The 936,028-nt window shown below is 36.5% G+C and overlaps 4 protein-coding genes and 4 pseudogenes across 17 annotated transcripts; 4 read left to right on the top strand and 4 right to left on the bottom strand.

Moving 5' to 3' along the window:
- Positions 1-162,497: 162,497 nt before the first annotated feature.
- Positions 162,498-189,170, bottom strand: Pus7l (pseudouridine synthase 7 like). Of its 2 annotated transcripts, XM_004863163.4 has the most exons (10): positions 188,982-189,077; positions 186,115-186,202; positions 184,340-185,261; positions 183,149-183,308; positions 181,247-181,439; positions 172,459-172,557; positions 170,831-170,912; positions 168,783-169,060; positions 166,988-167,041; positions 162,498-166,086 (listed from the first exon to the last, which is right to left on the bottom strand). In XM_004863163.4, the coding sequence occupies exons 3-10, from the start codon at positions 185,244-185,246 to the stop codon at positions 165,760-165,762; spliced, it is 2,100 nt and encodes a 699-aa protein (XP_004863220.1). In that variant the 5' UTR covers positions 185,247-185,261; positions 186,115-186,202; positions 188,982-189,077; the 3' UTR covers positions 162,498-165,759. The 2 variants fall into 2 exon arrangements, with proteins under 2 accessions (XP_004863220.1, XP_021098802.2); XM_021243143.2 differs by lacking the exon at positions 184,340-185,261 and having other exon boundaries at positions 163,993-166,086; positions 188,982-189,170.
- On the top strand, positions 188,958-214,122 carry Irak4 (interleukin 1 receptor associated kinase 4). 7 transcript variants are annotated; one of them, XM_013079050.3, is made up of 13 exons: positions 188,958-189,087; positions 194,438-194,590; positions 196,095-196,264; positions 198,611-198,756; positions 199,666-199,848; positions 200,431-200,591; positions 201,513-201,577; positions 204,151-204,265; positions 204,699-204,808; positions 208,644-208,827; positions 209,722-209,784; positions 212,791-212,949; positions 213,066-214,122. In XM_013079050.3, exons 3-13 carry the CDS (start codon positions 196,104-196,106, stop codon positions 213,099-213,101), a joined length of 1,383 nt encoding a protein of 460 aa, XP_012934504.1. In that variant the 5' UTR covers positions 188,958-189,087; positions 194,438-194,590; positions 196,095-196,103; the 3' UTR covers positions 213,102-214,122. The 7 variants fall into 7 exon arrangements, with proteins under 7 accessions (XP_012934504.1, XP_012934505.1, XP_012934503.1 ...); XM_004863166.3 differs by lacking the exon at positions 188,958-189,087 and adding an exon at positions 189,094-189,230; XM_013079051.3 differs by lacking the exon at positions 194,438-194,590.
- Positions 214,123-216,904: 2,782 nt separating this feature from the next.
- Twf1 (twinfilin actin binding protein 1) lies at positions 216,905-231,310 on the bottom strand. 2 transcript variants are annotated; one of them, XM_087200078.1, is made up of 10 exons: positions 231,167-231,310; positions 229,363-229,440; positions 227,281-227,459; positions 225,822-225,917; positions 224,541-224,645; positions 222,465-222,485; positions 221,545-221,670; positions 221,133-221,283; positions 220,755-220,876; positions 216,905-218,995 (listed from the first exon to the last, which is right to left on the bottom strand). In XM_087200078.1, the coding sequence occupies exons 1-10, from the start codon at positions 231,189-231,191 to the stop codon at positions 218,825-218,827; spliced, it is 1,074 nt and encodes a 357-aa protein (XP_087056204.1). In that variant the 5' UTR covers positions 231,192-231,310; the 3' UTR covers positions 216,905-218,824. The 2 variants fall into 2 exon arrangements, with proteins under 2 accessions (XP_087056204.1, XP_004863219.1); XM_004863162.4 differs by lacking the exon at positions 222,465-222,485.
- A 26,268-nt stretch (positions 231,311-257,578) lies between these two features.
- Tmem117 (transmembrane protein 117) lies at positions 257,579-827,238 on the top strand. 4 transcript variants are annotated; one of them, XM_087200080.1, is made up of 9 exons: positions 257,579-257,717; positions 266,361-266,665; positions 381,667-381,799; positions 502,755-502,916; positions 588,870-588,969; positions 658,282-658,379; positions 720,792-720,951; positions 807,834-807,963; positions 825,516-827,238. In XM_087200080.1, the coding sequence occupies exons 2-9, from the start codon at positions 266,389-266,391 to the stop codon at positions 826,160-826,162; spliced, it is 1,707 nt and encodes a 568-aa protein (XP_087056206.1). In that variant the 5' UTR covers positions 257,579-257,717; positions 266,361-266,388; the 3' UTR covers positions 826,163-827,238. The 4 variants fall into 4 exon arrangements, with proteins under 4 accessions (XP_087056206.1, XP_004863217.1, XP_087056207.1 ...); XM_004863160.3 differs by lacking the exon at positions 502,755-502,916; XM_087200081.1 differs by lacking the exons at positions 502,755-502,916; positions 588,870-588,969.
- Positions 295,693-320,092, top strand: LOC147821495 (ataxin-3 pseudogene; annotated as a pseudogene). The gene has a single exon (XR_015446950.1). The product of XR_015446950.1 is annotated as an ataxin-3 pseudogene (transcript).
- Positions 320,188-371,614, bottom strand: LOC106010935 (tubulin alpha-1C chain-like; annotated as a pseudogene).
- LOC147821496 (small ubiquitin-related modifier 2 pseudogene) lies at positions 395,608-494,999 on the top strand (annotated as a pseudogene). Its single transcript, XR_015446951.1, has one exon. The product of XR_015446951.1 is annotated as a small ubiquitin-related modifier 2 pseudogene (transcript).
- Positions 561,008-563,018, bottom strand: LOC147821497 (uncharacterized; annotated as a pseudogene).
- Positions 827,239-936,028: the final 108,790 nt, after the last annotated feature.

Below are 936,028 nucleotides of genomic sequence, written 5' to 3' on the forward strand. Positions count from 1 at the left end.
ATGTCTTTTCCATCAGTGAATGTTTGTCATTTAAAAGAGTGCAATGAATTATTTGATTTTCAAAAATCTAAAATATTTTAAAAGGCAATTAATTGGCCATTATGAGAATAGTTTTTCTTATATTTTATCTCTTTATATTTCATTTAAGTAGCATTATTTTTGTCATAAATTACATATGAGCCTGCCAGAGTATTTTCTACAGCTATTGGTCTTAGTCTGCTTTCTCCAGGGAGAAAATTTCATCATCGTGGAGCTGTCTTTCTCTTATAGACCGCATTCAAAAGATCCTGGCCTCAGCCCCCGCCCAAACCTCTTCCCATTTTTGATGGGCAGGCCATTAGGAAAGCCCATAAACCTGCTCTTGCTGTTCACATCCTGTACAGCACCCTCTTTTAACAGTAACTTTTTGGAAGTAGAATGTTAAGGGTGGAAGTATGTCAGATGTTCTATGTCATAATCTCTACAATTTTAATAAATGATTGCCTTCATTTTAGAGAAGATAAATGTTATATTTTCACACAGTATCTACTGTATTTCATACAGTATCTAAGCTGCCTTTCTGCCAATCCTCTCTGAGTTCAAATGCTATTTCGTTATACTAAATTATTATGATACATCTATTGTTTCTTTTTTCTTTCTCCTTCCCTCCTAATGAAAATGTCAGGAACAAGCTAATCGGTGTCTGTTTAAATCAAGCTATTTCTTCATATTGATTATTACAGCTTCCATTTTGAAATTCTTCTGACATACTAGGCAGTATAAAACGTACTTTAGGAAAGTTACCTTATTTAATTTACCCATTACTGCCATTAGGCTCAAGAAATTAAGTAATTCAGTCTGGATCACCTATTAAATTAAACTCAAATCTCTTTGGTTTCAAGTTCCATACATTTTAGAAGAAAATTATACTTTTCATACCAGCTGACATCTGACGCACAGTTGTGCCTAGCAACAAGTTGGGAAATAAAAGCCATATTTACATCAAATATAATTTTGTTTGATTTGTAATTCAGAAAATCATCATTATAAATACATGCTTTGCCACCATGTTGGCACAATATAAGAAAAAAACCTTCAATCTTCCTTTGAAGAATATGCTCACTTGGCTCATGGGTTGGATAGACCTTGTTTTATAAATCTAATTATGTAACCAGTTGTATAAAGTTGAACAGTTAGCCTAATGTAAGCCTATTTTTCTCATTTCTATAATGAAGATAATAATAGTAAACTCCTGTAGTGTTAAAGATGACCCAAAGAAATAATACAGGTAACATATTTGATATAATACTAGATAAAATATGTTCTCAATATCTATGCTGATTATGTTTTTACCACTTACAATAGGAGACTGAGCACCCATACAAACAGGAACAAAAATTTGAATATAGACTGCTTTTCTAATATTAGTAGGTAGAAGTTTACCATCGCAGTTTACCTCAGACTGGGCGTTTCTTGAGATACAAAACTTTCAGTGCTAAAACTTTTGATGTCTTGGGTAAACTAAGACAATTGATCACCCAAGTTCAGGCTTTACCAACAAAGACAATATTGACTTTTGGAGCTGAATGGTTGTTTTTCTGCCCCATAATCAGAAGGATGTTGTTATGGCTTATGTCTAGATGTCCCTCCAAAGCCTCATGCTGTCATAGGTGGAAAGTTTGGAAGGTGGCTGGATTAGGATGTGTAAATGTGGATTAAGGGTGTGATGCTGGGATTAAGGCGGTGGATAATACAAGCCCTATCCTGGGCTCGGGTATATCAATCAACAGGTTTACGGTTGGATGGAATATAAAGGGAGAGAGGGAAAGCTCTTGCTCCTGTTGCTGCTTGTCTGCTGCTGCTTCCTGCCTACTCTGTGATGCCCGCCTGCTATTCCACCCAGTCTTGGAGCCAGCCAATTAGAGGACTGAAACCGCTACAAACTATGATTTGAAATAAACCTTTTCTTTTTTAACTTTGAGTGTCAGGTGTTTTGTTTCAGTCACGAGAAAAGTAACTAAAACAGATCTTTAGCGGCATCCTTGGCCTCTACCCAGCAGATGCTAGTAATACCCCTCCCTTGTAGTGACAACCAAAACTATTTTCAGACATTGCCAAATGTCCCATAAGGGCAAAACTGGTCCTGGGTGAGAATCACTGTTACAGCAGTGGAGAGAATTGAAAAAGGGTTAATCCACAGCAGGGAGTTTAGCAGGATTGCACACGTGCAGCTCCATTTTTATTCCAAATGGCTAATTACTTAGTAGAAATTCTGACTGTGTATGTTCAAGAAGGTATGTTCTAGAATGATCCATTAGTTAAAGCAGAAGAAGTTATGGTCATTTTGTTGGCAATTTAAAAGCATTATTATTGTTTCCAGATATATAGAGAAAAATCAAATTTCTCTGTCCTATTGCATATTATATTCCATTCTAATAGTCTTATTTACTATGTGCATTCAATACTAGATTATTAGGATCATGTGAGGAGTGACTATAAAAAGATGTTTGAAGCAGTATCCCCAGCACAAATGCTATGCTTCCCATGGAATATAATAAATGTTCATTGACTACATAAATATTATATTGAGATTTATATGGTCTACAAATAGGCAAATTACCAGCTAATTTACAATCTCTCTTAAATGGGCTATTTAGGCCATTCATATTTAGCATAATTGTTTACATCGTTACATTCAAGTATATCATCCTTTCTTTTTGTTTTTCTACTTTCTTTTGGGTTAAATGAAGTATGTTTTGTAATTGTATTTTTGTATCCTTCATTAGCTATAACTCTTTGTTATTTAAGTAGTTACTTTAGGATTTTCACTATTCATCTTTATTTATCTGCAAGTGATAGTATGTTAATTCAAATTCTTCCCTCCTAATTTTTGTTCTGTTGTTGTCATACATTTAACTTTTACATGCTGTAAGTCTCATATTAAATTGTTGCCATTTTTATATTTCTCTCTGTATAATTTTCCTTATGCCTGAAATGCTTCCTTTGACATCTCTGATAGGAAAAGTCTGCTGGTGATGAATTCTTTAAACTTTTGTATGTCTTTAAAAGTCTTTATTTTGTCTTTCTTTTTGAGGCTGCTATTTTTCCAGCTATAAATTTCTATGTTGAGAGTTCTAGGTTTTCTTCTCTCTTAGTATTTTGAAAATATTGCTTTGCTGTCTTCTTGTTTTGGGTAATATTTGGTTCAGGGGTTTTTTGTTTGTTTCTTGTTTTTGTGTTTTTAGTTTTCAGGAAGGTTTTTTTTTTTCAGACCCTAAATTCATCTTAAGTAATCACAGGTTTTAAAATAAGGTAAACATACACATTTAACTAAGGCATGCACTTTTGGGTGTTGGGAAGGGGAATGGGGTCTTATAAAATTTCCATGAAAAACCATGATCAATTCAAAGATGTACTTTTAAGGAGAAGCTTATCTGGAAACTGGAAAAGTCAAAAGACCCCTTCACAAAAGCACATTAAAAATCCCCACCTTTAAGCCAGTATGTAATGGAGAAAAAATATTCTGGGCGTCGTATAAACTGTCGAGTAGCCATAAGAACTTCCAGGGACTGGCAGGTTTCTTTGCCTTACCTGATGAATGGCAAATAACTTTTTGGACATATGGAATGCAATTATAATAATTCTTTTAACATTCTTCTTAATATATCAGTCAGTTCTGGGTTGCTTTTTCCCCTTTGTTTTTGTGCATACTTTCATGCTTCTTAGAATGCCTGATAATTTTTGGTTGCATATCACACTTTGTGAATTTTACTTTTTGGGTGCTGGATGATATTGTAATCTTATAAATCTTAGGCTTCGTTATGGACACAGTTAAGTTGCTTAGAAACATATTCTTTCTAGATTAAGAATTTGTCAAGATTTGTTAAGCAAGAGTAAAGCAACAGTCCGTGTAGGGTCATTATTCCCATAATGGAGGCAAGACCCTTCTGTGTGATAGACAGCATCCAATGCCAATGAACCAAGAGGCTGTCCAGTTGGTCAGAGAGAACAGGCACTATTGCTGGCCCTGTAGAAGCTGAAGATGCATTACCGCTCATCCCTGGGGTGATTCTTTCTTTTTCCTTTTCTTCATACAGGTGTGTGCTATATTTGAGGACTAACTATTACATATTTTTGAAATATGAAGAGAAAATAAATGTAATAGGTAGATAGTGCTGCATGCAGCAGAAATCAGGATAGTTAACCTGTTCCTGAACATTGCTTCTTCAAAGAATAAAAGAGTGATAACTCTCAGTTCATATAAAAGTTATCATAAACAAATGAGGAAGAAGCCACATAAGAGAAATGGTAAATATTCAGAGAAGAGCAAGAAGGCTCAGCAGGAGAAATATCAACATAACAACAGGAAAAATACACTTCTGAAGATGAGCGTTGACCCCGTTTCATGGAATGCCTATATTCCTTGTGTGGGACAGAGAGATTATGTGAGCAGAGCAGAAGTCCTGTGGACCAAATTTTGTCCTGAGAATCAGAGGAAGAGGGCTGTGCAAAGAACAAAGAGGAGCCAGAGCTGTAGGTGTCAAATGGTCTCTAACAGTAGGACAGAAGAAAAACTAAAAGGCTAAGCTACACCTTGCAGACCCAACAAACAGATGATGCATGAAAATCTAGTTAATTTAAGCATTATGTTTTTGTTTTTAAAGGATTGTACACAATAAATATAAATGCATTGTCAGGAATAAGTGCGAGATAAAAGCATCAAAACTTACCTGCCGGCCAGGTGTAGTGGTGCATGCCTGTAATCCCAGCACTCAGGAGGCCAAGGCAAGTGAGTTTGAGGCCAACCTGGATTATATAGTGAGTTCAGAGGCAGCCTGAACTACAAAGGGAGACCTTGTCTCCAATCCCCCCACACAAATACTTATCTACAGATGAGGAAAGTAATGTGAAAACTTGTTGCTATGGAGTAGATAAAGCTGACCAAACATTTTGTCATGGATTTTTCAAAATGAATGAAATAATTGCTTTTTTTTATAAGACCTCAAAACAGAAATATGAGAATTCAAGGAAGATATGAAAGGGAATGAGAGGAAAAAAATATATAATCTGGGATAATTTAGAAGAGAAGTTGGGAGGGAGAAATTATCCTAACAATATAAAATTGAAAATGACTTGGGTGGGGAGGTGAGAAATTTATAAAGGTTAATATGGAAAAAATGGAAAATAATCACACTGAAATGGAAATAAACAGAGGAGGGAAGGAAGCTAGGAAGGAAGACGAAATGAAAAGAAGGCAGGTAAAAGTGGGAAAATATATACACTGGAGATTACATACACATACACACATTTGAAGTTGTCCCTGAAGAAAAAATATCCAGCAAATTAGCATAACAAAATTTAAAGTTATAATACAAAAGTGATTTTGTTGAAGCTGGGCATGGTAGTACACACCTGTAATCTAGAACTCAGGAGTCTGAGGCAGGAGGATTGCTGCAAGTCCGAGGCCACCTTGGGCTACAAAGTGAGTTTAAGGTCAACCTGGATTACATAGTGAGACCCTATTTCAAACCTGGCCCTCAAAAAAAAAAAAGGAGGAGGTGTAATTTTGTTGAATTAAGGCTTGAATCTCCTAATGGAAAAACATACTGAATACAAAGGAATTGACCAAAATTGGTCAACATGGAAACATATCCTAATAAAGTTATTGAACTTTAAGATAGGTAATACTTTTTTCCCAGGCAAAATAAATCTTATTTATGAGGAAAAAAGAAGTAGTTCATACCAATATTTCTCTATTGCAGCATTCAATATCAGGACAATGTCATCATTATAGAGTCAAAGATTTTACCCACCCAAGCAATATTTCAAGTACAAACTATAGAAAAACAGTTTGGAATATGCAAAACTCAGAATATTTTTCTGGAGCCAAACTTTAGCCAGTCAAAGAAATGGTGTGATAGTGAAATGAGAGCTGGTGAGCTTTGAAAAAAGTTAACAGCACTAATCTTAAATAAAGAACTAAGCACAAACATTATAAAGTAAAATAAAAAATAAAGATACAAAAATATGATATACCACATCTATAAATATATAACTGTGTAGCATAGGAAACCCTTTCATGTAGCAGAAATTTTAAATATAAGGATACAAGAATATAGAAAAGAATAATTTTAGGAGTTTTTAATTCACATCTGTCAGTTCATGGCAGAGTAAAAGGGTAAGGTTATTAGAGAGAAGATACATAGCCTAAATAACATAAATGATAAATTATTGTATCTTTGAAAATATTCCTTTGCATAATGTTTATATAACATTGATAAATTTCAAAAAATAGAATTAATGTAAAAACGTTCTCTGATCACACCTAATGAAACTAAAAAATAAAACAAAAATGAAAGGTTCTTCCTGAGAGTTTTGAAGCAACTTTCAAGTCAAATAGATGCTGCAAAAATATATTGAAAAGTCTCTTTAGAAAATCAGCAATAATAACAAGCTACACATCAGAATTTATGGAACAGAGATACAATAGGACACAGACAAATTTTTATAAATTAAGTTTTCAGATCCTTTTGAAAAGAAATGAAAAATCAATACAGCCAGTAACTCAAATATTGGTAAAAAAATTAAAGGAAAGCAGAAGCAGGAATTAAACATACAAGAGAAAGAGAAAACAAACTGTAGGCTCTCATTATGCTAACGATGATGATTTTAATTGATAGATGGTGAAACCCGAAATTAGAATGCATTCTGTCCTAAGAAAAAATTTCTTTCCTTTTTTTTTTGTTTTATTTGTTATGGGTGATGCAGATGAGGTTTCAAGAAAAAGAACTAGACATCTTATTTTTCACTTATGAAACCAACAAGAATAAAAAAATAATTACTTTTACATCAGTACCATATGTGATCAATTTAAGAAGTAACAACAAAAAGCAGTGTATAAATAGTACACATCACCATGTCAGAATGGTAGTCTTGGGCAGAACACAATAAGTAATCTCTATTCTCTGATTTTCTCTATTGTGAGCATGAATTCTTTAATAGTAATTAAAATGCAATCCCATACCTCATAATGTACCCACAAATCAATTCTAGTTGGAATGCAGATCTCATATGAAAAATAATAAAGTTTTAGAGAAAACAGGATAATATATGGACCTTGGAGTATGAAAATTTTGTTTCAAAGGATTCAAGTGTTAACCAAAAATGGTAAGCTCACTTACAGTAAGCTTCACTCTAGAAGAGTGAAGAATTTCTGAGAAATTAATTATAATTATAATCATGTGCTATAATTATAATCATGTTTTCACCAATGACTGACCACATTTAAGAAGGTGTCCTTAAGATTATAAAGTAGCCTACAGGTTTTAGGCTTTACCACCTAGAGTTGTATAACTATACTTTATCATGTTTCTACAGTGACAAAGATCACCTAATAACTAATTTCTCAGAATGTATCTCCATCACTAACTGACATATGACTAAATATGACAAAGCACTTGTTTCTAAATATATAAACATAAAAATAATACATGGGATTATAGTACAATTAAGAACTTCTGTTCACAACACTGTCAAGAGAATGAAAATTGTAAGAATAATTATTTGTAACACATTTACCTAAATAAGATTTATATGCAGAAAAAAACTTCTAACTTAGAAAAAGACAGAGAAACAGAAGAATAGTAAAATGATTTTAAAAGATGTTTCATGAAACAGGATAAAAATAACCCCCAAAACAGGAAATTTTTCTCAAAATCATCAAGTGTCAAGGAAATGTAAATAAAAGCACATGGAATACCAGCACCCACCTACAGAGCAAACAAATTTAAATGATGACTAATACCAAGTGATTGCAAGGATATGGTGTAGCTGAAGCTCTCAAAACACTGCTAGTGGGGATGCAAATTTCCACAGCCACATTGGAAAGTGGCAATATCTTGGAAAGCTGAAAAAATGGATGTGTATTATTCCTAAGTATATCTTCACAGGAAACGCATGTATAAATTCAAGAAGAGACATTGTCTTAGTCACTTTCTTCAGTGCTAGGACAAAATACCCAACATTCCAACTTAAGTAAGGAGAGGTTTATTTTGGCTCATGTTTCAGTCCATAATCAATTGGTTGCAAGGCAGGACAGTGTGACAAAGGGGCATGGCAGAGGAGAGCTGGTCCCCACGTAACAGACAAGAAGCAGAATCAAGAGAGGAGTTGGGAAGGGAGATAAACCCTTTCCAGGCCATGCCAGTTCAGCACTAAGTCTTCATAATCCAAGCCCCATCGTTGAGTGCATGAGGCTCTTTGTGAACATCTAGATATAAACCATAACAGACATGTACAAGAATGTTCACAATAGCACAATGTTTGTAAGAGCCTGAACCTAAAAACTGTCCAAAAGCTAATCAACAGTAGATCACAAATGTCATACAGAACACAATGGAATATACAACCTTCAATTAATGCAAGAACAGATGAATCTCACAAAAGTTGGTTAGAGAACAACAACACCCCACAGGAAAGAGTTCATATTGCATGAGTCCATATATATATGCAATATACAAGATTAGCAGGTAAAACTCAATTATGTCATTAGAATTTAGGATGGTGGCTACTTCTTCACATAGGAAGAATACAGATTGGAGTAAAGGTGAGTGGCTTTTTAACATATTAGTAAAATTCTGTTTCTTGATCTAGATTCTGGTTGTACCAGTGAGTCATTTGTGAAATGCTATATATCTGCATACTTATGGTCATATTTCTCTGTCTGTAATACTATAATATTTTAATTAATATTAAATTAATTATTATTTAATAATATAATATTAATTAAAATATTTATAATATAATTTAATTAATATTACTTAATATATAAAGTGAAACTCGTTTATTACTATGTGAAAAATGTTTAAAAAAATTTCAGATACCTAAATCTTAAAATATTTTGGGGTAAATATTTCTTTCCAGATACAATTAATACACTAACCAGTCCATAACTAGAATTCACAAGCAAAAAATATCAGAGAAAATCTGACAAAAATATCTTTCATGGCTACTTATTAGTTGTGTAACCACATGTTCAATATTTCTTTAAAAATTAAAAAAAGACCACACACTTCTTCCAAAGAACATATTTGTATTTAAAGGACACATAACAACTCCCCTCAAGGAAAATAATCATTGTGTAATGCAGACATGTATTAATAAAAAATGAAAATAGAAAAAATAAAAACAAAAAAACTGACAATAAAAAACTAACATGTATTGCTAACTACATGGCACCTAAATCATAGATTAAAGAAAAAAATAAAATTAAAGGAAAAATGAAATCTAATAACTTTCCTTTGACTTTGAGAAATTTATTAATTATTCATTGGTAGGTACAGTATTGCTAAGTTTTACCTAAGAGAATATAGAAATCTGATAGGTCTTCCTATCATTTTCTGCCTGTTTAAAACTTCCTGATCCTTTACACTCTTCTGCACATTAAGGTCCACAACCTGGTTCTGGTACAAATACTATAGGATTGACCAGCCACCAGGACAGGCTTTCCACCAGACACCAGGACAGGCTGAGGAGGACACCATTGCCCCACCCCCCACCCCCAGCAGGCCCACCAGCTGACCGCTGGGCCTCACGGGCACCTCCAACAATACACAGCACCCCCGACCCCAGCCTCTGGTCTTTTGGCTGTGCAGCTACTTGGTTACACACTACAGAGGCACAGGGGAAAAAAGCCATTATCCTGAGCTCCAGAAGTGAACAACAGAGAGAGTGCCTGTCTCAGGCTCCCTGATGAAAACAAGCCCACTGGAAAAGTGAAGGGAATCTCTGCAATAAAGGCACACCAGACCACCGTGATTGGTAAATTGGAGGGATTATCAGCTCCCATTGGAAACTGGACTTTCTTCAGGGGAAAAGCAGTTGAAACCTGCAGTAGAAACTTGCAGAGTGCAACCCTGCAGGAGGACAGGGAGCTCAACTTGGGACTTGCAACCAGAAATCTGCCTGAATCTCACGGGACTGGGACAAGTTTACTGAGACTCGTTGACTTATAACTGCACACTGCTGCCCACATTGTCTATTGTGAGAGCAGAGAATACCTTGAAGGAGGCCCTTTATTTTTTAAAGGTGATAGATTAATAACTACCACAAATTGTCATTCTTTGAGAGGTATTTGATGCTATGGTCTTGCTGATTGTATGACTTGGGCTAAGATGTCCTGATTGATCCAAACAGTTTTCCTTCCTGGTATAATGAAAATGAGATAGCCTCAGAGTCATTAGAGTCTCAAAACCTAAAGACCAGCTATATCTGGTAGACACCTCTGAGAAGCAATCATTCCATAAGGGTTTTAAATAGATCAACAAAGATACTTACAATAAACACTTTAATAATATCAACCCAGGAACTAAACCAGGGACAGTACCAAAAACAAAATTGAGAAGACATTTAAGCAAGTCACAGACCCAGACTTCCACCCCACAAAAGGCAATTTCTGGGGGAAATGAGGTGCAAAAGTGTGATAATCAGCCACCTGGACACCCTGAACTGATAGCACAGGAAGGAGCAAAACAGATGAATGAGGCTCTAGAAAAATTCAAAGCAGAAATAATCTCCCAGATAACTACAGAGATGGTGAGCAGAGTGAAAGACATAATTAGGGGCTCTACAACAGAAACTGATAAAAAAAATAGATGAGCTCAGAAACATGCTTGGAAGCCATGAATACCCAAAATAAGAAAGAAATGGAAACTATGATCACCCAACATAACAAAGAAATGGAATCCATGAAACAGATTCAAACAGATATTCAGGAGATTAAAAACTCCATTGAAAGCATGCAGAGCAGATTAAGAGAATCTGAAAATAGAATAAAAGATATAGAAGACAGGATTGCACTGAAGGATCATGAAAACAGAGATTTCTTAAAAATAGTAAGGGACCATAAGAAATCAATTCAACAGCTGCTAGATGATGCAAAGAAGAATAACAGAAGACTGATAGGAGTACATGAAAAAATAGGAGAAAGTACAATTGACATAAAAAAAAACTGTTCACAGAAGTAATAGTAGAAAACTTCCCAGACAGAGGAGGAGAATTGGACATAGAGATAAGCGAGGCATATAGAACTCCACTCAGCCATGATCAAAAAAAATCTATACCTAGACATATAATAGTCAAGAACCCTGAAACCCAGCAGAAAAACAAAATCCTACAGGCAGTTAGAGAAAAGAAACAAAGCACCTATAAAAGAAAGCCCATCAGAATCCTGGCAGACTTCTCAACACAAACCCTCAAATCAAGGAGAGCCTGGAGTGAAGTATTTCAAGCCCTAGAAGAAAATAACATCCAACCTAGACTGTTGTATCCTGCAAAATTATCTTTCAAAATTGATGAGGAAATTAGATACTTCCATGACAAAGAACACCTGAGAAATTTCATGAACACCAAACCAGCACTCCAAACAATTCTAAGCAATATCCTAGAAAAAGGCAATGAAGGTCACAACTCCAAGAGTCTCAACAGAGGGAAGCCACCAGACAAGGTAAGAAACTAAAGGGAAAGGGGGAAAAATAAATAAGAGCCAACAACAGTAAAACATCATGACAAGGATGAGTCAATATCTCCCAATTATAACTATCAATGTTAATGGCCTCAATTCACCAATCAAAAGAAGTAGACTGACAGAATGGATTAAGAAGCAAAATCCAGCAATATGCTGTATACAAGAAACACACTTAACTCAAAAAGAAATTCATAGACTGAAAGTAAAAGGATTGAAAACAGCTCTCCATGTGACAGGAACCCAGAAAAAAGCAGGGGTAGCAATCTTATTTGCAGACAAAGTAGATTTCAAACCAAAACTAATTAAGAGAGATTAATTAAATGAATTACATCCTTGTGAAGGGAACAATCCAAGAGGAAGAGATGACAATCCTAAATATATATGCACCAAATACAAATGCCCCTAACTATACAAAACAAATATTAATAGACATGAAAAACCAAATGAACACTAACAAAATTGTAGTGGGGGACCTCAATACCCCACTATCACAAATAGACAGATCATCTGGACAAAAAATTAACAATAAAATTCTAGAACTGAAGCAAGCTATTGAACAAATGGACTTAATAGATGTTTACAGAGTGTTCCACCCCACAAAATTGGAATACACATTCTTTTTGGCTGCACACGGGTCATTCTTCAGAATAGACCATATGCTAACTCATATGACATATCTAAGTAAATGTAAAAAAGTTGAAGTTACCCCCTTTATACTGTCAGACCATAGTGCAATAAAGTTGGAGATCAATAACATGAGAAACTGCAAAACCTCAACAAACACATGGAAACTGAATAACACCCTCTTGAACAACCAATGGGTCACAGAAGTAATTAAAGAAGAAATTAAACAGTTTCTACAAGTAAGTGAAAATGCCAGGACAACATATGGGAATCTATGGGACACAATGAAAGCAGTTCTACACAGGAAATTCATAGCAGTGAATGCCTGTATTAGGAAAACAGAGTGAACTCAGACAAATAATCTAATGCAGAATGTCAAACTCCTAGAAAAAGAAGAGAATAACAAACCCAAAGCCCACACAAGAGAGGAAATTATAAAGATCAGAGCAGAAATCAATACAGTGGAGACTAAGGGAACGATCCAAAAAATTAATGAATCAAAGAGTTGGTTTTTTCAAAGAATAAATAAAATCTATAAACCTTTAGCCACCCTTATCAAAAAAAGGAAAGAAAAGACTCAAATCCTTGCAATTAAGAACGAAAAAGGGTAAGTCACAACAGGACCAACAGAAATCCAGAGGATCATCAATACCTACTTCGAGAACCTGTACTCTAATAAAATGGAAAATACAGAAGAAATGGACAGATTCCTAGATACATATGAATTGTCAAAGTTAAGTGAAGAAGATATAGAAATTCTAAACACCCCAATTACAATGAATGAAATTGAAAATTTAATAAAAACTTAGCAACAAAGAAAAGCCCAGGTGCTGATGGTTTCACTGCTGAACTCTACAAGACATTTAAAGAAGAACTATTGCCATTGCTCCTTAAACTAATCAAAGAAATTGAAAGGGAAGCAAGGCTTCTGAATTCATTCCTGGAAACAAGTGTGACTTTGATTCCAAAACCAGGGAAAGATCCAACCCAAAAAGAGAACTACAGGCCAATCTCCCTAATGAACATAGATGCAAAAATCCTCAACAAGGTACTGGCAAATGGAATACAGAGGGTTATCAAGAAGATCATACACCCTGACCAAGTCGGATTTATCCCAGGGATGCAAGGGTGGTTCGACATCCATAAATCAATAAATGTAATACACCATATTAACAGAGTCAAGGACAAAAACCATATGATCATCTCAATAGATGCAGAAAAAGCATTTGACAAAATCCAACACCCATTCATGATAAAAACCCTACAGAAAATTGGAATAGAAGGTCTTTAACTCAAGCTGATTAAGGGTATCTATGAAAAACCAACAGTCAACATCATACTAAATGGTCAAAAACTGAAAACTTTCACGCTAAAATCAGGAACAAGACAAGGATGCCCACTATCACCACTCCTGTTCAATGTAGTTCTGGATACATTAGCCACACCAATTAGAAAAAAGAAAGGGATAAAAGGAATAAAGATAGGAAAGGAAGAAGTGAAACTGTCATTATTTGCTGATGATATGATACTTTACATAGAAGACCCAAAAAACTCTACCAAAAGACTTCTGGACTTAATTGACAGATTCAGTAGCTGGATATAAGGTCAACACTCAAAAAACAATAGCCTCTTGTACACAAATAGCAGACTCATTGAGAGAGAAATTAGGGAAACAATTCCTTTTAAAATAGCATCCAAAAAAATGAAATATCTAGGAATCAATCTACAAAGTAAGCAAAAGACCTCTATGCTGAAAACTACAGCACCTTGAAAAAGGAGATGGAGGAGGATATAAGAAAATGGAAAGACATCCCTTGTTCCTGGGTAGGAAGAATCAATATAGTGAAAATGGCCATACTTCCAAAGCTGCTATGTAGAATTAATGCAATGCCGATTGAAATTCCAACAATATACTTCACAGAGCTACAGAAAACAATCCAAAATTTCATTTGGAGCCAGAAGAGACCTGGAATAGCAAAAGCAATTCTGGGCAACAGAGACATGGCTGGGGGTATAACAATACCCAACTTGAAGCTATACCACAAAGGTACTGTGATAAAAACAGCATGGTACTGGCAAAGAAACAGACCTGAGGATCAGTGGAATAGATTAGAAGATGCAAAAACAACTTCAGACATACTCAGGCACCTCATCTTTGACAAAGGAGCCAACCACCCTCATTGGAGGAAAGATAGCCTCTTTAATAAATGGTGTTGGAAAATTGGATTTCAACCTGTCAGAGATTAAAACTACACCCATATCTATCACCATGCACTAAACTGAAATCGAAGTGGATTAAAAGTCTAAGTATTAAGACAGAAACACTAAACTTGCTGGAAGATAAGTTAGGTAGAACTCTTGAAGACACTGGCATAGGAAAAAACTTTATGAACAAAAGCTTAGTAGCACGGGAACTAGCAGAAAGAATCAAAAACTGGGATTTCATCTTATTGAAAATCTTTTGCACTCCAAGGGAAACCACCAACAGAGCTAACAGACAACCTACAATGTGGGAAAAAATTTTAGCACCTGTACCTCAGACAAAGGGCTACTATCTAGACTATATAAAGAAATAAAAAAAAATCAGACCCCCCAAATTCAAAGACACAATTCAAAAATGGGCATCTGAAATGAACAGACATTTCTCAGACAAAGAAGTAAAAGCAGCAAATAAACATAGGAAAAAATGTTCAACATCACTGGTCATTCAAGAGATGCAGATGAAAACAACCCTGAGATTCTACCTCACCCCAGAAAGAATGGCTGCTATCAAGAAATCAACCAATAGAAGATGCCGAATCACCTCACTGCAGATAGGCAGCCACCTGGTTCCACACGACAAAGACGCAGAGGACACCAGACCACCAGACCAAGGTACTGAGTCTCGCTGCTCCCGGCCCAGAGGTAGGGGCTTCTGAGCCACCATGCCACTGGTCCTGGTCCAGAGGAAGGGGCTTCCTGGTCACCATCCCTCCCGCTGCTCTCAGCCCAGAGGAAAGGGCTTTTGGGCCACCTTCTGTCCCGCTGCTCCTGGCCCAGAGGAAGGGGCTTCCGGGCCACCATCCCTCCCACCACTGCTCCCAGCCCCTGTCCCACCTCTCCCAGCTCAGAGGAGGTAATGGGTGCAGGCGCTAACAGTCCCCCGCCCCAGTTGAAATGAGAAAACACGTAAATAAGTCTCAAAACCAAACTTCCAGATCACCTACAGCAACCCCAAAGGAAAATGAGATGGAACATTCTGATACTCAACCACCTGGACCCACTGAACTGGCAACAAAAGGGGATCTGGAAAAAATGAAATCAGAAATAATTTCTCAGATAACAGGAGAAATTGTGCCCCTAGTGCAAGACATGATTAATAAATCTAGAGAGGAGCTCAGGAACATGATGGAATCCCAACATAAGAAACAAATGGAATCCATAAAACAGATGCAAATATATTTCAAGGACATGAAAAATTCCATTGAAAGCCTACACAGCAGAATGAGCCAATGTGAGGACAGAATTTCAGATATAGAAGATAAGATTGCAAGTAGTAACCAGGAAAAGAGAAATTGCTTCAAAATTATAAGGGAACATGAGAAATCAATCCAGCAGCTGCTAGATGATGGAAAGAAGAATAACATAAGACTGATTGGACTCAAGTGAAGAAACAGGAGAGAGTGGAGATGACATAAAAAATCTCTTCACAGAAATAATGGCAGAAAACTTCCCAAGCAGGGGAAAAAAGCTTGACATACAGATAAGTGAGGTATATAAGACTCCAGATAGCCTTGATCAAAAAAAATCTACACATAGGCATATAATTGTTAAGATTCCAGAAACTCAACAGAAGAACAAAGTTCTACAAGCAATTAGAGAAAAGAAACAAATCACATACAAAGGAAAGCCCATCAGAATCACAGCAGACTTCTCAACACAAACCATCAAGGCAAGAAGAACTTGGAGTGACATATTCCAAGCCCTAAAAGAAATCAGCCTCCAACCCAGATTGATGTAACCTGCAAAACTATCTTTCAAAATTGATGGAGAGCAAAGACAAAAGAGCACCTTAGGAACTTCCTGAATACCAAACCAGCACTCCAAAGAATTTTACACAATATCCTAAGAACAGACAATGAGGATCACAACCCCAGGAAGCAAAGCAGAATGAATCCATCTGGTATGACAAGAAATTAAATGTAAAGGGGGAGAACCCAACAAAAAGAAAAAGTCATGGCAATGACAAGTCAATATGTTTCAGTTATAACCATCAATGTGAATGGTCTCAATTCACTAGTCAAAAGAAATAGACTGGCAGAATGGGTCAAGAAGCAAAATCCAACAATATGCTGCATACAAGAAACACACTTAATTCAAAAGGAAACTCATAGACTGAAAGTTAAAGGGTGGAAAACGATACTCCATGTGACAGGAACCCGAAAAAAAGCAGGAGTAGCTATCCTCTTGGCAGATCAAGTAGATTTCAAACCAATACTGATTAAGAGAGATGAAGAAGGACACTACATCCTTATAAAGGGAAGAATCCAAGAGGAAGAGATGACAATCATAAATATCTATGCACCAAACACTAGTGCACCCAACTACATAAAACAAATACTAACAGACGTGAAAAGTCATATATGCACTAATACAATTGTAGTGGGGGACCTCAACACCCCACTGTCACAAATAGATAGATCAACTAGACTAAAAATAAGTAATGAAATACTAGAACTCAATCAAACTCCTGAACAAATGAACATAACAGATGTTTACAGAGTGTTCCACCCCACAAAATCAGAATGCACATTCTTCTCAGCTGCACATGGATCATTCTCCAAAATAGACCACATACTCACACATAGAACATGTTTAACTAACTGCAGAGGAATTGAAGTTATCCCCTGTATATTATCAGACCATAGTGTGATGAAATTGGAGATCCATAGCAAAAGAAACTCAAAAAATTTCATAAACACATGGAAATTGAACAACACACTTCTGAATAACCAATGGGTCACAGAGGAAATTAAAGAAGAAATCAGACAGTTCCTTCAATTAAATGACAATGACAATACAACATATTGGAATCTATGGGACACAATGAAAGCAGTCTTACGAGGGAAATTCATAGCAGTGAGTACGCATATTAGGAAAACAGAATGAGTCCAATTAAACAACCTGATGCTGAACCTCAAGCTTCTAGAAAAAGAAGAGCAGGACAATCCCAAAGCTCATACAAGGGAGGAAATTATAAAGATCAGAGGAGAAATCAATTCAATGGAGACTAAGAGAATGATACAAAAAATCAATGAAGCCAAGAGTTGGTTCTTCGAAGGAATCAACATAATTGCAAAATCCTTAGCCAACCTTTTTAGAAAAAGGAAAGAAAAGGCCCAAATCCATGCAATTAGGAATGAAAAGGGTGAAATTACAACAGACCCAGCAGAAATTCAGAGGATCATCAATACCTACTTCCAGAACCTATATGCCAATAAGATGGACAACACAGAAGAAATGGACAGATTCCTAGATACATATGAATTAGCAAAGTTGAACGAAGAAGACCTAAAAATTCTGAACAATCCAATATGAACCAATGAAATTGAAAATGTAATTAAAAACTTATCAACTAAGAAAAGCCCGGGCCCTGATGGCTTCACTGCTGAATTCTACAAGACATTTAGAGAGGAACTGCTGCCACTACTCTTTAAACTCTTCAATGAGATTGAAAGGTAAGCAATACTCCCAAATTCATTCCTGAAAGCAATCATCACCTTGATCCCCAAAGCAGAGAAAGACCCAACTGAAAAAGAGAACTATAGGCCAATCTCACTAATGAACATAGATGCAAAATTCCTTAATAAGATACTAGCAAGCAGAATGCAGAAGATCATCAAGAAGATCATACACCCTGATCAAGTGGGATTCATCCCAGGGATGCAGGGATGGTTCAATGTACAAAAATCAATCAATGTAATACACTATATCAATAGAGCCAAGAATAAAAACCATATGATTAGCTCCATAGATGCAGAAAAAGCATTTGACAAAATCCAACATGCATTTATGATAAAAAACCCTACAAAAAATTGGAATGGATTGTCTCTACCTCAAACTGATAGAAGCCACCTATGAAAAACCAACAGCCAGTGTCATACTAAATGGTCAAAAACTGAAATCCTTCACACTAAAATTAGGAAAAAGACAAGGATGTCCACTATCACACTCTTGTTCAATATAGTTCTGGAAACATTAGCCACAGCAATTAGACAAGAGAAAGAAATAAAAGGAATAAAGATAGGAAATGAAGAAGTCAAATTGTCATTATTTGCAGATGACATGATACTCTATATAGAAGACCCCAAGAACTCCACCAAAAGTCTTCTAGACTTAATAACCAAATTCAGTCAAGTAGCTGGTTACAAGGTCAACACACAAAAATCAATAGCTTTCCTCTACACCAATGACAGACTCACTGAGAGAGAAATAGGGCAAATAATTCCTTTCACAATAGCATCCAAAAAACTGAAATACCTATGAATCAACCTAACAAAAGAAATCAAAGACCTCTTCTCTTAAAAGTATAGCTCTCTAAAAAGAGAGATTGAAGATGATATCAGAAAATGGACAGACATCCCCTGCTCCTGGATAGGAAGGATTAATAGAGTGAAAATGACCATACTTCCAAAACTGCTATATAGATTTAATGCACTTCCAATTAAGATCCAAGCAGTATACTTTATGGACCTTGAGAAAACAATCCAAAAATTCATTTGGATCAAGAAGAGACCCAGAATATCAAAAGCAATTCTAGGTAACAGAAAACTGGCAGGGAGTATCACAATCCCCAACCTGCAACTCTACTACAAAGCTACTGTGATAAAAACAGCATGGTACTGGCAAAGAAACAGACCTGAGGACCAGTGGAACAGATTACAAAATGCAGAAACAACGCCAGACACACTCAGCCATCTCATCTTCGATAAAGGAACCAAACACCCTCACTGGAGGAAAGATAGCCTCTTTAATAAATGGTGCTGGAAAAATTGGGCTTCAACTTGCCAAAGATTAAAACTAGACCTGTATCTCTCACCATGCACTAAACTAAAATCAAAATGGATTAAAGATCTAAACATTAAAATAGAAACTCTGAACCAGTTGGAACAGAGGTTAGGTAGAAACCTTGAAGACATCAGTGTAGGAAAAGATTTTAGGAACAAAACCTCAGTTGCCTGTGAACTAGCACAAACAATCAACTAATGGGATCTCTTCTTATTAAAAGGCTTCTTCACAGCAAGAGAAACCACCAGCAGTGTGAAGAGAGAACCCACAATGTGGAAAAAAATCTTCACCTGCTCTTCCTCAGACAAAGGTCTACTATCTCGAATCTATAAAGAACTTAAAAAGATCAGACCTCTCAAATTTAAAGACCCAATCCAAAAATGGGCATCTGAAATGAACAGACATTTCTCACACAAAGAAGTAGAAATAGTAAATAAATACATGAAAAAATGTTCAACATCACTGGTCATTTGAGAGATGCAAATGAAAACAATGCTGAGATTCCACTTCACTCCAGAAAGAATGGCTGCTATCATGAAATCAACCAATAACAAATGCTGGCGGGGCTGTAGGGAAAGAGGAACCCTGCTCCACTGCTGGTGGGAGTGTAGACTGGTGCAAGCACTGTGGAAATCAGTATGGAGATACCTCAAAGAACTAGGACTGGAAATCCCATTTCACCCCACTATTCCCCTGCTGGGGATCTTCCCCAAAGAATTAAAAGAATCATACCACAGTGATATATGTGCACCCATGTTCATAGCAGCACAGTTTGTAATAGCTAAAACTTGGAAACAGCCCAAATACCCATCAACTGGAGACTGGATAAAGAAAATGTGGTTTTTTAATGAAATGGAGTGCTACTCAGCCATAAAAAATGAGAAATTAGAGACATTTATAGCTAAGTGGATGCACATTGAAGCAATACTCTTAAGTGAAATAAAAAAGACACACATGTGTAAATACTGAATAGTTTCTGTGGTGTGAGAAACTGAAAGTGTAAATAAGGACTAAATGTATAATAGGTCATGTGATATAGGAAGAAAAGGGGCAAAGGGGAAGGAAGTGGGAGGGCTAGGGGAAAGGATAGAAGGGAATGGGATTAATATGAGAAAATGGAAAAATAGGAACAAAATCTTTGTAAATAGGGAGGGATGGAGGGGTTGAAGGGAGGGCTGGGCAAGGGTGAAAAATAAGAACAAAGAGAGACTATGCAAAGGCGCAAATTTCCAGTGATGATTGTCATCATATCGTATACCTAAAATGTACCAATGATTAGAATGAATAATCGATAATGTAAATTAGGAAGGAAAGGTCCAAAGGGGTATGGATGTGGGAGGGGCAGGGGAAAGGAAAGAAGGGAAAGGAAAAATGCTGAGAAATGGAAAAAATGGAAATAAAGTCTTTGTAAATAGGGAAGGGTGGAGGGGGTGAAGGGAGGGCTAGGAATGGGGAAAAAATAAGAACCAAGATGCATTATGTAAAGGTACTATTCCCAATGAGAAATGTAATTGTGTTGTATACCTAAAATGTACCAATAAAAGAATTTAATAAAAAAAAAAGAGAGAGATCAACCACTAACAAATGCTGGTGGGGGTGTGGAGAGAAAGGAACCCTTCTCCATTGTTGGTGGGAGTGCAGACTGGTGCAACCACTATGGAAATCAGTGTGAAGATACCTCAAAGAACTAGGGCTGGAGGTCCCATCTGACCCAGCTATTCCCCTGCTGGGTATTTTCCCAAAAGAATTAAAGAATCATACCACAGAGATATATGTGTACCCATGTTTATTGTGGCACTGTTTATAATGCTAAAGCTTGGAAACAGCCCAAGTGCCCATCAACTGGAAACTGGATAGAGAAGATGTGGTTTTTTTATAAAATGGGGTACTACTCAGCCATAAAGAATGAGAAACTAGAGTCATTTATAGCTAAATGGATGCATATTGAGGCCATACTCTTAAGTGAAATAAATAAGACACACATGTGTAAATACCAAATAGTTTCTCTAGTGTGAGAAACTGAGAGTGTAAATAAGGACTAAAAGGATTAATAACTAATAATTGATACTTTGAAATAGGAAAAGGTCCAAAGGGGTAGGAGTGGTGGGAGGGGAAGGGGAAAGGAAAGAATGGAAAGGAAAAATTATGAGAAAAGAAAAAAAATGGAAACGAAGTATGTAAATAGGGAAGTTTGGAGGGGTGAAGGGCGCATAGGTAATGGGGAAAAAATGAGAACCAAGATACATCATGTACAGGTACAAGCACCCAAAGATAAATGTACATGTACTGTAAACCTAAAATGTACCAATAAAAGAATTTAAGAAAGAAAAAAAACAAATACTATAGGATTATTTAGTAGAAATTTTTTTTCTAACACAGTGAACCCACACTGAACATATCAATTGACTTTCTATAAAGAGTGATGTTAATAGTCTGTGAAAAATGAAATAAAATTGGAAGAGTCAACTACTGTACAAAGAAATAAACTTTTCTAAACAATTGAACAACTATTTCTGTTTAAATGGTCTTTAAATTGGAATTGTGCAAAGTGTAATGAACTGATATGTCTTGCTTCTGAAAATTGGTCTTTTGCCCAGACATTCTAAACAAATTATTGGTAATTTATGGTCTAAGATCCATATAAATAAAATTGTTCCTTTCTCAACAAAGAATTTAATAAGTAATATATTCTATATTTTGTTTTGTTAATGAGATAAATTTTTAGCAATTTATTAAGGTTACAAAAGGTCAAAAGAGTTACTACTACACGTGGTTTTTTTTAAATTCTATACTAAGGTAAAGATATACTAGGCTTAGAAAAAACAAAAATAACTTTATTTTAAGGAATTTGTTACATTAAAAAGTGGATACTGTGGCATTTAACCAGTAAAGGATTTTTTGTTGTTGTTGCTAGAAAAAATAATAATGGCAGAAGATCAGAAAACACACAGGAGCCAGCCTTGGAGTTTACCCCAGTTAAATGATTGAATGTCAAATAAGGTGGAATAAAACCAGGGTGAGGTGAAAATAAGGCAAGGAGCCTTTAGCAAGCTAGTGAAGAAAAGGATGGCATCATTCCCGGGCAGAAGAAGAAGAAAGAGTCTACTCTCTCCCAGTCCAGTTTGAACTACAAAACTCTGGAAGCAATAAGAGGAGCTAAAATTAAGGCTCTGTCCCTGAGGAGGTGCCTGGAAATCCACAGTGCTAACATGATGATGATAGAGTGGTTTAAATATAAGACTCCAGGGATACATTTGTGAAGAGCCAAGTGAATGTCTGCACTCAGGAGAATATGACACCAGGCAAAAATACATCCAGGCCTTTTCATTCCAATGTTCATCACCACATTTTTCAAAAGATGCAATCATTCATTTTATATAAATATGAACAAGTTACCGTGATGCTGAAGATGTCGGCACAGCAAATGAAAAATATGTCAAATACTGTTGTCTTTCAAGACTCAATTTGTTTTCTTACCTATGAAATGAGAAGATTGGACTGGATAACTTCTGTGGCTATTTGCACATTTAACATTTCATTTCTTTGTAATACTGTGGCTTTGAAATAAGGTATAATATATTCAAGATCACTAGGGCATGGAAAAGGTCATGGGCTAAACTTTCATTATGAAGAGAGGGCAGCAAAAATGGATGTTGTCCTTAGCTCAGAGAAATACTTGGTTCTTTGATGAATCAAAATAAGGTGGAAGCCAGAGGTTGAAATCAATACTTTGGTATCCAAAGGAGATTTATGAAGCTTGAGGAATTTTGTGTAGTCAATCAAGTTTTACAAACAGGTAAGAAAAGTATGCATAACATTACTAATTTTGAAATGTTCTGAAGGAATAGAATGTATGTTCACCAACTTATTTTATTCCATCCTTTTATACCGCACACAAATATAGAAAAAATTCCATAACTATTACAGTGATTAAAAGCTGAGATTGAATCTTAAAAACTTAGTCTCTACTATTGGATATTCTCACCAACACAAGTATGTATTTTATTTATATAGTGAGAACTTTTATAGGTATGTATTTTTAGTGTGCATATATTTTATATGCCAGTATATGTACTATTTAAAGGTTTTTGCTTTTCATTGAAAATTAAAATTAAAAAGACATTTTATAAAATGCAGTCATACATTGCTTGATGACAGTAATACTTATTCTGAGAAATGCCATATTAGCATATTTCATTGTTGCACATGTATCATACAGTGTATCTAAAACAAATAGAATATCCTACTATATACTTAAGCTATATAGTTCATCCCAAGATGCTGTCTTAAAGAATTAGGAAAGAATGTTTAAATGTGAGTCAAAATTGATTATTTATTAAGGCCAAAATATTTCCAGAAGGATAGGAATAGTCAACCAAGAGTGAAGGAGAGATCAAATAAAATGAGCAATGATAAATATTTACTGGACTTCACACACAAAAAAGGAATCATCATTCACTTCTGTGGAGCTATTGGTGTGGAACTAGAGTAGAATGGAAGTGGTCCAATAGGTAAGAAGAGGACATGGTGATCATAGACACCTCTTTGGGGTAACTGAATTATGACGACAGAGGGATCTCTGAGGGACATATGGTTAAAGAAGTGCATGTTTTTTTCTAAACTTTTTTAAAGATGAAAGTGCCAAGCATATTTAAAAAGCTGATTACATGGAGCCAGAAGAGAAGGAGCAAGGAAGCATTGAGTGGATTGGTCTTGGGCAGGAAGAGAGCTACCCAATTTGATAAACTGAAACCTTGTACCCTGTTGATAGGAATATGAAGTAGTGTAGCTGCTATTGAAAACAAAATACAGATGTTCCTCCAGATATTAAAAATTAAACTCTCCCATTGCACCTAAATTTTTGTCAAGAAGGTAAAGCTCTAGTTCTGTGAGGAATCCTATGGGTATTTTGATTGGGATTGCATTAAATCTGTATATCAGTTTTGAAAGTATGGCCATTTTGACTATATTGGTTTTGCCTACCCAAGAACAGGGGATATCTTTCCCTTTTCTGATGTCCTTTTCAATTTCCTTTATGAGAGTACTGTAGTTTTTATTGCACAGGCTTTTCAGTTCCTTGGTTAGGATAAAGTGACAAAGAGATGGAGGGAGAAGCCAGGGGGGAGGGGAGAGTTGAAGGGTATAAAAAAAGAATTAAGATGTGCTATGTACATGTACCAGCTCCCCATGAGAAACATAATAATTACGTACTCCCAACATGCACTAATAAAAAAGGAAAATTAAAAAGAAAGCATAGCTCATATTTCATGTTCTGAAAATTTAAAAAAATCAAACATTAAAAAGTAAACACCACAGGGGTAGCTATCTTATTTGTAGACAAAGTAGATCTCAAACCAAATCTAATTAAGAGAGACAAAGAAAGTTACTACATCCTTGTAAAGGGAACAATCCAAAAGGAAGAGATGACAATCATAAATATATAAGCACCAAATACTAATGCCCCCAGCTTTACAAAACAAATATTTAGGGACATGAAAAACCAAATAAGCACTAATACAATAGTAGTAGGGGACCTGAATACCCCACTGTCACAAATAGACAGATCATCTGGACAAAAACTGAACAACGAAAAACTAGAACTGAGCCAAACTTTTGAACAAATGGAGGGTCATTCTCCAAAATAGACCACATGCTAGCTCATAGAACATGTTTAAGCAAATGCAAAGGAACTGAAGTTATCCCCTGTATATTATCAGATCATAGTGCAATTAAACTGGAAATCAGTAGCATAAGAAACTGCAAGAACTTCACAAATACATGGAAATTGAATAGCACTCTCCTGAACAACCAATGGGTCACAGGGGAAATTAAAGAAGAAATTAGACAGTTTCTGCAATTAAATGACAATGCCAGTACAACATACAGGAATCTATGGGACACAATGAAAGCAGTTCTATGGAGGAAATTAATAGCAATGAATGCCCATACTAGGAAAACAGAACTAGCTCAAATAATCAACCTAATGCTGGACCTTAATCTCTTAGGAAAAAAAAAAAAGAGCAAGACAAACCCAAAGCTCAACAAGGGAGGAAATTATAAAGATCAGAGCAAAAAATCAATGAAATGGAGATTAAGAGAATGATACAAAAAAATCAACGAATCAAAGACTTGGTTTTTTGAAAGAATAAATACAACTGATAAACCCTTAGCAAACCTTATCAAATAAAGGAAAGAAAAGACTGAAATCCATGCAATTAAGAACAAAAAGGGTGAAGTCACAACATATCCAGCAGAAATCCAGAGGATCATCAATACCTACTTTGAGAACCTGTACTTTAATAAAATGGAAAACACAGAAGAAATGGACAGATTTCTAGATATATATGAATTATGAAAGTTGAATGAAGAAGATATAGAAATTCTAAACACCCCAATTACAATCAGTGAAATTGAAAATGTAATTAAAAATTTACCAACAAAGAAAGGCCCAGGTCCTTATGGCTTCACTGGTGAATTCTACAAGATATTTAGAAAAGAACTATTGCCACTACTCTTTAAACTCATCAAAGAAATTGAAAGAGAAGCAATACTTCCAAATTCATTCCTGGAAGCAAGTGTTACTTTGATTCCGAAAGACCCAACCAAAAAAGAGAAATACAGGCCAATCTCCCTAATGAACATAGATGCAAAAATCCTCAATAAGATACTGACAAACAGAATACAGAAGATCATCAAGAAGATCATACACCCTGACCAAGTCAGATTTATCCCAGGGATGCAAGGATGGTTAAACATATGTAAATCAATAAATGTAATATGCTATATTAACAGAGCCAAGGCAAAAACCATAGGATCATCTCAATAGATGCAGAAAAAGCTTTTGACAAAATTCAACACCCATTCATGAAAATTGGAATAGATGCAGAAAATTGGAATAGATGGTCTTTATCTCAACTTGATAAAGGCTATCTATGAAAAACCAACAGCCAACATCATACTATATGGTGAAAAATTGAAAACCTTCACACTAAAATCAGGAACAAGACAAGGATCTGCACTATCACCACTCCTGATCAATGTTGTTCTGGAAATATTAGCCACAGCAATTAGACAAGAGAAAGACACAAAAGGAATAAAAATAGGAAAGGAAGAAGTTAAACTGTCATTATTTGCTGATGATATGATACTTTACATAGAAGACCCAAAAAACTCTGCCTACAGACTTCTAGACTTAATTGACAGATTCAGTAGAGTAGAAGGATACAAGGTGAACACTGAAAAAACAATAGCTTTTTTGTACACAAATAACAGACTCACTGAGAGAGAAATTAGGGAAACAATTCCTCTTAAAATAGCATCCAAAAAATGAAATATCTAGGAATCAATCTAAAGAAAGAAGCAAAAGACCTCTACATTGAGAACTACAGCACTCTGAAAAAAGATATTTAAGAGGATATAAGAAAATGGAAGGATATCCCTTGTTCCTGGGTAGGAAAAACCAATATACTAAAAATGACCATATTTCCAAAATGGCTATACAGATTCAATGCAATCCCTATGGAAATCCCAACAGTATATTTCACAGAACTAGAGAAAACAATCCAAAAATTCAATTGGGACCAAAAAAGACTTAAATAGCGAAAGCAATTCTAGGCAACAGAGACATGGCAGGGGGTATCACAATCCCCAACTTGAAACTATACTACAAAGCTACTGTGATAAAAACAACATGTTACTTGCAAAGAAACAGACCTGAGGATCAGTGGAATAGATTAGAAGATACAGAAATAACTCCAGACATACTCAGCTACTTCTTCTTTGACAAAGGAGCCAAGCATCCTCACTGGAGGAAAGATAGCCTCTTTAATAAATGGTGTTGGAAAAACTGGATTTCACCTTGCCAAAGTTTAAAACTAGATCCTTATCTTTCACCATACACTAAACTAAAATCAAAGTGGATTAAAGATCTAAATATTAAATCAGAAACACTAAACTTACTCAAAGACAAGTTAGGTAGAAGTCTTGAAGATATTGGTGTAGGAAAAGACTTTATGAACAAATCTTCAGTAGCACAGGAACTCACACAAAGAATCAACAAGTGGGATCTCATCTTATTAAAAAGCTTTTGCACTGCAAGAGAAACCACCAACAGAGTTAACAGACAACCTACAATGTGGGGAAAAAGGTTTTACCAGTTGTTCCTCAGACAAAAGTCTACTATCTAGAATATATAAAAAAGTCAAAAACAATCAGACCGCCCAAATATAAAGAACCAATTCAAAAATGGGCATCTGAAATGAAGAGACATTTCTCAGACATAGAAGTAAAAGAAGCAAATAAACATAAGAAAAAATGTTCAACATCACTGGTTATTTGAGAGATGCAGATGAAAACAACGCCAAGATTCCACTTCACCCCAGAAAAAATGGCTGTTATTAAGAAATCATCCAATAACAAATGCTGGCAGAGGTGTGGGGAGAAAGGAACCCTTCTCTGTTGTTGGTGGGAGTGCAGACTGGTGCAACCACTGTGGAAATCAGTATGGAGATACCTCAAAGAACTAGGGCTAGAGGTCCCATTTGACCCAGCTATTCCTCTGCTGGGTATCTTCTCAAGAGAATTAAAAGAATCGTATCACAGTGATATATGTGCACCCATGTTTATAGCGGCACAGTTTGTAATAGCTAAAACTTGGAAACAGCCCAATTGCCTATCAACTGGATACTGGATAAAGAAGATGTTTTTTTTTTTTATAAAATGGAGTATTACTCAGCCATAAAGAATGAGAAAGTAGAGACATTTATAGCTAAATGGATGTACATTGAGGCCATACTCTTAAATGAAATAAATAGGACACACGTGTAAATACCAAAGAGTTTCTCTGGTTTGAAAAACTAAAAGTGTAAATAAGGATCAAAATATATAATTGATGATGTGAAATGGGAAGAAAAGGTCTAATGACATAGGGAAGGTGGGAAGGGTAGGGGAAAGGAAAGAAGGGAAAATAAAAAATATGACAAAAGGAAATAATGGAAACAAAGTCTTTGTAAATAGGGAAAGGTGGAGGGGGTTGGGGGGGGCAGGGGATGGGGAAAAAATAAGAACCAAGATATATCATGTAAAGGTACAAGATCCCAATAATGAATGTATTGTATACCTAAAATGTACCAATAAACTTAATGAAAAAAAAATAAGTAAAAATGTAAACACCATATGAAGAGGTAAACTGTCAATGTGAAAGAATGTAATCTGTGGTTTCCCAAAGTTGAAAAGCAGGGGAAAGAACAGAATTGTAATTGTGGTCATCATTTCACCCATGTTTGCATCTTGTAAAACTTACAGATATGTACATCCTTCTAAGGATTCCTAAGATTAAACAATGAAGGAAATTACAGTTTTTACCAGCCTTTAAGACCAATTTAAATATATTGCTGCCAAATTTTCCAAAGGACATCCAACACCTTTCATATTTCTATATGGATATCACTATAAATATATTGGAGGCAAAGAGAACATCTTCCTGAAATTTTATTCCAAAGATCAAACAAGGCCAATAACATAGCAGCCTTTATAAATATTGATAAATGTTTATTGAAATCCTTGCTAAACTGGTGGGTCTGTTTAATCTACTGTGAAAATAAAACACTGGATGCTTGTTTTCAGGACCCAAATAAATCAAAATAAGGTAAAAAGAAAGAAGACTACTAACTGGTAAATTGTATGTGGAAAGACATAAATGTACTTTCAATTTATTACTTTTTCACAAGAATATGTACTTAAAATACACACAAATATACTTGCTAAAAGGAGATCCTTATTTTTAATGAATGTATCAGGAGATCAATAGCCAAGTGACAAGGATAATCTCAGGAAATGTAGTCAGTACAAACAGATTCCATAGCTTCAACTGCTGGGGTGTGGGCTTCCTCAAGAAACCAGAACTAGCACTGGTAATAATTACAAATAACATTCTGGGGTGCTTAAGTATCATGGCCTGGGCTTAGTGCATACATAAATTCTATAATTTGGTCTTCCCAGAAACCCTGTGAGTCAGGTACTATTAGTTTCTTCTTTTGCAAATGAGGAAACTGTTCCTCATGGAGATTATGTAATTTACTCATGATGACTACAGATTAGTAAGAGACAGAACTAATGTGGATCCAGTTCTCTTTGTAACCAGCATCCACTCTCTTCACCACACCATCTGTTTATGTGCTACAATTCCTTTCTTTGTCAAATGCAGAAAATGAGGCCCAGGGAATAATGTAAGTTGTCTATATTCATGCCCCTTGTTGTGTTGAACCATGAACTGAACTCAGTTGTCTTCCTTCCTAGCTCAGGCATCTTATTCATTCTTAAAAGTCATAAGCCCTTATAGATTAATTCCTAGTATTAGAAACTTTACCCAACTCCAATTTATCAACTCAATGAGCAGAATTCACCCCCTAGTTAAGTGCTTAGATCCAGTTTTCATCTTAAAAAATCTTGGATTTAAAGTAGGGGATAGCGTACTCTTAGGGAAAGTCAGTTGTCATCTCATTCCTTAGCTGGATGCTTCCTAAACTGTAGAAATTACTTAGCTCATCCAGAGCTTATTCAAAAATTAAGTATGAGAGTCCTTGAGACAACCTAATGAATCCCTAGGATTTGGAGGCAGAAAGTCAAGGTTTGTGACTCTTATCTGGAGGTGAGGTATGAGTGCAGTAACCCTTGGTTGCTAGATCGGTCAGCTTTCCTATCACTGAGACAAAATGCCTGACACACATGAGTTAAAAAGAAAAGTTTTATTTGGCTCATGGTTTCAGAGGGTTCAGTCCATGGTTGGTTGGCTCCAAAACAGAAATGAAAGGCCTAGCAGAGGAAAGCTGATCAACCTTTGGCAACCAGGAAGCAGAGAGAGCAGGAACAGTTGGGGGGGGGGAGAGGGAGAGAGAGAATTTAGTTCAAAGGCATGCCCCAAGTGACCAACCTCCTCCAGTCAGGCCTCCTAAAGTACATTCAACTATGAACTAATCAATGGATTAATCCACTGGTGGATATAGTGCCATCATCCAGTCACCTTCCAAAACTCCATCTGTGAACACAAATTTTGAGACATATTTTAGATCTTAACATTTGTTAAGTGAGTAGAGCAGAAAGGGCAGTAGTGGGAGTGGTTGGCATACATTTCCAGAGTTTGGCAGAACTAGTATGCATGAATTCTGGTGAACTAAATGAACATCATTGATGTAAGCCAGATTCAAGCCTAAGAGAACTGTCTGATTGGGGGAAGGCATTCCACTAGAAAATGATTGTTTGGGTTCACCTCTAGGATAGAAGCCTGGAAAACTGAAGGCTACCCTGAAAAGTGAAGTGGAGAGAATATCACTCATGCCAGAGAATGGTGCAGCGTAGCATACTTTCAAACATTGAGAGGTGAGCCTCTGGGGCAGCCACAGAAAAGCCTGTATCTGTGGAAGAATACCATTTGAGCATCTGCCTTACAGGAGGCACTAGCAGCAGACAGCAGAAGCAGCATTGGTCAGAGAGCAGCACCTTTCCTCCTCCCAGCTTCTAAAATTACTTCCTCATTGACTACCTTTGAATTAAGCTTATTTCATAAACTAGTTTCTTCTGAGTCTGCAGCAGTTGTTTAGCCAGTCTAGCAGTTCTTTATCCAATTTTTTTTTGGTGTCAATGATATTTTCTCTAAGATATAATGCTTCTTTGCTCAGACCCTTTCTTGGTACCTTCTGCTTCCCAATTAAAACTGAAAACTTCAGTTTTCATGGATGGGACTCAGTAATCCTTTCTCTGTATTCACTGTGCAACATTTAACTGTTAGGCCCACTATAAAGGAGAAAAATATTAAAGAATTTTTAAGAGTAAATTTTAGTCCCCAAAGTTTGGTAACCATGTACTTTTTTCCCCAGACTTGCCATAGATGTCATAACCCTCTGGCTTACATCAGTCTCTCAATTTGAAATGCTTCCATACCCCCAATCTAAATCCAGACCATCCTTCAAAGCTAAGCTCAAATATCACCTCTTCTTAAGATCACCTGATACCCCAATTGGATTCAGTTACTCTTTTGTCTGCATTCTCTTGACTTTTTTTGTATTCTTGTGGCTTGGATCTTATTTCACTCTGTTTCATATTATAGTCATGTACCAAGTGTACAAGATAAAGCCCAAAATGTAAGTCCATTGTAACTTTCAGACATATCAAGAAATTTTTTAAAGATTTGAGAGATTCTATTTGTACACAAACTCAAAGAACTTGGAAGATGTGACTGAGACTCTTGAGCAAGTCCAAATTCAAATAAATCTCCTGACTTGTGAGGAGTAAGAGTTGGAGAGGAACCTGAATGGGCTACATGGAGCTATTCAGCCTCAGACCCGGGTCAACAGCAGAAATGTACAAGGGATAGAAGTTAAGGAACCATCAGTAAACAACAATGGGTTTAGAAACCTCAAGTGACAAATTTTCAAATTTTCAGAGCCTAATAAAGGCTTTTATTATTTTATGGCACTGTGAGGAATAGTATTGGAAAATTAAGAGATACTTCATTGGAAGGAAGAAAGCTGCTTTTTTTTTTTTTTTTAGTACTGGGATCAAACTTGAGTCCTTGCGCTTGTGCAGCAGGAGGCGAAACCACTGAGCTAAATGCTCGGCCCAAGAAAGCTATTTCTTGATGTTCAAGGTGATGGGAAAAGAGAAAGTATTGACAAACATGAGAATATGGTCAAGACACCAAAGAGAAAGTAACAACTCTCAAGGCATGGCAGTCAACCTGTAGGAGTGGAGTGGGGACTGAGCAATGTGGCGTGTGAGGTCAGCATGTCCACAGCCACAGTGAGCATAGCAACTGTGACTGCAATGTCAGCATCAAGGGTTTTGGATGAATTACAGGACTTTAAAAACAACCACTTGTGGCTCTAAAGGATATAATCGGAAAGTCACAAGAAGCATGTGCAAACCATTCCACCAAGAAAAGGGGTTTGGATTTGACTTTTAGTTACTTTTCACTCCTACCTATATCCCAGGATAGAAAAAACTGCATGTAAAGGCTTGTAGTTGTTAATAATTAATAAATGCCTGTTATGGTTTGGATCTTAAATGTTCTATTTGTGTTAAAGCATTGGTTCCAGCTGATCATGCCATTGGGAGATGGTGGAGCCTTCAGGACTTGGCTAGTGGAAGGAAGTTGAATCCTCATGGGATGAACATTTTTCCTCGACCTCATGCTTCCACTATGATTTTCTGCCTCCCTACAGTACCAAAGACAATGGAGCCAAGTGACCATGGATTGAAACCTTGTAGACCACAAGCCAAAATAAATCGTTCCTCCTTATAAATTTATTATCGCAGGTATTTTGTCACAGCAACAGAAAGCTAACACGGTATGTATTCAACACATAGAAAAAATATGGCTATTTCCTGTAAAATATTTCATTACTAGTTCTTGCAAAACAGCATAGTTAGCAATTCTCATTCTCTCACTTGAGCCTCAGTTTTCCAAATAGGACACACCTAGGCTTTCATCTATGGAACAAGCTTTTTTCCTCTTCTTCTACTCCCAATTTCCTCTTCCTCTTTCCAACTCCTTTATCTTGGGAAACGGTTCCTTCCTTGTTTCAACTATTTGACACTAGTTATGCTGCCAAAATGGGCACATGAACAGCATTCAGAGCGTCCAATTGTTATAGCAATAGGGCTTGATATCAAAGGTTGGTACAGGATTCAAACTTGGTTAATCAGAATTATCCATGGAGTATTATACACAGAATCAGGGGGGAAAAAACCCTAATCTTTCTTCAGAGTCATGAAGTTGTCATGTTTATAACCTTAGAGCTGCTAATACCAGCCATGCTCTTTATGAAAATCTGTCTGAAAGGGAGAGAACAAAGGCTAGCAAAGACGTGTGTGTATGTGTGTGTGTGTGTGTGTGTGTGTGTGTGTGTGTGTGTAGGGAGAGACAGAGACATGTAGAGAGACAGAGACAGAGAAAGAAGAAGAGAGGGGAAGAAAGATTAGAAAGACAGTAATTTGAATGTTTCTGTTTATATTTCATTATTATTTTCATATTCTTGAAATAAAAATTATTTTCTTAAACCAAAAGAAATCACAAACATATATAATAAAATACATATTGGGGAGACATAGGTAAATGTTTATCATCATTTAGCCAATCCAGCCTTATCAGCCTGGCCTGGTTGAAACTGTTTATTCCACTCTTATCATGATCTGTGACACTAATGAAGATGCTGGCTTCATATCATGCGCTAGAAGCTATGTTGTTTTCTGTAACTCTGTAGTCCCACTATAAGTGTTTAAAACATGCCAAGTGTACTACCTACAAAGGAGACTCCAGGCAAAACATGAGCTCCAAAGCTCTCCTACAATAGTAGAATGGAATAAAAAAAATCAGAAAGCTTTGTAAAATGCAAACTAATTGTTTCCTTTTTTAAAGTTAGTTTTTTTCACACATTTTTCTTCATATATCCTGTTGCTGACTAAATAGTCTTGCTTAATATTTCTAAAGCAGATCACCACACTGGTTCTTAAAAATCAAAGAACTTAAGGGGGAGGGTCCCTTCAGGATGAAAACTAAGCAAAGAATAGAATGTTGAAAAACAGAAATCAAAATTGTCTTGAACCACCAACAGATTTGAAAGCTGAATTATTCAAGGCAGTAAATTTTCTGGATTCCAGCTCTATGCTGCAAGAATTGGAAACAGATAACAGAGGCATTGTTATATATTTTTCACTGCCAGCCTTCTGTTGTCACCACAAAACACCCCAGTCTCTGCTTCTGTTGCCAGCTAGCAAGAACCTTGCATGGAAAAATAACAAAAGGAGTCCCTGGTTTTCTATTTAAGTTCCAAGTGTGCACCTTTATGCTTCTACATCTTTATGATTTATGCTTCTACAAAGAAGCTTCTTATCCAAAACTTTAGCTAACTAATTTATCTAATACTGTATCAGTATTGTTTATATAATATTTATTAGTTAGGCACAATTGGGAATATAAGACAAATAATTTTTTGAAAAATGCATGCAATTCTTTAATCACCAGCTTGCAATCTTTAAATTGATATTGCCCATGTTTAATTTAAAATCATATAAATGATAGACTGTCTCTCTAGCTGTTTATTACAAAGTTCGATGCTTCTTAATTTCATATTTTTAAAATAATCAGGATATCAACAAACACTGAATTGACTCTTTTTTTCCTTTCTCCTTTCTTTGCAAACAAATTCTGTTTTTCTTTTTGAACTTTTCTACACCTTCTATCAACAGGAGGGTCCATGAGATTATTTTTGCTCTTACATGAAGGCAGAACTATTCTGTCTGATTTGAAGAGTCCTGCTCACAACTCTTTTCCTCCCTCTCTGCAGACTACTTGGTAGTAAGTCCTGCGTCTCTAGAGAGCTCCAGTTATACTTCAGGGAAATCCCTGAAAGCAAAGAGAGGAGCAGAAGAAAAGCTGGAGAGTGGCAGTCACTGCCTGGGAAAGGCAGGTTTCATGGGCTAGAATCCTGGCCACACCAAGCAAATGCAACACGGGAAACGTCCTATCAATAACGAGAGGAAGCTGAGTGCAGTGGCGCAGGCCTGTAATCCCAGTTATTTGGGAGGCTGAAGCAAGAGGATCACAAGTTTAAGGTCAGCCTGGACAACTTAATGAGTTTCTGTTTCAAAATAAAAAATAAAAGGGCCAGAGAAGTAAACTCAGCAGTAGAATGTCCCTTGGTTTGATCTCCAATACAGAGGGTTGTTTCTTTTGACTTAAGTGGTATCACACATGGTAAAGCATTGCTCATGAGTGTGGTATAACAAGCTCCTAGACAAGATGTTCCCATCATTTCTTCCTTTCTTCTGGGTTCTCCACATATTAGAGAACAAGACTGATGTGGCTCCCTCATTAGACCCCAAAAGAATTGAATGTCCATATTTCCACCGCTAATTTGGCCTAAGTTAGCCTACAGCTAACTCTGTGCTATGCTGGAAGCAGACTTCTTTTAGACAATGCATGTCTAATAAAATAAGTTTAGAAAGACTAAAAATTCCCACTATATCTCTCAGCTAAAATTACATACAGACGCTGTTCAGTACTTGTATTAACTTGTAACTGTGAACAAATTATAAGGTTTTAGGATCACAGAAAAGTTTTTGAAGTTGAAAATAACCACCATTACAGACAAAATAACCTGTCACTTCTTTTAGAGTTAAGGGAAATAAAATGTTGTTAACAAAATAAAACCTCCTGGCTGTGTGCCAGAACCTAACATTACATTCTCTCATACACATCTAAAGTTCTTAAGTGTCAGTGAGAGGCTATTTAAGTCCATCTTCCTTAAAAATAAGTGTGATTTTTAAAGTTATGGGATGTCTGGTGTATATAAGATTATTTGTTAACTTTGTTCTAATGGCCATAGCATCTAAACCTTTATTTCATCTGAATTAAGCATATTAATTGCACAACTCTTTCACAAATCAAAGAAAAAATATTTGATGTTTAATTAAAGAAGTAATAGCAATACGCATCTTAATTCTGCAATGTGCTTGTCATTCTCCTGCTTTTCACTATTTGAAACAAACAACATGGTTTAGAAATTATGACAACTTTCTGTCTAGAGTTATATATTATGATAGTGAAATATAAATTATAAGTTCAGAAAACATGTTACATTGTTATGATAATAATGTAAATTCAGAAAAAAAACATAATTATAATTTTATTCCATGTTTTGAAGTATTGGTTTAATCATAAGAATAAATAACTGGTCTAAAATTTAAAGGGAACTTGCTTAATTCAAAATCCTGAATACTCTAAATATATCCAATATTTGCTCTCAAAGGAGAGAAAACCAGTTCTCTTAAGAATTCTCATCTGCAGCTGTATTCTACAAAGTCTAAAAACCATTGAAATGAATGGCCCCAAGGTTCAACACAGGCTTTTTCTTTGAAGGGCATACTGAGGGTAAATTTTTTAGCCTAATTATTTTGCCACTTCAAATACACTCCTTCAGCTGGATGTGGAACCAGAGCCATCTGAACATAGGTTCAGCATCTCAAACATCCACCCTCCTGACCCTTCTTAGTTCCCCTTCCTGCATAGCAAACCATTCTGCCTTTTATTTGCCTTATTTCATCTTTCTTACTCTCAGAAAGAAAAACTAGTGCAGAAGAAACCAAACCATGGTGCAAAGTCCTTGGCCATATAAACAGAATCTATCACATAGATTTTAAAGTCATATATTGTTTGTTTCACATAATGAAAATCAGAAAAAGGATTCTAAATTGTATTAATAATATGGAGCTCAATATATTTCAAATAGGCCAGAAAGTTCAACAACTGAGAGTATGTTTTGAAGCGTAGAATTGAAGCATCAATTGATTAACCTAAATGTTTTCATTTAATTTTGTTTTTGCTAATTGGTATTAATATTATCTGATGTAAAGGTCAGGGGTTCTACATTCTACGATGCCCTTAAAATACTGTAACTTTCAGTAACTGACATAAATTACCTATTCCAAATAACTTTACTTTCTGTAAAGTAAAGAAGTTGGATCAAATCAGTTCCTAACCATGGATCAAATACCCTTTCAGGACTATTAATTTACTGAAAATAATCAGCTAAATCATATGTACAATTGAACAAATACAACTATCACACAGCTAGATGTAGTAGTAGATGTGTCTTCCAAATATATACAGATGCTGTCATGGTAGTAAAAATAAGTTCATATAAAGGCTTATTGAATTCAAAATAGCACTTCATTACTTTGCATTTCCATTAATCATCCAATACTAAACTTATAACTGGTACTATGTGAGAGATTTAAGAACCATTCTGGCATTAAAAGAGAACCCTGCTAATGCATTTAGTGGAATCTGAGATTACTGCCAGCTCTAATATCCTAGAAATCCTTGGGAAGTAATTCCATGCAAACTTCTCAGACTGCTCTATGGAGGGGCTACAAGCACTTGGAAATGGAGCCAATGGGTAACTCTTTGTCCCATGGCCTGTTTTCTGCCCCATTAGTCGATAGTGATCTTTACCGTGCATAGAAATGTCTTAACCTGTTTCTATTGCTATAATAGGATATCTGAGACTGGATAATTTATAAAGAAAAGAGATTTATTTTGTCTCACAGTCCTAGAAGTCCAAGAGCCTGGTGCTAGTGTCTGTTTGGCTACTGGTGAGAGTCTTGTGGTAGAAAATGAAGGGAGCATGCAGGAGAAAGAAAGAGGCCCAGACAATTTATAACAACCCACTTTCACAATAACTAACCCACTCTTATAGGAACTGAATTAATCTTTTCAGAAGAGCAGAGTTCCCATAATTAATTACCTCTTACAGTACTTACCACCTCTGAGCACTGTCCCGTGGGGAAACAGGCCTGAACATGATCTTGGCAGAGACAAATCATGCTTAAACCACAGCAAGGAGCACAGGTTCTAACCAGCATACCTCAGATTTACACTAGGAACTCAAAGACCTTGAGCTTACCTACTTCTGTTTCTCAGTCATCCGTGAAAACAGTCAAGCCTATAACAACTGCAACATTTTACCATTAAGTTTAAGTATTATAGTTAATGCTAAGGAATAGTTTTGAGACTTGATATAAGAAACCCATGGTGCTTCTTTTAAAATTAAAAATTAGTGTTTTGTAGATATAACTTCAATAGTTCTAAGGAGATAAGAAAAACTATTTTCTGTATCTATTTGGTGCTTCAAGCACAACAGGATTTCTTATCTTTTCTTCTTTTTTTATTTCAATAGGCTTATGTTAAAATATGAACCTAAAGGCAAATGTGAGCTAAAATCCTTATCAGGGTTATACCAATTGATCAATGATCAAAACAGTTAAAGCTATATAATCTGTCGATGGACAGGTTGACACAACAGGTAGATAAGCAATACAGAAGGGACAGTTCAGTCACTTATTCATTCAACCAACATTTATTGACTCACTGTGATATGACAGGCACTGCATTAAGTGCTGGGAACATAAAGATAAATAAATTATATAAGTAATTTATATTATCTTGTAAAAGGGAAGCAAGTAAATAAACAAATTATAATGGATATAATAGACAGCTTCTAAAATAGCCCCTTGTAAAAAGGAAACTAACTCCCACTTCATTTTTGGTTTCTGACTCCTTGTCACTTTCCCGGCCCTCCCTCTCCTCGCCCTTTTGTCTCACAATTGGTTAAGATGATAAGAGCACCTTAGGGTTCTATCCCTTCATGCTGGTGGAGAAATCAAATCTTTCAAACCCCATTTCCGTAGGAATACTCATCCAAACCCCACCCTCTCGCTACAATAAAATGAGAGATCACTGGCTTCTCTTTTCATTTAAGATATTCAAGGCTTGCTTTTAGGCTGCTTTTCCCAGAAAGTCCCATTCTGTGAATAATAAATGTGTTCGTGCCATTTTGATCTGTATGTGTGTGGGGGCATCTAGCATCATCAGTCTCAACCTCTGAGCCAGTTATGGATGGTTGTTTCTGGAACTCAATGGTGTAACCACAAAATACCCCTAATGGTTCCTGGCTCCTATATTCATGGCCTTGCATATTGCCCCAACTGAATGTGGCCAGAGCCCAGTATCTCTCTTTGAACAGAGTAAAAGAAAAGTGAAATTAGATTGCAATAAAAACTCTGGCTCTTCCCTTTCTTACCTTCCATTTCTCTCTTGCTTCTCTCTGATGGAAACGAGGCACCACATTTGAGAAGTACCCTATAGAAAGAGCTACTGTATTAATAAGGAAGTGAAAAAGGCCTGTGGTTAATAGCTAGTGAAGAACTGATGCCCTCATTCCATCAGCCTGTGGGGAACTGAATCCCACAAACAAAGTTGTCAGTGAGCTTTGAAGTAGACCGTTCTCCAGTTAAACCTTCATGTAAGACCACTGTTCTCACCCAAAACCTTTGCGCATATCCATGTAAGAGACATTGCCCTAGAGGACCCACTCAACCTGAGCCTGAATCCCCAACTCACAGAAACTGTGATACAGTTTGCTATTTTATGCCACTAAGCTTTGGAGGTAGTTGGTTAAAGATCAATAGATAACTACAATGGAGTGTCACAGTGGTGGGACCACGTGAAGATATTATGATACTTTGGAGTGATGGCAAGGGAAAATTTACTCAATCTGGACATCATGAGTGAAGTATGGAGACATGAGAAGCTTGGTAAGTTAATGAATTGTGGATGCCTAAAGCAATTCAGTGTGGCTGCACTCAGGAGCTGGAGGAGAGTTTGTGAAGGACTGGACCTGGGAAAGGTTACTGAAGCTGATGTGAGCACATCTTGGAAGGCCACAAGAAGAGGATGTCACTGCAGAATTCTAAACAGAACAAAATTTACTTTTGTGTGGTTTGCACGTATGTTATTTTCTCCCAGATACCCCAGGCATATCTGGATAGACTTTGAGGGCTACAGGTTCAGGCTCTCAGTAAGGGATTTGCACGATTAGTCAAGAAAGTCCTTGGTAAATAATGGATCTGTAAAAAGCAAGTGCTCCAAAGACTCTTAGAGTCAGGGACAAGAGCAGTGGTTTTAGGCTTAGTAATGCAGTGTCTGCCCCTTTATCCTGCTTACCAGTCTTCAAGATTGATGCCTAGTCCCCCAAGAAGAAAGAACCACAATAACAAGCAAAACCCTAAAAGCACTGTTTCATAAGAGTTCCGTGGGAATCTCAAATTCTAAGACAATGTCATCCAATCACCAGCGGTGAAGTTAGTAGATTTGGCAGGAAGCAAGGTGCTGGCTGCTTTGTAAGGAGATTGGCGCCTTAGGCTTTGGATACCAGCACCAGCATCAGTGCCCTAGTGAGGACTCCGAGGCTTTCATCAGAAGGCATTATTCTCTTTTTATTTCTTTGAAAGCCAGAACAGAGAAGAAAAATTGTTGATAAAAAAAGACTATTTTAGGATATATAAAATACTGTCCACTTAGGCTGTCGTATATGGAGAAGAATCTGAAGGTTGTGGTTTCTTCAAGGAGGTTGATGGAAGTGCGTTTAAAAAATACTATTTTTAATTAGTAAGTATTATGGAACAGTTTGCATTTGAAGAAAAAATGAGCAGATAATGTAGTCTCCATAAGTCCACCCCCTGCAGAATTTCCCCATTATTAGTACCTTGTATTAGTGTTGTGGGTTTGTTAACATTAATGAGCTAATATTGACACATGATTATTAACTAGAGGTCATAGATTATTCATATTTTCTTAATATTTATCCAATGCCCTTTTTCTGCTCCAATGTTTCATCTAGGATACCACATCACAATTAGTTGTCAGTTTCTTTAGTTTAGACTTCTCCAGGCTCTGACACTTTTGCAGACTTACTTTGTTTCTTATGACCTTGATAGTTTTGAGGAGCTCTGGCCAGGTATATTTATTGGAATGTGTCTGGTATTTTCCTCGTAATGAAACTGGGGATATGAGTGTCAAAAACAGAAATACTATTTTGGAATTGATTTTGTGTATTTTTTTTTTACCTCCACATTGCTTTGGCCTAGGAAATATACAATGCATTACAGTTTTATTTTGGAAAGAATAATTACTATAGAGGAAATATGCCTGGAGGCCAGAAGTTAAGCAGTTTGGCCAATTTGAATACTACTGCAATGATTCAGAAAAGACATAGTTATGTTCTGGGCCAAGGCAACTGTGGTGTGAGAAGATTAAAAGGGAGAGATAAAGGATGTGTTGAGAACTTAGAAATAGCAGAACTCTATAACTGATTATATATGAATGAGACAAATCTGCAAAAGTGACTCAGAAGAAATGGGTAAAAATGTAAAAGAATAAGCTGATGAACAGTGAGCTAAATCCAAGGAAGAAAAGCCTCAGGAAGGATGTAATAATTCAAATGAAAGAGGACCAAATGACCTTTGGATTTAGAAATTAGGATTATTGGTCAGGGGTACCAGCATGATTGGAGAGAGTTAAAAAGTGAATTGGATATAAGGAAATAAAAACCTGAGCATTTGGACTTAAGGAGAATAACCAAGCCAATAACTAGAGACATATGTATATATGTGTGTGTATATATATATATATATATGAAGAATTTGATAATATGTGAGTCATAGACATACATTTGTAGAGTACATGGGTGGAATGAACCACCAAAGAAAGACTGAACACACAGATAAATGAAAAACTGGTCCCATGGCAGATGAAAAGATGGAATAATTAACCATAGTTAGTTGTATATAGTTAACCATAGTAGTTGTATATACTACTTACCTAGCTACCCCAGGTATTGGGGTAGGGCTTTGATACATTATTTACATTAATATTAACATTCCTAGGAGACAGGTGTTGTGATTATCCCCATTTATGAATGAAAAAACTAAGATGCTGGAGTGTGAGTCAAGATGTGAAACCAGGTGGATTAACTCCACTTGCTTACTCATTGCTTTATATTGTTCTCCAAAGCCCGGGTGGTAGCCTGGAGCAGCAGAAGACATCTGTGAGATAGAGGAAAGGCAGGGAGTGTGGGTGGCACATGAGTGGTTGTATAATAAATATTTATAGGATGAATGAAAGAATAACAAAGTACAGATATAGATATGTAGCTTTAGGGCAGGAATTTGATTGGGGTCACACTTTACAGTACTGATTGATTATATCACTATCAATGAATGCACCATGTTATGCAGGAACAGTATAACACTTATTTTATTATATTACAGTTCTGTATTTCATCTGTCTCACTTATCTGAATCCCACCCCCTTGGGGAGGATATTGATTTAGGGTTAACCTATCCCTTAGATTCAGTGGTAAAGCCCTCACCTAGCATACTCAAGGCCATTTGTCCATTTCCAGTACCACAAAATAAAGGGGAAGAGGATAACAGAGCCACAATTCATGAATTTATTCATAATTCTTTCTAATTGCAGATAGTACATATTCCAAAACATTTTTGCTGAAGCAACTCAGATTCATTTTTCTAGAAACACTAGAACTACTAAGAGAAAGGGGGATGATTATAAGTATCAGGCATTATGAAATTGTGGGACTAATGAGAAGTTGATGAAGGCCACTGCCTCTCCCTCTTGGGTGGGGCTGAAGTCTCTGTAGATCAACAGGGCTGATAGTCTTCATGAGAAGTGGGAATAGGGGAGGGCAAACTAGACCCTGAAGGACAACCTGGAAACTGCAAGTATGAACTAGTCCGCACATCTGTCTCTCCATCTTCATTCTTGAGATATAGTTCTGCAGAAAGAGCTCTCTTGCTTCTCCATGGAGTTTGCCCCTGCCTGCCCAGCAGTCCAGGAATTGAAGGAAGATGTGAGGAAAGCTGCAGGCCAACTATCGTCCCACACTAAAAACTAAGGTCAGCAGAGCAACAACAATGCTCAGGCTTCAACAGTGCCTGGCACCTTCCACAGACTTTTCAAGCATTTTGCCAGGCTGTTGAAATATACATCATCCTATTTCTTCTAAGAGTAGACACAGATAAATCTCTGCAAAAATGTTTGCTAACCTGGAGTCATGCAAGTGACCATGGCCGACAGACTTCCTTTCACTTCCTCCATCAGTGGGGAACTCTGGACAGTGTCACCTTCAGAGCTGATATCAATCACCATATAGCACTAGAGGAATGAGTCAGATTCCAAATTCCTAAAGCTCCACACCCCAGTTTTCATATCTGGCTCTGCCTTCATCTCCTCTTCCTCAATGCTTGTTGCCATGACAGAGGGAATATATTATCCTTCAGGAAGAAAACTCCCTTCAGTACCTGTCAACTGTGGTTTGGGCTCCATAGCTTAGACAGAGAAAAATAATGGTCAATACAATACATTTGCTAAGGCTGGATAAATTAGTCTTAAATTACACCCTTTGTCTGATCCCAATGTGAAGTCAAATTAGCATGTGAAGTGTAATCTGGTTCCTTTGTTAGTATTTCGTAAAGTGAGATTTTTAAAAGTCAGATTTTCCCCTTCTGCTGTGGTCTAGTCTCATGATCAGCTAACAGTAATGTTTAGGTACAGAAAATTCTCTCTCTTACACAAAAACATATACTCCCCCCCACCCCACTCCGAAAAAAAATCAATGCTTTTAAGCATTGGACAGCTAAAAACTAGACAGTGGGAAAGAGGAGAGAATTCTGTCTCCAGCACGGAATGGTCTTCTAAAGATCGTTTGTTTGTTGGTTGGTTGGTTGGTACCAGGGATCAAACTCAGGACGTTGCGCTTGCTCAGCAGGAGCTGGAACCACTGAGCTAAATCCCAGGCCCCTAAAGATCATTTATCATTAAACAGAGAATTTAACATCTCACCTGAAGCATTGCCTTTCAAATTCATGGTCGCTATAAGAACAATAGGTCTGTATTTGTTTTGTACTTGTATAAATGAACCACTGCTTCTAGTGATTCCCATGATTGCCACCATTAAATCAAAGTCTGTTCCATCTTTCAATTGAAGGATCAACTTCTGGAGACAGAAAGCCAACTAACTTCTAAAGCGTTCTTCTTCATTTAAAAATAAAAAAGAGGTTCATTCGGGATCTTATTAATTATCTAAATGTACCTCTTCACAGAGATTATTTAACACCACTTAGACTCAGTTGTGAAATGAGGATGGTGACTTCCTTGAAGGAGTATAAGAAATAAATGAGATTTGGAATAATTTTTTGCAACAAATAGGATATATTATTTGTCTTAGTCCATTTGGACTGTTATCACAAAATAGTTTAGACTGAATAGCTTATAAACAAGAGAAATTTATTATTTCTCACAGATCTGGAGGCTGAGAAGTCCAAGGTCAGGGCACTGGTGTCCGTCGAGGGCCCTATTTCTGGTTCATAGATGGTGCTCACCATAGAAGACTCTAGCTTTGTCTTCACATGGTGGAAAGGGGGAAGGCAGTTCTGAGGGCCGCTTTTAGAAGGGATAGTAATCCCACTCATGACCTTGCCACCTCCCAAATGGTCCCAACCTCCCAACACCATCACCTCAAGATTAGGATTTCAACATATGAATTTGAGTGAGACACAAACATTTAGACCACCAGAGTATTCAGTAGGTAGGAGCTATTATTATTACATATTACCCATAACACATACGTCACAGTCATTTTTATATTCAAACACATGCATGTATGTGTGTGTAAACATGTATCTTTATGTATTGTCTGTTACATGTACCGAGAAAAATAATTTGTTTTCATAATGTGCATATATGTGAAAGAGAAAGAAATTCATTTATGTACCAAATGGGATATGGAGTGAGAGAGACAAAGTGGTTCTGAGTGAGGAGAAGTGTAATGAAATAAAACAAACAAATTGTAAATCAATTGTAGTAAAACCTCACATATTCCAATTTGGACCTACCAACCGGTATGTTTGAATAATCTACTTGATGTTAAATCTACATAAATCAACTGTCCTTGACTTTTATTCTTACTATAAAAACAATACTAAAATTTTTTAGGAGAATAACTCATGACAGATTTCCAACTTTTCTCCTAAAAACAGATGGTAGTGTGTTGTCTAATTTTTTACCTTGTTTTAAGCGGCTAAGCCATAACATGTTTATTATATTTAACTCTGCAAAACTAGAACAATATTAATTTTTTCCTGACACTTCATATTCCTCAAAAGAATTTTTTTATTGTTTTCCTAAGTAAAACTATTTAAATCAAATGAGAGGAATCTCAGCATTTAAAATACTGTTCTCATTTAGCAACATAATACAAATAATAAACCATTCAACTCATATGGCTAATGAATTCTCTCATGTGTCTAATAGTCTGTGAATAATGGTGGAGATCCTACTGGGTGCTAGACATTGTTCTAGACCTTGGTGAGACAGAAACAATTCTCAGTTTTTGACTCCAATAGATTTATTAGATTAACCACTAGGATAAAGACGAATTATATTAGTAATTACACAGTGTGATCAGAGAGAAATACAAAATACTATGGAGTGAGAAAAGAAGGAGAAATATTGAGAACAAAAGGGAAGTTAGGAAATATGGTATTATGGAGTAGTATTTCATTTGGATATTAAAAGATAAATTGGAGTGGTTCAGTCAGAATTACACGAATATTTTAATTAGAGAAAACAGCATGACCAATGGCAAGGAGAATTGACAGACTCCAGGGCATCCCAGGGAAAGACCAGAAAGGCTCCAGGGCACAGAATTTAAATGGAGTGGGGTGGGGGGCAAACCCAGCAGGAACACTGGAAAAAGCAGCCTGAATGCACATGGAAAGAGGTGGACTTTGTTCTACCAACACTCAACTGTCCTGGATTTATTGTCAAAATAATGACAGCTCAATTAAAAAGTGAAAAATCACATAAAATAGAATATGACAGATATTTTCCTGTGTATTTCTTCTTTAACTTTAACCTGAATATCACAATTGAGTTTCTAACCAATTTAGAAACTTTTTGAAGTTTTAGTAACGGACTATTTAACAAAGTTTCAAAGTGAAGAAATTTCACTCATAACAGTCTTGGAATAAGCAGAGAATAAAATAATATAGCTTGAAGTTTTCACTTCAAGGTCATCTGTCAATATATTGTGGAAAGATTTAGGGAGGACTTAAAAGATTGAAGAGTCTTTTCCTTGTAGCTTACCTATCAGCAGTGACTGTAAATATTTGTAATACAGTGTCTTTAATGCTCCATTTAATGTATAAAAACAACATATTTCTTTGAGGGGGAGAGATCTGCATAAGCACAATGGGAATAACAAACTTGGGATTTCAAAAAGGCCTGGGACTGATTTATCAGAAGACAGAAGAAGCAAATTCCTAAGTATGGAGGTTGATATTGTGATGTAAAGTCTTTTTTAAAATGACAAATAATTCCAGGTAATATTTAAAACAATCCCAGAGACAGACTAACTCTCTCTCTTAAAAGAAGTTGAAACCCCAGAAGAAACAAGCTTACCTCCAGCATCAGAGGCCTTCTCAACAGAACTGATGTATCTGGCAACTTTTTCTAGGACAGGCACATTTAGTGTCATTCACTAACCTGAACAACAAACAGGAGCTTCTATGTCTTTGGATAAATTTATGTTTATAAGTGTTGTTATTGAATAGTATTGTAATAACGGGGAAAAAAAGAAGCTATTCAAAACAGAGATAGACTGTTTTTCAGAATATCACCAAATTAGAGAGAAGCAGAATAAATTATAAATATTTTAAATTTTGACTAAGTATTTCCAAAAAGTTAAAATAAAATTCATTTCTTATTAATTTTAATTTCTTAGAAAAACATCAAATTCAATTCAAATTAGAATCATTTATATCCACTGGCTCCTGTCAGTTTGTAATTACTCCAGTATATTTTAATTAATATCTCTAGTTGACTCAACAGTGAAGGTGAGAAGAAATTTCTGCCATCACCAAATCAAAAATCACCACTGTTCAAGCAACAGCCAGAGGCCCACCCCAATATCATTGATAAGTCCTTGCAGATCCCAGGAAGAAGCAGTTTGGACCGGAGCAGCACAGCTGCAGGCAGGTCCAGCAAGGGCCCTGGCCTGACCCCAGCTGCTTGGGTCCACAGGCCCAAGCCAAAAACCCACCTGCAAAAGAGCTGCAGAGGTGCATGAGCAATAGGTAATGGCCAGCCCTGATACCATCAGTAAGTGCTCACAGACCCTAGACAGAAGCCTGACCAGACACCAGTGACTGGGGTGCATAGCCCCCAGCCAAAGGCCCTCCCAGACAACAGCTATGTAGGAGGGCAGGCCATAGCCAGAGGCATGCACAGATACCATCCCAAGTGTGTACAGCTCCCAGCTAGAACCCTACTTAGGAAATAGACCAACACAGGGACCCAGAAGCCAACCATTCTGAACTCAGGAATTGGTGCAATGGTGAGCAGCAGAGAAAAGGTGCTCTGTGGCTTGCTGAGAATTGAAGACCACTGGATGAGCAAAAAATTGCCTTAAAAAAGGTATGGAAGGCTAAATCTGTTGAAATGAGAAGACACATAAACAAAATTCAAAACCAGACTTTCAGATCACTTAATCCAAACCCAAAGGGCAATGAGATAGAACAGATACCATCAATAAGTGTGTGCAAACCCCAGAGAGAAGGCCCCCCAGACATCAGTGGCATGGGCACTCAGGCCCCAGCAACGAGTTCACCCAAGAAACAACTGCACAGGCCCACAGGCCCCAGTCAGAGACCCACCCATATATCATCAATAAGTGCACCCAGGCCCCAGCCATAGCTTGCCCAGATATCAGTGGCATGGGCATGCAGGTCCCAGCTACAAGTTCACCCAGAAAACAGCTGCATAGGCACACAGCTCCCAACCAGAGGCCCACCCACATACCATCATTATGTGTAGGTAGGCCCCAGACAGAAGCCTGCTCTGACAACAGCGAAGTTCGGGGATCAAGAAGGCCATCACTCTGAGCCAAGGAATTGCTTGTATCAGTATCAGAGAGAAGGACGCTCCGAGACTTATTGAGAATTAAAGCCCACGGGGAAAGCAAATAGTCACCTCAATAAAGGTTCAGCAGACTGCAGCAGCTGAAAAGAGAAGACACATAAACAAAATTCAAAACCAGACTTCTAGATCACCTAAGGCAACCCTAAAGGGAAACGAGATGGAAAAATCTCATACACAGCCACCTGGACTCCCTGAACTGGCAACAAAAGAGGATTTGGAAAAAACTGAAATCAGAAATAATTTCTCAGGTAACAACAGAGATTGTGTCCATAGGGCAAGACATGATTAATATATCTAGAGCAGACAGAGACAAAAAAAATAGAGGAGCTGAGGAACATGATCGAATCCCAACATGGGAAACAAATGGAATCCATAAAACAGACTGAAACAGATTTTGAAAGATTAAAAACTCCATTGAAAGTTTACTCAGCTGAATGAGCCAACATGAGGACAGAATTTCAGATATAGAAGACAAGAACTTAATGTACTTAATGACCAGGACAAGAAAAATTTGTTAAAAACAGTAAGGGACCACAAGAAATCAATTCAGCAGCTGCTAGATGGTGCAAAGAAGAATAACATAAGACTGATTGGAGTAATGAAGAAACAGGAGAGAGTGCAAATGACACAATAAAACTGTTCACAGAAGTAATGGCAGAAAGCTTCCCAAGCAGGGAAAATGAATTTGACATTCAAACAAGTGAGGCATATAGGACTCCAAATAGCCATGATAAAAAAAAAAAATCTAAACCTACACATATAATAGTTAAGATTTCAGAAACCCAACAGAAGAACAAAATTCTACTGACAGTTAGAGAAAAGAAACAAATCACATACAAAGGAAAGCCCATCAGAATCATAGCAGACTTCTCAACACAACCCGTTAAGGCAAGAAGAGTTGAAGTGACATATTTAAAGCCCTAAATTAAAAGAACCTCCAATCTAGACTAATGTAATATGCAAAGCTATCTTTCCAAATTGATGGAGAAATAAGATAATTTTATGACAAAGGGAGGTGAGCCACTCCCAGTGCCCAGGAGGAGTCTTCCAGGTAGCCGTACCATCACCACCCCCAGCACAGAGGAGGTGAGCAGCTGCACAGGTGCCAACAGCAACCCCACTCCTGCCCCCTCACCCCCCTTAAAATGAGAAAACATGTAAACAAGTCTCAAAACCAGACTTCCAGATCACCTACAGCAACCCCAAAGGGAAGTGAGATGGAACATTCTGATTGATACTCAGCCACCTGGACTTCCTGAACTGGCAACAAAACAGGATCTGGAAAAAATGAAATCAGAAATAATTTCTCATGTAACAGCAGAGATTGTGCCCATACTGCAAGGCATGATTAATAAATCTACACAGGAGATGAGAAACATGATGGAATCCCAACATAGGAAACAAATGGAATCCATAAAACATATCCAAAAAGATTTCCAGGAGATTAAAAACTCCACTAAAAGTTTATGCAGCAGAATGAGCCAATGAGAGGATAGAATCTCACATATAAAAGATAAGATTGCAATTAGTGACCAGAAAAAGAAAAATTGCTTTAAAATTGTAAGGGACCATGAGAAATCAATCCAGCAGCTGCTAGATGATGCAAAGAAGAATAACATAAGACTGATTGGAATCAATGAAGAAACAGGAGAGAGTGCAGATGACATCAAAAAACTGTTCACAGAAGTGATGGCAGAAAACTTCCCAAGCAGGGGAAAAGAACTTGACATACATATAAGTGAGGCATTTAGGACTCCAGCTAGCCATGATCAAAAGACATCTACACATAGGCATATAATAGGATTCCAAAAACCCAACAGAAGAATAAAATTCTACAAGCAGTTAGAGAAAAGAAAAAAATCACATACAAAGGAAAACCCATCAGAATCACAGCAGACTTCTCAACATAAACCCTCAAGGTAAGAAGAGCTTGGAGTGATGCATTTCAAACCCTAAAGGAAAACAACCTCCAACCCAGATTGATGTACCTTGCAAAACTATCTTTCAAATTTGATGGAGAAATAAGATACCTTCATGACAAAGAGCACCCAAGGAACTTCATGAATACCAAACCAGTGCTCCAAAAAGTTTTAGACAATATCCTAGGAACAGACAATGAGGATCACAACCCCAGGAAGTCCAGCAGAATGAATCCATTGGTTGCGACAAGAAATTAAATGCAAAGGGAGAGAATCCAACAAAAAGAAAAAGTCATGACAATGATAAGTCAATACATGTCTGTTATAACCATCAATGTTAATGGTCTCAATTCACCAGTCAAAAGAAATAGTCTGGAAGAATGGGTCAAGAAGCAAGATCCAACAATATGCTGCATACAAGAAACACATTCAATTCAAAAAGAAACTCAGACTGAAAGTTAAAGGGTGGGAAACAATACTCCATGTGACAGGAACCTGAAAAAAAGCACAAGTAGCTATCCTCTTTGTAGATCAAGTGGATTTCAAACCAAAATCTGAACCACTTCTTGTCCCAAGAATTTCAGATAAGGGATAGTCAACTTGTATGTACAAATCTATTGTGAACATGTGTTTTCATTCCTCTTAAGTAAAAACTTCAAAACAGAACTATTGGTTCTTAACAGTAATACAAGAAATTTGTATATTGTTTTCCAAAATGGTTTTATCATTTTACTTTCACATTAGCAGTATAAGACAGTTCTAACTGGTTCACACCTAAGCTGATATTTGTTCTTGTAAAACTTTTAACTTCATATCCGTAATGAGTGTATAATATGATATTGTTATTGTACTCATTAATATTTTTCTGATTCTAGTGTTGCACACCTTTCCTTATGCTTACTGGCTATTTATAATCTTCTTGTGTCTACTTTTTAATTGGGATGTCTATTAATGACCTGTATGTTCTTTATATATTCTGGTCATAGGTTATATGTATTATAAGTTCTGTTTAAAGACTACTTTTCATTTTCTTAATGATGTCATTTTTAAAAAGTTCTAAATTTTGATGGAATCTCATTTATCAATTTGTTTCTTTTATACATCATGTTTTTTATATCCTAGGAAATTCTTGCCTACCCAAAATTCATGAATATTTTCCCATGTAATTTCTTCTGAAAGTTTTATCATTTTAGTCTTTCATATTTAGGTTCATAGACCCTTTCAAATTATTTTTATGTATGGAAATAAAGGGATGAGCTTAATTTTTTACATATGGATACCAGATGCTTTAGTACAATTTGTTGAAAATGCTATCTTTTCCTCTGCTGTTGAATTGAATTTATGTTCTATAAAATATTAATGTTAATCTTTCAAAACTCAATGGACCATATATGTGTGGTTCTATGTCTAGATTCTCTGTTTTGTTCCATTGATCTATATGTCTTTCCTTATGCCAACACTGCCTTGATTACTGTAGCTCTAGAGGAAGTCTTAAAATTAGGTAATAAATGTCTTACAATGCTTTTTTTTTCTTTTTACTTTTCTAGGTCCTTTTACTCCTACATAACTTTTAAATTTCAATATCCAATTCTTCATTTATACCAAGTATACATAGACTTGAGTTTTTATATATACTTTGTGTTTTCTAATCCCACTAAGTTCAAATACAAGTTCTAGGGGCTCCTAGAGATTTCTTAGCATTTTCTGTAGATGATCCTTTCATCTACATATAAAGATTTTACTTTTACCTTGCCAATCCTATGCTAATTGTGTCTTTTTATTGCCAGACTATTTCGGTTTGGGCCTAAGTTTCAAAGTTTAATGGACAGATGAAGAGTAGGCATATCTGCCCTTGTTCCCCACCTTAGGGAGAAAGCATTGTATCTTTTCCATTCAAATAAGGCATTTTTGCCGGAAGTATGGAGTACATGGCTTATCTCTAGAAGGTTCTGTTCTACTTCTAGTCTCCTGAAGCTTTTACCATGAACAGCTGTGGGATTTAGTCCAATACTTTTTCTGCAACTACTGACAGGATCATATGGCTTTTTCCTTTCCTCTGTTAAAATGATAACTTAAGGGGGTGGATCTTCCAATGATGAACCAACACTGTCATCCCTATAATAAAAACACTTTCAACATACTGCCAGATCTGACTTCTAATAATTTGTTTTGTTAAACAAATTTTTATCTATGTTCATACTTTTTTCTTCTATTACCTTTATCCAGTTTTAGGATTACTACAATGTTGATTTCCTAAAATGAGGGGAGAAGTGTTCCTTTATTTTTCTGCTTTAAATGTTTGATATAATTTATCAGTTAAAATGTATATGACCCTGTTGTTGTCATATAGGTAGGTTTTCAAACTGGGAATATATTTTCTATTAAAGATGGTTTCAAATTTTATATTTCCTCCAGAGTTAGTTTCATTAATTTGTCTTAGAAAGGTACTTCTTAGAAGTTGTCAAATTTATTTCAAAAAAATTTTTGTAATATGCTTTCTATATCCTTTTAAATTCTGTAAAATCTGTGGTAATGTCCTCTAAATTTTGATATTGCAATTTAAAAATGTATAATTGATATTGTGTAATAGGAAGAAAAGGTCTAAAGGAGTAGGGGAAGTGGGAGGGACAGGGGAAAGGAAAGAAGGGAAGAGAAAAAATATGAGAAAAGAAAAAAAAGGAAACAAAGACTTGCAAATAGGGAAGGGTGGAGGGGATGAAGGGAGGGTAGGTGAAGGGGAAAAAAAGTAAGAAGGAAGATACTCATGTAATGGTACAAGATCCCAGTGATGAATGTAACTGTATTTTATACCTAAAATGTACCAATAAACACAATGGGAAAAAAAATTTTATGACAAAGAGCACCTGAGAAACTTCATGAATACCAAACTAGCACTCCAAAAATTTTTCAACAATAAGCTAGGAAAAGACAATGAGGGTCACAACCCCAGGAAGCCAAGCAGAATGAATCCATCAAGCATGACAAGAAATTAAATGCAAAGGGGAACAATCCAACAACAAGAAAAAGTCATAACAATGATAAGTCATTGCATATCAGTTATAACCATCAATGTCAATGGTTTAAAATCACCAATCAAAAGAAATAGACTGCCAGAATGGGTCAAGAAGCAAGATCCAACAATATGCTACATACAAGAAACATACTTAATTCAAAAAGAAACTCATAGACTGAAAATTAAAGGTTGGAAAACAATACTCCATGTGACAGGAACCCGGAAAAAAGTAGGAGTAACTATGCTATTTGCCGATCAAATGGATTTCAAACCAACACTAATTAAAAGACACAAAGAAGGCCACTACATCCTTGTAAAGGGAAATATCCAGGAGGAAGAGATGACAATCATAAATACATATGCACCAAATACTAGTGCACCCAACTATATTAAACAAATATTAATGGACATGCAAAATCAAATAGGCACTAATACATTAGTAGTGGGGGAACTCAATACCACAATGTCACAATTAGACAGATAACCTAGACAAAAAATAAAAAAGAAATACTAGAACTCAACTAAAATCTTGAATAAATGGACTTACCAGATGTTTACAAAGTGTTCTACCCCAGAAAATCAGAATACACATGCTTTTCAGTTACACATGGGTCATTCTCCAAAATAGACCACATACTTGCTCATATAACATTTAAGTAAATGCAAGGGAATTGAAGTCATCCCCTGTATATTATCAGATCATAGTGCAACCAAATTGGAGATCAATAGCAAAAATACAAAAATGTCATAAACACATGAAATTGAACAAAACACTCCTGAACAACCAATGGGTCATAGAGGAAATTAAAGAAGAAATCAGATAGTTTCTACAATTAAATTACAATCCCAATACAAAATATCAGAGTTTATGGGATGTAGTGAAAGGAGTCTTATGAAAAAAATTCATAGCAGTGAATGCTCTTATTAGGAAAGGAGACCAAACTCAAATAAACAACCTGATGTTGAACCTCAAGCTTCTAGAAAAAGAAGAGAAGGACAAGCCCAAACCCCATACAGGGGAGGAAATTATAAAGATTAGAGCAGAAGTCAATGCAATGGAGATTAAGAGAACAATACAAAAAAATCAATGAAGCAAAGAGTTGGTTCTTCAAAAGAATAAACAAAATTGGCAAACCCTTAGCCAACCTTATTAAAAAAAGGAAAGACAAGGCCCAAATCCATGTAATGCAGAATGAAAAGGGTGAAATTACAGCAGACCCAGCAGAAATTCAGAGGATCATCAATACCTACTTTGAGAACCCATATGCCAATAAGATGGAAAACACAGAAGAAATGGACAGAATCCTAGACATACATGAATTACAAAAGTTGAATGAAGAGCACCTAAAAATTTTACACAACTCAATATCAATCAATGAAATTGAATATGTAATTAAAAACTTACCAACAAAAAAAGCCCAGGTCCTGATGGCTTCACTGCTGAATTCTGCAAGACCTTTAGAGAAGAACTATTGCCACTACTGTTTAGACTTTTCAATGAAATAGAAAGGGAAGCAATACTCCCAAATTCATTCCTGAAAGCAAGCACCACCTTGATCCCCAAAGCGGAGAAAGAATCAACAGAAAAAGAGAACTATAGGCCAATCTCCCTAATGAACATAGATGCAAAAATCCTCAATAAGATACTGGCACACAGAATGCAGAAGATCATCAAGAAGATGATACACCCTGACCAAGTGGGATTCATCTCAGAGATATTAATAGAGCCATGGACAAAAACCATATGATCATCTCAATAGATGCAGAAAAAGTATTTAACAGCATCCAACACACATTTATGATAAAAGCCCTACAAAAAAATGGAGTGGATGGTCTCTACTCAACCTGAGAAAAGCCATTTATGAAAAAAACAACAGCCAATGTCATACTAAATGGTCAAAGAATGAAATCCTTCACACTAAAATCAGGGACAAGACAAGGATGTCCAATATCACCACTCCTGTTCAATATAGTTTGGGAAACTTTGGCCACAGCAATTAAACAAGAGAAAGAAAAAAAAGGAATAAAGTTAGGAAATGAGGAAGTTAAATTGTCATTATTTGCAGATGACATGATACTCTATATAGAAGACCCCAAGAACTGCATCAAAAGTCTTCTGGACTTAATAACCAAATTCAGTAGAGTAGCTGGATACAAGGTCAACAGAAAAATCCATAACCTTCCTGTACATGAATAACAGACTCACTGATAGAGGAACTGGAGAAACAATGCCTTTCACAATAGCATCCAAAAAAATGAAATACCTAGGATTCAATCTTTGATTTTGAAAGAAATCAAAGACATCTAGTCTGAAAACTAGAATACTCTAAATAAAAGAGATCAAAGAGGATATCAGAAAATGAAAGAGATCCCTTGTTCCTGGGTAGGAAGAACCAATATAGTGAAAATGGCCATACTTCCAAAACTGCTATATATATTCAATGGAATCCCAATTGAACTTTCAGCAGCATAACTTATGGATCTTGAGAAAACAATCCAAAACTTCATTTGAAATAAGAAGAGACCTAGAATAGCAAAATCAAATCTAGGCAACAAAGACAGGGTAGGGGGTATCACAATACCCAACTTGAAACTATACTACAAAGCTACTGTTATAAAAACAGCATGGTACTGGCAAAAAAAAAAAAAACAGACCTGAGGACCAGTGGAACAGATTAGAAGATGCCAAAACAACTCCAGACATACTCAGCCAACTCATCTTTAGCAAAGAAGCCAAATACCCTCACTGGAGGAAAGATAGCCTCTTTAATAAATTGTGCTGGAAAAACTGGGTTTCAATTTGCCAGAGATTAAAAATAAACCTGTATCTCTCACCATGCACTAAACTAAAATTGAAATGGATTAAAGATCTAAATATTAAAACAGAAACACTAAACTGGCTGGAACAGAGGTTAGGTAGAACTCTTGAAGACATAGGTGTAAGAAATGATTTCATGAACAAAACCTCAGTTGTACCTGAAGTAGTACAAACAATCAACAAGTGGAGTCTCCTTTTATTAAAAAGCTTCTGCACTGCAAGAGAAACCACCAACATCATAAAGAGACAACCAGCAATGTGGGAAAATATTTTCACCAGCTGTTCCTCAGACAAAGGTCTACTATCTAGAGTATATAAAGAACTTATAAAAATCAGACCTCCCAAATTGAAAGACCCAATCCAAAAATGGGCATCTGAAATGAACAGACATTTCTCAGACAAAGAAGTAAAGGCAGCAAATAAACATATGAAAAAATGTTGAACACCACTGGTCATTCGAGAGATGCAAATGAAAACAACACTGAATTCCACCTCACCCCAAAAAGAATGGCTGCTATCAAGAAATCAACCAATAACAAATACTGGTGGGGTTGTGGGGAAAAAGGAACCCTGCTCCACTGTTGGTGGGAGTGTAGGCTGGTGCAGCCACTGTGGAAATCAGTATGGAGATACCTCAAAGAACTAGGATTAGAGTTCCCATTTGACCCAGCTATTTCCCTGCTGAGTATTTTAAGAATTAAACGAATCATACCACAGTGATATATGTGCACCATGTTCATAGTGGCACAGTTTGTAATAGCTAAAACTTGAAAATAGCCCAATTGCCCATCAAATGGAGACTGGATAAAGAAAATGTGGGTTTTTCTTATAAAGTGGAGTACTACTCATCCATAAAGAATGAGAAATTAGAGACATTTATAGCTAAATGGATGCACATTGAGTGAAATAGGAAATACTCTTAAGTGAAATAGGACACACATGTGTAAATACCAATAGTATCTCTAGTGTGAGAAACCGAATGTGTAAATAAGGATCACAAGATATAATAGATAATGTGACATAGGAAGAAAAGGGGCAAAGGAGAAAAGGAAGTGGGAGGAGTAGGGGAAAGGAAAGAAGGGAATGGAATTAATATGAGAAAATGGAAAAATGGAAACAAAGTCTTTGTAAATATGGAGGAGTGGAGTTATTGAAGGGAGGGCAGGTGAATAGGGAAAAAGTAAGAACCAAGATATATTCTGTAAAGGCACAGATTTCCAATGATGAATGTCATTATACTATATATTATTAATATTTATATACCAATAAAAAAATCACCACTGTTCATGCTTGAAGTGCATCTTCAAGCAAACTCGGCCTGAAATTAAAAGATCATATTTTAGAGCCTGTTTTATTATTAATATTACAAGTAGCTTTACCTTAAACTGTGTTACCTTTTTCACATTCTGTTTTTTCCAACTGTAAAAAGAAATGGTTGGAAGGAAGAGCTAGGTCTTCCAGGCTCCAGATACTGAAATCCTGAGAAGTACCCTTGTTCATTCATTCACTCATTTACTTTTCCACTCAACTGATATTTACTACCTACCTTATCTGTCAGGAGCTTGGGATACAGCCTTAGAATTTATAGCAGTGGACAATACCCAGAAGTCCTTCCTCTTCTGGGGTTTTCATACTCATAAAGTGAAACAATAAACCAAGAAGTAAATGAAATAGTTTCAGAGAGTTATAGATACTGGTGATACAACTAAAAATGCCTGAGAAAGAGCAAGGCTTAGGTTTTGGTGTGTGTGTACAAATTGATGTACAATGCAGAATGTACTTTGCCTTACAGTATTTATTTGTGGGTAGTATAAGTGGTAAAAAATAAGATGCCCCTAGTCATTTCATGTATATTGTTCTTTATTAGCCACTCAATTTAGGCAAAACCCATTTGAAAAATATAACTATAATCTGGGGAATATAGGCAGACTATTAATATATAAGTGAAAATATATTTAAGTGAGAAGGGAGATGAGGAGATGCCTAATCACTTGCATGTTCTTGGGGCAACATAATAGATCAGAAGATTGGTAATATTTACCATATCCAGAAAGGCAAGACAGATCAAGAAGACTATGAATCCCAGGTTTCTGGATATGATTTCCCCTACACTATGAATGTCTATGTTTCCATTTTTTCTTTCTGTAAATAACAAAGCTATTTGTCCTTTTCTATTTCATTTAGAGGACACACAGAAAAATCTGTTAGCTCCCTAAATGTTAGATGCTACTTGCTACCACATCTACTCTGAGTTTATAGAATGCATATTCACAGAATGTATATTCTAAAAGAGAAAAATGTCACTACATGATGTTACTAACAAGTGATTATTATTTTTAAAAATAAAAATAACTGTGTTTTAGATCATAAAATCAAACATCTCTACAGTCATTTTTCTCTTCACTCATAATCAAGTTTTACATTGGCTAAACATGTATTAAATACGTTAGCTGGGCATGGTGGTGCGTGCCTGAAATTGCAACTGTTCAGGAGGCTGAAGCAAGAGGGTTGCAAGTTCAAAGCTAGCCTGGGCAACTTAGAAAGACCCTGTCTCAAAGCAAAATTTGAAAAGGGCTGAAGATATAGCTCAGTGGTAGAGCACTTGCCTAGTTCAATCCAGTGGAGGGGGGAAAGGAGGGTTGAGGAGGAAGGAGAAAGAGAAAAGTACTAAGAGAAATGGGGCAGAATTATAAAATAATGGAAAAGTGTTCAAACTCTGAGTGATGAAGGATATCTACTTCACTGGTACATTTCTTCACCTAAGAGCTTTAGATAACGATGTTAAATGCATCCTATTCTACCAGACTTCCAGAAGGGGGAGGATCTTCCCTTTACATGGATATCACATCAAATTAAAAATAATAATGGGCCAAATTGTGCTTTCCCCCAAAACATGGGTGATTTGGCCATGAACACTGATCACACAGGCTTACAGAAGAACAGCTGCTGCCTAAACAAAGAGCTCTGGACAGCACAGCAAGATACAGGGGAGTACTTTGACCTCAGCCGAGGGAATGCAGAAAATAATCCAAATAATTTCCAAAGAAACAAAACTGCTTAGAGAAAATATCCCAAAGTCAGAAAAAAAGATATAGTACCACCACTTATTTAAATCTAAAATGTCTCTTTTATAATACAAAAAGAAAGCATAAGCATTCAAGCCATTTTAGATAAGATTTTTTTGTACTGAAAATTATGATTTCAAGAAAATATTCATTTTCCAATCTGTCTGAAAACAGTAAGCAATGGCCATTGTGCCCTGAAGAGACTACCAAATAATTTTAAAACAAGTATTAGATACATATAATTTTAAAATAAAAGGTGAGTTAGAATATAAGCTCCTACTCATACTAGGTTTACTGGGAAATAAAAACATATTCCAGCTTCTTAAAACCATGACGGTCAGAACTGGCAGCCTGGATACACCATAAAGAGCACAGAGCATTGTCCTGTGTGCTTTTGTCCAAAGGGACCCAAGACAGGTTATGGTGCATTGGGTCTGTCGTCATCTCCAGGCTTTTACCACAGGACGTTTGTGAGCAAGTATTTCTCTCTTTATTTCAGTCTGCTGGTGCTTGAGGGCCACATGCACAGTGAACTTTCAGTCAGCCCAGACAAACCCTGGACAGGGAAAGAGGGCTTAGTAACTGTCAGATATTCTGGGTTGCCACCAAGGACTGTGAAGAGCTGCCTAGTCACAGAAATTTTGTGATTATAATCCTTTTCCTCCTTGAATCCAGAATTGATTTCTGCCTTATTTGGCGTTAAATATAGAGTTTACGGGGTGGGCAATGTTCTCTTTTGTTTTTAGTTTCAGAGAATGTATCTTACTCTTATCCCTTCAGATTGATATGGCTATATTGCTGTGCATGGAAAGGATTCTCAAAACGTGGGAGTAAGAGGCTTTAGGGTTTTGGTCTCAAGTTGTAGAAATAAAGTGAGTTAATAAAATGTCTTTCTAATGTTAAGAGAATATCCTGGCTTATTGGCATGCTTTCATGATAATACCACAGACCTGCTCCCCAGTACTGCATTAAATCTCCAGGGCAAACACCACCTAAAGTATTTCTGAAATGTGTCAAAAATCATTTTAACCCTTAAAGCATAACAACATAATAGTTGACAGTTGACATACTTCACCTTTACTTTTGTCTCTTTTAATCTGTTCCACTATCTTGTCCGCCACTATCCATCACCTTCTTTTGAATTATTTCAGACTAATTGCTCACGTGGATCTACAGGCTTGGTTTATATCAGTCATTCACATTCCCTAAAAGCAGTATGACTGCTTTTAACACAGACATCATTGTTTCTTTTAACTTCAGTTGTTATAATTGGGCAAACATATGGGCTGGTATATCTTATAGATATTATATGTTTTTGCTTTTGAAAACCCAGATGCACCAATGGAGAAGGTAAGAAGAGAATAAACCCGCATAGTTGGGTGAAGAATGTCAGGATTCAGCCTATCTGATTGCTGCTTTGTCACATGCTGCAGGCATACTGTAAAGGCTCACAAATCACACATGTGACCAAATTGGGAAAGGAAACCAATCAGGCCCATCCACCTTACCCAACCCTTAAAACTCTGATTTTGTTGTTTCTCGTGATGTTGCTGCACAGACTTGTAGAAATGCAGTTATTTGGTACTAATTTAATAGTATATTAGTTTTAAAAGAATCAAATTATGGGGAAGCAGGAAATACAAAATTATAATACAGTTACCATTTCAACAAGTTCAGCAGGTAAAAATCTTCACCACAAGAAGGTATGAGAAACTGAAAGTGTTAAAAGGGACTAAAATGTGCAATAGGTATTGTGAAATAGGAAGAAATCACTCAAAATTATACTGCATGTGAGATACTTTGTTAATAATTAAAATCTTTTATGCAAAAAGATATAATATTAGGAAATGAGCTGAAAGATAGACTGGCAATTGAAAATACATTCTTTTAAGACCTTGATATTACCATTGTTTTTCTCTATTTTTGTTATGAAAAATTATTTTTTCATAGAACTAGTTTTATATTTTCTTTATTAATGTCTACTTGTATTATATTTTTTAAATTTTTAAATAGAAACTGAAAGAAATTACCAAAAAAAAAATCTAGGATTCATTAAAAAAAGAATCAAATTTGTATTTTTCCAAATGTGTCCAACCTACGGCCCATGGGCTGCATGTAACCTTGGACAGCTAGTAATGAATGCAGCCCCATGAGATCCTAAGCTTTGCCATTATTATGGGATTTCTAGTGATATATATAGTATATATATGTGTATATATATATATATATATTTTTTTTTTTTTTTGGTACTTGGGAACTTGTGCTTGTGAGGCAGGCAACAGAATCCCTGAGCCCCCCAACTCTCCAGTGATATTTTTCGTGGCTCAATTGCAAGGTGCTCACGCACAGACTTTGTAGGCAACAACAGAACGTTGTGCAGGGGAGGGTGTGGTGCAGTGCTAGCTCTGCCTCCTGCACCTGTCTTATGGCTTGTGTTTAGATGTCCCCCCAAATTCTCTTGGGGTCATAGGTGGGGCTTTTTCAGAGGTGGCTGAATCTAGATTGTGTGACTAATTCATGGTGCAGTGCTAGAATTATGGGCGCTAGGATTAAGGGTGTGAGTGCTATATGCCCTTAAGGGCAGGTATACAATATAAAAGTCAGAAAGAAGCTTGATGCTATTTACTTGGCATTTGCCACTTGCTGGTTGCTACTTCACTCCTGCATAATTTCTGCCTGCCCTGCTTTGCCATGGATTGTTTCTCCTCTGCAATGCCCCTCTGCAAGCCACCTGCCTTGGAGCTAGCTGATTATGAACTGATACCTCTACAAAATGTGAGCCAAATAAACCTTTCCTCCTTTAACTTTCAGTGTTGGGTATTTTGGCTCATCAATGAGAAAAGTAACCAAGACAAACTGCCACACAGTGTAATCAAAAACCCATGTGTTTCAGATGTTACATGAACTTGTGCGACTTCTCAGTGAAACCCAGCAATGATCAATGACAGTATTTCAACCTACATACACATGTGTGTGCTTGTGAAAACAAGCATTTATTATTTTAAACAGTTATATACATTTTCTTGTTTTAATGACTAAACATGGGCTTGTTCTTTTATTTTGTAAAACAATGCAATAATTTAAAATAGCTTTTAGGAGCTATGATATAGGAAGTACAAAAATCTATTGCAGTGTTTTGTGCATAATGTTACATATACAAGATTGCTAAAACTAGAAAAATAAAATTTATTAAGATTTTGAAATAAACAGAGCTGTAAACATTCAACTCAAAGAAAATTTGGATGTCTTTTGACTAGATCTATATTTTTTTACTAAGATCTATCTTCCCAGAGATAAATATTCCTCACTTCATACCCAGGCCTTATTCATATCATCATTTTTGGCAGTATTTACATTTGTGAACAACTATTTTCAAGGATGAAGGACACAGAGTAAAATTAGATTTTAAAAATTCTGATAAGTACCTTGAGAACTCACAAAGAATTGCAGTCACTTCCACTGAAACAGACACTGATATATTGGTTTCACGAAAACAAAGTCAAATATGCCACTAGTTTCATGTTTATGTTATCCTCTTCTTTTTGTGTTAAAATTATAGATATTTAAAAATAAAGGAAGTTTTGTTACTTATATGCATATAATATATTCTATATGCAACCAAGATAATTCCTCTTCACTTAATGTGGCCCAGGCAAGCAAAAAAGTTAGACATGCATTGTGACTGTTAATCCTGATAAGTCAGCTTCACTGTATTAAGAAACTTCTAGCAGATTCATAAAGCCTGATTCTCATGTGTCTGGGGGGATCAGAGAAGGATGATCTTGGGTATTATACTTGGTCCATAGCCAAGTCCTCTCTGGCATTGTTTCCCACCATCATAATCTAAGCAGTTTTGCTCTGCCACACCTTTCCTCCATATTTTTGCCTTGGAGCCAGCAATCATGTACTGAATCCCGTAAAACTGTGAGCTGAACAAAACCTTTTCTCCTTTAAATTATGGATGTCAGGTTTTGTGGAAAGCTAACTAAAACACCCATGATAGTTATTCTCCAGATTTCAGCCTTTAATCTTCATTAATTCTCAATTTCACATTCTCCACAGTGTGCTTTTATGATCCTCAGATCTATAGCTTCAACCTGATCCTCTTATTCAAACTTCAGATGCATATATGCAACTATGTGCTAAATCTTCCACATCTTTCGTACTTCATATCTCTAATTTTAAGGAATTCCTCCCTCCTGCAATGTGCCTTAACTTTAGTAGACTTTAGCAAGTAAATGCCATCGCTGTTCCCCTACTTTTCAAGGGCAAAAGTGGAAATCTTGGCTTTCTCCCTCTTCTTCATTACTCCAAGAGCAACAGTCCTGGTCCCCTTTCATGCTTTTCCTCTCTAGATCTCAGTTTTTCATTCCAGCAGACAAATCCTTGAATATATGCACTGTTACAGCCCTAGATCCTAGAATATTAGTATGTATAGACTCACAGTTACAATTTCAATAAATATTTGTTAACCGCTGATCACTCATTTACCAAAATGAGTGACAACAATATGTTAATTGAACTAAGGTGGGTTTAAACTATTATATATACATGTAATTTGTTTAGCAAACTTTCTCTCAAACTCCTAAGTACATATTTCTGATAAGACACTATTGTGTCATAAAATCACATAGATCTAACCCATCATAAATATTTTGCTCTATTTACTATAAGCCAGAGACTTTTTTCTTGAATTCTGAGCAAAAATTATCAGAAAAGTGCAAGAGAGAATAAAAGATGATGGGCAGAGGAGTCTTTGGACTGATTTACTTCACTTTTCCTGTCTTCCAAAGTCATCTATATCTACATTCAGTAAAGTTTTAGGCTTAGCAATTGGCAAATAATCTTGACAAAACAGAAAAAAAAGACATGTCAACAAATGTAGTTTTCTCTATTGAACTCTATCTTGTTAGAACGGTCTTTTTATTGGATTCTGTTTCTTTGGAGCTCTAGGTCTAGGAGGCATCCTCCTCATATTAGCATTGATGTATTCCCAAAACTGTTAATTCCACATTTTTACCAAACCTCTGTTATCCATAATAGACATGTTCAAATCCATCTCAGTTGCAGATGAAGACCTTCTTCTCTGGACTATTTTTGTCCTTTACCCTTGAGGGTTATGAGAAGTATGAAGAGAGAATTACTTGGGGGAAAGAACATCAGTCTTACATTCTTTACAGTTAGTCCTGAAAGAAAATGAGATTTATAACTCTGAAAGAGGCAGCCTGATTTCTAGGCCTACAAGATGTGAAGATAATCTGATGAAATGTATTAACTAGTTGATAACCAATGTATAGTCTGTGGACCATCTGTACTGACATAACTAGTACTTGTTAAGAAGGCAGAATCTAGGGTTCCATCCCAAATGTATTTTATTACAACTTTTTTTCTTACAAGATCCTTAGGTGCCTTTATGCATATTAAACTCTTACAATACTGATCTCTTCATTAGTTTGAGCAAATCTGCATAGCTCTGTCTGCCCCTAGAACTTTTCACCATGATTACATCTAGGTTAGGAAAAGCTCAAGCCTATAAAAATTATGATAACTAGACTTTCAGTGGCTTGGTTTATCATTCTTCCTTCCTCTGTAAATAGTCTTTTTTTTACTGTCAGTCTTTTCAACCTTCTTAACTTCCTGCCTTTCCTTCTTTCGTCCTTCCTTCCTTCTTTCCTCCTTTCCTTCCTTCCAATTACTTCTAATCCATTAATACAGTACCTCATAAATGTCTCTTTGTTTGGAGCATTGTGGAATCTACATTCTTAGGAAGTATAAGAATTCCCCTTGTACATATTTCAGATTGGCAACAAGTACCCTCAGAAAGCATTACTGCGATTTTCCTTGTATCAGATGAGATGGGGAGTTAAGGAATGCTAAAAGGGTTAGGATCACGGGATAAAATATCCATTTGCAAAAAAAATCACTGTAAGAGTTTTAAATAGAGCACATCTTTGTGTCAGACCCAGTGTCCATTCATAATTAACAGTAGACTTTCTCTTTTGATAATCTAATGGTGGAAATTCCCTGCATCTTGGCCAGCACTGAGGAAATGTTTCTTCAACCAGGATTACTGATGCCTTTGAATCACATAATGTAAGGCTGCCTGTGTAAAGAACTAGCTAAAGTTTTAAAAAGGAGAGGTCATGTGTCTTGAGAGCAAGTGGAGTCGAACAAAAAGACCATTAAATTGCAAGTGGAGTCAAACAAAAAGACCATTAAATTGCAAGTTAGCTACTCTTGGGGTTGCCACTATTAGCAGTATCAGGTAAGTTACGTTATGTCTCAGACCCTCATTTCTTAGAAAAAATTAAATCTTGAAAGTCCCTTCCCACTCTAACATCCTTTGTTCTAGAGTTCATCATGAAAAACAATTTCAGAGAGAAAAAACTACACTGGAGTTTAAGTAAAATAAATGAATAGAAAAAAGGAAGAAAGAGGGTGGGGTGAAGTGTGGGATGAATAGTTCTAAATTGCTTGGTTGAATGAATATAGAGCTATTGCTTTATGAACAAATGAGATCAATTTAACTGACAAATTCCTGCCATGATTGTGGTCTATGAGTATTCTAAGTGAGGCCGTATTTTCTCTATGGCAGGTCAAAACCTCCTCTGGTAAGTAGGTTGAATTTCAGCCATGTGTTTGGGATCCTACAGAACATAAAGAATGTGTTTGGGAATGATGGTGTAGACTCCAGGAGCCATTCCTATTGAGGTGAGAGTTCTCTGTTGTTTCACAGAGCTGCTTGATGGCCAGTCCACAAGCACAGAATGGAGGACTGGCTTTTTCTCAGACCTTCTGTGTGAGTGGGTGCACTCAAGAAAATAGAAAGCATCAGCAAGAGCTCTACTAACTTCAGAATAAGTCCTTGCAGTTTGAATGAAAATTTCAATTTAAATTTCACAATCCCATTCAATAGTGCCTGAAGACTGAAAATTGAACAGGAAGGGTGTCCTTTTTTTTCTTTCAATGTAATTATTTTAAGCATATTATTGTACAATGCTGATTTGAAAATTTTCCTACCCAACTGCTCTTTCATTTCAGCAGAGCCCAAGCAACTCCTGAAGTTCAAAGATCACAGTTCTTTACAAGGCTGCTCAGTGCAACATGACTGTTCACACAGAGCAATGAACTGCAGTATTTCATGCTCCTTTGGAGTAGTAACTATTGGCAGGGCAAAACTCTTGGTAATCCTTTCCACAGCTGCAAAATAGCCTCTGTGTACCACATCACTAGGTCTTGTAGCAGTTGAATGCACAATATCTTAACAAATCTACGTTAACTGAATTATTAGGACTCAAAAATTCAAAATGACCAAGGTTCACATGCTCACATCAAGTGATCTTATTTATAGAAGGTACAAATTAAATGTGCTTGTCACATTATGAAATATGCATTACATTTAACTAATTTCATCTAACAGTGGTTTATTTGGCTAGAATGCACAGTATTATACATGTGCCAGGAAGATTGCTACTTAATAAGCGGAAAAAAATGGAGCTCATAAATGCTTGTGGAGGACTGGAATGTTCAACACTAAGACAAAATTTCAGTGATGTATTATTTAAAAGTTATAACAACACTTTGGAATTTGAAATGCCTGATGCACTGTGGACCATAAAACTGTGTACAAATACCCTCTGTTTTGAGACAAATCCAGTAGCTTTAGCCTTTCCATTGCCACTCAGAGGATTTAAAAGCAACAAAGGAAAGAGGCAAACTTCTTCCCAGTCAGCAACTATAAATCAACATTAAGAGGAAACTACTCTGCTACAGCATTTCTGCAGGAGATTTTATTTAGACACCATCAGCCAAAAGATAACTATGAAAAAGTCAGGGTAAAATCTTAAGTGACTAAGAAATCCTCCTCTGGAATTCTCCTGTGCTAATGTGCTGGGAATGGGGTTTCAGGAAGCAGCATAATGCACATGTCTTGGTGTAGGGGAGAAAAAAGAGCAACTTGATGCTCATCTCATTGCTTAACTGCATGGAAGTACTGACTGGAAACAGCTGGATTTTTTTCAATGCATATACCCTTTGGTTAGTTGGGATAAACTAGTATGTTCTAAAGTTAATTGTAGGTTGCTTTTAAATACAGGTCTCCAATTCAGATGCTCCTTTTCTTTATTACAAACACAAAAGTAATTAGTAGTAGTAGTAGTAGAAGTAGTAGTTGTTGTAGTGAATATATGTGAGTTTGGGGTGTGTGTGTGTGTGTGTGTGTGTTGAAAGATTTTTATAAGTTCATCTCCTAAGAAGATACTGATGGTTTCAGTGAAGATATCTTTTTGTTCTGTTAATATGTTTTGGGGTAATTCTCCATTCTTTCTTCGTCTTAATATGCTTTTGTGCATTTCAACTTTTAAACAATCTTCAGCACAGCTTAATCAAAAAATAGTGGAACCAGTTCTCACCTTTTTTATAGCCTAAGATAAGCTGTTGTCATTAAATAGGCATTAAGAGCTCATTAATGTGACTGAAAGGTCTAGCAGGAAGTAAGTACCTCCTAGGGAGGCTATAACTTGATGACAAGATAAACATTGTACATATTATGGAGGATAATCAAATTAATATTTTAATTCTGAGTGCCTTTTAAATTTTTATTCATTTTAATTGACAAAATTGTGTGTATTTATTTTGTATGTTTATTTTGAAATATGTATACAATCTAGAATGGCTAAATCAAACTAATTACCATGTATTACATCATATACTTATCTTTTTTATTTTTGTTCCTTTTGGTGGTGAGAATACTTAAAATCTCCTTTAGCAATTTTCAAAAATACAATCCACTGTTATCATCTACAGTCATCAATAGATCTCTTGACTTTATTACTACTAACAATCCCAGCCCCTGGTAACTACCAATCTATTCGCTACTTCTATGAATTCAACTTTTTTATATCCCACTGTAAGTGAAATCATGCAGTGTTTATTTTTCTGTCCCTGGCTTGTTTCACTTAACATAATAACAGGTTCATCTATGTTATCACAAATGACAGGATTTTCTTCTGTTTTAAGGCTAACTAGTATTTCTTTGAGTATATACATAGTTTATTTATCTATTCATCTACTGATGGATACTTAATTTGATTCCATATCTTAGCTATTGTGAATATTGCTGCAGTAACATGGAAGTGCAGATATCTCTTCCACATACTGATTTCATCTCCTTTGGATATATAGTCAGAAGTGAGATTGCTGAATCAAGTGATAGTTCTATTTTTACTTATTTTTAAGGAAATTACACACTGCTTTTTATAATTACTATGCATACTAATATACATTCCCATCAATAGTGTACAAGGACACCCTTTGCTCTACATTTCCACTTACACTTCTTAACTTTCAGCTGTTGGACAATACCTAATGGGTATGAAGTGATATATCATTATGGTTTTAGTTTGCAATTCCCTGATTAGTGATTATGACATTGGTCATTTGTATGTCTTCTTTTGAGAAATTCTTAGTCATGTCCTTTGCCCATTTTTAATTGGTTTACTTGCTTTTTTGCTATTGGATTGAGTTCCTTATATATTTTAGATATTAATCCTTTATAAGAAATGTTAGTATTTCTTAGATTCCTTAGATTGTCTCTTCTTTCTATTGATAGTTTCATTGATTGTGCAGAAACTTTTCAGTCATACAATCCCATTTGTCTAGTTTTGCTTCTGTTGCCTGTGCTTTTGGATTCACTTCAAAAATATTTACCAGACTAATGTCATAGAACTTGTCCTGCTATGCTTTCTTTTATTAGCTTTTACAGTTTCAAGTGTTTTGTTTAAGTCTTTAATTGATTTTAGTTGAATTTTATATATAGTATGAGTTGAAAGTGTAAGTTCATCTCTCCACATGTCCCTAGTCAGTTTTCTTGGCACCACATATTGAAGATATTTTCTCCTTTGTGTGTTCTGGGGATGTTTGTCAAAAGTCAGTTCTATATGGGACTGGGGATTTAGCTCAGTGGTTCCACTGCTTGCCCCGCTAGCACAAGGACCCAAGTTCTATTCCCAGTACAAAAAAAAAAGTCAGTTCTGTTACACTGTTCTATCATTTGTTTTTATCCCAGTGCTATGTTGTTTTGATTACTACAGTTTTGTAGTATATTTTGAAGTTGGGTAGGGTTGTGTTCCTGTTGATCAAGATTGCTTTGGCTATTTGGAAACTTTTGTGGTTTCATGTACATTTTAGGATAGGTTTTTCTATTTCTGTAGAAAATGTCATTATATTTTAATAGCTGTCAAGTTGAATCTTTGGATAGTGTGGACATTTGAACAATATTAATTCCTTCAATCCATGATCATAGTATATTGTTCCACTTATTTGTGTCCTCTTCCATTTCTTTCAATATTTTACAGTTTTCAATACCTGGGTTTTTAACCCATTGATTAAATTATTCCTAAGTATTGTATTTTTATTTTTGTAGCTATGATAAGTGGAATTGTTTTCTTGATTTCTTTTTCAATTATTTAAGTTAGTGTATAGAAACACTACTAAGATTTTGTTGCTAATTTTATATCCTGTAACTTTACTGATTTAGTTAGTTCACCTTTTTGCATGGAGTCTGTATGACTATTCAAGAAAGTGCATCTGAAATGAACAGACATTTTTCAGACAAAGAAGTAAAAGCAGCAAAAAAAATATGAAAAAATGTTCAACATCACTGGTCATTTGAGAGATGCAGATGAAAACAACACTGAGATTCCACCTCACCCCAGAAAGAATGGCTGCTATCAAGAAATCAACCAATAACAGATGCTGGTGGGGTGTTGAGAGAAACGAACCCTTCTCCATTTTGGGGGGAGGGCAGACTGGTGCAACCACTATGGAAATCAGTGTGGAGATACCTCAAAGAACTAGGGCTGGAGGTGCCATTTGACCTAGCTATTCCCCTGCTGGGTATCTTCCCAAAAGAATTAAAAGAATCATACCACAGAGATATATGTGTACTCATGTTTATAGTGGCACAGTTTGTAATAGCTTAAGCTTGGAAACAGCCCAAGTGCCCATCAACTGGAAACTGGATAAAGAAGATGTGGGTTTTTTATAAAATGGAGTACTACTCAGCCATAAAGAATGAGAAACTAGGGTAATTTATAGCTAAATGCATGCATATTGGGGCCATACTCTTAAGTGAAATAAGATACACACGTGTAAATACCGAATAGTTTCTCTAGTGTGAGAAACTGAAAGTGTAAATAAATATTAAAAGGATTAATAACGAATAATTGATTCTTTGAAATAGGAAAAGGTCCAAAGGGGTAGGGGTGGTGGGAGGAGATGGGGAAAGGAAAGAATGGAAAGGAAAAATTATGAGAAAAGAAAATAAATGGAAACAAATTCTATGTAAATAGGGAAGGGCGGAAGGGTGAAAGGTGCACAAGTAATGGGATAAAAATAAGAACCAAAATACATCATGTACAGGTACAAGCACCCAATGATAAATGTAAACGTACTGTATACCTAAAATGTACCAATAAAAGAATTTAAGCAAAAAAAAAAAAAAAGAAGAAGAAAACGGTGAAAAAATGGAGGAGAAGGAAAAAGAAAAAGAAAAGAAGAAAAGGAAGGAAAGGAGGAAGAGGAGCAGGAGGAAGAGGAGGAGGAAGAGGGGAAGAAGGAGAAGAGAGACGACAAAGGGAGGAGAAGGAAGAAGAAGGGGTGGAGAAGGGAAGGAAAGAGAAGGGAAGGGAAAGGGAAAAAAAGGAAAGAAATAAAAAGGGGCTATTTTTTTTGCCATGCATGCCCCTCAGGACTAAAGCGTTATTGAAGAAAGTCCTATGACAGGGCCAAGTAGTTCCTCCGTGAGCCTATGATCACCAAACTCAAATGGACCTTTAACATTGCCCAAAACCCCACTGCAGTCCTCTGATCAACTCCTTCCCCTTCCCTTCTCCACAATGACAAGCACAGGTAGATCTTTTTTGCCACCAGTACCGGGGATGGAACCCAGGGGCTCACACATGCCAAGCAAGAGCTCTATCCCTGAGCTCCACCCAGCCCAGGTCAAATATTCTTAATGAAAAATTTGTAAAATTAGAAATCCTCCAAAGTATAAAACTTTTTGAGCACTGGCATTAAGTTACAGGTGGAAAATCATGAAACTATTTCATGAAAAAATTATTTAAAATATTGTATTAAATTACTTTAAGGCTATAATATATAAGGTGCATCAGAAACCTAAATAAATTTTGTATTTAGACTTAGGTTCCATTCAGAAGATATATCAAAGAAAAAAGTTTTCTTTTGCTCCTTGTTAACCTATTCCTTCCTTCACCCCTGTCCCTACGCAGTTGTTGATCTCCTTTTTTTATCCCTGTAGATTATTTTGCTTTTTCTAGAATTTTATATAATTGGAATCCTAGAATGTTTATCTTTTTTTAAAGTTTATTTATTGGTACATTTTAGATATACAATATAGTTACACTCATCATTGGGATCTTGTTCCTTTGCATGGTGTATCTTGGTTCTTATTTTTTTTTCCTATCTTCTTTAGTTTCTTTTCTAACTCATCGTAGTGATTTTGTGATCCTCCTATTTGGATGTTTGTATCAATACTTTTTTTTACTTCTAAGTCTTATCCTTTTTATAGCTATGCAACAATGTGTTTTTTTAAATTAACTTTAATGGTACATTCAAAGTACACTATATAATGACATTCATCATTGGAAATTTGCACTTTTACATAATCCATCTTAGTTCTTATTTTTCCCCATTCCTCTGCCCTCCCTTCAACCCCTCTACCCTCCCTATCTACAAAGACTTTGCTTCCATTTTTTCTTTTTCTCATATTATTTCCATTCCCTTCTTTCCTTTCCCCTACACCTCCCATTTCCCCTTCCCCTTTGCCCCTTTTCTTCCTATTTCACATTATCTATTATACCTTTTAGCCCTTATTTACACTTTTAGTTTCTCACACTAGAGAAACTATTCAGTATTTACACGTGTCCTATTTATTTCAAGTAAGAGTATCTCCTCCATGTGCATCTATTTAGCTATAAATATCTCTAGTTTCTCATTCGTTATGGCTGAGTAATTTAAAAGCCATATTTTCTTTATCCAGTCTCCAGTTGATAGGCAATTGGGTTGCTTCCAAGTTTTAGCTATCATGAATTGTGCTGCTATGAACATGGGTGCATATATATCACTGTGGTATGATTAACAATTTGTTAATCCATTCTTCTTTTAGTGGGCATTTGGGTAGACACCAGTATGAGCTTTTACAAATAAAGCTGCTGTAAAACAGTGTATACAAATCATTACATGGAGCCACAATTTCTTTTCTATTGAGTATATTCCAAGGAATTAAAAACCAAGTTGTATAATTTATGTATAAGGAATGATCAGAAACTATGGTGTGCATTTAAATTTTTAAAGTGTATTATAGTAAAAGATACTTTACCATTAATCCCCCTCAAAATACTCCCCCTCCTTTTGAATATATATATAATATATATATAATATATATATATATCCAATCATTATTGCCACTTTCTGAAGAAGTTCTGGAAGTCATCTTTCACAAATGTGTTCTTGAGGTATGATAAAAAATATGGTGAGTGCTGCTGCCAAGTGGAATCCAATGGAAAGGCAGGCTTATAAAAACATTACAATGTGTCCTTGTCCACCTTATTCATCTACTCTGACACCATCCAACTTCTCGGCTTGTATGTTTGTTTACAAAAGTGTCACAATGTTCCAAACTGGTTCTACTATTTTCTAACATCTTCTGCAGTATGAGACTTTCAGTTAACCCACATCTTTGCCCACATTTTGCCAGGTTTTAAAATTTTACACACATTCAAGTTTGCAAGTTGTGGTATATTATTGAGGTTTTTGAAGATGGTAATCATAGTATAACTCCTGGTTTTGGGAAATGCCCTATTGTACTCATGCCCAAGTAGACTCCAAGAATGGAGGGAGGTGTTGTAAAACTAGATTTGCTTGGACTGGGGATTTAGGCTGGTGATTCCACCACCTGCCTCATAAGCGCAAGGACCCAAGTTCGATCCCCAGTACCAAAAAATATATAAATAAATAAAACTATATTTGCTCACTTCAAATGCCTCTGTTTACCTGGCAGCTAATATCTAAGAGAATCAAAATATGTATAGTCACACATGCTTTTTTTCTATTCTAAACTTTGTTTATCATAGACATGATTTTTGTTTTTGTTGTTGTTGGGTTTTTTGTTGTTGTTGTTGTTGTTGTTGTTGTTTGGTTCCGGGGATCGAACTCAGGTCCTTGAGCTTGCACAACAGACAGCAAAACCAATGAGCTAAATCCCTGGCCCTAGACATGATTTTTTTTTTTAGGAGAAATGCTACTCACTCATTTTTGATATGGCATTAATATGGGATGGAAACTACTGAGCACAGCCTCCAATTGAATACATGTACCAGAGATCATTAACTGAACAGCTCTCCACAACCCACACCCCTCACTCCCAAAAATCTCTCTCAATACAAATCACTGTTGAGACAGGAGAGTAACTGCATTTCCTTCTCTACTTTTGGTTAATGGCCAAAACTTTCCCAGTAAGTTGTATTTTCCCAATTATTACAAATAAATTTCCATTCCCTTACAACAATAGCTGGTGGAAAAAGCAATAAAACACTGGTGTACTTGTTTACAGCAATGTGGGTTTCAAAACTTTCAAGGTTTTCTAGGCATTGTTTTCAGTCATAGAGAAAATTAACTGAACTGAACACAGGTAACTAAAGAAAATGTATGTTTGGACAAAAACAAAGATTCTCTTTACCCTGAAAATATTTCTTTCTAGTCTGCTTAATTTTTTTAAAGTGCAGATCTGGAAGCAATTTAGTAAATCTATTGCATGTAAATTATAATTAACTTTGGACAGAAATCATTTGTTTTCTTTAAAAAGAGGTAGATAAATTTAAAGACAAGGAAATCATGTTTAAATCTTAACCTCAGAGTTAAGTGAAGCAGAAACAGACCCAACTACATAAACAGACCCAACTGGTGCCAACTATAAATACACACTAAGCTGTTTAAATTGCCGTTACTGTCCATAGTGCTACATTGCTATTTCACAGTAACACAGTCTTACACATTTATGGCTTTGGCTACTCAGACATTTTTCTGAATATGATCATTTTAATTCAATCTGCACACCATATAAAATGAGATGAATTGGAATTTATATGCCCCAAGCACCATGCCTGAAAATGCATGTCAAATTTAATCAAAGCTTGTTATTATATTAGTGAAATTTCTCAAATTAAAAATAACATCTCCATGGAGTAAAATGGATGGTCTGAGGCAGAAAAAATGTGAAATGTCTACCCCACTTATACTCCATCTTGGAGGGACCTTCTATTGCTCACAGCTTTTGCTTAGTGAACAATGGAACCTATACTTCCGCCTCTCTAGCCCATAGGTGGCTAGAGAGAGGTCAACAATTTCCAATCATTAATAGATAAGTCACAAAAAAGTCTAGAGAGCAGAATCATAGAACAAAGCAGAGAAGACTGATCTAAAAAGTAAAATAAAAGGAAAAAGTCCCTCTGCATATGAAAGAATCAGAGATCAGAGATTTTTCCAGGGGAACATTCCTCCAGGATGAGGTTTTGAAAAGTATGCCTGTGTGAGAAAGCACATCTCTGCTGGCCAGTGGACTGGGTTCAAGGCATTAGGTTTCCAATGGGGACTACAATGGTGACATCAGACTAAGTGTTAAGTGCTCCAAAGAAGTAGACATGGGACCATCATCTGGGTCAAGCTTTGCTTTCTTTCCTTTTCTTTTATATTTTCATAGAGGTTGACCTCATAAGTAGAGAACCTGTCAGAATCCCCTTATATCCCTTTCAACATCTCCTCATCATATGTGCACTTCCTGCTAGGCACAGTGGTACACAACTGTAATCCCATCTACTAGGTCACAAGTTTGAGGTCAGTCTGGGTAACTCCATTAGACCCTGTCTTGAATAAAAAAATTGGGGAATATAACCCAGTGTGAAGGCTCTGGACTCCATTCTTACTATTAAAAAAAGTATGCATTTTCCCATTCACTCTTTTTTTTCATTTTTAAATATTTTTTTAAATTTTAGTTTATTAGTATATGTGTGTAGTGCATATTTAAATTACTCATGGGAAGTTGGTACATGTACATTAAATTTCTCAATTACTTTCTTCATCCTCTTTACCTTCCCTCCCTCCTTCCTTCCTCCATCCTATGATTTCCTTTTTTATTTTTCACATTTGCAGTACATGTCTGCACTCCTTGCATGGAGTTGGTACATGTACATAACACATCCCAATTCTTTTTTTTCATCCCTTATCCATTCACTCTTTTTAGTCTGCCTAAATGTATCATTAAATTTGTTTCATCTGAACCCACTCAGCACTACATCTTCCTATAACTAAGATTCTTTTCTTTCCTTCCCTAGTTTAGCATTTTAAAAGATTGAAATAAATTTCCATTTTCACACTTCTCATTTGTCCCATAGCCTACTCCAAGCTCCTTGTACCCTCATTGCATGAGGCTCCTCTCACAATATCCTTGATCATCAAATTGCTAAGCACTATAATATCTCTTAAACCTGAGCAGATGTTCCCCATCTACCCCACCAGATATACTTTCTACCCTTTCTACTCTACTTCTCACTCAGAGAAGCTGACTTGGCATCCAGTTAGATTTATCAATAGGAGACATCTCAGGAAGCCAGATATGGGAGGTATTCCTCTAGTTCCTTTCCTTCTGTGCCATGGCTTTGCTCCACCTATAATTTTCTATTCATGACCACCACCTATGGCAGGAGGCCCTCTTCTACAAATATCTCCCCCTTCCCTGCATTCTCTCTCAGTCACACCATTTGAAGAGGGCAGAGGTTCCCTGGCCAAAATGTGACTGACTCAAGTCCTTCTCATAATTACGTCACAACAGAATTTGATAACCCGAAACATCTCCTCCTTCGATATTCTCCAATATCTTGGATACTAACTTTTCAAATGACTACTCTTAATCTACTTTGCCAGTTCTTTCCCTGTTAATTTTTATAGTGGTGTTTCCCACAACCTGGGTCATATTTTCTTCATGTTTTCACTACAGAATCTTGATCTGGCACCCTGGCTTTAATTTGCACCAAAGGCTCAATGCTTGATATCTAATAGGTACTCAATAAATGTTTGCTGTATAAGCAAATACGCATGTAATCTACTTACTGTTGACCCCATGTCTTTCCTGTGCTCCACTTATATGTATTTATTATTCTCCACTAAACAGCTTTTCTTTGATATCTCACAAGCATCTCAAACTCAGTATGTGCAAAAATGGATGATTATCTTTATCCTTAAACTTTGTTTCTTATATATACTATAGGATTTAATATCAAATCTATCTGCTCCTTCATTTAATTCAGAAATATAGAGGTCATGCTAAAGACAACTTAATTCCACACATTGCTAATTAAATCTTGTCATTTGTACCATATTAACCTTCTACATTTTACATATTTTGTTCTCCATCTGCTATCTTCATTAAGACCCTTATCTGATTAATGCAATGTTTTCTCATCTGCATTGCATTGACTTTTGCTTTATTCTTGCCAAAGTGTCCATCAAATAACTTTCAAACTTAATATATTTCTTTTTTTTTTTTGCATATATATCACTATGGTATGATTGTTTTAATTCTTTGGGGAAGATACCCAGCAGGGGAATAACTGGGTCAAATGGGACTTCCAATCATCCTAGTTCTTTGAGGCATCTCCATACTGATTTCCACAGTGGTTGCACCAGTCTACACTCCCACCAGCAGTGGAGCAGGGTTCCTCTTTTCCCACAGCCCCACAAGCATTTGTTATTTCATGATAGCAGCCATTCTTTCTAGTGTGAGGTGGAATCTCACCATTGTTTTCATTTGCATCTCTCGAATGAAGAGTGATGTTGAACACTTTTTCATGTATTTATTTGCTATTTCTACTTCCTTGTCTGAGAAATGTCTGTTCATTTCAGATGCCCATTTTGGGATTGGGTCTTTAACTTTGGGAGGTCTGATCTTATTAAGTTCTTTATAGATTTGAGATAGTAGACCTTTGTCTGAGAAAGAGCAGGTGAAGATCTTTTTCCCACATTGTGGGTTGTTTCTTCACACTGCTGGTGGTTTCTCTTGCTGTGCAGAAGCCTTTTAATAAGAAGATCCCACTTGTTGATTGTTTGTGCTACTGCACAAGAAACTGAGGTTTTGTTCATAAAATCTTTTCCTACACCTATGTCTTCAAGAGTTCTACCTAACATTTGTCCAGCTGATTCAGCATTTCTATTTTAATATTTAGACCTTTAATCCATTTCAATTTTAGTTTAGTGCATGGTGAGAGATATAGGTGTAAAATTAATCTTTGACAAGTTGAAACCCAATTTTTCCAGCACCATTTATTAAAGAGGCTATCTTTCCTCCAGTGAGGGTGTTTGGCTCCTTTATTGAAGATGATACGGCTGAGTGTGTCTGGAGTTATTTCTGCACCTTCTAATCTGTTCCACTTGTCCTCAGGTCTGTTTCTTTGTCAGTACCATGCTGTTTTATCACAGTAGCTTTGTAGTATAGTTTCAACTTGTGGGTCATGATACCCCCTGCCATGTCTCTGTTACCTAGAATTGCTTTTGCTATTCTGGGTCTCTTCTTGTTCCAAATGAATTTTTGGATTGTTTTCTCAAGGTCCATGAAGTATGCTGCTGGGATTTCAATTGGGATTGCATTGAATCTAGACAGCAGTTTTGGAAGTATGGCCATTTTCACTATGTTGATCCTTCCTACCCAGGAGCAAGAGATATCTTTCCATTTTCTGATATCCCCTTCAATCTCTTTTTTCAAAGTCCCATAGTTTTCAGAGGAGAGGTCTTTGATTTCTTTTGTTAGGTTGATTCCTAGGTATTTCAGTTTTTTGGATGCTATTGGAAAAGGAATTATTTGCCCTATTTCTGTCTCAGTGAATCTGTTGTTCATGTAGAGGGAAGCTATTGATTTTTGTGTGTTGACCTTGTATCCAGCTACTTTAATGAATTCGGTTATTAAGTCTAGAAGACTTTTTGTGGCATTCTTGCAGTGTTCTATACAGAGTATTATGTCATCTGAAAATAATGATGATTTGACTTCATCATTTCCTATCTTTATTCCTTCTATTTCTTTCTCTTGTCTAATAGCCGTGGATAATGTTTCCAAAACTATATTGAACAGGAGTGGTGATAGTGGACATCCTTGTCTTGTTCCTGATTTTAGTGTGAAGGATTTCAGTTTTTGACCATTTAGTATGATATTGGCTGTTGGTTTTTCATAGGCAGCTTTTATCACATTGAGGTAGAGACAATCTACTGCAATTTTTTGTAGGGTTTTTATCATAAATGCATGTTGGATTTTGTCAAATGCTTTTTCTGCATCTATTGAGATGATCATATGGTTTTTGTCCTTGGCTCTATTGATATAGTATATTACATTGATTGATTTGCATATGCTGAACCATCCCTGCATCCCTGAGATGAATCCCACTTGGCCAGGGTGTATGATCTTCTTGGTGATATTCTGCATTCTATTTGTCAGTATCTTAGTAAGGATTTTTGCATCTATGTTTATTAGTGAGATTGGCCTGTAGTTCTCTTTTTCTGTTGGGTGTCTCTGCTTTTGGGATCAAGGTGATGCTTGCTTCCAGGAATGAATTTGGGAGTATTGCTTCCCTTTCAATTTCATTGAAGAGTTTAAACAGTAGTAGTAGTGGCATTAGTTCCTCTCTAAATGTCTTGTAGAATTCAGCCATGAAGCCTTCAGGACCTGGGCTTTTCTTGGTTGGTAAATTTTTAATTATGTTTTAAATTTCATTGATTGATATTGGGTCATTTAAAATTTTTAGGTCTTCTTCATTCAACTTTGGTAATTCATACATATCTAAGAATCTGTCCATTTCTTCTGTGTTTTCCATCTTATTGGCGTATAGGTTCTCAAAGTAGGTATTGATGATCCTCTGGATTTCTGCTGGGTCTGTTGTAATTTTACCCTTTTCATTCCTATTTGCATGGATTTGGGCCTTTTCTTTCCTTTTTCTTATAAGGTTGGCTAAGGGTTTGTCAATTTTGTTTATTCTTTTGAAGAACCAACTCTTGGCTTCATTGATTTTTTGTATCATTCTCTTAGTCTCCATTGCATTGATTTCTCTTCTGACCTTCATAATTTCCTCCCTTGTATGAGCTTTGGGTTTGTCCTGGTCTACTTTTTATAGAAGCTTGAGGTTCAGCATCAGGTTGTTTAATTGGGCTCACTCTATTTTTCTAATATGAGTATTCACTGCTATGAATTTTCCTTGTAAGTCTGTTTTCATTGTGTCCCATAGCTTCTGATATATTGTATTCTCATTGTCATTTAATTGAAGGAATTGTCTGATTTTTTTCTCTAATTTCCTCTGTGACCCTATTGGTGTGTGCTGTCCAGAAGTGTGTTCTTCAATTTCCATATGTTTATGAAATTTTTCCAGTTTCTTTTGCTGTTGATCTCCAATTCCATTATACTATGGTCTGATAATGTACAGGGGATAATTTCAATTCCTTTGCACTTACTTACACATGTTCTATGAGCTAGTATGTGGTCTATTTTGGAGAATGACCCATGTGCAGCTGAGAAGAATGTGTATTTTGCTTTTGTGGGGTGGAAGACTCTGTAAACATCTGTTAAATTCATTTGTTCAAGAGTTTGATTGAGTTCTAGTATTTCATTGCTTATTTTTTTCTAGTTGATCTATCTATTTGTAAGAGTGGGTTATTGTAGGTGATCTGGAAGTCTGGTTTTGAGACTTATTTATGTGTTTTCTCATTTCAACTGGTGGTGGTGGGGGGGCCCTGTTGGCACCTACACAGATTACCTCCTCTGAGCTGGTAGACATGGGACAGGGGCCAGGAGCAGCGGTAGGGATGGTGGCCCAAAAGCCCTTTCCTCTGGGCTGGGAGCAGTGAGAGAGATGGTGGTTGGGAAGCCCCTTCCTCTGGACCAGGAGCAGTGGGGCGGCAGCTCAGAAGCCCCTACTTCTGGACCGGGAGCAGCAGGACTCAGTACCGTGGTCTGGTGGTCCGGTGTCCTCTGCATCTTTGTAGTGTGGAACCAGGTGGCTGCCTGTCTGCAGCGGGGTGATTCGGCGTGTTCCGCGCGACTCACGACCTTGGTAGGGTGTGGACAGTGGGTTATTGAAATCCCCACTACTATTGTTTTAATGCTTATTTGATTTTTCATGTCCATTAATATTTGTTTTATATAGTTGGGCACACTAGTGCTTGGTGCATATATGTTTAAGATTGTCATCTCTTTCTTTTGGATTATTCCCTTTACAAGGATGCAGTGTCCTTCTTTGTCTCTCTTAATCTGTGTTGGTTTGAAATCCACTTGATCTGCAAAGAGGATAGCTACTCATGCTTTTTGGGGAGTTCCCGTCACTTGGAGTATTGTTTTCCACCCTTTAATTTTCAGTCTATAAGTTTCCATTGATCGTTATAACAGATACATATTGGGCTGGGGATTTAGCTCAGTGGTTCCGGTGCCTGCCTCACAAGCACAAGGTCCCAAGTTCGATCCCTGGTACCAAAACAAAAAACAAAAAAAAAACTAATACATATTGACATATCATTGTCATGACTTTTTCTTTTTGTTGGATTTTCCCCTTTCCATTTAGTTTCTTCTCAGGCTGGATGCATTCACTCTGCTGGGGTTCCTAGGGTTGTGATCCTTGTCTTTTCCTAGGGTTTTGTCTAAAATTTTTGGAGTGCTGGTTTGGTACACATGATGTTCCTAAGGTGCTCTTTGTCATACAAGTATCTTATTTCTGCATCAATTTTGAAAGATAGTTTTGCAGGGTACATCAATCTGGGTTGGAGGCTGTTTTCCTTTAGGGCTTGAAATAGGTCACTCCAAGATTTTCTTCCCTTGAGGGTTTGCATTGAGAAGTCTGCTGTGATTCTGATGGGCTTTCCTTTGTATGTGATTTGTTTCTTTCCTCTAACTGCTTGTAGAACTTTGTTCTTCTGTTGTGTTTCTGGAATCTTAACAATTATATGCCTATGTGTAGATTTTTTTTTGATCAAGGCTAGTTGGGAGTCCTATATGCCTCACTTATCTGTATGTCAAATTCTTTTCCCCTGCTTGGGAAGTTTTCTGCCATTATTTCTGTGAAGAGTTTTTTTTATGTCATCTGCACTCTCTCCTGTTTCTTCGTTGACTTCAATCAGTCTTATGTTATTCTTCTTTACATTTTCTAGCAGCACCTGGATTGATTTCTCATGGTCCTTTACAATTTTGAAGCAATTTTTCATTTCCTGGTCACGAATTGCAATCTTATCTTCTGTATCTGAAATTCTGTCCTCATATTGGCTCATTCTGCTGTGTAGACTTTCAAGGGAGTTTTTCATTGGGAAATCTATTTGCATCTGTTTTATGGATTCCATTTGTTTCCTATGTTGGGATTCCATTATGTTCCTCAGTTCCTCTCTAGATTCAATAATCATGTCTTGCAGTATGAGCACAATCTCTGCTGTTATCTGAGAAATCATTTCTGATTTCATTTTTTCCAAATCCTCTTTTTTTTAATAATCTTAAAAATCATTTTATTTAAGGATGTGCTATAATAATACTTTGAGCAAAATAACTTAAATTTTTCTTTTTTTTTAAATTCTTTTATTGGTACATTTTAGGTATACAATTCGTTTACATTTATCATTGGGTGTTTGTACCTGTGCATGATATATCTTGGTTCTTTTATTCCCCCCATTACCTGTGCACCCTTCACCCCCTCACACTTCCCTATTTACATAGATTTCATTTCCTTTTTTTTTCTTTTCTCATAGTTTTTCCTTTCCCTCTTTTCCTTTCCCCTTCCCCTCCCTTCACTCCTTCATCTTTGGACCTTTTATCCTATTTCAAATTATCAATTATTCATTTTAATCCTTTTTACTCTTGTTTACACTATCAGTTTCTCACACTAGTGATACTGTTCGGTATTCACACATTTGTGTCCTATTTATTTCACTTAAGAGTATGGCCTCGATATGCATCCATTTAGCTATAAATGACTCTAGCTTTTCATTCTTTATGGCTGAGTAGTACTCCATTTTATTTTTAAAAACCACAATTTCTTTATCCAGTTTCCAGTTCATGGACACTTGGGCTGCTTCCAAGCTTTAGCTATGACAAACTGTGCTGCTATGAACATGGGTGCACATATATCACTGTGGTATGATTCTTTTAATTCTTTGGGGAAGATACCCAGCAGGGGAAAAGCTGGGTCAAATGGGACCTCTAGTCCTAGTTCTTTGAGGTATCCCCATACTGATTTCCACAGTGCTTGCACCAGTCTGCATTCCCACCAGCAATGGAGAAGGGTTCCTTTCTCCCCACAACCTCACCAACATTAGTTATTGGTTGATTTCTTGATAGCAGCCATTCTTTCTGGGGTGAGGTGGAATCTCAGTGTTGTTTTTGTCTGCATCTCTCAAATGACAAGTGATGTTGAACATTTTCTCATATATTTGTTTGCTGCTTTTACTTCCTTGTTTGAGAAATGTCTGTTCATTTTAGAAGCCCATTTTTCAATTGGGTCTTTGAATTTGGGGGGTCTGATTTTTTTCAATTCTTTATATATTCTAGATAGTAGTCCTTTGTCTAAGGTACAGCTGCTAAAAAATTTTTCCCATAGTGTAGGTTTTCTGTTAGCTCTGTTGGTGGTTTCTTTTGCAGTGCAAAATCTTTTCAATAAGATGAGATCCCAGTTGTTAATTCTTTCTGCTAGTTCCCGTACTGCTGAGGTTTTGTTCATGAAGTCTTTTCCTATGCCAGTGTCTTCAAGAGTTCTACCTAACTTATCTTCCAGCAAGTTTAGTCTTTCTGTCTTAATATTTAGACCTTTAATCCACTTAGAGCTCAGTGTAGTGCATGGTGATAGGTATGGGTCTAGTTTCAATCTTTGGCAGGTTGAAATCCAGTTTTTCCAACACCATTTATTAAATAGGCTACCTTTCCTCCAATGATGGTGGTTGGCTCCTTTGTCAAAGATGAGGTGCCTGAGTATGTCTGGAGTTGTTTCTGCATCTTCTAATCTATTCCATTGATCCTCAGGTCTGTTCCTTTGCCAGTACCATGCTGATTTTTTAGTATATGTGCTGCCAAATCAAGCACAATACCATGCTGATTTTATCACTGTAGCTTTGCAGTATAGTTTCAAGTTAGGGATTGTGATCCTCCCAGCCATGTCTCTGTTGCTTAGAATTGCTTTAGCTATTCTAGGTCTCTTATGGTTACAAATGAATTTTTAGATTGTTTTCTCTAGTTCTGTGAAGTATATTGTTGGAATTTCAATTGGCATTGCATTGAATCTATATAGTAGTTTTGGAAGTATGGCAATTTTCACTATATTGGTTCTTCTTACCCAGGAGCAAGGGATGTCTTTCCATTTTCTTGTATCCTCTTCGATCTCTTTTTTCAGAGTGCTGTAGTTTTTGGTGTAGAGGTATTTTGCTTCCTTTGTTAGATTGATTTGTAGATATTTCATTTTTTGGATGCTATTGTAAAAGGAATTGTTTCCCTAATTTCTCTCTCAATCAGTCTGTTATTTGTGTACAAGAAGGCTATTGTTTTTTGAGTGTTCACCTTGTATCCAGCTACTCTACTGAATCTGTCAATTAAGTCTAGAAGTCTTTTGGCAGAGTTTTTTGGGTCTTCTATGTAAAGTACCATATCGTCAGCAAATAATAACAGCTTAACTTCTTCCTTTCCTATCTTTATTCCTTTTATTTCTTTCTCTTTTCAAATTGCTATGGCTAATGTTTCCAGAACTATATTGAACAGGAGTGGTGATAGTGGGCATCCTTGTCTTGTTCCTGATTTTAGTGTGAAAGTTTTCAATTTTTGACCATTAAGCATGAAGTTGGCTATTGGTTTTTCATAAATAGCCTTAATCAGGCTGAGATAAAGAGCTTCTATTCCAATTTTCTTTAGGGCTTTTATCATGAATCGGTGCTGGATTTGGTTGAATGCTTTTTCTGCATCTATTGAAATGATCATATGGTTTTTGTCCTTGACTCTGTTAATATGGTGTATTACATTTATTGATTTATGAATGTTGAACCATCCTTGCATCCCTGGGATAAATATGACTTGGTCAGGTGTATGATCTTCTTGATGACCCTCTGTATTCTATTTGCCAGTATCTTGTTGAGGATTTTTGCACCTATGTTCATTAGGGAGATTGGTCTGTAGTTCTCTTTTTGGGTTGGATCTTTCCCTGGTTTTGGAATCAAAGTAACACTTGCTTCCAGGAATGAATTTGGAAGTATTGCTTCCCTTTCAATTTCCTTGATGAGTTTAAAGAGTAATGGTGATAGTTCTTCTTTAAATGTCTTGTAGAATTCAGCAGTGAAGCCATCCAGACCTGGGCTTTTCTTTGTTGGTAAATACTTTATTACATTTTCAATTTCACTCATTGTAATTGGGATGTTTAGAATTTCTAAATCTTCTTCATTTAACTTTGGCAATTTGTATGTATCTAGGAATCTGCCTATTTCTTCTGTGTTTTCCATTTTATTGGAGTAGAGGTTCTCAAAGTAGGTATTGATGATTCTCTGGATTTCTGTTGGATCTGTTGTGACTTCACCTTCTTCATTCTTAATTGCATGTATTTGTGCTTTTTCTTTCCTTTTTTGACAAGGTTGGCTAAAGGTTTATCAATTTTATTTATTCTTTCAAAAATCCAACTCTATGATTCATTGATTTTTTTGTATCTTTCTCTTAGTCTCCATTGCATTGATTTCTGCCCTAATCTTTATAATTTCCTCTCTTGTATGAGCTTTGGGTTTGTTATTCTCTTCTTTTTCTAGGAGCTTGAGGTTCTGCATTAGGTTATTTATCTGAGTTGTCTCTGTTTTCCAAATATGGGCATTCATTGCTATGAATTTCCCGCATAGAACTGCTTTCATTGTGTCCCATAGATTCCCATATGTTGTCCTGGCATTTTCACTTACTTGTAGAAACTGTTTAATTTCTTCTTTAATTACTTCTGTGACCCATTGGTTGTTCAAGAGGGTGTTATTCAGTTTCCATGTGTTTGTTGAGGTTTTGCAGTTTCTTATGTTATTGATCTCCAACTTTATTGCACTATGGTCTGACAGTATACAGGGGGTAACTTCAACTTTTTTACATTTACTTAGATATGTCATATGAGTTAGCATGTGGTCTATTCTGAAGAATGACCCGTGTGCAGCCAAAAAGAATGTGTATTCCTATTTTGTGGGGTGGAACACTCTGTAAACATCTATTAAGTCCATTTGTTCAATAGCTTGCTTCAGTTCTAGAATTTTGTTGTTAATTTTTTGTCCAGATGATATGTCTGTTTGTGATAGTGAGGTATTGAGGTCTCCCACTACAATTTTGTTAGTGTTCATTTGGTTTTTCATGTCTATTAATATTTGTTTTGTATAGTTAGGGGCATTTGTATTTGGTGCATATATATTTAGGACTGTCATCTCTTCCTCTTGGGTTGTTCCCTTCACAAGGATCTAGTGATCATCTTTGTCTCTCTTAATTAGTTTTGCTTTGAAATCTACTTTGTCTGCAAATAAGATTGCTACCCCTGCTTTCTTCTGGGTTCCTGACCAGATCCTCTTTTTTACCAGTTCAGGGAGTCCAGGTGGTTGAGTTTCAGTGTTCCATCTCATTTCCCTTTGGTTTGCTGTAGGTGATCTGGTAGTCTGGTTTTGAGACTTGTTTACATGTCTTCTCATTTTGATGGAGGGGGGTTGGGAGGGCGTGGGGGTGGTGTGCTGTTGGCGCCCATGTGGCTCACCTCCTGTGTGCTGGGAGCAGTGCAACAGTGGCCCAGAAGCCCCTTCCTCTGCACTGGGAGTGGTGGTATGGCGGCCCCGAAGCCCCTTCCTCTGGGCTGGGAGTGGTGGTATAGCCCTTAATACATTTCTTTACTTACAGTAATATAATGGCTCTCATTTTCGTGACTTTTCTGACTGGTGCTTTACCTAACTTTCAAGTTTTCATCCTTCACTTCTAACATGTACCTCATACTACAAAACTTGACACTACTAAAAAACACAGCTCATCCCTTCTGTTAGAACATTATGTATCCTTCACATTTTGAAAAGACTTTTCTGGGAAAGAAATTTGACTTCTGCACCTTCTCAGAAGATCAAACAAGACTTGATTCATTGCAGTATCATTTCTATGGGCAGATTGTGATTTGATATTAAGAAAAACTTTGACAAAGTAACACTGGATAATCAACTGACCATCCAAGTGCTAAATGTGAAGATTACATTGTTATATATGATTCTTCAATGGGAAGATAACTAGTTTAAAGAACTGCTAAGTATATTGAATGTCAAGTTCTGGTTTTAATACCACTGAATTTTTTGAAATTTGTTTTATATCTTAAACAAAATTAATAAATTAGGGACTTTAAAGAGTTAAACATGTATTCTATAAGTTTTATTTATTTTAGTGATATGTTTAAGTAGGTTGAAATATAAATGAATTTTTAAAGATATGTGATTTTTAAAAGAGTCAGAAAAATATTTTCTGAATTTTTAAGTGTAAAACAATTAGTGACAGAGGTTTAAAAAATAGATTTGTAGGAAATTGACTCATGGTACACTTAAATGATTTGGGAGACAGCTGAGTAAAGTTTTCATAACTTCTGTCTAGGCTAGAATCTTAAAAGGTACACCTGTGGCCCCACAAGCCTCTGGGAAATTACAGTTGGAAAGATGGTCTTGTATGAAGAACAAAAGACTCATCACTTGCAATATTCATGACTATGAATCTGAAGACCAGGGAGGCAGAGATTCTCATTGTGTTAGGAGCCTGAGTGCTATTTAGATATGCCTCCAGCAAAACTTCCAAAGAGCTTTCTGCTTTTGTGCTGGTACAGAATATATGTACCAAGAGTAGCTCACAGAGGAATGATTGTGAGAATTTTTTTTTAAATGTCCAGACCATCTGTTAGTTTCCACTCCATAAAGTCTCACCATTCTTCTTCATAAATCAAGTGCAAGGGCCCTGATTCTTTTTTTCTCCTCTGCCACTCCTACCCACACTTGAGATTCTGTGGCTCTCCTAATGTAACACTTGAGAAGTGCTGGTGTTTTATGAGTAATACTGAGTTTGTTCACTATGTTCTGAGCCAAAGCACAATACAGCTCTTCTAAATTATTTCATTAGATAAATGTACTTACTTATTGAAATATTCTTCATTCCAAGTTCACCATAACATAGAAACTAATAAAATAATCTTTTGAGTAATTACAATTTTTGTAGTCATCTTAAGCTTTGGTTGTTAGCAGTTCAAATATCTTTCAAAGAAATTATATTGGCTCTCCCTAATATATATCATAGATATAAGTGTCTCTAGCTAAAATAATATTAAGTCCAAATCCCACCAACTCCATTTTTCAAGGGTCCTGCTTTTTAATCATCCATTAGTTCCAGACACGGCTCTATGACTTAATAGATGAGACAGATATGTAAGTGACTAACATAGTACAAGGCAGAATTTGGGAAATATCAAATTCTATTAGGAGTATTTAGACATCAACATCACATTGGTATTTGCATTTTACAGTGAAATATAAGCAGTTTTGACAGAGTACATGAAAGGGAAAAGAGGAAAAGAATGTGAGTGAAAGAAAAGTTGAGCAAAACACAAAATTTTGGAAGTTGAAATGTGTTTTCACAACAAAGACCCACAAAACATGGACCCTTGGTCCTTGTTCCCTAAAGTCTTTCTCTCTCCTTCCTTCTAGACTGATTAGGTAGGAATAGTGAAGCATGGAACAGAACAAGCATTCAGGGTGCAGAGGCTTATCTTTACTGTAAATAAGCTTCCAGAGGAGAAGATTAGACACAGGCAGTGTAATATATAATACCAGCATTAATTACTGAATTTCAGGTTATTTAGAGATGAAAAATTATATTAGGCCTCCCAATCTGCACTAACCATTTTTTTCTTTTATCATTTTTTCTTTCACAATTACTGAAATTTTCCCAAATTGACAAATCCAAAATAATAAAAGATGTAACCAAGAATATAAACTATTCTAGATCTTTTTGCCTGTATGTACTATCAAATGAAAGGATTGGATTAAAGGTTGAGAGTGTCTTTTCAAGTTAAAACACTCTTCGACTCTACACATATAAATGTAGTCATTACATAAACATTCATCCTTTCTCTCTGCTTTTTTCTCCCTTTCTCTCCCTCTTGTTCTCTTGCTTTCTCATGCATATATAGTAAAAATGATGTATACCTTTTGCAATGAAAGTTACTTAATCCTAATAATTCACTAGTCTGACATTTTTGTTGAGAGTAACCTTGTCCCTAAGTGAATATCTTTATATATATATATATATATATATATATATATATATATATATATATATATATATATTAGAGAGAGATAGGAAAAGAAAAACATTATGTTTTTTCAACAGATGGTGTTACTGTCATATGGGGGGATGCTAGAGTAAATACTATATAGAAGAAAACCCACTACACTGCTGGCCCTTAGAGAAGAAATTGAAAATTCATGTGCAGCAATCTCGGTGACCAAGGTTAGCCAAAGCAGCAATTCACCCACTAATAAATGTCTGAAATCTGATGGCCACCACTTTGAGTACCTCTTATAATTGTAGAAGCCAAAGGTAACTTGTAGTAATCTCATGATTTGTCTCAATAAATTTAGTATTAAAATATGTATACAAGTTTTTCTTTTCTAAGTGTGTGTACACATTTTTGGCTCTGTGTGTGTGTGTGTGTGTGTGTGTGTGTGTGTTCTGCCTCTTTCTCATAGAAAATGTCTTATGTATGCATATGTCATTAAACATAATAAATAATGTAGTCATGAAGGATTTATAATATACAATTGCTTATGTTAAATGTGGCCAGCATCAGTAGTCATGAAGGATTTATAATATAAAATAGCTAATGTCAAATGTGGCCAGCATCACTATCCAGCCTGTAAAGAATGTCAGACTTCCCAGAGAGTAAAGTCTAATAGGATATTTATTTTAATAGCCTTCCTACTCCTTTTGCCTTCAGGGGTCAGGGTCAAAACACCATCTCCCTTTAAGAAGTTGATCTATGGTGATCTTGAACCCAGAAACCTTGAGGGTGCAAAGTGGATTTTAGAAGTTCAGCCCCTTTTGCCATGAACTTCAACCATGCCTCTGACAGATACTAAAAACAACTTCCATTAAGAACTCTATCAGTCCTGATGCTTACTCTCCAGGTAAACCAGAGACCAAGCATTCACCAAAAGTTCTATTCCATGTTTCTTACTGCTGAACACTAGAAAGGAAGGTAAGAGATAACATGGGCAGAAGTATGCAGAAATGCTGATCTGGTCTATGAATCAGACCATGAATTATCCTGGAAGATGGAGAAAACACTAGGAATAATCAGCTAAAAAATCGACAGAAACTGAATCTCAAAAAATTTTGTATTTAATAAACATAATGATATTTATTTTCTCTAAAAAATGTTGAATGTCACTAATTCATTAAGAGTTATTTTGAGGGCTGGGGATTAAGCTCGGTGGTTCCACCACCAGCCTCACAAGTACAAGGTCCCGAGTTCAATCTCCGGTACCAAAAAAAAAAAAAAGGAGTTATTTTGATAATATCATAATAGAAATAATAAATAACTTGTTCTAAATTAATAGCAATTGACTATACCATTATAAATAGATCCCTGCAAAAAGACACAAAATAATCTATAAGAAAATTCATAAACTCTAGGAAAGCTTTATTCTGAGGTCTATAACATTTCAAAAAAGAAAAAAATCATACAGAAATCTTCACTCAGTAAATCACAGTAGTTAAAATACTTGGAGATATCTTAAATTTTCTGACCTTGTGTGTTTTTACAAACTTTGCCTTATGCCTTAACATCTAGTACATTGGTAATAGTATAGATTCTTGAAGAGATATTTAAATTGCACCAGAGTGAAACAAAAAAGTCTTTTTAATCAAATAAACCACAGTATAAACATACATTTAAAGTTAAACTAGGTAAATTTTATAGAAACATCGGATAAAGTAGCCTTTAATTATGCCAGAACTATTAGCTCCATGATGATTAAATTATGGGTTTCAATGTTTCCTTTTAACTCTGTACATCAGTGATTAATAAGTTAATCAGAAAATTTTACTTTCAGTTAAAACTTGATAGGGCTGCCTGTAACTTAGTTATGAAAGTCACAATGACTTCAATTAAGATACAATCAAATAGAATTTTCTAGCTTTTATACCTTCTTCATGGTATCTTCTTCAGGTTTCTATTGGTTAATTCTAGGTTGTTACTTCTTAATATAGGTTGTGCTTCTATGTCATCTCTATAAACCAAGTTTAAAATAACTTCAAAAAATATTTTTATACATTTCCTTTAGCAGTTTATACTTGGAAGACACAGAAGGAAAATGTATTACATACAGAGTGGTTAGAGAGAAAAATGTATCATCCACTTGTTATTTCCAGGGCATAAAAGATAAACTATTTATCTGGTGAAGGAATTGGCTTTGATGCTTCTGTTTAAAAAATAACTATCATTTAAGAAGCCAACATGATATTTAGAACAGATTACTGTAATTTTTAAAGCAGAAGCAACTTTAAGTTACAGAATTCCTTCAAACTTTTATGGTTTTAAAGAAGTACATGTTTTGAAATTGCTTCTGAATATATGAATAAATTATATATTGTCCTGGGGGAAATTGAAGTGAAGTATTAACTGCATGTTTTAAACTGGTTTAACAAGGGTTTAGATTAAATATTGAATAACAGAAAAATAAGACTGTGTCAAAAGGCAAGTAAAACCATTTTTCAATTTTCCTCCTTTTCAGCCACAATGATAGAGAATGTTTTATATTCTAAGTACTGTTAGGTACTTAAAGAAATATTAACCATCTTATAGTAATATTTATACTCTCCTACTATATCATTACATAAGTGACCTAAATAACTAAATCTTTTTAATTTGATGGTTAACTTTAAAATATGGCTGCCCTAAATTCTGAAACAATAGTTCAGACAATTGACTGCACTTCCCCAAATCATTCATAGAATTTTCTCTAGTTATGGAAATGAGATCAATTTTGCCCTCTTCTCAAGGTTTCTCCAGTGTTTTCCAATCATGTCATTCAATTGCTTAGCAATCTGAGGAGACTAATTAAAGATGGTTGAGTGAAGGCCCAAGAAAGATATTGTAAAATATCCCATACTAAAAAGATTATGTGGCTTAGGTTTGACAAATGTGAAGTGACATCAGCTGGATCCTTTTGTAAATGGATGAAGGAATTGGTTCATCAAGGGAAAAAAGAATCCTTACCAGGAACCAATGAGAGGAACAATCATCATAGTCTACAAAGGAGCAGGGCCAAGCCAATGACTCAGAGGGCAAGGTTCACAAGAGATGAAAGAGACTGACTTTCATTCATTTTATGTATACAACACATAAGGGATCCTCTAGATCAAAGCCTAGAAACATAATTGGCCCAGTTGATTTTAAAATCTCTGTCAGGGTTTTAATGTGCAAAAATGAAATACATTGGCTGTTAGATGATATTTAAAGATTCTTTCAGTTTTATTGCATAATAATAATGTTAGGAAGGGGAATATATATATATATATATATATATATATATATGTATATGTATCTTGTGTGTTGGTATTTCTGATGTGTGTGTGGGTAGCAGAGGAGTACCTCATGTGTCCTACCGGTGAAAAACTAGGCTACAGAAAATGGGTGGAGTATACATAATGTACGTTTTATGAGAATTTCCAATGCCTTTATTTTCAAACAAGATTTCATAAGTTTTAACTTTTATAAGTGATAATTATTGGAAAATTTAATATTTTAATATTAATTGATTATTGATTCTATTAGAATTGTGAACTAAATTTCAAATACTTCACTACTATCATATCTTCTTAATATTTTACTCAGAGTGTTGGTATTCTCTTCTTACATGTCCACCAAGGATTAATGGCATTACCCAGGAAAGAATAGGTGCTTAACTTTGTCATGTGAAGACTCATTTGAGAAGTCTCTCATAGTGGTGAAAGTATAGGGCCCACTGGCCTCATTTTTCTGGGCAAAGGATAAATAAACTTAAAGAGATAAACCTTGCTTATTTGGCAAGTGATTACTGACATTTTCCTTGGGTATGTAAATGTTCATCCACATGTCAGGCCACATTATTGTCCTGTCAGAGGAATATAATAAAATTTGTTTGAGGAATTTTTCTGAAGCACTGCCTCACTGAAGTGTAGAATGAGTTAGTTACCTAGGAATATCTGGTGTTCAAAGAGGCCTCTAGGCACTTTTACGACTGGAAAGTACCTAGATGCTACTAGAGAGAAACCAGTTGGTGAGTTAGAGATAGACAGGACCTTAGAACTTCCTGCACAAAAGAGTTTAAACACTATAGCCTGGAGATCAACTTCCTGGAAAATGGTATTTGTAGCTGATGATGGCCAGAGTAGCAGTTAACAACTGGTAAGCCTATAGATGGTAACAGGTATATTCCCTTAAGTGACAGGCACTGCAGCTATGCCTCACCTAAAATTGGCAGTTGCTTCATGACTTCATCTAATGATTCTGACTTTTGCCATAAGGAAGTGTTTTGCTGAGAATTGCCAGGTTTTCTGACATTTTAAGAGAATCCAGATAACCAGACTTCCTGATCACCTAAAGCAACCCCAAAGGGAAACAAGATGGAACAATCTGACACTCAACCCCCTGGACTCCTCTTTTGACAACAAAAGAGGATCTGGAAAAAATGAAATCAGAAATAATTTATCAGATAACAGCAGAGATTGTGTCCATAGGGCAAGACATGATTAATAAATCTAGAGAGGACAGAGATAAAAATAAAATAGAGGAGCTGAGGAACATGATGGAATCCCAACATAGAAAACAAATGGAATACATAAAACAGATGCAAACAGATTTCCAGGAGATTAAAAACTCCACTGAAAGTTTATGCAGCAGAATGAGCCAATGTGAGGACAGAACCTCAGATATAGAAGATAAGATTACAATTAGTGACCAGGAAAAGAAAAACTGCTTTAAAATTGTAAGGGATGATGGGAAATCAGTCCAGCAGCTGCTAGATGATACAAAGAAGAATAACATAAGACTTTTAGTAGTAAGCAACAACAACTAAGCCTCTACAAGATTTGAAATCCAGACACTGGAAAATGACAACTTGGGGGAAAAAGGAGAGGTGGATCCTGGGACCCTGGAAGGATCTGATGGGAAAATTGAAGCCCCCAAAGCCAATCCAGGGGGCAGTGATGGGCAAGCATTAGGCACACACCCAAATAGTCAAAAGACTAACAGAGGAAGTTAGAAAACAACACAAAGAGGTACTCAGCAGGATTAGAGAAGATATAACTACATAGATAATGGAAATAATAACCAAAAAGACACAGGAACTTTTAGAAGACATTCATAAAAAGTTAAAAGAGCTAAACAAAATCATATAAAACATGAATGACCCATTTATCAAGGAATGAGAGTCCATGGAAAGCTTTCAATCAGAAATCCAAGAGATTAAAAATCATATTGAATGTATAGGTAGCAGAAGCAACCAATGTGATGACAAAATTTAAGAACTAGAAGACAATGATCTCTCCAAAGACCAACTACTCAAAGATACCTTAAAAACAAGAGAACATGAAAAATAGATCCAACAACTGCTGGATGATGCAAAGAAGACTAATCTAAAGCTAATTGGAATAGGTGAAAAATGAATAGACAACACAAATGGCATAAAAACTTGTTCACAGAAATAATGGCAGAAAAATTCCCAAATATATGGAAAGAAATAAACACACAGATAAGTGAGGCATATAGAACCCCAAATAGCCATGATCAAGGGAATGTCTTCATGCCACATTATACTCAACGTATTAGAAGTCCATCACAGGAGCAAAATCTTAAAAGCTGTTAGAGAAAGGCAATGAATTACATATAAAGGTAAGCTCATTAGAATTGTAGCAGACTTCTCTACACAAACTTTAAGACCAGGATGGCTTGGAGTGAAGTATTCTAAGCCCTAAAAGATAACAGCTTCCAACTTTGACTGATGTATCCTGCAAAATTTTTCTTTAAAAATGATGGAGAAATAAGATATTTCCATAAAAAGGAGCACCTCAAGAAATTTATAATTACCAGAGTTACAGAAATTTTTCAAGGGTATCCTAGAAGAGACAATGAAGCCAACAATGCCACTGAGGCAAAAGAATGAATGCACCCAGTGGGATGAGCACCTAAGCAAAAGGGGAGAAAAATAAGGAAAACAGGAACAGGACAATAATGCAATGACAGGAATATGACTCTCAATGTGAATGGTCTCAGTGCCCCAATCAAAAGACATGATTGACAGAATGGATCAAGAAACGAAACCCAATAATATGCACTATAAAAGAAACACATTCAACTCAGAAAGAAACCCCAGATTAAAAATCAAAGGGTAGAAAATAATATTCCATGCAACAGAAACTCAGAAAAAAGCAGGAGTTGCTATCCTAATTTCAGACAAAATGAATTTCAGGCCAAGACTGATCAGAAGCACAAAGAAGGTCATTGCATATGGGTTAATGGAACAATTCAACAGGAAAAGTTAACAATTATAAACATATACACATACACTAAATACCAGCACATGAAATCTCATCAAACAAACACTAATTGACATGGAAAATTAGGTAAACACCAATACAATTGTAATAGAGGACCTCAATACCCTACTGTCACAAATGGATCAACTAGACAAAAAAAAATTAAGAAAAAATATCAGAACTGAATCTAACCTTTGAAAAAATAGACTTAAGAGATATCTACACAACACAATACATATCCTTCTCAGTAACAGGTGGGACTTTCTACAAAATACATCTCATACTATTCCATAAAACATGGTTAAGTAAATACAAAAGAATAAAAATTATTTCATGCATATTATCAGATCATAGTGCAAAGAAACTAGAAATAAATGGCAAAAGAAAGCACAGAAACTATGCAAACACATGAAAATTAAATAATACCCTCTTGAATTATCAAAGAGTCACAGATGAAATTACAAAAGAGATTAGACAGTTTCTACAATCAAATGATAGTGCCAGTATGACATACCAGAACCTATGTGACACAATGAAAGCAGTCCTAAGAGGAAAGTTTACAAGACTGAATTCCCATATTAGCAAAACAGAGCAAGCTCAAATAAATAATCTCATGATGCACTTCAAGGTAAAAGAAAAAGAAGAACAATCCAAACCTAAAGTTAGTATGAGGACAGAAATTATAAAGATTGGAGCAGAAATTAATGAAATTGAGACAAAAAAATTAATTAATTGAAGAGTTTGGTCTTTGAATGATTAAACAAATAGACAAGGCTTTAGCCAATTTTACCAAAATAAGGAAAGAAAATATTCAGATCCATGAAATTAGAAATTAAAAAGGCAAAAATCACAATGGATTTTGCTGAAATCCACATTATCAATATCTGCTTTGAGAACATGAACTCTAATAAATGGAAAATTAGAAGAAATGGATAAAGTCCTAGAAACATATGAACTACCAAAGTTTAACCAAGAAGATATAAAAATCTTAAATAATCCAATATCAGTCAATGAGATTGAATAAGTTTTTAAAACCTACCAACTAAGAAAAGCTCTGGTCCTGATGGGTTCACTACCAAATTCTAGATGGACTTTAGAGAGAATCTAATGCAACTTCTCCTCAAACTCTTCAATGCAACAAAAAGAGAAGCAGTTCTCACAAAGTCATTCCTGGAAGCTAGCATTACCCTCATTCCACAACCACAAAAGAACCTAATTTAAAAAAGAAAAACACGGGCCAATCTCTTTAATGAGTATAGATGCAATCAAAATCTCAATAAAATACAGGCAAACAGAATGCAATAAATCATCAAAAAGATCATACATCATGTCCAAGTATGATTCATTCTAGGAATGCAGGGATGGTTCAACATGCAAAAGTCAATAAACTTAATACACATAAACAGAAGTAAGGACAACAATCACATGATCATTTCAATAGATAAAGAAAAAGCATTTATCAAAATCCAAAATCCATTCATGATATTAAAAACCTGAATAAATTAGAATATAAGGTCTTTATTTTAATCTGATAAAATCCATCTATGATAAACCAATGACCAACATCATACTGAATGAAGAGAAGCTGAAAATTTCCCCCTTAAAATAAAAAAAAGAGACAAGGATGCCCACTGTCACCAATCCTGTTTAATATAGTTTTGGAAACATTAGCCAAAATGATTAGATGAGCAAAAGAAAAGGGATATGGATAGGAAAGGAAGAATTCAAATTATTACAATTTGAAGTTGATTTGATTCTCTACATAGAAGACCCTAAAAGTTCCACTAAAAGACTCCTAGAATTAGTAACCAAATTCAGTGGCAAGGCAGGATACAAAGTCAACCTCAAAAATCAATAGTATTCCTATACACCAATAATAACAAACTCACTAAGAGAGAAAATCAGGAAACACATCTTTCACAACAGCGTCAAGAAAAATGAAATACTTAGGAATTAACTAAACCAAGAAAGATAAGAACTTCTATAGTGAAAACTCTGAAAATAGGACATCAGAAAATGGAAAGATATCCCCTGTTCCTAGATAAGCAGACCCAGTATAGTCAAAATGGCATACTTCAAAAACTACTATACAGACTTAACACAACCCCAATCAAAATGCCAATAGCATTCCTCAAAAAAATAGAGAAAACAGTCCTCCAATTCATCTAGAACCAGAAAAGACCTAGAATAGGAAAAGCAATTGTGGGCAACAAACACAAACAGGGGGGCCTCATGATCCCAGACTTCAAGTTATACTACAAAGTTACAGTGATTTTAAAAAAAACAGCATGCTATTGGCAAAAAAATCAGACTTGATGATCAATGGAACAGAATAAACAATGCAGAAACAATTCTATGCATACTTAGTTATGTTATCTTTGAAAAGGGGCAAAATCCTTTCTCCGCAGAAAGATGTCCTCCTTAACAAATGGTGCTAGGAAATCTGACTATCCATATGCTGAAGATTAAACTTAAACCCTTATCTCTCACCGTGCACTAAACTAAAAAAAAAAAAAAAAAAATACATCAAAGATCTAAGCATAAGAACAGAAACACTTAATCTGCTGGAAGACAAAAAGGTGAAACATTTGAATACATAGGTTTAGGCCAAGATTTTCTAAACAGAATTGCAATTGCACAAGAAATAATACCAACAATCAACAAGTGAGATCATATTAAACTAAAAAAATCCTGCTCAGCACAGAAAACCATCAAATGCATAAAGAAAACAACCTACAGAATGGGAAAAAAAGTTTTGCCAGCTACTCTTTAAAGAACTAATATCTAGAATACATAAAGAAATCAAAAAAATTATACCCCCCCAAATTTAAAGACACAGTCAAAATGAATAGACATTTCTCAAATGAAGTACAAAAACTAATGAATACATGAAAAAATGTTCAACATCACTGACCATTCAAGAAATGCAAATTAAAACAACACTGAAATTCCATCTCACTCCAGAAAGAATGGCTATCATTAAGAAATCAACCAATAAAAACTGCTGACAAGGCTGTGCTGGATGGGTGGGACTCTTCACTGTTGGTGGGAGTGTAAACTGGTACAACCACCATGGAAATTATTTTAAAAACTAAAAATAGAAATTCCATCTGACCCAGCTATTCCTCTTCTAGGTATCCTCCCAAAAGACATCAAACCACAGTGATATATGAATACTCATCTTTATAGCAGCACAATTCATAATAGCTAAATCTTGGAAGCAGCCTATATGTCCATCAACAAAAGAATGGATAATGAAAATGTTGTATTTATAACAATGCCATACTTGTCTGCCATAAAGAAGGATAAAAATGAGTAATCTGTAGGAAAATGGATATACCTTGAGACCATGATATTAAGTGAAGTAAATCAGATGCACAAGCTTAAATATTGCATGGCTTCTCTTATATGAGAAACTCAGTATATTTTTAAAAGTATAAAATAAAAGGCAGATGATAAGAAAAAGAGAAAAAGGAATAACATTTCAAGCCAGAGGCCCACCCAGATAACATCAGTAAGTTCATGCAGACCCCAGAAAGGAGGCTCCTCAGACATCAGTGGCATGGGTACCCAGGTCCCAGCCAGAATCCTGCCTGGACAACAGGTGCACATACACACAGGTCCCAGTCAAAGGCCCAACCAGATATCATCAGTAAGTGCACACAGGCCCCAGTCACAGCTTGCTGGACATCAGTAGCACGGGCATGCAGGCCCCAGCCAGAAGCCCACCCAGAAAACAGCTATGCAGGCACACAGGCCCCAACCAGAGGCCTGCCCACATACCAAGAGTAAGCATGACAGGCCCCAGACAGAAGCCCATTCTGACAACAACAAAGCTCGGGATCAAGAAAGCAATTATTCTGAGCCCAGGAATTGGCACAGTGGTGAGCAGTAGAGAAAAGGCCTCTCTGAGACTTGTTGAGAACTGAAGCCTGCTGAGAAAGCAAATAATCACCTCAATAAAGGTGCAACAGATTGCAGTGGTTGAAATGAGAAGACATGTAAACAAAACTCAAACCAGACTTCCAGATCATCAAAGGTAACAACAAAGGGAAACAAGATGGAAAAATCTAATACTCAGCCACCTGCAAATAGTGAACTGGCAACAAAAGATGATTGGGGAATAAAAAGAAATCAGAAATAATTTCTCAGATAACAACAGAGATTGTGTCCATAAGGCAAGACATGACTAATAACTCCAGAGCAGACACAGATTACAAAAAAATAGAGGAGCTCAGGAATATGATGGAATGCCAGCATAGGAAACAAATGGAATCTATAGAACAGATTTAAACAGATATCCAGATTTAAAATTCCATTGAAAGTTTACTCAGCAGAATGAGCCAATCTGAGGACAGAATATCAGATATAGAAGACAGGATTGCAATTAGTGACTAAAAAAGAAAGATTTCTTTAAAATAGCAAGGGGCCATGAGAAATCAATCCAGCAGCTACTATATGATGCAAAGAAGAGTAACATAAGACTGATCAGAATCAATGAAGAAACAGGAGAGAGGAGAAAACAACATGAAAAACCTGTTCACAGAAGTAATGACGGAAAACTTTCCAAGCAGGGGAAATGAATTTGACGAACAGATTAGTGAGGCATAAAGGACTCCAACTAGCCATGACAAAAAAAATCTATACCTAGGAATATAATAGTTAAGATTTCAGAAACCTAACAGAAGAACAAATACTAAAAGCAGTTAGAGAAAAGAAACAAATCACATAAAAAGGAAAGCCCATGAGAATCACAGCAGACTTCTCAACACAAACCCTCAAGGCAAGAAGAGCCTGGAGCAAAGTATTTCAAGCCCTAAAGGAAAACAACCTACAGCCCAGACTGATGTACCCTGCAAAACTATCTTTCAAAATTGATGGAGAAATAAGAAACTTTCACGACAAAAACACCTTAGAATTTCATGAATACCAAACCACTTCAAAAAACTTTAAATAATATCCTAGGAAAAGGCAGTGAGGGTCACAACCCCACTAAGCCCAACAGAATGAATCCAATGGGCAAGAAAAGAAATTAAACACAAAGGGGGACAATCCAACCACAGCAAAAGGTCATGACAAGGATAAATCAATACATATCAGCTGTAATCATCAATGTTAGTGGTCTCAATTCACCAATATAAAGAATTAGACTGGCAGAATATTTTAAGAAGCAAGATCCAGAAATATGATGCACAGAAGAAACACACCTAATTCAAAATGAAACACATAAAAAGTTTACACTCATAAAAGTTATAGGGTGGAAAACAATACACCATGCAACAAGAACCCCAGAAAAAGGAAGGAGTATCTATCCTATTTGCAGATCAAATGGATTTCAAACCAACACTAATTAAGAGAGACAAAGAAGGACACTACATCCTTGTAAAGGGAATAATCCAGGAGGAAGAAACAACCACCATAAATACATATGCACCAAATACTAGTACCCCCAACTATATTAAACAAATACTAATGGACATGAAAAATCAAATAAGCACAAATTCAGTGGGGGACCTCAATACCCCACTGTCATAAATAGACATATAAACTAGACAAGAAAATAAATAACAAAATACTATTACTCAAACAAACCTTTGGACAAATGGACTTAACATGTTTACAGAGCATTCCACCCTACAAAATCAGAATACACATTCTTTTTGGCTGTACACAGGTCATTCTCCAAAATACACGACATACTTGCTCATAGAACATATTTAAGTAAATGCAAAGGAATTGAAGTTATCCCATGTATATTATCAGATCATAGTGCAATCAAATTGGAGATCAATAGCAAAAGAAACTTTAAGAATTTCATAAACACATGGAAATTGAACAACACACTCCTGAACAACCAATGGGTCACAGAGGAAATTAAAGAAGAAATCAGACAGTTTCTACAATTAAATGACAATCCCAATAAAACATATCAGAATTTGTGGGACACAAGAAAAGCAGTCTTATGAAAAGAAATTTATAGCAGTGGATGCTCATATTGGGAAAACAAAGCTAGCTCAAATAAACAACCTGATGCTGAACCTCAATCTTCTAGAAAAAGAAGAGCAGGACAAGCCAAAAGCTCATACAAGGAAGGAAATTATAGAGATCAGAGCAGAAATCAATGCAATAGAGACTAAGAGAACAATATAAAAAAATCAATGAAGCAAAGAGTTGGTTCTTCAAAAGAATAAACAAAATTGACAAGCCCTTAGCCAACCTTATCAAAAAAAAGGGAAGAAAAGGCAGAAATCCATAAAATTAGAAATGAAAACACTGAAATTACAACAGACATAGCAGCAATTCAGAGGATCATCAATACCTACTTCAAAAACCTGTACGCTAATAAGATGGAAAACAGAGTAAATGGACAGATTTCTGGATACATATGAATTGCTAAAGTTGAACAAAGAAGATGTAAAAATTCTAAATAACCCAATATCATTCAATGAAATTGAAAATATAATTAAAAACTTACCAACCAAGAAAAGCCTGAGTCCTGATGGCTTCACTGCTGATTTCTACAGGACCTTTAGAGAAGAACTATTGCCACTACTGTTTAAACTCTTCAATGAAATTGAAAGGGAAACAATACTCCCAAATTCATTCCTGAAAGCAAGCATCACCTTGATCCCCAAAGCAGAGAAAGACCCAACCAAAAAAGAGAACTATAGGCCAATCTCACTAATGAACATAGATGCAAAAATCCTTAATAAGATAATGGCAAACAGAATGCAGAAGATCATCAAGAAGATCCTACACCCTGATCAAGTGGGATTCATTTCAGGAATGTAGGGATGGTTCAACATAAACAAATCAATCTATGCATCTAATGCCCTGTATTAACAGAGAAAAAAGGGAAAAAAAGATATGATCATCTCAATAGATGAAGAAAAAGCATTCAACAAAATCCAACACCCTTTCATGATAAAAACCCTACAGAAAATTAGTATAGTTCTTTATCTCAACCTGATAAAAGCCATCTATGAATAGCCAATAGCCAACATTGTAGTAAATAGTCAAAAACTGAAATCCTTCACATTAAAGTCAGGAATGAGACAAGAATGTTCATTATCACCACTCCTGTTCAATATAGTTTTGGAAACATTAGCCGCAGCTATTAGATAAGAAAAAGAAATAAAAGGAATAAAGACAGGAAATGAGAAAGTTAAATTGTCATTATTTGCAGATGACATGATCCTCTACATAGAAGACCCCAAGAACTCCACCAAAAGTCTTCTAGACTTCTAGCCTTCTTGTACACAAACAACAGACTCACTGAAAGAGGAAGTGGAGAAACAATTCCTTTCATAATAGCATCCAAAAAAATTGAAATACCTAGGGTTCAATCTTTGTTTTTTGGTTTTGTTTTTTGGTACCAGGGATCAAACTTGGGTCCTTGTGCTTGCGCAGCAGGCGGCAAAACCATTGACCTAAATCCCCAGCCCTGTTTTTGAAAGAAATCAAGCACCTCTACTCTGAAAATAATAGCACTCTGAAAAAAGAGATCAAAGATGATACCAGAAAATGGAAAGATATCCCTTGCTCCTGGGTAGGAGGAACCAATATAGTGAAAATGACCATACTTCCAAAACTGGTATACAGATTCAATCCAATTCCAATTCAAATTCCAACAGCATCCTTCACAGACCTGGAGAAAAAATCCAAAAATTCACTTGGAACAAGAAGAGACCTAGAATAGCAAAAGCAATTCTAGGCAACAAAGACAACAATTCCAAACTTGGAACTATACTGCAAAGCTACTGTGATAAAAACAACATGGTACTGGCAAAGAAACAGATGTGAGGACCAGTGGAACAGACTAGAAGATGCAGATACAACTCCAGACACACTCAGCAACCTCATCTTCGACAAAGTAGCCAAACACCCTCACTGGAGGAAAGAGAGCCTCTTTAACAAATGGTATTGGAAAAACTGGATTTCAACCTGCCAGAGATTAAAACTAGACCTATACCTCTCACCATGCACTAAACTAAAAGTGAAATGGCTCAAAGATATAAATATTAAAACAGAAACACTAAACCAGCTGGAAGAGAGATTAGGTAGAACTCTTGGAGACATTGGTGTAGGAAAAGATTTCATGAACAAAACCCCAGTCACACATGAACTAGCACAATGGTTCAACAAGTGGTATCTTATCTTATTAAAAATCTTCTTCACAGCAAGAGAAACCACCAACATCATGAAGAGGCAACCCACAATGTGGGAAAAAATTTTCACCAGCTGTTCTTCAGACAAAGTTCTACTATCTAGAATATATAGAGAACTTTAAAAAATCAGACCTCCCAAATTTAAAGACCCAATCTGAAAATGCACACCTGAAATGAAAAGACATTTCTCAGACAAAGAATTAGAAACAGCAAATAAACACATGAAAATATGTTCAACATCACCAGTCATTTGAGAGATGCAGGTGAAAACAAAGCTGAGATTCCACCTCACTCCAGAAAGAACAGCAGAACAAACTTCAGCAATGCAGCAGGATACAAGATCAACACACACAAAATCACTAGCATTTGTGTACAACAACAATGAATGAGATGAGAAGGAAATTATGAAAATAATGCCATTCACAATAGCTTCAAGAAAAATGAGATACCTAGGAATTAACCTAACCAAGGAAGTAAGAGATCTCTACAAAGAAAACTACAGGACTCTGAAGAAAGGAAATTGAAGAGGACATCTGGATAGGCACAATCAATATTGTCAAAATGGCCATACTCCCAAAACTTTTATATGGGTTCAATGCAGTCCCAAGCAAAATATCAACAGCATACTTTACAGATCTAAAAAATAAAAATCCTAAAATTCATATGGAATCAGAAGAGACCAGAAGAGCAAAGCAATTCTGGGCAACAAGAGCAAAGAAGAAGGCATAGCAATATCTGTCTTCAAGTTACAAAGCAATACTACCATATTGCATACTACAAAGCAATAGTGATAAAAACAATATGGTACTGGAACAAAAACAGATACATGGATTAACAGAACTGAAGATACAAAAACTTCCCCAAACACATTCAGCTATTTGATCTTTGACAAAGGGTCTGAAAACATATGTTAGAGGAAAACAGCCCAATTCAACAAGTAGTGCTGGGAAAACTGGTTATCTGTGTGCAGAAGATTGAAACTGAACCTTTATCTCTCACCATATACTAAATTAAAATAAAAATAGATCAAAGATCTAAACATCAAAACAGAAACATTAAACCTACTGGAAGATAAAATGGGTAAAACACATGAAGACATAGGTATAAGAAAAGATTTCCTAAACAGAACCTTAATTGCACAAGAAATAACAGCAAGAATCAACAAATGGGTTTTATCAGATTAAAAAGCTTCTGTACAGCAAAAGAATCAATCTAGATTAAAGAGACAACCTACAGAATAGTAAAAACTTTTTCTAGCTACTCCTCAGACAGAAGACTAAAAATTAGAATACACAAAGAACTCAAAAATTTAACCACCTAAAATCAAAGATCCAGGCAAGAAATGGGTGAGAGAAATGAACAGACACTTCACAGAGGAATAAATACAAATGGACAACAAATATATGAAAAATGCTCAACATCTCTAGCCATCAGAGAAATGCAGATTAAAACAATGCTAAGAATCAATCTTACTCCAGAAAGAATGGCAATCATTAAATCAAACAATAACAATTTCTGGCAAGGCTTTGGTGAAAAAGGAACACTACTTCACTATTGGTGGGAATGTAAACTAGTATAACCATTATGAAAATCAGTATGGAGATTTCTCAAAGGACTGAAATTAGAAATTCAATATGACCCAGCTATCCCCCTGCTAGGTATGTTCCCCCAAAGAGCTTAAGACATTATACTTCAGTGATATATGGATATCGATGTTTATAGCAGCACAACTCATAATAGCTAAATCCTGGAAAAAGCCTGTATACCCATCAGTAGATGATTGGATAAAGAAAATGTGGTGTTGGGGCTGGGGATTTAGCTCAGTGGTGCTGCCACCTGCCTTGCAAGTGCAAGGTCCCAAGTTCAATCCTCGGTACCACCACCCCCCCCAAAAAAATTTGGTGTCTATATATAATGAAATACTACTCTGCTATAAAGAATGACAGGTTTGAGACATTTTTAGGAAAATAGATGTACCTGCAAAATGTTGAGTGAAATAAACATGGTATCTCTCATTTCATTGAGGCAAAGTAAAATCAAAGAGAATAATACAGAATTATAGAAGGGGACAAGGAACTGGATCTCTTGTGATAGGAAAGTGACCCAAGGAGAAAAGCATGAAGGGTGAGAAGAAACAAAATGGGAAATAAGTAAAATAAAAATATGCCATGTACAGGAACCTACTAAGCTCAGTTAATGTAAACATTATATGCCATCAAATGAGCTAAAATTATTAATATTAATAAGAATGAAAATTGGGATGGGTAAATTGGAAGAGGAGGAGGAGGAGGAAGAGAGGGAGGGAAGGGGAAGGGGACTTAAGAAAAGGAACCAGCTGTGGTTTGTATATGTAACCACTCCCCAAGATGATTGCAAACTGTATGAACTACAAACACGTACTAATAAAATTTAAAAATAAAAAAATAATAAAATAGATTGTAGAGTATGCATCAAAATAAAATTTTAGAAATACATATAATTTTGTAACTTTTAGAAATTCTTTGTAATTTGATTTTGAGCTTTAATCAAAGGTCAAAGAAGTTGCTTCTTATTGTGACACCATTTTTACTAATAAAGAATTCATGTATGCAATAAGTACTTATCAATCACCTCAATTTTCACTTCTTTCTAACTTCTCCCTCAACCATGGCTTATCCTCTATATAAACATGCTCAACTGCTTTTCTTCCACAGAACTCTCCCTTAGCCCTGTAATTTCCTCTGCCACCCTATTCCTTTCCTTAACCAAAGGGACTTCCAACAATTAACCTGATCTTTGTCTCTAATTTTTCAGTCTGCATTTTCTCCTTCTGCCTCAGCGATCTGGCTTCTAACTATACCATTCCACAGAAAGTGGTTTCCAGGAAGGTCAGAAAAAAATCCCAATGCAATGGAAGCAGTCTTTTGTTTTTTAAGTGGACTTTTCTGCTGTATTTAACACTCTTCACATGCACTGCTTCTTGAAATGTTACTTCCTTGACAACCTGGATGATAATTTCTTCTGGCTTTCTAATCAGTATCTTTCTACCTCTTCGGATTCTTCCTCTTTTGGCTATTTCATATCTTTCTTTCTTGGGCCCAAGGGAAGTCCAGAATGTATATAGATACATTTTCAAAAAGCAAACAGCCTTTCAGAAAAATCTTTTAGAAAATCTCATGTATTCTATGTGAAGTAGAATATATTTTTAAATAGATGCCCTGTTTGACTTTTTAACCTACGCAAAATTATTTTCAGCAAAATAATTTGCACATCCATATTTGTTGTGCTAGATTTCAAGAAACACTTTATTATTTAAATTCATGAAATATTGCCTCCTATTTCACTGCTAAAGTGCTTATTACCAAAAATTCAAATAGTCTAGAAATAAAATTTAATATATAGTAGTCTGTTATCAGAAGTTTTGATTTCATGAATTTGCAAGAGTCTCAGTTCATTAAAATTGTTGCCAACTCCTTCTTTAATTTATTGAAACATTTAAAATCCATTATGAGCAGTTGTGCTGCCATTCCTAAAACAAACTATATCAAGAAAAGGAAACAACCACAAATTTAGCCTTTTCTCTTGTTCATTTTTTGCAAATGTAAGGATCATGTTTTTGCTTTCAAGATAAACCAGAAATTTCAGAGTTCAGAAGATAAGCGACAAGGTTAATAAGATATATATTACTGTCTCTCAAACTCTTCCAAGGCAGACCAGCTAATCACCAAGGCTTCAACCTCATAGCCAACCCAGAGACTTTGACAGATTCTTCCTAGAAGCACTTTACAATTGGCCCTTTCTACAAGTGAAATAAGAACATAATTGTAATCTCCACCTAGTAGCCTGAAGCCTTTCCCTGATAGTCACTTTGAACTGACTTAAATTTAACAAGGACGTGCAAGGCACCAATTAAAGGGAGAGTACAGAATATGGGCCAAAGGAGTACTAACACGGATGCTAGAAAATTATGACTTTTCTAAGTACCAGATAGTATGTAAATTAATTAACCCTTTGGTTTAAAAAAAATTGAAGAGCAGTTTTTGCATTTGTCAAACAATTCTCTTGCATAAGAAAAGCTAGTGCTCTAGATCTCACTGTAAACTGCTAGTATGTTTTAAAGTCTAAATGTCCCCTCAAATTAAGGAGCAAATGTTAATATGCAAGTAACCATCTATAAACTTAACATATATGATTCTGGTAAATTCCTTGAAAGAAATATTTACCATCAAGCTGGACAAACACAAAATGGTAAAATATGTGTTATCTTGTTCACCCAAATGAATCATTTCAGCTATTTGTCTAAAAATTACAATCTGTCATGGGCAGCTGTTCACACAAATTGTAGTGCTCTGATTAATAATCTAATCCACCACAAAAAAAAGTAAAAACTTATACCTCAAAATTTAGGATATTTGTTTTAAATTTATAAATCTTTCTAAAAATAATTTTAAAACATTGTCTAATAAAAATTATATTCTTTACTCTTTAATTTGACTTTATCTCTAATTATCATATAATCCTTTCATGGAGAGAATAAAAATTATTAAGGAATAGAAATTTTTAGTAAGAAAAAATGAATGAGAGGAATTTGTATGGAAAAAATCATTCTACTTAGAAAAGTATAGCTCTGGTTTTTAAAATAAATTTTCATGTTACAAAGGACCTAAATTTAATTAATTAAAACTGAATCTGTAACTTCATTATATCTCAGTTTTAGGTAAAATTTCTTTACCACACATGAAGCCATTCTCATAAGGAATTCTCTCTTCATACACAAAGTTCCTAGCTGCCCTCTGGGTCATTGTAAAGAATGGGGCTGTGAGAGACAAATATGTATGTGCCTTGGCATGTAATCTAATCCCAAGAAAGAGCTCACTGGTTTCAATTCAGAAGAGTCTTCATGGAATGGAATGTGTTGTGAAAATGCTGGTGCCTCCTTTGAAAGGATCTTCCTTCATACTCATAATATAAAAACAGAATGAAGGATACCATAATAGTGCTAACATGTCTGACTGCAGTAAATTTGAATTTTCAAGAAGTGTTTCAATGTCTGTTTCCCATTAGTGATATAACAAAGAACTAGAAGCAGCTACCACCCATGACTCCAATCCACCTCAGTCCACTCATGTCAATCTTAATCCAACAAATTTTTCTATTAAGTGACATGAGCAGAAGGGCTTCATTATGCATGTAACCTTAGCTTTTGGCAGTCACTTTCTGAAAATCTAGCAGAAGTAGAAAAAGATGAATGAGGCAAGAGAGAAAATTAAATCATGGTATCATTTTGCTAACACTAGTCTTGACTTACTTCCATGTAGGCTTCTTGTCTGGCCCTTATCACATTACAAAGTGATCTAAAAGAATCCAGGGTTTTTTCTTATATCCTTTAGCCTTCACATTTTCGTCTTTCCCCATCTTTTTGCCCATAGTGTCACAACCTCCTTCAAGGTAAATCCCTATTTCCTATTAAAATTAACTTTCTCAGTTCTCAATCTCCTCTACTTTTGCCCAAGTGACTACTATATCAAAGTAATTAATTGTAATAAATTAATCCATTCTAATATAGATAGGAAAGCCTGAAACCAAGCAACCTCCCCTCGAGAAAAGAAATACATTTAGCAATAATTTGAAAGAAAGATAGTGTTTCTAACCAAAAAGGGTGGGTATCACTTTGAGACTAAATAAAACCTATCTCCCTCCCCCTTTTTCTCCACTTGTACTATAACTTACATATACTTTGTTTACTCCTCAGAAAGGCACATTGCTGCAGAAAAGTCAAGTGCCAGAGTTTGGGACCCTTTCTGCATCTCACTAGGTATCTTTCCTGGGGGAAGTCATTTTATCTTCCTACATCTCAGGCTCATAATACATAGATGGAGTTTATAAAAATATCTAACTCATAAGGTAGTTGTATGGATCACATTGACTTTTTAAATATGAAAGTGAAATATTCGTCTTTCTTAATTTATTTACAAACCCTACTCTTTCCATTATCTGATCCTATCTTACCAATCATATTTTTTCTATTTTCATCAATACACATATTCTCCACTGCCACATTTAAAACTTTATCACAGCTTTAACTCTATACAGTTGATAACATTATCCTAATGAACTACATGTGACACTTTCTTTGTATTAAATAACCAGGCAAAAATAATTAAAAGCAAGATTTTGGCATGTGGCCAAGCTGTCATCACTGAAGCTGGGCTTGGCTTGTGCAAAGAGAAGATGGATGTATTTCCAGATAGTCCAAGAGTAAAAATATATTGTCCAGATGCCAACCAGGCAGCACAGACACAAAAGTGCAGTGATATGACTGCCAGTTCCTGGCATAGCTGTGGGAACCAGGAAAAAGCAGAACAGATCTACAACTTTTGAGAAAAGCTATCACAGAAGAAGAGGTTACTATTTTTTTAAAAATTTGGCAAGTTTAAAAGAGAAATATTCAATAGTAGTGACCAAATTGCTAAGTAGTCATTAGAGTGGCCTGTTATCATTGTTGACATTCAGCTATTATGAAGACTAATGATTATGGACCAACTTGTTCTGCAACATTTACTGACAAAATATAAGTACACATTTTATTTTAAGGCTTCTAAGAATTTTTCTCCATAACTGTTAAGTAGAAAGACTTATTTCTTTGGCAACCAGAAAGTAAAATGCCTGAAAAGTTCAGGGCCACACAGTCCGAGAAAAAAAAAAAAAAGATTTTTACAACCAGCTTTCATGTTACTCCAAAAAGATAAAGATAACCATTATGGCTTATAGCTAGATGTCCTACCAAAGCCTACAGCGTCCATACATGGAGCTTTTGGGAGGTGTATGGATCATAGGTGTGTGATAACTGGCTTAGCCCACTAATTGGATTAGCATACTTCTGGGTGTGGCTGAGTGAATTTACTGAAGACAGAAGCCCCACCCTGGGAGTGGGTGGCACCAACCAATTGGTTTGCAGCCTGGATGGGAGAAAGGGAAGAGAATACAGAAAGACACTCCCTCTTGCCTGCCACACCATGAACTGTTTCACCTCTGCCATGCCCCTCTGCCATGCCCCTCTGCTATGGTGCTCTGCCTTGGAGCCAGCCGACTACGGATTGAAACGTCTACAATCTGAGCTAAAATACATCTTACCTTCTTTAACTTATGGATGTCAAGTATTTTGTCTCAGCAAGGACGAAGTAATTAAGACAATAACTCTATCTTTAAGGTAACAGCCTTAATCATACCATATGTTGGCTTTTGTCTTTTTTTATAATATCTATTATTAGAAAAATGTTATTCCATTCAAAAATAAAAATAGATAAAAATTTAATTTTGAAATAAGTAAGATAGATTTCTTTGACTATTCCTTATTTCCATGATAAAATCACTTACCTTGAACAGTCATTCTCTCTCTCTCTCTCTCCATCATCCCTCCCTCCCTCCCTCCCTTTCCTCCTTTGTAAACAGAAATTTATCCTAACAGTTCTGGAAGCTGAAAGTCCAAAATCAAGGTGCCAGCTTATTCAGTATCTGCTAGGGCCCAGTCCTCATAGATGAAGCCTTCAGTGTGCCTTCATATAGCAGGAGGGCAAACATGCTTCCTCAGGCCTCTTCTATAAGGGCACTAATCCCATTCATGAGGACCATATCTTCTTGACCTAATCACTTCCTAAAATCTCACTGCATAATAGTATCACCTTGGGGGTTAGGTTTCAACATATGAATTTGAGGGTGACAAAAATTCAGATCATACCAGGCCTCATCTTCTCTGTGATTAGGTTTTTAATTTTTTTTTTTAACTGGCAAAGTACACATGATGTTTGCTTGCATAGTGAATTACATTACAAGAATGAAACCTTGAACTTAGAAAACTCGAATCTTTTCATAATGAGTAATATGCCTGCCTAACCTTGCTCTAAAGAAAGACATGTTTATTACACTGAATAATAAACTGATCTGCTCTTTGCTCTGGGGAGAGACACTGTTTCTATATTCCAAGGCCATTTGTTTGAAAGGGTGTCAGCAAACTGTTTCCAAGAGGACAGTTTATCAATCTTTGGGAGCTGTATGTTCTCTCTTGTGAATATGCTACTCTGTTATTGTAGTATAAAAGCAAAAATAGACAAGAGCTATGGAAGAAGGCAAATAGAATGACTTAATTGAAGAAACATTTCATAGTACAGAATAGAGACACAAAAAACTGACTTAAGCATATAAACTAAACTGGTACGTGACAGATGAGGCAAATGGGGGACAGTATGGAAGGCTCGATAAACAATTTTTGAAAAATAACAAAAAATACAAGAAACAAAGTTATAACTTTACCTCACATATTATACACAAATAAAGTCTAGATGGATCCATAGTCTGAACACATATTAAAATAGCTGAGAAAACAAAGATTAGGTCTGTTTGTGGGAAAAAGAGCTTCCGTCATCCTTCATACATTCTTTCACTACTACATGTCTCTCTAGTTTCTACTAGGATCTTATTTTTAATAGCAGCATTATTTATATAGATTCTTCTGACTTATGATGGTTTGACATACCAATTTTCAGCTTTACAATGATGTGAAAGTGACATGCATTCAGTAGAAATTGTACTTTAACATCTGTGGGGGGATTTTTTTGTTCTGTTTTGTTTTTGTTCTTTGGTTTTTGGTACCAGGGATCAAACTCAGGACCTTGCGCTTGCAAGGCAGGAGGCAGAACCACTGAGCTAAATCCCCAGCATGTACTTGAACATCTGAATTTTGATCTTTCCCAGGCTAGTGATGCAACCAGGTTGCTTTTCACTTAAAGTACAATATTCAATAGATTCCACAAACGTCAATACTTTTATTATAAAATGGACTTTATGTTAGATGATTTTTCCCAACTAGAGGCTAATGAAAGTGTTCCAAGCTGGCTACCATATATGGCATGTTAGTGATATTAAATGCATTTTTGGCATATGATATTTTCAACTTAACAATGAGTCATGAGGCTATAACTCATCAAAAACTGAAGAGCATCTAAGGAGTCTACAAGGTAGTGAAGAAGATAAAAAAATCAACTCTTGTAGCCAAGGAGTCCAAAGTGACATGTGACAGAGGGTCAGAAAGTTGCCAGAGAAGAAAATTTTGTAACTGCTTCATCTATAACACAGTGTCTCTTGGCAAAGCCTGGCTGGCTTCTCCTCACAGGTTGGGGGCTCCCTCTGCAGCACTTGGACCTCAGAAGGTGAGAAGAGAACAGGTATCTAAGGACCAACATCCAGGGACCTGTGAATCATGGAGTTCACCAGAAGAACTACAGGCGGTGTGTGGGTGGCCGTCTGCTTGCCTCAAGATTTGGCTTTCCAGGGGTGATGGGAAGTTCAGTCCAGGCTGTGCTGTTTGGACCTGTGACCTGGCCTCACTGTGTGTCAGTTTTCTGTAAAATAAGGATAATAATAATACATACTTTGTGAAAATGCAATGAGAATCCATATAGTTTGTGTGATACATTTAGTCTGATACATTTTAAGTTGCTGAAAAAATGTGAACTACTTTTATTATCCTGCATGATATATTCAGACTCAGTGCCCAGATGAATAATTGGACAGAACTTCATGACTAAAGTAAAACTGGCCTTTGACAAAAATTTTAAAAAAGAAAAAAGAAAAAAAAATGAGCATCTGTAATAGCAAAATACTAGAAAAATTCAAATGTTCATAAATAGGGGAATGGGTAAAATGTTGCTCATATATAAGGAGGATACTGCAATTAAAATACAGTATATTTAACTATGTCAGTGTAAATTTATTTCAAAAACATTTTGAGTAAAACAAAACCAAGTTGCTTAATAATTACTACAGCTCATTAATATTTTGTGAGCTTAAGTTTTACACCTGCAAAAACAAGAAAATAGCACTATATGTTTTCCATGGATGGAGATATAAACAGAGTTAAAGGTTTTTAAAAATTCTAGAATTACAGTAAACTCTGTGTAGTGGTGGTAACCTCTGGAGATTGTAAGGAGGTCCAAAATTGGAATCAGAAGTCAAATGAGATTTTAGCTTTATTTGTAACATTCTAAATTTTAATTTAAATAGACTATATACAGTGGACCCTTGACTGATAAACTCAGTTATCAAGGGCTGGTTGTAATTCAAGTAATTTGTAAGTCAATACAGCTGAGATCTGGATGTTTACCTGGGTACACAATATAGATAAGAGGCAGATGAATTTTCTATTTACCTAATTAACCCCAGTTGTTCCTATGTCAGGCTGGTTATAACTTGAGGCTCCATTGTATCCATATATGTTAGATTAAAAATGTCCCCATCCCCATGGAGATCAGGTTGTAGACCTAGAACCTATAACTTTTACCATACGGCAAAGACTTTACAGATATAATTATACTAAGGATCTGGAAATGAAGAGATTGTCCCAACCCATCTGAACGAGTTCTGCTGTCATCACAAGTGTGCTCAAATAGAGAAGTAGAGGGACATTTGACACAGACACACAGAGAAGCCAATGTAAAGAAAGATTTGAAGATGCTGACCTTGAAAATTGAAATGATGCCTTTCCATAAGCCAAAGAAAGGCAGCAGCCCCTAGCGCTGCAAGAGGCAGGGAACAGATTAGCAAAAGTTTCTGGAGGCATCACAGCCCTGCTGCCATCTATAGTTCAGTGAAATAGGTGAAATTGGTTTCAGACTTCGGGCCTCTAGTAGTATGAGAAAATGAATTTCTGTTGTTTTAAGTCATCCAGTCTGTGATAATTTGTAATAGCAAACACAGGAAACTAGATAAAATGTTACTATGCACTCTTCTAAAAGAATACACAGAGAAATGACAAAAGCTGAAATGTTAAGAGTTATTCTGGGTCATGAGATGTGGGTCATTATGAAGTTTTCCTTTCCTTAACTTTTCAAATTAAAAAACAGAAAAGAGCAACAATAAATATCAGATCAAAGAGGCTGTAAAGGAAAATAACTGAGAAATTGTGAGAAAATTAATTTACCCAATTTCATTTCAGAGCTAAATTTCTCAGGGTGCTAAATATAGAAAATTGATTTAAACATTATATTCTTTTTTAAATCAGTTAATATCTCTAAAGCAAACTATCATTGCCTTCAGATTAATTTAGTTCATACTCAATCTCAAAACTTTTAGTGTATCATGAAGAAAATCTGGATTCTCTGGAATAAATGAGCTCCTTTTGGCCCAGGGGCTTCTATGTCAAAGAAGGTCCTAGGCCTTGAATAAAGAGCAGGAGTCTAGGTTAGGCTAGCAGCCACCATCTATATCAGCAGTCTTCAAACCATTTTATATTTATCCCCAGAAAAAAATACACAGGTGCACAAAGACAAGGGTATTTTTCAGGTAATCGTTTCTTATAAAGACACTAACATGTCCCAAAAGTGACTGAAAAAGTGCCTTTGCTCTAGAGGCAGGTTTTCCTTTCCAACCCCCTCTTTCATGATAGTCACTGTCCCTCCTAGAGTGAAAGCCATCACTCTCATCCAGGCTAATCTTACCATGTATGCCATCTCAAGATATACCCTGGCATAAACTGAAACTCACCTGTGTGTACAAACGAACTAGAGAAAATAGTTCTATACCGGTGTCATTAAGTATCATATTACCAGCAAAATTTTATTTTTATGTTTATTACTCATGCATGAAAATTTATGTTTATGTTTTTATCATTTGTACATTCATAATTGTAATAATTCATAAACTTTGTAAACAGAGCTTTCTGGTCACAGGAAATAAGAAGTTAAATCCTAATTTGTATATAAATTTTCACAGCAAATAAGTGTGAGAGTGTGCTTATCTTAGCGTGAGTCTGTCAACCAGGAGGCTGAAGTAAAAGCTATCACTTAAATGAGGAGTATAAACCCAAAGCATCGGCAGAAGGGAAAAGGCAAGAAAAGCAGAAAGGGAGATGGAGCTAATGTAAAGCAGGGCCCAGTTTGTGTGCAATACCAAGGAGGCACTCAGGAGCAAGGGAAGTTATTCCAGCAAACTTGACTGTATCAAAGAAAAAGTAGGTTAGTTCTGGCAAAGGGAGTGAGTCTTCCATCGCAAAGAGGCCCTGGACCTAAGATTTCTAACCATTCATCTTACTTCTCTATTACTTAAAAAACAAAAACTCCCACCTTTACCTTATTTGATATGTTTGCTATCTGTAAAAAAAAAAAAAAGAAGAAGGAAAAGAACTATAGATTGGGTTTTAGTTTTACTCTTACAAAACCATTCATCCTTCCTTTCATTTTACATTTTAATACTGCAACCAAACTTCTCTGATTTTAAAAGAACAAACACAGGCTGGGAATTTAGTTCAGTGGTTCCGGTGCCTGCCTCACAAGCACAAGGTCCTGAGTTCGATCCCCGGTACCAAAAAATAAATAAATAAATAAGTAAAAGAACAAACAGAGCCCAGAAGGTAGCTCAGCAGCACAGTGCGTGCCTGGCAAGCATGAGGCCCTGAGTTCAATTTCCAGTACAAAATAAATAAATAAACAAATGGAATGCATGGCCTTGTAGATGTTTAATTTTGGCATTTTGGAGTACTATTTCATTAATTCTAAGTGCTCCATTCGATTTTCTAAGTATCTTGAATTATGGGCCTTTTCAACAGGAAGACAACTGCATTGCCTTTAGTCTGTACCCTTGAACAAAGAATTTCCTGTCACCTTTGGACAGGAATTTCTATATAGACTATCAGTTAGATGGATGCACTGTTATCTTTTTAATCAAGCTAATGACTCTTTAAGCTAAGGTACAATACTCAAATGAAAGAAAGCAACAATTAATATGAGGGAAATATGCATGTTATAACAGTACCAGTAGTTGGGTTGTTTTGTTTGTTTGTTTGTTTGTTTTGTTTTACCAGAACTACATAGTAAATATTTTTTTAAACACACTAAATTCACTTCAGGTATCTCTTTCAGGCCTACAACAGCATGGTGCCAATCTAAACTTAATTCACAGCCTATATTAGGTTATAAATCTCTTTAAATACCTTTGTGTGTTTATTTAACAATACCCCCCTTCTTTAGCTGCACTTACTCTTTTTTTTTATGAAGTGTGACATCTAAAAAATTTTAAATTTAAAATCAAATTACATGAGTCACATCTCTCTAGCAGTTCCTGATTTGAATACAATTATTCCTTTTGCTGTTGTATTCCTAGGCCAGGACATATCTACAAGAAAGGCCCCTTCTCTCAAGCGCAAGGTCCCGAGTTCGATCCCCAGTACCAAAAAAAGAAAAAAAAGGAAGGCCCCTTCTGTTCTTGGAGATTGTCCTTATACCCACAGATGCTGGACCTAGGATTTGAGACAGGAGTATAAGGAAGATTGGGATGAGGCTAGTTTGGATATTTTTCTAAATCTTTCAAGACTGTTGTGTCAAGGGATAGACAAAGAGTCTCTATTTCCCACCTTTTAACCCTTAACTAATTCTTCTTATCTATGATCCTGTGGCCTGATTTTTATTGAAGTTTATTTAAAAATCAAAATCAATATTTTCTTTTCTAGATGAAATGCTTTAAGCAATATTTAAATAAATAGAACTACTCTCCAAGTGAAATAAACATTCAGGTAATTCTGAGCTTTGAAAGAAATTTAATTACCAAGGACAAAAAGCCCCTTTTTTTGTTAAAAAGCTGAACAATTTTCTACTGTGTTTTGTTTAAGTGGAGGCCTCTCAATAGTGTTCAACCCTCAAGAAGAAAACTCTGGGGTGGACCCATCAGCTCTCAGCACATCATTATTTTTCAGGATAATTGGTGATTAACAAATGCATTATATCATCCACTTGCATTTATTAAGTTCCCAAATGAACATAATGTTATGCTGCATGCTGTAAGAGGCAAGTTAAATAGACACAGCCCCTACCCTCTAGGAGGAAATTATTCATATTTATCAGATAGCAACATGATGTAATCCACATAGCACTGAATGAGAACAAATTTTTATTTATGAGTACCACTATGAATGATATGAATCATTTACAGTATTATGTAGAAAAACACAGTCAGAAACTGGAGGAATTATTCTTGTCTTTTATATAGGTGTTCTGATAATGACCCTAATTCTTGCTTCATGTCAGTAAGGAATAATCTGGCCACCATAAAACCAATTTCAGGAAAATTTCTATTTCATGTGGTTAGTTAAGCTTGTTACAGCAGAGCTTCCCAAAGGGTGTTAAGCTTATGGTTACCTAAAAAGAAAAGGAGCTACATGAATGGCACTTTAAACTTTAATAGTTGTATACTTATTGTAATGCATAATAAAAATATTACAGTATTAGCTCCTTAAGTCAATGATGTAAAATTTCCTTTTAAATAAATTTAGAGTTTAAAGTGATTAGATTGTTTAAAATACATAAACTTACAGGTAAATGTGAAGGTATAAAGGAAGATTATTAATTATGGAAAACATTTCCCTAGAATATTAACTTGGCATGTAAGTAGCAAGAAAGTAATACTAAAGTAGAGTGGTTGTTTTTTCACAATAAATTGTTGCATTTGAGGTTGTGGTGACTTTCCACATAGAAACACAATAGTTGAAATCTTAGGTAAGAGACTGAATAAATCAACAAAGCCTATCAAAATTGCTCATAAATAATTCAAAATTTATAGACAAAGGGTAAACAAATTATAACTAAAAACTGTAATAGTATAAAAAAATGTTGGGAATAAATTTTTGTTAAATTTTAAAAATGTAAATACTATTGAGATGTAAATGATAAATGTCCTTGTTCATGGGTTAAATGACTTAATATTGTTAAAACTCAATAACCCCCAAATTAACCTACAGATTCAATGAAAGCCTTAGTAAAATTGCACCTGGCTCTTTAGAAGGCATAAAACAAGTTCATGCTACAACTTACTTGGAACTGCAAAGGACCCAGGATAGCCAAAACAATTTTGAAAAGAACAAAGTTGGAGAACACTCACTTCTTAAATTTTAAGATTTATAAAAATTTATCCTAATTAAGACAATGTAGGACTGGTATAGCCATAGAAATCTAACTCAAGGAAATAGAATCAGAAATAAACTCCTACATCAACTGAGTTTGAGCAAGAATGCCAAAGTAGAGAAGTTACAGTCTTTTCAAAACAACATTATAGCAGCTGGGGATGTACTTCAGCAGCATAGGGCCTGCCTGGAAAGCATGAGGTCCTGAGTTCAATGCCTGGTACCAAAAAAAAAAAAGCATTATGGCAAAGTGGGACATCCACCATCCACATACTTAAGAGTCAAGTTAGAGCCCTATCCCCCATTTTTAAAAATAAGCTCTAAAGCACCAAAGAACTAAATTGAAACACGATAACCATAGAACTCTTTAAAGAAAACAGATGTGTAAATGTTTACCTTAGAAAAAGGTGCTTTCTTAGATATGACACAAAAAGCACAAATAACAAAAGAAAAAGTAGATAGACTCTACTTAATCAAAATTGAAATTCTGTCAAGTATCTTTTCCATCACCATTCAATAAAACTAGATATTAACAAGAACTACTTTGGAAAATATGAAAATACATGGAAATTAAAGAACTTATTTTTGAGCAACCAATGGATCAAGGGAGAAATCAAGAAGGAATCTTAAATATTTCTTAAAACAGAGCCAGGGGTGTAGCTCAGAGACGCGGCACCTGCCTGTCAACCACGCGTCATGAGTTTCATCCCTGATGCCAAAAAAAAAATTTCCTTAAAACAAATGAAAATAGAGCCTCGCCGGGGACTTAGCTCAGTGGTTCCAGTGCCTGCCTCACAAGCACAAGGTCCTGAGTTCGATCCCCAGTACCAAAAAAAAAAAAAAATGAAAATAGAGCCTCAACACATCAAAATTATGGATACACAAAACAGTACTAAAAGGGAAGTTTATGGCAATCAACTCCCACATCACAAAAGCAGAAAGGTGTCAAGGAAACAATTTCATTGTATATCAAGGGACTAGAAAAAGCAAAACCAAAACAAACACCAAATTATTAGAAGGAAAGAAATAATAAATATCAGAGCAAAAATAAATATGAGTCTTTTTAAACAAACACAGAAAAATTAACTTATTCAAATAAATGCTGTGTTTTAAACTGGTCCTGCCAGGAAGAATATACTCATTACCTCTATACAGCCCTTGTTTTATATTTTTAGAAAAAAATTTTAAATTTTTAAAAAACTTCTACATATCATTAAGAAAAGAGCCTGAATAAATGAGTCATTGTACATAGAATAAATGACCTACTATTGCTAAGATCCATTAACTCATTGCATTCAATGGATTCAGAACTTTATATTTCACCAAGAAAATTAACTTTACTGTTGTATAATTACACATAATGCAACTGTGATAGTCAGCTTTCTCATTGCTAATAAATAGTACCCAATACCTGCAATTTAAAGGAGGGGAGGTTTAATTTGCTCATGGTTTATGTCTATGATGATCTGGCTCCAAGACAAAGACATCATGACAGAAGGGAACAGCAAAGCCAAACTGCTTAGTTCATGCCAGCCTGAAACCATAGCAGGAGAAGAGAGGCAAAGTGGAAGGGGTAATGGACCAGACATAGACCCCAAGGTCACACCTCTGGGACACACCCAGGCACACTTAGAAGTGTGCTTCACTAATCCCTCAGGCAAATCCCAAAGCCAATCAAATTGAAACTCTGCCCTAACCACATCTCACCCCTTTTCAACTTGATACCTAAACACATCTCCTTAAATCATACTTAATCTCCAAATAAAGGCAGTAGCAAGTTCATAATTCTGCCTAACATAATACAACTATCCTGCATTCAACTGGAAATACAAGTCCCTTCCCCAAAGTCTCAACAGTTCTAGCATTCTTCAAAAATCCAACTCTCTTCTGGGACACAAGGGAAACTTAGCTATGAACTTCTGTAAAACTTTTTTTTTTTTTTTGAACTTCTGTAAAACTTAAAGACAAGTTACATGATCCCAAGGAACAATGGCTCAGGATAAACATTCCCATTTCAATAGAGGGGTACAACGGCATGAGACAGAAAAAAATTAGAATAAAGCAAGACCTAAACCTAGCAGGGCAAAAATTAAGTCTAATAGCCCCCTATCTGGCTTCTGGACCACACTGGTAAAATATAAGTTCCAAATGGCTTGGGAAGCTCCATCTTGATGACCTGGTGGCAGCCCACATGGCCTCTCTCTTAGCCTGGCTAGTCAGACAAACTACAGCTTTCCTCAGCAGACATTCCATGTTCCTGGCATCTCCAACTTCCTGGTGCCTCTATTATACCTTTGTCTTCATTTTCACAGTTTTATGCACTGCTTTCTCGGGGGCTCCTTGTTGGCCTTCCAGGTCTTCCTCTGATATCTGTGTGGAAGCCTCCCTGACCCCAAAACTTTTGAATTCTGCCTGCCAATAAAACCAGCATCATGTGGACAATGCCAAGGTCTGCTGTTACTAGAAGCAGTAGTGAGGCCCCATTGGACCCTGGCTGTAGCAGCTTCTGAGTGCCTGCATGGGTGAGTGTGGTAAAATGAATCCTAGGGAACCAATTCCCTAGGAAGTCTTTCTTTCTTTTTTTTTTTTTTTGTACCGGGGATAGAACTCAGGTCCTTGCGCTTAGCGCTGCAGGCAGCAAAACCACTGAGCTAAATCCCTGGCCACCTAGGAAGTCTTTCTAAGCAGAGGTCCCATGGACTCCCTTCACAAAAGGTTAACACCTTTATACCCCAGAGCCTGCAGTGGGCAGGGACTCGCTGATATCTCAGATGCCCTCAAGGCATCTTCTTGTACCTGCACAAAGTACTCAGTTTCTTTTTAATGCTCTTGGATTTGAGTTTAAATTCAAGACTCAATTCTTTCACTTCGTACCTGTATGATCTCTGCCATCTTATTTAATCTGTGTCTCAATGTTCATGTCTATAAAATAAAACAGACTACAACTACATCAAGATTAAAAATATGTGTAACTCATCTCAGCAGTATTTGGCCATAGTGACTACCCAATAAATGCTGTTATCAATATGGGACCTTGCCAAAGGCCTTCACAGGTCCTTGTATCCATATAGTAACTCATAATAGGTATTTTTATTTATTCCTCATTGTATCACTACTACACTACTACAATACTAACTTAATTACATAGTACATGTAATATGTTAATTATTTTATGTTAATATACCTGTGTGTATTATTGTTATGCCTTACTCTCAAACACAGCTGCTCCAGAAGCAAAGAAAGGAAGGGACTGCACCGTAGATGCTTCCAACAGTCTGCAAAGTTTTATTTTTGCTACAATTTAATAGCAGGACAGATGAGAAAAATGCTAAGATTAATGAGGAAATATAACTATTTAATAAACAACATGTTTTAAAATAACTTTAGAGAATTCAATCTTTTCAAGTGTAAAAACACTAACCACACTAAGATCCCCCTCATGAAGTAAAGTATAAATTGAATAAAGTGCTCCCAGAGTAGGGAGAAGAGTTGCACACTTTTTATATATTGGGAATGGAGGTGCAAAAAAAGAAAAGAAAATTATGGGAAACGAGTAACATAAATGATGAATTAAGAGATCATCAAAATTGGAATCTTTTTAAGTTAATATTCTCTTTAAACTTACATGGAAATGTAAATGAGTAAACATTTCTTCCTTATTTTTAAAATGTATTCATTCACAATATGAAAATACTAAACATGCAAAAGCTGATATTGTTACTTTTGGCATTTTTCAGTTTCTGTTCTACAAATTATGCTTGTATTCTTAATTTTCTGATCTTAGCCCAACCAACCCCTACCTTATGTTAAATGATACTTGTTAGAATTTCTAATTCATCTTATTTGTTTCAACCAAGTGCCAGTTCTCTTGCTTTCTTCTTATTCATAGCAATGATATAAGTACATAATATAGATGTCCATCAATGGATGGATAAAGAACATGCGGTATACATATAGAATGGAATATTATTTAGCCATAAAAATGTTATCCTATCATTTGCAGCAAAATGGATAGAACTGGAAGATATTACATTAATCGAGCTAAGATTCAAAAAGCAAAATTCCAGAATTTTTTAAAAATTGAAATATGTAATAGTGATTACGAGATTCTAGGAAAGGTAGAGTAGGGACCATATTGTGAAGTTAGATAATGGGTATCCAAACACCAATACATGGAAGTAATAAGTGTCAAAGTTCTACTGAAAAGTAGGGAACAATATTGTACAATAACCTATTATATAGTTTAGGAATAATTAGGAGAAAGGAGTTCAAAGGTTTCAAACACATAGTAAGGATAAGAATATAATAATTTTAATTTGATTAGTATATCTTGCATACATGATTGAAATATCACACAGTACTCCATAAATATGTTCAATTTTTATTTTATCCAAAACTTTATAGAATGCATAAGGGGATGGAAATGTTAACTACTCTGATTTGATCATTATACATTGTATACATGTATTACATTATCATATCACCCCATAACTTTGTATAATTAAAATAGGTTCAATTTTTTAAATGAAGTAGAACAATTTAGAGGACACTCCGATACAGCATTCTTATTTTGGTAGAATTAAGTATGTTGACTAGTCTCATCACTTCAAAAGGAGAATGCATAATCTAAATTATTGCTTGAAAACTGAAACATTTTGTTTCAAATGTAAAAATATGAACATTTCCTCTTTAGGCTCTGCTCTGAGGAGAAAACCTTTCATCCCTGTAAGTTGTCACTTTCAGTCATGACAGACAGAATGCTACTGTAAGAAAAAAGGCAATCAAGATACAGGAACAAGCAATACTGTGAGCTCCCTATGTCAGCATACTGAGAGACTCAGGTCCTGTGTACACATTGAGTACTCATTTACACCAAATCTATTTCCATCAGTGTAGGATTGAAGTCTATCAAAGTTTCCACAGAAATTTCCCTTATCCAAATCTCACCTACTTCTGGAATTGCAACATCATTAAAAAATATAAAATCATAGTTCTTAAATTTATATTGATAAAAAGAGGCATGAATAGGCTTACTTCTATAGACATATAGTTAAAATATTGAGTGAATTATAATCATATATATGTGATTATTAACAAAACTTGTTCTGCTATAGTCAGCATAGAAAAATAGTAAAGTTTGAACAACCATAGATAAAGAGATAATACCATAAGAAAATCAACACAACTAGACTTCTAAAAGGAAGAGAGAAAAAGAGAGAGCAAGAAAGAGAGAAAATTTAAAGTAAAAAGATAAAATTACAGATGGGCTTTCAGACAAGCTGTAAGTATTTCAGGCAATGCGGATGATTGAAGATTTCAATTAAAAACAGATTCAACCAACAAGAAACATATTTTGTGAGGAAGGACAGATGTAATGGCTTTAGGGGAAGAGAGGAAGTAAGCAGTGGAGCAGTGAGCAGAAGTGATTCAGCTACGCTGTCACAGAAAGTGATCAGAGAGGAGAGGTTAGAAAGTACAAAATAATGGACAGATTGACTTTGCAAGTTGAGCAGGAAATTTCAAATTCATTTCAAAGTTTGATTAAATATTTGTGAAATAGTAGCTCATAGATAATCCACTCTTCCTTAAATTCTTGAGGTAAGAAAAGAGGAATTTTCAGGGAAATAAACAGGTGAGAAATTCGAAGAAATTAACAGCTGGCACATAAGAAAGCTCAAACAGAAAAAGATTTCAAGCAAAGGACAACTTATTGGTCACCCAATTTAGTCTCTAGCATGCAGACTGTTACAGGTGAAAGGCCTTGGGTTCAAGCCTACCTTCACCTTCTATAGTGTCATCTCATTCAAGCTCTTGGGTTCCTTGAGCAAGAAAATCTTCATCTATAAAGTATAGAATAGTAAAATATATTTAATAGAATATAATCAGAATTAAATCCAATAAATTGTGCCCATGTGCTATGTAAATGATGCTTATATTATTATTACTATCTCTGTTGTTGTTATTGCCAAAAAATAAGAACAGATGTTTATTTTAGAATTTTTTAAGCAAAATAGTAAACTCTTTGAAGAATTGGAGGTGTACAGCAGTGATGGAGCAGAACTTCCCCCAAGGCAATTCAGCTATGGAGTCTGTGTTTCTAAAATATTTGGCCATACTCCTGCAGTCCCTTCAGGAAATTTATAATCTAGGTGTGAAAAATGTAGAACCCTAAAGAATAAGACAATAAAAACGTCACAGAAGAGCCATGAGTCCATGTTAGATGAGTGTTAGAAACAGAGAAGTTTATAATGAAATAGACTTAGAAGACTTTCTGAGAGAGCAAAGACTTGAAATATTTATGTTTATGAGAATGGCTAGAGTAGGCTAGTAATAATAAAGAATGAGAATGGAAAACAGCAAAATAATGGGGCTAAAAATATAAAGCATTGATATTCATACTTCTTATTTCTCATTCATGAGAAGGAAAAAGTAATACAACTTTTAAACACTGCTTACATCTAGCTTAAAAGAAACAATTTCAAAACATAGGAGATAGCTCTTAAGACAATTTCTTATTTACTATGTAAAGGACATTTAAAAATAAATGATTATGGGGTAACGTCAACCAGAAACCAAAAATCAATAAAAGAAATGTAAGCCAAAATAAACATAAATATAGTCATTTAAAATATTTCATATTTAGTAAAACGATACTTTTTGAAATAACTTTATTTTAAAATATTGCTTTTTGTGTTAATGTTTATTTCATATTTTAAAGATAACATTATATTTTAAAACTATATTCAATTATTTTCATTAACCTGGAAAGTTATGAAAAAATTTTTAATCTTCAAGTCTTTTTGATATTGTTTTTAAAATTGTTAAATCTACTACAACATGGACTTAAAAATTATAAAACCTGCATTATATTTTGAAAATACTAAGTTGAAACTTATACTGGAAACAGAAAGGTGAAATATACAAAAGATCTGTGTTAGGTTCAAAATTAAATTTACCAAAGCTTTAAGTGCCTTTTAGGGAGCATAGATCTGAAAACAAGTCCTACTTCTGCATCTCTGCACATTACTCCTCGCTCATAAGTATAATCTGTGAATGCTATCTGTGGTACTGCAGCAGTGAGAAATATTGTTCAGAATGGTCTCTGGGCAACTTGGAGGAAGGAAGACCTTACCACATTATTACCAAAATGTTTCTTTCACTAAAGGATTTCTTATAAAAATGCAATTATCTGGCAGGAATATTATATTCCACTATTAAAGCCACAGTTAACATTTATTATCAGCTTAGCCATATATTTCCTGGCAGGACTTATTTCCTCAGAGAACTTATTTGTGGGAATGTGAATAATCCTGTATTATTTAGGATTCTTTAATAACAACAGAAACTAAATATGGCTAGGATAAGTCAAAGCAAACATAATATCCACAGCTCATAGAACCCAAGGGAAAGCTGAAGAAAAAGAAACAGAAAAATGAAACTAAACAACACCAAAAGATCTTCCCAACCTCATATGGCCACTGCTGCTCATATGTGAACAACTGTTCCTACTGTATTTTTATTTCTTCACTCAAGAGTCCATTGTTCTGGAGAGCAATTGATTGGCCATTCTAAGTTACTTCTTTCCTTCTGATAATACTGAGGAAGATAGTAAGAAGCATTTGGAAGGAATAAGCCAAAGAACTTACCTGATTTGTGTTAGAGCAAACCAGGCACTTGGATCTTCTCATATCAAGACTATTCAATTAAGGAAAGGTAATGTGAAATAAAAGACAATCAAGTGATATTAGTAAAGGGGAAAAGAGCCTGAACAGAAAAATCAAATGCCAACAATAAACGGGTAGGGTATTTATGTTTTTGTTTTTGTTTTTTGTACATTCCCAAAGGCAGTGGCCTAGAAAGAAATAACAGCTGCAAATGCATTCAACACATAGCATGTAAGCTATTAAACAGTTAAGATTTGAGCAGTGGTGAAAATGACAAAAGTAGATTATATTGACAACAAAATCAAAATCCAATTTTAAAAAAATACCAAAATAAAGAGAATAGGTTTTTAAAAATAATTAATAAAAAAATAATTAATAGATAAACAAACACAGTACTGAGTAAGTGCATAGAGTGGTGCCAGGTTGGTTTTTTTAAAGATTTAATTAAAGGCTTCTGGAAGGAGTGATTCAGGAACAGGCCACTGGCCCACAGTGGATGTAATGCATCATCAGGCTGCTTGCCTATGGCACAACCATCCACTAACTTCAAGTTGGCTCTATATTTTTCTTCTCCTTGTTAAAATATAGAGCCTGATACTGGACAAGGACAGTTCCCAGGGAGACATGGTAAGCCCAGAGGGCCAGTAGATCTATGGAGAAAGTACAAACCTGGCCTGCAGCTTCAGGTATTTTAGTGTTATCCACCCAAAGTGACTGAATAAGAGACAACCACGGGAGACTGCTAAAGACAGGGTACAGGCTAGACGTAGACCCTCAGAGAAGTTTAAGCTTAGACTTGAGAGGACATGGGCCCTGCCCTCTGCATGGAGAAACCAGGCCCAGTGAGAACTGGTATTAAGTCTAACAGTGTGTTTGAAACCCCATTTCATGGCCTACATCCAGCAGAGATCAGAAGGCTGATTGTTTTTCTGATTTATCAAGGTACGAAGGACACACCTTGGCTTTCACAGTTACCAGTCTAGGGTGAACAGGGAGAGGGGCTTGTGGTGCAGGGAGGTCACCTCACAAACTTGCAGACCCAAAAGTTAGGTGAAGAAAATCATGACAGACTAGATTTCAGAACTGTAAAGGCTGCAAGGAAACCACAAAAGCACAGCAAAATTTTTTACTGTTTTTACATTTTTAAAATTTTTAATTTAATATTATATCTCATTTTCCTTCATTGGTTTTGGAGATCTTTTCTCCTTTTTAATTCTTTTTTTTCTTTTCTTTCTTTTCTCTTATTTTTGTTTCCCTCTTCTAATTCTTTTTTCTTTCTTATCTTGTATTTCCTGTATTTTCAATAGGACCAACTATCTTATTTTTTCTCTCCTCCTTCTCATCTTCCACTGATTAATATTACAAAATTTACTTTTATCATTCTCTGGTTCTCCAACCCCTCTACTTTTACTGATATAACTATTAAGCTTTATGAATCTTTAGCTAGCTAGTTAACTCTGTGCTATTACTGTTAAATATTGTACTGCTCTATTGTTAGTGGAGGTAAAGTTGTTTCATTTAGTAGATATTTACTGTAGGTCAATATTTGGTTAGTGTTAGTATTTATACTATAATTATAGATCTCTTTTCTATGGTAAATGGTGATACATTATTGCTTCTTAGGGCTTGTTAATACCCCATTGGTCTTTGATGCAATTATTGTTCCTGATTTATTACTATAACCAAGGTGACACAGTTGTCATTATTAATTGGTTTTCCTGGGATGCCAATATCTGGATTGTCTTAATATCATTAACAATATTGTGGCCCATTCTTGGAGAATTAGGTACAGGGCCAAATATGCTGCAACTCCCCTCCCAAATAAACAGAGGTGTTTGGATCCTAAGACAGAGACAGTAGTTAATAGCCATGCCCAGAGGGCATCATGGAAAAGCAGACATGAACTAAAGACGTGGCAATACTAGTGAAAAAAGCTTTCCATTATAATCACCCTTGCAAGCCTCAACTAAAAATAAAAACAAATAAATCAAAACCTGAGAGGACAAGGTAAAACAAGTGCCTCCAAAAATGCCCAACTCCCCCAAAGCTGACCCATGTGGCATCAAAGAAGAAAAAATCAAAAGCAACACAGCCAAATTATTCAAAAGGTAACAGAGGTGATAACAAAATACATCAATAAGAGGCTGGGTGAGTTCAAACAAGATATAACAAAACAGATAAAGTCCTAATGTACAAAATGGTCAGCAAGCCCACTGATGATGCTAATAAAAAGCTAGTTGAGATAAACAGAATGATCCAAATCATGAATGATCAGCCCTGAAAAGAATTAGAGTCCTTAAAAAGGCACCAAACAGAAGTTCAGGAGATTAAAAATTCTATCAAAAATAGGGGCAGCATAAGTGACCAATGTAAGGCGTGTCAAATAGAAGACAAGGCTATTGTTAGTGACAGATTAATGACAGATACTTTGAAAACAAGAAGAGAACATGAAAATAAATCCAACAGTTTGTAGACAGTGAAAAGAAGCCTAAACTACAGTAAGGTTAATTGGAATTAGTGAAAAATCAGAAGACAGCACAAATAACACAAAAAACTTGTTTACTGAAATAATAACAGAAAACTCCCCAATGATAGGAAAAGAATTTAACATATAGATAAGTAAGGAATATAGAACCCAAAATAGCCATGATCAGAAACCCAAATCCCAGAAGTCCAACACAAGAGATGAACTTTAAAAGCTGTTAGAGAAAAGCAACAAATCACATACAAAGGCAAACTCATTAGGATTACAGCAGACTCAAAAACAATCCTTAAAGGCCAGGAGGGCTTGGAGTTAACTGTTTCAAGCCCAAAAGAAAACAGAAAAAAGGGAATCAGCAATAAGAAAATAAAACAGTAGCAGGAATAAACCAATACTAATCAGTAATAACTCTCAAGGTGAATGGTCTCAATTCTCAAATCAAAAGACACAGATTGGCAGAGTGAATAAAGAAACAATATCCAATGGTATGCTGCACAAAAAAAGCAAATTTATCATAAGATGAACTTCATAGACTAAAAATGAAAAGATGGAAAAACAATATTCCATGCAACAGGAACCTGATAAAAAGAGGTACAGCTCTTCTATTTTCAGACAAAGTGAATTTCAAGCCAAAACTGATCAGAAGAAGCAAAGAAGGTCACTACATGTTAGTTAAGAGAACAATGCAATAGAGAAAAACAAGAAGTAACACTGAACATAAAAGATCACATAAACGCAAACCCAATGATAGTGGGGGACCTCAACACTCCACTGTCACAATTATACAAATAAACTAAACAAAAAAATCAATAAATATCAGAATTGAACACAACCTTTGAAATAAATGAACTTAATGAATATTTTAAGAGTGTCCAATCTATGAACAGAATACACATTCTTCCCAAAAGCACTTAGAACTTTCTCCAAGACCACATACCATCCAATAAAGCATGCTTAAGTGCCAAAGAACTGAAATTTTATCAGGCATATTATCAAATCATAGCTCAATGAGACTAGAAATCAATGGCAAAGAAACTACAAAAATTATGCAAACAAATGGAAATTAAACAATTCATTCTTAAATAATCAATCAATTACACATAAAAGCAAGGAAGAAATAAAACAGTTTCTAAAACTAAAAAAATGACAGAACAATTTACCATAACTTATGGGACACAGTGAAAGCTGTCCTAAGGGAGTTGATAGCTGTGAATGCCCACACTACCAAAACAGAAAGACCCTCCCAAAAAACCTAATGATGCATCTCAAAGTATTAGAAAACAAAAACAATCCAAACTCAAAGCTAGTGCAAAGAAGGAAATTATCAAGAGCATAGCAGAAATCAATGAAAGAGAGGGGAAAAAAGAATCAATGAAGAACTAGTTCTTTGAAAGAATAAACAAAATAGACAAACCCTTAGCTAATCTTATCCAAAAAAGGAAAGCTTCAAATCAGTGCAATTAGAATGAAAAAAAAAAGGCGAATTTACAATGGACACTGCTGAAATTCACAAAATTATTTGCAAACCAATAGACAAGTAAACCAGAGATTTCAGGGGAAAAGTTTATATTCCTAGGAAAGTATAAAACATCAAAACTAAATGAAAATAGAAGCTGTGGTTACCGGCCGGGTGAGACCAGCAGCTCGAAGCTCCTGCGGCGGTCCCGGGCCACGCCCACGGCACGGTGAGGTCCGCTTAGCTGCGCTGGCGCCTCCAACGCTCAGTGTCCCCCTTGTCCCGTTCCCCGCCCTGTGCTCCTCCTACCTTCTGGCTTTTCTGCTACCTGGTCCCACACTACAGAGGCACAGGAGATTATAAAGACCCTTGTCCTGAGGGCCACAAGATAGAGCAGAAGTTAGTAACAGAAAGAAGGCTTCTCAGGGTCCTCAAAGAAAACTGAAGCTCAACAGAAAAGTAAAGAGAATCTCTACAATAAAGGCACATCAGACCACTGTACTTGGTCTGCTGCTGGCTTGCTGAGACTCATTGACTTGTATATGCACAGGAATTCCTACGTTACCTACTGTGACAGCAGAGACATACCCTGAAGGAGGCCCGTAATTTCTACTGCTATCTGCAAAAAAGAAAAAAAAAATTGTTTTCTCTTATTTTTACTTCTTAATTTTTACTTTTTTTCTACTCTTCAAAGTTTTACTTTTCTTTCTTTGCTTTCTTTTATCTTTTGTTTCTCTCTCACACAATCATTCTCTCACTGTCCCACATTGCTCCTCATCTCCCCATTTGCTCTTTTCTGCACTGAATTCGGATTTCTCCCTTACCGTTCTTTTCTTCTCTTTTTCCTTCTCTTGATTATCATTAGGTTTAAAGGAAAGTAAATTTGGTATCTAGCCTCCCTGTTGCTGTTAGGTGATTCTATTCACATCTTTGTTCTTTCATTCTGCCATTTTCTCTTGCCTTTAACAACTGCTTAGAGTTTGTGTGATCTTTCTGTGTCTTCTGGCCTCACCGCTAATCTTACCTGTTCTTTCTACCTGTCCCTCCCTCCCCAACTCCTTTTAGCTCCCCACCCTGAAAGGGAAAGATGCTATATTGAAGAGCTTATTCATTATAAACTTCTGTTGGGTTGGTCCTCGGTTTTAACTTAACTCACATAGTTAAAAGTGACAGATTAGTAACTACCACAAATTGTCATTTTCTAAACTGTGCTTGATGCTATGGTATTGCTGACTATGTCATTTGGGCTAACATGTTGTGATTGATCTAATTAGTTTTCCTTCTTGGTATAAGAAAAATATAATAGCTTCAGGGTCACTAGAGTCTCAAAACCCACACACAAGCTATATCTGAAAGACACCTCTGAAAAGCAATCATTTCACAAGGGTTTTAAACACAAGCAACAAAGATACCTACATTAAGCAATCTTGAAATATCAACCCAGGAATTAAATCAAGGACAGTACCAAAAACAAAAATGAGAAGACACTTAAGCAAGGCACAAACGCAGGCTTCCACACCACAAAAAGGAAATTCTGGGGGAAATGAGGTGGAAAAGTCTGATAAGCAACCACTTGGACACCCTGAACTGATAGCACAGGAAGTAACAAAGCAGATGCATGAGGCTCTAGAAAATTTCAAAACAGAAATAATCTCCCAGATAAATACAGACATGGTGAGCAGAGTGAAAGACATGATTAGAAGCTCTAGAGCAAAAACAGATAAGAAAATAGATGAGATCAGAAACATTCTGGAAGCCATGAATGCCCAGCATAAGAAAGAAATGGAAAACATGATCACCCAACATAAGAAAGAAGTGGAATCCATGAAACAGATTCAAACAGATATTCAGGAGATTAAAAACTCCGCTGAAAGCATGTAGAGCAGACTAAGAGAATCTGAAGACAAAATATCAGATATAGAAGACAGGACTGCAGTTAAGGACCATGAAAATAGAGATTTCTTAAAGATGGTAAGGGACCATGAAAAATCAATCCAACAGCTGCTAGATGATGCAAAGAAGAATAACTTAAGACTTATAGGAGTCCACGAAAAACAGGAGAAAGTACAACTGACATAAAAAAAACTGTTCACAGAAGTAATAGTAGATATCTTCCCAGACAGAGGTAGAGAATTGGACGTACAGATAAGTGAGGCATATAGAACTCCAAACAGCCGTGACCAAAAAAAATCTACACCTAGACATATAATAGTTAAGATCACAGAAACCCAACAGAAGAACAAAATTCTACAGGCAGTTAGAGAAAAGAAACGAATCACCTACAAAGGAAAGCCCATCAGAATCACGGCAGATTTCTCAACACAAACCCTCAAATCAAGGAGAGTCTGGAGTGAAGTATTTCAAGCCCTAAAAGAAAATAACTTCCAACCTAGACTGTTGTATCCTGCACAATGATCTTACAAAATCAATGGGGAAATTAGATACTTCCATGACAAAGAACATCTGAGAAATTTCGTGAACACCAAACCAGCACTCCAAACAATTCTAAGCAATATCCTAGAAAAAGACAATGAAGGTCACAACTCCATGAGGCCCAGCAGAGAGAAGGCACCATGCAAGGTAAGACACTAAAGTGAAAGGGGGTAAAATAAGAAATAAAAGAGCCAACAAGACTAAAACATCATGACAAGGATAAGTCAATATCTGTCAATTATAACTATCAATGTTAATGGCCTCAATTCACCAATCAAAAGAAATAGACTGGCAGAATGGATTACGAAGCAAAACCCAGCAATATGCTGTATACAAGAAACACAACTAACTCAAAAGGAAATCCATAGACTGAAAGTAAAAGGATGGAAAACAGTTCTCCACATCACAGGAACCCAGAAAAAAGCAGGCATAGCAAACTTATTTGCAGACAAAGTAGATTTCAAACCAAAACTAATTAAGAGAGACAAAGATGGTCACTGCATCCTTGTGAAAGGAACAATCCAAGAGGAAGAGATGACAACCCTAAATATATATGCACCAAATACAAATGCCCTCAACTGTACAAAACAAATATTAATGGGCATGAAAAACCAAATAAGTACTAATACAATTGTAGTGGGGGACCTCAACACCCCTCTATCACAAATAGACAGATCAATTAGAAAAAAAAAATTGACAATGAAATTCTAGAACTGAACCAAGCTATTGAACAAATGGATTTAATAGATGTTTACAGAGTGTTCCACCCCACAAAATCAGAATACACATTCTTTTCAGCTGCACACAGGGCATTCCCCAAAATAGATCCCATGCTAGCTCATAGGACATATCTAAGTAAATGTAAAAGAATCAAAGTTATCCCCTGTATATTATCAGACCATAGTGCAATACAATTGGAGATCAATAACATAAGAAACCACAAAACCCCCACAAACACATGGAAATGGAATAACACCCTCCTGAACAACCAATGAGTCACAGAGGAAATTAAGGAAGAAATCAGACAGTTTCTACAAGTAAATGATAATGCCAGTACAACATACAGGAATCTGTGGGACACAATGAAAGCAGTTCTATGTGGGAAATTCATAGCAGTGAATGCCCACATTAGGACAACAGAGAGAACTCAGTTAAATAACTTAATGCAGAACCTCAAGCTCCTAGAAAAAGAAGAGAATAACAAACCCAAAGCTCATATAAGAAAGGAAATTATAAAGATCAGAGCAGAAATCAATGCAATGGAGACTAAGAGAATGATACAAAAAAATCAATGAATCAAAGAGTTGGTTTTTTGAAAGAATAAATAAAATCGATAAACCTTTAGCCAACCTTATCAAAAAAAGGAAAGAAAAGACTCAAATCCATGCAATTAAGAATGAAAAAGGTGAAGCCACAACAAATCCAACAGAAATCCAGAAAATCATCAATACCTACTTTAAGAACCTGTACTCTAATAAAATGGAAAACACAAAAGAAATGGGCAGATTCCTAGATACATATGAATTGCCAAAGTTAAATGAAGAAGATATAGAAATTCTAAACGCCCCAATTATAATGAGTGAAATTGAAAATGTAAAAAAAAATTTACCAACAAAGAAAAGCCCAGGTCCCGATGGCTTCTCTGCTGAATTCTACAAGACATTTAAAGAAGAACTATTGCCATTACTCTTTAAACTCATCAAGGACATTGAAAGGGAAGCAATACTTCCAAATTCATTCCTGGAAGCAAGTGTGACTTTGACTCCAAAGCCAGGGAAAGACCCAAACCAAAAAGAGAACTACAGACCAATCTCCCTAATGAACGTAGATGCAAAAATCCTCAACAAGATAGTGGCAAACAGTATACAGAGGGTCATCAAGAAGATCATACACCCTGACCAAGTTGGATTTATCCCAGGGGTGCAAGGGTGGTTCAACATCCGTAAATCAAAAAATGTGATACACTATATTAACAGAGTCAAGAACAAAAATCACATGATCATCTCAATAGATGCAGAAAAAGCATTTGACAAAATCCAACACTCATTCATGATAAAAACACTACAGAAAATTGGAATAGGAGGTCTTTATCTCAACCTGATTAAGGCTATCTATGAAAAACCAACAGCCAACATCATACTAAATGGTCAAAAACTGAAAACTTTCACGCTAAAATCAGGAATAAGACAAGGATGCCCACTATCACCATTCCTGTTTAATATTGTTCTGGAAACATTAGCCATAGCAATTAGACAAGAGAAAGAAAAGGAATAAAGATAGGAAAGGAAGAAGTTAAACTGTCATTATTTGCTGATGATATGCTACTTTACATAAAAGACCAAAAAAACTTAGTCAAAAGTCTTCTAGCCTTAATTGACAGATTCAGTAGAGTAGCTGGCTACAAGGTCAACACTCAAAAAACAATAGCCTTCTTATATGCAAATAGGAGACCCACTGAGAGAGAAATTCAGGAAATAATTCCTTTTACAATAGCATCTAAAAAAAATGAAATAGCTAGGAATCAACCTGACAAAGGAAGTAAAAGACCTCTACACTGAAAACTGCAGCACTCTGAAGAAGGAGATCGAAGAGGATATAAGAAAATGGAAAGATGTCCCTTGTTCCTGGGTAAGAAAAACCAATATAGTGAAAATGGCCATATTTCCAAAACTACTATATAGATTCAATGCAATGCCAATTGAAATTCCAACAATATACTTCACAGAACTAGGGGAAACAATCCAAAAATTCATTTGGAAACAGAAAAACCTAGAATAGCAAAAGCAATTCTAGGCAACAGAGACATGGCTGGGGCCATCACAATCCCCAACTTGAAACTATACTACAAAGCTACTGTGATAAAAACAGCATACTACTGGCAAAGAAACAGACCTGAAGATCAGTGGAATAGATTAGAAGTTACAGAAACAACTCCAGACATACTCAGTTACCTCATTTTTGACAAAGGAGCCAACCACCCTCATTGGAGGAAAGATAGCCTCTTTAATAAATAGTGTTGGAAAAACTGGATTTCAACCTGTCAGAGATTAAAACTAGACCCATACCTATCACCGCGCACTAAACTAAGATCGAAGTGGATTAAAGATCTAAATATTAAGACAGAAACACTAAACTTGCTGGAAGATAAGTTAGGTAGAACTGTTGATGATATTGGCATAGGAAAAGACTTTATGAACAAATCTTCAGTAGCACAGGAGCTAGCACAAGGAATCCACAACTGGGACCTCATTGTATTAAAAAGCTTCTGCACTGCAAGAGAAACCACCAACAGAGCTAAGAGACAACCTACAATGTGGGAAGAAATATTTAGCAGCTGTAGCTCAGACAAAAGTCTACTGTCAAGAATATATAAAGAACTGAAAAAAATCAGACCTCCCAAATTCAAAGACCCAATTCAAAAATGGGCATCTGAAATGAACAGACATTTCTCAGACAAAGACATAAAAACAGCAAATAAATATAGGAAAAAATGTTCAACATCACTGGTCATTTGAGAGATGCAGATGAAAACAACACTGAGATTCCACCTCACCCCAGAAAGAATGGCTGCCATCAAGAAATCAACCAATAACAAATGCTGGTGAGGGTGTGGAGAGAAAGGAACCCTCCTCCATTGTTGGTGGGAGTGCAGACTGGTGCAACCACTGTGGAAATCAGTATGGAGATACCTCAAAGAACTAGGGCTAGAGGTCCCATTTGACCCAGCTATTCCCCTGCTGGAGATCTTCCCCAAAGAATTAAAAGAATCATACCACAGTGATATATGTTCACCTATGTTTATAGTGGCACAGTTTGTAATAGCTAAGGTTTGGAAACAGCCCAAGTGCCCATCAACTGGAAACTGGATAAAGAAGATGTGGTTTTTTTTTTTTTAAATGGAGTACTAGTCAGCCATAAAGAATGAGAAACTAGAGTCATTTATAGCTAAATGGATGCATATTGAGGCCATACTCTTAAGTGAAATAAATAGGACACACATGTGTAAATCCAGAATAGTATCTCTAGTGTGAGAAACTGGAAGTGTAAATAAGGATGAAAATGATTAAAATGAATAATTGATAATTTGAAATAAGAAAAGGTCCAAAGGTTGAGGAGTGGCAGAAGGGGAAGGGGAAAGGGAAGAAAGGAAAGGAAAAATTATGTTAAAGAAAAAAAAATGGAAACAAAGTCTATGTAAATAGGGAAGGGTGTGGGGGTGAAGGGTGCACAGGTAATGGGGAAAAAAATAACTAACATACATCATGTTCAGGTACAAACACCCAATGATAAGTGTAAATGTATTGTATACCTAAAATGTACCAATTAGTATATGAATTAACAATGATCAGAGCAGAAATGAATACATTTGAGACTAAGAAAACAATACAAAGAATCGATGAAGGGTTGGTTCTTTGAAAGATTAAATAAAATTGACAAATCACTAGCCAACCTTATCAAAAAAGAAAGAAATGACTCAAACACATGCAATTAGGAAAGAAAAAGGTGAAATCACAATAGATCCTGCAGGAATCCATAAGATCATCAACACTTATTTCAAGAACTTGGATTCTAATAAAATGGAAAATATACAAGAAATGGAAAGATTTCTAGATATATATGAATTACCAAAGCTAAATCAAGAAGGTATAAAAATGCAAATAACCCAATCAGTCAATGGAATTGAAGAGGTAATTTTAAAACTAACAACAAAGAGGGCCAGGGATTTAGCTCAGTGGTTCCTCCACCTGCCTTGCGAGCACAAGGTCCCGAATTTGATCCCCAGTACCCTCCCCCCCAAAAAAGTAACAACAAAGAAAAGCCCAGGTCCTGAAAGATTCACTACAGAATTCTACAAGAAGTTTAGAGAAGATCTATTACTCTTCAAAGATGCTACTACTCTTCAAATTCTTTAATGAAATTGAAAGGAAAGTAGTACTCCCAAAATCATTTCTGGAAGGAAGCATTACGCTGATACCAAAACCAAAGAAGGATCCAACCAAAAAAGAGAACTATATTCCTTAATGAATATAGATGCAAAAATCCTCAATAAGATACTGGCAAACAGAATGCAGTAAATCAAGATGACTTTACACCATGACTAAGTAGGATTTGACATAACAAAACAATAAATATAATACACCATATTAATAGAATCAAGGACAAAAACCACACGATCATCTCAATTGATGCAGAAAAAGCATTGACAAAATCCAACACCCATTCATAATAAAAACCCTACAGAAAACTGGAGTAGAAGGTCTTTATCTCAATCTGATAAAAGCCATCTATGACAAACCTTCAACCAACATCATACTAAATGGTCAAAAACTGAATGCGTTCACTCTAAAATCAAGACCAAGACAAGCATGACCACTATCACCACCTCAATTCGACATACTTCTGGAAATATTAGCCAGAGCAATTAGACAAGAGAAAGAAATAAAAGGAATGAGGACAGAAAAGGAAGAAGTTAAAATATCATTATTTGTGGATGGCATGATACTCTAATAGAAGGCCCTGAAAACTCCACCAAAAGACTCCTAGAGTTAAAAACCAAATTCAGTAGCATAGCAGGATACAAAGTCAGCAATCAAAAATCAGTAGCATTCCTTTACACAAATAAACTCACTGAGAAAAAAATTGGGGAACCAATGCCTTTCTCAATAGCATCGAGAAAAGTGAAATATTGAGCAATCAATCTAATGAAGGAGGTAAAACACCTTTACATTGAAAATTACAGTACTCTGAAAAAGGAGATCAAAGAGGATATCAGAAAATGGAAAGATATCCTTTGTTCTTGGATAGGCAGAACCAGTGCAGTGAACATGGCTATACTTCCAAAACTGTTCTACAGATTTAATGCAATCTTGATCAAAATATTGATAGTGTAACTCACAGAACTAGAGAAAACAACCTTAAAATTCATTTGGAACCAGATAAGACCTAGAATAGCAAAAGCAATCTTTGGTAATAAGAGTAAAAGAAAGTGGCATCACAATCCCTGACTTGAAATTATACTATACAGCTACCATGATAGAAACAGCATGGTACTGGCAAAAACAAAAACAAACAAAAAAATAGGGGATCAATAGAACAGAAGATGCAGAAACAATTCCAACCACACTCAGCCGCCTTATCTTTGACAAAAGGGTCAAACACTTTCATGGGAAGAAAGATAACCTCTTTAATAAATAGTGTTGGGAAAACTGACTTTCTACATGCAAAGATTAAACCTAGACCCATATCTCTCACCAAGCACTAAACTAAAACTGAAATGGATCAAAGAATTAAATATTAAAACAGAAACACTTACTCTGCTGGAAGATAAAATAGATAAAACTCTTGAAGATATAGGTGTAGGCAAGGACTTTATGAACAAAACCTGATTGCACAGGAAACATTTCAAACAATCAACAACTGGGATCATATCATATTAAAAAGCCAAAGTGAAAAGACAACCCACAGAAAGAGAAAAAAATTTTTACCAGCTATTCCTCAGAAAGACGACTAATATCTAGAATATAAAGAAGTCAAAAAAATCTGACCCCAAAATTTAAAGACCCAACCCAAAAATGGGCATCTGAATTGAATAGACACTTCTCAGATGAAGAAGTACAAACAGCAAATAAATACATGAAAAAATGTTCAACTTCACTGGTCATTAGAGAAATGCAAATTAAAACAACACTGAGATTCCATCTCACTCCAGAAAGAATGGTTAACATCAAGAAATCAGCAATAACAAATGCTGGCAAGGCTGTGTGGAAAAAGGAACCCTTTTCCACTGTTGGTGGGAGTATAAATTGGTAAAACCAATATGGAAATCAGTATGGAGATTCCTCAAAAAATTAAAACTAGAGGTTCCATTTCTCCTTCTTGAAAGAATTAAAAGCATCACATGCATCATACACAATACGTGCACAGCCATGTTTACAGCAGCACAATTTATAATAGCTAAATCTTGCAAACAGCCAAGATACCCATCAACAGATGAATGGATAAAGAAAAGTGGTTTTTATATACAATGTAGTACCATAAAAAGGATAAATTTGAGACATTGTTAGGTATATAGATGCACCTTGAGGAAATTTTAAGTGAAATAAATCAAACACTTATGTTTAAACATCACATTGTTTCTCTTGTGTGAGAAATCCAAAGTGAAATAAGGACCAAAAAGGATGATATTGGGAAGTGGGAAGAAAACATTCAAATGGAAAGGGGGAAGGGAAAAGGAAAAAATTAATACTTTAACATTTAGATCTTGTATTTGCTATTTATCCTATACCATATTTGACACAGATATGTTTTAGGTTTTTTTTTTTTTTTTTGGAACTGGGTATCGAACTCGGGTCCTTGCACTTGCACAGCAGGCTGCAAAACCACTGAGCTAAATCCCCAGCCCACAGATACGTTTTAATATTTCTCAAATGACTAGTCAGTTATACAGCACTATTTATTGATTAATTCATGTTCCTTTTATGATTTGAGATGAAGCCTTTATAGTTTTCTAAATTTCTATATGTATTTGAGTCTGTTTCTGGACCTTTTACTGCATTGATATCCCTGATTATGCTCCATTACTATTGAAGCTTTGTATTAGTCTAGTTCTTCAAAGAAATAGAACCAATAGGTTATATCTGTAGAAAGAGAGGTATTATAAAATATTTGCTCACACAATTATGGATGCTGACAAATTTAAAATGTCCAGGTTCAAGCTAGAGATACAGGAAAGTCAGTGATGTAATTCAAAGGCCTAAGGGCTGCAGAGCCTCGGGTATAAATTACAGTCAGACTGAAGGCCTGAGAACAAGAATTACCAGGGACAGAAAAAATTGAGGGCGATGCTAATTTTTTTCCAGAAACACCCTTACAGACAGTCAGAAATAATGCTTAACCAGACTTCTGGATATTGAGTGACTCAGTTGAGTCAAGATACAAAATTAATCATCATAGACTTTATATCTCATATCTATTGAAGCTAGCACCTGTCATTCTTCTTTTGCAAAGTTTTATGACCATAGTGATATACACAAATATTCTTTAGAATAAGAATTAAGTTTTTAAAAATAAAATTTATTAAATATTTTTATTGGGATCACATTGAAGTTATGCATAAATTTAAGAAAATAAAATATTATGTCTTATTATTAAATTTTCTTTTGAATCCTGGAGTGGTTTTAAACTTTTCTTCAATAAATTGTAGCACTTTTTTCCTAAGTTTATTTTTAGTTTTTCATTTTTTTGTTGATATTGTAAATAGAATCATTTTGTCCATTATTTCTCCAAACTGGTTTTTGTTTCCTTATATATAAATTCTTGAGCTATTTATTTTTTATATACCCCACTATCCTGTTAAATGTATAACAAATTTTTGTTAGGTTTTCCAAGTATACAATCATACAAAGAGTGATAATTACACGACTCCATTTTAATTTGTCTGACTGCACCGGGTACAATCCCTAGTCCAACATTAAGTAACAGTGGTGGCAGTGAGAACCCTTGTTTTATTACTGGTTTTAGTGAGAAATATCTCTGATATTTCACCATTAATAACACTGTCTTCTAGAATGAGATATATTTTATTATTTTAAGGGAATATTCATCTACCCCTAATTTTTTCTGTTTTAAAATTAAGAGTAGATGTTGAGTTTTACCAAGTTTCTTCTCAGTAACTGTGGATGTCATATATATTTTTTGTTTGTTCATTCATTTCTGGAATTAAATGATGGAGTTATACTACGTACTTTTTCAATCCACTTCTAGATTCTGCTTGCTAAGGTGCTAAAAGATAGTAACATATGTATCATTTATATATCAACATTTTTACATAATTATTCTTAGTAAGATTGAGCTGTACTTTTTTTTTTGGTACTGGGATTGAACTCGGATTCTTGTGCTTGTGAGGTAGGCGCTGGAACCACTGAGCTAAATCCCCGGCACCCGATCTGTACTTTTTTGTTGTTCAATCTACTTCTGGTCTTGGTCCCCTATTAGTTAAAATGGAGGCAAAACTACTATAACAGTAAGAACTGAATATACAATGAGTTCAGGTCACTCACATCACTATTCTGAGGCAAGTAGTTCAAGCTCACAGCGAGTCTCTGACATTTTTTTTTTTTATGGCCACACACTTCATTTTATTTCTTTGACAACTCCTCAAATGTTGCTCATGACTATGACTGAATCTGTGTGAGATACTATGTTCCAAAAGTGAAAAAGGAAAATAATACACTCAATCAACGTTTGGAGGCCTACATTCTCCTAATTATATTTCATTAGCAAGAATCTAGTGATATGATCATGCCTAACTACAAGTGAATCACTAGGTGGGTACTCATGTGCCCAAGGACAGGTATGTTACTATGAAAGAAAGTAAAGAGTTTCATAAGAAATTATCAGGCTTTATTGCATGCCTCATTGTTATCTTTGCTTCAGCAAAAGAACCTGGAACTATTCTTTCTCTTTTCTTCCAACATAAAAAACATTAGGATTTTCTGTGTTAAAGTTTTGTTAGAATTCCCTGTAAAACTGATATTGAAACTGCTGTAAATATCTGATAACTATATTTTTATGGAAATACTGATTCAATTTTTTATTTGTTCAGTAGTCATTATTGATAAATATTTTCTTAGGAAATTACACATTTTGCTCAGGTTTTCAAATCTGTATGCTTAAAGTTGACCAGGACAGTTATGATTCTTTGTCTCTTCTTTTTTGGTGGTTCTTCCTCTTTTATTTTTAACATGTTTTTACTGCATCCATTATTATTTCAACTTTTATCAAGTTGCAACTGTAAAATGTTTCTACGTTTTCAATGTTTTACAATTCATTGGTTGTTTATGATGCTTAAGACATGGCAATATTGAGTTACACTACCTTGGCAATGAAAAGGAAGTTTTATTCTCTATTCTACATATATAGCTCATTTTATATTACATAAAATACATCTTATTGACGTAATCTTTCTTTATCCAAACATATTTAATCACTTAATTTGCTATGGGTAGAAGGGAGTAGAGTGTCATAAAAGGTATTCCACTTCTCTATCTATATAGTATCTTTTTTTGATACAACAACTTTATTCAATGAATAACTATTCAATCCCATTATAATTTTGTGATCAGGAAATGTTAGCTTTATAAAGCCTCCTTTTTTGTCTCATTTAATATGTTTTGACTTCAATTTGTCCTAAGTGCTATTAAGATCATGACCTCTACTTTCTATTTATATTTGCCTTTGTTCATACTCAAGCCATGTTCAATCTACTTTTTTTAGGTGAGCTCTGGCACAAAGCATAACATGAAATTTGTTTTCTGAAAAAAGTTTTTCTCTGAATTAAGCCAATATAAATGTGTTGTTATGACATAAATTTGGTCACATTTCCATCACAGTTCAATTTTAAATTGCCAGGTTATATAAGAAGCCAACATTCAATAGACATACAGAAGATTAATTGGGTGTAATGAGTGTGACAGGTAGAAGATAACAGAAGCAAAAGTAGGCAGGGAAAAAGTTTACACCGTGGTGTAGTTCTGAAACTTGAGAAAGAAGAAAGAGAGGACAACTGAGTAGGAAGAGTCTCATTTCACGAAAAAGTCATGACCAACCCTACAGATAGCTACTGGACAAAGACTATGCATTAGAGAAACTCAGATTGGTAAGAAATGGCTTGGTTTTAATCCCTTGCCATACCAAGTCTAGAGTTACAGGAAACCACATGACCTTGACTCCAAGGCTACAGCACATCTTGGTGCTACAATTTGAGACTATAGTTAACTTCACACCTTGAGGCATGCTCACACTTTAGGAAGAATGAGTGAAAGATCTCCATGGCTGCCACATAGTTCACAATATTTTTATTCAAATATAATTAACATATAGAAATGAACAAATCTTAAGTGTACACAGTGAACAAATTTCAACATATTCATAAGTCAATTTACCTGATCCCAAACAAGGTACCGAATATTTCCTTTATACAGAAAATGTTGCCCTGGGCCCTTAGATCCAAACAACTCCCTTCCTCTGTCCACCCCATTTACACATACATATACACTGAGGGAACCACTGTTTTGATTTTTATTGCCATAGTTTATTTTTCCTGCTTTGAACTTTATGTAAATGGAATCAGAATGCATGTTCTGTTTTCTTTCTGGCTTCTCTCATGCAAAACATGGTTTTTATATTAATGTTACTACAGATATGAGTAGTCTTAATTTTGTTATTCCATTGCATGAATATACCACAATTTGTTTATCTGTTTTCCTTTTACAGAATTTTTGTGCATTTTTTATTGCTGGCTATTGTAAACAAAGTATTGTAAACATCTTTTTGTATTTTGTGAACATGTGTTTTCATTAATCTTTGGTAAATATCTAGAAATAGAATTGCTGAGCCATTTGCTAAATACATGTTAAATTTATGAGAAACTGACAATTTTCCAAACTATTTGTACCACTTTTCACACAAATAGCTGATTGTGCTTAGGTTGGTATTTAATGGAATCTATATACCAATTTGTAATAAATTCACATCTTAATGCCATTGAATCTACCAGCCAATGAACATCATATACGTTTCTATTTACTTAGGTAATTTAACTGTCTTGCATAAATGTTTTGTTAATAATGTAGAGGACAATTGAACAAATAATTACTTCCTTAAATGTTTCATGAATTCCTTCCTGAATGTTTCATGTTTTTCTGCTATTGTAAATAGTATCATTTTAAATTTTTCATTGTTCAATTATTCATTGCTATTAATTAGAAATAAAGCTGATTTTTGTACATTGATCTTGTTTACTTTGAACTGCCTAAAATAATGTTTGCATATTTCTTTGTGTCTTCTTTGTACAACATCATATCTTCTAAAGATTGTAATTTCTTTTTTTCCACACTTATACATTTCCTTTCCTTACTATCTTATGGCTAGGACCTATAGCACAGAGGAAGTGGTGAAAGCAAACTTGCCTTGCCCCTGATCTTTAAGAGAAATTTCACCATTATTTTTTCTCTTCAATACGGATCATATTCTTGCTTCATTTAATCTTTAAAAATTTTACTCCTGACACTAAGAGTAAATTATTTTATTTACATACCAAATAGTACAAACTCTTTCCTTGTTTAGCTGTCAGAAGAAAGGGTTGTTGTTTTCTTTCTGATTCTTTATAGGGTTTGGATTGGGTGAGGTTTATCCATGGCTTTGGTAAATCTGCATTTACCCACAGGATGGAGGAAGTAAACTACCTCTGACTAGTAGCTACGAAGAACCCATTTCATCCTACTCCTCCTTCCATCAGGCCTTCCTTGCATCTAAGACCCTTTAATTCTATAGAAGAGTATAATTTCCATTTTGTACCAGATATTCTTGCCACTCCAAACATGAAGTTCTTTTGTATCCTTTTACATCATAGCCATTAACATTTCACTTTATTTTCATGTGTGCATGCACGTGTAAGTATGAGTGTGTGTGTGTGTTTAAATCTTCAAAGATTTGGGAGAGTTAGATTTTGTTCTAGTGGTATTTTGTTCCTTATTGTTTTTCTCGTTGTCTACTGTTACCCATGCTTATTCCAATTTTTCTTCATTTCTCTGATAATTTTGCTTTAGCCTTTTCTTAATCTCTCCTCAGACCAGCTGTCTCAAATTCATTTCCTTCTCTTGTTACATCTTTGCTGTTTTACCTTTCTTGTAATTTCTTCTTTGTAGTTTTCCTTTATAGAAGTTACTCTTTTACCAGAAAAAAATGAAATGTTTGATGCCCTTTTCCCTTTTCATGGCCACCTTTTTATAGTCTGCTGACAAATTTTGCTTCTGTCTTCCATGTTTATCTTATAGTATCTGTATTGAGGCTGTATCCCTTTTTGGACTTCTAGCTACAATCAAGTGTTTTGAGGTGGTGCAAGTGGCCTTTATTACTGATTATTAACGAGTTGAATTTCCTGAACCAGCTATTTGGAGGAAGTTCTTGCTGAGGAGACAGAGGCCAAGATAATGTCCAGGCTTTATAATTCAAGGATTCTCTCTTCTTCCTACAAATGCAGCACAGTATTACTTGTGATGATTTGTTTAGCTCAAATATAATTCAGAAGGGTTTCTCCTGCCAGCTTGCTTACCTAATTTCTTACACTCCTGAAGAAAAACAATATGATTTTTGAGACAATTATCTTCTGTTTCTTTTCTGATATGTTGTTATTTTTCACTTCTGATCATGTAACTTTTTTTCTCAGTTGCTGTTATAAGTCTTATTACGTGCTTTGAGTTTGTGTATTATATTTGCGGGTTTTAAAATTGTCATTTCCTTTACTGCTTTTGTATGACTTCCAAAAGAAAAGGAAAAATGTCCACTTTCACAACATTTTTCACATTAGAAGTCACATCAAAGTGTTTTGGCAGAGACCTAAGTTCTAATTCATATCTTATAAGACACAGTGTTTTATCTTGGATAACATGAGTCACAATTATAAACACAATAAAGGATGAAAATGTTAAGTTTGGTTAGTGTCTTATTAAATAATACTTACAGAGCATTACCCAATAGCTTGTACTGAAATTCTATTCAGCCACAATTACTAGAGCTATTCAGTTGGCTATCAAAATACTTTGATTCAACATCTATAGAACTTTGATTTATCATCTGGAAAATGATTGCATGACAAAATAAGCAGTCCAAGATTCCAGAAATAGGCAGAGAAAATTGTTGGGTAGCCCTCAGCTTTTTTTGAGAACTAAGGTATAAAGAATACCTAGTAGAGTTAGATAAGCTATGAGAGGATTGTAAGCACAACGTTAGATTTCACTGTGAAATCAGAGTAGGCACTGAAGGCGAAGGCTGGGTCCTTCTGAGTTTTCTTTTGCAAACACTAAGTAATCATTGGTACAAAGCTCACAGAAATGTCTCATGAAGCCAATCACAACTTTTTTGGTACTGGAGATCGAACTCAGGACCTTGCACTTGTGAGGCAGGCAGTGGCACCACTGAGCTAAATCCCTGGCCCAAATCACAACTTTTTATGGCTAAGGAACTGATCAAGTCCACTGTCAAATGAAAACTGAGAACATGGGGCCATGAACCAAAAAGAAGAGAAAAATTAAAAAGAAACACACAAAGAAATAAGCAAGGATAGTTATTTTACACAAATTCAATTTTTTTTTGTTTTTAGTACAGCCTTGAAATGCAGACTGATTAGAGATTTGAAGAATTTTACCTTTAGACACTTCCCCCATCCTCTCTGATAACATAATGAAACCCATCTTTTTGCCCTCAAATGCAGATGACTAATGCAGACTGGAGATTAGGAGTATTAGTGAAAAAAGTTGTTACTTTTATTTATATAAGAAAAAGAAAATATGACTACTAGAGATGGTATTAAAAACTGAATTTGCATAAAGTTTCAAAAGAAACCTTTTCACAATTTTAATGAGAAATATGAACTTGGTTTTCTGACCATAAAATACTTTCATAGTTGGTTTTATATGTGAAATGGCTACACATACTTCCTGGCCAAAACTTATGATAAAAAAATAACATATAAGGTGTTTGTGACACTGTCTACCAAACAGTAAATGCTATGTAACTGCGTATAAAATTCTGTAGGAAAATCTGTGAATTTTTTATAGTCCCAACATTGAGATTATATTTGAAGAAGCTAGCAACTCTCCTAGCCTTCAAAAATCTCAATTAAAAACTTCATAATAGAAACAGATGTTATTTATCATATTTGCCACCTTCAGTGATTTTAAAATACATCATGAGATATTGCCCAGGTTGTGACTCTAAGGAATCCTAAATGAGGCTGCTCATGACCACAGTGACCATCCCAAAGGTTCTGGTTGTTTGTAAGGATGAGGGAATTAATATCTTTGGTTGGTATCAATATATATAGTGAATTCTTTCTCATTTATGATAGTGGTCATGTGACTATTATTCCCATCAGTGTCACCAAAGGTATTTCATTCCTATTAATATTCTCAACAAACTAATTTTAGATTTGTAGATCCTCTCCATTCTATTCTGGTTTTATATCATTAATGTCTGTTTTAAGTAATGCACCCCTTCTTTCTTTTGATACTTTATTTTGACGTTCTTTTCCTAACATTTTTAGATGGATGCATAGCTCTGTTAATGTACAACTTTATTTTTCTTCTATAAGCATTTACAGGTATAATCTCCCTCTGCATGATGCTTTAAGTGCATCCCACAAATTTTGATGTGTAGCATTATTCAATATCACTCAGTTCAAAACAATTTTTAATTTCATTGTTTTATTTATTCAGCCAATGGGTTACCTAGAATTGTATCTCTTCATTTAATATTATATAAATATAAATATTTTCTAAGTATCTTTTTGTTGTTTCTAGTATAATTATAGCAAGAGAATATATCCATATGGCTTTAGTCATTTAGAAATTTATTGTGTGAGCCTATAGTCAGTTTCTACAAATGTTCTATTTATGCTTTAAAAGAACCTAGATCTGCATTTGTTGAGAGTACTATTCTATATATGTCAGATCACTTTATTCTATTGTTCAAATATTACAGAATTTCACTGACTTTTGTCTTCTACTTTAAGAGATTCACGCTTTTAAAAAATCTCTATTTCTTGGGGCCAGGGATTTAGCTCAGCGGTTTCACCGCCTGCTGCACAAGTGCAAGGACCAGAGTTCGATCCCCGGTACCCAAAAAAAAAAAATCTCCACTTCTTATAGTCTTTCAATTTCTCCTTTGTATAGTTTGAGGCAATGTTATGAGGTACATTAAAATATAAAATTGTTATTTTTTTACCTGGTGAATGGAAACACTGGTCATGAAGTGTCTTTTGTCTTTCTTGATTTTGTTCTCATTTTATAGAGCTATAACAGCATTTTTACTTAGTATTTGCATGGCTTAACTTCTTCCTTTTACTTTCAACCTATATAGTGTCTTATGTTTAAAATGTTAATAACATATAACTAAAGATTCTTTAAAATGTGGTTTAACAACTTTAACTGGAATATTTAACCTATTAAGAATGTAATTATTGATATATCTGAATTTAAATCTACCAATTTCATTTTTGTTTTTCTCTCATAATTTTTCTTTTGTCTCTCTTATTTTTTTGTTATTTTTTTAAATTTTTTTCTCCTAGTTTGGATATTACATTTTATTCTTTCAGTGATCACAGGTATTTCAGCACACATACCTAATTAGTTAAAAATGAAAGATCATCTCTATATAATTACCCCTTTTAAAGATAATAGCCTTAGATCATTAATTTCTTTTAGTCCCTTCCTAGTCCCTGCTTTCATATCAGATCCCCTGTAAACCAGAAGATAAAGACAAATTATCATTTTATACTGTTTGTTTATACTGAGCTACATATTTACCACTTTTCCTTCCTGTCATTCATTTCTTCACCATAAACTTTTCATCCAGGACTTTTTATCTTATGCCTGTAGAATCTTTTTGTTTGGAATATCCTTTAGTAAGAATCTGTAAATATTTGCAAACTTTGTTATTTTAAAATATTCCATCATTAGTCTAGAAAGTTAGTTATCATTCTTGTCATTCCTTGAAGATTACTCTTTATCTGCCTTTAAGATTTCTTCTTCTTATTGATGTTCTCCAAATTCACCGATGTATCTTAATGTTGCTTTTTTATTTACACTGCTTGGGGTTCGCTAAACTTCATTAATCTATATTTAAGTTTCTTCTTACTTCCAGATAATTCTCTATGTTTTACGTTTCTCAAGTTTCTTAATTGTATTCAATCTCTGTCTTTAGTATAAAGTGAGAATACTAACTATCCTATAGTTAAGTATTTTTGATAAAATATAAAATGCTTAGAATAATGTTCAATAACTGACAGCTCTTGTTAATATAGCACTTAAGACGAGTCATCCCCCAATTTGTCTTAACATCACAAAATATTAGAAATATACAGACAAATTCAGAGAGGGGTAGAAAATAATCACCATTTAAGCAAAGTGAAGAATTGGACTTTGTATTGGGAATCAGCAGAGCAAAGTAGTTATCCTCTCTCTTTACAACCTAAGCTACTTAACTCTTCAAACCCTAGAATCCTCATTTGTAAAATAAGAATAGTTACCTTAACTGACACCTTTTTGAAAGTTTTAAATAAAATTCAACAATGCACTTACTATTTAGGTAAGAGGGAAAGATGAAAACATTATCATAAGGTGAATGTTTGTTTATACTTACCATATATTTACCACTTTTCCTTCTCATCATTCATTCTGTGCCTTAGGTTTTTCATTTAGGTCCCTTTATCTTTTGATAGAATAATATTAAAATTATCTTGACAATGCCTATAAAATAGAAAAACATTATGATACCCAATTTTAATGCTCTAAACTTTCTTTCAGAGGAAAGAGGACTATTTTGGTACTTTCTTGAGATGTGTATTTAACAAATAAATCTGATAAGGTATGTTTGTGGTATTCACTCATACAACCTTTTAAATCTGTTATACATCAGACACTGATAGGTACCTGACATATAAAGATGAATGCCCTGAGTAGTTCATAGGAGATGATCCAGGTATTTAATGAAACAAGCATAATATAATGCAAACAGTAAACAGTACACTGATATACAAGACATTTAATATAAGTAAATGAGATATTTTGGCCAATGGAATGGAAAGTTGAGTTGTATAACATGAGAAATTCTGCTTTGAGAAAAAAGCAAACAGCTGGAACAAAGAGTATGTTCTGTGGAATAGTATCAGATGACATTTGAAAGACAATTTAGGGCCATACTGTGCAGGTCTACAAGTATTAAGTTGCGGAATTCAGACTTTTACTCCATAAATACTAGAAAGCCACTGAAATGTTATATAGCCTACAAACAATGATATGATCAGATTTCTACTTTCAGAACAATATGTGACATTAGGTTAGAAGACAGACTGGCTAGACTGCAGTATAGAGACCACACAGTTAGAAAACTGCCACAATAATCTAAGTGAGATGAGAACATAGAAAACATAGTCATCAAATGCTTCACTGTGAAATTAAATAAAAGTGCCTTTTAATGCACTGGGAGAATGCTCTTTGAATTTAAAATAAGAGCTTCCCTGATTTGCTATTGGTTCGTAAATGTGAAAACTGCATTATTTTTTATATAGCATAAAATAAATTGGATTCCCTTGAGATATTTCATGGAAATAATGCAATTAAAATTAGTTCCATCTTGAAAATCATATGCAAAATAATTCATTTTATTTTAACCTAAGGCAATTATAAAGATTCCTATCAAAAAAACCCTTTCATTTTAACCTTTTGGAAAGAGCATTAGTCCTTTAATGACCAGGGGTGGGGAAGAAACAATCAAGATTAAAACCCTATTGTAATGAAAAATGCAGAATCCTTTACTTAACCAGTCTAAGAAAATGTCACTAAGGCTTAGTGGAAAAGGATGGCTTCATATAAAAGCAATAAAGAATTGAGTTCCTACCCCCCTCCACTCTCTATCCTATCCTGCTGCCCAAACACCCTCAGTTAAGGAGTGACCAGCTCTTTGATCTCTTTCCTTTTAAAGCAACCAAACAGCTCTTGTTTTGACTTCATAGCTAAATTTCTCCTTGTAATGGGAGATTTTATTTCTACACTGGTAGTTGAGAATTCATTAAAGAAATAATTAAAAAGAAGTATCTTATACTTTTAATATTTTCCAATGTCTAAATTTAAATAATTTTATGGTTATCCTCTTTCCCATAAGTAAAATATTTCTTTAGTAAGAGAGGGCTTATTATGTACACAGGCAGAGTAAATTATCTCCTGCCTCAAAGTTGCTGAGAAAATGAATTTAAGAAGATTAGTCATTTTCTTTACGTAGAGGTATTCCTGACAAACCACACTGAAATTACCCAAGATTAACTCCATTAACACCATTCCTCATTCTAGGTTTTTAGAAAACAGCATTTAGACTGAATAGTTCAAAGCATATTTTAAGAGGTCTCAAAATGCTTGGAAATGCTAATCTAAGTATCAGTTAAGGATTTAAAATGGGGTACTGAAAGGTCAAGTAACATATTATTAGTCACATAATGAGCCATAAGCTAATATAAAGATGCTGCTTACTTTTCTCTTTGCCATTTAATCTGTACTTTTTGAATTTCAAATCAAATGACAACTTAAAAGAATATTGCACTGTTAAACCCTCAAACAGAGGCATATTATCTTATTTGTTTTTGTCTTTCTCATTGCAAAGTGTAGAATGCCTCTAATTTAGAATCACTCAAGTATTTGTACCATATATTTAGACAATATGTATACCATAACTGTACCATATAGTTGGCATTGCATAATAGTCTATCAAAAATATCCTGGGAGGCTATGGCAGGAAGGTCATTAATTTGAACCCAGCCTAGGCAACTTAGCCACTTAACAAGACTTTGTTCTAAAATTTAAAAAAAAGGGATGGGGTGTAGTTTAGTATGCAGGCCCAAAGTTCAATCCCCTGTATCACCAAAAACAAACAAACAACAACAACAAAACAGATTAAAACACTACCATAAGACACCAAGCTATCTTTAAGATAGAACTTATCAGAAATCTGAAAGTGAAATCCATAATAGGCATTACATTTTAAACTATAATATTTACATAACTGTCATGATGCCATTAAAATGTTTAATGCATAAATTTCTCTCTTGCATTTCAGCATGGGCCATCAAAACAATACTGAACAAATGCAATCAGAAGTCATGAATTACCTTACCATTCTCCCGCTGAACCTTGAGTAGTCTTCAAAGTTTTTTATCTAGAATTATTACAAAAGTATATTCTTGTTTAAAATTCAAATATTTCAGAAGTAGAGAAAAAAAAATCCTATTGTTACCTCCCCATACCATCTTCCAACCTCTTTTGCTACCTTTTCCTTTAACACAAGGAAACTTTACATTTAGTTATACAGGCCTTATGGTTTGTGTCTAGATGCAGTCATAAGGCTTTTTCAGAGGTAGCTGAATCTAAAGTGTGTGATGCTGGGATTAAGCGTATGTGATTACTAAATCAGTTCATTGATTAGTCTGGCACTGTCATAAATCCAGTCGTCCGAATAAAAGGGGCAGAAAGATGCTGCCAAGTTCCCTTGTTGCTCTGCTATGTACCACCCTGCCTTGGAGCCAGCTAACTATGGACAGAAGCCACTACAAACTGTGAGCTAAGTAAACCTTTCCCCTTTTAACTTTGAGTGTCAGGTATTTTGTTGCAGAAAAATAACTAAGACAGAAATTTGGTACCAGACATGGGGTGATTGCTATGACAGTACCTGGCCATATGACTCAAGAGCCTTTGGAACTGTCTTGTGGGAAGGTGGAAGAGTTAGGAAAGGTTCCAGAGATGCTGGTTGAAAAAGTAGAGCTGGAACACCTCAGGCTGTACTGTATGGGAGATACTGGTTAGAGCTCAGAAGAACAGCAAGCTGGTAAAGACCAAGCTCAGGAGGTTTCTGCTGGCAAGGACTGCATTGGCTGTTGGACCCCAAGTGATGCTTTGGCAGGAAGTTTGTCTGCATTTTGCTTGTATCCAGAGACTTTGCCTGAGACTTGAGATTAGGGCAGTGGACTAAATCTTTCAGAAGAAATTTCAAGACACTATAATGTTGGAGCAGTGGCATGGCTACTGTTGGGGGTTTTTAGCCAGAATTATGTTGAAAATCAAAAGCAAAGGGCCCAGCAGAATGATTTAAAACATTTTGAGTTTGGCTAGTAAGGAAGCTCCAGTAAAGATGTGGCCTGCAAAGATAGAGCTGAGGAGCTCTTGACTGTTGAGAAGGAATGGGTAAATAGAAAAGATGGTCTGAGGGCATCACAAAAAGCAGCAGGACTCCATTCTTTGCAGCACCCAAAGATGAAAGACTTTGCTTTGAGAAGAAAGCCCCAGAGTACCATGTTCCAGAATGGCAGCAGCCTAGGGAAGTTGTTCCTCAGGATTTGGATTATAGGCACTGAACCACTATAGCCAAGAAAGAAGGAAGCCTGGCTACTGCTCCAGCTGGCAGCAGACCTTGGTATCATCCATGTGGTGCTGGTTTTAAGCACATGCAGAATACAAGAGTTGTGGGGTAGGGAAAACTTAGACCAAAATTTCAGAAGGGCTGGCAGGCCAGGCAGTGTGCCCTTAAGAGGGCAGTGTGTGAAGCTGTGAGGGTGAAGTTAAAGGTGCAGTGGTTCTGTTATTAGGCAGTGCTGATTGGAGAGAGGTGCTCAGGGGAAACAGCACCTGGGAGAGGCACGAATGAGCTTAAAAATAAAAGAAAGAAAGAAAAGAAAAAAGATGATGGTTGTGCGAAGCTACCATCATGCTCTAGTTTCCCCTGCACCTCTCTCGGTTCTTGACCAAAGAAGCGGCCTCTGGGATGCTGAGGGGGTGTGGCCCTGACTGATTGGCGCAACCAATCGTAGTTCATCAAACCAGAAGCATTTAGCCAATGAGGAGCGACGGCAGCTGCACGGAATAGGAGGGACAGAACAGCAGCTTGACGGTCACAAAAGCTAGCCATTTCTGGGGTCCCCGTGCTTCTGGAAGGTGAAACGGGAGGGAGTGACACCCCCCCACCGCCCCCACACCCCTCAGTCCCCCTTCAGTGTTGCCTCTATAGCCTGCAGAGAAGCAAGGAATGCACATATCCCCTCGCCTCACAGAAAAACACCATGTATTCAGAGGTGGGATGACTTGGCGGGTTTTGTTTTTTGCCCTGAAAGTAGCCTAGGTTTACTGTCTTGGTCTTGTGTTGCCCCAGGATACCGCCAAAGGTAAGTTTTTAAAACCTATATCTGCCACATATTGACAATAAAATAGGAGAGTCTTCATCTTAAAAGGAGGAAAATGCATTGTAATATTGTTACTTCTCTATAGAGTTTTACAGAAGGATATTTGAAGTGATCATCTATCAGCCTTTGTGTCCCTACTTTGGTAGGTCCCTTTAAAGTGTGGCTCAGATGATATGATACTCTACATAGAAGACCCAAAAATTGCCACCAAAAGACTTCTAGACTTAATTGATAGATTCAGTAGAGTAGCTGGACACAAGGTCAACACTCAAAAATCAATAGCCTTCTTGTACACAAATAACAGACTCACTGAGAGAGAAATTAGGGAAACAATCCCTTTCACAATAGCATCCAAAAAAATGAAATATCTAGGAATCAATCTAACAAAGGAAGCAAAAGACCTCTACAATGAAAACTACAACACTGAAAAAAAGAGATTGAAGAGGATATAAGAAAATGGAAAGACATTCCTTGTTCCTGAGTAGGAAGAACCAATATAATGAAAATAACCATACTTCCAAAACTGCTATATAAATTCAATGCAATCTCTATGGAAATCCCAACAGTGTATTTCACAGAACTAGAGAAAACAATCCAAAAATTCATCTGGAACCAGAAGGGACATAGAATAGCAAAAGCAATTCTAGGCAACACAGACATGGAAGGGCGTATCACAATCTCCAACTTGAAACTATACTACAAAGCCACTGTGATAAAAACAGCATGGTACTGGCAAAGAAACAGACCTGAGGATCAGTATAGATTAGAAGATGTAGAAACAACTCCAGACACACTCAGCTACCTTATCTTTGACAAAGGAGCCAACAATCCTCACTGGAGGAAAGATAGCCTCTTTAATAAATGGTGTTAGGAAAACTGGATTTCAACTTGCCAAAGATATAAAACTAGACACCTATCTTTCACCATGCACTAAACTAAAATCCAAGTGCATTAAAGATCTAAATATTAAAACAGAAACACTAAACTTGCTGGAAGATAAGTTAGGTAAAACTCTCAAAGACACTGGTATAGGAAAAGACTTTATGAACAAATCCTCAGTAGCATGGGAACTAGCAAAAAGAATTAACAACTGGTACCTCATTAAAAAGCTCCTGCACTGCAAGAGAAACCACCAACAGAGCTAAGAGACAACCTACAATGTGATGGGAAAAAAATTTTACCAGCTGTTCCTCAGACAAAGGTCTACTATCTAAAATATATAAAGAATTCAAAAAACTTAGGGCCCAGGATTTAGCTCAGTGGTTCTGCTGCCTGCCCTGCAAGCTCAAGGACCCGAGTTCGATCCCCAGTACCAAAAAAACTCAGACCCCCCCCCAAATATAAAGACCCAATTCAAAAATGGGCATCTTCAATGAACAGACATTTCTCAAAGAAGCAAAAGCACCAAATAAACATGAGAAAATGTTCAACATCACTGGTCATTCGAGAGATGCAGATGAAAACAACACTGAGATTCCACTTCACCCCAGAAAGAATGGTTGCTATCAAGAAATCAACCAATAACAAATGCTGGCAGGGTTGTGGGGAGAAAGGAACCCTTCTTCATTGTCAGAGTGCAGACTGGAGCAACCACTGTGGAAATCAATATGGAGATACCTCAAACAACTAGGATTGGAGGTCCCATTTGTCCCAGCTATTCCTCTGGTGGGTATCTTCCCAAAGAATTAAAAGAATCATACCACAGTGATATATGCTCACCCATATTTATAGCGGCACAGCTTATAATAGCTAAAACTCGGAAATATCCCAATTTCCCATCAACTGGAGACTGGATAAAGAATATGTGGCTTTTTTAAAAAATAAAATGGAGTACTACTCAGCCATAAAGAATGAGAAACTAGAGACATTTATTGCTAAGTGGATGCACATTGAGGCAATACTCTTAAGTGAAATAAATAGGACACACATGTGTAAATACCAAATAGTTTCTCTGGTCGTGTAAAACTAAAAGTGTAAATGAGAATCAAAATGTATAATTGATATTGTGAAATAGGAAGAAAAGGTCTAAAGGAATAGGGTAAATGGGAAGGGTAGGGAAAAGGAAAGAAAAGAAAAAATATGAGAAAAGGAAAAAAATGGAAACAAATTATTTATAAATAGGGAAAGGTGAAGGGGGTGAAGGGAGGGCCAGGCAATGGGGAAAAAATAAGAACCAAGATACATCATATAAAGGTATAAGATCCCAGTGATGAATGTAACTATATTGTATACCTAAAATGTACTAATAAACTTAATAAAAAACAATATAGGTGCAGTGGTGACCACAGGAGTTTGGAGAAGCAAGGAACATGGGTCATCTGAGGAAAACTGGAAGGAGGGAAAAGAGCTAGCCCAAGAAAGAAGTCACAGGAGCTAAAACCACCAGCAGTGCCTTAGGGGCAGAGCCACTCAAGCCCTTTGGAGTTCATAACTTGCCAGATTGCCAGGGATGCTGGAAATGGAACTGTGGGATTTAATGTTTGCCCTACTAGATTTTGGTCTTGCTTTATTACCCTTCCTTGCTATCCCCACTTGTAAAAGAAATGTCTTATCTTGTGCTATTTTATGTTGGAAGTGTTTAACTTTCCTTTTTATTTGTACAGGGGCTTATAGCTAAGAGTTTGCCTTAAATCTCAGAAGATATGGTACTTAGACTTTTTAGCAATCCTGAAACTGTTAGGACTTTGGCAACACTTAGAGATGGACTAAATGTCTTTTGCATAAAGGGATGTGCATGAGTCTCTGGTGTGCCAGGGATAGAATGCTATGGTTTGTGTCTAGATGTCCCCCCAAAGCCTCATGTGGTCATAGGGATATTTCAGTGTGATGCTGGGACTAGGGGTGTGTGATTACTAAATCAGTCCAATGTTAGATTTGACACCACCCTTATCCCTCTAGTCTGGATAAAAGGGTCAGAAAGACACTATTAAGGTCCCTTGTTGCTTTGCTACCTTAGGACCACCATGAACTATTGCCCCTCTGCCATGTGCCAGCCTGCCTTGGAGCCAGCCAATTATGGACTGAAGCCCCTACAAACTATGAGCTAAATAAACCTTTCCCCTTTTAAGTTTGGATGTCGAGTATCTTGTCTCAGCAATGAGAAAAGTAACTAAGACAACAGGGTTTCATTTTCTTTTTGGCCTCCTAATGATTGTTTCCAGGTGGAAAATGATGAAGAACACTAACCTACATAGTTCTTATAGAACCTATCTTGAACAAACTACTGAATCCTTAGACACAGAAATAGTTACTTCCACTTAGAAAAAACAAAAAACTGCAAGTGTGAATTATAATTACACTAAACCTCAGATCAGATCTCAATGGAAGGTCATTGAACTGACTATTAATAAAAACACTAGCTGGAATTTATTGAGAATTTGGTAGTCACTGTTCTCAATATTTCAATAAACTTTCAAAAATGAAGTCCCTGTCACCTAAACATCAAGATATGGCATAAATGATCATTACTACCTCTATTCATATCTCAAATTTGTGTTTTTTTCATAATTTTATTTGATGTAATACTATCCAGAATTAGAAAAATTGTGACTAACATTACTTCGAATCTGAGAATACCCACAACAGAGAAATTCAGTGGGCTACTAAAGTCATATCCCATTGCAGTGGCAGAACCTAAGTTCAGGGATTCTCAACCATACCAAGTGTTTCTCAAACTTTAATCATTCATGTACTGGTATTATAATTACTGTTCTAGTCACACTTATTATTTAATACATTTCAATTGATTCTGTTTTCAAAATTAAATTTAGTTTTAAAGAAAACATCATCACAAAAATGGGAAACCTGAATTGTTTGCCAAAAATACACTGTAAATAGAATTCATAAAACAAAACAATATTATTAAATTCTAGTTAGACATTATTTCCTGTTGATATTTCTGAGGATGACATCTGCATCTCTGTTGAAAAGGAAAATCAGCAAGCATTATTGATGTATGTGAACTAGTATTGATCAGCTTTCTTCTTTCTTACAGACTGATAAGAAGACTCCAAGAGAACTGAGGAACTTCCTCACTATATATTTCTTTTCAATGACCTTTAACACTGTGCCAGGAACCATCTCAAATAACTTCCTTCAACCTATGAAAATTTTGTATATCATTGTTAAACAAATCCCAAATATTCTATGGAATACCCCCAAAATGATTTAGGAATTACCTGAATGATCTCTTTTACTTCTGTTTTGGTCTCAGAATCTCAAAAGGAATCTTGTTTCCCTCAAGACATGCCTCAATATGCCTATTAATCAATGGGAGACAATATCAGGTTGGTAGAATTGGAAATTATACCTAAAAAACTTGTTTACAAAAGGCAAATATTGGGCCAGGGATTTAGCTCAGTAGCACCGCACCTGCCTCACAAGCACAAGGTCTTGAGTTCCATCCCCAGTACAAAAAAAAAAAAGGCAAATGTTACACAAATAAAAGCAGTACTGATGTAGGAAGCATAATCAAGTTCAACACACACTATTTTGTTTGACCTTGAATCAGTAAACCACTCAGATATATTTCTAATATGCAAAAAAGGGGTGAAGTAAACTACTACCTCCTTATAGGATGGTATACGGATTAAAATTAGAGATGCTATCAAAACAGACACTCAATAAACATTAGTTGGGGTGCACAGCCGGAGCAGGACCCTGGCCGCAGCTGCGCCTCAGCTCGGCGCCTGAGTGGCGCTCCTGGGTCACATGTCCAAGGTTGGAGGGGAGGGGCGGGGGGGGCAGTGGGGCGGGGGCTGGGCCCAGGGCGCTGCCCTCCACACCCTCACAGGGGCCCCCCTGTGCCACCGCCGCCATGGCTCAGGCGCCTGCTGTCCAGCAACCACAGTGGTGGCGGCAGGCTTGGCCAAAGGCCCAGAAGGGAGCGACTTGGCCCGGATTGCCGTGAAGAAGGTGCAGCTGCACTCTGCACCACAGGCCAAGAAACTGGAGAAACTCGGAGTGTACTCCACCTGCAAGGTTCTTCTCATCTCAAACAAAGAATTGAGCAAATAACAGAGAAAAAGTATATTTGACAAAGTAGAAGTGAAGAGTGAGGGAGAAATTGGCTCTGCAAGAGGGATATTGGGCTGAGTAAAAAAGGAAAAAGCAAAGTAAAAGTACACACTGGAGGATGGAAGGTCACAAGCCCTGTAATTCTCTCAAGAATATAAAAAAGTAAAAGAGAAGATCAAGAAGATATTATTAAAACACACTGAATTAGGCTGTAACCCCAGCACTCTGGACAGCTGAGGTAAGAAGATCACATGGTGGAGTCCAGCCCAACCAATTTGGTGAGTTAGTGAGACCCTTAGTGGGTATCTGAAGTAAAATGTCTGAGGATATACTTCACTGAGGAGATGCAGAGTACAAGCCCCAGTAATGCAAAAGTGAAAAACTAACAGATAGATGATAAATAGATAAAAATATTCATAGATACTTAGAGAAAAATAACAAAATAAGTGGCCACTGATTTATTTAGTATGAAGAAAAAATGGCTTACATAGGCAGTGGTAACAGGTGGAGAGTCCCCGCAGTCCCAGGCCTGACTCTCCCAATGATGCAGAAGGTTGTGGAAGAATCAAATAGAGACCGAAAGCATAGAAGCAAAGTTGTACTTTTATTCAGCAAGCATGCAGGAGTACAACTGCCCTCTCTCAGAGAGACAAGCAGGGGTGCCCGAAACAGAGCCACCATTGGGGGGGGGGGGCTCAAGATGCTAGTTTTATAGTAGTTGAGGGTCTATCCTGCCTCTGGGCTGAGGGCTCCCCTATTTGATTGGTTAATGATTAACTTAGCTCATTACTAGGGACAACAGAGAAGGGTCTTTTCAGGGGCCTTTTACATCTTAGGGTCAAGGTTCTTTTTCCTTTTGATCTTAGCAAACTAAGTTTTGCAAGGCACAGCGTGCAGAAGAGGTGCAACCTCAGCAGACTGTCAGCTTTTTATGGGTGGTTAAGCCTGTTCTGCCAGCTATCTAAACTCCTATGGGGAGGGGATCATCTCTCCCTGCCTAAGGGTCTCTAACCCTACAGGGCTATAGGCTTTTCTATACATGGAGACTCAGGTTATGAAACCCCAAGACATGAGCTCACTTCCTTGGCAACATCTCCAAACAGAACTTGGAACCCTTGCTAAAGGGCATCACAATCTAGTAAAAGCTGTTTCCTGACCTCACTTGGGTGGAGACGGTCAACCGTGAGCATGCTGAACTGCTTCTCCACTTCAAGAGGCTGCAGCCTCAGGACCCCAGGCAGAGAAAGTATCTGTGAAAGATTAAGAAGATGGCTGATTCCATCCAGACACCGCAGGCCATGCTGCAGCAGCCACATGACTGTCACAGACACCCCAGGGATGGTCTCCCCAGGAGTGACCAACAGTGACCTACCAAAATCAAGGTACCCCAGTGAAGTCTCCCTGAGCTCAAATAGCAACAGTGCAGAAACTGGGAAAAGCATGGGGCAAGTATCACCAGGCCCAGAAACACCCAGTAGCTCTGGGCAGGTCTCCCCAGAGCCAGGCACAAAAAACCTAGAGAGTCCAAGTCCAGAGAGGGAGTCTGAAGTCATAGCCACTGGCCCCTGAGAGACACTGAGAAGCCTGGTGTACATCCACCCAGGCCTGGACACTACTATTGGAAACAACTTCACAGAGAGCCTTGCAGAATTCCAGCCAGTGTGGTCCCTGCAGGCAGTCAGGCCACTCTCATTCTCTGAGCCCTTTCTGTCCATTTTCCTGGGCAGCCAACCCATCTATGGTTCCTTTTCCCAGGCACCTCCACCACCCACATCTCTACCCGATCAGCCCTGATTTTGGGAAGAGGCATCATGACAAGGTCTCTTGAGAATTCCAGCTCCTTTGAGGGCCTGTGTGATAAAGATCGAGATGTGTGGTGTTTGAATAAACAGCTTTTCACCACACACTGGGTAGAGGAAGGAGACCCATATACTGTGTCACATCAGTTGGAGTTAGAAGAAGCCTTTAGGCTTTCTGAGCTAAAGGAGGATTCTGAGCTCTTAATTCATTCATCACCTTGTATACCAGAACATCCTTAAGTGCCTTGTCCACGAGAAGAGAAATCCATCCACCACAGAGCTGCAGGCCACTGGAGAAAGCTGTATTATGTGAATGGCCATACTTTTCAGGCCAAATGCTTCAGCACATGCACTCACTGTGCTGTCTGCACAGACCGTGTAGGGGGACTTGGCCACCAGGTATATAAGTGCACCAACCATAAACTCTCGGTTCACAAGAAGTGCCACAAACTTGTCACAATTGAATGTGGGAAGCATTCTTTACCATCAGAGACTATGGTGCCAGTCGATCCATCACCCATGGCTTCAGACCCTGCACACTCAGCGATTCCACATAACCTTTCAACTCATGAGGCTTTAGAACAAGTTGATGAAGAGAATGAGGCAGGGAACACTGTGGAAAGTGGCAAAGCTTCATCTGGTTTAGGTCTTGAGAACTTTGATTTGCTCTGAGTGATTGGCAGAGGAAGTTATGGGAAAGTACTGTTAGTCCAACTGAAAAAAATCAAATCGTATGTATGCAATGAAAGCAGTGAAAAAAGAGCATGTCAACATTGATTGGGTGCAGAGAAGCACATTTTACAGCAGGCATCCAATTGTTCTTTCTTGTTGGACTGCATTCTTGCTTCCAGACAGAAAGCAGACTGTCCTTATTCTAGACTATGTAAATGGTGAAGAACTGATGTTTCATATGCAGCAACAAAGAATGCTTCCTGAAGAACATGCCAGGTTTTACTCTGCAGAAATCAGTTTAGCACTCAACTATCTTCATCAGCAAGGAATACATCACAGAAATTTAAAATTGGAAAATGTATTACTGGACTCAGAAGGGCACATTAAACTCACCGATTATTGCTTGAGTAAGGAAGGCTTACAGCCAGGAGACATGACCAGCACTTTCTGTGGCACTCATTTTGTGGCTCCAGAAATTATAAGAGGGGAAGATTACAGTTTCAGTGTGGACTGGTGGACTCTTGGAGTACTGATGTATGAGATGATGATCGGAGAGTCTCCCTCCATTCCATCTTGATGAGAGCTCTGATAAACTTTATGGAGATTCAACTGAGAATATCTTGCAAGTAATTTTGGAAAGAGACATTTTCATACCTCGTTGTCTGTCTGTAAAAGTGGCAAGTGTCCTGAAGAATTTTCTGAACAGGGAGCCAAAAGAATGACTGGGTTGTCACCCTCACAGGGGCTTTGCTGATGTTCAGGAGCATCCATTCTTTCAAAATGTGGACTGGGACATGATGGAGCAAAAGCAGGTGGTGCCTCCCTTTAAACCAAATATCTCCGAGGGATTTGGTTTGAACTTTGATCCTGAATTTACTAAAGAACCTGTCTGGCTCACCCCAGATGACAATGACATCATGCGGGAGCTTGATGGATATGAATTTGCAGGGTTTGAGTATATCAATCATCTTACGATGTATGAAGAATGGGTCAGATCCTCATTTTTCAACTATACATTTTGCTTGTTGCCATTTAATGCTTGGAAGAACTTGTTACCAGCCTGGATAGAATTAACCATTTCAGAATTGTATGGAAACTAATTTTAATTTATTGTTTTGAAGTTATATTTAGATGTAATACTTGATCCTTATAGTCTATAGTAAAGACTATGGAATTTTTTGTTCATAGATTAGATTTTTATGAACTGATTTAAATAATGAGGCAATCACTTGTTAATCACACTTGTATATGCATTCCATTTGTTAAGTGAGACATACTGTCTAATATTTTTTCTTTTTACTTATGATACAAGAAAACAATGTCTTTTTAGTAAAATATCTTACCTATGCTAGTTTCTCTCCAACCACATTACCTGTACTTTTTGGGTTCAGTTTATGTAGTCTTCAGGAAAATCCAAAAAATAGCAACAATTTTGAATAAAAACACATATACTTGTATCTTTTTTATATGAAGAAGATAAATGGCTACAAGCTTTGGAAGGGTAATGGTTTTCATGAAATGGGGCATCTGAAAATGGTTAATGGATTGTTTCTTGAATGTTTGCAAATTTTAAATTGTTCTAGGTTTAGAGCTAGATCATTAAGTAAAATTAGGATGCTATATATCATCCTTCTGTTTTAGTATCATTTTTATGCCAAGGATTTGAAAGGTAACCATCATCTAAATGTAAATGATATAATGGTACAATCTTAGTTTAATTTAATTTTAGTTAATGATCTAGTTTTGGATTTGGAATGGTTTGAAATTTGTAAACATTTAATAAATTGTCTTTGATCTTTTTCAGATGCCCCATTTCATGAGAAATATTACTTTTCCAAACCCTGTGGTCGTGTACTGTCTTTTCATATAATTTAGTTTGAAACTAATGAAAGCATCAAAGGAAAATGTTTATAGGCATACACATGTTCATTTCAGAGGCATGTATGTTTCTCTTAATGCCTGGCACTTGTTTTAAAACAAAAAGCAGTATTCACAACATAAACTTATAGACAATTCTAACATGTCAGAAATATGTTTATGATCTTGCTTTTAAGTGTTGCTCTTTTCCGTAGGGCATTCAGAATGTAGAATAATCACACAGGGTGTTTGTTTAACATATTTATTACTGAGCCCACATTAGAGTTCTTTTGGGCTTTTGAACCTCATTTTGAGAAACGCTTTTTTCAAGATATTCTTTTGTCCTCCAGTTAAACAGTAGAACGTGTGTTCTTGGTATAATATTTTAAGATGGTAAAAGCAGAAATTTACAACTTTATGAACATTTTTAAACAAATTTTACATGACCTCATTAGATACCTTCTCTATTCCCCTCAACAAAATCTTATCAGTTTTCTGCCAATGATATCCAAATGATGAGCATTTTTTTCTTTGATGAGGTTTTCACCATTATCCATGGTAGTCTTTTGTTTTTCAATTTTTTAAGTAATAAGATTAACTATAGTTTATAGAGAACTGCATTACAAATGTTTTCAACTATTTTTATAGTATTTAAGTGTTACATCAGTTCTTTTCATGTCATATAGAAATTGTCTCAAAATACTGTTTAGGGGAATAAGTCAGTTTATAGTCAGAATGCTTGACATTCTGATGTTCTAAAAAAGTTTATTTTGCATAATCCTGTAGTCAGATCATTTTATGCATATGTACCTTGGGTTAAATTTCAAGTACTGTGTTCAGTGCTGGTATATTTACTGTATAAATTTGTTTTGTTTTGATTTCTGTCATATAGAACACGGCCTTGATCATCATAATGTAATCTGTGTTATCTTCTTTTTTCACATTTACAGCCTTTAAATAAAACATTTAATATAAATAAACATTAGTTGGGTCAAAACTTTATTACAACTAACAAAAAATTTTGATTAAGAAAACTGGAAATTATTTCACCTTACTGATCCACAGGCACTATTATTCAGTTTCAAATGTAACTTTGATAATTAAAACTAAACCAAAAGGCATACTTATGAAGATCTTAAATGCCCATGAAAACTTGGATTGGTCGTTAGTTGGTCCAAAGTACATTAATAAAGTTCCTAAACTGAAAAAAAATTATCATGGCAAATATTACTGACATTTTTCACATAATATCAAAATATTTCATAATGAAAAAAACAGTGATCCTGTCTTTATACATGACTAAAGCAGTTACTGTACTAAATAGGATATCTAAAATTATAGTGCCACCTACAGGTGAAGAAAATATTACTGATAGTATATTTTTATGGTTTTTTTATTTTCTGACGTTTTAAAGAAAACTAGGATTTAATAATTGATATCTTATTTTCTGATAACATTCATAAGATATAATTTATTACAAAATAGGTCATTTTAAAAAAATTTATTTTGCTACCTAATAGAGCAACACACTTCGTTTTCAATAAATATTAGAACTGTGAAGTTAATTTTTAAAAATCAAGACTATAATATCCAATTTTTGTGTTCAATTTATTGCTAAAATATATATCAAAAATGTAATTTAAACACTCCATCATCTTAACTGAATATTTGCATTTCTTTTTTCTTTCTCTTCTAAATTTGTACCTGCAGATATTTATTTAGCAATAATTTAAGTGCCAGGCACTCCTTTATGACTATTGTACATATATTAACTCAGGAAGTCTTCACAATAATCCTATGAAGTTAGTAATACCTGTATCAAGCATACAAATTTAAATCATCTGCCCAGTGCTATGTCTAACATAGGCCCAGAGTTCAAACAGGAAGAATTTGTCTCCATATATATGCTTTTAATCACTATGCCAAAATGCCTTTCATTTGTAAAAGGTGAATTCAGTATATTACTGCATTCATGTAATACACATATTCTGCTTTAGGGAGGGTAATATTTTCTAATGTTACTAAACCCTTCATTTTTAATAACTACATCCTTGCCATCAATTTGGTTTATCTCATTTTACTTACATTAGTTATTTAATGCTTTCAAATTATTTCTAATTTCTTTCATTATATATAACATGCTATAATAAGCAAATTTTGCATTACATATAACCTTTTTCCTTGTCTTTAATTTAATTCTCTTGTGCTAATATTCCCTAAGTTGTTAGACTGACTTATAGCATATTAAAGTGCCTGGTTACTGATATTTAATGTTCTATACTGCTCTTTAAATTTCATCATCATACCAGCACTGAAAGGATGCTCAGATCTTCCCCATACGTAAGAATCAGTCATCTTCCCACCACAAATTTAACTGATTAAAAAGTCATTAAGGATAATTTATGAGAGCCAGGTGTGGTGGTGCATACCCATAATTGAGAGGCTTGAGAGCATGAGGCGGGAGGCCAGCCTGGGCTACATAGTGAGTTCAAGACCAGCCTGAACTACATAGTGAAACTTCGTCTTTAAGAAAAAAAAAAAGACAATTTATTAATGTGGGACAGTTAAACTGAGAAACACTAAAATTTTCAAATGGGCAAAATGTTTCCTTTGTCTAGCAACATAAAAGGTGCAGATATTTGTGTTCTTTGCCATTTATGAAACTGATACTACCTCTTTTTTTTGAGACAGGATCCCATTATGTAGTTCAGACTGGCTTTGAACTCACCATGTAGCCTAGGCTGGCTCTGAACTTGCAGCAATCCTCTTGCCTTGATTCTTAAAAGAATAACATATGCTAAGATACTAGTGTATGTCAGAGCTGAAGTCAGAGCACAGACCTGTCTGACACTAAAGTCTGTGTTTTAGATAATAGAAAAAAAGATTTAGGGAGTTAATGTAAGCCAAGATATAAAAACTATATGGAAAATTTTACTTCATCCTTCATCAAAGATTATTTATCTCATAAAGGGGTAAAAACTGCAACCCAAAACCCATTTATTTGTCACTGTAATTAATTCTGAATATCCGATGCTTGGCTGCTGGGGTGATGCTGGGGCAACTTGGCTTGCTTGTCGACAGAGAGGGCTCTGTGTCACCACTGCAGCACATGTGCCATAGGTTTGCCACCACTGAGCTGGAGTATTACTTTAAGATATTTTTTCTTAAATGTTATCTTACAGTATATGTTTTTAGTAGTTTAAAAAGACTGTAAATTTTATGACACTGAACAAAGACTATTGAAGCATGATATAATAGAACAGGCAATGGAGTCACATAGATCTTAAAATGACTCTGACACTTACCTTCCTGGAACATTAAAGCATCAAATTCCAACTTCCTAGGATGTTGTGAAAATTAAGAGACAACAATTATGAAGCTCCTAGTGTATGGAAGATGCTCAGGAAATTTCAGCTCCCTTTCCTTTAAAGAGTGATATACATATGAGTATGTTAAGGGTATCAGTTTTAAACATCATGCTTCATTATTTCCCTCAGACAAACTGTGGCATAACATGAAGCATCAAGATCAAAAGAGATCAAAAGAGACACAGTTGCTTCCTCAATGTGGGAACCTTGCATTTTGACATCAGTATCATGATCTCTCATTAGTTTGTATGAGAGATTACGGGGATGCTTCAAAATCTGTCTGTAACATCCTGGTACATTCAGTTTCAGAGCAGGTACTTTAAACGTACATGTCTGTAGTCCATCTCTGTTAAGTATTTCCCCATACCACTGCCCTACTTTGTTCTCTGGGTACTGAATATTGTATCCAAGTACTGGAAGAACCACCTGTGAGTGGGAAGGAAAAAAAAATACATGAAACAGCCTTCAGAAAGAGATATGACCACATTTTACTTTTATAACTAGGGCCTAGATCTGTAAACAGTCTCAGAATATAAATATTTCAATCAACCTAAAATTTGCTTTGGATACTAAACTACATTTTTAATGCTGCCAGGTAAAGAACTTGCAATAACTAAGGTAAATGATTCAATGCAGATATCACTAGACAAACCGTGATTCAAGAAGTTAGGACTATTTAGTCAATAAAGATTGAATCTCTATGATCATGCAATCCTAAAAGCATACTCTGTAACACAAGAGTGGCCTCTACTGCTCTATAATGTAACTAGTATTTTGGATAACAATTTTAAATGCTTCTTACTTTTTAAAAACAAGAAAGTAACCAAGTCACAGCAAATACAATGCTTATTTTCTCAGCTGCTTGTGAATAAACATTGCATTTTGTGGGGATTTCCTCTTTTGCTGATGAGTTCTAGACAGTTTGCTTGAATAGTACCAAAAGGTAATTAGAAAAAGGAAAAAAACCCTTCAAATATACACAACATGAATGAATCTCACAGATGTTAATTACACAAACGAAAGAAGCCACACATAAAAGTTATACTGTTCAATTCCATTTATACGATATGCTTTCAAAGGCAAAACCATAGTGACAGGAAATAAACCAGTGGTTTCCAGGTCTGGGGACAGGAGTGGGGGTAGCTACAAAAGTACATGAGGAAATTTGAGGGAAAGATGAAACTATTCTTTATATTGATTTTTAAGGTGGTCATATGACTATATATGTTCATGAAAATTTGTAGAAGTGTAAACTAAGTGAATTTTTTTTTTTGAGACAATGCTTACACCGAAGTGTAAAGTGACAGTAATTTTTAAGCAAATTTACCTGGTGTATTTCATATGTACCAGCTGCTTCCTCTTCATCAGTTACCAGATGAACCTATTTTTTTAAAAACATGATGAAAACGAGGTTCCCATGTGTTCAAATTACATCAATTTTCCCTAACTCCATTTTGTATAATTTGATTCCTATGATGAATATAAATATAACCAAACAGGATCTTTTCCTAACAATATGTTTCTGGCAAAGTAGACTACATGAAAATTAGAATAATTTTTCCTGCTTCAACTACTGAGAACTAAAGTTGAAAGACAAACAGAAAGGTGGGCTGCTCTAAGGCAATACTTTCACTTCAGTCACCAACATTTTTTTCCTAACTTATAAAGTTATTCTTTACTAGGCTGAATCAAAAAATCAGCTTCTGTACAACCAATTCCCCCAGCCTCACCCCAATAAATACTGCATCATAATACTCTATATAGGCATGGTATTTGTCAACCTTTGTTTCATAGAATAGTAGTAGGTGTCACAGAAAGAAGAAAAAAAGGATTATGACGAATTAAGTTTGAGAAATGTTACTATAGATCACAGAATAAAGCCAGGTGTGGTGGTGCACACCTGTAATCCCAGCACTTGCAAGGCTGAGGCAGGAGGATTCCCAAGAGTTTGAGGCTAGTCTGAGCTACGATAGTGAGTTCAAGGCCAGCCTGGACTACATAGTGAGACACTGTCTCAAAAACCCAAAGAGGGAAAAAAAAGAAAAGAAAATTACAGAATAAACAATTCTGATTTCTGCTCCACAGAAAATCTCAAGTATAAAGGCAGCTATCATCTTTCCACATGGGTAAGAGCAGTCTCATATTTCTAAAGCATTCATCACATAATATAGTGCTAGATCCCCTCTAACTTAACTTGCTTTTCCTTCAATTCTCCCTACTCATCCATGATGTCCTTCCTCTTTCTGTTCTCATTTTGGGTTTATTTGTTTACAGAGGGTGAATAGTCCCATTTAACTACTGCATTCAGAAACGGATATAAAGCTCCACATCCCCAGATGTTACCTGACTAAAATACAAAGGACAGATAAAGTACATGGAACTATGATTTTTCTTGCATCATCTCTTCCAGTTTTTTGTCTTTCACAGATTTATGGGCATCCTTACCATACTGGGATTTAAATAATTTATGAATACACTGAACAAACACAGTCAAGTACAGAGCACCACACCTTGTTTTTAAGAGCATTCTTCCAGGTTGATATTAAACAATTAACTATCAAACATACTTCTGCTGTATGACTGTCCCCCAACTATGAGTTCATCTAAGTTTTAAATTGTGTAACCCATATTTCATTTTCCCCCTAAAAAACTATAAAAGAATCTTAAAAGCCAGACTGGATCTAACACAGTGAAAAGCAGAGATGGAACATTAAATTAAAAAAAAAAGATAATTTAGGCTTTAATCCCCTAGATAAAGCTATGCCTGAATCAATCAAAGGTCTTCAGTTTTAAGGGCTGATAAATTTTTGTTGGTTCTTCCTTAAATAACTTTTGAGTTATACTTCTCTTATTTAAAACCAAAAAAGATTCTCTTACAAGTTTTTATTTTTCCATATATTGACATCCTAAATTAACAGCAGAATAGCATCTGGAGATTAGGAAGCAAAACACACACACACACACACACACACACACACACACACACACAATGTATGCTTAGGTTTAAATTATTTCAAAAATCAAGGCTTCTAAAAATTAATATCCCTTGTTTGTTAACTACATCTCTCTTTTAACAATAGAGAGCCGCAAAGACCTTGTTTCTAAATAATAATAATACTTACTTTACTATTTGGGAAATGTTCATCAATATCTTCATCCAAACAGATCAAATCACCTTTCACCACTTTTGATCCATAGGTTGCAAGTCTGTAAGACACTGCCTCATTCCAAATTTTGCTACTATATGCATGAATGTAGAATATGCGCATAGAATGGGGAAAAGAGAACCATGCTTGGATGCACCCCTCCTCTGTCATGCCAAAGCGATGTAACGCCTCCAACAATGCTCTCTCTCGAACTTTGAACTCAGGCATCAGTGAAAGCGTACCTTTAGCATTTTCTGAAATGAATTGCAAATCAGAGTCAGCCACTTTTACTTAAAAGCCACTTATGGAGCCCTTCCTTATGCTGTCTAAATGAATCACCATAAATATGAAAATGACCCTTGACACAATCAGTTAAATCCAGTTATGCTTAAAGAGCTATTTTTTTGAAATAAAAAGTCATTCATTGTTTGACCCTTCTTTTTCCTTCTTAGATTAGGGGGGGAAAAAAGCAAAAAAGTCCAAAATTAAGGATGGTTCGTAGAATTCCTTTCTTTGAAATGGAGCTAATTATTCAGAGGACTGTTAAAATAAACAGCAGATAAATTCCTACAGATTAAACAAATCACCAAGCTAGTAGGGACTAGGTTTGTTCATTTGTGTGTGTGCACGTGTGTGTGTGTGTGTGTGTGTGTGTGTGTATGATACAGGGAATTGAACCCAGGGCCTCAAACACGGTAGGCAAGGACTGCATCACTGAGCTACACGCTCCAGCCTAGAGATTTTTAAAGAGTTTTACAGACATACATACAGACTTTTAGAATAAGAAAGAATTGACATCCAGATCCTCTTTTTTTTTTTGGTACTGGGGATCGAACTCGGGTCCTTGCACTTGCGAGGCAGGCAGTGGAACCACTGACCTAAATCCCCGGGCCCTAACAGTGCTTTTTAAAATGTAGATTCTTGGGCTCCACTGCAAAGATGTTTTTTCAAGTAGTTCCTTATATTTGGCATTTTCAATAAACATACTAGGTGTTCCTTATGCAGATTAGTTTAAGAATTACTGACTTGAAGAAATTATGTCCTCAGACTCTACAACAGATACAAGCAAGTAAGTCACACTGAAATTCTTTCACCATTAATTAGATTTCTCCTAACAGTCACAAATGCACACTGTTCACAAAACATGGTATGGAACAAACATATTACTCTTTTGTGAATGATTATCTCTATATAATGTATATATAATTTAAAATAATGAATAGAAATATTTGAAAACTACTGTCCTTTATTTCAGTGAAATTCAGTATATCCATAATTCAGTAAGTAGATCAGACATTTGAATGAATCAAAGTGGTATGGTTGCTGCTATTATTATTTAATACAAGTAATATTTATCCAAGGTTTAATATGTGCCAGGCACTATTTTAAAAATGTTATTTAAATCTCTTAATTAAGTTTTTTAAGTACCATTATTAGCTTCAATTTAGAGATAAGGCAACTAAAACAACAGGGTTAAATCATCTGCACAAGATCATTCATTCGGAGAGTCCTCATGTAGAGGGAGAAGCCCATGCAATTTAACCGGAGCCACTTTCCTTTAGAGCATCCCATTAAGCTCTCTATGTAGAAACCACCACATTGATCTAAGGTTTTCAAAGCTGACAGTCTGGACCAAATGGCAACTAGATCAAAAACAATGCATAAAGCATAGAACTTTCATTTATTTTACATTTGAGTCTCCTCTGGTTGTAACAAATTATACTGACATCAGTACTGGCTTAGAATTTGGAACTCTTCTCCCCACAGAGGATCTTGGCCAGGGAAAAGTAAAAAACTATTTCTCCCCTCTCTCCTAATTTCAAGAAATATTTAGAACAGTCAAAAGTCCCAGAGATCTGGAAAAAAATGAAGTGTTTAGATCATGTGATAAAATGATTCAAAATACAATATATTTCAATCTATTTCTTATCACATGTAAATTGCAATAAATGCCCACAGCTGACATAAAATTTGTATTACATATCTGTACAGCCACATGCAGGGTGGTAAAGCAACTTATATACCAGTTTGAAGAAAATATTTCTTGGCTCTATTTACAGGATCTTCTGAGTCCTCTGGCATAAGAAATAATTTTACAGCCTTCACCTTGAAAAACCAAGAAAACATAGGTTGAATAAAAATGTCAAAAAAATTTGTAAAAATATGCAAATTCTTGGCCACACTAAAAGAACAGGCATTTGACAAATGATTTGTGATGTTATAAATAAATTTCTCTTTAGACTTTCCAAAATTAAAGTCAATATTACATACAGAAATAAAAATCTTCTGTACAAATTAACTTTCTATGTAAGTTTAAAATATTACAGAATGAAAAAAGTGCCCCCTTTGCACTCACTTGCACAGTTGCACTTCTAGCATCAACTGAGATATGAACACAAGTGTAAAGTAGTGACCTAAATACTCGAACTTGATCAACACATGTGACAGAAATAGGAGGAAGCAAGAATAAGGAAATGGTGAGCCTTCATTTGTATCTTCAATTCCCTGGATTCTTTGGAAAAAAGTGTCTCCAGCACTGGAATTTATTTCTAAGTACTGTACTGTCTTAGAGTGGGAAAGGATCTTAAAACAGGTCATTTAGAGCTGGAAGTGGTGGTGCATGCACTTAATCCCAGCACTCAGGAGATAGAGGCAGAAGGACTGCCATGAGTTGAGGCCAACCTGGGCTATACAGTGAGTTCAAAGGCAGGCTAAACAACATAGTGAGACCCTATCTTAAAGGGAAACAAAAAACAAAATCATTCAACTCAATCTTCTTTTACAGTATTCAATCATTCAAACAAATATTAATTTAGAAGCTAATATATTAAAGCAAATATTAAGCACCTGCTATACGCTAGGTACTGTGTAGGGCAACGGGATAGAGTGTTGAGGAAAAGAGGCACAGTCTTGTCCTATTAAAGCTTACTATAAAAGATTAAATAAGCAGACAAAATAAAATATAATAAAACTTAAGATGAGAAGTCTAGGATAATGCAACATCACAAGATATGTGAATTCACTTTTTCTTGGAGTGAAATAAGAATGATGATTAAATTGTGACATATCTTACAAATGGAAATATGGCGGAGAGCTGATCATTTGAGTACAATACTATCATATGACTATCTTACATTTATTCAAACACATAATTTTTATAGTTTTCCTTCATTATGTGTAGTCCATTCCAATGTAAAAAATATACATATGATTATATATGAATACATATTAAAAGTATACACATATAAACATTTTAATAGGACAATGTAGCTTCGTATTTGTGACATGTATTTTTAGTTTCATTTGTGACTAGTCAGACTTTGTTTTCAAATTTATTGCTCTTCTTAGTCTCTGGATTTCCACACGATCTGATACCTAATTTATGGTACAAGAGGTTGTTTCCTCTAACTCTTCTATTCAGTACACTAAGGACTTAGGGCTTGTTAGTCAATTCTCTGTCCAGTCTCATGTAAGAGACATTACATATACTTTGCTTTTTATAATGTGATACTCTATAAGCAGTTATTTTATATTCAATGATGTCATATATGTATATATGTGTATATACGTAAGTTATGGTTAAAAAAGGAACAGGCTAGCTTGTGTACTAAGTATAAATGAATAAACAGATAATACTTTTTAAAATCCATACCATTTCACTCTTCAGCAATGCCAATCCAATATGATCTGTGTGTACTTTCCTTCCCTTCCCAAATCTCTGTGGTCCATAGTAATTCACAAAACCTTTAGCCTATGAATGTAAAATATTCCATATATTAAGTAAATAAGTTCATTTATTGTATTAAAAATTAATGAGATATTTCTCTTCATATTTATTTTAATTAAAAAATTCTATAATCAGTAATAGGTACATAGGGACCAATGGGAAAAATAATATTTAGACTAGAAAGAAGAAACATACAATGGGAAGGGGGACATAAAAAGAATTAAGATGTGTTATGTATGTGTACCAACACTCCATGATAAATAAAATCATTGTGTACTGCAAACTAATAAAATAAAAATTACTAATGTACTAATAAAAATTTTAAAAATTAAATGTAAAAAATAAATGAATAAAAAAATAAAAGTCAGCAATATGACCAGTGAAGAAAGTCAGCCTTCCAGTCACATTATTGAGGGATTTCCTGGGATATGTGACTATCACTGCTAAAGCCAGGAAACTTCTGGGCAATCTAGGATAAGCTGGTTACCTACTAACTGGATCTGATCTCTGCCCTGAAGTTCATTCTTGTTTTGAGACTCTTCTGCTGTCAGATGTTTGGAATGAGAAACAGATTTATTTTCAAACTCCACAAGTCTTGGCCCCTTTACATATACATTTATTATTTAGCATCTCAGTTTCTTAAAGTGTGCCCCCTCTCTCACCAAAAAAGTGCCAATGTAGGTATCATTTTGGCAGGACTCTACTGGTAAAGGATCACAGTGCTTAGATTCCAGGGGAGAAGCAGAGAATTCACCTCTAGATGTACGTGAACCTTCAGGTCATGTTTTAAAACTCGTGTGTTACTCAGAAGAAATAGAAAATATAACTTGTTACTGTAAACATTACAAAAATTGGTCAGTGGAGGGCCGGGGATTTAGCTCAGTGGTTCTGGCGCCTGCCTTGCAAGCGCAAGGTCCTGAGTTCAATCCCCGGTCCCCCCCCCCCAAAAAAATTGGTCAGTGGATAAATGTATTCTCACCAAGAAAACACCAAGCCCAGATGGTTTTCTGAAAGACAAAAGATTCCTCTACACTGACGTTATAAGGGGAGTATATGTTTATTCAGCCAATAATTGTTATCAAGCACCAACTCAAAGACTATTGAATAAAAGGCTCAGACAGTTTATCAGCATCATATAAAAGGAACAGAATCTTTACATCAAGCACAACACTCAACTACAGATAGGTAAATACTCCCTGAATTAAATCTCATAGTTGAATGTTATTCATCACTTTAAATTTGAATAAACTAAAATGAAATAATTTAGAATAACCAGAATAATTTTAACTACTACTCCTCCAAATTAATTATATAGAACAATCAGAGCTATAACTCTCTAATGAAAAATTAAATGACTCCTTAGTTTTAAGGTCCTTCAGCTCCCTTCATCATGAGAATTAAAAGACAGTTGGCTAAACCTAAGATTATTTCTAATGGGAATTTTATAAGAGGCAATTATGCCTTCATAAGTAGTGATCAAAGACTGATAATAAATGCCATCAGAGTTCACAGAAATTCCCTCCATTTTTTAAGACGTATCATTTTAGCAACAGCTTTTCACTCATGAAAAAAAAAAAGTTGGTCAATCAGGAGAAAAAGACATACAATATACAGAATATAGAACCAGGGCAATATTACAGATAGGTGAAAGTGATCAATACAAAAGATCTTTAGCTAGAAGATATTTCCTGCCTATAAGGCCGTCAGGCTTTGTTTGCTTGTCTTCCTATTAGAGAGGTATAAAACTGTGTAAAAAACATTTTGTGGTCAAAACTTGGATCAGAATCAATATTTGCAGCAGAGTAGAATCAAGTAGGACCTTATTTTAAAATACCAGTACCAAAACCTCACCCCCAAACGTTCCTACCTAATTGGTTTGAAAGTAGAAATTGACTGCTGAAATTATTTCAAAGCTCCTCAGGTTGAGAATTACTGGTAGAGATGAGGGATTGGCAAACTCCTAGAGCCCAGAGGTCAAATTTGGCTCAATACACTATTCATTTTTTATAAACACATTTTGGGAAACATAGCCTGCTCATTTATTTATATATTGTATAACTGCTTCTACACACTGGCAGCTGATTGATTACAATAAGAACCATATGCCTACAAAGCAAAAAATATTACCAGTTCTTTATAGAAAAACTTGCTGGAGTTGCGCGGAATACACGCCGAATGAGCCCGCTGCAGATAGGCAGGTCTGTGCACGCCCTACCGAGGTCCTGAGTCATGGGGAAGACACCAAATCATCCCACTGAAGACAGGCAGCCACCTGATTCCACACTACAAAGATGCAGAGGACACCAGACCAAGGTACTGAGTCCCACTGTTCCCGGCCCAGAGGTAGGGGCTTCTGAGCCGGTGTCCCACTGCTCCTGGTCCAGAGGAAGGGGCTTCCCGGTCACCGTCCCTCCCACTGCTCCCAACACAGAGGAAAGGGCTTTTGGGCCACCTTCTGTCCCACTGCTCCTGGCCCAGAGGTAGGGGTAGGGGCTTCTGAGCCACCATCCCACTGCTCCTGGTCCAGAGGAAGGGGTTTCCCAGCCACCATCCCTCTGGCTACTCCCAACCCACAGGAAAGGGCTTTTGGGTCACCATCCCTACCACTGCTCGCAGCCCCTATCCCACCTCACCCAGCTCAGAGGAGGTAATCCGTGCAGGCGCTAACAGCCCCCCGCCCCAGTCGAAATGAGAAAACACGTAAATAAGTCTCAAAACCAGACTTCCAGATCACCTACAGCAACCCCAAAGGGAAATGAGATGGAACACTCTGATACTCAACCACCTGGACCCACTGAACTGGCAACAAAAGGGGATCTGGAAAAAATGAAATCAGAAATAATTTCTCAGATAACAGGAGAAATTGTGCCCCTAGTGCAAGACATGATTAATAAATCTAGAGAGGAGCTCAGGAACATGATGGAATCCCAACATAAGAAACAAATGGAATCCATAAAACAGATGCAAATAGCTTTTCAGGACATGAAAAACTCCACTGAAAGTCTACACAGCAGAATGAGCCAATGTGAGGACAGAATTTCAGATATAGAAGATAAGATTGCAATTAGTGACCAGGAAAAGAAAAACTGCTTCAAAATTATAAGGGAACATGAGAAATCAATCCAGCAGCTGCTAGATGATGCAAAAAAGAACAACATAAGACTGATTGGAGTCAATGAAGAAACAGGAGAGAGTGCAGATGACATAAAAAATCTCTTCACAGAAATAATGGCAGAAAACTTCCAAAGCAGGGGAAAAGAGCTTGACAGACAGATAAGTGAGGCATATAGGACTCCAAATAGCCTTGATCAAAAAAATCTACACATAGGCATATAATTGTTAAGATTCCAGAAACACAACAGAAGAACAAAGTTCTCCAAGCAGTCAGAGAAAAGAAACAAATCACATACAAAGGAAAGCCCATCAGAATCACAGCACACTTCTCAACACAAACCATCAAGGCAAGAAGAGCTTGGAGTGACATATTCCAAGCCCTAAAAGAAAACAACCTCCAACCCAGATTGATGTAACCTGCAAAACTATCTTTCAAAATGGATGGAGAAATAAGATACTTTTACGACAAAGAGCACCCTAGGAACTTTGTGAATACCAAACCAGCACTCCAAAGAATTTTACACAATATCCTAGGAACAGACAATGAGGATCACAACCCCAGGAAGCAAAGCAGAATGAACCCATCTGGCAAGACAAGAAATTAAATGGAAAGGGGGAGAACCCAACAAAAAGAAAAAGTCATGGCAATGACAAGTCAATATGTTTCAGTTATAACCATCAATGTTAATGGTCTCAATTCACCAATCAAAAGAAAAAAACTGGCAGAATGGGTCAAGAAGCAAAATCCAACAATATGCTACATACAAGAAACACACTTAATTCAAAAGGAAACTCATAGAATGAAAGTTAAAGGGTGGAAAACAATACTGCATGCAACAGGAACTCGAAAAAAAGCAGGAGTAGCTATCCTCTTGGCAGATCAAGTAGATTTCAAATGAACACTGATTAAGAGAGACGAAGAAGGACATTACTTTCTTGTAAAGGGAAGAATCCAAGAGGAAGAGATGACAATCATAAATATCTATGCACCAAACACTAGTGAACCCAACTATATAAAACAAATACTAATGGACATAAAAAGTCATATATGCACTAATACAATTGTAGTGGGGGACCTCAACACCCCACTGTCACAAATAGATAGATCACCTAGACTAAAAATAAGTAATGAAATACTAGAACTCAATGAAACTCCTGAACAAATGAACATAACAGATGTTTACAGAGTGTTCCACCCCACAAAATCAGAATACACATTCTTCTCAGATGCACATGGGTCATTATCAAAAATAGACCACATACACACACATACAACATGTTTAAGTAAGTGCAAAGGAATTGAAGTTGTCCCCTGTACATTATCAGACCATAGTGCGATGAAATTAGAGATCCACAGCAAAAGAAACTCAAAAAATTTCATAAACACATGGAAATTGAACAACACACTTCTGAATAACCAATGGGTCACAGAGGAAATTAAAGAAGAAATCTGACAGTTCCTTCAATTAAATGACAATGACAGTACAACATATCGGAATCTATGGGACACAATGAAAGCTGTCTTACGAGGGAAATTCATAGCAGTGAATACGCATATTAGGAAAACAGAATGAGCCCAATTAAACAACCTGATGCTGAACCTCAAGCTTCTAGAAAAAGAAGAGCAGGACAACCCCAAAGCTCATACAAGGGAGGAAATTATAAAGATCAGAGGAGAAATCAATGTAATGGAGACTAAGAGAATGATACAAAAAATCAATGAAGCCAAGAGTTGGTTCTTGGAAAGAATCAACAAAATTGACAAACCTTTAGCCAACGTTGTCAGAAAAAGGAAAAAAAAGGCCCAAATCCATACAATTAGGAATGAAAAGGGTGAAATGACAACAGACCCAGCAGAAATCCAGAGGATCATCAATACCTACTTCCAGAACCTATACGCCAATAAGATGGAAAACACAGAAGAAATGGACAGATTCCTAGATACATATGAATTACCAAAGTTGAACGAAGAAGACCTAAAAATTCTGAACAACCCAATATGAACCAATGAAATTGAAAATGTAATTAAAAACTTATCAACTAAGAAAAGCCCGGGCCCTGATGGCTTCACTGATGAATTCTACAAGACATTTAGAGAGGAACTGCTGCCACTACTCTTTAAACTCTTCAATGAAATTGAAAGGGAAGCAATACTCCCAAATTCATTCCTGGAAGCAAGCATCACCTTGATCCCCAAAGCAGAGAAAGACCCAACTGAAAAGGAGAACTCTAGGCCAATCTCACTAATGAACATAGATGCAAAAATCCTTAATAAGATACTGGCAAACAGAATGCAGAAGATCATCAAGAAGATCATACACCCTGATCAAGTCGGATTCATCCCAGGGATGCAGGGATGGTTCAATATATGAAAATCAATTAATGTAATACACTATATCAATAGAGCCAAGGACAAAAACCATATGATTATTTCCATAGATGCAGAAAAAGCATTTGACAAAATCCAACATGCATTTATGATAAAAATCCTATGAAAAATTGGAATAGATGGTCTCTATCTCAAACTGATAGAAGCCACCTATGAAAAACCAACAGCCAATATCATACTAAATGGTCAAGAACTGAAATCCTTCACACTAAAATCAGGAACAAGACAAGGATGTCCACTATCACCACTCCTGTTCAATATAGTTCTGGAAACATTAGCCATGGCAATTAGACAAGAGAAAGAAATAAAAGGAATAAAGATAGGTAATGAAGAAGTCAAATTGTCATTATTTGCAGATGACATGATACTCTATATAGAAGACCCCAAGAACGCCACCAAAAGTCTTCTAGACTTAATAACCAAATTCAGTCAAGTAGCTGGTTACAAGGTTAACACACAAAAATCAATAGCTTTCCTCTACACGAATGAGAGACTCACGGAGAGAGAAATAGGGCAAATAATTCCTTTCACAATAGCATCCAAAAATCTGAAATACCTAGGAATCAACCTAATGAAAGAAATCAAAGACCTTTTCTCTGAAAACTATGGCACTCTGAAAAGAGAGATTGAAGATGATATCAGAAAATGGACAGACATCCCCTGCTCCTGGGTAGGAAGGATTAATAGAGTGAAAATGGCCATACTTCCAAAACTGCTATATAGATTTAATGCAATTCCAATTGAGATCCCAGCAGCATACTTCATAGACCTCAAGAAAACAATCCAAAAATTCATTTGGAGCAAGAAGAGATCCAGAATAGCAAAAGCAATTCTAGGTAACAGAGACATGGCAGGGGGTATCACAATCCCCAACCTGCAACTCTACTACCAAGCTACTGTGATAAAAACAGCATGGTACTGGCAAAGAAACAGACCTGAGGACCAGTGGAACAGATTACAAGATGCAGAAACAACTCCAGACACACTCAGCCATCTCATCTTCAATAAAGGAGCCAAACACCCTCACTGGAGGAAAGACAGCCTCTTTAATAAATGGTGCTGGAAAAATTGGGCTTCAACTTGCTAAAGATTAAAACTAGACCTATATCTCTCACCATGCACTAAACTAAAATCAAAATGGATTAAAGATCTAAATATTAAAATAGAAAGTCTGAACCAGTTGGAACAGAGGTTAGGTAGAACCCTTGAAGACATCGGTGTAGGAAAAGATTTTATGAAAACCTCAGTTGCCCGTGAACTAGCACAAACAATCAACAAATGGGATCTCTTCTTATTAAAAAGCTTCTGCACAGCAAGAGAAACCACCAGCAGTGTGAAGAGACAACCCGCAATGTGGGAAAAAATCTTCACCTGCTCTTCCTCAGACAAAGGTCTACTACCTCGAATCTATAAAGAACTTGAAAAGATCAGACCTCCCAAATTTAAAGACCCAAACCAAAAGTGGGCATCTGAAATGAACAGACATTTCTCACACAAAGAAGTAGAAATAGCAAATAAATACATGAAAAAATGTTCAACATCACTGGTCATTCAAGAGATGCAAATGAAAACAACGCTGAGATTCCACTTCACTCCAGAAAGAAGGGCTGCTGTCATGAAATCAACCAATAACCAATGTTGGTGGGGCTGTGGGGAAAGAGGAACCCTGCTCCACTGCTGGTGGGAGTGTAGACTGGTGCAAGCACTGTGGAAATCAGTATGGAGATACCTCAAAGAACTAGGACTGGAAGTCCCATTTGACCCCGCTATTCCACTGCTGGGGATATTCCCCAAAGAATTAAAAGAATCATACCACAGTGATATATGTGCGCCCATGTTCATAGCAGCGCAATTTGTAATAGCTAAAACTTGGAAACAGCTCAAATGCCCATCAACTGGAGACTGGATCAAGAAAATGTGGTTTTTTTATAAAATGGAGTACTAGTCAGCCATAAAAAATGAGAAATTAGAGACATTTATAGCTAAGTGGATGCACACTGAGGGAATAGTCTTAAGTGAAATAAATAGGACACACATGTATAAATACCGAATAGTTTCTCTGGTGTGAGAAACTGAAAGTGTAAAAAAGGACTAAATGTATAATAGGTCATGTGAAATAGGAAGAAAAGGGGCAAAAGGGAAGGATGTGGGAGGGGTAGGGGAAAGGATAGAAGGGAATGGGATTAATATGAGAAAATGGAAAAACAGGAACAAAATCTTTGTAAACAGGGAGGACTGGAGGGGTTGAAGGGAGGGCTGGGCAAGGGTGAAAAATAAGAACCAAGAGAGACTATGTAAAGGGGCAAATTTCCAATGATGAATGTCAGTCATTATGTTGTATACCTAAAATGTACCAATTATTAGAATGAATAATCAATAATGTAAAATAGGAAGAAAGGGTAGAAAAGGTCCAAAGGGGTAGGGGTAGTGGGAGGGGCAGGGGAAAGGAAAAAAAGATGAGAAATGGAAAAAATGGAAATAAAGACTTTATAAATAGGGAAGGGTGGAGGGCGTGAAGGGAGGGCTAGGAATGGGGAAACAATAAGAACCAAGATGCATTATGTAAAGGTACAATTCCCAATGAGAAATGTAATTGTGTTGTATACCTACAATGTACCAAAAAAGAATTTAATACAAAAAAAAAAAAAACTTGCTGACCCCTAGATGATCAGACTAAAAGCTATGTTCTCACATGAAGATTTAAATAGCACGCATGTCACTTTAAAATGTAAGTAATTTTTTACTATAAGACATAATAAACTGTATATGACTTATAATATGTATGTATATATAGAAAATTCAAAAACAGATTAAAAAGATTATGCATACTCTTAAAAGTAACATATTTACTAAAAATTTCTGAAAAAAATTACTGAACAATATTTTCAAAAAGTAAATTTCTCTGCCTAAAATACTACTTGACAAGGAAGACATTCTTAAAAAAATCTCCACTTATACAGAGATTGTCCTTCTTTCTTTGGGAAACTCCCTACATTGTACTGTATTTTTAAAACTATACTTATATTTGGTTTTAATATAACAATGTACTAAGAAGAAAATGGAAAATAAGCCACTTGGTTCTAATTATCATTTAAAAAATTATACATGCACATAAACAAGAAAAATAAGTTGTCTTTCTTTCCTCACTGTAAAGAGAGGTACTATGAAGATTTTCTTGTAACATTCTATTTTAAAATTGAGTTTTCTTACCTTAACATTTTCTATTGCCTCCCAAATTCTCTCTCTCAGGTTTGCAGAATCATTTATTTTATTTTTTAAATTTCTAATGACAATATCAAAGTGATTTCCTTTGAGCTGACCAAGTCTAAGGGAATCATCTACAGAGCGAATGTTAATCACATTCATTCTTTTCTTTTCAATTTCTTTTTCAATATTTTTCAACCTGTGAGTGATAAATCATACAGACTCAGTTGTATCTTATATTCAAATATACTTCAATATAAGATTTTAAATGATCGATACCAGGCAATTCCTCATATCAGAATACAGGTACTAATACAACATTAACTTTAGAATACCCTCAAGTCTAAAGTTAACATTATTTCAATAAATATACACTAAATATTCACTATTATGAGAATACTAACAGTTACTTCTGGAATTTGAACATACATTACTAATGCTATCACTTCACATGTGTAGGCTCCTGACTTCTCCTTTGTTCAGGTGACAGAATCTCCCAACTGTTCTCCTGATCTTCCAGGCAAACCCCAAAGTCAGGGTACTCCATAGCCCAGTGTTGGGCCGTCCTATCCCCAGACTCAGCTCCTTCCCTTCTCAATCTCTCTTCCCCCAATATTACCAAGAAAAATCACTAGCATCAGGCAATTTTCCTGAAATTCTGCTTTAAACACTTCCTTATTCAAACCTTCAATTCTTCCCCAACATCTAAACAATAGATTGCAATTTCTTAACATAAAAATGTCAAGGTGTTGTAGCAGCCAATATAAATTTTGCTTTACATCCACATTTTCTGTGGTCCTCATAAAAACTACCTTTAAAGGTAGACTGTTTACTGTCCCTTCAAATATTTGTCTTAAATACATAATCCAAAGTTCTTCTTACCCATACTGTAGTTCTTGACCACAAAAAGAGAATACCTGATTTTGTCCCATATATGATAGTTTAGGAAAACTTAGAAAAATCTACTTACAAATAGTGATACTTAAATAATTGATGACTAAGGATTAAAACATTAACTTAGGCTGAATTTTGGCCTAATGATACCACTTTTTGAAGTTAATCTTAAGGAAAGTATACACAAGATCCAGATTCTAGTATAAGTACATGAATCGCAATATTATTTACAGTGAAAGTTAGAAAGAATTCCTATTTCCAAAAATAGATGACTATTAAATAAGCCTGTGTACTATGGACATGATTTTAAAATATTTTGTGACATAAATTTTCATATATTATTTTTTAAAAATATGAATTGCATGTACAATGTAATTTTCATATATATATATATGTGATCTATGCATGTGGTATAGTCTCTGAAAAATATCTTGAGAGAAACAGATCAAAACGTTAATTGCAGTTATATTTGAGGAGTGGTATCATTAGTGACTTAATTTTTTATACTCGTTTCTACTTTCTAAATCTACATTTAACATATATTTATTTTACAAAAATATTTTTAGTAAAAGAAATTTTTTATACTATTGAGCAGAAGGAATGCAAAATTTTAGTTCTTTGCATTCTATTTAACAAGAATGTATTTTAAATGCAAGGAACAATGAAAATAAAGGCTTACAAGTATTATAATATTAGGAAAAATGATTTATAGGACATTTTCCTGAACATAAATGCTTATTTGAATATAGTCCAGGATGTTTAGAAAAATTTAGACAATTTAAAAATCTGCCACTGCTTAGTTATCATAGAATATCCTATATTTTCAATACAAATTTAAGATATAACTCCATTTATAAGACAATTCTAACAATGTAAGATGTGCTGGTAGCCTGTGATCAATTAATATTGACAGTGAGGTTATTATGCTCCAAATATTGAGTTTTTAATCTTGTATTTATTTATTTGATGAAATATAAAAGGAAACTTTTATCTGATGAAGCAATACCTTATTACCTCTCTGGAGTCACTTTTCTAACAACCATTGCTTGATAGGTGATGGCTTTCTTGTCTTTAAGGCCTGCATAACTAAAATCTGAAGGAATCACACCAAGTTTTGTAGCTAAAAAACCAACTGCTTCAAACATCTCCAGATTTTCCTTTCGCAGGGTAAAAGCTGAAACAAAAATAATCCTACATTACAAAAAAAAGGCAGCTACCACGTATCAATTACATTCTTGCCCACAGTCTTATTTTTGTTTTTATATCTGTGGAAGTTAAATCTTAGAGATATTTAAAATTTCATAAATCTTTGTAAACTAAAGTCATAATATACATTCAAACATGCATAACTTTTAAGATTCCAATTCTTTATTTATACCCTAGAGTCCCTACAGAGTACAATCCTGCTTCTGTGCCATACACATCTTTATAAACTTGGGCTACTTTTCTTTAAATTGATTTGCTAAACAAATTTGTAAAACACAACCATCTGAAACACGTTTCATCCTCCAAGTTAGATATACACAAGTCAGATACGGTCAGCTGGATTTGTGCAGTGAGACTTCATTCCTCCACCCACCAGAGGAATTACACATATCCTCTGAAACTATAATTCTCAAAAAATACTTTCCAAATCAGCAGAGAAAGCAGCACTGTGGAATATGTATAAATCTCACTTAGCCCTTCCAAATCAGAAACTGGAAATTATACTAGAAAGTCTGTTTTAACTTTTATGAAATTATATTGCATGCCGAAGTTTGAGCACATCTTAGAGAGACTGACAGCCAAGTTTTCAGGTTCCATACCTCAGGTAGGGTTTTGCAAATATTCTTTTTACTTTAGGAAGCACAGCAAACATACACTTCTTTAAATATTTAATTTTAATTAAGATGACTTTCAAAATAGGAAATCAAAATTTAACATCAATAACTTATTAAGCCCAAAATAAATGTTTCAACTTTATATGTTTGTGACTGTGTTAACTGTGAATGAGTATCTATTTCACTCACCTTTCCATCAATAAGGCTAATGATTATGTTCAGTGTAACTTGACAGGCTTTATATTTCATTAAGTAACAGACCCACATAATCTTTCCAATGCCTCTGTGGTCAAGTCTGTTCAAATTATTTAAATAATTCTGCTTCCACTCAACTTTAAATTTAACTAAGTTTTTCTAAGAAAATGATGATGTTTTATTAAATTACCTGTATGTATAATTTTTCCTTCCTGGCATCCAGGAAGAGACCTTTTTCCACACTTGTGTGTCTTTTCCCGAAATCTTACTGTTATCACTATGTTTGGATTACTAGCATTGTAATTCTGTTCAGGGAAAGATTTGGTTTCTACAAGGTTTCCAAACTTCTTGTTGACAAAATGATGGACTGCTTTTCTGTGGTCTTTGTTTGTATCAGGTTTAAAGGTAAATTTGGAATTTTCTTTCTTAGCATCTAAATATTTAAAAAACTCCAATGCTTCTTCTTCAGACACCAAGTGACACAGTTCTTTATATTCAAGATTTGGTTTTACAACAATTTCACTGTTTTTTCCTACAGTTATTAAAAATGGAAATTTCTGCCTAATAGCACTATGTAAACTGGCCCTCTGGTTTTTGTCAAGGATTCTGCCTAATGAAAATTCAGGGAATGGTTCAATTGACTCAGTTCTTGAATTCCACTTCTCTTTTATATCATAGGCAAATTGATTCAGTAATTCATTAGTTTTTTCATCTAACAAAGAGCTTAATACAGCAGGTTTTTCTTCTTGTTTGCATGTCCTGTCATCAATAGTGTCTTTTTTTTCTGAATCTGGCTGATGATTTTGGTCACCACTGGAGCAAACAGCCAAAGTATTAACTTCTTGGTTACTTCTATCTTCAAAGGGCAAATTTTGAAGATCTAGTTTTGGTTTTTTGGCAAAATTATTCATCTCCGGTAGCATTTTACTAACCAAAACAGGTTCATCAATGGTCATATTAACTAATTGTCCCTGTTCATTAATCTCAATAACAATAAAGTCACTTGGTGAACTTTTTATAGTACCCTGAAATCCAACATGCTCATTAATGAACCACAAAGAACTAAACTGGATCCTATAATCTGTATCCTCTTCCATTACAAATAGCAATGCCTACAAAAGAAACAAGGAGTCAGTTACCAGAAAGAAAAGTTGCAAATAACAACAAAGAAATGGTTTTGCAAGATTTACTTAATTGTCTCCGTTTTCATACTGAGCTCTCATAAATGACACTAATAATTTATGGTCATATATCTTGTGTAGGTTGACTTCCCTATACAAAGCTGAATAAACAGGCAAATTATTTTCAGTATGACTAGTGATTTAGAACTTGATTTTTTCACTCATTCCAGGCTCCTGTCTAATAAGTAGGATTAAAGTGGATGAATTTCAAGTTTACCTTAAAAGTACTATTTCTAGGCCCATAAAGAAGAGACAAGAACAGGACTATTTCACAATGATTTGTCTGGTTTCACCAGTGGAGCTTAAAATTTCCACTAATTCTTGAGAAATTATGGCCAGATTTTTATATATTAGAGGTTAGAACACGAGAGGGGGACAATAAGGCAGAAACAAAAGTTTAAGCTGCTAAGTAATAAAGTTGTAAATATCAGCTTACAACCTGTTTATATTTCAAGGCAGGTTTTAATTAGTCCTGAACCTTAAACTTTCTCTAAAGCCACCCAATACAGAATTCTGAAGTTAATCCACAGGAAAATTCTAGACATATTATTGGCATCAGCAAAAAGAAACCCTTATAGGTTTTTCTTGGGCAGTAAACAAGAGAACAGTTTTGTGATAAACGCCTTTAGCTGACACACAACTCATCATTACTATACCACATGGGGCTGCGGGAAAAATAAATTATCCAAGACCTCACCATTTAGTTATCTATGGTAGCCACACTCCCCAGAAAATTTATCATCATGTGGTCCTTCATCCCATTTCCACAATGTAATCTACTAACCTGAAACAATTTGGCAAACTACTTCCCGTCTTGATCCTTTCCACTGTGTCATGCAAATATCAAAACAAATTCTCTGTATTTTAAATTTCTAGGAAAAACAAAACAAGAAAAAAGGTATATTTATTTTCTATAATTCCCTGCATAGACCCGTTTCTTGCCCTAATCAAAACGTGGCTATTTCCCCAGACTGCATCTTCAGTAGTCCTCCCAACCAAAGGCTATTTTTTCTTTCACATTTATCAACCTTTAGGACCAGGTGGTTATAAATGTTTTCTGTTTGTCACTGATCTTTCTAAACCATTTTTTCCTCTTCTACCTCCAAAAAAACCCAGTTTATTTGCAGATCGTGCCATCAGGCTTTATCATCTGCTGTCATCCTCTTTGGTCCCTTTTGATGTTTCTCTATCCTCTGATGACTTCTGGCTCACCACCTATCCAGCACGATGACTTCATGATAGGGATCAGCACTCAGTATCCTGGTTCCTCAATTCTTCTTTTTTTTTTTTTGGTACTGGGAATTGAACTCGGGTCCTTGAGTTTGCACAGCAGGTGTCGAAACCACCTCAGTTCTTCATTCTTATCCTCAACCTCCTACCTCTATTTCATTTTGGTCATCTGCTCTTACAGTCCTAACTTTTGAGTTTCTCATCACCAAAAACCATCAAACTTTAAACACCTGACTCCCAATCACTCCCACTGTCCTTCCATCAGCCCTACTTTAATATTTCTGTTCCAAAAACTCTTAAGACATTGTGAAGGCCTCTAATCCCTACTTCTACATCTTGGCCACTATGGCTCATTCTCTGTGTAGCAGCCAGAATGTTGTTTTAAAAGCTAAATTATATTGCAACTCGGTTTAAAACCCTATAATCACACTTATTGTAAAGTCCAAATTATTGTTCCTGAATTCCAAAGACATCTAAGGTTCTGGACCCTGTCCATTCTCCAAACTCTTCTTGTACCTTCAACCCATTATTCTGTTAGTCTTCTTTATTACATTCATGCTAACTGTTCCTGCTACTTATATTGTTCCTTCTACAATTATACAGCTGCATCTTTTAGGATTCACATTCCTGCAAATTCCCCTGATCACTAATCAATAGGAGCCTGCAAGTCATTCTGTATTTAATTTTTTTTTTTTTTGTACCAAGGATCAAACACAGGACCTTGCGCTTGCGAGGCAGGGGCTGGCACCACTGAGCTAAATCCCTTGTATTTAATTTTTTGGGTAGTATTTCTAGGGAATGTTTTTCTTAATTATTTACTGTCTTTCTCCCCAAACCTAATGTCAATTCCATATGAATAGGAACATTATCTGCCTTACTAATGATTAGACCACATTTAGAAGTGTCAAGATCATAGAAGGTCTGCAATCAATACTGACAGTTGTACAACCAAACAATAGTAGAAAATATGAGCTGTAAAAGAGAAGAGGAAAAAAGGTTTATTTTGGCCTATGATAATTAGGAAAGGGGCAATGCAAGGAGTAGCCATTTGATAGGATTTATATCTGCACATCCCCCAAGAGCCATATGTGCTCACAGGTGGGGGGCTTTTGGAAGGTGACTGGATTATAAGGGTTTATAGCTGACTCGTTATTAGGAGGTGAGGTCTGGTAGAAGAGGTGGGTCACTGGGGCACTGGCCTGGAAGGGTTTATCTCCTTCCTCGACTCTTCTCTTGATGTTTCCTGGACACCATACCCTACGTAGCTCTCCTCAGCTCTCTTCTGCCATACTGCCCTGTCTTAAGATTCTTAGATTCACTCTACTGTAGAGTAAAATTTCTACAGGGCTGGGGATTTAGCTCAGTGGTTCCGCCGCCTGCCTCGCAAACACAAGGACCCAAGTTCGATTCCCGGTACCAAAAAAACCCCCCCAAAACAAAAACCAACCTCTACACATTGTGAGCCAAAATAAATCTTTCTGCTTTTGAATTGCGGGTGTCAGGTATTTTGTCCTAGTGATGAGGAAAGTGGCTAAGATGCCATCTTAGTCCTTACAGTTCGAGACAAACAGGGCAGAGACATCACAATCAAGTAATGTACAAACAAAATATGCATTTATGCAACGTGTTAAAAGAAAAACAGCCCTGTCAGGGATCTTTGGTGAGAAAGGGCTACACCAGGGTATGGAGCACACAAACACCAAAAGCCCTGACAAAGACAGAGAATCACTAGTGGATGGCCACTGGAGGGAGGCGTCTCAGTGAAAAGTGACACAATCATAAAGGACCCTTTTCTAACATGACTGATGGAACATCTTTAGAGCTGGAGGAGTCGGAAAAACAAGTCCACCTCTGTAGGGGTTGGTCCTGTAAGAATGATTTTTACTTTTCCCCAGGAAAAAAAAGAAAGACGCTACAAAGGCCTTCTACACTAGGAAAATAGGTAGGAAAACTTGGGGAGAGCGGAGACCAAGCGCTAATTTCAGCCAAGCATCTGAGTGGACCGGAAGTAGAGGGCGGGCGCGAGAGGACGCGCAGGAACGTGCACGCTCCTCGGGGACAGCCGGCTGAGTGCAGCTGTGGGTTGAGCAAGGATCCTGGGAAGGGTTAAAAATGGAAAAAAAGTAGCTGCTTTTCCTTCGTATTCTTCCCCAGCCCCCCGGCGCGGCCGAACTGGCCCTGCCGACGCCCCCCTCCGCAGAACCGAGCGTGGGCGGCGCGGCCTTCCCGTCCGCCAAGTCTCGCTGAGGAGCACCACACATTCATTCCTTCTCCCTGCCCCACCAAGCCCATCCCAAGGCGCGGTCCTAGCCCACGCCGCCGTTCTCTTGGGGGAAGCGTGCAGATCCTCAACGCTGACCCAGCCACGAATCCACATGTAGTACAATCCCCACACAGGGCTAGCAGCTCAGCCGGATCTACCTCATGTCCAAGTGGAGCGTTCCTCAGCACTACGGAGTGCGCATGCCCGAAAGCCCTAAAATTTTTCAGCCTCCGACGGGGCAGATTTAAAGCGGCCCTACACAAGGTATGGAGCCACCTACAGAAGTCGGGGGCGGGACCTTTCCGGGTTGTCCCCTCCCGTTCCCGGTGGCCCCTCCCCATCCGCGTGCTTCCTGTTCTGAGTGCCAGTCGTTCGCACTGCCTGGCTTTGCGCCTGTCTCTGCTCAGGTAAGGGTTTCTGGTGCCGGTGCCTCCTGCGGCGAAGGTTGTCTGCAGTCTGCGGCGGGCTCGGGCCCTCGGCTCCAGGGTTGTAGCCGAGCGTTGCGGAACCTAAATCGCCCTATTGTCACATTGAGAAAAAATCAGAGGGGAAGTGGGCTGCATAGGTCAGAGCTCTCTGAGGTAAGGACTTGGGTGGGTCCCTGGGAACCAGAAAGTTGGTCTGATGAACCTGAGCTTGAAGGGGCGTCAGCCAGCATCTGTACCTCAGATGGACCTTTCAGGTTCGAGGCTTCCAGGCTGTTTCCTGAGCCCATCTTCGGGGCGATCTCCTCCGGAGAACCCGGAAGCGAGGCCAGAGCCCTGCGGAGATGCTTGTCACTTGGAAAGTTGTCAGAGCCTCAATTTTCTGTAGGACCTGCAGCCTTCAGGGAATTAGAAGGTGGGGAGGCCTGTTGTAGGTTCAGGTAAGTGCATTAGCAGATTTGGAAACAAAAGAGGCAAAAGAACAAAAAGCAAACCCTGAGAGCGCTTTTAGCCATTTGGAATGGAAACAAATAGACTAGTGCTTCACAAACGTTTCTGCCCAAGGCACCTTAAAAGAAGAGGATATTAAAATCTGTCTTTTCCCTTCTGGGAGTAGTTCTTGAAGTCTGTTGGAAAGTTCAGATTTCTTTTATTCGTCTGTTTTCATGCTAAATGCTCATGGAAAGTTTGGTTTCTACCTGAACTCTTGATCCTCAAGGCCTAACTTCTGCTTTCCAGTCTTCACCATTGTATGTCTGGAAACTTCAAGTCGACAACCTCAGTGCCCTCTTGTCCCTCTGTGCAACACACAGAATGCCATTGGCTCTGCCTCAGAATTGTTAGAATCCAGGAACTTCTGCACCTTCTCTGTCACCCTCTGGTCTAAACCACAAGCACCTCCTACCTGGGTTATTGATGTCCTCTCCTGATTGGTCTCTTCCTACTTCTCTGTCCTTACTCCGGCATCCTCTAGTGTCAGCAGTCTTGTAACAGAGCATGTCTGCACTCCTCTCAAAACTTTAAGTCTCTCTCATTTCCCTCAGAGGTGAAGTCAGTACAAAGGCTCAAAGGCCCAGGAGAGATGGCCCCTTTTCCTTGCTGCTGCCTGTTCTCCAGTCTCACTGGCTCTTTGCTGTTCACTTTGATCCTTGATTTACTGGCCCTGGTGACAGTTGACTATGATAGAACCCAGGCCCATGCAACCTCAAAGTTTGTCGTCTTTTCACTTCTCCCAGAAGCTTTCCCAACAGATAGCCCAGGAGTTAGCTCTCTTTCTCCTTCAGACTTTTAGTCAAGTGGAACTTTCTTATCAAGGCCCACTCTGACTGTCCTATCTAAAATTGCAACCCCATTTCTGTTTATTTTTTTACTCAACTTGGTGCCATCTAATACATGATAGAATTCATTCATTTGCTTACTACCTGTCTTCCTTCATTAGAATACAAGCTCCATGAGTTCATGACTTTTTATTTCTGTAATATTTGTAATGCTTTAGTTCCAGGGACCTGTATTATTGTAAAGCGCAAAATAGGCACTCAGTAAGTATTTGGTAAATGCATGAAATTATATATTTTAAACATATCAAAAGCACTTTAAATTATTTACCAGTGACTCAGATCAATGTTCCTGAAAGATTTATGCTTGATTTGTGGCACAGCAGCACATAACCCAGTTTGAAAAAGGAGAGCATTGTAGAATTTAATAGATTGGGAAACTGTCTGCTTTCAACATAGTCCTGATACTATTTGTTCAAAAATAAAAAATGGTTTTATTTTGCTAAGAATGCATGAAAGTGGTTAATGTATTAGAAAGGTTATAAATATATTAAAAGTACTATGCTTAATAAAATAAGACTGCCACATCTGAAAAGCTTAGCTATATTCTCAGATTTCTTGTTTGTATCCTACCAGCAGCCTTTCATTCTGAAAATTGAGCTTAAATAACCTCTGCACTTTTGTGTTTTTAAAATGTCATATAAGAATAACATACCGCAGGGGATTTAGCTCAGTGGTTCTGCCACCTGCCTCGAAAGTGCAAGGTCCTGAGTTCGATCCTCGGTACCAAAAAAAAAAAAAGAAAAGAAAAAAGAATAACATACCATAAAATAATAATTGTTGCCTTTTTGGACTAATTATTGTGACAAGATTAGGCCTTTCACACTTGCTGATTTTGATTCTGAAAGTAATTCTTAAGTATTAGCGTCTCTGTTTTTTCAGAGGAAACCAAGGTTTAGAGAAATTGATTTAGTGACCTTGGGTACACTTGGCTATGATAAAACCCAGGCCCATGCAGCCCCAGAGTCCATCTTCCTTCTACCCTTATACAGTTCCTTCCTTTGATCATAGTGCTGATGAAGCACAATCTGACAAGAACTTCTTGAAGTCCTTGAACTCCTATTTGGGCATAATTCTTTGTCTGTTTGAAAGTAGGCATTTGAGTTCTACAAGCAGACACTGATTTTAGTATTTTTCTCAATTGCCACCTCACCTTGTATGCTTTTCCAAGTCATCTTATTTAAAAATATGAAAGGCTTTCCCTTATAAAATTGATGGTATGAGGAAACAGTCATGAACTTATTCATTCATCAGCAATATATCCTGTTCTACCTTCGTTAATCTTAAGTGTACCAAAGTAAATCTTAAATTGTTTGAAAAAGGTGACACTTTTTAGTTTTTCTCCATAGTCTATTGCTAAAAATTCAGAAAAGCAAAGAGAAAATGGAACCACTGTAAAAGATCATTATCAAGAGATAATTACCATTACTGGAGCTGTGGCTCATGGTAGAGTACCTAACATGTAGGAGGTCCAGGGTTTAGTCCTCAGCATCACACACACACCTCACCCCATACACACAACCACTGTTAATATTGTGGTTTATGTTCTTCCAGATATGTATTTGGGAATGGTATATGAATGTGTTTAAGATAACATTTTAAATTCTGGAATTTGGAACTTCTGAGCATATATGTAAAGCAGTTTTCAAAAAGCTTCCTTTTCCTTCTATTTGCTATCACTTCTGCTAGAAATCTGGGTGCCAAAAGCTACACAATTCACCCCTGGTTGTACAATAGCTTTTTAAAAAATAGTTGGTTCCCCGCATTTTAGCTGTCGTTTTTAGGATTAATAAGCAGTTCTTCCTTTAACAGCTTTCTTGTCAGTCAGATTGTACTTATCATAGTAGAAAAAATCTGGATAAATAAGGAGAAATAACTTGAAGGGAGCAATTGCAAAATCTATAGGTAGATTTGATTTCTCTTTTTAAAAAATCAGACTTTATTCAACACGAATTCATGTGGTCACTGAATTGAATTTGGTTTAGTCCCTGCCCGGGAGAGCACACTGCCTGGCAGAGAAGGCAGAAGCATCGTCAATAAAATATAGTAATTGTTGTAATAGAAGTAAGATCAGGTGACATTTTGTACCAATAGTCTTTGCTCAGGAAGGCCTCGAGTGCCTTCTGAGTTGGGCTGAGAGGAGAAGCAGGCATTTACTGGCTGAGCCAGGAAGTGCTTGGGGCAGTTCTTTTACCTCGCCCTAGGTGACCTCACATCCTCTTTCCCAGAGAAAATAACCCCATTTGAGAACTCTCCCTTTCCTTCAAGTCTGCATTGAGACCTCTGCTTTTCTGGATTCAAAAGAAGAGTTTTTCTCTGTTTGAGGCTGAGCTTTTCACTATACTCTATTTGCTATCCCATTTATATCATCAACTGGCCTAAGCCTTCAGCTCTTACCCCAGCAGCTCTCACCCCAGCAGCTCTCTTAAGTGTGACTGAGGTCTCTGGGACTCTTTCAGGGGAGTTGTAAAGTCAAATTTACATATGGGTAAATGATTCATTGAGTGTAGCAGATTTTAATGTGCAGTATTCATTGATACAACTTCAGATTCTAACATAACTTGCAGCTTACCTGTTAGAAAATTATTTTTTTACCAACTTTTAATATTAGAGAAAAATAACGATTATTTTGTGAAAAGGCTCTTTAAAAACTCACTTTACCAACTATGCATCTGTGTGAAGTTGTATTTTCTTCATATGCACCAACGAACATAATATGTTGAAGTAGACTGAACACAGATGGGATATTAAACACTAAAGAGATTTGTGAAACTGTAAAATAATGTCACTTTTCTATTTCTTTGGCATACATAATTATCTTTATTTATTTATTTATTTTTTGGTACTGGGGATCGAACTCGGGTCCTTGCGCTTTCCAGGCAGGTGGTGGAACCACTGAGCTAAATCCCCAGCCCCTCATAATTATCTTTATTAAAATATGTATGCTAACATGCATATTTATTGTTACTTTTAAGTGAATTAAGTAATTTTTAAATTTCTTTGTCAATTTCTACTATCATAAACATTGGTAGATATTGCTGACATAAACAAAAGCCCTATAGAGTCCACAATAATTTTTAAGAGTGTAAAGAGTCTTAAGATAAAGTTTGAGAATTACTATCCTCCATTTTCCTGTCCCTCTTCCCCTTGGCCCTCTCACTCTTTTTTTTTTTGAGACTGGGTCTCACTCTGTGTTTCGGGCTGGCCTGGAACTCACTATATAACCGTAGCTGGCCTGCAACTCATGGTGATGTTTTGCCTCAGCCTCCCTAGTGCTGGGATTACAGATGTGTGCCACCACACCCAGCCATCACTACAACTATTCTTCAGTCAACTTAAGAACAGTTAAGTGGCTTTCTTATTTCCACATCTAACACCCATCAAGATTTCTTTAACCTCTCTGAGTCTTTTATGTCAGCCTTTCCCTGACTCTAGAAATCTGACACACTATTTACCTTCATGAGTTATCAGTGCTGTTTAAATTCTTTTTATTTCATCCCTTCCCATCCTATGCATTCCCAGTAGGCAACTTCACTTCAACTTGCTGCCTCAACCATGTATGTATGTATACCCTTAATTCCCACGTAAGAATGTGCACATCGTGAGCATTCTTTGCTGAAACCTCTCTGCTAAGCCCAGACCTTGTAGCCGCTTGGTGCCAGCTCCCCTATATGGTGCAGGCATTTCACAGACCCAGTAATCATCTTTATTTTTCCTCAGTCTCCTTTTCCTCTAACTCTGATCTCGTGAAATTGTTTGGGTTTTTTTGTATTTTTATTTCAAGTGAAATTGTTTTGATATGACTTTCTAAACCTTTTAACACTTTTCTTCTCCATTCTCTCTACTTTTTTTTAGGCTCTCACTTTTGCTCACCTAGATTATCACAAAGTTTTCAAACTCGTCTCCTTGCCTTGATATACATCTCTGCTCCTTTTTATCCAGAGGAATCTACCTAAGAAAATAAGATTGTATGACACACCTCCTTAAAACTTCTGACATGGCTTCCCTGTAAGTTTTAGACAGTATAAGTTAAAACTCCTTGTGTAACACACAAAGCACACTATTAGTTGGCCCTTCGGCTTCTCCAGCCTCATTTCTTCTCCCTTCACATGTGCATCCCGTGGCTAGCCACAGGAGGCTCCTTGCTTGAGCCTAACCCAGGTTGTCCCACCTTTTCCCATGTTATTCCCTCTGCATGGAATTTCCTTTTGAGTTCATCATCATTCCCTTTCACTCACCCTTTCAACCTCTTACTTAACCAGATCTGTCTTGATAATAGTGTATCTTGTGTCTAGATGTTCCCCCAAAGCCTCATGCAGTCTTTTTCAAAGGTGGCTGAATCTAGAGTGTGGTGCTGGGATTAAGGGTGTCTGATTACTAAACCACTACCTGTGAGTGATTGGTTTGGCACCGCCCTAATCCCATAGATTGGATGGGATAAAAGGAGCAGAATGACGCTGTTAAGGCCCCTTGGCTTTTGCTGCCTTCCGGTGCCATGCACTCTTGCCCCTCTGCCACCCTGCCTTGGAGCCAGCTGATTATGGACTGAAACCTCTGCAAACTGTGAGCTACATAAACCTTTCCCCCTTTAACTTTGGGTGTTGGGCATTTTGTCTCAGCAGTGAGAGAAAAGTAACACACCTACCATAGATGTGGTAGTCAAGGAAGACCAAAAAAGAAGTGAATACTAACATAGAAGTCTAGAGAGAAGTAAAAGGATTAACAGCAGTGTTGAAGGCCCAATGAGAAAAGTGTTATCATAAATTGTGTTCACACCAATCTCCTCAGTTATCTGTTTCCCTGCAGCTGTATTTAGCAGATCTGGTATACAAGTGAGATTGTGAGATTTATCTCTGCTTGAAACTCTCCAGGATGGAGTAGTAGAATAAAAGATGATTGAGGAAATAAACGTTCTGTCTGCAGAGTAGTTGAAGTAATGAACCATGGGTTGGTTTTAGTTTAGTAGCAAATGAATTGCAGTCAGGCAGATCTCATGAACTCAAAATTGTGGAGAGGTCAGGGAAGAATACACTCTGTACAAAGTATGTGGTGGCATATATCTTTTAATGCTATGTAAACTATTTCAGTCCTGTTTTTTACTTTTATCAAACAGTACTGCATACGTTTTTAATACTAAATAAGTACTGGTTGAGAAAAATATTTTAAATTTAAAAAGACTTGATTTCTGAACACATCACAGGAATTTTTCAGTTAAAGTCAACTTTTTGCTCTTTTGTACAAATGTCACTTGAAAAATATCTGAGTCAGAACAAAGTCCTTCAGTGTTTATTGATATTTATTGATGGAAAAAGGAAGGAAATGCAGAGTACAATCAGATGGATACATTTCAATATGGCTTTCTCCTTAGGACATCCCCTAGATGACTTTGGAGTATTCCTATGTATAATTTGTTGCCAGTTTTTCATACAATATCCAGTGTATAATATATAAGCTTACAGATTTCACCGGTAAAACCACTGTAAATTTTTAATGAGACTTTTTCATATTTCAGGTCTAGAAGATGAACAAACCAATAACACCATCAACATATGTGCGCTGCCTCAATGTTGGACTAATAAGGAAGCTGTCGGATTTTATTGATCCTCAAGAAGGTTGGAAGAAATTAGCTGTCGCTATTAAAAAACCATCTGGTGATGATAGATACAACCAGTTTCACATAAGGTAACATATAAAATGCTTTTTCTTTCTAAATTCTTACATCACAAGAATGATCAAAGTATAAATACTGTCTAATGTTAAAGTTTAGAAAGTGAACCTACCTGCTGTGGAGATGAGAGCAGTCAGTAATTACTTTTTCTTTTCTTTGCAATTTTTGCTTACTATCCAGCTTTTCAGCTAGACTAGTATTGTGATCTTGTGGTTAAGTTTTTGAGTTAGAATCAAGATTCCTACCTTTCCTCTTGTTCTCTGTTAAACCCAAATCAGTTTGTTCTGCCTCACAGTTTGCATTTCCAGTTTGAAGGACCATGACAATGTCATAAGAATCCCTAGTGAAATTCTGGAGCCTAAATTTCTAAGTGTAAATCTCTAATTCACCCTTAACAGTGTCTTTTGGAAGTTCTTCAAATTGACGTTTTAATGGTTGTTGCTTATAAGTGTACATGCCTACAAACAGACTTGTTAGATCTTAGCCAGGATTTTTCAAAATCATCTGGATAATTTTCATTCTTTCTCTCTAACCATCTCTGCTTATTAGTGTAAAATGTAAGCAAAGATTTTATTTTTGTCAATCATTGAAGGTAAAACTTGTGTCAAAATTTGTCTAATAACAATAGGGAGAAAATTTTATTTTTTTTACAGCTGTAACCTGGTAAAGAACCCAAAGTCTTGGCTCTTATGTTAGTCCTTCCAGAAAATATTACCATATATGAAGGGTAAACATCTTGAATTACTTGGGAGAAGCTCAAATTTAAAACTTGAAAGCCAATTTTTAAAGATTGTTGCTATTACTATTAAAATTTACAGAGAATAGTTGCAGCAGCAGTGTGAGGAAGGAAAAAAGCTCTTCTTTATAGAATAATACTAGCGAATAATGATTAGAATAATGGTAGAATGAGGAAGTTGCCACTTTACAACCAGTGAATAATTGGTTCATTCAAAGCTCGTCAGTGGGCCTAAGAAGTTGCTGATGAACAGGATATGCACAAGATTTTAAAGTATGATCCACAAATTTCTTATGAATTAGGAAGGGTGAAATTTTTTTTATAATGAAGAAATCTAAAATGCACCTTTTTAACTGAATGATCAAACTTAGTGTCACCGATAATATATGATACCATTTTGTGCCTCTGGGTATAATACAGTTGGAAGATCACATTGTCCTCTGTGTAGTGTTCTTACCAAAAATTTTAATCTCAATTTAATCAGGAGAAAGTAGTTGGGTAAATATGGACAGTGGAGAGAGGAGGAGGGAGGGAAGGAGGAAGGTGAGGGAAAGAGAAAACAAATTACCAAGTAGAAAATTAGTGAGTATAGGTGAAGGTTAAATGACTACTCATTGTATTATGCTTCCAACTTTCCTGAAGGTCTGAAGTTTTTTCAAATAAAAAATTTGAAGGAAAAATACTCCAAGCTATGTTGGTTAAGTTCTTAAGTGTTACTTCTTTTAAGAAATGGAATGAAGGGCCGGGGATTTAGCTCAGTGGTTTCGCTGCCTGCTGCGCAAGCGCAAGAACCCAAGTTCAATCCCCAGTACCAAAAAAAAAAAAAAGAAATGGAATGAAAAAAGGATCTGTTTTTCCTTCAATTTCATTAAATGTAGTTAAGATCAAAGGCATAATTCCCTAAGCTCATGCATAGTCTATTTAAGCTGGCCAATTTATTAAAAATTATATAGCCGAGGGCCAAGGATTTAGCCCAGTGGTTTCATCGCCTGCCTCGCAAGCGCAAGGACCCAAGTTTGATCTCCCGTACCAAAAAAAAAACTATATAGCTGGGCCAGGGATTTAGCTCAGTGGTTTGGCCGCCTGCCTTACAGGTGCAAGGTCCTGAGTTTGATCCCCAGTACCACACACACACAAAAATTATATAGCTAACAGAGTTAATAAGTCCAATAGAAAATAATACAGCTAAATAAGTTGAAAGCACATTCTTATGTCAAGAGAGATCTGAATTTGGATCTTAACTTGGAATCACCTTATTGGCTGTGTGGCTGTACCCTCCCTTCCTCCACCCTCTCCCCCACCCCAAGCCTGGCTCTCTCATTAGTAAATCAGTACAATAATCAAAGTAGCTTTATGGAAGTTTATATGTGTGTATCCTACAGCTCACTGTGTATAGACTTATTAAGTACTCAGTAAATATTAACTTTCATTATCATCTTGAGCATCTTTTTTCCTTCTGCCTGTTTTTCCTGCCTCCCTGTAATTTGTGATAGTTCATCTGCTGTCTTTTTCCTTTAATATTATAGAAGGTAGTATGAACAACATAGGGACAGAGGGAATTCATTCCTGTTCTCATATGAACTCGTTATATGCTAACTTTGTTTCTGTCTTACTTGTTTTTAAGGAGATTTGAAGCATTAGTTCAAACTGGAAAAAGTCCCACTTCTGAGTTACTGTTTGACTGGGGTACCACAAATTGCACTGTTGGTGATCTTGTGGATATTTTGATCCAAAATGAGCTTTTTGCTCCTGCAAGTCTTTTGCTGCCAGGTAAACTGGGTGTGACCAGGGTGTCAACAGTTAGGTGAGAAAGATAAAGGGAAGAAATAGAAGTTTCCTCTTACTGTTACTTTTTTCTCTTAATTGACAAACCTTCCACTTGAGTCCCTTTATTCTTTCAGTCCCCCTCCCCAACTTTTTACCAAGCAACTGAGGCGAAGGATTCTGCTGCTAAGGTGATGGAAGCTTCGTAATTGAATCTGATCTACCATTAAAGTCAGATGGCTTGGAGCCAGGAGGAAGTTTAGGTGCCAGGGATTGAACTCAGGACCTTGGGCTTGCAAAGCAGGTGGCAGAACCACTGAGCTAAATCCCCAGCCCCAGGAGGAAGTGTAAATGGATATAAACCTCAGATATGTAGTGTGAGCTAGAAGAAGTTAGTTATTCTTTTGAGCTTTTTTTCAACCTTTAACTTCCACACTGATAGGGCTCCGTGGTCATGATTCCCTTATATTGCATTCTGGTATGTCCGGGCCTAGCTGTCTTCCACATAATCTTACTTTTTTTCCCCTGGATGTCACTTACACCAGTAAATCCCAGGCTTTATTGTACATAAGAATCATTAAATGTTCTTGTTAAACATGTAGATTCCCAGGCCTTTTCCCACTCTGTTGAACTAGGATTCTGGAATTAGGTTCAAGAACTATGTTCTTACACAAGTATTGCGGTGCTTGTGATGCAGATGGTTCACGAACCACTTTTTGTACATGCAGCCTTACTGTCTACCCGTGTCGATCACCAATGACAAATTTTTACTGGGTGGCTTCTTCCGTGTTGTGAGAAGATAGGGGCAACCTAGGCAAACAGAAACGTTGTTCAAGGAACTGAGTTCCGGGTTTAACTTTCTCACAAACACTTCTTCCTATGTGAAGACAACTTGTATCTTACTCCATTTGGCAGATGCTATTCCCAAACCTGTCAATACTGTACCATCTAAAGAAGCTGTAACGGTTCAGCAGCAACACATGCCTTTCTATGAAAAAGGGACCACACCTCCAGCACCCGTGCAGAGCCTTGACCAAGACCATATCCCACGTGACTCCTCAAGTTCAGAAAATAACAGTTTAGAAGTTAGTGATACACGTAAGTAACATTTTCAGTGCTTTTCTCTAGTGGATTTGTCATTGAGATAATCACTGTTATAAAATAAATCTCTCCTTTTGTTTTTTTTAGCAATCAGAAGCACACTGGCAAAAGCTCTTGTGGGGTTTTATCTCCTAATTTATTAAGTACTATTTTCATTGCAGTAGTCATCGGGTTATCAGCGATTAGAAGCAATAGGACATGCAGACAACCCAGGAACTAAGAAAAAATAAGTAAATGTTTATATAACTTGCAGGTCATTTTTTAAAAAAGAAAATATATGACTAGAGAGTTTGGCTTGAGTGGACCACACTCACCAATATGTCATTAGAATTTTGGGCAGGTGATTATATACAGTATTTGATGGATAGTATCACCAAACAGAATTCTCATCATAAAAGTCACAGTTTGTATTTTAAAAATGGTTTTACCCTCTTCTGTCTTGCTTTCCTCCAAGTTATAGTTGGAGATAGTACATACATATATATGTGCATATAGTCCTCAAAGTGAGAAAATATCAAAATTATTACAACCCATTTCCTTTTTATTTAATTGTTTTTTCTTATTTTACTGACATTATAGGTTTTCATTGTTTTTCATTTTATGAATTGAAGAATGTCACAAATGACTTTGATGAGCGACCTATTTCTCTTGGTGGCAATAAAATGGGAGAGGGAGGATTTGGAGTTGTGTATAAAGGCTGTGTGAACAACACAACTGTGGCTGTGAAGAAGCTTGCAGCAGTAAGTTATGTTTTCAAGAATAAAAAATAAAAAAGTTGTTTCCTAAATCAGTGTAAGCTTTAATCTTTAGAAAATACAGTATTTCAGGATTTTCTTTCTTTTTTTCTTTTCTTTTCTTTCACTGGAAATCTAACTCAGGACCTCAGGACTTTGTACTTACAAAGCAGGCGCAGTACCAATGAGCTAAATCCCCAGCCTTGTACTTTATTTAAATAAATACTATACTAAGCTCATAATTCTTAACATTTAAAAATCTGGTGAGAGTTATGAACCCCATCCTAGAAAAATGTAGTCATGCACACGTACTTAGGATCAGATAATTTTGAGAGATTCACAAAATAAAGTTGAGGTCTCCTTTACACACTGCTTCAAGTACAAACAAGATTAAAATAGTAACAATACTAAGAAAAATTTATGTGAGTATATTTGCATTACTTTTCTCGTTTAAAAAGTTTGGAAAACACATTAAGAGATCAAAAAATTTCATCTCTTTTTCCCATTTCCGTTGAGCTTTTCACTTTATGCTTGGTAATTTCTTCTATTGTAAGCCTGTTATTACATTGTAAGTCACTTTTTGTCATATAAGTTGAAAATACTTTTGCAGGTTTTGATTTTCTGTTTGCATTCAGATTTGCTTGTCTTCTACTACAGATTTTTTCCCAAAAAATGTTCTGTGCAATGAAGTCTTGTATTATTTTATTTTGTTCTTAAAACAATTCAGTGAGGTTTATATTTTTTTCCATTCACTTACAAACCATGGACGTTGAGCAAATCATTCATAATTCTAGATCTCTATAAAATGAGAGTAATACCTTATGATTTTAAAGAAAGCAAATCAGTTCTCTTTCTCTTGAGCCACCTTTCAGCTTTAGGAACCATGGGATTATCATATTGTATCATATTGTATATACTTTTTTTCAGATGGTTGACATTAGCACTGAAGAACTGAAACAACAGTTTGATCAGGAAATAAAAGTAATGGCAAAGTAAGTATTAATTTTGCAGTGTGGTGTAGGAAAAAGGAACAAGACAAAGTGTGAGATTCTGGTTTCCTATCCAAAGTGTACCATGAACTAGGGATTTTTGCAAATACAGATATATAATATTAAATCAAAGTATTTAGACTACTAATTTGGGCTCTTCAGTTCTGTGACATATGTATACTCATATGCCTGTATGTTAATAGCAATCAGCATTTTAATATTTTTGGGGGGGGTACCGGGAATTGAACTTGGGACCTTGCGCTTGTGAGGCAGGCGCCAGAACCACTGAGTTAAATCCCCAGCCCTAGTCAGCGTTTTAAATCACGGTAATGTTACATGGAATTTCTGTTATCTTCAGTTACCTTATTTTCTGCTCCCAGAATTCATGAGAAATCAATTGTAGAGATACTTAAAAAAGAAAAAAACTATAGAATAACAGGCCCTTAGATGAGGTAACACTTGTAAAGTAACTAGAGAAGTATTATATGCAAAGATGTTTAGAAGGCATTGACCCACAATACTGAGATATTATTAATCATCATGGGGAAGGGTAGGAAAATCAAGTCAGGAATTTATTTTAGTAATTACAGTGATTGATATTTGAATACATATAACATGCAGACAACTGTGCTATGTACTTTTTGTGCATTTAATCGCCTCAACAACTGATGTGACCTCTTTTTTTAAACAAAAATTTGGAAACATTAAATAACTTGCCCTAGGTCACATACCAGTATTGTTAGAGATGGAATTCAAATCTAGATCTGATCCCAGAGTTTGAGCTTTTGATCTGAATCCTAATAGGATTTATCAAATCACATGCATGAGGCCATTGCTATATATCATCACTCCTAGTTACATAACCTTAAGAAATAATTAATGGGCCTCCCCATTAATTGATTTGCCTCCATAAAAATGATACACACTGTAAGAAGATCAAAACTCTTTTTTCAGGATTTCTGTTTCCTACCTCCATTTGCCAGTTCTAAAAGTAACTTGTTCAAAGTAGATAATCAGGGAAATACAGGTAAATATGTTTTAAATAATAAAAAACCATCTCTTAAAATACTCAGAGATAATCACTGCTAATAGTTTGATGTGCTTGCTTGAAGATGTGTATGTGGCATTTTCCCGTGTCATTAAAATTGTTTGAAGGGCTGGGGATTTAGCTCAGCAGTTCCGGCGCCTGCCTCGAAAGTGCAAGGACCCGAGTTCAATCCCCAGTACCAAAAAAAAAAAAATTGTTTGAAAACATTTTAAATTATTTACAACATTCTAGCACAGATGAAGATCATATTTTACCAAATTTTTCTAATCTAATTTTCAGTATTACAAATTAAAGTTCCTTTAAAGTTGCTTATGTATAAATCATTAAATCCACTTCTGCTTATTTCATCAAGATACAGTCCTAGGCAAGGGTTATTAGTTCAGAATGTATGAACTTTCAGAGACTTTCCAAATATATGTTCAGATTGCTTCATAGATAATTAGTGGTAATTTACTACCACTGACTGATCCCAGAGCCATGCACATGCTAAGCATGTGCTCTGCCACTGAGCTATACGCAGCACCAAATAATGGTAACTTATATTCCTGTCATCAATGTATTACAGTTTCAAGCTTCATTACTACCTTATTACCACTGAGTACAAGCTTTACCATTTTTTAATAAGTGCCAGTCTCTGGACCTTACTTGCAGAATAACCTCAGGCAAGTTTCTTAACTCTGTCCATTGGTTTTCTCATCTGTAGAATGGGATAATTGTAACCTATTTTGAAGATGAAATAAAACAAACCAGATAAATCATCAAAGTACCTTATAGATAATATATGCAGAAAATGTTAACTACTCATTTAAAATATGGCAATTTGGTGGAAAATGGAGCACTTCAGTTTATACTTCTGAAAATATGTATGTAGGTAGAGAAAGTGATTTGGTAAAAAGTATCGCCATAATTATAGATCATTTCTGAGTGAACAGAACGAGTAAGCACAGGATGGATCATTTATCATGTACCGGGTACGTTTCTAGGCTCACATATATTTCCTCATTTAATTCTTGTAGCATCCATATGATCTAACAGGTAATATTTTCTATGCTGGGAAGTTAAAGGAGCAGAGGCTCAGTGAAGTTGTTAACTGGCCGTAGGTCACATATAGCAGAGATAGACCTTCAGTTTAAGACTTGGAACACTCAGCCTTGCTATCCCGCAGATGCCTGCAGTTTTGTTATACTGCATCTCTTTAGTTTTATTACTCTCAAATGTGCTAAAAAGTCTCATTGTTATAGATAATCAGATACAATTAAAGATCAGAGATGTGTGAACTTGATGTGATTAAAGATGCTTTGAGCATTTAGGGAGTATTTTAACATGTTACAGAATTCTTGAAAGTATTATAAAAGTTTCAGTAGACTTTTCTGGAATCATTTTTGTGTAATCAATGTAGGCATAAACATGTACTACATTATAAATGGTCTATAACATTCTGTTTTTTTCTCTCAATTGAATAGCGTTTAACCTGCAGCTGAATATATGTTCATGACCATAATTACCCATGCAAAATTATTTGTCACAGGTGTCAACATGAAAATCTAGTAGAACTGCTTGGTTTTTCGAGTGATGGCGATGATCTCTGCTTAGTGTATGTCTACATGCCCAACGGTTCATTGCTAGACAGATTGTCTTGCTTGGTAAGATATTTACTATAAGATGTTATTCATAAGACTGTTTAGCTTTCTGTTTCTATGTTGCAATACTAATACTTTGTGACAGGATCATGTAAGGCACATTAAACATAATATGTTTTCTGTTTTGTAAAAATTGACCATTTTTATGGAAACCACTGGGATTGCCAGTCTCTTTGGTGAGAATCTAAAACAAAACTATCAGTCAAGCCTAGACTTTGAAGTTGCTCATTTATATTTTTGTCTTCAAATAGTGAGTGTTAATCCCTATTTGATCTTATTTAGAAATTATGTTTATCAATTTAAAAAAATTAACAGTCCTCAATTCTTAGTGACTTAATATCATTTTCAGTTGTTGCCTAGAAAAATATTGGTATATGTTTCTCTACAGATCTTTTCTTATCCTCTTTTTTTATAAATTGGTTTATTTCTTCATAAGGATGGTACTCCACCACTTTCTTGGCACATGAGATGCAAGATTGCTCAGGGTGCAGCTAATGGCATCAGTTTTTTACATGAAAACCATCATATTCATAGAGATATTAAAAGGTAAATGCTACTGTGAAAAATCTTTTAGAAAAGCCATCTTTAAAGAATAATTTCCTCTCACTATTTTTGTTTACTATTCCACGTACATGACTTAACTTAGAGCAGCTAGACTTTTTTCCCCATGACTCCATGAACGTTCTTCTCTTTAAGGACATCTGTAATCTCCTTTATTCTAAACCCAGTGACCTGTTTCCAGTAGTCCTCCTACTTGACTTGTTTTTTATTGCCTGTGAAAATTTGTTTCTTTCTTAGCTTCTGCATTGCAACTGTTTTCTGAGTCACCGTCATCCTCTGTAAGTTCTTTCAGTTCTCAGACTATACATGAAGCAGTATATGTAGAGTTTGATATCATTCAGATTACAGAACAATAATAAAATTTAGTGTTATTATAAAGATCAGTTCCCAAGGAAATGATATCTAAGCTGCAATCCAAAGAATGAACAGGAAATAAGGAGGCACAACTGGAAGATGACTGTAGGAGAGGGGTAGAAAAACATTCTAGGCAGAGGAACCACGTTTGTAAGACCATAGTGAGAGAGAATATGGGAACATGATCGGTTACAAGAAGGGAAATAAATGCTGTAATGATATGCAAAAAGTGAGGAGGTGATGGAGGTAAAATAAAATGAAACAGATAGGAAGGAGCTTAATCCTGTAGGACCTGGTAGACCAAAGTGAGGATTTTAGTTTTATTGTAAGTGTAATGAAATGCTGTTGAAGAAGTAAAATGTGGCATCATATTTAAATTTTGCAATGAGCACATGGACTGTAGTGTAGAGAGCAGCTTGTAAGAAGAGATAGTGGTGATCATAGATGTCCTAGTGGTGGCAATTCCTGTGAAGAGACATGAGCAGCTTTGAGATTAAGATAGTGGAATGTGCTGATATCTTGGCTATGGGTAGATCAGGGAGAGGAAAATGTCAGGAATGACCCCTGGAATTATGGCATCCAGAAGTACACTCTGGAATGAGTTTGGCCTGAATCACTTTATACAGATAAGGGTAGGGGTAAAAAATGTGAATTTTCTTTTATACATGTTGTGTGTTAGTTTATTTTAAGATATAAAAGTGGAGATGTTAGTGTGATATGCAGGTTTGGAGCTGAAGTCTGAATTGAAGATATAAATGTGTATATTACTTATGTACACTTGATAATTGAGTTATCTAATTATAGCTACTTAAAGGATAAGAAAAATGCCCAAGATTAAGGCTTAAGGAACCCCAAGACTTATGGTGAAGTAGAAGAGAATAATCCGAAAAAGAAACCTAAGAAAGTATACATGCGCAAAGGTAAGATAGGGAGATTGCAGGGAGATCGAGTGCTTCAGCTACTGGATTAGTATCATGAAGGTCATTAATGACTTTATGGAGACCCATTTCCGTGTAGTAGTTGAGTCAGAAGTCAGGTTGCCGTTGAGGATGAAGTAGGAGCTTTAGAAAACGGAGATTTCCAAATAGGTAGGTCTTTAAGATACTTTGCTACTAAAGTGTGATACCTGGAAATAAATGTGTCATTCCAGAAACAGTTTTTAAGATGACAAAGATTATTGCATGCTTATATGTTTATGGGATGGAACCAGATAAGAGAGAATATAATAGAAGACAGGAGTGAACTAAGTCATAAAGGAAGGTTTCTGGAAATGCAGGAAGGATCCCAAGCAAAAGCACTAACTGTGGAAAGGATGAGAAATATCACTATCCCATGTTCTTGCCTTAATATGTCTTCTGTTCTTCTACATGTTCTTACTGAATGATATGTAGATTTGACCTGCTACCCATATGTAGTGACTCAAATCTGTAACATCAGCTTAGTCCTATATTTTCAGTATCCTATACCAAAACACCTCACCTGGATTGCCTCTAAGCCTGTACTTCAGAAATCAAATTCATCATCTCTTCAACTCAAAAGCTTTTTTCCTGTGTTTTCTTTCTGATCAGAAAAAGTCACTATTCACTCTGTCTCCCATACTTAAGGCTTTCTTATTCTCTATGCCCCTTACAAAGTTCTGTTATGTGTACCTGAAAATTTGCACTTTACTTTTTCGCCCAGTGTTCTGTCTCTGTTTAAGAGTTTGTTATTTTTGCTGGCTTCATTATAAACCTTCTAGTTGACCTAAAACTAGTCTGTACTACTTCTCATCTATTCACCACAACACTGCCAGGCTATAGTCCTAAAGTCAAGTCCAGTAACATCAGTTACCTTCAATGGAAACTTCACATAGTTTCGTATCACTTAGAGGATAGAGTTCAGATTCTCTCCGGGTTCTTTAGACACTACTTTCTCGACATTGATCGTATATACCCTGTTCTTTCATGGTTTTTCATCACTTTGTACATGTTGGTCCATTTGCCTGATGTGCCTTTTTTTCCATTATCTATCAACTTGTAATAATCCTTAAGACTAAGCCTATTTCTCACTGCCTCTTTGGAGTTTTTCTCAATTCTTATAGGCACATGATTGTTCTCTCAGCTTTTTATCCCTATTACCATCATGTAGTACTTACTAATTTAAAAAAATATTCATATGTGTTGGTCACAGATAAAGTCCTAAGCGTTCCCCTATATTTAGCTCTGAGCTTAAATACTACAATACATGTGGAGCTCAATAAGGTTGTGTTGAATGAATAAATGAATGCATATAATGAATAAATTAAGGTCTTTTAGCCATAATCTTTCCTCTTCACAAGATTCCAGATGGCACAGAGAAAAAATAGTTTGAGGAAATGAATAATTGAGTTATTTTGGAAATTTGTTTTTTAAAAAATTGAAAAAATTTAGGAAAGAAATTAAGGATGGTACTTTTGGCATATTTCAAAGCCAGTCATTAAAAAAATACCATCTGGTCTCAATCTTATAGGAGAATAGACTAGAACAGAGCAGAACAGAAAAAATAGCATAGAATAGTATAGAAATTTGGGAAGAGCAAAGGTTGGGGAACAGAAAGACGTTCATAGAGGAGACCCAAGCACAGTTGGAGTGCAGGAAACACTTCTGCTGCTTCTTTAGCACAGTAGGATGGCTGTGGGTTAAAATAACATAATGACATACCTGAAAATGACAGACAAGAAAGAGTATGAAAATCCCAGTACATAAAAATTATTGTTTAGGTGGCCAGGGATTTAGCTCAGTGGCACCACTTCTGCCTCGGAAGTACAAGGTCATGAGTTCGATCCCCGGTACCAAAAAAAAAATTATTGTTTAAAAAGATAGACTTTTCACCCTATTTTGTTTATTACATTGTATACATGTATTGAATTACCATAATGTACAAATAGTATGTTGTAATAAAAATAAGTAAATAAAATTTAAAAAGAAAAAGAAGGTACTTTTGGGCCAGGGCTGTAGCTCAATGGTAAAGCACTTGTCTATCATGCAGAAGGCCCTGAATTCAATCCCTTTGAGAAAGAAAGAAAGAGAGAGGCAAGGAAGAGGGAGGGAGAAAGAAAAGGCAAAGAAAGGAAAGAAGGGAGGAGAGAGAAGGAAAGGAAGAAAGAAAGGGAGGGAAAGAAAGTGGAAAGAAGGAAGATAGAGAAAAAGAAAAATGATACTTTGTAAGACTTTGTAGGAAGTTACCCTATAAAAAGTTGTTTGTAGAATAATAGAAGTATCCCTCTTGTTTAGAAAGCTTCATTTGTTTTTTAGAAAACCTTATTTTATTTTTACTCTTATAAATGTTCTCTGAGAAACAGAAAGGAAAACAATCATTTCTCTTTAGCTCTAGTGTGAATTCCAGATACACAAATTTTAGATTTTTATGATATTTACTATAAAGTGTCATACAGTATAAATATACATGAAAAGAAAAAATTTCTTCTTCAAAATTTAAATGTTTTCAGTGCAAATATCTTATTAGATGAAGACTTCACTGCCAAAATATCTGACTTTGGGCTTGCACGGGCTTCTGAGAAGTTTGCCCAGACAGTCATGACCAGCAGGGTTGTAGGCACCACAGCTTACATGGCACCTGAAGCTCTGCGAGGAGAAATAACACCCAAGTCCGACATCTATAGCTTTGGTGTGGTGAGTTACCTGTAGTAACCATCCTTCCACAGTTGTGAAATTAAAGTAGAATATTTTAATATACTCTTTTCTTGCTCAGCTCTCATATATATATACATATATATATTTTTTTTCACTTTAACCTTGAGTTACACCAGACAGTTTGTAAGAACTCTCAGTGTGTAAAAAATTTTAGTTGATTTTTGAAATTACTGCAGGAAATGATTTTGTTGTCACCTAGCCTCATGAAGTAGGGTGAAGCTTAAATCAAAGCATAAAATGACATCATACAATACATACTTTAGTCTCTGATTTTTTTTTAACATTTTCTGATCTAACAGTCTATTCCTAAACAGTTTTGAGATAAAAGGGTAAGTGTGGGTACTTGGAGAAATTAGGAGCTTTTTAATTCATCTTATTTTTTCATGTATGTTTCAAGTGTGGAAATTTGACTTCATTGCACTGTCAAGTAAAGGCACAGTTTACAGAATATGCCTAATGTTTAGAAAATAATGTTCTCCTAGAAGACAGAGGAAATTATTCTTGTGAAAAATCCCCTACAAGAGAGGAAAGGGATTGAGAGTTTCCAGAATACATGTTGAGTGGAGCTAGTTCTTTAGTAAGTTGTCAGTGGAAAGGAATGCTTGTGGACATTACGGGCTCCATGGAGTCTGGGAAGGAAAGGTGATGAGAAACACCCACAGCTTGTGCTCTTCCGTGTTAAGACCTAAAAGCTGTGTGTTTTGTGCAGAAACTACTCACCAGAGTTCAGAATCATGATCCAACTTGCTGGGCTAGGGGTATAACTCAGGGTTCGATCCTTGGCACCACAAAATTTTCAAAAATCCCATTTTGCTTTTGGTTTCTATATGTTGTCTTAAGTGTTGTGTCAGTGGATTTCTTTTTTCTTCATAGGTTTTATTGGAAATAATAACTGGACTTCCAGCTGTGGATGAAAAACGTGAACCTCAGTTATTAGTAAGCAAAAGATTCATGTTTTTCTGTCTCTTCTCTTTTGCATTTATAGTCCTCATACATATGGGTAACTTCTTGGCATCTGAAGATATTTTCCATCAGTGATGTTTTTCACTGACTATATAAAATGCATATTATGGAAATATGGAAAGAGCATTAAATATTTCTAATCTCAGGTCACCCATGAAATATTTGTAAAGCCTAGAAAAATCATATATATTCATTCTAATTTCTTTGACTAAAATGAGACTAGAACTGGCCGGGGATTTAGCTCAGTGGTTCCACTGCCTCGCAAGCACAAAGTCCAGAGTTCGATCCCCAGTAGCAAAAAAAAATGAGACTAGAACTAAAGGATTTCTGAGGTCACTTAGTTTATTTTTGTTATTTTTAGAGTGGGTTACCAATAGTATTTTGAGCTCAGTAAGAAAGAAAAAAATCATGGCTTCCATTCAAATTCGTGTCAGAATACAATTGCTAGTAAAAATTCTCTAATTCAATTTTGGAGTACTTTATTTGTGAAATTATCATAGAAAACACTGTCTAATTTTTTATAGTAGACATTTCATTGATAACTTATAAGCAGGATAACTGAATGGTAAAACAATAGGAAAATTATGCCATGTTGTTTTGTTTCTATGCAGTAAATTTTGAAAACTTTGAGAACCACTTTTATAAAATTAAAGATTTATGGAAATATCTACTATCATGTGTAAGTTTTTCGTAAAATTAGGTAAACATCTACACTGACTTGTATTCTAATTTCTGTGAACTAATGGGAAAAACCAATGCCACAAATCCAGAGGGTAAAAATTTGTATATATATATATCAATTATATATATTATATATAATTGATATATATATAATTTTTTATATATATATCAGATTATGTCCCCTAGAATTGAAATTAGAAAGGTTAATTTATTTGCTCAAAGGTCTGGTGCCATACACTGCTGAGGAAATCATAAGTATAAAATCTATGTGAAATAGTTTATTACATGTTCATTATAAAACTGTATATTATAAAGCTTTCTATGCTATAATGGAAATTTAATAGTGCTATATTACATAAAATATATTTCAGATTGGAAAATATGTATAGAAGATAGTATTATGAAAAGTTACCAATTAGTAATATTTAAATTTTTACAGTGACACATTAAAAAGTAAAATTTTGTTTTAGAAAAATAAAATTCACTCTCTCATTGGTTATTGGAGGTCAGGAAAGAAGCCTGTGCTGGAGATGCTGTGTGTGTGTGTGTGTGTGTGTGTGTGTGTGTGTGTGTGTACACGCGCGCGCACGCGCACACACACACACATATACATATGTACATTGCCCAAGCTGGGCTCAATCTTGCCATCTTCCTGACTCAGCCTCCCAGAGTACACTATGAATACAGGCATGTATCACCACATCCTGAAAGAGGTGCCATTTTTGAACCATTCAATATGCAGACATTGGCAGAGCGTTGGATATAGATTGGATTATGTAAAGAAAGTATATATATTAAAAATACAAGAGGAAGCCAGGCGTGGTGCCACATGCCTGTAATTCCAGCATTTAGGAGCCTGAGGCAGGAGGATCACTGCAATTATATGGCCAGCCTGCACTACAGAGCAAGCCCCTGACTCAAAAAAATAAAATAAAAATACAAGAGAAGAAGGGGGAAAAAGAGGCAGGGAAGGCTGAAGGTGGCACTTAGTATTTCAGTATCTTACAATTTGTGCTTTTTAGGCAAAGCCTGCCTGTATAAAGTCCTAAATTTTCTGTGCAATTACTTAAGACTTTTTTCACCTCAAAGTATATAAACACCTCATAACTTTGGCTTGAGTAAGGATAAGTAAAGAAGAATACAGAATCTCTCATGGTCATAAGTTTTGTACTTCCTCATTTAGTGGTAAAGAGTCATAAAGCTTCAGGGAGGATTATACTCTTTCACCCATTCTTAAGGTTTAAACATGATGTGACTGTAAGATTTTAATGCAAGTACCACTGAGAGGGGTCCTTTAATAAGCCTTTATATCACTAGATTTTGCCATTGCCCAAACACTTTCAAAGATTATTTTTTGGAAAGGTTTTTGGAATGTTTATATTGTACCTCTCATAAATAATCTTTTCCATCTATACTATTTCCATGGGCTACCACGGAAAAAAAGCACAAACTGGGTGACTTAAAGTGACAAAAATTTATTGTCTCACAATTCAGGAGGCCAGAAGCCTGAAATCAAGATGTCAGCAATTCTGTGTCCAGGGGAGGATCTCTCCTTGCTTCCCTCCAGCTTCTGACCACATTCTTTGACTTCCACCCCATCACTCCAGTCTCTGCTTTCTGGCCACATAGTCTTCTCTATGTCTTTCTTCCTCTTTGTGTCTCATATACAGATGGTTGTCATTGGATTTAGTGGCCATCTTCATTTACAAAACCTTTTTTTTCCTGGTAAGATGACCTTCATAGGTTCCAGGAATTTGGAGGTCACCATTCAACCCATCCTAGTAATGCTGTACACCTCTCTCCCATTCATTATTTTTTTTTATCATGGGCTTGCCTCCTTTTTCTTTTTGATTTTTTGGGGGCAGACAGGAGATATGAGTCCAAAAGCACAGCAAGAATTAGATCACCTTGTGCTGCTGATGGGAACACATAAGCAATGAGCTCATAACATAAAGACAAAATTTTAGAAGCCAAATGGGTAAAAGTGTCTAAGAGCAAAAATCAATCTGTTTGTTTAAGATTTGTCCTATTATATGTCTTCAAGTCTTAATAAAGTCATAGAAGAAGATAGTTAAATGAAAGTACATGTTATTAAAAAGTAGGTAAGTAGGGCCGGGGATTTAGCTCTGGTTTTGTCCCCTGCTGCGCAAGTGCAAGGACCCGAGTTTGATCCCTGGTATCAAAAAAAAAAAAAAAAGTAGGTAAGTTTAAATAATTAAAAGTCATAGTCAAAAAATATTATAGTCTAGTTTATTTCACTTTTATTTGAAACTTTTAACAAAGTTTTAATACTCTAAGCTGGATATTAAAGAAGAAATCGAAGATGAAGAAAAGACAATTGAAGATTATATTGATGTGAAGATAAATGATGCTGATTCCACTTCAGTTGAAACTATGTACTCTGTTGCTAGTCAATGTCTGCATGAAAAGAAAAATAGGAGACCAGATATTAAGAAGGTATTAACTTTTTACATTCATTTAAAAAGCAAAAGGGGATAGGGCTCATCCTTTTTTCCTACGAGTACATTTCAAACCAGCTGTGCAATGATTCTTTTGTCTGTTCTTTTTAAAAGGTTCAACAGCAGCTGCAAGAGATAACAGCTTCCTAAAACTTTAGACTCTTTAACTTTTTATATACAGCTATCTACACTATTTTTAAAATTATCTTTTTGCTAAGCCTTCTTTATCTTTATCAAGGCAGCATGGGACAATGCAGTGGTTATTGAAGCATGTATTGAATCTAACAAATCAAAGTAGTGCCATCATATCAACACTTAGCTCTACTCACTTAGTGCCAACCTGGGATTCGCATTAATCCCTAAAACATTTCCTTCAAACATCACCAAACACAGTTGGAAAACTTACAGCACTGGGCTGAAAGACGCTGGTCTGAAGGCCAACTGACCCCACTACTAACCTGCTGAAAACTGGACAAACTCTTAGCTCCCTTGAGCCTTGTTTTTCTGTCTATAACATTGGATAAATACCCACTGTGCTTCCCTGACAGTCATGAAAATAAGTGATGCAAAATATACATTTTGTAAATATTAAAGTGATACAACATTTAAAGTTTCTAGATGCAGTTATAAAATCATGTTCACATTATTTGCAACATTCACCACAAAGCAAGTATCAACTAATGACATGCCAATGATGATATAACCATTGTTAGCCTGTATTATACAGCAAAGTTAAAAGGATTTTGCAGGTGCAGTTAAGGGCCTAATCAGCTGACTTTGAGTATCAAAAGGCAAACTGTGTAGAATAAGGCCTGGGGGAATCAGGTGTACCCTGACAGAAAGTTGAGAGATTCTCCTGTGGGCCTTGAAGTAGTGAGTACCCTGGTATGAGAGGTCCACACCAGCCAGAACCTACAGGAGTCGCAAGCAGATGAGAGCTACCCTCCAACTCCAGCCAACAGGAAACAAATATGGCCTCAGTTGTACAACCCAAGGACGGAAGCCTGCCAGCAGGCTGAAAGGACTAAGAATACTGCAACTTTCTGATGATACCGCAGTCCTGGATGACAACTACATTTCCATTGTGTGAGATGCTCAGCATAAGACCTGTTTGAGATATGCCAGGACCTCTGCCATACTGAACTGTGAAATAATAAATGAGTTGCATTAAGCAACTGAAGCTGTGGTAATTTATTATGTAGCAATAGAAAATGAATACAGAGACTCCTATGATGATTCTTCTGTGGTGATCTCATCATGCTTACAGTAGACCAGGAGGTTTAGGGTACTAGCTTTTGCTTTTCATCAGGCTTTGGTCTTTTGTAATTTGCTGTTTTCACTGCAGAGAGTGAAACACCTCTACTAGTAGTGGCAAATACATTTTTTAAAAATGATTTTTAACTATTTCTTCTAAGCTTAAAATTCTTAGTTTATATCATTTGAAAATTCATTTTGTACATTTGGGTGAGCAGAAGGAATGGACAAAAAATCTACTATGTGTGGAAGGAATACCTAGTATCTGCATCTGTTTGCTCATTCAGTAACCACTTTGTTACTAGGTTTTTCAGTTCAAACCCAGAACAAAAGTGTGTAAAGCGAGATGTAGCAGAAGATGATCATCCTTTATGGCATACTGTTGAGACCTTCCGAAACAGTCTTCTGGGAAACAAAGAACATTTTCCTAATGACCTTTATAAATTAAGTAAGCAGAAATGAAACATTTGGTAATTGGAAAGGAAAAAGGCAAATAATAATATTACTTAATTCAAATTAATCTCAACAGGAACCTACACAATTTGAGACATATGGTTTATAACACCTGGTAATTATTTTAAATATAATTAATGTTAAATTTGGTAATTGAAAAACATGTAAAATAGCATATATGTAGTTTTATGGATTCTGATCACACTATAAAAATTTTAATAAACTGTTTCATTGATTTTCAAAATCATAATTTGAGACATTTCTATTTCATCAAATGCAGTTGATATCGTATTTATGAATCTTTGGCCTAACTTCCCATACATAAGATGTACCTTAACTCTTGAAGGCAATAATATAGTAAATTAAGCTACCAAAGTAGAGGTTAAGTACATGGTTTCTTCCAATGGCCTGAAGGTTTCTAAACCATCACAGACCTCTGATCTTGTGTGACTCTTAACTATGAGAATGAACAAGCAGAGTGGTTGCCCTCAGCTGGTACTGGACATGACTTGTGCGAAAGTTCTGAAGAGAAATAATGTGCAGGCCCCTTTTAATTGTTTCCCACAAGGCAGACTTGGAGGTTCTGTGGTGACAGCTAGGTAGAGCTTTCTTTTTTTGAAAGATGTATCCCCCTAATTTTTAAATACAAAAAAAAAAAAGGATTTTGTAGACACATTTAACAGAGGGTTTATAAACTTTGGTACTTTCATGTTGCCTCCAACAACTTGCATAAACTAGTGAGTGATGATAGCATAGTTGAGAACCACTGGCCTACCTAGTCTTTAGAAAGAGTAACCACGTTTCTGTATTTCTGACACATTGTTTTATGGATTAGCCAGTTTTAATTTTTTAATTATAAGCTTCTCAATGTTCTATGAGCAGATGTTAAGAATATTGTCATTATTTTTAGTTTCCTGACATCATGACCATTCTGTAGCTAGATTGTATCTTTCTAGATAATGGTTCCACCTTTTTTAAGAACTTAAAATTTAACAAAGGACTGCAGCCTAGCTCCTTCCAGTGACTGAACTTTTATTATAAGGAAATTCAGCAGGAAGCTGTAGGTTCAATCCCCAGCACAGCGAAGGGGTCGGGGTGGGGATGGGATAGAAATGCATACTACCAACTACACTTAAAACTGCAAGACTTTTGCTATCATAAATTAGTATTCCTAAAGATAAACTGAACCATAGCTGGATAAAAACCTTAGTATCACTTCCCTTAATAATTTTCTTCGGTCAGGCATTCATAGCTCCTGAGTCAGTGGAAGAAACATGCTATCATCACTCTGCTTTAGGAAGTACTGCCATACCACGGAAATATTTAGGCCTAGGAAATGGCAAAAGACCTCTGAAAATTTACCCTTCCATGAAAACAATGAAAAAAATAGAACCAGAATCTAACCAAAGGCCACAATTAAGGAAGAGTTTACCCGGTAAGAGTAAGCTCTGCGGCAGTTTTAACATCCCAATCCCATGTCTTACCTCCTGGCTTAGTCACCTTGAAAACAGCAGCCTCCAGTGGCAGGTTCTCCAGCTGAACAGGACAGTGGTCATCCCCTTCCTCTTGCAGGTTTACACATTAAAATATTGGACAAAAAAGGAGCAGAGCCATATTTCACAATGCCCAGTTACACTGGATCTCTTAGGATCTGCCCCCTTGGGAACAACCATTTCTGACAGTCTGAATTTAACCACATCTAAGAATTGTTGCTCTAGACAAAGACATTGATCTCACTGTAGTTAATTAACAAGGATGGAGGGTCAGATGGGACGATCACATAGGAAATCCTGGTCAGGGTTCAGGGAGACTTTATTATCAATAAAGCTTATCCCTGTCACTGGAGGAATAGCTGGAACTGACAACTGGGCAGACTTAACTGTAACAGGTTCAAGCAGCACATCACACCACTGCAGAGAAAAGGCGCACCCCCCCTGAAGTATACATTGAAGTGCTTTCTCAAAATAAAGCCCTCCCTGCTTCCCACAGCTGATGTGTAGCCTTAAAGTCAGTGAAGCCACAAGGATTGGTGCTATCTTATTAAATGTAGTCTATCCTGGAGTCTTTCATAGATGGAGAAGAGGAATGTGCATCCTGGCTGTCCTTCCTGGCTGCCATGATGTGAGCAGACTAATTAGTAAATGACCACATGAATATGATTTCTGACTTATCAGCAAGTATTTAGTCAAAATTAGTCAAGCATTAAAAGAAGGTATACTAGAAAAATGGCACAAAATGTACACAACTTAAAGAGAAAAAATTTTTATTGCTATATAAAATGCACTTATAAAATGTCCACAGAAGGCATGTAATTTTTGACTGCAATATAAATTTATTGGGAATGTTATTCATCATCTAGTGTCACCTAAAACAATATAAACAATGAGTTATATTCGAAAACAAACACATCACTGATTCTCAGCAATCATTGATTTAATAATTAGTTTCAGATTATATAATCACATCTATATTCTGGAATGTCCATTTTCTTTCATGTAGTGTAGTGGAATTTTGAGTACAATTGCACATGAATCGTACAGGAAAAACATTCACTAGTAAATTATTTTATATCTTCATGACAGGTAATTGTCCTGACTGAAAATTACAGCTTCAGCTATGGTCTACAACACAGCTCCAGGATTCTTAATGCAATAATTTGTGTGTGTATGTATCTATTTGTGCACCCATGGAAAAAAAAGTGTATCTTTAGTAAACAAGTACAACATTATTGTTGACTATTCTGAAAGTTTAAATAGTCTAATTATTTGTAAACAAACAAAAATCCACACAAATACTCTTAATTCTATCTTTAAAAATCTGTCAAACCATAATTATATGCTTTACTTCAACACACATGGAATTTCAGAAAGGTGCATGTATTACCTTAGATATTAAGGTTTAGCAAGGAGTGCTTCATATTTTATATTATGAAATGTGTATTTTTACTATTTGTTTTATGCAGCATGAAGTTTAGGTCAAGAAATTCCAAATCCTGGATACCCACAGTTCACTTAGAAAATTCCTCCAAGTTATGGCTCTGCAGCAGGTTTAACAGATTAAATATGAAGTGTTCTAGCTCCCTCTATTTCAAGTATCAAAGAAATACGAGGCTCAAAATCTCTCTACCTTGTAAATGAAGATGCAAAGCTTTAGAGAAAAGTTAAATATGTTTTGAAATAAGGTATTAAAGGAAACAAGATTCATAGGCTAAGTGTTTATCTGTGTTAGGCTGTTTAGCATTAGGACTCCAAAACAATTTTCAATTTCTATATTTGCTAAAAAGTGATAAAGAACTCAATCTGCCTATAAATGGTTTTGGAGAAAAAAATTCTGAAACTCAACATTTTCATTTGTTTCCTTTAGAATGATAGTAACTTAAATCTTTAATCTGAACATGAACATTTGGCCTCACAGTACTCAAAATGAAATGATTTACTCTGGAAAGAAACATTTTTTAAAGTACTAGAAAAAAGAACTGACTGTTTAAAGTCAATGGCAACAGAAATTTTGCAGTATAGGAAATATCTGGTACCCTAGTTTCAGAATGAGCTGATCTTCAGAAATCTTAATGCCATTAAAAAAAACCTAAAAAGTCAAATCTAAAAAACTGCTGCGATAAAGCACTATTTGTAAAAGTCGCAGACTTGATCACAGACTGACAAAAGAGTTAGCATTGCTCCTTAGAGTAAGCAACTTTCCACCTTTCCTGAGGCACACTAAAATTTCAGCTTAGAAAATAATCTAACCTGGTCCTTAACATATTCAGCAAGTAGTATGAATATTTAAGGTCTGATTCTCTTAAAAAAAAAATCAGATGTCTCACTAAAGAGTAATAAGAAATATACCCTACTTTAAGACATTCAACTTTCTCAAACTGACCCAACTATATAAAATTTTAAGAATCACGTGAAAATGTGGAATCAACACTCTCTGAAAACTGTGACAAAATTAAACATTACTATGTTGAACTCTTTCTAGCTTTAACTCAAAAATAGAAATCATGAGTCTTCTATAACATTAATTTTAAAAACACACAGAAGTGAAAAGTGCTTTTTTTCAAAAAGTACAATTTTTTTCCCTACTATATAACATGGAATGATTTCAGTTCTCCTGTACTAAAAGCTAAATTTTAAAAAACTAGTATTGCAATGTTTAATATAACAATTTTAATCAGTAGTCGCTTCAGTTTCAGCTGGGCCCCTAATAAGTCTCCGTATCCCTCTTTTTCCTGCAGGACCTTTTGGTTTTGCAAAACTTTGTTTATGTGCATGCTGCTTAGGATGTACTTCCTCATAAAGGAAATCAGCAGTCAGCTCATCCCCATTGTCTATCTCGATCTGTAGAACAGGAAATCAGTGTGATACATACAAGCAACATTCAAAACCAAATACAAGCAACAAGCCAGTTTTCAAGTATAAATATTCACAAATAAAGGCATACCCATTCCAGCAAGACAGAATAAAGACCATATATAAAGTTTCACTCATCTTTTTGGAGGGAAGCTAAATGGGGAAGGGGTGCTAATATGTAAGCAGCTATAATCACTTGCTATTCTCTTCCTGCTCCTATTCAGTGTTTAAAAGTTAATAGGAGCTCTTCCTGCTCCTATTCAATGTTTAAAAGTTTAAAAGCTAGTATTATATTCTCAATGCGTTCTATTTTGGTTTACTATATATTCAAGAAACATTATTCACGGCTCCATCTCTTGGGTGGAATAACTGTTGAAGAAAAGTAGGCAAACAGCCTCCCAAGCCAAATCTATTCCACATCAAGACTATTTTATGCATTTAAAAGGTTGTAAAATAACCAACATAGGACAGACACCTTAGGTGGCCCCAGAAAGCCTAAAATATTTACTATCTAGTCTTTCCTAGAAAGATTCAGCCAATGCCTGCTATATATAGTAGAAGGTGCTACCAGGCAGGCATGGTGGCTCAGACCCGTAATCCTAGCACTCAAGAGGCTGAGACAGGATTGCCATGCATTTGAAGTTTGCCTGGGCTATATAGTGTGTTCAAGGCCAGCCTAGGCTATATAACAAGACCCTGTCTCAAAAAAAAGGTGCTACCCATGCACAGTGATTTTTAGATCTTAAAAAGCTCAAATGATTCAGCACCTGAAACACGAAATTGATAAGGACCTGCATTTTAAGAGTCAGTGGTTCAAGAATAAACTATCTTCCTTATGCCTTATCTGTATTTAAAAAAATAAGAAAAATGAAAGCTTAGTTCTCAAAATTCAAATGTTTATACCTACTGTTTCCTTCCCCAATAACTAGAAAGACTCCCAACCATCCCAGGATTCACAGTTATAAATGGAGATTGCAGCTTCTTATTAATAGAAGTCCAGAAACAATCTCAAGTATATAGCTCTAGCAGCATTGTCCAAGACAACTTTTAAAAGCCAGGCATGGTGGTGAACACCTGTAATCCCAGCACTAAGAAGGCTGAGGCAGGAAGATCACCATGAGTTCAAGGCCAGCCTGAACTACTGTACACAGGGAGACCTTGTTTCAAAAATCAAACAAAAATAAAAATAACTTTTAAAATAATGGAAATGCTGTACCTCCTAATATTGTAGCCACTAGATGCACAGCTAATCAGTACTTCCATTGTGGTTAATGTGATTAAAAATGGGAATTTCGGCCAGGAATTTAGCTCAGTGTTTCCGCCGCCTGCCTCGCAAGCAGAAGGACCCGAGTTCGATCCCCGGTACCAAAAAAAAAAAAAAAAAAAAAAAAGGGAATTTAAATTTTATTTAAATTTAAATTGTCACATGTGGCCCAGGCATGGTAATGGATGCCTGTGATCCAGTACTCAGGAGGCTGAAGCAGGAGGATCACCACTGAGTTCAGGGCCAGCCTGATCTACATAGCAAGACCGTGTCTCAAAAAAAAAAAAAAAGCCACATGTGGCTTGTGGCTACCCTACATCTATAGAATTGGGGATCATGATAGGTCATCTCAGGAACTTAGAGAGATCCTAAGAATTTAACAATTTAAAAATGTTTCATGTATAAATCACAGTACATCTCATGCTACATGGAAATGACAAGAGAAATTTAGCAAAAACGAGGTTTAAAATGAGGTTAACCTACCTTTCTGATTACATCCATCTGTAGTTGTCTTTCTACAATTTCTAGCAGAGGACTCTTGCAGCTAGAATACAGCATCCGTTCTCTTATACTGCATGTGTATCCAGGCATTGAATAAATAAAAACTGTTAAGTTAAAATAATAACAAATACAATTAGCACCATATCACTTACAGCAAATACATAGACTACAGCTACAACTAAACCAGTGACAGCGAACCTTTTAGAGCTTTCAGTGATACAAACAGCCCACTGCAGCATGCATGCCATAGGTTCACCACCACCACACTAAACCCTCTGGGTAAGAAATAAATAAGAATATAGTGCTGAAACATCAATATGCAAACTAAAAATAACATGTCAAAAACAATGTATCATATACCTATGGACTCTAAGTAGTCTCCTTCATGGGAATGTTTATACAGAAAGAAATGATAACGGGCAGAATCTTTGGGAATCCTCTTTGGCAAATCTTTCAGTTCTGTATTTGTTGTGTTGGCCAAAATTATAATTTCATTTTTTATATCTATTTCCTGTCAACAAGAAACAAAATATATACACTGAAGCAGTCAAATTAAGTTAAAATGTATTTTTAAGACCAGGAGACAAGTAAACTACACAGTTCTCTATCATTTGGTATTTTTATAATGAATACATATAGCTTTTATAATTTAAAAAATAAAAATACTCAAGAAACAAATTAAAAAATTTAAAGTCTATTAAAAATAAATCTTATACAAGCTGTAAATTACCAAAACAACCAGCCATTTAATTATAAACATTATACATCTTACCAACTGCACATAGTTCAGCTGTCTATTATTCAGTTTTTCCAAAGCCTGAAAAGCTTCTCGAGAAACAGGAAATGCTACTCCTTGTAGTGTTTGATGCTTCGTGTCCACACCCACGTCAGTTTGTACCTAAGTGACAGATACAGTGTACTGGTAAAGCTTAGCGGGTGGAAGAGTCCTAGAGAAAATAATTTCTCCAATTTCTATAAAATAGCATCATTCAACCACGTCCCAACCTACAATTAAAAATTCATACTTAAATAAACACCATGACCTTAAAAAGCAAATTATGTTGTACATTTGTTCATGGTTCTGCTAGCACTTTGGTGACATACAGAGTGCATGACACATCTTCATGAAATCCTCAAAGTGAATGAGTGAATATGCAGTCTGAGGGGATTTTGGATTCTGTTAGTTTATGTGCTTAGGTTGGCACAATCTTAATGAGTTACACAAACTCCTTAACATGTCATTAAATTATGATTATCCCTTTAAGTACAAAATTTTACTTGTTAGAGTTTATGAATAGTAAAATATATGTAATAAGTATAAAAATTTACTGTGTTCTGTTGGACATAAAATGCAACACAAACACCATGCACTGAATTGAAAGGAGTACAAACAATATACAAAGACACAACACAGCTCAACAAGTTATACTACTGCAGAAGTTCCAGACTTAGAGCTTTCTTTACTACAAATATGAGTGTGTATGGACTGGAATAGAATGATACTTCAAGAAAGCTTTCAATGCACATGTTTAAGGTTTTTATACCTCAAAAAATGACAGCTAGTATAGGGTCTCATTTGCAGTGTTGCAATAGAAAGTCAAATAGAAATTTTGCTTTTAAAAAATATGAATGGAGATTCTACAGCATGATACTGGATAATGAAAACATCATAGAACATATGCAAATGCATACCCCAAGATGATCCTCAGGGCTCTGATTGCAAGGAATAAAACAAACTATCAAACTTTAAAAAAAAAATCACATAAGAAACCCTTCTCCAATAACTTGGTTTAAGATGATGTAATAATAGATGCTGTCTACCAATTTAACATTAAATGTTATTTAACCATTTTCCAGATGTTGGGAGCAATGCTACATAATTCTAGGGAAAAATCATTTGAGTAGGCCTAGTTCTCCTGCCTACAGCCCAGCTATGACATTCCAAACGTAACTGCATTTTGTCCTCCGGTCACAACTGAGACCTCAGTGATCCCGTGATGCTGTAATGCTCCAGGACAAGACCACACCTGCGGGAGATGCCAAGGAGGAACCAAATATTCATCTGCATAGTTCCTCACTGTTCTTAGATTTTCACTGTCCCCCAGTCTTTTTTTACACCTTGTTTATCCCAATGTGAAGTACTGAACTCTGTATTTCACTTGTTACATCTGTTTCCCCATGTACTGAATAAAAGGTGCTGCAAGCTAGGGGGGTCTTTGTCTTTGCTGCCCAGAGCAGCACTGATCAGACCCAAAGCTCAGCTTCTTCTCAGTCTCATTTTTCTACCTTTCCTGTAATTCGCCTTATACTGCCATGGCTCGCAGGAGACTAGGACTTACTACAGAGGTTCTGGTAACGTCCCCTTCCCCTGTTCCCTACATTTGGCGCCCAACATGGATGTGAATTGGATCCACAAGTGAACTCGCCTGTGAGACAAACTCCAAGTAAAAGAGATAACACCCAGATGTCCCAGGACGATTTCCAGACTCGGACGAGGGACACTGGTGGTAAGAGTGTCCAGCTGGGGGAAATTTTCTATCTTTGCTGAGTTATAACAATGGGTCAGTCTCTGTCATTGGAGCAGCGTAACTTTGCCAAATTACTTAAGTCGCTGTTAAAGCAAGCTATGTACCCAGTACCTAAGGATGCTGTGACAGATTTGTTAAAAGACATACAAATGTATGTCCCATCTTTTCCCCAGGAAGGGACAACTAACTTTAATAGCATGGGAACGTGTAGGTACCATTCTCCATGAGGCCTGGTGAAGGGGTGATCGTCTCTCCCCTCAAACGCTCCCCACTTGAGCCTTAGTCCACTCTGCTCAGAGGTCAGAGTTGCTAGCCATTTTATTTGTGATTGAAAACTTCCCTCCCCAACCTCTTAATATTTTCAATGATTCCTCTTATGCAGTTTGCTTGACTCAAAGACTGGAAGGAGCTATGGTCTGCTCTACCTTAGAACCTAAATTATTAAACTTGTTTTTAAGATTACAAAAGGCCAAAATGCAATTATGTCTGGAATGTCATAGCTGGCCTGTAGGCAGGAGAACTAGGCCTACTCAAACGATTTTTCCCTAGAATTATGTAGCATTGCTCCCAACATCCAGATTGATCCCTATTAGTGTTTTAGGCTAGTGAATAATGGTTTTGGCTACTTATTTTCCATAAAATCTCAACAGAAACACAGTAGTTATTCCAACAATCAATTAGAATGGCTGCAAAAATACATTAAAATATGATAAACTATAATGACTAAAATTTATTGACTAATATGTTCAGCACGTACTCAAGTAATAATCTCCCATACTATCTCCATTACAGTTGATAGAAGTTAATTTGTAGAGTGTTTAGAAATCTTAAACATTTTACAGCATTTATTTATTCCCTTTAGCCATTACTAGTCTGAAATAACACCAAAACCCAAAAAACCCTACTGCAGGCAACTTTATAAGACATAAAATCTTTTGCAATATATGAGTAACAAATTTTCCCATTTATATACCATTCAAAGTACAGAGTTCTATAACATTTGTACTTCTAACATGAAGATTTACTTTTCTGACACATATATTTCAGGAAAAAGTTATTTAAGTTCACATGACATTTAAATTTTTTTCTGAAACCATTAAGCTTAAAACCTTGTCTCTAAACAGAATAAACCTAAATGGCTTAATATCTTTATCTTGTAGTTAGCCAAACATCTATCAATTAAAAATATAGTATCTTGGAAAACTTAAATTCTTGCCGACATTTCAAAGTTGTACTTTACCTCATTAATTTTAATCTGCCGTAATTCTTCCTCTGCTGCAGTCAGGGGGGCAGGGGAAGACTGTGATAGCAAATATTTCTTATACCCATGTAATGAGACATCTTCCTGTAAGCATAGCAATGGACTATCATCAGTTATTCTCTAGAAACAAAACCAGAGTGAGGCGACTCCAGGAAAAGCAAGATTATTAATTTCATAGAAAAGATTTTAAATGAAAGTAAATAGCATTAAGAATTTTACTTTCTCATGTTTCTTTAATCTTCTATTTAAAGATTTCAAGACTCTTTAAAGGGTGTATCTCATCTCCATTTCCTGTAGTGTTATAATTAGTATCCTGTATGAGTTTGCTCCCATGTATGAGATGATGCCAGCTAAATAATGAACCTGGTCATACTTGAAGCAGATAGGACAACTGTAATGAAACTTTTCGGGAAAGCTGTCCTGCAGTAATTCAGTAATCACCCAATCTAGATTCTGAATTCAGTATCAAAATAATTTATAGTTTCCCTGCAACTATTCATGGAAAATTATTGTAGATGTGGTATGAAAAGAAACAAGTACTCCAGAGAGGTCTACTCATCATCAAAATATTGTGGGTTGGAAGACTGAGACCCAGAGAATTGAGAAACCAGCCCATTTCACAGTTGATGGTTAAAAAGTAACAAATTCCTATTTGTTCTTGTGTTCTGCCCACTGGATTGCATTACTTTTTGAATCAGAACAGCTTTGAACAGGGCCAGGGATTTAGCTCAGTGGGTCTGGTGCCTGCCTCGAAAGCGCAAGGTTTCGAGTTCAATCCCCGGTACCAAAAAAGAATAGCTTTGAACAAGTAAACAACAAGATCTGCCCAAAGGTATTTTTCAGTTTTCTTAACTTGTGTATATATGCATAAATACATGTATTTACAATGTAAATATTTTAAAAGGATAAATGTTTTAATATTATTCTCAAGGCTAAATAGATGTAAATGAATAAATTTAAAGTTACCTATTCACTACAGTTAATTTGCATATGTTTTCATATATTCATATATTATTAAATTCATATTTACAAATTTATCCATCTGAATTTATATCACCCATAACCTAACAGTTCTTTTTATTATTTTATTTGCAACATATAGAATACACATAAAAATATGTTTTAGCTAAGAGAGGGAGCACACACCTTAGTCCTAGTTATTCGTGGGACTAAGACAGGAGAACTACTTGAGTTTGAGATCACTCAGGGTAACTTAATGAGTCCCACACAACCCCCCATCACAAAAATGTAAGTTTGTACCTTTACTGTACCGAATACTTCATCTTTAATGTGGCCACCACCAAACTCCTTTTTCAGAGTTGCTCTTGTTGCTGCATACAACATTTTTTGACGAACCTATTCAGTTGTGAAAGCTCACTTAGAAGTTTACAGGTGAAAACGTATTACACAAACATATTCTGACTGTATTAAGACCTCAAGCACATTAAAAAAAAACTGTTGATAACTGTAGCTCAATGAATATGCTAAAATTTATGTGCATAAATAATCATAACATGAGCATCTAAAATACTATCAATAGCTATTAAACAAGGTTTCAAATTATAGTACATCACATTTTTAGAAAAACATTTAAATTCTTTATTTTCAAGGGGCAAAATAAATTCCAGGAACAAAAAAACTACTTTAAAAAACTATTTTAAACCAGGCATGGTGGTGCACATCTCTAATCTCAGCACCCAGGAGGCTGAAACAAGAGGATCACCCCTAGTTCAAGCCAGCCTAGGATACAAAGTGAGTTCAAGGCCAGTCTGGAGTAGAAAAAGAAACCCTGTCTCAAACTCCCCCTACCAAAAAAACTGTTTTAAAATATGAGGAAAAATATCAAACTGAAATGAAGTAACTTTGATGGTGATGTTTTACTCAAAGCTAAATTAGATATTACTAATTAGGTTAAGAACTGAATATTCATGGCTTACCTATGTACACAACAGTGATGGCGAACCTTTAGTACTCTGAATGATAGGAACAGCCCACTGAAGCACAAGTGGCATAGGTTCACCACCACTGGTATGTACCATTCTATGAAGCACACAGGGATGAAAAGGTAACACATACTATTATTAGTCTACTAGTATCTATAGAAAACTACTAAACTTAAGTAGCCAAAATAGGAAACAGTTTCATAATCCTGAACGGTGAAATCCAGTATTTTTTTTTCCAGATAGTATGTATAGAATTAAAAAGGATGGGATGAAAGCAATATCTAGGTAGCTTTAACACTTATTTTATAAAAAACCTGAGAGATAATCATTAAAATATTGGTAGTGTTCATATGTTAATTCCATCTTTTGTTCTATTTAGTTGTCTACTACCAGCCTTTCTAAAAGAACAATTGGTATGCATGCCCATCACTTGAATGATAGCTATTGATAATATATGGTGAACATTAACAAAATTTAATGTTCAATTCATTCTCAGAACTATCACTCTTACGGAAAACTAGCTTCATTCTTCAAGAGCCCATAAAAATTTAAAAATTTTAAATCAAGAATTCTTTTGATTTTAAGGGCAAGACTTCTGAATCTACAAACATTGCCCTGGGTTCCACATTACCAGTCCAAAGGTTTTTCCCTATGCTCATTCCCATCTATGGGAAGTGAGTATTGGGTCTTAACCTGCATTTGGCCTAAGAAGTATTTCAGGAAAAACTTATTTCTAGTATGGTCATGTTGACCAAAAAACAAAAAAAATTACTTACATGAGAATGATCTGGAGACCACGCAATGAATATCCACTCATATCCTTGGGCATTCTGAGAATCTAACCTGAATAATATATAGCATGGCTGCTTGTCCTCCAATAGGGGCAAAACGAAGGAATCATAATCCTTATCCCAGGAACCTGAAGGCTGACTACATGATCCAACCACAAGTTGCTCTATGAAAAGAATCGTTTAAAAAGACATGTACATGATCTGAAATACCAAGTAGTAGTGTGATGAAGCCTAGAAAAATAAAATATATAAAAACAACTAACAATTGAGTTGAATGACTGAATAATGGGTGATTATATTTCTTTTTTCTTTTCAAAATATCTATCCCACAAATTACCAACAAAATGCATTTAAATAATTGCACTAACAATCAAAAATATAATTTCTGAAATTGCACTGTTCAGTAAGAAATATGAAATAAAACCAGATTTACCTCCTATTTGGTCAAGATTCAAGTATTTGCCTGAAACATAAATTGGTACAGCCAATACTAAGTGCCATTTGGCAGAATTAAGTAAAATTGTGAATGTGCTCTTCACAGACTTTTGTACACATGTATACAGTGCTCACTACAGCACATGTATTAACAGTGAAAACTGTAAACAACCTCACTGTTTAACAATAAAAGGGAAACAAATATATCAGTTACATGAAAAATATTCATATTTTTAAAGGACTCGTAAGTTTTCTATCAAAATGATAACATTTACAGCAAAAGGAAAGATGCAGAATAAGATGGTTTGCAGTTTATATGAACTTAAAAACTCAAACCACACTGTATCTATCTAGGGATACATGTAAAAATATGAAAATCTGACTGAAGTTGCTTAAGGGGAAGGAAATCAAGAAGCAAAATTGTTTAAAGGAAGCACTCATATTAGAAAACTTTTTAATTTAAAAAGGATTGAAAAAATACCATAAAATATTAATAGGCATTAAGGTGAGATATAGATATTTATATTACTATATTCTTTGAAATTTCCTTATTAAAAATTTTTTCAATACAAAAACTAGAAAGTAGTATCATAAAAATAAAAGTATTTTCTTTCTGAGATGGTATTAATAAGAGGAACTAACTTTTCCATTTTAGTTACTTAACTGGTCACTTAGGAAAGTACAGCTTAATTTTTTTCTTTTGGTAACGGGGATGGAACTCGAGTCCTTAGCTTAGGAGGCAGGTGGTGGAACCACTGAGCTAAATCCCCGGCCCTCAATATTTTTAAAATATGCTGCTTGGGCCAGGGATTTAGCCCAGTGGCACTGAGCCTGCCTTGCAAGTGCAAGGTTCTGAGTTCATTCCCTGGTACTAAACACACACACAAACACACACACACACACACACACACACACACTGCTTTACAGTATACATTTATTTCTGGCAAATGTTGCAATATCTATAAAACAATTACTGTAATAAACTAATTTTTAATATGTAAGCAGAAATGGAAAACAAAATAATTTACTTCCATGAAAAAAACAAATAAATTTTTCTAAAGCAAAATATTTCAAAGTAAGGAATTAGCCCAATAGAATATTTTAAAACATTCATGTTATAATAATTTTATAACATAATTTTTCAAATTCCAATCTACTTGATTATGAAGAGTCTCCCACCCAGTTTCTCTGCTTAGAGAACTTAAGTCAGTTTAGAGTTCGTTACAGAAAGTTCTCAGAACTTTCCCAAAACAAAAAGGGTATCATTTCTGTGGCACAGGTTGCAATCAGATGGAAAAGCAGGAGTTTTAAATCCTCTGTTTCTACTTAAAAACAAGCCTCACTGTATAGTTATTCACAAGGTACATACACATCTAGATAACACAAACATGGACTATAGTGCAGACATTGAGACACAGAAAGGAAAAGCAAGATGTTACACCAGAAAAACATCAACAAAAAGAAAAAAGGGGGCCTTTGACAAAATGTGAGGATTCCAAGTTCTCTCAAGACAAGGTTTGAACCTGCTTCACATTAATCAATAGTTCAAGTTACTGACAAGTTAGAAATTTAAAAATATAACTAACACCCAATAATTTTGTGACACACAACATTTTTAAATGTTTAACTAACCATTTTCAATAGATATTTTCATAAGTCTGTACTTTCCATTTCTGGCTCTGGCAAAGATATCTTTAACATCTTCACTTGCTGTGGAAAAAAAACAATTTTTAAGGGTCGGGGATTTAGCTCAGTGGTTCCATTGCCTGCCTCGCAAGCGCAAGGTCCCAAGTTCGATCCCCGGTACCCGCCCCCCAAAAAACAAACAATTTTTATACTTAAAATTACTTTATTTTGCTATGTGAAGAAAAATAACAATACAAAGAAAACATCTATACTCTGTGGCATTCTCTTATCAGCATTATAAAATAGGCATAAAATAGTGGACACTGAATATACCTAAGAAAAATCAATATTAATAAAGCATATTATAATGTTTTAGCTAAGTAAGTATGTGGCATAAGTAACAATGGAATCAATATACTGAAGTTACTCAATGAAATTACTAATGGGCAAATTACAATTTTGTTAAACACCCTTTTTGCTTTTTTGAAAAATGCTTGATAATTTGCTTTCTCTTCCAGTTCAATTTCAAGCTTGTAATAAAGACAGCTTCTTCAGTTCATTTTCTGTATTTGGCCACTAAATACAGTATCTGATATCCTATCCCGATTAAAGAAAAAGCCAATAACATGCATTAGATTTTATGCTCCTTGTTATATTTTTCTTACTCATATTTCTCAACTTGTTTACCTAATAAAGCTTCAATTTCGTTTTAATTTCGTTCTTGTGTTGTCTATTACGAGCAAGAGCTACTATTTAGGTAGCATTATAAGGCTTGAAAAGAGAAAGTAAATACGTATTTAAATGTAAAGTCAATGTGAACAAATAAAACAATGCTTTTAGAACTCGAATACTTTTGCTGGTGTGTGCGTGCAGGAGGATGTGTGGGGTGGTGTCAAAGACCCTTAAGAACAAACCTGTCAAGTGTTCATGGGGGGAGGGGTCTGGATGTATTAACAGGGAGAGCTCGAGTTTGTTTATACTAGAACTCGTTAAGTGATCGCGAGTAACCCCGGGATATATTATCAGATTCTGATGAGGCGAGCGCTTCCAGGCTGCCCATTTTCAAACCAGGATATAGTAATTGCAAATTCAACTGCTTGCTCTGGTGACCAAATGCAACCATACAGATCGAACTTTTCAACTCTGCGGAGTACTGAGTACAGCCCACATTCAGGATTTCTCAGAACACAATGTATGCTCCGATTTGGAAGAAACTCAGACAGTTTGGGAAGCACCCCTACAGATGAAAGAAAGACTCTAGCATGTTTCTTTTTTCTTCTTGAGACAAGGTCTCGCTATGCAGTTCAGGCTGACCTTGAACTCACTATGTAGCCCAGGCTGGCCTCGAACTGGTGGGGATCCTCCTGCCTCAGCCTCCCGAGTGCTGGGATTACAAGCGTGTGCCACCACGCCCGAATGGCATATTTCTTTTTATAATCAATGTCCTGCAACACTTTGCTCCAGACGAGCCAAAGGAAAACTCGCCCGTCTAGCCCGCGCCAGGATCCCCGGTCGCCCGCACAGTGCCAGCGCTCTCCACCCGCCGACTACGGGGAAGTTGGGGTGCAGTCGGGGCAGGAAGGGCACTCCACCTTCCCAGGACGCCCGGACAAGACTTTCTCCGGCTCCCTCAGAACCGCGCTCCGAGTGGTACGTGGCGGCGGAGCCGGCCGGGGCGCGAGGGACGTAGGCCGAGCGCGGGGATCCGAGGCCCCGAGAAACGAGAGGCCCGGCGCCCGCGAGGCGACTCCGGACGGGTCCGCGACACCGCCTCGGGAGCCCCTGCTCTGGGCCACACGGGCGCCGTTACCTTGGATGCCGGTCTGGTGGGACATGGCGGCGGCCCCGGGCTCCGCCTCGGGCTCCGGCTCCGGCGCTGAGTGCGGCGAGCGGCCCCGGCCGGCGGCTCCAGGAAGTGGCGGCGCCTCCGCGGCCTCGCGTCATCCGCCAGCGACCGCGCCACCGCCCTGTCCCCCCCCCCTCCCCCGCGCCACCCGGGTCACTGCCCTCCGCCCCTGGCCGTCGCCTCTCCGGCTCCACCCTGGAGCCGGCGTCGCGGAGCCGGCCGGACAGCTTTCGGCTCTGGCTCTGCCCTCGGCGACCCCGCCGTTCGCCGGCTCAGCAAAGGGATGCTTAGAAATGGAAATGTCCATTTTACCGGACATACGTTTGTACTCCAAAGATGTGCAGGACCTCTTTCCTAGTTTACTCTTCCTGTATTTGGTGTAAGGAAAAGGGCAGTCCCCGTCCTGGTTAAGTGGGAATCTCCCACCGTTTTTTCCCCAAGGCAATCTGAAACTAACAAACTTTTCTTTTTAGTTGGCCGCTTTCACAGATCAAGTTTTCCTTTCTCTGAAAAGATAAGCCGACTTGAGTATTCCTCTGCGGTCAGTTCTAACTGACCCGTTTTAGAATGAGCCTTTAGAATGACCCTTTAAAAAAATCAAGTAATTATTCAGAATTCACTTGGATAAATTTGTATGGTAACACCAGATATTAATTCAATTTCTTTTTCATTTTTTGGTTTTATGAACATGCCTTTCTTCTTGGAAAGGTAATTTTAGTATTTATTGTTCAGCTTTTCTACTTCTCCTAGGTAGAAAATGTAGGTCTTGTTTTTAGGGTCTTAGACTGATAAACATACACAATTAAAATCTCCTATGAAAAAATACTATTCAGACCAATATTCTGTAAATATAACTTAACAAAAATAATCACTTTGAATACAATGTGTTTTAATTAGTTCCTAAATAGGATTGCAGTTGTTTTTCTTTACAGAAACCATAGCAAACAAAGTTAACGTCTGTTTCTCAAACAGGTCATCATATTCAGAAATAAGCACATTTTATTCTGAGTTTTCCGACTTGTTTGGATTTTAAAAATATATGGAGGCATTTATACTAACCGAGTTGTTCCTGGCAAAGTGGTTTTCTCTGATTTACCAGTTTTGACTGCTTCATTGAGCAGACAAAATTGTAGAATTCACTTGCAATTTTTTGGCTGATTTATCTGGTGACTAGGGAAAATTGCTTAAGGAAGTTCACACTGCTCAAAAGTCTTGATGAGAAAAGATAACTCCTCCATGGTCATGTTTAGAAAGGACCACTGTATGCTCAGCCCTGAAGAAGGGTGAAGTCCAGTTATGTGGGGACCACCCTGGAATCTTCCAGAAAGCACTTGTTTTCTGCCATTAAGCTTCAAAAGCCTTAGGTGCACTGCGGTGTCCTAACTACACACATTTTCCTACTTTTCCTCATCTGTTTTGCCTCCACTTGTTGAATATTTGCCAGAGCTGTCCTGAAAATAATACCTTAAATTTGTAGTGTTTTACAATTTTCAAACAACAGAGACTTCTCTGTGCACTGATCTAATCCTGTATGGCAGGGTAGATGAGTTATAATGAGGTGGGGTTTTTTTAACTTTCAGAGATTTGGAAATTGAGGCATAGAGAGGGGGAGCTAGCAGGTTTCAAGGGTAGGACAAGTGTTTAGAAAGGATAGAAACCATTTTAAGACAATGTGTACAAATAAGGGATGTATTATAAGGGTACAGTGGAACCTTGTGTGTCCTGCGGGCCATCTCACCTCTGCTTCTCTGTCCTTTTCCAAGGGGACCCTGCTTTACAAATTAGTCACACTTCTAGCTACATGCAACAGTGAAATAACTTTGCTAAATCCAAGTTCCAAATTCCTAGGAGAAAGCATAGGCTGGATTTTTCTGGTTCAGATGTCTCAACAGCCTTGGCCAGGCTGGCTGGTTACAGCGCTCATAAGTAAAAGGCAATTGCCACGGGAGGAAAGATGGGTCTTTGACTTGGAAAATGGGCTCAGAATTTGGCAAAGCTGGTGCTTAGAACATCAGTTCAAGGTCACAAACTCAAATGCATCCAGGCAACAGTTAGATAACATAAATTAATGAAGCTGACAAGTGGAACCTGCTGTTCAGGAGGACAGGTTCCATCTAAAAGGAGCCACTACACTGCAACTCCAGCTGGAACTCAAGCCCAGGGTAACTGCTCTTCTGATTTTCAAGTGATGTCAGAAATTAGAATTTTTATGTAAAATCTCAATTTTAACATTTAAAAAGTACGAAAAAACAAAATAATAATTTGACCTGTGGACTGATTTCTGACCTAGATCTTCTGTCTGGTCAACTGTCAAATAATGATTTAAAAATTTAGATCATCCATCAAGTCTTTACACAGTAGAAATAAAATGATGTGTACATTCATGTGAGGAGTACACATGGTTATGTATAGTGTATGTATACATAAAACTATAAAAATCACCCATCTTGTTTCTTCTCTGAATTGGAAACTTTTATTAGAAAAGAATAATTTCTTCTTTAATTTGTGAAATAATTATATTGTAATATTCTGCATTGTTTGTTAAAAGCCGGAAAGAACTTCTATGACCATGAACAAAATTGTGTAACCTCTCTGAGTTTCAGTTTTCTTTCATGTCATATACCAATACCAATGTCTTATGGTTATGGAAATCAAGCAAGATGTGACTTTATAAAGTTACTGATGTATTAGGTATTCAGATTTCATATCTGCTGGTTAATATTGAGTGTAACATAATACTGTACATTATAATACAGTATGTTTAGAAATAATTTCAATAAAAACAGCATATACAGTTAAACTGAATTTCTGAAAAATCATGAGCAACTATTCAAAGTTAAATTCTTAAATACAGTGGTGTCCCAGTTCATGAACATAATTCGTTCCTCCATTCTGGGGAAGATGGCTGTGGTCATGCTCAGCACCCGATGCAGAGTTCTTGAACAGAAGCAAAATGTTGCCAAACACATCTGTTTGCAAACAGAATTGTCACCAAAAAAAAGCATTCATGAACTCAGATATTACTGTAGATTCATAAATCTACAATATCACTGTTCATTGCTGTGTCTCATAAGGCATCAAATAATTAAAAAAAATATCTTTGGGTCATAAAAATAAGAGTCAAGCATAAGCATCACACTTTGACTGAGTTTAACTTTTAGTACATGCATCTAATTATATGACCCTGGCCAAATTAACAAAATGAGAATGAAGATTCTTTTTTTTTTTTTTCAGATATCAAATATGAATTTAATTTGGAAAAGTAAGACTGTCAATGAGTATGATCTTGAACAAAGTATTATAGTTCCTTTAACTATCTGACTATACTGAAGATTCTTTTATTCTGATGAGGCTTGGTAGTGTTTGAGTCACAGAGGAAATAGAATAAAGAGTTTGGGTTAAAGATCAATTCGAGCTAATAGTATCGCTTTAATATTGTTATAAATGAAATCTGGACTGAAGTAATCCTAATAAGTGATGTGTAACTCCTAATAAAGGAAATAGGGAACATTTCAGTTCAAAAGAGTTGATAATAAGGATTTAGATTGAAATCAAAATACAGGAAAGCACAAAGCAAGTAGGTTTTGATGTATTATTTATAGTGAACTTTCACCCTGGATTGAAGAAGTGCCGTAGTAAACAGCATCTTGAATTTCTTTCCATCTCATATGGGGAGGGATGGGTTAAGTAGTTAATGGGAATATTTGTAAACCACTTTGAGTACATAGCGCTCTTTCCCTGTTTCTCTGTCTTTTCTAGTGATACTAATTAGTACTTAGCGCTTCTGATGTTTAAATAGCATATACAGAAGATACTGCCTAATACTAAGTCCATAATGAGAGAAAACTTTTTGTGTACTTTAAGTATTTTTGTACTCACAACAGATTCCAGCATTTGCATGTTAGAAGAATTTAGTACTGGAGTTTGTGATCCGTTTAAGAGGTGGTACAAGGGCACCTGAAAAGCTGAGTTTGAGTAACAAAAGTTTTGTTTGTTTATTTGTTTTACTTTATTGTGTTCTATAAAAATAGATTTGACCACAAAAAAAAAAAAAGAAAGAAAGACATTCATAGCAAATAACTGACAGACTGTGTGGGGAGAAATGCTCAGCAAGATTATGGAACAGTTAAAGTCCTTTGTGTCCATTTTAAACTTCCTTTTGAAACTGCTTGAAAAATATGGCTTCATGGTCTGGATCTAAATTGGTTTTCCTTTTCCTAAGTACTACTCTATATCAAGGACTTTATATGAAAGTTTCAGTATATCCTGTATTTTTAGGAATTGGTGTGGTGATCTGTATTTAGAGATGTGTGACTGAAAGATTTAACTCTTACCATTTCATAAAAGGAACAGAATTTAGTGTAGCAAGATGCCCAGCTCAAAGTTTGTATTTCTGCTTCCCTTGCAGCAATTGATTAAGTTCTGACTAATGGGATGGAAAAGTTATGTGAGTATTTTTGAAAGACTCCTTAAAATGCCGTTCGTTAGCTGATGAGATTCCCTTTGTATTTCCTTATTCCACTTTTTCCTATTTTCTATTGGAATGAAGATGTGATGGCTGGAGTTCTAGCTACTGTCTTATACCTGAAGCAACCTTGATGATAAAGACCATAAATTTGGGTAGTAGAAAAGAAAGACAGAAGGAAACCTGGGTCCTTGTTGACTGTGACTCTTGTACCTCCGGAATTATATTACATTTCAGAAAAATAATTTCCATTCTATTAAACCGTATTATTTCTATTCTCTGTTACAAATAGTCAAATATATTTTGTTAGTGAGGCATTTTGCTTTACCCAAACTTATGTATAAATACACCTCAGTATACAACTCTTTAGTTCCTACAGTGAGAAGTTGGATAGCAGGTTCCTAAAGTGGGGGTGCTCATTTTGTTTGCAAAGTGGGGATCTTACTACATTAAGAGGAAAGTGAAAGATATATTTTTCTAGTGAGAAAAATATCAAGTTCTTTTGTGCTGTTCGTTTATTACACTGGCTAAGGTTTCACAAGTCAACATGGTTCTCCTAGGTACTTCTTATTTCTGCCTCCTGCATCCACCTATCACTAGTCCTTGCACTTGACAATTCTGATCAAAATTGCTAAACCAATTAATGTTGATCCCAGATCTAGACCGGATGCTCTCATTAAGAAGCTGAGTGTATCCCTTTGATTCCTAGGTATTCCATTTGGGCTCACTATAGAACTACAGTATTCTTTGAATCACGTACCCACTGACATGTCCATCCCAGTTGTCCCCGTCATGCTATTCTGACCAACCCTTCCCATGAGGCTGGTTGCTTTTCATTCAGTTCTGAACTAGTTTTCTTATCCTTTGCATCCTGAACACTTTTTTCCCCTTTCTCTGAGATAATATTACAGTTTATTGTTCCACACTTTGGCCCAGCGACATGGCCAGCCCAGTTGGATCTCATCAGTTCAGCTTTCTTTCAGGGTTCATTACACTCCCTCTTTGAAAAAGCTCATTTCAAAGTTCTAACTCACTGTATTGTTTTTCTCTGAACTATTCTTTCACAGAACGATAGCACAGGTCCAATTAAATCACAGCTCATTTCCCCTGATTCTCTTCAGATAATCTGCAATCCCTTTTCACCTTAGTTTCATTTGTTTTAAAGACTATTTTCTCTCTATTTTCTTGCATTCCTTTCTTCCTATCCTTCTTCCACAGCCATTGTCAATGCCCTGATGTTTTCCACTGAACTATTCCAGTCAATAACAGAAGAGTAGAATAGATGGGAGAACTCCCCAGTGTACTCTCAGGTATACTCTCATTGTTATAGCACATCTTAGATGTTTATAATGAAGATGAAATAAAGTGTTCCAAACAATACAGATCTTTTGTTGAGCTCAGGTCTGGAATAGAAACACATTTGAAATAATGGGTTATAGTCATGAGAAAAATACAGCTATCAGTGAGTTAAATTTCACTTTTAAGAATTCAAAGTTTGAGTGTAAATACAGGAGCCAGTGTTTCCCAACGAGAAAATCTGTGGGTTCCAATCTCACTTGATGTCTGCCTAGCTGTGTGATGTTGAATGAAAGCTGTTATAGAGGGAAAGAGGGACAATAGCAGCAGAGTCTTCTTCGAGCCCGGGAGTTGTTTTGGATACCACTTTATCTTTGCTGACTCATTTCTTTCTTTTCACTTAACTATTATCCTTCACATTATAGAATTCCTGTGATTTTTTTTTTCCTCTAGGCCTCTTTGGGTTTTTTCTTTTCTTTTTTTTTACTTTTATTAGTTCATGTTTGCGAACATAATGATTACATTCACTGTAGGGGATTGGTACGTGTACATAACACATTTCAATTCCTTTCTTTTCCCCCCTCCCTCCACTTCCCCTTGTTTTTTCCAGCATCAGATTCATTTATTTATCTTATAATACTTTATAAAGTTAATTGTCACATATGCAGATTGAAAACCAGGCTAATAGGCCAAAGAACATATAAAACATGTAAGACAATTGTACTAAGTCAGGGTACACTTTTAGATTCATTTTCCACACTGGATTACAATATCTTTTTTTTCCTTTGTCTTTTTTCCTATTATCTGTCTTTTGTTTATTTTATTTATTTATTTATTTTTTGGTACCGGAGATTGAACTCGGGTCCTTGCGCTTGCACAGCAGGCGGCGAAACCACTGAGCTAAATCCCCGCCCCTCTGTCTTTTATTTTGTACTGTATATATACAGTGGACCCTCAAGTTATGCCCGGCCTGACATACAAACAACTTGGGTTATGACTGGAATTTCAGTTTTAACTTACAACCAAAGTCTTGAGTTCCGACCCGAATGCCAGCCGCTTATGCTTCCAGATGGTCTCAAACGCAGATTTAACCCTTAGAGTTCTAGAAGGAACATTACAACATCCTTTCCTGTGTGGTTTTAGATGAGAAATCCTGGGCCAATGTCTCTCCAAGGATACTGAGATCTGCCTGGAAGAAAGCTTGGCCTAAAATTATATAGGAGAAGGACGCTGAAGGCAATTGACCAACTTGAGTTACAAGCAGCCCTCAAGAATGAATTGAGTTCATAAGTCAAGAGTCCACTGCATATTGAGTTTTTCATATAAGAGAAACCATGTAATATTTAAGCTTGTGTATCTGAGTTACTTAACATTATGGCCTCAAGGTGCATCCATTTTCCGACATATGACTCAAGTTTATCCTTATTTATGGCAGAGTAGTACTCCATTGATTATAAATACCATATTTTTTTAATCCATTCATGTGTTGATGAACATATAGACTGTTTCCTAGATTTAGCTCTTATAAATTATGTTTCTATAAAATGAATATGTATGCATCACTGTGGTATGATGTCTTTAACTCTTTTGGGAAGACACCTAGAAGGAGAATAGCTGGGTCAAATGGAATTTCTACTTTTAGATTTTTGAGGAATTTCCATAGTGGTTGTATCAGTTTACAGTCCCACCAACAATGGAGAAGGGTTCCTTTCTCCCCAGAGCCTTGCCAGTATTTGTTATTGGTTGATTTCTTGGTGGTAGCCATTCTTTCTGGAATGAGGTGGAATCTCAGTGTTGTTTTCATCTACATCTCTCAAATGACCAGCAATGTTGAACATTTTTTATGTATTTGTTGGCTGTTTGTATTTCTTCATTTGAGAAGAGTCTATTCATTTCACATGCCCATTTTTCAATTGGTTCTTTAAATTGGAAGAGGGTTACTTTTTTTAGTACTTTATCTATTCTAGATATTAGTCTATCTGAGGAGTAGCTGGCAAAACTTTTTTCTCATTCTGTGGGTTGTCTCTTTCTCAGTTGTTTTCTTTGCTGTGCAGAAGCTTTTTAATTTCATGTGATTCCATTTGTTGATTCTTGGTAGTAATTCTTGGCCAACCAGTGTGTTGTTCAGAAGGTCTTTGCCTATACTTATGTCTTCAAGAGTTTTACCAATTTTATCTTCCAGAAGATTAAATGTTTCTGTTCTAATGTTTAATCTTTAATCCATTTTGATTTTAGTTTAGTGCATGGTGAGGGACATGGGTCTAAGTTCAACCTTCGGCATTTGGATAGCCAGTTTTCCCAGCACCATTTGTTAAAGAGCCTATCTTTCCTCCAGCTCAGGGATTTGGCCCCTTTGTCAAAAATAACAGAGTAGAGTGTTTCTCCAGGCCTATTTGTACTGACTCACCTGGGCCTCCTGGTGTTGAGTCCTGTCCTTTGGACTATGCCTTTCCTTCCTGCTAAGGCAGTTAACTTGCCCAGGGTCTTGTTTGTTCAGAATTCTTGCCAGGTAACTGGAAGCCAATCTGGTAAACTAATTCACAGCAAGGTGCCCATTCACTGATTCATCAAACTTTTATTGAGCACTTCAGCTTCTGAGCTAGGTTTGAATGACTGATGAAGCTATCCTGATACACTATCAGTACTCTGTGTAGTGACCTTGGGCTTTGGGTTCAGACAGACCTGGGTTCAAATCTCATCCTTTCACTTACTAGAGGTGTCATCCAGGAAAAATTATCGAACCCTTCCAGGAGTCTATTTCTTCATTTGGAAAATGGGAACAATTAGTTCATGCAGGAGATTTTCAGTTTTAAGGACAATTATATAGAGTGGAGCACTCATAAGTAATGTTAAATAAATAGTACCTATTATTAGATTATTGTTTATTCTTTCCTTATAACTTATGAGGACATTTAATGTTTTAACTTTGTACATAAATTATTAGTGTCTTAACAATTAAGAATTTTAAGTCTTGTGACAAACCATTCAGAGATATTTAGGGAATCAGGGAAACCATCCCCTGCCTCTCATCAACAGCAGTCATCTCAGCTCTGACAATAGAATACTCCAGTATCAGCTGTCTGAGGAACTGAAGCAGAGTGAATTGCTGAAGACAGAAGAGAGGTGTTATAAAGATACACAGAGGTACATTTTCAAACGAGGCAGCCTGGCTATAAAATGCCAGGAAACAGCAACTGCAGATCATGAAGTGAAAAGTAGGTCACTTAATTGGAATCAAGGTGTCAGGTAGCATACAAGGTGAAGAGCCCAAAGCCATAAACAGTAACAGGCTGTGAAAATTGCTATAATAGCCATAAACCAAAGGGCTGCCTTTCCACATATGCTAGAGGCAGAAACCTGCTGGTTGTGCAACTGTCTTTTTGCTACACTTGCACACATGAAGAACAACACCATCTGCCCTCAGCGGCATCATTTTGAACACAGAAGACAAAGACAGAGTGAGCAAATATCTGGCTGTGCACAACAGCAGGAAGGTAGAGCACAAGAAAGCTCTCCCTTTGTCATCTAAAGTTGTGTTGTACCTTTAAATTTTTTGTAGATTCAAATTTTAATGTGTAGATTTTTGGGACATCTGCTTCTTTGCATAGTCTTATACATGGAGTAGGCCTTCTGCTATTGTAAGTTGTTTTTGGTTGGAATGATTTTAAAGAAATATTCATTTTGTGTAGAAGCAGTGAGGATTCTAAGCTCGAAGGCTGGGGCTATCCCCTCAGGTGGCATTTGGACAGCCACCTGGGCTTGTCAGCTTGCAGGAAGGGAGGAGTAAACACAATGCTGTGTATTTGGATTGAGGAGGTAACGTTAGGTAGGCACTGGCAGTCTGTTCTGCTCCATTACACTCCATGCCTTTTCATTGCTCTCTACGCCTCCTGATTTCTTGTCCACTATTTATGATAATCTAAAAGCTCTGGAGAGACAGTTGAGGTAAATGAGTGGCTGGCAGAACAGGGGTTCTGAAACTGGAGGATTTGGAAACTAATTGGCAAGAAATAAATGACTTAGCCACTAATTGCCAATACCTCACTTTGGTGATTTGATCGAGCAGAATTCTCCAAGCTTTCTAGGCTTCTAAAGATAACTTCACCATGATGAGTGCCCCTTTAAAAAGGACTTATCTATCATGAGCAAAAGTTCTTTAGATGAAATATTAATATTGTCAAATTATTGAAAATAAACTGAGGCATTAATTTCCATGACATTTGGTATTTGTTAATTCTATACAAAATAGTATAATTAAAATTTCACACAACCTGAAGTTTATTAAGAATTTGAAATAAGTTAAAGTTATTTGAAAACAGGAGCTATGAAGAAATGCAGACATATCTCACTGCCCAGCCTTCTTAATCCTCAAAGAGCATGGGAATCTTCAGAATCTGAGAAATAAAGGGCCTTTGAAAGGCCCACATTTAAATGAAGATAAATGTTGATTCTAATAGGCTTTTCTTAAAATAACAATAAGTGATAGAATTGAACAAAAATTAATATGGTTTTCAACTAAAACCATAATTGTTTTAAATTGTAAGGAAAAGCAATTTGTGTACAAACTGCACTTACTGGGAAAATCGTAACAGATCTCTGTCAAAGGCATTGGCTTTACCTGAGAAATAACACGCTTCTGAGGGAAATATATTTTGGCTAGTTAGAGTTATGCTTTAAAAAACTAGTAATGAAATAGAGTCCTCTTGAAAGAAGAATGAGGAAGAGTTAAAAGAAAATTCCTTTACTGTATGAATACATTTGTTTATTTACTGTATGGTTGAGATGAATACATTTGTTTATTTTCATTTGGAGTTCTGACTTGACAAAAGCAAAATTTTAATTCATGACCTTAAATGGAAAGAGTTTAGAATTTTTAAAATTTGACAACAGCTAAGAAATCAGTGGAAATTATTTAAATATCTTAGAGTTAACTGATCAGAAATGACATCATTTATTTGAGTTTTTAAAATTATCTTTTATTTTTCAGACCATAAATTATGTTAGTGTATGAACACAATCATCCTACAGTATATTTAAAGGTATATTGTACTAGATTAGTTCATTCTACTTAACATCAAGGCAGAAAAATAAAAATAAAATCATTTCCTAAGCTCAGAATTATAAAGTGAACTATTTCATTATTCCCCACTTGTATATAATTTACTTATATCAGCTATATTAATGCAAACATAAGAGCCTTATTATTCAGAGAAACTAATTTTATGGATTAAATTTAGAGCTACTTCTCAGTTTATCTCATGAGTGATGATGCAAGTTTTAAAAAATTATACAAAAGCAAGGAGAATACATCCACTCTGGGCTTATCTGACTTAGGATAAGTACTTAGCTGTGGCATAGGTGTATGTGTGCACTTATTTAGCAGTTAAAAATTATGAGGAAGAAGGTTTCATTGTTCAGGGATGCCTCTCTGAGTTAGTAGAATCTTAAGTGCACTATCAGAGTATTACTGAAAGAATAACTTGTTTTTCCCCTACGTGCACTTTAAAACTTGCAGATAAAGTGATACAAATAGATTCTCACTTCTACCCATGTGTGTATGATTAGTCCTAAGTGTTTGTGTGAATCAATAAAAGTGCTCTCAATTTTTTTCATTCCATTTACTGGAAAATAAAATGAACTTTTAAGCACATTTTTTCTAATTTATCAGCAATCTGTTCCCATATCCCAATCCCTATCCTCCTTAGTCTACTTTTCTTATTTTAAATTTTGTATCTGTTCACTCAGTCTTACCATTTTGATATTACCCTTCTGGTCTCAGATCAGGTTTTGATATGTTTTTGAATGAAGTTAGGAATAGAAATTGAAGCAATATATGTATCATGTATTTTAAAAGAACCACATATCTTAATGATACCTTTCTCTACTCTATTTTTTTATTTCTTTTTACAACTTTCCTGTTCTTTCTTATCATTTGTTCTTTCAATTTAGAATACATCTCTGCACCACATCCGTCTAGCAAAACTAATGGTGTTTCCGTTATTCTCTGTGAGGTGCTGCATACATTGAGAACATGGGGCAAACAAGAAGCTAAAGACAGAATTGTAGGAAGAGAGGCAACATTACACCATGGCTACTGATTATGTCACAAAATACCTAGGGGGAGGGGAATTGGTTGAACCAGTTGTTTGACAGTGGATCTAATAATTCACATTCAATGGAGTGTTGTAGACACAGTCTATCCCATGCTTTTATTTCCTTTCTTATCTTTGCTTTGCTAAGTGGGAAACAAACACACAGAAAACTTCACCTGTCTCTGAGTCTTTTTATTCATTGTAGTTTTTTCTGATTTTCAATTCTAAAGCTTGGTGGGTGGCAGACTCCATTGTAAGCTGAACTACCCTATCTTATTTCTCAGAACAGTGTTGGATTTCCCCTTGCCTATTTCAGTAGGCAGGTCTGACCCAGCAGCATTGATTTTCTCTATTATCATAGTCATGACTGCTGGGTGGTTAAATGGAAATATGCATCATTACGGTATGGAACTCTGCAGAAAGATGCTGAATTCTAAAAAGGGGTTGTCATTCATAGTTTTAACATGTGGTGGCCTTTCTCTATATGGAAAAAAAAATCTAAGCTGATATTTCCCAGATAAAGTCAGTTGAATAAATGTGCTAAAAATAAAATTGGGACAAAAAGATTATCCATTACATATATTTTCAGATATTCCAGTTTTCTAGTCCTAATCAGTATGTTATTAGAGGTGTATTTTTCAGATAGTACAATATATTACTTAGACAAATATGGAATAAACATTTTTTATTCTGCAGTTATGTAAATTCATGCACATTGCCCACTTTGTTGTCCTCATAATCAGAGGACAGGAGGAAGAAGATCACTGCTCATTCATAAATACAGGGCAAACACAGAGAATCAAATAAGTTACATCTTCACCAAACCTATCTTTCTACAAGAAGCATAAAGTTACAAAATGAATACCATTTGTATTTATTAGTACTTGAAATGACTTATTTAGAAGTGTAGAATTTTAAAGATTAAATAGATTTGATTTTTTTCAATGCGCTTACTTTTCACAGGATAAAATGCTATGCTTAGTAAAAAAATGCACATATCTGAACAGACTAAAGCTTAGGTATCCATAGAGATCCAAAAATCTTGAATATTAATTTCATATTCACAAACTCTTGGCTCCAGTAAAGTTTATAAAAATGTATTCAGGTGCTAAAGCCATAGAGGTTAAATAACTCAAGCAAGGTGACACATATTGGCAGGGGCAGAGCTGACCCAAATCCACCTTTCATGATTAGTATTTCAGTTCTTATTTTGTTACATTTCAAATGTGATGACATGCAAGAATACCAAATGGATCATTGAGCCTCTTAAGTGGGGAGGAGCAGAAATTTGGACCCCATCAAGAAAGATTAATGTTTACAGCATTTTATCTTTTTTTGCACATGCCTAAGGTTTTAGCCTTCAGGACATTGAGCACTAAGTCACTGGGTGACTTAGCTATGAGTGTGATTGTGTGGGTGTAAATGCCCAATGTTGTCTGTCTTTTTCATGGAAATGACTATGAAGATGACTATAAAAAAGGAAAAGATTATGGGCCTCACTGCATTTTTAAAAAGTCTAGACATCTGTGTATATATAATTGATGTTCATTGTTTCAAGACTTCTCTCTGGGCATCCAGGATTCACTCTGTGCGCTGTGTACAAATGTCAGGTGACTTCTGTGAGATCAGCTTAAGGAAGACAGTTACTCATTCCTTATGTAAGCCCAGATAACTACCCAACACCCATATTGAAAGGAAATTTCTCTTTTCCTGTTGCTAAATCCTGCAGAGAAATCTCAGGGATTATTAAAAACTTTAGCTTTTCTGATTCAAGTAAATCATGATTAATGCTCTCTCATTACTATTATATTGTAACATACTTTAGCTTAGTCACAAAATTCAAATAATTTTATAAACCTATATTTAGTATTTTAAAAATTCATAAATATAAGGTAGTACTTTAACTTTTTCCGTTACATATAACAAATCATTTATCAAAAATTATATGCTATAATGATAGTTTGGAATTAAAGTCTTTTTAAACTTCTCTGGATATATCTCTCTTAAATGCATACAGTAAAACCTTGGATTGCATGTAACTTGTTCTGCAAGTGTTTTGCAAGGTGAGCAAACACTTCTAAGTAATTTTAACTTGACAAATGAGCAATGTTTTAAAATATGAGTAGTATGTGAGGCCGAATGTCACATGATCACAATGAGCCAATGGTTCCTCTCTCTCTATCTCTGACTCTGTGTGTGTGTGTCTGTCTGTCTGTCTCTCTATCTCTGTTTTTCTATCTGTCTCTCTCTGTCTGTGAGATTGTGAGTGATCACCTCCCAACAGCAAGAAGTTACAGAGGAGATCTACTCTGCAGAAGCAGAGAAAAAACTGGAGGAATTCCTCACTTCAAATGAGATTAGGGAGGGGCCTGGGATTTAGCTCAGTGGTTCTGCCGCCTGCCTTGCAAGCACAAGTACCCAAGTTCGATCCCTGGTACCCCCCCCCCCCAAAAAGAAGTACAAATGAGATTAGGGAGAAATGTAAAATGTGAGAAACAGTGCAAAATTTTGTGCAACATTACCACCTGAATAAGGCTGTAGCACTGTGAATGATGAATCTGTTTAACGACAAGGCAATGTCAGCTTTCAGTGAAATCCTCAAAAGAAGGCAAAAGCAAGTGTCATTGGATAGGTTCCTTGTTAAAGTTGCACAAAAAGAAAAAGATTCCGTTGAGCCAATAGATAGCAGTGATTCCATTAGTGATAGTGAAATTCACTCTGCACAATAACCTTCTTCTCCCTTGTCTCTCTCACATCAGCCACGAAGGTTTTCAAAGGTAAGTGCAGGTTAATTTATTTTTTCTTTATATTTTGTCTTTTCTTTATTATTTTTTACTATGTTACAGTATTATGATCATTTTTATATGAGTATTTTTGGGTTGTGGAACAAATCATCAGAGTTTCCATTATTTCTTATGGGAAAATTCACATTGATATACAAGTGCTTTGGATTACAAGCATGTTTACAGAATGAATTATGCTTGCAAACAAAGGTTTTACTGTATTTGGGGTAAGGCACTCATATACAAAGGAACCCATGTACAGAAAAAGCAGAACACAAATTAATGCCAGGCAGTGTACAAGTAAAATGTCATTAAATTGGGCTGGGAATTTAGCTCAGCGGCATAGCGCCCGCCTGGCAAGCATGAGGTCCTGAGTTTGATCCCTGGTACCAAAAAAAAAGCCATTAAATCAACCTCTGTTTGTGATGGCAAAAGTCATTTTCATAGTAATTTTGTAATATCATTTGTTAATTCTTCTGTGAATTTTTCCATATCTTCAGGTGAAACTAGCAGTTGAGTGCTTTGTGTTCTCACAGGACACTTTTTTTCTCAGTTTCTGTACTGAAGTATAATGATAATATATGTGTCTCCCTTTTTCTCTGTAAGATGAGCAGAGCCAATGCCTTATTTTTTCTATAGTAGTACACAAATACTTGCAAATTTGGGCTGGGGATTTAACTCTGTGGCGTAGTGCCTGCCTGGCAAGCATGAGGTCCTGAGTTTGATCCCCAGTACAAAAAAAAAGAGTTAATTAAATATTGCTTGAAATGAGTGTCAATCCATTGAAATTCGAAAATCTTTTTCTTTAGAAATAATTCTATTTATTGATTGATTGATAATTCTATTTAATAGTAATAATTAAAACAATATTAGACTTACTGGACAAATTGAATCCACAATATATTTTAAGAGATTCTAAGTAAAGTCATGGACTGAAATGATCTGAAAATATTTTTCCATTAAAATTTTGCTGAGGTACTTACATGTAAATTTCATTTTAAGATCTAAGGACTTCCATTAGACTTGCTATTCACTGCAAGGAAACTTAAAAGTTTATAAACAAAAAAGTAATAGAAGATGTGCCAGGATGTACTAGATTTTTATCTGTATTATTTCATTTAATCCTCACTGGGGTCCAGAAATTACAAATAATTGGCCAAATATTTCAGACTAAGATAGTATCTGTCTCAGGGAGGTAAAACATCTCGACCAGGTTCACAGATGGAGTACATAGCAAAGTAGGATTTGAACTAGGCCTAAATAACTCCAAAAACCTACCTCCTTTCCAGGATACTATACATTTATGCCAGGTAGATGAGCAGATGAGGAAGAAGATACCCACAGTCTTTTAAGTAAGTCTGAAAATCTTCTCACAGTACAGAGAACAAAATTCTATGAGTTTTTTTAAACTTTATGTGCTGATAGTGAATTAACTGAAGTACTTCTAACACCGATTGAAAGGCCAGTATTTCGTTGTTTTCCTGTTGCAGTTAGGAAACATTTGTGGTAAATTAATAATTTTAAGTGACAAGTTACTCAGATTAATATATGCACACTTACAGCACTGAATCAGTAAGTTGTCTGTAAATATCTAACATTGGCATTTTAAAAATAACAATATATCCATCATCTAATGTTTATGATGTAAAGGAAACAGAAGAGACAGGCAAGAGTTCAGGACTTGAGGGAGGGGCAAGCTTCCAACTCTCCTCACCAGTCCATCCTTCTAGATTCCAGTCATCTGTAGACCTTGGGGAACTCCCCAGACAAGCAGGCTCTCCCGCCTCCAGAAAAAGAGTGACTTTATTGGGGCCTGAGGTTGAGGTTGGGGCTGCCGGAGCTCATTCTGGGTGACACAGGTGTCCCGCTGACTTGTGTTGGCGCATCCAGCCCTAGAATGGGCTTCGCCTTGTCCTGATGTGAATGCTGCTTCCAGGACAGATGTTCCCACTGTCTCCAGGGGACCTGAGACTTCAGAAACTATTTCCCTCAAAAGTGGGCTCCATAAGCAGAGGGTAAAGCCCCAGAATAAGTGGGGTCTGTGTCATGTGGCTTCCATAAACTGTGTACCATGCTCAAGGGGACGTTGGGTCTGTAGCAAGTTGGGAGGCTTGGAGCATAGGATGTGGGATGAGGGAAGCTAAAGTGAAAAAACCCTTGATGGTATGCATCATAGGCATCATGTGGTTTCAGAGGCCAGAGGGGCCACTCAGTGACTGAAGAATATCTTGTTGGGCTGCTGGCTGCTCTTCAAAGATGGAGGCTTGCTGGGTGTGGTAATCCCAGTACTCGGGAAGCTTAGGCAGGAAGATGGCTAGTTTGAGTGCAACCTGGGCAATTTAGGGGGATCCTGTTTGAAATTTTTAAAATAAACAAAGGCTGGGATGGAACTCAGTATGAAATGGAAAACCCCTAGGTTTAATTCCCAGCACCAAAAAAAGAGGAAGGAAGGAAGGAAGGAAGGAAGGAAGGAAGGAAGGAAGGAAGGAAGGAAGGAAAAAGAAAGGAAGGAAGGAAGAAAGAAAGAAAAAGAAAGAGAGAGAGAGGAAGGAAGGAAGGAAGGAAAGAAGGAAAGAGGGAGGGAGGAAGGAAGACGGGGCTCTATGTTGTGAGAAGTTAGAAATGAGTTTTTGTTTTATTTTGTTTTGTGAAGTCTACTAGTTTTTAAATATTGTGACTAAGTTTAAGTTTTAAAGTAGTGTCAAGTCAAAGAAATAAGTCCACAAGCCAAATTGCCACTAGTTTGCAAGTTTTGGTACAGGAGGGCAACTATTCAGGAGTCAGGAGAGGGCGGACATACTATTTTATTATTAGTATATATTTGTGATACATAATAAATACATTCATTATGTGGAATTGATACATAGAAAAATGGCATCTTGATCCTTTTTACTTCCCCTTTCCCTCTCCTCCCTCCTGTCTCCCTCTCCTCCCTCCTGTCTCCCTCATCCTCAGATCCTCTTCCCACCTCCACAAAGTTTATCTCCTATCTTTTAATTTTCTCTTTAAATTATCTATACTTTGGATTTAAATAAGAGAAACCATGAGATATTTAACCTTCTTTGTCTGATTTACTTCACTTAGCATCATGGCCTCAAAGTGCATCCATTTTCCCACAAATGACTCAAATTTAGACAGACATACTATTAAAGGTGGTAGGAAGTAACTGAATTTAAGTACTACAGGGCTATATCAATGAGGCAGCCCTGGCTGCATTCTGTAGTCATTTTCTACATTTTCCATAGGCAACTTTAACGACAGAGGGTTGCATCAAGAATTTCTTCTATCTGTGAGTCTTCAACTTTAATGTGCATAAGAATCATTAAAAGTACACAAAGATGAAGATTACTGAACTCCACCTCAAGAGATTCTACTTCACTAGGTAGGATTCTGGAATTTGTTTCACACACCCACCTTAGTTTATGGTAGCACAGATGGTCTGGAGACCACACTTTGAGAAACACTGACTCATCATGAATGCCGATGGTGGCACATCTGTTATCTCAGCTCAAGTTTCTTGCCTGGGATGTAGATTTATTTGTACAACTGCCTGCTGGAAATCTCTGCCATTGTGACCTGTGTATCTTGAACTTATTCTTGTCTACATCCAAATTTATTATTGCCCTTCAGAGACTACATCCAGGCTTAGTAATCTTTATTTCACTAAAATGCATCATCAGCTTAGTTGTCCAGGCCAGAAATCTGCACTTGCACCTTTGGTGGGTTGGGACTAGAACTCAGCATGCAGGAAGCAAGTATGTGGCAGGTACCAGCATGCCCATGGGGCAGCCACTTTCCCACACAAGCCTTGTCATGGCTGTGCATTTACTCTACCCTGGCTTTCTAAGTGTAATCCTGTTCTTCTGGGACAAGCCAATAGTAGCAGCTGCTTTCTTTGCTGACATTTACTCTGAGTCTGGCACTCTTTGTTTTGCATGTATTAATTCAATCTTTTCTTGAAGCCACTGAATTCCCCACCTAATTTTTAGCAGCTCAGTATTCCCTCAGGGTAGATCTGTTCCTCATATTTCTAATTGCCAGCTGAGACCTTTGCTTCAAAATAGATAATGTCATTTTCTTCCCACAGTGAGCCCACCCACACAAGGTCGCAGATCTCTATTACTCTTTTGTACTCATAATTCTGGGACTATTGATGGCTGCCTGAATTGGAATTCTATTTAATGTGCCTCCTTAGCTATTGTCAATCAAGTACTGCTAGCCTAAAACAATAGATTGTGGGAGTCAGTGGAGAATTCAGATTGTCTAACTTAATTTTGTTAGAAATGGAGGCCTAGAACTCTAAAGTGATTTACTAAGGATGAAAGCTTGAGGAGGCTTTATACCTCAGTTTTCTCTATTTAAATCTACTACTGGTCTGTGAGTCCAACTCTAGTGGAGTTACCTGATACTTGGATTTTTGTCTTTGCTTCTTTTTTCTTTTTCTTTTGTTGAGACAGGGTCTTGCTATGTAATACAGCTTGGACTTGAACTCATGACAATCTTCCTGCCTCAGCCTCCCAAGTGCTGGGATCACAGGCATGCACCACAATGCTTGGCTGTCTCTGTTGGTCCTTCCTGTATTGCTTGTTTCAAGGCAGTGCCTAGAAGGAAGTAATTATGGCTATACTACAGAACCCTCAGTCTATGGATAGTTGGCAGTATAATGGCCAGAACACTTCCTTTGCCACAAAGTACTGATTATGTTAATAAGTATTATTAAACATCAAACACTCTAGGTGTTTATTTAATGATTATATCACTTATGGACACGTTTCTCAGAATGTGTACAACAATACACAGCTACAGTTAAGATCTCAAGTGAAAACATCCCCTATGTGAAGTGGGCCCTAAATTAAGGATTAGTGTCTTTCTAAGGGAAAAATGTAACAAACGGTGGAGGAGTGAGGCCGCCTGGGCAGGCTAGTGAAAGCAAAGAGGTACAGACTTTATTTACCTGGCCAGAGATGGGCTGACAATAAGTAAGAGGCTGTCAGCACTGAATTTAAAAAAGGCAGGAAGCTTTTTAGGGCATTGGAAGAGATGTCTGGAAGGTCTGTCACATATAGGGATCAGAGCAAATATTTGTGGTTGGGGTCCACACAGGGATCGAGGCAGATGTGTGGATACTTTCAGGTGACTTGGCATTGAAAAGATGCTGTACTTGGTAGTTATCGCTACGTTGGGAACATTCCATCCTGTGTTCTGTGTTCTATCTGCTCCGAGATAGCATGGCCTTTGTGGGGTGGAGACACACTTGCATTGCTACCCATTTTGGTTTTTTGTACCTTGTCAAACTGTAGCTTGGAATTAAAGAGCATAATTCACTAACTATTTCATGACCAGATCAAGCCTGACAAAAGAAGATAAGAGATTTGGACACATGCAGACACAGAGAGGATGACTTGAATATGGAGGTGCGATTAGAACAAGAAGACCAGGAACCACCAGAGACTAGATGAAGCAAGGAAAGGTCCTGTCCTGCAGCCTTTTGCTTAGGTGGGGCCCTGAGATTGCACTCTGGCCCTAGTGCAGGTAGCACAATTGGGGCTGGGAGGCCACTTGCCCTCCACCTACCTGAATCTTTGCAACACCCTAGGGCCAATCCTTCTTCTGTTGTTCTTGGAGAAGCAAAAAGAAATCACAAATACTCAGGAAGTTTCTTTTCTTTTCTTTTCTTTTTGGTACCAGGGATCGAACTCAGGTCCTTCCACTTGTGAGGCAGGCGGCAGCATCACTGAGCTAAATCCCTGGCCCACTCAGGAAGTTTCTAAAGCTCCAAGCCAGAGCCACATGCATGTTAGATCTTGTAGGCTGAACTTCAAAGACCTTTCCCCCCACTCAAACCTTGGTAAAAGTTCATACATATGGACTGAATCGCATGTATGTCATTTAACCAGAGTGGATTCTGGGACAAGCATGTGTGTTAAAAAGCTCCTAGGATGACTCAGCACCCTGTCAATCATTCCTGTCAATCTCATCCAGAAACTCAATGAGAAGCACCTAGGCTGGGGTGCACATCTTTAAAATCCTACAGCCTGATTTATCTGTGTGCTTTTTATTTTTTATTATCACCCCAATACTACTTTTCTATTCATGCTACATTTTTGTTTCTGTTTGCATGGACCTGCCCTGAGCACATCTCATTAACTTCAATACAATTAGCTGCTTTTTCCTTTACTGTTAAATGTACACTTACAATTCTTTGCCCACTGTGCACAAGAACCTGGAATCCATCCATCAGATCCACCCTACAATATTAGCATCCAGAAATATGAGAAAAGGAATCTTTTTTGTTTTAAGCCACCAATTTATGGTCATTGTTTTGGTACCCTAGAAAAGTAAATATAGCGACAATAGGGAATATATGTTTGTTTTGTTTTGTTTTGCAGGTACTGGAGATTGAATTTAGGGCCTTTGCACTGAGCTAAATACCCAGGCGCCCCATCCCCCTATTTTAGACAGGGTCTCACTATGTAGTTCATGCTGGCCTTGAATTCACAATATAGCCCAGGCTGGCCTTGAACTTGCAACAATCTTCCTGCCTAGGCCTCCTAAGCGCTGAGATTACAAGCATGTGCCACCACACCTAGTCCCCTGCCCCCCGGCTTTTTTTATTTTGAGACAGAATCTCAGTAAATCACCAAATTGCCCAGGTTGGGCTCAAAGTTGTGATTCTCCTGATTCAGCCTCTCAGAGTGCTGAGAGTCCAGCTATGATGGAGCTGGCGCCCCAAGTATACCCTGAGGCAGCTCACTGAAAGAAAACATTCCCAGCCATTTATAGTACTTAATTTCTTCACTTGGAATTTGAGTGAGGGTATGTGGGCCCCCTCTCTCCTGGAGGAAGGCAGGGAAATCAGCCCATCCAGGTTAGAAGTACTGGGTGAACTTTGTTGTTTTTCATTTCTTAGCAGCAGTAAACATGATCATTTTCTTCAAATAAACAATTAATTTTCATTTCTAATTGTTTGAAATTCCTGTGTCAGTTATTTCTCTTGTCTTTCATTTTACCTACCCCCATCCTGTTCCCCTGACCTCATTCCTTTACTGATAAAATATTTGAAATTGAGAAGTTTATTCTCAACGGTCTGGTTCCTTACTTCTCCAAGTCATATACTTCACTACCACCACGAATTCCAGCTCCTGAGAATGCACCACAACATGCCTGCTGCTCCTGGCTTCTTTTCACCCCTCCTTCCTTTCTTTCCTATCCGCTTCCTTGTCTTTCTTCCCTGTTTCATCATGTATTTGTTGAGAGTCTTCTGGGTAATGGGCATCATTCTTGCACTGCTTCCTGTTGCCTGAAATTTCTTCTTTTCTCCTTTACTGTGTATCTCGATTTTCCTTATCCTTCAATGTATGCCTTTATATTTTTTCCATCTAACCTTTTCCTAAAGTTAGTTTTATTTCTCCATTTCTAATTTCTGTAGTCTTCCTGGCCAGGAAAGCACATTTGACTGTGATCTTACATCACTTATATTACTATCTATGGTGATGATAAGCCGTCTCTGGTCTGCTCATTTAGATCACAAGTTCCCTGAAGAAACCCACATGCTGTGTTTGTCTGTGAAACCTCAGCACCTTGTAGTACTATGATGGACTAGTTGCTTTGGTTATGTGTATTTATTTGATGGTATGTTTGGTACTTTACACGAAATGGAGCTCTTAAAAGCCAGTGTATTTTTGGGTTCCCAAATCAAGTGTCTGCCTTGGGCTAGATCTATCAAACTTGTCTAAGTGTGGCATGTTGGAAACAGTTTTGTAGAAGGAAAAAAAAAAAGACCATTTTTTTTTTTGAGGGGGGAGATCAAACTAGGAAGAAAGGGAAGGTAAGATCAAAGCTGTCCACAGGAAAATCTGACATTTAATACCAGCAATCACATTCCTAGGGATGAGATCACCATACCAAGCACCACACCCTGGAAGTGAGGCAGTGGTCAGTTTTCAGGGCAGGAGTGAGTGTGAGCCACAGAGAAAGTGAGAAGAGCCAGTGGAAGGAACCAAAGAAAGTGGACAGCACAATTGCCCGTCTGTCACTGCAGGAGGAATGACCTTTAAGGAGCTGCTGCATTTGAGCAGATTCTGCAGGACAGCCCAGTATGAGTGTGGGTGATGCTGGCCATCAACAGGCAGCAGCTCTACTTCTGGCAAGACTGCTAGCCCACCCTCTGTGTCATTCCTTTGCTTTAAAAACTATTCAGAAAAATGCCTTTGACCAGCAATTTATAGGACTAACTGACAGCTAAGTGAATCAGTCCTTTAGAGAAGCTCTGTAGGACACACAGAGTACAAACTGGGAAGGGATGAAATGAATATTAATGATAATGAAAAAACCAACATCTACGGACAATTTAATATGTACCATATCAACGGCTGAAAGCATAACACATTATTTAATCTGTAAAAACTTGTGAAGCAGGTACTAATAATATATAAAGAGGTTAATTTCCCTAGCATTACACTGAGGCAGATTAGGGGATGGGCAGCCAGCAGGGCAAGTGGGTGTGACTTGTCAATCACAGAAATCCAGAACACATGCACAGAAAAAGAATTCCCAAGGGCTGTACCTGGGCCCAACCAGGAAATGCTATCTTCAGTTCTGCTGCAAGATCAAGCAGGTTTTTAATAGGCCAGCCTAAATCTGATGTCAGCCTAAGGAATGGGAAAACACAAAAGATGATGGCCATTAACCTTGTGGCCACTGTGCTCTTTCTCTTTCAGTAGCCTGTTTTCACCCTGTCCAGCCTCCTTCTTTTACTACTTTAACTGCAGAACATATTTCTTTTCCTACATTTAATAAATGTAAAACCTTGTTGCCTTTTGCATGCAAGTGTATTGACCATTTCTTTGTTCAGGACAACAAGAACCTGGAAATAATCTCTGGAAGGAGTCCACAGGACCCCAGAACCTCACTAATACCACTGCTATTTTGCAGAACCAGAATTCCAGGGCACAGGCTCTAGTATGCCAAGCAGTTGACACGTGATCAACATCTTTTCCTAGACAAAATCCAGGACATGTGGCCTAAAGTATATTAGCATACACTGGACATTTGAAATCTGAATCGCTGAAGAAAATCCTGGCTGTAGAATCACTGTTCCTTGGTACCAGGAGAAAATTATGGATCATGTTTACATTTTTATTCTTGTTTCTCTGGGAATAGGGAAATTATACTGTTTATATTCAGAGTGTGCAATTATCATCATCCTGATTGACCTATTGGAAGTTAAAAATAATTTTGCTTGGAGTCCATCAAAGCATAGACAAAAGTGTTCCTTATTGACTTGGTAGAGAGACAGATTCTTCCAGCTTGTTTCACAAGGGCCACTTAAGCAGGATACAGTTTTGTCAAAATCAAAGTTTTTACCAATGATTAAAATACATATTGACCCTGTCTTTTTGCTTTTCTTTAACATGCAAAGTAAATAGTACTATCAACTATTGAGATATGTGAGACGAATGGGAAAACATGTCTTATTTGGTTATTTCTGATACTGGAACTCTTGGATCAGATTTTATAAAGGAATTTAACAAGACATGTTTTTAAGCCTATTTTCAGGACTGACTTTGTAGAAGTAGAGTAAGCAGACGATTGGCTAGTTTGATTTGAGAATTTCCTACTTAAACCATTTCTGTCCTTACCCTGACACTGTGTGCAATGGCGGTCAGTTCAATGAACTCCTATGTGGGGAAGAAATGGAGATGTTTGGGTGGAAACATGGATGGGGGAATGGAAGATCTGAAGTCCTGCCATCTTGGTTTCTACTTGGAATTTCTATCTATACTCTGAAAACTGGACAGTACTAGAGAAATGGCTAATCTTGTTAAGTAAGCAATCACTGCTTATATGCTGGACCAGTAGATTTTGAACCTGAGGAAAGTTTTCATAGAACAGTAAGTTTGAGAAGGAAGAATGGCCTTTATTGAGCACCTATTACATGCTTGGCACTATAGGTATTTTATACACATCAAGTCATTTAAAAATCCTATCATTCCTGACATGGGGAAGAAGTATAAGATGAGAGGTTACAGTGTAGGCTCAAAAAGCCACTTTGCAGATTCATGGTCCTTCCTCCACTACTCTGGCTATGTGGAAGATCTGGTATGAAGTTCTCCAATCTGCATGGCTCTTTACTTAAAGGCAGACAAGGAGACCCTACTCCATGTGTGGCAGCTATCTTACAGGTCTAATTATAATTGTAAAAGCACAGTAGAGTCTAATGGTTAGTCTGTGAAATTCATCCACAATTTATTGAGTCATCACTATAATTCCTCCTTTAGGTGCTGAAGATGTCAATGGTAAGATTTAGTCTCTTCCTTCAAAAAGTTCATAGTTTAGTGGGGGGGAAAAGAAGTTGCAAAAAAGTACAACAAAATGTGATAGCAAAATGCACAAAGTGCTAACACAGGAAACAACTCTTTTTGGAAAAAAACTGATGAAAATAACAGTACACAATCCTACTAGGCCAACACGTCTATAAAATGATTACTAACTCTGACTGCCATATAGATAATATGTGGTCATTTTCAGTAGCTACAAAGATGTCAAAACTGAGAAGTGTGGCAGTGGACTTCCAAGTACTTTTGCACTGCAGGGCTTGGGAATGGCTCTTTTAATCCCATCTCAAAATTTGCTGACATTTCAGCTCTTCTAGAGGCTCAACCCATTTCTGAATCATTAGTCCAGGAGAGGGCTAATTTTCCATTTTTCTACTGTAGTCATGTATGAGTCACCCACCCCATTTTTCCATTTCACTATACAAGCTAGTGATTACTCTCATTAGCATGGACTGTCAGCATGCGGGTTAGTGCCTTTTAATAAGCAACCAGTAAACCGAGGTAGCAGTTGCTATGAGGCGTGGAGGGAAACAGAGACCAAATATTATCTATGTCTATGTCTGTATCTATATCTATATGAAAGGAGATTATATCAAGAAGAAAGGAATTCGTTGAGTATTGTCAAGTTCTTTTGTCTCCTGCTTCAAAGACTCATGTAAATACTATAGAAGAATGATAGGCTCCTGAGAGCCTCAGACTGCAAAAAGATCTAACAATTGTGCATATGTGTGTGTGTGTGCCCCTAGGTATACATGTGTGCTTCTGTAGGTGTGTATACACCTGTATGCATACACATGTATGTGTGCAAGTCTGTGTTGTGAATTTGTGTACTTGTGACTAGGCATGCACGTGTGAATGTAACCGTATAGATGTGTGTGTGTATGGCCAGAGAAGCGGTAAAGTGTTAAGACTTGCCATATACCCCCGGCTGTGCTTCTCCACTCCTACCCCTTAGCATCACCACCACACAAGTGCAGGAGGATGCTCTGTGACCCTAGGCTTCGTCAGAAAGTTTGCAGCTCCGTGTCACCGTGAAGACATCCTCCCGAGAACTCGGCGGTGACCTGCAGGGCGCTGCATTTCCCTCAGGAGAACTGGCGGCTGTGGTCACCGGGGCCGGAGCGCGGAGCCCCCACCCCTCCGGCTCCGACCTCTGCAGAGGCCGGCTGCCCGGGCAGTTCGTGGGCAGCCTGTGGGCCGGAGGGGCCGCGCTGCGGGCGGGAAGTGCGGCGCGGCGCGGCGCGGGCCATGACTCCAGCTGCGGAGGCTGCAGGCAGCTGGGCGGGAGCTCGGTCCCTGCGCAGCGCCGTCACCCTCGCTCCCGCGTCCGGCCCGTGGCGGCCGACTCTGCCTCTGCCTCTGTCTCTGTGGCGCTGGCGTAGGCGGCGGTCGTGTGGGCCGAGCCGGTATTTATAGCTCGGAGGCAGCAGCGCGGCAGCAACTCCGCCCGCCTCTGTCGCCGCGCTTCCCCGCGAGGCCACCGCGCGCTCCGGGCTGCGCCGAGCGGGGTCCGACTGCGGTCGCCCGGCCGCGCACCCCCCGGTGAGTACGCGCCCCGCGCTTCGGCGCCCGGAGCCGCCCCGCACCGAGCGCAGCCCTGGCCGGGCCTGGGCGCCCGCGCCCCTCTCCTGCTTCTCAGGGCCGGTCCAGAGGCAAGGCGAGGTGGTAGGAGGGGGCAGACGCCCAGCTCCGCCGGCCGAGGGCGGAGGAGCCAACGGCCACAGCCTCTCCAGGGCGCAGCCTCCTGTCCCGGCTCCGGGGCGGAGGGGGCCCCCCGGATAGGACCTTCAACTTTCTTCGCCTCAGTGATTCCTAGGACAGGGACACAGGGAACGCATTTCTCTTAATTAAATTAACAGGTTGCAGTTCATAGGTGTTGTCTTAAAAAAAAATAGTCCTGGGTGTTTGCTAATTTCATAGTGATCAGATGGAAGTATTTTTCAATTTTTATTTTGAACAATGTCATAGGCCCACAAGTGATTTTGACCCATAGGGTAGCATTTTGGCGGCCATTATTTATTCTATCCTCTGTGGAACATTTTGTGTGTGTGTGTGTGTGTGTGTGTGTGTGTGTGTGTGTGTGTTGGGAGTAAACATCACATGCTTATTTTAGTATGTATGTATGCATATGTCGTAGGAACCTGAAAGGGAAAAGCATGGAGTGAAAGTATGTTAAATACAAGGCCATGCATTTCCCTCCTAATTACAAATGGTACATTGTGTAAAATCCAAGAACGACTTCCAGGAAGCTTTTAGGGTTTTGTTTTGTCCTCAGAAACAAGCTCACTCAGTTTCCTGAATATATATAGTAGTAGAAGAAACCCCATAAAGTCTGTTGTAAAATATTGACTTTTTAACGCTATGGGTGATATACTTTATAGCTTTTATTTTCCCAGTTTAAAAGGAATTAGGAATTTTGACATTTTGACTCAGGTATTTGACCCTCCCAGACCACCCTTCATCTAATCCCTGTGATTAGAAACCTATACTTGCAGTCTTAATTTGCTTATTTAAGCTATTAATCATTTTAAAGCAACCTCAGACATGAATTATACTTAATTCATTAAATATTATTTTCTTTGGCATTGTCGTTAGAGTTTTACCATGGCAATCCATTCTTTGTCATAAACATGCTTCTGAAAAGGAGGGCTATATATTTTTAAAGGTTACATTGATGATTTGTTTTATGACATGATAGAGTTTATCAGTATTTTGCTATTTCAATGAAAAGTTGGCCTTTGAGGACCTCTAGGCCTACTTTGCTTTTGGATTTTGTTTTTAAAACTTGCTTTGATTGTTGTTCTGAGGACTGCAGGATAAAAACAAGGGAAGAAAACCACTCAAAGGTGAAACAATGTGAGGAGAAAGTCTAGGAAGTGATTTATGGATGTGGTCCTCTAAATTAGTCAGGGTACCACAAGTGCCATGCTGGTATCTATGCAAAGCCACTTATGGTGATTTCATTGATTGACTTAAAAGGTTGCTTTTTATTTAAAAGGCTGTCTTTTGTACTGGACTAAAAGTAAGAGTTCCAACTTTACTTCTGTTTTTATAGCTATTTGCACTTTTTAAAACCTATTTAAGTGCTTGCATTATGTAAAATACTATACATCTTCTCTTCATGTCTGTCTTTATATAATAATAGAAGATAATATACTAAGACCTATCCTAATCTCAGGGCTGGTCCAGGCAAATGCATGTGTATCTGATTTATCTGTTTTTTTTTTTTTTTTTTTTTTATCATTTCTCCTTGTACAGATTTGAACTTCTCATTAGACAGAGTCTACTCTCTGGAATGGAATCTTCAGTGTTTTTCCTCTCTCCCAAGGCTGATCTGTTATATCCACCATTCATACTTCTATTTATGCATTATTAGCAGATATTTATTGAGTTCCTACTAGGTCCAAGTCATCACCTAGTATATTCTTACCTCTTTCCCATTGAAGCTTTATCCTATATTTTATACTTCACATTTGTAAAGATAATAGTAATTAAAAATATTAACTTTAGTGTTATATGGAAGTAGTTGTCCCTGTGTCTGCCAGTTGGTAGTTGTGTGACCTTGGGCAGATTATAACATTTCTAAATCTTTATTTCTTGTAAATACATAGTTAGCATAAGGACTAATTGAGATAATACATGAGAAGTGCGTTCCAACCATGTAACACAAAAGACGCACTCAATAATTTTAACGTGAATATGTTGCCTACATCTGTTGTACTTCTGTTCCTCTCAGGAAATACATTTCCCTTCTCAAGGAATTTCAGTTCCAGTCTGGACTTTGACCATGGCTGGGCTATGTTCATGTCCAATTCATCAGTTAACCTTCTCACCTCTTCCTGTCTTTGGAAATGCAGTTGTTTAAACTGTCCTGACTTGTATCTAGTTTTAGTTACTGCATCTCTTACCTGGAAACAACTTTCTAATTTTCCCTGCTTCTGCTCCTTGCCCTTCTCCACAGTATTTTGATTAGCAAAGTGGCCCTTCTTTTTCTTACTTTTTATTTTTTATTAGTACACGTTTATAGGATATAATGACTACATTGTTGTGAGGAATTGGTACACATGCCTAACACATCTTAATTCCTTCTACACCCCCTTTTCCTCCCCTTTTCCCTCCCTCCGTCTCTTGGTTCCCTTTCCATTTGCAAAAAGCCTTATCTCCCTGTTTTCTATTTATCCTTTATTTTGCTTTTTAATTTATTTATACTTTGAGTTTCTCACCACTCTACTTCCTGTTTCACTCACAGTAAAAGCCCAAATATAGATGGCCTTCAGGCCTGATCATAGTCAAACTCTACCTTCTGGACATCATTTTTGTCATGTTCCCCTGCATCCACACCTCATCTAGTCATATTAGCTTCTTTGCACTTCCAGAAATGCACTAAGTATGCACCCAGTACAGGTTTACCAACTTCTGTTCCCAGTCTGAATCACCATTGCTGCAGATCTCTGCTTGCCTCCCACCCTCCCTTCATGTCTGTCATCCGCTGTTCCCTTGTAGTGAGACCTACAGATTCCCTACTCCCGACCCACTCTATTTACTTTTCCTTGCTTTAATATTCTTTATCAAATCTCTAAAATATTATGCATTTGAATTTTATCTCTTTAGTGTTTGTTCCCCTCAAAGAAATGATCAAATATATGGAAAATTAATAACCATATTATTCAGTCTACTGTCTCTGAAATGGAATCCTGAGTGATTTTCACACACCTAAGTCTGCTCTCCAAGGTCTGTTATCCATCCATCATTCACATATCTTTTTATGCAATTATTCATCCATCAGAAAATATTTATTGACTGCCTAGTAGGTGCAAGTAACCTCAGCACATAGGCTGCTGCCTAGCACAAAATAGGCATTTGGTAAATATTGAATGAGTGATTGATTAAATGAATGAATGATTGATTTTATGGAATTGAATCTGAATGTCGTACCGTTTTATGTGTGGTTGTATTATTCTTCTGCTCTGAAATCTTTGATGATTTGCTAGACTCTGCTCAGTAAAATATAGATTAACACTTTCATGTACTCTTTTTTGATTGGCCCCAAACGATCCTTAACTCTCACAAGATACCTCCCAGCACCTTGTTTTCAGCCACACAGGACTACTGCTGTGTCTCTACCTTGGTCCCAGACAATTTCTTCTGTAATTTTGATAAAAATATTCTCCCCTCTAGAGTATCCTTACACCTCTTCCATTTTCCTTTGCGTTCCTTTGAAATACAGACTTGTAGTAAAATTTGTGACATTCTTAGTACCTAGTATAAATAAATACTTGTCCCTCTAGAATTGGAAAGCATTGAGGAAGGTCTATGAATGATCAATTTCGGCCTATAGTTACCAACATCATCATCGCTGCTATTATGTGAAAAAGAGGTTTTCAAGGTATTGATAGTGGCATCTACTTAAAAATGTCATTGTTCATGAGAGGGAAATAAATGGTGTGGATTGGTCTTCTTCTGAGTTGGAAACTCAGAAATGCAAATCAGTGATGTTGAAAAAAAGACAGTGTAGGGGCCAGAGATTTGGCTCCGTGGTTCCACCGCCTACCTTGCAAGTGCAAGGTCCTGAGTTCAATCCCTGGTACCAAAAAAAGACAGTGTGGCAACTCAGCTGCTTATATTGATGCTTAAAGATGAAAAAAAATTCGGGCAGTCCTTTCATTGCATGCATCCCAGTTCTTTCTGATCATGCTACCAAGGTCAGTTCGAATCCATCCTAGAAATATTGTGATTCTTTTATATCAGATGATTTTGTTGTCAGAAACTTTCTAACCAACATGTAAAAGCAAGATTTTTGGAATGTATGTTTTTAGGTGGGTAAGGCATAGTACAGAGTGTTGAGGCCAGATGGCTTTGATTTGAATCCCAGCTCTGATATAGATGAGTTTTATTATTTTGTGCAAGCTACTAAACTCTTACTTTCAGTTTCAGCATTTGTGAAATAGGTGAAGTAGGAGCATTTCATCACTGGACTGCTATGAAATTTGAAAGAGATGCTTATAAAGCACATTAATATAACCTAGGCCTGGTGGCACATGCCTATAATTCCAGCATTGAGGTAGACTGAGACAGGAGGATTGCAATTTCAAGTGCTGGCATGGCAGTTTAGTAAGACCTTGTCTCAAAACAAAAAAATAGAAAGGGATGGGGATGTAGTTCAGTGGTAGCGCACTCCTGGCTTCAGTCTTTAGTACTGGGGGACGAAAGAGCTCATTAATATAAGTGGTATATGGTGTTCAGTAAATGTTAGTCCTTAGTGATGATGATGATGAGATAACAATGCAGAGCCTGTAGTTGAAATGAGATGGTGTTGTATGGGGATGTGTCAGTGGTGTTACTCGCCAAATCATCGTTGCAGTCCTTTGACCTGTCTGCTGTCCTCTTCTCTTAGTGGAGGTTGAATGTTGTATTGCTTTGCCTTTGTCTCATTTCACCTGACCAGTGCAGGAGGTTCTGTTTCTGAGTGTACCACTCAGCTCAGTAGAGGTCTGTGGACTGTCACTCAGAGCTCAGCACTGGACTGCACCTGCAAAGTAAACAGCCCTTATCTCTCTGAGGAGCTTATGATCAAGGGAGGGAGACAACAAACTCATAAGCAGGAAATTGCACTGTGGTATGTTAAGAGCAATGATAAAAGCACATTCTCATCTGTGGTTGCAGAATTGAAGCTTTTAAAATGAAAAGGACTTGCAAACTATCTGTAGCATTGTCAATTCGAAAACTTCAGTGCTAGATTATTAACAGTAATCATAAGGATGCTTTGTAGGGTGACAAAAGTGAAAATAGATTTGGTGCTCTGGATGATAATGAAGGTACCTATGGAACTGGAAAATGGGACCAAGATGACTGGGCAGACTTTTGACAGCCTTATGTCTGAAATCATAATGTGGGGAGAAGCAGATATTTTGTTCAAGTTATTATGTATTTGAAATTTGGGACCCCCCAGAAGATACTACTTTAATTTTGGATTATGGGGAAAGCGTAAATACTGTCCATGTTTATCATAAAATAAAAAAGATCAAGTGATAAATATTAGGGCCCTGTTTCAAACTGCTAGTGTCTAATTCACTGAAACTGTTGGTAAAAATGAAGAATGAACTGTAAACATGATGGGAAATATCTTAATGAAAGAAGTACTTTCACCTCTGTGGTATCTTAGAAAGATTAAAGGCTAGCTGTAGATCTGGATTCTGTCTTCGTGGTTTTTGGACACTTTCAAAGGTGTTGCTTGAAATTGAGTTGACAAATGACCCATTCTTGCATTTGTACACATTGAACGATGCTATGCAAACATGTAAGTGTTCATTTTTGTTATTCTCTGCTTGCTCTGCTCTCTGACATGAGAACAGTACATGTAGATCTCTGGAGTGGGTGATGAACCTCATGTTTAAAAAACAAAACAAAAGCAGGCATCTTGTGAAGCCACCATTCCTAAATAACCTGAGCTGCAGCTCCTGGGAACAGATATTTCAAAATATTCATGAGGTTATAAGGGACACAAAATTGCTTACAAGCCTCGGGAATCCGAAGCACAGTCACTATTGGTTTACCTAAATTATATTATGAATCCTTTGGCTTGTTTATGGTGCTTTCCTAAATTAGTTACAATACATTTTCATGAACTTCAATTGTGGGTTTAATTGACATTCATCAAGGGCTGGGGATTTAGCTCAGTGGTTCTGCTGCTTGCCTTGCAAGTGGAAGGTCCCAAGTTTGATCCCCAGTACCGGTAAAAAAAAAAAAAGGTTCAGAAACAAATGATTTGGGCCGGGGATTTAGCTCAGTGGTCCCACCGCCTGTTCAGCAGGCTCAAGGACCGGAGTTCAATCCCCGGTACCAAAAAAAAGACATTCATCAGCCTAGAGTATCGGATTGGGATTTGGGAGTCTTGGAATCTATCCTCAGATCTTCCCATTGTTTTAGAAGCACTTTGGGTTTGTTGTATAATCATTGTACCTTCAGCTGTATGTAGAATGAAAATGTTTTATCAGTGGATTTTTTTAAATGTTCAGGATTTATGAAGGACTTTTTAACTTATATATGTTTTCTTGGGCTATCAAAGTATATATTACAAATTAATATAATTGCCTATAGAGAAGAATGTACCTCCTCAAGGCACCTGAGTAATGGTGTACTTGGGGAGTAGACCTTGGATTTTTCTTCCAGGAAGGGAAAGTACCTGAGGCACACCTGGATCCCTGAAGGGAATGGCTTTCATGCTCTAGGGTCAGAGGCTCAAATGAGAGCTCTCCTCCCACTGACTAACTTTGGAGGATTTACAAAAACTTTCTTGAGTGTCAGCTCATGCCCTCTAAAGTGAAGAGATGGGAATGATAATAACAACTGTGAGAAACGTGACATAATGATGCTTACATACACCCAGCAAAGAGCCTGCTATATTCAGCACTGTAGACTTTGCAAGGGTCCCTTTTCCCTCTTTTTCTTCTCTGAGTCATAAATAAATGGAGAAAGAAGAAAAATGAATTGGCAAATGGCAGTCAAATCATTGCCTTTATTATTTTTGTTACTCTTTCAACAGTTTTATTGCAGAAAAAACAGATGTAGCTTAGTCTCAGAGCCAAATGGATTCATCAAAATGAACCCTAGAATTAGACTTAATTATCCATTCGCGGGCCCTGGTAGACCCAGGCAGGGCTCTCGGTGTGGGAGTTACAGCTTGGTGTGGTTCATGGGCAGGCTGGCTCTGAAAGAGGAACTGAGTAGAGCAAGTCTTCTGACCTAAGTATTTATATTTAAGATGGCTGTGATTCCAGTGCGTGTCCAGGCTAGAAACTCATTGCTATCAGCATGTCATCTATTATGCAATTCCTCTGTGCTTTTCCAAATGACTACCATTGCCTCATGGAGAATCCCTGCCTGCACCTGGGAAAAACCCCTACTAGTCAGCCTCAAATATGGGCTGGTCCTCCTTTGTGAAACCTCCCCCTTTCTCCCCACTTCCCTAAACCAAAGCTGTCCGATTCCTTGTGTGTATGTGGGTTAACTATCATAGACTTAGCTATTCCATAAAATTTATGTGTTGAAATCATTTAATAACTAGAATATGAACATTTTTATAAAAGGTCATATACAAAATGTGGTATATGTACACAATTGAGTATTATTCTGCCATAAAGAAAAAAATTTTATTATTTGCAAGAAAATGGATGGATTTGGAGATTAGCATGCTGAATGAAGTAAGCCAGACTCAGAAAGATAAACAACACATATTGACCCTAATTTGTAGACCCAAAAGAGATAACAAAATAGAAGGGACATTATTATTAAACAAGAGTAAGGGAATAAGGGGGAGGGGGTGTAAGAGTGGGTAATAGGGGGAGTGGATATGATCAAAATCTATTGTATGCACTGAAACCATCCAAAATATGAAACTAGGGGCAAAGATGGGGTAGAGAAGTACAGGGGTGTGAAAATGATCAAAGTATGTTATGTGCATGTACAGATCTACCAAAATGAAACCCATTAATCTGTATAGCCAATGTGTACTAAAAAAGAAGGGAAAAAGCTCACACACATATACACACCTGTCAGTGTGTAGAAAAAAATCTGCAAGTCTATCCGCCAAATTACCAAGTGATGACAAGTTTGAGGTGAGGGCTTAGGTATGTTCATTATTAGTTTTTTGTTAACATGTGTTTAGTTTACTTTCATAATGTTTTAACATTTTTTTTGGTACCGGAGATCGAACTCAGGACCTTGCACTTGCGAGGCAGGTGGCGGCACCACTGAGCTAAATCCCCGGCCCTGTAATGTTTTAACTTTTAAATGACTGTCTTCTGACTGTGAGGTAAAATAATCTAAAAGAGGGAGAGTATTGCATTGATCTTATGTTGTATTTTCGTCTCTACTTGTCGTCTCAGCCATTGTCCCAGTTTGGGGCAATGTTCTGCCCTGTGACATCCCCTCTCTTCCTCTGCTCTTTTATTCTCCTTCCCTAAATTCCCAGCTCATCCTAGGTGTGATTGGATGATAAGGAAGGTACCTACTAACCTTCCTTAATCTCAGAAGTGTCATGGTGCCCCAAGTAGGACCAGGTGCCATCTTTTTCAGATACCTCTTTATTGAGCTTTTATAAATCTGAACAGATAGCAGGAAGAGCTATCTTCTTTCTTTTAACTATTTTTTTCCCCACTCTAACTGTATGTATCTTTTCTTACACAGGTAAACTACGGCATTGAAGCTGTGAAGGATGGGTAAAGACTTTCGGTATTATTTCCAGCATCCCTGGTCTCGCATGATTGTGGCTTACTTGGTGATCTTCTTTAACTTCCTAATATTTGCGGAGGACCCAGTTTCTCACAGCCAAACTGAAGCCAATGTTATTGTTGTTGGAAACTGTTTTTCATTTGTAACAAATAAATACCCTAGAGGAGTTGGCTGGAGGATTCTGAAGGTGCTTCTATGGCTACTTGCCATTCTCATAGGACTAATAGCTGGGAAATTTCTGTTCCATCAGCGTTTGTTTGGTAAGTACCATAACGCAGGAAATGCAGTGTTTTTAATTATTTAATTTCCTCTCTCCAAGAGAGAACTTCCTGATTTCTAAGTGCCAATTTAGGATGCATTTCAGTTTGTTCCCTAGCCTTAATTTGTTCTGCATTGTTGTAACTAGGTTCTTCAACTATTCTGTGTTTAATGCTGTACTTTTTCTACTGCCTAGGAAAATTAGCATGAGTAAAATTAGTGGCAAACTTCATTTGAAATGTGACTTTAGAGATAAATGAATGTGTGTGATTGTATTTAGAAAAAACATGAAAATAGGTCTTATTTCATAAATAGAACCTGAAGCTGGGCATGGCAGTGCATGCCTATAATCCCAGCACTCCGGAGGCTGAGGCAGGGGGATTTCTGTGAGTTCGAGGCCAACATGGGCTACATAGTGAGTTCAAGGCCAGCCTGAACTACATAAAGAGACCCTGTCTCCAAAAAACAAAACAAAACAAAAAAAGCAAAAAAACCCCCCAAAAAGCCTGAGTGTGATATAGTAAAGAGTTTGTGAATTGTAAAGAGAATGCTTCTTTATCACACTGCATTTTTTTCATTAATGTATGTTAATCATTGCACATGTATTTATATATATTGTTCATTCAGGGAATTAGAACTAGAACACTAACTTCTTTCATTTTCTTGGGAAATTGGCTTTATTTTGAATCCATTCGTAGAACAACACATTACTGTTGTAAGAAACTTCTTGGTACTATACAACAGAAAAAGAGACTAAATTAGATTAAGTTAAAAGGTAATGTACTAAAAAAATATTGAGATATTTCACAGAGACCTAGTGTTGCAGAAATCTCGGAAAGAAATACATGGAGACATAGGATTCAGATAAAATAATAAAGTTGCTTCTCTGGAGCAGGGGTGGGGTGGGGTGGGGCACCAGAAACAGGTCTGGTCAGTATGGTGCCCCTTTGTTCAGCGTTTCCCTTTTTATATCTTTTTTAGCCATCATCTCATCCCTAGTGGTCTTTGATGTGTAAATACAATTCCAGTTCCTTTTTACAAGTCACAGACACAAGATAGGCACATATACATTGTAAATTCACCCTGGCATGGTAACTTTGTTAGGTTAATGAAGTTACGGGTTAGAGTCAGATAACCATCACCTTAAACAAGGAGTTATGGGAAAAGCAAATCTTAAAAGAACACATTACTTAAGTTTGCTTCTACAACTACCTTAATATTCAATCTATTAAGTTTTCTAAAACTTTTCCCTATCACTAGGATAGAATTCATTTTGGACATTGGGATAAATAGAAGCAGGCTTTTAATTCTGTCAGGATGCTCTTTGTCTCTACATCTCTATCATTCCTGATTCATCTCCTTTCATCCTGAAAATCAGTTTACATTCACCCAGGCAGAATAGCTTGACAAATTTGAATTTTCTGGGAAGGGACAGAAGCGGCCAAGTGGTGGATATTTATTCAACAAATATTCAGCAATCACTTATTACATGCCAGACAGTATTCTAGACAGTGAATCGAACAAATTCTCTGCTCTCATAACAACTTATTTCCTATATGCGGGAGATTAAACAAATGAATGTACGATACCTTAAGAAATGATAAATGCTGGAGGGAAAAAGAAACCAATTTTTAATGCTGCAGTTGGATCCATTAGAAAGATAATTTAACAGTGGAGCTTTGGACTTAGCAATTATAAGATCAGAGATGAATAAGGGTATTTTCAGTCTAGAGATTCATTAGACATAAATGACAGTGTTTTAAGGAATAGAGAAGTAAATAAATATTCATGTATACACACATAATAGTCTATATACTATATATTCTAAATCTCTACATCTCAAACTATTACCACCTGTTTTTATTATATAAAATAAAATATGTTGGTTGGTGGTGGTTATATTTGGGTGATGAGATTAATTGACCTACCTATAGTTACAGGGGAAGGAACTAGATTGAAGTGAAGATAAGTTAAAAGCATTGAAGAAAGACAACATCTTTGAAGGTCCCTTTGGTCTGGCATGTAGGACACAGGGAGAAATGTGGCCTTAGAAGAAAGGACAAGAGGAGTGCCCCGGTTCATTAGATACCGGCATGAGTGAGATACAGGATGGTGTTTTGAAATATATGTTTGAGTAGAGAAGCAGGGAAGGAGTGTCTCCCCATACGGTAAGCTCCATTTTACTGTGAAGAAGCGCTGAAGCTAAGGGTGGAAGGGTTTGATGATACTGGGGTTAAAGAAAGTGGCCTAGTGTTCAAATAATGACTCTAGGGAGTGTGGAGCTGAACTGACTAGGGACAAATGAAAGGGTTGCGAATTATTGCTAAAGGCCATCAGAGTTAGCCACTATAAATTCAAGTGGCCCAATTTGAAGTATTAAGCAATTTTCTTTTCGAGAGCTCAGTCATCTGGAACAGAATTTGAGAGTGATTCATCTGGGTGGGGACTGCTTAGGCTTGCTGTACTGGAAACAAAAGATGAAAAGTAAACACAAAGTTCTGATTTAATTAACATGTCTGGTTGGACATGGAAAGGAGGCAAAGGGAGAGAGTGGGTCTGGAAGGCCTAGGCAAGAGACCAAAGATTTGGATGAAACTGACAGGCGACATGGAAATAGGAAAAGGGAAAGGATTGGTGGGTGTGGTTGAGTGACCTGTTGCAACAAAAGTACAGTCATTCTTTATTGGTAATTCCCAGCCAGGGTGTGGTCTTTGGAGTGTGCATGCCAAAGAGGATGGCCAGACATGTCATTGACACAGAGGATATATAGGTGTCTTAATTACTTTTCTTGTTGCTGAGACAAAATACTTGACACCCAGAAAAGGTTTATTTGGCTCACAGTTTGTAGAGGTTTCAGTCTATGCTCCAAGGCAAGGTGGCATGGCAGAGGAGAAACAGTTCAGGGCAGGCAGAAGGTAGCAAAGCAAGCAAGGGGCAAGACAAGCCTCTTCCTGTCCTGTATATTGTATCTAGGCTACCAAGATGAGGGTGGGTGTCAAAACAATCAGTGGACTGATTTAGTAATCACTCACCCTTTAATCCTGCACCCTTAATCCTACCATTGTACCTTGAATCAGTCACACACTCTAGATTCAGCTGCTTGTGAAAAGCCCCACTTATGACTGCATGAGACTTTGAGGGGTAATCTAGACACAAACCATAGCATTCCCCCTGGCCCGCCAAAGACTCATGCACATCCCATTGTGCAAAAGGCATCTGGTTCATCTCTAAGAATTGCCAAGTCCTAACAGTTTCAGCATTGCTGAAAAGTCCAAGCCCAAAGTCTCTTCTAAGATTTAAGGCACTCTTAACTATGAGCCCCTGTGCAAATGAAAAGGAGGTTAAACACTTCCAACGTTCAATGGCACAAGATAGACATTACCATTTCAAAAGGTACAAACAGGGGGATATAAAGGAATGGTACCAAAGTCCAAAATCTAGCAGGGTAAACATTAAATTCCATGTACAGCATCTGAGGCAATCTGTGACAAGATGTGTACCCCAAAGGACTTGGGTGGCTCTGCCCCTACTGCACTTCTGGTGGTGGTAGCTCCCATGGCTTCTCTCTTTAGCTGGGTCTGCTTACTCCTTACAGTTTTCCTCAGATCATCCATGTTCCTGACTTCTCCAAACTTCTCTGGGGTCTCCACTGCACCTTCAGCTTCACACTCACAGCTTCTCGCACTGTCCTCTCAGGGACATACTGCCTGGCCTTCCAGGCCTTCTTCTAAAATTTGAATAGAAGCCTTTCTAACCCCACAATTCTTGCACTCTGCATGCACCCAAAAGCAGCGCCACATGGATGATACCAAAGTCTGCCACCAGCTGAAGCAATAGCCAGGGTTCCTTTTCTTTTAGCTGTAGAGGCTGACTGCCTGGATTGCTGAGCACTCTGAACCCCATCCCAAAGAACAAATTTTCTAGGGCACTGCTATTCTGGAACATGGGGCTCTCTTTCCAAAGCAAATTTTTTCACCTTTGCAACTCTGAGGTTTCAAAGGCTGGAGTCCTACTGGTTCTTGTGATATCCTCAAGCCATCTTTTCTGTTGTCTTCTTCTGAAATACTTGGCTTTTTCTTGCTAGTCTTTTCAGTGACCAATTTCTCCTCTGTTCCATCTTTGCAGGCTGCAACTTTACTGGAGCTTACTTTCTGGCCAAACTCACAATGTTTTGAATCATTCTGCTGGTCCCTTTGATCTTGATTCTCAACATAAATCTGGCTAAAAGCCCCCAACAGTAGCCATACTACTGCCTCAACATTAGGCCGCCTTGAAATTTTTTTTGCAAGATTAATTAGTCTGTTGCTCTTATTCTCAGTCTCAGGCAAAGTCTCTGGACATGAGCAAAATGCAGAGAAACTTTCTGCCAAGCCATAACACTCATCTTCTGGAGTCCAATAACCAAAGCAGTCCTAATTCTCAAGAGAAACCTCCTGAGCCTAGTTTTTACTGCCATCATTTGTATTAGCATTCTGATCTTCTGAGCTCTCATCAGAATCTCCTATCAAGTACAACCCAAGTCAAGCCAGCTCTACTTTTTCATCCAGCATCTCCAAAACGTTCTTAACTCTTTCCCTTCCCACAAGCCAGCTCCAAACGCTCCGAAACCACATGGTCAGTACAGTCAGAGTAACAGCCCTACTCCTGATACCAAATTCTGTCTTAGTTACTTTTCTTATGCTAAAACAAAATGCCTAATGCCCAAAGTTAAGGTAAGACAGGTTTATTTAGCTTACAGTTTGTAGGGGTTTCAGTCCATAATTGGCTGGCTCCAAGGCAGGGTGGCATGGCAGAGAGGAAATAGTTCATGGTGGCCAGAAGGTAGCAAAAGAAGCAAGGGACTGTAGCAGCTTTTTCTGCCCTTTTTATATTCTGTCTAGGCTACCAGGATTAGGGAAGGTGCCAAGCCAATCACTGGTCTGATTTAGTAATCACCCAGCCTTAATCCTGGACCCTTAATCCTAGCATTGCACCACGAATTAATCACACACTCTAGATCCAGCCACCTGTGAAAAAGCCCCACCTATGACCACATGAGGCTAAACACATCTAAACACAAGCCATAACAGTAGGAATGATGTTGCAGTAGTTGGCTCATCCACCAAGTATTGAACAAATATGGTGTTGTGCATAGTAAAACTATTTGGTATTAACACATGTGTGTTCTATTGATTTTGCCTAAGAGTATGGCCTCAATGTGCATCCATTTAGCTATAAATGTCTCTAGTCTGTTGTTCTTTATGGCTGAGTAGTACTCCATTTTATTTTTTTAAAAAACCACATCTTCTTTATCCAGTCTCCAGTTGATGTGCACTTGGGCTGTTTCCAAGCTTTAGCTATTACAAATTGTGCTGCTATAAACATGGGTACACATATATATTGCTGTGTTATGATTCTTTTAATTATTTGGGGAAGGTACCCAGCAGAAGAATAGCTGGGTCAAATGGGACCTCTAGTCCTAGTTCTTTGAGGTATCTCCATATCGTTGGTCTCTCTTGAGGGAGACCTGGAACCCTGGAAAGCACCAACTTTTAAAGAAAGAAAAGGAGACAGCCTGGGGGACGAACAGCAGTTTAATTCCTCTGGCACTATTGGACAATCACAAAGGGAAGAAGCAAGGCTTTTATACATGGAGGAAAGCAGCTTAGTTATTCTGGCTATCGTCTTTCTGATTTTCACCTCTGATGGTAACCAGTGACTGTAAGTGACTCACAAAAGCTACAGGAGAATTCACAAGTCCCCTGTTTCCATTCACCAATCCCGTAGATCAAAGAGTGCACCGCAGCCCTCTTCTTATCAGATAGTATCAAGAGACCAGGATGACTTTAGCCAAAAATCAAGCCCACCGGCCCACCATAAACAGCACAGATGCGCATAGTGAGTCCTATCTCCCTTACCACCCTTAGAGTCATTGGGTCTCGGTCCTCTGATCCCAGAAAATGGTAAATAAGAAAACTAGGAAAACCTGTTTTTCTCCTGTGAGACTTTTACAAGGCCTCAAAGTTTTCTGGCCTTCTTTTAACAAACAGACTTGTGGGATTTCCTAGAAATGACTTAATTCTCTTAGTTAACAAACTTTTTGTGATCTATTTTTACAACTAGATAGCTGAATTTTACCATTTCCCACATCTCCATACTGTTTTCTACAGTGATTGCACCAGTCTTCATTCCCACCAAGAATGGAGAAAGGTTCCTTTCTCCCCACAAGCCCTCCAACATTTGTTATTGGTTGATTTCTTGATAGCAGCCCTTCTTTCTGTGGTTAGGTGGAGTCTCAGTGTTGTTTTCGCCTGCATCTCTCAGATGACCAGTGATGTTGAACATTTTTTCATATATTTATTTCCTGCTTTTACTTCTTTGTCTGAGAAATGTCTGTTCACTTCAGATGCCCATTTTTGTATTGGGTCTTTAAATTTGGGAAGTCTGATTTTTTAAAGTTCTTTATACATTCTAGATAGTAGTCCTTTGTCTGACGTACAGCTGGTAAAAAATTCTTCCCACGTTGTAGGTTGTCTCTTAGCTCTGTTGGTGGTTTCTCTTGCAGTGGAGAAGCTTTTTAATAAGATGAGATCCCAGTTGTTGACTTTTTGTTCTAGTTCCCGTGCTACTGAGGTTTTGTTCATAAAGTCTTTTCCTATGCCAGTGTCTTCAAGAGTTCTACCTAACTTATCTTCCAGCCAATTTAGTGTTTCTGTTTTAATATTTAGATCTTTAATCCATTTGGATTTTAGTTCAGTGCATGGTGATAGATGCAGGTCTAGTTTTAATCTTTGGCAGGTTGAAATCCAGTTTTTCTAACACCATTTATTAAAGGGGCTATCTTTCCTCCAGTGAGGATCATTGGCTTTCTTTTTCAAAGATGAGGTAGCTGAGTATGTCTGGAGTTGTTTCTGCATCTTGTAATGTATTCCAGTCATCCTTTGTTCTGTTTCTTTGCCAGTACCATGCTGTTTTTATCACAGTGGCTTTGTAGTATAGTTGTGTGTTGTTTTTTTTTTGGTACCAGGGATCAAACTTGGGACCTTGCGCTTGCAAGGCAGGCGGCAGAACCACTGAGCTCAATCCCTGGCCCTTGTAGTATAGTTTCAAGTTGGGGATTGTGATACCCCCTTCCATGTCTCTCTTACCTAGAATTGCTTTTGTTATTCTAGGTCTCTTCTGGTTCCAAATGAATTTTTGAGTTATTTTCTCCAGCTCTGTGAAATATATTGTTGGGATTTCAATTGGCATTGCATTAAATCTGTATAGCAGTTTTGGAAGTATGGCCATTTATATTGGTTCTTCCTACCCAGGAACAAGGGATGTCTTTCCATTTTCTTATATCCTCTTCAATCTCTTTTTTCAGAGTGCTGTAGTTTTCATTGTAGAGGTCTTTTGCTTCCTTTGTTAGATTGATTCCTAGATATTTCATTTTTTTGGATGCTATTGTGAAAGAAATTGTTTCTCTAATTTCTCTCTCAGTGAGTCTGCTATTTGTGTACAAGAAGGCTATTGATTTTTGAGTGTTGACCTTGTATCCAGCTACTCTACTGAATCTGTTAATTAAGTCTAGAAGTCTTTTGGCAGGGCTTTTTGGTTCTTCTATGTAGTCATTATCTGCCTTATTAAAGATTAGTTGAGTGTCATATAGTAAGGTAATAATAAGGGCAGGTCACTTGGTTTTGTAATTCCTACATTTTGTTTTTATTCTATTACAAATTCATACTAAAATCATATTTTGATCATGACTTAGGTTTAAATTTTGCTATTAGCATAAGTAACATATCTCTGAAAAAGTTTTCCACACCTGAGGTGGTTTATTGAGTACAGCTTTTGAAAAAATAATGCAAAAGTGTGTCATAATTTTTGCTTACCATTGAAATGATTCTATAATGTCAACTTCATTACTTTTTGAAAATATCCTTTTCTCTTTTTTACTAAAAATCTACAAAATTATATGGGATATTACAGAAGGCACAATAACCTGCAAATCTTGATGAGTAATTTAAATAGAGTTCTGATTCAATTTCCTAATAAACTGCAAGCTTGTCTTCTCTGCTTCCCTTGCCTTCATGGGCATTGTTTCTTCCTTGGTTCAGGAACTCTTTATCATTTCCTCCTAGTAGTTCTCTCTTCCACCATTTTTGTCTTATGAATTTTAGAATAATTTTTCTTTCTTTCTTTCTTTCTTTCTTTCTTTCTTTCTTTCTTTATTCATTTTTTGGTACCGAGGATCAAACTCAGGCCCTTGCACTTGCGAGGCAGGCGGTGGCACCACTGAGCTAAACCCGCAGCCCTAGAATAATTTTTCTATATTGCTAAATGGCTTCTATCCTAGAATGAAATCTAAACTCCTTTGTTTGACATCCAAAGCTCTTATGACTTACTTCTGCTGGACTCCAGACCTGGTCTCTTGACATTCCATACCATACAGAACTATCCTGTGGTACCTTTGCACACACACACAGTCCCATGCCTCTCACACTTGGTCCTCTTCCTGTCAACTTGGCTAATTTCTGTCTGTGATGTTCTCTCAGACTCACCCTTGTCAGACTTAAGTTGTTGTCTCTCCAGCTCCCACTTGTGTCCACCTGCACCAAAAGAGGAAACAGGGTACTTTGAAATGGATAGCCTGCAGCAGTACAAACACAAATGCCCTTACTGGCTTGGTATGTGATGAATGTTTCCACCCCTGTTCTAAATAACTGGCATTTATACATAATTTATTTTAAAAGGCTGTGTTTCAGCTTGTAACAGTTTGAGAATGTAAGCTTGTCTTAGGTGGTGAGGTGGGGGCAATGATGATGATGGGGTGTGTGTGTGTGTGTGTGTGTGAGTGTGTGTGTGTGCTGGGAGGAGTGGGACTGTGAAAGGCACAGAACTTTTATTGCAAAAATACTGAGATGGTTTGCAAAATGATCAGAGAAATCTTGTAATATCAATTAAACAGTTTCACCTTTGTAATTCTGAAATAAAACACCAAACGTAATGTATTAACTTGAATGTTGCTACTCCTTTCACTTCATTAACTTGTAAGTCTTTTCTCATTTTATTATGGGAATTCTGTCGGCAAACTTCAAGAGATGACATCATTCATTTAAAGCATAGTGAGGAATGGTGAATGAGTCTGGAAACACCTGACTTATCACTTTGATTTCTCTATGAGAAGGAAATATTCCAGTTTATGACTATTTATTGTAGAACTGGGAATTGAACCCATGATCTTTGCACTCAGCTACATTCCAGCCCTTTTTCATTTTTTATTTGAGATAGGGTCTTCCTAAGTCACTAAGTTCAGCCTGGACTTGAGCTTGTGATCCTCCTGCGTCAGCCTCCGGAGTGTTGGGGTTACAGGCATGCACCACCATTCCTGGCAATTATGGCTATTCAGGTAGCACCATAATTTGAGTGCATAAGTGAAATAAGAATTGATATAATAAAAAATAATTCGCTTAGTTTTAAAACTCAATCTTGTTGAGGTATTATAGTAGGATTTATGAAAATTACATTCCATTGGAGTTTCAGTTTACACTCTTCCAGTTCTGCTGGGCATGGTGGTGCACTTGGGAGGCAGGTGGATAGCAGTGAGTTTGAGGCCAGCCTGGGCTACATAGTGAGACCTTGTCTCAAAAATCATAAATAAATAAATAAACAAACAAACTCTTCCAGTTCCTCTCACTGTGCCAGAAACTTTAACCTATTATTGGTTGGTTCCAAGGCAGAAACATCATGAGGGAATAGTGCGGTGGAGGAAAGATACATTATCACAGTCATGTAGCAAAGACAATGGGAAAGAGGTAGACCGGAAGGGGTCAGGGGCTGAATATAGTCCCCATGGTCATACCACCATGATCCACTCTCTTCAACTAGACCCCACTTCTGTTTCCATGGCCTCCTGCTAATACCATCAAATTATGGTTCCATTAGTGGATCAACCCTTCATGATCCAGTCACCTTACCAAAGCCCATCTTCTTGAATAAGTGGACAGTGTAGCATCTGAAAATGGTGCAAAAGTATTCACATTGCATGGCTTTGTTCCCAAACATATGTTTGTTAATACAGTTCTTTGTATAATTGTTTCTTTAATGTCTGATTTTCCAGCTGTACTGTAAACCCTTGAGAGGGCAGGGATTATGTTGATATTGCTTACCATTTAATCCTCACTGCTGAAAACAGTGGTTGGTACACTAGTATTCAATAAATTCAAATTAGTAAATAAATTAATATTTCTTCATCTTTTACATGTCAGCCTTGCCAATGTTGCCATTTTATTGTAAGCTGTAGAAGGGTATTCATTTATTCATTTATAAAACATGAGACAAGGAATTTAGAATCTGGTTAAAGAGATAAGATGATATACATGAAAAATTAAGCACTCTGATAATATAAGGAAGTGCATATCAAGTATCAAATGAATAGTAGAGAATGTAAGTGCTTTGGGAATTCAAGAGGGGAGATCATAGTGGGCCAGGAAGGCAAAAGAATGCTTTGCTGCCAACGTGGCATCTCAATTGAGTCTAAAGTATGAGTAGATTAAAAGAGTCAGAAATAATGCAAAGATTTCATTACAGAGTTCAGGTCATGTGGTACATGATGTGAACAAAGTAGGTGAGGATAACAGCTTTTTTGAGAGTGTAGAGAAAACTTAGGAATTATCTTGACTGAAGGAGTAGAAGACTGAAGGAGTAGAAGTGTTAGGGAAGAGCTGGAGAATGTGTGGAAAGGTAGGTTGGATCTAAGTTCTTTGGCCTTTAGATGCCAGTATCCTAGCTTTGGACTTTATCTACTCCATTATGGTCTTTGAATCAAGGAAAATCTTTGAACAAGGTGTAAGGTGATGACATGATTAATCTTGTAGCTGAATCTAAGGGGAATTGGGAAGTGAGTGATTGGGGAGTACAAAGGAAGTAGAAAGGCATTTTAGGAGCTGCTGGCAATAATTCAGGTTTAGATTGTTTGGATCAGTCTGCACTGAGGATAGAACAATAGGAAGTCTACAGACTGGGATTATGGGAGATCTTGTGAAACTTTTAGTAAGTGTGAAATTGAAGGTAAGTAGGAAGATAGTCTGGGGTGCCTGGTAGAATGGTCATCTTACTGCGGGGTGGCGGGGGAGACAGACATGAGGAGAATCTGGTTAGAGAAGATAATGCATTAAATAAGTGATGGCTTCAGGTAGTGAAGACATAGGCGATGACCCACCTACCTTGAATAGTGCTCAGAACAGCATACAGTGTGTGTTTACTAAACTTAATCCAGGCCCACCATTTTTATTCAGAACCCTGTGGCCAGATGTGTTTCATGCACCTATATTTAGTAGGGCACCCTGCTAAATACCTCATTGTCAAAGATGTTAATATTTCTGAAGCTGAATGTCTATTTCTGTAGACATTCATATGAAGTCAGATAAATAAAGACTACAAACAGCCCTCAAATAAATTCAGGTTAGGTTTTCCTGCTAAAACATTCAGGTATGCTCAGGTCTTGTCTATAAATTAGTTACACAGTTACACAGAGTCTTTTGGATTTCAGAGTTATAGAAAGTGGATTGGACTTCTGTTTGGCTATAATAAGCATTTCATCCCCTCAAGATATGCAGCTGCATAATGATTCTTTTACTAAATGCTGTGAATTTTAAAAAAGAGTGGTTTCTAGATGGCTAAAAAGAATAACTTTATGGCTATAATACATTCCAAAGATGTACTTTTCTTGTGTTTATACTATGCGAGCTATTAAAGGGCTTGCTATTTTCTATGTAACTAGGTCTGTTTTAATTGTAAGCCACAAATTTTGAGGGGAAAAAGGATTCTCATTCTATAGAGAGATTCGAGAAGACACATTTTACTTTATTTCTTTTGTTTTATTGAAGTGACTCAATATATATTTTGTCATTTAATGAATTTAATTGCACCAACTGCCTGTTTGTTTTTGTTGTCTTAGTTTTAAGCCTAGTTTGAGATTTTTTTCCCCTTGTATTTTGAGCTACATAAAAGATTTTATTTTAAAACATAAAAGATTCAGGCATTCCAGGAATGTGAGCAAGATAGTCATGATGTTTCAGGGACATGAAAACATGAAGATTCAAATATTTGGGAAAGAAAAAATGTTATCTCAATACAGTGGTATAAGTATGGTCTGAGTTCCTCTCTGTTAATTTGATATTCAAATAGCTGAACAAAATAAATGGTTATCACAGTAGTTGATGGTACATTTTGAAAAGTATATTTATGATTACCCAGCATGAATGTCAGCAATTTGATTATTTTAATTATTATATTATCAGGATAATGAAGACTTCATTTCAGGGAAATTATTTGAACAAATGCTAGATATGTAGTCAGATGCTACTTAGAACATTTATAGTTTTAAATTCTTTCCTCTCAAAATATTATACATTAATCGACACTCTTGACAAATACTATTTAAATGCTGTATGACCACCTTCATTTTTCACCAATCTATAATAAATGCTAGTATCTTTATTTTTTCTAGGTGCTTAATTTATCAAAACTCAATTCCTTTTCATAGAGTATGTAATTTTATTTTTAGAGCCAAAAGTGATCAAAGAATTTAAGTTAGAGAAAAATGGTATTCCAAAGCTTGGAATGGCCTTCTGGCATAATATTTTTTTTAAAAAAGGAGTTTATTTATGTATTCCACATTAAGGTAGATTAGGAGAAGTAACCTGGCAAATTATTAATATTTTTAAAAAGCCCCAGTGAATACCATTCATCAAAAGGATATTTGGTGTTACAAGAGGTACTGAACTCAGTAGCCCTTTATAAAAGACTTAATCCTGTTACCTTAATGTCCTCACTCATAGAGCCCAGAAGGAAGAGGAGGCTGGAAATCCCAAAGCTGCAGCCCCTTCCCCCCACACCTCTTACTAGGTGCCTCCCTGAGTCTGTGGTGCAGTCAGCTGAACATCCATTAGCACTAAAAGGCAGTCAGCTGCAGCTTCAATGTGATAGAATCGTCTGGCTGCTCTAGTTCCTGTAGGACACAGGATGCAAACATTGTAAAAAGGTACCTCAAGGAACTAATAAACTAACTCAGGTTAGGGCGTTATAATTAAGCAATTACTAACCAGGGTATCTTTCTAGGTACTTTTTACTGTACTTGATACAGATTAGTCATTCAGAGACCAAGGGATTTTTCCTTTCCAGGTGCAATTATTGCCTTCTTCTCCTTTTCTTATTTCTCATCAATGGGAGGTCAAGGCAGAAGTTCCTAAAGAGGGCAACTCTCAAATGGAATTGCCGCAGGCATTAAGATCCACACACACAATGCAGAGGAAAACCATTCCACTGTGAGTGAGATGTAAATAGCCAGCATGGAACCTGACAGCTGATTAAATAATATGTAGTAAAATTGAAAGTGAAGAGAACTTGCTTATTTGATTCATTTAAAACCACATTGATAGTTTTTGTTGTTGTTGATGTTGTCCAAATAAGAGAGTAATTAATCCTGGCTAAAAGAGAGGTGTAATTTGAGAGAATATCGACATTTTTTCCTTGGTTTGTTGTCATTTCTCTTCTATTGATTATTACAACTAGAATAATTTTTTTTGCTACCACGGATAAGACTCAGGGTGGTCTGTCACTGAGTTACATTACCAGGACTTCTAAAATTTTTAAAATTTTGATACAAGGTCTCACAAAACATGCCTAGGCTGGCCTCAAATTTGCGATCTCCCTGCCTCAGCCTCCTGACTAGCTGAATTATAAGGATGTGCTACTGTGCCCAGCTAGAATAAATTTTTAAAGATAGTTTCACTGAGTTAAAATATGATGCTACTTAGGAGGTGTGATGTACTCACAAGGATGTTAACAATTGGCAGGACTGGGAGATCTCAGTCCAAAGGGTGAATAATTTATGGTAGGTGGGAGGAAGTAGGAGAATGTTCTGATATGGTGGTTGTGTTACTGTCCAGGGTTCTGGATAGAAGGGGACAAAGAAAAGCAATTACAAGACTTATGGACACATGGGGTATCTGACTGGACTAAGAGGCTTCTCCAGTGAAGACTGTTGCTTCACAGTGGCGGTCCTGACACTGTACATCTCCCTGTGAATACTGGTTGTTGATAGAAGCAGTTCTGGGTTTTTGATTTTTATCTTTACGGTGGCTGTTGATGGGTAAATAGAAATGTACAGGGTTGATTTTCCTGGCTCCAAGGTCACCAAACTAGCCAGCAGCAGAATTGGAACTTGGCTGAGCCTTCTGATTCCCAGGTGGGAATCAGGCAGCCCAGATGGCAGACTGGCAGCCAGCAAGCCTGGCCTGTCTGCTTTAGGACGAGACTGTGTTAGGCCACTCTGGACAGCTTTGCTCCACATTGTCTGTGTTCATCGATCTTTCCTAGTTCTGACTCCTACATGACCAGCCCTTTCTTTGGGTTAAAGTTATTTCACTGATGCAGCAAGAAGGTGTACAATTGCACAAAGTGTGTCATTGCTGTGGAACTCAGAGAAACTCAGCGCGATGCTTCCATCCTTGCAACCATCTGTAACCTAGTATTCCAGGCTGGACTCTGTTTCTTCCTTTTGACTTAAGAGGAGTGTGATTGCACATCCAAGATTTTCCTTGCCTAGTCCATGACTGTCATAATACTTTCTGTGTCTTTGAGGGCATGACCACTGAAATGAATAAATTAGCTAAGAGTGGACAAGCAAATCCTGTATATGAATAAACTTGGGAGACTGAGTTTGAGTTTAAATGTTAATGTTTCTTGCTACTTTATAACTTGCCCCCCTTTAAATGTCCTTCTCAGTTTATTCCTGTTTTAACAGCAACATTATGTTCAGCACCATCACTGACAAACATTAAGTATTTATTGTTTGCAAGGGACAGTGCTAGATGCCATGAGCCTCTGCCTATCAGGAGGTTACAGTCTGGCAAAACAACTACACAGGCGTATTTAAATATAGCTGCATTATCAGATATAGATTAGACACAGACATATAAAAATACAGTTGCAACATCATTGCAATGCCAGCCGATGATAATCACCTCGTTAGTGGGTTGGACCATCCACTCTGAAGGGTAAGAAGTCGTCCCTAGCATAAGTGGTCAAATAAGGTTTATAGTGAAGTAGGAGTCTGTGGGATCCAGGGATCACAGGGTGGATGCATCTGGTAAGAGCTTCCTTGGTACATCTTGAGGTGTCTCTGAACACTTTCAATAATGGAGAACTCACCATCTCCAACAAAAATCTCTTTTGTGACCCACATTTCCTTAGTCTGAATCTGAGTTTTGCCTAGGAGTACCAACAAAAATCTGTTGAAGGGAGAAGGAGGGCATTTCCAGCTGGAGAAATGACAAATACAAAACTGAGGGGAAGAAAATGGGAAATGATTTTGGGAGTGTGAACAAGGCACTTTGTGTCCCTAGCACTTTTGTTTCTTGCTTTGGGAAACGGAGGTCTTGAATTCCAGGTTCAGGAGCTTGAAATGTATCCTGAAAGCATTAGGAAGCCATGCAACACATCCCTCCCTGAAAAAAATTTAAATCTAAAAAGTTGTATTAGGTTATATATAAAACAAAATGTATGAAACAAAAGAAGAAAAGTTTTTAAAGTTTTTGATCACAAGGATGGCAAGATCAAAATCGTGAAAAGATGAATTCGGAATTCATTGTTTCCAGGCAGTGAGGTGTGCAGTTGCTGGTGAGCACCTGACCTCAGTGGTCAAAGTCAACTTAGAGGTGATATCAGAGAGAGTGGACAGGAGGAGGGAGGGAGTGTGAGAAGAAGACCTGATGATCCAAGTACACTCTTCTCCTCCTCCTTTTAAAAATAACATCTTCATTTTCGTGACTTGTTAACCAAGTCCATCCCCATCATACACTGAACACAAGGTATGCCAGTCTATTTTTAAAATTGAAAATTTAAATTCTCATTAGATCATCTCACTCTGTTCTCCAAATTTGCAGAAAGAAGTGGATGTATAAATCTATTTTTTGTAACCCTAGGAAAGACTCAGAAAAAACAGATTCATGTTCACAGATATGTATGTTAAGATGTGAAGGTATTAATGTCATTAGGTTTCTTCTTTGAAACTTAATGTTTCCTGAACTTGCTAACTTTTTGGATTGTGCTTATTGGTTTATCTCAACTCATTTGTGAAGTGTAGGAAACTTAAGTATAGATCTTGATTTTGTTTTGCTCAATAGGTAACTTATTGAACATTTTCTAGGCTCTAGGGACCACTATTGAATGAAAAAGTGCCTGCTCTGGTTGGGTTTATATCCTAGTGGGAAACACAGACAGTAAACAAATGCACACCATTCTCCACTATGGCAGAGGAAAGTAATGCTGTGGTGACTGATCCAGTAGGTGGAGTTGGGTAGGAAGAGTCCAGGAAGTCACTGGAATTCCCTCCCCGATAAGACGGCATTTGAATAGAGACCTGAAGATGATGAGGGAGCAAACTCTGCATTTTCTAGAAGAAGACATCCCATGAAGGGCAGGGCAAGTATGGAAACCACAGGCAGCAGTGTGTTCAGAGTGTTGGGTGAACAGTAGAGAGAGGCACAAAGTAAGCTGAAGAGAGAGTAGAGGGAGCAATGGAGGTCAGGTGGGATACCAAGAGGACAGGATTTCATTTTACAAGGTCTTTTTATTTAAAGGTAAATACTAACAAACACATCTATGTAACTTTATTCAGTTTCTAACTTAAATGAAGTGTGGTGTTTTAGAGAAACCCTAATGTTTCCTCTGAAATAATGAACAATCTGTGGCCTTTGTTCTGCAGTTTCTTTGATCTTCTGAACTCCCCATTTTGGCTCCTTGGTGGGTGTGTCAACACCGACTCCCTCTCAAAAGTGGGATATAGAAGTGAAGAAAGCTATTTTTAGGGGTGTCTTTTCTCTGTGCCTGCCAGCATCTCTGGTCCAAGGAATCAATGCCAAATCTGTGGTGGTATCTGTGGTGGTATTGTCCGATTGGAGGAGGAAAGGTCAACTTGGAAGCAGCAGTGGTGGGAACAATGAAAACCTCACTGACTCTCAGAACACTGTGCAGAGTAAGATAAACGTCTTTCTTCCTCTGGGGATGAACAGATGTTCTGTTGTCATGAGGAGTGATGTAGTTCCAGTGGCCCAACCCCAGCATGAGTGTCAGCACAGGCTCAAGCAAATGATACATCCATTTATTTCTAGATTGCTTTCCTGCTTCTATTTAGAGCCTAAACAGATTGCTGAACTCTGTCTCTGAATTTTGTAAACACAAGTGCAGAACAATGCATGTCTAAAAGAGAACAGAGAGTTTACTGAACAGCTGATTCTAGTTGACAGAACAAACTGAATGTGAAACAAGAATATTTTTACTCTGCCTCAGAAAACTGTCAGCAGTGGGTGGAGTATGAGCTTTGGATACAATACTTTGGCAAGTCTAGACATTATTTTAGTTTTACATATGCAAGAAATGTTAAGGAAAGAGGTGTCTTGCATTCATTCAGGAGGACTTTTAGAGTGCCTGCTAATGTGTGAGGCTCGTCTAAGGCACTGGAAATAGAACAGCGAATAAAACCCTGGAGGATTTTGTTCTCACAGGTTGTGTATTCTAGTGATATAATGGTCATTTGTGTAATTCGTCAGACATGTTTGTCTTGCCATCTCTGACACCTGGTGGGATTATGCTTCCTGGTCTTGTGGTAAATTCTGGTGGGTTAGTGGAAAGAGGGGTGGCTTCTGAACAAGATCATTAGATCATACATGTAAGACCCTCCAGTTTCTTTCTCTCTTCCTTGGTGGTCAGCAGTGTTGCAGGTAGTTGCTGCACACCTGAGTCCTAGGGCAAAGGCCATGTGGGGTGGAGCTATTAACTGACCCTTAGTGGTTGTATAGTGTGGGAAAGAAATAAACCTTCATTGTTCTAACCCACTACGACTTTATCATGGAGTTGTTATCATGGCATGAATCAAAAATGATAGGATATAACCAAAGCAGTACTAAAAAGGCCAATTATATTTTAAATGTTTAAATTAAAAAATAAGGGTTTATATTATTTATCTGCTTCCATCTGAAGAGGATACAAAAAGAGCAATTTGAGCCAAAAGCAAGTAGGAAGAAGAAAATAATGGAGAGCAGATAAGAACAGAAATAAAGTCAAAGAGTAGAGAAAATTAACAGATTTAAATGTTAATGTTTTGAGATGATTAATATGACTAGAAATCTCTCGTACAATTGATAAAAAACAAAGATAGAAAACACAAATTATGAATATCAAAAATTAAATGTTGAATATCAAGAATGACTATTAAGAATTAAAGAGGGACTATTAATATGGATGTATGGAAAAAAAAGGCAAAAAAAATTTATATTTAAAAAAAAGGGGCCAGGGATTTAGCTCAGTGGTTCTGCTGCCTGGCTCGCAAGTGCAAGGACCCAAGTTCGATCCCCGGTACCAAAAAAAAAAAAAAATTTATAAAAAAAAAATATGGATGTATGGATCTAAACAAGTAGAAAGTGTAGGAAATGCTAATTTATTTATTTTTTTTGGTACCGGGGATCAAACTTGGGTCCTTGTGCTTGCGAGGCAGGCAGTGGAACCACTGAGCTAAATCCTGGGCCCTCAATGCTAATTTATTTCAATAAATTATCCCCCAAAACCTCACAAAAGAAATAGGCAAATTTCTTGATAGTCAAATTTGTCAATATTGACATAAGAAGAAATAATCTGAGTAGCTGTATTTCTTATATAAGAAATTGAATTCATTACCAAAATCCTGTCCACAGAGAAATTTCCCAGCATAAATGTTTCTACTTTTTTGTGGTTTTGAGAACTTTGTAGTTATCTTCCTCTAAGCAAAAAAGAGAATCAGATTTTATTTATTAATTCAGTTTATCTAATGCTAGTTTAGTACTTATGTTTCATTACTGTTCTTAGTGCTTTTTGAATAATATGTTATTTGCCAGAGATGTGTGTCACAGTAAGATGATAGAGGAAGGATGATAAGATGAAGAACAATGTCAAGAAAGATTATTTCCCACAATAACTGCAAAATAGCATATACGCAACTGTTTCACCGGTAACAGAAATTTGCAAACTGCAACATGCTTTAAAATGTGTACTCTGGCGGAGTGATCAGTGACTCTTTACCTTGTTCTTGTTTTCTGTGTATGCCAAATGGAAACAATGATGAAAACCTGAGATATGAGGCAGAACTGGATCCCTTTCTGTTCGTTCTCACTCCATTGTTTTATGCCTTTCAGACTCATGCTGTTTGCTCACTTGCATCTCTGCATTTCACATCTTATCTGCTCTTGAAAATTTATTTTGAACATTACCCCTATTTGTCTTTCTATAAACTTTTATCATCTTGCCTATTTCAGGAGTTCAGTAAAGATTTCTGAATGGATGCATGAGCAGATGAATAAACAAACATAAGTTTAGCTTATGGTAGATGACACAAAGAAACAATCTCTTTGTAGCTTTATCCTCACTGGTATGATGGTTTTGTGACTGGAAATTAATTCAGTAAAACATCTATCTTTGGCTGTGTGCACAGCAGTGACTCGTGTTTAATACAACCATCTAAGCTGTAACAGAGCAATTTTGCAACATAAGAGAAAGAGTACTTGTTATTGACCTGATTTGATAATTTTAACAATTAGAACAATTTTATTGAACTAAAAACTTGCATACCACACAATCCACAGACTTAAAATGCAAGATTCAATAGGTTCTCGCACGTTAACAGAGTTGTACAACTATAAACATTAGGTCATTTTTGTTATCCCAAATCAGGACACTCTGCCCACTACCATCCTCTCCCAATCCCTCTCCCCCAAATCTAGGGAACCCCTGAGCCACTGTTCATCCACATAGACTTTCCCACTCTGGGCACTTACTTCCTTTTTTTCCTTCAAAATAGGCCATGCTCATAACAACCCTTTTTGATAGTTGATGTATGCCAAAAAAAGCTAATGTTTCATAAAGAATTAATTGGAGAAAATTTCCAGTATTTATTGAAGAATTTTTCCTGTGTTTACTGCACAACACTGTGCTCTTTGAATCTTTAGCAGTTCTTTCAGTTGTTGTTCTGATGATAGGGGGAAAAATTCATATATTTGAAGTTTGTGAGTCCTATATTAATTCCTTCATTCATTGGCTAACACATTTATTGACTGTTGAACATAGAACTGTGCTTTACCTTAAATGGTAAAGTTGCTTAGAGGTAATTAATACAAATGAATGTGTCAGTCCCGCTTCTTTTGTGGAGTTGTGACTAAGGCTTTTCAAAGTACTCTATCTTCAGAACCAACTGCCACCTATCTCAAACCCAGATTCATAATTTTCCATTTTTGGCTCATGTTCTATAGTGCGGATAGACTTGAAAATAGTATTGGCAGAGAACATCATTTTGAGTACCAATGCTATTCTAAAAATAAAAAAGTATTTGTCCTTCTAACCATAGAAAACCTATGACTAAGGCACTGTGAATATTTGATCAATGTGTATTTCAGTGACACAGCAGGAATTCAGAGGTAGCAAATTTTTCTGCAAGGTATTTTCTTATAGATATCTGGTTTGCTACCTTTTATTGAAACTTCCAAGTACTTATTACAGAGCTTTTGTGTGTTTTTATGTTGTCAGAGAATTAGATTACAAAAGAATGGAAAATCATAAGTCATTATATGACATATTGTATAGGAAGAGGTTGAGCATAATTTGATGATAATCTCTCACTTGCAAAGGTGATTTTGAATTTTTTCAAGTTCTAGCTATGACAGTTAAGATAATAACCTGCTTCCCCACCTACCTGATGTCAAGCATGATGTCTTGCTCCATTTTGCAAAGAAGTGAAATGTAGCATTATGAAATTTCTATAATATTCATAAATTGTAGCTTTCTTTTTCCCCCTTGACACTTTTTTTGGGGGAGAGAGCAATGAAAGAAAAATAAGAAATGACATAAATGCAGCATACAGCACTGGAAAATATCTTGAAATAAATATTACAAGCCTGAATCTAAAGAGTAGAGGAATTGTCAAAGAAGAGATAGGAAGATTGGTAGATACTTGCATTAAAGATACCACAGGAGATAAAACATTAAGAAGAAGATTCTCAGTAGTGATGAATGCTTCAGGAAAGACAGAAGAATCTTAGAGTTAAATGTGATGATAGTGATGATAGAGAAAACAGTTTCTAAATAAAAACAGCTCTGTTCTACCCTTTTTATGAAATGGTAATATTTGATGGATTTGAATTCTCAAAGTGCCATCCCACAGTTTAAATGTGAAAGAAAAATCTTTTTTTTTTTTTTAATAGGCTTAGTGCCATATAAGCTTTCATGTTTAATGAGTCCTGTTCAACATAGGAATTATTCAAAAAGTTAATTATTTGTTTGAGAAATCCACTTTAATCAAAATCTTTTTGAATATGAGTATATTTACATTTTTACAAACATATATGAAAGTCTATTAATTCTAATGTTGGATATAAAACTATCAGCCTTCTCCAACATTCAGAGATTTACAGCTATAATGAAGCTGCTATTTAACAATTAAGTTTGATGCTGAAATGTAATAAAAACATTGAGTTATTAGATATCAGCCAAAAGTTGAAATTTATGCTGAGGCAGGAAAAAATTTTTGTTAATTATATGTCATTAAAATGCTTGTTCTTTTTTATTTTAATATTTTATTTTTCTTTCTCCATTGTTTCCACCTATTTTTACTATTTTTTTTCTGTTATTATTTTTCTTCTGTTTGATTTTCTTTGTTGTATTCTGAGGGTTTATTTCTTGCCCTTTACCAACATCAATACTTAAGTTTTGGCCAGACCCATAAGGAAGCTCCCTCGCCGCCATCCCAAGCTCCTAGGGCAGAGAAGCTGAGCTGATCCCAGCACCCGGAAGGAAGCTCCCCTGCCACCACCCCAAGCTCCTAGGGCAGAGAAGGTGAGCCGGTCCCAGCACCCAGAAGGAAGCTCCCCTGCCGCCATCCCATGCTCCTAGGGCAGAGAAGGAGAGCCAGTCCCAGCACCCAGAAGGAAGCTCCCCTGCTGCCATCCCAAGCTCCTAGGGCAGAGAAGCTAAGCCGGTCCCAGCACCCAGAAGGAGGCTCCCCTGCCGCCATCCCAAGCTCCTAGGGCAGAGAAGGTGAGCTGGTCCCAGCACCCAGAAGGAAGCTCCCCCACTGCCATCCCACGCTCCAAGGGCAGAGAAGGTGAGCTGTGCGGGTGCTAGAAGCAACCCTCCCTCCATGGAAATGAGAAGACATGTAAACAAGCCTCAAAAACAGACCTCTGGATCACCTGCAGCAACCCCAAAGGGAAACAAGATGGAACAATCTGATACTTAACCACCTGGACTCTGAACTAGCAACAAAAGAGGATCTGGGAAAAATGAAATCAGAAATAATTACTCAGATAACAGGAAAGATTGTGCTTATGGTGCAAGACATGATTAATAAATCTAGAGAGGACACAGATAAAAAAATAGAGGATCTGAGGAACACGATGGAATCCCAACATAGGAAACAAATGGAATCCATAAAACAGATGCAAACAGATTTCCAGGAGATTAAAAACTCCATCGAAAGCAGCAGAATGAACCAATGTGAGGATAGAATTTGATATATAGAAGCAAAGATTGCAATTAGTGAGGAGGAAAAGAACAATTGCTTTAAAATTGTAAGGGAACATGAGAAATCAATCCAGCAGCTGCTAGACGATGCAAAGAAGAATAACATAAGACTGATTGGAGTCAATGAAGAAAGAGGAGAGAGTGCAGATGACATAAAAAAACTCTTCACAGAAGTGATGGCAGAAAACTTCCCAAGGAGGGGAAAAGAACTTGACATACAGATAAGTGAGGCATATAGGACTCCAGCTAGCCTTGATTAAAAAAAAAAATCTACACATAGGCATATAATAGTTAGGATTCCAGAAATCCAACAGAAGAACAAAATTCTACAAGCAGTGAGAGAAAAGAAACAAACCATATACAAAGGAAAGCCCATCAGAATCACAGCAGACTTCTCAATGCAAACCCTCAAGGCAAGAAGAGCTTGGAGTGATGTATTTCAAGCCCTAAAGGAAAACAGCCTCCAACCCAGATTGATGTACCCTGCAAAACTGTCTTTCAAAATTGATGGAGAAATAAGATACTTTCATGATAAAGAGCACCTCAGGAACTTCATGAATATCAAACCAGCACTCCAAAAAATTTTAGACAATACCCTAGGAAAAGACAATGAGGATCACAACCCCAGGAAATCCAGCAGAATGAATCCATTGGGTGTGACAGATTAAAGGCAAAGGGGGAGAATCCAACAAAAAGAAAAAGTCATGACAAGGCTTTTAAAACTTTTAACTTCATCTCCCTAATGAGTGTATAATTCAATCTTGTTATTGTACTGATTAATATTTTTCTGATTCTAGAGTTGCACACCTTTCCTTGTGCTATACTGGCTATTTATCTTCTTCTTATGTCTTCTTTTTAATTGGGTCGTCTATTAATGAGCTCTAAGAATTCTTTATATATTCTGGTCATAGTTTATATGCATTGTAAATATGGTCTGTTTAAGGACTACTTTTCATTTTAATGATGTCATTTAAAGTTCTAAATTTTCATGGAATCTCATTTATCAATGTTTTTCTTTTATGCATCGTGTCTTTTGTATCCTAGGTAGTTCTTGCCTACCCTGAATTCATAAACATTTTCCCTTATAATTTCTTCTTAAAGTTTTATAGTTTTAGGCTTTCATATTTAGGTTCATAGATCCCTTCAAGTTATTTTCATGTATGGAAATAAAGGGTTGAGGTTAATTTTTTATATATGGATATCAGGTGTTCTAGTGCCATTTGGTGAAAACACTCTCTTCCTCCGCTCTTGAATTGAGTTTATATTCTACAAAATGCTAATGTTAAATAATCTTTCAAAACTCAGTGGACCATATATGTGTGGTTCTATTTCTAGACTCTCTGTTTTATTCAAATGATCTATATGTCTTTCCTTACACCAACACTGCCTTGATTACTGTAGCTTTAGAAGAAGTCTTAAAATTATTTACTAAACGTCGTCCAACACTGTTTTTGTTTTTGTTTTTTTGTTGTTGTTGTTTTAACTTTTCTAGGTCCTTTGTACTCCTACATAACTTTTAAATTTCCATATCCAATTCTTCATTTATAGCAAGTATACACAGACCTGAATTTTTATATATACCTTGTGTTTTCTAATCCTGCTAAATTCAAATACAAGTTCTAGGGGCTCCTAGAGATTTCTTAGTATTTTCTCTGTAGTTGATCATTTCATCTACATATAAAGATTTTGCTTCTACCTTGCCAATCCTATCCTAATTGTGTCATTTTTTTGCCAGACTATTTTGGTGGGGCCTAGGTTTCAAAGTTTAATGGACAGATAAAGAGTAAGCATATCTGCCCTTGTTCCCCACCTTAAGGAGATAGCATTGTATCTTCTCCACTCATATAAGGTGTTCTCGCTGGAAGTATGGAGTACATGTCTTTAATCTGTTGAGAAGGTTCTGTTCTCCTTCTAGGCTCCTGATAGCTTTTACCATGAACAGCTGCAGAATTTAGTCCAATACTTTTTCTCCAACTAGTAACAGGATCATATGGCTTTTTCCTTTCTTCTATTAAAATGAGGACTTTTAGGGGTGGATCTTCCAATGCTGAACCAACACTGCCATCCCTATAACAAAACCACTTTCTACATACTGCCAGATCTGACTTCTAATAGTTTGTCTTGTTAATCAAATTTCTATCTGTGTTCATATTTTTTTCTTCTATTATCTTTATCCAGTTTTAGGATGAGCACAATGTTGATTTCCTAAAATGAGGGGAGAAGTGTTCCTTCTTTTTTCTGCTTTAATTGTTTGATATAATTTATCAGTTAAAATGTATATGAGCCTGCTGTTGTCATATAGGTAGGTTTTCAAGCTAGGAATATACTTTCTTTAATAAGTGCTATTCAAATTTTATATTTCCTCCAGAGTTAGTTTCCTTAATTTGTCTTCCAAGGTACTTCTTAGAAGTTGTCAAATTTATTTCAAAAAAGATTTTTGAAATATGCTTTCTATATCCTTTTAAATTCTGTAAAATCTGTGGTAATGTCTCCTAGATCTTGGTATTGTAATTTAAAAAATGTATAACTGATATTGTGTAACAGGAAGAAAAGGTCTAAAGGAGCAGGGTGAGTGGGAGGGTTAGGGGAAAGGAAAAAAGAGAAAAGAAAAAATATGAGAAAAGAAAAAAATGGAAACAAAGTCTTTGCAAATAGGGAAGGGTGGAGGGGGTGAAGGGAGGGCAAGGGAAAGGGGGAAAAGAAAAGAACCAAGATACTCATGTAATGGTACAAGATCCCAATGATGAATGTAACTGTATTTTATACCTAAAATGTACCAATACACATAATGGGAAAAAAACCCTTAAGTTTTCTATATATATATATTTTTTGCATTCCTTTTTCTCCACCTTAAAGCTACAAAGCATATACTTCTTTTCTCTTCCTTTGCTTTATCCTTTCAATGATCTTTTGATCATTTATTATTATAGCAATTGACTTATAATTATTTTTGTTAGAGTTTTCTCTTAATCTGAACTGAAAAATCCACATGTCTTTTTGGATGTTATACTCTGTTCTTTGACTTCTTTTTTTTCTTTCATTACTTTATAATTTGTTCTTATTTTTCTATGCTGCTTTTTCTCACTTTGGTAATTGTGGATATTTTTCTCTCTGTATTACTAAAGCTAAATTTACTTAAATAACATTGTAGAAGGAAATGAAAATAGTGAAGACAAGGGAACATTCTGCTTTTCCATTACAACAGATGGGAAGGAATTGTGGATTTTGTCTCTTTTTAGGATTAAGAGATCAAGAATTAAATCCTAAAATATAGCCTAGAGGGTAGTCTGCTTTCCCAAACCTTTACTCTTTTTATCTTTAATCTTTACAGGTGCTTGGATAATTGATCCTGCACTTTTAGTATTCTTTTAAATATCACTTGTTCTTCAGGTTAAATCCTTTTTAAATACAGCACACAATAAGCCCTCTGTACATATCAATTGAGCCAATTTGAACTTGTCTAATGTTCTGGTTTCTTCATCACCTGGATATGCATTTGAACTCAGCTCCCTCATTTCTACAAGGGCAGTGGTGATATCAATGGGATGGAGTGAGGCCAGGGTGACTGAAATCCCTCCAGGGAACAGGTAGGAATTATGCTTTCTTGCTAGTAAATAACATTTGATATTTGATGAGTTTTTTCTTGTAGCTTTTCAAGTAATAGGAGATCCCCAAGGGAGCTGAACTGGTTAATACAAATTGTATTAATTCTCTGTGGAAAACAAAGTAACTTCAGTTACTTTGAGCATAATAGATATGAGTTGCCCCATATTATTTTGTAAATGATTTTCCCCATAAAACCAACTTTTATTGTTTGATTTTAAACATTTAGAAAGTCTGTGTGTCCACGTTCTCTTCTCTTCTTCAACCCCACTTTATTTTGAAATACAAATTCTTCACTGCTGATCTTTCATTTTCCTATTTTTGACAGTATGTGCACACAAGAAATGTTCCATTTAAAAAAATTCATATCTATAAAAAATATAACTATGCTCAGGAATGATTATTGACATTTGTTCTCAGTCCAGTGGAAGCAATAGGAAGACTAAAGTGTCCAAAAACTGTGGGGACCAATGGCAGCATAACTCCAGTTAATCACTGCCCTTTGGCAACCCAGATCCAGCATTGCCAAACCTGATTTCTCAAAAGGACCAGAGATGGGGCCGGAGATTTAGCTCAGTGGTTCCACCTCCTGCCTTGCAAGCATAAGGTCCTGAGTTCAATCCCTGGTACCAAAAAGAAAAAAAAAAAGGACCAGAGATCCATATTTTATGAAGATGAAATATATTTAAATGTTAATAAATGATTTTAAACATTTAAAAAGTTACAATGATGGACATGATGTAGGACAACTGGGATAGGATTTTCCTGAAGGTCAGCAATTTTTAGCTGTTAGCTTATGCTATTTCTGGAAATCTATAAATTTTTGAAAAATACAAATTTAATATAAATGATGTATTTTTAAGAAGTGAAATACAAACAGTAACTTTGTAACATTACGATTTGGTTAAACCCAGAACAAGAGCATGAGGAGTATGGTGGGGAAGTGTGTGTGTGTGTGTGCGTGCGTGCACATTTGTGTGTAGGTGTGCATGTGTGTAAAAGGAATCAGTCTGCACAGGCAAGGGGATAGGCAGAAAGGGCTGAGCCACAGGTGTACTGGGAGCCAGCTGAGTCGTACAGGCTTTCCTGTGGCTGAATGTATCCCACTGTCTACTGTCCTGGCTGCTGTGGTACAGGACTAGATTTACTTGGGTTCTTTTGAGATACTGGAAACCTGCATCTGAGCTTTTGGCATATGTTACTGCTTTATGCTTTCAGCAATTCAAGCAATTAAACTTGGCTTATGTTTCTCATTTCTATTCTAAATGTCACAGAGGATCATATCCCATAGAGTTTCTTTCATAATTTAATTTTTCAATCTCTTGATTATTTTTTTTTCCCTTTCCTCTGACTGTAACTTTGGTTGCATTGATCATCTACCTGCTTGAAATTCAGACGATCCAATTTGGGATGGGGCCTAGAACAAAAACATGTTGAGCTGCTTTGTTTATTACTGAAAGGAAGAATGACAAATTATCACACCATTCCTGGTTCTTGCTAACAAGGGGCAACAGGAAAAAATCTGAGGCCAATTTATCTCACCTTCATGTACTCATCTCTTTCCCATTTCATGTTACTTTTACTATTGTTATTACTGTTGTTATTTTCCAAATGGTATGGGTTCACAAGCCCCATCCTCTCTATAACTGGAAAACCTTTCATGTAGTTGCATTTGGTAAATTTATTCATGTGGAATAATTTCAGTGGCTTAAACTATCAGTTATCCAAATTGAAAACCTTGTGGGATAATTTTAATTGATTAGGCCCCTTGGGTAAAGTAGCCTTTGTCCCAGATTTTTTCTCCCTCTTCTCCATGATGTCCTTTATACATTTGGGAGAACAAAGGTTTGCCTTTCATCACCTGCATATTGTCTAGTAGTTCCTCTTGTCCCTGGGAATTTGTCTCTTCCATGTTCATCTTGCTGGCACATGTGGTAAAGATCAACAGCTGATATAATCATAATTTGGCTTCTTCAGGATCATGCAGGTATGGTAGCATTTCCTGGCTGCTCTCTGGGGCCCAGACAGAATCATCTGCTGGCTGCCCACTTACCTATCTCACCTCTTCTGTGCTATGCAGCCCCAGCCAGGCTGCAGGCTCCTGGGTCAGTCTCCTTGGTGGTGTATCATGTTTGACTTGATTGATCTGCCAGATGACATTTTCAGGGCATCTAACTCGTATCCAGCTGCCAGGTACAGGATGAGAGGATGGAGAGCATACACTTTCTTCCTACTACCTCTGCGGGAAGTACCATACACTGTTTCCCCTGATATTCTAGTGGTAAGGATGCTGAGGTCCTAAGATCTGAGAAATCTATCATTTATTTGCTCAGTAGCCTTAGGCAATTTATACAAATTTTATAGCACACTAGATATTGTAATACTGCATCTCACAGGCTTGTTAGAAAGATTAAATTCTACAATTCCAAATAGTTTTTGAGCTTCTGAACTGCCCTATCTCCTAAAGTCCCACTGCCTCCTCACCTGGGACCTCAGCTCCTCCTGTCCTCAAGGACACAGTAAGTTTTCATTAAGTTTCTGCTTTTTCAACACTGTGCTTAGTATAGTACCTGGTACAGAGCTACTCAATAAATATTGATTGAACAGATGTTAGACAAACAAAAATATGAAGTCAAAAACAGCCTTACTCTACAGGAATAACTATTATTAGCATTTTGGCAGATATTTTCCTTTAGTGTCCTTTCTCTGAAATTATTTTAGAATAGTGACATTCAATTTGATATTCTCTTTCTTATTTAAGAATATTTTTAGACATCTTACACTGTCAACATCTTTCCAAATTTTTTATACATAGTATAATCCACATTTAGTGTATGTTTATTGTATGGCTATCATAATTTACTCATTTTCTTGAACTTTTGGATATTTCCTCTTTTATAAACAGGGCTTCAGAGAATATTCCTGTATAAACATTAAAAATATATACCTTATTTGCTCAATTTTTTCTTTTGGAAAATTTATAGAATTAGAATTTCTGAGTCTACAGAGATGCAAATTTTGACTTGCTACATGTTTTAGGTTGTCTTGTGAACTTTCACGTTCATTTTGAAGAAATACCATTTGTTAAAAAGAAGCCCTAACCCCTGACCCATTAATTGGGAGAATCTATTGTATAGAAATAAAAGTAGGTTTATATAAACATACGTGCAAATTAGAAGGAGGCTTGTAGCAGCAAATAGCTGAAATCAATGTGGATGACATAAAAGAAAAAGTTTGAATGGAACAGAGACACTCTGTTCTACATAATATAATATAGCCAGGGGTCTCCATCTGTAACCTTGCCAAAGTCCATGATGCTAAGTGAGAAACACACATTACAGATCAGTGTGCATAGTAGGCTTCTGTTTCTGTGAAAATAGAAAACAAAACACAGACATACACACTCTTACACATACAAAAATACACTTTATATATGTATATATTTTGTTTGAACACAGGAAGTTGTGAAAAGCTAACTCAGGTTCTTGAAATTATATCTTAATGTTTTTGAAGATTTCGTGTGGTCTCATCTGTTAACAATGAAGTGATCTTCCTTTTGTAATAAAAAATAACAAATTCTTTTTGTCTATGACTTATATTTTGCTTATTCTTTCAAAGAACCAACTCCGATTGATTGATTCTTTTGTTCTTTTAGTCTCAACTTTCTTAACTTCTGCTCTGATTGTTATAATTTCTTTCCTCATACTGGATATTTCTTTGTTGACTTTTTGCATAGTTGATCTATTTGTGACAGTGTAGTATTGAGGTCCCCTATTAGACTTGTATTGGTATTTATCTGATTTTTTAAATGTTCATTAGTGTTTGTTTTATGAAGTTAGGCATGATGGTATTGGGTACATATATGTTTATAATTGCTATCTCTTCCTGTTGAATTGTTTCCTTAACCAATATGTAGTACCTTCTTTGTCTCTTTTGATCAGATTTGGATTGAAATCTATTTTGTCTGAAATTAGGATAGCTACTCCTGCTTTTCTGGGTTCATGTTGAATGCAATATTGTTTTCTGTCCTTTGATTTTTCACCTGTGAATTTCTTTTTTAATTAACTGAATTTCTTGGATACTGCATATCATTGGATTTTGTTTCTTGATCAGTTCTACCAGTCTGTGTCATTTGATTGGAGAATGAGACCATTTACATTGATACTTATTACTGAAAGTTCTTAACTATTTATTTTTCTGTTTCTGATTTCATTATTTTTTTCTTTTGCTTAGCTGCTCATCCTGCCATGTGTATTCATTCCTTTTGATTTATTGGCATTGTTGGCTTCATTGTCTATTTCTAGGATATGTTTGATAATTTTTGTAATGTTAGCTTGGTGATCATGAATTTCTTTGAAGTTCTTCTTGTCATGGAGATACCTTATTTCTCCATCAATTTTGAAGAAAATCTTGCAGGATATGTAAGTTGGGGTTGGAAGTTATTTTTTAGAGCTTGAAACACTTCACTCCAAGCCCTCCTGGCTGTTAAGGTTTGTGTTGAGAAGTCTGCTGTAATTCTAATGGGATAACCCTTATATGTGATTGGTTGCCTCTCTCTAACAGCTTTTATGATGAAGTTTAGTGGCTTAGGTATAATGTTGTGTGGAGAGGTTCTCTTTTGTTCATGACTATATTGGGTCTATGTGCCTCACTTATCTATGTGCTTACTTCATTCCCTATGTTTAGGAAGTTTTCTGCCATTGATGTTGTGAACAAGTTTTTAAGGCCATTTGTGTTGTCTTCTGAGTTTTCACTAATTCCAGTTATTCTTAGATTAGTCTTCTTTGCATCATCTAGCAGCTGCTGGATCCATTTTTTGTGTTATCTTGTTGCTTTGAAGGTGTCTGAGTAGTTGCTATTTGAAGGCATCATTGTCTTCTAGTTCTGAAATTTTGTCCTCACACTTGTCACTTCTGCCCATACTTTCAATATACTTTGTCATCTCCTGGAATTCTGATTGAAACCTTTTCATGGACTCTAATTGTTTGTTAAATTCATCATTCTGTTTTGTATGATTGTGTTTACATCAACTAGCTTTTTGTTAGTATTTCTGAAAATTCCAGGATCATTTTGTTTATTACTCCTATAATCTGTTTAGTTATATCTTCTGTGATCCTGCTGAGTATCTCTTTGGTTTATTTTCTAATTTCCTCTGTTATCCTTTCAAGTATATGGTTTATGCTATTCTCCCCTTCATATCGCCCTAGATTATCTTCAGAGGAGTTGGGAGTTTCAGGAGGCATTTTGTTGCATTGTCTTCTCATGTTTCTATTTGTTTTTTGTTTGTTTGTTTGTTTTGTGCTGAGGCTTGTGGACACTTGTTGTGTAAAGACTGTTGCAAGTATACAGATCTCTTTGGTTAGTTGTTTTTCATTGGTGTATGTTGGGTATGGCTAACAGTAGACCTTTGCCTCAGCCCCAAGATCCAGCTACCTTAGGTAATTTGAGAGGGGAGGATGCAGTGTAATTGGCCCAATGCTGAGTTTTCTGGGAATGTACTTTAGTATTGTTAATGTCACAAGTGTTATCTGTGTGTTAGCTTCCAGGAAAACACATTACTGGCAACAATTATGCAACTCTGGTAATATATAAGGTCCTAATAACCTCAATGAACATGGACATTATATGTCATATACGTGAACTAAGAATAATATCAACAAGAGTGAAAAGGCATAGAACTAGAAGAGGAGGGAGGGATGGGGAAAGGAGGTGTGTTAGTTACTTTTCTCTCATTGCTGAGACAAAATACCTGACACCCAAAGTTAGAGGGGAAGGGGTTTATTTGGTTTACAGATTGTGGAGGTTTCAGTCCATAATTGGCAGGGTCCAAGGCAGGGTGGCAGAGGAGCAACAGTTTGTGGTGGCGGAAGACACCAAAACCAACAAAGGACCTTACATGAGAGGAGTACCACAGAGGAGAAACAGTTCGTGGCACCCACATGGTAGCAAAAGCAACAAGCAGGTTTAACAGTGTCCTTCTGCTCCTTTTATCTTATTCAGACTATTGGATTAGGGTGATGGTAAACCAATTACTTATGTGTAATGGTTGGGTAATTACATGCCTTTAATCCTAGTGTCACTGTAGATTCACTTACCTATGACTGCATGAGGCTTTAGAGGGACATTTAGACCCAAACCAAAACATTCTGCCCCTGACCCTCCATCCCTTTATGCAAACGTCATTTAGTCTATCTCTAAAAGTTGCCAAAGTCCTAACAGTTTCAGCATTGCTGAAAATTCCAAGTCCAAAGTCTCCTCTGAGATTTAAGGCAAACTCTTAGCTGTAAGCCCCTGTACAAATGAAAAGAAAATTAAACACTTCCAACATTCAATGACACAAGATAGACATTACCATTCCAAAAGGTACAAGTAGGGGGATACAAAGGAATAGGACCAAGGGAAGTCCAAAATACAGCAGGGCAAACATTAAGTCCTATAGTTCCAACATCTGAGGCCATCTGTGGTGAAACGTGAACTCCAAAGGGCTTAAGTGGTTCCTTGTTTCCTTAACCACCTTTGGGTGGTTGTATCTCCCATGGCTTCTCTCTTGGACCTGTTCTGCCCCCTCCTTGCAGCTTTCCTTAGATGATCCACGCTCTTGTCTTCTCCAAACTTCTGGGGTCTCCACTGCACCTTTAGCTTCACACTCACAGCTTCACACACACTGCCTGGCCTCCCAGGTCTTTTTCTGAAATCTAGCTGAAAGCCTTCCTGACCCCACAACTCTTACATTCTGTATGCACCTGAAACTAGTGCCACACGGATGATGCTCAGGTCTGCTGCCAGCTAGAGCAGTAGTATCCAGTCTTCCCTCTCTCTTGGCTGTAGGAGTTGAGTGCCTGGATCTCTGATCACTCTGGATCCAATTCTGAGGTACAAATTCTCTAGGCTGCTGTCATTCCAGAACTTGGTGCTCTGGGGCTTTCTTCTCAAAGCAGAGTCTTTCACTTTTGCAATTTTGAGGCTGCAAAGAGTGGAGTCCTGCTGCTTCTTGTGATGTCCTCAGGCCATCTTTTCTATTCTCCTGTCCCTTCTCAGCAATCAAGTTCTCCTCTGCTCTGTCTTTGCAGTCTACAGCTTTGCTAGAGCTTCCTTTCTGGCCAAACTCAAAACATTTAAAATCATTCTGTTGAGCTCTTTTGCTCTTGATTCTCAACATATATCTGGCTAAAATCCCCCGACAGCAGCCATGCCACCACCTCAACCTTGGACTGCTTTGAAATTTCTTCTGTGGTGGATTAACTAATGGTGAAATTGGAAGGCTAAGCTTAATTGAATCAGCATGGCCCAGGTGTGGAAGACCCATGTGAGGACTGTTGCCAACAACATACAAAGAGAACTGGAGGGAAAGATAAAGGGCTGTTGATTTTCTAGAAGAAGCTTGCTGTAGTTAGTTTTCTTGATGTGAATTTGGTTGTTCTCATCAGAGGAGGAGCGCAGGGCCTCAGTGTTGCTGGGAATGGCTGCAGTTCTCATTAGGGGGGCTCTGATCTTCACCATGAATGTCATTTCCTGGATCCAGTGTAGATCCTCAGCCTGGTGGCACAAATCCTTCACCCCATCAATGCAGGTTTTCTGGCTTCCACCACTGGCCTTTGGACCTTCTGGGCATAGATCCTCAGTGCAGACAAGCATGAGACATTACTGAGGGCTCTAGGCCATTGGCTAGACTCATGAAGGATGTTGCCTTGGACTTTAGACCTTCAGCTGGACTTGTGTGGAACATTGCTGGGGGATCCAGGGCCTTGGCTGGATCCTTTGGGTCTCTAGTGTGGGGCTAGATCTCTTGCACTCCTCTGCATTTGACTTTTTGGGTGACCATTATAAAATAATCCTATAAATTATATGTCTATAAATCTATTTCCCTTGCAAACCTTGTCAACAGAAGGGAATTAAAAAAGAAGCAAGTTCTATTATGTACATGTGTACATGTACCAACTCCCCAAGATGACTGTAAAATGTGTGTACTGCAAACATACACTAATAATATTAAATTTAAAAAGAAAAAAGATATTTGAGATAGAAAATAAAAGAAAAAATGAGAAAAACAAATTATATGGGGAATAAAAAAATAGAAAAATTAAAGAGAAAAATTTAAAGTAAGAGCAAAAAAAGTGAAAAAAAAAAAGAGAAAGGGATATGAAGCAAACAAAGAGGACAAAGGAAAATCCCCTCCTATCCCAATAAACTGGTGAAGAAAGTGGAATGGAAACAAAAAAGAAAAAAAACAAAACAAGAAAAATAACAACAGGAACAAAAAAGAAAACAACATGTGCACTCATGAAAGAAGAAAAGAAATTTCTCTGTAGTTTTGAACGTGTAGTCTTCTTGTGGAATCTCCGGTTTTTGGACATTGCTTCAGTTGACATGTCTCTGCTTATACTGGTAAAGAAGGCAGTCAGACCCCAGGTTCATGCTGGATGCAGATGCCAGCAGGCAGTAGGATTAGGGTGTAAGCATTAATGCCACAGCTTTCATTCCAGAGCAACTCCAGCTGGGCCTGGCCTTTGGCCACAGGGGCAAGGCCATGCCCTTCAGCTGAGACCCCTCAGGAGGTCTCTTTTCAGCCTACTCTCCGATCTTGGCTATCTCCAGTTGCTGTCTCTCACCCAGTCCCTGTGGGAATGTAACACAGGGAGCCCTGAAGTGAAGCCATCCCACAGCTGGTCTGAGTCCCTGGTTCAGACAGTCAGTCCTTCTTGGAATGGTGTCCAACCAAGCACTCTGTTGGCAGGCACTTAGACTGGAGTTACTCACCAACTGTTGCCTATTGAAGGACTCACATCAGAGAAGAATCTTGTGCTCTCTCTGCAGATCACAGTACATGCTGGTCCATTCTGCCACTGCTTTTCTCCCTGAGGCCCTCTGGAGACCCAAGCTTTCACTCTGTCTCTGTAGGTTTGGTCTCCCTTTCCTGCCAGCCACAACCTGTGTGCTGTAGAGAAAGTGAGTATTAGAGCTTTGAAGATGTGCTCTTAGGTCAAGATGACTTTTATAGTTAATGGTATATTATTTTACACATGGTAACAGCTATACTGTTGGAACTTCTCCAGTTATCGATGTTCTTAATGATAATCCTTCCCAGAAAGCTGCTAAAGATTTGGTCAGGTCACATCCTGCCCTGCATCATGTCAAATAACCAACTTTTCAGCAGAGGAAATAAAGGATAAAATAGCAAAATATATCAGTTTGGCAAATTGTTTTCAGAAGTAACCTACATGTTTCGTAAGAGGAAGGAACAATTTCTTAAGCATCTAAAAATATAGAATCAAATTAGTGGTAAAAATAATGTGCAGCTAAATATGTTCTTTTGTTACCTTGATGCATGGTAATTTGAGTGAAATTTTGTTTTTCTGAAAGAGAACAATAGTGATTAAAGAAAAAAATCACATTTGTATGTCTCAGGAATTTTAAAGCCTTGTAGCATTATAGAAAATCATTTTAAAATGAGAAAGTTGGGCCGGGGATTTAGCTCAGTGGTTTCGCTGCCTGCTGCGCAAGTGCAAGGACCCGAGTTTGATCCCCAGTACCAAAAATAAATAAATAAATAAATAAAATGAGAAAGTTTTGTAATTAGATAAAAAGTAATCACTTAAAAAAGCAAAATTTGTTATTGCTCCTGAAAACAATTTATTATTGAAATCTGTGAACAGAGAGGGTGACACAGTGACTTAATTATGGTAGGTGATCAGTTTACAAATATATATCAATGAAATATTGAAAATATCTAGTGGAAGGAGTTCCTGGAAACCTGTTCTTACAGTTGATTATCAAAATTGCTTACCACAATTACTGACAAGTAAAGAAATTTGCCAGCCATTTTTAGATCAGAGATCTGAAAGCTCTAATGTCAATACTATTTTAATATTCTTATATATTACCTGCAAATATAAATGGCTTTATCCAAATATATGCTGACATTATTCTATTCTTGTAAGAGTCTCAGCATATGATCAGAATTATAATGTTGACATTGGTCACAAATAAATAAGTGGTAATAGATTAATAAATCAAGCAAATTTTATGTTTTGTAAAACTTCATCATCAAATAAGTTTAAAGAATTTTATTCAGTTTAATGAAAGTGGACGATGAAATAGGAAACAAAGTTTCCATGGTAGTCATGAGTGTTACATGTTGCAGTATGTAATTCCATTGCTCCGCATTGGTGAGGTCAGAGGAAGTGCCATGTCACTGTAGCAAATTTCTATAAATTATCCTGGGTGGGACAAGTGTATTGATGTGTGTAGCTATCATGCAGAGAGGTGCAGTTCATGCTTCCTCCTAATTCTGGGTCTGTGTGAGTTGTTTCTTTTCCATGGAGAGTTTGGATTCCAAATTGTCCCATTGAACCTGATTGCTATATTTTCGAGAGAGCCCTTAGTTCTTTTGGCAGATCTCATCAGGGTACAAGGTAAACACACTCCCGGTTTAAAACATTCATTTATTCCAGTTTATCTAAGTCAATGAACTATTAATTTGTTTCTGCTGCATTTGAAGTAATCTATCTCTGGGACTTTCAGAATAATTGAGAGTGTGCTGGTACGTAGAGCCACACTTCTACGGAAGCTGCTGCTAAGCCTCCAAGGGATTTCCTTCATTTCAGCAAGATTGAAAGTGATTCTAGCTGGCTAAGAAAATATTACATGAAGACTGTAATAGATTCTGAGGCAGGGGAACCTAGTTTCATCAGGACAGAAGGATGATTCATATATAAGAAATGTCAATTAAAGCTTAAGATATTGTAGTGTCTCTAAGATTACTCAGAAAGAATTTTCAGAGCCAGGGATTTAGCTCAGTGTTGCCGGTGCCTGCCTTTCAAGAGCAAGGTCTTGAGTTTGACCCTGATAACAACAACAACAAAAAAGAAGCATTTTCACACTTTCTTATTTCACCAACTTTTAGTATGAAATTTTCTAAGTCTTAGTCTTTATCACTAATAAAAATGACAATATACAGGGGATAACTTCAATTCCTTTTCACCTACCTATGAGCAAGTATGTGATCTATTTTGCAGAATGACCCATGTGCAGCTGAAAAGAATGTGTATTCTGATTTTGTGGGGTGGAAAACTGTAAACATCTGTTAAGTTCATTTGTTCAAGAGTTTGATTGAGTTCTAGTATTTTGTTCCTTGTTTTCAGTCTAGTTGATCTATCTGTTTGTGACAGTGGGGTATTGAGGTCCCCCACTACTAAATGACAATGACAATACAACACAATGAAAGCAGTCTTAGGCGGGAAATTCATAGCAGTGAATACACATATTAGGAAAACAGAGCGAGCCCAAACAACCTGATGCTGAACCTCAACCTTCTGGAAAAAGAAGAGAAGACAAACCCAAAGCTTGTACAAGGGAGGAAATTATAAAGATCAGAGCAGAAATTAATGCAATGGAGACTAAGAGAACAGTACAAAACAATCAATGAAGGCAAGAGTTGGTTCCTCAAAAGAATAAACAAAATTGACAAACCCTTAGCCAGCCTTATCAGAAAAAGGAAAGAAAAGGCCCAAATCCATGCAATTAGGAATGAAAAGGGTGAAATTACAACAGATGTAGCAGAAATCCAGAGGATCATCAATACCTGCTTCAAGAACCTATACGCCAATAAGATGGACAACACAGAAGAAATGGACAGATTCCTAGATACATATGAATTACCAAAGATAAATGAAGACCTAAAAATTCTAAGCAACACAATATCAATCAATGAAATTGAAAACGTAATTAAAAACTTACCAACTAAGAAAAGCCCAGGTCCTGATGACTTCACTGATAAATTCTACAAGACATTTAGAGAGGAACTACAGCCACTACTGCTTAAACTCTTCAATGAAATAGAAAGGGAAGTAATACTCCCAAATTTATTCCTAAAAGCAAGCATCACCTTGATCCCCAAAGCAGAGAATGACCCAACTGAAAAAGAGAACTATAAGCCAATCTCACTAATGAACATAGATGCAAAAATCCTTAATAAGATTCAGGCAAATGAATAGAATGCAGAAGATCATCAAGAAGATGATACACCCTGATGAAGTGGGATATATCCCAGGGATGCAGGGATGGTTCAACATACACAAATCAATCAATGTAATACACTATCAATAGAGCCAACACAAAAACCATATGATCATCTCAATAGATGCAGAAAAAGCATTTGACAAAATCCAACATGCATTTAAGATAAAAACCCTACAAAAAATTGGAATAGATGGTCTTGACCTCAATCTGACAAAAGCCATCTATGAAAAACCAACAGCCAATATCATACTAAATGGTCAAAAACTGAAATCCTTCACATTAAAATCAGGAACAAGACAAGGATGTCCACTATCACCACTCCTGTTCAATATAGTTTTGGAAACACTAACCATGGCAATTAGACAAGAGAAAGAAATAAAAGGAATAAAGATAGGAAATGATGAAGTCAAATTGTCATTATTTGCAGATGATGTGATACTCTATATGGAAGACCCCAAGAACTCCACCATAAGTCTTCTAGACTTAATAACCAAATTCAGTAAAGTAGCTGGATACAAGGCTAACACACAAAAATCAATAGCTTTCCTCTACACAAACAACAGACTCACTGAGAGGGAAATAGGGCAAACAATTTCTTTTACAATAGCATCCAAAAAACTGAAATACCTAGGAATCAACTTAACAAAAAAATCTCTTCTCTGAAAATTACAGCACTCTGAAAAGAGATTGAAGATGATATCAGAAATTGGCAAGACATCCCTTGCTCCTGGGTAGGAAGGATCAACATAGTGAAAATGGCCATACTTCCAAAACTGCTATATAGATTCAGTGCAATCCCAATTGAAATCCCAGCAGCATACTTCACAGAGCTTAAGAAAACAATCCAAAAATTCATTTAGAACAAGAAGAGACCCAGAATAGCAAAAGCAATTCTAGGTAACAGAGACATGGCAGGGTGTATCACAATCCCCAACTTGAAGCTATACTACAAAGCTACTGTGATAAAACCAGCATGGTACTGGCAAAGAAACAGACTTGAGGACCAGTGGAACAGATAAGATACCGAAACAATTCCAGATACACTCAGCAATGTCATCTTCGACAAAGGAGAAACACCCCCACTGGAGGAAAGATAGTCTCTTTAATAGATGGTGCTGGAAACATTGGGTTTCAATTTGTCAAAGACTAAAACTAGACCTATATCTTTCACCATGCACTAAACTAAAATCTAAATGGATTATTCTGTCTGGGTGCAGACAAGCTGAGATCAAGAAAGAGATAGTGCTTGGGTGGAGGAGAAATTAAGTTTTTATAGGTCTGGGGAAGGGGGTTTTAATTCTAAGGAATCTGGGGTGGAATGTTTGGAGTCAAGTACCCAGGATAGTCAGTGCAGCTGTGTAGATAATATCAGACTTCTTGGTGCCTGGGAGATTTCATGTTCTGTCCTAAATTTTCTGTATGGCCATCTGTTCTGGTTACTGAAGGCAGCATCTCCCTTTGGTGGTTTCCTGTTGTTTGCTGAAGATGGCATGAGAGGGTCTCAGTCAGGGCAGGCATCACAGCGGCCTCTGTGGAAATAGGCATGGGTTTCCTTTTCAAATTTCATGCATAATTTATTGATCAAATGCTTATTCAACACATACTGAATGGTAGGATATTTTGAAATTTGGAAGCATTAGCATTGTAATCTGTTAATTTTGTTGTTGTTTGGTTTGGTTTGGTGTGCTTGAGAGAGGGTCTTACTATGTAGCTCAGGCTGGCCTTGAACATGCAATGATCCTCCTGCCTCAGCTTCCTGAGTATTGGGATTACAGGTATGTGCCACCATGCCTGGCAGTAATCTGTTAAATATTTTAGTCTTGGTAGAGTTTTCCAGCTTTTTAATTTATTCTGCATATATATGAAGCACAGTATCTAGGTGCTTGGGAAATACATATGTGAGCAAAACAGAGAGGTCTTTCTCAGAGGGAGTGTATTCTAGAGGGCCATGGGGTGGCACAACAAACAAGTTTAAAATAAAAATTCCTGGGCCGAGGATTTAGCTCGGTGGTTCCGCCGCCTGCTGCGCAAGCGCAAGGACCCGAGTTTGATCCCTGGTATCAAAAAAAAAAAAAAAATTCCTAGAGCCTGTTGTCTTGGACTAAGCTCCTGTCTTGGACCCCAACAGACCAACCTAAAACTCAAAATGGAGTCACTCATACTAAAGTTCTTCCTCACCAAAACAAAATCAAGGTATTGTCTGACCTTCTGAGAAATAAGAGACAAAAAAGCAAACTTCGGAAACAGACCACTTTCACTTGGCATAATAATGAATTTCCCTCTGCTTTAATCCTTACAAAAAATAATGTCAACCAATCACTTATTTTTCTATTGTTCAGTCTTCCTGTCCTTTCCCTACAAGGAAAGTAACTTTAAAATGACCAACCTGATTTTTGTTCTTTGTTTCTGCTTTCTTCGACCCGCCTGCCTTTCCTTATAAAGCCAACCTTCTCTTCTCAGCCCATCAGAGCACTTTTTCTGTGTGTAGTGTCACACATCTGTAATCCCAGCATTTTGGGAGGCTGAGGCAGGAGGGTCACAAGTTTGAGCACAGCCTGGGCAATTTAGTGATTTAGTGAGACCCTGTCTCAAAAGAGAATAAAAAGGGTTGGGAATGTAGCTCAGTGTGACAGCCCTGGGCTCAATCCTCAGTATGGTTGGGGGTTGGGGTGGATGTCTAATTCTAGAATCACAAATAAAGGCAATTAAAGTCTTTATAAATTTGTTATAATTCTTTGATACAATGAATTCATGTACACATAAGTACATTAGACTATTTGTTAGAAAGTTAGGAGTGCTACAGAAAAACAATAGAGCCAAGCTTGGCAGCACATACCTATAAGCCCAGCACTCTGGGAGGCTGAGGTAGGAGGATCACTATTGAACTATTGTTCAAGATCAGCCTGGGCCACATAGTGAGTTCAAGGCCAGCCTGATCTAAAATAGCAAGACCTTGACTCAAAACAAAACAGAACTGTGCCGGGGATTTAGCTCAGGTGGCACTGGGCCTGCCTCGCAGGAGCAAGGTCCTGAGTTCTATCCCCAGTACCAAAACAAAACAAGTAAAATACAGAACGAAGTAAAGCTGAATGGGAGTGTTCAGGGAAGGGGTTGCAGGCAGGGTTAGTTTTGTTGTTATTTTTTTTTTTTTCTGGTTCCGGGGATCAAAGTCAGGACCTTGCACTTGCAAGGCAGGCATGGCGCCACTGAGTTAAATCCCTGACCCAGACAGGGTTAGTTTTCTTGTGTGAGATTTGAACAAAGGCTTGAAGGTCATGAGGGGTTGACCCGGGAGGAGAGTAGTCCCAGAACAGCCAGCAATGGAAGACGCCCACCCCCAGCAAGAGGGAGCCTTTAGGGTTCCTGAAAGGAAGAGGGAGGAGGCCAGCAGGCTGGAAAAGACGAAGGTGGGGCTGAATGGTGGTAGCGACTTACCTAGCCTGCCTTGGGTTCATTCCCCAGCAACACACACACACACACACACGTGCGCACACACACACACACACGTGTGCACACACACATACACACACACACACACACACACCCTAAAATGAAGTTGGAGAGGAAGCCAGATTTTATTTTTTCAGTACTGGGGGTTGAGCCCAGGGCCTTTACACTGAGTTACATCTCCAGGCCCCCTTTTGAGATTGCCATAAATTGCTAATTTGCCTAGGCTGGGTTCAGATTTGCAGTCCTCCTGCCTCAGCCTCCTAGAGTCCTGGGATTACAGGCATGTACCACCACACCCAGCTGGAAGCCAGATTGATAGCTCCTTCTAAGTCACTGCAAGTCCTGTGGCTTTTACTCCCACTTTGGGAGCCAGTGTGAGGTTCAGAATGAGAAGCAATATGACCTAAGTTTTTAAAAAGCTCACTTGTCAGTGTACTGAGGATAGGTTATAGGAAGGCATGGGTGACATTCACGGCAGTAACCCACTAGAGAGACGATGAAGACTCAGTCCAGGGTAGTAGCAGAGGAGGTGGAAAAGTGGTTGGAATTGGACTCATACTGAAGATAAAACCTAAATTATTTCCTTAAGATTCTCCTGTGAGTCTAAAGGGCATCTTGAGGAAAGGCATGAATGGTCGCTCTATACACTTTTTACCCAGGGTAAGAGAAAGATTTGCCACTGACAGATGCAAAAGGTCAGAACAGGTTGCTATAGAGGAGGCGACCGTGTCAAGGCTGCTTCTGGTCATGTTAAGTCCCTTGGAGGCGGCAATGTGTGGTACACAGCTGGATAAGAGAGTCTGGCTTTCCCGAGAGAGGGATCTGGGCTAGACATACACATTTCAGTAGCATCCTAGAGGCCTCAGGACACGGGATGAGGTCAGCAAAGGAGTGAGTAGTGAGCGCAGAGCTAGAGGAGAGGAAGACAAGGGCTGAGCTCCAGGAGCAGCAACTGAACCAGTGCCGGACACTGAGAAGGACCCGCAGGGGAGTAGACGGGGTCGGGGGCTGGGGCATGATGAGCAGGGTCAAAGGTGGTGAGCGATCAAGTGAGATGCGGACTCAAAGTTGACTGCTGGATTTAGACACTTGGAAGGCACGGTGACCTCGACAACACTTCATTTTGGCAATTTAGAAAATAATAAGCAGGGCTGAGGCGTAGCTCAGTGGTAGAGAACTTGCTTAGCATGCTCAGGTTCAGTGCCTGGGTTCAGTCCCAGCACTGATAACAAAAAGTGTACTTTTAGATTCTACTTTCATACGATTACATAAGAAAATATCTTTTGTTGGGACCCGCATTGGGGGCGGGGCTGGAGGAGGCTGGTTCCGTGCGGGGGCTGTTCGCTCCAGACAAATAAACATGGAGTCCGTCTTCCACGAGAAACAAGAAGGATCACTTTCTGCTCAACATTACCTAAATAATCTACTGCAAGGAGAATATTTTAGCCCTGTGGAATTATCCTCAATTGCTCATCAGCTAGATGAAGAAGAAAGGATGAGAATGGCAGAAGTCACTAGTGAAGAGTATCGCACATTTTTACAGCAGCCTTCTGGAAACATGGATGACAGTGGCTTTTTCTCTGTTCAAGTTATAAGCAATGCCTTGAAAGTTTGGTGTTTGGAACTAATCCTGTTCAACAGTCCAGAGTATCAGAAGCTCAGGACTGATCCTATAAATGAAAAATCATTTATATGCAATTATAAAGAACACTGGTTTACAGTTAGAAAATTAGGAAAACAGCGGTTTAACTTGAATTCTGTCTTGACGGGTCCAGAATTAATATCAGATACATACCTTGCACTTTTCATGGTTCAATTACAACAGGAAGGTTACTCTATATTTGTTGTTAAGGGTGATCTGCCAGATCGTGAAGCTGACCAACTTCTCCAGATGATCAGGGCTCAACAGATGCACCGACCAAAACTTACTGGAGAAGAATTAACACAACTAAAAGAGCAGAGAGTCCTTAAAACAGATCCGGAACAAGTCTTAGAAGGAAATGATGGATCGGGAATGTTAGAGGAAGATGAGATGGATTTGCAGAGGGCTCTAGCACTAAGTTGTCAGGAAATTGACATGGAAGATGAAGAAGCAGATCTCCGCAGGGCTATTCAACTCAGTATGCAAGGTAGTTCCAGTAGATCTGAAGATGTTCCACAGACATCAGGTACAAATCTTACATTTGAAGAGCTGTGGAAAAGAAGAGAAGCCTATTTTGAAGAACAGCAGCAGCAGCAGACAGACAGATCCACCAAGACAGGCTTCACAGCCACGAGCAAGGCCGACCACAAGTTCAGGAGGACTTGGGAGTGATCTAGGTGATTCTGTGAGTGAAGAAGACATGCTTCAGGCAGCTGTGACCATGTCTTCAGAAACTGTTACAAAGAATTTGAAAACATCAGGGAAAAAAATAATATCTTTTAAAATCATTCACATATTCATACTTTCCAACATTGTCCTTTGTGATTACAGCATAGGGTCCATTTTGGTAATGTATTGAAGAGAACGTTGTTCATCAGAGGAAATGTTTAAGTGGCTTGCAAACAAAATGAGAAAGTAGAAAATGTGTCAATTGTAGGAATAAATAATGATCCTCCAAAAACTAGCCAAAGAGGCATTCAGCAATTAAAGAAATGTAAATAGTCTTCTAAAAAGAAATCTTTTGCTTTCTCATTCCCTGCTCCTTGTATTCGAGTGGACAACCCCAAGGCTGCACGAGGTGTTTCAGACTTAGTAGTTCTGATGACCTCAGTTTGGATTCTAGCTTTTCTTTGGTTTCTAGCTATAGGTTCTTGGGAAAGTTTCTTAATAACTCTCTTCTCATAAAATAGGATATCGTAACTCATAAGTGACACGTTATTGTGAAGATTAAATGACATAAGTAATGTACAGCACCTATGCAGTGCTTGGCACATAGGGAAGCACTGAAAGGTATTAGTAGAGTTACTGTTGGAGGTGGTGGTGGACACTATTAGAGATAATATTTTCTCTCTTGAATTTTAAAATCATTTTATGCATTGGGATCCATACAACATTTAAGGTTGCTGCCCCCTGCTGGAATTTTTGGAGGAAAAACTCCTGAGTGAACAATTAAAATTTTAACCTTTATATAAACAAGTTTTGAGGCTAAACATTACTGAGAAAAGGCAGAAACAACTGAGATTTTCCAAAACTCACCAAAAACCAGTTGAGTTACAAACAGGAAGACAAGATGTAGTCCAGTGCTCTGCCATGTTGAGCTTTATAACTTTGGATGGGGTTTCTCCTCTCAGGCTCCAGGTTCCACATGCGCCATATGTGAGGACTGGACAGGATCTTCTCCGAGGCCTCTTCCAGCCCTGACGTTTTAGGATGGTGGGACTCATGGTTTCTGCAGTCCATGTGAACTGTACAAAAGCCAAAGTGAAAACATGTTATTCAGGCAAGGCCTCATAAGACTAACCACTGCATTACAGAAATACTTTCATATGGGGCTTTTGCTGGAGTTTTATAATGCTTTAGGGAAAGAAGGGTTGTATACCTACCCTGCCTCAGGAGAACTTTGACTTTAAATAGCTATCCCATAGAATGTCCATCTAGCACATTAATAAAGAGGGAGGAGCTGGGCATGGTCATATGTGCCTATAGCCCCAGCTACTTGGGAGCCTGAGATAGGAGGGATAAGCCCAAGAGTTTGAAGGCAGCCTGGGCAACAGACCACTCAAATTCAAAAATAACTGGGCATGGTGGTGCACACCTATAATCCCAGCCACTGAGGAGGTAGAGGCAAGACGATCGAAAATTTGAAGATTGCAGTTTAGCAAGACTCTGTGTCAAAAAGAATAGCACTGAGGATGTAGCTAAGTGGTGAACTGTTTGCCTGGGTCCAATCCCTAGTACTGCTAAAAATAAGAGAATTTGGATAAGACTAAACCTTATGTCTTTTTTTTTCCTACCTTAACTGTTATTTTCTGTGCTAGGATGCTAGTGATATAAGAGAATTTGTGTTTAGTTATAAATTACATATTATAAATAAGTAATAGTATTGGTATATTTTTGTGCCCATAGAGTAATTTTAAAAATTGTTAGTTTGGGACAGGATCACTTTGTAGCCCAAAATAGACTTGAGCTTGCCATCCTCCTGCCTCAGCCTCCCTAGTGCTGGGATTACAGGTGTGCATCACCATGCCTAGCTAAGAAAGATACTATTTATTGGCTATGGGAAATAAGGTTCTGAGACTTGAAATAATTTACCTCAAATTGTAAGCAGAAGAACTCAGAATACATGTCTGTGTTAATCAGCTTCCCATCACTGTGACAAAATACCTGAGATAACTTGTAGAGGGAACATTTATTTTGGCTCACTATTTCAGAGGTTTCAGTCCATGGTCACTTGGCTCTGCTGTTTCTGGACTTGGGGTGAGGCAGATCATCATGACAGAGGGTGTGGTAGAGTAGAGCTGCTAATGTCAGAAACCAGAAGCAGGGGCTGGGGTTAGGATGGGGTGGGGGGAGTGAGCCAGAGAGGAAGGGCCTAGGCAGGAACAAGATACACCCATCAAAGCCACACTGCCAGCAGCCCGCTTCCTCTGACTAGGCCCCCTTCCCGGTAGCCCTTCAGCTACAGACTCATGGGTCAGTCCACTCATGAAATTAGGGCCCTCCTGAGCCATCCCTGCACATCGCTGAACTGGGGACCAAGCCTTCAACACAGCCTTTTGGAGGATGCTTTACATCCAATCCATAACATTACCTAAAATCACCGTTAGGTCCTTGCTTAGCCTGTTACTGCCTCCAGTACACAGGGAAAGCATGTCCCAGAAAAGACATTCATTGAGTTTGTCTTCTTAAGACAAAGTTACTACTAATGTAAGAAGAAAAAGATGGAAAGAAAGAAAAGAAAAAGATGGCCTGTAATCCCAGCTGTTCAGGAGTCTGAGGCAGAAGGAGCTTGTATTCAAGGCTGAGTCTGGTCTACATAGCTATACCCTGTTTTAAACACCCGCACCCCCCACCCTACAAAAAAAAAAGATCTCTAAAGTTAGGACTATGCAGTTAAATTCAACAAACTTCTCTGAAATAGATACTTTTTACAGGTGGCACTTGCCTGTAATCTCAGCACTTGGGAGTCAGGAGCAGGAGAATGGTGAGTTCAAGAGGAAGCTTGGCTATATAGCAAGATCCTGTTTCAAAAATAAATAAATCCATATTAGGTATAAATAAGACACTTTTTTTCTTTTGCGGTGCTGGGGTTTAAGCCCCAGGCTGTAGTGCATGATAGGCAAGTGCTCCACCACCAAGATACACCTCCGGCTCTTATGATAAGCATTTTTAAAGTCCATGCATTTCAAGGCAGTTTGCTTGTTCTTTTTAGCCCATGTAAATATATAATAGCAGGGCATTATTTTCTAGGTAATATGTTGTTTTCTTTTATAGAAGAAATAATCCTTAGACTCTTTCACTTGTTGCTTTTTCATCCCACAAATATTTCCAGTCTTTATAACTGTCTTATAAATTCTTTCAAAGTTCTCTTCCTCCCCAATCTGAGTAGTGTTTTAGACTACTTCCCTTTCTTTCATGAGGAATTTACGTGTATCGCGCTAGCTGCATTCTGGGAGACCACCACAGAAGGTGAGATTTTAATTCTGAAATTTCACATTTCTTTCCAGCAAGATGTCATTTGGCTTGTTCTCTCCTCTCCCTCCTCCTGACCATTACTGGGAATTGAACCCAAAGTCTCCACACTGAACTACGTCCCCTGCCCTGCTCCTACTTTTTTTTTTTTTTTAAATATTAAGACAGGGTCTCATTAAGTTGTTAGGTTGCCCATGCTGGGCTCAAACATGTGATCCTCTTGCCTCAGCCTCCCAGAGTGCTGGACTGACATCCACGGGCCACCATGCCCAGCTTGTTCTGACCTGCTCTGTATTCCCTAAAAATACAGTGCTTTGGAATCCTGTCTTCATGGTGACCAACTGAAACAGTTGAGTAGGCTATGTGTGTCCTGTGTTGTGTTGCTACAGCCAGGCCCTCTTATGTAATCTCTTTCTACTCTATCCTGAACTAATAACCATTCCTTTGATGTGCTCCTCCTCATCCCTTTAGGATACATAAGTAAAATTCTCTTGCAAAAAATTAAAAGGAATTACTCACCTCCTTTGTTATCTGCAGTATTATTCTGGCAAGTATCCTGGAGTCTGGAAATTTTTTCTATTAATAGCAATGGTTTATCTAATAATTTTATTTATTCATGAATCTCCCAAAGTAGAAGGCTGCAGAGGGTTTTATGTGATTATAATTTCTTGCCACTAGTGGAGATAGTGGGGGTGTGTTAATCAGCTTTCTGTCACTATGACAACGTACTGAGAAAGCAACTTAAAGAGGTGAAGGTTTATTTGGCTCAGCGTTTCAGAGGTTCCAGTTCATGGTTGGCTGCTCCGCTGGTGTGGGCCTAAGGTAAGGCAGCATCACAGTAGAAGGGTGGGGTGCACCTCATGGCAGCCAGAAGCAGAGAGGGAAAGAGTTAGAGAGAGGAATGGCTGGGGACAAGGACATACCTTGGTTTATGCCCCTAGTGACCTACTTCCTCCAGCCAGACCCTACCTTGCAAGAGCATGTTCAACTAGGAACTCACCAGTGGATCAATCCATAGGTTAGTGCCCCAAGATGTAATCACCTTCCAAATCTCTACCTCTGAACACAGGAGCCTTTTGGGGGCTTTTCTGTTTTTTGGTATTTTGAGATAAGGTCTAAAAATACAGCCCAGGCTGGCCTCCCAAGTGCTGGAATTACAGGTATGCACCATTTCACCCTGCCTGGGGGACAGTTTCTGATCCAAACCATGACAGGGTGTTTCCTTAGGGACTCTGAATCTCAGGATGAGCTTTCTCCTTTCACCTTTCTGGCTGTCTCTCTACTTGGCTCCCCTTCTTGCTCCCTGAACACTATTTTCTTTCTTCTTTTTTCTATTCATTTATTGGTGGTTTTGTTTTATTTTAGTTTGTTTACTTTTAGTTTAGTTTGTTTTAACCTTTTAGTTTGTTTTAGCTTTTTTTAGTTTGTTGTTCTTTTGTTTTTTTGAGACATGGTCTCACTATGTAGTTCAGGCTGGCCTTGAACTCACTCTGTGGCCTAGGCTGTTTTTGAATTCACAAATATCCTCCCATCTCAGCCTCCCACATGCTGAGATTAGAGGTGGTGCCACCACACCTGGCCCTTTTTTCTGTTTAATACAAGCACTTATTGATTACCCTTCATGGCTAGGCCCTGCACTAGCTTTTGCCCATAGCTAGAAGCCCTCACTTTCAAGATTTTTCTTTAGCATGTTTGTGACATATAATGAATACATTCATTGTAGGGAGTTGGTTAGTCCTTTGTATTTCCCCTTCTCTCCCGCTCCTCTTCCTCTGTCCCTAGACCTCTTCCCACCTGCAAAAGGTCCACTTCCCTGTTTCCTATCAGAATCAGCCATTTGCAAGTACACTCTTTGTTTTTTGCTACATAGTTAGGAAAATAAAGCCTCACTATAAGGAAATATCATTGCATATATTATGCATAGTTAGGAAATGTAAGAGGCAAAACAGTCTCTTATTAGCCAGGTAGTTAAATTTGGCTGGAAATATTCAGCCTCTTCCAGGCCTGTCTCTCTGCATCGTAGGTCAGTGGGTCTCCCTTTTGTCTAGTCCCCATCTTCACTGGTGAGTGCTATAAATTAGGTTCCCATGCCTATAGATGCAGGAATAGCTGTGAAAAGCTGTCTTTTTATAGAAAGAAATCTGTATCTATCCACATTAGTAAACAGAAGACAAAGCAGGGGCTTTTCTGATAGCCCCCTTCTGCCCAGGAAACATCTTTTTACTGGAAGAAGGGATTGGGGGCCTGACACCTGGTCCAGACAGAGATGACCACAGGTGGCTTCCCTGAGAGGTGTCTGGTTAACTAGACAACCCTTACTCACTCTGCACCTCCTCCCCCCAGCCTTCCATAGCCTGTGTCACCTCCCTTCCACCCAGAAGCTCAGGCCCCAACCTTTATTTAACTGTATGTAAGGTTCAGCCATATTGCCCCTCTCTGAGTCTCATACTTTGAGTATGGCTTCTGTGCTTATGTATATTAATACATTTTTATATTTTTTCTGTCAGTCTATATATTGTCAGTTTATCTTACAGAACAAATTCTAGAAGCTTCAGAGGTAAAAAAGTAAATTTAAAATTTATCTACAACCACTGCACCACTGCCCCTACTTCCACACTATTCCAAGTCAGACATTTCTCTCTTGTTTTGGTCCTTGCATAAAAAGGTCTCTTTGTTCTCAGGGCCTGGTTCATTCCCTGGTGTTATGGTTTATATCTAGATGACCCCCAAGAGCCTCTTGTCCTCAGAGGTGGGCTTTTGGAAGGTGACTGAATCATGGGAGCGATATAGTTGACTTGTTTTTAGGAGGCAGAGTCTCGTAGTAAGAAAAGGAGGATCACTGGGTCACTGAAAATGTGACTGGGAAGGATATATATTGTCCTCAGCTCCTCCCTCCTCTCACTTCTCCCTGGCCACCATGATATGAACAGGTTTTCCTTTGTCAGTCCCGTCTGTCATACTGTTCCAGCTTGAAGCCAGCTAACCATGGACTGAAATGTGAGCCAAAATATACCTCTCCTTCTTTAATTTGTGGGTATTGAGTATTGTGTGTCAACAATAGGGAAAGTGACTAAGATAGATTTTGGTAGTAGGAGTGGAATCACGCCTGTGAATATTCCCAACCATGTGATTCAGAAGCCTTTGGTACTGGTTTGTGGAAGGACTTTGGAAATGTGTGGAGATGCCAACTAGAGAAGCCCTAGAATGCTGTAAGCTGAGCTCAATGTGTGATACTGGTCAGAGCTCAGAGCACCAAAACGCTGGCAGAAATGCAGACAGTGAAGGCCAGGCTCAGGAGGAGTCAGTGGGGAAGAAGGGCCCTGGGAGTGCCCTGACCTGGGGCAGGAGGTCACCGTTCTCATTCTCCTTTCTCCACGGCTGTGCCCCCTCCAGTGTTCTGGAGGAGCTGCCCTCTGTGGGCCTTGTGCCTCTGGCCTGGTGAGGCTGCCAAGTACACTTGATGACTTTCCCTGGGGCTGCCCAGAGGTCACCATGGAGTCAGCATTCTGGGGTCACATTTCACTTCCACCACTTGCTCTGCAGCCAGATAGCTCTGGCAAAGGTATAACAACATCCCTCACAGGGTGAGCGCATTGTGAAGATTATGAGACTATGAATGTATCCCTTCCTCCAACAGCCCCACTCAGGGCTGCCACACAACCATCTAGAAGTCTGTGCTCGCTCCAATCTGGATTTTTAGGGGTTTAAAAATTTTAAGAAAACATGTATTTTTTAACCCACTTGGTGATCATCTGGCCTGACAGATCCCCGCTGCCACAGGCATTTGCCACCTGCTTCCCAGACACTTGGTACCACAGGTAGGCAGGCTCTGTGCTCCACGCCCCACACCAGCTCAAAGCAGCCCCATCTGAGCCCAGATCCCCTCCATGGCCAGCAGCCTCCATGGTAGGCAGGACAGGGTGGAAGCCCTCTCTTGAGCAGCCAGAATCTGGGCGCACAGCCAGCCCCAAGAGCCAGCACCTCCTCAGGTTGTGTCCATTTACCCCCATCGGCCTCCGCCTCTGCCACAGTTAAAGTCCAGATTTTCCATTTGTGCTCAAGGCACCAAGCAGTGGCCTACGCCTTGGGGTATATTTGTGTTCCTATAGGCTTCTATTCTCTCTCCCGCTCACACAGGAGGGGAAATCATCTTACAAGGACAGATCCCTTCCCAACCACTGGCACTTTGCTCTTCCAATTCCCCAGGCTTTACTGGATACATTTTTCTCCGTTAAACTCTTCTCTCACCCCACACTGCTGTGGCTGCTGAAAGCTTTTCAACTCTTTCCACATCTTGGCACATTTATAAAATAATTCTCATTAGTAAGGTTTACTAAAAATGTTGGAGGGGGCTGCTCCCAGCCAGGGGCTTCAGGCTGAGTCATTCTGAAAGGATCACACGTGGGCACCCTCAGTCCCATCCTCAGGGCACCCTACTCAGGAAACATTGGCTTAGAGAAATGGCCCTCAGCCAGGGGTGCTGGCACATGCCTGTAGCCCCATCACTGGGGAGGCTGAGGCAGGAGGATTTTTGTGATTATGAGAAGGCCAACCTGAGCTACATAGGGATACCCTGTGTCAAAAAAGCATACACACACACACACACACACACACACACACACACACCCATTCAGATATAGTGGGCTGTTACACTCAGCTGCAGCTTTGGGACTTGCCCACTCCTCATACATGCTTGGGCTGTGGCTAACAGACCTCCCAGAGCCCCTGGCTAACAGACTCCAGGAGCCCTTCTGGTGGGCTGGCCGCCTCTCTAAGGTTTTCATCCCAGCCCTCACCCTACCCCCAACCCAGGAATAGCCCTGCCCACCCGAGAAGTAGCAAGAGGTTGGTTAATTTGTGCTTAGGGTTGGGGCTTAGCAGGGAGCATAAAAGCCAGATGTTGTCACAGGAATCCTATGAAAAATGTTCTGAGCACACAGTTGATCCCAGGCTGTAAAAGTTTGCCACTTATGCTCATAGGAATAATTTTTTGTGGAACAATTAAAAAAAATGTTTTTGGTGGCACTGGTGATTGAACCCAGGGTGTGCTGAGCTACAGCCCCAGCCCCTTTGGATGGTAAGTGAAAAAAACACCAGTGGGAGAGAAGGTAACCAGGTAACGGGAATATGGTAAGTCGTGGAGCCAGGGTGAATGCCTCTCCACTCCTGCCCGTGCCCCTGCAGTGTTAGGCATTCTCACCCAGGAAGCAGCTGGGCATCAGCTCCGTCCCTCGCTCACTGTCCTGTGCCACCGCTCACTCACTTCCAGACCTCACCACTGCACACAGATAGCTCTCACCAAGCTCTCTGGCCAGCCACACCCACGTGTCACCCCTCTGCCCTTTAGAATCACACTGCTTCCAACAGGTGCTTAGATGTAGGTTCAAATTAGGGAACTCTCCGCTCTCCAGTCTCTCCTACACATACATTCCATTTTCCTTGCACTAAATGCTCCATAACATATATCGGGTCAAGCACCAATACCATATCAAGCTGTGACTATTGTTTTTCTGTCAGCCAGCTCTGCTTTCTCTAAACAGTAACTCCTTTAGTGCAGTATTTGGTTTTCCATAAGTGTGGAATAAGCAAAATTAACAAGCCCTTCTCATATAACTAATAAATGTGTTTGAAGCCCAGCACGGACCTAGAGAATTAGAATCTGTACTTTAATATCAGTGGGTCATTCTCATCTATATTTTAGTTCAAGTACTGACTCAATGTATCTGAGCCACTAAATAATTTTGTTACCACTCATCAATTTAGTTCCAAATGAAACAAACCAGGGAGCAGAGGATCGCACACAGGTACTTGAAATGTTGAATAATCATTAGGTGGCTAGTTATAGTGATGCCCACCTGTAATCCAAGCTACTTGGGAAGCTGAGGTAGGAGGATAGCAAAGTTTAAGGCCAGCCCGGGCAACTTATGAGAATGTCTCATCTTTAAAAAGAAGGCTTAGGATACAGCCTAGTGTCTCCTGGGTTCAGTCTCCAATAGTGACTTAGCAAGACCTTATCTCAAAATTTAAAAACAAAAACATTTTTTTAAGGGCTGGGGATGTAGTTCAGTGCAAAGGCCCTGGGTTTAATCCCCAGTAAAAGAAAAATCAAGTGGCTCATGTACCATCTCAGTTGGTCTTTGTGGGTCAAGTATCTACCATGATTCAGAAGCCAGGTTGACATTGAGAATGCAAACATTTTTATTGGCAGTTTAGGGCTTAAACAATTCCACAGACAGAAAAAAATGTATAAGATGAGACAATGGAGTTAAAATTGCAGCAGACAGATTAATACTCTTCATACTTGTCCACTCCCTCAGCACTATCTGCTCCAATCTCTTCATAATCCTTCTCTAGGACAGCCATCAGAAAACTCCCCTTCCTCCATCCCCTCACCCATGTACCAGTGAACAAAGGCACGCCTAGCATACAGCAGATCAAACTTGTGGTCCAGGCGAGCCCAGGCCTCAGCAATGGCTGTGGTGTTGCTCAGCATGCACACAGCCCGCTGCACCTTGGCCAGGTCTCCACCAGGAACCACAGTGGGAGGCTGGTAATTAATGCCAACCTTGAAGCCAGTGGGACACCAGTCCACAAACTGGATGCTGCGCTTGGTCTTGATGGTGGCAATGGCAGCATGGACATCTTTGGGAACCACATCACCTCGGTACAACAGGCAGCAAGCCATGTATTTCCCATGGCGAGGGTCACATTTCACCATCTGGTTGGCTGGCTCAAAGCAGGCATTGGTGATCTCTGCTACAGAAAGCTATTCATGGTAGGCTTTCTCAGCAGAGATGACAGGGGCGTATGTGGCCAGAGGGAAGTGGATGCGGGGATAGGGCACCAGGTTGGTCTGGAATTCTGTCAGATCCACATTTAGGGCTCCATCAAATCTGAGGGAAGCAGTGATGGAAGACACAATTTGACCTATCAACCTATTCAGGTTAGTGTAGCTTGGGTGCTCAATATCGAGGTTTCTACGACAGATGTCATAGATGGCCTCGTTGTCTACCATGAAGGCACAATCAGAGTGCTCCAGCGTGGTGTGGGTGGTGAGGATGGAGTTGTAGGGCTCAACTACAGCTGTGGAAACCTGGGGGCTGGGTAAATGGAGAACTCCAGCTTGGACTTCTTGCCGTGGTCAAGAGAGAGATGTTCCATCAGCAGGGAGGTGAACCCAGAGCCAGTTCCCCCACCAAAGCTGTAGAAAACCAAGAAGCCCTGTAGACCTGTGCACTGGTCAGCCTGCAAAAGAAGAGTTCATTTTAGCTTTGAGATATCTGGTAAAAGCTGCAACAGACTTCTAATAAATCTATGATTAAACAGATTTAAAAACTTTTAAATAGAATTTGCTAAGAAAGCAGTTATAAGAGCTTCTAAGTGCCATGTGATTCAAAAAAACTTTCTCCATTAGCTCCTGGAGTGGGAGGTTGCTAAAAAGACTATTTTAAAAATGAACTTTCATTTTCTTGGGTAGAGCTCATGTGGCCTGGAATGTTATAGGGCCCACGTTTTGCAGTCTGGTGCTCTTTCTGTGGCTACATAACAGGGGCAACTAGCTAGCACACTGCAGAAAAGTTGCCCTTGTGTGGTGCAGCTTATTGAGAATTAAATTAGTACTCGCAGTAGCACTTGGCCTAGCAGGCACTCAATACGACACTAGGTATGACTTTTGGGTGAGGTGATTTACTAACAGAACTCCACAAGACCTCACCTCACTGGAGTTCTTTACCACTCAACGGGGCTCTTCTGGCTTACAAACTGGTACTCAATCCAAGGGTGAATTTAGGCCTTTAAAAACAAAGTGTTCTGGTGACCAATCTCTTCTCAAAGGTGCTTGGAGATCTGCTGACATTCTCTACTGATCCCTCAGTGGGTCCACATTCAGTGATCACGTGAGATTCCCGTGTAGGGCAGACCCCATGTCTACCACTGCACCCCGCAGGTGTCCTGGGACACAGGAATAACACCAAGGACAAGTGCAGTTGCTTTGGAATGCAATGATTATCCCCTCTGAAGCCTAAATGGCTTTGATTATATTTGCCCCTAAAAGCAGGTCCCTGATTTCCAAGTCAGTGCTTGCTGCTGAAGCTTGATTTGCCAGGATAGAAACCATTAACCGAATTTTGCCTTGAAGCCTGGGATAAACATCTGAGGAAAGTATGAAGCCAAGAGTGATGCAAGGCCATTCTTTTCAGAACAGATCAGTGTGGCTGGGATTAGTGTGCGATTTTCCTGACACAACTGCTCTACCCAGGCCTTCACACTTGATCTTTGGTTACTTACAAGCTGCTCACAAGTGTAGGGAGCAGGTCATTAGATTGACATTGATCGCAAAATGACCCAAACACAGGATGTACCAACCATCCTGAGGAAAATGAAGTTGCCTGAGACTTTAAGGCCCACAGAGCCAGCTCACTGCCCTGATAAAAACCCAGGCACTGGTTTTCTGTGACTCTACCCTAAAACTTCAGAGTTTCAAATGGCTGCCACTTGCTTCCATCCTAAAGAAGCTCCTGACTCCTTTTCCACTTTCAGCTTTGTCGGGGGTCTGTGCTTTTTAGCTGTTGTAGATAGTTACACTGCCTTCTTGTGCTCTGAACTGTTTTTTTGGTGGGCTGAGGACTGAACCCAGGGCCTTTCACATGCAGGAAGTGCTTCCTCTGGGCTCAGCCGAGCCCTGAGCTTTACTAATGAGTTTGATCAATTAGTTACACATAGGAGTAGCCACTTACTCAGTGTGACTACAATGACCTCAAAAGGGGTGGGGTCTCAGCTGGAAGCAAGGAGGCTTACTGGTCTTACATGTCAGTAGAACTTTGGTTCTCATCTTGACACCAGGTAAATTGCCCTCACTGAAGGATAAGCACAATTGACCAAATCTGCTGTGTAAAACACAGAAATGGTAAGGGTATGTACTCTTGCTGGCAGTTGTCCCACAACCCAGGACTATCTGGTTTAGAAAGTCACTTAATGTAGAGAACAGCCCAATTAATTGGAAGGAAGGATTTTCGTAGTTTGGCCAGCCAAGGTGGCACAGGCCCATAATCCCAGCTACTTTTGAGGCTAAGGCAGGAGGATCCCAAGTTCAAGGCTAGCCTGGGGATTTAGTGGGACTGTCTCAAAAAATAAAAAGGCTGAGGATGTATCTCATTGGCAGGGTGCCTCCTGGGTCTGGCCCACAGTATAGTGTGAAGGAAGATCTTCACTGAGGACCTAATTCAGAAAAATACACTTTGGAAGACCAGATATGGTGATGAACTACCATGCAAAGCTGGCTTTGTAGCCCAGATTAAGTTCAGGTTTCTACATTAGAATGGCACAGTCTGTTCTATTAGCAACACAATTCCCATTCCTCCCAGCTCCTGGGAAATGTGCCTCTCATTCCTTCAACTAATATAAAATTCCCCCTTCCAGGGCTGATACACTCTTCGTGTGATTGTGTAATTCCCGAATCCATTCTGCTATCTCTTCAATCCTGTTCTTTACAAGACAAGAGCTTCTTCCTCTCCCCTTGAAAACCAGAGTAAACCAGCAACTCTAGCCATGACTCATGGGGAAAATGCTAGATAAGCTGCAGTTAGCTGTATTTTAAAAAGTGTGGTCAGAGCAGCCTTTTCACCTAGTGAAAGAAATTTTTTTTAAAGAATCTAATCTTTAGGAAGAACATTCTTCCCTCACTTTCTACTTTTTTTTTTTTTTTTAGGAAAGGGTCTTGCAATGCAGTTCAGACTGGCCTTGAACTCACTATGTAGCCCAGGCTGGTCTTCAACTAGTAGTGATCCTCCTGCCTCAGCCTGGAATTACAGGCCAGACATGTGCCACCATTCCCAGCTAGGTTTGGAGTTTTTAAAAGCTTAGCCAATAAGAAACTACAGTGGACCCTCAATTTAAGACTGGCCTGACATTCAAACAACTTGGGTTAATTAGATTAATGGAAGATTCATCTGCCTCTTGTTATCTATAGCGAGTACCCAGGTAAACATCCAGATCTCAGCTTATTGACTTAGTTACAAGGGTCCACTGTATTTTAAAACACAAGGCTACATGGATATGTATTTAAAATGATTTCTTTTAGATAGACTTTCAATAGGTGTTGTCTTAGCTGTTTCCAATACCTCTGGGAAGATGTATGGAAAGTGTTCAAGTAATTATAATTTCTTTTTTTCGATGGTGCTGGGGATCAAACTCAGGACCTTGTGCATCTTAGGCAAGCGCTCTATCAATGAACTACACTGGCACCCTTGATTTCCTCCCCCTCCCCCCTTTTTGAAGCAGGGTCTCCCTACATAATTAAGGCTGTCTTTGAGCCTCAAACTTGCAGCCATCCTCCTGCCTCAGTTTCTCCAGTGCTGGGATAAGGGCACTGCCATGCCTGGCTCCAATTTTTTGTTTCTTGAAAACCGAACTAAGAACATGTTGCTAGTACTAGTTTTATCTGTTTTTTCAAGAAAATATCCTTTTATGGCTTTGACTCTGAAACCTGGTTTAAGTAGAAAGCTTTAAGCTGTAAACATCCCAGTAAATTAACACCAGAAATGCCAGATTAGGCACAGTGACAGTTAATTATTTCCTTCTGAAGAGGAGCTTGCCTACTCCTCGGGTGCATTGGTGCAGCTGCCATCAGCATCGCTCAGAGCTGGCCACAGGTGACTCAGCAGCGAGTCACAGGGCGTGGAGGGCTGCCAGGAAGTGAGTGCACAGTGGCGCCCAGCGCACCCGGTCCTCCAGGGCTGGTGTCTAAAGGAGAGGGAAGGTGAGAGCATTTGGGGAAGTGTGGGGAGAGACTTCAGTTTCTCCAAGTCCTGGGGGTCAAGGTGAAGGGTCCCTGCCCTTCCCAGCGTGGAGGCCAGCCTGGGGGTGGGGTGCCCTCTCAGCGAGAGGTTTTTCCCTTCCAAGGACTGGGCCGGGGTGGTGTTTTTCAGCCAGAAGCGAGATGGGTCTGGCGAACTCGCCTTTCCCAGCCTGGCTGCCAGGAACCAGTAGGACCCGAGAAGGCTAAGGTGGGAGCCGCAGGAACCATGAGAACTGTCGGGAGCGGTCCTGCAGCTCAGGGGTCTTGGGACCCCTGCCAATAAACCAGCAACACCCCTCCAGTCACCATGATGGGGACTCGTAGCAATTAGTGGCTCCAGAGAAGGCAAGAGGACAGCAGCGAGGATCACCTACTGACAGATGCCCAAGAAGTCCCAGGGCAGAAGCAGTGCCTGTGACCTGCCTGCGGGGTGCCTGTATATACCTGGCTCTCCATGGGGGGTGGGGCATATGGCCCCACCTGGGGCAAAGCCCCACCCACCGAGAGGGGCGGGCTGTGGTGATTGGTGGGTTTTGTTAGCAATGCTTTCTTTAAATGTGACTGTTATACCCGAAACCAACTGTGGCTTGTGCTTTTAGAAACACTTGCTAGAATTAGGAGTTAATTAATAATTAATAATAATAATTATTATAACTATTAATTATATATTATTATATATATAATTATTAATTATTTCCCCTCCCCGAGACCCTTCCAGAGTGAGTTTCTGGGGAAGATAGAGTCTCCACCCATAAAGGGCGGCCAGTCCTACCTGGCCCAGCTCCTGGTTTCTCTGCAGAGTGATCATCTGCTCTGGAGTAGAGTCACCTCGAGATGCCTTCAGGATATAGGAATCAAGTAGAAAGTAAATGGGATGCCAATTTTTTTCTCTTGCATTTATGGGCAACTCAAAATCCCTTATTCCTTTAAAATGTACCAAAGTTAAAAGAGAAAAAGGTCTGAGTAGGTGACAGAAGATGCAGAGATAACTGAGCCAGATGCTAAATGAAGGAAGAGGGCCCAGAGTTGTTGAGATTCTTAAGACAAAATAAAATGCAGAGGAATGTATTAATTATGATGCTGTTTCACAACTAGGATCATACTGTAAGAAAGAAGGAAAATGGCCAAAATTGCCTTATGTTCAGATTTCTTTGAATTGAGAAGTAATCCTTAGTTGTGTTCAAAATGTAAATGTAAACCACAGGAAAATCAGACTCATCTGGCCCTTAGGGCATCCGCTATCACTGAGCCTGAGTCTACTCTTCCTCACCCTTTGCAGCCTGAGGATGAGGTTTCCAAGGCAACTTTAATCAAAGCCTTGCCCACTGTTACTGAGTGTGAGGCTTCCTCTACTTGCCCTTCCGGTGCTGAGGGTGGGGCTCCTAGGCCAGCCATAATTGAAGTCTCTATGAGCTGTTTCCATCCTTAGCTAACTTTGTTCAAGCCCCTTAAGGACAGTATCCCCTATGGGAAGTAAATGGCAAATACAGGACTACCTGTGTCCTTTTCTTTCAGTGACCTAAAACAGATCAAATAGGATCTAGGAAAGTTTTCAGATAATGCTAATAAGTATATGGAGGTCTTTGGAGGACTTTCTCAGACCTATGAACTAGACTGGAAAATATGTTACACTTAAATCATTGACTTCTAATGAGAAACAGTGGATACAGACTTTTATCTGTGAGTTTCTTAAGTGTATTACAGATACTCAGGGATACATGTTTCCAGAGTGGGTGTAAGCGGAGTCTAGCCAGCTATGGAGGGACATTACCTAGGTGACTACTTAGAGAACCCAAAATGTCTTGAAGACCTCTTTCTCCTAAGGCTGAGATTTTTTCTGGATTATTACCTGTCTCTGTCCCTGTGGGTGATAGATCTCTTTTGATTCAGAATCATTTATTAGAAAGTAAGCCCTTGGGGCCAGGAATGTAGCTCAGTGGCACTGCACCTGCCTGGCAAGTGCAAGATCCTGAGTTTGATCCCTGGTACCAGAAAAGAAAGAAAGAAAGCCTTAAATGATATAGTTGGATTACTTTCTTTTCTCTCTCATTGTCTTTCAAGAGGCTAAAAAACCAGATACATTCTTTGATTATTGCTTTAATTTTCTTTCTTTTCTTTTCTTTTCTTTCTTTCTTTTTTTTTTTGGTACCACGGATCCAACTCGGGACCTTGTGCTTGTGAGGCAGGCGGCAGAACCACTGAGCTAAATCCCAGGTGCCTGATTACTGCTTTAATTATCTGCAGTTGGAGTAAACCATAACTTTTGTCTCTGGAGGCATGTTTTGCTAAGGATTAGAGATCCACTATGAGAAAGCTCTTGATCTTAATTGTCTTTCTGTACCTGAGATGGTTAAGATTTAGTTCTTGAGCCATACTTGGAGTCACTCTTCTGTCCCTTCTCCACTGCCCTGCCCTTGGGAAATAATAGTTTGCAAGTGTTTGGTCCAAGGCAATTCTCTCCTTTGTGGCTGCTGGATTCAGGACCCAATTTCCAGAATGTGAATTTCCCCTCCCTGGGACCCTTCCAGAGTGAAGCTGACCTTCAGAGGACTGCCTCTGTCGTCATGATTTCTCTCCAGAACATCATGCTAGGCCGACCACTAGTCTCAGAGATATGCTAACTGAGGCTCTGAAAAAGGAAGGCCTATAACTAAGTATGGTCCAAGGGTCACAGGAAAATTGGAAAAAACTGTCATAGGTAGACATCTGCAGCAGGGCAGATTAGAGCATCGGCAGGCCTTCTTTCCCCACTGTTTAGAATACATACTTAGCTCCAAAGTGCCACCTAGTCTGTTTCTACACTCAGACCTAGCCTACACACCACCCCTGGAAATAGTTAACATTACCTTTTAACAGTCTGTCCCTCTAGAGGGAGCAGTTACATGTGGCTATCAAAACGACAGTTTTAGCTATCATTTGTGACTATCCAACAAATATGGCTATCAAAGCAACAATAAAAAGCCTGTATAGCTGGATATTCCAATCAGATAAACTGTCAGCCTAGGGCCCATCTTAAAAACTATCTTTGCCCTCACAGGTATAAAAGGTTTTTATTCCTTCTGATTCTTATTACAAAAGATCTCTGTTAATCACCTAAAAAGTTCTTACTAGTCTTATTTATAGTTATAAACCTAAAAACTCTAAAAGGGTTATTATAATTTGACTTTGGCCAAATACATCTGAGTGCACTCTGGTTTTATAAACAAATCATCTTATGTGTGTTTGTCCATCTGTTTAATCTGTAACTGGTTACAATACTTACAGATATTTTGTTTGAGCTCAGTAATTTTTTTTCTTTTTATCTTTTTGGATTTTAAAATATTTGTCTATGACTTAAGTTGGCTTATAGATAAATGTCATTCGAGCTAAGGACATGCTTCCATTCAGGTTGCCAGCTGATCAAAATGATGTGAAGACTGATTTTACAAACACAATACATATTTTTGTCCATGTACAATAACTTGGGAATCTTTCATTAGTCAAGAATAATGTGTTAATTGTTATGATTCAGGTCTTATAGGTCATCTAAAAGATTTGTTAAGATCATTAAATGAGGACACCTTAAACTTAGAGAAACTGCTGGACAGGACTCCCTTTGGTGAATAAAGGAGCAACTGCCTGGAAATATTTTATTCCAGTCTTTGTTCACTAATTGGACCCCAATTTCCATAGCCTTATGGGAGACACACCTCAATAAACATTACTAAACACATTATTGTGATATGTTTACATTGGTCATCATCAAAAGGGTAAATTTTCTATAGAAAAAACAAGAATGTTTTATTAAAAGATGCTTTTGATATGAAACTAAATTAAGAGAAAAAGGGTTTCATATAGCTGTGCCACTTACTATTGCTAATTTTATGGTATACTAAATGTATTCATGCCTTCTGTGTGTACAGGTCTTCTAAGGTAGAATACCAGGATTGTTTATGGTGATAACCTTTTCTTAGACTCAGATAACTGCCTTTCTCTTGTGCTCTAGCTACTTATTATAAGAGATAAATGTCAAGCCAGTATGAGATCACCAGTCAAATGGTGGAAAAAAACCCAACTTATGAGATGTGTATGTTTTTTATGTGTTATTACATTTAGAGATGCTCAGGAATGAAACAGTCCAAACAATGTCATGCACTAAAAGTTAGAGGCTAGACATTATTAGCTTCTAAGGTACATTTACAGGCTGGGGCATTCTCATTATATGGCATCCTATTAAAGGATATCAAATTAGGTGAGAATTTCTTTGTTTCATTTAATATCTTGTGATAAGGTGGAGATTTTTGACTAAAAAGGCTGTTCTATACTAAGATGGACATTTAAGTGTGTTGCAAAGATAATGTCATCATGATTGTCATGCTAAAATACTATGTTGTGGTTCTTGATGTCAAATTTTCTCTGTAAGACTATATAACTATTGTCTGTTAACATTCTGCCAGGATTTAACTACTAAAACAACCATGGTTGATAAAAAATAACAATCCTCTGGCTGTACTTTATATTTCAAAGTGCTTTGTGTCCTGATAAAATTATAATAGTTAAGCTCACTGCTCCCACTACAATACTTAATGTCACTGATCTTCTCTTCAACAACTAAAGTTTAGAGACCAGAACTAGAAAGGTAATTGGGCTAAGAGGATGGCCTATATTTTTGCCCTGTCCTCTAAGGTCAATGAGGATCCAGGACATGAAGTAACCTTTTCTACAGGACCCTGCAACTTTGGTGAGTCACCCAACCTCCTGAGCAAGGAGATTGCAGGATTCCAGAGGACAGGAATCAACAAATGTACAGTGTGCCAAAGGAGAGTCACCAAGAGGGAAAAATCTCCCATGTTTTCACAGAAAGTAACCTGGTCAAGCATGACTATGACCCATTCTGGCATTCTGACACTGACAGAGGAGCTGAGAGGCTCTATACATGGTTCCAGAAGTAATGCCTGAGGAGACTTAATTGTCCTTGATGGACAACAAAAGGTTAATTTTTGATTAGCACAGGAATCATTTTAACTTGATCTTAAACACCCAGAAGAAAACTGTAACCAAAAGATGTATAAAAACTATATAGGGCTGGGGATTTAGCTCAGTGGCACCGTGCCTGCCTCACAAGTGAAAGGTCCTGAGTTTGGTCCCTGGTACTGAAAACAAACAAACAAACAAACAAAAAAACAATATAAAAAGGCCTTCAATCCCTGACTGCTTCTACGGGTTTCTGGCTACACAGGTAGCTGAACCATTGTTATGGTTCAGTGAGGCTAAAAAGTATGGTAAAAGCTCTAAAAGCTCAACAAGAGTCTTAAAGTTCTTTAGCTACAATTGTCCTTCAAAACCACCAATCTCTCCGTCTTCCTAAAGCTGAAACTAAAAGGATCTGTGACAAGAAATGTCAGACTTATAGATAACCTCCATCAGTAGAGGGGCTCTAAGAGCCAGCAGGTTACAATTGCTATTTAGTCCCTTAAAAGCAGTGTCTGGATGTGGCCCTTCTCCCAACTTGCTTTTCCATTCTAGTGTTCATGCTTTGATTATACATGTTCAAATTTCTTGGAAAATTTGTTTATTCTTGACTAGAGGCAGCCAAACTCCAAATGACGGTACAGATAGAACCAATGACAATGTGCCAGACTCCTTTTATCGGGCTTCACTAGATCAACCTTGTAAAGGGTGCTCATAACTGTTAAACTGCAACATGACTTCTACCCAAAGCCCATTAGATTAGCTCTCTGGAAAAGACCCCTGACTGTGGTCTCCTCTACATTGACCCTTTGCAGCTTGAAGCAGCTAGATGGAAACTATACCCCTTCTCCCCAAACCACAGTTAGGGACAGCTCTTCAGAGGGGGGCATGTTATAGACAGCTAAGTTAATTAAATATAGGCAGTCAGGTAGGGCTGGGCCCTCGAGAGAGTCAATGCAGAATATGAGAACATATTACAACTGTGGCTAGAGGTGCATTCATTGAAGGTCAGGCTTCAAGACAAAGAAAAATGACTACACCCACATACATCCTCTGGTTCATCACATGATTGATATTCTAAGTAGGCATCAATCACCTTGAATGGAAGACCAAAAAACCTCCCTAGCCCATTCCTTCTGGGAAAATCCTTGTTACTTCCATGTATGCTTACTACATGACTTGCTTCCCCATTTGATCCCAGTTTAATCAATATTATTTAAGTGTCTATATTCATAATCTTATCAGTTGACCATAGTTTTGTTCCACCTCATACCCATCTTGTGATTTACCATCGGATCAATATTACCTAAGTGACCATATTTATAATCCTATTGATTGACTATAGTTTTGTCCCACCTTATACTCACTTCTTGTGCCTTTGCTCTGTAAAACTCCCTTGAAAAGTGGGGTCCGTGGGGTAACCCACTTTCTGGGTCCCTTTCTGTCACTCTTACACAGAAGCTATCTTTCTCTCATTAAATTCTTCCTACTGTTAACCTCCATTTTTCCTAGAATTCATTCTTCAACTTGGAAAACATGAACATGCTGTATTAGAGATCTAGCAGGTTGGGAGTTATAATAGTTCCCTTATGTTATTTACAGGTCCATATATCACACCTATATTCATGCACTGTATATTAATAGAACTTCAAAATTTTTTGTTGCTAATTAATTTGAATTTTTAGTTTTAGTTTTTTGTTTTTCATGTGCAGGAAGAAAATCAGCCTGTCAGTTACTCATGTCCAATTTCAAAATTATCATAGAAATTAAAGTTGTTAAGGTTTGCATAAGTTTGGAGAGTTCAGGAAATGCAGATGAATGCCTATTCTTTCTGGGCATGTAATTCTCAAAGAAAAGTTTTATTCTGCTTAGCATCAGTGGAACTGGGTGCAGGGTTTCCTGAAGAATCACCCACAAAACCAGAAACAGTGTCTTCCTTTAGCCACTTTTCCACAGAGCCTGAGCTGTGTGACCTCTTGCTGCTGTAGTTTCTCAAAGTGATCGTATTTCACAGCCTGCATAAACAAGGGCTTGTAAAAGAAAGAAGGTTTTCTTTTAAACTCCTGCTCCTGCTTGACCAGAAAAATAAAACCCAGTCTACCTTTAGGACCTTGTGGCTTAATAAAAAAACAACAGAAGGCTTTTGTATCAACTTGCCATTCTGCATGTACAATATATTCTGAAAGAAGAGAATTAGGATTAATAAGTAGGCCATTTCTGCTTTTCACATTTGTGATGCAAAAAATTCTAAGTAGTGGAGCTAGGTAAATAGAGGATTCTAAAACCTATAAGGAGGAGGTGCTAATTAAATATATTTTTAAATAAAATACTTGTTTATTTTATTATACATATGGCATATACTACCTGTTGTATGTACGTGAGAAGTTGTAAATTTTGGTCTATTATCATGTACACTTGCATATGTCGATACACAGATATTATTAAACAAGACCAGGACATTTATTTTATATTTATAGGCTATTATTTAGTTTAAAGGTTAGAGAGAGGAAGGGAATTTAGACTGGTTATTTTCATATGATACATAGCCAAAAAGCATTTGTGCATTTCCTTTTGTCAGTGGCAAACATAAAAAAATCTGTTTGCATTTTTGCATGTACTATTATGTGACCTAAGAAATATAGGCTAGATGCTTGTTTGTAAATCATGAATTAAGTGTGGTGCTTAGTGAAATAGTTGGATTCTCCAGATTTGCAGTAGTAGCTATTAGCCACATATGTCTACTGAGCAAATGAAACATACTGCAAGTGTCAAATGCATGCCAAAATGAGACAAGGAAAGTATAAAGTATTTTGCTGATGATTTTACATTTGATTACATGTTGAAGTGATAACATTTGGGATATATTGGGTTAAGTAAAATGTTATGAAAATAAATTTCATTAAAAATTTTAAAAATGTGGTTACTAGAAGATTGAAAATTATATATGTAGTTTACATTATATTTCTATTACACATACTGCCTTGAACAGGCTTCGTATAGACACATTATGCTCAGATCTTTCACCTTTCTTTGTCAAATTACCTCACTAATGCCTGCTTTTGAAGAAATTTCACAGAAGTTTGCCCATTCTCGAAGCATGCACTTTAATTGTCACACATTAAAAATTTCATTAGAATCCTTTCAAGAATTTTCTCGTCTAAGAGGTTTTATTTATAACAAGTCAGTTTTAAATTCACTTTAGGTTCAGTGAACATAGTTGCTCAGCTATGGACAGAGGGTCTCTTCCTTGGGAACGCGCGCCACCTTGTGGACTTACTGAATATAGCAACTTACTCAATGCTGTAGCTGTTTTAAAACCTTGAAGAAGGCTCTTACTTTTCATCCTTGCCCAGCCCTCCCTTCAACCCCTCCAGTCCTCCCTATTTACAAAGATTTTGTTCCTATTTTTCCATTTTCTCATATTAATCCAATTCCCTTCTATCCTTTCGCCTAGCCCTCCCACTTCCTTCCCCTTTGCCCCTTTTCTTCCTATTTCACATTATCTATTATACATTTAGTCCTTATTTACACTTTCAGTTTCTCATACCAGAGAAATGTAAAGTGCAAATTTCCAATGATGAATGTCATTATATTGTATACCTAAAATGTACCAATGATTAGAATGAATAATCGATAATGCAAAATAGGAAGAAAAGGTCCAAAGGGGTAGGGGTAGTGGGAGGGGCAGGGGAAAGGAAAGAAGGGAAAGGGAAAATGATGAGAAATGGAAAAAATGGAAATAAAGTCTTTGTAAATAGGGAAGGGTGGAGGGGGTGAAGGGAGGGCTAGGAATGGGGAAAAAATAAGAACCAAGATGCATTATGTAAAGGTACAATTCCCAATGAGAAATGTAATTGTGTTGTATACCTACAATGTACCAATAAAAGAATTTAATAAAAAAAAAATCTTGAAGAAGGCAAGTATTTACTTAAGATGTTTGAAGAGAAAGAACTAAGACCAACGGTCATTTCTCTGCAGCATATTCTTTTATTAATCAGATTTTCCAAGCTCTGGGGCTTATTTCTTTTGGTTAAGCAATGGTAAGATAGAGATAGTCTAATAAGACCTTTCTGATTTGGAGTGCTTTTAAAAACGAAAAGCTCTCCTTTGAGCTTTTATTTTTTTCTCCAGAAGTTTTCAACTGAGGTTTTTTTTATCCATTATAAAAGTAAGAATTCTATATAATTTTGTTCTTTTTTGTGTGTAAAATCTGAGGATGTTTAAATTATTTAATATATTCAAGTAAGGTTCATTAGATAAATGCGGAAAAAGAGGTATGTAAACAAGTCATGTTACATTCTCAAGAACTGATTTTGAATCAGGGGTGGTGGCACATGCCTGTTATCCCAGGACTCTGGGAGGCTGAGGCAGGGGAATGACAAGTTTGAGCCTGCTGGGGCACCTTTGAGATTTAGCAAAAAACTATCTCAAAACCAACCAACTAACCAACCAACCAAACAAATCAACAGACAATTCAGAAACAGTCCTGGAGATGTAGCTCAGTGGGAAGGCCCTAGGTTCAATCCCCAGTACTTGCGGGTAGGAGCGGGAGGAAGAACTGATTTTAGTTATTTTGGAGACACACAAGAAAACATTGCTGAAAAGCTCTGGATTGTAGATTTCCTGTTTCATAAGTTTCTTCTTGATGTATTATATATACACACATGAAGATTAATTATTCATCTGTTCCTCACCACATTTCATTTTCAAAGCATGCTGAAATTAACCAGTAAATTAGTGAGATATTCATACTAAGAACAAAACAGATTTTTCATGGTTCAGAGTCACATTCACTAAATTCAGCAAAACAATTAAGATATGGGTTAATATACAGCCAAGTAGTTTATTCTCCAAAGCATGTTTTGTCTCTTCAAGCTGAGGTAAGGATAGTTACGAGTGGTTATAAAAGAATAGATCAGTTGGATTTTTTAAAAATGTGGGCACCCTGGCCACCCATTTCTAAAATTGTGCTTGAAAATAATTTATCCACATTACCTTCTTGATACCCAATAATAATATGAAAAATTATTTTGATTATGAAAACATAAAACAAATACAAGTCTTTGTTGAAAGACAAACAAAACCAAGGAGCTAGCTAGCCAAATCCATCCTAGGAAAGGAAACAAAATGAGTGGCCTACTCCATTAGCAAAAGGAACCAAAATTTACCCAAATGGACCGCAAAGGGCTAAAATAATTGCTTCATTCTTTTGAAAATACTATTGTCTGTTACTTATTAATTAAAATGCTTCCTTGAGTTCCTATGTGGTAATAGGCTTTTAGATTACTGCATTTAATAATAAAAAGCATTACTTTTCATTAACTAGAGCAATATATTCTTGATGATGTAAGTTCATTCAAACCTGCTTTTCCAAAAAACCAGTTTTTAGATTTACGGTATTTGTTTTTAGTGATAACCATCATTCACTTCTATTTAGCATTTCTAGAAATTTTTGTTTGTTTCATGGACTCCAGTAAAGATTTTTGTGCAGAAGGGCCTTGATCGAATGTCCTGTTCAAAAGAGAATAGCTGTATTTTTCTTTTGGAAGGGCAATATCCATTCAAGAGGAATGTTCCAGAAACTCTTTCCCACCTTCCAAGATATTGCTCCACTCTTACTGTTTCTGTTTTCCTGATTCATCTCATTTGTGAAAATGAGGCAGTGAGCCCCAGACACCTCGTGTACAGCAGTAGCAGTCACAGTCTCTTGAGAGCAGGTGGCCAGCTGACCTCTTTCAGTTTGAACAATTCAGCTTTGTGTGTATATTGGTCCCAGTCAAAGTGGGCTGTATAAGGACACTGTTGGAGAACAAGGTCCCTGTGCCTGTGCAAGTTTGTTGTCAACATGTGAGCCTTCAAAGAGATCAGAATGCAGCTTCTCTCCTTGCTGTTCTTTGCTCTCCATAGAGATTTAAAGGCCTCAACTATTTTCAGTGAGGCGTTGGATAGCTGCATTTGCTATCACTTTCTTCTGATACAGGAAACAGGGCTACTGCTTGGGACAAAAGTAGAATTCAGTATTAAAGAGGTGTATCCTAGGAAACAATTTCACTTGGCATCTTTTAAATAGCTATTTTCTAGAGGGAGTAATGATTAATGTATGCTAAGCATAAAGAATGTACTTTTTCCCTGCTATGTCCTGCAGTGTACACAGAAACTGATTAAAACTAATTGTTGCAGGTTGTTGAAATAGCATCATGAAAATTTGAACAGCTGGAAAGCAGCTTTTGTAGCAAAAATAGGGGCTTTTACAGGAAAGTAAACCAAGGATACTCTTTAAAGAGGTACAACCAAAGTCACTAAGGGGTTAGTCTGCTCTGTGACTGCTGCAAACCACTGCAAACATGGGAATCAAAACAGGGACCTCTGTTGTAGAAGAAACAGACACTTCGACCCCAAGAACGCCAATATTCTGCTTCCCACAGCCAAGGCCTGCAAAAGCAATACTCACTTAGGATCAGGCTGAGGGCTGGCCTAACTTCAGTATGCATGCTTAGGTGTGGAAATGAAGGGGATGTGGCCTTAAGAGTACATTATACAGTAGGAACTGAGAACACTGGCAGTTAGGGTCAAACTTGGGGTTACAATTCTGTCCTCTAAGCTGTGCTTTGAAGGCTGTGGTCTATAACATGGCCCCATGTATTTTGTGCCACAGGTAGCCTCTATTTGGGGCAAGTCTATGGAAGACTCCTGATCATGAAATATACAGCCCTAGATGCAGAAATAAAGACAAAATCCCTGTCTTTTGATCTATAAGAGAAGTCAGACCAGAAAGAGATAAGAAAATATGTAATAAATGTCAGATTACCATCAAGACTATGAATTAACATAAAATGGTAATGGGAAAAAGAGCAGTAGTATGGGGTAAGTTCCAGGGAAGGCCTGTCTGAACAAAAAGATTTTATCAGATTCTTAAAAAGGGTCTAGGCAAAATTGGAATGAACATTTCTGAAAGTGAAATGAACTTGATATATCCAGAAACAGTCATAAGGCCAGTGTTGCTGGAATGGAATGTGGAAAGTAGAAAGTGGAAGATGAATTTGGAAAAATAGGCAGAAACAAAGTTTACATGGCTCTTTTAGGAAAAAGGTAAGGAGTTTGGATTTTATTCTAAATACGATAGACATTTTTCATAGTGCTTTAATTGGGGAGTGACATGACCTTATTTATATTTTTAAGTTATCATAGTTTTTCTGTCAAAAATTGACTGTAAGAGGCAAGAGTGGAACCACAAATGCATCGAATGCTTTTCTGGAAGTCTGCCAGCATCACAGAGGCTTGGGTAAGGGTAAGAGCAGTGGAGGGAGAAGAGTGTGACACTTTGCTTCGTGAAGACTTTAGTCATCCAGTTGGCTACAGTGTGTAGTTGAAGTGTCTTACTCTCACCTTTAAGGCACTTTGTGAACTAAGTTTTTATTTTGAACTTCTTCCCATGAAAAAATTATCAAAATTCTTATTCAATCTGTATTTAAATCAACCCAAATGTATGCCCTTACTTAAATATTTTAGACTGTCTTTCCTCTGTGATCTACTTAATATTCAAATATCATTACAAAGAATTATAATCCCCTTACCAATTATTGTTTTAATCCAAGTATTACTCATTATTATTATTATTATTTTTGGTACCGGGGATCAAACTCGGGTCTTTGCGCTTGCGTAGCAGGCAGCGAAACCACTGAGCTAAATCCCCGGCCCCTACTCATTATTTAAAACCACCTTTTCATGAATCCTCTCTCTTTTCTGCTTTGGAATTTATTTTTATTTTGTGATTCCATATTCACTTGTATATTGGTACTTAATATATAATCCAAACTTAGTCGCTTAAAATATTAGTTTTACTTTGCTCATGATTCTGTGGATCAGAAATTCAGGAAGGGCTCAGTTTCAGGGTTCATCTGAGGTGTCATGATTTGAAGTAGCCAAGACCAGAGGATCCATTTTCTAGATGGGACCTCAGTGCCTCTTGGCCTTTCTCCATTTCCACATGGCATCCTCTTCTCTTTTTTTCAGAGAATTGGTTTCTCTCAGCAGGAAAGCCTCTACCATGAATGTTAAGGCCTCCAAGACACTAACATAGAAGCTGCCAGTGTTCTCAAGGTTAGCTGTGAAAGTGGCATATATGAATGTAGTCTACTGGTCACTGAAATCATGGGCCAGCCTAGATCCAAGAGAGTGAAAGGAAAGGCTTTGCTGCTTGCCAGGGGATGGCATGGGCTCACAGGGCAGGAAGGAATTAATGATGGCCGTCTTCTTAAGATTATTTATTTATTTATTTATTTTTTGGTACCAGGAATTGAACTCAGGGACTCATGCTTGCCAGGCAGAGGCTGTGCCATTGAGCTACATTCCTGGCAGTGGCGGCCATTTCTCAGACAGCTCTCACACCATAGTACTTTACTCAAATTTTTATTTTTATAGCAAAGCTTAGTATATATGTATTTGCACAGCTGTCTCATTGCCCTTTTTAAATTATAAATCCTTTGAGGAAGAAATTAATATCTGGTTATCTTTGCATCTCATGTCTCACAGATTTTCATTGCCCACTTCATGAATCTAATTTATTTTATGATATTTCAGCAAATGTATGCTAGCATGAAAAAATAACTCAGTTCGACAAGTAATTATTATTAAATATTTACTAAGTTCAGTGGGTTGATTAATTATAAGGGTTGAACATTTCTTACTTTTGAGAAATTTTACAGTTTACAGATATTTAAAGACATTAAACATTTACTGGGAAAAGTTTTGTGATGAGTGAGTGGGGTATACACAGATAAATATCTTCAACATATGTTATTTAAAAAGTAAGTCTCACAACAACCATCAGAAATGGTGTAAAAAATTTGCCAGTCTCATGGTACAGATGATGAAGGGAACATGAGACAGATCTGGGCCTATAATTTAGTCTCTAGGGCAGTCATATTTCTTGCACCTTGCTGAAGGTCTAATATTTAGTTTACATTCAAGACCCCCCCCCCATAATGTTGCCTTAAACATTCCCTTTCATTTATGTCTCACTAGTCTTTAAGTAGTGAATATTTTTTCATCAGGACCCAAAGTCTCTAATAGTTTTGCTGATGCTTTCCTCTCCTTTCCCCTTATTTGTTTACATTTATTGATATTTAATATTAAAATATGAACATTAATTGAGGCCCAACTTCATGTAAGATATACTAGGAATGAGAGAGACCAAGGTAAATGAGAAATATTCCCTACCCTCAAGGCTCTTTCAGTTTAGTTGTAGCGATAGTGTCTCTTAAATTGGGCCTTTGCCCTCCATCTCTCCCTTTTCTCCTCCCTTGTCAACATCCTATTCATCTTTCAACAAAAATTTCACCTCCTCTATGAAGTCATCTTAGCACTTTTGTCAGTAATACTGCTGTTCACAGTTTATAACTGTATGGTTGTCTTCAACTCCTTTGAGAGTCTGCTACTGTGTTGACATTTGAGAAGAAGCAATGTTCGAAATACAAGTTTTATACTGTTTGAAGAAATAGTGTATAACACTTAGCACAGTGTTCAGGTTTCTGAACATGGAGTAAATTCTACCAACCACTTGCACATTTCCTGAAATAAACACAATTTCTCTCATACAGTTTGAATTCTGCCTCCACCCATGGCCTTTGCTGCAGGCTTTGGCAGCCATGATTGCACCATGTAATTGCCCTGTCCCTCCCTGCAGCTGATCGGACAGGAATATGCACGTGACCCAAGAACGGAGAGCTCATTGGCTGACCCTTAGCTCCTCAGCTTTTCAGATTCTCCGACAAGTTGACATTAAGAAAAGCAGATATCCACTTGTGCAGGGTGTTTGCCCTATAAGTTAATATAGTTTTGAGTATGACAATCATGCCGGCCTTATTGTTTGAGCACAAGGAGAAGAAGCTACTCAAAAAAATAAAGAAAATGAGATTCATTGTATAAACTCTGAGAGAGTGACTTTGGTCCTAGTTTCTTCCCCATTCAACTGCCTAGAAGACTGAACATTCATTTCTTCTTTTGTGAGACTCTCTTAAGTTATTAAATAAATGCTCCCTCACTTGCATTGTAGTCTTCTCTTGCTACCCAAAATGCTTTGAGCAAGACAGTGCTGGATTTAATCCTCTCTTTTGGAGCACTTCTTCAGTTTCTCACTGTTCTTAAACTCCTGCTTAGAGCTGCTTTCTGGAGGTAATTGTTTTCCTTGGCTTTTGTGGTTCTGAGCTATTCCAGTTCCTCTTTCACCTGACAGCTCCTTCTGTGCTTGCCTTTTAGTAACCCTTTCTTTTTATTGTGCTTTCTCCAGAGATTTTGCTCTTGACCTTCTTTTTCTTTATTATTTCTTATTATTTCTTATTGTTCTTGTCTTTTCCCATGGTATCCGCAGTCATATTCTATGAAGGTGACTTAATATGCCACACACACACAAGTACACACACACACACACACACACACACACACACACACATTTCATTGCTTTGACTTCTCTTCTAACTTCTTATTACATATTGGCATCTGAAACTTTACAGGTCCAAACAATTTATCTTTCCTCCAGGTAAATTAATATAGATTTTAGATGAATTTTAAAGTGCTCTTTCATTCTTAATTCTGTGAATTGGTTCTTGTGACCTTTTATTTTCTGTAAAGAGTCTAACTTTTCTCTTAGTATTCTAGATATGTTTTTCTTATAGCCTTCTCGGTATTTTCAGTATCAAGCTAGACTTTCAGGATATAGTATGATTAATAATGGTTTGGTTATAAATAGCCAGCATTTAAGTAGTGACTAGTAATAATAGACCCTATTTAAACCACACATTTCCAGACTAGACCTAGATCTGTATGTGAGCTGAGAGGCTTGTTTTCCTCTCATCTTTAATCCATTTTAGATATCTAGGATGAAGGAAAAAAGTGCCTCTAAGATTCCCAGAAAAGAGTTGGTCTTATTATCCTAATACAGTATCCTCTAAACAGGTTTCCAAGGGTGAGCGAACCATGTGATGTTGGTGTTAAGTGATTTAATTCACAATGTCCGGCACAGTAGTCAGTTGTACTCTCAGAGGTTCCTTCTCTAACATTACACTTTCCTTGAAATTCAATTCCTGAACTGATTTGTTAGCATTTGCACTAGAACCAGGGAGCCTAAGGAAATCTACAGAATGTAGGACAATAGCAATCTTACAAGTAGTTGTTAAAGTAACTTTCTGAATGATTTGAAAACTTCCACATTCTCACTCAACCAAGGAAGATAGTGATCATTTTCCACATGGAAGGAGCAGCTGTAGGTCAATGGATATCTATCAAGTGTATATTTTATACAGATAACCAAACATTTTGGCAATATAAAAAAGATCTCGAGAATGTAGCTGCTGCCCTCACAAAAAACCCTTTCATGTTATGTGAATTCAATATATACCCTAATCTTGCCACAGGAATTAGCTGTGATCATGCTGTTCTGTTTAGACTCATATTGCTTGAAGTCTGGTCTTGCATATATCTAAGTAGAAAACCCAAAATATTTCCCTTAGCTCCAGTCAAGGGGATTCTCTTAGTAGTGAGCTTTGTAAGGTAGTGAAAATTGTATTATCTAGAGCTTAGTTGACTGAATATGTGCACTACTGGATCTGCCTCTCTAGACCACATTGGCAATTTATGCTCATAATTTGTAAGTTTCTTAACTGTCTTCTGGATCATCAAAAAGATAAACTCATTTTTTGTATATATGAAGGGATTTTCATGTGCAGTGTAAAACACTGAGAGTCCATATATGCATTTTGAAGTAGGTATAATAACCAGCCTCATATTGTGATCAAAACAGGAATGTACCATATTTTGAATTCCACTTATTGGAATTGTATAGGAAGTTGAGCTTTGTTTTATAATGATGAACAAAAAAGCTTTGAAACTCATTTTAAATGTGTTCTCAAATTTTAATTCTTCCTGAAGAGAAAGTGTATTAAAGTCACTAATATTTTGCAATTATGAAAGTGGCTGCCATTCATTGAGCACCTACTCAATGCCCAGCACAGTGCAAGGTGCTTTACATACATTCTTTGTTTTCTTTACAGTTGGCAGAATCACTAGTCTAAAGTGGTGTATTAGGAAGAAAATGAACTTTGGGGGCAGGCAAAGCTGGATTTGCCACTGTCCAGATATGTGACCTTGCATAAACTGCTTTCCATATTTCTGAAGAAGTTTCCTATAAAGATTTCTATATATTCATTTTAATCTCACATGTATAGGAATATGAAGCCGGTCAAAGCCAGAAAGCACACAGTTAGTGTTTATATCATCTGTGATCCTTTTCTGTCAAGCTGGTTGCTTTAGAATTGAGATGAGCTTTTAGTTTTAAATTTTGAGCCCATCCACAAATATTTCCTCAGTGTGTTCTCAAAGTGTCTGATTCTTGTAATTGTAGTAAAGAATCTACTGATGGGATTAAGCTAGAATTTGAGACAGCACTTTGTATTTGAATGGGTTACTTAGATATAGTGTCTTTTGCTTGATTTGCTTGCTTGCTTTTTCCTGAAGATTCTCTTTAGAGGTCTGCAAGGGCAGTGTCATGAGGATGGGGATGGCCACCGCACAGAGGTAGATTAGAAAACTACTGCATCAAACACAGAGCTCTTGTGGAAAGTTACTCCTGGTAGTTTATCAAGGAATCAGATGAGAAATCAATTAGAACCTTACTTTATGATACTTGAAGGTATCTCATGCCCGTAAATTAGCATACATTCTTTGTAACTTTCTTTTTCTTTTTTCAAGAGATGCTGTAAGAGCAGTGGATGTTTAGTGTAGACATTTATGAACTACAGAACAAGATAGCAAGTGAGAAATGGGGAGAAAGAGAAAAAGGACAGAGGAAGAAAGAAAGAGAGGAAGAAGAGCAATGAATTCTTAATTAATTCTTAGCTAATCAGGATACAATTTTGTTTTTAGATCACCCCCATTTCTTTAGGTATTATAAGATAGCATTTTAAAAGACTAATTTTTCATCATATAGATGTAATATATTGAATCTAATTTTATTGCTTGCTTAGGTTTTTTTCTATTGATATAATTGAAACATCTTTGCATTATACATCTTTGTCTAAATGTCTAATTTTTATTTTTTGAGAAGTACTCCTAGGAAAAGAATCATTAGGTTGCTCAAAATAAAATGACTTTTACAAAAGCTCTGGAAACAAATTGTGGAATAGCTTTGTGGAAAGAATAGTACAAGTTAGGCTTCTACCAGTAGCCTATGAGAGATACTTTTCTCCAAATGCTTTTTCAACAATAGATCATTCACTTGGTGTCTTTAATTTGCATTTGACATTTTCCTTACCAAGAACATTATAAAACTACAAAATGAGAGCAGAGCATCAGAGAGTGACTGAATTTTTAGAAGGATTTGTGAAAAATAGATGAAGCATCTGAACACATTTTTAAGATACGTTTCAAAAAGAAAATAAAAGAGTATTTATTCTATGAAACTATGAATCTTTTTGACTAATTATTGTTTCACGAGCTTAACAGAGGAGGGGATTCAGTATTCAGTAAATATTATGCCATTTATTAGGACATTATTTGCACTATTTTTTATCTATTATGTGGTGATAGTGGTGGCATAATATATAGAGAATAATAACTAACATTTTATGATTTGATAAATCTTTTGATTTCTTAACCTATTTAAGTTTATAAATTTATCAAAAACTCTGATTTGATCAATTATGCATTCTGTTAGTGAATTTGCAACTGGTTGTCCTATATATTAAGTCAGATATGAGTAAACTGCACTGGAAAAGAGGAGATTTGGGAGATTTGGAAGTTAGATTGAGCTTGATCTTGAGTTAGGGAGGTTGGGGATGGGATGTGGGCCAGGACATAACAATATAGTGTGTGTGTGTGTGTGTGTGTGTGTGTGTGTGTGTGTGTGTGTAGACTACATTCAGGAAAGTACTCCAGAGAGCAGACCTAATGGTTTTATCAGGCAAAGAACCAGCCACAGATCAGTTGGGTCTTGGTTTCAGGAACACAGCAGAAGCCTGTTGCTAGAACTTTGCCAAAGAGTCAGTTATCAGAGCTGGGCTAATAGCAAGGTTGACTTGCTATCTTGTGCTCTATATTGAGCTAAAGTTCCCTTCTCATGAGGATGCTACTGGTCCAAAGGCTGAGATAAGACTGAATACCCAGGAAAGATTCAGTAGCTTCCATTGTGGGGAAAGACGGCATGGGGTAGGAGGGTATTGGAATGAGACAGATCATGGCAGTATCATCCAAAGGTGACTATGAATGTTTCAAAAGTAAGAGGGATATATGGTGACCTGGAGGAGGCTGACCTAGATTTGCTGCTGTTTGACACTTGCATTAAATTGATAGGTTAGAGATCAAATCATTAATTAGTCAAGTAACATTAAACAAAAGCAGTTGCTTCTATATTGGGAAGGAAGGCACTATTTCACCTTTATCATAAACAATTAGATAAATGGTTAAAACCCAACAGAAGGGTATCAAGGTCAAAAACACCACAGTACCTTTAAATAGAAAACCAAACTGTTACAGGAAATTATTTCTTCTAAATTACAGACCAAAGGCTGTAAGACCTTTATTCTCTGTTTGACCGTTTCTGGAAAACTTAGGAGATGTTGATGGAATTTTTAAGCTGTGACATTAGTAACTTTAGTTTTGCTAGTTTTAAGGGCTCCTGAAACTTACTGGATTTTATGGAGTCCAGTTACACTTAGAAAAAGAACAAATTATTTATCAGATCTCTCTTGGTGCTACTTGGCACTTTTCAGATTTTTTGGGGGGGCGGGTACAACTCAAGGAAAGTGGATACCATAAAATTATGGAAAGGAAAATTTGATTTCTTGATTGCTGGATAGGAAAAGGTCATTAAGCCCCAGTAATTACTACTTTCACTGGTGTTTTAATAAAAAAACTTCAAAGAAATTAAGTGTTGAGGATGAGGTCAATTGACTACAGGAGGGAGTTATTGAATATAGAATAAAGAAAAACACAAATTTGCTAAAAGAATATCAGGATGAATCCTTTCACTGTTTTTAATGAAATTATTAGTGCAGTAGAAAATTTAGACTGATTTTCATGTGTTGTATTAATAATCTGTATTCAATTTCATTTAAAATTGGTTATAATATTTGAAAAATGTATTGTACTGAAGTTGAATATATATTTGAAAAATATATAATTCCTTTTCAGATGTAGGCAAGATGAAGTGGTCGTAGGAGACTATTTATAATCTGAGATGTGGGCTGGGGGCAGCCCTGATGTTAGAGGAAAACGTTAAAACATTTGATATATCCACATTTTTTGGAAGTGTTTTTTTCCACAGTGGGCTTTTTTCTTGGGGATTATTCAACCTAAGCAATACTCTTTATCTTGCAGCTCAGTTTGGCCTGGACCATTCATTTGCCTAACCATGGTTATCTGGTTATCTGACCTCTTGGAAGAAGAATCCTGTCCTTTCTCATTTTCTTACCAAGAATGGCCTAGCGAGGCTTAATTTTGCCTCAATGACTGCCTTTATGTACTCAAATGCCATCATCAGTGGCTTAACCTTTTCTTCCACAAAACAAAGCCCAATTCTTTAACTTTCATCATTATCATATTTCATGATCGTGCATTCCCTGAGTACAGTATTGTGCTGTAAGCAAATGTATTGTGATTTTGTCAGATAGTATTAAGAAAAGAATTATTCTGATTTTTCTAAGATCAGTTTGCATGAGTAACTAACTTGGCATCTTCACAGATGAAAAAAGAATGATGTTTTATTTCCTCCAAGTTGTACAATAAAACAGATTCATGAAAGAGTTTACTAAAGTTTATTTCATTAAAAGAAATTTTTAGTCTTACAATTGCTTTTCTGTACTGGGGTGGAATTCAGGACCTTTGCACAAAGCTACCTCCCCAACCTGTCTCTATTTTTTTATTTTGAAACAGGGTCTCATTAAGTCACTTAATTGTCCAGGCTGGGCTTGAACTTGTGATCTTCCTGCCTCAGCCTCCCTTTATAATTCTTTATATTAGAGTTCTGAATCATATCTTCATCTTTTGAATAACGTTATCCTCTTGTACCCCACATTGTGTGCAACCAATTGAAAATGTAAACGGTCGATTTTTAGGAGATTGAAAAACTATTCATTTGCATGTGTGCGTGCATGTGTGTGTTTCCTCTTTCCCAAAGATTGGTGGTGGTTCCCCTTAGGGTCTGCACAGAAAGGAGTGCAATGGTAGCTTCAGCGGAAAGGCATCAGATGAGATCCATACTCAAGCTCAAATGCTTGAGGGTTTCTGTTCACTTTCTCTGTATTCCTTAGGGTTTCTCAGGCACAGGATAGGCTGCACGGTGGGCGATTCTGTGGGGAATGTGGAGGAAGGATGATCTTCCTTCTCCTCTTGGCACACCACGGGGACCAAGACATTTTCCATTATATTTCTCTCGGTATGTGAGTTGTTATATCCATACACTGCACTTTAAAAATCCACATGTAATTATTTAATTATTTTTGGCTTGTGTTTGTTTAAAGGATAATATTAGAGAATTATATTTCTGAACTCTTTGATCTGCAGTATTTTAGAAATAACCTAAAATGTTCAGATTAGAGAAGGATGAAGACTAATTCACTCATTTAACATAGGTAAATGACTTAGGCCTAGAGCAAGCACTTTTTTATTGCCAGGAATTTCTGGCTCTGGTATGTCCTTATACTTTATAAAGAACGGAGCACACTCAGGCTCCAGCCTGCCGAAAACCTTATTTTCCATTGCCTAATGCAATTATCCTGTGCTCCTAAGTCTTCAAATATCTGACTTCAGCATTTTCTTAGATCAGATGAGTGAATATGGGGAGTCTGGCTAAAAAATATATATTCTGAGAATTATCAAACACAGTACCGTTACTGTTTACTTCTGTGTTTTGGTTACAATGATTCAGTTTTCTTTTAATAAATATTTTTACTTGCGTGTTACACATTCCATTGTATTTTGCCATTAATGGTTTTCTACCCAAACACTTTCTCTATAACATTCTTTCTTTTAATTTATATTTTCTAGTGACATTTATATATTCATAGTATAGTCATATATTTATAGTTAAGCAATGCATGTTAAATGAACTGCATTGTTATATAAATGGCAGTATGCAAACTGCTATTTTTGGAATTTTTGCTTTGTTAACTACTGTATCTTTAGCAGTTATAAGAATGCCTGGTACATTATAGACACTCAATAAATATTTGTACAATGAATGAAGAATAAAGTGTGATTTTTTTCCCCTTTTGGTTAATAGTATTCCTAAAATCTTTGATAGTATTTACTAATGTTTTTGCATGTGATTTTCAATTAACCTGTAGTTTTGAATGTACTTTATATCCCCTAATAAAATATCTCATTGTAGTTATATTAATTTTAACAAAAAATAAACTTCAGTTTTTTCCATTTGTCTTTCACATTTTCCTGCCATGTAGGATGACTTTAAAAAACCAGAGTCCTCCTTCCGAGGAATGGCATTACTAAGATTATTCACAAAAAGTATCCCAGGCTTTGAAACATTCCAGAGGAAAAGTTCAAAACACATTTTGAGCAAATGAAAATGTATTGAGAAATAGAATACTTTTTAAAACCTCAAAGCACTGGTTCTTAATCTTGTTGGGGCAACTAGTCCTTTTGAGGATTTGACATCTATCAAACATATGGCCCTGGCATGTGCTGATATAGAAACACATTGGGGTTGCTTGAAAGGATTTATAGTCCTCTGGATCCTGGACTCCAGTTAAGAAACCTGACTTTAAAGGCATAACTTAGCAAGTTCTAAACCTTTGAACACAGCAACTGGACTTGACTCATCCTCCACCAAGAAGGCAGTGTTTTATGTTTAACAAATGTTAAGTGACACAATATACAGTAACAAAAAGCCATGTTGTTTTATGGTGGTATTTTAAATTCTACATATTCGTATAGATGAATAACATTTGCAAAGGTATTTGTCCTGTCACATTATCATACAGAAGACTTTGTTATCTCAGTGAACCAACAAAAAAGAGACCTTTTTCCTGGTAGAAAGGGCTAGGACTGTCAGAATGGCATTTGCAGAGGACTGGACACAGGGGTAAGGGGTAGAATGGGGGCAAATCTATCCATGTCCAACTGTCACTTTAGATCTACCAGTTGTTCTCTAGGTTTATGAGTCTTTTTCATTTTTGCTGCTGTGTGCCTGGTTGCCTTTGTGGCCTACAGTGTATTATCTCTAGAAAATTAATATAAACTGAATTCGTACGAGGCAAAGAATCACCCAATATACTTTAATGCAGTAATAAAGGGAATTTTGAAATCTTCAGTGCACTTTGTTCACTTCCATCATGGCAAAAGAATTATTTTTGGTTTATGTTTGCAGAAATACAGTTGACAAGCAATATTATAAGTGACACATATTAAATATATCTAGTCAAATAGGACAAAAGTTCTTATAGACTTTTCCATTTATATTGATACATTTCAACAGACTTAAATCTTCAGTTTTGGGGATATTAGATATAAAAATCCAATATGAAAGATAAAAATGGTTCTTTTTTTCATATTTCCTCTGGTGCATCTTAAAGTATACAAGAGATCACAAGAAGGGGTTTGGCTAAATCCAGTCAATCAAGTGTAAGAGGTGATCCTACAGCCCATATTTGTCAGTGTGTGGCAGAGTGGGAGGCAGAGAGAGGTAGAGAGGGTGGGTATGTGGTATGGACTGGGAGAATGTGGTACTAGCAACATTTATCTACTGAGTAAAAATTGAGTTAATAAACAGGCTTTAATTTTTGCTTTGGTTTTGCTCTTTTTCCTTTCTGTCACTACATGTTTCCTTTCTCAGACTTTCAGGTCTCCTGAGAGTCTTAGTGCTAATGAACACTAAGAACACTTATTCTTCCTCTAGATTGTGATAAAATTTTATTCACCCATTTCCCTGCTCTTTATCTGATTTGGTGATTGAAGGAACACATTCATTCATCTCACAGATATTCGCGGCTCCTTGTGTGTGTCAAGCACTGTGCCCAGTATTCAGTGGAGGACAAAATGGACACAAGCTTTGCCGTTGGAACTTTCCACCTCTGGTTGAATACATGATAGAAAGAGTTGGAGAAAAAAGAGTGGGGAACAGTGAGTTTCTTTGATTGTCCTGGGCTGATACATCTGCATGTGAAAAAATGGCTGGACTGATGAAATTGGGCAGTGGCATTAGCTCCTCTTTCTTCCTTTCTCTCATTCATAAAATCAATTCATTTTGGATTGAGGAGCCAGCCAAAATGCATTTGGGTATTTGGAAACTTGGGATCAAAGTGAGAGAAAGCTGGAAGCTTCGGAGGGTGTGGATGTGACTGTATTTGACTTTGTTGATAGTGAAAATTATGAACAACATTATAATACTCAGTGGTAAAAGAGAGAAAGAAGGAGAACTCAAAAATCCAGTATTGTTTACTCAAATGATCTGTAGGACCCTTAAACTACAGGAGTAGGTAGATTAAGAGAAAACTTTTTTTCTAGGATGGGAGGTATGACTGCATTTCACTCTGGGGGCTGCACAGGTTGGTACTTCCTCGAAAGCACTCTCCTAACACCACTGTCACAAGTTTCTTGTCTGATCTAGGAAAAGGACTGCTTTGGCCAGCATAGTAAACATAATCAGAGAGAGAATAAAGGTTAGATAAGAAACGAGAAGGGTGAATTTATGGTCATTGCTAACTCATTCTCTTCACACCTGCTGTATTTTGAAACCTTAAACCTAAGTGAAGAGGGAAGGTATAGAGAGAGAAAATTAAGATGAGGATACCAGTGGGGAGGGATTCGCTGCCAGTATTTTCAGTGATTTAATGCCAACCATACAAACCCCTTTGTTTTCTTAAAAACGTTGCTAAATTTATTGAGCTAACGTAAAACATGTAGAATTTAGAATATGTAGCAAATTGGGCTGGGGATTTAGCTCAGTGGTTTCGCCGCCTGCCGTGCATGCCCAAGAACCTGAGTTCAATCCCCGGTACTAAAAAAAAAAAAAAAAAAAAAAGAAAGAATATGTAGCAAATTTCAAAGAAAAAGTCTCTTGCAATCCTCCCATCTAGAGACCACTACTGTTTATATTTTTGCCTGTTTTCTTATGAATATATATATTTATAAAACATGAACTTATGTTGTACACTAAATATTCACCATGATTCTACCACCTCTAGGTCATTAAATATCATTTAAAAGTACATTTAATGGCTTCAGGGTGTTGTCACCTTATCATACCATGGTAGAAGTAGTCCTTGACTTATGATTGCTTGACTTACAATTTTTGACTTTATAATGATGTGAAAAAGTACACATTCAGTAAAAGTCACACTTTGAATTTTGATCTTTTCCTGGAATAGCAATATTTGGGTATGATACTCTTTCATGGTGCTAGGTAGGGCCAGGGAGCCAAAGTTCCCAGCCAGCCACATGATCCATAATGAGAGATAACTGACAGTCTATAATGTCTGTGTTGCTAAACTATGGTGTGTAGTAGACTAGATATATTCAGTCCTTTTTCATCTTGGTATATTTTCAAACTATAATGTGTTAAAATTGAGATGTGACCCTATTATGAGTTGAGGGGCATCTGCATTTGGTTAAACATTTAGGATGTTCATAGGATGCTGCCTTTATTTTCCTTCTTATATTCTTGATGTGAACATCTTTGTCCACAAATCCTTCACATTATGAGAGAAACAAGCACAAGAGTGTCATTGCATTAATGCTGCTGAAATATGCAATTGTTAGTTTTTAGTGGTGCTGTCTCTTCAATTCCTGAGACTAAAACAAAATGAAAGGATATCTCTTACACCATCGTAAAAGTTTAAGGGACCATACCATAGGCCAGGTAAGTGTACTTGAAGGCCTCTGAGTTTTTCTAATTTCTCGTTGGCCTAAAGTAGATCCAGGTTCTTCTCTGAACTTGCAATAACAATATTATAGCCTGTTCTCTCCTCTACTACTCCCCCACAGTGGTCTAGCCTTCCTTGCTACAATCAGATCCATATTAAGGCTGCTGCCTCCTTGTGCATATTCAGATTACCCGAAGTCATTGGTTAACCTGGCCATGTAGTTAATACCTTCCTGCACCCAGTTTTAGATGTGAGGAATTCCGTACAGAGGTCCAATCTGATTTATTGATGGAGTGATAAAGTAGTGATACTGCCAACTCTTCCTGAATGTGTGCCTTCTGTCAGGCACATTAGTATGTGATTTCTGTAAATCACAATGTATTCCTAACAACAATTTTATGAAGTGGTTAATATTAATGTTTTACCTGTGAGGAACCAGAAGCAGAGAGAAGTTATAGAACTGGCTCTGTGTTACCCCAGTGGGCAGTGGCTAAACTAGTTACAAAGCCTTGGTATTCTGTCTCCTGTGCCTCTGTCTTTTCTCCTTATGTGTATTATAAATGTATGTAGATTATATAATCAAGTTTTTAAAAGTTCTTGAGAAAAATACAAACAGGAAGATTCTTATCTGAATTTTCAAACCAGTTATTTCATTTAATCTACTTCTAGATTTCTTTTAAATTTTTGTTGGGCAAATAGAAATTTTCATGAGGATTCGTGAACTCACAGAATGTTGGAGCTGGAGTGAATGATCTCAGTAATTGCTTTGCTCTGTCATCTAGTTGCACAGACAGACTTAGGTTATAATTTCAGACACTGTCTGGTTGAGTTCGATTTAGATTTCTGTAGAAAGCCTTCATCTCTATTCCAGTCTCTTGGTCTGTGGCATTGAGTCACCTGTACCAGATTGACAGATTGATATCCTAGTGTTATTTTCTAGTAGGTAGGGAAATCCTTCAGTCTGTATTTTTGCTCCACTAAAGCACTCTTATCATGAAAGGCCCAGCCTGTGAAAGAACATAACTGTCAGACGCACTCACATTGTTGGACAAAAATATTGCTACTGGATGTGTAAGACTGGCTGCAGGGAGCTGGGATGACGGCTGTTGAAAGGAGACATCATCCCTTCCTCGCCTGGAACATTATTTTACATAATTAGTGACACTGCCCTTTTTGTGGATGAAGGCTCCATCTGGTCTAATCCAATTAAAGTTGATAGTTATTTTCCTGTCATCAGCAATCATAATTTTTTGTTCCATTTTTAGAACATCTCTTACGGAGATTTTGAATACTTTCTTTGATTTCACTTTTTAAACTTGTCACCAAGTTCTTAGCAAGTTAACAGCGAAGTTCTTCAGTGCCAGTTTCACGTGAGAATTAATCACTGCCTAAACCAAAGATTGTTTCACTCTGCTAGTCTTTTTGGATAGCTAAGTAGAAGCTATTTTTGATTTTATTTCTCTAGATATATACTTGCCTGGCTGTAGATGTTTTCTTTTGAATTTATTTTCCTTTTTCTTTTTTACTTTTGAATTAGTTTGATGGTTGCCTGGTATAGATGCCTCCAGTGGGTCTTATTAGCCTTTACTGCTATGGGCAGAATGGCCTGAATATTGGGAATTATCCCACATTACAGAGTTCCCCAGCTGTCTTCCATAACCACTATTTTTAAACAATCACTTTCATATTCTCACCATGCTTCTGAAAATGCCCTTTTCAGTCTCAGTTGACCTTTAAACACCAAATCCTGCTTTCTCTTTTTATTCTCTTTAAACTCACCGCAGTTTAATTCTGTAAACTATTCTTTCCTTGATGTTTTCTTATTAGATTTCCATGATGAAAATTATCTTCTATCTTACCCTTTTCTGTTTTTGTTTCTTTTATGGTTCTTCGTTAGTTTCCAGTTTCCTACAACTACAAGGAGTGACCAGAAAATACGTTGAATGTTTATATTTTAAAAAACTCATTACAGGAAAAGGGACATTGTCAAGAATGATGAAATAAATGTGTTCAAAGTAAGGAGGGTATTTTGAGGGTTTTTTGATAATGGGTCTTTTAATGTAATACATTTCTGTTTAAATATTCATTGTATGTTTTGAACACCTTTCATTGATCAAATGTGTATGGCAAGAACAATGGGATAAGTGTATTTGAAGCAAGGAGGAATATTTTGAGGGGGATTAATGGCAATAATCCTTTCCTGTAATACCTTAAAAAATTAAACATTCAACATACGTTTCAATCACACCTTGTATCCAGTGAACCACACAAGCTTACCTAGCTCAGAAACTGTAGGGTTATTTGGCTAACTACATTCTTCCTCTCTTCACTTCTAATATGCTCTCATTCTTATAAAAAGTATTTCATTGTGGTAAAAACGTTTATCATGAGACTTTTCCTCTTAACAAACTTGGGTTTAGAATACATACTGCAGACTATGGGCTGAGTTTTGTGCAGCAGATCCCTAGAGCTTCTTCATCTGGCTTCATTCAAACTTCAGGCCCACGATTTGTAAGTCCCTAGGTTCCCTTCCCTGGGCCCCTAACATCACTATTCAACTGTTTAATTTTGTGCATCTGTTTCACATACCTCACATAAGTGGAACCAGCAGTATTTGACATTCTGTGGCCAGTTTATTTCATGTACTGTAAGGTCCCCAAGTTTCATCCATGTTGTCCATATTGCAGAATTTCCTTCTTTTTAAAAGCTGAGGAGTGCCAGGTTTAGTGGCACATGCTTGTAATCCCAGCACTTGGGAGGCTGAGGTGGGAGGATTGCTGGTGAGTTCAAGGCCAGCCTGGGCTGCATAGTGAGTTCAAGGCCAGGCTGAATGATACACAGAGACCCTGTCTCCCAAAATTAAAAAAAAAAGCAGAAGAGTATTCCATTGTACATATGTGCTGTATTTGCTTTATACATTTGTCTATTGACTGATATTTAAGTTGTTTGCACACCTTGGGTGTTGTGAACATAGAAGTGCTATCTCTATTTAATTCCTGATTTCAGTTCTTTTGGATGAACACTCAGAAGCAACATCCTGACAAATGTGACAAGTGTGGGGTGATAGCTCCTATTTTGTTATAGTTTTTATTTCGATGTCACTTTTGGCTACTTTATTAACTTAAAAATTTATTGATCACATCTAAAGTTTTTTTATTCATTAAGTTTATTGGTACATTTTAGGTATCCACTATGATCATACTCACCATTGGGAATTTGTACCTGTACATGATGTATCTTGGTTCTTGTTTCTTCCCCTTTCCCTTCCCTCTCTTCAACCTCTCCGCCCTCCCAATTTATAAAAGCTTTGTTTCCATTTTTCCTTCCTTTCTCATTTTTTCTTTCCTCTCCCTCCACCCCTTCCCCTTCCCCTTTGAACATTTTCTTCCTATTTCAAAATATCTATTATAAATTTTGGTCCTCATTTACACTTTTAGTTTCTCACACCAGAGAAACAATGTGATATTTACACATGTGTGTCCTATTTATTTCACTTAAGAGTATGGTCTCAAGGTGCAGGCATTTAGCTATAAATGTCTCTAGTTTATCTTTCTTTATGGTTTAGTAGTACTCCATTGTATAAAAACCCCACATCTTCTTTATCCAATCACCAGTTGATGAGCAATTGGGTTTTTTCTAAGATTTAACTATTACAAACTGGAGCACATCTAAATTATTGCTATTCCAGTTTATAGATGGAAAATCCAGTGTGACGAAGTAACTGCTTAAGCTAAAGCTGACCCTGCTCATCCAGTTTATACCTCTATGTCAAGTATCACTCATGAAATTTCAGTCTCTCTCTAGGACCATTCTCTCCATTCTGATATTTTGCTGGAACTCCAGACTCATTCTGTCCCTCCTCTGCTCTCCCACCCCCCCCCCCACCCCCAACAGTCAGTATCTGCAACTTCTATTACTGGCACTTCCCCATTGCCCTCTGTTACATGTGGGAGGTCACCATTTAGTATGTTTTATTGGTTTAATTTTTAAAAGATCTTTGCACTTATTTCCCTCTTTTAAAGATACTTTCCATCATCACATTAATTGAAACCTAGAGTAATTTCCACTTGTGGTTTCAGCACCATTTTAGTCTGTCCTTTAAAATATGGATTACTGGGCTGGGGATTTAGCTCAGTGATTCTGCTGCCTGCCTCGCAAGCGCAAGGACATGAGTTTGATCCCCTGTACCAAAAAAAAAAAAAAAAGGGAAAACAACTAAAATATGGATTACTTTTTATGAAATTGTCTTCTAATGCATGATTGTGAGAGTGCCCCCTCTCTGCTTGGAAAACTAGTTATTCATTGTGTCCAAAGCAAGTGTAATGTCTTAGTCAAATACTCGAAGTCCTCCTCAACTTGACCCCAGTCTACCTTTCTGCCCTTGCTCCTGTACCACCTGTGTGGCTCTTCCACCTCAGTTACACTCCTGCTTTTTGTGAGTGATTGCTCTATATTGTGTTCTACACCTTTATTCATGTCGTCCTTTGTCACTGGCCTCTCTGGCTATAGTTACAAAAAAGCTCCCCACCTTTTGAATTTTTAAAATCACGGCTTTATTCTTTTATAATGATATGATCTTTCCTCATTTGAAATTTATAGTGTTTCCTGTGTTCTCCTCAGCTCTGGGGCACTTTTCTTCTGAATTCTGGATTATTTATATGTATTGATTTGTTTGCATCTATCTGAGAAGTTAGCTATTTCCTTCTAGTATAGATGCTTCAAAAATACAGAAGAATATTTTTCTTTCTGATTATTTTTACCTTGCACTTGCTCAAGTAGAGAAGATAGTGGATGGAAAATGTACTTTGTTCATTTTCCAATTCTCAGTTTCTTTTACATACTCCGTCTTATAAAATATTGCCTGATGAAAAGAGAAAAAGATTTGGAGTCCAGTAGAGCTAGGTTTAAATCCTAGCTATCCCCTTTATTATCTGTGTGGCCTGAAACAAATCTTGTAATTCCTCTAAGCCTGTACTCTCTCATCTTCAAAATGGGGCAAATATACCCAGTGTTACTGTGAAATTGGAACGAAATATTATGTGAAAGGCCTTGGTGAAGAGGAATAGCTAAAGAAAAGTTTTATTTTTCCACCCTCTCTTCTATTTTTCTTTACTCTCATATGTGCATTCCCTACCCAGCCCAGTTGTTACTTAATCACATTTTGTTTTTTACCTTTTTTTCATTTACCTTTTTCTTTCTGTGTATGCCATTTTCTCAATTAAATGCCAAGTTCCTTGAGGGAAAGAACAGTTTTTATATTCACAACAGCAGTTAAGGTTAGGTACCACATAGAGATTCACTCCATAAATAGTCCTTGAATAAATTGGCTCCACCTTTTCCCTCAGCTGAGATTCTTTCTGTTTGCTGACTTCCCTTCTTGGCTGCTACTCTGTCTCTGCCTCCATCTGCTGTTTTCATCTTATTACCAGATCTCCCAAATGCCCGTTCCCATGCTATCAAGGTGATCTTTGCTCTGACCTCCGCTGTGTGCATCCCTGAATCTTTCTTTTTCAGTGTAGATTGTCCAATTAGAGCACCAGTGTGTCTGCAGGACTGGAACATTGCACCATAAACCATCTTTTTGTTGGACTTAACCAGTGAGTCAACTGGACTTCACAGATTTTGGTTTCTCTCAATACTTGCCTACTCCCTTTTCTCTGATATGAGAAGGCAGTGTGTGTGCAAAGGAGCCTCCTAATAGGAAGAGATGTGGAGTTAAGAGATTGGAGCAGTACTGTAACTATCTGTAAAGGGTGATTTTTACATTTTTAGTTATTTTTATTTTTTTGTTCAAATTCAAGGATATATTAGAAAATAAGGCACCCACCAGGACTTCCCGAGAGTGAAAAAAAGGAGGGAATGCTACTGGATCTGAAATTAAGATACAGGCAAATTTAGCCCTTACTTGTGCTTTTGCTTTAAGTGTATTTAATAATCTAAATATCTATGTGTGTGTTTGCAGAGAATCTAGGGTCTGCAAAGGCGTTTCCATAAGGTGATGCGTGTGGTGAACATGGGTCTTTGTTAGCATCATGTTGCTGGTTATTACATTCCCCTTGGCCCCTCAGGGCTCTTGGCACCTTGCTTTGAGGATTTCTTGGTCAATCCATGCCAATTTGTTTACCTAATTTCTTTATATCTTTTCACCGTGACTTCAAACAACCCAGGTAGTTTAGAAGATAATAAAAGTTGGAACTCATTAAAATGTTGGTTAATGTCTGGGTGGTTGAACTAATCCCTCCCTCCCTCCTTCCCTCCTACCTTTCCTTCCTTTTCATTCTGTACTATGTATTCAGCCCAGATGTGCTCTACTAATGAGCTATGTCTCCAGGCCTTTTTTCATTTTTTTGTTTTGAGACTAGGTCTCCCTAATTTGTCCAGGCTGGCCTTGAACTTGTGACCCTCTTGCCTCAGCCTCCAGAGTAGCTGGGATCACTGGCATGAGCCACCATGCCCAGTTGAATTTTGTCATTTTGTAGAATATTTCATTCTTCTCACCACTGATCTTTTTTTTTCAGTCACTTAGGAGGCCCAAGAAAGCATTCCTCGTCCCGTCCCAAGTTCTAAATAAAGTAAGAAATGGGAAGAAATAAAGCTTATGGTGACCATGATCACCTTTATTCCCAGAAGACTATGTACTAGAAAATGTGGCTTTATGTCTGCATTCCACGGGTCTTCCTAATACCAAATTCCAAAATGAAACAGATTTCTGTAGTCACAGGCAATCCCGTGCTGGGCACAACCCCCTGGGGAGCAGAACAGAATTTGCAGTTGTTTTCCAGGAAAGTCTTGGGCGCTAGTGAAAACGTTCTGACTTACAACATGCCAGTTTTCTTCTAAAATGGTTTATAAGTTTCCTGTCCCTGGAAATGGAAATGTTCGAAGTATTAGGCTAGTCGATCCTTCTCTACTTGGAAGAAAGCAACCTAGGGAATAGATACTCTCTCTAACAAGGCTAACCCTCCCATGATAATCTGTTTGTTAGCAACAATGACATGGCCAGTTATAAGGGATTTATCTCAATGTATTTAGTGAAAAGAAACATCAAGATTTCAGGTAATTAAAATCCATTTAAAAATGTCTTTTAAAATGCAGTATATATGCAAGCCAGGGTGGTCCCAGACATATATTATTAATTTTACTTTTTTTTTTTTTTTTTTTTTGGTACCGGGGATCGAACTCAGGTCCTTGTGCTTGCGCAGCAGGCGGCGAAACCGCTGAGCTAAATCCCCGGCCCATGTATTATGAGTTTTACAAATGTAACACTGATCTCAAAGTGCCCCTCTAGTAGTATCACTGTTTTATTGTACATGTTGATGATAAATCATTGTAGCATGTACCCTGCTCCAGTATCAATATTCTTCATCACGAACTCATTATAAGTTATTACTTTCCCCTAGGCACCAACAAATAGCTACTTCGACGACTGTAAAAGATGCCAATTCAAAGCAGATTATATTTGGGAGGATTTCTACTAATCTCTAGGAAGTCGCAGATTTGTATAGTTGATTAAGTAAAAACTTGTAAGATCTTTTTTTTGTCTTAATTTCAAGATAATTTTATTTTATATATTCATGTAACAGATTAATTAATGCTGGATGGTTCTTGGAACTGAAAACACTGAGAAGTATACCAATATTCTAACCACAAATTTTTTTTTGAGCCCTTATATATAGAAAAAATGTCAGTAATATTAAACACTGTTTAATTCATAGAGAGATATATTGTGAAGTTCAAGATAGGAATACAATTTTCAGTACATAAACATGCAGTGAGTTCTTTTTTTTTTTTTTCTCTTGGTACCAGGGATCAAACTTGGGTCCTTCTGCTTGGAAAGCAGGAGATGGAACCACTGAGCTAAATCCCTGGCCCTTCAATACATAAATATGAAGTAATAGGCCTCAAATGTTAGAATGATAAAATAGTGAATTTGGTAGGGAGGGGATTTCAGGAAAAAAAAAGAGGATCAAAATTTTAATCTACTAGATTTGATAATTTTAAAAGTCTTTGTGTGTTTTCTGTAAATACATTTTGTTGATTATTCAGGGTGTGATTATGACTCTTTGTTTTGCTTGTATTTTCTTTCTTTATGTGAGACAAGTTACAAATCTCAGTAGATTAAATCTTACTGCCTGAATGCGTAAATATGAAAGAATGCAAACTTCTAAATTATGTTTTATTATTCATGTTTATATGTTTTAAAATATGTTTTATTATTCATGTTTATATTATGTTTTATTATTCAGTTTTTGTGGATATAAATCACATAAAATTAACTCCAATGTCTATTATTTTATTGTTAATGTATGTAACGACATTCTGACTAAAAAGATATAAAATATGGTAAGAATTTATGACACATTATGTGAATGATAGTAGGGATAAAAATATAATTAGTGACATTTACAACACAAATTTGCCCTATGAAATTATTTAATGATTTCAAGGCTTTCCTGCTATGGAGGTTATTTCCACACTTTTCTCTGTCATCATAATGTCAAACATTTTATTAAAGTAAAGCATGTGTTTACTGCTTGAATATTGTACTTTTATTTCTATTTTGTGCTCTCAGATCTCACCTCATAAAGACCATATATTGTGGTAGATTTTCATCATACTATTTTCATTCTCCAGATACCCAAGAAACTCATATTAGTTTTCAGAATAATTTTAGGGCATAAGGTTATTTATTGCTCTGTGTCAGCAAAACTCAATGGCTTAAAATAACAAACATTTGTAACTTCACCCAATTTCTTGGTGGTAAGAGTTTGGAAGTAGTTTGGCTGGTGTTGACTTGAGATCTCCCTGAGGTTGCTGTCAGTGTATCATCCAAGCCTGTAGTCATCTAAGGCTTGTCTGGAAAGTTCTCTCCAAGGATGGATGGAAGATGCTGCCTCAGATGCATAGCAAGTTGGTACTAGCTTTTAATTGGAGCCTTCAGTTGGTCCTGTGTGGACTTCTTTGTAGGACAAGTTAATTGTCCTCCTGGCATGATAGCTCACTTCCTGCAGAGTGATTATTGTAAGAGAGAGAGGGAGGAAGGAGAAGGGGGAGGGAAGAGAAGAGGAGAAGAGAAGAGAGAGAGAAACATGGAAACTGCAATAACTTTTGCAACTTAGAAGTCACTTGTCACTTCAGCCATATTCTAGCTGTCACTCGGGCCAGTCAGAGTTCAGTATAGAATGAGGAGTGACTAGCAAGAGGTGGGACTCATTGGGAGCTATCTTGCATGCTGGTTACCACATTTTATAATACTTGTTTTTGTCATTGTCGTTACAAAGTATTTCATTGGGTTAGAAGGTCAAATTAATATTCATAAAACAATTTGAATTTTTCTAATACTCCTAACATTTCTAGCATCCTATGGGCTGATGAAATAGTCTTTCATATTCTGTTCTGATGTCCTCTATTGATATCCACTTCCTGGGAGCTTCTGAGGCTGCTAAGTCACCACTGCTGTGGCTTTAGGTCTTTACCTAGGTAGGGATCTGTGCAAATGATATGTTTACCAGCACTTCCGAGTTCACAGTTCTCAAGTTGCTCCACAGAAATAACCAGTACTGACTTCCCTTCAGAAATTTAAAAATGTTTTTTTTTTCCACCAAATGAATAATGCATTTCTTCCCAAGTACCAGGAGAATATGGTTCCATGTCACGTGGGGCCCTGCTCTGCATCTTTATTTTTTGAGTGAACTTATTACCTTATTCTTTTCCATAATTTTTAAGCTGGATATTCAGCTTATAGATATCTAGATACACAATTGTAATATAAACAACAGAAGACTAAATTTTCCACTTTGAGCTATTTTTGTCTCTTTACACATTTGATATACAATTTTCTTAATTTCCAGTAGAATTTTTATTTTATCTATTATTTAGAAATGTACTTTTAAATTTCAGAAGCATGAAGTGTAAAATTTAAAAATTTTCCTTATTAATTTTTTTAACTACACAATAATTAAAAGTTAAAATTAATTTCAAAATTAATGATAGGTTTGTAATTCCATAAAACCTGTTGTATGATGACTATTTGTCATGCAACATCTAGTGGTCAATTCCTGATTTACTGTGACTGAAGGATTTCTCAGGAACACTAAAACACAAATGATCCCATAAATGTTACCATGATTCTTTAAAATTTTTTATTAAAATGTATTAATGGATGAGTAGTAATCCATTTTATATATAAAAAAAACAAAACACATCTTCTTTATCCAGCTACCAGTTGATGGGCATTTGGGCTGTTTCTAAAATTTAGCTATTATAAACTGTGCTACTAATACTAATACTAATTGCACTAACTGATGGGATTCACTGTGATATTCTTATTCATGTATGACTGTCCATCCATCCTTTTTCCACCTTCTCCCTTCCCCTTGCTTTCCGAACCCCAGTCATCTGCCCAGTCCCTTCTAGGCCCTATTCCACTTCCAAGTCATTTTTGTTTTCTGATTCCACACATGAGAGAAAATGTGTGATACTTGCCTCTCTATGCTCTGCTTGTTTTTCTTAACATGATGCTCTCTAATTCTGTGTAATTTACTGAAATGACCAAATTTCATTCTTTATGGCTGATTACTACACCATTGTGTATATATACCATATTTTCTTTATCCATTTTTCTGTTGACAGGCACCTAGGCTGATATCATATCTTAGATATTTAGTTTGAACATTCCCTGGAGGTCTACTTCGATGTAGTACCATAAACTCCAATTTCTGTTTCCAGCATCATGAGGAATCTATGCTTAGCTTTTTTCTCTTATCAGATGTTCCCTACTTGATCTTCCCTCTCACCTACACAGTGTAGGTGTCAGAAAATGCTCTCTGAGAAACTGTGCTAGAATTTTGAGTCACTTTCTTGTTTTTTCACTTTCTGATATTTTGGTTCCTCATGTCCTGGTTGCATGTGTAACCTTGAATTTCAGTTTTTGCCTGTGGCCCAGTGAAGCAGCCTCATACTCTAGGCCATGGTTTTCCATAAGGTACCCACATGATTCTGAAAATCAGCAAATCCTATATGGAAATGTAGGAATAAATGGGGCTCATCTAAGTGCATTTTCTGCTCACAGAAATCTTTACTCTTCAAGTCTTGGCTGCCTCATGTGCTTTTGATGCCTTCAAATAGTTGTCTTACTATGATAGATAATTTTGCTCCATGTTCAGTTCTAGGTTTAGAGTTATTTCCTGCCGGCAATTTGAAGCACTGTCTTTTGACATCTATTGTTACTGTTGGGAAGTCTTCTGTCAGTATAATTATTATTCTTTTAAAGTAATCTGTCTTCACTGTCTGATACTAAGATCTTTTCTTTGTCTTTTAAGATAAGCAAGCCATCTAATTACTACATCTTATTCTCTGTCTCCCTGCATTGAAGAGACAGAGAAGGGTTTTTGTGTTTCTAAGACAACTAGAATTTGTAGGGCAGAGAACCAAAGAGGAAAGAGGAACACGGAGAAATAACTCCAGAGATTGGCAGATGTCTTCTGAGTCTTCATCTGAGAAATGATTAGCACAGGCATGTGAGAAACGGCTCAGGGCTGGGAAAAGAACCACACAAAAGGAGCACAGGAAAAGTTCCTGGAGGTCACTCAAGACCAGGGTTAGTGTACCCACAGGAGAGAGAGCAAACTTTGTCATTTATGGCACATCAAGTAGAGAACTCAGAAGGATGATAGTGGGGAAAAAAACTAAAGGCTTCTATTATTCTGTTGTCTTATAAAGCTTAAAAGACTTAGTAGGAGAAACTATTTCTGAGTAACTTAGATGCATCCCATAACAAAGCCCAAGAGTAGTTATAGGAATGTAAAATATCTAGCGTCCTAGAAGGTAAAAATTCATGATGTTTGGCATCCAGTAGAAAAAATGATCAGAAACATGCAGAAAAATATGAGTCATTATAAGAAGGAAAATAAATCTATAGAGGAATGCAGTAATATTAGTATGATTAGTAGACAAAGATATCAAAAATTAAAACCAAGTTTTATAAATTTAAGAGAGATGAATGCCTAAGACACAGCAGGTTTAAACTACTTTATATTTGCTAATTCAGTGTCCAAACACTTTATTTGCTATTTCTGTCAACTTCCACTATGGTAACATTTCTTTTAATGTTCGCTGAGTCTTTATTTTGAGTTTATATTTTAAATAATATAATCTTGCCTCATTCTGAGGATTTAAATTAGGCTTTTTTCTCCAGAAAGTATTTGCTTTTGTTAAATTTGGAGCCCAGGAGATATTTTACTTTTGAGACAACTTTACATTCTTTGGAAGATCCTGCTTTGCTACATGAGACCCAGGTTCAGTTCCTCTACCTTGAAACATCTCCAGACTTAGTTTTATTTCTTCATTTTTCTTACAGGACTTTGGTCCCAAAGTAACCCGAAAGCAAAGATTTTAAATTTGCTTACTGGTGTTCCTTAAATGTTTATATCACTATTCTTTCTGCTTCCTAACTGTTTACTTTTATAAAAATATTTTTTGGTTGTGGTTGCCCCACTTTCCATTATTTGCACAGTTTACAACACTGACCATGCCCATAGCAGGCATCGAACAAATATGTAGTAAATGAATATTTTAATTATGAAAATGTTATCAACTAAGATTTTGCCATATGGGCTACAACCATAGACATAAAAACCTATAGTATTTAAAATCACACAGTTTTTCCTATTTTTAAAAATCTTTGGAGTCTAAATAAAATAGAGAAAATGCCTACAATACATGAAAGAATTTATGTAAAATAACATTAAATTTTTAATAAAAATTCTTTGGATTTACTTTGACTCAGGAGATTACTTTTTTTCAGGACGGAATACTTCTTTTTTACTTCAACTGAAGTAAAACATCTTTTTGGGGGCTGCATCTTGATCTTTTTATTTTACTTTAATGTAGGCTTATAAAATTTTTTGCAGAATTGCCCAAAGGGTCCTTACTCTTAGTTTGAATAAAACGATAATTGATAGACCTTCCCTAACTCATCTTAAAGTATTTCAAAAGAATGTTAGACTGTGCTTCAAAATTTTTATGTGACCATTGATGGGTCATTTCAACTATTTGCACCTCTGGCTCCTCATTGAGGAAACTTCCTTGAGACATTATTCTAGGATATTACTGGGGGAATAAAAAGCACAGCAACTATAATTAGCATCTTTCTGTGCTTTATACTAATAATCATTTACATTTCTATGTTACGAACTTTAATATCTTTGTTCGCTAAATCTATAAATGGAATAGAGAGAATTAGGAAGTTTACAAGTACCAGACAAATAAAAAACTTTGATTATTAAAAGTTGAGATAATCTTTTATTTCTAGGGCAGGAGTTCCCTGTGTAGTTCACATTGGCCTTGAACTCACTATGTAGCCCAGGCTGGCCTCAAACTCAAAGCAATCCTCCTGCTTCAGCCTCCCAAGTGCTGAGATTACAGGAATGTGCCACATGCTTTGCTGAAATAATCATGTTTTAAAAAATTGTTTTAGATCTACGATAGCTTGTGATGTCTCATTAATTTGAACAATATAAAATTTCAGATATTTGATGAATTGTGACCTTAAAAATTCCATTTCATATGCTTGCACTTAGTATATTTATAAAATACAAACCAGATTGATTTCTTGGTATTATGGAGTATAATACTGTATGTATGAATAATTAAATCTGTAGCTAAACTTTAACTTAGGCTACAAGCTAAGATGTAACGTAGTTTTAGGGTTCTTTTTTATTGATAACCATTTTTAAAAGAAAAAGTAATAAATACATCAACATCTAATATGTCTTTTTGGGGTCACTTTTTCCTTTTGATCATTAAACAACTTAAGCTCATTAAGCTTAAAGGATGGTTGAATGGAAAGGATTGTATTATAAAAATAAAATATAATATTTAGTCTCTCAATAAAATAGAAGGCTTATCGCTTTGTTTTCCTGAGAAAAATTTATGTCATCACGTGTTCATTAGGATATTAATATTTTATTAAATTTTTATCTTAATACAGTATTGAAATTGACATTAAACTGTAGATCTGTCAGCACTATCCTTTGTACTGGGTTTATAACCATGGGTTTTCAACCATGGGTTTCCTTTCTTCCTAGAACCTGTTTTGATTTTATATTGTAAAATTATTTTAGTATTATATGATTTAGAATTCAGTTCTCAATGTTTGATTTTTTTGTCAAAGTCAGTGAATAACACATTTTATGATTTAGCTCCTACTCCTAATAAAAGGTGATAACTATCTCTTCAATATTTTAAAATTCTCTTTCTATCTTGAAATAACAAAAATTTTATTTGAGTATTAGTGGACTAGTGTTCTTAGGGAACAAAAGTTTTATGATTTTATATAACTAAATAAATTTGTGTTTGTCTAACTAGACTCCCCTTTCTCTCTAATGATGTTTTGGCGAGTGTGATGATAATTTTTTGTTGATATCTCAACCATGGAATAGTTCTCTTATTTTTTCATTGAATTATTTTATTCATTTTTTATTATTTTTGGTGCAGGAAATTGAACCTCAGGCTTCATGTATGCTAAGAATATGCTCTACCACTGAGGTGTGTCCCAGCCCTAATTCTCTCATTTTAGTTAATTTTGTTATGCTGCTAATTTTCCCCATTCTTTTTTTTGGTACCAGGGATTGAACTCGGGTCCTTGTGCTTGTGAGGCAGGCACTGGAACCACTGAGCTAAATCCCTGGCCCGTGTGCTGCTTATTTTTAATTAGTAAATTTTCAGCAAAAAGTATGATGTTAGAAATTATAAATTCATGCAGATCGGTAGTGAGTACTTCCTGTTCTTAGTGTAGTCTGATTGGAAGTCAATTTCAATTAATTTTTAAGTGCTGTGATCCAATTTTATTGTATCTTTTTTCCCCTCTTATTCTTTCCATAAGAGATGGAGCTTACATTTAGGCAAGTATTCTAATGTTTAAAAATGTTAAATATTAATTAGACCTTCAAACAAATATTATCAATGTGTTACTTCAGGTACATTTCATATATTAAAGAGGCAGATTAAATATAAGGAGAAATATTTTTTCTTTTCGGGTCCTTGCACTTGCGAGGCAGGTGGCAGAACCACTGAGCTCAATCCCTGGCCCATTCTTTTTTCTTTTAACTAGTAAAGTTAATACTTTTTAAAAATAAGCAGTCTTTTGAATTAGCAGAAATTGAGCTAATCTGTCACTGACAAAACAAATCATTCAATCTCAGAAATGGACTGGATCTAAACAGTTGTATAATGCAGCCCCTTACACTGGATCTGGCAAGTAGCCATTCCTCCAGGTCTCCAATGAAAGTTACTACCTCCCTAGAGAGTCCATCCTACAAGCTCTTTTGGATTGTTATTCCAATATGTGAAGTATTTAATGAGCATCATGATCTAGATGGGATTATCTCCAATTTGTTTTGAGGTTTATGGGAAGTATAGATTTAGTTGAGCAATAGGGAAGGAAATAAGAATATCCCATGTAGATTTTTCAGTATGGGCATACGAAAGAAAACCACAGCCTGCTTAGTGTTGGAAACAGAGTGGGAAGTAGGGAGTAGTGAGAGAAGTAAGCATGGGTCAAACCATGTGATGCCTTGTATACTATTTTGAAGAGCTTGGACTTTATATTATGGGGAAAAGTGAAAGCTTTAAAAAATTTTATTAGTACATATTTGCAGTATAAAATGATTCCATTCATCATGGGGAGTTGGTACATGTACATAATATATCTGAATTATTTTTACTCCCTTTTACTTCCTCTTGGCCTCCCTTCCCATTGGAAGATTTTCTGTCTTTCTTTCTGTACTAGGGATTGAACTCACGACCTTGTACTTTTGAGGCAGGTGTGGTGCCACTGAGCTAAATCCCCGGCCCTCCACTGGAAGATTTTAAATGAAGGAATGATGTGGCCATATTTGTATTTCAGTTATTAGATCTAGCAGGGATGTACCAGGTAAACTTGAGAAGGAAAGGCTGGAGCTGCAAAAGGCCAGCTAGGTTGCTGGTATGGTCTCAGCAAGAGACAATGAGAACCTGAATTATGAGAGAAGAGTATAGATATAAGGACATAAAATGATACGACTGTTGATGGAAATGGATGGTGTTCAGGAAGGGAAAATCAAGAGGGAATTATACCTTGAGTTATTTTGCAAATTTGGTAAGATAGTAAATTCAGAAGTAGGTATGGATTTAGGGAGAGAAATGTCAGGTTGGAAACAGGAGCATATTGTGTGTTGAAGTGATGCGTGGGGATATTGATCTTGTTTTTGTATACTGAGTTTCATTTGCTAGTAATTTGTTTTTTGGGGTTTTTTTTTGGGTGGTACCGGGGGGGGGGATTGAACTTGAGTCCTTGCGCTTGCACAGCAGGCGGCAAAACCACTGAGCTAAATCCCCATTGTATATTGAGTTTGACTTGCCAGAAGGACGTACAGGAGGACAGTGAGCAGGTGAAACTCAGGAGAAAAAGTCTGTATTGGAGATATTGGATGTTAAAACCATGACAGTGAATGAGATCATGCAGTATTATGATAAAGATAGACTGAGGACAGACCATGGGAATGTCATCATTTTATGCTTGAGATGGAAGGAGAGTTGCCTAAAATGGTGACTGAAAATAATCAGAAAGCAGCAAAAAGAGTAAGGTGCATCTGGTGATAGGGTTGCCAACAAAATAGAGTGTCAAAAGGACATTATTTCATATGCCCAAAGTGTCTAGTAAGTTCAAGGCCAATATATTTGTACTAGAGTTGCAGTGGTAGAGATCATTAACTTTTGCCAGAACAATTTCAGTACAGTATTGCGTTTGTGTAACAAGTAAGATCTCAGTGACTAGATGAATAAGACAAGGAGAGTGGATCATAGTTCAAGAACTTGAGGCCAGGTACGCATTGTTTTTAGGATGGTTTTAAGAGATTTTTGAGCAAAGGTAAAAAAATGAGGAGGGGGGAGAGATTGGATACACAAAGGAGAGAAAGAATAGCTAGAACAAGATCTCAGGAGAGGGGAGGGTATTGTTTAAAAATAAGAACATGTAGAGTATTTCTTTTGGAAGGAGTACTGCATTTTTTGGGAAATGAAGGAAGGAAATTGAAATAGCCCTGGAGGTAGATAAGTAGACAAATGTTAGTGAGCATGAGGTAGAAAGAAATCAAGTTTGATGGGGAATGACATCTCCTTCAGTTTGGCACCAAGGTCACATTCGGAGAGTAAAATGAGCTTATTAAGAAACTTTGAGGTGACAATTGAAATGCATGTTGAGGAAGATAGGAAAAATAGTTGACAAGAACAAGGAAAAATATTAATGAATTAGCCATGTAGCACTCAGAAAATAGTTGAATTTGAAGATCATGACAGTGTAGTGGCTTATCAACCCAGTTGTGTGTTTTTTTCCACAACAATTTACCATAATTGGAGGAAACAAATTGTAGCTCTGAGTTGGGGTTGGAGTTTTGCAGGGGAAGTTTAAGACAAGTACAGGGTGCATAAGAACAAAAGATATTGGTGAGAAGAAAGTCTGGTATTGAAATAATAATTCATGCTCAGAAAGGAATAGCATTCAGGAGGTGGCTAGCTGGTAAATGAGGAGAAAACAGGGGGATGGATGAAACTTAAAGATTAGAAGGGCCCTCTAGGGCTCAATGGGTAGGTGTAATAGGAGGCTGATATAGAAAGAGTTCCATACATGGGATGTGGTTTGTTCACTTGTGTGTCTCTTCATCTTAATTCACTGGAAAAAATATTTAAGATATGCTGTGTGCCAGATATGCTACTTAGTTCATTTTCTATTGCTATGACAGAATACCTGAGACTAGATAATTTGTAAAGAATAGAAGTTTATTTAGCTCATGGTTCTGGAGGCTGGGTAGTCCAAGAGCATGGGGCGGGTGTCTCTCAGCTTTGGATGAGACTTTTGTGCTGCTTTAACTAATGGGAGAAACTGGAAGAGCAAGTGGGCGTGTGAAGAAAGACAAAACGTTAGTGAATGGTGGCTTTGCTTTATAACAGTCCACTCTTGTGGCACATAATCCTAGCCTAAAAGAAGTAATCCCATCCCACAAGAAAGGCATTACCTCCTTCAAATGACTAATAATCTCCAGCACCCCACCGTGTCTCAATACCATTACACTGGGAATCAGATTTCAGTGTGAATTTTCAGGAGGACAAGCCATGTTCAAATTATAGCGAGTCCTGTGGGATGCAGTGGTTAATGAAGACAAATATGATCCTCACTGTTCTGCAGCTTATAGACAGGTGTGAGGCACACAATAGACAATAAGCTAGCTATACAGAGTTTATGCCTTGAATCTGCTGAGGCTGAGCAAGCTGAGTGATGACAGCGTGTCGTTGCCAACAAGGTGTGTTTTGTCTGTTTTCTGCTTATGGAATTTTTCTTTTGGAGAACTTGAAGAATATGAAGAAAGATAAAGGAAGACTTGGGGCATTAACCCTGTTCTTTTTTGCTTCTCAGGGCCTTTGTTGTATTACTCATCTTGTATTTGGTGGATAATTTTAGTTGTGGTAATAAAAACCTCCAAAATATATGATGACTGGAGATCAATTGAACTTCTCACTCATTTAAATCCACAAATGTGACAAAGTCCCCTGTTTCCAGCAGTGATTCAGGATGAAGGGGCCTTCCATCTATGGCTCTATCTTCTTCAGTGCTATGTTTGGCAGGCTTACCTTGTATTTGGGGATCCAAGTGGTGCCAGAGAACTAATTTTGCCTGGGTCGCAGAGTGGCGCATGTCACATTGACTTAGCTGTCATTGCTTTTGATGTGTCTGACTGTTCAGGACCCAAAACAGCCCAAATAGAACAAATCTCATGACTTTCTCTAGAAATTCAAGGGTAAAGGCATTAACTCCTTTATGGGCAAAAATTAAGACACATTCTTTAAGACTGCTATATCGTTTTGGGACCACAGACCACAGAGGATGTATATGTGGGTGTAGAGGAGAAGGCAGAGGGTACTGACCAAGAGGGGAATCCTACCCTAAGGAAATGAAGCTGTAAAATGGAGCTGACTCTCGCTCTGATAATATTGGTTGTGTGCTGGATCAAGTCTTACTTGTAGTCATTTCATCTCTTTAGTGAAACCAAGTCTACATTATTTTTTAATCATTTATTGTATGTAGAAAATTATATTTTGTTTAAGGAATAAATGTGAGAAAAAAGCCAATAAGGAAAGACTTTTTGTAATTTAAGCAAATTTTAGTTTTTTGTTCTTGTTATTGGTAACAGTGAATATCATTGCTGGTGTGTGGAATGCTCATTGTGCTGACTCTAGCTAACTTTGGACTCCAACAAACTAAATATACCCGTTTAAATAACTGCAGTTGTCACTTTTTGTTATGCATAAGAATAGCCCCAATGTTATACTGGAGGTTTTGGTACTTTCCTCTTAAGGAAAGTGCCCCTTCAATTGTCCTTTTCTATTTCCTAATCAGGGTCTTAAGTGTAATGGAACATTTTTCTTCTAAATTAAATTTTGTTCTGAGGTTCTGCTTATAAAACTGAGCTGGAGGGCCGGGGATTTAGCCCAGTGGTTCCGTCGCCTGCCTTGCAAGCACAAGGACCCAAGTTCGATCCCTGGTACCAAAAAAAACAAAACAAAACAAAAACTGAGCTGGAGAGTACAATATTAGTAATTTCTCAGATTACCTTTTGTGTTGCTAAAAGTTTACAGAAGTCTCAAGGCTTATAGAGAATCTGAAAATAAATCCTTCACTTTGCACTTACCTCTCTCCCCTTCTAATGCTGCCGGGGTGACGGTCTCCTACCTGTTTGGTGTTATGACTTAGTCTAAAGTAGCTGGGATTTACCCAGGTCCTTGAGCTCCTGATGGAGGCAGGAGGTGCTTTACTGGCCCCATTCCCTTGGATCTAGGTCAGTCTGAGAAAGTAGACTTCCAAGGCTACGACCTTTGATATCTTGACCTTCATCAACATTCAGTTAATCATCTCCAAGCGAGGCTCTGCCAATGTGGAGGCCTAAATCCTTGTATCCTCAAAGAACCTAGAAGCTCTCACTCTATCCAGGCCTCTGTGCTAACAATTTCCCACTGTGCAGTTATCCCTGTGTGTAACCTGGGAACTCAAGCCCTTCCCTATCTCCTCTGAAGTTCTTTGGTTTAGTTCTGCACACAGGCTGTCTTGTGAGAACCATCCTGGAAGAAAATGGACCCAGAATCATAAAGTCTACTAGTGACAGGAAATATTCCTTTCTATTCTTTTTCTGATGAGAACCTAGGAAAAAAAATCCAAGAAATCAAGTAATTTCTCCAAAATTCTTCCTATTATACTCATCTACCTCTATCTTCCACAATATATATGGGCCCATCATATATATTTAATATGCTTTTAGATCATAAGACTTGTTAAAATTTTATGGCATCTTAGTGGCCCTAAATCTATTGTATTTTCAGATCAAATTTTGCCATTCCTGGCTTTTTAATTTGGCTTTAGCTAATATTTGTAACTTTCCATTCCTGTGCCTTCCTGTGCTCACTCCCAACACATACATAGGTTTTGTATCACTGATTATTTTGATAATTCTAAACTCTATTTTCCAGCTATCTTGACCACATGGAAAATGATGGTCTATACAATCCAAGATGGATTTTATTTATAACAAATATTTACTCAGACTTATAAATGTATTCATGATTAAAATGAATATCACTTTTTGGTTTGCTTTGTGATAGTCTCACTATATAGTCCAGGTGGACTTTGAATTTGCTGAGTTGTTCTTGAATTTGGGATACTCCTGCCTCAGCCTTCTGAATGCTGGGATTACAGACATGTGCTGAATTACAGGGACATGCCACCATGCTTGGCTTGAAAATCTTTTTTTTTTTTTTTTTTTGGTACCAGGGATCGAACTCAGGTCCTTGCGCTTGCACAGCAGGCGTCGAAACCACTGAGCTAAATCCCCGGCCCCATGAAAATCATTTTTGACCATGTCAGAAATGTACCTTTTTCTTAGAGATGCTGGATATCAAAATAATTTTGACCATATCAGAAACATACCTTTTTCTTAGAGATGCCTGTTATTTTTGCTGATCTATAAAAGCTGTTTTCACTGTTATCTCCTGACATTCTTGTAATGGAAAGTGTTATAAAATTCTGAATTCTGTGACTGTATGAAAAGTGGTGTATGCCATCAGCTCTCCTTATCTACAGATTCCATATCCACAGATTCAATCAACTCTGGATTGAAAATACTTGAAAAGAATTGTGTCTGTAGTGAAAGTGTACAGACTTTTTGGTGGTCATTATTTCATAAACAATACAATCTTTATGTAGCATTTACATTGTATTAGGTAAATAAATAATCTACAGATGATTTGAAGTATATGGCAGGATATGGTGCGTTCTATGCAAATCTATGCCATTTACTAGAAGAGACTTGGGTATCAATGAATTTGGGTGTCTATTAAAGGCTTTGGAACCAGTTCTCTGGATACTGAGCCTGTAATTTATTGGTCAACCCAGTAGGCTTAGGGAAGGATAGGGTCACTATTAATAATTATGACAAAGTAATAGTTATAAACCAGTGCTGTGCCAGACAAACTACACGTATGGTCATCGTGCAGGGCAAAAAGAGTATATTGTCATGTGATAGCCTCAGCTACCTCCAAGGTTCTTGGTTTGACTAGATTGCATGGCAAAGTTTTTGTCAGAGCAGTCAACTGAAGGTCTTGTATGTGTACATGTTTCTAGCATTCAGTGGTCAATCATGGAGTTAACCTTGAAGTTTAGTGTAGGGAAATTTTCATAATGCGACTTGCCCCAAGTTTAGCTTATAGGGAATTTTAATAATGTAATTTAATTCAACAATTGGGTCTCACCAGTTCCAGCCTTAATATATTACGGCACTGTTTTGTGCTTTTCCAGTGAATTTCAAGCCATGTTAACCTGCCATTTTGTTCTAATGACTCTAATGGCGCAAATTAGTGCCAGACAATGAGCTTGGCAGTGACAGCAGAAAAGGTACTGTCATGTCTCTTTTTAGTAACTTTGTGTTATTTCAGCCAGTGCACAATTAATTCACAATGTTTTATTTGAAAACACTTTAAATCACCAACATCATTATTTGACTTTTAGAGTACACCCATTAGTGAATTTTTTGACATGTGCAAGTTAAGAAAGAAATTCACATTTAAACTTAAAGGAACTCTAATTGTATATCTTTGTGGTTCTTGATTATCACCTACTGAATTAAATAAATAAGTCTTTGTTTGAAGCTAAAGGGAACCTTGAACAAAGAGTGTCCATGAGTCTAAAATAAGTTCGTATTTCCATTAAATACACAAGTGAAGGTGGATTTAGATCCATCTCCTTGTTATCTCCCATTTTGCTCACAGCTGTATGTTTTTATTTTTAAAAATTATTTATTTATTTTTTTCCCATTAAATTTATTGGTACATTTTCGGTATAAAATGCAGTTACATTCATCATTGGGATCTTGTACCATTACATGAGTCTCTTGGTTCTTTTTTTTTTCCCCTTCCCTTGCCCTCCCTTCACCCCCTCCACCCTTCCCTATTTGCAAAGACTTTGTTTACATTTTTTTCCTTTTCTCATATTTTTTCTTTTCCCTTTTTTCCTTTCCTCTACCCCTCCCACTTCCCCTGCACCTTTAGACCTTTTCTTCCTGTTACACAATATCAATTATACATTTTTAAAATTACAGTATCAAGATTTAGGAGACATTACCACAGATTTTACAGAATTTAAAAGGATATAGAAAGCATATTTCAAAAATCTATTTTGAAATAATTTTGACAACTTCTAAGAAGTACCTTGGAAGACAAATTAATGAAACTAACTCTGGAGGAAATATAAAATTTGAATAGCACCTATTAAAGAAAGTATATTCCTAGCTTGAAAAGCTACCTATATGACACCAGCAGGATCATATACATTTTAACTGATAAATTATATCAAACGATTAAAGCAGAAAAAGAAGGAACACTTCTCCACTCATTTTAGGAACTCAACATTGTGCTAATCCTAAAACTGGATAAAGATAATAGAAGAAAAAAGTATGAACATAGATAGAAATTTGTTTAACAAAACAAACTATCGGAAGTCAGATCTGGCAGTATGTAGAAAGTGGTTTTGTTATAGGGATGGCAGTGTTGGTTCAGCATTGGAAGATCCACCCCCAAAAGTCATCATTTTAATAGAGGAAAGGAAAAAGCCATATGATCCTGTCACTAGTTGGAGAAAAAGTATTGTACTAAATTCTACAGCTCACAGCTGTATGTTTGACTCCCAGGATCTTATCTGGCATGTAATAGGCACACATTAAATATTTGTTCAATGAATGAATAAATATTCTTTATAGTTTGCTTTGAGACATTTGTCACATATTTTTGTTCTCAAGCATTTTGTGCTAATATCTATTTACTCTAATATTTCTTTTTTTAAAAATTCTTTTATTGGTATATTTTAGGTATGCAATACACTTACATTTCTCATTGGGAACTTGTACCTTTACATAATGTATCTTGGTTCTTATTTTTTCCCCATTCCCAGCCTTCCCTTCACCCCCTCCACCCTTCCCTATTTACAAAAACTTTGTTTCCATTTCTCATAATGTTTTCTTTCCCTTCTTTCCTTTGCCCTGACCCTCCCACTACCCCTAGCCCTTTGGACCTTTTCTTCCTATTTTGCATTATCAATTATTCATTCTAATCATTGGTACATTTTAGGTATACAATATAATGACATTCATCATTGGAAATTTGCACCTTTACATAGTCTCTCTTGGTTCTTATTTTTCTCCCTTCCCCTGCCCTCCTTTCAACCCCTCCAACCTTCCTTATTTACAAAGACTTTGTTTCCATTTTTCCATTTTCTCATATTAATTCCATTCTCTTCTTTCTTTCTCATACCACTCCCACTTCCCCTTCCCCTTTGTCCCTTTTCTTCCTATATCACATTATCTATTATACCTTTTAGGTCTTATTTACATTTTCAGTTTCTCACACTAGAGAAACTATTTGGTATTTATATATGTCTCTCCTATTGATTTCACTTAAGAGTATTGCCTCAATGTGCATCCATTTAGCTATAAATGTCTCTACTTTCTCATTTTTTATGGCTGAGTAGTACTCCATTTTATTAAAAAAAGCCACATTGTTTTTATCCAGTCTCCAGTTGATGGGGATTTGGGCTGTTTCCAAGTTTTAGATATTACAAATTGTGCTGCTGTGAACATGGGTGCACATATATCACTGTGGTATGATTCTTTTAATTCTTGGGGAAGATCCCCAGCAGGGGAATAGTGGGGTCAAATGGGACTTCCAGTCCTAGTTCTTTGAGGTATCTCCATACTGATTTCCACAGTGCTTGCACCAATCTGCACTCCCACCAGCAGTGGAGCAGGGTTCCTCTTTCCCCACACCCCCGCCAGCATTTGTCATTGGTTGATTTCATGATAGCAGCCATTGTTTCTGGAGTGAGGTGGAATCTCAGCGTTGTTTTCATTTGCATCTCTCCAATGACCAGTGATGTTGAACATGTTTTCATGTATTTATTTGCTATTCCTACTTCTTTGTCTGAGAAATGTCTGTTCATTTCAGATGCCCATTTTTGGACTGGGTGTTTAAATTTGAGAGGTCTGATCTTTTTAAGTTCTTTATAGAATCAAGATAATAGGCCTTTTTCTGAGGAACAGCAGGTGAAGATTTTTTTCCCACATTGTGGGTTGTCTCTTCACATTGCTGGTGGTTTCTCTTGCTGTGCAGAAGCTTTTTAATAAGAAGAGATCCCACTTGTTGATTGTTTGTGCTAGTTCACGGGCAACTGAGGTTTTGTTCATAAAATCCTTTCCTACACCAATGTCTTCAAGAGTTTTACCTAACCTCTCTTCCAGCTGGTTCAGCGTTTCTATTTTAATATTTAGATCTTTAATCCAGTTCGATTTTAGTTTAGTGCATGGTGAGAGATATAGGTCTAGTTTTAATCTTTGGCAAGTTGAAGCTCAATTTTTGCAGCACCATTTATTAAAGAGGCTATCTTAACTCCAGTGAGGGTGTTTGGCTCCTTCATCAAAGATGAGATGGCCGAGTGTGTCTGGAGTTGTTTCTGCATCTTCTAATCTGTTCCACTGGTCCTCAAGTCTGTTTCTTTGCCAGTACCATGCTGTTTTTATCACAGTAGCTTTGTAGTATAGTTTCAAGTTGGGGGTTGTGATACCCCCTGCCATGTCTCTGTTACCTAGAATTGCTTTTGCTATTCTGGGTCTCTTCTCATTCCAAATGAATTTTTAGATTGTTTTCTTGAGGTCTATGAAGTATGCTCCTGGGATAGCAATTGGATTTGCATTAAATCTATACAGCAGTTTTGGAATTATGGCCATTTTCACTATATTAATCCTTCCTACCCAGGAGCAGGGGATGTCTGTCCATTTTCTGATAATGTTTTCAATCTCTCTTTTCAGAGTGCTATAATTTTCAGAGAAGAAGTCTTTGATTTCTTTAATTAGTTTGATTCCTAGGTATTTCAGTTTTTTGGATGTTATTGTGAAAGGAATCATTTGCCCTGTTTCTCTCTCAGTTAGTCTGTTGTTTGTGTAGAGGAAAGTTATTGATTTTTTTGTGTTTAACTTGTATCTGGCTACTTTACTATATTTGGTTATTAAGTCTAGAAGATGTTTGGTGGAATTCTTGGGGTCTTCTATATACAGTATCATGTCATCAGCAAATAAAGATAATTTGACTTCTTCATTTCCTATCTTTATTCCTTTTATTTCTTTCTCTTGTCTAATTGCTGTGGCTAGTGTTTCCAGAACAATATTGAACAAGAGTGGTAATAGTGGACATCCTTGTCTTGTTCCTGATTTTAGTGTGAAGGGTTTCAGTTTTTGACCATTTAGTATGATATTGGCTGTTGGTTTTTCATAGATGGCTTCTATCAGTTTGAGGTAGAGACCATCTATTCCGATTTTTTGTAGGGTATGTATCATAAATGCATGTTGGATTTTGTCAAATGCTTTTTCTGCATCTGTGGAGACAATCATATGGTTTTTGTCCTTGACTCTGTTGGTGTAGTGTATTACACTGATTGATTTGCATATGTTAAACCATCCCTGCATTGCTGGGATGAATCCCACTTGGTCCTGGTGTATGCTCCTCTTGATCTTCTGGATTCTATTTGCCAGTATCTTATTAAGGATTTTTGCATCTATGTTCATTAGTAAGATTGGCTTATAGCTCTCTTATTCTGTTGAGCCTTTCTCTGCTTTGGCGATCAAGGTGATGCTTGCTTGCAGGAATGAATTGAGAGTATTGCTTCCCTTTCAATTTCATTGAAGAGTTTAAACAGTAGTGGCAGTAGTTCCTCTCTAAATGTCTTGTAGAATTCAGCAATGAAGCCATCAGGACCTGGGCTTTTCTTAGTTGGTAAAGTTTTAATTACATTTTCAATTTTATTGGTTGATATTGGGTTGTTTAGAATTTTTAGGTCTTCTTCATTCAACTTCGGCAATTCATATGTATCTAGGAATCTGTCCATTTCTTCTGTGTTGTCCATCTTATTGGCGTATAGGTTCTGGAAGTATGTATTGATGATCCTCTGTATTTCTGCTGGGTCTGTTGTAATTTCACCCTTTTCATTCCTAATTACATGGATTTGGGCCTTTTCTTTCCTTTTTCTGACAAGGTTGGCTAAGGGTTTGTCAATTTTTTTGATTCTTTTGAGGAACCAACTCTTGGCTTTATTGATTTTTTTGTATCATCCTCTTAGTCTCCATTGCATTGATTTCTCCTCTGATCTTTATAATTTCCTCCTTTTATGAGCTTTGGGTTTGTCCTGCCCTTCTTTTTCTAGAAGAAGCTTGATTTTCAGCATCAGGTCATTTAATTGAGCTCATTCTGTTTTTCTAATATGTGTATTCACTGCTATGAATTTCCCTTGTAAGCCTGCTTTCATTTTGTTCCATAGATTCCGATATGTTGTATTGTCATTGTCATTTAATTGAAGGAACTGTCTGATTTCTTCTTTAATTTCCTCTTTGACCTATTGGTTATTCAGAAGTGTGTTGTTCAATTTCCACATGTTTATGAAATTTTTCCAGTTTCTTTTGCTATGGATCTTCAATTTCATTGCAGTATGGTCTGATAATATACAGGGGATAACTTCAATTCCTTTGCACTTACTTAAACATGTTCTGTGTGTGAGTATGTGGTTTATTTTTGAGAATGACCCATGTGCAGCTGAGAAGAATGTGCATTCTGATTTTGTGGGGTGGAAGACTCTGTAAACATCTGTTAAGTTCATTTGTTCAAGAGTTTGATTGAGTTCTAGTATTTCATTACTCATTTTTTGTTTAGTTGATCTGTCTATTTGTGACAGTTGGGCACTGAGGTCCCCCACTACAATTGTATTAGTGCATATATGACTTTTCATGTCTGTTAGTATTTGTTTTATATAGTTGGGCTCCCTAGTGTTTGGTGCATAGATATTTATGATTGTCATCTCTTCCTTTTGGATTGTTCCCTTTACAAGGATATAGTGTCCTTCTTTGTCTCTCTTAATCAATGTTGGTTTGAAATCTACTTGATCTGTAAAGAGGACAGCTACTCCTGCTTTTTTTCAGATTCCTGTTGCATGGAGTATTGTTTTCCATCCTTTAACTTTTAGTGTATGAGTTTCATTTTGAATTAAGTGTGTTTCTTGTATGCAGCATATTGTTGGATCTTCCTTCTTGACTCATTTTGCCAGTCAATTTCTTTTGATTGTTGAATTGAGATCATTAACATTGATGGTTAACTGATACATATTGACTTATCATTGTCATGACTTTTTCTTTTTGTTGGATTCTCCCCTTTTACATTTAATTTGTTGTAGCTCCCAATGGGTTCATTCTGCTTTGCTTCCTGGGGTTGTGATCCTCATTGTCTGTTCCTAGGATATTGTCTAAAATTTTTTGGAGTCCTGGTTTGGTATTCATTAAGTTCCTAAGGTGCTCTTTGTCACGAAAGTATCTTATTTATCCATCAATTTTATTTTGCTTAAATTCTTTTATTGGTACATTTTATGTATACAATACATTTACATTTATCATTGGGTGCTTGTACCTGTACATGATGTATCTTGGTTCTTATTTTTTCCCCATTACCTGTGCACCCATCAATCTGGGTTGGAGGCTGTTTTCCTTTAGGGCTTGCAATACATCGCTCCAAGCTCTTCTTGCCTTGATGGTTTGTGTTGAGAAGTCTGCTATGATTCTGATGGGCTTTCCTTTGTAGGTGATTTGTTTCTTTTCTCTAACTGCTTGTAGAACTTTGTTCTTCTGTTGAGTTTCTGGAATCTTAACAATTATATGCCTATGTGTAGATTTTTTTTTTATCAAGGCTATTTGGAGTCCTATATGCCTCACTTATCTGTATGTTAAGTTCTTTTTCCCTGCTTGGGAAATTTTCTGCCATGACTTCTGTGAACAGTTTTTTTTTTTATGTCATCTGCACTCTCTTCTGTTTCTTCTTTGACTCCAATCAGTCTTATGTTATTCTTCTTTGCATCTTCTAGCAGCTGCTGGTTGATTTCTCATGTCCCCTTACACTTTTGAAGCAATTTTTCTTTTCCTGGTTATTAATTGCAATCTTGTCTTCTATATCTGAAATTCTGTCCTCACATTGGCTCATTCTGCTGTGTAGCCTTTCAATGGAGCTTTTCACTTCCAAGAAATCTATTTACATCTGTTTTGTGGATTCCATTTGTTTCCTATGTTGGTATTCCATCATGTTCCTCAGCTCCTCTCTAGATTTATTAATCATGTTTTGCACTAGGAGCACAATCTCTGCTATTATCTGAGAAATTATTTCTGATTTCATTTTTTCCAGATCCTCTTTTGTTACCAGTTCAGGGAGTCCAGGTGGTTGAGTATCAGAGTGTTCCATCTCACTTCCCTTTGTTGTTGCTGTAGGTGATCTGGAAGTCTGGTTTTGATACTTGTTTGCCTGTCTTCTCGGGGTGGAGGGGGATGTTGTTGGCATCCACATGGCTCACCTCCTCTGAGCTGGGAGAGGTGGGATGGTGGCTCAGAAGCCCCTTCCTCTGAGCCGGGTGCAGTGGGACTCATGGCAGCCCAGAAGCCCCTTCACCTGGGCCGGCAGCAGGGGATGGAGGGCCACCCAGAAGCCCCTTCCTCTGGACCAGGAGTGGCAGGAAGGACAGCGGCCTGGAAGCCCCTCCCTCTGGGCCAGGAGTGGTGGCACAGATGGCATCCTGGAAGCCCCTTCCTCTGGGCTGGGAGTGGTGGGATGGATGGTGGCCCAGAAGCCCCTTCCTTCACTCTAATATTTCTGACAGTGTGTTGTGTGGAGGCTTAAATATCCCTGACTTTCCACAATCATTTTTTAATTTTATGTGAAAATAAAACAAAATTTTATAACAAAATAATAAGAGAATAAGAAGAATTAAAACACCATGTATCATTATCTTCAAAGTAGTTACTTGAATTAATTAATCAACATGTTCTATAATGTTGTAATTTGAAGTGTTAATATCACTTGTTTTATTAGGGAGTTTCCCACATGTTTTAGTTATACAGTCACATTCCCCTGACTCTCATATTTGCTTTTTTCTTTGCCTGCACAGGCCAAGAAACCAGGTGATGCAATCTGAGCTGTCTTTTTTTGGCTTCATCTAAATTTTTAGCTAGGGTAATGTTTCTGTTAGCTTGGTTTCCAAATTACATCTAATGTGCTCTTTAAATACAAGTGAGACTTGATAGAAAGTTTGATAGTTAAAAGAGTATTTTTTTCCTGTGGTCAGTAAGCTATATGAAATGTACTGTATATTCTAAAGGAGATCATTTCCCAATGGAAATAAATATATATTTCATAACTTTCATATCATTAAAAAGGTAATCTTTTCTCTAGCAAAAATTTTATTATAAGATTTCAGGTGTATCCAATTTTAATTGTACTTACTACATCTATATCATTTCCCTTATGATTTAGATATACTTTCTCAGAAATGGAAATAGATATAATAGAGAAAATTTATCTTGAGAGAGGCCACAGTGATCTATCCTAATTTTTTTTTACTCTCATAGTATTTCTTTTTCTTCTCTCTCTCCCTCTGTCCTTCCCCTCCCCTCTCCTCCTCCTCCTCCTCCTCCTCCTCCTCCTCCTCCTCCTCCTCCTCCTCCTCCTTCTTCTTCTTCTTCTTCTTCTTCTCCTTCCTTCCTTCCTTCCTTCCTTTCTTCCTTCCTTCCTTCCTTTCTTGTTAGGTACTTGTACCATCATTTCCTTCCTTTACCATAAATCAAAATATTTTTTTGGATTAATTCTGATCTTAGTAAATTTTACTTTAGGGTTTGTTTTAATATTTTTTCTTAAACTATTTGCATTCTAACATTGCTTTGATTTTAGCATTTTCTTTGTAAATGTGATTTTAGAGTTCAGGGTGGAAATTATATTTTTCCAAGAGCAACACCAAGCTCCATAACACACGTATAAGGCCCTACGTACTTGCTCATTTGCATATTCATGGGCATGGACTAGTTTAGCTAAGAGTGTGGCTGAGCTGTCTGTGTCTTATGACAGAGCCTTTATTTTTCTTTTTAAGTGTTCTTGTGCCCTTGGTTTTATCATCTAGCCAGTATTAAGAATGGATGTACAAGGGCTGGGGATTTAGCTCAGTGGTTCTGCTGCCTGTTTCTCAAGTACAAGGTTCCGAGTTCAATCCCTGGTACCAAAGGGGGGAAAAAAAAGAATGGATGTATGAAAGCAAAGGCAAAATGTATGAAATTTATGCAACTTATTCACCATTTGCTTTCAGTAGTTTCAATAAGAACCAAAAACATATTTATGAAAAAGAATGGAAAGTAGTAATGCTCTAATTCATCTTACTTTCATGCCAGCATAAGCAATAATCCCTGGATATTAAATTCTCACATTAGTACTATTTGCTCTAGGATGACATTTGATATGAATGTTCCCATGGACTTCTTTCAGGATCATTTATTTACAAAAGAGCAAAAAAAAGACATTATATAATGGTTTCACCCATAAGATAGTCCTATAGAAAAGACTTCAGAATATACCAAGAAAACAGATTCACTAAGATAAAGCAAAGATGTATGAATTTTTATTTATAATATACATTGATTTCTAATGTTTACATTTCAGGTCAGTTGCTCCGGTTAAAAATGTTTCGAGAGGATCATGGGTCATGGATGACAATGTTCTTCAGCACAATTCTCTTTCTCTTCATATTCTCTCACATATACAACACCATTCTTCTAATGGATGGCAACATGGGGTAGGTTATCTTTCCCCTTTCTTCTGTGGTGAGTGTTATATTTGTAACTAATAAGGATTCAGCCAGGATTTTTTAGTTTGTAGTAAGTAAAATCTCCTTTACAAATATTCTACCTTAAATAGGGATAGTTTGTTTGCTTTTCTTATTTCAGGCCTATCTTTTTTTTAAGATGCCTATAGTATTTTACAATACTTAGACTTTGTTTCTTATTCTTTAGGACTTTTCTATGGGGTAGTTTGAGGGAAGGTACTAATTTTTTAATAGCAAGAGAGTGTGATAATCGGGAAGCTTACTGACTTGTTTATATTCATCTAATTAGTAGAGCAAGGTTATGGTAAAAATCTCAAGGTTTGTATTTCCATTGCTGTACCATGCCTGGCTAAATAAAAGCAATTGGATATTGGTAGCATTACTTTTTTACTCTTTTGGTAGTCTCAACTGAGATATCTTTGTTATAAATGTGTCAATGTAAAAGTTAACCACCCTGAAGTAGATGAAAGTTTGTGACCCATACTTATCAAATCATCATAGCTTGTAGATATGTTAATATGTAGATTTTAGATTTTTAAAAAACTTTCTCTAGATCTTTCAATATACAACAAAATACAGGAATTGGTCTCTCAATATGATTTCCTCTGGATTTGCTGTCAGTAATTTTTGAAGGAAGCATATAAGGAGATTGACTAAGCCTACAGCATTAAGCAATAGATCAACTGGCCAGGGATTTAGCTCAGTGGTTCTGGTGCCTGCCTCTCAAGCGCAAGGTCCCAAGTTCGATCCCCGGTACCAAAAAAAAAAAAAAAAAAAAAAAAAGCAATAGATCAATAGTAGTAACAACAGCCTTAGGTATTTTTTGTGTAGTGAAATAGTTACTGAGGAAGGTTTTGATCTACTTTCTCCAATAGATTGGAAAGCTAAGTAATAGCCTTTTCTTGTAAGTGTTAGATGAGGCAAGATTGTTGTCCCATTCTATAGCGTGCAGTTGTTTTGATGTTAGATATAGATTTTGGCCACCAGTTTCAGTCCTGAGAGGAAATGTTATTTAAAATTTTATTGGTTTTATTTTTTCTCCCATTAAAGGAAATAAATAGTAGAAGGAAAGTAGTTATTTCACAAGGTTTTTACTTTAGCCCATAAGAAAAAGTGGTACATTTGAGAACATGATTTTTAGATCAAATACTCAGGCCTTAGAAAGTTATCAACATGTTTTGTAATTATTTTTTATACTTAGAATGATGCAATTAATACTGGGTCTGTTTTTAGATGGTGAAGTTACGAACTCTAACTGAGTCTACTCAGAATATGCCTCAGCCTTTGAACCTCTAATAACCAAATAGATAATTATTGGAGTTACCTAAAACAACAAGGGTCTCTCTGGGAGGTTTTGTACTCTCATTGCACTGGGACAAAAAGAGGAAAGAATCCATCTAAAATTATATTTTAAAGCTGTTGATAGAAATAATATGTAGTATATGAAGTCTATCCTTTGTCCAGAAGTTGGTTTTTCATCTGATTTTATTTTTTTTTTTATATGGAACAACTGAGGTCTGTGTTAACTGGAAATGCTTATTTTATACAAAGAAGCAGATTTCAAAGCAACAAATTAAATGTGGTAATAGATAACCCCTTGCTCATTGTAACACATTCAATGGCTAATAATAAAAGATAAACTTAATAAGTTAACAGTTACAGAGTGCTTAGTATGAGACATGAACTGTCTCAAATCTCATACTGATCCTATGCAATAGGTATTTTTATTATCTTTATTTTATAGATCAAGAAACTGAGGGCTAGAGAGATTTTGCCACATTCCCAAGGTTCTGTTCTAGTTAAATCTCCCTTCTAAACAACAATAGAGGAGTTGACCTATTAAGTAGTGAATTGTAGTAATACAGCGTACTGAAAGGTCAGCATGATTCTGATAGATGGCTCATGCTGTTATTCATTCACTATTTTTCCACTAGCTTTCCTTTGTATGCTAATCATTCCAACCGAGTTTTAAAATAGAAAGAACCAAAAGATATATTAGATTAGAATTTATGTGTAGCATCTTAACTTAAAACTGTATGTGTTTTCTCTTTCTTCAAAGGCTAAATACAGCATTACAGGCTCTTATGTAACAGTTGAACTCCAGGAATCTGCTTCATCTTAGCCGAACAAGGCTCTTTTATTGAAAGAATGTTTTAAAATTGTCACTTTAAAAAATCCAAAGCCAAGAATAAATTATTTAGTATTACAGATAAAAATTAAATTATTTACAAAAGATGTATGACTAACTTTCATGTTGCACATTATTTGAACTATCTAATACTTCAAAGTAGGGACACAAACTTGGAGAAAAATCAGTTCTTCAAGCAATAGGAGCAGTTGTATTTTAGCGGTTCTCCAGGACACATATGCTATGGCTTCATCCTATACAGGGCAGAAAATGATGGAGCCAGAGGGTGGTTATGGATAGCGAGCACACAGACATCACGGCTGAGTGGATTTGTGTTAGGATTGCAAGATACTTTGCACTGACTCTGATTTGCATTGAGGATTCAGTTCAATTGTTGTTTATGGATCTTTCTTGGAATATTGGGCTATAACCATCCCCAAAAGTGTTTCAAGAATTTTCAGTGATACCTAGACTTGTGTTCATGAATTTTAGGACTCATTTCCACGATGGAAGACTGAAGGACTAGAATGAGTGGTGAGTGGTGGTAGGGTTTCAGAAAGGAAGAAGATGTTTTCCTAGGCTGACCTGCTTTTATTTTTTCCTCTGTCAATTTTAGAATTGCATATAAATTTAGGATAAGTTGGAGTCTCATGATCCCTGGTTACAAAGAACTGAATCCCTAGGTTTATTTGAACCGCAACCTTAACCAGAACTGACTTGATAAAAGTCAAATAGATTGACACCTGTTATGGCTTGTATCTAGCTGTCCCCCCAAAGCCTCATGTGCTCATAGATGGGGCTTTTTAGAGACGACTGGATCTAGAGCATGTGATACTATGGGGATTAAAGGTGTGTGGTACTAAATTAGTCTATCAATTGGAATTAGAATAGTTCTGTGGGTAGATAATGGATGTCTCACCTTTGGTGGCACCAATCAATAGTCCTATAGCCTGGATGAAATATAAAGGGAGAGAGGGAAGGCAGGCTTGCTGCTGCTTGCTGCTTCACTGGCTGCTGCCTGCTTGCCATGGACTATTTCTCCTCTGTGATGCCCCACTGGTATGCCACCCTGCATTGGAGCCAGCTGACTATGGACTGAAATCTTTGCAAACTGTGAGCTGAAATAAACCTTTAACTTGTGAGTGTTGAGTTTTTTTTTATCTTGGGAAAAAGAAAAGTAACTAAGATAGATTTTGGTACCAGGAGTGGGGCCCTTGCTGTGACACTACCTGGCCACATGGTTCAGTAGCCTTTGGAATGGCTTGAAGGAAGAGTTTCAAAGGTTTGGAGATGCTGACTGAAGAAGCAACCCTGGAATGCTGTAAGCCAAACTTGATGGGAAAGTCTAGTCAGAACTTAGAAAACCATAATACTGATAGACATGCAGCCAGTAAAGACCAGGCTCAGGAGGATTCAGTTAGCAACAAGGACTGTATTAGCTGTTGGACTCCAGACTATGTGTGTTTTTCTTTGGCAGAGAATTTGTTGGCATTTTGATCTTGTCCAGGGACTTTGCATGAGACTGAGATTAAGGGCAGTGAACTAATTAATCTGGCAGAAGAAATTTCAAGGCAGTCTAATGTTAAAGCAGTGGCATGGCTACTGTTTTGAGCTTTTAGCCAGGTCTATGTTGAGAATCAAGAGCAATGACCCTAGCAGAATGATTTGAAATGTTTTCAGTTTGGCCAAGAAGGAAGCTCTGATGAAGTTGCAGACTACAAAGATGGAGCAGAGGAGGACTTAGTTTCTGAGAAGGAACAAAACAATAGAAAAGATGGCCTGAGGACATCATAAGAACCAGTAGAACTCCAGCCTTTGCAGTCTCAAAATTGTAAAAGTAAAAGACTTGCTTTAAGAAGAGAGCCTGAGAGGATCATGTTCCAGAATGGTGGTGGCCTAAGGAATTTGTTCCTGGGTATTTGCTTCATAGTGCTCAGCAATCCAGGTACTCAACCCCTACAGCCTAGAGAGAAGGAAGCCTGGCTACTGTTCAGCTGGTGGCAGACTTTGGCATTATCCATGTGGTGCTCGTTTTAGGTGCATGCAAAATGCAAGAGTTGTGGAGTCAGGAAGGCTTCTATCCAGATTTCAGAAGAAGGCCTCAGAGGCCAAGAAGTGTGCCCCTGAGGGGGCAGTGTGTGTGAAGCTGTGAGATTGAATCAGAAGGTGCAATGGAGATCCTAGAAGGTTGGAGAAGCCAGGATCATCTGAGAAAAACTGCAAGAAGTGAGCAAGCTGTCTCAAGAGAGAAGCCATGGGAGCTACAACCATGGGCAGTGCTGTAGGGGTGGAGACACCCAACCCTTTTGGAGTTTACATTTTGCCACAGATTATCCCATATGTTGGATATGGAACTGTAGCGTTTCATGTTTGCCCACCTGGATTTTGGACTTCCTTTGGTCCCATTTCTTTCTGTCTCCCCTTTTGTACCTTTTGGAATGGAAATGTTTATTTTGTGCCATTGTATGTTGGAAATGTTTAACTTTCTTTTCATTTATACAGGAGCTCTCAGGTAAAATTTGCCTTAAATCTCAGAGGAAACTTTGGTCTTGGACTTTTCAGCAATGCTGAAACTGTTAGTCTTCTGGCAACTCTTAGAGATGGACTAAATGCCTTTTGCATAAAGGGATGTGCATTAATCTTTTGGGAGCTGGGGTGGAATGTTATGGCTTGTACCTAAATGTCCTCCCAAAGCCTCATATGCTCATAGATGGAGCTTTACAGAGCTGGCTGGATCTAGGGCATGTGATACCGGGATTAAGGGATTAAGTTTTGTGTGTAGATAATGGATGCCCTACCCTGGGTGTGGGTGTCACCAATCAGTAGTCCTATAGCATTGATGAAATACAAAGGGAGAGAGGGAAGGCAGGCTTGCTGCTGCTGCTTGCTGCTTCACTAGCTCCTGCCTGTTTGCCATGAACTATTTCTCTTCTGTGATACCCCTCTGCCATGCCACCCTGTATTGGAGCCAGCTGACTGTGGACTGAAACCGTTACAAACTGTGAGCTGAAATAAATCTTTCTTCCTTTAACTTGTGGGTATTGAATATTTTATCACAGCAATAAGAAAAGTAACTAAAGTAGCCCCAGTTTTCTGTATTAAGATGAAATTCCTGATGGTCAGTAACTTTTATTTCATTTTGCATTCTGAGGAGCCAAGGTGAGAGGGGATCAAATGGAGAGGGAAAAAGGTAAGTTAGCTTTTTGGGATAAAAAGGACCAAGACTCAGAATATCCATATTTCCTAGAATTATGGGAGAAAAACTCCACCCACCTTTGTGTTTCAACCATTCTATACCTGATACCACTAAAATGCTGCTTGACATACTCCTTTTGCTCTTTAAGTAGGCAAGATGATGTTAAATTCCTCTTTATATAAAAATCTGAGGCTGTAGATGAAGGTTCTGCTGCAGACAAGGTAAAGAAAAGCCCAAGAAGACAAAAATACAGAACTGAAAACCAGGGCAGTAGACCTATGAAGCAATGAACAGAAGCAGTGACTGAGGGACTCAGTAAGGGCATCAATAAGACTTGTCTGACTTAGACTGGGCTGCAGGGCTGTGGATGATTCTCCCAGGAGCTTATAACCATAGATATGGTTTTGGATATTGTGGTTTTAGCATATAGTTTCTTTAGTTCTTTTGACCCATACCCCAGAGTCTTGGAATATTCTCTTCTTCCACTTTTTAATTCTTTTATCTCCCTGGAGCCTCTGAATAATTTGAAGAATCTCATTATGTAGAGTCATTTAGCCTCTTTTTGCCTTAACTTCTGCCCACTTTGATTTGTCTGGGCTTTTCTTTGTATAACCACACTCACATGAACGCATCTTTCAATCCAAAGCGCCAGTACTCTGAGATGAACGCCACCATCTCAGAATATGATGGGGCCGGTGCAATAGAGTTTTGGGTTTATTTTTTAAGTAGTAACTGTCCATTTTCATTTAATTGTGCTGTTTCATCTCTTGGGAGAGAAAAGGGAAGATACCCCCTGCCCCAAAAGGGGGCAAAGCAATTATTCTATTTTAGGAGAGTTAGGTAGTAACCACTGCATCATTTTCATACAGCAAGAAAGCTCTGAAGAAGTGAAACATTAATAGGGAAGAAATATGAAACTATTTTTTCCCATAGTAATGGAATTTGACTTGGTTAAAAATGATTTTTGAACTGAATTTTCTGATTTCCTCTGTGTTCATCCAGGTGTCTTAAAGCCAATATATTTATCTTTATTTGCTATCAATGAAATTAGATGTGCACCAGAGTCCAGGCTGAGGACTTTACTAGCTAGACTAAAGAGATCCCATAAGGCTGGGAAGGATTTTCAGTTTTTGCACACTTCAAACAGTTTTTGAAGCTGCTGTCTTTCTGAAGAAGGATTTCCTGTACTGTAAAATTTATAACTTCTATAGTATAAGACTTTCATTTAGGAAAGGCTTGCTTGGTCTCTTCAAATATCCCCACCCTCCAAAGATAAAACATGTATAATTGAAACAGAAGCATAGGTCCACCTGCTGTTTCTAAGAGTATTCTGAAAACAACCACTTGATGGCAGCAAACGGCATGTTTTTAGTGCTGATTGACTCATTAATGGGTTTTGTTCAGGTGAAAAAAGAGCCTCTTTCTCTTTCTGAGTCTCTGAAAGTTACTGTTGAATTATGCATCTCCTTTGTTGTTAATGAACTGTTTGAAGAAATCCACATTCTGCTCTATACAATAAGCACTATTTTGTGATGTGCTTGGCTCTTTAGATTATATTCTGATATAAGCTTAAAGAACAGTATATATAAACACTTACATGCATACACTTATATTTATATGTTTATAGACTTATTCCAGTGTTACAATGATAACTACTGTGCTTAGCAGTGAGGACATTACACATTAGACAGTGATAAAAATTTATCTGTGAACTGGAATAAGCTTCCAAAAAGTCCACCATATTTAGAGTAGGATATAAAGAGGCTGACATTTTCTAGTGTTAATCCCTAAGCTGTTTTATTGTTCTTATACTAAGCTTTTCCAGAGATTTTTTACAAATACTAATTGATGCATCAGTATATGATATTACAGAAAGAGAACCTGAGAAATACAATAAAGTGATGCAAATGATTTTGAAAATAAGTGGTGTATTGTTATTTGTATTTATGACCCCAACAAAATGAAAGTCTGAATTAGCTAGTTGTACAATGAGAAAGGAAGAGATATTGTCTCACTCTCTTACCTCTTCTATGATAAATTCTAATAATAAGGAGGATTCATCTGGTTTGGTGTGATGACTACATTTACTGAGTATGATCTGATGTGGGCAATTGGACAAAGTCAGGTGGCAGCAGAGAATTTTTGGCGTGGTCATTCTCTAAGATCTAAAATATGTGCTTCTAATGCAAGGAAGAAAAGGAAAAACAAGCAGGAGATTGGCTTAGACTTGGAGGGCTGAATGAAATTGTTCAAGATTGAATGCATTTTTAGAGTCCATGCACATAGCTGACCTGGGTCTTGGCCTCCGAAGCTCTCATATTTATCCCCATGTCTGAAAGAATGAGTGCATAAGCGTGTCACACATCATATCAGAAAATACCCTCTGATTTATAGTTTCAGTTGCTATTACCAGAGGTGTAGCTTTTAGCACATTATTTCACCAAAGGCTGAATTACCTTTTAATGGAAAAAATTCAGGATGAACTTTCACTCAGGTTAATACTTTTTAAAAATTTTTTTGTCTAAGTTCATTTTTCTCAAAATCTCCAGTAATGTTTCAAATTCCTTGCCTGAACATTTCTATTTTTTCACTTACTGTTAAACTGACACATAATGATTCTACAGATTTATGGAGTGATGTGTGTGATGTTTGATACTACTGATCTAGATGGAGGAGGCAGGCACTCATTTCTACTGTTAAGAGCCATGATGTCCATGTGCTGCTCTTCAAGTAAAAGTTGGTTAACCTGCTACCATTATTTATACTGCCAGCATCCTTCTGAGGAAGGAATATTGTTTTGTTTCTCTTTTTTTTTAAGGTCCTAAATTTATTTTTAGAAATGATAAGAAAAATGTTAACTATTCTTAAATAATGTTAAACTTTTGTATGACTCAAACTAACAAAACTGATACACAAAGCAATTGATTTGAGTTGTACTAAATTTTAAAGTATGTAATATTATTTCCAAAGCTATGTAATAAAACCACTGCACCAAGTAGGAGTAAAGAGATGTGGGACAGGGGCAGGTTTCAGGAACTGGGTGGGAAGGGAGCTCAGTTGTAAGTTTTGCTGAGGCCCAGAAGTACTCGAGTCAATAGCTGAGAAGCTTCATTGGGCTGCTAATAAATACAAGGCTGAATGCAAATTCTGCTGGAGTGATGCTTTAAATAATTTGTTGGTTTCACTCTTAATTAGGCTAAACATTGACTTGCTTGTTCAATTAATTCACAATAATAGCATCATTAATTACTAAGGCTGGGAGTAAGGGGCAAAGCTGGTTGCTGAGAACCAAGAAGAGCTGGAAATGAATGGCTAGGTCTGGTGAAGAGGATAGATGCAGTGGGCTGCCAGAGAGAGGGAGAGAGGAGGGAAAAGGAAGGAGAGAAAAAGAGAAGTAAAGGGAGAGAGAGAGACTTATTTATCCAGAAAAATCATAAATAGGGTTTCATATCTTGTTTTCAATGCCAGAAGTTTTACCTTACTTGGTTTTGATAGCATAAAGGTAGAATAACACAGTTAATCCAAATTATCGCATGTTCAGTCATTGTTGTCTGCATGATGAAGTTTTAAAACATCATTGAAAAACATAATCAGTGATGCATCCTTCTTAGTCTATGAAAGTGCATTATAATCTGTCCAGAATCAACATTGATTTGACAAACTTGAGATGTTCTGTGATTGTTATTCATAGTTCGGGTTAACTCCAACTTCCTCATTAAATATTTTGTCAGCTTTTACAGGAGAGAAATTCTCATCCACAAAGCAGAATATCTCAATGTTAGCCTCACCATAGCTACTTCCCAGTGAAAATCATTTGGAAGAGTTAGAAACCACCAGCAGTGTGAAGAGACAACCCACAATGTGGAAAAAAAATCTTCACCTGCTTTTCCTCAGACAAAAGTCTACTATCTCGAATGTATAAAGAACTTAAAAAAATCAGACTTCCCAAATTTAAAGACCCAATCTAAAAATGGGCATCTGAAATGAACAGATGTTTCTCAGACAATGAAGTAGAAGCAGCAAATAAACATGAAAAATTGTTCAACATCACTGGTCATTTGAGAGATGCAAATGAAAACAACTCTGAGATTCTCCCTCGCTCCAGAAAGAATGGCTGCTATCATGAATTCAACCAATAGCAAATGCTGGAGGGGCTGTGGGGAAAGGGGAACCCTGCTCCACTGCTGGTGGGAGTGTAGATTAGTGCAACCACTGTGGAAATCAGCATGGCGATACCTCAGAGAACTAGGACTGAAAGTCCCATTTGACCCCGCTATTCCCCTGCTGGGTATCTTCCCCAAAGAATTTAAAGAATCATACCGCAGTGATATATGCACACCCATGTTTATAGTGGCACAGTTGTAATACCTAAAACTTGGAAAACAGCCCAATTGGAGACTGGATAAAGAAGATGTGTGTGTGTGGGGGGGGGGGTTAAAAAATAAAATGGAGTACTACTCAGCCATAAAGAATGAGAAACCAGAGACATTTATAGCTAAGTGGATGCACATTGAGGCCACATTATTAAGTGAAATAAATAGGACACACGTGTAAATACTGAATAAAAATTTTTTGTCTAAGTTCATTTTTCTCTGGTGTGAAAAACTAAAAGTGTAAATAAGGATCAAAATGTATAATTGATATTGTGTAATATATGTGCACCCATGTTCATAGCAGCACAATTTGTAATAGCTAAAACTTGGAAGCAGCCCAAATGCCCATCAACTGGAGACTGGATAAAGAAATTGTGTGGTTTTCTTTTTTTTTAAATAAAATGGAGTACTACTCAACCATAAAAAATGAGAGTCTCCTCATTTTTTAGAAGTGGGAAATTATAGTTTTGTCATTAGTATCACTATTCTCAACATCATCATCATCTACATTAGTCTTGGGGAAATGTATGCTTCTAAAGTGGAAACACAAACTGAACTGAGGATTGCTAAAAATCTCAGTTGCCTTGAGGTTTGTTTTGTATGGCAGACAGTGTAGTGTGGTAGAAACAGCATGATCTTTTGTTTTGACATCCTTCAACTGTGTGACCTTGGATAAACTTCACTTTGTGACCCTCAGTTTCCTCAAATGTACAGAGGGCTATTAGTAACCCCCTTAGTGTTGTGAGAAAGAAGACAGTGTATGCAAAACAATTGTCATCATGCTCACACTATAATGAGCTCATGGTAAATTTTAGCTGCTACTAGACCAACAGAAAAGATATATTTTAGTTTCTCAATATTTTAGCTCTTTCTGATTAGTTGCTATGAAAATATCAATGAATACTTTGGCCAATATAATTAAATAATATGAATTTCTTTTTGTGTGCTTTCTGCAAAGCTTTGTACAAGCACTGTACCACTGAGCTGCATCCACAGCCCCCAAATATCACTATGGCAAAAATCTTACATTATTATTATGCTTTTATACCAATTATTACTCATTTCATGCAAACATGTCCAAATGAACACCTGAAAGCAGTAAGTCATCAGTAAAAATGAATTTCCTGTGCATGATATGTAATGTGTAATATATAACCATAAATATATTTTACTTATTATGTGAAATTTGTATATGGAATATATAGCACCTGGCTCAAATGCTATTGGAGCTAATCTTTATGAAAGTATATAAGCTGTTCCTTATTTTATTTTGCATCGATAAAATAAAATACACAAATCTAATATTTTATTAGAGTTCAGAAGAGGAAATCTTTTATATATCACATTACTAAATGATTATTTGGTAATTTTCATGTTTTTGAAAAGATGGAAAATTGAATGGAATTATGGATGATGTCATGCAAAAGAATTGTACAGTGGGCTGTGCATGCACATGTGTGTGTATCTATTATTTAAGGTCCGTATAATAATGAATATTTTCCAACCCAATTCCAACTTCCAGTAATAAACATGCAGGAGACCAATTTAAGAAATTAGCTAGAGATGGCCCAGCACTATCCGAGGAACTGTTACTTTTGTGACAAATTATCCTGTCTGTGCTCTATTAATCTCATAGTTATTCTTGAAAGATTAGTGAAAAACAATAAATAGTTCTATTAATACAATATTTCATTTTCCTGATAAGGTAACATCAATTGCAGCACAACTGTGTACACTGTTCTTGCTGCTAAGTTAGGAATGTTGACAGTCACTTCCCCCTGGGCACCAGGTGAGGCGGGTAATGCCTTTGTTGTGATGAACTTGAGCAGCCTGTGTTTTCCTCAAGAATAGAATCACGTGGGAACTGATTATTTTTGTTTGTCTAGGTGTCTGGCAGGCAACCACCAGGGCACTCTGACACTTCTTGAGGGTCAAATGTGAATAGCATAATTAAATAAGTATCAAAAGACATGGAATTATACAACATGGAAGAGCAAAATATTGTAATATTGAAATTCTTTAGAAATGGGACACTAAAAGACTGATTCTGATTTAATCAACATATTAAATACATACCCTTAAGTAATTTTTTAAAAACCCACTACTTTATGTCCTTTACAATAACAGATCAATAAAATTTGTAAGAAGTGTAAAGAAAAAAAGAGGACATTAGATTTTGATGTATTTTTTGTAGCCTACATGTTTCATTCTCTTTCTCTGCAGTACATATCTTAGACTGCTTGACCACGTTATCTGGGTTCTCCCCAGTACATATTTTAAAAGATTGGGATGATGGTTCCCAGGTACTATACTGTAAAGCATAAATTATTCAGCATCCTGTGCAGTAATAGGAAAGAATATGTCACCTAAATCCATATCTATATGTATCTCATATATATGATATATATCACATCTACAATTTTTATAGTCTTTTAGCAAAAAATCAATAGATTTGATAGCTTCTTGACTATCCATATGCTCTTGTCCATATATGCATATTCTATTATTCCTAATATATTAGAAAACATTAATTATATATTATTTAATATGCTTTCATACATAATATAGGTACATGCATATATGTATTATATCCATTGTTGGTAATCAAATCTATTTATTAAAGGATTTAATTTTTATTAGTGAATTTGATATACAAACTTAGAGTTGAGTATCCATAAAATGTTATGAGTAACTACACATGCATATGCTCTCAACCTTACAGAGGCATCTTAATTAAATATATGGATAGAGATAAAATTTTGAAGTGAACAGGATTTCATAGAATAGGTCTTATAGGAGCAATGGATGTGTGCTCTTATGTTAATGTAAGGGTCAGCAGAAAGGAGAGAGATGCGTAGAAAATTTCAGCTTTAAATAAGTGTCTGGAGAAGATGGCTTTATCATGTCACTACATCATCTGAAAGAGAGTCAACTTAGGGTAAGTTTATGAAAATTTAATCACCTAAACTAGAAAAGCAGCAAGATTTGTACATTCATTTGGTAAATTGCTTTCAGAGAATTCACTTATTGCCTAAAATCTTCCAGCTTTGCAAAGGTTCTTAAAAATTCACAGTAGCCATTTCTCCTTAGGTTTCTTAGAAACAAGTTTTCAGAGAGACAGAGATATTGACACTGTTGATTTTTCTGGGTGTTGCCTCATTGAATTTTTTACAAGTGTGTTTTAAGCATCTCCTTGGGAAACCGAGTTATAGTTTAACTTCAGACTCCCTGAAGCTGAACAAGTATGAATTCAGAGAGATTCAAGAAGCAGGGTGTGGACATATTTTGTCATAGCCTGTCAATGAGTGATGATAGGTAAGAAAGACAAGGTAAGTATCCAAAGCCAGGAGATCCAAGTCAAGGTTGTGGTTCTAGATTAAACTCATGGATTATTTAGGAATTAGTAACAAGATAGTGGTAAAGCCATCAAACAGTTCTTAAATTTTATGTACAATATGAAGGAGCCTATGGACTCCATGTTAAAAGCCACTGAAGTAAGTGTCTCAGAAGTAGAGTAAGAGAGACCTCAATAATAAACTCTTAAAAATAGTAAAGTAGTTCGATGGGTTAGATTATATAGCAGTAACAAATCCATAAATCTCAGTAGCTTAGAACAAAAAAGTTTATTTCTTGCTCACACTGCATTTTCATTGTGAGGCAAGTGCAGGGCCCTGCTTTTAGTCATTCTCCCTGTGAGACTAAGACTGAAATAACAGCTGTAATGTAGAGGGCTGCCATTTGCTCTTGCTAGTTCTTTCTTCAGAGAAGTGATTAAGTATTCTGCCTGGAAGTGAGATATCTCACTTATGCTCACAACTCTTTGATTAGAAGTAATTGAGCCCATTGAAGCACAGAGAGGCTAAGAAGAGCAAGTGCAATCATCCCAGTTACCTAGAAGAGGAAGAACCCAAAACATTTCAGGATCGATGGTACTGATTGCCATGGGGCACTTCTACTTCAGCTACCATGTTTCCTTGGAAATAAGACCTAGCTGGAAAATAATCAGCCTTAAAAACTAGAGACCAAAAAATGCCAGCCCCAATCAGCCTATCCTTGCCTTACCTGATGTCACTATTCTCTTGTTCCATGGCTACTCTGTAAGGCTGCTAAGGCAAGGATAGGCTGATTGGGGCTGGCACTTTTGATCTCTAGTTTTTGTTTTTTAAAAAAATTCACTAAGTTTCTTGGTACATTGTAGGTATACAATATGCTGGCATACATTATTGGGAATTTGTACCTTTACGTAATGTATCTTGGTTCTTATTTTTTCCCCATTCCCCTGCCTTCCCTTCAACCCTGCCACTCTTCCCTATTTACAAAGACTTTGTTTCCATTTTTTCTTTTTCTCATATTTATTCCTTTCCTGTACCCCTCCCACTTCCCCTTTCCCTTTCGACCTTTTGTTTCTATTTCACATTGTCTATTATATATTTTGATCCTTATTTGCGCTTTCAGTTTCTCACACCAGAGAAACTATTTGGTATTTACATATATGTGTCCTATTTATTTCACTTAAGAGTATCGCCTCAATGTGCATCCATTTAGCTATAAATGTATCTAGTAGTACAGAGTACTACTGAGTAGTACTCCATTTTATTAAAAAAAACCCCACATCTTTTTTTATCCAGTTTCCAGTTGATGGGCACTTGGGCTGTTTCCAAGTTTTAGCTATTACAAACTGTGCCACTATGAACATGGGTGCACATATATTGCTGTGGTATGATTCTTTTAATTCTTTTGGGAAGATACCCAGCAGGGGAATAGCTGGGTCAAATGCGACTTCTAATCCTAGTTTTTTGAAGTATCTCCATACCCAACCAACATGGGAATGGTCTACATTCCCACCAACAAGTGAAAAAAGGTTCCTTTTCCCCCACAACCCTGCCAACATTTGCTACTGGTTGATTTCTTGATAGCAGCCATTCTTTCTGGAGTGAGGTAGAATCTCAGCTTTGTTTTCACTCGAATGACCAGTGATGTCGAACATTTTTTCATATGTTTATTTTCTATTTCTACTTCTTTGTCTGAGAAATGTCTGTTCATTTCAGATGTCCATTTTTGGCTTGGGTCTTTAAATTTGGGAGGTCTGATTTTTTAAAGTTCTATATATATTCTAGATAGTAGACCTTTGTCTGAAGAACAGCTAGTGAAAATTTCTTCCCACATTGTGGGTTGTCTGTTCACACTGCTGGTGGCTTCTCTTGCTGTGCAGAAGCTTTTTAATAAGAAGAGATCCCACTTGTTGATTGTTTGTGCCAGTTATGTGCAACTGAGATTTTGTTCATGAAATCCTTTCTTACACCAGTGTTTTCAAGAGTTCTACCTGACCTCTGTTCCAGCTGGTTTAGTATTTCTGTTTTAATATTTAGATCTTTGATCCATTTCAATTTTAGTTTAGTGCACGGTGAGAGATTTAGGTCTAGTTTTAATCTTTGGCAAGTTGAAACCCAATTTTTCCAGCACCATTTATTAAAGAGGCTATCTTTCCTCCAGTGAGGATGTTTGGCTCCTCTGTCAAATATAAGGTGGCTGAGTATGTCTGGCATTGTTACAGCATCTTCTAATCTGTTCCACTGGTCCTCAGGTCTGTTTCTTTGCCAGCACCATGCTGTTTTTATTACAGTAGCTTTGTAGTATAGTTGCAAGTTGGGGATTGTGATATCCCCTGCCATGTCTCTGTTACCTAGAATTGCTTTTGCTATTCTGGGTCTATTCTTGTTCCAAATGAATTTTTGGATTGTTTTCTCGAAGTTTATGAAATATGCTGTTGGAATTTCAATTTGGATTGCACTGAATCTATAAGCAGTTTTAGAAATATGGCCATTTTCACTATATTGGTTTTTCCTACCCAGGAGCAAGGGATATCTTTCCATTTTCTAATATCCTCTTTGATCCTTTTTTCAGAGTGCTGCAGTTTTCAGAGTGGAGGTCTTTGATTTCTTTCATTAGGTTGATTCCTAGGTGTTTTACTTTTTTGGATGCTATTGTGAAGGGAGTTGTTTCTCCAGTTTCTCTCTCAGTGAGTCTGTTGTTCATGTACAGGATGGCTATTGATTTTTTGTGTTGACCTTGTATCCAGCTACTGTACTGAATTTGGTTATTATGTCTAGAAGACTTTTGGTGGAGTTCTTGGGGTCTTATATAGAGAGTATCATGTTATCTGCAAATAATGCAGAAAAAGCGTTCGATAAAATCCAATACCCATTCATGATAAATACCCTACAAAAATTGGCATAGATGGTCTCTATCTCAACCTGATAAAAGCCATCTATAAAAAACCAACAGCCAATATCATACTAAGTGGTCAAAAACTGAAATCCATCATGCAAAAATCAGGAACAAGACAAGGATCTCCACTATCACCACTCCTGTTCAATATAGTTTTTTAAACATTAGCCACAGCAATTAGACAAGAGAAAGAAATAAAAGGACTAAAGATAGGAAACAAAGAAGTTCTTTTGATCACTAGCTTTCAAGGCTATTTTTCCAGGTATGTTTTATTTTGTGGGAAAGAGGACAACAATCAATTTATACCTTCATACATTCTGGTATTCTAGTTCTCCCTATAGATGATGCCTTTAACACCCTTCTTCACCTTCTAACATACATTGTTTTTCTTCCTATTAAAGGAAAAATATAAAAAAGATTAAAAACAATCATTATATCTATGGCTTGACATAAAAGATATGGATACATTTCATATCAAAATCTAATTTTTATTTATTTAGATACAGTGATAGTATTAGATAGCTGATCAAAATGTTAAGAAGGCAATATTTGATCAGAACACATCTGTTTCATAGGAGGAAGAGAAAGTATTAAGGTTAGATATTGGACTATGGCTAGTAGGCTGTGGTTCAGCTCTTATTGAAAGCTAAGACATGTTCTTATTTGGTGAATGCCTCCTCTTTGGTTGGTACTTCAAATGGTAGGTTTGTACTGAAAAATTTGAATAATATCCCAGGTTAGTAGAAGTAAATGAGCTAATTTAGTGAATTCAGGCAAAATGTAGTCAGTGAGAGTCTATGGAGATATGAATAAAGCTTGCATAATGAGTCATAGGTATTATAAAATGCTTTACCTTCTTACACAATTGAAGTGAGTCAAAAACATGGAGAATTTGATCAGTTGAGCAGAAGGTCCAACTGGGGTTGAATTTATACACCCCTCCTGGATGCCATGGTAGCAGGGCTTTCTTTCCATGCTGTTGCTGGCATAATGTGAATAATAATTGGAGGCAGGGAGCTAAATGTGTAAGTCATATTTTCTTCTGGGAAAGCAGAGAAAGTATTTGCTGATGACAAAGGATGAGATCATGAAGGAAAGAATTGGAGTTAAAAAGAAAAAAATTATTAAACTGATCCTGAGTTTGAAAGCTTCTGGGCATAACATTGCACATAGCACATTTCCTCCCCAATTTAGGTTAAAGTCAGAGTAGGTGGCAAGTCATGTGGTTGCATAACTACATCAGCTCTTCCATCATAGCTTGGAACAAACACTGAACTGAAAACTCATGATCTGTGTAAATTGACTGCAGATTGTTCTGTTTGCTTCTCACCTAGGAAGTTCTCATTTGTCCACAGAAGGCAAGGGAGTCAAGATGGGGGTACTTATATTTTTCTGTGACTTTTGCTTACTTTGTCTTTAATGTTATTCTTAAGTGTATTTTATACTTGCTTCATATTGTATACATGCTCAGATTGTCCTCAGTGGTCTGATCGTTTTCTGATTTTATCAAATACATGTTGAATGCTTGGATAAGTAAGAGATGGAAAAAGCGTCAGCAAGAGCCCTTCACATTTTCAATTTCTATTTTTTCTATTCCGAACCTTTCCCACTAGAAAAAGAAAAAAAAGAAAAAGGAAAAGAAAAAGGGATTCTTTCTATCCTATTCTCTATGACTCCTAAACAGACCCTAATGAAAAACAGAACATAAATTTAAAAAAACCACACACATTATGTAAAAACAAATGGTTTTATAATTTATAGTTCAAACCACAACATTTTAGAAAGTAAAAGGGGGTGATGTTAATAACAACATAAAGGAAAAGACATAGACTTTAATGTCCAGGGCTGATTTAAATGTATGATCTTTTTACTTAAAGTCAGCAGGAGGAAACATAAGTGAGGAGGGAAAGGGATCATCTTGGGATATTCTAGAAGGAAATCTTGGCCTTGATGCACGCTGAATATCCATAGACAGTTGTAACTAATTTCCAGTATACTTCACTTCTAGTAAGGACCATTAAAATGAGATTATTTTAAAATAAAAGAACTGTTTTCAAGGAATAACTGGAGTATTGCTAAATATATATAGTAAGAATGAGTTACAAGGTAAAAAATAAAGTCATGGGAATCTAAGTGAGGCTCCATGTGGCATGGAACTGTTTCTAAACAACAACTAGCAATAACACGAGGCCCCCACAGAGCCATGTGAGCAAGCTCAGAAGCAGATCTTCTGCAAATCAAGTCATGATTGTCCTGTAGCTTCAGCTAATATGGTTATAATAGGTAACCTTGTGAGTGGCTCAGAGTGTGCTCAAATTCCTGACTTGCAGAAATTGTGGGATAATAAATGTCTGCTGTTTTAAACTGCTATATTTCATGATAATTTGCCTCCCAGAATGAGATAAACTGATATATTCAATTTAAAGTAGTGCATTGTATATGATGAAAAGGTACAGAAAGAAACCAATAAATGCATTACACCCCCCCCCCCACACACAGAATGGGCACAAAATCCCCATGCATGATGGGTAGAAGTTTTCCTTGCTTTCTTCCATTCACTGAATTAGTTTTGTTTTCTGCCCTGTGTTCTTCTGGATATTTTCTTCAGTGATGATGATGATGGAGAAGCATTCAAGTAGTTGTATAGAATATTAGCAAATAATAGAGAATTCAATCTCAAGCATAGCCGCCACAATTATTTTACACCGTATATTTGGAAGAAGCATTACTGATCCTTTCTTACTAGAATAGAGATTTTTTTCTTATGAATTTTTATAAAGAAGACCCTCTAAATTGTGGAGAGCATCCTCAATGACATTCCTAGTAATACCCTTACAGTAAATGGAACAGTTGTTTGCCTGCTGGTTCTTTTCAAGTATGTCAATATGGTCTTCATTCTGTTTTTAAGGACTAGCCTAATTGTAGGTATGGTACTCAAATGGGCCTTATTAGTCTCTGAGGAGAACAACTTGTGTACTTGATTTTTTCAACAATATCCTGTATCATGACAAAGAAGCTTGTCAGATTTCTTCTGCAGATGGTTGTCTTTGGGGGATGATTTCAAATTCTATTTTGTAGTAAAGTAGAAAAGGTAATTGGTCAATAACATCTTGACTTTTTTTTTGGTACTAGGGATTGAACTCAGGACCTTGTGCCTGCAAGGCAGGCGGCGGAACCACTGAGCTAAATCCCCAGCCCAACATCTTGACTTTTTACAGCTGTATTATTTTGTGATTTATTGTCTAAAATATGTATGTATATATTATCATTCATTATAAAAAGGCAAATATTCAGCTTGTGATACTGCTGAAGTAAGGTTAAATCCAGGCTAATTGTAGGATTTTGACTTTAGGGTAGGCAAAACCTTTGCAGAATTATATCTCTCTTTAGCACAGTACAATATTTTAGAGTCATCAGATTATGGGTGCTGTATATCATTTTAATTTAGGAGTAATGGTGTAATGTTGTTTCAGTTGGGCATGAGAAAGTACCTGTATTTAAAACTGTTTTGAGACTTGGCGGTTTTTACTACAGCCTACACATGGACAAATAATTCTTACTAAAATCACTTAGCACTTCCTGTGAGCTTTGTGCGACACATAGATTTATATGTACCTCCTCTTAGTAGGAAATGAGTTTGAATTTTACTTTAGGAGGTGAGAATTATATTGCAAGCGGAAATATAAAAAGATACAATAAAACTGTTTCAGCTGGTAATGTCACAGCATCACTAATCAGAGAAAGCACAGCAGAGCCACAGAATTATCTTTTATATTTTTCAGAATGAAGGAGAAAAAAGCCCTTTAATTGCTTGCAAGAAAAGACAGCAGCAAAATATTTTACATGATAGATGTCTCTTAGTGTGCAGTGCAGATTTATCATCTCTTTAAAAATTAACTTAAATATAAAAATTGTTGGAGGCTCCTAGCATTCGTCTGTGCCTCCTCTGTTCTGAAATCCATCAGCTTGCTGATTATTCCCTCTTACTTTCACATGGCAATCTTGCTCATTGCTCTGAGTCTTGCCATTGTTTTTTTTTAATTAAATTATTTTATTGGTACATTGTAGGTATACAACACAATTACATTTCTCATTGGGAATTGTACCTTTACATAATGCATCTTGGTTCTTATTTTTTCCCCATTCCTAGCCCTCCCTTCATACCCTCCACCCTTCCCTATTTACAAAGACTTTATTTCCATTTCTCATCATTTTTCCTTTCCCTTCTTTCCTTTCCCCTGCCCCTCTCACTACCCCTACCCCTTTGGACCTTTACTTCCTATTTTACATTTTCGATTATTCGTTCTAATCATTGGTACATTTTAGGTATACAATATAATGACATTCATCATTGGAAATTTGCACCTTTACATAGTCTCTCTTGGTTCTTATTTTTCACCCTTGCCCAGCCCTCCCTTCAACCCCTCCATTCCTCCCTATTTACAAAGATTTTGTTCCTATTTTTCCATGTTCTCATATTAATCCCATTCCCTTCTATCCTTTCCTCTAGCGCTCCCACTTCCTTCCCCTTTGGTCCTTTTTTTCCTATTTCACATTACCTATTATACATTTAGTCCTTATTTACACTTTCAGTTTCTCACACCAGAGAAACTATTTGGAATTTATTCATGTGTGTCCTATTTATTTCACTTAAGAGTATTGCCTCAATGTGCATCTACTTAGCTATAAATGTCTCTAATTTCTCATTTTTTATGGCTGAGTAGTACTCCATTTTATAAAAAAACTACATTGTCTTTATCCAGTCTCCAGTTGATGGGCATTTGGGCTGTTTCCAAGTTTTAGCTATTACAAACTGTGCTGCTATGAACATGGGTGCACATATATCACTGTAGTATGATTCTTTTAATTCTTTGGGGAAGATCCCCAGAAGTGGAATAGCGGAGTCAAATGGGACTTCCAGTCCTAGTTCTTTGAGATATCTCCATATTGATTTCCACAGTGGTTGCACCAGTCTACACTCCCACCAGCAGTGGATCAGGGTTCCTCTTTCCCCACAGCCCCGCCAGCATTTGTTAGTGGTTGATTTCATGATAGCAGCCATTCTTTCTGGAGTGAAGTAGAATCTAAGCATTGTTTTCATTTGCATCTCTCGAATGACCAGTGATGTTGAACATGTTTTCATATATTTATTTGCTATTTCTACTTCTTTGTCTGAGAAATGTCTGTTCATTTCAGATCCCCATTTTTGGATTGGGTCTTTAAATTTGGGAGGTCTGATCTTTTTAAGTTCTTTATAGATTTGAGTTAGTAGACCTTTGTCTGAGGAAGAGCAGGTGAAAATTTTTTCCCACATTGTGGGTTGTCTCTTCACACTGCTGGTGGTTTCTCTTGCTGTGCAGAAGCCTTTTAATAAGAAGAGATCCCACTTGTTGATTGTTTGTGCTAGTTCACAGGCAACTGAGGTTTTGTTCATAAAATCTTTTCCTACACCGATGTCTTCAGGGGTTCTACCTAACCTCTGTTCCAACTGGTTCAGAGTTTCTATTTTAATATTTAGGTCTTTAATCCATTTTGATTTTAGTTTAGTGCATGGTGAGAGATACAGGTCTAGTTTTAATCTTTGGCAAGTTGAAGCCCAATTTTTCCAGCACCATTTATTAAAGAGGCTATCTTTCCTCCAGTGAGGGTGTTTGGCTCCTTTATTGAAGATGAGATGGCTGAGTGTGTCTGGCGTTGTTTCTGCATCTTCTAATCTGTTCCACTGGTCCTAAGGTCTGTTTTCCAGTACCATGCTGTTTTTATCACAGTAGCTTTGTAGTAGAGTTGCAGGTTGGGGATTGTGATACCCCCTGCCATGTCTCTGTTACCTAGAATTGCTTTTGATATTCTGGGTCTCTTCTTGTTCCATATGAATTTTTAGATTATTTTCTCGAGGTCTATGAAGTATGCTCCTGGGATAGCAATTGGATTTGCATTAAATCTATACAGCAGTTTTGGAAGTATGGCCATTTTCACTATATTAATCCTTCCTACCCAGGAGCAGGGGATGTCTGTCCATTTTCTGATATCATCTTCAATCTCTCTTTTCAGAGTGCCATAGTTTTCAGAGAAGAGGTCTTTGATTTCTTTTGTTAGGTTGATTCATAGGTATTTCAGGTTTTTGGATGATATTGGGAAAGGAATTATTTGCCCTGTTTCTCTCTCAGTGAGTCTGTCATTTGTATAGAGGAAAACTATTGATTTTTCTGTGTTAACCTTGTAAACAGCTACTTGACTGAATTTGGTTATTAAGTCTAGAAGACTTATGGTGGAGTTCTTGGGGTCTTCTCTATAGAGTATCATGCCATCTGCAAATAATGACAATTTGACTTCCTCATTTCCTATCTTTATTCCTTTTATTTCTTTCTCTTGTCTAATTGCCATGGCTAGTGTTACCAGAATTATATTGAACAAGAGTGGTGATAGTGGACATCCTTGTCTTGTTCCTGATTTTAGTGTGAAGGATTTCAGTTTTTGACCATTTAGTATGATATTTTCTGTTGGTTTTTCATAGATGGCTTCTATCAGTTTGAGGTAGAGACCATCTATTCCCATTTTTTGTAGGGTTTTTATCATAAATGCATGTTGGATTTTGTCAAATGCTGTTTCTGCATCTATGGAGATAATCATATGGTTTTTGTCTTTGGCTCTATTGATATAGTGTATTACATTGATTGATTTTTCTATACTGAACCATCCCTGCATCCCTGGGATGAATCCCACTTGATCAGGGTGTATGATCTTCTTGATGATCTTCTGCATTCTATTTGCCATTATCTTATTAAGGATTTTTGCATCTATATTCATTAGTGAGATTGGCCTATAGTTCTCTTTTTCGGTTCGGTCTTTCTCTGATTTGGGGATCAAGGTGATGCTTGCTTTCAGGAATGAATTTGGGAGTATTGCTTCCCTTTCAATTTCATTGAAGAGTTTAAAGAGTAGTGGCAGCAGTTCCTCTCTAAATGTCTTGTAGAATTCAGCAGTGAAGCCATCAGGGCTCGGGCTTTTCTTAGTTGATAAGTTTTTAATTGCATTTTCAATTCCATTGGTTGATATTGGGTTGTTCAGAATTTTTAGGTCTTCTTCGTTCAACTTTGGTAATTCATATGTATCTAGGAATCTGTCCATTTCTTCTGTGGTGTCCATCTTATTGGCGTATAGGTTCTGGAAGTAGGTATTGATGATCCTCTGGATTTCTGCTGGGTCTGCTGTAATTTCACCCTTTTCATTCCTAATTACATGGATTTGGGCCTTTTCTTTCCTTTTTCTGACGAGGTTGGTTAAGGGTTTGTCAATTTTGTTGATTCTTTCAAAGAACCAACTTGGCTTCATTCATTTTTTGTATCATTCTCTTAGTCTCCATTGCGTTGATTTCTCCTCTGATCTTTATAATTTCCTCCCTTGTATGAGCTTTGGGGTTGTCCTGCTCTTCTTTTTCTAGAAGCTTGAGGTTCAGCATCAGGTTGTTTAATTGGGCTCATTCTATTTTCCTAATATGCATATTCACTGCTATGAATTTCCCTCATAAGACTGCTTTCATTGTGTCCCATAGATTCCGATATGTTGTACTGTCATTGTCATTTAATTGAAGGAACTGTCTGATTTCTTCTTTAATTTTCTCTGTGACCCATTGGTTATTCAGAAGTGTGTTCAATTTGCATGTGTTTATGAAATTTTTTGAGTTTCTTTTGCTATGTATCTCCAATTTCATCACACTATGGTCTGATAATATACAGGGGATAACTTCAATTCCTTTGCACTTACTTAAACATGTTCTGTGTGTGAGTATGTGGTCTATTTTTGAGAATGACCCATGTGCAGCTGAGAAGAATGTGTATTGTAATTTTGTGGGGTGGAAGACTCAGTAAACATCTGTTAAGTTCATTTGTTCAAGAGTTCGATTGAGTTCTAGTATTTCATTACTTATTTTTACTCTAGTTGATCTATCTATTTGTGACAGTTGGTGATGAGGTCCCCCACTACAACTGTATTAGTGCATATATGACTTTTCATGTCTGTTTGTTTTTGTTTTGTATAGTTGGGCACGCTAGTGTTTGGTGCATAGATATTTATGATTGTCATCTCTTCCTCTTGGATTCTTCCCTTTACAAGGATATAGTGTCCTTCTTTGTCTCTCTTAATCAGTGTTGGTTTGAAATCTACTTGATCTGCAAAGAGGATAGCTACTCCTGCTTTTTTTTGGGTTCCTGTCGCATGCAGTATTGTTTTCCACCCTTTAACTTTCAGTCTATGAGTTTCCTTTTGAATTAAGTGTGTTTCTTGTATGCAGCATATTGTTGGATTTTGCTTCTTGACCCATTCTGCCAGTCTGTTTCTTTTGATTGGTGAATTGAGACCATTAACGTTGATGGTTATAACTGAAATATATTGACATCATTGCCATGACTTTTTCTTTTTGTTGGGTTCTCCCCCTTTACATTTAATTTCTTGTCTTGCCAGATGGGTTCATTCTACTTTGCTTCCTGGGGTTGTGATCCTCAATGTCTGTTCCTAGGATATTGTGTAAAATTCTTTGGAGTGCTGGTTTGATATTCACAAAGTTTCTAAGGCACTCTTTGTCGTGAAATTATCTTATTTCTCCATCCATTTTGAAAGATAGTTTTACAGGGTACGTCAATCTGGGTTGGAGGCTGTTTTCTTTTAGGGCTTGAAATATGTCACTCCAAGCTCTTCTTGCCTTGATGATTTGTGTTGTGAAGACTTCTGTGATTCTGATGGGCTTTCCTTTGCATGTGATTTGTTTCTTTTCTCTCACTGCTTGTAGAACTTTATTCTTCTCTTGAGTTACTGGAATGTTAACAATTATATGCCTATGTGTAGATTTCTTTTGATCAAGGCTATTTGGAGTCCTATATGCCTCACTTATCTGTGTGTCAAGTTTTTTTCCCCTGCTCGGGAGGTTTTCTGCCTTTACTTCCGTGAAGAGTTTTTTTTATGTCCTCTGCATGCTCTCCTGTTTCTTCATTGACTCCAATCAGTCTTATATTATCCTTTTTTGCATCATCTAGCAGCTGCTGGATTGATTTCTCATGTTCCCTTATAATTTTGAAGCAATTTTTCTTTTCCTGGTCATTAATTGTAATCTTATCTTCTATATCTGAAATTCTGTCCTCACATTGGCTCATTCCGCTGTGTAGACTTTCAATGGAGTTTTCCATCTCCTGGAAATCTATTTGCATCTGTTTTATGGATTCCATTTGTTTACTGTGTTGGCATATCTTCCTCAGCTCCTCTCTAGATTTATTAATCATGTCTTACACTAAGAGCACAATTTCTCCTGTTATCTGAGAAATTATTTCTGATTTCATTTTTTCCTGATCCCCTTTTGTTGCCAGTTCAGTGGGTCCAGGTGGTTGAGTATCAGAGGGTTCCATCTCATTTCCCTTTGGGGTTGCTGTAGGTGATCTCAAAGTCTGGTTTTGAGACTTATTTATGTGTTTTCTCATTTTGACTCTATTGGGGGGCTGTTAGCGCCTGCACTAATTACCTCCTCTGAGCTGGGAGAGGTGGGACAGGGGCTGGGAGCAGCAGTAGGGATAGTGACCCAAAAGCCCTTTCCTGTGGGCTGGGAGCAGCGGTAGGGATGGTGGCCAGGAAGTCCCTTCCTCTGGACCAGAAGCAGTGGGATGGCGGCTCAGAAGCCCCTCCCTCTGGGCCAGGAGCGGTGGGCATGGTTGCCCAGGAGCCCCTTCCTCTGGGCCAGGAGCAATGGGACAAGAGGTGGCTCAAATGCCCTTTCCTCTGGGCTGGGAGTAGCGGGAGGGATGGTGACTGGGAAGCCCCTTCCTCTGGACCAGGAGCAGTGGGACTCAGTACCTTGGTCTGGTGGTCTAGTGTCCTCTGCATCTTTGTAGTGTGGAACCAGGTGGCTGCCTGTCTGCAGCGGGGTGATTCGGCATCTTCTGAGCAATTCCAGACTTCGGTAGGGAGTGCACAGATCCGCCTGTCTGCAGTGGGCTGACCTGGTGTATTCCGCATGACTGGGGACCTTGGTAGGTCATGGGCAGACCTGCCTGTCTGCAGCAGGGTGACTCGGCGTCTTCCGCATGACTCCAAGTCTTGCCATTGTGCTGGGTGTGTCAGAAATTCATGTGGTTTCACCTATGGCCTTTTTGTCAAAACCATCCAGTGGGTACCTCTTGGTCTTTTGTCTGCTTGACCTCTTCCCCTGTCACTTAACACCACCATTCCTGCTTTCTGGAAGTATTCCATTTCTTCGGTCCCTAACTCCATACTCCCTCATACTCTGTATTGTCTCCTCTCAAGGCACTGATTTTCAGTATTCATAAGGCCCTCATCACACAAGATTCTATTCTTCCTTTATTGCTCTATCCAAGCGTCTTGTGGGAATTCACCTCCCTGGCTTAATTAACTATCCTTATGCATGTGATTCTAAAATAGATATGCCTCTCCCTGGTTTTCTCTCCAACCGACTATCATAATACCTGCTAGAAATATCCATTCAACTATCTCAACAATGGTTAACCACTATAATCCAAAACTGAACTCTCCTTCCCCACATCCTATCCCTTCCCATTTTTTTCTGTTCTGTACCAGTGAATAGTACCAATATCTGCCCAGTGGCTAAGGCCAGATACTTACATATTAGTCATTCTTTCTTGTCCTGTCTTACTTTGTGCACATAGTAAATCACAAAGCTCATTTATTTTTCCTGCTGGGCATCTCTCATATCCATTTGCTTAGGTCTATCTTCACTGCTACTGCACTTGTCACTTCTTCCTTCAGTGCTGCAATAGCCTCCCTTTCTCATTATCTCCACATGGTGACAGTTCTCTAAAACACATATATCCCTGCTTCTGACTCTTCAGTGGAATTTCCTTGCTTTCATAATAAAATCTGAAGTTCTTTCCATGGCTGATAAAACTCTAATAATACAGCCCCAGCTTACCTCATTATTCTGAACTTGCATTATTTTTGCCCAAAGATGAAATTCCATGCAAATGAACTTCTTTTAGTTCTAACAATAGAACATTCTTGCTTCTGGGTGCCAGACCCCAGATAGCCCTCACACTCCACTCCTTTACTGCTAATGCTCTGACAGACTTATAGTGCTTATTCAGGATCTGCTCAGGCATCATTTCCTCTGGGAAAATTTAACACTTTAAGTTCAGGTATCAGTATGGATCACTCCGCCCACTTGCGACAAGGAAAATGAACTGGAGACCTAACCCATGAGGACCCCTGGGGGATGCCCACCAGCCTCCAGCTTAGCCATGTGTGTGGGCAGAGCAAGTGTGGGCTGAGTGTGGCCTGCTCAGTCTGGCTTGCCCTGCCCACTTGGGACCAGGAGACCGAACTGGTGAAGACCCCCTGTGCATGATCACCAGCCTCCAGCTTAGCCACTCAGGCACCTGTAACAAGAGCCCCCTCCCCCACCTCTTGGCTGTAAAGCTACTTGGATCCATACTACAGAGGCACAGGAGGGCATAAAAACCATTGTACTGAGCTGAAGAAGTGAACAACAGAGAGAGGGCCTCAGACTCCCTGATGAAAACTAAAGCCCACTGGAAAAGTGAAGAGAATCTCTGCAATAAAGGCACACCAGACCACCGTGCTTGGTAAGTTGGAGGGATCATCACTACCCATCGGAACCTGGACTATCTTCAGGGGAAAGGTAGCTGGAACCTGCAGTAGAATCTGGCAGAGTTCAACCCTGCAGGAGGTCAGGGAGCTCAACTTGGGACTTGCAGCCAGAAATCTGAGTGAATCTTATGAATCTGTGACTGGCTTACTCATTAACTTACAACTGGCTTACTCATTGACTCATAACTGCACACTGCTGCCCACACTGTCTATTGTGACAGCAGAGACATACCCTGAAGGAGGCCCTTCATTTTTACCTTTTATTTGTTATTTTAAAAATTACCACTTTTTTTTGCTCTTATTTTTAATTTTTTTCTTATTTGCTACTCTTAAAATTTCTATTTTTCTCTTTTTTCTTTCTTTTCTCTTTTCTTTCTCTCTCTCTCTGCCTTGCTCCCTTGCTGTCCCACATTGTTCTTCATCTCCCTTTGTGGTCCTATTCTGCCCCTAATTTGTATTTCTTCTTTATCTTTCTTTTCTTCTCTTTCCTTCTCTTGCCTGTGCCCTCTGGTCTCACTGATAACCTTACCCTATCCTCCTACTTACCTATTCCTCCTTCCCCTTCTAACTCCCCATCCTGAAGGGTAAAGTTGCTGTATTGAAGAGTTCATTCACTATAACCCTATGTTAGATTGGTCCTTGATTTTGATTAATTCACACAGGTAAAGGCGATAGATTAATAACTAACACAAATTGTCATTTTCTAAGAGGTACTTGATGTTATGGTGTTGCTGATTGTATCACTTGGGCTAAGATGTTGTGATTGATCTAATCAGTTGTCCTTCCTGGTATAATGAAAATGAGACAGCCTCAGAGCCATTAGAGACTCAAAACCTAAAGACCAGCTATATCTGGAAGACATCTCTGAGAAGCAATCATTCCATAAGTGTTCTAAATACATCAACAAAGATATTTAAAATAAGTAACTTCAAAATATCAACCCAGGAATTGAACCAAGGACAGTACCAAAAACAAAAATGAGAAGACATTTAAGTAAGACACAAACTCAGACTTCCACTCCACAAAAGGCAAATTCTGGGGGAAACGAGGTGGAAAAGTCTGATAATCAACCACCTGGACACCCTGAATTGATAGCACAGGAAGTTACAAAACAGATGAATGAGGCTCTAGAAAAATTCAAAACAGAAATAATTTCCCAGATAACTACAGAGATGGTGAGTAGAGTGAAAGACATGATTAGAGGCTCTAGAACAGAAACAGATAAAAAAATAGATGAGCTCAGAAATGTGCTGGAAGCCATGAATGCCCAGCATAAGAAAGAAATGGAAACCATGATCCCCCCAACATAAGAAAGAAACGGAATCCATGAAACAGATTCAAACAGATACTCAGGAGATTAAAAACTCCATTGAAAGCATGCAAAGCAGATTAAGGGAATCTGAAGATAGAATATCAGATATAGAAGACAGGATTCCATTTAAGGACCATGAAAACAGAGATCTCTTCAAAATAGTAAAGGATCATGAGAAATCAATCTAGCAGCTGCTAGATGATGCAAAGAAGAATATCATAAGACTGATAGGAGTCCACGAAAATACAGGAGAAAATACAATTGACATAAAAAAACTGTTCACAGAAGTAATAGTAGAAAACTTCCCAGACAGAGGTGGAGAATTGGACATACAGATAAATGAGGCATGTAAAACTCCAGCTAGCCATGATCAAAAAAAAAAAATCTACACCTAGACATATAATAGTCAAGATCCCAGAAACCCAGCAGAAGAATAAAATCCTACAGGCAGTTAGAGAAAAGAAACAAATCACCTACAAAGGAAAGCCCATCAGAATCATGGCAGATCTCTCAACACAAACCCTCAAATCAAGGAGAGCCTGGAGTGAAGTATTTCAAGCCCTAAAAAGAAATAACTTCCAACCTAGACTGTTGTATCCTGCAAAATTATCTTTCAAGATTGATGGGGAAATTAGATACTTCCATGACAAAGAACACCTGAGTAATTTCATGAACATGAAAGCAGCACTGCAAACAATTCTAAGCAATATCCTAGAAAAAGACAATGAAGGTCACAACTCCATGAAGCTCAACAGAGGGATGCCACCAGGCACGGTAAGACACTAAAGGGAAAGGGGGAAAATAAGAAAAGAGCCAACAACAGTAAAACATCATGACAAGGATGAGTCAATATCTATCAATTATAACTCTCAATGTTAATGGCCTCAATTTACCAATCAAAAGAAATAGACTGACAGAATGGATTAAGAAGCAAAATCCAGCAATATGCTGTATACAAGAAATACATCTAACTCAAAAAGAAATTCACAGACTGAAAGTAAAAGGATGGAAAACAGTTCTCCAAGTGACAGGAACCCAGAAAAAAGCAGGGGTAGCAATCTTATTTGCAGACAAAGTAGATTTCAAACCAAAACTAACTAAGAGAGACAAAGTCGGTTACTACATCCTTGTGAAGGGAACAATCCAAGAGGAAGAGCTGACAATCCTAAATATATATGCACCAAATACGAATGCCCCCAACTATACAAAACAAATATTAATGGGCATGAAAAATCAAATAAGCACTAATAAAATTGTAGTGGGGGACCTCAATACCCTACTATCACAAATGAACAGATCATCTAGACAAAAAATTAACAATGAAATTCTAGAACTGAACCAAGCTATTGAATAAATAGACTTAATAGATATTTGAAGAGTGTTCCACCCCACAAAATCAGAATACACATTCTTTTCAGCTGCGCACGGGTCATTCTCCAAAATAGACCATGTGCTAGCTCATAGGACATGTCTAAGTAAATGTAAAAGAATTGAAGTTACCCCCTGTATATTATCAGACCATAGTGCAATAAAATTGGAGGTCAATAACATAAGAAAGTGCAAAACTCCCACAAACACCTGGAAATTGAATAACACCCTCCTGAACAACCAATGGGTCATGGAGGAAATTAAAGAAGAAATTAGACAGTTTCTACAAGTAAATGACAAGGCCAGTACAGCATACAGGAATTTATGGGACACAATGAAACAGTTCTACATGGGAAATTCATAGCAGTGAATGCCCATATTAGGAAAACAGAGAGAACTCAGGTAAATAACCTAATGCAGAATCTCAAACTCTTAGAAAAAGAAGAGCATAACAGACCCAAAGCTGGTACAAGAAAGGAAACTATAAAGATCAGAGCAAAAGAAATGCAATGGATACTAAGAGAATGATACAAAAAATTAATGAATCAAAGAATTGGTTTTTCAAAAGAATAAAATTGATAAACCTTTAGCCAACCTTATCCAAAAAAAGGAAAGAAAAGGCTCAAATCCATGCAATTAAGAACAAAAAAGGTGGTCACAACAGACCCAGCAGAAATCCAGAGGATCATCAATACCTACTTTGAGAACCTGTACTCTAATAAAATGGAAAACACAGAAGAAATGGACAGATTCCTAGATACATACAAATTGCCAAAGTTAAATGAAGATATAAAAGTTCTAAGCACCCCAATTACAATGAGTGAAATTGAAAATGTAATAAAAAATTTACCAACAAAGAAAAGCCTAGGTCCTGATGGCTTCACTGCTGAATTCTATATTTAAATGACATTTAGCCACTACTCTTTAAACTCATCAAGGACATTGAAAAGGGAAGCAAGGCTTCCAAATCCATTCCTGGAAGCAAGTGTTACTTTGATTCCAAAACCAGGGAAAGACTCAATCCAAAAGAGGACTACAGGCCAATCTCCGTAATGAACATGGATGCAAAAATCCTCAACAAGATACTGGAAAACATAATACAGAGGGTCATCAAGAAGATCATATACCCTGACCAAGTTGGATTTATCCCAGGGATGCAAGGATGGTTCAACATCCGTAAGTCAATAAATGTAATGCACTCTATTAACAGAGTCAAGGACAAAAAACATGTCATCATCTCAATAGATGCAGAAAAAACATTTGATAAAATCCAACACCCATTCATGATAAAAATGCTACAGAAAATTGGAATAGAATGTCTTTATCTCAACCTGATTAAGGCTGTTTATGAAAAACAAACAGCCAACATCATACTAAATGGTCAAGAACTGAAAAGTTTCACACTAAAATGAGGAACAAGATAAGAATGCCCACTATCACTATTCCTATTCAATATAGTTCTGGAAACATTAACCATAGCAATTAGCCTAGAGAAAGAAATAAAAGGAATAAATATAGGAAAGGAAGAAGTTAAACTGTCGTTACTTGCTGATGATATGATACTTTAAATAGAAGTCTCAAAAAACTCTGCCAAAAGACTTCTAGACCTAATTGACAGATTCAGTAGAGTAGCTGGATATAAGGTCAACACTCACAAAACAATAGCCTCTTATACAGAAATAGCAGACTCACTGAGAGAGAAATTTGGGAAACAATTCCTTTTACAATAGCATCCAAAAAAATGAAATATCTAGGAATCAGCCTCACAAAAGAAGCAAAAGACCTCCACACTGAAAACCACAGCACTCTGAAAAAGGAGATCGAGGAGAATATAAGAAAATGGAAAGACATCCCTTGTTCCTGGGTAGGAAGAACCAATATAGTGAAAATGGCCATACTTCCAAAACTCCTATATAGATTCAATGCAATGCCAATTGAAATTCCAGTAGTATACTTTACAGAACTAGAGAAAACAATCCATAAATTCATTTGGAATCAGAAGAGACCTAGAATAGCAAAAGTAATTCGAGGCAACAGAGTCAGGGCTGGGGGTATCAAAATCCTCAACTTGAAACTATACTACAAAGCTACTGTGACAAAATAGCATGGTACTGGCAAAGAAACAGACCTGAGGATCAGGGGAATAGATTAGAAGTTGCAGAAACAACTTCAGACCCACTCAGCCACCTCATCCTTGACAAAGTAGCCAACCACTCTCAGAGGAAAGATAGCCTGTTCAATAAACAGTGTTGGAAAAACTGGATTTCAACCTGCCAAAGATTAAAACTGGACCCTTACCTATCACCATGCACTAAACTATGATCAAAGTGGTTTACAGATCTAAATATTAAAAGGAGACACTAAACTTGCTGGAAGATAAGTTAGGTAGAACTCTTGAAGACATTGGCATCGGTAAAGGCTTTATGAACAAAACCTCAGTAGCATGGGAACTAGCACAAAGAATCAACAACTGGATTTTCATCTTATTAAAAAGCTTCTCCACTGCAAGAGAAACCACCAACAGAGCTAACAGACAACCTTCAATGTGGGAAAAAATGTTTAGCAGCTGTACCTCAGACAAAGTTCTACTATCTAGAATATATAAAGAATTGAAAAAATTCAGACCCCCCAAATTCAAAGACCCAGTTCAAAAATGGTCATCTGAAGTGAACAGACATTTCTCAGACAAAGAAGTAAAAGCAGCAAATAAACATATGAGAAAATGTTCAACATTATTGGTCATTTGAGAGATGCAGATGAAAACAACACTGAGATTCCACCTCACTCCAGAAAGAATAGCTGCTATCAAGAAATCAATGAATAACAAATGCTGGCAGGGGTGTGGGGAGAAAGGAACCCTTCTCCATTTTTGCTGGGAGTGCAGACCGGTGCAACCATTGTTGAAATCAGTATGGAGATACCTCAAAGAACTAGGGCTAGAGGTCCCATTTGACCCAGCTATTCCCCTTCCGGGTATCTTCCCAAAAGAATTAAAGGAATCATACCACAGCAATGTATGCTCATCCATGTTTATAGTGGCACAGTTTGTAATAGCTAACACTTGGAAACAGCCCAAGTACCCATCAACTGGAAACTGGAGAAAGAAGATGTATGGTTTTTTTTTTTAATAAAATGGAGTACTACTCAGCCGTAAAGAACAAGAAACTAGAGACATTTATAGCTAAATGGATGCATATTGAGGCCATACTCAAGTGAAATAAATAGGACACGTGTAAATTCCAAATAGTTTCTTTGGTGTGAGAAACTGAAAGTATAAATAAGGATTAAAATGAATAATTGATAATTTGAAATATTAAAAAGTCAAAGGTGTAAGGTGGTGGGAGGGAAAGGGGAAAGGAAAGAATGGAAAGGAAAAATTTTGAGAAAAGAAAAAAATGGAAACAAAATCCATGTAAATAGGAAGGTTGGAGGGGGTGAAGGGTGCACAGGTAATGGGGAAAAAATAAGAACCAAGATACATCATGAACATGTACAAGCACCCGATGATAAATGTACATGTATTGTATACTTAAAATGTACCAATAAAATAATTTTTAAAAAGTTCAGGTAAAATATTCTGTGTTCTCATAGCACCCTGCTTCATCCATACCATGATATTTGTCACACAATGTTTTATTCCCCAAATGCTCTTTCGATGAAAACTATACCATTTATTATATTAAGAACACTTAACACATGATCTATCTTCTTAAATTTTTAAACATATATTTCAGTATTTTAAACTATAGGCACAATGTCATATGACAGATCTCTAGGACTTAATCATCTTTCATGACAGAAACTCTGTACCCATTGATTAGTAACCTCTCAGCTGATACTCCTTCCAGTATTCACCATTATATTTTTTTGCTTCAGTGTGTTGGACTATTTTTAGATCTGTTATGTAAGTACAACCATGTTGTGTTATTCTTCTGTGACTTATTTCACTTGGCATTGCATTCTCAAGGTTCATTCATATTGTCCCATAGGACAAGATTTCTGACTTTTTTTGATATTCCATATTTTTTTTGTCCATTCATTCATTGATGGATATTTAGGTCATTTCTATATCTTGGTTCATGTGAATCATGCTGCAGTCAACATGGGAATACAGATGTATTCTCTTCAAGCTACTGATTTTATTTCCTTCAGATATATATATCCAGAGGTGGAATTATTGGGTCAAATGATGGTTTTTTATTTTTTTAAGAAGCTTTATACTGTATTTCATAGCAATTGCACTATTTTACATTTCCACCAACAGTGTTTAATTGTTACAATTTCTCCACATCCTTGTCAACACTTGTTATTTTGTTTTTGGTAACAGCCATTCTGATGTGTAAGGCAATTTCTTGTTGGGCTTTAATTTGTCTTTCCCTGATGACTTATAATGTTGGGCATCTTTTCATACATGTGCCTCTTATTTGTATATCTCCTTGGGATAAATATTTATCAAATCCTTTGTTTTTGAGTTGGCTTTTGTTTTTATTTTTCACTACTGATTTGAAGGAATTCCTTATATATTTTGTATAATAACTCCCTACAGATATTTGTGTTGTAAATATTTTCTCCATTCCATAGCTGATGTTTTACTCTGTTCTTTCTTTTGTCTATATTTGCTTTTGTTGCCTGTGCTTTTGGTATCACACCAAGGGAATCACATAGCTTTCATCTTATATTTTCTTATAGATGCTTTATAGTTTTAGGTCATAGATCCTTTAATCTATTTTAAATTTACTTGTTAACGGTGTAAAATAAGGTTACAATTTCATTCTTTTCCATGTGCATATACAATTTTCCTACACCATTTGTTGGAAAAGACCATCATTTCTGACTGTATTCTTAGCATCTTATTGAAGATCAATTGACTAAATATGTATTTTTTTCCTATACTCTTCGTTCCATTCCATTGGCCTGTAGGTCTGTCTTTATACTAGTACTATACTGATTTAATGATTACAGCTTTGTAATATGCTTTGAATCAGGAAATGTGATGCCTGAAGCTTCATTCTTGTTTCTCAAGGTCATTTGAGTATTCAGATTTCTTTGTGGTTCTACAAGGATTTTATGATTTTTTTCTATCTATGTAAAAAATTCCTTTGAGATTTTTATAGAGAGTTCATTGACTCTGTGGAGGTCATTTTGAGTAGTATGGACACTGGTCAATGCTAGTTCTTTGAATACATGAACATGGTGAGTGTTAACGTGCTACTATAAATGACTGTCTTTGTTCTTAGTGGCCTTCAAGCATCTAGATTATGTCAAGTGCTATCATTGCCCATAAAACAGGCAAGACAGAAGCCAGAGCCTTCCTTGAACAGCCTTCAGAAAAAACATACTATTAGACATGCGGTCTCTTCTTTCCCTTCCCATGGAGAACCTGGGAAGTGTGAGGCTTTTTCTGATCACTCCTTTTCTCTGAGAATAAGGATAGTGGCTAGAAGGTGTGTTGGCTTTGATTTGGCTGGTTACATGCTCAGCTAGTTTTAACTCAACTTAGCTAGTTTCTGGACTTTTTGCAAAGAGAATTGTTGAGAAGGAGTGTCTAAGGTTTTTCATTCTGCCATTTCACTGACATCATTCAACACTGTATTTTCATTGTCTTTTACTCTGTATGTATTTACCATCAGTTCATAAATTTTAATGGGACAGCTTTACTAATGCTCCTTGCTCTTTGATTCTTCTCTCTTTCTTTAATAAAGAAAAGATGCTATTTTTACTTTTTGAGCTTCCTTGTATTTAGGGAGACCATGTAACCAGAAGTGATGTGTAATGTGGGACTTGGCCAAGGAGTGAATAGTTAAACTGTGGGGCAAAAACACTCAGGGTCTGTGAGGAGTGAATGGTTAAACAACAAGCTGGATTAGTGAAGCGTGTTGTGTCTGGCTGTTGTCCCTTCCATTTCCCCAAGAAAACTGCTTAGCCTTGTGACAGCCTCTTGCCTAAACTACTTTTCTTCTTGTTTTGCTCTCTTACACTGATATTCTAAATAAAAGCCTGAGAGTTCTTGGCTTCCAGATTGCTCCCATGAGCCTTCCTAACTCTGGATGCACTTGGTTGAGTAACCCCTCTGGTCCTCTTGGTGATTGAACTACGTTTCCTCTCTAACTATTAATCATTCATTCTCTAAGCCACATTGGTCACATACTGTGACAATGTGTGCCATTTATTTTCCAAAATCCTTTTCTCCAATGTATGGCTCATTGTGTTTTTTGGGTTTTTTTTGTATTCTGCTATGATACCTGGGACAATCACATGTTTCAGGTGACATAGTTTAAAGGTGATAGGTTTCCATCAGCTCAGGTCCTTGAGTGACAACCTCTGTATACTTATATGGAACATATAATAAGAATGAGGAACCAGTGTTTGTTGTGTTAAACTACTGAGACATCTGGTGGTATGTTATCCAGCATTATTTAGTCTTTTCTGATCAGAGCAGGAATGGTTTGTTGTCTGGTTTTTTGTTTGTTTGTTTGTTTGTCTCACCATTGACATCACCAGGTCAGTGGTCTGCATGGTACATGATATATGCTCAATGAATATTTGTTAATTGAATGGACTTAGTTTTATTTCCAACAGTTGTACTACTTAGAACTATATAAATCTGTGATTTTAAATAATACTGAGGTAAGCTGAGTTAATATACTTCTAAATTGCTACCAGAGAATGAAAGACCAAAATGTGTCTTAAAAATAGTTCAGTGGTTTAGTACATGGTACTATAGTCTCCACCAAAAGGTAATATTACTGATGAAATATCACATGTGCATTTAAATCATTTTCATGGTGATCTATTTATAGAAATACTGTACTGTGTTCACTAATAACATTTTCTGTTCTTTAGCTTCAGTCAGCCTTTCAAAACTTTTCAGCTTACTCATCATATTTTGTTATCATTTCTACATGAGAGGGAATTTGCAGATAGGAGGAAAATCTAAAGCTGTTTTCTAAACAAAAGTGGTCACTTTGAGTTAAGAGATGGATGGATTTTAAAAATAGCATTGAGGTATTTCTATTTTACATAAATATCTTGATATTTACAACATGAAGGTGCAAATTGCAGATTTGGGTGGGTAGAATAAATTTTCAATTTTTGTTCCTGGGTTGCATCAGCTGACTTGGTCAGGGATAGTGCTAAGTGAGGGAATCAAAGTGCAAACCTTGTGTGCATCAAATAGCTGAACTGGGCACTCCTGCCTTCAGCAATGAAAAAAAAGGGTTGCATTATGATTTAGATTTAAAATGGCCTTAAAAAGTCTCATGTGTTCAGAGGTGAGACTTTTGGAAAGTGATTGGATCATGGGGCACTATACTCACCAGTGATCCATTGATGAGTTCATACCAGAATATGATGTTAGAAGATGGAGTTTGGTTGGAGGTGGGTCACTGGAGGCATGATCTCGATGGGTGTATTTTTGTCCCTCGCTTTTCTCTTCTCTCTCTCTGATTTCTGGTTGCCATGGAGCTTTCCTCTGTCATGTTGTTTCTGCCATGGAGCAAGCTGACCATGGACTGAACCCTCTGAAACCATGAACCAAAATAAAACTCTCTTCACTCTTTGCTTTGCTTACAGATTTTTAACTCAATATAATCTCATTTGTTGATTTTTGGGTATCATTTTTTTTTTTTGCTTAAATTTTTTATTGGTACATTTTAGGTATACAATACATTTACATTTATCATTGGGTGCTTGTACCTGTACATGATGTATCTTGGTTCTTATTTTTTCCCCATTACCTTTGTGCCCTTCACCACTCCACCCTTCTCTATTTACATAGACTTTGTTTTCATTTTTTTCTTTTCTCATAATTTTTCCTTTCCCTTCTTTCCTTTCCCCTTCCCCTCCCACTTCCTCTACCCCTTTGGACCTTCTCTTCCTATTTCAAATTATCAATTATTCATTTTAATCCTTATTTACATTTCTTCTGCATTTGAGATTTTGTTCAGGAAGTCCTTGCCTATGTCTATGTCTTCAAATGTTTTACTCCTTTTTATTTTCTAGAAGAGTCAGTGTTTCTGCTTTTATATGTAGGTGTTTGATCCATTTTGATTTGATTTTAGTACAAGGTGAGCGATATGGGCCTAGGCTGATTCTTCTACATGTGGATAAGCAGTTTTCCCAGCACCATTTATTAAAGAGGCTGTCTTTTCTCCAGCATTAAATATTGCATGGTGTTTCTTATATGAGCAGCCCCAAATACAAATAATTTAAAGAGAAAAATAAAGGAGAGATGGAAAAAGAGTTTTTTGGGGTTTTTTTGGTACTGGGGATTGAACTCGGGTCCTTGCGCTTGCGCAGCAGGCAGCAAAACCACTGAGATAAATCCCTGGCCCGAGAGGTATAATTTCTGAAAATGAAGAAGGGGATCTGAAGAAGGTGATAGAGAAAGGGGAGGAAATGGGATAAAAAATGATTAAGATATGATATATATGTACCATTTCCTGAAAATGAATGCAATTAATATGTATCAGAAATATATGTTAATAAAAAATTTTAAAAAGTAGAAACCAAAATAAACTTCTCCTCTTGTAAGTTTTGAGTGTCAAATATTTTGTTGCAGCATTGGGAAAGTGCTAATACCAATTGTCTGTGGGAATTTTGACCACAGTGAGCATGAACAGCACATGTTCTCTGAGATGTTTTCCTGTAGTTGTTCTACATTTGTTACTATCTTCCTGTGTTTTCATGTATCTTATCCTCATAGGAAAATCATTTTAATTACATATGAAAATGTCAGAGAAGTGCTACACTTTTCTCTATATATTTCTTGCTATACTTTAAAAAGGGAAAGTACCCATAGAGGAAACAAGAAAGTAGAATTCTGGTGTTGGAGTAATGAATACCCTATGAAAGGTTAGGGAATTCAGATAAGGACTGTAATTGGATGAAGGTCAGTTTTTCAATAAGAATTTAAATCTTGCCCCTGTTTACTAGATGTTTTGTATTAGGCAAAATGTTTAGGTCTTTGAAACTCTATTACTATTTATAAACTGAAGAAAAATGCCCTTTACACTTGGTTTGAAGACCATATGAGATGATGGATATGGAAGACTTCCAAGCAGTATGAAGTGATGTGGCTCTGTAAACTATGATATTATTGTTATTGTTGTCATTATTATTGTTAATTTGTTTTTCTCCAGGGAGGTGCTGCTTATATTATAAAGCACACTACTTTGGAGTATGGGTAGCCGAAAAGTCAAACAGGATCAGCAGCTCTGTGCAATGGCATGTACTTAAGACAGTCATATGTCTACAGATCCTGGCCTTCAAGGTTGCTCAGGAATTTTTGGGTTCTTGATTTTGGATTAATTTCCAAGATGGTATAATTCTTACTGGGATACTTATTTAGACGCCTATGTTTAAAGGAAGTTCCAGATAAACTTTTTTGACTATGACTATGACCCATTTTCATTTGCCAAATTTTAGACACTTTTTAATTTTTAAGTAATGACATTTGCTAGAGTAAGGGGATTTTTTCAGAAGCTAAAAACACCTTTTAGCATATATTTTTAAAATCAGTTTAGGTGTATTAAACAAGAGGAACCATGGATTATACCACAATTATAGTTGGCTTAGCTTTTTCCACAGAACTATTCTACTTGCCACCACTAGAGAAAGACAGACTTGATTAAATTGAACAAAGAACTTTTTCTATACACTTCAGGGACTTGACTTTAAGCTGTAATTGGAAGAGCAGAATTTCTTGCCTTTATCAGGCTCTCTGGAAAGACATGTCTATGTCATTCCACTTGTTCTTTTCAGAGTGATGGCTCTGACACAGAGCGATGGCTGCTCATTGTCTCAAAGACTTTGGTGTCCAGAGAAACCCAGAGTGTACTTCTCTAATTAAGTCTCAATAGTAGAGAGCTTTAAGTAAATTTCAGCATTTTGAAATCTGATTTTACTCAGAGAACTTTCATTTTATAGGAGAATTCTGATATTGTTCATTTAAAATTAAGGAAAATGCACCTTGGAATTTCCCACTGGAAAGTATGTTTATAGCCAGGCATGGTGATGCGTTCCTGTAATCTCAGCATTGTGAGAGACAAAGACATGAGGATTTCAGGTTTGAACCCAACCTGGACAACTTAGCAATTTAACAAGACCCTGTCTCAAAAAATAAAAGAAAAGCTAGAGATATAGCTGAGTGTGAAGGCCTTGGGTTCAATACCCCACAACCTCTCTCCCCCAAAGGTAAATTCTGTGAAGAACCTGCTCTATTTCTGAGTTCTTTCTTTAAAGTATTTTAAAAACATGCTTATGATTAAATACAGTTGAAATTGATTGGTAGCTAATACTGAGAAGAATGCTTTTTGGAATTTCTGTTCATATTTGACCTTAATCTCTTATCTACTAATGAAAATGGGCAAACTTTATGATCTGTCCCTCTATTTTACCTTATTCCAGAAGTGAACTTTTGTTTTTTTCAATTCCAGTTATTGTGTATTTAATATAAGTCCCTCAATTTTGTTACATTATGGAAATAGATATTTTTACAAAAAAGGTAAAGACAATTATGTCTTCACTTATATTTATATCTTTAGCACTATTGCTATGTGTGTTAATAATATGTAATTTATTGGATAGTTTATCTTTCTGAGTGTTAGTCTTGTAAAAATGTAGAGGGCAGTCTAAAGCCCAGGAAAGTCGGAAAGTATTACAAACCAGGACAATGCATTTAAACCATCACAATCAATATGCCATTGAGCATTTGTCTTCAAATACATAACAGCAAATAAATTTGTTGCTAGCTCATAAATGTTCTGCCTTGAGCTACTACTTGTCTGTCTGGTAACTCATCTTTTCTATGACCCAGTTTTTTCTTAGCTTGGTTTCAGACTTTACATTGCTGCCATGAAATCTATAACTGGGCTATGTCTTTGGTTGTATTGTTTCTTTCATTAGTTCTCAAAATCCTATTTTTACTTTTTATTGTATTAAAGGACATTGTCAGGAAGACAAATTGTTTCTGCTAGAGGAAAAATAAAATTATTTCTTTGTGTCCTTGACTATACATGTTTGTACTGGCTTTGATGTCCAGACTCTGCTTCAAATACTGCTTCGGCTGCTTTTCTAACTCTTTTCTGGAGCTGTGATAATTATAGATAATGCTTACCAAGACCTTATGATTTTCCAGGTGCTATGTAACATGATTTATGTGTGTCATTTCATTTAATGCTCCTCACAATCTCAGGAGGAGAGACCAATCACTTACAGGGGTTAAGCAGTTTGCCCACAGTCATGTAGCTGATAATGTATCAGGGAGTCAGAATTCAAATGCAGTCAATTTGGCTCCAGAGAAACTGCAGATTAGTCACATTGAGTTTTCCCAGCTATGGAGTTAAAAAATGATAATATCTACTTTATAGAATTGGTTTGGCAATTAAGTAATACAGTGTCTGAAAAAATGCAGTCTTTTCTAAAATCCATCTTTACTCAGATCTTAGCAAACTCTCTGGGCACATTGCTTTCTTCATTAAAAAAGGTGATCTGACCGCTGCTGCCTCCTTCTGCCGCTCCTGGAGCTGCTTGTGTGCTCCTTCGGTGTGGACCTGGTACCTCTTTTGTGAAGCGGCAGCTGAGAAGACTCGGGCGCTTGCTATGGCCGACGAAAAGCCCAAGGAAGGAGTCAAGACTGAGAACAATGATCATATTAATTTGAAGGTGGTGGGGCAGGATGTTTCTGTGGTGCAGTTTAAGATTAAGAGGCATACACCACTTAGTAAACTAATGAAAGCCTATTGTGAATGACAGGGTTTGTCAGTGAGGCGGATCAGATTCTGATTTGATGGACAGCCAATCAATGAAACAGACACACCTGCACAGTTGGAAATGGAGGACGAAGATAAAATTGATGTGTTCCAGCAGCAGACAGGAGGTGTCTACTAAGAAGGGAACCTGCAACAACTCTACACCAGAACTCTGTTCTTACATTCCAAGAATACATTCTCAATTAGAAAACTGCAATTTGGTTCCACCATATCCTGACTACTACAGCATAGTTTTCTCTATTCTTTCATTTACCCCTTCTTCATTCCTTTATTGTACATAAAGTCTCTGGTGTATGTGCACAAGCATATTGCATTTTTTTTTTTACCTAAATGGCCAACAATGTTTTGATTGACATCAGATGGAGACGGGATGGGGAGATACTGGTTCTGTGAAAATAATTCCCTCTCTCCATTAGTGGCAAGCTCATCAGCTCTTATCTTTACATTCCAGTAAGTTATTTTGCTCTCACTGTTTTAACAGAAAAGACAACATAAAAATCCTTGCATACCTTGTTTGATTGGAGAATTTTAATGTTTTTCATATATCATTGTAAAACCAAGGACAATTTTATAACTTTTTTGTACATAGCTGTTACATGTAGGGCAATCTGTCTTTATGTAGGAGTAAATTACTCTTTAAAAGAAAAAAAATCCTAGATAGTTTTCCCTTTAAGTCAGGTGTCTTGTTTAAATAAACTTCTTGTTTAAAAAAAAAAGGTGATCTTTGCTAGAAACCCAATGTCATTGTGATAGTCATTAAATATCTTATGCTTAAAATAATGCAGCACAGAAAAGTACATGTTAAAAACCAAGAGCCATGTGATCTGTAGTCTATCTAATGGGAAGTTTCAGGGTTCTGATATGTCCCTGACAGTCTATTCAAAGTTTGGATGGTGGTAAAGGAGTTGGGTGAAGTGGGTAAAGGAATTAGCATCAAGGAAAATCTCTACAGGAGAAAGTGATCAATTGAAAGTAACAAGATTAGAATCAGAGACAACTTCACTTCCTTGCATTAGTTACAGTTCACTAGAGGAACAGAAGCAATAGGAAATATGTGAATAATGATGGAAGGGGACTTATTAGGTGGATATTTAGTATCTGAGGCAGGCAGGTCCACAGTAGAAGAATCCACAATGGCTGTCTGCATGCTGGAGAGTCAGATGATCTGATAGCTGTTCAGCCCAACAAGATGGATGTTGCAAAACAAGAGGGATCAAGGACATCAAGGACGAAGCACCAGTCCAGGTCAAAGGCCTGGTAACTCATGGTAGAATCCTCAGGTGCAAGTCTTTGTTGGAAGGCCGAAGAAACTGGAGAATGATGTCCAAAGATGATAGTGAAGATTGGAGCGCTTCCAAAATGTGACACTTCGTTTTTCTTTCCCCTTTTATCAAGTTCAGGCTACAAGCCTATTGATTGGTGCTGCCCACATGTGGGGTGTGTCTTCCCTCTCAGTTTGCTGGCCTATATGGCAATCATCCAGAGACACCCAGAGCTATGCTGCTTTAATCTGCTAGGCCTTTCTTAACGCATTCAACGTGACAAACCATGATTAATGGTCACAATCCAGGATATCTTTTTTCAACTTGACAACCAGACCCATCTCTTTAAACCATGTTTAATCCCCAAATACAACAGTAATATCTTAATTTCACCTAATATGAAACAACTATGCTGCATAAAAATGGAAGTGCACTAATTCCCTCCCCAGAAGGCAGAGTTTTTCTTCAGGTGATGCTTACTCTTCTCCTGACATTCCATAACTTAAATATTACAATATAGATTTAAATACTGATATTAAGTCAATCAACATTATATTATAAAGAGAACAAATATATTTACTTAGTATGCACAAGCATACTAACAAAATAAGGAAAAAATACTTCTGAAAATTACAATTCTTGTTTCTGTAATGAGTCATGTTTTCATAGCTGGTATTTATAACTACCTTTTTCTACCATCCATTCTGCATTCCCTTGGTCTTCAGCAGGCACCTCAGTAAGTCTTGGTTCTGTATTTGGAAGGGTGACCAAAACCTTAATTCCTGCAGGTTCTGGACCATTTATCATTCTGCCTGGATTGAGGGGTTTTTTTTGGTACTGGGGATCAAACTCAGGACCTTGCGCTTGGATTGAGTTGTTATAGTTTCCCATTGACCTTTATAATGGGGCACAGTACTACTAGGAGAGAACCTAAGGGATCTTGTGCACTCCAGACATGTCCTTCCTTTGCCCCATTGTGGAGTAGTAGTCCCATTTCTCCTACATAGTCTGAATCAGTCATCCCAGCCAACACTGAAATGCTCTTTTTAGTTTGGCTCAGAGGCATAAGAACCAGGGAAAGTGACCACCAAAAGTGACTAGGAAAGATCTTATCTTCCAGCTCAATGTGATCATTATTTTATCTCCTAATAGATGCTTTCCCTCCTTTGGAACTAAGACTTCTAAGCTTGCAGAGGGTAAGATTGTGGGAACAGGAAGCAAAAATTCTGTTACTGGATCATTAATATTTTCACTCCCATTTCTATCCCTTGATTCTTTGAGCTGTGAATCCTGGTTGTGGGAGAAACAGTACCAAATATTACAAATTGATTCAAATCATATGTAGCCTTCTGGAGAACCTCACTCCAGTGGGCTAGCACTTGCTTTGGGTTTGTACCCTACTCCTGGTACAAATTTTCTATATATGTCAGGTTTTTGTCTCTGAGATGCAATACCCAACACTCACAACTTAAAGGAGAGGTTTAATTTGCTTATGATTTCAGTCCATTATTGGCTGGCAGCAAGGTAGAGAGAGATAGTGTGGTGGAAGAGCATAACAGAGCAAAGCTACTTTGTTTATGGTGGCTGGAAAGTAGAGCAGGGGAACAGTGCCAGAGAGGAAGAAGCCAGAGGATAGACTCAGACCCCAAGGTCACACTTTCATGACCCACCCAGATACACCACGAAGTATTCTCCACCAATCCCCAGGGTGGATCCCAAAGCCAGTCAAATGGAAAATCCACCCAAACTGCCATACTCCTTCACCTGGACTGAAAATCTGTCAGCAAATTACAGACTGAATAAACCTTATAGAAAATGCTTGGAAACAAAAGGGTTTCAGAGTTTGGATTTTTTTTTTTTGATTTTGTAGTGTTTGCACAGAATTTACCTATTGAGTGCCTCATGTAAAAGTTTGAAATTGGAAATACTCCAAAATGTGAAATTTTTTGTTCTTTATACCTGTGTTCACAAAATTTTGAATTTTAGATTGTTTTGGATTTGGGGAATCACTAGTGTGAGATAACTCATTAAAACAAAGAAAGAAACAGCTAATGCAGTCATAAGTAGCATGGTTTTCCAAAATAAGAAAATGATCAGTACTCTGTAGTATTGGACCATATCTAACTTCATTTTAGCCAAGTCTCAGTTCATATTCTATAAGGTTTCTTGGCCATCTGCTTCCATTTGAAGGCCATTCCACACTGATAAAAACCTTCCTGACAATGTTGAGGAGCTGTTAAATCTAAGTTTTAGCCTGGAGAATATCATCACTATCCTCCAGTACTTGATGAGATGTCATGTACAGTTGGGAGTAGATTTAATCTGCTGTAGTTCCAGAGAATAGAAAGAGATGACTGGATCATGGTTATAATCAGTTTGGCCTTAATGTAAGAAAGAATTTTTATTAAAGCCATTTGAAACCAGTAAGCCTGTTTTGAAGGTGTAACAATGAGTTTCCTGATAGAAATACTCAGGTACCTACCGGATTAACATTCCCAACAGAAAGCATATAGACAAGACTTCTGTTATGAGTATTAGTTTAGACTTGATGATAGGAGTGTCTTTACCAAGACCTAAATTGTTTAATGTAGAAGAAAAAATAGTCATACAAAGTAAAATATTGCCTCATGAAATTAGGTCCAAATGAACAGAAAAAATAGTTCTATTGTAGAAATTCCCTTTTCAAGAGATGGTGAACTTTTTTATTGAACCAGTAAATAACATTTTATTTTTGATCCATAAATAGAAATATTATTTTGAGATAAAATATGTTAGGAAAGCCAAATGTTTGGGTCAGCTTAGTTTCCCCGAAGAACACAAAATGATCAGAGTGGCTCAGAGTGACTATGGCTCTGAACAAAGGGAAATAGATGCTGAAATGAGTGATTAATGACACTAGATTCCAGTATATCCATATCCTCTGGAGGGAGATGTCAGCTAGGCAAACTCAGTCTACAAGTTTGTTATGGCTTCTGCTGAAAATTCATGCATTCTTATTTTCTTGCCATGTTTTCTTCAAAGTTAACATCTGTAGCTTGGATCAACTTATTGTCATATCTGTGGACTTGCAACTACTTTATTTGTTTTACAAGACATTTTATTTATTTTGACATAGATTCAGGTAATTTTTTGACCAAATTTCTCATGAAGTGTCTTACTGTGACCTATATTTTAAAAATTGCTTATTTTGATCAGGCTTCTATAAATTAAAGTACCCAGGAATATTAGTGAGAAAGATTGTTAAAAATATTGATGTTGAACTTATTTTGATTTATTTTTCTTGCAGTAGTTTATTATTTATTTGACCTATTTTCCTATTTGAGGAGGGTTTGAGTTGACATCTTAATAATGTCCCCTTAGCTTTAGAAAAAAAGGTCCTTTTTTTCTTTTTAAAGTCATGTTGTCTGCTTCTCTCCTTCCTGAAAAATTACATCCCAAATTGTTCAATTGGAGTCTATCCTGGGAGGAAAAGTGGGAATAAAATGTTTGAACTGGAAGGAATTAACATACATTGAGAGTTTATCATGTGGAAAAGTTTTACATGTGTTAGTCCATAATTTTGTAAACTTGGAGTGAAAACACTGAGATACAGGAAGGATAAATAACTTGTGTAAAGTCACAATTAGCAATTCACACTCCAGTCTATGGGACTCAGCGTTAAAAAAAGAGTAGAATAAAAATATCAGTAATAGTTCATATTAAGGATAGGTATGGTTTCATGAACTGTATTTGTTTTTGTGTGTTAGATCACAATACATAATAAAATTCTTGTCCTGGGATATGTTTAAAAAACAAACAAACAAACTTGAGACCTACACTACTATCCTGCATGCCCTCCAATGAGCAGGTAAAACTAAAGTGATCAGAACGAGAGGTCATTGAAAATTTCCAATACTTTCCCACCCCTGATTTATCTGAAGCCTGTACCTTGACAACTGTATTACATTGACATAGTGTTTTAATCAACTTTTTTTTTACTGCTGTAAATCTCTTTTTATCAGCATCTACTAACATTTCTTTGTTACTTAATATCATGACTGTAGGGAAAGAATTGAATTCTAGATGCAAGAAATTAGAATATAAATTTCCCTCATTGATAGATGCTTTTAGAAACCAATAAGGAGCACAAGAGACAATGAAATAGTTTGGATACAATGTCCTGGGTTTAAACCTAAGCATTTATTACTCAGATCTTGTGTCTGAGGAGGTTAGAAGAAAACATTCTGCCACAATCTATTACTATTTCTTTGTTAACTCATTTTTCTTTAATAATGCAAAATAGAATGTCTATTTTAAAATCAGCTCACATGCTCAAATGTATTCTTTTGTTTGCAAAATGAAACCATTCCATTAAATATTGGAGAAGAAAAAGACTTTTAAAGAAATAGCAACACTAAGGTATATCATGAATAGGTACAAATTCTCAATGATGAATATGATTATAATGTATACCTAAAATGTGCCAATAAAGTTAATTAAAAAAAGAAGTATCAACAAAACAGGCACCTTTTCAGTGAAAGTTTTTTGAGCTGAAATGAGTTCCTGGGTAATGACTTTATTTGAATCTCCTTCCTTTCAGATTTTTTATTTAAAGAAATACTTACTCAACATGAATAAAGGTCACAAATTAAGAAACTTGGAATCATTTAATAGAAAACTATGGGAAGAAAATGTCTATAAACTGCTAAAAATCTCTGCATGCAAAGAATTCAGTTATTTGAAATTTTAAAGAGTGCTTTGTAGATTGATGAGAGTTTTTTTTAAAAAACACCATCTTCTATGTTCACCAAGTAAAATGTGGGTTGGAAAGTTATTTTAAAGTCATTTTATTGCAAGGAAAACAGCAGGATTCTGTCAAAGCCCAAATGCTACAAAAACTGCAATGAAACATTGAAAATTACAAGGTCAAATCTTTATATTTATATGAAAGTGATATTCAGACAAAAAAAGGTGATCTGATTTTTTAAAAAATGGCCTATTCCAAAGAAAGAACTAAAAGATGATATTGCTGGCTTATTTGTCATTATCTATTCTGCAACTGTCCCACATTTAAGCAATTATAGCAAAGATCATAACTTTTTTGATGCTCATTATGATAGTATTTCTCTTTAATAGTGTGGTGTGATTATTTCTGACTGATTTCATTTTCAGATATTTTTGTGTATAGGGTATTGTTCAGAAGGAAAGATTTAGCATCAGCACTCAGCTTATAATTAGTGTTAGATATGTTAATAGAAATAATGAAGATATTGGTAAGCAAATACTAGAAACTGAAAATGAAGGTGATTAAAGAGTAATTTCTGAAACAAGCTAAGATTAATCATGTGGAAACCCAGCAGGATTCCTGCCTTGGCTCCTTGGCTGTCTGCTCACATAATAGGTTCAAGATAGGGGAACAAACCTGCAGTCAGCAGACTCTTCAAATACAAAGTTCTATTATTTGTTGGCTCAATAATATTTTGTTAATAAAAGTTCTGCCACACCTGAATCCAAGTCAGTATACTACTTCTTGCCTGAAATTTTCATTTTTTTGCTCACAAATTTTATTGGAAAAAAGTGAGTCTTTAAATACAGGTATTTCTTTTAATGGAATCTAAAATGTGAGAAAAGTAGATTTTTGGTTAATATGGAGAAAATAATTATGAAGTTATTCTTTTCTCAGTTGTCTTAACAAATGTGCATATGTCTTAATTGTTTAAGTGTTGTTAATGTTATAATATTAGAAGTTAGAAAGCAAAGTGTATTATAGAAATTTTTGAAAATACAGAAAAATACAATAAATATCATCTATAATTAATGTACGTAGAAGTAATCATGATTATCTTTTTGGTAAAAATGCAACTAAATTTTTCCCTTGTCTTTTACCTTCTTTTTTGAATGAGAATATAACTGGATACTGAGTTAAAAACTGACCATTAGTTTTCCTTTAGCCCTTTGAAGGTACTACTCTAACGTTCTTTGGTGTCTATTGTTGTTGATGTCTTTATAGTTTTTATTCTATTGTAAATAATGATCACCCTTCTATTGCTGCTTTAAAGATTTCTTTTTGTGTTTGAAGTGCTGCATTTCACTATGATACATATAGTTGTTATCATATTCTAAATTTGTATCAACTAAAATATTATACTTTTTGGCTGAAATACCACTAGAATCATAGAACAAGCCTTTGGAAAGATATTTTAGTGTTCATGGAAAACATGAAAACCTGAAATACGGTAATAGAAAATTTTCAGTCAAATGTCTAGTTATAACGATAAAATAAGATACTATGAGGCAATAAATCTCTACAGAAAGGGCACACTGGCAAAAAATAATATCCAGAAGAATCTAGAGAAGTGGGGCCTAGGTGTGTGGGTTTGAGTTATTTAACTTTTGGTTTAAAACTATAGCTCACAGAGAAATGTTGAACTTTCAGATTTAGTTTATGTAAATATGTATGACACACATTTTCCAAATTTTAAAGACAGGAATTTGGCAGCATCATAACTTATGATGACATTCACTTGTTAGCTTTCAAGTTTTTTCCTCCTTCAGGACAGGTGTCATTAAATTGCTCAAAGTAGAATGGAAACATTTAGACTTGAGGAAATATGGATTCTAGAAAGAATCTCATAAAATATTTAACAGTGGTTATCAATGAAAATTACATGAGGAAAGGTCAAGAGGAGGTGGTTCTGAATGATAGTTGGTAATTTTCAAGATGTGTACAAGTGGGTATTTAAATGTTAGCTAAATATAATACGTAAAAGAGAAACCACTGTTTTTTAATTATGGCAGCATTTCTTTATGAGTTTCTTGGTTAGGGACAGGAAATAGCTGTCAGCTTAGAATTCAACTCCAGTTGATGGGTAGTGACTAAGAGGCGCAGAGTTTTAAAAAGGATTGGAAGGTCCTCTCCACGCTCAGTGGGAAGCTGTCATTTTCTGGTTAGTGATGTTTACTGTAGGCAAGAGAGAAGGGAGAGAAAATGCCTGTTTGAGGCATTTACGGACCCTTCTCTGTGTGCTAAGAAGAAAGTAGGTGGCAGGCACATCCTATCTTTTGTTATCTGGTTCTGATAAAATATTCTAAAAATATGTTTACAAATGGGTGCAACTTTATTTCTTCCAATTTCAAGTTGCTATTTCTGGGACAGGTTTTCAAAATTTTTTCTCTTGGACATGTGTTGGTATTATTCATTGCTTTCTAGTCACTGCTTGATGATTCAGATCCCCCTGGAGTGGGAAGTAGGCTGACAGGTGGGTTTGTTGTTTTGCTTTCCTGGTGACTCATTTGTATTTGAAATTTTTTTAAAGTTTCATAAAAATAAGACCTAGGATCTCTCTACTGCTGCATTTTCTTTAACTGTAGTGTTACTCTATATTCTATAGTTTATTTTACCCATGGCTGGTTCCTCTATCATTTTTCAGAGACTGGTTGACAATGTGAAAGCAGCCTAGCGTTTGAGTTTTGGATGTTTCATCTTAGATACACAAGAGTCCAATGAGATTGATGACCTCTTTCCATTTGTATGTATTTATTTTTCTGGACAATTCTTTCTGTTTGAAGATTCTGTACTTAGCCATTTAAGCTTTCAAGAATGTCAAAGCTCTTGTTAGGAATTCCAGCTCCATAGAACCTCTCTCTCTATTCCCTAAATAATTATTATGAATTGTTATTTTCATTTATGCCTAAGATTTCATACTCAAGCATCAGTCTTGGATAATTGACTTTCATTTAAAAGTTTAGACCTTAAAATTACTCGACCTTCTGAACCAATGGGACTTCTTGACTCCTCTTCATACCTCTCTGTATTATCTCTTCATACCTCAAATGCAATGGATTTGAATAAAATAATGACCATATTATATACTAGCACTCAGGGAGCATTTTAGGTCATATCTCCAAAATGAGAAACATGCTTTTTGATAAGATTTAAACTACCCTATAAATCAAGGCCAACATTTGCTAGTGTAAAAGGTGATCTGCCTTAGGAAATGCAAATTATAAAAAAAGTGATTTAGAAACACTCCTTAAAGATAGTTTTTGCAATGGAGGGTGCTGAAGGAACACATCATCATTCCTCAGTGTAGAATCCTGTCATTTCTGGCAGCTGCCAACCTTCCTGCTTTGAACCCATAGGAGAACATGGTGAACACAGGACTCAAGTGTCAAGTGAATCTGAGGTCTTTTCTCCTTCAGTTCCAGAGATTAGACTTCACACCATTTTATTATTATTCATAAATAACTTCAAAATAACTCCACATTTCCTTTAAAATACCATCATGGGACATTCAGCTATCCTCTAATGTTTTAGAAGAAGATGAAATTGAGCTCTATAGGGTTTCATATAAAAGGAGGAAACATCCAGAAAATGATCTTGTATTTAAATGTTTTCATATGTCACACCATAAAATTTTTAAATAGCTTATGATATCACTGTACATTCCTGTGAAATGTCTATGTTTAATAGAATTTGTGTGCCTCTTTAATTCATTAAAATTTATTAGGATTTAATGTACTGAATCTTTCATCCAAAGATCTCAAAGCATGTTGCTGGTCTACATTAGCTCATTATTTTTTTCAGTATGTCCCTGTGAGGTTGTTGTTAAGTATTATTCCTTATTTTACAAATGAGGTTACAAATGAAGCCGAGAGAGGCTTTAGAGACTTGCTCACAGTCCCAGAGCAAGTTAATAGCAGAAAAGCAATAAAGGCACACTCCCCCGGTTTGGGAGATTTTCAACCTTTCATCAAAGTAGCTCCCTAATTCCACTTTAAATTACTACATTGTCCATGAAAATTAGCATATTATTACATGTCAGTGCTTTAGGAAATTAAAGTGGACTTAAGAGGAATTTAATAAAATATCTCTTTCTCTCTCTTACACTTTGACTAGTTTCCAGGGAAATATGTGTGATGGAAGTGCCCTTTCTGCACCTAAATGGATGCTTTTTCTTGTCCAGTCCTATGGGGAGTATAGCAAGAGGGTCTCAGAAAGGATAACGTGGTGGCTGCATGCATGGTTGAGATCAGTGATGATTTTTCTTGACGATAAAGAATTTTGCAAGCTCAAGGGTTTTCTTCTAATTATCAAATTGTGTCTCCTTTAAATTCATGGAATGATAAAGCCCTGGAAATGTTAGTATTATTGGGAGCTTTAGGATTTTCTGAGTATAATGTCTACAAAATGTAGGATTTTATCCCAAAGTATGCTTAACAAATCATCATACAGTCTCTGAGCTCTTTGGGAGAAAGGTAGTTATCTCTTTCCACAAAATTCTGTTCCCTCATTGAATAATTGTCATGACCAATCTATAAAATTGTAAATTTATCCTCTTTCTGTGTCATCTATCAGTATTTATATAAAAGGATATATTGCGGTGGGGATTTAGCTCAGTGGCATCATGCCTGCCTCGCAAGTGCAAAGTCCTGAGTTTGATCCCCAGTCCCCCCCCAAAAATAAATAAAAAAGGATACATAATTAATATATATGGGAAGAATTGGACCTTTAGGAGAGACTGGTGAATAAGATCCAGTCCTTGACCTCAAGACTTGTGTAAAGTAGAGAGGGACAAAAAAGTTATTGTAGTCAAATGTGGGAAGGTGCAAAGCAAAGTTAGAAAAAGAATGAGAAGTTACAGAAAGCAAAGACCATCCTTGACTGTGTAGGTTACAGAATAGGAGTTCTTGAGCTAGAGTTTTGCCCCTTTCCTTCCTTCCTTCCTTTCTTCCTTCCTTCCTTCCTTCCTTCTTCCCTCCCTCCCTTCCTTCCTTTTTCTGTAGTCTCTCTAGAATAAAGGCATTGAAACAAACCCCTAAGGCATCATTTGGTCTTTGTGCCAGAATGCAATCCCAACTCAACCACTTTCTAACTTTAAGATATTATATATCTGTAAAATAGATATTATAACAACACCTACTTTGCAGCCATGTTGAGAAGATTTTATATTATGAATGTAAAGTACCTGGCACAGTGCCTGGCACATAATGGATGCTCCACAACTGGTACTTGTCACACTTATAATCGTTACTTGCACTATGTACCTCATCTCAGTTCAACAAATCCTTAACCTTTTCAAAGCAGATTAAGTAGATGTACACTTCCTTTCTGTGCCTCATGATTGGAAGAGTTATATTCCTGGAGTCCATCCTAGACTGATGTTAGGGCACGGGATAGAGAGGAGAGCCCTAGAGAGGTTGCAGGGGTGAAGACTGTAAGGAGTGAGGGCAGTCTGTGTGAAAAAACTCACTGTGTATCTTGTCCCAGGAAGCAGATATAGAATTGTTTATATTAAAATCCTTTAAAAATACAGTTCAGATATTTCTTCTTTAAAACTGTGGTTTTATCATGAGAATGGTTTCATAAGAATGGAAGTGTTCATGTAGAATATTTAGGTATATTAATCTTGCTAAGGAAGGGACCAACTTGAGTCCACAGAAAGCCTATAAATGCCTTCCGTGAGGGGTTAACCATTTAAACTGAAAAATGGGCAAAATTTCATAAATGCCTGAGGAGAGGGATCCATTATAATCTTAAAGGGTTCATGGTCTAGTAGAGGTCAAGAAACATTGGTATGCTTGTGCTCTCTCCATCACAAATAAGGTAATGAACTACATCTCTGAGGCATGTTTTTAATAATGGACCCCTCAAAGTAGTTATGGAACATCATGATTCAGTGAAGCTTGATAGGTCTTTATCTTCCTATCTTCCAATTCCTTAATGTAATAAGAGATTTTCTTAGGTCAGTTTAAACAGAATTTAGTGATGTGTAAATATTTCCCCCATAGAATGACTTTCATATAATCTTTATGTTTTATTAGTTTGGAGGACCAGAGATTGGAAAGCAAAATAAATATCCAAATAAACAATAGCAACAGAACCATAATAAAGGCCAGGATTTTGGACACTGGTTATAATTACATAGTCAAAACACTTCATGTGGCTTTTTTTTCTTTTTCATCTAGTAGTGAAGTTCGCAACCACTGTGACTTTAAAGGCTTACAATTTTCCCTTTGGCTTAGTGAGTTTGTATGCTCAAGGAAAATCATGTTTTGTATTTACTCATGCAACATATGAGGTTTGATAGCAAATGGTTTTTATTGAAATGGAGGGGAGAGAAGGAAAGGATTTGTGATGGGGGGGGTTGAAGAAGAAAATGAACTTTTCTTTTGTTACTGGGGACTAAATCGTTGGCCTTCACAATGAGCTACATCCTTTTTTAAAATTTTGAGACATTCTCACTAAGTTGCTAAGTTGCCCAGGTTGGCCTCAAACTTGTAATCCTTTTGCCTCAGCCTCCCAGAGTGCTAGGATTATAGGTGTATAACATTATGCTGGCTGAAAATGAACTTGGAGTGACTGCCATATTCTAGGTTCAGCCTGAGTAGATCATATGTGTTATGTCGCTTAATCCATACAAGAATTCCGTTATGTCTTAGAAATATCTTTATTATAGGTGAGAAAAATTGAGGCTTCAGAAATTAAGGAATTTGCTGAAGGTCACACAACTAGCAAAACTAGCTACATCCCACCCCTTGTCAACTTTTTACCGAAACACATCTTAAATCCTACTGAATCTCCAAATGAAGACAATAGCAAGTTCATAATTCCACCTAACATAAAGTAACTATCTGGCATACATCAAAAATTCAATAATTCTTTCCCCAAAGTCTCAACAGTTCCAGCATTTTTCAAAAGTCTAGGTCAGTTTCTCCTGGGACTCAAGGCAAACTGTTAGTTATGTACCTCTGTAAGAGTTAAAATAAAAACAAACAAGTTACATACTTCCAAGATACAGTGGCACAGGGTCAGTATTTCCATTCCAAGAGAGGAATAGGGAATACAAAAGAACCAGAACAAAACAAGACTGGAACCCAGCAAGACACCTCCTGTCAAAGGAGCATATGGTAGGTAGTGAGAGGAAAGTTCCAAAGGGCTTGGATGACTCCACCCCTGTGATCTTGGTCATTGTAGTCCATACAGTCTCTGTCTTGGGCTGGCTCCATTTTCTGCCTGCAGCTTCCTGGCAGACGTTTCACCCTCCTGGCATTTTTAACCTCCTGGGCCTCCACTGCAACTTTGACTTCATTCCCATAGCTTCATGCACTGCCCTGCGAGGGGCTCCGGTCTTGGCTTTCCAGGCCTTTCTTGAAATCTAGGTGGAAGCCTCCTTGATCTCACAAATCTTTCATTCTGCATGCTGATAAAACCAACATTATGTGGACAGTGCCAAGGTCTGCTGTCAGCAGAAGCAGTAGCCAGGCTACTTGGACTACATCTGTGTCAGCCTCTGAGTGCCTGACAGGCTGAGCACAGTGAAGTGTGTTCTGGGAGCAAATTTCCTAGGAGGCCCTTCTCCAGAAGGGTCTCGCTTCTCAAATAACAGCTTGACTCTTTTGTCCCCTTAAGCCTGCATGAGGCAGTGTCTTGCTGATTTCTGAGATGCCCTCAAGAAATCTTTCTTCTCTCTGTATAAAGGACTAAGTTTCTTTTTAATGGTTCTAATCTCTTTAGCATCCACACCTCCATTGGCTCTATCTTTATACATGGTTCTTTGATTCTTTCTAATCCAAAAACTCAGCTTTTCAAAATTTTCTACTCTGCTTTTTGCTCCTAATTCTCACTATAAATCTGTCTAAAAGCAGTCAGCAGTACTCATACCACAGACTGGATGTTGATCTAATGTTGATATTTCTGTTGCCAGATTAAATGGTCCTTAATTTTAGTCTCTTACAAAGTTTCAAGACATGGGGAAAATGTAGGCAATGTTTTTTTGGTTTTTTTTTTTTTTTTGCTTTTTGGTACCGGAGATTGAACTCGGTTCCTTGCGCTTGCGCAGCAAGAGGTGAAACCACTGAGCTAAATCCCTGGCCCAGACAATGTTTTTTTTTGCCAGAGTGCAACACACATGGGCTCTAGTCCTAGTGCCAATGGAGTCCTTGTTCCTAACTGAAACCTCTCGAACTGGCCTTTACTGTCTGCCTTTTTGTCAGCGTTCTGAACCTCTGAGCTCCAGCCAGAATCACCTATCAGGTTCTCCTTAATGTATTGTAAGGCTTCTCTGGTTTACATCTCCAAATATTTCCAAACTCCTCCAGCAAACCAGTTCCAAAGGCTTCTAATCCACATGGTCAGGCATAGACACAGCAGCAACTGCACTCTCAGTACCAGTTTTTCTATATTTGGAAGCTTTTTCATAACTGAGATACAACACTTGGCGTGCACAACTTAAAGGACAAGAGATTTATTTTAGCTCACAGTTTCAGAGGTCTCAGTGCATTTATAGTCAGCTGGCTCCAAGGCAGAAATAGTATGGTGGAGGAACATGAAGCACGGCAGAACAAAGCTGCTTACTTCATGCTTATTTCAAACAAAGCAATGGAACAGTACCACAGAGGAAAGGGCAAGGGACCAGACATAGGTGTCAAAGCTATGCCTCCATGATCAGCCAGACACACCTAAACATATGCACCACCAATCCCCAGGGTGAATTGCAAAGCAAATCAAGTTGACAGTCCACCCTAATTGCCACAGTTCACTTATCCAAGATAAACACTGTTAATATTTTAGTAAATTTTCTTCCAGTGATTTTAGTATATATTTTTTAAAGTTGAAATTGTCTCCCATACACATTTTATATTCTTTTTCATTTAAAGTTAATATATTTATTTTCATTGAAAAATATCATTAAACTTTTTACAAGTAGTATTGTAAGTTGTTTCAAAATACCAATTTAGTGAATATATGTCGAATTTTCTATCATATATCATGCTTTCCCATATATTCTACCATGGTTATAAGTGAAGCACCCATGTTCCTGTATGAGCATATCCAATTGACTATATTTGGGTGCATCAAAGTTGTACACTTTACTCAAAATTAGTTTGTTGCAGTGTTTCCTCAGAAGATATTTCTACGTGCATCTCTGTTAGTCAGATTTCCATCACTATAATTAAATGCCTGAAATAGTCAACTTATAAAAAGAAATGGTTTATTTTGGCTCACAGTTTTGGAGGTTCTAGTCCATGATTAACTGGCTCTGTTCCTTTGGGCCTGTAGTGATGTAGCACATCATGTTGCGAGTGGATGGTCCAGCAAAAGCACTCATGTTGTGGCCAGGAGAGCAAGAGGGAGCGGTGGCACCACAGTCGCCTTCCAGGACATGCTCTCAATGACCTCTCTCACTAGGTCCCACCTCTTCAAGGTTCTACCACCTCCCAATAACATCACCTCAAGGTCCAAGTCTTCAATATGTGGGGCTTTAGGGGACATTTGAGTTCCAACTATAACAACCTGCCTGCTAGCTGAAGATCTAGGAGCTTTCATTGGCCATATTTGTTGGTTTTAGAGAGAAAGAATTAAATTGACAAAGCAGAGGCTGAGTCAGGGAATAAACCCAGCTAGTCTGTGCGGTTCAGGTTGTTCTTTAGGCTCAGCCTCCTCTCTGACCTCGTAGTTCATTTGCTCATCCTCTTTGTATACCTTGAGCAAATAAATTCTCTTTCCACCAAAGCTAATTTGAGTTGGATTTCTGTGGCCTTCTACAAAATATTCTGACTCATACCTCAGTGTTAGGGGTGAGAGATGAGACAATTGAAATCCAGGTTAGGTTTGTTTTCTCTAGTTTTGTTAGGAATGCTGATGGTATTTTGATTGGGATTACATTGAATCTATATATCAGCTTTGAAAGTATTGGCTCTATTTGCTCTGTCTAACCTGGAACTGGGGATACCTTTCCATTTCTGATGTCCTTTTGGATCTCCTTTTTCAGAATATTGTAGTTTTTGTAAGAGAGGCTTTTCACTTCTTTAAGTTAATTCTGAAGTATTTAATATTTTTGAAGCTATTTTAAATAATATTTTTTCCCAGTTCTTCCTTGGTAGGCTCATTATTGGTGTACTGGCACATTATTGATTTTTGTGTGTTGATTTCATATCCTGCTACTTTGCTGAATTTATTTGTACTAGCAGTCTTTTGGTGGGATGATCTGGGTATTCTATGTAAAGGATCATGTCATCTATAAATACGGATAGTTCAACTTCTACCTTTTTATTTTTTATTTTTTTGGTATCAGGGATCGAACTCAGGACCTTGTGCTTGCGAGGGAGGCGGCAGAACCACTGAGCTAAATCTCCAGCCCACTTCTACCTTTTTAAAAATCCTTAGTATGCATACCCTTTTTGTTTCTTTTTCTGGTCTGATTGCTTTGGCAAAAGTTTCAAATATTGTGTTGAGCAGAAGTGGTGATAGTGGATATCCTTGTCTTGTTCCTGATTTTAGAAAAAAAACTTTCAGTTTTTCCCCATTTAGTGTGATGTTGGTTGTAGCTTTGTCATAAATGGGTTTTATCAGATTGAGATAAAGTCCTTCTATACCTATTTTCTTTAGAGTTTTTATCATGAATAGGTGTGGATTATATCAAAAGCCTTTCCTGCGTCTGTTGAGATGATCATGTGATTTTCGTCTTTGCTTCTAATTATGTGAAGTAGTACTTTTATTGATTTGCATATGTTGAACCATCATTCTATTCCTGTGATGAAGACTATTTTGGTAATGACGTATACTCTTTTTAAAGATTTATTGCATTCTGGTTGCCGGTGTTTCACTGAGGACCTTTGCACCTATGTTTATTAGAGATTGGCCTGTACTTTTCTTTTTTAGTTAAGTCCTTGTCTTCTTTTGAAATCAAGATAATGTTAGCTTCCAGGAATGAGTTAGGAAGTATTTCTTGGTTTTCAATTTCATTAAAAAGTTGGAGAAGTATTATCATTAGATCTTTCTTGAAGGTCTTATAAAATTCACTGGAGAATGTGTTCATTGTATTCTAGGCTTTTCTTAGTTGGTTAGCTTTTTTTGGTACTGGGGATTGAACTCAGGACCTTAGGCTTGCAAGGCAGGCAGGGGCACCACTGAACTAAATCCCCAACCAATTAGTTTTTTAAAAAAAATTATTGCCCCAATTTAATTGTTACTGAACTATTGTGTTTTTATTTATTTATTTATTTTTTTATTACTTAAATTCTTTTATTGGTATATTTTAGGTATACAACACGTTTACATTTCTCATTGGGAACTTGTACCCAATGATGCATCTTGGTTCTTATTTTTTCCCCATTTCTAGCCCTCTCTTCACCCTGTCCACCCTTCCCTATTTACAAAGACTTTATTTCCATTTTTTCCATTTCTCATCATTTTTCTTTTCCATTCTTCCTTTCTCCTGCCCCTCCCACTCCCCTACCCCTTTGGACTTTTTCTTCCTATTTTGCATTATCAATTATTCATTCTAATCATTGGTACATTTTAGGTATACAAATAATGACATTCATCATTGGAAATTTGCACCTTTATGTAGTCTCTCTTGGTTCTTATTTTTCACCCTTGCCCAACCTTCCCTTCAACCCCTCCATCCCTCCCTATTTACAAAGATTTTGTTTCCATTTTTCCATTTTCTCATATGAATTCCATTCCCTTCTTCCCTTTCCCCTAGCCCTCCCACTTCTCCTTCCCCTTTGCCCCTTTTCTTCCTATTTCACATTATCTATTGTCGTTGGTTTCTCTAGAGGGAAACCGGAGACCCCGGAAAATACCAACTTTTGAAGAAAGAAAAGGAGACAGCCTGGGGGACGAGCAGCAGTTTAATTCCTCTGGCACTATTGGACCATCACAAAGGGAAGAAACAAGGCTTTTATACATGTAGGAAAGCAGCTTAGTTATTCTGGCTATCGTCTTTCTGATTTTCACCTCTGATGATAACCAGTGACTTTAAGTGACTCACAAAAGCTACAGGAGAATTCACAAGTCCCCTGTTTCCATTCACCAATCCTGTACATCAAAGAGCGCACCGCAGCCCTCTTCTTATCAGATAGTATCAAGACAGCAGGACGACTTTAGCCAAAAATCAAGCCCACGGGCCCACCATAAACATCACAGATGTGCATAGTGAGTCCTATCTCTCTTACCACCCTTAGAGTCATTGGGTCGCGGTCCTCTGATCCCGGAAAATGGTAAATAAGAAAACTAGGAAAACCTGTTTTTCTCCTGTGAGACTTTTACAAGGTCTCAAAGTTTTCTGGCCTTCTCTTAACAAATAGACTTGTGGAATTTCCCAGAAACGACTTAATTCTCTTAGTTAACAAACTTCTTGTGAACTAGATAGCTGAATTCTACCATTTCCCACAATCTATTGTGTATTTTAGTCCTTGTTTGCACTTTAAGGTTCTCACACTAGAGAAACTATTCAGTATTTATACATATGTGTCCTATTTATTTCACTTAAGAACATTGTCTCAATGTGCATCCATTTAGATATAAATGTCTCTAATTTCTCATTTTTTATGGCTGAGTAGTACTCCATTTTATAAAACAACTACATTTTCTATATCCAGTCTCCAGTTGATGGGGATTTGGGGTGTTTCCAAGCTTTAGCTATTACAAATTGTGCTGCTATGAACGTGGGTGCACATATATCACTGTGGTATGATTCTTTTAATTCTTTGGGGAAGATACCCAGCAGGGAAATAGGTGGGTCAAATGGGACTTCCAGTCCTAGTTCTTTGAGGTATCTCCATACTGATTTCCACAGTGCTTGCACCAGTCTACACTCCCACCAGCAGTGGAGCAGGGTTCTTCTTTCCCCACAGCCCTGCCAGCATTTGTTATTGGTTGATTTCATGATAGCAGCCATTCTTTCTGGAGTGAGGTGGAATCTCAGCATTATTTTCATTTGCATCTCTCGAATGACCAGTGATGTTGAACATTTTTTCATGTATTTATTTGCTGCTTCTACTTCTTTGTCTGAGAAATGTCTGTTCATTTCAGATGCTCATTTTCAGATTGGTTCTTTTAATTTAGGAGGTCTGATCTTTTTAAGTTCGTTATAGACTTGAGATAGTAGACCTTTGTTTGAGTAACAGCAGGAGAAGATTTTTTCCCACATTGTGGGTTGTCTCTTCACACTGTTGGTGGTTTCTCTTGCTGTGCAGAAGCTTTTTAATAAGAAGAGATCCCACTTGTTGATTGTTTGTGCTAGTTCACTGGCAACTGACGTTTTGTTCATAAAATCTTTTCCTACACCGATGTCTTCAAGAGTTCTACCTAACCTCTGTTTCAGCCGGTTCAGCGTTTCTATTTTAATATTTAGATCTTTAATCCATTTCAATTTTAGTTTAGCGCATGACAGGAGATATAGGTCTAGTTTTAATCTTTGGCAAATTGAGACCCAATATTTCCAGCCCCATTTATTAAAGAGGCTATCTTTCCTCCACTGAGGGTGTTTGGCTCCTTTATCGAAGATGAGATGGCTGAGTGTGTCTGGCGTTGTTTCTGCGTCTTCTAATCTGTTCCACTGGTCCTCAGGTCTGTTTCTTTGCCAGTACCATGCTGTTTTTATCACAGTAGCTTTGTAGTAGAGTTGCAAGTTGAGGATTGTGATAGCCCCTGCCATGTCTCTGCTACCTAGAATTGCTTTTGCTATTCTGGGTCTCTTCTTGTTCCAAATGAATTTTTGGATTGTTTTCTGAAGGTCCATGAAGTATGCTGCTGGGATCTCAATTGGAATTGCATTGAATCTATATAGCAGTTTTGGAAGTATGGCCATTTTCACTCTATTAATCCTTCCTACCCAGGAGCAGGGGATGTCTGTCCATTTTCTGATATCATCTTCAATCTCTCTTTTCAGAGTGCTATAGTTTTCAGAGAAGAGATCTTTGATTTCTTTCATTAGGTTGATTCCTAGGTATTTCAGCTTTTTGAATGCTATTGTGAAAGGAATTATTTGCCCTATTTCTCTCTCAGTGAGTCTGTTATTCATGTAGAGGAAAGCTATTGATTTTTGTGTGTTGACCTTGTATCCAGCCACTTTACTGAATTTGTTTATTAAGTCTAGAAGACTTTTGGTGGAGTTCTTGGGGTCTTCTATATAGAGTATCATGTCATCTGCAAATAATGACAATTTGACTTCTTCATTTCCTATCTTTATTCCTCTTATTTGTTTCTCTTGTCTAATTGCTGTGGCTAATGGTTCTAAAGCTATATTGAACAGGAGTGGTGGTAGTGGACATCCCTGTCTTGTTCCTGATTTCAGTGTGAAGGATTTCAGTTTGAGCACTTAGTATGATACTGGCTGTTGGTTTTTCATAGATGGGTTTTATCAGTTTGAGGTAGAGACCATCTATTCCAATTTTTTGTAGGGTTTTTATCATAAATGCATGTTGGATTTTGTCAAATGCTTTTTCTGCATCTATGGAGATAATCATATGGTTTTTGTCCTCGGCTGTATTGATATAGTGTATTACATTGATTGATTTGCGTATATTGAACCATCCCTGCATCCCTGGGATGAATCCCACTTGATCAGGGTGTATGATCTTCTTGATGATCTTCTGCATTCTATTTGCCAGTATCTTATTAAGGATTTTTGCATCTATGTTCATTAGTGAGATTGGCCTAGAGTTCTCCTTTTCGGTTGGGTCATTCTCTGCTTTGGCGATCAAGGTGATGCTTGCTTCCAGGAATGAATTTGGGAGTATTGCTTCCCTTTCAATTTCATTGAAGAGTTTAAACAGTAGTGGCAATAGTTCTTCTCTAAATGTCTTGCAGAATTCAGTAGTGAAGCCATAAGGGCCCAGGCTTTTCTTAGTTGGTAAGTTTTTAATTATGTTTTCAATTTCATTGGTCGGTAATTCATATGTATGGAGGAATCTGTCTATTTCTTCTGTGTTGTCCATCTTATTGGTGTATAGGTTCTGGAAGTAGGTATTGATGATCCTCTGTATTTCTGCTGGGTCTGTTGTAATTTCACCCTTTTCATTCCTAATTGCATGGATTTGGGCCTTTTCTTTCCTTTTTCTGATAAGGTTTGCTAAGGATTTGTCAGTTTTGTTGATTCTTTCAAAGAACCAACTCTTGGCTTCATTGATCTTTTTGTATTGTTCTCTTAGTCTCCATTACATTGATTTCTCCTCTGATCTTTATAATTTCCTCTCTTGTATGAGCTTTGTGGTTGTCCTGTTCTTCTTTTTCTAGAAGCCTGAGGTGCAGCATCAGGTTGTTTAATTGGGTTCATTCTGTTTTCCTAATATGCGTATTCACTGCTATGAATTTCCCTCTTAAATCTGCTTTCATTGTGTCCCATAGATTCTGATATGTTGTATTGTCATTGTCATTTAATTGAAGGAACTGTCTGATTTCTTCCTTAGTTTCCTCGGTGACCCATTGGTTTTTCAGAAGTGTGTTTTGCAATTTCCACGTGTTTATGAAATTTTTCAAGTTTCTTTTGCTATGGATCTTAAATTTCATTGCACTATGGTCTGATAATATACAGGGGATAACTTCAATTCCTTTGCACTTACTTTAACATGTTCTATGTGTGAGTATGTGGTCTATTTTGGAGAATGAACCACGTGCAGCTGAGAAGAATGTCTATTCTGATTTTGTGGGGTGGAAGACTCTGTAAACATCTGTTATGTTCATTTGTTCAAGAGTTTGATTGAGTTCTAGTATTTCATTACTTATCTTTTGTCTAGTTGATCTATCTATTTGTGACAGTGGGGTGTTGAGGTCCCCCACTACAATTGTATTAGTGCATATATGACTTTTCATGTCTGTTAGTATTTGTTTTATATAGTTGGGCTCACTAGTGTTTGGTGCAGAGATATTTATGACTGTCACCTCTTCCTCTTGGATTGTTCCATTTACAAGGATGTAGTGTCCTTTTTTGTCTCTCTTAATCAGTGTTGGTTTGAAATGTACTTGATCTGCAAAGAGGAGAGCTACTCCTCCTTTTTTTAGGGTTCCCATCATATTGAGTATTGTTTTCCACCCTTTAACTTCTAGTGTATGAGTTTCGTTTTGAATTAAGTGTGTTTCTTGTATGTGGCCTATTGTTGGATTTTGCTTCTTGACCCATTCTGCGAGTCTATTTCTTTTGATTGGTGAATTGAGACCATTAACATGGATGGTTATAGCTGAAACTTGTTGACTTGTCATTGCCATGACTTTTTCTTTTTGTTGGGTTCTCTCCCTTTACATTTAATTTCTTGTCATGCCAGATGCGTTCATTCTGCTTTGCTTTCTGGGGTTGTGATCCTCAATGTCTGTTCCTAGGATATTGTGTACAATTCTTTGGAGTACTGATTTGGTATTCATGAAGTTCCTAAGGCGCTCTTTGTCATGAAAGTATCTTATTTCTCCATCCATTTTGAAAGATAGTTTTGCAGGGTACATCAATCTGGGTTGGAGGCTGTTTTCTTTTAGGGCTTGGAATATGTCACTCCAAGCTTTTCTTGCCTTAATGGTTTGTGTTGAGAAGTCTGCTGTGATTCTGATGGGCTTTCCTTTGTATGTGATTTGTTTCTTTTCTCTAACTGCTTGTAGAACTTTGTTCTTCTGTTGAGTTTCTGGAATCTTAACAATTATATGCCTATGTGTAGATTTATTTTTTTTTAATCAAGGCTATTTGGAGTCCTATATGCCTCACTTATCTGTATGTCAAGTTCTTTTCCCCTGCTTGGGAGGTTTTCTGCCATGAATTCTGTGAAGAGTTTTTTTATGTCATCTGCACTCTCTCCTTTTCTTTTTTGACTCCAATCAGTCTTATGTTATTCTTCTTTGCATCTTCTAGCAGCTGCTGGATTTATTTCTTGTGTCCCCTTATAATTTTGAAGCAATTTTTCTTTTCCTGGTCACTAATTGCAATCTTATGTTCTATATCTGAAATTCTGTCCTCACATTGGCTCATTCTACTGTGTAGACCTTCAATGGAGTTTTTCATCTCCTGGAAATCTATTTGCATCTGTTTTATGGATTCCATTTGTTTCCTATATTGGGATTCCATCGGGTTCTCTCCAGATTTATTAATCATGTCCTGCACTAGGAGCACAATCTCTGCTGTTATCTGAGAAATTATTTCTGATTTCATTTTTTCCAGATCCTTTTCTGTTGCCAGTTCAGGGGGTCCAGGTGGAGTTTCGGAGTGTTCCATCTCATTTCCCTTTGAGGTTGCTTTAGGTGATCTGGAAGTCTGGTTTTGAGACTTATTTACGTGTCTTCTTAGTTCGACCCAGGAGGGGGTGCTGTTGGCGCCTGTGTGGCTCACCGCCTCTGAGATGGGAGAGATGGGACAGTGGCCCAGAAGCGCCTTCCTCTGGGCCAGGAGTGGTGGGACAGGGGCTCAGAAACCCCTTCCTCTGGCCAGCAGGGGCGGGACGGATGATGGCCCGGAAGCCCCTTACTCTGGGGCGGGAGCGGCGGGACCTATTAAGTGCTTTTATAACTTCTTGGTTCATTTTTAGTAATTGTTGTAGCAAAGGTCAATAACAACTTACTTAAGTGCACCATTTAGTTAGATTGAGGCTTGATTCCCAATGAAAGTCACACCACGCCGCATGAAAGTGAAAGTAAAGATAGCTTTACTACAAGGTTAAGCAATGAAAATATTAAAAAGAAAGTATGATGAATAGAAGTAATAAAGCACCAGTCGTCAGGCCGTGCCTCAACACCTGAAGACAACCCAAGCGGCAGAATCCCAAGGAGAGGGCAGTTGGTTGGGGTCCCGCTGGGCAGAGAAGTCCTGCACCTAGTTTTAATGTATCACCAGTAGGAGTAGCAACTTGGCTCAACACCTGAAGACAACTGGGGAAATCCCAAGACAGTAGTTGGTCTGGGTCTTGCATGCAAAATTCCTGCATGCAGTTCTAAGAGTCTCCCAAAGCTCGATTTTCTCCTGTTAGCTTATCTATCATGTAACACAAAGGTGGCCTCATGCCAATAAGGCGTATGTGTCTTAGGAGCCTGTTCTCGGCTCTGGCTCCTTTTCCCAAATATTTCAGACTGTGGTGTTTATTCCCTCAAGGGCAAACTCTTGGAGGGTAGCCAGCCCTCCTCCTGGCACATACAGAGTGAACACTTTGCTCATATGAACTTGAGAACTCTTTCTGTGCTCCCTTCAGTAATTTATATGCATGTAGTAATCTATTCATTTCTTTTTGATTCTCCAGTTTGTTGGAATGCAAGTGTTCTGAATTGTGGTGGTGACCATTGTTATTTTGACATTGATTTGGATCTTTTCTTTCCTTTTTTGGTATAGTTGGTTAAGGGTTTGTGTGTTTTGTTTATTTTTTCAAAGAACCAGTTCTTCGATTCATTGATTCTTTGTATTGTTTCTTCAGTCTCAATTTCTGCTCTGACCTTTATAATTTCCTTCTTTGTACCAGCTTTAGATTTGGTTTGTTTTTGTTTGTCTAGGACCTTGAGGTTCATCATCATGTTATTGTTTTGGATCATTCTCTTTCTGATGTGAACATTCATAGCTCTACACTCTACATTTTCACTTTAGGACTATTTTCGTTGTATCCCACAAGTTCTGGTTTGTTGTACTGGCATTGGTACTTGATTATAGGAGTTGACTAAGTTTTTCCTTAATTTCTTCTCTGACCCACTGATTATTCAAGGCTGTATTATTTAATATCCATCTGTTTATATATAATTTCTATATTTTCTTTTGCCATTGATTTTTAGTTTCATTGCACTATGATCTGATCATATGCAGGGGATAATCTTTACTCTTTTATAAATATTTAACCATGCTTTATGTGCTACTTTGTGGTGTATTTTGGACAATGACAGGAATAAATCAGTACTTTTCAGTAGTAACTCTCAAAGTAAATGGTCACAGTTTCCCTATCAGAAGACACAGATTGGTAGACTGGATCAAAAAACAAAATTCAAGGGTATTCTGTGTAGAAGAAAAACAATCTAAAAAGAAATTCATAGATTAATAGATTGGAGAAGGTTCTATGTGCTGCTGAGAAGAATGTTTACCCTGTCATTGGGTAGAACACTTTGTAAATATATATCAATTTCATTTGTTTGACAGTGTGGTTCAATTCATATTTCTTTGTTGACTTTTTCTCTAGTTAATCTATTTGTGATAGTGGAGTATTGATCCTCCTCACTATAATTGTGGTGATGAATATCTGACCTTTTATGTCCAGTAATGTTTATTTTTTTAGATTGAGTGTGCTGATACTCAGTATATATACACTTATAATTGTTGCCTCTTCTTGCTTCATGGTTCCTTTAACCAATATATTGTGACTTTGTCTCTTCTAATCAATTTTGGCTTAAAGTCCACTTCATCTGACAATAGGGTAGCCACTCCTGCTTAATTTTGGGATCTTGTTGCTTGAAATATTGTTTTTCATTCTTTAGCTTTTGATCTATGAACTTCTTTTTATTTGTTTATTTTTTTAGCTTTAGTAAAGTTAGTGAAATCATTTAATGAATGGTTGATAAGATTTGACATATAAAAATTTTACCCAGTTAGCTCTTTTTTGTAATTCACCATTTTCCTTCTTTTCTTTAGTTATTTTTAAAATTTTTATTTATATTTTGGTACCAGGGATCGAACTTGCGACCTTGTGCTTACAAGGCAGGCGATGGAGCCACTGAACTGAATCCCCCGGTCCTTTTTCTTCTTTTCTTGATCCAAAGAATATTACAGACATTCTGTTAACTCAGTAAGTTTCTTTAGTTGTTCTTTATTATCTTCAGATTCTTTTTCTGTTTTCTCCTCTTCATACAGATATATTCTTTCTTTTAAATGATTACATTCACCCATTAACTCTTTATTTCTGTCTTCTAGCATGAGAGTTTGTTTTCTACTTTCACGTTGAAGTGTCTTCACAATACCATGAAACTGGTCTTGGATATTAATTACTGTCTTTTCTTCACAGTCAACTTTGTTGTGAGCATCCTCCAACTGCTGTCAAAGCAATGCATTTTCACTTTGCAGTTGAGATAATCTCTCTTCTCTAGAGTCCTGCTTTCCCATGTATTTCCCTTGTTCATCCTGATACATGTGTTTAATTTCCTTTGACACTGTGTTTGCTCTAGGTCTCTTTGTATCTGTTCTAAACTGAAATCTTTTCTCTAAGAGCATCTCTTGTATGATGGAGATCAATTTCTAGGCTACTGAATTTTCTTTCAGCTTTGGAAAGCTGTTGGGAAAGCATCTCATTGTTATCTTTTAGGTTAGATATATCAAAATTCAGCTTGTCCTGTAAATGAACCCACTCATCCCTTGCTCTCTGGAAAGCAAGTGCCACATCTCTTTTTGATGTATGACTTTCATCATAACCGTGTACAGCAGCAGCCAGTTTAGAGTGGTATGATTCAAATTCTGTTTCCAGTCTTTTCTTGATTTATTTTTCTTTTTTAAATTAATTATATTGGTACATTTAAGGTACATAATATAATGACATTCATCACTGGAAATTTGCACCTTTACATAATCCATCTTGGTTCTTATTTTTCCCCCTTCCCCTGCCCTCCCTTCAACCCCTCCACCCCTCCCTATTTACGAAGACTTTGTTTCCATTTTTTCATTTTCTCATATTAATTCCATTCCCTTCTTTCTTTTCCCCTAACCCTCCCATTTCCCCTTCCCCTTTGCATCTTTTCTTCCTATTTCACATTATCTATTATACCTTTTAGTCCTCATTTACACTTTCAGTTTCTCACATTAGAGAAACTATTTGGTATTTACACGTGTGTCTTATTTATTTCACTTAAGAGTATCACTTCAATGTGCATCCATTTAGCTATAAATGTCTCTAGTTTCTGGTTCTTTATGGCTGAGTAAAAAAACACTATTTCTTTATCCAGTCTCCAGTTGATGGGCACTTGGGTTGTTTCCAAGTTTTAGCTATCATGAATTGTGCTCCTATGAACGTGGGTGCACATATATCACTGTGGTATGATTCTTTTAATTCTTTGGGGAAGATACCCAGTAGGGGAATAGCTGGGTCAAATGGAACCTCTAAGCCTAGTTCTTTGAGGTATCTCCATACTGATTTCCACAGTGGCTGCCCCAGTACACTCCCTCCAACAATGGAGAAGGGTTCCTTTTCCCCCCACAGCCCCACCAGCATTTGTTACTTGTTGATTTCATGATAGCAGCCATTCTTTGGGGTGAGCTGGAATCTCAACATTGTTTTCATTTGCATCTCTCAAATGACTAGTGATGTTGAATATTTTTTGTTTTGTTTTTCATTCTCCAGTTCAGAATTTAGCATTGTATTTTCTACTGTCAGACTATTAAGCTGTCCATTACACTGAGATATTTTTCCCTCATTCAGTTTTATTGTCCTTTGAAGGTCATCATTCTTTTCATGTGCAATTTCAATATCTTGCAGATATTTCTTTTCCTTTACCTGGTTCTGATTTTTTATTGCATCTATTTCTAGTTTTAACCTAAGAATTTCATCCTGAAACCTGTGATTTTTATCCAGTAGATCTTCATGACTAATAGAAACCTAATTCAATTTATTTCTTACAGTCTTCAATTCAATATCTAGTGTTCTAAGAGAAATTTCAAGTTGCCGTTTTGCGTCAACTTCTTGATAATATTGCTTTTCTTTTTTCCTAACCATTCTTTAATTTTTTTCATAAAACTGATCAACATTTCTCCTCTTCTTGTTGTAAGGTAAATCTTAAATTGCCAAGTTCTCCTTCTTGATGTAGTTTCTCATGTTCTAACTGTGATTTCACTTTTTTCATTTCTGTTAGTTTCTTCTGTAGGCTTCTAACCTTATATTCTAATTTTTAAGTTTTTTGCAAGGTGCCTATAAGCATTTCATCATGATCTTTTTAAAGTTTTATTGATGTTTTATATGAGTGTAACACATCCCACATTTTTAATACACTAACAGAATCGTTGTACTCCATTCTGAGTTGTTCAAATAGCAGCAAAATATTCTCATACTCAGGGTAAAGCAATTCACAGTCCTCTGAGGCTGCTTCAGATGACTGAGATAAGTCAAGGTCATCCACACCATCTATCTGGTTTTTCAACTTGCTCTTTTCATTAGATGTTTTCTTTGTGGACCTTCCTTCATCTTCATCTGTATCGTGCACCAGAAAGGGAACTGGCCTTCTCAAACACTGGGGAAATCACGGATAATGTGGAGCTCCACTGTTCATTTTCATTTTTCTTTACTTTCTTGCCTCTCCACCAGGAGTCTCAGGTCTCAGATGCCCTGCGGAGGTGGGGATGGGTTCTCTGGGTCTGCAGTTTCTGTTCCCCCACTCCAGGGACCTGGCCTCCTGCTTCCCTCAACAGCAGCTCTCCAGGTCTGTACAGGACAAAGCCATGCAGCCAGTTGGCCTTAGTCTGAACATCTTTTTAGATTGAATGTTTTCCTTCTACACAGAGTACCCCTGGATTTTGTTTTTTTGTTTGTCTGTTTGTTTTTTGATCCAATTTTCCAATCAGTGTCTTCTAATTGGGACTTTGTGACCATTTACTTTGAGAATTATTATTAAAAAGTGCTGACTTATTCCTGTCATGTATTAATTTCTTGTTGGAGATCCCTCCCCTTCTGCTTAACTGATGTCCCTACCTGATGTATTCATTGTTTTAGACCTTTTGGGACTGTTGGTTTCATTATTTCTCTTTAGGATGTCCTCAAGAACTTTTTGGAGTGCTGGTTTGATGGTCATGAATTTCACGGTGGTCTTTGTGACCTTATTTCTCCATCATGTTTGAAAGAGTTTTGCAGTGTTTATCTGTCTGGGTTGGAAATTGTTTTCATTTAGGGCTTGAAATGCTTCAATCCAAGATCTCTGAGCCTTTAATGCTTACATTGAAAGGTCTGCTGTAATTCTAATGGGTTTACTTTATAAGTGATTTGTTGCTTTTTTTCTAACAGCTTTTTGGATTCTGTTTTTGTGTTGGATTTTTGAGATTTTGACTATGCTGTGTTGTGAAGAGGCTTTCTGATTTCAACTATGTGAAGTTCTATATGCCTCACTTGTCTGTATATTCAATTCCTTCCCAATATTTTGAAAGTTGTCTATTATTTCTGTAAACAGATTTCGTATGCCATTTGTGCTATCTTCTGATTTTTCACTAATCCAATTAATCTTAGATTAGTGTTCTCTGTGTCATCTATGAGCTGTTGGATCCATTTTCCATGTTCTTTTGTGGTTTTTAAAGTATAAAAAGAGGAAAATTTGAAATATAAGGAACAGGAAGATGAGGAGAGAAAAGTGAAATAAAGTATTCTATTAAAGGATAAAAGAACTTAAGTTAGATAAAAGTAACAGAAAAGAACAAAGAAAAGGTAGAAGAAAAAAGAGTACAACATGAAGAAAAAAGAAAAAACCAATCCCCCCAAAGCCAATGAAGAAAAAGAGAAATGAGTCCAAAATATTCCTCTGTTTCTTCTCAAAGGCTGCAGTATATATCCACCATATAAGATGGAGAGATAGTCATTACTAAGACCTTTTTTGTTTTAACACTCACATTTTTGTGTATGAATGCTGAACCCTGCCCTGCCTTTCCTGATGGGGGTGGTGGGTCTTACATCTCTGTTCACTCCAACCATTCCCAGTTTCCATGTCCCTCTGTGCACCCCAAGATATAGCTTTATTTGCCTATTTTTATGACCTGTGGGTTTGTGAGGTGCTCCTATTTCTACTTCAGAGTCTCCTCTGTTGTAAACCCTAGGCTGTGGAAGTCATCCAAGCTGCAGCATATTCCTGATCACTTTGACAGATGGAGAAATCAAACAGACTATTAAGCTCTGTGTTGGATGTAGGCAGTGGGGCCAGGGAGTCAAGTAGTCACTGGATTTAATGCCAGGACTTTTAGACACAGCCCCCTCTTAAAGCCATACATGACCTGCCTGGTTTCTTACCATTGAGGGTGGGACTCCTGTGTCCTTCCTGGCCTGAGCATAACTTCTCAGGAGGTCTACATCCAGCCTGTATTCTCTCCTTATCTGTTCCTTGTGGCTGTTTCCCACCCAGTCACTGTGGTAGGGTGACACCAGAAACCCTGAAGTGTAGTTGTCCTGTAATTGTTTTGTAGCTCGGTCTTAAATAACCCATTTCCAAACTGGCTATTGATTAAACCCTCTCAAATCGGGTAGATTTCTTTTTTTTAACTCCAGACTGCCATAAGGAAGGAGTTACTTTCAGAATAAAACCTCATGCTGTTTTTGTGGTTTGTAATAGCCATGGACTTTTCTTTGGCAAGCACTGTTGGCCTGGCCCATTGTTTCTCTCTGGAGCTGCTGATCCTCTGTGGCTTACCTTGTGTAAGCAGAGACAGGTCTCCCTACCCAGAAGTTGGGGTAAGCTTTCCAGACTGCTTTGCTTTTTTCTCTGCACTGTGCACTATTTGTCCAGCATCTCTGTAGTTTTTAGTTTTCCTCTTAATCCCTGTGATCTGCTTCTTTTTTTCTTTTTGAAGTTGCTGTTTTCTAGGCATCTCAATTCCAGGTCCCAGAAAGGCTGTGTTTTGTTACTGGTCTTTAGTTCACCATTTTTAGAGGTTACCTCAATTTTATAATTTTCTATTATAAAACAATTAATTTTTTAAAAATTTAAAAAGCTTAGAATTTTTTCCTTGGTCATGTCTAGTCTATCAGTTAGCCCAGGAAAGGCATTTTTCATTTGTGTTACAGTGGTTTTCATCACTAGTATTCAAAAAAATTCTTTTTTATAATATCTGTTTTCTACTGATGTTATTCATTTGTTCTTGCAAGTCATTTACTTTTCCCGTTAAGCCCTTAGTATGTTGGTGATGATTTATAAAAATTCCTGGTCTGACAATTTTAACATTCCTGCCATATTTGATGCTCCAGTTGCTTGTTCAGTTCTCTTTAAACTTGTATTTTTTTACTTTGTAATTTTTGTGTTGAAAGGGGAACATGTTGTTCTGGGTAGGAGGAACTGTACTGTGCATGCAAAATGTGCTGGTTGAGTGTGAATGGAGGAGAGAGGTTTACAGTACTCTGCTGAGCTGTCAGTCTTTTATTGAGCCTGTGGCCAGGACTGTGACCTTCTCCTATGCTTCTCATTGCCCCCTTAGGTGGGAGGTGGTGGTCAGAGAGAGCTATAGTTTGGCCTTTCCTTTCCCCCAAGTAGGTTAGTCTGTGTTAAAATTCCAGGAGGTTAAGTTCTGGCAAAGTAGTTTCTCTTAAAAGCAGGCCTTGTGAAGAAAAATAACATATGGTTTTATACTTCAAAGGGTTTCTTTCCTCTTTCTATTGGAATCATGAAATGTTTTTCACTGTGTGGACCTAGAGGTCAAACTCATGAAATTGTGGCTATCTGCCATGACCAGACCTCCTGGAGTCTTTTAGTCTCAGATGTGTACATTCTGTGTCTCTAGTGTTTTATCTATTACAATTCAGGTTGTTATACCTCAGCAATGGTTCCTAAGGAGGTTTTGACTCTTGGAATTTGGCTCTGGTAAATTGTAAATTTTTGTCTCTCCCTCTCTCCCTCTCTCCCTCTCTCCCTGACTATATCCTTTTTAAAAAAATTTTATTTTATTGGTACAATTTAGGTATACAATATAATGACATTCATCATTGGAAATTTGCACCTTTACATAATCTCTCTTGGTTCTTATTTTTCCCCCTTCCCCTACCCTCCCTTCAACCCCTCCATCCCTCCCAATTTACAAAGACTTTGTTTCCATTTTTTCACTTTCTCATATTAATTCCACTCCCTTCTTTCCTTTCCCTACCCCTACCACTTCCCCCGTCTCTATCTTTTTTGAGACAGAGTTTCTGTATGTAGTTCATGCTGGCTCTGAATGCACTATGTAGTCCAGGCTGGCCTTGAACTCTTAGTGATCCCCCTGCCTCAGCCTCCCAGGTGCAGGAGTTACAGGCATGCACCACTATACCTGACTCTCTTTCTCATTTTAAAAATTATTACTAGTATTTGTTTGCAACATATTATGAATACATTCATTGTGGGGAATTAGTATGTATGCATATTATGTCTTAATCATTTTTACTTTCCATTCTCCTCATCTCCCTCCTGTCTCCCCCATCTCCAGATCCCTTTTCCATCTCCACAAAGTCTACTTCCATTTTTCTTATCATCTGTCTTTTATTTGTTCTTTATTTATACTTTAGATTTTTCCATATAAGAGAATCCATGCAATATTTAAACTTTTGTGTCTGATATATTTCACTTAGTATTATATCTCAAGGAGCATCCATTTTCCTACGGATGATTCCATTTTATCCTTCTTTGTTGTTGAGTACTACTCCATTGCATATATCACATTTTCTTTACCCATTCATTTGTTGATAGACATAGTGGTTGCTTCCAAGATTGAGCTATTATAAGTTGTGCTTCTCTAAACATGGGTATGTATGGATCTCTCTAGTTTTTGGTACAGCAGTTTGCCCTATGACCTCACTGGCAGATCTAAGAAGAGTTGATTTTTCAGTTGTTCAGCTTTTTACTTGCTGTTAGAATGAAACTTTGTTTTTCTCTCCTATACAAGGAATTGGACCCAATGGTCTCATGCATGCTAGGCAAGCACTATCATGACGTTGTAACCCTTTACACATTTTAAAAAATTTTGAATACAAGTTCTAGGTCAGCCTGGGCAATTTAGTGAGATCCTGTCTCAAAATACAAAACAGAACAAGGATTGCAGATGTAACTCAGTGGGCAGGCCCTGGTTCAATCCCCAGTACCACCAAAAATTATTTTTAAACAGTCTTGCTGAATTTTCCAGATGAGACTTGAACTTGCAATCCTCCTGTCTCAGCCTCCCAACTAGCCAGGATTTCAAGTATGTGCCATGTACCTGATCCAGAGTGCCAGCTTCTAGGCTCCTTACCCGGTGAATGGGAACCTGGAATTTGAGAAAGAGGAGGAGCATAGGGAGAAAAATAGACACCTTGAGTGTGGAGTTGTCCTTAGAGAAAAGCAGACCTGAGTTTCCTCACTGTGGGGAGATAGGAGGTTGAATTCAGAAGTCCCCTCATCCCCCACAGCACAGAAATGATAAGCAGAAATGGCTGCAGGTAGTAACAGGCCGAGGCAGCGGCTGAGTCGGCCTCTTCGAATTCAGTGTGTGCTTAGTGGTGCAGAGAATGGTGGAATCTTTTCCCCTTGCCATTGGGAGTGGTGTGGTTGTGCTCCATGAGCTTTCTTCAAGCAGGATATGAGCAAGAGGTAGAAAATGAGACAGAGCTTGGGAATTTCTAGCAAGTTCTCAGGTGACGGGGATACTTCTGCTTCTGGGACAGGACTTAGAAAACCACCAAACTGTACTACAGCCAATTTCCTACCTGCATGTTGCTTGGTACATATAAGCAGGTCTATGTATGATGGAGAGATGTGTTACACTGTCCAGGTCCCAAGCTGTGCGCTTTTCTTTACAGCTGATCATTTACTTGTAGAAAGGAAAATGGACACCTGCATTTCCAGCTTTTGGTTACTACTATTTTTTCTTTTCTTAATGTTGTGCTTTTAACACTTTTCTTTTCCCCCTCATTTTATTTGTTCTCCTTACTCTGATCTTTCCTTATAACCTCTATTTGTTGTATTATCTTTTTTTCTATGTTCTATGAAATACTGTGACAAGTATGTGAAAAATAATATGACTTAATTAAGCTTAAGCTAAATTACCTTGCATCTAGCCTGAGAACAACAAAATACTTGCCATAATTTTTGTTATTAGCTTCACTTTGAAAGTTTTATTTGTTCAGGGGCTCCTTAAAAACCTTAGCAACTCAGTGCAGAAAAAAAATCATGAGGGAGTACAATAATAATGATGTATAAATCAGAGATGATTTTAGTCTTTGATGATGAAGTTTCCATAAGAAAAAAATGTTTTCCTTTTGGCTGTTATTACTGTATTACTAGCTAGAAGATCTGTCCAGCAACATCATGTAAAAGAGAAAAAGATGAACTTAAAAAAAGTGAAGAAAAAATTTAAATTAGAAAGAATGTCTTAAATAAGTCATTGTTTTATCCATACTAACATCCATAATTTATAAAGAACAAAGCCTGAGATGATCTCTATTTATTGATTCTTCAAAGAACTTATTTCTTTCATGTCATGATTAAGTAAACAATGATTAATTTTAGACAGTATAATAAAATCAAATAATATTTCTTAGTATTTCCCAGATTTAAAATGATCAGATTATATGGTTCCAAGACTCTGGAATAAATACAGTAATTCTCCAATTTATAAATGAGTTTGGTTTCAGGAGAATGTTGTAAGTTGGATTTGTTCATAAGAATGACAGAGTGAGTCTTATATGCCTTTGACACAAATATACATTGTAAACCATAAAATACAAAATCCGAGGTCCATTCATGTGTGTGAAAGTTTGCAACTTGAATGTTTGTAAATTGGGGACTTTCTATGTGTAACATTCATCTGGAAAATTTTGTGCTCAAATTTCTGTGTGTTGAAATAAGTATTAATACCACTAGAGGGCACTGCATATAAACTTTTGTACCGAATAAAGCAATACAGGAGGTAGAAGAACTTGGCAGAATTTAGTGGTGCAAGAGGTCTTCAGTAACCTATATATACTTATCCAAAATGTTGTTTATAAATTACGTCTTCAGAACTCAAGATGCATTTTTTTCTCTTAGAAACAGAAAAACAGGTAGTGGTATGTTCCCAAATCCCTGATTCTTAAGTCCCCAATGGCCTTTTAAATATACATTAGGTCAGATTTTTTTTTTAACTGTACAGAAGTAGACAACAAAAGCAACAAAGGCCCCTGTAAAACTACTGAACCCATTTATTTAAGAAATGAAGTTTGAAAAACAATCTATCAAATGAGGGGAACTAGGTCGGGGGGAAGGAAGGAAAGGAAAGCAAAAAAATGAGAAAAGAAGGAAAAAATGAAAAAGAATCTTTTGTAAATAAGGAGAGGAAGAGGGGCTGAGGGGAGGGTATGGGAATAGGGAAAAATAAGACTCAATATATATCATGTACAGGTACAAATTCCCTATGATGAATGTGATTATTATGTATACCTAAAATGTACCAATAAACTTAATTAGTTATAAAAAATAAATAAAACCCATCTAAATATAGAGGGTTCTATGGGGGGTAGGTTTAATTACAAAAGCCACTAGTTTGGCTCAAACACAAGAACAAAGCAAAAATACCCAAGAATGAACTGTGAATATGCAGATCAGCTGGATTAATACTCCTCCCAATTCCCTTCTGCTTTTGTGGGGTTTCCATGTTTTGGCCTCTTCCTAGAGTCTGATGGCTGCTTTTGCTTTCTGATGGCCACAACCTCTGCCATCTCTGTTTTCCTACCTGCCGCTGTTCCATAACTTTCCTGCTTCTTTTTCTTCAAAGGCAGCCAGATGTCGAACCAGTCCCAGCCTTTTCTTTTCTTTCTCCAGCAGTGGGGATTGAATTCAGGGCCTCTGTGCTGAACTACACGTCCCAGATCTTGTTATTTTTTATTTTGGGACAGGGAGTTGCTAAGTCACTGTGTGCAGCTGTTCCTCCCAGACTCAGGCTAGCAAATGTAAAGTCTTACAGTCCTGTTTCTCTCAGATCCAGTTTTAGGCATTGACACATCTGACTTCCACCTGGGAATGGAACCATCCTCGGGACCCCGGCATCTCCTTCGCCTCTTTCCCACCACGTAGGAGTAGTTCCTGTTTTCTCTTTCCCACTTCAACTTTCTTCCTCCTAACTTAATTACTGTGTTTGGATTATCTTTCTTCTCCCCTTAGGGCTTTCACTACATGAGCCTACATTTCAATCAATGAGTGTTTTAAACTAGATAGGAAAGAAAACAACCTGACAGTTAATTTCTTACCCTAGTTGCTCCCTTTCCCTTTCCTTTTTACTGAATGCACAGAATCTGAATTTTCTTTCTTCTCTTTGGGGCTAATGGGGATGGGGGTGGCAGGGCATGGTAAGCTCAGACCTGAAGGTGTGTGCTCCGCGACAAGTGTTAGGTGAGCACCTGAACCACAGCCCTCCTTCCTCTTCAGGTGGCAACAGTGTCATCCCAGGGTGCTTGTTGAGAATACGGATCCCCAGAGGTGTTGGGTAGCAGGAAAGTGCTTTGCCAATAAGCATCCTTAGATTATTCCAGGGAGAATGAGGGTGTTATCCTGGCTAGACACTGGTGGATTTTACAACGTCCCTGCCTCCTCAAGCCTTTCCTGCAAGTGTGTTGTGATTTTACAGTGCTCTCTTTTGTTTATGGCTTTTTTGTTTTAAGGCAACAAATATGTCACTATCACCAAGGAGACAGAAAAGGTATTATTAGTTGCTTGGTTTTAGTAAGGTTATGAAACAGTGATGGTTAGTAAAGATGGACATGGGCCTGATCTTCCTATTTAGGAATGCATCAGTGTTTATCCACCTACACTTTTCACAAAAGGAGAAAACATTCATGAAACCTTTTGTATGTGTTTGGTCTGCGTCTTAGGTGATAAATAATTGAAAGTATAGGTTGGCATTCTTTCTTTTTTTTTAGGGTAATGAGACATGATATATTTTTCTATAGATGACAAAAAAATAAATAAAAAGGCTCTGAAGTCTCACAGTTGTGGCAGCAAGTGTTCTCTGGTTTCAAAACCCCAGGTTCATAGTCTCATGGCATCCCCTCTCTTTGGACCACAAATTCTAAGGTCCAAGGACAAGATGGAGAGTAGATTTCACTGGACTGGTTAACTAGAGGAGTTTTGAATTGGAACAGTCTTTCTGAGTATGCAGCTAATAAACATGCAAAAAGTGAGAAGTAAACTGGTCCAGCTGATTCGTAGAGTATATTCAAATATGCTGGTGTTTAAATGGATGATAGGAGCTACACTACTCCTACACACTTAAAATATTATGGCATTTTAGGCTTTACAGCCTTTCATGACATCAAAGGTAATATTTCTACTCAAATAGAATGAGGACCTCAGTTTTAGAAAGATAAAGCAAGTTCACATGTATTTCGGCTAGACATGATGGTAAAAAAAGCTTCTGATGCGTCATTTAAAAATAGATCACTGAAATGACAGAGCTTTGATTTTTTTCAAAGTTCTTTTTAACATCTGACAAGTCTGCTTCTATCTACATAAGTCCCATGCTAATTAGTAATTAACCACTGTTATTTAATTAGACTAGTTGGTGCGCCAGGCATTCATCATTCCCAGTTCGGTGTGTGCCGGCTGCTCTTGGTGACCAGGCCACTCTGCTGGGCTCATTTCATGCTGTCCGTGGCAGCTGTGCCCAGGAAACATCAATATGAAGGGAGTGGCACTCACCCCGCTTGTCCACTAGATTCCTGAAATGGTTACAAAAGGAAAGAATGAATCTTTTCTGACTGAACAAAGAAACAAATTCTTTCCTTCAAGAAGTTCATTATATTTTCTTCTTTTCTACGAATTGGATTTCCTCTCTGATCATTTGGAAATGGTGCGTACACTTTAAGGAAAGCTCAGAATTGTGTCAGAGCTACTGAATTTGCAAAAAGTCCTCAGTATGCAATAAAAACTCATGAACTCTTAACACTTTTCTGAAGCTTTTAGTGAACAGGCTATAGTAAGTGAAACATATTTGAAAGAATTTTAATTAGAAATGGCTACCATAATTTATTTATTTATTTCATTAAGTTTATTGGTACATTTTAGGTATACAATACAGTTACATTCATCACTGGGGTCTTGTACCTTTACATGAAGTGTCTTGGTTCTTATTTTTTCCCCATTCCCCTGCCCTTCCTTCACCCCCTCCACCCTTCCCTATTTACAGATAATTTGTTTCCATTTTTTTCCTTTTCTCATATTTTTTCTTTTCCCTTCTTTTCTTTCCCCTACCCCTCCCACTTCCCCTACTCCTTAAGACCTTTTCTTCCTATTTCACAATATCAATTATACATGTTGATCCTTATTTACACCTTTAATTTTTCACACCAGAGAAACTATTTGGTGTTTACACATGTGTGTCCTATTTATTTAACTTAAGAGTATGGCTTCAATATACATCCACTTAGCTATAAATGTCTCTAGTTTCTCATTCTTTATGGCTGAGTAGTACTCCATTTTATAGAAAACCCACATCTTCTTTATTCAATCTCCAGTTGATGGGCTTTTGGGATGTTTACAAGTTTTAGCTATTACAAACTGTGGCTACTGTAATTTAGAGACATTTATTTTAATAAATAAGTTACATTATGTAGATTAGCACACTAACCAATTGTGCCACTTATTCCATCAGTTCACACATAAAAGGGACCTAGAATTATAAATTTCTAAAAGAACATTAATGTGCTTTGAACAACTCCTAGGACCTTATTAATATTTTATACAGAAAGTGTTCTTGATAATTAATTCTACTCTTGTAGCTGCACTTCACCAGAAACAGACTTCATCTAAGTCACTGGTTCTCAGCTCTGGGCAGAGGTCAGGAAGGAAGAGATTTACATAGCCAAATTGCCTCTTGAGTGTTTTGCTTGGTTAATTGTATTTTTGTTTAAAAGACAATTACTTGGGGTGGGGTTTTATTCTGGATAGCAGCCCCTTTTTCAAACACATTTGGTGGAAGATCATTTGATATGGGCATTCTCATCATTTCTCCACAATGGGATGCACACAAAATCATGTGATGAAAAGCACCTCTGACACTGGTGCAAGCACTGTGGAAATGAGTATGGAGATACTTCAAAGAACTAGGACTGAAAGTCCCATTTGACCCTACTATTCCACTGCTGGGGATCTTCCCCAAAGAATTAAAAGAATCTTACCACAGTGATATATGTGTGTCCATGTTCATAGCAGTGGAATTTGTAATAGCTAAAACTTGGAAACAGCCCAAATGCCCATCAACTGGAGACTGGATAAAGAAAATGTGATTTTTTTAATAAAATGGAGTACTACTCAGCCATAAAAAATGAGAAATTAGAGACATTTATAGCTAAGTGGATGCACATTGAGGTGATACTCTTAAGTGAAATAAATAGGACACACATGTATAAATACCAAATAGTTTCTCTGGTGTGAGAAACTGAAAGTGTGATACTCTTAAGTGAAATAAATAGGACACACATGTATAAATACCAAATAGTTTCTCTGGTGTGAGAAACTGAAAGTGTAAATAAGGACTAAATGTATAATAGGTAATGTGAAATAGGAAAAAAAGGGGCAAAGGGGAAGGAAGTGGGAGGGGTAGGGGAAAGGATAGAATGGAATGGGATTAATATGAGAAAATGGAAAAATAGGAACAAAATCTTTGTAAATAGGGAGGACTGGAGGGGTTGAAGGGAGAGCTGGGCAAGGGTGAAAAATAAGAACCAAGAGAGACTATGTAAAGGTGCAAATTTCCAATGATGAATGTCATTATATTGTATACCTAAAATGTACCAATGATTAGAATGAATAATCGATAATGTGAAAATAGGAAGAAAAGGTCCAAAGGGGTAGGGGTAGTGGGAGGGGCAGGAGAAAGGAAAGAAGGGAAAGGAAAAAAATGATGAGAAATGGAAAAAATGGAAATAAAGTCTTTGTAAATAGGGAAGGGTGGAGGGGGTGAAGGGAGGGCTAGGAATGGGGAAAAAATAAGAACCAAGATGCATTATGTAAAGGTACAATTCCCAATGAGAAATGTCATTGTGTTGTATACCTGCAATGTACCAATAAAAGAATTTTATACAAAAAAAAAAAAGAAAAAGAAAAAGAAAAGCACGTCTGACAAACCTTGTACCACCGGCACACTGCTGAACGGCTGGACAGAGGTAGTTTCTGCCGCCTGGAAGTCTCATTCTAGCTTCCCAAGCACACCCACCTGCAGTAGCTCCGAGGGAGCAGCAGAGGTGGAGACAAAGGCTCAGAAAGGGTATTGGTTTCTTCAAACTTTTAGTTAGTAAGCCCTGGATGCTTTTAGTTAGTAAGCCCAGTTAGGGCCAGGATGCATATCTGTTGCTTGCTCATCTGGGGCTCTCTTCTCTATACATTTCTCCTTCTCTTCTTTTTCATCTTCTTTTGGATACAGGTGTTTAGACAAAGAAATATTTTTTTAAAAAAATATATTTATTGGTACATTTTAGGTATAAAATACATTTACATTTATCATTGGGTGTTTGTACCAGAACATGATGTATCTTAGTTTTTATTTTTTCTCCCATTACCTGTGCACCCTTCACCCCCATCCACCCTTCCCTATTTACACAGAGTTTGATTTCATTTTTTTTCCTCACAATTTTTTCTTTCCCTTCTTCCCTTTCCCCTTTCCCTTCCACCATCCCCAAACCCTTGGACCTTTTCTTATTTCAAATTATCAATTACTCATTTTAATCATTTTTATCCTTATTTACACTTTCAATTTCTCACACTAGAGAAACTATTTGGTATTTACATGTGTGTCCTATTTATTTCACTTAAAAGTATGGCCTCAATATGCATCCATTTAGCTATAAATGTCTCTAGTTCTTCATTCTTTATGGCTGAGTAATACTCCATTTTATAAAAAAACCACATCTTTATCCAGTTTCCAGTCGATGGGCACTTGGGCTGTTTCCAAGCTCTAGATATTACAAACTGTGCCGCTATAAACATAGGTGCACATATATCGCTGTGGTATGATTCTTTTAATTCTTTGGGGAAGATTCCCAGTAGGGGAATAGCTGGGTCAAATGGGACCTGTAGTTCTAGTTCTTTGAGGTATCTCCATACTGATTTCCACAGTGATTGCACCAATCTACATTCCCACAAATAATGGAGAAGGGTTCCTTTCTCTCCACATCCCTGCCAGCATTTGTTATTGGTTGATTTCTTGATAGCAGCCATTCTTTGTGGGGTGAGGTGGAATCTCGGTGCTGTTTTCATCTGCGTCTCTTGAATGACCAGTGATGTTGAATATTTTTTCATATATTTATTTGCTGTTTTTATGTCTTTGTCTGAAAAATGTCTGTTCATTTCGGATGCTCATTTTTGAATTGGGTCTTTGAATTTGGGAGGTCTGATTTTTTTCAGTTCTTTATATGTTCTTGATAGTTGACCTTTGTCTGAGCTACAGCTGCTAAATATTTCTTCCCACATTGTAGGTTGTCTCTTAGCTCTGTTGGTAGTTTCTCTTGTAGTGCAGAAGCTTTTTAATATGATGAGATACCAGTTGTTGATTCTTTGTGCTAGCTCCCGTGCTACTAAAGATTTGTTCATAAAGTCTTTTCCTATGCCAATGTCATCAAGAGTTCTACCTAACTTATCTTCCAGCAAGTTTAGTGTTTCTGTCTTAATATTTAGATCTTTAATCCACTTCAATCTTAGTTTAGTGCACGGTGATAGGTATAGGTCTAGTTTTAATCTCTGACAGGTTGAAATTCAGTTTTTCCAACACCATTTATTAAATAGGCTATCTTTCCTCCAATGAGGGTGGTTGGCTCCTTTGTCAATGATGAGGTGGCTGAGTGTGTCTGGAGTTGTTTTTGCATCTTCTAATCTATTCCTCTGATCTTTGGGTCTGTTTCTTTGTCAGTACCATGCTGTTTTTATCACAGAAGCTTTGTAGTATAGTTTCAAGCTGGGGATTGTGATGCCCCAAGCCATGTCTCTGTTGCCTAGAATTGCATTTGCTATTCTAGGTTTCTTCTGTTTCCAAATGAATTTTTGGATTGTTTTCTCTAGTTCTGTGAAGTATATTGTTGGAATTTCAATTGGCATTGCATTGAATCTACATAGCAGTTTTGGAAGTATGACCATTTTCACTATATTGGTTCTTCTTACCCAGGAACAAGGAATATCTTTCCATTTTCTTATATCCTCTTCAATCTCCTTCTTCAGAGTTCTGTAGTTTTCAGTGTAGAGGTCTTTTGCTTCCTTTGTTAGGTTGATTCCTAGATTTTTCATTTTTTTGGATGCTATCATAAAAGGAATTGTTTCCCGAATTTCTCTCTCAATAGGTCTGCTTTTTGCGTTTAATAAGGCTATTGTTTTTTGAGTGTTGATCTTATATCCAGTTACTCTACTGAATCTGTCAATTAGGTCTAGAAGACTTTTGACTGAGTTTTTTGGGTCCTCTATGTAAAGTATCATATCATCAGCAAATAATGACAGTTTCACTTATTCCTTTCCTATCTTTATTCCTTTTATCCCTTTCTCTTTTCTAATTGCTATGGCTAATGTATCCAGAACTACACTGAACAGGAGTGGTGATAGTGGGCATCCTTGTCTTGTTCCTGATTTTAGCATGAAAGTTTTCAGTTTTTGACCATTTAGTATGATGTTGGCTGTTGGTTTTCATAGATAGCCTTAATCAGGTAGAGATAAAAGCCTCCTATTCCAATTTTCTGTAGTGTTTTTGTCATGAATGGGTGTTGGATTTTGTCAAATGCTTTTTCTGCATCTATTGAGATGATCATGTGGTTTTTGTCCTTGACTCTGTTAATATAGTGTATTACATTTATTGATTTATGGATGTTGAACCATCCTTGTATCTCTGGGATAAATCCGACTTGGTCAGGGTGTATGATCTTCTTGTTGACCCTCTGTATTCTGTTTGTCACTATCTTGTTGAGGATTTTTGCATCTATGTTCATTAGGGAGATTGGTCTGTAGTTCTCTTTTTGGTTTGGGTCTTTCCCTGGTTTTGGAATCAAAGTAACACTTGCTTCCAGGAATGAATTTGGTAGCCTTACTTCCCTTTCAATGTCCTTGATGAGTTTAAAGAGTAATGGCAATAGTTCTTCTTTGAATGTCTTGTAGAATTCAGCAGTGAAGCCATCAGGACCTGGGCTTTTCTTTGTTGGTAAGTTTTTTATTCCATTTTCAATTTCACTCATTGTAATTGGGGCGTTTAGAATTTCTATATCTTCTTCATTTAAATTTGGCAATTTGTATGTATCTAGGAATCTGTCCATTTCTTCTGTGTTTTCCATTTTATTAGAGTACAGATTCTCAAAGTGGGTATTGATGATTCTCTGGATTTCTGCTGGATTTGTTGTGGCTTCACCTTTTTCATTCTTAATTGCATGGATTTGAGCCTTTTCTTTCCTTTTTTGGATAAGGTTGGCTAAAGGTTTATCAATTTTATTTATTCTTTCAAAAACCCAACTCTTTGATTCATTGATTTTTTTGTATCATTCTCTTAGTCTCCATTGCATTGATTTCTGCTCGGATCTTTATAATTTCCTTTCTTGTATGAGCTTTGGGTTTGTTATGCTCTTCTTTTTCTAGGAGCTTGAGGTTCTGCATTAAGTTATTTAACTGATATGGGCATTCACTAATATGTTATCCTAATATGGGCATTCACTGCTTTGAATTTCCCACATAGAACTGCTTTCATTGTGTCCTACAGATTCCTGTATATTGTACTGGCATTATCATTTACTTGTAGAAACTGTCTAATTTCTTCTTTAATTTCCTCTGTCACCCATTGGTTGTTCAGGAGGGTGTTGTTCAATTTCCATAAATTTGTGGGTGTTTTGCAGTTTCTTATGTTATTGATCTCCAGTTGTATTGCACTATGGTCTGATAATATACAGGGGATAACTTCGATTCTTTTACATTTACTTAGATATGTCCTATGAGCTAGCATGTGCTCTATTTTTCAGAATGACCCATGTGCAGCTGAAAAGAATGTGTATTATGATTTTGTGGGGTGGAACACTCTGTAAACATCTATTAAGTCCATTTGTTCAATAGCTTCATTTAGTTCTAGAATTTCATTGTTAATTTTTTTCTAGTTGATCTATTTGTGATAGAGGGGTGTTGAGGTCCCCCACTACAATTGTTTTAGTGCTTATTTGGTTTTTCGTGTCCATTAATATTTGTTTTTTATAGTTGGGGGCATTCGTATTGGGTGCATATATATTTAGGATTATCATCTCTTTCTCTTGGATTGTTCCTTTCACAAGGATGTAGTGACCATCTTTACACAAAGAAATTTAAATACGTTGTCGTTATTACGTCAAGTTTTGTTTAAAGTTTTATTTCAACACAATTATTTCTAATTGAATTTCATTTTTAAGTTTGTAGGTTCACTAACCATTATATATATATATATATATATATAAAAATTATAAACTGTGTAAGGGATGCCTTTTGTACTCTATTAGTGTATGGGAGACTTTATATTCCTAATTATCAATGATTGGTATTATATCTTTGTAAGTTTTAATGAAGGCTTTATGTACATGATTAATGCTTCCCCCAAATATCTTGGTGTACAACAATCTCCAACTTTATAAGAAAGTTCCAGTTGCTGGTAATTTGCAATAGAATCTGGTGGGTCCAGATATTCAGCGAATGAAGCCCTTACTTCCATTACCATGCTGTAATACAAGGAATGCTTTAGGCAGTATTGGCATTCCCTTAGACATTTCTAATACCTAATGGTATGTATTAAAGATAAATTAAAAATTAAGAACAAACTAGGTTGTAGAATCCTACATCACTCGCTCAAGCCCAGTAATCAGGTCTATGATAGAAGAAATAGCTCAGTTCCTTCAGTGAAAATAGGGTCTGTGTTATCAGTGCTCGATGTCATTCTCAGTGAGTCATTATCTACTCACGGAGCTTTTTAAAAAAAATATTATATGGAGACCAGTGTGACAAGGGTCAAAATACTAAAAGCACAGAAGTGGTAAGCCTCCTATTGTCCACCATCTGTGTATTCTTCTCTTGGTCTAAGGCTAACCATGAAGGATGTATGAAGTGGTTTCCTGGGATAGCAGAACTCAAGAACTCATTTTCAGCTCACAACTCCTGACTTCTAGTTGATTATTGGGTGTCATCAAGCTCTGTGTCCTTGTGACATCATTGGCTCCCACCTATAAGCTGGGGAAAGTAGCTGAACATTATTTTTTATATCTTTCAATCCTAAAGTTTTATGTGAATATTTAAGCAAATATGCTTAAATTTTTGGATGTACAGCAAGGCTCTAAATTATCATTTAAACCCAGGGTCAGCAACTGTCCATGTAAACTTAAGGTTTCTATAAAAATTATTGAGTTATCAGTAGTCGGGTTATTGTATGGCTGTTTTAAGGAATCAACAGTTTGTCAAAATTAACCAGCTGCCAGAATTTAGCCCACAATCTCCACTCCATTTGGGAAAAATGCTGAGGACAGAATGGAGGCTACAGTACTAGAAATTCCAAAACCCAAAGACTATTCTGTTTACACATCAGTTTATTTAAATAATAACTTTTACCATGATTTCTGGTGCTGGCTGAGTTTGGTGATAGAAACTACAAAACTTGAAAAACTCATTTGTTTCTTTCTGTATATAGTCTGAGATCAGGGCAGAGCTTATGAAATTGTTTGCTAAAAATATGAATAGCAGGGAAATTCACGGATTTGATTATTATTTTCCATTTCACAGATTAACTGACATCTAGTTGTGTGATGAGAGATTTGTGTACTGTTATATAAACATGGGAAGGAAGGGTAGCCTTGGCACATTAGCCTGACCTGGCCTCTACATGGTTTCCTTCTTCATGGCAGGGTCAGTTGGTTATCTAGCACAAAACTCAAATTCTTCAATGTAGATCTGCTTTAAATGCAGACCAAAAAAAAAAATATTTCATTGTTTAGAGTCTGCTTACCCGACATCTGGTAACCATAGATGAGACAGACTCTAGCTAAGAAAGACAAAGTCCTGCTGCCCTTTGAACCCTCAGACCCAGACAGTCTGCACCTTGCTGGTGAGCAGCCTCACTAGGCAGGGAAGCCCCTCTCCAGTTTCTCCTTCCTCCCCTGGAGGTCCCTTGCCCTCTTTTTCTTCTGGGCAGTGGCCTCCTACTGTTTCTGGAAGTGTTCTTGCTCAGAGGAACTTCTCACGCAGTTATAAGTACCACTCAGAAAGGTATGCCTGCCTGTCTGTGTTAGTTACTTTTCTCTCCATGCTGAGATAAAATACCTGACACCCAAAGTTAAAAGGGGAAAGGATTTATTCAGCTCACAGTTTGTAGAAGTTTCAGTCCATAGTCGGTTGGCTCCAAGACAGGGATGGCAAACAGGCCATGCAGAGGAGAAATAACATGGTACACACAAGGCAGAAAAGGCAACAAAGAGACCTTAACAAAATTTTTCTTCCCCTTTTATCCCATCCAGACTACTGGGATTAGGTTGGTTCCGAACCAATCACTCACATGTAGTGGTTTAGTAATCACATGCTCTTAATTCCAGCATCACACATTCAGATTCAACCATGGCTGAAAAAGGCTGCATGAGGCTTTGGGGGATATCTAAACACAAACCATAAAACTTTTATAGGCCTGCCTTTTTCTTGATCAACCTCCAGATCCTTGAACTTAGTACAAATGTCTGTCATATGTCTAGAGTATATCATTTAAAAATAATAAGTCAAGTTAATAGCTTCTTACTAGGCATGAAGAAAGTAAAATGTATATAAATGGTACATTAGAAGTATTGTTCTAGGTGGGTATGATGGTACATGCCTGCTATCCCAGAACTCTAGGGGTCCAGGGCAGGTGGATCACATGATCAAGCACAGCCTGGGCAATTTAACTACTTAGAGAGACCCTACTTCAAAATAAGAAATATGAAAGGACAGTGGTTGTAGTTCACTGCAAAGACCCTGGGTTTAATCCCCAGTACCACACACACACACATGCACACACACACTCATAGACACACTGTAAAATTTTAGGGTGTAAAAATTTTTTACTTGGTTGCTCTTTTTATATGAACACTAAAAGAAGTTTGAAAGAATGAAACAGCCAAGGAGTAAAAGTTAGAATCTTTGAATTTGAGGCTTTACTAGCTGTGCAACCTAGGACAAGTCACTCAGCCTCTCTGAGATTCAGGTTCATTACTGAAAAATAATAGTGATCTACTTATAAAAATAATTATTATTTTACCTAAACAATACAGAAGTGGTCAGAAAGGTGTAAAGGGAGTTTGTGAATTCTAAAGTACAAGGCAACAAAAAGGGTCGACTTCATCTTCAAATTCTAGCCTCAACACTGAGGTGACTGAGGGAGATCTCTTTGAATTTTGTTTTTAAGTACTGGATGAGTATAATAATACTACTGTATGGTAGTCAGCTTGACATGACTATAACTATCTTGAGTCATAACCACTATGATTGCCCCAGAATGGCCTTAACTGAGTTTTCCTGCAGTTTCCCAGCAAACTCTAAGTAGAGAAAACCATGAGTGTGATATGTAGAACTCTATAACCAGAATTTTGTGCTAGGGATTTTCCTGACTTTTTGATCTTACCTTAAGATAAACCAGCTACATTTTGGATATGATGAAATCAGTTTTGCATGGACCAATATACTGTAGAGAAGATTCCTTCTGACCCAAATTAATGGGAGCTACCTGGTTATATTGCTCAGCTGTCCCATCGTTGGGGAAAAATACCTGATGTCTGGAACATAAAGGAGGAGAAGCTTATTTTGGCTCAGAGTTTCAGAAGTTTCAGCCCATGGTCAGGTGGATGCAAAGCAGAAATATCGTGTGAGAAGGGCATGGCTGAGAAAGGCTGCACAATGGATGACGTCTCCTGCAGACAGACTTGTGTAGGTGCTTCAGGAGTAAAATGAAGTACAAATATACTATAAGGCGTGTAGAATGTGAGTGTATTCAAGAAGCAAGACGCTTAGGTTGTTTTCAGTTCTCACATGCCATTAGATGGTTAGGTAATAATTATTTACTTGAAAAACAATTTTGAAATGTGATGTGTGAAATGTTAGGAGAGAATAATGCTGAAGAATACAATGAGGATCAAAATAATCCTTCTCATAATTCACACACACATAGTAGTCACATACATTATATTCAAACTTTAAAAATATTACTCAAGTACAGAGATGGAAAACAGAAAAAGGAGGCTTCCTTTTAATTTAATTTCCAGATGGTGAATTACATCAATGAATCCTGGCATCTAATCAAAAACTACAAATGAAGGAAGCAGATTAATTATCAGACTACGGTTCAGTGGCTTTAACAAGATACTGAATGTTTTTACTCATGTTGACTGATGAACCCAGAAAATTGCAAACGCCTTTCTTGAATTAAGAGTAGTAAGGTGACTTGATTTTCCTTCGTGTTCACAGGAGGATGGGGAAGACCTTCTTAGAAGATAAGCATGATAAAGTGGGACATTTGCTCTTTGTGAGCCAGTGGGTAGTATTGCTCAGTGTAGGTGACAGGAGATGTGGCCATTGGTCTGGGCACTGCCTCAGGGTGTTGCAGCAAGGACAGGCAGGCAAGATGAGAAGCCATCCGATACATCTGCTGCTGCTGGGTAGCATACATGGTGCTGTGTATGCTGAGGAGCAGAAATACATGTGAGAATGTGAAGCCAATAAAAATCAGGTGATCTGGACAATGTATGGGGTAAAATATTATTGCTGTAGTAGGTGTGACAAGAGCACTCCTCAACCTTGCAGTATTAATGTCTGTGATGAATGGTCTGGAGAGCATAGATTGATCACAGCTACTGAGGAGGACAGGCTATTAAGAAACAAGAGCAAAGGGTTATTTAGTGTCCCCTTGTATGATGTAGATGTCTATATTACACACTTCTGGAGAAGAAAGCAGTATATAGCTAAGTAAATGAAACGAAAGAGGGAAGGAAGGGAATGAGAGAGGGAGAAATGGAGGAGAAGGGAGGGAAGGAAAGCAACAACTGAAAACAAATCCAAGGGATTTTGGTGATTGAGAGGCAAATTCACCTAAACATTTCATTCTAGATTTGCTTAACATAAGCAAAAATATCAAATTCACCTAAACATTTCATGCTAGATTTCCTTAACATAAGCAAAAATATTTTAATTATTTACTATAGACAAAAATGTTATATTTTTGAATGTATATAAAATATTTATATATGTACTTTTGGCTTTCATTTTTCCTAAATATAAACAGGTTATATTGCTTGGATTAGAAGCTAGATTCCCAGTTATAACCAAAAGGTGACTAAGTTTCTGTACTGAAATAAGGTAACACTTAATTTACCCTTGAAAAATAACTTGATTTCTCTGGGTTTCAGGTTTCTCTTGTATAAGATGGAGATAACACTGAACTAGTGGTTGTAAGAAATTGATAAAACAGTCCTATAAAATGTTGATATAAACTAAAGATTCAACTTTGCATCATAATTAGAGTAATAATAATAAAACAAAGAGTCAGACAGCAAAGTGAAACAGTAGTCTAAGAGTACCTAACCACCATACCCAATGCAACTGATTGGATTTATGAAAGATTGATTTTTCATTTAAGAAGGAATTAGAAAAACTATGGACTTTTAAAACTTATAATAAGCATTCATAATAGTTAGGCTTCTCCTTCTGCTAGTGTGGGAATAAGTTGAGTGAAAGCTCCTACTCGTGGGATTTTAGGAAAATAGACTAAAGGACTAAATGAAAAAATACGGAGATTGGGGTAAATGTTAAATTGAACTCATCTCACTTTGAGGTAGAAAACAGGAACAATGAGAGAGGGTTTCATCTTTATTCTCATATTGATTAGTGTTGAAACTTTTCACGAGTCTAAGGACATACAGTAATGAAATACTGCGATAATTTGTGTATTCAGATGTATTTCAGGGAATAAAATGTTGACGGAAGTTTGTTGGAACATCTCATTCTTTATTCTACTAAACTTGTATTAAGTGATCTCTTTCTTTGAGAAGAAAATCATTTCTAGAGAAAATTTCTGAAGTTTAAATATAACAGATGGTGTTTCTAAGCTTTTGTCAATTACATGTGTGATAGAACTCCAAATTTAGATTTGTTACACAGCTACAATTCTTGACAAAGAGTTCATGGATTCTGGTGGAATCAAAGGATTATCTGGTTATGGAGGCTTTTGGAGCCCCATTCATTCCTTTTGAAAGTTGACACCCAGAGTGGTGACTCTTCGGTGTCAATACAAATTAATGTGGATCCATGTTCTTTTCCGCCCTCTGCACAGTAAAGCATATTAACTGTGATCATATCAGGTGAAGCTGTTATTATACAGGTTGTCACCTCTTGGTTTTGTGATTATTCTCTCACCTTCACTCAAATGAAAAACTTTGTCTTGAACTACTGGCTTGCTCCTTGCTGTGTTTGTTTTCTATCCATTTACAGTATTATCATCTTGTTTGGAGCTTATCCAAAATTATTCCATAGTCCATTCTGATTTTATACTTCTGTTACTCTGTTACTCTGCTGCCATATTTTCCCTCTCTTTCCTTGTAAGTTTAGATTGTGATTAAAAATCTGAGAACCCAGATCCTGACCTTGGCATATGCTGCCCTATACATCATTGTTGCTTTTCTCTTGAGTTTCCACATGCCTCTGCTTTTATGTTACCTTCTCCAAGAGATGCTCTGTGACCTTTACATCAGTGCTTCTCCCTGAAACCTTTCTGCTCACTTGCATTATTTCTTATTTGAGGATTGTTTTTTCTTTTTATAGCACTTACCACAATTTATAATTGTTTGTTATATACTTGAGTTTTAAAAAAATCTGTCTCTTGGTTATACTAATGAGGGTAGGTACTGTGTCTGCCTAAATATCTTTCATTCCCAGATTGCTCACTGACAAATATGTATTTATGTAATTATCTTCTTATCTTTTTTTTGAAATAATTTAAAATTCACAGAAAAAAGTAAAAAGTACAAAAACTTCCCCAAAGTCAGACTTAGCATTACCATATTTGCACTACCATTTTCTCTTTGTATGTGCACATTATTTTGTATATAGCCCTGAATATTTCAGCTTTATTTTTTAAAAACAAGAGAATTTTTGTTCAAAAACACAACTGTAATGATAAGTATATTTAACACTGATGTGATATTAATGCCTAATCTATAGTCAACTCACTCATTTTGGCAACCATTCCATTAATGATCACACTGGCAACTGTTTATTGGTGTAAGATGCAATTCAGAATCACACATTACATTTAGTTATCTTAAATCTCTTTTAACCTCAAACAGTTATTAAGCTTTTTATTTTAACTTGGCCATTGTGAAAGAGAATCAATGAGTGATATAGTGTCCCTCAGTTTGGGTTTATCTGATGTTTCCTCATGATTGGACTCAGATGCTGCATTTTGTTAGGAGTATTACATAAAAGATGTTTCCTTCTTAGTATACTACCTGGAAAAGCACAGAATGTCATGTTGTCACATTTCAGTTACATTTCTTAACAATGATTAAATGAATATAGGAGATTATGTTCTAAGTTTTCGTACCTTTTCCTTGGTTGTCAGTATGCCCAACAAATGGTACTAATGAAATTCTTCAAATGTAGAGTTAAGTTGGAAGTGTGAGTCCAGAGTTCTAGCACTCTTTTGTTAGGTCTAAACTAGATGTTATATACTTTTATATTTTCTATCTATGAAGTATGTGCTTGGTATTTACTGTCAATAATCAGCTTATTTAGGGGTAGGTTGTTTTTTAAAAAATATCATAACACTTCCAACATTCCAGTATCTGCAACAAAGGAATGAGGAAAATGAATGAATGAATGAATCAATCAATCAATCAATATTCAAGATTAGAATTAATCCATAGTAGTGTGCCAGGTCTGAAAATAGACTTTTGATGGTCTCCAGAGCACTTCACGGACAAGTCATAATGTATCATATGTAAAGTGAATTTCCTTACTTAACAGATAACCTTATGGAGACCCAGGATTATCGAGTGATTTGCATCCAAATATTTTTTCAGTGATGGTCTTTAGGGGTGCAGATAATTCTCTTAATCTTTCAGAAGAAAAAATTTTTAAAGCAAAAAAGCATATTCTGACATTTACTTCTAAATTTCTTCTTTCGCCTTCAGGAATGGCTGAGTAGATTATAATAAAAATGTGCCTTGATGGGTGAAGGGTAATAGACTGGACAGGGTTCAGCCAATAGGTATTACTTTTTTTCTCCTTCAATTTAAGTTTCCTGGTGAATTTATAAATTTTATGTCAAACTTTATCAAAAGTTTTAAAAAGAGGGATTTTTATATTTTGGTATTATTTACTTTTTATAGTTCTTTAAAACAGTTTTTATTACTACATGTTTGAAGTATGTAATGATTACATTCCTTGTGAGGGGTTGGTATACACATAACACATTTAAATTTTCTTTTCATACCCTTCCTTTCCTATCATTCCTTCCTTCTCCCCCTGTAATCCTTCTCTTGATCCCTTTCCTTTTTGTAAGGGATCTGTATCTTCCTATTTGCTATTATCTATCTTTTATTTTGCTCTTTATTTATATTTTGGGTTTCTCATATAAGAGAAACATTGTGATATTTAAGCTTGTGTGTCTGATTTATTTTACTTAAGATTGTGGTTTCAAGGTGCATTCATTTTCCTACAAATGACTCAAATTTATCATTCTTTACGACAGAGTAGTATTCCATTGTGTATAACTACCATACTTTCTTTACCATTAATTTGTGCCTCCTCTTCTTCTTCTCCTCCTCCTCTTTCTACTCCTCCTCCTCCTTCTCCTCCTCTTCCTCCTATGGACAACAAAGGTCTGCTTCTAACTCAAGCAGTACCCAGGATGAAGCCACTTGTACCATGGCTGCAGTGTGTTCTGAGTGCCTAGATGGCTGAGCATGGTGAAATAAATCTAGGGAAGCCAATTCCTTAGGCCATCCTTCTCAAGCAGGTGGTCAAGGGCTGTCTTGGCACATGAAATGTTTATACTCTGTATTCTTCAGCCTGCAGTGGTAGGGTCTTGTTGATCCCTGAGAGACCTTTAAGACATTTCTTCTTGGCCTGGTTCAAACTAATTGATGTTTTAAAAATAGTGCTAGTCTCTTCAGCATGTATACATCCTTTGGCCCCAAGTTTACTTGTACTTCTTTTCTGGACAAACTTAAATTTTCTACTCTTGATTCTCACTAAAAATCCATCTAAAAGCATACAACTGTATCCATGCTACAGCCTGAACATTGGGCTGTCTTGATATTTCCTCCACCAGGTTAATTAGTCCATAACCTTTAGTCTCAGTCTTCTGCAAAGGCTTTGTCAGAATGTAACACACATAGATTCTAGTCCAATTCCTGATAGAGTTCTCATTCCAATCTGAAACCTCATCAGTACAGTCTTTACTCATTGCACTCCTATCAGTATTCTGGTCTTCTTAACTCCCATCAGAATTGTCCTTTAACCTCTGCTTAAAACATTCTAGGGTATCTCTAGTTGACATATTCAAACCTTTCCAAACTCCTTCCACAAAGAAGTTCCAAAGACTTCTGGCTCACATAGTCATAACAATGACCCTATTTTTCCATCACTATACTTTTAGAAGACAAATTAAACATCCATGAATTATATCATGAGAAACTACATCTAAAAAAAAAAATCCTGCTGCAAACATCTAGTTGGATAAGCTACAACCAACATGTTTTCACTTTTGTAACTGAGATCATGAAAAAGAAGAAATTTCCAGAGTCCAGACCATGAAAAGAGAAAGGTAAAAACAGTATTAGGCAGCTGTCATTTGTTTTAAAGATCTCTCAAGGAAATTAGTAACATTTAGCCTTCCATGGTATAGCATTAGTATTACATATCTTGATTCTTAGCTTGTCCCATTACCTATGCGCCCTTCACCCCCTCCACCCTTCCCTATTTACATACTTCATTTCCATTTTTTTTCTTTTCTCATAATTTTTCCTTTCCCTTCTTTCCTTTCCTCATCTCCTCCCACTACCCCTACCCCTTTGGACCTTTTCCTATTTCAAAGTATCAATTATTAGTTATTAATCCTTTTAGTCCTTATTTACACTCTCAGTTTCTCACATTAGAGAAACTATTCAGTATTTACACATGTGTGTCCTATTTATTTCACTTAAGAGTATGGCCTCAATATGCACCCATTTAGCTATAAATGACTCCAATTTCTCATTCTTTATGGCTGAGTAGTACTCCATTTTATAGAAAACCCACATCTTCTTTATCCAGTTTCCAGTTGATGTGCCCTTGGGCTGTTTCCAAGCTTTAGCTATTACAAACTGTGCTGCAATAAACATGGGTACACATATATCTCTGTGGTATGATTCTTTTAATTCTTTTGGAATGATATTCTTGTAGCTATGTTTAGACTGGTCTTGGATTCAGGGTTGCTATGAGTGTGTGTGCTGCTTATCTGCTCAATAAATTATACTCAAATAAAGTTACAATTAAAAAAATAAAAAGAAATAATTAGTTTACAATTTGAAAAACCCACACTCTTTAAGAATGTAATATTGTATATGTGCCTTTTAACAATAAGTGTGGTAGTTAATTTTGTGAGCCAGGCTGGCCAGCCGCCGGGTGTGCAGATTGAACACTTCTGCTGGTGTGTCTATGATGGTGTTTCTAGCTGAGATTGCATCTGAATCCACAGGCTTAGTGAAACACACTGCCTTCCCTGGTCTGAGCAAGCATCATCCAATCTATTAAAAGCTAAATAGAATAAATGGCCAAGGCAGGGGGAAGTGTTTCCTGTTGCTATCTGTTTTCAGCTGGGATGTCTCACTTGTCTTCTCTGGTCCTTGAACTTGGATTTACAGCATCAGCCTCCTTGGTTTTCAGGGTTTTGGACTTAGACTAAATTTACCACTGTCTGTTTTGGACCTCCCTTTTGCAGATGGCAGATCTTGTGAGTTCTTAGTCTCCCAAATTGTGTGAACCAGTTTCTCACAGTAACCACTCTGTGTGTGTGTGTATGTGTGTGTGTATCTTATTGGTTCTATTTCTGCTATTCTTAACTGGTATAGTAAGAATGCAAACAACCCGCTAGGCATTTTAAGAAATATGAATGGTCTTGTTTTTCTTACCTGTGAAAACAAAGGAGTTGAGTAGATGAATGGCCATATATTCACAGTGTCTTTGTTAACCTATTAACTTACTATTTATTAAGTACTTACTGTATGCCTAGTGGTGGGCATTTGAAGATGAATGGAATGTCATTCCTTTCCCCAAGAAATTGGTGATCCACAGAGAGAAACAATAAAAAGCAAATAAGACACAGTGCAACTTTTAAATAGATAAACATAGAAATGGGCTGAATTAAGAAACCTGAAAGCAGGTGGGAGACAACTGTATTCCTCTAGGGTTAGCACTGAGTATTGATTTTTCCATTCATCGCTGTTTATCTTAACCTTCCTTTAAATTGAGTCCGCTGTTACCCTCAAGCCTCTAAACTTTATTATTAAACTCAGCTTGGCTTGGGTTTTCCCCTGCTAATAGTGTTAACATGTTGAGGTTTTTCAGTTAGACAGGCTCTGCTGGTAACAGATTGTTGTGAGGTATACCCAGGGAGAGTGGAACCCTGCATTCATTATGTCATTTGACTCCAGATGAAAACAACTAGAATTGTACTTCTGAAAGGAAAAGGAAGACAATTGAGAGACAGTTGAATACTCCAGAGTTTTAATTTTTTTTTTTTTTTGCCAAGTGAAAGATACGGTAGGTGTTTTATGACATGATGAAGACATGTGCCATTTTCTCCCACCAAATATTTTCTCACTTGTTGCTCTCTGTGGTTTAGCTCTGTGCTGTTCCATGGGTTTTGGGATTCTAATAACATAGTGGTAGTTTTCTCGATCATAGTAGTCATTATAGATGGCACTTCATATTTCAGCAAAAAAATCTCTTCTGCCAAAGCTGAGTGCATCAGCTTCTTAAAAAACAATATATGTATTGTGAAATATGTCAACTATAGAAAATGCCATACACAACATTTTAAATCTTTTGTTTTTTAATAATTTTATCACTTAATAAATTTATTTTAATTAACATTTTTGTCTTTCTGGAATTTTATGTAAGTAGAATCATATCCATGTAATGTATTGTTGCTTTTTCACTCAACTTTATTTTCTGACATGTGTCAATGTTACTGTTCATTTCCATTGCTGTATTGTAGGAAATTTTCACAACAAATGTCTCTATTGTTTTTAGCAGAAAATTTAGTTGTTTGTATTTTTTACCAGTTCAAATATTGTTGCTAAGAATATTCTTCCATCATATTTCTTTGTGCACATAAATACAAATAAAAGATATAATTAGGAGTCAACGTGTAGGGTTGTAGGTGATAGGCATTTTTTTCAGATTGGTTGTGGTAATTTACATGACCACCAGCTGCATATCAGTTAGTACTGGTTCACAGACTTTAAAATTTTTACCAGTGTATGTAATGTGATATCTCTTTGTGGTTTAAATTTTAATTTCCTGATTACAGATGAGGTTGAACATCTTTTCATATGTTCATTAATCTTTAATAATCCTCATCTGTAGAATACATACATCTGTTCATTTTCTTTGCTATTGAATTCTTTTATTTCTTATTAAAATTTTAGGGGTTCTTTAAATGCTTTGGATATGAGTCTTTTCTAAAAAGTGTATGTTTGAATATTTTCTCTAAATTTGCAGCCATTTCAGATGCATACAAAAGTAGAGAGTAGTGGAGTGAACCCCAGGTACCTGCGACTCCACTGTAACTGTGTAGATTCCATCAATCCATGGTTACTCTTACTTCGATTGTACCTCTAATCACACTTCACTACCCTTCCCCCAAAGCGAACCCCAGACATCATACGTTTCTTTTCTCTAATGGAATTTTTTTGCAAACCGAAGTCATGAGGACATTGCCTTGTGTTTTCTTCTAATTGTTTTAAAGCTTTCTCCGACACTAGCGTTTATAATCTTTGTCCCCTTCACCGATCTCTACTGCTATCTCTGGAATGTCAGTTTTCCAAATTTTTGAAGACTATTTCTGGACTCTATCCTTATGCTAATGCTATATTTTTTAATCTGTGTAACTTTTCAATTAATCAAGTTAATTAGGCAAGAACTCCCAACTTTAGTCTTCTTAGAAATCTTAACTATCCTTGCACCATTGCTGTTTCTTGTAAATTTTAGAATTAGATAATCAAATTCTAAAAAAAATTTTTGGATTTTGATTGCTAATCTACGTAAAGATAAATTTGTGATTGAATTATGTCTTACAGATTTGCAGGATATAATCTGTGACTGTCTTCCACTTTCCCTCTTTATTTAGTTTTTATCCCTCTCATTATTCATCTTTAGTTGTAACCATTTCTCATCAAAGTTTTTCTCATCCAGCCTACTTCAGAGGTTTCTTTCTTGTGTGGATTGTATTTTTGCTTCTTATTTAAGAACCTTTCTTCGAACTGAGCTCATGAGGGTATTATATTGTATTTTCTTCTAAATGTTTTCAAACTTTCACTAGTCACTAGTTATAATTGTGCTCTTGTCTTCTGGAATAATTTTTGTCACTTCTATACTATTTAACTCACTATTATATATTGTTTCCTCTTGATACATTGTAAGTGAAAACAAAGATTATTTTATCTGTATGGTTACTTCCTGAACAGTGTCTGTTGCATAATAGGTGCTCAAGAAATTATTTTAAAGATAATTTTCTCCACAATGGTCTTTTGGGTCTTTTGATAGATTTTTTTCCTTTGTTGATATGTAGTAAATTGTTGACAGTAGACTCCATGAAGAGTGGAAGAAGGGAAACTATTTGTAGAGTTTGCTAAGTTCCATGCTGTAAATTCTTCTACCATGACCAATTGCAAATCACTAAGGTTGTATCACTGAATGTGGAGTTGGAAAGAGGCATTGAGTGGCACACTATCATATAGTATTCCCACCACACAGAAACAGTGGGTTCAGTAAGTTTAGTCTAATAAATAATTGTAAGATCCAGTAGCATAATTATTCAACTGTGGGCTTATATAATTTATTTTTACAAGGTTGTACTTAACAAGTGATTCAGATCATTCGTGAAAATTTAACAGTGACTTCCTGTAAGCTGTATAAGCTATATCTAGCCACTATCTAGGTTCTTTATATTTTGTGTGAAATGTTGTAAATTCTTGTTTATTTGTTTTTTTAAACTAAGTTTTATGATTATTTCTTGCTAGCTTAAAGGAAGGCAGTTGATTTTTATATAATATGCTCATATCTGGCAAACTGGTTAAAATATCTTCATAATTTGAATAATTTATATGTGTTTTCTTCCAGGTTTCTTTATAGACAGTTTTTTCATCTGTAAATAATAAGAGTTCTGTTTCTTCATTTTCAATTCTTATATATTTTAAGTCATATTGTTTTTGTTATTTGCATTGACATGAATATTTACTATCATGTTTAATTTTAGTAATAATGAAAGCATTGCTCTCTTGTTTCTGAGTTTAAATATGTGCTTTATTTTTTTTATATATCTTTCTTGGACGCAAAAGAATTTTCTTTTATTCATAGTTAAGTAAGAATTTGTTTTTATTTGTCATGAGTGGGCGTGTTATTTCATGACATGATTATTTTGTATCAATTTAGATGATCATATACTATATAACAAAGAATGTTCAATTTTCCAGGAATATATTGTGACATATCTAATAACTTAATGTCAAAATGAAGAAAACAGTGATTCATAGAAGAAAAAGGAAAATGGAAAAATAAGCATATGGGGAAAATAAATATATGAGCAACACATTTAGCTACTTGATATACTGGAAAAATGCAGAACACTGGCAATGCAGGAATACTTAGTATTCTTAAGCTTCACGGAATCTTTGTGGAACTTGATCATGCAGTAGGTCAGTTAGAAGAAAAGTCTCAGAAAATTTTACAGAATCTGTATAATTTATGCAATGTTTTCTGACCACAATTAGGCTTTGTATAGTACTTCTGAGTAATGTCTTTACATCCCATTTCACAAATTCAGTTTTCACCTATGTATAATCTGTCTTTTATCCTATTCATTTTATTTCACATTTAATAAACATAGTTTGCAATTTCTGAAGTTTTATTAGTTTTTAATCTGCCAGTGTTTATGCATTTATTTTAAAACAATCTAAAATTCTTTAAAGAATTTTTTTCATATATCAGTTTAAACATAGTTGTTTTATATTAGGTGTCTGCTAAGTACAGTGTTATCAATCTTTGATTTTGCTATTTTCTAATCCTTCTATATTCTGGTTATTTTTTGGAACTTATAATCCATGGAACTTTGTTTATAGGAATTCTTTGGGCTTTTAATTTAAAGTGTTTTACTGTTAAGAGAATTTAAGTTTGCTTCAGCCAAAACTTTAGGCTCTAGTAACCTTGGGTTACTTGATATTAATATCTTGGCTTAGTTTTTTTTTAACCACACAAATTATGTGACCTCAGAAAAATAGGTGTTATCTGTTTCTCATTTCATTCTGCAGGGTGTGTTTTATTTTTTCATTCACTATTTCATGGAATATGTTTTTTTTCCCAAAATTCTTGCTTCATAAGTTGTCCGTAATTTTACTAAACAACTTGAGTAATTCATGGTTTTTTTTTTTTTTAAGCCCTTACACTACTCTATAACCCAAATTACTGTACCTTCAGGGGGAAATCCTCAACTGATCAAGTGTATCAGTTGTTTTATATACTACTCGAGAAGATTGACTGGTATTTTATTTAGGGTTTTTACATTTATATTCACAAGAGAAAATGACCTGTATTTTTTTCTTCTGCATCCGTTTCTTGTGTAAATGTATTATCAAGTTTATGATGATTTAAAGTAAGTTGAGAAAAGTTCCCTGCTTATCTGTTCTCTAGAAGACATTATGTAAAATGAGATTGTTTTTTTCTCTAAATGTTTGGCAGTATTTTCCAATGAGACAATCTGGGTCTGAGAGTTTTGGGGAAATTTAAAAAATTATATGTTTAATTTCTTTTTTAGTTGTAGGGCTATTAAAACTTTCTTATTTGTGTCAACTTTGTTGTTGCATTACTACGAAAGTTATCATTTAATTTAATTTTTAAATTTATTATAAATTTCATTATGTTGTCATAATTTTAGTATTTATAGATTTGTAGTGATGTCTCCTCTAATTCCTAGCATTATTCCCTTTCTCTCTTTTGTTCTTCATTGGAGTTAGGGAATTACAAATTTTAGAGTCATCCTCAGATCCATCTTTTATATTTATTGATCTATAATTTTCATTTTTTTCTGCTTCTTTAATTTATGTCCTCATCCTCAATAACTCTAATTTTCTACTTTCTTTGCATTTATTTTACTGATTGTTTTGTAAATTTTTGAGATGGTTGTTTAGCTAATTTTTTTTAGCCTTTGTTTTTTTTTCTATTACATACATTAAACACTGTACATTTTTCTGCACTCTTAAAAAACAACTTTAGCTGAATCTGACAAATTTTGGTGTGTTCTTTCATATGTAAATTCCTTTTAGCTATTATAGATCGAAATTATTCAGTGTACAAAATAAAGAAAAAAAATGGAGCTACAGCTAAATAAATAGTATATGTTTCAGGACATATTTAATTCCTACTAGGGTAGTATGTATGTACACTCATTACTGGGAATATTTTTAGTGTGGAAGAATAAAATGGCCAAAATGGTGTGAGGTATATCTGTCATCTTGTCCTTGGCTGTGAATATAGAAAAACATTCTGAACATAGGAAATACAAATGCATGTCGGACCGGGTGTTCTTTCAAGTAAAAGTAAGCTTTCAGAAATAGATTGTTAAATCAGTACTTTGTGGAAGTGTCATTTAATGCTGTAGTCATTTATATTATATGTTATATAGATCTTAGTCAATTTTTGATGATGTTAGGAAATAGACATTGAATAAAATGTAATAAAACTTCCATACTGGTTTTAATGGAAGCAGAGGAATGCCTTGGTTGGTCCCTACCCATGTGTTTATTTTTTTTTGTATGAGCAATTTTGTGGAAGCACTAATAAAGTTTATATATATTCATATATAAGATAGTGATAATTTTTATTATATTGAAGTCATTCATTTAAAACTGTAAAATCTATTTTTATCCAAAACATATATTCAGAGAATAATTTGAAGAATTAAGCAAAAATAAATGGCTACATTTTTTTAAACTATTATTGGAGCCTTCAGGATGGGAGAAGATCTGTATACCTAATATTTTTGATTTTTGAAGGATTCATCAGAACATTGTACTTAAAATTATATAATGTAATAAAATTTTAATAATGCAATGGAATATCCTCATGAAAACTAATGCAAAATTTATCATATGGCCATGGCATTCAAAAAAAAAAAAAGTGACATCAGCTGGAAAGAAAAGCATGAGGAATTAACTTTAGATTTCACTACCTTGGAAAGAATGCTTTCCCAGAGCAAATAATGATCAATGCTCAGTGTGTAATAAAGCTTTATTTATTTTATTTGATAATTTTACAAAAAAGTTAACTACAATCAATATTTGATAAGTCATGGGAGATTGAGAATCAGATAAGAACAAAATCAGTAATTCAGAGCTTTATTGCAGAATGGAGAACAGTGAGTTGTGGGTTGGAGGGAAGGCTTGGAACTCAGCTGAGGAGTAAAGTTATTGGCTAGTGGGGAATCCAGACCATGATCTTTGCTGGTTTGGACTTTTAGAATAGCAGAGCTTCTTAACCCCAAAGAACTTTAAGGACAATGTTCAACTTCCGAGCACTGAAAAGTTGATATATAAATGAATCTCCTTGATAGCGCTTTAAATACTGTTTCAGTTTGTCACTTTACTTTCTGTTTTGAGAAGTCTAATATTAATGAAACACGACTACTTTGTGGCATTGTGTTTGTTAGGTACTTAATCTCAAGGAACTTTCAATTTGGTAAAAAAGTGATTAGGAGATCAGTTGCTAATATAGCTCTAAAAAATGACTTCTTAAACCATTTTTATCTGTCACCTTTTGTTTCTCAAAGAGTGTTTTATATTCCCTTGAGTTAAGAATTTACATCAGTAAAGACTGAAGATTTAATCTTACTGACAGCCCTGAGGACATTCAAAGGCAATATCACCCATATCCTAAGAAGTTCAACCATGAGAATGATGGCATGTCTTAAGGATATTCAGATTACAACTCCTACTAAATGAAAATTTATTATTTCATTATTCCAGGACTTCATTTATTATGATCCTTGGGATTGGAGATAATTGGAGACAACACTAATAATCCCTGTATGTGTTACATACTATGAAGTCATTCATTTTGAAGGAGTCCCAGCTGTGTCACTGACTGCATATAAAGTTCATGTTGGGGAGCTTAGGAATGGAAAGGGAAATGTGTATAGATATACACATAGATGGCTTTGATGTCCTGAGGGGAGCTCACAGCCTCAAAACACAATAAATCTTATTGAATGTCACATGTGTTGCAAACCCCTCGCCTGGTCATAGCTGTCATGGCAATTTGATGCTACAGGGAGGATAATAATAATAATGATAATGACAAAATGATAATAGATGACACCCACAACTATTCTACTAAACAACAGTAGAAAAAAACTATTTTATGCATATATGCAAGAGATGTCAGACTTCCTTTCATTTCTCAAGAATAAATGAATAATAAAATATATTTGAAGCCCAGAGGTATATAACTGAAAAATTATTGTAAAACTAGGCTTTGGTAGAACTAATGCTGTAAGAGGAAAATTGTACATTATGTATTCTTTCACTAAATATTTCCCCTTCTGTCAAGTGGTAAAGCGGGTAACCACTTAGAGGCACTGATTTAGATTTGCTGTGATCAAGTTGTATGACAAGTCATGTTGGCAGGGAGGTGGAGATGCATTAATGGGAAAACTAGACTGTCAGCAGGAGTGGTCCTGAGACAGAGGTGAGAAAACATGAGGGCATTAGCCCTCTGAACGACAGAGGCGTACCCACATGCACCTTCCTCGTCCTTCAGAGTCATGGGAGAAGCTAATCATTCTGAGCATATGGTGGAAACTTCAAAAGGAACCCCATGGGCTTAACCATCATTACACCACTTGCCATTTGATTTTTAAAACTCTTATCCAATGAGCAAGTCAACACGTTACATTAATAGGGTTACTGCTTCTGCTGTCAGTGAGATCTGGTTGCTGAAACCATCTCTGATGTGCCCCTCAGTCAGAAGTAGTATTGGTAAGTTATTTCATTTCTCTAAGTTTCAGGGCTTTAAAATAATCAAATGCAAAAGTGAATAACAATAATACCTGTAGTTCATAGGATTAGTATATAGATTACATGCGTGTAGCACATAATACAGCTCAATATATACTAGCAATTTTAGTAAATTCTGGGAAAATACTCTTCTCACTGAATGATTAGATTTCCTCAAAGTGTCCAGCCATTTTTAGCAACAATTCTAAGGGATTTATTACCCCTTCCCATTCTCTTTGATGAAATAGGAGCAATATCTCATGATTTTCCTGCCATCATTTATTTAAAAACAAATTCATTTGGTTAAGTCTAGTCCCCCTGAAACAGTCTTCCTCAGCCCAGGGCAATAACCAAACCTTCTGATACTGAGTGGGAGCCCCTTTTTTCCTGACTTGGGCTGCTGCAGGTCAGTGGCAGGAAAAAGGCTCTGGCTGGTGTCTTTATTTCACTACTTAGCACTTTGACTTTTTCCTGGAGATTTCTAGGCTACCTCTGATTTTTCCAGCAAATGACAGGTTAAGGAGGTAAGAGCAGGAAAAGTTATAATTGACTGTCATGCCCAACTCTTCTGGGACTCTCCAGCTCAGGATGTTTTTGTGGGTTACTTGGAGACCCGCCTATGGCTACAATGTTGCTGGAAATCTTCCCCATGCTGTTCCCTTGATGTGGGCGAATGAATCTCTTTTGGCAGGTCACTTTTGGTTCCATCCTTATTCCTGAGACAATGCTAGTGTTGCCACCTTGCCTCCCAAAGATCCTCTTGGGCAGAGCTACAATGCTCCTGCTAGCCCTCTCAAGAGTGGCTCCCATCTGACCCAGCTGAATGCCCTTTGCTACACACCTTCTATGACTATGGTGTGTCCCTGGTTCAGGGACCACTCTCAGGTAAGTTGTCAGATCAGATCCCAGCCAGAGTCTCTCCTTCTTTATATTTCTCAGAAATAGGCCATATTAGTGCTAGGAGACACATGAATCTCTCTGATATCTTTTTCCCTGGGCCTGGAGTACAAGAAAATTACTCCTTAACCCCAAGGATTACCAGCTTCTCCCAGACCCTCCAACTTCTAAGGTGAGTGTCCAGGTCAGGGTTGTGAAAAAAAGGTCTTTAGCACCTCCTCTTAGGGTTTGTTTAGTGGATTTTGACACCAGCCGGGTATCCTACAATTCAGTTCTATTCTGACAGTACCCTGTGTTCATGTAGACATCATAAGTTCAGGGGTTTGGTCTCACATGTCTGCCCTTACTTCAGATGTCACATCTAAATCCTGTGTTCCTCAGCTACCTGCTCCTCTGTTCAACTTGGCTATAAATTTGAGGTTTCCACAGTTCTCCAGGTTTAAACATTTTCTACAGTGACATAGGACTCAGGAAAGTACTACAGTACGTTGACCCTCTGTATCCACAGGTTCTGCATCCATGGATTTAACCATTTGCAGATGGAAAAGATTTTTTTAAAAAATTATGAATATTCTGAAAATATATAGAATTTTTTCTAGTCATTATAATGCAGTGTAATAGCCACTTACATAGCATTGACATTGATTTGGTGTGATAAATAATCTAGGGATGATTTAAAAAATACAGGATGCACATAGGGTATATGCAATATTATAGCATATTGTATAATGAACCTGAGTATCCACAGATTTTGGTATCTTTAGGAGATCCTGGAAGCAACTCCCGTGGATACTGAGACACTTGCAGTTTCTGTCTTATTATAAAAGATACAAAATAAGCAGCCAGATGAAGAGATACTCAGGGCAGCAAAACCTAGAAGGGGCTTACGTGCTAAGCTTCTGCGTATGGGGGACTCTACTTTCTCAGCACATCAAGTTCCCCTACCTGAAAGCTCTCTGACCTTCACTATTGGAGGTTTTTTTTTTGGTACTCGGGATCAAACTCAGGACCTTGCGCTTGCAAGGCAGGCAACGGAACCACTGAGCTAAATCCCCGGCCCCACTGTTGGAGATTTTAATCCAGGTTTCATTTAACAGGCAACGCTGGTTAAATCATGGGCCACATGCCTGAACTCAATCTCTAGTTTTTTCCCTTCTGCAGAAATTGGAGATCAAAGTCCCAACCCACTAATTGCATGGTTGGCTTTGTGGTTAGCCAGTTCCCATCTTCCAGTTGGCCAGCCAGTCTCCCACCCCACAATCATAAATTACCTTGCTAGCGTAAATTCAGGTATAATGCAAAGCAGTTTTTATAATAACAAATGACACTCTCATCACTCAGAAAATTCCAAAGGGTTTTGGCTTTGTATAAATAACTCAGAACAAAGGGCAAACATAGCTTGGACAATAGCTCAGGACAAAGGGCAAACATCGCAATCTTGGAACTTGAGTGTGTTTAGTACTTGCTTTCTAAAGGCCTTCAGCCTAAAGCAAGGCCAGAAGAATCCCATTTAACATCCTATCACAGAGTCAAAGTGCAACAGAATTATTTCAACATAAATGTTAATTCAGAGAGGGCACCTGTGGCATTTAAATTTGAATGTGGTAGCTTTAAATGTTCTTGGAATTTTTTCACCAAGTTAGGTAATTATAAGTGAAAGAAATGATGCAGATCAAAGAACTTGTTGAAAAATTGTATCCTTGATAAGTAGTGACATACTTTTAATGTTTGTTGTAAACACCCTGAAGGTCTTGCCTTGGGTGAACTGCCCCTGGATAACAAAGTTTTGAGAGCAATGACATATATTAAGAAAGATACTTTCCTGTTTTGAAAGGTATGTACTTAGAAAGGATATATGCACCTATAAATCTTAATCTAGAATCGGAAAGGAATAAATGTAGATTTGTGCATTTTCAGAGGTGTTTGAGGGAATTGAAATGCTTTGAATTTGAAAAACACCTTGCATTTATGTTGCAACTTTTTGAAAGACTGCTTTTTTCATAATTTGGAAATTGATTTTATTGTAGATATCCCTGAATATATGAACAATCATTCTTGAAATTCAGCTAAACAGTGTCAAAGTGTTGGTTATGATAATTGTGAATGCTCTAGAGAAAGGTTAACTTAAAAACCATGCGGCATGTTTAAAAAAAGAGATGTCTATAAATAAAAATTCAGAGCATTGGAACTCTTCACAAAACATATTTTAAATATCAGAAGTACATTGTCATCATTTGCAGCAAAATTTTCCTTTAGCTTTTTGGCTTATGAGTTAGATTATGTGATAATGATATTTTCCTTAAGGACACCAATAGGATTGTTGCTATAGATGGATCAAATTCTTAAAAAATATCCATGCAACCAAATCCAAAAATAATATTCAGACTAGCCCTAGGCAGAAACTAACCTCAGTATTAATTTTACTCTAATTATTGTTGTCTGTTGTACGTCTGTTACTCTATTTATATTATGTAGACAATTGGAGGATTCAGATTCATACTTAAATGTCGACCTAGAGTATAGTCTAGGTAAGAAGCATCTAAATTTGTGATGCAAAGTTAATTTTAATTTTTAAAAAACACAATTTTGTGCTGTTAACAGGAAACCTTATATTCAGTTCATTTAAAGGAGAGCTAATTGAATTTAGATAAAGCTAATATTAAATCAAAATTTTGTATATCTCTATTGGTTATTTACCTAAAAGACATTTTTCATGAACTAAATACATATTTTGGCAAAGAAGAGCTTAGGAAATGCTATCCTTTATATCACCTGCCACACAACTAAAATCACTTTGTTATAATAAAAATAATAAGATTCATAGTAGAATATTTTTTAAAAATATCAATAGTTAAAAATCAGGGGAAAAAATCAGTAATTTAGAGTACAGAGTCTGATGCCAGAATACTTGAGTTCAAACCATGGCATGTTTGCTTACTGGCTGTGTGACACTGGGCAGTTTGCTTCCCTTTCTGTACAAGATTGTCTTTATTTGTGAAGTCACTTCCTTATAGGATTAATGTGAAGATGAAATTAGTATTTGAAAAGTGCTTAGAACAGTGTTTTAAACACAATGAATGTAATACAAGTGGATTTTAAATAAGATACACGTACATCCTGTTTAAGCAAACATTTTATCCTGTTACATATCTGATACTTTTTTCACCATGTATGTATAATAATTTCCATCTTTATGTAGCTCTAGGACTTATTATCCTCATCTTTATTTTCTACATCTTCTTCCGTTACATTGTTTCAGTATTCTATACAACTACTCAATATCTTATACATTTTATTTTAAAAAATTTAGAAAATTTTATTGTATATTCATACCAAAAATTATATATGTGAGCTATTAATATACTTTTAGCTTATTTCCAGCTTTTTAGTCTTTTAAAAAAGTTGCAGTATAATTCTTATATCTAAATATGACTCATAATTTTAGGAATAATTGTGAAAAGTGAAACTATAAGTGTATGTATGTATACACATTTGAAAGCAATTTTATTGTTAACAAATTGCTATTTAAAAAATATCTCACTAATTTTCTTCCCAGGCTCAGTGTTTTTTTTTGTTGGTACTGGGGATCAAACTCAGGACCTTGCACTTGCGAGGCAGGTGGTGGAACCACTGAGCTAAATCCCCGGCAGCTCCCAGGCTCAGTGAATGAGCAATATCGTGACTCTTTTTAAAATTCTTCTCAAGACATTTGCTTACATCCTACTGGGAAAGGTGTTCCCAATAAAAACTTTCTCATTTGGCAAGTTAACACTTTAGCTTTTATTTTAATGTATTTTTCAGAAATTAAGAGTTTTAGAATCTTAGCTATACTTACTTGAGCAGAGTGTTGAAAATGTTTTTTTAAAGTTAATAGCAGTTGTAGATGTTAGAACACAGCTTTGCAAAAATGAGTGGCAACTTTAGCAGGTAGTGAGTTCTTGATCTTTTGCGTTTTAAAATAAATTATACTTAATGAGAATCTGTGGAAAAGTGAGTGATGTAGAAGATGAGATGAATAACAGACTTCTTATTCAACCTGATAAGAACAACAATAGAAAACAACAGAAAACACCGTATTCCTGGTACTATGTGTGTGTGTATATATAAATATATGTACACGTATTACATGTGTACATAAAAGTTATATTTTATATAATTTGAAATCTTCATGATAACCTTATTCTCAGACCATGTTATTATTTCAATTTTATAAATACAAACGGAGGCAGTGTGACATTCTATACCTTGCTCAAGTTTCCATACCTGTGGGGGACGGTGCTCTACTAAATCCAGGCAGTCTGACTTAAAAATCTGTGCCTGTCATTTATTGCCTTTCCAAACTCCTAACTGAAGGATCAAAGAAGAGAAAGAAGCCATATACAGTATTTTTGGTTTGGAGAGGATTTCTTTCAGCAGGTGGAGGTATAAATGGCACCTGCAGCATCATTTTGAGGACTGAGGAATGGAAGCCTCATTTAGACTCCCTGCAGGCTTGGTGGTCAAGCGTGCAGTTCAGCTCTGGCTCCTCATTGGGCAGGAGTAAGCTGAGAGGCAGAGCAGATGTAGGAGGCAGTTGGGTGCTGGCTGAAGCAAGGGTGCTAGACGTGTGACCACGGCAAGTCTCACACCTGGGAGATCTTATTGACTCCTTGAGACCTCAGCCCCACTGGGGCCTAGGACTTTCTGAAGGAAATAACTCTAAATGATGGGGTTTATTTTGTAGTTTAAAAAGTCATAGTTTACATTGAAATGTTAAATAGAAAGCAATGGCTATGCTTTTGAACTCTTGCCCCCATTAGAAAAGTAAGTTGCATATCTGAATGACTAAGTTGGTAAGAATGTCCTCTGGGTGAATTACTTACTGAAAAAATTTCCTGGTCACCTATGTGCCAGTCATGGTCCAGTGAGGTTCTGGGCATGTGACTAAAACAGTCAGAAGCTCTGCTGTAAAGAACCTCTACAGGGAGGTAAATAACATACCAATACCCAACATGACCGACTGGATACAAGGAGATAGCAGTGTGAGAGGGCGCAGTCACTCTTCTGTGAAGTCCTTAAATTGCAAACAGGAAATACTTCTGCTTCTGGAAGGGAACAGAAAATTAGCTCTTCCACATTTGCATGCAGTGGTAGATAATCTAGTGGAGGTCCTGAGGGAGGATTTGTTGTGCCCAGTTTACGAAGTCCCAAAGACCACCAGGAGGCCGTTTCCGATGTAAGCACACGAGGGTCGTTTATTCAAGCTTAAGCAGGGACTCTCAACTGTCACCGACACAGTGGATCGAGATTGAGAGCCCCGAGTTCCAAATTAGCAGGGTTTTTATAGAGGTTACAGCAAGCTTCAGTCATTAGCAGCCATATGATTGGTTAACATTTAGCAAGTATGAAGTGTAGAATTTTGATTGGCTAGGCTCATTGGGGGTTGAAGGGGATTACGTATAGGTTTTTACAAGAAAAATGGGGACAAAGGTTAGTGGTCTACTGTCACGTACTGATGGTCAACAGACATCTTGACTCATGGTCATGACCACCTTGTGTGGACAGTCAGCGCGTGAACAGATTGTCCTATAGATAGTGGGCCCGGGACACTTGTTTCTAGGGCAAACTGATGGCTGAGTAATGAGCTTAGGAATCTTGAGTTACAGATCATGTCTTTTGTCCCAGATTAAGCACATTTAATCATTAATTTGAAAGAACAAAGGAGACTGCTCCATTTTGGACAAAATGGAGTCATTCTGGTCTCACATTAGCAAAATGGAGTCACTTTTGGTCTCACAGATTTATCACAGAATCAGTACCTCGATTAAGTCTCAGGATAAATGAACGTATAGGTAGTATATGACCAGCTGGTAGGTTAGAAAGCTGAGGATTTGTCAAAGAAAAGAGTAACTTGTCCATTGTAAATTATTGAGGAGCAGCTAAAAAATAAAAGAGTATTCAGTGTCTGAAAATCTATATTCTGAGCCTAATTCTGCCACCTATTAGGTATGTGGGGTAAACTATAGCCTTCTCTGTTCCATGATTTATTTTTTGTATAGAAACAGAAATAAAAAAATGTATATTAGGAGCCAGTCATGGTGGCATACACCTCTAATCCCAGCGCTCAGGGAGGCTGAGACAGGAAGATTAACAGTTTGAGTCTTATCTGGGCAACTTAGTGAGACCTTGTCTTATTATCTTATACAGATGGGTGTATCACGGTAACATTGGGTACCAAACCTTGTGTGTAGGTGATTTATTCTGCACCAAGTGCACCTGTGCATTAGGCCCAGGGGATTGGATCTCCCCTACCTACAGCTTATACAGGCTTTTACCCATAAAATCAGAATCTCACCACATTCCAGTTTTATTTAACTAAGGTTCTATGTAAAACTAAATTATTGCAGAAACATTTTTATTCCAGTTACGCTGATAAGAAGCTATTTGAGAGCAGCTGTGTTTTGTTTATTTTTATTCAATATTTAATTTGGAGAAAATCAACGATACAGAGATGTGGGAAATAGAGATGCGCATCTCTGGAATAATCATCATCTATGTTATTGACATCAGATATGGGGCAACTTAACTGGCTCAAAATAATATATTCACTAAGAATCTCAGCAACCTCCAGTCAAAAATGAAAGCTCACATATACCACGAGAGATAGTCAAATCAGTAAGACAAAACCTAAAACCTATATTTTCTTGGGCAATATGATCTTCTATAATCGCAATAGAAAGCTATTTCTCCAGGTGTTCCCTGGAAAGGCATTGGCAGGTAATATTACCTGGATCAATATTTCTGTGCTGTGAATACCAATGCAATCATTTCCTCAGGTTTCTGTATTTTTTCTGCCATATCAATTTGGAGATGAACCAAATGCTGTTTCTTCTTTCACATTACTTCTTCCTTTACATTGTTTCAAGTTAATAGATTTCCTACATGGAAGGAGTAAAAGTTGTCATGGTGACAATGCAGACACATTCATTCTGAAAGAGTTTCTTCTTTGAGAGGGAAATGATTTCTGTAACATACATATAATTATTGCAGTAAATTATTTTGTGAGTGTGAAGCAAATAAAATCTAAGCTCTGTAAATGCATGAATTTTTCTGTTAAAACTTTCTTGAGTTTTTTGTTCATTGTTTTGTGAAGGTATTTTATTTTACTTTATTGTGAAAGTATTTTATACATTCTCTTCTGTAAACTTTGCAAAAAAGAGAACTCAAATGAAAGAATATATTTTAATTAGCTCAAAGGACCTACAGCCTAGAAATAAATCAGAATAGCAAGATTTATAAAAATTAGCTTATGGCACTCACTTTCTTGCCAAATTGTCCAAATATCTTTTAGAGAAAAAATTTGTAAGTAAATAACTGAAATAATTACATTTCACCTTTTTTTCAGAGTCACTATTGTTAGAATGAGAGAAATTCAGGTTTTGAGAGAATTATGTCAGCATTTGTGTTAGCAAGTATGTTTTAGTAGTTTGAAAATATGAGATAACTTGAGTTTTTTATTTTGGGTGGTTCTTCCTTTAAAAAAGTGTAAATGGGTTATAGCATTCATTCTGTAAGTCATTTACAAAAGTTTGCACCATTTTACCTCTTGTCACATTGGGGAAATATGGCATGGTTTTCATTTTGTCAGCAAATTGCTGTGTGACAGGCAAGAGCCTACAAAGTGTAGATAGCAACATTCTCTAATGGATTGCAGGTCCCACATGAGAATGTGCAGTGTGCTCATTAAAATTACAGCAACAGAGAAAGCAGAATAAATTGCTACCAAGTATTTGACTATGATACTTATATGTATTTCTTCTTGACACACCTGTGGGCATGTCACTGTAAACTGTCCATGAGGATTGCAGTGACAGCTTTATGGACTAAAGTTAGAGACCCAGCCTCCCACATGGCTAAATGCTGACAGCCTAAATGAGAAGAACACAGAGAAAATAGCTGATGAAGAGCTGTATGATTCTGTTATGAAAAATTTTAGGCACAAACTATCCTAAGTACTATGGGAATTTGTAATAAAAACAACAACAAGAACAACACCCAGTGATTTCTAAATAAAATAAATATGAAACTCCTAAACCTGGAGCTATGAAATGCTCAACAATAGTATTACCTCTCAGGATCATAGTGAAATCTTTCAGCCCAGTGACAAGGACATACAAGAGACTTCACAATTATTTAATTTTTCCTTCTCTTCCAGTGTTGTCCCTGTTTTCCTTCACCAAACCATCTAAGGAAATGAATGTGAAGTGAGGAATTTGTGATATTAGTAATAACCATCACAACCAATTAAAGGGAAAGATTGGGGCAAGTGAAGAAGAATCCAGAGAGAAGTAGAAGGAACTTGAGCTTTAAACTGGGGAGGGGTTGGGGGAGGGTTCTTGGTAACCGGACCTGTAAGAGCAAAGGCTAAGCAGCAGGGTTCACCTGGTATTTCTCAGTTGCAATGGAGGCACAGCTAAGGTGGAAAGCTGATTGAAGAAGGCTTAAACTTGACAAAGTCAGCTGCCTGTGGACTTCATCTTCTAGGCACCTAGAACATTTTGGAGCAATTTTACTTGCTAGAATAACGGCAACATTTGTAAAGAAATGTGTGTCTGGATAGAAGCAGATTTCAGAGATAAGAATATTTATTTTTAGACAGATGGAGATTATAAGAGATGAAAAGTCTCAGAAGAACAGGAGAAAGGTTTTATCTTTAGGTTGGTGAGGTTTTTTTTTTTTTGTACCAGGGATCGAACTCAGGACCTTGGGCTTGCGAGGCAGGCGCCGGAACCACTGAGCTAAATCCCTGGCTAGGTTGGTGAGTTTTGAGAGAGAAAGGAAAAAGAAGGAGAAGAAAGAGGAAGGGGAGAAGGAGAGGAAGTAGTAAAGGAAGAGGAGGGAAAGAGGAAAAGGTGAAGGAGTACAAGGACTTGACTAACTTTGGTGTGTGCCCATATTTAGCAGACAGGTGGAGGCAAAATTAGGAAAAGACAATAAAGGAAAGATAACTAAGGAAGAAGGAGAGAATAACAGAGCATTGTCACTTTGGGTGAGAGAAATGAAATTAATCTCCTACTAAGTTTGGTCACTCTGTACTAGCTTTAATGTTTTAATTTGCTTTATTTTTATAACAATCCAATGAAGTAGACAGCATTTTCACTAAATGATAGACTATAAAAGGAGATAATTAAATAGGGCTGTACAATTTCTAAGTAGTCAAGTTGGGTATGAACCAAAGATTTTATCTGCCTTTAAACTTTGCTTTTATAATCACCCCCCCAAAGTTAAAAATTTAAAACAACTTTTAAAATAATTTGAGAAGATAGAAAAAATTAAAAATTCACAAACCCATTGGCTTTGACAGTTAAGAGATATTTGGTGAAGTTCAAGGAAGTTGTTTGAAATTGACAGTTGAAAAGATGCATTACAAAGGATTAAGGAAAAGTTGGTGGTCAGTAAACAGGGAGAGGTCATGTATTCCCTGGAGAAACTGGGGGTATAAAGGAAGAGTTGAATGGCAAATCTTTGGTGGCTGGAGGTTTTGGGTAATGATAGAGAGAATACTTTATCTTCTAAGCAACTCTTGAGAACTTTGTAGGGTGGGAAGATATTTCTGATAAATAAGAGGTTACTGTTGGATCTTGGCTGGTCTATGTTTTATATTGAAGAGGAATATTTACCCTTCAACATAATTGATGGAGGAAGAAGAAGGCTTCTGTACTTACAAGATCTTGAGGCAAAATACAGTGACTAGGGGCGAGAGAAAGAGAGGAAGTATGTCTGATGGAGATTTTTCTGAGTGAAAAATCTATTCTTTGTGTGACATAACACTTCCTATTATCCTCACACATTTCAGTTATACTGCAAACTCCAGGATATGTTTGGTATTAGTGATGTTCTCTTTCTTGACTGCTTGTAAGAAAGATGAGATTTATTGTATCAGTGTTATTGAATTACTGAAACAAGTTACTCCATAAGGAGAGGACCCAAATTCATGGACATTTAATTTGTCATTGTTGTTTTATACTGCTTTTGGATTACAGTTGTTGAGTTATTAACTTTACACTATGGGGAAGAAAGAAATAGAGTGAGAAATTGAAGGTAGAGAAGTTAGATTAGATGAACTTAAAATAGGTTTATAGGCCATGAACAGGAGGCAGAAAGCTTTTTCTCAAAAGCAAGAAAAAAAGAGATGCTCAGGAAAGCTCAGGAAAGACAGAGGGATGTGTTAAGTGATTGATGGTGTTGGTATAAGAATTTTAGGAGAGACACTGACCTTATCACGTCTTCTCTGTCCATCAGGGAGTAGTACTGTTTGCTGGAATCAAGACAGAGGATTGAATGTGGGGCATAAGGAGGGAAACTAATTTGAAGTGTCTTATTAAACAAATGAATAAAAGCAGCAGAGAGTTTTGAAAGCCATTAGGTTAGTTTTATAAACTTTTCCAGCAGTGTCACCATTGGGAGTACAAGTTAATAAGTTTAGAGATATAAATAGTAGAAAGGACTAGACCTGGGAGCCATGGTTTTAACCAAATGATCCCAGTCTGCCCTAGACTATAGCTATTGGAGTAGGGGTGTCCCAACATTACATAAGCAGTACTCATCTAATGACTTTTACATTAGGGCCTGGCAAGGAAAGATGGGCTGTAGGCCATTACAGTTCTCCCCCTGGGAGATCTTATTTGATAAATGCTAAGACAAGAAACTACAAGTGGTTATTGAAATGGCAAAGATGTCCTTAAATCTAATTGTGGCCATAATGGTGGGTTAGTCATGTTTCCAGGTCCAGTTTCTAAAATGAAGTTAAGATGTAAGCCTAAAAATATAGTTTTACCATTTGCTTTTAAAGAGCATTAACTCTGGCTTGTGGGTGAAATGATGGTGTGCCTGCTGTTGGAGCCACTCATTTATCCTCTCTATTTTAGAGTCAGGACATGTAGGTGACCTTGAAATGCATCATCCTTCCTCCTGCAGAAGGTGACTGCAGAGACTCTAAGAGACACCGAGCCTAAAAAGCCTATTTCTCAAGACTCTTTCATTATCTTTTTTACTAGAATGTGAAGAACATACAGTCATATTTCTTCTATATATAATTCTGTCTATTTTGAAGCTGAAGGAAAATTTTAAGGAGTATGGCAAAATGCTGTGAAGTCTTTAAACCTTGCATGGACAGTTTGGGTTTTCTGGATAATCTTGAATATTTTATTAGCTATTCTGTTGTTAGTTTGCTTTATAAAATGCAATCTAACTGCTTACAGTAACCTTCAGTGTACTTGCCAGTTGAAAATAAAGTTTCTATGTGGTTAAATATGATCCATATTTATCAATTCAACATTGGTATCTTTATTCTGTACATTATTCTTATTAGATTTCATACTTGGCTGATATAATAAAGCCAATTAAAATTATATGCAATTTCCTGATGTTATAAGGGAAGCATGACTCAGGAAGAAAAGTGGCTAAAGGTGGTTACTAGGGACAACTAACAAAGAGGCAATGAATTCATGGGATCGCTCCTTTCAAATATGACAGCAAGCAGATAGAAGGAGGGAAATTTAAAATAATTTCTTAGAGGAAAAATTCTTGCAGTATTAGGGAGATTCTAAACATGTTTGTATACCAAAGTGAACTTATGGGCCTAGACAGTCTCCTTGAAAGGATTTCTGAGAAGCAATTCTGCAGAGGCCTACAGAATGGTAGGCCTACATCTGGCTAGACCAAAAATGGAAACCACAGAGAATGAGATGATTCTCTATAACGAGATATGATGGGGAACTTCTTGTAGACACAGGGGTTTGTAGACAAGAAAACAGAATAGGGGCCCTAGGGCTTCTGGCTAATCCTGACTAGAAGGAGTTAAAACTTTACTAGAGAAATTCCCTGAGAAGTAGATCAAGGATAGGGAGTAGAGAGAAAAAAAAAAAAAGATAAAGAAAGGCACCAAATGGCCTTGGGACTTGCGCCAAAGACAAGAGAAAGAGCTGACAGGTGGAGTACACAAAGCCAAGCTGAGACAGCTGTCCCTCTCCACCTCCAATACAATATAGGGATACAGGGGAGGGTTGGAGTGGTGATGGTAACTAGCTTTCTGGTGAAAGCTCTTATTCACACCTATGGACTAACACATGTACATATATTCACTCTAGGGATATTATATTATCTCATTATATGATTTTACTGTATTATCCACTCTAGAGTCAGTATAGTACTACAATAGACATCCAGACACCCCGTTACTAGTTAAGCGAACCATGAATAACCATGAATAACCCTTTGCCATCCACTTCAGAGATAAGGCCCTGAAAAGTAGGGCAGGGACAAGTAAAGAAACAGAAAGAAGCTGCACATAGACCACCAGAATAAGTGAAGTTAGAAAGAGGTGCCCAGAAGCCAATCCAGATATGGGAAGTTCCAGGTGGGAGAGAAGGGTCTCTGACCCCTAAAAGCAGCTGGGAACAAAGGGCCCATGGGTCCTCCATCTTTCCGGAGCCTCTTCCTTATCAGGGTAACTATCTATCTTCTCCTCTTCTCTCCACTTTCCTTTTCCTCTTTACAGACAAAGTGTCTTCCTTTCATTAAATTTTGTGTCTCCAATTTTTTTATTTGGGCCAAGTTTACGAATCCCATTGGGCTGCTTGAACAGCAGAGCAGCGGTGCTTCTCCCCCAGATTCGACTTTCTAAAGTCAAGTCAAAATTAGGTCAATACCATAAGGAGATTTCTTATTAGAGCCATCAGAATAGTGTGAACCAGTTGACATTATTTTGTTTCAAAAAGTTGAGTGAGCATCTGCTTAAATATTGATGTTTAGGGGCTGGGGATTTAGCTCAGTGGTTTCGCTGTCTGCTGCGCAAGTGCAAGGACCCGAGTTCGATCCCCGGTACAAAAATATTTTAAAAAATTGATGTTTAAGTTCATTTAAAGTAGCTCTTTTTGTGTTATTTACCCATTTTTTTAAAGTAAGAAAATTGGTTGGAAGCTAATGCAAATGTTCTAAAATAAAGTTCAGAGCTTGTAATTTAAACCAAAACAAATCCATGATTCTGTCTCTAAGTTGTGCTGAAGTTATTTAAATTGAAGGGGTATTTTATCAAGTCGATCTTGGAAGACAGAGTGTGGATGTTTGGTCATTCTGCTGGTGAAGACGTCTGTGAAATATTTTCGAGGGTCAGTTACGTAATGATGCAAGTGATATATTTCTTTAGAATCCATTCTTATTTTTAACATAGAATTTTTCTCTCTTGATTACAAATGTGATAAGATAAACTACTCTTTTGATTTTAGGCATTAAGAAGCTTGTGTTTAAATTAGTGTTCAGTTATGATAGCCCTTTTGTGGGGAAATGTAGGGCTAAGGACACAAAGTGGCAGATATGTAGAATAATACATCTAGAGGTCTAATGCACAGCATGAAGACTATAGTTAATAATACTGTACTGTGTTCAGAATAATGGCTAAGAAAGTAGACCTTATATGCTCTTACCACAAAAATGGCAGTAACTATGTAAGATGATGCGTATTTTAATTGGCCTGACTATAGTCTTCATGCTGTAGTAAACAAGTTCAGGGCTGTTTGTAGAGTTGTTGGATTTTCCATTTACTTGGTGAGTCAAAGTCAACAAGCTAAGTGCCTTGGATTTTCTGTGTCACCATTTCTGTTTTGAGACCATTGTTTGATTGGAGAGACTCTTTGACCTTGGAGCATGAAGACTTTATTTACTTTCTTTAAATTGATAGGGTCTCTAGCACTGATGGCCACCTGTTGTCCCAGGAGTTTGGGCTTACCCAAGGAGCTCAAAGCTAGTGGAAAGGGGAATTACCATTAACATCTTTATGCCTCCTCTCAGGGATTGAACGCAGGACCTTGCCTTTCGAGGCAGGTGGGGTGCCACTGAGCTAAATCCCCAGCCCACATCTTCATTCTTTATGGCTTTATGTTATGCTGATTTAGGTAATGGTTTACTAAATGTAAACTATATGGGTGATTTTATAAGGTGCCTCAAGTCTCTTGGAGTTCTGGGATAAATAATAAAATGTTTTTTAAAATGCTGATCTTTTTTAAGTTTTCAAAAAAAACTCCTCAAGTATTAAATCGACTTTTCATGTGAAACTTAGGTGTGCAGGAGATACAGGGACTCTGTCTTGGTTACTTTCTTGTTTTGGGGACAAAATACTGACACCCACAGGTTAAAGGAAGTAAGGTTTGTTTTAGCTCACAATTTGTGGAGATTTCAGTCCATAGTTGGCTGGCTGCAAGGAAGGGTGGAGTGGCAGGGGGGCATCACAGAGGAGAAACAGTCCATGGCAGGGCAGGCTAGCAGTAAGGCAGTGGAGCAGTGAAGCAGTGAAGTAGTAGCCCATTCAGGGTACCAGCCTTTTGGGTGCTGCCAACCACACTCAGGGTGGGCCTTCCCATCACCCGCACCCAGGACAGTGTTAAAACAATCAGTGGACTAATCCAATTATCACAGCCTTAATCCATATTCACACATGCTAGTTCCAGCCTATGAGTTCATGAGGCTTTGAAAGGCCATCTAGACACAGCCATAATAGGATCTATATTAATTTTAAAAGTTATGTGTAAGTACAGGAGCACTGGGGCAAGGGCAGTTACTGCCATCTGACATAGGGTGGCAGAAAGGCCTCAGTGAGAGGAGACCTTTCTCCAAAGTGCTGGCAGTGGAGGAGAGGGTTGGTGACTACAGAGGGAAGGAGGGCTCCAGGCTGAAACAGTACAGACAGAAGGCTGGGGTAGGAGTGTGCCTTGTGTGTTGAATGAAGACCAAGGAGTTTGTTTGTTTTTTGTTTGTTTATTTTTTGGGATAGGCCTCACTATGATCTTGAACTCACCCAATGACTTTATTGGATTACGACGTTGGGTCAGGTAGGCAGAAGATAACAGGACATAAGGTCAGAAAGTTCACAAGAGACACGTTCACTTTGACTTTTTGGGCCAAACACATGAGTAAGAGTAATTTAAATAAGGGATTGATTTTCTCATTTTTCTCTTTAACATAAGAGGTTTTTCAAATTGATTCAACCTTCGAAGCCATGAGGCCATTAGATTTCTAGGTTCTTTTTATCTTTCTTTTCCACGAACACCTACACCTTGGCTTTCTTTCTTACTTCTTGTCTCAGGGTTATCGGACGCAGCTCCAGACAGCACATCCTTCCTCACAGCAGAGAAGAAAAAGGTGGTACTTGTCACATCTACTTGAAAAGCTTTACCTCTATTTTCAAACTATCTGTAACTGTAACATATTTGTTACACAAGAGGAAAGAAAGGGATCAGGATTTGAGGTGGGTCCTGTGTTGGTCAGTCTATGGTGTTCCACAGTCATGATTCATTATATCCATGTTGGTGTGCCAGTTTACCAGGCTCTTTGATGGACTTCTCATTTGGGTCCATTTGGAGGAGTCAGGAAGGCATGGTAAACTCCTTTGATGAGACAGCCAAGGCTCAGAGAGAAAGTGTCTGCCTCACACTTGTCTTAAACTCAGGGAAGGGAGTAGGACTGTTGTTGCTGACTCTTGTTCACTGTATCCTGGTTCCTAACTTTAGAATCCCATGAAAAGCCCAGGCTTTCTCCTGGCAGCGTTGCGTGTACAGTACATCCAGCCTTGAGGAAATGAGAGGTTCAGAAGGCTCCCAGCCTCCCCGAGGCTTAGAGACTAAAATTCATTTGTGGCTTTTCTCTGACTGCCCCAGAGCTGAGTTCTCAGAGGCAATGCAGAAAGCCAAGGGGTAAGGAAAAGCATCCTTCTCCAGAGGGAAAAGCCAGTCATCCTTCTGGCCTGTGAAATTACAGTGGAAGAGTTGCTGAAAATTCGTGGACAGAATATGAATTGCCCTTGTATTTCTTACAGAAAAATTTAAAGTGCATCTGAAAACCTCTCTGTATAGAAAGTATATTTTTATCAGCTTTATAAATGGCATAATTCTTTTATCAAGATAATTGCCTTTTCTCTTTTGGCTAAATCTATGGTTTTCCATGTAAAATTTGCTCAAAGCTAGGTTTCCAAGTAGCTCAGGGAAGCAGCACAGCTGCACTTCGTGCCAGACAGGCAATTTCCTGCTGTCTGAGTGGGAGCAGCTGGGAGAAGCTGGTGCTGCTCTTCAGATCCATCTTCTGGCCAGGTGTGTGTTCGCCCTTCCCTTGCACACGGCTGATGCTGTCTTATCCAGGAGATCTTGGCAGCACAATAATTAATGACCCAGGCCTCCAACTTGGCTGTGAAAGAATGCAGCAATGGCCCAAGGTTTAGGCATGAGGAATGAAAAGTACATAAAAATGATGAGGAATGGGAATTTTAACATATTTATGATCTGGAAATGCAAACCACATGGAATTCTTCTAACAATGCATGTGAGATGTTACTATTTTGTTTCTATTTCTATATTACAGATACACTGAAGTTGAGAGAAAGAATTAAATTACTTAATGGTTATAATCAGTAAGAAATCAAAATGGCATTTAGGTGCAGATGTCTTCTACTTATCTAGTTATTAACAGTTTTCTGTAGCATCTCAAACATTCTGGTAAACTGTAGGAAAAAATAGTAATGATGATGAAATTTAGGGAGTTTCGGGGACTGAATTCACAAATAGGTAATAGCAGTTGTCTCTTGTAAATGCAGTGTGTTAGAACCAGTGGTTTCTTCTCAAATTTCTGTGAGCTTAAAAGTCATATAAGGAATATTTTTAAAAATTCAGGTTCCTGGGCTCCAATCCAGAAGTCTGGGTGAAGCAGAGGTGATGGAGAGTCTGGAAATCTCTGTGTTAGTATTTATCCAGACTTTGATGCAGGCATTCTGCACACGATTTTCCGAGAAATAGTGCTTAGCATTGAAATTCAATAGCCAGAACGACATCAAACATTCAGAAAGCTTCTGGCTTTACATCTAGGTTTGGTAGGAAACAGACTGAAGCACTCCTTACAGATGAAGGTGAACAGTTTTCGCCAATGGAGACTTCCCCCATTTACTCCAAATTGGCTTTGAGAATTTGGAGATGACATTGAAGGAACAGAACAGTGTCTTTCCTAGATAATAATAGAAAGAAAAAGTCAAAACAGTAAACAAATAGCATGCTTTATTTCCTTCTCCTCCTTACTTTAGATCTGTAATTTTTTATTTCCCTCACCCGGCCAGACACACAGGAAGGGATTCTCAGAGAATGCTAAAAATATTGCTCTTGTCACTACAGACTCCACATCCCCATTGCTCTCTTTCTCCCTGAATTCTCAGTAGAGAAGATGTCATTTGCTTTTTTGCCTCTTTCTGACAGGCATTAGGTTCCTGGGTTCTGAGTTACTTTTTTGGTAGCTTTTTGCCTATCTGGCCAAGTCTCCCAAATCTTCATTGAGTTCAAGAATTTGGGTATTTTGAAGGTCATTTGACCCTAGGTGAGTCTCAGGGTGCTTGGAGTATTTGTTTTAAAAACAGAGAGCACAACCTGGAAATGAAAAGAATATGGCAGAACAAAACAAAATACCCAAGACTGTAACCTGAACACTGTGTTCCCTGCCCTTTCACAAATGTTTTCTGAGTGGCTGCTCTTTGTCAGATGTGTGTCCAAATACCAACCAGATAAATAATTTATGATTACAATAATTGATTTAGAAAACCACATTTTTATTGGTTTCCATTCAAAGCTTTTAAATTTGTTTACCTGTGCTATGGTATAAACTCTTAAAACATACTAATAATGAAATCATTTTTGAACATTTCTATGCCTGATGTTTGGAAACCTTTATGTATTCAGGCCATGAAATAAAGAATACTAGGCTGCTAAGAGCATGGACTCAAGCATCAGGCCAACCACGGAGCACATCTTGCTACTGTTCCTATTAGCTGGATGAACTTGGGGAAGTTACCACTGCCCTCTGAGCCTCTATGCTTTTTTTTTTTTAATTCTGCAATTACATTTAACAAAACATTTCTAAAGATTAAATAAAGGATGTAAAATATTTGTCACATTTAGTATTTAATAAATTCCAATTAATATTATGAATGAGGTTTTTCAATTGCCGTTGAAGAGCTGGGAACACAAATATGTCTATTTTTAAGCATGATGAACCATAATGCGACGAGTGCTGAATCAGAGCAACAGGGAGTGCTGTGGGAGGCTGGAGCAAGAAGAGGTGTTGGAGGAGCTTCTGGCACTGTGGCCTCATTGAAGCCTGGAGCCTTGCTCTGACTCTTTGCAGACTGGTTGTCAGTGTGCCTGTGTTGTATTTTGAGATACACACACTGAGAAAGTCCAGAACATAAATGGTAGAAGAAAGGGAGCAGGCAATTATTCCTATAAGAAAAAGCTAAAGGCTATGTGATTATTTCAGTATAGAAACATGCTTCTTAATGTTTCTAGTCCTGAAAAAAAGTGATATAACAAGAAAACTATGTGTTTTATTTTTTGTGGACCTCACATTCCTGACAAAGCTTATAGAAATAAGTGCTAGTTAAATATTTGTTAATGAATCAGTGTAATTTCTCCATTTGATTTGACAAACCCATCAATAAAAATAGTTTTTGGAAAAAAGTTGCTTATCTGTAATGGAGGGACTGGTAACTTTTGAAATTATACAAATTCATTGTGGACAAGGTAACTATAAAATTTAATATCTAAAATGGGACACTTGAGGATCAAAGATGATTCTTCATTATAAAGGCAACAAGTGCCTACTTGGATTGTCACGGATGATCCAAATGGATGGTGCATATGGCCATTCTGATTATAGGTTTGTTTTTTTTTTTTTGAGACAGTTTCTCTATGTAGTTCAGATTGGCCTTGAACTCACTATGTAGCCCAGGCTGGCCTTAAACTCGCAGTGATCCTCCTGCCTCAGCCTCCCGAATGCTGTGATTACAGGCATGCACCACCATGTCCGGCTATAGTTTTATTTATTAAAAATTAATGTTAGTTAATTATTAGTATAAGAAATAAGTTCACACTTCCTGTAAAAATAAGTTTACAAAGCTCAGCCAGGCAGATGCTATGAAAAAAATTAGGGGATAAAAATAAAGGGAAGAAATGAAGTTAATGTTTATTAAATGTTTATTTGCTACACATTATGTTTTTCAATCATAAATATAAAGCTCAGAGAGATATGTAAATTCCTCAAGGTGTCATTGCTAGTAAGTAGTAGCAATCAATTAAGCTTTACTTCCAAATCTATCTGACTTGGGACTGTAGCAACACATACATCAGCAATTCTGGGCTAAAGCAGAATGATGCTTGATAACTCTGTTTTGTGAAGATTGCTAAGTTTTTTGAAAACTTCATAGTGTCTCAGAAAGAAGCAGCAAAAACATTTCAGAGGAAGGGGTAGATTGGACTTCTCATGGAGGTTAATATCCCATTTCTTGGAACCCTCAAGAATATGGAGCATGCCTCTCTTTGAGGCAATTTAGACAAAATTTAGAAAGGGATGTGTCTGTTACTTATGAACACCAATGAATTATTTTTTCCTAGTTCTCTTTTTCATTCTAGGTTCCAGTCATTGTTTTTCATTTATGAAAAAACCTTTTGCTTTTTCCATAGTGATAAATTTTTTCTCAGACTGATTTAATAGTACCTGTGTGTACATGTGAGATTCGACCAGGATTATTTTGTGATTCCTGACTAGAATTTGACCTATGCTGTTATCTTGGGTGTTGGCCAAGAGTGAACATACCTGAAGGAGGGTGAGACATCACCTGCTGATTGCAGCAGCTAGTGGCCTGGAATGTAGGAGCTGGAATCAGCCCTCTTTGTTTAAATCCTGAGCTGGGCATGCATAGCTCTGTGGACTTGGGCAAGTTACTTCCCTTTGTGCAGGGCAGGCCTTATGGGTATGTGATTTGCACAGGTTGCACAGTCCTCATGTTCAGGAAGGCCTCACACTTGCTTCAGTGCTCTGCTCTTTCTGTTTTGAAACGTGTAATATGGTTTGAACAAGGAGCCCCATGTTTTTAATTTGCCATATGTTTCACAAACTATGTAGTTAGTCCTGTTTCTAAGCCTTAGGTTTTCATTTGTAAAGTAGGGACAGTAATTTTTTTTTCCTCTGAGGGTACGCAGGATTCTTCTAGGAAAGGGTACTCCAGAGAAAGGTAGAGTCAGACAATGAGCGTGATCTCAACTGTTTAACTTATTTAAAATAAGATAACATAGTATCTGTCTGTGCTTGAATTTTGGCTTAGCTTGCTGAGGATATGAGCCCCGGGCTACACTGGGGGAGAATTATACTGCTGTTTTAAATGAGTACATTTACAAGAACTTGGGGGGTACTGGCAGCCTAGTATTGGAGTTGTGGCTAGGTAGTGCTGCGTGAAGACTGAGAAGGGGCTTTCTCCTTATATACTCCATCAAAGCTGAGTTAGTGTTACCATAGTGTTGCTGCAGCATCAGTGCCATAGCTTGGTTGTTTGGCATTGGCAATGTGACAGTGATGGTAAAGTTCCCTTTTAGGTTTTGTCTTTCCCTTTGTGTGTGTGTATGTAATCCAGGGCCTTGTGCATTCGAGGCACTTGCTGAGGTACATGCCCAGCCATCTCCCCTTTTAAAGGGATGTAACTACTGCCACTATTGTCACCAAAATGAACTAATGTCATTATGGGAGGAAGAGGTAGAAAATGGCAAATGCCAGGTGGTTGGTTCCTCAGGCATTGTATTAAGGAAGTACATGAGAAAAATTCCTTGCATTCTCTGAGAAATTATTAGAATGGGTTTTGTAAGGCATGAGATGGTGGTATGTTAAAAGCTAGTGAGGAAATGACTTCAGAGAAATGTGAGTTGTTGTTAAAGTGAAGACTGAACTTTCATTCTGAATCTGTGTGACCTGACATCAAAATTACCCTCATATGAGCCTGGGTTTTTCTTTTAATTAATGATAGGAAGAATTGGATTTCAGTTACAGGTATATGTAAAGGAACATAATTTTTAAGCAAATCATAACTTCAATACCAAAGGCAAGGGCAAAATATCTTTAATAAAATGTGACTAATTCATGTCTTTGTAAAAAATAATAATAGATTATTACTTTGGTGTTAGAAAGCTTTTCATTTCTTTCTCACACCTCTCAGCTCATGAAGTTGAAAGCTATTTAATATGTGAGAGATTCTGTTCATGATCTTACATTTATACTGTAGATTTAAATATGGATAGCAAATCAGCATATTTTTCCAATTAGCCAAAGCTGTTATATGTTTCAATAATTAGTGCCCACAACAATATGTTAATTTATGGTTATGGATGAGTAAAAATAGTTGTCTTTTAATAGTTGAACTTTGGTATAATAGATGTAGCCTTTTGAGAACAGTAAGGGATAAAGTACTAATGGTAGGTTCATTGTACCCTGTAAAATAACTAGCCGCATGGGAGAGTAAAAAAAAACCAACCATTTTAGGAGCAGTGGTGGTAAAAGCAAGCCTTAAACTATTGATTTGACACTTTGAGCAATTAAAAAAAAGTCAAACTAAGTAGCAGATTTTTTAGTCTGTGGAGCCTGCCACAGAGAAGAAATATTCCATTTAACAAGTACCTTGCCCAGGTGTTTTTGTTCCTAGCAGCTGGCAACTACAGAGTGTAGTACCATCTTATACTCACCAGGAGACATTACGACAAGTTCCCAGGGAGTTAACAAATAGAAACTATGCAGGAATGCTCAGCAGGAATGAAGCTTCAATATTTTTAACCTGCTGAAGGAAGTGAAAAGTGTTCATTAGAACAGTTGCTCCAATGAGTCACAGTTTTATGGCCTTCCTAAGCTAGGTTTCTTTCCTAGTTACTGCTCTGAGGTGAACATTTCACAGGTACAGGTTGCTGCAAACAGCTCAAGAACTTTTCTCTGAAGTTTGGCAAAATGTAGAGATCTATATTTTCATTGAATGGTTGAACCATCTTAGTTTATAGCCTCTGAGAGAATGTTTGCCAAAAATAACTTTTTTTTGCTTGCTTACTTTTGAATGGTCTGAACAAAAACTTATTACTTGGAAACATAAATAATGGCTTGAACTAATAAAGTTTCCAGTCTTGTAAGTGACCAAACAGTATAATGTAACATTTCAACCCTGAGCTTGGTTAATTCACTTCACCTTTATGTTGATCTGAAGGGAATGCCTCCTAGAAGATTTTGCTCTCACTTTGAACTACCATGTGATAAATTGCTGAATTATGGTCTAAGCTTTTCCTTCTTTTTTTTAAATAAAGGGATTACTTTCTAATAACTTAGATCATTAAGACAATTTCCCTTGAAGTTGTGACCTTGAAAAAAGATGCAAGATGTTAGTATTCATAATTTTGCCTGAGTCCTTCAAAACTAAATAAATGATTCCAACAGCATTATTCTCTGGGCTGACAGCTCTAGGTTCTTGGTTCATATCTTGTATATTCTTATTAACAGAAAATGTTTTTCTTCTAAAGACTTAGCTTTAGAAATTCTCTGATACTGAAATATATTGTAACTTCGATTACACAAAGAGGAGAAAAAAAATTCAGTATTTTTTGGACATTTTTTACAAGCAGGCAACTCAAAGAAATGTAAAATAGAAGAGACAGAATTCAGAAAGGAAAATTACAGGAGTTAAATAATCATAACTTCTGTGTTAATGATAAAAACTTTGTGAAAGGAAATGGTGTAATTATCCAGAATGTTTAATTTTGAGAAATAGAACATCATTTGTTTAAAAGACATGTTTATATTATTAGTACTTTTTTCTTCAACTAATATTTTGCAGGATCATACCTTTGGGACAAAGATATGCCAACTATTCAGAGACATTTGGGATCCCATAGAACTATTTGATTTCTTATCAGATATGACAATAAATCATATCAAATAATTTAACCTACATGAGTTGGTGGAAAATGGATGTTACGCAACATATTTGACATAACTCTCTCCCATCATTGAAAGTGACTGTGCAAGTCTTTCACCATTTCGACAGTGCCTGTGCACACACAGCTGGTTCATCTGTGGCGGGTCATTGACCCAGAGGCTGTGTTCTGTGCACAACTCAAGTGCTGATACATCATCGAAGGAATCACAAGGAAAGCTCTTTGGGGGTTCCATTAACAATACTGTAGTTTTAATTATCCATGATTTCACTTTCCACAGTTTTCCCTAACTGCTGTCATAGTTCAAACATATTAAATGGAGTGTTATAGAAATAAGCAATTCCTAAGTTTTCAATTATGCACTTTTCCTGAGTAGTGTGATGAAATCTTGTGTATGCTGTCGACCCTTCCTGCACATTAATCACTTAATAGCTGTCCTAGTTGTCAGATCAACTATTGCAATGCTTGTGTTCAAGTAACCCTTGTTTTACTTAATGATGGCAGAAAAGTGCCAGAGTAGTGATGCAAAGGAGACACTAGAACATCAAACTCGGAAGGACAGATCCACTCTGGTACTATGTAGCAGTGCTGCAGGGCCTAGAGATAAAAACAGAGTATACATAGTGTTCAGTGCTATCTTCAGTTTCAGGTATCCATTGGGGGTCTTGGAAAGTTTCCTCATGAATAAGGAGGGGCTACTGTGTATGTTGCTTTTGCATGCTTAAGAATAGATCAAGATACTTTGAGTAAGACAAATCTTATGAACTCAGAAAGGAAACAAACTATAAACTTCTTTATCCTCAAAGATACACTAAAATAAAATTCAAATCAAGGGCATTGGAGGAGTTTTTAAATAAATTGATGCTTGCTAGTTCTGTCCAAGAACCATTTTAGAACCTGTAACCTCATGAGAACCACTAAATTCTTTTTTTTATGACATGCACTTTTATATTTTATTTTCTAAGTCAGGATAATTAATAAATTATAACTTATAAGCCAAGTTTTTCTTCTCATCTGTTTTGGTGTGGCCCATGAACTGAGAATGACTTTCACATTTTTAAATGGTTTAACAAATATCAACAGAAGAATAATATCTCATGACCTAAGAAAATTATATAAAATTTATATATAATTTAAATATCAGTCTACAAATAAAGTTTTATTGAAATACAACATGCTCATTTATGTATTTTCTGATATAGTGTCTGTTAAATATTGCTATATATAACTGCTTTGGGAATACAATGACAGAATAGATTTCTTGCAACAAAGACAAAGCCTAAAATATTTATCTTGCCCTTTACAGAAAAAAATTCTGTAAGTCCAACTCCTATCTTAAATTTTAATTTCTGATTAATATGATTTTATAATGAAAAAGTAAGTGGTTTTTATATTTACCCTAGACCTTATAATTATTTCTGGTCTAACATAAACACATAATTATAACAGGTTTCATTAGACCATAGTCTTATTTTTCCATTGACATGGCATATAGTAGGTCCCTAATAAATATATATCTGTTTTTCCTCTAATTTAGTATACTATACAGTACTAATACAGTTTATTGTAATTTTGAAGACTTGTTTAATTAGAATATTTGTCATGTCCCTGAAATAATCAATTGCCATAAATTTGAAAACAGTGCTTTTGTGGAATCATGAACTATATTTGTGCTTGATTTAACTCGGCTAAATGTGATCCTAATTAGATGTGTGGTGTTCTAGTTTTTTGTGTTCCCAATTCATTTATTATGGTTGCTCTGTGCCATGCAATATTAAAAATATATGCAAATCTCAAAGATTATTCACATGGAGAGGCAGAAACTTCTGTGATCTATGATCATCCATTTATACATAAAGAAATTGATTTGTAGAGAATCAATAATTACTTTGCTATGGAAAATAAATGTGAAATTTGTGCTGTAAAGTGGGTTTCTTTTGGTAGACCCTTAAGTTTTAAGATTTTGGCTTCCATGATTTTATTCCATGGTCATTGATTATAATTATTTTATTCCATGGTTATTGATTATAATTATTTTTAATGTTAATGACCACTAGGGCTTCTTTCGAGATGAGTAACTTTAACAATAAAACGCCTAACTAAGAGAACAAACAAATAAATTTCTAATCTCATCAAGCATTTTTTTCTGGAAGCCTTGTAAATTAGAGATATAAGTCCCACAATTCTATTAATAAAATTGCATTACCATAATTTAATGTCGCATATACAATATTCTGTTTCAGAGCCAGAGCCAGAATTACTTTGGTAGGGAGTCAGAAAAATCTTTTCATGAACTTTTAAAATCATTTACATCAGAAAAATGTACCCAGGTAAATCATATTAAAATATCAGTTAATTTTAATAAAATATAAGCTCTAAAATATAGATATAAGATCATTTCAACAAAAGTACTGTATTGTTTCTGTGTAAAATGAATAGAATTCTATTAGAATGACGTGATAATCTTTAATTACACTGTTTTATATAAAACAAAGATGTACTCATGTTATTTATAAGCCAGGGGCATAGGAAATTGGAGTAAGAGAAAGTTGTGTGTGAAAGAAGTTGTATCTATAGGTTCTATAGCTATTATTTTCTCTAGATTTTCGGTATCTTCTATAGAGGTGCAGCTATAGACATAGCTCTAGAATACAGAAATATTCTTCAATATTTTTCTTGTAAAGAAAATAAATATCATGTTTCTTTTCTTTTGTTTCTGGTTACTTTCGTTTCTGGTTTTGTCCATGTATGTGATGCTGGCCTCATATAACCTAGGGGTGAAGTGGGTAACGCATATGTAAGAACACGTTCCTGTCATTAAGTGACATGTGACAGTATAAAATACTTCAAGCAACTTGTAAACATGTTATAAAGCACAAAAACATAAGGAACACTACTGACCAAATCATGACTGAGAACACTGCCATTATCACCCTGCATCCCTTCAGATAGTGATTAGTTTGAATTTTGTTTTTAATTTTCTCATAACTTTATTTTAAAAGGGTTATGTTACAAATACAATATGTATGTTCAATCAAAAACCTGTTGCTTAATTTTGCTTGTTTGAACTTGTTGTAATTTGTTTTTCCTATCTTTGATATTATGACTGTACTACTTCATTTATTTTCCTGGTAATAAAATATTCCATCCTATGGGTATGCCACAGATTATCCATTATTCTGTTGTTGGAATAGAATAATTTTTAACCCGTATTTTATACCATGCTGCTATGAATGTTAGTGTAAACATCTTCTACACACATGCAAATGTTTATTTAAGGCATAGAATGAAGTGTAGAATCACAAGATCATAGTTTATCCAAATATTTGACTTTACCAAATAATGACAAATTGTTTTCATAAATGCTTATACCAATCTATATTGTCCCTGGCAGCATTCTGTCTGAACCATAGCCTCACTGTCTTTTATTATTGCCAGATTTCTTAGACTGTGGCAATCTAGTGGTACAAAATAATTTCATTGTTGTTTTAATTTCCATTTCCCTGGTCTCCACTGACAGCGAGCAACTGTTACTATTTTTCTTTGGTGAAATGCTTTTTTGTTCTGTCACATATTTTGCCTATTTTCCTCCTCCCTATTGGGTTGTATTTTTCCTATTGATTTGTATTAAACCCATTTTCTTGAATAAACTTATCTTTAAATAAAAACCTGGCAAAATATTTTCAACCCAACAAAGTTTCATAATATTATGCAAGTCCTCTAAGGCAGTAAGTTTTATTTATTTAAAATGACTTTTAACAAAAAATGCCCAACTGGGCTGGAGATGTAGCTCAGCAGCACCGTGCCTGCCTGGCAAGCACAAGGTCCTGAGTTCGACCCCGGTACTGAAAAAAAAATGTCCAACTTTGGTTAAACATTGCTTTCAAAGTTAAATGAAAGACTAAAAAATATATATTTAGAAATATATGTTTGTTTTTTAAGCCCAGAATTAAGAGTGATCCTTTATCGTAAGGCTTTGAGAGTCTAATAAATTAATGGGACATACTGAGTGCTAAACTTAGCTCTGACATTTTTATATAATTTAATCATCATTTATATTGCACTTGCACTTTGGAAATCTTTCCAATATTAATGGAATTAAAAAGTTCATTATCGTAACCACTTAAGCTACTGCTGACACATCTGTAGTTTTTTTTAAAAAGCCATTGCAGGAGTATATCTTTATGCCATTGTCAGTATAGCATATCAATATGAAAAGTACTTAAGCATCATTATAATAATTATTATAATTATCTAAAATACAGTTTTAAATTCTGATTGTGTCCTAAAGTGATAGTTCAACTGTACAAGGGAAGTGTATTATTTAGAGTTTTCCCTGTTAGGCATCTTTCCTTCTTCATCTGTACCTGAAAAGGTTACTTTCTAGGGATAATTATTTACTTTCTCTTCTCTGTCTGGTGAGATGGCCTGAATTTCCAAGACCTGTGCTTTTCAATGCCTCTCCTTGGTTCTCAGGACCCCTTGCTGAGCCTAATTTACCCCTGGGCTTCATATGTTTACAGTGCCAAAATAATGACTATGTTGGATTTCCTGCCAAATGTTGCTGTCTGTATAAAAGAGCACTCTATTCTGTTGCTATCACAGACATTTAAAACAGTGCGCCCTGGGTGGGGTGAATGTGCGCTTGAAATCCAGTTTCTGAAGAGTAAGGAACTTTATAGGGAGGACTTCCCAGTGACTCTTTGCTTCTCAGCATCATCTAAAACAAGGAGAACTGAAAGCACAGTCAGCTGGTATTGGTGTGAGGATTAAAGCATGCTTACGCCTAGTATATAGTAAATGTTAATTATGCTACCAATGTAGAAAATAATGTTCATTTCATACTGTTAGAAAACTCAACAAATCTGGTATAATCATGTTTTGGTATTAATTCATAAGGGCCATCTCATTAAACCTTTATTTTGAATGAAGGACATCTCACATTTTGGAGGGCTAATGTTGTAATTGTTTTACTTTCATAATTAGCTAAAGCTAACTAGACAAGAGTCTTTGTCTAATTTATCTACCGTGTTGTCTAGACAAGTGCTTTAGATGTCTAATAAGTGCCCAATAAATATTGTTTTGATGAAATTACTAAAAAATCACTGGAGCAACTTTATAGCATAATCACAGGTTTAGAAGTGTTTGAAAAATAAAGAAAAATGTAAAAAAAGTTGCACAGTAGAAACATATGATGTATGCATTGAACTTTTAAGTAAGAATTGCAATTATGAAGCCATGGTCATTTCAAGATGGCTCACAGTTCTGGAAATTCTGGGATAACCACTTTGGCTGGTCCCTGATCACCAAGTTATCACTGGGGCTTGATCCAAGCATACATTCATGAGCATAGCACCTTCAGCTTATGAATCCATTTATAGCAACAGAGAAAATAGCCTGACAGAGATATGTTCAGGGGTAGTGAAATGGTGTATTCTCACTAGTTGCGATGGTAGATTTTATTTGTTGCATTATTAAATCTGTATTCCCTTGAAATTCTATAAATTCATTTCTCCCTGGAAGAGAAAAATACTCTTCCTTATCTTCATGCCTAATCATTCCTGAACATAACAGTTAAGAAATGTATAAAGTAGATAAAAATATTGTCCCTTTAATCCCCTTCTTATAGGTATCTTTTCCAGGGAGGGAAAAGAGAAGAAATAAAGGAAACCTTTTTGTAAAATAGTAACTTCTCAAATCACAGCCAAGAGAGAGCGAGTGAGAGAGAGAGAGATTGATTTAAATTGAGTGACTTTTTCATCAAGGTTTCTGGCATGAATCATCTAAGGACACTTTACTCCCAACAATCAGTTTTAACAAAGAAAGAAAGGAAAATGATGCTCTGCTATTGTTTCTATTTCAGTAGGACAGTGAATGTTTAAAATGATTTGGCTCAGGGACTCTTGGGTGTTGCTTCCCATTCTTTATTCCTGCCTGCATCCTACTTCTCAAGAAAGATTTAAAGGAAAAGTTTTTCCCAGCTTTGGGCAGATCCCCCACCCCTCCAATCACCCCCTGCCACAGTAACTGTAACTTTTTGTTCTTTTACAGATAAAATTGACAACTATAACCTATAAAAAAGTTTATGACCTTCTCTTCTCACAAGGTTCATAAGGCTCTGTCTTCAAGGCTATCATGATTAATTACTTTTAATTGCTTTGTATCACTTCTGTAACCTCACTCCCCTCTCTCCCCATTCCTCACCAACCCCCTTTACCAAATATATAAAACTAAAGCCTTTCCCTTGTTCTAGGCTTGGCCTTGAGACATTAGTCTGCTGAGTTGGTGTGCACCTAAAACCTAGAATAAATCCTCCTATATCACCTGTTGGTCTCTCTTGTTTCTTAAAAATTCTGCAAAACGTCTTTTTTTCCCTTTGAGAACTAGTTTATTTCTGCAAGCTGGCTTTAAACTCCATTTCCATTTAGACCCAGATCTGCTTGACTTTCTCTGCTTCTGGCCCAAATCCCAAATAAAAATCTGGAGAAAGCAGAGATTCAAATTGTTGAGGGCCATTTATAAGTAGTTGTGGTGTATAGTAGAGGTGCTGGTTGATTCTTTCACTATCAAATCAAATACTGAAATTCAAAATTCAAAAATATTTTTCATTTTTAACAATGTAATGCATGGAGATAATATTAGACCAAAAATACTTATAACTTATATTACCATAACCAGGGTTTATTCCCTCAGTCTTGCTTCTCGAGGACATTTTTCTTATTTTAATTGCACTAGCATTTATTATGTTATTATGCTTTATAAAAATACTGATTGCAGAACCAAGAAGAAAACTATGATGATTTTTGTCTTATACAGCATCCATCCTTACCTCAGGGGATACATTCCAAGTCATCCAGTGGATGCCTGAAGCCTCAAATCATACTGAAACTTATATATACTGTTTTTCCTTATACATACACACTTCTGATACAGTTTAATTTATAATAATAGGACCATTATAGCAATAAAACTGTGAGAAATGTTGTGTGACTGATTGATCTCTTCTGTCCCAGCTGCCAAAGTCAGGTAACATACACTCATGGACTTACTGAACAAAGGATGATTCACATCCTGGGATAAACAGAACAGAATGTTGTGAGATTTTTAATTATGTTACACTTCTTTTTTTTTTCTTAAATTCTTTTATTGGTACATTTTAGGTGTACAATATGTTTACATTTATCATTGGGTATTTGTACCTGTACATAATGTATCTTGGTTCTTATTTTTTCCCTATTCCCTGTCCTTCCTTCATCACCTCCACCCTTCCCTATTTACAAAGACTTTATTTCCATTTTTTCCTTTTCTCATAATTTTTTCTTTCCCTTCTTTCCTTTCTCCTTCCCCTTCCACTTCCCCTACCCCTTTGGACCTTTTCTTCTTATTTCACATTATCAATTATTCATTTTAATCATTTTAACCCTAATTTACACTTTCAGTTTCTCACACTAGAGAAACTATTTGGTATTTACACATGTGTGTCCTGTTTATTTCACTTAAGAGTATGCCTCAATATGCATCCATTTAACTATAAATGTCTCTACTTTCTCATTCTTTATGGCTGAGTAGTACTCCATTTTTAAAAAAAACTAACATCTTCTTTATCCAGTTTCCAGTTGATGGGCACTTGGGCTGTTTCCAAGCTTTTGCCATTACAAACTGTGCTGCTATAAACATGGGTTGGCATATATCATTGTGGGATGATTCTTTTAATTCATTTGGGAAGATACCCAGCAGAGAAAGAGCTGGGTCAAATGGGACCTGTAGTCCTAGTTCTTTGAGGTATCTCAACACTGATTTCCACAGTGGTTGCACCAGTCTGCACACCCAGCAACAATGGAGAAGGGTTTCTTTCTCCCTACACCCCACCAGCATTTGTTATTGGTTGATTTCTTGATAGCAGTCATTCTTTCTGGGGTGAGGTGGAATCTCAGTGTTGTTTTCATCTGCATCTCTTGAATGACCAGTTATGTTGAACATATTTTCATATGTTTATTTGCTGCTTTTACTTCTTTGTCTGAAAAGTGTTCATTTCAGATGCCCATTTTTGAATTGGGTCTTTGAATTTTGGGAGGGTCTGATTTTATTCAGTTCTTTATATATTCTAGATAGTAGTCCTTTGTCTGAGGTACAGCTGCTAAAAATTTTTTCCCCTTGTTGCCTTTGTTACCTAGTGCATGCCATGTTGTTTCTGCTCTGCCATGCTTGTTTGTCATCTCTGCCTTGGAGTTGGCCAGTTATGGAATGAAACCTCTACAAAGTAGCGCCTCAGAGGAGGCTCCCCACCAACATTCCACTGCTCCTACGGCAGAGGAGATGAGCCACTCCCAGGGCCCAGGAGGAGAAGGCTCCCTGCCACCATTCCACCACTCCCAGGCCAGAGGAGGTGAGCCAATCCCAGTGCCCAGGAGGAGGCTCCCCAGCCACCATTCCACTGCTCCCAGGGCAGAGGAGGTGAGCCAATCCCAACGCCCAGGAGGAGGCTCCTCAGCTACCATTCCACCATTCCCAGGGCAGAGGAGGTGCGCCAATCCCAGCACTCAGGAGGAGGCTGCCCAGCTGCAATCCCACTGCTCCCAGGGCAGAGGAGATGAGCCACTCCCAGCACCCAGGAGGAGAAGGCTCCCTGCCACCATTCCACCACTCCCAGGGCAGAGGAGGTGAGCCAATCCCAGCACCCAGGAGGAGGCTCCCCCAGCACCATTCCACTGCTCCCAGGGCAGAGGAGGTGAGCAAATCCCAGCACACAGGAGGAGGCTCCCCTGCTGCCATTCCACAACTCCCAGGGCAGAGGTGGTGAGCCATGTGGGCACCAGCAGCACCCCCACCCCCAACCCCCCTGGGGAAATGAGAAGACAGGTAAACAAGCCTCAAAAACAGACTTCCAGATCATCTACAGCAACCCCAAAGGTAAAGAAGATGGAACAATCTGATTTTCAACCACATGGACTACCTGAACTGGCAACAAAAGAGGATCTGGAAAAAATGAAATCAGAAATAATTTCTCAGATAACAGCAAAGATTGTGCCCATAGTGCAAGGCATGATTAATAAATCTACAGAGGACACAGATAAAAAAATAGAGGATCTGAGGAACATGATGGAATCCCAACATAGGAAACAAATGGAATCCATAAAAGAGATGGAAACAGATTTCAGGAGATTAAGAATGCCACTGAAAGTCTATGCAGCAGAATGAACCAATGTAAGGACAGAATTTCGGATATAGAAGATAAGATTGCAATTAGTGATCAGGAAAAGAAAAATTGCTTTAAAATTGTAAGGGAACACAAGAAAGCAATCTAGCAGCTGCTAGAAGATGCAAAGAAGAATAACATAAGACTAATTGGAGTCAATGAAGAAACAGGAGAGAGTGCAGATAACATAAAAAAACTGTTCACAAAAGTGAGGGCAGAAAACTTCCCAAGCAGGGGAAAACAACTTGACATACAGATAAGTGAGGCATATAGGACTCCAACTAGCCTTGATCAAAAAAAATCTACACATAGGCATATAATAATTAGGATTCCATAAACCTAACAGAAGAAAACAATTCTACAAGCAGTGAGAGAAAAGAAACAAATCACCTACAAAGGAAAGTCCATCAGAATCACAGCAGACTTCTCAATGCAAACACTCAAGGCAAGAAAAGCTTGGAGTGATGTATTTCAAGCCCAAAAGGAAAACAGCCTCCAACTCAGATTGATGTACCCTGAAAAACTATGTTTCAAAATTGATGGAGAAATAAGATACTTTCATGATAAAGAGAACCTTAGGAACTTCATGAATACCAAACCAGCACTCCAAAAAATTTTAGACAAATATCCTAGGAAAAGACAATGAGGATCACAACCCCAGGAAGCCCAGCAGAATGAATCCATTGGACATGGCAAATTAAATGTAAAGGGGGAGAATCCAACAAAAAGAAAAAGTCATGACAAGGCTTTTACAACTTTTAACTTCATCTCCCTAATGAGTGTATAATTCAATCTTGTTATTGTACTGATTAGTATTTTTCTGATTCTAGAATTGCACACCATTCCTTGTGCTGTACTGGCTATTTATCATCTTCTTGTGTCTACTTTTTAATTGGGTTGTCTATTAATGATCTGTAAGAGTTCTTTATTTATTCTGGTCATTGTAAATATGGTCTGTTTAAGGACTGCTTTTCATTTTAATGATGTCATTTAAAGTTCTAAATTTTGATGGAATCTCATTTATCAATTTTTTTCTTTTATACATCATGTTTTTTGTATTCTAGGTAGTTCTTGCCTACCCTAAATTCATAAACATTTTCCCTTATAATTTTTTCCTTAAGTTTTATAGTTTTAATCTTTCATATTTAGGTTCATAGATCCTTTCAAGTTATTTTTATGTATGGAAATAAAGGGTTGAGATTAATTTTTTATATACGGATACCAGGTGTTCTAGTGCCATTTGCTGAAAACACTATCTTTCCCTCTGTTCTTGAATTGAGTTTCTATTCTATAAAATGCTAATGTTAAATAATCTTTCAAAACTCAGTGCACCATATATATGTGGTTCTATATCTAGATTCTCTTTTATTTCAATAATCTGTATGTCTTTCCTTATACCAACACTGCCTTGATTACTGTAGCTTTAGAAGAAGTCTTTAAATAAGGTACTAAGTGTTTTCCAACACTGTTTCTTTTTCTTTTTCTTTTTACTTTTCTAGGTCCTTTGTATCCTACATAACCTTTATTGGTACCGGGGATCGAACTCAGGACCTTGCACTTGTGAGGCACATGCTGGAACCACTGAGCTAAATCCCCAGCCTCTCCTACATAGCTTTTAAATTTCAATATCCAATTCTTCATTTATAGCAAGTATACATAGACTTGAATTTTTATAGGTACCTTGTGTTTTCTAATCTTGCCAAATTCAAATACAATTTTTAGGGGTTTCTAGAGATTTCTTAGTATTTTCTCTGTAGATGATCATTTCATCTACATATAAAGATTTTGCTTCTACCTTGCCAGTCCTATCCTAATTGTGTCATTTTATTGCCAGGCTGTTTTGGTTTAGGCCTATGTTTCAAAGTTTAATGGACAGATGAAGAGTAAGCATATCTGTCCTTGTTCCCCACCTTAGAGGGAAAGTATTGTATCTTCTCCATTCATATAGGGCGTTTTTGCTGGAAGTATGGAGTACATGTCTTTAATCTGTTGAGAAGGTTCTGTTCTGTTTCTAGTCTCCTGATAGTTTTTACCATGAACAGTTGTAGAATTTAGTCCGATACTTTTTCTCCAACTAGTGACAGGATCATATGGCTTTTTCCTTTCCTTTGTTACAATGATGACTTCTGGGGGTGGATCTTCCAATGCTGAACCAACACTACCATCCCTATAACAAAACCACTTTCTACATCCTGCCACATCTGACTTCTAATAGTTTGTTTTGTTAAACAAATTTCTATCTATGTTCATACTTTTTCTTCTATTAGCTTTATCCAGTTTTAGGATTAGCACAATGTGGATTTCCTAAAATGAGGGGAAAAGTGTTCCTTTTCTTTTCTGCTTTAATTGTTTGATATAATTTATCAGTTAAAATGTATATGAGCCTGCTGTTGCCATATAGGTAGGTTTTCAAGCTAGGAATCTACTTTCTTTAATAGGTGCTATTCAAATTTTATATTTCCTCCAGAGTTAGTTTCATTAATTTGTCTTCCAAGGTACTTCTTAGAAGTTGTCAAATTTATTTCAAAACAGATTTTTGAAATATGCTTTCTATATCCTTTTAAATTCTGTAAAATCTGTGGTAACATCTCTGAGATCTCGATATTGTGATTTTAAAAATGTATGATTAATATTGTGAAATAGGAAGTAAAGGTCTAAAGGAGCAGGGGAAGTGGGAGGGGTAGGGGAAAGGAAAGAAGGGAAAAGAAAAAATATGAGAAAAGGAAAAAAGTGGAAACAAAGACTTGCATATAGGGAAGGGTGAAGGGGGTGAAGGGAGGGTAGGTGAAGGGGAAAAAAAGTAAGAACCAAGATGCTCATGTAATGATATAAGATCCCAATGATGTATGTAACTATTTTATACCTAAAATGTACCAATAAACTTAGTGGGGGGGAAATTAAAATGTTTTTTTTTCCACCTTGTAGTTTGTCTCTTAGCTTTGATGGTGGTTTCTCTTGCAGTGCAGAAGATTTTTAATAAGATGAGATCCCAGTTGTTGATTCTTTGTGCTAGCTCCAATGCTACTGAGGTTTTCTTCATGAAGTCTTTTCCTATGCCAGTGTCTTCAAGAGTTCTACCTAACTTATCTTCTAGCAAGTTTAGTGTTTCGGTTTTAATATGTAGATCTTTGATGCACTTCAATCTTAGTTTAGTGCATGGTGATAGGTATGGGTCTAGTTTTAATCTTTGGCTGGTTGAAATCCCATGTTTCAAACACCATTTATTAGACTATCTTTCCTCCAATGAGGGTGCTTGGCTCTTTTGTCAAAGATGAGGTGGCTGAGTATGTCTGGAGTTGTTTCTGCATCTTCTAATCTATTCCACTGATCCACGGGTCTGTTTCTTTGACAGTACCATGCTGTTTTTATCACAGTGGCTTTGTAGTATAGGTTCAAGTTGGGGATTGTGATAGCCCCTACCATGCCTCTGTTGCCTATAATTGCTATTCTAGATCTCTTCTGGTTACAAATGAATTTTTGGATTGTTTTCTCTAGTTTTGTGAAATATATTTTTGGAATTTCTATCGGCATTGCATTAATTCTATACAGCAGTTTTGGAAGTATGACCATTTTCACTATATTGGTTCTTCCTACCCAGGAACAAGGGATGTCTTTCCATTTTCTTATATCCTCCTCAATCTTCTTTTTCATAGTGCTGTAATTTTCAGTGTAGAGGTCTTTTGCTTCCTTTGTTAGATTGATTCCTAGATATTTCATTTTTTTGGATGCTATTGTAAAAGGAATTGTTTCCCAAATTTCTCTCTCAGTGATTCTGTTATTGTGTTCAAGAAGGCTATTGTTTTTTGAGTGTTGAACTTGTATCCAACTACTCTACTGTCAATTAGGTCTACAAGTCTTTTGGCAGAGTTTTTTGGGTATTCTATGTAAAGTATCATATCATCAGCAAATATAGAGTTTAACTTAGTCCTTTCCTATCTTTATTCCTTTTATTTCTTTCTCTTGCCTAATTGCTGTGGCTAATGTTTCAGGAACAATATTGAACAGGATTAGTGATAGTGGGCATTCTTGTCTTGTTCCTGATTTTAGCATGAAAGTTTTGAGTTTTTGACCATTTAGTATGATGTTGGCTGTTGGTTTTTCATTGACAGTCTTAATCAGGTTGAGATAGAGACCTTGTATTGCAATTTTCTGTAGGATTTTTATCATGAATAGGTGTTGGATTTTGTCGAATGCCTTTTGTGCATCTATTGAGATGATCATGTGGCTTTTGTCCTTAGCTCTGTTAGTATAGTGTATTACATTTATTGATTTACATATGTTGAACCATCCTTGCATCCCTGGGATAAATCCGACTTGGTCAGGGCATATGATCTTCTTCATGACCCTCTGTATTCTGTTTGCCAGTATCTTGTTAAGGATTTTTGCATCTGTGTTCTCTAGGGAGATTGGCCTGTAGTTCTCTTTTGGTTTGATCTCTCCCTGGTTTTGGGATCAAAGTAACACTTGCTTTCATTAATGAATTTGGAAGTATTGCTTCCCTGTCAATTTCCTTGATGAATTTAAAGAGTAATGGTGATAGTTCATCTTTAAATGTCTTGTAGAATTCAGCAGTGAAGCCATCAGGACCTGGGTTTTTCTTTGTTGGTAAATTTTTTATTCCATTTTCAATTTCACTCATTGTTATTGGGGTGTTTAGAATTTCTATATCTTCTTCATTTAATTTTGGCAATTCTTATGTATCTAGGAATCTGTCCATTTCTTCTGTGTTTTCCATTTTATTAGAGTACAGGTTCTCAAAGTAGCTATTGATGATCATCTGGATTTCTGCTGGGTCTGTTGTGACTTCACCTTTTTCATTCTTTTTTTGATTAAATTCTTTTATTGGTACGCTGAAGGTATACAGCACAATTACATTTCTTATTGGGAATTGTACCTTTACATAATGCATCTTGGTTCTTATTTTTTCCCCATTCCTAGCCCTCCTTTCACCCCTCCACCCATCCCTATTTACAAAGACTTTATTTCCATTTTTTCCATTTCTCATCATTTTTGCTTTCCCTTCTTTCCTTACCCCTGCCCCTCCCACTACCCCTACCCATTTGGACCTTTTCTTCCTATTTGGCATTATCAATTATTCATTCTAATCATTGGTACATTTTAGGTATACAATATGATGACATTCATCATTGGAAATTTGCACCTTTACATAGTCTCTCTTGGTTCTTATTTTTCACCCTTGTCCAGCCCTCCCTTAAACCCTTCAATTCCTCCCTATTTACAAAGATTTTGTTCCTATTTTTCCATTTTCTCATATTAATCCCATTCCCTTCTATCCTTTCCCCTAGCCCTCCCACTTCCTTCCCCTTTGCCCCTTTTCTTCCTATTTCACATTACCTATTATACATTTAGTCCTTATTTACACTTTCAGTTTCTCACACCAGGGAAATTATTCGGTATTTATACATGTGTGTCCTATTTATTTCACTTAAGAGTGTTGCCTCAGTGTGCATCCACTTAGCTATAAATGTCTCTAATTTCTCATTTTTCATGGCTGAGTAGTACTCCATTTTATATAAAAAAACCACATTTTCTTTATCCAGTCTCCAGTTGATGGGCATTTGGGCTGTTTCCAAGTTTTAGCTATTGCAAACTGTGCTGCAATGAACATGGGCACACATATATCACTGTGGTATGATTCTCTTAATTCTTTGGGGAAGATCCCCAGCAGTGGAATAGCAGGGTCAAATGGGACTTCCAGTCCTAGTTCTTTGAGGTATCTCCATACTGCTTTCCACAGTGCTTGCACCACTCTACACTCCCACCAGCAGTGGAGCAGGGTTCCTCTTTCCCCACAGCCCCGCCAGCATTTGTTATTGGTTGATTTCATGATAGCAGCCATTCTTTCTGGAGTGAAGTGGAATCTAAGCATTGTTTTCATTTGCATCTCTTGAATGACCAGTGATGGTGAACATTTTTTTATGTATTTATTTGCTATTTCTACTTCCTTGTCTGAGAAATGTCTGTTCATTTCAGATGCTCATTTTCGGATTGGGTCTTTAAATTTGGGAGGTCTGATCTTTTTAAGTTCTTTATAGATTCGAGATAGTACACCTTTGTCTGAGGAAAAGCAGGTGAAGAGTTTTTCCCACATTGTGGGTTGTCTTTTCACACTGCTGGTGGTTTCTCTTGCTGTGCAGAAGCTTTTTAAGAAGAAGAGATCCCACTTGTTGATTGTTTGTGCTAGTTCACAGGCAACTGAGGTTTTGTTCATAAAATCTTTTCCTACACTGTTGTCTTCAAGGGTTCTACCTAACCTCTGTTCCAAATGGTTCAGAGTTTCTATTTTAATATTTAGATCTTTAATCCAGTTCGATTTTAGTTTAGTGCATGGCAAGAGACATAGGTCTAGTTGTAATCTTCGGCAAGTTGAAACCCAATTTTTCCAGCACCATTTGTTAAAGAGGCTATCTTTCCTCCAGTGAGTGTGTTTGGCTCCTTTATCAAAGAGGATATGGCTGAGTATGTCTGGCGTTGTTTCTGCATCTTCTAATCTGTTCCCCTGGTCCTCAGGTCTGTTTGCCAGTACCATGCTGTTTTTATCACAGTAACTTTGTAGTACAGTTGCAGGTGCCATGTCTCTGTTACCTAGAATTGCTTTTGCTATTCTGGGTCTCTTCTTCTTCAAAATGAAGTTTTGGATTGTTTTGTCAAGGTCTGTGAAGTATGCTGCTGGGATCTCAATTGGAATTGCATTGAATCTATATAGCAGTTTGGGAAGTATGGCCATTTTCACTATATTAATCCTTCCTACCGAGGAGCAAGGGATATCTATCCATTGTCTGACATCCTCTTCAATCTCTCTTTTCAGAGTGCTATAGTTTTCAGAGACGAGGTCTTTGATTTCTTTCATTAGGTTGATTCCTAGATATCTCAGTTTTTGGATGCTATTGTGAAAGGAATTATTTGCCCTATTTCTCTCTCAGTGAGTCTGTCATTTGTGTAGAGGAAAGCTATTGATTTTTGTGTGTTGATCTTGTAACCAGCTACTTGACTGAATTTGGTTATTAACTCTAGAAGACTTTTGGTGGCATTCTTGGGGTCTTCTATATACAGTATCATGCCATCTGCAAATAATGACAATTTGACTTTTTCATTTCCTATCTTTATTCCTTTTATTTCTTTCTCTTGTCTAATTGCCATGGCTAGTGTTTCCAAAACTATATTGAACAAGAGTGGTGATAGTGGACATCCTTGTCTTGTTCCTGATTTTAGTGTGAAGGATTTCAGTTCTTGACCATTTAGGATGATATTAGCTGTTGGATTTTCATAAATGGCTTTTATCAGTTTGAGGTAGAGACCATCTATTCCAATTTTTTATAGGGTTTTTATCATAAATGCATGTTGGATTTTGTCAAATGCTTTTTCTGCATCTATGGAGATAATCATATGGCTTTTGTCCTTGGCTCTATTGATATAGTTTATTACATTGATTGATTTGCATAAGTTGTACCATCCCTGCATCCCTGGGATGAATCCGACTTGATCAGGGTGTATGATCTTCTTGATGATCTTCTGCATTCTGTTTGCCAGTATCTTATTAAGGATTTTTTCATCTGTGTTCATTAGTGAGATTGGCCTAGAGTTCTCCTTTTCAGTTGGGTCTTTCTCTGCTTTGGGGATCAAGGTGATACTTGCTTCCAGGAATGAATTTGGGAGTATTGTTTCCCTTTCAATTTCATTGAAGAGTTTAAACAGTAGTGGCAATAGTTCCTCTCTAAATGTCTTGCAGAATTCAGCAGTGAAGCCATCAGGGCCCAGGCTTTTCTTAGTTGATAAGTTGTTAATTATGTTTACAATTTCATTGGTTGATATTGAGTTTTTTAGAATTTTTAGGTCTCCTTCATTCAACTTTGGTAATTCATAGTTATCTAGGAATCTGTCCATTTATTTTGTGTTTTCCATCTTATTGGCATATAGGTTCTTGAAGTTGGTATTGATGATTCTCTTGATTTCTGCTCGGTCTGTTGTAATTTCACCCTTTTCATTCCTAATTGCATGGATTTGGGCCATTTCTTTCTTTTTTCTGACAAGATTGGCTAAGGGTTTGTCAATTTTATTGATTCTTTCAAAGAACCAACTCTTGTCTTCATTGATTTTTTGGTATCATTCTCTTAGTCTCCATTCCATTGATTTCTCCTCTGATCTTTATAATTTCCTCTATTGTATGAGCTTTGGGGTTGTCCTGCTCTTCTTTTTCTGGCAGCTTGAGGTTCAACATCAGGTTGTTTAATTGGGCTCGTTCTGTTTTCCTAATATGCATAATCACTGCTATGAATTTCCCTCTTAAATCTGCTTTCATTGTGTCCCATAGGTTCTGATATGTTGCATTGTCATTGTCATTTAATTGAAGGAACTGTCTGATTTCTTCCTTAGTTTCCTCGGTGACCCATTGGTTTTTCAGAAGTGTGTTTTGCAATTTCCACATGTTTATGAAATTTTTCAAGTTTCTTTTGCTATGGATCTTAAATTTCATTGCACTATGGTCTGATAATATACAGGGGATAACTTCAATTCCTTTGCACTTACTTTAACATGTTCTATGTGTGAGTATGTGGTCTATTTTGGAGAATGAACCTCGTGCAGCTGAGAAGAATGTCTATTCTGATTTTGTGGGGTGGAAGACTCTGTAAACATCTGTTATGTTCATTTGTTCAAGAGTTTGATTGAGTTCTAGTATTTCATTACTTATCTTTTGTCTAGTTGATCTATTTATTTGTGACAGTGGGGTGCTGAGGTCCCCCACTACAATTGTATTAGTGCATATATGACTTTTCATGTCTGTTAGTATTTGTTTTATATAGTTGGGCTCACTAGTGTTTGGTGCAGAGATATTTATGACTGTCACCTCTTCCTCTTGGATTGTTCCATTTACAAGGATGTAGTGTCCTTTTTTGTCTCTCTTATTCAGTGTTGGTTTGAAATGTACTTGATCTGCAAAGAGGATAGCTATTCCTCCTTTTTTTAGGGTTCCCATCATATTGAGTATTGTTTTCCACCCTTTAACTTCCAGTGTATGAGTTTCGTTTTGAATTAAGTGTGTTTCTTGTATGTGGCCTATTGTTGGATTTTGCTTCTTGACCCATTCTGCGAGTCTATTTCTTTTGATTGGTGAATTGAGACCATTAACATGGATGGTTATAGCTGAAACTTGTTGACTTGTCATTGCCATGACTTTTTCTTTTTGTTGGGTTCTCTCCCTTTACATTTAATTTCTTGTCATGCCAGATGCGTTCATTCTGCTTTGCTTTCTGGGGTTGTGATCCTCAATGTCTGTTCCTAGGATATTGTGTACAATTTTTTGGAGTGCTGGTTTGGTATTCATGAAGTTCCTAAGGTACTCTTTGTCATGAAAGTATCTTATTTCTCCATCCATTTTGAAAGATAGTTTTGCAGGGTACATCAATCTGGGTTGGAGGCTGTTTTCTTTTAGGGCTTGGAATATGTCACTCCAAGCTTTTCTTACCTTAATGGTTTGTGTTGAGACATCTGCTGTGATTCTGATGGGCTTTCCTTTTGTATGTGATTTGTTTCTTTTCTCTAACTGCTTGTAGAACTTTGTTCTTCTGTTGAGTTTCTGGAATCTTAACAATTATATGCCTATGTGTAGATTTTTTTTTTAATCAAGGCTATTTGGAGTCCTATATGCGTCACTTATCTGTATGTCAAGTTCTTTTCCCCTGCTTGGGAAGTTTTCTGCCATGACTTCTGTGAAGAGTTTTTTATGTCATCTGCACTCTCTCCTTTTCTTTTTTGACTCCAATCAGTCTTATGTTATTCTTCTTTGCATCTTCTAGCAGCTGCTGGATTTATTTCTTGTGTGCCCTTATAATTTTGAAGCAATTTTTCTTTTCCTGGTCATTAATTGCAATCTTATCTTCTATATCTGAAATTCTGTCCTCACATTGGCTCATTCTACTGTGTAGACCTTCAGTGGAGTTTTTCATGTCCTGGAAATCTATTTGCATTTGTTTTATGGATTCCACTTGTTTCCTTTGTTGGGATTCCATCATGTTCCTGAGCTCCTCTCTAGACTTATTAATCATTTCTTACACTAAGAGCACAATTTCTCCTGTTGTCTGAGAAATTATTTCTGATTTCATTTTTTCCAGATCCCCTTTTGTTGCCAGTTCAGTGCGTCCAGGTGGTTGAGTATCAGAGGGTTCCATCTCATTTCCCTTTGGGGTTGCTGTAGGTGATCTGGAGGTCTGACTTTGAGACTTATTTATGTGTTTTCTCATTTCAACTGGGGGTGGGTGGGGGGTGCCATTCATGCCCGAGCGGCTCACCTTCTCTGAGCTGGGAGAGGTGGGCCAGGGGCCAAGAGCGGCAGTAGCGATGGTAGCCCGAAGGCCCCTTCCTCTGGGCCAGGAGCAGTGGGCCAGTTGGTGGCCCTGAAACCCCTTCCTCTGGACCACAAGCAGTGGGATGGTGGCTCAGCAGCCCCTTCCTCAGGGCAGGAATTCTTCAAATGCTGAGAACTTGATTAACTCCAGTACAGTGGTCTGGTGGTCCAGTGTGCTCTGTGTCTTTGTACTGTGGAATCAGGTGGCTGTACAGAGAAGAAGCCAAAGGAGCAGGGGGGTGGTCCAGTGGATTGCTGCCAGGGCACGGGCTGATTCAGTGTTTTCAGTGCAACTGGTGACCCCGGGACCACATCCCCAGACCTGCCTGTCTGCAGTGGGCTGATTTGGTGTTTTCAGCACGACTGGCGACTTCGGGACTGTGTCCGCAGACCTGCCTGTCTGCAGGGGGTTCTCATTTTTATTTCCGGTACTGTCCTTGGTTTAATTCATGGGTTGATACATCAAAATTGCTCATTGTAAGTGTCTTTGTTGCTTGTATTTAGAACCCTTATGGAGTAATTGCTTCTCACAGGTGTCTTCCAGATATATCTGGTCTTTATATTGAGTCTCTAGTGACTCTGAAGCTATCTCATTTTCATTATACCAGGAAAGACAATTCATTAAATCAATCACAACACCTTAGCCCAAGTGATACAATCACCAACAGCATAGCAATAAGCACAGCTTAGAAAATGACAATTTATGGTAGTTATTAGTCCATCACCTTTATCTCTGTGAATTAAATCAAAATTGAGGACCAGCCCAACATATGTTTATAGTGAATAAACTCCAATTTAGCAACTTTACCCTTTGGGATGGGGAGTTAGAAGGAGTTGGGGAGGGAGGGATAGATATGTAGAAGGATATGGAAAGGTTAACAGTGAGGCCAGAGGACACAGGAAGATCATGTAAACTCTAAGAAACTGTTGACAACAAGAGGAAAAGACAGAATGAAAGAACCAATATGAGAACAGAACAACCTAACAGCAATAGGGAGGCTAGAAGCTGTATTTACTTTCCTTTAAAACTAATGACAATCGAGAGATGGAAAAAGAGAAGAAAAGAAAGAAATCTGAATTAGGGCTAGAACAGGAACAAAAAGGGAGATGAAGAACAATGTGAGATAGTGAGAGAATGAGAGAGTGAGAGAAAGAATAGAGAAAAGAAAAATAAGAAGAATGAAAAATTTGAAAAGAGTAGAAAAAATTAGAAATTAAAAATTAAAAATAAGAGCAAAAAATAATTTTCAAAACAGAGCAAGTAAAAAATAAAATGAAGGGGGCCTTTTAGGGTATGTCTCTGCTGTCACAATAGACAATGTGGGCAGCAGTGTGCAAATATAAGTCAATGAGTCTCAGCAAGCCAGTAGCATACCTGTGAGATTCAGGCAGATTTCTGGCTACAAGTCCCAAGTTGATCTCCCTGTCTTCCTGAAGGGTTGAAATCTGCAAAGTTCTACTGCTGGTTCCAATTGTCCATCCCTTGGACTATCTTCAGGTTCCTCGTTCCAGGTTCCCCTGGACTATAGTCCAGCTTCTGATGGGAGGTGATGACCCCTCTAACTTACCCAGCATGGTGAGTTATCTGGTGTGCCTTTATTCCAGAGATTCTCTTCACTTTTCCAGTGGGCTTCAGTTTTCATCAAGGAGCCTGAGAGAGCCCCTCTTTCTGTTATTCACTTATGCTCTATCTTCTGGAGTTCAGGACAATGGCCTTTATGACCCCCTGTGCCTCTGTAGTGTGGAATCAGGTACCAGCACAGCCAGGAGGCTAGAGGTGTGTGTGTGTGGGGGGGCTGCAGGCACCCATGCCTTCCACTGGCTGGTCACTGGGGGGCAGGGTACAGGAGGGACAGAGCCTTGTTCCACGCCTGAGATCCTCACCGTCAGCTCGCTGGTTTCTGGAGGGCCTACAATACTCTTCTTTACTGAGTTTTTTCAAGGTTTCCTGAGTAGGAATTGTCTTGGAGTTTCCGAGTGTGTACCTCAGAGCAATGTGTGAACTACTCCATATTTACTGTAGTTGATATAATAGAATTGCAGTGCTATTCATTTGTCTTGTTATTTTTAAATTGAAAAGTTCACAAATTGTGTACTGTTAAAGAGTTTTTACACTATTTCTAGTCTACACATACATTAATCAGAAGAGCAAATAATATGGGCTTTGTTTGCTTAGCAGTACATTTAGGGAGTGCTAACCTTGTTTCATTTCATTTTATTTTATTTTAGTCTATCCTACTCTATTTTATTTGCTTTCTTTTAGACAGAGTCTCACTATGTAGTCAAGGCTTGCCTTGAACTCACTATGCAGCCCAGGCTGGCTTTGAAGTCTTGAGAGTCTTCCTTCCTCAGCCTCCTGAGTTCTGGGATTACAGGCACTCACCATCACATCTGATGAAAACTCAAAATTTATAAAAGAATAGTACTCAATTTTTTATATTGGAACTCCTTTATATTCTTAAAATTTATTGAGGACCCTAAAAATTGACTTTAGAAAATTCTGCAAAATCATGAAAGTACACAAACACACAGAGTCCTCATGTCATAAACCGCTCATTCCCTAGAAAACTCCAGTGTAACTTGAGACAGAGTGGAAAAGTTGAATAGCAGCTTAGTTTTGTTGTATGAAACAGTTTGGTTGTTATAGAAATGAAAAGGCCTTGGTATCTCCAGGGCCTCTCCAACACTCTAGAAACTACTGTACAAAAACCATGAAGTGGTAATAACAAGAAATAGTCCTAGAGTAGCTTGATGTTTCAGTGTGGTTTTACAAATATTTCTTCTTTGATTCTGCCAGTAACCCTGTGAGATTATGGTTATATTATTTTACAGGTAGGAAAAACATGTTCAGAGAAATTACATGATTGGATTAGGAGGTGTCCACTGGTAAAATTAAACTCAAATCTAATTTCAGAGCCTGTGATTTTTCCATTATAACACATTTCTCTTCATGTTTGTCAACCTAAACATCCTCCGTAAACCTAGCTCGGTTGAGTTAAATCTGTTTCCATCACAGCCTCTGCAGCACGAGGCTGATCTGAATTATCACTAAATCCCCATTTAAATTTAGAGTGGTCTTGTTACTGGGAAGTTGGTTCCTAACACTATGGGGTCCAACACCAGGAAGAACCTGCAACATACCTGTTTGAATTTGTTATAAGACAACACACATAGGCTGTTGTATAGAGGATAGGTTGAATTTATTGCAAAGTGATAGATTTTGAGAGAGGGAGGGAAGGAGGAAAAGAGGAAATGAGAGAGAGAGAGAGTGAGAGAGAGAGAGAGAGAGAGAACTTCAAGCATGAAAGTGGGCAAAGCCAAAATGGCAGTCACACTGAATGTAGTCATTTATATGATTAACTAGGTCTTTCAAGGAACATGCTTTCCCTATCTGAGGCCATTGTTCTTTTACAAGGAAAATGGGCTGTGTAGACCTATTAGTTAGGTCCTTGTTTACTCCCTAGGTGGATGGTTTTTGTTTAGTTAGGAAACCTTGAGGTTTTTCTAACTCCTTGTCCATGGTATGGATTTCATATAGGCCCTGGACCACATCAACATGCTCAGAGGATATTAATCTCTTGAGCTAGAGTTTGAAACTACAAGCTTCTGTGGATTTTATCCACTGTTAATGATTAAGAAAGTAAAAGAAAAAGAAAAAAGAGAAATCATGCCTTCTTTGCTTTTCAAGTAGTCCCTAGCTGCCTGTCTATAGACTTGCTAATGACTAACTTTTTGCCTAACATTGATACCTAATCTGGTCATGGGTGACCCCTGACAGATGAATTTGGCTCCAAGGTAATCTGAAGATTTGAGGATTCTTTCCCAGAAGGATCCTGGGTGTTCTGGGATTATATCTATCATGCAACCTATAATTCTACATGGAACTTACTCAGCCCCTTTGGAGAGGCCGGATTGGCACAGATAGTTTGCAAATGAGCCACATCACCTGTTGTCCCTGCTCACTTGCACAGACTTGCCAACTTCTCCTGGGCTGAGCTGTTGCCCCTAGCTAGGCCAGAATAGCCAACAGCCAGGAGTGAGAACATCAAAAACTACTTGCCTGGGAGTTGGCCCTAGCGTATTTAGCTCTTTGGAGGACTGCACTTCAGGTACTGTCTTTAATCTTTAACCTTTGGGCAAATCAAAATGACAGCACCTGTACACCCTGCAAATCAAAAGGGACAAGGTCAAAGACTATTCTTGTTCCTCATTGCTGCTCAGGGCTTTGATTCTTCAAATATTAAACATGAAGAAAATATGGATCACAGATATAAGGGACACAAGTATGTGCTGGATAAGAAACTATAAATAATGTTAAATGTTCTTTGAAATGAATAAAAAAGAAAGCTAGATGGTACAAAAATCTCTTTGATGATTTTTGCTCTGCAGTAAACTGATCTAGTTAGATAAAATAAGATGACTGCTTTATTAAAATAAAAAATGATATTTTCTAAACTCTGTATTTTCTAAACTATGCCTACTGAAACAAACCCACCACTGCCACAAAACTCTTCTGTGGTGACTAGGAAGTGAAAGTTCTTATTTCTTCATTTAGCATTAGGTGCTCTTGGTCAGTCTTGTGTCAAACTCAAAAGTAATCCACTAGATCTGCACTTCCCCAAAGTCACCCCCATCGACTGAAGCCAACTTGGCTTATATATCATCATATTCCATAGATTCCTACCTCCGTGCTTTGGCTTATGTGGTTCATCCATCTAGCAGTGTTTATATCAGTTACAGTTCACTAGAGAAACAGAATTGATAAAAAAAAATGTATAATTATGCAAGGGGGGTTATTAAGTAGCCTTATAGGAAGAGGTGGGGGAGTCCACAGTGGCAATCTGCTCATTGAAGAACTGGATGATCCAGTAGCTGCTCAGATGGAGAAGATGAAAGCCACAGAAAAAGAGGTATCAAGGAAGAAGCATCAGTACAAGGTCGAAGGCCTGGAAGCTCAGAGGACAGCTGCAGGTGCAAGGAAGGTTGAAGAAACTGGAGATGTGGAGACTGAAGTCCAAAGGCAATGGCAGCAAAGGATGTACCTGCTCAAGGAGACTAGAGCTCTTCAAAATGGGTGCAACTCCTCCTTCTTTCCAGTTTTTATTCCATTCAGGCTACAAGCCTGCTGGTTGGTGCTGCTCACAACTGAGCTGGGGCTTCAGCCTCAGTTTGCTAATCTACATATATACTCCACTCAAGCTGACAATATGACACTGGTCACAGTGTTCCTCCCTCATTCCCTTTTCTTGTTGTTTGCTACCTGTTCTTCAAGCCTTTCTTGACCAGGCCAGTGCATAATAACTCTTCTTCCTGCAACCTTTTGCAATAGGGGCTGGCAAATTTCTTCAGTAAAGATAGTAAGTACTTTAGGATTGGAGGGCCATAGGTTCTTGTTGCAATGACTCAGTTCAGCTGTAGAACAAAAGCAATCATATTTCAATACAATTACAGTGGTGCCTGGGTTAACAAACTTAATTCTTTTCAGAATTCTGGTCACAAACCAAATTGGATAAGAACCAATTCAAATTTCCCCATAAGGTCAACATTAAACCTAACCACTGAATTGGAATTTGATTCAGTTCTCATCCAATTCAGTTTACGACCAGAATCGTGGAAAGAATTAAGTTCATGAGCTGAGGTAGCACTGTAACTACAAATAATTTGTAATAATTATTTACAAAAAGTTGTAGTTTGCTAACCCTTGTTCTATAATACAATGTTTGTTGTGATTAGCTATGCTTACCCATGTAACATTTTATTAATATAATTGTAATTAGAAATACTTGCCATGTCATGTCTTCTTTTATTTATTCATGTGTTTACCCAATATTTACACAATAAGGCTCTAAGCTTCACGAAAACTTCTTTATTATCCTTTATGTTCCACACATTAATTCTACTATGTTAAACATGGTATGTTCAGACATTCAGGCACTTGTGATTTGACTTAAACATCTTGAAAAGACAAGACAAGAAAAATACTCAATTCCCATTTTACTTCCTTCCCATTGTCATGTTTATCTACTAATTCCTGACTTGTGTTTTTATTTCTGAGTACAGGCACAAGGTCATGCTGAGATAGAGTGTATGACTTCTGTATGCTAAGAAATATATTAAATAGATCAGGATAAATGGCTTAAAGTGCATCCTAAGAAAAGGACTTTATGACTTATTTGCTCATGGAACAGTTATGATGAAGCCTCTTGCTTTCCCTGCCAACATAAGTCTCATTTCTTAGGAGAACAAAGTGCTATAGGTTGGCCTCCTGATAGAAAGCCTGCTGAGTTTTATCATTTAATAAAATGAAGTACACAGTGTAATTTGTACAATGTCAAACTTCAAAGAACAATTTATAACAATAATGTTTCTATTTACAGCATACCACTAAGGAAGAGACAACAAAATATCAGGTTTGACAATGTCCACTGATTGATATGAAAGTCAGAAAGGGAGATGTTTTTGTTCTTAGCATTGCACAGTCAGTTGGCACAATAGAGGGCAGAGTACAATCAACTTTTCATTCTTTTAAAAATCAAGGCTTCAGAAAGAACAGCAGTGTAGATGTCATCTTTATTCAAGAGAAGCTGGGGTATAAAAACAGAAACAATTTAAAATTACATGTTTCCAGTTTATTTTCCTGTTAGCCTGGAAAAAAAAGTCTGATAAGTAGTCCAGTCATCAATTTTTATTCAAGCTATGTTGTAACCATCTATTTTGGATATGTTAGCTGTTCATTACAAATGCACGATGCACATTTTCTGGTGCCATAAATGGGGAGGGAGAAGATTAATTATAAGCCAGATTTGTAGAACAGAGGGGGCAAAAGTATGACCATCCCAGGTGACAAAAAGATGCTCCGTTCAGATGCCTCATCTTGGAATATGAAAGAGTATGCTTCATGGTAGAAAACAGTTATGCTGATCATAGGGAAGAATCTGATCTGTACCAACTACTTCTCCTTATAATAAAATAACGCAGCTAAATATAGAAATAAGTCATTCTCTTACCACTGTGTGGGATGAAATATGCAACTTTTTGTAGACATTTATTATATTCTAGACTCTTTGTACATTGATAAGGTCATAGAATTTCTCAAAGTATGTTTTTCACTCACACTTTCTGACAGGGTGTTGCTTACAAAAAGCAAAGCAGCAATCAGATGAGCTCAGCATGGTGGTCCACATACTAAGTGGAGCTTAAAACCTAGAACAGGAGGCTTTTCTGAGTGATGTGCAGTGAGATCAACTTTGCAGAGGAGGTGGAAGAGGAAGTGCTTTGATACTGGCTTATGTGGATGAAATTATCTTCATTACAATCTGGGGAGCACCCAGAGGTCTTACAATGTCGTTATCTCTTGTGCCAGGCATGGTAGGGACACTGCCAGGGGAATAGTCATTGGTGAAGCCAACTTAGAGGAACAAAAATAATGAATGCAGTCAAAAGCAGCCACACACTAAGAACCCAGACACTATTGCAGGTGGTGGCACAAAAGCTCCTGCAGTATCCATGCACAGACAGAGAGGCAAAGGCTAGTTATTCCTACTCGTGCGTATCGACAGGATGGACCCCAAACAAACATAAAGTATTATTACATAGACCATATGTTACAACCAAATATCTTAGTGATTACAATTTCCCTAAGGTGCAACAAGGAAGAATACAAAATGTTTTCCAAGTCTCTAATAAGGAGAATTGCTCTTTAATTATACTTTAGGTTTCTCATATGAGAGAAACCATATGGTATTTAAGCTTATGCACTGGATTTATTCCACTTTACATTGTGTTTACAAAGTGCATTCATCTTCCTACAAATGATTCAGATTTGTTCTTTATAGCAAAGTAGTATTCCATTGTGTATAAATACCACATTTTCTTATCCATTTGTCTGTTGATAGACATATATGCTGCTTCCAAGATTTAGCTATTATAAATTGTGCTGCTATAAACATTGGTAAGTAATCATTATATATCACAAGCATGCACTAATAAATAAAAAATATATAATAAGAGGAATTGATCTGACCTAGTTTGGAGTGGGGTTTGGGGCAGGAAAATTCTCTTGAAATAATGACATTTAAGTTGCAATCAAAAGAATGACTAGAAATTAGAAAGAGATGGGAGTGGTTAGAGGGGCAAGTGTTTCAGAGAGAGGGAAATGATCAGTATGGTAAAGTGCTGAATTTATAAGAACCTGGGATGGCTTAGAGATGATTAGGCTAAATGCTATTTTTTACAAAGAATGAATGACACTTTGGAACTTCTCACATTACTCAAATTAAATTTTATGTTTCAAGCTCCTCACAATATAAAGTCAAAGACTCTTCTTTTTTTTGTATTTTTAGTTATTATTGTTTTAGTCAATCACTTTTATAAATAATATCCTCTTATGTTGTTTTTATGAAGTGCTATTTTTAAAATAAAATTTACACATATTGTCTTATTCAGTTCTCAGAAGTGATATGACAAGAATCAGTGTCCAGGATCCTTCTCTAGGGGAATGAGGGGCATCAGCACAAACCTCACAGGTTTGTTTTTTTACTAGCTTTAATGTTTACTGTGAAAATCAAACGATGACAAAAATCATATTTTGTTTATAGAACCACAGGAGTTTCCTTTTCCTTTTTAATTTCTAGGAAGTGATAAATTAGCCATATCACAGATAATTATTTTTTTTTATTGAATAGTGTAAATGGGTCTTTTAAGCATGTTGTTAACTCATTGAGACAATCATCTAAGGGACAAAGTCGTTGAAGGTAGAAGTGGTGAAGAAATTGATTTCTCCTGGAGGAAGGCATATAGACTGCATGGCTGCTGAAAATCCCTTTAGCTGTGGGGTTCTGTGGTAGGAGACTACCTCTGAAAAACTATGAACTGATTTACATGTTATTGTGCTTGATTTAGGAATGTTGGAGCTAGTGAAGGGAAGATTTAGTAATGTTAATTTACCAACAGAGTACATTAATCTACTAACAGTGGCATCTGAAAAGCTTATGAATGAAAAATCAAGCAAAATGAAAAGCAAAGCATGGAAGGATCTACTTTAGCTGTGTCACTTATGATGTATTATGGCCCTTGCTTGATACATGACTATAATAAAGCATTGGCATTCAATTAGAGTAAGTTAACTTTAAAATTAATATTGTGCCTATGCTTGATTCTATTTAAAGGCTGGAGAAAGGGAAGAGGATTTTGAGCCATTCACTATGCATTAGCTCCAATGGCAGAATGTGAATCATAGTAAATCATGGGCTTCTGCCCAGTTCTGATCTCTGTGTGGTGCATGTCAATGTCAAACTTTAAAAATGTGCACCTTGGATAGAACACATGCATTTGATAATTGGATAGAAGTGAATGGAATGAATTGGAGGTTAAACTCTGGCCCTTTGGAAATGTTTTGACACTTTACCCAGGAGCCTGCATTTATTAATAGTAAGAGCTACTAAATTTTTATTTTGGCTGGCTTTCTTATTATATAGAAAGCCCCAGAAGGAGTGATGAAGGAAATCCATTAGGGGAAAGTATTTTTAAAATTCCTTTTGACATCTCTAGCACAAGGATCAAATCCAGCTGGTTGATAAAAAAGCATAAATCAATCAATAGGAATATCCACTTTAATCTTTTCTTTCATGTTCAATATTTAATGCTTCCAATTCCTATTATGAAATACATCAGGAATTCCATTATTACTAAGAAAATCCATTCTGTGGACATCCATATCGATATTTCTCAAAATTCATTCACTATTAAGTAATGACTACAGCAAATTATAGGATCATCTGGACACCTGTGTGTAAGTGTATGTATTTAAAAGGCACTCAACTAAAGAGAAAAGAGGGGAATGGTGCTAAAATTTTTTCAGCTCCTACTATGTGCCAGGGACTCGGTTAGACCCTTTGTCCAGTTTATAAACATCTAGTGATCTTGTTTGTCTGAAAGGATGTGATAAGACTTCATATCTATGTATCACTACAATTTTACATTAGTAGTGTGATCTTTCAAGACTAGTTGATTGATTAATTAATATATTACCGTGCTAGTCACCTTTTTGCAGCGGGGGAAGAGATATTGTTCAGGCCACTTCTGCAGTGTGATAAGCAGTGTAAAGGACAGAATATTTGTCTGTGCTTTACAGATGCTTATTCTATGCACAGCGAATATAGCACGAACCCCTATCAGCATGTTAGTAAGAGTCCAGTCCTGAAGCATTAGCATCCATTAACATTTTTATTTGCTTTATTGCATTTACTGTTCTTAAGATTTTTCTATTTTTGTGTGACACATCTTTGGCTAAAGCATTGAGAAGAATAAGTAAATTTATTCAGTGATTTGGATTGGGAAGTTGGCTTGCATGAAGTTCACGTTGAGAACAGAGTTGAACAGGGGGATAGATGGTCTATTAGATGGATGTAATTCTAATTCCATGGCACAGTGGAGTGATTGTAGTTCATAATAACTTATATTTCTTCTGAATATCTGTAATAGAGTGTTCAAATGATTCAAACCCGAAGCAGTGATAAGGGGGTCGATATGATAATTACTCTAATTTGATTAGTATACATTGTATACTTGTATTGAAATTTGCACTGTGCATCATAAGTATATACAATCACTGTATCTTAAAACATTTAAAAAATTATCAAGCAGATGGAGATGCTAACTTAATTTAATCATTACCCTATGCATGTATTGAATTATACTGGATCCATAAAGATTTACAATTAAAATAATAAAAATTAATACAAACAAAAAATTGCAATTTGATGTGACCACTATACACGGGATGCAGCAATGACCAAGATGGAAAACATCCTTGACCCTTTGGAGGTCTTACACCCACAGATGCCTATGATGGACCAACTGGGCTGAGCACATTGTCCAGAAGAGAGGTGAGCATGATACCGTTCTCCATAGCACCAAACACCGAGCCTCTGAAGACAGAGACAGAAGACATTTTTCTATTATTATTATTGAAGAACTGAGTCATCTAACTAATCTGTCTTTTTTCTAAGTTTATGATAACTAGGCAGTTTCTGATTATAACTTGAATTTCTGCATGTGCTTGGCTATGGGAATGTCCTAGTCAAGCAAGCACCTATGAGGACTTTGTGATGTTTATAGCTCTCCATTTAAATATGGCCGTTTGCATTCTGTGTTTTACATCAGTCTCCTGTGAGTACCTCCCCAAGGAGATGGATTCCCTCCCAGGCTGCTGCTAGAGTCAAGTTTCTGAGTTTTGAAGGCTGTGGGCCAGATTCTGTGCTATTATTTCTCTCTAAGTCTCTCGAGAAACAGACAACTGAGCTCACTGGTAACACTCGGTATCTCTGTTAACTGCCGTTGTTTCGTCTTAAAATTGCTGGAAGAATTAGATCTTATTCACTTCTTCCAAATAATATTGAACATAGATCTGAGAGGTACTTTTCTAAAGGTGTGATAGAATAGAGAAGCTCTTCTTTTCTTGCTTCCTGATAGTGACTCCCTCATGTCATTCCTTGATCACCTCTGATTATAGACATCTCCTGCCTCAGGTATGGTTGGCAGAGGGCCAGCCTATCATCTTATGGAAGTCTTTCAGTTTTTCAGGGGATCAAGCAATCTAATGATGTGTTAATTTGCTTTTGACATCTGGTTCTTGTCCATCTGCTTAGAAATCTGCTGTCATTATATGGTTATTGGCTAAGTCAACCTCAGGCTATCTTAAAAAAAAAGTGTAACCTGAAATTATTACCACTGTTCTAGCAGCTGATTATCTTTTAACAAAATAAGTCTTAGGATCAGCATTTTCTTCTTATTTTTAAAAATCCTTCAGCACAAAAACCTTAAATAGATTTCTGGCTACTGAGGAGTACCTATTTTTACCACTGTCTTGCAGATCTCAGTGATATTTTGCTTCTTATGCTCCCAATGGTATGTCACAGTAGACTTGGCAAAAGAGATTAGTATTTGCACTATATTTTGTTTATCTACATTAGCCCATTTCCATTAATATAACACAGTACCAGAAGCTGTGTAGTTGGTAAAGAAAAGAGGTTATTTAGCTCATAGCTTTTGGAGATTCAAGAGGATAATGCTAAGGTCTGCTTGGCTCTGGTGAGGCCTCCCTTGGCTATGTCCTGTGACAGATGGCATCATGGTGGGAACATATGTGAAAGAGAGGTCACATGGTGAGACAGGCTTACTCTTTTATGGCATCCCCTAATTGAACTAATTGAAGGTCTCACAAGAGCTACCTTAATCCCTTCCGAGGACAGTGTCCCCAGTAACCCAATCACCTTCAGTCGGCTCCCCCTCTTGAAGATCCTATCATACCTCAGTGCCGTCATACTGAGGAGCAACCCCCCAACTCACAAACCCTTGGGAGGTAAACTACTCCCACACCATGGCATCGTCAACCACCAAAACGGGACTGTCATAAAGCGAACAGGTTTTCTTATGGTGGTGAAAGTATTTGGAAATGTGGCTATTTAATTATTTAGGTTTGCAAAAAAATGGACAGAGCAGGGCATTTAAAGCTTTAAAATTGTTTTTGTTCAATCAAACTCTTGGTTTAGCAGTGCAAAACTGTTTTCAGATTAAATATGGAGAGCCTGATACAGTATACTAATAAAATTAAAGATACTCTAAATGAAAAATCTATGAGCAGCTAAGTTAGGCATGCTGGTTTAGAATTCCATAAAACAAAATTTCAAAATCTAAAGATTAAAATTCCTGTGTCGAATTCTATTGGTGAATAGGAGAATGAGAAGCAGAATTTTATTTTGTCATAAGAACATAGTAAAACACTTTCAAAAGTTCGCCAAGGCAAATAGGATTTTAGTGAGGCTAAAATGGGTCTAGAAGCCATGGCACAATGACAACTGAGCAAGCCATGTAGTAGTAGGAACAGTAAGAATGATGATCTGAATAATGTATTAATGGGATTACTAGTTATAGACTGCACAGGAAGAGCAAGATCAGACTGGAAAAGCTTTCATGGTGTGTTTAAAATTGTATTAAGATTTGAATGATTCTTTCTGAACAAAGGAATCAGGTATATCAGGACTTCAAAAATAGTGACAAAGTTCATTTCAATTCTTTATCTTATATAATGGGTCAGACAAAATTCTAGGTACTTTTATATTATGAGGGTCTACTAAAAGTAATGCTAAAGCTAAAAACTAAAAATATGTGTTTTTTTAATGCCCCATAAATATGCAAGGTAGGAATCACTAGCATTTTATTACCTACTATTATGTTGGACCTTGATACACAGTGACTGATTTTACATGTGAGAGAATTGGGATTTATTCTTTTTATTTGGAGTACTGGTCAGTTCTTTTCCCTATGAGCAGTGCTACCAGAGGATTTTAAATAAACATAAATATCTAGCATGCATAAAACAATAAATTCTATTTAAACATCCTAATTGTCTCTTAGATTTACAGCACACATTAATGCCTAATACTTAGTAGAATGGGAACATTTAATACCAGGTTCACTCTATTTTTAGCTACGCTTACTCATTTGCCAAATGATGATGTGTTTTCACCCATAAAAATATAATGCTTCATGATGCTTTGCTCATATTCTGCTGATTCTCTTCTGTATATAACATCCCCCAAAGCAAAATTCCTTCTCTGTCTCTTAAATATCCCTCAAGTTACTACCTCATTTCTCTTCATCACCCTGAAACTTCTAGACAGAGCAGTTTTTATTTCTTAGTATTTACTCTCAACTCACAGCAGTTTTTCTCCCATTACCTCTTTTACTGAAGATGTCCCTATTGGGGTCATTCCTGATGACCTACAATGTACCAACTCTGGGGCTTCTTTGCTGCCTTTGTGTGACTATTGTCCGGTCTTGGAGATTGATGCTTCTCTTAGTCCATCTGAGCTGCTATAAAATTTCCATCAACCATGTAGCTCATAGACTGAATAATTAGAATCATGCATACATTTATTTCTCACAGTTCTGGATACAGGGAAGTCCAAGATCAAAGTGCTGGCAGATTCGGTGTCTGATAAATGTCATCATTGGTTCACAGAAGCCACCATTTCTCTGTGCCTTCCTATGGTAAAAGTGGTGGGCGTCTCTCTTAGGCCTCTTTTACAAGGGCACCAGTTCCATCCATCAGTGTACCACCCTATAATCTAATCATCCTCCAAATACTCCACTTTCTAACACCAGCATTGTAAGTGTTTATGAAAACATAAACCTTGAAACCATAGCAGAGGTATATTTGCATGGGAAGGCCCCTCTCCTCATCCTCTCTTCTTACTTCTTGGCTACTTTCAGTACCTTTCATGGGCTTTCCTTCCTCTTTCCATTAATATCCCCTGAATATGTGTTCAACTCTTCAATTTCTATAGCTTTTGCCTCAGTTTGAGACCCATTTCCTTTTGCTTGGTATGCAGGGGACTACCAGTCTCCTTACAGATTATTGGCATAAAGCCTTTTCACCTGCTTTAGATCCCATTCCATAGAGTGGGTAGAATAACCTCCCATTTAAACAAGGCTGGCCCTGCACTAGATTGCATAAAACATCTATTGCCCAATATAGATAAAATGTAAAATCCTTGACACAACACAAAAGCCCCTTTGAAGTCCAGCTCCTGTTTTCTGTTCCTGTCTTCCATTCTCCCTGCCCTAAGCATACCACTTGCTTTTGAGTGCATGTTCCTCCTCATCCATCTGTTTTCTTTTGTCTGTCAAGCGATATCACAGGTGTTTAAACCCTTTGTGCCTTTTCCTCATTGATCTGTTAACTGTAATGTCGGTATTATGGGGAGACAGTGATGGTCGAAGGAAATAAGGTCTGTGTAATTGCTTGATTTCCTACAAGCAAAAGAAGATGATCTATACATATTCATATGGTTTTTGTTATTAGATCACTCTCAGGTGGGCTTGGGGAGATTTGCAGAGGATGCTCAGGAAACCAATAAAAATAATTAAAAGTTTAGAAAATTAGTATCATGAAGAACAGAGAGAGGAACAATTATTCATCCAGGAAAAGAAAATGCCTGAGGGGAGATATAAGAAAGAAAAATAATTTCCTAGAGGATAGACTCAGACCACCTTCCATTAATATTGAGAAGAAAACACAGCAAAGCACATAGGATTTATATTTGTTTTAAGGAATAGTTCCCACATAAGGGAGTTGGCTATATAAAGTAGTTTATTCATACAACTCCCCAAATTTGTTTTTTTTCTTTTTTCAGAGTGGCTCTGCAGTTTGAGCTGCAGTTTTCTCTTTTTAAAAAATTCTTTTATTGGTACATTTTAGGTATACAATACATTTACATTTATTATTGGGTGCTTTTACCTGTACATGATGAATCTTAGTTCTTATTTTTTCCCCATTACTTGTGTGCCCTTCACCCCCTCCACCCTTCCCTATTTACAAAGATTATGTTTCCATTTCTTTTTCTTTTCTCATAATTTTTCCTTTCCCTTTTTCCATTTCCCCTTCCCTTCCCACTTCCCCTACACCTTTGGACCCTTTCCTATTTCAAATTATCAATTACTCATTTTAATCACTTTAATCCTTATTTACACTTTCAGTTTCTCACACTAGAGAAACTATTTGGTATTTACACGTGTGTCCTATTTATTTCACTTAAGAGTATGGCTTCAGTATGCATCCATTTAGCTATAAATGACTAGTTTCTCATTCTTTATGGTTGAGTAGTACTCCATTTTATAAAAAAACCCCACATCTTCTTTATCCAGTTTCCAGTTGATGGGCACTTGGGCTGTTTCCAAGCTTTAGCTATTACAAACTGTGCTTCTATGAACATGGGTGCACATATATCACTGTGGTATGATTCTTTTAATTCTTTGGGGAAGATCCCCAGCAGGGGAATAGCTGGATCAAATGGGACCTCTAGCCCTAGTTCTTTGAGGTATCTCCGTACTGATTTCCACAGTGGTTGCACCAGTCTGCACTCACACCAACAATGGAGAAGGGTTCTTTTCTCTCCACACCCTTGCCAGCATTAGTTATTGGTTGATTTCTTGATAACAGCCATTCTTTCTGGGGTGAGGTGGAATCTCGGTGCTGTTTTCATCTGCATCTCTTGAATGACCAGTGATGTTGAACATTTTTTCATATGTTTATTTGCTGCTTTTACTTCTTTGTGTGAGAAATGTCTGTTCATTTCAGATGCCCATCTTTGAATTGGGTCTTTGAATTTGGGGGGGTCTGATTTTTTTCAGTTCTTTATATATTCTCGATAGTAGACCTTTGTCTGAGGTACAACTGCTAAACATTTTTTCACACCTTGTAGGTTGTCTCTTAGTTCTGTTGGTAGTTTCTCTTGCAGTGCAGAATCTTTTTAATAAGATAAGATGCCAGTTGTTGATTCTTTCTGCCAGCTCCTGTGCTACTGAGGATTTGTTCATAATGTCTTTTCCTATGCCAATGTCTTCAAGAGTTCTACCTAACTTGTCTTCCAGCAAGTTTAGTGTTTCTGTCTTAATATTTAGATCTTTAATCCATTTTGATCTAAATTTAGTGCATGGTGATATGTATGGGTCTATTTTTACTCTTTGGCAGGTTGAAATCCAGTTTTTCCAACACCATTTATTAAATAGGCTATCTTTCCTCCAGTGAGGGTGGTTGCCTCCTTTGTCAAAGATGAGGTGGCTGAGTGTATCTGGAGTTGTTTTTGCATCTTCTAATCTATTCCTCTGATCTTTGGGTCTGTTTCTTTGTCAGTACCATGCTGTTTTTATCACAGAAGCTTTGTAGTATAGTTTCAAGTTGGGGATTGTGATGCCCCCAGCCATGTCTCTGTTGCCCAGAATTGCTTTTGCTATTCTAGGTTTCTTCTGTTTCCAAATGAATTTTTGGATTGTTTTCTCTAGTTCTGTGAAGTATATTGTTGGAATTTCAATTGGCATTGCATTGAATCTACATAGTAGTTTTGGAAGTATGGCCATTTTCACTATATTGGTTCTTCTTACCCAGGAACAAGGGATATCTTTCCATTTTCTTATATCCTCTTCAATCTCCTTCTTCAGAGTGCTGTAGTTTTCAGTGTAGAGGTCTTTTGCTTCCTTTGTTAGTTTGATTCCTAGATTTTTCATTTTTTTGGATGCTATCGTAAAAGGAATTGTTTCCCAAATTTCTTTCTCAATGGTCTGCTATTTGCGTTTAATAAGGCTATTGTTTTTTGAGTGTTGAACTTATATATCCAGCTACTCCACTGAATCTGTCAATTAGGTCTAGAAGACTTTTGACTGAGATTTTGGGTCTTCTATGTAAAGTATCATATCATCAGCAAATAATGACAGTTTCACTTATTCCTTTCCTATCTTTATTCCTTTTATCCCTTTCTCTTTTCTAATTGCTATGGCTAATGTATCCAGAACTACATTGAACAGGAGTGGTGATAGTGGTCATCCTTGTCTTGTTCCTGATTTTAGTGTGAAAGTTTTCAGTTTTTGACCATTTAGTATGATGTTGGCTGTTGGTTTTTCATAGACAGCCTTAATCAGGTTGGGATAAAGACCTTCTTTTCCAATTTTCTGTAGGATTTTTATCATGAATGGGTGTTAGATTTTGTCAAATGCTTTTTCTACATCTATTGAGATGGTCATGTGGTTTTTGTCCTTGACTCTGTTAATATAGTGTATTACATTTATTGTTTTATGGATGTTGAACCATCCTTGCATCCATGGGATAAATCCGATTTGGTCAGGGTGTATGATCTTCTTGATGACACTCTGTATTCTGTTTGCCAGTATCTTGTTGAGGATTTTTGCATCTGTGTTCTCTAGGGAGATTGGTATGTAGTTCTCTTTTTGGGTTGGGTCTTTCCCTGGTTTTGGGATGAACATAACACTTACTTCCAGGAATGAATTTGGAAGCCTTGCTTCCCTTTCAATTTCCTTGGTGAGTTCAAAGAGTAATGGTGATAGTTCATCTTTAAATGTCTTGTAAAATTCAGCAGTGAAGCCATCAGGACCTGGGCTTTTCTTTGTTGGTAAATTTTTTATTTCATTTTCAATTTCACTCATTGTTGTTGGGGTGTTTAGAATTTCTATATCTTCTTCATTTAATTTTGGCAATTCTTATGTATCTAGGAATCTGTCCATTTCTTCTGTGTTTTCCATTTTATTAGAGTACAGGTTCTTAAAGTAGCTATTGATGATTCTCTGGATTTCTGCTGGATTTGTTGTGGCTTCACCTTTTTCATTCTTAATTGCATGGATTTGAGCCTTTTCTTTCCTTTTTTGGATAAGGTTGGCTAAAGGCTTATCGATTTTATTTATTCTTTCAAAAAACCAACTCTTTGATTCATTGATTTTTTGTATCATTCCCTTAGTCTCCATTGCATTGATTTTTGCTTGGATCTTTATAATTTCCTTTTTTGTATGAGCTTTGGGTTTGTCATGTTCTTCTTTTTCTAGGAGCTTGAGGTTCTGCATTAGGTTATTTAACTGAGCTCTCTCTGTTGTCCTAATATGGGCATTCACTGCTATGAATTTCCCAGGTAGAACTGTTTTCATTGTGTCCTACAGATTCCTGTATGTTGTACTGGCATTATCATTTACTTGTAGAAACTGTCTAATTTCTTCTTTAATTTTGTCTGTCACTCATTGGTTGTTCAGGAGGGTGTTATTCAATTTTCATGTGTTTGTGGGAGTTTTGCAGTTTCTTATGTTATTGATCTCCAATTGTATTGCACTGTGGTCTGATAATATACAGGAGATAACTTCAATTCTCTTATATTTACTTAGATATGTCCTATGAGCTAGCATGTGATCTCATTTGGAGACTGATCTATGTGCACCTGAAAAGAATGTGTATTCTGCTTTTGTGGGGTGGAACACTCTGTAAACATCTATTAAGTCCATTTGTTCAATAGCTTGGTTAAGTTCTAGAATTTCATTGTTAATTTTTTTTCTAGTTGATCTGTGTATTTGTGATAGAGGGGTGTTGAGGTCCCCCACTACAATTGTATTAGTGCTTATTTTGTTTTTCATGTCCATTAATATTTGTTTTGTATAGTTGGGAGCATTCATATCTGGTGCATACATATTTAGGATTGTCATCTCTTCCTTTTGGATTGTTCCCTTCACAAGTATGTAGTGACCATCTTTGTCTCTCTTAATTATTTTGGTTTTAAATCTACTTTGTCTGCAAATAAGATTGCTACCCCTGCTTTTTTCTGGGTTCCTGTCTAGTGGAGAAGTGTTTTCCATTCTTTTACTTTCAGTCTATGAATTTCCTCTTGAGTTATGTGTGTTTCTTGTATACAGAATATTTCTGGGTTTTGTTTTTTAGTCCATTCTGTCAGTCTATTTCTATTGATTGGTGAATTGAGGCCGTTAACATTGATAGTTGTAATTGAGAGATATTGACTCATCCTTCTCATGATGTTTTACTGTTGTTGGCTCTTTTATTTCTTATTTTCTCCCCTCCTGCTTTAGTGCCTTACCTTCCATGGTGAATTCTCTCTGCTGGCCCTCATGGAGTTGTGACCTTCACTGTCTTTTTCTAAGACATTACTTAAAATTGTTTGGAGTGCTGGTTTGGTGTTCACGAAATTTCTCAGGTGTTCTTCATCATGAAAGTATCTAATTTCTCCACCGATTTTGGAAGATAATTTTGCCAGATACAACAGTCTAGGTTGGAAGTTATTTTCTTTTAGGGCTTGAAATATTTCACTCCAGGCTCTCCTTGATTTGAGGGTTTGTGTTGAGAAATCTGCCATGATTCTGATGGACTTGCCTTTGTAGGTGATTTGTTTCTTTTCTCTAACTGCCTGTAGAATTTTGTTCTTCTGTTGGGTTTCTGGGATCTTGACTATATGTCTAGGTGTAGACTTTTTTTGGTCATGGCTGGTTGGAGTTCTATATGCCTCACTTATCTGTAAGTCCAATTCTCTACCTCTGTCTGGGAAGTTTTCTACTATTACTTCTGTGAACAGTTTTTTTTATGTCAATTGTACTTTCTCCTGTTGTTTTGTGGACTCCTATGAGTCTTATGTTATTCTTCTTTGCATCATCTAGCAGCTGTTGGATTGATTTCTCATGGTTCCTTACTATCTTTAAGAAATCTCTGTTTTCATGGTCCTTAACCACAATCCTGACTTCTATATCTGATATTCTGTCTTCAGATTCTCTTAGTCTGCCCTGCATGCTTTCAATGGAGTTTTTAATCTCCTGAATAACTGTTTGAATCTGTTTCATGGATTCCATTTCTTTCTCATGTTGGGTGATCATGTTTTCCATTTCTTTCTTATGCTGGGCATTCATGGTTTCCAGAATGTTTCTGATCTCATCTATTTTCTTATCTGTTTCTGCTCTAGAGCTTCTAATCATGTCTTTCACTCTGCTCATCATGTCTGTATTTATCTGGGAGATTATTTCTGTTTTGAATTTTTCTAGAGCCTCATGCATCTGCTTTGTTACTTCTTGTGCTATCAGTTCAGGGTGTCCAAGTGATTGCTTATCAGAATTTTCCACCTCATTTCCCCCAGAATTTCCTTTTTGTCATATGGTAGCCTGAGTTTGTGCCTTGCTTGTGTTCTCATTTTTGTTTTTGGTTTAATTCCTGGGTTGATGTTTCAAAATTGCTTAATGTTTCAAAATTGCTTAATGTATGTATCTTTGTTGCTTGTGTTTAAAACCCTTGTGGAATGATTGCTTTTCAGAGATGTCTTCCAGATATAGCTTGTGTTTGGGTTTTGAGACTCTAATGACTCTGAGGCTATTTTATTTTCCTTATACCAGGAAGGAAAACTAATTAGATCAATCACAGCATGTTAGCCCAAATGACATAGTCAGCAATACCACAGCATCAAGCACAGCTTAGAAAATGACAATTTGAGGAGTTATTAATCTATCACTTTTAACTATGTGAGTTAAATTAAAACCAAGGACCAACCCAACATAAGTTTATAATGAATAAACTCTTCAATATAGCATCTTTCCCCTTTGGGCTGGGGAGTTAAAGGAGTTGAGGAGGGAAGGACAGGTAGAAAGAACAGGTAAGATTAGCGGTGAGCCCAGAAGACACAGAAAGATCACACAAATGCTAAGAAGTTGTTAACGTCAAGAGAGAAAGGCAGAATGAAAGAACAAACATGTAAATAGAATCGCCTAACAGCAAGAGGGAGGCTAGATACCGAATTTACCTTCCTTAAACCTAATGGTAAGAGAAGGAAAAAGAGAAAAAAAGAACAATAGGGGAGAAATCCAAATTCAGTGCAGAAAGGAACAAATGGGGAGATGAGGAGCAATGTGGGACAATGAGAGAATGAGTGAGAGAGAGAAAAAGAAGACAAAAGAAAAGAAAGTAAAAATTTGAAGAGTAAAAAAAAGTTCAAATTAAGAATTAAAAATAAGAGAAAAAATTTTTTTTAATTTTTGAAAATAACAATAAAAATTATGGGCCTCCTTTAGGGTTAGTCTCTGCTGTCCCAGTAGGCCACGTAGGAATCCATGTGCATATATGAGTCAATGAGTCTCATTAATGCAGCAGCAGACCAAGTACAGTGGTCTGATGTGCCTTTATTGTAGAGATTCTCTTTACTTTTCTCCTGAGCTTCAGTTTTCATCAAGGAGCCTGAGAAGCCCCTCTTTCTGTTCTGAACTTCTGCTGTATCTTGTGACACTCACGACAAGGGTCTTTATAATCTCCTGTGCCTCTGTAGTGTGGGACCAGGTAGCAGAAAAGCCAGAAGGCCAGAGACATGGGGGTAGAAGGGGAGGAATTGGGCCTTGCATGTAGTGTGGGACCAAGTAGCAGAAAAGCCAGAAGGCCAGAGATGTGGGGTGGGGTGGGGGGGATTGGGCCTTGCAGGCACCCACGTGGCTAAGCGGACCTCACCCTGGTGTGGGCATGTCCCAGGATGGCCGTGGAGCTTCAAGATCCTTGTCTCTCCTGGCTGGTCGTGCTTGGAGAGCCTATAGGTCAAGTTTTAATCTTTGACAAGCTGAAACCCAATTTTTCCAGCACCATTTATTAAAGAGGCTATCTTTCCTCCAGTGAGGGTGTTTGGCTCATTTATCAAAGAGGAGATGGCTGAGTGTGTCTGGCATTGTTTCAGCATCTTCTAATCTGTTCCACTGGTCCTCAGGCCTGTTTCTTTGCCTGTACCATGCTGTTTTTATCACAGTAGCTTTGTAGTAGAGCTGCAAGTTGGGGATTGTGATACCCCCTGCCATATCTCTGCTACCTAGAATTGCTTTTGCTATTCTGGGTCTCTTCTTCTTCCAAATGAAGTTTTGGATTGTTTTCTCAAGGTCTGTGAAGTATGCTGCTGGGATCTCATTTGGAATTGCATTGAATCTATATAGCAGTTTTGGAAATATGGCCATTTTCACTATATTGATCCTTCCTACCCAGGAGTAGGGGCTGTCTGTCCATTTTCTGATATCCTCTTTTTTTTTTCTGATATCCTCTTCAATCTCACTTTTCAGAGTGCTATAGTTTTCAGAGAAGAGGTCTTTGATTTCTTTCGTTAGGTTGATTCCTAGGTATTTCAGTTTTTTGGATGCTATTCTGAAAGGAATTATTTGCCCTATTTCTCTCTCAGTGAGTCTGTTATTCATGTAGAGGAAAGCTGTTGATTTTTGTGTGTTGACCTTGTATCCAGCTACTTTACCGAATTTTGTTATTAAGTCTAGAAGACTTTTGGTGGAGTTCTTGGGATCTTCTATATAGAGTATTATGTCATCTACAAATAATGACAATTTGGCTTCTTCATTTCCTATCTTTATTCCTTTTATTTATTTCTCTTGTCTAATTGTGATGGCTAATGTTTCCAAAACTATATTGAACAAGAGTGGTGATAATGGACATCCTTGTCTTCTTCCTGTTATTAGTGTGAAGGATTTCAGTGTTTGACCGTTTAATATGATACTGGCTGTTGGTTTTTCATAGATGGCTTCTATCAGTTTGAGGTAGAGACCATCTATTCCAATTTTGTGTAGGATTTTTAACATAAATGCATGATGGATTTTGTCAAATGCTTTTTCTGCATCTATGGAGATAATCATATGGTTTTTGTCCTTTGCTTTATTGATATAGTGTATTGCATTGATTGATTTGCATATGTTGAATCATCCCTGCATCCCTGGGATGAATCCCACTTGATCAGGGTGTATGATATTCTGCATTGTATTTGCCAGTATCTTTTTAAGAATTTTTGCATCTATGTTCATTAGTAAGATTGGCCTATAGTTCTCCTTTTCGGTTGGGTCTTTCTCTGCTTTGGGGATCAAGGTGATGCTTGCTTCCAGGAATGAATTTGGGAGTATTGCTTCCTTTCAATTTCATTGAAGAGTTTAAACAGTAGTGGCAACAGTTCCTCTCTAAATATCTTGTAGAATTCAGCAGTGAAGCCATCAGGGCCCGGGCTTTTCTTAGTTGATAAATTTTTAATTACATTTTTAATTTCATTGGTTGATATTAGGTTGTTCAGAATTTTTAGGTCTTCTTCGTTCAACTTTGGTAATTCATATGTATCTAGGAATCTGTCCATTTCTTCTGTGTTTTACATCTTATTGGTGTATAGGTTCTGGAAGTAGATATTGATGATCCTCTAGATTTCTGCTGAGTCTGTTGTAATTTTACCCTTTTCTTTCCTAATTGCATGCATGCATTTGGGCCTTTTCTTTCCTTTTTCTGATAAGCTTAGCTAAGGGTTTGTCAATTTTGATTATTCTTTCGCGGAATGAACTCTTAGCTTCATTGATTTTTTGTGTCGTTCTCTTAGTCTCCATTGCATTGATTTCTCCTCTGATCTTTATAATTTCCTCCCTTGTATGAGCTTTGGGTTTTTCCTGCTCTTCTTTTTCTAGAAGCTTGAGGTTCAGCATCAGGTTGTTTAATTGGGCTTGTTCTGTTTTCCTAATATGCATATTCACTGCTATGAATTTCCCTCATAAGACTGCTTTCATTGTCTTCCATATATTCTGATATGTTGTAATTGAAGGTACTATCTGATTTCTTCTTTAATTTCCTGTGTGACCCATTGGTTATTCAGAAGTGTTTTGTTTGATTTCCACATGTTTATTAAGTTTTTTGAGTTTCTTTTTATATGGATCTCCAATTTCATCACACTATGGTCTGATAATATACAGGGGATAACTTCAATTCCTTTGCACTTACTTAAACATGTTCTATGTGTGAGTATGTGGTCTATTTTGGAGAATGACCTATGTGCAGCTGAGAAGAATGTGTATTCTGAGTTTGTGGGGTGGAAGAGTCTGTAAACATCTGTTAAGTTCATTTGTTCAAGAGTTTGATTGAGTTCTAGTATTTCATTACTTATCTTTTGTCTAGTTGATCTATCTATTTGTGATGGTGTCATGTTGAGGTCCCCCCACTACAATTGTATTAGTGCATATATGACTTTTCATGTCCGTTAGTATTTGCTTTACATAGTTGGGCTCCCTAGTGTTTGGTGCATAGATATTTATGATTGCCATGTCTTCCTGTTGGATTGTTCCATTTACAAGGATATAGTGCCCTTCTTTGTCTCTCTTAATCAGTGTTGGTTTGAAATCTACTTTACCTGCAAAGCGAATAGTTACTCCTGCTTTTTTTTGGGATCCCATCCCATGGAGTGCAGTTTTCCACCCTTTCACTTTCAGTCTATGAGTTTCCTTTTGAATTAAGTGTGTTTCTTGTATGCAGCATATTGTTGGATTTTGCTTCTTAACTCATTCTGCTAGTCTATTTCTTTTGATTGGTGAATTGAGACCATTAGCATTGATGGTTATAACTGAAATGTATTGAGATCATTGCCATGACTTTTTCTTTTTGTTGGGTTCTCCCCCTTTACATTTAATTTCTTGTCATGCCAGATGGGTTCATTCTGCTTGGTTTCCTGGGGTTGTGATCCTCAATATCTATTCCTAGGATATTGTCTAAAATTTTTTGTAGTGCTTGTTTGGTATTCATGAAGTTCCTAAAGTGCTCTTTGTCATGAAAGTATCTTATTTCTCCATCAATTTTGAAAGATAGTTTTGCAGGATACATCAATCTAGGTTGGAGGCTGCCTTCATTTAGGGCTTGGAATATGTCACTCCAAGCTGTTCTGGCCTTGGTGGTTTGTGTTGAGAAGTCTGCTGTGATTCTGATGGGTTTTCCTTTGTAGGTGATTTGTTTCTTTTCTCTAACTGCTTGTAGAACTTTGTTCTTCTGTTGAGTTTCTGGAATCTTAACAATTATATGCCTATGTGTAGATTTTTTTTGATCAAGGCTATTTGGAATCCTATTTGCCTCATTTGTCTGTATGTCAACTTCTTTTCCCCTGCTTGGGAAGTTTTCTGCCATTGCTTCTGTGAAGAGTTTTTTGATGTCATCTGCACTCTCTCCTGTTTCTTCTCTGACTCTAATCAGTCTTATGTTATTCCTCTTTGCATCGTCTAGCAGCTGTTGGATCAATTTCTCATGTTCCCTTACAATTTTGAAGCAATTTTTCTGTTCCTGGTCACTAATTGCAATCTTATCTACTCATATCTGAAATTCTGTCCTCACATTGGCTCATTCTGTTGTGTAGACTTTCATTTTTTTTCCATACAACTTTTCTTTGTCTTTATTTTTCAGTATCTATATTCTTTTTCTATTTTATATATTTATTGGTACATTTTAGGTATACAATACATTTACGTTTATCATTGAGTGCTTGTACTTGAACATTACGTATCTTAGTTCTTATGTTTTTTCCCATTACCTGTGTGCCCTTCACCCCCTCCTCCTTTCCCTATTTACATAGACTTTGTTTCCATTTTTTTTTCTTTCTCATAATTTTTCCTTTCCCTTCTTTCCTTTCCCCTTCCCCTCCCACCACCCCTACACCTTTGGACCTTTTCCTATTTCAAATTTTCACTTGTTCATTTTAATCATTTTCATCCTTATTTATACTTTCAATTTCTCACACTAGAGAAACTATTTGGTATTTACACGTGTGTCCTATTTATTTCACTTAAGAGTATGGCCTCAATATGCCTCTAGTTTCTCATTCTTTATGGCTGAGTAGTACTCCATTTTGTACAAAAGCCACATCTTTATCCAGTTTCCTGTTGATGGGTACTTGGGCTGTTTCCAAGCTTTAGCTGTTAAAAACTGTAATAAACATAGGTGCACATATATTGCTGCGGTATGATTCTTTTAATTCTTTGCAGAAGATTCCTAGTAGGGGAATATCTGGGTCAAATGGCACCTGTAGTCCTATTTCTTTGAGGTATCACCATACTGATTTCCACAGTGCTTGCACCAGTCTGCACTCCCACCAATGGACAATGCACTCTTCAACAATGGAGAAGAGTTCCTTTCTCTCCACACCCCCATCAGCATTTGTTATTTGTTGATTTCTTCATAGCAGCCATTCTTTGTGGGGTGAGGTGGAATCTCAGTGTTGTTTTCATCTGCATCTCTTGAATGACCAGTGATGACGAACATTTTTTCATATATTTATTTGCTCCTTTTACTTCTTTGTCTGAGAAATGTCTGTTCATTTCAGATACCCATTTCTGAATTGGGTCTTTGAATTTTGGGAGTCTGATTCTTTTCAATTCTTTATATATTCTTGATAGTAGACCTTTGTCTGAAGTAGAGCTGCTAAAAATTTCTTCCTACATTCTAGGTTGTCTCTTAGCTCTGTTGGCAGGTTTTCTTGCAGTGCAGAAGCTTTTTAGTACGATGAGATCCCAGTCAATGCAGTTTTTCATCTGCTTGAAATCTATTTGCATCTGTTTTATGGATTCCATTTGTTTCCTATGTTGGGATTCCATCATGTTCCTCAGCTCCTCTCTAGATTTATTAATCATGTCTTTCACTATGAGCACAATCTCTGCTTTTATCTGAGAAATTATTTCTGATTTTATTTTTTCCAGATCTTCTTTTCTTGCCTGTTCAGGGTGTCCAGGTGATTGAGTATCAGAGTGTTCCATCTCATTTCCCTTTGGGGTTGCCGTAGGTGATCTGGAAGTCTGGTTTTGAGACTTATTTACGTGTCTTCTCATTTCGACCTGGGGGGGGGGTGCTTTTGGCGGCCACACGGCTCACCTCCTCTGAGCTGGGCAAGGTGGGTCACCAGCTCAGATGCCCCTTCCTCTTGGTGGGGAGCGGCAGGATGGATGGTGGCCCTGAGGCCCCTTCCTCTGGGCTGGGAGTGGTGGGACAGCTGCTCAGAAGCTCCTTCCTCTGGTCTGGGAGTGAAGGAACCGATGGCGACCAGGAAGCCCCTTCAGGAGAGAGATTTTAAATGCTGTGTAGAGGAGCCCGAGCCTTCATTTGACCAATTTGAGTTACAACCAGTCCTTGCAAATGAATTGAGTTTGTAAGCCAAGGGTCCACTGTATCTCATTTCTTCATCAATTTTGAAAGATAGTTTTACAGGATGTATCAGTCTGTGTTTTTCTTTAGGGCTTAAAAAACTTCACTGCAAGCTCTGCTGGCCTTTAACGTTTGTGTTGAGAAATTTACTTCAATTCAAATGGCTTTTTCTTTATAAGTGATTCATTCCTTTTCTCTAGTGGCTTTTAAAATTCTGTTCTTAAATTAGCCTTTTGGGATTTTGACTATGAAGTCTTGTGGAGAGGTTCTTTTCTGATTCTTGGTATTTGGAGTTATATGTTCCTCACTTATATGTATGTTATTTTCTTTTAGTTGGAATTTTTCTTGTATTATTTCAGTAAACAGGTTCTTTATGTCATTTGTGTTGTCTTCTGTTTTTTCAGTGATGACAATAAATCTGAGGTTATTCTTCTTTACATCAACTAATGTCTGTTGGATCCATTTTTCATGTTCTCTTGTTTTAAAAGTATCTCTCATTAATGAGTCACCAACAATGGTCCTATCTTCTAGTTCTAACACTCTGTACTCACAATGGTCAATTCTGCTTTCCATACTTTTGATATAATTTTTAATCTCCTGAATTTATGTTTGGTACCTTTTTATGGACTCTAATGGCATTCATGTTTTGTGTCATTTTGTTTAGCTCATCTGTCTTTGTATCAGTGTCTTCTGTAGACTTGCAGATTGTTTCACTTCTTAGTCCCATTATCCATTCATTTATATCTTGTTCTGTTTAGTTATATGGAAAAGTGGTTTGTCAAGCACCTTATTGATCTTTAAAATTTTTTTAAAATTTCCTCTGTTATCATTTTGTGTAACTTGACTATGTGGGTTTTGATTTTCTCTCCCTTGATATGCTGTGGATCAGCTTTGGAGGAGTTAGGAGTTTCTCATTTTATTATCTTATCTTCTCATGTTTCTACTTTTTATTTGTTTTTTTCTATTTGTGCTGAGACTTGCAATTTGATATTAGCAGAAGTCTTTGTTGCTAGTATGGAGACTTCTTTAGTTAATGTTTGTTTTTCAGCAATGCTCCCTGGGTGGCAAATGATAGGCTTTTGGTTATGTCTAGAATCTACCTCTGTTTGGGGATGCAAGCTGAAGTTCTCTGGGAATGGGCCACAGTATTGTTAGTGACACTATGGCCATCCAGATATTGACATGCAGAGAAAACTAATTAACTGCAAACACTATGTCACCTTGGCTATGGTAATAAAATCAGCAACAATAATGATGTCAAAGACAAACTGTCTATTGACATACCCTAAGAACCGATAATGTACCACCTACAACCATAGAAAAGAGATCTATAATTATACCATAAACATCAAGACAAACCAAATATTGACCTACAGTAAATATCTACTAAATGGAACTTTACTTCCACTAACAATAGAACTGTATTCAAGAGTAATGGCATATTTTTCCATATGTGAAAATTCATAGAACTTCATGGTTGTACTAATAAAGATTAAGGGGGTAGGGAATTGGAGAATTAGATCAGTAAAACTTGAAATATTAACCAGTAATGAGAAAGAGGGTAGAAAATTGAGATAGGGGATTCTATTGAGAAGTAAAGGAAAATTAATAGTTTTAGGTAACAGTGGCAGAATAAAACAAACCAGAAAAAGAAGAAAAGACAGAGAGTAAAATAACAGAAAAAAAGAAAAATAACAATGGCAAAAAAATTAAAAGGAGAAATGAAAAGAGAAAAAAGTGACAATACCCCACCCCCCACCCCACCCCCCACCCCGTGCAGGAACGAGAAAGAGAAAAAAATTGAGTGAATTAAAAAAAATTCCCCTGTAATTTTGAATGAGTGGTTCCTTTCTAGGATGTGCACTTTGTCTTGGAATCTAGCAAATACTTTTCTCCACCTAGGTTTACACCTTATGGGTTTGTGAGGTGCCTTGCCTATTCCAGGGGCCCTGTCTCTGTATACCTCAGACTGTGGCAAGGGTCCAAGATATGGTGTGTCCTTGCTCATGTTGGTAGATTGAAAGCAATCAGGTTTCTTATCTCTGATGGATATAGGCTGCAGGGTAGTGCTTCAAGGAGATTGTTGGACTTAATGTCAATACTTTCAGATCCAGCTTCCTCTGAAAGCCACACTCATAAAGCATGGCTTCTCACTACTGAGGGCAGAGCCTTCTTCTTCCTCACCTGAACTTAAACCTCTCAGAGGGCCTATGTCTAGCCCACTCGCTCTCCGTGGCTGTCTCCTGTGACTATCTATCTCTCACCAGTCAAGGTGTGTTGACAACTAGAAACCTTGAAGTGAAGCTCTTCTCTAGCTTAGTCTTTTTTTTTTTTCAGAAAGTAGTAAATTTCCTCTTTTTATTAAACTTACTGTTTCTTTTCCTTCATGGCCTTATTTCATCTTCTTAGTTAAAGCAGTATTGATTACCAAAGAGAATGTCAATCCCAGCATCAAGGAATAGAATAAAGGCATTTGCTTCATCACATCCAATAATTATTCTTCCCAACACAACTTCACTGTGAACAAAAATTTCTTTGATAACGTTGTTACTGATAAATCATTCCATCACTTATACCTTTTGGAGAGATTTATTACTACAATTCATGATATCCATTTTCAAACAAGTTATGTTCTTGCTGACCTGTGGCAATCAGACATTCACAACAGTATGGTTTATTTTTAGATCAAGTGTTGGAAAACTACCACAAAATTAAAAGTCATCATCATTTAGGCATAAAAATAAGATTTTGATGGTAAGTAAACAAAATTTTATGAAAATCATAATATTGATTCCAATATGAAGGCAGCTAGGCAAAATTATGTACTTGATATAATATACAATTACTTTGAGATATATGCAAGTGTTTTGTCAGGATATGAAAAATACAATATTGCTAATATACATGTTTTGTGAAAACAACATTTGTCAAGAACACGTTCACAAGCCTCTCTCTATAAAATATAACATCAAATTAAAAAATTTATTATTACACAGAATATGGAGTGTATACACCAACAAAATTTAAATTAAAGCTAGTGGGAAATCCTGACAATTAAAACACAATTAGGGGGCGGGGATTTAGCTCAGTGGTTCCACTGCCTGCCTTGCAAGCACAAGGACCCGAGTTTGATCTCCGGTACCAAAAAAAGACCCCAAACACAAAAACCCCACAATTAACACAATTTACTTTTTAGTGATCTATTCCTCCCAATTGTAAAAACAAAACAAAATAAATACTACATAAATACTAACCCTACTTGGAACTGAAAAATACACTTCAATTAACATTGTTTAATTCGGAGACACTATGTTGTGCTCACAGACACTGGCATACACCAAAATATATGATGTCAGCTCAATTTTTTAATAGTAAAGACCACAGATACATAGTTCAAATATTTTCAAGTGATTTACTGAAAAACACAGAATGAATACACTTTAGGATATCTCCATCTGGGAGTGTATTTTCTAGAAAATTAATGAAGAAATATTGATATCAAAATGTTCATATTATTTCTACAGGTTTCCACTATATGAGTAATTCTCACAGGATTTTCAAAATAGGTTTACATATACAGGTTTTCTTCTCAATGTGACTTCTTTCCTGCATTTGACAATACCCATCTATGCCAAATGCTTTCCTACATTGCTTACATATGCTTTTTCCTCAGTGTGACCTCATTCATGTATTTGATACTGTATCAGCTGAATTTTTTCCCACATTCCTTACATACATAGTTACTCTCCAGTGAATTCTGTCTAATAAATGAAGAGCTTACATCAAATCTTTTCCCACACTGCCTAGATAGCTTGCTCCAGTGTGCTTTCTTTCGTATTTGATGGCGCTTTTGTATACAAAATGCTTTCCCACATTGCTTACATACATAGAGCTTCTTCCCAGTGTGAATTCCTTCACGTTTGACCAGTACTCTGTTGGCTGAAGACTTCTCATATTACTGATACACATAAAGTTTCTCCTCAGTATGACCTCTTTCATGTTTTTGAAAATATTGTTGTGTAGTGTATGCTTTCCCACATTGTTTACATATATAGGGTTTTTCTCCAGTGTGAATACTTTCATGTCTTTGACAGTGACTGAGTGTGCTGAATGCTTTCCCACACTGCTTACATACATAAGGCTTCTCACCAGTGTGGGATCTTCTATGTTTACAAAATGTGGACTTATCAGCAAAACCTTTTCCACATTGCTTACATACATATGGTTTCTCCTCAGTGTGAATTCTTTCATGTATATGACAATTAGTCTGTTGGCTGAAAGATTTCCCACACTGCTTACATACATAGGGTTTCTCCCCAGTGTGAGTTCTTTCATGTATTTAAAAATAACTGTAGTGAATGCTTTTCCACATTGTTTGCATACATAGGGTCTCTCCCCAGTGTGAATTCTTTCATATCTTTTGACAGTGACTTTGTCTGAATGCTTTCCCACATTGCTTACATATATAGGGTTTCTCACCAGTATGGGATCTTGTATGTCTATGATATGTGGATTTATCAGTAAATCCTTTTCCACATTGCTTACATACATAAGGTTTGTCACCAGTGTGATTTCTTTCATGTATTTCATAACAGCTCTGTGTAGTGAATGCTTTTCCACAATGTTTACATACATAGGGTTTCTTCCTAGTGTGAATATTTTCATGTCTTTAACAATGACTGTGTGTGCGGAATGCTTTCCCACATTGCTTACATACATAGAGTTTCTCACCAGTGTGTGATCTTGTATGTCTATGATATGTGGATTTATCAGTGAATTCTTTTCCACATTGCTTACACACATGGCGTTTTTCACCTGGATGATTACTTTGTACAATAAATGCTTTCCCAGACTGTTTACATACATAAGGTTTCACCACAGTGTGAATACTTTTAAGTCTATGAATGGAATGACTATGAGCTAATGCTTTCACGCATTCCTTAGATACATAGGCCTTCTCCCCAGCATATTCTCTTTCATGTATTTGAATATGGTATGAAGAAAAAAAAAGCTTTCCCACATTGTTTGCATACAAACGGATTCCCCTCACTGTGATTTCTGTTATGGATTTGAACACCACTGGGTGTGCTGGAGGCTTTCACACTTTTCTTACCTACAGAGGTTTTCTCTCCAGGTTGAGGTCTTTCACTAAGATCAGAGTAAAAGCTTTTGCACATTGCTCATATTGATAGGATTTCTCTCCAGTCTTTGTCCTTGTATGCTTCTGAAAGGACTGGAAATCACTGCAGGTTTTTCCATGATCATTACATTTATATAGCTTCTCCTCAAATCCCAAGTAGTCATCTGGCTTCAGTCCAGTGTTAGCTATAATGGGCACATTTAGGGTCAAATGCCCAATCAGGGACTTTTTACAAGCAAGGCTGTCAGGTAAAGGAGCTTGTTGCCTGTCCACGTTAGCATCTGGTGTCCAAAGGAATATTTCTTCCTGTTGTTTCCAACCTTTACGTTGATAGTATTTTTCTACCTCTTCATTTCTTAGATTCCTTGAGCAATTTTTGTACATTCATTCAATTTGCTGGTTATTCCAAGTACTTCCTGAATTGTAGCTATAACAGTCATATTCTTGAATGTTTCCCACATCACATCTCTGTAGAGCTTCATTTGGGATGGATTCAACAAAGCCCACTCCTCTATCATGAAGTTCATAGCTACATCCTCAAAGGTCACTGGGTCCATTGCATGGCTTGAGGGTCTCTGAGGATCCTGTGAATGCAGCCTGCAGTGTGTAGAGGTCACAAAAAAAAGATGGTCTATCAGCGGGGGACTCTCAGTAATGCATTAACAATGTGCACTTCAGCGCCACGACCTCTCTAGCTTAGTCTTAAAAAACTATTTCCAAACATGGACCCCGATTAAATACTCCTGCAATATGGTGAGCACTCCACTGGGTTTCTTCTCCAACTCTAGCCTGCTGTGAAAAAAGTAGTTTTGGAGTAAAATCTCACAATGTTTTTGTAGTTTTTAGTAGCTGTGAGCTTTGTTGTGAATATCACTCTTGGCCAGGTCTGTTATTTCTCCCTGAAGATTTCAACTCTCTGGGGCTTACCTTGTCTCCCTGGGCATTGGCCTCATCCAAGATCAGGTTTAGAGTACATTGCCTGTTAGGGCAGGCTCCACTGCCCATGCAGGACAGGGGGCTACTCATTTATTCTTGCATGTTATCTACTTTTTCCATTAGAGTCCTTAGTGTAAAGAATTCCAACATTCCTGCTCATATCTGCGTCTGATTCTGAAACTTGCTCAGTCTCTTTGTACTGTATTTTTCACCTTTTAGTATGGCTTATAATGATGTACTGAATGAAAAGAACTGCAATAAGTAGGCCCTTAGTAATGCGGTGGTAGGTCATGGGAAGAGGGGTCATGTTCTATAGTCCTATGATTAGATTTCAGTGTTTTTGTGTGCCTTTGTCCCTGGACAGTGGACTTCATGAAGGCTTTTTAGTTTCTCTTAATCCCACCCCACCCCAACAATCAGATACTGTGACCAAAAATGTCTGCAGTTGGGTATTTTTCTTCCCAGGACCCACTGGGCTCTGATAATATTCTCATGGGGTTAGTCTGTATGAAATAGTTCCTCAGGAGGGCAGGTCTTATGATGAAAAACAGAGCCCTCATGTATTTCAAAACTGATGCTTTTTCATTTTCTATTCTGAAAGCGTAAGAGACGTTTTGTTTTTTTTTTCCGTTGATATTGTCAGAATTCTCATTTGGAGAATCTGGTGGCGTTTCAGGAAGCAAACCTCCAAAATCTTGAAGGCCTTCCTATGACTGGATCCTCACAGAGTTTCTTACTCTCAGACATGTCCATACTGAGCCTCTAACAATTCAGTTATAGTTCAGATTCTCCCATTTCCTATCCCTGAGTATCCTGGAGGTTTTTACTGAAGGAATTCTACTCCATTAACTTGTAATTCTCTGTATCTACCTGTCTGACCGCTCTTCTCCAAGGATCTAAGGAAGAGTTACTGACTGTTTTGTTCACCTTTATACCAGTTGTTTGAATGGAGTAATGACTTCCAAGTTCTTGACACATGGGACTGAAAACTTTAAGTCTATTATCTCCATTTTAAATATGTGAAAGAAAAATCAGTTTTGAAAGAGCCCAAATATCTTACAGGAGGTCAACAAACAAAACTGAGAGTGACAGAGCTGAAGATTTTTAAAAGTTCAATTCCAGTTCTCTATTATACCCTTTAATCAGCTGTTCCAACAGGTTATTTTACTTTAAATGACAATTATATATTGTTGTTACTTTGAATAAAATAGTATATGCCTACTGTTCGATAGGTACAAAATTTTAGTCAGACAAGAAAACTAAATCTTTTGAAATTTATAGCATATGACTATGTTTAACAATGGTGTATTATATTAATGTATTGTATACACATATAATAGCACTTCATATCCTGTGAAGATATACAGTTATAATTTTTCAACTTATAATAAAGTTATAAAAATTAAACCAAAATTATATATTTTGTAAAACACATGTGAATAATGGATTTATTTATATAGATTTATATAATTTATATAATTTCTTTATATAGATTTATATAATTTCTTTTATAGATTATATAATCCAAATTTAAAAATGATATCATAAAATATAGATATTTTGTATTTCACATATGTAATAAAGATAAGTTCTAATATGTGCTATGCCATTTCTGAGCCTGATCCCTTTCATGAAAATGCAGACTTCCATATGTAAAAATATTGGGAGATTTCTTTGTTATTCTTACACTTCTTTTCTCTTTTTTGGTGCTGCTTTACTACTAATATTGTACTCATGACCCAAGAGATCTCCTTTGTCTTGGCAAAATGCATGAGTATTTGGCTACCTGTCTATAAAGATGATGAAGGCATAATGAATATTAACAGAAGTAGCATTTATGGACTACTTTACCAGGGATCAGGCATGGTGCTATGCATTTTATAAGAAGTTCTTTTACTTAGTTCTCAGAATAATGCTATGTATAAAATATCTACCATGGTCAGGGTTTGAACCTGGATCTCTTGACTCTAGAGCTTATAGTCCTAAAAAAAATCCTCTGCAGACATCTTCCCAATTAATACATGCTCTTTTAAGAAACATTGATTTATGGTCAGCATCAGAAGGAGGGGAAGAATTGGCTTCAGATTTACATTACCTATTTTTAAAGAAGAGAAATAAAAATTCACTTAAAACCTAGACTTCTCTTAACCTTTTGTGGAGTTCGAGAGTATGGTCACATTTAAGCAGAGTCATGTATTGTATCATTATATTTTAATGTGAGCTGATGTGGAGATACAAAACAGATTATTATTAAAAATTAACATATAATAAGGATAAACAGAAACACAGAGTTTTTCATTTTCCTAATAACACTAACAAAGAGTATTTAAAACTTCAGTAGTATGAGTTTAACATATAATTTTCTCCAAAGGAAATAATCATTTTTACCTCTTTTTAGGTTAAGACATATTCTCCAAATAAAATGTTTAAAAAAACAATATATTTCCTTTCTAAATGGATGGCTACAATATATCTACATAAATTCTTTTTTTAATATTTTGGGATAATAGTTTGTAAACATTGTAGGACAGGGCTTTCAGAGGTTGTTCATATCCTGCACTGAATGATTTAATAACCTAGGAAAAAAGACATCAATGTACTGCCATACACTTTGTATATTTGCTTATTTAACTTACAATGCTGTTTGACCGATGTTTATTTTGGCACTTTTTAGGACAATATTTTCAACAGTTTAAAGTAGATGAATTATACCTTCACAGATCTGTTCAACTGTGATCAATGCACTCACCAAATTGAATTTAAAAGCACTAATTTCTTTTTTCACTTGTTCCACAAATTAAGCAAGTTCAGTATGCCCAGTTAAGCAAGTTCAAGTTTCTGTTATTAAAAAATGTCAAATTTTCAGTTCTCTGTTGTCATAACAGCAGTCAAGAATGATGTAGGTACTGGTACCTGTGAGTGAGTGGTTGTGAAGTAAAGTTTCATTTTATAGCTTGATATACACTACAATTAAAGGTACCACCTCTACATTGAGGGCTGTATTGTTAGTGAGTACTGGATCAACAGTAAAATTCAAGAGTACTGAATTCCAACTCCAAGAGTAGCTTTCTATAGATAATTCTGTAGCAGCTGAGCAAATTACTAAATCAGGCCTTTCATGTCACTGTAACAAATACCTGAGATAGATCAAACTAATAAGAGGAAAGGTTTATTTTGATTTGTGGTTTCAGATGCCCTAGGGCCATCTCAGTAAATTTTTAGAAAAGATGCAATATAGGGATATGTAACACTGTGTTTATTTTTTATTTTTTAAAATTAATTTAATTGGTACATTTAAGATATACAGTATAATGACATTCATCATTGGAAATTTGGACCTTTACATAATCCATCTTGGTTCTTATTTTTTTCCCCATTCCCCTGCCCTCCCTTCAACCCCTCCACCCCTCCCTATCCACATCATGTTTATTTTTCAGAAGTATTTCTATTGATGAATTATCAATTTTAATTTTATTATATTAATTTACTTAACAGGAAAATAAAATATGTTTTTAATATGTAATGAGTGTGTAGAATAAACATTAACATTTTCAACATCAACTGCTTACTTGCTTACAAGATCTAAAAAATAACAACGGAAATAAATTCCTATGTGAATTTCTGTATTTCCACAGAAATAATCTTTGCTTCAATTATCACTCCCAAGGCAGTCTTCACAAATGACAATAGCATGTTCCATACACAAATCTCACTTACACGGACAGCACATGTGCTTAGCTTTCCTTTTCTGCTTGACAGGCCATAGTTGTGATCTCTTTTGTCTTTCTCTTTTGTCAGGAGCTTCCTATTATATTATACAATGTGCACTTGGCAGAAAAATAAAATATCAATAAAATAAAATATCAAATATATCCATTTTCTACATCAACTATTTGTTTGCTTACTAAATCTAAAAAATAACAAAAGAAATAAATTCCTATATGAACTATAATGAGAATCCAAATAAAATTCTACCACAAAAATAATGTTTACTTCAATTACCAGACCTAAGATAGTTTTCACATATGAAGACAGTATGTTCCATACACAAGTATCGCTTACACTGAGAGCACATTGTTAGTTTTCCTGTCTTCTTTGGTAGGACACACTTGTCATCTGGTCTTCCTGTATTTTCAGGAGGTTCTTGTGACATTTCACCTGTCTGTTCACTGGTCTGCTCCAAAATTCTATTGCATAGTTCTTTAGGCAGATACATATTGTTCTTCTGTTGTAAATGATCATTTCTCAATTCCAGTCCCAATCCTAAGAAAATTTCTCCATGATATTTTGTTCTTGTTGTTTTCTTTGTAAACTATGAAACTATTTATGCCTGACATGTTTAGGATCCACTAAACACAACCATTGGCCAACGCTTTGTGTTTTGAGTGACATCACAGATGTTGCATAACTCATCAACAACTTCCACTCTGCCTTTCATTTTGTTGTAAAATGTGACCATTTCTGGCTTCATTTGTGTGGAGTAGTCACTATCATTTTTTGTTTGTTTGGTTTTGAGATAGGGTCTTGCTAGATAGTCCTGGCTAGCCTGGAGCTCACTGTGCAGCACAGGCTGACCTTGAACTCACAGGATCCTCCTGCCTCAGCCTCCTGACTGCTGGGATTCCAAGCATATACCATCGTGCCCAGCTTCACTATCAGTCTTATCATCGTGGTATAATGTTAAATGTATCAATATTACTTTATTTTTATTTACCATATAGGAGACCAAAATTACGTCTTTTTAAAATCCAGACTTTGCACTATACATTTCTCTATTGCGAACTTGCACCATTTTTTCAGGAATCTCCACTTTGTCCTTGTGAATAATTCCTGTGCTGGTCAACTGGAGTTTTTTTTTTAGCAAATGTCATACCAATGAGTAACTTGTGAACCCATTGTTGAATGTGACATTCGGGTTACTTTTTGAAATAGATGAAACAAATTGGTTCACAATGTCATACAGTTTATTCTTCATTTCTTAATTTCTGCTTCTAGCTGCTTAGCCAGGCCTTGGCTTTCACCTGACTTATTAAGTTGTCTAACAGGTCTAACATCATCTCATTGTCACCTTATCAATCAGCACTCCATAGCGTTGTCAGCTTAGTCTCAATAAAGCACAATCTGTGGCATCTGACATCCAAGCTTAGAACCATTGAAAGCTTCTCTTTACATTCAAGATTAAGTTTAAATTTGTGCATTTGGTATACACAGGAGAATTTGTGCCAGAGAATCTGGCTTTGTCCCTCATAACGCTGCTTTCTCTCTATCAAATAGTCTCTTAATTTCAGGGTACTTCTAGGACCTTGACACGATCCTCCTGTCTCTGGCGTCATTAGTTTTGCATATTTTTTTCTTCTGTTTTAAATCTTTCACCCTTGTTGCTGTGGATAAATTTTCTTACCTTTAAATTTCAGTTCTTTTGCTATTTCCACATAGTCACTTTCCTTGATCTAAATTGTTGTTGTCTGAAACTGTAGTATTTTTCTGTGTGCCAATGCAACAGTCCTGTTTTATCTTTCGCTCTCTATGTCAAAGCCTTTTGCTATGCATAGCACATATTGGTTGAATCACTTATGTCATGATTGCTTTGATCACTAAAGTGTACTCAGCCTGTCCTAGGACTCCTGAACATGCTGTAAAGGTGAAATTCCTCTGTTTGTCAGTGCATGGCTAGTGGTGATCAGTAAATAATAATTTGTTCCTCAAGTTGACCAGTGAGGGAGAGAGAAACAAGAGATTCTGGGAACAACTTCCCATTATTTTAATATTATCTTTGGTGGCCATTGAAACTGTCTATCATGACATATGTCTGATAATACAGTGGTCTGCATTATTGCATCATCTTAAGTTGAGGAATCATCTACAGTCATGATCATGAAATATGATACATGTTTAAATTTTAAAAAACACATTGATGGCCAGGGATTTAGCTCAGTGGTTCCGGCACCTACCACACAAGCGTAAGGTATGGAGTTCAATCCCTGGTACCAAACACAAACAAACAAACAAACAAACAAGCAAACCACATTGCCACTGATTCCATCAAAATACTCCCCTCACTTTAAACACACTTTTACCACCATTCTTGACACTTTCTGTAGCAGTTCTGGAAATCTTTTCTTAAGTCTTTAGTTTCACTGTCCTGGTTATCTTGCTGCTCTGAATCAATTCAAAACATGTATCTTTCATAGTCATTTTAACATTGGGGAAGAGCCAAAAGTCACACAGTGCCAGATACAATGAATAAAGTAGATGAAGACACACTGTAATATATTTATTTGATGGAAATTTCCATAAACATTTTGACTCAATTTAGGACACTGAAGCATTGATAAAAAAGACACAAAAGAGAACTTTCAGAACTTCTCCAGAAGTGCCAAGAATGATATAATATGTTCAAACGAAGGAGAAGTTTTTGAGGAGGATTAATGGCAATGTGCCCTTTACCATAACAGTTTTAAAACTTTTAATTTAAATATTCACTGCATTACTTGCTAATCCCTCATGCATTTGACTCTCCTTTAAGTTCTTCCTATTTCTTTAAGTCAGGAGATCTTTGGAACCCTTACTATGGCTTTGTATTATAGACTTATTGAAGTAAATAATTATTAGTTTTGTTTTATATAGTTTTACTTTTGTAAATAATGATTTAATTATCTCTCACCTCTCCAGTCTTCTGTCACATTTTATTGTTAAGCACATTTTGATTTCGCTATTTAAAAATGTGTAAAGAAAACATGTTAGAAGGAAGCTGTGACAACTCTGCTGAATGATGGCATGAGAGTTGATATTTTGTTTTCAGTTTTTAATGCTTTTTTATATTTTAATAGGAAATGTTTTTATGTTTTTTTATTAAAAACTCTTTAAAAGAAGAAAAACAAAAAAAGGGAAATACATTCATGGAAAAAATCAATTTTATATCCCTTCTCACTGAGTAATGATCTACATTTGTTTTTAAGCAAATATTTATTTAACCCACAAAAGTTCATTAAGTGCCTACATTTGGCAGGGAGGGAAAAAACTATGGTTTAGAAGAGGGGGAAACCAACTCAATTTCAGAAAGAAGATGAAGAGGGATACAGAAATTTTATTTCTATTTCAAAAGGTAAGGGAGGGTTGACTGTTTAGAAAAGATAAAGAAGGTTAGTGGGAATAGCGCTGTGCAAAAACTTCAGAGGCAGACGAAGGGGCTCAGAATGCCTGGCTATCTCTGTGTAGGAGTTGGAGAGAAGCAGGAAGATCGAATATCATGTTATTTTATTGAATTATAAATTTTAGTAGAGATTGGTGAAAGAAAAGAAAACTCTTTCCCCCTTAATGACTTCTTCAAGTATTAATGTCTGATTTTTAAGAAAAGCAACAAACACTACATTTTTCTTTAGCTTCACTTTTAGGCAGAGATGTTTTTTCACTTCTTTAAACTTATCACAATTTTTGTGTAACACCCTTTGGAAAAATCTTGTTACACTTTTGTTTTGTCATGAACGGATGTATTTCCATCTGTGGCTTTGAAACACCGTGCTAGCAGTTTACTTTCCCTTATTAGGAGCTGTTTGGGAGTATAAGGCAGCTATTGGCAAGGAGACTTTGCCCAAATTCCTAAGTAACTAAACCAATATTAACTTTATTTTGGCTCAACTTTACTCATAATTTAGTTTCATGGTTTTTTAGGAGGAGAAACTCCAAAATGACTAAAAATAGTTTGTGTGGGACTACTTCTACTTAATATACTTGATTTTGAATACAATGTGTGTCCAGCATGTCGCTTTGTGTTGCCAGTTTGTTTCAACCAGAAGATCTCTATTTAAATAAATCCCAGTTTTGTTAATCACTAAAGATGTAATTATGCCGCTGTATACTGTGTGCCTTTAAATCAATGATTCAGAAACAGACTGTTCTTTGATAGTTCCATCATTTCTTCATGAGTATGCAGAGGAAATTAGCATACTGAAAGCTGAGCACCCTAAGCAGAGTCTAGACGCATCCTGAGAGAGGATATTGGTAGTTTTTCTGAGTGAAACTGACTGCTGAGCTGGTGAACACCCAGTCTGATGAATAAACCAAGGCCCTTTGTGGAAGTCTGCAGGTGGTCCATGCTCTCTTTTCATGGGCCCCAGCTTTTATCATTCCCAATTTGGTTGAATGTACTTAATGCTGTCATTCTGGTGCTTATCATTCTTAGGGTGCGTATGATTCTTACAGTGCTTATGATACTTTATAGCACATTTTGCTTTTCAATCATCCTTTGTAGTGGCTTCTGAAACCCTTTGTGGCTTAGTGTGGAGACTATTACCAGAAATTGCCTTCCAAGTCACCTGGGGCAGTGTGCAGGAGCTTTAGCCATACAAATGGTTCCCAGGTCCAGCTGTGTGTTATCGTCACCAGAATGATTAGAAAAATACTGATACTTGAATCTCACATAAGCTTAACTAGCTCAGGACCTTTGGGAAAGAGCCTATGCAATGGTTTCTCTTCAGAATTCTTCAGATGAGTCTAATGTGTAGCCAAGTCTAAGGACGGGCATGGGCTGGATCGAGAAGTGGGTGGGATATGTTCTCGTTGGCAGGGATGAAGGGAGCTGTGGTATCTGGGAGTAGTCTTGGGAAAGTGGTAAATGAAAATCCAGGAAAGAGCTTTAAGTCAACAGGATAGGTCTGCTAAGCTTGAAGAGAGAAAACTCAGGGCAGAGAGTACAGATGGGCCTGGGACAGCTCCTGGACTCTTGGGTGGTGTCCATGAAGGCTTGTGGTCAGAGATGTAAGGTTATATTGTGGAATGGACAGGGAACAAAGGACAATTCAGTTATACTCAGAGGAAATACTTCAAATTAGTACAAATTACAGTTTTCTAGTTGCTGTCTAGTTTCTGTTCTCACCCCCCACCCCCAACTGGCGATTGAACCAGGCCTTCACATTGAGATACCTGCCCAGCACTTTTTAAAATTTTAAGCCTGAGTGTCCCTAAATTGCTCAGGTGGGACTCAAACTTGCCATTCTCCTGTCTCAGCCTCCTCATTGCTGAGTTTAAAGCTGTGGGCCACCACACCCAACTTCTGTTCTCAGTTTTGATGGTTCAGTGAATTAGGGACCCTGGAAATGTTATCAAAGAAATCTGAAATAAAAGGTGTTATCTTCCTGTCTTCCCTTACATTGTTCACTAATACCTTGACAATAATAATCAGATGAGGTTCACCAGACTCAGACATACATGTTTACCTGGAGGCAACCCTTAAGCTTGTTTTTCTGCCCATTTTGAGTATTCCTAGTGTGTCTCACACAGCTCCTAGAGCTGGATAAAAAGCTAGCCAGTGTGCAACCAGATGGTCTGCTTTTTAGCTCAGAAATTGCTGCCAGCCTCCCTTGTGTGTATGAAGATTTTCTGATTTTGTACCCTGGTGTCCACATTACTATTACATCTTCTCCCTGGATTTGGTGACCTGACTTTTCAACTGGCAGAGCAACTCTAATTTGGCCTCACTTATTTGCTTGCTAACCCTCAGATTCTGGGTTCCGGTACGCATTCTGATTGCCCTGCTCTCTGGGTGATGAGTCACACAGATGGCTGAGGTGGTGAAGAGGGGCAGCATTGTATCTCCCATCCTCTTCTTTTGCCCTGTAAACTATCTGTTCACAAGTAATGAACCACTTTAACTAAGGGCCTTGTGAAGATGTCTAAAAGTATATTTTTGAGTTTGAGTGAACTTAAAATCTTTAATAAATACATGTTTTCTATCAATACACTGAACATAAATATATATAATACTCCGTTTGGTTTCATATCAACTTCTAGCTTTTACTCAGCCATCCAAGTGGAATTTCTCTCCCTTTCTCTTTTGATTTAACCAATAGTCATCGAATGCCTGTTGCCTTGGGCACTATGTTAGATGCTTCTACCCATGTTTATATAATGCCCAGAAATGATCATGATTCCAGAAATGGCTTCTGATCTTCCAAGTTCTGGCTGTCAGTAATTTCTTATGTTGTTAAACTTTCTCTAGGGTTTCTCACAGTCTGGTGACTGCTGAGTGCAGTGTGGTGGTTATAGTACACAGTTCTTTTTAAGGGATAGTCTATTTTTAATGGAAAAAATAGGTCAGTTGATAAAAATACCTAACCTAAAGATGATCTTTGTGTTCAAGAAGAATTAAAAGTGAATACCCCTGGGTTTCAAAGGAGTGCTTTCAGGTTGGACATGAATGTGAGCAATTACCTGTTAACATGTAGCTTTTCAGGTGCAGGCAAGAAGTTGATGCTTGACAGCTCAAATCATTCTAGTGTAAATAAGGACTTCAGAAAGGAGCTGTGAGAAAAATGAACTACATAGCCTTGTGTTGAGATGAAACAAAACTCATGATTGATTAGGGCTTAGATACGGACTCACAGAGATTGTCTCAAAATTTCAGAAATACTTTAAAATTCCATTGTTTGAATTATAAAATATTAAGAGATGACTAAATGAATGCTAACTTCTCGATGATAGTATTAGTGGGAAGCACCATTTTTACTTGATTAAATACCATTTTGTGTGTGAGGTGTGTGTGTGAAAGTGGAATCAGTGTTATAGAATTTTATGTTAAATTTTTAAATTAGGATTGGAGAGATTTTTAAATATTATATCAGATGTATGGGAACTTTATTTCTTTGCATCTTTAAATATAAATCAATAACATGGCTTCTATGAATGTTACTTTTAGCAGTCAGCTTGAATAGAATGTATTATCTAGTTGTTTATTCAAAACATGATCTCAGTTGTTATGAAGGTGTTTTATATTGACATTTGGGATCTGCTATCTTTTTTTTTTTTTTTTTTTTGTACTGGGGATCAAACTCGGGTCCTTGCGCTTGCAAGGCAGGCGGCAAAACCACTGAGCTACATCCCCGGCCCCGACATCTTCTATCTTTAAGTAAAGGAGCTTTCTCCTGATCATGTCAGCCAGCCTCATCCAATCAGCTGAAAGGCTTTAGGTGCAAAAACTGAGGTTTCCTAGAGAAAGGAAAATTTTCCTGAATTCTGCAACATCAGCTTCTGCCTAAAAAATTTCACCCTGCTGAACTGCCCGACAGACTATGAACTTGTCAGCTCCACAATCTCATAAGCCAATTCCCTCAAATAAATCTCTTTGTGTATGTGCATCTATTTTCTATCTACCATCTATCTATATATCTATCTATCTATCGATCTATCTATCTATCTATCTATCTATCTATCTATCTATCTATCTATCTATCATCATATCTGTCTCTGACTATCATTCATTATCACCTGCTTGCTGATTGTGTTTCTCAGGAGAAGCCTGATTGGTAGAGCTTATTAAATGGGAAGAACTTTAAAGATATGAAATAGATACTGGGGTAAAGGAATGGGATTTGTTCTTCTGATGTTTCCATTTCTTTACTTGTTTTAAAAAGCACATGTTGGGTAAGCCCCTGCAGAACCTGCTGGCTGGAGACTCTGCCGAGTCACCTGCCTTTCTCCCTGGGTTTTCCAGCTGCCTTTGCTGCTGCCTGTAGCATCATTTTTAGACCCTCTTTGCCTTTGGACAGCTATTGTCTTTTACTTAAACACTCTTTCTTTCCTCTGCCCTTCGTGAGGCCTTTTCCGCTCCTCCCTCACATGCTGTAGGAATTAAGCAGCTTTTATCCCCCATCCCCTTCACATACAGGATTTTCCACGAGGGCTCCTTGCTTTGCTTACAAGCCTTTTTTCTTTTGCTAAATGAGTAATGGCTGTGTCTTATTCATCTTGGTATTCCCAGCACCTAGCACAGTTTCTGGCATATAGAAGGTGTTCAATCAATATAGTTGAAGCAATGAATAAATAGCCGCCCCTCCACTTCAGGAATATGCAGCTGCCTTTGTGTTAAGAAACAGATGGCCAGGAGGCATTCAAAGTGGCTAGTCCCTCAGGGCTGGGTCCTGAAGCTTCTTGTACCTGAGCTGCCGGAAGAAAAATCCCAAGGCAGGCCTTTAATTATTACCCCAAATCTGTGCTGTCAGTATTTGTGGGGGATAATGTGTATGCCAAGCAGATTTAATCAGATTGTGCAGAAATCTCTGCCATCGTATGTTGGTGGTAAGGATACTTTACAAAATAAAAATAAAAATTTGGGTTGAGATATTTTAATATTTCTAATTAAAGCCTTGAAGCTCTCCTTGGATTGTGTACCAAGGAGTCTGATGTTTAAACTAGATGTGTCAATTTGATTGGGTTGGGACCCAGCCAGGGTATTGGTGGACCATATTCTAGGTGGGTCTTGGAGGTGTGACCTCAAGTACTATATCTGGTTCCTTGCTCCTTTCTCTTTGGTACTTTTCCCTTTCACTGCTTCCTGACTGCCATGAACTAGCATCTTTACTCTGTCACACCCTTGCTTATGCCACTGTGTTTCTGCCTTAGAGCCAAACTACCATGGATGGAATTCCCTAAAACTATGAGCCAAATTAAACCCCCCCTCCTTTAAGTTATGAGTGTCAAATATTGTGTCCCAACAACTGGACAGCTGACTAATACAGAATCCAATATCCTTTTGAAATTTTAGGCATCCAGTCAACCTTAAACAATTCCTTCCTTTGTCCAATATGGGGTTATTGAGTCTGTGCTTTTCAAATACCCACCAAAGAAAAAGTTACACCATCTGTGTCTTTCTGCTGTTGATACATGGTTTCACTATTGAAGCTTATGCCTGCATAGTTGCATGGACTTCTGTCACCCAAGGAGCAGTGCCCTACTCAGCCCAGGCACTCCCTGCATAACTCATGTGGGTGTCCTAGCCCCAGAATGGTAGAAGAGTGTAGAAGAGCTTCCATTAGTTACTCCAGGAGCTGAAAACTGCTTTCCTTCTTTGGCCCTTTGTCAGCAGCCTGGTCACCTGTTACTCCCATAGTCCTTGGAGCGGCCTTATCATCCTTCCTTACCACTGGACCTCGATTAGGTCCTCCTCAACAAGCCTGGTTTCCTCCCACCTTGGGGCAAAATGATCCATTTCCTCCCTGGCAATTAGGTCCATGTATCAGGAATCTTGGAGAGATTTGCAAGAATCAGAGAAGTTTCTTCCACTCTTTCCATTTTCCTTCCCCAGGGAAATACTGGACATTACCCAAATAATTCTTTATGGAAATTAGAGAACATTGCTTTGAGGTGACTTCCTGCTTTATCCCGTAAAATAAATGAACCCATTATAAATTTTATGGGTCTCTCAAATGACAGTCGGCTTAATTTCTACTTTATCCAGTATTAATGTATGCAAAAAAATGGTTGCCCTGTTTGAAACTATACTGTTGGTTTTCTGTCAACAAGCATGATCAGTTAAAAAGCAGAAGGATGGCTGGGGATTTAGCTCAGTGGTTCCACCACCTGCCTCGCAAGCACAAGGTCCAGAGTTTGATCCCCGGTACCAAAAATAAAAAGCAGAAAGATGTTTAAAATTCAGCATCTCATGGAAGAAACCTTAAACAATCTAATTTCCAAATGTCAGTTGTCTGTGGACTTTAAAATAGGGGCTAAGTTCCACTGTAGGCACTCAATGCCCTTAGTACATCATTACTTTTCAACTTCATCTTTTATTGTTCTTTTACCTTGTTCTTGTTTTAGCCAAGATGTCTTAGTAAATGCCTTGCTCCAATAGGCAGGGGCTGGATCACACTACTTAAAAAAAAAAAGAAAGAAAGAAATACAACATAAAAGCACATACAATACCCATGTACGGCTTAATTTGTGAATTATTACAAGATATTATTAAGTGACTTTCCGCTCCTTCCTCCATGTATCACTGTCCATATTAAATTAAAGAAACTCACCAGCATTCTCAAATGTCTATGGTTGAATTTTCTGATAATAAACCTCCTCCTCCTTCCAAAGTAACCACCATCTCATTTTCTGGGTCATTCATTTTCTTGCTTTCCTTCATAGCTTTACCACTTGTAATGCCTTGTTATAATAGTTTAGTTTTGCCTGTTTCTGAGCTTTATATATTTGTAATCACACAATATGTTCTATTTTTTGTTAGGCTTCTTTTGTACAACAGTTTCTGAAATCCATTCAAGCTGTGTATAGTAGCAATTTGTCCATTTTCATTGTTAAATAGCCTCCACTGTATGACTGTGCCATAATATACTTATCCATTTTTCTGTTGATGTGATTGTTTCCAGCTTTAGGCTGTTATAAATAATGATGCTATGAGCTTTCCTATACATTTCTCTTGGTGCCCATCTTTACATCTGGTCTTGGATTTTCTTGTGGGAAAGTTTCTAATTATAGATTAAATTATGTGAATAATTATAGGTCTATTTTTATTCCTCTTTATTTCTATGTACATTTTGGTAAATTCTAAATGCTTTTCTAGAAATGTACCAATCACACCTGAATTTTCAATTTTAATGGCATATGATTCCTTAAAATCCACACTTAGCAGCTTAATCTCTGCAAAATCTGTAGCAATCCTGCCTTTTTCATTTCTGATGTTATTTGCACATTTTTTTAATATTTTGACCAGTCTTGCCAGAGAGTGGTCAGTTTAGTGTCTTTTCATAGGATCAACTGAATTCACGAATTAGTCTACATATCTACCTATCTCCATTTTGTAAAGTTTGTTAATCCCTTTATTCAGATCCCAGTGTTATTCTTTTTTAATCAACCTATTCCACTGGTTATTGAAAAGTATTACTATTTAGCATTTTCTATATGAATTTATTTATTTTCCTTACCTTTTTGCTGATTAAATTTATTTATGTATTTTGATGAATGGAAATTTCTTTTCACTGGGAAGGATCCTTCTTAATCTATAATAATATTTGCTTTTAAAACTTAATATAGTTACACACCAGATTCCCTTTTGTTATTGATTGCATGTTATCTTTTTTACTGTTTTACTTTCAAACTTTTTGTAACCTTTATTTTAGATGATTTTGTATAGATAGCATATAATTGAATGTTGACTTTTCAGGTCTTAAAAATATATTTATTCTGTCCTCACCCTTTTTCTTTGGTTTTTGTATTGTTTGTTTCCTCTGAGTTCCTTGGTTTTATTCATTTTGAGTTTTTCTTCCTCCATATTCAAAATTTTCTTCAAAGGTATGACACTATCTGAAATCTGTTCAAGTTTAAGAGTGGGAAATGCAAAGATGATTGGAAACTTTCTTGTTCATGGACAGATCTGCTAACAGGTGAGAGTCAGGGGAGGCAGCTTATAGTTATGAGAATTTGGCCATTTCGCCTTCAATTGTTAATAAGACTATTTGAGAGGTGGGTGTGGCCATTTTTTTTTTGAGATGAAATTTCTACCTTCCACCCAAACAGTATGGCAAATAGTGGGACTCTCAGTATTATGTGTGGGTGACACACATATCTTTTCACAGGTACTTCATTCTCTGCTTGAATATCTTCAGGTAGCAAATACTCCAGATAAGCTAATATAAACTAGGTGGGGTGAAAACCCTAGGTTATATTCTATTATATTTCTGGTTTTGTGGGCTGAATCAGGGTACCTGGTGACTCAATATCCCATCATGCAGGATATCCACTGATCCTCCTGAATGGGAGACCCATCATTCCCCTCTCACACTCTTCAATAATACTGAGCCTCCAGTCTCTGCGCATTGTTAAGTCCAGAGACAGAATTATGCCCTTTTCCTAATGTACACCCGACATGGAGTCGTTATATAGAGAAGCTGGATCCATGCCTAGCACCATTCCTCAACCTACTTTCTAATATTTTATCAAAGTATTCATCTCTGTCATCTCTTCTACTCTGCAGGTTTATTTTATTATTTGTATTCTGTCATTTTAGTAGATGCCAGAGGAAAAAAAATAATTTCTTACTCCACCAAGTCAACATTTAGACCTTCCTAGAATGCTGTTTAGATGTGGCATCAAAGAGCTCTGTGGGGAGGGACACCTAAGAGATAGTTGAAGCAAGGTTAACTGTTTCAAGGACAGTGAGCAGGTGTTGAAAATGAAGAGCTTATGACAAATAAAACACAGTGAATTTTACTTCTAGCCCCATTGACTCAACACGTGAATCTGAAAGTAAGAAGTTATTTACAAGTCAAGTAAAAGTTGAAAGAGGCATTTCTCCATTCTCTTGGTGGGAATTTGAGACTGCAAGAGTTCAGGAGTGCTGTTAGTATAAACTCATGTGGCACATGCATGGCGAGGTAACGTAGTGTTTTGGAAACCAATCTCAGAGTTTGTGGTAGTGGCACTGGCTTCCTAGTAGAATTTGGAACGATGTCTTCATTGCTGTTTGCATAGATATGAGTACTTCTGGGTCTTGGCACACACATTGATAACATGAGTAGCTGTAGCAAGGTCTTTTGTGGACATCTGTAGAAAATCAGGTATCTTTGAAACCACATAGGCATCAATATCAACTGGGCTTCATCATAGTGAGTGGACTAAGAGGAAAATAGCACTGTGGTAGCTAAAAAGTACTAGATCTAACAGCACAATAAATATTCTCAGAAAACTCACTGAATCATTTGAGAAGGACTTATGGGTCTGCCATGTTCAGAAGTCAATGAGAATGCAGCTGTATCTTTTTCTAAACTTGTGAGCTGGTGTGGTGAAGCTTGTGAAGTATATGTTGTAAAGGCAGAGCATAAAATTTCTTGTTAAGTCAAATGATGCTATATAATTCATAGTATTTCAGAATAAATTTGCAGAGCAACAAGAATCATATCACTTCTATTTGAAGGACATTTGATAATAACAAGGCATCATCAGATTAAAGAGATGTCCATTGGGCTGTAGAGTTTTTATTACATGGAAGCCTCAACTTCAGGAATGCTAGAGAGCTAAAAGGGAAGATGCTTCAGTCTTATATCTGCCATCCTAGGTCACTTTAATATTATTGGCAAACTCACTGTAGGGGTCCTTTCCCAAGCTCCTGTGTTGCTTTCAGCAGCCTACAATACTATGTGATGTCTGTTTAATCTGATCTCATCTCCATTTCCTGACACTGCTCTGTTAGGCATTCAGCCTTCACTCTCTGTGACCTGTATATTGTCTGCCTTTATCTTGTCTTTTTCATTATGAAGCTCCATTTGAAATACATAGCTAAGAGGTCTAGCTTCTTTTATCTGCTCCATGCATACCTACTGCTTTTCTTGCTGTCACTCATTTGACACTTCTCATAATTTGCCCCACGTATCTCAAAATGGAGACACATTCCAAAAGATTGGTCTCCTTTAGAAAAATTATATGTAATATTATATATTATATATTATTTATATATTATATATTAATAATATATAATACATTATATATATAATATTTTAACTGAGGAGGAGATTGCTAGTCCAAACTTTAGCACCCTCATAAATTTTTTTTCCCTTAAATTCTTTTATTGGTACATTTTAGGTGTACAACACAATTACATTTCTCATTGGGAATTGTACCTTTACATGATGCATCTTGGTTCTTATTTTTTCCCTATTCCTAGTCCTCCCTTCACCTCCTCCACCCTTCCCTATTTAAAAAGACTTTAATTCCAGTTTTTCCATTTCTTATCATTTTTCCTTTCCCTTCTTTCCTTTCCCCTGCCCCTCCCACTACCTCTACCCCTTTAGAGCTTTTCTTCCTATTTTACATTATCGATTATTCATTCTAATCGTTGGTACATTTTAGGTATACAATATAATGACATTCACCATTGGAAATTTGCACCTTTACATAATCTCTCTTGGTTCTTATTTTTTACCCTTGTCCAGCCCTCCCTTCAACCCCTCCAACCCTCCCTATTTACAAAGATTTTGTTCCTGTTTTTCCATTTTCTCATATTAATTCCATTCCCTTCTTTCCTTTCCCCTACCCCTCCCACTTCCTTCCCCTTTGCACCTTCCTATTTCACATTACCTATTATACATTTTAGTCCTTATTTACACTTTCAGTTTCTCACACCAGAGAAACTATTTGGTATTTATACACGTGTGTCCTTTTTATTTCACTTAAGAGTATTTCCTCAATGTGCATCCACTTAGATATAAATGTCTCTAATTTCTCATTTTTTTATGGCTGAGTAGTACTCCATTTAAAAAGAAAAACATTTTCTTTATCCAGTTTCCAGTTGATGGGCATTTGGGCTGTTTCCAAGTTTTAGCTATCACAACTGTGCTGCTATGAACATGGGTGCACATATATATCACTGTGGTATGATTCTTTTAGTTCTTTGGGGAAGATCCCCAGCAGTGGAATAGTGGGGTCAAATGGGGCTTCCAGTCCTAGTTCTTTGAGGTATCTCCATACTGATTTCCACAGTGGTTGCACCAGTCTACACTCCCACCAGCAGTGGGGCAGGGTTCCTTTTTCCCCACAGCCCCACCAGAATTTGTTATTGGTTGATTTCATGATAGCAGCCATTCTTTCTGGAGTGAGGTGGAATCTCAGTGTTGTTTTCATTTGCATCTCTTGAATGAGCAGTGATGTTGAACATTTTTTCATGTATTTATTTGCTATTTCTACTTCTTTGTGTGAGAAATGTCTCTTCATTTCAGATGCCCATTTTTGGATTGGGTCTTTAAATTTGAGAGGTCTGATCTTTTTAAGGTCTTTATAGATTCAAGATAGTAGACCTTTGTCTGAGGAAGAGCAGGTGAAGAATTTTTCCCACATTGTGGGTTGTCTCTTCACACTGCTGGTGGTTTCTCTTGCTGTGCAGAAGCTTTTTAAGAAGAAGAGATCCCACTTGTTGATTGTTTGTGCTAGTTCACCAGCAACTGACATTTTGTTCATAAAATCTTTTCCTATACTGATGTCTTCAAGGATTCTACCTAACCTCTGTTCCAACTGGTTCAGCGTTTCTATTTTAATATTTAGATCTTTAATCCAGTTCAATTTTAGTTTAGTGCATGGCAAGAGATATAGGTCTAGTTGTAATCTTCGGCAAGTTGAAACTCAATTTTTCCAGCACTATTTGTTAAAGAGGCTATCTTTCCTCCAGTGAGTGTGTTTGGCTCCTTTATCAAAGAGGATATGGCTGAGTATGTCTGGCATTGTTTCTGCACCTTCTAATCTGTTCCCCTGGTCCTAAGGTCTGTTTTCCAGTACCATGCTGTTTTTATCACAGTAGCTTTGTAGTAGAGTTGCAGGTTGGGGATTGTGATACCCCCTGCCATGTTTCTGTTACCTAGAATTGCTTTTGCTATTCTGGGTCTCTTCTTGTTCCAAATGAATTTTTGGATTGTTTTCTCAAGGTCCATGAAGTATGCTGCTGGGATCTCAATTGGAATTGCATTGAATCTATATAGCAGTTGTGGAAGTATGGCCATTTTCACTATATTAATCCTTTCTACCCAAGAGCAAGGTATGTCTGTTCATTTTCTGATATCATCTTCAATCTCTCTTTTCAGAGTGCCATAGTTTTCAGAGAAGAGGTCTTTGATTTCTTTCGTTAGGTTGATTCCTAGGTATTTCAGTTTTTTGGATGCTATTGTGAAAGGAATTATTTGCCCTATTTCTCTCTCAGTGAGTCTGTCATTGGTGTAGAGGAAAGCTGTTGATTTTTGTGTGTTGACCTTGTAACCAGCTACTTGACTGTATTTGGTTATTAAGTCTAGAAGAGTTTTGGTGGAGATCTTGAGGTCTTCTATGTACAGTATCATGCCATCTGCAAATAATGATAATTTGACTTCTTCAATTCCTTTCTTTATTCCTTTTATTTCTTTCTCTTGTCTAATTGCTCTGGCTAATGTTTCCAAAACTGTATTGAACAAGAGTGGTGATAGTGGGCATCCTTGTCTTGTTCCTGATTTTAGTGTGAAGGATTTCAGTTTTTGACCATTTAGTATGATACTGGCTGTTGGCTTTTCATAGATGGTTTTTATCAATTTGAGGTAGAGACCATTTATTCCAATTTTTTGTAGGGTTTTTATCATAAATGCATGTTGGATTTTGTCAAATGCTTTTTCTGTGTCTATGGAGATAATCATATGGTTTTTGTCCTTGGCTCTATTGATATAGTGTATTACATTGATTGATTTGTGTATATTGAACCATCCCTGCATCCCTGGGATGAATCCCACTTGATCAGGGTGTATGATCTTCTTGATGATCTTCTGCATTCTATTTGCCAGTATCTTATTAAGGATTTTTGCATCTATGTTCATTAGTGAGATGGGCCTACAGTTCTCCTATTCAGTTGGGTCTTTCTCTGCTTTGGGGATCAAGGTGATGCTTGCTTTCAGGAATGAATTTGGGAGTATTTCTTCCCTTTCATTTTCATTGAAGAGTTTAAACAACAGTGGCAGTAGTTGCTCTCTAAATGTCTTGTAGAATTCAGCAGTGAAGCCATCAGGGCCTGGGCTTTTCTTAGTTGATAAGTTTTTAATTATGTTTTCAATTTCATTGGTTAATATTGGGTTTTTTAAGAATTTTTAAGTCTTCTTCATTCAACTTTGGTAATTCACATGTATCTAGGAATCTGTCCATTTCTTCTGTGCTTTACATCTTATTGGTGTATAGGTTCTGGGAATAGGTATTGATGATCCTCTGAATTTCTGCTGGGTCTGTTGTAATTCCACCCTTTTCATTCCTAATTGCATGCATTTGGGCCTTTTCTTTCCTTTTTCTGACAAGGTTGGCTAAGGGTTTGTCAATTTTGTTGATTCTTTTGAAGAACCAACTCTTGGCTTCATTGATTTTTTTTGTATCATTCTCTTAGTCTCCATTGCATTGATTTCTCCTCTGATGTTTATAATTTCCTCCCTTGTATGAGCTTTGGGGTTGTCCTGCTCTTCTTTTTCTAGAAGCTTGAGGTTCAGCATCAGGTTGTTTACTTGGGCTAGGTCTGTTTTCCTAATATGCGTATTCACTGCTATGAATTTCCCTCTTAAGACTGCTTCCATTGTGTCCCATGGATTCCAATATGTTGTATTGTCATTGTCATTTAATTGAAGGAACTGTCTGATTTCTTCTTTAATTTCCTCTGTAGCCCATTGGTTATTCAGAAGTGCGTTGTTCAATTTGCATGTGTTTATGAAATTTTTCAAGTTTCTTTTGCTATGGATCTCCAATTTCAGTGCACAATGGTCTGATAATATATAGGGGATAACTTCAATTCTTTTGCACTTACTTAAATATGTTCTATGCATGTGTATGTGGTCTATTTTGGAGAATGACCCATGTGCACCTGAGAAGAATGTGTATTCTGATTTTGTGGGGTGGAAAACTCTGTAAACATCTGTAAAAAGTTCATTTGTTCAAGAGTTCGATTGAGTTGTAGTATTTCATTACTTATTTTTTGTCTAGTTGGTCTATCTATTTGTGACACTGGGGTGTTGAGTTCCCCCACTACAAATGTATCAGTGCATTTATGACTTTTTATGTCTGTTAGTATTTGTTTCATAAAGCTGGGCTCACTACTGTTTGGTGCATAGATATTTGTGATTGTCATCTCTTCCTCTTGGATTGTTGCCTTACAAGGATGTAGTTTCCTTCTTTGCCTCTCTTAATCAGTGTTCATTTGAAATCTACTTGATCTGCCAAGAGGATAGCTACTCCTGCTTTTTTTCTGGTTCCCATCACATGGAGTATTGTTTTCCACCCTTTCCCTTTCAGTCTATGAGGTTCATTTTGAATTAGGTGTGTTTCTTGTATGCAGCATATTGTTGGATTTTGCTTCTTGACCCATTCTGCCAGTCTATTTCTTTTGATTGGTGAATTGAGACCATTAATGTTTATGGTCATAACTGAAATGTATTGACTAGTCATTGCCATGACTTTTTCTTTTTATTGGGTTCTTCCCCTTTACATTTAATTTCTTGTCATGCCAGATGGGTTCATTCTGCTTTGCTTCCTGGGGTTGTGATCCTCAATGTCTGTTCCTAGGATATTGTGTGAAATTTTTTGGAGTGCTGGTTTGGTATTCACGAAGTTCCTAAGGAGCTCTTTGTCATGAAAGTATCTTATTTCTCCATCCATTTTGAAAGATAGTGTTGCAGGGTACATCAATCTGGGTTGGAGGCTGTTTTCTTTTAGGGCTTGGAATATGTCACTCCAAGCTCTTCTTGCCTTGATGGTTTGTGTTGAGAAGTCTGCTGTGATTCTGATGGGCTTTCCTTTGTATGTGATTTGTTTCTTTTCTCTCACTGCTTGTAGAACTTTGTTCTTCTGTTGAGTTTCTGGAATCTTAACAATTATATGCCTATGTGTAGATTTTTTTTTATCAAGGCTATTTGAAGCCCTATATGCCTCACTTATCTGTATGTCAAGTTCTTTCCCCCTGCCTGGGATGTTTTCTGCCATTACTTCTGTGAAGAGTTTTTTTTTTTTTTTTTTATGTCATCTGGACTCTCTCCTGTTTCTTCAATGACTCCAATCAGTCTTATGTTATTTTCTTTGCATTGTCTAGCAGCTGCTGTATTGATTTCTCATGTTCCCTTATAATTTTGAAGCAATTTTTCTTTTCCTGGTCACTAATTGCAATCTTATCTTCTATATCTGAAATTCTATCCTCACATTGGCTCATTCTGCTATGTAGAATTTCAATGGAGTTTTTCATCTCCTGGAAATCTATTTGCATCTGTTTTATGGATTCCATTTGTTTCCTATGTTGGGATTCCATCATGTTCCTGAGCTCCTCTCTAGATTTATTAATCATGTCTTGCACTAGGGGCACAATTTCTCCTGTTATCTGAGAAATTATTTCTGATTTCATTTTTCCCAGATCCCCTTTTGTTGACAGTTCAGTGGGTCCAAGTGGTTGAGTATCAGAGTGTTCCATCTCATTTCCCTTTGGGGTTGCTGTAGGTGATCTGGAAGTCTGGTTTTGAGACTTATTTATGTGTTTTCTCCTTTCAACTGCGGGCACAGGGGGATGCTGTTGGCCCCCGCATGTCTCACCTCCTCTGAGCTGTCAGAGGTGGGACAGGGTCCAGGAGTGGTAGTAGGGTTGGTGGCCCGGAAGCCCCTTCCTCTAGGCCAGGAGCGGGGTACAGAAGGTGACCCAAAAGCCCTTTCCTCTGGGCTGGGATTGGCGGGAGGGATGGTGCCCAGGCATCCCCTTCCTCTGGACCAGGAGCAGTGGGACTGCGGCTCAGAAGCCCCTACCTCTGGGCTGGGAGTGGTGGGATAGATGGGATAGATGGTGGCCCAAAAGCCCTTTCCTCAGGGCTGGGAGCAGTGGGAGGGATCTAGATAATATTTTATTTTTCCAGAAAAGGCTCACTCTTTACTCTTTCAGGAGACAACAATAATAGAAACTGACCCTATATTGCCATCATAACATAGACAATTTACACTTTCGTCAAGTACACATTAATCTCTGCCTCAGCCTATCACTCTGCAGCCCTGTATTCTCTTGGACCATGCACTGTGGCAGGTTCTGAACTATTCAGCAAGTGTCTGCAGAGAAAATACACCTAAACTTTCTACAATTCTCTCCAATCTGATATCTTGTTTTCTTTAGTCCTTGGTTCATCAACTCTCTGATGATTTTAAGATTTATGTGGGGGTAATTTTTGTATATTATTTAGATTTTTTAGTTCTTCTAGGCTGGATCATTGATCTCCTGAGAGTGTATCCATTTTGTCATTAGTTACTGAAATAAAAAAATGACATCATCTCTCATTCATACATATATAACCCAGCCATGTAATCTGAAATTTTCATTCTACCCTAATGTATTCTAGAACTCATGGGGAAAATGGACAGGGAAGAAAATTAAGCAAATTTTTCAAAATAGATGTCTTAGTTACTTTTCTCTTTGCTGAGACAAAATACCCGACATCCAAATTTAAAGGGTTGCAGAGGTTTCAGTCCATAATTGACTGGCTCCAAGATAGGGATGGCTCATGGCAGAGGGGCAGCAGTTGATGGCAGACTAGACCAATGGTAGCAAAGCAGTAAGAGACTTTAACAGCATCTTTCGGCCACTCTTATCTTACTCAGGATATTTAGAGTGGGTAGCACACACACCCTTAATTCTAGTTCCCTCGGGCCTAGTCCCACTATGAATCAATCACACACTCAAGATTCAGCCATGTCTGAAAAAGCATGAGGCTTTGGGGAGCTGGACATGGATATCTAAACACAAGCCATTACAATAGGTGTCATTGAAAGAGCTAGACAATTTTTACCAGAACACTTTCTAAAGTACATCGATTTCTTTTCCCAAGAGATTTTCAGTGATAATGATACTCAGTGGAGTAACACCAAGCTGTCCAAGATAATTTGGGACCTTTCATGTAGGAATAAAACACAGCATAATGGCTATGTGCCTATATTTGACCTACATTGAGTCTAGCTCAATGAAGTTTAAATTCTAATCCTGTCCATCTACAATTTGGTTACCTTGAGCAAGTTGCAAAAACTCTTAGTACTTTAATTTTGTATCTGTGAAATAATAGTACATTTCATTGTACTTATATGAAAGTTGATGTGGATACTATATTTAAAGTGTATATGGTAAGTGTGTGGTTTATAATAGCTATAAAATTCTGAGCTGTGTTGGAATTCTGTGGCATTAGAGATCAAAGGTTTTGGAATGAGACCTTGATGCCTTTGCATAGAGCTTTCAAGGTAGGTGAATGAAGCTTTGGAAAAATTATTTTAAGAACTTATGTTTGCTTTTGCTAAATAAAAATACTTAGCTATGTATTTATTATATGGGTAATAAAACGATTTGAAATAACTCCAGAAAAAACAGAATCACCATTTATAAGAAAAGGAACAAAGTTTAAAGTAAAAAAAAAAAGAGTGAAAGAAATGTAGAGTTAAGAAAAATGACACAGGGAGAGAAAATTGATTCTGAGCAACCATTCATTAGTTATGTGTTACTGATCTGAGTCCTAGTTTTCTTAGAGAAATTGAAAAATGGGAAAATAATATTTAATTGGTAAAAATTAGAAAATAAAATAGAAAAAAATTAATAAACAATACCATGGCTTTATTATTGGTATTTAATGATCAGTTGTTATCTTTGAACCTTTCTTTGAGTTGTGAAGAATATGCGTTGGTGTTATTACCACAAAAAAAAATTAGTCATACAATAATATGCTGCTAAAATTTATTATTCTGCTTACTGTTACTTCAGTATTGATTTAAACCACACATTTTAAATTTCAAATTTTACATTGATTCATTGTGTGGAATTTTTTTCAAATCTTGATGTTATTCAGATGTGGTATTGTATCTAAAACCTAGATAGCAACTTTTTAGTAGTCCTGATTTCCCAGAACTAGAGCTCTGTTAGCTCTTCTTTCCCCTTTTAAGTTAATTCAACACTTTTTTATGCTCTGTTCTTACTTGAGTAAACATCAAATGCTGCCTTTGCTTAATATTTGTTTGACTTTTCAAAAGCTGTTGAGGGTCTTGCAGTTGAAATGTGAAACCCACATAGTAATTGCTAGAGGTACAATAGATCTTCTAATTCAACTGAAACTGACCCAGACACCCTCAGAGCTCTTTTCAGCCTTTCAAATATATAAGCCAATGTGGTGGAAAGTTCCTTTGTGTGTTGCTGAACCAGGAAGCTTTCACTAGATGGTTCTCTGAGTCCAGGAAATGTCTTGTGTGTTTGTTTCCACAGAGCATATATCATTACAGACTATATGGGCATCCGCAATGAAAGTTTCATGAAATTAGCTGCAGTAGGGACCTGGATGGGGGACTTTGTCACAGCTTGGATGGTAAGAACATTTTAACTTCTCCCATTTCAAACAAATATGAGATGGAAGACATATTCATAGATGTTGGAAAGACACTGCTTTTGATATTTAGAAGTACAATTTTTCTTTTCTGAGTGGAATAATGACTCTAGATAATCTCAGAGATTACATGCATTATCTGTGTATCTCTCAGAAAGACAGTTAATAGCTAATGCAGTTATAGCTAATGCATATTAGTTATAGCTAATAATAGTTAATTCAGTTATAGCTCTCCACTAGCATATATGTTTGTAGACATTGTTAAGCATACTTCAAACACAGAAAATTCTCTGCAAAATTACAAATCATCTTGTGAAGATTTTTTTGATATGTATAACTTTCAGGTAAGAATGTGACCTGCCTTGTCTCAGAAGACCATATGAAACACCCTTTAAAATTTAGTCTCACACCAGAGAAACTATTCAGTATTTACACGTGTGTCCTATTTATTTCACATAAGAGTATTGCCTCAATGTGCATCCACTTAAGGACTAAATGTATAATAGGTAATGTGAAATAGGAAGAAAAGGGGCAAAGGGGAAGGAAGTGGGAGGGCTAGGGGAAAGGATAGAAGGGAATGGGATTAATATGAGAAAATGGAAAAATAGGAACAAAATCTTTGTAAATAGGGAGGACTGGAGGGGTTGAAGGGAGGGCTGGGCAAGGGTGAAAAAAATAAGAACCAAGAGAGACTATGTAAAGGTGCAAATTTCCAATGATGAATGTCATTATATTGTATACCTAAAATGTACCAATGATTAGAATGAATAATCGATAATGCAAAATAGGAAGAAAAGGTCCAAAGGGGTAGGCGTAGTGAGAGGGGCAGGGGAAAGGAAAGAAGGGAAAGGCAAAATGATGAGAAATGGAAAAAATGGAAATAAAGTCTTTGTAAATAGGGAAGGGTGGAGGGCTTGAAGGGAGGGCTAGGAATGGGGAAAAAATAAGAACCAAGATGCATTATGTAAAGGTACAATTCCCAATGAGAAGTGTAATTGTGTTGTATAACTACAATGTACCAATAAAAGAATTTAATACAAAAAATAAAAAAATAAAAAAAAATAAAAGTTAGTCTCTATATTTGCTTTCTTCATTGAACCTATGAACTTCATGGTGGCTAAATGTTGTGAGAATATTATCTTTTATCATTTTTTGCATTTCTTCTTTATTATTAAAAACCTGCAACAAATAGACATTCCATATTTCACACTGAGCTAATGTGTTAATAGAGTAACTTCTATTTTTAACCATTGGGTAGTTAATTAAACTTAAATTGTTGCTAAAAGGCTCTAGATCCTATAAATTTATAAGAGAATCACAGAGTGCACAGAGTGTAATTCCCTCAAGTACAGCTAATTAGCTTTGTCAGTTCATTCACTTGAAAATGAGGTGATCTACTAAACAAAATGATCTCTTACTCTAGCATGACTTGGCATGGATGCACTTGTACAGATATGTCCCAGATTCCATAGGTAGATTGTCACAGTGGAGTTTATGTTATTTCTATTGATGTCTTTGGTTCTTGCTCACTGAAGGTGATCTCAGGAAACAGTAAGCAGTTGTAGCTTAAATAGGTACACTGTGATTATCCTGGAAAAATGTCAAGTAGAGTAATGTGCTGCATAATGATGTTCCTCCCAACAGTGGCTGTATATGCAATGATATATAACATACACCCTCAGTGTATAGGAGGCTATACAGTCTAGGTTTGTGTACCTAAACTCTGGTGTTCTCCTAAGAACAAAACTGAGAAAACATTTTAAAAAACATATTCCTATTGATAATGATACACAATTGTAAACACAAAAGATTTTGTAAAGCCCTTTTTTAGCATCTTTCCAACCTGTTGATTTTTCAGATTTTAATAGAACACACAACTAGATGTATTACGCTCCATTAACACTAAAATCAAAACTTAAAAATGATTTGTTTTATTTGTTGTCACTAGAAATAGAAATTAGAGTAGACTAGACATTGTGACAAGGCTGCCTCATATCATAATTTTCATTTCCATTGGGAAAAACTGTTTAGAAAGAGCTGCAGGAACGGAGCTGGCGGGGCCGAGTGGGGCCTAGTGGTTGTAGGCTGACCAGGAACTGCTTGCTCCGGCTTACTCCACCAGCTTTCCATCAGCCACCAGGACAGTGTGAGGAGGACCCCCCCGGGCAGGCCCACCAGCTGTCGGCTGGGGCACACAGGTGCCTCCAAAAATACTCCCCTGCCCCCCTGGCTTCTGGCCTTTTGGCTGTCCAGCTACTTGGTTACACACTGCAGAGGCACAAGGGGACAAAAGCCATTGTCCTGAGCTCCAGAAGTGAACAACAGAGAGAGTGCCTGTCTCAGGATCCCTGATGAAAACAAGCCCACTGGAAAAGTGAAGGGAATCTCTGCAATAAAGGCACACCAGACCACCGTGATTGGTCAGTTGGAGGGATTATCAGCTCCCATAGGAAACTGGACTTTCTTCAGGGGAAAAGCAGCTGAAACCTGCAGTAGACACTTGCAGAGTGCAACCCTGCAGGTGGACAGAGAGCTCAACTTGGGACTTGCAACCAGAAATCTGCCTGAATTTCACGGGACTGGGACTAGTTTACTGAGACTCATTGACTTATAACTGCACACTGCTTCCCACATTGTCTATTGTGACAGCAGAGACACACCTTGAAGGAGACCCTTTATTTTTTAAAGGTGATACATTAATAACTACCACAAATTGTCATTCTTTAAGAGGTATTTGATGCTATGGTGTTGCTCATTGTCTGACTTGGGCTAAGATGTCCTGATTGATCTAAACAGTTTTCTGGTATAATGAAAATAAGATAGCCTCTGAGTCATTAGAGACTCAAAACCTAAAGACCAGCTATATCTGGTAGACACCTCTGAGAAGTAATCATTCCATAAGGGTTTTAAATAGGCCAACAAAGATACATACAATAAACAACTTCATAATATCAACCCAGGAGCTAAACCAGGGACAGTACCAAAAACAAAGATGAGAAGACATTTAAGCAAGTCACAAACCAAGACTTCCACCCCACAAAAGGCAATTTCTGGGGGAACTGAGGTGCAAAAGTCTGATAAGCAACCACCTGGACACCCTGAACTGATAGTACAGGAAGTAACGAAACAGATGAATGAGGCTCTAGAAAAATTCAAAGCAGAAATAATCTCCCAGATAACTACAGAGATGGTGAGCAAAGTGAAAGACATAATTAGAGGCTCTAGAACAGAAACTGATAAAAAAAAAAAAAATAGATGAGCTCAGAAACATGCTCGAAGCCAGGAATGCCCAGAATAAGAAAGAAATGGAAACCATGATCACCCAACATAAGAAAGAAATGGAATCCATGAAACAGATTCAAACTGATATTCAGGGGATTAAAAACTCCATTGAAAGCATGCAGAGCAGATTAAGAGAATCTGAAGATAGAATATCAGATATAGAAGACAGGATTGTGGGGAAGGACCATGAAAACAGAGGTTTCTTAAACATAGTAAGGGACCATGAGAAATCAAGTCAACAGCTGCTAGACGATGCAAAGAAGGATAACGTAAGACTCATAGGAGTGCACGAAAAAACAGGAGGAAGTACAATTGACATTAAAAAAACTGTTCACAGAAGTAATAGTAGAAAACTTCCCAGACAGAGGTAGAGAATTGGACTTACAGATAAGTGAGGCATATAGAACTCCACCCAGCCATGATCAAAAAAAATCTACACCTAGATTCAAGATCCCAGAAACCCAACAGAAGAACAAAATCCTACAGGTACTTAGAGAAAAGAAACAAATTGCCATAAAGGAAAGCTCATCAGAATCATGGCAGACTTCTCAACACAAACCCTCAAATCAAGGAGAGCCTGGAGTGAAGTATTTTGAGCCCTAAAAGAAAATAACTTCCAACCTAGACTGTTGCATCTGGCAAAATTATCTTTCAAAATTGATGGGGAAATTAGATACTTCCATGATAAAGAACACTTGAGAAATTTCATGAACACCAAACTAGCACTCCAAACAATTCTAAGCAATATCCTAGAAAAAGGCAACGAAGGTCACAACTCCATGAGGCTCAACAGAGGGAAGCCACCAGACAAGGTAAGAAACTAAAGGGAAAGGGGGAAAAGTAAGTAAGAGCCAACAACAGTAAAACATCATGACAAGGATGAGTTAGTATCTCTTAATTATAACTATCAATGTTAATGGCCTCAATTCACCAATCAAAAGAAGTAGACTGACAGAATGGATTAAGAAGCAAAATCCAGCAATATGCTGTATACAAGAAACACACCTAACTCAAAAGGAAATTCATAGACTGAAAGTAAAAGGATGGAAAATGGCTCTCCATGTGACAGGAACCCAGAAAAAAAGCAGGGGTAGCAATCTTATTTGCAGACAAAGTAGATTTCAAACCAAAACTAATTAAGAGAGACAAAGGTGGTCATTACATCCTTGTGAAGGGAACAATCCAAGAGGAAGAGATGACAATCCTAAATATATGTGCACCAAATGAATGCCCCCAACTATACAAAACAAATATTAATGGACATGAAAAACCAAATAAGCACTAATACAGTTGTAGGGGGGACCTCAATACCCCACTATCACAAATACACAGATCATCTAGACAAAAGATTAACAACAAAATTCTAGAACTGAACCAAACTATTGAACAAATGGACTTAATAGATACTTACAGAGTGTTCCACCCCACAAAATCAGAATACACATTCTTTTCGGCTGCACATGGGTCATTCTCCAAAATAGACCACATCCTAGCTCACAAGACATGTCTAAGTCAATGTAAAAGAACTGAAATTACCCCCTGTATATTATCAGACCACAGTGCAATAAAAATGGAGATCAATAACATGAGAAACTGCAAAACTCCCACAAACACCTGGAAATTGAATAACACCCTCCTGAACAACTAATGGGTCACAGAGGAAATTAAAGAAGAAATTAGACAGTTTCTACAAGTAAATGATGATGCCAATACAACATTTACAAATCTATGGGACACAGTGAAAGCAGTTCTACATGGGAAATTCATAGCAGTGAATGCCCATATTAGGACAACAGAGAGAACTCAGTTAAATAATCTAATGCAGAACCTCAAGCTCCTAGGAAAAGAAGAGAATAACAAACCCAAAGCCTGCACAAGAGAGGAAATTATAAAGATCAGAGCAGAAATCAGTGCAATGGAGACTAAGAGAATGATACAAAAAATTAATGAATCAAAGAGTTGGTTTTTTGAAAGAATAAATAAAATCGATAAATAGCCAACCTTATCAAAAAAGGGAAAGAAAAGACTCAAATCCATGAAATTAAGAACGAAAAAGGATAAGTCACAACAGAGCCAGCAGACATCCAGAGAATCATCAATACCTACTTCGAGAACCTGACTCCGAAAATGGGAAACACAGAAGAAATGGACAAATTCCTAGATACATATGAATTGCCAAAGTTAAATGAAGAAGATATAAAAATTCTAAACACCCCAATTACAATGAGTGAAATTGAAAATGTAAAAAAAAATTTACCAACAAAGAAAAGCCCAGGTCCTGATGGCTTCACTGCTGAATTCTACAAGACATTTAAAGAAGAACTAATGCCATTACACTTTAAACTCATCAAGGAAATTGAAAGGGAAGAAAGGCTTCCAAATTCATTCCTGGAAGCAAGTGTTACTTTGATTTCAACACCAGAGAAAGACCTAACCCAAAAAAAGAACTACAGGCCAATCTCCCTAATGAACATAGATGCAAAAATTCTCAACAAGATACTGGCAAACAGAATACAGAGGGTCATCAGAAGATCATACACCCTGACCAAGTCGGATTTATCCCAGGGATGTAAGGATGGTTCAACATCCATAAATCAATACATGTAATACACTCTATTAACAGAGTCAAGGACAAAAACCATATGATCATCTCAATAGATGCAGAAAAGTCATTCAACAAAATCCAACATGAATTTATGATAAAAACCCTACAAAAAATTAAAATAGATGATCTCTACCTCAATCTGATAAAAGCCATCTATGAAAAACCAACAGCCAACATCATACTAAATGGTCAAAAACTGAAAACTTTCACGCTAAAATCAGGAACAAGACAAGAATGCCCACTATCACCACTCCTGTTCAATATAGTTCTGGAAACATTAGCCATAGCAATTAGAAAACAGAAAGAAATAAAAGGAATAAAGATAGTAAAGGAAGAAGTGAAACTGTCATTATTTGCTGATGATATGATACTTTACATAGAAGACCTGAAAAACTCTACCAGAAGACTTCTGGACTTTATTGACAGATTTAGTAGAGTAGCTGGATATAAGGTCAACACTCAAAAAACAATAGCCTTCTTGTACACAAATAGCAGACTCATTGAGAGAGAAATTATGGAAGCAATTCCTTTTACAATAGCATCCAAAAAAATGAAATATCTAGGAATCACTCTAACAAAGGAAGCAAAAGACCTCTACGCTGAAAACTACAGCACCCCGAAAAAGGAGATCGAGGAGGTTATAAGAAAATGGAATGACATCCCTTCTTCCTGGGTATGAAAAACCAATATAGTGAAAATGGCCATACTTCCAAAACTGCTATATAGATTTAATGCAATGCCGATTGAAATTCTAACAATATACTTCAAAGAGCTAGAGAAAACAATCCAAAAATTCATTTGGAACCAGAAGAGACCTAGAATAGCAAAAGCAATTCTGGGCAACAGAGACATGGCTGGGGGTATCACAATACCCAACTTGAAGCTATACTACAAAGCTACTGTGATAAAAACAGCATGGTATTGGCAAATAACAGACCAGAAGATCAGTGGAATAGATTAGAAGATCCAGAAACAATTCCAGACATACTCAGCCACCTCATGTTTGACAAAGGTGCCAACCACCCTCATTGGAGGAAAGATAGCCTATTTAATAAATGATGTTGGAAAAACTGGATTTCAACCTGTCAGAGATTAAAACTAGACCCATATCTATCACCATGTACTAAACTGAGATCTAAGTGGATTAAAGATCTAAATATTAAGACAGAAACACTAAACTTGCTAGAAGGTAAGTTAGGTAGAACTCTTGAAGATATTGGCATAGGAAAAGACTTTATGAACAAATCCTCAGTAGCACTAGAACTAGCAGAAAGAATCAACAACTGGGATTTCGTCTTATTGAAAAGCTTCTGCACTGCAAGAGAAACCACCAACAGAGCTAACAGATAACCTACAATGTGGGAAAAAAATTTTAGCAGCTGTAACTCAGACAAAGGTCTACTATCAAGAATATATAAAGAACTGAAAAAAATCAGACCCCTAAATTCAAAGACCCAATTTAAAAATGGGCATCTGAAATGAACAGACATTTCTCAGACAAGGAAGTAAAAGCAGCAAATAAACATATGAAAAAGTGTTCAACATCACTGGTCATTTGAGAGATGCAGATGAAAACAACAGTGAGAGTCCACCTCACCCCAGAAAGAATGGCTGCTTTCAAGAAATCAATCAATAACAAATGCTGATGGGGTTGTGGAGAGAAAGGAACCCTTCTCCATTGTTGGTGGGAGTGCAGACTGATGCAACCACTATGGAAATCAATGTGGAGATACCTCAAAGAACTAGGGCTAGAGGTCCCATTTGACCCAGCTATTCACTTGCTGAGTATTTTCCCAAAAGAATTAAAAGAATCATACCACAGTGATATATGTGCACCCATGTTTATAGCAGTATAGTTTGTGTTTGTAATAGCTAAAGCTTGGAAACAGCCCAAGTGCCCATCAACTGGAAACTGGATAAAGAAGATGTGTTTTTTATTTATAAAATGGAGTACTACTCAGCCATAAAGAACGAGAAACTAGAGTCATTTATAGATAAAGGAATGCATATTGAGGCCATACTCTTAAGTGAAATAAAGAAGACACACGTGTAAATACTGAATAGTTTCTCTAGTGTGAGAAACTGAGAATGTAAATAAGGACTAAAAAGATTAATAACTAATAATTGATACTTTGAAAAAGGAAAAGGTCCAAAGGGGTAGGGGTGGTGGGATGGGAAGGGGAAAGGAAAGAATGGAAAGGAAAAATTATGAGAAAAGAAAAAAAAAAGGAAATGAAGTATGTAAATAGGAAAGGGTTTAGGGGTGAAGGGCAGACAGGTAATGGGGAAAAAATGAGAACCAAGATACATCATGTACAGGTACAAGCACCCAGTGATAAATGTAAATGTATTGTATATCTAAAATGTACCAATAAAAGAATTTAAGAAAAAAAATTAGAAAAAAGAAAGAGCTACAAAAAGGTTGAAAAATGTGACATCTTTGAAATTTGGGGGCTACTGAAAATTTCTACAATGATTGTGATTCTGACTGATTCTATGGTGAATCTTGTCAATACAGTGGAAAAGACAATTAGATCATGAGTTCAGAAATTAGGGTTCTCTGAAATTGTCTCCATGATTTAACTTTCCATAAATAATATACAAACCTTAGAAGTCCATTTCTCAAGTGAGTTTAAAAGTTCCTACCTGTGTGACATATTTTCTGTAAGTAAGAAGTGTGTGTCCCCATGGTAGGATTTATAATGATCACTTGTGAGGTGAATGTAAGTGCTTTATGGCTGTTCACATTTCCAGGTGGGCCCAGTCCTCAGTCCAAGTGGTGGTGGGGACAGTCACTGATCTAAGTCTCCAGCTGCCAAAGGTTCCTGGGTTTATATAGAGCTCCAGGAGAGAGCGTGAGCTTCCTGCCTCCTCTCAGGCCTGGGTCCTGGGTGTCTGGAGTTTCCTTTCAATAGCCAATGATGAAATTGGCTGTGATGATATAGTGCATTCATCCTGGCTTTGATTTAACAATGAGACTGATGGAAATCTTAGAAGCAACAGAGCAAAAGGACTCAAGAGCTCACTCTGGAATCCGCAGGCTTCTGTCAGTCATTTGATATATGAGCCATTTTCTTTTCTATTACAGTATCAGTATTTGTCTGTAACCCAATTTGATTCAAGTCTTTCCCCACCTTTTCTTCAAGTTGGTACTCCTTATACTATATACAGCTCTACTTGGCCAGCTCAATTTACTGTCTTTCTACTTCACTTGACTCATCATGTAGCTTTGACCAAAGACTTTTAATTTGTTCTGATTAAATTTCCTACCATATACTTGTTTGCCCTCTCATGTGCTTAAAGGGAATATAACGAATTGTACAGATCACCCTGTGATTTTGGTCTGTCTCCAAGTTCAGGCAAAACTTGATAGTTTCTCCTAAATAAATGATTTTAATATCATCTATTTCAGTGAGCTACCTGGTAACATTCTATACTACAGATTACTGCTTTACCGCAAACCTAGAACTGGATTGTAAGTTATGAGAATTATGTTCTAAGTTTAAGCTCCCAATGTTATCTTAAGTCCCATGGACCTCACGTCTTTTCCCTTCTGTGAACTGGGGCAGAATCCAAAGTCTCTTTCTGCGTGTGTTGTACAAAACATTGACCTTTCCCCATCAGCAGCAGGGAAAGAAATAGCAAAGAAAATCGGGAGCTCTTCTGTTTTGAAAGTGCAGTCACATAGGGAGAATTCCCAGAGCACAACATTGCTATTCCCACTTTATTCAGTAACTGGGCAGTAAGTTTCCATATAAATATTTATATGTCTACATATGTGTGCATTGATAACATTTTTAAAAATAATATTTTTCCTCATGAGAGAAGTCTCAGGTAGCTTTGACCTTCATTTGTGTACAGAACTCTCACCATGAATTGAATCTCAATGATGAACATGACTGTCATGGAAAAGCAGGTGACTATTTACATTAGCAATCAAAGTGTGACTTTTAATATGACTTGGAAATGGTACATTGTTTTGGGAAATAATTCAAAATGTTTCCATATTTTAAAAGAACACCAGGACTGATGTGATCCAAGAAAAAGTCTGATATCAGCCGATCTGAGAAATATCTTTGACTCTCATACTGCTGCTGAGCATCAAGCTCTAGTAGGTCCAATTTCCTGAGCAGTTCTGCCATATCTTGGTTTTGCAGCAGGCCTTTTGGAGAGGACAAAGGCATAAAATGCCAGGTCAAGGTCATTATTTTTTTGTTAAATAAAAATTTAAATTAAGATATAAGAAATATATAAAACAATGGGTATTTTAGTCCAGCACTCTGCCTGGCCATCACTGTTGGCAGGAGCTCTGTCATGAAGATTTGCAAAAAGCAATACTGCTGGCTGTCTTGTGCAGCATCATTTCCACATATATACCCATATTCTGTGCACTAAGGAAAGTGCTGGAAGAGAGCTGGTCAGTTCTGCAGCAGGAGGTTCCTGTCCTGCGGTCTTCTCTGCAGCCTCTGCCAAGGTCTCAGGTGGCAGGGATTCTCTAGACCAGTGGTGGCAAACCTATGGCACATGTGTTACTTGTTTTTCTTTTAAAATAAAAGATGCTAATATATGAATTGTTTTTCTCTTAATTAAAAACCTCAGTGTTCAGGTTTAATTACTGTGTTGACACTTTGTGATAAATAAGTGGGTTTTGGGTTGCAGTTTGGGTACTTGTCTCTAAAAGTTCTTGGGGGGTACAAAAAAATGAAATTGAGTCCTGATCTAAGAAGATTATTCACTACAGTTCTAAAGCAGTTTTCATTCTAAAAATCACACACCATGTATATCAACTTCCAGTAGTCATAGGACATTGCTTGGCTTTGACAAGCAATATTTGTAGTGTTCACATGTATGAGCTTCTGCTAGCAAAATATTCTACATGAAATGATGCCATAGATATATAAAACAATTTAGTTGTTTACCAGTTAGCTTTACTTTTATTTCCAGTGCTTATCATGGAGATCGGATTATAAAATTGTATTTGATTTTAACAGCTTTATTTCTTCTTTTTTGGTATCGGAAATCCAAACTCAGGGCCTCATGCTTCCCAGCCAGGCCCTTTATGCTGAGCTACATCCTCTGCTTAACAGTTTTATTTCTTAAACATGTAATTTCATCAGAGCCAGACAACATTATTCAGTACCTGCATGCAGAAATACCTTTGGGTTTATAAAATACAGCCTTTTTAGTTGGATTATAACAAGAAATAAAAATTTTTAATTTGCTTAATAATTTCTGTTGAGACTCTGGCAAGAATAAGATTTTAGAAAAAGTGCATTTTATAAATATAGTCTACCCCTCTATTTTAATTCTGGTTGTTCTATGTATAAATACTGTATTAACAAAAATATTTGAATGACAGTTTTTATGTTATTTGTCGCACAATTTGTTTCTGTAGAGTTTATAATTAATATTTATGTTGCTATTGTTTTGTTTTAAAATATCTACATTATTTAAGAGTCAGTTTGGACGCTCCTCCTGTCCTTGAATAGAAACTTCTTGAAGACAGTTGCAAGGTCAGTGATATTCACAGTTGCATTCCTAGCACCCAGCATGGGACCAGACATAAAAATAGGTGCTCAAGAAATATTTACTAAGAGAGCGAAGAGATCATAAAAGCACATAGGTGCTGTTTTATTTTTCTAGTTCAATTTTGTGACTCATTGCTACAAAATGGACATTTTAGAGTGTTGGCAAGGTGGAGGGAAGAGAACTATATTGTTCTAGGTATACAGGCATCAGTTCTGTTTACCACCTTTCCTCACGCAACCTGCTTCAACCAGGCTGTGAACTTGCTCAAGCTAAATTAATTTCTGTAATCCTGAAGACACATGCCTGTGAATAATCTTGCATAGAAACAATAGGTCATCAATGCAATTCTTCCACAATGTTGGTATAATCCTTGCAGGTAAAGGATAAGAATATAAATCAAAGTTGGTGAAATGAACCTTGCAGATCCTGCCAGAACAGGCCTTGCGTTATCATTTATGCTGTCAGTACATGGGCCTGTTCCTAGCTCTGGGGAAGAATGGAGCTGGGTTGTGATATGTTCCTTTAGTCACTAGAGTAGGGATGATTACTATTTAAGACATAAAAATAGTTAAACTTCATTAGAAAGTTAGAAGGACTTAAAAGATAACATGTATTTAAAGAATTATTCATAATCCTTCTTGGTTAATTTTTTCCAATCTAGAGCAGAGAGAGGAAATGTTTCTGCAGTGTTTGAAAGTAAAGTATTCCTTCCAACAAATACAGAAAATATGAAATAAAATGTATAATTATATTTGTACAAATATAAAATATGGTTATTTTATTGTCATTCCATGCTTTTTACACAATTACTAAGAAAGGAAGAAAAGAAAAAAATAAAGAAGGAAAGGAAAGACGAAATAAGGAAGGAACAGAAAAAAGGAAAGATGTATCTGTGCTGTTTTCATTTAACCAAATTTAAAGTAGTTTATTTAAGCATTTCTAGTATACACATGTCACTATATATTAGACTGTCCTGCATATGCTAAATTTATCAATGAACAATAACCTGGAATATAATCAACAGCAGTTCCAGCAGTTCTTGTTATTCTGCCTGCAATTGAGCTTGACAATTCATATTATGATCAATGCTTGTTTTCTAATTTTTTCTCTTCCACTGATATTTAAAATGACAGAATAAAAAGCATAATTGAATTTGATTTAGTGCCATAAATAAGGTGACAGTAATAGCTTTACTTCCTAATGGAAAATATTATAAACTGTGAAACTTGGACTAGAAGGACACAGGAGACTCAATGAATAAATGAATTTGAAAGCGGAAGGGGGTTGACCAGTGGAGATGGACCCAAAAGCCGAACATACTCTGAGGTTTTTTGCTTTTGCTTTCTTTGTCTGCCTGTTCATTGGACTATTTCATAACTTCAACCTCCTTCCTGATTAGTTAACCAATTTTTGGAAAATATATATGTTCCATTTCATACTTTATAGAGTGAAAATGGAAACTGGATTGAACATTAAGTAGTTTCCTTCTCTTTCTTCCCTTCCTCCCTCTCTCCCTCCCTTCCTCCCTATCTTCCTTTGTTGTTGTTTGTTTTTTTCTTTTTTGAAGCACAGGTCTCACTATCTATACCAGGCTGGTCTTGAATCTCTTGATCCTTGTGCCTCAGCCTCCTGAATGCTAGGATTACAGGTGTACACCAACATTCAAGGCTCAATCTACTATTTTTCTATAAAGTTTATATTTTATGTGAGGTTCCCTAAGAAAAAGAGCTTGTATCAGGGATTTGAGGACAGAGGATTTACAGAGGAAGTGCTTCATGGAAACCTGGAAGGGAATGAAAAGGAAAAAGAAGGGGAAGAAGATAAGCAAAAATATGGTCACGTAGAACCAGGTAGAGTCTGCTCCTGACCTGTTCCACTGTGCATGTGCCAGGCTTTTCAAGAATGGAGTGGGCCATAGACGAAGAGAATCTGGACAGGTCACCAACATTTTCACACAGACAAAGCCCAAGGACAGTAGATTTAATGGCACCTGCAATTGCCAAAACACATTGCCAGTTTTTGGTCATTTGATTGAAGTAAAGAGTAAAAGAAATTATTTTTTATAGTTCATTCTTATTTATTAGGAAATATAGAGGGAATTAAATGTGGTCATTTTGCTTTCACATGTATAAATATTTTAATGTCTGTATAAATATTTTAGCTTTGTGCTTCATGTACCTTCAAAATAATAAGTTCTCACTAAAAAATTAATAAAACAGGAGGGTCTACCCTCCTGTGTTCAGATAGCATCATAAACAGTGATCAGAGTCTTCATTTTCAGGACTCTTTGATTTAAAAAAGTATAAATAGAGTATGATGAAAAATAAGTTTTTCAAAATAAAAGAGTAAAATATAGTGTATAGCTATTTAAGATTGGGAATACACATTCTAGCTTTTGCTATCAGTCTCCTAAATTCACTGTCTCAAAAATGTTAAAATATTCCGTGGTATGTGGTAGATATATTGTATGTAATTTATATTCATTTATTAAAAATTTATGGAATTTGTTACACTAAGAATATGAAAGGCACTTAGGAAAATGTATTGAATTGAGCTATATTAAAGTATGAAAGACACTGAGGACATTTCTTATGGAAAAACATTCCCACTGGAAGCAGGGATGTTCACTTTTTCTCTTCCATTTCCAAATCAGCTTCTTTCAATTCTGTTATACTTTATTTCTATGACTTGGTTTATACTCCCTTTAGGCAAGTGTCCCTTTGTCCATACATTCTTTATGATTTTCCTAACATAAAGTACCATTTATCCATCACTGACCTTACGAAGCGTGAATAAATGCCATGAGGCATTGATATTTACTTTTTTTCCTTTGAAAGTCAATGACACAATGACATGATGGCTGATTGTTAATATTAGCTCCAATTAGAATTTTTAAAGTGAAGTTATGTGCTTCTTTTGTAGCTCTTTGAGAGGTAGTTACATTACTCGCATTGTCATTTTTACCTTTTTCTTAACACCTCCTGTAGGGCAAACACTATTCCAAGTATATTATATCTAGAGTAGTGTTTATATTTAAATATGTATTATATTTATATTAACTAATTACATCTTATTTATACTCAAAATAATACTTATATATAAATATATACACATATACACATTTAGAATAGTGTTTATATAAATGTATTATATTAATATAATTATATCTTACATTTAAAATAATGCTTAAATAAAAATCTGATGCTCTCATATATACATTCATACACATAAATGTATGCATGCATACATACATGCTTATTTAGAATAGTGTTTGGCCCATGGGGTACTAAATAAAAGGTAAGAGAAATGATGAGAGAAATAACCCAACTACTTCTACAATTACTACAAAAAAACCCACATAGCTTTTTTTTCAAGTTATAACCTTAGCTACCAGTACTTGTTTTGTTATTTGATTGACCATATATATATATATATATATATATATATATATATATATATATTCATTTCCTGCTTACAATAAACCTAAAAAATGGGGGAAACATTGAGGCTGAGGATCACACAGGTAATCACTGCAGAAATTGAATTTAAGCCCAAATTACCTGATTCCAAGTTTTTAGTGCTTTCAACTATTATGCTGTCTTGCCAAGCAAAATAATTGTCTTGGGAATATTTAATGGTAGACATTAATATGACATGGGATATACAAATTTTGGTTTGATTATTTTCTTACCAGCATGTCAATTAAATTAGCTGAATTTTATCATCAGTTGGAGGGAGAGTAGTGAATATCTTTTCAGTCACCAAAGGCTACTGCCATCACATCCAACCAAGCCCTTTGACTTCATAAAATTCAGCTATTTATTCTTATTCCCTCTTCACAAATATTGCTGGTGGAAAGCATGTTACTTCTAGAACTTGGAGAAAGTGAAAGAATAAGTTTTATATTATGCCATCATTGTTTAAGGTCGGTACTACAATTCCTGGTTATTTGAGTGCTAGGTGTTTTGTGTATGTGAAATTGCTGTCCTTTAGCAGTTGTTTGCCCCAAGGATTTTGAGAGCACTAAAAAACATTTTATATTCTTAGAGTATGCTGCATTTGTAGTTAAATGTTCTCTAAACATCAGAAGGAAATATATAGCACTGAATAACCTTGTACTTATGTTTTATTATTTTTGCTCTATATAACCTATTACATCACCTTTCAAGTGATTGGAGTATTTGAGTCAACAAAGGGACTAGTTTGATAAGACATGGTTGAGGAAGGATTTCCTCTATCTTTTTTTGTCGTGCTGAGGATTGAACCCAGGGCCTCACACATGCTAGTTAAGCATTTTTGCACCAAGCTTCAGTTCCAGCCCTAAGTCAGAGCTTCTTAAAGCAATGTTTGGCATATAAGCTTCTCTACTCTTCTATACTTGAAGGCTGGTTAGAAAATACAGAACTTCTTTAGCCTTGACTGATGAAATGTGTTAGAGTTTCTTACAGACCTGGGCCTGACTCCTTTCTCCTTTGCTGGTCTATCAAGTTGCTCAATGAAAGAGTTCATGTCTTTTTTCTTTTTGAACATAATATTCCATAAAGAGAAGAGCCAATTAAGCATGCAGTTATAACTTATTGGTCAGGTAAAGATCACATAAATACTTTGTCTTTCCCAAAGATATCAATTAGAAGATAAAGTCCACATCTACCATGTTTAAATGATACAGACCAGGACAAACAAAAAGAAAGTTAGGACACCCACATGTACCAATTTAAAAATTCCAAATTGTTCTTTCTTTGACGACCAACCAAAGAGAGAAGCGATGCCTAAATGAGTCAAGTGCTGCAGATGAAACGGGAAAAGTGGGGAGAAGATACCTATTTTCACTGAGAAGACAAATATCTCTTTAACAAGATTTAGAATATAAAGTATGCTGTGAACCTACAGCTATTGATGAAAAAGGAAAGCTAATAATTTTCAAGATCTGAGTATTTTTTCCCTTAACTTAAGTTATAATTATCCTAATTTCTGTTTGGCATTTTCAGTTTCATCTGGTGGTAATATAATCAATGGAAAACTTGTTTTGGCCAATCTAAGTGCAGATTAAATACGCATTTTGTTTTGCTCAAATAAAAAGCAAAATGAACCAACTTTCTGCACAACTAGATGACAAATATCTAAAAATAACCCTTTATTTAGACTATATGAACACTTTTTGGAAAGCAGAAGAAAATTTACTGGTACCCATTTGTATACTTTGTTTTCTTTAGCTCTGTGACTCTCTATTGTTGGGCCATTGCTATCTTTCTGAAGTTGTTGATACCTCCCATTGCTCTCCATAGACTAATATTTTTGAGAAAATATTTTCTCTGATTTCTAGAGATTTGTGAAGCTCAGAGCTTATTCTACTAAATGGAAAATTATCCAAATTCATTTCTGACATTATTTTAGCTCCAATATTTCTTAAGATATAATATTTTTGCCTCCATTTCAACTCCCTTTTTCCCATAAAATATTTTTACTAGAAAATCTCATAAAATAAGTTGTCTCTATACATAATTTAAAGTATTTCATCAAATTTTGGTGCTCCCAAATTGTAGACCATTAGTATTCCAAAACCATGTTGATGGTCATTTATTTATTAATTCACTTACCTAGCCCATATATACTAATAACTTACAGAATAGTAATAAATGAATGAGAGATTAAATGTTATACCATATTAAGATGGCACATATGTTACAACCAGCCCCTTACTTCCCTGGTGAATGTGCATAGTGAGTAGTAGTTTTTGTTCTTTTTTTTTAATAGCAAAATATTTATTGGTGCATTTTAGGCATACATAATGATAACACTCATCATAGGGAATTTGCACCTGTACACGATACATCTTGTCTCTTTTTTCCCCTTCTTCCCCTCCTGATCTATTCACATTTTACCAAACTTCTTTTAAGTATCTTAAATCATCATTCTGTGGTGACATTTTAATGAATGGCTAGCTTTTGCCGGTAAAGTTGCATTAAATAATAAATGCCAGAGTTGCAAATTCAAATGTCCTCAAGGCCAGGAGGACCTAGTAAAAATATGAGACAGCAGGTATGAGATAAAAGGTCCTCTGGGGTGAGATGCAGCTATGTGAAACCAGAGAGCATAGTCCATGGAAAGAAGTATTAAAAGCCTGTTTAATACAAAATCCCGTTAATGATATATTTCCAAGCAGGATATAACTTCAGCACAAATTCTGCCGTCAGTCACCTGATAGAGACTCTTGTTCTATGCTATTTACTTATTTTCTGGCTATTAGTTTATCCAACACAAAATAATTCCCTCCAACTTTAATGAGGTGGCTGACCACATCCACAACCAAATCCTCTTCTGTACTCAAAATCCGTTTCCTTCTCAGACCCAGCTCCAGCTTTTCTGTTAGCACCAGAAGACAGGGCACTGTCCATAGGTGTCTGTCACCTTCACTTTTATGAGGTTTTTGAGGCTTACAGGTAGTTTGCCCGCCAGGCTTTTGGGCTGAGGCCTGACAGTCTTGGGATGGCTGTGGCGCAGGGTGGCAGGCACGATCTAGATGGCAGGTGAAGAAAATCAGAGATACCAGATGCCCTTGTTTTTAATGTACAAGTAGAAAAGTCTCCAGGCAAGTCTCATAGATCTCTAAAAGATTAGCTTTCCTTGCTTCGACATGACCACTAACATCCAGGAAAGGTAAGAACTCCCTGCTTTCTAATCATAGTTGATAAGAAAAACAGAATCCTTGTACCACTTAGCACTTATTCCACCCAAACATTTAAGGCTCAAGTGGACAAAAAACATTTTCATAATAACACTTACTGAAGTGTTAATGACATGCTTGTTATTGTGGTCAGGTCGGCTGTTACCAGCATGGGTGCAGAGAGACCTCAAGCTCAAGCTGTATTTGTTGATTGACCTGCTGGCTTTGGTGGCATCAGGAAATGGTGTGCAGATGGGTTCTTAATGAATATGCATAGTGCAAATCTTAAATGAATACAAATATTAGGACTTCAGTATATATAAAGCTGTTTTACAGTTTCTATATAAGCATAATGAAACAAACTTATTGTTTAAGATGATTGCCCCAGTTTGTATGTGAATTCTCTAAGTCAGTGGTTTTCAAATGTCTGCACATTGAAATCACTTGCAACTATCAAAGACTACTGAAGCCTGTGTCCCTGTCCCAGAGAGTGGTTTAACTTGTCTGTGTGTAGTCTCTGTGTTAGCAATCTAACAGGTTCCTAGAGATTCTAAAATGTAGACAAGTCTAGGGAGTATTTCTCTTAAGGTAATTCAAGGAAGTTTGACATGGGAACATTTAGACATTTTTCTGTTAAAACATCAGGTACTATGGAGTCTTCACCATCACATATCAAAATTGAGAGAAACCAAGCAAAGGAATGTTTTGGTGTTGGGAGAGTATACAGCATACCTAGAAGAAGCAGCATGATGGGAAAGATGGATAAGAGGGATGGTTTTTCTTTTGGGTTGTAGAAGGCAATGCATGTGCTCGGTAAAAGTAACAGCCTCCTGTGCTAGGGCTGAAACTTGATGCGAGCTGCGTGCAGAGCACATTGTGGGCTCCCCTAAAAGGATACCAGCCTTCATGAAAAGCTCAGCTTTGGAACAATTGTTCAAGATGTTTCCTCTTTATACTTATCAGAACACACACTTCCACCTCTACTCCTTTCAATGCCTAAAACAGAATACAGTCATTTTATAATTTTGCTTATTGTAATAATACAGTGTCAGCTCTGTAAACTTTTTTTCCAATCTCTCCTCCCACCAGAAAATGACCTATTCTTTGAATTCTCTATGTGCTTTAATTTGATTCTTTACTTCTCACTAAACACTAGTCAGTATTGTTGCCATTCACACAAGGGTGCCTTACTTTTAGTAATTATTACTTCAAAAATGTGGCTGTGAACTGCTGTGAGATAAAAGATAAAGCATGTGGAATTATGACTATTAATACTGGTAGTGTTACTTAATTTGCAAAATTACAGTGTTTCATAAATGAGAACAACTTAAAATATAGTTCACAATTTGCATTTTCTGAATGAAGACATTTTACTAATTTTAACATCTTTTTATTTTCACTATCCTGTCATTCCCATAGCTCAGCCAAACAGGAACTGATACCAAGATTACCAAGATTGTATAATCACTATTTTGCATAGCAAGCTTTTTTTTTTTCCTTCAAATGAGGCCAACTTTAAGTAGCTCACTCTAAATTATAAATATACTTGATATTAGTGTTATGTCTTTTGCCAGAATTTTCTCTTCTTATAGGAATTAAGATATAAATTGTATGACTTATGTTCGATCCCCGGTACCAAAAAACCCCCACAAAAATTGTATGACTTATACATAGTGATGAAAATGTACAATGAAAAGTTTATGTTCTCTAAGGAATATTTATATCCCAGGTATACTTTTCAAAAGTCTGCACTGGACAAATCATAGTGTCACTAAATTAAGTGACTAAAAAGTAGTGTTGAAAAAATGTAGACTTTAAAAATACAATCCTAACATAAAGTAGATAATTTGAGCTGCCCTAAAACTTTGTATAATTTTCCTTCCTGATGGGCTTTGAGTTCTAATTAGAGTGAGCATTTGAGGCAAAAATAAGAAACTCATTTAACTAGTGTCCATGTATATAGATTTATGCCTGCTTATTTAGTGCAGTCTAAGTAGAAGATTTTATTAAGATTATTTTATACTCCCTAAAATAGATTATATGTAGAAGAGTATGAAGGGAAGGGAATTTGGGCCAGATATGCTATTCAGGAAGCAAACTTGTGCAGCAGATGAATGAAGATGGTCTTTTCTTAGTGACAATAAATCTTAAGTTTCTCTTCTGGTTTTCCTGTTTCTTAATATTTGCACAACACTTCATTGACTTGTCTATAAAAGTAAAGTTCAGAGTCAATTAAGAGGTGACAACAAAGAGATTCAAAGCAAATCCAGGGGAATCATAAAGGTAAAGTAAGTGTAGACTTTAATTCAGAACTTTTGAGAAAACAGCTGTGTGAGAACAACAAGTTTTGATGTGAAGTGGATCTTGACAGAAGCTCAAATCTCTGATATTTCAGTGCTGTTCATTTGTCAACATAAAGGCGAGATAGAGTCTTATGGGATTAAGCAAACTGCAGAGCTAAAAATATAGTTTGACATTTCTTGAATGCACTTGACAAGACTCCACATAAAATTATATTAGTTTGCTTTCCAGCTAAGAGAAGAATTTTAAGGGAGGCTGAGTTCTTTTATTCAAATTCAAATTTAATCTTTGGTTGCCATGGCATCTAAAAATTATCAAATATGGTTGGGCTTTTTATGTTGGATATACATTGTTTCAGTACAGATGAAAATAATAAAGTTCAGAAATATTATTATAAAAATTAATTTCCATTTGGGAACTTTAAAAAAATTAGCAAGCCCTGAAAGAGTCAATTGCACAGATAAGAAAGCAACAAAATAGGCAATTATTGACCGTGTTGTCCACAGCAGTGGGTGTCTGCCCTACTCTTTGGCATCCTCGCTGTGGTACAGCTGGCTGACAGATTGTAGCTAATGCACAAGTGAACGAAGAGTGAGGAGGAGCAAGGGTTGCCCTATGCGAGATGCTAATGGCCTGTGGAGGTTGGGTTGGTGTCTGTATTGGCTGGTGCTGGTGGGAAGAAGGGATCTCCAGGGAAAGCTGTGCTAAGCAGGATGATGTAAATGAACAGTGGTTAATGGGGAGGGAATGGGAAGGAATCGTGTAAGCCCTGGAATAATATTTTAGCAGTAGAATCCATGACTGGCAATCAGCAAACACCAAATATTGTAGCCATAGTAGCCATGGAAGGCAGGTAACTGTAGAGCTTCAAAATGTTAAGTCTTTGTCTTCAGATGTAATGTCACTGTCTTAAAATCCTTGCCAGCCCCCCTTCTTCTCTTTTACTTTTCTTTAGAAGAGTTTATTTGCCAGTTCTTCTTGTGCATAGCTGCAGAAAAACAAGATTCCAGTGTTCAGTGACGTTATCTACTCTTTAAAGATCCCCCCTTTTGGTAAACAAAAAACTGCAGATGGTTCAGTTTTCAAAAACAAATGTAAAGGTGTGAATGGCTAATCAGGCTGAAACAGTTGCAGAGCTGTGCTTTGAGAACTTACCAAATGTTGGCTTTCTTTTGATGTTAGCATTTTTTTTTTTTCTAAACAGTGGGTCCATAATTTCTAATGAAGGCTTTGCTTATTCGTGCTTGAAATTCATGGGTATAATGTGCAGCCAGATAATTACAAGATTTGGTATCTAACTGTGAGGCACATAATTTCTGCATGCCTGTGAATTAGCACTGATCTCCTAAAACAAGTATATTTACTGTACTTCTCAAACATACCGTTAAAAATAAAAACATTAACAAAATTATTGCCGATTACACAAGAACTTTATTGAAACTTTTGCCAGAATGAGCTTAATTGAGATGGTTCTTGAGGATACAAAAAAGCAACTTTAAAAAAGAATTCAAGCCATTAGATGCCTGATGAGAAACAAGTGCTGGTGTGGAAATGCCAGAGAAGGCACAGAAACAAATGTAGGCAATTTGGGATAATGCTCATCTCCACCCAGGTTTCTAGTTTCTAATCAGAGAGTGGATGAAAGCATAAAATCTGTGGCCAAAGGAAGGCTGAGAGATATGGCAGATTGTAAATTAGCAGGACCCTGTAACCAACCTGGAAAGAAACATGACATTTATTGACGGTATTCCAAGGATAAAAATAAATCATGAGAGTGTGTAGGTGTCCAAGCCACTCCCTAGAATGAGGCTCCTGAATTTGTAAGCAACCTTAACTATTTTAGATTACTAAGTCAATTCAGGGATGATTTAGATATCTTACTGAGCACCTAAATTACTTTGTTCATGTATTAAGTAAACTATACAAACACATAGACATATGTATACAATTAACATACAGAAAAATTAATGATATCCTGGTTTCTTCATTTTTCTCTTTCCTTTTTAAAGCTTTATTTAGAAAATAAATAAGAGAAATGATCGTTTACAATGCAGTACCATTCACCAATGAAGCTCATTTTAAGACAAAATGCTGTTTAATGTATTAAAATTTTTTATTTATATATAACTTATACATCTCTAAAATGATGTTGGATTTCATTATATTGTTTAAGAAATGTCCCTATCAGTATCTTGATTCACACTGGTGATTTGAAATTAATTACAGACATTCCTCATTTCATGACCAGGTTAAAGTCCTGCGACTAGGACATTAAATGAATTGGTCACTACATGAGGAATTATATATAATATCACATTATAATATTCAGACAAAACAAATGGCCAAAGGAAACTACAACTTGATAATTTTGCTTTTATTTGCATAACTCCTACATGCAGTACTGTGATATATACAGAACATAAAACTACAGTATTGTAGTATACAGTACAGTGAGCAAAAATTACCGTACTGTATAAACAAGATGCACTGTACAAAAAAAGACATTAAGGCTCCATAAATAAGATGTACAGAGCTGTACAAAAAAAAAAAAACTAGTCTTAAGTCCAAGCAGTAGGCCATAAGTCGGAACAGTGTGCCTCAGGTGAGAGACCAAACAGTTAAAGAGGCAGGCCATTAAGTGAGGAATATCTGTGTTGCAGTTGTCATACTAACAGTGAAAGTTAATTCTTCTTGATGTGCCAGAGCCTCTTCTAAATGTTTAAAATCCATTGATTTACATACATGCTATTAGGTACACTTCTCATTATTTGGATTTTATAGTTAGGAGAATGGAGACAGCATGCCAAAGGTTACACATTTATTAAATGACTAATCAAGAAGTTTTATGAACTTTGGGCAATGGAATTATCATGGATACTGGGTAACACCTCATTATAGTTTTCTTCATTCAATATTTAGCATAAATATATTGTAATCCCTGGAAGTTTGTGATTAAAATTGTGGTTTGAGGAAATGTTTCTGAAGATTGTTGTGTATGTTCTTCATTTAATAAACAGAACATAATAAAGAGAACCGTTTTCTACTAATAATGAAAAGAATGTTGAATTTGCTAACAGCTGGGTTCAAAGCTCAATCTAGTTACTTACTAATTATGTGACCCAGACCTAATTTCCTTATTGGTAGCGTAATACTTATGTTCTTGTAAATCATGTAATACCAAATTTGTATCACGGTTGGGTCTCATAAATGTTGTCAATTTTATTTCTCCCGTATCCTTAAAAGGACAGTGAAAACAATGCCTCCTTATAGGAGCTTTGTGAATTAAATCAGAGGAATTAGATATGGTCTCATTTTTGAACACATGTGTGTGAGAGATACCCTAGCACAATACTTAGTCATTGACATTTAGTGAGCATAATGAATGAATGCAGGCAGAAAACTAACAAAATTGTCTGGTGCCCAGGAATCACTTTTTTAGGTTAGCTATTGTTGTCTTATTAACCATTTTGTTTCCAACTTTCAGCTTGTTGTTCTATTTTGTACTTCTTCCCTACACCAGTTATATTTATGGTAGGTTAATTTATTCTTTCATTTTTATTGCATGATTAGTTGTTCCAGACATTGTATTGACCCTGATCACCAAGACCCATCACTTGGGAAGGTGAAGATTATGTGGTGATATCAGAAAGACATGTAGGTTTGAGGCATCTGTGGAACATCAGGTTATCAGAATTTGGATATAGAAATTGCAGTGGGCTCTGTGCAGTCATTTGAGAATCATCAGAATATGTCTGTCTCACTAAAGTGAATTTAAGGAATGCAAAAGGAGTATACCGAATTGGATCTCCATAGGATGTGGATGTTCTAGAAAACTACAGAAAAATAAAATTGAGGATGAATAATCAGAAGCATAGGAAGAGAGCCACAGCTAACTTGGGGAACTGTGGACAAAGAACTTGTGCCCCACCCCTGGCTTTGAATGCCCATTCACTTCTTTTACTGCAATGACATAGTGTCCCTCTTTTAGACCTTCTTACAAACTCTGTGGAGAGTTGCTTCTTGGTTCTGTTCCGCCAGCTTCCTCAATATTCTCTAACTTTCTGGGTTTTCTCCAGGAGTGGCAAGTGGCTCCCCATCCTCAGTGTATTTTCTCTTTCTACCAAGAACTGGATGATGTTGAATAAAATAACTTATTTTGATCTCTTCTATAACTGTTCCTTTGTCTATCACCCAACCTGTCTCTTAACTCTTCCTGCTGTGACCTAATGCATACGCATTACCTGGATACTCTGGCTTACCTTGTAGAGAAGTTTGTATTAATAAAACTTTACTGTTTTCACAGAGACCTATAGTACCTTGTACTTTTTCTCTCATTTCCTTCCAGATATCTGTTTACTGTATCATTAAGAATGACTGAATGAATATATGAATGAAGTTATGATCATTCTCAGGCTGAATTATATACTGATCAGAGTGCCTACTGTACTTGTTCCACTGAAAACCTCCCTGACAACATCATGCCTCCATTTCTTAACAGTGGACTAACATACATTTGGTTGAATGACCTTTTGAGTAGATATTGCATGATGGTCTTTCTCAAAATTAATCATTAAATCAAACTTTTTTTTTTTCTGGTACCGGGGATTAAACTCAGGATCTTGTGCTTGCCAGGAAGGTGTGACGCCACTGAGCTATATCCCCAGCCTCTCAAACGTTTTTTAAAAAAGAATTTCCAAACGATTTTTTTCACACTAGCAAAATCCCCATGGATGCTATCAGTTTATATAGACTGATCTGCTGCCTTGGGGACCCACTACATACCTGTAATTCCTGCAACACTGACCAGAGAATCAGATATGCCTGCTCAGGCTCCGACCTCTCTTCTGACTCATTTATGTGTCTGTTGAAGAGTCTTAAAGAAAGGATTTGCCATTTGAAGAAATCAAGCTTAACATGCTTTGGAGATAGCTTACTACAAAGCTTATACATGTTTCTGAGGAAGAATGATTTAGCAAATCCATAATGTTGGCATTTCAACAGTGGTCTAAGCACCAACTACATTTAAGAAATACGATTAAAATTTTCCGGTCAGTGAGTGCATCATTTTTAAGTTGCTCACCAAGGCTTTTCATACCTTCTTAATATTTTTGGTCTACAAAATGATTTCATGACATAACAGGGACAGAAGGTTCAAAATGCTCTAAAACTTTTTTTTTTTTAAAGTGAGATCTATGGTTATCTAGAAATGTTATTGAATTTATATCTGTAGATATGTCTGCATTTCTGAAATGATCTTTCACAAAGGTACAAAAAGATAATAGAAACAGCCAGTAAACAAATTCTTATCTTTGTAAGCTTTGCCTTAAAGGCAACAGGTAAATGCATGAAACTTTTGAAAGCACTATGATAAAAGTTTTGATTGCATAGTTTTCATTTTTTGAAATTTATAGTATTAGAGCATGAAAAGAGCAAAACTGGCTTTATTTTGCTTAAGCCAGAACTATGTTGAAAAAATTATTTCATATTCATTCTAGAATAATAGGGTGAGCATCAACAAAATATACTAATTTTAATAACATTATTTTATTGTTACTGATTAGCCAGTGCTTAAAAATTAGTCTCTAAAATGTAATATTCTAGGGAGCATTATGATTAATTTTTATATTTTAAGACAGACATATCTAATTTTTAATGGCATATAGGGTTAATGATGCCACTCACCTATATGTGCGATGTCAACTGAATTTTCCTCAAAACTTTTGTTGTTTTCATCTAGCATTGAGGTCTTTCTTGGAACAAACTCCTTTTTCTCCCTTACTAAATGAGAGGGAGCCCAATATAGTTGAACTGGATCCAAGTGATCTTGAGAGCCTGGTGCAGGAGGTAGAGTGGTTGGACACAATGCCTTCTATGTTCCCAGGGGTCCTGGAATGAATATTATAAAATGGTGTAAGGCAGACATGAGACACAGCACCCAGGAGCTGAAAAAAACAAGTCACAGAACTATACTACTTCGAGGGGCTCCAGAAATCCTAGTAAAAGATAACAGGATGGACGTATAGGAATATGACTTTTCTGTTTTGTTTTGTTTTGTGTTTTGTTTTTTTGGTATTGGAGATGGAACTCGGGTCCTTGCGCTTGAGGAGCAGGAGGCAGAAATACTGAGCTAAATCCTTGGCCCTAGGAATACGAATTTTGAAATGAAAGCAATAGTTTAAAAAGATTTCTTAAACCCCGAGTTATAGTAAAAGGATATCTGAATGAAGGGGCCAATGATCTTAGACTTGGTAGGATGGGCATTTGAGGCAGGAGTATGAACATATTCAGCCTGTCAATACTCTGTGAATCACTTAAGCCATGATCCGAATGATATAATTTAACAGTATTCATGGTTAGTAGCACTACTGTCCTCAGTTGGTTAAAAAGCAAACAAACAAAAAGCAAACAAACAGAAACAACCAAAAAAATGAAAGTTAATTTAGAGAAATGAATTTTATGGGAATATTACCAATAACTTTTGTGGACACAATTAAGTTTTAAATTGGGGAACCAAATACGCCAAAGATAACCAGAATTTCATTAATACAAACATGGAGGAGGCAAACTTGAAAACTAAAAGTGCTTATAGTTTGGCGACAAATTCAATTTTTATGGAGTGAATTGCACAAGACTAGTCTGTATCTAAGTGGACAAATAAAAATTTCTAAAATAAACATATTTTACTGCTTAAGTGGTCACACTGGTACAAACCTTGGCATGCAAAGATCATGTTGTTAGCCTTCTAATCAGACTATTATGCTCATACAGATGTAAGTATTCTTCAAAATCATCCTTACTGAATGGATGGGGCAATTTCATCACAGAATTTAAAATTCTCTGCATACTTCTGTCTCTGAAATTAGCCTTCCTATCCAAATTTGTAAGGCTTTTTATTAAATACGAAAATAACTTAAAACATACTAGAGTCTGTCCAAATTTAAAAGTTAGAATATTTGGCTCCATACCTATGCTATATCTAGCCCATTGTAGTTGTTTTATAAATGAATTAACAAACTAATTTGCAACAGTTCCCCCAAATACACTTTCATAAATATTGCCACAAACTCTTTTGGGATTACTACATCTTTTATTCCCACTTTAATTTTAAGTTAAACATAAGATCTGCACATTATAATGGCTCCTGGAAAATGTATTTTCTCCCCAAATTATATACAATAAAATATACTTCATTGTGCTTGAGCTTCATATGTTACATACCATATTGAATGTTTTTATAGATGGTTCTACTGTCAAATTCCTGAACATAATGATACTGAGTATATTGTAGCCCTGCTGGACATAGAGAGTTGGCCTTGTACTAAACATGTCTCAGAGACCAATGCAGTTCTGATGCTGAAGTACACTTCTCTTGTCCTGAATGGAAAGATGGTGCTGGAAAAGAATGCGGACCATAGAATCAGATGACAGGGCCGTGTTTTCACCTCTGCCATTTTGTTCCACTAGAAAGTTACTTAACTTTACTGAATCTTTCTTTCCTAGAAGATTAGAGAAAATGATGTTTATAGGCACGTTGTTCTGAGGTTTGCATTACATTGTGTTACAGGTCTGGTGGAATGCAATGCCCAGCACAGCCAGAAGTATAAGGTATTTACCTTCCTCTGGAAAATTCTAGTGTTCATTTCCAAGTACTTATATTCAATTAGTTTATGTAGAAAAATCCTGGACCTACAAGATTGATAGCTGGCTTCAAGAACATATTATTTTGACCTTTTTCTCCCTCAAAACATTTTATTTGTACAAGACATATGTGGGCACATGAGAAATAAAATGGAAGAAACAATAGAAAATAAAAATGAAGAAAAATTCACTTATATTCCTACCACCCCATGAAAAACATTTATTTTCTTTTCAAATGTTTTATGCATTTGTATATTACTTTATTACTTAGCATAAGAATATAAGCAGTTACTCATTGTTATTAAAATCTTTCTAATAACTACATCATAACTCTGTGGATCTAACCTAATTCAATTAACCATTCTTTCATTGTTGGGCATGTAAATTCTTTCTAGTGTTGTGCTATTCTCAATAATAATGAAATGTTGTACGTGAAATTTTTTCAATTTTGTTATTGTCTTGATAAAGATTCCAAAAATTACATTTGAACAAAATATGTGTACTTTAATTTTTTATGGAAAAATATATGCAACATAAAAATTTACCATTTCAGCCATTTTACATGTAAAGTTCAATGGTATTAATCATTCACTTTCCTGTGGAACACTTGCCACCATTCGTTTCCAGAACTTTTCCCTCATTCTAGACTGAAACTCTGTATCCATTAAAAGGTATCTTCCTTTTCTCCTCAGTCATTGACAACTGTTCTACTTTCTGATTCTATGAATTTGACTATGGTAGGTGTCTCATATAATTGGAGTCATACAATATTTGTGTCACTTAGCCATATTTATCATTTATCAATATGTTTCCAAAGTTCATTCATGTTGTAGCTTGTATCAGAATTTCTTTTCATTTTAAGGGTAAATATTCTATCTTTTATCCATTCAAGGATGTTAGGATTACTTCCACCTTTTGGATGTTACAAAGAGATCTGTTATGAACATTGTCCAATTATTTCAGCAAGTCCCTCCTGTGTGTTCTTTTGTGTATATACCTGGAAGTGGAAATGCTGGATCATATGGTAATTCTGCATTTAACTTTTTGAGGAGTCACTATATTGTTTTCCATAGCTGATGGACAATTTTACATCTCACAAATAGTAGGTACTCTACAAATACTGGTAGAATTAATGAATGGATGAGTAAATACATCTTTGTTCATTTGAGATGTTTGAATGATATCTCATTATTGCTTTAGTATGCAAGAATTTATTAACTAGTATTCTCATGTACAGAGATACTCATTAAAATATCAACTCCTTAATAGTAAGAATGATGATTTGTCAATCTGTGGATCCCATCATCTTGTGCAGAGTCTAGCACTTAAGAAGGCTCTCAAACATTTCACTGCTGGATGACTAATTTTTGCCTTCTACATTGAAGGAAGAAAAAAAAATTCGAGGAACTCAATTTAGAGCCCAAGAAAGTTTGATAAGAGAGCTTGCTTTCAGCTTTTAATTAAGCTCTAGTGTACTTAAACCAAAAGGGAAATATTTCTCCCTTTAAAATAATCCTGTATGGAGATTAAAATCTGGCAGTGTTCACTTGGGCTTAGCAATTTCCTTCTCTGCATTGGTTTTTCCAAAACTATGGAATTCCTGCTGTTGATGGTCTCAAGACAATTCAAATGCTATTCTCAAAGAATTTTATAAAACAATAGAGGAAGAGAGGAACAAGGTCAAGAATATAAAAACAGCAACTAGGGTTTGGTATAGCATAATGGATAAGGATTTTAGGAAGGAGAGGGATGAAGTTCAGCATGTCTTGTATAGAATATCACAGCTAGTAATGTTATTCATGTTCATCTGCATTTCTCAGATTAACAAAAGTCAAGGTACAGACCATTAAAAAAACATAAGTGGAATTTCCAGCGAAAGTGGTTTCTTGTAGTGACACTCAGTGCAGTACTTATTATTTCAAAAGGGGAATGTTGCTTTTGAAAAGAAAGATACACAACTATTTTGGACTAAATGGTCAAGATTCTAAACCTGTAAACTTTGCTAGATGGGATATATATATATTATATATATATATATATATTACTGGGAAATATATATGTATGCTGGGGAAAATATTATTGAACATCCATCTTCCTTCTCTTCTTTACACAAAAGATTTACTCTTACAGCTCATTTAAGGCTCAATGCGAAATGAACAACCTCTTCAGTCTTACCACCTAAATCTTATAAACAATCTACTCTTTCCACAAACATCATCACAAGCCTGGGCTATAATGAGAATATTTATTTATTTATAGCTTATTTGTGTTCTACATTTGCCTGTGGCTATGCTGTTGTAGGTAGCGTGAAGCAGATTGTTGCAAATTTAATTGATGTACTCGGTATACTCAGCCTGAAACCCTTCACATTTCTTCTTATTCTTAGATCTTTGCCTCACCTGATTCACCATGCCTCAGGAAGGTTATTAATAATTCATTCTTTTCAATTTTCACCCCTTATAACATAGAGACTGATTAGGGTATGAACTGATTAAAATTTACAGTTACAAATCACTCATTTAATTATAGTTTCTCAGTTTTGGAGGAGAATGTAATGATTGCCTTGTTAATTTCAGTGATTGTTGGATTTTTCTTTATAACCTTGCCAGTGACTTGCCTACATGAGGTTTGGATGTCTCCAGAAACAGAGATTTCATTACGTCACAGGAAACCCCAATCCAACCCTTGAAAATTCTATTTAATAATTTTTCCTCATAGTGACAAAATCATTTTCCTTGAGCTTACATTCTATGATTATTATTCCAACTCTTGAATAATACCAAACTTCCTCTTTTATTAAGATACGCTATTATATAGTTAAAGATACATAATTCACCCAAATATTTCATTCTCTAGGCAAGCATCTGTAACTTAAGTTGTTTTACAATTTACCCGACCTCACAATGCCTCAATATCCCTGTCATTTATCAATATTATAAAATGTGAATTCCAAGCTGGGTATGTTGGTGCATGCCTGTAAATGCCAACACTCTGGGAGGCTGAGGCAGAAGGACCCAAGTTTTAGTTCAACCTGGACAACTCAGAGACTTAATGAGACCCTGTCTCAAAATAAAAAATAAGTGGCTGGGGATGTAGTTCTGTGCAAAAGTCCCACCCCTCAAAGTGTGGATTCTATCCCAGCACCAAAACAAAACTTAACAAAACAATGGACCCCACAATAGAATTTATGAATCTTGTCATGGGCACTGGCCAACACAGAAAAAGAGTGAAGTTGACATTTCTCGTGTTTTAGGTATACTATTAATTTATCCCACAATGACATTTATTTGTGATAGTCACATGAATTTATTGACCCAATTTGAATGTACTGACAGCTACACTTATGTTAAATACCTTTTGTCACTGCTGAGCTATGTGCTTCCATCTGTACCTGTCTACTTTGTTTACTGGTTATGATAATAGAAACTTATAGTTAACTTTATTTAATTTTAACTTTTTATATTCTTTTAATAGATGCTTTGATCTTTCCCCTTGGGCTTACTTATTTCTGCCAGCTCCCTGTCATCTGCAGGTTTGATACATAGAACTATACATTTTCATCCAATTCATGAATTGATATATTAATCCTCAACATCCCCATTAGGTGGAAATTATTTCATTCATCAAACTCTTTGGATAAGGTCATTCAATCAGTTTCACACCTGTAAATATCACATTGTAGTTAAGAGCATGGGTTGAAAAATCAGAAAAAGACATTTTTCCTAAAACTACTGTCAGAGATAAGTAGACCAGAGTAGAAATACATTATAGAAAAGATATAATATTTTAATTACTTGTGATAAATCATGTAGTCCTACGTTATGGTGTTCTTCCCTTTAAAAGGAAATAATATATGTAATTTTCAGAGTCTGAGAAACATTAAATAGGATAGTGTATATAAATTGCTTGGCATAATGCCTGGCACACTGTAAGTAGTCAATTAATACTGATGATCTTTATTGCATCTACTTGCTGAAGCTAAGGATAATTGCCAATACCTCATCTCCTGGTGGTGCTGATTGGCAAAACCACAACAAATCAAATTCATTTGCTATGTAATTAAAGAGAAAGCCCTTTTAAAATTGTTAACTTTAAATAACTTCCTAGATCTAGTTGTTGCCTTATATATACTGTCATTTATTTTGGGGTAAAAAAAAATACCCATGAACATCATTATAACCATTTGTAACCACAATTTTTGGGGGGTATATGTAAGTAAATATATATGTAAAATCATGTAGGATTTAGAAAATTCATAAATGTGTAATGAAAAATGAAACTGTAAATAATTTTCAAGTGGAGATGATTACAGTTAAAATTTTGGTGTATTTCTATTATGTTTCCATTTATACGGGGTAATTATTACTAATAGCTGTATTATTTGGTAAGTATATAAATGTTTATCTAGACATTCCCTATTATTGGTTAAATGTCAATACAATTCTTGTATATGCTAGAGTATGCTTTAAAGTAATCATAGTAAGTTCACTAGTCTTTTAATTTGAATATTTACTTTGAAGAACAGTTAATTGAAGGTACTGATATTTTTAGGTGACATGAAACCGGGCATGATTAATTATAAACTACATGATTAATTATAAAATGTAATCATACAGTACTTTAGTCATACTAATCACATGTGCTCAACTATTTTTTTTTGTGCCTCCTTCCTGCTGTGCTATCACTGTATTTTTTAATGTTCACATTATCTGGATAGTCTTAGAGGGTTACACACTGTGGCCTTTGGAGCTATTTATTTATTTATTTATTTACTGGTACATGAGATCGAACTCTGGTCCTTGCTCTTGTGAGGCAAGCAGCAAAATCACTGAGCTAGATCCCGGCCCTGGAGCAATTCATTTTGAGAACTGGAATAAGTTCTCCACATCTAGAGGACGTGCAGAAAGGTTTTGTGCAAGTGAAAATAGGTTTAAGAAATAGGATTAGATCCAAGCTGGATAAGAAATAATGTCACAAAAATATTAACCTGCAGCTAACTAGAGCACTGAAAAGATGTGGGAAAGGGCAGACCCACCTCTTTGGTCTGGGTGTTGGCACATAAGGAAGTGTGGATCCTGATAGCTAATTGCCCCATTCTCAAAGAATCCTGTTTTCCACATATTCATTAACGGGCTATTTTCTTCACACTTAGCAAGACTTTTCTAAGCCCAGAACATACATACTTGCAGTAGAGTGAATTCTAAAATTGTCCTCCCAGATTCCTGTTCCTTGGCTATTGAGTCTAAATACTAGTGGGAAGGGGCTTTGTAGATGAAATTAAACCTACTAATCAGCTGACCTTAAAATGAGAAAAGTGGCTCAGTTTATCTGAGTGGGCCCATTGAAATCATACGAACCCTTAAAAGCAATAAAGAAAAGCAGAAGAGTTACTCAGAAAGCTGCAGCAGAAGACAGGTGGCAAAGGGAAGCTCAGAGATTCCCAGCGGAGGACTTAGCCCTCCATTGACTGCTTTAAAGATGGAGGAAGAAGACAAAGAAGGTGACTTCTAGAAACTGATAATAACCTAATCCACATCCCAGAAGCAAATGTGGAATGAATGGAACTGAATTTTATCAGCTCCCAGAATGAGCTTGATAGGAATTCCTTCCCCTAGAACCTCCAGAAAGGAACACAACTCTGCTTTTACCTCATTTTTAGTTTGTGAAACCTGGGATAGAAAATAAGGAAAGCCCCACAGAGCCTCACTTCTGTCTACACAACTGGGGGCTAGTGATGGGTGTTATTTTAAGCCACTAAATATATAGTAATTTATTATAGGAAAAATGGAAAACTAATATAGTCCTCATTATTTTAAGCATAACTTCCTATGCCAAGAACTAGTACCTTAGCCTGTAGAATTATTTGCATAAAATACTCTTTCTTTTGCTCCTTGAGGTGTTTCTTATCTTCCTTTGAGATAACTGTGTCATCTCTTTTAGAAAACTTGCATTGATATGGTGTGATTTTGATGCTCTTCCTCCCTGCTGCCATAGACATCTATTCATATATGTATCTTTGAACTTAGCTGCTGGTAATCATTGACTTACTTGTCCTTGTTCCTCTTCAGCATTAAATAAATGCCTTTTGATAAGGGATATTACCTTGTCTGACTTTACATCTTCAGTGATTCTGAGCACCAAGCACTGGTGACATACAGAGCATAATTGCTGAAACAGTGACTGAAGGAACTATGGCTTCCCAGGATAAACTCATTGAGCTGGGCCAAAATGTTCAGCCACACATATCAAATAATGATTTTTTTTTTCCCACTGAAAGATGGAAAAGGCATTGGGAAATTCTCAATTTTAAGCTTTATCTAAACATTGTTGTTTAGATACTTATCTCTCATTGCTGAGACAAAACACCCAGCACCCAAAGTTAAAGGAGGAAAAGTTTATTTGGCTTACGGTTAGTAGAGGTTTCAGTCCTTAATTGGCTGGCTCCAAGGCAGGGTCGTTTGGTAGAAGAGAAACAGTTTATGGTGTCCAGAAGATAGCAAAGCAACAAGAGATCTTAACAGCATCTTTCTGGACCTTTTATCTTATTCAGACTACTTAGGGTGGGTAGCACTCACACCCTTAATCCCAGTGCCCTCCAGCCTAGCTCCACCATGAATAAATCACACAACTCTAGATTCAGCCACCTCCAAAATAGCCTATGATCACATGAGGCTGTGGGAAAACATCTAGACACAAACCATAACAATTATATATCAGACTTTTGCCACCTGCTATTCTAATCCACTAGGAAGAGAGTTCAAAAAGCAGAAGAGAAAAAGCAGTCATTAACATTAGCAAAACAAAGCAAAACCCTTTGTAAAAAAGTCAGTGCTAAAAAAGAAAGCAAAAAAACTTCACTTCTGTTTATTTCATGAACTTAAGCTTGTGGTTATAATTTATTTCATTTTTTACTTTATGAAAAAATAAAAATTTCATAACAAAATAAGAGAATAACAATAGTTAATGCACTATATATCGTTATCTTCACAGTAAGTATACAGAGCACAAGAAGGACAAAAAGATTCTCTCTTTCAAAGAAGAAACAGATAATAATGCAAATTTTTCTTTTCAGTGAGCTAAGAGAAACTAGTAATCTCAATGCAACAAATTAGCATATATATAAAAATATTTTTGACACAATGTAATAGGCAATTTGGGAAATTATTTGAATTTTTCCCTACTTCCTATTTATCTTCTATTTTACTCTTTGTGTTTTCATATGTTTTTCATATACGAGAAACCAGTGATATGTAAGATGTGTTTCTGACTTATTTCACTTAATGTTATGTTCTCAAGTTGCATCCATTTATCTATCAATGCCTCAAGTTTCTTTCTTTATAGTAGAGTAGTATTTCATTCTGTATAAATACCACATTTTCTTTATTCATTCATCCATTGTTGATAGACATATATGCTGTTTCCAAGATCTAGCTATTATAAATTGTGCTGCTATAAACATGAGTATGAATGTGTCCCTGTAATAAGATGATTAAAACTACATTGAGATACCATCTTACCCCAGAAAAAATGACTATCATCAAATACTCTAATAATAAATGCTGGGGGGGCCGGGGATTTAGCTCAGTGGTTTCGCCGCCTGCTGCGCAAGCGCAAGGACCCGAGTTCGATCTCCGGTACCAAAAAAAAAAAAAAAATAAATAAATAAATAAATAAATAAATGCTGGCAATGATGCTGGGAAAAAGGAACTCTTCTACAGTGTTGGTGGAAATGTTAAACAGTACAACCATTATGGAAATCAGTGTGAAGAGTTTTCAAAAAAACTAAAAAGTAGAAATTCCAGCTATCCCCCTTGTAGGTGTCTTTCCAAAAGAGTTAAAATCATCATATTGTGGTTGTAAATTTTTCTTACATACATATAATTTAGTCATATTTTACTAGTTCAGAAAATTATTCTGAGTTTATATAATACAGCTATACCAGTATTTTATAATGTGCTGTGGATAGCTTTGACTTCCTATTATTCTAGTAACTAAGTAAGATGGTCCCTACTCTATGAAATACAGATTTGGGATTTGCTTTTTTCTGCTTAGCATGATGTGTAGCAAAAAATAATCTGGTTAATATTTGACAAAAAGTTTATATATTGTGATCATTTTCATATCTACTTTAAAAATGGCATAGGTATATGATTTTATAGAACTATAATGTAGGAGAATATTCTGCAGCAATCTGAGATTCAAAGTAATACATACCCCATAGGAAATCCTAAGGATATTTCAGCAAGTAGAATGCAGAGTAATCAGTAGGTGATTTGGCTAGAACCTCTGCCAAAACATCTACTTCCATAGGAAAGGCCTTTGGGAGTCCTGATAATGAGGTATGGTTAGGATTTGACAGATGCTCTGACAGCTACCAGGGGAAGTCCTTCCAGTACTGGCATGGACAGCTGAGTCAAGAAACCCTTGTTGACCACCCTGCCCAGTCAGCCTTCCATCTTGATTAAAGGAATCCAAACATTTTTTTTCCTCCAGAGACCTAAGTTTGGTAAACCCAGAAAGGCTAGTCTCCTGAGAATGATATCCTTTATTCTACAGCTTATTTAATTGATAGCCAATTCTGCAAATTCTCTGAGTTGTTAAATGCACATGAAAAGATGTAGAAAGGGAAGTATGCATGTGTGAATTGCTTACTGCCAGACATCTCCATACGCTGTGAAACATTTAGCCAGTTTTCCTATGGAATGGGGTAGGTGGAAAGGAAAATGACATACTATCACACTAGCTTATTTTTGTAAGGAGCATGTTTTAATAATCTACTAATACTCAAAACTGTGTTTCAAATAGTTTTGAGTTACCATATTATATGTGCTATAATACTGATATTACTATGCTTAACAGAAGGGTTAACTTAGTATTCTTCATGTTATAACATTCCTGTGGAAGAAAATTTAAAAAAACGAAAGTTATGAATTTACATAGAAAAGAATTAGACAGTAATGACACTAGAATAGCAAAACAAGTTTCTTCTCCTGTCTCCCAGTGCATTCTTACTGTATGCCTGTGTTCTTGGTGCTTTGGAACCACATTAAAATTCCAATCATGAGAGTGCTTCTTGGTAGTGGATCTGTGGTGGACTGAAGGAGTTACCCCATCTCTAAGCAGGTTGAACTTAGTCTTTGGGAGTGATTTAGACACTGGAAGAACATGAGGGTATGTATAAAATAATCTTATATAAACCATAGTAATTTTGTATGTCAAGGCAGATAAGTTTTCTTGTACATGTTAGTACTTTGTAGAGATAGACTCTCACCAGGGAGGCGTCTTAAAATTATTTAATGTTTTTTTATTGTATCCAGACTTTTATATTTGCATATTTATTTCCCTTATAGTAATCTAATCCAGATGGGCAAATGTAATTGGGAAAAAAGGTCATCATAATTTTAAATATTTTTTATCAGCTATTTTGATCTATATGTTTATTGAAGCAAAATTGCAATTTTTCCACATTTAAAAGTGTATTATTTTATATTATACACTAGAACAGTAGTTCTGAGCATATGTGGTTCCTCTTATTATTCCCTTTATGTGATTGGCCTTAAAAAATCATGTATTAATTTAATCATTTATTAAACAACTGAAAATTTCTAGAGGGCAATAGCCATATATTTTTGTTCCTTGACACTCAGTAATGTTTCATGGATTAATACAATGCAAGGAATTCACATGGAATAAGATGAAATCTCTAACCTAGAGGAACTTAAGAGTTGAATGGAAACAATAAGTATGTCACATTTTGGACTGGGTTTTGAGTCATAAGTAGAACTAAATCAAAGAAAGAGACACTTTTCAGCAGCACTGTCATTCCTAGTGTTTGAGGATCAATCATTTGCTTTGACTCTCAGCATTTCTTAGACGGCTGCTTCATGTAGGAAGGGGTATAGTACACAGATATTGAGCTGAGAGACCCTTTGCAATATCCTGACTGACTCAGAACCCTCACCAATGATTTACTTACCATTGATCTGTCCGGCCACTACCTCTAAGGAAGAATCAATATGGCTTGCTTTCCATTTTAAGAGGCAGTAGATAAAATCAAATCCTTTCTCAGATGATTCTCATAATAGATAAATAATAGAGATTCTAACCTGATATATGGGGAGACAACATGTACACAGAGCTTCTTCTAGAACACATACGAAGGGGAGGCATATATAAAATACCTTATAATAATTAGAGACATTTTAATGAGCGGGAAGGCATAAATACAGACCTCACAGATTATACTAACTTAGCAGGCAAATGTGAGCAACTTGCATCTCCCTATCTGAATATATTATTACTTATTTATGACTATAGGTTCCTCTTTAAGTTCTGTTTTTCCTTTCATTGACTTTGGTCATCTTGCATTTAAATGTTCATTAAGTAACACTGATTTTGTTTTTCCACATACCTTTTACTACTTATCCAAATATGCCTTTTCCTTATTGTTTTTCTGGCACTCATTTCATTCTGGGTATGTCTTATCACTTACCTTTTTCATGGGCTTCATAACTTGTGAAAGAGATAGATTCTGAGCGTATTGGCAGATTTTTGTGGTTACTAGAGCAATTCAGGCCTAATGTGTGAATCCTGGAGACCAGAAGTCCAAGGAGATCCTCATTGGGCACCGGTTGTTTCTTGACTTGTCTTAAGAGGTGAGGGATTCAGGGAACGAGTAAACTACAGTAACAGCATCCTTGCTTCTGTTCCACTGCATTTTGTGTGTAGCATCTCCCACCTGCTGTCCAACATGTTTTGTTCAAACATCATCTTCTCAATGGGCCCTACCCTTACTATCCCAAGCACCACTGCCATCCTCCCTTTCTGCTAGCTCCTCCTCCAGGCACTCACATTTGTCTCACACCATGCTCATTTTTTTCCATGTTACTGATTGTCATTTAGTGGTTTTTCTTATCTTGTTTGGTTTTCCATATCATTGACTATTTTTTTCTTTCTATGCCCAATTTTTATGTTATTTTTTGCCTTCAACTATGTGCCGTATTTATTGTGTTTATCATTAAGCTTTGATCCTCCCACCAGAATGTCAACTCTGTATTTTTTGTTTGTTTTCATGATGTAACCCAAGAATCTACAAGAGTGCCTGAGATATAGCTAATTCTTAACAAATGTTTATAAATAAATAAATGAATAGATGACTTCCATGTCACATAATTGCCATAATTAGGAATACATTTACTTTGCATTCTTGATTCTTAATTCAAATACTTGGTAGGAATTTTTTCAATCAAATGTTATTGCAGAAAATGGTATTTATCGCTTCAGTTTGAAAGGATTTACTATCAGAGTAAATGTATGTATAGAAATTGGAGAATAGCTTTAATAAACTAGAGACACTAAAAGAATGTTAGATTTGCTTCTATACAATAGAATACTGTGGGAAATAAAGGTGTTTACCTGAAACTCATGTTATCATAATCATGAATTTTATTAATTTTCTTGTAGTGCACAAAAGATGACAACATGCTACGCCTGAAAAAAAATACTGCCTCTCATTTTCTGCAGAACAAAAACAAAAAATCTCAGTAGCCTTCTGAACTCAAAGGTCTTTTGTATAAAAAGGAATGAGAAGAGAAATCTTAAAGAGGCAAAGAAAAGCATTACTGTACATCTGTTCATCAACACTTAAGGAAATAATTTAGAAATGGTGTCAAAATCAACTTGTTTGCAGCACTGTAAGATTTAGTAATCATTTTGAAAAAATTAGATTTCATGAATAAACATACAGAGTTTAAATCATTCCTTCTAAATTCTTGGAAATTAGGCAAGAGAGGAGATGGCTGAAAATCATATGAAATTCTTCAGTGAATACAAACCAAGCATGACTTTTTGACAGAAGGTTCACAGGCCTATGCCAAAAGTGAATTCAATTGCTCATTTAACTGAACAGAGATGACAAATAGGACCAGCTATAGATCACGAATCGTGCACAATGTGGTCTCAGACTGTAGCACATGTATCTATCTAGGAAAAATAATAATAATGAAAATGGCCTCTTGAAGTGAAGATTTTAATAAAATGAACAACCCACTTTGGTAAAAGTACCACCTGGTACTTTTTAATAGCATCCAATACACTAAAGTTTTGTAAAAAGCAACTTAGAACTTGAGAAATGGTTAGTTTTATATGAAATATTCTTGTTTGTTGAATTTCTTAAGCTTTTTGGCTCAGAGATTAAATACAAATTTTAGGGTATCATCATTTCAAACATGGTTCTAGGTGACGGGTGTGTAGAAAATTATTTGTAGGAATTTTGGGAAAAATATAGAATCCTGGGTTTCACTCCAGGAGAGTGGGGTCTGAATGCCCTGGGGTGAGGCTCCACACCAATGAGAGGGGAAAGTTGCTCAGTGATTCTGTTGCCAATTGCTGGCTTGTAATTATTACAGAAGGAGAACCCTCTTGACTTCATATCAGATAAGTGGAACATTTGGAGTAGCGAGTGTAATATGTAACTGTATAAGTTAAACACTCCTTAGATTTATAGCACTTTATTCATAATCCTAAAATCCTAAAAGTTTGAAATAAAAAAATTTACAGAAACTGCCTTGTGAACTGACACAAGGCTTTTCATGTTCTTTATCCCAGACAAGTGTAAAGGTCATGATTTTGTTACAGAAACTTGAATGTGCTTATCATGGAGGTTTTCTCATATATTTGTCCTACATTCCTCTTCTAGAACATGAAGAATTATACATTGTAAAATCTACCTGGCTCCAGTCAGCATTGAATAAGAGGTGGAAGACTGGTAGTAATGTCTTCAGGTGACATTTTGTTCTGTTCCACTCAAATGACTTTGTTGCATTCTACTGGCTGATTCTAAAGTCCTTTAGGGTAGAAACTACATGCACCCTGTGTACAACGTCATGTATCGGATCACGTAAACAGTATTTCCTAAAGAGACCACAACATGCACTTCGCCATCCCCACTGTGAAGAAGACCACGGCTGAGTCAGGGAATTGTCACAGTGTGTAGAGGAGGCTGCATGTTAGGTCCCCAAGAATGTGAAGTAGAAACTTGATCAACTGTTTTCCTACTTCAGAGAGATAAAGGGAGACATGAAATATGTACAGAGACGGAAGACATATTTTGCTAATATAACCAGACTTATTTCTCAATGTATAACCAGACAGAAGAGAGAATCTGTGAAACTTATTTGGCTGTGAGCCATTGAAAATTATTGAATATCCTTGTTCACGCTTCGACTAATCCTTTCTAGATATTAATCACGTCTTTCTAAGATTAATGATGAAAACTTGAATTCTTTGTTAAAACATCTCATTCTATACAACCCTAAAATGAGGCTGAGAGAAGAGGCATGAAAAATCAAGCTGTTCTTGGGAATATGATGGGTTAGATAACCAGGAAAAAGCAACTGCAACCAGCAACAAAAAGCCCTGAACTGAAACACCCTGGCTGTATCATTCTTTCAAAAAAATCAAACAGATAAAAGTAATAGTCCTTTAAAAAACACACTACTTTTTAGGATACCCTTAAAGAACAAATATACAATGCGAGTCAAACCCAAGTAAAGAGTGAGAAAGCACCTGGAACACCTTTAGAACACATCTTAGTGACTTGGAGCTCTTCTCACACCCTTGTGAAGCAAAGAAGGCTAAACCTAGGCCTCTGCAAAGCAGGCTGTCAAATCAAAAACAGCCTGCCCGAGGCCAGAAACCTTGAAAACTTATACTCTGGGTGAAAACATGGGCTGAAAAAAATCCCTTAAATAACAAGATACATTGGAAACTTGGTTGTTTTCTTACAGATCCTAAAGAGAAGAAAAACTGAAGGGTCGTCTGAGAATATACAGTCATAAGCTGTTCCTTCAGCGGGCTGAAGACCCAGATTCTCACTTCCTATAGGTTAAAAAAATTCTACTCTAAGGATTTAGTACTTTAAAGGGATTCCAGACTGGAACTTTCCTTAGGTCTTTCACAAATAAGGCATAACTTCTCTTATGAGTAGTGGAGCTCTTTAACAAATCAATTAGTAAAATATCTCTATAAATAAAGTGCTGGTAAACGTGACTATATAATCAAGAATTATAAAACACTCAGTAAAACATGCATCATGAGAAACGATATTGAATCAAAGCAGCAGAATTAGATCCACACAGATTGTAGTTATTAGAATTATCTATATAGTATATAATATAATGATTTATTTGAATAAATAGGAAATTAAAAATGTAAAGAATGAAAGACTAATTCTTTTGAAATGACCAAACACAGCTTTAAAGATTACTATAAATATTTACAATGATTGAAATGAGAAGTTAGGTTGCTGAAATAAACAGCATAGTAGATAAAGATAGAGAATTAATAAAGTATAAAATATAGCCAAAATATCCTTTTTCAAAATATCCTTTTCTCTGACGTACAGAGAAATATCTAAAAGAAGGTAAGAGACATGAAGCAAAAGTTACAATATGCATCTAATAAAAATTCCTGAAGGTGAAAATAGGGTGAGGAGAAGGAATACTGAAAGGAAAATAAAAAGGCTTATAATTTTCCCTAATTGTTGAAATGTATGAATCTTCAGATTAGAGAATTATAATAAATTCTAAACAGGAAAAAATATTCCATGTCTAGACATTTGAGAATAAAGTGATATCTTATCAAAGGAAAACTATCAACAAAAGTGTCCAAACTTGAAACAAGTTATCTGAAAAGCAACCAGTTGATTTCTAACAACAGTGAAGAGTAGGAGAATAATATCTTCCGTGTGCTAAAAGGAAACCACCTTAAAATAGAATTTTTGTAAGTGCAAAAGCCATGAAAAATTTTCAAAAAATAAGAGCAAACTTTATCCCTAAGAGGCCCTCACTGAAGAAACTTTTCATGGCAACATTACAATTAAGATAAAAGAAACAATAATCTTAACAAGGCAATCTGAGATGCAATAAGATTTTTGAACAATAAATACTTGTATGTTTATATTTAAAGGCAAACAGTAGGCATATTAAACAAGTACTACATGGACTTATAAGAATAAGCAAATGTTGATAAAATCCAGGTGGAAGTATAATTCTGGAAAATTTGTATATAAATTTGAAAAGGGTTATTAGAGTTCAGTTATATGTTTTTGAAATTTGAGGAATCGAGTGCTGATGTTATTAAATTTTGTTATGTAGGCCCAGAAAAATTACTGAGTCAACTTTAAAGTGTATAGAAATAAAGAATACAATATCCAATCCCAAAGAGAAGAAAGGAATGTACACAAAAACTCAGTGTACTTGAAAGAAGAAAAAATTGAAGGAAAGAAAAGTCAGCAATAGGAGGTATAAAACGAAGGGGTAGAAATAAGTTATGTTAGTGAGTACAGTTAAGGTAAAAAGACTGTCCAATTCGTCTAAAACATTTCCATATATATGTTGTGTATTTGTGTCTGTGGTTGCATAACAAGGTAAGACAGATTAGCTGCTGAAAATGACACACTTGTTAGCTCACAGTTCTGTGGGTCAGAAGTTCACGTGGCCTCACTGGATCTCAACAGTCTGAAATCACAGCATTATCCTGTCTGGCCTCCTATCTGGAGTGCTTGGGGAGGAACCTGCCCCCCTGCTCATGCAGTTTGCTGGCAAAATGCAGGGTTTTTTTTACTTATGGGGCCCAGGTCCCTGTTTATTTGCTATTATCCCTGGCCAATCTACAACCTTTCACATGGTCTTCACATCAGCAGAAGAGATTTATTTCCCTTTGTATTGAATCTTTCTCAAGCTCAAATATGTCTCTGATGTCTACTTTGAGTGGGCCCTTGTGATTAATTAGGCCAGCCCGATAGTCTTCCTTTCATCATATAAAATAACAATTGATGGGAGTGATACCTCATCACAGTCACAGTTTCCACTCAGAACCAAAGAAGAGGGTCAGGGTCATAGGGACATTCTTAGAATTCTGTGCAGCCCATAGTGTTTTCAGAGTCATGACTAAAACATAAAGAAATAAAAATTTTGAAAGGAAAAGACTGGAAAACCTATCAGGAAAATACTATCTACGATAAAATTGATGAGGAGGAAACAAAGCATTTTTAGGATTAAAGAGGGTTAACACATATTGAAAGTATAACCATTTTAAACTTGTACGCACCCTATAACATTCCTTCAAAGTTTATAAACTGAATAATTTAGTAATTGATAAATTCACCATCATAATGCTAAGGGTACAAAAAACTAAAAATAGATGAAGCAAACATTAAACATTAAGATCTTTGGAAAGAAACAAAGAGAAGAACCAGTATAAAATAGTAAGAAGGATAAAAATTTGAGTAGAAAATAATAGTTTGCTAAAAATCACTGTAAAAGGGTGAAAATGTTCAAAATTTGTTTTGTTGAAATCCTGATAAAACTGACATATATTTACAAGGTTCATCAAGATAAAAGAAAAAAGACATATGAAAAGTGGAAAATAAATTACTAATGGTTATACAACAGTTCAAAGATACAGCTATTTAATTCAATATAGATAAATCTTAGAAAAATAATGTTGAATGAAAAGTGCCAGATGCAAGAAAATCATATTGTATTATTCTCTTTAGTTATAAATAGACCATATATGTAATTAATATATTTTATTTTACTTATGGATTCAGCCAAATGAGGCAAGACCAGAATGAAAGACAAAGAAATTGGAATCATAAATTCAATAGTGGTTCCATTTGGTGTGGGCAAGGAAGGTGATTTGACTGGGAACAAGTACACAAAGGGCTTTTTTTAGTTTCATTTTTTCAAGGTAAGTAGTAGAAACATGGTTCCTATCTATTTTTACATCTGGCATATTCATTATATGTACTGTACTTATATGTATAAAGCTTTTAATATTTTTTTTCTTTTTTATGGTACTGAAGATTGAATCCAGGGCCTTGTGTTTTCTAGGCAAGCTCCTACCACTGAGCTGCAACCCTAGTCTTATTTTTTTTCATATTTTATTGAAAGGAAGGGTCTTGCTAAGTTGCCCAGGGTGGCCTCCAACTTGAGATCCTCTGCCTCAGTCTCCAGAGTTGCTGGGATTATAGGTGCACATCACCACTCCCAGTCCAACTTTTAATAAAATTTAATGAAAAAAAATCTTGAATATGTAGCTATATATGATTAACAAAACAAAAGGAATTCAATTAAAGCACTTTTACAAAGTATAACTTGAAAAATATGCCCTGAAACCAATCTTTCACATTTATTTGAAATGAAAATATTTGGCTTTCTTTTTAGGCACTCAATGTTAAGTAAATATTTCTTTTTACAAAGATATACTTTTAGGTTATTATTTTTAATCTTGCTATTATGAATATCAAACAGTCCATAGTGCAATAATTATATACATCTCAGGCAATAATAGAACATAGAAACAATGCTTGCTTAAACTGTTACGCTATATTATTTCACTGTTGCCTTTGTAATCTCTCAAATTCTGAAAAATGGTTATGGTTATGTCAGATGGTTGGCTTATCAGTCTTTTCTTGGACTTTCCATTTATTGACAAAATTAGAAACATCAAACCAATAGAAACTTTTATCTCAGACTGGCCTGCAGCTTTGAATTTGTCACCCTACAGAGTTGGCTGAACCATTCTGATAGGTGATAATTATACCACCGCAGTGACAGAGTATGCTGAGTCTAGGAGACTGATCCAACTCCTTTGGTTCTTTGGGAATCCTTAAATGAGATTAATTTTCCATTTGAGAAGATGTTTGTGTTCCAAGGGCTCCCAGGTGAACATTGTTTCTTCAATTACATTTCTGAAAGTATCCTTTATTTTTCTTTCCACTAGCCCCCCATTTCTATATACAGTTGCAAAGTCATCATACTACGTTATATTTTGCATAATTCATTTTTGTGTAATAATTAATTACCTGTGTTAACACAACAGATTCATACTGAAAGCCTATTCTTTCAGGCAAAACCAAAAAACAAATGTCTAACCATGCAGTATTGTCATTTCAAAATTTAGGGAAACATGAGGAGTGGCATGTCAAAAGATGGAAATATTTTCTTCTGCTGGCTTCTTGCTCAGTAAACCAGTAATCATTCTTATTTTTTCCTACTTATTCTAAAAAATAATTCAGCATGGTGGAAAGCAAATTGTGCTGGGGCACATCATATTTATTTTGTATTTGTTAACACTATTTGAAACTCTGCTGCACTTGCCTGGGGAGGTACTTTTTGATTGTGTATATTTCTGTATTCAGGTGATTCAGACATCTTTCTCTAAATGATTCTATATTCTGAGACTTGCCCAATTTCCTTACTTAATAATAAAACAGTCCATGACTCATTGTAAATCAGTAGGGATCCAGCAATAAGGTGCAATACATCACAAAAGTAGTGCAGGTTATCATTGGAGATAATAAGCAAGTGCATTAATATTCATGCCTTATGAAATCCTGGTTGTGCTTCTGAAAAGCTGTAGAATATATTCCAGGCTTAATGTTCACCAGTAAATGTTTCCCAGCAATTTTCAGGTACTTCTTGTAGTAATTCATTCAAGGCATCACTAGGTAATTTAGGAGAGTTTCATCCATGGTTTCCATTTACTTAATTGTATACTCAGCTAATGTTCCTCAGTGAGTATGCATAGTCCTTTCTGGTTAGAGTTTGGGTCTTTCTTTGTCTCAGTTGGAAATGCTATTGTATAAGATTGATCACATATTCATATCTGTGTATGTGGTATGGTGTATATGACGGGGTCAGAGAGGGCAACAAAAAGGGAAAAACATTACATGTATTGTCCTATACAGTACAGTATTTCTCTAGGGAATGCAGTGTAGACTTTGCTTCCATGTAAATTCATTTAAGCTGAGTACATAAGAAAATCATGCTGTGCTTAATAGATGTGAAGGTACTAACAAAACAAAGCCACCAGATAAGGGCACAGACTGTGCACTATACAGAGGCCAACATGGGCTCTGACCCAGCCTCCCCATTCCAGAGTTGTACAATATAACAGGACCACACATAAGGCACAGAGAAGTATACTACAGTTCAATGTTTGAAATATGTGATTAATATATGCCTTTTCGTTCTTCTATTAATAATACACTAATATGTGTACAGCACTTGGATTATATGAATGATTACATATCTTAAGTTTAATATCCCTCTTATTTTAAATCATGCCTGGTTTCTGTATTTTTCCAGGAGTTGATAAGGACTGTCTATAGTTTTTTATTTTTTTGGATCTTAGCTGTAGGTTTTCTGCTTTTCTTCCAGGCAGTGGAAGGCACAGGGTTGCTAGGAGAATGATGTTCTACCATACATGTAGTACCATCACTGCTGCAACTACATTTTATCATCTCCGTTAGCATCATCATCCTTATCAGTAATTGCTGGAGTGACTTTAAGTGAGGGACAGTGAAATAGCTACTTGATATATGCTATTTAACCCAATCTTCCCCACTGATCTTTTTGCATTTCATGTTCCTCTTAATTTCCCTTTGTTTATCCATTCATCCATTATTTATTGATTTATCAATTCACTAAATATTAATTGGCAGCCCACAGCATGCTAGATATTATGCAAGGTGATAAGGACAGAGTATGAAAAAAACAAATGTAATCCTTGCAATTGTGGGACCTGTATTCTCGTGCTGAGAGTATTTTCAGGGTTAGTTCCACCATTTCAGATCTCTGGCATTTCATAGAATTTCCCTTTATGGTCAGCTTATTAGATCTTAGATCTTTTCTAGTCTTCATATTTTGTATGAAGGACTTGAATAATAGCCTTTGATTATTGAAACTGAAGTTTCAGGAATACCTTGAAGCTTCCTTGACATTTCAATTCATATGAAACTTGTTGCGCTGCTGTTTGTAGAGGTAAATATGTTTCAAACAGAAGATGCCACTGTATAATAAGAAAAAATAAGATAACAATTAAGATATGAGGAGAAAGATCACAAGAGACTCTGCTTGTAATGATGTTGCTCTTTTTAAATTGTTGTTTCCACTCCATACAAATAGGATACTCAAACAAATAGCACTCAAAATTTGTTCAGATGTGAAATTGAGGCTGTCACCCACTGAGTGGATATAAAAGATTTCTTTCTTACAAAGTGAGTCATTTTGAAGTAGCATCTTGGCTCCCAGGCAGGTATAATTGTGGTTTAAGGGCCAATAAAGGCCTGGGGATTTTATGCTGTGTATGGGAGTACAGCTAGGCGGAGGGTTTTCCACATGTGGTTGGAAATTCCTGTCAGTGTCAAAGGAGCATTGGAGTATCCTTATCAGTTTTCCCAGATTTGGACAGAAGGGACAGAAGGTTAGCCTTAAAGCTATAAGTAGTCAAATATCCCTCCAAAATAGAATCAGTCTCCATGCCACAAATGTGATGATGTTGGAAGGAATTTGGGATATATGGCTGCAGTGTAAATAAGAACTTTATATGTATATGCTTAGAAACATGGAAGAAAAGTGTGAACAATTTAAAAAAATACTGGAGTCCTGCTCCCTACCTTTTCTCTCCATTTAAGTGCAGATATTTCCTGGGTTGTGACCAATGCATAACTCATAGTACGTGCTTCTGTTATTCATAGTGATAAGCAGCCTTTCCTCTTGGCCTGAATATGTGAAGATGCTCTTTATTCTGATGTTGGTTTTGACTATAAATATTTCTTAAATTATATTCTTTGGGCAGCAAAAATCTAGAGACATTTATAGCTAAATTGATGCACATTGAGGCCATATTCCTAAGTGAAATAAATAGGACACACATGTGTAAATACTGAATAGTTTCTCTGGTGTGAGAAACTGAAAGTGTACATAAGGACCAAAATGTATCATAGATAATGTGAAATAGGAAGAAAAGGTCCAAAGGGGAAGGGGAAATGGGAAGGTTAGGAGAAAGGAAAAAAGGAAAAGGAATAATATGAGAAAAGAAAAAAACAGAAAAGAGGTCTTTGTAAATAGGGAGGGGTGGAGGGGTTGAAGGGAGGGCAGGGGAATGGCAAAAAAAACAAGAACCAAGATGTAGCATGTGAACGTACAAATTTCCAATGATGAATGTCAATATATTGTATACCTAAAATGTACCAATAAAATTAATTTTTAAAAAATTAAAATTAAAAATAATGTGAGAAAAGAACTGAAAACCAGTCATTAAACATTCTCTGCTTTTACAAATTAAAGAGAATTCTGAAACTCTCATCCTGTTTTTGAATTAAAAACCATGAGGAATTTCAAAACACATGACAAAAGTATGGGTTCCCTTGATATTGAAGGTTTGGTGTTAATTCCTTTGCATATTTAGTTAGTGCTGAATGGCAGTTTATATAATTCCATCTAAAGAATTTTTTCTAAAATGTATGTGTACCTACTGATAACCACAACCATAGTGAAATTTGAATAAAAATGCCAGGTACAAAGTCAAAAAAGGATATTTCAGCTATGGAGCAATAATTTACTAATAACAATTAATTTTTAAGTGAATAAGGAAATAAAAAATATTGGCCATGTTAACACTTATACCAGAATTATTAAAAGATAATTGTAGAAATCTATGAAAATTATCATTTCTGCTGTTATTTTTTGTTGCAGTTTTCATAACATGGGAGATGCTACCAAAAATGGGACATTAAAACTATGTTCTTTAAGAGATGAGATTAAAAACTCTACCTGCTAAATTCTATTATAGAATTTTAGCATTTCACTCACTAAATCCTTTTTGTGTTTCATTTATGTCATCATGTGGGTAGTCAGATAACCTGTTTATATAACCACCTAAACTGAATTTAAAACAAATCCTTTCTTCAAAATTGTCTCTCAGAAAAGCTGAAACCATCCTATGCTCAAATTACTACAAATATCTCATATCACCTTTAATTGTTTTATTCTCATAAAGTTGCATTTGGGGAAGACATTAATCAACAAGATTACTAATATAAGCTGACTTTAAATGTTGTGCATGCCATCTAATGCATAATGTTAAAAATGTAGACAACCATACCACAGATATAGTATTTTTTGGTAGCACAGCATCAAAATTGCCAAAAGTAGGTGTCATTATAAATAAATCTCTTACTGATCATTTTAAATAGCACTATAGAATTTTGTTTTAAGATAAAGAGCTTTCAACAGTCAACCAAAAGAACACAGTAAACAAGATTCAAAGATGCGAGCCTTGTCTTTTAAGAAAGACTGAATAGTGTTTAACTCTGAAGCACAAGACATGGGAGGCAGACAAATGCAGTGACAAGTCCACCATGTTTTGAGACAGTGATGACAGGAGCCACGTTGGTTGCTGATCAAGGGCAAAATTGGCAGAGGACAGTTTCCCAAGGTAGATACCATGGCCTAAGGTGCCTGAAACAGTGGTGTGGTGTATGCTGCTGGGAATGTGTCCTGCCACTCCTCAACATAAACCTCTTGTAGAGAGCAAGTCAGGTAAGATTGACATCATTCAGAGGGAAATCAGTCCCCAAGAACCAGCATAAGGAATTTATTACCAAGAATAAAAGAGGAAGAAAAGAGCAAAAAGGTCCATCCAAGAGCAGATGAAGACATAGTCACCAGGAAAATGATGTTCAGAACAAACCAGAGGGAAATGATGGTCAAATATATCATAAATTAGAAAAACATTAGGGAAGTAATTGTCTTCCTATAATAAACTCTCAAACTAATGATCCAAGAATTCAAAAATGATGATGTGATACAGAAGATGAAGAAGATATGGGAGACTCAGGATAGAAAGTGGAACAGAGAAAACTAGAGAAATAAAAGTCAAACTGGAATTTCCACAAATATCAATCAACACATCCCCAAATCCACAGTATGAGTCATGATGAAGTCAACAAAACTAAAAGTTAAGAATTAGCATAGACATAGAAGACAGAGAATTATTGTCCTTAAAAAGAGATCTAAAATAATGAAAAACAAAAAATAGTAATTAAGGGTAAGACTTCGAATGACCAAACAGAATAAGTGAAAACTTGAATCTTTAGATTCAAAGGACAAATAATACCTGGAAAAAAGACATAACCAATAAGCTTAGCCAAATTGTTACACCCAAAAGCTGCCCCCCAAGAAAACACAACAAATACTTTTGATGTCCAAGTAATACAACCAATTCATCAGTAAATGCATAATAATAATAATAATAATAATAATAATGATAATAATAGTTTCAGTTTCTAGTTTCTCAGGTTTTTGGTAGCATTACTCTGTAGTGTTAAGACAATGAAGCAATGGTTGTAATGCCTAAGGAAAGAAGCATAGTTCAATAATTTTTTACTTAGCTTAATTATTGGCCAGCTATAAAAAATTGCTTCTAGAGAGAAGGTGAACCGGTCCCAGCACCTGAAAGGAAGCTCCCCGCCTCCATCCCAGGCTCCTAGGGCAGAGAAGGTGAGCCGGTCCCAGCACCCAGAAGGAAGCTCCCCTGCTGCCATCCCAAGCTCCTAGGCCAGAGAAGGTGAGCTGTCCAGGCACCAGAAGCACCCCCCACCATGGAAATGAGAAAACACATAAAAAAGCCTCAAAAACAGAGTTCCAGATCACCTAGAGCAGCCCCAAAGGGAAACAAGATGGAACAATCTGATACTCAACCACCTGGACTCTCTGAACTGGCAACAAAAGAGGATCTGGGAAAAATGAAATCAGAAATAATTACTCAGATAACAGCAAAGATTTTGCTCATGGTGCAAGACATGATTAATAAATCTAGAGAGGACACAGATTAAAAAAAAAATAGAGGATCTGAGGAACATGATGGAATCCCAACATAGGAAACAAATGGAATCCATAAAACAGATACAAACAGATTTCCAAGAGATTAAAAACTCCATCGAAAGTCTGCGCAGCAGAATGAACCAATGTGAGGATAGAATTTCACATATAGAAGATAAGATTGTAATTAGTGAAGAGGAAAAGAAAAATTGCTTTAAAATTGTAAGGGGACATGAGAAATCAATCCAGAAGCTGCTAGACGATGAAAGAAAGAATAACATAAGACTGATTGGAGTCAATGAAGAAAGAGGAAAGAGCGCAGATGACATAAAAAACCTGTTCACAGAAGTGATGGCAGAAAGCTTCCCAAGGAGGGGAAAAGAACTTGACATACAGATAAGTGAGGCATATAGGACTCCAACTAGCCTTAATGAAAAAAAATCTACACATAGGCATATAATAGTCAGGATTTCAGAAATCCAACAGAAGAACAAAATTCTACAAGCAGTGAAAGAAAAGAAACAAATCACCTACAAAGGAAAGCCCATCAGAATCACAGCAGACTTCTCAATGCAAACCCTCAAGGCAAAAAGAGCTTGGAGTGATGTATTTCAAGCCCTAAAGGAAAACAGCCTCCAACCCACATTGATGTACCCTGCAAAACTATCTTTCAAAATTGATGGAGAAGTAAGATACTTTCATGATAAAGAGCACCTCAGGAACTCATGAATATCAAACCAGCACTCCAAAAAATTTTAGACAGTACCCTAGGAAAAGACAATGAGGATCACAACCCCAGGAAACCCAGAAGAATGAATCCATTGGGCATAACAAATTAAACACAAAGGGGGAGAATCCAACAAAAAGACAAAGTCATGACAAGGCTTTTAAAACTTTTAACTTCATCTCCCTAATGAGTGTATAATTCAATCTTATTATTGTACTGATTAGTATTTTTCTGATTTTAGAGTTGCACACCATTCCTTGTGCTATACTGGCTATTTATCATCTTCTTATATCTACATTTTAATTGGGTTGTCTATTAATGAGCTCTAAGAATTCTTTATATATTCTGGTCATAGGTTATATGCATTGTAAATATGGCCTGTTAAAGGGCTACTTTTCATTTTAATGATGTTATTTAAAGTTCTAAATTTTGATGGAATCTCATTTATCAATTTTTTTCTTTTATACGTCATGGTTTTTGTATCCTCGGTAGTCCTTGACTACCCTGAATTCATAAATATTTTCCCTTATAATTTCTTCTTAAAGTTTTATACTTTTAGGCTTTCTTATTTAGGTTCATAGATCCCTTCAAGTTATTTTCATGTATGGAAAAAAAGGGTTGAGGTTAATTCTTTATATACGGATACCAGGTGTTCTAGTGCCATTTGCTGAAAACATTATCTCTTCCTCTGCTCTTGAATTGAGTTTATATTCTATAAAATGCTAATGTTAAATAATCTTTCAAAACTCAGTGGACATATATGTGTGATTCTATTTCTAGATTCTCTGTTTTAATCAAATGATCTATATGTCTTTCCTTACACCAACACTGCCCTGATTACTGTAGCTTTAGAAGAAGTCTTAAAATTAGGTACTAAATGTCTTCCAACACTGTTTTTGTTTTTGTTTTTTACTTTTCTGGGTCCTTTGTACTCCTCCTTAACTTTTAAATTTCAATATCCAATTCTTCATTTATAGCAAGTATACACAGACCTGAATTTTTATATATACCTTGTGTTTTCTAATCCTGCTAAATTCAAGTACAAGTTCTAGGGGCTCCTAGAGATTTCTTAGTATTTTCTCTGTAAATGATCATTTCATGTACATATAAAGATTTTGCTTCTGCCATGCCAATCCTATTCTAGTTGTGTCATTTTATTGCCAGACTATTTTGGTGGGGACTAGGTTTCAAAGTTTAATGGACAGATAAAAAGTAAGCATATCTGCCCTTGTTGCCCACCTTAAGGAGAAAGTATTGTATTGTCTCCCTTTATATAAGGCATTCTTGCTGGAAGTATGGAGTACATGTCTTTAATCTGTTGAGAAGTTTCTGTTCTACTTCTAGTCTCCTGATAGCTTTTACCATGAATAGCTGTAGAGTTTAGTCCAATACTTTTTCTCCAACTAGTGACAGGATCATATGGCTTTTTCCTTTCCTCTGTTTAAATGATGACTTTTGGGGGTGGATCTTCCAATGCTGAGCCAACACTGCCATCCCTCTAACAAAACCACTTTCTACATCCTGCCAGATCTGACTTCCAATAGCTTGTTTTGTTAAACAAATTTCTATCTATGTTCATACTTTTTTCTTCTATTATCTTTATCCAGTTTTAGGATTAGCACAATGTTGAGTTCTTAAAATGAGGGGAAAAGTGTTCCTTTTCTTTTCTGCTTTAAATGTTTGATATAATTTATCAGTTAAAATGTATATGAGCCTGTTGTTGTCATATAGGTAGGTTTTCAAGCTAGGAATATACTTTCTTTGATAGGTGCTATTCAAATTTTATATTTCCTCCAGAGTTAGCTTCATTAATTTGTCTTCCAAGGTAGTTCTTAGAAGTTGTCAAATTTATTTCAAGACAGATTTTTGAAATATGCTTTCTATATCCTTTTAAATTCTCTAAAATCTGTGGTAATGCCTCCTAGATCTTGATGTTGTAATTTAAAAAATGTATAATTGATATTGAGTAACAGGAAGAAAAAGTCTAAAGGAGCAAGGGAAGTGGGAGGGATAGGGGAAAGGAAAGAAGGGAAAAGAAAAAATATGAGAAAAGGAAAAAAATGGAAACAAAGTCTTTGCAAATAGCGAAGGGTGGAGGGGGTGAAGGGAGGGCAAGGGAAAGGGGGAAAAAAGAACCAAGATACTCATGCAATGAACAAGATCTCAATGATGAATGTAACTGTATTTTATACCTAAAATGTACCAATAAAAGAATTTTAAAAAACCACATGTTAGCTAAATAATGCAGGTGGCTCTTTATGTACGACCTGCAAGGTAACACAGGTGCCTTGCTAAGTGTGACCTGTCCTTCAAAAGTATACATAGTTACTTCCCTTTTCACAGCCTGGGTCATTAAGTGCATTAGTTCTCCTAGTCCTTATATCTGCCTTCATACCCTGTTGCTTAATTATATAATCATAAATACTGACTAATCCAGTGCTAATGGTCTTAGCCAGGACAGAGCTAAGGTCAGATGGTCTTTAGGTAGGAGAGAGCTAAAGATCAATTTCCAGCCCTCTACAAGTTCTATTTTTCATTATGCTTTATTTCTATTCTTTATTTATATTCTAGTGAGCTATTGTTCATTATTCTTTAGTTCTTGTTCTTTGTATATTATTCTTTCATCCCTTGCTGTCCCTTATCAGGCGACCTGGCATCCCTGAGTGACTGGTCAGGCTGTCAACTTGACATTTTATCATGAAAGGATGTTGGATTTTTTTTTTCCTCCAGAGTTAGTTTCATTAATTTGTCTTCCAAGGTAGTTCTTAGAAGTTGTCAAATTTATTTCAAGACAGATTTTTGTAATATGCTTTCTATATCCCTTTAAATTCTGTAAAATCTGTGGTAATGTCTCCTAGATCTTAATATTGTGATTTAAAAAATGTATAACTGATATTGGTAATGGGAGGAAAGGGTCTAAGGGAGTTGGGGAATTGGCAGGGGCGGGAGACAGGAAGGGGGGACGGGAAAAAGTGTGAGAAGAGGAAAAAAAGTGGAAACAGGGTTTTTGCAGATGGGGAGGGGTGGAGGGGGTGAGGGGAGGGCAAGGGAAGGGGGAAAAAAAAAGAACCAAGAGACTCATGTGATGGTGCAAGATCCCAATGATGAATGTAACTGTATTTTATACTGAAAATGTACCAGTAAACTTAATGGGGGGGGACAGTACAAGTGTAAAGAAGGAAGTAGCAATTGTCCATCATCCTGCTCCTTAGAGATGATGGCTGTTGTTACAGCAGCCTGTTTCCTTTCATTTGCTTTATATGCATATTTCTATAAAATAGGCTCCTGTCTGTTATCTGAGCATATGAAAATGGCTTTAAAGCTTTTCACCAAATTCAGAGGCTTCATTGGGATTGTCTGGATTAAAAGCAACAAGGTCTTCTTTTTAAAAAAATTAATTATATTGGTACATTTAAGGCATACAATATAGTGACATTCATCATTGGAAATTTGCAACTTTTCATAATCCATCTTGGTTCTTATTTTTCCCCATTCCCCTGCCTTCCCTTCAACCCCTCTATCCCTCCCTACCTGTGAGGACTTTGTTTCCATTTTTTCTTTTTCTCATATTAATTCCATTCCTTTCTTTCTTTTCCCCAGCCCCTCCCATTTCCCCTTCCCCTTTGCCCCTTTTCTTCCTTTTTCACATTATCTGTTATACCTTTTAGTCCCTATTTATACTTTCACTTTCTCACACTAGAGAAACTATTTGGTATTACACATGTGTGTCCTATTTATTTCACTTGAGAGTATCACCTCAATGTGCATCCATTTAGCTATAAATGTTTCTAGTTTTTTATTCTTTATGGCTGAGTATACTCAATTTTATTAAAAATCCACATCAACCCAGTTGATGGGCAATTGGGTTGCTTCCAAGTTTTAGCTATCACCAATTGTGCTGCTATGAACATGGGTCCACATATATCACTGTGGTATGATTCATTTAATTCTTTGGGGAAGATATCCAGCAGGGAAATAGCTGGGTCAAATGGAACTTCTAGTCCTAGTTCTTTGAGGTATCTCCATACTGATTTCCACAGTGGTTACACCAGTCTACACTCCCACCAGCTGTGGAGTAGGGTTCTTCTTTCCCCACAGCTCCACCAGTATCTGTTATTGCTTGATTTCATGATGGCAGCCATTCTTTCTGGAGTGAGATGGAATCTCAGTGTTGTTTTCATTTGCATCTCTAAAATGACCAGTGCTGTTGAACATTTTTTCATATGTTTATTTGCTATTTCTACTTCTTTGTGTGAGAAATGTCTGTTCATTTCAGATGCCCATTTTTGGATTGGGTCTTTAAATTTCAGAGGTCTGATTTTTTAAGTTCTTTATAGATTCTAGAAAGTAGGACTCCCCACACACACACACACATTGTGAGTTGTCTCTTCACACTGCTGGTGGTTTCTCTTGCTGTGCAGAAGCTTTTTAGTAAGAAGAGATCCCACTTGTTGATTATTTGTGCTAGTACATGGGCAACTAAGGTTTTGTTCATAAAATCTTTTCCTACACCAATGTCTTCAAGAGTTCTTCCTAACATCTCTTCCAGCTGGTTTAGTGTTTCTGTTTTAATATTTAGATTTTAATTCATTTTGATTTTAGTTTAAAGCATGGTGAGAGATATAGGTTTAGTTTTAATCTTTGGTAAGTTGAAACCCAATTTTTCCAACACCATTTATTAAAGAGGCTATCTTTCCTTCAGTGAGGGTGTTTGGCCCCTTTGTTGAAGATGAGGTGGCTGAGTGTGTCTGGAGTTATTTCTGCATCTTCTAATCTGTTCCAGTGGTCCTGAGGTCTGTTTCTTTGCCAGTACCATGCTGTTTTTATCACAGTAGCTTCATAGTATAGTTTCAAGTTGGGTATTGTGATACCCCCTACCTAGTAACAAGGTCTTCTTAAAATCTAGTGGGGCCATGGGGCACCTTAAAGAAGTGAATAGCCCTCCAGCAGTGCCATCAGTGCCACCCTAGGGAGCACCTGCCTCGTGTTTCAGGATGCATCTGACCAAAAGCAGGTGGAAAGATGGAAATTCTGGCCCACTTCATTGTATGTCCCTGGGCAGGTGCATGGACATGTGACCCAGTGAACAATGGCAGGGAGATATTATCCAATTGAAGTTGGTGATGCTCCTGAGCCACATTAACAGCCAGCTGCCACCAGCTTGTTTGTGTGTGTATACCAGTATGTACAACTTTTAACCAGTGCCATTCTGCACATGCAACTTTAAGTCCTTTGTCCCTTCACTTTGTTCCCATAAATGTTTATTTGTTCCACATTATTCATTGTGGGCAGAAGTTGAAGTTGGGTTTCAAGGAATTGGTCATAGGTAGGAGCCTGGGAGGCCAGTGTCTGCTGAGCTCTGTGTCATCATAAATGAAAACAAGCATGTTGCATGAACTGTATACCAGGCTTTGGCTCAGACGCTGTATGCAGGTACTGCTATCCTCATCCTTATTCTACACGTGAGGAAACTAAGGTCCAGAGAGGTGAAATAGCTTTCTCAAGGCCCACAGCCAGAGCTGGAATCTGAATCAGGCTGCCTGGCTGCAGTCACTCTTTATAGACTAACCGTACATCTATAATGCATGCCAGAAATTTCATAATAAATATCCTCCTTATATTCTTCACAAACTCACTGTGAGGTAGACAGTGGGTTAATATATTTATATGAATATATGAATTTTTATACATGAATCGTAACCTGAAAAAAATTACTTCTAGATAACATGTTTCTCATCCTCTTTCCTGATAAATTTATTCAAACAAAGTTCAGATACTGGAAATAGTGGACAAAGGTTAGCCAAAATACTGGAAAAGATTGTCCAGTCCATTTAATTACAGGGCCAATATATTTTTTATTGATTATATTGGTACATTTAAGGTATACAATATAATGACATTCATCATTGGAAATTTGCACCTTTACATAATCCATCTTTGTTCTTATTTTTCCCCCTTCCCCTGCCCTCCCTTCAACCCCTCCACCCCACCCTATCTACAAAGACTTTGTTTCCATTTTTTCTTTTCTCATATTAATTCCATTCCCTTCTTTCTTTTCCCCTAACCATCCTATTTCCCCCTCCCCTTTGCCCCTTTTCTTGCTATTTGACATTATCTATTATACCTTTTAGTCCTTATTTACACTTCAGTTTCTCACACTAGAGAAACTATTCGGTATTTACACATGTGTCCTATTTATTTCACTTAAGAGTATCGCCTCATTATGCATCCATTTAGCTATAAATGTCTCTAGTTTCCCATTCTTTATGGCTGAGTAATACTCCATTTGACCAAAAAAACACATTTTCTTTATCCAGTCTCCAGTTGATGGGCAATTGGGTTGCTTCCAAGTTTAAGCTATCACCAGTTGTGCTGCTGTGAACATGGGTGCACATATATCACTTTTAATTCTTTGGGAATGATATTCAGCAGGGAAAGAGCTGGGTCAAATGGGACTTCCAGTCCTAGTTCTTTGAGGTATCTCCATACTGATTTCCACAGTGGTTGCACCAGTCTACACTACTACCAACGGTGGAGTAGGGTTCCTCTTTCCCCACAGCCCCACCAACATTTGCTATTGGTTGTTTGCATGATGGCAGCCATTCTTTCTGAGCAGAGGTGGAATCTCAGCATTGCTTTCATTTGCATCTCTCGAGTGACCAATGATGTTGAACACTTTTTGATTTCATGATGACAGCCATTCTTTCTGGGGTGAGGTGGAATCTCAGTGTTGTTTTCATTTGCATCTCTCAAATGACCAGTGCTGTTGAACATTTTTTCATATGTTTATTTGCTGTTTCTACTTCTTTGTCTGAGAAATGTCTGTTCATTTCAGATGCCAATTTTCGGATTGGATCTTTAAATTTTTGAGATCTGATATTTTTAAGTTTTTTAAAGATTCTAGATAGTAGAATTATTTGTCTGAGGAGCAGCAGCTGAAAACTTTTTCCCACATTGTGGGTTGTCTCTTCACACTGTTGGTGGTTTCTCTTGCTGTACAGAAGCTTTTTAATAAGAAGAGATCCCACTTGTTGATTGTTTGTGCTAGTTCACTGGTAACTGAGGTTTTGTTCATAAAATATTGTCCCACACCAATGTCTTCAAGAGTTCTTCCTAACCTCTGTTCCAGCCGGTTCAGCATTTCTGTTTTAATATTTAGGTCTTTAATCCATTTCAATTTTAGTTTAGTGCATGGTGAGATATATAGGTCTAGTTTTAATCTTTGGCAAGTTGAAACCCAATTTTTGCAGCACCATTTATTATAGAGGCTATTTTTTCTCCAGTGAGGGTGTTTGGCTCCTTTGTCAAAGATGAGGTGGCTGAATGTGTCTGGAGTTGTTTCTGCATCTTTTAATCTGTTCCAGTGGTCCTGAGGTCTGTTTCTTTGCCAGTACCATGCTGTTTTTATCACAGTAGCTTTGTAGTAGAGCTGCAGGTTGGGGATTGTGATACCCCCTGCCATGACGCTGTTACCTAGAATTGCTTTTGCTATTCTGGGTCTCTTCTTGTTCCAAATGAATTTTTGGATTGTTTTCTCAAGGTCTGTGAAGTATGCTGCTGAGATTTCAATTGGGATTGCACGGAATCTATATAGCAGTTTTAGAAGTATGGCCATTTTCGCTATGTTGATTCTTCCTACCCAGAAGCAAGGGATGTCTTTCCATTTTGTGATAGCCTCTTCAATCTCTCTTTTCAGAGTGCTATAGTTTTCAGAGAAGAGGTCTTTGATTTCTTTTGTTCAGTTGATTCCAAGGTATTTCAGTTTTTTGGATGCTATTGTGAAAGGAATTGTTCGCCCTATTTCTCTCTCAGTGAGTCTGTTGATCATGTAGAGGAAAGCTATTGATTTTTGTATGTTGACCTTGTATCCAGGTACTTTACTGAATTTGGTTATTAAATCTAGAAGACTTTTGGTGGAGTTCTTGGGGTCTGCTCTATAGAGTATTATGTCATCTGCAAATAATGACAATTTGAATTCTTCATTACGTATCTTTATTCCTTTTATTTCTTTCTCTTGTCTAATTGCTGTGGCTAATGTTTCCAAAACTATATTGAACAGGAGTGGTGATAGTGGACATCCTTGTCTTATTCCTGATTCTAGTGAGAAGGATTTCAGTTTTTGACCATTTAATATGATATTGGCTGTTGGTTTTTCATAGATGGCTTTTATCAGATTGAGGTAGAGACTGTCTATTCTGATTTTTTGTAGAGTTTTTATCATAAATGTGAGTTGGCTTTTGTCAAATGCTTTTTTCTGCATCTATTGAGATAATGATATGGTTTTTGTCCTTGGCTCTATTGATATAGTGTATTACATTGATTGATTTGCATATGTTGAACCATCTCTGCATCCCTGGGATGAATCCCACTTGGTCAGGGTGTATGATCTTCTTGATGATCTTCTGCATTCTATTTGCCAGTATCTTATTAAGGATTTTTGCATCTATGTTCATTAGTGAGATTGGCCTATAGTTCTCTTTTTTGGTTGGGTCTTTCTCTGCTTTGGAGATCAAGGTGATGCTTATTTCCAGGAATGAATTTGGGAGTATTGTTTCCCTTTCAATTTCATTGAAGAGTTTAAAGAGTAGTGGCAGTAGTTCCTCTCTAAATGTCCTGTAAAATTCAACAGTGAAGCCATGAGGACCCTGGATTTTCTTAGTTGGTAAGTTTTTTATTACATTTTCAATTTCATTGGTTGATATTGGGTTGTTTAGAACTTTTAGGTCATCTTTGTTCAACTTTGGTAATTCACAACTATCTAGGAATCTGTCCATTTCTTCTGTGTTTTCCATCTTATTGGCTTAAAGGTTCTTAAAGTAGGTATTGATGATCCTCTGGATTTCTTCTGGGTCTGTTGTAATTTCACCCTTTTCATTCCTAGTTGCATGGATTTGGGCCTTTTCTTTCCTTTTTTTGATAAGGTTGGCTAAGGGCTTGTCAATTTTGTTTATTCTTTCAAAGAACCAACTCTTGGCTTTATTGATATTTTGAATTGTTCTCTTAGTCTCCATTGCATTGATTTCTCCTCTGATCTTTATAATTTCCTCCCTTCTATGAGCTTTGGGTTTGTCCTGCTATTCCTTTTCTAGAAGCTTGAGGTTCAGCATCAGGTTGTGTAATTGATCTCGCTCTGTTTTCCTAATGTGAGTATTCGCTGCTATGAATTTCCCTCGTAAGACCACTTTCATTGTGTCCCATAGATTCCAATACATTGTATGGGGATTGTCATTTAGTTGTAGGAACTGTCTGATTTCTTCTTTAATTTCCTCTGTGACCCATTGGTTATTCAGAAGTGTGTTGTTCAGTTTCCGTGTGTTTATGAAATTCCTATGGTTTCTTTTGCTATTGATCTCCAATTTCATCACACTATGGTCTGATAATATACAGGGGATAACTTCAATTCCTTTGCACTTACTTAAACATTTTCTATGAGCAAGTATGTGGTCTAGTTTAGAGAACAATCTGTGTGCAGCTGAGAAGAATGTGTATTCTGATTTTGTGGGGGTGGAACACTCTGTAAACATCTGTTAAGTTCATTTGTTCAAGAGTTTGATTGAGTTCTAGTATTTTGTTGTTTATTTTTTGTCCATTTGATCTATGTACTTGTGAGAGTGGAGTATTAAGGTCCCCCCACTATTATTGTATTAGTGCTTATATAATTTTTCACCTCCATTAGTATTTGTTTTGTATAGTTGGGCGCACTAGTGTTTGGTGCATATATATTTATGATTGTCATTTCTGCCTCTTGGATTGTTCCCTTTACAAGGATGTAGTGTCTTTCTTTGTCTCTCTTAATCAGTGTTGGTTTGAAATCCACTTGATCTGCAAAGAGGATAGCTACTCCTGCTTTTTTTCTGGTTCCCGTCGCATGGAGTATTGTTGTCCAACCTTTAACTTTCAGTCTATGAGTTTATTTTTGAATTAAATGTGTTTCTTGTATGTGGCATGTTGTTGGATCTTGCTTCTTGACCCATTCTGCCTGTCTATTTCTTTTGATTGGTGAATTGAGACCATTAACATTGATGGTTATATCTGATATGTATTGATTTATCCTTGTTGTGACTTTTTCTTTTTGTTGGATTCTCTCCCTTTGTGTTTAATTTATTGTCGTGCCTAATGGATTCATTCTGCATGGCTTGCTGGGGGTTGTGATCCTCACTGCCTTTTCTTAGGATATTTAAAAATTTTTTTGGAGTGCTGGTTTGGTATTCGTAAAGTTCCTAAATATCTTATTTCTCCATCCATTTTGAAAGATATTTTTGCAGGATACATCAGTCTGAGTTGGAGGTTGTTTTCCTTTAGGCCTTGAAATACATTGCTCCAGGCTCTTCTTGCCTTGTGGGTTTGTGTTCAGAAGTCTGCTGTAATTCTGATGGGCTTTCTGTTGTATGTGATTTGTTTCTTTTCTCTAACTGCTTGTAGAATTTTGTTCTTCTGTTGGGTTTCTGGAATGTTAGCTATTATATGCCTATGTGTGGATTTTTTTGATCAAGGCTAGTTGGAGTCCTATATGCCTCACTTATTTCTATGTCAAGTTCTGTTCCCCTATTTAGGAAGTTTTCTGCCATTACTTCTGTGAACATTTTTTTTAATGTCATCTGCACTCTCTCCTGTTTCTTCATTGACTCCAGTCACTCTGATGTTATTCTTCTTTGCAATGTCTAGAGCTGCTGGATTGAGTTTTTAAGGTCCCTTACTATTGTTTCAGAAATTTTTCTTTTCCTGATCACTAATTTCAGTCTTATCTTCTATATCTTAAATTCTATCGTTGCTTTAGCTCATTCTCTGCATAAATTTTCAATGGAGTTTTTAATCTCCTGGAAATCTGTTTGCATCTGTTTTATGGATTCCATTTGTTTCCTATGTTGGGATACCATCATATTCCTCAGCTTCTCTATTTTTTTTTTAATCTGTGTCTGGTCTAGATCTATTAATCATGTCTTGTATTGTGGGCACAATCTGTGCTGTTATGTAAGAGTTTATTTCTGATTTCATTTTTCCAAGTCCCCTTTTGTTGACAGTTCAGGAAGTCCAGGTGGTTGAGTATCAGATCGTCCCATCTCATGGCCCTTTGGGGTTCCCTTATGTGATATGGAAATCTGGTTTTGGAACTTATTTATGTTTATTTTCATTTCAACAGATGCAGCCTGCTGCGTCTTTGTTGAGGTGACTCTTTGTTCACCCAGCAGTCTTGAATTCTCAATAAGCCACCAAGCAGCCTTTACTCTGCTGCTCACCAATACACCAATTCCTAGGTTCAGAATGGTGGCCTTCTGGATCCCTGAGCTGACCTGTTGTTTGGGTAGGCTTCTGGCTGTGGCCTGTGCACAGTTGGGATGGTATCTAGGTGTGCCTCTTGCTAGGGCCCCTACGTAGCTATTGTCTGGGATGGCCTTTGGTTGGGGGCTATGCACCCCAGTTTCTCTTGTCTGCACACACTTTGGCTAGGGTCTTCTCGCACTTATCAATGGTATCAGGCAAGCCTCTGGGTATTGCTTGTGTGCCTGTACAGCTCTTCTCCAGGCGGGTCCCTGGCTGTGGCTGATGGTATGGCCATCCTCTGCCTGAAGCCCATGTGCTTGTGCAGCCCATTTCTGGGCTGGCCTTTGGCATGGGTGGGTGTGTTGGATCCTGTGGGTTTAGGGTGGAGCCCTAGCTGGGATCTGCCCTCAGCTGCACCTTTCTGGGCTACACAGCTCTTCCCAGGGATCTTCCAGCACTTAGGGATGGAATGGTGGGCCTCTGGCAGGAGCCTGCATGCCTGTGCAGCTCCTCTCTGGGCAGGCTCTTGTCCTGAGGGAGAGTGCCAGAGCCTCTGGTGTTGGGGCGGACTCCGGCTGGGATCCACCTGCAGCTGCTCCCTGGGATCTGCATGCTCTCATGGATAAAATGGCGGGCCTCTACAAGGCCAATATTAAAAGAAATGCAGAATGTAGAAACATTCCTAAACTTTATAGACATAGAAATGATATGTAAAAGGCTATAATATTTTTATTTTCTCATCTTTCATAATGATAGATGAAAATATAATTTTAAAATGATGAATAAAATAGCAATATAATATATTCAAAGTGTTAGTTAATAGGAAAAATAATATAGTAATATAGGATGGTAGAGGGGAAGCAGACAGAGGAAAACGAAGCAAAACCATAACTTCTGCTAATGTGCAATATAGGCTCATGGATGGCGAATAAGAAATTGAGGCACAGAGAGGTTAATTACTTTGCCTTAAATAAAAAAATTGGTAAGCGATGAAGAAGCGAGGCTGCAGGCTGGCATCTCGTGCACATAACAAGATATTAGGTGTGTGATCTTGTCTATTATTTAATTTCACTGAATTTTCTCTCTCTCTCCATTGGTGAAAGGTGGGAAATAATAATTTATTTTGTAAAGGTACTATGACAATTAATAAGAAAAATACACTTAAGAATGAAGTAATCCATGAAACTTTATAGAAAATGTCTGTCGATTTCTATTTTCCTGCTGTCCTCCTAGCATCCTACATGCTTGACTCATAGTGGAACAAAGATTTCACTTGGGTGCCTGCAAAGGTAAATTGTTTTTACAGTCATTTACTGACTTTTAAACTTCAAAATGTATTTTCTTGCTCAGATTGCACAACACCTATCCCTTAAAATAGTGTATAGTCTACTGAGAAAGATCCTGACAAGGTATAATGTGGTAGTGCCATAATGAAGTTCTATGTTCTGGGCAGAGGCTTAGGAGAGAGGAAAGGGGAAGGGGAGGATTGTGAGCCTCAAAGAGTTAAAACAAGTTTCTCTCAGTTTACAAAGAAAGACCAATTTCACATTCTAATATCTGCCTGTGGGAGAAACAGCCACAAGTTTTATATTGTGTTTATGCTACATAAAATCCTTCTTACCTCATCTTCAACCTCCCTTCTCTGCATCTTTCCCACAAAGATTGTCTTTGACCAAGACTAGAAATGAATTTGATTTCTCTAATGCAGAAGGTAATTGGATTTTCCTTTATTGAATGCATCCCTTTAATGTCCCTCTCTGCAACTGACAATTTAACTGCAAGTGACCTGACATTGATCTGATGATATGACTTAAAAAGTTGGAGCTAGGGTGAAAACGATCAGCTGCCTGGCTTCAGGAAGAATATGTCTTGGCCTCATCTCACCATTTTCCTTAGAAAATGCTTTATCCTTGAATGTCATTTTCTATGAAACATGCTGCTGTAATAAATGACCATACAGCAGCAAATTGCCTCCTTCTAGAAATGCAAGTATTTCCCAGAAAATGCCCTAGAGAAAATTCCAAAAATGGAATAAAATCCACCCAGTAATAATTTTGTTCCTTGAAAATGTTTATTGTTATGTAAACTCTTCTTGGAACCAGATAAATATTGCTGAAAAGAATTCATTAAATATTTTTAAAAGTCCGGTCAAATCTGAAATATTTATTATTTATTTTCTTAATCTTGAAGTAAAATATTTGACATGAGTTGCTGCTATTCAAAAAGATTATGAAGGGGAAGAATAGCAACCCTTTCCTAGAAGGAAGTTATAATAAGACTCTTTTATGCCTAAGAATATATAGAATTTAACTTTCTCTGCTTTCACCTTTATTTTTTTAGTAACAATATGTTTCACTTGATTTATGGTTAACTTTTATTCTGTCTTTTTCCCTTTGCGCATTTTGATAAATACCATGAGTAATTTTAGGAAGAAAATATACTCCATGAGCCTTAGTCTGTAATAAAATCCTGTAATTTTAAAGTATCAAGAGGAAATAGAAGAGAAAATCATCAGCAAACTCACTGCATTTTGAAAATAAGCAAATGTTTTTCCTCTTTTGAATTCTTAATGTTACTTACATTCACATTTATTAAGGTGATTGACAGTTTAAAGAAATAACTGAGAGTTTATATTAAACCACTTGGTTGGTGAATCTTTGCAGATTCAACAGTGAAGCTACATCACAAAATTATTACAGGCCTAGATTAGGCAGAACTTACAGAAATCTACACTGTTATAATGAAGGGCAGTAACCTAACTTTAGTGCTCATCCAAGAGAATCTTGGGAGCTCTATTCCCAGAAATGACATTGAGACAGAATACAAATAAGAATCAAGCTGAAATCTTTCCTGGAACTAGGTTCCTTGTCCACTTTTCTGGATGCCTCTTAGGTGAGCATGGCAAAGAATGGCAAGCCAGAGAGTAAGTTCAGAGACCATTTCTTGGACTCTGTGTGACACAGTAAGTTGTGATTGCTTAAGAAGCAATGGGAAGCCTAGTACTATTGAAAGGGGTCACTGATCCAGAGAGACTACTCACTAACTCACAATCATTCCTGGAAAATGATTAGACCTCACCTATTTCAAGGCAAATGTTGGAAGATACTCTTAAGTGCAATGTTAAAGCTTTAAAAGCAGGTGAAGAGTATGCCTTAATGGGTAATAAAATTCTCCTATACTCAATGCAGTGTTTCTTTGTCAGTTTTCTTAATTTTGAATCTGCCTTGTGTATTTGAGTTTGAGCATTATTAATTAAAATTATAATTAGTAGAATCATCTTTTCTTCTCTTGAAGGGAGGGTTGATTTTCTGGAAAAATGGAAGAGAGAGAGAGAGAGAGAAAGCGAGAGAGGAAGAGTAGGAACACACATACACACATGTATTTTTTAAGAAAAAGAAGTATATTAACATCTCACCCTTAGGGCTTTTAAAATGCTTTTATAATAGGTTACCTGTGTGTGATACATTGGACATTTACTGAAATCATTAATATGTGATGTGGCTAATGAGCAATTTACTTTGTTAATGGATCTTTAAAAACAAGCATTTATATCTTCATTCATTTTGTCATTTCTCCTTTGAGTAAATATTTTAGTCCATTATATCAAACATCTTTAGACATTAGGATAAAAAGATACTTTTTCACCTTCAGGGATATTAAAGCCTAGTAGAGAGAGAAAAATGTGTACATAAGTAAATAAAATAGAAGATGGAGAGGTATCTATTGCCTGAGGAAAAGGGGTCTGGAACTGGAGGTTCTATACCAGTGGAGAGAACAGTGAAGAAGCCATGCTGGTACTACGGTATACTGGTACACTGGTACAGGCTGCAGAATATGGGCAGAGTCTGTGTAGGCAGGTGAGGGAGAAAGTATTTGGAGGACGGCATAGATTACAGGTGGGAAAATGCTAACTAATTAGGGTGACTTGTAAAACTGGATGTAAGTACTATGCTGCACCTGTAGTTGAATGGAAAACAGAAAAAAATGACGATAATATTTTTTAAAAATTAATTATATTGGTACATTTAAGGTATACATTCATCATTGGAAATTTGCACCTTTACATCATCTGTCTTGGTTCTTATTTTTTCCCCATTCCCCGTCCTCTCTTCAACCCCTCCATCCCTCCCTATCTACAAAGACTTTGTTTCCATTTTTTCATTTTCTCATATTAATTCCATTCCCTTCTTTCCTTTCCCCTACCCCTCCCACTTCCCCTTCCCCTTTGCCTCTTTTCTTCCTATTTCAAGTTATCTATTATACCTTTTAGTCCTTACATACACTTTCAGTTTCTCACACTAGAGAAACAGGAACTGGGGTGCACAGCCCCCAGCCAAAGGCCCTCCCAGACAACAGCTACATAGGGGCCCTAGCCAGAGGCACACCTAGATACCATCCCAAGTGTGCACAGGCCCCACCCAGAAGTCTGCCAAGACAGCAGTTCAGCTCAGGGATCCAGAAGGCCACCACTCTGAACCCAGGAATTAGTGTACTGGTGAGCAGCAGAGTAAAGGCTTCTTGGTGGCTTGCTGAGAATTCAAGACCACTGGGTGAGAGAAGATAATATTTTAACTAATAAAATAGCAAAAATTGTAGACATACCAGGATGTATTTGGATTTTGGAGTTTCTGATTTAGACAAATTTAAGATTATGGTATTTTATTTGTTATATACAAGGAGTAATAGAAAAATATGTAGAATTTTTAAAATAAAAATTATTACAGTAATAGGCACATTGCCATTAATAACCCTCAAAATAGTCCCTCTTTGCTTTGAACGTACTTATCATTCTTGCCACTTTTTTTATTTTTGGTACTGGGGATCAAACTCAGATCCTTGAGCTTGCAAGGCAGGCAGCAGAAACACTGAGCTAAATCCCTGGCTTCTTGCCACTTTTTGAAGCAGTTTTCCAAGTGCTTTAAAATGTTTACCTTTCATGATCATTGTGACTTTGGGGAAGAGCGAGAAGTCGCACAGTGCAAGGTCTGGTAAATAAGGTGGGAGAGAAAACACCATGATGCTTTTATTTTGCAGAAATTGCTGTAAATGATTGATCAATGAGGTGTGATAAACATGTGGTGAATGTTTAAATTTCTAAAAATATGTTATAGTAAAAGATACACTGCCTCTAAATTAATCCACCTAAAAGTATTCAAAATACTTTCCCTCACTTAGAACACATCCCATCATTTTTGGCAATGTGTTTTTTATTGTAATAATTTTTTAAAAATGGAAACATTCACTGTATTTTTCAGTCACCAAGTGTATGTTTATTTCTGAGGAAACATTAGCATGTAAATATGCCTTCTTATAAGTGGTAATCTTAATTGATGTTTAAAACTGTGTTTTAAACTGTTAAAACATATTAAAATAGAAATTCAGCATTTGACGTGTTGAATGACCTGAATTGTGCTCATTCAGTATGTAAAGTCCAATAAATTATTAAAGTTTTTAGTTGAATGAGGTATATATACTTCTAATATTTATCTTTTCATATATTTTAATATTAAAATATGCACATATTCTATTCTCAGTAGAATGTAAATTATAAGCTTATTTAAATCTGAATTTAAGATTTCTGAAAGTGCTAAATAAGTTCCTTTCATTGCTTCAGGTCACTGATATGATGCTTCAGGACAAACCTTACCCTGATTGGGGAAAATCTGCAAGAGCTTTTTGGAAGAAAGGAAAAGTTAGGATCATTTTATTCTGGTAAGAAATATTTCATTTATTTCTCCCTTGCCTAATCCACTAAAAGACTTGAGTTAGATGTAATTTTTCTTAGATATATAGAATTCTATCTAGAGATATTATTATGTTCCCATACAATCATCTTATTTACTTTAACAATTAGTTTCTACTTACATATTGTTGCATGTATATCCTATAAACAAAGATAAACTATGTTATCTTTTGTGCATTTATATGACAGAAGTTTTGCTAATACAGTGAAGCACTACTTAACCAGAAATAAGTAGATTTTCGACTCAGCAAAAACAAGCTGTTCTGAGGAGGAAGTAATACAGAGAAGAAACCTCTTTACAAATCATGTCTGGCCTATTGGCATGTTTTCTTTACGGTATTTCCTTTCATGCTTTGGCACCATCATTGCAGTTATAAAACATGTCCTCAGTGGAAAGAATGATGGGATAAGTGTTTGAAGTGAGGGAAAGTATTGTGAGGGGGATTCCTGGCAATATGTCTTTCACTATAACTAGTTTTAAAAAATAAACATTCATCATATTTTTAAAGAAAAGATAGGTTTTATAGGACTTTGTGTTTGAGGAGGTAATCATTATTTATATGTATTACAACATATTAAAATAGAAAAGATAGAAATGTAGATACAGGAATAAAGGTGATTTCATCTGACTTTGGGGCATTCTGCCAGCACAATGGTTCTCTCAGATTTATGAGAAGTTATATAAACTAATGCTCAGAAACACTGTAACTGATGATAGTTTATGCTGGAAAATTCCAGCCTGTGCACTTGCCTTTTGAAATGAAAGAAGAAGAACCTGTTTATTCTTAGATTTAATTCTGGATTTTTTTCAATGTGAAAGCTAGAAAAATCATGGTAAATATGTACTTGAAGAAAAACAATCTCTGTTGTGTTTTGTGCATTGGCACTACCAGTAAATATTATTAGAGATATATGACATCTTGAACTCACTTCTTAACAGGTAAACAAAAGTGGATTTTTTGATAATGTGAAAATGAATATGGTTTTGGAGCTCTTTATTCACACCTTGTCTCTGTGAGTCAAGTTTGGCCTACTTAACCTCCATGTATTTTTCTGCTTGTGCCTCATATAGCTTGCCTAAAAAAATAATAATTATAGTGAATACATATTGAAGGTATATTTTGCTGTAGACATTGGACTTCACAGTCTGTGTATTGACTCCTTTAATCCTGACAACTCTATGAAGTAGGTGCTATTATTATAGGCCTAGGTCTCTGACACCATTAGTCATTATAATTTACTCCTTCTAGGAGAATAAAGGATATATAAATTGATGTGCACATTTCCAAATGATTGTCTTTAATTCTTCTTTAGCTAATTGTACTAAATAAGGATGTGAGATTCTATGAAACCTCCCACCCTACAGAATTCTCTTACAGGAGTTTGAAGAATCATAACTAGTAAGGAGATGTCTTAAGTGTTTATGAACTAGGTTTTAAAGCAATATCCATTTACTGTGTATAAACACGCTTTGTATTAGTTAATGTATTTTCAAGGTCAGCCCATTGGTGATTGTTCAATGACAGTTACCAAGTTTGCATACATTTTATTTGCATGGGTGAGCCATGCTTATAGTACTCTGAAGGCCCTATGATTGTTGTCCTTATCTCTGGTTAATCACAATTGTTCCAGAAAAAAGGAATCCATGCTAGATTTTTTTCTTAAGCATCTTAGTATAATTTTCCTTGATCATTATTATTCCAGTCTATTATCAACTTCTTTTATACAAATGGGTTAATTTTGGCATATGTAATAACATATATCAAAAAGGTAATCTAAAACATAATTTAAACATTTAAAAAATAATAATTTAGCTCAGTGTGGTGGTGGATGCCTGTATTCCCAACACTACAGAGGCTGAGGAAGGAGGGTTGCCACAAGTTTGAGGCCAGGCTGAGCTGCATAATGAGTTTAAGACCAGCCTGGACCATATAATGAGGCCCTGTCTCAAGAAACCAAAATAATGATGATAATAATAACAATAATAATAATTTAAATATGGTCACTGGCAAATAGATAATATTCTTAAATGAAGAGTAAACCAAAATTTGTACTTATTTGTTGACATTGTTTCTGTAAAATCATTAATAATTAGATAATGTATTTGAGAGATAGTTTACTATTTTTCAAAAGTAGTACTTGAATCACACAAAGTATAACTGATTTAAAATTTTAAATGCCACTTGAAAATATTTTTCCATTTTATCCATTTTTGTACAGTTACTTTATCTTAACAACACTATTCACGATTTTTAAAAAGGAAAATCTAATGCAAAAATGTGAACATGGAAATTATGTGGGAAGCAAGAAGATCTTTTTTGTTCATGCTTTTCAGATAAAATGGATTTAACAACTATAAAAGGCATTTGTTTTTCTTTTTAGCTTTAGGATAGAATACAGGATGCATTGGCGAGGTTTTAAATAAAAGAGTATTTGCATACTATATGTCACCCTCTCAAACAGGGGTATTTTGATTCTGCTCCAGTTAAAGAAAGAGAGATCAGTGTAGAAATCTATAGCAGATGAGAATTTTTTCAAAGGACATCATTCATAAGTTACAGAGTAATTATGTGAATTATGTGCAATAGTTTGAACAATGGGTGATTTATTCTAATGAACTTACCTCTTCATCCTTGTATCTACTTTTAATCACAAATGCCTATAAGGAACTAAGTCTCTTGGAACTGTGTAGCTGTGTTTTTCCTTGACACTTAGTAGCAGGTGTCTCTACACTGACAAAATTTGTTCGTATTTCTTTCTGTAATTATGAAAAAAAGAGGTTACTACAGCACTTGAGCTTTCATATTGGAAGATTAAATTATAGCTTTATTTGAAATAGTAAATAAAAAAGGAGGAATATTCATTGATCTCTTCCAAAGACACTTTATCAGAACTTTTGAAAGTAAAAAGAATAAAGATTTAATGATTTAATGTGACTGTCTTACACTTTTCTGTTTTTTAGAGGTAGTACCAACCAGCATTTTCACTGACTCGTGTCTGAAGGAAAAGAGCAGATATATAAAAAACACATAATATGATGTCCATTTATCTCCTATCTTCCTGTTCTATTTATTCCCTAGAGAAATAGTTGGTATGCTTATGTTGGGAAGATTTTTGTGGTGGTATTCCCCAAAAACTTGGCTTATTATCATTGTTACATAAGGGGAGATAATCATTTGTGTTTAGTAGAGGGATTGGCAGAAAAAGGGATTGGGAGTCTGGTGATCATTCCATGCACATGAGAGGATCCCACTTTTCTGCCCTTTCTTATTACATGATTTGCTTTAACTAAGGAATTGTGAATAAAAGTGGGATGTGTCAAATCTTAGTGGAAACATTGAGTGGCCCTGACAGAAGTTCTTTTGTTGGTAGCGGTTATGGAATATTGTGCCTAGATAAAAAGATGCAGAATAAACCCAGCATCTTTAACAACTCAGTGGGCAAGTAGAATGAGTATTGAGTCACTGAGCTTTGGGGGAGAATGGGGGCTACTTTCTTGATGTATACAGAAAGTAGTCCTTCCTGTTACATACAGAACTTTCTCCTTAGAAATGATGTGGTGCCGTAACAGAAAGCTAGTATTTATGTCTTATGGCCTGGTCCACAAATGATAATATAAGGATGGTAATCCAAGTAAGATAGTGGCAATATACTTGGTAAAAAATGTGGTCTGTGATTACTTGGAAGGCATAGGAGAAGCTGGAAAGCAGAATGGTGGTAGTGTGTTGCTATGTGCATCTGTGTACAGCTGTGTACTTCTGTTCCATTCTGGTATGTAAAGAGAATAACATTTTATTTTGTTCTTTTTGGATGAATATCTTGTATTTTTAAAAGAACTTTCTCTAGGCTAGTGGTATGGTTGGGCGTCTCTTGGTCTTGATCATCTTAATTCTTAACTAGGAAACAAATTTAGTGAGTAGTATTTTTCCTCATTTGAATATCATAATTCCTAAAATATAACAAAGGGAAATTAGTTGTTTAACTTTATCCAGATAAGAGTTAATCAAGAACATATTATGTCTTAATTTACATTAAATGTGGTGGGAGAGTAACATGATAATAATAGAAGTATAAAATAATGAAAACACTTAAAAATCAGGAAAAATATCAGGCAGAGGAGTTTTAGCAATAACTGCAAAATACCTAACTGTATGACTACTTTGGATTTCCTCTCTCTCTCTCTCTCTTTCTCCTCTCCCTCTTCTTTACCCCCTCTCTCCAGCACTCTCCTTCCTCCCTCCCTCCCTCCCTCCCTCCCTTCCTTCCTTCCTTTCTTTTCACCAAAAGGATGTGTTTTGCTAGACTCTACAATCTTTTATAGACTGTAATACTGTTTTTTATTGTAAGGATAAAATGATAGAGGGAATATTTTTTTCTACTTTACTCCAGACAGCAAACTATAGATCATTGAGTATAAATCACGTAAAAGTAGACTTCCTTTTCATGTATGAGAAAACTCCCCAAAATAGTGCACCCCTACCAATGCTGAATGAGCCTGTTCAATGAAGTCTTGAACTTGTCATCAATAAAAGTGTTCTTCCAAAGCCTGGATAGCAGTAAGTTAAGGATACTGTTGAAAGACTTTCACAATGAATGAAAAAAATCACTTTTAAGTTTTATAAAACTTGAAGATTCTTGAAGATTTTGACTGGAAAAAGTGTTGCACATTTTCCACTTTCTGAAAGAGAGGTACTAATTATAATTTAATACACTAATTCTTTCTCAATATGTTTCTGTAAGCCTAATTGTCCATTCTTGATTAAAAGCTGCCTCTGTAATTGAGGGAAAATAGTTTTTAATCATATGTAGTAAGTCAGTTACCTTAATTTTAAACACAACTCTAAGTTAGCAGGCTTAGATTCTTTCATCTGGATAAAAAGGTGATTCACGTTGAATTATTGTGTTCTCATATCATATGAATATACTCTTTTAAAAAGTAAGTACTATTTTTATAACTGAGAGATTTAACTCTTAGATATATGCCTGCAAATGTTTTTCCCCATGACCAGAGATCAATCTAAGGACCTTGAGCTTGTGAGGCAGGTGTGGCACAACTGAGATAAATCCCCAGCCCATACACCTAAATATTAAACCAGCCCTGGGCCCTCTATGTAGTCTAATATTGCTGAAATAAGAGGAGCCATATTTTATTGACTTATTTAAGTAAATACTACATGCTGACTATAATGTAATAGTGCTTAGCAGCACAGCCTTTCAAGCTTCCTGGCCATATTTCAATTCAGGCATCACTACTTATTATTGTGTTTAGCTATAATTTTGCATAAATTTGCTATAATCCTTCTTTACTGGTGCTTAGTACTGTCCATGGTTCTGAGAACACAAGTTTGAAAGAAAAAAATGTGGATTCTGGCAGTGCAATTTTTAGTCTCCTGAAAGAGGTAATATCAGCCATGCATGCAGGTGCTGTGATGTGTGCTAAGCAAGCTCCAGGTTATGGTTTTATGAGAATCTACAGCCAAGCCAATGTATTGTCCCAGGATAATCAGGAAACAGGAGACACCATGATTGGTTAGGCATATGGAGTGAGGAAGAGGGAGAAGTCAAAGGCAACATGGAGTGTTGAGGCTTGAGTAACTCAATGGATCATTAGGAGATACTGGTAGAGAATCAGTCTTAAGTGAGGGAATAATAAGTTCACAGTTGAGCAAGTTGAGGTTAAGGTATAAAGAAACCCAATGGACAGTTCTTTATGTGAAGTGGAGCTTGATAGTGAGGTTAGAGACAGAAATATAGAAAGAACTGAATTTCAGTTTATATGCCTGCTTTCATCTAGATGGTATCTAAATGTAGGTGGTGTTTGAAGGAAAGTGATTTGGTATGGAGTGAGAATAAGGATATGCTGGTATAAAACCTGTACCGCTCTCTCATTTAGAAACAGATAGATGTCTACAAAAAAGGTAGAAAGAGTGGACAGAAAGAGTGAAAAACCAAAAAGTTTATGTCATAGATGTCAAGAAAAGAGGGTTTATCTGGACACCTGGCAGAGTTAACAATAGATCAAGTACTATCAAAATGCAAATTTTCCACAATATTTAATTCTAAGAAAACCATAAGTGGCAGCTTTGCAAAAGTGGCTTTCTGTAGTGGTCCTGATAGACGCCAGATATGTTGTAGGTCAAGGCATGATTAGGAGAGGAAGAATTGGCAACAAAGGATGTAGCCAACAGGTGAGAAGATTGGAAAGATATATATATATATATATATATATATATATATATATATATATATATATATTTGTTTGTTTGGTACCAGGGATCAAACTCGGGAGCTTGCACTTGCGAGGCAGGCGCCGGAACCACTGAGCTAAATCCCCAGCCAGAGACATATATATTTAGAAGTGAATATTCTCTAAGGAAAACATTAAATACACTTACTGATTTGGCAGTTTGTTGATTTATCTTATCTAATGTATATCCTTTTTGTTGAAGAGATGGAACATATTTTGAATTATTTGTATTATAAGCATCAAATTAAAACATCTTTAAATTATGTGGTGAAATTTTTCTAGGTGTGTAATTCTCATTTTTTTTAGTGGAAAGATAGAGAATAGTTTAAATGATTTTAAATTACATCACCTTTAAAAAATGAACTAAAGTAGTAAATGATGATATTTTTACATATTACTGTCTTTATCACATTAAGATCAAGAATAATAACTTATTTACCATGTCCTTAGAACTTAGCACAATCCCTGACATACAATAAATATTATGTACATTCTTATTAAGTTGATTATTTTGGTGAAGACTTCAAATCTACCATACTCTGTGATATTTTTAAAAATTAATTCAGATAGAAGACTACATTGGAAATAACCAAAGGATAACTTAAGGTATTGTGAATATGTGATTAATGAGTTCATTATAAAATTTATAAAGTATATGAAATTATTTTCCATGAAAAAAATAGAAACATTTATTTTTAGTGCTTTGAAAAGTCATCTGGGTCCAAAATAATGTACTCTACTTACAACTAGAAAGTTCATAAAAATACTGAGGTATGTATAACTGTGGTGGTACAATATTGTTCCTCTACGGATACTGAAAGTTTTTGTCTTAGGAATATTTTCTTCATTTATTAAAGTTAAATGAAGCTGAAAGAGAAAAAATTAAATGTGTCTTTAAATGGTTAAATAGTACCTTTTATTATACACCTTCATTCTAGTTGCTAAATTCTAGAAATAGCAATAGTGAGCTCGAAAACAATGCTGGATTTAATCTTTGGAAGAAAGTGCCCTTTCCTGAAGGTTTGGAATTACTGCACAGTTTCTCTGTAGAGCAGACATCAGAAAATACTTATTCCTCCTCAGTCACTGCACTGTCTTCAGGAAATGAAAAATTCACTTATTGTTCCTAGTTCTTCCTCTCTGAATCATGCCTTCACCTAGAACATGTCTGGGTTCTACCAGCACCATTCATGCTCACAAAACTCCAAATATAACTATGACTCAACCTATTAAAATTGCAGATCTTCTCAAACTCTTGCTGTAATCTCACATCTTCTAGTGAACATTCATGGAATACTTTGAGGTATTTATCTTCATTTTTCAAGTATTTACAAAGTGACCAGTACATAAACGTCTAATTGGAAAAATACGCTACTAAAATAATGTCTTTTACTGGCATGAAAGTCCTCCTTTAAACAAAATGTTTAGTTTTGTGTGCTTTGAACAAAGTTTACCTGCTTGAATTAAGATTTTTCTACTCAGAGGGTAATTTTATCAGATTAATTATCATTTATTTAAATCATTTTGATCATAACTGTGCATCACCTTTTTGCAGACTGAATGGAGGAACAATAAAGCTTTAGCATCATCAAAGCATCACTGAGTGCTTAGTGCCCAGGACTCACTGTGGTTAAGAGCTAGTTCTGAGATTGGCAGTCCATAAACTCAATTTGCACTACATTAGTCACTGTTGGAAACCTGCAACTGATTGGTTTTCAAACCAGAATTTCAACTAACTAATACTTTGATGTTCTCTACAGGGCAAATTATTTACTACAATCAAGTAGAAATGAATCATTATTTGTTTAGTGAGCCATGGATCAAAAAAGGGGAAGTAGAGAGTAGAGAGAAGACTCATCCAAGACATGATGAGGCCAGTGAGAGTCCCCATCAATGATTAGTACATTTCTGGGATCAGATTTCTACTGTCATCCAGATCCAGCATGCATTCCCCAAAACAATGATGGTTACATCATAATATCATTTTCCTATATTTTCCCCAGTGATAAGAGCTCCTCCTGTGAATGCCTTCTGTCTTCGGCATAAGAAATGATTCATTAACTGTATTAAATGTTGGAATGCTGTGCTGTTTGTTTCTGTGGCTAAGAAGTTTCCTGTCAAGCCTGACATAGAGTCTATAGGCATGTGTCACAGGTCAGATAAAGCACTCTTTGAATTTGTTTTCACAAAGTTTAAATAAAACCTGTTTATAATAGTAGGACATATGAGTGACTCACATTCCCCAAACCAAGAGGAAACAATGTCTCCATCTGCAAGCTACTATTATGGTTTGGATCTTAAATGTCCTCCCAAAGCTCATGTGTTGCAGAATTGGTCACCAGTGCCCCAGTGTTTAGATGTGGGGGTTTGAGGAAGGTGATTGGATTGTGAGGGCTTTGACCTCATCAGTGAATTAATCCACTGAAGGATTTATAATTTGATGAAATTATTAGAAGGTGGTGGAAACTTTGGAAGGTAGAGTGTAGTAGGAGGAAGTAGGTCACTGGGGCACTGTGAGGCAAGCCCTAGGACTGTATTTCTCTCCCTCTCCCTCAACAACTCTCTCTCCCTCTCCTTTTCCCTCTTCCTCTTCTTTTTTTTTCTCTCTCTCTCCTTCTCCTCTCTCTCCCTTCTGCCCACCATGAGGTGAGCAGTTTTACTCCACCATACACTCTCTGCCATCATGTTCATTCACCCTCTCTCAGTGCCAAGTACTTGTAGATTGAAACCTCTGAAATTATGAGCCAAAGTAAGCCTTACTCCTTAAAGTTTATTTCTCAGCTACTTTGTCACAGTGGAAATTTGACTAACACACCAGACAAGGTTTTCTTATGAGTTACAGAAAATGGCAAGCTTGCCTTATTTACTTATTTGTTCATGATTATATTTGTTGGTTGTGTTAAGCATTTCACCTGTTCTGCACCAGTAAACAAGAAATACATGATGAGCAAAGATGCAAAAATCCTAGAAAGCCAAATAGAACAGCGCATTAAAAGGATCATGCGCCGTAACTGTCTTAGTCACTTTCCCATCCCTCTGACACAACACCTGGCACCCACAAATTAAAGGTAGAGAGGTTTATTTTGGCTCACGGTTTTAGTCCATATTTGGCAGGCTCCATGACAGAAATAGCATAGTGTAATGGCCTGTGAGGAGGACAGCTGCTAATCCCATGGCAGGCAGGAAGGAGAGAGAGAAGGGAAACCCTGAGGACATGAATACTCCCTTTTAGGTCACATCCCCAGTGACCCACTTTCAACCAGTCACCACCTCTTAACAACAAGTCAAGTATGGTACTCCCATCCTCTAATCATCTTCCAAATGCATGAGATGTTTGTGGTACATTTTAGGTTAAATCATAACAATGACCGAATGAAATTTATCTTTGTGAGATAAGGATGATTCAACATATGCAAATCAATCAGTGTAAATAAAATACATTAACAGAATGAAAGAAAAATCAGGATCACCTCAATAGACGTAGAAAAGTTATGACACAATTCAACACTTTTTCATGAAAAATAACCTCTTGTTAGACTAACTATTGAAGAAATATACTTTAAAGTCATGAAGACTGTATATGAAAACGTGACAGCTAACATCATATTTAACAGTAAATACCTGAAAGTTTTTCTTCTAAGCAAAACAAGGAAACCTATTATTCTCACTTTAATTCAACATGTACTGAAATCTCAACCAGTACAAAAAATACTAAGCAAGAAAAGAAAAAGAAAGTCAGAATTGTTGCATCTAGATACAGAAAGATATTTATCTTATTAATTGTATCAGTCATTATATCTTTTATTAGTAACTTACACATCATTAGGAAAAAATACTCAACAACCACAATGTAAAGGAAGAGAAGTTTATTTGGCTCACAGTTTCAGTGAGTTCAGTCTATGGGTGGCTGGCTCCAAGGCAGAAAGAACATGACAGAGGGGCATGGCCAGGAAGCTGCACAGCCCATGGCAGCCAGGAAGTGAGAGCTGGGAACGGGAATACACTCTTCCAGTTCTTGCCTCTTATGACCACCTCCAACCAGGCCTCACTTCCTAACAGCCCATTCAGGTACGAACTCATCAATGGGTTAATCCATTGGTGAGCATAGTGTTCCTATGGTCCAATCACCTTCCAAAAGCCCTATTTCTGAATGCAAGACTTCGGTGACATTTAGATCTAAACCATAACACATTTGTACTGAAATATTCCTATAATCTTATTGCAGAACAACTATCATTTATTCAGTGCTTTCTGTGTCCCAAGTACTGGGCTCTTCATAGTCTCTGTTTCTTTTAATCTATTACAAGGTGTTTTACCATTATTATTTGTGTTTTAAAGACAAAAACATGTGCACAGCTAGTGAAAAAAAAAAGCTGAAATCTGAGTGCAGGCTAGCTTATTTCAGAGCCTGCAAAATACTGCACTGAATATTCACTTACCTAACGCATTTAACCATGATCAGCCATATTTTTAACATATGTATTTACTATAACATTTTCTTTCTCCTTGCAAATGGATTTAACTTGGCTAAAGGAAAACATAAAAATCCAAGAACCCTTAAAGTCTCTCTGCTTATTTTCTCATACCCTCAGGTCTTTGATGAAGAAATTGAAATACAAATAAGTGACTTGCACAAAGCCCCAAAAGTAGTTAATGTCCCTATGGTAGTGAACACTTAGAACTACTTAATACTGGTATAATAGTCTTTTTACTGTCTCATGTTGCTTCCTGGTGTACTATTTTTTGTTTAAAAATCAATAAAATTCAATCTAAAGAATTTGCTGATGTCTAGATATGTTAAGGTAACAGCTCTTATAAGCCAGTGGTAATAATCAAAACATCCTGTGTAGTTTAACTTGATGTAATTGTATATCATTTTCTCTCAATTATAGGAATTAGACAAGAGAAAAGCTGCACAATATATAGTTTGATATGCCAATAAAACAGAATGCATTAATAGAAGCTTCACTTAAATTCATATATAAAAAGCCAACTGATATTTTTCTTGTTGGTTTATCTTCAGGGGAATCCAAGTACTTAATTTATTTAAAACACATTTTTGAGCTTAAAAATGAGATTACAGTTATGTTCTAAATGTTGACATGTAAGAACCAGGAAAAAAAACCCTCAACATTTTACCAGGAAATACTGAAAGTGAGAAGATATTAAACATTTTAGCTAATCAAAGAATGACTCTATTCCTTGGAAAATAGTGCTGTACTTTTATACTCCTCTCTCCTGGTTTTTGGTGAAAATTCTTCCTTCTGTGCCTCAGTCTTTTCAGTTTTTCTTTATACTTAGTGAAAAGATGGTCAACTTCATTCCAGGTATACTTGTGTCTTTTCTAGTACTCTTATATATACCCACACAAACACAATCTTACACATGTAAACACGTGCCCGCCTATATACAAAGGCCCACATACACATGCATGCATACGTAAACATATGTACTGGATTCATCATAATCCTTTAACACTTTCACTATTGCCCCATCAAAATATTTTAAAAATCTATATACAGTGTCTGTACATCAATCTAAGACTTTATAACTTTCAGTCATTGTCAGTCTGCTTAAGAACTCACAAAATACAAATATATTTAAATTGACTCTTATGTTCCATCAACATCAAGTCTACATATTCATCTATAACCCTTGTTTATCTTTTCAGCTGTCCTTACTCTAGAACGAAGGGGAGCCAGGAATGGATGATGATTTTTAAAGGAATTTTGAAAACAATGTCTTAATCTCAAAAGGAAATATTTTTGACAAAATGTTAAGAATCAGAAAGCATATGAAGTAGGATTTGGAAATCACGTGAAGGTTCATTTTTGTTGCTCAACCTCTGCCATACAAATGTGGTCCCTCGGCCCCATTGTTTGTAAAGCACTCTTTGCTTCTAAATACTCTTAGTAGCTGAACTACTCTGGAAGCAATGACATTTGCCATGATAAATCAGTGAGGACAGCTGACATTGTAGGGTAATGAGGATTTTTAAAAAAATTCACCATAGCTTTGATCTTCTTAGGTTCACTTCATTTCAGTCATCCTCAGCCCTCTTGTCAGTCTCCCCAAAGATGTATCCTGAAAGCTTAGGGTAGAGACATTAGGCATCTGTCCAGCATCTATTCCTTCTTTCCTCTACAGAGTAGGATGTTAAATTCAGTGCCCCTTGATATGCATGTTTTATTCATACTTGCAATGTTGGTAAGGTAGAATCACTGAACATTGCGTTTTCTTTGTACTTCATATGTCTTCATGTAGTGGTAATTTGGGCTAGGGAAAGGAACAAAGACTATATTTTGAAGGAAAATACATATTTTATCCAATCAAGAGAGAACACACCACTTTTCGGTTTCTGCTCATACTTCTAAATACATCTGGCTGGGATTCTCTTCTAATATAACATGAAATGTTATATTAGTGTTTAATGAAATGAAATGAAATTTAACTATCACAAAGAGGAAATGATAGGCAAAAATACTGCCATGAAACTACATTAAAATGTACTTAGCATATATTTGAATTACCCCAGTTACAATGCAAAAATAGTGCAGTGATAGTTTTTGAATTTAAAGAAGAGAATGTTGCCAATGTTGAAATTATCAAATGCAATTTATTTTGTTTTTCCCTGTGAATAAATGAACTGATATTTTTGTTTAGTAAAAAATTCATATATATTTATATATTTATATTCATCTAATCTTTCACTGAGTTCTAATTTTACACTTATACTTTATGAAGACAGTCATTATTTGTTGCTAATAAAGCAATTTTAATATATGAATGTCTTCACCATGGCATATTTTTCCTATGCAGGAAATGATTTTACCAAGTGCAGTTTTGAGGTTAATGAATTTGACACTTACCATCATTTGCCTACGTCTGTCCTAAACAGTAGAAGACTTGATTCAAGCCACCCATGGATTAAATGGTTCTGTACTGTAAGAAGATTCTTTAGTAAATTTTTGCTGACAGCAAGTTAAAGTTCTTTGGCTGGATCATGGGAGGAGGAAGGGTATTCACATCTCTCAGACTCTCTACTAAGGTTGGTGCTTAAAATACATTGTCACATATTTTTGTGAATCTTTAAGATGTAGATGCTATTATTGCTTTTGTACACAAAAAGAAATTCTGGTTTATTTAAATACATGACAAAAACAGACTATACATTTACATGATGCTCTAAATATTTAATAAAGGGATAGAAAAAATAACATAGCCTCATGAGAGAAGCATTTTTTCTCTTGTGAGGGAACCACTATAATTACCTAGAGTCAGTAAGAAAGATTATCAACATTTTTTCAAGTTTTTCTTATTCACCTGTTTCACAGTTCATTCAGACACCATAGCCATCTTGTCCATGTAAGTGGGCTTTGGACTTGGAAGTGATCTTTTTTTGGATAAGGATGGAATGAGGAGGGCAGAGATAATGTCACTGGAAATGCCCTGTAAATATTGTGGTGATTACTATGGTTTAGATCTAAAATGTCTCCCAAAATTCTCATGAGTATGGAAGGTGACTGAGACATGGGATTGCCATAGATTAATCAACTGATGAGCTTACTGGCTGAATGTGCTGTTAGGAAGCAGAGCCTCATTTGAGGAAGTTCACTGGCCTGTGACCTGGAAGAGTATATTCTTGTCTCTGGCTTCTCCCTTCCCTCTCTGCTTCCTGGATGCCATGAGTTGAGCACCTTTTCATCTGCCATGCCCCTTTGCCATCCTGTTTCTGCTTTGGAGCCAGCCAACTATGTACTGAAATCATGAGCTAAAAATCACATCTATCTTTTAAGTTTTGGGTGTTGGATATTTTGTCCCAGTGAGTGGAAAGTGACTAAGACAGAAATTGGTACTCGAGAAGTGGGGTTGTTGTTGTAACTGTACCTGATGGTGTGGTTTAGAGGCCTTTAGAATATGGTTTTGGAGAAGCTTGGAAAAGTTTGGAGAAGCAAGCCAGAGAAGTCCTAGAATGTTGTGAAAAATGGTTGATGTGAGTCAGAGCTCAGAAGACGTGAATGCTGATAGAAATACAAACAGTAAAGACCAGACTCAAGAAGTTTCTGTTGGGAACAAGGATTCTCTTGGCCACTGGAGTAGAGGCTGTATGTGTTACACCCAGCAAGAAAATTTGTCTTCATTTTTTTCATGTCATAAGGTCCTAAGACTTTGTAGGAGACCAAGATTAAGTGTTGTGAACTAATTAGTCTATAGGAGGAAATTTAAAAGCAGCCTAATGTTTAGGCTATAGCATGGGTATAATGCTGGCAAACTTTAGCCAGATCTGCAGTAAAAATCAGGATTTAAAAATTGATGAGAAAAGTTTGCAGTTTCATCAGAAAGGAAGTATCTGTAAAATTGGGGCCTTGGAGAAGTGGTTTATTGAAAAGATTGGTGTTTTTAAAAAGCCAAGTTTTTTTGGTACTGGGGTTGAACTCCAGTCCTTGCATTTGCAGGGTGGGTGGCAGAACTACTAAGCTAAATCCCTGGCCCCAAGCCAAGTATTTTTTATCAGTACAATAGGAAAGACAGATCAAAGGCATCTCAGGAATCAGTAACACCCCACTCTCTTCTGTCTGAAATGTGCAAAACTGTAAAGCTTTCCTTTAAGAGTGCCCTGGTTCCATTGTTAAAGAAGAATTTCCTAGGGAATTGATTCCCCAGGATTCATTTTATAGTGCTCATCTATCCAGGAACTCAGAAGCCTCTGCAGCCATGATGCAAGGAGGCCTGGCTACTACTCAAGCTGGCAGCTGACTTTGGCATCATCATGGTGTTGACTTTTCAGGAATGCAGAATGCAAGAGTTATAGGGTCATGGAGGCTTCAACTCAAATTCCAGTAGAAAGTCTGGGAGACCAGACAGTGTGCCCTTGAGAGGGCAGTGCATGAAACTTTGAGAATGGATCTGAAAGTGCAAGGAAGACCCCTGAGGAAGTTGGATATACCTAGAAAATGGAACATCTACTAAGGAAAGCAATGGACAGTGATGGAAGCTACTTTAATAGAGAGGCCATGAGGGCTGCAACTGACAATGCAATAGGGGCATAGAACTCAAGCCCTTTGGAATTCACTTCTCACCACAACTACCAGTAGGTGTTAGAAACAGAATAACGGAATTTAGTGTTTGCCCTTCTGGGTTTCATTCTTGCTTTGGTCTCACTAATTTTTATCCTCTTATTTCTTCCTTTTGTAAGGGAAATATTTACCCTGTGTCATTATGTTCAAAGTGCTTAAATTTCTTTTTGATTTTTACAGGAGCTCACATCTCAGAGTTTGCCTTGAGTCTCAGAGAAGACTTTAGACTTGGACTTTTTAATCAATATTGGAACTGTTAACTTTGGGAACAGATGGACTAAGACGGACAGATGGACTAAGCCCATTTTTCAAAATGAGATGAATATCAGTCTTTTGCAGACCAGGGGCAGAGTATTATGGTTTAGATCCAAGATGTCCCCCAGATTTTTCATGCCTGTTGAAGGTAATTAGACCACAGGAACATTATACTCATTAGTAGATTCATTAGTAGGTAAATGTGCTATTAGGAGGTGAGGTGTGTTTGAAGATGGGTGTGTGTTCTGGAAGAATGTATTCTTGTCTTTACAGTTTTCCTTCTCTGCTGTCACAGCTTGAGGACCTTTTTCTTCACTCATGCCCCTCTGCTATCCTGGCAAAACCTTGGAGCTAGCTAACCATAGGCTGAAAGCATGAGCCAAAAATAAAGCTCTCATCCTCTAAGTGGTGACTGTTGAATTAATCATAATTATGTTGCACTTACACAAGGTCCATTTTCTGAGAACTAAATTCTAATTTTTTAATCATATGTGACCACCACAGAGTGTCCTTCTACAAATTAAGATGGTTATGATTTAAGATGATATAATTTTAAGGGAACTTTATCTGGTACATGGTCTACTGTTAACTGATTTCTTGTTATGGGGTGACTATATTTTTTTTCTAAAAGTATAACCTCAATCATCATATACTCTGGTTTCAATATCATAGATTTTTCTGTATCCTAAAGTCGGGGGAGTTCATTTCATTTTCATTCATACTCCAAATCTCATTCACTTGCTGAGTTACTCTCTTTCTGAATATATATATATGTATACATGACATATGTATAAAGTATCCTTAGTATATAATTTACATGTTGTTTGAACTGAACATATCTCCCTTCAAATTCATATAATAAATAATAATATAATAAATCTTAACACCTAGTACATCAGAATGTGACTGAATTTGGAATAGGTACTTTAAAGAGGTAATTAAGTGGACCAAAGACCTAATTATATGAACTGAAACTTTGAAACTGGTTGAAGAAAACTATTGAAATCATGGTCACAGGCACAGACTTTCTGAATAGGGTTCCAGTAGCATAAGAAATAATAGCAAGGGGCCGGGGATTTAGCTCAGTGGTTCCAGTGCCTGCCTTGCAAGTGCAAGGTCCTAAGTTCAATCCCCGGTACCAAAAGAAAAGAAAAGAAAAGAAATAATAGCAAGAACCAGCAAATGGAATTCTATCATAGATTTTTACAAAGGTAAATTTCTAGGCCTTTGACTCATTACATGATATGCTCAGTCTCTTATCTTTTCAGTCTTTGCATTACAGAGTCATATCTGGAAGTTGATTTGCCGAAACAGGACCCTGGGATGCTTTATTATTTGTAATCATAAAAGAGAAGATTCAATAATGTTTAGTCTATTACACTTATGAAGATAAGGAAATGGATTATTTGATTTTAGAAATATTTGCAAGTTGGAGCAAATGGACTTGGGGGCTTGGGTAGAAATTCAGTTTCCTCAGACATCTCTTTCTGTCTACTTGTGTGTGGAAGCAGCACATATTTTAGTGTAAACAAACCTAATACTTCTAAATTTGAACAATACTACTATTTTAGATACTTTGCATTTCCATAGTGCTTCTCCCTGTCTATGAAGCCTTCGCAAGCTCCACCTGGCAGATTCAGCACCACTTAATTTCATATCACCCTGATGTTTCCTGTTAATAGCTTCCATGGCACTGTAAATGTTTACATGTTGATCTCCTCAAAGGCAGAGATTATGAATGTTGAGGTTTCTGTTCCCAAGTGACGCATACTTGCTGCCATACAACACAGTAAACATTTGTGGAGCATCATATGCCTTCCTAGAAATACTAATTTTATAGCTAATGTACCAGAGATCCGAAAAGTTAAATTCACAATTAGGATTAGGGAGAGATATAAATCCCAGAAGCTATGGATAGGGTAGGGTAAGGAGGGAATGATAGGAAAGACTGGGCAGCAGTCAGAGGCTAGATAGTTTTAGAAGTTGAGATGTTTTTTCTAAAAGAGATGGAAATCCAAGGACATTTTTAAATGGAAATATACTATGATTTCCTTTACATTTTTAAAGATTGCTTTGGCTACTGAGAGAAGCAAGGAGACCAATTAAGAAGACATTGCAGTCACCCTTGAGAGAGGTCACAGTGGCTTAGACTACAGAAGAAGCAGCTGGAATGAAAAAAATTTAGATAAATTCTAGAAATATTTTGTCAATGACAGGATTTGCTCACAATTTTTCATGAGAGATTACTTATTTGTTAATTTGTACAAATACTTACTACCTGTTATAGGTCAGTCACTATTTTGGATCTGGTACATACATGAAAAAACCAGATAAGGCACCTGCTATCATGACCTGAAGTTTATATTCCAGTGGGATGCAGATCTGAATAAATAGATAAATAAATAATAATCAATTAATTAATCTCATAATGGCTTATGCCACAAAGAAAGTAGTTCAGGTAGTAATTAAAAGAAGCTACTTCACATTGTGCAGCCAGGGAAATTCCCAGGTTTCTAATAAAAAAAGCTGAATGACAGGAAGGAACCAGCCTTGTGAAGATATAGTAAAATATATTCCATGCAGAGAAATGGGTGACACAGAGGTCCTGGGAAAGAAAAAGTTTATCACTTCCAGGTATTGAAATAAGGCCGCCATAGCTTATAAATGGTGTAAAAGGTATAACTGGTGTAAAATGATGAAGAAATATTTGAGGAAAGGTTTGTCTAAAAAGTAGTAGGAGGTTAAGTTGTAGTGTGAAGTCTCGTGGACACTGAAAAAGTGTAGCAGGAAGCTACTGTGAAATTTTAGGCCAGTTTATAAAATAATTGCTCTAGTTTCTATGCAAAGAATTAATGATAGGAAGGCAGTGGGCAAGAAAGGCATTGTAATGGCTTGGACCAAAGCGGTAGTGTTGTGTCTTAGTTACTTTGTTCATTGGAGAGACCAAATACTGACACCTAGAGATAAAGGAGGAAAGGTTTTTTTCCACTATCAATTTGTAGAAGTTTTAGTCCTTAGTTGGCTGGCTGCAATACAGTGTAGTGTGGCAGTGAGACATCACAGAGGAGAAACAGTTCATGGTAGGGAGAAAGCAACAAAGCAGTGAAGTAGCAAAGAAGCAGCAAGTGACAAGTGATCACATCATCCTTCTATCTGTTCCTTGCCCCCCCCCCCGAGGCTACCCATCTTTAGGGCAGTTAGCACTCCCAACCAGGGTGGGTCTTTCCATTATCCACTCTCAGAACTATGCCAAAGCAATCAGTGGACTAATTTAGTAATCACACACCCTTGATCCCAGCACCACACACTTAATCCCAGCATCACACACTGTACATCCAGCCACCTCTGAAAAGCCCCACCTATTACCACATGAAGCTTTGTGGGGGATATCAAGACATAAGCCATAACATTTGGAGATGGAGAGGTGCACATAGATTCAGTGTCCATTGGAGGGAAACTAGACCTGAGGAGTAACACAGAGAATATTTGAAGATGACTTGAAATTTATGGCCTTGAATACCTGGTGATGACACTATTTAGAAATGGAAAGATTAGCTGAAGAGCAGTTTTGGAGATGGGAATTTGGATTTTGCACACCAGGCACCCAAAGTGTGGTGTGAAATATCAAATAGACTTACTATCATAGAAATAAAGAGAAGAAAGTTGTGTTTCAGAATTCATATTGGAAATCTGAATCTTGCTAGCCTAGTTAAAATCATTTTTTTCTTAGGCAGATCAATACCAAACAAGACCAAGACCATAAGTACTGTGTTTAGGTGTGAGTCAGAGTTTTGTTTGAAATGGAGTCACCTTTCCCAGTTTGTAACTGTGAAAGAGGGAACACCACGTAGCACAGATCACATGAATCACATAGGGATTTGGGAACAACTCACTTCCAGATTTTCTTTTCCTCTTTGTTCACTTTTCCAGAAACCATCTCGACTCCTTCTAGCCACTGTAAGCCTTCCTCTTACATTTGCCTCCTTGCTTCATAAAGCTGCAGATAATATATGTACTTGTGTTTCTCCCCATTCCACTGTTTAAGGTATTGTTTGGGAGCCATAATTAAGATGTAACATTTAACAAGTGTTGACTTTAAATGTATTGGAAGGAAATTTATTGTAAATTACATGTGTAGCCTTTGGAGAAAAAAATGTTACTTTTAATTCCAATACTTTTAATAGAACCACATTCAACAAAACAAAGCAATGGCATATTTATTTGTAAAAATAACATAAACCAAATGTACTTTACATTTTAAAAAACTTTTCTTTGTTCAATTTTGTGAATTACTTGCCTCCTGATGGCAATTACTTCCTGATGTGTACGCTATAAGTGTGCTTTCCTACATGTTATCTAAAAGCACCCTATTATTCTCATTTCAGAATCAGAGTCCTGTGTCAATCCCTTATTATGATTTGAGCAAGGTGTTTTTAATACCATCTTATTGAATCAGCATTATCAGTTCTGTGAGATTGTACTGCTTCCCCACTATTTTATTTTCCTTTCTCTGTTTTTAAAAGGTGATCAACTTGGGTTGGTCTGAAAATTAATTATGCCACCTTGCCTTATTTTGCTATTTATCCAATTTACCAATTCCTATATGGTCTGATTTTATAGAATATTTTTATTTTATAGGTAATCTTCATATTCCAAAAATATGGGACATAGAGCAAATTATGGCTTCTACTTCTCAGTTTCCATCTCCACTTTTACCTGAGCTTCAGATACAACAAATATTCAAGAACAAGGCCTCTGTTGTTTTTCTCTTACATTCTCAGAGCCTACACCAATAGTGGAGGAGAAACCTGTATTGTTTACTGACTATCTGATCTTGAATGTTCCAGAGATTTCAAAAACTAAAAAACTGAAATAATTTTAAATGATGCTCATTATGTTCTCTTTCCCTCAACCTCCATCTCTCTCCATGTCTGTCTCTGTCTTTCTCTCTTTCCTCTCTTCCCTGTTTCCCTTCCCTCCCCTCATTTCTATTTCACAGTCTTACGCTTAGATTCATTCTCTTCTCTTCACCTCTACATCCAACAATTCATCAAGTCCTGAAACTTCTTCCTTTCCAGAGTTGATCTCCTCCTGCCATTTCCTTAGTTCAAGTTATCACTCTTCATCTCCCAAAATACAAAAATCATCTAACTTTCCTTGCCAACATTCTTGCTTCCTCTTAACTCATTCTCTCTAAAAGCTACAGTAAAATGTCTCAAACACAAATCTTATTCTGGCCTTTCCCTGTTTCTAGGTGTTCAATGGCTCCCTCTTCCTCTTCCTCTTATAAATTCCAAAACATTGAATAGGATTTCAAAGCCAAAAGTATCAGACAGTTTGTGTAACTTCATCCTTTGTAATGTTCCACTTGGAATTCCCTCTGCCTCTCTTTGCTCAAGCTATAATGAAGGTTTTAATTCCTAGATGGTTTGACACCATCACTTGCCTCTGAATTTCTGGTTATTTTATACTCTACCTAAAGCACTTAAAATGTGTTTTAAATTGTGAAATAAGATACATTTACATAAAATGGCTTTAAACTCAATGAATGTATTATATGAGCAACCCTTTTTTAAAAATTAATTTTATTGGTACATCTTAGGTATACAATATAATGACATTCATCATTGGAAATTGGCACCTTTACATAATCTCTCTTGGGTTCTTATTTTTTCTCCATTTCCCTGCCCTCCCTTCAATCCCTCCATCCCTTCCTATTTACAAAGACTTTGTTTCCATTTTTTCATTTTCTTATATTATTCCATTCCCTTCTGTCCTTTCCCCTACCCTCCTACTTCCCCTTCCCCTTTGCCCCTTTTCTTCCTATTTCACATTATCTATTATACCTTTCAGTCCTTATTTACACTTTCAGTTTCTCACACTAGAGAAACTATTTGGGATTTACACATGTGTGTCCTATTTATTTCACTTAAGAGTATGGCCTCAATGTGCATCCACTTAGCTATAAATGTCTCTAATTTCTCATTTTTGATGGCTGAGTAGTGTTCTGAGCAACCCCTTTGTATTCTGTACTGAGACAAGAAAGACATCATTACCAGCATCCCAGAGATCCTGAAGTTCTTCAAACTCTTTCCATTCCCCACTGCCTAGTGCCCATCATCTGTCATTAACTTTCTTTCCTGTATAGTTCTCTATTATGTCCATTAGACATATAATCAAATTTATTAAAGGTGTTCAGTTCATCTGTACTTTTACTGATTATTTTTGTCTGCTTCTTTCAGTTACTGGGATAAATATTTAGATATTTAGAATTCTCTAAGGATTATGAAATCTATTTTCCTTATTGTATTAGCAATTTATTATTTTGAAGACATCTTAAATTATTCATACAATTTTAAAAGTGTTATATCTTTTGTCATTTTGAAGTGATTCTCATTATATTGGAAATAAAATTTGTCTTTAAAGTTGGCTTTGTATAATATTGGTATGGGTACCTTTTTGTTCTTTTACTTTCAACTTTTTATTTTCAACTTTAAAATTTTTATGTTTTAGATATCTATGTAAGATTTTATATATATATATGTCACATGTGTTGTTACAAGAAAATTTGAGAATTTTTTTCTTTTGATTAAAATTTTGCACATGTGCATTCAATATAAATTCTTGTATATTTATATCCACCATGTAAATATGAGGTTTCCTTTTTACCCTTGTACTTTTTCTGGTTGGACCAGTATTTTTCTATAATTGCACATACTTTCTTCTAGAAAGTTACACTCTGGTAGTGTAATTCTGGTAGTGTAACTGCAAAAAATTTTTTAAATGTATCCTTAACAAAGTCTAATATCAATATATTTTCCTTTATTGCAATTTGCTTTCTTTTCTCTTTAGTCTTTTTTGCATCTATTGCTTCCATTTGGGATCATTTTCATTATGACATCTTGTAGTAACTTTTTATCATGCTTTTAAGGATAGGATTTTTAATTACAAAATTACTCAATTGTTTCTTTGACAAATGTCTTAGTTTCAACTTATTTTTGAATATTTTTATTCTTCTGGCCCCTTTGTCAAGAATCAGATGATTGAAGTTGTTCAAGTTTATTTCTGTTTCCTCTATTCTATTCCATTGTTCGACACATCTATTTTTTGTGCCAGTATCATGCTGTTTTTGTTACTATGGCTTTGTAGTATATTTTGAATCAGGAATTGTGATACTTCCACCACTGCCCTTTTTGCTCAGGTTTGGTTTGGTTATTCCGGGGTTTTTGCCCTTTCATATGAATTTTAGAATTGATTTTCTAGTTCTACTAAAAAAAGGCATTGATGCTTTGCATTGAATCTGTAATAACTTTTGGTAATATGTTCCTTTTTGAAATTTGAAAGTTCAGCTGTTATTTATTGAATTTTTATTTCAGGGAACATAGTAAACATAAAATAGTCCATGTCTGGTCATTAGAATAGTTGGGCATTTTCAGTGAATGTTTCTGTGGTTTCTATTTGTTCTCATTGTCTTTCTTGGATACCTGTTCGTCATTTCCTCTATATCAGTCATTTTGTATTTGAAAAACACTTATAGGAATAATTTGATACTTAAGATGATGGGTTTTGTTTCAGAGTAGATTTTTGTTTCTGTTGGTATGTAGTACTTCAAAACCTCCTCAATACTAGTTCAAGGCCTGAATTGTCAGAAAGCAACCAGAATGAAACAACAAAACTCAGGTGAGAGTTGATGCAAGGTCTGCTTTATTTGCAATCACTTTTCCTTAAGGGTATAAGTTTTATATTCTAAATTTAAAAGTCAGGAATGATTTATGATAGTCCCATCCCACCATAGGAGATAACTAGGCTTTTATTTTTAACTTATGCATGTTTCCAAAGTCAGAATTTGCAAAGCTCTTGCAAAACCAGTTTTCTTTATGAGGCTTAATTGTCCGGAATGCCTCTTTCTTCTATATTTTATCTAAATAATACCTCCTTCATACTTTTAAAGAAAATTGTTTTTATCATTTATTTATTTATTTATTTTGGTTATTTGAGCCAGGGTCTCCTTTTGTAGTTCAGGCTGGCCTCAAATTCATGGAGATCCTCTTGCCTCAGCATCCCAAGTTCTGGGATTACAAGCATGTGCCACCACACCCATCAAAAATTGTTTTTATATGATATCCAGTATGTTGGTTTTTTCTTTTTCAGTGAGAGTGTGATAGTTTATTGAGTGTGTCAATTTGAGTAAGAAATACCCAACTAAATTGGATCAGCATAATTTTGGATTGTCACCAGAATGGTATGAAAGGAAAATGTAGAAGGAAGGCTCCACTTCTGTTTATTTGGAGGAGCTCCAGTCTTCATGTTCACTCTGGACATCACCTCCCAATTTCCAATGCAGACTCTTCAGCCTTCCATTGCAGACCCTTTGGCCTCCTGATATGAACTCACATGGGATACTACACTGAGCTCCAGGCCTTCAACTGCAATTTTAGGATCTCCTCAGATAGTCCTTTCACACTCTTCCACACCTGACTCTGTGGGCAGCCATTGTAAGCCAATCTTGTAAATTCTTATATATTTATGTATCTTGCATTAAATCTGTTTCTCTAGAGAGCACTGACTCATGCAAACAGATATGATCTGAATTTCATAGTTCCCCTTTACCAGATGCTAATGTCTCAAGTTTATTTCCTAGAAAACTCACTCTTCATCTGCTTAATTCTTCTCATTCTTTGAGACATGATTTAGACATCATTTCCTCAGTAAAGCCATCCAAAGCCCCCAGGTATTGCTCAAATAACTTGTTGCTTTCTATTACAGAACACATTTTGCATTGTAATTTATACTCATTTTTATACCTCCTCCATTACTTTGCAAGCTTTTCAGACACAGAGACTCTAGCTGTTTTTGATCATTTCATCCCATGACCATTATCCAGTACAATCTATGATATATAATAAGTATTAAACACATCTCTGTTGAACAAATGAATGCCTACAATCTAAGGTCACCAGTGAAATAGTACAAATTGGAAACAAGCTAATGCATTTCCATTATACAGATATAAAATATTATTTCTACATGCACTGAAAGAACAATGACATCTGCAGGTATTTATTAAGTACTTCTGGGTGAAGAGTTTCAGGAAACTAAGACTCGTTTATAGACTCATGAGAAAAATCAGCTACAAATGTAACTTTTTTCTATATAGGGTCATGGTTTTGACACCACCAGTGAAATCTGCTTATATTCTCACATCACTTAAACAAATACAAATAAATTCCACAAAAAGAGAAATGTTAATGTATATTTGTATGTTTTTCAAGCTAGAATTTATGAGAAAAGTTGAAAGAAGTTGAGCATAAGCAAGAGAGTGAAACATAACTAGGTCCATCAGTTTCATGTGAAGTATATTTGAGATTGTAAGAACATAAAGAAAGTGGCTTTTAAATTGATTTTTGTATCTCAAATGTTAATACAATTGTATATAATAGTAAACATTCACTAAAATTTTAAGGAAGGGATGAAATGAAGGAAGGAAGAAGGGGAGAAGCAGGCCAGCAATGTATTCCATTTTTATGACATCTCGATTTTGGCTCTAAAAACAACCATGAAATCTGTAAAATTTTCTTATTGTGTATCTAAATAGTTGATAAAAATGTTGATCAGAACAAAGTAGAACACAGAACTGTCAACTCGACACTAGTTCTCCCTACAGCAGACATTCTAGCTTTTGCTATTTTGCACTTTTGGGGGATGATAATTCAACAAGCTACACTTTCCCCTGGAGCCTTATGGATTGTCCATTATAAAATTTTATCAAATCCACTGACGTCAGGATGCCCCTGTCAGAACATTACTCTCATTTATCAAAATTAAATCCTTCATCAGCACAGGAATTTTTAACTTTATACAACTTGCTTTTACTGAGTCTGTTGGCTTTTTACTTATCTTCCTATTTATTCCAAATGGTCCTAGCCTATTCGGTAATAAATTATAAAACTTTAAAAAATGAGAGATACCAAATTTACCTGCATATTATTTGGGGGAACATAAAATATGACTTTGGAAATAGTGTTTGGTTATTTTTTTATTTCCTTAACCTCTTCAGTTCTCTGCAAGTCTGTCAAATCTGATTAACAATACGATAATTTACATGGCAGAAGCTTAGTATTATGGGACACAGTTATACATAAACACACACACATATTCACAAGACAGGTATTTAAGATAAGGGTTTCTAGTTAACTATCTTTTTCTCTAAGTGGCAGAATTATTACCTAATGTAGCTTCATCAAAATTTTACTTTTAAACATGACTATTGCTTCACAAAAGACATGCCAAATAAACACCAATACTTTCTGCTTTCCATCTGATAAATTATATATTCTTTCTATTATATTATTAAAATAATAGTTTACAGAAATATTTTTTGAGAAGGAAGTGAATGCACATGAAACAAAAGTCTAGTTAAATTAAAAGATACTTGGGCAAAAGTGACTGTCCTATTATATTCATTAAAATTGTTTGACTGAGTGACAGAAACAAGACAGCAAGGAGGCTTCAAAATAGTTCTGAAGTGGGCATTCTGAGACCAGGGCCCACATGAGAGATTTATAGATTTCCAGTGTACCTTCTATTTTAAAACACTGCTATGATAGCATTCTAATTCTGGGTCAGACAGATGCTTGAGTCTTCACCATTTAGTCTGTGGGGAGGAAATACATAGTGGGACACATGTCTCTCTCTTCTTTAAGGGCACTTCCACCTCAGTGGATCAAATATCATTTCCTGGCTATCCTTGTGTGGCTGCCTCATGCTTATTGAATATATAAGTATTTTGTCCCTAAGGAAGAGAATTAAACAGATATTGCAACAACCAATGGCCTTTATCATCTTCTCTTGTTCTTGTGTGTCAGTTACTTAGTATTCCTCCCTAAATCTTTTGCTAATTTCTTTGGTACCTTTCAAGCATGATGTGTGTGGGTGTGTGCACATTTAAATATTCACATATATATGCGTTATTGCATCTTTCTTTATTGCATAAAATGAGGTATATTACAGACAATGTTCTGCACAACTCTTTCTATTTAATAATGTATTAGGGTTTCTTACTACTTGGCATAGATGGACCATAATTTACTTAACTGGGCCCTATTCATACAATTTTTGGTTATTTTCAGATGTTCACATTGAATATCTTTCTATATGTATTATTTCACACTTGTGTAAAACTGTACTGTTACTAAAGCTGTAATTATTGAAACAAAAGGAATGCACATTTTAATTTTGATGAGTATCAACAAATTGTCTTATATCAAAGCTGTAACAAATTTCACCATTCTTGGATAATGTATAGGATTATCTAATAATTTTTAAATACACTTTAAATATTCTTACCAAAATGTTACCAGACATTTTTATAAGTAAAATGTATTATTAAAGATTTTAATCCTTGCCTTTAATAGATAAAAATATCGCAATTCTTTGAAGTTTAATTTGTGTTATTCTTAGTTTAAGTGAGATTGATAGCTTTATTTTTATTTTGTCTAGTGGTAGTTTTTTCTTTCTTTTGCCACAAAGAAATATTTTATTTATATGTGGTCTAATTTATAAATACTTCTGTTTATGGCTTCTTCTAGGATTTGTTTTATTATTAGAATTTCCATTCTACCATGAGACTATATAAAATTTCTTTTTATCTTCTAGTAATTTTATAACTTCATCTTTTTGGTGTTTATGGCTTTGATCATCTGGAATTTCTTTTCTTTCAGAGGATGAGGTGAAAAAAAAATACTATGAATTTTTTAAGTTGGCAGCCTAATAGTGCCACCATTATTTGTGGATGATCCATCTTTTTCCCACTAATCTGAAGTGTCATCATTATTACTAGATTAGGAGAGAGGTTTAAGAATTTTAATTTGGTTACAGTCTTTTGGGTTAAATAAATGTGAAAATTATAAGGTCAGTTTCTCAATCCAGGTTACTTTGCATAAGCATTATTTAAAGTATATCTTATCTTTTTGAACCATAAGTGAATTTTAGAAGTTTTACTTTGTAAGAGAATATACACTTCACCATTTTTAGATCTGTTTGTAAAAGATCATAAGACACATTTAGCTTTCCTTCCAAGTAGAACTAAATAATGAGATATTTTAGGCTTTAGCTTTCTGTAATAAAATATAATAAATTTATACGTTTTCTTACAATAAATAAATTTACCATAAGAAGGAGAACTGGAAGCTGCCAGAACAAGGTATTAACACATCCACAAATGTTTATACTCTCTTCAGAGATGACTGTTTTTGGATTGAAAAATCTATTTTTGTTGCTTTTTCCCCAGCTTTGTAATTTGGTTTGCTGCACACCATGCTATATAAAGCCAATTCAGATAGGACCTTTAGTGTCATCATTTAAATATCCCATTTTCTCCTACTATAAAGAATTTAAGTGACAGCAATATATTTTGAACATTTTCTGAAAACACACTTTTTCTTTTTATCTATACACAAACTCAATTAGTGTTCAGGTCAGTAAGTGGAAAGGCATTTATAGAATCAATCATTTTGGGTTAAGGAGTAGACACCTTCCAAGCTTACTAATGGAATGGAAATAATGCCTGGAACCTCTCCAAACAGTAGTGGTCTCAATGGAGCAATTAAATATGTATGAAGAATGTTTGCTGAGAAGTTCAAACACATCAACCTGAGGTTTATATTTTTGGCTTAATTTATTCAGTACCTTCCAGTGAGCTGATGTTTAATGGTCTAAAATTATTTCAGAGCCCTCCATCTCCTCCATCCTGTACAGAGCTTTGACTGATAGTCACTCAGAAACAGTGGTTATTTTTAATCATCTCAAGGAGTACAGGCAGAGGAGGGAGAATGGGAATTTGGGATTAGTTTTTAGGTATCCAGTACTGCTTCATTAATAAATTTGCCGCTATTAAGTATATGTCAGGCAAGCTTCAGTCCATTTAATGGAAAGTATCAACACTAGCTCAACTCCCATTTCTGCTCACAGCAGTGGTATTTAGACCTTCCAATTACAATTCACTTATGTTATTGCTCCAATCTTCAGATCATTACTTTATCTCTCAAATAGAAATCTGTGTGGTAGTGACTAGATACACTTTATACCATTAGTGAATAATGGAGCTATTACAATATTACTTGTTAAGTTAACTATTAAAAAGTTTTACAGGAGAGAAGCAATAGGAGGAAAAGGCAATATTTTTTATACACTCTATTGTTTTTTTAAGTAACAAAGAAGTAATATCTTTAACATAGGGCAAGACTGGGTTTTCTGTTATTTGTTCTTCTCGGGGTTTGCATTCAAATATATGTGGTACACTACTAACAATCTTTTATTGGACAAATGTGCTCATTTATTATTCTAGGTAGAATTCTGCAGGAAATGGAATAAGCAAACAGCTAGGATCCATACAGTGGGCAAAGAAATCACATAGGGTCAAGATTGGAAAGGGTTCTCAGGGAGATGCAGAGTCTAGCACATGTCCTAGCACTTTGGGCGTTATATTCCAACTCATCTTAGGAGGCAATGGTATTGGGGGAACATGGGCCGTTGCTCCAGAGTGAAAGCCATCTCTGATGGGTGCACTGCAAAGCCCAGGCATTCATCTCGGAAATAGATTTATAACATTAAAGGAAAATGCTGAAGCATCATCATAATTTAACAAGATATAGAATGAAAATAGGTCTTCTAAAATGGAAACCTAGAATCCCACAGAGGCCTTTAAAGGTGGTTACTGTCAGATCTGTCATGGTCAATTTATGAGCTGTGAGAGCTCAGCACTTTCAAAGCTTCTTCGGACTTTTAGAGACCTTTGTTTAAGGTCTCTAAGGCCATGAATTGAATGTTTTTCTTGAGGGAATTCTAAGGGTCGTGTTATAAGATGCTAGGTTCAGCTCCCTTGAGAACCAGCACTTAATTGTCTGTGAGAGCAACATAAGGCCAAGTGTAGTTTGACCACTTCCCAGATTACCGGGAACACATTTTACAGCTTGTTCCTTTTGTTATATGTAAGGTGGGTTTAAAAAAAAAACTACATATTGAAATAATTTATATCCCAGGCCACAGAATAATTGGAAATACCAAATATTCTATTAGCTGACAGTTAATCTACCAGTACTTCTAGCTAGTCTTTTGGTCATTGCCTCGGTGTCCTGGTTGTTCAAAGAAAATATTTAAAGTCATTTCCTCTACATAAATCAGTCACAACTTCAGAGATCACAAACAAGTAGATGACAAGTTTGAACATCCAGCATTAAGGTCTTAAAAAGTGGCTTGGTTTAGGTGGCTCCCTGAAACCTTTTCTCTCCTAGTGATAACTCTCCAACCACCCTCATTGTTCTCTTCTTCTAGCCTCATGGGGGGTGGGGGGAATCAAGGCTTGTGGGCATCTAGTTTATCCTCTGCTTCTGGCTTTTTTCTGTCTCTTGAAATACCTAAGCTTTAGTTTTTCCAGATTCTCTCTCCAGATTCTGCTTTCTCTCTGGTGACTTTGATCATGGCCAGTGTGAGAAATTATAATAGTTTAGTTAACTAGCTTATACAGGAAGTCATGGATGGCCTAAAACAAAGTTGGCTGGATAAAAAGAAAATGATACAGGACTGGGATTTATCTCAGTGGTTCTGGCACCTGCCTTGAAAGAGCAAAGTCCAGAGTTTGAGCTAAACTTAGAAATGTAAATGCAAACACTGTAAAAAGGGTAAGAAAATAGGATAAGAATAGGCAGATAAAAATCCTTCCTCCCAGTAAAGAGACTTAGGCAGAATATGGTAATGTTACTGTCAGGCTAGTGGTTTTTCTCTCTACCCAGAAAGAATTACAAGGTAGAGAGTCAAAAGAGGACTAAGCAAAGGTATTTATTGTAAAGTGAAAGTGGAAAGCAGCAGCATTTATTGTAAAGAGAAAGCAAACAGCTCCCAGGCAAATGAACCTGGAAGAGGGCTGAATGGGTCACCAAAGGGGCTCTTTGTCTAGGGTAGGAATAGGAAACCTTTGAGAGTATTTTTTTTTCCTTTTAGACCTTTCAATGATACCAAGAGCTCCGTGGGGCAAGCGTGCCAAACCGTGTCTAGAGATTTTCATACACAAAAATAACTATATTTCAGAAAGGTTGAGATCAACCTATGGGGACATAAGCAGAAAAGACTGCCTCAGAAGTGGACCTATAGCAACTTGGGATGTGTAGCAGGTATGTTTTTGCAAGCAAGATTAATTGCAACTTTGAACAGAACAAAGATTTTCTTTAGAGAGATATGAATATCTCATTTCTGGGCAAAATTCCCTTCAATCTAATGATGCATGTGTTTGTTGAACTTTTGGTGCCCTGGCCTAGGCCATAGCATCAAGACTGAGTCACCCCAAGTCACTCCCACTTTTGGCTCCAGCCCTTTCCTGGCTGCCTGTCCCGTCTGTGGCCTTCCCTTTGCCAGAACACTCCTGCTCTCCCCCTTCCTTCGTGGACCGGAATCCCCCTGAGAATTCTCCCCCTTCCACAGGACCCTGCTCATGCTTATCCTCAACATTTTCTAATGTGCATCATGTTTTTCTGAAACTGATTGTTTAGATTACTGCTGGGAGCCTCTTGTTAGGTTAGGAAAACGACACCCAATCCTTGGAAAGCAGGACAAAATCCCAAACAGGTCAGTGCAGAGGGCTCCTGGTTCATTCTCCCCAAGTCTCTTGTTAACTCCCTGCCTCCTGAAGTTAGTTGACAGCTCCTCCTCTACCTCTGGGCTGAACCTGGAGAGACTTAAAAATGCATGCGGAGTAACCAGCTTCCTTTAAAATGTTTCTTTTGAACTTGGCCATCTCAGTGACAAATTTTCTTTAGACCCTAAGGTGCAGACCCAGCTGTTTAAAACAAGTTCCTGCACTGTGCTTATCCAGGTAAGACTAGCACCTTGATAAACTCTTGGAGGCCCCTTCTCATAAGTACCCACAGCAGCTATTTTTCTTCTTATTATTTGCAATAAATAATAAATTATCTCCTAATTTTCTCCTTTTGTCCATGATTTTATTCTTCAACTTCATAAGATAACGAGCTCAGGTTAGTATGGAATTAACTTTTATTACACTTACCTACTGGGGCTTTCCTACTTTTTTTTTCACATATTAAACTCCATTTATATTCAAAGATTTGGTTTAAATGTCATTTTTAATGGAATTCTTTTCTGATCCCTGCATATTCTCTCCTCTTTATTTTCATTTCTCTTGCTTTATTTTTACATTTTGATACAATTTAATAGCTTTCAAGTTAGCTGCTTACATGGATTTGACTTACACTGGGATAGAAGAATGCCTTTCCTATCCAGATGACCTGAAGAACTTAACTGAGCCACAGATTTTTCCCTTACAGGATTATGAAAACATTTAACAGAAAATTAGATACCGTAGGCACTGTAGACATTAAAGATGTGTTAGCTTCATCTTTCTCCAGAAAGAAAGATTTATTCTCCAGTAAGATAAGAACTTAAAATAAAATTAATGAAGTAAGATATTATGCTTATTGTTAATAGTAATCGTATACTAAAAGAAGAGGAGAAAGATGAAGGGAAGCCAAGAAGAGGGAGGGAAGGAGAAAAAAAGCAACCCTCTCTATTTAAAAAATTACTGATGTATGAAACACAAATACCCATGAATCAGTTAATATTTTAGGGCTATGGCTTACAATGGTTAAAATGTCCCAAATTATATAATTATATATTAAGCACACAAAAGTAATAAACAAGTGAGATTAAAAAAATACTAACCAAACAATAATGAGTGTGTGCATGTGGGATGAGGGGACATATTTGTCTGATTAGATTTATTTTTAATTATATAATCAAAATTTAAAACATTCTGATATTGGCCCAAGTACCAAAAGGCAGAATAAATAGTGTTAAAATTTTTACCATTTTTGACAGAGATGCTTAGGTTGATCACCTTAAAATGTGGGCTTCTAAAAAAACGGTGGGGTCTTATGTTTTATGCAAAGTTTACTCTATCTCCAGCGGGACCTCATGGGGTGATCAGTCATCCACTGAAGACACCAGACCTGAGGCCCTGTAGAGGGCTCCAAAAGAACTTAAGAATGACAACATGGGCCTCCCTAACTTGAAAGCCCCAACAGTAGGGATGCTGAATTTTAGGTGTTGACTGTGAGGAGCTTCTTTCACACAAGTAAATCTAAATAGAAGATTCTTGGAGATTAGAACTTTGATTCCTAGATTGGGTTGGTTAATTTAGCAGGTGCTTTTTATGCTTAGTTCTTGCCATCTTTACAATATCTCTAGAAGGCTAAAATTGTTGTCCACACAGTACACTTAGAAATTTTGGGTACAGAAAGGTCGCATAATTTATTCAAGATCATGCTTGTAAGTGGTAGAGCCACAGTTACAAATCCAGCATGACTTCTGGACTTGGAGAAAATTGCTATGCTATATTGACACTGCCCACAGACATACATACACATGTGCGTGCACGCACACACACACACGCACGCACGCACACACAGCTATAGAGGAAATACTGGAATGCAATAGAGATAAAGAATAGCGCAATACTGGCAAGATAATCAACCACGAATTTACTGCAGGGATATTTATTTTCTGCTCTACACTTTTCTATATTTTTCTATGAGCATTTAAAAATAATTTTTGAAACTGAAAATTCATTTTGAAGAACAACCTTTTCACAGTTCAGTATGAGGATGATATTACTGGGCAGTGATAAGAGCTATGGGATTGCTGTTCATTGCAGCAATGTGCTAATAACCTGACTTAGACAGGCAATCCAGGCAGTGCTTCACATCCTCAAGGGCATTTCCTATTAACTATTGTAGTAATTTATAACTGCAGTTATATTATAGAAAGCACTACTTAGGGACATCATTTGTTGTCCGCAGTTTTGTAAAAACTTTAAATTATAAATGTAGACAAACACATACATACATATACATACTATTTGGACACAAAAACACATATATTCATACACATAAAGATGTATATATAATTTACATATAAATTTTATTTGCATGAATACATATAAACTATAAATTTTGAAAGAAACAGGAATTTTTCTATATATATTATTTCATTTATACATTTTTATTGCAAAAAATTGACAAAATTTAAATCTCTAATGGTCAGATATAAAGTCTTATTATTACACTCAAACTACTTATTGTATTGAATGTGGATCTAAAATGTCATGTTTTAACCTTTTAAGTGGGGAGGAAAGGGGAAGATATGCAATCATATATTTCAATAAACCTGAATTCCATATTGAACTTCATCTCATTATTTGATGTGACCATAATAACAAGATGAAATTACTCTTATGAATAATATATGGGTATTTAATGAGAATTTTTGATGTGGATTTATACAATGTGAAATTTTATTGCCTTAGTTTATTATATATTCTTGGACTTTCCACTAAAAGTTAGAACCACTAGTAACATAATGCATTAGACTTTACTATGATGTCACAAACTCCCCAAATAATTTACAAATACAATTTTAAAGTATTTCATAACATGGCCATTTATTTAACACAATTTTTGTTTCAGAGAATAGTGTTATTCAGGACAATTAAAGAGATGTTCTTATTTTTAAAAATCAAAACTTTTATAGTATCATCGTCTTCAAAAATGCATGATTGTTTCTACAAGTTATTGCTTTACCAATTCCAATATATGATAATAGTTTGCTTGGTTTTAAGTGTTTCTTTTTTTAAAGAGTTTATAACTTGGAAATTATTAACACTCAGTTTTGTTTAGTGCTTTCCCTTTTTCCAGCTTATGCTGGGGTCCTTGCTGCTTTTGGAAGCTGACTACCATCTTTGGTAGGTAACCCTTTCTCACAAAAAAGGAAGAAAGGATTTATGCATACTTTCTTTATAGTGATATTTATACATGTTACTTCATCAGTTCCTCAATAGCCCATGTACTTGATCAAGGAAGAGACCACATCACTTGGGCAAAGAAGAAAAACCAGAGGAACTTGCACACCCAAAGGACGAGCTTTCCTCTCATGGTAGCCTAGTAGTAGTCCTGATGCTCTAGGCCCAATATCACATACCTGAACTGAGCCCTCCTCTTCCACACATGTATGCCCTGCTAATTATTCTTAACCTCTTGCCATGTTGACCCAAATTCTATGACTAGGTTGCTGCTCATCAGTTTATTGTTTGTCTTTCCCATTCTATTTTGAGATTGAAGCTCTGTCCAAGTCTGCACACAATGTCCAGTCCTTTCAGCCGTCTCCACTAGCAGCAAGATTCAGCTTGCTGTATCCTTAAGTGCTAGCCGGGGTTGTGTCCCCACATGATTGATAACTGGGAACAATATTTGCTACAAGCTTGTTTTCAGATTTCTCCTTTACATAAAATTTTACCTCTGACTATAATTTATTTTGACAGAATAAAATACCTTGTAGATTTCATTTTAAAGTACTGTCTTGAGGATGCTGAAATTAAAGCAGCTACTCCTACTTGACACCTTGTCTCTCCCTCTATGCTCTGAAAGAAAACATCATATAGAAGATTCTTCTTTCATATTTTCTTTTCAGAACAACAAAAATATATAATTTGCAATAAGAAAGAAATTCATGACAAAATATGGTGCTTCTATTTTAAAGTTTTATCTATACACACACATATATATGCATGTATATTTTTGGGTTAAGCTGGAATTATTTCTGCCTTAAATCTTTCATAAATTTGTTAATTTTCATGTCTTCTTTAGAATAATTTGAATCCTGTATCTTTTAAACATACAAGTTGGGAAAACTTGGAGATTATTAATATTTATTGCCTTTATAGAAAGATTAAACATAGTTTGACTATTACCTTTTTTCATGATTGAGACTTAATTACTTTTTTCCTAGAAATTTCTGTATCTTGATTTATTTTGAATTCAACTTAGTAGAAACCAAAACAATGTGTAGGCATTACTAACAAAATGCATATGTGACATAAAATTTGATGCTAGACAGCACAAAATATTTCAAAGTTTAAAGGAACCTTCCTATTCATTCCATTACGTTTTAGAAGATGTGTGTTTATATTTTTGCTTTTACATGAGATCTTATTACCTTAGGCAATTACTGTCTATAATATATGAACAGACATGACCTTATTGTATAATAGCTGTTCTATTTCTTTAAAGAATTTAACAGACTTGTAGTATGACTGATTGTAGAGTTTCATTCACTTATAAAATTTTTTTTCTAGTTCCCTCATGACATATGGTGTATATTCTAGGGAAATATTTTTAACATTAAAGCATCACCAGGGGAAAAAAAAGATTAGAGTGTTTTGACACTTCTTTTATTTAAACTCTTACAAGAGAAAAATCAACCTTGTTAGATGAAAGAATCTATATTTATTCAAACTCTTTTGAAGAAACATTAAAGATGGGTGCAAAACATTTATAATCACATTTTGCCTTGGAAAGCTTTTCACAATTCAATATCAGTATTTCTTTAAGGTGTCTCAATGGAAAAGGTAGATTTCTTGAGAATCACAGTTGAAATTTAGAGAATTAACAAATAGGTAGTTTTTGCTGTGTTGACAGGTGGCTGAAATATTAAAATGAATATTGATAAATACTGATCATTCAGATGTCTTACTGATCGGCATTTTCTAGTTATAGGAGCCACTAGCTACATGCAGCTAATGAGCACTTGAAATATGTGATTGAGATGGGCAGTAAGTATCAAGTGCACAGTACACAGTGAAGAATTCAGTCGGGAAAAGGAGACTGTAACATCAAATTCATAATTTTACATGTATTATAATTATAATCATTTTGATACATTGAATTAAAATGCTATTAAATTGTTACCTTTTTAGTTTTATGTTTTTCAATGTGCTTACTAGAAAATTGAAGTTCACATATGATGTTTACATTGGTAACTTGTGTTTTATTTCTGTGTACCACACACTGGCATAAAAATATCATTCATTTCTCATATTCCTGGTCTGTTATCCTCATATAATTTACCAGATCATTGTTATTTACATTACTAAGCTATGTATGAGGTGGAGCAGCTCTTGAGTGACCTGGGAAATGTCTCACTGAGGTGGTAATTCTTATTCTAGATTTTCTAGTTGTGTAACTCACTCATTGGGAGTCCCTACAATGTGATGAATGAATGATATAAACCATCTCACTTGAGGTTAACACTGTATCACACCATGATGTAATTATTACCACCCCAGTTTTAAGATGGAGAATCTGGGTCTTTGGTGGCTATAAATTTTGTTTGATACAAATATTACAAAGCTGCTTGAGTGGAGAAGTAAGGATTCATACACACAAAGCTTGTGATTTGTTATGGCCAATGCTTCTTTCTCTGTACAACTACCTCAGGGCATTCACTAAGACTGACCCTTTATCTAGGTATTTCTGTGATTACTTACTATAATGATTAAATAATCACCGTGACCTTTATAAGAAATAACATTACTCATTTTAATTTAAAACTATTTATTTCAATTACCGAAAAAGCATGTTGAATGTTACTAAAAATTAATTATTACATTGATTGTAATCTGGCCCACATTTAGCACTACTGATATTTGATAAGTTGAAGACTGAAGCACACTAGTTTATGGTATAATACTGGTTAGAATCCAATTGTTTCTTTTAAAAAAAAAACACCATGAAAATTGTTAAAGAATTGCAGTGACATTTGAGGCATGGTGTTAAAGTCTTCTTCAACTTGGCCATGCTGATTTGCTTTACCTGCCAGAATCAGTTCTGGCCAACTTCCCCACTGCTCCCAGACCAAGGAAGGGACTAGCAGTAGCACCAGTCCCCTTCTATGGCACATAGCTCTTCTATACAGAAGACCTTTCTTGGACACCAGAAAGTTATTCTTGTAGATGCCTTTTGGTTAATGAAAGGTGAGAAATCATGGCTCTTAGCAGTGTGCTGTTTACTGCATTTACAAAGATCATTGTGTAGGATTGTGCTCTGCACATCAGGTTGTGAAATTTTGACTTGTCTTCTGGCTAGGTGGGCTTGAAATCTTTCCTCACATTCTATCTTTGGCATCAAGATCACAGGTGTAGACTCTTTTAATACAAGATGAGAAGATGTATGAGTTCAAATGAAATTGTTCCTAAAGGATGCTGTATTCTGTACTTTCAAAAAAGTTTTCAGTAATAAAGGACTTTTTCTAGATATTTTCTAATATCCTCTATTTTAAATCCATTGGTGATACCTGTTACTATCTCCTTCAGTAACTACAAAAGAAAAAAAAGTGCAAAGTATTTATTACTTGGTATAGTGAACAAAAATTACTCTTCAGAGCTTATTTGTTTCAAAGTTGGCTACTTTGGCCATCATTATTTGGCATGACAACATGTACTTTAGGCTGCATGAGTTTAAAAGGTGAAAAGGCAGGACTGGGGATTTAGTTCAGTGGTTCTGACGCCTGCCTTGCAAGCACAAGGTTCAGAGTTTGATCCCTGGTACAAAAAAAAAAAAAAAAGACAAATATCTCTTCATGGATAGAGATGTTTGTTATGTTTTGTTTAGTTTTAAGCCATTCTCCAGCTCTCTTTATCTCTCACTAATTTGACAGTGTCAAACTACACATGGATCATAGAGGTACCAGCAAGAGGAGAGGCAGATAGGCATAAATCTTAGTGTTTGGAAAAACTGGATTTCAACTTGCCAAAGATTAAAACTAGACCCCTGTCTTTCACCATTCACTAAACTAAAATCTAAGAGGATTAAAGATCTAAATGTTAAAACACTAAACTTGCTGGAAGATAAATAGGTAGAGCTCTCAAAGACATTGGTATGGGAAAAGACTTTATGAACAAATCCTCAGTAGCACGGGAACTAGCACAAAGAATCAACAACTGGGATCTCATCTTATTAAAAAGCTTCGGCACTGCAAGAGAAACCACCAACAGAGCCAAGAGACAACCTACAAGGTGGGAAAAAAATTTTACCAGCTGTTCCTCAGACAAAGGTCTATTATCTAGAATATATAAAGAACTCAAAAAAAAATCAGACCTACCCAAATATAAAGACCCAGTTCAAAACTGGGCATCTGGAATGAACAGACATTTCTCAGACAAAGAAGTAGAAACAGCAAATAAACATATGAAAAAATGTTCAACATCACTGGTCATTCGAGAGATGCAGATGAAAACAATGCTGAGATTCCACCTCACCCCAGAAAGGATGGCTACTATCAAGAAGGGGAAAAAATAAGAACCAAGAGAGATTATGTAAAGGTGCAAATTTTCAATGATGAATGTCATTATATTGTATACCTAAAATGTACCAATAAAATAAAATTTAAAACAATAAATTAAAAAAAAGAAACCAACCAATAACAAATGCTGGCAGGGTTCTGGTGAGAAAGGAACCCTTCTTCATTGTTGGTGGGAGTGCTGACTGATGCAACCACTGTGGAAATCAATATGGAGTTACCTCAAAGAACTAGGGCTAGAGGTCCTATTTGACCCAGCTATTCCCCTGTTGGGTATCTTCCCAAAAGAATTAAAAGAATCATACCACAGTGATATATGCACACCCACACATTTATAGCAGCAGAATTTGTAATAGCTAAAACCTTGAAACAGCCCAATTTCCCATCAACTGGAGACTGGATAAAGAAAATGTGGGGTTTTTTTTATAAAATGGAGTACTACTCAGCCATAAAAAATGAGAAACTAGAGACATTTATAGCTAAGTGGATGTACATTGAGGCCATACTCTTACGTGAAATAAATAGGACACACATGTAAATACCGAGTAGTTTCTCTGGTGTGAAAAACTAAAAGTGTAAATAAGGATCAAAATGCAGAATTGATAGTGTGAAATAGGAAGAAAAGGTCTAAAGGAGTAGGGAAAGTGGGAGGAGTAGGGGAAAGGAAAGCAGGGAAAAGAAAAAATATGAGAAAAGAAAAAAATGGAAACAAAGTCTTTGCAAATAGGGAAGGGTGGAGGGGGTGAAGGGAGGGCAGGGGAATGGGGAAAAAATAAGAACCAAGATACATCATGTAAAGGTACAAGATCTCAATGATGAATGTAACTGTATTGTATACCTAAAATGTACTAATAAGCTTAATGAAAAAAAAATCTTAGTGTAAGCATGTTAATCAAACTTTACTAGTAAAAAGAAAGGAAAAAAATTAACAAAATGTTTTTAAAGTATTCTGGCTTGTAATACTTTAAGACTACTATAGAGTATACTCCTTTCTATACCAGGACCTCTGTTAACTGACAAACCATGCCCTTCATGGTTTGTCTTTTTTAAAATAGTTTTGAACAATAAACATACACAGCTTGTAATAAAAGATATTCTATGTTTAATCCTTAAGATATAATTTTTAAAAATTCAAGAAAAAAGTAAAACCATAAATAAGACAAAGAGTATTTATGGATCAACTTACGTTAAATATATTTTGAATTTACTAAGTAAACAATTGAAGGAGAGAATAGATATTTGGCTCACAGATAAAGCTAAGGCCCAAAGAAGGCAAATAACTTCCTTATTTTCATATAATTAATAAATACCAGATTTAACATCAAATATATTTCTAGCCATTTAAAAACTAAATGTCTTATATTCAATTGAATCTAAAATAGGAAACTATAATGTGAAAATTATGAAAAAATATCATTTGTGTTTTTATGAGACCAAGTCTAGATTTGTGGCATTACAGTCAAAAAAACTTTATTTGTTTGATTGATTGGTTGATTTAATTTTGTTGTGTGTGGTGCTGGGGATTGAACCCTGGGCCTTACATATAAGGTAAGCATTCTACTTTTGAGCTATATCCTGAGCCACCATCCCCCTGGAAGAAAGAAAAAACAAAAGCTTTTTGGTACTGTAAAAAAAAAGCCTAATTTGGTACTGTATTCATTTAAAGGTTTATATACAAAATATTGACCCTACAAATGCTTATGAGTAATATTGGTATGAGAAGTAATCATATTAAAAAATAAAGCTTGATAAAGCAGTTTAATTTAAGTAATAGAAACATATGAAAGGTGTTATGATGTTCCTCAATCCTGCTGTTGCTATTGTGACATTATATTTGTAAAGAATACTACTGTAATTTTCCTAGTTTAGTGGTAAATGGAGAAATAGGAGCCTTTGAAAAATCTTTATGTGTGCCAGCATTTTAAATGGGATTTGAAACAAAGCATTAAAGTGAAACTCAAATAAACACCAGTCAGGAAGGCCCTCTGAATGAAGTTCTCAACTACCTGTTTCTTTACTTTGCTTGCTGCAAAATTCTTATTGTAATTCTCTATTGATTTGAGTATGAATCACGAGATAATGACCTCTGTTCAAAGTTGGAAAATTACCTTGTTTAGTGAAATGAAATGTAAATACACAATGTTTTTCCTGTTAAAGGAAATCCATGTAGACTTTTATAAAAGAAAAATGGTTAAAATTATTACAGATGGGAATCAACTTCTCAAGAGTTTTTCCTGAACATCTTTATGTAAAGGATAAATTCTGCCTCAAAGATAAGGAGAAAGAATTCTTTTTAATATAAAAGGTTTACACTAACTATTCACAATATGCTAATATGTTAATAGTCCTGTGCAATTTTTAGTTGGTGTATACACATGTTATGTGCATGTGTATGTGTGTTCCAGTTTCTACACATTCATATACATGTATGTGTGTACTCATACAAAACAAGTTATTTGCCTGTTTGTTTTAGATATATGTGTAATGTAGAGACAGAAAGGAAACTTCTTTAACAGGACGTAGAAAATTAAACCAGAGGGTCATGACACGACCCAGGATCCTTTTCCCACTCAGTGGTAAAACTAGTAACACAGAGATGCCTGATCATTCATATTGCATCCATGTATTTGAAAGAAATGAAGGAAATATTATATTTTGTCTACTGTACACAACTTATCACTGGATATAAATATCTTCCATATTGAATTAGCCACCAGAGTGAAAATTGCATTATACAATTTTATAGCCATGAAATTAATGTGCTAGGCCACTATTTTCATTGCATAAAGTTCATTTTTAATATTATTGTCTTAGTAAATAAAACAGTTACTTCATGAATGGAAACTAGGGAAGGAAATGTTCCATCCACAATTTGTGTTAATCTCTGCTCTTTTTTGGCAATAATTCTTTATTGAAATTGTCCTTTTTATAAGGTTGTGCCTTTCTTTTGTTATGTCATAGAGAAGAAATGGCATTTAAAACTTAACACTGTAATTTAAATAAGCTGGTGTTTGAAATAGATAAGACTTTCATTTTGGAAAGTTAATGATGTGGCAAAATAAATTCAGAGTTACTTTTACCTATAACATACATTTTAGTGTAATTTTTCTGTTTATTTAATTTAATGCTATATCATTTAGAAAAAACATTAAATCACTTCTATATTTATTGACTATTTCTGATATGATACCTTTAAAATAAGGTAATGCCATCAGAAGAAAAGGACTGTCCCCAGAGATAAGCAGGCATGTCAATTGAACTGCCGTCAGTGATGCTCTGCCTTCTTTGGAATTATTCATCATTATGCTTTCCATAAAAATAATTGAAAAGTGTATTACTGTACATGAAAATTACCCAGGAAGTATAAATGTAAAATGTGCATATTCCTTTACCTACTAGAACAAAATAGAGTAATGAAGTCATATTCTTTTAGTTTATAACTTATTTCAGTGAAGGTATATTTAAATTCTGGAGGATCATATTAATATTTTCAGAATAATAGACTTGTTTAATGTTTTGCATCAATTTCACTCAAAAATTGGAATCTCTCTGTTAGGCCCTAAAGGACTGCTAATTCAGTTTCATGGTTTTCTAAAGAATTTAAAGTGTTTGCAGTATAACAGCAAATAGTCTAACATTGACTTTCTTCATAGACAAGACATTCAATTAATCTGATAAAACTATCCATTTAATGGGTATCTTGACAGTCACAGAATCATTTCTGAATAGTTTTCTTTTAAATCTACATATTTGATCATTGTTTTTTATTTCTGATTTCTACACAAAAAATCTCACACTGGCAGGAAATTTAGAATCCGTTCTCAGTGTACTGTCTCCCTTGCTTGATTTTATAATAGTTCATCAAGTTTCATCCTAAGTCACTTATCTTTCCTTTACCAAGCACAAATCTGTACATCGTACTTTATCTTCTGAGTGACCCAGCAGTAATGCCATTCCTTTTGATATCTGTTTTCTTGACCCCTTAACTCTTAGGATGTTGGAGTTGGTGCTTCTGACGGGGGATATGTGAGTGGCAAGGGATGAAGTAGAGAAGGCTACTCGTAGCTCCCTCAGACAAGAATGCTGTTCTTCATCATGGTGAAAATAAATATAAGGGAAGCAGAGATGTCTCCTTAATTGGTGCAAAAGAAGTAATAATGTCATACCTATCTTGTTATTTAGATAGCACGTATGTGTCTAAGAGACTAAACTACCCCAGAACCATAGAACCTGACCAAAAAGACATTTTTATAAATCCATCAAACTAACAGAAAGAGAGAAAAAGATGAAGATGTTGGTTGAACACATAAAAATAATGCCAATTTCATCAATTATATCAATGTCCACTAAAGGAATCTGAAATGATAATAGTAATAACTGGTATATATGACAGCCTATTATCATACATTAAAGTTTCTAAACATTTCATAAAAGTTCCCACATTTAAGTCTCCAAACAACTTTATGAATTATGTATAGATGGTATGTGTTGTCCCAGAAATGACAAAGCTGGGATTAAAGCTAAGCAGGTTGATTCCAAAATAGGTGTTCTGGGAATAGTAGGTGATAAGCAAATGAAGAACAAACAAGCCAGAGAAAACTGACAGCTTGTGGAGGTTGCTTGTCAAGAAGTAAAACAGGATAATACAGGAAAGTGCACTTAGGTGGCTGCTTTTATTGGGAATCTAGAGAACTCTTCCCTGAGGTTTAAAGTGAACAATGTATAACAAGGAGCCAGCAAAAGAAGGATGAGAATGCTGACACAAGTGCTGCACAGCAGGGTAGAGACTAGAAAGAGCCAGAGACAGAGGAATGGAGTGTAAATTGTCCAAGGTGACGTTGGGCAGGGTATCAAGTGTAGGGCTGAGGGAGTGTTTGGTGTTTCATTCCATGTGCAATGAAACATCACTGCAGAAAGTGAATGACATGACCTTGTTTAAGTTTACAAGGTCACTTTGGCTGCTTTGGGAAACACATATAATAGGAAGGAAGACCACTTATACGGTAATGCCACTTATAGTTCTTAGTGATCTAGGTGAGAGGGGCTTAGACTACAGTGTGAGAAGTGGACAAGGAGATAAGTGAACAAATTCAGGATATGGGTTTTCTCAGCTTTCACATTTTTTATTGAGATAAAATTGATATAAAATGGACCATTTTAAAGTACACAATTCAATAGCATTTAGTACTTTCATAATAATATTATATAATCACCAGCCCCGCATAATTCCAAACCATTTTCATCATCCCAAAACAATATCCTGTGCCCATTATGGCATTTTTTCCCCTTCTCCTCTTTCCCCAAGCACTAACAACCAACAATCTATGGTCTGTCTTTAAGTATTTGCTTTTTCTGTGTATTTCATGTAAATGATATTATATACTATGTCATCTTTTATGACTGGTTTATTTCACTTAATATATGCTTTTGAGGATTGTCCATGGTCTATCATGTTGTAGTACTTATCAATATTTCATTATTTATTGATAAATAATATATTTTATTGCATAGATAAAATAAGTTTTACTTATTCATAAGTTGATAGATATTTAGATTTTTGACTATTAATAATAATGATAAATTTATATCACTTTGAAGAACTACTCGATAATATGCTAACATCTAATATTTTCATTAACTACCAAAGTGCTTCACTTAACATGGTCACAAAGTGCATTCTTTTTCTTATAGATGACTCAAGTTTATCCTTCTTTATGGCAAAATAGTACTCCATGGTGTGTAAATACCACATTTTCTTTATTCATGTGTCTGTTAGTGGACATATAGGTTGTTTCCAAGATTTAGCTATTATGAATTGTGCTGCTGTACACATTGGTATGTATATATCACTATAATACAATGTTTTTAACTCTTTTGGGAAGATACCTAGAAAGGGAATAGCTGGGTTGAATGGAAATTCTAGTTTTAGGTGTTTTTTTTTCAATCTTTTGACTTATTCATCAGTGAAGTCCCATGGTATTTAGAGTGTGGGGGTCTTCTCTATCATATCTTTTCTTCAGGGAAGAGATGAAGACCAAATGTCTTCATAATTCTGAAAAACAATGTATACAGAATGTTGAAAGAAGCAGAAAGAGGGAGGGAGAGAGAGACAGAGAGATAGAGACAGAGACAGAGAGATTGGTTGAATATTAGTTATCAAGTACCCAACAATGATGTCAAGAAACATGTAATTATACGGGTTCCTAAAACTCCCACCTTTCCTTCCCAAATCACAGTTCCTTTCTCCCTTAGAGTAACCATAACTTTTAAGCATTATGATAGTCATTAACTTGGTTTTCTTTATAATTTTACCAATTATCCATGCACCTCTAAATAATAAATAATGTATCTAAATTAACCAATTCTAAATGTCCCAAAAATATATCCACTATTTTATTTCTCATCTTTTTCATGCAGCATTTATGTGATTAAACTTTTTGTTTTTGTTTTTGTTTTTTTGGTACCGGGGATGGAATGATTCATCTGTTTTGATGTATCTATGGGTTATTCATTTTCATTTCTATAAATGTTTTTTATTTATTTAATTTTTTGTTTTTGTTTTCTTTTTCTTTTTTAAAAATGGATTTATTGCTAAATGGATGCACATTGAGGCGATACTCTTAAGTGAAATAAATAGAACACACATGTAAATACTGAAGAGTTTCTTTGGTGTGAGAAACTGAAAGTGTAAATAAGGACTAAAAGGTATAATAGGTAATGTGAAATAGGAAGAAAAGAGGCAAAGAGGAGGGGGAAGTGGGAGGAGTAGGGGAAAGGAAAGAAGGGAAAGGAATTAATATGAGAAAATGAAAAAACGGAAACAAAGTCTTTGTAAATAGGGAGGGGTGGAGGGGTTGAAGGGAGGGCAGGGGAAGGGAGAAAAAATAAGAAACAAGATAGATTACATAAAGGTGCAAATTCCCAATGATGAATGTCATTATATACCTAAATGCTTTTAAAATTAATATAATTTATGTATTCATTGTTTTATATTTATTTGTAGCTGTATTTGTGTTATGATCACCAGAGCTGCCATATTCTGATGCACATATATAAGAATTTCTCTATAATATACACCTAGAAGTGCCTTGTAACAGATGTGTCTTCAATTTTACTGTGTAATGCTAAGCAGTTTTCCAAAGTCGCTGTCACAGTTTTAAAGCCTATCATTTAGTTCACAGTGCTCCATAGCCTCATTAATATTTAGTATTGTCAGGCTTCTCTGCTTTTGTCAGTTTGTTGGATGTGTGGAAATTTCCAAAGAGTATCAAGGCAAGGAGATTACATATATGAAAAACAGGAAGGTTGGCAGACCTCTCTTCGTTCTCTTACTCTCTATCCATAATTGTGGCTGGTTGCTAGAGTGTGAGGGCAGCATTCCTTGAAATTCAAGGAGTGTGAGCAGTATTTCATATTGAAATTGGCTTTTTTTTCCAGTCATACTTTGTATTTATTTTTTTAACCCTTTTTACTTTATTACTAGTATATGTGATACATACTATTCATCATAAAATAGTACATATACATCTCACATCTTGCTTCTTTTTACTTCCTCTTCTCTAACCCCCTCTCCCATCTCTCCCAGCCATAGATACCCTTTCTATCTGTCAAATTATTGTGTAATAATATCAACTTTATGTAATCTGAATTGTAAAACACGTTTCCTCTATTGTGTGACATTTAAGCTAAAATGACTTTTAGGTTAGTGGCTTGATAGTTTACTACTCTACGATTAACACATGCACATGATAAAAACAAAGCCTCAAGTAATACCAAAAGGTATAAATTTAAAAGCAAACCACTTCCACTGTAGTCCCACGCTCCAAATTGAGTATTCAAAACTTTTCCTGTAGTTGGTTCCCCTAGTTTTCATAATCCTAGATAATTTTAATACTCTTTTTTTATTTGACAACTTTAAACAGTAATTATTAACATAAAACCTACCTAAGATGGGAAATTCATTCATACTAATCTCGAATGCACTTCTCAAACTACTCTTTGCAATGGTTTTTATTTATTTTCTGAGTTTTGATTTTTCTATTTCCTATCTTTAAATAATGACCTCACACTTCTCTCTACCTCTTTCCTTTCTCATCCTGCAAACTTCTATCAGCTCTCCTATTTTTAACCTGTCAAAGTTAATTATATGTTATGTCATTGGAACTTTAATTAACTTCTATTTTTTCTATTGATTCAGGCCAGCATTTGTAAATCTATTAATGATTTTAAAATTGTATGTTGTATTTTTAATTCAGCTCACCAAAGAATCAGTTAATATGATTGTCAATGCAATTAAGGTGATGAAATCAAGTCTTTAAAAACTGAAGAGCAATGTAACGGGTGCCAAGATTAAACGGAGCTTCTGTTGTTGCTTATCAGTTGTCTAGAATCATGGCTAGTAATGAAGAGAGTGAAGACAGGCCTACTAACCTTATTCATACCTCACCTTCCTTACTTCTTTTCATACATATGATCTGGACTTTATCCTTTCCAGAATATGACTTGGAATAAGGATCACCTGAGGCTTTGCACATATGTCCTTCCTTCCTTATTCTTCTCTCACATGTGACCAAATCGAATAATTTTTAATTTGCTTTTCTCTTTTAAGTATTGTTCCTGTTTCTAATGTCATTTAGTTCTACATTAAGCTTCAACTCTTGCCAAATTTTCCACTACCCTGCATTTCTTACTGCACATGCGCATGCACACACACACACACACACACACACACACACACACACACACAGGAGCACGATGTTTCCTTAGCAGTGGTCCTTCTGAGTTTCTGGCAAAGATATAATTAGGAAAAGTCTGCACCAGCCAGGAGCCTGGGTTTCTTCTCATCATCCAGAAGACTTTTGTGATAACAGTTCTCACTGTTAATTGTGAGATGCAGGATGCTGAAAGATTATAAATGTTGTCACTACAAAATATTAAATATGTGAGGTACTATGTACAGGTTAAATATCTCAATTTAGACATTCTAAAATATATACATATATCAAAACATTATTTGAACAACATAAATATACACAAATTTATTTGTCAATTACAAATAAATAAAAAATAAATTTTATTCAAAACAATTAGTATGAGCCATGACTAGTAGAGATCCTCTCTTCTTACAAGTTTTAAATATATGAACAATTTTTTTTCATGAAATAGATCCTGAATAATGACCTTCCAGGGACAAGGTAGTTAAATTTAACTAAGACAAATTTCATGTAGCTGTTAGGAAGCAATTGAATATGCCTGGCTGTGTTTTGAAGACAGTATTCTTTCTTGTTGAGTTTTAAGAAAGGACAGTGATATAGTCTTCCCTCTATAATTATTTATACACTTGAAGCTGGACCAGATTTTATTTCAAGTGTAATTTGTTTTTCTAATTCACTAAGTGTTTTCCTATAATTAGAAGTTTCACTGAAAACTTGGTTTCATTTCTAGCTTTAATAAGTAATCTTTTCAGTTGATCTTTATTATCTTAAATATCAAAATCTAAGGATTTCTATTTGTATTTGGTCTAGAAAATACTTCCAATAAATAATAATTTTAGTGTCTCAAGAGTTCTAAGTTTCTAAAATTGTATTAGTTTTCTATTACTGCTTAACAAATTATGAGAAACTTGGTGTCTTTAGAAAAACACCCATTTGATATATTTCTGTAGGGAGGAAGTCTCTCAGACCTGGTTGGTTTCTCTGGTCAGGCCATAGTCAGATAGTCTTAACAAGAATCTGGGGTATTTTTCCAAAATCATTTCTGTTGTTGGCAACATTCAATTCTGTGGTTACAGGACTGAATTCCTCATTGTCCCTGCTGTCAGCCCCTAGGGCACTCTCATATCTGGGCTTGGTCTCCTTCCATCTAGGCAATAGAGAATTCCCTCTCATGCTTGGAATCTCTCCAGTTTTCTCTACTTCAACTAGCCAGAGAAATTTCTCTACTGTTAAAGACCTTATGTGATTAGGTGAGATCCACATACGTAATACCCATTTTGATCATCTAAGGTCAACTGATTAGTAATCTTAATTAAATCTTCAGAAATCCCTTTCCATAGAATGTTACATAATCACAGATGTGATGTCATCATACTCATAGGTTTTATTCAAAGCCAAGGAAAGGAGGATAAAATCATTAGGCGTCATAGTAGAATTAGAATTTTGCCTACCACAAATAACTAGGGAACTAGGGGTAAAATAAGTAGGTTTCTGAAGGTATCTGAATATCTATCTTATTGCCTTATTTTCTCAAAGTAGCTTTCTTCTCAAGTACCCTGTTCCATAAGTATTATCCAAGCTTAATGTTACATTCCATTAGCTTTTCTTCCAAGTATGTTTTATATTTGTCCTTTATACTAGTACAATTGAAATGTAATCATCTCATTTGTGTATTGCTATTACACTGTTTTCTACTCTTCCTCAATCTGAGTTTTCACCTTTCTCCAGGACTGAACTCATTCTGGAAAAAAGAAAAAAGAAGATTTTGAAGGGTATTATACTACTTAAAAAGCAATCAATAGGAACTCTTTTCTACAGCATTAAATCAACCGACCTTGGAGATTTTAAAAACCATCAGAAATGTAATTTCATTTATAAGTATTCAATTTTATCTTGCTTTTCTACCTAAGCCATACCCCCTATCTTTTGAATCTAGACAGATTTATTGACTTCTTCACAATATAGTGTAATACTTATCAATTTTATCTTTCTATCTGATATGTTCCTATGTCTTGGATTATTTTTCCTTCTTCCTTCAAGGCACTGCATAATTCTTGTACCTTCTTGAGACTTTGTACTTGATTACTGTTAGGTACATGATAGCTTGCTTCTCCTCGTTAGACTGAGACAGTTTCCTATTTATGTTATAAAGCACTCATGGGCAGAATTTATGCTAATATGTAGTTTCCACTCAAAATACATACACTAATTATTTTCTCTTAATAAGGAAATGATCAAGTTACAGTCAAAATCTATTTAAGAAATATGCGTCTACAAAATGAAATGACTTAAAGTGGCTGTTTTCAATTCATAAACATAATGAGAAATTGAAGTATTAAACACTTTTGCCTTAGATATTTGAAGCTCCAGTTAAATTGTCAATTATTTATCCATTTGCAGCCAAGTTATTTTAAAATGAATTACCAAATAATTTCCTCAATTATTTTTCCCTTTTGGCAAAAGAGGTCCCGGGAGAAAATTAAACCCATTCTGAGTTTACAAAATATCTGGAACTATACATCAAAGTTTGCAAGTTTTGAAGCAGCCTTGTATTAAAGACAGCTGTGCTCAATGTTGGTTAACCTTTAATCTTTATTCGAAAAGAAAAAAAAATGGAAACTAAGTATGTAAATAGGGAAGGGTTTAGGGGTGAAGGGTGCACAGGTAATGGGGAAAAGAGAAGAACCAATATACATCATGTACGGGTACAAGCACTCAAAGATAAATGTAAATGTATTGTATACCTAAAATGTACCAATGAAGAATTTAAGCAAAAAAAATAAAACTTCTGTGTAGATTTGGGAGTTGTGAGCCACCAGTTCATTTTTCATGTTCTCTTCTTCTCTAGCTACTGTAACATAAACAGTCTCTGACTTGTGAAGATTTCACTTAATTAGTAGAAATTGTACTTCACATTTTGAATCTTGATCTTTCCCCCAGCTAGTGATGTGCAGTATAAGGTCTCTCTCGTGATGCTGGTGGCAGAAGGGAGCTGGATTTCCCAGCCAGCATGCAGTTGTGAGGGTGAGCAGTCCACATGCAAGAGGGTACTGTGTTGCAAAGCTTTGGGCTTTGGTAGATTAGTGCATTGAGTGCATTTTCTCTCTAGACTGTAAGAGGATGTAAACCCTTTATATGTCAAGGAGCACTTGTACTGTTTTCTTCTGGATCTCCTTATATATCTCTGGCTGCACCTAGTTTGTCTCCATCCTTCTCCAGTTCCACCATAAAAAGCAGTAATCTTCAAGATTTTGTAGTTGATTGCCTCGTATACTTTTTCTTTTATTTCTTTTTTAATTTGAAATTTTCATTCCTCTCAGTGGCTTTAACAATTACTTGTATGTAGGTGATTTAAATTCAGTACTTGACTTTTCCTTGGCCCAGATTCCTATCTACAGCTAACTTGTTAATTCCTTCGTAAATGTCCAGCCCACCCCTTACACTCAACAATGAGTTCAAAACCAAATTTATTCTATTTCCTTCCATATTTCTCATGTCAGTTAGTGGTTTCAGAGTCCTTGTAGCTACACAATCTAGAAAGTTAGGACACATCTGCCACTCTTTCTTCATGTGTCACTACCCACCCACTGTAATTTCTATATTTCTTGCAAATTTCTCTTTCTCCCATCAATATCCATTCTACTGTAGAAAGCTACCCATCTTCTACCTATAATTTAACATCTCCCAGCCACTTTTCATACCTAAAGGAAGATAAATCAGATCTTCTTAGAAACTTCTCAGCATCATGGTTTGTACCTAAATTTGAGTATGATTGTTTGTGTATCATTGGCATGCTTCAATTGGTGACATGTTCTTTAAGGGCAGAAATCATTCTTGTATCTCCATCATGTCTTTAGCATGGTGGGTGTTCAATAAATATTTCTTGAATTCTCTGTGCTCTTGGATATATTATAATGTGACTTTCACATTCAAAAAGAAATCCTATTTTCCATTCTTTTACATAACCTGAAGTAACATTTTCTTTTAAAGGGCTTTCTAAATTTTGGTGAAATTACACTTTTTACATAGCTTCAATATTCTCTGTTGAATTCACCAGGCAAGGTTGATGATCTGTCTCTAAAATGTCAACAATCAATTCTTAATTACATCAAATTTATAAGTTGATTCCCTTATAAGTAGTTCTAGTATGTTCTGCTCTTATTTTTCAATGAGGTAGTATTTTTTCCAAGTTTTTCTCAAGTTAGTTTTATTTTTATTTATCTATTTTTTTTTTGGTACCGGGGATCGAACTCTGGACCTTGTGCTTTTGAGGCAGGTGGCGGAACCACTGAGCTAAATTCCCGGCCCCCAAGTTAGTTTTAAATACATCAGTCTTCATAAGTTTCCCAAAGAAACAAAATATATTTCAAGATTTAAAGTTTTAGATGCTATTTAAAATCTCTGCCCTTAGTAATTAAGAGTAAATTATGTCTTATATGAAACCTAGTTTTTGATCCTTATCATGATATAACATTACTTCCTTTCAATATCTTTTAAGGAATTATTCTGTCCCTATTATATTGTTTAAAATTTTCTTTATAAAAGGAAAGTATTTTATAATATTTACTTTTGTGTCCACCATACCATTGCCCATGGTCATGATAAAGACTCTCTCTGCTAGTGGTACTTTTGGGAGTTGTAATAATATTTTTCTTGGTGGAACATCTTTTGAAGATGTATTTGCTTCAAGAGACGTTTGAGATGAAACTTCAAACACTTGTCCTTGGTTTTGATTTACGTAAATATCTTGGTTTTAATAAAGTCACAAAATATTATAAGAACCTTTTTCTGTAACTCACTATATAAATTCATCTTATTTCTGAAGTGAAATAAAACCTACTCTTATCTGTCACCCATGCCTGAAAACATTCTAGTTTCTTTTTGAAAAGCAAATTTAACAAGATGTGCATATAATTTTGTTTATTTGAAAATTTCTGCTTTGGATTTTTAAAAGTGGAGAGTATGTTTAGAGAATGGGCGTAGTGGCATGCACCTGTAATCCCATGCACCTGTGGGCCAAGGTGGGAGGATTGCCACAAGTTTGAGGCCAGCTTAGATTACATAGTGAGTTTAAGTCCTGCCTGACCTACATAGCATGACCCTGTTTCAAAAAACCAAAAAATTAAAAAATAAGTAAATGGACAAAAGAATGTGTTTAGAGTATCATGGCTATCATTTTATTTTCATTAAATAAACAACATAATAGCCCTGTATTATTACTCTTATCTTTTATTATTATTATTGTTATTATATCTGAGCTTGTAGTAATACCCTTGTATGAGGGTAAAGATTAAGAGAGTACGTCTTGTTTCTTTCTGTTGAATTGGTGAATTATTTTGTATGTACAAGGCAATCCCTGAGGTAGAAATACTAGGCTAGTGGGTTGTTGAGAGACACATAGGGCTACCATGCCCACTGGAGCTCTCTAACATAATTTTGCATTGCACAGCCTTCTTCCTTTGCTCCGTAAACACGGGATGAAGTGCCATAAATCACATTAGCATCTGTACCTGGTGAAGTATAAGGATGAGCACTTTCTACCCCAGGCTAGATAGTTGAATTTATTCATTTAACTATTTGTTAAACATCAGTAATGTGCCAATCATTGCTAATTAGTAATAAATGACTTAGCCCATATCCTAAGATTTTTGCAGTTTAGTATTATTTTTTTAACATATATTTTATTTCATACTTAGAATTGTGAAACACAAAAAAATTAAAATGACTGCTTCTAGTCAGAACTAACTATACCCATAAGTAACTTTAAGTACCTCTAATTAAACAACTACATCACTCTGTCATGGGTAGAAGAATCCAAGCCACTAAAAGAAATATGGTCATATCATTTGTTACTTCTTATATCAAGTTGCCAGTGCCCAGAGTCTCACACAGTTATCTTGCTTGGGCACAGCAGGGGGCATTGTTGATTTAGACTAGAATACAGGACACTGTTTACATAAATTATACCCTGTGTGACTAACTCCTGCAACCCTGAGGTGAGTTTTCACCCGCCTCTTTTAGGGCCTTTCAGGAACAAGAGTTACCAAGTTATTTCTTCATTTCAATTTGTTCAGTGTTTTTTTGAGCTCCTGCTATGTTCAGGACACTTGTCTTGGTGAAAAAATTGAAAGATATAAAGATAAATAACACATAAATGTATTGTTTTAATAGACAATATTAGATTGTAATAATTTCCTTTACAGACTCCGGATCCCAATGGAGTCATGAATGAGATGAGTTAGTAGCGGCATCTCCTTTCTTGGGGATCTTATCTTAGTGAAATGTGTTCAGGTTGTCTAATAACTGGCAGTAGATTTACTTAATGAAAGCCATATGGATCAGCTTTGCTTTTGTGCTGAGTCACTTGGCAAACAATACCTTTGTCCTCCCCTGATGCTTCCTGATCTCAAGAGTCAGAGACCAGAAAGTTGCTCTTTCTCAGGAGCAACCTTGGCATCACTAGCTGGGCTGCAGGGCTGAGGACATATTTGGGATGAACTTGCTTGAGGACACAAATGGTGGCTATTTTTCATACAAAGTTGCAGTGGCAACACTGATAATTAAAACAAGCAAAATGACAAGTGATGGCATTCTCTCATGGCCATTTGTGGCTTCAGTGCACTGATACTTATTGTTCAAAGCAGAACTGTGTGGTTGAACTGACTCTTGATTTTGCAGTAAAAAGTGAAGGAAAGTGTTTTGTTTATGCTTGGTTGTTTTATTTAATTTTCTTCTATACAAGATAGTTAGAAATTATGATACTGAATCATTTTAAATTTCATTGTCATGCCACATTTTACTTTGTATGCTTTGAAACATAAGACGTAGTATCTATTTGTGCATCCTTTTATCTTAAAGGTAACATTAAGCTTTCCATTTTAAAAAGGATTCAGAGTTTTATTTTCCAGTGAGAAACTATGAAACATGATCTGACTTGTTTTGGTTGAGTTCCAACATTTTAACATGAGTATTATAGAAAGAATAGGTGGTTTTCACTTTCTTTAAGACTTTAATAATTATGTAGCACAATCAGAAAGGGATATGATATTCATGACTAGAATCAAAGATTATCAACATTTTAGAACAAAAATAATAGTGAATATATTAAAACACATAAAACACATTTATTATATTTGACCATATGAAATTTCTATTTTTAGTACAATAAAATGGTCAAATATTGGAAATTTTATTTGATTTAACTTATGTTAGGTAATTCTGCACATTCCTGCTACCTAGTTTAATTAAAATGAAATTTCATGGTAATTAACTCTAAATGAGTGAGCCCTTTGTGGCTTATTCAAACCTAATGCCAAGTCTTCCATCTCTTTCTCCTTCTTTCAGGCTCTATGACCTCTCATAATGTGGTACTGATGAAAGAAAATGACATAACCAAATTTAGATACTAAAAACAAAATTTTTTTAAATCCAGAATTGTTTTTAAAATACAGAATTTAGGATGAAAGATAGGGTAAGATTATGAATTAAACCATGTTTTAGCAATGATCTGGACTTTACATATGTTACTCTCTAATCACCATATGTAGTAGATATATGAGTTGACTGAATATGTTTTCAACAGATGACAAGATGATTAAATTTTGAGGAATATCTGCAGATTGTCGGCCAAACAGAAAAAGTGATCTATGATAGGCAAATCCTTGCTCAGTGTCAGTAGATCTAACTTCTTGTTAGTTGTGTCACAGGGAGACTGTACAACACAAGCAAGTGCCCTAACCTCTGCAGAAATGATTTATTTGTTCCTTTTTTTTTTAACCAACAATTTAAATTAAGTGTGAATTCCTCCTTCTTTAGCAACAACTCCCTAGTACCCTGGAGCATACTCCAGAGTTTGGGAACCACCAGAAAAGAAAAGGTCTGTTAACCCTTCTCAGTCTCATATTCTAAATCCTATTAACTGAAGAGGTATTAGCAGCAAATGAGGAAAAGGATGTAGGCTAACTGGAAATTTGAAACCATGAATGTGAAGAGACTAACCACTCAAGTTGATAATTATGTATGAGATCTTTCCATTTGACTGGTAGCCAGAAACTAGAGAGAGTGGAATTGAAGAGCCAGTATGTCATGTTGGCACTGGCTATAGTTTGTCTGAAAGGAAAATAATCCAGATAATTGTTTAATTGGATATTACTTAAAAGAGAAGCTGGAACTTCCCAAATTCAGAGAAGTCCAGAGTAAACATCTTTCTTTTCAACTATATTGAGTAAATAAAACCCAAGGATATTGCAGTGATGGATGCTCTCCATGCAGTTCCATTTTCATTGCCACAAGACTATTTTGACTGTTTCCTGCCAGTACATGTCTCTCTCTATTTTTTAAAGAAGAGTACTTTGGAATGATATTTTTCCAATAGTATAATGAAAAAAGAAAGCAAATTACACTCTAGGTAGAAACGTAGTAACAGGAGATTAATATTCATTAATATTAATGCTTCCTGTAGGAAGCCATCCAGGGCCATGTTTATGGCACAGAGTGCCATGAGTCAGCCTAGGCTTGAATCAACTTCTGTTGCCTTTATCCTATGTTCTCTGTAATTGATAAAGTCTTTGCTCTAGTAGGTTAGGTTACTTAACTTTCTATGAGTCAATTTCTATACCTGTATAAAGAACCTTTTTTTTTTTTTTTTTTGGTACCAGGGATCGAACTCGGGTCCTTGCACTTGCGCAGCAGGCTGCAAAACCACTGAGCTAAATCCCCAGCCCTCTATACCTGTATATTGGGGATGATGATAATATAGTTGTGGCAAAATTATGTAAGTTAATGTGTGTGAAGCATTTATACCAGTGTCCAACATGTCATACATGTCATATAGTGATGACAGTAATATGTTATTATTTACTATTTCCTTTCAGTAGCTTCACATAAAAGAGACTGTTTTTGTTTAACCTTAAGTCATGACTCTTTTAAACTGGAGGTTTTGACTGAATTATCTGTGTGATAAATTCTTTCTCTCTCTCTCTCTATCTATCTAACTAACATTGAGCATGATTTTAGATAATGATCAATTAATATGTTGTGTTTTGGTTCCCTAATTTCTTTTCTTTTTTCCATTCTCTTGAGACTTTATTTTCAGGATTCTTTTTATGAGCTGTATGCATTCATATTTAAGGATTGCCATTTTTATTCCTTTTGTAATATTAAATATTAAATGCCAGGCAGAATATCTCCTTTAATTTCCCTTTGGAGTAATAAAATGCTGCTAGTAACTATTTCTTGAGATCTGTAACAATATCCTTTATCAAAACAGAAGTACATAATAAGACCAGCAAAAACATTTACAAAGATCTCTTCAGTATTATATATATATATATATATATATATATATATATATAGGATAAATGAAATATATTAAAGCAAACATCCAGGAGATTCAGGCCTTATATTTAAGTATTTAATTCTTCATGAATTAATTTTGTTATATGGGGTAAGATAAGGATCCAATTTTATTCTTTTGAATGAGGATATTAATTGTTTTCAATGCCATTTATTAAGGAGATTACCCTTCTATTTTCTAGTCTTGGTAACTTGTCAAAGATTAGTCAACTTTATATATGTGAGAGTTTATTTCTGAGCTCAGTATTTTTAAAAATTACCCCATGCATCCTGCCATTTTGGTTATTATGAGTTTGTAATATAATTTGAAATCAGGAAGTGTAATATCTCAAAATTTCTCAAGATTCCTTTAGCTATTCACAATCTTTTACTATTTCATGTGAATGTTACAATTGTTTTTCTATTTCTGTGAAAAGAAATGCCATTGAAATATTTATAGGAATCTGTAGATCAGTTTGGGTAATATATGAATGTTTTAACAATATTCTTCAAATGCATGAACACAGGATATCTTCTTATTTATTTGTACCTTTTTTGCATTTTTCCATAAATGTCAGTCTTTTAAGTGTATGGATTTTTCTTCTTGATTAAATCTATTCCTCAGTATTTTTGTTCTTTTTTATTCTTTTGTAAATGAAATTGTTTACTTGATTTTTTATCAGATAATTTATCATTGATGTATTGAAACACACTGATTTTTGTCTTAATTTTGTGTCCTGAAACTTTATTCAAGTATTTATTAGTTCAAGAAGATTTTAATGGAGCCTGTAGGATTTCTGTATATCAAATCATGCCATCTGCTAACAGAGAGTGTAACATTTTCCTTGCGTGGCTTTGATTCATCTTTATTGCTTCATTCATTTAGCCAGGCCTTTCAGTATTATACTGAATTGAAGTGAGGTAAATAGGTATCCTTACCTTGTTCCTGATCTTAGAGGGAAAACCTTCAGCTTCTCACCAGTGAGCTGATGCAAGGAGTGGGCTTGTCATTATGACCTAATTCAGTCCTGGTGCATTCTTTCTACCAATATCCTTTGCATAATGATGTCTCTGTTAAGAACAGATGTGCGTAAAACGGTATATAACATATATCCTAGATACATAGGAAGCTGAGTTTGTGTAAGTACACTTTGTAATGTTCACATAAAGATGCACTTCTCAGAATGTGTCCCCATGGTTAAGTGGGGCATGGCTGTATACCTACATTTGGGGACCTTTTATTATAATGAAAGGATATTGAATTTTTTCAAAAGATTTTTCTGTATCTGTTGAAATAATAATGCTAATTCTTCATTCTTTTAACATATGATATCACTTTCATTGATTTATCTATGTTTAACCACTTTGAATCCCAGGGATAAATCCCACTTGATCATAGCCTATGATGCTTTTAATGTGCTGTTGATTCGATTTACTAGTATTTTGTTGAGAAGTTTTGCAGTTATTTTCATTTGGGACATTTGCTATAATTTTTACTCTGTAGAGTCATTGTCTGGCTTTGGTATCAAGGTAACTCTGGCATTGTAAACTGAATTTGGAAATATTTCCTCCTCTTGAAGTTTTGGGAAGGTTGAGAAAGAATGGCATCAATTCTTCTGAGATACTTCTTTAAATACTTAATTCTTCTTTACATACTTGATTAATTCTTCTTTAAATACTGTGAAGCCATCAGGGGCCGGGCTTTTTTTTTTTTTTTAGAAGTTTTTGATTACTGATTCAGTAATTTACTTATTATTGATGTATTTGATTTTCTATTTCTTCATGATTCATTCTTATTAGGTTGTATGATTCTAGAAACATATCTTTTTTAATAGATTATTCAATTTGTTGACTTATTCTTGTTGATCGTACTCTCTTGTGATCCTTTGCATTTTCACTGTACCAGTTGTAATGTCTTCACTTTTATTTATGACTTCATTTATTTGAGTCCTTTTCTCTTTGTTAGTCTAGGTGAAGGTCAGTCAATTTTTTTTAGCTTTTCAAAAATTAAGTTTTAGTTTTGTTGATGCTTTATATTGTTTTATATCCTCTATTTTATTTATTTATGGTCTGATGTTTATTGTTTTCTGTGTTCTACTACCTTTAGACTTTATTTTTTCTTTTCTAGTTTCTTGAAGTATAAATTTAGGCTATTGGAAATTTATTTTTTGTCTTATTGTAGAAAGTTATTATTATAAACTTCTCTCTTAAAACTGCTTTTGCTTCATACCTATGTTTTGGTAGGTTTTATTACCATTTTCATTTGTCTCAATATATTTTTCATTTCCATTTTGATTTCTTTAAACTATTGGTGTTTAGCAGCATTTTATTTAATTTTCCTATGTTTGTGAATATTCCAAAATTTCTCCTGTTATTGCTTTTTAATTTAATAGCATTGTGGTCAGAATGTTAGTTTATATGAGGGTACTACAAGAATAGCTCCTTTACAAATCTTGTAATAAATAGATGAAGTTTCTAATTATTCTGAAGCCATTTCAGACTTCTAACTTTGATGCCAAAAATATGCCTCTTAAGAAATGTTTCTAGCATAGTTAACATTAGAATTTTAATTCCTATGTAATTACCTATCCTCACAAAAGCATATTTGAGATATCTTTTGGGAAATGTGATAATACTAAATACTAATCTGTATTATCTGACTCTAACCAATAGGATGGGCATAGTCCGTAGAATTGGAGTGAATTGCTAGAGTACTTTTACTTCACCAAAGGTAATCAGCTGGTGCTGGGTATTAAAACAGAACAAACAACAACAATAAAACAGGGAGGTGAGGCAAGGGATTGTGTGAAGGAGGCAAAGAACATAGTGGAATTTATACCCTCAACTATTCACCAACATATACAACCATTTCAACACACCCTGAAAGAGTGGAAATTCTCATGGCATCCTTGTGAAAAATATGTCTTAAAGGCCAAGAGTGATGAGAAGATATCTTTATTACCAACAAGAACTTTGAAGACTAGTTTGTATTTATCTACTCTTTATGAAGATTATGTTGACAAAAAATTGGATGATTTCATTCAGATTTGCTTAAAGTTTCTTAAACTCAAAAAAATAAACTTATTCTATAGAACACTCATTTAAAACTCTACTATTCTTACATTTGATTATATGATATTGATTATTTTTATTGAATTATGATAATTATTTTGAATTTTTCCCAAGCTCATTTCATCCATTTGAATTTTTGTGACCAAAGGTATTAATAATAGCATAGCAAAAGACATTCTGGAATTTCTGTTTTGCAGGTCGTGAGTTAAATTCTTTAAAATAATGTATCTTTTCTATTTATAAGGAGAAAAGTGCATCAATTATAACAAAGTGTAACTTGCTACAAATAAGAAATTGTAAAAATGAAAAAAATCAAAATTTTTGTTTCAAAATTTGCATATTGTACATTTGAAGAGGAAACTTCTAGAAAGATAGAAATTATTTTTGTGATGCTAGTTTTTATAAGACAGAGAGCAAAAGTCATCTGTTAATTGCCATAAAGAGTGGGCATTTGAAATGAACAGACATTTCTCGGACAAAGAAGTAAAAGCAGCAAATAAATAAATGAAAAAATGTTCAACATCCCTGGTCATTCGAGAGATGCAGATGAAAACAACACTGAGATTCCACCTCACCCCAGAAAGAATGGCTGCTATCAAGAAATCAACCAATAACAAATTCTGGCGGGGATGTGGGGAGAAAGGAACCCTTCTCCATTGTTGGTGGGAGTCCAGACTGGTGCAAGCACTGTGGAAATCAGTATGGAGATACCTCAAAGAACTAGGGCTAGAAGTCCCATTTGACCCAGCTATTCCCCTGTTGGGTATCTTCCCAAAAGAATTAAAAGAATTATACCACAGCAAATATGTGCACCCATGTTTATAGTGGCACAGTTTGTAATAGCTAAAGCTTGGAAACAGCCCAAGTGCCCATCAACTGGAAACTGGATAAAGAAGATGAGGGATTTTTTTAATAAAATGGAGTACTACTCAGCCATAAAGAATGAGAAACTAGAGACATTTATAGCTAAATGGATGCACATTGGGGCCATACTCTTAGGTGAAATGAATAGGACACACGTGTAAATACTGAATAGTTTCTTTAGTATGAGAAACTCAAAGTGTAAATAAGGATTAAAATGAATAATTGATAATTTGCAATAGGAAGAAAAGGTCCAAAGGGGTAGGGGAAGTATGAGGGGAAGGGGAAACGAAGGAAGGGAAAGGAAAAATAAAGAGAAAAGAAAAAAATGGAAACAAGGTCTATGTAAATAAGGGAAGGGTGGAGGTGGGGAAGGGTGCACAGGGAATGGGGAAAAAAATAAGAACCAAGATACATCATGTACAGGTACAAGCATCCAATGATAAATGTAAATGTATTGTTTACCTAAAATGTACCAATAAAAGAACTTAAGTCAAAAAAAAAAAGAGTGGGTAGTCTACAGTTTTAATTTATCTCCATGTTTTTCTGTTGTTTTTCATTTTCTTTATTTCCATTTTCTTTTAATGAGTACTTTCTTATGGAATTTATTTCAAATGATTATTCTTTTCTTTTTAAATTAAAAAAAAATCCAGGTAACAATATAGTTCTGTAAACAAAGGCTAACCTACCTTCTGGAAAATTATCTGGTTGATTACATTTCTTTTCTCTTCTTTCCTTTTCTTTTTGAGACAGGGTCTTGGTCTGTAGTTCAGGCTATCCTTGAGCTCATTATGTAGCCCAGACTGACCTCAAACTCGTGGCAATCTTCCTGCCTCAGCCTCTCCAGTGCTGGGATTATAGGCTTGCGCAACCACACCTGGCTGGTTGATTAAATTTTCACTGCCCACATTTCAGATCTACTTTGAATGTTCATAATAAAGTCTAATTTGATGATTTTTAATTGCCTAAAAAGTTTAAATTCAACAAATACTCACTGAATTAAATCTGTGAGTAATTATATAAAATTTTATGGAAACACTAAGCAAGGAATGAGTGATAGAGCGTGGAAAGAGATCTGTAGCCACAAGTCTTCATTGCGTGTCCTATGAGGAGAAGAAGCCATAATGTTAGGACTTATAAGCTCTTCCTCTACTGAGCTCATCAAACCATGGGGATAATCTTGAAACCTTTCCAACTATCCCCCTCTTCTGAAGAGGATATTAGAATCCAAGGCCTTCCTTATCCTTTCAACAACTACCTTATGCTTTTGTATATGCATGTCTACTCCCTCAGCTGAGCAATGTACATTGTAATCAGAGCTCCATGCCAATGTTCTCTTTGGGACACTTACTCCACTAACCAAGGTCATTTGTAATATTTTGTTATCAATTATTTGTTTCATAATTGTTATCTTAATGTTCTTTAAGGAAACTCTTGGGAGAGATGCTATCATACCTTTTACTAATTGCTTCTGAAAGCAAGCACTTAATTAATTTCTTTTTTTCAGCTTTATTTTGATGAGTATGCCTTACTTACTGTAGGTATTTGGGATAGTTCAAGCACAGTTACTGTGCACTCTTTAGCATCTGTATTTTTCTAATGTGATGAGTGTCTCTCTCCTTACAGGACAGTTCTTTTTACTTTGACTTCTGTGGTCGTACTTGTCATTACAACTGACTGGATCAGCTGGGACAAGCTGAATCGGGGATTTCTGCCCAGTGATGAGGTTTCCAGAGCATTTCTTGCTTCTTTCATCTTGGTCTTTGACCTCCTTATTGTGATGCAGGTAAGTGTCTAAGTTTTTCCCTCTTCTCATTGAAATTGCTCCATGTTTTGTTCTCAGTAAAAACAAACACTATAAGCGGCAGGCCCCATAAAGCCAGACATTAATAGGGCCTCCTCTGATATATTTTACTGGGAGGAAAATCCAAGTGAGCTTTTATGAGAGGGACACCAAAAATTCATTTTATGAACATGGCAAGGTAGGTCCCATGTAGTGCGGCATGGTGGTATTTCCTGCCAAGGCTTACAGGGGAATAAAAACAATACACAAAACCAAAAACAAAAATGAAACTGTGCCATTTAGTAAAGCTGCAGAGATGACAATGATATAAAGCCAGCAAAGCAGGGAAAAGCACTTGTTAGTGGAACTTGGGGTTTTATAGCAGTGGAAATGGAGTGATGTAAAAATGCTTTTTCTGGTTATGGAAATTATCACTTTCAGTATTCACCAGAGATCATTCCATTTTCATGTAAACAGTATTTCTGCTCTGCTTAGCAACAGATTTTTTTTATACAATAGCATCGCACTAACCAGTGCTACTAGTGTAATCGTGTGGTGTGAATGTTTGGGGTTTTAGGAATATTCATTTGAATGGGCAGAAAGAGAGATTAGCTGTTCCTTGGCACATTATCCTGCTCATTAAATATCCATCCATTTGCTAGACATTTTCTTACTGCTTTCACGAGGCAATTTTGGTTTCTCCCCTCCTGAGGCATTATAAGTCACCAGAACAAAGGCTACTATTGGTGAAGGGAAAGGAGACCCCATTGTATTCCGGATTTGTGTGAGATTTTGCAGGATAGGATATTGCTTTTATTTTTTCTAGAGGCAAAGAGGGGCCTTTATGAAAGCTTTTCTCAGTTGTTTCAAAAGAGAACAATAATTGTTTTGCCTATGCTAGGCATTAGCTTCAAGATAATTCTTAAGAGCCTATTACTATTTTTAATAAACAATTTCTAAAATATAGTTTAAAAATCATCTGAGGAGATAAAATTGAATATTTTTCTCTCATACAGATTTGATATAGTTCTTTTTCATTTCCTGTGATATACTTTAGCACAATAGAGAACACCCTGGAGCTGGAATCAGACAGCACTGGCTGATTCCAGGTCTGTCTCTAACTAGCCACAGAACATACTCTAGATAGCTACAGATTGAATTTATAGCACTTGTGCAGTAACACTGTATGCACCACTTATATAGAGAACTTTCTATCTTCTTCCATTGACTAATAATATACTTTCTAATGTTAAGTGTCTACCTTGCTTAAATTGCACATTGGTATCTTTACAGACTTGTCTTAGTGTCAAAGGTATTAGTAGCCAAGAAGGCTTTTGTTCCTTTGAATTTGCTTAAATTTATATGCATGAGAGCTTATATTCCCTCATTGCCCATCACCCTATTTATGTAAATTTTAAGTATTCTTTTAAATAAGTTCACTGAAACCAGGGACTTCAAGTGGAAAAATATAACATTATAATTTACAGATATTATGGATTGATTCATCAAGAAGTACTAAATAAAGACAGATTAAAAAATGGAAAGGTATCCAGGATTTATATAAGCAGAGTCAGCAAGACTGGAAAGGGAAAGACATTCTAGATGAAAAAATGGCACAGAAATGTAAGGAGTCAGGAAAGTGTTGAAGTGTTCAGAGAGGAGCCAGAGACCAACTGTCTGAAGATGAAGAGTTCATGCTGAGGAATGTATCAATTTGCACCATTTTGGCTGCCAGTAACAATAATCCTGCCAGGGCAGCTTAATCAAAGAGTATATTTATTAAAAAGTGCTTTTCTATATGTACCTTTCATAACAGATTTTGAAGAAATCATGTAAGATGGTAAAGCATTTGAATGGTACAGTAGATGTAAAAAAACATTCAGTTTAAAAGAACATTTGTTTTTAGATTAAATGTTTATTTGAAATCAAATGATTTTGTACATAAAGTTCAATAATAGAAAAAGCTGAAAAAAAAAGAGTGAATGCATTTCGTCATTGTAGGGACACCATACACATTTCAAGAGGAGGGAGGCATTTGGCGTTGGGGATATTTGAAAGCAGAAATTCAAGAGTCACAGAGAACCCAGACCTACCCTTTATACTCCATCTCTCATCTTTGCTTTTTCACTTCTGCTTTCTTTTTATCTCCTACGCAAAGCACCTTTTTCGATTTTCTAATTCATACGGAAGGAAAAGGCCACTGCAAGTATCTCAGAGGGTAACCACCCTCCAGCTCTGAGGCCCAATTCTAAACTCCCTAGAAATGGACTGCAGGCCTCAGGTCATCCTGTGACTGTCTCTAAGCTGATTGGGGAACCATGCAGGCTGTGGAGGTGGGGCAGTCCCGGAGAAAGTGGAGAGCTTGGGTTTCGACACTAAAAGTGATAAATGCCTAATATAAAGAGAAATCCAAAAGAAACACCGGAAGTTAGCTCTCTTAACTCCTTTTCCCTCTCTCCCACCACCAAGCCAGCCACACAGGCCTGTTGAATCATCTTTCTGTTTCTTGTACTCCAATCCTTTCTTTTTTTTCTTTGCGATCATTTCAGTCCTAACTCTCCTCTGTACTATTCTAAAACAATTGATGGGACCTGCTACCTCTAAGTGTCCTTTGCTACCATATGCCCCATGCAGTCTGTTCCATACTTTATAATCAGAAATGTCACGTTGTACACATCACTTCTCAGCCCCAGATATTGCTGGTGACTTCTCATATTTCAAGAAACAAGTTTAGACTCCAGGAGCACTCTCTTAATGCCCTCCACAATCTGGCCCTGGCTTTGTTTTCTCCCCTGTCTCCTGGCTCTAGCTCTACTCCAGACGAAGTGTTTGCTGTTTTGCTCTTGACCATAGCATATTCACTCCTAGGACATCTGTAAGAGTCCTTTTCCTTCCAAGATTCACTCATTTAGGTCCTACAGTTGAAGACCATTTTGAGACAGGGACTCGCTCTGTAGTTTAGACTGGCCTTGAACTCACTGCCTAATCCAGGCTGGCCTTGGACTCATGGCAATCCTCCTGCCTCAGCCTCCCAAGTGTTGAGATCACAGGTGTGCATCAACATGCCTGGCTCATTAAGGACCATTTCAACTCCCTGGTTATCGACACCCTGTGACTGTTTTGTCCATGGAACTGTCCTAGGTCCTCTAACTGCACTGCACATCACCATGTCACTTGTTCCTTATTCTTCTTTGTGTTATTGGGGTCTTCATAGCCTTGTGGGCAAGGCAGGAGGAGTCCCAGAGTCAGGGCTGCTTGATGAAGATGATGAAGGGGGAAGTGCAGTACTGAGTTTCAGGATGGCTCTGTCCACCTCTGGGAGCATCACAGAGAAGGTTTGAGGACCAGTACTTGTGGAAAAGGAGGTGATTTAAGGAAAAAGAGCCCCAGAACACACATTGTTCAAGATATTGGAAAATGTATGTTACAGTATCCTAAAAAAATCTATAACCAACTAAAAAATGATCCAATTCATCCCATATTCACACATTTCAGATGAAGGAAAAATGGAAAAGTAGTAAAATTAGTGGAAGTGCAGGGAGCAGTTTCATAAAATGGCTTGTCGCTATTGAAATTATTTAAGATTTAAAAGCAATTGATCCTAGGCTTTTCTAATTGTAGGCAAATTCAATTTATATTATAAGAAGATACTGTAGAAGGGTAGAGGAAAAGAAAGAAGGGAATGGAATTAATACGAGAAAATGAAAAAAGGAAACAAAGTCTTTGTAAATAGAGAGGGATGGAGGGGTTGAAGGGAGGGCAGGGGAAGGGGAAAAAATTAAGAACCAAATGAGTATGTAAAGGTGCATATCTCCAATGATGAATGTCATTATAGTGTACACCTAAAATGTACCAATAAAAGGATATACAAAAACATTAAAAATAAAAAATCAAACCCAGAAAAAAAAAGAAGATACTGTAAACTTTGATTAAAAAAGAATTTTTTTCTGGATCAAATTTAGGGCCCCATGCATACTAACTATATACCTTATCAGGAAGCTACATTGTCAGCTCTAAGGATTTGATACTTTTTCTATAAAGATTTTATTTTTTAACAAAATTAATAGGCCAATTATGAATACATTTACATAACATAAAATTATTTTATAGATATTCTTGAAATAGTTTTTTCTGCATTTATTGCTTGTACCACATTTTTCTGTGGTTTTAATAAAATCACCAGAACTAAGACATAAACAAATGCCAGCAGAATGTAACACAGTTTGTATAGTAGTACAAATCAATGTAGTACATGCACAAGAAGTAAATTTTAAAGAATATAGCCTTCTGAGGAAAATTTTAGCTCATATTCTATTTAGTGTTTGTAATCATGTCAGTCTGAATCTTATATTTCCCTTTATTTATTGTGTAAGTATTTTACTTGCAGTATGTCCTATCCCCTACCTTCTCTACTAAATTAAGGAAAAATATATCTAAAAAATAGGGGTTAAAATATGTGTTGTAGAATAAAGAAAGAAAAAAGGTATCATAGGAATTTGCAAAAGGAAGATACATGTAGCCAAAAGTAGAAGAGAGAAGTTCAAGGAAGAAATGAGACTAGAAGGGCAATAGACTTGGAAAACTAGGAACAATAAACAATAACATTTTTTTCCAATCTGGAACTAATAGCCTAATCATCAAAGTAAGAACTCAGTTTTTTCCATGAAGTTCAGAAAACATTTATCAATTCATTCCCATTGTATATCAGGTGCTGGGGACAGAGGTTGTAGTGAAAAGAGTCCAAAGATTGGTAAGATAGTTTATAGGAGTTTGAAGTTACATAGAAGAATTTATAATTTAACAAATGAAGTATGCATAGAAGAGTAGAGAAATTCTGGGGAGACTGTTTTCACTTGGAAGAGTTCTTTAGGTGGAAAGGAAATATCTATAGCCTGGCCACTTTCTGAATTTATTTACCCCACCCTCACAGGAGCTAGTGTGCCTCGTATGGAGGCTTAAAAAGCAAATTTGTCTTCATAAGAAAAACTGCTATGCTTTTTTTACTAGAAAGAAAAAGAAAGGGAGAGAGTAAATGAGAGAAGAAAGAGGAAGAGGGAGGAAGAAGAACAAGAAGAAAGGTAGAGAGGTATGAAGAACCAGAAAGGTAGATATAGGTAAGGATGAGCTCAGGAGCCAGTTGAACTCTCCAGTGTGTGGAAGTATCAGGACTGAAGGTCAGGAGTAGGCTGGCGTGACAACCGAGGAGACCAGTGAAGTTATGTTCATTGTTAAATCAACCTATTCTCATGGATGCTCTACATAACTGGACTTTAGGGAATTGGAATGTTTTAGTTACTTTTCTTGTTGCAGAGACAAAATACCAGACACTGAAAGTTAGAAGAGGAAAGGTTTATGTGACTCACTGTTTGTAGAGGTTTCAGTTCATAGTTGGCTGGCTCCAAGGGAGGGTGGCATGGTGAAAGAGAAAGGGTTCATGGTAAAGCAGGTCAAGCAGAAGGCAGACAGCAGCATGGCAACAAGCAACAAGGGACAAGTGACCCACAACCCGTGATCCTCTTTCTGTCCCTTATGTCTTATCCAGCCTGCCCACCCTTAGGGTAGACAGCACTCACACCCAGAGTGGGTCTTGCACAGAACCATGCCAACCTAATCAGTGGACTAGTTTAGTAATCACATACCCTTGATACAGCATCACAGCCTAGATCCAGCCACCTCCAGAAGGCCCCACCTATGACCACATAAAACTTTGAGGGGGACATCTAGACACAGCCATAACATGAGGTTAGAGAATATTTTAAAATATTGAATTTAATAGCTGGATCAATGTAATCTAGCACTGAAAAAAACAACTGCTTAACAAGTACCCAAGAAGCATAGAAAGCCAGAAAGTAGCTTTATTATGCCTATAGGTAGGCATGAAAAAGTTTTTCATTTCTACAGCTTTGCAGTTAGGGGATCTCAAAGTCAATTATTCTTAGTTTCCTAATTGTCATCTAAATGTTAATTTTATTTATTTATTTTTGAGATGAGGCCTCACTATATTGCACAGCCTGGTCTTGAACTCATGAGCTAAAGCACTCCTCTCACCTTAGCTTCCTGAGTAACTAGGGCTACAGGCATCCATCATTATGCCTGGCCTGTCGTCTGGATTTTAAAGCAAACTGATTAAGATATTGGCTCTGGAGTCAGACTTCCATAGTGCAAATCTTGGCTCTGCCATTCACTAGCTGTGTGACTTTGAGATTCTGTACCTAATTGACCTGGGCAAATAATAGTGCTGACTTTATATGGTTGGCTATGGCTAAGAACTGCACAGAACTGTGATTGGGCCATAGTAAATAGTATAAAAATAGTAACTGTACTCAACAATGAGAGAGTCTGCTAATAAGACTGCAGGTGAATTCTAATACTATAGAAGTTTGAAGAAGTCACATTATTGAAGGGCTTAAAAAACTCACTGAAGAATTTGGACTTTATCCTGAGGATAATAACAAGCCAATTAGAGTTCTAAGCATCAAGTGGTAGCAACTAATGGTTATTTTAAGAAAGTTTCCTTTAATGCTTGAAGAATGATTTAAAAGGAGATATACCAAAAGAAAGAAATCAAGTTTGCATGGTGAGTGTGGCATTTTATATATGGAGCGTTAGAGGCCTTATTAGGGAGGTGACAAGAAAAATAAACACAAGAAATGTGTTATTTTAAAATAGAAATAAACTGTGTGTGTATGTTCGAATTAAGGGAGAGTTACTCAAGTTGACTTTCAGAGCTGTGATAGCACCATTAGTGATGATGGTTTACCCTGCCTTTTGTGAACTCTTAGAAGTGGGACTCATGTCTTATTCACGCTCACTGTGTACCCTCATCTCGTACACCTTACAGGATCCCTGTTGTGTCACAGAAATGTTTGTCAACTAAATAAGCTACTTCAGGATTTAAAGCAGTACAGTGAAGTAATGGAGGAGCTTCCAACTCATGCCAAGAAATGTGACAGAATATGTGGTTTGAGAAAAATAACACAAATTTTAATTTAGGAATTTGGAGCTATGGTGGTGATGACAGGATATCCATGAGTGGGAAAGGTGGAAAGAAAAGAGATGTTGGTGAGATACAAAGTTTCAGTTAGAAAGGGGTGGGGGTGGGGCTTTTAGTGATCTGTTCCACAGCATGGTGACCATAGTTAATAAGAACATATTTCTGAAACTGCAGGAAGAGTAGATTTTAAATGTTCTCATCATAGAGAAATAAAAAATAGATGAGGTGATGGATATGTTAATAAGCTTTGTTTAATCACAATTTTTCCAATATCATAATATCATCACAAATATGTACAATTGTTGTCAATTAAAGTAAATTTTTACAAAGAGAAAAAAAGAATTGAAAAGTAGATATTAGACTCAGCAGAAATATATCTACATTTCTATATAGATACATCAAATACATGTGCATATATAGAAATATCTGTATATGCATGTGCATGTGCCTGTGTGTGATGTCTTAAATTCGTGTGCATTGAGGTAACAAAAGAAGCCATCTAGAGGAGAGGTTATTAACAGAAGGAAAATTTAAAAAGTAAGAGTTGGTAAATCCTTACAATGTTGACACATCTTTTCAATCTTCTGTCTTGTAATTTATTTAGGTATCTATTACCTTTCATTTCCTGCAACATGGTAAGCTTCTTCAGGAGAAGAAATGTAACACCAATGGTTTTATCTCCATAGGAAGTTCAAGTTAAATATACTGTAGTTTTAGGGTAAATATTTTGCTGAAAGAAAGAATAAATAAATAAAAGAATGGCAAAAGCCCATAACACATGATTTTTCACGATGTAAAATATTTACTAACACTGGGAGAATGAACCATCAATAATGTTAGATTAGGTCATTTCCGCTGAAGTGTGATATTACAGTAATTAAATATCTAAACAAAATCTGAATAACTTACACAGTTAAGTGTTATACATGACTCTTTGTTATGGTTATAAAGCACTTGGAGAGAAGTGATATCTCCTCAAAGGTCATTCTTCATGCCCTGAAAAAATAATATGAAGATTGTATGCTACAAATATTTTACCACATAGCAGATTTTAAGCATACATTTTTTTTGCTGTTTGGTTCAGAGAAGTAGGTTAACTAGTTAAAAATATAGACATATGAATCTTAGTAGACTTTATGTTAAAACCCACGACCTGAGTTTAATAGGACTCTTCTTTTCAGGTCACAGTTTTCAAAGTGGTTTCAATCATTTCAGAATACAGGCCAGAGCAACGAGCATAAATCCGTTTCAATTAAACGGCTTTGGCATTTGGAAAATTGGAATATATTTTTAAGGCTGTTATTCCAACTGGTTTTGTTTACAGGATACTTAGAAAGAAAGGGGTTTTTAAGGTTTTGTCTACCAGATTTAACATGTTCTTAGGCCTTGGGAATATTTTATGAAACTTCTTCAATGTAGTTTAAATTTCTAGTATAGATCCAAAGTAAGGACATGCAGCGAAGGGCTATAACAATTCCTGGGTTAATGATGATAGTGGCCTACTCTCTTCTAAGGGATTCAGTCTCAGCTTTATTCACAGACACGATTTTGTCCTTCTCACATCACTGCTGGCCCAGGGAGGAGATAGTTCAAGGACAAGCATAGATGAGAATGTATTATATTTATTAGCAGTCCCAGCTGCTGGTCTCCAAAAAATTGACAGAGTTGCCACAGTGAGTTGCGGCCATGGGGCATGAAGTAGTCCAACCAAGAAGGCAGTCTGCACAGGGTGCCCTGGGTGGGTCGGTGGGGGTCCTTGACAGGTGGACCATAGTGTAAGAAGCATTTGGCAGAAGGAATCGGGAGAGCTGGAAGCATGGGAGTTATCAGGCAGAAAATCTCAGGATATAATCATGAGTACTAGAGTGACAATTGTATTCACTTGAAAATGAAGCTAATAGTCTGGTTGGCATAAAATATAGATCACCATTTTAAAACAGGCAGTAAGTTCTGTGAGGGATTGTCATGAGCACCAAAGATCATTCAAGTCTTTATGTGTAATGTGGGAAGGATGTTGCTTGAAGGAATTATACGATTTGGTTAAGTAAGTGGAAAATAGAGACATTCAAGTTTTATCCCAATTTAAAATATAATGCTTCAGTCCCTGAGGTGTTTTCTTAAAAGAGAACTAGATCATGATTTAAAAAGCCAGAAAGATATAAATTCTGTACCACTGCACATGGACAGAAGTGTTTGCAAAGCTACACTGAGGCAGCAGGATATAGTTTCATTAAATTTGTACTTTTCCTATAGATTTGTGGGGTTTTCCCCCCTATTGTTAGCACTGGTCATCACCCTGCAAGAACGTTTCAGCCCTAGCCCTCATTATCATTTTTGTGTAAAGCACAGTTGCCTCTGAAAGTCTTCGGAGCAGCTGCCATTTGTCACTGTACTGCAGGTACATGATTTTCAAGAGTGTACTGTCATGAAGATGCACACATTTAGCCCTTACATCAGGCCCCCAGCTCCTCTGGGCAGGTGTCAATCTCAGAGTATGGCTGTACTTCAAGAGGGAATTGTGTAGGTGAGGCTACAATGTAAGCCCTGGAGCCTTCAGATACTGCAAATATCCCTTCCCCAGAACAGGTGGACCAAGGCTTTGTAACTATTTTTATCGGAAAGTGCCGGGGATGTGAGATCCTTCTATTGGTACCTCTATTCATTTTAAAGTTAAAATTATAAAGCCAAGAAACAAGTTACAAAAGAGATTTTGTACGCAGTGAAAAATCATGGAAGCCAGTAGAACAATCCTGTGTAATTCCAAGTGTTCATTTTAAATTCATGCCTAAAATAAAAAATGCAAAAGTTATTTTTAGACAAGTTCAGTAAATCCTAGTGTCTTGAGTTTTAACATAGGAGAAACATTTAAGATGATTTTTTCATATCCAGATTTTTTATTTCTGAAGCCCAGAGAGGTTAAAACCAGTCAGTGGCAGGGCCCCAGCATAGAATCTGGGTCTTCTAAACTCCACTTATTAATCTAATATGTAGTTTTCAGGCCAAGGTTTACTAACTGTGGATTTAGGCATGAAGAGAAGCATTGGGAAATGCTGTGCGAGAAGAGGCTCAGTCAAGTTAAAGTCAAGTTAAAGATGTGTCTAACATCAGGAGACCAGAATGAAGACCCTTCATAGTGTAAATGAGGAGCAAGCTGCTGAGAAGGGCAGAATGGTGCAGTAGAAACACTACCAAACTAAAGGGATGGAGGGACAGAAGGAGGTAGAAAGAAAATGAAAAGCTTGCATTCATAGAGTACTTACTGTGTGCTGGCCATTGTGCTAGATGCTGAGATGCGCTTAATTTAATCTTCCAACCCCAACTGCACTGATGATATTATTATGTATAATTTTACAAATGAGAATATTCCAAAGCATACAGATAGGTTCTTGAATCAACAGAATGAGGATTTAAAAAACTAGATTTCCATGACTCCAAAACCATTACACTATTTATGCCTTGTTGTACTGTTGTGCACATCAAATGAACTGATGCAATGATAAGAAGCTTAGTGAATGAGAGGGACATGCCCACTGTAGACAGAAGTGAGGACTTCATGACCTTGGTTAAGTTACTTTATTTCTATGGTAGCAACCAATTTTCTCATCTGTAGGATGATAAACAGTTTTTCATGACCCATGTTATGGGATATTTGTAATGGTCAAATCAGAAAAGCACTTGAAGCATGATGTTTTTGTGTATCAAAGTTATATATCTGGAGAGAATAAAGCTCAGTTGAAAACTGAACTCAGAGTTATTCTTTGAGTTTCTTTTTTCAGTTTTTATTTTTTATTAGTACATACTTCGGGTACATAATGATTACATTTCTTGTGGGGAGTTGCCACATGTACATGGCACATCTTAATTTTTTTAAATCTACCTTTCATCTCTTATTTGCCTTCCCATATGGGAAAGATCTAACTCCCTACTTCTTACCATTGATCCTTTATTTTGCTCTCTATGTATATTTTGAGTATCTTTGAGTTACAACTGATTGTTCATATTTTCTTTGGATTTAGCCAAGGAAAGCTATAAAATGATGGTGTATAAAGAAGTTGGAGTCTTTGAAATAATGCACCATAGCCATAACTTGCAAATGGAAGTGTGTCCTGGGGGGGTGATTCTTACTGCGATGTGATCATACAATCAGCAGAACCTTTACAAAGATGTAAGTTCTCTGCCTAGCAAATCTCTAGTTTTCTTGTTTAGTCAGTGTGCATAGGTGCCTAGAAAGTTGTTCATTTAAATCATTACAGATGATTTATGTGACCATAGTCATCTGTATTAAAATTAACTGGCTGCTGCTTTAAGATGCAGATTCTTGGATCTCCTTTTTACTTCTAGTGATGCCAGAATCACTAGAGGATTTATTGAAAATAAATTCAGATTTCTCTGAAACTCATTATTTTCAGGTAAGACTGTTAATAAGTGAATTTATGCTGTTGCTTCAACTCAGATGGCTCTATATAATAGAACCCCCCCCCAAATTTAAGCTGCCAGATGGTACTTTGAATTCAAAGCATTTCAGGGAGTTTGGGAAATTTTTCCAAATTTCACATTTCTCTCCAAAAAGTGCATCATACCTATGATACATATTGTTTAAAGGTGAAGAACTAAAACTAAATATGTGCTTGTATTTTTCTCTAATTTTTTATGAAAATGATTTTACATACATCCCTTTGCTGCAGTGGTATTTATGTCTGAGATGCTTCCCATTTATTTAATCTTTGTTTGATTTCAGTAGCTGAGTACATTTGTTTGATAAACTGAATAAAATCAAACTGAATAAAATCTAAAGTAGAGAAATAGCATGAAACTAAAGGTATATATTTCAGTTTTATAACAAAATAACTTGATACACAAAAATATGTGTCTAGGGGAGAAATAAAAAGTAGTTTTTTAATAAGCTCTTTCATCCCTTTCTGGTCTCTTTAAAAAGAGTGGATACTAAAGGAAGAGCCTTTGTTTTAAAGAGTAGGGTAGTGGGTACAGGTGCCAAATGGAAGACCTCAGCAGCCTACTTGGGTACTACTGTTCTTGGATAGCACAGCAGAGGTAGAAGGTTGGAAATTGTGGGGAAAGAAAGATAGAAGACATAAAGAGGACAGCTGCCACAGCTAACATCTTAGGAGAGAGAAATGTTCTAGAAATATTTTTCTCCATCATATGCAATATGCATCCTATATCCAGGTTCCCCCCAAAATTTTGGGAAGATACATAGATATAGAGATAGATAAATGATAGATAGATAGATAGACAGATAGATAGATAGATAGATAGATAGAGATATTCTCTAATTCGTTAGTCATTATTTTTCCTCTATCTCTATCCCCTATCCTCTTCTACAGACTTAAAATGGGATCTGGGCAAGAATCAGGGAGAGTACAAAGTCACTAGGGTATACAAATTCCAGTTACACAAATATGAGGATTAGTGGGTCCTACACTGAGTGTAGAAATAAGGTTGGGTGAGACATTCACTGGCTCTATAATTCAGTATTTGAAACTCTTTCCTTGTTGGATTCTGTGAAAGCAAATGAGGTTCAAAGCCAAACTGTGTCTCTTTCCAATCCAGTTTGTCAAATCCCCTTCCTCTACCCCCTAGTTACCCATATCCTTCAAAGTTCTGTCCTGGGCTCTCTTATCTTCTCATCTCAATTATTTTTCCAAGGCAGTTCAATCCACTGCCATGGTTTCAAGTCCTGCCCTTAGGCTGATCTTTCCAAGTCCACATACCTCTGCTAGATTCCAGGCCTGGACATCTGACTATCAACCAGCAATATCCACATAGATGTTCCAATCTCCCTCCCACCCATCTCTCCACCCTCCCACCCATTCCCCCCATTGTTATTCAGTCAGTCACTCACACCAGAAAACCTTTGAAATGTGTAAGATTTCTCACTTATCCAGCCACACATCATGTCTATTTATCCCTCTTGCTATCTTGAATCTGTTTCTCCAGTAGACTCTAATAAGCTTGTCTTAGTTCAGGATACCATCAATTTTCACCTATACTAGTACACTATTTTTTATTTTCTTTTGGTATTGCTCCATTTTTCTGAAGTGATCTTTTTAATATAAAAATCTGATACTCAGAATTCTTTGTGTGCCACACAAAGCCTCTCATCATTTAGCTCATATCCTGCCGCTGGCCTTCTCTTCCTAGCCATCACTACCACCTTCTCTCTCCTCACAGGACTCCTTACATTTTTCTGTTAATTCTGGAGTACCTGTTGGTTACCCAAATCATAATGCTATTTTATGGTGCAAGCTTTGTACAGTGAATGTGCCTGTTTGGCTCACTGCATAGATAGGTGGCTCTCAGGCAGCCTTCAACCCTCACCCAACACGCTAACCTCTCTGTAAAGTATTTCCTGCCTCTCTCAGATAAATTTCAGTGCTTCTTTCCTTATATGTCCAAGGAAGATTTTAGATATTTTAATTATAATTATTCCATTATTGTGTTAAATTTTTTATTTTTGTGTATATAATTGTCTTACTAAAAAGTTGTAAAAATTATATGGAGTAATTTGGGTCAAATACAGAGAATATGCAACAGATGTTGGTTAAACTTAGGCCACCACATAAATCAGTACCTGAATGGTCATTGGAACTCAATTTTAAATGAAAGATTTTTAAATATTATCAACTGGGGATAATTGTAAATTTTTAGGATTTAGGATCACTAGATTTGTATGAGCTACTTTTTATAAATTTTCTATGAGAAAAATCATACTTGTATTGACCAGAAACTGGAAAGATGGCTTTTATAGGGCTTATTTATTTATCATTGACATTAGATAATTTCTTTATCGAATTTTCTGTAGGCTTTAGAAGTTTTTATGACTTCATTAAATCTTCTTTGTATTTTCAAAAGCAAAACCATGATAGATTCGTAATAGAGTCTTTGCTTTAACCTTTGCACACAATCCTGAGCCAGTTTTGCTTTGGGTAAACTCTTGAAACTGGTATCTTTCACAAGTGCCATCAGCATTCTTCTTATACCACTACAAAACAGATCTAAAAAGTGGCAAGATTTGGGAGTTTTATCACTTCTGCCTAGGTTGTAAAGTAGGCTAGGAATTATGAATGTAAAGTTTTCTTAATCCCCAGGAAAAGGAGAAGATGTGAGAATATTATGACTAACTTTGAACTCACAATATTCATGCCTACTAGGATTAACATGGTGACTCCCATCCAGAAATGCTCCCTTGAGAACGAATTGATGGAGAATTTCAGTCAAAGACTTACACATTAGGAATAAAAACTTTTATTATGATGGGTAAAAACTATACCAAATGAGTTAAAACATTCAAAAGTCACAAATCTTATGTTTGGCAAGAGAAACTGTAAAGCTTTATTAATTTTCAAAAGTAACAATCTGTTTTCAATTGCAAACTACTTGATATTAATAATAACATTAGTTTGTGTATATCTTGATATAAAATCACGAGATTTCAAGCTAAGGGGCAAATGTATGTTTACTACATTTTTTATAATAAAATAAAAACTTGTTTACTTAATCAGGAGAAAGTGGACTTTTTAAAGTAGACCTTAGCAATGAAAATAGGAGAACATGAAACAGGAATTCTCTTAAAAGACATTTTTTTAAGAAGCCCTGTCACAAAGAAGACATTAAATTGTTAGTTCTTTCTGCATTTGCATGATTAATATCTATGAAACACATTCTGTTTTACCTGTAGGGTTCTCTGTGTAATACAATGTATATTTTCTGAGATTGACTCAATGAGGTAAATATTTCAATGAATAATGAGACATCTTTTAGAAATTCTTGATTCCTGGAACCCTAGAGTGTTTAAATACCTATACTGTTTCTATTAAAAGTCACAGGAAGCTTCTAAAAGGCTTTCTAATTCCACATCAATAAGAATAAGTCCTTGTTAGTAAAAATAATTTCCTTTTGGTAAGAATAAGTCCAATTTAAGTGTTTTGTTTTAGAAGATCATTCCCATCTCTGCATAGACTAGAACTTGCTTAAGGCCATTGTGATGAATAGATTGATACTGAATTTGAGTGAAGAAAGCCACTGAAAATTTTTTCAACATTTCTATGGGATATATTTGTAAACTATACTATAAAAAAGAACTCACAGGGCCAGGGACATAGCTCAGTGGTGCCACACCTGCCTGGCAAGCACAAGGTCCTGATTTCAATCCCCAGTACTGGAAGAAAAAAAAAAGAACTCACAAATCTAATTAATATATAACTACAGTTCTATAAACCAAGTAATCCAGTTCTAGCAAACTGTCAGAAAGGTTCTAAGAGTTTATATTCACACTATCAGTGATTGGAAATGCCTGGTATTGTAGGTAGAATGATGCCCCACCCCCACCAAAAGATGTCCACATCTGAATTCCAAGAACCTGCAATTATGTTAAATTGCATTGCAAAGGGAAATTAATATGAAATTAGGGTTGGTTGCTAATCAGCTAAAGTTAGTGTAGGGAGATTATCTTGGATTATCCAGGAGGAACCAAGTAATCATCAGGCTCTTTAATTATTTTAAAACTTACTACAGAGTTAAATACTGATTTCATTAATTGATAAATATATGTTTTATGTAATTTTAGTTAGTATCTTTAAAAATGTTTTTATTTTAATGTAACACAATTAAACATTAATAAAGAAAATATAAAAAATAGTTTATTGAAAATAAAACAAAATTTCATAAAATACTTAAGAGAATAACAATGGTTGATGATTAGTAAAAATGGTCAGTGTGGAACATGATCTTAAAAGAATGGCCAGAATGTTGCTCAGTGTGCGAGTCATAAACAAAAAGTCTTACAAAGAAGAAACAAACAAATAGAAGAACAAAATTTTCTTTTCAATGAACAAAAAAACCTTATAACTGAAAAAATTAACATTTATTGTAAAATGTTTCTGAAACAACAGAATAAATAGTTTGGACTTCTTCCTACTTCCTATTTATCTATTCTATCTCTTTACCTCCCCTCCCTCCATCCCTCCCTCCCTCCCTGCTCTGCTCCCTCCCCATCTCTCTCTCTCTTTCTCTCCCATGCAATATTTTAAGCTTGTGGGTCAGACTTGTTTCACTTAACACTATGATCTCAAATTGCATCTATTTTGCTACAAAGTTTATCTTTGTTATTTTGCCTCAAGTTTATCTTTCTTTAAGGCAGAGTAGTACCCCATTGTGTACAAATACCACATTTTTGTTATCCATTCATCTGTTGATGGACATATATCCTGTTCCCAAGATCAAGGTATATAAATTGTGCTGCTAAAAACATGGGAATGCGTGTATCAATGTAATATGATGTCTTTAACTGTATGGGAAAATATCTAGAAAAGGAATAGCTGGGTCAAATGGAATTTCTATTTTTAATTTTTTGAGCCATCACCACATAATGGTTATACTAATTTACATTCCTACCAACAATGTAGAAGAGTTCCTTTCTCCCCACAACCTTACCAGCATTTGTTATTATTTGATTTTTTGATGACGTCATTCTTTCTGGAGTAAGATGGAATCTCACTGTGGTTTTGATTTGCATTTCTATTATAGCCAGAGATGTTGAACATTTTTCATGTAGTATTTATTGGCCATTTGTAATTCTTCTGAGAAATGTATATTTATTTCAGTTGGTCATTTTTTGATTGGTTCTTCTATTTGGGGTGTCTAATTCCTTTAAGTTTTTTATATATTCTCTGTCTAATGAAGAGCTGCAAAAAATTTTTTCCCATTCTGTAGGTTGCCTCTTCACTCTGTTGGTTGTTTCCCTTGCTGTACACGAGCTTTTTAATTTGATATAATCCACTTGTTGAGTCTCAGCATTATTTTTTTGTGCCATTGGGGTTTTCTGTTCAGAAGGTCCTTGCATACACCAATGTCTTCAAGAGTTTTACCTGTTTTATCTTCCAGCAGATTATTTCTGTATTAACATTTAGATCTTTGATCCAGTTTTATTTTAGTTTAGTACATTGTAAGATATACAGGTCCAGACTCAAACTTCTGCTTGTGGATATCTAATTTTTCCCAATACCATTTATTAAAGAGGATATCTTTCCTTTAGTGTATGTCTTTTGCCACCTAGTCAAAGATTAAATATGGCTGAACATGCATGGGGTTGCTTCTGCTTCCTCAGTCCTGTTCCACTGATTCACATGCATGTGTTTGTGCCAGTACCATGGTGTTTTAACTAAAAAGGCTCAGTTCTGATGGATTCACTGGATTCCAGCAGGTCTGGAGCTTTTGTTGGTTGGTAGGCTTTTTATTACTGTTTCACTCTTATTGCCTGTAATTGGTTTATTCAAGATTTTTAACTCTTCTTGGTTAAGTTTTCATAATTCATGTGTATATAGTAATCTTTCCATTTTTGCTGAGTTCTCCAATTTTTTGGCATATAGGTTTGTAAAGTAGTTACTAATAATTTTCTGGGTTTTGGTGGTGTCTGTTGTCATTTCACATAAAAAAGGTGAAAGGGGCCAGGGATTTAGCTTAGTGGTTCTGCTGCCTGCCTCGTAAGCACAAGGTCCCGAGTTTGATCCCTGGTACCAAAAAAAAAGAAAAAGTGAAAAATTTCTAATTCCTTTGATTTGTGTCTTTTAATTTATTTTTGGTAAGATTGGCTAAAGGTTTGTCTATTTTGTTTATTCTTTTTAAAACCAGCTCTTCATTCCATGCACACTTTGTATTGTTTTTTAGTCTCCATTTAATTGACTTCTACTGTGATCTTTATAATATCCTTCCTTATACAAGGAATTTGGATTTGAATTCCTCTTGTTTTTCTGGAACCTTGAGATGCATCAAGTTGTTTATTTGGGCTCATTCTGTTTTTCTGATGTGGGCATTCACAGCTATATACTTCTCTTGTAGGATTACTTTAATTTTCTCCCATAAATTCTGGTATGTTGTACTGGCATTATCATTTAATTTTAGGACTTGTCTTTTTTTTTCCTTAATTTCTTCTGTGACCCATTGGTTATTCAAGAGTGTGTTGTTTAATTTGCATAGTTTATGTGGTTTCTTTGGCTATTGATTTCTAATCACACTGTGACTTGGTAATATGCATGAAAATTTTTTATTCTTTTCCATTTATTTAAGCATGCTTGACTAGCCAACAAAATGTTCTATTTTGGAGAAAGTAACATATGAAGCTGAGAAGAACGTGTATTCTGTTGTTGGATGGAACACTCTATAGATATCTGTTAAATCCATTTGTTCAAAGATTTGATTCAATTCTGCTGTTTTTTTGTTGATTTTTTTGTTTAGTTGACTTATTTGTGGTAGTGGGGTACTGAGATTTCCCCACTATAATTGTATTGATGTTTATCTAATCTTTTATGTCCATTAATATTTGTTTTATGAAGTTGGTAAATTGTGGTTTGGTGCATATATGTTGTTAATGGTTATCTCTTCCTGTTGACTAGTTCCATTAACCAATCTGCAATGTCCTCCTTTGTCTCTTTTGGTTAGCTTTGCCTTAAAATACATTTTGGCAGAATAGGTTAGCTACCCCTGCTTGGATTTAGGTTCTTCTTGCATGGAATATTGTTTGCCATCCTTTGATTTTTAGTCTATAAATTTCTTTTTGTGGTAGATGTATTTCTTGTGTATAGCATACCATTGGATTTTGTTTTTTCATCAATTCTACTAAGTTGTGTCTTTTGATTGGTTAATTGAGTCCATTCACACTGAGAGTTGTAATTGATAGATTTTGACTTATTACTGTTACTGCAAGTTTTTGGAATATTGTTTTGGTGGTTATGAATTTCTTTGGGTACTCTTTATCATGGAAATATCTTATTTCTCCACCAATTTGAAAGATAATTTTGCAGCCTATATCAATCTAGGTTAGAAGTTGTTTTCTTTTAGGGCTTGAAGCACTTCATTCCAAGCTCTCCTTGCCCTTGAGGTTTGGGTTGAGAAGTCTTCTGTAATTCTGATGGGTTTTCCTTTATAGGTGATTCATTGCTTTTCTCTAACAACTTTCAAGATTTTGATCTTGTGTTATATATCAGATATTTTAATTATTATGTGGTGTGGAATTTTTGTGTTCTTTTTATCATCACTATTTGGGGTTCAACATGTCTCACTTATATGTATCTTAAATTATTTTTTCATGTCTGGAAAGTTTTCTGCTCTTCTGTAACAGATTTTGTGTGTCCTTTGTGCTGCTTTCTGATTTTTCATTAATTCTAATTAACAGCTGTTGGATCCATTTGTCACGTTCTTTTGTTGTTTTTAAGGTATCTTTCATTAGTTGATCACTAACCACAGCCCTGTGTTCTGGATCTGAAACTCTGTTCTCACATTGGTCACTTTTGCTGTCCAGACATTCAATTGTATTTTTGATCTCCTGGATTTTGTTTGGAACTGTGTTTTTTTCTCTCATTCTTTTCTATGTTGAATGTTCATGTTTTGCATCTCTTTCTTTAGCTCTACTAGATTTTATTTTTAGTATCTTCTCCAGACTCACTGATGATTTGTATCATTTGGGTTACTATCTCTCTAGTTATATCTTCTTTGAAATCTCCAAGTGCCTATTGAACTGTTTCATTACCTCCATTTATACCTTTCAAACATTTCTGCTGTGTGACTTATGATTTCCTTTTCCTCAGCACCTCCCTGGATTGGCTTTGGGGGTGTTGGGAGTTTGTGGAGGCATTTTTGTTACCTTGTGTTCTCATGTTTTCATTTTTGTTTGTTTTCTGTGTTGGATTTTGCAGCTTTTTTGGCTCAGTGCCAGTGTTTTTTGAAATGAGCCTCAGTATTATTTATGACCTCAAAACCATCCAAATATTGGCGTACAAAGAAATCTAATTGACAGCATCAACTCTGTCACCTTGTCTATAGTAGTAAAGTCAGTGACAATGGTGTCAAATATGAACTGGACCCTCACAAACCACTCATGAATACCCTTAACCAGAGCAAAGAGGTCTATATTTTAGTATAAATGCTTAGGCAACCTTCATAGTGACTGATAGTAAGTCAGAACACTAGTGGCTGCTAAATGTGGGTAGTGGTGCAAAGCTTAAGCAGAGCACTGGACTAAATGCCATCTCCTTCAGATCTACCCTTGGAAGGTTACATACCAAATCTGGGCTCCCAAAACACAATACAGGCCGTGTGATCTTCCTGGCCTGAGCTTGAACCTCTTACTGGATTACAGGAGATCTATCTAGCTTTCACCCTCTCCAAGCCTGTCTTCCGAGGCCGTCTCCTGCCCAGTTTCTGCAGTAAGGTAACACTTTAGTCCTGAAGCAAAACCCTCCTTCTAGATTCTGGTATCATCCTTAATCAGGTCTGTCTTTTGGTTGTCACCTGTGCCACTGTGTGCTACAGGGATTGCAAGGGGCTCACATTGGTGGCAGGGTTGGGCGGGGCCTCTCTTCTCTCCTACAGGGTCCATGAGGCACCAATTTGAGGAGCAGGGATGGGGTGGGCCTCTCTTCCCATTTACAGTGCACACAAGGTACTGGTATTGGAGACAGGCAAGGTTGTATAAAAGAGAAAGAGGGGGTAAAAGAACCAGAGAAATAGAAGCACAATTTTATCCAACATTGTTGGCTTTGAAGTTAGAGAGAGGAATCATCAGCCAAGAAATACTGGCCAATAGCCAGTAGCCAAGTAAAAATCAGAAAATGCAAAAAAAATTATTTTTCCCTAGAGTTTCTGAAGGAACACAGCCCAATCCACAGCCCTGTTGAATACAGTGATACATATTTTGAACTTTTAAAAAATTAACACATGTTTGCAGTACACAATGTTTCCATTCCTTTTGTGGATTTGGTATGTATACATGAACACATCTTAATTCCTTTGTTATATCCTTTCCCTTCCCTTTCTCCCTCTCCCCTCATCTCTTAATCCTCTTCTCATTTGAGAAAGATCTATGTCCCCATTTCTTGTTATTGTCCTTTTGACCTCTAGGGCTACAAGATAATACATTTTTGTTGTTGTAAAGCTCTAAATTTTTTGTGATTTGTTATAGCAGCAATAGGAAACTAATACACTCACTTTTTGCCCCACTTGCTGACATTGGATATTGTTCTTCTTTTAAATCTTTGGCTAGCCCAAGGTAAAAAATCTTATTAAGCTTTAATCTTTCATTATTAATTAGAGTTTATTTCCTTCTACACAGTGCTTGATGAATATTGATATTGTTTTATGAACATTCAGCTCATGAGCTGATCTCATTTCTTTAGTGAGGCTCATTTTTTCTTAACCATTTGTTTAATCACTCAGTATCATTTTTCCTTGGCATCTGCTAACATATTAAGAAAAGTACTTGTTAAGTTTCTACCAGGAACTTTGTTGAATTTTATGAAACAGCTTTTTAACATCATGACAGATGACCATAAGTGTTTTCTTTTGTATGTTTTCAACTTTAAAACTATTAATACAATAAAATATGAGGGTAAATTATTTTCCCTGACACAAAATCATATATAAAAGGCCAATATAGAACTCTAGAACCTGAATCATAGCCCAAATATGATTCTGATATATGCAATTAGAAATTCAGATTTTGTTAATTTTAGGGTGTGTTTTTCACCTGTAATTATTTTCAACTTAGATCTGCTTAAATGTATCAACATTTTGTTTGTGATTTCTGCCTTTTTTGTTAAAAGGTAGACACTTTGTTAGAAAAGAAGGATTGAAAAGTGGAGAGCATATACAAAGCCCTGCAACCAGAATGCTAAGAGACCCAGAAAGAATATTAAAGGAATGACGGAGGAGACGGGGATGTTAACCTCGAAGCATAGAGATGGGGCAGAAATTGCTACTACCTTCGTGTACTTGACACACTATATCGCATCAGAAGGCCATACAAAGAGGAATGTGCTGTAAATCAGGGCATTGAGTCCATCTTCCACTGTGAGTTTTCCATTATAAAAGAGCTCTATTAGGATTCCTTCTCTAGAGCATGGGAGGAATCAGTGTCCCATGAAGTCTTTCACTAGCCAAGCCTCACTTCTCTCCATATTTGTTTATGTATTTGTTTTTGGGTTTTTTCCCCCATTAAATTTATTGTTACATTTTAGGTATACAATACAGTTACATTCATCATTGGGATCTTGCACCATTACATGAGTCTTTTGGTTCTTATTTTTTCCCCTTCCCCTGCCATCACTTCACCCCCTCCACCCTTGCCTATTTGCAAATACTTTGTTTCCATTTTTGTCCTTTTCTCATATTTTTTCTTTTCCCTTCTTTCCTTTCCCCTGCCTCTCCCACTTCCCCTGCTCCTTTAGACCTCTTCTTCCTATTACACAATATCAAGCATATGTTTTTAAAATTAAAATATCAAGATCTAGAAGACATTACCACAGATTTTACAGAGTTTAAAAGGATATAGAAAGCATATTACAAAAATCTTTTTTCCCCCCATTAACTTTATTGGTACATTTTAGGTGTACAATACAGTTACATTCATCATTGGGATCTTGTACCATTACATGAGTCTCTTGTTTCCGATTTTTTTCCCTTTCCCTTGCCCTCCCTTCACCCCCCCCCACCCTTCCCTGTTTGCAAAGAACTTGTTTCCATTTTTTTCCTCTTCTCATATTTTTTCCTTTCCCTTTTTTCCCTTCCCCTACCCCTCCCAATTACCCTGCTCTTTTAGACCTTTTCTTCCTGTTACACAATATCAGTTATACATTTTTTAAATTACAATATTAAGATCTAGGAGACATTACTACAGATTTTAAATAACTTAAAAGGATATAGAAAGCATATTACAAAAATCATTTTTGAAATAAATTTGACAACTTCTAAGAAGTAACTTGGAAGACAAATTAATGAAACTAACTCTGGAGGAAATATAAAATTTGAATAGCACCTATTAAAGAAAGTAGATTCCTAGCTTGAAAACCTACCTATATGACAACAGCAGGCTCATAAACATTTTAACTGATAAATTATATCAAACAAAGCAGAGAAAAGAAGGAACACTTCTCCCTTCATTTTAGGAAATCAACATTGTGCTAATCCTAAAACTGGATAAAGATAATAGAAGAAAAAAGTATGAACATAGATAGAAATTTGTTTAACAAAACAAACTCTTAGAAGTCAGATTTGGCAGCATGTAGAAAGTGGTTTTGTTATAGGGATGGCAGTGTTGGTTCAGCATTGGAAGATCCACCCCCAAAAGTCATCATTTTAACAGAGGAAAGGAGAAAGCCATATGATCCTGTAGGTGGAGAAAAGAGAGAAAGAGTTGGAGAAAGAGTATTGAACTAAATTCTACAGCTGTTCGTGGTAAAAGCTATCAAGAGACTAGAAGTAGAACAGAACCTTCTCAAAAGATCAAAGACATGTACTCCATACTTCCAACAAAAACTCCTTCTATGAATGGAGATGATACAATGCTTTCTCCCTAAAGTGGGGAACAAGGGCATATATGCCTACTCTTCATCTGTCCATTAGACTTTGAAACATAGGTCTAAACCAAAATAGTCTGGCAATAAAATGACACAACTAGGATAGGATTGGCATGGCAGAAACAAAATATTTATATGTAGATGAAATGATCATCTACAGAGAAAATACTAAGAAATCTCTAGGAGCCCCTAGAACTTGTACTTGAATTTAGCAGGATTAGAAAACACAAGGTATATATAAAAATTCAGTTCTGTGTATACTTGCCAGAAATGAAGAATTGGATATTGAAATTTAAAAGTTATGTAGGAGTACAAAGGACCCAGAAAAGCCAAAAACAAAAACAAAAACAGTGTTGGAAGACATTTAGTACCTAATTTTAAGACTTCTTCTAAAGCTACAGTAATCAAGGCAGTGTTGGTGTAAGGAAAGACATATAGATCACTTGATTAAAACAGAGAATCTAGAAATAGAACCACACGTATACGGTCCACTGAGTTTTGAAAGATTATTTATCATTAGCATTTTATAGAATATAAACTCGATTCAAGAGCTGAGGAAGAGATAATGTCTTCAGCAAACGGCACTAGAACACCTGGTATCCATGTTTAAAGAATTAACCTCAACCCTTTTTTTTCCATACATGAAAATAACTTGAAGGGATCTATGAACCTAAATAAGAAAGCCTAAAAGTATAAAACTTTAAGAAGAAATTATAAGGGAAAATATTTATGAATGCAGGGTAGGCAAGAACTACCTAGGATACAAAAACCATGATGTATAAAAGAAAAAAATTGATGAGATTCCATCAAAATTTAGAACTTTAAATGACATCATTAAAATGAAAAGTAGTCCTTAAACAGACCATATTTACAATGCATATAACCTATGACCAGAATATATAAAGAATTCTTAGAGCTCATTAATAGACAACCCAATTAAAATGTAGACATAAGAAGATGATAAATAGCTAGTATAGCACAAGGAATGGTGTGCAACTCTAGAATCAGAAAAATACTAATCAGTACAATAATAAGACTGAATTATACACTCATTAGGGAGACGAAGTCAAAAGTTTTAAAAGCCTTGTCATGACTTGGTCTTTTTGTTGGATTCTCCCCCTTTGTGTTTAATTTGTCACACCAATGGATTCATTCTGCTGGGTTTTCTGGGGTTGTGATCCTCATTGTCTTTTCCTAGGGTATTGTCTAAAATTTTTTGGAGTGCCAGTTTGGTATTTATGAAGTTCCTGAGGTGCTCTTTATCATGAAAGTATCTTATTTCTCCATCAATTTTGAAAGATAGTTTTGCAGGGTACATCAATCTGGGTTGGAGGCTGTTTTCCTTTAGGGCTTGAAATACATCACTCTAATCTCTTCTTGCCTTGAGGGTTTGTATTGAGATGTCTGCTGTGATTCTGATGGGCTTTCCTTTGTATGTGATTTGTTTCTTTTCTCTCACTGCTTGTAGAATTTTGTTCTTCTGTTGGATTTCTGGAATCCTAACTACTATATGCCTATGTGCAGATTTTTTTTTGATTAGAGCTAGTTGGAGTCCTATATGCCTCACTTATCTGTATGTCAAGTTCTTTTCCCCTCCTTGGGAAGCTTTCTGCCATCACTTCTGTGAAGGTTTTTTTATGTCATCTGCACTCTCTCCTCTTTCTTCTTTGAGTCCAATCAGTGTTATGTTATTCTTCTTTGCATCATCTAGCAGCTGCTGGATTGATTTCTCATGTTCCCTTACAATTTTAAAGCAATTTTTCTTTTCCTCCTCACTAATTGCAATCTTATCTTCTATATGAGAAATTCTATCCTCACATTGGTTCATTCTGCTGTGCAGATTTTCGATGGAGTTTTTAATCTCTTGGAAATCTGTTTGTATCTGTTTTATGGATTCCATTTGTTTCCTATGTTGGAATTCCATCATGTTCCTCAGCTTCTCTATTTTTTTATCTGTGTCCTCTAGATTTATTAATCATGTCTTTCACCATGAGCAAAATCTTTGCTGTTATCTGAGTAATTATTTCTGATTTCATTTTTCCCAGATCCTCTTTTGTTGCCAGTTCAGAGAGTCCAGGTAGTTGAGTATCAGAGTGTTCCATCTCGTTTCCCTTTGGGGTTGCTGTGGGTGATCTGTAAGTCAGTTTTCTAGGCTTGTTTATGTGTCTTCTCATTTCCACGGAGGGGGCGGGGGTGCTTCTGGCACCCACGTGGCTCACCTTCTGTGCCCTAGGAGCTTGGGATGGCAGCAGGGGAGCTTCCTTCTGGGTGCTGGGACCGGCTGAGCTTCACTGCCCTAGGAGCCTGGGATGGAGGCAGGGAGCTTCCTTCCAGGTGCTGGGACCAGCTCACCTTCTTGGCCCTAGGAGCCTAGGATGGCAGTGGGGGAGCTTCTTTCCGGGTGCTGGGACCAGCTGAGCTTCACTGCCCTAGGAGCCTGGGATGGAGGCGGGGGAGCTTCCTTCCAGGTGCTGGGACTGGCTCACCTTCTTGGCCCTAGGAGCCTGGGATGGAGGCGGGGGAGCTTCCTCACAAAAATCCTTTTTGTAATAAATTGGACAACTTCTAAGAAGTACCTTGGAAGACAAATTAATGAAACTGACTCTGGAGGAAATTTAAGATTTGAATAGTACCTATTAAAGAAAGTATATTCTAGCTTGAAAACCTACCTATATGACAACAACAGGCTCGTATACATTTTAACTGATAAATTATATCAAACATTTAAAGCAGAAAGAAAAAGCCATATGATCCTGTCAGTAGTTGGAGAAAAGATATTGCACTAAATTCTACAGCTGTTCACGGTAAAAGCTATCAGAAGACTAGAAGTAGAACAGAATCTTCTCAATGGATCAAAGACATGTACTTCATACTTCCAGGAAAAATGCCTTATATGAATGAAGAAGATACAATGCTTTCTTCCTAAGGTGGGGAACAAGGGCAGATATGCCTACTCTTCAGCTATCCATTAAGGTTTGAAACGTAGGCCCAAACCAAAATAGTCTGACAATAAAATGAAGCAATTAGGATAGGATTGGCAAGGAAGAAGTAAAATCTTTACATGTAGTTGAAATGATCATCTACAGAGAAAATACTAAGACATCTCGAGGAGCCCCTAGAACTTGTATTTGAATTTAGCAGGATTAGGAAACATAACATATATATAAAAATTCAGGTCTATGTATACTTGCTATAAATGAAGAATTGGATATTGAAATTTAATATGTTTAATATGTTATGTAGGAGCACAAAGGACCTAGAAAAGTAAAAAGAAAAAGAAAATAGTGTTGGAAGACATTTAGTACTTAATTTTAAGACTTCCTTTAAAACTACAGTAATCAAGGCAGTGTTGGTGTAAGGAAATATATATAGATCACTGGAATAAAACAGAGAATCTAGAAATAGAACTACACATAAATGGTCTACTGAGTTTTGAAAGATTATTTAACATTAACATTTTATAGAGCATAAACTCAATTCAAGAACAGAGGAAAAGAAAGTGTTTTCAGCAAATGGCACTAGAACACCTGGTATAAAAAATTAACCTAAAAAAAAAATTAACCTCAATCCTTTTTATCCATACATAAAAATAACTTGAAGGGATCTATGAACCTAAATATGAAAGACTAAAACTATAAAACTTTAAGATGAAATTATAAGGGAAAATGTTTATGAATTTAGGGTACACAAGAATTTCCTAGGATATAAAAACCATGATGTATAAAAGAAAAAAATTGATAAATGAGATTCCATCAAAATTTAGAACTTTAAATAACAGCATTAAGAAAATGAAAAGTAGTCCTTAAAGACACCATATTTACAATGCATATAACCTATGACCAGAATATATAAAGAACTCTTACTGCTCATCTATAGCCAACCCAGTTAAAAAGTAGACACAAGAAGATGATAAATAGCCAGTACAGCACAAAGAAAGGTGTGTAACACTAGAATCAGAAAAATACTAATCAGTACAATAACAAGACTGAATTATACACTCATTAGGGAGATGAAGTTAAAAGTTTCAAAAGCCTTGTCATGACCTTTTCTCTTTGTTGGGTTCTCCTCCTTTGCATTTAATTTGTTACACCCAATGGATTCATTCTGCTGGGCTTCCTGGGGTTGTGATCCTCATTGTCTTTTCCTAGGATATTGTCTAAAATTTTTTGGACAATAAATTGGTATTGGTATTCACGAAGTTCCTAAGGTGCTCTTTATGGTGAAAGTATCTTATTTCTCCATCAATTGTGACAAATAATTTTGCAGGGTACATCAATCTGGGTTGGAGGCTGTTTTCCTTTAGGGCTTAGAATATGTCACTCCCAGCTCTTCTTCCCTTAAGGGTTTGTATTGAGAAGTCTGCTGTGATTGTGATGGGCTTTCCTTTGTATGTGATTTGTTTCTTTTCTTTAACTGCTTGTAGATCTTTGTTCTTCTATTGGGTTTCTGGAATCTCTCTATGAGTCCTCGCTTATCTGTATGCCTCACTTATCTGTATGTCAAGTTCTTTCCCCCTGCTTGGGAAGTTTTCTGCGATTACTTCTGTGAACAGTTTTTTTTTATGTCATGTGCACTCTCTCCTGTTTCTTCTTTGACTCCAGTCAGTCTTATGTTATTCTTCTTTGCATTGTCTAGCAGCTACTGAATTGATTTCTCATGGTCCCTTACAATTTTGAAGCAATTTTTCTTTTCCTAAGCACTAATTGCAATCTTATCTTCTATATCTGAAATTCTGTCCTCACATTGTCTCATTCTGCTGTGCAGAATTTCAGTGGAGTTTTTAATCTCCTGGAAATCTGTTTGTATCTGTTTTATGAATTCCATTTGTTTCCTATGTTGGGATTCCATTGTGTTCCTCAACTCCTCTTTTTTTTTACCTGTGTCTTCTCTAGATTTGTTAATCATGTCTTGTACTATGGGCACAATCTCTGCTGTTATCAGAGAAATTATTTCTGATTTCATTTTTTCCAGATCCTCTTTTGTTGCCAGTTCAGGGAGTCCAGGTAGTTGAGTATCAGAGTGTTCCATCTCATTTCCCTTTGGGGGTGCTGTAGGTGATCTGGAAGTCCGGTTTTGAGTCTTGTTTATGTGTTTTCTTATTTCAATGGTGGTGGAGTGGTGGGGTGCTCTTGGCTCACCTCCTCTGGGTAGAATGGAGGCCCGGAAGCCTCTTCATCTGGGCTGGGAGTGGTGGAACAGAGGCCTGGAAGCCCCTTCCTCTGGGCTGCAAGGGATGGAACAGCCACCTCTCTCCATTTGTACACTACTCACCCAAGGTCTGACTTTAATGAATGGTTTGATGATTCTTAAAAACTCAACAGATTTGTACCTCTTTCCTGTTTCTCAGTTTCAGGAGCTCTCATGTGCCGTAGCCCCATCCTTCTTGCCTGAATCACATGTCCTGCTATACTCAGGATTAGTTCCTCTATGATTCTCTCCTCTCCTTAGAATGTCACCAATGTGAGGTACCCAGAAAATAAGTCACTGAAAATCCCACTGATTTATTTGTATTTATAGGCATTTACATATATTTATATGTATTTAATATTATTGGCTATAAGCTACTCCATCTATAAGACAAATAGTCTACATATCCTTTCTTCTCAAATCCTTAATATCTCAAAATTTAATGAAAGTTTAATCAGAAGATTAGTGAATACTTAAAAATTGGTGGAAGGATACCCAGCAGGGGAATAGCTGGGTCAAATGGGACCTCTAGTCCTAGTTCTTTGAGGTATCTCCATACTGATTTCCACCAGTGGTTGCACCATTTGCAACAATGGTGGACACCCCTGCCAGCATTTGTTACTGGTTGATTTCTTGATAGCAGCCACTCTTTCTGGGGTAAGGTGGAATCTCAGTGTTGTTTTCATCTGCATCTCTCGAATGACGAGTGATGTTGAACATTTTTTCATATGTTTATTTGCACCCATGTTTATAGCGGCACAGTTGTAGTAGCTAAAGCTTGGAAACAGCACAAGTACCCAACAACTGGAAACTGCATAAAGAAGATGTATTTTTTTAATAAAATGGAGTACTACTCAGCCATAAAGAATGAGAAATTAGCGACATTTATAGCTAAATGGATGCATATTGAGGCCATACTCTTAAGTGAAATAAATAGGACACATATGTGTAAATACCAAATAGTTTCTCTAGTGTGAGAAACTGAAAGTGTAAATAAGGATTAGAATAAATAATTGATAATTTGAAATAGGAGGAAAAGGTCCAAAGGGGTAGGGGAAGTGGGAGCAGAAGGGGAAACGAAAGAAAGGAAAGGAAAAATTATGAAAAAAGAAAAAAAAATGAAAAACGTCTATGTAAATAGGGAAGAGTGGAGGGTGTGAAGGGCGCACAGGTAATGGGGTAAAAAAAATGGAGGGAGGAGTCACAACCATATCATTCATGTTTTAACAATTATCAGAATTTGAGTGAATTTACAGTACATTCAGACATAAAACTTCCCTCAGACATAAAACTGTCCTCAGTAATACAGTGTCTAAGAGGATGAATGAAAATAAAATACAAAACTTGTTGGAGTTCTATAGAGGACTATCAAGATTGCATTCAGAATCCAAATGCATAATTTCTACCGAGATGATTAAGTTGAAGATGTTTATGCTTCCATTGAAAATTTGATTGGTGTTAAACAGTATGTTAACTGAAAGAAGCATTCATTTTTACATGCTAAGAAATGCTTATAATGTTCAATAAAGTGCTTGCATGTTTTTGCATAACAAAAGGGAATGTGCACAGTTAATCACCGAATGTCTTGGGATAATGAGTGTGTTCTGTATTTTAGCATCTGTTATACTTATATTTCATTGTGGCCATTAATGGATAATTTTTCCTTTCACTGTATAGAAGAAGAACTTTTTTTTCTTATTGTTGCACAGCAATTTAAATTAGAAGTTGCAGTTTTTCCAGCAACAAATTACTTAAGCATATCCTGCACTAGGAGTCAGTCCTTTCAGATAACAGTGCACAGCTCAAATTCTCAGTAAGAAATCCAGAATAACCAAGATCAGAAGTGCCCAATATTTTATTTCCATATCTACACACTTCCAGAGCTGGGTAGTGAGCAATCATGTACTGCCCATTAAGGAAAATGAATCCCACCACATGACACATAGCAAGTTAAACAGCCAGACCCACACTTGAACTTCTGTGACAGTTAACAAATTGTGTTTTTCTCTGTGGAGCAGTGAGCCAGTTAACCAATTTCTAAATGGTAGACTTGTCATCCAAATGTGGTTTGACTGTTGTCTGTAGTTGATCAAAAACCTTAGCTCTTTGTCAAGGTGATTAATATCCCTTTTCTTCTTTCACTGTGTACTACCTTGAAAGTTGATATTAATTGCATTAGTTATGGCTGATTTCCTTTAGAATTTCCAAAATAGTGCCCAACCCACTAAACTAAATTCCTTGAAGGCATGAGCTTAGTATAGCCACCATTTGGTCATTGTGTTGCAGTAAGCGTTTCCAAAAATGTGTGCTGACTCAAATTGAGTTGAATTAACTTCATTGGCCATGGGTGATAAAACTACCAAGTATTTCAGCACTATTAACATTCGCAGTTCTATTTAGGGTTTGATGTTTTCCAGAAACAGTGCATTTTATTCTGCCACTAAGTAAATAACTCCACGAGGAAACTATTAGCTCTTACAGTTCATTCATTCTGCCACTTTTGGAAAATTAGTGTTACACACCAGCCACAGCAGTAAATTCTAGCTAAACAAAGCAAATGCTACAGAGTTATAACTAAAAGATATCTTTTATCAAGGGTTTGACCTTTATTTTTAATATTCAGCTTATATTATTTTTACCATTTCAACTTACTTGTTTCTAGAGAATTCTAGTCTTTCTATAGAGAAGTCAGGGACCATTAAAAACCCAATGTAATGATGTAAAGCGTGGATGTCCAATTTTGGGGCTTGCCTGGGCTGGCTGCCAGTTAATGTAGATAAGTAACAAAACTACTTGTTTACTTTTTTTTTTTTTTGGTACTGAGGATTGAACTCGGAAACTTGCACTTGCAAGGCAGGTGCAAGAACCACTGAGCTAAACTCCCAGGCCAACAAAACTTCTTTTTTGTGTATTTTTATTGTCACATTAAAATAAAAAGGTACAAGCCTAAGTTTAATAATTAAATAAGAATACTTACATATCTGCTTAACAACATAAATACCCATTTCACAGATACACATACATATATGTAGGTTGAAATATTATTGGTAATTGGTGTTTTACTTGCCAAGTTGCACAAGTTGCAACGTTTGATACACAGATTTTGATGAGACTGACTATATAGGTGGTGGGTGCAGGAGGTGGAATTGGCACAGCATTGCTCCTCCCCTACATGGCTTTCAGATGTCACCTGATAAGTCCATGCTCCAACACCACACAATCAAGTCATCAAAAATAACCTGAAAAATTACATAACAATGTTATGATCTTGCCAGGCCCTATTAATAGCTGTCCAGGCCTGCATGTGGTCCTAGGGCATGGATTAGATGTCTTCTGTAAAGGAAAGGTCAGAAATGTTAAAAGATGGCTTATATAAGTAAAAGTTTTCAATGACATCTTGTCTTGAGAACAACTTGAAATCAGAATGAGCTGCATAAGGAATTTAGGGACCTGATATGATGCCCCAAGTAAGAAAATACATCATGATATCTCAGGACACAAATGTAATTTCTCCCTTACCCCCACAGAGATGCTGAGAGGCCATAAAAGGAATAAGCACTACCCTGCCTCAATCAGAAACCCTTCAATTTTATTGCAGATTTCTATCGAATAAATATCTCTCAGGATTTTAATGTGGAAAATACTTTAAACACCACTCTACAACTGAGGCCCAAATATAAATCAAACTGCAGTGAATAGAGGCTTAGTAGCAATAGGCATGAAAACATGTTATTGCTCAGTACGAACCAAATACCTTACTGTAGTATGGGTGCCAATAAAACAAACAAAAGCACCCTAATGAGAACTAGGTCTATAGCAAAAAAGAAAAAATACTACTGAACTTAAAACATTGTAGGTGATGATTCAACAATAGTATGGGCTGGTGAACTCCAGTAGCCCAGGATTATGTTCAGGAGGACATGCATAAAATGGGAACATTTTAGAAGTTTTCTAGGATAGCAAGGAGTGATACAAAATTTGGGAAAGAAAAATTTAAAGAAAAATAAGATATCTTATATTTTATTTTATTTTTGGTGGTGCTGAAGATTGAAACCAGGGCCTTGCGCTTGCTAAGCAAACTCTCTACCACTGATCTATGTCCCTAAGCCCCAAAGACAATTTTCTTAAATACTAAAAACTGCATAAGCCCAAGATTTAGCTTTGTCTTATAGACAAGGTCCTGATCTTTGTCAGGAGGCACACTCAAAGTTTTCACAGTTTAGAGAATGAGAAAAAGAGGAGAGAAACTCATGACAGATAGGACCCCAGAGTTTTTATTGTGATAAAATATACATAACACATAATTCACCCTTTCAACCATTATAAAGTACATAGCCTAGGGAAACTACATTCCCTTTGCACAGATGACAGAGACAGTCTCCTTAAACAAACTTTAGTTAGGCTTCTGAGTCCTCTTCTTACCTAGGTCTCCTCCTTAGACCTTGACCTCCAGCCTGTCTGCCCCAATTGTAAGAAAATTCTGCTAAGTTAATTAGCAGCTCTTGCCTGGATAGCTGATGCCCTGGCCCACCTGAAGATGGAATATTATGAAGCTGGATTAGCAAGAATCCCCCACTCTTGATGTTTCCTCTTAGTAACTTCTTTTCCACCAACCCCCACACCAACCCCTGCTTCTCCTTGGCTAAAAATTCCCAGCTATCTTGATTAGATACACCATATTACAAGTTGAGCCCAGTCTCTGTCCCTATTCTGACAGTCTCAACATCTGTTACAATAGTCCTGAACAAAGGCTCCTTTATTATTTTAACATTTGTCAGAATAATATTTTACTTTAAGGCAACCATAATTCATTTCCAGAACTATTTTACCTTGCCACTTCAAAATGTATCAGTGAACAGTAACTCTTCATTCTTTCCCCTCACTTAGTGCCTAGCATATATCAATCTTTATGTCTTTGTGAACTTGAAATCATGATAGTTTTCCTGTTGTGATGAGCTTATTTCACTTAGCACAATGTCTTCAACATTTCTCCATATTGTGGCTGTGTCAGACTTTCTTTTTTAAGGCTAAACAATATTTAATTGTGTATATATATATATATATATATATCATACTTTGTTGTTCTTTCGTCTGCCATGAACACTTCAGTTTCTTCCATCTTCTTGCTATTATAAATAATGCTGTATGAAACATGTTATTGCAACTATCTGCTTTCAGTTATTTGGGGTACATGTTCAGAAGTGGAATTGCTGCCTCATTGGGAATGCTTTATAATTTCTTGAAAAACTACCGTATTATTTTTCATAGTGTAAAATACATTCCTACCATCAGTGCACAAAGGCACCAATCTCCCCGCATCCTCATCAACACTGTTACTTTTTGTGTTTTTTCTTTTATTGTTGGTTTTATTTTGTTTTGGATAATGACCATCTTAATAGTTATGAAGCAGTATCTCACTGTTTTAATTTGAATTCTCCAATGATGAGCCATATTTGTTTTTCTCTAAAAGTATGAATTTTCTATATCAGTTTAAAGAAAACCTTTATTTCTAAGATATTGGGAGCTGTGCCATACTTCCTAAACTCCTGTGCTCTAGGATACCTCTGAAGGTGTGCAATGTAATTAAAATGCAGTATAAACCACAGATAAAATTTTAAGTTTTCTATTTCAAAATTATTTAGAGTTATATTATTAATTCTAGTAATATACTATATTTAACTCAGTATATTCAAAGCACTATCATTTTCAACAGGTATTCAATGTAAAATTGTTGATGAGGTATTTTAAATTCTTTTCCTCTACTAAGTTGTTAATGTGTGTTTTATGCCTAAAGCACATCTCAGTTTTGACTTGCCTTTCAAATGCTCAATACCAACATAAGGCTAGTGACTTCCCTATTAAGCAGCTCTAAGATCTTGATTTTAATTAAAGACTCTAAGACAAAAGCAAGAAATTATCATCTAGAAGTCTGTGTTCATGGCCGCTTGTGCAGGGGTGAGACCTGCCATCCACGCATTGTTCTCAGGGACACACACTCATGAGAAGAAGGAAGCCTTCTGTATAGCAGCAGAAACAGTGTGCCACTATTATGCTAAATGGCTGTAAGGTAATGGTATTGTTTCATACTATTTTATATCTTTTAAAAAACTTACTATATTTCAGCCAAACTATAAGTTAAGAAACATTGTTCTGCTACTGTGGAAACTTAACTGTTCAACTCTGCATTAACCAATACATAAAAAAATCTTACAAAAACACTACGAATTGGCCAATTTTTTAATAGACATGACCACTTGAATATTTGATTAATAACCCAAAGGCTTTTACAGGCTTTTTAAATAGCTTTAACATTTATTCAAATGAAACACTTCAGTTTTTCGTTTTTCCTCTAGTAATGAAAGCCACATACATGGTACTATTCACTTTCTTTAAGTATCTTTTAAAATTTTTGTAGACTTTAAGGTGGTATATATAATTAAAGAACTGTGGATGTCAGATTAAAAATTGTCACATGAGATCTTCAATCCTCTGAGACCTTTGTCAGCTTTAGTAACCATGACATTTTCTAAGCCAGAGGCCTCTTGGGGGCCAGACCATCACTGATACCATAAATTCAATCTCATGCTGGTGTCCTCGAGGTTATGTGTTTGCCTCCTGTATGTACAAACGCCATGCCAAAGAGCTAAAGAGTGTTTATACAATTAAGAAGGAATCTCTTATCAAGTTAAGCATAAATATAGACAGTTTGGATTGCAGGGTAATTGTTCATTAAATAATGATGTCGTGGAAGTTGATTGAAATTTAATGAACAACATGACAGTCTTTCTAAACTTCCACAGAATCTAGCACTGTTTTAACCTTTCTCAATATCTGAATTTTCTCCTTTTATTTGGAGAGTAGCAACTACCTGGCCACTGAATCTGAGGTCTCCCCAACTCTTCCAGGACCAGAGCTCCCATCCACAGCTGTGCTCAGTGACACCTGCTAATTAGCTTGAACTGATGACAGTTTTATTCCTGTGACTTTGAGCACATGGGTTTTGTGAAAGTGAACCCAAAAAGGTTTAGTTAAAATAAATTAATGTATTCAATAGTTGAGTGTGACTACCTACCAAGGACCAAGTCTGCATTGGGGCATCTCAATGAATTGATTTATCACATGAATCAGGTGCATTTAAGTGGAAGAGTTACATATTTCTGTTACATATTTGTAAACCTAGAAGAAGATACATCCTAACTGCATTGCTTATCAACTCTGACATACCAGCTATGTTACTTAACCACAGTAGAAGTTCAGTTTTCCTTATCTATGAAATGGGAGCAATAAAAATGCTTCTATAACAATAAGTTCTACAATATTTTATTTTAGTACTTTCTTTCCTCACTAAATTCTTAAGCACAGTGAAAATAATTTTATGATTTTTTTAGACAAAGCCAACTTCCAGCTAGGATCTTACAAAATAAAATCAAATAAATACACATACAGGTGTGCACACAAAGACATACACACACACAATTGCTTGACTACAAATAAAATATCCAAAATTGGGCTCAGCTACCATTGGTAAGTGTGCACAGATCCCAGAAAAAAACCCATATTGATCAGAGCATCCCTGGTGCATGCAGGTGCCAGCCAGGGCCCCACCCAGTCATAGCAGCTTGGGCCCATGGGACCCAGCCAAAGTCCCACCCAGAAAACAGCTATGCAGAAGCAGAAGCAACAGCCAGAGGCCCACCCAGATACCATCAGTAAGTGTGCCCAGACCCCAGCCAGAAGCCTGCTCAGACACTGGAGACTCAGGTGCACAGCTCAGCCAAAGGTCTTCCCAGAAAACAGCTATTCAGGTGGGCAGGCCCCAGCCAGAGAACACCCAGATACAATCCCAAGTGTGCACAGACCCCAGCCAGAATACCACCTGGACAAAAGGGCAGTGTAGGGATCCACAAAGCCACCATTCTGAACCCAGAAATTGGCACAGTAGTGAGCAACAGAGAGGCCTCTCTGAGGCTTGCCAAGAATTGAAGCCCACTGGGTGAGTAAAAAGTCACCTCAACAAAGATGCAGCAGACTGCATCTTTGAAATGAGATGACACGCAAACAAGTCTCAGAGCCAGACTTCCAAATCATCTAAGGCAACCACAAAGGGCAATAAGATGGAACAATCTGATACTCAACCACTTGGACTCCCTGAACTGGCAACGAAAAAGGATCTGGAAAAAAATGAAATCAGAAGTAATTTATCAGATAACAACAGAGATTGTGTCCATAGTGCAAGACATGATTAATAACTCTAGAGCAGACACAGATAAAAAATAGAGGAATTGAGGAACATTATGGAATCTCAGCATAGGAAATGAATGGAATCCATAAAACAGATGCAAATAAGATATCCAGAAGATTAAAAACTCCATTGAAAGTTTACACAGCAGAATGAGTTTTGTAAGGGCAGAATATCAGACATGGAAGACAGGATTGCAATTAGTGACATGGAAAAGAAAAATTTCTGAAAAAATGGTAATGGACCATAAGAAATCTATCCAGCAGCTGCTAGATGATGCAAAAAAGAAAACATAAGACTGATCAGAGTCAATGAAGAAACAGGAGAGAGTGCAAATGACATAAAAAAATCTGTTCTTAGAAGCGATGGCAGAAAACTTCCCAAGCAGGGGAAAAGAACATGACATACAGATAAATGAAACATATAAGACTCCAACTAGCTATAGTAAAAAATATCTACACCTAGGCATATAATAGTTAAGATTTCAGAAACCCAACAGAAGAACAAAATTCTACAATCAGAGGAAAGAAACAAATCACATACAAAGGAAAGCCCATCAGAATCAGAGCAGACTTCACAACACAAATCCACAATTCAAGAAGAGCCTGGAGTGAAGTATTTGAAGCCCTAAAAGCAACCTCCAACCCAGATTGATGTACCCTGCAAAACTATCTTTCAAAATTTATGGAGAAATAAGATACTTTCATGACAAAGAGCACCCAAGGAAATTGATGAATACCAAACCAGCACAACAAACAATTAAAAAATATATTCTAGCAAAAGACAATGAGTATCACAACCCCAGGAAGTCCAGAAGAATGAATTCATCAGGCAGGATAAGAAATTAAGTGCAAAGTGGTGACTCCAACAACAAGAAAATGTCATGATAAGGATAAATCAATACACATCAATTATAACCATCAATGTGAATAATCTCAATTCACCCATCAAAAGAAATGAACAGAATCAGTCAAGAAGCAAGATCCAGCAATATCCTCCATATAAGAAACACACTTAATTCAAAAGGAAACTCATAGGCTGAAAGTTAAAGGGTGGAAAACAATACTCCATGTGATAGAAACCTGAAAAAATCAGGAGTAGCTATCCTCTTTGCAGATCAAATGGATTTCAAACCACACAGATTAAGAGAGACAAAAAAGAACACTACATCTTTGTAAAGGGAAAAGTCCAAGAGGAAGATTTGACAATCATAAATATATGTGCATCATTAGTACACCTAAGTATGTAAAAGAAATAGTAATGGACGTAAAAAATCAAATAGCACTAATACAATAATACCTGGGGACCTCAATACCTTACTGTCACAAATAGACAGATCAACTGGACAAAATATTAAAAAGAAAATACTAGAACTAAATCAAATTCATGAACAAGTAAACTTAACAGATGTTTACACAGTATTCCACCCCACAAAATCAGAATACACATTCTTTTCACAGCACAGGGGTTATTGTCCAAAACAGACCACCTACTTGCTCATAGAACATATTTAAATAAATACAAAGGAATTGAAGTTATCGCCTGTATATTATTAGATCATAGTGGGATGAAATTGGAGATCAATAGCAAAAGAAACCACAAGAACTTTGTAAACACATGGAACTTGAACAACACCCTTCTGAAAAACCAATGAACCACAGAGGAAACTAAAGAAAAAAATTAGACAGTTTCAACAATTAAATGACAATTCCTATACAACATATCAGAATCTATGAGACACAATGAAAGCAGTTTTATGAGGGAAATTCATAGCAGTGAATACTCATATTAGGAAACCAGAGTAAGCTCAAATAAGCAAAGTAATGTTGAACCTCAAGCTTCTAGAAAAATAATAGCAAGACAAACCCAAAGCTCATACACGGGAGGAAATTATAAAGATCAGAGGAGAAATCAATGCAATGTAGACTAAGAGAAAAGTACAACAAAATCAATGAAGCAAAGAGTTGGTTCTTTGAAAGAATCAACAAAATTGACAAACCCTTAGCCAACCTTATCAAAAAAAAAGAAAGAAAAGATACAAGTCCATGCAATTAGGAATGAAAAAGGAGAAATTACAACAGACCCAGCAGAAATCCAGAGGATCATCAATGCGTACTTTGATAACGTATAAGCCAATAAGATGGAAAACACAGAAGAAATCAACAGATTTCTAGATACATATGAATTGCCAAAGTTGAATGAAGAAGGCCTAAAAATTCTGAACAACCCAATATCAATCAATGAAATTGAAAATGTAATTAAAAATTTACCAATGAAAAAAAGCCTTGGTCCTGATGGCTTCACTGCTGAATTCTACAAGAAATTTAGAGAACTATTGCCACTACTGTTTAAACTCTTGAATGAAATTGAAAGGGAAATGACACTCCCAAATTCATTCCTGAAAGCAAGCATCACCTTGATCCTAAAAGCAAAGAGAGATGCAAGTGAAATAGAGAACTATAGGCCAATCTCACTAATGAATATAGATGCAAAACCACTCAATTGATACTGGCAAACAGAATGGAGAAGCTCATACACCCTGACCAAGTAGGGATGCAGGAATGGTTCAACATGTGCAAATCAATAAATGTAATACACTATATTAATAGTGCCAAGAACAAAAATCATATGATCATCTCAATAGATGCAGAAAAAGCAGTCCATAAAATCCAGGATGCATTCATGATAAAAGCCCGACAGAAAATTGGAATAGACTGTCTCTATCTCAATCTGATAAAAGCCATGTATGAAAAACCAACAGCCAATACTAAATGGTCAAAAATTGAAATCCTTCACACTACAATCAGGAACATGACAAGGATGTCCACTATCTCTATCCCTGTCCAATATAGTTTTGGAAACATTAGTTACAGCAATTAGACCAGAGAAAGAAATAAAAGGAATATAAAGGAAACAAAGAAGTTAAATTGTCATTATTTGCAGATGACATGATACTCTATTTAGAAGACCCCAAGAACTCCACCAAACTTCTTCTAGACTTAATAACCAAATTCAGAAGAGTAGCTGAATACAGGAAAACACAAAATCAATAGCCTTCCTGTACATGAAGAACAAACTAACAGAGAGGAACTGGAGAAACAACTCCCTTCACAATAGCATCCAAAAAAGTAAAACACCTAGGAATCAACCTAATGAAAGAAATCAAAGACCTGCACTCTGAAAACTATAGCACTCTGATAAAAGATATCAAAGAGGACACACCAAATCAGCCCACTGCAGACAGGCAGGTCTGTGCATGCCCTACCGAGGTCCTGAGTCACACAGAAGACACCGAATCACCCCGCTGCAGACAGGCAGCCACCTGATTCCACAATACAGAGACACAGAGGACACCAGACGACCAGACCAAGGTACTGAGTCCCACTGTTCCCAGCCCAGAGGTAGGGGCTTCTGAGCCGGTGTCCCACTGCTCCTGGTCCAGAGGAAGGGGCTTCCCAGTCACCATCCCTCTGGCTGCTCCCAGCCCATAGGAAAGGGCTTTTGGGTCACCATCGCTACTGCTGCTCACGGCCCCGTCCCACCTCACCCAGCCCCGAGGAGGTAATCCGTGCAGGCCCTAACAGCCCCCCGCCCCAGTCGAAATGAGAAAACACATAAATAAGTCTCAAAACCAGACTTCCAGATCACCTACAGCAACCCCAAAGGGAAATGAGATGGAACACTCTGATACTCAACCGCCTGGACCCACTGAACTGGCAACAAAAGAGGATCTGGAAAAAATGAAATCAGAAATAATTTCTCAGATAACAGGAGAAATTGTGCCCCTAGTGCAAGACATGATTAAAAAATCTAGAGAGGAGCTGAGGAACATGATGGAATCCCAACATAAGTAACGAATGGAATCCATAAAACAGATGTAAATAGATTTCCAGGACATGAAAAACTCCATTGAAAGTCTACACAGCAGAATGAGCCAATGTGAGGACAGAATTTCAGATATAGAAGATAAGATTGCAATTAGTGACCAGGAATAGAAAAATTGATTCAAAATTATAAGGGAACATGAGAAATCAGTCGAGCAGCTGCTAGATGATGCAAAAAAGAATAACATAAGACTGATTGGGCTCAATGAAGAAACAGGAGAGAGTGCAGATGACATAAAAAACCTCTTCACATAAATAATGGCAGAAAACTTCCCAAGCAGGGGGAAAGAGCTTGACATACAGATAAGTGAGGCATATAGGACTCCAAATAGCCTTGATCAAAAAAATCTACACATAGGCATATAATTGTTAAGATTCCAGAAACTCAAAAGAAGAACAAAGTTCTCCAAGCAGTCAGAGAAAAGAAACAAATCACATACAAAGGAAAGCCCATCAGAATCAGAGCAGGCATCTCAACACAAACCATCAAGGCAAGAAGAGCTTGGAGTGACATGTTCCAAGCCCTAAAAGAAAACAGCCTCCAACCTAGATTGATGTACCCTGCAAAACTATCTTTCAAAATGGATGGAGAAATAAGATACTTTCATGACAAGGAGCACCTTAGGAACTTCATGAATACCAAACTAGCACTCCAAAGAATTGTACACAGTATCCTGGGAACAGACATTGAGGATCACAACCCCAGGAAGCAAAGCAGAATGAACCCAACTGGCATGACAAGAAATTAAATGTAAAGGGGGAGAACCCAACAAAAAGAAAAAGTCATGGCAATGACAAGTCAATATGTTTCAGTTATAACCATCAACATTAATGGTCTCAATTCACCAATCAAAAGAAATAGACTGGCAGAATGGGTCAAGAAGCCAAATCCAACAATATGCTGCATACAAGAAACACACTTAATTCAAAAGGAAACTCATAGACTGAAAGTTAAAGGGTGGAAAACAATACTCCATGCGACAGGAACCTGAAAAAAAGCAGGAGTAGCTATCCTCTTGGCAGATCAAGTAGATTTCAAACCAACACTGATTAAGAGAGACGAAGAAGGACATTACATCCTCATAAAGGGAAGAATCCAAGAGGAAGAGATGACAATCATAAATATCTATGCACCAAACCCTAGTGCACCCAACTATATAAAACAAATACTAACGGACATGAAAAGTCATATATGCACTAATACAATTGTAGTGGGGGACCTCAACACCGCACTGTCACAAATAGATAGATCACCTAGACTAAAAATAAGTAATGAAATACTAGAACTCAATCAAACTCTTGAAAAAATGAACCTAACAGATGTTTACAGAGTCTTCCACCCCACAAAATCAGAATACACATTCTTCTCAGCTGCACATGGGTCATTCTCAAAAATAGACCACACACTCACACATAGAACATGTTAAGTAAGTGCAAAGGAATTGAAGTTGTCCCCTGTACATTATCAGACCATAGTGTGATGAAATTAGAGATCCATAGAAAAAGAAACTCAAAAAGTTTCATAAACATGTGGAAATTGAACAACACACTTCTGAATAACCAATGGGTCACAGAGGAAATTAAAGAAGAAATCAGACAGTTCCTTCAATTAAATGACAATGACAATACAACATATTGGAATCTATGGGACACAATGAAAGCTGTCTTATGAGGGAAATTTATAGCAGTGAATACACATATTAGGAAAAGAAAATGAGCCCAATTAAACAACCTGATGCTGAACCTCAAGCTTCTAGAAAAAGAAGAGCAGGACAACCCGAAAGCTCATATAAGGGAAGAAATTATAAAGATCAGAGGAGAAATCAATGCAATGGAGACTAAGAGAATGATACAAAAAAATCAATGAAGCCAAGAGTTGGTTCTTCGAAAGAATCAACAAAATTGACAAACCTTTAGCCAACCTTGTCAGAAAAAGGAAAGAAAAGGCCCAAATCCATGCAATTAGGAAGGAAAAGGGTGAAATTACAACAGACCCAGCAGAAATCCAGAGGATCATCAATACCTACTTCCAGAACCTATACATCAATAAGATGGATAACACAGAAGAAATGGATAGATGCCTAGATACATATGAATTACCAAAGTTGAACGAAGAAGACCTAAAAATTCTGAACAACCCAGTATCAACCAATGAAATTGAAAATGTAATTAAAAACTTATCAACTAAGAAAAGCCAGGGCCCTGATGGCTTCACTGATGAATTCTACAAGACATTTAGAGAGGAACTGCTGCCACTACTGTTTAAACTCTTCAATGAAATTGAAAGGGAAGCAATACTCCCAAATTCTTTCCTGGAAGCAAGCATCACCTTGATCCCCAAAGCAGAGAAAGACCCAACTGAAAAGGAGAACTCTAGGCCAATCTCACTAATGAACATAGATGCAAATATCCTTAATAAGATACCAGCAAACAGAATGCAGAAGATCATCAAGAAGATCATACACCCTGATCAAGTGGGATTCATCCCAGGGATGCAGGGATGGTTCAATATATGAAAATCAATCAATGTAATACACTATATCAATAGAGCCAAGGACAAAAACCATATGATTATCTCCATAGACACAGAAAAAGCATTTGACAAAATCCAACATCCATTTATGATAAAAACACTACAAAAATTGGCATAGATGGTCTCTACCTCAAACTGATAGAAGCCATCTATGAAAAACCAACAGCCAACATCATACTAAATGGTCAAAACCTGAAATCCTTCACACTAAAATCAGGAATAAGACAAGGATGTCCACTATCACCACTCTTGTTCAATGTAGTTCTGGAAGCATTAGCCACGGCAGTTAGACAAGAGAAAGAAATAAAAGGAATAAAGGTAGGAAATGAAGAATTCAAATTGTCATTATTTGCAGATGACATGATACTCTATAGAGAAGACCCCAAGAACTCCACCAAAAGTCTTCTAGACTTAATAACCAAATTCAGTCAAGTAGCTGGTTACAAGGTCAACACACAGAAATCAATAGCATTCCACTACACCAATGACAGACTCACTGAAAGAGAAATAGGACAAATAATTCCTTTCACAATAGCATCCAAAAAACTGAAATACCTAGGAATCATCCTAACAAAAGAAATCAAAGACCTCTTCTCTGAAAACTATGGCATTATGGAAAGAGAGATTGAATATGATATCAGAAAATGGACAGACATCCCTGCTCCTGGGTAGGAAGGTTTAATATAGTGAAAATGGCCATACTTCCAAAACTGCTATATAGATTTAATGCAATTCTAATTGAGATCCCAGCAGCATACTTCATAGACCTCGAGAAAACAATCCAAAAATTCATTTGGAACAAGAAGAGACCCAGAATAGCAAAAGCAATTCTAGGTAACAGAGGCATGGCAGGGGGTATCACAATCCCCAACTTGCAACTCTACTACAAAGCTACTGTGATAAAAACACCATGGTACTGGCAAAGAAACAGACTTGAGGACCAGTGGAACAGATTAGAAAATGCAGAAACAACACCAGATACTCAGCCATCTCATCTTCGACAAAGGAGCCAAACACCCTCACTGGAGGAAAGATAGCCTCTTTAATAAATGGTGCTGGAAAAATTGGGCTTCAACTTGCCAAAGATTAAAACTAGACCTATATCTCTCATCATGCACTAAACTAAAATTAAAATGGATTAAAGATCTAAATATTAAAATAGAAACTCTGAACCAGTTGGAACAGAGGTTAGGTAGAACCCTTGAAGACATCGGTGTAGGAAAAGATTTTATGAACAAAACCTCAGTTGCCCGTGAACTAGCACAAACAATCAGCAAGTGGGATCTCTTCTTATTAAAAGGCTTCTGCACAGCAAGAGAAACCACCAGCAGTGTGAAGAGACAACCCACAATGTGGGAAAAATTCTTCACCTGCTCTTCCTCAGACAAAGGTCTACTATCTTGAATCTATAAAGAACTTAAAAAGATCAGACCTCCCAAATTTAAAGACCCAATCCAAAAATGGGCATCTGAAATGAACAGACATTTCTCACACAAAGAAGTAGAAATAGCAAATAAATGCATGAAAAAATGCTCAACATCACTGGTCATTCGAGAGATGCAAATGAAAACAAAGCTGAGATTCCACTTCACTCCAGAAAGAATGGCTGCTATCATGAAATCAACCAATAACCAATGCTGGTGGGGCTGTGGGGAAAGAGGAACCCTGCTCCACTGCTGGTGGGAGTGTAGACTGGTGCAAGCACTGTGGAAATCAGTATGGAGATACCTCAAAGAACTAGGACTGGAAGTCCCATTTGACCCCACTATTCCACTGCTGGGGATCTTCCCCAAAGAATTAAAAGAATCATACCACAGTGATATATGTGCACCCATGTTCATAGCAGCACAGTTTGTAATAGCTAAAACTTGGAAACAGCCCAAATGTCCATCAACTGGAGACTGGATAAAGAAAATGTGTTTTTTTTATAAAATGGAGTACTATTCAGCCATAAAAATTGAGAAATTAGAGACATTTATAGCTGAGTGGATGCACACTGAGGCAATACTCTTAAGTGAAATAAATAAGACACACATGTGTAAATACCGAATAGTTTCTCTGGTGTGAGAAACTGAAAGTGTAAATAAGGACTAAATGTATAATAGGTAATGTGAAATAGGAAGAAAAGGAGCAAAGGGGAAGGAAGTGGGAGGGCTAGGGGAAAGGATAGAAGGGAATGGGATTAATATGAGAAAATGGAAAAATAGGAACAAAATCTTTGTAAATAGGGAGGACTGGAGGGATTGAAGGGAGGGCTGGGCAAGGGTGAAAAATAAGAACCAAGAGAGACTATGTAAAGTTGCAAATTTCCAATGATGAATGTCATTATATTGTATACCTAAAATGTACCAATGATTAGAATGAATAATCGATAATGTAAAATAGGAAGAAAAGGTCCAAAGGGGTAGGGGTAGTGGGAGGGGCAGGGGAAAGGAAAGAAGGGAAAGGAAAAATGATGAGAAATGGAAAAAATGGAAATAAAGTCTTTGTAAATAGAGAAGGGTGGAGGGCGTGAAGGGAGGGCTAGGAGTGGGGAAAAAGTAAGAACCAAGATGCTTATGTAAAGGTACAATTCCCAATGAGAAATGTAATTGTGTTGTATACCTGCAATGTACCAATAAAAGAATTTAATACAAAAAAAAGATATCAAAGAGGATATCAGAAAATGGAAAGACATCCCTTGCTCCTGGGTATGAAGAACCAATGTAGTAAAAATGGCCGTACTTCCAAAACTGCTAAATAGACTCGATGTAATCCCAATTGAAATTCCAGCAGCATACTTCACAGACGTTTAAAAAAACAATCCAAAAATTCATTTGGAACAAGAAAAGACCTATATTAGTAAAAGCAATTCTAGGCAATAGAGACATGGCAGGGGGTATCGCAATCCCTGACTTGAAACTATGCTACAAACCCACTGTGAGAAAAACAGCATGGTACTGGCAAAGAAACAGATCCGAGGATCAGTGGAACCCATTAGAAGATCCAGAAACAACTCCAGACATACTCAACCACCTCGTCTTTGACAAAGGAGCCAACCATCCTCACTGGAGGAAAGATAGACTCTTTATTAAATGGTGCTGGAAAAATTGGGTTTCAGCTTGCCAAAGATTAAAACTAGACCTATATCTCTCACTATGCACTAAACTAAAATTGAAATGGGTTACAGATCTAAATATTAAAACAGAAACACTAAACTGCCTGGAAGACAGGTTAGACAGAACTTTTGAAGACATTGGCGTAGGAAAAGATTTTATGAACAGAACATCAGTTGCACATGAAGTAGCACAAAGATTCAACAAGTGGGATCTCTTCATATTGAAAAGCTTCTGCACAACAAGAGAAAGCACCAAGAGCATGAAGAGACAACCCACAATGTGGGAAAAAATTTTTACCAACTATTCTTCAGACACAGATCTACTATCTGGAATATCTGAAGAATTTAAAAAAAAATCAGACCTCCCAAATTTAAATACCCAGTTCAAAAATGGCCATCTGAAATGAATAGACATTTCCCAGAAAATGAAGTAGAAATAGCAAATAAACATATGAAAAAAATGTTCAACATCACTGGTCATTCCAGAGATACAAATGAAAACAATGCTGAGATTCCACGTCACTCCAGAAAGAATGTCTACTATCAAGAAATCAATGAATAACAAATGCTGATTGGGCCCTGGGGAAAAAGTAATCCTTCCTCACTGTTGGGAGTGTAGACTTGTGCAACCACTGTGGAAGTCAGTATGGAGATACCTCAAAGAACTAGGACTGGAAGTCCCATTTGACCCAGCTATTCCCCTGCTGAGTATCTTCCCCAAAGAATTAAAAGAATCATACCACAGAAATATATGTGTACCTATGTTCATAGTGCCATAGTTTGTAATTGCTAAAACTTGGAAACAGCCCAAGTGCCCATCAATTGGAGACTGGATATAGAAAATGTGTTTTTTTAATATAAAATGGAGTACTACTCAGCCATAAAGAATAAAAAATTAGTGACATTTATAGCTAAATGAATGCACATTCAGGTGATACTCTTAAGTGAAATAAATAGGACACACGTGTAAATAGCAAATAGTTTCTCTGGTGTGGGAAACTGAAAGTGTAATTAAAGATCAAAATATATGAGATAATTTGATATAGGAAGAAATAGTACAAAGGGGAAGGGGAAGCAGGGATAGGGGAAAGGAAAGAAGGGAAAGGAATAAACATGAGATAGGAAAAAATGGAAAAAATATCCTAAATTGAATGTCAGTATTTACATGGCAAGTATGAGTCTATATTTGTGTAAGTATACAGTTTTCTAAAATAGATCTAAAATATCTGTACCTTTAAAATATCTTTTACTTTAAATAATTTTTATGTAAGATATACTTAATCCATTGCAACTGATACCAAGAGTTTTAAAATGTTTTTGAACTTCTTCAGTTTCTTATCTTGCTACACATTTCATTATAGTTTCATAAAATTAGAAATTACTGGAGAGTGCTTCTTAATATTTTAAAACATAAATAATTGTGTTATCAAAACTTCCCAATTTGCATATTTGTCTTAAATTTGAGATTGCATTATTCTTAAAAGAATCATCTTTGATCAGCTTCTCCCATGTCTTGCTTCAGCATACAGCGTGTGTCATTTATTTGATAAGGAAATATTACATGCCAACAATATGCCAGGCACTAGGCATAAAAAGTGGCAGATAAAATTGGCACTGCTCCTTTGGACCTGGAATGTGGTGCAGAAGCAGGTACTAATCAATGGATGGTAGAAATGGAGAAAGAATTAATGTGTATTATGTACATGTACCAACTCCCCACAAGGAATAAAATCAATATATACTGCAAACATGTACTAATGAAAATATATTTTAAATAAAACAAGAAATAACTGTATCAGTACAAGCTGGGATGATTTCTATTATGAAAAGGTAACAGGAAATCAGAGAAAATTGAGAAAGGAGGGATATTGGCATGGTGTGAGGAGCTTGGTTAAAGATCAGCACTGACTGATCAACCAAATAAAGAGGGTAAAGGCGGGGAAGATCTTGGAGTTTGGAAAAGTGTAATTTTGAGTTTCACTTCTGTCTGCTCTATATTGAGGAAACTGCTCAACTTCTCTGAAACATCTGTTTTTCTCATTTATTAAGTAATCTGTTTTATTTACCTCATTAGGGTTCTAAAAGACCATAAGATGGATTTGTGGGTGACTGGCACATAGTGTGCATTTAACGTAAATTAGTGTCTTTCTCTACATTGCTCCTTTGATGACAAAGTTTTTCTTGGTACCGAATAAAGTTATATTCTTCATTATTCTAATTCCTATGCAAGTCAAAGACTGTCAAGACAAGTAATTAAAATATAAAATTGCATCTACTGTGGAAATACTGATACTCAATTTAGGGCATTTTATTTCAAGTCAAGTGTTTGACTGATAATGTAATTAAGGGAATGGATTCATTGGCTTTAGGAAAACAGCATACATCATGCATATCGTCAGGTTTAATGAACAAAGCCATGTGACTTAGTGGAAAAGCTACTAAACCAAGAGTTAGGAGCATGTGATTGTCAGTGAGGCTCTTGAAAAAGCCTGGTTCTGCTCTGGGTCTCAGTGGAACCTAAACCCCCTTTACTTCAATCAGCTTGGAAGCTACATCTTATGTAGCTGATTCTTATTTTTTTTCTAAGAGTGTTAGTGTAAGAGTCGTCTTTGAGAAAACTGCCTTGACTCCCTATAGACTGGCTTCTGCGTCACTCCCCTGGGTTCCCTAAGCAAGAACCTTGCAAGTATTTACTGAAAGTCTGTACCCAGGACTGCCTCCTGCACTGCACTGAGCTCTCTGTGAGGAGTCTACCAGCCCCCACCCCCTCGTTCCTCAGCTTTTGGCACAGTTAATGGGCAGTATTGAATGAGTGTCTGGTACATAATCTAATACAAGGGGTTGGGGATTTAATTCAGTGGTTCTGCTGCCTGCACTGCAAGCACAAGGACCCAAGTTTGATCCCCGGTACCAAAAAGAAAAAAAGCCATATATCAATGAAACATAATCTAACACAGAAAAAATTCACTAGGTGCATAGTCAACCCTATAAAGACCCTTGAAAAAGTATGGAGAATGAGCTTCCAACATAAGGAGATTATTATTTAATCAGAAAAGCAAGACGAAAACTTGAACAACAACAGATCAGACAACATAAGGGGGGCGTCATTTAAAAAAAGAATTAAACCCTATATAACTTCTTCAGAAACTCCAGGGAAAGCCACAAATATTTTCGCTTTTGAAGATTGGAAGAGAATCCACTAAGTAAGTAGCAGAGGGAACAGACATAACACACAGGTAGCACCATGAGTGAATAAGGTAGTTGCAGGCTTCAAAAGAAGGCAGAGCCCATGGTGGTTGGCAATGGTGGCAGACAGTGGACACCCAGCCTGAAGGCAGGTAAAGAGGTGCTTAAAACCCAGAGGAGTGTCAACCTGGTGGTATCAGAAATGTGGAGCTCTTGGTGGCTGTAGGTGTGTCTGACATGCTCACAAAATTGGATACAGAGTTAGCAAATTAACCGAGTCTCAATAAACTAGGCCTTTGAGCAAAAATTGTTTTAAAATAATGCTTCAGGTTTAAATACTATTTTAAAGTTTCCGACTCACCAACATTTTGTTTATCTCATTGATTGTCATAGCAGTTCAACCAGATAAGATAGTATTTGCATCTGTTTTACAGAGAAAGAAATGCATGCTTGCAGAGTTTAAGTGATATATTCAGGGCCATCTGGCTAACTAATGGCACAGCCTCCAGTAGAAGAAAAAAGTCTTGGATTTTAAATCTCTATCAATAAAATTAAAATTTATCTAATGATAGTAACAATATAGTTCAGACTTTCACACATGTTTTCTAAAAGCTTTATTATATACTCTTGACAAACAGATTTTTCTTGGTGAAGTATTTTTGCTTTTAGGTTAAAAATGTGTATGTTTGTAAGGGTACACAGTAACACTGAAAAGGATTAAGCATATTTCATTGGATTAACCTAAATTTATGTTACTCAAGTATCGGAACACTCAAATAGTAATATATGTTATTTAATATACCAAAGATCAGAAACTATTTCAATATTAAATCTATATATACTGTAGTCTAAAAGGGAAAGTTTTTGGGATTGATTGCAAAGGCTAGTTAGTTTGTAGAAGAGACATGATATATATTCTATACATAGAACAAATTTAGGACATGGAAATGAACTTGTTTCACTTTTAATTTCTTAAGTGCTATTAGTGGATTCTGACTCTTTGACCAAATAATACAATATCCAGTCACCGATTGCTAAGTGCTTCCAGGAAAAGCTATGCATCACGGTGTTCAAGAGGACAGATTCTAGAGTCAGATTTGCTGGAATACAAATCCTAGTTCTTGCATTTATTAACTGTGTGATATGAAAATTTCTTACCTTCTGTAAATCTTATTGTGATGGTCTATAAGATGAGGTCAATAATTCAGTAAATTTTGATCCATAATTGTTTTTAAAATAGGGAATTAATAATAAATAAATGAATTGATGGTGAGGAATAAAAGTTTTCATGCCAGCAAAACTACCATTATGCATCTATTTCATAGACAGGTGCATGCGTACATATATTTCCTATTTGCCATGAACTACTAATTTGTATTCCAGAGCATGTCTTATCCATTCAGTTTTGTGATCCTTCACTATGGAATTGTCAGCATTAGATTTGCAAGAAAATGGAGAGCAAAATTTTATGACATTTTACTGAATTTTAGTGATCTGTAATAATTAATGAAACCTTATGGGAAACCAGAAACAAATAATTTCTGGACTCCTAGTTTTATGTTTTGGAACAATCCATTAAGCATTGGAAAATGTCTAAGGTTGCATTTAAAAGGCTTTTAAAATTTTTAGCTTTTTTCCCCCGAAAATTGATATATATATGTAAAATACAGTATGTCATACATGAAGTAGTATGCTATCTTCTACATCTGTTACAAAGTTATTTGCTAAAATTGATTTGAGTAAATTCCATCAAATTACTAGAGCAGTTCCTAAAAATATATAATATTGTATTTGAAGCTACTGAAAGGGGCAGTATTATGAAGTTAAATACACAAGAAGTGAATATTTTAGATATTATTTGAAACTCAATGCTTTTTATACCTTCTATTCTCTTCTACTTTGTTTAATTTTTGCTTGCAATTGTAAAACCTTGTAGAAACTGAAAGTGTAAATAAGGATTAAAATGATTTAAATGAATAATTGATAATTTGAAATAGGAAAAGGTCCAAAGTTGTAGGGGTGGTGGGAGGGGAAGGGAAAGGAAAGAATGGAAAGGAAAAATTATGAGAAAAAAAAAATGGAACTGAAATCCATGTAAATAGGGAAGGGTGGAAGGGGTGAAGGGTGCACGTGTAATGAGGAAAAAGTAATAACCAAGGTACATCACATACAGGTACAAGCACCCAATGATAAATGTAAACGTATTGTATACCTAAAATGTACCAATAAAAGAATTTTTAAAAATCTTGTAGAAAGTCACAGTCATTTGGTGTTGCTATAACAAAAATTCCTCAGACTGGATAAATTATAAGAACGAAAATTTATTTCTCACAGTTCAAAGACTGAGAAGCCCCAGTGAGGTGCTGGCAGGTTCAGTGTCCAGAGAGTGCTGCTCTGTGTTCCCAAGATGGGGCCTTGTTGCTGTGTCCTCCGTAAAAGGATTGCAAATTGTCTTACACATGCCAGAAGGGACTGAAAAGTGACTTGCCTTTTTATAAGGCACTAATTCATTCATAAGGGTTCCATTCTTACAATTTAATCACTTCATAAAGTTTCTGCCTCTTAATATTATCACACTAATGGTTAAATTTCAACATATGAATTTTGGAGAACACATTGAGACTACAGCAGTGCCTGGCAGCTTTAGTAAGGTCAGAATGTAGCACAGCTGCTATAAGGGACAGAAAGAAAGAGAGGAGGGAGGGAGGGAGTGGAGGATAAAGAAAGGGAAGGTAGGAGGGAGTTAGGAAGTGAGGGAGAGAGGAAGGAATAATGAAAGGAAAGGTACGAGAGAGGAAAAGAAGGAAGAATAAAGAAAGGGAAGGGTAGAAGAGAGGGAGGAAAAGAGGAATAAAGAAAGAGGAAGAATAAAGGTAGGAGGGAGAGAGGAATAAAGAAAGGGAAAATAGGAGGGAGAAAGGGAGGAAAGTATAATAAAAGAAAGGGCAAGAGGGAGGAAAGATGAAGGGTGAAAGGTAGCTGCTATGAGGGAGATCTATGCAGATGAAAGTACAATTCTCCTTCCAGTAAATTGTACCCTTTGTTTTTCAGAGAAATCCTTTGCTACAGACTAGGAACCTCCAGATTTCCAAAGGATCAAATAATACAGCTATCTAGAGAAAAATAAATGTATCTTCTGATTGAAATGAGGACTCCCAGTCTTGCAAGAGATCCCTGAGAGCCAGTGCTACAACATGCAGCCCATGCTAACACACACACACACACACACACACACACACACACACACCTTCCCATCTGCAAGCATCTCAAGCAAACATGCTTAATGCATTTGTTCTTAGGTCTTTTTTTCAGAAAAAGTTATTAAAATAATTGTGAATGACACTTTTCTACCCAAAAGGGACTGAGATTAGATTACCTCTATGACGTTCTCTCTTACTGTGTGTGTGTGGGGGGGGGGTTCAAAGTATCTTGACATTAATAGAATTAAGAAATGTAGGATACTTTGGGCAAAAATGTATGCTTCAGATGCTAGTGAAGATAAATGTAGCTCAGTGATATTTCTTCCCTTTGAGAACCACCAAACAAAGGGAAAGAGCAATGAATGATTAAGAACCACTGACCTAGGGTGAGAAATGCTGACTGAATGTTTATAGAAGAAAGAAAAGCACTATTGATTTCTGATCTCTAGGGATGGTACAGGTTTTTTATTAGGATTGAAGTTTGCAGGATCTTTTTTAAAAAATATTTTTAGAAAAAGTATTTTTAAATGTTCATAAAACAGATATTTTAAATAACACTTATATCCTCTAGGTAATTGATTAATTATTTATGAAGTTTAACAAAATGTCCTGATTTAAAATTAAAGTAAAAAATATGAGTATAATTGGATAAATTTGGATCTGATTAAGATCATAACCTAAAAATTTCTAATTATTAAATCCATAGCAATCTGCAAAATGAATTCTAAAGGTTTATAGCAGACTTCTGTTTTTAGCTCTGTCCCCTTTAACATTTTTTGTTGAAATAAATGTATTAATTTCATTCTGGTGAAAATTTAAAGACAAATCAAAGTTGAAAGGTATAGAGGATATATTGTATTATAAAACTCTAGGGAAAATCTTAAAAGGTCTACCTTAACAGAAATAAAATATGTGTCCTATCCCTTAAGTGCACACGTGCACACACACAAATGAAAGTAGACTATGGGCTTAAAACATCTTTAAAATATTGGATGTCTATTGTAAATTTTTGTCAGAGCAGGAAACTAAGCAAACCAAGGAGAAGAAAAAAGAAACATAATTAGCACTAAGAAGGACAAATATTCACTAAGAAAATTAAAGGAATAATTTCAGTAGTACTTTAAAAGCATTAAACAAATATATTTGTATACACATGCACATACACATAAGCATTTTCAAAAGCCAACATCATATTTGGTGATGAAATACTAGAATTTTCAACACACATCCTTTAAAATTAAGATAAAGATGTTCTGTCAGTGAGGTTGCAGATCACAGAAACCCATGCAGGTAGTGTAAATAGAAAAGCCCATAAGGTTGAATTGATTGTGAAATGGTTGAAAATGCTAGTAGAGCCAACTCTGGGCTTAGCTTCCAGGTATGTTCCCCAGAACCTATGCACCAAGAGATCTGCTGTCTGTGCTGTCACTGTGTATAGGAGAATGAATATTCTACCCACTGTCTCTCAGCACATTCAAAAATGTGCATTATTGGGATTTCTGCTATGGCTGAGAACACCCCTAAAGCTCTGTAATCATGCTCCTGGCTTGCAGAATCAACAGAACAGAAGTATAGCCCCCATTTGCTTGACTTCTACCTTCTGAATCTCAAGAGGGAACATCTGTTTGGTGTAAAGGACATGACAAGTAGAATCAAGACTCCAAGGAATCTTGGGAAATGTACTCTTTAGTTTTCCAAGCTCTAGCAAGCCATAACTCATTTGAAAAGGAAATGAAATGGTTATAATTGTCATAACTTACAACATCTGCCATTTTGTTAGCCAAATCAAACATTGCTCTAGAAGTAGTCCTCAGAGGAATAATGCAAGCTGCAAAACTGTCATTTGTGGCTTACATGATCTACTATTAAGGAAATAAAGAGAATGAGCACAAACACTATGAAAAACAATTAGGTTTCAGAAAGATTGTGGTTATAACATTGATAGAGACAAATCAAATAGCTTTTTACAATAAGTACCAAATTACAAGACATGATGATAGAAGTCATCCTGTTTACAAACAACAGTAAAAGGATATACTAGCTGGCATAAAGTTAGCAAAGTATGTAAATTTTGGGCTGGGGATTTAGATTAGTGGTTCCACTGCCTGCCTTGCAAACGTAAGGTCCAGAGTTAGGTCCCTGGTACCAAAAAGAAAATGTAAGTTTTATGTGAAAAGACCCTTAAAAATTCTCCTAAGACATGCAAGCAAAAGCAAATATAAAGCATTGTTTTGATGGGACGGGGATTTAGCTCAGCGGTTTTGCCATGTGCTGCGAAAGGGCAAGGACCCGAGTTCGATCCCTGGTACCAAAAGAAACAACAACAAAAAAACCCCCCATTGTCTTGAAATGGAAGACTCATTAGTTTAATTTTCTCTAATCTAATTATATATGTATATATTTTATTGGATGGATACTATATAAATCATATATATAATCATAGCTACATTATATAAATCATATCTATATACCCAGATCAATACTTTTTTGAACCTGACAATTCTAGATTTAAAATGAAAAACTACATATGTCAAATTAGCAATGAAAAGTCTGAGATGCATTGCCAGATATTAAAATATATCATGAAGCCACAACTACTATAGTTTTTGCATTAAGAAATAAGCAGAAGTTCACTGGATTAGGGTAGAGATTTAGAATCCATCTAAAATATATATAGACATAATTTAATGTAAATTGAAGGTGGTATTTCATATCAGCAGGGGATAGATACACTATTGAATAAATATTGATACACTTGGCTAGATATTTGGGGAAAATATAAAGTTGAATCACAATTTAATTCTTTATACCAAAGGAATAAATATAACAAGATGAAGCAAATGTAAGAAGATAAAGGGTGAGTAAAGGATATGAAGAGAAACTTGATAAATATAAATAGTTACTAAACTTCTTAAAGGAGGTTAAATTTTATTTATAATTTAAGGAAAACGAATCAAAGTAAAGATGTACTACATTTTACCTACAGAATCTAAAAGCCAAAGGAGCAGGTTTATAAATACCATGATGTTGCAGAGCTTTTTACTCTTCTGGAAAATCTTCTAATATCACCACTGCTCAGTTCTCATTAACATCCAAATCCCTTCCTGCTGTCTTTTCAGCCAGTCACCAGCTACGAGAACCTTTTCCCTTGAAAATATATGAGACTTGGGAAACAGCTCAGTATTGCATAACAAAATCATCTAACTACTTAGCTATGCATCACAAAAATTTGTTCTCTGAAAGGATGTCTAGTAGTTGCCCTTGGAAAAGAGAATGGGGCTGGAGGTTGTGAAGGAGGAAAAAGAATTGACTTGGTGTTATGGACATGTGTATGCCTATGGGCATGTTTGAATTTTTGACCATGTGAACATTTTCATCTATTAAAGGAGGCATGACTTCTACAACAAGGCTTGCTCTGCCCTGAGATGGTCAGCCTGGCCTGCGTTTGGGTGCAGAGATCTGTAAAGCAGCTAGAACATGCTAAAAGAGAATAACCATGACATGAGGTGCTCTGGAGTCCTACCAGATGATGAAGTATGCAAGCAGGTGAATGGATATATACCTAGCTCAGGAGAAACCGGGACAGGGATTATGGCCATGTTCATGGAGTCTGGAGGAGGTGAGTGAGCATACTGGATGTGAGCTGAGGGGATATGACAGCTTCAGGAAGGATGTAAAAGAAACAGTTGATGGAGGAGGAGAACACTAAACAGTGAGACCCTCCAAAGGAAGGTTTAAGGGCAGGCACTGAGTTTTCTTTTCATGGGTGCTGTTCAAAGCTAGTCCTAAGTCAAATTTGATAAGGAAAATAAAAGAGATTGAGATCAAACACTGGAATTATTAGAGGATGTCTTAATCATTGCTTGTACTTGTTGTGAGAAGGAATTCCCAGATATTTTAAGAGACACAAAAGGAATAGTTATATATAATAAAATAAACTCAAAGTATGTTTTAAACTACAAGTTAGCCACCCAGTTTCTTAGAACTATTCTGGTGCATCAGCTGTTTAAAGCAGACCTGGAGCCAATCATTTGTCATGTCTAAAGGCCATAGGACCACTTTTATTACCTTTTGGATTTGGCTTTGCTCCTTACTTTTTTCTAAAAGTTATCCAGGTTTACTACATTTCAGCTCCCAGGAAAATCTAGAAAATCAACCCCCTTGCTCTCAGCCAGCTTCTAGCTCAAGGCTTCCAGCAACTGTGTACAGACAGCAAGACAGGCATGCTTGGGGCAGTGGTGACAGAGCAACTTCAGTCTTACCTTTCCTTACTCATAGATCATGAAGTCCTGAAAATGAATAGTTTATACTGCAGCAGAGAAGATTTCTGGCCTCTCTTCTGAATAATTACTGAACTAATCTAAATTACACAAACACAAACCATTTATCAAGGTCAGCTTGCTGCAATTTGCATAACTTGGCAGTGTTCTCTGTACAAAAAATGAACTGAGGATAAGAAAGCAGAAATGATTAATCAAAAAAGCTGATTAATCAAAAAATATTGTATATCTAAGGATGGTGGAGAGTATGCAAGCTGAGTTACCTAAAAAAATCATTGTTTTACTAATAAGAGACCAAAAGCCATCTTTCATCTTTTGTAATAACCTAACAAACAGACCACCTTGCACATTTAGATTGAGACATTTGATTTAAAAGGGTTTTAACATTTTTCTTGACAAATAAGAAGCAAAGGAAAAAAGACAGCATAGGGAAAGTGGAAAAAGAGATAATAATTACAATTCAGGGATCAGATCCCACAATCCTTTTCAGACCATTTTTTTTCCTACAAAAATAATCAAATCCCCTAAAACTTACTGGCTACTGATTGTCTCCAAAGGGATGCTCCTCCAGTTAACTACACTCATCTGAAAAGTTTACATCAAATTTAAAATTAAATAAGCCAGTCACAAAAAGATAAATACTCTATGGTTGTGTCATGTTTTCATCAGCTTTTTCTCACTGTGACAAAATGCCTGAGAGAATCAACTTATGAAAGAGAAAAGGTTTACTTTGACCCATAGTTTTGAGGTTGCAGTCTGCAATGGCTGGATCCTGTTGCTTTGGCCCTGTATATAATATCAAAAACACATGGCAAAGGAAGGCTGTACATCTCATGCTAGCCAGGATGTAAAATCAGATGGAAGCACTAGGACCCCAAAATCCCCTTTAGGGGTACACCACTGTGTCAGTTAACTTTTCCTTACTGTAACCAAACCCCTGAGAAAAACAACGTAAAGGGGAAATGGTTTATTTTGGCTCATGGAATTGTGGAAAGAGCAGCCCTTGATTTCAGTCCAACCCAAACTGAATTTCTGAAATTATCGTTGAGCAAATGAGACCTCGAGGATGTTACTTTACCCATTTGAGTAAAGTACACATGCATACTATTAACATGAGGATTACATAAGATAAACATCTCAATTATGGAACACAAAATAGATCCCAAATGATTCATATCTATTATTAATATTATCAGCAGTATAATTATTGCTCACCGAAGGACTAAAGATATAATTAATAAACTAGGACAAAAATCTGTAGGTATTAAGATGAATAGAAAGCTGATTGCTAGTCACTTACATGGTCAACAGCTCACTGCTATTCACTTGTTTTCTGATTTTTATTGTTTTGCATATACAAATGTATTAATTCTATGTTTTTAAAATTGAAATTATATATCTGAGAAGTATATCTTGATGCTGTTAGATTCTCTTTTATGGTTCTGCAAATAAGATTATAATTAGGGATAGTGTAATGTCTTTATCATGTACTAAGATATTTATTTCACTTCTATAGCAAAAAAATTTTAGCTCCATAAGAGATCTTATAGCTCATCTATTAATGTTTCTTCTTTTAATAAATAAGGGCATTGAGATCTGTGAAACTTTGTTTTTAAAAATATTGGATTATTTCCTCCTAAATTTCCACGAGTTCAATAAAAAAGTCGTCTTATTTGTTTAATTTAGTTACCTGTGCGTGTGTTAACTTAAATTATTTAATACTAAGTTTGAGCTGGGAAAAAAATACCACTTTTATTTGATTTCCCTGGTCTCCTTTTATTTTTTAATTAAGTTTTTGGTACAATTTAGGTATACATAATGATCACATTCATCCTGTGGACCTGCTCTCCTTTTATTATGCTCTTGAAATGATTCTTTTGAACAAAATGCTTGGTAGTATGTGTAATTTTAAAATGACAAGTTGTTTAAGTAATGGTGGACAACACTCGCAGTATCCTTCAAAGGTGGAACTGAATTAGTTTACCTGCACAACTTTCATTCCTGTATGATGATGCCTGTTCTATGCCAGTTGTTTATAAAACAGATAAATGTGATTGTCTTTCATCTTGCTTCAAAATATATGGTGTGGTTGCCCGTAATCTCTTCCTCCAAAACACACAGGCAAAATGCACAACAAAAAGTCTCATTCTTGCTTTTGCTCTCACTATCTTTCCTATTCCCAGTAACAAAAGTTCTCAGGGAGTCTATTTGTCTTCTAGACTCTTTCACACACCGTGCAGCAGCAGTGGTCTCAGGCAGCAGGACGCACTTCATTACTCGGTTCTCAGACTGTATCACTTCAGCTTCTCTTACTGAGTTGTGTCAAATGCAGCTTGACCAGTTCCCTTCCGAACACAATTTGAATCAGCAGAGTAATTTCAGAGCTGAGTGCTTACTCTGTAGTTGACAATCTATGTGGATTTTAACTGATTAGTTTTCCAGCACAGGGAAAAGGATGCCATAGGCCAAAATATAAGTAAAATATTCAACTCACTGAAGTGGCATAATAGTTGTTCTTTTGCAAATGTTTACATTAAGTAAGCATACCATTGAAAATAATGCCCTCTGAGAAATGCCACGGTGGAAGAGGTCATTTTTCTGGGCCATTGAATAATTTTAGTTGTTTTTTTTTCTAATGAGGACATTGATTTGCCATTTGCTTAGATCATTAAATATAACTTATTAATAAATCCTCATCATGATTTTATTCCATCTTTACACACACACACACACACACAATTACTTAAAAGGAATCTTTTTCCCATTGTGTAATCGTCCAATTAAATCAAGTCTACCTATCCTGTAAACTTTCATTCCATGGCAAATGGTCTTCTAGATTAAAAGTTTGGATTTTTTTTCCATGTGAAACAGGTTCTGGAAGGACTTCAAAAGCCATGCATTTTAAACCTCTCTTTACACTAAAAAGATATAGAAATAAATTTGAGCTACAGAAAATTCAAGCCTGTCAAAGAATCACAGAATCTCATATGTGTTCCCAAGAACACTCTAGGGCCAATGGCACCTAAGTTTTAAATATTCACAGGGGACAAAGGTCTGAGTTCTCCTGAATGTTTCCAATCTTTCAACATTACCTCCTAATCCCAAATGTATATACATGTTTCATACATAGAAAGTGTCCTCACATTATAACCCAAAGTTCACCCAATGCAAGCACAGATGACCTCTGAAGAGACAAACATCAAAACAATTAACTAATTTTCTTATACCTGGCATTCTTTCCCCAAAAGAATTTAAGGTGATAACAATCTTAGGTGAGATGTTCCTCGCCTTTAGGAAACTCAGTATTCTACTCAATACTAGAAGTGATTTTCTTCTAAGAGTTAGCAATCAAGGGATCAAAGTGAGAAGACAGCATTTTTTTTTAACTCAGAGAAATAGTCAAAGACAAAAACTGTACCCAGTCATCAAATAACTGTACCCTCTCTTAGTTTTTAGTGCAGTTGTTTCAAATGTGGCTACATAGCATAATTCCAGGACTGTAAGAAACCACGTGCAGGCCTTGTTGAACAGCAACTGAGGTAACTGTGAGGTGTAACCCAGTGAGTGAGAATTGAGCCCCATGGCTGTAGAGGACTTTGTTTATGCTTAGTTATGAGGTTTCTCACAAACAAATGGTGACCAGCAGAGTATAAATCTACTTTGCTTGGCATTTATTAGAATCTTACCTAGATGCTGTCATAAAAAGCAGAGAGGCATGCAAGAGAATATAAAAACTGTTATTACAAAGACCTTCTTAAAATTGGAACATTACTTAACACCAGAACATCTCAGAAGTTAATCAAAGCTGATTTTAACACAAAACATACCAGATAATTAGTCCTTAGCACCTAAAAGGTTATGATGTTAAATTACTATAGTCTCAGATACACACATTTAAACACATTTTTGCATTTTTCCATATTTGTATTTCTTGAAATTTTTCCTAAATTTTCTTTGGATAGTTAATGCTAGAATAAGTTATATTAAAAAGAATGAATGGAAAGGTTTTTTTGTGATTCATCATTAAGAAAATCTGGCACTGTCATTTGTGGGAAAGAGTGTGGTGATAAAATCCTAACACAGGTAAAAGCTTGAGAGTAAAGTGTTGGAACCATTCAAATGGACCTCTTTCCTCACCAGAGATTGTTTTTCTTCCAAGTCTCACTCACTCCTTCCTCATCCTGAACAAGTGTTGCTTTTTACAGAGCTGTTTCATTTCATTCACCTATAACTCCAGGGTTAACTTCCCACATCAGTGAGACAATTAAATCAAGCTTATCTAGCCTTTCCTAATCCCAGAGAGTACTGAAGCTATATCAGTATCAACCAGGAATAAAATTTTAACAAAAATCCACTGATAATGACATTCAAAGAAATTGCATTTTTGCCCTTGTTGAAGTACTACAGATTAATATTGATGCTGCATTTCCTTCAAGAACATAGAGAATAAAGTATGATGAAGTGTTTATCTTCACACTTTTGGAAATGTGTGTTTAATTGTTTGTGTGTTAACTGTTAATAAATCCATTTAACTCATTCTCCAAGGACTCTGGTGTACAAACTATGTTCTATTATTTAAACAAACAGTAAGTCAGATTCTTCATTATACCCACATTTTCAAAGAAAGTAACTCATTCAGCAAAATGTGATGTAGGCAGTTATCTTAACATATATGAAACTTGAATCAAGGAGTCTGGGTGCTTTACCAGAATTCATAATGGAGGAAATTAGGCTTCTTTTGGGATGTGTTGGTTTAAGCAGTGAAAACTGCTTCTTATCAAGTGCTGTCTCTCTACTTCAATGTGGACACTGACATTCTTGTCAGATCTTCATCAGAAGACTGATTGCTGGTCCATGTCACTCCCTATAAAAATACGTTCTGGAACCTTCATTTCGTGTTCCCAGGGAAGTTCTGAGAACTCCTTGGAAGGTAGCATCCTTCTCACCTGGAGAGCTTAATGTGTCAACTTTTCCTAATTTAGGGAAGTTCAGCTGCTTTTAGGATAGAATCATTCACTCCATCTCTCATCCACTTTTTCTACAATGTCTTTATATTCTTGCTGTTCCTGACATTACACCAGGCACTGAGAAGGCAAAAGATGTATGTGACACAGTGCTTGCCTTGAGAGTACTCATAATCTAGACTATAAGGAGGTTGCCTTATGCAAAATCCACCTAATTCATCCAGGAAAGGCAAAGACAGCATCCTAAAAAGAGCATCATATGTTTATTTTTAAAATGTTGATTTAATGTTGCTAAGAAATAATGGGTGAATGGTCAGAAAGTTGGCAGTCTGTGGCTTGTACTATCAACCAGCTCTAATCCTTATCTAAAACATAAGCTCAAATCATTGATATTTTCTTTCTTTCTGTTTTTATTTTTTATTAGTACATATTTGCAGTGGATAATGATTACAGCTCTTGTGGGGAATTGATGCATGTACATAACTCATCTCAATTCTTTTTCCATCCCCTTCCCCTCTGCTCTCTTCGTCCTCCCTCCATCACTTGGCCCCTTTTCCTTTGGTAAAATATCTATCCCACTTTTTCTTATTATCTTTTATTTTGTTCTCTATTCATATTTTGGGTTTCTCACATTAGAGAAAACATGTGATATTTAAGCTTCTGTGTCTGATTTATTTCCTCAAAATTTGTGTCTCCTACAAATACTGTATTGGTGGGAATACCCTTATTTTCATTAGGAAAAACTTGCATCACATATTTTTATTTTTATTTTTATTTTTATTTTTTGGTACCAGGGATCAAACTCGGGTCCTTGCACTTGCGCAGCAGGCGGCAAAACCACTGAGCTAAATCCCCGGCCCGGTCACATATTTTTTTATTCATTCTATGCCTACAAATAAATTCTGATTCTGACACAGAAATCTGACTTGAGTTGCACAGGAAAATGTAATTACACTTTACTTGAAGATTTTTGATTGAAATAATTTAAAAAGTCAAACAAAACTATTTCATTTGTCAAAGTCCAAGTGATTCACAACAATTAAAATATACCTCAGAATATTTCTGGGGATTCATCTTGAGTAATTGCTGAAAACTGACCTGTTTTAGGGAAGAAGCTTCTGTTGTCCACACAGACCTGGCATCGGTAGATATATGGCTACGGCGTTTAAAAAAAAAGCTGAAGTTGCATTTCCCAGCAATTACTCTCAGTATAGACTTTTCTACATTGAGGTCAAATAGGAAACTGGCAAACAAATTTATCTTTTTTCATTTTGATTCACTTCTCTTTCATTTTTTCGATTCTTTTAAAAATTCTATGCAGATCTATAATCACTGAAAAAAGCATGCAGTTAGCACCAATCTGATCATCATACTCATAATACACTACTCTTTTTTAATATCAAAAATAATAAAGTCAGCAGACCCAAAATAAATTAATATACAGTGCTGTTTTTATTATTATTTCTAAAGCCTAAGGTGAGTAAACCTGGATGCATGGTGTTGTGAAAATTAAATGATGCAGAATAATTTGAAAAATGAGGTTTCCTTGCACAGTTTGGCCTTTTTGTTTCTGTATCTTGTTTAGAAACTATCCATCTCTTAATGGTTATTGCTTTACATTGATCAAATTTCTATTTGAATTTAATAAATGTGATAGAGTTTTGAGTTTCTCAAAACAGAAAGCTGAGACATAGATTTAGTTCTATTTGATTGTGATACTTCCCTTCCATTGGCTATTTTGAGTTACATAAACTCTATCCTGGCTAATCTACTCAAGATGTGTGGCATTTACACAGATCACCTAATCTGTACTTTCCTTGAGCCAGATATGATCAGATATACCTACAAGGGCTGGAGGACTGGCTTTCCAAGACCCCATTTGCATAATAGACTGAGAAGTCTTTGGGGAAATAATCTATTCTATGGGACTAGAAACCTGACACAGAGAAGCTTGATGAAAATTCAAAAGTAGAAGGAACCACACTGTGAATGTCACATGGTTCATTCTCCCATTCTCAGAAATATATGAATAATTCCTAGGGAGAGTGTTTCCTAATAAAATCCTTCCCAAAATTTTAAAGAGATTTTGGAAACACCTAAGAGTCCTGCTTTGTAACCTATATATATAGCAGTAGAAGAAAAGGAAGCATAGAATAGAAGTAGCAAACATGGGATGAGGCTAAACCCACTGAATCCATGACCCAGGGAAGAAAGCAAGACTGGAAACCTTTGGAGAGCATTAGCTGGAGGTAAATAGCATCACTAGTACAGGAGGGAGAAGGTCACACAAAGAGTGATGGTTAATTCATTGGTTTTCTGCCATTTTCCCACCAGATTAAAGGATACATGGTAGATTTCTGTTGTGAGTCAGAAGAAAAAATAAAATAAAAATGCAGATGTTACTTGGTAAAAGAGAGAACTGGGCATGGGTGCAATTTTGAAACTTACTGATAGCTCCTCAGAAATTGTCTGGGGAGGGTGGGGCAATTCTTAAGAATAAGAGTTCCTGAAAAGCCTGGAGTTGCTTTTGCTCTGGAGGGTGTGTTAGGAAAGATAGAGTACTGTGATGTGATGGGAAGAATGACAAATTACAAGATGGTTTGGAAAAACAGATGAGTGAGAACTACACTTAATTAAACAATATTAATGCAAATGTATGGGGATGAAGAAGCAAAATGCAGTTGACCTACACTCCCTTATCCAATGCCATGTATATCATTGTCTTCTAAATGAGCTCATAGCGCTAAAATCATTTTTGGCAGAAGTGACAGAATTGACAGAATTAGGGAGATCACAGAGTGCACTATGAACTATTCATCTAAACTTTTTGCTTATTTTCTTTGTATTTCTTATTCATTTTATGTACAGCTGACTTCTTCCTCAAGTTGCAGATCCATATTTCCAGCTGTCTTCTGGACATCCTCACCTAAATATCCTATATCAGTGTTGGTGAACCTATGGCACACATGATGTGCAGTGGGCTGTTTGTGTCACTGAAAACTCCACCACTCTCCTATAAGAACCTCATACTTAACAAAGCAAAGCTTGTTTTATTGCCTTAAAATTCTCCCCCAAGTTGCCCCATGTCTTATATTTTGTTGTTGTTAATGATATGACCAATCATTGAGTCTCTCAAGTAAGGGAAATAATTTAATCTTTTTTTCCCCGCTTCTTTAGTTACCATATCCAATGTATTCCATTATTAATTTGTCAAATCTCACTTTTGCCTTTCTGCCATTGGATATCTTGCCTATGCTTTTGCAATAACTTCCTAGTACAAGACTCCCTAAGTTACCACAGTCATCTTCCTAAGGACAAAACTGGTTACACCACTAACCAGTTCCAGAATCGCTGTTGGCTCCAGTGGCATAGCAATCCATTTTGTGGGCCTTGAAAATAAAACCTTCAGACCCTGAATCCTTCAGCCTCATCCATACCACTCGAAGTCAGCCACACTGCATTGTCACTGTTCCTTCCACTGCTCACCCATTCTTTGTCTTTTTGCTCTCATTATTTCTTCAGGTGGCAAAATCTGTCATTTTTCAACAGAGGACAAAGTTACCTTCTTTGGAACGTCTTCTTGAATGATATCAGACTAGATTAGTCTCTTCTTTTCTGTCTCTTGCCACTTTTACTCCCTACCAGCAACAGGGACCACACCACGTTGATAGTTATTTATCTCTCTCAGTGTCTGTGTCCCCATCACACTGTGAGACTCTCTAGGACAGAGAAGTGTCATAGTCCTCTTGTATTCCCAGAGCCTGATGTCTATACCATGGCAATTGAGTAAGTATTAATTAAATGAATGAGTGAGTGACTGAATGAATGAGTAAAACATAGATAAGGAACTAAGTCCAAGGGAGAACACATAGTTAGCTTCATAAAGCAAAACTACAGATGGGCTGGGTCTGACTAAATGTAGGATAGAACATTCTAAGTGTTAGAACTATTTTAGGAAATAACACATGACCTTTCACTTCAGAAAATGGTTGACCATATGTAAATAACGAGATGGTGCTTTGTGCATTCATTAATGTTGATCCACACTAAATTACCACCCATTCAGCTCAGAAATTGTGTTATTTTCATTAATACACAATTCCTTAGGTCTTCTGATTTCTAGTAGTCAGTGATATCTTCCTTTTATCCTTAGCTTTGTATTTGTATGCTTATTTCCGAAAAATAGATGGCACATGTATTCAGTTGGAACTAAGGGAAGGGACAAGAGGTAAAAATAAATGAAATATTGCTTATGAATTTTAAAAGATTGCATCAAAATATTATGTTTTTAACATTGAAAAGAACTAGGAATTTGTATTTTGGTACCAATTAGTACAAGGAAAGAGAAAAAAAAACTACCTCCAGATCTCTGGAGTTTGGTATTAAGGGATGTTGCCCAGCCTATAATTGGTGTTAGTTCAATTCTGTCTACTTGTGCTAAAGTGTAGCTCTAATATCACCATGGGTTTTAAAGTAACATGAGTAATTATAATTCATTTTTTTATATAAGAACTTCATCTAAGGAACATAAAATGCCCTGTGAATGTTATCTCATTAAATTTCACAGCACTCTGCGGATATTGAAGGAAGGCAGATGATATTATACCCCTTTGAAGCCAGAACTGAAAGGAATTGCTCCAACCAAAAGTAAATAAAAACAATACTTATAGGAGGATATAGGGTTGGAGTTTAAAGAAAGATATTGACCATTTAGAATTAAAGAGAAATTTAAAACCAAAACCAAAAGAATTGCACTGAGCAATAAGAAAGTGGCTCCAGTGTGTGTACAAAATTAAAATAATATACAAACACTTGGAAATTTGAAAAGAAAAATCACTTAAAAATAATATATAAGTGTACTACAATAACAAAACTAATTTACTATAAAACCTTGATATGTTTTGCTATTTTTGGTTTTGTTTCATTTTGCTGAACATCTGCAAATTTTCATTTAGTTCTTGTTTTTTTATTATATTTTTTCACTTATCAATATATGATAAGTTTGCATAAATTTAAATTTGAGTAGCTGTATAATTTTCCATGGAATTATATACCATATTTTGTTTTACATTTTTCTACTATAAGGTTGTTTCCACTTGTTCACCATAGTAAATAACACTAAGATTGGAAAATGTATCTTTATACATAGGGACTTTTCATTTTAAAAATTATTTCTTTAGCAGGAAGCCTTTTAACAGTGGAATTAGAAGATTGGCATGAATGTATAAGTATATTAAAAGTTAACTGTCTAAGGATACTCCAAAATTAACACTAAGGTGGAAAAAGAAATAATTAGAAAACAACTGCATCTGAAGACCAACTATATATAGATGTTGGTAAAGCAACTACAGTACTTCAAAAGTGAAAATGTTACTAACTTTTCAGCTACAAAAAAAAGTGGTTTGATTTCTTTTTTATCACATCCTCATTTAATTACTTTGGTAGTATAGAACAGATAACAAAGAGAAAGTTGAATGCCATACAAGACATATATTTGTGGATGATGTAAAGTAATATATTTACTTAGATAGAACAAGCAATCTTATGCCCTCCTAATTTTAATGTACATGGTCAAATGTAAATGAAAATAATTAGGAATGTGTATGTGTGTGTATCTGTGTTCATGTGCCTGAAGTCCCATTTCAAGAAGGTAAATAACAGTGCAGAATTTTTTTACTAATTAAAAGGCCTTGGGGGAATGGTGTATGCACAACTGTTGTCAGTAATAGATTGTTATATGGCTATCTGATTTATGGTGTAGTCATTTACCAAATTAATTACCTTCAGTAATCAAGGATAGAAAATATTGACTTTAATTAAGATAAACATTAAAAAAAAAACTGATGGTGTGATCCCAATACTGACCAAGGAAAATTACAGGTCAATGTTACTTCAAATAGCAATCAATCTGAATGATGACCATAATATGAAGTCAATACAAGCTTAAATATGAATAAGAAATACAGATTTAATTGTGGACGCTGGAATCTTGAATTTTTCATCACTTTTCTCAGTGATATTCTTACTGATCTTAAGTCACATGTACATTTTTATCTGTTTTGTGGTTGGATGCAGTGTTGCAGATTGACTGAGGGTAACTAGGTACAAAAAATTCTCTACTTGTTTACAGAAAATTTTGCAAACTATTCCCATTTTTATTGCTGTAGTAATAGTAATTGATGTGTATTGAACATTGTGGTAGTTCTATAGTTTGCATTTACAACATAGTCTAATAAGCAGGGTCTGTTTTGGGGGGAGAAAAGAGGACTTAAGTTAAAATGTCATAAGAAAAGAAAGTCCATGAAAAGGTGATCTTTTAAATAACTTTACATTAGGTGGACCTAAGATGCTTACTAGGAGAAGTTCATTTGGTCTGTACTTAAAACCAACACAAATTATCAAAAGATGAGTAACTGATATGGGTGTATCCTTTGTTCACGGTGTGATGATGATCTATATACTCTCAGCAGTCTGTGGTCATCATTAAGCCGAAAGACCTGATTGGTTAATCTACTCATTCTCACAGCCTGAATGAGGCAGGCATGCCTTTTCCACTAAGTCCACATGAAATCTGTTGCAAATTTCCATTATAAAACTTACATGTAATATTATAAGTGCTGTTTAATGTGTTTGTCTCCTCTACTGGAAAAGGGGCCTTTATAAAGGCAGGGATTTTGATTTATATCTTCAGTAACCCAGGGCCTAATATAGCATCTGGAGCATACTAAGCACTTATTATTTAAATACTGGTGAATGATCAAATAGTTGTGTGGTTTTTTTACTTCCAACTATGTATTTAGTGTTGCTCTAAGGACTGGGAGAAATACAAAGTGTACCTTCAAGGAGTATCTACATTCAGTTCTCTGTGTCCTTGGGTTCCACACGTGGATTTAATTCATAATGGATGGAATATATTAAGAAAAAATAGCATCTGTACTGAACATGTACAGACTTTTGGTATTACTCCCTAAACAAAACAGTAAAACAACTATCTGCATATCATTTACATTGTATTAAGTATGTGTTATAAGTAATCTGGTAATGAGTTAAAGTTCACAGGAGGATGTGCATTGGTTTAGTGGAAATACTACAGCATTCTATGTAAGGGATTTGGACACTCATGGATTGTGGTATCCAGGGCCCTAGAACCATGGATACCAAGGAATTATTGTGATTAATCCATAAATGTGGAAAATTAATATCACACAGTAGTCTGTTATGAAACTTTAACAAGTTTCTTTGATGCAGTTGCTGAGGAAATTAGCCAAAGAAGTTACACATACCAAACTTTGTGACACTGCAGTACTTTAGTGATGGATGGGCATGACTAGTCAACTTAAATCAGAAATAACTAAAGTCTAGTCCCATCATCATTTGATTAATATCCAATTCCCCATACTTGACAGTATGCTCCAAGAAGTCAGAATGCACACGGTTTTTGTTCATGATTGTATTCCTAGGACCTACAGAGTACCTAGCATATGTAGACAATTGAGCACTTGCTTTTCTCAGTATTCTCTGCTTTTTTCTATAAGTTTGAATCATTCATAGTCTCAGTTCTCAGCTCAGGGAGCCTTGTTACCCAAGTGGCTGTCAAGTGCTCTCTTTGTTATTTTTTTCTCAGCCCCTTGTTTATTTCCTTTGTGACATTCATTTGACCCTTTTTTCTGTTGCTCCTATTAGACTTGAGACTGCTCTGAGACTCTGTTTGGGTCCTTGTAGACATATCACAGGATCCTGTACCATTCCTTGCAGGACTTCTGCCTCAAAGAGATGTTTTCTAAACCTCACTACAGTAGCTTCTGCCAGCCTGTTATTCTGGTTTATATTCTCCCTAACACACAGCATTTTCATAAATTATGTATTTTTATATTTATGGTATGCTCAAACTGTAGGGCAGAGCCTAGCACCATCTATACCTGGGTCCTTTTCAATGCTTAGAATAGCAAGTGACGCAAACAACTATTGAGCATACAGATATTTAGCAAACATATGACAGTAGCACAAATAAAAGACAAAATATTTTTTTAAATAAGCAAAGAGATTAGCTGTTTGCCAAGTTAACAAAAAAGATATTAACTTAGAGGTGGTGTTGGTAGAAACATGATAAACTTAAGTGCAAGAAAATGACTGTGGAATTCAAAGATAGGAAGTTGGGAGTAGGAAGAAGAAACAAGCAATCAAACAGGCAATCTGAAGGCTTTTCTTCTACGCAGTTGTGAAAAGCATCTCTACACAATTCAGTAGCTGCTTTAGGGGCTCAGTGAGAGAGACAAAAGAAACAATGATTAAACCAAGACAGTTATCTAAGGTCATTTGGAACCAGGACAAACAAAATAGTTCGCCTTCCTCAATGCAATATAAAAATCAACCACTTGAATGAGACTGGACAGGGTGAGGTTTTCTTCCTACTCTTCTACTTATTAGCTGAATAAGATGGGCAAATCAGGAATATTCTCTGACCCTCAGTGTCCACAATGGCAAAATGGGCTGAATAAAACCTTCCCTGTTGAACTATTTTAAGGGAAAAACAAGGAAGGTTATGTAACGGGTTGTGTTTGCTGTGGAACTTACTTCATATAGGAGCTCACAGTGTGCTGGTTGTTGTCCTAACTATCAATTACAGTGTCCAGCTGTAGGAGTGTCAAGTAGAACTGTTATAATATTAGAAAAGGGAAATTTATTTCCTGTCATGTAAAGGGCATCTTTTTAGTTTGGATTATAGCACGAGTAACCCATTGATCATACTCTATGATTGTCATGAGAGCATGCTAAATCATCGACCTCTGACTTGAAGAGGAAATACAGAAAATTGTTAATTCTGATCGTTTGTTATTTCACATTATATGCAATTGGGGATCAGCAAATACAATGAAGAGGTGTTTCACTGACACTGAGCTAACTAGCACATCTCACAGGTGTTTGCATTAAAATAACTAATCATTCTGCCTACTTACTGTTCCCAAATAAGAGATTGAAAGAAGGCCCTACTTTTATTTAAAGCTAATTGAAAAGATGATACATGATTAGGTCATGGTTGTAATTTTTAAAATGGATTTATCATTTAAGGGTAAATATAATAGCAAAAGTCCAAGACTCTCTGAGTTAGCAGTTATGAGTGAGGACCAGCCAGCAAATCAGGTAGTTGTAAAACACTTTGGACTCTTTCTCAGGAAATTAATTTCTGGATATCGTCTATCACCAGAACAATTTCATCATGATATTAACTTGCCAACTCCTCTGCTAGTTTGAGGCAGTGAATCAAGTGCAACTGGGTTTACCTAGAAAAATACCATTAATTGATTTATGTGTATAATATTGCACAAATCCATAAAATAAAGCCTATGGCAACTGGCAAATGTGATAATTTCACATTTACTTATGGCTCACCAAGTACAACCTATGGCTTAAAGGCAAAATTTCATGTTTTATTTTTAGTTTTTAATATTGTTTCCCTATAACTTTTCTGTGCATTAAAAGTCAATTTTCAGAACCATGAGCATACCAATTTTTATGAGTAAAAATTTTATGACCTATTATCCTGACGTAGCATGAAATTATTTTCAGATAATTGTTTCCACTTCTCAATGTCCATTGTTACTTTGTTTTCACATATGCCTAAGAATATTGGTTATAAAATTTATAAATATGACACATTTCATGAGAAACCTAATACATTGCACAGACACATGTTAGGGAGCTTCAACCTCATAGTAACATTACTGATGTACTTTTTAATATTGCTTATACTGATCATTACATTTAAAATCAAATGCAAAGAATGATATTGAATAAATGTTTAGTAACTTTATGAACATTATCTCATCTCCTAACCATAGTTATGAATAAGAACAACTAATCTTTGAAGTTAGGGCCTCTTTAAAACACAATAATTTAAACATTCCATTAGCATACAGAACAAGGACCACAAGATAAAATAATTTGTTAGACTGCTATACATATACATGCATAGTAGTCTATATATATATGTGTGTGTGTGTGTATGTGTATATATATATATATATATATATATATATATATATATCCTTGTGGTTGTTTTTGTGATTTTGCTCTGCTTCTAGTCACATGTATGAGTATGCACAGCCACAATATATTAGAAGCACAAATCTTACCATTCCATAAGTTCCAAAGAAATATAAAAATTGTTGGCAAGTTGCTTATTTTGATAGCTGTCACTACTGTGTCCTTACGTCATCCCAACTCCATTCTGTCTCTCCATCCAGTGACATAGGAATCTGCCATCAGAGTGCCTGAGCATAACGAAAAATGTTCTCAGATGAGAAAACAGAAGTGTAAAGATGTTAGGGAGATAATATCTATTCCTAGAAATATTCTAAGTTTAGAGAAAAATGTATGCATTGGCAGTAAAATTCTAAGATAGCTATAAGCTACCTAAAGCTAAACGCACACCTCAGCTTGAATATTTTGCAGACTTTGTCAGTGACTTGCAGGATAAACTTTTTAGACTCATCCTTCCCATGCATGGATGCAAAATTTGTTCCAGGAGGCAAAGTTATTCAGATAAAACATTATTTCAAGGTAAGTTTCAATTACCACTTTCATTACAGATACCATTTAGTACCAGTATCGTTTAGTAGAAGGACACATTAGCTTGACCTTTGGTTTTGGGGTTGCTAGATAATCACAGCATTAAGCTTCATAGGGAAAAAATATCACGAGAAAGCTGATATGATGAGTAAAAATGTCTTTGCAGTTAGCCTTCCCTGGGAGCAAATCCTTTTGCTACCAATTGTGCAGCACTGGGCATTCGACCTGACCTCAGTTTACTCCCATATTAAAATGAGAAAAAGTATCTGAACTACTATATATATATATATATATATATATGTATATGTATGTATTTGAATGTGGTTTATAGTACATAAGTGTTTCAAATCCCTGGCACAGAGCAAGTTCATGGCAACTGCTTGTTTTGTTAGTTTTAATAGAATATGAAAATATAGATCTCCTAAAAATGGGTTTTGTGAAGAATTCCCAGTCACATGAATGGAGAGATAATAGAATACAGCTCAGGAACTACTGAATGAGTTTCATCTGGTCTCTTCCTTACCAGTAATTTGTTGGGCTTAAGAGAAAGATTCGTCCTATCTCACTGACCATTATTATATATAACTTTAAAAGTAAAAGCTTAGTATATTCTTTATTTCTTATTATTTTATACTCTGAGAATATATGCTTTACTTCTAGTAAGTATTTAATAACTGTTGGATTAATTCAATCATAGTATGATACCATCCTATGGGGAACTTGCATGTATCATTGAGGACTTTGAGAAATGTAGACTTTATATTCACTCTATCAGAGCTACGTAGACCTGTAAAACAAGCCTGCTATAGCCACAGTGAGGTTTTCTGAGTGGATTATGTCAGTATAAAGATACACAACTGCTAACTTGCTGAAGTAAGGTTCTTTACCCCAGCATGTAGATTTGTTTTCCAAGGTACTCTGAAGATGATAGATTATTCCTCCCATAGGTGTCCAACAAGGAAAGCAATGACTTTTCTTGGCCGCTGACCTCTGAACTAATAATAGTTTCAGAAAATTTTTCAATTCACTGAGTGTATAATTCTGAAGCAACAAAATGGAGTTTATTCTTTCCATTCCTCTAACCGGCCCCAATATTTCTTCTTTTCCCAGTCTTTGATGTTACTTTAGGATGAATAATTTTTCTCTAGATCTCAGAGAATAAACACTCTTGACCTAAAACTCATTGAAGATAGTCATGGAAAATCAGACAGTTCAAATCCATTGCTCAAAAGGTTTTCATTTTTTTTACATTATTATTGGGTTGCCCATGGGGTCAGGAGCAGAGGCCCTGGTGTTGTTCCAGAACTCGAAGTCTTTACTAAGAAAAATGAAAACAGAAGGAAATCATACTGGGTACAGAGAAGTGTTTCTAAAAGCCTGCTGCATCCAAAACATTGAACTTAGCCTAGTTGTTTTTTTTTTTTTTAAATAAAAATGGCCCTTTGACTTCACAAAGAGTGCTAGTTGGAATAGTTTACTACTGGAACAGCAGCAATACTGATCAGTGAAAATGGACAGTGCCTAATCAAAATGGACCCTAGCTCTAATTAACCACTGTATCCATACTGATGCACAGCATCTCTTAACATTAGTCATTACAAAATGTACTAAGAATAATGAAAAGGAAACCATGGGTTTCAGAGTCCTCTAGGTGACCAAAACTCATTTCACTTTATGCTAGCAAAATTATTTGAAATTATCCTAACTCCAGTTACTGCCTCTTTACCCCGTTGGCACTAACAGCAAAGCTCCTCATAGGAATTCTGTATTTATTACTTTTATTTTCTCAATATTCATTATTTTTTTTAAATTACATTTACCTTCACTCATATAAACACAAAAAGTACACATTTAATGAGAGATCAGATGATGTTTTGGTACATGTATACATTGTCTAATTAGGTTAAATATTTCTCAAACATCACTTTTTAATGGTAAAACCTTTTAAAATCTTTTCTTCTAGCTTTTTGAATTATACGGTAAACAAACACTATCTATAGTCACTCGATCATGCAGTTTTATTCCTATTAACTATAAATTAGTACCCATTGATTAACCTCCCCACCAGACATACTCTTCTTCTCCTGGCTTCTGGCAATTGCCATTCTACTCAACATTTTTAGATTACAACATCAACATTTTACAATATCAACATTTTTAGATTACACCTATGAGTGAGATCATGTAACACTTGTCTTTCTCTGCTAGGCTTCTTTGTTTATCTCAGGTTCTATCAAAATTTTCACAAATGATAAGATTTCATTCTTTTGCATGGCTGAACAATATCCCACTAGTTATATGTACTATAATCTCTTTATCCATTTCATCAGTTGAAGGACACTTAGGTTGTTTCCATTTCTTGCCTATTTTAAATAGTACTGAAGTAAACATGGGAGTGCACATCTTGTCAACATACTGATTTAATTTCCTTTCCATATAACCCAGGAATGGGATTGCTGGATTATATGGCAGTTCTACTTTTAGGTTGTTTTTTTTTTTTTGAGGAACCGCCATACTGTTTTCTATAATGACTATCATAATGTACACTCCTATCAACAGCATGCAAGGGTTCCCTTTTTTCTACATCTTTGCTATTACTTGTCTTTTCTCTTTTTGATAACAGGCATTCTTACTGGAATAAGGTGCTATCTCATTATGCTTTTGATTTGCATTTATATAAAGATTAGATATATTGAGTATTTTTTCATATACTTGTTGGACATTTGTCTTTTTTTGAGACATGTTTATTTTAGATCTATTGACCATTTTTAAATAAAGTTGTTTTGTTGCTATTGAGGTATTTTCTTTTGTTTTTGTTTTTTGCGGTACTAGGGATTGAACTCAGGACCTTGTGCTTGCAAGGCAGGCATGGTGCCATTGAGCTAAATTCCCTGTCCACTATTGAGTTTTTGGAGTTCCTTTATATAGTCTGGATATTAACCCTTTGTGAAATGTATAATTTGAATATATTTTCTCCAATCTTGAGGTTTTCTCTTGACTCTGATGATTATTACCTTTGCTGTGCAGAAGCTTTTTAACTTGATATAATCTCATTTCTCTGTGTCTTCTTTTGTTTCCTGTGCTTTTAAGATCTTGTCCAAAAATTCTTGCCCATTCCGATATGGCTTCTCTTCCAAAAATTATGAATGTTGCAGTGATTCATTGCTCAGTCACTGGCCCTCTTCCTGTGCTTTCTATACTCCCTTTCTAAGTGATTTTATCCAATTTTGTTGTTTTATATTAATGGATATATCAGTGGCTCCATATCTATTTACAGTGGACCTTCAAGTTATAACCTCCCTCACATATGAGCAACTTGGGTTATGAACAGAATTTTAGTTTTAACTTATGATCAAAGTCTTGAGTTATGACCTGAAAGGTGGCTGATTATGCAGTTCTAAACAAAGACTCATGATGCCAGAAAAGTGTATGTATGTAAGCATACATAAGTGTCAGTCTAAGCTCAGATGTTTGTGTTTGTGGATGTAATTTTGGTCAGTGCTTTATATAATCACTATGATTACTGCTGTCAAAATGGCTCCAAAAAAGCTAGAAAAGAAGCTAAGGAAGGAAGAGAAGGTAAAGAAAGCAATCATAATAAAAAAAGAACAAGGAAATTGTGGAGAAATATGAGTGGTGTTCATGTTCCTGACCTGATATATACAGCATGTCAAAATCCACCATCTCAGCAATCTTACAGAGAAAATATTGGTATAAGGAAGCTAGTTTTGCTAAAGGTGATACTGAAATTAGTAAATCATGATCAACCATGTTAGACGAGGTAGAAAGACTATTATTAGTGTGGATAAATGAAAGACAGATGGCAGGTTATAGCCTCTCTGAGTCTATAATTTATAAAACAGCTGGGGCTACAAATGCAGATCTCATAAAAAATAATCCATCAACAAGTGATAATGGTGAAACACTTCATGCCAGTAGGGGGTGTTTTCACAATTTTAAAGTGAGAACTGGGGTTCACAGCATAATGAAGCATGGTGAAGGAGCCAGTGCTGATAAAAGGGCTGCTGAAAATTACATACACCACTTTGAAAGGATGACACAGAGACATGGCTTTTTCTCTGATCAAGTTTTCAACTGTGATGAAACTGGCCTTTTCTGGAAGAAAATTCCTCGGAGAACATACATTACACAGGAAGTGAAGAAAATGTGAGGCCACAAGCCTATGAAGGATAGGCTAACCTTTTTCCTATGTGCCAATGTGAGTGGTGACCTCAAGATGAAGCCTCTTGGTTTTATCAGTCTGAGACCCCTAGAGTGTTCAGAAAACATAAAGCCATGAAGAATAGGCTAGGAGTCATGTGCAGGCCTAACACAAATGCTTGGGTAACAAGAGTACTTTTTCTTGTGTGGATCACAGAAGCTTTCTATTCTACTGTTAAGAAATATCTAGAGGACAAAGGTTTACCACTCAAGGCTCTCCTCATCATAGAAAATGCTCCTGCTCACCCATGAGATTTGGAAGAAGAATTGGCTGAAGAATTCCCATAGCTTTCAGTCAAGATCTTCCCACCTAATATAACTCCTCTGTTGCAGCCTATGGACGACCAGGTTATAGCTAACTTTAAGAAGCTATACACCAAGCAACTGTTCCTGAAGTGCTTTCAGATGGTCTCAGATACAGATTTAACCCCTAAAGAGTTCTGAAAGTAGCATTACAGCATCCTTTCCTGTGTGGGGTTAATTGAAAGCCCTGGGCAAATGTCCCTCTAAGGACACTGAGATCTGCCTGAAAGAAAGTGTGACCTAAACTGATATAGGAGAGAGACTTTGATGGCTGTGTAGAGAAGCCTGAGCCTTAAAATCACTCTGTGGTTGACGACATTGTCACTATCTCAGAGTCCATAGGCCTCCAGGTAGACAGTGATGATGCTGAGGAACTGATGGAGGAACACTCAGAGGAACTGTCTACAGAGGAACTTGAGCAACTTCTGGCTGAGAGAGAATGGGAATTGAGGTGGTTTTTGAAGAGGAGAGGGAGTATCAGCAATCAGTGTAGCAAAGTTCTTCTTTTGAAATAAAGGAAATCCTAAAAATATGAACAAAGCTATAAACAGAGAAGACCCACCCAGAAAAAGTTAATTGTTGCATTCACTTGCTTAATGACAGTGTCATGTCATGCTAAAGAACAGCATTAAAGAAAAGACAGAAAGAGACAACCTTAGACCAGTTTTTACTTCTGAAAAGGTTGAGAACCAGTGAGTCAGAAGCAGTTCCTAGTGGGCTACAGACTCTCCCAAGGAAAGAACACCAGAGAGTCAGATTCCTGTTGTAGGAAAGCTATTGGTGTTTGTGGTAAGTTACGCACCTTATACAAGCCTTTTTTATTATGAAAATGTTAGTTAAGGGATGCTTTGGGAAGTTTGGAATGTATTATGGGTATTTCCATTATTTTGTATGGAAAAAATAGCTTTAACTTACAACCAACTTGAGTTACAACCAGCCCTTTTGAATGAATTGAGTTTTTAAGTCAAGGATCTACTGTATCTCCACCCTGAGCCTCTTCCCTAAGGTTTCCGCTACCTATATAATACTTCAGCTTGTGTATTGTCTTAGTCCCTTCCTACTACTATATCCGAATACAACAGACTGGACAATTTATAAAAGATAGAGGTTTACTTGGCTCATGCTTTGGAATCTGGGAAGCCCAAGAGCCAGCATTTGGTAAGAGCCTCATGATGCATCATAACATGGCGGAGGGTAAGTGAGCATGCAGTAATGGCATTAACCCATTCATCATTTCTCAATGGTCCCATCCTTTCATTCCCTTACAGTGACAATTAAATTTCAATGAGTTTTGGGAGAGATGTTCAAACCATAGCAGATAGCTAATAAACTTTTCCACATTAGCATGTTTTAAATAGCTCTCTGGACTTCTTACCACTTTCTTATCTTCTACAAGTGTGTTGTTCAGTTCTTCAATATCCTCCTTATTGGAAAATGCTATTACCATTTACCAGTTGCTCTAGCCATTGAGAAATTCAGTTGGTGATAGCATCAAAATACATCTTAATCTGACCATCTGGCTGCCCTTGTTTAAAGCACTATCATTTTATATCTGAACTACTGCAGTACTGTCCTAAATGGACTTTATTCCTTGTACATCCAGCCCACCATTCTCCATTTGCACCACACACACTGCGATAATCACTCTAACCTTACTGTCTTGAACCCAACCATCTCAGTTCCTCCTCATGACTTTGCCTTTTCCTTTCATTTTAGGCAATATTATTCTAAGATTTATAGGGCTGTATATTTCACAGGAATCCATACTCTACACAAAGATCACCTTTGGAGGCATTTACTTTTGACCAATTAAGATGGCATCCATGCGCTACTCACTACTTTCCATCTCCTTACTCTGCTTTTCTTTAGAACATTTGTCACTATTTGACATAATATTATATTGCCATTTGCTATTAAATTGATCAATGTCCCCAACTATAATATATGCTCCATGGACTAATTCTGAAAGACATAATCATAGAAATTAAACCATTATGAGGAACTTTAGAGGTCATTTGCCTCCACCACCCACTGGACATTTAGATCAACTTCATACCCTTTCCATTGTTTGTGAGATGAATATTTTTGTATTGAATCATATCTTCCCACTGATCTCCACTATCATTATTTGTTCACAGAGAAAAATTACCTCAATATTAAATAGAAATTTTACCAAGGACAATAGTATCTCCTCTTTTGACAGTATGCAACTAATCTTTCTATATCGTTCATAGAAGAAATTACTCATTCAGACAATTGAATGTGACCATTGCTGGCAGCATATGTACAGCCAGAACAGATATCCAAGCAGTAACATTTTTTACCAAACCTTCAAATATAATAAATCCCAGAATAAGCAGGGAATGTGTGCTTTTGTACTGAAGCCAGGATCTGAAAAATAACACAAAAACGTGCTATATAATACTTTCCCCCCTAGATTTCACTATTCCCTTAAAAGAAATATTCCCTATTGAGTAGAATATGTCAATTTATTATTTAGTTAACATTTATTCTTCTTAAGAAGTGCTCAGTAGACCAAGTTGTTGCATAACTGTTGGAAGAGTATCTACATTTCCCATTATTGATGTTTCTTTAGACTTCACACTAACTTTAGCCATCAGCAACTCTTCATAGCCAATGGTTTGCTGCCTTTTCCTTTCATAGGAGCCTTTAAGATGTGTGGAGGGGAGCTGCATTGCCCTAGTGAGAAGTATTGATTTTCCATTATTCCTAGATGCCACATGATGCATTTCCATTAGTTGTAAACACTTATAAGTCTGACTTTTATTCTGTCCTTCATCACATCAATTTGCCAGGTCAGGACGTCTGTAAATGAGGCTCAATGCATTTCATCAGACACGTTTCCATCTTGGCATTTAAAGGAATGAAGCTCTCAAGATGTCTTGATGTAATGAAGTTTGTTTTAAAAACCTACTGCTATTTTGCCAGAGCCTTAAGGCAAGTTTTCTTAAAAGTAATAGACGATAACTACTGTTCAGACCTGCTCTGGGTTTGACTTATTTGTTTTTTCTATAGGCACTAAACTAATATATATTTCTTACTGATGTAAGTTGTCTTCAGAATTAGCATGGAAAATTTATAATAGCTTTTGTAAGAAGAAACATTGATTAAGAAAGCACATTAAACAGTGCTACAAAATAGACCCTTAAGATAAACTAGATTGTTCAGTCAACAAAAATTTCAAAAGTTCATTGGTGTTTGAGAATACACAGAAACATGTTAGGTGCAGTGGCTGGTGCACACCTGTAATTCTACCTACTTAGGAAGCCAAGGCAGAAGGATTCTGAGTTCAAGGCCAACCCGGGAAACTTAGTAGGGCCTGTCTGAAAATAAAATATAAAAAAGACTGGTAATGTAGCTCAATGTAGTTTACTATGCCTGGTTCAATCCTTAATACTACAAGAAAGAAAAAGAGGGAGGGAGGGAGGGAGGGAGAGAGAGAGAGATTAAGTTCTTTAAAACATTTCAAGTAAGAGTTTACAGTTTGACTTGGATTTGTTTTAGTGATGAATGAGGTCTGCTCTTTCTGCTACTTGTTAACAAAACCCTACTTCAACCAGGAAACCAAGACTTTTCCCCCAAGGGTTTTAAATCTTTTAAATATCATATGGGCCTCTAAGAGGAAACTCCAAAGATTATGGAATGTATTTGTCCTTTAAGGGAAAAACAACAGTGAATATTAAGAGAATATTAAAGTGCAGCATGTAAGAAACTAGATGATACCAAAGGGCATCTAAGAAGTGACCTCTTGCTGCCTCTCTTTTGAACATTCTTCATGTTTGCTGCAGGGCTTCTCATTATTTCACCTTGAACAACATTCCCACTTCTCTCTCCCACTATAGCAAATGACCACTCACTTTCTTAAATCACTGGCTAGTTTATATTCTAAAATTTCTTCTCTACATTGGCTAGACTTCTCTCATGAGCTTCTTTGCTTTTAATTTACATAGTGCCTAAAAGGGTATCTTTGACCTTCCCTATGTGTCTTTTTAATCAACTCTCCAAACATTTATTGGCTCATCTCACAGTATTTACACTTGACCTCCACTCTTTCTCTACTTAGCCATTCTCTCCTTTCCTTTCTGATCTTGGTTAAATGGTTCAGGCTTTTGTTACTCTGCATGATTCCAGTGTACCTAATTAATAAGGAAGAAATGAAGCAACCATTTCAGTAATAACCTCAGAGCGGTGTACAGTGTTTATGTAAACATTACATTTATTGTAAGCTTTTTTTTAAACCTCAATCCGTCTTGTGTTTTCATTTCTGTGAAACTGAAAAAAGAAAATTACCATATGTCTTTAATTTTCAGAGTGTTCAATTCATCAAGTCAGTAAATATTTGAGTTCTTACTATTCAGCCCTGTCTCATGTATGGGAACTACACCAAGGAAAAAAACAGAAAAAAAATTTTCTTTTTCTTAAACTCCCTGGAGCTTACATTCTGGTGGGGGGGGGGCAGACAATAAATAAATAGGCAAAAGCTGCTGTATGTCAAGGCTTCCAAGGATTAATTCAGCCAAGTGATACTATGGCAACTTTGTCAATTAGAAGAAGCACAGTGCTGCTAAAAGAGTTCAGGCACTCCAGTTTCTTAATAAGAAACAAAAATATCACCCAAAGCAAAGTACAATTTTCAGGCCACCACTGCTTACTGGCATCTAAAATCCTGTTGCTAGGACACTGCTAAGCACAGAAAAACGAAGGACACTTTACAAGCTGGAGAAATATGTGGTAGAATAATGTTCTGATATTCATGGACATAAATTCAGTTCTGAAATACAAATGAGTAGAAATCAACAAAAAAAGAAATATATCTATAAAGTTGACCTTCGGAATCATTTGAGGTTTAATAACCAATGCCCATAAAGAGGAAATATATAAATTACTATGTTAAAAAATATTGATATTTCATAGTAACATTTAAGAATCTACTGTCAATTCTGTTTTAAAGGGTTATCAACTTTGAGTAAAATCTAAACTACTCTGTCTCTTAATTTTCTTAAAATCTGGGTGGCTAAGTCTTTATCACAAAAAATACAGATTTGTTCTGATACTGCATGGCTTCAGTTTTGCAGCATAGAGAAATCAGTATTGTTACTTTTTTTAGCCTCAAATGTTTCCCTAAATAGAAATGAGGTATCTTCATTTGATTTGGGAAATTGAATGCTAGTCAGGGAATTCAAAACAGTGTTTGTTTCAAGCTTGAATTCCCCTGAATAGCGTGAAATTTTTTCCTTACCCCTGAGGCATGGACCCCAAAGAGAGAATTGGGAAATGATGAGTCCAGGATGTATGGCCTAAATACTGACAATGTTCTGAAATTCTGTCCGAATGTGGCCTGTGAATAATAGGGATCAGTAACTGACTGTTATTGCTACATGCAGAAGTAAGCCATAGTATGTGAGAAATAAGATTAGATACATATCATGACAGTGCTCATTTATTTTTATATGGGATATATGCTCCTCTGAATGAAAATTAACTATTTGTCATATATGAAACACATGAAAAGTTGGAAGTCTGTTAATACTGTAGATGTCATTACAAGCTAACTAGAACGGAATAGTGTAATACCAAGTGCCTAAATAATTCTCACATCAGTGAGCCACAAATCTGATAGGCCTTAGCAGTTATTGCTAGATTTAATAGCAGTGAGTGGTGAAAAAGCTTTGAATTACTAAACACTGATAACATTTCATGAAGAACAAAATAAATAAAAAATTCATAATATATAATTCCACAATGTGTCTATCTTGGGCTTGGTGGCCAAATGCATTTTTCCTTGTCCTTCTTCTAATTAAATGTTTTTATCTTACATTTAATATATATATATTACACATTTATATTTTACATTTTACATTTTTTACATTTACGCTGAAAGTCATGATTCTCACAACACTCATATATAATCTGTGTGTGAAACTGACTATGCCTCCATAGTCATGATGCCAAGATAGGCTCAGTGTTTGCTGTCAATCCCCCGTTAATCAAACCACTCCACTCATCACAGTCTTATTAGATGCCAGAAATTCCTGGGACAGTTGTCTCACGGAGAAAGAATTATAATTGATTTTCTTGTTCACATTAGGATCATATGACTCAAAGGAAAGCCCTCTAAGGGAAAAAATGGTTTAAAGCTCTCATAGCACAGGCTGTTAATGAGAGACAAACAGGTGTTTCTCAATTAGAACACATAGAGTAAGTAAAAATAATTCCAATTCTAAATTTAAAAGAGGAAGTAATATAACTCTTCCTGGTCAGAGTCAGCCTGCCCTAGCAGAAAATGTATTGCTTGGAGCCAGGTAAAACCTGGGCTTTGCTGCATGGCACCTTTGCCACTATAGACAAGTGACTTAACTACTACTCTGAGACAAATTTTCTCACCTGTAAATGGATGTGTTAACTTGATTGTGGAAAATCATTTCATAACATATACATTTATCAAAAAATTACAGTTAAGTACATAAAGTTTTTATTTTTCCACTCTACTCAATAAAACTGGGAAAAATGAATCAATTATAGCAGGATTTCAGGATCATTTATGTGTGTGTGTGTACATACATAGTCATATATATACTCATAAGACTACGATGATATTAGAACTTTGCAAGTGTCCATGGATTTCCTTTGTTTTTGGATGCCCATGTTTCTATTTCATTCTTCTACATATATAGTGACCATGTGTCCCTTCTCTGCACCATTAGTGAATCCTACCATTATCTCTACAGATCACCACAGTATGACTCACATGGCATGAGGGAGGAACGAGTAAGCTCTTGCTCTTCCCTCTCTTCATGGGGCCATTGTCTTTGCCCCTAAGGGAAATACCCCTCCTAAGACCTGGGCCCACGGGGGCTTCTGGGAGAACTCAGCTCTGACTCAAGTACCAATGTGGGGGGGTGTGCAATGATTGAGGGCAGAAAGGAGAAGATACCTTTCTTTCTTTATTACCTCGACTTTGGAAGAGCCAATATGTGACTCTGGAGACAGATTTATCAGCTCCTTCTGCTTCCCTCTCAGAATAAACCTGACCTTGGAATCAAGGTAGGAAATCAACCTTACTTATTGGCCATTTCCATGACTCTTCCCTCTGTCTCCACCAATACATCGATTACGTTCCAGGCATCACCTCAGCCCCCCAAGGAGCCTGGGAGGTTGATGTATTCAATACTAATTTGTAGGTGAAGAAACTGAAACTGAGAGATTCAAAATGCCATCCTCCCTTCTCTTTCTACTTTCTTTAAACAAATACCCAAAGTTTCACTGGCCTCTATTTTCCACTATGATGAGCTCAAAATGTCCTGCAAAATGGTAGCAAATATTATTCCCATTCCATTCCAAGTCAAGTTAGGCCAGAATTTGTACTGAGCTAAGAATAAGGAATCTGAAGAGGTATGTAGAGTTGGAGTTGGAGTACTAAAATTGGCTACTTGTGAGAGAGTATGTAGGAAGGGAGTTCAGAGATTAACCTAAAAGAGTTTCTGAAAAACAATGCATAATGGTTATAATAGGGGTGGGTCTGTGAGACTTTACGAAGGAGATGTCATCTCTTTTTTATACTCCTAAAATTTTTTTCTTATATGGCACCACCTATTATTTCACACTTCACCCTTCCACTCCCTGCCACCAACTCCCTTCTCTGATCTCTTCTTAGAAAGAAAGTTAAGCCTCCCGATAAAGACCAAGACTATGTCTTCCCTCTTTTCCCTGTACTCCCAATTTTCTTAACTCGTGTTTCTTTACAGGTGAAAAATAATTGAGAAACTATTTTCTAGAAAATTGGGTTTTGATCACAGTCCACAAGAAATCTCTAGAGATTATTTTCAAACTAAAACCAATTTCACACCCAGTAGAAAACTTTAGTTTCACGGAAGGAAGAATTAAATAGGAGCACTCAAAAACTGCCTTTTCAAAAAGAAGACAATTGCAAAACACTGGCCCAGTTACTACCCAAAGGCATTCCCTTTCTTAAACCAAGAAATAAAAGGAGAGTAACTCTATGATAATACTTGTGTCACCTTTCCAGGGCAAGTGAAAGATACCCCGGTATTACAGTGGTACCTCAGTTCCCGAACTTGATTCTTTCTATCTGGTCACAAACCAAGTTGGACAAGAACCAAAACAAATTCAATGTTTAGGCTCAGTATTGACCTTATGGGGAAATTTCATTCAGTTCTTGTCCAGTTTCAGTTTGGTTTGCAAGCAGAATTGCGGAGATAATTGAGTTCATGAACCAAAGTATCACTGTAGTCATTTTATTTACCAAGTATACTTTTTTAATCAATTTTATTTTAACAAAAGATTAAATTCATTGTCAGTTTTCTTTCCAAAAGTTTTCCAAATAACATAAAAAGAACAAAAATGGTATCAGTGCACACAAAAAAGGAGATGATGCATTTCAATCTCAGCTGTAGATCAGAGGTGTTATTACCAATCCTTTTTCTACTAATATTTTTGATCAAAATACTCATTCATCCCTAGTGCTTTGGGTTTTCTGAAATTCCCAAATTACACGTCTCTTTGCTCCTGATACCTGCAAGACAAGGGGAAATGAGACCAACAAGAAATTTCTGCACACACTGATAAAAGGATGATGCCGCATCTTTTCATTTTTCTTCTTATTTAATTCCTATCACCAGCTGGAAATGGCCCACTGATAGACACTGAAGGCTCTGCTGGTTACTATGACCATACACTGTCACCTCCTCGGGGCTCTGTCTCCCTTGCCTAGAATGTTTAGCAGGGTAGAGTGCACACAAACTCCTAAAACGCCCTAGCTCAGTATTGTTAGCGACCTCCATCAGCTGCACTTGTAGAAGCCTTAGATACATTTAACTGTGTATGTTGAGTTAATATATTGAAAGTAACAAATTAATATTTTGTTCATGATAGTTTTATATTCGAGTTGGCTAAAAATATTAACCTAATATAGGACTGATTATTTAGTGGTAATTTATATATTAAATGTGAAGTTATATATACAGTATATTAAAGGCTTATGATCCATTTCAAATGTCTCTTCAAATTTAGTATTCTTTCTTCTCTTGCTAGTTAGGACCTCGGATTTGATGCCTCTAGCTAAAAAACACTCTCAGGTGAGACACCTAAGCCTATCTTCCTATACACCTATTTCCCTTCCTTCCAAGGGAAGGAAGCATAATTCTGCCTGATTTTGCCTTGACTACAAAGAAATAACTAATGGTAACTCGGGAATTAATTCACTGTGGATGAATTAGCACTATCATGCTATCATACTGTCATGTCAACTTCTCCATCTTTTGGCTCAAATCGATCTGAATAGCAAAAGAACAGGACAAGAGTCTTTGGTATTTGTACACTCTGTAACAGTTTATGGCAGAGGTGATTAATAAAAGCCCCTGAGTGTGAGTTGAAGAACTTGGTGAAATTAATCAAACCCTCATTACTTTGTATCCTTATACAATACATGCTATTATAGAATTCATCTTTTTTTAAAGTAGCAAAGAAAAATATAATAAATTTGTTTTGAATTTATTAAATACACATGTCTTCCATCCTCTAAAAAGTTAAGACCAGTTCTCCAGAATGAAAGATATGAACATGCATAGATGCAAATAATTTGTGTTAATTTATTACCACATTAAAGAGAAAAATCTGTTATGACTTAATTCTGATTTTGAATGCATACTGCTACCTAACGTACATAAAATAAACATCACAGAATGAAGCTGATACATCAAACAGCTGTCTGCATTTAAATGACTTTAAAATAAGTGCTTATAAAAAGTCAATTTGGGGTGTTTTGCTGCTTCAGAACAAAACAAATCACAAATATGTTTTTATATTGATTTTCTCTGGCAGGACTGGGAATTCCCACACTTCATGGGTGATGTCGATGTAAACCTCCCTGGGCTGCACACTCCTCACATGCAGTTCAAGATCCCTTTCTTTCAGAAGATCTTTAAAGAAGAATATCGCATTCACATAACAGGTATGGTATATAACTTTGAACACAGCTGATGGTCTTCTAGGCAGTGCTTCCTGTACTAACTTGCCAATCTTTTTTTTTTTTTTTGGTACCAGGGATCAAACTTGGGTCCTTGTGCTTGTGAGGCAGATGGTGGAACCACTGAGCTGAATCCCTAGCCCCTAGGCAGTGCTTCCTGTAAAAGAGCAAACTATAAGCATATATTTAATTTTATCTCTCCCTCACTTAACAATACAAGGTGGTTCCAGGTTGGATGGAAACATAGTGCCATCAATGGGCTACTGGTGGCTTTGGCATTTTCAATGTTAGCATCTAGCAGCCAGATGGAAATGAAAAGAGTGGGAAAAATGATTAGGCTTACCTGCTTATTCATCATCTTGTTGTAGAACAGAAATTTGTCATCTACACTCATGTTGCATTGGTGATAATTAGCAGATAGCTTTTATAGAATAAAGGAGAGCAGGGAAATACAAACCCCTTCAATGGCAGGTCTAGCATAGTGGTATATGAGGTGTGATAAAAATACAGTGAATATTTAAATTTGTTTAAAGTATATTAGTGTAAAAGAGTCATTGTTGATAATCTGCATTAAACTATCCCCCTCGCCCAAACACACCTCATCCTTCTGACTACTTTCTGGGGCAGTTCTGGAAGTCCTCTTTCATGTCCTTAGTTGTGCTGTTGTGGCTGCCTTGATATACTGAATCGATTCAAAACATTTACCTTTCATGGTCATTTTGACTTTGTGGAAGAATCAGAATCCACATGATACCAAATCTAGTAAATAAAATGGATGAAGACATACCATAATGTTTTCCAAGGGTGACTTTTCACTGGATGGCAGCAGCAGCATTCACTGAATTTTTATCACACCTTATAAAGAAATGCACCAAAGAGAAGTTCCAGAACTGCTCCAGAAAGTGGCAAGGATTTGGGGATAAGTATGCTCAAAAAGATAGGGAGTATTTTGAGGGAGATTAGTAGCAATGTGCCTTTTACTGTAGTAAAATTTTTGACCACCGCTTGTATAATTAGCAAAGAGGGAAGAACCAATCTTTAATATGGATAGTCATTTCTGCCATCTACCATGCACCACTTTGCTTTGATCTTGCTCATTGGGTGGTTCTTTTTCAGTTTGGTATATATTTTCCACATCAATCCACATTATTCCTTTCTGTTTATTGCTGAGATCAAGACAATAGTATTCAGTATACCAATCAGTATCATTGATATGATACACTATATGATAAGGTAGACCACTTATCACTTGATTTTGTAAAACCTACTGCTGTGTCTGAGCACAGGTTTGTCTCAAGTGATTCTTTTGTGGGTTCCCAGATTGTTTCATTTTCAGATATTTCCTGCTTTTGAAATGATTAAAATATGATTTATTATAATAGTCTTTCATGACATCTCAGTCATTTTCATCTAAAAAAAGATTTCCTGGAGTTACGTTTTGTACCTTTTTTTGCTTTATAACAAGAAGTAGACAGCTGAATGATCACAGATAAAGAGTGGCATTAGTTCTCAAGCTGTTCAAATTCAGGGAGTGAACGTGTGTTTTAAGGACAATGGCCTAGAATCCCACACCTGCTATAATAAAAACTGCTGAAGAAATCTGTGCTTACACTACCTTCTGTGCTGCCGAATAAAAATAGCCCAAGTACAGAAAACGTCTGAGTACTGGAAAAAAAAAACCTCTGCTTCCTAGATATGGGGCTGTTTTATGCTTTGAGCATGAGGCGACCTTCTTAAATTGGAGAATGAGCTCATGAATAGGGAAGATGCAGCAAGCTTCTTTTCCTATTCAAAATGAATGATGTCCTATTAAATTCACTGAATAAATCAATCAATTTGAGTTCAGGTCACATAGTGTGGTTTCAGAGTCCCCACTTAATCGCTGAAGCACGTTACCCTCTTGGACTTCTAAAACAGCTGTCACACACAGGACATCATCATATCCCTTTGGGTAGGCTTTTGCCTGGTCCATCTGTTCTTGCTATGAGCTCTTGTCCCAGGCTGTTGCTGCACTAATATTGTCTCTGACTATGAGAATGCCTGATAAAAATAAACTACTTACATGCAGAACATGAGGTTAAGAGAAAAGAAAGAAAAAAATTGGTGAACACATTGGTTTGAAAAAAACAAAGCTATTAAATTTTTAATTTAGTACTATTTTACATGGCTTTGCTATATAGATATGAATTTATAGAAGGGGCAGAATCAAGGTTTGTAGTGTTTCATGTTTACACAAATTGGAATGCTTTATTTAGAAATGAATATAAAATTACATCTAAAAATTGTATGTGGTACCTTAGAAGGAGGCCTTTAGGATAAAGTGCACCTTTAGGATAAAGCTTATTGTATACTTACAGAGAAGCAGATACATGGCTTCAAATCCTTATCCCACCAAATAGTATTTTCTAAAAACTGCAAAGAAAGACTAAGTTTTTATATTGGAGACTGCACATTAATAAGATTTTCCAGAAGGTGAGAATATTCTATAATCAAGGCTTTGGTGCAGGGTTTGCTGATTGCCAAATCACTGGATGAACTTTATAAATGTAAGGATTGTTGTGCTCCACCCATAAAGGTTCTGACCTAGTTTGTCTGAGCAAGGGCCCAGGAATGAGGCTTTGGAAAAGGTTTCTCAGGTAATACTGATAATTTAGAACTGTTCCTCTCTGATTGAGAAGCCACAGATGAGATTAGAATGTTGCCCTGAAATTCATCATGCATGTAGTGGTTCCCTGGATCTCCTGGGAATACCTGTGGTGTTTACATTCAAAATCAAATAGAGTGGGTGGGGGCTTTGCAATGAAGGGCTCCACCGCAAACAAATTAAATCCAATTTGTGATAAATGTGGCTTGTTTCCATGCATCCACAGATTCTGAATTAAAATTATTGGGAAAAGGGCTACAGACTTGGAGGCTGAAGAAAGAGTTTTCCTTCTCTCTTTCCTGCTTTTTCTGCTTCAACTTCTTTTCTTGTAATCAGTTTAAGATTTTGCTGAGGCCACTCTATGCTAGCAACTAGTCCTCTGTGAAGGGCCTTTTATTTTACATCACTAAATAATAAGATAATTATTTCTGGGGAAAAACCTATATAAAATTTCCAAAACATTGCATTTTGTTTTATATTTTAATATTCTCAATAGTTAGGACCCTGCAAATCTCCATGTGAACTGCAGAAGCTAACTGGTCCACCAACTCCTCCACAGACTTTGTTTTAAGGGAGGCTTTACTGCTCTCCTTAATAAGAAAATAGTCTCACCACTGAGGTAATTAAGCATGAAACTCTGTATCCATCAGTGAGTCTCAAACTTTGGTGTGTGTGTGTGAGAATCACTTGGAGAGCTTGTTAAAAGAACAAAAAACAGAAACAAAAATTCCTCCAGCTGCACACCCAGAATCCAATGCCTGAGTTGTGAAGCAGAGCCTGAAATCCACCATTCTCTTAAACACTCCAACTGATACCTGAGCAGGCAGCCGAGGACCATTCTTAGAGGAACACTGGGACCAAGAAATATTTCCTATGGGCAGAATTCCTCTTATCTCAGTTTTCATTATTTTCATACGGAACTGTTAAAATCAAAAGCCAAAGGGCATAAAGCAAATTTAATGGAAATTAGTGGCCAATGAGAAAGGCACATAGTAGAGCCCCTCTAGGAGCTGGAAAGTTCAGAGCAGGGTCCAACAGAAAAGGTCTAGAGGTGGAGTATGATTGCAGAAAGATGCTAGTCCAGGTGACCACAGAGGAACCCAGGGCCAGGGATAAGAAGGGATCTTGCAGACTCTAGATTTCTTCCTCTGTTCCTTTATCAGGCTGTGTTTTTCCTGCACTAGAAGGGGCTAGGCAAGGACAGCTAAGATTCTCCCAGAGTCTGAGATGTCTCCAGCTTGCTTGCAGCTACTATAGCCTTAGGATCTAGAGAAAACAGTCAGTACATTCTAAACCAATGGAGCACAATGGTTTTGATATAAGCCCTCTAGCTCTGTACTTACCAGTGGTATAGCCCTTATCAAGTTCCTTAACATCCAAGAGACTCAGTTTTTGTCTCATAAATGGGGACAGTAATGGTACTTATCCCATAGGATTGTTTTAAAAATTAATGAATATGTTCCAGGCACTTAGAGCACTCTATGCCATGTAGTAAGCAGTCCATAAACTTTCACTATTTTTTTTACTAGAAGTTTTTCCTTTCATTCATCCAGAGTTTGTGTTTCCCATTTAGTTCCAAAACATTTATGGGAGCAGAGACAGAGAGAGCTCTCTCTCTCATTTATCCACTATTCTGTGTTCTCTGCCATTACCTACTGTCTGAAGTCCTCAGGCACAAGAACACTAAGAATGGAAAATGCTCTCTTCCAGTGAAATACTATGCATGTAGATGGTTGTATGACATGGATGAGTTCCCATTGACATTTTAAAAGCATTTAGGATTTGAGTATTTTTTAATCCTGATTCAAAGCTAGCTTTGTTTACATATGTCAGAAATAACTTGAATTGTTTCATCTGTTTAGCTCATCTGGATCCCCCTTGACAGATGGTTTGCTGAAGTATGTATGAGCTTTCATTTTTATAAGCTTGGCTACAGCTTAGAAAAATAAATCATCTTTCTCCAAGGGTGTGGTGAAATACATAGTTTTGGAATTTTGACTCCACTAACAAAGGGAATAACTGGTTAGTGAGTAAGTCACACTGGTCCATTTAGCATAAGTCCATTGTTCCTTTCTTAAAGTAAATGCTAAAAGCAACTCTATCATGATTGCCTCTACCCTCTTCCCTTTTACCTATAAGGTGAGTACATAGGTGGATTTAAAAAGCATAATGCACTAAGTCTCTAGAGGAGGAGAGAAGAATGGCTTCTCAATTCAGTCTCAGAAACTCCTCTGAGTCCTATTAATGCCAATCCCATCGGAAGCTCTGCCATCTGTCATCCCAGCCAGACAAAGGAAATATCCCAATGGTGGCCATCATCTAAGTTAATTAGGAGGGGGTTGGGGGAAGGCCTGAAGGAAGGCCTGTGCAGCCGTGAGGAGAGAATTCACACTGTTGGCACAATGATGCCCATGGGAACCTTTTCGGCAAAAATGGAAAATGCAAAAGTAAACAAGCCTCTGTAGTGTCTGTGTTCTATTTCTGTTTCCTGAGCAGTGTGAGGGCATAGGTGCTTTGCAATAGTGAGAATGTGAAAAATAACGAATAAAAACCCTTCATTTTATTTCCATTGGTACATGATTTCCAGCAAACAAGTTCTCAGTGAGTATTTCCTTAAAGGGTTCTCCTGTGTTGATCAGATGATGGGAAGTGCTGTGGAGGTGTAGGACAATAGTCCATCCAGCAGAGTATTTCTTGAGACAAAATTAGCAAGGGACTTATTGTAAGGAAATATGATGCATCTGGTACACAATGACAGTCTCCAAAGATCATGAATTTATCCAAAGTACACAAAGACCTCTTGCTATTCTCTCAGTTGGATTTTTTTTCCCAGTCTCTCCTGAAGTAATTTCTATTTTTAATGCATTTGCACAGGTCTAAAAGTTAACTATGTTTACTTAAAAAGCATCAGTTCTTTTTATTTGCTCAAAACTCTTTTTCAAGCCCATGGTTGCTTTGCCTATAACCTTTTAGTCCTTGCTGGTCTCTCCTACCCAAGCTGACATGTCCCATCTTCATTTATGCATATATGGACATTTTTGTGATAAAATTCACCTGCCCTTCAGGAATTCAGGAACTCTTCACAGCCAAAGGAAGGATTTGGAATGTGTAATCTCTGAGACATGAATATGTTACTTTTCACAATTTTCCAGATTATAACCTATTTTAGCAATTGCGTGGAATCTATCAGATAATTGTGACACATGTATTTTGTTTGAAACACTAGAATGTCACTATTTGTATTTTCCTAGGCACATTGTCTCAGAGTTTTATGTTGGTTAACAGACATTTTTTTGAATTAATATGTGTCAAAAACCTAAGCTATAACGTCAGGAACAGAAATAAACACAACACAGTTCCTAACTTCCAATAAGTCATAGTCTAAGGGTCATCTGATTAAATACACCTGCATGGACTGTTGTTTTATTTTTATTATAACAAAGTGACCTACCAAGCACTACTTGTACTTGTCACATTGGATGACTTCCTCAAGGAATAGTCCCCCACTTAGAAAGTAGCAATGACAAGAGAGACACTTTGAGAAGCTATATCCATTTGCTTTTTCAGCCTTACAAATCATTATTAATTCAATATCTTTCATTTACTAAGTGGTTTCCTCATGATCCAAGCACTCAGTGTGGTTTCTGAATAGCCCTACATTACCTGGGGAGAGATTTGAAGAGGTGCTAATTCACTGAGCCCCATTTTCCCTGCTCTGACTGGAAGAAGACATTGAATATGGTCAAGAAGACTAAGAGGAAAACTATTATTTTAATTTACCCAAAACTTATCTTCAATGCTATGGTTTCTGGCTGCCCTACTGGTGATGCTAAATGGCTTTGTGGAGTGTGATTCTTCCATATACCTGTCCTGAATGTCTGGCCAACTAGTGTCATACAATTGGTAGGCCGGTGGCTACAGCACAGTTGAATTACAAGGCTAATTAGGAACTCTGCTGAGTGAAGGATTAAAAATATAATATAATTTCATATTTGACTCATTAAAGTTCATTATATGGTAAAATATTGGCCCTTTATAGGTTTTTTTCCTTAGTTGAGAAAATAACTTTCCACCAAATTGTTGACACTTACTATGGTAAGTGAGGATATTTAATAAAGAATCCTTTTTAAATTAATTCTCACAGGATTCATAAACTCCCACAAAGTAAAAAGATACAATTTCCATTATAATATCATTTTTGACAATCAGTAAGACTTATTAAAAATACAAAATACAAGAAAGAGGTAATCTCACCAACACCATGCAGTGATTTCTCATTACAGAAGTCAGTGAGATATTTCAACAAGGAGATTAATAGCTGTAATGTATAGATTCTTCCTCTACTTCCTTGCTGATTTACATTATGGTTTGTAGTCGAAACAACAGGAGGAAATGCAAAAGCTCTCATATGGTTAATGCTGAAATACCAAACCTCTTGTTACTCTTGATCATATATTCACAACGACACACTTGGGAAAAGAGAATATAGAAATATATATATATATATATATATAATATATAGTATTTATATAGAATATATAAATACTTGCCATTCTTTCCCTTTTTGTGTGTTACTCACTTTCCATGTGGGTCATTTCAGGGACTCAATTTTTTTTTAAGGCAAATAGAGTTTCTCAGAATGTACAATTTTTAAGGAAAACTTCTCTACCTGAAAACTGTATTCCATCTATTCTGCTTTAATGGTGAGCTTTTTGCAGCCCATCATAAAACATATGGTTTAGGCGACTTTTATTTCACAGACTCATCAAAGAACTTTCAGGGGTGTGAAGAAACCTTAAGGATTACACAGCTCAACTCACTCCTTTTACAGACAAGTACATGGACATTGAGTTTCCCTGCCTGACTTTGTCTCCTAGTTTGCCACAGCTCACAGGGTAAAAGAACATTTTGTTTTACAGAGGAGAAAGCATTACCAAAGTATCAAAACACTGTGTGGGGAAAATGAAAACAATGGATGATGGAGAAAAAGATGCATATCGTTCCTCTGTACAAATAGATAAATAGACCCGAGGTCATGTCAGGTAAGGCAAACAAACAAAAATAGAAAGAAGAGCCATTTTTCCTACCTTGTAGCAGCTTCAAGTTTAGGTTGAGTGGCCATGACAGTGAGGGCGGGCCTTGCTCCATCCACAGGAGGGTCTGAGAGAGTGTGATGTCAGTTGAAGACTGGAGTGAAGCGGGGTCCTCCACTCCTGAGGGTCATCCAGCCTCTCAGATGGAGAAGGGAAGAGCACTATTCCCTGTTGTTCAGCCTCAAAACTTTTGTATATAAAAGGTCTTTTCTCAGGGCCAATTCTAGTACAAACTGTAAACAAATGACTAATTGCTAAGTATTTTTATTATGATAAAAATGCTGATTTACAAGGCATATTTACATATAGCTACACACTGGGTCCTCTTGAATAAGTGGTCCCATATCTTCTACGTATAGATGTCAATGCTCAGTAATTCATGGTAGTTTATCCAAACTGAAATATTCGATAACCTTTAGGATATATCTTTGTTACAACCCTTACATTGTCTTTTTTCCCTCTGTTCTCTTGCCAAAACCCAATATTACTTGTAATGATGAAGAAATTGGAGAAATAATACCTCCCTACAGTTTTGGCAAACAATATATTTCAGAAAACTTTCAAATATAGCCTCTCATTTTATCCTCACAAAAATCTTTTGAGATAGTTACACTGATATTCTTCATTTCAGGGAAGAAAAGTTTGAACTCTTCCCGATAGCTAGTAAGTAGGATTTGGGGAAGAATGGCAGAATCATAGAATTAAAAAACATTTAGTTTAGCTTCCTCATTTGAAAATAAAATAACCATGGTCAAGAGAGGCTCCACAGGTTATGGAGGTTAGCATTATCTGTTTAGTGTCAGGACGAGACCTCCATCTGCTGATTTCCAACCTGAACCTTTTGCCACTGCTGTTCTACCTCTCATAAATTGGTAAAGATGTGTTGGAGCAATTGGATCATTTCAGTGAATTTAGGCAACAGATTTTTAATTTGCTCCTTCTTAACCCATCTAAATATTCAGATTTCAGGTCATTTGAAAAATAAAATGCCTCTGTGTTGTGAAGGGTAAGTGGTTAGATTGACCCGACCCGACGGTAGGAAAATGATTTGAAAGTATAGGAAAAAAGCTCATGTTGTCCTCAGTGTTCTTTCTCAGCATCTACTCACTTACTCTTATACTCTGCAATTTCTTTTCACCCATTAACACAATTGAGCATCTCCTCCCTCCAGGAAACAACTCTTTTGCTAAACTCTTAAACATTCCTTTTTATGTTCCCTGATTCTGAGATGCTGCTATCTTTCATTTTAATATCCTTTTCATCCTTTATAAGATATTGCCCTATTTGTGATTTTATTTTTAAAAGACCTAAAGAGAGGTGCACATTCCCCCAAGGCACCTCTGAGAGTCAAAAAGGTGGTGGTCAGGCATACAGGCTCCAAGACCCTTGCCTCTACCATCTAGTCTAGCTTTGTAAAATATGTAACAGGGAGTAAGTGTGACTCTTCCACAGAAGAGAAAAGCCCAGTGCCCCTCCACAACTTATTCTGCCATGGAAACCACAGATTAGTGCCTCTTTTAATAATAGATGAGAGTCCATGAACTTTTCCTCTTCAACTGTCTGTATCCCTCTGGGCCTTTCTTTTCCAGCAATATTCTCTAACTTTTTCCTCCTCCCTCCCCCTTGGCTCCTCTCTTCTGCATCACTGCTATTCTATCTGCAGCAGACAAAAAGCATAAACTAAAAGTAATACAAAACTGTCCAAAGTGTGATCTCTCCTGCCTTTCCCTCAGCAATCACATGAATTGTTATTTCCATGTTCTCAAGATCTATAACATTTATAATTTGTATCATCCATCTGGTATCTCTCAAATGTGGCTTGTTATTATTATCTGTTGATGTCTCTGTTCTATATCCCCAATGAGACGATGAATTCCCTTTGAAAGATAGAAACATAATGCCATCACCATCTACAAAGGTACCTTACACTGACTATTAGAACACAATGAATGTTTAGTAAGGATGCTTGCCTTTGTATTTGATTTTTGTTTTGCATATCCAAGCTAGAAAGCAACTGAAAATGTTGATTCCAGACATGAAAAAATATTTGTAACATTTGACACTGTTCAAATCACTCCTTATATCTTCCAAATTAGAACATGTTCATACTAATAAGAAAACAAAATAAGAAAAGTCAAGCCAGAGAGATGTAATCAAACAAAAAAGTGTTAACATCGATATGTCATTTATGTAAAAATAGTCTTCATAGAGAGCAAGTTGTACCTTCTCATGCAAATGAATAAATTACCATGGCTTAGGAAATGCTTTGATAATTAAAAGTAACAGTTCCTGAGTTCTATTTTTTTTTTCATTAAATTCTTTTATTGGTACATTATAGGTATACAACACAATTACATTTCATAATGCATCTTGGTTCTTATTTTTTCCCCATTCCTAGCCCTCCCTTCACACCCTCCACCCTTCCCTATTTACAAAGACTTTATTTCCATTTTTTCCATTTCTCATCATTTTTCCTTTCCCTTCTTTCCTTTTCCCTGCCCCTCCCACTACCCCTACCCCTTTGGACCTTTTCTTCCTATTTTACATTATCAATTATTCATTCTAATCATTGGTACATTTTAGGTATACAATATAATGACATTCATCATTAGAAATTTGCACCTTTACGTAGTCTCTCTTGGTTCTTATTTTTCATCCAAGCCCAGCCCTCCCTTCAACCCCTCCATTCCTCCCGATTGACAAAGATTTTGTTCCTACTTTTCCATTATCTCATATTAATTCCTTTCCCTTCTATTCTATCTGCTAGCCTTCCCAATTCCTTCCTCTTTGCCCCTTTTCTTCCTATTTCACATTACCTATTATACATTTAGTCCTTATTTACACTTTCAGTTTCTCACACCAGAGAAACTATTTGGTATTTATACATGTGTGTCCTATTTATTTCACTTAAGAGTATTGCCTCAATGTGCATCCACTTAGCTATAAATGTTTCTAATTTCTCATTTTTTATGACTGAGTAGTACTTCATTTTATAAAAAAAAAAAAACAAAAAAAAAACACATTGTCTTTATCCAGTCTCCAGTTGATGGACATTTGGGCTGTTTCCAAGTTTTAGCTATTACAAACTGTGCTGCTATGAACATGGGTGCACATATATCACTGTGGTATGATTCTTTTAATTCTTTGGGGAAGATCCCCAGCAGTGGAATAGTGGGGTCAAATGGGACTTCCAGTCCTAGTTCTTTGAGGTATCTCCATACTGATTTCCACAGTGCTTGCACCAGTCTACACTCCCACCAGCAGTGGAGCAGGGTTCCTCTTTCCCCACAGCCCCACCAGCATTGGTTATTGGTTGATTTCATGATAGCACCCATTCTTTCTCGAGTGAAGTGGAATCTCAGCATTATTTTCATTTGTATCTCGCGAATGACCAGTGATGTTGAGCATTTTTTCATGTACTTATTTGCTATTTCTACTTCTTTGTGTGAGAAATGTCTGTTCATTTCAAATGCCCATTTTTGGATTCGGTCTTTAAATTTGGGAGGTCTGATCTTTTTAAGTTCTTTACAGATTCGAGATAGTAGACCTTTGTCTGAGGAAGAGAAGGTAAAGATTTTTTCCCACATTGTGGGTTGTCTCTTCACACTGCTGGTGGTTTCTCTTGCTGTGCAGAAGCCTTTTAATAAGAAGAGATCCCACTTGCTGATTGTTTGTGCTAGTTCATGGGCAACTGAGGTTTTGTTCATAAAATCTTTTCCTACACCAAGGTCTTCAAGGGTTCTACCTAACCTCTGTTCCAACTGGTTCAGAGTTTCTATTTTAATATTTAGATCTTTAATCCATTTTGATTTTAGTTTAGTGCATGGTGAGAGATACAGGTCTAATTTTAATCTTCGGCAAGTTGAAGCCCAATTTTTCCAGCACCATTTATTAGAGAGGCTATCTTTCCTCCATTGAGGGTGTTTGGCTCCTTTGTCGAAGATGAGATGGCTGAGTATCTGGTGTTGTTTCTGCATTTTCTAATCTGTTCCACTGGTCCTCAAGTCTGTTTCTTTGCCACTACCATGGTGTTTTTATCACAGTAGCTTCGTAGTAGAGTTGCAGGTTGGGGATTGTGATACCCACTGCCATATCTCTGTTACCTAGAATTGCTTTTGCTGTTCTGGACCTCTTCTTGTTCCAAATGAATTTTTGGATTGTTTTCTCAAGGTCCATGAAGTATGCTGCTGGGATCTCAACTGGGATTGCATTAAATCTATATAGCAGTTTTGGAAGTATGGCCATTTTCACTATATTAATCCTTCCTACCCAGGAGCAGGGGATCTCTGTCCATTTTCTGATATCTTCAATTGCTCTTTTCAGAGTGCCATAGTTTTCAGAGAAGAGGTCTTTGATTTCTTTCATTAGGTTGATTCCTAGGTATTTCAGTTTTTTGGATGCTATTGTGAAAGGAATTATTTGCCCTATTTCTCTCTCAGTGAGTCTCTCATTGATGTAGAGGAAAGCTATTGATTTCTGTGTGTTGACCTTGTAACCAGCTACTTGACTGAATTTGATTATTAAGTCTAGAAGACTTTTGGTGGCATTCTTGGGGTCTTCTCTATAGAGTATCATGTCATCTGCAAATAATGACAATTTGACTTCTTCATTTCCTATCTTTATTCCTTTTATTTCTTTCTCTTGTCTAATTGTGATGGCTAATGTTTCCAGAACTATATTGAACAAGAATGGTGATAGTGGACATCCTTGTCTTGCTCCTGATTTTAGTGTGACGGATTTCAGGTTTTGACCATTTAGTATGATGTTGGCTGTTGGTTTTTCATAGACGGCTTTTATCAGTTTGAGGTAGAGAACATTTGTTCCATTTTTTTGTAGGGTTATTATCCTAAATGCATGTTGGATTTTCTCAAATGCTTTTTCTGTGTCTATGGAGATAATCATATGGTTTTTGTCCTTGGCTCTATTGATATAGTGTATTACATTGATTGATTTTCATATATTGAACCATCCCTGCATCCCTGGGATGAATCCCACTTGATCAGGGTGTATGATCTTGATGATCTTCTGCATTCTGTTTGCCTGTATCTTATTAAGGATTTTTGCATCTATGTTCATTAGTGAGATTGGCCTAGAGTTCTCCTTTTCAGTTGGGTCTTTCTCTGCTTTGGGGATCAAGGTGATGCTTGCTTCCAGGCATGAATTTGGAAGTATTGCTTCCCTTTCAATTTCATTGAAGAGTTTAAAGAGTAGTGGCAGCAGTTCCTCTCTAAATGTCTTGCAGAATTCATCAGTGAAGCCATCAGGGCCTGGGCTTTTCTTAGTTGATAAGATTTTAATTACGTTTTCAATTTCATTGGTTGATATTGGGTCGTTTAATATTTTTAGGTCTTCTTCGTTCAACTTTGGTAATTCATATATATCTAGACATCTGTCCATTTCTTATGTGTTGTCCATCTTATTGGCCTATAGATTCTGGAAGTAGGTATTGATGATCCTCTGGATTTCTCCTGGGTCTGCTGTAATTTCACCCTTTTCATTCATAATTGCATGGATTTGGGCCTTTTCTTTCCTTTTTCTGACAAGGTTGGCTAAGGGTTTGTCAATTTTGTTGATTCTTTCAAAGAACCAATTCTTGACTTCATTGATTTTTTGTATCATTCTCTTAGTCTTCATTGCATTGATTTCTCCTCTGATCTTTATAATTTCCTCCCTTGTATGAGCTTTGGGGTTGTCCTGCTCTTCTTTTTCTAGAAACTTGAGGTTCAGCATCAGGTTGTTTAATTGGGCTTGTTCTGTTTTCCTAATATGTGTATTCACTGATATGAATTTCCCTCCTAAGACTGCTTTCATTGTGTCCCATAGATTCCAATATGTTGTATTGTCATTGTCATTTAATTGAAGGAACTGTCTGATTTCTTCTTTAATTTCCTCTGTGACCCATTAGTTATTCAGAAGTGTGTTGTTCAATTTCCATGTGTTTATGAAATTTTTTGAGTTTCTTTAGCTATGGATCTCCAATTTCATTGCAGTATGGTCTGATAATATACAGGGGATAACTTCAATTCCTTTGCACTTACTTAAACATGTTCTATGTGTGAGTGTGTGGTCTATTTTGGAGAATGACCCATGTGCACCTGAGAAGAATGTGTATTCTGATTTTGTTGGGTGGAAGACTCTGTAAACATCTGTTAAATTCATTTGTTCAAGAGTTTCATTGAGTTCTAGTACTTCATTACTTATTTTTAGTCTAGGTGATCTATCTATTTGTGACAGTGGGGTGTTGAGGTCCCCCACTACAATTGTATTAGTGCATATATGACTTTACATGTCCCTTAGTATTTGTTTTATATAGTTGGGTGCACTAGTGTTTGGTGCATAGATATTTATGATTGTCATCTCTTCCTCTTGGATTCTTCCCTTTATAAGGATGTAGTGTCCTTCTTCATCTCTCTTAATCAGTTTTGGTTTGAAATCCACTTTATCTGCAAAGAGGATAGCTACTCCTGCTTTTTTTCAGGTTTCTGTCACATGGAGTATTGTTTTCCACCCTTTAACTTTCAGTCTATGAGTTTCCTTTTGAATTAAGTGTGTTTCTTGCATGTAGCATATTGTTAGATTTTGCTTCTTGACCCATTCTGCCAGTCTATTTCTTTTGATTGGTGAACTGAGACCATTAACATTGATGGTTATAACTGAAACGTATTGACTTGTCATTGCCATGACTTTTTCTTTTTGTTGGGTTCTCCCCGTTTACATTTAATTTCTTGTCATGCAAGATGGGTACATTCTGCTTTGCTTCCTGGGGTTGTGATCCTCAATGTCTGTTCCTAGGATACTGTGTACAATTCTTTGGAGTGCAGGTTTGGTATTCACAAAGTTCCTAAGGTGCTCTTTGTCATGAAAGTATCTTATTTCTCCATCCATTTTGAAAGATAGTTTTGCAGGGTACATCAATCTGAGTTGGAGGCTGTTTTCTGTTAGGGCTTGGAATATGTCACTCCAAGCTCTTCTTGCCTTGATGGTTTCTGTTGAGAAGTCTGCTGTGATTCTGATGGGATTTCCCTTGTAGGTGATTTGTTTCTTTTCTCTGACTGCTTGGAGAACTTTGTTCTTCTGTTGAGTTTCTGGAATCTTAACAATTATATGCCTATGTGTAGATTTTTTTTGATCAAGGCTATTTGGAGTCCTATATGCCTCACTTATCTGTATGTCAAGCTCTTTTCCCCTGCTTGGGAAGTTTTCTGCCATTATTTCTGTGAAGAGAGTTTTTATGTCATCTGCACTCTCTCCTGTTTCTTCATGGAGCCCAATCGGTCTTATGTTATTTTTCATTGCATCATCTAGCAGCTGCTCGATTGATTTCTCATGTTTCCTTATAATTTTGAAGCAATTTTTCTTTACCTGATCACTAATTGCAATCTTATCTTCTATATCTGAAATTCTGTCCTCACATTGGCTCATTCTGCTGTGTAGACTTTCAATGGAGTTTTTCATGTCCTGGAAATCTATTTGCATCTGTTTTATGGATTCCATTTGTTTCCTATGTTGGGATTCCATCATGTTCCTGAGCGCCTCTCTAGATTTATTAATCATGTCTGGCACTAGGGGCACAATTTCTCCTGTTATCTGAGAAATTATTTCTGATTTCATTTTTTCCAGATCCCCTTTTTTGCCAGTTCAGTCGGTCCAGGTGGTTGAGTATCAGAGTGTTCCATCTCATTTCCCTTTGGGGTTGCTCTAGGTGATCTCCAAGTCCGGTTTTGAGACTTATTTACATGTTTTCTCATTTCAACTGGGCCAGGGGGCTGTTAGCGCCTGCACGGATTACCTCCTCTGAGCTGGGAGAGGTGGGACAGGGACTGGGAGCAGCGGTAGGGATGGTGGCCCAAAAGCCCTTTCCTGTGTGCTGGAAGCAGCGGGAGCAATGGTGGTCAGGAAGCCCCTTCCTCTGGACCAGGAGCAATGGGATGGTGGCTCAGAAGTCCCTACTTCTGGGCCAGGAGCGGTGGGAGGGATGGTGACCCAGAAGCCCCTTCCTCTGGGCCAGGAGCAGCGGGACAGAAGGTGGCCCAAAAGCCCTTTCCTCTGGGCTGGGAGCAGCAGAAGGGATGGTGACCGGGAAGCCCCTTCCTGTAGACCAGGAGCAGTGGGATGATGGCACAGAAGCCCCTACCTCTGGGCCAGGAGCAGCAGGACTCAGTACCTTGGTCTGGTGGTCTGGCGTCCTCTGCATCTTTGTAGTGTGGAACCAGGTGGCTGCCTGTCTGCAGCAGGGTGATTCAGTGTCTTCTGTGTGACTCAGGACCTCGGTAGGGTGTGCACAGACCTGCCTGTCTGCAGCAGGCTGCTTTGGCATGTTCCCTGTGACTCGGGACCTCGGTAGGGGGTGCACAGACCTGCCTGTCTGTAGTGGGGTGATTCAGCGTGTTCCACAGGACTGGGGACCTCGGTAGGGCATGGGCAGACCTGCCTGTCTGCAGAGGGGTGATTTGGCATCTTCTGCAAGACTTGGGACCTCGGTAGGGCATCAGTCCTAACTATTTAATAGCCATTGTGCTAATCATCTAACAATCTCATAAAATTCAAACAACCTTAATAAATACTCTTATTTGCTGCATGTAAAGAATCTGTGCTTTAGAGAATTTAATCAATTGGCCAAAACCAAACAACAGGTAAATTTTGGAGCCACCATAATATTCTCCAACCTGGCATATAGTAGAAGCTTGAAAGTATGTAATGATGATGACAAATACTTGCCTAAACTTCCCATGATTACAGTTTCTTCATTTTAAAGTAGCTATACATTCTTGTCTAATATATTTGCAAACTATGTAATCATATGGAGCAGTAAATTAATAATATTCAGTAGTATTATCTTCATATATAAAAGAAAATAGTTTTGGTTTAATACATAAAATTATAACTAAAACTTTTAGGGTGTTTTACATATATTACCTACTTTGCTACAATAAGCCTCTGAGATAGATATTACTATATTATTATTATATACTCACACTGTAGTATTCACAATATCTTATAATAAATATATTGTAATCTAGTATCCCTTAAAAATTTTCCACATTCTTTCTCTTTGCAGATATAAAGATTTCATTTGATAACCTATCAGTAAATAACATCTTATTCATGTGAGATTTCAAATACTACAAAGAAATAATACTAACTACAATTCCTCCAAATCATGTTTTTAAAGCAATTCAGTAGATTTGGTTATATTTATATGTCTGACAAATGCATTCTATTCAATGAAGAGTTGATGCAATTATTTCTATAGTCTTGAAATGAATACTGAAGGATTATTGATCTGAATCACATCATTTAATGGTTTAATCAACAGATAACCTACAAATAGCAATGTGAATTCAATTGATACACTACTGTGCTTGTATTTAAAAATGATTTATTTCTTCCCCAAATGTAATTATAAAATTGTAAGAGATATTCCATCATACATTGGACTTTTCAAAGAATTTCATTATAACTTTGTTTCAACATTAAATGAAATCTTGTAGAGAATACCCTACATTGAATCAAGTTTGAGTATAGTTGTGGTGCCTTTAAAACAAGAAAATTTAATTTCATTACTATCATAAGTTATTGACTCAGGGCTCTACAGTTACATTTTCATATGCCTAGAATGCATTTAGTAAATTTAATTTGCCAATTCTCTTTATGGCAGCATAGCACTGTCAAAATCAATTGTTAACAGATCTAAAACACTAACAATTTATATTGTGATATTATCATCTTCATTTTATTGAGAAAGTCCCTTTGCAATTTTATGGGCCTTTGATTAATACAATATTTCTTTTTAAATGCAGGTAAATGGTTTAACTATGGAATTATATTTCTCGTCTTGATTTTGGATCTTAATATGTGGAAGAACCAAATATTTTATAAGCCTCATGAATATGGACAGTATATTGGGCCAGGACAGAAGATATATACAGTGAAAGACTCAGAAAGCTTAAAGGATTTGAACAGAACCAAGCTATCTTGGGAATGGAGGTCCAATCACACTAACCCTCAGACTAATAAAACATATGTTGAGGGAGACATGTTCTTGCACAGCAGGTTCATAGGGGCAAGCCTTGATGTCAAGTGTCTGGCCTTTGTTCCAAGTTTGATAGCTTTTGTGTGGTTTGGATTCTTCATTTGGTTCTTTGGACGGTTTTTGAAAAATGAACAAGGCATGGAGAATCAAGACAAAACTTACACTCGCATGAAAAGAAAATCTCCATCAGAACATAGCAAAGACATGGGAATCACTCGAGAAAATACCCAGGTCTCAGTAGAAGACCCATTGAATGACCGTCCTTTGGTTTGTATAAGGTCTGACTTCAACGAGATTGTCTACAAGTCTTCCCACCTGACCTCAGAAAACTTGAGCTCTCACTTGAATGAATCTACCAGCGCAACAGAAGCTGATCAAGACCCAATGACTTCTAAAAGTACACCTTCGAACTAATTTCATTTGCTTATGTGGAGATAGCACAAAAAGCAACCTTGAGTGTAACTTTAAAAAGTTAGCTTTTCTTTTTGTAAATGTAAGGTTTATGTAGTGTTAAGCAAAGAAATACAAACAATGCCACAACGGTGCTCAACATGCTTTTTCTAGGACTCATTGTTTCTATTTGTATTATAATACATGTGCCTACTGTACACTTAACAGTTCTCTAGAGATTGCTTTCAACTATTGCACAAGCTATTTACTGAATTTACAGCATAGTAGATTAGCTTATTACCCATGTATCTGATGTTCAATCATAGTGGTGCCTTGAGACATTAAACTTTTTAACTGTACCAGAAATGAAGTGTTGAACAGTTCTCTAACCTATTTCACATGGGATTCTTTTATATAATTATTTTGATTTATACTTGATTTCTGAGCAGGAAACAGATATAGCTGTTATGGTTCAGAAAGGATCTCTTGTTTTTTATTTAGCCACAGAGTTGGTGACTCACACTTGGCAGAGAAGCATAGTGATTACCTTTTAAATTTCAGTGGCTCTCTGCCAAACACAAATATGGATGCAAAATTCAATCATAGGAGAATGACAATCTAACATGGGTCACTGCCCATGAAATGTGACTTTCTCCAACCAGTAATTGCAATTAGGTGATGATAATACCTAATTATGTTTTCCTAATTAAAGATAAATTGCTACTTGATTAAAAATCTTGCCCTTTACCTTTGGGAAAAAAGGTTAAAAAGGCACAGTTGGGGGAACTCTTAAATTTATCGGCATTTACACAAAGTACCAGACAACCAAGGAACTGACATAGTAATCATGTGAAGATACCACAGCCCACCATCTATAATATTTGTACATTTTCCTATAATCATAGTTCTGGACAGTGAAAATTAAAGAAACATATACTACCCCTGAGCAAGGGAATACCTCTGAAAAGCATTCAGTGGAACCTCGTGTGGTGGAAAAAAATGTACATGAAAGAATCTGCTTTGTGTGTGCTTTTTTGGTTTTGGTTTTGGTTTTTTAAGAACTAAACATCTCACAATAAATAAGAATTAAAAATTGATAATTATGTGAGGCACTTCTTTGTTTAGGGAATTCATTGGTATCTTGGTTTCACAAAGCCCACATAAATATTTTTTTTTCTAAAGCTTGGTGCAAGGCAAGAAATGGAAGCGTATTGACTTGCTTTTAATTTTATTTCATAAATATAGTAACATTCCTAAGGGGGCCAAAGAAAGATCATGTTTAAGGCAAAATTATTTTCCTATTACATACTGACATAGTTGCATTTTGTCTTTATGCTTTTGTAAAATATCTCTTGTTTTGATCTATCTGCTTTTAAGTCTTCAGCAGGCTGAATTTAGCATGCATAATGGAACTATGCATTTATCTGTCACTTGAGAGCCAGCTTTAATAAACATCTTTCTACAATTGTTTACCAAGCAGTTGGAACCATGCCCCAGCTGCTTCTTTTACCTTTAATAGCTATGCATGGTATACTTAGAATCATAAATATCTCTGGCACTGAAAATGCAGAGACCAAGCTCGATATAGTAACCTCGGACCACCTTGTCCAAAGAAGTGTTATCCCTGACCATGTGGCAATGTTGGCCACTACCAAATTTGCACGGTCTAGAATAGTTAATTCTTAGTTTCAGAACAAGTAAATAATACCACTTGGGACCATATTCTTATTTATTCTCAAAGTCATTTCCTTGTAGAATGAAAATGAAGGTTGATTTAGAAAGTGTTTGTTATCAGTATACATTCCTTACAGAAATATTATTTGAGAATAATTACATGAGTATTAAGGGAAAAGTACTTAGGATCTATTTAGCAGAAGATAAAAAAGAAATAAACAGAGCACCGTGCTTATGTGTGTCTAGAAAGTGCCAAGAAAAACTATCAATTGATATGAAAATATAATTTGAAGTTTCCATAAATTTTGTACAAAACAATAATTTCCAGGGATGGCATTATAATAGTTAAAAAGATTTAAACCCAGACCTTCTACTGTTCAATGGTATATACTGATAGTGACCTTTTTAAAAACTATACATGGTTCTCCTTTCTTCTTTTGCTATATATTTATAGACATTGCATTTAAACCAAGTGATTATTACACAATGAAATAAAATCAAAGTTAAAATTAAATTCACTCATATATAGTCTTGGGTCCTGAGTCATGGACCAACAGATAGTGACTTTACAGAGCTTTTTAAATACCAAATCTTTTGAACTATAAGGGACATAAAATGACTTGTAGCAAACTCAAACTTGAAAAGGATTTTTTAAATCCTTTAAAAGGATTACTAACAGTTCTAAAAGCTTAACAAATGTGATGTCTTAATTGTAATAATGCTTAAGAACTAAAAATTATATTTCTACTGCTCAGAAATTATAGTATTTTCTTCCATGCAGAGGAGAATTTGCACTAATTTGACCCAATTTTAGCATCTTATATTTAGAGTATTTCATTAGTAGTTTAAATGGAAAATTAAATAAACATTATGAATATATGCCTGATGATATATAATTAGAAATAAATCTCTCAACACCACAAGCCCATTTGCATAGTTACCTAACCTTCTCCCTCATGGTGAATACTTATTGTATTACTTTATCTTTTAACACATCTAAAATCACCAGTAAATTTTATTAGATTTATTAAGAATTATTTATTTTCCTTTTTCCCTAAGAGTTAATCAGGCACAAAATCTCTTTTTATTCTTATAGCCTCAGATCTCACAATTGTGTCCAAAAGCACTACTTGCTGAAAGTGCAGTGGAAAGTTCCACAAGGACAGACACTCAGATATGAATGGGCATCAATGGGCCACATATTACCACTGGGATCCATAATAAACTGTGTCATTTTATTTGGCTGCCCTTTGCCCTTTGGCCAACATAATCCAGTACCATAACTTGGCTCACTATTCAATCTAGCCTGATTTCCTTTAGCCTTGTCTCTCTGAATCCAATTCTGACCTTTTAATCACACCTACCTTTTAGAGTGCAAGAAAAACTCATTGAATTATACAGCAGATAAACTGGCACTTTTCCCACTTATCCTTACATCCTTATTTTGACTTTTAAACATGTTCGTGTGGAAAAGATTATGATTATTGGGACCCAATATAGATAGAAGAATCAAGTTTGTAAATATTTGCATGCCACCATTTAGACTAGATTAACAATTCATTGTCACTTGAACAACAGGAGAAGTTTAGGTGTAGTGTTTATACTTCACAAGTCACTCTGTTGATGATAATTAGGAAGAAAGGCACACATTTATATTGGAAAGTGATCAGGCAGATGGTAGAAGACAAATGGAGTTTGCAGCAACGAAACTCTAGAAGTAAAAGGGGCAATTTTACTGTGAACTCACTTCAAAATTGTATGTAGGGGAACAAGGCCTCTGTAAAAGGAATTTCAACACAGAGTTCTCATGAGTCCAATACTTATTTGGGTAAATAGGAAACTCAAACATATAGGTTCAGTTGACAGGGTTGCATACAAAGTTGTTTGGTTGGTTTCTTAAAACTTACCCTGGTGTTGAAGTCACCATGCTCCCCCAGGAAGCATGATGACATTTGGGAGAGGAGAAATAGCACCTGTAAAACAAACTCCAAAGTTAGAGGAAGGCGACTAGGCAATATGAAAGGAGACAGACAAAAATCAACACTGAACAAGTCAGGAAAAATGAAACATTCTTGATGAAAAACAAGGGAACAGTCAGTCTGAAAGCATATTTTCAGCATATGAATGTTGACATACTGCAAATAAAAACAGGTATGTTGTGAGATAAAGGTTCTGAAAAATTTTATTGAGAAACAAGTTTGAAAAATAATATTGCTAATTTACTATGTATAAAATACTATTGACAATATTTTAGTTTAGTGTGTGGTATCACTTTTATTTTTGTGAACATAAAACACGCCTAATGTATTTCACAAGTTTATTTCCTACTTCTATGTTTCAGCATAATTTTGCAAAAGTCCATGAGTTATTTTTTTAAATTAATTTTATTGGTATATTTTAGGTATACAATATAATGACATATAGCATTGGAGATTTGTGCTTTTACATAATATGTCTTGGTACTTATTTTTTTTCCCTTTCCCCTGCCCTCCCTTCCACCTCTCCACCCCTCTCTATTTCTGAAGACTTTGTTTCCATTTTTTCATTTTCTCATGTTAATTCCATGACCTTCTTTCCTTTCCCCATCCCTCCCACGTCCCCTTCCCCTTTGGACCTTTTCTTCTGATTTCACATTATCTATTATACTTTTTTTTCATCAAGTTTATTGGTACATTTTAGGTAGAAACTTTTTTACATTCATCGTTAGGATCTTGTACCTTTGAGAAAAGGAAAAAAAGGAAACAAAGACTATTATACATTTTGATTCTTACTCACATTTTCAGTTTGTCACACCAGAGAAAGTTTTTGGTATTTACACTGGAATCCCATTTATTTCACTTAAGAGTATGGCCTCAATGTGCATCCATTTAGCTATAAATGGATGTGCATCCATTTAGCTATAAATTTTGCACATTGGCCTTCAAAACACATACATTTAGCTATAAATTTTCCAGTCTCCAGTTGATGGGCAATTGGGCTGCTTCCAAGTTTTAGCTATTACAAATTGTGCTGCTATGAACATGGGTGCACATATATCACTATGGTACGATACTTTTAATTCTTTGGGGAAGATCCCCAGCAGAGGAACACCTGAGTCAAATGGGACCTCTAGTCCTAGTTCTTTGAGGTATCTCCATACTAATTTCCGCAGTGGTTGTACCAGTCTGCACTCCCACCAACAGTGGAGAGGGGTTCCTTTATCCCCACAGCCCCACCAGCATTTGTTTTTGGTTGATTTCATGATAGCAGCCATTCTTTCTGGGGCAAGGTAGAATCTCAGGGTTGTTTTCATTTGCATCTCTCAAATGACCAGTGATGTTGAACATTTTTTCATATGTTTATTTGCTGTTTCTCTTTCTTTGTCTGAGAAATGTCTGTTCATTTCAGATGCCCATTTTTGAATTGGGACTTTAAATTTGGGAGGTCTGATTTTTTTAAGTTCTATATATATTCTAGATAGTAGACTTTTGTCTGAAGAAGAGCTGGTGAAAACTTTTCCCATGTTGTAGGTTGTCTCTTCACACTGTTGGTGGTTTCTCTTATGGTGCAGAAGCTTTTTAATAAGAAGAGATCCCTCTTGTTGAATCTTTGTGCTACTTCACGTGCAATGGAAGTTTTGTTCATTGAAAACTTTCCTTTGCCAATATCTTCAAGAGTTCTACCTAACCTTTGTTCCAGCCATTTCAGCGTTTCTGTTTTAATATTTAGGTCTTTAATCCATTTTGATTTTAGTTTAGTACATGGTGAGAGATATAGGTCTAGCTTTAATCTCTGGCAAGTTGAAACCCAATTTTTCCAGCACCATTTGTTAATGAGGCTATGTTTTTCTTCAGTGAAGGTGTTTGGCTCCTTTTTCAAAGATGAGGTGATTGAGTATGTCTGGAGTTGTTTATGCATCTTCTGTCTGTGCCCCTGGTCCTCAGGTCTGTTTCCTTGCCAGTACCAAGCTGTTTTTATCATAGTAGCATTTTGGTATGGTTTCAATTCAGGGATTGTGATACCCCCTACCTTCTCTTTGTTGCCTAGAATTTCTTTTGGTATTCTAGGTTTCTTCTTGTTTCAAATGAATTTTTAGACTTTTTTTCTCAAGGCCTGTGAAGTATGCTGTTGGAATTTCAATTGGGATGGCATTGAATCTATATACCAGTTTTGGAAATGTGGCCACTTTCACTACAATGTTTCTTCCTACCCAGGAGCAAAGGATGTCTTTCCATTTTCTGATATCCATTTTGATCTCTTTTTTCAGAGTACTATAGTTTTCAGATATAGGTCTTTGATTTCTTTCATTATGTTGAGTCCTAAGTATTTCATTTTATTGGATGCTATTGTGAAAGGAGTTGTTTCTCCAGTTCATTTTTCATTGAGTCTGTTGTTTGTGTACAGGAAAGCTATTGATTTTTGTGTGTTGACCCTGCGTACCCAGCTACTCTACTGAATTAGGTTTTTAAGTCTAGAAGGCTTTTGGTGCAGTTCTTAGGGTCTTCTATATAGAGTATCATGTCATCTGAAAATAATGACAATTTAACATCCTCCTTTCCTATCTTTATTTCTTTTATTTCTTTCTCTTGTCTAATTGCTGTGGCTAATGTTTCCAAAACTATATTGAACAGGAGTGGTGATGGTGGACATCCCTGTCTTGTTCCTGATTTTAGTGTGAAGGATTTCAGTTTTTGACCATTTAGTATGATATTGGCTTTTGGTTTTTCATACATGACTTTTATCAGGTTGAGGTAGAGAGCTTCTATTCCAATTTCTTGTAGGGTTTTCATCATGTTGGATTTTGTCAAATGCTTTTTCTGGATCTATTGAGAGGATCATATGATATTTGTCCTTGGCTTTATTGATATGATGTATTACATTTATTGATTTGCATATTTTTTTTGATTTGCATATGTTGAACCATCCTTGCCTACCTGGGATGAATCCCATTTGGTCAGGTTGTATGATCTTTTTGATGATTTTCTGCATTCTGTTTGCCAGTATCTTTATTGAGGATTTTTCCTTCTATGTTCATTAGTGAGATTGGCCTATAGTTCTCTCTTTCAGTTGGATCTTTCTCTGCTTTGGGGATCAAGGTGATGCTTGCTTTTAGAAATAAATTTGAGAGTATTTCTATCCTTTCAATTTCATTGAAGAGTTTAAACAGTAGTAGCAAAAGCTCTTCTCTAAATGTCTTGTAGAATTGAGCAGTGAAGCCATCAAAGCCTGGGCTTTTCTTAGCTGGTAAGTTTTTAATTATGTTTTCAATTTCATTGATTGATATTAGATTGTTTAGAATTTTTAGGTCTTCTTCATTCAACTTTGGTAATTCATAAGTATCTAAGAATCTATTTCTATTGTGTTATCCATCTTATTGATATATAGGTTCTCAAAGTAGGTATTGATGATCCTCTAGGTTTCTACTGGGTCTGTGGTAATTTCACCCTTTTCATTCCTAATTGCATAGATTTGGGTGTTTTCTTTCCATTTTATGATAAGGTTGGCTAAGGATTTGTCACTTTTGTTTATTCTTTTGAATAACCAACTCTTTGCTTCATTGAATTTTTGTGTCATTCTCTTAGTCTCCATTGCATTGATTTCTGCTCTGATCTGTATAATATCCTTCTTTCTATGACCTTTGGGTTTGTCCTGCTCTTCTTTTTCTAGAAGTTTGAGGTTCAGCATCAGGTTGTTTATTTGAGCTCCCTCTGTTTTCATAGTCAGAGTATTCAGTGCTATGAATTTCCCTAACAAGACTTCTTTCATTGTGTCCCATAGATTCGAATGTGTTGTATTGACATTGTCATTTAATTGTAGAAACTGTCTGATTTCCTCTTTAATTTCCTCTGTGACCCACTGATTATTCAGAAGAGTGTTGTTCAATTTCCGTGTGTTTATGAAATTCTTGCTGATTCTTTTCCAATCTCATTGCACTATGGTCTGATATTGGCAATAACTTCAATTCCTTTGCACTTAAACATGTTCTATGAGCAAGTACATGGTATATTTTGGAAAATAACCCATGTGGAGCTGAAAAAGAATATATATTCTGATTATGTGTGGTAGAATACTCTATAAACATCTGTTAAGTTCATTTGTCCAAGAGTTTGATTGAGTTCCAGTATTTCATGGTTATTTTCTGTTTAGTTGATCTATTTGTTTGAGATAGTGGGGTATTGAGGTCCCCCACTAATATTTTTTTATTAAATTCTTTTATTGTTACATTGTAGGTATACAACACAATTACATTTCTCATTGGGAATTGTACCTTTACATAATGCATCTTGGTTCTTATTTTTTCCCCATTCCTAGCCCTCCCTTCACGTCCTCCACCCTTCCCTATTTACAAAGACATTATTTCCATTTTTTCCATTTCTCATCATTTTTCCTTTCCCTTCTTTCCTTTCCCCTGCCCCTCCCACTACCCCTACCCCTTTGCACCTTTTCTTCCTATTTTACATTATCAATTATTCATTCTAATCATTGGTACATTTTAGGTATACAATATGATGGCATTCATCATTGGAAATTTGCACCTTTACATAGTCTCGCTTGGTTCTTATTTTTTACCCTTGCCCAGCCCTCCCTTCAACCCCTCCAGCCCTCCCTATTTACAAAGATTTTGTTCCTATTTTTCCATTTTCTCATATTAATCCCATTCCCTTCTATCCTTTCCCCTAGCCCTCCCACTTCCTTCCCCTTTGCCCCTTTTCTTCCTATTTCACATTACCTATTATACATTTAGTCCTTATTTACACTTTCAGTTTCTCACACCAGAGAAACTATTTGGTATTTATACATGTATGTCCTATTTATTTCACTTAAGAGTATCGCCTCAATATGAATCCACTTAGCTATAAATGACTCTGATTTCTAATTTTTTATGACTGAGTAGTACTTCATTTTATTAAAAAAAACACAAAAAAACCACATTATCTTTATCCAGTCTCCAGTTGATGGGCATTTGGGCTGTTTCCAAGTTTTAGCTATTACAAACTGTGCTGCTATGAACATGGGTGCACATATATTACTGTGGTATGATTCTTTTAATCCTTTGGGGAAGATTGCCAGCAGTGGAATAGTGGGGTCAAATGGGACTTCCAGTCCTAGTTCTTTGAGGTATCTCCATACTGATTTCCACAGTGCTTGCACCAGTCTACACTCCTACCAGCAGTGGAGCAGGGTTCCTCTTTCCCCACAACCTCACCAGCATTTGTTATTGGTTGATTTCATGATAGCAGCCATACTTTCTGGAGTGAAGGGGAATGTCAGCGTTGTTTTCATTTGCATCTCTCGAATGACCAGTGATGTTGAACATTTTTTCATGCATTTATTTGCTATTTCTACTTCTTTGTGTGAGAAATGTCTGTTCATTTCAGATGCCCATTTTCAGTTAGGTCTTTAAATTTGGGAGGTCTGATCTTTTTAAGTTCTTTACAGATTCGAGATAACAGACCTTTGTCTGAGGAAGAGCAGGTGAAGATTTTTTCCCACATTGTGGGTTGTCTCTTCACACTGCTGGTGGTTTCTCTTACTGTGCAGAAGCCTTTTAATAAGAAGAGACTCCACTTGTTGATTGTTTGTGCTAGTTCATGGATAACTGAGGTTTTGTTCATAAAATCTTTTCCTACACTGATGTCTTCAAGGGTTCTACCTAACCTCTGTTCCAACTGGTTCAGAGTTTCTATTTTAATATTTAGATCTTTAATCCATTTAGATTTTAGTTTAGTGCATGGTGAGAGATATAGGTCTAGTTTTAATCTTTGGTAACTTGAAGCCCAATTTTTCCAGCACCATTTATTAAAGAGGCTATCTTTCCTCCAGTGAGGGTGTTTGGCTCCTTTGTCGAAGATGAGATGGCTGAGTGTGTCGGGCGTTGTTTCTGCATCTTCTAATCTGTTCCACTGGTTCTCAAGTCTGTTTCTTTGCCGGTACCGTGCTGTTTTTATCACAGTAGCTTTGTAGTAGAGTTGCAGGTTGGGGATTGTGATACCCCCTGCCATGTCTCTGTTACCTAGAATTGCTTTTGCTATTCTGGGTCTCTTCTTGTTCCAAATGAATTTTTGGATTGTTTTCTCAAGGTCCATGAAGTATGCTGCTGTGATCTCAATTGGAATTGCATTAAATCTATATAGCAGTTTTGGAAGTATGGCCATTTTCACTCTATTAATCCTTCCTACCCAGGAGCAGGGGATCTCTGTCCATTTTCTGATATCATCTTCAATCTCTCTTTTCAGAGTGTCATAGTTTTCAGAGAAGAGGTCTTTGATTTCTTTCATTAGGTTGATTCCTAGGTATTTCAGTTTTTTGGATGCTATTGTGAAAGGAATTATTTGCCCTATTTCTCTCTCAGTGAGTCTGTCATTGGTGTAGAGGAAAGCTATTGATTTCTGTGTGTTGACCTTGTAACCAGCTACTTGACTGAATTTGGTTATTAAGTCTAGAAGACTTTTGGTGGCGTTCTTGGGGTCTTTTCTATAGAGTATCATGCCATCTGCAAATAATGACAATTTGACTTCTTCATTTCCTATCTTTATTCCTTTTATTTCTTTCTCTTGTCTAATTGTGATGGCTAATGTTTCCAGAACTATATTGAACAAGAATGGTGATAGTGGACATCCTTGTCTTGCTCCTGATTTTAGTGTGACGGATTTCAGGTTTTGACCATTTAGTATGATGTTGGCTGTTGGTTTTTCATAGACGGCTTTTATCAGTTTGAGGTAGAGAACATTTGTTCCATTTTTTTGTAGGGTTATTATCCTAAATGCATGTTGGATTTTCTCAAATGCTTTTTCTGTGTCTATGGAGATAATCATATGGTTTTTGTCCTTGGCTCTATTGATATAGTGTATTACATTGATTGATTTTCATATATTGAACCATCCCTGCATCCCTGGGATGAATCCCACTTGATCAGGGTGTATGATCTTGATGATCTTCTGCATTCTGTTTGCCTGTATCTTATTAAGGATTTTTGCATCTATGTTCATTAGTGAGATTGGCCTAGAGTTCTCCTTTTCAGTTGGGTCTTTCTCTGCTTTGGGGATCAAGGTGATGCTTGCTTCCAGGCATGAATTTGGAAGTATTGCTTCCCTTTCAATTTCATTGAAGAGTTTAAAGAGTAGTGGCAGCAGTTCCTCTCTAAATGTCTTGCAGAATTCATCAGTGAAGCCATCAGGGCCTGGGCTTTTCTTAGTTGATAAGATTTTAATTACGTTTTCAATTTCATTGGTTGATATTGGGTCGTTTAATATTTTTAGGTCTTCTTCGTTCAACTTTGGTAATTCATATATATCTAGACATCTGTCCATTTCTTATGTGTTGTCCATCTTATTGGCCTATAGATTCTGGAAGTAGGTATTGATGATCCTCTGGATTTCTCCTGGGTCTGCTGTAATTTCACCCTTTTCATTCATAATTGCATGGATTTGGGCCTTTTCTTTCCTTTTTCTGACAAGGTTGGCTAAGGGTTTGTCAATTTTGTTGATTCTTTCAAAGAACCAATTCTTGACTTCATTGATTTTTTGTATCATTCTCTTAGTCTTCATTGCATTGATTTCTCCTCTGATCTTTATAATTTCCTCCCTTGTATGAGCTTTGGGGTTGTCCTGCTCTTCTTTTTCTAGAAACTTGAGGTTCAGCATCAGGTTGTTTAATTGGGCTTGTTCTGTTTTCCTAATATGTGTATTCACTGATATGAATTTCCCTCCTAAGACTGCTTTCATTGTGTCCCATAGATTCCAATATGTTGTATTGTCATTGTCATTTAATTGAAGGAACTGTCTGATTTCTTCTTTAATTTTCTCTGTGACCCATTAGTTATTCAGAAGTGTGTTGTTCAATTTCCATGTGTTTATGAAATTTTTTGAGTTTCTTTAGCTATGGATCTCCAATTTCATTGCAGTATGGTCTGATAATATACAGGGGATAACTTCAATTCCTTTGCACTTACTTAAACATGTTCTATGTGTGAGTGTGTGGTCTATTTTGGAGAATGACCCATGTGCACCTGAGAAGAATGTGTATTCTGATTTTGTTGGGTGGAAGACTCTGTAAACATCTGTTAAGTTCATTTGTTCAAGAGTTTCATTGAGTTCTAGTATTTCATTACTTATTTTTAGTCTAGGTGATCTCTTTGTGACAGTGGGGTGTTGAGGTCCCCCACTACAATTGTATTAGTGCATATATGACTTTTCATGTCCGTTAGTATTTGTTTTATATAGTTGGGTGCACTAGTGTTTGGTGCATAGATATTTATCATTTTCGTCTCTTCCTCTTGCATTGTTCCCTTTGCAAGGATGTAGTGTCCTTCTTTGTCTCTCTTTATCAGTGTTGGTTTGAAATCTACTTGATCTGCAAAGAGTATAGCTACTCCTGCTTTTTTTTGGGTTCCTGTCGCATGGAGTATTGTTTTCCACCCTTTAACTTTCAGCCTATGAGTTTCCTTTTGAATGAAGTGTGTTTCTTGTATGCAGCATATTGTTGGATTTTGCTTCTTGACCCATTCTGCCAGTCCATTTCTTTTGATTGTTGAATTGAAACCATTAACATTGATGGTTATAACTGAAACATATTGACTTGTCATTGCCATGGCTTTTTCTTTTTGTTGGGTTCTCCCCCTTTCCATTTAATTTCTTGTCATGCCAGATGGGTTCATTCTGCTTTGCTTCCTGGGGTTGTGATCCTCAATGTCTGTTCCCAGGATACTGTGTACAATTCTTTGGAGTGCAGGTTTGGTATTCACAAAGTTCCTAAGGTGCTCTTTGTCATGAAAGTATCTTATTTCTCCATCCATTTTGAAAGATAGTTTTGCAGGGTACATCAATCTGAGTTGGAGGCTGTTTTCTGTTAGGGCTTGGAATATGTCACTCCAAGCTCTTCTTGCCTTGATGGTTTCTGTTGAGAAGTCTGCTGTGATTCTGATGGGATTTCCCTTGTAGGTGATTTGTTTCTTTTCTCTGACTGCTTGGAGAACTTTGTTCTTCTGTTGAGTTTCTGGAATCTTAACAATTATATGCCTATGTGTAGATTTTTTTTGATCAAGGCTATTTGGAGTTCCATATGCCTCACTTATCTGTATGTCAAGGCCTTTTCCCCTGCTTGGGAAGTTTTCTGCCATTATTTCTGTGAAGAGAGTTTTTATGTCATCTCCACTCTCTCCTGTTTCTTCATGGAGTCCAATCAGTCTTATGTTATTCTTCTTTGGATCATCTATCAGCTGCTGGATTGATTTCTCATGTTCCCTTATAATTTTGAAGCAATTTTTCTTTTCCTGGTCACTAATTGCAATCTTATCTTCTATATCTGAAATTCTGTCCTCACATTGGCTCATTCTGCTGTGTAGACTTTCAATGGAGTTTTTCATGTCCTGGAAATCTATTTGCATCTGTTTTATGGATTCCATTTGTTTCTTCTGTTGGGATTCCATCATGTTCCTCAGCTCCTCTCTAGATTTATTAATCATGTCTTGCACTAGGGGCCCAATTTCTCCTGTTATCAGAGAAATTATTTCTGATTTCATTTTTTCCAGATCCCCTTTTGTTGCCAGTTCAGTGAGTCCAGGTAGTTCCATCTCATTTCCCTTTGGGGTTTCATGTTGGTGATCTGGAAGTCTGGTTTTGAGACTTCTTTATGTGTTTTCTCATTTTGACTGGGGTGGGGCAGGGGGCTTTTAGTGCCTGCATGGATTACCTCCTCTGAGCTGGGAGAGGTGGGACAGGGGCCAGGAGCAGCAGTAGGCATGGTGGCCCAAAAGCCCTTTCCTGTGGGCTGGGAGCAGTGGGAGGGATGGCTGCTGGGAAGCCCCTTCCTCTGGTCCAGGAGTAGTGGAATGGTGGTTCAGAAGCTCCTACCTCTGGGCCGGGAGCAGTGGGAGGGATGGTGACCTGGAAGCCCCTTTCCCTGGGCCAGGAGCAGGGGGACAGAAGGTGGCCCAAAAGCCCTTTCCTCTGGTCTGGGAGCAGCAGGAGTGATGGTGACCAGGAAGCCCCTTCCTCTGGACCAGGAGCAGTGGGACGGCGGCTCAGAAGCCCCTACCTCTGGGCCAGGAGCAGTGGGACTCAATACCTTGGTCTGCTAGTCTGGTGTCCTCTGAGTCTTTATAGTGTTGAACCAGCTGGCTCCCCCCACTAATATTGTATTACTGTTCATTTGTATTTTCATCTCCATTAGCATTTATTTTATATAGCTGGGCATAATTGTTTTTGACGTATATATGTTTATGATTGTCATCTCTTCCTCTTGGGTTGTTCCCTTTAAAACTTTGTTGTATCCTTCTTTGTCTCTCTTAATCTGTGTTGGTTTGAAATCCATTTTATCTGCAAAGAGGATAGCTAGTCCTGCTTTTTGGGGGTTCACCCAGTGGGCTTCAATTCTCAGCAAGCCACCTAGTGGCCGTTTCTCTGCTGCTCACCACTACACCAATTCCTGGGTTCTGAGTGGTGGCCCACTGTATCCTTGGACTGTCCTGTTGTCTGGGCCATGTTCTCGCTGAAGCCTGTGCACACTTTGGATGGTATCTAGGCATGCCTCTGGCTAAGGCCTACCCTCCTACATAGCTGTTGTCTGGGAGGGCCCTTGGCTGGACCCTGTGGGCCCAAGCAGCCAGGGTTGGGGTGGGGCCCTGGCTGGCCCCACCTGCAGCTGCACTGCTCTGGTCCATACCTGCTTATCCTTGGGATCTGTGAACATTCACTAATGGTACTGGCGTGGGCCTCTGGCTGTTGCTTGTGCACCTGTGCAGCTCTTTCATGAGTTATTTTAACAACAAATAATTGTACTACCAGGCTTTGTAAGAATTTACCTGTATAACCGAGGACTGCTCTAATATATAATAGAGTATTACAGTAACAAAGCAATACATAGATGCTTATTCCCTTAATAAATTTACTACTCAGTCCAGATCTTCACTCAATTTTCACATTAACAATACCATTCTGAATATTTTCTATGTGCAAGTAAATGAGCCTACTTAATTATCACATTAACTATTGATGGTAGATATGGCTAATTTCATTGTACAGGTTATGAACCTATGACTTAGAGAGCTTTACTGAACTGGCCCAAGATCAAAAACCTAGAAAAATGCAAAGCCAAGATGTAAACCTAGTTTGCCTGATCTCAAAAATCTTCTAATTTTCCATTACATTTGTAAACATCCATAAAAGCCAGAATATCTGTTTCAGACAAAATCTTTAGTGGATGACCTGGGGAATAACTGTTAAAACATAAAATGCTTGATTTTTATCAATTTTTTTTAATCTCTGAAGAACCTAAATTACATATTTTTAAATAAATGTCTCCAGCTGCCTGCAATTTACAAGTTAAATCATATGATTGAAACAGATGAGTTCGAATTAAATGACAGAAGCAGTCAGTTCATTGTCAGGTGCTTTGATTTAAACTACATTGGCAAATCCAAAACACAGATTGGTCCTAATATTCTTCTGTCCTTGCAATTGGTTTGTTTCATAATTTCACTTTTCTTGGGAGAGGGAAGCAGATGGAACTCTGCCTTTTTTGACTGCCCTCCACCCCCAGGTCAATGACAGAGGAGGAAAAGATAGGTATGAGCATTCAAACAGGAAAATAAAAATGATTAGCTAAGGGCCAGCTCTAGTTAGCATAATTTGAATATATGATCTAGAGACAATATTTTGGAGTGACCATCTAAATTTTACCCTTGTAAAAAATCTTTGAAGGTGAGCAAGCTGTATTTGGAGAGCACAAGTGCCTTGAATACTCAGTCTTAGTCTCACCCTAGAATAAGGATACCTCACAAGGTTTTGAAGAAAATCAGAGAAGATCACAGATATGAAAGCTCTCTGTCAGCTGCAGCAAATCACATAAATGTGAAGTAAGTATCACACTGATGGACCCCAGTCCTGCCAGTGACTCTCAGCAGAGTCCATTAGCCCTGCCTTCACCAGCAGTTCCAAGTTGATGCTGCCATTGAACATGGATAGGCCAGTTTGCAATTTTCTGTCTCTTGGTTGTTTCAAACTCGAAAAGCTGCAATGTAATCCCTTTTTGCTTTTAATAGAAGTTCAGATCCCCTAGTTTAGTGCAAGTGGAGAAGTTGTCTGAAATCAATGGCCATAATCCCTTGGACCTGCCATGCCAAACTTATTCTTCAATGTTTCCTAAGTCTCTAGAGTTCTAAATTATTTCTTCCTTTTATGATTGCTTTACTAGTTTCTGTTATCGGGACTTTCTCATCATGTCAGTAATCCACCACCTTTCATAAATCCTGAATTAGAAGTGCTTGTGTCTTCAGCATTTAAAGAGAGTTGTCATAGACACTTGAGCCCTGGTCCTTCAGGATCTTCTCACAGTATTTGGACCCAGTGAAGGTAGCCATTTCTAAATCAGGCTATCACTTCAGTCTTATCTTTTTAGAAAGAGCCCACCTTAGTATGCCATAGAATCCAAGCAACACTTCAGGCAAGTGATAATGCTTTATAGAATAGCATTCTAAAACAATATCATGGTTTTCTGTTCAGCTTAAGGACTTAGTGGCTTTGAATGCATTATTTTATCTTTGTAGTCCTGGTGACCTCAACCTAACCATAATAGAAATGATCTATATTTCTTGACTGAAACAAAAATATGTAAGATAAGAGTAAAAGCAAAGGCCAAATCAGAAAAGACAACTCTGACAATTATTATTCATATTTGATAACCATAAAATTACTATAAAATTACCTTTGAGCAAGTTAGGATGTCTTGAATCTAAAGATCAATACTTACAGCTTTAAAATATACCAAGAAACTATCATTGCATTTCCAAATGGCCTCTAAAATGCAAAGATCTTACTTGAGGTCTCCCATAGTTATCTACTTATACTCTCCACCATGATCACTACTGCCATTGCAGAGATTTCATCATTTTCTAGGATAGATGAAAGAGACCTTAACTGATCTTCCTGACTCTCACTTTAATCAGTATACTCCACTCTTCACACTTCTACCAGAAAAATCTTTCTATAGTATAAATGTGATAGTAGAACTTCATTCTTTTAGTTCCCAACATTGTCCAGGAGTATTTTTTAATACTATTGTGTACAACTTTAAAAATCCCAGTTACTCAACACAATAAAAATCCATTTCTTGCTCATCTTGCAGTTGAATTTTGTGTTCATTAAGTAACCAACCTCCTATTCAGTGACTCAGAAATTGGGAGATATTCCACAAGATTTCTTGACTCCCTGAGACCTAGTCTTCTGTGTATCCAGTTGGACAGTGAGGAAGGAGAGAAAGTGAGGAAGATCGTGTATGAGATGTCAGGAACACATCTGGAAGTGGTTTACCTCACTTCTTGCATTCCACTGACCAGAACTTAGTTACAGAGTCTGCCTACTTGGAGTGGTTCCTGGGAAATTCCATTCAATTCTAGGTTAAAAAAGGACAGAAAACAAGTCTGAGGAGTTTCTAGTCAGGGGAACAATTTACAGATATACCTAGACATGTTTTATACCTGGAAGTTCCAGTTCAGTGGGTTTGGGATACAGTTGAAGCTGAGATGAGTTTTTAGAATTTCACAGGTGACTTGCTTCTCAAACATCAATTTGAGAATCACTAATAAAATCGACATTCTTGTGTGGCACTCAACTCTATGCCTGTTCTTTGATTTTCTCGCTCCTGTTCAGTGGGTTCTAATCATGAAGGCATGTTGAACTGCTGACAATTCTTCTTAATGAGCTACTGATCCACTCAAGTCTATTTTTAGTCAGTGTCTTCTGTTTAGACTCCCCATTTGCACCATGACCATTGGGATAAACTCACACATAATCTCTTTTATGAATTCTTTCCTTAATTTCCAAAGTAGGATTTAGTACCCTTTGTTGTGTTCTTAAATCTATTATAGTATCTGTAGTACCCTCTTCTACTATAGTTTTAATTTTTATATATCTTTTTAGATAATACACTGTTTGATCCTGACTATATTGATGACATATGATACGAGAAGGGGTTATATATTAGCTTTATTTTAATATAGCTTCTGACTCAATAAAATTTATATGGATAACTACAGAGTCTGACAAAAGTGTATCCATGAGGAAAAGAAAAACTTGTATAAATATTTTAATACTAAATTTATTTAGACATCATGAGATTAATACAAGTTACCTTTGGCCTCTACAATTACAAGAGATGGTCAAAGTGGTGTCCATTAGCTTCCAGACATTTACTAGTACAACAAACTGCTGAAATGTCTATACACTTTTTGCAGACTCTATATATATTGAATGAAATAATATACTATGACTTTTTTCGCTTATGTAGCATAATATTCTCAAACTGTCAGATCTTCCCTGGCAGGTGGTGGACATTGTCAAATCCTTTAGGTTAGCTTTAGAGGCAAGATAGCATCTTACATTTCATATGGTGAAAGAGGGATTAAGATAGTGAATTCAAAAAATCCAATTAAGAGTGTCACAGTTAAACTAGGAAGATATGTACAAAGTAAGAGAGGGGTAAGGTAGGTACTAACACCCCAATCAGGACAAAGCATGAGAGATAGTTTTTTTTTTTAATCAGAGTGGCAGCTGGCAGTCCATTGTTCTAATTTCTGATATAGGGATATTATATTCTCATCCACTAGTCAGTTGCTTCTACATATATGCATGGATGAGCTTGACTGTGATTGGTTGGGTAAGCAGTTACATGATGACTAAGTGTCCTGAGATGCCAGTCTTTTAGAATAAAAGAAATATACCTCCCTTGTTCTATATATCTTTGTTAGTAGTTCACAGTTCTATTAGTGTAGATAAAGCACTTAGTGAGTCCACAGGCAAAGCTGGATGGAGTAAACATGAAATAACAAAACAAGTCTGCAGGTTTTACATATTGTTCTCTGGAAGCCAAAGCCGAAAAATAAACACCAATCAGAAACTCTAGACCCAAATGAACTGATTATAGCTGTCCTCTTATAACTGGTATCTGAGAATTCTTTACAAGCCATTTACATGTTGAAAACATCAATTATTCCTCCCAGTTGAGATATGTGGTTCTTGTAATCAATTGATGTGAGTCAATGTTTAGAATTATTCATGAAAGAGTTATATTTTAATAGCATTTGATGAGAACCAGCAGCAGCATCCATTAATTTGATTAGTTTTGTATGGGCTGGAAGAAAACCTTGGCGCACAGCCCTGAGTGAATCAATAGCTCTGGGTTTGAGTGTGAGGATCCAAGTCAGCCTTGCTAGGCTGGGATACAGGCCAGAGTGCTGACTGTCGAGGACAGTGAAGCATTTGGGTAGATACGTTTCATGTCATTTCTTTCTACCTCTTTGGCAATTTATCATCAGGAATCTCTCAAGGCAGTGAATGTAAAATGTTTCCCTAATTCTTCCCACCTCCAGTCCCACTTCTTGTTCCTTCAGGACAGTAGACAGAGCAGAGATGACTTTTTTTTAACCTAAGAAAGAGCTTAAATGAGTGTCATAATCCAACCCTGGAAACAAGGAAATAAATCGGAACGTTGAGGGAAACAGAAAGTAGGGCCAAGGATCCAATTTGTCTGCAGAGCATATCCACTTGAAAGGGTGAAGGAATAGCTGTCCAAGAGGCCAGAAAATGTTCTTTATTCAAGGAACCTAATAAAGGGAGAGGTATGGTAGCAAGCTAAGGTGTCATGTTTGTAGAGAAATCTGTCCAGCTTTAAGCATGAAGCATCTCTGGGATAGATCAAAGAGGGGAACAGGGGCAACTCAGACCTGGACGATTGACCAGTTTGCATTTTGTGATAGACCAGTCACTTGGTCACCAATCAAATCCCATTGGGGTTAGGACAGCCAACCAATAAAATTGGGCTGCACACAAAGGAACAAGCTGAATTCCAGTCCTATCCACCAAACTCATCATACAAGGAAAGTAGCATCTCAGGGCCTACCCTGCCCCTAAACTAGAGGAACTGACTTATGAGAATAGACCTCTCTGCTGAGGGTGGAGCTCCAGAACACCACTACCAGTAGATGTTGGTGGGAGGCACTCAGTGCCTGAACACAGCTGAATCCACTGATGTAGTGATGCTCTCTCCCAAAAATTGAAAAATAAAAAAAGAGCTGAAATAATGCTTCAGGGAATTACTAAGGTACAAAAGACTGCATTTACTTTTATAATAGGCTATTTCAAAAAACAAGACAGAAATGACAAGTAGTATATTAATCAGCTTTCTGTCACTTTGAAAATAGCACCTGAGATAATTAATTTAAAAATGATTTATTTGGGGCTCAAGGGTTTGGAGATTGCAGTTTTAGACCAGGCAGACCATTGCATTGGACCTCTGATGAGGATGCCAAATGGCAATGGCAAGAAGCACCTGAGGAAGCAGACTGCTCATTCAACTCTGGGCCAGGAGGCACAAGAGAAGAGGAAGGGTCAGAGTCTCACAATCACCTTCAAGAACATTCCTTCGATGACCTAAGGACCTCTCACTAAGGCCCACCTCCTAAAGGTTCTACCACTTCTCAGTAGCATCACCTTATGGACCACGTCTTTAATGCATAGGTCTTTGGGGACATTCTATGTACAAACTATAACAAGTGGTATTTTTTATAAGTATAATTACATCTGTGGTGTTACTTAGCTTTTGGTCTCTGTGACCAAATACCTGAGGAAAACAGAAGATGTATTTTGGCTTATAGTTTCAGAGGTTTAATCCATAGTCACTTGACTCCATTGTGGTGGGACAGAGCATTATGGTGGGACAGAGGTGTGGAAGAAGTTACTCAACAAATGACAGCCAAGGAGCAGAAAAAGTGAGAAAACCCGAGAGGAAGGGCCAGTGACAGAATATAGTCCTCAAGTTCATGCCCCATGACTCAGTCCTTTCAATGAGCCCCCATCTCTTGTTTCCATGATAACCCAAAAATGTCATCAAATGATGATCTCATTAATAGAATAATCCACTGATGAAATTAGAGCCCTCATGATCCAATCACTTTCCAAAAGTTTTGCCTCTGCACCCATGAGACCTTTAGGGTATATTTCAGATTGGAGCCATAAAATCCGGGTAGTTCTCTCTCCAGTTCTTTGTAAAACTCACTTCTGCATCTCTAATGCTTCTCTCAAATATGCTGGTATAGGGAGGTGGGCAGTCACCAGTTGATCTTCAGTGATCGTGTTGAAGTCTTTACACTTTGCTCTAAGAATAATGAGAAATCACTAATTTTGTTTAAATATAAAAAGTTAAATATTATTCTGACAAAGAATGAATCTTAAAATCCAATCAATAAAGAATAATTCAATCAATTTAGGGTTTTTTTTGTTTTATTTTGGTGTTTTTTGGTACCAGAGATTGATTGAACTCAGGACCTCGTGATTGCTAGGCAGGCACAATGCCATCAATCAATTTAGTTTTGATTTGAGTGCTTTAGTTCCCTTCTCCACAATTGAACAAAATTACCACTTGCTTGTGTTTGGATGGCACACCAAATAAACTTCATTTTTAGTGGGGTTCTAATGTAGTGTACTCATTGTGGGTAGCAGGTAAATGATGCTAGAGGGCTGGGCTATCCATCCAAAGGACCTCAAAAGAGGCTCTTGTAATGCAGCTCTTTATAAGGACTAAAGGATTGCTTCAATTCAGAAAATAAAGTGAAATGTGTTTTATTGTTCAAAAAGTTAATCTAAGCCTAGCGATTGGGAAATAAAGGGGCAGATGTGTCTAGATTTTTATATGTACAATTATACAGAAAAGTATAAAGGCAATCATAGTGTTTTAGTGCTAGCTAAAAGAAATCTCAACTCTGTAAATAGTTCTCACAAAACAGTAACCATACCAATACAAAACCTCTTAGTGACTATTGGAAGACCTGGAGATATACTCCCCAGATACCTCCCCTAGAATTTGTTCCCAGCTACAGGGCATGTGGTCAGTGGACAAATTCCAGCTGTCAGTATCTTCAGTGTCTGCCTTGGCTGCAGAGAACCTACCTTGGCCAGGTACATACCTTCCTTGGAGCAACACACAGCCTTTAACTTAGATATGGCACAAGGCCAGAAGACTCACTGGATGATTAAGCTCCACAGGAAGGTTCATAGGATATACTATTTGCCAAAGACAAAAGAAGCCATTGGTGAGAGGAACAATAGCATCATTTGAAAGTAGACAACCACACACTCAACCTAATAGAAATTCTGATTACAGCTGCCATACCAGATGTTCTATCTTTCCCAGAACAGTGATAGTTCTCTTGTGTAGGCTGAAACCAAAGGTAAGAAGGGGTGTTATAGACCTGACTCACAGTGATAATGAGACACCAAAACAATTGAGACTATGTGGTGTTGCTTAAAGAGAACCCAGGAAGTCACAATAATTATAATTCATGACAAGGTCAGGGTAGTGTTCTGTGGGAAATGGTAGAATTCAGTTATCTAGTTGTAAGAATAGATCACAAGAAGTCTGTTAACTAAGAGAATTAAGTCGTTTCTGGGAAATTCCACCAGTCTGTTTGTTAAAAGAATGCCAGAAAACTTTGAGACCTTGTAAAAGTCTCACAGGAGAAAAACAGGTTTTCCTAGTTTTCTTATTTACCATTTTCCGGGATCAGAGGACCGCGACCCAGTGACTCTACGGGTGGTAAGAGAGATAGGACTCACTATGCACATCTGTGATGTTTATGGTGGGCCCGTGGGCTTGATTTTTGGCTAAAGTCGTCCTGCTGTCTTGATACTATCTGATAAGAAGAGGGCTGCGGTGCGCTCTTTGATGTACAGGATTGGTGAATGGAAACAGGGGACTTGTGAATTCTCCTGTAGCTTTTGTGAGTCACTTAAAGTCACTGGTTATCATCAGAGGTGAAAATCAGAAAGACGATAGCCAGAATAACTAAGCTGCTTTCCTCCATGTATAAAAGCCTTGCTTCTTCCCTTTGTGATGGTCCAATAGTGCCAGAGGAATTAAACTGCTGTTCGTGCCCCAGGCTGTCTCCTTTTCTTTCTTTAAAGGTCGGTGCTTTCCGGGGTTCCAGGTCTCCCTCAAGAGAGACCTTTATTAAAAATAAAAATCAACAGTGTTCAAAAGGCCTGATGTATAGAAAAGAAAGGAAATTTGTCATTAGGAAAAAAATTAATGGGCAACTGAGTAGAGTATTGGTCAGCCTGTCCAGGTGAAATAAACTATGTTCAGAGGACCAACAGGCTAACCATAGTCACCCTAATAACTTATAACCCTTGGGCAATTTCTAGACCTAGAGCCAATTTAAGACTGACATCCTAGTGATCAGGAAGAAGGACCCTAAAACATCACAGTATATACCATAGCAATTATTCTACTAGTCTTACTCCTAAATGGACCTATGGCCCTTTACTGAGGTAAGTGTGCAATGAAGACAGATGAATGTAACAATATTTTGAGGATTACTGAACACTGAGCCTGAATTAACAGTGACACCTGGATACTCAAAGTCTCATAATAGCCTCCTGTTAGATTCGGAAACATTCAGAGTCTAAGATATTAATGAAGTCCTGGCCGAGTCTCTTTTTCACTAAGTCTCCCAGATCCATGGACCTATCCTATGGTCACCTCTTTTATACCTGAATGTATAGCTTAGATTGACAGACTTGGCAGGTGACATAACCTCTACACTGTTTCCTTAGCCTTTAGAATAAGAGTTGTTAGAATGGGGAAAGTCAAGTAGAAAGCTCTGAAATTGATCAGTTATACCCAGATGAAACAATAAATAAAAATTATATGTTATCAGAGGAGGATGAGTGGAAATAAATGCCATTCTTAAAGATCTCTATATGCACAAGTGGTCATCCTTCTCATTCTTCTGTTTAATTCACCAGTCTTACCTCTGCAGAAATTGGGTGGGTGCTGGAGAGAGTGCATTACTCTAAAGTCTACCAAATTGCTGTTCCAATTACAACAGCTGTGCCAAATTTAGTATCTTTTTTTTTGGTATGGGTGATCACACTCAGGACCCTGTGCTTGCAAGGCAGGCAGCGGAACCACTGAGCCAAACACCCGGCCCCTAAATTCAAGATCTTTACTAGAGCCAATTAATGTCTTCAGGTACATGGTATGTAGCCCTTGGTTTTTCAAGTACATTCTTTTCTATCTTAATCATAGAAGAATACCAGAAACTACTGGCATATCCATAAAGCTGAAAAAAGGACATATTTACATTGTTGTCCAAGGATAACCCCCTGCCTTAGTCATAGCATAGTCCAAATAAATCTGGACCACTGAACCATTTTACCAATGATATTATGGTTATGAGGGAAAAATCAGCAAGCACTGGATACAATATAAAATGTCTCGGTAATAGATATGTATCTCATAGGATAGGGTACGGGCCCTAAGAAAATTCAGAGGCCTGACGCATTCATAAAATTTGTAGGGCATGATGGTACGCACTGTAATCCCAGCATTCTGGGAGGCTGGGGCAAAGGGATTGAAAGCTCGATTCCATCTTGAGAAACAGTGACATAGGGAAACCTTGTCTCAAAAAATTAAATAATATTTGGAGATGTAGCTTAGTGTGAAGGCCCTGGATTCAATCACAAGAATCTAAAAAAAAAAAAAAAATGAGGAGGGGATCCAATGGTCAGAAATATATTGAAAGCTTTTCCAAATTAGTTTATGTTGCACTTTTTAGCACACAAAAAGAATCATCCTACTTAATGGGTTACATTTCCTATAAAAGCACTGCTCCAATTTTAGTAGGTTTAAGCTTAGAGCAAAAGCAGATTCTATAGCAGGTCTAAGATGCAGGGCAAGAAACTGCCACCACCACAATTTGCAATAGCTAAAGCATGGAAACAGCCCAAGTGCCCATGGACTGGAAACTGGATAAAGAAGATGTAGTTTTTTCATAAAATGGACTACTACTCAGCCATAAAGAATGGGAAACTAGAGACATTTATAGCTAAATGGATGCATATTGATGCCATACTTTTAAGTGAAATAAATAGGACACACGTGTAAATGCCAAATAGTTTCTCTTGTGTGAGAAATTGAAAGTGTAAATAAGGATGAAAATGATTTAAATGAATAATTGATAATTTGAAATAAGAAAAGGTCCAAGGGTTTGGGGATGGTGGAAGGGAAAGGGGAAAGGGAAGAAGGGAAAGAAAAAAATTATGAGAAAAAAAAATGGAATCAAACTCTGTGTAGATAGGGAAGGGTGGAGGGGGTCAAGGGTGCACAGGTAATGGAAGAAAAAATAAAAACTAAGATGCATTATGTTCTGGTACAAACACCCAATGATAAATGTAAATGTATTTTATAGCTAAAATGTACCAATAAATATATATATTTAAAAAAAAAAAAAGAAACTGCCACCACTTGGCTCATAAGATCAGCAGACCCAAAGGTGTTGGACGTTTCATTGGTGAAAGAAGAAGCTAAATAGAATTGGTATTGTGCCCCAGTAAGAGGTCACAACAGAGAATCCTTCATTTCTGGAGCAAGACCATACAATCTACAGCAGATATTTATTATTATTTTTAAAAAATAGACTCCTGACGTATTACTGGTAGAATGAAACAACTTACCATGGCACACCATGTGATTATACAATGCAGTTGCTCATCATGGGATGTGTTCTAGCATAAGCATTCACAAGGGTGGGCAGGATGAGGAAGAGTCCATTGTATAATAGAAATGGTACATCTGGCATCAATCACAAGCAGGCCACTGAGCACAAAGAAACTACATGTGCTCATGCAGGTAGGTCAGAGCCCCTGTGTCATCCACACCTACTCCGATAGCATACCACTTTCAGCTCATGCCTGTGAACATATACATGCACACTACATTCCAAATGACCAACTAATAGAAATGAAAAAACATCCAATCTTGGTTTATGGATGTCTTGGTTAGGAATGAGTGCCAGCTGGAAATAGGCATCAACTCTACCATAGCTCATTCAGGGATGGCCTTGAACAACACTGAAAGGCATTCTTTGCAATGACTAATGTTTTGGTTAGCCTACTCATATAATTTGTGTGGAAACAAAAGTAACCAATGATTAAAATCTACATAAATGTTGCACTGGGGCAAGTGGCCAAGTTGGCTAGATGGGGGTCATGAAAGAATCTGAAAGGACAATGTGAAAATCTTTGTATTGTATGCTCATGTTCAGAAAAAAAAAAAATTCACCCTGAAAGAATTAACCAATGGAAGTTAGCATCTGTTACTGGACACCCTATATGAAAATATATATATGAGAGAGATCATCTTTGCCTTATCAGCTTTTGTATTTGTGTTTGTAGGGGAATGATGAGGTTGAGTCATGGTGGCAAAAAGTAGTAATAAGTAGGAACAAACTACAACAGGTAAGCTGGACTGTCAGCTTCTACATGCAGAAACCAGGCAGGCCTAAAGAAAACATGTCACGTTGTGAAAGATGTTTTGTCTGTCAGAATCCAGAGAGATTTTTCAGCAAAATCAGTTAATTTGTGCTCGTTAAAACAGCAAAAACAATCTGTCAACCTGACCCTCTTTGCCATCTTTCTGTGAGCCTTGGGGCTGTTCATAAGCTGTGGGGAGACCTGGCTGCCTGACAGCAGATTAGAATACTTCTGCAAGATGCTGCTGTGAATAGGAATTTTTAAATACGTGCAGTAAGCCCTTTCCTCCTTCTGCCTAGGTGTTCAAAGACCTTCTAAGAATACTGGAATGCTTTTAGAAAGATTACATTAATTGAAGAATATTAGATCAGATGTCCTCATGCATCAAAAGAACATGTTTATTCCAGCATCTGGGGAACAAAAAGCAAAACATAGAAAATTAGAAAAGGAACAAAGACACCAGATTCACTGATGCAGTCAGTCCTAGCTTCACTGCACTATTAATAATGTTTCTCTTGTTGAACAAATGCAGAAATATCTGATAATCTATGACAGATGGGAATTCATTTATGCTAGAATCATAAGAGCCGAAGGTATTCATTTCTTGGTGATAAGAAAAGCTGTCTTTGTCAGTACCTCTTCTAGGGTGGTCAGTTTATCTTTGTCATCTGAAGAAAAGGCAATCAGTCCTTCCGTGAGCACTCATCTGATACTGAATTGTCTCCATCAGTAGATGAGAGAGAACCCATGAGGGTATGCTTGCTGAGGTTTTTCTTCTCCAACTGGTATGTTTATGAGCTTTAGGTTTATTCTGTGTTACAAAACAAACATCTACACCAAATAGCCACCACACCACATTAAAACTAGACAAATACTTGGCATACGTACTTTGTCATTCCAAGAATCTGTAAACACAAATATCTGTGCGTGCATACAGAGCAAAACATTTCAGCACATGTGGCAGCAAACGCTATGCTTTATAAAGCTCTCTAAACAGTACCTTTAGTAAGTTCGTATTTAGTGAATGAGAAATAGATTATTCATTCCTGCATTGCCATGCATGGTTATTGTTAATCATGTTCCCCTCTAATGACATGAGTTGATTCACAATGCTGAAAGGATACTTTTTAGAACTTAAAACCCTCAAGAGGAATGTCCCATTTATATCCCTGAAAAGAATCACCCTAGAATAATGTACCACACTTGAGTTTCAAAGTTCTTCTAGTTTATCCTCATGGATAAGGAGTTCTTTATACTGAACATAAAGCTTCACGGGGTCAGAAGGACACAGGGTCCTAAGAGCCCTCTGGACTTGTTCCCATGATGTGAGGAAACCAGTTTTAATTTGAAAGCATTTTATACCTTTGATCCTAGTCTCTCCCTTTGGTACATAGCCCTTTTCCTTCATACTAAATAACTGATTTCAAATCATGAGAATCTATCACAAAATTTCTGATTATACTGAACCTCAAAAGAGGTAACAGAAGACTTTCTTCCTCCCAGGAGGCTCCTTGGTCCCATACACTGATTTACTCTCCTCTGCCGAGTTGAGAGGTGCTTTTCTTTTCAGAATACCAAATGTCCTTCCCCTTCTTCTTCAAGAAAAAGCAGCCTCATCTGTACAATAACTTACAAGTATTATCCAACTGATTTCCCTGAAAGTAGAATGCCTGGGGCAGGTTAAGTTCATGGGTCTACTCAGCAGAGAAAATGCTAAAGCTTGTTCTCTTGCAAAACAATTTTGTATTCTGGCTCATCCAATATTGCACTGCAATGACAACAGTTAACACATATTGGGCATTTTATTTTGTGCCAACCCTTTGTAAACATTTCATATACATTGGCTCATTTGTTTGCCACATAATTTCTAACACAATATAATTCTTATCCACCTTTTACAGATTAGGAAACTGAGGCCAGGAGAAACTTAGACAGAATTGCATAATAAATTATGGGGTAAAGCCAGAATCAAATAAAGAGCATATAATCTGTGGCACAGTCCTGCTCTGTGCTGTACATGTACACCTGATGTATGCAAGGATGGAAGGGAGTGAGCAGAGAAGTATCCTGGTGCAAATTAGCTCTTCCCTTCTTTTAGCTACTGTGGTCTTTTCCCATGGCTCTATAAAAGATGTTTTCTTTATGCCCTCTCTGTAGCACCTGAAAGAATTTAAAGTAAGGAAATCCAAGTTTCACTAAATCATATCTGTGAACATATTACATGCTTCAGTTTTTCTCCAACATTCAGTGAAAGTTAATGCACTTAAAATCCATACTTACTGATATACTGTATATGATTTATTTGGAAAGTCTATGCTCTGATTTTTTTTTTGCCTTTTTACCTTTTGGAAAACCATTTTTTTCCAATGCAGACTCCAGGAAAAAATGCTGGTGGAAAGATACCTTTGCCTTTTGTAATATGCCCTTATTGCCAGAACATTTTACATAGTGCCAAAGGAAAGGAAAGTTGATTTGGAAAGAAATGGTTTCTAATGGCCAGACATTCTCCTATTATGTACAGCTGTATATTTTTGTAGAATGTCAAGATTTACATAAGCAAATTTTTTTATTTCCTCAAAACCATTCCTTTTTTTGTATCCTTGATCTTAGTGCTACCATATATGAAATTTACTTTAAAATACTTCACTATAGAGACAGTGATGCCAAATATGTGTGTGTTTGCTTAAATATGTTCTTGGGCAATTGGCTGTCTCATAGAGGTTCTCCTTTCTTGAATTGTCAGCAAGCAAGATAATATTGCATCAGAAAGAGCACACTCCCACATACTTTCTACAGTGTTCCAGCTATGTTGATCTAAGATCTCATGTCACCACATAGTAAAATGAATGTCAGAAACAAACTCTCCTTGGAGAAGTTAATGACATTCAAGATCTGAGGATAGTTTAATGATTCTATCCATCCTCGCATGAAGCCAGAACATGAATTTTCACAAGCACTATAGCCTCTGGTCTCAGAAACACATTCAAGCCTTGATCTCTAGAGTGGCCTCAGGGTCTGGCCACTGGACCAGAGGACCCTCACTTTCTGAAGTTACTAGCCAGGTAACTGAATCCTGCCTCAAAAATATTGTTCAGGCAGCCTCTCATAAACTTTGTGCAAGCTTCAGTCAGCCACGTGAAAACAGAGAAGGAATGTCAAAAAGGTTGCAAGACAGGTTGCAGGCACACTTTTATGCTCACTTAGAAAATACCTAATAAAAGTTTAAATATGTGTTAGAATTTAGTTTGAAAAGAACTTTTATTATAAATTCCACCCTTATTGCATAACAGCTATCCTTCATCTCCTCAAACTTCTGGAGACCACATGGGTACTAAAGTATAGTTAGGAGTAAGAAGTTCTGGTGTGCTCTTGATTGTATATAATTATGATGTCATGCATATTTTTTAAATCTAAAAGAAAGGGTTTTAAAAATTATTGCCATAAAGAAATGATGTTTGAGGAAATAGACATGTTTGCCCTGATATAAAATTATACAGCATATGCATGTATTAAAATATTACATGGCACCACACAAATATGTACAATTGCTCTTTTTAATATATTAGTTAAAATATTTTTTTCAAAAAAATTAAAGTACCTAATACAGCTACACTGCTCAATAGGCTTGAATCTTTTTGTACTTGGTTATTGTCTACACTCTTCCACTTATTTAAACTAGAAACCTAAGTCAAGTTTAACGTTACTTTTTAAATTTTTCTGAATTGAACTTGGCAGGAAATCTAAATCTGCCTTATATACTTTGGGTTTCCTTTATCTCCACTTCTGTGCACTCAGATGAGCATTTTACTATCACATGCAAAACTGCCATAGCCTAGGTCTGCGCACGCCCTTCCGAGGTCCTAGGTCATGTGGAACACGCCAAATCAGCCCACGCCCTGGCAACAATCCACTGGACCCCCCTCCCTGCTCCGCTGTACAGCCACCTGGTTCCACACTACAAAGACGCAGAGGACACCAGACCACCAGACCACGGTACAGAGTCCCGCTGCTCCCAGCCCAGAGGTAGGGGCTTCAGAGCCGCTGTCCCACTGCTCCTGGTCCAGAGGTAGGGGTTTCCTGGTCACCATTCCTCCCACTGCTCCCAGCCTACAGGAAAGGGCTTTTGGGTCACCATCCCTACGGCTGCTCCCGGCCCCTATCCCACCTCTCCCATCTCAGAGGAGGGAATCTGTGCAGGCGCCAACAGCACCCCCCACCCACCCAGTCAAAATGAGAAAACACGTAAATAAGTCTCAAAACCAGACTTCCAGATCACCTACAGCAACCCCAAAGGGAAATGAGATGGAACACTCTGATACTCAACCACCTGAACCACTGAACTGGCAACAAAAGGGGATCTGGAAAAAATGAAATCAGAAATAATTTCTCAGATAACAGGAGAAATTGTGCTCCTGGTGCAAGACATGATTGAATTCATGAATAAATAAATACATAAATAATAATTCATAAATCTAGAGAGGAGCTGAGGAACATGATGGAATCCCAACATAGGAAACAAATGGAATCCATAAAACAGATGCAAATAGATTTCCAGGACATGAAAAACTCCACTGAAAGTCTACACAGCAGAATGAGCCAATGTGAGGACAGAATTTCACATATAGAAGATAAGATTGCAATTAGTGACCAGGAAAATTAAAATTGCTTCAAAATTATAAGGGAACATGAGAAATCAATCCAGCAGCTGCTAGAAGATGCAAAGAAGAATAACATAAGACTGATTGGACTCAATGAAGAAACAGGAGAGAGTGCAGATGACATAAAATATCTCTTCACAGAAATAATGGCAGAAAACTTCCCAAGCAGGGGGAAAGAACTTGACATACAGCTAAGTGAAGCATATAGGACTCCAAATAGCCTTGATCAAAAAAAATCTACACATAGGCATATAATTGTTAAGATTTCAGAAACTCAAAAAAAGAATAAAGTTCTCCAAGCAGTCAGAGAAAAGAAACAAATCACATACAAAGGAAAGCCCATCAGAATCACAGCAGACTTATCAACACAAACCATCAAGGCAAGAAGGGCTTGGAGTGACATATTCCAAGCCCTAAAAGAAAACAGCCTCCAACCCAGATTGATGTACCCTGCAAAACTATCTTTCAAAATGGATGGAGAAATAAGATACTTTCATGACAAAGAGCACCTTAGGAAATTTGTGAATACCAAACCAGCACTCTAAAGAATTGTACACAGTATCCTGGGAACAGACATTGAGGATCACAACCCCAGGAAGCAAAGCAGAATGTACCCATCTGGCATGACAAGAAATTAAATGTAAAGGGGGAGAACCCAACAAAAAGAAAAAGTCATGGCAATGACAAGTCAATATGTTTCAGTTATAACCATCAATATTAATGGTCTCAATTCACCAATCAAAAGAAATAGACTGGCAGAATGGGTCAAGAAGCAAAATCCAACAATATGCTGCATACAAGAAACACACTTAATTCAAAAGGAAACTCATAGATTGAAAGTTAAAGGGTGAAAAACAATACTCCATGTGACAAGAACCTGAAAAAAAGCAGGAGTAGCTATCCTCTTTGCAGATCAAGTAGATTTCAAACCAATACTGATTAAGAGAGACAAAGAAAGACACTACATCCTTGTAAAAGGAAGAATGCAAGAGGAAGAGATGACAATCATAAATATCTATGTGCCAAACACTAGTCCACCCAACTATATAAAACAAATACTAATGGACACGAAGAGTCATATATGCACTAATACAATTGTAGTGGGGGACCTCAACACCCCACTGTCACAAATAGATAGATAAACTAGACCAAAAATAAGTAATGAAATACTAGAACTCAATCAAACTCTTGAACAAATGAATTTAACAGATGTTTACAGAGTCTTCCACCCCACAAAATCAGAATACACATTCTTCTCAGCTGCACATGGGTCATTCTCAAAAATAGACCACATACTCACACATAGAACATGTTTAAGTAAGTGCAAAGGAATTGAAGTTATCCCCTGTATATTATCAGACCATAGTGTGATGAAATTGGAGAGCCATAGCAAAAGAAACAAAAAATTTCATAAACAAGTGGAAATTGAACAACACACTTCTGAATAACCAATGGGTCACAGAGGAAATTAAAGAAGAAATCAGACAGTTCCTTCAATTAAATGACAATGACTATGTAACTTATCGGAATCTATGGGACACGATGAAAACAGTCTTAAGAGGGAAATTTATAGCAGTGAATACACATATTAGGAAAAGAGAATGAGCCCAATTAAACAACCTGATGCTGAACCTCAAGCTTCTAGAAAAAGAAGAGCAGGACAACCCCAAAACTCATACAAGGGAGGAAATTATAAAGATCAGAGGTGAAATCAATGCAATGGAGACTAAAAGAATGATACAAAAAAATCAATGAAGCCAAGAGTTGGTTCTTCGAAAGAATCAACAAAATTGAAAAACTCTTAGCCAACCTTATCAGAAAAAGAAAAGGCCCAAATCCATGCAATTTGGAATGAAAAGGGTGAAATTACAACAGAGCCAGTAGAAATCAAGAGGATCATCAATACCTACTTCCAGAACCTATAGGCCAATAAGATGGACAACACAGAAGAAATGGACAGATTCCTAGATACATATGAATTACCAAAGTTGAACAAAGAAGACCTAAAAATTCTGAACAACCCAATATCAACCAATGAAATTGAAAATGTAATTAAAAACGTATCAACTAAGAAAAGCTCAGGCCCTGATGGCTTCACTGCTGAATTTTACAAGACATTTAGAGAGGAACTGCTGCCACTACTGTTTAAACTCTTCAATGAAATTGAAAGGGAAGCAATACTCCTGAATTCATGCCTGGAAGCAAGCATCACCTTGATCCCCAAAGCAGAGAAAGACCCAACTGAAAAGGAGAACTCTAGGCCAATCTCACTAATGAACATAGATGCAAAAATCCTTAATAAGATATTGGCAAACAGAATGTAGAAGATCATCAGGAAGATCATACACCCTGATCAAGTGGGATTCATCCGAGGGATACAGGGATGGTTCAACATATGTAAATCATTCAATGTAATACACTATATCAATAGAGCCAAGGACAAAAACCATATGATTATTTCCATAGACACAGAAAAAGCATTTGAAAAAATCCAACATGCATTTATGATAAAAACCCTACTAAAAATTGGAACAGATGGTCTCTACCTCAAACTGATAGAAGCCATCTATGAAAAACCAACAGCCAACATCATACTAAATGGTCAAAAACTGAAATCCTTCACACTAAAATCAGGAACAAGACAAGGATGTCCACTATCACCACTCTTGTTCAATATAGTTCTGGAAATATTACCCATGGCAATTAGACAAGAGAAAGAAATAAAAGGAATAAAGATAAGTAATGAAGAAGTCAAATTGTCATTATTTGCAGATGACATGATACTCTATAAAGAAGAGCCCAAGAACTCCACCAAAAGCCTTCTAGACTTAATAACCAAATTCATTCAAGTAGCTGGTTACAAGGTCAACACACAGAAATCAATAGCTTTCCTCTACACAAATGACAGACTCACTGAGAGAGAAATAGAGCAAACAATTCCTTTCACAATAACATCCAAAAAACTGAAATACCTAGGAATCAACCTAATGAAAGAAATCAAAGACCTCTTCTCTGAAAACTATGACACTCTGAAAAGAGAGATTGAAGATGATATCAGAAAATGGACAGAGATCCCCTGCTCCTGGGTAGGAAGGATTAATAGAGTGAAAATGGCCATACTTCCAAAACTGCTATATAGATTTAATGCAATTCCAATTGAAATCCCAGCAGCATACTTCATGGACCTTGAGAAAACAGTCCAAATATTCATTTGGAACAAGAAGAGACCCAGAATAGCGAAAGCAATTCTAGGTAACAGACAACTGGCAGGGAGTATCACAATCCCCAACCTGCAACTCTACTACAAAGCTACTGTGATAAAAACAGCATGGTACTGGCAAAGAAACAGACTTGAGAACCAGTGGAACACATTACAAGATGCAGAAACAACACCAGACACACTCAGCCATCTCATCTTCGGTAAAGGAGCCAAACACCCTCACTGGAGGAAAGATAGCCTCTTTAATAAATGGTGCTGGAAAAATTGGGCTTCAACTTGCCAAAGATTAAAACTAGACCTATATCTCTCACCATGCACTAAACTAAAATCAAAATGGATTAAAGATCTAAATATTAAAATAGAAAATCTGACCAGTTGGAACAGAGGTTAGGTAGAACCGTTGAAGACATCGGTGTAGGAAAAGATTCTATGAACAAAACCCCAGTTGCCCAGGAACAAACAATCAACAAGTGGGATCTCTTCTTATTAAAAGGCTTCTGCACAGCAAGAGAAACCACCAGCAGTGTGAAGAGACAACCCACAATGTGGGAAAAAATCTTCACCTGTTCTTCCTCAGACAAAGGTCTACTATCTCAAATCTATAAAGAACTTAAAAAGATCAGACCTCCCAAATTTAAAGACCTAATCTGAAAAATGGGCATCTGAAATGAACAGACATTTCTCAGACAAAGAAGTAGAAATAGCAAATAAATACATGAAAAAATGTTCAACATCACTCGTCATTCAAATGAAAACAATGCTGAGATTCCACTTCACTCCAGAAAGAATGGGTGCTATCATGAAATGAACCAATAACAAATGCTGGCAGGGCTGTGGGGAAAGAGGAACCCTGCTCCACTGATGGTAGGAGTGTAGACTGGTGCAAGCACTGTGGAAATCAGTATGGAGATACCTCAAAGAACTAGGACTGGAAGTCCCATTTGACCCTGCTATTCCACTGCTGAGGATCTTCCCCAAAGAATTAAAAGAATCATACCACAGTGATATATGTGCACCCATGTTCATAGCAGCACAGTTTGTGATAGCTAAAACTTGGAAACAGCCCAAATGCCCACCAATTGGAGACTGGATAAAGACAATGTGTTTTGTTTTATTTTTTATAAAATGGAGTACTACTCAGTCATAAAAAATGAAAAATTAGAGACGTTTGTAGCTAGGTGGTTGCACATTGAGGCGATACTCTTAAGTGAAATAAATAGGACACACATGTATGAATACCAAATAGTTTCTCTGGTGTGAGAAACTGAAAGTGTAAATAAGGACTAAAATGTATAATAGGTAATGTGAAATAGGAAGAAAAGGGGCAAAGGGGAAGGAAGTGGGAGGGCTAGGGGAAAGGATAGAAAGGAATGGGATTAATATGAGAAAATGGAAAAATAGGAATAAAATCTTTGTAAATAGTGAGGAATGGAGGGGTTGAAGGGAGGGCTGGGCAAGGGTGAAAAATAAGAACCAAGAGAGACTATGTAAAGGTGCAAATTTCCAATGATGAATGTCATTATATTGTATACCTAAAATGTACCAATGATTAGAATGAATAATTGATAATGCAAAATAGGAAGAAAAGGTCCAAAGGGGTAGGGGTAGTGGGAGGGGCAGGGGAAAGGAAAGAAGGGAAAGGAAAAATGATGAGAAATGGAAAAAATGGAAATAAAGTCTTTGTAAATAGGAAAGGTGGAGGGAGTGAAGGCAGGGCTAGGAATGGGGAAAAAATAAGAACCAAGATGCATTATGTAAAGGTACAATTCCCAATGAGAAATGTAATTGTGTTGTATACCTACAATGTACCAATAAAAGAATTTAATAAAGTGGGAAAAAAAACAAAAAAAACTGCTATAGCCTCCTAATTATCATCTCAGTCTTTTCTGTCACATTTCTGCTACAATATTTCACCAGGCTAATCAGACATGCAACATCTCCCCTTTTTTAAATAATAGAAGAAAGCAGAATTTCTTAAATTGAAGTTCAAGCCCCGTCACAGTCCAGCACAAGTTTACTTTCTGGCATGCCCTCTACTACTGAGTCCCTCCCCCCAGTTGCCACACACATGTTGATCACAGTCAGTATCCTTGCTACATCCTGAGTCTCCCAATGCCTAAACCACACATCCTTCCTTCGTAGCCTTCAAAGCCTGATGTGAATATAATCTCCCTGCTAATCTTCCCTGCTCCCTTAAAGCAGAAGTTATCATACATACTTCTATTATTACATGTATCTAGTTTGATGAGTGTCATAGTTAGGTGTTTTACCTTATCTCCTCTAGTAAATTATAATTTTTTGAAGGCATTGATCACAACTTCTTCATTTTATATTCCTCACAGCAAAAATATAGTGTATATTCAGTTGATACCTTTGGATTGCACACTTTATATTCATACTCAGTTTAACTTAGTGATTTTTTGAATGTCTCATCTAAGAGCAGTAGCATTCAAATGTAAGTGGATATAAGAATCATAGGAGGAGGGGCCGGGGATTTAGCCCAGTGGTTTCGCCACCTGCTGCGCAAGCGCAAGGACTTGAGCTCGATCCCTGGTACAAAAAAAAAAAAAAAAAAAGAATCATAGGGGGAGTGGTGGTGGAGCAGGAACAACAGAAAGTTACTTACACAAATTTTCACATGCTGAACCCTGAGGTCCTGACTCAGTACCTAGGGCATTAACTTTTAAACACGCAGCTTAGCTAATTCAGAATCAGATGATGCTGTGACATCCCAGTCTGTGAATCAGTAACAAAGCATGAAAAGATACTAGTGTGAGCCAAGGAGAAGGACTGACACTGAGACAGAAACCTGACAAGCTGGTAAGCAGAGCACAATGGCTCTCTGGATTCTGTAATGCCAAACCCTGCCAGCTCACCTGATATAATGTCCTTGTGTTTCAGCAGTGAGCAAACTGATCTACAACATTCATTCCTTTGACCTATTTTTAAATAGCACATGCAGAAGTCCGTCATTGTTGATTTTTTCCTTACCTTAAACAGAAAATGCTGGAAGTTCTTTGCAAAATTTAATACATGGATTGGGAGATGTTGATGAGGGTAGAAAGAAAGCTTAATAGAGTCTCTGTAGGCTGAAACAATTTGCAATCAGTCAGTGATAGTTTTTCTACTATCACCAATTCAAGTGGTTTAATTCAATTGTACTACAGTCAACAAATGAGCAGTTGACTAAATACATAAGGAAAACACTTCTGGTTTCAGCTACAGCTACAACATGTCAAGAGCTTAGAAACAATAACTCACATTCTTAAAACAAGAAAAAGCTGAACATACTGAAAATCAACAACTTTTCTTGGACTCCTCAGAACATTGAGGTCAGAGGAAAAACTATCGTACTGAAATTTTGGAAGCCAGATAGATACAGAGAATCACAGCCAAATACAGAGAATCACAGCTAAGATAAGTTATATGAAGCAGGAGCTGCAAGAACTGTAAACTCTTGGAATAATTAAATGATAATTTTGAAGAATGGCTGGGGGCTTGAGTGTGAATTAGCTTGAAAGAGAGAATCCTTGGATACCCAGACTTAGCAGGCTGTCATGCTTTCCTGACCTTTACCTCCAGTAATCCCCCAGTTCTCATGGTAAACAGCTAAGGAAAAACCCTTATTTCTGGCAGGAGGCAGGAGAAAGAAATTTTGAGAGAGAGCTGGAACATTCTTCACAGCAAGACTAATCTCTAAGAAAAACAACTTTACCAGATGCTTATTCCACTTCTGAGAAAGGTGATTATGCAATTCTGGTCCCCTTAAGACTTCTTGTCTCACCTGAGGGGAGAAAAAAGTTAAGAAACACTTACAAAATTCAGTCATAGATCAGGGACATAGGCTCACAAAAGACTGAGATTTCATCATATGATCATAGACTGCTTTTCTTCCTCCATACCTGACTACCACTTCAACAGGGCTACAGTATAAGAACAGTGGATTATAGCCAAAGTTTAAGCAAGACATCGGCTTTACTCAAGAAGGAGCTCTTTAGAAAACCAAAAGAGAAGAAGGAGACATAAACAAGGACACTAAGGGAAACAGACTTCTGGTATCTACAGCTACCATAACTTACTAAACATAACCAAATTCTCAGCCAGATTAACATAAAACCTGAAACTAAAGGCCTATTTGTCTCTATTTCTATTATTCAGTGTATGTTTAGGTCTTGACCAAACAGTACAAAGTGTGCTAAGAGTGAAGAAAAAAATCATGAGAAGGCAAAGAAAGTAAAATGAACATTTGGATAGCCATCAATTTTGGAATTATGATTAATATGCAAACATATCTAGTGGAAAAAGTAAACAACCTGAAAGAACACATGGATTCTGCAAGCAGAGAAACAGAGACTGTAATATAAAATGAATAGCAAATACTAAAAATAAAAAACATTTTAAAAGAAATACAGACTGGCTTTCATGGGTTCTTTGCTAAAATAGACCTGAACAAGGAAAGAATCCTTGGACTGGATGGTATGAAAAAAAGTTTCTATTGTGGAATTAATTCAATCTAAAACCAGTTAAAGAAAGCAAAAAAGAGGACAAGATTTTCTGAAAGGACAACAAATAGAAAAGTTACAAATATGCTATATATTAAGTAAATAATATCACTGTACTAGTCTTCTTGGGTTATCATAACAAAATAGCAAAGATCAGATGTCTTAAATAACAGAAATTAATTTTAATCACAATTCTGGGTGCTACAAGTTCATGATCCAGATCCTACCCAATTCAATTTCTAGTGAAGGCTCTGTTTCTAGCTTGTAGACATCTTCATGCTATATTCTCACATGACTCCCCTTGGCTGGTGCTGAATGTGGGAGTGGAATGTGGAGGAAAAACAGAGGGGAGGGAAAGACAGTGACAGACAGAGAGTGATACCTGGTCTCTTTCTGGTAAGGACACTAATCCTATCAGCTAAAAGCATTGCCTTACCCAACAACAGCAGAATACACATTTTTCTCAAACTCACATGCAGCATTCACCAAGACAGACTATATACGGGGAATTAATAAAACACAAAACTTTAAAAATAATACAGATCACACAAAATATGTTTTCAGATCACAATGGAGTTAAGCTAAATATCAGTACCAGAAAAAACCCCTAGAAAATCCAAATATACAAAAACATCTCTTAGAAATGGCAAAAAAGTCTTAGGCATTCAAAAACATTTTGAAGTCAATTAAAATGAAAATACAATTCATCAGAATTTGTGGAAGGCAGCAAAAATAGGCTTAGGAGAAATTTATAGTATTAGATATCTATATTAGCAAAGGAGAAATATCTACAATGAACAATTTAAGCATCCACCTTAGGAAATTATAGAAAGAAGATCAATTTAAACCTAAAACAAGCAAAAAGATATGAAATAAAAATTAGAACAGAAATTTCGGATGACACTGAAAATAGGCAATTGATATAAAAATCAACAAAACAAAATACTGGTTTTTCTTGAAATATCAGTAAAACTAATAAATTGCTAACCAAAATATTTTCAGTTTTTGTTGCTGTAATAGAATACCTGATAGTAGATAATGTATAATGAACAGAAAGTTATTTCTCTCAGTTCTGGAGGCAAAGAAGTTTATGATTCAGGGGCCAGCATCTGATGAGGGATTTCTTGGTGGGTCTTGCTAGGGCAAAATGTGGGGAGGAAAGAAAGAGAGGGGAGGGTGGAGAGAAGAAGAGGTGAAAGGTAGAAGGAGAGGAAGGCCATTAAGGACTCACACCCACAATAATGGCATTAATTATTTCTGAGGACAGAGCACTCATGGGTTACTCACCTCTTAATGCCTCTACTTAAAACTATCACAGTGGTAATTAAGTTTTAACGTAAATTTCGAATGGTACAACTTTATAGAATAGCACCAGGCTAAGAATAAAAAGGAGCAGACCAAAATTTCTAATACTATAAATGAAGGAGAAATCATAAATGCTGATTCCATGTGCATCAAAAAGATAATATAAGAATATTATGAACAATTCTATGTCCACAAATTTGCTAACTTAGGTAAAGTAGAACTCCTTAAATAAACACACTTCTCTGAGAGTGTAAATAAGGATTGAAAGGATTAATAACTAATAATTGATACTTTGAAATAGGAAAAGGTCCAAAGGGGTAGGGGTGGTGGGAGGGGAAGGGGAAAGGGAAGAAAGGAAAGGAAAAATTATGAGAAAAGGAAAAAAAAAATGGAAATGAAGTCTATGTAAATAGGGAAGGGTGGAGGGGTGAAGGGCACACAGGTAATGGGGAAAAAATAAGAAACAAGATACATCATGTACAGGTACAAGCACCCAATGATAAATGTAAATGTATTGTGTACCTAAAATGTACCAATAAAAGAATTTAAGCAAAAAAAAAGCACACTTCTCAACTCACATAAGAAGAAAAAAAAAATCTGAATGAGCCCAATCTATTGAATCAATAATTAATGATTTCCAAAGCAGAAAGTATAAGACTCAGTTGGTTTTAGTAGTGAATTCTACCAAATATTCAAGGAAAATATACCAATTTTCTGTAATCAGACCCAGAAAACAGAAGCAGAAGGAATGCTTCCTAACTCTGTCTATTAAGCTAGCATTACTCCAATACCAAAATCAGATAGACATTACAAGAAAAAACACTATACATACACCAATTCTCTCAAAAACCTAGATGCAAAAATATTTGCAAGTCAAATCCAACAACATATAAAATGTATGCCCTGTGGGTATGTAGGATTTATTTCAGGTATGCAATGCTGGTTGAACATCAGAAAATTAATTAATGTAATCTACCACATCAATAGGCTAAAAACAGCATACAATATCAACTAGTACCGTAAAACATTTGACAAAATACAAATCTGTTTGATAAAAATTCTTTGCAAACTAAGATAAAAGTAAGACTTCCTGATATTGATTCCTATCCTGATATAGGTTCCTAACATGATAAAGAATGTTTACAAAAACTCTATAATTACATCATGTTTAATGTTCAGAAACTACACTTTCCCACTAAAATAAGAGACAAGAAACTACATCAAGTATGTCTCCTTTTACCTCTTCCTACTCAGCATCATACTAGAAGTCCAAACTAGTCCAATAAGATAACAAAAGGGAATTCAAATATCCATTGGGGAAAAATAAAATTGATAAAAGACTAATATACAAAAGCCAATTATTTTCCCTATATAACAGTAATGAAGAATGGGAAGTTTAAATTAAGAATATTACCATATATAATATCACCAAAAGAAATGAAACACTTGGGTATAAATCTAACTAAAAAATCTAATAAGATCCATATGTGGAAAACTACAGCTTTATAAAAGATACTGAAGAAATTATAAACAAATGGGAGATAGTCTACCTTCATGTACTGGGAAACTCAATATTGTTAATATGTTCCTTATTCCTAACTTGATCCTTGTATTTAATTCAATTCTAATCAAAACAGAGCTAATTATATTTTGTGGATATTGGCAAACTGATTCTAAAATCCATGTGGAGAAGAAAATACCCAGCATATCCAACACAATACTGAAAACAAAGAGCAAAGCTGAAGGGCTGACATTACTAGAATCAAGACTTATTGTATAGCTACAATAATCAAGGCAACATGTCATTGGGAGAAAACAGATACATGGTAGAATGGAACAGACTAGAGAGCTCAGAAATATGTCCATAATAATGGCCAATTTATCTTTGGCAAAGAAGCAAAATCAACTCAATGGAGAGAAGACAGTCTTTGCAACAAATAACGTTAGAAAAAAATTGTATATGTATACATGAAAAAAATGAATCTAGATGCAAAACTTATACTTCCTACAAAAATAAACTAAAAAGGCATTGGATAAAATAAAACAATAAAATTTATTGAAGGAAAGATAGGAAGAAATCTAGACTTTGTATTTAGTGTAAACACAATATCAAATATATGACTCATGAAAGAAAAAGTCAATTAAGTGGGAATTTGTTAAAATTAAAAATTTTTGCTTTACTAAAGACTCTGTTAAGAAAATGAAGTTAGGGACTGGAGTTACTGGCTAGTGGTAGAGAACCTTTTAAGCATGTGCAAGGTCCAAGATTTGATCCTCAATACCAAAACTAAAATAAAATAAATTAATAGATTGGAAGAAAATATTTGTGAAACACAAGTCTCATTAGACAGTTATCAAAATATACAAAGAACTTTTATTATTTAGCAATAGGAAACTCTTTTGGAAAAAAATGTCTGAGTGGAGATCTCACCAAAGAAGATAGGAAAGAAGTATATGTAAAACTGTCCAATCATTTTCATTAGAGAATTAGAAATTAAAACAATAATTAAATAATACTATAAATCTATTAGAATGGTCACATTAAAAATCTGATACTACTAATTGCTGATGTAGATGGGGAATAACCAGAACTCTCATTCATTCCTGTTGAGAATGTATGATTATATGAGCCATCTTGGATGCCAATCTGGAAATTTCTGAAGCTAAATATACTCTTAGTACATGATTCAGAAATCACATGTATATTTACCACATTGATCTGAAAACAGGTCCAAACACAAACCTGCATGTTAATGCTTATAGCATTTTTATTTTCAGTCATCAACAAATAGAAGCCATCAAAACGTCCTTCAGTAGGGTAATGGATGAACAAACTATGGTACACCAATACAATGGAATGGCATTCATCAATAAAAAGAAATAGAATGTCATGGCACAGTAATATGTGAAGGGAATTCAAATACATATTTATAGGTGATCTGAAAAGGCTGTATACTCTTATGATTAAAATTATTTTGAATATTTGACTTTCTGGAAAAGGTAAAATTATAGAGACAGTAAAAAAATCTGTGGTTGTTTGAGGTTCCTGGGAGGGATGAATAAGAAAATTACAGGGGAGTTTTGAGACACTAAAAAAACCCCTGTAAGATGTTAAAATTTTGGACATATGACATTATACACTTGTCAAAATCCACTGACATACAAAGAGTTTACCTTAATGTATGCACATTTTAATAAACATCATTGAAAAGTATCATCTCAGGAAAGAAGGCAAATTATAATAAAATAATCTAACTGTACCAGTATTATATCATAAATATATAGGTTACAATTATATTAAAATAGATAAAATAATTTTGAAAAAGTGGGTAGGGGGCAAAAGTGCTGACTGTAAGTAGCTTTGACAATGAGTGGAGTCTATAAGGTCAAAAGTAGGACTAAAAGTGTAAAAGCACCATGTCCTGGGAGGTTACAGGCTCACGCTTCTGATAGCATTAGATGTATACCTTGGAAGTGAAGGGGTAGGTAAATGGATGAAGGATAGTGAGAGCTAGGGTTCTTATTGTGGGAGTAGGGAAGAGGCTAGAGTTATCTATTTAGTGAGGATTACAGTTGAACACGACATTATGAACTCAGTTTAGCATAATGTAATTACAAATGCTTACATATAGAAATATTTATGAATGCTCTAAGTACAAAAATTAGTATACACACATATATTTCTTTGCTCTGTTAACTGAGAGGCATTAAAAGAAATTGCACTCTAGTAGCAATAAGCATAGCTAGCACCCAACTCTCGGTTGTTTAATACTATTGTCCAATTCAGGCTGTAGAGAATGTTTCTAGAACTAGCACAGGAAACATACAAGTTGAACCTAGAGCTTCTTGCAGTGGCTGAAAATAAGGAAGTGAAAAAGCAAAAACATTGATGGAGTATGCCAAAGAGACACAGGAATCTATTGCAAGATCTTTCAATGGCCAAAGCTGTAATAATTCAAAGCAAATAACAAAGGAGTCTTGGATTATAACCCCAAATATAAAATAAATACCTATGAGACCATGTGGAAAAAAAGTAGTTGAATAACTTAATAAATGATAAAAAGAGACAAATGTCCTATGAAAACTTCCATTTTATACAGATGTTATACCCTAAACAAGGGAGAAATTTAACTATTCACTTCTTTAATGTGAAATGTGCACAGAATAAAGAATATAGTATGGAAAAGAAGAAAAATGCTTAACATTACAGAGGAGAAAACTTTCAAGCCCTACTTGGGGAGGGGCTCAAGATCAACATAAACAGACCTAAGTCATGTTGAGAGCACATAGCATTGACATGAACTGATGAATATAGCGACCCCGTCATCATCATTCCCAAGTCCAGGAGTCTCAGTCTGATCATAAAAAAAGAGTCAAATTGGAGAGGCACCATCTCAAGATCATTAACACCAAGGAAAAGTCTCAGGGAAATGTCTATAGAGATCCAACTTGACATGACTACAGCCATCCTGGTCACAACATTATTTTACAGAACACATCCTGTAGGACCAACAAGTCATTAACAGCCAAGCTTGTACCTGGCATTGACATCTGTTCTGTTTCTTAACTGGTGTTGGAAGTATTAATAGTTTTGGAGAAAAGACTGGTGTATTCCAACTGGCCATGGCCCACCTTTGTCTAGTGTAGCATACAAAGCCCTTCTTCCTGCTTTGGGGCACAGGGATCTTCTTGTCTTGCTGCTGCCACACAAGACCACATTTCTATCCATTAGTCCCTAATGGCATTTTGTGCAATCTTGGATCAATTCATTTCTTGCTTTAGTCTCCTAGGACCTTCTAGGCCAGTTTTCATTCACAGGCCTGGGGTTTTCCTAAACAATATGAGCAGAGAGGAGCCTCAGGACATGTAATAAATGACATAATACAGTATCATGGATGGGATGCTAGAATAGAAAAAGGACAGTAAGCAAAATCTAAGGAAATTTGAAAAAAAACCCCAAACACCTTAATTAAAAACAATATATCAATATTGGTTCATTAATTCTAACAAGTACATGATACTATTGTAAGATGTTAATTATGGGAGAAATTGCATGGGAGGATATATAGCAACTCTGTACTTTCTGCCCCATTTTTCTGTAAATTCAAACCTTTAACAAAATAAAGTCTATTAAGAAAAAAATGTAAAAATAAATAAGTATGTTCAGCTCACTCCATATACAATATAAAGTTTGGCCTACTCTTATGTCAACCATCATGATGAACCTTTTAGAAATGGTAAGCAACTTAACCACTTCCATTTCCTGAGATTTCTGAATATTAAAAATAAAGATGTACTGATACAGGACTATAAAAGTTTTAGACACAAAGTTTTCTTTTATTATTTTATGAAAATATAAAAAAAATTTCATTCAAATAATGGGTATAATTATTACACTGTGTATCAATGTCTTCAAAGTGGTTACTCAGAGTATAAGATATAAACCAAAAAGATGCTTTTAAAAATAAACAGATAATAACATAACTTTTCAATGAAGTAAGGTAAAATAGTAGTGTAATGAAACCAATCAGCATATATATTGAAATGTTTTTAAAACAAAGGAATTTGTAGTTTGGGGAAATATTTGAATCTCTCCCTATTTCCTCCTGATTGCTCTTCTATTTTGTTCTTCATTTGTGTTATTCATATAAGAGAAACCATGCAATATTTGAGTTTGTGTCTCTGACTTAAACAGATCACTTAAAAGGCAAACAGGTACTATAATATGATTGCCCTGTTTGTTTGGTTTTTCCCCTGGTACTGGGGATCGAACTCAGGACCTTGCATTTGTGAGGCAGGCACAGTGCCACTGAGCTAAATCCCCAGCCCCGATTGTCCTGTTCATAAGATAATAATGGCATTTATAAAATATATTAATTACTCTGTCACTATATTGAATAAATACAATAAATTTTATCACAGCAGCAAACACTATATTCTACCAGGGACTATTAATATCTTCTCAGTTGCCTCATTTTACAGGTGAGACATTAAGACATGATATGCCCAAGGTGTAGCCTCTAGAAAGTGCAGAGCTGGGTCCTGGGCTTGGGCAGGCTGTGCGCATCACCAAAGACTCCACAGTCTGCCTTTAACCAAGAGAATAAAATCTGGAAAAAAGACACAAAGATATCTAAAACTGAGGCTTTTTGTACTGCCTATGTAAAATGCCTAACCCCACCTCCGCCAGAATTACACAGCTCCTGAAGGAGGGATTCCATCCCTGGAACCATGGTAAGAAGGAAGCAGGCATTCCCCAGTGTCCCTCAGCTTGTAACTGTTTCCAGGCAAAACACCATTTGAATTTACTCTCAGGGGTCTGAGAAATCATTTACAACTCTGACCCAGGGCTTTTATAGTGTGGGCTATTCCTCTCTACCTGGCATTTCCAGGAGATTCCTAAATTTAGTTCAGGATCTGGAGTGGCAGGGAGAAGACACACAACCCTCCAGAGATGTGCACTAAGTGAGAGCTCTTGCCCTCTGCCAGTGGGGAAAGTTATGCAAATATTGTTCTTCATGGGTCCCTGACCTGGCTAGCGAGGCAAACATCTCATTCCTTTAGGAGGGAGAAAAGAAGAATTAAGCATCCCTATTTCCTGAGATTCCTCCTCTGGTTAGGGCCACAGGGAGCCTTCTCCTTCACCTGCCTCTTGGAAATGTTGCTTCCCTTGCAGCACATATAAGATAAATTCATATATAGTTTTATATGTCTATTTAAAAAATAAGAATAAACTTGAAAAACACCCACTTATCCTCAAACCTGAGTATTTAAAATGACATAACTTCATGTTGTCTGCTTTCTACCAAACGATCAGTAAAGATCTTATCTGTAATAAGAGCACTTCCAAAAATCTACTAAATTCCAATTACTACACTGTTCAGTTAAGAAGAGTCATTAAATTTTAAGACAGAATTGGGCCTTGTAGAAGAAACAGAATGTTTCAGTAGCTTTTATTTGGCAATAATAATCCAATTTTCTATTTTAAAAATTAGAAGAAAATCCTTACATTTATTTTCATTATAGTGATGAAGGGTATTGGTACTATATAGCTTTTTTGTAATCCTGGACAAGTCACCTTACCCATCTCTATCTTGGTTTTTGCTTCTATATAAAAGGAATAATAATAATATTAATAATAATAATATTTATATTCTTGGTTATTGTGAGGATTGAATAATACATGTAATTAGTATGACCAGTATGATTATTATCCATGAGGAAATGAAACTTAGAAAATTTACTCAAGTAATTAGGGAAATAAATTTCTGACAATATTACTATGCTCAGAAGAGTTCATTCCATCCTTCCTTTTCATCTATGCCCTTTGTATTGATGACTAATTCTACATTCCTAAAATCTCTTTGTTGAAATTTACACTTAAATATGAAAATAGGTGTTAAGCATATAGACTTTGATTCCTGTAGATATTTTTGTATTTACTGGGTTCAGGACTTGCTAAGAGACTTTCTTATGATATTGATAACTTACTTTTAAAATATTTATTTATAGACAATGTGAGATATGTTTAGATTTTAAGCGATTACACGGGCTAATTCTAATAGTTAGGTATTACTATTTGAAGGACCCCCTCAGAAATCAGTGCTTCAGGATGGCTCTAAACACTTGAAATATCATTATCAAAATCTAACATCTTAGAGTTTGTGATTATCTTAAGAAATATTATAATTTTTTTCAATTAAAAAATGAATGTTTTCAAGAAAGATGACTAGCTAGGAGTTTTTCTACAGGCTCCACTGCATTTACACAGACATGGAATAGGAACCCAGCCCAGCTAGCCTATTAGAGTTCTGGTGCAGAGGCTAAAGCTAAAGTTCCAAGGACTCAACATTCCCCACTCCATAGAGCACCTAGAGCTCGGGTAGAAGCTTATCTGCCTTTCACTTAGAAAGTTCTAAAATCACTTCCTGTGAGTCTTTCTACAAGGTGCAGATGAGGTGCCTGGTGCAGAATATAAATATTGTCTTCTGTGCCTTTTTTCCAATCACGTTTATACATTTGCCATATTCTGGCCTAAGACTTGGTTTCAGGGTAACATCCCATTTGCAAGCAAGGTTGTAGGTAAGAGGAAGCATAACCTCCACCCACTTCTGCTCTATCAGAGGCTACATTTCCCAAATAATCTGGCAACTTCTGACCTGCCAAGGTTTAATCAGTTTCCTTTCTGATAATTGGCTCATTAGTTGACCAGATGCCTAAATTAGAAACATGGAAGTTATTCTAGATTATTTGCTAGTCACACACATACAGTGTCTCCAGTGCAAATCGTCAACTAAATCATTGTTAATTATATGCTACTTCAGACCCCTGTCATCTGCCTGGAATAGCAGAAATGCTATCTTTCTTTATTTTTTTAATTTTAAAACTTTATTAGAACTTTGGATCTTCCTTAGAAATGTGAGGACATTTCTTTATTATATTTGTTAGTACTATATATGCTTGCCATACAAAATGTTTCCATTCTTTGTGTGAAGTTGATACATGTTCATAACACATCTTTTTTTTCCCCTTAAATTCTTTTATTGGTACATTTTAGGTATACGATACATTTACATTTATCTTTGGGTGCTTGTACCTGTACATGATGTATCTTGGTTCTCATTTTTTCCCCATTACCTGTGCTCCCTTCACCCCTAAACCCTTCCCTATTTACATACTTCATTTCCATTTTTTTTTCTTTTCTCATAATTTTTCATTTCCATTCTTTCCTTTCCCCTTCCCTTCCCACCACCCCTACCCCTTTGGACCTTTTCCTATTTCAAAGTATCAATTATTAGTTATTAATCCTTTTAGTCCTTATTTACACTCTCAGTTTCTCAAACTACAGAAAATATTCGGTATTTACACGTGTGTCTTATATATTTCATTTAAGAGTATGGCCTCACTATGCATCCATTTAGCTATAAAGGACTAGTTTCTCATTCTTTATGGCTGAATACTACTCCATTTTATAAAAAAAAATCTTCTTTATCCAGTTTCCACTTGATGGCCACTTGGGATGTTTCCAAGCTTTAGCAATTACAAACTGTGCTGCTATAAACATAGGTGCACATATATCACTGTAGTATGATTCTTTTAATTCTCTTGGGAAAATACTCAGCAGGGAAATAGCTGGGTCAAATGGGACCTCCAGCCCTAGTTCTTCGAGGTATCTCCACACTGATTTCCATAGTGATTGCACCTGTCTGCACTCCCACCAACAATGGAGAAGGGTTCCTTTCTCTCCACACCCCCGCCAGCATTAGTTATTGGTTGATTTCTTGATAGCAGCCATTCTTTCTGGGGTGAGGTGAAATCTCACTGTTGTTTTCATCTGCATCTCTCAAATGACCAGTGATGTTGAACATTTTTTCATATGTTATTTGCTGCTTTTACTTCTTTGTCTGAGAAATGTCTGTTCATTTCAAATGCCCATTTCTGGATTGGGTCTTTGAATTTGGGGGAATCTGATTTTTTTCAGTTCTTTATATATTCTAGATAGTAGCCCTTCGTCTGAGTTACAGCTGCTAAACATTTTTTCCCACATTGTAGGTTGTCTGTTAGCTCTGTTGGTGGTTTCTCTTGGAGTGCAAAAGCTTTTCAGTAAGATGAAATTCAGTTGTTGATTCTTTCTGCTAGTTCCTGTGCTACTGAGGTTTTGTTCATAAAGTCATTTCCTATGCCAATATCTTCAAGAGTTTTACCTAACTTATCTTCCAGCAAGTTTAGTGTTTCTGTCTTAATATTTAGATCTTTAATCCACTTAGATCTCAGTTTAGTGCATGGTGATAGATATGGGTCTAGTTTTAATCTCTGACAGGTTAAAATCCAGTTTTTTCCAACACCATTTATTAAATAGGCTATCTTTCCTCCAATGAGGGTGGTTGGCACCTTTGTCAAACATGAGGTGGCTGAGTATGTCTGGAGTTGTTTTTGCATCTTCTGATCTATTCCTCTGATCCTTGGGTCTGTTTCTTTGCCAATACCATGCTGTTTTTATCACAGTACCTTTGTGGTATAGCTTCAAGTTGGGTATTGTGATACCCCCAGCCATGTCTCTGTTGCCCAGAATTGCTTTTGCTATTCCAGGTCTCTTCTGGTTCCAAATGAATTTTTGGATTGTTTTCTCTAGTTCTGTGAAGTATATTGTTGGAATTTCAATCGGCATTGCATTAAATCTATATAGCAGTTTTGGAAGTATGGCCATTTTCACTATATTGATTCTTCCTACCCAGGAGCAAGGGATGTCTTTCCATTTTCTTATATCGTCCTTGATCTTCTTTTTCAGGGTGCTGTAGTTTTCAGTGTAGAGGTCTTTTGCTTCCTTTGTTAGACTGATTCCTTGATATTTCATTTTTTGGATGCTATTGTAAAATGAATTGTTTCCCTAATTTCTCTCTCAATGAGTCTGCTATTTATGTATAAGAAGGCTATTGTTTTTTGAGTGTTGATCTTATATCCAGCTACTCTACTGAATCTGTCAATAAAGTCCAGAAGTCTTTTGGTAGAGCGCTTTGGGTCTTCTATGTAAAGTATCATATCATCAGCAAATAATGACAGTTTAACTTCTTCCTTTCCTGTCTTTATTCCTTTTGTTTCTTTCTCTTTTCTAATTGCTGTGGCTAACATTTCCAGAACTCTATTGAACAGGAGTGGTGATAGTGGGCAACCTTGTCTTGTTCCTGATTTTAGCGTGAAAGTTTTCAATTTTTGACCATTTAGTATGATGTTGGCTGTTGGTTTTTATAGAGAGCCTTAATCAGGTTGAGAAAAAGACCTTCTCTTCCAATTTTCTGTAGCGTTTTTATCATGAATGGGTGTTGGATTTTGTCGAATGCCTTTTCTGCATCTATTGAGATGATCATATGGTTCTTGTCCTTGACTCTGTTAATATAGTGTATTACATTTATTGATTTACGAATGTTGAACCATCCTTGCATCCCTGGGATAAATCCAACTTGCTCAGGGTGTATGATCTTCTTGATGACCCTCTGTATTCTGCTTGCTAGTATCTTGTTGAGGATTTTTGCTTCTATGTTCATTAGGGAGATTGGCCTGTAGTTCTCTTTTTGGGTTGGGTCTTTCCCTGGTTTTGAAATCAAAGTAACACTTGCTTCCAGGAATGAATTTGGAAGCCTTGCTTCCCTTTCAATTTCCTTGATGAGTTTAAAGAGTAATGGCATTAGTTCTTCTTTAAATGTCTTGTGGAATTCAGCAGTGAAGCCATCAGGACCTGGGCTTTTCTTTATTGGTAAATTTTTTATTACATCTTCAATTTCACTCATTGTAATTGGGGTGTTTAGAATTTCTATATCTTCTTCATTTAACTTTGGTAATTCTTATGTATCTAGGAATCTGTCCATTTCTTCTGTGTTTTCCATTTTATTAGAGCACAGGTTCTCGAAGTAGATATTGATGATCCTCTGAATTTCTGCTGGTTCTGTTGTGACTTCCCCTTTTTCATTCTTAATCGCATGGATTTGAGTCTTTTCTTTCCCTTTTTTGATAAGGTTGGCTAAAGGTTTATCGATTTTATTTATTCTTTCAAAAAACCAACTCTTTGATTCATTAATTTTTTGTATCATTCTCTTAGTCTCCATTGCACTGATTTCTGCTCTGATCTTTATAATTTCCTCTCTTGTGCAGGCTTTGGGTTTGTTATTCTCTTCTTTTCCTAGGAGCTTGAGGTTCTGCATTAGATTATTTAACTGAGTTCTCTCTGTTGTCCTAATATGGGCATTCACTGCTATGAATTTCCCATGTAGAACTGCTTTCACTGTGTCCCATAGATTTGTAAATGTTGTATTGGCATCATCATTTACTTGTAGAAACTGTCTAATTTCTTCTTTAATTTCCTCTGTGACCCATTGGTTGTTCAGGAGGGTGTTATTCAATTTCCAGGTGTTTGTGGGAGTTTTGCAGTTTCTCATGTTATTGATCTCCATTTTTATTGCACTGTGGTCTGATAATATACAGGGGGTAATTTCAGTTCTTTTACATTGACTTAGACATGTCTTGTGAGCTAGGATGTGGTCTATTTTGGAGAATGACCCATGTGCAGCCGAAAAGAATGTGTATTCTGATTTTGTGGGGTGGAACACTCTGTAAGTATCTATTAAGTCCATTTGTTCAATAGTTTGGTTCAGTTCTAGAATTTTGTTGTTAATCTTTTGTCTAGATGATCTGTGTATTTGTGATAGTGGGGTATTGAGGTCCCCCCTACAACTGTATTAGTGCTTATTTGGTTTTTCATGTCCATTAATATTTGTTTTGTATAGTTGGGGGCATTCATTTGGTGCACATATATTTAGGATTGTCATCTCTTCCTCTTGGATTGTTCCCTTCACAAGGATGTAATGACCACCTTTGTCTCTCTTAATTAGTTTTGGTTTGAAATCTACTTTGTCTGCAAATAAGATTGCTACCCCTGCTTTTTTTCTGGGTTCCTGTCACATGGAGAGCCATTTTCCATCCTTTTACTTTCAGTCTATGAATTTCCTTTTGAGTTAAGTGTGTTTCTTGTATACAGCATATTGCTGGATTTTGCTTCTTAATCCATTCTGTCAGTCTACTTCTTTTGATTGGTGAATTGAGGCCATTAACATTGATAGTTATAATTAAGAGATACTAACTCATCCTTGTCATGATGTTTTACTGTTGTTGGCTCTTACTTATTTTTCCCCCTTTCCCTTTAGTTTCTTACCTTGTCTGGTGGCTTCCCTCTGTTGAGCCTCATGGAGTTGTGACCTTCGTTGCCTTTTTCTAGGATATTGCTTAGAATTGTTTGGAGTGCTAGTTTGGTGTTCATGAAATTTCTCAAGTGTTCTTTATCATGGAAGTATCTAATTTCCCCATCAATTTTGAAAGATAATTTTGCCAGATGCAACAGTCTAGGTTGGAAGTTATTTTCTTTTAGGGCTCAAAATACTTCACTCCAGGCTCTCCTTGATTTGAGGGTTTGTGTTGAGAAGTCTGCCATGATTCTGATGAGCTTTCCTTTATGGCAATTTGTTTCTTTTCTCTAAGTACCTGTAGGATTTTGTTCTTCTGTTGGGTTTCTGGGATCTTGAATCTAGGTGTAGATTTTTTTGATCATGGCTGGGTGGAGTTCTATATGCCTCACTTACCTGTATGTCCAATTCTCCTCCTCTGTCTGGGAATTTTTCTACTATTACTTCTGTGAACAATTTTTTTTATGTCAATTGTACTTCCTCCTGTTTTTTCGTGCACTCCTATGAGTCTTATGTTATTCTTCTTTGCATCGTCTAGCAGCTGTTGACTTGATTTCTCATGGTCCCTTACTATGTTTAAGAAACCTCTGTTTTCATGGTCCTTCCCCACAATCCTGTCTTCTATATCTGATATTCTATCTTCAGATTCTCTTAGTCTGCTCTGCATGCTTTCAGTGGAGTTTTTAATCCCCTGAATATCAGTTTGAATCTGTTTCATGGATTCCATTTCTTTCTTATGTTGGGTGATCATGGTTTCCATTTCTTTCTTATTCTGGGCATTCCTGGCTTCCAGCATGTTTCTGAGCTCATCTATTTTTTTTTTATCAGTTTCTGTTTTAGAGCCTCTAATTATGTCTTTCACTTTGCTCACCATCTCTGTAGTTATCTGGGAGATTATTTCTGCTTTGAATTTTTCTAGAGCCTCATTCATCTGTTTTGTTACTTCCTGTGCTATCAGTTCAGGGTGTCCAGGTGGTTGATTATCAGACTTTTGCAGCTCAGTTCCCCCAGAAATTGCCTTTTGTGGGGTGAAAGTCTGGGTTTGTGACTTGCTCAAATGTCTTCTCATCTTTGTTTTTGGTACTGTCCCTGGTTTAGTTCCTGGGTTGATATTATGAAGTTGTTTATTGTAAGTATCTTTGTTGGCCTATTTAAAACCCTTATGGAATGATTGCTTCTCAGAGGTGACTATCAGATATAGCTGGTCTTTAGGTTTTGAGTCTCTAATGACTCAGAGGCTATCTCATTTTCATTATACCATAGAGGAAAACGGTTTAGATCAATCACATCTTAGTCCAAGTCAAATAATCAGCAACACCATAGCATCAAATACCTCTTAAAGAATGACAATTTGTCATAGTTATTAATCTCCAAGTCAGACAATGAGCAACACCATAGCATCAAATACCTCTTAAAGAATGACAATTTGTGGTAGTTATTAATCTATCACCTTTAAAAAATAAAGGGCCTATTTCAAGGTGTGTCTCTGCTGTCATAATAGACAATGTGGGAAGCAGTGTGCACTTATAAGTCAGTGAGTCTCAGTAAACTAGTCTCAGTCCTGTGAGATTCAAGCAGATTTCTGGTTGCAAGTCCCAAGTTGAGCTCCCTGTCCACCTGTAGGGTTGCACTCTGCAAGTTTCTACTGCAAGTTTCAGCTGCTTTTCCCCTGAAGAAAGTCCAGTTTCCAATGGGAGCTGATAATCCCTCCAACTGATCAATCACGGTGGTCTGGTGAGCCTTTATTGCAGAGATTCCCTTCACTTTTCCAGTGGGCTTGTTTTCATCAGGGAGCCTGAGACAGGCACTCTCTCTGTTGTTCACTTCTGGAGCTTAGGACAATGGCTTTTGTTCCCCTGTGCCTTTGCAATGTGTAACCAAGTAGCTGCACAGCCAAAAGGCCAGAGGCCAGAGGGGAGGGTATTGTTGGAGGCACCGCGTGGCCCAGCCATCAGCTGGTGGGCCTGCCCGGGGGGGGGGGGTCCTCCTTTTTTTTTTTTTTTTGGTACTGAGGATCGAACTCAGGTCCTTGTGCTTGCTCAGCAGGCGGCGAAACCACTGAGCTAAATCCCCAGCCCCACATAACACATCTTAATTTCTTTTAAAACCCATTTTCCCTGCCCTCCTTTGTGGGGGGCCTTGCCCCCCCGCTAGAACTCTTGAGTGCCTTTTACGGACATATCCGGGCCTGCTGCAAATCTACCCGGCAACAAGGAAGTAGCCCCAGTACCCTCCTCTTGCTCCTCCCCTCTAGCCCTACGGTATATATGTTGTAACAGCTTCTGCAATAAACGAGACTTGATCAGAAACCTGTCTTGTCTCCATCTCTCGTGTCCCCTGTCCCCTCTCATCCTCGCTCCCCCTCTAGGGTCTCCGTTGACTTACCCGCGGGCCGGGACACTCCTTCCTACCAGTCTCCAGCTTCTGGATCTCCTTCCCAATTTGAGAAAGATCTATCTCCCTACTTCCTATTGTCTAGCTTTTACTTTGCTCTTTATTTATAATTTGGGTTTCTAATATAAGAGAAATCATGTCCTAGTTAAACTTATGTATCTATTTCACTAAACATTATGGTGTCAAAGTGCATATGTTTCCCACAAATGATTCAAGTTTCTCTTTCTTTATGGCAACTACATTATGTGTGAATACTACATTTTCTTTATCCATCTATTGATGGACATATAGGTTGCTTCTTAGATTTAGCTATTATGAATTATGCTGCTATAAACATGGATATGCATACATAACTATGGTATGATGTCTTTAACTTTGAGGGGAAGACATCTAGAAGAGGAATAGCTGGGTCATATGGAATTTCTTCTTTTAGTTTTTTTGAGGAACCTGTATAATGGTAGGTTTTTTTGAGGAACCTGCATAATGGTAGTTTACAGCCCCAATAGTATAGAAAGGCTCTTTCTCTCCTGAAGCCTCATGAGCATTTGTTGTTATTTGATTTCTTGATGATAGCCATTTTTTCTGGAATAAAATAAAATATCAGTGTTCTCTTAATTGGCATTTCTCTAATGACCAGCAATGTTAAGCATTTCTTCACATATTTATTGGGCATTTATACTGCTTCTCTGAGAAGTGTCTATTCTTTTGAATTGCCCATTTTTGTTTGCCTACAATTGGGGGGGTCTAATTTTTTTTTTTAGTTCTTTTATATTCTAGATATTAGTCTTCTCTGTCTGAGGAGTAGCTGGAAAAAAATTTTTTGTAAGTTTTCTTTTCACTCTGTTGATTATTTCTTTGGCTATGCAGAAGTTTTTAATTTTATATAATCTCATTTGTTGATTCTCAGTACTATTTCCTGTTCAACTGGGATTCTGTTCAGAAATTTGCTTATGCCTATGACCTAAAGAGTTTTACCCATTTTGTCTTCCAGCAGATGGTTTCCATTTTAACATTTAGTTCTTTGATCTATTTTGATTTTAGTTTACTGCATGGTGAGAATTATGGGTCTAGATTAAAGCTTTTGCATGTGGATAGCCAGTTTTCCCAGCACCATTTACTAAAGAGGGCATCTTTCCATTAGTGTGTTTTTGGCTCCTTTGTCAAAGATCAAATAGGTGAATGTGCTTAAGGTTGTTTCTGCATTGTTTATTCTGTTTCAGTGATCCTCATGTATGTTTTTGTACCAGTATCATGCTGATTTTATCATTTAGCTTTGTAAAATAATTTCAATTCTAGGATTGTAATGGCTCCTACTTTACTCTTATTCTCCAGGACTGCTTTTGCTATTCTGGGTCTCTTCTAGTTTCATATAAATTTTAAGGTTGTTTTCTCGAGTTCTGTGAAAAATGCTGTTGATATTTTATTTGAGATTGTGTTAAATCTATATGTCAATTTTGGAAATATAGCCATTTTGACCAATTGGTTCCACAAATCCAGAAGCATGAGATATCTTTACATTTTCTGATGTCCTTTTCAATTTCTTTTTTCAGTGTCCCATAGTTTTCATTGTAAGCACACTTCAATTTCTTTGGTTAATTCTTAGGTGTTTAATTTTTCACAGTGCTACTGTGAAAGTTATTTTTTCCTAATTTCTTTCTCAGTGTGTGTACTATTAATGTACAAGAACTCTATAGATTTTTGTGTGTTGATTTGTGTCTTGCTACATGACTGAATTTGTTTATTAATTCTAACAGTTTTTGGTGGATTTTTTGAATCTTCTATGTAGAGGATCATGTCATCTGCAAATAATGACAATATGACTTCTTCCTTTTCTATACATATCTCTTTTATTTATTTTTCTTGTTCAATAATGCTTGATAATGTTTCAAGTACTATGCTGAACAGGGGTGGTAATAGTGGACATCTTTGTCTTGTTCCTGACTTTAGAGGAAAAGCTTTAAATTTTTCTCCATTTAATGTGATATCAGCAGTAGGTTTATTATAAATGGTTTTTGTTGGATTGAGATAATGTCCTTCTATAATATTCCTATTTTCTTCAAGGGTTTTATTTCAGGAGATCAGCTTGAAACTGCACTTTAGAAACTGCAGGCTTTAGATATTATTGATTAGGCTTATGAATTCAGCTATTGATTAAGAAAATGAGTCGCTTCAAGGCCTACATATGAATTGTTAATTAACCTTTCAGCTGGTGTTTGGAGATAGACTTCCCTATGCCAACAGTCACAATTAGTGTCTCAATCACTGATGAGGTTGTGATGTCTCTACAGCAAGGAAACACTGCAGCTGAGGAATTATGACTTTGTACAACCATTCTCTTAAGATCACATGTTAGCGAGATTCCTGGCACTCTGGCTCTAACTACAGTTTGTGAGGTAGACCTCAAAAGTCTTGTTTTGCTTCTGTTTAGAGAAAGGAAAAATGAGAAGATCTTCTGGACTATGAAAGAAACGTCTTGGGAAGGAAGCTTCCCCACCGCCATCCCAAGCTCCTAGGGCAGAGAAGCTGAGCCAGTCCTAGCCCCCAGAAAGAAGCTGCCCTGCTGCCATGCCAAGCTCCTAGGGGAGAGAAGCTGAGCTGGTTCCAGCACCAGGAAAGTAGCTCCCCTGGCACCATCCCAAGCTCCTAGGGCAGAGAAGCTGAGCCATGAGGGTGCGAGAAGCACCCCCTCACACCATGGAAATGAGAAGACACATAAACAGCTTCAAAAACAGGACTTCTGGATCACCTACAGCAAACTCAAAGGGAAACAAGATGGACAATCTGATACTCAACCACCTGGACTCTCTGAAAGGCAACAAAAGAGGATCTGGGAAAAATGAAATCAGAAGTAATTACTCAGATAAAAGCAAAGATTTTGTTCATGGTGGAAGACATGATTAACAAATCTAGAGAGGTCACAGATAAAAAAATAGAGGCTCTGAGGAACATGATGGAATCCTAACATAGGAAACAAATGGAATCCATAAAACAGATGCAAACAGATTTCCAGGAGATTAAAAACTCCATTGAAAGTCTGTGCAGCAGAATGAACCAATGTGAGCATAGAATTTCAGATATAGAAGAAAAGACTGCAATTAGTGACCAGGAAAAGAAAAATTGCTTTAAAACTGTAAAGGAACACGAGAAATCAATCCAGCAGCTGCTAGACAATGCAAAGAAGAATAACATAAGACTGATTGGAGTCAATGAAGAAACAGGAGAGAGTGCAGATGACATAAAAAAAAAACTGTTCACAGAAGCGATGGCAGAAAACTTCCCAAGCAAGGGAAAAGAACTTGACATAAGATAAATGAGGCATATAGGACTCCAAATAGTCTTGATCAAAAAAAATCTACACATAGGCATATAATAGTTAGGATTCCAGAAATCCAACAGAAGAACAAAATTTTACAAGCAGTGAGAAAAACGAAACAAATCACATACAAAGAAAAGCCAATCAGAATCACAGCAGACTTCTCAATGTAAACCCTCAAGGCAAGAAGAGCTTGGAGTGATGTATTTCAAGCCCTAAAGGAAAACAGCCTCCAACCCAGACTGATGTACCCTGCAAAACTATCTTTCAAAATTGATGGAGAAATAAGATACTTTCCTGATAAAGAGCACCTCAGGAACTTCATGAATATCAAACTGGCACTCCAAAAAATTTTAGACAATACCCTAGGAAAAGACAATGAGATCACAAACCCAGGAAACCCAGCAGAATGAATCCATTAGGCATGACAAATTAAACGCAAAGGGGGAGAATCCAACAAAAAGAAAAAGTCATGACAAGGCTTTTAAAACTTTTAACTTCATCTCCCTAATGAGTGTATAATTCAATCTTGTTATTGTACTGATTAGTATTTTCCTGATTCTAGAGTTGCACACCTTTCCTTGTGCTATACTGGCTATTTATCATCTTCTTATATCTACTTTTTAATTGGGTTGTCTATTAATCAGCTCTAAGAATTCTTTATATATTCTGCTCATAGGTTATATGCATTGTAATTATGGTCTGTTTAAGGACTACTTTTCATTTTAATGATATCATTTAAAGTTCTAAATTTTGATGGAATCTCATTTATCAATTTCTTTCTTTTAGAAATCATGTCTTTTGTATCCTAGGCAGTTCTCGCCTACCCTGAATTCATAAACATTTTCCCTTATAATTTCTTCTTAAAGTTTTATACTTTTAGGCTTTCATATTTAGGTTCATAGATCCCTTCAAGTATTTTCATGTATGGAAATAAAAGGTTGAGGTTAATTTTTTATATACGGATTCCAGCTGTTCTAGTGCTGTTTGCTGAAAACACTATCTCTTCCTCGGCTCTTGAATTGAGTTTATATTCTATAAAATGCTAATGATAAATAATCTTTCAAAACTCAGTGGACCATATATGTGTGGTTCTATTTCTAGATTCTCTGTTTTATTCCAATGATCTATATATCTTTCCTTGCAACAACACTGCCTTGATTACTGTAGTTTTATAAGAAGTCTTAAAATTAGGTACTAAACATCTTCCAATACTGGTTTTGTTTTTTTTGTTTGTTTGTTTTTTAACTTTTCTAGGTCCTTTATACTCCTACATAACTTTTAAATTTCAATATCCAATTCTTCATTTATAGCAAGTATACACAGACCTTAATTTTTATCTATACCTTGTGTTTTCTAATCCTGCTAAATTCAAGTACAAGTTCTAGGGGCTCCTAGAGATTTCTTAGTATTTTCTCTGTGGACGATCATTTCATTTACATATAAAGATTTTGCTTCTACCTTGCCAATCCTATCCTAATTGTGTCATTTTATTTCCAGAATATTTTGGTTTGGGCCTAGGTTTCAAAGTTTAATGGACAGATAAAAAGTAAGCATATCTGCCCTTGTTCCCCACCTTAAGGAGAAAGCGTTGTATCTTCTCCATTCATATAAGGCATTCTCGCTGGAAGTATGGAGTACATGTCTTTAATCTGTTGAGAAGGTTCTGTTCTCCTTCTAGGCTCCTGATAGCTTTTACCATGAACAGCTGTAGAATTTAGGCCAATACTTTTTCTCCAACTACTGACAGGATCATATGGCTTTTTCCTTTCCTCTGTTAAAATGATGACTTTTGGGGGTGGATCTTCCAATGCTGAACCAACACTGCCATCCCTATAATAAAGCCACTTTCTACATACTGCCAGATCTGACTTCTAATAGCTTGTTTTGTTAAACAAATTTTTATCTATGTTCATACTTTTTTCTTCTATTATCTTTATCCAGTTTTAGGATTAGCACGATGTTGAGTTCCTAAAATGAAGGGAGAAGTGTTCCTTCTTTTTTCTGCTTTAATTGTTTGATATAATTTATCAGTTAAAATGTGTATGAGCCTGCTGTTGCCATATAGGTAGGTTTTCAAGCTAGGAATATACTTTCTTTAATAGGTGCTATTCAAATTTTATATTTCCTCCAGAGTTAGCTTCATTAATTTGTCTTCCAAGGTACTTCTTAGAAGTTGTCAAATTTATTTCAAAAAAGATTTTTGAAATATGCTTTCTATATCCTTTTAAATTCTGTAAAATCTGTGGTAATGTCTCCTAGATCTTGATGTTGTAATTTAAAAAATGTATTATTGATATTGCATAACAGGAAGAAAAGGTCTAAAGGAGCAGGGGAAGTGGGAGGGATGGGGAAAGGAAAGAAGGGAAAAGAAAAACTATGAGAAAAGAAAAAAAAGGAAACAAAGTCTTTTCAAATAGTGAAGGGTGGAGGGGGTGAAATGAGGGCAAGGGAAGGGGGGGAAGAACCAAGATACTCATGCAATGGACAAGATCCCAATGACGAATGTAACTGTATTTTATACCTAAAATGTACCAATAAAAGAATTTTTAAAAATCACATGTTAGCTAAACAATGCAGATGGCCCTTTATTTATGACCTGCAAGGTAACACAGGTGCCTTGCTAAGTGTGACCTGTCCTTCAAAAGTATACATAGTTACTTCCCTTTTTACAGCCTGGGTCATTAAGTGCATTAGTTCTCCTATTCCCTATATCTGCCTTCATACCCCGTTGCTCAATTATATAATCATAAATACTGACTAATCCAGTGCTAATGGTCTTAGCCAGGACAGAGCTAAGATCAGATGGTCTTTAGGTAGGAGAGAGCTAAAGATCAATTTTCAGCCCTCTACAAGTTCCATTTTTCATTATGCTTTATTTCTATTCTTTATTTATATTCTAATGAGCTATTGTTCATTATTCTTTAGTTCTTGTTCTTTGTATATTATTCTTTCATCCCTTGCTGTCCCTTATCAGGTGACCTGGCATCCCTGAGTGACTGATCAGGCTGTCAACTTGACATTTTATCATGAAAGGATGTTGGATTTTGTCAAGGGCTTTTTCTGCATGAATTGAGATGGCTGTGTCATTTTTGTCCTTGCTTCTGTTTATGTGATGCATTACATCACTCATTTGCTTATGTGGAACCATCCTTGCATCCCTAGGATGAAACCTATTTGGTCACAATGTATGGTCTTTTTGATGATTTGTTGCACTCTCTGCTGGTATCTCATGAGGATTTTGGCACGTATATTCATAAAAGAGATTGTTCTACAGTTCTCTTTTTTTGGTTGGATCCTTGTCTGGCTTTAGAATCAGGGTAATGGTAGCTACCAGGAATGACTTTGGGAATACTCCTTCCCTTTCAGTTTCATTAAAGAGTTTGAAAAGTATTTGCTTTACATCTTTTCTGAACTTTTTGGTAGAATTTAACAGTGAATCCATCCAGACCTTAGCTTTTCAGCATTAGTAGTTTTTAATTTTTAAAATACTATTTCAATTTTATTGCCTGTTATTGGATTATTCAGGGTTTTAAAATCTTGGTTCTGTGTGGTAATTTATACATATTTAGGAATCTATCCATATCTTTTTAAGTTTAGCATTGTCTGTTGTGATTTCACCTCTATCATTTCTCTTGATCTAGATCTTTTCTTTTATTGGTTAGATTGGCTAAGGCTCTATCTATTTTTTTTATTCTCTCAAGGAACCAACTCTTCAATTCATTGATTCTTTTTTTGTTTTGTTTTATTCTAGGTTGAGGTTTTTTTTCAATTTCATTGATTTGTGCACTTATCTTTATAATTTCCTTCCTTCTAGTAGCTTTGGGTTTGAATTGTTCTTGATTTTCTAGAATCTTGAGGTGCATTGTGGGATTATTTATTCATGCTTGCTCTGTTTTGGTGATGTGGACATTCATAGCTATAAACTTCCCTCTTAGGACTATGTTCATTGTGTTCCATAAATTCTGGTATGTTGCACTGGTGTTATTGTTTAGCTCTAGAAATTGTCTTATTTCTTCTTTGAATTCTTCTATAACCCATTGTGTATTTGTTTAGTTTCCATGCATTTGCATAATTTCCATGTTTTCTTTGTTATTGATTTCTGGTTTCATTGTGCTATGATTTAATAATATGCATGTTATTTCAATTATTTACATTTAATTAAGCTTGCCTCATTGGCTAATACATGGTGTATTTTGGAGAAAGTTAGGTTTTGCTGAGAAGAATGGCCATTGCATATATAGATTGTAGATGTCTATTAAATCCATTTTTGGAAGGTTTGCTTCAACTCTAATGTTACTTTGTTGATTGTTTTGTCTAGTTGATCTGTCTGTTTGTGATAGTGGGGTATTGAGGTCCCTCAATATAATTGTGTCTATGTTTATCTGGTCTTTTATGTCCAGTAGTACTTGTTTTATGAAGTTGGCTGTGCCACTGTTTGGTGCATTTAGGTTAATAATTGTTATCCCTTCCTGTTGGATTGTTCTCTTCACCAATATGAAGTGATCTTGTTTAACTTTTCGATGAGTTTTGTCTAGAAGTCTACTTTGTCTGTATATAGGATAGCTACACCTGCTTTTTATCAGGTTTCTATTGCATGGAATATGGTTTTCCATTCTTTGACATTTAATTTGTGAGTTTCTTTTACCATTAAATGTAATTCTTATGAACAATATGCAGTATGATTGAATTTTGTTTCTCGATCCATTCTGCCAGTATAAGCCTTTTGATTGGGAAGTATAGACCATTCACATTGAGAGTTATTACTGTTAAGTATTTACTTATTATTGTCATTGCATTATTTTCCTGTTGCTGATGCCCTATGTTCTCCTTCTATTTAACTGCTCAATCTACCTGAGTTATTTATTCTACTAGATCATTTGTCATTATTAACTTCATTGTCTCTAGGACATCCTTCAGATGTTTTTGATGTGCTGGCTTTGTGGTCATGAATTTCTTAGGTGTTCTTTATCATGGCAATATCTTATTTCTCTATCAATTTAAAATATAGTTTTTGTTTTTTAGGGGGTTTTTTTGGTACCGAGGATCGAACTCTGGTCCTTTTGCTTGTGAGGTAGGCCACAGAACCACTGAGCTAAATCCCCAGCCTTAAAATATAGTTTTGCAGGATAATCAGCATGGATTGGAAACTGTTTTCTGTTAGGGATTGAAACACTGCCTTCTGGCCTTTAAAGTTGGTATTGAGAAGTCTGTTGGAATTCTAATGGGCTTTCCTTTATAAGTGAATCATTGGTTTTCTCTAACAGAATTTATGATTCTGTACTTACATTGAATGTTTGGGATTTTGACTATGATGTGTCATTAAAAAGTTCTTTGCTGGGCCTGGGATTTAGCTCAGTGGTTCCACTGCCTGCCCTGCAAGCACAAGGACTCGAATTCAATGCCCGGTAAAGTTCTTTGTTATCATGGGTATTTTGGGTTCTAAATACATCACCTATCTCTACATTAAATTGTTTCCCCTTATTTGGAAGGTTTTCTATTAATATTTCAGTGAGCAGCTTTTTAAATGCCATTGTGTTCTCCTCTGTTCTTCACTAATTCCAAATAATCTTACATTAGTCTTCCTTGGATCATCTAGGAGATGTTGGGTCCATTTCTTGTGTTCTATTTTTTTTAAGTAATGTGGTACCTTGGCTCATGAATCCTTTTGTTTGCAGACAATTTGGTTCATAAACTGAAGGATTTGGCAAAATTTTTTTTATTCACAAACTGTGTCGAGTGACAAATATGACTGTGGCAATCTTTCCCACACAAACACAAGCATGACCATCTTTCCCAAAATCACAGAACAAATTAAGATTGTGAACTGAGGTACCACTGTATATCTCATTAATTGGTCACTAACAACAGCCCTGTCATTCCAGTTCTGACACTATGTCTTCACGTTGGTCTCTTCAACAGCCCATACATTCAGTAGAATTTTTAATCTGCTGAATTTCTATTTGGAGCACTGTTATAGATTCTAATTTTTTTCTATGCTGGTTATTCATGTTTTATATCATTTGGTTAAACATTGGTAACTTTTTATTAGTGTCTTCTGGAGCCTTGCTGATCATTTTATTTGCCCCAACTTATTTTTTTAATTAATTTTATTGGTACATTTTAGGTATACAACATAATGACATTCATCATTGGAAATATGCACCTGTACATAATCTCCCTTGGTTCTTATTTTTTCCCCATTGCCTTTCCCTCCCTTCAACCACTCCATCCCTCCCTATTTACAAAGATTTTGTTTCCATTTTTTAATTTTCTCATATTAATTCCATTCCCTTTTTGCCCATATCCCTCGAACTTCCCCTTCTTCTTTGCCCATTTTCTTCATATTTCACATTATCTATTATGTCTTTTAGTCTTTATTTACACATTAAGTTTCTCACACTAGAGAAATGATTTGGTATTCACACATAATTGTCCTATTTATTTCACTTAAGAGTATGGCCTCAATATGCATCAATTTAGCTATAAATGTCTCTAATTTCTCATTTTTTATGGCTGAGGAGTACTAAAATAAAACCACACATTTTCTTTATCCAGTCTCCAGTTGATGAGCAATTGGGCTGCTTCCAAGTTTTGGCTGTTTCCAAGTTTTGGCTGTTAAAAATTGTGCTGCTGTGAACATGGGTGTACATGTATCATTATGGTATGATTCTTTTAATTCTTTGGGGAAGACACCTGGCAGGGGAATAGCTGGGTCAAATGGGGCTCCCAGTCCTACTTCTTTGAGGTATCTCCATACTGATTTCCGTACTGGTTGCATCAGTCTACACTCCCACCAGCAGTGGAGCAGGGTTCCTCTCCCCACAGCCCCACCAGCATTTGTTATTGGTGGATTTCATGATAGCAGCCATTCTTTCTGGGGTAAGGTGGAATCTCAGCCTTGTTTTCATTTACATCTCTCGAATGACCAGTGATGTTGAACATTTTTTCATATGTTTATTTGCTGTTTCTACTTCTTTGTCTGAGAAATGTCTGTTCATTTCAGATGCCCATTTTTGGATTGGGTCTTTAAATTTATGAGGTCTAATTTTTTAAAGTTCTTTATAGATTCTAGATAGTAGCATTCTTTGTTTGAGGAACAGCAGCTGAAAATTTTTTCCCACATTGTGGGTTGTCTCTTCACAATGTTGGTGGGTTCTCTTGCTGAGTAGAAGCTTTTTAATAAGAAGAGATCCCACTTGTTGATTCTTTGTGCTAGGTCATGGGCAACTGAGGTTTTGTTCATAAAATCTTTTCCTACACCAATGTCTTCAAGAGTTCTACCTAACCTCTTATCCACCCGGTTCAGTGTTTCTGTTTTAATCTTTAGGTATTTAATCCTTTTTAGTTTTCTGTTTAGTGCATGGTGAGAGTTATAGGTCTAGTTTTAATCTTTGGCAAGTTGAAACCCAATTTTTCCAGCACCATTTATTAAAGAGGCTATCTTTCCTCTAGTGAGGGTGTTTGGCTCCTTTGTCAAAGATGAGGTGGCTGAGTGTGTCTGGAGTTTTTTCTGCATCTTTTAAACTGTTCCATGGGTCCTCAGGTCTGTTTCTTTATCAGTACCATGTTGTTTTTATCACAGTAGCTTTGTAATATAGTTTCAAGTTAGGGATTGTGATACCCCCTGCCCTGTCTCTGTTGCCTAGAATTGCTTTTGCTATTTTAGGTCTTTTGTTGTTCCAAATGAATTTTTGGATTGTTTTCTCAAGGTCCCTGAAGTGTGTTGCTGGGATTTCAATTGGGGATTGCATTGAATCTACATAGCAGTTTTGGAAGTATGGCCATTTTCACTATGTTGATTCTTTCTACCCAGGAGCAAGGGATGTCTTTCCATTTTATGACATCATCTTCAATCTCTCTTTTCAGAGTGCTATAGTTTTCATAGAAGAGGTCTTTGATTTCTTTTGTTCAGTTGATTCCGAGGTATTTCATTTCTTTGGATGCTATTGTGAAAGGAATTGTTCACCCTATTTCTCTCTCAGTGAGTCTGTCATTGGTGTAGTGGAATGCTATTGATTTTTGTGTGTTGACCTTGTATCCAGCTATTTTACTGAATTTAGTTGTTAGGTCTAGAAGACTTTTGGTGGAGTTCTTGGGGTCTTCTACATAGAGTATCATGTCACCTGCAAAGGATGACATCTTGACTTTTTTATTTCCTATCTTCATTCCTTTTAATTCTTTCTCTTGTCTAATCGCTGTGGCTAATGTTTTCAAAACTATATTGAACAGGAGTGGTGATAGTGGACATCCTTGTCTCATTCCTGTCTTGTGAAGGATTTCAGGTTTTCACCATTTAGTATGTTATTGGCTGTGGATTTTTCATACATGGCTTTCATCAGATTGAGGCAGAGACTGTCTATTCCAATTTTTTGTAGGGTTTTTATCATAAATGTGTGGTGGATTTTGTCAAATGCTTTTTCTGCATCTATTGAGATGATCATATGGTTTTTGGTTTTGGTTCTATTAACATGGTGCATTACATCTATTGATTTGTGTATGTTGAACCATCCCTGCATCCCTGGGATGAATCCCACTTGGTCAGGGTGTATGATCTTCTTGATGATCTTCTGCATTCTGTTTGCCAGTATCTTATTAAGGATTTTTGCATCTATGTTCTTTAGTGAGATTGGCCTATAGTTCTCTTTTTCGATTGGGTCTTTCTCTGCTTTGGGGATCAAGGTGATGCTTGCTTCCAGGAATGCATTTGGGAGTATTGCTTCCCTTTCAATTTCACTGAAGAATTTAAACAGTAGTGGTAGTAGTTCCTCTCCAAATGTCTTGTAGAATTCAGCAGTGAAGTCATCAGGACCCAGGCTTTTCTTAGTTTGTAAATTTTTAATTATGTTTTCAATTTCTTTGATTGATATTGGGTTGTTTAGAATTTTTAGGTCTTCTTCGTTCAACTTTGGTAATTCATACCTATCTAGGAATCTGTCCATTTCTTCTGTGTTTTCCATCTTATTGGTGTATAGGTTCTTGAAGTACATATTAATGATCCTCTGGATTTCTGCTCAGTCCATTGTAATTTCATCCTTTTCATTCCTAATTGCACAGATTTGTGTATTTTCTTTCCTTTTTCTGATAAAGTTGGTTAAGGCTTTTTCAATTTTTTAAATTATTTTGAAGAGCCAACTCTTGGCTTCACTGATTTTTTGTATCATTCTCTTAGTCTCCATTGCATTGATTTCTGTTCTGATCTTAATAATTTCCTCCCTTCTATGAGCTTTGGGTTTGTCCTGCTCTTCTTTTTTAGAAGCTTGAAGTTCAACCTCAGGTTGTTTAATTGGGCTCACTCTTTTCCTAATATGAGTATTCACTGCTATGAATTTCCTTTGTAAGACTGCTTCCATTGTGTTCCATAGATTCTAATATGTTTTATTGTCATTGTCTTTTTATTGTAGGAAATGTCTGATTTCTTCCTTAATTTCCTCTGTGAACCATTGATTATTCAGAAGTGTGTTGTTCAATTTCCATGTGTTTATGAAATTTTTTTGGTTTCTTTTGCTATTGATATCCAATTTCATCACACTATGGTCTGATAATATACAGGGGATGACTTCAATTTCTTTGTGCTTACTTAAACATGTTCTATGAGCGAGTATGTGGCCTATTTTGGAAAACAATCTGTGTACAGCTGAAAAGAATGTGTATTCTGATTTTGTGGGATGAAACACTCTGTAAACATCTGTTAAGTTCATTTGTTCAAGAGTTTGATTGAGTTCTAGTATTTTCTTTCTTATTTTTTTGTCTAGTTGATCTATCTTTTTGTGACAGTGGGGTATTGAGGTCTCTTGCTACTATTGTATTAGTGCTTATTTGATTTTTCGTGTCCATTAATATTTGTATTATATAGTTGGGCACACTAGTGTTTGGTGCATATATGTTTGTGATTGCCATCTCGTCCTCTTGGATTATTCCCTTTATAAGGATGTAGTGTCCTTCTTTGTCTCTCTTAATCAGTGTTGGTTTGAAATCCACTTGATCTGCAAAGAGGATAGCTACTCCTGCTTTTTGGGGATTCCTGTCACATGGAGTATTGTTTTCCAGCCTTTAATTTTCAGTCTCTGTGTTTCTTTTTGAATTATATGTGTTTTTTGTATGCAGCATATTGCTGGATCTTGCTTCTTGACCAATTCTGCCAGTCCATTTCTTTTGATTGCTGAATTGAGACCATTAACATTGATGGTTATAACTGATGCATATTAACTCATCCTTGTTATGACTTTTTCTTTTTGTGGGATTCTCCCCCTTTGTGTTTAATTTCTTGTCATTCCTGATGCATTCATTCTGCTGGGCTTTCTGGGGTTGTGATCCTCATTGTCTTTTCCTAGGATACTGTCTGAAATTTTTTGTAGTGTTGGTTTGATATTCATGAAGTTCCTGAGGTGCTCTTTGTCATGAAAATTTCATATTTCTTCATCAATTTGAAAAGATAGTTTTGCAGGGTACATCAATCTGGGTTGGAGGCTGTTTTCCTTTAGGGCTTGAAATGCTTTACTCCAAGCTCTTCTTGCCTTGAGGGTTTGTGCTGAGAAGTCTGCTGTGATTCTCATGGGATTTCTTTTGTATGTAATTTGTTTCTTTTCTATAATTGCTTGTAAAATGTTGTTCCTCTGTTGGGTCTGGGAACTTAACTATTATATGCCTTCATGTAGATATTTTTTGATCCATGCTAGTTGGAGTCCTATATGCCTCACTTATCTCTATCCCAAGTTCTTTTCCCCTACTTGGGACTTTTTCTGCCATTACTTCTGTGAACAGATTTTTTATGTCATCTGCACTCCTGTTTCTTCCTTGACTCTGATCAGTCTTGTATTATTCTTCTTTGCATCATCTAGCAGCTGCTGGATTGATTTCTCACGGCCCCTTACTATTTTAAAGAAATTTTTCTTTTCCTGGTCACTAATTGCAATCTTATCTCCAAATCTGAAATTCTGTGTCCTCACATTGGCTCATTCTGCTGTGTAAATGTTCAATGGAGTTTTTAATCACCTGGAAATCTGTTTTCATATGTTTTATGTATTCCATTTGTTTCCTATGTTGGGATTCCATCATGTTCTTCAGCTCCTCTAATTTTTTTTGTCTTTGTCCTCTCTACTTTTTTTAATCATGTCTTTCACTATGGGAACCATCTCTGCTGTTGCCTGAGAAATTATTTCTGATTTCATTTTTTGCAGGTCCTCTTTTGTTGCCAGTTCAGGGAGTCCCGGTGGTTGAGTATCAGATTGTTCCATCTTTTTTCCCTTTGGGGTTGCTTTAGGTGATCTGGAAGTCTGGTTTTGAGACTTTTTTACGTGTCTTCTCATTTTAATGGGGTGGGGGGTGGATGGAATGTGTGTTACTGGAGCTTGCGAGGTTCACCTCCTTGGTGCTCGGGGTGGTGGTATGGCAGCCCAGAAGATTTACTTCCTCTGCACTGGGGGAAGCTCTGCTCCTCAGCACTGGGGGTGGTGTTACAGGGGCCTGAAAGGTTCCTTGGCCCAGCTTATATCTTCTGTGACTTTGTCAAATTTCTTGTTGATCTGTTTTTTAATCTCTTCTAATATTTTGAATAGTTTGGGTGTGTGGCTTTTGGGTTCCTCCCCTTTAATGCCTCATGTATCAACTTTTGGGGAGTTGGGAGGTTGTGGAGGCATTGTGTGTGTCTGTCTGCTTGTGTTGAGACTTGGTGCTTGATTTAAGTGGAAAGCTTTGTTTCTAACATGGAGAACTTTTTAGTTAATATCTACTTTTCAGTGGTGTCCTCAGGCCATGGTTACTATTTGCCTTTGACTTTGTCTCAGGATCCAACTACCTCTGTTTACTTGGGACGGGAGGTTGCAGCATATTTTGTCCAGTACCCACTTATTCAGGAATGGCCACAGTATTTTTAGTGGTCCCAGTGCGATCCAGATATTGGTATCTCAAGAAAAACCAATTAATAGCAACATCTATGTCACCTCGGCTGTTGTAATAAAATCAACATCAATTATAGCATTAAATTCACACTGAATACTGACAAACACTGAGGACCAATAATGTACCATACTTAGTCATAGAAGAGATCTATACAGAATGAATGAAAAGGCAAATGAAACATTGACCTACTATTGATCTACAGTAAATATATACTAAATGAAACAACTTTACCCCACTAACAAAAGAACTCAACAGCAATAGCATAAAGTTAACTAACTATATAGCAATTCATAAAGCTTAGCAGTTATACAGGTGAAGATAGAGAGGATGAGGAAACAAAGAATAAAAAAGTCAAAATTTGAAAAATTGATCAATGGTATATAAGAAGGAAGAGCAAAACGTGAGATAGGAGATCCTACTGAGGAGTAAAAGAGAATTAATAGTGTTGGAAAATAGTAGCAGTAAAAAGTGAAAAAGAAAAAGTAAAAAAGAAAAAGAAATAAGAGAAAGATAAAAAGGAAGAGGAAAAAAGTTGAAAGAAGAAAAGAGAAAAGAAACTGAAAGAGGAAAAAAGCAAGAAAAAATCCCATGCACCCAAAAATCCAAATAAAAGAAAGATAAAAATAATAAAAGAAATATTCAAAAAAGATTGAGTCAAAGAAAAAATTCCAGTGTTTTTGAATAAGTGGTTTCTTTCCAAGATTTGCAGTCTTGAGATCCAATCAGTTATGATTTTTTTCCACATAGCTTTAGAGCCTATGGGTTTTGAGGTACCTTCCATACACTAGCATCCCCTTTATCTGTTCTCAACTCATACTGTGATTACCATCCAAGCCAAGGCATGTCCTTGCTGTCATTAGTGAATTGGAAATACAGCCACCCCTCTGGCCTCTTGTGGATGTAGGCTGTGGGGTGGGGGTTCAAGTGGACCTTTGGATTTAATGTCAACAGCCAGAGAGTCTGGTTGTTTCTCTCCCTAGATATTTTCCTTGTCCAGGATCAGGTTTGTTTATTAATCCTTCTTTTCTGCTGTCCTGTGCCAAGGAAAGAAAGATATAAGGCCATCTTGGAGTTGGTGGATGGTTGCATACATTTTTTGGCAGGAGATGTGCATCTGGTATGGGCCTACTTGCTTATGTGGGGGTTGAACAGACACCAGAAAGGTTTCTAACTGATCTTCTCCTTTAGTTAAAACTCCCTACATTATAATCACAATAAAATATTCACAAACTAATCTATTCCACTGTCTGAAAAGTTTCAAAAGTTTACATTATCAACATGGTGAAGTTTAAATACTTTGTCTGTGTTTGTCATTTTATCTTCCATCTTGGGAGTACCAGTCCCTGGTCAGATCTTGCTCCTACCTTCTAGACTTATAAAGTCTGATTATAATTTTCTCTCATTTATTTGTTTATCATCAACATCCAAAAAGTATCTCTGTTCACATTTTCTATAAGAAAATCATACTAGTTGTTTGAATAATTATTTAGAATAAAATTCAACAATAGCTAACACTCGTTGAGTAGTTATTATGTTCCACACTCCATTCATAAGCACTCAACATGAATCAATTCAATTCCCACAAGAAAAATATAAGATAGTATTATCACCATTACATACCTATCTCACTCACCATCACTGAGTCTTTTCTTAGATGCCATTTAAGATTCCAGATGAGGCCAAATTCTGTCCTATCTTCCTGTGATGTCTAACCCTACTGGATACTGTTAATCTTTCTATCCTATCTCTCATCTTCTGGCATGCTCTATAACTTATGTGTTCTATGTCTGTTGTCTGTGCCCCACCTCCAGCTAGGCTGAGTTCTATGAAAGCAGAGATTTTTTTATCTGGTTTGTTCAGAGATGTAGTCCAACTGCTTAAAAGTGTGCTTTGAGTAGTGAGGTACTCAGTGAACATTTATTTAATAAGTAAAAGCTCTTTGATTTTATCTATCTTCAAATATGTTGTTCCTTCTCATCATCTAATGTCAGTTTTATGTCCCACTTTCTCAAAGAAAATGCTATGGTTGAATCTGAAATGCCCCCCAAAGGCCCATCTGCTGAAGGCTTAGTCACACATCTGTGGCACCATTGGTAGGTAGTGGAACCTTTTTGAGATAAGTCCTAGTGAAAAGAAGTCAAGTCATTGTGATCTTGAAAGGATATTAGAACATGTATCACTTTTTTCTTTGTTTCTCTTTGCTTTCTTGCTACCACAAGGTGAATAGGCCTCTTCTAATATACATTCTTGCCATATGGTCTGTGCCATCACAGTCCCAAAGCAACAGGACAAATGATCATGGGCTGATACCCTTCAAACCATGAGCCAAAATAAACCAGATATTGATTTGTTTCAGGTATTTTGTCACAGCAGAAAGTTCACTAACACAGAAACCTCTGACAATCCTACTCTATTTTCAGTTTAATACTATAGTCCTCTTCTACCATTTTCTTCTGAACAATAAGTATAATTTATCAATGTTTATGTTTGTGAGTACTTGATTAATGTGTGCTTATCAAGCATGTGATATTGTCCATGAGGTTGGGAATTGTTTTGCTTAACATTTTATCCCTAGGCCAAGCACAGTGGTTGGCAGGTGATAGGCTTTAAATACAAATGAATAATGAATGTCTGAATAAGGAATGAAGAACCTTTTTTCCCACATGCAATAGATGAATAAGGGCTATGTGAATGCATGAGTATTGTACAGTCATTTGCCACTTTAGTTTACTTAGAAAGTTTGCATACTATGATGACTAATTTTATGTGTCAGCTTACTGGACCATGGCACTGCTAGGCATATGGTCAAACATTTTTCTACATGTTTCCACGAGGGTGTCTTTGGAGGAGATTTAATATTTAAATTAGTAGGTTGGGTAAAGAAGATTGCCCTATCTAATATAATCTCATATAACCAGTTAAAGGTCTGAAGAAAATTAAGTTTGATCTCCATAAGTAAAACTGAAGGAGCCTCCCTGACCTCGCTTTAATTTAGTACATTGCTTTCTTTTTCCTATCTTTGAACTCAAACTGAAGCATTGGCTCTTCCTGGATCTCAACCCTACTCTGTTTCAGACTAGACTTACAACATCAGCTCTCCTGGTCTCCAGCTTGTTCAGTAAAGATTTAGGAACTTGTCAGTTTCTATTGACTCATCACATGAGCCAATTCTTTGTAATCTCTCTCCCCGCACATACGTGTGTGTGTTTGTGTGTGTGTGTAACCTTATGGTTCTATTTTTCTTGGGAACCCTGATTAATTCTTCATCATAACTTTGGAGCACAGATAGGTCAAATAGTTTTATATAAAGTCACACATCTTCAGCGTCACCAAACCAAACCTGAAACCCATGCCTTCTGACTCTACAAAGTCCCATTTTGATGTTTCCTTGCTTCTCATAGTTCAACATTTAACTGAATTTGGCCTAACACTAGTTTGGAGAGTAGCATACCACTGGTTTGAGACTCTTGGATGGGCTTTATAAAGGTCATATACTCCGCAGCATAAATATTTCCTTAAGATCAGACTCTGAAACCATCTTAAACTAGCTCATCTAGTCCTGCTTCAGTTCTTCCACAATTTGTCTCTGTCCTTCTTTCCCTTAGGCTGAGGGTTCCAGTTTTTCTTTTTTGAAAGTATGACATTATTTGCCCTAAAACTGTGGGAGGACAAATAACCAACAACTTTCTAGTCATTACTGTTACTTCATGCAGCTATTAAATAAAAATGTAAATATGTATGTAATTTACATTTGGTGATATATAAAATACAAAATATACATTGAAGACACAGGCAAGAAAAAAGAAGTAACATATGTGTGAGTACATATTTCAAATTTAACATTGAATATGTAAAATGTAAAATATATTTTAAAGTCAAATCTTTGAATTCTCACTTAACTGTAAGATCAACAAGGGGGGGGGGATTGAGCTCAGTTGTTCTGGTGCCTCCCTTGCAAGTGCAAGGTCCTGTGTTTGATCCTCGATACCAAAAAAAAAAAAATGGAGGTACACAAGATCAACAAAAATTTCACCTCCCATGTGAAGCCTTATAAATTGCTCCCCATAAGAAGCTATCTCTTTTTCTTTTGTGTCCTTTTCTCTATGGAAAAATAAAATTTTCTTATTCTAGTTATCAGATGCTGTTGCAAATATTTACTTGTATGTTCTTTTTCCTAGACTGGTAGTTTTGGTTTTGCTTTTTTGAAAGTATAGAAACGTTATCCATGTAGCTCAAACTCTTCATTCAGTACCTATCATGTTTTAATTACTCTGTAAAGTCTGATGTGTATCTCCCAAGTCCCTCTATGCCCACTAAACCACGAAAACTTCTTTTTCAAGGAGTTTTCAGAGAAAAATAAGAGGAGCTATCCATTAGGCAGAGCATCTTCTGATATTAAACTGACATCATTTTAACCAAAAATACCTAGACATTCATCACTTTCTCCAATTTCCTTGGTGACGGCTGGGGAAAAGAGGGCACAGCTCTTTAGGCCCTGCTCTGGGTTAATGAAAGGAGGAAATTGCTTACCAAGGTACAACTATCCAAGCTTATGCTAAACCTTCAGCTAATGCCGTTCAGGAAGAGAAGGTTTCTGATGAATTTCTGCTGCCCAATTCATGCACAGAGAAATAAAGAACAGCAGCCAGTATAATTAGCAAGCAGTTCTTCCAGCATCAGGATTTACACCTGGACATAAACATGTTCATTGAGGTTGAGATGAACATTTGCTAAGGCAAATGCTTTTTGAAAATTTGTAAAGCTAATGATCTTGCACTGACAGCATAACCTTGAGCTTATTGCCAGACAGAATGCCAAGTGTAAACACTTAATGGAAGAAAACAAGCAACAATAATGGTCCTTCTTGTAACCTCCAGATCAGTGACTCTGAGTGCTTTTGAGGTCAATGGAAACACTTTTTTAGTTGCTAATATTTTAATGCAATTTTATGTTTTATGATCTGACTTGATATGAACAACACTTCATCAATCAGAGCAAGATGCAATAATTCTTGTCCTCAAATTTCTTATCCTCAAAAGTGGAAACAATCAACCCTGGGATGTAATAGGGGCAATTAATTACTCTGAAATATTGCCAAAAGCCCTAGGTAAAATCATTAAGCTTGACTCTGTGATCAGGGACATTTTTGGAATTTATCTTATATAAGGTAGGGAACTGGAGTCATATGGTTTCTAAATGAACACACAACAAACTTTTCATCATTTAAGATTACAGTAACTAAATCTCTCTATTAACTGATAAGAGACTTAGTGAAAGAAACACAAGGTGTAGAAAGAAAATACTTGGGGATAAATCATGCTTTCTAGTTTCAAACAGGCTAAACAATCACTTCTAGTTGCCTTATCACAGAAAAGGGTGAATAATAATTCAGTGTCTATAGGAGTGATAGGATAAAATAAGATAATATATGTGGAAATGACTCACACAGTTCCTACAAGAAAGTAGTCAATAAATATTAAGTGAATATAAAATAACAGGAAGCATTCATTTATGCTACAAATTAGACAATTCCAACCTTACAATATTTTTATTTCATTTTTTTGCCTTCCTCAACATCTAATTCTTTCCTTATATTGAAGAAACTTCCAAGTGGATATATGTGATGAAGTATCCATTTTTATTACTATAGATGCCAAAAAAGGAGATACACCTTGTAATTATTTCAGAGAAACAAGGATCAGGCATATCATCATATTACATACATCTTTTAGTCATATTGTTATTGTATGTCCTTTCCCTACAGCCGTAAGCTTAATACAGCCAAGTGTCTTTGTTTTATTTGTTAATATACCCATAATATATAGAACACTGCCTCAAAATGATATATTATTTATTTGTAGATATGGATGTGTGTATATATATTTATATATATATATATTTCTCTCAAAAAAATTGAGTCATGAACAAATAATGCAAAAATTAAAAAGGAGTTCAAATTCCCTTTGCCTGATGGACCATAGTAATCAAGAATTTCTGGTGATATTCCCCTAAGGCATGTGAACAGAGGCATTAAGCACCCCTGAGTAAGCAGCATACATCCAAAGCTTTCTTGATTCCTGCTTGATTCCCCAGATGGCTTTTTCAGATTCTTCCAAGTTTTGTGAGCTACCTGATACCATTACTACAACTCCACTTATGGCTTAAAATAAGTTTGGTTTGAATTGACTGTAACTTTGTGATTAATAATGAATCTGTGCTTGTGTGGTGCCTGTAGAAAAGAGTTATGGTTAAAATGAGATTTAGTGGGAACATCATTACAGATGAAATACCATTCTGATGGGGTCACAAATGACTTGAGCTAAACAGCTCATCTTCGGTTAAACAGCTATGATGAAAATTAGCTGCATTAAACCCATGTTTCTCCAGCTCCAGTAATCATAAATTAAAAAATCATACAAATATTATTCCTGATACTTTTGTCAGTTCCCTAAGTCAGAGATAATTCTTGCCTTTCAAATTGTGACATTGGTGAAGTCAATTATTTTTTAAGCCATCAAAAGCACTAACTAAAAAAATATTCAACTCTAGCTGCTTAAAATATCCACTATTAGTCAGCTTCTCATAGCTAAAACTCAATACTTGGCACCCACAATTTCAAAAGGAAAAATTTGATTTAGATTATAGCTTCAGGAGATTCAATATATGGTTGGCTGACTCAAACATAGAAACTTCAGGGTAGACCAAAACTCCTTAGTTTATGGGTGCTGGGAAGCAGAGTAGGGAAACAGTTTCAAAAAGGAACTGGGTAGGGACCACATATAAACCCCAACATCATGCCTCCAGATTTCATTCAGACACATCCAGGAGCATACTTTACTAATCTACTAGGTGTTTCTTAATCCAATGAAGCTGACAAATCAGGATCAACACTTACAATCTATCTTTTGTACTTCACACCCAAACACTTCTCCTTAAACTATACTTAATCTCTAAAGAATAGAAAATTCATAATTTTACTTAACATAATAAGGTATCCCATGCATATGCAGAAATGCAATAATCCCTACTCCAAAGTCTCAACAGTTTGTAAAAAGTTCAACTCCAAGTCTCTTTGGAGACTCAAGGCAAACTCTAGTCTGTGAACCTCTGTAAAAATAAGAAATAAGTTACATAATCTCAGGGCATAATGGCATAGGGTAAACATTCCCATTACAAAAGGAAGGAATAGAGGAATATAAATGAATTGGACCAAAGCAAAATCAAGACCCAGAAGTATGGAGACAGGAAGGGGATTTAGGGAGAGTGTAGAGGGGCAAGGAGTAAAAACTATCAGGGAATGCAATATGTATATGCACTAATTCCCCAAGATGAATATAATTATTATGTATCACAAACATGCCAACAATAGAGAAAAAACTTAAAAGATAAAATATAACTTTAAGAAAACAGAAAAATAAGCAGAAATTAGAGAAAATATTTGCAATTTCTAACAAAAGAATTTTTCTGAGCTATATAAATGGTACATAATTAAATTTGTCATGTAAGAGTAAGACAGAAATCAAGGATGACCCCAAAGTTCTGCTCCTACAAAGTGAAATATAAGTCTATATTTCAGAGAAAAGGGCCAAAGTTGTGATATTAAATAAAGGCTTGAGTATAAATGATACATTATGTCATGAGATGAGCCCACCAAATGCAGAAAGGACAACATGTGTACTGAGCTAGGCTGCACTTTAAAATGTAGGAGATTAGGTAGAAACAGTAAAGTGACTCAGTGTAAGTGGCCACTGAGGTGGGAGAATCAAGAGAGGAGTGGTGATGCAGAAGGAAAATCATAAAATTCTTTCAAAGAGGGAGTGATCAAGGTGTCAATTCATTCAATAGGTTTTCTAAAAATGGTTATTGGATTTGGCAAGGGAACAACTATGAATGACCTTGAGGAGTGATATTTTACTAAATGGTGGGTAAGAAAGCTTGATTAGAATGGCTTCTAGAAAGAATGAGAGAGGAGAAAGTAAAAACAGTGAATTTCTATAACTCATTAGGGGAGCTTTGGTTTAAAGGACAATAGAAAAATGATATATAACTAAAAGGATAGTAGGGTTTAGAAAAGAATTTCTTATATTAGGAGTTATTGATATTTGTTGTTGCCATAACTTAATGGACAGAGAAAGTCAAGAGATAAATTGCTGGGTGAAGCCCTTGAAGGTATGAGACAGTAAAGAATTCAGCCCATAGGTGGAGAGGAAGGTCTCTTATTCATAGAAATAGGTAAGGGGCAGGGCATGAGTTGAGGTCTAGTAGAGTAGGTAGATGTGGTGTGAGCTTATGGAAATTCTCATTGGTCTACTTTTCTCAATGAAAGATAAAGCAAGATCATCTGCTAAGAAGGTAGAAAAATGCTAGAGGTTTGAAGAGAGAGGATAAATTGTGACACTAGTCATCAAGAGGATGGGGGAAAGACTTTACCAGGAAAAATGCTGTCAGATTGGAAGGTAACACACAGGTTCATTTTGCATCTATGGGGAGAATAATCAAAATAATTTTGTCTATGTTGATAGGCAAAAGAACAGGCAGAGAGACTTAAGTAAGGGTTTACCAGACAAACATGCAGGGAAAGATGTAAAAGATAAGAAAATAGGGGGAAAACTTAAATTGGTGGAATATGGAATCTAAGAAGAAGGAGATAGAAACAGGAACTCTGAAGGATAGTGCAAAAGCAATCATCTGAGTGTATGTCTTTGAAACAGGGTCAAAATTTATGAAATCTAGAAAGCAGAAAGAGCAGAGAGGAAAGTTTAAAATTCATATCATGGAGGTTCTGATATTAATACTGACAAGGAGGAATACCTTAAATATTAAAGAGGATAAGATTATTGTTGTAGAGGTTAAGGAGCTAAGAAACCAAGATAGTGTAGGTATCATCTAAAAGGACAGTGAAATTAGAGTTTAGGGCTAGGAGGTAGAAACTCATTACAATTTGGTTGAGAATTTACCAGTAATAAAAGTCTATGTCCAAGAAAACTTCTGAGTTTCAGAGAAATAGAAATGCTTTTTTTGGACTGTACCTCAGGTTTGGATGAAGTACAATTAGAGGTAATATAGTTAGCTAGATGCTATATCTTCAAGACATGAGGACAAATGGGGAACATAGAACTCCAAAAAGGGAATGTGGAGTATTTACTGGATGCAGAATAGGAAAAAAATAACTTGAAAAGAGTAGTAAAGAGCAAAGAGGACATTCAGGCTTTATCTAGTCTGAGAAGGCTTCATGGGAAATGGAGACTTAAGAAAAAATCAGTACACCCAGAACATGAAGGCCAAGAGAACATACAAAGAAGAGAAAAAACATGGAAGGAATCTGTAATTTACTAATGTTTGACCATAAAGATCAAACAGAATAATAATTCAAATAAGAACTGGAAATGTAAATACAGTCCAATAGTAAGGGAGCAAAAAAAAAAGGAGTTTTAAAAATACATAAAAGAATGTTAAGTAAAATTCATAGACAACAGTTGTAGAAACTACTGTAATAAAATGCAAGCTACCAAAACTAACCTCTTATGGGGGTAAGACAAAAAACATGTAAATGATTAGTTACTGTGGAGGAATTTAGAAAATAAATAGATATCATTAAGAAATGACCAGACCCAAGAGATTATTTCAAAATTATATATTTTTTTAACTTTAAAGATGACATATTTTTTCCAGAACTAGTGTAATTTTAGAGAAAAAAGGAAGCTCCTTGGTTTCATGAATCTGATAAGAAAATTAAACTAACATTGTTATGTAAATAGATTAAAATATATAAATAAAATATTGCCAAAAAATCTATCACTATGCCTTTAAAATAATTCAATACAAGTATGATTTACTCCAGGAATGCAAAGATGACTTCATGTTAAGAAATCTTTTAAAATGACATGCCTTGAACTGTTTTCCAAAGTTCTTCCTAGAAATTAACAAATTATTTGCTTACGTCTTTCAGAGAGTTAACTTTGGTACTTTATATTTTACTGTAATCATTATCTTTAAATTTTACCTAGTTTCCTTTTATAGTTCTTTGACCCTTGAACTAATTATCTTCCTGCCTCAGCCTCCTGAGTGCTGGGATTCCATGTATATGTCACCATGCCTGCCTTCTCTTGTTCTTTTAGCCTTTCTTATTTTTGTTTTTAATCTTCTCTCAATTTATTACTACTTTTTAATGTCCTCTTCCTAATTCCTAAGTGAGTATATTTTTTTCCTCTCTCTCCTTTCTTTTTTTAATCAAGGATAAAATCAGGATGTAGGCATGTCTGCTCCGTGTTCCTCTCTAGAAGCTATAAGGGAGAATATGTCCTTGCTTTTTCAGCTCCTGAAGGCCTCCTACATTCCTTGCCTCACACTCTCTTACTCTTCCCTCAAAGCCAGCAATATTGTACCATTCTAATGATTCTTTGGTTGTCAAAACTTTTACTGAGCCTGCCTAGTAATGTTTCTATGTCATTAAGGATTCATATGAGCCCATCCAGATAATCCAGGATATGCTCCCCATCTGAAGGCTTATAATTTAGTCACATTTGCTAAGTCATCTGGCAATATAAAATAGTATTTTCATAAATTCCTGAGATCAGGATGTGAACATCTTTGAGGAGTCATTATTTTCACTATCACATGCTTGCTAAGGTGCTCTGGGTCACACATGTCTTAGAAGTTACTGTGACAGTGTCCCTTCTTTTTTTGTTTTTTTGGTACTGGGCATTGAACTTGGGTCCTTGTGCTTGCAAGGCAGGCAGTGGAACCACTGAGCTAAATCCCAGCCCTCCTTCTTTTTAATTATTATTATTTAGCATTATATTATCTATTTAAATTTTACTATGCAGATATAGAATTATTTGCAAATAGCTGATACCTCTTTTCTTTTTAAAAAGAGAATTAAATTTTCTATTCTGATATATTTATTATGTCTATTCTTGAGTATTTTCCTCAGGGTAGTAGCATGGACATTATTTAAATTCTCGCACTGCTCTCAGTTATCTTTTATGCTAAATGGTGGACAGTACTATCTCCAGATATGGGATTCCCAGGTCACAGCCTTTTTTTCTCATCTGTCTGTAGGACATTGTTTCCATCTCTAGCTTTTATGTTCCTACTGAGAAGTCTTATACAAAACTATTTTCCCTTTATAAGAGATTTTTCATTCTTATTGGAAATTTGTAAGTGTTCCTCTTATTCTAGGAGTTCAGAAATTTTACACATATGCCTACACATGTGTCTTTATAAACTTTAAAAAAAATTATTCCCTTCTGAATTTCAGCAAGCCCTTCTTATCTGCATATTCAGATTCAACCCATACTTTAATTCAGGTAAATTTTCTTCCTTATTTAAAAAATATAGCATTTATCCAGTGACTTATGGGGCTGATGCAGCAGAATAGCAAGTTTGAGCCCAGCCTGGGAAATTTAGAGAGACTCTGTCTCAAAAAAATGAAAAGTAAAATTAAAAGGGGTGGAGATATAGCTCCAAGCAAATACCCTGGATTCAGTTCCCAGAACCATAGAAATAAATAAATAATAAAATAAAATCCAAACCTTAACTTTAATTCTCCAATACAACTGAAGGCATCTGATCATAAAACAAAATAACAAAACTGCTGACTAGTCATGGCCACAGGAGTGTTGCTGAAACCTAGCACAGCTTAACCTGCAGGAGGAATAAAAAACAGTCTTTGTGCAGATGCCCCAGGCCCTTTACTCACTGGTTGGCAAGACAACAAGTTGTTGGAGTACTGGTTAACATACTCAACCTACTATTCACAACAGAGTACTAGAGATCAACCCCCTACAAGTGCTACAAGATAAGGATTCTTAATTTTTTATCTAAGGGGGAAGAGCATACTGGTTGAATTCTTACTGCAGTATAAATAGGACTGAGAGGACTTGTTACATTTGTCTTTCTATATATATGTTTGTGTTTTTTCTTTTTTCTCATTTCATCTGTTTGATGTGTTTGTGTGTGTGTGTGTGTGTGTGCACATGTGTGTGTGATGTGGAGAATAAGAATTATTGTTTTACTTTATGTAGTGTTTTTCATGGTCACGTACACCAAAAATTGCATAGGGAGGATTCAAACACAAGCTTTCTATCCCCATATTAATTGGTTCTGATCTTCTTACATCTTCCCCAAATCTCTAATTATACATTCCTCTCTCTTCTTCCTTGTTTCTGTCCCTGAAAATAACCTCTCAAACACTCTACTCTTCCCTTCATTCCATGTATAAAAATGCTATCATCAAAGTCCTATCTCTTTTCTTTCATTTCTTGTTGTTGTTCCTTTTGCTACTTTTTGAAAGGATTTTTCTTCCTTTAACTCTTCGTTCATGCTCTATATCCTAGCCTAATTGTCATCAGTATTATTCCATTCTTCCCTGGTTACTGAAAAAACTGTGACATTTTAAAAAAAGTTTTAGATTATATGATTGATACATGATCGTTATTTAGATGCTAGTCTAGCTGGTATTTCTTGTCTCCTTGCAACATATTGACTGGGACTGATGCTATTACACCAGGGAGATTGACTAGGTATACAAACACCAAAACAACAAAAGTCCCTGTCACATCACAGGGAGTCATACGCTAAGTAAAAAGATCTCCACAGTAGCAGTAGAGTAAATAAGTTAAGGATTTAATTAATAAAGTGTTTAGTGAGCTTAAAAAGGACACAAACAAAATGTTGACTGAATTAAAGAAGACAATGCAAGATATGAATGACTACTTTAGTAAAGAACTAGATTATGAAAAGGAATCAAGCAGAAATACTGGATATGAAAAATTCAATGGAAAGTATGAGCAGCAAGACTGATCCATATGAGGAGAGACTCAGGACTTGAAGACAAAGTTGATGTATTATATTACATTCTTAATGATACCTTAAAAACAGTAAAACAAAATGAAATCAGGATCCAACAACTGCTAGAATACTTGAAAAACCAACCCAAGAAGTGTAGTAGTTAAGGAAAGTTTAAAAGATAACACCAAATGTATGAAAAATTATTCACTGAAATCATGACAGAAATGTTTCCAAATCTAAAGAAAAAATTCAGTATTCAGGTAAATGAGCCATATAGGACTCCAATCCACTAGCAGGAAAGAACCTCCCCACAATGCATTGTGGTCAGAATAGCAGAAAATCAGCACAAAAATAGAATACTAACTGCTGCTAGAAAAAAAATCAAGTAACTTATAAAGGCAAGCCTATCAGAATAGCAGCAGACTTCTCAACATAAAACTTAAAGGCTAGGAGAGCTTATAGTGAAGTTCTTCAAGCCCTAAAAGAAAACAACTGTCAATCCGCATTACTATACCCTGAAAAATATCCTTCAAAATTGACAGAGAATTAAAGACTTTCCCCAACAAAGAAAATCTAAGGAAATTTATGACCATCAAACCAGCATTGCAGAAAGTACTCAAAGGAACCCCAAACAGAGACAGTGAGCCCAACACCACAAAAGAATCCAAAGGAAAGAATAAATTTAACTGGAAAAATAGCTAAACAAATGGAAAAAGTAAAGCAACAACAGGATTCAGTAAATATATTTCAATAGTAAAATTCAATGTAAATAGTCATAACTTGTTAATCAAAAGACAGACTGACAGACTGGATGAAAAAGCAATATGTTGCCTGCAAGAGATGCACCTTATCCAGGAAGAAACACATAATTTGAATATCAAAGGATGGAAAATGATATCACATGCCACCAGAGCCTGAAAGCAAGCAGGAGTAGCCATGCTACTTTGAAAGAAAGTTGACTTAAAGCCAAAACTGATCAGAAGAGACAAAGAAGTTCACTCTATACTGGTGAGAGAATAACTCAACAGTAAAGGATAACAATGTTATAAAACAAAAACTACTGGAGGTAAAAAGAAAGGCAAATACCAATATAATCATAACAGGGGACTTCAATACCCCACTCTCACAAATATACAGGTCAACCAGACAAATATTCACAAAGAAATGTCAAGAGTTCAATGACACCACAAAAAAGGGAGCCTAACATATAAAGTGTTTTTTTCAACAACATAATACATATTTTTCATACCAGTGGATTGAACTTCCTCTAAAACAGACTATATCTTAGGGTAAAAAGTATACTTAAATGATATAAAAGAATTAAAATAATTTCTTATCAGATCATGGCAAAATGAACTTCAAATCAATAGCAAAACAACCACAGACATTGTGCAAATATATGAATATTAATTAATGCACTCTTAAATAATCCATAGGTCACAGAAAAAATCAAAGAAGAAATGTAATAGTTCCTAGAATCAAATGGCAATGGCAGTACAACATATCAAAACCTATGACACAATGAAAGCAGATCTAATAGAGAAGTTTATAGCTGTAAATCCTACATTAGAAAAATAAAGCTATTCCAACCAAATAGCCAAATAACCTCAAGTCCTAGAAAAACAAGAGAATCCAACCCAAAATTTGTAAAAGGAAAGAAGTTATAAATATTAGCACAAATTAATGAAATTGAGAAAAAAATGTAAAGGATTAATAAAGAATTTGTTCTCTTAAAGAATAAACAAGATTAATAAACTCTGAGTCAAACTTACTAAAAGACTAAAAGAAAGTATAATTAGAAATAAAAAAGGTGAAATCAAAGCCCACATATACAAAGTCTAGAGAATTATAAACAACTACTTCTTAAACTCTTATTCCAATATATTAGAAAACGTAAAAAAAAAAGGAAAATTTTCTAGACACATATGAATTACTAAAATTGAACCAGGATTATATAAAACCCTGAATAGACCAATACTAGCAATGAAATACAAGCAATAATGAAAACCCTACCAACTAAAAAAGCACAAGATGTGGTGAATACACTGCTAAATTTTATCAGAACTTCAGGGAAGAATTAATGTCAAAACTCCTCAAACTCTTGCATGAAATTAAAAGGGAAGGAACAGTGTCAAACACTCCTTGAAGATAACATTAACCTAATACCAAAAACAGATAAAAACTCAATAAGGAATAAAACTACTGGCAAATTTCCTTAACAAAAACTGATGCAAAAATCCTCAAGATACTGACAAGCAGGAAATCATTAAAAAGACATCATAAACAATTTGGCTTCATCCTAGGGATGCAAGGTCTTTTCAACATACATAAATCAATATACGTAATACATCACATAAACAGAAGTATAAAAATTGCATGGTCATCTAAACAGATCCAAAAATGCCTTCAACAAAAATATAACAGTAGTTTTGTGATTTTAAAAACTGGAAAAAATAGATATAAAAAGACCTTACCTCATACTGATAAAAGCCATTTACAGCATATTCACAAGAAACATCTGTGGGGGAAAATATGAAAACACTTTTTCAAAAATCAAGAAAAAGACAAGGACATCCACTCACACAATCCCATTTAATATAGTACTTGAAACTTCAGCCAAAGCAATCAGGTAAGAGAAAGAAATAAAAAGGATTTGAATAGGAAAGGAAAAAGTCAAGCTATCCTTATTTACAGGTGACATGATCCTTTACATAGAAAATCAAAAAATACTCTAATAGAAGACTCTTAAACTAATGAACAAAGTAAAGTGGCAGGATACAAAATTAACACAAAAAGTGAGCAACATTCCTGTATACCAACAGTGAACCCACTAGGATATAAATCAAGAAAACAATCCCATTTACTGTAGCTTAAAAAAAAAAAAGGAATTAACCTATCCAAGGAAGTAATTGAAAGACCTCTTTAATGAAAACTACAGTACTTTAAAAGAGAGTTCAAAGAGGATACCAGAAAACAAAAAGACATGCTCTGTTCTTAGATAGGTAGGACCAATACTGTCAAAATGGTCATATTACCAAAAATGATATATAGATTTAATGCAATTCCAATAAAAAAATACCAATATAATTCTCCCCGGAACTTGTAAAAGCAACCCTAAAATTTATATATGTGGTGGATTAACTTACAATCAGCATGGTCTAGGCATGGAAGACCCACCTGAGAATTGTTGCCAATGGCATAAAAAGCAAACTAGAGGCAAAGATCATGGACTGTTGATTTTCTAGGAGAAGCTTACCTCGGAGGGTTTTCCTGATGTGAACTTGGCTGTTTAGTCAGACGAAAAGCTTGGGTCCTCACTGTTGCCAGGAATGGTTGCTATTCTCATCAGGGGAGCTCTAATCTTCACCCATAAGCACCACTTCCTGGCTCCAGTATAGATCCCTCAGTCTGGTTGCACAAATCCTTCACCCTACCGATGCAGGCTTTCTGGCTTCCACCATTGGCCTTTGGGCCTTTTGGGTGCAGATCCTCAATATGGACAAGCATAAAACATTCCCATGGGCTCTAGGCCACTGGCTGGACTCATAGAGGATGTTGCCTTGGACTCTAGGCCTTCAGCTGGACTTGTGTGGGACATTGTTGGGGGATCCAGGACCTTGGCTAGATTCTTTGGGTCTCTAGTGAGTGGCTAGATCTCTTAAACTCCTCTGTATTTGACTTTTTGGGTGACTATTATAAAATAATCCTGTAAGTCATATGTCCTGTATTAAATCTATTTCCCTTTCAAGACTCTGACCACAACAATATGTAACCTAAAGAGACTCAGAACAGCCAAAACAATTCCAATCATAAAAGCAAATAGAATCAATTACAGTTCTAGATTTTGAGTTACACCTCAAAGACGCAGTAATAAAAACAGCATGGTCCTTGTGCAATGGAATATAATTGTTGACCAATGGAACAGAATTGAGGATTCATAAATAACCCTAAATCCACTCACCTTCATCCATTTGATGTTTTACAAAGGGACCGAAATATACATTGGAAAAAAAATAGCCTCTAGCAAAATGGTTATCCATATGTAGAAGAATGACTTTAGAACCATATTTCTCAGCCTGTATTGAAATCAAATCAAAATGCATCAAAGGTATAATGTTTGAAATCATAGGCATAAACAAGGACTTTCAGAACAGAGCCCCAATTGCAAAGAAATAATACCAAGAATTATCAAATGAGATTATATCAAATTAAAAAGCTTCTGCACAGCAAAGAAAACAACCAATGGGTGAAGAGACAACCTACAGAACAGGAAAAATTTTGCCTATTACTCCTCTGACACAGACTAATATGTAGAATGTATAAAGAATTAAAAAAACTTAGACCCCCAAAATAAAAGACCCAAACAAAAAAACGGGCATTGAAAATTAATAGACACTTCTCAGAAGAAATACAAATGGTCAATAAGTACATAAAAATTATTTGGCAACATTAGCTACTAGAGAAATGTAAATTGAAACAACACTGAGATTTCATCTTATTCCAGAAATGATGGTTATCATCAAGAACTCAAAAAATAACAAGTGGTGAAAAGTTTGTGGGGAAAAAAGAAACTTCTACATTATTGGTAGTAATGTAAACTAGTATAAACACTATAGAAATCAGTATGGAGATTCCTCAAAAAAAAAAAAAAAATATATATATATATGTAAATTTCATTCAACCAGGCATATCTCTTCTAGGTATCGTCCCAAAAGACTTAAGTCATCATATTACAGTGAAATAGCGTACTCGTGTTTATAGCATCACAATTCACAATAACTAAATTATGGAAACAGCCCATATGTCCCATCAACAGATGAATGCATAAAGAATATGTGGTTTATATAAACATAATGGAGTGTTACTCCATCACTAAAAGGAACAAATTTGAATCATATTTTAGAAAAAATGTTGGATTTTGATACCATAATGGAAAGTGAAATAAATCAGGAATATAAGGTTAAATATCACATGGTTTTCTTATACAAGAAGCCCAAAATATAAAGAGCAAAATAAAGATAGATGGTAAGAAACAGAAAGGCATACATTGTGGATTTGGAAAGGGAATCTGGGGAAAGGAGGCAAAGGGAGGATAGGGGAGGAAAGGGAAATAAAGGTGATCATGTTGAGGTATGTAAATATTATGTACAGTATTGGAAACATATACCAGAAAGGAAGAAAAGAAGAAAGAAAGAAAGAAAGAAAGAAAGAAAGAAAGAAAGAAAGAGAGAGAGAGAAAGAAAGAGCTTTTCTTTCATGTATTTTCTTTTTCTTTGGAATTGCCATTATCCGTAAGTCTCTTAGACTAGATTTTATGTCTTTTATGTATTCTCTGATGGTTTTTATTTATTTATATTTATTTTCTGTATATTTCAAAACATTTCTTCTACATAATATTTTAGGCTTAATTGTGAATATCAGTAGTGACAATTCTTTCTTTTTTCACATATTTAATATTTTAAGTTAAAAATCACTCCTTCGTAGGAGCTATAGTTTAATATTCTGAAAGGTCCCCCAGAGGAGTGACTGTTTTGTTGCCCACTCACACATATTTTTTTTCCCAATGGGGCTTCAAATGAGCTTCTGGTAATCTCAAAGTAGTAGCATTCCCTTGTGCGTTGATGAGAATATAGTAGTTTCTGTTCCTGTGGGCTAATTTAAAAAGTCACCAGTTTCCTATTGGGGTTCGTGGACAACTACTCCTACTGCGCAGGTCCTTCAGAACACAGTACACTGCAGACCTGAGCAACCCCACCCAGCCACTGGAGCTGAACCGTGGTGGACAGACCGTATCATGGCCGAGTTCTTCCATCAGGGCGAATCTGAACATCAGCAGAGCATGGAGATCAGCCCCTGTGACAAGCACACAGTCCCTGGGGAGAAGTCTAGATAAGCTCATGGACACATGGGCAGACCTGATGCACCCACACACGCAGGCCATCCTGGACACTCTGGAAGACAACTGGGATGGCATTACGGCTGTCCAGCATCCAGAGGAGGAGGCCACCTCCCCCACCTAATAAATTCCAGTTTGAGTTGTCACTGGAGGAGGCATCCCTGGCCCAGAACGTGTTGAAAGGATGGGTGTCATCTATTGCCAAGGAGCTGGTCAAGGTCAAGTGCTGGGAGACAGGGCATTTGCTATCAAGCTTGGGCTTGGTGTGTGTTGCCTCCATGGCACAGGACTCCATGGTCTCTAGAATCCCCTAGCCTCCCGGGACTCTTCTCCATGCAGCCAAGGTGGGGGCCCAAAGAGACTGTCAGGCTGTCAAGAGGGCTAGCTGTGCCTGCACTGGGACATGGGGAACACTGGAGGAGGACCCAGCCATCCTCTAGGCTCCGAATGGGTGGGAGTCAGTTGGGGACCCTCCCTGAGCCATAGCTCGGTCACCCCATGCCCATGTCCCCAACCCCCACCGACCACCTCTTCCACTGACTCAAAGGCTCTTGGCTCTCTTGAGAAAAAAGAAAACTGAGAAATAAAACAAACAAAAAAAGTGCTCTCCATTAGCAATTAGGGATAATTTGGAAGGGTTGGGAGGAAATCATTTGGAGGAGGGGATAAACGAAAGAGAGATTGAAGGAGGAATAGGTGCACAAATGCTGGGGATATAACGCCCAGATAGAAGCAATGGCCAGTGAAGATACCTCAGAAGATCTGGATGCAGAGCCCATGTGGTGTGTATGCTCCAGCTAATCTTCTGTAGGTTTCTTTCAGATCCTGTTATATACATCCATCGCCTCTTACTAGGGGAGGTCACATCAAGACAGCTCTGGGAAAGCTGCCTTCCATAGCATCCACCTGAAACACAGAAACCTTTCCCCTTTCACACTGCTGACTGTGCTGCTCTCTCCTTTCCCCCTGCTAATAAGGTGTTCATGCCTCATGCCTACCTTTAATGTTCTCCAAAAACAAAGCAAGAAGCACATTAACATGTACTTTCAAGTTTAGATGATATTTGCCCTGCTTTTTCAAAAGCTCTCTTGTGGTGTTGTGCTGAGCAAGAAGGAAGTCTATGAACCCACAATTCTGTAGGTCTGGTAATTTTCAGCTGGGAAACAAAATGTCTCTCTGTGTGGCCCATCCGTCTTCTATTAAAAGTTCTTCTAAGGCCTCCTTCCTTTTCTTGGAATGAAGTGTAAAAGTGATCCACAGGGAAGGAAGGGGAAAAAATTTAAAAAACAATCTTCCTGCAACTAAGTCTATAACTCATTTTTAAATTATTTCCTCAAATAGCTAGAATGTTTGCTGGAGCAAACATGGTCATAGACTACTTATTCTCTGTGAGAGCAGAGGTCCCAGTGCACGGCCTATTGGGAACTGGGCCATGCAGCATAAGGTGAGCAGTAGGCAAGCAAGTGAAGTTTCATCTCTATTTATAGCTGCTCCCCATTACTTACACTACCACCAGAGCTCTGCCTTCTGTCAGATCAGCATTGGCATTAGATTCTCATAGGAACACAAATTCTACTGTGAACTGCACATGTGAAGGATCTAGGTTGGACCCTCCTATGAGAATCTAATGCCTGATGCTCTGTAGTGGAGCTGAAGCAGTGAGACTAGATCTGGCGAACAGCTGTAAATACAGATTAGCATTAGCAGAGAGGTTTGACTGCACAGCGATCATAATAAATCAATTACTTGCAGACTCAAAACAAAACCCTATAAGTGTGTGGCAAGCTACACCAGCTGTAGCCTTGATAGTGGCAACTGAGTTGATGCACTTCATTGTACAGCTGCATCTGGTGGCAGGCTTTAAGTCAGAATTTGACACTTATTTTAGTCTGCACATGGTATGCCCATTATTTAACTTACCACTTCTATCTGTGCCTCTGTCCTGCACCGTGCACTTGTCTGAGTGACAGTTTAGGTTAGACCACAAGCTAACCTGGGACAAAATGAGCAAAACACAAACACCACCAGAGAGCTTCTTTGAAAACAGGCAAAGGCCCAGTGATGAGAAAGCAGATGAATCTAAGACCATCAACTAAAAGAAAGCTGAATCTAAAAGAAAATACCCACAGTTCAACTTCAAATATGGGTTCATTGCAACACGTGATTCCTATTCTCCAAGCCTACTTTGTATAATATGTGGAGAATGGCTATCCAGCGAAGCCATGAAACCTTCAAGAGTGCTTTCCCACAAGGATACCAAACAACATTCATCAAAAGACAAGGTTTGAATATTTTCAAAAGAAAAAAAAAACATGAACATAGAAAACAAAGCAATTATTAGTTGTTTTTTTTTTTTTTTTTTGTACCAGGGATCGAATTCCGGTCCTTGAGCTTGTGCAGCAGGCGGGGAAAAACTGCTGAGCTAAATCCCCAGCCCAACAAAGCAATTATTGAATGCTGCCATTTCATCAAATATGTCTGGACTGAGGGCATCATTACTAGTGGCTAAGCACATTTCTGAAGTTAAGAAGCCCTTTACTATTGGTGAAGGGTTGATCCTGCCTGCTGCTAAGGACATTTGTTGTGAACTTTTATGAGATACTTCAGTTCAAAAGGAGGCACGTGTTCCTCTTCAAAGTAGCACCATAACTAGCTGAACTGATGAAACAGTAGAAGATATTGAGGCATAGTTGTTAGAGAGGATTAATGGGTCACTATTTTATGCAATCCAGGGTGATGAGTCTATCAGTGTTGATGGGGTGATGATGCTTGGTTTCTGCATCTTGGTTTCTTGGTTTATTTTTCAGGAGACTGTGTGTGCATAAGAATATGTTATGTGCACTTTTGGTGCTAGTCAACATCACATGTGCAGAACTATTGAAGTCCGAATAATTTCATATCAGGAAAACTAAATTGGTCATTTTGTGTTGGTATGTGCATGGATAGAGTGGCTGCCATGACTAAATGGCTTTCTAGTTTTAGTACTCCTGTCAAAGAGGTTCCTTCTGTGTGTATCTGTGTGCTGGGTCATCCATAAAGAAATTCTGCTTGTGCGGCTCTGTGAGGAGATGGATTTGGAGCACACATATCTTATACACAGAAGTGAGATGACTTTGTAAGGGTAGACTACTGGTCAAAATTTTTTAATTATGAGAGCCACTCAAGAAATTTCTTTTAGAAAGACAGTCTCCACTGGCAATACATTTCAGTAACAAAATGTATTGCAAAACTTGCTGACTTGTTGACATATTCAATCTGGTCAAGGTACTCAATCTGTCTCTTTAGGGGATAATGGACAACTGAGTTCAAGTCATCAGATAAAGTGGCTGCATTCAAAGACAAATTGGAATTATGGAGGCGAGTGAACACTGGGATTTTGACGTTTCAAACATTAGGAGAGATTTTGAAGGAGATTGAGCCAAAGCTTTTTTTCTCCCAGCAGGAATATGATCACCTATCTCGGATTTAAAGAGAGTTTGAACATTACTTCCTAACTGCAAAGACCTCCAAAATGAGAAGGAATGGCTCCATAACCCATTTGTGAATAAACCAGGTGAAGGACTTTGTGGTAGAAGAGGATCAACTGCTTAAGATCTCAAATGACAGTAGCCTTAATAGTGTGTTTGAAACAACTTCAAATCTCCGTATGTTCTGAATTTAAGACAAGGAAAAATATCCTGAGACTGCCACAAAAGCACTGAAAAGCCTGTTTACATGTCCAACCTCTTATCTTTGTGGAGCAGGGTTTCTTTTGCAATGACAGCAACTAAAAGAAGATTATGGATAGACTGGACATGAGTGAGACACTTTAGGTGTACTGTCTCCCATTACAATCAGATGCGACTGTCTAGTTGTAGGAAAAGAAGCTTGGGGCTCCAGACGATACTGCATTATGGTGAACTGTGTCATTATTTCATTATATGTTACAACATAATAATAATAGAAATAAAGTATACAATGAATGTAATACACTTGAATCATCCCAAAACCACCCAACCCCCAGTCTGTAGAAAATTTGGTTTCCACAAAGTTCATCCCTGCCAAAAAGGTTGGGGACTTTTGCCATAGAGTATATTTATTACTTATTAGAACCTCTTATTACATTCTGGGACAATTATCACTCACTGTTCTCAACTGCCCAATTGTGAAATTCCTTGTCTGAAATAGTTTCTGAGGCTCTGAGGTTTGATACAGCAGGTGTGATGGAGACAGCATGCTTTACATCTGCACTTGTGTTGAAGTCAGGGTTTGCAAGGGAACAGATTTAATACAGGACACATCATTTATAGGATTATTTTATAGTATTCACCCAAAAAGTCAAAGGCAGAGTAGTGCAATAGATGTGTCTATGTGCTAGAGATCCAAAAATCCAGCCAAGGGTGTCCCACACAAGTGCAGCTGAAGGCCTAGAGTCCAAGGCAATGTCCTCTATGAGTCCAGCCAGAGGCCCAGAGGCCCAGAGCCCACAGCAATGTCTCATACCAGTCTTTATCAAGGGTCTGCACTGGGAAGCCCCAAAGGCCAGTGGTGAAAGCTAGAAAGTTTTCTCCAAAGAATGAAGGATCTGTGCCACCAGGCTGCACTGGAGACAGGAAGAGACACTCAAAGCCAAGACCAGAGCTGCCCTGATGAGAACAACAGCCATCCCCAGTGACAATGAGGATCCAAGCTCCTCTAATGATGTGAACAACCAAGTTCATATCAGGAAAACCAGCCACCATAGAAAGCTTTTCCCGGAAAATCAGCAGGCCACAATCTTCTCCTCCAGTTATCCTTTTATACTGTTGGCAGCAGCTCTCAGGTTCCTCTTCCATACCCAGAATCACGCTGACCCAGTTCAGCTAGGCATGCCAAGTTAGCCATTCGTTAGTCCACCAGAACCTGTGAGGGGTGACAGAGGTGAGATCCGGCAGAAGGAGATGCGAAACTGATGGAGTTGGAATGCAATTCAATCCCACAGGGAGCCCTGGAGCTGAGAGGGTTGAGATAAGATTGAGGTAAGGAATTGGAATCTATGGGAAGGGAATATGACCTAAGGGGATGGGAAAGGGACTATGATAAAATGAGGAGCTACTGATCCATTTAATGAAGAACTTCTTTTTTGTTTTGTTAGCCTTAACTCTCTTTCTTCAATGGTAGTTTGCCGTATCATGCCACCCAATTTATTTTTTTACTGCAGAAAATAAGAAATAAATTACTAGGTGAATGTTAACATTTCCTAAACCTCAGTACCTCAAAGAGAAAAGTTCTCAAAACTGACACCAAATTCAGGGGGGACCATTAGTCAAAGGTCATGTTTTCTATTAGTAGAAACTTCATTTAATCTAATAGTTGCAACCAAACAGCACATTTGCCTCAACCCATCACCAAATATTTGGAATTATTGCCTCTGCCTTCCCTAATTAGATGTTTGGAGACCTAAATAAATAAAACAATCAATTGGAACTTGGAGGGGAAGCTATTTCTCAAAAACCAGAATTGTACTTTCTGTCAAAATTTGCTCATTTCTCCAATCGAAAAAGATTTACACTCCAGTTTCAGTGCCTGCACTGGCACACACTACACTACAGAAAGGGACATTATTAAAACACAAGTACTTTTCTGCACAGTAAATTTAATACAGATTCACTTAAAAGTGCAGATTTACTCAAATTATTTTTGGTAGTGGTACTTTCCAATTAAAATGCTTTCAAATCTAGGACTCACTGTGAATTTTAACAAATCCCTTTCTATCTTATCATCTCAGTATCTCCATCTACAGAGGCACTAGGGGAAAGAAGAAGCACAAAGATGGATACATATTCTACGCAGCAGTAGCAGGGTTTGTTCTGTGAAGTGCATTAAGCAAACAAAAAGACATTCAAAATTCCAATCTATAGTGAAAAGAATGATATGATGTTCTCAAAGACAGGATGGGACAACACAGGCATATTCTTAAACAGAGAATGCATTGGAGCCTCAGGTAGTATTATGTAAATCAAAATTACTGGGTACTTTTACATGAGATTTTAATTTTATAAATTAAATTAAATTTAATTTAATTTGTAGTACTGTATATTGAACCAAGGACCTTCACACTGAATTACATCTCCAGACATTAATTAATTAATTAATTAATTAATTTTTAAATTTATTTTTACATCAAGACAGTGTCCAACTAAGTTGCCCAAGCGGCACTCAAACTTGTGGTCCTTCTACCTCAGCTTCTAAAGAGGTTTTTAATAAAGACCAAGGCAACTGTGATACACGTGGCACAGACTTCTCTGCACAGAAGTACTGAAAATAGCAGAATCATGACAACTATGCTTCCTTCCTCACTCTGCCAGTCCATGATCACGAGTCTCAGTTTTATGGTATGTGCAGGTAAGATCAAAGAATGTCTTTAAAGGACTGTATTAAGAAGTCAAAAATACGTTCTTTATAAGATACAAACCATTAAGTGAACCATTAAAAGAAGTTTATGTCTCTATTTCTAGAAAAGGGGACCTTAGTGGGAATGAATGGAGACAGAGTACAAATGAAACAGCTATGGAAATTTCAGGCGACAAAATGCAGTGAGGGGATGTGGATGGCATTCTTCTTGGAAAGGTGAGAGTAGGAAGTGAAACAAAGAACTAAAATGCAGTTCTTCTCATATTTGCTTATTTGCAGCAGTGTTTATTTCAGTGACAGCTCAGATCATGACTACTTACATTATTTCTCTGTAGGAGTCATAATTTTTAATAAAGATGCATCCTACTATAAGCAGTAACAAAAATAAAGATTCTGTTCCCAGATTATTTTCCATTGGTGTATTCTAAAAAATAGCAATAACCATATGTTCATCAGAATGTACATACGAGTTAATTATGCTTGAGTGCACAAAAATGGTTTTCAGCTCCTATTAAATCAACTTCCCACTATTCCTTTTTTTAACCAGCATCAAAATGAAGGGAGTTACAATTCATGCTACCTGTGACCAGTATTTAAAGTGAAAAACACAGCCACACTGACCTTGCACCTTTTGACATATAGCAAGTGTTCGGACTTCTCACTGTTCAATCACCACCATCTGGCTTTGCAGGTGATTAACAATTTTCTTCCAGTCACCTTCCCAGCTTTAACATTTATTGAGTAAGATCAAGGATAGAAAACTTACAGAATTAAACTTGGCAGGAAAGGGTTGTTATAGATACACTCATAGCATACTTAGTAAGACATACTTAGTAAGACTTTAAAGAGCCACTATGATAGATCTAACCTCAGGAAGTTCTGCAAAACTGTCAATTGCTGCTTGTAAACTATGCAGCTTGAAATAAGAAAAACATGCATTTCCCTGTCAGGAGAATGCAAAGCTTGGCTGAAACTCTTCTGGGTTTATCCATCTCACTGATGTTAAAAATGGGCTATTGATTTTCCTCACACCATACAATCTGTTGAGGAAAACTAGCAAAGGTACATTCTTGATAAGAAGTAGGCCAAGGTTATTATGCTATAAAAATGAAGTGTTGAGAAAGTTTTGACAACATCTAGAAATAATTGGAAAATACTACTCAGAACTCAAAGCAAGTTTCCATTATAGGAAACATTTAAAGCTTTGCATCCCAAATTTCATCTCAGGTTATTATATCATTAAGTGCAATGCTGAACTAGTGTTTAACAGCAACTCTGTCTCTACAATATGTGGCATCTTTAACAACACATCCTTCAAGAAAAATCACTGCAGACCAGTGGATCATTTATTTTAGAGGTACTGATGTATTGTTCACCAGAAGAAAACTGCAACACGGTGAAGTAAAAAAAAGGTAGTAAATAAGGACCAACTTTTGGTTGTAAAAATGTCACATTAAAAATCCGGTCATTCTCTTTCTCCATATTCAAAAGGGGAATATAAGCCTTACGTTGATTAAGGAGGAATAAAATTCTGAGGGTCCTCAATTCCTAGGACAGTGGTTGGCACATGGTAGGAAGTTAAAAAATAGACCTATACTAAAGGAATATTGTTTTTTCTTTTGGTTTGTCATAATATTTACAGCAATACATCTGTTGACAGTTTGCACAAATATACCAATGTTATTAATTGGCATGAATTTAACACGTCATAGTGAAGTGGACCAAATAACTTCTGGAGAGCATTGGTGACCAACATGCAAATTCTAGGAGAGAAATCACAATAGAGATTGAGCTTATTGGGCTGACTTTAAGGGACACTTATTGTGTTATAAAGACCCTAAAATGCTTGGAATTTGTGCTTTATTTGGTTCCCTAACTAATATATAAATGCTATTTCCAAAATCATTAGACGTAATAGCAGGTGTATCTAACCCTTTAAGTTAACACTGCCCCAAATTCTTTGGTCTTCCTAATCATGAAGGAGGGCATTGTACTAAGGAGGGCATGAGTTCTGGTTTCAGATTGCTGAGTTTGAATCCCAGCTGTGCCTACCCACTAGCTGCACTACCTCACAAAGATCATTTTAGCTAACTGTGCTGCCTCCATTTCACAATGTGTAACTAAGCCTAATGACAGCAATGATGTAAAGAATAAATTGTTTAACTTAGTTATTACATACGAAGCACTTAGGAATTAGAACAAAATAAAAACTACACAAACATTAGCTATTATCATTATTCATGGTTTATGTTTATACAGAAAATATTTGTTTCTCATAATAAAAGATAATCATAAAAATGAAATAAATAAGAGGGAAGGCAAATCCAAATGTAATATGCTAATTCACGATCCATTTCTTGATCTTAATCAGTTCCATTTTTGGAATTCATTTTACCAACTATGAAATCTCTGAAACTTATTTTAGGTAAGAACTTATCTGAAATATAGCATTATTATGTTTCAGAATGGTTAACTCAACATTATATGAACATCTTTGTGAGATCATTTGTGTCAGTAGTTTACCAGTTTCTTGAGTTTACAAAGAGTTGGTTTGCTCTTTTAGACCATAGCTTCACAATCCCTCCTGAGCAAAGTGGATACAATTGCTCAGGAGACACTTTGACTCTTCCTTTTCCTCATATTCCAGAAGTCCTCATAGCTCTGTGTTTCTGATTCACCCACCCCCTATATCAGCAGAGCCATGGTCCTAGTCCAAGCAACATAATCCCTCTACTTCTAGTCACATCTGTCTTCTGTGCTATTTAGATGTTCAGGACATTTACATCTGCTGTCATGTATCTGCAATGAGTTGAACCTGAGCTGTTCACAAGTAGTGACTTTCTGAGCTCTCACAGCAAATCACCTATATAGGAAGTTCTTCCCTTCCATCCTAAAGTATTTCTCCTATCCTTTTGCTCTCTACCATGTCACATTATTTATTTCTCCTATGGACTATATTATGTTTCCCTAAAAATGCATATGTGGCATATGGTGAAGCCCTAACTTTCAACCTCATGATATTTGAAAGTGGGGCCTTTGGGAGGTTATTTGGTTTAAATGAAGTCAGGAGGGTGAGACCCTCATAAAGAGATTAGTGCCTTCATAAGAAGAGATCAGAGACCCGAGAGACATCCCTCCCTCTCTTCCCCCCCCTGCCCTTCCCCACCCCCATGTAATATATATCAAATATCCAAAGGCACCTTAAAGAGTTATTTTATGAAGATTTGAGGAGATGGCTAGGACACAGCTTCTCTGTGGCCCAGGAAGAGTGCAGACTGCAAAGATCAAAGGTGGATTTCCTATTCTTTGCTCTGTTTGGATTACAGTGTGGACCCAGTAGCCCCAAACAAACCAGAGAAATTAACATCTAGGGTGTAGACATCACAGGGGAGGAGGATGTTCTGTCTTGGTGACTTTGATCATCTTTGACCTCCTCTGTGGTAGCAACTATCAGTCAATGGAGAACAGGTTAGGGCACCAAGAGATATTCCCAAAAAGACTCCTGGAATAATCTGAACTTAATTAAGGTGACTTTTTAAGAATGGAGAATGAATTAATTTTTTTGGAATTTTAATTCCAGGCTGGTGTACAATGAAGTCATTGTCATCATATTCATAGTATATAAGTTCAGTCTTCACTGAGACTCTTGTCCTCTGTATGAGCAATAAATTCTGCTTAATGAATCAGCTGATATTCTATTTCATGTGAGAATTACTCTAATAATATTTATATGGTAGTTTATTTTGTACTCCAAGTCATCTTGGTGACTCCACAGTGATAATTTTTTTTTTTTTTTTTTTTTTTTTGTACTGGGGATCGAACTTGGGTCCTTGCACTTGCGCAGCAGGCAGTGAAACCACTGAGCTAAATCTCCGGCCCCACAGTAATAAAATTTGAGGAAAGAATTGTACACTTTCACTTTAATTCCTGGTTGTTCTTAATCAGACTAGGAAATTCAGAGCTTAAATGCAAAGCTTGTTGCTATGCTCAGCAGGTGTAAATAACATCACTTTTTGTCCTCTAGCCTTTTTGTAGAGTACCCTACTGGGGCCCAAGACAAAGGAAAGAAGAATTCAGTATGATACAACTGAACTGATGAGAACTTTTCTTCCCTCATTCTGCTCAGGCCTGGCACCTGAGCAACCAACCTGAGATAGGTCATTCTGAAGAACCACAGGGAGAACCCTGCCACCAGGTCAGGAGGGCTCATGTGAAAAGGGATCTTTATCCAGACTGTCTAATCCTGATTTGTAGAAGTAACATAATTATAAAATGTTAAAATAACCAACCCTTGATATGCATGCATTACAAAGGCCATTTACAAAAGATAAGAAGGGTTCTCAATTTTTTAAAAAAATTCCTGCTTGAAAGGAAGAATTGAAAAATTATTATGTAGTTTCCTCCAAGAAGGATTAGCACAGCTGAGTTTATAATTTTCTCCATATTCTTTTAAGGCTTACCATTATACAAAGGAGAAAATCAGAGATCTAAGATATTTAGTGAGAAATAAGTAGTAAAACCAGGCTCCCATCTCTAGGGTTATTTTCATCAATATTTTTGGTCAAAGTTGAAATTCTAGGCTGACTTTTAATAATTCACTTGTGCTCCTCTTACCAAACTAATATGGCTAGTAAACATTAAATTGCTCTCCTCTGAAATTTTCATTAATTTTTTTCATTTTTTTGAATGAAACATCAGCATATCAACTGACTTTTCAATTCTACTAGTTTGTAAATATGTTCTTATTTCTGCAAAAAGATTTTAATCTTTAGTCTAATCTATGCCATGTGCTGACATTCTGAAATGTGTAGAAAAGTTTGGTATGGCCCTAACTCAAGTCTGTTTTCCAAGGGTCTGAGAAGCTTACTGGAAAAGAATTTATCTGTAAGGAAGAAGGGACCAGGTATGACACATTTATAACAAAGTCTTCGTCATTGAAGAAGAATAAGAAATTTGAGTGCAACATAGTGGCTGTCACTCAAATATATCTGCAGCCTGGGTATATGTCTAGAAAGAGAAAAAAACCTAATGAAAAACTGAAAAAGTAGTTTCACACAAACCACTGGAAATGTTGGTGTACAGGAAGTGCTACTTTGCTAGATACTCCTGCAGTAAGTCTCTAGTCCCCACCTGCCCAGTATATGATGCAGGCCTGAGAAAAAAATACACTAAGACACAGAATTAGGAGAGAAAAAGCAGGGAGCCAGGACAGCCAATGCCAGCGCAACTGACAAAGGCACTGGAAAGTCCCAGGCACTGACTTTTATTAGCAATCATTGGGTTAAAGTTGAGCTATGAGTGGTTTCTATGGAAATTAATGTAAACAAGGCTCATAAAGGACAAGACAAAGCATTCTTAAATTAGGAACAGTATAGACAAAATATATGGCTGTAACTAGAATATTGTCCTTCTAGTTAGAAGGTTTTAGTTGTGGAAATGGGAGTTGGGTGCAAGTTACTCTTACCTCTGCATATAGGCTTTGGCCAGACTCACTTCTCAAAACAAGCCAATTGTGGGGTTAACTCTTTACAGCCTGCTTTGGGCATAATCAATATTATGGTTCTCTACACTACTTGCAGAATTTTCTGACAAATTATAACACAAGAGAAAGGGAAGCATTTCACCTCTTACCCATTTATGTAAATAGTAATAGGAGACTTTCATGCATTGGCAGTGATATCTGGGGGAGTAGAATCTCCTAGAGGACTATGGTGTCCAAGGGCACCTTTGCAAGGTAATGGAATAGCAGTAAAGCCCCAAGGAGGCATTAAATACCTTTTGGATTTCCTGGAATACTTGATGATGAATGAACCCTGAAGAAGCTGTGTGCAAGTAGGTACAAGATCTGATGAAATTTATTTGTCATAATTTGATTTACTTTTATTATAAGTAGTAAATTCTAAAATTCTAAATAATAATGATAAAGAAATACATTAAATAATCTAACAATAACTCCACCTACAAGTTGGAGATACCTTAAATTTTTTCCTATGTTAGCTTTTGTTAACTGAATATATAAGACTACAGAGGGTAGAGTGGGGATGAGGGAGGAACCCCAGGTAAGCAACTCTCTCCACTGTGCTGTTATAGTAAGGTTATTTAATGACAATGTCATTGATGTAATTATGATACATGCAGCTGCCTACATCCACAAAGTGTTGATGCAATTCAAATATCACATCTTCCATTTCCTGTTCTTATTTCTTCCACCAAGGATTTAGTCAAGTATAAAAATGAGAACAAAGGTCCAAAGGTGGAGGGGTGGTGGGAGAAGGGGAAAGGAAAGAAAGGAAAGGAAAAATTATGAGAAAGAAAAAACAATGGAAACAAAGTCTATGTAAATAGGGAAGGGTGGTGGGAGTGAAGGGCGCGTAGGTAATGGGGAAAAAAATAAGAACTAGGATACATCATGTTCAGGTACAAACACCCAATGATAAATGTAAATGTATTGTATACCTAAAATGTACCAATTAATATATAAATAAAAAAAGAGAGAACAAAACGTTCACAGTAGTAAAGTCATAAGTAAGAGGCTCTGTGAAAAAACTCCATCTTTTGCTCATATAGGATAAACCAAATTGATCAACAAATGCACTTTTTAAATCAATTATTCATTTTAATCATTGGTACATTTTAGGGATACAATATAATGACATTCATCATTGGAAATTTGCACCTTTACATAATCTCTCTTGGTTCTTATTTTTCCCCCTGCCTTGCCCTCCCTTCAACCCCTCCATTCCTCCCTATTTACAAAGACTTTGTTTCAATTTTTTCATTTTCTCATATTAATTCCATTCCCTTCTTTCTCTCCCCTATCCCTCCCAATTCCCCTTCCCCTTTGCCTGTTTTCTTCCTATTTCACATTATCTATTAAACCTTTTAGTCCTTATTTACACTTTCAGTTTCTCACACTGGAGAAACTATTTGGTATTTACACATATGTGTCCTATTTATTTCACTTAAGAGTATTGCCTCAATGTGCATCCATTTAGCTATAAATGTCTCTAATTTCTAATTTTTTATGGCAGAGTAGTACTCCATTTTATTTCTTAAAAAACCCACATTTTCTTTATCCAGTCTCCAGTTGATGGGAAATTGGGCTGCTTCCAAGTTTTAGCTATTACAAATTGTGCTGCTATGAACATGGGTGAACATTTATCACTGTGGTATGATTCTTCTAATTCTTTGGGGAAGATCCCCAGCAGGGGAATAGCTGGGTCAAATGGGGCTTCCAGTCCTAGTTCTTTGAGGTATCTCTATACTGATTTCTATAGTGGTTGCACCAGTCTACACTCCCACCAGCAGTGGAGCAGGGTTCCTCTTTCCCCACAGCCCCGCCGCCATCATTTGTTATTGGTTGATTTCATGATAGCAGCCATTCTTTCCAGAGTGAGGTGGAATCTCAGCATTGTTTTCATTTGCATATCTCAAATGACCAGTGATGTTGAACATTTTTTCATATGTTTATTTGCTATTTCTATTTCTTTGTGTGAGAAATGTCTGTTCATTTCAGATGCCATTTTCAAATTGGGTCTTTAATTTTGGAGGTCTGATCTTTTTAAGTTCTTTATACATTTGAGATAGTAGGCCTTTGTGTGAGGAACAGCAGGTGAAGATTCTTTTCCACATTGTGGATTGTCTCTTCACATTGCTGGTGGCTTCTGTTTCTGTGCAGAAGCTTTTTTTTTTTTTTTTTTTTGGTACTGGGGATCGAACTTGGGTCCTTGCGCTTGCAAGGCAGGCTGCAGAACCACTGAGCTAAATCCCTGGCCCGCAGAAGTTTTTTAATAAGAAGAGATTCCACTTGTTTATTTTTTGTGCTAGTTCATGGGCAACTGAGGTTTTGTTCATAAAATCTTTTCCTACACCAATGTCTTCAAGAGTTCTACCTAACCTCTGTTCCAGCTGATTCAGCATTTCACTGAGAGAGAAATAGGGCAAACAATTCCTTTCACAATAGCATCCAAAAAACTGAAATACCTAGGAATCATCCTAATGAAAGAAGTCAAAGACCTTTTCCCTGAAAACTATAGCACTCTGAAAAGAGAGATTGAAGATATCGGAAAATGGAAAGACATCCCCTGCTCCTGGGTAGGAAGGATCAACATAGTGAAAATGGCCATACTTCCAAAACTGCTATATAGATTCAATATAATCCCAATTGAAATCCCAGCAACATACTTCATGGACCTTGAGAAAACAATCCAAAAATTCATTTGGAACAAGAAGAGACCCAGAATAGCAAAAGCAATTCTAAGTAACAGAGACCTGGCAGGGAGTATCAAAATCCCCAACTTGAAACTATACTACAAAGCTACTGTGATAAAAACAGCATGACACTGGCAAAAAACAGACCTGAGGACCAGTGGAACAGATTAGAAGATGCTGAAAGAACTCCAGACACACTCAGCCATGTCATCTTCAATAAAAGAGCCAAACACCCTCACTGGAGGAAAGATAGCCTCTTTAATAAATGGTGCTAGAAAAATTGAGTTTCAACTTGCCAAAGATTAAAACTAGACCTATATCTTTCACCATGCACTAAACTAAAATTGAAATGGATTAAAAGTCTAAATATTAAAATGCACTTTTTATAGCTTAACTAAGGAAAATGAGATAACCTCAGACTGAGGGTTTCTGGCTCATATAAATATATGTGTATATAAAATATATACATATGAGATAGATACAAAACAATATACTTTAGCTTACATGTACATGCTTAATATTTTACTTTTATGTATACGCAAATACATTATAATAAAATATGTATAATGAAATATCTGTTTTAATATATATTCATATACATAAAAATAAAAAATTATGCCCTATTTTAAGTATCATCTTTTCACCAGGATTGTATATGACTCATCAGAAATATTTACATGGAACATTGTTGTGGGATTTGGGGAGATAATTTTTGGTGGATGAACCACTTTTGTCCTAGGTTAATAGGGGACTTGTTGTCCTAGTGATCATTTTCTAAAATTCACAAATCTATCAAGATAAAAAATTTTTTACATTTTCAGAAAGGTTACAAGAAGAGATGTGGAGCTTATGTACTTTTTCAAGAAAATTGCTTTAGACATTTCAAAAATAAAGAAATGCTTGTTCTGGGCATTTATGCAAGTACAAATGTAAAATTATCACAGGCAAGGTAATACTAGTTCATCATAGGTACATTAACCAAAATTACAAGCCAAAGTTCCATCCAAATTGCATGACCCTCTTGTCTAGTTTCATGAGAAAAGCATTAGAGAAGGACCAAGGTCTCATCTTACAGGCAAAATAAAAAGCAGTCTTGACCTAGGACCAAAAATAAACATTTGTAGGCAACATTGGAGAGAAAAGACCATTTAAAATATCCTGCATTTTCACGTTCAGTTTCAAGACTCTGTTTTGGAGACAGAATTGGTGGGAGTATAAGTTTATCTAACATGGAGACAGGTGAGAGGTTTTCTTAGCCTGAGAAGACAGAAAAAACAAGGAATAGAAAGGCAAAAGGAGTGATCTACTGACAGATCAGTTTCTGCCATGTGCCCATGCGGTATAATCATTTCATTACATTCATAGATATTTTATCCTATAAATTTGTTGTGCATAAACTTGGTTAATATCAGACAGTATGTTACAATAGTAATTGTTGATCTTAAGTCTGATACTGTGGTTTTCTGAAACTTAGTTTCCCATCTATTAGATGAAAAAAAATACTTACCCCTAAATATGTTAAAAGAATTATGAAGATTAAAAGATACATTTTCCACACAAAAAGCTCTGTATGTATGTAAAGCATCTTTGTTGGAAAGTACATTTAGTAAATACTTGATCAGTGTGCCCATCCACATAAATATAAAGGTTCAGGACATTCTTGTAAAGTAATAGTAAAGAATGGAAGGATAGAAGGAAAGAGGGAAGATGGGAAGAAAAAGAAAGAATAAATCAGCCAATTCAGATTATAATATTTTCTGTAAAAGAAATAAAAGAACTTGATTTAAGCTGAATTTATTCAACCTGATTTTTGTGAATACAATGCTCTTTACTGATGAGCTTCTATTTAAAAAACTAAATCAAATAAAATATACAAAAACACTACTAATTGAGTCGCTACAAGTTTAAAACTTGTAAAAACCAAAAAGGGAAAGGTTGTTTTATAATCTTGTTTTACTGTCTATGAATATCTACTGAAAGACCCTAGTTAGCAAGACAGACTCCATATTGCTGCTTGACTCACCTGCCTGCCCTCTAGATGAACTCAGAAGGAGCAAGCTTAAAAACCTCCTCCCCTTAGAAAGTCTCTTTAGAAACAACAATTGATCAACTATTGTTTCACAAATGTTCTAACAGCAGGACGTTCTGCTTTTGTACCTTTCGCTTGCTTTACTAGTTCTATCCCATAGGGGGGCCTAGAAACTGCTGGCCTCAAAGGTGTATAAAACATGTTTGTCAACCCCCAGTCGAGGCTCGAGTCCGAAACTCCTGTGTGGATTTAATATCGGTCTCTGGTTGGATCTTTCTCACTGGGTGCAACATCTACCATACTAAGAAAATTAATAATAATATATACGTTATAAGTAAAATAATAGGTCTAATATCCTGATAATAAACTTCGCAAGATTTTCTCAGGCCCTTTAGCAATATCATTACATACTAATAATTGGCACTTAATTGTAAGTCATTTTGATCTGATCATTAAACAGGTCCCAAAGGGCTGCTAGTAAGCAATTCTTTGTTTGATGAGTTCCAATTATTGTATTAATTATAATTTAGTTGAACAAACAGGATTAGTTTTAATTGATTAATTAATTAATGCAATAGAGACCTAACAGTAAAAAGAGTGTGATTCTACAATTAAGACTTCCAATATCAGATTATTTTCCTAAGGAAATATGAATTACTGTGGTGTTAATGTGGTTGCATTTACTTTCTTATTTTGCATTTTAATTCTCAAATCATTCCCACTTGTAACCTTTGAACTTCCTACTTCTTAACTCTTCAAACCATTATTTTGATATGTTTGTCTTTAGCTTCCATATCCAAGCTCTGACATGGGTTTGTTCAGTTTGCTTATTCATACATATTTAAATTTCACTGAGATGTGTCACTTTGGTTGAATGATTTACAAAGCACAGAGAGAGGAAAAGTAGGCATTACAACTTCCGAGTCAGAGCAATCATAGCCCTGATTTTAAGACACAAGAAAAACTATCATGAGAAACTTGATTAATTTCACAGCATTTTTAATCTATTTAATTTCCTAATTCTCTTTCATACTTAGGAAATATGTTTGGCCTAGCGGTATCTTTCTTTAGGATTGGTAGGAATTTCTGGAATGGGTCAGGAAGTAAGTTCAGCTACAGAGTTTGAAAATGTTCAGTTCTTAGTCTTTAAAAAAGCTTGTCTATAAATATGGTGAGAGCTGTGCTGTCTTATCTGTAGCCCCATTCCAGATAGCCAGTAATTCATGTGAGCAGAATGCTCTCTATGTTATCTGCTTGGTCATGGTTAGAAGATGAGGTAAGAGAAAGGGATTCTCACCTAGGAGTGGACCATCCCTACACAGGCCAATACTGAGGGGAAAATGGGACTCAGGTGACCATATACATCAGTTTCTTTGCCCACCTTGTCCCACCCACATCTGGAAGCTGTCCTTATCATGCCAAATCACCTTCTTTTCCTCTGCTCCACGTTCTCAGCAAATAGTCTCTTCTTGTTGACACAAAGCTCCAATTTTTGGACCCACTCCTAAAGTGTTTAGGTGCTAAAATAAGTAAAACACTGGGATTGTGTTTCGAAAGGTTTTTAGAGCCATAGAATATAAAATGATTGCTGGAAATAGGCAGTATTCTTGGAGAACAGAACCATGGCTCCCCTTTGCAGTTTTTGCGTCCCAACTTTGGGATCCATCAGCACACTTGTAATACCACTGAGTCTTAATAAATGTGGCTAGGTAAAATGAGTGGATAAATAGTAATGGATAAATAATGTTAAAGTCACTGTAGAAGAAATTTTGTGCTTGGGGTCTGATTTACTTGGCTTATTTGAGCAATTTCTCTCTTTTTGCCTTTTCACAAGTCCTGTTGTTTTGATAGTATACTTTCTATGAAAACAATTTAAATTAACATAATGTTAATTCTTATATTTTATTATAACTAAGATAAAACCAGATTTGTAGGGAATTAGATTGATTTTCATGAAAGTTTAAATGTATTTTATAACAATCTGAAATTGAGGAGGCCCTTGGCAGAACTCTGGAGGCCCCAAATCTGATATTTATTAGCATTTCCTGGTAGCCTTCAAAATGTTACCCAGTTTTCAGGACACAATCCAGGATTCCTGCTACACCTAATTTAAAATCTGCCAAAGCCAATGTCATTCTTATAAAGTTGTAAAATAAGCATTATGTCAGTTCAACATTGTGGTTTTCAAGACAGCATCTAGCAATGATGGACTATGTAATTTGAACCAACTCTGTCATTGAGGAAAGCTAGAAAGATGGAAGAGAGATAAAAATCTGCCTGAAGGCATCAGAGAGATGACAGAATAATAAAAAAATAGCAGGCCAATTGGAAAAAGAAAAGAAAACCTGCCATAATAGGGTCAGCCTATGTACCAGAACTGATCCTGAGGAAGCTGAGGACTTCAAAGAATTTTTACAGCCTAAAAAGTGTAGCGGCTGAACATCAAGCTCGGTAAACTGCTGGTATCTTTGATTTGGATCTCAAAAGACTACTTCAGGAGTAAAAGTAACAAAACCAGCCTTCTCCCTTACACTGGCTCCAAACCATTTAGATTACCCAGAAAATCTCACACTGAAATTAGATTAAAACAACCCATGATTATTACTACTGTCTCCAAACAGCTGCAGAAACAGACAAGAATTTTCCTAGAGAAAAATAATATTGTTCTATACATCAAATTGCTTCTAGAAAAATTTTTTTTCAAACCAAAGTCCTATACACAGTGATAAAACAAAGCCCACGAGTAGATGAGGCAATAAGAAAGAGAACCAGCCGAAAAGAATAGACAACAGGGAACACTCAGAACTACCACCGTGCATATGTCCTGTGGGAATTATTAGATCTCAAAGCCACTGAAGTATTTTTAAAGTACTGCATTCCAACCCAGGTATTGGCTACCCTTCAGTTTTTGGCTACTAGATAAATTCAGAAATATAAGTAAACATATGTCATTGTCTCAGCTTTTAGAGTAGTGGGAATTTTCATAGTAGTTCATATAAAAATATGTATGCAATTTTCTTCTTATATTTATAAAATATTTTCATGGGGAAATTTCTAGAATCAAAGAAAGAAAGAAAGAAAGAGAGAGAAAGAAAAAGAAAAGGAAGGAAGGAAGGAAGGGAGGGAGGGAGGGAAGGAAGAGAAAAGGAACACCCATTTCCATTTAGCATACATACAAGTGTGATAGAGAGATATTTACCAAGGAACATCAGTAAGAAGTGTAAAATCAGACAGTACTTAGCTGCAAGACAGGCAAATATCACTATAAGGGTAAACATTAGAAATAACGAAAACTGGCCAAAGTAAAGAAATTGATGACTTGCCTGAGAAAGTAATAATTGGGCTGTGAGGACATGTGGAATTTACTCTTGTATTCTAAACTAATAGCATAACTCCTTCACCTAAAACCTTTAGCAACTCTGCCCCTGCCAGAAGATAATGCCTTATTAAATGTATTGAGTGGTGAAATATTCACTAGTGATCCTGTTTTGGACACTTTCCAAAACTCCATCCCTCCACTTCTCCCAATGGCCCCTCTCCCAGGATACAGGACAAGACACTGTGTCTTATCACTGAGGTGCCATTGCCCCAGAAACACCTTTTTCTCAGGCAGCCATTTGTGAGGCACCATCAGCTACAAGAACTGAGAGTGGAAATGGCTTGGCTGTTCCTCTCGCTATCAGTCTTGATGCCACATATAGCTATACTCTGCATCTAGCCTTCAGGATTCTGGTCAGGTAATGCACACAGCCAGGTATGTTCCTTAGGCATTCACTCACTGCTATCTATTCTGTTAGCTCCACTGAGAAGGACCAAAGTGCTTCTATAGTTAACAATCATCAGCTCACAGGTAGAATTCTGGTCTCTGCCTTTTGAAGATATTCTCTCTCAAAATAGCTCTCTGCCTCTGTCTCTGTCTCTGTCTCTCTCTCTCTCTCTCTCCCTCTTCCTCACCTTTTTCTCTCTCCTCCCTCTTCCCTTTCTCCTTTCCTCTTCCTCTTCCTCATCATGTTGGCCTAGCAAAGGAAGAGAAGGGAAGTGGGAAGAGAAAATTCAAAATAATTTCCCCTTAAGCACAAGGTTCAGTATCTATATTAATCCTTTCCTTCATCAACACACTGAATTCTTACATAAGCCAGAAGAGAAAGACTTCTTTGGATTGTTTTCAGTAAGAACTGAGGAGGCTACTGTATCTCTTAACAATAGCCCTCAATTTTGAGATTTTAGACAAATTTGGGGAGAATAAAAAGTGTATTCACTATCAAGTCACATCTGATTTCTTAATTATGATTCAAAAAATTCATGGTATGACTCCTATGACTCCTGGTTACTCCAACAACTCTTGACATTCCAGGTGTTCTCAATTCCTTCAATGTCTCATACATTACTCATTCTTCCCTGTCTCTCCCAGATTATTTGCTTGGAATTTCTGATGTTTTCTACTTCATCTGTCAAAAGCTCATTCATTTTTCCAGATAAAAGCAACCATCTGTTCTATGACAATATTCTTCTTTTATGTCATTACTTCTTAATATGTCTATCACAAAAGATATTGATTTGAAAGTTAATTATTGAATTCAACCAAAACTTATTTTCAAAGAGTAGGAA

Source organism: Heterocephalus glaber, unplaced genomic scaffold (genome assembly GCF_053883595.1).
Source record: "Heterocephalus glaber isolate CG9 unplaced genomic scaffold, H.glaber_assembly_v1.0 deba00001733, whole genome shotgun sequence".
NCBI classification, from domain to species: Eukaryota; Metazoa; Chordata; class Mammalia; order Rodentia; family Bathyergidae; genus Heterocephalus; species Heterocephalus glaber.

What these genes read in the sequence shown, in the direction of transcription:
- Tmem117 (XM_087200080.1), top strand. Translation starts at nt 266,389, where the DNA reads ATGGGTAAAGACTTTCGGTATTATTTCCAGCATCCCTGGTCTCGCATG. An exon ending in CTAATGGATGGCAACATGGG is followed by an intron (nt 381,800 to 502,754) that starts GTAGGTTATCTT and finishes TTCTTGTCTCAG; the next exon opens with GGTTATCGGACGCAGCTCCA. An exon ending in ATATCGCATTCACATAACAG is followed by an intron (nt 807,964 to 825,515) that starts GTATGGTATATA and finishes TTTTAAATGCAG; the next exon opens with GTAAATGGTTTAACTATGGA.
- Irak4 (XM_013079050.3), top strand. Translation starts at nt 196,104, where the DNA reads ATGAACAAACCAATAACACCATCAACATATGTGCGCTGCCTCAATGTT. An exon ending in TTTAGAAGTTAGTGATACAC is followed by an intron (nt 199,849 to 200,430) that starts GTAAGTAACATT and finishes CTGACATTATAG; the next exon opens with GTTTTCATTGTTTTTCATTT. An exon ending in ACATCTATAGCTTTGGTGTG is followed by an intron (nt 208,828 to 209,721) that starts GTGAGTTACCTG and finishes TTTTCTTCATAG; the next exon opens with GTTTTATTGGAAATAATAAC.
- Twf1 (XM_087200078.1), bottom strand. Translation starts at nt 231,191, where the DNA reads ATGTCCCACCAGACCGGCATCCAAG. An exon ending in GAAAATATCTATTGAAAATG is followed by an intron (nt 227,460 to 229,362) that starts GTTAGTTAAACA and finishes TTCTTTTCATAG; the next exon opens with AGCAACTTGTGGTTGGATCA. An exon ending in AGACTACTTAGAGTCCATAG is followed by an intron (nt 220,877 to 221,132) that starts GTATATGATACA and finishes TTAACTTAACAG; the next exon opens with TTTTTATTTATTCAATGCCT.
- Pus7l (XM_004863163.4), bottom strand. Translation starts at nt 185,246, where the DNA reads ATGGAAGAGGATACAGATTATAGGATCCAGTTTAGTTCTTTGTGGTTC. An exon ending in GAAATATTTTCTTCAAACTG is followed by an intron (nt 169,061 to 170,830) that starts GTATATAAGTTG and finishes AATTCATTTCAG; the next exon opens with AAAATGCTAAAGGTACGCTT. An exon ending in GTACATATGAAATACACCAG is followed by an intron (nt 166,087 to 166,987) that starts GTAAATTTGCTT and finishes TCCCACTCACAG; the next exon opens with GTGGTTCTTCCAGTACTTGG.